Raw genomic sequence first — 897,333 nt, 5'->3', positions numbered from 1 at the left:
ATAGAGTGCAGAGAGCTCGTGGTTCATCCTTCGCCGCCACCGTTCTCCTACACACCGCCGAAGATCGTCCTTAGCACCCGTCGCTCAAAAACTCCTAGCGCTTGCAGGTCCTCCGCGAGCATGGTCCAAGTCTCGTGCCCGTAGAGAACCACCGGTCTTATAAGCGTTTTGTACATGGTGCATTTAGTGCGGGGGTGAATCTTTCTTGACCGCAGTTTCTTCTGGAGCCCATAGTAGGCCCGACTTCCGACTGATGATGTGTCTTCGGATTTCACGGCTCACGTTATTGTCATCCGTTAATAAGGATCCTAGGTGGACAAATTCCTTCACTACCTCGAAGGTATTCCCGTCGATCGTAACGCTGTTTCCTGTCCTTTTTGGTTCCGCCTACCAGCATATACTTTGTTTTGGATGCATTTACCACCATCTTCGCGTTTCAGGCGGGTGTACAGGTTTGCCACCATTCCAAATGTTCAGACAATAATGTCCATGTCGTCCGCAAAGCATAAAAATTGGCCGGATTTCGTGAAGATCATGCCCCGGCTGTTGAGCTCGTCGTATCACACCTTCCAGAGTGATATTGAATAGTAGACACGAGAGTCCATCACCTTGTCTCAGTCCCCGTCGAGATTCGGATGGACTGGAAAATTCACCCGAAATCCTTACGCTGTTTTGTACACCGTCCATCGTTGCTTTGATCAGTCGAGTCAGCTTCCCGGGAAAGCTGTTTTCGTCTATGATTTTCCATCGCTCTACGCGGTCGATACTGTCGTATGCCGCCTTGAAGTCAGGTGATGCGTTGGGACTTGGTATTCACGGCAGTTCTGGAGGATTTGCCGTACGGTGAAGATCTGGTCCGTTGTCGACCGGCCATCGATGAAGCCGGCTTGATAACTTCCCACGAATTCATTTACTTTAGGTGATAGACGACGGGAGATGATCTGGGATAGCACTTTGTAGGCGGCATTCAAAATGGTGATCGCTCGGAAGTTCTCACACTCCAAATGGTCGCCTTTCTTGTGAATGGGGCAGATCACCCCTTCTTTCCACTCCTCTGGTAGCTGTTCGGTTTCCCAGATCCTGACTACTAACCGGTGCAGACCAGTGGCCAACTTTTCCGGGCCCAACTTGATGAGCTCTGCTGCGATACCATCATTGCCAGATGCTTTGTTGTTCTTGAGCTGTTGGATGGCATCCTTAACTTCCCTCAACGTGGGAGTTGGTTCATTCCCGTCCTCAACTGTCCCGATGGAGTTGAGAGATCTGCAGTTCCACATTCCTAGCTTTCAATCGCTAGTCCCTTTTCGTCGCAGTTGTCGTTGCCATTGGTATCGAACGAAGAATGCCAACTTATCTAGATGACTTTTCGCTGCAGTTGAGCTTAGAGTCCTTCACTGACACTCGGGCGATGATCAGCCGCCCCTAACATGGGGAACAGACGCTGTTTTGAGCCGCTCCTCCTAGAGATCAGACGATCCGGCGCTCAGGCTTACAGCAGCAACCCCCCCCCCCCTTCCCTGTCAGCCTACGACCAAAGTTCCCACCGGGGTTGGTTACCAGATCTTCCCTAAGGTTGCTCATAGTTCCCGGCCAGTACCACGGGGAGGTAGGGATAGGAGTTTTACCGGCCTATCTCCCGTAATTTTTAACCTAGAGTTCTAATTTTTTTCAGGTCAGCTCAAAAAATGTGGTTTGGAGAAAAACGCGGTTAAAGTTTTCAGTACGCTCGGGGTATGCATAAGAAGCGTTGCGGCGGAATTGAAAATTTAAACATGTAGCAATTATCGTCGTATGTGATTTTTGGTATATCATTTTCAAGAGCCTAAAGCCCATTTCAGACCAATAAAAAATCGATTTTTTTTTAATTCTGCGGTGGTGTAACCCCTTAAGTCGTCCCAGAGACACACTTATATCATCGGGTGACAATGAGTATTCATGCTACTAAACAAAGTGTGAGATTTGTCATGGCGATCATACAAAACGTAATACTATCTTTAGTAATTAGTGACAAAGTCCTAAATTTTATAGAATACATGATTCATTCTATTTAATTTAGAACTAAAGCGATAATTACAACCATTAAATACATTTTATAAAAATTTGATTCTTTAAAGTTTCAAGAAATCACAACGTTTGTTCTTGGAAGATACGCATACTCGTACAAAACAATTCGTCAGGTGTACAACAGTAGCAGAAAATAAATATTATCATCGGAAAGAACCATGAGTTGGCACTGTGGAAGCTAAATGAGATCATCTATGAAAAACCAAAAATACAAGCAACTCATCTGTCATCTGGTAGCTGGAGAGATATAAAAATATCGATTGCGAATATTTAAAATGTAACTCAAAATCTTAAGAATCAGATCAAAACCAAAAAAAAAACGAAGCAGTATTTGGCTCTTCTCTGGCTAAGTACCTGACAGTTTTAAGGGTAACAACATCACTGCGACAAACAAGTACGCAAACGAACAAACAAAAAGTTTCGCGTCACCTATTCATAAACACCAGCGGAACTGAACTGATCGATTACACAACGAATGGTGAAACCAAATGCATCTACATTTGGCACACATGACTGTATATAGCAGCGCAATGATGTCATTCATGCTCGACGCGTTCATCTGCAATTGACACCTGGTATCTGGTGTACGGTATTGAGGGTTGAAAGCCGCAACTGACCATAATTAATGCGGCGTGCGCAAAAAAAGAAATAGACCATCGACAAAATACATTGCTACGTTTGAGATCTGGTGTTTGCTGTTAGATGATAGTTTGACTGTGAAAATTTGTGTTATGTATTTTGCATGTAAATACAAACATTGAAGATGCTGTTTCGTTCTACAATTCAGGATCATAAATTATAAATTTGAAATACCATTACGGACTTTTTTTTTGCGTAACAAACAATCGTAAATAAATAACAGTATATCTTATCTATACAACCGCTCAGATTAAGCAGCTTTTACGATCAGAGTTTCCCTTAAATCGTCGTTGGAGGTGTGATAATTTTCGGCACTACGAGAATGTGTAGTGCAAATTGTCATGGCATGATTCATTTTCAGTGACACATTCTTAAGACAAATCAGTCTGTGTTTTATTTTTGATCTAGTGTCATGGGTCTATTTTAGCCCAATTAGGATGGGTGCAACACTATTTTCTGAACACCATTTAAGTGAAGCTATATTGCCTGTAACCTCTCACAGAATAAAGTACCTATAAGTATATTATTTTCTAAATCTCCATATAATTCAGATTTAGCAGAAATCACTAATTTGTCTACATAAATGAAAATAAATGTTCTAATCCGTGCGTTTATCCTCACTGCGAAAATTTCATAGCAACGAATGACTTAACAACATTGTCCAACTGTAGCGAACAAGGACGCCTTCACATGATTTATAAAACGAATTCTACTACCGGTCCCCATCAAAATCAAAGAGCTCTCGGAATTGGCACAAATGGCACCTCCCTATTTCTGATTCTCGCATTATACCACTAACAATGAGATATGACGTAGGAAAGTGCCGCTCATATTCGTGAGATGCGCTAAGCACTGCTGCAGATTTCAGTTCCACTATGCGAATAAGGCGAAATAGTAGACTTTCCAAGAAGGTAATTTAATTTTAACTGTAAGTTAGATTTAGTTGATGGTTCTTAACATAATTAATGTAGAAAATAACGTGATGTTATCATTGCAAACCTTGTTGGCCAATTTGATACTGTCATTATCTCATATACAGTGAAGACCCGATTCTATCAGCACCCGCTTTTGTCTGATATTTTTTTAAATTTTTCGCTAAATGACCCCTTCGAGGAAAATTTATACTAAATAAGCAGAAAGAGTTATGAGACTACATCAAGCGACTAAAAAGGAATATTTTAACAGCACCGGTTTATTGAAAAGGAAGAAAAAATGTGTCCCGATTTTGTTAATAATCGATATTATGATATAGGTAGAATAGTACATAGACAGAAAATTGGCTTTCATAACCAACCACGAAAACATATGTTTTCGCTGAATACTGTTTATACTATATCCGATGAATTATTTATTTCCCTCAGTTTACTACGAATTAGGATTCGAATTCGGCTTGCAAAGATCAAATCTTGTGTAATCGGTAATAAAAAACTTGATGCTTATTTTTATCGGATTCCCGCATATGTTTCACGCTTCGTGGGCTGCCTCCACCTCGTAGCTTATGTTTTACTCTATACGAGATGCAAGCTGTTGGTATGTCGGATATAGTAATCCATGTTAAGAGTTTAACCACCGAAAACACGTTCCGGAGTCGAGTTCGACCTAACCCAACCGTCTTGTTTCAGCAGGAAAATTTTTTATATATACTTTCATTGCTTATTGCAACTTTGATGATCCACGGTTCGGCCAACGATGACCGGAGTAAAAGCGACGCGCAATAATTCGCCACATGCCGGGGCACTGCGTCCTAATTTCATCGATCCAAATGTAATGTATGTATAGCGTTCGGTTCCCCCATCACGAGCCGATCACACACTTGGTTAGTATTCCTTTTGTATCAATTACGGTTAACCTTGGCGGTGTTCTATATTTGCGTGTTGTCAAACACAAATCACGCGGCTTGCGACCGTTTCCAATGTATCGTTTATAATGTGTGTTTATAAATCAAAGAGAATTCGTCGGGCTTTAGAGCTGCCAGTATATAACGATCAATTTGTGTATACAGTCTGCGTCATGGTAAATTCAAATTTCTTCCTGAAATATATTAAATGATTTAGGTTAATAAATTTGACTTTTATGGAAAAAATCAATTGGTAAAATATTTTACGAAAAAGCCCGAACATTCGATAAAAGTTGTCAAACGTTGTAGAAGAGGTTTCTGATCGTTGGTTCAGAACGGGTACGATGAAGATGGTAGTTAGAACAAATGAAATCGTTCCGGAACGACTGTTTGAAACCGCATTACAGTGCCTACATCAGATTTTCAGCCGGAACTATTTGGTAAATGGACTTTCCCGTTAAAGTTTTTCTTAGAGCAGTGAGGTCAGTTTTATTGCCATGTAAAGGGTGTATATTCTATAAAAATTTCACATGCACAACATTCAATCTTTATTTTGAATTAAATTCAAAACATTTGCAGAAAGGTGCAGGCGACAAAAGTGGTGGATCAAAACAAAAAAACATGAATATTTCGAAATAATTCCCTTTCCAATACCATGTGTTCGCGCTAATCTTTAATCCTATTCATTGAATTTTGTCGAATCCATTCTATTATCTAATCCACTCAGCTTAGTTGACAACCTTCAAATATATTTGAAAGTTTTTGTAGCGAAGCAACGAGCGTTTGTATGCTCGCGCTTGAGAACGCGTTTTCAAATTCTGAAGGGCTCATATGTCGGGTTAACCACTTGGTCGTTTTCAAGATCGCGGGCGTGGATGCTCGTAGGTGATCGCAGGCGTTTGCATATTCGCATTTGTAATCAGGTTTGAATTAAGGGTGGGCGAAACACGATTTCACTTTATGTGGTACGAAACGAAACGAATTACCCTTCAATTTTTCCTAACGATACGAACGAAGCGTTTCAGTTGAATATATTGATCGCAACACTAAATCTCATTTTGATGAAAACTGTCACGAATTTAAAGAAAATGTTACCTACAACAACTGTTCTCTCTTATAGAATGTTTTCAATTTTGATTAAATGGCAAAAAAAAATTTCATGCAAACTAAACTGCATATTTGTAAAATCAGCTTGGAATTGCCATTACAGCTTTTTTTTTTGCATTACAGTGGATCGCTTTTTCGAACAAATGTAATTTACGGTTCAAATTACTATAACAACATGAGAAGCATAGGGGAGCTGTGATGCGAATCTTTATTTTTAAATACCAACTTTCAGTTGAATCTTTCGTAATTAGGATTCAAAGCCCTCTCAATCATACACTTTCAAGTTTGCCGGATTTTCATATCGAAACCGAACGCCTGCATTTCTACTTGATATTTTTTCATTTCCCAACCAAAGCCGTTATCTGTTCTGTAGTGGCCAGTTTGGATTAAATGTTGACATGTTTATCATTTTTCAGCAAACATGAACAGTGTGGAATAGTTCTGTTTCAAAAACCTAGCCAATACCGCAGTAAAGAGATATTCACTGCTTCCATGAAACTGAAAATGAATGGAAAATGATTGAGCGCCGTTTGAATAAATGATGCAACTAACAACTGTGATTCGATCATAATATGGCATAGATTTGAGTTGTTCCTCCTACAAGTTCAAACAAAGCTGTCGCAGATTTGTAGCTCTGGACAAGAGTCGGTCGGTCTTGTTGGTCTTGCACAGTGCATAAGCTAAAAATTGCTCTGCTCTATCAATAAAGCAAACCATTGATTATATCTAACGCTTTGTTGCTTATCCTCTGCACAAACAGAATAGTATCATTGGGGATGGGCATTAGAGTGGCTCGAAAATGACATTTTTCAGCACAACACTTTTTGAGTTCTTTTTGTGGTCCCAAATGCCTGTGCAAAGTTTGGGAGCGGTCGGTTGCTTCCCGGGTTTGCGTATTGCGTTTAAAGTTTGTATGGGATTTTATATGGGTAAATCAATCATTTTGCATTTATATTAATAAAGATCGCCATTTCACTCAATATAAAAAACCAGCTTTATAAAACGATAATTCAAACCTTGGTTAACAACTTTGTCGAAGGCGGTAACTAGCTACGAGTTTTCAAAAAATAGTTATAATGATTTTAAAACTTATGGTTCAATCGGAATGCAGAAATTAATTATTTCTTCCAACACTGTCAGTAAACCACGACACCGATACTTTAAACTTGAACAAATGAGAATATATTCATCGCAGAGACTTGGTACCTTTGAATGAAATGTTCAGAATGAATTGCTGAACAACATAGACGTAGTCAGAAAATGAAAACAAGAGAGGGTGTGGCTTGTATACGCCCCAGTTCCCTGTTTAGATAGTTTAGTATAACATTAGGATCACATCTTCAACGCAGGTTTAAACCGCCGAGTTAAAAATTAATCTTGGGATAGTTATTTCAAACAAGCGTTTTTTTATGAAATTGAGTTAGTTTAACGCAAAATAGAGGTGATGTTGGCGAACCAGAAATATACTTCAGGTTAGAACCCAAGGCGATTTCCAGACCTGAGTTAGTTTTTGCCCCAAGCTAAAACAAAACATAAATTTGTAGGTGTAAATTCTAAATATTGTAAATGTTATTTCCCACAACAAAGATTACAATCTGATTATGATTCATATTTAGGTCTATCAAAATATTTAAAAAGTTCAGTCATTGACATTTACAAGGACGTAATGGTTCTTTGTCTTATACAAAACAATCTAAACTGGGACTGGGGCGTACACAAGCCCCCCCCCCTCTTTTTTATGTTCTGACTACGTCTATGATATTCAGCAATTCATTCTGAACATTTCATTCAAAGGTACCAAGTCTCTACGATGAATATACTCATTTATTCATGTTTAAAGTATCGGTGTCGTGGTTTACTGACAGTGTTGGAAAAAGTAATCAATTTCTGCATTTGTATTTTACCATAAGTTTTAAAATCGTTATAACTATTTTTTTGAAAATTCGTAGCTAGTTACCGTCTTCGACAAAGTTGTTAGCCAAGGTTTGAACTTTAGTTTTATAAAGCTGGTTTTTCATATTGAGTGAAATAGCGATCTTTAATAACGTAACTGCAAAATAATTAATTTCCGCATATAAAATCCCTTACAAACTTTGAACGCAATGCGCAAACCCGGGAAACAACCAATCGCCACCAAATTTTGCACAGGCATTTGGGACCACGAAAGGCACTCAAAAAGTGCTGTGCCCGCTAGTTTAAATCATTTCGAAGTTTTCCCATACAACCGCGAGCCACTCTAATGGGCATAGCGCAGCAAGCAAGTCGATTGCATTTTACGCAGCTTACCTGGGTTCGATTCCCAACTCCGTGCATAGCATTACAGATTTTTCAAATATAGATTTTTCGAACTCGAAGAAAGAACTGAAGAACCCTGAAGTCTTTTGACTCCTCTCAAGTGACGTTGACCCAATCGCCGGTGCGTATTATAATTGCAAGATCGTAGGCGCAAGTATGCGTGAATGTTATGGAATAAGGACTTTGATGCTCGGATCGATATGATATTTACCGATTTGAAATCAATATTTAAGTTGACTATGCAATGCTTTTGGAATGTTTGAAGTTAAACGGAGTGTCTTTCTCTGTTAACAATTGAGGTTTTATGAAAGTTTTATAGCCAATAATAAAACCTCAATTACACTTTTAGCATGCTACAAAACTTAAATTGTTAGTTGGGATTTTTATCCGATTCATTGGCTCGAATCGTATCTGAGAGACCGCCAGCTTGTATCAAAAATTGGATGCATGTTCTCTGTCCCATTTTCGAACAACCCTGGTGTTCGTCAAGGAAGTATTTTGGGCTCACTCTTATTCATACTCTATATGATGATCTAGCTACAGTATTCCCTCCATGGTGACGTATATTCTATGCTGATGACGTAATTTAACGATATGATTGTCAAGTGCATCATGGATTGTTCAGCTTTACAACTTCTCGTGGACACTTTAAATGAATGGTAAATATTTATTTTCTTGGTTCATTTGGAGTAATAATAAATCAAATATATTTCTTACGTACAGTTTAAGCACAACCAGTCAACATCGAATGTTACATATTGAACCAACCCTTCTTGGTTATCAGGTCATTTCATTTGTAGTAGGTGATCAAATCCGACAAACTTATTTGAGAAGATCTGAGGAAAGAAGGCAAAAAACCGTGATGGAACTATCTGGAACTAAATCTGTAATTATAGCACAAGATAAACTTTTAAAAATTGTAAAAACTTTTCGATTGTGTTTTAAAAAACCCGGACCGGTGAAGAAAAATCAAATTTTAGAAATATAATCACATTTCATGTATAAACCAAGCTTAAGCGAATGTAGTGGCCTTAATCATATATCGAAACTATAAATATACAAAAATCGAAAACAATTTTATATATGGACTTAGATGCGTTTTTGCAACGGTTTTTTGATGGGCAGTGTATTCATTCATAAATAGGCATTTTAGTATGTACCTATTAGCAGAATCAAAATAGGATAAGCTGAGTGGAAATGAATCACGTGAAGTGGAAATGAATCAATGAATTGATAGAACGTAAATAATAAACTTTCGTTGTGCTTTCCATCGATCCGCGTAAATTTGTGCTAAGAAAATTTTCGTCTTTGCGCAACGAAAGCGTTTAAAATTGGCATTTTCGTTACATACCATTTTTGTAGAATTTGTAAAGTGCACCCCCATATCGAAAACAAAGACGTAGTCCTTCGTCAAAAAATGACCATAAATTTGGCATATGGCATTCGAAAGATACAGTATCCAAGCATCTTCTTAGATCCATCGAGAGATTCGAGAGATATGGTGATTTGAAGTTTTATGATACGTTTCATAAGGCTACCAGCAAACACCCACGGGTTTGATCCTATCTTTAAAAATAAAAAAAAAAATATTTGTTTAATTACACAAATATAGTGTACAAAAGGTGTTATTTATATGCTGCGCTGAAAAAATATGAAAATAGGGTTGTCTGCCTAACGCTAACTATAACATGTAAATTAAAAAAAAAATAAATAAAACTTGGAATGTTTACTTAAAAAGGCCGTATCTCAATGGTTTGTTGACTGACTCTAATTGTTTTTTCATCACTTAACTGGTAGACGTTTTATCAACAATTTTCCTTCAGAAGAATATTAAATAGAGTTGTCTACCTCAAATAATAGACAATATAATTGATCTCAACTATATATTATCATTATTTAGTGAATATTTTTGTATTAAAAATGACGGCAACCAAGTTTATATTATCGCGAAGGAATCAAACGCTTGTCTGTTGTTGTGCGCGTTCTTGTTATTGCGTGGTCGTTTCAAATATTACACGAGTATTTCATGGTTACCAATGCGTTTCTATAACCATGTGGTTGTTTGCTTATTCATGTGTGCTTCTGGGGGCTCGGGCGAGCATCTGTATGTATAATCTACATCAAAATTGTCGCCGAGAAAGTATAAAGCAAAAGAAAAAAAAACACATTGCTTATACATTCATTCAGTAAAGGTTCGATTGACTTATTATCATTTGATTATGATCATTATGATCATTTGAAGTTGTTAGTAAAAGCAGTGTCCGCCATATTTATTCTACGTTAGGCACAAGTCAAGTGTTTAACTTTTTTCAAAAGGCCGGATACTCTAAAGATAAGAGGGACACACTCTCTTCTAGACTTTAACCATAAACTCAAAATCGTGGTTTGCGCGAACATTCAAAAGCCCACACGAGTGTGCATCATGTGATTACAGTTATACAAACGAATTTATACACTCGAAATTAAATACACGAGACACACATACCCACGCAATCAAAGTCGTTAACATACAAACGCTCGGATATTGCACGGTAATACAATCCCGGTCACAAACGCGAACATGAAATTCAAACGCAAACCTACGCCCGCGATCTCGCAACTATGAAAACGCCCCAGTGATTAGGTGAAAGTTTTAAGAGCTACGAGTTCATAAAGGCGGTCTCAAGTGCGATTATACAAAGCCCCACATTCTTGGTCCTAGCCGCCTTTAGTCGAGCCAGGTTCGGTTCATATACGCTTCACAACAATTTTCAGGGCGACATTTCCAGGAACCCTAGCGATATGGAGAAGTCAGTCTCTTTTAGCATCGAAACCGTACAATCTCAATTAAACAATTATAAGTCTGCGTGAATATTCAAGAACACACGCAAATAGACAAATGGTCGAATATAAAATAAAATTCGTTTCCATATAAACGGTTGAATCCTTCTCCATAATCCACGTACGTACGTCACCAAGACACTGAAAGAAAAGCTATGTTTTAGAGCTGATAAATTTAAAAACGTAATGTCAAGCGTCAACATATTAACTCTCGTTTCCACGCGATTATGAAATTTTGACGTTGCCGTATCTGGAACTTAATACCATAATCGGAATCACGGCCTACTGCAATTGACCTTAAGCAGTGTTGTAGTGGGAGATATTTCCTGTGACGACTGCAATTGTAGTGAGTGATTCTGACAGGAAGCCCTTCCAAAAATCCAGCTTTACAGCTCCTGTAGGATCATTCTAAAAAATAAATTTAAAGGTTTGATGAATCTTAGGAACATTATATAATAAAAGACGCTAACAAAGTGAGCCAACCTTCAATAAAACTTCCCTGGAACTAAAACTAATCGTAACAGCTTTCCACGCAAGGGATGTAAATAACAAAGTGTTACGTTTGTTATTCGGTGGCCATACTTCCGAGAAGGATTAGAAAAAGAAAAACAATTATATTATATATATATCATATACCACGTCCACCACAAACCTTGTCAAATTGCAACTATTCAATCGCTCTTAGCTTCAACACATGCTATATACAGTAACGAAACAAAATGCAGTTTGAGTATAATTACACTCGCCTCCGATTGCAAACTCATCTGCCAATAATTTTCCCATACCTAATTTAATAACAATTGCCGCAGCGGGGTCAAAATGATGGTCGAACGAATTAAGAACACAAATTGAGCAGGAAATTTGTAGATTTTAGCCAGCTACCCAAACTGGATACCGGTTCGAATGATTTTTGCTGGAAAATATTCGTTCTTCCAAATTTAAATCAATCTGATTCATAGCCAATGATTTGATAGGAAATGTCACTCTCTGTTGGGTTTGATTCTCGAAATCACGCATACCTTGGTACATAATATGTAAACACATGTAATCAATATATTATACTTCCCACGACTAACGTGTCTAGTCGAACAGAAACAAAAGATAGATGGAACGAGAACGGCACGTGCAGTGACTTTACGGAATTCCGATATGTTCTACAATGCAGGCAGGCGTGACGTGACGTATGAGGGTTGTGTTGTGAGCAATAAAAATGCAAATCGTAGCACCAACAGACAACAAACTGCATGTTATGCAGTGGAAGATAGCTTCGTTGCACAACGAACAAATTAAATATTGCAGTTAATTACTAGGCTTGTAAGCCCGAAATCATGGTTCATAGACCTGTACAATAAGATACTGGTTTATTATTGGCCTGTGCGGATGTTGTATGCATCAGCTGTTCCAAACCCATCGAAGGCTAGACCTGAATCGAATCAAAATGATGTCTATTAATCTACATGGCACTATCAGACGCATATTTCACTATAGAGATGAAGGTTCGCAGTTCAGCAATCACGCGATGATCTAGGTCAATTTTATTTAGCTTGTCTTGTGCACTATACATGTAGACGTCCGCGTTGAATTTGTGGTGGCACATAGAAAAGCGGGACTCAATTCCGTTCGTACTAAAGTGAGTGAGTTTATGTTCAGTGTTTTTATAATTTTTTTCGCGATTTCTTCGAAAAGAAACTTGTAATTCGAAACCGTAGAAATGCATTATGTTTAGAGGGTGGTTATTGTCCAGTTCGGGTATGACGTCAAACAAAATAATACGTCTACCACAACACACCGTGTAGTGAATTAATGTTTTTATTTCCTTGTACGTAGTCGTGGTGATAAACACTGATGCATTCGAGGCTGATCACCTGTATGACTGATTCAATTGTGGTGACTGAAATGCTAATCAGCCGGAGCTCACAAGGTTGCGTTTACCATGGGAATCAGGTTTGCTGATGAATCTATTGCATGAAAAAATTAACTTCAACAAGAGTACAACATGATACTTGGGCTACAAAGTGAGATACGAAAGCAACACAAATTAAACAGCGCGGAGCGGTGTCATTTAGGTTACAGCAAATCTGAGTGCTGACTCGTCTAAATGATTTAAAACGAAATTGAATTTGCGTTGCCGCGACCCAAGGATGGGAATGATGGTTCAATGTCCCGATCGTGGATCTTTCTCGTTTTAGTTATATTTTCGATTGTCTTGAGTTTGGTTGAGGTGTAGTACACAATCAAATATTTATAACGATGGTAATTGTTAATAACACTAAACAAAACAAATAGTTTCAATTGTAGTTTCAAAATTGAACATTTTGGCGGGTAATATTAAGAACCCAACCGAAGTGATGTAGAATACACGTATGTAAAATTACTACTTTGAATATATTGATATTCGAGCTTTTATACCTTGTTTATTCTGATATTTAATAATAGAAGTTAATTTTTTTTTATTTATTTAATCTACCGGCAGTCGCGCTAGTGCACTGACTGCACGCTGCTCTGAAAATCTAGCGAAATCGTTTTAGAGCAGCTCCGGCTGCTCGTTCAGTGCGCCATTTGCGCAACATCCGGAGGGTAAACACGATTCGATTCGTTGATATAACTGAGCCGTGGGTCTTTTGACGTAGGACTACGTCTTTGTTTTCGATATGGGGGTGCGCTTTGCAAATTCTACAAAAATGGTATGTAACGAAAAGTGATCCAATTTTAGACGCATGTACTTCATCCATCTCACGATAAATTACCATTTTTTTTTTGCACATATCGCCCGGAAATACTTCATGACATTAAAAATTTAAAGAATGTACAACCTAGTCAAAATATCGCGTATTTTGACTAGGTCGTACATTCTTTAAATGTATGGAAGATAGCGCTTCCTAAGTCCGGCACGATAGATTTGTGTACCTAGCGCGCTACGCTTCTATGAATGACGTCATCATCGATTATTTAAAGAAATAATTTGGCCGGACAAGCTCAGTTGCCTGTTGAACGGCAGGCGGAGCAGATCATTGCGCTGTGTTTTTTCGCAGCCAGTGTAGCTGAGTTAGAAGTCCGTTACACTGGAGGTACGCTACCCAGAGCCGCCCAACACACGCTTGTCCCTTCAAACATTATGCTTTCTTTTGTGTTATGCTCGCTTCCAGCACACTTTTATGTAAAACCTCGAACACAATTATTCGTTCACAAAATCGCTTGTACATGCGAGCTCCATTTGCACACACGGTTAACAAAATGTCGTGGTACTAGTTGTCTCTTTCGCTCTACCCATCATCGTCAGCGTTGACTCATTTTACTTTGTGTGCTTGGGTTAAATGTTTGATGCGAATGTTTAGGTAGGTATATCTGATTTGTTACTTTGTTAGCGGTTGTATGCGCAACTTGCATGATAGCAATCTGTGCTTTCTTTGCGCAAAGATGAAAACTTTCTTAGCAATAAATTTACGCGGATCGATGGAAGCACAAGGAAAGCATATGATTTACGTTCGATCAATTCATTGATTCATTTCCACTTCACCTGATTCATTTCCACTCAGACTATCCTATTTTGATTCTGCCAATAGGTACATACTACAAAGCCTATTTATGGATTATTACACTCTAAAAACCGTTGCAAAAACCATATATAAAATTGTTTTCTATTTTTGTATATTTATAGTTTCGTTTTAAGACCCATTTGTATGCGTACTTTAGGAAAGTTACAATAATGGCAAAATAGAACTAGAAAACTTGGGCTATACATAAAATGTGATTATATTGTCTAAAATTAGATTTTTTTGCCGGTTCGGGTTTTTTACCAAACCCAATCGAAAAGATCGATTTATTATTACTCTAAATGTACTAAGAAAATAAATATTTTACATTAAGTAGTATTGTTCTACGTCTACAGTTCGTACAACCCCGTAGAGCAGCCCCTTGTAGTTTTTTTTAAATTATTTTGACAATATGTAAAAATATAAATTCTCCCTCCCCATGGTCGAGGAGTTTGACGGCATTGCAAACATCATCAAGCATATTGCGTGCCTTAGTGCTACAGAAGATCTGGCAAACAATTGCTTCAAGATTATTATTGGATTTCGCCTCGATAGTGGTGTATCGAGGAGACCGAGAGGGCTTTTGCGCCGTTTTGTTTTATGTTTTTTCATACTCTGCACCTGCGCATACTAACGCTCGACGACTAGTCTGTGCACGGTGACGTGGCCGACTGACTGGTCGACGTGGGTTGACTTTTGCTCTGTGCCGTGTTTGCAAACATTGTTCCACAGTTTGATGGTGGTATAAGTGGACGGGGCTCGCAGTGAGAGTCATTGTGTATCCATTTATCAGTCGACTTCGTCATCGTACATACACTAATTAAATTAATTTAATTAATACATAAGTAGAAACCTACAATTATTACAAAACTTTTTTCGTACTAGTGTACATTTGTTGTGTTAGTCGTATGTCTATCTGTGTATGTGTTCATCTGAGTATTTGTGACAGTTGAGTCAGGGAATGGATGCAGAACTGGCGTATATGATATAATAGTGCTTAATACTTCCGGTGTTCAATTTGTGCATTTGGTTCGGGAAGGTCGACGCACGTGAATCATCCCTTCTCGGCCAGTACAGCATGATGAAAGTCTAACAGAATGCAATTGTCGTTAATGGTAAATGTAAACATTTGCTGCATTTAGATGAGTTTGATTGCATCTTACATGTGTTTCTCTATTCTACTTCATTTGCCCATTTTTGTACATCTATTAGTTTGCTTTTCCATTACTGATGTATACCAAAATAGTATCGGTCAATTTATGCACTTCTAATCAAACTCTTTGCATCTTTTTTTTTCTTAATTAGGCATGTTATATTTCCTTTAATTTGTGTATCTCTACTATACTCTATTTATACTCACATAGGTACAAACGCTCGTGGCCTTCGCGATAACACAAACCTGGCCACAAATGTGGCCAGGCAATTGCAATAATCCACACATACTTACGCCCGCGATTTCGCCAACATGAAAACACCCCAACAGAACAGTTAGGTAAACTCAAGTATCAATTGAAGTTTTATAGCACGCTACAAGTGCAATCTAAGTTTTATTAGTGGCTATAAAACTATCACAAAACCACAATTGTTGCTAGGGAACGTAGCACCTATAAACTTCCAAACGCGGTCTCAAACATTAACCCACCACTCGCACGATCATGAAACGGTCACGTCCGGAAGTCTAACCTCGGTCCTAGCAGTCTAGACTAATGCCTTCAGTTGAACCAATCAAAAAATTATGCTCATATTAACTAGACAACACGTTCCATGGTGACACGACCTGGAACTCTAGTGATATGTGGAAATTCACTCTCTTCTACCATCTGTACCATACACTAAAAATTAAGCACCAGATTCACGGTACGCGCGCGATCATTCAAAAATACACGCTACATACGATTATAAATTCGAAATTATACACGCAAAGTCACATACACGCGACAAAAACGTTACTATACAAATGCTTGAGCCTTTCGCGACCATCCACGGCACCTACACCCGCGATCTCGCAAACATGATAACATCCCGGTGATAAGGTGAATCACTCAGCTCCTCTAAATTGTCAAACGCGGTCTCATGCGTAAACCTAAAAACTCCCACGCTCGCGCGATCATGAATCGGTCGCTTCCGGAAGTTTCTATCCTTGGTATCAGCAAATTAGGTCCATGCCTTCAATTGTACCAATTAAAAAAAGAAAGCTCTCATATCCACTGGACAGCACGTTTCACGGCGACATGACCGGGAACTCTAGTGATATGGGGTAACTCACTCCCTGTCAGAATGTGAATTTTACACCGAAAACAGAAATGAAGGTTCGCGTGACCATCCAAGAGCGCATGCTAATATATGAATGGTCACAAGAGAAAGGCTAACTAAAATCAGGGATGCAAATAAAGAGAAGAATAAAAAACGCTCTTTGCACTTTTCATGTGAACCACCGCTCTTCTCTTTCACAATAAACCTCTTCACTCCGATGTGTGTTGCTCCCATATGTGCATTCTACTCCATGGCTGCACAGCTCAAAGAGTATAGATGAAGGGGCTCTTTAATGTGAATCTTGGTCCCACGCGCACGGAAGCAGAGAAAGCAACAAAAAAAAACATTTTAAAAACGTTCTTCCGATCAATCTTTATCTGAATTGTAGTTTGATTCGCCTTCCTACCTGTTTGCCGGTGAGAGGAGGCACAAAAAAGTGGCTCTTCAAGGTGACTCTTTGAACGAAATTGTGCAGCTCTTGGTGCACAGATCTTTCTCTTTTTCGTTTTTAAGTTTCTCTTTGTGCGGTCGTTCTGCACATCGCAGTGTTTTTGCGCTGCTCTATTTTTCATCGGTGTATTTCGCTCTTTGTGGCACATTGTGTGAGCAAATAACAAGCCTGACTAAAATTAAAATTATTTCTGTTCGTTGAATCTAGTAGAAGCAGTTTGCTACTGCATATTGAGATCTTTTTTCTAGGTGGCAAAATATTTTCAGTGCTGCGCACTGCAACTAGCGGTTCACTTGGTCTACCTTCTCTTGCGTAAGTGCAAACGTTCATGTCGTCATCGTAATTGCTTTCTTGCTGTCCATGGTGGGATATTCTTTTTTTGGTCTTACAGGTTGCTAATGCATATCTGTCTTCATAGGCGTTTGTTTCTTTATTGGTGTTGTTGGTTTGGAGGTTCTAGGCGCAAACGTGGATACTGGTTTCGAGATAACGCAATATTTGGCCGTTGCATAGTGTTTTAACAGCGTATACTGAAGGCTGCTTATTGGTGTTGATTGTAGTAGGCGGATTGTCCTAAGTGGTTTCGGTACCATGTCTTTCGTTAATGTACCATCTGATTACAAAGCTGGTCCATAGGTTAATCAGACCAGGATATCTGTTTAGTGTTATATACATATAGTTAACATTTATTTATTACATTTTAACGACATTCAATTAGCTAGAGTTTACTGGATAGGGAAAGTTATGAAAATTAAAGCCATAGTACTCAGGTGAGAGCAAGGATGTGAAGTAAACCGATCGAAAAACTAGAAGTGGCAGGGTTATTAGAACAGGCTTAATATCGTACGGGCTTAATCTTTGTCGTCTGCTAATGAGGGTCGAGCTTAGGCAGCATAACTACGAATCACCCGAGTTCACTAGCATGTGTCCTGGTATAGATAGACGTGTGCATCTTTACCGTGACAACCAACAGGTTTACTTCACATCCCTGCTCTCACTTGAGCACTATGGCTCTAATTTTCATAACTTTCCCTACCCAGTAATCTCTAGCTAACTGAATGTCGTTAAAATGTAAACAAGAAAATGTAACTAACATAGTCGAAATAAAAAAGGAAAAAAGTTAACATTTGTCTTCCGTACCCGTGGTCTTACAAATCAGACTGGAAGGGATAAGCTTGGTTAGCCGCATTTTCTCCACACGAATATCGTTGAGAAGTCCAGGTGAAAATTTCCACTAAGTATCGTTGGTAACAGATTTGACTTCTCAGTATTTCGACATGAACCTCTTGTATATGCGCTGTGCTAGATCGTGTCAACGTACTTCGATTTTATCGTCATCCATATTTACAAGGAACTTGGTTTTAACGTTAACATATTCGGCGCCGTGTTTACTATTTTATTATATGGCTGACATGTGTCAGAATAAATCACGTCTTCTTTATAATTTACAAGTGCGAATGAGAATGTTTTTTTTTAATTTTCGATCATAGAGGTTTTAACCTTAGGGTCATTCGCCTCTTTATTCGGGTTAGAAAAATCTCTAACCCTATGTGCGAGGTATGGAATCTATATCGATTTGGTAAGGCGCGTACAAGGTAATCGATTTACCAACTACGCTACGCCCGTCATCGGTATGAGAATGTTCATATACGATCTATTCTTCCACATGTGAACATTTTACGGTTCCGGGTTTCCAGGAATGACGATTATTTTCGAATATTTCTTTCGTGAGACAAATCAAATAAATCTGAGTGATACATACTGTTATTCGGAAAACTGTAGATCTGTTTCGGGTATCCAATAAGCCAATTAGCGGACCGGAGATAACTTTAAAAAATTCTTGGAGAGTGGATAAATGTGAAGTCAGCCCAAGGAATATAGATTAATGTTGTTTACTGTGCCTTATGAAAGGGATATAAAAAATCTTCGGTCAGCGCCCCGGAAGCGGTTTTCAAATATCGGCAAGTGTTCGGATATTATCAAGTATGATTCGGATATTATTAAGTATGCATTCCGCATATTTTACAAAGGTGCACCAAAAAAAATTAAAACGCGAGAAAAAGTATTTTCTATGCTCACTTTTTCATCGCTGAGCACAAAAACAATATTTATAACTTTTTTCAGAGAAACGTTACAGAATTTTTTTCGAAAAACAATTGTTTCCTCCTTTTGGTTATTGGTTAACATCTTGTGAGAATATTATCCGATCAATAGCCAATTCAAAAGATATTGGCATGCCCTAGACTGGTCCAAGAACAGTTTTTTGAACGATAATGCCAAACCAGATTTTGAAAGTACAAGCAAAGACGAGAAATTCAAGCAGTTACTTTCATTAAAATTACAATTAGAACCACTGGCACAAGTGACTTGAAAATGTTGCCATTTTCACTGTATTTATTAAATTTTCAATATTTTATGTCGATAAAATATATAAAAAAAGTTGTATTTATCATTTATTGCATTGAGTTTTATTTATTTAAACATTGCTTAGTTTATAATAATCGGCACAATGCACGGATAACTAGTGCTAATTTGGGTACTAGTTTAGATACAACGTCAAACTAGACACCCAGTTGGTGCTAGTTACTGACGAGGAGAATCCGAAACACTAAAATAAAAACCATACCTTATGTAAGGTATTGTGTCCTTATGCACAAAAAATTGGTATAGTCCAAAATTTTCCCATTTGGGAATTTGCATAATTCCAGGCGTTTGGGTCTTCAAACCATAAGACAGTTTCGGTTCATATTCCTCGTCGTCAAACAGAACTTCTGTGCTTACTATCGAGACATCACTCGGTATAAGCCAGTTGTTTAGTGTTCACGCAAGACGTGTGACTTTTTGGATTTTAGTGTCTAACTAGTGCTAATTTGGGTACTAGTTTAGATACATCGTCTAACTAGACACCCAGTTGGTTACTGACGAGGATTTGATGCAATTTTCAATTTTTTGCCGCATGCAATGGGCAATGGTCAATAAGTGCCAAAATGGCCATTAGCTATGCTCTATTAAAATTCAACAAAATGAAAATCCATTAACAACAGTTCTGTCTGTCAAACAGTTGGTAGTAAGTAAGCACTATGTAGAATAGACACAAAAAGTGGCCATTTAAAATATTCTTAGCCACGAAAATTGCTTTTGACTATTCCGGAACTCTAATATAGGCATGAACATTCTCGAAAAAAAAACAAATCATCCATTTTGACAAAATAACAAATTCAAGTATTTAGTGACATTGAGCAACTTTGGGGACACTCAGTACAACTCAGTGTCATTTGTTACTACACAACAATGCTGTACGGCCAAAAAGGAGTCAGAACAGCTATTTCTCCAATCTATAGACTCTAAGTGTAATCCTCGCTCATTTAGTTCTTGAATATGGAGCACATAAACGAAATATGTACTGAATTATCCTTCTCTAATCTACTAGTTAAGTTTTTCATTAAAACTTCAAGTGAAGCATTCTCAGCTTAGCAGCAAATTCGGGCAAATGAAATCTTCGCTATACGGTAGAAGTTACATTATACTTGTATCCACTATCGAGAATCCCTGAACTCTCTTTTTATAATGAATATTTTGAAATATTCTTTATCCAAAACACTTTTTATCCCGAAATTCTTATAAGTACACACTTATTTTTTTCTGCCGAATCTCAGCTTTTTTCGCCATCTTTTGTCAAAATCTCAACTGCTGAGATTTCAATAAACAATTTTTTTGCTGTGATCTCAGTAAAATTGACATTTAATAACTGAGACTCGGAAAATGTTTCACCGAAAACCAGCAAATAAATCTCACTATACTGAGATATCAGCTTCTAATTTTGCTAACTACACGGCTGTTGGGAAATTGCCGAGCCGAATTGAATGTGTATCGACACATTTGAAGTACCGGCTCCTTACGTATTCTACATCTGCCCGGTTATGTCGCAGACATTACCCACTGATCTTTTTTCTTGGATCTAATTTGTGGATAGATTTATTTTTCATATAACTCCATTCTAATACAATATAATCGCATTTCCAGAACACAAAGCTGATATTATTAGCTGAACATATGCTTAATTTAAAATGCAGAAAAGATACAAACAGTTGAGAAAGCGCACGTAATATCTCTTTTTTCATAATTTTCATCGTTAGACATCTATATTACATAGTCAGGTATAATGTTTTATCAAGATACTCGATTTCTCAGTTAGAGTAGATATAAACATTCAGTATAGAATTGAACTAAATTGGATTTGATGTAACTTGAAATATTTGGTCACATGCCTCCCTATAGTGCAATGGTCAATAAGTGCCAAAAGGGTCATTAGCTATGCTTTGTTAAAATTCAACAAAATGAAGATCCATTAACAACAATTCTGTGTGTATTATACATGCTTCGATATAATGTCCATTGGTCGAACAGTTGGTAGTAAGTAAGCAGTATGTAGAATAGATACAAAAAGTGAGAACAGTGCATTTTTCCTAATTTGAAGATATAGATTCATCTATTTATCCCTAATACCCCGCTCAGTAATGAACTTCAGTTTTAATGGGGCCATACACTAATTACGTAAGGGTATATGGGGGGAGGGGGAGTTTCAAAATATCTTACTAATTCTTATCTGAGGGGGAAGGAAGGGTTTGTTCTTTCTTACGTAATATCATAAAAAACTATGAAAATGAAATCAATAAGAAAACTATTCTTTACACAAGTATTATTTATTATTTGTGCCATCAACATTTTCTATATCAAACAAAATTAGCATATATTGTACATCATGGCCAAGGAAGGGTGGACCTAGAATTGAAGTGTTTTGCAACAGCAGGATATGATTGTTAAATTAATTATGTAATTTTGTTTATTGTTGCCATCGTGAGGAGCGTCTTAATTGTCGATAGTGTTAGAGCAGTTACATCAATTTCTTGACGCTTGGTGGCACATTATTCTGTTCGGGTACTGGGGTCACAGTATGCCTTACAAGTTAAGAAGTGCTGACACTCTTCGTGTTGATGGTCCAATATCCTTCTATTCATACTTTTTGTTAAAACCACAAGGTATTCGAAAAATGTTCTGTCATGCGATTGTGACAGATCTTGCGGGCCGAATATTTCCAGAGTGTGAACTGTATTATACTTCAAGAAAATTCGAAGATGTCGGAGCTATGCGTACGATATTCGTCACAGTTGGAGCTTAGAATAAATTCATGCCAGAACAGGTTATAAATTCTTTTGAGCTCTGCATCACAACAAAATAGATTCAAAGGAAGTGGAATATAGCGAAGCAGATTATATGGACCAGACTGGCGTTTCTAAATATCACCCAATAGTTGTTCTACTAGGATGCAAATAAAATTACTACAGATGAATGCAGTTAAATTTTGTTATGAATTTTCTTGAAATAATTCTATAAGTATCGCTTTCGCTATCTTATTTAATGATTAATTCATATGATTTTTTAATTACGAAAATCATGATAAGATCTTATGTAGGAGAGGGGGAGTTCATCAAAATCTTACGAATTCTTATCTGGGGGGAGGGGGAGGTTGGAATGTTCTAAAAATGCCTTACGTAATTAGTGTACGGTCCCTTAAGAGGGAAAATATAATCTAGAAGAACAAGAATCTAGAAGTAATACAAATAAGTAAAAATGATGCATTTTGGATAATAATTCTGCCTCCTTTAACAGTGCAATACCTCAACATGAACACTATTCAGCTATAGACATCGAATTTACAACGGCGGACCATAGAAACGTTATTGATCCATTCATTCATTCTGCTGCACTCTGATGAAACAGATGGAGGTAGCTGTGCATGCTAGGCATTACAAACAATAATTCTCTGCAGGTGCCCACGATCGCACTTATAGCGAAAGTTCACAGTAGGTATCGACAGGTTGTTTTGATCCAGCATAATTTTTCTCAATCTCACTTGTACTGTTGAAATCACCTTGCCGAAGAATCCGGCCACCATCGGATTACCTCGTCGCCCAAACGAAAGCAAAAGTAGGTAACGAGACACGGTTATACCCCCAACCGAAGATGCTCTTTCACTTGGGTGCTCGCTTTCAATCGTTCAAGAGGGTTAGTGGTGCTTGGTACCACTTTGGGGCACTTCATTTGGATGCCTGTCGATTTTCATGCATAGTTGCTGCTGATTAGTGAGCAAAATAGCTTGAATGTCGAAATGATGAAATGTAACAACAGCTTGTAAGGTTTTGGAATTTTTGTTCCAATTTCAATTCGACTCGTGGTCTGCATTGATATTCTATTAGGTGGCGTATTGGTGTACAAATTCTGTGGGTTATTTTTGCACAAAACATCTGAATATCAAACTATCATATCTCCTTTTTCGAAATACAGAAACAAAAAACGCAGAAAGTATACAATTCCACTAGTTTCTTTTTACGCGGCATAAGATCCCGATTTGCGAATTGTTAGATCCATGAAAACAAATGTCATGTATTTTATTTTATTTGGTACGTTTCCTCCGTATAGACAAGACTTTGCTGTACTTCCATTACCGCCCTTATTTATTGCTACAATAAGTAACAAATCATAGCCCGCCTTTGAGCGATGCCAGCTTTTAATTGAATCACTACGTATCTCCTTCTAAGCAGCATACCATGTCTCGGTTGACCGTAGTTGGAAATGGAAGGTACGTAGGGCAGCCACTGTTATCGAATCAGTTATGTTGCCACTTCGTTTTATTGTGCTGTTACGCATAACGCGGATGGTGCCGCTTTTGCACGCCGTGTATTCAGAGCGGAATTTCACAGGAACGATCCAAGTTATGAGGCAAAGCTGCACAAGTTCATCAGTTCAGAAAATTCTCACAATTTGTTGATTTTACATGACTGAGGCAAGGAAAGTTAATTCAAAGAGAACTTTTTGCTTGAATCCAGAGGCATATTGCCTGTATATCGATAAGCCGAGGTATAGCTAAGCAAAGCTACAATACTTTGTGAAATTTCCACCTTTCGTTTCAATAGACTTTACAGTCAATTCTTAGCAAACATGACAATTGTAAAGGTATTACTGCGATTCTACTGATGCTGAGAATCTTTCTGGATCAAATATACGACAGCCCTTCGAAGTTCGTCGATTCGAGTTCGGTTTCACGAAACGGTTTTGAAGTAAAATACTGTTGATGTTTCAGCCTTGACTCGGCAACATTCATTTTTTCCCTATTCTTAAAAAAAGACCGAGTTTTGAAAAATATCGATTGAGTAGAAAATAGGTAGTCTTGAGAAAGACTGTTGCAATTGAAAAACTCTAGATAAATCGTGTGCTATCAAATTTTGTGACTGAACCGAATGGAAGTGTGACATGGGTCTATAATGTCAGAGACATAGCCGGAGTACAGTAGAATACACTTTAGACTGTTAATTAGAATGCAGTCATTATTTTTTTCGAGTCGTCCTACCCTGAGCTGGACTTAGGTCTTGGAAGGGCTCCCCGTCAGAATCGCTCACTACAATTGCAAACGAAATCGGAAATGTCATCCACTAAAACACTGCCTGAGGCCAATATGTTCGGGCGTAGGGACTTTGCGATCGCGTGTATCATCGCGAAGGGGTCGAGCGTTTGTGCGTTAACGTGTTCGAACGCGTGGGCGGTTTTATGTCACGTGCGCTAGCGTGTATGTAACATTGCGTGCATAAATTCAATTTTATAAACGTGTGTCCTTTGACATATTCACGAGTGTTCTTGGATGATCGCGCGGACCGTTAATAGGATACTTAATTTTCGGTGTACGGTTCCGATGCTAGAAGAAAGAGATCTTCCCGGTCATATCGCCATGGAACGTGTTGTGTAGTGGATATGAGCGTCATTTTTCATTGGTCTCACTGAAGGCATGGGCCTAGGCTGCTAGGGCCGAGAGTGGGGACTTCCGGACGTAACCGCGAAAATACGGGCCTTTGTAGGTTCCCTTTCGAGACCGAGTTTGGAAATTTATGAGTGCTAAAACGTTCACTTCGTCATCGGGGCGTTATCCTGTTTGTGAGATTTCGAGCGCAGGTGTGCGTGGATGATCGCGAAAGGCTCAAGCGTTTGTAGGCGTGTATAAAATCGATTCTATATTCGCGTGTATTCTTGAAAGATCGCGCGCGGCTCATGAATCTGATGCTAAATTTATAGTGCATGGTTCAAATGCTAGAAGAGAGTAAGTTTCCCAATATTACTAGAGTTCCAGATTATGTCGCCATGGAACGTGTTGTCTAATAAATATGAGCGTCATCTTTTTTGGTCCAACTGAAGGCATGGACATAGGCTTCTACGACCGAAGGTAGACCGCGTTTATAAGTTTATTGGAGCTAATACAGTGTCTTAATCACCGGGGTGTTCTCGTGTTTACTAAAAGGGTCACTCATTACTCGGGTGTTTTATTGTTGGTGAGATCTCGGGCATAAGTATGTGTGGATGATTGGAATTGTATGTTCGCGTTTGGAGCTAATGAGGTAAAACTAGAGGAAAAGAACTCATGTAACATGCAATCAAACTGCTTGAACTCGTCTGACAATAAATGATATTTATATACCATTAACAATAATTGCATTCTGTTAGAATTTTATCATGCTATGCTGACCGAAAATGGATAATTCACGTGCGTCGGTAAATTAAGCGTACCTTATTTTTCCAATCTGATCTTCCTAATTAAATCGAGTCGAATGCTCATATTGAGCTCCGAAAAAAAGTAACTAACGAATCCTAAGAAAGATTACCCACTATTCTATCATATGCGCCAGTTCTGCTTCCTAGCTGTCAAAAATACTCAGACAAACACAAACTCTGATAGATATACGACTAGCATACAACTTTTACATTTTTTAAATTAATTAGCCTGCGCAGGAGGACGAAGTCGAGAAATCGACACACGATGACCTGCACTGCGAGCTGTATCCACCAGCACTGCTATAAAGTCGTGGAATGATGTTTACGAGCACGGGCCACAGCAAAAGTCAAACCACGTCGACCCGTCAATCAGCCACGGCAGCGCGCTAATGGTTAATCGTTAGTTTCGGTTAGAGTCTGTGTATTGTAGAGTCCCGTACAGAGGAATGCGCAACATTGCATAAAATGATGCCTACTCTTTGTTCCTGGCACTCACATGCACATGGCACATATAAGCTTCACACTAATGATGAGTGAGCGGTCACAGTTCGAGTGCGAAAAAGCAGATGCATTTCCGCTCCCAAAGATTCGTTTTGGGTGCATGTTCTCCGTAAGAAGAATGCTTGTTTACTTTGTCTTTTTCGGTCTCTTCGATGCAGGGGTTACATACCTTTTTATTCTTTCAAGAAATCGAAATTTTTTTATTTCATTATCAGAAAGTACAACTCCTTGATCCCAAATGTTCATAGAGATCCGAGAAATAAATCGAAAATTACAGCGCTATGTCTACTAAGAGCAGCGCTAACTTGAAATTTAAACTCGATTATCTCGAAATGCTGTTTTTCCAAAAATAGATTTTCCGTGATCACGATTGTTAAAACCCACTCAAACGATTGACTTCACTTTTTTCAATTGATTGTAACTATTTTTATCGCTCTTAAAGATTCCGCTTTCGCGCAATTTTTTTTATAGATAAGAATTTTTTAATACAATTTTTAGAGCCTAAAACATCGATTTTTTAGGGAAATTTATCCGACTAATCGCAAAGGTGCGAGGATCACACCCATACTAATGGAATTTTACGAGTTTTAGGATTTTAATTGATGTATTGGTCTTCAATCGTGATGACCGCAAACTTCTTAAACAAAAAAATTTGGGGAAAAGATCGTAACTTTGCCAATTATCAATATATTTTTATAAAGTAATGCTTGTTTTTTACTGAAAAATGTACTACCGAAATACCATAGCTTTGATGAATAAAAATCATTGTTCTATGCCTTTACATTAATTCAAATTTTGCTTGCAAAAAGGTATGTGACCCGTTATTAAAACCTGTAACTAATTAGTTTTCATCATCTTTAAATGAACTCCTTGCGGGACATCACGCAGAACTAGGGGGTTTGGTCAGAAACACAAATCGTGTTTAGTTTTTTGGAGCTAGTGCCAATCCGGCGCTAGTGTAGTTATGTGACTAAGTTAGTGTCGGTTTCTGATGAGACGGAGTCGAAACGTGAATTTCATAACCAATATCTGCGTCCCATTTAGACGTCCCCCAGATAGATTATTTCATCACACAATGTGCACAGATGCCGATATGTGCCGATGAAAAATTGAGCAAAATTAAAAAAGGGATAATTTTAAACCAATTTCATTTTCGTAGTATGTATGACTTGTATGATGAAACACGAAAACTATGTAGCATTAGTGTTTGATAGTAGTCCTAATTACATTTATGAAATCAAAATACGGCTTAGTAACTGCATCATCGGTAGCCACACGAAGAAACGAGAGCAGATTTCGTACAGTGCAGGAACTACCACGGTGCCTTGCGCAAGCCCCTCGGTTGACAGGTGCATGAAAATCAAAAGCCACAAAGGACTTTTCTTGAAAATCACTCGATAAATCTCGAGCAACTGGCATCACGACAGTGACAGAACGATTTCCGGAAAAAAGCAGAGTGAAAAAACAATCGAGTTGGTCAGACGTACCACACGCGCTTCGAGCAAAACTACTTCGGTGCAAAGTCCGAGAGAGTGAAAAGCGGTAACCCGCTAAAACCGAAGGCCGTAAGCAAGTCCGTGTATCAATTTTCGGGCGGAGTTCAGCAGCGGAAAACGCATCCGACCCTCATCGTTGCAGACGGGCAAAACCATCGAACGAACTTTTCACCAGCGAGGTGTGACTTCTCGAACAAGGTAAAATATATATAATTCGGAGCTGGTATAGCCAACGCACATACGGCAATTTGAGTGACAGACATCCCCTCTGTATAGATTCATCACTTGATCTGCTCGACGGGTGCCCAAGACGACCGAGCCGGTCATCATTGTCGTGCAGCTGGATCAAACGCATCGGTTGGCAAGCGCGATTGCCACGTGAGGTACAATGCCTTCGCTCAGTCACGAATTTGGCGCAGTTATTCTATTCGTAGATTCCGCAATCCTTTACAACTCCGATCAAGGAAGGTTTTCCCGATGGAAGGTTGAGAAGCCAAGGATCGAAAATCGAGCAAGTTTCATACCAGTAGCGCACGTGAGCGTGCCCGCACAACATAACTTCGCACAGCAACAAAAAGGCCCTCACCGGAGATACGTTTGATTGCCGACAAGGGGAATAAAGAAGGCTAACTGAATTTCTTGTTGGGCCTCAGTTTTGGAGTGGATTCTTCAGTTCGGAGCAGGTTTCTCCGTCTCAGAGCGGACGTCTCAAGTTCCCGGGCAGATCTGTCGTACACGGAGTAGAGCTACGACGGCGGAACGAGGCAACTCGGTTCCGGAGCAGACCTTCCACGGTGAGACCAAGCAACTCGGTTCCGGATTGGCTTTAGTTAGCACGTCGCACACGCGGGGAACTGGAGAGCAGGAGATGCTGCACTCTTCGACCAGATACCATCTGCAAGAAGAAACATGCGTCACACCAGTCGACGTTTCATATTGGCTGCATAATGCCGATCGGAAGTTTGATCTCACAAACGGAGTTGAGCGTGTGAGGAGCACGCTAAGTGTCAACCATCGAAGGGGTGCGCGCAGTGCCACACGCGGCAAGAAAAGGGCCGTGAGTAGGCAGCAATTAAGAGTGACACCACCTGTGAAATTTAGTCCCTAAGCTCTGCATGACAGGTCAGCATAGGGGAGATCAGACCATAAGCGATAAAGTGCACACAATATATACAACATGAGATTTAATGTTTTGCCTTCATATTTTGGTTCGTTTGTCTTGAGTATGAGCTAGTTTTAAATATTACAACTAATTTTGAAAAAATCTTCCGAATATGATGCAAAAAAAAATAAAATTATTCTCCAAACTTTTGTGCAATTTAAAAAGATAGGTCCAGTGCAGATTTGTTTGCCATATTTCGAAGTCAGGTGCTTGAAGGCCACCATTATTGCGGGAGAATTTGTCAGTTTACGCTAGGAGATTGGGCGTGTAAATTAGTTTACTGAACAGACGATACAATAGAAAATTTCAGCCCCTCTCTCCTACAACAATCCGAAGAATTTATTTCAACATTTGTTTCTACACTATCCGTTAAATTTATTTCCGCTCGTTGGAAACTTGTTAAAAACACCGGAAACCGCATTTCCAAATGATTCAACCGAAGCTTGTTCGTGTTTGACGGTCGCTCATTGCATGTAAATTTCAGTCGCTATTCTTGAACTGTATATGTATTTATAAAATCAGTTGACACTAGGTGTTTAAAGGCGACTAGATTTCGAAATAACTGACGCAAAAATATTCAGCTGTGGTAAATATCACGGAAGTTTGCCCAAATATGCTCAGAAATGTCCTTTCAAAATGAAGCAAATGACATTACTGACGTCAAGTGTTTTATAAATGACTACCGTGTTTACGTGCCCGTCTACATAGTTGAGATCGACGGTGTGGTCGCCGATTTGAGCTGGTCATGCGAGTGATTGGTCGTTTTAAGAACCCATTTCTCCACAGAGTGAAGATTTTGTATGGCACTCGTACAGGACGGGACAAAATTGTATGTCTCTTCAAATTCCTCTCGAGTGACCGGCTTGGCAAATTAAAACGGGACACTGCTTCGCGATACAAACAGACGAAAAGATAGACGCTCCTTCGACGCACTAAATACAACCAAATGGACCTTTGTAGCAATAAATAATGGCGTGGAAAGTGCGCAGAGAATCATGAGCATAATATTCCTTGAAAGATCACTTTTTTACAGAAATACTAAAGAGAACTTCGCCACTCACCAAGACAAACTATGCTCTCTTGTTAATATTTCAGACGATACAAAAAGGAAAAATCATTTTTTCAAGAAAAGCCTTCTACGCCCCCTTAAAGAAGTCTACCTAGTTTGACATGACATCCTACCCCTCTGTAATCACATATCATCACAAAATGCAAAACTCCTCGCTCCTTCATATAATGCTATGGCATTTATGGATGGACCCTAATAAAACTATACTGCCCATAATCGTATATATGTTCTATAGGATTTCCTTGGGGATAACCTATCTAGATTGGATTGACTTACGACTATTAGTCAGTACATCTTGAAGACTATTCAGAGACCTCTAATATACAGCTCGGCCTTACAGTGGTTGTATGTGTTCTCAAAATATTCAGTTATACCAGAACAAGAAGCAATATAAAAGCCCTACTGACCCAACAAACAACCAAGTCACACCTATAAGCGAACCAGACTAATTAGAATTTATGCCTTTAAGGTATGCAAACAGGTGTTGATCAGATTTTACATATTTCTAATAAACGATGAAACGTAAATGGAGGTGCTTTTCAGTAACACCGTGTAAATTGGCTTATCTAGAAGGCATCCAATTTAGAAACAACAATCATGAAATCAAAACAAGTTGGAACCGAAGATACCTAATTGATTGAACTCAACTGATATCGTGTGTACTGAGCACCAGTAAACTCCAATAATTGTAGCTAATCAATAATAGCATGAACGCTGTTGCTCCACGTGCATTGCACCTACGAGTACATCAGAAATAAATCCAACAACAAAGTAGTGTGAAAAGCCGATCAACAGTATTGAACTCATCGGAATGCCTGTTCGCTCAGCAATAGTGGGGATATATTTCAAAGAATAACATATAATTTGATTTAGTGAAATCTACTTGGCGATGCGAATGTCGTGAATAATTGTAATTTTCAATCTATCACTTCATCACGAATGACCGATGATTCTCCTCGCTGCGTATGTGATGATTCAAGTTCCATTGGCATCCGCTTCGGCCAATCATTTACGACCTAATTTGTCGGCGTAAGGCGTCCCAAATATTGACGGAGAAGTTCAACGATGCGTTAGTTGTCTACACGGTTTGCACCTGCCGTTCGCCGTCGTTGCACACCGATGCGTTTTGTGTTACAGGCTAGGTAGATAGATACCTACTGATGGACGGAGGAACAACGGGTAACGGGTCAGGCCTACATGCATCCAAATGCGGCTCCGAACAGAGGGAGGCTTCAAATTCCATGCATTATAGTGCATCGGAGGAATTTTTTCTCACGTGATGTTTTCGATTTCAATGGTAGATGCCTTGTTAAATACACGGTTAACGATGGTCACATCGAGATATGCCAGGAGAGCGATGGGTGCGATAGTAGGTATTAATAGTCGTTACTCTCCAGGCTTGCTGTAGGGGATGGAACGAATGGAAGTTGAAGGTAACCAATTTTTGCGAATGATTCCCTCAAGCATGTCAGCGTCGACGCATGAAGCGAAACGGAAGCAATAAAATGAAAACTGCTTTGAGTCGAAGTTATTCAGATACATCCGAAGTAATATGAGGTCAAAATAATTCTATATAAACTTCACGACGACTGCAAAGTTTTGTGGATGTGTGTGATTCGCAAATCGCTGAATAGATGTCAATTATCAATTTATTGATGGCCTATAGTTTAATAGAAATATTTCGATCTTGCCTGAAATTTGCACGTGCCTCCTCGTACTTTCGACATTCAATATTTGATTAGATCGTGTCACTCGCAGCTTCTAGCTTTGTTGGTTAAAATTGAAGTTGGAAAACACTAGACTAGGATTTTCGCCAACTCTATCTCGTCCGCCATGCAAATCCTGTTATAAACTACTGCGTATACTGAATTGAAGGACTAAGATGAATTGGAAGACAGCTACCCTACCGAATGTTTTGACTAGTGACAATCTAATCTAAACCGCTATTTACACATTATTTGCAGTTTCACGCAAAAGAACTGCAAATGTCTAAAAAACAACTCGACTTCGTGATATTCTTCAAGTAGCTACAAACATGATTGGTTCGTCGCTTGATAAAAGTAAATAAGCAAATAGGCACAGCTGCAGCACTGTTCAAAATCATCCGCTGGCTACAGCTGAACCAGCCATTTATAATGATTGATACGATATCACACTCTACATCGGTAAAAACCTGCTTTGGGCCGGTGAAGTAGTTGTGTATTTGTGACTATCAGGAATCCTTGGCTGTGAAGGAACATTAGAAACTACTGATGCAATATCCTCGTCGCACGATCGCTGATTGATTGCTTTATTCCATCTTACTCTAACACTCAAAGTGTTGGTAGAAGTATATCATACAGGTGGATACATATTATTCAATTACTATGATTGAGTGCATGCAAAGTATCTAAGAGGTCTTTTCTAATACATCCAACATCCGGGCTTCCGGTCATTACATACTCTAGGAAAGAAAAAATCTAGGTGCCTCGTTAGCTTCTCGATTGCATTGGAATATCGGGAAAACAGCGATAACAAGTGAAACGGAAAAATACTTCAATTATGCAAGCACGCGTGTATGTACTTAAAATGAAGACGCAAAAGAATGAGTTTGTTTTGAATGTTTTTTTCATCGGTCAAGTTTCAAATTTAAATTCAATGAATTCTTGTTTAAATGATATTAAACCGATTAAACAACTTCCCTACAAATAGTCTCTTAACCAGATTGATTATTTAAAAACATACAAAATTGCGGGTAGGTGAGAGTAACCGAAAAAGGGAACAAAATAAGAAAATGTCAATAGCATGAGAGAACCTAACAAAGAAGCAAACCGTGGAGCTCTGCAGCGAAATAGTGCAGGAGGATAATTTATGTGAATACGCACGTAAATGAAGTAAATAAAAGGGTCATCATGTATTGTAGTTTATTGGGGGTTTGTAATTGTAATTTTGTAATTTATTAATTAATCGCACGGTAACCTGTTGGTTTTACCATTACTCAGGTCAAGGATAGCTTTAACCTCGATGGGTCATTCGACCACGAAGTCATATTACTCAGTTTAAAAAAAATACCAGACTAGATCTTACCACTGTTTACAGTAGATAGTTTTAATTACAGACCCTTGTTTCCAACCGTAGCGATGACGAAGGCTTTCCAAGTCATCATCCGCCCGACCTAACGTAGGTACCTATACCTTTAGCACACGGATGCCACCACGAAACGTGAAGAACAAAAATCAACAAACACTTACCTATTCATATGGCAGCAAAGTGAACAAGTAAACCCAACACATACACTCGTTCTAGAAGTACTTATTGAGACGGGTCTCCGTGGTCTGCTGCTTCCTGCTACGAACTACTCTGCCTGCTGCTTTTAATACGCACCACAGCAGCAAAATTTTCAGGAATATAATAAAACAGCAAACTTTTTTTGCACTACAACTGGCACCTTCGGATGCGATCACGGTAATCATGCACCGGAATAAGCCCGACGGAACTATTTTGTGGTCTACTGACGTTGAGAACGAACCGAAAAACGTAAAAATCGGACAAATTCAGTGCGAATTCCACGACCGACGGTCCGATGCACCATTTTCTATGGAACAATAAAACTCAACTGACAGCTCAATATGCAACGGAATTGTTCGTTATGCGGAGAAAGAGAGAACTGACTTCTTGTGGGAGAGTTGTTTTTAGATGCGATTGGATTTGACGCATGAAATAACGACACGGAAAATATATGAGGTACCCAAATGAGTAAAGAATCTACACTGATAATAATTCACACGATTAAACCTGGTGGGATATTCATCCCAATTAAAAAGGGCAAATTGCTGGTTAAAGGCTAGTTTACAGTTCGGAAAACGTGTCACGGGATTTGGGTTCCTGTATTTTTTAAATGGAGCTCGGGATTTTAAATCCCGTGACATGAAATGAGTATACACAAAAATATCTGTTTTCCTAAAGTATGAACCCAACCGCGGAAAACATCACGGGATTTTAAAAATCTACATACAGAAATCCGGCCGGGAACAATTCAACACAAATTGTTTCCGACGAGGAAAATTATATTTTTATTAGGTATAAAATTCGGTTCTATTTTGATACTGTTGGTGTTTTATAGAAGCAGCAAACCTTTTGTTTGCTGTTTGGAGAGATCTCTCTGATCCAATCCCGACACAAATTCCCTGCAAAATCCCGTGACTCATTTTCCGAACTGTAAACTAGCCTTAACGGGGGGCTATTGCCAACTTGGATGCGCTAATTGTCCTTGAATTTGACGGCGAATCGGGGGCAATCGTTGTTTAAATCGCCTCTCGAATGCGCCATTCAATCGCCCCAAATCGCCTAAATGGAAAGCTCAAATAATAATGATTTTCAGTTTTCTAGGGAATAATAACAGTACTACATTGTTTATTGTACGTTTCATTGGAAATGAGCCATTCAATTATTTTGATGCGACGAATTGAATTTGCGCATTTGACAATAAATGCTGAAAAACGTTGGAAAATGTGTATTACCCATGGTATTACCCAAGTTTAATGTGTGCTAATTATTTACTTTAACTGAATTTGTCAATAAAACTGGTTGAAAACTGTCCTTCCAAAGTTTCAGGTTTTCGTATGTTTCAATTACAGTAAGGTTTTTACACAAAATTGTACCACCTTTTATTGAAGTGTCATTCATCCCATAAGAAATCTAGAGAAAATTTTCAATAGGACGTAAGTAACAATGAGAGATTCTCTTTGAGGTCTTTCTCTTCTGTTCATTACTCGGCCATTTCAACATTTACTACTCTACTCTTTGCATAATATTGTAGTAAAAACCGTCGGCTTTCGATATGTACTGGAAAATTAGTACAAAGTGTTGTAATGACGTCGTAATAAACGAAAGAGAAAGTAAACAAAGAGAGTCTCTCAATGTTACTTACGTCCTATTGAAAATTTTCTCTAGAAATACACTGCGACGAATCGTGCGCCGAATAGCGCTACGAATCTTGCTTCGACGAAAAATAATCGTCGCGTCTCCTTTGGAAAAGTACGGACAATATATAGTCGTGATTCGTTGGTTGGGCCACAGCCTATGTCCAACTAACGACTTTAATTCGCTAGTCGACCGTCTGACAAACCCAAGTAACCAATAAGCATTATAACATAGCCTAATATCTGCTTTAGATCCACATATAAAGCAGTCTTAAAGAGCCGTGAAGTCCTAAATACTAATATAATGATGGTATTATACCAGGATAGGCGAAATATAGTGCCATTACTATGCAAAGATTGACAGCTTGTTTATGCGGCACTACTGCTATTATATAGCACCAGTGTACAAATGTCAAATTTGAAAGCCTAACATTGGCACCACTAATGCTATTATAAGGCTTCAGTTGTCATTGTTCGCCATGGTTTTAAAACCATTGCTTATGTTTCCTTTCGGTATGATGAGCAAAAACGAAAAAAATTAAAATAAAATGCTCTGTTTAAAACCGTACATAATTGACTCTCTTCTAATGCATTGTAATGAATATCCTTAATGGGTTTTCGTTCTCACATGATATGCATGTTTTTGCAAAAAATCCCTTTAGTAAATCTCGAACTGAGGTACCTTGCCTCGTCTTTCACGGTAAGTGCGCTGCGTTTGCTGCCTGGACTATATTGCATATGTTCGATTGAAATGAAATATGCCGAATATAATCTCCAAGAAGAGTTACATAACAAATAAAGCCACAGCATTAGAATAGCATTATATCGACTTTCTATTTGCTCTATAATGGAACTAAATGCTCATGTAAAGCTTACATGCTTTAAAGATTCTTGCAGCATGTACGCGTTATATCAGGTGATAATGCTCCAAGTTCTCTTTAAAAAAATATAATCCTTACAAATGGCAATAATTGACCTCTTAGGGCCGATTTCTTCACCCTCGCTTAGGGCTTAAGCCAGGTTTAAACGTACTGGTGAACCTGGTTTCAAAGTTAAGGGGGGGGGGGGGGGGGAGAAGAAGGCTCTTAGACGCTTTTCAAAAGTGTGGTTTCAACTGCTCCGCATCACCAAATTTTGCTGGATGAGGCATTATATTATATTCTATTACATTATATGAGAGACCTTACTTAAAATATAAGAATTTCTATGAATGGATATAATGGAGCTTCGAGTTGCTGAAAACCGTTGTTCCGAGAGATCTTAGTTTAAAACTGATTCCTTCAATTGGGAGTAACAGAGTTACAAGAAATAACACAACTTCGAGTTGCTTTGAAAAATCAAATTCCTTCGTGTGGGAGTAACATAGCTCCAAGTTACTTTTAAAAGATCGTGGTTTCGAGTAGCAGTAGTATAAAACTGGGACGGGACCTGCGGATTCGTGTTTTCTTATTGTTTTCTTATTGTTTATTTTTGTTTATTATATCTTACTTCTTCGATTCACACACACTACTACTTGGTGTAGTTCAAGAAATGACATGACTTTTTTTAAATCAAACGTTGTTGATTTTCGATGAGTGCGAAAGCAAAAGCTGCGAATAATTTTATTATTGCGAACGAAAAAGGCTTACACGTTTAAGAACGAGCAACCGTACCGTGGTTTGGTGTCGTGAATCCGTTATCATGAGGTGCAATGTAAAAAATTGTGGTCGTAGCAAAGCGAAAAATCCGGAGATAACTTTTCACCGTTTTCCGGTGAATCCCGATTTGAGAGAACAGTGGGCGACGTTCACAAGAATTGACGATCTCGAAATTAATGAAAGCACGAGAATTTGTAGCGTATGTATTTTAAAAGTATTGATTTAAGTATTTATTAAATTGTTTGAATGGATCTTTAGGCTCATTTTACGGATGAAGATTATTGTGTAGATAGAGTAGGAAACGTACACAAAAAGAAGACCGCAGTTCCGTCAATATACTCGTGTTTAGATCTTGATTCAGATGATGACGAACTGTATGGAGACAAATTGCGTAGATCTCTTCCTTTGTACTCGTCGCCAGTCTTGAAAGAACATAATTACGCTGATCTGATTCCTCGCGATTTAAAATCGTTCGATCCTCCAGACAGCGAAGACGATTGCAACTCGGTGTTTGATCCGCTAACTTTAGCTCCAATTTACGAAACAGAGCAGAAATTCCAACCGCCGAAACGCATCAAAAGTCACAGTAGATGTTTCAGGTAGATTCAACATTTGAATCATTAATTTCATTATACTTCATTAATGTAACGCTATTAAAGAATGATTCAATTGTGGAAACAGAAGGCAAGGCAATGGAAAAAGGAAGCTTTGTCGTGGAAATATAAGTACCTGGAAAGAAAAAACAAAGCCCCAATATCTAATTCCCTGGAGAAGCTGTTTCGTAAAGATCAACTTGACGTGCTAACGGGACGCGTTAAGAAGATCAATAAATGGTCCAATGAAACATTCATTGAAGGACTGAAAATACGCTTTGCTAGTGGTAATGGGTACGACGCTGTTAGACAACTGCCTTACGTTGCTCTTCCTTCCTCTCCTGGAGAAACTACAAGTACTGCATTTCGATACAGGTATGTCCTTTCAGTGTAATGACGGTTACATCTTATTTTTTGGATTTAACTATACAGGGTTGCTGCATGAAATATTATCGATGATGACCCATAAAGTGGCGGTCATGAATGACATCGAGAAGAATTGTGGGCTTGTTATTGACGAAATGAGTACGGAAGAGGCCGTTGAATTTTGTTCAAATAACAACAAATATTTTGGTTACATAACGCTACCTCCTAGCAATGAACTTGCCACCCATGGGCTGGTATTCATGCTGGTTGGAATTGCAGTGCGCTGGAAACAAGTGATAACTTATGAATTTTCCGGTAACTCGATTCCCAAAGGTTGCCAAATCACAAGAGTTAACGAAATCATTGCAGCAGTGGAAGGTATCGGTTTACAAGTACATTTTGTAACCTGCGATTGTGGCCCCTGCAATAAGACTATGATGCATGACTACGGTATTAGCACCAAAAAAGAAAATATCCACGAGAATCATTCAGTTGTGCACCCGTTCGATCCAAATCGGTATTTGGAATTCATACCAGATCCGGTACATATTTTTAAAAGCTGTGTCAACGGTTGGATTGCTAATGGTGTCATAACTATACCAGAATGGTATAAACAACGGCAAGGATTGAAATCATCATTGGTAGATAGGGATCATCTGACGCTTCTTGTAGTTACAGAGGACAATCAAGATCTTAAGTTAGCATATCGTTTGCGGCCTGCTGATGTAGATTTTGAGAATCTTAAGACGTTGAATGTCGATAAGATGAAGGTCAGCAATTCTACGAAGTACTGCAGCTATCACGTTGCCACTGCGCTCTATGTTCTGGCCGATCAAACAAATAATCATACATTGAACACCATTGCTGCTTTTATCAATGATCTGTCGAAATGGTATGAGCTCATGACGTTAAAATCCACAGAAACCCCTCTCAAACAATCGAGTACAGATGCATCACAACATCTTGAAATAATGATAAAACTATTTGGGGACATCAAAGTATGTTCGAAACTGTACTGATTATATTTACCATATTTAATATTATTTTTGATTGTAATTTCTACAGGTTGGAAAAGATGGACACTGGAAACCATGGCAAACCTTGTCATGTCCACCAGAGCTGTCATCCGACTGCAGAATTCATTGTTTAGCAATTATGGCTTTACGGAGCTGTATACGTCGAGGCTGACGCAAGATTGTCTCGAAAACTTATTTTCAATTATGCGTATGAAACAGCGAAGACCTACACCAATTCAGTTTCGGGGCCACTTACGAACAATAACTGTTGCACAATATATGCAAACAATCAAAGGGAGTTCATATGATAAGGATGATGGCGTCTTTCTGACCGCATTCATTGAGCAAATTGACGAAAAAACCGTGGAAGACCGTAAACATCGAGCTGCTCAGCAGCAAGAGTTCAGCGTAAAGAGCTCTATCGTTGTTGATATCTCAGAACGCGCCGATCAACTGCTCTTGATGGATAAGTCTGAAGCAAACGCATTGTTTCACATTTTCGGATACATCATGGGCAGTATCAGAAAGTGTTTAAAAATTTGCGAAAAATGTTATGAACCATGTGTAACGAATGTACCCTTCAACAAAGCATATGGAAAGTACTCAAGCTTGCTAGGAAATGCGAGAGGAAAACCATATGTTTACGTTTTGACCCGAATTATTGATTTTTTTGTTTGTATGGAATCAGACTGGAAAGAGCATGTCAGTAAAGAAGTGACTAACGAGTCAGTTGAAGCGCTGAAACGAAGCTTGGAGGAATATGACTTAGATATTCCAGATTGTCGTAGCTTAAAGAAAAAAATAATCAGGCGTTTCGTTCAGTTCAGAACAAAAACAAGTCGCGTGAGCAAAATCCGGAAACAAAAATTTGATAGTCGCAGCATGCTGAATTAACATCCATCTCTTATTACTCTTTGATTATATTCGAATATATTAATTCATTTGATTCTTTCATACAACATTTGTTTATTTGGTTGCTTCTCCTTTTATTTATTCCTATTCAATAATATTATTTATTACTATAGAATGTTATCGTACCAAAAACATAATACTAAAAAAGGCCTTTTCTATTGCACAATTTTGATTTTTTTTGTTACTATCATCTCAACAATTATTATTGATCTGATGATTCATTTATTGATATATTTAAAAAAAAAGGTAACATTTTCGCAATTTCAAATACAATACTCCCCGTATTAATCACTCTGAGGACAGCCGGTTCAATCTGACATTTGCGTGCTGGATCAATTTGACACGCGTTTTTTTTCTTTCCGCAGGCCCCGTCCCAGGTATAAAACAATACTTTTTTCGAATGGGAGTAATATGTGGAACGGGAGCACTGCTTGTCCCTTGCGCCCTACTACTGTGAGCGCACCTTTATTGTATGTGCGTACCTTGGTATAACGCACTGATTCTGGCAGCTATCGTCTTGTCATCATCCCAAAACTAAAACGTGCTGTTCCAACCGTTCAAATAAAGTTGTTAACAAAATCTTATTTGTCGAGTAGTTTTACCGTTTATTCCGCGACCGAAATCCCATATCAGCTTCTACTGATCCGTCTGAACTCTCGCCGTCATAATAGAGTTACCTAGTCCTAGTTGCTTTGAAAAACCGTGGCTCTGAGTGGACTTTTTTTTCGTTTGAGTGGAAATATTCTGGTGACAGTTAAAAATCGAAGAATTGACTTGCGCCTTTCGTTTTTTCTCTATTTGCAGATTGGGCAACTAAAGCGCATCTTGTGTACATGTTAGAGAATCAACTTGCGCATCATCTACACCAGTTGCGCTTTAGTTCCGCATGCTGAAAATAGGAAAAAAATCAAAAGGCTCGAGTTCACTATTTCGATTTTCAACTGCAACCAGAACATATACAAATTTGTATTTGACCAGAATAACAGAGTTTCGAGTTGCTCTTGAGAACCCGTGGATCCGAGAAGCCTTAGTTAAGAACAATGATTCCTTCGAGTGGGAATAACATAGTTCTGGGTTGTGTTTCAAAAAACCGTGACTACGAGTGGATTTAGTTTAAAACTGATTTCTCCATTTCTCGAATGCGAGCAACAAAGTTCCGAGTTGCTCTTGAATCTGTTCTCCATTGCGTTGCGTGTATATAAGGACTGGCTGCCGTTATTCAATTTTTGAGTAGTTTTGGTTGAACGTGTAGTACTTAACGAAAGTAATCTGACAGCTGATGTTAACGAAGCTAACGATTAATCGTTGTTATGATTCGTGTAGTGGGTGTATTCCCGGAGTAGCTAAACATTCCAATAATAATTTAATATCTGATCAGCTAATTACACTTTAGCAGCGCAAAATGTCAGCCGAGTGGTAAGTATTTCTAACTGACGATATCATGAAGCATCTATTTTTTTTTAAAATGTTCTTTGTGTAAAATAAGGCGATGCATACGTCGCAACCAGGACGAGTGCCGGCGTTATCTGGACCAGTTCAAGGTTTTCGATCACCCTCTGAAGCAATCGTCAATCACTGTTAGTCCTGTTGTTGCAATTGTGTATAACGAATAATTTACGCTAACTCTTGCTTTAAGATTCTGGAAAGCAAAGGTACGCGAGCGAAAGCCAACAGCAATATCAGCGAAAGCAACAGTGGCGCTTCATCGACCATCTCGTTGGATCCGTTGAGTTTGGCTCTAGATGGGGAGGATCCATTGAGTCAATTTGCCCGTCAAGAATCAGCGCAAGACCCTTTATCGCAGATGGCGGCTGAACTTGAAGGAACCTTCATTACAACTTCAAATAAAATGTCTCAGAAGAAGAAGGAAGTAACCAATTTGCTTGAAATGGACCTTATAGAACCATGGGCTTCCCGGCGAGTAGCTATTCTGAATAAATACACTACCAATGAAAAGCTGTCGATTGTGACTAGCTTCCTGAACGGGGGTGAAACCATTAAATCACAAACGACAATGTCTGAAAAGGTGAAGCATCGCCTGGAACAGCTGGATGAGTTCGAGGAGGGAACCGTGCGACAGATGTTGGACCTCTCCCAGCAAGAGTACGTACTGAAAATTGAACAGTTGAATCACGAGCTGGTGCAAGCGTGGAACACCGATCAGCGCGTGAAGGCGTTAAAGATTGCCATCCAGTGTTCAAAACTGTTGGCCGATACTTCGGTTATACAATTTTACCCATCTAAATTTGTTCTGATTACGGATATACTGGACATTTTCGGTAAATTGGTCTACGAGCGATTGCTCATTAAGGGGGAAGTTGGTGGTCTTGGAAGTAAAAAAATGCCGGCACTTCCGAATGATTTTACTCCGGAGATGGTACCGGAGTCGGCGAAAGAAACGTGCCAGAATTGGTTTTATAAAATTGCTTCAATACGAGAATTGTTGCCGCGGTAAGATTGAGGAATTGTTTTGAAATGGATGATTTTTATCTGTTGTTATAAATTGCAGATTGTACGTGGAAATGGCCATTTTCAAAAGCTATCGTTTTATTTCATCAAAGGAATTCAACTCTATTTTGATGAGACTGACCCGAATGATTCGTGGCGTGGGTGATCCATTGGTTGCCGCTTACGCACGTTGCTATCTTTGTCGAGTGGGGATGGCCGTTACAACCGATAGAGAATATCTGAAAGAAAATCTCAACGATTTTCTGCTGATCTATCATACCGTCTTCAATGGAGGCATTCGAGCGGAAATCGTTAAAGCTAGATTCACGTTGAATGGGTACATTTCTTTGTATCTGCCTGCACTGGATTGGATCATACAGGGCGCCACCATTCTCAGTACCGATTCCGAACTGGATGACATCATGCGAAAATGCTATGATAGGAAAAACCCGGCCCTGTTGATGCAGTCGTTACTACAGTCTTTCCGGCCAGACTTCATTGCATTGCGGGCAGTACAGTTCGTGGAGATTCTGTCCTCTATTTCAGTTGAGGGACTCTCGCGTGGTCAACTGTTGAGAATGTTGGGTGCCATTCTAAGTAAGACACCGCCGCCGACCGAGCAACGGGCCGTGGCGTTGAATGCCGCTTGGCGAACCGTGAGTTCTATGGCCAACGTGGAGGAGTACATTCAATGTGCGGAAATGTGGGCTCAATTCACTAGTCAGCATTTCGGGGTAAGCTGCTTATATGAAACTGTTTGTCAATTTGATAATTGCTATGAAAATTTCTTCCGTCAGCTTCGAGAAGTTAACGCATTGATGGGTGATATTCTGTACCACATGACCCCGAATAGGTCTTACGAGCGACATTATCACGAGCTTCAGGTCATCATCGAGAAAATCGTTTCCAATTCCCAGGATATCCACGGTGTGCTTGCATTGGTAAGAACTGGTTTCGTGATCACAGTAGTTGGGTACAAGTAAATTATGTCATATTATTTCAGGAAAATTTTCTTCCAATGTTGGATCTGTTCCAAAAAGAGTCGGTCAAATTGGAAGTAGGTAAGAGCATCCTTTCCAGCTACCGATTTGCTTCGGGAGATTTATGTATCAGTGATCCAGTGGTCACCAATGCTCTAATGTACATCAGCAAAGTGTTGAACGATTCAGTCAAGTGAGTAACTTAATGAGAACATTTTTGTACTCTACTAATTTCGTTTGTATCGCAGTGCCCTTACCAGCGAAGATGAGCGTCGACAGATCAGCAATCTTATCAGTCACTTCATCCGCAAGGTCGACTTTGGTCGAGACTTCGAACAGCAGCTTTCGTTCTATGTTGATGCCCGTGCCGCCTTCTCCAATCTAGACTCAGTATATACCACACTGATACACTGTGTGAATCGGCTAGCCACCAGCACGAGACGCATTGTAAAGGGACAGCACACCGGTAAAACGGCTGCTTTTGTTAAAGCATGTGCCGCCTATTGTTTCATCACGATTCCATCCATCATCGAGGTCACCACCCGCATGGAACTGTACCTTCAGTCCGGTCAGGTAGCACTGCTAAATGTTTGCCTACAGCAAGCGGATTCGTGTTTCGAGGCAGCTCTAAATTTGATTCCGGAGATACCTCGAACATACGAGCAGGATGGAACGTCGCACTCCACTGAACCATTCCTCAAATCATTCCTCGTAAATTTCCTCTCGACGCTTGTTATAGTCCCAGACAATCCAACTCAGGGTGTACTGTATTTGCTTCGATTACTGCTAGAAGTAATTAAGAAGTATCCTTTTGATCCGAACACAAACATCCTGGCATCAGTTTACCTGCACGTGTTAGATTTCCTATCGGTAGCCGCACAGGAGGTCTACCCATATCATATCGTGAACGTAATCTCCAACGATGAATTGTACGGTTCGGACCCCAAGTTTCTTGCTGAAATTCATAGCCTGGGATGTGAGGTGTGCGATCAGGTTCTTCAAATACTAAAGCAGCTACTGGAATCTAACAACGTGCGGCAGCAGTCACAGCTTGCGTTGGATCTGTTTCTTAAGATCATCACTGGAGCCGATCTGACCGTCGACCGGATGTTCACTCTATCGTACAATCTGTGGAATTTGGCGGCGAAGAATCGGAATACGCTGGACGCGAAACAGTTGGTAAGTTGGGGGGTAGTATCCCAGTTCATCTCGAACTTTGAAAAAGTTGAATTGTGGATAAATATAAAGGAAACGTTTCATTTCAGCAAAAAATACTATCGTACACTGAACATTTGGTGGATGTGACTCAGCAAGACTCACAGAAACGCTGCCTTCAAACGCTACTGGAAAAGATGAAATCACGAATGTAGTTATCATGAACTGATCAATCACGTATATATTAATATACATACTCAAATATTTTTTGGTTATTCGTTATAATCAATACAAAGCGTACTACCCTAAGGTTATCACTGAAAAAATGTTCCTTTGATATATAACAACCCTTTCTACTATTGTTACCCTGCGATAATGTCACAACAACCATAACAAACACGCTCCTCAACAAGCGTACATTCGTCTAAGTTTCTCCAAATCCAGCACACTGGCGGCTTCGGTTTGTCCTAGTTCAGCGCTGCGATTCTGTCGAGAAACCATCGTTACGTCTGTACCCGAGCGCGCAAAGGCAAACGTCGGATAGTGCATCACGCTCCGGTAGTCATACGGTAAATCGAACGTCTCCATGTAATCGTAGGAGCCCTTGACGAAGTTCTGTCGAAATTCTGCCAATACAAAACAAAAAAGAAACAACGAATCGATCGAAAGGTAAACATAATGAATCTCACCTGGTTCAATATTATCCCACAACACCTCCACGTACTCATCCCGATCCGGTCGGGTATGTTCGTGGAATAGTCCGAGCACGTGCAGCAACTCGTGCTGCACAGCCCCGGATAGACCGAGGCAAAAATCATCCAGCACTACGTCCAAGGGCTCTCGCTGGCCCGGTCGGTATCCGATCGAAGAACCGCAACCTAGCTCGGCCTTGGTAAACCGAATATGTTCCCGCTGGTCTTCGGTTTTCGGAATGAACAAAACACAACTAGCTTGCTCCAGCACACTCATCGCATCCAGCACGGTCGATCGGTACTGCTGGTCACAGCTGTCTTCGAATTGATACGGGACGGTACCGTTGGGCCATTTGTACGCGCTTAGTCGAAGAGCGTTCCGGTTATTACCGCTCATAGTTGGCTCGTCGATATACGTTTCAAAAAAGTCCTCATCGCAGTAACTGCCCACGCCCAGTGCTAAGAACAGTACCACATTGAACACCATGCTTTGCGGAATTAGTTAATCATTCCTAAGTAACTTGGAGGAAAGACGCACTTGTCATGTCGTTCAGTTTCTTTTGTAGCTGTCTATATCACTTTGTATGAGGCTAATTGACAACGGGGGAACCAGTGATAAAGAATAGTTTTACAATGCAAACTGGTTATCGAGGAAAACTAGTATCACCTATTGTTTAGTAAGTGGCCAACGATAGGTACCTACCGAGGTTGCTGTATCACTAAAAAAAGCTTATTGAAAAATAACAAGGTAGTTCTTTTGCAATGCATTTATGAAATGAAAATATGAACTTCGCGATAGTAACACTACAGTAATCGCCAAAGTGGGGGTGAGCATAGCGTAGTTGGTAAGTCGATTGCCTTGTACGCAGCTCACCTGGGTTCAATCCCCAACCCCGCACGTAGGGTCAGAATAAGAGACGAATGAACCCAAGGTTACAACCTCTCTCTACCAACTATGGGAATGTTAGTTGAATGCATAATTCTGATTTCCGATTGAGCTTTTTTCCGACAAGCCTCTTACACCACAGCAAGTCGCCGTTGCCGCTAGTCGCACTCATTCTTTAGGACGATACATCAACCGTATTTGCTTCGATAATTCTGTTATTCTCTCAGCAAACTCTAAGCTGAAAGCATCTAGTTTCCCGGGTGCAGATGTCAAAAAGTACATCAGCGAGCTTCTTGAACCACTTCGACGAGTCTTCAAGATGTCTTTGGCTACTGGAATATTTCCGACCTGTTGGAAGGTGGCCCACATGTTTGCGGTCCATAAAAGGGAACAAATGGAACATCGACAATTATCGAGGTATTTCGTGTTTAAGTACGGTATCCAAACTATTCAAATTGATTGTTTTAAACACTATTTTCTTTCAGTGTAAGCACTACATCGCGACGACCAACGTGGTTTATGCCTCCTCTCATTCACCACATGTGTATTCGATGAATTCCCCGCCGGACTATAAACCGATGCTATTTACATGCATCTATCCGTGACCGACAAAATCAACCATTTTATCACAACCAAGTTATGGCATATTCGTTTTTGATAGTGCACTACACCGGTGTAGTCGGTGCTACACTCATTCAAACTTGGGTGTAATCAGTCTATCTCTTTCTTTGCACTACACCGGTGTAGCACCAAGAAAAAACGAAAACGCCATTAGATAAACTCGGTATTCCCGGACAACTTCTTCGCTGGTTTCGTTCCTGTCTCGATCGAAGGCAGCTCCTAACCAGCATTAAGAACTATCCATCTACTCCATTTTCGCTATATCCAGTATTCCGCAAAGAAGCCACCTCGGCCCAGTAATATTTCTCCTCTATTTTAATTACGTCAATATCAAACTACAAGGACCTCGCCTCTTCTTCGCCGACGACATGAAGATTTTTCGAAGATACGGCACTCAACCGATACCGAATTTGGGTAGCGTGAGTTGCTTATTTATACTTCCGGTCATCATATCGTATAGGAGATGCACTTAATGTGTATCTACAAATGCAATATTATAGCTCAGAGCCGTTGCAATTTCGTTTTGCGTAGGGGAGCAAAGCTGCAGTATTCTTTTAAGTCGACCTGCGAACTTTAGATCATGAATGGTAACGTTCTTCCAATGCACCTGGAAATTGTGCAGAATCTGGAAGATCTGCAGCTCGTAGTATTCTTAGAATTCTGTGCTGCAGTTAGATGTTTAGGATGACGACGTACACCTAGAGGGGACCCGCCTCAACATCATCGGGAAAGGCGAGTACTTCCATGGCAGCGGAAATTGGAGACTCGGATCTCGAGCAAACGTGCTGCTATTGGAAGGCTGATCGCGTACAGAGACGGCGAAAGATCGGCGAAATTATGTCGCCATGTGGCTGCGATCATTGCACCTACTGAGTTTCGCATGCTGACGGAAAAACTCGATACACTAGTACAGCAATTGAGTGTGTTATTAAAAAAGCTAAGGCGTTACACTGATTCTGCGAAGCGAGGACAATAAAATCGGATGTTCAGTAATAGCGAGCGGGCGTTCTATGACCAAATCAGTCACGAGAAGCCCGATTTCAGCGAAGGTCTTACCGTATATCGGCTAGGTCACGAACTTTTTAACCGGTGGGCAGCGAAAAAAATGACGAGATGTCAGCTATCTCTGTCGAAACCAATGATGTACACGAGGATAGGCGGTACCTTAGAAACACCTGGACTAGACGGCTGTATGTTTCAACAGAGCGTAACGCAAACCACGGACTCGTGGGCATTAGCACGCACATTGGTTTCCACTGAATCGGTCAAGCTATGAAGAAGCCAAGAGTTTTTGGCCTATCAGCTTAAGCTCTTTTCTTCTGAAAGCTTTGGAACGGATAATCGATCATCACATCAGGAACGTTAGTTTAGTTGAATATCCACTGCACAAAATGCAACATGCATATCAGTGCGGGAAATCCACGATAACTCTGCTTCACGATGTTGTTTACAACATTGAGAAAGCCTTCTCGCTCAAGCAATCTAGCTTGGGGGTATTCCTAGATATTGAGGGTGCTTTTGACAATGTGTCCTTCCAGTCTCTTCTGGAAGCGACGCGCGGTCATGGGATACCTGCATGTATCTCAGGTTGGATAAACGCAATGCTTAATAACCGCATACTTTGCTCGTCACTGCGACAGGCTGAGATACGGAAGTTGAGTATTTGCGGTTATCCTCAGGGCGGTGTTCTGTCACCTTTGTTATGGAACTTAGTAGCTGACGGCTTGTTGAAGAAACTCAATGAGCTTGGATTTCCAACCTACGGGTTTGCTGACGATTACCAAATACAAATTACTGGATTTTGCATCGGAACAATCTTTAACTTAATGCAACAGGCATTAAGAGCTGTCGAACAGTGGTGTCGACAAGTTAAACTATCAGTTAACCCAAGCAAAACTTCAATGGTTCTTTTCACGAAGAAGCGAATAACAACCGGGGTTCGTCTCTTGCAGTTCTTTGATTCTGAGCTACTGTGTGCGGATCAAGTCAAATACGTTGGAGTCATATTGGATTCCAAACTGAATTGGTCTGCTCACATTGAGTTCAAAGTCAAGAAAGCGTGCATGGCCTTCGGGCAGTGCAGACGAACTTTTGGAAAGACCTGGGGTCTCAAACCTAAATACATCTATTGGATTTACACGACAATTGTACGTCCAATACTGTCATACGGATGCCTTGTGTGGTGGCAGAGGGGAGAGGTGGTGACAGTCCAGTCAAAGCTAAACCATCTGCAAAGAATGGCGCTCATGGCGTTGACTGGTGCTTTCACCACGACTCTGACTGCTGCTCTTGAGGCACTTCTAAATATCAAACCATTACACATACACTTAAAACAAGAAGCACTATCATGTGCATACAGACTGCAGGTTACTGGGCTTTGGAACAGTAATCATGTTGATCTTGCTACCAGTCATACACGATTGTGGTCACAAATGGTTACATGGGGTGAAGATATTCTTACTCCCAGCGATACTACACTCACTTGTGGTTTTCCTAACAGGACATTCCATGTGTAGATTCCCTCTCGAGAGGAGTGGTTGTCTGGCTATATAGAAAGACAACAACAAACGCAAGTGGTCTGTTACACTGACGGTTCTCTGACGGAGGGACGTGCTGGTGCTGATGTCTACTGTCGTGAAATGAGATTGGAACTATCTCACTCACTAGGTAGATACTGTACTGTATTCCAAGCAGAAATCTTTGCGATTATGTGCGGGGTACAATCGGAACTTCAACTGCGTTTGTCCGGCAGAGTTATAAACTTTTGCTCCGATAGTCAGGCTGCAATCAAGGCCCTTAGCTCAGAAAAATCACGCTCCAAGCTAGTGATCGCGTGCCGAGCCCAAATCGAAGAACTAAGCATTGTCAACACTATCTACCTTGTCTGGGTGCCCGGAGATTCCGGTATTACTGGAAATGAATGGGCTGACGAATTGGCCAGGGCAGGTTCAGCGATTGACTTCGTTGGTCCTGAGCCCGATCTGCCAATTTCGACAAGTTGGATAAGGGAAAAATCGGTCCTGGACTTCGTCCGAGCACCGCAGTTATTGGAGAAATCTACAAACGTGTCGCCCAACAAAGGCGTTTCTAGAACAACCGTGCCCAGTGATTTCGAAAAATCTCCTACATTTTTCGAAGCTGACCAGGGCGTTAACCGGCCACTGCAAACTCAAATATCACATGGCAACTATTCAGCGCGCTGAGTCTTTTTCATGTGATCTTGGTGAATCCGACTACGGAACCTCATATCATCTGATATGCAACTGTCCAGCGGTAGCGCAATTGCAATTTCGAGTCTTCAGCCGTCCTTATATAGACGAAACCATGTTTGGACGACTGAAACTCAGAGACATACTAAAGTTTCTTATCCAATGTAGTAAAGAGCTTTAGGCTTATTCGCAGGCAAGTTGAACTACTTGTGAGTTTAACTTACCTGTTATTTATTTTTGTTTTGTGCTGTTATTTTTCCCACCCTTCCAATTCTACTTCCCCACACCACCTTGTCCTTCCGCTCAGGAAATGTTGAAAACGCACGGCAAGGCACAAATCCCCGACTACATACGGGGAACGTGCCATTTAAGCCAGTATATTCTGATTCCTGATGAGTTTAGATAATTGCCGATCTGTCTAGCTACTATTGGGGCCATTGGTCGACACTGTTGGCTACAAGATCGAAGAAGGCGAGATGATTCGGGACATGGTTCGTGGCGAATCGTATAAGTATCTCAGATTCCGGCAGCTCCTCGGGATTCGCCACACCAACATAAAGCTTGAGTTCCGAGATAAACTCTTGAGTCGAATGAATTATGTCTTGAAGTCTTCCCTGAATGCGGAAAATAAAGTCACAGCAATGAACATGTTTACTGTCCCCGTGTTGACCTACAGTTTCTGCGTCATCAAATAAAGCCGGACTGACCTGAAAATCTAGAGAGAAGATTAAAGAAGACGTTTAGACAAGCAGGAATGCGTCATACTCAGTCGGCGCTGAAGAGATTCACATTGCCACGGGATAAAGGGGGCAAAGAATAGTCGACATCCAGGCACTATGAATAGCATAGGCGCCACGATTGCGAATACTTTGTGGAAAATGCCAACCAACATGGAGTATCAAGCGGTTTGTCAGCAGCGAAAAGCATACCGCAATCCAGCGGCAAGCCCCCTCGCAGGGCGGTGCACTGGTGGAACCCGGAGGTGTCCAGCGCTATCCGGGAGCGAAAGAAAGCTCTCCGCTCCCTCCTTAAAACTACACCCGACGACCCAAACAGGGAGACAAAAGCCAACGAATTCCGACTAAAAATGAACACCGCAAGAGCCGCGATTCAAAAAACCGAAACCATCATCTGGCAAAACTTCTTAGGCGGAGTCTCCCCGGATAACGGCACATCCGAAGTTTGGAGGAAAGTAAACGCCTTAAACGGTAAAAGGAGACAGAAAGACTTTACCTTAGAAATCAACGGCACAGCTAAATCCGGCCCCCGGGAGATAGCGGAAAATCTCGGCCAACATTTTGAATCCCTATCAGCGGACTCAGCCCTCTTCCACTCCTTTCTCAACAGAAGGACAGCACTAGAAACCCCCGGCTTACTTTCCCACAGGAGATGGAGAACAATACAACCGTCCCTTAACAGGACAGGAGCTGTCTTTCGCAATCGCCGCTGGGGCAAATCCTCTAAAACAGGGCATCAGCTGCACACTCCTGCGGCACCTCCCGCCTATTGGCAAAAGGTGCCTATTAGACATCTCCAACCAAATATGGAGCAACGGCACCTTGCCAAGCGAATGGAAAGAAGCCCTAATCATCCCCATCCCAAAAAAGATGCACCGGGAAACGGAAGGCTAGTGATTTTCGTCTTATCAGCATACTCTCTTGCATAGGAAAATCTCTAGAGCGACTAGTCAACAGGACACTAACCACATTCCTGGAGGAAAACAGCCTACTAGACTACAGGCAATTCGCCTTCAGGCAGGGAACCGGCACGGGATCACACTTGTCGGCACTCATCAATACTATAAACCGAGCGATGGAAGACGGGCTGCATGTGGACATCCTTACCGTCGATATCGCCAAAGCCTTCAACACCGTCTGGAGGAGCGACAGCTGTCAGACTGGGGGATCACCGGCAACATGGGACTATTCATCCAAAACTACCTGCAGGACAGGAACTTCCGCGTCTGCATAAGAGGCACGATATCCAATCTCTTCACCGAGACCAACGGGGTCCCCCAGGGCTCCGTCCTCGCGGTAACTCTGTTTCTAGTCAGCATGAACACGCAGTATTCTGGAACCTTCCCAAGGCCGTCTATATTTTCGTCTATGCAGACGATTTCATCATCGTCGTCGCCGGTAAGAGCATTAAGCTTACCCGACGAAAAGCCCAAGCGGCTGCCAGTGCTTTCGAGAGATGGGCCACATATAGTGGGTTTCACTCTGTCACCAACCAAGTGCTCTATCTCCCACTGCTGCAACAGTACGCACCGACCAACCGAAGCCCCTATCACCCTGGCTGGCTCCATCATACCCTTCATAAAGGAACCCAGAATCCTCGGCGTGTCCTTCGACAGTAAGCTGACCTTCTTCCCATATTTCCGCCACGTCAAAAAAGACTGAAAGAGCCGCCTAGTGCGATCGATTACCTATGGCCACCCCAAGTGGAACAGGACCACCGGAATCAACATCAGCAAAGTTCTGGTATGGAGCCGGATCTTCTATGGGTCGATGCCACTGTACTCCGCCGCAAAAACCTCGTTACCACCCTGGCCCCAACCTACAACCGCCCCATTAGGCTAGCATCCAATCATCTGCCAAGCACTCCTGCACGCCGTCTGCATAGAAGCTGAACAACTCCCCTTCCCTTGGCAAGCCGCCATCACCATCCTCCGCCGAGCCCTCGGTTTCCTCGAAAAAACCTCAGGCCAAGGCTGCGTGTTACTCGAAATAGCGCAAGTTACACCGAACCTACACCGGAGAGGAGCTACCTCAAATAACCCAAATGCACTCAGCGAGAAAAAAGGCCCTGGTGCTAGGCCAACATCCCAGCAACTGACACCAGCCTCCACCTGCCAGGCTCCCACCGGTCGCTGCTAGAGCCAGCTTCAGCGAACTCCTCAGTACAAAATACAACAACCACTACACCGACGGATTCAAGACAGCCACAGGGGTCGGCATAGGAATCTCAAGCCCAAGGTCCGATATTTCCCTGCAGTTGCCGACCAAATGCTCCATCTTCTCCGCCGAAGCAGCTGCGATTGCATGGAGTCTGTTTTCCAAGCCGCCAAACCAGCCAACGGTGGTTTTCTCCGACTCCTTGTCGGTAATCACCGCTATTCAAGCCGGAAACTGCCGCCACTCTTTTATTCAAGCCACCGAAAGGCACAGCGACACGGAAGTCACCATCTGTTGGGTACCAGCCCACTGCGGCATCCAAGGCAACGAGACAGCGGATCGACTGGCTGCTTTGGGATGATCCAGCACACGGACACCGTACCAAGAAACCCCAGCAGCAGACATAATTAAGTACTTCACCAACAACGTAGCTCAGCACTTCGTCAGATTCTGGACAGCATCCTGGTGACACACCCAGAAGATAAAAGGGGAGACAGCCAGACGGATCGACCGAAGCTCCAGAGAAGAGCAAAGGGTGCTCTCCCGACTGAGGACCGGTCACACCAGGGCAACCCACACGCACACCATCACCAGAACGGACCCGCCAACGTGCGAAACCTGTAACTCTAGAAAAACGGTAGAGCACCTCCTAATCAATTGTCTGGAACTCACAGACCTCCGACAACAGTACGACCTTCCACTATCCTCGAGGGAAGTAGGGGAGGAGATCTTGCTGTCCTTCTTAAGAGACGCTGGCCTATATGGACAAATTTAGAAGTCAGCTTACCAAACGACAGACGTCTGAGAGACCACCACGACACACAACCGCGGGCCCTCCGCCACACTCGGGCAGGGTGCTGGGGAGGTTTCCCGCGGCCCATCAGAAGGAACAACAACAACAAATCCATCCCACCGTGGGCCCTCTGCCACACCGGGTGCTGGAGATCACGCGGCCCGGATCAACCAAGAAACAGCAACACCACCATCAACAAAAATCACTAAACGGAAACTTGATGCAAATCACCAGGAATTGTTAATACTAAAATTTCCTTTTTTTACGGGCGAATGACAAAATGGTTAAAACCCTAATAAACAAAAAAAGCAGTTAGTGTGGCGGACCGCAACTATAGCACAAGCGAACTACAACTTCAACTGCAATCTGGCGACTGCGGAGAGGAAGATTGCCGAGCGAAGCAGAAAGCTGTGCACGGTGCCCACTCCCACCAGTTGGAGCAGCCGTACGTCGATTAGGTTGCATCGAACCTGTGGCTCAAGCGAGGTAAACTCTCTTTGGTGATCGAAGCCGACATGATAGCAATCCAGAACAGTATAATGTCGACGAGGAATGGCAGGAGGTATGTTTGCACTTTTGGAAGAGATTGTGCCGAACTACCGTTTCCACCTCCCCCCGCCTTCTGACGCAAAAAGTGCACTAACTACCTGGCAATCTTCTTTCATAAGATCGTCTCCTCAAGAAATCATATTCCGTAGCCAAATATCACATAATTCACATGGTATGCCAGTGATAGGTGGAGAAAACGATAAAAGATGGTGGAAGAGCAGTGGGTACAAGGCCAAGTACTCCCCGGTTGGTGCAAACCGATAAGCTAGGGGAAAGTGTAAGGCTTAAGCTTTTAAAGGAGTAGACAAACTAGCGAACCATCATCACCGCGATCCACTAAGTCAAATGAATAACACAAATTGACACGAGTCTAGATAATAATCTGAAAATTGGACAAACCGGATTTTCGAATGAATAATAAAAAACGATCGATTTTTTTTCTTAGAGCTTTATTTTTCAATATTTTTCCATTTTTTCTGTTGCTGCTGCTTGATGGATTTTTCTCGTTAATATTATTCACTATTGTTTTGCATATTTTCCGTCACTTGTTTATAGTTGTTGTGTGGTGTGGCTTTTTATGTTTTGTTTCATTTATTTAACTTATGCATTAGAATGAGAATGTTGTTTATTTCTTCATGTTGCATGCGTCTCGTGTTCTTTTTGTTATTCATTCATTTGTTTTGTTGCCATGTTTGTGTGTGAATTCTTTTCATTTTTATTTCGGTCAATTATTACCTTTCGGTTGCTGTTTGCCGTCGTAAAACTTATAAAACAAAATAAAATCTTGGTTGCATCTTTTTTTTTGATAGACAATTGTTCTCGCTGCATTTTCTGCAGTGACATTCGCACAAAAGGTAAGTTAATCGAACGCTGAAGAGGAAACAAAAGTTGCACGTTGATTTCTTTTGCTAGTTCAATGGGGAAACCCGGGGAAAAGGCTAAGTAGTTCTTCCAACCGAGTTAGTTTACTAAATTGTCTGAAAGGATGAAAAATAAACGAGAAGAATTAAGAAAAATGTCGAGATTTCTTTTTTTCTGTGGAAGTTTTACTTTGTACGCGATTTTTTGTTCGTGTTGTGGATTTTGGGTTCGGGCGTCTGCTTGCGTTGATAATTAGTGTTTTAAGTAGTTTTGCATGGTTCTATTTAATTAATTTACCTTTTTAATTTATATTTCTACTCATAATAATCAATAGTTTTCTTGCTTTCTTTAATAATTATTATTCTGTTTATTTACCGCCTTAAATATAACTCGGAAATTGATGCGTCGGATATTCACTGTTTGGTAATAATCAATTATTTGAAGAGTGTTCAGGAATAAAACAAAGGAAAGACAGTAGAACGTAGCAGAAGGCTTCTGGGGACATCAAGGTAGGCTATGAGTGAGAAAAACACACGTAAGTAAATGCAGGATTAGTTGCAATTAAGAAGCTGTTTCAATTGGCTACTACTAGAAACTTTTTATTTTATTTCTTTCCATTAGTTTATTTCACGATTTTGTTTTGCTGATTAAAACATAGCTTTTCTTAGATGTGTGTGTGTCTATTAACTCTGCCTTTTATTTCGTCGTCAGTTGGTGTATTTTATGATTTACTTCATTTTTTTCAAATCGTCAACGAGAGTGTGTATGTGTGTTCATAAATGCAATGATTTTGTTTTCCATTATTTATTATAGACTATTCACTTTTACTCGTTTTCGAACAAAAACATCTTATTTTTTGTTGGTTTGCTCAATTAGTAGAAAATTCGTTCGCACTTTTTTCATGTTTTATGATTACTCTCGGAAAAAATGGCTAGCTAAGGCAGGGAGTTTCGCATGTTTCTTTAAGTTGTTGTTTGTGCTCCTTTTTACCGCGTTTGGATGTTGACCGGTTGTACGCCAGAAAGTCCCTGCTTCAAATAGCCAAATTTCAACACTCATTTCCCTGCTTTATAGTTGCTGTTTCTTATTTTTCATCGACAAAAAAAATCATTTTGTATAGTGTGGGTCTGATAATGCTGATCAACAGAATTTCCTACTAAAAGCAAGGTTGTGGCATAAAGCTCAACATTGTTGAGCCTAAGGAGGACCTAATAAAAACGTCGATTTCTGGTGGGCATAATTAATGAAAAACTTGTCACTTCGTCAGACGCTGCCACAATTGCTGCGTTCGTGTATCTCTGTTTCAGCAAATACTGGATTAACTTCGAATTGAATTCTTTACACCTAGTAATAGTATTACTAATTCATCATAAATCGTTTACCTTGCTAGTGTATGCCCAAGTCCAGCAAAGAAGGGTTCTACTTGTTAGCGCGTGTGATTCAAGGATTTTCGCGTTCGAAACCAGCCGGAAAAAGAGAAGAGCAAAAGAGCCAACAATTGTTCGGGTCGCGTTACTAATGGCGGTCGGGTAGCCCACCGGGAGACCTGCGGAATTGATTCCACACATAGAATACTCTTCTGGGAATATAACGGGAATACTGACAAAAATATAGCGAACAAGTCTCTTACAAAAGGTCTCCCGCAATCGCCTGGTATTTCTAGAATACAGCTTATCCTTTGTTGCCTTATTTCGATTTTTTCGCTTGAAAATTGGGAATGTTCTCTCTCTTACGCTTTGTTCGATACATCCGACAAACTAGGCAGGACATATTAGCACATGCTTGAATCGAATCGAGGATGGGAGGAACAAACTGAACTCGCAGGAGATTGACAGCAAGCTTATCTCTCTGTCCACTTTCCCTTGCTGGCCCAGAGCCAGCGTATCACAAGCGTTTCCTCTCCCACCCTCCTGTCTGCCTGTGCGGGCGGATGGATGCTTGGTCTTTGCTGCTCTCTTTTTATGCCTTTAATTTGCATTTTAAGTTTTTTCGTACTTTTTAATATTTCTTTATTTTTTATTAATATATATTGACAAAAACAATACACATTTAATGGATGATGGTTTTTTTTCTCTTTTTACACCACTCAGCTGATTTTTTTCATTAGCTTTTTACTAGTAGTAGTTGTAGTAATCAATATGCTCTAATACGCTGTTTCTTGATGTAATAGTAATAAGTATTCATGTGTTCGTGTCGTGTCTGCGAGTGTGAAGATGAGTGAATGTTTGTCTATGTATGTGTGTAAGTGTACGTCTAATTGTGTTTGTTGATACTGCGTTGAATTCGTTCATGTTACCAAGAGGACTCAGATGGTGACCAATTTTATTTCGTATTATTTCATGTTGACGGTGCTTTCGTTTTGCTGATTCTCGGCTCGACTCTTGGTTCTCTTAATTCTCCTGTTACATCAATTCAATTTTCGTGAAATGGTTCGCGATTATCTGCTTTTGTTTCACTCTCGCACTCTTCCTACTACCTGCTGTATTTCGCGTTTGGTTCATGAATGTGTGTATGTGTGAGTTTGTTGTCTGCTTAATGTTCAGTTTTATCTGTCGTGTAATGCAGTTTTTTCTTTTTTTCTTTGTTGTTGTTTGTTGCTGTCTTATGTATAGCTTATTTAATAATGCTTAACCTTATTTTCTTTAATTAATAAAATAAATTCACACATAAAACGAGCCGCGTAACAAATTACGACACGTCCTGGTCTTCGACGTCCTGAATTTGTTCCTTTTGCTCGCCGTCGCCTGGAAAAGCAATGTCGAAAAGAGAAAATATTTTTATACGAACAGTTTGGAAGCTATGGAAAATTTGCATGAGAACAACAATATGGTTGATGGATGAATGAGGGATGTTTTGGTAGGCATGAAGTTAAGCAAGAACAAATTCATTAGTTCAGATACAGCTTGAGCTGATCCAACGAGAATTTCATTTTAAACATAACTGACAAAAATGGTAGAAAATGATTTAAAAATGATTATGATACCCTCCTCATACGGTAGTATAGAATTTAAATGGACAGCCCAAAAAGACGGAAAATAACTTTAGGCTTGTAGGCAGTACGAAAAAATCAGTATGGTACTAGCCGTGTGCTTGCAGTGACTACGCCTTAGAACGGGGATCAGTATAAACTCCGGCTTTTAGCATAACATTCGACCTATTGTCAATCCTTTTGATTACTGATTATTTTATCTCAGTTTTATTTGTTTTAATCATCATCATATTCAAGACCGAACAAGTCGGATTCGTTCTGTGACTCTCGGATCGATTGGTCTATCTTTCGAGTCCGTGCAGTGTAACGAAAGAATAGTGCTAATCCATTGCTAAGGTTATCTTGTGCATTCTCCGCTTCGTCGAGGTATTAATGTTTTCCCCTTTCTTTTGTGTTTCTGCGCGTTTACCATTATCCAGGCAGTAAGTAGTGAAGCAGTGTTTTTTCAGTAAGTCGTGTGGCTACCGTTACATACACAAGTTAAATATCGCTATAATATTACACTTCCCATGCTTGTTCATAATAGCAGCTTGCGCTAGACAATTGGCCCGTGCAAAAGTGAACTCCGCTGACAGTGGTTCATCTCAAGGGGCGATGGATGTCGAAACAAAATCAGCTTCCCGGCTCAAGGTTTGTCCATGCTTGGCCACCGGGCCTTAAGTGGTCTTCTTCCAGAACAAAGACAAAAAGTTCTGACGTAAAGGTATTCCACCGTTGTAGAAATATCGATACTACGCCCTAATGAGCTTCGAGTGGTGATAAATAGCTTGAACTAGGAAAATGATATTGCTGGCTACGAGACTTTTTTGAACGAGTATAGGGTATATGTGCCATCAAATAGAGTTGAATGTGCAGGGGTACCCGACCAGGAGAAAATAACTGGCTAATAACCCGAGCATACTATTTGCTGGTTTCATACCAAAACCTGGTATTCATTGATTATTAATACCTCATTGAGGTATTAAGCAAGTATTGAAAAACATTCTTCAATGCCTGCTTAATACCTCAATGAGGTATTATACTTTATTTTAGCATTATTTATGTATTCCAGTGATTTTTACAAATACCAAATCAATACTTTATTGAATACTTCCATACAGTGAATTCTGTTATTGAAAGGTTGAAAAGGTTTTGTTAATATTCAGGTACTATAATACGTTTCGTTATCAACTAGTTCAATATTAATTCGTCAAAAGGGCGAAAGTGTTTTTTGTAAACAAACTTGTTTCGCTCATTAGACTGCTGCTGAGTGGAATTTCATGAAGAATATGCGTTAATGCAAATTTTTACCACTCGTAAAAGTAATTTCAATTGTTTTCTGCTTTGAAATTATAGTAAATTAAGAGAAACCATCAAAATAAAAGTTTGCTTACAAATCTTATTCGCCCTTTTGCAAATTTATTATGGAGTTGTTCTTAGAACATGTCTCAGTTATTTCAGGTATTTTACCTCTTAAGCAAGGCTTCCTACTACCTTATTGTTGTGTTCATGTATTGGGTACAGTATACCTGAATTTGTTATTCTGAAGTTATTTTCTTCTGGTCGAGTAGTCTTCGATCCGAAGATTGCGTGGATCTGCTGACACATGGGGTTGGCTGTTTTAAAGGCCCTATTCTCCAACCAGTGAACCCTTTGTATTTAGCATCAGTCGCGGCTGACGGGAAGAGGCCATGCGTCAACTCAGACGCTTGTCGTGTGATGCCGGTTCTGCTCTACCTAACTACCTCCTCTTTGATAAGGTTTGACGTCTAACTGTTCGTCTTTTTGTGCCGTGGGTCATGAACTGCACAAATTTCAAACAACTGGAAAACACAGCCTGCCATTGTAGCTATAAGGTTCATTGTGGGAAAAAAGTAGAATCATGTGGATGATTCCTGTGGAAAGGATGTTGCAAAGTGTCTCTACTGTGGGGAAAACCCACATGATCTCCCGACATGTCTTGCGCAGAAACAGCGCGAGGAGAAACTTAAACGTTCACTTCAGGGACGTTCTAAGCGATCTTTTGCAGAAATGCTAAAGATAGTTCGCCGGACCCTACGAACATCTATGCTCTGTCTCAAAACCTGAGCTCAGAAAAGGAATTCCTAGCACTTCCTGGGAGGGACATCAAAAACCCCAAGTGTTTAAATATTCAACCAGAGAAAGAAACCATGGCTTCATAAATTTCTGATATTATGGGCCGCATTTTAACAGCTTTAAATATTTCCGACACTCTTAAAAGCATACTGATAAGCTTTCTCCCCTCAGTAAAAATCTTCTTGATGCGGTTGACTGCAAAATGGCCTTTTCTTTCTGCGATTGTATCCTTCGATGGCTAATTAATCGAAGAAGGGCATGGACTTTATCACTGTTCTACCGTAGAGTTGCAGAAGCATTATCTCGAAAATCGATTGTTTTGAAATGCGATGGATTTGCATTATGAAAAAAATGGCTTGCTTCAGGAATTGATCTCATCTTTCACGATTTCAATATTATTCGCTTGGATCGAGATGACTCTTACGGAGGAGCACCTTTGGGCATCAAAAAGGGCTATTCTTTCAATCGAATCAACCTCCCCTCGACACCAGACATCGAAGTTGTCACTTGTCAAAGGCAAAGACCTTTGCATTGAATCCACCTACATTCGCCGTAGAGCCTAGCTGCCTATAATCGCAAGTCAGTCCCATGTAGATAGGGAATCCCATAGAACGTGGGACTGACTTGCGATTATAGGCAGCTCAGTTAGTACTCAGTAGTAGTACTCAGACAGTACGCAACGTTAGACACGCAAATGAAGTTTTGATGAAAAACTGAAACGTAGCTACTGGCGCCGATTCGTTGACGGACTAACGAGATAAATATCGATGAACACTTATTGGGGCACGGCTTGCGAAACCGAAACAGTACTAATGAGAGCGTGGAATATTCAAACGGTTGGATATTCAATTTCGCCAAGAAGATTTGTCCGGATTCCGCCCCGGCACAGAAGATCTGCCGCGCCGAGTCCCCTCACGATAACGCGAACGAAATACCGCCATTGCGAGTTCGGAAACCACGAGGGATCAGAAAACTATTAGTGACATCATCATCATCTCTATCTTTTAAACCACCAGCAGCTGAATCTTAAAAGAAGTTTGATGCCCAGAAAAGTTTTGAGCATACCTTCGTCATAATTATTGATGCACTCAGCCTCATTCCCGTCACCAACTCTGGGTATTGATTAAAATTGCTCTGATTTCCCGGTTGCTGTCTACTGATGGCATAAGTCCACACCACCTACTATGTTGTTTTTGGGACAACATTCGTTCGCGACATTAACATCGATAGCCGCTTGTCAGACACGTAAGAGTTGATTCCTTCTTTCAAACATGAGCAATTCTTTAAATTTGTATACCAAATAGCCCTCGCAAGTAAACTGGTGATCCAGTCGTTTGTCCACTCAAACTTAGGTGCTGATTCAATCTTTCAAACATGAGCAGTTCTTTGAATCTGTATACCTAATAGCTTTCGCAAGCAAACTGGTAATCTATTCGGTAACCCGGTTTACTCAAAAATAAGGGTTGATTATTTTTGTTTCAAATAAGACCAATTATTGAAATCTATATATCAAATAGCTCTCGCAAGTAAACAAGTGATCCACATGTTTGCCTGGTTTATTCAAACTTAGCGGTTGATTCCTTCTTTCAAACATGAGCAGCTCTTTGAATCTGTAAGTCAAATAAGTTCACAAGCAAACTGTAGATCCGCTAGTTCCCCTGGTTTACTCATATTTAGGGTTGTTTGCGTCTTTCAAACATGAACATTTCATTGGATCTGCATGCCAAATCAGTTTATAAGGAAACTGTTGATCCACTCATTTGCCCGGTTTACCCAAACATAAGGAGTGATTCTTCTTTCAAACATGAGCAGTTCTTTGAATCTGTATATCAAGTAGCCCTTGCAAGTAAACTGGTGATCCACTCGTTTGTCCGGTTTACTCAAACATAAGAATTGATTCCTTCTTTCAAACAAGAGTAATTCTTTGAATCTATATACCATATGGCTCTCGCAACCACTCGTTTGCCCGGCCCATGTTAACTTGGGGGTTATTTCTTTCAAACATTCCTACGAGTCTGTACTGAAATTGAAATGAATGCACATTGTGACACGTTTTTTGTACCATGAATCCATTGACCCTCATTCGAGAAGACCGTTATTCCAAATGTATTTCAAAGCATAGACTATACAGTTAGGTCAATAGTCTTATTCCAAATGGCCAACAAACATATAATTTCATATGCCTAACTGATCATAGGTTCAGTCAACTCAATAAACATTGGCTGCATTATTCAACGTCGGCGACATCGCGATGCTCCACCCGAACCACAGGAATGTGACGATTTGAATCACATCGATGAACGTTACAGTAAAACATTGAACGAAGCACCTTCTTTAGAAGTCAAATATGACTCTGATTATGGTGTTATTCTAATTTTCACATCGACACAGTAATAGACACACGCTAATAGAAATAGCTGGTAAATGCCGCTGTGAATTCGACCCCCACTGCGTAATATTGTATTTCGAAACAGCTGTGATAAACGTTGCAAGAAGTTTTCCCAAGTGCTGCCCTTCACGGATACTTCTTCCATCTAAACCAAAGTTTTTTCAGAATACTAAAACCTCTTGGACATCATACAAAATATTCGAAAGCTCACCGAATACAACTTATTTACAAACAAGTTGTTGCCTTGGCCTTTTTGCCTCATCAAGATATTCCTATGGCACTCGAAGAATTGGGAAAAAGTTGCCCAAAGGAACTCGGCGATTTTTTGAATTACACTAGTGAAAATTATATTTTTGATAGGAAGGTAGCTAACCAAAAAAACTCTCGAGGACCACTCTTTCCCCCCGCTTTGTTGGTCAATTTTCGAAAAATGTGTCGAAAAAGATTCCTAGTACCTCCGCTGGCACTATAAATGGGACGGCGGAACCTAAAAACACTGGAAACACTAGTTAAATCACACAAACCAAGCGATTGAACTAACTATTTGACTGGTACAGCTTTAGTGATAATTTCTTCTTAGCAATAAATGTAATAAAAATTGTATTTCAGCTTAATAAATTCAATTTTTTAAATATACATTTCGATAATTTTCGGGTATATGGATATCGGGCAAATGGCATTTGGATGAATATCTTTCGGGCAAATGTAATAGAATCGGGCCGGCAGAATCAAATTTAACTTGTTAAAGAATCTGCTAGACTCTGTCAGAAGACTCTCGTTGAATTTATTTAACAAGTTTCTTGAGGGCAACATTGTTCCTCATGACTGGAGGCAAGTGAAGGTCATCACCATCCAAAACCCAGGAAAACCAGCCTCCGACCACAATTCGTATCGACCGATCGCAATGCTGTCCCCTGTATCCGGAAGTTGCTGAAGAAATTATCTTATTTCGCCTCGACAATTGGGTCGAAGCAAATGGTTTACTATCAGATACACAATTTGGCTTTCGCAAAAGCAAAGGGACGAACGATTATCTTGCGTTGCTCTCAACAGAAATTCAAATGGCCTATGCTAGCAAAGAGCAGATGGCATCAGTTTTCTTGCATATTAAGTGGGCTTTTGATTCAGTGTCTATCATCATTTTTGCTGGGAAGCTGCACCAGTATGGTGTTTCACCGATTTTAAACAACTTTTTGCTAAAGTTGTCTGAAAAATTCATGCATTATCGACATCACGAATTAGCTACATTGGCCTTCCCCAGGGCTCACGTCTAATCCCCCTTCTCTACAACTTTTACGTAAATGACATTGACGAATGTCTTGTCAATTCCTGCACGCTAAGACAGCTTACAAATCACGGTGTGGTATCTATTACAGATCCTAAAGTTGTCGATTTACCAGGGCCATTGCAATATATTTTGGACAATTTGTCAGTTTGGGCTCTCCAGTAGGGTATCGAATTCTCCAAGGAGAAAACTGAGCTAGGCGTATGTTCAAAGAAGTGTGAACCACCGCAACCACAGCTGCAATGAATGGGTCAAACTATTGCTCAAGTTTTAGCTTTTCCCAGGGTCTGGTTCTGGGGATGTCACATTAGGTATCTAAAGTAGAAATGCTAACAAAGGATCAACTTTTTCCGTACAATAACCGGAACATGGTGGTGTGCCCACTCAGGAATCCTGATCAGGCTGTACCAAACAACGATGTTGTCGGTGATGGAGTACAGGAGTTTCTGTTTCTGCTCCACTGCGAACATACATTTCATTAAACTGGAGCGAATTCAAATTTATTGTTTGCGTATTGCTTCGAGTAGCATGCACTTGCTTTATACGAGTCTATATTGCTGTGATCCGCATAACAGTCCCATTTGCTATGCGTTTCCTATGCAGGTGGGACTGTTATGCGTATCACGGCAGTGTAAGTGCTGAAGGGCATTCTTCTACTGAAAAATTGATTTTGGGACCTCTCCAATCGATCGCCTATCCAATGCTATTTATTGAACCCGTTAGTAATTGCAAATTTCGAGAGGCTTGCCGAGCTCATGCTTCTGATTCAACTGTATTCTTCGACACATCCATGAAAGATGAGATTCGTGAAATCCCGTATCACATACAGTGATCCAAAACATCTTTCATAGCAAATTCGACTACAACAAGATGTTTTACACCGACCTGTCAAGTCTTAACGGTTCCACTGGCTTCGATATATTCAATCAAAATCTCACCACCTCCTTCAAACTCAATGATCCTGCTTCAGTTAACGTTGCAGAACTCGCTGCTATTCAGTATACCCTTGGGATTATTGATACTCTGCCCATCGATCATTACCTTATTGTTTCGGACAACCTGAGCTCAATAGAAGCTCTCGGTTCTAGGTTCGATGAAACCTAGAAATCACATTTCATATTTTCGTGGGAAAATATGGGAACTCCTGCGCTGCCGTTCTATGCATGTATGTATGTATGTTCCATGTATATAGGGAATCCCATAGAACATGGGACAATTAAGCTTATAACGGTAGTGCGGGCGTTGTAAGATCGTACAAGATTACCTTAGTTTGAATTTCCTTGCATTGCTCCATTCCAGGCAAGGCGGGCGCTCTAGGTTATATTTACGAAAGACCAATCTGGTTCAATGAATTTGTCAATAACTTGCGTCAGAAGGCGCTAGAAAGTTGACAGGCATCGTGGTGTAATGGAGAGTTGGGACGGGTGCTACATTCTATCATACCGAAGATATCAACGAAACCTTGATCAGAGGAATGGATGTGGGTTGGTACTTTATTCGTGTGATGTCTCGGCTCATGTCCAATCACTACACATTCGCGAATAGCGGTACCTGCGCTTGTGTTACGGTTACCACGATATCGAACATATTGTCTGGGCATGCGCCGAAGTCAGAGCTCAACTAGTGGACTCCCTTTGGGCCCGAGGAAGATCATCCAATGTCCCGGTTTGAGATGTACTGGCAAGCCGCGATCTCCTCTATATGTCCCTCGTATACAGCTTCCCCAAAACCGTCAATATACAGATACGCCCCTATTATTTTTTCTATCGTTCTCAGAAGTGCCCTCTTCCGCCTGTACCGTACATCAACGATGGTCTGAAGCAACTTTAAGCAGACACGAAACGTCAACTGTCAACTGAGCCAATAAACACGGGACCTACAGCACACACATCGCACGCGCAAAGCGGTGTGTTGCCGATTGGCATTTGAGCCGTACTACAAAATTCTCTGGAGGAACCCGACGTCTTAATACATGATGCTTCCTGATGAAGACCGTCCTAATTTGCATCGCTTACTGTTGATTTCCCGATGGCGGAAACTTTCTCTCCCTGTCAGCTTTGTCCTCCCTCTCTCCTCTGTCTGTGATACCCAGATGTAGGAATTAGACTCCTCCCCCTGAATAACTTCCTAGAACTTATTTGCCCCTTGTCTTTTCTAGTTTTAGTTGTTCAATATATAATCTCGTTAAGAAATCCTCAATAGTCCTACTACTGATAAAAACATCTTTAGTTAACCTCCCCCCAATCTCAATGAAATTGTTTCACTTCCTCTAGTTATTCCTAGTTTTAATTGGTGTAAAATTTTCCGCTTGGATAATATTTAATTGCTTCAATAATCTCCCTGCTAAAAATCCTAAAGTGCATTGCTATATACACGCTCCTTACGCTAATCTTACGAATCCCATCTTGTAAAACATTAAAATTTAATAATAATCAAATGTGTAATCCCTTACTCATAAGAAATTCAAAATGCAAAGCAAAAAATAGCACCTTTAAGTTAACGCAATTATGCCTTATCAAATAAAAGAATTGAATTAAAAAAATCATGTCCAGGTCTTGGACGCTTGTAATAGCAGCGAAAATTCCGCAAAGAAGCCATCTTCCACCACATATTCCTTCTGCACTTTAATGAAGTTTTGCGGCCGACTTCATGCTTTGTTTCGAAATACGTTCTTACGCTGCCGTTCTTTTTCTGCCACAATTGGATAAAATGCACCATGATTCCCGTGAGACCCCAAAGTAATTCTTGATTATCCACGATATCCAACTAACGCGTGTGATTTGTCAAGTCTGAAAATATCTAGTTTCGGCTAGTAAAATCATGTATAGAATTCGCTGCCTGAGGGCAGTCTACAGTGCAATGATACAATGCGGGAACTACCTCTCGCTTGACGGGATTGTAATTATAGGAAAACTGTGTTTATAGTAAGCAAACAACCAGTAAACTAACATTGATTAATCTTATCGATTCTACTAATTATAAAGTGTTGCCACTATCAAAGCTAGTTCTCGCGCACTCCATCCAATTACTCGTAAACCAACAAACTGATTGCGGTTGTAAAAAATCTGTACATATACATAACTTGACGTCAATTGAGTGCTCCGTGTGTTTCTACATTATCTGTATCCACATTCAGCTGTGCGGACTCACATACAGATCCGAAACTGACCCTTGGATTTGAACATTTCTCATCGAACGCTTAATAGCTTATTTCATGACTCAACGGATGTGGTGTACTTGAGACTAGTTACTCACACCTCGGAGCATGCCCGCATGATCGTTTCAAATGCCCCATATTTTCACGCTGCATGTAAAAAGCCGCATCAGATCGATATTTGTCTTCAAAATAAATTGTTATGTAAATGCACAAGTTGAAAGTTTTGCTTCCCTTTCCGTCCCACCGCAGCGCGCACAGGTGAGTAATCGCTTCACCTTAAAACATGCTGTTATCAGCCTCTGCATGTGTTTGTTTTCTTGTTACAAGGGGCATACAGTGCCGTGTTCGTGTCGTTTACGTAAGCGACGGTTGGGGCACTATCTGACGTCAAACCGCACTTCTATCCGATTTGGCAAACCACAGGCATATGTGTTCTACTTTAATGATGGAGGAGAATTTGCAAATAAAGACAAAATGTACATATATTGTAACCTTGAACGCATGAAACCACCGGACTAATTTGACGCGTTGGATCAGTTAATGACAGGAGAGAAACGAAACGATGAAAGATGAGATCTTAACAAAGTGAAAGGGACACGTACCGTCACCCTGCATATCGGATGTCCATAATGTAAGGTTGTCCCGCAGCAGCTGCATGATTAACGTAGAATCTTTGTAGCTTTCCTCGCTGAGGGTGTCGAGCTCGGCGATGGCATCGTCGAATGCTGCTTTCGCTAGGCGGCAGGCACGATCCGGCGAGTTCAGGATTTCATAGTAGAATACCTGTGGGGGAAAGGATCAAGTCGAAAAAAAGTTGGTTAAATAAAAGATTAAAACGCAGTGTTAGGCTGGTCTCGCAGGACACTCACTGAAAAGTTGAGTGCCAGTCCCAACCGGATCGGGTGCGTCGGTGGAAGGTCAGTCATAGCGATATCACTGGCAGCCTTGTACGCAACCAGTGAGTTTTCGGCAGCATCTTTGCGGTCACCACCCGTGGCGAATTCGGCCAGATAGCGGTGGTAGTCTCCCTTCATTTTGTAGTAGAACACTTTGCTCTCGCCGGTCGTCGCGCACGGGATCAGATGCTTGTCGAGCACTTCCAGGATGTCGGAGCAGATATCGCGGAGTTCTTTCTCTACCTGCGAGCGGTAGTTTTTGATCATTTCAAGCTTCTCCTCGACACCCTGTGCGATGAAAAAAAATAATGTTAGATAATTTTGCACTGGGGAATAATTGAAGGTAAACAATTGCAACAGACCTTGTTTTCTTCCTTCTGCTCGATCGAGGAAATTATCCGCCACGAGGCACGTCGTGCACCGATGACATTCTTGTAGGCAACCGACAGAAGATTTCGCTCCTCGACTGTGAGTTCAACGTCCAGGGAGGCGACTTTCTTCATTGCCTCGACCATTTCTGTGAATGTGGGAGATAAGGAAATCGAAATTAGAAAGGGTTGATTACTTAGAATGACATTTTTATTAGTTTTTCTTTAGAATTTAGTTTAATATATTGTGGCTGAACACAATTGATGACATTTCATCCCTATTATTAACATGATTTGTTTATTAACTCTTAATATGTTTGAACCGCAGTCATGTAATTTTTTTAAAAGGAAATTTAAACTTACAAGTCAACTGGAGCGCAAAAAGCAACAAGGACCACAAAAACTATATACAGGGCTAATCGTTGCAATCGATTTTTTTTAGAAATCGTTTATAATATTCGTCATAATTTCTAATCTATTTTCGCCAACCTACACCACAAAAACACGCTGCAAAATCATGTTCAGTATTTGGTTTTCAATCTTTTGAAACGGATAACAACTTGATCAGATAAGCACTGCATAGAGCATTGGTAATCTAAAATTGTGTTTTTGCCTTATTATCCATTTTTCCAGTAAATCAAAAAACTTCAAACATTGTTACATTGGCACAAAGATTTCTACTCTTAAGCTGTCCGCAGACGAGGCAACAAGACACACGCCACGAAAAATATTCTACTTTCTCTTTATGAAAATCCCAAATTCAAAACGCTAAAATTTTTGTGGGACTTTATTTTGGATTGGAATTACCACGTTTGGATGTTGAATAAGTTTTCGAGCTTTTCTATATTCGTAAGAAGTGTGTGATAATTTTCTTCCAAAGTGGATTTTTTTATGAAATCTCTTAATATGAACCTTAGAAGGGTTAAGAGTGGACTGGTTAGTCATTCTAGTTGTTCAGTTCGTAGTTTTAATGTTATCCGGCCAGATACAAGTTGCTTGATTTTTTTTACAAATTCTGTTGCATTAAAAATAAAACAAATGAAAAGCTGTTGTCATTCGTATTTTTGTCATACCTGGTAAAGGGAAAATTAACAGTTACGTTGACTACGCCTAGAGCACTCATACACTTTAGTGTTTAGTCATATGACATAAATTATTTTTGGTTGTCATTACATAGTTGCGTGAAAGTTATATCCTGTATAGCACATTTAAGTTTAGGACCAACCTACACAAGGTTCTTTTATTTGGATACAATAGTTCCAGCTCGACTCGGTTCACGAAGATCTTTGACCCTTCGAAATAAAAGATGAATCAGCATTTCTAGTCCTAATTATATCCCTTCAATTGTTTTGTCACAACAGCTCGGGTCAACAATCTAGCTTCAAGTGGATATACTGTTTAGAATTTGAAACGTACTCTTAACCGGTATTTCACAAAATAATTTAAGTATTCTAATATAAATTAGGAATTCAACAAATTACGTCCAATGCAATGTAGTAACATAAATCATCGATACTGTTAAAGCTACCAAATGCCAAATGTCCACAGATCTAGGTTAGCTCAACCGGAAACCTGCCTCTCCTACGACATGAGTCATCGTTGTTCTCACATCACATGGTTCACGCGGCCAGCGATGATGTAATGAACCGTGTCATTCGCCTTGGTTCTCCCTGACTGATACTAACACCGTAGATCACGGGTAGGTAACGGGGGCTCGCCGCGCCGTGGTGCGGCACGACGATCGGAATGCTTGTTGATAGCTGTATGTACCTTGCCTGTACCGATGACCATCATCGTGCTTTTTCACCGTGAATGGGCAGGTTTTTTGTTGTTGTTTCCCTAGTAAGGTACAACGAACTGCTGCTGTCTTTCACGCAACAAAAAATATCTACTCATTGCATATCACACGCCCACCTACACTAGCAATCGATGCCAAATCACCGGAGAGGCGGGCAGCTATGTTGGGGATTATTACGCAGTAGGGGTTTGGACCGGTGTGCCGCTGCAGTGACACTTTGCGACCACGCATTGAGAAAAGCTAGTTCGATAGCTATGTTGTGGAATGCGTTTCAATATATTGTGTTTGCAAACCCACCTTGACATGCATGGTTCTCATGCGTTGATGCATGATTCTAGATCTCTATGAACCAATATCATCAATCAATTTAGGACGGAATGAGAACTAAACTGACAAACATTGTTGAATCTCGACATTAACTTCTTTTAGGTCAGTCAAAAATTTTGACACTAAAAAATAACTAAAACTTGGTGTGATATAATTAGGAATAATAGACGTTTGGTATAAAAATATTAGCCATAACATACATTAGGTATAAATCATTATGTTGCTGTTGTATCACTTAAAGAAACTCATTTTTCGGCGGTGATGGTAAAGAAGAGCTTGAATTTTTGTGGTAAGAGCAAAGAGTGACGAAAGCTTGTTTTTTTGTTGAATTACTCTGCAAACTTTACAAACTCCATCAACATTGTATGTCGCTGTATAAACTTAGAGATCCTGGCTCAAAGAAAAGAAGCAGACCGAACGCTTGGCATGGAGCAGTTAGCGACAACTATTCCATACACAGCCACCGGACTGCGCATATCGTCGCTGTTGTGCTATCTTATGACAAACGCCATTTTGGGGTAAAATGAGTTAGATATGCCACATTACTAAACTAAGAAATCTCTACAAAATGGCGTTTTCTGAATTTTGACATTCTGCTTGGTTATTGAAATATAGCGAGAAACAGGCTGAGAAAATTTAAATATTTTGCTTCAAACGACTGTGTCTGGGGATTGGCTCAAGTTATCTTGATGTATAACAAGTTTTTATGTGTCAAACTATATGGGAAACACACTGGCATAATCTTTTTCAAAACAAAAATTCACGAATTGTGAGAAAAATGCAGTTTAAGTTTTAAACTGGAAATACAGTATATTTGGCAACACTGTTTCCAAAAATAACTATTTTTTCTAGATTCCCTGACTCGTTTCCTTCATCTCACAGATTGTTTCGACCAAATGAAGCCAAAGATATGAATAAAAGTTTGTAAATGATGCTTTTTTTGCATGGAAAATTTTCCATGCACGATTATGATGATGATTAAATTTTGTCATCAATACACGCCTATGACACGTGTGAGCGCGACTTTTGTTTACATTTATAGTAAAAGCTCGCAACATAGTCAACCGATCTTCCCAATATTTGAGAGATTAATACAGAATAGATAGAAGCATCAATTGTCTTTTTTGAATTGCTTATACCATTTATAATTTTCAAGATATTCAATCTCAACCTTTAAAATCGTTATTCTCGAAAAGTGCTAAATGGCGCTTGTCATAAGATAGCACAACAGCGACGATATATTGATATTAATATATTTCTTTAGACTCCAAGAAATGGCACAATAACAGAACTGCGGTGAAAATGAGAAGTCACGTGTAACAGTGAAGCGAAATATCGAATCGAGTGTCCCCTCTTTTGCCCTATCATTTAAGCCAAAGCAACAGATATAAACGAGAAGAAGAACAAAAGAAATATGGCGATTATATCAAATCCATATCGATTGCATTTAGCTATGCAGAATAATGTTGTAATTTTTTCTTGTGTATATGCATTTTACAAATGCTTGGGAAGAAAATATTTGCATTGAAGAACAACTCATGAAGCAAATAATGATTTTTAAGTTATTTTTCATTCAATGAATATACAAATAATTCTGCTTCTCCAATAATTTCCTCCCAAACACACACGGTACTTTCGCGAAAGCAACATCTGTAGCCGAATAGTTAGCCTGCCCAAAAGATTGCAAGTGTTTAAAGTTTCCAAAACTTAATGCTTGGTTACATCTCTTGAGATATGTTTGAATCAATACACAATAGCATAGCATAGCGTATGCGATTGCACATTTGGGATTAACGCTTTTTCATCATAGTGGAAAAGCATCACAGTGTACACCTGGCCACGTCCTTACAATCGTCGAGGAAGTGAAGGAACGTCAGTTCAACATCTACTTGCGAAAGTGCAGGGAACCGATACTACTTTCATAGTGGTTTCATGAATAGGAATTTGGGTTAGTAGGACAGGTTATTTATGAGGAGTTTATTCAACAACATTTCAGTGCAAAATGAATGTAACTTATCTTGTTTAGCCCGTATTTACAGTAAGAAAATTATTTGCGTTGCGTTGCGAAGCACGGTGCTATTCGTAGATTGCATACTAACGATTATCATGTTGCCTATAGGTAGTTCAACTGATCTTGCTTGTAAGATAAATGATCGGGAATGAACTTTATCTCTTTTGAGTTAAGTAAACCAATAACATGAGAATCGTTATTGCCGGCCACGACCATCTTCACCGATACTTAGGATAGGGTAGGAAATGTTGATGTAAAACCTACTTAAGGAAGGCCGCCGACTCAGCGACGCTTCCATAGGTATTACGGAGTTGGATTAAAGGACAGGTATAGGTCTAGGATTCGCCACAAGCAGGCAATGCGACCATGAAATTAATATATTTTTATGCGGTGGGATGGTTAGTCTCGGAGTGCACGTATACTAAGAGGAAAGAGATATTTAGTTATGTTTTTCTTGTGTTTAAACTCTGTGTTATCTAGTGTATCTAGTGTTAATTGTGAAGTGAAGTAACAAAGTGAAATTAGGGCTTGAAAAGTTGGTCAACGGGTTTTGGAACCTTCTCTGGAGTTTTAAGTGAAGAAGCTGCACCACGTATGTGTTTTGTGAATCAGTGCTCATCAATGTATGGGGATGCCTATCAGTTTTGGTGTGATTGCAAGGGTTAGGAGAATTACTACTCCCGAGTTTTCTTGGTAACGTTTTGTCATTGGCGTTTGTCGGAGGGAAAGATGGGCTATCGACGGATGATCAATTCGCGGAACTGTTCGGATCTGGAAACACCAGTGAGCAATGTAGTTCGTCAGCAGTAATGGTGATTGAAAAACCTTTCGAGAACGGTCGCGTATTTACAGTAAGAAAATTATTTGGAGAAAAAATATAAACATTGAAAAAATAATATAAAACAATAAACAAACATAATTGGCATTTTTACGCAGAAAATATATGTAGGGGGCGCTACATGCTTGGGGTGGATGTTTTGCGAATAAACTGTCAGATCAGTAGCATATCTTTAAAAGTTTACGTATTTTTCGCATTTTTAAGAAAATTGGCCTTAGTTTTTTTTTTTTTTTCGAGAGTTGTCCTACTGGAGCTGTAGAGCTAGGTTCTCGGAAGGGCTCCCCGTCAGAATCACATACTACAATTTGCAGACGAGACAGGCAATGTCGCCCAATAAAACACTGCAATAGGCCAATTGTAGCGGGCCGTGATTCTGAATGTGATATTCATTGTACGGTTCAGGCATGTGCGGGCGTAGGGAATCGCGTGTATCATCGCGAAGGGCTCGAACATTTGTACGTTAATGTGCTCGATCACGTGTGCGTTTGTATGTCGCGTGTTCTAACGTGTAACTTCGCGTGCATAAATTCTATTTCATAACCGTGTGCCTTTCGCATATTCGCGTGTGTTCTAGAATAATCGCGCGCGGACCGTGAATCTGATACTTAATTTTTTGTGTACGGTTCAGATTCCAGAAGGAAGCGGGTTCTTCCATATCATTAGAGTTCCCAATCATGTCGTCATAGAACGCGTGGTCTAGTGGATATGAGCTTTATTTTTTTTTTTTTTTTGATTGGTCCAACTGAATGTATAGACCTAAATTGCTAGAATGAAGGTTAAAGATTTCCGGACGTGGCCGATTCATGATCGCGCATTTGCGGGTTGGCGTTTGAGATCGCGTTTGTAACTTCGTAAGTACTAAAACGTTCACACAATTGCCGCAGTGTTATCAAGTTTACGCGATCGCGGGCATAGGTGTGCGTAGATGATCGCAAAGGGCTTAAGCGTTCGTATGTTGACGTGTTTGTCGCGTGTATGTGACTTCGCATGTATAAATTCGATTTTGAAACCCTGCGGCGATTCATATATTCGCGGACCGTCATTCTGATCTTTAGTTTTCGGTGTACGGATCACATTCTGACAGGGAGAGAGTTACCCCATATCACTAGAGTTTCCGGTCATGTCGCCATGGAACGTTTTGTCTAGTGGATATGGTAGTTATTTTTCAATTTTATTATTTTTTTAATAATTAACAAGGACCTAGATTGTTTGTACCGAGGATAGATACTTCCGGACGATCCCGATTCATGATGGCGCGGGAGTTTGTAGGTTGACACTTGAGATCGTGTTGGTAAGTTTATGAGTGCTGAGATTTTCACCTTATCACCGGGGTGTAATCATGTTTGCGAGTTCGTATGTTGCTTGGAAAATCGCGAGGGGCTCTAACGTTTGTGCGCTGACGTGATTTTGTAACGTGTGTTCTTGAATGGTTGCGCGAACCGTGAGTCTGATATTAAATTTTCAGTGCGCGGTTTGAATTCTGGCAGAGAGTGGGATCGTTTATATCGATAGGGTTCCCGGTCATGTCGCCATGAGACGTGTTGTCTAATAGGTATGGGCGTATTTTCTTAAATAGTCCAGCTGAAGGCATGGACCTAGGCTTCTAGGATCAAGGATAGACTTTCGGACATGACCGATTCGTAATCGCGTGCACGATGGCATTTTTGTAGGTTCCCGCTGAGACCGCGTTTGAGAATGTGTGAGTGTTAAGACGTTCACTATCACCATCTTTGTTGACCCAGCTGAAGGCGGGTGTAGAATGGCAGTATAGGACTCGAAAAGAAGAAATAAAAGACAATATATGAGAGACGTAATAGATTAGATAGGTACAATATACAGCTGAAGTTATGATCATCACATGAGACATACATTAGTACTTCAAACACTACTAATACTTGAATAGCCAATCACCACACATAGCACATCCTTTCTCAATTATCTATTTGTTACTGGTTGATTGTTGGTTATGAGCTGGTGAATAGAGGAAAGGTATAGAACAGACAAAAGGCTCATATCAGCCCTCCCGGCCTCCCCGACACACCACTATCGAGGCGTATTGTAATCAACATCTTGAAGCGGGCTTCTTATATAAATCAAATCCTCAGTAGTCATAATGTTTGGTGGAATATTAACATGAGAACTAATTAACCTCTAGTAGTAGAACTTGGTGCAAATAAAAACTAAAAAGAGCGAAGGTCCTTATATTTAGATAACTCTATTGAATATATTGTGGCTTGATGATGTTTACAATACCGTCAATCCCATCAACCTGCGAGAGGGAAGAAAATTGGCCTTAGTTGTATAAAAAAATGAAAATAAAGTAGAAGAAAACTAATTTCCTTCAAGATGGTAATAGATTTATTATGCAAAACAGGGATAATATAACATATTTTAAAATTTTTCTTTCTGTACCACTTCGTACAAAGTTGTGTATGTTCGAAATGAGAGCTAATTCTTGCCAAAAGTGAATTTATACTGGTTATGCTTTGATTGGTTGTTTAAATATTCTTAACTCGGGCGGTTGTGAACCCTAACCTAGAAGCACAATATACACATTTTCGAAGATTTCTTATGTTTAACTTGAATGTATCTACTAAAAACTATTATCATTAACTTTCAAATTGTTTTTCTTCCCCTCTGAGTACTATTATTTACTATAATTGATACGTATTTACGGAAAAAACATTAAAAAATTACATCAAATTACTTATCGTAGATGTGAAAAATGCATAAACATCCACCATATCTTGTTTATGCTATTAATCTGTAGATGTCGCAGCAGATAATTGAGCTTTGCAGCAAAAAACCGATCAGTAAAATCGCTACGCGGAATGAGCGGGTGTATTTTTGGCGGCTAGATTCAAGCGCGTGCTTTGCAAAGTTATCAGAAGGCGATGAAAAAATCACTACGTATAATCTATCTACTCTCTCGATATTCACATCTATTAACACTTAACTCACAGAGAACAGACGTGCATCTTCAGCATTCAACTTGTGTAAAATCTCTAACGGTTTCGAAGGTAGTTGGGATATCCAAACCAGGTACGCTACTATCGTTATGTTTTTTTGTGGCTGAGTTCGACAGAATTGACAGCGGTTATTCCTCTACCCAGTCAAACTAGTCCGGAACCGGTTCGGACTACCAGCATGAATTCCAGCTCAAATGCATCAACCGATAGGGTCGGAATCGGTTGTTTTCTTTGAGCAAGATTCCATACTGAATCCATTCAGGATTTAGAACCGGTTTATGAATGGATTTGACGGATAGTTGGGATAGGCTGGTGTGGCGGCGCTAGTGTTTATCGTATATTAATTCAAATGTTTACACGTTTTTTAAATAATTTTGTTCGATCATGGATGTCTGTTCTCTGTGCTTAACTGTACAGAAGAAATGACTATGTGAAGGATTGACTTCGATTATACATAAAACATATTATATACTATAGGGAAACTTTGGAAAATATCGGACGAACAGAAAGACACGTCCGAACGGTTCGGCACTGCTCTGAAAAAGCGTGTTTGAATCAATACACAATAACACATAAAAAACATAAACATATTCTACTCATATAAGAGTTATTGACTCTGTCTCTCGTTAAAGCTAAAGCTATGGGAGTGTATGGCATTGCATAGTGTAGATTTTTAACCCAAAAAGTCAAAATTAAATTTTTTTTTTTGTTTTTATCGTTGTCCTACTGGAACTAAAAGCTTGATTCTCGGTAGAGCTCTTCATCAGAACCACTTACTACAATTGCGGCGGGCCGTGATTCTAATAGAGTGACTGATACAGTGAAGACCCGATTTTAGCAGCCCCCGATTTTATCTACTTCGATTTTATCAGCTTTTTGACCCGATTTTATCAGCTTCATATGAAAATTGATAGTTTGATGGACTCTAGCAGATGAACCAAATTGAATTCGAGTAAATCCTTTCTTGAGTATATTTTTTTATCTTAAAGATTCGAAACACGCAAAAAAAATTATTTCCATTTAATTTTGCGCTTTTGACCCCCTTAAGGAAAGTTTAAGCTAAATAATCAAGAAAGCTTATGAGGCTATATCTAGGGACTACAGAAGAATATTTTAAGAACTTCGGTTTCTTAAAAAAAAGAAAAAATATATGTCCCGATTGTATTAATGTCCCGGTTTTATCAGCCTAAAATTCATCAAGGGGCTGATAAAAACAGGTCCTTACTGTATATGTTTAATTCATTTTAATCGATTATCTCATTCCGCTTTTTTGTTAATTCTGTTCTATTAATTTGATTTTATCTATTTTAATCGTGTTAATATTTTGATTCATTCTGGTCATTTTGTTTCTTTCATGCATTTTATTCATATCATTCATTTAACTTATTTTTCATGTTATTAATTTTAACTAGTTCATACATTTTATTCAAATTTTTCATTTAAATAATTTGACTAATTTTTTTCGGGCATTCAATTTATTCATTTCATCTAAATAATAATTTGACGCAATTTTATTTACTTCGTATATTGTATTACTCTTTAATCATCGTAAATTTTTCATTTTAACCTTTGAATTCTATTTATTTTTTTATTCATTAAATTTATTTTCTTTATTTTATTCAATCTATTCTATTTACTAATTTTGTAAACTTTATTCGTATATTTGATTTCATTCGTTTTGTTTTACTTATTTTGTTACATATGTTTTGTTTTATTTTATTCATTTTATTCGTTTCGTATATTTTTATTTTATTCATTTTATACAATTCATTTATTTCATTTCATTTATTCATTTTTGCTGATTTTATATTTCTCAGTTCATAATGCATTCAGAATTATACAGTCTCTTAATTTATTTAATTCTGTTTAGTCACCCCTTTCATTTATTTCAACCCATTTGTTAGTTTGAAACAAATTTTATTCTATTAATTTTATAACTATTTTATTTTTTAATTTTGCATTTAGTGACCTGAATTAATTTGATCTTTTTAATTCAATTTATTTTAATCTTTCCACTCATTTCATGAACTTCACTTTTTTCATGTTTTTGCCCTATTTTTTTTTTAAATTTAATTAGTTTTATTGATTTTCTATAATCTTATTCAGTTTGAGGTTTTATTAGTGAAGGACTCGAAATTATGTTCATCCCACCTGTACGGTACCTACTTCACATGAGGTCTGCAAACAAATGAACGATCCAACAGTGATATGCGTAAGAAATGTCTCATCTCACTGTTAGATGGATTCTATCGTTTTTTTTATGAATTATTGACTGGATGGTTTGCTCTGGATATCCGTTGAGCCTATTTCGAAAATAAATTCTGTTTCCTTATTTTTGCTTCTTCCCTTAAAGGTAAACTAAGCATTCTATGAACCATGTGATGAAAAGCGGCCATTTTATGCTGGTAAGAATGTATACGTAGTTTTCCTATATATTTCGAAAGTCAAGGACCCTCCCTCTCTATTTACAAGGACATCCAAAAAGGGCAATTTGTTATCTTTCTCTTCCTCATGTGTAAACTTGTTATTTGTATGGATGTTGTTAATGGCTTCCAACTTTTGGGGTAATTTTTTTCGTTTGATAATGTAGAAGAATATTCCTGATTTCCTTGCCATGCTTATGAGTTTTTGGAAGTCCCTTTAACCCTGGGTAAGGAGGGTTTTGCAACTGTAAGTCGAGTTAGACTTTCTCCCAGCATTGGTTTAAGAGGATTTATTTTCTGTGTGCTTATATGGGCCAGATGTAATTTTTTGTCTCATGTCATCGCCATATTGTTTGTTTGTCCATGATTACTACTTTGTTTCTCTCGTCAGCCTTGATATAGAAAACCGGCTTTTCCCTTAAATATTTGTTTTTTCTTTGTTTCAAGAAACCTAGTCGCCAAGCCCGTCGCAGATTTACAATATCTACCGAGATGTTTAAATGGTCAAAGACTATATACTTATGATCAGATAACGACGGCTACGAGCCATGCGTAATACTGTCCGAGCACAGTTAAATCTAACACCTATTTCCTGCCAGATCGTGCAAATATTGGGCGATTCCTACATTAAGTATATGCAGATTTGTACAACTTAAGTATTTCATCAATTTTGTCCCTCTCAAATTGACATCTAAGCTGGTTCAAATTATGTGGTGGGCATTTACGTCCATTATGAGTGAAAACCGATTTTTTGCCACAAAATGATACAACCCTTTTAAATCAACAAAAGGTGATAGTATATTATGGGGCGTATATATCGAACAATGGACGTATTTTCTATTTATGCTATTAACAGTCGTATTGACTGCGACAGCACGAATATCGCGAGTGGTGAGGTCGAATATAAGACATGCGTCAATAGCAGCAGTAGGTGGCTGTTCGGCCATCTATGGGAGCTGTCCATCAATGTCAGCTTCTTTCTCCGAACAGCCTAGATAAGCCGTGTGGTGTCGGTAGTGGTTGTTTCAACCGGCTAAGAATTACACTACGGACTGCCTGTTCCGGTGGTAACACCAAACAGGGAACCCCAATTCCATAGTGTCATGCGACCCGTGCTATGGGTAAAATTGTTGAGGGGGTTTAAAATATTCTCAATGGCGAACGGAGCCTGGGAAAAGCCGGGCGAACTCCCCAGTAACTGGCTGTGGTCCACTAGGAGGTTGATAACTCTATTATCGTTCTCCGGACAAAACCAGCCTAGAGGCCGCGTGGCATCCGGCGGGTTGAAGTATGTTAGTTATGGAAATAACTGTCAAATTCATTCCCAAAGGTGGCCGCGTCACTTATGAGGAGGCAAAGAGCTTAAGACCGATCAGTCTGACCTCCTTCCTTCTCAAATCAGTGGAACGTTTAATCGACCACTACATTCGGGATGGTAGCTTGGGCGAGCACCCGCTGCATGCAATGCAACATGCATATCAGCGGGGGAAGTCTACTACCACCCTGTTACACAATGTTGTCTACAACATTGAAAAAGCTTTTTCACAAAAGCATTCAAGTTAAGGAATGTTTCTCGATATTGAAGGTGATTTTGACAAGGTGTCTTTCGAATAAATTTCGGAAGCAGCACAAGATCATGGAGTACCTTCATATATCACGAACTGGATACACGCAATGCTTAGAAACCGACATCTGTGCTCATCGTTAAGACAAGTAGAGATGAGGAAACTGAGTGTCTGCGGATGTCCTCAAGGTGGTGTGCTGTCACCACTTCTATGGAACCTTGTCGCCGATAGCTTGTTGAGAAAACTAAATTGGGTTTCCGACGTATGGTTTCGCCGATGATTATCATATAATGATCACCGGTATTTGCATTAACACACTTTTTGATTTGATGCAACAAGCCTTATGTGTTGTTGAGCGGTGGTGTCTTCATGTTGGACCATCAGTCAATCCAAATAAAACCTCAATGGTGCTTTTCACGCAACGAAGGATTACAACCGGAGCTCGTCCATTGCAGTTTTTTTGACTCTGAAATTATTGTCGAAGATCAAGTTAAGTACGTTGGGGTAATTCTCGACTCAAAACTTAATTGGACAACTCACATCGATTTCAGGATCAAGAAAGCTTGCATGGCCTTTGGCCAATGTAGACGGGCTTTCGGTAAATCTTGGGGACTCAAACCCAAGTACATTTTGTGGATCTACACAATTGTTAGACCAATACTGGCATACGGGTGCCTTGTTTGGTGGCAGAAGGGAGAAGTCATGACAATCCAATCAAAGTTAAACCATCTTCAGAGAATGGTCTTGATGGCGATGACTGGTGCGTTCTCGACAACACCTACTGCTGCTCTCGAGGCACTCTTGAACATAAATACACTCAGGTTTTTTTTTTACGCGGGGGATACGAGCCGCGTAAATGAAAACCGCGTAAATGAAAACCGCGTAAATGAAAACCGCGTAAATTTCAAAATCCGCGTAAATGAAAACCGCGTAAATTTCAAAATCCGCGTAAATGAAAACCGCGTAAATTTCAAAATCCGCGTAAATGAAAACCGCGTAAAATTCAAAATCCGCGTAAATGAAAACCGCGTAAATTTCAAAATCCGCGTAAATGAAGACCACTTAAATTTAAGAATCCGCGATAAAGGGAACCTCATTGATGGATACCGCGTAAATTCCAAAATCCGCGTAAATGAAAACCGCGTAAATTTCAAAAACCGCGTAAATGAAAACCGCGTAAATTTCAAAATCCGCGTAAATGAAAACCGCGCAAATTTCAAAATCCGCGTAAATGAAAACCGCGTAAATTTCAAAATCCGCGTAAAAAAAAACCGCGTAAAAAAATACCGCGCAAAAAAAACCGCGTAAAAAAAAACTTGAGTGTATGTGTTTCTGAAACAAGAAGCACTTTCTTGTGCATACCGTCTTAAGGTTACTGGGCTCTGGAACAGTAACCCAATAGATCGTGTAACTAGCCACACAAGACTGTGGCCCCAAATGGTTACTTGGGATGAATATACACTTGCTCCCAGTGACCTTACACACACATGTAGTTTTCCTTCTAAAACTTTCAATGTGAGAATTCCTCTTCGTGAGGAATGGCTGTCTGGCTGAATGGAGCGACAACTTCAAGAATACGTAGTTCGTTATACGGACGGTTCTTTGTTGGAGGGCCGAGCCGGTTCTGGTGTCTATTGTCATGAGATGAGATTAAACCAATCTCATTCGCTTTGTAGATACTGTACCGTATTCCAAGCAGAAATCTTTGCGATTCTGTGTGGCGTACAATCCGCACTTCAACAGGGAATTTGCGGTAAAAGAATCTATTTTTGCTCTGACAGTCAGGCTGCCCTGAAAGCACTTAGTTCGGCAGATTCGAGATCGAAATTAGTAATCGCATGTCGAACTCAAATCGAAGAACTTAGCATTTCAAATGCTATCTACCTTCTATGGGTACCCGGTCATTCCGGTATTACTGGAAATGACTGGGCGGACGAATTGGTTAGAGCTGGCGCTGCGACTGATTTCGTTGGTCCAGAACCAGTTCTACCACTGTCAATAAGTTGGATAAAGCACAAGATTCGCTCTTGGGCTGCATTCGAACATGCCAACCATTGGCGTAGCTTGCAAACTTGCGTTCAAACAAAGGCTTTTCTGCCGGATGTGAGTTGCATTGCAGTATTCTGGTCAGGGCACTGACTGGACATTGCGAACTCAATTATCACATGGCTACTATTCAGCGCGCTGAGTATTATTCAACCTAACCCAGTGTGGTAAAGAGCTATAGTTTTTTAGCCGTATTTGAATGACAATATCTCTTCGGGGGTGTTGTCGTTCTGTTATCTCAATATCCCCTCGGGGGTGTTGATATATCCGCTCACTGTTTGAGTAGAGGTTCTAAATCCCTCCGGGGGTTGGAAGTTTTATTCCTGCTGTTGTAGCACCTGCAGATCGTTCAGCTTCACTCCGGGGGTGCAGAATGCTCTGTTTTAATTGTTCTGTGTCGTTGTTTTCCTTACCCCTAACCTTACCACTTCCCCAATCCTTCCCATCCGGAAAATGATGAAAAGACGATTCTTGGCAAGGCACAAATCTCCGATCAACATGGGGAACGTGCCATTTGAGCCAGACGCCACTGATTCCTGATTCCTGATGGACGTATTTTCTATTTATGCTATTAACAGTCGTATTGACTGCGACAGCACGAATATCGCGAGTGGTGAGGCCGAATATAAGACATGCGTCAATAGCAGCACTATTTGCAATTGAACATGCACGAGGCATTTTGCGTGGATTTGTCATGCCATTTTTGTAGAAAGCTACGAAGACGGGTTTAAGTATCTTTTCAATATAAAAGTTTCCTTTATGAAAATACGGTTCTTGAATCAAATTAATGGAAGATTTTTCTTCCAGCACGAGGCGGTATAGATTCACATTTGCTTTACGTTTATGCTGAAGATTAATTTGTGCTACTCTAACCATACTTCATCACAGTACTACACATTTCATCATCAGCACTTATTGTACAGCAGCTAACACGTTGGTTTACCGTCTATAGCGAAAAAACGGGTATTAGGGGACGTGATCATCATTTAAATCCCACGATTTGCAAATGAACCAGTCATTTGCTTAGGCAAACGATCGTGTTTCTATTTTGCATCTAACGTCAATCCGGCAGTAAAGGAGAAAAGCACTAAAAATAAATGGTTATGAGGTTATGACTATGAATTGAAAAAAATATTCTAATAGTTTATGTCCCGATTTTGTTAGCCTAAAATAAACAAACTGAAGAAATCGGATCATCACTGTAGTACCAAAGATGGTAGCAAAAGGTGATAAGGGTTTTGATAATATTCGTCGAACAATGGGGAGATAATACCATGGATAGCGAATTGGTACGATTAGCGCTAGAGCCTGGCCTAACAATCTCGAAACTAGGTTAAAATCCGTTGGAACATTTTTTTGGACACTTAGCGTGGAATAAATCCTAAATCGTGCTTGAGGCAGGGTGTGCGTGAAAGAATTTTCCAAATCTAACGAGTTTATATGACCGAATCCAATCCGTTAATTGCGATCCGCTTCCCAGCCAAAATCATCGTTGATTTTTTGCCAAAGAAATATATACGTTCTTCCATTCCATGCCCTTCTAAACTCTGAAGCGGCAAGTTTTGCAGCCAAGGCGATAGAACATATGTACTACGACTACTCACAACAACCTCATTTTAGAATTGACGTGAACCGTTCCACGGGGATGCAATCTGCGCCAATTTCAGCATAGCATAGCCGAACAATTATATACAAATACAACCCAACTCGACGACGGTTGCTCAATGGAGTGGAAAATTGAGTGCAAGTGAAATGAAAATACATGGCTGCGAATAGTGTAGTGATAAAAAAATATGTAAACGTTTGCCACGGCTTGGTGATGAGACGACTATAAAACTCCGAAAAAGAAAACTAGGTAGTACTAAAGCAAAAAAGCTATTTACTAACCGGTTGATAACCCATAGTTAGGAATTATTTACTAATCCTCTTATTTTCCCCCAAAGGCGGTGCACCTGCCCACTTTCGCATGCATTGCATCGTAAGTTTCTACGCCTAACAGCTGAATCAGATAACCTTGGCTGCGACCTTGAACTTCTCGCCGCCTTCGCGCACTGGTAATCCGTACACCGGAGGAGCACGGCGCAGGTAGGCTTATTATTTAACCTGTTTTTTCCACGCTTCTGCTCCTAATGGACAGGCAAGATGTACGTACAACGTTCCGCAGCAAGTCATAAGCATCCCAAGCCGTGAGGCTAGCTAGCTCTAGAGCCACTGAACCGTAGAGCTTCATCGGCAACCGGCTTGCCTCGGTCGCGAATCGAGATTTATACATTCAATTACTCACAACCACACTCTCAGCTCTATGCATAAACGCTAGTGATAGAAAAAAGCCCGCGAAGGGGGGAAAGGGAACCATATATCCCGTTCGGTTTTGCTGGAAAGGCAGGGGCAGGAATGCCCAACTGACTGGCGCAACCGTTTCGATTTGAATGTTCGTACATGGATAGAACACTACTTCACGGACGCCACAGTGCCTGTATTGGTGTACTGATGATTGCCAGTGGTGTGTGTCTTCTGTACCGGCATAAGCTACAAATACGAATTCGAAGGAGTTATTCCGGTTACCGTCTATGGGGGTGGAATGGATGAAAAACGGTAGGTCGATATCGGTGAAGGAGAAAGGATAGGAAATGCGAAAAGAAAAGAAACGAATCGATCAAGTGTGGGGTAATATTGGTGACAGTCCTACTGATGCTCAGAGCGACAAATAGGGTGACAGGCGTCAATTGAGGTGACCAACAAACCCCACGCATGAGTTGCTTCGGCTCGTGGCCTAGATCGAACGAGTATACTTAACGTCAAAGAAGCTTTACCACTATCTGAAATGAGCAGCTTTTATAGTGGCAAAATTTACACACATCTAGGACACCGACATCAAGAGATGGCTACAAGTACATATTTTTATTGAAACGGGAAGATAATTATTTTTCGACGCATCTATTCGTAGTGAAGTACAAACAAAAAAAACCGATTCAAGCAGTGTCTAAAGGTGGTGTCTATAAACTTTCTTTTATGAGCTTGTCATATAACTTATCCGACGAACTTTGATTTCAACTGAGTCTCCATCTAAAGAACCAGCAACACTGACAACCAGCAGTTAACCGCGTTGCTGCCTTCAGAAACGAGCTCGCGACACAGCCGGTTCAATCACTAACACTGATACTTTCCATCCTTCCATTGCGGGCGGCACGAACACATTACATTACTCCAGAGTTCGAATAGTGGAGCGCAAAAGCGGGGGCCGGCAGCCACCAACACATGATGGCGCGCTCACTATACCGAGCAGTTTGTTTGAACAAACGGCGAAAAATTATGCAAATTACAAACGTCTTCTAAGGTATTCGTTTCATTCGTCTATCTACTGTACATGAATCACTCAGCTAGCTTTCAGTTCCTTCTACCAGCGCACAAACAGTCAGCTGGTATGGGTTCAGGCACGGCACCATTAGTGGGGAACGTTCTATTTGGTTCCTTTTTCATACCGATGTGTTCATGGTAATGGGCACGCTAAGCTCTTGTCACTAGGCGCACCAGATGTATGTTGGCACTAGATTTAAAAAAGGTTAAACAAATCTACCGAATGTTATATATTGAGGAATGGTTAAGGCAACTTTCCAAAATAGTTTACTTATTGATCAAGTCGATTACATACACTTTTGTCTGGGGCCATAACTGTAGATAAATTGCGCATCAATCGATATCATCAAGAAACAGTTTAATAGCAAACCCGGCGCGAAAAAAAAGCAAAATACTCTCGTTTGAGCGAATCCACAACCTAGAAACTTACGCCTCATTCACCCAACCATTTTACCATTGGGTTGAACAGAGATAGCTTGATTTTATTTTCTCTGAATTTGACACGTTGATACGCACGATTGAATTCTCGGATGTAGTCAGTCTAATTCTAATCCCCAATTAAAGACCACGTTTCATTTATTTTTCTGACGCGATTCGCACATTATATAATTTTTAGCACACATACTTCCGTCACTGTCGTGTGATGACGGCGCAATCCACGCGCGATTCCGCTGCAGGTCACGAGCCGAGTAAGCGGTGTGTGTTCTGAGAAGGCGGCACAACACATCTGGTGATAGCGTGCACTGACTCGTGTGCAGCTCTTTCATTGATAGATCTCAGCCTATAAAATATTCCATTACGTTTATACCAGCGGACATGGATTTGCATCTTACTATCGGTTGCTCTATATTTGCATAAAGTAATTTCTCCATACAAGTCAGGGCAGTGCCGTCTGGGGGTACGGCTACTTATCAAGTCGATTTATATCCAATACATATCATTCACATCCACTGAAGCGTTTGATTGTGATAAAAAAATCTTGGATCTGTTGATTAGAGAAAAGACTAAACACACCATAACAAACTTTTTTTAAGAACGCCTAAATGGATGAGCCAGTGTTTTATAAGTTTGCTAAATCTGTTTCTGCTATCAGATATGTTGAGCCGTTATTATCGACGAGTTTATTAACCCTTTAACGGCAACCGGTTATAAACGGAGATACACAGACATGGTCGAAAATCTATGGGATTGCAGAAACGATAGTAAAATTTATTCACTGAACCAAATACGTATAGATAAACACAGGGAGACTTGACCAGGTTTTCAGCTAACCCGGTATAATTCTCTAAAAAAACTTTTTAATCCTTCAAAAATAATTGAGATATAAAGAAGGTAATAATAAACATAAGCATAAACATAAAAGGGTTGCATTTCATAAATTTCGATTTTTCTACTGCATTTCTTTTTATGGATTAACAGTATTGCTTACATTGGATGTTCACACGTCACGAAATCGACCATTTTACTGCTAACTTTGTTTATTAGCACTAAAAGATATAGACTGATGATTTTTTGTGACGTGAGTAACATTAACAGTACACGGACTACTGTTTACTGTAGTTCCTCCCTGGATATGTTTTAATTATGATTCCTGTTCATAATTTGAGAATACACAGCTGCCAGTCACATGATGTTCATGATTTCAGGAGTTTAATCGCGATTTTTCTGATTTCTCATCACGTTACCTTGCTATTTTATTCATGGGTTTTCCATCGGATTTTTCTGCCAGACTGGCGGGATTTATGATCATAGTTTCAGGATCTTAGTTGCGAGTTTCGTAATTTCTTTTTTGTCCTACTGGAGCTGTAGAGCTAGGTTCTCGGAAGGGCTCCACGTCAGAATCACATACTACAATTTGCAGACGAGACAGGCAATGTCGCCCACTAAAACACTGCACTAGGCCAATTGTAGCGGGCCGTGATTCTGAATGTGATATTCATTGTACGGTTCAGGTATGTGCGGGCGTGGGGACTCGCGATCGCGAAGAGCTCGAGCATTTGTACGTTAACGTGTTCGATCGCGTGTGCGTTTGTATGTCGCATGTGCTAACGTGTATGTAACTTCGCGTGTATGAATTCCATTCTATAACCGTGTGCCTTTCGCATATTCGCGTGTGTTCTTGGATAATCGCGCGCGGACCGTGAATCTAATACTTTATTTTTTGGTGTACTGCTAAGATGCTAAAAGAGTGTGAGATCCTCCATATCACTAGAGTGCCCGGTGACGTCGCCATGGAACGCGTTGTCTAGTGGATATTTGCTTTATTTTTTGATTGGTCCCACTGAATGTATGGACCTAAGTTTTTAGGACAGAGAGTAATGGTTTCAGGACGTGACAGATTCATGAGCGCGTTAAAATGGACGTTTGTAGGTTCGTGTTTGAGACAGCGTTTGAAACTTCGTGAGTGCTAAAACGTTCTCCTTATTACCGGGATGTTACTAAGTTTGCGCGATCGCGAACGTAGATATGCGTTGTTAATCGCGAAGGGCTTAAGCGTTCGTTTGCTAACGTGTTTGTCACGTGTGCTCGCGTTCATGTGACTTCGCGTGTACAAGACTGGATTTTGTAACCGTGTAGCCATTTCTATATTCGCGGGTGTTCTTGGATGGTCACGCGGACTTTCATTCTGATAGTTTTTGGTGTACAATTCACATTCTGACAGGTAATAAGTTACCCCATATCACTAGAGTCCTCGGTCATGTCGCCATGTAACGTGGTGTCCAGTGGATATGAGAGCTTTCTTTTTTTAATTGGTCCAATTGAAGGCATGGACCTAGTCTGCTGATATCAAGGATAGAAACATCCGGAAGTGACCGATTCATGATCGTGCGAGTGTGGGAGTTTTTAGGTTCACGCTTGAGACCGCGTTTGAAAATTTATAGGAGCTGAGACATTCACTTTATCACCGAGATGTTATCATGTTTACGAGATCGCGGGTGTAAGTACCGGAGATAGTCGCGAAGGGCTCAAGAATTTGTATATTAACGTGATTATCACGTGAGTGTGACTTCGCGTGTATAATTTTGATTTCATAATGATGTAGCGTAAATTCTTGTTTGATCGCGCGCGGACCGTGAATATGACGCTTAATTTTTAGTGTATGGTACAGATGGTAGTCCGTGTCCCTATGGGGAAACTTGAGTTCCAGGTCATGTCACCATGGAACGTGTTGTTTAGTGAATATGAGCGTCACTTTTTTGATTGGTTCAACTGAAGGCATTAAACCAGACTGATAAAACTTTCGGACGTGACCGTTTCATGATCGCGCGAGGTGTGGGTTAATGTTTGAGACCGAGTTTGGAAGTTTAAAGATGCCACGTTTACTTAACTACCGGGGTGTTTTCATGTAGGCAAAATCGCGGGCGCAAGTATATGTGGATTACTGCAACTGCATGGTCGCGCCCGTGGCCAGGCCTGTTATCGCGAAGGCCACGAGAGTTTGTACCTATATGAGTATAGATAGCGTATAGTAGAGATATACCAATAAAAGGAATCATAACATGCTGAATAAAGAAAAAAGATGCAAAGAGCTTGACTAGAAGTGTATAAATTGAACAACACTATTTTGGTATACATAAATAATGGAAAAGCAAACTAATAGATGCACAAAAGAAACAGTATAATGAAGTAGAATAGAAAAACACATGTAACATGCAATCAAACTCGTCTAAATGCTGCAAATGTTGTATATTTATCATTACCGACAATTGCATGCTGATGGACTTTCATCATGCTATGCTGGCCGGGAATGGATGACTCACGTGCGTCGGTAAATTTATTTTACCCCAATTTATCCAGCCCGACTTTCCCCAATGAATAGAACCAAATGCTCAGATTGATCACCAGAAGTATTAGCATAGATACACATACGACTAGCACATAACAGTTATACACTAGTAAGAAAAACTACGATTATCACAAAGCTACAACTAATAGGTTTCTACTTATTCTACTTTATTAAATTAATTTAATTAATATATGCACGATGACGAAGTCGACCGATAAATGGACACACAATGACTCCCTCCGTGAGCCCCGTCCACGAATACCACCAATCGAACAATATTTGCAAACATGGCACACAGCAAAAGTCAATCTACGTCGAAACGCCAGTCGGCCACGCCACCGCCACCATAGACCAGTGGTTTAGCGTTGGTATGCGCTGGTGCGGAGTATGAAAAGACATATAACATAAAAAAGGCGCATAAGCCCTCTCGGTCTCCTCGATGCACAATTATCGAGGCGTAATGCAATACCCATCTTAAAGCAATTGATGCTTGATGATGTTTGCAATACCGTCAAACCCCTAAACCTTGGGGAGGGTAGTTGCGAATTTCGTAATTTCTATACACATTATCGTCATATTCTAGTCATGAGTAGAGTGATTCATGTACATGATTTCAGGATTATAGTCGCGATTTTTGACAATTTAAATACGCGTAATGTGATTTATGTTCATGGTTTTAGGGACTCTGTCACGATTTTCGTAATTTCTATATACGTTATCGTCATATTTTAATCATGAGTAGAGTGATTCATGTTCATGATTTCAGGATCTTAGTCAAATCATTTGACATTTTTGTCAAGAGTTGCATGATTCATGTTCATGATTTCATTATTTTAGTAATAATGACATTCTTGTCACGAGTTGTATGATTCATGTTCATGATTTCAGGATCATAGTTACGCTTTTCGTAATTTCTGTTCACGTTGTCGTGATGTTTTATTCTAGAGCTTGCTTTCGAATTTGACATGTGGAGTAATGTGACCCAAGTTCATGATATTAGCAGTTTTATTTTGTGAAATATATCATGAACATGAATTGTGGTGCTCAACGCTATTTTCGTTTTCTGCCCAAATATCACGCTTGATCCTTATCAAATGAATAACGATGTTCGTTGTTCTAATAGTTTTCTCATATCTACTGCTCGTACCTATTGCGGGTCACAAGCAGCTGGAAGTGTCATGAAAAAGTGCAGAAAACAAAAATGAGTCCACGAATAATACTCCAAATTTTGTGAAATAGTACACATTACCATGTCGCATGAAATTTAAAATAATTAGAAATGTATTCTAAATATTACAAGCACACAAAATAGATCGTAAGTCATGTGCTAGGAATCATGAACTAGTTCACGAATCAATGAATAATAGTTTTTGATTTTATGACCTATTTGACAAGCACGAATAGTCAGGCGTGGATGTACTAGGAATCATGAATCAGTTCACGAATATATGAATAATGTTTTATGATTTCGTGAACTGTGTCATTCACGAATGGTAAGTCGTGACTATTATACTAGGTATCATAAACCAGTTCACGAATACATGGAAAATATTTCAACTATTCCACGAGCACGGATATCGGATCGTGAATAATATATTAGAAATCATGGAACACAGCACGAATACATGAATAATACTTGATGATTTTGTGAACTATTTCACGAGCACGAATGGTAAGTAGTGGCTATTATACTAGGCTTTGTGAACTAGTTCACGCATTCATGAATATTCTCTAATTTTGTGATTTATTTCACAGGCAAGCATGGTCATGAGTATTGTACTAGGAATCACGAACCAGAATTCATGGATAATATTTCATGATTTTGTGAACTATTTCACGAGCATGGATGTCGGATCATGACTAATATATAGGGAATCGTGAATTAGTTCACGAAGATTGAATAGATTCACGCATAAAATTCCGAGTTTCGTGAAAAAGTTCACAAGAAAATATCCAGAATGTTTTGATTTTGTGAACTAATGTTCCTAAATATATAAATAACATCATGAGTCATACTTTGGTTTTATGAATAATGTTCATAAAGTTGTGAAATAGTTCACGTACAGAAAATCGATATAGTAGCGACAGGGCGGAAACCGTGACTGAAGTTAACAAAACAAAAACCAATATTTCCACTAATTAAACCCTTCATGCCCATGTTGTTTGAGGACAACAGCGTCTTTAAACAGCTATAACTTTTGGTTGAGACAAGATTTGCTCACAAAAGCAAGTAAGGCTAATAAATGTGACTATTGTCTTTTATTTGAGTATTTACAGTTACATGGATCAGCTCTAGAGCTGAAGATTGAATTCCGATGGACCAGTGCTGTCAGGGACAGCTTACGTCGACGACGGAAAATTGATTTTTCATATATCTTCGTTATTTTGCTATATTATTGAAAACTGATATAACATATCAGTTTAGACTGTCTTCGACTACGCTTTTCACGCAATTGGACTAGTGTAAATATTCTAGGAAAATTGTATTGTGGATTGGAAGGTAAAAATTGAGGCACTTCTAGCACTGCGAGGGGGATCTTTATGAAATAAGGCTTTACGTGTTTCTTGACCTCACCCTTTTCAAGGAAAAATAGTTCTGAAACCCTATATGCACTAGAAAAAAGTTTGGCATGAAAGGGTTAAAGCGTTATGCTGGTGTTACTGAAGGGTAACTGAACACAATTGTAAAACACAAGATTTTTGCTCGCGGTCCTGTTTTCGTAACGTAAAAATGAGATTGTTCCAGAATTCATGACACTTTATTCACGATTTTGAAAAAAAACATTTTTCCGTGTAGGTACCACAGGATAGAAAATATCAGAAATTTTGGATCTTTCTCAAGCTTATTGCTACTTGGTCAAGACTTCCCAACATAGTTATTGCGTTCGATGTCGAGCAAATTTTGGTAATAACTATTCCAGTGTATTGATGTAAAATCATATTAATTCTTCATAAAGAATAAGATGATATATGAGTACTTTAAAAGTATTTATTAATCCATTGCAAGTAGATATATCTATACAAAATTCGATAAAAAAATACTCTACTAAACGCAAATTTATTAATTACGGCATATTTTTAGAATTTTTTAAGAACCTAATAGAACACGCCATAGCTAATAATAGAATTTTGCACTTGGTCAAGTCTCTCGTAAAACTCAGATTTTTTATTTTTATTTTACATGTTTTAACCTTAAGGCCATTTGCCTCTTTTCGGATTAGAGAAATCTCTTTTGAAATTTTTTTAACCCTATGTGCGGAGTTGGGAATCGAACCCAGATGAGCCTTGTACGAGGGCAATCGATTTACCAACCACGCTACGCTCGTCTCCAGTAGTTATATATAACAAGTTTTTATATATTTTTCATCAATTCGTATGAAGAGGTTCCACTACAAAAGCTATTCTGGAATCGCTTCGAATGGGTTCTTACGGTGGTGATCTACATCATTTAAATTGGTTCGATTTTGGCAACACTTCTAAGTTTTCTATTTAGCCCATTAATGCCCAGCCTACCAATTAGAATAAGTCCTATTATTCAAATAATGTCATCCACTAAAACACTACTTCAGTTTCAAGCGAGAAAGATTCGAGAAGTGGCCACCTTTAAAAAGAAAAAAAACCGTTTGGAAAAATCTTCATGAAAATCAGTCGATATTACTCTACCAATGCCCCAAAAACATTGATTGATGCTCATAAAGATACTGTACGGTGCGGTTTTTTCGTTTTCAGAGATGGTCAATTGAATCTTAAGGCTATACCGGACCCTTATTCTGATTGTGATATTCAGTATACGGGTTCAGATGTGGCGACGTGAAGATTTCATAATCCGTGGAAACGAGCGCTTATATGTTCGCGCCTGTGAACGCGTTTATAAATTTGTAAGGGCTAAAACGTTCATTTAATCACCGGGCCAGAGATGTGCAATGCATGGATGATCGCTGAGAGCTCAAGCGTTTGTATGTGATCGAGCTTGATCACGTGGACGTTGGTTTGGCGCATATTTTATTTATATTTATAGGCGCCTGATGTAGTGGACAAAAAAGATCGACTTATTTTTTATTCGCTTGATTGCTAGTGTCGAACCACTAGAATAGTCTCCCGCAATCTCGGTGGCCACGCTGAACTTCTTTTGTTTTAACCGTTATGTGTTCGACAGGGTACCCGGGTACCTTTTCAGTTTGCAATCAATGAAATTACAATGTTTCATAGATAGCTGGAATTTGAAACTTTGTGACATCTTAGAACTTCACTAAGTTAAGCTTTTGTGTTAATAATATTATTGACAATATCAAGGGAGAAGTGTGGAGGTGCTCCTGAATTTTTTAATACGTAACAGGCCGACGAGGGTACCCGGGTCCCCACAAAACTGAAATACCAATATCTAAGGCAATTTCCAACCGATTTCGATACTTTTGAGTGTTTTGGGTTCAGGAGCTCATTCACTTTAAGACTTTGCAAATTTGAATCGAGATAATTCGGTTCTCGGGAATCCAGTACTGGGGTACTATTTGTGAATTTCAATGGAATACTGGCAATATGGGTACCAGAGTTCTTGGAATTGCATCAGCAGGAATCTCATGGTTCAGGAACCATTTGGAGATTTGACCCCGGAACGGATATTCCGGAGCAGGTAAGGATATTTTTAAAGTTTACAAATCATACCCTAGTACTGGAACATTTTCCCGGAATACTAAGAACCAGAAACATTCATTCCGTTTAATTTCACAGAATCAAAATGTGGGCGTGTTTCTGAATCCAAAACATCTTAAAGTGTCCAAATCGATTAAAGAAAGCCATAGTCATGAGCATTTTTATGTGTGGGTTCCCATCAGGTACCCTGTTGAAGGTGTTTTTTTTGTGTTGGACACATAACGCTTAAACAGCCATGCATTCCTCACGCATATTTGCTGTAACAAACGCAGATTTCAATCTATCGGCAACTTTAACAGTGTTTTTCTCGAAACCGCGTTTTTTTCAAAGTAGCTAGCACGGTAACTCAAAAACTAATCAGCGAATTGACATGATTTTTTATGACAATTCACAATATGTGTAGTCTATCGATCAACCACAGAAAACTGAATAATGAAAATTTTCTCCCCATTATTTTAAAGAAACGTGAGTAAATTTTTCAGTAAAATATGTAATTTTTCGGTTTTCATGAAGCCATTTTCGGAAACTCGGCCTTTTTTCTATTTTTGGTTTATCGAGTAACTACAAATCTTATTGAATTTCATGTGTCAAACAATATCATCAAGAGTTATCGTGTTCGCCGCGGCGCTCCTCGACGTGGAAATGGTTGGACGTCTACTCTTGGAACGCTCGTATGTGTGGTTCTGCGTGACTGAATATATTTTTTACGTGCACAATGCATGTATAAATAAATCTTAACATTACACAAAAGATCCATTGTTTCCTTACCTTAAAAATCATAAAGCAAAATAACTTTCGGTTTGAGCGCTTTACGCCAGACGCCCCCCTCCCTCCCTTAATCCGTTAGGAAACTTTTTGCGACGTGGAGAAAAAATATCTCTTATATCACACATCGAAAAAATAAATTCAAGCGCCTGTAGGGAAACTTGATTTTGAGTATCATAACATTACAATCTAGCGTTCTGTTCGAAGAATGGGCAAGAAACTTACTGTTTCCAAATGATCCATGGAGTGCTATGTAAAAAAAAGAAACTGGCGTAAAAAGCTTTTGCAAATGCCGTGTCAAATAAACGTATGGAAAAAAAAAAAATGATCCATGAAACACAGACTTACGAGCCAATTTTTTTTAAAGTTGGGTACCCCTTTGTTCCAGCATTATTGATGCCGTCTGAATTTGATGAAGCTTTTAATACAACAACGGGAAGTAGTGTACAACAAACATTGGAAATTGGTTTGAGAAAATAGGTTAAAAATTTAAAACCTCATGAAATTTATTTCTTAGTGTTTCTGAAAGATTTTTGGGATTGGGATTGGGGCTGAAAATCGAATATACATATACCTTCAATATTTTTTTTTCGAGGTCTGTCCTACTGGAGCTGTACATCTATGTGCTCGGAAGGGCTCCCAGTCAGAATCCCTCACTACAATTGCATACGAGACGGGTAATGTTACCCACTAAAACACTATTTCTATCTGTAATGGATACATTGAAAAATATTCATACATTACCTTTAAAACATGACAGCTTTTTGCAACGACTTAATTGAGGTTAGGTTTGAACGGATACATTTAAGTCAAAATATAGATATTTTTCAATATATCGATGACAGACCAAAAAGGTACACCCTAATTTTAACCCCTTCCATTTCAGAAAAATTAAACAGAGTAAAATTTCATTAAGTTAACCAGAACTAGAGATTCTCTAGTTCTAGTTAAAGCACTAAATTGGTATTTGACCAAAGTCCATCCCATTGATTGAAAACCAATTTCAATCAATGCACTGAATGCAATTGAAAGAAACTTAACAAGCATACTGGTTACTATTGTATCTCGAGCTTTCGAAATCCGAAATGCTGAGGACAAAATTTTGATGGCAACTAACTGAACATTTTTTAAGAATACATATTCCAAATTGTATGTTTACTAACACAATCAGGCTCGGTAATTGAGTGGACCTACTTGAGTAGATTCCGGATCCGATGAGACACCGGAGGAAACAAAGTTAACGATGAACTCAGTTCTCTCCCGCCGCCCAGGCTATGTATGAATCATCATTTGCTCGTCATTTACCGTTACCCTAAAACGTCTCGAACCTTACCCTAGCTATGTTCCCTCTTATGTGGGTAGACGAGTCGCAGAGAAGTCATTGTCTGCACTTTGCACGACTGAGAGGCGCGCACAGAAAGAAAGCGGTAAACAATTATTCAGCAAATATTTTTATGATTTGTTTTTTTTTTCGTGAGTAGTTTTCTCCAACCAAAATGAAACGTGTGGAGTGTTGCATAAAATTGCAAAGTCCATCGTGAAATTGAGCCATACGTTCATTAGCAACAGTGCAGGCAATAATCGTTGCATCGCACGGATAAATGCTAATGCAAGTGAAGAAACAGATAAATTATTCAACAGCCGGAAATTTAACGATTTTTTTACGTTGTGTTTCCGATGCTGAATGTAAAAGCTAGGCACTGTGCGCTGATATGAGACAAAGGACTGATTTCCTATAGCGAAAGTGCTGACAGTAATAGGCGTGAAAAATGCTTCAATACAATCATATTTGCAATTAGTTACACCATTCTGAACGTAAAACTGAAATTGGTACGTTACACATTGCTGGTTAGGTATGGGAAAAGCTTGCCATCGTTTTTGTGACAAGACACAACTTTATGACGTGAATCGGTTCGTGTCTTCGTTTTGACATAGCAAACATATGCTGTTAGTTTTATGATACCACCGGATAGTTGCATTATTGTAATTTGTTAAGTGATATGTCAATTCAAATGGGAATGGCTCCAAATGGTTGTTGAAATATAGAATAAATATTACCATTGGGCATTTTGCATTGCGGAACATTTTCACTAGTATGATGTGTGCGAAAATCCGTTCGTACCAATAATTTAGGTTTCGATGCAAGAGCAAGAATCTGTCTTTATGAGACCCATTCACCGTTTTGAAGAGTGAGATTATGATGAGTGATCAATTGTCAAAACTAATCCTAAATCGATCTGTTTCGCAATGAAACAGAGAATCCAACATATGGCAGATGTTCGCATTCAAAACATCGTTAACGCTAGTTCTAACAAGGAGAGCAAAATTTGATAATAATCTAGATTGAATTCGGGGAAGCGAACTAGTTTCCAACATACGAAACAGCCGTTGCTGTATGATATTCGTTCGTCGAAGCCAGAGCTCTTTCATTATTTAACCCATTGAAGGTCGCATTTGGAAACAACCTCATTTTCACCCCTTATCGATCGTTGCTGCTCACCACACTCAAGTCCGACAAAAACACATAATCCTAGCCATTCAAATCCATTATCAATTCGACCCGTTGCTTTGCTGAAGGACAGTTTTTCCTTGCGGAATATACTCCAACACAACATTACTGGGCGTACGGGTGAATGACATTATTTCTTTGGAACGACAATCAGGACATCATTGAGCTTTGCATTAACTAGGTAGGAGTATATTCCGCGTGAAAACACTTTACCTTCACAATCAATTTTATTTCTTCCGGGGATCGCAAAGTCAGCATTTGGCGAAACCCAACAAAAAATCGATGTATTACAGAGGTAAAATGTGCAGAGCTTGAAAGCTACTCCGTGAACAAGTCTAATGGCAACGATTGGTTGTTGCACAGGCAAATTACTACCCTTTGTCACAACTTTTCCCACTTTTGGGGTCTACTCGCTCGCCAGTAGGGAAAAGGAAAGTCACTCTGATCATTTCACGCGAACTGTATACATAAATGTGGGTGTTGAAGCACGCAATATAAGCTTGCGCCTGTGTGATTGCCAACTACTTAACCAAGCAGCCCACCAGCGATGGAATGCATTGAAGTTTTTTACGCGACATTTTATGCGGATTTATTATGCGAACTTCGCGGTTAATTTTTATGCAAATTTAGATAGTTAGATTTTTTAGGAGGATTTTCCAAGTTTTTTTAAAAGTGAATTTCCAAAGTATGCAGTTCATGTTACATATTATCTGAAGTCTATTTCCAACTACCAAATGCAACGGCCACGATACTCAGTGTACTTTCTGCTTCGGCTAGAGCTATAACGAAGGAAACAACAAAATCAGCTGCTTTTATCCTGTGTGTTCTTCAGAAACCGTTACTTTTAAAAGGTGCGCGGAATCAAATTGCATCACAAGAAAAGGTTCTTTGAAATTCACCCAGTCAACCGATCGTTTTACTTTCAGAGCATAAAATATAACATATTAAACCTTTCCCATGTTCGCTTTTTTTACAATTTCATAGCCATATCTAAATGCAAGTTCCGCCCTCTTAACAAAGCTCATAAGATCTTGCACAACCTTTGGACCAACTTATTTTTGAGTGGATATTCATTTTTCAGCTTTTTTCTGCTTCCAAATTCTCTTCCTTAGGATGCTTCCGGAGTGCCTGTTTCACGATGGCCCAGTATTTCTCAATTGGTCGCAATTCCAGTGCGATCCTTTGACACCGAATTGACCTCCTTGCCTTGTAACACTCCAGAATATCTTTCGAGTAGCACCATGCGTGGCCCTTGACCGACCGTACCAGTTGTATCCAAAGGGATGCTCCTCTTTTCACATGAACAAATTGCCTGTCAAACCATGTTTTTTTGGCAAACTTGAACATTTTCTGTTTTTTAACTTCTCCTGGGACGAGCATTGCGAAAAGGAGTTCAGGAAGCTTCCGGATATCTGCTTAGACATAAGTCTAGTCATCCATACCGGTTTCGTCAACAGCTGAGTGTAGAGTCTCCACGTACGTGTTTTCCTCACCACATTCTGTCGTTCGTTGCGATTCTGCGCCTTTTGGAATTTGCACGTGTGTAGTCCTTCACGTTTTTTGCATCTTGTCCTAATGTTTTGCTTAAATGCAGTTTTTGCCTTTCTCAATAGATAGGTATTGCAATTGCTCTGAAAACCGACTTTTTAACGGAGGCCCGGAGGGCCGAGTGACATATACCATTCGATTCAGTTCGTCGAGTTCGGCAAATGTCTGTGTATGTATGTATGTGTGTGTATGTGCATATGTGTGTGTGTATGTGACCAAAAATGTCACTCTTTTTTCTCAGAGATGGCTGAACCGATTTTGACAAACTTGGTCTCAAATGAAAAGTGCAACGTTTCCATAGACTGCTATTGAATTTCTAATGGATCCGACTCCCAGTTCCGGAATTACAGGGTGATGAGTACGAACAAGCAGAAAATGTCGATTTTAATAAATTCTGCAATGAATGTATAAAGGTGAAATTTTTTCCAAAATATGACCACAACTGGTTCGATTTGTAGTATTAGGTCACTAACATCCATTCAAAGTCTATTTGGCCACCATCATCGGTTCCGGAAGCCCCGGCTGAAGTATCTTAATTCAGAATAACAGTCACATCGGTTTCTCGGAGAGGGCTATACCGATTCGACTAAACTTGGCCTCAAATGTATTGCGTCACCGTAAATGGCTATTTAATTCCATCCCGATCCGACTTCCGGTTCCGGAGTTACAGGTTGTGGCGTGCGATCACATAGCAAATTGTGATTCAAACCGATACTCCGATGAATGCAAAAAAGGTAAAAATTTCGCTAAAATGTCCCTCAAACAACTTAAATTTGCTGTTCTAGGTCACCGACGGCCAACTAAACTTTCGTTGACTACATTGACCACCATAGACGGTTCCGGAAGTGCCCGGGAAAAGCGGCCATCTTTCAAAATTTACGAACTCACATCAGTTTCTCGGAAATGGTTGAGCCGATTTTCACAAACTTAGTCCCAAATGATAGCTATAATATCCCCGCAGATGTCTATAAAATTTCGTACGGATTACTTATATGGGTCCGGAAATATAGACTAAATCGTCTGGTCACATATGAAATTCCCATATAAGTCGGAACTTTTTTTTTTCAAAGGGGGGACCCCATGAAATTTCAGAAATCGAATTCGTATTTTTGATGCCAAACATCTTTAAAATGCATGAAACGTCGAGATTTTATGTTATCTCGAAATTTTTTTTATGAAAATCGACTTTTTGGGACTGCCGATTTCGCACCTTTTTGCCTTTCTCATATAAAGAAAGGCTATGCAATCACTGTAAAAATCGACTTTTTAACCGAGGTCCGGAGGGCCGAGTGTCATACACCATTCGATTCAGTTCGTCGAGATCGGCAAATGTCTGTGTGTATGTATGTATGTGTGTGTGTATGTGTGTGTGTCATTTAAACTCACACAATTTTCTCAGAGATGGCTGAACTGATTTTCGCAAACATAGTTTCATCTGAAAGGTATAACGCTCCCATAAGCTGCTATTGAATTTTTAGTTGATCCGACTTCCGGTTCCGGAGTTACGGGTTGAAGAGTGTGGTCACACAGTAAATTCCCATATAAACTGGTACCACCATGATGTTAAAATGATGTAAAACATATTAAAATTGATGTAACATTGCTCTAGTTTGCGGGTCTGGATCACTAATGATCAATTAAAGCAGCTTTGACCACATTGGCCACCTATGACGGTTCATGACGCCCCCGGGGGACCCGCCAAGTTCCTAAGCTAATATCACACCCATTCCCCAACGAATTCTCTACCGATTTTTACAGACTTGATTTCAAATGAAAGATACAGTAATACCATTGACTGCTGCTGAATTTCATTCGGTTCTGACTCTTGCTTCCGGAGTTACAGGGGTGTTAGTAAGCATACACTGGAATTTCCCATATAAATCGGTACAATTGTAATACACTAAGGTTTTTTTTACACGGGGGATACGTACCGTGTAAAAAAAACAGGGCAAAAAAAACCGCGTTAATTGCGAAATCCGTGTAAAAAAAAACCGCGTTAATTGCGAAATCCGTGTAAAAAAAACAGCGTTAATTGCGAAATCCGTGTAAAAAAAACCGTGTTAATTCAGAAAACCGTGCAAAAAAAAACCGCGTAATTCCGAAAATCGTGCAAAAAAAACCGCGTTACATTCAATGCAAAAGACTTAGACGATTTTTGAACAGGTTTTTTTTGCACGGACTATGCAAGTAGCACGGTTTTTGCTTTTTCCAATTCCTTAGGTTTTTGGAAAAGTGGAAACGTCGGATCTTGAGGTTTCCTTTTGTCCCGCACTTTAACAATATGGTTGTTTTCGGTACAGTGTTAACGAGTAGGCACCAAACATCGATGCCTGAGGCCATTTGGAATACCAAGATGACGACTTCCGGTCTAACAGAATTTTCAATAACCCAATCAGTATGCATATTTTCCGAGCGGGCCTAATGAGCGCATGATAGAGATCAATGTCTGAGGCCATTTTGAAATACAACATTGAGACTATCGGCTTAGCGATATTCTGTATAACTCACAACATGGAGTGTTTTGGAACTGGATTGACAAATATGCAGTTGCCAGAGGTCTGGCGTCATTGTAACACCCAAGATGGTTCTGATTATTTAGTATAAATATCCAGCGTAAAACAAAAAGATACATTTATTTTTGTATATTTTGCATTTATAAGATAAGAAAAATGTGCTCATGAATGGATTTACTCGAATTTGAGTTGGTTCGTCTGGTAGAGCTCATCGAGCGAATCTTCATGCGAGACTCAAAGTCGAATCAAAAAGCTGACATAATCAGGGGGAAATAATAAAATCAGGTCTTCGCTGTATTATTAAGGGGGGCGTCTGGTGTAAAGTGCTCAAACCGAAAGTTATTTTGTTTTACGATTTTGAAGGCAAGGGAACAATGCATCTTTTATGTAATGTTAAGCTTTAAATTTGTACGTTTATTCTGTACGAAAAAAATTTTTGCACGGCCTTATTCTGCGCGGCGTGTGACGTGAGACGACGAAACTCACCTCACTTTACGTGACTTTTCTCACCCGATTCTGAGAGTCGACTCGGGTGAGGTGAGATTCCTCATTGCGGTTAAATGGGAGTCTCACGTCACCCGAAGTGACTCTTCAGAATTGGGTGCAGTCACGTAGAGTGAGGTGAGATTAGTCGTATCACGTCTGACGCCGCGCAGAATAGGGTCGGCAGCCACGCAGAGCCACACATACGAGCGTTCCAAGAGTAGACGTCCAACCATTTCCACGTCGAGGAGCGCCGCGGCTAACACGATGACTCTTGATAAAATTGTTTGACACAGCAAATTAAGTGAAATTTGTAAAGCTTAGACTTGTAGTTACTCGATGAACCCAAAAAAAAGTTCGAGTTTAGGAAAATGGCTTCATGTAAACCGAAAAATCTCATATTTTTCTGTAAAATTCGTGCACTTTTCTTCAAAATAATAGAGAGAACAATTTTTTCATTCCGTTTTCTGTGGCTACACATATTGTGCATTTTCATAAAAAAATCAAGTCAATTCTTTGATTAGTTTTTGAGTTATCGTGTTCACCAATTTGAAAAACGCGGTTTCGAAAAAACGCTATTAAATGATACTCCATATCAAATTGCATCACGGAAAAAATGACGTGGAAAACAATCCATTTAGTATTTTCTCTTAAAAATTTGGGTGGAAGTAGTTTAAAGTGTATTGTTCACACTGTATTTTTATCGCTGTCAGTCTTAAGAAAATTGTTGCCGATAGATTGAAATCTGCGTATGTCACAGCAAATACGCGCGAGGAAAGCATGGCTGTTTAAAACAAAAGAAGTTCAGCGTGGTCACCGAGATTGCGGGAGACGATTCTAGAGGCTCAATACTAACAATTAAGCGGATAAAAAAGAAGTCGATTTTTTTGCCCACTACACCAGAAGCACTCTTAAGATGAATGAGATGTACACTAAAGCAGAGATGATGCTTATAGAGATGCGCGAAGACTGAAGCCAAAAGTTCCAATCGAACCCAAAACAACGGTTCCAAACTAGCAATGTAAACAAATATGGCGGATTTAGGAAGTAATGCGTGGGGAGTATCGAGATTGAAATGAAAAGAAATGCATGTCTGCATCCTGCATCATCGATACATTTTTTCTAGTGCAACGAAAAACATGTAGACAGGCTCAGTAACGTAAATCAATGCGTTTCCAAGTTACATGATTGAGTATTGTGGGAAATATTTCAAAAAAGGAATTCGCCAAGCATTCATTAAAACTACAAGTCACTCGCTGTTTACACAATATTCCTGGTTGCCAAAACTAGCAGACAAATAATTTGTAAAACCGTGCAGCCAAATTTACTGTTTTTCTCGCCGCGTGTCTTTATATTTAAAACATCGTCTTGGCACTAAAATAGAAGTCACCATCTTAGATGAAAACATGACTTCCGGAATTGACATCCGGTATCTATTCATTAACGCTATTACAAAAATTCTCACATTGTTGTGGTAATTGAAAATTTTACTAAACCGAAGTAGCCATCTTGATTTTCGAAATGGTCTCAGACATTGATATTTGGCACCTACTCGTCAATCCCGTTCCAAAAATACTCATATTGATTGGGCTTTGGAGAATTCCACAGAACCGGAAGTCGCCATCTTGAATTTCAATATGGCACCAGACATCGATATCTAGCGTCTATTCGTCAATTCCATTCCAAAAATACCCATATTGATTCGATTTTAGAGAATTCCAATGAACCTGAAGTCGCCATCTTGGTTTTCCAAATGGCCTCTGACACTGATCTCTATCATGCGCTCTATTAGGCCCGCTCTGAAAATATGCATGCTGATTGGGTTATAGAGAATTCCACTGAACCGGAAGTCGCCTTCTTGGTTTTTAAAATGGCCTTAAACATCGATATCTGACGGCCACTCATCAATCCCGTTCCAAAAATACCCATATTCATGGGATTTCAGAGACTTCCACTGGACCGGAAATCGCCATCTTGGTTTTCAAAATGGCCTTAAACGTCGATATCTGACGTTCACTCATCAATTTCGTTCCAAAAATACCCATATTGATGGGGTTTCAGAGAATTCCACTGAATCGGAGATCGCCATCTTGGATTTCCAAATGGCCTTAAACATCGATATCTGACGTCCACTCATCAATCCCGTTCCAAAAATAGCCATATTGATGGGGTTTCAGAGAATTCCACTGACCCGGAAGTCGCCATCTTGGTTTTCAAAATGGCCTTAAACATCGATATCTGACGTCCACTTAGCAATCCCGTTCCAAAAATACCCATATTTATGGGGTTTCATACAATTCCACTGACCCGGAAGTCGCCATCTTGGTTTTCAAAATGGCCTTAAACATCGATATCTGACGTCCACTCATCAATCCCGTTCCAAAAATACCCATATTTATGGGGTTTCATACAATTCCACTGACCCGGAAGTCGCCATCTTGGTTTTCAAAATGGCCTTAAACATCGATATCTGACGTCCACTCATCAATCCCGTTCCAAAAATAGCCATATTTATGGGGTTTCAGAGAATTCCACTGAACCGGAAGTCGCCATCTTGGTTTTCAAAATGGCCTTAAACATCGATATCTGACGTCCAGTCATCAAACCCGTTCCAAAAATAGCCATATTGATGGGGTTTCAGAGAATTCCACTGAACCGGAAGTCGCCATCTTGGTTTTCAAAATGGCCTTAAACATCGATATCTGACGTCCACTCATCAATCCCGTTCCAAAAATAGCCATATTGATGGGGTTTCAGAGAATTCCACTGACCCGGAAGTCGCCATCTTGGTTTTCAAAATGGCCTTAAACATCGATATCTGACGTCCACTTAGCAATCCCGTTCCAAAAATACCCATATTTATGGGGTTTCATACAATTCCACTGACCCGGAAGTCGCCATCTTGGTTTTCAAAATGGCCTTAAACATCGATATCTGACGTCCACTCATCAATCCCGTTCCAAAAATACCCATATTTATGGGGTTTCATACAATTCCACTGACCCGGAAGTCGCCATCTTGGTTTTCAAAATGGCCTTAAACATCGATATCTGACGTCCACTCATCAATCCCGTTCCAAAAATAGCCATATTTATGGGGTTTCAGAGAATTCCACTGAACCGGAAGTCGCCATCTTGGTTTTCAAAATGGCCTTAAACATCGATATCTGACGTCCACTCATCAAACCCGTTCCAAAAATAGCCATATTGATGGGGTTTCAGAGAATTCCACTGAACCGGAAGTCGCCATCTTGGTTTTCAAAATGGCCTTAAACATCGATATCTGACGTCCACTCATCAATCCCGTTCCAAAAATAGCCATATTGATGGGGTTTCAGAGAATTCCACTGAACCGGAAGTCGCCATCTTGGTTTTCTAAATGGCCTCAGACATGAACATTTGGCATCTACTCGTTAATGCTGTTCCAAAAGCAATCACTTCCACTTTTCCAAAAATCTTCGAAATTCTTTGCATTTAAAATGGAAAAGCAGAAACCGTGTAAATTTCAAAATCCGTGCAAAAAAAACTTGGTCAAAAACCGTTATAAGTCTTTTGCCTTCATAAGGATTTTTGCTAAAACCGTGTTAATTGCGAAATTCGCGCAAAAAAAAAAATGATCAAAAATCGTCTAAGTTTTTTGCCTCCAAAAGGACTTAGAACATTTTTGCGAAACCCGTGCAAAAAAAATTGTTGAGAAATCGTCTAAGTCTTTTGCCTTTAAAAGGACTTAGAATATTTTTGAGAAAAACCGTGTTAATTGCGAAAACCGCGCAAAAAAAAACCGTGCTAATTGCGAAAACCGTGTAAAAAAGCCGTGTAAAAAAAACCGTGCAAAAAAACCGTGTAAAAAAACCTTAGTGTACCTCAGAGGCTGAAAACTATTGAAACAGTCACCAAATTACTTCTAATCGCAGATCTAGATCACTGATTGCCAATCAAACATTCTTTGAATATATTGTCCACTATCGGCGATTCCGGAAGTCCGGAATTCCGGGCATATTCCACAATTAAAGTCACATCGGTTCTTCGGTGATGGCTGAACCGATTTTCTCAAACCAAGTCTCAAATGGAAGGCAAAATATGCAGTTGAGTATTGCGTCGCCGCCCCTCCCCCCGCCTTACCCTTACACCTCCCTCCTTCATAGCTCCCCTCCCCCTGGACCACCCTCACGCCCGCATTTTCTTCATCCACCCCGTATACCGAAATAAGATGAAGGATTTCTGACGCATCCTCCACTCCCACTCTACTAACCCCCCATTCCCTACACGTTCAAACCCATTCCACCAACCTTTCCAAATTATAATCACATGAAGATGACATGCTGATTAAACTAATTAAATATTCTTTTGCCTTTCTTATATAGAAAGGTTATGCAATTGCTCCAAAAACCGACTTCCTAATCGAGGCCCGGAGGGCCGAGTCTCATATAACATTCGACTCAGTTCGCCGATATCGCAAAATATCTGTGTGTATGTATGTGTGTATGTTTGTGTGTATGTATGTATGTGTGTATGTGCCGATTTGTTAACAAAATGTCCACATCGGTTTCGCGGAGATGGCTGAACCGATTTTTACAAACTAAGATTCAAATGAAAGGTATAATATTCCCATAGGTTGCTATTGAATTTCATTTTCAACCGACATCTTGTTCCGGATTACGAGTTGAAGAGTGTGGTTACAAAAAATTTGTTGATTTGTCCACATCGGTTTCTCGGAATTTTCTAAACTGATTTTGACAAACTTGATTTTAAATGAAAGGTCCATCAGCTGCTGTTGAATTTTGTGTGGATCCGAGTTCTGGTTCCTGAATTACAGGGTGATACGTACGATCACGCAGCAAATCCCGATTCTAACGAATTCTGCGATGAATGTAAAAAAGTGATTTTTTTTCCAAAATGTAAACACATTTGTTGAATTTGTAGATCTAGGTCACCAACAGTCATTCAAAGTCTCTTTGGCCACACTGGCCACCATCGACGGATCCGGAAGCATCCAAATTCAGAATAACGGTTATATTGGTTTCTCGAAAATGGCTAGACCGATTTGATCAACTTAGTCTCAAATGAAAGGTGTTGCGTCCCCGGAAACTGATATTAAATTCCATCTCCATCCGACTCCGGAGTTACGGGTTGTGGAGTGCGATCACATAGAAAACTCCGATTCAAACCGATACCGCGATGAATGCAAAAAGGTGCTCTTATATATACTTACCAAGTGTAATAAGAATGAAAGACATTTCCATAATGCAATATTATACGAACCAGCTATTAAATCATAGTTTGGAGAAATGAGAAAGGCACAATTGCACCTCCAGGTGGATTAAAAAAGGTTTTTTTTTCCTCGTTCAATTAGAAAAATGAGCGCTTGGTCAATATTTTGGGCAAGAGAAAGCAATTCAGAAAATTATTTTTGAGGAAAACTGAAAACTTACTAACATCCAATGAATATAAACACTTGTTTGTTTGAATCAGATGAAAATTGCGAAAGTTATTCATTTTTTTGTAAAATAGAATTTCCGATTTGGGTTTCTCTGGGTCAATTTTTTGAACCCTCTCTTTTTCTTTTAGAACTCTGTTAAAAAATAAAATGAATTTTGAGAGATTTTGAGCTATGGTAATATTCAACTATAACAATAATTTCAGGCTAATTGAAGTGATAAGTCATTGAATGATTGGTATACAATACTGCATGTAATATTTATACGAGTTATACAGAAAATAACACTCTTATGATACAAAATTCGTTGCAAACTTAACCCTTACACCCTTCATATCTTGAAAGTCAAGCTGCAGGACTATGTTTTGTGCAATAATAATACAAATTTTGCACATACTACTACATACGTCAAGTATTGTGAAGCTAATATTTTTTTTCCTGGAGCATCTAGCAGTTCGTACAAAGCTCATTTTAGTTTTAAAACCTGAAAATGTGAAGTTCAAAATAATTTGAAGAACCTAAAATATTTTGTAGCTTACTCACGCACGTAACACTTCTGCAATGTATTTTAATATAAAAGTTTTGTGGATCAGTCCAGTGAAATCGATACGTCGTAAAAGCCTATGTGAATTTAGTATAATTTCAAATTACAAACTTCTAGCCGTTTTACTAAAACTGTTCTACTATAATTTTTTTGAACTTCTTGTTCGGATTCAGCACACAAATCTACATCGACAATGGAAGTGATATATTGAAGTTCAGAATTTTATTTTTATTTTGTTTACCAGTGTCCCTTGGCCTGGATAACAGTTTTCGAACGTAATAAGCGAATTTCCTTAAAAAATGAAAATACCGCTATGTAGCCTTAGGCTCGCCTACTCCTTCGAATAACATAGATTGATTTTATTGATTGAAAATCGGGATCGGATCGGGTCGGGCACGCTTTTTAATTTTTTTTAATTCGGGTGCGGGTCGGGGTTGGGTCGGGTTCGGGTCTGGTACGGGTCGGGTTCGGATTCTTTTCCATGCTCGGGTACGGGTCGGGTTCTGTTCAAGTTAGCCCACCAATTTGCATGTTTACCGATAGGCGGCACTGTATGCATCAATTTATCACTACAAATGAAAACAGGAAACATAATTACATTGTCAACAACTTTGTCGAAGACTGCAAATCAATCCAACTTCCTTATGAGAAGAGAGATAGCTTATGGGCATATTCGCCAGAATTAGTGGAAAAGTGGCTTATTCTACAACTTTGTAGAAGACACCTAATTTATATACCTTTTCGAAGATAAATTAGTGTTGCCAACCTCTGTGTGGTAAAATTGAGAACTAAAATGTTTTATTTAAAGAATGACACATAGTATGTACTAAAACTCTTCCGAGTATATTATTCCGCTAATCCCCCCCCTTACCATTATTTCACAAGAAATAAAGTTCGTGGGAATGGATTACTAATTCACCATAATGTGCTGTTTGGTCCCTTGCAAAACTGAATCAGATATCACTTCATTAAAAATATAATGATTTCTTCCCAGGTAGTTCGATTGATTTCCAGACTTCGACAAAGTTATAGACAATAAAATTATCGTTCTTATTTTCACTTGCAATGATAAACTGATGCATACAGTACCACGTAGTGGTAAAATGCAAGTTAGTGAGATTTTTCCAATAAATTGTCGAAAAATCCCATACAAACTTCGTGCATGTTAGTCCGGTAGCTAGACTTATCCGATTTGGTTCAAATTTTTAGCTGACACTCCTGGTTGGATTACGAAACAACTCAGGGGTGGTTTGATGAGTCATTTTTTTTCGTGTCACTCTATTTTGGCACATTCGTGGAATGCAAAATATTCCTGGAATTTGCCGAACTATCTAGTGTTTTATAGAACTAGATAGAAATTCGCAAAAACTTCCGAAATTTTCTAAAGTTACATAAGTTGCGATGAAACTTACTTAAATTTAAAACTCTGCTTCTAAAATCGTCGAAAAGAGCAACTTTGAGAAGATTTACCAGGTGCCGCTAAAATCCAATTTCTAAAGGTTAGTAATAAATGCCAGCGACTGCACAATCATCCGTTCCATAGTCATGAATTTCGTATTCAGCAGCGCATTAAGTCCAACCCCAAAAGTTTTGGGAACTACAATAACAATCAGAGAAAAGAGACTGATTTTCCATGTATTGGGTCCCGGGCGTAATAGAGGATTCGTCCACAAAGGATATCTATGATCTATTTCGTTTACAGTTGTATTACAACAAAAGAATTTGGATTCTTTACAAATATGCCGATCAAAAAGTTGCACGTGGCCAGCCTATTAGTCAACACCACAATATCAGTCCTGATAAGGGTCGTCGATGCATGTCGTAAGCTAAAAAATTCAACTCCGCTCCATTTCCATACTTCTTTAGTAACACGTTGCAGTCTGGAATTTTTCCAAATTGCTGTAAAAGTTCCTTCAGTTTTTTTAGTATTTCAAATGTTCTGACTATCGATTGGTTGTGGTTTTACCTAAAGCGGCGTGAAATGAGCGTCTAAATTGGAGACTGTTTCCACGGAATTAGTAACTACATTGGATCTTCCACAGGGAAGTCACCTGGAACCTATCATTTTTCTTTTATATATGAATGCTGTGCAACTGTTGCTTAGATTGCTTTTGAACTCTTTTAAATCATTTAGCAGAGCTTCTACAAAGTGCTTTTGGTTACTTTCGCTTAATTTGTGTAAAAACTGTGGAAGGCTGTAAATGCCTCCAAGTGCTCAGTAACTAGTTTCACTCGCAAGAACTCATGAATTCTATACAATTATACTCTTTTTAACAACAATCTTCAAAGGGAGAGTTCTGTTAAAGATATGGGAGCCATTATTTTTTTTCCAAATTGTCATCCCGTGATCACATATCACTTATTATAGCCAATGCTTCCAAAACCTTCCGTTTTATCTATCAATAACCAGAGCTTCGAAAATGTTCAGTGTTTGAAAACTCTTTACTGTTCTCATACTACGTCCTATATTAAAGTTCACATAGATTTCAATTCTTTCGTCTTTCTGAGAACAGAACAAATGGTCATAAGGCCCTTCCGTTCTTCTGAAAAGGCATATCGACGCCTTGGTTACTCCGCTTCTTCACATCCTTCGAGCATCTATTGTTAGAGGTTTTTTCCCTTTTTCATGCAGGAAATCCGCAAACATTTCCATTGCATAAAAAAGGAAAATTAATAAGCGAAACGTCAATAATGACCGTGGAATAACTGCGTTGAGTGCTGCCCCAAAATTGTTCGAGCTAGTGACTATAAAAATGCTTCAAAATCAATGTAAGCAGTATCTAAGTGACAATCAACACGGCTTCACGTCTGGATGGTGAACAGCTTCTAATCAACTGTGTTTAACAATTTACATATGGAACGTGTCGGGCTCAAACCGACGTTGTTTCGATAAGTTAAACCACGATATCGCAATTGCAAAAATGGAGTGTTTTGGAATAAACGGTATTGTTTTGCAGTGGTTTTGATCCTACCTCACAGACTGAGAGATAGCGGTTGTCATAGGAGATTGCCAGGCACCCACCTTCACTTTTACATCAGGAATAACTCAAGGAAGCCACTTTGGACCGTTAATGTTTCGCGGATGATCTCAAGGCTTCTTGTCTGATTCGTTCAATTGAAGATTGCACTTTTCTCCAACAGCAGCTTCAAGCCTTTGCTGATTGGCATAACAGGATTTGCATGTTTGTAAACCCGAAGAAGTGGCAATATAATTTTCACGGAAGAAGGGGGTTCGATTTATTTTAACTACTGCCTACTAGGGAGTCACGGGAAGGATCAAGGAGTGATTCTGGATTTTCAACTTACGAAACAACGTCCCCTATGCAGCTACTAAAGCGTCTCAAGCACTGGGATGCATCTTCAGGATAGCCAATCTTCATCTTCAATCTGTCTCGGTCAATTTTAACAAGCAACTTTCTTCATGTCATGTCTATGCCAATTGTTCAGCTGGGTTCAATGGGCTAGTACTAGTAATAACAGTATTAATAGTGCTTGCACATAAAGTAACTCTGTATTAATGATAGTTTGGCAATATTGTTTGTCATTAGAGTTGGCAAACTATTTTTTGACATTTCAAACGATTCAAAGGTTTGTAGTCTATTGGAGAAGAGTTTTAATAAGAGAACCACTCCCGCGGGTTTTTCTCTTCTTCAAAGAAATAAACAAATTCTCGAGGTAGCCGAGGTTGCCCGAGAATTTGGATCAAAAAAAAAGTACGTAGCGTCAATAAAGAAACATCGATATTATTTTCATTCATGAATCACAAGACGATTCTACGAAGAAAAAACTAAAACAACTCGTCATTCCAAAAATATATGAGACCCCCAAAACTAGCGCCACTTAAATGCACTTGAAAAAAGCTCGCAAATGAATGTCGTTGTGTAAGGCAACACAGACGGTGGTCCCTCACTTAATATACTATGGAAAGCTAGCAATTACTCGCAGATGACGCGTGTTGCCCCGCAAAAATACGGGCTAGACGAGTAAAAGCACTTTGATTCGTCGTCTGACGATAGACTAAAAATAGGGTTAACGAATTTCTGATAGGCGTAGATGTTGACCGAATATGATCCGGTTTCTCAAGAGATGACCAAAATGTTATGGAAATTTTGATATGATGAATGAAAAAAATATTTTTTCAGTGTCTTGTTAATAAAAATCAGTCAATTATGGGAATCATTTTGTGCATCTATTTGACATTTTAATTGTTTCAAAGTATTAAAAGAATCGATTAGCAAATCAGTTTGCGTAAACTAATAAAACGGAGAGAGATAATAGGGAATGTTGAACAATCATGCAAATCTGTCATATATACTATGTTTATGCTTTGATTCAGTCAATCTCACATCAACTATTCTAAGTTCATTACAGTGAAATTACCTATAATCTGCCATTCATTATTCGATTGAGGTACCAAGACCGAAATTCTATCCTCAACATATCACATGAGCGACAGTCAATGCGCTATCGAGCGCTAGTTGTCTTCGAATGCTTCCCAGTACGGCAAACATAAGCTAAAACCAGGCATCAAATAGTGCAACGACACTGAAGGCGAATTCCATTACTCGAACAAACAGTATGTGGATGTAACGACGAGGTGATGCTGGGATGTGTTCTCGAAATCTTCCACCGCAAAGTATGATCGATTGCTTCATGGATTGGAAGAACAGGAAAACCACCTGATACCCGACTACAGCTTCCATTCTCATCTAAAAGATAAGGTCAACATCGTACAGCCTTGGGTACGAACTGGGATGCATGATTCTGAACGATGAAGAATTATGTCATGTGATGGTGATGAGTTAATTTGCACCTTGAGAATGTACTCGAAATGGGACCTTCGGCAATATACACATTATCACTTATCCTAACCTTACTCTGTGTTACCTACACATGTATTTCAAAGAAGGCCGATAATAGCGATAATAGAATGTTTAAAGCAACAACCAAAACCGAAGGGAACACCACATGAGAGCAGATGCGTCAGGTTGGCATCAGGTTATTCAAGGAACGGTAGAGGAATTTTATCAACGATGCACGTATCAAAGGTTGCAATGCTGACCTTGACGAGTGCTGACTTTCTCTCTCAGCTACTGTGGATCGAGTTGGGATTATAGAAATAGGCCTATTTTATTTCGGTTTCCACATGATGGAGCAACAATGCCCCGCGTACTAGTGGAAAATCTCTCCGGGCTCTAAGAACAGTCAAAGCAAAACAGTATGTCAAGTGTGAGCGAAGTACATGTCACTTGGGCACGTGTGCCCATCTTCATGATGGTTATTATCATTCCACCATCGGTATGTTGTTTGTAGGACAATTTAGCTGCCAGCGTGTATAAACGTGTGTCAAGAGCTGTCGTTCAGAGAAATATGTAGTCAACGTTTCCCGCTGCTACGGTGGTACGATTCAAAATTTTTGATAACAGCGTATTTTGGACTTATTTACAGTAAAAATCAACGCCTTCACCTTGCTTGATTGTGAGGAACATTAACAGTAAGTATGTTCCTCCATTGACGGATGTCTCTTACTTGCTGTTAGCAACTCCTTTCAAAGTTTGTTCACACTTACCTGAAACGAAAAAAGAAAAGGAAATTATTATAAGAAATAAGCACAAGGTTATTAAATTTGTTATGCATTTGAATCACTCCAATTCACACCATTCACATTCAATCCATACGTTCAAATCCACGTTGCTGACGATTGTGTAGATTACGATTCCCATTGACCCCAAACCGTAGCACAACGGTCTTCGTCGTTTAAGACTAACCACGAGCAACGAGCAGCGTGTAGAACAGCACTAAATTGAACGGGGAGAGTTTAGACCGAGACAGGACTAAATGATAGTTACGAGAAACCCCCAGAGCAACATAATCCTCCCCGACATCCTACTAGCTAGACGATGACACAGCGATCCACCTACAGCTAACACACAGAGCTGGATGAGGAAGAGCTCCAATTTCTTATTCATAGATCTCTGTTCATAGAAGCCAGCTTATTTGGAGTTATTTTTAGCATCCGATGACAGTAGGCGAGTAGCAGCAAGCAAGCTTTCCAAAGCTACAAAAGGATATATGAATCGGATCGAAGCGAAGAGAACAGGCTATAAATGTAGCCGATTCACGCCTCAATCGGAGCGGCAGCAGTGTTTCTCGTCCGCTCGAGTTTATTTCATTAGGTTATTTTACATTTTTATTGGATTTACTATTTGTTGCGTGACGCGTATGTTAGGGGAATTATTGGTCACTAAGCTTGTATGGACTTCTGGTGCTCAGCATGGAAACGGTGACGCCAATCTATTTCAACAGAATTAGAAAGGTCAGGAAAAGAATTTGACATCAGGGTTTCCTATACTGAACTGGTACAAATAAAATTCTAATCAGTTTCAAACATGAACCAACACAGGTCTCGGATATGTGATCCTTTTATATCATGGGTATTGATCAAGTCCACTGTTTTTGTTGAACGATAACGTGCGTTGGGTATGTTATGTTTTGACAGATGAAAAGCATAAAATAAAATTGTTCAGGAACAAAAAATTTGGAGAATAGATTGCCTTTTTGAAGCACATCTCGAATACGAAATATTATTTCAAATCAAAAACTATTTTTGTAATGATTTTCAAGTAATGAACAATCGCGAAACAAAATAAATCGCATAGCGACGTAGAGTAGGGTAAAAGTTATTGTCACTCTTCAATGTATATATGGAAGCTATGCTCCGAATTATTCAAAGCTTCTTTTTTCTTTAAATGCTTTACGAGACAGATGAAACAGTGAGTTTTAAAGTATGCGTTAATTTGATATGGTTTAATGCGTTAACTTAACTGAACCGAGAGATTTTTATGTATGTACAAGATCTAGCGTTAATGAAGACTGCAAGAGCTTCATCCAGTACCTCAAAATAAATAGCTAGCACCATCGTTGGTATTAGTTTCCTTATTGATAGTGTAAGTTATTTATTTTGAGTTACTGGGTACAGCTGCTGCGAGTTGTCATTATTGCCTGAACAGTAGTCACAAATTTGCTGCCGTTTATGGTTCAGAATTTGCGTTGAATTTGATTACCTCATATGAATTTTTAGTGGCGTCTGGGCATGGTTTTCAGATCACAGAACTGGCATGTATTATTTTTTCCTGTTTATGTGAACGAGAGGTCTGTTTAATTGTACTGCATTGTGAATTGTATTTCAGGATTAGGTAGGAATTAACAGGTCGCTTTCTTATCACAAAAACACCATTGAAAATACCTAAGAAATAGTTACTCAGGGGTGGGCGTAGCGTATTGGTAAATCGATTGCCTTCTAGGCAGCGCACCTAGGTTCGAGTCCCGACCCCGCACATAGAATTAGAAATTTTTCATAAGAGATTTTTCTAACCCGAAGAGGCGAATGACCTTAAGGTTAAAACCTCTATAATCGAAATAAAAAAAATAGTTTCTCCGTAACAAACTTCGCGTCTCCGAAATGTCACACATTTTTGAATAGCAATATTGCCAGTTGGTGGATCGTGTTGCTGTACCTCAATTTTCCCATCGTCTTATATTATACTCGGGAATCTTCATTCGAACACCAAAATACATGTTTTAGATTGTTATGCAAAATGAATCTATTTCCCTGTACCAATTTGTCGAATATCTGGAGACGGTGTGTTTGACATTATGGAACTGGCTGAAGGCGACGCGTCCATTTACCTTCAGTAAATGTTCCACATCGCGAAGACTCGGTCTGAATCGAACAGATTGGAAGTTAATAGCCACTTTTTCTGACCGAAGCACCGCGCTTTGCTGCTGAGACTCACTCATCTCGATCTGTCACACATGGCAAGAATAATCGTTTCCTTTGTAGGTGTTTTGGTCGTTCGTTCCGCGCTGGCTCAGGCAGAATCACTGGCCGGTCAGCAGGTCTAGACAGACTGACCATTATGTGATGGTAATTAAAATGGCCACCAAAGCATAAAAAACTCAAATCAAATTCTACTTTCAGAATCCAAGATAAAATGGGGCGTGAATTGAATTTTGACGTTTTATATGAAGGACTAATAGTGATATATAAGTTGGCTGTCCTAAGCTATCTCAGGGTGCAATTATATAATAATAATTATTCGAGGTTGAAGAAAACGAGCGAGCTGACTGGCTCAATTCCAAATTTTCTTATGATCTTCCATTTAATATAAACCTGTCTAGAAATCTACGAAAAAAATTCAAGCGCACAGCATCTTTTCAGACATCTATCCTCTATATATTGGACATATTGCCTCTAACATCTATTGGAAATATGGCCTCCGAAATGTGAATATAGACTCGATTAGGAGTGTATCAAAGCTTCACTACTACTGGCGCTGGAAATAAGGTAATAATATTCTGTAACCACCAAGGAACCTTTAGAAACGAAGATATCGACGGTGCGTGGATCATCAAACATCAACAGAACTATTACTAGAAATATCCAATTGTACCACAAACTAAAAATATCGGCTTGAGCATGAGTCGGATAACTATACAATTAGTTGTTGCTACTCCGTGATTGGTCTGAATAAACCAATCTGCACAGAGAATATACGGTTGAGATATGTGCGGGCGTAGGGACTTCGCGATCGTGTGTATCATCGCGAAGGGCTCGAGCATTTGTATGTTATCGTGTGCGTTTGTATGTCGCATGTGCTAACGCATACGTAACTTCGCGGCTATAAATTCTATTTTATAACCGTGTGGCTTTCGCATATTCGCGCGAGTTCTGGAATGACCGCGCGCGAGCCTTGAATCTGATACTTAATTTTTCGTGTACGGTTCAGATTCTTGAAGAAAGTGGGTTCTTCCGTATCACTAGGGTTTCCAGTCATGTCGCCATGGAACGTGTTGTCTAGTGGATATGAGCTTAATTTTTTTATTGGTCCAGCTGAATGTATGGACCTAAGTTGCTTGGACGGAAGGTAAAGATTTCCGGACGTGACCGATTCATGAGCGCGCGAACACGGACGTTTGTGGGTTCGCGTTTGAGATCGCGTTTGTAATTTCGTGAGTACTAAAACGGTCACCTTATTACCGGAGTGTTATCAAGTTGGCGTGATCGCGGGCGTAAGTGTGCGTAGATGACCGCAAAGGGCTTAAGCCTTCGTACCTTGTCGTGTGCTCGCGTGTATGTGACCATTCACACATTCGCGCGTGTCCTTGGATGGTTACGCGGACCGTTATTCTGATATTTAGTTTTCGGTCTACGGTTCACATTCTGACAGGGAGTGAGTTACCCCATATCACTAGAGCTCCCGGTCATGTCGCCATGGAACGTTTTGTCCAGTGGATCTTTCTTTTTTTAATTGGTCCAATTTAAGGCAGTCTTCCCATGAACATCGACAGAGTTTCGTGCACGCGTTCAACCTCAAACATGCTTTGCCTTTGTGTACAGGTTTGCATCGAACACCGAACCCAAGCGAACGATGTGCCAACTTAGGTTTAAACACCGTGTACGTACACTGTGTGCGTACACAAGAAAGGCAAGCACAAAACAGAATGAGTCAACGCTATTGATGATGATTGAGAGAAAAAGAAAACTAGTGTCAGGATCCTGTGTGTACGAACACCGCGTACGTACATGGGGTTCGGATGTGCAGACGAACACGTCATGAAATGTGGGTATAAGATGAGCACAAAACTAGCGCGAACATGGTAGTCGATGTTCATTTGGGAAGACTGATTTAAGGTATGGACCTAGACTGCTTGTATCGAGGGTAGACTTCCGGAAGTAACCGATTCACGATAGCGCGAGCGCGAGAGTTTGTAGGCTCACGTTTGAGACCGCGTTTGAAAATTTATACCTTCACCTTATCACCGGGATGTTATCATGTTTGCGAGATCGTGTGTGTAGTTTACGTGAATGATCGCAAAGGACTCAAGCATTTGTATGTTAACGTGTTTGACGTATGTATCTGACTTCGCGTGTAAAAATTCGATTTTTTTGTCGACATGGAACGCGTTGTTTAGTGGATATGAGCGTCACTAATTTGTTTGGTCCACCCGAAGGCATTGGGCCTATGCCTATGGGATAAGGACTTCCGAAGATAACCTATTCATGATCGCGTGAACACGGGCGTTTGTAGGTTTTCTCCTGATACTACGTTTGTGAATTTATAAGTGGTAAAACGTGCACTTGGTCACCGTGGGGCTATCCTGTTGAGATAACGGGTAGGTGTGCGTGGATGATTACGAAGGACTCGAGTGGTTGTATGTTAAAGTTGTTGTGGCACGTGCTAGCGTATATGTAACTTCGCGTGTATAAATTGTTTTTCATAACCGGCTGGCCATTCGCATATTCGTGTATTCTTGCATGATCGCGCGCGGGCCGTGAAACTAGTACTTAGTTTTTAGTGCATGGTTTCAGATGCTAGTGAGTTCTCCCCTTTCACTAGTTCCCGGTCATGTTGCCATGCCATGCTGTTTAGTAAATATGATCGTTACTTTTTTATTCGTTCAACCGAAGGCGTGAGCTTAAGCTGCTAGGAACGAGGGTAGACTTCCGGACGAGACCGATTCACGATCGCGCGAGCGACGAGTTAGTGCTTCAGACCGCGTTTGAAAATTTATAGGTGTTAAAACGTCCACTTAATTACGGGGATGTTGTGGTGTCGGCGAGATCGCGGACGTAAATATGTGTGGATGATTGCAATTGCATTTTCGCGTTTCTAATCAGCTTTGTGTTATCGCGAAGGCCACGACGGCTTGTACGTTTGCAATGAGAGAGATTGGGAGTGTATATGGAAGAATGTGCAATGATTGCGTTAGTATGAAACTAATTTAAGACATTGTGATAAAAGGGAAAATATCATTCCGATTCAAAAAAATGCGAAGAGATTGAGTACAAGCGTATAAATTGATCGATGTAATTTTTTGATATACATGAATAGTGGAAAAGCAAAGTACTGCAAAACAGACTAATGAAGTAGTAGAAAAGCACACATTTAACATGCAATCAAATTATATTGATTTATCATTAACGACAATTGCATTCGGTTAGAATTATATTATGCTAAGCTGACCGGGAATTGACGATTCACGAACGTCGGTAAGCTCGCACTTTAATTTATCCAATCTGGTCTTCCATAATCGAATCAAATGCACGAATTGAACTCCGGGAAAAAATGAACTTCAAATCCGAAGAAGGATTACCCATTATTCTATCACATACGCCAGTTGTGCATCCATTCCATGACCCAGCTGTCACAAATACTCAGACGAACACAAACACAGATGGACATACAACTAGCACACATACAACAATTGTGCACTTGTACTGAAAACTAACAAATAGATTTCTACTTTTACATTTCTTTAATTAGTCGGCCTGCGCACGATGACGAAGTCGAACGATAAATCGACACACAATGACCTCCACTGTGAGCCGTGTTCATTATGCCATGGCCCACAGCCAATGTCTATTCACGTCGACCTGCCATGCGGCCATGACAGTGCGGTTTTATGTTAGTTTGGGCAGGTGCCGAGAAAGAAAAAACAAAACATGAAAAGGGCCTATAAGTTCGCTCGGTTTCCTCGATACATCACTATCGAGGCGTAATGAAATAACCATCTTAAAGCAATTGTCTGTCAGAGATAAAGATCTCTAAAACTGATGCACGAAATATACTTGATGATGTTTGCAAATTTGCAATGCCGTCAAACCCATCAACATCGGGGAGTCTTTAAGCAAACCTGCGGACTGTACGGCTTGTGAAAAAGCAAATGTACCAGAAAATATGTAGTTTATCGGTACCGTTCGCATACCTCAATATACAATGTAAACATTCGTTCTTCGTGCAGGTTGACTATCGCAAATTGGTAACTGAATCCATATGCCATCATTCCACTCAGACAAAACCATGCATATTTCTCACGCACATTAAAAGCCCTATGAATTAGTTCCTAGTTGTTCAGATACACTAAACAAAGAAATTAGTTTGCTCCGTCCAAAGAAATCTCAACAACCCCATGATTAGGACGAATAAGCCAACTGTCAAAATTCTCTTTGAAAGAAAATTCTGGACAAACCGGTTCACAACAGTTAATGAAAAAAACTTCTCTTCTGTTTACTACCAACATCTGTGTTTAGAGATTAACGGTTTTTTTCCGGAATTTCCAGTCAAAGTCAATTTGGCAGTTAGCTTATACGCCTTAATCATATGTTTGTAGAGAAATGTAGTCTTGATTGACATCGTCTGGCGGATACGTGCTCCCTTACAATGTCATCTATTCAAGACGTTTAAAATTACACACGACGAAATATGTGCAATTTTTTGAAATAGTTAAGTGACTATTTACAATAAAACAAGATCGAAAACAAAATTTATTGTATAACCAAGGTAATTCAATTTCAAAGATAGATGTTGATGAATCACCTTATAAAAATAAACGATAAGGAACGCGGACGAAAATAACTAACCACTGATAGCCAGTTTTTCTCTGTTATATAAAGCATCGAAACTTTGTGAGTTTTGAAATTCTAACCGGTTTAAAATTAAATATGATGTTGGTGTAGTCCATGATATTTTTTACTTCAACATATGAAAGTTTCTGGCAAAATTTAACGACATGAACATATCCTTTGGTTTCGATCTTATTCAGATCTGGAATCATTGTTTCATTCAAATAGTATTCTTCAAGGACTTGGCTTTTGTGTTAATTATGTGGTATGTGCCAACCAACTATTGTAGGATGTGTACTTGAAACCTGTCCAAGGATGTTATCGATTTAAACTTTTTCTTCCGATTTTCTTTTGCTTAGGTGCTCGCCTCTCGGAAAATATTAAAATAATTATTCGACTACTAACTGTTGCAAAGCTGTAAACGATACTGCGCTCGGAGGAATAAGAAATTACACTTGGGATGTGGTACCTAAAATAGAAGAAAAAGTAACCCATATACCCCAATTAGAGTCCCCATCCATCCAGGGATTGCATCATTACACCGTGGCTCAGTTTACAAATACCAGTGGGACGCTCCGAATGACAATAATTACAGCGCACTCAGTAGCCCTGCCGTGTATCCTCCAGTGCGATGACTACTCCTCTCGTACCGGGAAGACTGAAGATATTCCAACAGAACCGACGAACTGCAAAATGATAAAGACAAACGCCTATTGTGCAGACTGGAGTAAAAATCAGGTCAGATTTAGGTATGGTTTGCCTGTGCATACTGTGGGAATGCTAGTCATAGGGATGAATGAAAAGGAGCTGACACAGGATAATGAGCATTCTATACTGACGATGATGATGATGAAGATGGTGAAATCATTTCATATTTTGCGGTAGCGAACATACATCAGGCGACCGTAGGAAGCATTTATGTTCTGTTAAGTTGAAAACGAACTTGCTTAATTTAGCGCGAGGATAGGATATGCCGACAATATACGAAAGATAGCACAAAAGCCAAATGGATATTTAACGTGAATGTCCCTCTGCGACAATCCAAGCAATTTGGATAAAGTTTTGCTCTTTATCGCTGGGTCCCTACCATAAACAAAGTTTGAAGACGATATTGTTTCTGTTTATTTATCAATCGTTCACAATGTTCTTGTATTTATATTTCGCTCATTTCCCAAATTGATCGAAAAGAAAATGCCAAGACTAAATGAACAAACAACTGAATGGCTGGCGTCCAATAGGGCTAACCCACATTTTTTCCGAAATCGACGTTTTTGCATGTAAATGGCAGTATGTATTTAAGAATTTTGAAAATAATTTTTAGATTTTTTGCTATTAGCAGTCAAAGTTGACCATGGTAGTCAATCGATTCGCATTCAGTAAATTTTGTGTTATAGCTCACATATTGGTGAACTCGATTTAATACTGTTTTAGTTGGATTGCATTGTACGTTGACGTTTCGGCCCAAACAGTCATTCCTGAAGGTAAGCGCCGCTCATACACTTGCTATGTATAGCTATTTTCTATCTAATATATATTTCTTGCACAAATGTATATTATTAAGCATATTTTAACGAAAATTTCAGAGAATGTATCATGTCTCTACATTGAATGTTCACCGAGTAATAAGGAATTAGGAGAAAAACGGTACATTGTGGTCGGAAAGTTAAAAACATGGATCAATTATCTTCTTTCGTTATAGAGCTTCGTTATGGTGTCTTCGGAAGAGTTGCTGTATGGCACTTAGCGCTCTATTTGGTTCAAACAAACTAGTTCGGAATTTAGACGCTAGGGCAGCGCTGTTATCAACTTTTTTAATAAGGCTAGATAGAAATGTGGTGTCTTCGAAAGTGTTGTAGGCCTATCATTTTAATCATATCTTCTGAAGAGGCAAACTTTGTAGGTACTGTATGTTTCGAGATTGAGAAGGTTTTAGTTAAAATATTTACTTACAGGTTATGTTTTCTATAATGTGCCATATTTCACATGTACATATAATGATCTTATTTTTTCTAGACAACATGGGTCAATGAACTACTAATAAAACAATGTATTTTTACGATAAAAATAATGTTAATTTGGAAATGCGGAAGTTTTTTCCATTTCCTGTAAAATAAGCTAAATGTGGGGTAGCCCTTGTTGGACGCCAGCCATTCAACTGGACACCGATAGTGTGGGTGCTAGATATCCAATGAAAATTATGCTTCTGCGCCTATACTATAAATAAATCGCAAATCCAAGGTTTGACATATTCCCCCGAGGAGATTTCTATGCGTGATCCATTTCAACAAGTGATAACGGAAAATAATAATTGCCGCCAACGAGATCGCTATTTGCAGTGTTCCTTTACCATATTTTCCTATGCAGCAATAGCTTCAGTCAAACAAGCAGCTTCAATTTCATTCCCACAATCGTAGCAGCACCTTATGGCGCAGCAGGACACGTGGGCGAACACTAGCTAGCCACACATGACTTCAGCCAGCCAGGAGCCGGGGAATGAGTTTTCTGGGAAACGGCGGGAGTCTTGTCAAATTAGCCTCGGGGGCAACAAGTTGGAAATGGGATAGGGGCGAAGGGAAGATAAAGTACGCAATTTACTCGGTCCGAGCAAGGCGTTTCGAGTATCGTTGGGAATGTACAGAGAAAATGATATCACAAGTCATTGAGTTAGTGTACGTTGAGTGCGGTTGAAGTCTTGCACGAAATGTATTTATTGCTTGTAATCAGTTTGGAAACCTAAGCAAGGTCCTGTCCTTGAAGGATTCCGTAGGTAGATTCCTGTGGAGCAAAAGTTCAATCATAAATACATGGTAGTTGACACATTTTTCATCTTAGTAAACAAAGCGATATTTGATATCCTTCTCCACGAAGTAGAACAAACTGGAATGATAAAATTTAATGTGGAACAATCGTATTCAAACAAAATGAAAATTCGCATTTGATAGTTGCACAGATTCTAGACACTATTCCGTCTAATGCGACTGGAATAACTCAAAGAACAGTTACTCTGCTAGTTTGTTCTCCGTTTGAGGGAAGACAAAAAGACACAGCTTCGGATGCTGAACCACAGCATGATTGCGAGTCTCATATCATCAAGTAAGTTGGCAATTAATCGAACGTTTTAGTTACTCGAACGAGAATGAAACAGTCGGGCAAGTCTACTGGTATCGTATATGCCACAAAACGATGATGACGACAATGTCACTTCCCTCAATCTGTAGCAACGGATGAGTGACAAAATTCCATGTCGCACAAGCTCGTGACCTTGCTTATCCTGTCTGACATTTAACTGTCTCGTTCAATGGTAACTGTAGCCGGGTTATTTCCTAGCAAAGAGACGATTCAGTTCTACCAACCTTTCTAGTTTGTCCATCTATCTATCTAGACGGACAAATGGTTCTAGTGGGTGGTTGAAAATGCCGGCCTTCGCATTATGTGTTTCGACGGTTGCCAACCGCGAAAAAAGAAAAAGCTTGTTTGGGCCTCCAAGCTGTCCGGGAGTGGCATTTTTTGTTGCTGTTCCGCCGTACCACCACACAAATCTCCTTTATTTTTAGCCATATCGATAGAGGAAAAAATCGATCGTCGATTTCGGCTTCCAAAGCGAGCGCGAACGCTATCTTTCTCTATGTTTTTTGTTAGTTTGGAACATTTACAGCTAGGGCGAAAAGTTGACCGAAAACATATTATCAAACTGTCCGAAGGTCTGGCGAAAGGGAAAAGTGTGGGGTGGGTGCCATGCAAGGACAAGCGCCAACAGCGAGAAACGGGCAAATAAACAGGGGAAAATATCTATATCAAACAGCGATCGACAGACAGGGCTGACTTATATTTTTTTATTGGATTTCGATGTCAGTTCGAGTCGAGCTCTGCTGCCAAATCGAATATTCTGGCTGGTTTTCATGAGCTCTTTCAAGCACATCACTGTTGGTTCTGTAAAATTACTCCTCGCTTGTAATTTGAGGAGGGGCAGACTGGTGATAGCGAACACATGGATACTGATGTTTGGCTATGTGATTGGGCGAGGTGATGAATCGTAGGCGCAACAAAATATGTGAGATGAAACATTGTATGAAAAAACATGGGTACATGAATGATTGCTTATTTATGCAACGCATCCCACCATCATTCCTAAGATTCTCAGATTATGTATCAATGAGGCGCAAATTGGGTAACGTCGGTCATACGCTGTTGCTACCGCATGTTCTCCGGCATTCCCCATCCGCTTAAATTGATATTATGTACACAATCAATTAGTGCGAATTGTTCTGCTATCGCACACGTTCTGGATCGAACAAGACGGGGCGATTTTTCCGTCGCATACCGAACCAGCCAGAGCTTCTCGCTTACGCGATCGAACTGAAATGCGACAACACGGGTCGTACAAGCTGCTTACGTAAATTTAACTACGTACGTGTTTGTAGAGCTTAGCCCGCCGACGGGCAACTCACCCGTGCCGAAAGGCGTATGTGAAGTAAACTTTTCTCGTGTACACGCCAAAAATACTGTGCTCGTTGGAAAGGTGTTTCACTCCGGGGAAGAATTTTCTCTATAAAATGCGAACTGGATCAAGTTCTCAGGAACACAAATTGTCTCCGTTTTTTTGGAGCTAGCATCAATCCGGCGCTAGCTTAAGTCATTAACTAAGTTAGTGTCGGATTCTGATGAGACGAAGTCGAAACGCATACTCCATAACTAATTTAGTTATAGGTTTTGTGCGCACGCAATGACGACAGTTTCAAACAATTTTCACGCGCAATGGCAGTTTCAAACAATTTTTTCCTTAATGCAGAAAAAATAGTTTTTACCAAATTGATGGATCATGGTTGAGAAATTTAATTACTTCAAACTACATTTTCCAGTGCTGCAACCATCGATTGGAGGTCAACTACGGGAATATTTCCTAACACCAACGATCAATTGATTTTGATAACTATCATAAACCGCAATAATAAAATATTTCTATTTTTTTTGGAATATTGAAATGTCAAAGGGTGAAAATTTAAAAAATTCAGAGATAGAAATTCAACGATCCGTAACGTATAACGATAGAGAGTTCCGAGAATCTAAAGCTATACAGACCAAAGGATCAAGAAATAATTCGAGAATAGATTTTTTTGATTAGAAGTTTTAACTTTAGAGTTTTTAGCCTCTTTATTCGGGTTAAAAAATCTCTAACCCTATGTGCGGGGTTGAAACTCGAACCCAGGTGAGCTGCGTACAAGACAATCGATTTACCAACTACGCTACCCCCGCCTCGTATACATAAATTGATTCTAGAATATCAAGCTCCGAGGATAAAAAAATCAAAAATCTAGTGTCAATCTAATACACTAATAATAATCAGATATACAATCATCCAAATATCCTCAGAATAAAAGACTCATGGGCATGACCACGAGATCCGTCGACAGTTAGTCGCTACTCAGTGATTGATCGGAATAAACAAAATTGCACAGAAAGTCAACGAAAGAAACCTAAAAGTAACTATCCAACCTCAGAGTTCTGTACTTTGGGATAGCAATAAAAGCCACGTTAACAGTTATGTGCCCAACAAAAACACCTTTAACAGGCCTACGAGGGTACCCGGGTACCCACAAATTTAAATGCTCATAAATATGATTTGCTTTAACCGATTTGGACACTTTTAGATGTTTTGGTTTCAGAAACTCGTCCATTTTTTGATTCTGCAAAATAGAACAGGATGAGCGGATCTGGTTCTTGGTAATCCGGAGTAGTGTTCCAGTACTAGGGTATGATTTGTATATTTTAATAATGTCCTAGCAATATGAGTTTCAAAACTCTTCGAATTGTCTCGGAAGTCTGTTCTTTATTGTTAAGGGACCCTATGGCAATTTGAAAAGTGGAATTGTAATGGAATGGCCACTCACGGCCTCACGGGAACCTGCTCCAGAATGTCCGTTCCGGGGTCAAATCACCTAATGGTTCCAAAACCGCGAGATACAGCCTACTGATGCCATTTCAAGATTTTTGATACCCATATTGCTAGTATTTCATTTGAAATTCACAAACAGTATCCCAATTCCGGAACAAGCTTCCGGAAATCCGGATTCCCGGGAACCGAATCAAGTAACCATATTCATTTTCACCAAGTCTAAAAGTGGAACCCCTCATCACTCCCCCTCTTACTATATCAACAATATTATTAACCGAAAAGCTTAAGTTAGTGAAGTTCTAAGATGTCTCAAAGTTTCAATTTCCAGCTATGGATAAAACAAGAATTTCATTAATTGAAACCCAAAAAGGTACCCGGGTACCGCATCGGACACATAACGGTTAATGTGATATCCGTTGCTATGGACACAGTGTAAATCTTTGCATTTCCATGTTCATTCGGGATAAATGTTTTTTTTATTAGTGGAAGAGGATAAAAAGTTGCGCAAATTTTAGTTTATTTTATATGAGTGATATGGTCTACACAACCCTAGAAATGATATTATTGTTTAATACTCTGGGCAGTCGGCTGCCGAGAACTGATTTTTCGTTTGCTGAATTAATTCGAAAATAAAATAAATGACTAGTTTTTAAAATATACAACATTATGTTATAACATGAAATTGCCCTAATTCCTGATTTACTGTGGAAGGAAAGATTGCCATAGACGATGTTAGTAACAGAGATCTAAGAAATATTTCGTATCTGCAATTTGCGGACTCAGCTTATAATTCAGTGAAGCGAAGCGAGCTGTTGCAGATAATTCTAGAATGGATGTATTATTGGATATTTTAACACGTGATTTCGATCCCTACAAAGCAGTATCTCGAGCGGGAAAAAAATTGGTCATTTATTTGGCGTACAATTACTAATTATTTCATGTGTTGTTATACATAGTTAAGGATTTGTGGTACAATAATATAGTATTTACGATTACCCTATCAATACTTTACCGTATCTGCACCATTCCTTGCTACATCCGGCATACCGCAAGGAAGCCATCCCGGCGCAGTATTATGTCTCCTGCACTTTAATAACGTCAATATCAAACTACAACGACTTTGCCTCTCCTGCGCTGACAGCAGATCTGATCTGATCAGAATGGTCCTAAACCCAAGCAAATGCTTAATCGTCACGTTTGCGCGGAAGTCATCCGAACCAGTTCAACCGTTTGTTCGGCTCGACGGCATTTTCTAGTCTAATTCTGTCGGAGCATAGTGCTTGTCTTCAACTATCAATCAGCATCTTTTGCGGTGGTAGGTATATCACGAATTTCAAATTTTCGTTCACTAGCTACGAGAAGACCGAATTTATAAAGTACTAGCTAATACACGTCGCGTGTTGCTGCGACATTCAACGAAATAGAAGTAAAACACAATTTGTTCCGAAGAGCCATCTGGCGGGCAGATAATCCCCAATCAATAGTACACAAACACGATTCATAGCGAATGTCCACTAAGTAGAAATTTTTATGGCACTCGGTTGAGCCGGTTGGGAGTCCATAAATTACATAGATACATACAAACATTAAGTTTAATATACAGATAGACTTCGGGTGCAGTCACTACGAATGATATTTGTGCTCCTATAACCAAATTCGATCTTTTAATCGTTATATTTGATGGAGCAGAGTTACCGTTATAGTTCCAAGTGAGGTCTTGGAAGCAAAATATTTATGGCATTTGGGGACCATTCATAAATTACGTAACGCAAAAATTGCCCAAAATTGACTTTCCCCTCTCTCCATGTAACAAATTGTCACAAATTTCTCTATCCCCCCTCCCCCATTACGTAACAATTTCTTTGAAAATTTTGTTTTTCTTCAGTAAAACATGTTAAGTAACGTTCTAGCTTACTCCCCTTCCCCCATATGTAACAACATGTCACAACTTGTCAGACCCCCTCTCCCCTAAAAGTGTTACGTAATTTATGAATGGTCCCTTGGCATAAAGCCACTTGATATAGTATACAGTGAAGACCCGTTTTTATCAGCTCCTTGGCGAATTTTAGGCTGATTAAACAGGGACATTGATAAAATCGGGCCATATATTTTTCTGTCTTTTTAATAAAACGAAGCTCTTAAAATATTCTTCTTTGGTCCTTAGATATAGCCATTTCCAATTATTTGCTTTAAGTTCCCCTTAAGGGGTCTGACAGTACAAAATTAAAAAATTGATATTTTTTATTTTTGCATTTTTCGGATCTCTAAGATATGAAATATATGCCCAAGAAAGGATTTACTCCAAATCAACTGGGTTCGTCCGCTAGAGCCCATCAAACAACCAACTATTAATTTTCATATGAAGCTGATAAAATCGGGTCAGAAAGCTGATAAAATCGGGGGCTGATAAAAGCGAGTCACCACTGTATATTAAGCCTTATATTCCTCAGGTTTCTATATGATTAACCAGATTTGTACGCCAAGAACCGAAATAATAGATTACCAAATCGGTAATTTTCTGGGGTGCAGTTTAACGAAATACCATGGCCCGATATGGGCTATACAAATTTTCCGCATTTTCCGGAAATACAATAAAACTACTGCCGTTGCACAATGAACTTGTTTGAGAAAACCCGCATTCCAGTCAACTGCATTATTTTAGCTTTTCACTTTCTTTTGAACACGAACATTTGTTTGAATTTTATTGATTTTAAATGAAAATAAGAATTTTTAAGTTTACATTCTTCTGAATATTGTCGATTCTCCGAATATATTTTTGGAATATTTTTGATATCTTAAAGCGTCCAAGATTTTGCCTTCTTTTGTGTATATGGAGTAAATTGCTTTTGACTTTCAGCTTTATAATTTTGAGTTTTTTCTTTTGAATATGAACAATTCTTGAATTTTTCCTTCTTTTTTTCTTACGCACATTCTCTCCAATTGCCTTAGCCTGATCTATAGTTGGAATCTAGCAGGTTATCACATCATTAGCAAACTACAATCACATATTTTTTGTCGTTTTTTTCATTTCACAAATGTGTTAACTTTTATACAAGATGACCAACATAGCTATGAATGCAAATGTTCTCAATGCGCAAATTCCATGCTCACTTGATTCCTTCTTTCAAACATGAGCCAGTTCTTGGAATCGTACTTATTTCAGTGAAACAAAACACCATAAAAATTTCAACGAGTGTTTTCATGCTTTATGCCAAACGCCTTTTTATTCAAAAAGGCCATTATTCCAAACGATTAATAGCTTTCAATATCCTGCACATTTGATTCCATATAAGCACTATTCCAAATGGCTATTGTGTCAAATGACCAACTATACGACTATTTCTAGAGAAAATTTTCAATAGGATGTAAGTAACATTGAGAGCCTCTCTTTACTTTCTCTTTCGTTTATTACGACGTCATTACAACACTTTGCACTAATTTTCCAGTACATATTGAAAGCCGACGGTTTTTACTAGAATATTACGCAAAGAGTAGAATAGAAAATGTTGAAATGGCCGAGTAATGAACAGAAGAGAAAGACCCCAAAGAGAATCTCTCATTGTTACTTACGTCCTATTGAAAATTTTCTCTAGATTTCTTCTACCAAAAGGGCATTATGCCAAACGACGTTATACTAAATGAGTATGCCAAACAGGTTAGTCCCTATTTCTCGGTTTCTATGGAGAGAGCAATATCGAAATCTAGCGTCAAAGAACGCAAACCGATGCGAAGTTCTTTGTTATATTACTCTTTATTAAGAAAAATCATGCGCCATATTTTTTCTCTCCTTTTCCATGGTGAGTAATACATATAGCAAAGGGCATTCGCTTATTAGCCGATTTAGGTTTCAATTCCGCTATGTTTGAGCGGCAAATTAAAGCTGCATGCACACGAGACAAAGGGCACATGCCACAAAATATATTCACTATGTATTTTGTTCCAGCTATTATAGAGCGACAACAGTAACAACGTTGGAATAGGGATCCACAGTGATTTTTTGTGTAACTGGAATCTTGTTTTGCAATACTCGCCGTATAATGTAAATAGTTGCGTTCAACTACGTCTGTAATAATATTATTTTATTTAATACAGTCGTCACTACTAGAAAGCGACATTGTTAGATATATAATTAAAGATGAATAAAAACCCCTTAAAATATGATCACTTTACATCCATGCAAAAATTCTTCAGTAATTTTTCACATACTCTTAATCTTGCCACTTTATGCAGTATGATTTCAGGTATGTTAAATAAATAGCATAGCAAAAACGACCGCACTCATCATGGGTGGCTGATACATTGAAATCTGTTTATACAATAGTGTAGTTCACTGCACACCTGGCCATGTCCTTACGATCGCCAAAGGGAAGGAAATGTTAGTTAATTAAGAAGAATCGGGAAACCCACGCGATCTTCATAGGCATTACGGATGTTAGAATTGGTTAGTAAGGAAGGAAAATGGGATTGGGTTTGGAGTGATTTATATAATATTCAGGTAAATGGATAATAAAAATTAATTATAAATTAGATTGATCTCACCAAATTCACTTGGCTGATCTGTAACAGATGCAGGCTTCAGGAACCATCGTTATGCTACTTTTTCCGAGCATTCCGCTTAGATGGGATACCGCAACAATAAAAAATCTCAGATGAAGTTGACGAAGAAAGCATCGATGATGATTCGGGTTTTGGTTTTGACTGCTGACAGACCAATACCGATGCTGACGTTTTCACTAAGCCGAGTATATTGTTATGGAGACAGCTAAACCTAACAGATTCGAATGTGCAAGAGTACAGCACAGTTTTCAAATTTCCTCAGCGCGAGAAAAAAGCCGAGAATTGCAGCACCCAGAACTTTTTTTTTGTGAGAAAACACGTCCACCTTAGGTCAAAGCCTTCTACTTAGTATAGGAAGGCACTTATATCAAATTCACTTATGTATTATGCAACTTATCATAAAAGCGGATTTCTGCTTTTAGCAAAATAGTTAATTTAATTCAATTCACCACACGACCGCTAGTTCAGTACTACGCCACCCGGCAACAAAATAATGATACGATAAATTTATTCAACTTCAGACGCAGACGTATTCTCGAATTGACGTGATATTGCATGTCGCAATATTAAAACATTTATGTATTCTATTCACATGGTGACAATTAAATAAATTATTCGCTTTCAGGTATGTCAAATAAATATAACCAAAATAAAAAAATCGAAAAAATTATTGGTTAGGAACTTGTTCTAATTACTCCTCTGCGCGTAGTCCGTAACTTAACTACCGTAAACCGGGGTGACATTGATCACTTTTCGAAGTAATCATTACATATTTTTAGACGCAACACATTTTTTTCGAGTTTAATATTTTTAAATCATTTACTGATGTATGGAGAACAAAATAGGATGGTTTTACCTAAAATTGTCCGTTTACAGCTATTTTTTCAAAAATGATTTCAAGTTGAAGTCCGTTTTCGTGTTCCGGGGTGACTTTGATAACCTGCATGTTCACCCACATTAGGTTATTGATGTCAATGCTTTTGCTTGTCAATGCTTCTAATGTTTGTTTAAACTAATACTGGAAACATACTCATTGTTAAATAGATGTTAATTAGTATTATACAAAGTGTTTCAATGTACTGTAAAATTCGATCAACCAAAATTCGTATAATTTGTGTCCAACTAGAATAAAAGATTCTGAAAACCTTTAAAACTGCTAAAATTGTTTTGTTTCAGTGTTTTATCAATGTACAAAAATTTTCATCCATTTAACACGTTGCAATATTGAACAACAAAAAAAAATGTTGCGAATTTTAGCATAAAATAATTTGAAATAATTGCCAACTAGTTTCACAAAAAATGTATTGAAAATAAACAAACTCTTAAAACTAAATTTAGCATATCCCAATTTAAAGAAAAATAAAAACTCGCTTGTAATTTATTGCTCTTGCTCAAATCGGAGATTTATTTGTTTTATAAAAAATAGATACTTTACGAAGCTTCGTAAAAATCAGGTAAAGTCAAATTTCGGTTTTTTGTAGTTTTTGTACCCAAAAACCGAACAATATACTCAAAAAGTATAACAAATCAGTATTTTATAAGTTTAGAGTAAAAATCAATTCAAATTAAAATGATTCGGTAGACTATTCTGGTCTAATAAGCGATCTACGAAAAAAGTTTCGAGTGATCGAGTTCACCCCGATGATCACAGTCACCCCGGTTTACGGTACCAGTTTGTACACGAACTACAGATATAGAATACCAAACTCAGGGTTATTTCGCAAATTTTAGGAATAATCTCTAATCTTTAAGAAGCCCTAATCTTAAGACAAGACTCAGGATTTCTGGGAAGTCCTGGAAGCTAGTAAAATATCCTGCGAAATCCTGGTATTTCGATAAATTTTACGGAATTCTGTCAAAATTAAAAGAATTAACGTCGGAGGAATTCTATGAAATTCGATGTAGCTCTTCGAAAAAACCCTGGAAATTTAAGAAAGTCTTACAAATATTCGAAAAGTTTTACAAGCTTATAAACGGAATAAGAAACTAAAGAAAACGGCAATCTGCAAACTTAAAAGACCTTTGAACTCAAAAAAGGAAATTTCTGCAAGGTAATCCTACTAAGGTCAACAGTGTGAAAATATTTCAGTAAAACATTACAAAATTGCCCAGAATTTAAACAGCATCCATAAAAATTGAGGAAAATTTATAGTTATCGATGAATTTTACGAGCTTGCAGGAAACTCTTTTCCATTAAGGACAATTCAAAACGAATCAATATAAAAGAATTCAATTTTATGATTTAACAGTACGCACCCTTAATGAAATATACTCCCTCCCATACAATTTACCAGCATTTGCGGTAATGATTCAGAACGACACTCGATCTGCTTTGGCATTGAATATTAGAACTATTTTGAACGACAAAGAAAATAATTCTCGAAAACCGTCACTAATTTTTGTACTACTGGAAGTGTCGTTCTACCGATGTTAGAATTCCATTGAAAAACAATTGGATATTACTAAAAAAAGAATGGTTTATCGTCATTTCTCTCAGACGTAACAAAGCGTATTTATTCCACATATCCCACTTTCAAACTAGTAAGGACCACTTGATTTGGTAATAAACAACTAATACAGCTTTAGTTCGAAGATATATCAGCTCCAATAGTGCAACCGAAATTATTTCTAGCTGACTGTACCCGAGGATCTGGAAGCTGAACTCGAAAAACAAGTTACATCCATCTAAAAGCAAGATAACGAAAACAGGGAACTTTGTTAAATTCTAGAAATTTTACGAAAATGGCAAATACCTTAGTAATCGTCGTCTACCCGATAATATATTTATTCTGCGAATTCTTGGCTCCATCCGGCATTTCCGCAAGGCAGTCCTTTAATTTTTCTACTGTATGTACTGCAACGTTATGAATTATTCCTCGGAAGAGTGGATCTTTTATTCACTGATGGCCGTAAGATATTCCTCAAAATTATTAAAACTAAGAACATCAGTTAAAATATTAATCGCAGGATAGTTCACTTCGCAATTGAATGAATGGGAAGGGTGCTTTTTTAAAACAGTTCCATTGTTTTGATCAGTCAAAACTCACTTACGTACTTGATCCAACCAATTATTTGAAGTAATAAGTTGCGTGTAAACTTGCGAATGGCCAAATTTGCTCAAGAATGTGAAAATAAATAATCCAAAACGTCAATGTTGCTTCTTGAAAGATTTCTACAGTTGCCCGCTAAAAGTCGATAAAAAAATTACAACTGTGTCTGATGATGGATACAAATTGTATCTCCAACTTCGATTTCAGACTAAGGAAGCGAAAGTTAGCTTCATCAGTAAATACAGAAGAAAACGTAATGTAATCCTATCAGAAAATAATGTTATATTCATCACATGTGCGCTGGAGTTTTCCCATCTACAGGGAACTGATTTGATATTACGTATAGTAAAAAAAAGCTGGACCTGTCCGAAAGTTCTTCCCCCTACCTTCGCCCCGATTCCGTTTCTTCGTGTTAGTACGACGGGTGTATTCTACTTGGCAAGAGGTATCTTTATTTGATGATGTTACCCAATCTGTTTGCTTATTCATAAGAGAAGCTACTACCATCAGCATTTCTATATTTCGGACGGAACTTGTTTCCGAGATTTCAGTTAAACTGAGAAATACCCGGTATGTTTGGTGTGATGCAGCGAAGGATATCACCATTAAATTTATTTGTTCTGTTGCTATGCGACTTACCGGCACGGCAAGGCAAGGTGGCTGGCGTTTCGAAGGCGCTTGTCAAGTGGTTTCCTCTTTCAGGAAAATCCTTCCATTCCCACAGCCCCACCGACAGATTTTCACAGCAGGTTCTGCGCAGAATCTAAACTTTCCGAAGAAAGCATGGAGGCCAGTACAGCAAGCAGCCACCTTGTGGCTGATGACAGCTTGGTTGTCTAATGTCATTTTTCAGCTGGCAGGGTGCTGATGAGCAGCAGGTGACGAATCCACCGGAAATCGTGAACGGAAACTCTGAAATAACGCGCGGGATTGATCCTGTGCATTTTTTCTTGGACAGGTCAAGCAATGAAAACTGGTTTTGAATGAGCGAAACAGTGATTGCCCTACAACGTGACGAGTTTGACTTTCTCATTACGCGAATTCAAGTTTTACGGCCTTTTCCTCCGTTTTGCACCCTATTTTACGCTATTACTCATTTTCTTTGTTCGTACATTTCCTTTACCGCTCTGCTCGGCGGCGAAGGAGTGCAAGGTAGGAATCGATGGCGCAATTACGCTTGTGACTGATGGACCACGTATTCTTGTTATTTTCTTGTGTTGGTTCGGTACACAACCGACCAATCTCCTGAGTGTTTGTGTGGGCAAAAAATGAAACGGAGAGATGGAGCACATGCGAATTCGCAAATAAAGGTGATCAGAAAGAAGGAAGAATCCAATGGAAGAGAAGAAGTTTTGCTGGCGTAAAACCACATGGCCAAGCGATGCTTGGGACGTCAATGGGAAAAGGTGGATAATCTGTATAGGTTGGATCAATTGCTTAGCTGATTTTAAATTATATTAAATTTCGAAAAGCATCGAATGAAACGAACGGTATGGAATATTAGGAAAAACCTTCTCATTATAATTGAACTAATGAACGCAAAAGTTTGTTCACTCATACTAGGAGCATACTTATCTAATACCATGGAAAACCAACAAAGCGGTTTCTTTCCATTCGGTAGAACCACACCACGACTACAACATCACCGTGATTGGCAAAAGGTTCGTGTGACGCACCGAACTCGAGCAACTTTTTAGCTGCTACTGCTGCTGCCGCTTCTCCATCATCATTTTTTTTTGCTCGAGCGACTCGACATCGATTTTCCCCGTGCAGGAGACTTCTGCTCCGCCGGTTATGCTGGGAGCTAGTAGCTAAGGCATTATTAAGGGGTCCCCACCGAACGCACGTTTGCTATCCTGAACTCCATCATTTCTCATGGCTAACACATTCGTCATCAGCCCGAGAGACGGCAGTGTTGCTGGATGAATGACGTTTTCTGTAGAGAAATTACGGATGGTAGCGATATTCAATATTTAGAATGTCGATATGGAGCTTTCGAAAAAAACGTCTGGAAAATCTGGAATAACATTAATTTCTCTATGCTATACTGCCGCTTTCAGCATAACAGTCCCACCTGCATTATTGTCGATTTCGAATTTTTTGTTTAAAGGTTAAGATTTGTTCTAAAATTTAAGAAAAATTAATAAAATTAAGTGGTTTGTTAGAACCAATTACAAAAAAAAATATCAAGTCGTAATGTCCCATCTTACAAATTGCGGCATAACAGTCCCACTGGCGAATCAATACAAAACTAATGTAAAAAGTGTTTGTTATTCACGTAATTTTTTTTTTCGTTATTTCATTTAGCAAAATAGAATAGTAGCAACATAAATCATTATTTTATTTCGAAGAAATTAATAGAATAGCAAGTAAAGGAAAAATTATTTCAACATGTGGAAGATTGTTCCAGAATTGTTTTTTGCTCTCTTCAATAACTGGCAAAATTGTGCTCAGTAGTGCATTCTTTCGGTTCAGATCTATTCCGCGCGGTGCTTTCAGTGGCTTGAGAAAGTTTTCCAAATGAAAGTTGCTACCAGTTATTATTTTCAGCTGCTTTTTTGAAAACGGAATGCAATGTTCTAAGTGGCAGTTTTTTTTCAACCGAGCTGCTATAACTAAACTGATAGCTTCCTTTTTTCAAAACTACTTGTCGGATATTCTCGATGTATGGGCGTGGATGAAGTTGATTCAGTGTATACTGAGAAGCAACTAGCGTTGTTTGGAAAAAATGATCGTGTGTCATATCGAGAACTTCAACCTTTTTCTTTGCCTCTCCAACTACAGTTTTAAAATCCGAATATGTTAGTATCGGACCACCTGTATTGTTTCGCATTCGTTTCTCTACTGCGGCATGAAAACTGTCAGCTGACATGAATGTGTGTCCAGATTCAAAGAACTTCAGAACTAATTTCTTCACCTTAACTGAATCCGAATTCAATAGAAGAATTAGATGAAGAAATAGATTCCAGTTCTTATTCTGTCCGGAACAATTGTCTAACCAGAGCGTAATTTTAATCGAATCGCCATATCTTTTTAGTACGCGATGCAAGCAACTGGTTATATCGCAAGCGGACCGTCCACTGACTGATTCTTCCCAAAGGCATGCCACTACAGGATATGTTCGGGTGTACTTTCCGACAGGAGCAAAGGTTTCGTTGAATGCCAGCAACCGCTGAGAAAAAACCACGCTTTTAAGCCCTTCTAGTCGGGGAAGCTGAATAACCTACAAATAAACGCAGATAAAAAATTGTATGGATTTTTAAAACACTTCTTACTTTCTGAAGGTCGACAGCCAGCACGATATGTCCGCGCTGGACCTCATCGCCGTCGTCTTGATAAGCAGCCCGAGATAGCTTTGCAAATCGCCTATGCTGCGAAAATTTGCAGCATGTAGAACAAGATATGTTCTGTGTCGATTCTTCGATTGGATGACCAGAATCTTTACAGTGTTCGGATGCCGCAACGCAAGTTTCGCACTGTTCATGCCCCAGTTTCACAAACGAAATGTTCATTGCTTTTATTTGCCGAGAATATGTCGTGTAGCTCACTTCAAAATCATGCGTATCCTGAAAGCTCTGATGCATGCATTTTTCAGTGAGATCAGATGGCAAATAAAGTCGATTTGGGGCATGTTCACGTCGGTAGTGCGATATCGTTGGGTTGTATGTTTGAATATGGGCTATTATAGCATCTCTCTTCGTAGAACTTCGTCTATACTTCCCACGTTTCGATACTCTCACTGCGCTGTCTTCATCATAAGTCAAACATCGATAAATAACATTACTGTAAATCATGAGTTCAAGTAGAAAGAAGCTTTAAATGTAAATTCAGTTTAATAGTAGTTTAAGCATTATTTATAATTTACCCGCAATCTTCCGAATATCCGAGTGTGTTTAGAAAAAACTTTCGGCAGACAGCCACGTTTTCGCCATTCGACGTTTGTATATTGAAGACGTAATGATACTTTTTAACGAGATTATCAATAATATACCGGTTCCTTGTTCGTCTTGTGACAGGAATACGCTGGACTCTTTCGCGGATAAACGCGCTTTGACCCGAGGCGTCTTGTTTCCAGAATATGTTGTGGGCAATCACTCGATCCTCTTTTGACACGTTTTCCCAGCACATTTTCCGGCAATCGCAATGAAGTAGCTTTACTTGATGGGCTGCTCGGCGTTTTTTTGCATTGAGTTTCTTTTTATTTCTTTCGAGGTTCTTTTGCGGTTGTTCTTGCGTGTTATTTTTTCCCCGAAGAAACTTCCATCAGAGTCAACCGGATCCTCTGATTCAGAAGATGGTTCGATACGTTGATGATTAGATGAAAATTGAAATTTATTCCGATTTTGTGCGAAACGTTCACATACTCCATCGACTGAATCAAAACCAAGAAAATCTTCATCCGAACTTAGCTCACTGCCATACAACTTTAATAAATCTAATGCTGACATAGTGAATTCAATATAATATACCACAGAAAAATTCAAAACAAATTATGATGCGTGCTGTTGAAATGTGTAAACAATGCACTCTATGATGACGTTTCCGAAGCCATAGCACATAGACAATGAGACTGTTATGCGTATATTCAGCAGACTATGCTAATGAATTGCAGCATAATCGTCCCACACTCATTTTTCATTAAATATGCGTCTTTTTTAACCCTTTTATTTAAGTTATAAGAGTTTAGTGCTAGATGCATAGAATGCGTTGAAAAAATCTAGGGATTCCTGCTGATTCAAGAAGAATCAAATGAAAACAGCGAATAATTTCGAATGCGTTTTGCTCGGCTTAATGATTTTGCAAATGGGACTGTTATGCTGAAAGCGGCAGTATATTTCACCCTAAGGAGGAAAATTTGGTAAAAACCAAAATTTCTCACTAGGGTGAAAATTTGTTGGTAAAAACCAGTCTTTGTACAGGAGGGCACAAATCCTTATTTCATACTATGTTGCGTTTCGGCTTCGCCTCTTCAGAAACCGACACTAACGTATTGTCGGAATAGATTAGCGCCGGCTTGACGCAAATCCCTTAAAACTAAAACACACTATGTGTTTCAATCAAACGACTGATCAAACGTGATGTCCCGTTCGAGCAGAAGTTCTGTTTATGCCGATGAGACACAAGTGAAGCCGAAACTTGTCTTGGCTTAGCAGGCCTATGCGAATAGTGTTTTAGTTTTAAGGGATTTGCGTCAAGCCGGCGCTAATCTATTCCGACAATACGTTAGTGTCGGTTTCTGAAGAGGCGAAGCCGAAACGCAACATAGTATGAAATAAGGATTTGTGCCCTCCTGTACAAAGACTGGTTTTTACCAACAAATTTTCACCCTAGTGAGAAATTTTGGTTTTTACCAAATTTTCCTCCTTAGGGTGAAATATAGCATAGTGCTTTCGCATAGGCCTGCTAAGCCAAGACAAGTTTCGGCTTCACTTGTGTCTCATCGGCATAAACAGAACTTCTGCTCGAACGGGACATCACGTTTGATCAGTCGTTTGATTGAAACACATAGTGTGTTTTAGTTTTAAGGGATTTGCGTCAAGCCGGCGCTAATCTATTCCGACAATACGTTAGTGTCGGTTTCTGAAGAGGCGAAGCCGAAACGCAACATAGTATGGATTAATTTCTCGCTTCGAAATCGAACCATTTTTGCCCGAAAAGAATGAATACAATGCTGACAACTCCTCTTGCCTATATGCCCATGATGCAATACAAACTCCCTTGTTCTTTTTGGTTGAAAACGTAGTTTTTTCGACGCCAGAAAACAAAATTTGATGCATTGGTCATGATTTCATACTTGATCACTAATTTTACTTTTTAATAGAACATGACAAAAGATCCTCTGCCAGGAAAGCATAAAATCTATTTCATCCGATTTTTGAAACATTTGCCTGCTAGACAACCTATTTTTCAGGATACCATGCTTGCAGATTCCCGACCGTTTCCAAGTTATTCGTGATGTTCGACGATTTATTTATTATTTTGCAGATTCCCGACCATTCCCAAGTTATTCGTGATGCTCGACGATTTAAAAAAATGGGAAAACAGATTCATCTTTTATAACTTTCCTAGGACTTGCTCTAAATTCAAAAAATCTCCCAAAGAATTTCGTGAACTTTGAATTTCAAGAAGAACCGGATCATCTAAAAAGAAAAAGGCTGAGTTAGAATAATTTTAAGTACAGTTTCGAAGCTATTTCAACAATCCTTTTTCGGCGAGCTTGCAGCACTGCAGTCAGTCTGGCTTACTGGATCTCGGTTCGTCCCGCGAGACAAACTTTGCAAAATCGGACGAAGTGGCGACTGTTTGTCGGGAGTACAAATTTTTGCGCATGTTTGTCCGAAAGAGTGTGATGTCGCGTCCTCTAGTTTGTCTACTCCTATAAAATGTTCTGCTGCCGGCATATTCTAGTCATCGTTATGTACACTAAACAAACTTCGATGTGAAACCGCCTGTCTTGTTTCAATTCGTCTTTTTCCGTCTCCTAGGTTTGAAACTGATTAATCTACTATTAATAACTATGATAAAAGATGCTAACAGTATTGGCCCTTGCTCGAGAATACTTTTTCGCTACAACTGTACTATTTTTCATCTCGATATTAAAACGGAATTTATTAATCCCCATATTGGTATTTGTTGTGATGTAAACTTTCTAGAGTTTACTATGGTAAAGTAGTGACATTAATTTTATGCTCGACAAAAACAATCTCCCTTCATTAGATACTTCATCCTCTGATTTCGCAGACGGTGAATTCCCCGAACCACCCTATTTGCTCTAGCCAAATGCTCATTTGAACCACTAGGCATTCGATTCAAAGAAACCACACCGATCTGAGGAAGCTATTCGGCATGTCCATGAGCCAATGTTACTGGTCGAGCGACAGAATCAACAATGTCCCAATCTGAACCAAAAAACCAACATACAGAAGGGTGTCTGACTAGCAGAAGCCACATGTAATCGTAGATCACTTATTGGTTGATAACAAGAAACATTAGCCATCATTCTACTCAGACCAAACAATACATATTTCCCCTGCATATTAAACTGGGAGCGGGCCATTTAGCATTGTCACTTGACACAAAAGACGTTTAGCATGACGAACACTTGGCATAACGCTGGGACGTGAGAAGAGAGAATCACATAGAATCGACTTCCATGTTCTAACAAATAAGCTTACAATACTTGTGAAAATCATTTTAACACTAACGGCACCATACTAGTGTATCGAAACACGAGATGTTAGACAGGTTGTCTTACAAAATAACAACCACGTAGGTGGAATTTGGTTGATTTGAAAATTAAAAAACAAAACTACTTAAAACTATTATGTTCAACTTGAATCTACTACATATAACTGCACCTACTATTTACTCTTAACCTACTATGAACAAGTTGCTTATCAAAGTGTGTTCTGATACATTGTAATTAATTACAAATTTGGTTCTAATATTGTCTATTTTGGCATCAACTCTCCATGTAGGTCAGTATTCTGGTATCCAATTAACGATTTAGGATCATCCTTAAAACTTCTGTGATACCTAGAGCTTATTCCTCTGAGGATAGGTCCATTGTGCCCACACCGGGCTGTGTAGAAAATTGCGGGTTTTATGAATTGTTTGTAAACAGCCGGCTTATTCAACCCTGAGAGACGAGATCGACGGCATATCAGCGGATACCAACACTTAACCAAAGTAGAAACCTTAACTATAACAACAATATGCTCATGTTGAGAAAATGGCGTCTGAAAAATTACCTCCTTCGTTATATTCCCATTTATAAACGGAAGCTTGATATAAGGATCAAACAACATAATGCCGTATTAAATTAACCATTTTTTCCGAATAATACACCAGATTTAAAAAAAATGTATTTTGAACGATTTTTGCAGATAAATGTTTTGGTCCCTTTTGAAGCATCGCACTGGTTTTGTGCCATTTTCGGCGAAACGTTAGCTTGTAGTTCATGCGGGTGAACCCTTTTGTTTACAGCAAACGATTGTGATGTTTATTTTGATCCCTTTCTTGGTGTTGGGATGTTTTCGGACCCTAATAAAAAATTATACACGAACTTTAACCCATATAGTCCAACGATTCCACATATTGTTTGGATGATACACTGAACAGGTCGTTACGCTCTTGAATCATAAGATGTTTATTAGGGGACCCTTTTCAAGTATAGTCTTTTTCATTAAGAAAAGGGCCCATAAACATTTTTTCCGCTTTGTTGTTTGGTGTACATGAACCGTTAATTTTTGAGGGGAAGTGAAAGGGAACAGAAACAAGTTTTTTTGCTTATGTGCCTTTTCGATTATCTATTATCTAGCCAGGCTTCAGAATTGGCTTATTTAAGGTATGTATAAAGCTTTGTTAGTGTCAATTTGTAGTAAGTATTAACCGGAATTGTATACGTTTTGTTGATGTGCTCATTTGAAATGTTCTCGTCGAATTATGGGTATACATGGTATAATTATGTGTAGAACGGCAGTACAGGACTGATTGACTTCGAAGATGACCAAAGGTGACACTAAGCGGTTAGCAAATTCTTCAGCCAGATTGCTTCAATCTTTATCAGCAAAACCGACTAAAGGAACGACCTTTTTCTCTTTCGCTAATAAAACAATGAGTACTGCTTTATTCCTTTCAGGTACCGAAGCATTTACTTTAGATGAATTCAATGTCAGACGCAGCACTAAAATGACTGATGTAACTCACTGCGGTGTTAAGGCCAAGACGCGATGAAAGCGTTAAATATTTCAAGCATCCGATCAACTCACGATAAGGTTGCTTTGTCGAAGTTTCTTTAACATCAATTTCAAATTAATTTCAATTGGCGTAGCAGCCGCTTTACAAGTCTCCAGTGACCAGGAACATATTTAGATTTGTTTATAATTAACATAGCTTTGTGTCTGTCTCATTCGAATTTCAAACCTAGAAAAATGCCAAGTTCTTCAATATCATCCATTTCAAATACTTGTCCAAGCGGTATTTGATTCTTTTTACTTCTTTCGGGGAATTCAAAGCTAAAACAATCAACATAAAGAATCAGATATATTTGACAATTTCTTGAGTGCTTGACGTAGAGGCAGCTGTTGAGATTGTCAGAATCCCATCTTCAGAATCAATTCATCGAAGCGCTCATTCGAGCTCCGCAGTGCTTGATCCAAGCTGCATATTGATTTGTTCAGTTGACTCACCATATTCCCCCTCGTACATACTGGAGAAGGTCGCACGAAAATCGTTCCCGAGAGAATTCCGTTTAAAAATGCAGTACTTTAGCAATTTGAGTGCGTGGAAATCCTCGAAATCAGCAGTGTTTCGTCTCAAAAAGCCCAATGTTGCAAAAGATTAAGCCATTGTCGCTGTGATGGATAGAATCAAAGTTGAGGTCGTCATGAGTTGTATCACAATCGACGTCGTCTGAAGGCGTGTCACATCCTAAAATGAAGGGCTTATGGTAAGGCTTTACCGTGAGTGTAGATATCGGTCGCTCAAACCGTTCGAATACGTTTCGTATCGTTGAAGAGTGGTCGTCTATTCACGTTGCTAAGAGAGCAGATTTGATATAAACCATCACCGACCGACCAAATATTCTGTGATGGCCGTCCTTTGTTTCGATATTGCATTTTCAGGAATGTAGAGAAAAAGATCGTCGTCCGAAAGACAATCGGAGATTAGGGAGATTGTAATCACCTACAACAAGAACATTGTCTCGCTTACTGGCTTCGTCATTACACAGTCAAGATCACTGTTCGTCCTCAGATAAAGGCAGCAAAACTATAACGATCGACCAGGCAGGGAAAAGCGTACGACAACTTGTCTCAAACATTCACATCCAGCAATTTTTAGTGCAGTCCCGGTTATATGTTTCTTTATCGCAATCAGAACACCTCCTCCGCGCACTTGGTCACTGGTAGAAGTGCTGTGATTGCATCTATAAACTGCGGATTTTGTCGTAGGATCAGAATTAAATATATCATCGCGTTGCCAAGTTTCGGTGAGCACATCAATATCGAAGGAGGCGAGGGCTTGCAAGAAGGTCTCAATCCACGAACGTTTTGGTAGTAAACGGACAGGAAATCATGTATGCGGCGACGTGCTGCAAACCAAAAGGTTTTCATGGAGCGAATGATCTTCTGAAGCAAAATACTCGCCTGAGATGGGAGTTTGGAAGACTTCCCACGACCTCCGGAAGGAGAGCCGAGACGGCCAAGTTAGTCGCTGGCAGGTAGCACGACCGTGTCGGACACATCCGTGGTACTGCATAACGGGCGTTGGCAGCTTAGTTTAAATGAAGGTATGTTGTCTGAGATAGTACTTCGGTGGTCAACAATGAGTCATGTACTGCCCATTATGCGTTCCTCTACTTCAGCATTAACTAGGATTGGCCCACTACCGGCTGGGAACCAACTCGATTCGTGGAACTGTAGTTTTCCATGTATTAATCAACCTTCCGATGTCAGCATGTTTGCATACTTGGTACAGCTCGTGGTTCATGCGTCTGCCATTCTCCATTTTCTATTGTGCCACCGAAAATTGAATATAGAATTCCTCTCTTAAACACACAGAGCACTTAGTAGTTTGCTTTCATCAAAATCCAAGCCTCATGGCCAAACAGAACAACAGGGAGTATGAGTGATTTGTGTGTGTTCTAATTGGAACATTTCGGTTGGTAAAAAGTTGAATCATACCAAATTTAGCTGGGTCTCGTCTCGAATTCTCCAGTGGATACTTCATCCGGGATGGCAGTGAGCAGCCTTTGAAAAAAAAAACCGATTACTCATGGTCCTGAAAAGGAGAGTCGGCGATGTTTTTGTACTGCTAGCACTTTATGGTTGATGTTTACAGGTTAGGGATAGGAAACAAACCGAACTTGAGCCCGTTAGGGGTGCTGCTTTCATTGCGCTAGTATATCAATTTAAGCGTAAACCGATTTCACTAGCCCGTCTTCGCCTGGACAAACAACTGTGATTACTTTGAATTCGATCCTGAAGCAGAATATAATACCGGTGTAAATGTTTGGCATGGTTCGTAGATTCTTTTTCCGAGGATGTAGCCTGGTAAGGTAATCTTGACTTCAGGTGTAAGCTACAGCTACTGTCAGCGATTTATCTTCAGGTTTTCCAATGATGGTTCCGCCATGGCGGTCAGAGGACGCCTAATCAGGTAGTCGACCGGTGTTATCACCAACGGGTTAGTAGGATCGTTAAACACGGCGAACAGGGGCCGCGAATAAGCATTGCTTCAATTTCGGCGAGAACAGTTCTCCTCGAAATTGAGCTTGGCGTTCCCTACGATATGTTTGAGATGCATTTTGGATGATTTGACCGCCGCTTCCCAAAGCGCCCCTAGCTCGGGCATGATAAGTCAATCTTTTTCTCACGCGTGGCAAAACTGCTTGATGCGTTGGTCCGGTTGCTGATCACGAAACTTGTTGTAGAGGTCGTGCATCTCGTGATTTCCTCCCATAAAATTCGTGGCGTTGTCGGAGAGCAACGCTCAAATTCACCCTCTGCGGCTATGGACGTTCTCTCAGAGATGCCTCGAAAGCGTCGGTGCTGAGGTCGGACACTGCTCCCAAATGGACAACCTTCGTAGCCATGCAGACATATGGGCTATTAATGCAGTTACGTCAAATGAGTCGCGTCAATTGATTCGCACCGAAATCACTTTAGCAGTCGGTATTGCTGCCGCATGGCGTTCATCAACCCATTTTGACCTATGTGAAGTAGTTCGACGTGCATTTCACGGATCATCATCCGTACCAGAGGCTCCTTACCCGGCAATATGATCGGATATCGGCTTTCGAAAGGGAATTGTGAGTGACCAGCGGCATCAATTTCATCTTGGATTCAAGCAATGCGGTTTCGAACGAACAACTGAAGTTCATTGAGCAGTTTTTTGATCCAGGCTAGAACCGTTGGAATGTCGCACCATGAAACTTCTTGAAACTTATCCTCGGTTGGCCGGTTACTTTCTTCACTAAATAGGGCAGCAAGAGGGCACCAGAGAACACTTTCTGTGCAATTGGCAAGCCGTGCAAGGGAGGTCCACTTAGACTTACTGGTCACAAGAGCCATCTCCGCACGTACGCACAGGATCCGAAGGCCACAACCGAAGCGGCAGAGGATCCGTGCAACTCATAGGCAATCACGTTGTTGTTCACCACACATCTAGCAACTGGGATTTTGCTAGTGTTACAATAAGCTATAGAGTCATTGCCAATGTTGGGCAAAATCTTCGTCGTTCGTTCCAGTCTGCCTTGATGCTCCACAGACGTTACGCTTGTAGTTTGACGAGGATGATAGCTGATGAGTGCAGACTAAGAGGATCGTAGAATTAGGCAACTTCGACGTAGATCAACAGCTTGGTCTCTTGTCGCCAGCTTGATCTGGTTGGCTAGAAATAGTTCATCTGCTACTGGATCTTAAAGCAGACTCAAGATCTTGATGATCTTATTCGCAGTCTTTCAACGGCCCTTGAGACTCACGATCTTCGGTTGGCATGCGTTGGAGGAACTCTGTCGAATTGGAACACTATTTGTGAACGGGAAAGCCATCACCTGCATGGAACTAAGTATTTCAGTTGCCGTTATGCTTCGATAACCTCCGACTCCGAATGCGCAGTAGATAGCGTATCGGTTCAAATGGACTTCGTTTTTTGTATTATTTCGGCTGTAATCGGGTAATCATCCTTCTCTTCCGCAGCAATTTATGCCATGTACCGCTTTGCTTGGATGGGGCCGATTCTAGTTTCAGTGCACGCAGCGAAGATTCGCTGATAGTTTTGATGTTCAGGTGTCATCAGAATCTGACGAAATGTTTTGGAGATATCTGCTGTGAAAGGTACTTTTTGGGTGCGAAAACGAATCATCATAGAGTACAACTTACTTTGAACTTCCGGATCGATGGGGAATAAGTCGTTTAACGCAAGAGTGGATTGGAACGACTTCGCCCTGGCATCGAATACCACCAGACATGTTTTTTTAACGGTGACGCGGCAGGAACATTTTTTCTGGTTCGGCGGTGTTTCTGATTCGGACTTTGTGGGAATGACCAAGAGTTAAATTCTCAGATGAGTTCGGTGTACTGCGTCTAGGGCTCGAGGTTATGCAGCAATCTCTTCTCTAGCGTCAGAAATCATTTCAGTGCTAAATCTAGGCAATCGTGCAGATTGACAACGGTTTCTTTAAATGTTAGTTGTATCGCAAACCTGCCTATCGGATCTTGTTTGCATGTGGACAGAAAGTATGATTCGTAGGCTATTTCTTCTCTGGAGAGCTTGGGAATGTCCGGCTGTATCATGATTTCGATCTTTGCTATGGAGACCAGGTTGGGGTGCTGCATTGGATCGTCGGCGACGTACGACTCCTTAAGAACACTACCCACGATCCAACCTAGATGAGTTTGTCGCAGCTGTGGCAGCGTGTCGGACAGGCTTAGATGCCTTGGCAGATGAATGTACACTCTGGATCGGAATTTGACTATCACCTTGTCACGAGCGTGGCTTCGCAACTGGTTGATATCAATTCGAGTTACAGCGCTTTGGCGACCATAGTTGGTTTTCCTGAAGGTAGTCGCAGGAGGGCGTTGTTACGTGGAGCAAGAATGCGGCCCAGGCGTTCGAGGATTGTAGACAATCTACTCTGTCAGACAGTAAATCCGAGACGGATAGTTGAGTTTAACAATAGTCCCTGCGGGAAATATTGAAGTGCGTGAACTGGCAAAGGCAGTTGAAATCATGTTAGACGAACCAACGCGCAGTAAAACGATTAGATGGTATAATACGCCCCTAAAATTTGTTTCGTCGGATCTTCGCACCGTATCATCATGCGCTATGTCGAACAATAGATTAGAAAGTACATCGTCCTGCTTCAATCTGTCTTGTTTTGTCGGAAAGCCATGTTCACGCACTATTTAGGCTGCTAGATGCTATCACCCTACCCATTAGAAGCCATTGTTTAGAGCAGCGTCTTCCATCTTTGGTGAACGCATTAGCTCAAATGGCACGGCGGTTCGAACTTTCGCTGCACTCGAACTTCATCATTTTTAGGACTTTTGCGTTATTAAATTAGATAACAACGAAGCAATGCTGTCGATGCCAATTTACCAACATATGGTAAGTCCACAAGTTGAATTCCCGGAATTTATTCAGAATTTATCACCGGGCTAACATCTAGTCTGTCGTCGATTGTCTTTCTTAAAGCCTGCTTTAGTATTTGTCGACGGTTCCGTCAGGTTCAGTCAATGGGCTGTCTGCTAAACAGACCATGAGAGAGTACCTTGTAGGCGGCATTATCAATACCTCGATAGTTATTACACTCCAGTTTGTGGCCGTCCTTGAATATAGGGCATATGAGGTCATTCAACTAAACCGAAAGCATTTTTTCTTCCACCAAGTTTATCCAGACCACGCAGTATATTGCTTTCTCCATCACCCGCGCCACTCGGAAGAGTTACCTGCCCGTACGAGTCTTTGCAGTTAGTAAGAATAAGTTGAACAGAACTTTATGGACGAACTTTCAATAAAAATGGATGAAATCGGTCAAGTCGAGTAGAGACGGCACAAATAGAATTGGGGATTGGGAATAACGGATAGGATGTGAATCAACCCGCGCTGTGAAAGGCTCTTCGAGAGCTGGAGGCGGAAAGTTTGCGAATCAGAACGGAATTCCAGTCAAATTTCTACAAGTCGGAAGTGACCGACTGTACGAAGCAATCCACTGCGTGATCGAGATGGCATGAGTTGACGAAGAAATGCCTTCGGGCAAGTTGACATGGCATCGAGGTTCCATGTTGCCAATAGGGTGTTTTTATCGTATTCTGTTTAGCAAAGACTAAATCCGTTGATTGAATCCTTTGTCGGTGAATATTAAATATCAAATTTATTGATTTTTGGATGCTCCATTCATTTGTCGTTCTGTGACATTAATTGATAGACCAACTGTCAGATTTAATTCATCTGTTAATTAAATTCTGGGCATCGATTTTCTGGGCAATTCAGAATCAGATTGACAGATAGTCCCTACATTCTGAGATTCTGAAATGTTACGTCAATTGAAAATTATAATTAATAGAATTTGTTATTAAGGCCAATTGAGAAGGAACAGCAAGCTCACATACACACTGCAGCATTGAACAAAGATATCAGAATGGAAGACAACATATCTCGATACGGCTTAAAATCCAACTGTCAAAATTCTCTTTGAAAGGGAATTCCGGACAAACCGAGATATTTTGTACTAAACCGGAAAACTAAAATCTATTTTGAATAGAAGTTATCATAATAGCAATTTATTAGCTCACATCGCACTTCGCAACGATACCTGTTTTTTTTTTTCTTTGAACAATTTAATTTCGTCTTGATTGTCCAATCCCATAAAAAATTAATATCAAACTTCTTTTCGCAGTCACAATCCGCATCGCTGGCAACTCTGAAATATATGGCTTCGTACAACACACACACCGACGAATTAAAAACACCTCCACAATCGCTCCCCTTTCATGCTTGTATGGTGGAAGTTGAAGTGAGCAAACGTAAAAAGCATTTTTCGCTCCAACTTTTTCTACCATCATCCGAGAAAGGTACCGTCCCGGATAAAAACGTTTCAAGATTTTTTTTCCGCACGGAAGTTTCCTATGAATTGATTTTTTTTCAATGCACTAATATTCCAGCACGATTCATTTCGGGCACACATCAAAGTATAATCGGATCAGAACAGTTCCCTTACGACAGAGAAAAAAAGTATAAAACCGTTCCTCGATCCGCTTTAACATCATGGAAGGTTACAGAAGTCCGGACTACTCACCGTCATATCGTTCCGCCTGTTCAGCCAGTTTGGCCTTGTAGATGTTATTCTCTCGTTCCGACATCTTGGGCAAATTTTGCTTCCTATTAGGTCCTCACAAAAAATGGGTACACGGTACGTGCGCGCCACTGGATACTATTCTTCACACACCAAAAAAAACACCGTACTAATCCTTACAGGTTTTCCGGTCCTTTATTCCGTACTTGATGGGGAGCTGCACTCACTACACTAGTTTTTTCTTCGAAGGTTCGCCACGAGAAACCTCCTGGCGATAGAAACGCCGAACAAAATGAACGCGCGAAGAGAAAAACTGAACGAAACGGAACTCGCGCGGTGCACCCTCGAGAATCGTTTCTTTCTCGGCACTTCCGGCTGGATCACGACCACGGGAAAACGGAATGGATACCGCACACGCCTTTCTTAAAAAACTTGTTACCTGGAACTGGCTTCTGCTATGGCTATCTCTAGGAGCTTAGCTAGCTGCACACGCACTCTCTGTAACCGGGGGCTCTGGGACACTTCTGATTGCGACAACCGTTTCTAGCAAGGAGAAAAACCACTCTATACGCGAAAACGAGATTAATCAATATGGCCGCGCCCGTGTCTCTCGCGGTGTCGGTGCAGAGAAGAATGGAAAAAACCGAAAACGCGAGCCTGGAAGGCACTCACGAGCGCGATGAGTGTGAGTATTCGTACGCTAACCGGTGAAACAATCCAAAGATTAGTTCGGAATTCTGTAGAGATTCCAGCTCAAATGCTACAACCGATTCCAATCCAATTCCGATTTCCATTAGTTGACGCATTTACGCTGGAATTCGTACAGACATCATTCACAATTCGGAATCAGTATTGACTGGGCGTGAGTTTCACCGGTTCGGACGCATGTTTTACACGCTTGATGCAAATTAACTAATACTAGATATTTTTCAACATAAAAATGGACTACCGGAATAAATGTTAAATTATTCTGTTTGCCGTTGAAAACTGCAAAATCCAATCAGCGACAATCGTATTTTCTCTAGTTCTAAACAACGGAATCGCGTCGGAAATAGTACGCTGTGTTTGTACAATGCTGTGCTATACACATACAGCACACTACTTCCGACATCATGGATTGGCACTAAACAAGAGAAAAAACGATTGTCACTGGTTTGATTTTCCAAGTTTCAACTGTAACGATAATATAATATATTGGTTTCAAAATCGTCCAACGAAGGATGTTCGTTGGACGATGTCCAACAAACTGGTCAACAGACGTCCATCGGTGGTGGACCCGTGATTTTGAAACAACTTTTGGACTTCTCAGTGGGTTAGCTAGGGGCATTAATTAAAACTTCAGCCAGGAATGGATGACGTTCATGCGATTTTTTCAGTATCAATCTTTTTCAACATCATTTTCATCATCAAGATCAATTTTATTTAATAAATAATGATCAATTTATTTTGAATTCCTATTGGAAATGATGCGAATTCCTATTGGAAATGATTTTTTCAAAATCGTTCAACAAGGGTCCAACGATGGACGTTTGTTGAACGGTTATTTGGACGTTGTCCAAATTGGTCCAACAAACGCCTTCATTGGACGATTTTAAAACCAACCGTTCTTAGAGGGCAACTTGACTACGTAATCAGTTGTAGACTGACTTGAAAAATCGTTTGCCCACACAGTTAAACGAAAAAAAATATTTCTGTTGCTCCGAAGCACTTTATGGGTCTGGGCAAATTCTCTAAGCTCGATTGGCGAAAATTATATTTCCACCAACACATCATAGCACAGAGAACAGACGTCCATCTTCAGCATTCAACTTGTGTAAAAATCTCTAACAGTTTCGAAGGTAGTTGGGATATCCAAACCAGATGCGCTACTGTCGTCATGTTTTTTGTGGCTGAGTACGACAGAATTGACAGCGGTTATTCCTCTACTCAGTCAAACTAGTCCGGAACCGGTTCGAACTTCCAGTATGAATTCCAGCTCGAATGCATGAACTGATAGACTCGGAATCGGTTGTTTTCTTTTAGCAAGATTCCATATATTGCGCACTTCCCACCAACCTGGACTGCGCACTTTCAAAGTGCGAGTGATCTCAAAACTGCTAGCTGTCAAAACACGTGTATTTCAAGTGATAGTTGGTACTTTCGTAGACAGTCGAACTAACCAGTCTATGACAAGAATTTATAAGGAGAATGGTAAGTGCGCTGTGCGGTTAGAATCCAATTTTTAGTGCCACAAGCAATACAGAATCCATTCAGGATTTCGAACCGGTTCCGAAATGGATTTGACGGATAGTTGGGATAAGTTGGTTTGGCGGCGCTAGTGTTTATCGTATATTAATTCAAATGTTTACACACGTTTTTTAAATATTTTTGTTCGATCGTGGAGGTCTGTTCTCTGTGATCATAGCTTTATAATAATTCATAAAGTATTGGAAGTGTCACGCCCCTTATTTCGATGCGTACGCGATATTGCGATGTAAACATTTATGATAATTTTTATTATTTAAAAAAAATATGAAATTGATTTACATTCTAGGGGCAAATCACTTGTAGTGCATTTTTTAAAGTTAGCGAAATTAAATGAACTTTTTTTTTACCATTAAATTAGAAATTCAGATTGTATTTTGCGTTGCGTGCAATACGTCGCAGCACTGAGAAAAACTAGCTCTACATCCAACCAAACGTTGAATGAAGGGGATCAGCGTAAGACGATTGTTGAACAGACTTTTCTAAGATGAAGTGCAAAGTTGATGCAAAAATGGAAATGAAATGCTTTTTTTTCAATTTGATGCAAATTTATTATAAATTCTTATAGTGATCTGCCCCCATGTTACATTACACGAAGTATAAAATTCTTCTTTTATTACATAAATCAATATAGCTCAACTATTTAATATAGAAATATAATCGGCACAAAATTTTGCAAATAACATAAGAATCGGAACCTAACCAACTTGACTACGTAATCAGTTGTAGACTGTGATTGTGAACATAATATTGGCATTCTCCAACCAGTGGATGGTTTGAAGGGACCAAACATTTCCATAAGAAAGACTCTCAACTTTAACGAAAAATAGGAGACAACATTTTGAGTTTGCACTAATTGGATTTTCACCCATCGTAACGTATACATCGAAGCACCGATCTAAAATTTAGATGGCCAAAGGAGCGAATCCTTGTTAAAATATATGGCTAACTAGTAGGATTTTAACTTAACAGCTAGCACTAATGCATGATAAAGAGATGTACCCAATAGGATGTATTGCGGACTCTACATGAGACGAGAATGTTATAATATCGCCTCAATAGGCCAATCCTATTATATAGAATAAAGTGATACGCTCAAGAAACCTATTATAGGAATACATTTCCAGGCTAGCCTTTTTGCTAAGGCTCATAGGCTGACTCATAGTAGCAATTGACAAAGGTTCCGTTGAAACCAGACTAAATTTACTCAATTTGCCCATTCCAACCGTTGTTATAAGATTAGATACCAATACTCAAAAACGTTTCTGAGTACTTTGTACTGTTTACATACCTTACCGTTCAGGATAGAGCCTTGTTGTCTCTTGCTGCATGCAGAAGCCATCTCCACTCCACTCGGTCCATTGCTGCTTGTCGCCAGCCTCGCAGTCTTCGAAGGGTCCGCAGGTCGTCCTCTATCTGGTCGATCCACCGTGCTCGCTGTGCGCCCCGTCTTCTTGTTCCTGTAGGATCGCCCTCAAGAACCATCTTTACTGGGTCGTCGTCCGACATTTTTACGACGTGTCAAGTCCACCGCAAACGTCCTATTTTTGCGGTATGTACGATGGATGGTTCTTCCAGCAGCTGATGCAACTCATGGTTCATTCGCCTGCGTAACGTTCCGTCTTCCATCTGCACTCCACCATAGATGGTACGCAACACCTTTCGTTCGAAAACTCCAAGGGCGCGTTGGTCCTCCACGAGCACAGTCCAGGTTTCGTGGCCGTAGAGGACCATCCGGTCTAATCAGCGTCTTGTAGATAATCAACTTCGTGCGGCGGCGAATTTTGTTCGACCATTATGTCAATGTCGTCGGCGACACCAAGAAGCTGGACGGACTTGCTTAAGATCGTGCCATTCGTGTGTAATCCCGCTCTCCTTATTACACCTTCTAACGCAACGTTGAACAGCCGGCACGATAGACCATCACCTTGACGTAGACCTTTTCGAGGTTCAAAATGACTCGAGAGTGTCCCTGATACTCGAACAACGCACATCACCCGATCCATCTTCGCTTTGACTAATCGTGTTAGCTTACCCGGAAAACCGTACTCGTGCATTATCTGCTATAGCTGATCTCGATCGACTATGTCATGCGCCGATTTTAAGCCGATGAACAAATGGTGTGGACACATTCGCGGCACTTCTGCAAAACCTGCCGAATCGCGAATATTTGGTCCGTGGTGGAGCGGGAACCCATGAATCCCGCTTGGTAGTGACCCACGAACTCCCTTGCAAATGGTGACAATCGGCGGCAAATAATTTGAGAGAGGATTTTGTAGGCGGCGCTAAATAGTGTGATCACGCGGTAGTTGCAGCAATCCAACTTGTCACCACTTTTGTAGATTGGTCAAATGACACCCTCCATCCACCGGAAGAATCTCTTCCTCCCAAATTTTGGTGATTACCCAGTGTAGCGCTCTAGCCAGTGCTTCACCGCCGTATTTTAATAGCTCACTGGGTAGTTGATCAACACCGACAGCTTTGTTGTTTTTCAGCCGACCGATCTCCTCCTTGACTTGGGTACTTTGTACTAAATTAACGTTTTTGAAGTATGATCTGTATGTTTTAGGATACAGAAGTAGGCTTTGGCAAGAAGTGGACTTTTTTTTATCTGTCGCGTTTTTGCTCCTGATTTCTTTTTCTTGTGATAATCTACAGTAAATATGATAACACTCACTCAATACTGGAATTAGCACTAAAAGTGATGAAGTTATAGAAGTTAGTTATGTCATGCTCTCTGCTGGGGCGCAGGAATAGGTTTGGTCTTCACACTGAAATCATCAGCAGTCTTTAATGTAATTCAGTTGCAGTTTATATTGAGTATCAGAGAATCTGATCAAGCACCCTCGGAACCAACCACGAGAATGGTTAAAGTTTGAAAACCCACTGGTTTTTGGTGAGATCGTTTGAATTTATTATTTTGATTTTATTTGCACTGAGCTATTATACTAAATATGCATCTTTTCTACGAAACATTCCATAAAAATCCGTCTCATTTTTTTTATCTTATGTGGTATTTTAGTCATTTTGGAAGCACTTTTTATTATGAAATTATTGTATTATTTTCCGTAAATATCTAGGAAATCGAGCACATGATACGGGTGCAATTCTAGCGATCGATTAAGATAGTGTAGCTAGCATAATAACAATCAAATTATGCCTAGAAATGGAGAAACGCAAATAAATTATATGCTCGACGTTTAAAGTAATATTCTAACCAGTTAAGCAATACATTTGATAGTGGGTTACATATTTTTGATACCGGAGATTGAGATTTAATAGTGTACGACAAATGAACAAATCTCGGTCGCCGACTGCCCAAAAAAATCGCTTCCAATCAACGAACACTAGTAAATTCGATTAAAACCGGATCATTCGGGTAGTTTGTGGTAGAATAAAATTTAAACAGCACTCCCTATAGTCCGCTATCCGAAGTTAACGCACTTACCTACTATATAAGTGCTTTTAATTAACAGCAAATCTTGGAATTTGCACTTATTTTATCGAAAATTTCTTAATAACTTCGTAACAACAAGAGATTAAACTATGATCTTTTCATATAAAATGTGTGGCTTGGCCTAGGGGCAGATCACTCTAAGAATGTATAACAAATTTGCATCAAATTAGAAAAAATGCATTTAATTTCCATTTTTGCATCAGCTTGGCACTCCCTCGCAGAAAAGTTTGTTTAACAAACGTCCTACGCTGACCCACTTTGTTCGACGTTTTGTTAAATGTAGGGCTAGTTTTTCTGTAGGGTTTTGACGTCTTACACGCAACGCAAACCACATTGCAGGCAACGGAAAAATATTGCACGCAACACAAAATACATTATGAATTTCTATTTTAATGGAAATAAATGCATTTAATTTCGCTGATTTTTAAAAATGCATCACAAGTGATCTGCCCCTAGGGCTTGGCATTAATTGAATATTTTGCAATTATTTAATTGAATATTTTTTCATTTAATTAGTATTAATTTATTTATATTTGGATTCAAATTCACCGTACTCATTATTTTCACAAATGCTATACGTATTTTTATCTCATTTTATATGCAGTAAAGACCCGTTTTTATCAGCCCCTTGGTGAATTTTAGGCTGATAAAACGGGAACATTGACAAAATCGTGACATATATTTTCCTTTCTTTTTAATAAACCGAAGCTCTTAAAATATGCTTCTTTAGTCCCTAGATATAACCTCACAACCATTTTTGATTATTTAGTTTGAATATGATAAAAATAAAATTTTCATTGTTGCAAGATAAGAAATATATGCCCAAGAAAAGATTTACTCGAAATCAACTTGGTTCGTCTGCTAAAGCCCATCAAACTACCAACTATCAATTTTTCATATAAGGCTGACAAAATCGGATCAAAAACTGATAAAATCGGAGGCGATTTGAACTATATTCATTACATTCATTATATTTTTTATTTCAATATTTGGACTGGGAGGGTGCATCAGGGCATCATACAAACCATGCCATGGATTAGGGTACGTGGATTGCCTGTCTCTAGTAAGAAGACAATAATGTCTGCACTAACTTCTTAATTCGTCGGAATCATGTAGTTATTATTAACATTCATATCTGCCACGACATGGTAAGTTTGACGCGCTCTTTTCATACAAACCATCAAGGAGTGCCTTAACGAATATTGCAAATGTCGCTATTCAAACGTCTGGATTTTATTGGTGGAAGGAGATTCTTTGTCTCTATGGAGTGCGCTTATGAACTTCTGCTTATGGATCCAACCCTTTTTGGACCTTCATATACAGCGATAAATTGAAAGTCGTTTGCTAACAACATTTGGCTTTGGCGTTAAAAGCAACTGCAGCCACTGGCGTAGCCCTTGCACTGATGGTGGGTTCACTGCATCATCATCATGATCTGTATGTTTTTGGACTAAAACCAGCATGAGGGGAAATGTTGGACACCTTCCTGGACGTCTAACCATGCGGGACAAGTTCTTTAAATACGCGACTGCCCTGCCTAGAAAAATTCTAGAAAGAAAACTGCGGAGAGAAAAACAGTGTTTTGGCAACGTATGCCCCGGCATTGTATGGCAACACGTCCAGTGATATAACCCACTGAGACGTCCAAAAAATTGTTTCAAAATTGTTCAACACGGGTCCAACGATGGACATTTTTTGAACGATTATTTGGACGTTGTCCAAATTGGTCCAACGAACGTCCTTTATAGGACGATTTTGGAACCAACCGTTCTTAGAGGGAACCCTCTAAGAACGGTTGGTTTCAAAATCGTCCAATAAAGGACGTTCGTTGGACCAATTTGGACAACGTCCAAATAACCGTTCAACAAATGTCCATCGTTGGACCCGTGTTGAACAATTTTGAAACAATTTTTTGGACGTCTCAGTGGGAAGTAATAAGTATACACGCAACCATAAAATAACCTACAGAATAAGTTCTTTTAACTTAAATTTAGGTACTTTTGAGCTGTGCGTCGCTTTCGCACTTATTAGTGTTGTCAAAAACAAGACGAGAGCTACGACTCAGTCGAGGTCTTCCGTGCAGTAAGGTACTTTTGAGTTGTTTGGGGTATACTCAAAGTTAGGTAAATTCAACTTAAATTTAAGTAAATTAAACTCAAGGTTGAGTTATTACCCAGTGAGCAAATTTTCTGGCAGAGACCGCTCTGCTAGATTTCTGTAAGTCTTGGTTTGGCAGCCCTGTCAGATTTCTGCGCGTATCCTGTCGTGTTAGTTGAGCTAGGGCGAACTCGGTTTCGCTCGCGTTTTCTGGCAAATTTTGACAGGAACCGAGCTAAACCCTGGCATATTTCGGACATAAACTGTGCAAAGATGCTGGCAATTCCTACCTGGTAGAATTTAGCATGAATCGAGCAAAACATCTGACAAAGATGTGGCAGGAAGCGTGCAGAGATCTTGGTCGTACATTTCTGGCTCGATTCTGGATAAAAGTGAGCAGCATCGGTTGGTTTAATCGTTTCTGTCAAAACGGTTGTTGCATTTGAGCGAGTTTTTTGCTAGAATTCTCGCACAAATCGCGCAAAATGCTCGCAGAAACTCTGCCAGCATCAATTTCGCTTTGCTCAACTTTTTCTAACTTTCTGCTTGCCATGCTGACCTGGTATTTTTGCCGTAGTTAAATGGAAACTACCTTCAACCCGGTTTACCTAATTTTACCTTCCTGCACGATACAACGAGATTGGGTCAAAAGTACTTAATTTTAGGTAGTTTTCGGTGGCGTGTAGTGTTCGATTGGATTAGTTTTTGACAGTTAAACCCGAATCCAATCAATCCAAAATGGAATCTCAACACAAGCATGATTTTTGAAAACAGCGAAACTCGCACTTCACCCAAACAGAGAAAACGGCGATGACATTTTCGAAACTTTGTTTTAAATGTTATTTAAAAACCATGCCGATTTTTACACCAATTATTCATCCAAAATGCTCACCAAAGACGCCTTTCCATTGAATGGAACGAACATTCGCGATCAAGACATTTAAAAGAGCGGATTGAAGAAAAATTAAAGTTACGATGTTATTTGTATCACGCTCACAGTTTCGTCGTTTTAGTTTCGTTGGTTTGGTATCTTTGTTGCACTTACGTTATTTCAGAGTCGTCAATTGTGGTGACTAATCTTATCATTTTTTAATCAATTCTATAACTGAACTGTTCGGCCGAGGCAGTATGCCAATGAGGACAACCAACATTTGTAGTTTGTCACTTTTGAGCAGTGTGTTGAAGACAAATAAAGGTTACGTTATTCTGAGCATCACTCTTACACTTTCGACATTTTTCAATTAGTCGATTTTAGTGTCTCATTTTTGCTCGCATTGTCACAAGTATTTAGATTTGATCTACTGTAGGATAGATTTAGATAATCAAAAATAAAAATGTTCTGAAAGTGCATTAGTTGTGCTTAGAATAACATTACTTGCATTCTTTTTCTCTAAAATATTGGCTAGAATTAAGGAACTGCGTGCTCTTGTTCCCCTTATAGAAACATTACCTATATTGCGCATTTTAGTAGAAAGATTGTAGTATATTTTAATGATTTAGTTACAAAAAACCGATTAAATTAAAATAACGTAAGTGTTACAGCAGTACCAAACCTAACGTAACTAACATGACGAAACTGTATTTATGCACTGTTGACATGTCAGTTGTTTGTTCGTCATTATTTCGACTGCGCATTTTTCAGCTGCATTACCGAATAATGAAACGAATGTTTGTCAGCTTGTACATTAAGATGCGTAGAATGCGGGGGAGTGATAATCTCAGTTTGTTTACATTTGTTAGTTACGGTGTTTTCAAAAATCATGCTTGAACAGTTCTCTTTCCACAGTTTTGCTAGTCCCGCCTAATTTCGGGATGTCTAGTCATTTTACTATAGAATCAATATTGCATACACATCTTCAATATATTTATCAATATCTAGATTAATGTCAATAATTTTGCTCGTGTAGGGTTCGCTTATGAAAAATATCGAAGCTGTGTATCTTTCTCTTTATAGATATTCTGGTTGCAGTTGAAAATCGAAGAATTAACTTGCGCCTTTCGTTTTTTCCCTATTTGCAGAGTAAGCAAAATAGGACAAAAATTGAAAGGCGCAAGTTCACTATTTCGATTTTCAACTGCAACCAGAATATCTTTGATGGGGCCAAATCGCATGAATTGAGCAAGGAGTATCGTTAATCAACCCAACAAGATCGTATCAACATAACTCAATTTTGGGTAGGTTTCCGTGAGTGTACCTTTTGAGATATTCGTGTGCGGGTTTCAAATTGATGAGTGCTCAATTCATTGGAAACCTGAGAGAAATGCGTGTCAAAGTGACGCTCACTCTCGCGTCTGTTTGTCACACACACCCTTCAGACAGACTGGAATCGGTTCAACCGGTTTGGAATTCCAGAACGAGGGGTATTCAAACTGTGGGTGTTGCCAAATTATCACTTGGAAAATGTGCGTTTAGAAGTAACAAGATCAACACTTTTATTTTAATAATTTCACACCATATTGAATTATCACACAAGTGTGATACGCGCCGAATCCATTCAAGTGATTCAACATAAACTTGCATTTTTTCAGTTTTTAAAGAGTGCACACCTGCGGTTCCATATGCATGGGAAATCCGTAGTTTATGGGACAGTTATGCATATCATAGTAGTGGAAGGAGAATGATACTTCAAACATCAGGTGCAATAATTATAGTGATTGCGTAGTATGCGATTATAATTCTATTATTTTACATATAAAAAAGTTGCATCGCATTCTGTGCGATTTCGTCAACCTTATACTTTTAAACACAATCGCTGCTCTACGGTTCTTCTGTTTCAGCTTAAAATACTACCTAATTCTAAACATGCTATACTAAGCCTACTGTTACGGTTCATTCTCACTCTTATCGTTATCATTATCTCCATCAAAGAACTCATTTTTTGGCTCCACCTGTTTATCTTCCTCTTCCTGCGTCATCCTTGCTTCTGGGTTGGGTTCTTCCTTAACTTTGACTTCCTCCGGCAGGGCATCCTCTGGAATGTCGAACATCTGAACACTGGGTGCATGCTGACACATTTTCAAATTATCGTATACGTGCCGTGTGATGGCCTCCAGGTACTGCTTACTATTGGCATTGTCTTGCCTGCTAGGAATGTCCGGATGGAGAGTAAAATCAGGCGCAAAAAACTCTAGGTAGTCATTCATCGGCAGTTCGTTGGAGATGGTTTCGTCGATTAGCAGGGAGGTTTCGTACGTCCAGCATCGGGCCACGTTTCGCAGGGTGTAGCCTCCGCCGCCGACCACCAACGTAGGAACATTCAGATCTTTCACGAATTTAACGCACTCTCCATGACCTTTCGTACTAAGCGAAAAACAACCGAGACGATCACCAGCCAACGAATCCGCGCCACACTGAAGGACTATTGCCGTTGGTTGATAAAATTCCATTACCGCAGAAATAACCGGCTTGAAAACTTGTACATAGCTCTGATCGTCAATTCCTTCCTTCAGCGGTACATTTACTGAATAATACCGACCCGATTCCGCTCCTATCTCATACATGTCGCCAGTGCCCGGAAAGAAATAATTACCGTATTTGTGAAAGGAAACCGTCATGACCCGGTCGGTTAGATAGAATGCTTCCTGCACACCATCCCCGTGGTGAACATCAATATCTATGTACAGCACCCTTGGATGGTACTTGAGAAGCTCCAGAATACCGATTACAATATCATTGACGTAGCAGAACCCGGATGCCTCAAACTTTTTAGCGTGATGTAGTCCACCGGACCAGTTGATGCAGATATCACTGTGATTGTGATTTAGCTTCTGTGCACCTTCGAGCGAAGCCCCGGTGTACATGGCGCAAAACTCAAACAACCCGTCGAACACCGGACAATCGTCGCCGACGTTGAACACCGATAGACATTTGGTAAATCCCTGAATGTTCTGCGGTGTCACGCGTTGCAGGAACTCGATATACTCATCGCTATGAAAGCGGCACATATCATGTGCATTAGCTCTGCAAAAAATGAAGTATATACAGATAGGTACAAACCAATGTAAAACCAGCACTAACTTGTAAGGTCGATAAATCTGCATCTTTTTGTGTAGTCCATAGTTCATTACCATATGATGAATAACCGACAACCGGTGTGGTTTCATTGGATGTCCTGGCCCATAATGAAAATTTCCTACGTCCGGGTTGAAAAAATAGGACACCTTCTTGGTACTCATCTTACCCTGGAAAGAAGTCTATAGTACATTTCACATTCTTTGAGAAACTTAGATGAATTTTACTTGATTTGCGTTGATACTACGAAAAAGTAGTATCTGATCGCTTTCCTTCGTCGAAGTACTGCTTCCAGGCGTAAATAACAAGCAGGAAAAATACGGCTGCTAAAAGTCGCTTGGTCAAAGTGAAGTCTAGTGGTTTGATCTGTGGTTGTTGTTGCTGTGGTGGCTCTTGCACGCGATGGTGTTGATATTGCTGATGAAGCATAAATGAATGTTCTGAGTGCGGCTGCACTGTTTCGATGGTCATTCAAGCAAGACAAGCCGTTGATCACCGGATGGATTCATGTACAGAGCAATCCGGTAAGATCCTGTTGGCGATCCGGAATAGAAAACAAGGTTAGACTGTGCAAAATACTGGATTGGCACGACAGGTCCTCTTACCTCCAGCTAACCGCTCGGTCACAATATGTAAACTAACACAATCAGCACTAATATTGGTCGATTGTTTGTTATCTTTAAACAGAACACAAAACAATTAAAACCTTTACCACCCACGATTGCAATGATTTCAATGACGCTTTGGTGACATAAATATCAGGCGATGGCCATTTAGGTCATCAGCATTTAGATCATCTGATTCGGGCACTTTGTTGTTGTGACGTTGTGTGATGTTGAATGTGCACGCTCATTTAATACAACTCATTAAGGTTGCACAGAGAAAGCGCAAAATTCGCAAACGAAAAAAGCAGTTTTTTTCCACACCGTATGTCAGATCTTCATAAAAATCAATCAGCGTATGTAGAATGTTGTTACAGTACTGCCGATTGATTTTTATGAAGATCTGACATACGGTGTGGAAAAAAACTGCTTTTTTCGTTTGCGAATTTTGCGCTTTCTCTGTGCAACCTTAACGAGTTCACGGAGCATTTTGGTTAGATATTTGTTTTGCGTTAACTTTATTAAATAAATACCTTAGCTCCATATACATTTGTACTAGCAGGGTCTCGCGTTGAATCAACGAGCAAATTTATATAAAACAGATTACATACACAAATAGCAAATAACAAATATCAAATAACAAATGACAAATAACAAATAACATATAACATATAACAAATAACAAATGACAAATGACAAATGACAAATAACAAATAACAAATAACAAATAACAAATAACAAATAACAAATAACAAATAACAAATAACAAATAACAAATAACAAATAACAAATAACAAATAACAAATAACAAATAACAAATAACAAATAACAAATAACAAATAACAAATAACAAATAACAAATAACAAATAACAAATAACAAATAACAAATAACAAATAACAAATAACAAATAACAAATAACAAATAACAAATAACAAATAACAAATAACAAATAACAAATAACAAATAACAAATAACAAATAACAAATAACAAATAACAAATAACAAATAACAAATAACAAATAACAAATAACAAATAACAAATAACAAATAACAAATAACATATAACATACACAAATAACAAATGACAAATAACAAATAACATATAACAAATGACAAATGACAAATGACAAATAACAAATAACAAATAACAAATAACAAATAACAAATAACAAATAACAAATAACAAATAACAAATAACAAATAACAAATAACAAATAACAAATAACAAATAACAAATAACAAATAACAAATAACAAATAACAAATAACAAATAACAAATAACAAATAACAAATAACAAATAACAAATAACAAATAACAAATAACAAATAACAAATAACAAATAACAAATAACAAATAACAAATAACAAATAACAAATAACAAATAACAAATAACAAATAACAAATAACAAATAACAAATAACAAATAACAAATAACAAATAACAAATAACAAATAACAAATAACAAATAACAAATAACAAATAACAAATAACAAATAACAAATAACAAATAACAAATAACAAATAACAAATAACAAATAACAAATAACAAATAACAAATAACAAATAACAAATAACAAATAACAAATAACAAATAACAAATAAAAAATAACATATAACAAATAACAAATAACAAATAACAAATAACAAATAACAAATAACAAATAACAAATAACAAATAACAAATAACAAATAACAAATAACAAATAACAAATAACAAATAACAAATAACAAATAACAAATAACAAATAACAAATAACAAATAACAAATAACAAATAACAAATAACAAATAACAAATAACAAATAACAAATAACAAATAACAAATAACAAATAACAAATAACAAATAACAAATAACAAATAACAAATAACAAATAACAAATAACAAATAACAAATAACAAATAACAAATAACAAATAACAAATAACAAATAACAAATAACAAATAACAAATAACAAATAACAAATAACAAATAACAAATAACAAATAACAAATAACAAATAACAAATAACAAATAACAAATAACAAATAACAAATAACAAATAACAAATAACAAATAACAAATAACAAATAACAAATAACAAATAACAAATAACAAATAACAAATAACAAATAACAAATAACAAATAACAAATAACAAATAACAAATAACAAATAACAAATAACAAATAACAAATAACAAATAACAAATAACAAATAACAAATAACAAATAACAAATAACAAATAACAAATAACAAATAACAAATAACAAATAACAAATAACAAATAACAAATAACAAATAACAAATAACAAATAACAAATAACAAATAACAAATAACAAATAACAAATAACAAATAACAAATAACAAATAACAAATAACAAATAACAAATAACAAATAACAAATAACAAATAACAAATAACAAATAACAAATAACAAATAACAAATAACAAATAACAAATAACAAATAACAAATAACAAATAACAAATAACAAATAACAAATAACAAATAACAAATAACAAATAACAAATAACAAATAACTAATAACAAATAACAAATAACAAATAACAAATAACAAATAACAAATAACAAATAACAAATAACAAATAACAAATAACAAATAACAAATAACAAATAACAAATAACAAATAACAAATAACAAATAACAAATAACAAATAACAAATAACAAATAACAAATGACAAATAACAAATAAATAACAAATAACAAAAAAAAATAAAAAACAAATAACAAATAACAAATAACAAAAAACAAAAAATAAAAAACAAAAAACAAAAAACAAATAACAAATAACAAATAACAAATAACAAATAACAAATAACAAATAACAAATAACAAATAACAAATAACAAATAACAAATAACAAATAACAAATAACAAATAACAAATAACAAATAACAAATAACAAATAACAAATAACAAATAACAAATAACAAATAACAAATAACAAATAACAAATAACAAATAACAAATAACAAATAACAAATAACAAATAACAAATAACAAATAACAAATAACAAATAACAAATAACAAATAACAAATAACAAATAACAAATAACAAATAACAAATAACAAATAACAAATAACAAATAACAAATAACAAATAACAAATAACAAATAACAAATAACAAATAACAAATAACAAATAACAAATAACAAATAACAAATAACAAATAACAAATAACAAATAACAAATAACAAATAACAAATAACAAATAACAAATAACAAATAACAAATAACAAATAACAAATAACAAATAACAAATAACAAATAACAAATAACAAATAACAAATAACAAATAACAAATAACAAATAACAAATAACAAATAACAAATAACAAATAACAAATAACAAATAACAAATAACAAATAACAAATAACAAATAACAAATAACAAATAACAAATAACAAATAACAAATAACAAATAACAAATAACAAATAACAAATAACAAATAACAAATAACAAATAACAAATAACAAATAACAAATAACAAATAACAAATAACAAATAACAAATAACAAATAACAAATAACAAATAACAAATAACAAATAACAAATAACAAATAACAAATAACAAATAACAAATAACAAATAACAAATAACAAATAACAAATAACAAATAACAAATAACAAATAACAAATAACAAATAACAAATAACAAATAACAAATAACAAATAACAAATAACAAATAACAAATAACAAATAACAAATAACAAATAACAAATAACAAATAACAAATAACAAATAACAAATAACAAATAACAAATAACAAATAACAAATAACAAATAACAAATAACAAATAACAAATAACAAATAACAAATAACAAATAACAAATAACAAATAACAAATAACAAATAACAAATAACAAATAACAAATAACAAATAACAAATAACAAATAACAAATAACAAATAACAAATAACAAATAACAAATAACAAATAACAAATAACAAATAACAAATAACAAATAACAAATAACAAATAACAAATAACAAATAACAAATAACAAATAACAAATAACAAATAACAAATAACAAATAACAAATAACAAATAACAAATAACAAATAACAAATAACAAATAACAAATAACAAATAACAAATAACAAATAACAAATAACAAATAACAAATAACAAATAACAAATAACAAATAACAAATAACAAATAACAAATAACAAATAACAAATAACAAATAACAAATAACAAATAACAAATAACAAATAACAAATAACAAATAACAAATAACAAATAACAAATAACAAATAACAAATAACAAATAACAAATAACAAATAACAAATAACAAATAACAAATAACAAATAACAAATAACAAATAACAAATAACAAATAACAAATAACAAATAACAAATGACAAATAACAAATAACAAATAACAAATAACAAATAACAAATAACAAATAACAAATAACAAATAACAAATAACAAATAACAAATAGCAAATTACAAATACAAATAACAAAAACAAATGACAAGTTTTCTGTGTATGCTCAGTCAAATATCCGCTGAAGACATTCATTTGGCACTGTTTATCATTCAAAATCATAAAATAAAAAGATATCAATTAATTCGATCCCACACTCACTATTTCATCGGATGATTTTGCTTTGAAATCATCAACGTTCAGCTTTTGTGTCGTTCATCTCTAATTTGGATTGTTTTTTTAGTGTAAGATTTTTAATACGAATACCTTAAAACCAACGTTGTTAAAACTTTCGTTGAATTTTACTCAAACATAAAGGTAGCAGTACATTGTGTCAAATATTTTGATGAACATTTGTGAAATTCTCAGCTAGTTGCTATAGTGGTATTATAAGAATGGTTTAAGCCTGGGACGGAACTGTAACTGTCACCGCGAACCGGCAATTTTACCGCAACTGTTTGGAATCCAAAAGTGGTTATCGGTAGTGGCCATTGTGATTACGTGAACAAAGCTTTCACATCGAATAAAGAAGTGTTAGTTTATAGCAAACCTGTGCCCTACGGTCAAGTGATAACGAATAGATTGGATGTGCTTGGTAGTGACCTGTGATTAACGTCATCACTCATCTTGTGCATGAGCAGAAACAAGGGAACAAAACAAACGAACGAATCGACAAACGTCATCTACTCTCGACGGATCAATAAAGTTAACTTTCGCCTGTAAAATTTATATCGATTCGCCGCTGCTTCGAGCAGCTGACCAATAATTATGGATGGCCCATTGCCAGCCCCTAAACCTCCGGACATCACTCCAAATCCCGGCCCCAGCAGACAAAACCAAAACTCTGGGAGAGGTAAAAATAACAGACGTACTTTGCCTCACTACCATGATAAACAAAATCAGTACAGAGATGCTGTATACCTATTGCTACAGGGCGTAAATGGCATACCGCTGCCAAAGAAACCGTTTGTGATTGGGAAGTCGGTTGAAATAGCCGCTGGTGGCGCAATTGCTGGAGCTATTTCTGAGTTTCGTGGTACAAAATACACTCTCGAAGTGCGTAGCAAGGCACAGGTTGATAAATTAATGAAACTGACAACGTTAATTGACGAAACACCCGTTGAAGTAATTCACCATCCGACTCGTAATGTATGCCGTTGTGTTGTCACTTGTTGGGATGTAGCTGATGTGGATATGGACGAAATATGCGAAAATCTTCGCGATCAAGGTGTAACAAATATACGAAGAATAACTCGACGGACTGATAATGGTGCAACCAATACCGGGATAATGATACTGACAATGAACGGTACCATTCCCCCGGATTACGTAAGATTCGGACTTCTACGCGTACCCACACGGCCATACTACCCGTCCCCGATGATGTGTTACAGATGTTTCTCATACGGTCACACTAAAGCGCGGTGCACAAACGAAGAAAAGTGTAATAACTGCTCTGGAACCCACGAAACTTCACAAGGTTGCAACCAACCGGCGCATTGCATCAACTGTGAACAGAATCATTCGCCGATTAGTCGAGAGTGTTCAGTATACCGTTTAGAGGTAGAAATAATTAAAATAAAAATTGACGAAGGACTATCCTACACAGAAGCGAAAGATGCACACAAATCGCGAGTTACGTCATCAAAAGGCACATATGCAAGTGCCGTACAGCAAAGATTGGAAAATCCCCAAGTTTCGCAACTAACGCAAATGTTGAAGCAAAAGGACGAAGAATACAAAAAAGTTCAGGCCGAAAACGAGGAGATGCGAAAACAGATAACAAAACTTCAACAAACCTTGAAACAAGTTTTGGACAACCAGAGGAAACTACAGGAACACCTTAAGCAACAACCGCGTCAGAATCAATTTGCAATGCCCAGTCCTACCCCACCATCTCAAAGTGTATCTAAACAAACCAAACCGCCAACTACGAAAGATGAAGGCACAAGAATGCTAACCAGACAACAGTTACGGAATGATAGTCGATACGGTAGCACAACAAACCTTTCATTATCAAGCGGCGAAGAAACGCAAAGCAGCCAAAAGAGAAGACCAGTTTTCAGTCCACCAAAAAGACCACCGAAACAACTAAAAGCATTGCAAGGGGCATCCATGACTACTGAGCAAATTGACCCAACATGCACCGTTGATACCATAGCTTATTCTTCTGCAGAAGACACGGCTACCGATGAAGAAATGACTCACCACAACAAGTGAAAGTAATTCAACCTACAGCTCCGGTATCTCCATCACACTATCACCAAAAACAATTCACACTCACATGGACCCTTTCAATCAACTAATAACAATGTTCGATCATACTGCACCGGTATATAGCTATGAGGAGAACAATCAGCGTGAACAATTATCAGATGAATCACTACTTCAACTTGACGGGGAAGAGATGAAAGTAGCCCCGTCACTGTCTGAACAGGCAGAGGTCGTACCGGGGGTAGCGGGCACGGCCGTCAACTTGCCATTGTCTTGCTTTAACTCCGGTCTTCCTGTTGAAGGTCCAAGTGAACTGGAGAAGGAATTTGCAACAGAATCGAGGCACACTGGAACCGATAAAAACGCCAAATGCATTGCAGTACAGTGGAATGTAAACGGCGTTCAGGAACGTTATGCTGAGCTACAATTACTAGTAAATGAATACCAACCGTCAGTAATCGCTCTACAGGAAACGCGTATATCTCGTGTACAGATTATGGACCGCTTTCATCGTTCGGAATACAAGTGGAATATTCGACATGGACCAACATCTCACTCTCAAAACGGCGTGGGCCTTGCTATTCACCGATCAGCAACACACAGATTTCTTCAACTCAAAACAGCATTACAAGTAGTCGCAGCTCGTGTCGATCATCCTGTAAAAGCTACATATGCCTCGGTTTATATACAATGCCACATGCCACCACGACAACTCGAGGAGGAACTTGAAAGGTTAATCATCGAGCTACCACCACCCATCGTGCTACTGGGCGATTACAACTCACACAACCCACTATGGGGGAGCAAAACATACGATCCTAAAGGAATCATTATTGAGGATTTCGTAGCAAAACATAATCTTGTGATCTTAAACACTGGAGAACATACAAGGCTCGATCCTCGTACAGGTAGGACCTCTGTATTAGATCTAACCATCGTATCACAAGAGCTGGTAGCAAAGCTGCAATGGAATGTGGAAAATGATACCCGAACCAGCGACCATTATCCTCTGATCGTGAGCGCACCAATAGGTATGCCGAACGCGAACCATCGTAGACGGTGGCTGCACAAGCAAGCCGACTGGGGCGAGTATGAAGCCATACTACTCGAACGCTTGCCACGTCCACGTGACCAAACTTTTTCTGTAGAAGAGCTTAGCGAACAGATTTCCTATGCAGCAGAACATAGCATTCCCCGTACATCTGGTAAAGCAGGAAAAAGGGCTGTTCCTTGGTGGAATGATGAGGTCAGTGCAGCAATTAAAAGAAGGCGCAGAAAACTCAGAGCACTACGACGAACAAATGATTCTGATCCACGCAAGGAAGAACTATTAAAAGAGTTCCAGGAAGCGCGGAATGAATCCAGGAAAGTTGTTACGACCGCGAAGAAAACATCTTGGATTAGTTTTGTATCTGGTTTCAACCCGCAAACTTCTACTAGTGATATGTGGCGAAAGGTAAATGCATTTTGTGGCAGACGAAACTTCCAAAAATTAACGCTAACGGTTGATGGTGAAACAATTGAAGACCAATTCCAAGTGGCGGAGCATTTGGCATGCTACTTTCACTCGATTTCCAAACTGCCCATGTCATCAACGGACGCTGTGATCGATGCTGAACAAAACTTAAATACCGACGAAAACTACAACCAAATATTTACAATAGCTGAACTGTTTTGGGCACTGGAAAGAGGAGGAAATACATCAGTTGGTGCTGATAACATTAGTTATGCAATGCTCCGTCACTTACCCTTTCGAGTAAAATTACTAGTACTAGATGCAATAAACACACTCTGGAGCACCGGGAAAATGCCTGAATCTTGGAAAGAAGGTATCATCGTCCCACTGCCAAAACCAGGGAAAGATGCGAAAAAAATCGGAAACCAACGTCCAATCACTTTGCTTAGTTGCTTCAGTAAAGTGGTAGAACGAATGGTTAACAGAAGACTTGTCGAGGAAATTGAAAACCACAACCACTTCAACAAACAACAGTTTGCTTTCCGAAGAGGAAGAGGAGTGGACACATACATGGCATGCTTCGAGGAAGCTATCAGGCAACCTGTTGACGACGGTAAACACTGCGAAATTCTAACAATTGATTTACAGAAGGCTTATGATAAAGCGAACAGATATAAAATTATCTCCAAGTTGCGAAGCTGGGGAATCACTGGTCGAATGCTTCGTTTCATCCAAAACTTTTTAAGCGATAGATGCTTCCGTGTCTATATAGGCGATACGATGTCAACCCGCAAATCACAAGCTACAGGAATTCCTCAAGGCTCAGTTCTTTCCGTTACATTATTCCTGGCATTGATGGAGACAGTTTTCGAGAAAATCCCGAAAGAGCTACGCATTTTTGTGTATGCCGATGACGTATTAGTAATAGCTGTTGGTGAAAATGCGAAACAAGTGCGACGACAACTGCAGAAAGCCGCCACAATGCTTGGAATATGGGCCGATCAAAACAGCATGTCAATCTCAACTGAAAAGTCTAACTATATACACATATGCAGGAAACGGAAGCACCCTAACGTCCCCCCCATAACCATCGATCGCGCAGAAGTTCCTGAGGCTGATTACTTAAAAATCCTTGGTATAATTGTGGACAAACGGTTAAACTTCAAACGGCATGCAGCAACTACACGGCGCAACGTTCAATCTGTATTGAACTTCTTGAAGGTAGTCGGAAACGTTATGTATGGTGGTACGAGAACCACTTTACAACAGATCACCAATGCAGTAATAGTTCCAAAATCATTCTTCGGTATGAGCTTTGTCAATGGTGGCAGTCCAACGAATATGAAGGTATTACAGCCACTTTACAACTCTGCTGTAAGAGAATCCTCTGGAGCTTTTCGATCTAGTCCAGTTGACTCCATAATGGCAGAAGCGGGACAGTTGCCATTCGAACAATTGGTTACGCTGAACGTGACAATAAAAGCAATTAGGCTGATAGAAAAAGCTCCTGTCCTTTTTCCACCACTGAACACCAATGGGGAATATACGGATATTTTTCCTTCGATTAAAAGAGCCATGGCAGCCTATCATACCCTTACAGGGAAAACTCTCCCAAACATTGCAGCATTGCAGCGCCTCGGTGACAGACCCTGGAATACCACAGCAGTACAGGTTGACTGGTCCATTAAATCGCAGTTTAAGGTTGGAGAACCACCAACAAAATCACAACAACTTTTCAGGGCGCTTTGTGCAACAAAATATGTATTCCATCGTCTCATTTATACTGATGGTTCAGTAGACTCAGATAGAGTGGGCTTCGGAATTGTATGTGACAATATAGAAATTAGTAAAAAACTACCCAAGGAATGCTCTATCTTCTCGGCAGAAGCTATGGCAATTCTTCATGCTATTGCGAACTTGTGTACAAATACGTCAGCTTCTGTTATCTTTACGGATTCAGCCAGCGTGCTCTCAACACTTGAGAAAGGTCGCTCACGGCATGCATGGATACAAGCAATCGAAGAGAAACTGGAAGACAAATCAGTCGTTCTCTGCTGGATCCCAGGGCATACGGGAATAACTGGGAACGAAAGAGCGGATGCACTAGCAAAAGCAGCAAGAGAAGAAACAGAGCTCACCAGCAGAATTCCGAGCGAGGATGCAATCAGAGCATGCAAGACAGATGTCCGTTTGCAATGGGAACAGCAGTGGAGAAATAAATCTACCTTCTTGAGGTCAATAAAATCAACAACCCTTAAATAGCAAGACAGATTTCCAGCAACAGAGAGGAGAGCAATTAGTCGTCTGCGAATCGGTCACACTAGGCTAACACATCAGCACCTGTTCAGCAGAGATAGCAGCAATTGTCGGACATGTGGCGAACAACTCACAGTACGACATATACTATTGGAGTGCAGAGAATATGAAACTCATCGAAATAACTGCAGACTTGGTGAAACGCTTGGACAAATTCTGTGCAATAATGAAGAAGAAGAGAAGAAACTAGTTAAATTCATTAGGAAGACTAATTTATTGAAATCACTATAGCTATTAAATGATATGTACGTTACTTTAACTGAATAAATGATGAATGGGATGAATGACCGCAATTGCGGTTAAAGTCCCCAAACAAAAAAAAAAATAACAAATAACAAATAACAAATAACAAATAACAAATAACAAATAACAAATAACAAATAACAAATAACAAATAACAAATAACAAATAACAAATAACAAATAACAAATAACAAATAACAAATAACAAATAACAAATAACAAATAACAAATAACAAATAACAAATAACAAATAACAAATAACAAATAACAAATAACAAATAACAAATAACAAATAACAAATAACAAATAACAAATAACAAATAACAAATAACAAATAACAAATAACAAATAACAAATAACAAATAACAAATAACAAATAACAAATAACAAATAACAAATAACAAATAACAAATAACAAATAACAAATAACAAATAACAAATAACAAATAACAAATAACAAATAACAAATAACAAATAACAAATAACAAATAACAAATAACAAATAACAAATAACAAATAACAAATAACAAATAACAAATAACAAATAACAAATAACAAATAACAAATAACAAATAACAAATAACAAATAACAAATAACAAATAACAAATAACAAATAACAAATAACAAATAACAAATAACAAATAACAAATAACAAATAACAAATAACAAATAACAAATAACAAATAACAAATAACAAATAACAAATAACAAATAACAAATAACAAATAACAAATAACAAATAACAAATAACAAATAACAAATAACAAATAACAAATAACAAATAACAAATAACAAATAACAAATAACAAATAACAAATAACAAATAACAAATAACAAATAACAAATAACAAATAACAAATAACAAATAACAAATAACAAATAACAAATAACAAATAACAAATAACAAATAACAAATAACAAATAATCATTCGTAACCCAACTTTGTACCGGGAAACAAGTGCTTTTTGTTCTCTCCGGTGTGGTTTAGTTTTTTCGGTGGTACGAAGGTGCTTGCTGTGGCAGAGGCTGCAGTAAAGCATTACTAATAAACAGTTCCGCGAGTGATAATTGTTACCTGCGATATCAGTTAAAGTAATGCAGTGAAGTGCGTTACTAAACATTTTTCTTGCCTGACAGACGGCTTTGTTTAGACGAGCTATATCAGCTCTACTGTGTGAAGGTCACGCGGGTGACGGATAAAACAAACGAAGGATCAATTCACCTACCAGCTCGTCAGGAACCAACTGGTGAAGTGTTTCGTTTTTTACTTTTCTTATCGATTTTTTTCTTTTTATTGCTTTTGATTTTTTATTTTGATTTAAGTTAAACAGTGCGGTCGAGCGTGTTGCTCCCGCAACAAAATGGAACAAACAGAAGGATCACCCTCCGAAGAGGAATATTATGAAGAAGAAGAACGTATATCTGATACTGAGACAGATAATGTTATGGTCGATCCACTTCCCCCACTTTCCCCCAATGTCTCACAGCCCCCCCCCCCCCCCGAGTCAAGGTTTACCAGGATGGATCCGCTGGTCCTTGGGTGGTATACTTTCGGCCCAAAAATAAACCGTTAAACAGCATAACAGTTGCACGGGAGCTGACAAAACGTTACTCGGCCGTAACCGAGATTAAAAAGGTTCAGTCAGATAAACTGCGCGTAGTCGTTACTGACTTGAAACAGGCCAATGATATCGTTAGCAATAGCCTCTTTACGCTGGAGTATCGCGTCTACATCCCTTCTCGTGATGTGGAGATCGACGGTGTGGTAAGTGATGCGGGTCTAACTGTTGATGATCTGATGAATGATGGGGCTGGCCGCTTTAAGGACCCTAACCTTCAATCAGTTAAGATTTTGGAGTGAAAGCAATTGCACTCAAAGTCCATCGAAGATGGTAATTACTATCCATCAGACTCGTTTCGCGTAACCTTCGCCGGATCTGCACTTCCGAGCTACGTTGAAGTGGGAGGAGCTCGTCTACCTGTACGCCTGTTTGTACCGCGGGTCATGAATTGTTCCAATTGCAAGCAGCTAGGTCACACGGCCACCTACTGTAGCAACAAGCAACGGTGCGGTAAATGTGGGGAACGCCATGCGGATGATACTTGCAGTAGCCCCGCTGAGAAGTGTGTTTACTGTGGGGAGAATCCGCATGCACTTTTGACATGCCCAACGTACAAACTTCGCGCGGATAAACTGAAGCGATCCGCCAAAGATCGCTCCAGACGCTCTTACGCAGAAATGCTTAAAAGAGCTGTTCCACTTATCTCCGAAAACCCATTCACTCTCTTGCCAACTGACGATAACGCCTCTAACGACCCTTGCGAGGGGCATTCTTTGGCTCCGCTTGGAAACTCTAGGAAAAGACCTAATCAAAACTCACCTGAACTTCCTCGTAAGGGTCCTAGGTTGTCCCAAACAAGGGTACAAAATAAAAATAATTCATCAACTGGAAGTGCTGGTACAAATCCGAAGATAATACCTCCTGGTTTTGGGAAATTGAGATACAACCAGGAGTTCCCAGCACTCCCCGGGGCACCAAAAATCCCAAGTGCTCCAATTTTACAGTCAGAAACTCAACCTAAAACGGGATTCCTTAAATTTTCTGACATTGTGGACTGGATATTCACAGCTTTCAACATTACCGATCCTATGAAAAGCTTGCTGGTTGCTATTCTACCAACAGTAAGAACATTTTTAAAACAGTTGACTGAACAATGGCCCCTCCTTACAGCGATCGTATCCTTCGATGGCTAACTTATTAGACGGAATCAGGGATCTGATCACTGTTTTACAGTGACACTGCAGAAGTATTATCCCCAAAATTGATTCATTAAAACACTTGCTAAATTACAATCATTGTGATGCATTTTCCCTATGTGAAACATGGCTAACTTCTAATATAAACCTCAACTTCCACGATTTTAACATTATCCGCTTGGATCGAGAAGACTCATATGGGGGGGTACTTTTAGGGATCAAAAAGTGCTACTCCTTCAATCGAATCAACCTCCCTTCGACGCCAGGCATTGAAGTTGTCGCTTGTCAAACAACAATCAAAGGCAAAGATCTTTGCATTGCTTCTATTTACATTCCTCCTAGGGCCATGATGGGATATCGAAGATTCTCCAATGTGATTGAACACCTTCCCTCGCCCCGCCTGCTTCTTGGAGACTTTAACTCTCACGGTACGGGGTGGGGCTGTCTATACGACGATAATCGATCTTCGACAATTCAAGACCTTTGTGACAACTTCAATATGACAATTCTGAACACAGGGGAAATGACACGAATTCCTAGACCACCTGCGCAAGCAAGTGCACTGGACATATCTTTATGCTCGACATCACTACGGTAATATCTGATCCCCACGGTAGTGATCACTTACCAATTGTAATTGCAATCACCACTGGTTCAAGACCATCGACACCAATCAATGTTCCCTATGACCTCACACGAAACATTGATTGGAAGAGCTACGCTGCTGAGATATCCAAAACTATCGATTCAACACAGATACTTCCCCCGGAGGAAGAATATAAGTTTTTGTCCAACTCGATTCTCGATAGCGCGATTCAAACTCAGACGAAACGAGTACCCGACGTGAACACCCAAAAACGTTCTCCCAACCCGTGGTGGGACAAAGAGTGCTCAGACGTGTACGCGGAGAAAGCTGCCGCGTATAAAACCTTCCGGAACGACGGGTTAGTTGCTAGTTATCGAGTGTACGCGATATTAGAAAAGCGAATGAAAAATTTAATGAAAGCTAAGAAACGCAGTTACTGGCGCCGGTTTGTCGACGGGTTAACAAGAGAAACATCGATGAGCACTCTTTGGGGCACGGCCCGACGTATGCGAAACCGAAACAGTACTAACGAGAGCGTGGAATATTCAAACCGTTGGATATTCGATTTCGCCAAGAAGGTTTGTCCGGATTCCGCCCCGGCACAGAAAATCTACCGCGCCGCGTCGCCTTACAATACCGCGAACGAAACACCGTTTACGATGGTGGAGTTCTCACTTGCTCTCTTATCATGTAACAATAAAGCCCCGGGGCCAGATAGAATTAAATTCAACTTATTGAAGAATCTGCCAGACTCTGCCAAAAGACGCTTGTTGAATTTATTTAATAGGTTTCTTGAGGGTAACATTGTCCCACATGACTGGAGACAGGTGAGGGTCATCGCCATCCAAAAACCAGGAAAACCAGCCTCCGACCACAATTCGTATCGTCCGATTGCTATGCTGTCCTGTATCCGGAAGTTGTTCGAGAAAATGATCCTGTTTCGGCTCGACAATTGGGTCGAAACAAATGGCTTACTGTCAGATACACAATTTGGCTTCCGCAAAGGCAAAGGGACGAACGATTGCCTTGCGTTGCTCTCAACAGAAATTCAAATGGCATATGCTAACAAAGAGCAGATGGCATCAGTATTCTTGGATATTAAGGGGGCTTTCGATTCAGTTTCGATCAACATTCTTTATGAGAAGTTGCACCAGCATGGTCTTTCGCCAATTTTAAATAACTTTTTGCTAAACCTGTTGTCTGAAAAACAAATGCATTTCTCGCATGGCGATTTATCGACATCACGATTTAGCTACATGGGCCTTCCCCAGGGCTCATGTCTAAGCCCTCTCCTCTACAATTTTTACGTGAATGACATTGACGAATGTCTTGTCAATTCCTGCACGCTAAGGCAGCTTGCAGATGACGGTGTGGTCTCTATTACAGGTCCTAAAGCCGTCGACTTGCAAGGACCACTGCAAGATACCTTGGACAATTTGTCTGCATGGGCTCTCCAACTGGGTATCGAGTTCTCCACGGAGAAAACTGAGCTAGTCGTATTTTCTAGAAAGCGTGAACCAGCGCAACTACAGCTTCAATTAATGGATCAAACTATTGCTCAGGCTTCAACATTCAAATATCTCGGGGTATGGTTCGACTCTAAAGGTACCTGGGGATGTCACATTAAGTATCTGAAACAGAAGTGCCAACAAAGGATCAACTTTTTCCGTACAATAACTGGAACATGGCGGGGTGCCCACCCAGGAGACGTGATCAGGTTATACCAAACAACGATATTGTCGGTGATGGAGTACGGGTGTTTCTGTTTCCGCTCCGTTGCGAACATACACTTCATCAAACTGGAGCGAATCCAGTATCGTTGCTTGCGTATTGCCTTGGGTTGCATGCACTCGACCCATACGATGAGTCTCGAAGTGCTGGCGGGCGTTCTACCGCTGAAAAATCGATTCTGGGACCTCTCATATCGATTGCTCATTCGATGCGATATTCTGAACCCATTGGTGATTGCAAATTGCGAAAGGCTTGTAGAGCTTAATTCTCAGACCCGATTCATGTCCTTGTACTTCGATTACATGGCACAGAACATCAATTCATCTACATATAACGTCAACCGTGCTCATCTCTTAGATACTTCTGATCCAACTGTATTTTTCGATACATCCATGAAGGAAGAGATTTGTGGAATTCCGGATCATATTCGCCCACAAGTGGTCCCAAATATTTTCTATAACAAATACCATCAAGTCGACTGCGCCAAAATGTTCTACACTGACGGATCAATTCTCGACGGGTCCACAGGCTTCGGTATCTTCAACGAAAATCTTGCTGCCTCATTCAAACTCAATGATCCTGCTTCAATTTACGTCGCAGAATTAGCTGCCATTCAGTATACTCTCGGGATCATTGACACCCTGCCCTCAGACCATTACTTCATCGTTTCGGATAGTCTCAGCTCCATTGAGGCCATCCGTGCGGCGAAGCCTGGAAAGCATTCACCGTATTTCCTGGGGAAAATACGGGAATATCTGAGTGATTTATCTGAAAAATCTTACCAGATTACCTTGGTTTGGGTCCCGTCACATTGTTCTATTGCGGGCAATGAGAAGGCGGACTCTTTAGCCAAGGTGGGCACATTAGAAGGCGACACTTACGAAAGACCAATTTGCTTCAACGAATTTTTCAGTATCTCTCGTCAGAGGACGCTCGATAGTTGGCAAACCTCATGGAGCAATGGGCATCTGGGACGGTGGCTACATTCCATTATCCCGAAGGTATCAACGAATGCTTGGTTTAAGGGGTTGGATGTGAACCGGGACTTTATTCGTACGATGTCAAGGATCATGTCCAACCATTACTCGTTTGACGCGCATCTCCGTCGTATAGGGCTTGCTGAAAATAATCATTGTGTTTGTGAGAACGGCTATCACGACATCGAGCATGTTGTTTGGCTGTGCGCAGAGTACTGTGTTGCCAGGTCCCAACTAATAGATTCCCTTCGGGCCCGAGGTAGATCACCCTATGTGCCAGTCCGGGACGTCCTGACAAGCCGTGACCACCCCTATATTTTTCTTATCTATATCTTTTTGAAAACCATTGATGTCCAAGTTTAATACATTTTACCCTCTCTCATTCACAGTAGAATCTCACCAACCTATCCCTGTATCTACAATATGGCATTGCTTCACGAGTCTTCGGTGCACACTCTTCTTGATAACCGTCTATCCAGAACATCATGACATACCGCACATGCAGATGATATAGAGTGCCAATAATTATCCGAAATATCGACCCTCCCCTCGCCCCTGCGATTACAGGCTGGAAACTACAACACTACAACAAAGTGTGCATATCCGCCACAATGATCAATCAGCAAACGACGATGTCAATTACACAATATGTATCCCACTTCCTACCTTTTTCCTTTACTTACATAAGAGGGGAGCAAGCCGCCCCTAAATACGGCTTTCCCTTCCCCCACTAACATGTGACATGTAATATAAAAAAAAAAGAATTATTGGCCTCGTTAAGCTACAGCATTTGGGCCTAAATAAACGTATTTTAAGATAAAAAAAAAATAACAAATAACAAATAACAAATAACAAATAACAAATAACAAATAACAAATAACAAATAACAAATAACAAATAACAAATAACAAATAACAAATAACAAATAACAAATAACAAATAACAAATAACAAATAACAAATAACAAATAACAAATAACAAATAACAAATAACAAATAACAAATAACAAATAACAAATAACAAATAACAAATAACAAATAACAAATAACAAATAACAAATAACAAATAACAAATAACAAATAACAAATAACAAATAACAAATAACAAATAACAAATAACAAATAACAAATAACAAATAACAAATAACAAATAACAAATAACAAATAACAAATAACAAATAACAAATAACAAATAACAAATAACAAATAACAAATAACAAATAACAAATAACAAATAACAAATAACAAATAACAAATAACAAATAACAAATAACAAATAACAAATAACAAATAACAAATAACAAATAACAAATAACAAATAACAAATAACAAATAACAAATAACAAATAACAAATAACAAATAACAAATAACAAATAACAAATAACAAATAACAAATAACAAATAACAAATAACAAATAACAAATAACAAATAACAAATAACAAATAACAAATAACAAATAACAAATAACAAATAACAAATAACAAATAGCAAATAACAAATAACAAATAACAAATAACAAATAACAAATAACAAATAACAAATAACAAATAACAAATAACAAATAACAAATAGCAAATTACAAATACAAATAACAAAAACAAATGACAAGTTTTCTGTGTATGCTCAGTCAAATATCCGCTGAAGACATTCATTTGGCACTGTTTATCATTCAATATCATAAAATAAAAAGATATCAATTAATTCGATCCCACACTCACTATTTCATCGGATGATTTTGCTTTGAAATCATCAACGTTCAGCTTTTGTGTCGTTCATCTCTAATTTGGATTGTTTTTTTAGTGTAAGATTTTTAATACGAATACCTTAAAACCAACGTTGTTAAAACTTTCGTTGAATTTTACTCAAACATAAAGGTAGCAGTACATTGTGTCAAATATTTTGATGAACATTTGTGAAATTCTCAGCTAGTTGCTATAGTGGTATAATAAGAATGGTTTAAGCCTGGGACGGAACTGTAACTGTCACCGCGAACCGGCAATGGCCTGTCATTGCGAACCGGACCTTTCTTGACGATTTTCATTTTCTTGGAATGGACAATTTCTGGGTAGTATCGTAATATCCTGGCTATAAAAAAGGTGTTTTTAGAAAACATATTTTACATGTTGCTTAGATGCATGTATATGCACACAAACAAATATGTAAAATGCACCGAAGGCACGTGCAAATTTATTATTCTGCTAAACAGTTATGGTTAACGTTGTTTTACACAGTTCAGACAAACGATAACATAATTCATGTCATGTTTGAGCGCTTTCGGCACAAATCAGTACCGGCAGAAATCTATGCCGCATCGGCACAACACTACCATCGCCATTTGCTTGAAATTATTTTGCAAGCGTATTTTTCCCTGCAAAATAACATGAATATCGGGAGGGAAAACGAAGACCGTCTTCGCTTGTCCCGTCCCATGTTTAAGCGTATCCTCAAGTTTAGCAAATGGTCTTAAATGTAGGATTTGGTGGATATGTAGATTGAAACCTTCAAAACAGTAAAATTCGACTGTAACTATTACGATTACAATCAAATTCGAATGTTTTAATAGTTTTTTTTTTTTTAATTTGGGAACAATATCAAAAAAACGACTCAAATTTTTAGTAAAAGGTACATACGTGTTTACTTAAAATTTCATTCATTCAATCGTTGACTTAAACATTACAAGGGTAAAGTAGGTTTTTTTGAGCATCCAGCTTTTTCCAGTTTTTTTCGAGAAAGGTTCCAGTTAAAAAAAAAGTTGACAACGCGAGATGTAAGATAAATCGAAATATAAGGTAATATTATATTAACAAAGATTATTATTATTATTATTATTTATCAGGGCTTTAACTTCGAGGGTCATTCACCATTTTGAAAATAATGTACATTTCATAAATACAAATACTTTTAAATTCAAAATAGATAAAAAATATAAACCACCGAATATCATTTCTGTCGAGTATCCTGGGCGCCCTGCTTTCCGCTTCTTTTTTTATTTTCTTTCTTGGTGGTGAGCGACGGTCTGGTGTACCCTCTGCCGTTTGCTGATAATTCTGTCTGCCTTCCCCCTCGCTCGTATTTGTGTCCATATCTTATTGCTAGATTGGCTCTGGTGGTCGCTGTTAGCTTTTCGGTGCTTTTTGTGTTTTCGAGTTACGTTGATATAGACGTCTTCGTTCTTGTTTATTTCTTCCCTGCGTATGTTAACTGATGGCTTTGGGATGCCTTGGAATAGTGTTTGTTCGGCATTCATTTTTAGGCCGGCTGTCTTTTGTGTATCAGAAGATGTTGAAGGTTGTTTGGCAGTGGTGGTTGTAGATGAGTTTGCTTTAGTTGTTTTGGCACATGGCTTACCGTAGTATGCCGTCTGATTACAGACGGTACGTAGGCGTCTGCCCAGGAAATGTGCATAGGGTTCTTTGTATGTAGTTAACACCTTGGGATGATTTGCCCTCGAAAGTCAAGTAAGACGGTATAGATTGGTACAGCCGCATTCGCACCACTCGAACACCGTTGAGTATGCCAGGTAAAAAGTTTCTCCAAGTATCGGTTGTGACGGATTCCATTTCTCCATACTTCGACATGAATCTTTTAATGCAATCCGAACTAGTACGAGGTGCCAAATCATGCAGTTTTATTTCAATTAGATCGAGGTCCATACACGGGGATCTTGGTTTTGACGTTTTCATATTCAACGTCATGTTGCATATTGTTCTTTGCTACGAATCTTTCTGCCTCGGCTAAGAAGTTGAACGTTATAAGAACTACTTGCCTCGTGTAATGAAGCTGGACGTGTGAAACCTCGGTAAGATCAAGTTCCATTTTCACCTGGACCATCGCGATTGTGTTCTACCGTAATGGGCGAAATTTATTTTGTGGTGCACTCATTTCACTCACAGTTAGGTGCAACGAAACTTTCCTGTGTCTATATATTACACGTACACGTTAGAGCGGCGCGGCACGGGTAGTTTATTTGTTTATATGCTGTTCGCAAGCGGTGCATTTTTTTGCTTCTGATCTGTACGAGATGAGGAAGCAGATTGATTAACAAAGATTGTGCATCCATCATATTCTTGCATTTTTCTATGTATACACTCGAAGAAAGTCGGATTGCCCCAAGATTTTGTAGGCAAGGAAACAGAAATTACTCCTAATCCAGCAGAGCTTCTCTGATAATCGTCGACACGGCTTCCACGTAGGGAGGTTATTTTATATTAGTTTTCAACTAAGACTTTAATGTCTTTGCGAATCGCATGAAAAAATCATTCTATCTGTTAAGTGATTTTCACCCAAAGCCGGATAGAAAATGACAATAGCATTTACCTTACAAACAACTATGAAACAATGGATACTATGATTATTATACTGTTTCAACATTGTTCGACGCAGTATTCTTGCCGTAAATTTACAATAAAACAACATGTGACAATTTTAATGTCCAGCGAAAAAATAATAAAGTAAATTCACATTAAATTTTACTCGGTTTCCAAGAAAAAATGCAGGTAAATAAATCGATTTTTTAATGTTAAGATACATAACTACCATCCCTTCTCTTTTTACTGTAATAGTCGATTTTACACTGAAATTTACTTTAGAAACATTAAAGTTGAATGTTTTTGTATTGCAGCGTAACATAATTTATATGTATTTGATGGAACTTTATTGCAAATTATTGTACAGTCACAGTGATAATTATGATTTTGTTATTGAGCATTTATTTTTTATTCGGGTTCCTACGCGGAGGGCTTAAGTTGAGTGAAAAGAATTTAATATTCGGTACTTTTTCTGTAGCGTGTAGGTGTGACGCTAATCTTTGTTGGCCCAATCGACTGAATCCGTTATTTCATGCAGACATCGTTTTTTTGACAAAAAAATATCAAAACAAAAATACACACGAGGTTTCTTGCAGCGGCAGTAAATTTTAAAATTAAATTTATTTCTCGCTTAGAATTAAACTTTATTAAAAGCCAATAAGATGGGAAAGCTGAACGTTACAGTTTTGCGTTATTTAAGCAAGGAAGATTTTCGAATTCTCACAGCGGTAAGTAGAATCCGGATAAATGGAGTGTATCGGATCACGAAGATTTGTTACCCATATTATCCAGATCGAGATGGGAATGAAGAACCACGAGCTGGTACCGGGAGCTTTGGTGGCCGCCATCGCAAGTTTGAAAGCGGGGGGAGTTCACAAGTTGCTGCGGGAACTGTGCAAACATAAGTTGCTCACCTATGAGCGTGGAAAGCGATGTAAGTACAGCCATGATCAGTGAAGGTTCAGTTTTAATGGTAATACACTTTTTCCCCGAAACAGTCGACGGTTACCGTTTGACCAACATGGGTTACGATTATCTGGCGCTGAAATCCCTCACACTTCGCGGGTCTATTTCCGGCTTCGGCAATCAAATCGGAGTTGGAAAAGAATCTAACATCTACACTGTGGGCGATGAGGAGGGTACCCCACTCTGTCTGAAACTGCATCGATTGGGTAGGGTTTGCTTCCGGAATGTGAAAGAGAAACGTGACTATCATGGTAAGCGTCACAGAATGAGTTGGCTGTACTTGTCTCGCATTTCCGCTACGCGAGAGTTTGCCTACATGAAGGCGCTATACGATCGAGGATTCCCGGTTCCCCGGCCTATCGATTTCAATCGACACTGTGTGGTGATGGAACTGGTCGATGGTTATCCGCTTACAAACGTATGTGAGGTGGGAAACGTTGAGGCTCTGTACGACGATTTGATGAATCTGATCGTTCGGCTTGGCAACTGTGGCGTCATTCATGGGGATTTTAACGAGTTCAATGTGATGATTACGGAGCAGGATCAACAGCCGATTTTGATTGATTTTCCGCAGATGGTTTCCACTTCGCATCCAAATGCGGAAATGTACTTTGATCGGGATGTGCAAGGAGTGAGAGAATTGTTCCGGAAAAAGTTTGGCTATGAGAGCGAGGAGTATCCGAAGTTTAGCGATTTGGAGCGGGATGATGAGCTGGATAAGGAGGTGCTTTGCTCCGGCTATGGGTTTACCAAGGAGATGGAGGATGACGTGTTGAAGGAGTATCATCAGATAAACGAGTCGGAGGACGAGGACGACGAAGCCAGCGATGAAGATTATCAAGATAGTGTTGCGGATGGTATGGACGAAGGGGAGATTGAAGAATGCAGAAAGAAGCTTGAGGAGGAAATCAAGTTTGCCGAAGAAAAGCCAGGTGTGTTGGTCATGTTTGAAAAGCTTTAAAAGTTAATATTTTAATTTCATAATTTGCAGCAAACATTCAAACCAAGCATGCAGATAAGAACTCTAGTATTCTTAAATACATTGCATCTATGTCTCCGGGAGATATGGAGAAACCTTTCAATGAAGAAGAAGAGGACGTTTTCAAGGATGCTTTGGAAGACATTTCCGCAGGGGAACCCTTCAAAGAGCCATCGCAGTCGAATTCGCTTCAGGGACCGGTTGGAACAAACGCCGAGGAAAATGAGCGGGACGATGTATGTTCAGTTAGTTCGAACGAACTGATTACCAACGAACTTGATGATAATCTAACCGATCTGGACCCGAATTCCCGTGAGTATCGGATGATAATGGTGCGCAAGTTATTGGATGATGCTCGTAGTGCCAGATCTTACTCGACTACGGCCAGTACGATTGCTCCATCTGTTGTAACGGACCGAATAAGGAACGGTCTTAGGCTGCAGGAGAAGAAGGATCAAAAGAAGCGAGCCGTTCCGAAGGGAGAAGCTAGTGCGGTTCGTCGGATGCGGAAAGATAACAATGGCATTGTTAAGGAGTATCGGGGGTGGGAGTTTTAGTTATATTTTTCATTATATTTCTTTGTAATATACTTAACTAGTAATTTACTAAACTTTATTTTGAAAGAAATGGACACACTAGTTGACGAATTTTTTGACATTGTTTGTGTCTCTGGGAACCAAATGGATCATGATTTTGATGCCTTCACCCTGACTGGCGACTCGGAATGCCTCGTGCACGTTCGCCAGATCATAGTGATGGGATACTAAGGGCTTTACGTCTACGTACCCGGAAGCCACTATCTCCAGAGCTGCTGGATAGCTGCAAGAATAAAAAAAATCTGTTGAAAAATTTGGGTAAAAATGGAAATAAACCAAATAGTTGAGCTGAAGATATTCATGGAAGAACAGACCCCACATTTTTTGTTTATTTTCTAATGCGGAAGCCCTCTAGATCTCACGATAAATCTTTTTAAAAGGATCTAGGACAGGAAAAATTTCAGCAACATAGGTAATCTCTTATTTTAACCGAAAATTCGTGATCTTTTTTGTTAATTGCGACCATACAGTCAGATTGACCAAAAGAAGGGCAGGATCATGAAATCTTAGCCGTTCCTGTTTGGTACTGACCGAGGATGTTCCGCTAATTAGCGGTACTTCACAGCGGCTGCTGGGGTGGGACCGGACACAATTTTTTTGCAGTTTGATGGGCAACAATTCGCTTCGTTGAATCTACGCCGAGTGAAGAATTCTCCTCCACTGGACCCGGTCCTGGGCCAATCTTTTCCAGTCACCCTGGACATTGAGTGCTTTTAGGTCCTCTTCCACTGCAAACAGCCATCGTGTACGCGGCCTGCCACGGAGCCGTCGACCTCTTCCCGGTTCTCTACTGAATATTATCTTCGCCTGTCGTTCTTCCGGCATTCGTGCCACATGACCAGCCTACAGCAGCCTGCCGTTTCTTATTAGCTTGACAATATCCACTCCTTTATATACTTTGTATAGCTCGTGATTCATGCGACGCCGCCAGATGCCATTTTCTTCTTTACCGCGGAGTATTGTTCGCAGCACCTTACGTTCGAAGACACCGAACGCTCTACGATCAACTTCCTTTAACGTCCACGTTTCATGGTCGGAACTATCAATGTCTTGTACAACGGGAATTTTGTCTTCGTCTGCAAACTACGGGACTTCAGCTGGCTACGAAGACCGTAAAAAGCCCTATTTGCAGCTGCAAGACGCCTTTTCACCTCGCGGGTATCATCATTATCGCACGTCACAAGAGTTCCAAGGTACACAAATTCTTCCACTACTTCAAATTTATCACCATTTCACCACAAACTTGCTGTCTCCCTTTTAAAAGGCACGAATGCCTCTTCCACGGCTCGGTGGTCGATTCTTGATTTCGATCCATCCAGCGTTGCACGAATCAGCCTAATCAGTTTCGTCGGAAAACCATGTTCTACCATTATCTGCCATAACTCGTTTCTTTTCACTGAATCGTACGCCGCTTTGAAATCAATAAACAGATGGTGTGTCTGCATGTTGTATTCCCGGAATTTATCTAGGATCTGTCGCAGGGTAAACATTTGATCCGTTGTTGACCGGCCTTCACGAAAACCACCTTGGTATTTGCCGACGAAAGACTCCTCCAACGGCCTTAATCTGTTGAACAGAATACGTGACATAATTTTGTGTCCCTTTTTGTATAATTTTGTGTCCCTTTTTGTATAAGGGACAAATGAGGCCCTCTAGCCAGTCAGCAGATAGTTCTTCTTCTTCCCATACCTTCAAAAGAGTACGGTGAAGTATTTCGTGTAGCTGCTCATTACCGTGTTTGAAAAGTTTGTTTTTCAGCTCTTTGATTGCCTTTTTCACCTCTTCTAGCATCGGAGGTTCCACAGCTTGTCCATCGTCACTTATCCTTATTATGTTCGTTGACGCGCTAACATTCTCTCCATTCAACAATGTCTCGAAGTGCTCTCTCCACCTGGCTGTTACCATAGTTTTATCTGTCAGCAAGTTACCTTCACGGTCATTGCACATGACGGGAGACGGCGCTGTTTTTCTCCGTAAGCCATTGACAGTTTCATAAAATTTCCGCATATCATTTTGTTCCATACTGTTTTGCGCTTCAGTAATGACGTCTACCTCATACTGCTTTTTCTTTCTGCGGTGAATTCTTTTTTCGGCTCCTCTTGCTTGCTCTCTGTTCTGCCGGGTACCAGACACTAACATCCGGCTTCTGGCAGCATTTTTCTCATCCGTCACTCCTCATCGAACCAACCGTTTCTGGGCCGTCTATGAGCAGTACCTATTACTTCTCGCGCTGCTGTGCTCACCGCTCCGTGGATTGACTCCCAGAGATTGTTGAGGTTGTCGTCTACGTTGATTCCCCTTATCCGCTCATCAAGCTTCTGGCGGTGCTCGTCCGTCACACCTTCTGCTGAGAAGCGCTGGATATTGAAACGCAACGGTCGTTGAGTTCTTGAGTTCGCTACGGTTTATAACCGTGCTCGAATCTTACTGACAACGAGATAGTGATCAGAGTCGATGTTCGGTCCTCACATCTATAACATCCGAGAAGTGTCGGCCGTCTACCAGGACATGGTCTATTTGATTGCAAGTTTCGCCATTCGGGTGCATCCAGGTGTGCTTACGGATGTCTTTGCGTGCAAAGTAAGTGCTGCTGATGGCCATCCCTCTAGCTGCAGCGAAGGTCACTAGTCTCAGGCCGTTGTCATTGGTTACAGAGTGAAGGCTCTCCTTACTAATGATTGGACGGAAAAAGTTCTCTCTACCGACCTGAGCGTTGGCGTCCCCGATAACAATTTTCACGTCATGCTTTGGGCACTCTCCGTAGGTTTTGTCGAGACACTCGTAAAATGCGTCCTTCACGTCATCGGGTTTATCGTTTGTCGGTGCATAGATGTTGATCAAGCTGTAGTTGAAGAATTTGCCCCGTACCCTCAACACACAGATTCGCTTGCTAACCGGTTTCCCCCTTATAACACGCTTCATCTGCTTGCCGATCACTATGAAACCGACTCCATGTTCTGCCTTTTCGCCGCTGCTATAGTAGACACACCGTTTGTGAATATCAGCATATTTAACACTGACCGAAATCCACCTGCCGGAAAATTTAAGCCTACAGATACAACTGTCTGAAACGCCTTCAGCATAGAAGCCTCCAGCCAACAGATAACTCCCTAACAGTAATAGCAGCAAATTAATTGTAGCTAAGACGAGAGTAACCGTACCCTTACTGAAGACTCTACCAGCTCGAATGAACATGAATGTAATCGCCGACAACACGAGATACCTATGCTGGCTCCATTTGGCAGTTATTCTTGTTGGAATAACAATCCTGGCAACCTTACCACTACACTCATATAGCTTTTTTATCCTCACCTTTCGAAATTGATTAACCTTTGCTAAATAAAATGTTTCTGTCATTATCTACAAAACAAGACGCATTAAACTAAAAACCACTTCCGGTGAAAATTTCAACGTGTTGACATGTTGGTTTTCACCGAGTGCTAGATAATTCGCTTTTTTCACCTTGATTGGGCGAATTACTCGTGCTGTGGTGGACCAATTTTGTGGCGCTGCGAGGTTATCGTCGGTTACCCGAATAGAAATGTACAGTAACAAAACCATGATTTTCACTGTGACAGTACAGTAATTTTACAATAATTTACAGTAAGTTTTAGTGTTATGCTACAATACAAAAACAATAAACTTTAACGTTTTTACAGTGAATTTCAATGTAAAATAGACTTTTACAGTGAAAAGGGGGGTGGTTATGTATCTTAACATTAAAAAAATCAATTTTTCTCCATACATTTTTTTCTCGAAAACAGTAAAATTTAATGTGAATGCGCTGTATCAGTTTTTTGCCGAACAGTGAAATTTATTGTTACATGAAATTTTATTGTAAATCTACTGTGAGAACGTGGCATCGAACAATGTTGAAACAGTAATAACTATAATATTTATTGTTTTATGATTGTTTGTAGGGTAAATGCTATTGTAAAATTCTATCCGGGTAGTCACAAAAAGTAAAGTCCATTGGACTATAAACGAAAATTAAATGGCAATATAGCTTTATATGCTGTGCCATTTTGGGCTTTGTTTCACAAACAAGCCAAACAGAAGCGAAGAAGAAGAAGAAACAAAAAACGTGTTTCATGAATCGATAGTTTTTCTTTTGCTATTTTCGTCTAAAACCCATACGAAACCACAAAAGGTTATGGGCCCAGATCATTTCCAAAACAAATTCGACAATTTAGGTCGATGAAGATCGAGTTGAACGTTTGCACCTACCGCTGTTTGAAGGGTCAAATTTCTCGTCACGGAAATCTTGTTGCAGGTGCTGTTGGGGGAGCACGACCTGCTGGAATGCGTGGAAGCTGACGTTGCTGACGTGGAGGTGTTGAAAGAAGAACCCGGCGATTTCGCGGAGGTGAAGGAAAAGGAACGAACAAAGTGTGTGAAGAAAGAAAAGAGATGTAAAAGTTTGATCATTTCCCGAATTCACGACTCCCAGTTGGAGCTGGTACAAGGAAAACGTACGCCGAAAGAAATCTGGTCGGCGTTGAGTAGTCTTCGATCGACGTAGTATCACAGACTAACAGACATAACACTCGAAAATAATGCTTCGCCCACTTTAGCCGTCATTTTAAATATATGTGTAGTTGGGACTGTGGCCGCTTTTGAAATTATAGCGCCACTGACATATGAACAAGCATATGGGGGATAGACCACTAATGAAAAATTGTTCCCAAGCCTGAGGGGTAACACACCAGCAAATGTGTGCTTGGGACCGCGAATAAAAGGTGGAGCTAATGTTCTGGGAAAATTGCCGGATCGATATTTTTTACGGAAATTCCCTCATAGTGTTATGTCTGTTAGTCTGTGGTAGTATTGCCACCCGGTCAGCGTGGCAAGCAGAATGTTAGCAAAAGTTGAGCAAAGCGAAATTGATGCTGACAGAGTTTCTGCGATAATTTTGCGCGATTTGTGCGAAAATTCTGGCAACGAATTCGCTCAAATGCAACAACCGTTTCTGACAGAAGCGGTTAAACCAACCGATGCTGCTCACTTTTATCCAGAATCCAGCCAGAAATGTACGGCCAAGATTTCTGCACGCTTCCTGCCACATCTTTGTCAGATGTTTTGCTCGATTCGTGCTAAATTCTACCAGGTAGGAATTGTCAGGATCTTTGCACAGTTTATGTCCGAGTTATGCTAGGGTTTTGCTCGGTTCCTGTCAAAATTTGCCAGAAAACGCGAGCGAAACCGAGTTCGCCCTAGCTCAACTAACCCGACAGGATACGCGCAGAAATCTGACAGGGCTGCCAAACCAAGACTTACAGATATCTAGCAGAGCGGTCTCTGCCAGAAAATTTGCTCACTGGGCAGCCGTATGCACCTGAAGCGACAGATACTGGAGTTGCGGTATGAGGGCGGTACTCTTCAAGATAATTTTCTTTGCTTTGATTGATTAGTGCGTAAGGAACGGGAGTGGAAATGGTAGAACCGGATATTAATTGCCATCTTCTCAATTTGGGAGCTTCGTTTGACACCGTGGTCACTGTGCTGTAAACAATGCCGGAGGCGAATTTAAACATGGAATTTGTAAAATTTCCCCTCTTGAACGAGGAAACCAAGCGGAACGGTATGTGTCGTGACAATGTGAAGAATCAGCTTTTTTCGTGAGCTCCAAGCAGCTGAAGAGCAAGAAGAAGTTTAAGTGCTTTGGGTGTAAGAAAGAGGAACAATTATCCGATTATCCCACCAAAAAGGGAGTAAAAAGTGATGAGAAAGTTCGCGAAAAAAAAAACTCATCGAAAGCACACTCAGCAGATGCTGAAACGAGCTGTGTTTGCTTTGCTGCTTCTAGCAGTGAGGCTGAAGACAAGTAAAAGTTTTCCGAACAATTTGTACCGTGGTTTATTGATTCTGGATATTCAGATCACATCGTTAATAACAAAGCTTTGCACACAACTCTGAAGCCGACAAGCGTCCGGTTGAGATCGTGGTCGCGAAACATGGCCGCTCGATAATTGCCAAACAAGCCGGTACAATTGGGTGATTAAATTAGAAAAAAATCTTTTTATTACATATATCGATAAAGCTGATTTTCGTGATTTCACCAATGTTTTTTCTAACTCAGGAAACGTGAAAATAAAATTTGAATTCAAAATAAAGAAATATGTTTATTGATTTGACACTATCAGAAGCATTTGCATATCGAGTTTCACGACAAGTCATGCACTGTCAGAAAAAATGAATATATGTTTTCCTGCTTTTCCTGGAGGGTTATTTTTATTTGACATATTGTGCCTTGCAGGATAATCGCTCGATATGCGATTATATAAAAGCTCAATTGAGATAGGCGCGTGACAGCCGCCTATATAAATGTATAGGCAGCTTTTTCCTTGAAGCTTTCGAAAAGTACACAGCTGGCAGAAAAATAAAGCTCCACTGAAATCTGCTTGCGGAGCAACTGCGGCTATATTTGATGCGCCTTTCAGACGCCCGCAATGTGAGATTTTATTATAAGCGCGACAATAAACTCCACTGTACATAGTTTTTTCATTTTGGGTGATTTTTTTTCTTGATAGGCCAGATGCAAACAACCGAAGTTTTCCTATGTATAGTTGTCTATGTTTACATAAGGTTTATTTTAAAAAACAAAAAAAAATCGTTTTTACGTATTACAACGAATTTATAAAAAAATTAAAATATTATGTATATTGGACCTAAAATTTATCGAATGGATCGGAAAACCATATATAGCCTAATGATCCAATTGTGGAACCCAATGCCATTGGTACTGGAGTAAAATCTAGGGGTAGATCACTTCCCGAATAGAAATGTACAGTAACAAAACCATGATTTTCACTGTGACAGTACAGTAATTTTACAATAATTTACAGTAAGTTTTAGTGTTATGCTACAATACAAAAACAATAAACTTTAACGTTTTTACAGTAAATTTCAATGTAAAATAGACTTTTACAGTGAAAAAGGGGGGTGGTTGTGTATCTTAACATTAAAAAAATCAATTTTTCTCCATACATTTTTTTCTCGAAAACAGTAAAATTTAATGTGAATGCACTGTGTCAGCTTTTTGCTGAACAGTGAAATTTATTGTTACATGAAATTTTATTGTAAATCTACTGTGAGAACTTGGCATCGAACAATGTTGAAACAGTAATAACTATAATATTTATTGTTTTATGGCTGTTTGTAGGGTAAATGCTATTGTAAAATTCTATCCGGGTTGAGATGCATTTTTAAAAATCAGCGAAATTAAATGCATTTCTTTCCATCAAAATAGAAGTTCGTAATGCATTTTGCGTTGCGTGCAATGTATTTTGCGTTGCGTGTAAGACGTCAAAACCCTACAAAAAATAGCGCTACATTCAAGAAAACATCGAACAAAGTGGATCAGCGTAGGACGATTGTTAAGTAATCTTTTCTGCGAGGGAGTGCAATGTTGATGCAAAAATGAAAATTAAATGCATTTTTTCTAAGTTGATGCAAATTTGCTATACATTCCTAGAGTGATCTGCCCCTGGAGTAAAATGCACTGTGAAGAATGTTTTGTTCGTGCAAGAGTCGCACTGCAATCTTTTCTCTGCTGTTAAAGTTGAAGCGGGAATGAAAGTGACATGCGAAAATGGCCGAGTAGCAATGTATCGTGGATCGGAAGTCGTCGCGATGGGTTCGCAGTGAGGTAAGTTGTATCGTCTCAATTTCTATACGGATATGTGCAGCGCAAGTGACTTTGATGACGTGCCGATTGATCCCGACGAAATTGGAACTATGGCATCGTCGGTTCGGCCATCTAAACGCGCGAAGTCTTGAGAAACTGATTTCGGGCGATAAGGTCACGGGGCTCGAGCTTGCCGGTGCGAAAGTGAACAAAACTGCTGTTTGCGAGCCGTACGTCATGGAGAAGCAGACCCGGAAGCCGTTTCCGGAGCGCTGCGAGCAAAGCTTAAAAAAATTGACATCGCTGCATGAACTTGAAAGAAAACGAAAATCAATTCATGCCCGCTGCGATGAATGAAATTTTTGATTCGTTTCCATCGTCATTCGTTCTTCCGACGCAGCGCTTTCAAGTACGGACATGTTCGGTTTCAGAAGCAAAGTGAATTTTATTTCTATGCTAGCTCTGAGTGGGATCATTGATCAAAAGTGGACGCACTTATGCTCGAAAATGTAGAAGATGCCAACTTCTGCCTTCAAACTGTCGACTTAATAACAAATGAATGCTTAGGTTGGTGAATGAGTTTATATTTCCTCTGCACTCAAGCATTCGATTCTGCATGAAATTTCAGTCAGTTGGAAAGTGAATGAATGAGGGAGGTACTGTAGTCAGAAGTTCGAGTTCTGTCGGAAAAAGGGAATCCAAGTAGAATGGACGGTCCCACATACGCTCGAACAGAATGGTGTTGGCGCGCGGATGAACCGCACTCTCGTAAAGCGTACACGATCAATGCTAGAAGATTTGGGAGTAAGCGATATTGGGCACCGGCTATCCAAACGGCTACGTATTTAGTAAAACAGATGTTCGTCCAGATCGGTGGATGAGGCTGTCACTCCCGACGAGTGTAAAAAGGCGAATGTTTCGAAGCTACGCGTGTTAGGATGCACCGTCTTCGTCCACGTACCAAAAGGGTTGCGACAGAAATACGATGCAAAGTTTTGGAAAGGAGTTTTTGTTGGATACGCTATTAATTGCCACCGTATTTGGAACCCTCATTCGAAGCAGATCGTACATGTCCGAGACGTGGATTTTATTGATAAAGAATACGGTCAGATAGACATCAAAGTAAAACAATCGTCTAGTGTGATCATGCTACCCCCAGCAGCAACGGTCGAAAAAGATACGCGAGAAGCCGTTAGTGATGCGAGCAGCAGTTCTGCTGAATGATCAGACGAAGCAGTTTCAGAAGAGTCTTATGAAGAGTTCAATAGCATCCGTGAGGAGGATGGACCAGGAGAGTACATTGTGCCGATGGTTGACACAGTTTCTGAAACACCACAGCGACACAGATTCCCTCCGGTTTGGTAGCAGGATTACAAAGTAGAATACGACGAGCGTGCATTGAGTGCTGTGAACTACGTTCAGGATGTATCAAAGTCACTTGCGGAGGCCAAGCCAGGGGTCGATTGGTGCAAATGAAAGAAAGCCGCCGAAGAGGACATTGATTCTCTGAAGAACCAGACTTGGAGTCTATCACAGCTGCCACCAAACCCGAGGGATCCGACGATGGGACAAACGTAGTATGTCACCTGCAGAAGTCTATATATGGTCTGAAGCAAGTTTTAAGATCGTGAAACGATCGTTTGCATGGATTCGTGACTAGCCGGATGGATTTCAACTGCACCCCGAACGATCCATGCCTGTACATTCAGAAAATCGGAGACGAAACGGTCATTATTGAGGCAATGAGTTTATTGGTTGTCTAACGTACGCGTCAGCAGCAGTGAATTTCTTCAGTCAATTTAAAAGTTGTTCGACTGAACCTACCTCAAGCGTGTATTGAGATGCATCAAGGGATCACTGCGGGCATCGAACTGTATCGAGCTGATTCGAAGGCACCGCTGGTTGAGATTTTTTCGGACGCGGATTGGGCCAACGATCCTGTGGACCGATGTTCGGTTAGTGGATGTTTGATCAAGGTTGCTGGATATTGTGTCGGGTGGATGACCAGGAAGCAGCTAGTAGTATCATTCTCGTCAACAGAAGCTGAGCTGAATGCTTTATGTGCGGCTGCGTGTTACGAGATTTGGTTGACTCGACTGCTCAATGATTTTGGAAAAGAAACCAAACTGTTAGTGTATTTTTATGAAGACAATCGGTCTACGATACGGATTGCGGAAGATAGCTAAAACAACGGGCGTCTCAAGCATGTGGACGTAAAATACCATTTTCTACGTGACTTGGTGAAAGATGGTCGTATTTGCGTCCAGTATAGTCGTGATTCGCTGGTTGGGCCACACCCTCTGAATTAAATTCGTTAGTTGGGCCGAAAATGCATCTGCTCATATCTCTAATTAATGTTAGTTTGATTGTAAAAGTGAATTTGACACGAGATTTTGTCATTCGGATGCTTTTTAGTTGGACAATAGTGTAACTAGCGGAGGTCCAACTAAAAAGCGATCCAGTTAAAAAGTGAAAAACCAACGAATCACGACTGTATATTTTGTCGAAAGACCACAAATCCGGGACCAGACAAAGGAAGGGTCTTCTATTGGTGGGGGTCGAGCTTAGGCACCATAACTACGAATCACTCAAGTCCACCAACATGCCTCCTGGTAAAGCCAGACTTGTTCCTCTTTACCGTGAGAACGGACTACATAAATTCGAAATAAAATAAAGCAAAAATGAAAATAAGATTGTAAATACGTATTTTGCTCGATAATTTCCATACTTTTTGAGAGAAATTGAAGCCCCACAAGCTCCAGACAAATTTGGCTTGTTTAGATTGGGAAAATATGGATGTACAGGGTTTGGTCTCACTGGAGCGAAGAAGATCGTCGGAAGTGGCGCATGTTGCTAATTACAACCTTTTGTCCATTAGTGATCTAGACTTACGTATCTCAACAACTCTGACATTGATAGGATTTGGTTCGAACTAAATTCTCTTAGCCAATATCACCCCTACTAAGTATAAAATCTTGAATCAGATATGATTTTGAATGGTTTTCACTGTTCATAGTTTTTTTTTCTAAAAACAATCAGTCTTGCTTACTAGACTTGCAGGATCTTCCTAAAACAGATTTGATATGTTTGTAGTAATACGTATTAACTTTTTTGGTCAGTGTTATTTACTTGGTGATTTAAATAACTAGTTCGTGTGATTTACTACACCGTGATTTTTCTACTTACTCGTGATTGTACCGCATACAAGTAGTGATGTCGATCTCCCTCGAAATGGCATCCACCATCGGCAGCTGAACGTCCTTGTTACCCAATCCAACCAAACAGATTCGGCCGGCATTTCTGGTAGCCTTGATCGCGATTCTCATTCCAGGCTGCGAACCGGTGCACTCCAGTACTCGATCGGCCGGTCCGCCCAACACTTCATGAATCTTTCGCACTAAATCGTCTTCCTGGTCGTCCTTCTTGATACCAATCACTCCAGTCACACCCAGCTTCTTGGCCACTTCCAGTCGATGCTTGGCATGATCCAGGTCCAAAATAACCGTCCTTGTGGCTCCCATTGCTTTAGCGGCAATCAAACATACCAGGCCAATAGGACCAGCACCAAAAATCACTACCTTATTCCCCAATCCAATCTGTGCCCTGCGTCCAGCGTATACAGCTACTGCCAGCGGTTCCAGCAGGGCTCCTTCTTCCATCGAAACGTGGTCCGGCAACTTGAAACAACAATCCGCATACTGGGCGTAATAATTGGAGCAATTCCCGTCGTGCTTCTGCGTCGTACAATGCTTGCCGTCCAGACAGATATTGTACTTACCGACCTTGCACAGATCGCACGTACGACATCCAGCGGCCGGTTCGATTGCGACACGATCTCCCACCTTCAAATGTGTAACCTGACTACCGACCTTCCGGACCACGCCGGCTGATTCGTGTCCCAGCACGATCGGTTTGATCAATCTCTGTGCTCCAAAACCACCGTCCTTCAGGAAGTGAATATCGGTTCCACAAATTCCGCAGCAGTCCACCTCGACTACTACTTCGTTGAAGGCCGGTTCCGGGATCGGGCGTGGTTCCAGGCGCAAATCGTTCGGACCGTACACCAGGGCGGCAAGATTTTCGTTCTTTGGAGCCATTGTGCGGGGTGATGTTGGCTAGTCTGTGGCAGAAGCTTGACTGAATGCTGAGACGCAGCGTCGGCTGATTAGAGTAAAATTTGCGCGAATAGTCACCGTCGTTGCAGTATTGTGTTTATGTTTGACAAGATAATTGGTCGTTTGTGTAGGTAGGCAAATGTGAATCTATTTTTACGAGTACCGTGTCGTAGCTTGAAAGATCATTTAAGATAAGCATTTATGGATTGAGCATATAGGTAGCACTGATCTTTCTTTTTATCACTCACTTAGAATTATAAAAAAATACTAGGGTAGTTCCTCCCTTGTTCATCTCATTAGTTCGGTATTTACGTAAAATCTTAGACTTTTTTTCTTATATAAAAGCGACAATTAACTATACTTTTGATAAAACTAAACTGGCTCTAATCAGACAATTGATCTACAATTTCAACTATATTAACAAACTCGCTAAATTAGTACATAATACATGCCAGAGGTCCCGCAAGGAAGCAGTATATAACCATTTTTGTTTACGCTATCCTTCAAGAATGCTTCTTAGTGCTTGGTTCACGCGTATGCTTTGAAGTTGAACTTTGTAAATCATAATATTGATGAATTTCTCCGTCTGCAAGAATGTTTCAGAATCAATGTTTATCCGTGGCAGTTAGTGTCGGATTCTGATGAGACGTAGACTAATTTAGTTATAGTTTTTGTGCTCTTTACGCGCAAAGATGATTTTAAACTATTTTCTGGTTAATGGAGAAAAAATAGTTTTTACCAATATTTCGGAGGGCTCCCGAAATTTCGATATTGAAATTTTCATTGCACAATACAATATTGGTTTGGAATAATTTTGAGCTTAGAGCAAATTAAAATAGAAACATATTTTAAAATTTTCTCAAAAAGTTAAATTTTTCGGAAGGGGCGTGGAGGGGGAGGTTACATCATCTACAGAAGTGATATATTGAAAGCTTCATAAGCAAACCGATATTTATGAGCACTCATGAGTAAAGATAAGCCATCGACTAACGGACCTCAGACACTTAAAAAATCAGACTGCTGCGCTGATTGATTGACTTTTTAAATCCGTGCCTCAGACAATCTCACATCGCGCTGACAATAAATTTATTTCAAACACTCATCGATCAATTCTATCAGATTTATTATATCAGATCAAACGCAAAGGAATGACTTTCCAATCTTTCTGGCTGTTTTCAGCAGGAACGGAAGGCCCCAGAAGTGTATACAAATTTGTAGATTGCATAGGTTATTTAATCCTAACCTCACCCCTGATAAGCGTCACTGTCTCTTCGACAAATTACCCCCGGCATATTTTACGATTGTAAAAACAGACTTGCGATTTTATTATGGGTCGGACACAGTTATTTTCTCTGGTGTAATTTTGCTGTTATCAGACATTATTGTATAAATTTGCCAGACAATAAACAATTACGAAATTCACACGGCCCCACAGTCTTTGGTCAGCATCCCACTGGCAAGCTGATAATGGCATTTGCCGAGATGCCAGGAAGGAGCCTGGTATTATTCATTTCTAGGCATATGAAACAATTACAGAGTAGCAAATGTGGGCGATAGCTATTTATTTGTAGGAAAAGTTGTACCAATCATCAATCACGCAAACAATAAATCCAAACAAGGGTGTTATCAGAAATGTTAGGTTGCGGGTGTGACTTAACCTATGACCGAGAAAGCCATCTTTTCCTGTATAAGAATGTACGGTATTGTAAATGGCTTACTCCATTATGATGTTGAGTGTCATTTTGGAATTTGGAAATCAATCAATGTCATGAAATTGTGAGCTTTATCGTTTGCTATTGGATTTTCACAAACTTAGAAACTTATATAAGAAAAAATGTCACCAGCAGTATTTCTGTATTCTTAGTTTTGAATCCAATTGAAAAACATAATAAATAAATCAATCCTCAAAGAAACGGATCACTTCTCTAGTGTGATTGGGGTCCTGAAGCCATCAGTCAAAATAATCTTTGAGAATAAAATTCTGAATTACCACTAGTCACTGACTATGTGTCGCAGTAATAAACGAGAGAGAAAATTTTTCTTTGTCATTATTTGTCAATAGATGTTTTGCCGATGAGAAACGGTTTGTTCGATATTTGCACTCAAAGTATATTTTACAGTTGTCGTTTAGATCTCCAACCCCATAGGAACGGTTGGTTTCAAAATCGTCAAATTAAGGACGGACCAACATTGGACGACGTCCGAATAACCGTTCAACAAACGTCCATCGTGTTGCACGGTTTTGAAACAATTTTTTAATCTTCGCCAGTATTGCTCTTCTCCCATCCATTCTTTCTGGGCCGCCGAGGAATCAAGAGCCTTTGTCATTGTGTTTATTATAATTATTACAGATAATAAACATGTCGTTTGCAATTTGGCGTTTAACCCAATTATGCGAACGTGTCTGAGAGGGAGAGTGGATGCCAACTTGTCATTAACATTTCGCAGTGAATTTCTTCATATTCATTAGGGATATATTTTATACTTTTTGTACGCTTGTTTTGTACTGCAAACTTTGGAAATGATCATTGAAGTGTTAATAAGAAGCATTACTCCCGATGGTCGGCTGTTCCCCGATCAGCGTGGCAAGCAGAAAGTTAGAAAAAGTTGAGCAAAGTGAAATTGATGCTGGCAGAGTTTCTGCGAGCATTTTGCGTGATTTGTGCGGGAATTCTGGCAACGAATTCGCTCAAATGCAACAACCGTTTTTGACAGAAGCGGTTAAACCAACCGATATGCTGCTCACTTTTATCCAGAATCCAGCCAGAAATGTACGGCCAAGATCTCTGCACGTTTCCTGCCACATCTTTGTCACCAGGTAGGAATTGCCAGGATCTTTACACAGTTTATGTCCGAGTTATGCCAGGGTTTTGCTCGGTTCCTGTCAAAATTTGCCAGAAAACGCGAGCGAAACCGAGTTCGCCCTAGCTCAACTAACCCGACAGGATACGCGCAGAAATCTGACAGGGCTGCCAAACCAAGACTTACAGAAATCTGGCAGAGCGGTCTCTGCGGTTCAAATTGCTCGTTTCGAATTCTCGGAAATTGATTGCGAGTGACTTTCGTACATATTATCATATTAAATATAGATGAATCGATACCTCTATTATATTCCACGCGATGTTGTCCTTTTATTTAACGCCCCGCGGAAGAATAATTATTAAAATGGCTATTCGAACGACATTTATATGGAGTGAGTACAATATCCACCAAGATATATTCTGATTCATTTCCATACCTACCTTTTCCTACCCTGCGGCACTTGTGGATGATGCAGATAATTCCTCGGTCACATGTGTTGAACTAACATTCCTTCTCATCCCAGAACTGACCTGCATGGGCGTGGCCATCTATGTTATTGATCATACCATAATCTTAGTCTCTTTAGGTTGCACGTTGAGTGTGATGTACTACTCCCAAATATCATACAATTGGTTCAATGTGCAATTTCAACAGGCTTTGATCAATCACGGGAAACTCACGGGCGGTCAACTAAGCTAAGCTAAGCAAAAATCATATAAACTTCTCTATTTATTATTAAGGATTGACTCGTTATTTATGTGGAAATGTAAATGAATGTTGTGCTCGCAAAAATAAATGGGTATGTTCAAAAACTGCGTAACACGCATCCAGTAGCCTTGTTTTGGAGAGTCAATTAGTCCTACAACGAAAAACAGCAATCCGGGTACTGTTCAAGATATACCTTTTCATCGAGACTTATGATTTAGACATCCTTGTTTTGGTATTTTTCTAAAATATTGTTGATAGTGTTCCGGCGTGCAAAGGCATTTCCGACAAAAATGCTCATGGCACTGTTACATTTAATGGGCACGTCAGTTCATCCGTTTTAGATGAGATATCCATTTCCAATGATCTGAGGAGCTTTGTTTTCTTTTTTCAGGCTTTAACCATGCGATCGTCTGCACTGCAGCACCAAATGAAATACATATTTATTGAGCCTTTTTTTCAAAAAGAAATAGGGTAAAGACCTAATTTTGGCCCAATTAGGGAGGGCGCCACACTATTCTTTTAATTACGCAGCCTACAATCGATGAAAGGCGCATAAATTGGCATCAGTATCCTTGCTTCGTTCCCAAGAACCAAATTATTATCAAAAATATCCGGAGAATGGGGAAATAATTCTGTTTGAGCGCCCCGAAAACTCGAATCGAATGCTCCTATTTTCGCACTACCATTTGAGCCAATGCGTTGAACAAAGATGGGAGACGCTGCTCTAACTAACGGGTTCAAATGGGTAGGGTGACAATAGAAATAGGGCGAAAATAGTCTCCACACCCTATCTAGAATGAGAGACTCTCATTGTTTACTTGCTCTTCTGTTCATTGTGAATTAACTCGACAGCTGGATTTTAGCGTCTACTTCTGCAGGGCCTGAAAGTTAGCGTTCGAGAACAGGGGATGCGCAAATGGTGTAAGTAGTTTCACTCTCTATGAGGTATTGAATTTTGTAATTTGTACAACGATGTAAACATGTTTGAAATACTTGCCATATATATTAAATAAAGCTTTTATTCATCAAGCTTCTTCTGGTTGTACTTATTGTGACCCCCCGTGTCCGTGCGGTAGAAGTAAAATTAAAACAATTATCACACAATCGTTGTCTCTTTCATTTGCTGTTTCATTCATTTTATATAGTCTAATTCATTTACGGTTGTATTGGTGAGACAGTTGAGGTTATGTTCTGTTGAACCTTGGTGGGTTGAGGTTAAGTTTTCTGTAGGCTAACATTATCATTCGAACCCACACCTTATCTTTGCGTGCGTTTCATCGCCTTTGAATGACTCGATTAATTTTTGACAATCCGGTTGACAATGAAGTGACAGCGACTATTCTAGCGACTACTCGACCGAACGAATACTTTAACCGGCCGTGTTCAGTTAGAGAGTAAACGCACAATATAATTCGGTCGCTTTAACATTTATCCCTCAACTCTGCATATTATCGAAGACTACATATTAAGAAGACTGATATCTCTTTTCTTCCCCCTTACAAAAGAGAACAGAGGCTACATCGCCTCTATTTGAGGAAGGTAGGAAACTTAGTGTAAAAGATGGGTGGGTAATGTCTGCGACATAACCGGAGAGATGTAGAATACATAAGGAACACGTTCTTTAAATATTTTGATACTCATTGGAATTTTCGGACAAAAGGTGATTTGGGCGAGGAATATTTCAAATTATTCTTTACAAAAATGATGGTGGTCCTGAAAAGGACCGGTTTTGTTGGCGTTGTTGGCCTTGGTGAGGGAGATGGCTAACGATGAATTAATTGTTAGCATGAGGAAGTCGCGTTGTACTGGCCAATGGAAGAACAGATAATAATTGATTCCTGAAAATCAATTTTTCTTTATTCATGTAAATTATACATACTTACAAATCTAACAGAAGATTCCTGATCATATTTCTGAATCATTAGTGCGAACATTGTGTAATTTGGTTAAGTACAATGAAAGTTACAAACTTTCCAAACTCGACCTTCTGTTCCTTCAGAAATATTGAAATGGGGTGTCTATATTAAACCGTTAGTCGTGGTCACAATAAAAAAAGATGGGTGGGTAATGTCTGTCACATAACCGGAGCGTCGTGATTTCAATTCGAGACGTTAATTTAAATCTAATAATATTCAACAGAATCACGTTTGAATGGGAAATTTTCAAATAATTCTCTATGGTAATAATGGTGGTTCTGAAAAGAACCTTTGGTATCGGCGTTGGTGTTGATGGTGATGCGCTGGATCGTTGGATATTTTTGGCATGATAGTTACGTGCCTGGCGAACTGTTTTGTAGCCTCGAACAAAACGACAAGACTGGCTTCTTCGGGTACCATTACGGCTGAACTTTATAAGCTTAGCTCGACTTTGAAATCTTGCACAATCTCACGAATCAGACACTAGTAGGGCCATTTTGTTTGCTACTAGCACGGAGCTGCACAAAAAAACCATTTAATGCAGTTAGTTCACGGGGGCTGCCAAAAAGCTTGAATAGAAGCATGCGACTTCAACGTTTCTCTTAAACACATGCAACGACACATTCGTCTTGGTAATACTGATAATAACAGTAGAAAGGAATGGAAAAGCAGTGCACGAAACGAGCGAGAGGATAATTTAAATTTTTGTTCCGTGTGCAAGCTACTTCTTTCCACACAACGTATTATGTTGCTTGTTGAAAATTTGCTACACACCTTAAAATGAAAGTTTCAGTTTAACTCTCACTAGAACACAATTGATTGGTCCTGAAAAGAACCGTAACGGTTGCTTTTATTGTAATTTATCACTCCCACAAACCGACCAAGTAGGCATCACTGGCTTCATTACGGCTGAGTTTTGTAAGCGTAGCTCGACTTTGAAGTAATACACAACCTTACGAACCAGACGCTGGAATGTTAGCCAGCGGATTAGTTTCTCCGTTGCCCTTTATTTGGGGCGAAATACTGGCATGGCGACAGTTCCTGATCGGTAGTTGGTTGCGATGGGCCACCAGTAGCTGGGGCACTTTTGCGGACCGTCATCATTGCCAACTGCTTTCCTCCGGTGGACTGGCTGCTTGCTAGTGCTTGAACGAATACGAATGATGAGAAAAACCGACCGACCAATATTCATATATGAAAACACGAGAAAGCACTACTATCGCTCTCTCGCTCGTTTTCGTGCCATTCCTGTGCCTTTCCTGTGCCTTTCCTTTCCGTTCGGCTACCAATACTAGCATAACCAAAACGAATATTCTGTCTTTCCATCGCCTTCAATTTAGTGGCCAGTGCTAGCAAACTTGCATGTTCAGTTTTTCAATAACAACATTTTCAATATTTTCAAAGAATGTTGCAGATTTGAAAAGAAGGAAGGAGAAGATTTTCACAAATTTAAATTCTTTTGTCTTATTTGTTAGCGCTGATAAAGGCTATTTAGTTTGCTACTAGCAAGGAGCTGCACAAACAAATCGATTTATGCAGTTAATCAACGGAGGCTGCCAAAAAGTTCGAAAAAAAGCATGCGACTAGTGTACTTTGCATATTCTATATTTTATCAATACTAGAGAGGATCAATAAAATAATTCAAATTGTTATAGCGACATGCAATTGTGGCAACACTGGCCATGAGATGGTGGGAGAACACGCACATTCGTTTTAGTTATGATTGTAGTAGCAGCAGAAAGGAATGGAAAAGCAGTGCACGAAAACGAGCGAGAGAGGATAATTTTAATTCTCTTTCTTTCTTTCCACACATCGTATTTCTTATATAGCTTTCTGAAAATTATTTGTTATACACCATAAAATGTAAATTTCAGTTTAACTCTTATTAGAACACAATTAATTGGTCCTGTAAAGAACCGTTTATTGTTTTATTGCGGGAGCATAATTCAGACGCACTCCCCGCGGACACGGTGAACCACTTTAACTCTTATTAGAACACAGATTAGTTTCTCTGTTGCCCTTTAGTTGGGGCGAAATTCTTGCAGGGCGACAGTTCCTGATCGGGTTGCGATGAGTCACCAGTAGCTGGGGCACTTTTTCCGACCGTCGTCATCGCCAACTTCTTTCCTTCGGTGGACTGGCTGCTTGCTAGTGCTTGAACGAATACGAATGATGAGAAAAACCGACCGACCAATATTCATATATGAACACACGAGAAAGCGCTACTATCGCTCTCGCTCGTTTTCGTGCCATTCCTGTGCCTTTCCTTTCCGTTCGGCTACCAATACTAGCATAACCAAAACGAATATTCTGTCTTTCCATCGCCTTCAATCTAGTGGCCAGTGCTAGCAAACTTGCATGTTCAGTTTTTCAATAACAACATTCAAACAATATTTTCAAAGAATGCTGCAGATTTGAAAAGAAGGAAATGATTTTCACAAATTTAAATTCTTTCGTGTTATTTGTTAGCGCTGATAAAGGCTATTTAGTTTGCTACTAGCAAGGAGCTGCACAAACAAATCGATTTATGCAGTTAATCAACGGAGGCTACCAAAAAGTTCGAATAAAAGCATGCGACTAGTGTACTTTGCATATTCTATATTTTATCAATACTAGAGAGGATCAATAAAATAATTCAAATTGTAATAGCGACATGCAATTGTGGCAACACTGGCCAAGAGATGGTGGGGGAACACGCACATTCGTTTTAGTTATGATGGTAGTAGCAGCAGAAAGGAAAGGAAAAGCAGTGCACGAAAACGAGCAAGAGAGGATAATTTAAATTGGGTCATTAAGCTATATATAGTTTTCCGTTCCATTCGATAAATTTTAGGTCCAATATACATAATATAACATGATTTCAAAAAAAATTTCGTTGTAATACGTAAAAACGATTTTTTTGTTTTTTTAAATAAATCTAATGTAAACTTGGCAACCATACATAGGAAAACAGCGGTTGTTTACATCTGGCCTATCAGGACAACACCCAAAATGAAAAAAAACTATATGCAATGTATGGTGTTTATGTCAAATAAAAATAACCCTGTGGAAAAACCGAGAAAACATGCCTTATTTTTTTCTGACAGGGCATCATTTGTCGTGAAATTCGATATGTCAAACCCTTCCTATAGTGTCAAATCCAGACTGTCAACATATTTCTTTATTTTAAATTTTAATATTATTTTCACGTTTCCTGAGTTGGAAAAAAATATTGTTGCAATCACGAAAATCAGCTTTATCGATGTAAGTAATAAAAAACGACTTTTTTTTCTCATTTAATGACCCAATTCTCTTTCTTTCTTTCCACACATCGTATTTTTTATATAGCTTTCTGAAAATTATTTGTTATACACCATAAAATGTAAATTTCAGTTTAACTCTTATTACAACACAATTAATTGGTCCTGTAAAGAACCGTTTATTGTTTTATTGCGGGAGCATAATTCAGACGCACTCCCTGCGGACACGGTGAGCCACAAAGCACTATTTTGCATCCTCGAACAAACCGACCAAGTAGGCATCGTTGGCTTCTCGGGGCATCATTACGACTGAGCTTTGTAAGCGTGGCTCGATTTTGCAGTCCTGCACAATCTCACGACCCAGACGCTGGAACGATAGCCTACTCTGTTGCCCTTTAGTTGGGGCGAAATTCTTGCAGGTCGACAGTTCCTGATCGGGTTGCGATGAGTCACCAGTAGCTGGGGCACTTTTTCCGCCGTCGTCATTGCCAACTGCTTTCCTTCGGTGGACTGGCTGCTTGCTAGTGCTTGAACGAATACGAATGATGAGAAAAACCGACCGACAGATATTTATATAATCGCGCTAATATGCACTACTATCGCTTTCTCGCTCGTTCTCGTGCCGTGCATGAGCCTTTCCTTTCCGTCCGGCTTCTAATGGCCTAACCAAAGGAATATGCCGTCTTTCCCCCACCAACTGCTCTCGTCAAGCAACCCAATGCGAATAACCATAGGAACAAACATGTAGTGGACCTATATATAAACTTTTCATTATTTTATTGTTCGGTTGGTCCACCATTTTGACGGCTCTGTGCGGGATGGGCTGAAAATTTTCACTTTTCCGAGTCGTTTTCGAAAGATTTTTCAAAACACAATTTTTTGTTATTAGTGCATGTTATACATACTTCAAATTTTAATACAGCAAAGAGGAACATATTTGCAACAAATTGGCCTAAAAATCAAATCATTCTGTTAAGTATGATAAAAGTTATTAACGTTCAAAATCTGACGCGGCGCCGCAGCCGATATTTTGAAACGGGACCCCTATATTGAAAGCTTAAATGTATTCTACATTAAAAGTGTATATGTGTGTGTGCATCACTATGGGAAGTACCGCCTTTACCCGCAAGTGGCGTTGCTTTTACTGTCTCCAGATTCTGGACAGAGTTGCCAGTCTTCTTGATATGCAGTCTTCGATAAAATGCTAGTCAAAACCACCGTTTTTCGATCTGTGCTGTGGGAAAACTACTATAGTGACGCCGTAAAAATCACAAGAGAAAGTAAACAAAGAGAGTCTCTCATTGTAGATATGACGTTTTTGAATAAAAGCTTTATATTTGTATTTGGCAGAACTATTCTCCGCTGCCCTTTCTGTCATTCCACAACGAATTGCTTCAATACACATAGTTCAAATACTTCTAGAAGCGATAGCGTTTTTTTAAAATATTTTTGCACCATTGCAATGCATTGAATACTTTACGCTGACGTCACAAATGAACTGAGTGTTCATTTTTGACAGTTCGCTTGTACTGTTTACATGGACTTAGAAAATTTCTCTACGATTTACATCGAGCGAATCTAATCGTCCACAAATTTTTCTAAGTCCATGTAAACAGTTCAAGTGAACTGTCAAGAAAAGTGAGGTTAACTGTTTCAATAAAGAACCTAATTGCAAGAACAAGATCATTCATTTACAGTCGTGATTCGCTGGTTGGACGCTTTTTAACTGGACCGCTTTTTAGTTGGACTTCCGCTAGTTGAACCATTGTCCAACTAAAAAGTACCTGAACGTCAAAATCTCATGTCAAATTTACTTTGACAATCTTTCTAGCAATCTTTTACACTACTAATATCTTCTTTCGAAAGTTTTTGACATTTGTCAATCGGTCCAAATAGCGAATTAAATTCGTTAGTTGGACAGAGGCTGTGGCCATACCAGTGAATCACGACTGTACTCAGCTTGCAAATTATCGATCACTGTTTTTTTCTCAAAACTGTCAAACTAGTACGCCACTGAAAATCTATTTAGAATTAGAATCAAATCCCAAAATGATAGTAAAAAATTCGTGACGACCCTTGGACAGGAGTATTTGAAAAGATTTCCTCCGACAGCGTCTACTTCCACTTCTGAGGTCTCACGATGGCTCTTCACTTTTCTGGTCGGAGTTAGCCTCTTTCATTATTCGAAAGATGTTCTAGGTTGGTACAAGGCTAAGGAGGTAAATTTTATGCCAAAGCATATAAATTTCCCGAACGCACCGGAAATGCGGCCAATTGAGAAATACTGGGCAGCCGTGAAGCACGCACACCTGAAGCACCCTAAGAAAGTGAATTCGCAATCAGAAATGTGAAGAAAATGGATGACCACACAAAACAAGTTGGCTCAAACGTTATACAAGAATTTATTATCAATGTTAAGAGGAATGTACATGTATTTAGATATAGTTTTGAAATTGTTAGTTGGGTATTCCTGCCCGGAACTCGAAATTATCCACAACGGTGCGTTGCTCGAATGAATACAATGGCCGACGACAATAGCGAATTAGCAATGGCGGAGATCCTGCCTTGCTAGGCCATTAACAATGGCCGGCGAGTAGGTCGAAATAGCAATGGCAACAATCCTGTCCTGGGCCCTAGGTTCCTCCGGAGTGTTCATGTGTGTTTATATTTTGTTGGCGTTGTCAATTTTATTTTGTTTCCACCACCCAATGTGACTACGCCACATCGCTTTTGCGCGTGCTGTCCGACTTCGCTACCGTAAACAAATGGATCACAGGTTCTTGCTTCCGACGGTGAGTCTGCATTCCGGCTGAGCATAACTGGGAAGTTTCCTAAAATTTAATCTGGAAATAAAAATTTTCTGGCAACGTTCCAGCACTCCGTTAAACTCTAACGATTTCGCCATCTGGGAGCAAGTTTGACGCTATGGAATGAACTTTATTTATTTTCGACAATTTTTAATTCGAGCCAACAACATTCAGCCTATTGAACCCGTCGCGCACTACTAAGCTGGTTACTAGTCACGGACAGAAAGAGGATGATTATTCCCGAGCCAAGCTATTTAAAGGTCTAAGATTTCACGAGAAAGGACGATGACATCCGATAATCTACAATGATAGCATAGATTTGACATGTCCATAAGGTTTGGCAACACTGACGCTAGTGGCTCCATCGGTGACGCTAGTGGCTTGATTATCAAACTGCTATAATAGAGCATAATATTTTGAGTGTGGACGCACTGATCTAGCTATCTGTGGATACGACTCTAAGTGTATCCAATACACCCTGCACTCACTAGATGCTGTCAGTTCGCTCAGTTAATGTATCATGAGAGAGCGCGACAGAGAGAGACACTCGCGCTTAAGTATGTTAGGGTACATGTGTGTGTAGTGGACTTGTGGTGGAGCCAACAAGTTTTCCATCTGTAAAATTTTGGTTACAACCAAGAGGAAAACCTATGCTAAAACGTGAAATTCTTATTCCATATTTTCTGCGAAAAAGCTTTGACAAAGGTTGGATGGCTTAGTAGAAAGGTTTAGCGAAAGTCTATTTAACCCTTTCACTTATTTAATTAACTCAATATTCTTGAAAATTTGAAAATAGTCCATTTAAAAACTGACGAAAAATTAACATAATTTGTTTACATTTGCATCACCCATAGGCACAACTTTTGTAGATGGCGACACCGTACTTTCGATGACGCAATTTCCCTGAAAGATTGAAAACGATCGGTTGAATGTGTGAATGTTGACGAACCTTCTATTGTGATGCAATTTAGTTCCATACACCCTTTAAAACATGGCAAAACTGCAAAAAGTATGATATGGTAGAAACAACTGGTCCCATTTTTATAATAAGATTATAGTATGTTCAGCTGTCAACCATGGACAGAATTGTATTTAATTGGGCCATTAAGCCATATGCTGTTTTGGTGTTTTTTTTACGTTGAAACCCTTACCCCCTCTTAAAAGCAAATGGAATCATTAATTATTGAAATTAGTGAAAATCCACAAACCAATAATTTTACAATGTGATTGTGTCTTGTACACAACCCTTTTTTTGTTTGTGGATTCAAGTGGAGAAATTTGGTCGAAAATTTCTGGTTTGAAAAGCAATATGTTCTTGCGGGGAGAAGCCTATCATTTATACCGGAACAATACTGGAACTATAAATCCACTATAATGGTCGGATTTAGCGTTGACGCATTACACCTGCACTAATTTAAATTGGCTAACGGAGTTTATAATAAACTGAAGCTGTTAAAATATTCTTCCCGTCCCTTGATATAGTCTGATAACTATTTCTGATGATGATGAATTTTTCATTTTTGCATATTTCCATCTTCATGATAAGGAAAACATGCTCAAGAAAGGATTTACTCGAATTCAGTCTTGTTCGTCTGCTAGAGCCCATCAAACATATGTCCTCAGCTTCGGCCACTCGAACGTAACTAAGCGATTATGAAGAGGGTCTTCAAAGAAATTAGTAAAGTAGCCCGGAATATGAAGGAATTCAAAAAAATTTGAGCTAAAGCGTCCAAAAAGTGCGGTGAAACACTTATCCGGATGTAGATGAAATTATTAATTTCATCTGGTCTTCACAGTGCTCAGGACAATCTCGTAAAATAAAAGATCCTTTGTTCGAAAAAACATATTTTTTGAAATGTGGATTGGATTGGAAATTCGATGTTTTCGATACAATCCTTATGAATATCCTCTAAAAAAATTTTCCTGTATTTGAGCCAAACCCTGCCCTAAGCCAAATTTTTGACTACGCAACTCCCAAAATTTAAAATAAATACAAAAAAATGAGACGAATTACTCAGTCAAGGTCGAATGCTTCCAACAATTACCTATTCCGAAAACAGCACAAAAAACGAATCATAAATACCCCACCAACGCGATAAGGATATTGCAAAACAAACGAGACCTCTCTGCAATCAGTCTTGTCACGGAAGGTCAATAAAACAAGAGCACAAGAACGCAAAAGATAGTTCACCCTCCCGAACGAATTTATGTGCACCCGGTGCAGTCGCAGTATATAAGCTCAGGACATCCTTCCAGAGTGTCATCACTGCTCAGCCAACATTCAGGATGGCAACGAAACCAAATCTAGCCGCCGTATTGTACGGTCCAAACGATCTGCGACTAGAGAAACGTCCCATTCTGGAACCGGCCTTCAACGAAGTTCTGCTCGAAGTGGACACCTGTGGCATTTGTGGAACCGATGTTCACTTCCTGAAGGAGGGTGGATTCGGTGCCCAAATGCTGATCAAACCGATCGTGCTGGGGCACGAGTCCTCCGGTATTGTGCGAAAGCTCGGTAGCCAGGTGACTGATTTGAAGGTTGGTGATCGCGTCGCGATCGAGCCAGCTGCCGGATGCAGGACGTGTGATCTGTGCAAAGTCGGCAAATACAACGTCTGTCTGAATGGTAAACACTGTCCCACGCAGAAGCACGACGGAAATTGTTCCAATTATTTCACACACTACGCCGATTGCTGCTTCAAGCTACCGGACAATGTATCAATGGAGGAAGGGGCAATGCTGGAGCCGCTTGCGGTTGCGATCTACGCGGCGCGTAAAATCGAAGTTGGTTTGGGAAGCAAAGTTCTTATTTTCGGAGCTGGTCCAATTGGGTTGATGTGTTTGATCGCGGCAAAAGCAATGGGAGCTACTCGAACAGTGGTGCTGGATCTCGCGCGGGTTAAGCATCGTCTGGATATGGCCAAGAAGCTGGGAGCTACCGAAGTGATCGCGATCGGCAAGGATGACAAGGAGGATGATTTGGTCAAGAAGATACATATGATCTTGGGTGCTCCAGCTGATCGTGTATTGGAGTGTACGGGTTCACAGCCAGGAATGAGGATTTCTATCAAGAGTACAAGGAATGCAGGGAAAATTTGTCTGGTTGGATTGGGCAACGATGACGTGACGTTGCCGATGGTGGATGCAATTTCTAGGGAGATCGATATTATGACCGCAATGAGATATAATCATGAGTAGGTACCGCCGGGAGTTTCAGTGGAACCGATTGATCTAATGCTTGCTATCATTTCAGTTTTCCTGCCGCAGTAGAGACCGTAGCCAATGGTTTGGTTAACTTGAAACCGCTTGTTTCGCATCACTTTGATCTGAAGGATGTTCTGGAGGCATTCCGCGTTGCCAGCCAGAGTGAGGGGAACAAAATAATGGTCCATCTTGTTCCAAGGGACACTAACAATAAGAAAAAGTTTGTGAATTAGATCTTTCAATAATTGCTGAACGTGTTATATTGAAATATAAAGTTTGAAAGGTTGGACGAAGTTTAGTAAAAAGATTTGCGAATAATGATCAATGATTGGTACAACAATTGCTGCACTCCTGTTGAATTTGTTTGATTTTCCTAGCAACTTCAACTATCGATTGATATTGCTGTCAGCACTAAAAATGCATATCATTCTTCTTCGTTGGGAAAAATGTATCTAGTAATGCAAATAAAAAAACGCGGAAGCTAATTTTTAGAAAAAAATTGCAAAGGCGACGCAGTGAACAATAGTTATCAATGTGGAACCCCCAAAGAGTCATGTTTGTGAAGGTGCTTTTTTCGGAAGAAATTAGTTGACCCTAGGTGATTAAATAAAACACCTTGGCAGGCAATTAGTGAGGGCAAAAACTAGCTCATTCAATGAGTTTCAACATCGTAAAAAAGCTTAGTGCGGAAGTTTACCGTGACTTAACTTTTTTGTCGGTTCCGACAGCATGAAGTAACAAGTTACTTTACGCTCGTCCGGACATACTGCAGACTCAGGTGATTCGCATTTCCAATGCCAAAAGATCCTGACACCTACGGTAGCAGACAAAAAGTTAAGTCGCCGGTAAACTTTAAGCTAGGTGTTTGAAGGTGACGAGCGGTGGATTTTTTCCGGGTCTAAAAGTCTAAAGTTAGCAAACACGCTACTATTGATAAGTATTTTATGCAGGACTACAACGTCTATAAGCCAGCTCATATAGTCGAGATCGACGGTGTGGTGACCGTGTTGCTGTTTCAAGGACCTCGTGCAAGTGAAGATTTCGAATGGCAATCGCACAGGACAGGACAAAACTTCAAAGTCATAACCTTTGGCGGGACTGCTTTGGCTAATCACTTCTTTTTGACAAGGTTCATCTACCTGTTGAGCTGTTTGTATCGCGTGTCACATTTTGCACTAAATACAAGCGAATGAGCCATGAAAGGAATGAGGCTCGGTGTGGCAAGTGCGCGGATGATCATGAGGAGCCTCTCACAGTAGGAATGGTGAAAAGTGTGGCTATTGTTGGGAGAGTCCACATGCTATATTACTGTGCAGCCAATTTAAACTGTGCTTGGAGAATCTGAAGCGTTCCCTCGAAGGACACTCTACGCACTCTCTTACAAAAATACTAAAGAGCGCTACGTCACTCACCCCGACGAATCATTACACACGCTCAAGGATGCCATTATGCCAGATTTATCTGGCACAGCCAGAGTTTTTTGCAGCTTCCAGACAAAAAGACAAACTTCCCATTGTGCCAGATTTTTAAATTAAAGAAGTGTTTGCATACACGTTTTGGAAATTTCGGGCATATTTTCCTAAATTTATCAAAAATCGATTGATAAATTTTGATGACTTTGAGGTCGCTGTTAAGTGACAGATTTTACCAGACATTTTCAGTTGATCTGCCAGATATTCTTTGAAAAATCGTGGCAACCCTGCACACGCTAGACACAGAAAAAGGGTGACTCTGACCATGTGCGGACATCTTTTAATGCTTCCGCTTTTCGACTTCTCTCTGATCCGGGCTTTTTGGATGTCGGCAAATATTCTCTGAGCTGTGCAATTAAAACGTTGGTAACACCTGATTTGGTAACTTTTAACAATCTGGCTGAATTGGTGTGCAAGCCAAGTAGATTGTATTTGCGCGAGAAGCGAGTGAAATATTAATGATTCTCCTCTTGGTTGGGTGCCATTTTGATACCTGAAGAGCAATCATTATGCAGGCAAACATTTTAAAAATGAGTGGTATTCAGGTTTTCAAATGCACGACTAAAAATTTGAAAAAAAAAGTCTAGTATAGAAGTACTACCCGAGCAAAAAAAAGCACATAATAACCTCATGCTCATCGCCCAAATTCACCCCGCACTGTTTGAAATGGGATTCACTTATAAAAACACTATTGCCATGATCCAATAGATCCTACATAAAACCATATTTTCCATTTGTATTTAAGACGTTACTGTCTTTTATGAACTACCACCGTCACGTATACATGTCCGCTCATAAAGTAGAGATCGACGTTGTGGTCATCGATTCGAGTTCACCATGTAAGAATTTACTGATACACGTGGTTGGCAATTTCAAGGGCCTCTTACGGAACTAAATTGTGTGGCCTTTCAAACTCGTATCAGGTGAAATCTTTGGTGGGAATACTTCAGGATTCTTTGACAACGATCAACTGTTTTCGGCTATTTTAACATCGCGTCATGCATTGCAGCATGGCACCAAACACAAGGAAATGGGCTATTGTAACAATAAAGCTCGGTGTAACAATTGTGCGGAGAATCATGAGTTTGACTTTTCCGTGAGAAAGCTGAAAAGTGCACCTATTGTGGAGAAAGTCCACATGATCTTCTACCATGCCTGGTGAAGAATCTGAAGCATTCTCTTAAAATACACTTTGAGCACTTTTTTTCCAAAAATACTAACAAGAGCTACGTAACTCACTATCACAAATCCTCAATTATGCTCTCTTGGATCAGAAAGAGTGTGACTCTGCCGATCCCTATGTGGGGACTTTCACTACTTTTACTACTCCTAAAAATTATTGACAGAAGAAATTGTTCTTGTAAAGACCTATCTGAAGAGGCCGCTCGAAGAAGCTCTGACACAAAAGTGAAACAAACAGCTCTTGGTCTCAGGAATTTGAGGATAATCAAAGAGTTTCCAGCGCTTCAAGGAACACTAAAAATGTTATCTGATATTTCATTCAACTTAGTAAAGAACTGGTTGGGCCTGAAATTTGTGCAATAATTTCGGTTTTTTTTAAATTTGACGTCTTTTTTATGCTTCACATTTAACCCTCCAGCACTCGCGCCATTGTATTTTGTACAACACCTTCCGAAACTCTCTTCTTCCAGCACTAGCGGCTACTCATTAGGGGAGCCAATCGTGCCATTGCTGGAGGGTTAAGAATAACACCATTTATTGTGAAAAATTCGGATGGGACTGACAGGGCCGTATTGTAGTTGTATTGTGACGTTTGGTAGAGTCTCAGTTTTGCACCCTTTGGTTTTTACTTTGGCTTTCTTCTCAGTTTAACCAACGACACGACTAGACACTTGCATTCCGAAACTGTATCGCAAATCGGACTACCCCTCAGTGACTCAGGTAACTCGTACTGTCAAATATGATATTTGGTTGCAAAATGTATGAAACCTGCAACATTGAATAATATGTTGTTATTTTTTCTAAATAACCTACCGTAGAAACCCCTGGTTACGTAGGGAAAAACGATTTGCAAACAAAACAAACCATTAGTTTTTCGAAAGAAGTAGTTTGGAAGCATATAAGTTGATGATGTGCTGTGAAGAAACTAGACAGAATACGTGTGGAAGAACCAGAACCACCGATACAAAAAACCCAGTCGAAAAATAGGATTGTCCGAAGGATTCGTATATCTAAACCATGGTAAGAACCAAAATATAATGTCCTTTTCGTTTTTGACAGTGCACTACACCGGTGTATTGCCCATGATCGCATATCAGACCCATAAAGATAGGAAATCCCATAGAAAACGGTACAACTATGCGATCATGGGTAGTGTAGCCCCAGGTAAAAACGAAAACGCCGCTATTGTATTTGCAGCTGAAATAAACAATCCACTTTCATTGCAGATTATCGAAGAAATTTTCAGATATATTGAACGATCATGAGGAGCTATTTCAATTTCATCGTTGGACATACATGTCGTTGGTTTAACCACAAACTAACAGACATAACACTATGAGGGAATTCCCTAAAAAAAATCGTTCCGGTAATTTTCCTAGAACACTAGCTCCACCTTTTATTCACGGTCCCAAACACTCATTTGCTGGTGGGTTACCCCTCAGGCTTGGGAACAATTTTTTTAGTGATCTATCCCCCATATGATTGTTCATATGTCAGTGGCGCCATAATTTCAAATGGGGCGACAGTCCCAACTACAAATATATTTAAAGTGACCGTTAATGCGGGCGAAGCATTGCTTTCGAGTGTTCTGTCTGTTAGTCTGTGGTTTAACTTTCGAACAATAATGTACCTTAAAATAACGCACTTAACATGATTTATTGTCCGACTTATCTTCACTTATTTTGTTAAGCATATCAAGATTTCAACGCCCCCTGAGGTTGGTACCCTTGGCGGGGGCCAATCTGGCCAACCGCACGCTACGGGCCTGTACATAGTTTGAAAAGACATTTTGGCGGAACATTCTCGTTAGTACTGTTTCGAAGAGTTCTCATCGATGTTTCTCTCCTCATTTGTCAATGAATCGGTGCCAATACCCGCATTTTTTAGTTTTTATCAAAATTTTTATTTGTGCTTCAAACATTGCATATTTTAAACAATTCTCGGGCGATGTATCGTCCAATAAGTCCTTATGTGTGGAGGATTTTTCGTCCTCTCTGTTCTATCAGTCAGCGAATTTGAATCTCTGACTGAAATATAGAGAAACGTGGGATCTTGAATGTCCCAAGAAGTAGTTAGAAATTTCCGCTAGTTTCAAAAATTTTCGAGACCAGGAGCTATTTGCTTCAGTTTTGAAACAGAACTTCCTTTAGTTATTATAGTTATAGTTACACCCTTAAGCCTTTACAAGGAATCTTAGGGGAGGAAATGATTTTCTTCTTCCGAGAACTCCGATTTTCTTCTTCCGAAAACGCCGCAATTTGTACGCGAGTCATGTCGGAAGATCATACTGAGTCTCCCTACAGCAGAGACGTTTTTATGCATCCTTATTACTAGAATCATTAATCCTCATGATTCTTTCCGCATTTTCCACATCGAACCATATTGGTACTACGAGTAGCTGTAAGGCTCAACTGTTTGCAACCTGCGACACCAAAAGGCGAACTAGTAGACGAAACCGCTCCAAAACTAATCCGGCGAAACGAAACCGATGAAAAATAAAATATTTTCTTATCCCCAGATAGTTTTGCTTAACGCAATTGTTTGAAATACAATAATTTACCTCAACTGAAGCATTTGAAAGTCCCAACCCCATACTTCAGAAGACCTTTGGATGCCAGCTCCATGTCGGAGACTACTCCATCAATTTCAACGGCACGTGCGGGTATGTAGATATGATATGATTGCGGAAAAAACTAGCAGCAAGCAATTTGGTTTGTCTGCTCAATTTCATTCAGAGTCACCCTTAGTTCATCTGAGCGAACCGTCGTTATATCGGATACCGGCGAGTATCGCTTGGTTAAATATTGTGATATCGTGATGATATTTAATGGTCTATTTTTGGTTAAGAAGCAGACCACATAAGGCAGGGGTTATTCTTTGTACCGGATGGTATTGGGTTTGTCGTCCTTTATTCTTCCATCATTTGGAGAAGGGTTTCATTCCATTTTCATTGAATCTGGTGAACTATTCTCCAGGGGAGATTCCATCCCCCCCCCCCCCCCCCCCCCAGGAGACATTATAATGCAGGTCAGTCCTCCCGCGAAAAGTCCGCGCTAGCAGCTTTTGATTCTTACACAATAGTATTCTGTTAATTTATCATTGTGGGTACAAACCACTCCGAAAACAATGCACGAATCTAACTTAGGCAATTAAACGGCGCACTGTGGACGAAAGGATAGTGGACCTACTCGGTGGAGATTCCAGGACAAACAACATCGAGCAAAAATTCATGTCAATGTTCAACAATAAGTGATTCTAACCCTAAAAAGCATCATCCCATTCGCAATAATGGTTCTTCTGCAATCCATCCTGAAAAAAGTGTTAACCCGTTTTTTGTGGAGGACCCCTTAAAACCAATTTTGACTGCCCATTTTAAATAATTTTTTCATCGAGAACGAGTCAGTTAGTGCTGATCGTTGACACTTTTCGTTAAATTGATTAAATAATATAGTCATTAGTTGATCATGATAAGAATCATTTCCAATGTGCACGAAAGGCCCCCCTCATTTCTCTCGCTTTCCGTGTTCTGTCAGCAGCACAATCAACATCATCATTAGGGGGAAAATTGAAACCGGCTGTTTGACGCGATCACGTGTTGCAACGTTCTACGGCGCCGTATCAATCAGATGCATTATTATGTATTTATATTGCGGCAGTAGCTGCATCGGCATTTGGTGGGTCCGATCGTATGCTTGGTATATATCCCGTCAATCATGATTTGCACAGAATCATTCCCGATCAACCGGTGGAAGCGAAAGGAACAGTAAATATCGCGGACAATGGCGAAAAAAGTGAACGTTGGTGCCGTGATACACGGAGTTGAAGATATGAGGATGGTAAGCACAGAAATTCGCCTTTTAATATAGATCAAATAAAAGCGATCGTTATTTTTTCAGGAACAAGTTCCGATGCCGACTCCTCGAGACAATGAGGTATTGTTGGAAATGGATTGTGTTGGAATCTGTGGATCGGACGTGCACGTGCTGACGCACGGTGGTTTCGGCGAGTACAAACTTCGCCAACCAATGGTCATCGGGCACGAGTCTTCTGGTGTGGTAATCGGGACAGGAAAAAGTGTTAAACGATTGAAGGTCGGTGATCGGGTAGCCGTTGAACCTGCAATTGGATGTAAAGTTTGTAAACTGTGCAAAGCCGGTCGGTACAATCTATGCCCGGATGGAATCTACAGTGCAACTCCACCGATTCATGGAACTCTACAGAATTTTTACACACACGTAGAGGATTGCTGTTTCAAGCTTCCACCAAATGTCACAATGGAGGAAGGAGCTTTGCTAGAGCCGCTTGCTGTAGGAGTGCATAGTTGCCGAATCGCAGGCATCCAGCTGGGATCTAATGTGTTGATACTTGGCGCTGGACCGATCGGAATGGTCACTGTTTTGGTGGCAAAAGCTATGGGAGCCGCAAAAATTTGCGTTCTCGATCTGGTCCAAAGTAAGCTGGATGTTGCCAAAGAAATCGGAGCAGATGTGACCTTGCAAATTAAAAAAGGTGACAAGGAAGAAGATTTGGTTAAGAAAATCCACCAGTTGTTGGGAGTTGCGCCAGATATCTCGATCGAGTGTACCGGGGCAGAGCCTTGCGTTCGACTTGGTATTCTTGCAACCGAAATTGGTGGAGTTCTCACACTCGTCGGAATTGGCAGCACCAATATGAACCTTCCGATAACGATCGCGCTAGTGCGTGAAGTGGAAATACGCTCCGGTTTTCGGTATGCAAATGCGTACCCAGCAGCATTGACAATGGTGGCCAACGGAACGATTGACGCTACCAAACTGATCTCGCATCACTTTGATCTGAAGGATTCCGTTGAAGCTTTTAAAACATCTCGTTACGGTTTGGATGGTGCCATTAAGGTCATGATCCACTGTCAGCCAAGGAACAAGAATAATCCAGGAAAGAAGATGTAGAAAATGGTATACAAATGTTGGTATTATTTGATAAGAGAGACAATAAAAAACGTGAAAATAATTGCTGATAACTGTTGCGTAAGAGATTGCATTTGCTAAAAACATTTCCCTGTATACCACCAGCAATTGTTTGTACGAATCTGCTGTCTTATCAGTTCAACCGAGTTTTGCTTGTAATCTACCCAATGCAAACTAGGTGGCATAAACGACTGCGCGCTAAGTGAGACCAATGAAATATTATCACAGACGAACGGACACAACACTACGAAACAATTCCATCAAAATACCTCGTTCCGCTAATTTTGATAGACTTTTTTTTCTTCAGTGAAGGGCTTCAATAAAATAAACAAACTGTATTTCAAGCCTTTAGTTTACTATTTGAATTAAATATATTTCAAACTTTACAGATCTTATTTAAACAGAAGATTCGTTAGACGCGACGATTTATGTTTTTCTTGCTGCCTGCAAGGCACGATTCGGGTATACCTTCAAGTCGTTCAAATTCCTTCCATTTCGGTACTTAGAGATTGCGGATTCCTTAGATACTGCGTAAAATACAAGGTTGAGAGAGAAATATAACATTATTGTTAGTAATTTCATTACCCGATAATATTCTTTGAGTGCGTTCTCAACATATTTCAATTTTTGTGGTATTTTAACAGAGTATTAGTAGCTGATCCGTTTTGCTGTCCAGGGAACTGTTTTTTGACACTTGGTGATACCCCAAGAATGCATTACGTCAACGCAAGACTTATAGTCAAGTTTTCTATACATAAAAATGTGGATCGTGGGTGTTTCAATTGATCCTAAAATTGAGGATTTTCGTTATAAGAACAGATTTTTAATTTCACTGTGTGAGGCGTGAGTCCTGGATGAGAGCTTTGATTGACATAAGCTGTGACGTCCATGTGAGCTTCTTCGTATTTCCGGTAACCGATACAAAGTACATGGTTTGCGGCAAATACAGCGTGACCTTCCCTTATTGGCCTTACTGACTCACCGACATAATCCAGAATTTCAACAATAGATATTTCGACCTCAAGTTCCTTTGCTGAAAACAAGTCAATAAATATTTGCCATATTTCTTACTCATTTCGACAGTCTGCATAACAAAAAATCACTTTTAACCTACGTAAACAAGGATTTTATTCTCGATTTGTATGATATTCTTTTGACAAATGTTGCAGACATCATTTTCTTGGCTCATTTAATGAAACATAGGAGGTGCAGGGCTATAAAACGTTTTGCGTTAGTGCATGTTCAGGAGTGTTTCAGGTCTAGATTCATAATTTTGACAGTTCTATAATATAAAACTGAAAATTTTAAAACTAGAACTTGCTATCCCCAGCAGCAGTTTTAGCGGATGTTCTACACGGTAAAATATTGGCACGTCTAATTCAAATGATTTTGAACTTGAATCAGTTTATCATGTATCACTAACAATTGAAGTGATTTAACATTGATTTTCTAAGGATTCATAACTCGTATCAAAATGACCTTGTCTTTGAAAGCTATTCAATGGAAATGATCTTTAAATTGAAGTGAATATCCGTTGAATTCGCACCACTGTACTAATCTATTGAATTTGAATGGTTCCATCTTTAATTCCAATTGTCAAAAGTGCCGAAACACTAAAGTCTTTAACCGACTACAAACACATCTCGGAAATAGGAGCAAAAATGGAAAAGTTGCATTTCCAAAGTAATGTAGAACGTGAGTATTATATATTGTACTTGTGGTTAATTTATTTATTTGTTCTCAATTAACATATTTATAATGGGATATACCGTAAGGAATGCGTATATAGTTGAATGCAACACATTTAAAATGGAAGTGCTTTGCTGTTGATTTCGTAGTGCTTTGAAATGATCTATTCCAATAGATCGACACATCGCTTTGAAATGTTGGGCAAGTAGTGCGAAACCAACTGAAAATCACTTTACATCCACGTGAGTATTTTTTACCGTGTATTCAGTTTAAAATTCATTTTAAGGGCATGTTCAGCAGCGTTTTATTTTGTATAGGAGTTTCAAAGTAGAACTGGAACTGAAACATTCACATCCCCAGCAGAGCGTTTTGTTTTATAATTTCGAACAGTTTTGTTTTAAAGTTTAAAACTGTTATACGACGGCATTCTATTTGTTGTTGATTTTAAGATACCTTTAGAACTGTGTTTTAAATACATGGAGAGTACTCAGCACAGACACTTAGACCCGATAGACCGGGGAAAAATAAATTTGAATGCAGTAACGCTAAAGGCAGCGCGGGACATGAATTTTAAACTGAATGGAACACCCGCTAAAACTGCTGCTGCGGACAGCAAGTTCTAGTTTTAAAATTTTCAGTTTTATACTATAGAACTGTCAAAATTATGCATCTATAACTGAAACACTCCTGAACATGCCCTAACTGTTTTAAATTTTAAAACAAAACTGTTCGAAATTATAAAACAAAACGCTCTGCTGGGGATGTGAATGTTTCAGTTCCAGTTCTACTTTGAAACTCCTATACAAAACAAAACGCTGCTGAACATGCCCTTAGGCAGCCTATCGAAAGCGAACCCTACACGAGACAGAAATATTGTCAATAAAAATATTGACAAGACTGCTTCAATCCATCAATCCCATTAAAATTCTACAGAATCAATATTTTCAAGACGACCTTACACAATCAATATATTGATCAATTCAGTCAGTTCAGTCCTAACCGAGGTCGTATAGATTTTCTGAGGTGAAAAATCTATTGTCACGTCCTCCTACGGAAGGGACGTAAAGGCGTTGGTCACGGGCCATGCGTTGATGGGTCGATATCTAGGGTCCAGATGGTGAAGTCACCTCTTTGGCGTCGGTGATAGGCACTCAGTGTGGCCAGAAGCGAGAGGTCAACGAAAACTAACATAGAGAAAATATTGAGACATTCATCGAAATGTGCACACAGCACCAACTACTTACTGAAGGCCGCTCCAAGGTTGCCAGCATGTTTTTGGAGTACTAGTACTTGTATTAGCGGTAATGATAAGCCTCCCATTTTGGTTTTTAACGCAAGGACAATTTTTAAAATCGAATTTGATTAATAAGTATAGCTCATTAAATCAAATAAATTAAATAAATAAATTCTGTAATCTAAACTGAACGTGTTGAATTTGGCACCACTTGCATCTGGTATACTCAACCTGCACAAAACGTTGCATAACACAGGGCTTGATTTTTGGAACAACCTATGTTCTCATTAAGCCTTCGTTATGCAAATTTGCGATATCATGACAAATCGGCTAAGCGCGATGTTTCATGAAGCGCGGCGGTTCTTTTCGATCGGTAAAGTCGCGTGGAATTTTGGGTAAATGCGCTAATATAAGTACAATAACTGTTTTGATATCGAAACTTCGACCAAAAATTTAGTTTTATTTTGATTGTTTGGAGAGATAATAATGCACAATTTTCCATGATCGAAATTCGGCACAAAATCCCGGCCCAAATTTCGTGATAAAGCAAATTTTACATGGGATTTTGACATTCAGTTAACAAGCGTCAAACCAGCGAATTACTACTGTATGATATTCGATGTGATGAGAGTGCTACTACAACGATGAATCAGATGTTTTAATCGATATTGACCAGCCTAATGTGATGGAAATGAAAGATATGTTTGGTGAAAAGCTTGAGAAAATTATCGAGAGGATTGATACATGTACATACAATTAATTATCTGACATTCATTAGTACCTTTCTAGTGTCAAATGAAATATAGCATGACAGCGCCTGCGCAGATTTCCTCGATTGTTCGATTTCGGCGTCGGGTTGTGTTTATATTTATCATCAGCTGTTTTCAGTTTGAATTAATTCCTTACTAGCTGCTCACTGTGTTTATATTCCAAACATTTGAAGTTATTTACAGGGGAAAATTGCTTATAAGTAACTGTTTACGTGAAGTTCACAAGTAAAGTACGCAAAGCAGTGTGGTTCAGCACAAGTGCGATTTTTATTTGGTAAGGTTAATACATTTCTACATCTTTTTCTTTTCATATTTTTTGTATATTTTAAGGTAGTTGTACATCGCGGATTTTATGCCGGATCTCAGTATGTCCAGCCGAAGTTTTGACTGGATCTAGCTTGTATTCCGGCTCGAGTGAAACAATTGATTCTAATTAGAATCGGTTTTGTATCTGAAGACGGAATACTAACTAGAACCAGCAAGAATTACGACACATTTTGCAGCTGAACTTAAAGGTTATTGTACACCTCGGGTATTTGATCGCCGGACTTTGCTCTTCGTGTATTTCAAATAAGAGATTCATTGTCATTTTCCGTGACGGAAAAAAGTCTAAACAAAAAATCAAGATTCTTGAAGTGTAAACCCAACTCTGGAAAACGTCACAGAATTTTAAAACTCTTCACATCAAAAATCTGGCCGGAAACAATTCCACAACTTGTTTCCGACGGGAAAGAACTCTTTAAGGCTACTGTACACCTCGGGAATTTGATCGCGGAATTTGGACCAAGATTTTTTGTCGGATTTTGATCACGGATCAAATTCCGGCGATTTTTTGCCGGATTTTGATCACGGAAAATTTTCCGCCGTTATCTTCAAATTGTCAAAGTTAAATTTCTGCTGCTTCTAACAAAAACCAGTTGTTTCAGAACAGCACAGATTTGCAAACGTAATAAAGACATCATTTTCCCGTCGGAAACAATTCATGTAAAATTGTTTCCGGCTGGATTTTTTGTGGAGAATTTTAAAAATCAGTGACGTTTTTCAGAATTGGGTTTAAAGGTTACTGCACACCTCGGGGATTTGATCACGGGATTTGGGCCGGATCACAGAGAACAGACATCCATGATCGAACAAAAATATTTAAAAAACGTGTGTAAACATTTGAATTAATATACGATAAACACTAGCGCAGACAAACCACCTTATCCCAACTATCCGTCAAATCCATTCCGGAACCGGTTCGAAATCCTGAATGGATTCCGTATGGAATCTTGCTCAAAGAAAACAACCGATTCCGACTCTATCGGTTGATGCATTTGAGCTGGAATTCATACTGGAAGTCCGAACCGGTTCCGGACTAGTTTGACTGGGTAGAGGAATAACCGCTGTTAATTCAATCGAACTCAGCCACAAAAAACATGACGACAGTAGCGCACCTGGTTTGGATATCCCAACTACCTTCGAAACCGTTAGAGATTGTACACAAGTTGTTGAAGATGGACGTCTGTTCTCTGTGGCCGGATTTTGATCACGGAACATTTTCTCCAAACTGTCAAAATATAACTTATGATGTGTTCAAAAAGCCCATTTCATATGGGAAATGGCTTTTTGATTTTCCGTGACGGAAAAAAGTCTACACAAAAAAATCAAGATTCCTGCAGTGTAAACCCAAATCTGGGGAACATCACGGAGTTTTAAAATTCTCCGCACGGAAAATCCGGCAAGGAACAATTCAATATGATTGTTTCCGGCGGGGAAAATGATGATGTTATTACGTTTAAAAATATGTGCTGTTCTGGAACAACGAGCATTTTTTAGAAGCAACAAAAGTTATATTTTGACAGTTTGGAGAGGAAACGGCGGAAAATTTTCCGTGATTAAAATCCGGCCCGAGATTTTGATAACGGACAATTTTTAGCCGTTATCTTACCTCGATATTATCATCGTTTATATAAACGGAGGTCCTGTCTCGAAAATTGCCATTTTCGACAACGCTATACAAGTTGTTATGTAAAATAAAGAAACGTTGATATATTTTATTTTATCTACAGTAGGATTCCGTTTTTGGCACCAATTTTATTTTTCTCAGTTGCCTAAACCGGAACCGTGCCAAAAATGGAAGCTTATTTTTAATGTTTGGATTTTCAATTTACGACTTCAAAAATGTTTCAAGGATTTTTAATCATGTGTGAAATGGAATGAGATGAAAGAAAATAATAAGAAAATTCAATTTTATTCAAGTTTTTATCAAATTCAGTCGCACAGTGATCACCTTCCATACAAAAGTCGGACAAAATCTCAAAAGGGGTCCGAATTTTATGAAAACTTCACATTGGAGTAATTTTACGTCGCTGAATTCATATTTGGCGTTAATTTTTTTTTACCTTAAAATTTTGGCACCATTCAACATTTACGAATATAAAGTGCACTATATATGAAAATTCATTTAAAAAAAATTGCTTTAGTGAACTTTCAGCAGAATACACATTTTTTCAATTGTTGATAATGCTAAGAGACATTTATAAATTATATTGCGAGCCCTGGGTAATCAAACGTTACCATGTGTCTCCTTCAGACATATCATGAAAAATCACCTTTATTCATACCACGGGGCAGAAAGGGGCAAAACAAGACATTTAGTTTCGAAAAGTACACTAATTTTCAAGAGTCATGAACTACAAGCGATCTTTACGAACTGTTTCGAAAAAAAGTACGGCCGCTTTGAACAAATAATTTTAAATTAATGCATAAATTTATTATTTGCTCTTCAGAAAGAGTGACTGAGAAGAAAGCCTTGTATCGACTAAATTGAATGGCAAATATAAGTCCAGTAAATAATCTAACAAATGAAATCAGTTTGGAACCTTAACAAAAACGATATATTCATTTGAATAACATAGGTTTGAACGCAGTTTTCTCCAGAATTGATCATCTATTGTACCTTTGAAGGTCTGTAGAAAATCTATCTTTTGTGCTCAAGACGTAATATTTTGAGAAGACTATTCAACCTTTTTACAAACACAGAAAAATGTTAAATCATGAAAAATCCAAAATAAAATTTTGAGGATTTCTACAGCTAGACGACACTGTGAGTCGTCCAGTAGAATTCTTACAATCTTCGTGCACTTCTCGAGTACAATGCCCCTCATTACGGAGCTGTAACATATAATTTAATTCGAATCGCTTTTCTTCGGTCCACTGGACGTCAAAACTCAAACAATTCACTGCATGGTAGTGATGATTTCGCTACTGGGGCTGTTATCTCTACTTACTGAAAATTAATGAACAATTTTTCAAGAGCCACCCTACCTCAAATCTTTAAAAAAAATCATAACAAATTAACCATTATAGATAGCCTTGTTTATTCAGCAAACTTGCTTTAATCTAGTTGTGTTAATATATGGGACCATCCATAAATGACGTAGCATTATATGGGGGAGGGGGGAGTTTTGTATTTTGTGATGATGTGTGACGACAGGGGGGGTAGGGGGTCATGTCATGCTACGTAGCTTTTTTAAAGGGGAATAGGGGTTGACCTGATGTCACGACAATCTTACCCGTTTCATCTAACTAACATCGTTTTTGATTTTTTTTAAATCTTTTACGGGGACAACGAGGGGGGTGAGGGTTACCGTCAAGCTACGTAATTATCAGGGGGGGTATATGGAATTTTGTGACGAAATGCTACGATGGGGGAGGGGGGTGTTAAAAATCACTCAAAAAATGCTACGTCATTTATGGTCATCCCTTATTGCGCATTGAGCAAGTAAACTTCACACATCTAAACTATAAACACTCATAGTAATAGACTCGCGGATGTAAAAACCGCAAAACTGGCAACTAGAAAAACAAGCATGTTAAACTGGCATCACCAAAAATGTGCAAGCTCGAACGTGCTCGACTGTATTCGATCATCTGTTTTTATCAAAATAATTTTTCAAGTGGTTCAATACATGAATCAAAAGAGAAGTTATTTGTTTGATACTGAGCAACAAGAAATTGAGAAAAGGAAGAAAAAATCCAATTTCTTCAGAAACACAAAGTTGATGAAAAAGAGCATAAGTAAAATGCTTTTTGTGTAGTTATATTGAACACAATAAATATCTTTCTAAATAGCATTGTGAAATACAAATACGAACACGAAAAGTGAAGCCTACTGTGAATAACAAAATATATTTTTTTAAATAAAATCGCAATACTTGTTCTGCTTGTTTGCATTGAATGACGTCATGCTCGTTTGGCTCCGGATTTTGACAGTACGTTTGGCTCGGTAAAAGTACCTTCGCTGGTCTATTACTATGAGTGTCTATAATCTAAACAGTCGATACTTTGAACCCCTCTAACCACAAGGACCACCCTAATTCCATTCATTTGAAAAAGAAATCTCCAAAAAATCGAACAAATTTGCCAAAGACATCATAAAGCTTAAACAAACTATTTGGAAGCTATCAGTATTGTATTCCTAAATACGGGTTTTCGATATGTACTGAAATTTTAGTTTTGTAGTGACGTCGTAATAATTGAAAGAGAAAGAGGCTCGCAATGTTACTAAGGTTCTATTGAAAATTTTATCCAGAGCTAGTCTTATTATGCAGTGTAGCGACTTACTTGACTTTTAAAGTGCACAGGCTCTGGGTCTTATTATAAAAATTGATTCCGTCAGACACTAGTTACACTGTTATCAGTTATATTATACGTAAATAATACATTTCTATACTTAACATCTCAAAATTATCACAGTAATGTATTGAATTTACGAAACGATTTTAACAAATTTAGAAAAAAAATAATGTTGCCAAAATCGAAGTGTGACAAAATGGGAGCATGCTAAAAACGGAACGTGCCAAAAACGGAATCTTACTGTATATAACTGATACAAAGAGATTAGAAATGTTTGAATTCTTTTGAGGTCTAGCTTGCTTAATAAAACATGGAACATCAAATAAACATTGCAGTAGTTCTTGTTCAGCGTATTCGGCTTATTTTGCTTCCGTTATTTTTTGGCATGCTTTCATGTATGTTCACTAGAGTGGCTCGACATATGACATTTTTCAGTACAGCACTTTTTGGTCCCAAATTCATCTGCAAAATTGGGGAGCGGTCGGTTGCTTCCTGGGTTTGCGCATTGCGTTCAAAGTTTGTATGGGATTTTATATGGGGAAATCAATTATTTTGCGTTTACGTTAATAAAGATCGCTATTTCGCTCAATACGAAAAACCAGCCTCAAGCAAAAACAGCACAAAAGTTTTCAGGTGTAAATCCTAAATGTTGTAAATGTTACTTTCCACAACAACGATTGTAGTATGATTCATATTTAGGTCTATCAAAATATTAAGAAAGCTCGCATTTACAAAGACGTAATGATTCTTTGTCTTATACAAAACAATCTAAAAAGGGCACTGGGGACCCCCTCTTCTTTTCATTTTCTGACTACGTTTAGGGATGATCCATAAATGACGTATCATTTTTTGAGTGATTTTCAACACCCCCTCTCCCCATCGTAGCATTTCGTCACAAAATTCTATATACCCCCTGATAATTACGTAGCTTGACGGTAACCCTCACCCCCCTCGTTGTACCCGTAAAAAATTTAAAAAAATCAAAAACGATGTTAGTTAGATAAAACGGGTAAGATTGTCATGACTTGAGGTCAACCCCTATTCCCCTTTAAAAAAGCTACGTAGCATGACATGACCCCCTACCCCCCTGTCGTCACACATCATCACAAAATACAAAACTCCCCCCTCCCCCATATAATGCTACGTCATTTATGGATGGTCCCTTATGTTATTCAGCAATTCATTCTGAACATTTCATTCAAAGGTACCAAGCCTCTGCGATGAATATATTTCATTTATTTAAGTTTTTAATGTCGATGTCGGTGGTGCACCGGCAGTGTTGGAGTTACTGTCTTCGACAATGTTACTGTCTTCGACAATGTTGTTAATCAGTTACTGTCTTCGACAATGTTGTTAATCAAAATTTGAACTATAGTTTTATAAAGCTGGTTTTTCATAGTGAATGAAATAGCGATCTTTATTAACGTAAATGCAAATTAATTGATTTCCTTACATAAAATCCCATACAAACTTTAAACGCAATGCACAAACCCGGGAAGCAACCGACCGCTACCAAGTTTTGCACAGGCATTTGGGATCACAAAAGGAACTCAAAAAGTGCTGTGCCCGCTAGTTTAAATCATTTTGAAGTTTTCCTATACAACCGCGAGCCACTCTAATGTACACGACTTTGTTTCAACCAATCAAAAGCATGCTGACATTTTCAATTTAAATTTAAATTCGAGATAGCATAATAAATATCAAAATAATCGCGACTGTTAGAAATTGAAAATTTTAGAACAGCATTGATTTTTTGTTTAGATGAATTGATCTTATCGTTAATTTACTAAATCAATTCTCATATGAACAAAACTGCCCCAACGATTAAACATTTCTGCCATGACTAAAGTCGTGAACAAATTCGGTAGACAATTTCGTATATGATGGAGCAGGATAACGGTGATTTTCGTAATATTAAAACGAAATATGTTTACATTTCGCTGGATGTACCCCGGGAATTCTCATGTGATAATTTTCTATAGATTATATGTACATGTTGAAATATAAAGAAATTCAAAATATGGCATTTAGCAAGGGAACGAACCCACGCTTATCGTCCTGCCGAGAGTACGACTCTCCTTCGTGTTGTTGCACATGTTTCACTGAATTTTTGACCCTCATGAACATCCGGAAGACGCCTCCTTCATCTCGGAACAAAATAATCGTTTCGCAAACATAAAATCAATGGTGGTTCCTTATTACACTAGATCGAGTCGATTATTTGTCGATAGCTTTGATTGCTTATTAGGTTCTTTACTGACACAGTTAACCTCACTTTTCTTGACAGTTCTCGACCAGTACTTTGACAATTTAAATTTTCATACTATTTCTTTCTATCACTCTCGTATTGGAAATGAACGACAATCTCATCGCTGTGTTATATGGAATAGAAGATCTGCGTTTGGTGATAGACATCGTCATAAAATCCGCGCCTACGACGTCTACGCCGTTTCATCCATTCGTCTGTCTGTTCTCCTTTGACTAGGGTAAACGGATGTAATACGCCCCCTCAATGAAAATGGCCATATGTCAACCTTGGACACTATGTTAGATAAATGGATAAGATATCCAGTTTCATGCAAGCTTCAGCAGCAGTTTCTGCGGTCTTACAAATTTGAACCAAGGATGAATATAGAAACAATTCTCTTAGAATACTGCTCAATTCGACTTCATTAGATGTATATCAACCGGTTTATTGCGATAACACCTATATGATAGCACGGTTCTATTTTTAGATAGCAGTATAACTTATATTGTTATTCGAATTCAACGTGTTCTCATCTGTAGCAGTGTCGTGATGATCACTACGTTGTCTGGAAGAGCATCTGGAGAGAAGTAAAGCAAGTAGGTGTGTTGTGAACGTAGATTTTCATGTCCATCATTGAGCAGTTATTGTATCAGCAAGATAGGACTGGTGGTGCAATATAACATTCAGGTTGGTTTTATTTCATTTTTTTTGAAAAAAGACACTTGACTTGCATTACGCTTAGCTATAACTGCAATCCAAGGTTATGTGTACATATCATCCTTCAAAACAAACAAACGTAATTTTATTGCCACTTGGTACAATCTGGTTGTGTGAAATTATAAACATTATTTTGAACGCACGTTGAATATTCTCTGATAAGAAGCACCCATTCCTCAATATAATACAAACTGTTTTTCACTTCTATCTCATCGTAGGTACTTATTGTAATTTCGACATTGGAAGAGCTCAGACGTATTTCGACCAGTACTTTGACAATTTAAATTTTCATACTATTTCTAACTATCACTCTCGTATTGGAAATGAACGACAATCTCACCGCTGTGTTATATGGAATAGAAGATCTGCGTTTGGTGAATAAAATATTTAATGTTAGTAAATGCCTATTGAAATTGGAATTCAATCTTTTTAGGAGCAACGTCCCATTCCAGTACCAAAGGATGACGGTAACAATAATCATTTGATATGTCAGCGGTTTTCAAACGAAAACTTTCATCCCAAATCTTTTCACAGAGGTTCTGCTACAGATGGACAGTGTTGGCATCTGCGGATCGGATGTGCACTACCTGGTCAACGGTCGCATCGGGGACTTTGTGCTGCGCAAACCGATGGTTATCGGACACGAGGCGTCCGGAATTGTGGCCAAAGTGGGTTCTAAGGTGAAACACCTACAGATAGGTGACCGGGTAGCAATCGAACCTGGTTACGGGTGTCGTGTGTGTGATTTTTGCAAGGCAGGTCGTTACAATCTGTGCGATGAGATGATTTTCTGTGCTACTCCGCCTTTCGATGGGAATTTGACCAGATATTTCACACATCCTGCCGATTTCTGTTTTAAACTGCCGGCGCATGTGACCATGGAGGAAGGGGCACTGCTGGAGCCGCTGTCTGTCGGAGTTCATGCCTGCCGCAGAGCTCAGGTGGGATTAGGTTCGGAAGTGTTGATCCTCGGAGCCGGGCCGATTGGATTGGTGACACTGATTACGGCCAAATCTATGGGGGCCAGTAAAATTGTGATTACCGATTTGCTGCAAAGTCGGCTCGATGTAGCGAAGGAGTTAGGCGCTGATGAGACACTGGTTGTGGAAAGAGGGGCAAGCGAGACTGAGGTCGTTAAGCAGATTCATGCTTTGTTCGGCGGTGCACCGGATAAAACTATCGATTGTAGTGGGGCCGAGGCTACCTCCAGGCTATCAATCTTGGCTACTCGGTCGGGCGGGTGTGCCGTAATGGTCGGAATGGGTGCACCGGAAGTCAAACTGCCGCTGGTTAATGCGTTGGCACGTGAAGTAGACATTCGTGGAGTGTTTCGTTATTGCAATGAGTAAGATTGAGTGCAACATCAACGAATAGTAGAAATTATGTTTTTTTCTTTTTACATAGCTATCCTGCTGCACTCAGTTTAGTGGCCAGCGGAAAGATTAATGTGAAGCGACTGATAACTCATCACTTTAACATCGAAGAAACTTTGGATGCCTTCAACACGTCCCGGCACGGACTTGGCGGTGCAATTAAGGTTATGATCCATGTTCAACCAAAGGATACAAACAACCCAAAGTAGCAATAAGTTCTTGAGTACATTTGTTCAAACATAGATAAAGTTTTCACGAATCCATATAATAACGGTATAAATGCTGTTTTTTCATTTATAAATATATTGCTATTATTTGCGTCGGTTTCGAAAATATACTCATAAACAGCTCTGAGTTATATTGACAGCTTATCTTGGTTTACTCCGCCTATGCATTAAAAAATATCGTTTACCGTGTATCCGAAAGCAAAGACGAGCTACCTAGAAGCTATTTATATTACTCCCTAAGGGAAGAATTGGATTAAGCCATTTTGTGCACGAAGGGCCCAATACCTTACTAAGTTATGGATTTGCCAGTCGATTTAGTTTCACTACGTGAGAAATCAAATCAGAAAGCAAATGTCAAAGAATTTGCGTTTCGACTTCTTCTCCTCAGAATCTGGCAATTGACTAGTACACCAAATTGGAAACATTTCTTTGGACCGATATGACACTGCATGCGCAAAACACGCGCTGTTGTTGAGTGGTAAGCGTGACCGCCACTCATCCTAGTTGATCTGTGTTCAATCCCAGCCGATATCGTTGAAATTTTTCTGGGGTGAAAAAATCTGTGGTTACGTCTTTCTTCGGAAGGGACATAAAGTCTTTGGCCCCCGATCCATGAGTTGGACGGGTCAATATCTAGTTCAGATAGTGGAGTCACCTCTCTGGCGTCAGCCTTTGGCTTCGTAGCGGAAATAGGCTGACGGAAAATAACTTACTAACAAATATCCTCCTCCCGTGGTACTTGTGGAGTGCGCAGTAGTATATTAGGCTGCGCATGCCGACGAAGTCGACATAAAATTGACTTTTACTGTGAGCCGTGTTTACCAACATTGCTTAACAGCTTAATGGCAATGTTGGTAAACTCGGCTCACAGTAAACTTCATTTTATGTCTTCTTCAGCGGTGTCTAGCAAAAGCACTAACATTCCTTCCCTTTTCTTCCGCGATCTATGTTCGGGCCTGGCCGGCACCGGTATTGAGCAATAAACACTTTAGGATTACCAGGAGTTGCACTTTGAAAGATGTTTCGCTACCCCCAAGCATAATTATCTACTGATTAGCAGCCAGGGGTGGTCGCACAAGCTTAAGCTCAAAGGTAACCTGGAAGTTAATATTACTCATGAATAACAACGTGTAATGTGTACTTTATTTAGTCATCGATAGCGTATTTTTCTATCTGCCTCTTGTTTTATTCGGTCTATCCATCCGTTGAATGCTTACTAGAAGTATTATCGTTACCTGGAAAATTCAACCGGCGACAATCGTTTTTTCTCTTGTTTAGTGCTAACCCGAATAGAATTTTACAATAGCATTTACCCTACAATCATAAAACAATAAATATTATAGTTATTACTGTTTCAACATTGTTCGACGCAGAGTTCTCGCAGTAGATTTGCAATAAAATTTTAGATAATAATCAATTTTACTGTTCAGCAAAAAAAAAAATGATACAGCAAATTCACATTAAATTTTAGTTTAAGTTAAAGTTTATTGTTTTTGTATTGTAGGATAATACTAGAATTTACTGTAAATTATTGTAAAATTATTGCAATGTCACAGTGAAAATCATGGTTTTGTTACTGTGCATTTCTATTCGGGAATCCATGATGGCGGAAGTAGTGCACTGTATAGCGCAATGTTGTATATACAGGTATGGCGAAGAGGGCTCTTTGGTATTCGTAAGATGAATCTTACATGAGTGGTGTGAGTGATCACAGAATAAATCGACTTGCTTTCGTCATACCGTTCGTTCCGCTCCCATTGAATCGTGTGAACGCTATGACGCCGACTCGATGTGCTTCTGGATTGTTTACATATTTTTGGTTGCCACTACTAGTAAACCGTGTGTTCTGCCACACCTGTGTATACTGCATTGTGTATAGCGCATCATTGTACGAATACAGCGCACTACTTCCGACATGATCCCATTTTTTAGAACCAGAGAAAATACGATACTCGCTGGTTGGATTTTCCCAGTTTTCAACTGCAACCAGAATATAAGACAGGAAAATCACAACAGAATAAAAGTGACGGATCTAGACAAAAATATGCAAGCTCTGCATGCCTTCAAAAACGACAAAAAAGTTTTCACCTTCCAATTTTAGAACCTTGGTCAGATATGTCGATTGCATGGGGGGGTGTTCGAATATGTTTCAGCATAAGTTAGCTAGTAATTTATTCGCACACACTAACTTAAAAGTACAAACTTTCAGAGAGAGTCGGAAGTGACATCAATTTTATATTAGCCGTACTTTTCCAGAGTAGACGCGACGATTATTTTTCATCGCAGCAAGATTCGTAGCGCTATTCGGCGCACGATTCGTCGTAATGTATTTCTTATGGGATGAATGATACTTAAAAAAGGTGATGCAATTTTGTGTAAAAACCTTGTTGTAAATAAAACATACGAAAACCTGAAACTTTAGAAGCACAGTTTTCAGTCAGTTTTCTTGACAGATTCAGTTAAAGTAAATAAATAGCGCACATTAAATTTGGGTAACAAATATTTTTCGAAGTTTTTGAGCATTTTTTATCAAAGGCGTCAATTAAATTCGTCGAATCAAAATGATTGCATGGCTCGTTTCCAATGAAACGTACAATATTTTTCGTTGTAGCATAATGCGGAGCGCTATATCCGGCGCGCAATTCATTGAAATGATTCTTTATGGGATCGATTACACCGCACACGTTCGAAAAATATTTTGGCAATTGAGGTAAAAATTTAGTTGTAAGCAAAACAAATGAAAACTCGAAAACTTGTTTTGGGAGCACCAACCCAGTTAAGCTCAACCGGAAATGAACTGGAATTTTGGCTGGCTCCAGTGATACAACCCCAGTTAAGCTGAGCCGGAAATGAACTGGAATTCTGGCTGGTTCCAGCTCGTATTCCGGCTCCAGTGACACAACCGATTCTAGTTAGAATCGGTTGTGTCACTGGAGCCGGAATGCGAGCTGGAACCAGCCAGAATTCCAGTTCAGTTCCGGCTGAACTTTACTGGGACCGATTCTAGCTAGAATCGGTTGTGTCACTGGAGCCGGAATACGAACGGGATCCAGCCAGGAACTGGGAAGGGAAGCACTATTTCTTTTATTTTTTTTCCGTTAATAAAGGTGCAACACTAAAGTTAATCGCCTCATTTTTCGGGTTAGGAAACTCTGCAAGGTGATCGATTTACCAACACGCAGAATTTTATTCATGCATCTATAGCATACTTTTCTATCTGCCTCTCGTTTCTTCTGCAGTAAATTTTATGCATTCGACATATTCGGTCTATCCACTCATTGAATGCTTATTAGGGTAACCAACCAATTTTGGACCCCTAGAGGAAGTGAAATTACGTGAACGTCAAAAAATATTTGCTTGCATATGTTTTTTAATGCAATACATGCACGAGTATGCTCCAAAATTACTGTACTTGAAAGAAAACTGTCAATGGATGTTTTATACATTGACATAAACTCGAAAATGACATTTCTTCACAGCATGAATTTTTTCACTTTTCGGACCCTTCCACACTAATTTGGACAGTTTCCAAGCATGTTTTGGACACACTGAATGTGACTGAATATATTTTGGAAACAGTGACTAAACTGACCTACTGACTCGTTCTCTTTGCAGTATATTTAATGCATGAAAGAAGAACATAAGCAAATCTGTGACTGCCAATCAAAAATGGTACATTAATCTTTATATGGAAGGCTGACTGCATGAAGTATTTTTTAGTTCTATCATTTTGAGAAATAGAAAAACTTTCGGTACAATTAGGTTACTGCAGACTTAACAAAGCAGCATTAAATGTTATGCAATAGAGTTAACAATAATATATTTCGTGTAACAATTCGTCTGTAGCAGTATTATGGAGTAACATCCTCAAGCGGATGATAAATCAAGGTTCAAAGTTCGTCAGGAATCTTCTTGTACTAAATATTAATTTTTAATTCTTTTGTTGGCGAGGTGGTTTCTTGTTATTTTTTCTAAGCTCAGTTTTTCTTTGTTTCTATTCCTTTAATTTCCTTTTTTCTTCAGTTTTCGCCTTGTGGTATTCATCTGTTCGGCGCAATGTTAAAACAGCAGGACTACGTCGCTTGAATCGTGATGTTCCTGTTCGTGTGAGTGTTTCTGGCGATTCTAGGAATTCAGAAAGCACACACTTAATATCATTATTTAGCTGTGATATGTCTCTTAGATTTGTCAACATATAACTCGTTGAATTCAACAAATTCGAACTACAAATGTTTTTCAACATGGACTTCAAAAGTCTCCTCTTTGGTCATATTATGGTGTTTAATGAAATGTTCCTCAATCGTTTGATTTCCGACATCCATTGGTTTGAACATTTTTAAATAATTTGAGCAAAACGAGCAGGCCGTTACGAAATTTTTCACTTTTTGATTATTCTAACTTGATAAACAAATAGCTGTCAAGAAAGAAAATCGTGGGGTGTCCAAAATAAGTTGATTACGATTTTTTAAGACAAATTTTGGACACCATTTATTTAAGATTTTTCAGATAAAACATTACGAAGAAACCTTTTCAAACACGTAACATGCATAATACCAAATCTAAGTAAGTAAATCGATAAAAAATATTATAATTGTACATTTAAATCCAATTTGAAAATGTATCATTTCCACCGGTTCCTCTTGGCTATCGTTGAAACATGAAATATCCAATTACAGTTGCCAATGCGCTTTAGTGAAAATTGAATATGTGCAATACACATTTTTCGATGTTTTCTTGGATTTGCCAACGAACGTTTAACGCGCCTTTCCAATGAAACGGCAATATTTCGACGAGTTTAAATTCGCGAGCCCACAGGATCAGCTGTGTAATCAGCCCATCGACGCACCCCTTGCAATGAAGAAAACTGTTTTGTTTGCGCGCAGCAAAGGTTGTCAAAAAAAAGTTGCCGCCATCAAGAGCAGAGATGCCAGATTTGCAGACAAGTCTGCAAATTCGCAGACTTTTAATTTAAGCTGCAGATTTTTTCGATGACGCAGATATTTGCAGATTTTCTAGTTAGGTTGCAGATATTTGCAGATTTTTTAGTTTGGTTGCAGATATTTGCAGATATTTGAATATAAAGGCTTTTGGTTACACTAGCTTTCCTGACATTTTTGTTCTTCCCAGACTTTTAAAATTATTATTGCAGACATTTGAAAAAAGTACCTGGCATCTCTGATCAAGAGACGATCACAAACCGCCACAAATTCTGTCTGCTTGGCTTTCCGTGAGTGTAATTTAGAAATTTTTGTGTCGATTGAAGTTTCTCTTGAATTTTCATTTATTATTGTTTTCATCCACTATGATTTGTGGCAATCGTTAGATGCAGGTGCGTTCTGTTGTTGAAAGCAAGCAGAAATGAATCAATCGAAAGCAGTCCATGGATCCTGCTGCTTCATTTGCAAGAGTCCGGAGGACAACGAGCTCCTTTACGGGAAGATTTACACCAAGTGGCGCCTGCGTGTTCATTATTATTGCTTGGTTGGTGTTACCATTATTATTATTGTTTCGTTTATAACAGAAATGTTTTTTTTTTAGCTTCTGACATCAAACCTAATTCAAAATGGTGAATCCGATGAGGTGGGAATATTCGGGTTCCTGCAGCCTGACATCCGAAGCGAAGAGGCCCGCGTGCGTAATCAGAAGTGCTACTTATGTAAGGGGCGATACGCTAATATACACTGCTGTGCGAAGAAGTGCTTCCGTACGTTTCACACGGTTTGCGGCATTCAGAGTGGATGTCTGTCCCATTTTGTCGATACGTTTCAGTCGTGGTGTGATCGACACGTAGAACTGCCCAGTAAAGTACAGCATGGTGAGGAAGATGTGTGTGGCATCTGTTACGATGCGATGGGACCGTTCAACAAGCTGGAATCGATCTATGCACCCTGCTGCCAAAATGGCTGGTTCCATCGGCGGTGTGTGGCGCAGTTTGCCCAGACGGCGGGCTATTTTTTCAAGTGCCCCCTGTGCAACAATAAGGATGAATTCGGGAGGGCCATGCAGCTTAGGGGTGTTTTCATCCCGGAAAAGTAAGAATTGATGGTTTGGTTTAGGTTCGTTAGGTTTATCTGTATTTTTTTCAGGGATGCCGCCTGGGAACTAGAGCCGAACGCGTTTGGAGAGCAATTGGAACGTCCTTCAGAGTGTGATGCAGAGGAGTGCCTCTGTCGGTACGGACGGGATTACGACAACAACGGTAAATGGGATCTGCGGTTGTGTGAGACTTGTGGCTCAAACTGCCGGCATGATCTGTGCATGGAGATACCGACAAAAAACTATGTCTGCACGTTCTGTCGCCCGATTGTAGGCGATGAAGTACCAGCCGCTGTGCTGGCATTGGCGGAAGCATCCCGTAAAGCGGAAGCAGCTAGAAGAGCTGCTGCTTCTTCGGATGAGGATGACGATCGGAGTTCAAATGGTAAAAGTACGAATGTTTACGTAGGCAATAATTTATCAAACTAATTCAAATCGTTTTTTAAGGGCGCGAATCGGGCATTCACAGTCCTGGTAGTAGCAGCAGTAGCGTTGGAAACAGCTCTAGGTCTTCAGTTGTCCGAACAGGCAATAAAAGCCACAAAAAGAGCCGAGGACGACGCATTGAATCAACTGATTCCAGTGCGGATTCATCAATCATTGACCATAAAAATCGAAAGTCTGGAAGAAAACAAAATGTGTTGGAGAGTGAGGAAAGTGATTCAGGATCGGAAATAGGCTTCAAGTCTAAACAAAGGAAAGCACACAGAAGGCTTTCCACGTCATCTTCACAATCATCGTTTTCTTCGTGGGAAACTGAAGAAATTCGATTTGAAAGGATGGTAAAGAAAATACCGCTTCAACAAGGTGTAAACGTCGAGAAGTTGTTGACCTTGAAACCAGTGGTCAGACTACGAAAGTTAAGCGAAGATGAGATTAAGACTATGACCTCGTCCGAGAATGAAGAGACAACGTTTGACTTTAACTATCGTGTCAAACAGAACAAGAATCAGCGTCGCAGGACGATGACCGACTTGCAGTCGATTAAGGACATAATTCGATCGGACACCGACACATTAACCGACGCGTCCGGAGGACAGGAAGTAAGAGATTCAAAGACGCCATCGCACAAGAGCTTCGCCAAACAATTTAAGTTGAAACTGTTGGGATCGAAATCTGCCAGCCGCAAACGAATCGGATCCAGCAGCGAATCTGAACAGGAACAACCTGCTAAGAAATGTAAGTTGTTACGTAACTGTGATGGAAACTGATTTCTCGGCCATTTCTTGTTTTTTCTCCAGTATGTACCGAGAAGTCAGTTTCCGAGCGATGGTCTTCTAATTCTCCGCTTCAAACACTATTCCATTTCACAGTATGCTCCCCGCTAGTTGGACAGTCACAGAGCAAAACTCGTATCTCACTGTTCCCGTCGGAAGATTCGGAGAATACTTGCCCTAACAGTCCCCAGAAGGTTTCTGTTGAACCCACTAGCGAACCGAAGCCTAATTCCCCTTTGAAGTTGGAAACTCTGGCGTCGCATGTGTTATCACCACCGCCAACCAAAAAATCTGGCGATGGGGAAACCGCCAATGCCAACTCCGCACACAAACCTGCTGTCCAGTATCAGAAGACATTGATTAGTTTTTTCATAAAGTCGCCGCCACTTTCGGACGGGATTCCACTGGTGGCTAACGATAGTTGCGGCAGCAGTGGCGGTGGTGGCGTTGGTGTTGGCGATTGTAGCAGTGCAATATCATCTCTCGGTAGCAGTTGCAAAAGTGCGAAGAAAACATCGGGCAACGCGCAGCGGAAGAAGCTGGTGGAGTTGGTAAGTTACAGTTTGAGTTAAAGTTAATTTGTTTACAATCTTCATTGTGCTAAATTGTCGTTTCAGGATCGCAGCCAGAAAAATTTACTAGACTATTTTAACCGATGTTGATTTGTGCTTACAAGAGCAAAAAATAAATATAATAATCGCAGATATGTGTTAGTTTTAAGCGAATATTATGAAAACAATATTTTGCCTGACGTTAAAAATGTTCGAACCCTTTCGCCATTGTATGATTATTTTATGAACTAAACTGAACCACGAAGGACGATGCTGCCTGCATTCTATGAATTGAAAATTTATATTTTGACTTCAATGATTCATGTAGGTATATTTCCGAAGCACCCATATACTTTTGAAAAAGAACTTACAGAACCGCTACGAAAGGATATGAATAAACGAGTGGAATGTTGTAAATATCTGCTTTATGGACAATTTTTAACAGAGATGACGTCCTTCTTCGAAATCGAGAAGGGTTTGGAATTATTTATTGAAATATTTGTTATTTATTGATTTTTAGTGCTGGAGATGGTAGATGATAGTTCTACTGTACATACAAGGACCATGTTCGTCTAGTAGACGACCAGCACTCGGTTACGGAAGTAACTTTTCAAAATCTTGCACAGGTAGTCCCGAATCCGTATTCTGTACAGTGATACAGTGAAAGAATTAACTTGGCACAGTCGCCATTCTCCGCGCTTGCAATGCCTATTACAATTCACTGTCGAAATATCTTTCCGGACTTCGAACTGGTGCTGCTATAATCCATTCTCTCTTTCTGCGTAGCTCAGCAGCCTCTACAGCATCAACCTTTCCAGAAGTTACATCCATCAGACATATAGGCCGAAACAATGCTGAATCTCCTGGTGGCTTCTCTGGCTTTGGCAGCAACACCTGCATCTGATTCTTGTGCGGTACTTGTCCGAAAACACCAGCATCACAGTTTTAAGTGCCATGTTGTGGATACCGTCTGGATCGGGAGCCTATTTCTTCACTATCTTTTTGCGCTGTAAGTAGTTTGACATTTTTACCGTTTGCATTGACGTATAGTGTAGACGGCTATCCGGTTGGGTCGTGCTTCGGGGATAGATCATTCGCGATAGCCTTCAGTTGGTCAGCGCACAGCGAAGGGGGCTTCCAAACTTCCTACTGTGGCAAGTATTCATCCATTTTGAATAATTCAAGCGCTGAAGATTTCTCCTATTCCAGTTCACAGTTAATTGCTCCGTATCAGCACCAGAGGTCGTTTTTCATACCAGTGACACGCAGCTGCATTGTATCCGACACCAGCTGCATTGTATCCATCCTATGAAATCGCATCTCAACGGTCATTGGGACGCACACTTGCCACCAGTCGTGAGGAAACCCTCGGCCCTCCCCATCTCTGTCCAGCCGAGCCGTTTTTCTTCGCAACCCTACTATAGACAAGTACAATGCATCTGTAAGTTCTTTGTTTCCTCAAAGCTCTTCGATTTCCAGACTTGGTCAACGACGGGACGAGCTTCAGTTATACTATCAAGATGTTGATGATATCAACTCAACCACTCAGCAGTTTCGATAAGAGTTTTGACATATTCGGTACAGGATACGTATTGTTATGATCGGAGCCCTAAGATTTGTGGAAAATCCACCGGAGGTGGCGTATTAGTAGCATTTCTTGTGTATGCCTTGAGCAGATTTGGACGATTTTCGAGCATGGCGGCTGTAAGTTAGGCTTGCGTGCGTTGTATATTAAATTCGGATATTACTATCCTCGAAGATGCTAACGCAATTGATGAGATCATGGTACTACAAAATTTCAACCGACCATTTCATAGAAATCTTTCCTAAATGGATTTCTGTATCCAGATTCCGCCCATTCTTTCTCCATCTAGATGCAGTGAGGCTACTTGAGAGCTATAGCTCAGTCACGATACTACAAATCAATTCTATTGCCAAAGAGAATAGCCGCCATCTCAACCTTTGTTTTGTCAGCGATCAAGTTACCGCCACATCAAAATAGTGGTGGCTCCCTCTCCTATAATAAAGGCCCTTATTACCGTTCTCACTTACACGTTCACTTTCACTTCACTTACACATCACTTCACTTGTTTTTACCTATTACCGTTGTCACCTACAGTGACGTGATTAAAATGAACACCGTGAAGTGAGAGTGATAGTGAGGTGATGTTCGGAATAACCTTAGTCGAAAAATTTACACTTTCGGTGTATTTTTTTCGCCATCATCAAAGGTGAATTTCAGTCACGTAAAATAAAAACATTTCTGAATTCAATATCAATTCTTCAAAAGGGCTAATGAGATTTTTGTCAACAAACTTATTTCGCTCATTATTCCTCTGTCGAGTTGAATTTCATGAAAGATACACATGAATCAACATCTTAACCCTTGGTAGAATCAATTTCAAATGTCTTCTGTGTTGAAAATATAACAAATTAAGAGAAATCAGCAAAACAAAAGTTTGTTTACAAATCTTATTAGCCCTATTCTAATGTTGATATGGAATTGGATTTTTTTTATTATTTTCACACAGCTAAGCATGAAAAAGACGAACAAGAGAGAATTAACTTGCCTTGTAGATTTTATGATGAAGAAGCTCGAAGTTTTTTTTCCATTTTTATTAACGACCTTTTGAGTCAATTTTTTAACTGTTGTAACGGCACTTAATTAGCAAGGGATTCGAAGGTGAAGTATATTTTTCCATATTAAAAGACATATAGTACTTAATGGAGAGTAAGGAGTTGAAAGAAGAAAGTTTAGAAAAGCGTGGAATAGGGTCAAATGAGCAAGCTTAGAGTTTCCCGGCGACTTAACCTTTTGTCTGCCACCGCAGGAGTCAAGATATTTTGGCATTAGAGCGTAAAGTAACTTTGCACTTCATGTAGTCGGAACCGAATCTCCTGCGGTAGCAGACAATTCAATTGGTCCTGCGGTAGCAGACAAGTCAATGGGAAACTCTAAGCTTGCTCATATGACCCTATCCCACGCTTTTCTAAACTTTGTTCCATCTACTCCTTGCTCTCTTTTGAATACTATGGCTCTTAATATTGAAAAATATACTTCACCTTCCAGCCCCTTACTAATTAAAGCACGAAATAGCGAGGGAAAGCAGGTTTGATTAAAATTTCCAGGTGGTGGCTAATGATCCAACTTTTTTAATTGTCATGTGTCGCATGAATGCGTTCTGGAGAGATATCTGCTGCGCCGCCATGATTTCAAACCCAAGATCTTGAATGTTGCGTTAAGGTCAATCCACAATAAACATAATCGATTACATTCGACACAATTTTGTGATGGTCGAATTCGTTTAATTTGTTGATGCATCACGATGTAAAGTTTGTTATTAACCGACATGTTCAAAACTACACAATTCTTCAATTAGCAGTCCAGTATTTTCGCTTTTTCAAATACATCTAAAGATCGAGTTATGCCATACCGAGTCTGACTAATGTAGATAGTTTCTAGCAGAACGAGTAGAACAATCTGAACTATCTTCTGAGAAATCAAGGGGCTCTGAATTATCCCCACGATCTTATTAACCCCTAGTTCCGCTATTATATGGCACTAGCTAATACCCATCGCGCGTTGCTGCGACTTTCAACGAAATAGGAGAAAAACTGACTGAGTCGGACCGGTCTGACTCCACGCATCGAAACGTAAAAATTCCGCACATCCATAAACATCTACTTTCGGTTCACGGAACCTGCCGCAAATCTCGGTGATCCACACGCAATTTACCGCAGTTTGTTATGTAGATACCGTTGATGAACAGCATATCTAGGTACATGTCGTTGTACTTACGGCTGCATTATGGACTCGATGGAACTCACCCGGCAGGCCAACAGCCATGTTCACGTCGAGCGCGTTTCATAAACCGCGGACAGTAAATGCTTACGCTTGTCAATTTATCGACCGATAATACATGACAGAATTAAAAAGACAAGAAAAAAACAATAAAAGAGAATATTTGTATGCATCGATTAGAATCTTCGATCCTTGCAAATACATGCGAGGAGGAAACAATACAACTAAAACAGTTGAACTTACCTATTGCCAGGCTGCAACGGCACGGGTGCGAGGACCCAAGTTGTTCAATGAATCCGTAATAGTTCACCAGAGGGAAGGTACCAATTCCGTCGTAATTATATACTAGCTTCCTCTAGCTAGTTCGGGATTGTTGACAATAAAATCAACAAGTCAGCAAAATTGTCGCTTGTTCGGCCTTTTCTTGCGAAGCACTTTATAAAGATTCACAATAATAATAAAAAAGCATTAACAATTCAAACTTTAGACTTATTCCACTCTACGTGACTGGTTTTCACCTTTGAAAATGTTGGTGGAGAAAATACACGCGAAGTGTCATTTTTTTCGACAAAGTGATCGTGACGTGACGTTCATAATAACACCGAGTTCATTCAAGTTGTCACTTCAAATGAACTCTACACATTTTATCACGAAGGTGACACCCGGAATACGGTGTTGATCACTTCACTTCGTCTACACCGTGAAGTGATACCCGTAATAAGGGCCATAAAATCAGTAGCACATCATCCCCCATTACTCAACACGATTGATAGCACCGTAGTGTATGATTTCTTTGTTTCACCGTTCTTCGTTTCACACGATTTCCGTAAAGCTAACATTCTGCAGTTCGTCGCTGATGGATAGCACGAAGTACTCAGTAGTACAAGTACACACATAACGACCACCAGGCAATCCCATTGGTCGGTGGAACTGTGCTGTAGGCGCAGGACTTCGACACGGCCTGAAGCACTTCGCATCAGACAGCTCCGCTCTAATTCCGAATGCTAATTGGTGGAACGAAAGGCTCAGCACCCTCCGTGCTGCCTGCCTAACAGCCAGAAGACGTGCTCAGAGGTCAGATCCGATTCTGGCGTTTGCGGGCATGTTCAAAACAATGCTATACAAATACCTGGACGAATGCTACTTCCCAGATGGATGAAAAATTTAGAAGATGAAAGATCCAGGAGATGGTGCTGCTGCCAAAACAAGGGATGCCACTTGGAGATCTAGTATCGTAGAGCATACTCTTGGTGAACCTCTGGAAAGGGTCATCCTAAACAAACTGGGCGAACCACACTGAAAGTGAGAACGGGCTATCACAGAGAGTTTGGATTCTGTAAAGGGATTTCAACGCGAGATACGTGTTCAATAGCGCCAGCTGAGTGGCTATTGTCGTTGGCTCGCCACAAGACGGAGGTAGTGTTAGTCAGCAAACAAATATAATCCTGTGTGAATTCTTAATTCAAGCATGCGCTGAAGATGCTGAGTGTGATAGTGGATTAAATTTCAATAGCCACGTTGACTATGTATTTGACAAAGTATCGAAGACAACTAACTAAATAGCAAGGATCATGCCGAACATCGGAGGAGAGAGATTCAGCAAGAGACGTCTTCTGGCGGGTCTCATCCTTAATACAGAGGCATGCATTTCGGGCTCGGAATGTTGCGCTGAACTCAAAACGGAACCAGACGAAGTTAACGAGCAGGTTTCGCCTAGTGACCGTTCGTGTCGCAAGCACGTACATAACGATGCCGTCGGTGGCGGGATGCGTCATTACCGGGATGATCCCCATCTGCATCACTCTGTCTGAGGATGTGGAATACTACCAGCGAAGGAATACACGAAATGCAAGGAGACTGATCAGAGTTGGCTCGTCGAGGAACTATCGGTCAGTGTAATCTAAGTCCATCGTCCATCGTGAAGCAATGCGCTGGTTTCGGCTCGTCGGGGCGCCAGCGTACCGGTAATCACACCCCATCCGGACCGACGTCGGCATCCTACTGGTTTGACGCGAATGAGGGAATAACCAGGAAAACAGCGGAATCGTGCTGCAAGGCCTATATGTCTGCTGGATTTACTCGGAAAACTCCTGGCAAGAAGCATTCCTAACAGGCTGACTAAATGCGTAACGAATGTACTTGAACTGCGTAACCAGCAGCAACTTAAGCGCCACTCTTCGGGAATAAGAGGTTACTGCGGCTGTTTGCGAGCCCGACTGAGGCTCCTATCTAGGGCGGGTTGTAAAGTTGCTCAAACACCCTAAGTCATTCAAAAGCTCCCCAAGGGAGGCAAACTCTGCAATTGTTGCAAAGGACCAAATTCAAACCTTCGACGAGAGAATATTCAGTGATCATTAACGTAGCGGAATTGATAATCTAAATCTTGACCCAAATTAACGAAAGAGCAAGTCGATATATTCGATTTTTGTCTAAGGCTTATGCTTCCTACGTGACGCCACTGATATTTTGCACATGCTAATTTAAGACTACAAAGGGTTTACAAATTTAAAATAGTTTTGACCTTATCTTATTGTTAGTTGATGGGATCCTCAGACGAAACCGTGTTTCATGCGGTGATTCGCAGTCTGATTACACGTATTACTGGTGCAGTTGATCGACGGGAGTGATAGAGGCGTTTTATGCTGAATCGTAGTATACGCAAACAGCTTGCGTGTGCTGAATGAGCCGTTTTCGGAGGTATAACACTGCTCGATGAGCCGCCGGATGTTCAATTCGCGGACAGATGGCGTGGCGCGCGGTCTATCCGGTGCAATGTTCTGCGCTTTCGAATGGCAGTATATTGTTGCGCAACTTTGCGAAATGCTTTGGCGATAGGCTGATATGACACAAGGAGGTGGTGGCAATGCGCTGGCGTCCCATGGGCGGAGCATAGCGCACTCACGCACGTGGTGAATGGTTCAAGGGAATCGCTATAGCATGGCATGATCTCGAAGCATCAGTTGCTGTAAATTAGTTTTGGCACCTATTGGCATTTTGCTGCAAAGCTCAACTACCTGCTGCGACATCTACAGATTAATAGCATAAACAAGATAAGGTGGATGTTTGAGCGTGTTACATTTCTTATAAAATAAATGTATAGAATTCGTTCAAACCTTCAAGATGTTTCCCGAGGCCTGGAGGGCCGAGTCTTATATACCAATCGACTCAGCTCGACGATTTGGGACAATGTCTGTGTGTGTTTTTTTGAGAGCAGTAAAAAATTTTTCAAGAAAACCCTGATACGGGGAAAATGTACAAAAACCCCAATGTGTCAAGGAACGGGTTTGGGCTGCCATCACCCGACCCGCTAAAAAACAGACCTAGTCTACATAGTCGGAGAGTTCCCCGGCGGCGGAATTTCTCGCGAAGCCCGATTTGTGGCTTCTTGTTGGTCTCTTCGCTACTTCCTCTGCAGCTCGGAGAGTATTCTCGAGACCACTCTGTTGACAGCCTCCCAGGTATGTTCGTCACGGCACATCTCTTCGACGATATTGTCCGCTGTCATACCAGGTATACCCCTACGAGCTTCTTCGAACCTAGGGTATTCGAAGGCCACGTGTTCCGGTGTCTCCTGCACAGTCGCACACTCCGGGCAAAGGGGTGATGACGAAGCATGTTCAAACCGATGCAAGTACTTCCGGAAGCATCCGTGCCCGGACAAAAACTGCGTCAAATGGAAGTTCACCTCTCCATGCTTCCTATGTACCCAGGCCGACACATTTGGGATGAGTCGGTAGGTCCACCTTCCTTTATCCGCGTTGTCCCACTCCTGTTGCCATTTAGCCAACGAGTCCGCTCGGACCAGTCTCCTAGCGTTACGTGCATTTCTCCGCTGGTAGCATTCTACGTCCTCCGCCAGGGTGATACAGATGGGGATCATCCCGGCGATAACGCATACTGCATATTGCATATATACTCCGATATTGTTCTGTACGCACTCGTGACTCGTACGGTCATCAGCCGGAATGTCCTGTTTAGCTTTTCACAGTTCCGCTTGGTTTTCAGCGCAGCACTCCAGGCAGGAACCCCATATCGGATTATCGATGACGAAACAGACGTCTCGTGCTGCTTCTCGGGCCGCCGACGTTTGGCATGATTCTCGCTATTGCGTTCGTTGCCTTCGCCGACTTTTCACAGGCGTAATCCACGTGGTTGTTGAAGCTCAACCGGTCGTCGATTATAACTCCCAATTGCTCCAATGCACGCTCCGATGCAATCACGTGCCCTCCGACGTCGATCTGCATCCGTTGAACCGTTTTGCAATTACTGACCAACAGAACCTCCGTCTATTGTCTCCGTCACCGACACCTCCACAACTTCACCCATCACGTGGTGACACGTCGTCCGCGAAACCCACGATTTTCATTTTCCTAGGCAGCTGCAGCGTTAAGACCCCTTCGTGCATCCCGTTCCAAAGAGTTGGCCGGAAAATGGAGCCCTAAGGAACGCCCGCTGTGACACGCAATGACTTCTGCCCTTCGCTCGTCTCGTACAGCAGCACTCTGCTCTGAAAGTAGCTCTTCAGGATCTGGCATAGATAGTCGGGAACCCTCATTCTATGCAGCGCTGCAGCGATGGCTTCCCAGCTGGCACTGTTGAACACGTTCTTCACATCTATCGTGACGACAGCGCAGTATCGATCTGCTCTTCGCTTCTGTTTGGATGACTTCTCAGCACTCTCGAGCAGTGTCCGAATTGCATCCACTGTCGATGCTCCTTTGCGGAAACCGAACTGCATCTTGTACAGTCCGCGCTCACCTTCCGTGAATTTCGTCAACCTGTTAAGAATGATCCTTTCCAGGAGTTTTCCAAGTGTATCTAGCAGGCATATGGGCCTGTACGAGACCGGATCGCCAGGTGGCTTCCCTGGCTTTGGCAGCAACACCAGCTTCTGGACCTTCCATATTTCGGGGAAGTTGCCTTCATTGAGGCACTTCCGCAGCACTATCCTGAACATGTCCGGATATGCCAGGATCGCAGCTTTCAGTACCACGTTTGGTATTTCATCCGGACCAGGGGCTTTCTTTGATTTTAGGCGCTTCGGTGCTTCTGCTAGCTCGTTGTTAGTCACTTGCCGATCCGTGTTTGTTCCTTCTTCTTCGCCGTACGGTGTCGGTGGCCATATAGTTGGATCGTGCTTCGGGAAAAGACCCTTGACGATTATCTTCAGCTTGCTCGGACACATTTCGGATTGCTCCTTGTGGCAATCTGACTTGCTAAGTCTGATCTCCCGTTTTAAAGTGGCCCTAGCTTCCCGAAACGCTGCCTTACGCTCTTCTCTATCTGGTTCCGGTCTGGTTCTCTTTGAGCCCGCCTTCTGGCTCTGAGACAAGCAGCGCGTAACGTACTAAGCGTCTCGTTCCACCAGTAAGCTGGACGCCGTTTGTTGCGTGGTTCCAGTTTTCGCGGCATTGTGGCGTCACAAATTCATAAATTTTCTTGGAAGTGATTGTATTGAAATAATGCCTTCAGCAAATTTGTAGCTCTTACTTTTGCGAATAACTTTACTGAAGACATCAAATATCTATTTCGAATACTTTAAAAGTTATGGCTTGTTGTTTGTGGATTACCCTTTGTCGCCTATTTATTGTTTAATATAGTAATATATCTATTTAAATAAGCCAAACATTATTTTGATAAAACGAATTTTGTATTTCATTTTTCTATCTACAACCGCTAGAAATAATCACCAAACAATTTCAAGTTGCCTGGAAGGAACTTGGTGGGCTCTAGCAGACGAACAAGACTGAATTCGAGTAAATCCTTTTTTGAACATGTTTTCCTTATCATGAAGATGGAAATATCCAAAACTAAAAAGTTCATCTTTTTTAAATTTTACGCTAGGAAATCCCTTTAAAAGAAATTTATGTCAAATAATCAGAAATAGTTATCAGACTACATCAAGGGACGGGAAGAATATTTTAACAGCTTCAGTTTATTATAAAGAAAAAGAAAATTCGACATAGATCTTTCATTAGGGCTTAAATCGCAAATGTAAACAAACAGCGATTTCGCTATTATGACATTATGCGACAAAAATACTACAAGATTGAGGTGAAAATTAGTTAAAATGGTTTTTAATTCGATTTATAATTAAAGAAAACAAAACGGCGAAACATGCATTTTCTTCGAGATTTCGACTTAGGCCCTTCTTCTCATATGGAATATAAAGGCTAAACTTTCATTTTTAGACAGAACCGGGGCGTATGGTTATTATTCACAAAATTATTCTTTAAACGGCAGTTCTATTATATAAATGATAAGCAATATCTACTATGATCATGTCTACTCTATAGTTATTGTACATAAACGTTCGAATATTTCGATATTTTCATGAAATTCGGAGAAAAGATGCACGCGCCCTTTCATTTGCATTGGGTTTATATACGCCCATTTGCTGAGCCCTATTAAAAAGTATACTGTCAAGCTCGCCCATTTACCCAGCCCTACCCAGCAAGACAAAGTCAGTTTAGCCCATTTACCGCGCCCTTCTGAAAATTGTGTTCACGGTTTAGCCCTTTCGCAAATGGTGGTTGCTGAAGGGCGAAATCACGACTGGAATGCAAATTGGGCGTAAGCATTTTTTTAGTTTCTACCCACTAAAAGCACATAGGAATTAAATTCTTTGTTATATTGTCATAAGGTTTAACCAAAGATGCTTCAGGGAAAACATGATCATAAAGTAATTTATACCTACAATAAAAACTGCATTTAGAAAAGCATCGCCGAATATTGAAACTGATTTTTCTCCATTTGAGTACATTGCGACTTAGGCCCTAATGAAAAATCTGTGTCGAATTGTCCGATTTAGTCAATGTCCCCATTTTGTCAGCCTAAAATACATGGTCCATGAGACTGGTAAAAACGGGTCTTTATTGTATGTATTATTCATTGTGTTCCACCTTAATAGGCACATTCCATTTTTGGTTTTTTTTATTGCATCGAACTACAACAATTTTTAGGTAGTTTTCGACTTCTTCCAAAATTTGGCGAACCTATTCCAATTCGTATATCATTAAATATAACTGCTATACTTAAGGGTTTGTATGTTGCAGGTAGAGAAAATACTGAAATTTTTAGCTGTTTTTCCTACACAATACTACAAAAGCTTATTAAAAAATTTACCCTCATAAATTTGAGAAAATTATAAACAATTTGAAATTTTTTAATAGTTTTATTTTTTATTAAGCCGTGATTTTTTAATAAATAGTAACCGTCGCTTCCAATGCAGTTTATTTTTCATGGCTTGCGGTGAGCACGGTCTCTCGAATTGCTGAACTGCAAATATTGGAATAGAAGTTAATTTTTAGTATTCTTTACAGATTTAACTCGCCGGGCAAATGTCTCTGAATGAGACCCGCTGGTGCCTTAACACGATTTCGCTAGATTTGCAAAGCATTGTGCACCCAGTGCATTAACGCAAAACACGGAAGGTTATCGAAAGGTTTCGTGAAAATGAAAATTCCAGTAATGATGATGATTTTCCCAAACGGTTCGGTTTCGAGAGGTTTTTACTTGTTCTTTGGCATTCAGGAATCAGAATATATTGGCTCAAATGGCACGTTCCCCGTACATAGTCGGGGATTTGTGCCTTGCCGTGTGTTTTCATCATTTCCTGAGTGGAAGGAAAGGACAAGGAGGCGTGGGGAAGTAGAATTGGAAGGGTGGGAAAAATAACAGCACAAAACAAAAATAAACAACAGGTAAGTTAAACTCACAAGTAGTTCAACTTGCCTGCGAATAAGCCTAAAGCTCTTTACCACATTGGATAAGAAACTTTAGTATGTCTCTGAGTTTCAGTCGACCAAACATGGTTTCGTCTATATAAGGACGGCTGAAGACTCGAAATCGCAATTGCGCTACCGCTGGACAGTTGCATATCAGATGGATATGAGGTTCCGTAGTCGGATTCACAAAGATCACATGAAAAAGACTCAGCGCGCTGAATAGTTGCCATGTGATAATTGAGTTTGCAGTGGCCGGTTAAAGCCCTGGTCAGCATACCGCAGTGGAGCTTCGAAAAATGTAAGAGATTTTTCGAAACCACTGGGCATGGTTGTTCTAGAAACGCCTTTGTTTGGCGACACGTTTGTAGATTTCTCCAATAATTGCGGTGCTCGGACGAAGCCCAGGACCGTATTTTTTCCCTTATCCAACTTGTCGAAATTGGCAGCGCGGGCTCAGGACCGACGAAGTCAATCGCTGAACCTGCCCTAGCCAATTCGTCAGTCCATTCATTTCCAGTAATACCGCAATGTCCGGGCACCCAGACAATGTAGATAGTGTTGACAATGCTTAGTTCTTCGATTTGGGTTCGGCACGCAATCACTAGCTTGGACCGGGATTTGTCTGAGCTAAGGGCCTTGATTGCAGCCTGACTAGCGGAGCAGAAGTTTATAGCTCTGCCGGACAAACTCAGTTGAAGGGCCGATTGCACCCCGCACATAATCGCAAAGATTTCTGCTTGGAATACAGTACAGTATCTACCTAGTGAGTGAGATTGTTCCAATCTCATTTCACGACAGTAGACACCAGCACCAGCACGACCCTCCATCAGAGAACCGTCAGTGTAACAAACCACTTGCGTTTGTTGTTGTCTTTCCATAAAGCCAGACAACCACTCCTCTCTAGAGGGAATTTTCTCATGGAATGTCCTGTAAGGAAAACCACAAGTGAGTGTAATATCGCCGGGCAAATGTCTCTGAATGAGACCCGCTGGTGCCTTAAGACGATTTCGCTAGATTTGCAGAGCACTGTGCACCCAGTGCATTAACGCAAGTGACGGAAGGTTATCGAAAAGTTTCGTGAAAATGAAAATTCCAGTAATGATGATGATTTTCCCAAACGGTTCGGTTTCGAGAGGTGTTTACTTGTTCTTTGGCATTAGTATTAGCGATGATATAATTCAAATTAAGGATACTACTGGAAAGTTACTTTTAGAAAAAGTCAATGTCGAGGTAAAGTTTGAACTATGCACGCATGCACTTCAGAGGTAGCGTGATATAAGAAGCTGCGATTTCATTTCTTAGTTCTCAGCCGCGTTGGAAATTTGAGTAAAGCATAAACTTCAAATCGATTCAAAAAAATTTCGATTTTTTGACTCAGCACAATATATAACCCCATTAGGAAAATTCAGTTTTTCCACCACAATGAGGAATTTAGATATTTTATTAACAGAGCATTAGCAATAATTCGTTTGTATGTCTATTTTATGGGCCATTTTTTCGCTTCCCATTGATTTGGTTTGAGATTTCTAGCACTGATGTTGTCGTATGCTGATTTGAGCGATTCTCTGAGTCCTGCCACTATCCCATGTAGTATGTGTTATCAAAAACATCGCGAAGCATCAAGTTCTTAATGTTTTCAAACGATATAATATCCGAAGAGAGTGATAAGAGTTATAAGAAATGTCTCATCACACTGTTAGTTGGTTTTTTATATCTACGATAAGTAATTTGATGTAATTGTTTAATGTTTTTCCATAAATACGCATCAATTATAGAAAATAATGGACTCAGAGGGGAAGAAAAACAATTTGAAAGTTATTGATAATAGTTTTTAGTAGATACACTCAAGTTAAGCATAAGAAATCTTCAAAAATGTGTATATTGTGCTTCTAGGTTAGGGTTCACAACCGCCCAATCAAAGCATAACCAGTAAATTCACTTTTCGGAGACAATAGGCGCGATCGAGAGCTGGATGAACGAGTTCAAGCTGCAGATAATTCATCACAAGACGGAGGTGTTGTTGGTCAGCAACTGCAAAGCGGTTCAGCGGATACAGATCGACGTTGGAGGACACATGATTACATCGAAGCGCACACTGACACAATTGGTAGTGAAAATCGACGACCGGTTGAACTTCAACAACCACGTCGACTACGCCTGCGACAAATCGGTGAAGGCAACGAATAGCGAGGATCATGCCAAACGTCGGCAGTCGGAGAAGCAGCACGAGACATCTGCTAGCGATACTGCGATATGGGGTTCCTGCCTGAGGTGCGACGCTAAAAACCAAGCGGAACTGCGAAAAGCTAAACAGGGCGTTCCGACTGATGGCTACACGAGTCACGAACGCTTACAGAACAATATCGTCGGAGGCAGTGTGCGTCCAAGTAACCATAAGCATTAAGCCATTGCACAATATTGGCTATACATTTGTACTAATGTTGCATTGAAACTCAATTATAGCATTATCAATGCAATCAAGCCTTACATTAGCCTCATGAATGCATACACGCACAGCCGAAATATAGCATTATTGCTTACTTTTTATACGTATAAAGCGTGCATGATTCAAATATTTTTAAAGCATGTATGCTTTACATGTACATTTAGTGCCACTATATAGCAAATGGCCGATATAATGCTATTTTCATTCTGTGGGTTTATTCTATTATATTTTGCATATTTCATTCTATTCGAACCTATCCAGTATAGCCAAAGACATCAAAACCCTAGTCAAAAGCTGTGCACTTGTCGTGAGGGACGAGGCAAGGTACCTCTGTTCGAGACTTACTAAAGTTTATTTTTATAATACATTCATATCGTGTGAGAACGAAATTCCGATAAGGATATCCATTACAATGTATAACGGTTCCAAACAACATTTTCATATTTTTCTTTTTTGTTCATCATACCGAAAAGGAAACATAATAAATCGTTGCAAAACTGACAGCCAATTCAAGCTTTTTAATATAATAGCATTAGTACCGCCAAAACGGGTTGTTAATCTCTCACAGTAATAGCACTATATTTCGCCTTTTCTGGCATAATACCGGCATTATATCAGAATATACGGCTTAGCGGCTCTTTAAGGCTGCCCTATATGTAGATCTAAAGCAGATATCAGGCTACGTTAAAACGCTTATTGGTTACTTGGGCGGTATGATCTCCATCTGCATCACCCTGGCGAGGATATCGTGTGCTACAATCAGAGAAACATCAGAAACGTGAGCAAGCTGGTGAGAATTGATTCGATGGTGAGGTGGCAGCAGGAATGGGACAGTACTGAGGAAGGAAGGTGGACCTACCGGCTCTTCCCAAATTTATCGACGTGGGTCAACAGCGAGCACGGGGAGGTGAACTTTCACACCTGATATAGCTTCCGTCGAGTCACGGTTGCTACGGGAAGCCTATTCATCGGTTTGGGCGCGCAACGTAGCCATTGTCCCCAAAGTGTGAGAAAGTCGAGGAGACGCCGGGGCACGTTGTCTTCGAATTCCTGAGGTTCGATGCGAAACGTGGAGTGATGCTTGAAACGGGAGGACCGGACATCAACCCGGATACTGTCTACAGAATGAAAGCGACGTAAACACGTGGAACGCAGTTAATAGAGTGTTGACGTAGATCGTGACTCTTCACCTGAGTAGTCTAGATCCACCTCCTGCGACTAGTCGAATAGACCGCGACAGAGTACCGGGTATGAGTCGTCGAGGCGCCAACGAATCGTACACCACGCTCCACCCAGAATCGCCGGACCAACCACGGTTGACTCAAGAGAAATATAGTGAAAAGAAAGGAAATGGGAATCGGCATCGGGAGAAATTTTTTCGCCGGGGATTCCATAGACGTCATCACCGGGGATTAGACTGAGTATATCGCGACGAGACACCACCAGTCGCGGGTCATCGGAGCATCAGTAAATCGGACGCCTTGCTCACTTGAAATTGCCGGACCGACCTCGGCATCTGGCTGGTTGGCTCGGTTTCGGGAGAACTTCTCTCGCCGGAGAATTCTCCTTTGGAGTAGGCTAGATCCATTGTGTGAGATGCAAAAAAACTACACATGCACAACGTCCAAAAGGACCCGATTCACGATGAATGGCAGAATACCGTGGAGAAATCAAGTGCACGCAAGCTCTACACTCAGCCGTTGATGTAACCGCATAGCCCTGCCGTGGGTGGCGGGACTGATGTGACGGCAGATTACCGATTCACTGGTTGTCATTAGTTCGACGTCCCTGACGAAGTTAGACAACAGATGCTTAACATCGCTGCGGTCAGATCCCCTCGTGATCACAACTGGTAAAGTCCACCGAAACAATGAATGTTCCGTATGACCTCCCACTAACCATTCATTGGAAGAGCTACGCGTCCGCGATAATCGACAAGATCGAGTCCACACAAGAGCTTCCTTCCTGATTCTGATCCCCCGTGGTGGAACAAAGAGTGCTCAAACTTATACCCGGAAAAGGCTTCCGAGTATACAGATTTCCAGAACATTGGAACACCCGACAACTTGAGGTACATTGGAAATGCGACAATAGAAACAAAAATGAAGAGCTTGATTAAAGCCAAAAAACGCGGCTACTGGCGCCGGTTGGTTGATGGGGTAACGAGAGAAACATTGATGAGAACTCTCTTGCTGAATATTTATTTTTTTCATTCTTTCGTCATGCAGCAACAACGTTCCATGGTCAGAAAGAATTAAATTCATTCAATTGATTAAATCATCTGCCTGATCTGCGAAAGACGCTTGTTGATTTATTCAACAAGTTCCTTACAAGTAACATTGTCTCTCAAGACTGGAGGAGAGTTATCGCCTTTGCAAACCCGGAAAAACAGCCTCCGATCCACTATTCGTATCGGCCGATTGCTATGCTGTCCTGCTTTTGGAGGTTGTTCGGAAAAATGATCCTGTTACATCTCGACGATTGAGTCGAGTAAATGGCTCTCTGGGAGATACACAATTTGGCTTCCGCTAAAACAAGGAAACGAACGATCGTCTTGTGTTGAAAGCAAAACAAATTCAAATGGCCTATGCTAGCAAAGATTGTTTTTGGATATAAGGGCTGCTTCTGATTCAACATAATTGGGATTGAGCCAAATGGTGAGTCGATATTTATTTCAACACTTGCAAATTTGCGTAACTTTTTTTTATACCGAAATTAATCAAATTATGCCCAGTTTCTCTTTAGAGTATATTGTTTACATCCGCTAAGTTTTGCAGTTGTTAGTGAGATCCCGTTCGAGATGGAAGAAAATTCAGCAAATCTTTCGGGAAATGATTTTCTTCACCCACATGCAAAATCCTGGATTGTATCGCGCCTAAAGAAAACTGATGGATATACAATATACAATACATCATTCGACCGTCTCAAACTTGCTGCAAAGATTCCGGGAACGGATGACAGTCAGGAGCTGGACGAAAACCGGGTGCAATGCGTAAAAAATTGACAGCGCTGATTGCTTATTGCTGAAAAGATCCGGATTAAAAACATACAAGGTACGGATTTTAAGCAGTTGCCGGAACAGGAATATTTCACGTGAAACGATAAGTTTTCTGTGGATGATAATTTCAAGCGGAAGAAACTGTCGAAATTCGTTACCATGTAACCGATTTGGCAGGCCATATGTACTTGTAGTAAATATAGTGAACCAATCGTTGCCCATGGCTCCGCGAACGGAGCTTTACAAAGCTGAGCAGCTTCGAAAAGGCCGGTTTTGAGACAGTTTGAACAAAAACCGTTATTTTGGCCTGAGTTGGCGTCATACTGCTATCCCAAAGCTGCACAGGAGTGCTATGTGGCAATTCAGTCGATGGGCTACATCGAGCCCGAAATCGGTCGACTAAAAGGTAATTTTAAATCCTTTTTTCGTTTGTAAGAATAATAAGCGTTGTGCCCTGTCTCGCGTTGAGATTAAGGTCCAGAGTCCTCACGATCGATCCGAACCTTGACGTCACGGCTCATACGCACGGTATAAGCTAGCAACGTACGTTGCTTTTCAGCAGTTTTCAATGCAAAAAATGTCGGTATAAACTTTGCCATGTCGTTCTTATTTAACACAGAGAAGACATAAAATTAAACCTCTAAAGCTTGGCAGACTTGAACTATGTTATCTATATTGCCACATACTGCAATCGTTGCTCGTTTCCGAACCGCACCAATACCTAGGCCGTTACAAACCCCGACCTAGAATCAGACAGTATTTATCTAATTAAACCACAGACAATGTCAATAGTCGATTAGACTTGCTTCACCACTAAACTTCCGGACACAGTCAAACACCAAGCGTACCCATTTTCCCACAGTATAAACACTTCCGGAACCCGAACTATGTTTATCGCTTTTTTTTATCAGTACCGATTTGTGGTTTCGCAAAGTCACAAACAATTATTTAACGGTGGTTCCAATGCAGTCTATTTGGATCGGAAATAGGTTGATGATTGCACGCGGTGGTAAATTAAGTTGATTACTGTATACACGTACCAGCTGGCACAGAACCAGCTGATAAATATGGGTTTAAGTTTTGTTCTATAGTACGTTTCAGTCGAGTGATTTTTTTTCGAATCCTTCACCTGTTTCGTTAGCTACGTTTCCAACGCCTCATAGTATCAATTGATTATAAAACCGAACGTTGGGTGGTTTGTTTGTTTGATGTGAACAACACACTCGCCGTTTATCAGTGCGCGAGTCCACTTGAAAGCACACGGAAGTGTTGCCAGTGAACAGGTGCCACTCGAGCTTGCGCCAGAAGTGGTAGCAAGTGCGAATACAAATAATTCGTCAATCTTATCATCTGATGATTGTATGTTTGATTGATACCTGATGTGATTATAGACTGACACGCTGCCGCGGCAAACAAAACAGTTTTGCTGTCGTCATTGTTGTCTTCGGTACATAGTTGGTTTGTGTATTTCTTTTTTCTCGAGTTAGTTTGTGATTCAGGTAAAAGTGCTTGGTCATGGTTTGCTCTGTATATGTACTACTAATCTTGTTACGCTGATAAGCACAGGTCGGAATCTATTATCTATTGTTTGCCTGGTCCGAAGCTTCCGGTGGGTCGATGTATATTCTTTTGTCATTGGATCTAACAAACCGAAGAAGGTTGCTTTCTTGGTGATGTCGCGCTGCCTATGGTTGGTAGCCCGCTGCAGCAGGGGTGAGGGGGGTCGAACAGAAGGAAAGCCAGTTACCGAACCGCAGGAATGTTTGTATGCGTTATCACTTAAGTCTTATCGCCTAAGGCATGTTGCTTCTTCTGTTGCTTCGGCAAAAGGGCCGAGCAAGAAATGTGTATTAGCTAGTCTCTGTCGGTTGGCTGGGTGAGAGTTAAGAGAGACGATCGGTGCTCTTTTCGATTTTAGTTTTCTCCGTGTTCTCAATCGGCCGCGGCTGCCAGTTGGGTTGGTAGATGCTGCGTGTCTAATTGGAATATTTCGGTGGTTTAAATAGATATTCACAATCAGCGGAAACTATGTTTTCATTGAATCACTCTGGACGAAACTGTATTTTGTTAAAGTTTATATAAAGTGCGTAATTAGCTTGGATTAAAAAACATAACACAGCTGAAAACATTCTACATCCCCGAAATCTCAATAAACTAAAATATAGAAATGAAAATGCTTGCATTATACATGTTTGAAAAGTGTACTTTTACTTGGAAGTATAAATTAAATAGTGTCCTAAATATGTCGCAGAAAGCTTGTTTTTCAAATTAGAATATCCCCAATATGAAAAATGAAGTGACGGTTGGTTCTAATGTGGATTTTATATAAAATATGGTAACGTTGGTTGAATTGACCATTAAATGAATAATTCAATTGCCGTATAATATCGAAACATCTTTAAACCCAACCCTGCGCAGTAGGCCTGGCCGTTTTGATATTTGCGACATATTATAATATGCTTCAAATATTAATGTTGACAAGAAAACCACTAAAGAATAACTGCAGTGTTTTCCAGGATGCTTTTCAATACTGGCTGTGTAAGGGTTAGAATAGAATAGAATAGAAATCAATAAAAATATGGTAATTCTAGGTTCTTTTATTTTTTTTGCCGAATGAAAAGTAAAATACGACCGTTCGGATAGAGTGATCGTTAACCCTTAATGGAGCGAATATATTTTTTTTCAAATTTTGTGAATACTGTCTTACAGCTTCATTACTTTTAAGCGATAATTTTTACGTTTCAAGTGGGTAAAGAGTAAACAGAAGTGCAATAATGAAAACGTAGTATTGACATAGAATTGTAAAATACTGAAAACACAGATCTCAGACCAAATCCAACACAAAAATGAATGTTGAGTAGAATGTGTCCAAAATCAATAAAAATCGGTAGTTTTCGGTAGGGATAACAAAATATCGTTTTCCCTTGGTCGTCTGTGAATCGGTAGGGAAGACCAAAATCGGTAGGACTACCGATAAATCGGTAGGTCAGGCCACCCTGTTGGTGAGTAACGGTTTATCCGGAACAGCCCGGGGACAACTTGACAGCTCCCATATAATGGTGGCTCGAATGGAGCAAAATTTGAACAAGACGCAACCCACATAGTAAAAAATAAACAATTTAAGCATTTCTATCATCAAATTTATTTCGTTGTTCAAATTAGAAGCTGTTCTCATTCCGCTATATTTAAACAGAAACACAGATTCCATTTTGAATAATCCAAAATAAATTAAATTCGATTTTCGGAAATACAAGAAGATGCCTTTCAAAATCAAGCCACTTCCACTTATATTGGAATTCGCGAAAATCTTCCGGATCGAATCAACATTTCCCCAGGCATGAAATCCTCCGGTTGATGCCGTTCCGTTAGGTTTCTTTCAGACTGGAATAAATTGCCGGAATAATTCTGAAGGGATCCGTACCAAAACCATCGCAATCTCTACCGGACAGAATACTTGCAAAAGTCGAACAAAACTCTGGCAGGAGTCGAACAAAATTGTACATTCCTGGCAGCATTCTTGCTGAAACCGAGCACTACCGGTTTGCTGCCAGAATTCTGATAAAAGCACACAAATTTTTTTTAAAACTAATTTTGCTAAATATCCTACATATATTCTTTATTTTCCCGATCAAAATACTAGAATTCTTAACGTTCTTAATGAACTTGAGACAAGGTGTCGTAGGTTCGCGAATTGTTAAGCTTGGTGATGTGGTTTCATTGGCCAAAATGTTTTTCATTTATATTTCTCGAGAAAAACAGCAACAATGATTTACCAACTACAAACTTCACACAGCAATAAAACTTAAACATTGTTAGGAAGGAGGTGAGCCGGTTGCAATAAACAACGACCTCCAGCCAAATTTATAATAAGATTTATGTAACATTGCTGACGGTTTTCAGTTAGGGATAAATTTATTCTCTAATAATAGTTTTCTTTATCCACATTTTGGAATACGCTTTTTCTAAATGTTGTTCTAGCCGAATTGACGGCACGAAACATGCTTTTCTCTTGAAACTTTTTCGTTTCGTTGTTCGTGGTACTCGTAAAGAGAAGGCATACTAGCGCCACCATCAAAACGGTGGTACATATACGAAACAAGCACTATCTGTCAAGTTGTCCCTGATGGGTTGGTCCAAGACGGATACAGGTGTGCACATTTGTTTCTGTGTGTAAGTGCGGTTGTCATTTTTATTTGATGAAGCCGAAAAAACAAGAGAATATGAAGAAGAGAAGCACAAACAAATGACGTAGTGGGCCTTTCTGTTGCATTAAGTTTTGTTTCGGTTCGGTCATAGCTAATTTAATCGGTTTTCTTTCGAGGCAAAAAGCTCGGCCTTTTCTCACTTTTCATCGTGCGCTAAAGAATCAGGGTGCTCGTTCGGATGTTTATGTTTACTTTAAGGGCCCCGGCCGCAATGCTTAATTTTGCAAGTATAATACTAATACACTCAAAAGTGTCAAATGTTCCCACCTTTCTCTCCATCTTAGGGTTGGTCCGGAATTTCCTTTCAAAGAGAAATTTAAAAGTTGGCTTTTAAGACGTAATCATATGTTAGTCGAGAATTGGAGTTTTCAAAGGATCGGCAGAACCAGGCCGCATTATGATTCCTTTCGAACTGCAGCTAATGTCGTTTTCGTTTTTTGACGTACACTACAGCGGTGTAGGCAGTGCTACACTCATTTAAAAACGAAAACGCTATATGATAAGGTGGGCGATAGCAACTAGCGCCACTTGCTTCCAGTAGTTTGCGTCGTTTTTCGGAATATCGTAAACAAGTGCGGTTAAGGACATAATACAAGCGAGCCATAGGATAGCTCCTACGCCACACACACTCCTCTCCCCTGCCTAACCATGCATCTGACACAAGCAAATATAAAAATACGTTTTTCAACACACTAACCTTGCCGGTGTGCCACGAAACTGCTACTTGAGAAAGCTAGAACATTTTCCTATACAATCAACCCGAGTTTTGGACGGAAAGCCATCTGTAGTTCTTATTTTGTGCGAAAATATTCACTTGGGGTTTCTTTTTGAAACACTCTTATTTTTCTTCTCAATTTTATAGCACTTTTTCAAATGCACTTTAATCACACACCGCTGCAAAAATACCCGCGAAACTTTAATCGTTTACTAACAAAACTTCAAATTTTCTGCCACTGTGCAGATGACTGAAGGAAAATGTGCGAAAACTCTCATTTGTGCGTTTGAATTTGCACTTCGAATTCCATTTTTTCTCAATGTAAACCAGCGAGTCGGTGCCTAGCAACAAGCGTGCGTTACTGGCTTCCACATACCTTCACCTTAATGCGGAGGTGTAATCGCTATTTGGAATTGTGCTGTTCGGTTGAGTTGCCCATAAGAGTGTTTGCATTGACAATCTAAAACTGTACCCAAATAATAGTCACTTGGAAATTTTGGCCAGTGGCGTAGCGCTACCATTAAGGAGCTTCCGGAAGAGTTCCGGGAGAAGGAAGTGGCGGATGTCTGTTCTGACCAAGCACTAGAATTCCTGTACCCAGGAAAGGAACGCCAGGATGTCACGAAGGTAGTCTGCACAATGTCTCCCTTTCTTTTGGCATTTGGTTCGACAATCGACATTCGTGTTTGGGTTAGCTAGCTTTTTTCTAATTTTACATAATTTTGAGATGTTTTGCGCAATGTTGTTTGTAAACAACATTGCGCATTTAATATTTAAATAATGAGGTTTTATTTTCCTAATAATGTCGTTGTTAAGCATTCGCCGCCAAGTATAAACATTATTTATTCTTGTTTGTGAGTTGATGTATAATGCAACGACGCCGAATTTTAAAATATTGACTCGACATCTCTATTTTTTGTTTACTCTTTGTCTGTCAGTGTCATTTCAATCAATCTCGAGATCTGAGGTCATTATGGTTGCTAGCATTCTATCGGGTAATGTTCAAATAATGTGCCGTTGTTTGACCGAAGCATATTTTCGACGAGATTGTTCAAACAAATTCCGTACTACTACCGTACTAGCGACTACGACATTTATGTTCTGACAGAAACTTGGTTTGATGACCGTATTACATTGATGCAGCTCTTCTGGGATTCTTACGCGGTTTATCGTGCGGATCGAAAGGATCGTAACAGCATTCTTGGTCGCGGTGGAGGAGTTTTGATCGCTGTTTCTTTTGGTCTTGCCTTCTGTGAATTTTGTGCGGTTAGTTTAGCAGGCATTGAAGCTGTTTGGACGAAGATTACTACGTAGACGAAGAGCTGTTTACATTCCTACAGAAAAACGCCTGAACTGCACTATTACGCCATCTAGACTCTATAGAGCACGGTTTTTCTTAGGCAGATGCAAACGATGTGCTAATAGTCCTTCGTGCTTTCAACCAACCAGGACTCATGTGGGTATCTTCTGGACGTGGATACGTTTACTCTAACCTGTAGTCCTCGACAACAAATCCTGCCAGCCGCTTATTTCTATTTTCAACCATCAATTTCGTTTTCTTGACCAATGGGATGGCTCTGCCTTAGTGTTCTGTGAGTGAAGCTGTTATCCATTTGTACCGTTAGTTCACTACAATAGAGAGAAACTTTAATTTTCGCAAAATCCGGACTGATAGCCATATAACCGATTACTGCTTGACAAACCTCCAGCACTTTTTCGCAATAACCAATAATGAGCACCGGTGTCACAATAGATTGTTGTCCAAAGAATATGTGAACCACATCGAACAAAACTTACGACGAAATCCGAAGGGGTTCTAGACTTTTGTCAATACGAAGGGTAAGGAAACGGGTTTTCTGCCTAGGATGGTCTACAATGTCGAAGTAGCGCCTACGACGGCGGTAAAATAGTCACTATTTACCAGCTACTTCTCGAGTGTTTTCACACTGGTGCGCCATCTTCTATCGATCTCGAAAACGCGGCTCGTACTGCTTCCGTGAGTGCGTTGGATATGGCTGTATTTACCATTACAGAATAATCGGTTCTCTCTGCAATACGGAATACTAAATGTTTTGAAAAAGTGTTTCGATATTTTAGCGTTCCTACTGGCACCTCTTTTCAAAGTGTTACTTCAGCTACAAAACATTATTGACGATTGGAAGTGTTCAGTCATGTTTCCGGTACAGAAGAAAGGCGACAAAAGTAACATTGAGAAGTGTTGTTTTCAGATAGTCGACAATACATAAGCAATTGTAAACCCTTCCCCTGTCGAGCAGCTGAGACGAATCTATTTGGCTTCACATAGTTTTGTGTAGTAAAAGTACCCTTTAAACTCCGGGTGAACACGATCTACACAGATCTTAGGGTCAGGTTCGGCAGAGTTAACAACGAGAGCTTGATAAGCTAGGATGTGCCGCGATATTCTGCCGCTGGCTACGATCCCACCTTCTACACCGTGAGGTCGTTGTTCAAATTGGTGACAACGTGTCTGAATCCTTTTCTGATAAATCCGGAAGTCCTCACGGAACTATTTCCATTGTTCGTAAATGATGCTGTTTACGTTCCAATGCTTACGGGGGCACTAATACAAATATTCATACAAAGTTGTGACAAAATTATAAAAATTGGTCTATGTGGCTAAAATTGGGGTTTTTACTTATTTTGGGTCGCTGAATCCATTTCTGCTATCAGTTTTGAAATTCAATATTTCTTTTTTTCGATTTCATTTATGTCAACCTATTTGAAGGCGTTGGTCGTTAAAGGGTTAATATATACATTAATCATATTAGCCAATAATTTCGGATAGCAGGAATGTTTGACAAAACTAGTAAAAATCACAAATTTTTCAGTAATATGATATAGTTTAGGCAACCAATTTGTAAAGAGATTTATGAGCTACAGGGCGTCTTCATATGGGTATATGCAAAAACCAGTGGTGGATCCAGGGGGAGGATCCTGGGGGTCCCGTCCCCCTCCGATTTTTTTTTACTTGCTGAGAAATTTTAAATTAGTTTCAAGTTTATATTAGTTTTAAACTCAAAATCGGCCCAGCCAAATTTGACTAACAAAACTTATATTCATTTAATAAAGTTATTACATATTACGAATTGCACAATGTTCTTTTTAAAGCTAAAATTTCAGACCCCTCCCGAAAATTTTTTCTTGATCCGCCCCTGGCAAAAACATAGATGTAAAAACTTTGGCGCGAAAATGCGAAAGATGAGGCATGTATATCTTGAAACTACACTAAATTTTGAGTCAGATTCATGTTAAGTGACCCTTGAGAAACCATCTCAAAAATTGGAAGACGTATAATGATAAATTACTGATATGACATTGAATTGTTCAATTACATTTTCTTGATGCAGAACAAACGTAGATCATTTCCGCGCGATAAGCTCACATTTATAGTTTAGCATATTTATTCTACTTTCCAAAGACTTCAAAATTACTCTAATCGGTCGTGTAGTTCTTGAGAGATAGAATTTGATAGATAGAATTTGAATTTGAAGTTCAAAGGTACTAACAGTTCAAATGTTAAAAATTCATTTTTCATCCGATTATAGTGTTTATAAGAAACATAAAGATGTGACACAAGGTGCTAAAAGCGCACTAAAATCCTGTCAATCCTATTTTTCATTGGAGTGTCTGCACTAAATATTATCACAAAAGGGTTGCTCATAAATGATGTCGCGTATTGACCGTTGAAAAAGAAATTGAGTCGTACTAGTAGAGCGGGGATAATAAATCCAACAACAGTTTGAAAAAAAAACTTGGAGGCCAAGTGTGTGTTGGACTCTTTTTTTCTTCTTTTTTGTGAAACATTTTTTATGAATAGACCCAAACCAACAATATTCCATAACGAATATCACGTAACATCGATAATAGAGCAGTGGGATTAAGGCCAAGTTCCCTCTGGATCCTGCAAAAACTGAGACGCAACATCAATTTAGGCACAGAGAACAGACGTCCATCTCAAGTGTAAAAGTTCAGTAGAAAAATTACGGTGCAAACAAAGGTAATTGTGATGTCCCCCAATTATTTCGTTTAATTCGAGAGTTTTATTAAATTGACAGTGGATCACACTATTGATGTCCAAGTGACCGTTATAATTATATTGGGAGATACCAGTTTGGTGACCATATTGTTCTGGCGGATATTAGTTCAAATGGTTAAACAAGTATTTTAATCTTGCTTGTATGAACATGGATGTCTGTTCTCTGCGATTTAGTTGTAACATATTGAAATTTTGAATTGAATAAGCAGGTAGTATACCCAAGTAACAATTGAAGTTTTATAGCACGCTACAAGTGCAATCTAAGTTTTATCAGTGACACAAATGAGAGTTTTCGGACATTTTCCTTCGGTCATCTGCACAGTGGCAGAAAATTTGAAGTTTTGTTAGTAAACGATTAAAATCTTGCGGGTGTTTTTTTTGCAGTGGTGTGTGATTAACGTGCATTTGAAAAAGTGCAATGAAAACGAGAAGTAGAAAAATAAGAGTGTTTCGAAAAGAAACCCCAAGTGAAGAGGGGTGATATTACAGATGACATTCTGTCAAAAACTCGAATTGATTGTATAGGAAAATATTCTAGCTTCCTGAAGTAGTAGTTTCGTGGCACACCAGCAAGGTTAGTGTGTTGAAAAACGTATTTTTGTATTTGCTCATGGCAGATACATGGTTGGGCAGGGGGAAGAGGGGTGTGTTTCGTAGGTGCTATGTTGTGGTTTGCTTATATAATGTCCTTAAGAGCGACCAAACCTCGTACCTCACTCACCGTGGATTACTTCTATCAGATCTCCAATACAATTCCAACAAATTTCACTGGTTGATGGTCACAGTTGCGGTCTTCAAGCCACAGGAACAGATGGCCTGCCACACGAGATAGTTCTTTGTGAACTTTGACAGCTTAATGTGTTAGTAATTTTCTTCCAACTTTCCCTTTCCAGTAGACGTACAATATTCATGTTCAGAAATCTGTTTAAAGTCTGGCTTGACGTAGGGTCGTACCACACGATCAAACTTTGTCAGCATTTTAGTGTACAGCTCACGTAGTTTTTGCTTATCTTCATGACTTGGAGTCACCTACTTCTTGTAGGTAGAGAGTCCGGCTCGATTTTTAACTCATGGTGCATGGTTGTAGACGACACTCCCAGCTTGCTTGCGACATCTCGGACGGAGAGATTTTCTTTCGACTTTCGATTTTCGTGAGAAAGGACTACTGATTCACAACAATGTGCTGTTAGGCCCCATGAAAAACTAATTTAAACATCAATTCATTAAAACTTTATTGGCATCTCCCAAGGAAGTTGGATAGATTTGTAGTCCTCGGAAAAATTGTAGACAATAAAATTATTTTAAATTATTTTTCTTATTTTCACTTGCAGTGATAATTTGATGCATACAATGCCACCTAGCGGTGGAAAAGCAGGTTAGTTCGGTAAATAAATATGTCAGATTTGGCTCAAGTTTGGAGCAGATTTCCTTGTGGGACTAAGAATCGACCCAGGAGGGGCCGATAGACTTTTCTAACATTTACTTTTTCTCAGGGTAATCTAGCTTCCAACTTAATCAGAGTCAGAGGAGAGCACTTTCTCTATCGTTCAAATTCAAGAAATTGAGTACAACATTTAATGGAACAAAGTATCCTCATACTACGGTCATTCGGGTAGTCTGTAAATAAGTGAACAAATTGTGTGAAATATATAGAATTAAAGACATTCGAAAGCCATCGTTACAGGTTGGATCTCATTGACATACCGCAACTTGGTTTTCGTAGGTTGTCATAGTGTAATGCCCAAGGGGCACGTTATGGAGGGACTGGAGTGGATTTTTTGGATTTTGTAGGACTAAAGCTATGCTTTGTTCAATATTGTTGTCCAGGCTGCTGATTTTAGAGTTGTCTTAATGTGTGGCTGGTTTCCAATGCAAGATGGCAGGATGATGTTGGTGTTATTAGAATCGAGTTGGTGGGTGGGTAGCTGTACTACGCCAGATTCAACTCGATCCAGATCACAAATGGTGCTTGGTACACTGATATATTGGATACATGTTGTTTGTTTTATGGTTGAGAGTCTCTCGTTGATAGAGGATCATGTTTGTGGGAAAACTGTTTTATATAATTTCAAAGTCTAATCAACTAGTATTCAGTTTATTCTTCAGGGTACGTAATTTTGATTAAGGTGATAAATCTTGCTCAATAAAGCGCAATGTTATGGATATCACAAATCTAATGAATAATAAACTATAATTTCAGTGTAGTATGACGAGATGAGACGCAGTTTTCATGTCGGTGTTCATTTAATATTGGAACTAAAAATGCAAAAACTTCGCGTTGCATTTCTCCAACAAAATCGAAAAAATGTGATAGAAATTTCAAAAGATCCTTTTTTACATTTCAGAAATAATAGCAATCTCCATGCGATACTGTTTGACATTTTCTCCAATTGATTGAAGAAATGTTCATTGTCTTTCTTGCTCGGAACAGTTTTTTTAAAATTGGATTCAAAGGTATATCAAAATAACTCGAATCTATAAATATAAGCGGTACAAATTATTATAAAGCCAATCGTATATGATTCACAGTATTGAAAATACGTCAAGTGTATTATGTCTTGGCCAATAATTTGCTTTAGCGATTGTCCTTTGTCCGTAAATTGACATTTTGAATTTAACAGTTGAATACTTCTATAAGTGAAACATAGGGGTCCTGCTTCAAATTTGGGAGATAACGAAATTGTGCGATTTGGAACGTTTATAATTTTTTTTGTACTTAATGGAAGTTATAAATGTTTGCACTATTTAGTCAGTATTGATTAATAAATTAAAAACTGATTTTCGTAAAATCTTTCGAAAACCGTACGAGAAAAGTGATCATCTTCAATTGCAAAACGAGCATTTCTATTCTTTGTATTCATTGAGCTCTTGATGTTTTTCTTTCTTATTTGAAGTTGAAACCAATATTTTTGGGAAAATTGCCAACTCTGACACTCGAAATTCTCCCATCCGCAATGTTCTCCAGCAGATTCTGATCAAAATGTACTCTCTTCCATACATTTCTACTCTTCGGAAGCACAGCCGAAACCAACTCGGGTGTTCTGCCTGCGCACTGAACTTTAGCTCTATGCGACGACTGTTACTGATCGTATGTATGGTTAGAAGCAGCCAACAGCGGGAGCGTCTTGACGCCGGTGACGACGACGACCGCGGAGACGTCGCCGGTGACAAAGGTGGTGACGAGGGAACCGGTTTTCATATGTACGTACAGTCGTATGATGAGATAGTAGGTACCTTCCTATACTCGACTATTCTCACATCCAAGCAAACCGTTGTTGGTTGTGCCGTAGTCTCACACATGAACTGTCTGCTGAGCACGGCGGGCTGATTGTGTTCGCTGGCTGTGTGTTGGAGAGAAAGAGAGCAATTGTTGACAACGATCAGGCTGCAGCCGGTCGGTTGGTCGGGTCGGCTGCGGGCGCGTACGGTGGCAGTGGCAATCAGTGCGCGCGGATGACGATGAGTAGCAGTGGAGTCGCTGGCGCGGATGGACGTGTTTCTTCCTTGAATCCAACGGAACGCATGGTTTGTTGTCGGTTCTAGCGGGCGAGGTTTATTGCGCGTGAACGGACGGTGGGCAGAGACGCGGTGTGTGTACGATTCGAGTTTGTCCCTTTGCCATCGTTGGGTTCTGAGAGAGGAGGGACCTTTTTGGTGCCGAACAGCACGAGACCACTTTCTGTGACTTTGGAATGGTTTTTATTAGATCTAATGAATGAAGTATGAATCGGAATTGACTTTGACGACGGCTGAAGGAGGTTCGAGACCGTGTGCTTGGTTTGAGACGAAGATCTCCCAATAAGGGAGCGGGTGTGGTGCGAGAAGGGCGATTTCGGAAGTGGTACCAAGACGAGGGCGGGGAATGTTTATAAATTAATATTAATTCAATCAACAACGAGAACGGGTGTGACAAAAAAGCTACAGGGAACATCGGCCGGGTTCGGTAGGCAAACGGCAAAATTGGAAGTGAATGTGGGCCGCGCTCGTCGTGTTGTGTGCCGGTTCGGTCACCAAAACACCAAGCTCGAGGAGAGCTCCGGTATCAGTGGAAAACGCCGCGAGTGGTTCTAATTGAGACGTTTGCACAAACGCATTCACTAGAAACTGGTGCACCGCGCACACATCTATTTACTTGCGCGCGATCAAATGCCGTGCCACTTGCAACTGTTTGGATTTCGTGAAATGAAAATATTTGTCTCTGCTACTCACTCGAGGACTCAATCAATATACAAAATCAAAATCTCTCGGTTCTGTCAGTGAGCACAATTGAACAAGTGACAGTCGCGAAAAAATTGCACCCGCTGCCACCCAGCCTCCCCGCGTAAAACGTGATCAGCGAAAACTGCACCACACATCGCCGCCGGTTTGTTGTCGTGTTCCCCCGGCAACGGGGAGCTTGAAACCAAAAACAACGAAAGTGTGCAAACGAGAGCTGTTTTTGTAACATTTTTTTCTTCTACTTGCTTGCGGCTGACAGCCGCCCGTGCTAGGATCGGGAACGGATGCTGTGGGAGGGTAAGTTCGCAAGCAATCGCAAAACCGACAGATTCGTGGTCTCGAAAGATTGCGCGGGGTTGCAAAGGTCGACGGGGCTTCTGATGGAGATGGCGGGGGGAGAGAGGGTAAACCAATCTACTCAGGGTTGTTCTGAAAGGTTAAACAATTAGCAATGATTTTAATGAGATTTTTTTAAATTTCTGTTGAACGCCTCAGTAGAGATGTTGGTAGAAATTATTCTGGGCATAAGCTGGAATGGGAAGCAGTGTATTTTCACAAAAACAGAGTGAATTGTGTTTGTTGTAATGGCTGACGGGTATTCGTATGGTTTTGAAATGAAACGGTAGATTCCAGAACAAGTTAAGCATATGTGTGATTCTGTAGTGCTTCAAGTTTAAAATTAGATTTTTGTGTCTCTAGATAGACTTTTGCTTCAACATACATACTACATATATAATTCTATTGGGTATCTGATGTCCTTGAAAATGAAAACCGTAGATGGTATGTACATATCTGATTTGCTATTTGTCTTTTTGAATTCCATGTTTCTAAGAGTCTGAGATATTAATATGATTTTATTTTTGGTCTGTTATGCTAACTTATGTTCCCGAATCAACCTCTGATTTTATTTACTTGTGATTCTTCGATTTCTACGTTTGTTTATTATAAAAATTAAGTCCCGAATGTTTTGCAATAGATTCAAACATTCTGGAAAATGCTTGGAAATTCTTATGACCTTAGTAATTATATTATTAGTTGCTTTTCTGAAATCGATTAAATCGAATTTGGTACAACTAATCGATCGTTGATTTTTATAATCTGTCACATTTGCTTTTGTATCAACAAACAGTGGGTGAAAGGACTAAAACATCTAGTTAAACGTATAAGGCTCTTAATTTCTCAACAAAAATATAAAAAACATCCCTGTTTAAACTATTGCATCGCAAAAAAGCTGTGAAACACTAGGAGGTTGATAACAATCTTCTAGCTTTGTCCGAACAAAACCAGCCTAGAGGCCGTGTTGCATATAGCGGCTTGAAGTATCCAAGTAGCTAAAATTGATCCACTTAGTTTAAATGGGTGATTGAAATTTTTTTCACGAAGCTATTAAGATAAGGAGTTCTTATTGAAATTGAAGGTACTTTTGACGCGTCTTTCGAATCCATTCTGGAAACAGCACAAGGTCACAGAGGACCTTTATACAGTACGAACTGGATACACGCAATGCTTAGCAAACGACATCTGTGCTCATGTTTAAATCCAGTTGAGATTAGGAAACTGAGAGTCTGCGGATTCCATCATGTGCTGTGCTGTCACCTCTTTTATGGCCTGTTGAGGAACTGTGCTATATTTCGAATCCCTATTCCAGCGTTATGTCCCGCAAGGAAAGGAGCATCATAAGCCTAATGAAGTTTTGATTTAATTAATTCTCATTGGCCTCATAAGAGCGTCTTTTCTTGCCTGATGCCCCGTTTGGAGCTTAATCTGGCGCTAGTTCAGTCCTGTCACTAAGTTAGTGTCGGATTCTGATGAGACGAAATCGAAACGTAAATTTCATAATTATTTTGTTGAGAAAACTTAATGAGCTTGAGTTTCCAACAAATGGTTTCGCCTATAATTACTGATTTATCGCAAGTATTTGCATTAACACACTTTTTGATTTGATGCAGCAAACCTTATGTGTTGTTGAGCAATGTTTTTTTTTCGTGCTAGACTGTCAGTGTATCCAAATAAATCACAATGAAGGATTTCGAAAGGAGCGCGTTCGTTTGTCTATTGACTCAAAGCTCAATAGATCTGTTCACATTGATTTCAGAATCATCTATTCTGAAAGCCTTTAGCCAATTCAGAAGGGTTTTCGGCAAATCATGGCAACTCAAACCAAAGTATATTCAGTAGATCTACACAACATGTAGGTCAATACTGACACATGGCTATCTCGTATGTTGGTAGAAGGGAAAAGTGACGACAATCCAGTCAAAGTTAAACCGACGACTGGTAGAGCCACGACAACACTTACTGTTGTCGTTATTGAGGTTACTGGTTCTACTTAATGGATAGTTACTTGGTATCAGTATATACAGTATAAACTGGTCTACCGAAGTCTAAAAATGTCAAAGAATTCATCGCATTTTTCCAAGCACAACTTCAGTACTGAAGCCAGGGCAGTGAGCACTGACTGAACATTGCAAAATCCATTATCACATCACATTATTATCGAGCCAATAACCTCTGATTCCTCATTCTGAGCTGTGTACATTTCAGAAACAATAACAATCTCCATGCTCACCTGTTCTACATGTTCTCCAATCGAAAGAAGAAATATTCAATGCATTCTTTGCTAGGAAAAGTTTTTTTTTTAACTTTCATTCAAAGCTCAACACCAAAATGACTCGAATCTATAAATATTGGCGGTACAACATATTAGAAATTGAGATTTTGAACATTCTTTTGAATTATAATATTTAAAATATTTTTTTTTTCAGCCGTGGAAGAATACTTGGTTTGTATTTGACATATTTTAATGTTGATTCCCCATAATTCAAGAATCAATATAAAGTAGTAGAATACTTCTATAAGTGAGACGCACTGTTTCAAAATTTCTGAAATAGCAAAAGTTTATGATTTTGAACGTTAATAGCTTTTGTAGTATTGAATGGAAGTTATAAATTTTTGCGCTATTTACTTAGCATTAATTGATAACGTAAAAACTGATCTTGTAAATTTTTAATATGGGATCATTCCGCGCGAAGTGATCAAGGCCAGGGATGCCAACGGTACCGATAAACTACATTTTTTTCGGTATATTTACATTTGTACAAGCCGTACAGCCCGCTACAGCGACGCATCACTACAGCTCTTGCCAGAACGGTAGCCAAACCGAGTACATTTTCCCGTACATCAGTAGAATACATTTTTGATTTGCTGCTGTACTCCGACTGCTCGGTGAGAGTGGCGTAGTAAAGTTTGTTCTCTCGCTTTGTACATTTTTCTCTGCATAATCAAAGGGAGAGGCCCGCACACGAAAGCGTTGATGCCGGCCGCGGCGTAAATGAGCCGCATTCATTGTCGTCATTTTTGAATAAAAATATTAAAAAGATTGAAAATATTAAAAAATGTAAAATAAGGAAAGAGAAGCTGTACCGCTCGCGTCTGGTGGCTGTACTGGGGACAGTAGTTTTTTGTCATGTTACTGCTTTGCACACAGGCAGCCGGACAGCGATCGGCGTCCTGCACTAGCGAATGACAGCAGCATCGAGAGAGAAATGAGAATGTAGGCAGAAAAATTACAGCCGCAGAAAAGGTAGGCATTTTGCATCCTTGATCAAGGCACATGTAATCGACCTTCACGGATTTGAAATAATTTTAGAAAATTTGTTCATCTAGGACCAATGTATTTCAAACTTTTGTTTCAATTGAACGACCCCGGACCGTGGGACACCCCCCGTTTTGACAAATTGCCGAAACTTTTGATTTTTTTCGATTGTTCCTCCGGCTTTATTTACTCTAGAATCAAACCACAAGATATTTTTTGAAGAAAATTGTTCAAGAAGCCTAGAAAAAAAATTAGATTTGGGCGGCAGTGTTGCCAACTATTTTCCTAGTTCAAAATTCAAAAATAATTTTTCTTAATTTCTTTATATTTTAATTTTGAAAAATTTATTGCCATTGTGTTCCTTACACTTATAACGCCAATATAATTTGAGCCAATCCTGAAATACATTGTTTTGGTGCAAAAAACCCCAATTTCTCATATAAAATCACAAGCGGGCACCGACTAAAACCAACTTGAGTATACAGAGTTCACACATAGTTTACGTGAAGTAGAAAAAATCATGAAAAACTACGTTTTTGGTTTGCCTCTAGCAGATCAGGGTCGGTTTAACGAACATTTGAAGATTTTTGCAAAATTGATCAATAAAAAATGAATTTTATATGTTTTTTCCCTTCACTACCGTGTATCTCGAGATTGGCTCAAATTACATTGAGATAATGTGTAAAATTATATTGTTTTTTATGTAAAACGTCTGAGGAACACGATGGCATTAAAATTTTCAAAATTGAAATATGCGTATTGCGAGAAAAATTAACTTCTAATTTTTAACTGAAAAAAATGCATAGCTGGCAACACTGCCGACAGGAACCAATATTTTTCTAGACTTCTTGAACAAATTCCTTCAAAAAACCATTTTGTGGTTTGATTCTAGAGCAAATAGTACCGAACATATCATCAAAAGAAAAACAATTGCCAATTTCTCAAAACAGGGGGTGCTTCCATGGAGCATCACGCGGATGGGAAGTAAGTCTTCTGGCCGGACAAGGCGTCTTCCCATTACGCCAAGAAGATGCTGGAGTATCTTGAGCAGAAAAAGATACCGTACGTGCCGAAAGAAAGGAACCCGACCAACTTGCCCCAGTGTCGTCCCATTGGGGATTTTTTCGGTTCCCTCAGTGCCCTAGTGTACAAAAAAATAATTGGTGGGCCCGGGATACGAAGCAGTTGACCACCAGGATCCTGAATTATATCTGGAAGATTGACGTCAGTGCCGTCAAGCGCTGGTGTGAGAGCTTCGCGACTAAGTTGCGTCGTCCAGCCGACCAGGGCCCCTTTTCCAATATTTATTGACGTTTTTTTTGAAGAATAAACATTATGTTTTTGTAAAAAATACTGAATCCGCTGATTTTTTTTTGTTTTTTAACTACTTGACTGAAAAAATCTCATTTTTCATTGAACACCCGTTAGTTAAGAGCGAAAGAACGATTAGTGACCGAGTTTAAAACCGTAGAGCAAGGAGCGAGCGAATTAAATGCGAAAAAAAATCCAAGAGTGGGTGAACCAACCAACAAATCAATAATCAAGCATCATTAATCAAGCGCGGAAGATCAAATAGCGAAAAAATTGAATGTGATAAAGCAAAGATCGAAAAAGTCAAGTGCAAAACAGCCAAGAGTGAATGAGTAACGATCGAAAGAGCTAAGCGAAAAAAGTCGATACCAAAGAACTAAGAGCGAGAGAGTTGAGATTAGAATATGCAAGACTGTAAGACTAAAGAGTAGGATAGCGTGGAGTAAAGAAGCTAAGCTATTAGAAACAAAAAGCGAAGCGAAAAACCAAGAACCAATAATCAAGAGCAGATTTTGAAATTTTCCGACCTCATCTTTTTGCGGTATAATATGCGATGATGTTTCCGCGACTAAATGAGTAGATAGTTATTCGTAGAATTAAAATATTTTAGAGATGTTGAGAATTAATTGCTTTACATGATATATTGATTATTTTCCCTGAAATTAGTTTACTACGAGGTTCCAAGCCGCGAAATTATTTTGATCCCTGCTTACTAAGGAAGAAAAGGATGAGCGATGAACTGCTTGTCGTGAAAATGAGTGCACATTTCAATCTCCGCAGGTTCAAGAGCGAAAACATCATGATCGAAAAGCCAAAAGTTAAGGAGCTAAAAGCAAAACAATTAGGTACGAAGGAGGTACGAAGGAGCCAAGAGAAAAAATATCTACAGCCAAGTGCAAAAGAGCCAAGAGTAAAAGTGTCAAGAGAGAGAGAGAGAGAGAGAGAGAGAGAGAGTAAAAGAAGAAATAAGCAAGAACGAGAAGCGAAAGAGCTAAGTACAAAAGAATCAGGTGCAACAAAGTTAAGAGCTAAAGAGTCAAGAGTGTAAAATTAAAGAGCGAGAAAGTTAGGACTAAAATAAGCAATAGCGAAAGAGCCTGACGCGAAAGAGGAAAGAGTGAAAGCGCAATAAAACGAAAAAGCTAAGATATAAAAGCAAAGGGCCAACAATTAGATAATACCTTTCTGAAAGTAGCTAAGAGATGTTTAGATGCTGGCTAACGTGAATTAATATTTATGGTGAAGATACGAATCAAATCTCATTTTTATTTCACAACTCGTCGCTGTTGTGCTATCTTATGACAACCGCTATTTAGCACATTTCGAGAAAAACGATTTTTAAAGTTTGAGATTGAAAATCTAAATGATAGAAACAATTCAGAGAAGACAATCGAGTTTTGCTTCTATCTATTCTGACTTAATCCTTCAAATATCACGAAGATCGGTTAACTATGTTGCGAGTTTTTACTAAAAATGTAAACAAAAGTCGCACTCACACGTGTCATAGCACAGTGGCACGACTTAGAACAAAATGTGGACTAAAGTCCAAACTTTTCCGTATCGGTTCATATAGGACGTTTTTATGTAATTTTGGTACGCTGAATTCGTTTTCGATATTAAAACATCTCAAAAATAAACATTTACTGTTCATTAGGGTGTCTCAAAAATATTTTCTTTTCTAAATCGTCCTTAAAATTTGTGTATATTAATTTTCGTGTGCTAAATCGTTTTTGATATTAACACTTGTAAAAAAAAATCATCATACATTAGGGTGGCTCAAAAATAATTATTTTGTTGTGAAGGTTCAAAAATTTTTTAAAGACATTTTTGTGCGCTGAATTCCTATGTTGGTTATAAAAATAGAAATTAACTTTACTACTTATTAAAGAGGCTCAAAAGTAAATATTTTGTCTTTAATAATGATTTCTTTCAATTGTAATTTTGGAATTTATTTTCCGTATTGAAACGAATTGATTGACATCTCATTATGGGGCTTCAGAAATGATTATATTATTTTTAAGGATCAAATAAGATGTGATCGACTAATTTTGGAACGTTTAATTCATTAGTGGGTTACTTGGTATGAAAACTACATTTCCTTTCATTTTCAAAACAAACATTTTGAGCGTCTTAGTGGAATATTGATTAACATTCACTAATCAACAAGATGGTTAACGATTTTGTTTTCGCAGGTGTGTTTTAAGTTACTTAGATTGCTTATTTCATACCTTAAATAAAAATAAATCCAAAATCCTTTTTTCGCGTATATGGTTCATTTAAAAATGGTCTTATTTTATTTGGATAATATCGCACACCCTTAAGCTATATCAGTGCTATGCAAACTCGGATAAAATAGTCTCACCAAATGACTAGAACTCAACTGTGTTCACTCAATTTGACAGTTATTGCGTAAGTTAGCAAAAATAGTTCATGAAACATTTTGTGACACATTTCAATGGTTGAAAATATTTACTGATTTTTAATAGTTATGTGTCCAACAAAAAACACCTTTAACAGGCCAACGAGGGTACCCGGGTACCCACAAATTGAAATGCTCATAACTATGGATTCCTTTAACCGATTTGGACACTTTTAAATGTTTTGGATTCAGAAACTCGTCCAATTTTAGATTCTGTACAATAGAACCGGAATAATGGATCTGGTTTTTGGTAATCCGGATTTTCCGGAGTAATGTTCCAGTACTAGGATATGATTTGTAAATTTTAATAATGTCCTAGTAATATGAGTATCAAAACGCTTCAAATTGTCTCGGAAGTCTGTTTTTATTGTTACGGGACCCTATGACAATTTGAAAAATGGAATTGGAATGGAATGGCAATTCACGGCCCCACGGGAACCTGCTCCGGAATGTCCGTTACAAGTTCATATCACCAAATGGTTCCAAAAGCACGAGATACAGCCTACTGATGCAATTCCAAGACTTTTGATACCCATATTGCTAGTATTTCATTGAAGTTCGCAAATAGTACTCCTGCACAGGAACCTGCTTCCGGAAACCCGGATTCCCGGGAACCGAATTAAGTAACCCGACTCATTTTTACCAAGTCCAAATATGGATGAGTTCTTGAATCCAAAACAGCCAAAAGTATCGAAATCGGTTGGATATTACCTTAGTTATGGGCATTTTAGTTTTGTGGGTACCCACGTCGGCCTGTTACGTAGTAAAAAAATCAGGAGCCCCTCCTCACTCCTACCCTTACTATATCAACAATATTATTAACCCAAAAGCTTGACTTAGTGAAGTTCTAAGATGTCACAAAATTTCAATTTCCAGTTATGGATAAACATAGGAATTTCATTAATTGAAACTTATAAAAGTACCCAGGTACCGCGTCGGACACACAACGGTTAAACATTCTTAATTCCTTTACCACTTAAAAACCATACTTCCCACTCGGCTCCTTACTCTTGATCACTAGTAAAACCTTTGTAGATCATGCTCTAAATGCTATTTGAAAGTAGTGCATAAATTAGTTTCATTATTCTAGTTATAAAGTGAATATTCAAATTAAATATCATTAATAACCATGAGTCTCCATCCACAGTTTTTTTTAAATTTTGACTGCTTATCGCAAGTTTTCGCAAAACTAGCATAGGTTCATATTAAAGAGAAAATGAAAAGCTTTCGAATGAGCATGGTGTGATCGCGGGCATTCACGGGCGTCGTTGTTGTTTTCGCTTTAGAAGTTCGAATTCAATAAAAATTCATGACAAACAGTTATCTAAACACTAACTAAACCAACTAGTGACTTATTTTTGGCGATTTTACGATGTAATTTTATCACACGGATAATTTTGGTGAAATAATGCAATTCATATAATCAACCGTTTCTTTGAAAAACGAGAATAACCGTATGTAGTTCCTATGGTCAAATAATGCAAAAAACACTTGAGTTATGCCCTTCAAAAAGCTGTCAAAAATTCATTTTGCATTCAAATCACCTAAAATCTCGTGAAAATGTCTCTGATGGCTTAGCTGTTACGAGAAAAATACTAGTGAGAATATTGCATAACCTTCATATATGGACTTAAGTCCGGGCTCGTCCCACTGTGCATAGGTGCGTATTGATGACAAAATTTGTATGGCGTGCATCAATTATTAAATTTTATTCATATCTTTTGATTCATATGTTCTATAAGATACATGTTAAAGACAATGAGTCAGGGAATACACAAAAAAAGTTATTTTTTAGTAACAGTGTTGCCAAATATGCTATATTTACAGTATGAAACTTAAACTGCATTTATCTCACAATGCGTGTATTTTTGTTTTGAAAATGATTGTGCCATTGTGTTTCTCGGATAGTTTTACACATAAAAGCATCTAACTTGAGCCAATTTCCTGACACAGTCATTTGAAGCAAAAAAATAAAAATTACTCAGCACGTTTTTCGCTATTTCTCAGTAACCAAGCGGAATGTGAAAATTCTGAAAACGCCTTTTTGTAGAGATTTTTTAGACAAGTGATGTGGCATATCTAACTCAGTTTACCCCAAAATGGCGTTTGTCATATGATAGCACAACAGCGACGAACGATAGTATTACGTACTTGGACTTCGACTCAATTATAACAACAGATCCCAAAACCGACTGAGTCAGAATGAGTTGTTGCATTCGGAATTCCAACATAAATCAGTCAACTTTCTCAATCACTAGAGAGAGATAAGGCTACTTTATACTGCGGCCATTCGAGTGTCGTCATTGTCATTTTTTGGGTTAGAAAAATTTCTAACGCTATGTGTGGGGTTGGAACTCGAACTCGGCTTGTAGAGCACACTATGCTCGCCTCCGACGTTTCCGACGTTTACGACTTTCTTGCTTCACGGATATTTTCTCAAGATGTTAAAATTACAAAAAGTGCACCCCTGTATATATGGTAAACATAAATAACATAAACCACCTAGTTTATTGCGAAAGAATCAAGATCTACAAAAAGCTGAAAGCTAATAAGTTAAAAGTGCTAAGAACGAAAGATTTAAAAGCGAAATCGCCAAGAATCTTAAGCACACGAGCCGAAAGCGAGAGTGCTATTATTGAAAGAGCGAATGACTTTAGAGCGGAAGATGCCAATAATCAATTGGCAAGGGTCGAGAGCACGACACCCCAGATCGAAAAAGCCAAAAGGTAATGAGAACTAAGAAAGCCAGCAGTCAAGTTCAAAGCGCCAAGATTAGAAAGAAGTCATGAACAAGAGAGTTAACATTGGAATTGGCAGAAGTGCGAGAATATAAAGCGGAAGAGCTTGGTACGAAATAGATAAGAGTAAAAGAGCAAATAGCGAAAGAGGTGTAAGAATGACAAACCAAGTGCAAATAATAAAATATTAGGAGCCTAAACTCGAAACGAAAAAGCGAAATAGCAACAGCGAAGAAGTTGAGAACGAAAGGGCCATGAGCGAAAAGTCGGAGTCAAGTGCGAAAGAGCGAAAAGCGAGAGAGCACATGTTGAAAGATCGAAAGGGTATAAGAGTGGAAGAGTTTAGACATAAGAGTGTATAGAGCAAAGAACCAGGAGCCAAGAACCAGTAATCAAGCGATAAGGGCCAAGAGAGGAAGTTCTAACGATACATAGCGGAAAATGCATGTACGATACAAGCGCTATGGAACAATGCTGATCGAAGTTGTATTGCCACATATACCCCTCAAGAGTTGATGCGATAGAAATTTTGATTTGAGAGAAATAGAATAACTTCAGCATTTTTTTGATGATTAAGGTGTCGTTGGATATACCTCATTACAACAGGGACATTCCTATGGAAAATGTTGAGCAATTTCCATATTTTGCTGGAAAACACCGTAAACAATTTTTTTACCATTCTGTTAACCCAGGCTCGCCTAACACTTCCTATAAAACAGCATAAAATAGTATAACGTAGGAATGATGAGACCTACTACCTACAATAGGTCACTTGACAAGTTCAAAATCATTTTAGCACCATGTTATGAGCCTATGATAGAGCAGCGAAGTTTCGAGGCTGAAGGAACCAACAGCGGTAATGCTAAGATCGGAAAAGTCAAATGCGAAAAAATCAAGAGCAATTTGAAGTACTGTAAACTTTGATCACTTGACACTTTTTTCGTAGATCGCTTATTTAACCAGAATAGTCTACCGAATCATTTTAATTTGAAATGATTTTTACTCCAAACTTATAAAATACTGATTTGTTATACTTTTTGAGTATATTGTTCGGTTTTTGGGTGCAAAAACTACAAAAAAACCGAAATTTGACTTTACCTGATTTTTACGAAGCTTCGTAAAGTGTATATTTTTTATAAAACGAATAAATCTCAGATTTGAGCAAGAGCAATAAATTACAAGCGAGTTTTTATTTTCCTTTAGATTGGGATATGCTAAATTTAGTTTTAAGAGGTTGTTCATCTTTCATGCATTTTTTGTGAAACTAGTTGGCAATTATTTCAAATTATTTTAAGCTAAAATTCGCAACATTTTTTATTGTTCAATGTTCCAACGTGTTAAAATGGATTAATCTTTTTGTACATTGATAAAATACTGAAACAAAACGATTTTAGCAGTTTTAAAGATTTTCAGAATCTTTTATTCTAGTTGGGCACAAATTATGCGAATTTTAATTACTCGAATTTTACAGTACATTGAAATACTGTGTATAATACTAATTAACATCTATTTAACAACGAGTATCTTCCCAGAATTAGTTTAAACAAACATTTGAATGAAAAACATTGTTATCAATAACTTAATGTGGGTGAACATGCAGGTTATCAAAGTCACCCCGGAACACGAAAACGGACTTCAACTTGACATCATTTTTGAAAAAATAAACAGACAATTTTAGGTAAAACCATCCAATCTTGTTTTCCATACATAAGTACACTGTTTAAAAACATTAAACTTGAAAAAAATGTGTTGCGTCTAAAAATATGTAATGATTACTTCGAAAAGTGATCAATGTCACCCCGGTTTACGGTAGTAAAGAGTGAAAACGCCAAATGCTAAACAACTAAGAACGAAAGAGTAAAGCGCTAAGAGCACAAGATTCGAAGGCTGAAAAGCGAAGAGCAAAAGATCCCAGTGTGAATGGTCAAATAGCGAAGAAGCTAAGAACTAGAAAGTCAGAAGCAAAGTGCCGATACTTTGAAGCGAATGAGCAAAGATCGCAATGACAAAGAGCGATTCAGTTAAGAGTAAAAGCGCAAAGACCGAAAGAGTTAAGATCAAAAGAGCCGATAACAAAAGAGACAAAAGCGAGTTCGGCAATAACGCAAAACTATCAACGTACCACCCAAGAACGAAAGAATTGACCGAATTGCGAATGACTCAAGAGTGGAAGAACCAAGAGGGAAGAGTGAAATGTCAAATATTCTCAATTTTTATATTTTGGTATCAATTCGTAATATACCCTGAAAACCACGAGAACCAATTAGTAGGAAGAGATACAGCATAACATCGTTAGTACCGTACTTTTGTTCGGTCTATGTCGAGAAGAATCCGAGAAGTAATAAGAAATAAGGCTTTCGTTGAATTGTTTTGTGTAGAAATAACTTGATATCAACGAAGGATTTTTTTTCCCTAAAATTACGTATTTTGCATTTTCATTAAACTGGTCATTATTTTGCCCGACACTGTACATATTTTTCGTATTAGAATGAACCCCAGGAGTCTAGCCATAATTTCCAAACTAATTCCAAATTTCTTCTCTCTCGATTTCAGTGACCACCCCAGCCCGAAAAAAACGAAACAGTTCAGCTAAAAAGTGAAACCACTTTACCGCCTCCCCCAAATTCCTTGCGATCTAGTATCTGCAGTGACGCGGTTGCGGCTGCAATCCCGAGGCCGGCCCTGTATACTGTAAACAATAGTGAATGAAATATCAGGATTGTTTTTTTCACTTCAAATAAACAAAACGAAAAATTCGCAGACTGCCTGAAGAGTGCCGCAGCCATCACAAGTGAGTAGACGGACGCGCGCGCTTCTAGAATTTTGTCTGTTTGCGTTGACATCTTTTGGCGGATGCTCCCTGTTCTGACTTGAATCGATGGGAAGAAAGTGACCAACTTACTGATTAGGTCCTACTGTGGTGTGCCATACGGGTTTGTGTCGGGAGGGGCCATTACCTACTGAGCCGAGTTCTCTACCGCAAGTGATCGCCCTTCGATTGCGTGGATCGTGTTGGTTGTGGTGGTTGAATAGTGTGGTGACTTCGGTGTGTTGCAGTGTGTGGCTAGTGTCGCCAGAAGAAGACGTACGAAGAAGTGGCAAACTGCATCTCTCGGAGTGTGTGCGGCACATGCAAGATCATTGATCTATCGGGTTAATTTATTGCGCTGTTTACCGATTCCGGTGTAGGTTCGAGCATGCGCGTGCTGTTGCTGCTGCTACAGAAAGCGATCGAGTTGGGAATGTGCGGGGACCGGTTCTCGTAGTGTGATCCGCTTTTTTTGCGATCGATGGGGAGGCGAGGAGTGTGAGTTATGGTGGATTGTGCATGATCTACGAGTTCCATTAGCGAAAAAAGTACAAAGATTTTAAGCTGCGGTGAATTGTCTGCGGCTGCGGCTGGAAGGTCGATTATTTAACAGGTGGGTGGTTTATATATTTTTTGCTATAAAGATCTCATTACGCGAGAATGTGGCATATGTTGGGTGTTCAAACATGGCTTGTTTACCCGGTGTCTGGGCGGAACTTATAGGGGAAACTTGTAGTTCGATAGAAATCTGAACGGAGAGTTGTGACTGCACATATAACTATTCAACTTGGTTTGTTTCAATATTTTAGCAGTAGCACTGTATCGAACTGATATACTGATATATAACAATATCGGAGCCTGTTTTGTTTGGTCATTTAAATGATCGAATAAAAAATTCAGGAAAACAAGCAGTTTTTTTTCATTTTCGCTTGACACTGAATCTGAGTCGATTTCGAATCTTACTGCTGTTCGACATTGAACATTACATTTTATCAAATCAAATGCGTTGGATTGATGAAGTTCTGGTTTCAAAACAAGCAAAAATGACTTAGTAACTGCTGATTTAACCAAATTATGCATCATTATTTTTGGTAATAAGTTTGGCTCATCGTCGTGATTACATCTCTTCAGTATAAAGCAACTGACTTGATCACCATGTAGGCTAGAGTGACAAGACAAGAATGACCCCTATCGGCCCACACCTGAGTCGATTTTCACTTCCGCCAGGAGTGTCTGCTCTAAATTTGAAAAAAAAAAACGGACAAATATAGTTGTTGGACCAATTTACTTGCCGTTTTATAGGTTTTTTGACAATTCTCATGGAATAAACCTACCAATTCGCATTTTAACCGCTAGGGTGCCTTATATGCATCAGAGAAATCACTGCAACCGATCATATGAAAGATAATTTAATTGTCTAGAACTTTGTTGATGTCTGCAAATCAATCTAACTTTGTTAAAAGTTATTCAACTTTTATCTAAGTGATGCGTGAGTTAGTTTTGCATGGGGCCTAACAGTACATAGTGGAGTATTAGTACTTGATTTCCACGAACTTTATATTTTTTACGAAATAATGGTTGGATTAAGAAGCATTTTAGTATATAATACTATTGTCAACCAGAGTTAAAAATATTCAAATTCATTGAATGAAAATTGATCATATTAAACCGCATTCATTTTAAATATTCAGTGACGCAGCTGAAAACGTTAAACGAACAAACCGTCCATTCATCCAGGCAGATTTTCATTCGGCTCCGATTATTACGCGAAGCGACCATGCAGCAACGAATCAAACGCATCAAAGTAGGCCCTGTCACAATGTAAGCGATGATGATTGTTGTTTCATATGCTTTATCGGCATTTGAAAACATTTTCCTAGATAATTAGTGTAATGAATATATTGTACGATATTCAACTGAATGAATAAGATGGCTAGTTGAATGAATTTTTTTTTCTATTCACCGCGAGTCGCAACAGGTTCATTTTTAGCCGTCAAATAAGAGCTTCGATTATTTTTAACACTGGTATGAACCAGTCGCGCGTTGCTGCGACTTTCAACGAAATAGGAGTAAAACACAATTTGTTTCGAAGCGCAATCTGGCAGGCAGATAATCTCCAACCAATAGCACACAAGTACGCTCCATAACAAATGTCTACTACGTATAAATTTTTACGGCAATCGATTAAACCGTTTGGGAGTCCATAAATCATATACATACAAACATTGACTTTTATATATATATATATATATATATATATATATATATATATATATATATATATATATATATATATATATATATATATATATATATATATATATATATATATATATATATATATATATATATATATATATATATATATATATATATATATATATATATATATATATATATATATAGATAGAAGATAGATAGATGAGTTATGTTTTGTTAGAAAATTTTAGTTCCCAATTTCACCGTGCAGAGGTTGTCGGCACTAACTGTTCAACAGAGATAAATAGGAATAAGGTGTCTTCGGCGAAGTTGTAGAGCAAGCATTTTTCAATAATTCTCCTAAAGAATTATTCTATTTTCTTCCTTAGAAAAGATTTCCATCACTTCGAATAAATGTAGAATTAATTTTTTTTGGCCAAAAAATGACGCTAATTATGTACTAAAATCCTACCAAACATAATATTTTGTTAAACCCAACCATTTTTCCCAAAAAAAAATCATTTGAATCAACTGTTGGGGCCATATTCCTACAGTCCTTTCCTTCTAGTCACTAGGTGACGTGATTGTAAAAATATGGCCCCTAATTCATAACGTTGCGCTGTTAAGTCCCATGCAAAACTGACTCCGATATCACATCGTTAAATGTTTAATAAAGCTTCTTAAGAAAGTTGGATTGGTTTGAAGTCTTCGAAAAAGTTGCAAGTAATAATTTTTTTAATTTATTTGTTTATTTGTTTATTTATTTATTTATTTTGTTATTTGTTGTTTTATTTATTCATTTATTTATTTATTATTTGTAAACGAAAATTATTAACAGGCCGCTATCGGTCCCAAAAATGATAAATTAATATAAAAACTCTTAAAAAATCATAAACCTGGACCTTATCACATTACGGTACAAATGGAAGTCGAACGAATGTGTCACACGAATAAAAATGCCGCATTCGCTTTATGACTTAACTGGGTAAAAGGTGCTCTCAGGGGAATGTAACAGCGCAACGTTCTAGTTCTCGCTTGGACATTCACTTGTTCTTTTAGGTAGTCTTCCCATATGCACATCGTACACAATGTTCGCTCTGGTTCTGTGCTCATATTAAACCCACACTTCGTGTACGAACTCAAACGCGTTATTTCGTACCCAAACACGTGCACATGTTCACCTGCACAACTGAACCCCATGTACGTACACGGTGTGCGTACACATCGGTTCGTGGCACTAGTTTTCTCTTCATCACTCTCATCGTCACTAGCGCTGACTCTTTTTGCCATGAGCGAATCGTTCTCGTGTACGCACCCGGTGTACGTGCACGGATGTTTGAACTGGAGTTTGCACATCGTTCGCTTGAGTTCGATGTTCGAGGCGAACTTATACATCGAGACGAAGCCTGTTTGAAGTTGAACACGTGCACGAAATTTTGTACACAGGTACAAAATTGTACATGTTCATGGGAAGTCTGCTTTTAGGGGATCATACATAAATTACGCAACACAAAAATTGTCCAAAATTGACTTCCCCCTCCCCCATGTAACAAAATATCACAAATTTATCTATACCCCCTCCCTTATTACGTATTAGCTTACTTCCCCTCCCCCATATGTCACAACATGTCACAAGTTGTCGTACCCCCTCCCTCCCCTAAAAGCGTTACGTAATTTATCAATGGTCCCTAGGGCTACAGAATCAATGCGTACTGACAACTAATAGGTAACAACTAGGCTCTTGCTGTATCTCTGCGTTGTTGGAGAGTGTTGAGTCGAATACGTGGATGGCTCTCGTGGCTACACCCAAAACGAATCACCGGGAGCGTAAATGCATCTGTTTTTTCACTCACAGTGCGAACTACCAAATGATTCGTTAGTGTTCAACCAACCTCACACTTGTGCAATACAATTTCGAACTCCATAGTTAGCTATACACAGTGCAGAGATTTCTTGAATAACACATACCAACGTCTCAATGCTGTCTCACTTGTGCTCGCTGCAGTGATGATGAGAAGTTTATATAGCTCATTGAAACAGCTAGCAATCATGTGTCGTCATAGCCTAAGGTATAAATAGGAGTTTTAACGAGTAGATGTGTACAGAGCAAGAATTGAATGAGTAAAATGAATAAAACTAAAAAATAAATAAAATTAATAAAATTAGTAAAATAAATAAATATAATAGCATGTCCAATTTTTTTAGCGTATAACTATAACGGTCCAAAACCGTTTTTCCTTATACGTGTTGGAGTAAAGAAACACGAAATACCTGTTTTGATGAAGAAAGGTGCTTCCCTAGTAGTGCTAGAAGCTGCTAAATTTTTACCTTCCGATCCTCAATACATATCTCCTGTAAGGTTTCCAATAGTACAATTGGTCGGAAAAGTTCGATTTGTTTAACTATATTTTGGAAAATAATTTCTCTAATTGTTACACGAAACGTATCAGAGCCGTACGAATGCCTGAACCGAAAGATGCTTTCGAAAACTTTTTTTTAATCGGAATGAGAGGATCGGAACGCCATTCCAGAGGTAGGGGAACTGGTGGTAAAATGAACACGTTAAGCAAAGTCATTATTTTCTAACTAATAAGTGATTGAGATACTACAATCACCTCATACGTTTCTTGTTAGACATGTTTTGTACATATTTGGTGAAAATATTTCGACATAAACACAAGTTTTCGAACATTATTCTTGATTTCAAAACATGTCCAAAAAAGAGACATGTTTATAGCGTGTGGGTAAAATGAACATGTGCTGGTGGTAAAATGAACACCTTCTAGTGACCTGCAAAATGTTCTGTATGTATGCAATGCTTAGCGTTGAAAAGCAATTTCCGAGCAATGCTGATGTCCCAGCGGCTCATGAACATTGCATACACACAGGGCATTTTGTAGGCAAAAAAACTTGTCACGGAAAAATTAAATTTTCATGTAATACTAACCAATTTACAATTCTGTGACATGGAAACACATCTACAAACTTGGGGTTATCCATAGGTGTTTAAAATTTAAGGATCTGTTGGAGAACAGTGAAGATATAGCAACTTGAACTTAGCAATTAATGTTGAGGCTTGGTACTTGGAGCAGCAAGATGGTTCATATTACCCCCACTACAACCTGTTCATTTTACTCCCTAAGACATTTTATTTTCTAACAGCCGTTCCGATTGAGCCGATTTGTCCTGATCCCTACTTATTGCTGTGAAATATCTGCAAGAGGTTCAACTACTGTCATGTAACACCATTTTCACAATAAAATTAAACTTTCACTACAAAAGACCTTATATTCTACATGCCGAATTTAAAATCAGCGACAAACATGAATGCCGATTTTGGTTTTCATCATATTTATTTCACATTCGACAGCTTTTTATCAAAAGAAATTATTTCAATATCCTTTGAATACTTGGCAGGTCACGTTTCTGTGAAGTTTGTTCTAAATTTAACTAACATTGACTTGATTTGGCTACCTGTTCATTTTACCCCCCCCCCCTCCCCCTGTTCATTTTACCCACAAGTCCCCTACTTGAATTGAGCGTATAGAAACGAAAAAAGAGGCGCTCCTTTTTCCTTTCTTTTCATCCTGAATTTTCATCAGCCTTCTCTTTTTATTCCACAACGAACACCAAAAAACGTGAGACGATGCTTCGCTACGTGTTCAATAATTGAAACGTATTATTGCTCTCTAAGGCTATGTTTTCACGAGTAATTTAAAAATGTGTGCGATCAAGTCGGCCGCTACATACTAAAGATTTGAAACCAACAGGTTAATCGTGATTTACTAACTGAAAGATGCAACCAGTCGCAACATTTTAGTCACTCTTCGGATTTGCCAATTGATGTCACCCTGTTATTCCATCGCGTTCAAGGATTGCAATTGGCGATCACATCGAGTGACTAAAATGCTGTTAATGGATGTAGCACTACGTTTCTTGTGTGAATATTACGAATCAACATATATTGGACCAAAACGGCATGTTTCCCGTATGTAGTCAGGTGAACATAGGCTAAGAGCAAAATTTGGAAGCCAACATTTATAGATACTGATGTGATTGATTGACTGTATATGAGTTAACAGCAATTGGCATTGAACGCAATGGTAAAATCATGACAGTTTATAAAGATGGGTGGTTAGTAGAGTGACAGAAAAAAAATGACTACTATCGGCCCACCCCTGAGTCGATTCCTAGTCCCACCAGGAGTACATGCACCAAATTTGAAGCAAATCGGACATTTGTGCAATAATCGTTAGGTTTAGCTCAATAGTATGTTCAGAACAATTATAGTTTATAATACATTATGTTTTGGTTAGAAAATTTTAGTTCCACCTGTGGCCACATAGAGGGCGCCATCACTAGCTTTTCAACGGAAAGAAATTGAAATTAGATGTCTTCCACAAAGTTGTAGAACAAGCATTTTGCAATACATCTTCTCGATATTCTTTCTATTTTCTATGAAAAGTTAGTGTTGGCGCCCTCTATGCGGTCACAGGTGGAACTAAAATTTTCTAACCAAAACATAATGTATTATGTACTATAATTGTTCTGAACATACTATTGAGCTAAACCTAACGATTATTTCACAAAAATAATTAGTTCGTGCGAATTGAGTACTGATACACAGCCATGCGCTGTTAGGCCCAATGCAAAACTGACTCAGGTACCGCTTCGTTAAAAGTTTGATAACTTCTTTTAACCCTCCGGAAGTCGCGCAATTGGCTCACTGAACGAACACCCGCTGGTGCCCAAAGACAATTTCGCTAGATTTTCAGAGCAGCGTGCACTCAGTGCACTAGCCGTGCCGGAAGGTTAACAAAGTCGGATTGACTAGCAGTCTTCGGCAAAGTTGTCGAAAATTAAATTATCTTTCTTATTTTCACTTACAGTGATAATACGATGCGTATAGTGCCACCCAGCGGCGAAATGCGAGTTAGTGGGTTAATCCTATACAAACTTCAGGAACGTTTGTTCTGTAGCTAGACTTGTCCGATTTGCTTCAAATTTGTTGCAAGTACTCCTGGTGGGACTAGGAATCGAGTCAGGGATGGGCCGATTGAGATTTCAAAAAACATGATTTTTCTGGGCAGTCTAGTGGGTAGTGTCAGAAATTGAATAAAAAGAAATTTCGTCTAGTAATTTGAATGCAATAAGTGTTAGTTTTCTTCAAAAATCATCTCGCGGAGAGATACTAGTGCAAACAGTACCTGAGATATGATTAAAAGAAAAGCATAGGCCTTTGACAATTTGTTAAAACGGAGCGTGCTCTTATGGTTCAATCGACACAAAAATTTGAATTAATGAAAATTTATCCCTAGATAAACAATCTCCCAACAAAATTGGTTCAAATCCGGGAAGGTGGATTGTGCATGTATAATTTTTGCGCAAATATTTTTTTGTCGATAGAATAGTATCAAAGTTCTATTGCTCCATTCAGTACAACAGCTTAATTAGCGTCATTTCTATTTTTACTGAATCCGGAATTGAATGAAGGCGTTCAGGTTAATAAAAAGTGAATTTTAGATAGCCTATCCGATTAATGCAAAATAGTTAAATTTCAACATTCGGCATAGTAGTCGAAAGGTTGTGTCTCATTAGTATATAAAACAAAAAAAAGAATTCTTGTACTACAAATAAATGTCAATAGGAGATATCATTTTATTAGCATTTTATCCTGATCTACAGATCGGGTATTCAAACCGCAGAACTTGTTAATTGATTGTGATCATGTTCCAAACGCCTTCGGAGCTCGTGTAGTTTGTTCTATATATTGGTATGTAAATACCTCTAGAAACGCTTGAACGCCTTTACGACGAGGAGTGTCAATAATGTCTTTTATAGTAAGCTTCCAATTTTAGAGAGTTTTTATTTAATGTGTACATAGCGTTCAAATAGATTCTATTTTCAAACCGTGTTTTTCTTCATATAATGTTATCATCAAAACAGTAGTCAGTAACTGCAAAATCGACCGATAGCTAGTGATTAAAGAAAGTTATAATTTCATATCGAGAGCGTCCCCGTCTCTATCGCCGGCAGCTAACAGCGATGAACTTTTTCTTCCACGCTTCCAACGCACCGCTATGTATAATCCACGCTCGTGCGTCGGTCGGTCGCTCGGTGGGGATGATCGTTTTGCGTTGATTTACGATGCGATCGCTGATCCATGACTGAAAAAAACTTCGCAAACTTCTGGTTTTGATGTCGACCAGCAGATCATTATGTTTCCGCTGAATAGCCTATTTGGTTGATTGTTTGGTTTTGATTGTTTAAACACGGTGTGTGTCAATGATGGTCGCTCAGCTCGCAGGTACTCAAGCCGTATTTTATAGCTTCTTTTTTCGGGTTTTATAGCTGCTTAATCGAAATATTTTTTATGACTTTGTCCATGCGTTTCTATCCGCGTGTCGGTCTCGGTTATGGATTCGATCATTAGTGAAATGAGTGAGGGATTGTTTGGACGTTAGCATCATTAGCAACGCATGTTTGAGTGGACCGTCGTAGTTTGATTTAGTAGTTTCTAGTGGTGCTGAGTTCGATTGTCACGGAGGATTCTGTCTAACTGAGGGTGAACTTTAAGTAGAGCTAGTTTGCTGCTTTCTGTTCAATGTACTAAACCTAAAAAAATATCTGTCGTTTAACGGTTAGGCGCAATTTGAAATGGAGAACATATATGCATCACGAGACGAACGAATGTCCGTGACTATGTAGTTATCGGATGTGTTTTATGTTATGATAATAAATATGTTTAACGTGTCAAAAATTAGTCATAGTTAGTGTTTTTATTGACGGGTTAATATTCATAACAGTAAATCGTTGTGTTGTACAATTGCGAAAAGCAAAACTTGGCATAAGTATTAGTTGAAAATAAACGAATGAGCAAATCTATATATCGAAAAGTGTACAACAGTTAATGCATTCGAGAACGCAACTGATCAGATTTAAGTTGGGAATACATGAAAATATGCAACTAAAACATTGAGAAAAAAAAACCAGGATGTTTAAGAAAATTTCAAGAATCGGCTATAAACTGCGGTGAAGGGTCGATTGGGCAAGAGCTTGTTTGATCGTATAGACTCAACTCTGTCTTCGTTGCTTTCAACAAAAATGCCATGACAAATCCACGTAAAATGCCTCGTACATGTATACTTGTGAATAGCGCTATTGACGCAAGTCTTATATCCGACCTCGCGACTCGTTGTGAGTCGTTATCTCCTCTCATAATCGGTAGTGATGTAAATGCCAATCACTTAATGTGGGGCAGCTCAGATATAAATTAGAGAGGCACTGGACTGATGAAATACTTAAGTAGCACAAATCTGGCGATCTGACAGAGAAGTGCTATTAGATATAACATTCTGCTCCGACTGTATTACGTATGAATTGGCTCGTACCGAACGAGCTCGAACCGTCATTATCTTTTTAAAAGTTTAAAAGTCTTGTTAGATATTGCCACATATCATAATCCCAAAGCTACAAACTCGCCAAACCGACTAGGTTTCATGTGTATTTTACCTTGATTGAAACTCAAAGTGACATGGATAAAACAAATTCACTTATTGTAGTAGCTGGAGGACACGAATCCAGTTTTTCCTAGCAAAGCTTGTACGTGGGACGTAAGGGAAGGTTATGTGGCTGCTCTCCACAGTTGATTCTTTTTAGCGTCACTACTGCTCTAGTATCGACTAAATGATCCGCACTTGCTGAATCGTTGTTGCAAGAATGGGTTACTGTGCGATCCAGCTGCTTGTACCTGATACTGTTCATGGCAACAAAAAAGAGATCAGTGAAAAGTGCTTTGCCGAAGAGGACGTACTACGGCACAGCGGGATCGATGAAGGTCACCTGAAATGCTTTTCATTGATGATAGGATCTGGTCCTATCATCCGCGATTGATACTGAACACAATTGGTATCGTCGCTTGTATCGTACGTTGCTTAAATCAGTGATTTGTAAAACAGCAAACTCCATATTTACCTTGATCTTTTCATGTTAAATTCTCATCGTTAACCGCACCATCTATCTCAACTTCCAGAACGGGTCCATATACGCGATAAATTTACGTAAAATGGCTATCACAAATAATCATATTTGCATGCTCTGGATTATTGATCACAACTCTACGTTTGTCTCGACGAATGGTTGGGTGGTTTTTGGCTGTCTCGAAGGAAGACAGCGAATGGACCGATCGAATTGGCTGGAAAAACCTTTAGTCGGAGAATCTAAGCAATGATAACCGCTGTTTCTTTCTTATTCTTGATTGATCACAATCAGAAGTGGTAAAATTCTTAGGAAAGATGGATTTGATGGACCCGCGAAGAGAGGAAAAAGTTTTGAACATACAGTAATTGGTCAATATAAAGCAATACAATAGATTTTAAGAAGATTCTCAACTTCCTGGACGGTTTACGATGGGATCGCACAATTTGTGCAGCAGGCCTGAATAGAAAGCAGTTCATCGCACTGCTCACACAGAAGAAAGCTTTCAAGAGGTAACTCACCTTATCCTTAACTTTTTTGGCTTTGAACAATCTTGCAATATCAGTCTATTCCAAACCACCAAAGACAACGGTCACGATACCTTGTGTGCTTTCTGCTTCTACCCGAGCCTGCCCAAAGTAAACGACAAAAACATTTACATGCATATTTATTATCCTACATGCATTGTCTGAAGATAAATGGAGGTCTTTTATTTTTGCCTTCGTGACCCGTCGAGAAAAAAATAATCGCATAAGCAAGAAATGGAACTACTGCCATATACTGTGGCTATTGACTTCCCGTGTATTCTTGTAAGACCAAGAATTTGTATAAATACAAATGAAGCTTTGGATTTCTGAAGTCGCTTAATTTCAAAATCCCCACTAGAGTGGCAGTTATTTTTACGATGTTGGAATTTTGTTTATCGCTGGTCAAAAATGAATCAAGGCATAAAAATATTGGAAAAAATTTTTGGACCATTTCAACACGTACCCCAAAGCGATTGAAGTTTTATATATGATGTTTATGTATTTTTTCATACGTTTTGAATGAAAATTCATAACTTTTTTTAAAGTTATCGAAACATTTTGAAACTTGGTAGTGTTTGAGCTCACTATGAATGGTTTTCGGATTCGTTAAAAAAAAATTGTTTTGCAAAAATGCTCAAATATCGGGTTTCCTTCTTTTATTTCAAATAATTTCTTTAAAATCTTTCATAGTGTGCTCAAACTCTTACCAAGTTTCAAATTTTTTCTATTACTTTGAAAAGAGTTTGGAACGTTCATATTAAACGTATAAAAAATACATTTATTTCTCAGCGATTGAAGTTTAATCGCTTTAGGGCACGTGTTAAAATGGTCCAATTTCGCTCAAATTTTGCCAATTTTTTTTATATCTTGATGTTTTGACCAGCAATGAATAAAATTTCAATATCGCAAAAATAACTTCCACCCTAATCCCCACATATATGGATTATGTGGGCCACTTACTTGCAAAGTGGCCATTATATGATTTTTGTCATATTTCGTAGAAGTGGAATCGATTACGGAAGATTTACGGTGAAAAACTACTTCCCAGATATTTCAAATATTGTTTTTGTGGAGAGCATACTGGTGGACCGACCCTACCTGTTGCTGTAGTACAGAACACAATGGGATTATACCATTACACAGAAAAATATTTGCATTCACGTGCCTGTTCCGCGAACAGACTGCTTAATTTAAATCGGTTGGTCAGGCAATAAGGATAACTGCTAAAGCTGCGTCAAGTACCTCAAAATCAACAACCAGTACCATCAGTGTGTAAACCATATGGAAGAAAGGAAAGTTGCCAATTTCCAGTTTCTTAAAATTGTTGGATTTGCTATCATATGGTTTGCATGCCATCGAGTCAGGCATGTACAACGAAATAATTTCATGAAAACTAAAAAATTTCATTTTTGGAGCATTTTTGTTTTCGAACGCGGATCGACGAGTTTTTAAATTGAAATTTATTGTAACAAACCGAAACTTATTCGATGCTATTTCGATCTGAAATTATTACAGGCTTCCGATGCTATTGAGATTTGCAACGATCATATATTTCTTTTTTCCTTGATTTCAAAATTGGAGGCGAAGAACATTTTAAAAAACGGTTTTAACCGCATAATTCGTAGCTGCTACTACGTGACTGAGCAGAACAAGCGAAATTGCTCAGAGAATCAACGAATGAAGCCTGGAAGTAGTTAGCCATTCTTAATGTGCACGTTTCGAGTGTTCTATACTTTGAAATGCGAATAACGGTGGCGGCTATGTGCTAATATTCATCGGAGAAGGAAAGGAATGTTAGTGTAACAAACGTTGTTATGAAAACTGTGTATACCTCTACATCTCCACGCTTGCCACGGGAAGGAGCTTTTTGTTAGTCGAATCGGGAAAAAAGTTACACAAATATGAAGTTACCTTGATAAGTGATACGATCATGCCCGGAGGTGTGTTCACATTTGTTTATTATTCTGGGTAGCCGGCTGCCGAGTATTTTTGAACGATTTAAGGTTTACTGAATTTATTCGGAAATTCTCATTTTGTAGAAATGCAACTTAAACTCCGTACAACCGGCTGTCGAGAGTAATGTTTAATTGAAGCAAACGGCAGTGATCTATTTTATCATTACTTGTTTCGTTATTCCGGTGAAAGCGGCATTCCATGAGCAATACAATATAATGAAAAGCGTACCTTTACTGTCTCGAGACATTTGTCCAAAAATATATGCTAATAGCTATGTAAATGAATATTTCGCAATACAAGTATTATTTATCGCATATAAACTTTGGGTTTATTACAAGCAATAAAATGACACAATTATGCATTGTTTTTTTTTCTCCACGAAAGATTGAACCTGACACAACAGACTTTGTATATAGGACATATCACAAACGATCAGTGGGTATATTGTGCTAACCTCCAAAGTAGATGAAAGATGAAGATAAGAACAACAAAAAGAAACATCGTCGTCCATAATTCAACACAAATTATTCCACTCAGAAAATACCATGCGCATTTCCCACGAACGTTAAATGCCCTACTTAGCCAAATAAACACAAAATAAACAAAGAAATAAGTTTGTTCAGTTTAAAGAAATCCTAATGAAATGTGTGTTTGATTGCAGTTAAATAGTGCCCAGGGGACCCGAGTGGTCTCAAAATGGCCCTGTTTTGAGACCACTCGGGGCCCCTGGGCACTATTTAGGGAAGGGGCTAGTTAGTTGAACAGGCGTAAACATATTACGAGTAGCATTCGATGAATATGATTAAGATTGAATAGAGATTAAATCAGCATGTTGTATATTATTTCTAGGTTTCCAAAGAGGATCATTTTTTAATGGAAATTGCTAAAAAGAAGATAAGGGAAGATAGTAGCATACGTAAAATTAAATGCGTAGTTAGCAGAAACTGGCAGAATTAATTATAGCAATTTGGCCTCCATAGTTACATAACGTTGTTTGAGGATAAAGAGTTTCTTGTCCAAGTAGGAGGATTAATGGAGTAGGGCAGTTTACCGTAAATTCACTATTCGAACTCACACGAATTCCTTGTACTTCATGATGCTTCTAAGGTTGATTTTGCAAACAATGCGCTCGGCTATGTATAATTGTTTAAGGGGTCCTCTTCTCTAGAGGCCTGAAATTGAGCTGTTTTGCGGAATTAATTACAAAGTCTCTACTGAATAGATCTTGAATTTTTATGTTTTGAGGCTACATGTTTTGACTTTTATATTTTAATTTTAATGACCAGAAAAAAAACAATGACAACCTTGCAACGTCATTGATAACATTCATGTTGAAACTGCTGCCAAGTAAGGCCTTTCATAAAAGTATTAGCCCGATTTTAACATTTTTTTTAAGTTATTCAGTGAACTTTCCGAAGTTTTCCAGAGTGCCTGATATTTTACCGCCAGAGATAAAATTAATATCGCCGAAAAGTATTAACAAACTATAGTTCGAAATTAATATCGCCGAAAAGTACTAACAAACCATAGTTCGAAATATATAGTCTGGCAAGCAATCTGCAATTGCGACAAATGAAGTCAAGTTTTTTATCACAACCAGGACTACCTTTTTTAGACCTGTGGTTCATCGGTGTTTTGGACTGATTTGACATCGTGCCGTTATGCAAAATAAGTTCTGGTACAGAGTCATCAAGATAAATTTTTTGCCCAAAGACTGCAATGCGCGAAACTGCCCGGAACTTCAGTGAAACGAAAGATGCTGGGTAATTACAAAGCAGTCGCCAAAAAAATCAGATGTTGCTAAAAATTAAATGATGTAAACTGCATTAACACAGTTTCAAGCGCTAATTGAAATGTAAAGTGTATATGCCGAGGATTCGTTTGTCTGTTCCATTTGACCATGCATTATAGTAGGGCTGACACTACACTACGTTAATCTACGAAAACCAAGTAACAATATGCCAATGAAATTCACTTTTCTAAAACATATTTTGGTTACGATTTCAACACGAAGATCTCCTTAAACGAATGTATTTCACGAAAATTGATCTTTATTTTCACACTAGGTGTTTACAACAGTGAATAAGAGCAGTACTGCGTTCCTGATGTGATGAAACTGGACAAAATTTGGCTTGTTTTTCAATAAAAAATCCACTTCGCTAACAAGTGGTGAGATCGAAACGTTAATCCCAACTTACTAACCTAAAGGTACACCCAGTTGCAACATTTTAGTCGCACTCCGGAGTTACGTATTGATGTCCCGCGCTGTGTATATACTTCCAAGGATTTACATTGTCCTGTATTGAGCCAAAGCCAACTGACGGCCAAATTTGTTGTGGGTTTTCATTTCTCGCTAACTCACCATTCACTATCATAGACATTGAAGAGACACTTATTTGTTTTCGATTACTTGTTCAATTCTCAAAAATAAAAGAATGTACATATTGCCAGTGCTATGTTGGTTGGAATAGAGGGATTCCATGAGAAACCGGCCAACCGCAAAATATGACCATCGTCGATTCGAACGAAACTTTGCAGTTGTGTTCGGTTCATGAATCTCCGTGATTTTCTCTGGCAATTGCAATATTTTGATACAAGAGCAATTTTTTAAAAGAGCGTAGACGTTTCGAAGTGCATCAATTTCCAAAAAAAAAATTGGTCTATTTCATACAGAAAAACTATCTGAGAATGAGCTAGAGAGAATGATTACTTCTATACGAAAAAAATATAGGGGAACCCGGGGCTATTAAGACAGTGGGGGTAATTCGGACCCCCTCGATTTCTTAGAAAATCGTAAGACTTTCTGACTGTCGTACATATTCGTTGAACCGCTATTCTTAAACATTAATTTCGACAGCCGAATCTATTTTTTAGAAAGGCGATACAACGTGTTTCATTTTTATGCCATTCTCAAAACAAAAATCACTGTTATGCAAAAACCGTAATTAAAGCAACAAATAAAATTGAAAAAAAAAAATGAATGAGATGTATTTTAGATAACTTGAGGCTCTTATTCTATGGAATGAGTTTTGTTTGGGTGAAAATACGGATATTTTCAAGACGCTAACCGCTTTTGTACGAAATGAGCGTACGGGGCTATTCGGACCCCTTATTCTATCAAACATCGTTTAGCGGTTTGCGACAATGCAGGCGATTGCACACGGCATAGCAAAGAAAATACACGATGCGCCAATCGACAGCTGTGACTAACCAAATTAAGTTTTTGTATAGGAATTTATTTTTTTGCTTCTTGAGGAGTTTCTCTAATAAATATTAAATATAGTTACATTGTAAAAAAGTAAAAAAAAATGACGGTCTGAATTGCCCCTACGTTGTAAAAGGATGGAAAAGAGTAGAGTTTTGCAAATCGCCACCTAGCGCTGCCATGGAGTGGTGCAAATGAACTTTTATGGCACCAAAATGTAGCTTATGTGTCATACTAACAATTAGGACTTTTCATCGATTATTTTTTTCACATCTATGCACCTAAAAGGGCGATTTGCTTAGGTAGGTCCAAATAGCTCCGAATACACTAAAAAATGTCATTTTTCACAAAAGCAAAAGTTTATATTAAAAATTTCAATTGCAAAAAAACCCATTCATAAAATTTTTTATATTTTGTTAACAAAAATCTAAAGACAAAACAAATATTTTGAATGTGATTGTGTGATGGAGAACTTATCGGTGATAAAGTTTTTCTGATAATACCTTTATACATGTACTTAAATTTCATACTAATAGACATACAAAACTATAATTTTATTACAAAATATAATTGTGCATTTGGCAAAAATCTTCCAAAATGCGATAGTTTTCGAGATATTTGGAATTATGCACCAACAAAAATAATTTATTCGTGTCGTGTATTAAAAAGTTGTTCGCGTTACCCCATCATAAAATGTCGTAGTCACCGCAAAGGCGTTTTTGGAAAACATGAATTCGAGATAATCACGCTTAAAGTTTCAGGTGTAAGCTACCCCTCCGTAAGGGAGCAACATGAAAAACGCTATAACTTTGCGTCTAGTGTTCCAACCTCTATACAAATTTGGGATAACATTCTTAAGAACCTAAACGTTAAGATATAGGAATATTTTTTTTCGATTTTTTGACTGACCTCAACATATGAAGCCCCTTTTATCGCCTTGGAGGTGCTATGGGAGATCTCAGCGCTTGCTCTGGGGAAGTGCATTGTGGATCACTTTTTTGCAGTTGTGCGGGGGAGATCCCTCACGTTTGTCGGGTGATTGATGGTTGTCTCGATGCGCTGTGATTTTGGTGTGCTCAAGGTCGCTTTCTTTTTTAAATATGCAGGAATTCAAGAAATGTGGATGAGAGTCAAAGGAAACATAAATGGGAGATAGAAATGAAGGTAGAAAACTGGAAAAATGGTAAGTTTTCTAGTACACATGTGTTATGTTATATATACAAATTGAACCAATATACTAAATACGCGTCGATTTCCTGCTTAAATGGAATCGAAAGTGTTACTGTAATGTTACAATCCAATTGGTACAAACATTACAGTAAGGCGGGGCTAGTTGATGGAACGATGACCTCGGAACATGTCTGGCACTGTACACGAAATGGGTCATCGGAAAGTCAATTGAGCTAACACCTTCCTTAATCCGTGAACCAAGTTATTTGCATGAATGTTTATATACATGCAAACATCTTTTTTCTGTAAATCACTACCAGCTAGTGGGAGATAGGATGGTTAACACACACACACACACACACCTCAACATATGAAGCCCCTTGAGATAGGCACGTTTCAGAAATATCGTAATGGCGAGTAGCGAGAAATATACTTAATTCAAATATTATTACTACAGGAGAAAAAAATAGTAACAGGAAAGCAACAATAAAAACGAAAACATATTTAAGAGTAGTAAACAAACTGAGGCTACAACTAAAACTATCGTTTGTTTTCGCGACGAGAATATGAAATAATTTTGAGCGGCCCAGACTAAGGATTAATTGTACTGGAAAATTAACTTTGTATAACGGACATACTAGCAATTTCACGCGCACGTCAGGAAATGAAGAAAAGAGTCTTTTTTGTCGCTTCTTGCGGCATGGGAGCAGTGACCAAATTGGATCAATTCTTGTCTTCTTCCGCCGAATGTCACTTGGCTTCTTGGCTGGGTTTATCCGAAGTAAGACAATAGTGATATCGACCTCCTAGTGGACACCGGACCCTTGTAGTTTCCAAATAGTGTCGTTAATTCAACCCCTAATGCACTCAAAAATTTTGGTGCAATTCGATACAACAGAAAAATATCCTGGGTTTCGATAATGAGCCTAAGGGCGCGTACTCTTGTTTGGTGGATAAGCGTGCTGGTTCTTTGAACTCTGAATCTTATGACCAATAATCATTAGATCGAGTATTTTGGCGGACAGCTAATATGGATGTTTCTACTTTCAAATGGAGAGATATATTGGTTGAGGTGATCGAAGACTCGTGACATGACCGGGAACTCTAGTGATATAGGGTGACTCACTCCCTGTCAGAATGTGATCCGTTCACCGACAATTAAATATCAGAATGACAATTACAAAATGTAATTTATACACGCGAAGTCAGATACACGCGAGCACACGCGACAAACACGTTAGCATACGAACGCTTAAGCCTTTCGCGATCGTACACGTACACATACGCCCGCGATCGCGCAAACACCTCGGTAATAAAGTGAACGTTTTAGTATTTACGAAGTTGAGAATGCTGTCTTAAACGCGAACCCAAAAACGTCCGTGTTCGCGCGATCATGAATCGGTCACATCCGAAAATCTTTATCCTCCACCCTAGCAACATAGATCCATGCATTCAGTTGGACAAATCAAAAATAATGTTCATATCCACTAGGCAACACGTTCCATGGCGACATGACCGGGAACTCTAGTGTTATGGAAGAACTCACATTCTTCTACCACCGGTCCGCGCGCTATCATCTGGAAACACGCGAATACGCGAAAGACTCACGGTTATAATATAGAATTCATACTTGCGAAGTTACATACACGTTAGCACACGCGACATATAAATGCACAAGCAATCGAACGCGTTAACGTACAAATGCTCGAGCTCTTCGCGATGATACACGCAATCGCGAAGTCCGTACACCCGCAGAGACATGAACCGTACAATGAATATCAGATTCAGAATTACGGCGCGTTGCAATTGGCCTAAAGCAGTGTTTTAGTGGGCACCATTGCCTGTCTCGTTTACAATTGTAGTGTGTGATTCTGACGGGGCGCCCTCCCGAGAACTTAGCTCTACAGCTCCAGTAGGACAACTCTTGAAAAAAAATTCGATGCAACAGAAAAATAAAATATTAATTTAGTGCATTGATTTTGTTTAAATTTAAACATTATTCAGTTCGAAAACCATTTCGACCATCCCTACACCTTCGACTAAAGATATAGATCCAGAGTATATACGCAGCAAGAGGGTAAAAGAATTTGCAGCAATCCTGCCATCATCAAGATTAGCATCATCATTGCAATCATTAGGTTTGACTAGCACTATCATCATCATCATCATCTTCATCGCCGTCGTCGTCGTCGCCAGTTGGAATTTGGTGTTATTTTTTTCCTTCTTCTGCATCGTAACCCATCTTAGCCACTTTCCGCCACCGTACCCCGTAACTAAGCATAGCAATCCATCCTTAATGATGACACAGGTTCCACTATCCAACGGTCCACGCGAATCAATGCTGCTGGAATCCGAGTGCGGAATAGGACGCTGGGGAGGCGGAATTAGGTAGGCGAGGGGGTGTTATATGTTGGTGCAGAGTGCAAAAATCCGGTCTTTCAGGTCCCGTGTAGCAGCAGCACTCGGGAGGCCCCAAGTCGCGTGCTGCGGCGTACAAAGGCCTTTCGGCTGTGTGTATGCGTGTGAGTGTGAGCTCGCGCAAAGAATCCACCTGGTTCGCGACCGTCGCTCGAGTGGTTGGAGTAAGGCGAACATCCAAAACGGGTTAGGTACAGGATCGTGTGCGCGCTGGTAACTGGTGCTGGTGCTGGATGCAGCCGCCTTCGACAGACCTTCTTGGAGTCGAACCGGAGCAACAAGGTCGTTTACACGGCCTTCACACTGTTATAATAATAATCTGCCGCTTCACGAAGGTATACTTGGTTTCAAGTTCGAAGCGAACTGGGGGAGATTTCTTCCTGACAGCGGGGATGGGGTGTGCGGATTCGAGGGAAGAACTGTGGCAACTTGGAATGGGGAATGTTTAAACATCGTCAAGCGAAACCGTTGCATTATCTAGAATCTCGGGTGTTGGGAAAATGGTTTTTAAATCTTCAGTGCAGTGATGTCAGATTTTAAAGACCTTAGGTAAGTCTTTGCTAGATATTTTCGTAATTGGCTCACCGCCCGCAGGACTGTTCCGTTATCAGAAAGTTAGTTCTACCACCCGTTTCAGAACCAGAGCTCGGTTTGCCAAAACAATGAAAATCACGAGCCAAATTTCTATTAGTTTTTATTCCTTCTCCTGCCCTGAAGGTACAGCTCAAGCTAATCCCGTTCGTACGAACGGAAACGTCCCGAGCGGGGATGAAAATGACACATAATGGAACGAAGGCACTACTAATTAATTAAAGTGCACAAACATTGCAGTGGGCGAAACGGTCGCATCGTGGTTCCTGCTCAATAGAAAGCTCGAAACCGAAGCGACTACAATCAGATAAGCGAAGCGAGTGAAAAATGAGAAGCGGAGAGAAATATGCTTTCATAAATGAATTAGGTATAGCGCCTGAAATATGACGTTCCGAATGGACGGTTGCAGTTGTGGTTGGTAGCTAGGATACCGAGAACGGTATGTGTTGTACAACACTACTCTGGTGGAGAATGGCAGTTTAAAGTTGCACTGTTCGAGCTGTGTGGAAATCACCTTATCGTAAATACTCCAACGAAATAAGTCGAGGAGTAAGGTACCGGTTTTGGACCCAAAACAGGATAAAAATAACACATATAAAGTTGAAAACTACCGTCCAATGATATAAATGAATTTCATCGGTTTATGTGGCCAATACAAGTAGCTTGGTGCATCTCCAACTGCCTCCGCCAGGAAGTCACTGATGGAATAAATAATTTTCCCCAAAGCAATCTCATTCGCACAAAACGCCTTCGAGTGGGTATCTGTGTGTGTTTTATTCCCATTTCTGCCAGCGCCTAGTTGGGGAGTGAGTTGGAAATTTGCAGTACATATTAGTTCATTTTATTATCTTTCATGGGAAAATTGCGCTCTGCTCACAAACCAAATATAGAACATCGTCCTGGTGGGAGCCGGGTACGACGACGACGCACAGGACACGTCGACCGGGGGTGGAGGTGGATAAGCAGTTGTAACTGCATGAAGCCGTTGCATCTATAGCTACACAATCCTGGCTGGCGGAAATTGCAGGTTGAGTCTCTGGGAGTGCGGAAGAATAGGAAAGGGGGTAGAACTGTTTGCAATTTGTTTTCTGACAAGAAGATTAAGGCTGAGCAGAAGGGAAAGTTACTTGATTTATGCTACTCTGTCTGCTCTCAGATAGATGGCTTGTATCGGTTGAAAAGCGATGAATAGTGGGATTGCTTCTCCTAGAGTTGGCTCCTCTAGAGTCTGTCGGCGTCTTCCGTAAATGGGAATGAAATAGCTAACCTATAGAAAGGCGGGAATGGCTTTATGGTATTAGTGATAAGGTCTATTTATGCAAATTGGAAAGACAGTTTAATTGGTGAAGAATTTATGCGTTTCGGAGAGCGCTTGCATGGGTTGCTTATTAAACCTATGAAATTACTGCGACCAGTTATGATGGATAGAGCGCACATTAAGTCGTAAATGATTCGTAAGCTTTGTTGACTGACCAGATGGAAAGTCGTTCGATGAAATAAATATCAATTCTAATTTTTGTATTCGATGAAATAAATATCAATTCTAAGTTTTGCATTGTGTAATTCAGTAGTTCTTGAAATTTTCTATTTGTGGTTTGCCTTCAAATATCTGCATTATTGTGGTATGCCTGAACCTTTCTGTTTTTCTCTAAGATTCGCCCTTTTTAGATTTTCCCTTCCATAGTTTAGTTGACTTTTACTGAAAATCGCCCGTAAGTCTACGTTCACACTTCGATTCTTTATTTGTAGAAAATGTTGACATATTTGAGAAACGTGCTTTGGTATTAAAATTTACAAAACAGCTTGTGCAATTCTTGCTCATTTAAAGTCATTGAAATGAAAAAACAAAATCGACAAGAAGGGCTATTTGACCATATTTTTGCCCGAAGTTATTTGAAACCTTTTTATGACGTATCATGTTTTCAATTTGCCCAATTAGATGGATCGTCAATCCTCTGAACAATAGTCCTTTTCTAAAATGCTCTAATAAGTAACAGTACAACCAAAACAAATCCTCTGGAGCGCAAATGCATCTCTTTTTGTACGCTCTCAAAATGTGAGTGTAAAGCTCCCAATTGATTCGCTAGTGTTCAACTAAACTTATACTCGTATAATAAAACGAATCACATAGCCACACGTCGTTGGCTATGGGTAGGCGACGTTAGGCATACATATGTTAGGCATTAGTATGTTAGGTATTCATACATAAGTACATTAGATATAATGTACGTTAGGCATAATGGACGATAGGTATACTGCCCATGATCGCATATCAGTCCCATAAAGATAGGAAATCCCATAGAAAACGGGACAACTATGCGATCATGGGTAGTATAATTCATATAAAATATAGAAACCATCGCAAGGTATTCTTCATTGTAGACATTTAAAACTCATGCTCGTTTTGTTGGGTTTAAAAAAACTACGCTTTACTATATACAGTTGCATACCTTCGTATAACTAAAACGAGAGGCTGCAAAATGAAACACAACATGCGAGATATTTATTACTTACAAGTATAGATTTTCTTTCTACCATTACCAATACAATTGTATCCAAATATTGAAAAGTAAAGCAGAATAGTGAACAAACATTAAGTTTTGGAATCTATGGAAACTTGTAGTGTTATTGACAACCTCTGCATTAGGGTACGGATGTTTTGTTTGGAACGATACTTTTTTTGTTTCGGTAACAGGCAAAGGTACACGATAAACCTCTCACTCGAATTAGACAAGTCCCGTAATTCTACCTTTGATGGCCTCAAGAATATAATCATTGAAATTAATAATATGAGGGATGATCAATATAGAAGCCGGAAATGCATCATTCTTTCTTTCATGAGCTGCTCTTCTAGACATATATTCTCTTCTTGGATAATCTATACAAATGAAATTGATTTTGAATAAGACGGTTGAGCTTTTTTATAATCATGTGCAATTTATCGGTTTTACGTCAAGAAATTAATGAAATTTGGAATCATATTTTATAAAAAAAATATAGTTTTGTCTGACAGTTTGTATGAAATTGAGAAAAAAATTTAAAATTATCATCAGAAAAACATTTTACTGATAGTTTCTCCATAATGCAATTGCATTCAAAATGTTTCCTTTTTTATTTTTGCTGATAAAAGATTTTTTAATATATTTTTTAGTTTTTGTAAAATATGTCACAACTTTCATGTCAGAGTTTATTTTTCCGCGCGGAAGTTTTCGTTCACTGTAACTCTTTTACAGATAGTAGGGGAACATGGGGAGACTTGACCAGGTTTTCAGCTAAAATTGCATAAATCTCTAAAAAAGCCTTCAATCCCCCAAAAATCATCCAGATATAATGCGCAAAGTTATTGCGCGTCTTCATGATTTTTTGCAGAGTTTTTAATTTAATTTTTGAAAAGTTACAAAAGTTTTTCTGTGATCGTTTTTTCAGGTCAAGTCTCCCCATTGCGGGGAGACTTGACCAAGGCGTGGGGAGACTTGACCAAGAGAATTTTGAAAAATCATAACAAAAAATAATGACATAAAACATACTGTAATTATTTTTTCCTATTGTCGAGATCCTTAGGTAGCAGTAAAAAATATAAAAGAGTTGCATTTGATAAATTTTGATTTTTTTAAATGCATTTCTTTTTAAGGATTAACTGTACTGCTTGCATTGCATGTTCACACGTCACGAAATCAGTCCTACTATTGCTAACTTTGCTTGCAAATTTTAAAATATAAAGACTTATGTTTGGGGTGGGATTTTTTATGGCGTGATTAACATTAACAGCAGGTACCAAAGCATAATAAATATTAGGAATTTTGTATCTTTCTTCAGCTGATCGCCACTTGGTCAAGTCTCCCCATAAAATCTTGGTCAAGTCTCCCCAACATTAGTTATTGCGTTAAATTTCATGCGAATTCTAGTAATAACTATTCCAATGTTCCAGTTTATGTAAAATCATTTCACTACTTCACAAGGATTAAGATGGTATATTAGTCCTTTAATAGTAATTAGTAGTCGAGTAGATATGTCCATACAAAGTTTGATAAAAAATCATCATTTATTGCAAATTTATTAATCACGTAATATTTTCTGCAAGGAAAGGATTTTTTACTCCAAACTTTCAAAATTACCTTAAGGGATCGAAACAAGTATAAAAATATTTTTGAAAAAAAAAATTAAGAATCGAATAGACGCCATAGCCGAAAATAGAATTTTGCGCTTGGTCAAGTCTCCCCATGTTCCCCTATCGCTGTATGCAATACGGTAAAGGAATATTTTTTTCGGAAAATGCTGCCTTCAAAAACTTCTTCCCTTAAAAAAAAATTCGCTTGTGTTATAATGTTCTAATTGTCGGAGGAAATCATGAAGATTCATACACTAAACACAACTGCAAAGTTTAGTTCTAACCGGCGATGGTTATTTTTTATGGTTGGCCACATTCTCAATTGATTCCCTCTATTGTCAACTGTGAACGATATAATTTGCATTAAGAAGCATCAGAAAATCACACATTTGTTTTGAGTTGTTTATTTTCGTTCTTGCGTGTTGGTCTCGTCGATGTTGGTTGTCGTTTTTACATGTTACTATTCGTCGATGCAGCTCATGAAACAAAGAATCTAAAAATGTGTGAATTTCCATTCAACAAATATACTTACTTGCAACTTCTATGCAGTCCTTCTAAATTGTTCGATTTCTGTTCTTGCTGCTATCAACATGAAAATTTGTGATACCTTCTGCTGATGCGAAAGAGAGAGAGAGAGAGAGAGAGAGAGAGAGAGAGACAGATTTGCGCGAGCTACTCACTCTCTCCAAAACGTTGCTAGATTTCATAAGCGAAAGGCTGTTTTGAACATTTATTTCACTTTTTTCACTCTAAAAATTTACTCTTGAAAGAGTCTTAAATAATATCTCATTACTCCATTCAATTCACCTTTCAAATGTCCATCATATATACTTAGTCATTTACTATACTAATTTTTTATTTTTCTTAATTTGCAATTCTATCGTAAAATTGAAAATATAAAAAAATCAACTACTTATAAAAACCGATTCTGATTTATTAGAGACAATCTGAAAACGGTGTCCTGCCATTAGGCTGAGGGCCGAAGCTTATTAGATCAGGCTATAAAGCTGAATGGATGTAAGGCTGAATGTTGAATAGAGATGGAGAAAAGTAAAGCTCCAGCTTATCATGCGGAGTTTCTAGGAACACTTCTTGGTTTGAGATAGCTCTTCATAGCTTGACTAGACGAATTCCTTAATGTTTTATTACCCGTAGAATAAAAATGATTTCAATTTTCTGTTAATTAACCTTCTTTTCATCATGAACCGTTTTTTACCTATTTCTGTGTATATGTAGCCATATTTAGGTTGTTAGTTTGACCATAACTGTGACATGTTAAACGAATCTGACGCGAAATTTAATTCAGTCACTTCACACCGCAACTGCAATATTATGGGGAACCGGGATAAGTGAATCAAATGTTACGACGCCACCCTTGTTTCCAAACACATTTCTACATGTTGCGTTTTTTCTGAATCAAGTAGCACTAGTAATAAGCAAACGTATCGCGTAGAAAATGAAAACAATTTCAATATTTTGAATTATTTGCTTATTCTCCTTATTTGTGTCATGAGCTAGCTACCGCCATTTTTAATAAACCGACGATTTGTTAAATGTTCTGTATCTACTGAACCAACGAGTTGCTGCAATACTCTAGTGCATACTGCAAAGACAGTGAGATGCAACTTTGCTGCATAATCACCATCAAGGAATTGAAGTAGCGTAAAACCACTGAGGATCTGCCTTATGAAGTGCCCGCTGACTCGTTGTCGAAAACGGCGAACCTTCGCTACCAAACCTGTGATCCATTCGTGTACCTGATTTACTTAAATATAGTATCTATGTTTTAGTTTAAGTGTAAGCAGGAGCGAAGTCGAACAGTACGCGACTGGAGCGTCAATGTTTTACATTTCTTATAAAAGAAATGTATAGAATTCGCTCAAACTTTCAAGATTTTTTCCGAGGACCGGAGGGCCGAGTCTTATATACCAATCGACTCAGCTCGACGATTTGGGACAATGTCTGTGTGTGTGTGTGTGTGTGTGTCTGTGTGTGTGTGTGTATGTAACGGACAAATTCTCATTCGTGTTTCTCAGCAATGGGTGAACCGATCTTATCCAAACCAATTTTAAATGAAAGTACTAAAAAACAGTATGAACGCTATTAATTTGTTTTTGATTCTGATGTTTAGTTTCCAAGATATGAATGTTTGAATGCGTAAAAATGGCGTTTTTGCAGTTTTTTTAAATTATCTGCCGAAATTGACAATATAGATTAACAATTTATAAGTTTTTAGACAGCTTTTACGAATACCTTTCGAACAAGCTATAGCTTGTTGAAATCGGACTATTACCAAAAAAGATATTTAACATTAAATGCGGACGAAAGATTTTTATCATTTTCCATTGCCAGAAATATGACCAAAAACATGTAATCTATTATTAACTCCAAAACGGCTTATTTTAGGTCAATAGTATTTTCGAAGAATTTAATGGAGGTAATATGCCCTTTCTTTTGGTATTGTGCTTTTGCTGATTAATCCCCCTATGAGTGAGATATTTTCACAAATTTTCTTGGAAGTGATTATATCGAAATGATGTCTTCAGCAAATTTATAGCTCTTACTTTTGCGAATAACTTTACTGAAGTCTTCAAATATCTATTTTGAATACTTTAAAAGTTATGACTTGTTGTTTATTGATTACTCTTTGTCGCCTATTTATTTTATAATCCATTGAAATAAGCCAAACATTATTTCGATAAATCGAATCACCGAACACTTCCAAGTTGTCTGGAAGGAACTTGATAACTTATCAGTGCAAAAATGTTCATTTGTGCGAACCTTCTGACTGCAATTTTTCTAACTTATAACCATCGGATCGATCTGAAATATATCGGAAAATGAAAAGCGAAATAAATAACTCCAAGCAACAGCGTAGCCAAGAGAAGGTTTCGGGGTTTAAGACAATACAACCCCCCCCCCCACCACAACCAAAAAAAATATTGGATTGAAGTTGAAAATTTATGGATGCTGACTGATTTAATTCAATATTACAATAACAGTTATCTGATCCGTAGATTGATAACCTGTTGTTGTAAACATCATGAGGACTTTTGATAAATTGTCGGAATGGGGTCCTGATATGTAATTGATCTATTGGTCTTGATTTGACAGTTGTCTAATAGCATCAATATCAAATTCCTGCCTGAAAACATTCCAATAGAAAATTCCAGAGTTCTGTAATTAATCATAATCCTCAGATTTCTTTTCAAATTGAGCTCGCTTTTGTAGAGATGTACTGTAATAAGGGTCTTTATTTAATAGGAAGCGAAGTTAAAATTGATTTAATGTCTATGAAACATAGAACTGCTCACCAAAAAAATGCATAACTTTCAACATTTGCTAAAAATGTTTTTCCTTTCTCATTCACTCTAAAATTCGTCAATCTACTCCCTACCGGGAGGGCCGAGTGTCATATGCCAATCGACTCAGTTCGTCGAGATCGGAAAATGTCTGTGTGAGTATGTATGTGTGTATGTATGTATATGGAAAAAAATGTGACCTCTGTTTCTCAGAGATGGCTGGACCGATTTGCACAAAGTTAGTCTCAAATGAAAGGTACAACCTTCCCATCGACTGCTATTGAATTTTTGATTGATTGGACTTCCGGTTCCGAAGTTACGAGTTGAAGAATGCAATCACACAGCAAATTCCCATATAAACTGAAATGAAAATTTTTCAAAATCAAATTTGTATTTTTGATGCCAAATGACTTTATAATGCATGAAACATTGAGATTTGATGTAAACTCGAAAAAATAATGTTTGACAAAAATTGATTTTTTTGGACTTTGGTACATTTTTGCCTTTCTCATGTAGAAAGGTTATGCAATCACTCTAAAAATCGTCAATCATACCGGCCCGGAGCGAGTATGCAGTGAGGGGTTGCTACTTTAAAAATAAAACTAAATTTCTTAACAAGTTGAAAATTTTCGGCAAGACCCGGATCTCTCGGATCTTTCTCCATGATCCGCCGCTGGTTTCAAGCGATGTTTCAGTATCACATAGTATCTCAAGATCGTGGCTGTCGACAGGTTTTTATTTTGGGAATGCGTCGAGTTGAGACGAAAATGTAATATGATTAATAACGAGGATAACACTTTCCGAATGTAGAGAGAAATTTATGAAAAATGACGATTTCCATTCGACTCTAGCAGGTCCTGATCGATTTTGATGAGAATTTGATTTTTGTTGTATGACCAATTATATGTATAGGTCAAATGTTCAAAAACAGTAATTTAAGGTCAAGATAACATCATTTTGAAACCGCCAATTTCGGAGGTTTAGTATCTTCGATGAGTTTTACAAACGTTAAACAGCGCATCATTTGATAAAATAATTTTGACGGTATATCGTCCAAGAAGTATTTATGGTGAATTTTCTCAGGTTAATATCATGACTACAATAAAGTCTCAACAAATTCGCTAAAGACATGAACTCTGTTACTATTTTCTGAAAAATTACTTCTGCATAATTTTAAAACTTCAAAAATTACGGTTTCGGAATTATGCCGTTTGGACAGTAAGATCAATTTTCACCAAACCCCCACCAATTGTAAAATTGGTATTGTAAAAAAACGTAAGGGCGATACTTCAATGCTGATAGGTGGGACCGAAAAAGTAAACAATCGCCAAAGGGCTATATACTATATATACTATCATTTTGTCAATTTCAATAGCAAACACAAATTTTAATTTAATAATTTCAAATACTTCATGAAGTTTTGGGTTTCGATCACTGAATCATGCAATCTAGGATGTAAAAAACACAATAGTTCTTAAATAGGAAATAAAACCAAGTCTGGAAATATTCACTGTTGATTTTCTTTGAATGGTGTCACTGCTAGTATCGTCCTTTTCAATAAAAAGCATTGAATTCTTAGTTCTCAGTCGCGTTGGAAATTTCAGTAAAGTATAAACTTCAAATCGATTCAAAAAAAAATCGATTTTTTTGCTCAGTACAATATACATAACCCCTTTAGGAAAATTCAGTTTTCCCACCACAATGCATTGATTGAGGAATGTAGATATTTTATTAACAGAGCATTAGCAATAATTCGTTTGTATTTTATGGGCCATTTTTTCGCTGTTCCATTGATTTGGTTTGAGATTTCTAGCACTGATGTTGTCCTATGCTGATTTGAGCAATTCTCTGAGTCCTGCCACTATCCCATGTAGTATGTGTTATCAAAAACATCACGAAGCATCAAGTTCTAAATGTTTTCAAACGATATAATATCCGAAGAGAGTGATAAGAGTTATAAGAAATGTCTCATCACACTGTTAGGTGGATTAAAAGCGTTTTTTTTTTTAAATATTTGCCCGGATAGCTTGATTTTTTTTAGAATAATTAAATAATTTGTTTTGGTTTGCAAAACATTTAGTTAAAAAATATATACTATTGGAAACTCGCTTGTATCATTAAAAGACGACGAAAATACGCTAATTATTAATTCCAAAAACTTCCCTTTCTCAAAACCGACAATTCTTTTAAATCTTAACTACGCTATATTTCTTCCCAAGGAAAAAAGAATGCTTAAAAACCAAAATTTTTCCAGTAAGGAAAATATTGAGTAAAACAACTTTCGCACGTGAAGTATACAAAAGCTATAACTCAATTAGTTTTGAAATTTGCGTTTCGAGTTCGCCTCATCAGAACCTGACTCTAACTTAGAGCCAGTACTAGGCTAGCGCCGGATTGACGCGAGGTTCAAAAGCGGAGACCCAAATTGTGTGTCCTGATGTTTTGTTTATGATTGTTAAAACATAAATCATTTCAGCAGTCTACCTTCTCATCTTACACAGAGCAGGAGCTAACAACCGCTCAACTGTAGCTATCAGTATATCAATCAATTAATCGCACTCTTTGTTACTTATCCGCTGCACAAACAGTATAGTATCGTTGCCTTCGGCTGCGCAGAGAAATGAGTGAGCCACAAAAATTAAAAATGACTCTAGCACGGTAACACACACACACGTTTTGATTAACTGTATATAGACTAGTGTCAGACCTACTATGTACGATGCGGAACAGTTACTAAAGGTGAAAATGGACCTCAACCTCAGTTAAATTTATACAGCTACACTACTTTCGTAGTTGTATACTGAAGACATTTAAAAGGTTATCCGAGTCAGAAAACTTTATCTCGTAGCACATTGTGAAACATGGCATCGAATATGACTATGTAAATCGATATCGATAACAGTAAAATGGAGCTACATTCATACGATCTAGCACTGTGCACTGGCTCAGGTTACATTATAAAAATTATGTCAAAATACGGAGAACTGGAATCCGATATTTGGCGAAACTTTTTTTTCCAACATTACCAACAGCATTGGTGAGGATGTGGCTGACCAAATCTATCCCTTGCTATTTGTCTTAGAAGCCAAAGAAAGGAAAGACAATTATTACGCTGTCTGTAATCCCCGGTCAGATCGCTATGTACCACTTCTGTAAACCAAACGGTATTTACGTAAAGCCATGCGCCTGAGCCGCTAAGAAATATCAACGTTTTATATCATCAATACCAACAAGCAGCGTTTGATGTATCCTACTAAGACACAATCAAACGGTCAACCAATAACTGACGCGTTTTATACTTTGAAACCATTTGCCAGTGCCGACAGCGAAGCTATGACGAATGCACCTAGTACCTCAAAACCAGCAGCACTAAAAAAGAAACAAACACCGATGAAAACAATAATAATAAGATAACAAGAAACAAACAAGAATATCCGAATGTGTACAGTAAAAAATCTGTACCGATTATGACATGGACATGTACGATTACGCGAGGGAAGGCAGACCAAGAGAACTTTACTTTTGGTTGATTATTTTTACCTTCTAAGTATTGTGAGAAAACGAATGGTTCGCAGCTCAGTCAAGCTATCGCGCGGTTAAAAAAATTAATCATAAAAAATCAATAAATTATCGTTTTCAGGTACAAATCTGGCATTTTACAGATTCTAGAAAAAACTATTGTAGCCAAAAATGGAAATAAGATATTTCCAATGGCGATGGATGCTTGGGAAGGAATACAATTTCGAAGACAATACAACTGCGTTTTCTGAAATTTATTGCACTCTCCACTTTGAGCATTATCAGTTCCTGTTTATGTGAAATCATGAACCCCGATATGCCCCGTTAGTTATTGGTGAATTCGTCATTTTTACCATTTCAATAAAATTTATATGAAAATGTACTGTGAGATTGTACCCTTCAACCCGTACCGGTAATCCGATCGATAAAAAATCAATAACAGCCTATCCTGACCAACTAAAGCTTACCGTTGAAGGGATCTTCCAATGATACGACCAATTTTACCATACTTTGAGGCACAGCGAGATAATACTAAAGAAATACAAATCTCCAACGAGGAACTCGTAGCCTTGAAAAATGTTTGAAACTGAGAAAAGAAAAGTACTGCTGCCAAAAGCAGGCAAGCTTCCCGAGAATCCATAGTCATATAGACCAATATGCTTACTGGATACACTCGGGAGACTCCTGAAGAGGATTTTTCTCTACACACTAATAAATTTCACGGAAAGCGATCACGGTTTGTCTTCGTTCTATGAAAATTTCTGCCATAAATATCTTTTTGAATGAAAATGAACAAATAGAGGGACGACTCTTGCAGGTCCACATATCTACTGCTACTGTATTTTTTCGCAACGGGTGACACGCATGTTGGCATTGAGTGTTACACATTTCGGCTCAGCCGACACAAGCAGCAGAAATAGTAACAAGGATTCGTTTTTGTTGGATCCTATTATGAGTATTTGCTGTGAGCAAAATAGCTCCGTTGGGTTCGCGTATCAATGTTTATTTTTATTAATGGAGATTTACGTGGAAATGGTTTTCAGAAGATACCGGAGCAAAACATTTGTTTAGCCACGGCTCGGACAAATGTTCCCAGAAACTTCAAGTTTGTTTTCGTAGATAAACTTGCTACAAAACGCATGATTCAGCGAGCAATTTGCAGCTGTGGACAAAAAATTACAACTTTACTTACCTCATATGGATTGCATATAGTTTGCTTAGTTCACTCGTGTAATAAGAGAAGAACCATCTAAAACTTTCTGTGGTAATACGGATTAAGTCGTTCTAAATGCTATTTAAAAATTGCTTTTGGAAAAACATACGGCTACATTACTGCTGAGCCATAAAAATACTTCTTTACTGCTGTTGTGCTGCTTATTGGTAAGAAGATTCTAAAAAGTTTAACTGATTAACAACAGTTATGCATAACGAATGCTAATATACTGCTGGAAGCATCTGAAATGCAATACTTTACTGCATAAACAAATGAAGAATTTATTTAAATAATCGTTCCTTCAAAGTTCGTTCATATTTGATTGTCGCTCATTTCATATAAATTCCAACCTCAAATATTGAACTGTGGTTTCATGAAATCGGTTGACGTTAGATATTTAAAGGCGACGGAAGGAGCCGCTATTCAGGGGACTGTATATCAAGACCGGTATGCCGAGGAGACAATACTAAAGAGGTGTCACCTGTTTGGTGAATTGTTGATTACGATGCCTATCATCAAAGATGATTTCTAGTCCAAGTATCGTCATGTATGTCATGTCGGTTATGTTCCAGATATTGCCCACTCCTCTTTTAGCACATGCGGGTGAAACAAAGGTGTTTTTATGATCTATAGCTGATAAATGTTTTTGCACATTATTTGTTCATCCACATGCACATTATTTGTACATCCAGCGAAAATAGGTAACCACATTTTTGCTTTACTATCCTCTGGCTTATCTTTCAATTTATCATATCTTTTGTTGTTTCTGTCTCTCTGTTCGATCTCTTCAAGTTTTGACTTTACACCAGGCTCTAGCCCCTTTATAAATGAATTCTCCCGAAAAGACTCAGCTGACGGTACAATGGATGTCGAACAAAATTTGTCATCAATGACGCTGACATCCCGTTTAGAATTATACATAATGTCCTTGTTCGGATTATACCGGATCAAAGATACACCGCTAAGTATTCTGAATATTTTGAAAGAACGGACACACAAATATTCAGCCAATAAGCTCATAATTGTGAAATTCTATCTAAAGCAAGCAAATGACGTTGCTGGCGACAAGCCTTTTATGAACCACTATCGCGTCTACATGCCTGCTCAAACCGTTGAGATCGACGGTGTGGTCACCGAATCAAGTTTGTCAAGCGTGGTTCTACTGAAGCACGGGGTTGATTGTTCCAAGGACCTCGTGATCAAGTGAGCGAAGATGTTGAATGACTATCGCCCTGGATGGAACTAAATTTCCGTAAACCGGGGTGACTTTGATCATCGGGGTGACTTTGGTCACTCGAAACTTTTTTCGTAGATCGCTTATTAAACCAGAATAGTCTACCGAATTATTTTAGCTTGAATTGATTTTTACTCTAAACTTATAAAATACTGATTTGTTATACTTTTTGAGTATATTGTTCAGTTTTTGGGTACAAAAACTACAAAAAATCGAAATTTCACTTTACCTGATTTTTACGAAGCTTTGTAAAGTGTCTATTTTTTATAAAACAAATAAATCTCTGATTAGAGCAAGAGTAATAAATTACTATTTTCCTTTAGATTGGGATATGCTGAATTTAGTTTTAAGAGTTTGATTATTTTTAATACATTTTTTGTGAAACTAGGTGGCAATTATTTCAAATTATTTTAAGCTAAAATTCGCAACATTTTTTTATTGTTCAATATTCCAATGTGTTAAAATGGATGAAACTTTTTGTACATTGATAAAACACTGAAACAAAACAATTTTAGCAGTTTTAAAGGTGTTCAGAATCTTTTATTCTAGTTGGACACAAATTATACGAATTTTGGTTACTTGAATTTTACAGTACATTAAAATACTTTGTATAATACTAATTAACATCTATTTAGCAATGAGTATCTTTCCAGAATTAGTTTAAACAAACATTTGAATGAAAAGTATTGACATCAATAACTTAATGAGGGTGAACATGCAGGTTATCAAAGTCATCCCGGAACACGAAAACGGACTTCAACTTGAAATCATTTTTGAAAAAATAGCTGTAAACAGATAATTTTAGGTAAAACCATCCAATCTTGTTCTCCATACATCAGTACATGGTTAAAAAATATTAAACTCGAAAAAAATGTGTTGCGTCTAAAAATATGTAATGATTACTTTGAAAAGTGATCAATGTCACCCCGATTTACGGTATGTGTCCTTTCAAACTCGTATCGGGTGATCTTTGGCGGGACTAGTTTGCGTTTAATCGCGTCTTCTTCGACAAGAATCGTCTGCCTTTTTGGTTGCTTTTACATCGCGTTGTGCACTGCTGTATTCCACCTAATACAACCAAACAATTCCATATTAAATTTGCAAAAGGGCGAATTAGATTTGTAAATAAACTTTTATTTTGATAGTTTCTCTTGATTTGCTATAATTTCAAAGCAGAAAACAATTGAAATTACTTCTACGAAGGGTAAAAATTTACATTAACGCATATTTTTCATGAAATTCCACTCTGCAGAAGACTAATGAGCGAAACAAGTTTGTTTACAAAAAACACTTTCGCCCTTTTGACGAATTGATATTGAATCCATTGTTGCTATAAGACTCGGTTTGACAATAGCGCAGAGAATCATGTGCCCGAAGGTTCTTAACTCTTCAAAGATTTAAATTTTTCCCTTGAGAGGCCGCTCGAGGAAGCTCCGACATAAAGCCGAGGTAAACAGATGTTGGTCCAACAAGTTTGAGATCAAACAAAGAGTCTCCAGTGGTTCCGGGAACACCCAAAAATCTCATGTGACATTTCAACCAGAGATTCAGCTTAATGCAGAACTGGTTGGGCCTAGGTTGGGTGAAGGCAATTTTGTGATATCGCGCAACTTCTCCCGGCACCGAAGAGACTCCACGGTTTTTGCTACATCTTCAAGAAGGGTGCTATGTCCCACTTACGTTTCTTTGAAACGGAGAAAACGAGCAATAAAGTTTGGAATAATTTTCGCTATTTTTTAATTTGAATTTATATTTAAGTTGATGTTTTCGTGTCGTACAACTGAAACATATTCATTATTCACTCTGACATCTACTTCATATAAATTATTATGAATAAATCTGAATGAGACTGACAGGTTTGTAGCATGGTTTCATAGCACCTTTAGCGTAGTCTCAGTATCGCACTCCTTTGTTGTTTATTTTCTGACTTATCAAACCGGTCAACCGCACGCAACCGGAACCGGAATTTGCGTCTTGACTTCGCCTCATCAGAATCCGACACTATCTTAGTGACAGGACTAAGCTGGTACCGGATTGACGCTAGCTCAAGGAAGGGACGTAGCTTGTGTTCCTGAGCAAATCCCTAGTCCAGCATGATGTTCCGCAATAAAAGGAGTTCATTTTCAGTTGATGAGAACTAGTGAAATCGAAACATTTCAGGTTATATTAAAAGTACTTTTCGAACACTCTTGGGCAGGGCCGGCGGAATGTGTGGGTAGTATGGGTAGTACTACCCACTCGAAAATTACCGAGGGGGGAATTACCCACTCGAAAGCTTGGAACAAACCAAAACCTAAGATTAACCAGGTATGTGTCTTGCGCACAAAATTACAAATTTCTTTGCTCTACAACTTAATATGGAATTATAATTAGGATTTGTTTGAAATTTGGAATTATTTTTTTATATTTATACTCATGGGAATACATTTTGACACATCTACATCTTAAAACAAATAGTTCAGATCGACAGACAAATAATATTAATGCAATTTTATTCAGACTATGGGATACAGTTAGAAATATTTTAAAGGACAATATATACAATTTGCATTTTTTTTAAACGAACAATCTTTGATTAAAAATTGGAACAAGGAGAAACAATAACTAGACAATCAGTAGTCTTTTTATAACGAACGCAAAAGATTGTTGATTCCAACATCAGTAGCAGAGACCGTATCAGAGAAAGCGAGGAGAGGGTGGACAAAAATGACAGGGATAAATAGAAATTAAACTTGTAGCTTTGTAGCAAACAGAAGATCACTATCAGGACATCATGAACCGGATCGCAGACTGGCCTTCCTTGGGCCCGCTGGGAACTCTTGGGATCACATTTGCAGGTAGCTGTTAGCAAGTCAGCCAAAAGAGAAGATATAAATAAATTTGGAGGATAGCCAGCAAATCTCGGACTAGAACCAGGCCGAAGGGATTCGTTTACCGGAGATCTGGTGTTACACACATAGAAAAAATCGTGTAAATTTACGTCTCCTTACCATGACATGCATATACAAGCATCAAAAATTATAAAGCTATACGTTTGATTTTAATTTTACATGTTGTTGAATTTTGCGAGTCCCGTAATTTTACTCCACATATGACGCTTGTTTAAAATGTGGAGGAGTGTAATTTTATGGCACTGCGCATGGAAAGAACACCTTTCATGTAAAATTAAACAGAACACGGTTATATATCGTAACTTCGTCAATTACGATTTGTTAGATTGTGGAAAGTTTCGAATTACCTCAACGGCAAAGTTCACATTTTTTTTTGGTATGTAGAATACTAGGTGCACGACCCGATAACATGTTTAATGTCGCGATAGCTATCACCGCAAGCGCGTATAACACTATCCACGACCACAATACGCCGGAGATGCGCATTCAACGTATAATGATTGGACATGACCCGAGATTCCACCCGAAGGAAGTCACGACCTTCATCCTTCCTTTTTAACCAAGGTTGGTTGATGCCTTTGGGATTCCCAAACTTCCATAATCCTACGAAATTTGCCAATTTTCGAGCGTTCTCTGACAAGAAATACTAAAAAATTGTGCGATCAATCACAAATATTACCTTCTAATGCCTAAGTGTCCGCCTTATCATTACCATTCCATAATTTGATCGCGAAACGTCTATCATTTGAATGTGAATCTACGTGGAATGGTGTTGTCGCCGATAAAGGATTTTTAGTTCCGTGTATGCCGATCAATGGCCGAATCGAGTACACAACGTAGGGCCCAATTGTCAGACGAAATTTTGTTTCTCTCGTTAATCCGTTGACGAACCGGTGCCAATAACCACGTTTTTCCGTTTTCATCAAGTTTTTTATTTGCGTTTCTAACGTCGCGTATATTCGGAAAAATTTGGGTAATCCGACGTTCAAAAAGTCCTCATGTGTAGGACCTTTTCGCATACAATTTTGAGCACTCTCTGACAACAACGGAGTGGGAAACCGTCCACAGTTGTTTACGCCGAGTATTCGTTTCCTCTGACCTTTAATCGCAGCGTAGAGAAACCAGCCAGTCAAAACGTTGTATACTTCCACCGGAGGAATTTCTTATTTTGATTCGATTGTTTCGGATATAGTGGACGCGTAGCTCTTTCGATCAATGAGCACACTAATGAGGTAGCGTACAACGATAAATCTTACGTGCTCGGCCGCGCTGATAGGTGATAGGTGATAGGATTCGTGTCATTTCCACTGTATTCAAGATGGTCATATTGAAATTGTCGCAAATATCATGCAGTAAGATGGATCGGTTATCAGAATGAAGACAACTTCATGACATATCGTGGGAGTTGAAGTCTTCTAGAACCAGCTGAAGTGCGATGTATATGGAAACAATATTAATAAATCTTTGTCTATGATTCGGATTTAACAAGCGACAACTTCAATGCCCCGTACCGAGCAAAGGCTAATACGATTGAAATAATAGCACGTTTTGATCCCCAAAACGCTCCTCAATATTGTTTTTTCGGCCATAGCGAATAATGTTAAAATTGAGGAAGATCTACGTCAGAAGTAAACCAGCTTTTACACTATCCAAATGCATTGTGTAAACTCTGGGAAAATAATAGGTTTGAAATAGAGACACTTGGAGTCTTGGATGTCCCATGTGGGCTTTCCGAGACCAGGAGCCACTTACTTCGGTTTTGTAACAGCACACATCAAGGGACACTTTCAGGCCTTTACGAGGAAACTTAGAAGCTGTTCCCTCAACGTGATTGTCAAAATCTCGCTCTTTAGTAAACGAGGAAGCGTAGAAATTAGTCGTGGTCGGTGCTTCCATTAACATTTCTTCCCAGTCTTTCTTAAAAGTATGCTTTTGTTTTTCTCCGTATAATATATATGCAGGATATGTCGACAGTTCATATCGAGTCTCATCACAGAAGAAAAAGTTTTCTTGATCCTCTGCGCATTTTCCGCACCGTGCCTTATTTCTACAATGGGCCCATTATATGCAACGACGGCAGTTCATGCCCCACGGTACAAAAAGGCGAACAAATAGAAAAGGAAGAACAAATCCAGCAAAAGGCGCGAAGTGAGGCTGATGGAAAATAAGTTTTCTTATACCCCTCGATTTTTGCTGAACGCAATTGCTTGCATACCAGAATTTTCACTGACTTAAGCACAGGGATCTGGAAGGAAATTAAATTCGCAATTAAGGCCCTTCTCGGAGACTACACCATCAATCTCTACTTCCCGGGTGGGTACGTAGACAAAATACATTTTCGTACACGATCGAGTGTTGTTTAGTTAGATCACGCGATATATCGATGATGTTAAATGGCTTTGGTCGGGTAGTAGACCATCCAGGGGCTGGTTATATTAGATACAATTTGCTTCAAAAATGAGACCTATCGGCATTACTTTTGCCATCGGAGAAATATTCAAATCGACCTCCACTAAACCTGAAAGCATGTCGGTCGTCGGAGATACCTTCCCATTAGTCAACACTACCATGCGGGCTTCAGTACCTGCGAAAGGAAGGTTTTATAGCAGGGAACGGAAAATTATTGCAAAGAAATTTAAAAGAATGGAGTAATTGGTACTTTGCTGTGGAACATTTATAGTATCTGTATGCAACAAACACATTTTCGCTGAGCCGTCGGACATACAGCCCTGTTAACAAAGGGTGTTTCCAAATAGCCACCAGATATTATCAGGGAATTTTCATTTTCACTTACACACACCATTGCTGAACTTTCGTCAGTACGGGGAGAAATCACTCCTAATCTTACTACCCACTCGGGAAAAAAGTGTTCCGCCGGCCCTGCTCTTGGGATTTTATCTGAGCTCAAGCTGAAAAATAATATCATTGTCACGATTCATGGGTTTCGTTTCCCAAAAGCGTAAATATTATTGTGCAACTAGTTTTCTAAATACAATTTTTTCCAGTCATCTTTTACAACATTCCATTGTCCGGAATCACAAGCACTGAATAATCCGTTCAGTTTTTCAACTTGACCTCACAAACTGCAACTGCCCATGTTGGTATTAATCACCCAAGTCACCAGACGTCATCCGAGTTCAATGTTGCCAATTTGATGTGTCTTTCTGCATTTTTGGATCCAAGACGATAAACGACAACCGCACGTCAGTATATCCATACCCATAGGTATAGAAAAATCGATTCATAGAGCAGCTGTCCAATCTTGAAAATGTCCAATGCTTGAGCTTTTGCCAGCGCTGCACAAATCGTCCCATACCTGAGCCTTGATATAAATCGAAAATAAACAACCGGCCGACGCACGTTCTAAGTCACGCCGCCATCGCCGCCGCCACCGCGATCTGACCTTGACCGAACCGATGCTGCTGCTGCATGTATGGATTTTGTCTCCGGTCCAAGATAAATAAATCCTATCCAGAAATAGTTCCGCACCGGCAGATGACGCTCTCACCTTATTTTCGAATTATTATTAGTTATTATAGGTGCATGTCAATTGAATTGAGTCCGCGATCCTGCGGTGCCAAACGTGGCGATGCTCACGCTGAGCAGGACAGGAATTTTTCATCCGGTATATCGGGCCGTGGCGCGGAAAAGGTGGAAACGGTATGATGCATTGCGAAAACACGCGAAGTCGACAGCGATGTCGGGCTTAGCAATTACTTTGTAGGTACTTTGTACTACACAGTTGCAGTTAAAAGTTGACGCAATTGGATGTGAACTGGGCTAGTGCCGGCAGCTTCCACACGGAAAAACAAAGTTACACAAACTTGAATTTATGAGCTTTCATTCTTGCCTATTGTTGTTATCAAGAACATGATGAAAACTTCGTTCTATAAGGTATTCTTGGCTTTTTTAAGATATACCCAAAATTGGGTAAATTTAACACAAATTTGAGCACTAAGTTTAGAAAATCTTAACCATTCGATACTTCAAGATTGAGTAGAGGAGGATAAAAACTTAATTTTTGGGGGTGGGCATAGCGTATTGGTAAATCGATTGCCTTGTACGCAGCGCACCTGGGTTCGAGTCCCGACCCCGCACATAGGGTTAGAAATTTTTCATAAGAGATTTTTCTAACCCGAAGAGGCGAATGACTTTAAGGTTAAAACCTCTATAGTCGAAATAAAAAAACTTAATTTTAAGCAGTTTTTCATTTCCGTGCACAACTGGGCAGTACATTCAATATTGAATGTGCTCGGATAAGTTTGAATTAATGTTGTGCGGGAGGATATGCTTTGAGTCGATGAAGCTACTGGACGACATTGCAATGGCGATAGCAGTGGAAAGAAGGGAGGGACATTAATCTTGGTTTTCAGAGCAGCATGCATTGCTAATAGACCGTATGTCACAGCTGAGGTAGCAACTAGAGATTTATTTTCCCGAGATCACATCTAACTATAAATCGGAGTCAAAGGGTAACACTGATTTGTGGGTATGTTTTGGTATGATTTCCTACAATTAAACATAATATATTTATGCATACATCAATAAAGGGGAGGGCAAGGTAAATTAATAGTGAATTTTGCGACCAACAGTATTGGCCTCAATCGATTGAGTGAATTTAACATGAGTAGTCATGCAATATTTATTCCCGAAAAGGAAAAATTGGATTGAGCTAATTCTTGCATTAAGAGCACAAGATCCAAGTTGGATTTTGGTGATTCGAATTCATCTCGTCAGTAACTAGCACCAACTAGGGGTCAAGTTAGATGAAGTATCTAAACTAGTATCCAAGTTAACACGGTAACAACACGCCGGCGTCGGCGGTAAAACATGATGATGAGTTATGTTCTACCATAGACCATGCGGTAGACTTGGGTGCAACGCCCAACTCCTACTTAGTAGAAGGCAAAGAATTCTTCACGTTTCCTTTCGATCATATCCATATGAGCCTGCCTAGTCCTAGTTTTCCGCTCTAAGTTTATAACTGATTCGTTCTAGAATACCTATGCGTCTTTCATTGTCATTGCTTTCGTTTCTCTTAGTCTCAAATTCGCCGAAAATAGCCAACAAAATCGATACAGAAGTTAACACTAGTTAGACACTATATCCAAACGGTCGTACGACATACATGACGCTTAAAGCAACTGGCAAGTCCCGAGTGATGTTCCGGTAAGCATAGCCAGTAGCTCTGGTTTGCTGGAAACGAATGATTGCTTTTTGGCTAAACGAATGATTGCTTTTTGGCTAAAGAACCAATCGCCTGGTACTATGCAATATTAATCCCCACAAGGGAAAAGTCGGATTGAACCAACTTGTGCATTAAGGGATACATCGTCTAACTTGCTCCCAAGTTAGTGCTAGTTACTGACGAGTTGAATTCGAAACACAAAAATTCAACTTAATTTTATAAACAAAGAGATGGGGGTTCTATCAGTAAATATTCGGTTTGTTGATTAAGAGAATCTATACTTGCAACAACATGCACTACTTTTTTCATATTTATTTTCTCCATATTTAACTATTACAAAGGTTTGAAAAAAAAATCAATCGAACCCTTCCTGTAGGCTCCCAACCTAACAAATCTTTTTTTTTCGATGAGCACCCAATTCCATTTCCATCTGACACGAACTCTTATCTCGGCCAAACGTAGTCATCGTGAACCACACAGCTAGGTAGTGTAAGCATTTTTACCAGATTCTTTCTGAACTTTTGAAATCATTGTCCCATTCAAACCAACGGAATGAATGCAAACCACCAAGCTTCCAATGTTGTAACAATGGTGTGTGAAAATGCCATTGGACGAACAACAATCCGTTGGGGGAAGTCACTGCATAAAGATAGAAACGAACGGACACCGGTTCAATGGTATTTAATTACGTTTAATTAAACATCGTATTTCGTGTCCACTCCCCCACCGTCGCTGATATACCGGGGTGTGAAATCCTATAAAGTTTCATTTTTCCGCTTCTAGTGGAAGTACTATCTATAGGATAAATGATTTGAATATTGGTTGGGTGCCGCATTGAATGGAATTTTATATAGCTCCCTCGGGACAATAAACATGATACCACATTGGCGTGATAGCCACAAAAGTTATGGATTCAATTTGGTTCTCATGAGTAATAGAAAATCATAACTTCTGTAAACCGGGACATCAGCTCCGACCAGATGTTTCAATCGTACACGCAATCTAGTTTTTAGCTTCTGATCAGGAGAGTCCGAACCACTAAAAACCTTAACTTTACTTGAAATAGTTATTTGCACCTGTTGCATAAATTCGAGTGGTTTACCCAATTTTACGACCTAGAGAGAATCAATGATTATATATAAGTTTTTTGAGATAGTTCATATTCTTAATAGAGACTTTTTTTTGGTCGTCAGGATCGTTTGGTCAAATACTCTTAGACGGACATTTTTCGTAATATTGAATACGTCGAAGAACTTCGGTAAACACGTGGAATCGTGGAATCTTTGGGTTTGGGTGCCGATAGTTTTTGTGTCTAATCAACAAGCTAAACAAGATTTTTGGGAAGAAAACGAAATATATTTTCGAAACATTGGATAACATAAGTCGTTTGTGTTCCATTATCCAACTGAGTCGACGAAATCCGTTAACAAAATATCCTTATTAAATAATACGTCGCATGACCTATTAAAACAGCTCATGCTGTAAAAAAGGAAGATAAATTATGAAAGAAAGTACTGTTTTATTGTAACAATAGTTCAACAAAAATTAAGATTGCAAAAGATTCAGCAAGCCATGTAATAATGGCAATCCTACAATCATTTGTTTCTGACAAAGTTTGTTGGAGTGAAAGCAAAGCTTTTGTATTACATTACAGTTCTTTACTTGACCTTCTATTTCGATAGTCTTCGCTGCCAATTCTTAGTATAAATAACAATTTCGGGGGTCGTGCAAAGATTTTACTCAGCACTCAGACTTTACCATTGGTACTGGGTTAGAGTCCAGAGATTTTGAGAGTGCCATACTTTGGTTAGATGTAAAATTATTCTATAAACAATATTCCAAAAAAAATAACCCAACTTATCTGTTAATAACTTTTTAGCGTGTATCGAATTTATAAACGGATGGGTATTCAGGAGCAAATCAGTTAAAAAAATTTAAAACGGAGAACTAGAGGTACGAAGGCTCATCTTAAACATCATCATTAATTATCCGAACATAACCGACCAAACCGATTTACTTTACGGCAACTAACACATAGTAATATTTCAGCCTGTGGATAACAAAGGGTCGATAGCAGCTCGGAATTGCCTATGGCATTGTATTCCATGTGATCAAGACATTTAAAAATCATCAGATAAGCAAGCGAAGCGATGGTGGTGACCGAAAACGCGACACTGCAAGACGAGGATCGTATCGAACCAATTCAAATGTTAACCCAACATTTCGATACGTGTTTCAACTTATTTTGTGCGAGTATAAAGAAACTTCTTAGACTGCAAGTGCACGTATACAAAGTTCGAAAGACCAGACGGTGGAAAAACGCGCACAATTACAAGATGTACAGAACGCAAAAAGAGAAGATATTGCTCACAAAACCCTTATTTGGCAAGCGATACGCGGGTGTGGCAAAATTGTTCAGCTCTTTTTCACATCTGGGACCGTCAATGGACAAATCTAAAAGGGCGAATGCCTTCAAAAGTTAATCCGGCACTTGTTGAGAATTCACATACGCTCAACACTGCTCTAACCTGATTAGACATCTTAGACTGGTACAAAATCAATAATGTTGTGTTTGTACTAGAAAGAGGAGCTCTTTCCAACAAATTGTAATTTTTGAAAGTGTAATTCAAGGTGTCTACAGGAATCTACCATACCTTTATCCTAAACCTGATTATAAGAGTCAAGGCAAATATGTGTGAGTTTGAAGGCCGAATAGATATTATGCCGAGAGAAAAGATGGACTCTCGATAACCTTTTCTCTCCCTTGAATTAAAAGATCTCTTTCACCTTAACCCATTTGTATCTAGCCATTTCATTCATTTTATTCACATGAACCATTTTGGTATAGTGAAATGGAGATAAAAGGGCCAAAAATATCCAAAATTATGACAAAGTGCAAGTTTTGCAAACTTCCCTGCTAACAGTGATTGGTGGTTACAAAAAATTCGGAAGCTTATCACCTTTTGCACAGATGAGATATACTATTATGATGCTGAGTCATAAGGCCGAATGGTCATTAGGCCGAATGGTCATCAGGCGGAATGGTCATCAGGCCGAATGGTCATCAAGCCGAATGGTCATCAGGCCGAATGGTCATCAGGCCGAATGGTCATCAGGCCGAATGGTCATCAGGCCGAATGGTCATCAGGCCGAATGGTCATCAGTCCGAATGGTCATCAGTCCGATAGCAGTGTAACTTGACCGCACATGGATAAACAAGAAGGGGAAGCTAGTAGTGGGTCTTTACGGGAAACGGAGTTCAATTTTAACCCTTTTGTGTATACTAACCGTTCCTTTACGCCATTTTTGGAGTAATTTCTTTAACCGACCCTGACGTTAGGTTTCATGCTAGGCAATTCCAACCTAACGAGCGGGCCTCTTCGGGGGTGGCACTAAAGCTACTCGTTTAAAATGTCCTGAAGCACATTTTGGTAGACGGAAACTGTAAATGGTTATTAGGCCCGATACAAGTTCGTAGAGCAGTACCGTGTATTCGTGCTTGTTTTGGAAAAATGTAATGAATAGAACGTTTCCACTTTCACCAGTTTACACATTTGAAATCCGCATATGATTCAATCGACGGAGATCAGCTATGGCATAAAATGCATGAATACGGGTTCCCGCATCTCGCTTTGGAATTACAATTTTATTATGCGCTACATCGGCATACAATCGACGTGTTTTCTATCCAATCTGCTTTACATGACTGTCACTGAAATGAATTGTTTAGCTCATATTAATATGTTCGATTAATTTTGATGTTTACATTAAAAATGCATTTTTAACCGAACTTTACGTAGCAATTAAGGTATTGAACACTTCTATTTTCGATTAGTGAAAATGATAATTATTGTCCGGATATAAATTTATTTTCTGTCCGATTCCTTCCGCCCTAAGTGCTGATCACTAACACCAGACAGACGACTCCACCATCTGAACGCTAGATGTCAAATGGATCGACTTTGCTTCTGTTACGAAGGAAGACACGACCAAAGATTTTTTACTGTAGAAAACCCCAACGACCTCCACTGGGAATTAATCCAGACCCACTGTACCTGAGAAACAGTCAGGCTTGCAATTCAACCAACGGTGTCGTCGTTGAAATGCCAATTTGTTGAGTAGGGAGATTATGTTATTATTGCTTAAAATTTTCCAGTTCGCTTTCTACATCATCCCGAGCTGGCGTATGTAACAAAAAGCTACCTCAGCAATAATTCGTGCAAAAAGAAACAGTAGTTCAAAGAACATCAGTAAGAGAAGTGGAATATTGATTGTAATAAAAAAGAGACGTTTTCCAATTTAAAAAAAAATGCCTTTATCCAATTCCATCATATTAGGAACATTGAACTGTTTCCAATCAATGACTTAAGTACACACTAAACGTAACATTGTTACTATTGTAAAATCTGTAGTCCTCGGTATCGTATCGTTTATATTTCTAGAATAGTCTCGATGTTAAGATTTTCATATTAAGGATGTGAATAGTGCATTACACGAACTATTCCTATAATTACAGGCAGCGGGTGCTTCTTTTAAAGTTACACATAATGGGGTATATATGCGAAGATATTTTTGCTAGTTTGGACAACGTTCGAATAATAGACGTTGAACCTGCCTCATTGCATCATTCCTCTTTCTCGGTGGAACTCTTCATTTACAAACAACGTCTTTTAACTATGGAGATCAGATTACATCGTCTGCGGAGGGCATAGCGTTGTTGGTAAGTCCATTTCGGGACCATTAATCAATAATGTAATGCAAAAATTGTCCAGCATTGACTCCCCCTCCCCCATGTAACAAATTTTCATAAATTTCTCTATCCCCCTCTCCCATATACGTAACAAACCCTTTAAATTTTTTTCTTCGATAAAAACATGTTACGTAACGTTCTAGCTTACTTCCTCTCCCCTATATATCACGACATGTCACAATTTTTAGTAACCCCGTTCCCCCCAAAGGGTTACGTTATTTATGAATGGTCCCTTACGACTTATTTGCTATTATTTCTGCTCTCCAATGATGAACTCATACTCATCGTGTGAATCATAATTTTTAGCCCCCTAAAATCTGCCAAAATAGCGTCTTTTTGGCCTTATAGGCCAAGTTATTGGAGAACTTATCAATGCGTGGCCGAAATCGCGATTTGTTACAAGTTCGATGAAGTCTATATGAATAATGAGACTTATGTAAAATTTAATATCAGTTATCTGTGTGAACCCCAATATAAAATAATAAAATATTGTTCAAGTATTGTATGATGTGAAATTAATTGGCACAGGAAAATTCAGAAAAGAGATGTCTGTTTTTTTTCAATGGTGAATGCAATTTACGCACTATTCATCCCTCCGCGTGCCAAAACCTGTGGAGGTACTGTCGGAAGCAGCCATGGCCTGACAGGAATTGTGTCAGATGGAAATGAACTTCCCGATGGGGTCTACCCACCCAGCTCGATATGTTAGGTATCAGCCGGTGGGTCCACCTACCTTTCGAGGAGTTATCCCACTCACGCTGCCATCTGGCGACCGAAGCCACCCTGGTGCGCTCGCAGGCTCCTCTATTGCCACGTAGCTCAAAGCACTCCTCATCTTCCCGGATGATCAGCCCGACTGGCATCATGCTCGCTATCACGCAGGATGCATCGTGTGATACCGTGCGGTAAGCAGATATCACTCTGAGGCACATCACGCGGTAGGTGCTCTCCAGTTTCTGTAGGTAACTGGTTACCCTCAGTGCTCTTGACCATGACGGGCCGCCGTACCTGAGGATAGATACGGCAACGCCTGCCAGTAACCTACGTCTACTGGCGCACACCTTTGAGCTGTTGGACATCATTCTCGATAGTGCCGCAACAGCAGTCGACGCTCTCTTGCACGTATAGTCGACATGGCTGCCGAAGGTCAGCTTGTCGTCTATAATGACTCCGAGAGACTTCAGACTCCGCTGTGGAGTGATCGCGACTTCTCCCACATGGATAACTGCATGTTGTGCCGACTTGCGGTTGTTGACGATAACTACCTCCGTCTTATGATGAGCGAGCTCCAGGCCTCTCGCGCTCATCCATTCCTCCACCGTGTTGATCGCGTGTTCTGCGGTTAGTTCTACCTCAGGGATTGACTCCCTGTAGACCTCCAAGGTAACGTTGTCGGCAAAGCCGACGATCTTGACCCCAGGAGAGAACTTCAGTCTCAGAACCCCGTCATACATGAGGTTCCATAGCACCGGGCCTAGGATCGAGCCCTGCGGGACTCCGGCGGTAATCGAAACCCTTTTCTGACCGGCATCGGTCTCGTATAGCAGTACGCGGTTCTGGAAGTAACTTTCCAAGATCTGGTACAGACCCACGGTAGGCTAAGCCGGTGTAACGAGAGCGCGATGGCATCCCAGCTTGTGCTGTTGAATGCGTTCTTCATATCAAGTGTCACTAACGCACAGTATCGAATTCCTCGCCTTTTCCGTTGGATCGCTATCTCGGCAGTATTTATCACTGAGTTGAGAGCGTCCACTGTGGACTTACCCTTCCGAAAGCCAAACTGGTTGCTTGACAGGCCGTCCGTACCTTCTGGGTACGCCTGGCGGCTTCGCGGGCTTCGGCAACAGCACCAATTTCTGCCTTTTCCATCTATCGGGGAAACGGCACTCGTCAAGGCATTTCTGCATAGCTAGCCTGAACATGTTCGGGTTCGCTATGATCGCTGCCTTGAGAGCGCTGTTTGGAACTCCATCCGGCCCTGGAGCTTTGTTCATTGTTAGGGATTTAGCCACTGCGAGTAGTTCTTCATTCGTCACCGAAGCCACCATTTCGGCCGTGCCCGCACTGTCTCGTAGTGCAGGTGGCCAGGGGCTTGTGGTTCGAGACGGGAAGAGTATATTATATTGACTTCGAGACGGGAAGAGTACTTGGATAATCGTCGCCAACCGGACCGGAGACTGTTCTGGGGGTGGAGAGCCCCCTTTGGTCTTGGCGATCACGATTCTGTAGGCGTCACCCCACGGATTCGCGTTGGCACTCTCACACAGGTTATCGAAGCACGCTCCCTTGCTGCTTTTAATGGCCTTGTTAAGGGCCAATTTCGCAGTTCGAAACACTTCACTGCGGTTCTCTCTTGCGTCCTCGGTGCGGGCTCTTTGCATCCTACGTCTAGCTCTGAGGCAGGCTGATCGTAGAGCTGCAATATCGGCACTCCACCAGTATACCGGGCGTCTGCCGTTTTTTGGCAGGGTTTTCCTCGCACGCGCGTGATAGGACGGCTACCAGCGCATCCCCGCCTAGACTGTCTGTGTTGGCCTCCAGTCCCAGGGCCGCGGTGAAAGCTTCGATGTCGAAGTGATTGGACTTCCACCCGCGTACCTGACAGGGATCTCTCGCCCTCGGTTGCTTCACGCCATAGTTGATCCTAACGCGAATTGCTAAATGATCGCTATGGGTGTAGCGCTCGTCTGCCTTCCATTTCATGCCTGGAACCAGACCACTGGCAAACGTTACGTCAATCCATGCCTCCATCCCGTTTCTACGGAATATGCTAGCGGAGCCATTATTGGCTAACACAGCGTCGAGTTTCGCAAGCTCCTTCAGTAGCGCTTGGCCCCTGCTATTTGTACAGCGGTTGTCGCACTCTATTGCCCAAGCGTTAAAGTCTCCCGCCATGACTACCGGTTTCCGGCCCACTGGGTTGGACGAGAGCCTGTCGATCATCTGGTTGAACTGTTCTATGGGCCACTTTGGTGGAGCGTAGCAGCTATAATAGAACACACCATTGATCCTGACAATTGCAACACCCTCGGCGGAGGAGTGTATTACCTCTTGAACCGGGAACCGTCCCGTTGTACAGATTGCCGCCATCCCAGACCTGTCTGACGGGTTGTTGGGTCGGATAGGAGAGTGACATCTGTACTCGACTCCGAGATCGACTGCCATAACAGCTGTTGGGTAGCTGCACAATGGTTAAGATTAAGCTGTGTGACGTTCATGGCTTCTTCTTATTGGCCTCACCGAAGGGACACGAAGGTCCACCCATAGCATGGTTACGAGCTTGCATCTTAGCGGTGCAGATAAGGCATTTATGCGCCTTAGTGCAGCCCAGCTCTTTTTGCCCCTTCTCGCCGCAGTGACGACATAGTTTGCTCCTGTCTGTACCCTTGCATTCGTACGACTTATGGCCGGACTCAAGGCACCGATAGCACCTACCCACTGCAGGCGGCTAGGGTATGCTAACTGGACATACTGACCAGCCGATCTTCAGTTTTCCTTTCTCGGTAACCTTTTTTGTATTCGCTTTCAGTAGCCTGAGGTAGGCTACTTGCGTGCCAGAGGGTCCCGCTCTAAAGCGCCCGCTCAATTACTGCGCCACATTGCTCTGTGACGGCAGCGACGACATTATCTGCAGTCGTGAACTCGTCCAGTTGCTTACACTGGAGAGTCATTTCCGTCCTTAACTATCTCACCAGGGCGCCTTTACCCAGGACCTTTTGGGCCAAGGCCTTGTACACCGCACTAGATTGTGCGCCACGCTTCAGCACCAAGAGCATTTCGTCTGTATTGGTGCGTCTCACGCTGCGCACGTCTTGCCCGAGGGCCGAGAGGCATTGACTTTAGGACGTCAGTATATTTGTCCTTGTCGGTCTTTAACCACAAGGCATCGACTCTGTCCTTGGTCTTCTTTGCGAGTCGAGGTGCGTCCGGCGTCGGCTTCATCCTACTGACCAGCTTCCAGGGGTTTTCGTCCCCCTGTCCCGGTTGCGCCGGGTTGCTGGTGCCTTTTTTCTGCCTGGCGGAGTCATTTGCGTCCCGGTTTACATCGACCAGACGGCGTTTGGCCGTCACTGTTACATGCCGTTTGGTGTTACTTTTTGCACCTTCGCCTGGTGACTTCCTAGGTCGCTTCAAGTTCGGTGCCGTCTTGCGCTTGCTCCTGACCTTCGAGGGGAACTCAGCCGCCGCTTGGAGCGACGTTAGTGGCCCGTCCAGCGCATTGGTAGGGCTCTTTCCTACCACTGCTGGGGGGTCACTGGTGCTGTCGGATTCAGCCCTCGTCGCTCCACTACCCCCCCACTGGGGGGAGACCTCGCCAAACCACCTTTGGCAAAGGGGTTCGGCACCTCCGTTTTTTGAGTTTTATTTTTGTTCACTTCACTCATATTGTTCCTACGAGTTGCGCGAGAAAGAAAGGTCCGCCACGCCAGACCTCCGCAGTAACGTGGTAAGAGACGCTTACTGTGGGGGTTGCCCAGGTACCCCACAGGCTCCGTTAACGATCGAACGTCTTTTTCACCCCCTCGATCACTCGTCCCTCGGCACGGGTCGCTTCACGCCTTGGACTTGGGGTTATGAGCTTTGTTGTTTTAAGTGATGACCGCGGCCTAGATCATCACAACCATCCTCCATTACCAGGGCTTTGGACCTGTAGCTCTGGTTATCAATAGTTCCAAGTTCGTAGGTTATTACGGACGTGCTACTATTGAGATCCGTCATTCGCTAGCGGAGATAAAGAGATATTGTGTGGCAAGCGATCTGTTCATGTGGCATCAAAAGTTCATCGTTATTCACAACGGTCACAATCAACGATGCATGAAGGAATGCATCCGATAACGACTTTCATTTGTGCATCGAAAGCACAATATTTCCCCATGGTTTTGGCCAGATCTAGTTGCTGCTCATTATGCGTCGACAATTTTGGAGTTTCCCAAAAACCAAATGTTTTTGCCAAAAATGGCATTCTTGTCAAAAATGGCATTCTCGCCCAAAATGGCCTTCTCGTCCAAAATGGCATTCTCACCAAAAATGGCATTCTTGCCAAAAATGGCATTCTCGACAAAAATGGCCTTTTCGCCAAAAATGGCCTTTTCGCCAAAAATTGCATTCCAGCCAAAAATGTCATTCTTGCCAAAAATGGCATCTTTGACAAAAATGGCATTCTTGCGAAAAAGTCTTGCCAAAAATGGCGTTCTTGCCACAAAAGGCATTCTTGCCAAATGGGATTCAATAATGAAATTCTGTAACATGGGATTCGATTAAATGGCATTACGTGAAATGGTTTTTTTTATTCATTTCGTTTATTTGATAGGCACAAATGCGTTAGCTTAGCGGTGCCAAATTCTTTTGTTTGTAGCCGAACTTGTTGATAGTTTGTGAACATAGAATAATATGTGCTCCCTTCCGTACATCCAAGTACCATCAAGTAAACCAAATAATCAAGCAAATATATCTCCAAAAGTCTATTCTGATGATGCATCAATATCCCAAATAATTGTGTCCTTATTTCAAAACGAAACGGATGCGAAGTGACTATACTATATGTTCTATCAAACCTAGATCATCGCAGGATACACAAAGTGAGTTAGGTAATTTTGGTTACTGTAAAGTGCTCGTGGTATTGAAACGAAGCAGTCAAGTACGAACCAGACCCTATCAATATTGGTATCAGAATGATTCAATTGCAATTCAGAATAGTCGCTAGTCTACGTTTTCCGATTGCCACACGGGTATATGTACGTACATGCAGATTAATCCAACAACTCATGGTTGAGAAAGCAAATTAGTTCGGAACGTTACTTTCAATGACGAATGGAAGCAAAGGAAACAAAAACAGTCCAAACCTTCCGACGTCTCTTATCGCTACCGAACCGAGCAACTAAATCCAACGTTGGTCACTCCTACCACAGTGCCAATGATGCGACTGTCGCACAAACAGAGTAATTAAAGTAAATAGCACGGTTGCACAACTGATTCGAAAATCTGCTCACGACAAACAAAATCGCTTTTCAGCAAACTGACTGATCCGCAATCTGGCAGAGTCCCGAGCTGTCTGTTGCTTGCTTCATCCATCAGGCAAGAAGGGGCACATCAGCAGCCGGAATCCGAAACAAACAAATCACTACACACTGTCTCCGAACCGGAGTCAACCGGAGCTCTGCAACTTTCGGTGCGATAGCTGCCGAAAAACCGCAAACAAATTGTGAATGAATCGCGCTGCACCGCCGCCGGCCGCCTGCTTCTACCATCCGCGCAAGCCGCGGTGAAACGTTGCCAATCGTGTTCCGCCCGAGTTCCAGTCACTGCACACAGTACCCCGAACGGCGATAACGGTATCGCAGCAAGTGTCGCTGAGGTCCCTGCGCCTGCGGTTTGATGATCTGCGGAGGGAGGAAACGGCCTGCACGTCGAACTCAATTTGATAAAGCTGCTCTGCGCGCCCCGACAGAAGTTCGTTCGACATTGTTTGTCTACGGCCGGGGTGCTGCTGTTCTCGCCGTTGTGTAATGTTCATATAGGAGCAGAGCCAAATTTGAAATTGGATTTTCTAGTCGAATCCTTCCGACACAGACACACACACACACGCACAGTTCCCGCGTTGATCCCGAGCTGGCTGGAGAGTGACAGTCGAACGGATTGCGACCAATTAAGGATGCATGAATCATTCGCCGAAAGGAGCAAGTTTGCCTGTTGGTTACCGCAATTTAATTGGTTGGATTAGAACTGCTCGTTCAGGATTTTGCTCGGCGATGAAACAACTACACACATTATTGCGTAGCATAGTCAAATTCAATTTGCATATTAAAACATACCGTAGGGGAAGAATCGTGGTTGGCGAGTAAATTGATTCGAATGATGGTTTCTACTAATTTGCTGTCGGTGTGGAGATCTCATCTGGATCAAGTTTGATTCTACGAAAGCGAGAGCAATCCCACCCAGGTTCGCTTAGGTGTTTCGTATCTTCTACGAACCAATTTGAGTGGATTCCTTTAAGGCAATCGATGCAAATATCATAATTTCGATGCAAATGGTAAATAGAAATCGAGAAATAAAGATGCAAATAAACATTGTAAATTATGATGTTCAGGTTTTTTTTGTTCGAGACAGAAAAAGTGTCAACATGAGATGGACCACCACGTGATAGACAAACAAATTAAGGCATTGAATCGCGGTGGCGTGCGTCGTCATTTGTTGTCATTTGTGAAGATACAAGTTTCGAATCAGTTTTACATATTTAGATTCGGCGACGTAGCCTTGACAGAGATTCAGGAGAAAAACATGACGCGTACCTCAACTGAGATCAAACGGTTTGAAGGTGTTTTGCAGGCGATTTACCTTTCGACTTCGTCTCTTCAGAATCTGGCAGTTGACCAGGGCATCAGACTGATGTTAGTCCAAAATTGGAAAGACTATTTGTGAACACACTAAACGATTCCTAACTTACGATGTCCCGTAAGGGAAGATGTTCCGCCTGCTTATGACATATATTGAAAACGAAACTCATTTTAAACCAACAAACTATTGCGTAGCAATTTATAATATTACTCTCTGAGGAAAGAATTGGTTTTTAAACAATATAACTTTTCCTGTTACGTGACGTAGTAAGATAGGAATCGTTTTGTGTGTTCACAAGTAGTATTTGTACTAACGTCAGTCTGGTACCGGAATCAAGTGCTAGATTATGAAGAGACGAAGTCGAAACGCAAACACCTGGGCTTCTATAGTTAGGTTTTGTGCCCTTTACGCATAACGTGGTTTTGAACCAATATTCTCCTTAGGAAGGACTTTGCATATCACACTCAATTGTTTGTAAGTTTATAGGGCGTGTAGAAGTTTACAGGTCAATGCTTACATTGGAAAAATTTCATCAACTGAAACCTTTAAAATTGTCCAAAAAATCTTTGTCGGGCAAGTGATCTGCGGAATTGGTAAAATCCTTCAACTCTTCGTCAGATAAATGAAACTTACGCAATAATAGATTGTGGAGAAATGTCTTCTCAATCGCAGAGGAGCATCTGCTCCTGAGAAGTTCACTTTTTTAAAAAAGCAGATAAATTCATTCGCAAGTTTCTGATTTGGCAAGAAATCTGCTGTTGTGAAAAGAAAGCCCTGATTTTTATTACTGGAGCGACTTTAAATGAACAACTTTACAATGACAGGTGTTTTTGAAAGAGAATGTTGCCATTCCTGCAATCTCACGAAGGTTCCGTGCCATAGAGTAATACAGGCGGAAAATGCAATTTTTTTAAAACCTGTTTTAATCCACCTAGTGGGGCAATTGTGCCTTTCTCATTTATCCAAACTATGATTTAATACCTGGTTACGTTCAATATAACATTGTGAAATATCTGTTACATTAATATTACACTTCATAAGCATGTACAAGTGCACGATTGTCGCGAACCTGATAAGCAACATGTCGACGCGGAAACACTTGAAACAAACAAAAATATAATTTTTAAACAGCCTTATCAGCTCGAGCGCAATGCTGTCTTCATGTTAACATATATTCAAATGTGGGGTGGTGGGGAACGGAAGGGGTAAAAATATTTTTAGTGGAAGGGGGAGGATGCGTCGGGAACCACCTAACTTATTTTGGTATACGGGTGGATGAAGGGAATGCAGGTGTGAGATTGGTCTGAGAGAGGTGCGGGTAAGAGTGGAGAGGGGTTGGGGGGAGGAGGAGTGCACAGATAGACGGTGGAGGGGTAGAAGGAGGGTTCAACACCGACCTGCATATTATATCTTGTTATAGGTTAGTGAAAATTGGTTCAGTCATCACCAAAGTGGCTTTAGTTCTGGAATATGCCCGGAACCTGGAACTTCCGGAATTATCGAAATACATTCCAATAATGTTTGATTCACCATCAGTAATCTAGGCCGTTGAATCGAAGTAATTTAGCGTTCATTTCAATAGATTTTCAACCTGGTAGGTATCACGATTGTACCGATTTCCATGCGAAATTCCGATGTGACCGCAATTATCAACCTGTAACTCCTGAACCAAAAGTCAGAACTGAATGAAATTCAATAGCAGTCAATAGGAGTATTAGAAATTTCATTTGAAATCAAGTTTGTAAAAATCCGTTAAGAGTTTGCTGGGAAATAGGTGTGACATTAGCTCGGGAACTTGGCGAGTTCCCCGGGGGCATCAAGATCCGTCATAGGTGGCCAATGTGGTCAAAGTTACTTTGATTGGTTATTAGTGATCTAGACCCGCGAATCCAACTAAAGTTGAACGTATTTAAATATGTATTACATCATTCAGAAACCATAGGGTTACCAGTAAGTATGGGAATTTACTATGTGACCGCACTTTTCAACCCGCAACTCCAAAACTGGAAGTCCGATCAACTAAAAATTCCATAGCGTCTTATGGGAGAGATATATCGTTCATTTGAATCTAAGTTTGTGGTAATTAGTTCAAGCATCTCTAAGAAAATTGATTGACATCTTTTGACACACACATACATAGGGACAGCAGGGACAGGAAAGACAGGAGTCTGGGGGCTTAACGAACCCTTCCCCCGGCCCTACTGCGAGTTGGGGTGTTTTGCTCGGATGTGATGGGGTTTGGAATGGACTCAGCTAAACCTCTTAAAAAGCCATAGCTATGCAGCTCCGACGAAGAGAGTCTCTTCTGCTAAGATCCCAAGCTTCCAACAATCTAAGATGTTAGCAATAAAAGCATTATAGCCCAACTGGAGTACCAACGGGGCACTCATATCAGGATCGACGCCAGTAACATCTTGATTATGGCATACTGGTCATGACGAACGACAACGGACAGGACACGGATCACGAATTGGACGGCGACTTTGGGCTGACAGGCGTACTGTTCTACTCCCTAACTAAGGAAGGACGGCACCGACTTGGAATGGCGTGTGGGCTAACAGTACGGCTGCCTCCGTCCCAACAAAACCCTGGCAGGTCTCCGGGTACGTTCAAAACTCGTCACTATTTAGTTGGTGGCACTAGGTTCGGTTGGAACACTCCCGATTTTACGCCGATCCGGCTCTGAACAATACTCCCCATGAAGGACAGTGTCAACCCTTGCATGACCTCCCTGCTTCATAGATAACCATGGGATTACGAGAGGCGACTATGTACAACGAGTGGATATAGCGGCCCAGATTTGGGACCCAATAAAATGGAGAAGAAACAAAAAACTCACATATGCGGAGAAGGCAGTTCGCCAGAGGTGTGTTGGTGAGGTCACCACCACCAGCAAGAGCAGAAGGAGGAGAAGCAGCAGCAACAACAGCCAGAGCAGAGCGGGATGAATTACACCCCACTGAAGCTAAAAGTATTGGCAGCGAAGTACTTGGCGGAGGAGCTCCACAAGTTTGTGGATGCGAGAAAAAATGTCCATAAGGACACTAAGGAGATGGTAATCAGAATCCGAAAGGCGTTCCTGTGTACCATGAATGAGTACGACACGGCAATGCGGAGGGCTGATTTAGCTGAGCGAGCATTGGCGTCGGCTAAGGCTACTATCTTCCTAGCATCTCCGAAGCAGGATAAGGAGAAGCAGATTAATGTGGAGAACACGACAGTTTTCGTGACTCCAAAGAGGACAAGATCCTCGCTAGGAGTCAAAAGACCAGGCGGGCCCAAAACGCAGACGCTCAAGGATGCTGTTGCCGAAGAAAAAGACGACACCCAACAGGGAGAAAGCTGGAGTACCATTGCAGGTCGGAAGGAGAAACAAGGGAAGCAGCAGAAGAAGAAGAAGGAAGAGCTGAAAAGGGAGCAGAAGAAGAAAAGAAACGGCTCGTCAGAAGGCGTCAAAGGGAGATGCATTGATCTTTGAAGCGAACGATACGACGTCCTACGCCGCTCTTCTCAAGAAAGTTAGAGAGGACCATGAGCTAAAGCAGTTGGGAGAGAACATCGTAAGAATGAGGCGCACTCAGAAGGGCGAGCTGAAAAGGATCCTTTCTTCAAGAGCTCGACCTATTGCGAGCTCGTTGCTAAATCCATGGGCTGAGAAATGAACGTCCCTGTCGCAGGAAGCCGTAGTCGAGTGCAAGGGTCTAGACGAGATAACGATCGTAGAAGAACTGAAGAATGCACTGATCAAGCTGATGTACCGGCGACTATCCCGAGTTGGAAATCGTATGGAGGCACTCAAACGGCGTCGATTCGATTACCGGCGGCCGTTGCCAACAAGCTGGCGGAGACCGGTGAGATAAAAGTCGGATGGTCGGTGTGCTCGCTGAGAGTCGCTCCGCGGGTTACCACGCAGATGGAGCGATGCTTCAGATGCTTTGACCTTGGACATCTGGCGGGGAACTGTGTAGAAAACGCGGAGAAAAGGGGCACGTTGCTAGAGATTGCATGACGCAACCAAGGTGCATGATCTGGAAACCGGAGGACGGATACGACTACATGACGGGGGGCTTCAAATGCCCTGCGTACATAAAGGCGACGGTAGGCCAAAGATGATAAAGCCATCAATCATTGCGACATTGCGCAGCAACTGTTGTGGCTGTGGGCAACAGAAACGAAGTGCGACGTTGCAATTATTGTAGAGTCGCATCGTGTTTCTCCCGATAGCGGTAACTGAGTGGTGGATGGTGCAGGGGTGGCTGCAATCCAAGCAATGGGCGGTTTCCCTTCCAAGAGGTGGTAGATAGCACACACGACGGTTTCGTGATCGCCAGGATCAACGGCCTATTCGTCTGTAGCTGCTATGCTCCCCCATGTTGGACACCAGAGCAGTACAATCGGATGCTGGACGCACTAACCGACTCGTTAGTCGGACGAACGCCGGTCGCTAAAGGAGGAGACTTTAACGCTTGGGCCGTTGAGTGGGGTAAAGGTTCCACTTGCGCATTCCGCAGTCCTTCGCTGTCGGATAACACTAATTAGCGAGTTAGTGAACAGTATACACATAGCGACCACCAGGCGATCCACTACACCACTGGTCGGCTCCAATACGTCGCGGCGCCAGTGAATCGGACGTCAGGCTACACAGGAATCGCCGGACCTACCTCGACACCCTACCGGGTAGCTCGCGAGTAGGCTAGATCTACCGCCGGGGATTAGACCGAGTCGAATAGCTAGCAATGGATCGTTGGAGTGCTGGTGAATCAAAAGCTACGCTCCACCTGGAATCGCTGGATGGACCTCAGTACCTACTGTCTGGCTCGTTGAGTAGGCTACGTTCACCGTCGGGGACTAGACCGAGTAGACGAAGCGGGGAGCTGAATAGCTCACGGAAACGAACCACGGTATCGAGAGCAACCTACCGCCGGGGAATTCACGGTAGGGAAGATTCACCGCCGTGGACTACCCGATAGAATCATGACGAAAAGGGGAGCTACTTGGCTCACGAAATAAACACCGGTACCGATAGAAAGTCCGTTGCCGGGGAACTCTCAGTCGGAGTAGAATAATAACCGAGTTGATCTCGATAAAGCTGGGAACTAAATGACTCAAGCAAGCGGGTATCGGTGTCAAGGGAAATTCCTCCGTCGGGGAACTATTGGTCGGAGTTCACCGTTGGGCACTAAAATAACGACACAGAGAACATCGACAATACGGAAGCATCCTTCATTCCCAAGGGAATGAAGACACATCTCGATGAGCGGATGACAGAACGACAACACCCCCGAAGAGATACTGTTATTCAAATTCGGCTTAAACCGATTTAGTTTTATAAACTTTCACCGTGACTTTTTGGAAGCCAAAGCCCTTTTTCGTTAGAAATTCCAGAGAACGGTCGTCGATACTGCACCAATACTGCTGTATTTTCTCTGTAATCGACTTGGTTCTCAGAACTTCCCAGCAAACTGCCCACGAGCCAAGATTATAGAAGTCTAGCCTCATCACTCATAGTACTCTGCAAACATTTCTTTGGGATTCCACGGAATGTAAAGGAATACCTTATTCTAGTGAAGGTTATATGGTTCGGCAATAAAACGGAAGTCCTCTGCCTTCCCACTTATCTCCTCCAATTTCTATTTCAGCCGCTTTGTTCATTATCCGAAGAGAACCAAACAACACCATACCTAGCCAGACTGCTTGAAACTGGGGATGAATGAGTTAGGGTGGATTGAAAGGAGACACCCGTGAAAATCTTTCAATAGATCATCCTTTAGCGCAATCGAAAAGTGACCTTTCTCCAACCTTGCTTGCACTCGATATGTATTAAGACTCGAAGACTCCATACAATGAGCCGAGGCATTGTTGAAGAGAGCACCTCTACGGTTGTGCTTCTTTTCTTTGATTTTGATCATTTTTCCCATTTTTAAGGAATTAGAAGAAGCACGTTTCTCGCAACTACCAGTACACCTGATGTTGTGGGAAGTGACTCAATTTTCGATTCTCCGAAAATCTAAAGAGGACACGCATCGACATGGAAATTTACAATCTAGCAAAGTCCATACAATTAAATCCAATTTATTCAACCACTTATTCAAAATTGAATTATCACGCAGTCGAACCGCAAGCAAGGGGTTGCTACATCTAGGCGTTCAAATGATCAAAGACGGTGTATTTATGATCAGATAACGACAGTTTGAGCTCGTTGGGTACGAGCCAGTTTGCCAACTCATGCGTAATACAGTCAGAGCAGTAAGTTACATCTAACACCTCTTCTCATCCAGATCGTGCAAATGTTGGGTGATATATGCAAATTTGTGCTGCTTAAACAATCCATCAATTCAGCGCTTCTCAAATTGATATCTGAGCTGCCTTAAATTATGGGACGGGTATTTGCATCACTGCCGATTATGAGTGGAAACCCATTACTGCCACAGTATGATACCGTGCAGAGCCCATCCACCGATAGGCCTCCATTTACCGATCAATTTGATGGCGAAATTGTTTTGACTCGAATATTGTACGGAATTTAGAAATTATAAATAAAGTGAAATATGGAAATAGTACGTAGAACATCAATATAATATACACTTTCATTATTCGTCTTTTCATATTTTTCCAAATAATTATATTTGAATGCTGTATTAAATCCGTTGCCATTTTACCGCTTTTTTTTCTCTTAACTCAAAGCCAACTGTTAATAAAACTGTGTAAGGACAATATTTCTAAGTGAATTATACACAAACCGAATGAACAAAGTCTGCAACACATGTTTGGACCTAATTTGTCGGTAATAAAAAATTATAAACCTAGAATTTTCGGCAAATGGATATCTATTACTTGTAGTGATCGGTGAATGGTACTCTAGAATTGTTGGGCTTTTCGGCTATTTTGCACTGTCTGCCAACTCATTTCCAAACTTGCGTATTTTTTCTTGATAGGTGATTAAATATTCTAGTTGAAAACGAAGATCGAATTGAAATGCCTTTTAACATTGTTTTTTAAAGAGCGTTGAAAGTAGAAATCGCTGTTAATTGATCGGTAGATGGGTCTTGCAGGTACAACCCTTTTTAAATCATCAGAAGGTGATGATTTATTATGCGACGAATATGCTGAACAATAGACGTATTTCTTGTTTATGTTGTCAACAGTCACATTGATTGTGACATCACAAATATTAAGAATTTGAGTTCGGATAAAAGATATGCGTCAATAGCACTATTCACAAGTTTACATGCACGAGGCATTCAGCGTGTCATTTTGTTGTAAGCTACGAAGACGGGGTTAAGTAGTTTTCCAATATAGTAGTTTCCTTCATTGAAATACGGTTCTTGAACCTATGAAAGCTTTTGCTTCCTGAAAAAGGGGGGATAGCTTCATAGTTGCTGTACGTCTATGCTGAAGATTAATTTGGGCTACTCGAACCATGGTCGATCAGAGCATTTCATATTTCATCATCGGCACTTATTGTACAGCTACTAGAAGATACCAAACACGCCTATAGCCAACCCCGAAGTGGGCATTAGTGACATGATCATCATTTGAATTTCACGATTTGCGAAGAAACAAACGTCCACTGTGTAAGAGATTCGCTTAACACAGCAATTGTCCTTGCTGTGTTAGGCGAATCTCTTACACAGTGGACGTTTGTTTCTTCGACACGACGACACTCCGTGCGCGACTGGCATATTTTAATCATGCCAGCCATTCAGTCCTCGGCATTGAGAAACACTTCGACTCGAGGACTCCTGTTTTCAGTCGCCTCTGACGACATGGGAACTGGAACCCAGTGGATCAATTCTTGGCTGAGATACTTCAACCTGCCGGATGCCACATGGGCTCTAGGCTGGTTTAGTCAGGAGAAAGATAATAGACTATTATAAACCTCATAGTGGACCACAGCCACATCTGTTGTTAGTCGCCTCTTACGACATGGGAACAGAAACCAGTGGGTCAATTCTTGGCTGAAATACTTCGAGAGATTTCAGCCCGCCGGATACCACACCGTTCTGACAAAAAAGGGAGCTACAAAATGTAAAAACAAAAGAATTTGGCACCGCCAAGCTAACGCATTTGTGCCTATCAAATAAACGAAAGGAAAAAAAAGGGAGCTAATCGGCTCCCGAAACAAACACCGGTAACGAAAGAAATTCCGTCGTCGGGGAACTCTCAGTCGGAGTAGGATAATATCTGAGTTGATCTCGATAAAGCTGGGAGTAAAATGTCTTAAGGAAGCGGGTATCCGTGTCGGGAGAAATTCCTCCGTCGGGGAACTATCGGTCCGAGTAGAGTGAGTTCACCATTGGGCATTATCCAAGTAGATCGTGGTAAGGCCGGGAGCTGAATACCTCACGGAAACATGTGCTAAATGGCTCAAGGAATCAGCACCTAAGCGGCTCACGGGGACGAGAGTTAAACGGTGATGTAATAGATTGAGACAAGAAGTAAGAGAAGAATCGAGAGTTAAATCAAAGCTCATAGATCGAGCCATTCCATGAACTAAGTGAGGCTTCGAGATAGAGCAGAAGAAAGAGGTTCGACGAAAGCACAATGTTCTCCCCACGAAGTAATATGATGACGTAGTTCCGGTGGAAAAAAGGGTGTAAAAAGTAAGGATTGTTTTTAGTGGTTAGACACGAACGTGAGTCGTGAGTCCCATACAGTGATAATATACTATAGGCCAGGCTTTTGAAGCTTTTTTAAACCTTACTATAAAAAATAAGTCCAAAAGTCATCCTAAATGCTGACGAGTGAATGTATTTTTTAATTTCCCGTTAAAGTTAAATTAAAAAGTCGTACTTCTTATTGTTGTACGTTAATTTCTCTTGGAGTTCGAGAAATGGTGCATTTTATGTAGACAAATTCTAAATGGAACCGATATTAGTTATGATTGGATAGAGAACAAAATAAATAGTGAAAATAGGACAGCGCATGCAAAAGCCGCACGGAAATTCCGACAAACCTTCAAGACATATTATAATCCTTAAAACTAACACAACTCAACAGCTTCGAGGAGAAGCTTAAAGCTGCTTCAGGAAAAAAATATTCCACCATCTGGACGTAGAGAAATAACAAGCAAACATAATGGAGCAATTTGGTTACTAATTTTAGCGACACGGCTGCTCAGAATAAACACGAAGAAAAATAAACAAACTAAATAGGACGGGCTGCGGTCAGCCAGACAGTACCTCGTAAGATTTTCTAGTCTGTGTTTGTTTGCCTTAACACAAGGGACATCTGCACGGTACCAACAAGGACAAAGTTTCCGCAACGGCCCCCGCCATTGTTAGTCAACCTACTAATAGTAAAATGAATGAAAATAAATGAACGATATTTTTTTCATCTAGAAATACCGGATCCAGAAAAATTTTGCCACGACTTTTGTTTCGGTGATAAATAGACCCCCACGGATCTTCATAACGGACTCCAAAGTTCAACTGCATTGGGGAGGGTAAAAAACTTTCCATCGTCGTTCCGTTTGCCGAGCCTCCGTTTGTCAACCAAACGCCATAAATTGAATGGCAGCAAGCAACAGAGACAGAGGGAGAAAAAAACGAATCACTTCGCGCGAGTGGCATGGGCAAACAATAGCCGAACTGATCCACCACGACGACGACGGTATGAACTAACTAGTAGATAGTCACTGAACTCATTATACGCTGCCGGCCGTTACAGCCCATTAAGCAATCGAGGCCTGGACACTGTATAAGAAATGAGTTCAATGATGGGAAAAGCACAGAAGAAAAAAAACAACGGAAACGTTTAGCGTTAGCCAACAATCTGTTCTGTTTTTATTCAATTCCCATTTTTACGTGCCATCACAGATCATTCAGTTGAGCGCAGTCATTATCATAATTATCATTACGAGTGTCTTTATGTGCGTATCAGTCTCCGCTGTCTCGGTGGCTGTAGCGCCGCACAGTGGGACGAGCCCGGACTTAAGTCCATATATGAAGGTTATGCGATATTCTCACTAGTATTTTTCTCGTATCAGCTGAGCCATCAGAGACATTTTCGCGAGATTTTAGATGATTTGAATGCAAAATGAATTTTTGACAGCTTTTTGAAGGGCATAACTCAAGTGTTTTTTGCATTATTTGACTATAGGAACTTTATAGGTTATTCTCGTTTTTCAAAGAAACGCTTGATTTTATGAATTGCATTACTTCACCAAAATTATCCGTGTGATAAAATTACATCGTAAAATCGCCAAAAATAAGTCACTAGTTGGTTTGGTTAGTGTTTAGATAACTGTTTGTCATGAATTTTTATTGAATTCAAACTTCTAAAGCGATAACAACTACGACGCCCGTGAATGCCCGCGATCACACTATACTCATTCGAAAGCTTTTCATTTTCTCTTTAAAATGAGCCTATGCTAGTTTTGCGAAAACTTGCGATAAGCAGTCAAAATTTGAAAAAACTGTGAATGGAGACGCATGGTTATTACTGATATTTAATTTGAATATTCACTTTATGACTAGAATAATGACACCAATTTATGCACAACTTTCAAATAGCATTTAGAGCATGATCTACAAGGGTTTTACTAGTGATCAAGAGTAAGGAGCCGAGTGGGAAGTATGGTTTTTAAGTGGTAAAGGAATTAAGAATGTTTAAAATTCAGTAAATATTTTCAACCATCTGAAAAATGTCATAAAATGTTTCATGAACTATTTTTGCTAACTTACGCAATAACTGTCAAATTGATTGAACACAGTTGAGTTCTAGTCATTCGGTGAGACTATTTTTTCCGAGTTTTCATAGCACTGATATAGCTTAAGGGTATCCAAATAAAATTAGACCATTTTTAAATGAACCATATACGCGAAAAAAAGGATTTTGGATTTATTTTAATTTAAGGTATGAAATAAGCAATCTAAGCAACTTAAAACACACCTGCGAAAACAAAATCGTTAACCATCTTGTTGATTAGTGATTGTAAATTAATATTCCACTAAGACGCTCAAAATGTTTGTTTTGAAAATGAAAAAAATGTAGTTTTCATTCCAAGTAACCCACTAATGAATTAAACGTTCCAAAATTAGACAATCACATCTTATTTGATCCTTAAAAATAATATAGTCATTTCTAAAGCCCCATAATGAGATGTCAATTAATTCGTTTCAATACGGAAAATAAATTTCAAAATTACAATTGAAAGAAATCTTTATAAAAGACAAAATATTTACTTTTGAGCCACTCTAATACGCAGTAAAGTTAATTTCTATTTTCTATAACCAACATAGGAATTCAGCGCACAAAAATGTCTTTAAAAATGTTTGAACCTTCACAACAAAATAATTATTTTTGAGCCAGCCTAATGTATAATGATTTTTTTTGCAAATGTTAATATCAAAAACGATTTAGCACACGAAAAATAATATACACAAATTTTAAGAATGATTTAGAAAAAAAATATTTTTGAGACACCCTAATGAATAGTAAATGTTCATTTTTGAAATGTGTTAATATCGAAAACGAATTCAGCGTACCAAAATTACATAAAAACGTCCTATATGAACCGATACGGAAAAGTTTGGACTTTAGTCCACCTTTTGTTCTAAGTCGTGCCACTGTGCGCCGGCCGCCGCCGGTTAGTAGACAATCACGTATCGATGTCACGATCCGCCTCGCAGACTGCAGCAGTTTGGCAGCGGAAAGATGAGATATTAGCTGGTTGGGGCAGACATTATCGGCTTGAAGTGAAATTAAATCAGCTTCAGCTAAAATTGAGGGCGGACCGGCATCGATTGGCAGAGCAGTGATGATGCCGTTCAGGACTTCTCGAACGTGGTCTTTTCTGTACTAGGAGTGGTTTACGGTACACGATGGCCGGATGCCGGACAAAACCTAAAATAGTTATGTTTCAAATATTGATATCTTCTGGGTTTTTTTTCTGTAGCATCTTCTCGTTGGTGTACTGTACAGGGTATCTCTGAGAATAGTAAAAAATGAAAGAGTCGGGTAAATCTATACTGTCAGCACATCCCGAACCGGGACATTGGGTGATTTCCCTCAGGCCCTAAGGGAATCCAATAGTTGAGATTTTCCAGGACAATACTCGGCGCACGCCCAGACAATATGTTCGATGTCGTGATATCCGTCTCCACAAGCGCAGATACCGCTATTCGGCGAGCCCAATATCTCGGAGATAAGTATCTTACGTGTAGAAATTGGACATGCGTCGAGACATCACACGAATGAAATCCCGACCCACATCCATTCCTCTGAACCAAGATTTCGTTGAAACCTTCGGGGTGATAGAATGTAGCCACCATCCTAATTCTCCATTGCTCCAAGATGTCTGTCAACCTTTCAGTGTCCTCTGACGAGAGATATATAAAAATTCAGTGAAGCAGATTGATCTTTCGTAGATGTCACCTTCTAAAGCGCCTGCTTTGGCTAATGAATCCGCTTCTTCATTACCTGGGATAGATCAAAGCGAGAGAACCCAAAGTAAGGTAATCTCGTACGATCTTACAGACAAAGAACGCAGGAGTTCCCATATTTTCCGAAGGAAATACGTGTCTAGTTTTTATCGAACGACGAGCCTTCATTGAGCTAAGACTGTCCGAAACAATAAAGCAATGATTGGTGGCAAAGTATCAATAATCTCAAGCAAGGGTATACTGAATAGCAGTGAGTTCTGCGACGTAAACTGAAGGATGATTGAGTTTGAATGAGGTGGTGAGGTTTTGATTGAATATACCGAACTCAGTGGAGCCGTCGAGGCCTGGCCCATCGGTGTAAAACATCTTGTTGCAGTCGACTTCTCGAAATTTGCTATGAAAGATGGGATCACTTGCAGACGTGTGGATCCGGGATTCCACGAATCTCATCTTTCTTGAATGTACAGATACAGTTTAATCAAAAGCGTGAAAGAGATGGACACAGTTGGGATAATATGAGGAAGAATTAATATTTTGTGACATGTAATCAAAGTATAAGGACATAAATCGGGAATTGAGCTTGACAAGCTTCTTGAAATTTGCAATTACTAACGGGTTCAAGATAGATTTTTCAGCGGAAGGACGCCCGCCAGCACTTCTAGACTCACCGTATGGGTCGACCCAATTGTCGAGGCGGGATAGGATCATTTTCCCGAACAACTTCCGGTTGCACGACAGCATTGCAATCGGTCGATATGCATTGTGATCGGAGGCTGGTTTTTGGATGACGATGACCTTCACTTGCTTCCAGTCATGAGGGACAATATTATCCTCAAAAAACTTATTAAATAAATTCAACAAGCGTCCCTTGGAAGAGTCTGTCAGATTCTTTGGAAAGTTGAAATTGATGCTGTCTGGCCCTGGGGCTTTATTGGTTCATAACAAGAGAGCAAGTGAGAACCTTGAAGGTGTTTCGATCGCGCTATCGTGAGAGGACGTGGCGTAAACGGGGCGGAATCCGGACAAACCTTGATGACGAAATCGAATATCCAGCGGTTTGAATATTCCACGCTCTTGTTAGTTCTCCCTAGTAACAATTAGGGTTTTATGGTACTGTTGAAGGCCTCCTTAAACTTAGAATGCACATGTAGTGTGCTATAAAACTAGAATTTCTACTTGGGCTGTTTCGGTTTCGCATGCGCTGGGCCGCTCCCCAAAGGGTGCTCATCGATGTTTCTTTCGTTAGTCCGTCAACGAAACGGCGCCAGTCGCTCCGTTTATTGACTTCCATAAAATACTTCATACGTGTGTCGCGTACTGTCGATAATTAGCGAGTAACGCGTCGTCCCGGAATTCAGTGGCTCGGCTTAGAGCAAAAGGTAGACTAAAGTCAAAACATAGTCGTTTCAATACAAATAGAACGGTTTTATGTAATTTTGGTACGTTCAATTCGTTTTTGATATGAAAGTACATTAAAAATAAACATTTACTGTTCATTAGGGCGGTTCAAAATAGTTTGCTATTGTTGAAACGGTTCATAAATTATTTTAAAAGAAACTGTTGTGCACTTAATTTTGTTTTTTGACATTAAACTATGTCAGAAAAAAATTCTCACTAATTAGGGTGGCTCAAAAACTTTTATTTTTATGTAATCGTTCATAAAATTGTTTAAATGTAATGTTAGTGCGCTGAATTTGTTTTAAATCTTAAAACATGTTAGAAAAAAATCCCCTCTCATTAGGGTGGCTCAAAAATAATTATTTTGTCGTAGTGTTTAATATATTTAGTAGTAATGTTTGTGCACTGTATTCCTTTTTGATATTCAAACATTACAAAAAAATCACTCATTAGGGAGGCTAAAAATCATTATTTTGTCGTTAAGTTTCTTATTTTTGGCCGCCTTTATGTTTGATATCCAAAAGAGTTAATCTTTATCTAAGATGATTTTGAATAACTTTGGAACGTTGAATTCATCTTTGACGTAAATTGATAAGCAAAATAACTTCACTAATCAGTAGTTTGGTTTTATGATAAAGGATTTCGGGGCTACCGTAAGTCTACCCGCATCCACTAGAAAAGTCTTGAAAGTCATGTGAATTATTCAAACAGATTTTAATTTATTTGGGTTATTTTAGGATACTGAATCGATTCATTTACAAAAGGTTGACCAAACGATAATTTAAAAAGATGCAGTTTGATTTCATGATGATAGAAAATTCTTATATTATAATTAAGCATAATTTATTTTAATCTTCATTCGATTCTGATGACGATTCGTTCGATATTTTCTGCCGCATTGAATGGATACTATCAACATCTAAGTAATTACTCTTTCCACTTGGCTCCCCTCGTTTGTGCACTCGTAGAAACTTCGCGGATCATCCTTTCAATGTTATTCGAATGCTGTGCATGTCTTCATGTCATTATTTTAGTTATAAAACATTTATTGAAATTTTATATTACTAAATACCACGCGTCTCCGTCTGCAGTTTTTTTTTAAATTTTGATTGCTGTTCATGAAATGTGAAATGGTAGTTTATTATTGATCCCTAATAATAAACTACTATTTCATGACGTAAATGACGTAGCATTATTTGGGTGAGGGGGGAGTTTTGTAATTTGTGATGATGTGTGATGGCAGGGGGGTAGGAGGTCGTGTGCATGCTACGTAGCTTTTTTAAAGGGGAAAAACTAACATCGTTTTTATTTTTTTTAATTTTACGGGGACAAGGGGGGGAGAGTTACCGTCAAGGTACGTAATTGCCAGGGGTGGTACTTGGAAGTTTGTGACGAAATGCTACGATGGGGGAGGGGGGTGTTAAAAATCGCTCAAAAAATGCTACGTCATTTATGGACGGTCCCGTATTAAAAATGTACCATTTAGTTCACTTTCTACGTACGTCTTCCCAAGCTGGTCATAATAAACGAGTATACAAAAACTACGCAAACAAAGGGATATTGCAAAGAGCCGTTATTTTTATTCCTACAGCGAGGATGGAGCATAAATGACCCTCAAGGCGATATGCGCGCTTGGAATCAACATTATATCGATTGATTTCAAAGGTGGCAAGATTCTGCGAAGTGGAAAGTTCAATGGAAGAGAATATGTGGCTTTTTCCGAAGTTTGATGTCGACTCTGACCAGTTTCATCACATCAGAAATGTTGTGTTGCTCACAATCAAGATGTTATAAACAATTCTAATGGCGGCAATGTTACTGCGTACTATTTTAAATCTAGTAGTTTCAAAACTAAAAACTAGTTATCTCAAAACCCAAATTTATTGTATGCATTTTTGGGCCTAACATCGCGATCAAGATGGCTACGCTAATCAGAAGAATTCGAAACGTTAAACCCAATTTATCATGCACGGTCGAATGGAGTACTTGACTATCATTTCTTGGCAAATGCATTTCCAATTTCAGTTAGTTCAGTTCGAAGCAAAACATCATTTCTTGTAGATTGAATATTGTTTAGCTTTAAATCAACGAGAAGAGAAGAACTCCGAAAAATAACAAAAAAATGCATTAAGAAATGAACTATAAATATTTCTTTCTTTGTTTTGTCAGCATTGTGAAAATTAGAATGTGTGATGTTTTACTTTACTTAATCTCCTAAAATATCAATGTTCGCCCATATACTACGTTTGGCAACTATAGTCTCGATGTTGAAATATTCAGATTGAACGTTTCACACATACTATTAAAAATACTTAATACTCACGGAATACAAAGATTTTTTACTGGTCAAGCTAACGTTCAAATGGTGGACGGTAAATTCGCTATACTGCAGCGTTCCCCCTTGGCTAAAGACCTCTTCATTCTCAAACAACGTCATGCAACTATGAAGGTCAGATTACCACATGACAATTATGCCAGGTTTCTGCTGTATTATGCAACTGCTATTAAGATAAACATCAGACAATATTTCTTTATGTCTAACCTTCAAATGTCCTATTATCTTTCCAAGGACTGCTTTATCATTTTGATTTTTTTTGGCCCACTTGGTTCAAATTTGGAAGACGTAGAGTGGCATGAAGAACCATGCTAATATACATCTATTTGCACCTGTTCAATGATGAGGGCCCTTAGCACAATGGTGGCCAGGGGCCCAGAGTGGTCTTAGGACGGCCCTGGTGTTGGGAGCTCTTTTTCGGAGCTCAGGTTTCTGAGACCGGAAGCTAATTGCTTCGATTTTGCACCAGTACTTCTTCGAGTAGATATTTTTGAGAACCTTGATGAGACTTTCTCTTTTCTTTTACTATTGCTTCTAGGCACAGCAGAAGATGTTTCTTCCTGGGGATCACCACAGTCGTTTTTGTCAGTAATCTAGTTAGTATAGAAGTTCGTAGGGTCCGAACTTTACTCTTTACTCTTTACTCTTTACTCTTTACTCTTTACTCTTTACTCTTTACTCTTTACTCTTTACTCTTTACTCTTTACTCTTTACTCTTTACTCTTTACTCTTTATTCTTTACTCTTTACTCTTTACTCTTTACTCTTTACTCTTTACTCTTTACTCTTTACTCTTTACTCTTTACTCTTTACTCTTTACTCTTTACTCTTTACTCTTTACTCTTTACTCTTTACTCTTTACTCTTTACTCTTTACTCTTTACTCTTTACTCTTTACTCTTTACTCTTTACTCTTTACTCTTTACTCTTTACTCTTTACTCTTTACTCTTTACTCTTTACTCTTTACTCTTTACTCTTTACTCTTTACTCTTTACTCTTTACTCTTTACTCTTTACTCTTTACTCTTTACTCTTTACTCTTTACTCTTTACTCTTTACTCTTTACTCTTTACTCTTTACTCTTTACTCTTTACTCTTTACTCTTTACTCTTTACTCTTTACTCTTTACTCTTTACTCTTTACTCTTTACTCTTTACTCTTTACTCTTTACTCTTTACTCTTTACTCTTTACTCTTTACTCTTTACTCTTTACTCTTTACTCTTTACTCTTTACTCTTTACTCTTTACTCTTTACTCTTTACTCTTTACTCTTTACTCTTTACTCTTTACTCTTTACTCTTTACTCTTTACTCTTTACTCTTTACTCTTTACTCTTTACTCTTTACTCTTTACTCTTTACTCTTTACTCTTTACTCTTTACTCTTTACTCTTTACTCTTTACTCTTTACTCTTTACTCTTTACTCTTTACTCTTTACTCTTTACTCTTTACTCTTTACTCTTTACTCTTTACTCTTTACTCTTTACTCTTTACTCTTTACTCTTTACTCTTTACTCTTTACTCTTTACTCTTTACTCTTTACTCTTTACTCTTTACTCTTTACTCTTTACTCTTTACTCTTTACTCTTTACTCTTTACTCTTTACTCTTTACTCTTTACTCTTTACTCTTTACTCTTTACTCTTTACTCTTTACTCTTTACTCTTTACTCTTTACTCTTTACTCTTTACTCTTTACTCTTTACTCTTTACTCTTTACTCTTTACTCTTTACTCTTTACTCTTTACTCTTTACTCTTTACTCTTTACTCTTTACTCTTTACTCTTTACTCTTTACTCTTTACTCTTTACTCTTTACTCTTTACTCTTTACTCTTTACTCTTTACTCTTTACTCTTTACTCTTTACTCTTTACTCTTTACTCTTTACTCTTTACTCTTTACTCTTTACTCTTTACTCTTTACTCTTTACTCTTTACTCTTTACTCTTTACTCTTTACTCTTTACTCTTTACTCTTTACTCTTTACTCTTTACTCTTTACTCTTTACTCTTTACTCTTTACTCTTTACTCTTTACTCTTTACTCTTTACTCTTTACTCTTTACTCTTTACTCTTTACTCTTTACTCTTTACTCTTTACTCTTTACTCTTTACTCTTTACTCTTTACTCTTTACTCTTTACTCTTTACTCTTTACTCTTTACTCTTTACTCTTTACTCTTTACTCTTTACTCTTTACTCTTTACTCTTTACTCTTTACTCTTTACTCTTTACTCTTTACTCTTTACTCTTTACTCTTTACTCTTTACTCTTTACTCTTTACTCTTTACTCTTTACTCTTTACTCTTTACTCTTTACTCTTTACTCTTTACTCTTTACTCTTTACTCTTTACTCTTTACTCTTTACTCTTTACTCTTTACTCTTTACTCTTTACTCTTTACTCTTTACTCTTTACTCTTTACTCTTTACTCTTTACTCTTTACTCTTTACTCTTTACTCTTTACTCTTTACTCTTTACTCTTTACTCTTTACTCTTTACTCTTTACTCTTTACTCTTTACTCTTTACTCTTTACTCTTTACTCTTTACTCTTTACTCTTTACTCTTTACTCTTTACTCTTTACTCTTTACTCTTTACTCTTTACTCTTTACTCTTTACTCTTTACTCTTTACTCTTTACTCTTTACTCTTTACTCTTTACTCTTTACTCTTTACTCTTTACTCTTTACTCTGTACTCCGATTTTCGTTTTTTTGATGTTCTGGGGAAAAATTAGTTATGAAATTTGCGTTTCGACTTCGTCTCATCAGAATCCGACATTAACTTAGTGGCAGGACAAGCTTAGCGCTGGATTGACGCTCGCTACAAGAAACGAAACCCCGAATCTGTATATCAATTCCTGGAAAGCAGAAAATAGATATTGCTAACAGTGTGTTACACTGTTTTGTTCGAAATATTGGGTGATTCTGCGACAACAATATAAAAATTGCCATTTTTTTGGTTTTTCAATGAAAAATATGCCAATGATTCATTAGTAAAAAGTAAAGAGTATTTCGTTTAAAACAGCATAATATGGTGTAACCGTTTAAGTTACAAATGCAAATATAATGAGTGTCTGTGTTTGGGGAAAAACCGATAAATGAAACGATAAGAAGTGAGTGGAAAAGCAGAGAATAGGTGATAGACAGGATATTTTAGAACCCTATTGGGCGAGTTTCTTTGGCTGTGGGGTGTAGGAAAATGTAGGAGAATTTGGTTGTCGGAGTTGGTAAAAAGAAGGTGGAAAATGAAAAGGAAGCGGAAAAGATGGAAAGTGGAACAAAGATAGGTTGGTGATGTGTTGGCGATGGGCGAGAAAGGCTCTTGGGTTCTGACCGTGGGAGTGAACACATCGCATTCCGCTATTAATTGAAAGTGATAAAGTTTTGGACGGTCTGACCGGTTTGGAAAGCCCCGATCACGGTGTTAATAACGCCAGTTAAGAGCAAAGGATCGGCAAGTGCCTGTTTCGCCCTGACTGGTTTATCCAGTACGGCTAACCGTAAAGGAGTCATCCGACAGGCTGTCGTCGCGGGTCCGTGCTGCCGAGTGCAGTCCTTCATTGCGCCCGCTAATTATCAAGGACGACCGCGTGGCCCGTGGGCCAGATTAAGATCTCCATCACCTGAACGTCGAAGCCGAGAACGAAATCCCGAGAAGACAACGCTGAGAATCCATCGTTTCCCCGCTACTTTCCGACCACCTACCACTACCACGCCGACCGAAGAAGCAGCAGGAAAGGGTTCGAAGAAATTAGAAGAGGATAAAATTTTGTAAGAGTGAGTAAATTATATACATTGTATTGTTACACACGTTGCAGGTTTGCTCCCTGAACCCAGATCCGAAATTCCCCCACAACATAAGACGACCCTGGGACCCGAGGACCAAAAGAGGCCTTGCGTGCCCACCCCGGAACGCGTATACCAGGCGTTGGGGCTTTGAACCAGTTCCCTTCCGGAGCTGGTTAACATCATCCTCGGGGGCTGAGAGCAGCCGCGTCCCAAAACGGTAACATTTGGCGCCCAACTAAAATTTGATTACGTTTCCTAGGAGAAGAAGAAATATTCGTAGAATATTTCTTCTTTCCAGTTGTGGGGGAGTTTTCGCGAATATTGCATTTTCCGCTCAAATTCAATTAGTTTTTTCCACGTGGTTGGTGTAAGTTAGAATAATTCCCCTGATATAGCTGGTGAATCCACAGCCATTAAGCTCGCGATCGCGTTAGTTAGCCTTCAAGGGAAAAAAACAGAAAGATTCTTTAAGAAATTTGGATCGAGTACCATTCGTATGTTTCTAACAGAGTAGATTGAGGTGATTCAAGTGCAAAAAAGAACACAAGACTACTGGGGTTTCGGATAGTACGACGTTCTTAGTTAGATCAACCCGCGTCACGCCCACCACCATTCAGACATTTATTCACTTGTGTTAACTTACTCGGTTGTGGCTTATAGTTATTAATCAAAATGCCGAGATTTTCCGAACCAGATCTTTATTCGTTATACCGTACCATGCGCGTCGATCATCTTGCTCCGGGCGAGCTCGACTATGAGCTGCTCCTTCGCGATATAGTAATCCCCGACGATCAATCGCGGTGCAAACGTCGGCGTCGGTTGAGTCAGATCCTACGAGAAGAAAAAGCAGGTCATGAGTTCCTTATCCACTACGATATAGATCCAGAGCTGGATCTCGAAGCTTGCAGGACAATTTACAACGAAATCGTCCAAATTCTATCCTCTCAAGACAATAACAGCCATCGTTGCAAAGCAAGATTGCTCCATTTGGGACATCGAATGGTCCTGATTAAAAATCATAGTAGTGAAGATGTGCAGGCAAGAAGTAAAGAAGAATATACAAAAGTTCTCCAACTGTTTTCCGAATATTTTTGGGATGCGCACGGTCTTTTTGCGGACGGAGATCAGTCGTCTAGCAGTGACGATTCACAATCAGCTGCCACTGCACCGAGAAATAAAACTTTACCCGCTAAACTTGGGGCAATCCCAAAACATATAAAACCAAAATACGTTACTAAGGAAGATTTCACCTCTGCCATGAGAGAAATCGGGGACTTATTCAAAAACTTATCTAGCGAGTTGAAGGACTTGAAAGCGGATTTACGTCCAGTATCTCGTTCCACATCACCGCTACTAAAAGATAACGAAATTTCAGACATTTTGCACGACACTCCATTGTCAGCATCCGCTGGTCATGGGAAAAATCGCTCGAGTAACAGAGTAGATTTTATCGACGGCGTACCGCGTCCTTCTCTCAGTTCAACCTGTATAGTAACTACCGCTGTGAGTCAGAGCATATCATTTCCCCCACTTAAACCAAAATGTAGCAGCGAATATGTTATTAATCAGCCCTATAACCTTCCTCCAAAAAGCCCTCCACTAGAAAGCACACAGTTTTCATCTAATTATGGCCTTCCTAAACCACCCGCGACACGGCACGATGTTCTCATGGGCAGGCCCTCTGCGCAATATACCCCATGGGCCGAACCAGATCGGATATTGTTTAATCCGTTGGCAAACTCGGCCGCTTCGTTCGCAAACCCTCCCACTACTCAAATTTCACAATTCGTTCCATACGACTTTCGACCTCTGGAAATTCCACCAATTAATCCACACCGCTTTGAAACTCAAGCTCGTAAAGTGGTTCCCGTTTCGCAATGGAAAATTCAAAAATATAAAGCTGATGATCAGGGACTAGGAATGAATGAGTTTCTGGACAACGTGACTCAGCTAGCAATCTCTGAGCATGTTTCCGAGGCTGACCTGTTCGATTCGGCAATTCATCTTTTCGATGGGCCAGCTTTGAACTGGTATACGGCTATGAGAAGCCAACACCGTCTAGCGAATTGGATGGATCTGGTTGTCCAACTTCGTTCGGCCTTTCGTCACCCTGACTTAGATGCGGTTTTGCGTGTTAAAATATATCAAAATCGCCAACAGCGTAACGAGACATTTCAGCAGTATTATCTACAGATGGAGAAGTTATTTAGAAGCATGTCACAGCCAATGGCTGATATTGACAAGCTCGAAGTTTTGAAAATGAACTTGAGATACGACTACAGAAAGTTACTCGTGGGAAAACAAATCACTACACTGACGGGACTAGTGTCACTAGGAAACGACCTAGACGCAGCCGACTCATCTGCTTTCGCCAGAGTATTCGGTACCCAGAAAAAGGAATCCTGCGTCATTGCCACCCACTATAACCCCAAGGGTAACAATGAACAGTACTCCAGAACATTTCACAATAGAAACCAACAAAAACCAAACATGAAACCAAATGAGCAGAGTAAATACACCAAGCAAAAGTTTGAGGATCGACCTCGAAACATAGATCAGAAAGAGCCAACCCCGGGGACATCTAAGATTAAATCAAATGAGCCCGCAAAAAGTGGACCTAATAGAACAGATGCATTTGCTAAATTGGTGAGTAATTATAAACCTCCTATCAACGGCGAATGTTTCAATTGCCTAGAGGACCATAATGTAGGCGAGTGTCCTTTGCCGAGAAGATTTTATTGTAAGGTGTGCGCTTTTCCAGGAGTCGAGTTCAAATCGTGCCCCTATTGTAAAAAAAACTCTCAAAGGGAATCCTAAAGTCGTTGGATCCTCAAGATACGCCCCTCCATAATTCTTTTCAAAGTCTGCTTTCAGAACTCCCGAACCATTACTGTCCAAACGCCCACGAAAACGATAATGAATGCTCACCAAGACAAGTTAATAAAATTACGTTGACTTCGCCTGACGGCACCGACGACCGTCCGCACATACAATTAAAGCTTTTTGACATCTCTATTTGTGCACTGCTGGATAGTGGAAGTCATCGTACGATGTTCAACTCTAAGGTATTTAAGACACTGCGTGGCGTAAGACTAAGACCCTTGAATGAACCACTCGAACTCGTGACGGCCAGCGGGGACTCATTAACAATTGCTGGGGAAGTATCCGTTCCATATTCGTTCGAAGGACGAACACGAGTCATACCCACGTTGGTTGTTCCTGAACTGACGAATGATTTCATCTGTGGAATAGACTTCTGGCGGACTTTTGGAATCCGTCCTACAGTAGCCACGTGTTCGTTAGCTACGAGTAGATCAGCTTCAACTGAACAGTTTGATGGTCCGGTTGTTTTGACAGACACGCAAAAGCAAATGCTAGAGCAGGTTAAAAAGTCTTTTAAAGTGGCGACTCCAGACAAATTGGACACCACTCCCCTTATTGAACATGAAATCAATATAATGTTTCAACACAAGTCTGAAAAACCTGTACGCCAATATCCCTACCCTATTGCCCCAAAAATACAAGAGGGCCTCTTTGCCGAAGTCGATCGTTTGCTAGCGCGAGGGATAATAGAAGAATCCAATTCCGACTGGTCGCTGAACATCGTTCCTATTCGGAAAACATCCGGGGATATACGACTGTGCCTTGACGCCCGCAAACTCAACGAGCGAACGAGCCGTGATGGTTATCCTCTTCCCCACCCCGGACGCATACTGGGTCGACTACCTCGGGCGCGGTATTTGAGTACAATTGATCTCACTGAAGCTTTCCTTCAAATTCCCTTGTCCCGGGCTTCGCGTAAATACTGTGCGTTCAGTGTTCAAGGGAAAGGAATGTATCAATTCACTCGTCTCCCTTTCGGGCTTATAAACAGCCCCGCTACCCTTGCGAGGTTGATGAACCGAGTTTTGGGACAGAGTGTCTTGGAGCCAAACGTCTTTGTGTACTTAGACGATATCGTCATAGTCACAGAGACGTTTGAAGAGCACATTCGACTACTCCAAGAAGTAGCGAGACGCTTACGAGAAGCTAATTTATCTATTAAGCTTGAAAAATCCCATTTTTGTCGACCAGAAATTCCCTTCTTAGGATATATCCTGTCTTCTCAGGGTTTGCAGACAAATCCCGGAAAGATCAGACCTGTTGTTGAGTATGAGCGCCCAACTACCGTAACAAAGCTACGACGATTCATGGGTATGGCTAACTATTATCGACGATTTATAGCCGATTTTAGTCGTATCGCTGCCCCCCTTTCAGAACTTTTAAAAACTAACATAAAAAACCTGAAATGGACTCCGGCAGCAGAAGAGGCATTTCAAAATATAAAAGAAAAGCTCATAACCGCACCCATCCTAAGAAGCCCCGATTTCGACTTTGAATTTCTCATTCATACGGACGCTAGCGATCATGCTATTGCGGGTGTCCTAACACAAAACGTCGATAACCGTGAATATGTAATCGAATACTTTTCGAAAAAGTTGACCACACCGGAGCGAAACTACCATGTCACCGAGAAAGAGGGACTGGCCGCTCTACTGTCGATTGAACACTTCCGTGGGTTTGTTGAAGGTAGTCACTTCACCCTGGTAACGGATTCATCGGCACTGACTTTTATAATGCGCACAAAGTGGAAAACGTCATCTAGATTAAGCCGTTGGAGCTTAACTCTCCAACAGTACGACTTAACCATTCAGCATCGTCGTGGCAGGGATAACGTGGTGCCAGACGCCCTCTCCCGAAGTGTGGCCGCGATCTCGGCAAAATCTGACTCAGATTGGTTCAATAATCTGAAACAAAAGGTTTCGGAATGTCCCGAAAATTATCCTGACTTCCGTATTCAGAATGATCAATTGATGAAATTCGTATTTTCCAACGAGATTTCTGACCCTAGATTTGATTGGAAAATAATACCAAGCCCAGAATCAAGAAAATTAATTATTACTTCGGCTCATGATCACTGTATGCATATTGGCATTGACAAAACTACAGCTAAAATCCGACAACAATATTTCTGGCCCAAAATGACCAGCGATATCCGTACACATGTACAAAAGTGCAACGTCTGCAAGGAAATAAAGCCTTCGAGTGTACCCACGGTTCCATTAATGGGAGATATGCGTATTTCCAGCCACCCGTGGCAGATTATAGCACTGGATTATATCGGTCCTTTGCCCAGAACTCGATCTGGAAAACAATATATCCTAGTGATAATGGATTTATTTAGCAAATGGACCCAACTGCATGCCTTCCCGAGCATATCGGTAGTTACCCTGAAAACGGTTTTACGGAACCATTGGTTTTACCGCAACTCTATACCATCGATCCTCTTAACCGATAACGCAAGCACATTTTTATCGAAAGAATTCGGCGCTTTACTGAATCAATTCGGAGTGAAACACTGGCTTACGTCCAGATACCACTCCCAAGCGAATCCAGTGGAACGCGTAAATCGCTCGATCAATACTGCTCTGCGTTCCTATGCTAGGGAAGATCAACGGTCTTGGGACACCCGATTGTCAGAGATCGAGTTGGTACTCAATTCGACAGTCCACGCGTCTACAGGCTTTAGTCCATTCTATGTAACAAGAGGGGAGGAAGCAATATTAAAAGGAATCGACCATGATCAATTCCAAAACGACGACGAGCAGTCTTTAGAGGCACGTATGGCCCGGATTAAAGAAAACACCCCGAAAATTTTCGATCTTGTGACTAAACATCTCGCCAAGGCACATGAAACATCCACCCGCAATTACAACTTACGTCATCGTAAGGCGGCGAAGCAATTCGAAGTTGGAATCAAAGTATATAAACGCAATACTAAGCAATCCAATGCGAATGAACATTACAATGCAAAATTGGGTGCACAATATTTACCTTGCACCGTACTAGCTCGACATGGATCGTCCTCGTATGAATTGGCAGACTCATCGGGCCGTAACATTGGGGTTTGGCCGGCCAATCTATTGAAACCCGCTTAAAGTTCCTAAAAAAAAAACATAAATGTATTTAATTTTAGAAGGGCATCGGCCCATTGCACTTTATCGTTCCCGGTCTCTGCAGCGACGACGTATGGGGAACAAAGAAACGTGGTGACAATGGACTCATGACCACCGCTCATATTAGATCAATAGGAATGTGGTACTTACCGTCTATTCTGATCCCCGCTTTCAGACTCATCTTAAACACTTTCCGCGGAGTGTTAGGGCTCGGTTCTGCTTTGGGGCCTTCGAGACCAATATCAGGTACTACTTTACCTATAATTGAGTATAAGAGCCATCAAATGTATCTCACGGTAAACGCGTCAATCGTGATCCGCACTGATCGAGTGGTATCCTTATACTAAGGTTGGAAGACGTTCCGACTGATAACGATTGCTTCGCGAAATATGATTGATATCCGAATAATAATTTACTCGGAACCCGAAGAGTAGGGAAATTATAGGGTCGACCCAACTCATCTCAATATTCGAGCAGTTTCACTAGGGATCACAGAATGCAACGGAGTATATTTTTTCAGTGTATGACTGATCGTACGGGACTTCCTCTGTTGATCGGGAACCGAGACATGCCGGTTTGAGGGAAAGCAAAATAAAATAATTTTGATTAGGTAGATTAGTTGGACACGCGTCTCTCGTCGGTGCACGTCAGCTTGATCGATTGCTAATGATCTGTCGCGCGCGATCGTTTTAGGCAACTGGAGTAGGTGTTTAAAAAAATATAGTAGATTTAATTTAAGTTCGTTGTTTGTTCGAATCAAGCAGTAAGATAAGTGTTTTCTTTTTGTATAATGCATGAGATTTTCGTTGAAAGAGGTAGTGGTACTCGTGGTAATGATTCTGAAGGAAGTTTTCTGTTTTTGTAGAGCGTTAAGTGTGTGATATGATACAAAAGCGATGGTGCGTGGATACAACAGCTAGATCGCAAGGTATTAGTAAAGTTTATAAAAAAGGACGTTTCCTTAAATGAAACGTCCTTTTTTATAAACTTTACTAATACCTTGCGATCTAGCTGTTGTATCCACGCACCATCGCTTTTGTATCATATCACACACTTAACGCTCTACAAAAACAGAAAACTTCCTTCAGAATCATTACCACGAGTACCACTACCTCTTTCAACGAAAATCTCATGCATTATACAAAAAGAAAACACTTATCTTACTGCTTGATTCGAACAAACAACGAACTTAAATTAAATCTACTATATTTTTTTAAACACCTACTCCAGTTGCCTAAAACGATCGCGCGCGACAGATCATTAGCAATCGATCAAGCTGACGTGCACCGACGAGAGACGCGTGTCCAACTAATCTACCTAATCAAAATTATTTTATTTTGCTTTCCCTCAAACCGGCATGTCTCGGTTCCCGATCAACAGAGGAAGTCCCGTACGATCAGTCATACACTGAAAAAATATACTCCGTTGCATTCTGTGATCCCTAGTGAAACTGCTCGAATATTGAGATGAGTTGGGTCGACCCTATAATTTCCCTACTCTTCGGGTTCCGAGTAAATTATTATTCGGATATCAATCATATTTCGCGAAGCAATCGTTATCAGTCGGAACGTCTTCCAACCTTAGTATAAGGATACCACTCGATCAGTGCGGATCACGATTGACGCGTTTACCGTGAGATACATTTGATGGCTCTTATACTCAATTATAGGTAAAGTAGTACCTGATATTGGTCTCGAAGGCCCCAAAGCAGAACCGAGCCCTAACACTCCGCGGAAAGTGTTTAAGATGAGTCTGAAAGCGGGGATCAGAATAGACGGTAAGTACCACATTCCTATTGATCTAATATGAGCGGTGGTCATGAGTCCATTGTCACCACGTTTCTTTGTTCCCCATACGTCGTCGCTGCAGAGACCGGGAACGATAAAGTGCAATGGGCCGATGCCCTTCTAAAATTAAATACATTTATGTTTTTTTTTTTTAGGAACTTTAAGCGGGTTTCAATAGATTGGCCGGCCAAACCCCAATGTTACGGCCCGATGAGTCTGCCAATTCATACGAGGACGATCCATGTCGAGCTAGTACGGTGCAAGGTAAATATTGTGCACCCAATTTTGCATTGTAATGTTCATTCGCATTGGATTGCTTAGTATTGCGTTTATATACTTTGATTCCAACTTCGAATTGCTTCGCCGCCTTACGATGACGTAAGTTGTAATTGCGGGTGGATGTTTCATGTGCCTTGGCGAGATGTTTAGTCACAAGATCGAAAATTTTCGGGGTGTTTTCTTTAATCCGGGCCATACGTGCCTCTAAAGACTGCTCGTCGTCGTTTTGGAATTGATCATGGTCGGTTCCTTTTAATATTGCTTCCTCCCCTCTTGTTACATAGAATGGACTAAAGCCTGTAGACGCGTGGACTGTCGAATTGAGTACCAACTCGATCTCTGACAATCGGGTGTCCCAAGACCGTTGATCTTCCCTAGCATAGGAACGCAGAGCAGTATTGATCGAGCGATTTACGCGTTCCACTGGATTCGCTTGGGAGTGGTATCTGGACGTAAGCCAGTGTTTCACTCCGAATTGATTCAGTAAAGCGCCGAATTCTTTCGATAAAAATGTGCTTGCGTTATCGGTTAAGAGGATCGATGGTATAGAGTTGCGGTAAAACCAATGGTCCCGTAAAACCGTTTTCAGGGTAACTACCGATATGCTCGGGAAGGCATGCAGTTGGGTCCATTTGCTAAATAAATCCATTATCACTAGGATATATTGTTTTCCAGATCGAGTTCTGGGCAAAGGACCGATATAATCCAGTGCTATAATCTGCCACGGGTGGCTGGAAATACGCATATCTCCCATTAATGGAACCGTGGGTACACTCGAAGGCTTTATTTCCTTGCAGACGTTGCACTTTTGTACATGTGTACGGATATCGCTGGTCATTTTGGGCCAGAAATATTGTTGTCGGATTTTAGCTGTAGTTTTGTCAATGCCAATATGCATACAGTGATCATGAGCCGAAGTAATAATTAATTTTCTTGATTCTGGGCTTGGTATTATTTTCCAATCAAATCTAGGGTCAGAAATCTCGTTGGAAAATACGAATTTCATCAATTGATCATTCTGAATACGGAAGTCAGGATAATTTTCGGGACATTCCGAAACCTTTTGTTTCAGATTATTGAACCAATCTGAGTCAGATTTTGCCGAGATCGCGGCCACACTTCGGGAGAGGGCGTCTGGCACCACGTTATCCCTGCCACGACGATGCTGAATGGTTAAGTCGTACTGTTGGAGAGTTAAGCTCCAACGGCTTAATCTAGATGACGTTTTCCACTTTGTGCGCATTATAAAAGTCAGTGCCGATGAATCCGTTACCAGGGTGAAGTGACTACCTTCAACAAACCCACGGAAGTGTTCAATCGACAGTAGAGCGGCCAGTGGCTCCCCGACGGGGAATCGAACCCCGGTCTCCCGCGTGACAGGCGGGGATACTTACCACGTTTCATTTAAGGAAACGTCCTTTTTTCACCTACCACTACCACGCCGACCGAAGAAGCAGCAGGAAAGGGTTCGAAGAAATTAGAAGAGGATAAAATTTTGTAAGAGTGAGTAAATTATATACATTGTATTGTTACACACGTTGCAGGTTTGCTCCCTGAACCCAGATCCGAAATTCCCCCACAACATAAGACGACCCTGGGACCCGAGGACCAAAAGAGGCCTTGCGTGCCCACCCCGGAACGCGTATACCAGGCGTTGGGGCTTTGAACCAGTTCCCTTCCGGAGCTGGTTAACATCATCCTCGGGGGCTGAGAGCAGCCGCGTCCCAAAACGGTAACAATGGCATACTGTTGACAAGGTTTGCTTTTCTTATTTCTAGAACTGTTAAAAATGAAAAATGATAACGTAGCGAAGTTTTTGGAGCCGAAAGTCCCAGAAATGTTTCTTGCTATCTTGGGAAGTCTCATGAACTTCGACAAGTTTGTACCTGTGTACAAAATTTCGTGCACGCGGTCAACCTCAAACCTGCTTCGTCTCGATGTTCAAGTTCGCCTCGAACATCGAACCCAAGCGAACGATGTACGAACTCTAGTTCAAACATCCGTGTACCTACACCGGGTGCGCACACGAGAATGATTCGCAGAAGGCAAAAAGAGTCAATGCTAGTGATGGTGAGAGTGAGAAAGAGAAAACTGGTGCCAAGAACCTATGTGTACGCACACCGTGTACGTACATGGGGTTCGGTTGTGCAGGCAAACATTTGCGCGAGTTTTGGTTCGAAATAGCGTGTTTAAGTTCGTACACGAAGTGTGAGTTTAATATGAGCACAGAATCAGAGCGAACATTGTGTACTATGTTCATTTGGGAAGACTGCTTGCTATTAAAATGGTCAAGCGAGGTTTTATGTTGCATTTGATAAGACATACAACCTATACTAGATGACTTGAAAAGTTAATTTACTATTTATTTTTGTAACACCGTGTAATCAGTTCCTGTCATCTTATGGTAAACCATTTAAGTTGCTAAACCTACAGCCAGCACCAACAGCGAATTAACAATGACTGCACTTAGTGCCTCTAAAGCAGCAAGCAGCATAGAAGTAAACGTCGAAGATGTTGGATAATAGCGACCGACAAGAGCAAGAATGAAACAAACACAAATATCTAACCTTGAAACACCAAGAAATCAATAACTAAGACGGCATGGGCGTGTACGACGGCACGAGAGAAGGCAGACTGATTAAGACCCAAATTGCAATGGACAACGTCAAGATAAAGGATCTTAATACGTAGTAGCAAACTGGGTCAACAAGACCCGACGAACAGGCACTAATTTTAGTGTACGTCTTGTTTTTATATACTGTAATAGCACAAAAGACCCGCGGCTCAGTCTAGCTAACGCATTGAGCCGAGTCAAAAAAAACTATAACTTTTCGAAAAACAGAAGATAATATCATATATTTCTCTCTGGCCAGAATGTTGGATTAAAATCATGATAATGTCTAGAAATTTGCGTTCTGACTTCGTCTCGTCAGTATTTGGTAATGACTTAATGCCAGAGACGAAATCGAAGCGCATCTTTACGGAGAAATATAGACTTTTAGTACCTTCGTATTGGATTACTATCTGAAAGCCAGGTTCAATTTCACAATGTTTTTCATTGGCCAATAAAATTATTTACTAGCGGGATGTTGACGGATTATCGTCTATCTGACGCTAAGTCAGTGCCAGATACTGATGTGACTAAGCCGAAAGGCAAATCCCTAGATTTACTAAACAAATTAATATTTTTTAAAAAATTTTGTCATTTCAAGTTCCCGTCACATAGTAACCGGCATCCTCCCGCTCGAATCGATCCAGTACAAGCTGATAACGCATCCATCCAAAGATTTGGAGGTTAGGTCACTACATAGGATACTTTTTCCGGGAAAAAATCAACTAAACTTTTCGTCCCCCGCCAGATTTGTACGGAGCATTGTGAAAAGTTTGGCACGTTAAAGAAAATATTGTCGAGTTGGGAAAAACGTTCTATCTTTTACCACGTCGATTCTATCATGCTTTGCGTCACGCAAACATGGGGAAAGTTTTCCATTTACAATTCCCTGTTGAGTCGATTCAGCACGGACGACGGCGGCAGTGTGCAGTTTTCCATTGAAGGTCGAGTTGTTTGGTTGGCGGGAGGAATCAGCATTTCAAAGTTGGAGGAACTTTTTATGCCGATAGAATTGTTCTGAGCGCTTCTCGGAACAAAATCAATACTCGATACAGTGAGTAGTCACATTATGAAGCAATGTGTGGTAATTGTTTATTTGAACAAGCGTGTAACGCAAATACTTACGCCCCCAGGCGGTTATCTTCGGTAAACCGTTCCGGGCTACGACCACTTGAGCAATGCAAATATTTGCTGCGGTACCTAGTTGTCGGCTGTAGTTCTAAGTTCCATTGCTGTTGTTGTTTGTTTGTTGCTTTATGTTTTAGGCAATCGCGGTATTGCCTTTACTCGGAAACCGATCTCGAGTAGATTAGAGGACAGCGCGCGCACTTACTGTCGGAATATTGGTTCAAATATGATGCTATCAAAACGTGATTACAGTAGCCAGATAACAGGTTACAGACAAATGGTTAACAGTACGGGTAGAAATATGGTTATCGTTATGGCAATAAACTTCTTTTTGAAATTTTGTGTGAAGACGAATCACAATTTCCGACTGTTGAAACGGTTCTGTAACAAATCTATGTCACTGTAAGAAAAAAATATTTAGAACAATTTTATGCATTAAGGATACAAGTTTTAATTTTAATTAGTCCAGGAAAATGCATATCGGTTTTGTCTCATCAGTATCTGGCACTGACTTAGCGTAGACACACGATAGTCTGAAACTAGAAACATTGCTTGTGTTTACAACTAAACAATTGCTTACTAGTGATGTCCCACACGTACAGAAGGTTTGTTTGATGAAGAGAAACATGTGTCCATGCTAAAAATGATTTTAATCAAATTTTACCTTTGGACGTCTACTATTTGTTATATAATAACAAATTACACAAAAATCTAAGCAAAATTATCTAGAAACAAGCCTCACAATGAACTAATAACGACACAGTCAAACACGTATTGAATTCCACCCTCCATAGTACCCGACAATTTCAATTTAGTGTAGAAATCGATTTCCTTCCATTTCCTGAACACCAGCATCACCGGTTGTCAGTTCCGGAAATCAGGTGCATAAATCCTCAGCTGCATCATCACATCCGTAACGACACAACGACAACAAAGTACCGACCACCGACTACCTATCGGTCCGATGTAGGTACGGATTTACCGCACCGACAAAATCCTAACCCCAAATCTATTTGCGAGCAATTTATGACACCCGGAATTCGTTAGTAGTGCGGTTGCACTGTGCAAGCAGTAGCAGGCCTGGAGTCTTGCGGCGTAACCCTCATGGTAACCACAACACTCATTCAAGCGTACCGTTTTTCTCAAAGAAGAAGATGCTACTCTGTTGGAACAGAATGTAATACCTAAAGATTCAGATCAAGGTGTTTTATTGTGTGTGGTTTCCACCATCTGGAACGGTAGAAGGATGGATTAATCTTCGTAAACATTTCGGTACGGTAAGTTTTGTTCACTCAATGGCTTGGAGCAGCTTTTCAGTATTCAACTTAAAACAAATTCAAAAGAAAATTAGCTTGAACTTATAGCATTTTCCTTTTTACCTGATGCTACACCGGTGTTGTGTGCAAAAAAGAGGTAGACTGATTACACCCAAGTTTGAATGAGTCTAGCACCGACTAGCACTGTCCTCCCGTTCGAATCTATCTAGGACGAGCTGACTACACCGGTGTAGTGGAACTGTCAAAAACGAAAAAGCCATTAAATAACACAAATAATCGGTATGGGAAATTGTTTTCAATAGCGACACATTTACTTGGCCGGCAGTGTTCGGGACTCCCATTCCTTATCAATGTACTGCATAGTCTAAACACACTACTTCATAGTGAACATAGTGCGGGATATCGCATACACACACAAACAGAGCAGCAAACGCTTTGCCCACACCAGCATCACTGCCGAGTATGTAGAGAAGCTATTGGGAGCAGAAAAAAATCCTCCGTTGACGGAAATAATCTGATTCTACTCGGTGGCAGATGACGGCGCCTGGACGCGCTGGAAATAACATCAACAAATAAGCTAAACAAAGAACCTCACCGCCTTTGTTATCAGCTTGCCATACCGAGCTGTGCGCTGGCGATGAATGTTCTTTATTAGCATCCCATATACGTACGAATGCAGATGCAAATGCAAATGTGCATCGTGTCTCCCGTGCACTTCGAAACTCGGGTGGAATAGATTCCCGGTCGGGAAAAGGGAAATGGGATTCGGTAGCAGCATAGCAAAAGAGGGTTCTCTCTGGTTCGAGTGTTGGCAAAATCGAAGGGACTGGCTTGCAGTAAAAGGAACACGATCGGTGCTTCAATGCAGATATTCGTAAACTGAACCAATCTATGTCTGAATTTTAGAGTTTCCGAACGTTGCAATAAATTTTATAGTTTTTTGTCAATTCTCGGCAGCATGGCACGGTTTCTGTGTTTGTACGCTTCCACTAAGCTTATGTTAGTTTGATGCTGTTTGCATAACTTCTAGAAATTGTTCTTGTTGTTTTCTAACTGAAAATGTTTTCCAATGGGAGTGCAAAGTTCGGGGTACGTGTTTGCTGTTGAATGTAAGGGCCTCAATAGCTCAGAAGAGTTTAAGCATTATGATTGACCACTTTATCGAGAAAATATTTGAATTGAAAGATTTTTTCAATTCAATTTAGTGAAATTTGAGAACTTCAACCTAGAAATTGTCTAGAGTAGACCTTTGGCAATTTCCTTCACTTTTCGAAAAATCTAAAAAACAAAAAGACCGGAACGGTCTTCAAGAAAGAACAGATAGAAAGGAAGCAACCGAAATAATAGAACAACAAGAACAATGAATGAACAGAAGGAATAAAAAACAAGAAGTAATGAGAGAACGAACAGAAAGGCCAGAGAGAACGGAAAAAGAGAATAAACACAAAAAAAAACAGAAAAATAGGAAGAAATAAAAAAGAAGGAAGAGAAAGGACAAAATGAACGACGAGAGAAAAAACAGGAAAAACAGAAAAAAACAGAAAGAATAGGAAGAACATAAAGAAGAGGAAGAACAGATAAACACAGAAAGAACAGAGAACAGAAAAGGAGAAAAGCAGAAAGAACAGAAAAACAAGAAAAAAACAAAAGGCAGAAAAGGAAAGAAAGAACAGGAAGAGCAGAAAGAACAGAGAGAACCAAAAGTATAGAAAAAACAGAAACAGAAAGAACAGAAAAACAGGAAAACAGAAAGTTCAGACACAGCAGAAAGAAGAGAATGAACCTAAAGAACAGGGAGAACAGAATGAACTCAATAAACAGAAAGAGTAGAAAGAACAGACACCAGAATGAACAAAAAGTAAATACAGCAGAAAGAACATGAAGAATAGAATCAACAGAAAGAGGCGAAAGACCAGAAAGAGTGGAAAGAACAGAAAGGACCGAAAGAATAGACAACAGAAAGAACAGAAGGAACAGAAAAACAGAAAGAACAGAATGAATAAAAAGCAGACCACAGAAATAATAGAACGGACTAAAAGAACTGACAACAGAAAGAAAAAAAATGGAATGAACAGAAACAACAAAAATAACAGGAAGAGTGAAAAGAACAGAAAAAAACAGAAAGAAGAGAAAAAACAGAACGAACAGCAAGAACAGGAGGAACGGAAAAAAACAGGATGAACAGTACGAGCAGAAGGATCAGAAAAACAGTAAGAACAGAAAAAAATAGAAAGAATAGACAGAACAAGAAGACTAGAATGAGCAGAAAGAAAAGAAAGAACAGAAAAACAGTAAAAACAGAAAAAACAAACTGAACAGAAAAAACATAAGGAACAGAAAGAATAGAATGAAAAAAGAAATTATAGAATGCACGAAAAGAACACTACAAAGTACAGAAAGAACGGCAAGAACGGACACATCAGAAAAACAGAACGAACAGAATGAACAGAGAAAACAGGAAGAACAGAAAAAAACAGAAAAAACAGAAAGAACAGAAAGAACAGAAACATAAAGTACAGAACGAGCAAAAAGAACAGAAAGAACAGAATGAAAATAGCGAACAGAAAATAATAATACACAGTACGAATGGATAGAACAGAGAGAATAGAAAGAACAAAAAGGATAGAATAAAATAGATCGAATACAAGAAACAGAAAGAACAAAAAGAGAAAAAATAGTAACAGCGAAAAGAACACATAGAACAGCAGGAATAAAAAATAAAAGTAATGAGAGAACAGAAAGAATAGCAAAAATACAAAGAAAATAGAGAACAGATAGAACAAAATGACCAGAGAGAACAGAAAAAATAAGAAGAAATAAGAGAACACAGAGAGAGAAAGAACTCATTGTAGAATGAGAAAAAAACAGAAAGAACAGAAAAGTCCAGAAAGAACACAAACAACCAGAAAGAACGGAAAGGATCGAAAGAACAGAAAGAAGCGAAAGATCGGAAAGTATGGAAAAAACAGAAAATTTTAGAGAAAAAGAGATACAGAAAGAAAAGAAAGTATAGAAAAAACTTAAAGAACAGGAAAACCAGAAAAAACAGAATGAAGAGATAGCTCGGAAACAGGGAATAGAACAGAAAAAAACAGGAAGGAAAACAGAAAATAAAGAAGTAGCATAAAGAGCCCAGAGAACAGAAAGTTTAAAAAGAACCGAGAAAGCAGGCTGACCATAAAGAACAGAAAGAACAGAAAGAACAGAAAGAACAGAAAGAACAGAAAGAAAAGAAAGAACAGAAAGAACAGAAAGAACAGAAAGAACAGAAAGAACAGAAAGAACAGAAAGAACAGAAAGAACAGAAAGAACAGAAAGAACAGAAAGAACAGAAAGAACAGAAAGAACAGAAAGAACAGAAAGAACAGAAAGAACAGAAAGAACAGAAAGAACAGAAAGAACAGAAAGAACAGAAAGAACAGAAAGAACAGAAAGAACAGAAAGAACAGAAAGAACAGAAAGAACAGAAAGAACAGAAAGAACAGAAAGAACAGAAAGAACAGAAAGAACAGAAAGAACAGAAAGAACAGAAAGAACAGAAAGAACAGAAAGAACAGAAAGAACAGAAAGAACAGAAAGAACAGAAAGAACAGAAAGAACAGAAAGAACAGAAAGAACAGAAAGAACAGAAAGAACAGAAAGAACAGAAAGAACAGAAAGAACAGAAAGAACAGAAAGAGCAGAAAGAACAGAAAGACCAGAAAGAACAGAAAGAACAGAAAGAACAGAAAGAACAGAAAGAACAGAAAGAACAGAAAGAACAGAAAGAACAGAAAGAACAGAAAGCACAGAAAGAACAGAAAGAACAGAAAGAACAGAAAGAACAGAAAGAACAGAAAGAACAGAAAGAACAGAAAGAACAGAAAGAACAGAAAGAACAGAAAGAACAGAAAGAACAGAAAGAACAGAAAGAACAGAAAGAACAGAATGAAAATAGCGAACAGAAAATAATAATACACAGTACGAATGGATAGAACAGAGAGAATAGAAAGAACAAAAAGGATAGAAAAAATAGATCGAATACAAGAAACAGAAAGAACAAAAAGAGAAAAAATAGTAACAGCGAAAAGAACACATAGAACAGCAGGAATAAAAAATAAAAGTAATGAGAGAACAGAAAGAATAGGAAAAATACAAAGAAAATAGAGAACAGATAGAACAAAAAGACCAGAGAGAACAGAAAAAATAAGAAGAAATAAGAGAACACAGAGAGAGAAAGAACTCATTGTAGAATGAGAAAAAAACAGAAAGAACAGAAAAGTCCAGAAAGAACACAAACAACCAGAAAGAACGGAAAGGATCGAAAGAACAGAAAGAAGCGAAAGATCGGAAAGTATGGAAAAAACAGAAAATTTTAGAGAAAAAGAGATACAGAAAGAAAAGAAAGTATAGAAAAAACTTAAAGAACAGGAAAACCAGAAAAAACAGAATGAAGAGATAGCTCGGAAACAGGGAATAGAACAGAAAAAAACAGGAAGGAAAACAGAAAATAAAGAAGTAGCATAAAGAGCCCAGAGAACAGAAAGTTTTAAAAGAACCGAGAAAGAAGGCTGACCATAAAGAACAGAAAGAACAGAAAGAACAGAAAGAACAGAAAGAAAAGAAAGAACAGAAAGAACAGAAAGAACAGAAAGAACAGAAAGAACAGAAAGAACAGAAAGAACAGAAAGAACAGAAAGAACAGAAAGAACAGAAAGAACAGAAAGAACAGAAAGAACAGAAAGAACAGAAAGAACAGAAAGAACAGAAAGAACAGAAAGAACAGAAAGAACAGAAAGAACAGAAAGAACAGAAAGAACAGAAAGAACAGAAAGAACAGAAAGAACAGAAAGAACAGAATGAACAGAAAGAACAGAAAGAACAGAAAGAACAGAAAGAACAGAAAGAACAGAAAGAACAGAAAGAACAGAAAGAACAGAAAGAACAGAAAGAACAGAAAGAACAGAAAGAACAGAAAGAACAGAAAGAACAGAAAGAACAGAAAGAACAGAAAGAACAGAAAGAACAGAAAGAACAGAAAGAACAGAAAGAACAGAAAGAACAGAAAGAACAGAAAGAACAGAAAGAACAGAAAGAACAGAAAGAACAGAAAGAACAGAAAGAACAGAAAGAACAGAAAGAACAGAAAGAACAGAAAGAACAGAAAGAACAGAAAGAACAGAAAGAACAGAAAGAACAGAAAGAACAGAAAGAACAGAAAGAACAGAAAGAACAGAAAGAACAGAAAGAACAGAAAGAACAGAAAGAACAGAAAGAACAGAGAGAACAGAAAGAACAGAAAGAACAGAAAGAACAGAAAGAACAGAAAGAACAGAAAGAACAGAAAGAACAGAAAGAACAGAAAGAACAGAAAGAACAGAAAGAACAGAAAGAACAGAAAGAACAGAAAGAACAGAAAGAACAGAAAGAACAGAAAGAACAGAAAGAACAGAAAGAACAGAAAGGACAGGAAGAACAGAAAGAACAGAAAGAACAGAAAGAACAGAAAGAACAGAAAGAACAGAAAGAACAGAATGAACAGAAAGAACAGAAAGAACAGAAAGATCAGAAAGAACGAAGAACTGAAAACTCGACTTTATCCACCCAGCAGCGAGATGAGACACTTCTTATATTTTGCATTAGTTTGCGAAATAGGCATCCAACTAGAAGTGGAATGTACGAATAATTCCTCGAATAAACTGAATTAATTACAGAAAATAAATAGAAAAATAAAATTGCAGCAAAAAGTTAACAAAAAGATCTCAAATCAATAAAATGAGGAGAATGATTAATATATATCAAATTAATAGAATAAATAAATCAAATTAGTTCAGCTCACTAAGAGAAAAATTAGCCAAAAAAATAGGTATAAAGCTAAAAGCATAAATTTAATTTAAATTGACTCCACCTAGCAAATTGGAGGAAGTAAATAAAAGGAATAACTGAACAGAATCAATTAAATTAATAAAACTAAAAATCTGAATAAAATAAATGAATTGGAATAAATTAGCAAAATAATAAAATAATAAAATGAATATAACGAACAACATAAATAAAAAAATAAAATAAACAAAATAAATAAAATAAACAATGTTAATAAAATAAGTAAAACAAATGAAATAAAAAAAATAAATAGACATGGAAAAATGAACACAAAGAAATAAAAAAGAAATAGAACAAGCTGAGTTGAACGATTAAAATGAAAAATTGATGGACCTTAAAACAGTTACAAAATTAATATGATAAATAAATTTGTCTAAAAATGATAATTTAGATGGCATGAATAAAATGAATGACTGGACAAAATTAGCAAGATAATTAAATCGAAAAAACTGGATAAAATGCATGAACTGGAGTGAATAATTTGCATAAAATAAAAACATTATATAAAACTAAGTGAAATGAATGACATGAATAAATTGCACGAAATTAATAGACTGATCAGAATTAATCCAAATAGATAAAATGAATAAAACTAATACGAAATTGAAGAAATGAATGAAATGAAATGGTCATAGATTTAAAATTAGTCATATAAAAAGGCGAATTGGAGAATGAAAAAAAATCAAAAAGGAAATAGATTGAAAAGGAGAAGACAAAAAAAGGAAACGGAAAACAAGACACTAGAATAGAAGAAGAAAAAAAAGGAAAAATTGAGAAAAGAAATAAAGAAAAAAAAAATAAAAGGAAAAAAGGTAAAAAGTGAACAGGGAAAAAAGAAAATCTGAAAACGATAGAAAGAAAGAAAAACATAAATGGAAAAAGCAAAACTACGAAAAAGATAAAATGGTCATAGATTTAAAATTAGTCATATAAAAAAGCGAATTGGAGAAGATGAAAAAAATCAAAAAGGAAATAGATTGAAAAGGAGAAGACAAAAAAGGAAACGGAAAACAAGACACTAGAATAGAAGAAGAAAAAAGGAAAAATTGAGAAAAGGAATAAAGAAAAAAAAATAAAAGGAAAAAAAGGTAAAAAGTGAACAGGTAAAAAAAGAAAACCTGAAAACGATAGTAAGAAAGAAAAACATAAATGGAAAAAACAAAACTACGAAGAAGATAAAAAATAGAACAGAAAAAGGTGACGAAATAGAACTGCAAAAATAGCTAAATGGAAAAAATAGAAAGCAGTAAATGGGAAATCATAAAGAATAGACGAGAACAGCAAAATAACGAAAAGACAAATAAATAAAAGAAAACAGGGGAACAATAAATGAGAAAAGGAACCAAAAGTATGAGGAAACATAGAAAAGATGAGAACAAATAATAAGGAAATAGGGGAGAGGGTGAAAAGAATATGTAAAAATATGAGTAAGATAAAAAAAACAAGAAGAAAAACAAGTAAAGATAATGATAGAAAAAAATAGGAATAAATGAAAACCACAAAAAAAATTAAAAGGAAAAGACACAGAGAACGAAGGACCGAAAAGAAAAAGGAGAAAAGGTAAAAGAGAGTAGAGGAAAAATGAAAAAGGAAAGATATAAAGCTAAAAAGAAAATATTTGGAAAAGGAAGACAAGAATAAAAGGGGAAAATATAATACGGAAATCAGAAAAAAGAAGAAAAAGAAGAAAGGTATTAGGAGAATAGAGGAAGTAGGTAAAATAGAAGCAAAAAAAGGAAAAAAATGTATAAGAAAATATAGAAACGAGAAAACAATAAAAGGAGAAAATCGAAAAATACTTAAAAAATAATAGTTTGAAAAAGGAAACAGAAGCAAAGGGCAAAAGGAGGAATGGAAAATGGAAAAAAGTAAAAGAAGGATAAAACAAAAAAATAAGAAAACCAGAACGGCAGAAAAAAAAAGAAAAAGTATGAAAGGAAAGCATGTAAAAAGGAAAAAAGGACAGAAGGGAGAAGGGAATGGGAAAAGGGAAAAGACGAAAAGGGGACAGACATAGCGTGGTTGGTAAATCGATTACTTTGTTCGCAGCTTTCCTGGGTTCGATTTCCAACCCCGCACATAGGATTTTTTCAAAGAGATTTCTCGAACCCGAAAAGAGGCGTATGACCCTAAGGATAAATAATTTATAATAAAAAAAAAGAAAAACGACAAGAAAAAAGACGACAAGATGGACAGACGAAAAGACGAAAAGAGGAAAAGACGAAAAGACGAAAAGTCGAAAAGACGAAAAGATAAAAAGACGAAAAGACGAAAAGACGAAAAGACGAAAAGACGAAAAGACGAAAAGACGAAAAGACGAAAAGACGAAAAGACGAAAAGACGAAAAGACGAAAAGACGAAAAGACGAAAAGATGAAAAGATGAAAAGATGAAAAGATGAAAAGACGAAAAGACGAAAAGACGAAAAGACGAAAAGACGAAAAGACGAAAAGACGAAAAGACGAAAAGACGAAAAGACGAAAAGACGAAAAGACGAAAAGACGAAAAGACGAAAAGACGAAAAGACGAAAAGACGAAAAGACGAAAAGACGAAAAGACGAAAAGACGAAAAGACGAAAAGACGAAAAGACGAAAAGACGAAAAGACGAAAAGACGAAAAGACGAAAAGACGAAAAGACGAAAAGACGAAAAGACGAAAAGACGAAAAGACGAAAAGACGAAAAGACGAAAAGACGAAAAGACGAAAAGACGAAAAGACGAAAAGACGAAAAGACGAAAAGACGAAAAGACGAAAAGACGAAAAGACGAAAAGACGAAAAGACGAAAAGACGAAAAGACGAAAAGACGAAAAGACGAAAAGACGAAAAGACGAAAAGACGAAAAGACGAAAAGACGAAAAGACGAAAAGACGAAAAGACGAAAAGACGAAAAGACGAAAAGACGAAAAGACGAAAAGACGAAAAGACGAAAAGACGAAAAGACGAAAAGACGAAAAGACGAAAAGACGAAAAGACGAAAAGACGAAAAGACGAAAAGACGAAAAGACGAAAAGACGAAAAGACGAAAAGACGAAAAGACGAAAAGACGAAAAGACGAAAAGACGAAAAGACGAAAAGACGAAAAGACGAAAAGACCAAAAGACCAAAAGACGAAAAGACGAAAAGACGAAAAGACGAAAAGACGAAAAGACGAATAGACGAAAAGACGAATAGACGAAAAGACGAAAAGACGAAAAGACGAAAAGACGAAAAGACGAAAAGACGAAAAGACGAAAAGACGAAAAGACGAAAAGACGAAAAGACGAAAAGACGAAAAGACGAAAAGACGAAAGGACGAAAGGACGAAAGGACGAAAGGACGAAAGGACGAAAGGACGAAAGGACGAAAGGACGAAAGGACGAAAGGACGAAAGGACGAAAGGACGAAAGGACGAAAGGACGAAAGGACGAAAGGACGAAAGGACGAAAGGACGAAAGGACGAAAGGACGAAAGGACGAAAGGACGAAAGGACGAAAGGACGAAAGGACGAAAGGACGAAAGGACGAAAGGACGAAAGGACGAAAGGACGAAAGGACGAAAGGACGAAAGGACGAAAGGACGAAAGGACGAAAGGACGAAAGGACGAAAGGACGAAAGGACGAAAGGACGAAAGGACGAAAGGACGAAAGGACGAAAGGACGAAAGGACGAAAGGACGAAAGGACGAAAGGACGAAAGGACGAAAGGACGAAAGGACGAAAGGACGAAAGGACGAAAGGACGAAAGGACGAAAGGACGAAAGGACGAAAGGACGAAAGGACGAAAGGACGAAAGGACGAAAGGACGAAAGGACGAAAGGACGAAAGGACGAAAGGACGAAAGGACGAAAGGACGAAAGGACGAAAGGACGAAAGGACGAAAGGACGAAAGGACGAAAGGACGAAAGGACGAAAGGACGAAAGGACGAAAGGACGAAAGGACGAAAGGACGAAAGGACGAAAGGACGAAAGGACGAAAGGACGAAAGGACGAAAGGACGAAAGGACGAAAGGACGAAAGGACGAAAGGACGAAAGGACGAAAGGACGAAAGGACGAAAGGACGAAAGGACGAAAGGACGAAAGGACGAAAGGACGAAAGGACGAAAGGACGAAAGGACGAAAGGACGAAAGGACGAAAGGACGAAAGGACGAAAGGACGAAAGGACGAAAGGACGAAAGGACGAAAGGACGAAAGGACGAAAGGACGAAAGGACGAAAGGACGAAAGGACGAAAGGACGAAAGGACGAAAGGACGAAAGGACGAAAGGACGAAAGGACGAAAGGACGAAAGGACGAAAGGACGAAAGGACGAAAGGACGAAAGGACGAAAGGACGAAAGGACGAAAGGACGAAAGGACGAAAGGACGAAAGGACGAAAGGACGAAAGGACGAAAGGACGAAAGGACGAAAGGACGAAAGGACGAAAGGACGAAAGGACGAAAGGACGAAAGGACGAAAGGACGAAAGGACGAAAGGACGAAAGGACGAAAAGACGAAAGGACGAAAAGACGAAAAGACGAAAAGACGAAAAGACGAAAAGACGAAAAGACGAAAAGACGAAAAGACGAAAAGACGAAAAGACGAAAAGACGAAAAGACGAAAAGACGAAAAGACGAAAAGACGAAAAGACGAAAAGACGAAAAGACGAAAAGACGAAAAGACGAAAAGACGAAAAGACGAAAAGACGAAAAGACGAAAAGACGAAAAGACGAAAAGACGAAAAGACGAAAAGACGAAAAGACGAAAAGACGAAAAGACGAAAAGACGAAAAGACGAAAAGACGAAAAGACGAAAAGACGAAAAGACGAAAAGACGAAAAGACGAAAAGACGAAAAGACGAAAAGACGAAAAGACGAAAAGACGAAAAGACGAAAAGACGAAAAGACGAAAAGACGAAAAGACGAAAAGACGAAAAGACGAAAAGACGAAAAGACGAAAAGACGAAAAGACGAAAAGACGAAAAGACGAAAAGACGAAAAGACGAAAAGACGAAAAGACGAAAAGACGAAAAGACGAAAAGACGAAAAGACGAAAAGACGAAAAGACGAAAAGACGAAAAGACGAAAAGACGAAAAGACGAAAAGACGAAAAGACGAAAAGACGAAAAGACGAAAAGACGAAAAGACGAAAAGACGAAAAGACGAAAAGACGAAAAGACGAAAAGACGAAAAGACGAAAAGACGAAAAGACGAAAAGACGAAAAGACGAAAAGACGAAAAGACGAAAAGACGAAAAGACGAAAAGACGAAAAGACGAAAAGACGAAAAGACGAAAAGACGAAAAGACGAAAAGACGAAAAGACGAAAAGACGAAAAGACGAAAAGACGAAAAGACGAAAAGACGAAAAGACGAAAAGACGAAAAGACGAAAAGACGAAAAGACGAAAAGACGAAAAGACGAAAGGACGAAAAGACGAAAAGACGAAAAGACGAAAAGACGAAAAGACGAAAAGACGAAGAGACGAAGAGACGAAGAGACGAAGAGACGAAAAGACGAAAAGACGAAAGGACGAAAAGACGAAAAGACAAAAAGGACAAACAACTGAAAAGATGAAAAGACGAAAAGACGAAAAGACGAAAAGACGAAAAGACGAAAAGACGAAAAGACGAAAAGACGAAAAGACGAAAAGACGAAAAGACGAAAAGACGAAAAGACGAAAAGACGAAAAGACGAAAAGACGAAAAGACGAAAAGACGAAAAGACGAAAAGACGAAAAGACGAAAAGACGAAAAGACGAAAAGACGAAAAGACGAAAAGACAAAAAGACAAAAAGACGAAAAGACGAAAAGACGAAAAGACGAAAAGACGAAAAGACGAAAAGACGAAAAGACAAAAAGACGAAAAGACAAAAAGACGAAAAGACGAAAAGACGAAAAGACGAAAAGACGAAAAGACGAAAAGACGAAAAGACGAAAAGACGAAAAGACGAAAAGACGAAAAGACGAAAAGACGAAAAGACGAAAAGACGAAAAGACGAAGAGACGAAAAGACGAAAAGACGAAAAAACGAAAAGACAAAAAGGACAAACAACTGAAAAGATGAAAAGACGAAAAGACGAAAAGACGAAAAGACGAAAAGACGAAAAGACGAAAAGACGAAAAGACGAAAAGACGAAAAGACGAAAAGACGAAAAGACGAAAAGACGAAAAGACGAAAAGACGAAAAGACGAAAAGACGAAAAGACGAAAAGACGAAAAGACGAAAAGACGAAAAGACGAAAAGACGAAAAGACGAAAAGACAAAAAGACAAAAAGACGAAAAGACGAAAAGACGAAAAGACGAAAAGACGAAAAGACGAAAAGACGAAAAGACGAAAAGACAAAAAGACAAAAAGACAAAAAGACAAAAAGACGAAAAGACGAAAAGACGAAAAGACGAAAAGACGAAAAGACGAAAAGACGAAAAGACGAAAAGACGAAAAGACGAAAAGACGAAAAGACGAAAAGACGAAAAGACGAAAAGACGAAAAGACGAAAAGACGAAAAGACGAAAAGACGAAAAGACGAAAAGACGAAAAGACGAAAAGACGAAAAGACGAAAAGACGAAAAGACGAAAAGACGAAAAGACGAAAAGACGAAAAGACGAAAAGACGAAAAGACGAAAAGACGAAAAGACGAAAAGACGAAAAGACGAAAAGACGAAAAGACGAAAAGACGAAAAGACGAAAAGACGAAAAGACGAAAAGACGAAAAGACGAAAAGACGAAAAGACGAAAAGACGAAAAGACGAAAAGACGAAAAGACGAAAAGACGAAAAGACGAAAAGACGAAAAGACGAAAAGACGAAAGGACGAAAAGACGAAAAGACGAAAAGACGAAAAGACGAAAAGACGAAAAGACGAAAAGACGAAAAGACGAAAAGACGAAAAGACGAAAAGACGAAAAGACGAAAAAACGAAAAGACGAAAGGACGAAAGGACGAAAAGACGAAAAGACAAAAAGGACAAACAACTGAAAAGATGAAAAGACGAAACCAAATATTCATGAGTAAATAATTCACATTAATGAACAACAATAATTTGTGTTGTTTTTATAAGCTTTAATCTGGTTCGACTATGATCAACAATTAGCTTTCGCAATTCATGAAAACTCGTCCATAAATAATATTCGTGAAATATTCAAATCAACCTCCCTTTGATTTGCACAACCATCAATCAACACCCGATCCAAGCACCACGCGTCTCCGCTAGCGTACGAACCGAAGCGCCCGCACGGTCGCTGCCTTTTTCGTGGGGAGGTTACAATCTTTCACCTCGCGCCTAAGCACATTAAAACAATCAACAAACTCGAGGTCGCGCGAGATGGACATGCACTCGAACCCATCGATGATCCCAGCTGTTTGGTGTTTCGTATCCTTTCGGCAGCATCTACCCCATCGGTGCACGTACCGCGGACCACAATGGAAACTGGAATCCGCTCCTTCGCGGGCGCATTTCTTATCTCTCACTCTCCCGTGGTACGACCACCCCGGTGGCACGGTGATAGTTTCCTGAAACCTCCGTTTGTTGTTGTGGTGGCGTTGCTGTCAACAAATTATTAAGCTACATTCATACTGTTCATACGTATGGCGTACATGCATGCTGAGATACAAATATTTATTAAAGGTTTACAATGTTATTCGAATAAATTGAATTTGTATCGAAACAAAGACTGAGCTAAAATTTTGGTGAAATAAGAAACGAGTGGAAATATGGATTGGAGAAGCAGTATGTGATAAACCTACACTAGAGTTGCGGTGTGATAGGAATCTTCAGGGGTATAGAGTCCAATCTGTAACTGTAATAGGGCCAATTTCTTCACCCTCGCTTAACTTTTAAACCAGGTTCACCAGTACGTTTAAACTTTGCATAACTGCTAAGCGAGAGTGAAGAAACTGGCCCTTAGTGTGTTTAACGATTTGTTTTGATCCATCTACTATAATTTTCTAATAGGTGTAGGAAAACAACTGACCCTAATCAGCCTAATTATTTTTGTAATTGAACCTGAAGGAGTATTTTATGTCTCCGGTTTTAGTTTTACAGGGGCACAGAGCTTTTTAACAACATTATAAATAGAATTTAGGATTTAATTCCAATGTTTCAATTCAGTGACGTAGCCAGAAATTTGGTTTGGAGGGGGTTTTGATGAAAATCGTAAATTTTTTGAAAAAATGCTAAAATTTAATATGAGTTTGATAAATTATTGAAAACTCAAAAACATAAGTAGTCTAACAGATGTCATTCCAGTCTACAAACAAGAAGGATCAACATGGAACAGTTTTCAAACCTCTATAGATTATTTTCTTGTATAATATGTCAATGAAGTCAAAAATTGCGATCTTTTAAAGTGGGATAAATGATCTAAAAAATTTTCAACGTTCAAGATCACCTAATATAATAATCCTTGACTTTGAAGGTTTGACAACTTCGGGAAGTTATCAACATAAAACAGCGCCTGCATTGATATAGAAATTTTAGTGATTAACTCTCATAGAGGTAATTATGGTGAATTAATTTTTCAAAAATATTAAGAGACATGGTGCCTTCAGCAAAGTTTTTGATAATGTCATTTCAAACAATTTTGTTGAAAATATGAAGGCTACATGAATTCAACATATAGGGATTTAAATGGACTGGGCCTGCCATATTTCTTCTTAGTGAAGAAAAATTTAGGTGAAAACTATTTTTTTCTGCGCTACGGATAAAATTGTTTGAAACAATCATTGCGAGTTGAGAATACAAAACCTATAACTAAATTATGGATGGATGGAACTGAAACTTGCGTTTCGACTTCATCTCATCAGAATCCGACCCTAACTTGGTGGGCGGACTAAGCTAGCGCCGAATTGATGCTAGCTCCTGAAAATGGAATCACTCTTTGTGTTTTTGAGTCCTTTTAATATCTGGGAATTATTTGTTTTAAATCCAGTTCCCTTATTTTTTTGTAAGCTTCAAAGGCACCTTGAACGCAATGTGAATTTATTATTTAATTACCGCAGAAGAGATTTATCAAATACAGTAATTTCAGAATAGCTTGTTGTAAAGGTTTTCTACTACTATATTTCGATACTCTGAATATGTGGGATATTTATGTCTTTGACAAAGTTGTTTGAAATAGCACTTTCAAAAGCTTTGCTGGAGACATTAAGTCTCGACCCAAATTTGGTTGAAGAGTAATTCTTGTCTATAATTACTTCTAGGAGGATTAACCGTCAAAATTATTCTATCAGCAGATGAACAGTTTTACGTTTTGAAATTCTTCAATGTTACTTAACATCGAAATTTGGCAGTTTCGAATGAATGTGATCGTGACCGTTAAAAATTTATCGAGCATTAATATTATTTTTCTTTATTAGTCAACCTCACAACTTGCAGTACTAGTACGTAGCACACAAAATTTTAGTACGCCATTCATTGCATCCTGCTAAGAGGCTATTCATATAGTTGATAATACAACAAAAATCCAATACTCATAAAACCGATCCTGACCTGCTAGAGACAAAATTACATCAGCTTTCAACTAGTTTCTGAAATGTTATTCTTGTTGTTAACCATATTGAATTGTTGTCTAAACTCTACACAATCTAAAAAAATACATTTTCAGCAAATGTTGAAATGTATGTAAGTTTTCGGTAAACAAGCTTATCAACCTATTCAAATTTAGATAAACAACAAGCAATCAACCTATTCAAATTTAGATTCCCATTCGAAAAATTGTCTCTAATCCATATTTTGAAGCATCTTTCCAAAAATGAGCTCATAATAATTCAGACAGTTATTTTATTTTACATTGAAGTAATTTGACAACTATGGGATTTTGGCTAAGAGATCAGTTACAAGATCCCTTTCCCATAATTTTCCAAAAGTTCTCATGACGCTTTAAACACAGTTCTCAATGTAGTGATCAGAGAATATTTTTCCAAAAATATTTTGTGGAATATTAAATTAAATTCGTCAGCATCAATTTTTTTTTCAATCCAATTAATTTTGGTTGGGGGGGGGGGGGGTTAACCCTCGAATTCCCCCCTGGCTACGCCACTGTTCAATTGACTCATTAGACAAAAATTAACCTATTTGGTTGAATATCAGTTGTAAAAAAGTATAAAGACATGTTATCAGACAATGGTTTGTTGCTAGCAGATTACAAACAAGTTTGTTGCTGTTAATCGAACCGTAGAAAGTGACGTTGTTGACTAAAAGAATTATTGTCAATTTAATAACACCAACTCTAAACGATATTTAGTAGGTGGAGCCTATTATGTTTGATAATTGTTAGTTGAAAGTAACTCGTTACTAAACTGGATAGCAGTTGCCAGTATTTGTTAGCTATAAGTATCTAATAAAGAACAAAATACTTTCAAACTTGTGAGAAACTTGCCGACACTTTAACAAAACAAATTTGCAACGAGAAGGCGTCATCGATGCATCTGTATTCGTTGTTTTTCTTCTGCCAACGAATCAGCCACATCGATAGGGCTGCCATGATGCTTTTATAAATGTTTGCACCATATTCGAATTGCATATTGGTAGGCGCAATTCAAAACTGTGTCATTTGCCTGGAGTGATCTATCTCATTATTATATTTTCATCCATTTCGGATTTCATTTGAGGGCGCGTTGAAAATATAAACATAAAATTGAAAAATTCACAGTAAATATAGACCCGCCGGTGGAATTATAAGTATAGAAGAGCAAAATATTCGCTTCCAAACGTTCCATTTTACTTTTACAAAATAAAATCTTATTATTCCAACATCGAAAATTTTCCAAATATAATTGAACTCAATTTGAAACTAGGTGGCGAATACCGCGTAATTTCTAGATTATGTTACAAATAGACTCCGCCTTGGGGCTTTTTTGGTGGTGAAACAGTTGAGATCGTGTTCATCGTGGCTGGATTATTACACGTGAGTTGGTTTCATTATTAGTTGTTAATATTTGTTTACTACAAAATATGTTACTTTGGATAGTTTCGTTATTTTGGTGTAATCATTGCGAATCGAAATCAATTTCAATTTTTCGTTACTTGAGATTTTTGCCCCTGTTTGTGCAAAAATTGTATCATTGGTTAAATCTGGGAAGACATTTGCTTGCAGTGCTTGTTTTTCAACAAGTTGTTACGCTACGTGGACGGCCAATAAATTTTAAACACGAAACTTATCAATAAAATAATTCACTATCTCTTCAAATGTCGTTGCTCTGCGATTTTGTTACCAACTGCAGTCATTTTATACGTTTATATGAAGTTAAACAATATTCAGTGAGCATAACGATGAATAAAATAATAAATTGTTTATTAAAAAGTTATTACGCACAAAGACGATGTCGTACAAAACTAGATATGAACATAGCTTAAACGCATTTTCTGACAGCCAATTGAACCAAAGAACCAAAATTTTTGGCTTCAAGACAAATGTATGTAGATGACAGCCGTGTCACCGGGGTGGGTACGACACGGAAGCAGCCGAAGGGTTGCACGCATGCGTGTTCCTTGTACGTGATTCCTCTAATTGCATAATGTCTGCTCGGCGTGTCTGTCTGTTCAAGTCTGTGCTTGTCAGTCGGTTCTTTTTTTCAATTTGGTTCCGCATGCTACCACTAGTTATGCTGGATGACGGTTGTCCCCGCTGTCGGAACGGTCAGTTACCGCCGAACGTTCGTAGAGTAAACATGCTGAACTGCCACTGTCCTCCGGGGAACTCGGCAGCAGGTTAGGAAAGTTCCAGCTGTGTTTGTGTGTGTGCTAAGAACTTGTTCTTCTTGTTCAGTGCAAAGTTGGAAAAACAAACGTTCGAGCTATAGATACATCAAGAGAGAGTGAGTGAGACATAGTTAGAAAGTCAGCTTACAGCTGAGGATGTCCAACAAGTGGCGCGCGGGTTGAGAATTTGTGAGTTGTTTTGCTTTTTCGATTGTGAAGTTCGAGGGCTTCCCGTTTTTTGTTTTGTCAGCAGAAAGACATGTCAACGGGTGGTTCGAGGGTTATGTTTCCCCAACGGGGTACGGCTTTGCTGCTGCTGCGGCCTATGCTACAGCTGTTGGTGGCCTAGTTTCGGAGAATCAGCAACAAACAATTGTTCGCCCTTCGGATTCGGTTGTAAGATTTGGGTATTTGGGTCGTTCAAATTGAATGTGCAAACACAGAGTGGCACGCGAGCAGACCGTGTTCCCGGAAGTCCGTTGCATCCGTTCGGTAAGGAATTGGAGAGCCCGTTTTTTTGACACTTAGTGAGTGTGTTTCGGAAGAAAATTGTGTGGTTTGTCGGTCGTGGTCAGCGTCGTCCAAGCAAACGGAAAGGCTAGATATATAACAATGATTGATTCGATTATTTCGAGTGGATGGTCAATATTGAGTGTGAGGCGTGAAGGCTGCCCGGTAATCCTCGTTGGAGTGCACTTGGGAATGACGGAAACTGGTTAACATTGCTTACCTTGTAAGTGTGGTTTCGACATTTTTTTTCTGATTTCTTTTCCTTTCCTTCGTAAGTATAATCCTTTGAGCTAATAGGCTTAGGCATTGGCAAAAGTGTTTATTCTTCACGGTTCTCTAATGACGCTAGTGAAGTACAATTGAATTTCAAGGTGTCAGATAAACGACGAGGAAAGCGACAAACAAGGTACGGAAGCTACTACGGGGTTTGTCTAGTGTAACTTGCTGAAGGTTGATGCAGAAATTGTTACCTATGTACAATGAAATGGTTGGGTAAATGTTTGAGTATTAAAAACATATTTTTGTGTATCTTACGTAAAGTCAAAGAAAAGAATCCAATTTTGCCTTAGATTTTATACCCTACACTCGAAAGTTTTCCTCTGGACTTAATCAAACGTGTCTGTAATGTTGGAGGAACAATGGTACGAATCTGCACACTCTTCTCTTTTTTTCAAGGCAGTTAAAATATTTTAAACAGTGTTTCTTTAAATTTCGAAGCAGCATGAACTTTAGTAGTACATAATCTAGACAATAATTATTTGTTCAATATATACTCCCGAAAGAAGAACACACGGATGAAACCAATTGGGCAATCGGGACTCAAACCCTAACTTTGGGATTTCGGTACATTAGTTATGAAATTTGCGTATCGATCTCGTCTCATCAGAATCCGACACTGACTTAGTGACAGGAGTAAGCTAGCGCCGGATTGGCACTAGTTCCGAAAACGAGAAAACTATTTGTGTTTCTGAGCTAACCCCTAGTTCTGTGTGTGTCTCACAAGAAAAGATTTTCTGATTAAGCTGATGAGAATTAATAAAGTCGAAACTTGGTTTGGCATAGCAAGCTAATGCAATATGAACTATGCTATATTTCTCCTTAGTGGAGAAAAATATAGGATTTTTTCACCAAAAGAGAAAATTATTTCGGCTTTCCGTCTTTCTAATTCATCTCGTCAGTAACAAGCCTCAACTTGTGGCCAGTTTTATGATAAATACAAATTATCAACAAAATTGGCACCATTTAGACACTAAATTCAAACAGTCACAAATTTGTGTGCGAACGCCTAAAGCAAATTGGATTTATCGTCTAATTGGTTTCAAGTGGGTGCTAATTACTGATGAGATGCTTTCAAAACATCCAAAATCCAGTAATTATATTTTTAATGTTAACCTTGGAAAACCGAACCGGAACGTTGATCAATTTTCCTAATACATAGGGTACGTGCGCTACTTAGAGTTGAAATTACTCAATGTACTCAATGACATCAAATGTTTAGTTTCATATTTCATGACCTCAGTATTCCTATAGATTACTTTCCTAATTGCCATAGCTATCGCAATGGTTTTCTTTTTGTTTTCTAACCATCCGGTTTGTATCGACATCCGGTAGTTCATTGTTGTCAAATGGTAGGATTCGGTACTTCCGCTTTGTACTGAAGTACAACAAAGGAATGCTAGGTCAAGGGTTCTATAGAGCCCTCAATTGTCTGAATGTAAGGATTGCAGGATTTACTCTTTTCCAGCACGGTAAACAATAATAATATACCAGGAAAAATAAGTATCTTGTTGCATTTTTTTTTGTGTTGTTGTACCTTCCTAAATAAGTAACTTACGAGCACCATGGCTGATTATATCTAAAAGTGATTCCAAAATGCAAAATATTTGTATCGATTTATTTCTTCTTCAGCGCACAGTGGCCCTAAACCTTAAAACGACGGTCAAAAGCATTTACTGACTTTCGATGACGTTTTCGTGGTTATTTTGGTGTCTTCAGCAAAATTGCAAAACAAACTTCATAATAAAGAATGTCCCACGTCAAATTGCATCAAGGATAAAGACGCTATAGAAAATAACCCATTGGGTGTTTTCTCTTGTAAATTTGGGTAGAAGTAGTTTTGAGTGTATTATTTACACTGTATGTTTATCGCTATCAGTTTTTCGAAAATTGGAAAAAATGGCGTCACCCGAAAAGCAACGTCGCGAATTGATTTTGTGCAAGCACCTGGAAAATCCTAAACTCTCTCATCGGCACATCGGAGAACAACTCGGAATCGTGCAGTTAACGGTTAATCGTGTGACTAAATGTTACTATCAAACTCTGAGCATCGAACGGAAGTAGAAATGCGATCAGTATGGATGTATTGGTGATCAGGATCACAAGCGTGTAGTGTAGCTTCGGTCAGCGATGTGGCCAAAAAGTTGGATCTGCACAAGTCTTACGTTCATAGAGCCAAGGACCGGGAGGGACTGCATACGTGAAAAGTGCAGAAGGTTCCAAATCGTGACGAACGGCAAAATATTCACGGGGAAAATCACGGGCCCAGAAACTGTATACCCAGATGCTGACGAAGTCTCATTGTCTCATCGTGGTTGATGAGATTTTCGTCAAGACGGACTTCCGCAGCTTCCGAAGCTACTGTTCTTCACCGCCCAGCACAAGTTTGATGTTCCGGAGGAAATGAGAAAGCGGAATCTTTCAAAGTTTGCCAATAAATAGATGATTTGGCAAGCGATTTGCTCATGTGGTAAACGGAATGCGCCGTTCGTGACTACCGGGACTGTAAACGGGGAGATCTACCTCAAGGTGTGTCTGAATAAGCGTCTGTTTCCTCCGTTGAAGCAATACCAGAGCGCTATGATCTTCTGGTTGGATCCAGCTTCGCACCAATATTACAATGTTGTCCTGTAGTGTACGAAGCCAACGGGGTCACTTTCGTACCTAAGCACATGATCCCTTCCCCAAACGTACCGGAACTAAGGCCTATCGAAAAATATTGGGCAATTATGAAGCAGGCACTACGGAAGCATCCCAAGGAGGTCAAATCTGAGGAAGACATGAAGAAAAAGTCGGTTTCCGTAAAGAAGAAGCAGCAGCCAGATATTGTACAGCACCTAATGAGTGAAGTTAAGTGTAAGGTGTGAGCGAACGGTTATGGTATTGAGCTTGAATGAAATAAACATGCCAAAAGCTTATGGGTTGTGGATCGGTTCGCTAGGTAATTTCTACAGCGTTTTTCCGTGATGCGATTTGATGGGGGCATTTTACATCTAAATCGGTAAACATTAAAACATTTCTCATCTATTTTTAAATTTTCTTTCCTTCAACAATGAAATTTTTTTGATTCTGCAACGACATATAAAACTTAAGGAGGAATAATTTATATATCTACTTGTTGGTTGGGGTATCTTTTAAATCATTTTTTTACTTTCACTCCTGCTCCAGCTTTCATAATACTTACTGAAAACGCTAATTTGTTTTGATGTCAATTCGGGGATAAAAAAGGTTAATTTCGATGGGGGCGTGGCGGGCTCGAAGGGTGACGCTGCCATTAATACCGACAAAACTCCATTGGGCTCCGCCATCGTTCCTCCCAGGAACTACCTCTCGGTATTACTTCTGGGGGGATGGCTGTACTAAATGTACTCATTCACTCTCACTCACGCGTTCATACGTCCTGTATGAGGCTTACTTGGGTGCTCTCTCTATCGCACCTTGATTCACTCTCAAACACTCCCACATGAGGCTGACTTTTGTGCTCACCTTTTTTGTTCCTTGCGAGGCTGACTTGTGTGCTCACCTTACTCATTCCTTGCTAGGCTTACTTTTGTGCTTGCCCCACCCATACCATGTGAGGCTGACTTTTGTGCTCACCCTTAACATGCCGTGTGAGACTGACTTGGATGCTCACCCTTTCACTCCTCTGCCACGCCATGAGGCATCGATAGCTAAGTCCCAACATACTACGCTACGACCCTCCCGTCTTGGCATGAGGCAGTCCACTTATTCGCCTATACACTCACTCTTCTGTCTTGCTTCGGGGTGGCTGGGTTTACCCCTTACGCGGTTGCCAGTCGCTGCGCCAAACCTGCCTCGGCATGAACAGACCATTCACTCCCTTTTTGCACTTGGCCTTTTTCGCTCCAGCTAACCAATCACTAGTTAGCCGTGCCCGTCGTCTGTTGCTCGGTTCGCCAGATTACCTGTAGCCTACAGGCAATCTGGATGGTAGCAGCCGAGACTGCGTTCCACTTCTCCACCGATTGACACATCCGCTGAATAAGGGTATCAGGGGTTGTGTCCCAGCCACAGACGTCAAGCATTGCTCTTCTTTCGACGTCGAACCGATGACATACGAACAGTATGTGTTCGGCAGTTTCATCTACACCTGGGCAGTCCGGACAGACTGGGACCTCCGCGTGCCCGAACCTGTGGAGGTACCGGCGGAAACAGCCATGGCCTGACAGGAATTGTGTCAGGTGGAAGTGAACTTTCCCATGGGGTCTTCCCACCCAGCTTGATATGCTAGGTATCAGCCGGTGGGTCCACCTACCTTTCGAGGAGTTGTCCCTCTCACGCTGCCATCTGGCGACACAGCACTCCTCATCTTCCCGAATGACCAGCCCGACTGGCATCATGCTCGCTATCACGCAGGATGCATCGTGTGATACCGTGCGGTAGGCAGATATCACTCTGAGGCACATCACGCGGTAGGTGCTCTCCAGTTTCTGCAGGTAACTGGTTACCCTCAGTGCTCTTGACCATGACGGGCCGCCGTACCTGAGGATAGATACGGCAACGCCTGCCAGTAACCTACGTCTACTGGCGCACACCTTTGAGCTGTTGGACATCATTCTCGATAGAGCCGCAACAGCAGTCGACGCTCTCTTGCATGTATAGTCGACATGGCTGCCGAAGGTCAGCTTGTCGTCTATAATGACTCCGAGAGACTTCAGACTTCGCTGTGAAGTGATCGCGATTTCTCCCACATGGATAACTGCATGTTGTGCCGACTTGCGGTTGTTGACGATAACTACCTCCGTCTTATGATGAGCGAGCTCCAGGCCTCTCGCGCTCATCCATTCCTCCACCGTCCTAATCGCGTGTTCTGCGGTTAGTTCTACCTCAGGAATTGACTCCCCGTAGACCCCCAAGGTTACGTCGTCGGCAAAGCCGACTATCTTGACCCCAGGAGGGAACTTCAGTCTCAGAACCCCGTCATACATGAGGTTCCATAGCACCGGGCCTAGGATCGAGCCCTGCGGGACTCCGGCGGTAATCGGAACCCTTTTCTGACCGGCATCGGTCTCGTATAGCAGTACGCGGTTTTGGAAGTAACTTTCCAGGATCCGGTACAGACCCACCGGTAGGCTAAGCCGGTGTAACGAGAGCGCGATGGCATCCCAGCTTGCGCTGTTGAATGCGTTCTTCACGTCAAGTGTCACTAACGCACAGTATCGAATACCTCGCCTTTTCCGTTGGATCGCTATCTCGGCAGTATTTTTTTTTTATTTTTTTATTTCGATTATAGAGGTTTTAACCTTAAGGTCATTCGCCTCTTCGGGTTAGAAAAATCTCTTATGAAAATTTTCTAACCCTATGTGCGGGGTTGGGAATCGAACCCAGGTGCGCTGCGTACAAGGCAATCGATTTACCAATACGCTACGCCCACCCAGTATTTATTACTGAGTTGAGAGCGTCCACTGTGGACTTACCCTTCCGAAAGCCAAACTGGTTGCTTGACAGGCCGTCCATACCTTCCGCGTACGGGGTTAGCCTGATGAGAATAATCCTCTCAAGCAGTTCGCCAGTCGTGTCGATCAGACAGATTGGTCTGTACGCCGATGGGTCGCCTGGCGGCTTCCCGAGCTTGGGCAACAGCACCAATTCCTGCCTTTTCCATCTATCGGGGAAACGGCACTCGTCAAGGCATCTCTGCATAGCTAGCCTAAACATGTTCGGGTTCGCTATGATCGCTGCCTTGAGAGCGTTGTTTGGAACTCCATCCGGCCCTGGAGCTTTGTTCATTGCTAGGGATTTAGCCACTGCGAGTAGTTCTTCATTCGTCACTGGAGCCACCATTTCGGCCGTGCCCGCACTGTCTCGTAGTGCAGGTGGCCAGGGGCTTGTGGCTCGAGACGGGAAGAGTACTTCGATAATCGTTGCCAACCGGTCCGGAGACCGTTCTGGGGGTGAGGAGCCCCCTTTGGTCTCGATCGACGTCTAAGTGGCCCCAAGTTGATGCCAGTTACTGATGAGATGAGTTTGATATTGTGCCCTTTTGGGAATAGATCTCGCATAGTAGTTTTTTATGAATTATTTATTATCAAAATAAACCAAACTACTCGCGAATAAATTCGATGTGGGTGTTGTGTAATTAGGTGACAAATGACGATTGAACTGTTAGATACTTTGGATTTGGATACTATTTGAATACGTAACCTTTCACTTTTTTCTTTGTTATTTATTTTATTTTATGAGAAGGGGAAAGCCTCCTGAAGCTGAGTTTCTTTCAATCTCGCTCTCCAGAATGCATAAAACCTCTTCATCTTTTGTACCAACAGATGAAAAATATCCAAATGATACATTTTATTAATAATATAATTTAGATCTAAACAACTTATCATTGACATAAAAATAATAAATCACTGGAAACTAATGCTTAAACAAATGCTATTGAGACCAGGATCGTCGAATAAATCGTTTTAAAACATTGCGAAACAGATGATAATCAAAAACATTGGAACAACGATTAAATACACGTTACATACTTTTATGTCAAGGCTTCCATAACTTTGAAACAAAATAATTCAAGTAGTTGGTGTTAGAACCCCTAAAATAATCTTGAAGTTGTCCACCCCTAAAATAATCTTGAAGTTGTTACCCAAATTAAAACTTAAAACTACAAAAGTCATATGAATAGGGCTGTATTTGATGGAACTCCCCAAAGTTTACTTATGTGTTTCATTTGGAACGGAAAGTGTGTAAGATAGAACTTGCATGTCTTCAGTAAATTGTCTAAAATGTTTTGTTCCCCAACTACATTGAAGGCAGTTAAGCTCTGTCTCGAAACGTTAAGAAGCTCAATTTATATTTTGCTAAAATTAGAACCGCCCTATCGACTATTTAAACGAGAAGAAGGTATTTGGTTTTAATAAAAAATAAAATTACTGTTAAAGTCACATTGAAAACCTTTGTGTATTGTGTGCGGTCCGGCTGTACAACGCACATTGGTCCAGAATTGTACAAACCTGACCAAAAGTAATTACCTCGCGAGCTTTGATTTTTTTGCAATTGGATGTTTTTGAGAACCTTCAAAACAAGAAAAGCCTTTGAAGTTGACAGATGAACGATTACTTCACTTAGTAGTGCGACCTGAAATCTGTTTTTTCGAAAGTTCATATTCAGGATTGATGTCTTCGATAACGTTCTTGAAAATATTATTTTGAAATATTTTGTCTATTTCTTCTTTCTATTGAAATATGGAACATGTTACGTGGCAAAATTCAAAAACAGTTTTCACTGTATGTTTATTTTTCTTGCTTTACTACCGAGTTAAAATGTTTTACAAAATGATTGCATATGCATGAGTTAGATGCAACATATTGTATAATATTGCTATTTTTGGGAATGAGACTGTACCAACTGGTTTAAAGGTGGACGCACTAAGATATCGATCTTCGTTTGATACACTCATTTTAATCTTAAAATTTGCTTATGTTTTAGGTTGTTCTTGGAAAGTTTGAAACAAATACACTTACGCCAAAAAATCATTCCACCTAGTTAATCATTGATATGTTAACGCCAAAAACAGGGACTTTTCTTGTACTGAAACTTTCTCAAAAAATTATCTACCTTTTGGTGGGAAAAGTTGGATTTAAATGTTTTGTGCTCCACTCACCAGTAAATGACATCAGCTTGCTGCCAGTTGGATGATGTATCCTAACTAACACCAAATTGGCCATGCTGGCGTTTCTGTAGGCTGGGTTTGCAAAAATTGTCCAACAGTTTAATTGCAGTGTTTGGGGACTCGCAGTGGAGGTCATTGTGTATCGATTTATCGGTCGACTTTGTCATCGTGCACAGGCTAATTAATTAAAAAAATTTAAAAGTTGAAGCCTCTTAATGTGTCGTAATAATTGTTGTTTTTAGATTTAGTGTACAATTGTTATGTGCTAGTCGTATGTCAATCTGTGTATGTGTTCGTCTGAGTATTTGCGGTAGCTGGATTAGGGAGTGGATGCGCATATGATAGATTGGTGGGTAACTCTTCCTAGGATTTGTCGGTTACTTTTTACCGGTGCTCACTTCGTGCATTTGATTCGATTAATTCGGGAAAATCGGATTGAATAAATTAAGGTACGATAATTTTACTGACGTACGTGAATCATCCATTCCCGGTCAGTATAGCATGAATAATTTCTAACAGAATGCAATTGTCGTTAATGTATCATTTGCAGGTATTTAGACGAGTTCAAGTAGTTTGACTGCATGTTACATGTGTTCTTTTCTTCTGTTTCATTAATCTGTTTTGGTTGTACTTCTAGTAGCTTGCTTTTCCAGTGCTCATGTGAACCAAAAATAGTATCGATCAATTTATACGCTTCTACTTATTTTTTTTTCCTTTTTCTCCCTATTCGGCATGTTATTTTTCCTTTTAGTACTATAATTTAAATTATACTACGTTCACACTGCGAGTTAAAACGTGTTTTAACGCTATCTTGATAACATTTTTCTTGTTGCTAATTATTATAACATGTTTAACTCTGTAGTGTGAACGTAGTATTAGACTCACACTAACACTCACTAAGACAATAAATTGCACATTCTCTCATATACACTCACAATCTCTTTCATTCCAAATATATAATCGTGGCCTTCGCGATAATACAAACCCGATCACAAACCGGAACATGCAATTGCAATCATCTACACATACTTACGCTCACAATGTCGTAAACATTAAAACACCCCGGTAATTAAGTGAACGTTTTTAGCACTTATAAGTTTACAAACGCGATCTCAACCATTAACCCACAGCTCCAGCGATTATGAATCGGTCACGTCGGGATGTCTCTACCCTCGATCCTACCAGCCTAGACTTATGCCTTCTGTTGGACCAATGAAAAAAATGACGTTCATAGTCACTAGAAAACACGTTTCATGGCTACATGGCCGGGAACTATAGTGAAATGGGAGAACTCTCTCTTCTAGCATCTGACCCATACACTAAAAATTAAGTATCAGATTCACGGTACGCGTGCGATCATTCAAGAACATGCGAATGGCCACACGGTTTGACGGTTATGGAAAATAATATATACACGCTAGCACCTACAAACGATCGAGTCCTTCGCGATCGTTTACGACACCTACGCCCGGGATCTCGCAAACAGCATAACATCCCGGTGGATAAGTGAACGTTTTAGCATTTCTAAATTCACAAACGTGGTCTAAGGAGTGAACGCCTGTGTTCGCACGATCATGAATCGGTTACGTCCGGAAGTCCCTATTCTCAGCTCTACTAGCATACGTCCTATGCCTTCAGGTGGACCAAACAAAAAATGATGCTCATATTAACTATGATACAATGATACAACACGTTCCACACGATAACGTTATCGTAGTCCAAATACTCTTGACCGTCGTTTTTGGTTTGGAATCGCAGCCTGGCAATTCGAAACATATTTTTGATCCTGGTCTGATAGAATAGGCGAGTAAGGTTCTTAGTGTCAATACCCCTGAACAAATTCTACGCTACACGATGTGAAGCCATCTTCAGTTTAAGCTTTTTCCTGTGAATGTGGGAGACTTATTATAATCATGAAATGGTTTATCAATTAGCATTCACATTAGTTTTGTAACTGAAAAGGGGTCGTAAAGGATTTAGACGGACCCATAAGTAGAGACACTGACGCACATTGCACGGTATGAAAAGATCGGATCGAACTCAATCGAATCTCAAACTTTACACGTTTCATCGGCATGGAAGACTAAACATTTTCCACAATCAATAAAATTCTTTTGAATCGATAGCACTTTTTTAAAAGGGCGTAAACATTTCTACGTGCATTAATTTCAACATTTTTTTGTTCAATTACTGTATTTTATACAACAAATCTTTCTGAGAACGAGTTTTAGGGAATGAATATTTATTGTATCGATTTTGTTGGTTATTTTCGGCAAATTTGAGACTAAGAGAAACGAAAGCAATGAAATTGAAAGACGGATAGGTATTCTAGAGCGAATCAGTTATAAGCTTAGAACGGAAAACTAGGACTAGGCAGGCTCATGTGGACATGATATACACTGAAAAAATGTTGTGTCATTTTTCACAAAAACAAAAATTTGTGTTAAAAATTTAAATTGCAAAAAAACCCATTTTTTCTGATTTTTTATATTTGGTCAACAAAAACCTAAAAGGTAAAGATACATTTTGAATATAATTCTATGATGGAGAACTTATGGGTAAAAGAGTGTTTCTAACAATAACTTTACACATGTTTTAAAATTTCATACTAATGGACAAAACTGTAATTTTATTACTGAATTAATTCTAAGTACCATTTTAAATCAAAATGTATTTAACAAAAATCTTCCAAAATGCGATAGTTTTCGAGATATTAGGAATTTTGTTCCAACGAAACAGTTAATTCGTGTGATTATGCCATTTTAAAAAACTTATTCGAGTTACCCCATCAAAAAATATCAAAAATCTAATGTTCATCGTTTTAAAGACATAAAAGAAACTTTTTCAGTGTATTTGGATCATGGAGAAGCCTTCAATAAAACAGTTTTCCTAACAACAACTTTTGACATATTTTTCTAATTCATACTATTTGCAGTCAAAAATACAATTTTCTTTTTGAATATGATTCGAAACGCCATTTTAAATCAAAATGCTCATAACAAAAAAATTCTGAAATGTAGTAGTTCTCGAGATATTTCAAATTTTGTTTTAACGACACAATTCTTTTGTTTTTTTGCGACCTTTTCAGAAGTTATTCGCGTTTCCCCATCAACAACAAAAATTTTTTTCAAAAGGCTCATTACATTTCTTGTAACTTTCTCTTCGACATCAAGGTGATATACCATTTGAAAGCTATAAGAAAACAATCGAAATACTATTCAACTGTAGGGTCTTATGATTAAACTAAATAGTTCGATCATATTTTGGTTGTTTTCATGTAGCGTTCAAATGGGTTATAATATCGCCTTGATATCAAAAGAGAAGTTACAGGAAATTTTATAAGCCTTTTGAAAAACCTTTTGTTGTTGATGGAGAAATGCGAATATCTTCTGAAAAGGTCGCAATAAAACAACAATTGTGTTGTTGAAACAAAATTTAAAATATCTTGAGAACCACTACATTTCAGAAAATTATGTTAGGAGTATTTTGATTTAGAATGGCGTTTAGAATCATATTCAAAAAGAAAATTGTGTTTTGACTGCAAATAGTATGAATTATAAAAATATGTCAAAAGTTGTTGTTAGGAAAACTTTTTTATTGAAAGCTTCTCCGTGATCCAAATACACTGAAAAAGTTTCTTTTACGTCTTTAAAACGATAAACATTAGATTTTTGATATTTTATGATGGGGTAACTCGAATTAGTTTTTAAAATGGCATAATCACACGAATTAGCTGTTTCGCTGGAACAAAATTTCAAATATCTCGAAATCTATCGCATTTTGGAAGATTTTTGTTAAATGCATTTTGATTCAAAATGATACTTAGAATTATATTCAGTAATAAAATTACAGTTTTGTATGTCAATTAGTATGAAATTTTAAAACATATATAAAGTTATTGTTAGAAAAACTTTTTTACCCATAAGTTCTCCATCATACAATTATATTCAAAATGTATATTTTTCCTTTTAGAGTTTTTGTTGACAAAATATAAAAAATTAGAAAAAATGGTTTTTTTTGCAATTTAAATTTTTAGCACAAATTTTTGTTTTTGTGATAAATGACAACATTTTTTCAGTGCATATTTTTTTTTCGTACATTAATATTCATTCCCTAAAATGCATTCTCAGAAAGTTTTGCTGTATAAAGTACAGTAAATGAACAAAAATGTTGAAATTAATGCAAATGTTTACGCCCTTTTAAAAATTTGCTCTTGTACCAAATTATTGGAATTGTCAAAGGAAAATCATAGTGATTTATGAACCGAACACAACCTCAAAGTTTCGTTCGAATCGACGATGGTCATATTTTGTGGTCGGCCGGTTTCTCATGGAATCCCTCAAAAGTATGCGTAAAAAAACGTTCGCGAAATTTGTTGAAACAGATGGTCAAATGACACCGATTTAAACTATTGTATATTTATTAATTATTGAACATTGTACAGTGGTTTAGAATGTATATTTATCAGGAACTGGCTAAATCTCGTCGCGTGTTGCTGCGAGTTTTAACGAAATAGGAGTAAAACATAATTTGTTCCGAAGCGTCATCTGACGGACAGAATCCCCAACCAATAGCGCATAAACACGCTCCATAACAAATGCCTTCTACGTATAAATTTTTATGGCAATCGGTTAAGCAACAACTAATTAGACTTCAAGAAAATCGTAGCACTCGTGTCAATCTTCGCTTTTCTTATCACACCTTCCAAAGCGAAATTGGACAGTAAATACGAGATCCCATTACCTTCCTTTAGCCTTTTCCGAGTGTCAAAAGGACCCGAAAGTGTTCCTCGGTCGTAACACATCCCAGACTCATTCTTGCGCTACGCTCGACCTCTACTTACTTCGCCTTTTAGGTGTTCGTCATAATATTGCTTCCATCTTTCGATCACCTTACACTCGTTGGTGATAAAGTCACTATTTCCGTATCTGCGCCTATCGGGGTGTGGCATATAGCCATTGTGCAAAGAATTTGTCTTCTCGTAAAATTTCCACGCAAAACAGCTGCTGTATCGCCTCGTGTTGATGTGGTACTTATTTAATGGAAGGCCCCGACTCAGTGACACTCCCATAAGTACCACGGATTGGGTAGTGGGTGGGTTGTTAGTCAGGATTCGCCTCAAGCAAGCGATGCGACTGAGAATATATTTTCGTGCATAAGGAGTTTGAATACTTTATTGACTGTAGGATCTATAAACGTTCTAGATGCGAAGACGTTTAGCTCTGGATAACCGTTTATCGAGTTCATTAAAAACAACTTGAACTCCGGACAGCCGGGAGTGTTGTCGGCTATATAAAATGGACCATAAATAATGAATTTAAAGCAATGCGTTAATCTACATAAATTTCAGCAAATTGGAAAAGTGATATCTGTTATCTTCAAGATGGGCCACAAAATTAATTGTTATAATGGTCGAAGGATACCGATCCTTAATGCTGCCTAGAGGTACTCACCAGTGTTCTGTTTAGCAGACTGCGCCCACTAGCTGAATCTATTATCGGCGAATGCCAAAGCGGGTTTTCAGAATTCCAAACAACGACGGACCAAGTGTTTACTCTGTAACAAATTCTGAACACATTTTTGGAAAATATCTTGCGGATACATCATCTGTTTGTGAATATGAAGGCGGCGTACGATTCAATGGAACGAAACGAACTATTTTCGATAATGCTTGAACAAGGCTTTGCGACAAATATGATTAAGCTGATTTCCATGATGCTGGGTGGGTTAACGCTGGTTTGAGACGTTTGATGGATTGAAGAAGGGTGATGTTCTCTTTTATCTATTGTTGAATATAAAGCTCGAATATGCGATACAAAGATCCGACACGCAAAGGAACGGAACCATCAACACAACTCAGTTGTGTTGATGGTTCCGTTCCTTTGCATGTCTCATCTTACACAAGCTGTTTCCTAGCTTCGCGGACGGTATCGACTATATTGGCGTTGATCCAAGAGCAGTGGAAGAAGCCTTTTAAAAGAGTGGCTTCGAGAAACGGATTCACTATAAACTCTGGCAAGACAAATTACATAGTAGCTGGTAGAGAGCGAGGCACTCCGAACGTTGTTGGTGTCGTAGACCTGTGCGCCGCCGCGCCACGCCGCCGCCGCCGGTAATTTTTAACGTTCGCCGACGCCGAACGGTAAATCGGCGGCGCGCCGCCGTTGCATTTTTCCCGCGCCGACAATTCGCGAGCTCTAAAATTATTGGCTCATAATTTTATCCACAAATCTAGGAACATTGTCTATGGACCAAATATACGACGTTAACTGATTCATGATTTATCACATCTTGATCATTATTTGGTATTAGTGGTTGTCAATTGGATTACAAAATTAAAATAATCTTGATATTTTCTCGAAAACCATTACACGACACTCGTTATATAATTCAAAGATCCATTCTTGCTTCGTCAACTGGTTATGATTGTGAGCATATAAGTTTCAATTCACCATTCGTGTGCGTGAAATGGTCCACAAATTAAAAAAAAACTTCCACTTTCAAGATATATGTGCCTGAAATTTACGATTATGTGCCTGATCCTAATCTTTGCACCTAATCAATTTCACTGGAACGCAGTGTATTATTCATTGATTTTTTAACCGATTCTTAATTCCTAATATGCTACACACGATTCACCAGTCGAGCTCGTGAAACTGTTCATGATGTAATTCATGAAGTAATTAATTTTCCACATAATCTTATTATACTTACGTAAACATTTGAGTATAATGTCATCTTTTTTGCGTGAACTAGTTTTGTGAAAACACAAAAATTAGTTTCAATGCGTGGTTTATTTATAATTGATTGAATCGTTACCTATTTAAAAAAAATTTTTTTTGAAGAATAGTTGAGCAAAGTGATCTTGACTTTTCGCGACGCTGGTGCACAGATGTGGCGATGCAGAGGGTAAGAATGTATGCAATGGATTAGAATTTGTTGGTCCCCGGAACTGCTGGAGAAATTGGCGGGGTGCAGGTGCTACGAAAACTAGAGATACGCTCAGGTCATTTTCAATCAGACTTGTTTAGTGATCAGTTTCAACCTAACAGGAGCTAACACGTCAAGTCGTGAAATATTATGATTATGATTGATAGTAACTGTATATTTAGGTTTCGTCAGGGTGTAGATCTGTATGATTGCAGCACATCGAGCATACTTTGCACTCAAAATAGAAGCAGATCGTACGTTGTAAGAAAATGTAGTACCAGGGAATCGTATTCCTTATCATTGTGGCGATTTTGTGCTTACAAGAAGTAAAAGTAAAAACCAGTCTGGAAAATGAGGTAATGTGTCTACCTTGAAAGGTCCTTACACGATTATGAAAAGTGACATTTCTGGGCAGTAATGCCAATAATAACGCCTCGTGTTAGGGTACATGATATCTGCGGGATTCTAAAAGAGCGATGGTAAACAACCCAGGGACAACTTGACAGATAGTGCTTGTTTCATATATGCACCACCGATTTGATGGTGGCGCCAGTATGCCTTCTCTGTATGAGTACCACGAACAACCACGCTTTTCCAGAGAAAAGCGTGTTTCGTTACGTATGTTATGATCGCCGTCAAGGCGGCTAGAACAACATTTAGAAAAAGCTTATTCCAAAATGTGAATAAAGAAAACTATTATTAGAGAATAAATTTATCCCTAACTGAAAACCGTCAGCAAAGTTACATAAATCTTATTAATATTTAGCTGGAAGTCTGTTTTTAACAACCGGCTCTCTTCCTTCCTAAACATGTTTTGGTTTTCTTATTGTGTGAAGTTTGAAATCGTTAAATCATTGGTGCTTTTTATCTCGAGAATTGTAAATGAAAAACATTTTGGCCAATGAAAGTACATCACCACCAAGCTTAACAATTCGTTTCGAATAGAATTTCTGTTTTTATCAGAATTCTAGCAGCAAAAAAAAAATGGTAGAAATGCTTAAATTGATTATTTTCCACAGATATGGAAAACAATAAATGGGATGCGCCTTTTTCAAATTTTGCTCCATTCGAGCCGCCATGACATCATCAAATCACCCCCAAAATTTGCTTATGAATTCAATATATGGGAGCTGTCAATTGTCCCCGAGATTACGGTAAAGATGACTAAATAGAAACAAAAACAATGAAACGACAACAACAATTAATTTCCTCAAACAAAACAAAAACTGTTTTACCGTTGCTTAATTTCCCAAATATAGAACAATAAATAATTATTATGGGTCATTGAAATACAGTCGTTACTCTGCACTCTTCAAATTTGTCCATTGCAATCATTATTTCATGCGAAGTCGTAGTATGCGACATTTTCTATTTCGTTCTTCAAATTTTACAACTGTAAAAATAGTTCCACCTTTCATTTATTATCTTGCATTTGGCAAGCAGGGTGGGCACTATTGGAGCTTCAGTTGAAAAAAAAATTGATATGGTTGCGAGAAATACATTTTGTGCAATGTGTTCAACAGATGTCGCTAGTACATCGTGGGCGATGATTTTTTTAGATTTTCTTTAAGCTGTAACGTTTGTTTGTATGTTCTGTGAAGTCTGTTACAATAGAAACCGAAAATTTGGGAATCAGGAATCAGAATATATTGGCTCAAATGGCAGTTACATAGGCGTCAATATTCGTCACGCCGACACACGCCGGCGCGCCGCCGCCGGTAGGGTCCAACGGCGTGACGCCGCCAACGCCGCCGCCGCCGGCCAAAAATGTCGCTTACGCCGCCGCCGATTAAAAATGCATCGGCGCACACCTCTAGTGTCGAGGCGGATATCGATGACGTACGATACGATGATGTCAACGAATTCATACATCTTGAAACATTAGTGACGTGGGATAACGATGTTAGCCGTGAGGTAAAAAGGAGTGTTCTGGATGCGACGAAACTTTGTATGGTTTGCTTAGTCAGCTTAGCTCCATAGCTCACAGACGGATTTGCTCTATACAAATCACTGATACTGCCTGTTGCTCTGCACATGCCATGAGCTTGATGTGTTTGAGAGAAGAATTTGTGTCCAATATTCGTCGGCTCAGTAGAAAATGGAGAGTGACTAAAACTGATGAACCGCGAGCTGTAGTACATATAGAGATAACTGATAGAAAACAGAAAACTACAGAAGGCTGGATATGTGACGCGGATGCCGTGATAGAGAGGCCAGCTAAAGTAAAGCTTAGCAGCGTGCCTGGAAGATGTCACGGTCTTCGGGGCAGACCCAAAGCATTCGTTGGCTGTATTTAAATGAGGAAAATGCGTCTGCGCGACGGGCGTTCAAGGAGACTGGAGAAGGGTGGTCCAATGTCTGGAAACCTAAAACTCGGTAAAAAAGTAATAAAAATAATTTTTGTTATGCGAGGAACATCCGGCTGACCTGAATTTGAAGATATTCGAGTGCAGCGAAAAGGTTACCATGCGCGTCAAAAAATGACAATTTTAGGATTTTTTTCTGGAGTTAAGTGACAACTCTTAAGCATCAAGTGTATTTTAGCGTACCAAAGTATTCTTGTAATCTTTCATAAACGATCGCTGCTTCAGGATTTTCAACTTTAAACCTTACTAAACAGTGCATTGATTTTCCAAAAAAAAAAAAAATTAAAATAACTATGACTTTTTTTAAATATAAAATATATTTGAAATATGTTGTTTTGAGAAATGCGCATTTAAAATTGCAATAGAATTTTATGGTCGGCCTTAGAAGCCTCCGCAAACTGTCAAAAATGACCAGTTCGGGAGTGTTTGGAGTGTTTCTGGTCACGAGATCATTTTGTCTTATTCTGGGTGGCATTATCTCTTAGTATAATAGTTCTCGCTGTCCGTGAATCTCATTTTGAATAGTTCGACTAAACATGTTGTGACAGTTCTAGACTGAAAAGTTAGATTCAATTGTCAATGTTATTGATCAATTGGTTACAATCCTCTCTTTCAAAATGATACATCTTCATTAGACTAGGTACAACATGCTCAATGTTATTAAAATAGGTTAATGAGTTCTTCAAGGAAGCCTCAAAGGACCATTGATATTTGTTTTATTCATTAAGGATACTGAGCCAACAACGCTAAAATGTACTTAATTATGTCTTAACATTTCCAAAAAATTTGGCAAACGAGTAGTTTATCCCGAAAGCATTGTATCCAAAGGTTTTTCTACTGGAAAAACTCTTCGGTTGAAAGTCGAAAAAGACTGTGTGGAAGAACGAATAGAATACACCACCGGCATGAAAACTAATATCGCTTTGTCGTCATTTTGGCCCAACTTCGGTAAATCAAAAAAAATATTTTTCGAATCTGTTCCTGATCGTTCTTGTTTGTCATTAATAGCAGTCGAGTGTAAAGCACCTACACGTGGCGGGAGTGCTCAGCTAACGTATTCTCATCTGTATACTTATACAGCACATTTTCTAAAAGTTTATCCCGTGAATTATGGCTTGCTGTGTTAACTCATAAGACAGAACTAATTAAAAAAGTACCGGCAAGTAGAACTGCATTAAAAGCACGACCTGCTAAAAGGTTTGAATCCGTTTATTACCCGAGCTGTTAAAATATTTCAGGTCATAAATTTTCTGATATCCTTCACGATAGCGATACTAAATAGATGTATGTAGTTACCTAATAAAGTTGAATAGAGCGTAGATAAAAACAGTATGTAACCCATCCCATTGTTTGCCTTTTCCGACCCTGTTTTCAGCACATCTGCCAAAAGTCACAGTCGAAGTGAACCCATTAACAAGTCCGAATCTAAATTTTCGCTTTTTTCTCTGTTTTTCTTTTTGATGTTAGGATATTCCAGAACACTCCACAGCTCGAGGCAGGGATCCGGCTCCAACAACAGACAGTGAGGTAGGACTGATGTTTAACTAATTCATGCTCGGCAAACAACAACCGAACCGTGGCTGAGGTAGCCAAAGCAGCCGGTCGTCGCAAAAACAGGTGGATTCCCTACGAGCCGGTGGTTCGTCTATTTCGTAGCTTCTCTGGGCTCGCCGTATCGTGTTTTGTGAACGTGTTTTGGTAGAGAGAGAGAGAGAAAGAAAAAATAAATTAAAGCGCACTGTAAGTTCCGGCGAATTAATGGGATCAAGTAACCGAACGAAAAAATGCCTGAGTTCCGGACTGTTTCGGTCTTGGTAGGAAGGTAAAGTTTTAAACGGTGACGACGTCTGCCGGCAGGAGGCGATGTGCTGAAGCGAGAAATGCTGGAAATTTAAATGTTGAATATTTTATTTCTTCATCGAGCCAAAGACCAAATCCGGGGCAGCCAGTGAGTGGTGCAGTGGTGAGTGGTCCGAGTAGCCGGGTTCTCCAAAACTACAACTGCGAAACATTTGGTTCTTGTTCGTGTTGGTGGGATAGAGAGAGAGGAAGGAGACCTCCGCCACACCGGAAACCATCGGAACGAAACCCGAGGAAGATTATAACAGAGTGTAGAGTGGTTTTGGCGAACAAGTTTTGCTGTGTGCGGGTTGTGAAGGTGCTTATTATATTTTTGTGTAGTGGAAGATAAAGAAGTGCCGAAGAGAGCATATATTCGCTTTTATAGATGTGCCATTAATATAGACTATGTTAGCTGAAAATTACAACTGAAGGATCCATTTGCCGCAAAGCTACTAAAATAAGGTAAGGTGAATTGTGTAAAGTTATTTTCTTTTCACGCTGGCGAGTGCGGGCGTGGAGGTACATGCTTTTCCTTTTATTATTGATCGTTTTCTTGGCATATTGTTTAACATTAAATTTGGTAACCTGAAACCATTCTATTCTATTTTTACATGAATATGCAAGTTATGTAACTGTTTTTTAGGAAATAAATTCGAACTGACGTAATTACTTATTGGAGAAGCGTTTAGAGCTCCGCTCATCAGAATCCAACACTAACTTAGTGACAGGACTAAGCTAGTGCCGGATTGACGCTAGATCCAAAAACATATGTGTGTCTGAGTAAATCCAGTGCTGTGTGATGTCCTGCAAGAAAAGGAGTTTTTTGGTTTTTACCTAAGTGTCAATACCTTTTTCAAGACTCTTTAGTGGTATCCAACGGAGAAATCAGCTCAGATCTAAATGGTGAGTGAACATAAGGGTTTGTGAATTGGGCCGGAGTCCCAAGGGTTGCAGGTTTGAATCGTGCCTCTGGGGGATTTTTTTCGCATAATTGCTTTCGCTCATTTCGATCTGTTTTCCTCCATTAAATTTCACTAAAATTTCTTAAACAAGCTAAAGGGACTTGTGTCAACAACCAAAAATAATAAAAAAAGAATTATTTGTTCAATTCGAATGGCGCATAGAAGCCGGAGGCCGGGCGAAACCTCAAAAAATTATGTTTCAATCATTGGTATTTTATATTTTTACAAAACTTCTCATATATTGAATGATACAAATTTAAAGTGTTATGATTATTGAATAAGAACACGATTTTTAACAGCAGTTAACGTTGCTTTGTCCGGACTTTTCTATGATTTTCATTTCCGAATTCACAATTTCTATGTTCACTTTAAATGCATATTACCGGTTTGAATTTGGTTCGATTTCAGCACAACTAGTTTCATTTTATTGGGAGACTAAAGAATTTGGTTTGCAATTGTAATATATTCGCTAAGTTTGCTTGGAACTATGACTTTTTCGTTTAATTAGAGCTGAGGTAGTCTGATCAAAAATACTTTCTTCACTAATGTATTCTGTACAATCAGGTGAAATAGTTCGGAACGGTCTAATATTATACATATTTTTCGAGTATCATGGTCTAGTTCTACGCATCGGTGCACAAACGGGTTTAAGGAGATTTTAAGTTTTTGTTACTGATATGGAAGCGCATGGTGTTTTGTGCAAAATAATTAGAAAATCTTCGTTTCCACGCAATTGGACTATTGTAAATATTCTAGGAGAATTGTAATGAGCATGGGATGGTTAAAATTAAGCAGTTTATAGCATTGCGAGGGAAGCACTTTATGAAAAAAAGCTTTTCGTGTTTCTTGACCCCACCGTTTTCAAGGAAACACCAGAAAAAAGTAAAAGGGTTATTATAGGTGATCAGTGAAGGAAAATCTATTATAAAAATGGAATCATAGTCATATGGAAAGGTTAGATGACACTGCACAGTCGTCCAAAATGCAAATTTAGCAGGAATTTTAAGATTTTACTAAAACTAAATAACATAGCCTTACTAAACCTTTGAAAAAGTTTTCGTAGTTTCGAGCCATTTCTTTTTGTTGAAACATCAGTTAGGGTGGCTCTAATTTTACCAAGTTCAAAAAATTATCTTTTTAATCATTCTAGTCCTAAGGGTTGTAGCTTCGAATCCTGTCTCTGGGGATATTTTTCACATAATTGCTTTCGTTTAACACACCATCCACCACCATTGATCTGTTTTCTCCGTTGGATATCACTAAAAAGTCTCAATACACTTTATTTATTGTATTTACATTTGTGGTTCTATTAGCTTTGTTTTGTGGAATTTTCCTTCTTTTTAACATGAGGTTTTTTTGTCTAGACATTTCTTCAATATATGCCTACCAGGAAAATTGTGTATGAAAGATAGAGAAAGGGAGAGAGAGAACTATTCAAAGATGACAAATATCTTTCGGGTTTGCAAGCGCAATGTTTTAAAGGAACGAATGAATTACGACATTCAAATTCACACACAAACATACGTCACACAAGAGTTTAAACCAAAATTTGTTTATTTTCCCAACATCAGGAGAGAGAGAGAGAGAGAGAGAGAGAGAGAGAGAGAGAGAGACCTAGTTTTAAGATGGATACAAAAACTTATTCCTAAAATGTTCATGCTTAAAATATTTGTAAAAAGAAAGAAATAGATTTTTTTAGGAAAGGAAAAATTACGATCATTTTAACGGTAATGGAATAATTTCTTCCAGTATCGATTTTTTTATTTAAAACCCACAGGTACCACACATTCAATGAAACTATTAAATGAATGTGTTCAAAGTGAAGCAAAAATTAAGTAAAATTTATGATTTGATTCAGTTGTTTTCGATCATTTGGCATTCAAAAAAATGATATTTCAGTAACGGGTAAATGGCTCATATGGCAAAATGGTTCAATCGGCAAAATAGCTCATTCGGCAAAATAGCTCATTCGGCAAAATGGTTCATTCGGTAAAATGTTCCATTCGGCAAAATAGTTCATTCGATAAAATGTTACGTTCGGAAAAATGGTGTTTTTGGCAAAATTGACTGTTTGGAAAAACGTTCCTTCGGCAAAAAAGGATCCCTTTGGCAAAATGGTCCCATTGTCCAATTGTCTCTTCGGCAAAATTGCCTTTTCACCAAAATTGTCATGGCAAAATTTTCCCTTTGGCAAAAAGGTTCCATTTGACAAAATGGCCCATTCGGAAAAATGGCCCATTCGGAAAAATGGCCCATTCGGCAAAATGGCCTATTCTGCAAAAATGGTCCATTCGGCAAAATGATCCGTTCGGCAAAATGGTCCATTCGGCAAAATGGCCTAATTCATTTGTCGGCCAAATTCACCTGTCGGCTAAATTCACCTGTCGGCTAAATCCACCTGTCGTCCAAATTGACCTGTTGGGCAAATTTACCTGTCAGTCAAATTGACCTGTCGGCCAAATTGATCTGTCGGCCAAATTGACCTGTTGGCCAAATTGACCTGTCGACACCCTGTTCGCTAAAAATTGACCTATAGGCCAAAAATTTCCCAGTCGGCCAAGTTGACCTGTCGGCCAAATTGACCTATCGGCCAAATTGACTTGTCGGCCAAATTGACCTATCGACCAAATTGACCTGTCGGCCAAATTGACCTGTCGGCCAAATTGACCTGTCGGTCAAATTGACCTGTCGGCCAAATTGACCTGTCGGCCAAATTGACCTGTCGGCCAAATTGACCTGTCGGCCAAATTGACCTGTCGGCCAAATTGACCTGTCGGCCAAATTGACCTGTCGGCCAAATTGACCTGTCGGCCAAATTGACCTGTCGGCCAAATTGACCTGTCGGCCAAATTGACCTGTCGGCCAAATTGACCTGTCGGCCAAATTGACCTGTCGGCCAAATTGACCTGTCGGCCAAATTGACCTGTCGGCCAAATTGACCTGTCGGCCAAATTGACCTGTCGGCCAAATTGACCTGTCGGCCAAATTGACCTGTCGGCCAAATTGACCTGTCGGCCAAATTGACCTGTCGGCCAAATTGACCTGTCGGCCAAATTGACCTGTCGGCCAAATTGACCTGTCGGCCAAATTGACCTGTCGGCCAAATTGACCTGTCGGCCAAACTGACCTGTCGGCCAAATTGACCTGTCGGCCAAATTGACCTGTCGGCCAAATTGACCTGTCGGCCAAATTGACCTGTCGGCCAAATTGACCTGTCGGCCAAATTGACCTGTCGGCCAAATTGACCTGTCGGCCAAATTGACCTGTCGGCCAAATTGACCTGTCGGCCAAATTGTCCTGTCGGCCAAATTGACCTGTCGGCCAAATTGACCTGTCGGCCAAATTGACCTGTCGGCCAAATTGACCTGTCGGCCAAGTTGACCTGTCGGCCAAATTGACCTGTCGGCCAAATTGACCTGTCGGCCAAATTGACCTGTCGGCCAAATTGACCTGTCGGCCAAATTGACCTGTCGGCCAAATTGACCTGTCGGCCAAATTGACCTGTCGGCCAAATTGACCTGTCGGCCAAATTGACCTGTCGGCCAAATTGACCTGTCGGCCAAATTGACCTGTCGGCCAAATTGACCTGTCGGCCAAATTGACCTGTCGGCCAAATTGACCTGTCGGCCAAATTGACCTGTCGGCCAAATTGACCTGTCGGCCAAATTGACCTGTCGGCCAAATTGACCTGTCGGCCAAATTGACCTGTCGGCCAAATTGACCTGTCGGCCAAATTGACCTGTCGGCCAAATTGACCTGTCGGCCAAATTGACCTGTCGGCCAAATTGACCTGTCGGCCAAATTGACCTGTCGGCCAAATTGACCTGTCGGCCAAATTGACCTGTCGGCCAAATTGACCTGTCGGCCAAATTGACCTGTCGGCCAAATTGACCTGTCGGCCAAATTGACCTGTCGGCCAAATTGACCTGTCGGTCAAATTGACCTGTCGGTCAAATTGACCTGTCGGCCAAATTGACCTGTCGGCCAAATTGACCTGTCGGCCAAATTGACCTGTCCGCCAAATTGACCTGTCGGCCAAATTGACCTGTCGGCCAAATTGACCTGTCGGCCAAATTGACCTGTCGGCCAAATTGACCTGTCGGCCAAATTGACCTGTCGGCCAAATTGACCTGTCGGCCAAATTGACCTGTCGGCCAAATTGACCTGTCGGCCAAATTGACCTGTCGGCCAAATTGACCTGTCGGCCAAATTGACCTGTCGGCCAAATTGACCTGTCGGCCAAATTGACCTGTCGGCCAAATTGACCTGTCGGCCAAATTGACCTGTCGGCCAAATTGACCTGTCGGCCAAATTGACCTGTCGGCCAAATTGACCTGTCGGCCAAATTGACCTGTCGGCCAAATTGACCTGTCGGCCAAATTGACCTGTCGGCCAAATTGACCTGTCGGCCAAATTGACCTGTTGGCCAAATTGACCTGTCGGCCAAATTGACCTGTCGGCCAAATTGACCTGTCGGCCAAATTGACCTGTCGGCCAAATTGACCTGTCGGCCAAATTGACCTGTCGGCCAAATTGACCTGTCGGCCAAATTGACCTGTCGGCCAAATTGACCTGTCGGCCAAATTGACCTGTCGGCCAAATTGACCTGTCGGCCAAATTGACCTGTCGGCCAAATTGACCTGTCGGCCAAATTGACCTGTCGGCCAAATTGACCTGTCGGCCAAATTGACCTGTCGGCCAAATTGACCTGTCGGCCAAATTGACCTGTCGGCCAAATTGACCTGTCGGCCAAATTGACCTGTCGGCCAAATTGACCTGTCGGCCAAATTGACCTGTCGGCCAAATTGACCTGTCGGCCAAATTGACCTGTCGGCCAAATTGACCTGTCGGCCAAATTGACCTGTCGGCCAAATTGACCTGTCGGCCAAATTGACCTGTCGGCCAAATTGACCTGTCGGCCAAATTGACCTGTCGGCCAAATTGACCTGTCGGCCAAATTGACCTGTCGGCCAAATTGACCTGTCGGCCAAATTGACCTGTCGGCCAAATTGACCTGTCGGCCAAATTGACCTGTCGGCCAAATTGACCTGTCGGCCAAATTGACCTGTCGGCCAAATTGACCTGTCGGCCAAATTGACCTGTCGGCCAAATTGACCTGTCGGCCAAATTGACCTGTCGGCCAAATTGACCTGTCGGCCAAATTGACCTGTCGGCCAAATTGACCTGTCGGCCAAATTGACCTGTCGGCCAAATTTACCTGTCGGCCAAATTGACCTGTCGGCCAAATTGACCTGTCGGCCAAATTGACCTGTCGGCCAAATTGACCTGTCGGCCAAATTGACCTGTCGGCCAAATTGACCTGTCGGCCAAATTGACCTGTCGGCCAAATTGACCTGTCGGCCAAATTGACCTGTCGGCCAAATTGACCTGTCGGCCAAATTGACCTGTCGGCCAAATTGACCTGTCGGCCAAATTGACCTGTCGGCCAAATTGACCTGTCGGCCAAATTGACCTGTCGGCCAAATTGACCTGTCGGCCAAATTGACCTGTCGGCCAAATTGACCTGTCGGCCAAATTGACCTGTCGGCCAAATTGACCTGTCGGCCAAATTGACCTGTCGGCCAAATTGACCTGTCGGCCAAATTGACCTGTCGGCCAAATTGACCTGTCGGCCAAATTGACCTGTCGGCCAAATTGACCTGTCGGCCAAATTGACCTGTCGGCCAAATTGACCTGTCGGCCAAATTTACCTGTCGTCCAAATTGACCTGTCGGCCAAATTGACCTGTCGGTCAAATTGACCTGTCGGCCAAATTGACCTGTCGGCCAAATTGACCTGTCGGCCAAATTGACCTGTCGGCTAAATTGAACTGTCGGCCAAATTGACCTGTCGGCCCAAATTGACCTGTCGGCCCAAATTGACCTGTCGGCCCAAATTGACCTGTCGGCCCAAATTGACCTGTCGGCCCAAATTGACCTGTCGGCCCAAATTGACCTGTCGGCCCAAATTGACCTGTCGGCCCAAATTGACCTGTCGGTCCAAATTGACCTGTCGGCCCAAATTGACCTGTCGGCCCAAATTGACCTGTCGGCCCAAATTGACCTGTCGGCCCAAATTGACCTGTCGGCCCAAATTGACCTGTCGGCCCAAATTGACCTGTCGGCCCAAATTGACCTGTCGGCCCAAATTGACCTGTCGGCCCAAATTGACCTGTCGGCCCAAATTGACCTGTCGGCCCAAACTGACCTGCCGGCCCAAATTGACCTGTCGGCCCAAATTGACCTGTCGGCCAAACTGACCTGTCGGCCAAATTGACCTGCCGGCCAATTTGACCTGTCGGCCAAATTGACCTGTCGGCCAAATTGACCTGTCGGCCAAATTGACCTGTCGGCCAAATTGACCTGTCGGCCAAATTGACCTGTCGGCCAAATTGACCTGTCGGCCAAATTGACCTGTCGGCCAAATTGACCTGTCGGCCAAATTGACCTGTCGGTCAAATTGACCTGTCGGCCAAATTGACCTGTCGGCCAAATTGACCTGTCGGCCAAATTGACCTGTCGGCCAAATTGACCTGTCGGCCAAATTGACCTGTCGGCCAAATTGACCTGTCGGCTAAATTGACCTGTCGGCCAAATTGACCTGTCGGCCAAATTGACCTGTCGGCCAAATTGACCTGTCGGCCAAATTGACCTGTCGGCCAAATTGACCTGTCGGCCAAATTGACCTGTCGGCCAAATTGAACTGTCGGCCAAATTGACCTGTTGGTCAAATTGACCTGTCGGCCAAATTGACCTGTCGGCCAAATTGTCCTGTCGGCCAAATTGACCTGTCGGCCAAAAATTGTTTTGTGGGTCAAAAATTGCCCTGTTGGCCGAAAATTACGCTATCTGCCAAAAATTACCCTGTCGGCCAAAAATTTTTCAGTCGGCTGAAAATTGCGCTGTCGGCCAAAAATTGCCCTATCGGTCAAAAATTGCCGTGTCGGTCGAAAATTTCCCTGTCGCCTAAAATTGGTTCTGTCGGTCAAAAATTGACAAAAATATTTTTAGAAAGATCCATTCCAAAGTAATCACTATATTCATCTCCACTTGGAAGATGTTATTTGTTTAAATTACATGAAAATTTGGCTTTAAACCATCCTTGCGCGTGGAGTGCACAAAACTTATAACTAAATTAGTTATGGAATTTGCGTTTCGACTTCGTCTCATCAGAATCCGACACTAACTTAGTGACAGGACTAAGCTAGCGCCGGATTGACGAGAGCTAAAAAACGGAAACATTTTTTTCCTGAGCAAACCCCTAGTCAAGCGTATTTTTTGGAACTAGCGTCAAACAGGCGCTAGCTTAGTCCTGTTACTAAGTATGTGTTAGATTCTGATGAGACGAAGTCGAAACGCAAATTCTATAACTAATTTAAATGGATTCGTTTATTTAATTTTGTAGTTAACTAATGTCGACCCGTGTTATATTATTATCGCAATTACGATGAGAGGGACAATTTCTTGCTCCCACTACATAGCACCTTACGCGGGGTAGCTCTGGACTTTTTTCGTATCCATTGGCTCTGGAAGGTAACCACAGTCGAGAACATTAATTTTGCCAAAGAAATTAGGGCATGTTGACACATGCTAAATAATGGGGCACAATTCCAATTTGTAGAAATCCCATAAGCTATAGGCTTCCTGACTGCCCAATTCCTATTTCACTCTCCCCAGTTAACGGTACAGTAGTAGAACCGACTGTAGGGCAGCACTTCCCAATTTCTGTGATTCAATATCGTGATTCGTAAATCACAAAGTTTGCGGACGAATTTTTTCCCCCGGTAGTAAAAGTAAATCCCAAAACGAGCACTAAAATCAGCCAAAGTGATTAAAATCAGAAAACCCTTGAATATCTGGCTTTCCCCTCGTTAATTGACCAACATGCATCACATACGATTCACCCCTTCCCGTGCTCTCAGGGACCCGGATTCGGTTCAATGATTTATTACTCTTTTGAAAGGCTGTCGTAATAACGGTTCGGGGGTACGGACAAATAACAAGTTCATTAATTTCCGTTTTGGTTTCTGTCAGCTTTTGAACAAAAACAACCGACGGCCGCGCTGGCCGTGTGGGGATTGATAGGCGGTCGGTAGCATCAAGCAACCAAGTTTGGTATTGAAGCTTGTTGTGAAAGGAGGTTTTTTCACTGCCACACATTCTGGCATGAAGCTCAGGGTGATCATTGTTTATGGCTTTTAGCAGCGTATTTGATGGTTATTGCAATCACCCATCACTTATTCAATATTCGTATGCAAATGAAGTCATCGAAATTTGATGGAAAGTTCCTTCAAAATTCGCATAATTTTTAATGGAGTCACACGGTACCGCATGAGCCCATTAAGTACCGGGCATCTCCATTGAAACATTGCATTGGCCAAGTTAGATAACTTTACCAAGGTGGCGCATTTTAAAATTTAAGGAAGATGCCAAATTCCTACCACCCTAACGCCCACTGCCCTGGAGGAGAGGTGCGTGACCTAGTTCGGTTGGGAAATCGATTTCGCTGCTACCGTCACCGCAAGCGAACGAGGTGAGGTGAACATTTGTTTCCTTGCTTTATGTGGGCCTTTTGCTTTTTTCGCCACATACATACACAAACATTCGACGAGAGGGCGTCCCAGGTGAAATGTTTGAGCAAACATGTACAAGAGATAGCGCAATGGATTCGATGGGTTAGAATAATTGGATTCCGCTCGGAATTCTATCGACTTTGTGCCAATGTCGCGTGACGAGACAAATATTCGACTGAGTGAGGTGGATCAGGGTGTGTCATATTTTTGAATCGATAACCTGCCCCCTGTTTTTTTGTCTCTTCGGGTACCCCATTTAATGGTTCCGACTATTTACACACAAACACGTCCATTCGTTTAATTTGAACATTTCCAACTAAATTGAGTTTCGAAAAACTTTCACCAATTACTCCCGCCCACCTCCACTGTTTCGAAAGCGACAATTTGCTGATATTTTCGAAACTAAACGTAACCGCTTGCAGAGAAAGACTCCCTGAAGTAGGCACGTAAATTGATTGAAAATCATTTAATTTCGACCCCGCACCCATTAACGATGGGAAAAGTTTGTGTTCCCGGTAAAGCAATTAGTTATCGTCCAGCGTCGCTAGCGTCCTCAAGCCTAAGCAGCAGTGGTATGTAGCAGCACCAAACTTTTCCCATCATCGCCGGACTAAATTGACTGAAACTTTTGGCCGGGGGAATGCGATTCAAAGACTGGCCGCGTCCAACTCGTTAAATGGTTCACGCGCGGCTACGCTGTGGTTTGCTTGATATGCATCCTCAAACTACCCGGCGCTCCCACCTTCCTTCTCATACGAGGTCTGATGTATGAGGGGAAGCTGAAAAGCTAGAAAGTTTCTGTCCTGATATAATTGGGTCTTAATCCCGGGTTTATTTCGATGAGTTGCGGTTGGAAGAAACATGTTTACTGGTTAAGATTAGAACTTAGATATCGATTGGAAGGCTGTTTCAACACGTCTGATATAATTGGTGCGAAGTTGGATTCGTGCAGTTTCTGAGCGGGTTACGGAGTTTCAGTATTAGGAGAAACGATGTGTAATTGTGTGGAAACGCGATGAACTTATTGACTGAAAACTGTTAGTGGTAACTTTTCTTAGCCATAGACGACTCAATATGTCGGTAAAGAGTGGGGAAGGGGCCATCTTTCCTTACAAAATGTGTTTTATTGTAAAGAAAGGAAAAACTTCCGTAGACTTGTTTTAACCCTTTCATGCCCAACTTGTTTCCCGTGCATGTAGGGTTTCAAAACAATTTTTTCTTGAAAACGATGGGGTCAAGAAACACGAAAAGCCTTTTTTCATAAAGATAGGTGCTTCTCTCGCAGTGCTAGAAGCTGCTCAATTTTTACCTTTCAATGCTCAATACAGTTCTCCTAGAATATTTACAATAGTCCAATTGCGTGAAAAACGTAGCTAAAGACAATATAAATTGATAAGTTTTATCAGTTTTCAATAATATTGCAACATAACGAAGATATATGAAAAATTTATTTTCAGTCGTCATCGTAAACTGTCCCTGGTAGCACTGCTCCATCGGAATGCATTCAGACGAATTGCAATAACTTTAGTTCTAGAGCTGATCCTTGTAACTGTTAATACTCAAATGAAAGGCAATAGTCACATTTATTAGCCTAACTTGTTTCTTTGAGTAAATCTTTCCTCAATTAAAAGTTACAGCAGTTTAAAAACGTTGTTGTCCACAAACAACATGGGCATGAATGGGTTAAGAACCGTATTTTCGTAAAACAAACTGTTGTGCTAGAATGCTACTGTACTCCGTTTTCGTAGATTTCATCGAAAATTGCATGGAAAATTCACGTAAAATGCCCCGTACGTGTACACTTGCGAATAGTGCTATTGACGCATATCTTATATCCGATCTCACAATTCGAAATATTTGTGATGTCACCGTCAATATGACATACTCACCGTGCGATGGAACCATGACCTTCTGATGCTTTCGAAAGGGCTGTGTCATAGTGTTGCAGATATGTGCTTCCACTCATAATCGGCCGTAATGCCCATCACAATCACATAAACTTAATGTATGAAGACGTGTTGGATGTAACTCTCTGCTCCGACAGTATCATGTATAAGTTGACAAACTTGCTCGTGCCGAACGAGCTTGACGTGTCGTTATTCAAACACATCATCTTTGAACATTTAGACGTCTCGCTAGATACTGTCATATATTGCAATCTCAAATCTACGAATCTTTACGAAGAGCACTTGGCAATTAGGTTTCATTGATATTTTCCATCGATTGAATTTCCAAATGGCTTGGATGAGGTCAACAAACTCACTCATAGTAGCAGCATACCAAGAGGCTTGATATGCTTCGAGTTATGTGTTCAATGCCGAGTTATGTAGAAGAGCTTGAAATCAAAGGGGTATTTTAGTCGGCCGGGGAAGCTAACAGAAATGCCCTTTTATTTTCTGAGCAAAGTGGTTGGGTAAGCCTTTGTACAAATATCTCAAGTCTTAATGAAGGTAGTAAATTAAATAAATTACTTTTCAAACTGAAAGACATGCCAGTTCTGCTAATGGTGTATATTCGTCCTACGAAACGAAGTACTCAACTCACTTTTTGTCGCACACTTTCCAGTTTATACGTAGCCATCACCGACGTCTGCCCTTGAGCTCTTTCCATGTAGTCCTGGTTCTAGGGCATTTTTTTCGTAGAGTTATGACAACTGAACTGAATACATGGAATGGGCGCGTGGAAGTTTTACTCCATATAAGTATACGGGAATCACTCCTGTTTTAATTTGAAGATGATATGAAGCCTCCGAACCTATTTTTAAAAGAAGCTCTTGCTTGTAGTCCTACAACAGGATACATTCCATTGGTATAGCAGAAATGATTATTTAATTCCTTTTCAAAGATAGCTGCGTGATCTATGAGGAGGCAGGGAGCTTTGGACCGATCAGTCTGACCTCATTTCTCATCAAACCAATGAATCTATCGAGGTTTTGGAGTACAATTGTATATTACGAACTGGATGCACGCAATGCTTAGCAATCAGCACCTGTGCTCATCATTTCGACAAGTAAAGATTAGAAAACTGAGCACGGTGTTCCTAAAACCGTTATTAACTAAAAAAAATGACCATAAATTTGGCATACGGCATTCGAAAGATACAGTATCCAAGCATCTTCTCAGTGAATTTCAAAATGATCCATCGAGGGATTCGAGATATATGGCGATTTGAAGTTTCATGATACGTTTCATAAGGCTACCAGCAAACACCCACGGGTTTGGTCCAATCTCTATAAACAAAAAATATTTGTCTACTTATTTAGTACATGGAATTCGAAAGATATAGTAATCAAGTATATCCATTGCAAGTTTGAAAATATTTCATTGACGGAATCGAAAGTTATAACGGTTTGGATGTGGTATGCGGTCATAGATGGGTTTTCTACCAGACTGCAAGCGTGAATCCATGTTTGTCCATTGACTATTTAGATCGTTTATACGTGTCGCGACTTTTAAAGGAAAACCTTACCATTTAATTACATAAATATAATGCACGAAAGGTGTTATTTATATGGTGCACTGAAAAAATATGGAAATAGGGTTGTCTACTAAACGTTAAATATAATGTGTAAATTAAAAAAAATAGATGAAAGTTGGAATGTTTACTTAAAAGGCCATATCTCAATGGTATGTTGACTGATTCTAATTATTTTTTCATTATTGAACAGGTAGACGTTTCATCGTTAATTTTCTTCAAGAAGAATATAAAATAGAGTTGTCTACATAAATAAATAGACAATATAATTGGTCTCAACTATATGTATTATAATTATTTAGTGATTATTTTTGTATTAAAAATAGCGGCCTATCAATTTTTATATACTAGTTGATTGCAATTGCTGTTTACTACAAATTATGGATATATGAAATGTTAAAACTAACACAGTCGTGATTCGCTGGTCGCTCAATTTTTAACAGGAGCCGCTTTTTAGTTGGACCTCCGCGCTAGTTGGTCCATTGTCGACATCTGAATGTCAAATTCTCATGTTAAATTCAATTCGACAATCAAACTGACAATAGTTAGAGATATGAGCAGATGAACTTGTACTAATAACATCCCCTTTGATCCCCCTACTAATAACATCCCCCAGTTTTAACATCTGTCAACCCAACCAGCGAATCAGGATTGTACAAAATTTCCAACAAAAACCGTATCATAACATAAATTGATCTGAATCAGCAAATACCTTCATATTTTTGAATATATGTATTGAATTTATGGTTTTATTTTTCCATGATTTATAGTTTGCGTTCGTTGCATTCAACTAATGTATAGAAATTGATAGGTCGTCGTTTTGAATATAAAGATATTTACTAAATAATGATAATACATATAGTTGAGGATAATTAAGTTGTCTATTGTTTGAAGTAGCCAACTCTATTTTATATTCTACTTGATGAAAATTAATGATGAAACATCTACCTGTTCAATAATGAAAAAATAATTAGAATCAGTCAACATACCATTGAGCCTTTTGAAGTAAACATTCCAACTTTCATCTATTTTTTTTTTAAATTACACATTATATTTAACGTTTAGTAGACAACCCTATTTTCATATTTTTTCAGTGCACCATATTAATAACACCATTTGTACATTATATTTATGTAATAAAATGGTAAGGGTTTCCTTTAAAAATCGCGACACGTATAAACGATCTAAATAGTCAATGGACAAACATGGATTCACGCTTGAAGCCTGGTAGAAAACCCATCTATGACCGCATACCACATCCAAACTGTTATAACTTTCGATTCCGTCAATGAAATATTTCCAAACTTGCAGGGGATATGCTTGATTACTATAGCTTTTGAATGCCATGTACTAAATAAGTAGACAAATATTTTTTTGTTCATAGAGATTAGACCAAACCCGTGGGTGTTTGCTGGTAGCCTTATGAAACGTGTCATAAAACTTCAAATCGCCATATCTCTCGAATCCCTCGATGGATCATTTTGAAATTCACTGAGAAGATGCTTGGATACTGTATCTTTCGAATCCCGTATGCCAAATTTATGGTCATTTTTTTAGTTAATAACGGTTTTAGGAACACCGTGTGAGTGTTTTGCGGATGTCCTCAAGGTGGTGTGCTTTCACCACTTTTATGGAACCTTGTTGAGGAAATTCCATGAGCTTGGATTTCTGACATATGGTTTCGTCGATTGTTATCATATAATAATTATAATCAGCGGTTTTTGCATGAACAAAGTGTTGGTGTCTTCATATTGGACTATCAGTAAGTCAGGAGACTCTCTAGTGCTCCAAAAAGACATTTCTAGATGAGGGATTCCATGAGAAACCGGCCGACCGCAAAATATGACCAACGAAACTTTGCAGGTATGTTCGCTGTATGAATCTCCATGATATTCTCTGGCAATTGGAATATTTTGATACAAGACTAATGTTTCAAAAGGGCGTAAACGTTTCTACGAGTATAAATTTCATTTTTTTTGTTCGATTACTGTATTTTATACAGCAAAACTATCTGAGAACAAGTTACAGGGAATGAATACTTCTATCCGAAAAAAGTATACACTGAAAAAAAATGTGTTATTTTTCAAAAAAAACAAAAATTTAAGTTAAAAATTCAAATTGCGAAAAAACCCATTTTTTAAAATTTTTTGTATAGTTTAATCATCAGACCCTATGGTTGAAATATATTTTGGTTGCTTTCATGTAACTTTCAAATGGTTTACAATATCGCCTTGATGTCAAAGGGAAAGTTGTAGAAATGTTTACGGGCCTTTTGAAAAACCTATTATTGTTGATAGAGAAACGCGAATAACTCATGAAAAGGTCGCAATAAAACAAAATAATTGTGCTGTTAAAACAAAAGTTAAAATATCTCGAGAACTACTACATTTCAGAAAATTTTTGTTAAAAGAATTTCGATTGAAAATGGCGTTTGGAATCATATTCAAAAAGAAAATTGTATTTTTGACTGCAAATAGTATAAATTATAAAAATATGTCAAAAGTTGTTGTTAGGAAACCTTTTTTATTGAAAGCTTCTCTATGATCCAAATACACTAAAAAAGTTGCTTTTACGTCTTTAAAACGATAAACATTAAAATTTTGACATTTTATGATGGGGTAACGCGAATAACTTTTAAAAAGAGCATAATTACACGAATTAATTGTTTTTGAAGGAACAAAATTTCAAATATCTCGAAAACTATCGCATTTTGGAAGATTTTTGTTAAATGCATTTTGATTTTAAATGTTGCTTAGAATTATATTCTGTAATAAAATGTCAATTAGTATGAAATTTAAAAACATGTACGAAGTTATTGTTAGAAAAACTTTTTTAACGATTTTTTCTCCAACATGCAATCACATTCAAAATGTTTTTTTTCTCTTTAGGTTTTTATTTTCAAAATATAAAAAAATTAAAAAAATGGGTGTTTTCGCAATTTCAATTTTTATTATAAATTTTTGTTTTTTTTGAAAAATGACACAACATTTTTTTCAGTGCATATTTTTTCGGCCAGAAGTATTCATTCCCTGTAACTCGTTCTCAGATAGTTTTACTGTATAAAATACAATAGCCGATCAAAAAAATTCGAAATTCATACACGTAGAAACGTTTACGCCCTTTTGAAAAGTTGCTCTTGAGTCAAAATAATCTTATTACCTGTGGAAAATATTTAGTCTTCCATGACGGTGAAACATGTAAAGTTTCTTCGGAATCTAAGATGGTCGGTCACGATTTTAAAGATTTTCGGACGGATCTTCGTGGATTTCCTCAGATTTTAACTGCGCTATATTGCCTATGATCGCAAATCAGTTCCATAAAGATAAGAAACCCCACATAAAATGGAACAAATATGCGATCATGGGCATCGCTCGCTTTGTTACTTATCCACTGCACAAACAATTTAGTGTCGTTTCCGTCTGCTGCGTAGTAAAATAAATCAACCACAGAAAATAAACATACGCTTCAAACAAACTCGTCTTATGCCTAAAGCGTATAAAGGTGAAACTATTACTAAAAGTGAAAATGAAGCATACTCTTGAAGATGTGATTTACATCCAGCTACACCACGTGAGAAACTGTGTATTGTTATGTTTTAGAAATTTCGATCGGACAGAAAGCATCATTGCGTAAAACAACGTCTCAAACGGTATAGAATATAACAACGTTAAAACCAAGATCCGTGTATGTATGGATGGAAACTTACTTGAAGTACGGCAACACAAATTAGCACCGTGCACCGGACCAGTACCTATTGAAGGATTTTTTTTTTCGAAATGCGTAGAATTCGTTATGAACTATAACTTCTTCATTGGATAATCCAGAGAAGTGATGTGCTGCGTGCCTTCTCTGGTCAGATTCCTACTTGCCAATTTTGTAGCGGCACATTGCGCATAACGAAGCCAATAAAAACAACCTACTACAACCAACACCAACAGAACAACCTGCAACATGAATTGAAGATAAATTATTGTAAAACTATTGAAAAAGTTCACATAAGTTTTTGGTTGACTAAATCCGAATTGCCGAGTCTTTCGTTCTCTATAGACACCTCGTTCACTTTGTTCGCCGTAAAACGCCAGTTTGCTTTAAACTGCTTCTCGCTTTCAACATTTTTTGGGTCTTCTGGATCAGTTTGACGATGGGTCAATATTTCACGATTGGGTGAAGCTTTGGTATATTGGGAGGTTCCTTGCACGTTGTTGACCACATACCACTCGATGGCCCATTTTTTGTAATAGCAGGATGCCAAATCTGGTCAAGACACGACGTAATAATTGGATTGCTTCGGGAAAGGCAGCAGATGCTTTTTTTGCGCTCGTTCACGTGATATATAGTTTACGGTCTCGGTTGCAATGCAAATGACGCTTTTCATGCCATACGTTCAAATAGCATGCCAAACTATGCAAATCATATAGAAATAGAGGCATCATTCAACAGTCCACACACTCGTCTACAAAATGAGCGATCTTCAGGTTCAATAAATTGCCGTTGTTAAGCCAAACAGGACCAAGCGCGATTTTGAGATAACTGCTTAAAAATCGCTATCGCATCCAATGTAGCACTAGAAATACCTACATCATTTTTTGAGAACCAAAATAGTAATCGAATCCTTCAATTTTCTATGACAATGGTAAATTATTTAAAAATTAATTTTGGTTTAAACATACCAGGACAAAATTATGGCACTCAGTTTGGTTTGGCTTAAAGCGACAAACCAAACTGAGCGACAGTCAATCATTTCGATCGTACGACTCTTTACACTGCTAAAATCCAATCAAATGATCAATCGATATCTGATTCTTTTTATATCTTGAAACCGACTGTCAGTACCTATAATGAAACGATAGAGATTGCACCAAGTATATCCAAACCAACATTCAGCCCACTAGTAAAAAGGTAAATGACGAAGAAGATGGATTTGCAACAGCGAGAACAAGAAAGAAATAGGTATCTCCCACCGCGAACAGCACGAAACCGGTACCAATGACGATATGCGAGTGAAGGCAAACGGACTGACCTACAAGTTATAATAGGCAACTCAGCCAATGCTTCACCGCCAAGAAAACATTTAGCAGAAAACAACGTCAACAAGATCCAACGAACAAGTACTAACTCTGTGGTATTCTTTTACATATTGTAAAAACAATAAATATCCACGGTTCAGTTCTGCTAACGCATTGAGCTGTGTCAAATGAACCAAAAAATAACGAAGACTCTTCGAAGCGAAACGTATAAATGTTCCAAAACTATGGTTTTTCATGAGATAGTGAAGGAGAGTAAGATCTAATATCTTCCTAAACCGTCCTGAAAATGTTGGGCAACGTCCTGCATTAGACACAAGCATATTCGTGCTACTTAAGCATTCCACTAATTCAGAGCTTATCGCATTAGCATCTGGAGAGCACCTATTTCGATGGCTGATAACGCCAGTGAACATGCACATCATAACCTAAACGATGGTTTAATAACCTCACACTACGGATGACATGCAAAAGACAAAAGTTCGTTTTCGCTTTCTCGTCAGCAAACCTGAGCTTCTGTATTTGCTTTCCGGGGCATCACTCGGGACAAATCAGTTGCTTTGAACATTCACATGTGTCGTGTGAACTGTTTGGTTTTTTGTATGTCTAACTAGTGCTAATTTGGGTACTAGTTTAGATACATCATCTAACTAGACACTCAGTGGGTGCTATTTGCCGACGAGATGAATTCCAAACACAAAAAATAAAATTTAAGTTAAGTAATATAGTGCATTTACTACTGCAAAGCATGTGCAAATACTGCCGAAAACTAGTAACTGGTTTTGAATTCGTTTTGCGAATTGTCAACTCTCAATCCTTATACATATTTCAAAAGTCAACATCCACTCAGACAAGACCATGCGTATTCCCCACGTGTATTAAATACCCAGCGGATTAGTTAGACTAAACAAACAAAGAAATTAGTTTGCTCTATCTAAACAAATGTCAGTTCTATTGGCATCAACCGGCGGATACGTGTGCATATATGTGCAATTCAGAATAGAACGATATGAAGACTGCTCGATTAATTGCATTAAAATAAGATCTGAAAAAAATAGTTTCATAACCCAAGTGGTTCATTTTCATAGATAGCACTGCTGATGAACCACTTTATAAAAATAAGTGATAAGTTACGCGGTCGATAATAACTCACTACCGCCTATTTTTGCACGTCGAGAACTAAGTTATCTGGCAGACCATCCGTTGTTCTATTCGATCAGGTTTGCCTGGAACAATCAATCATTCGTTGAAACCCAGTAGGGTCCCGAGGGTTATATTAGATACTGTACACCGAATGCCAGACTGCCAAGTCTGTCGGAACAAAAGAACATTTGCTGGAATCAGTCTACCTTCTCATCTCACCCAAAGCAGTAGCTAATAATCGTCCGGGAAAAATACCAGCGAAGCAGTCGATTTTACCTACTCATTTGCCTTCTATTATTTCATAAGCAGTACATATAACAATGAAGTGTTGTTTCTACCTACTGTGTGAAATAATGATGAGTGTTCAGCAAAAAGTAGCTTCACGGCGGAAGGATTGTGCTGCAATAGATTTTTCGAAATGTCTATTTTTAAAACTTATGGTGAAACCTGAAAAATTACACTTTATGTATCATTCGATTTACGCAACTTTTATAACGAAATCAATTCGAAATAACGAACTTAGCTCGTAAAAAAGTTGACTGCCTGCAGTACAGTATGAAGTAGATGACAGAAATCAACGTCTAAAGCCATTTCAAAATCCAAAATGGCTACTTTCGGTTCATACAAATTCTCTATAGACGAATTTCGCGCTAAATCGTATTCAGAGTTTGCAGCACCCACTCAACTTTCTGTACACGCAGACTTTGTCACATAAAGCCACTTTGCATACTTTGTTTTTTTTTTCTAAAAATGATCTAGACTGCCTTTGAAAAGGCTCAAACTTTTTTACCATTTTTTTTTTCAAATAGCTATTGTCTAAAAATGATAAATCCTACTAAAAATGTTGTGATTTTCACAAAATTAGTCAAATTTGTAACAAAAAATTGAAAAAATTCTTCATTGACTCCTACACTGATAAAAAATCGATTTTAAAAATTTACAATCGATTTTCAAAGAAACCCTATCTTTGATTTGGATGAAATTTTGTTCCAAGATAGGTAATTATGTTCCTTACCTACTGTCAAAAATTCAAGTTGGACACTTTCAAGGAAAAATTTATTAGAAAAAAAAAACTTTCCTTGTCCAAAAAAATTTTTTTTCAGCGTTTTTTTATTTTTTTTAATTCTTTTTATCGAAAAACAAACCAGTGAAAGTCATAATCATCTCAGAATCCAATAAAACTGAGTTTGTAAGAAGATATTTTCTAATTTAGCAAATCCGTATATTTTTTTATTAATCAAGAATCCCATTGAAAAGAGTTCATGCAATTAAACAAATATTCCATTATTACTTCTTTATTTTCTTGTTTAGTTCTGAGGAAGGACCAGGAAAAGAAATAACCGCCACAACATTATGTATTGAATTTTACATAATTATTTATTTATTTTTATATACTACATTTGTCTTAAAACTATCTTCATGCATGCTATTTTGTTTTATTTCCATACAAGGAAAATATTTTTGGTTCATCTTCTAAACTAGAATACCTTTTCGCCTCTACTTTGACACCAGGAATAGGCACAAAACTGTGGAATTTCGGAGTACCAGATATTGTTTTGGCGTTATTATACAGTTGTTCGAGTTCTTTTGACATTTTGTTGTACTGTTCAGTGGATATTTAGCCGAATTTTAATTTTGTGATATTTTAATCAGTTCGTTCAACTTCCCAATTACATAACTCTCGGGGATTTGTTATGGTATTTCCGCATAGTCGCGAGCAAGACTGGCTCTTTTTGCCATTTGCTTGAGGGTGCCACCAATAGAATCACAGGGTCCTTCTCTAAGGGATGTTGCAAAAATGCCATTCTGCGCTTAATTCATGCTTTGCTGGAATCTACACAAACTTGCAAAGTTTTTTTTATTGTGCGGCTACTCCATCAGACATAAATTAAATTTTGAAAAAGCTTGTCAATTGTTTCATAAAATTTATTATATTTGAGATGAACAACTGAACTGCAGTCTTCCAGTCTTCCACTCTTCCATTCTTCCAGTCTTCCAATTTTCCAGTTTTCCAGTCTTCCAGTCTTCCGGTCTTCCAGTCTTCCGGTCTTCCGGTCTTCCAGTCTTCCGGTCTTCCAGTCTTCCGGTCTTCCAGTCTTCCGGTCTTCCAGTCTTCCGGTCTTCCAGTCTTCCGGTCTTCCAGTCTTCCGGTCTTCCAGTCTTCCGGTCTTCCAGTCTTCCGGTCTTCCAGTCTTCCGGTCTTCCAGTCTTCCGGTCTTCCAGTCTTCCGGTCTTCCAGTCTTCCGGTCTTCCAGTCTTCCGGTCTTCCAGTCTTCCGGTCTTCCAGTCTTCCGGTCTTCCAGTCTTCCGGTCTTCCAGTCTTCCGGTCTTCCAGTCTTCCGGTCTTCCAGTTTTCCGGTCTTCCAGTCTTCCGGTCTTCCAGTCTTCCGGTCTTCCAGTCTTCCGGTCTTCCAGTCTTCCGGTCTACCAGTCTTCCGGTCTACCAGTCTTCCGGTCTTCCAGTCTTCCGGTCTTCCAGTCTTCCGGCCTTCCAGTCTTCCGGTTTTCCAGTCTTCCGGTCTTCCGGTCTCCCAGTCTTCCGGTCTTCCAGTCTTCCGGTCTTCCAGTCTTCCGGTCTTCCAGTCTTCCGGTCTTCCAGTCTTCCGGTCTTCCAGTCTTCCGGTCTTCCAGTCTTCAGGTCTTCCAGTCTTCAGGTCTTCCAGTCTTCAGGTCTTCCAGTCTTCAGGTCTTCCAGTCTTCCAGTCTTCCGGTCTTTCAGTCTTCCGGTCTTCCAGTTTCCGGTCTTCCAGTCTTCCAGTCTTCCGGTCTTCCAGTCTTCCGGTCTTCCAGTCTTCCGGTCTTCCAGTCTTCCGGTCTTCCAGTCTTCCGGTCTTCCAGTCTTCCGGTCTTCCAGTCTTCCGGTCTTCCAGTCTTCCAGTCTTCCGGTCTTCCAGTCTTCCAGTCTTCCGGTCTTCCAGTCTTCCGGTCTTCCGGTCTTCCAGTCTTCCGGTCTTCCAGTCTTCCAGTCTTCCAGTCTTCCGGTCTTCCAGTCTTCCAGTCTTCCAGTCTTCCAGTCTTCCAGTCTTCCAGTCTTCCAGTCTTCCAGTCTTCCAGTCTTCCAGTCTTCCAGTCTTCCAGTCTTCCAGTCTTCCAGTCTTCCAGTCTTCCAGTCTTCCAGTCTTCCAGTTTTCCAGTCTTCCAGTCTTCCAGTCTTCCAGTCTTCCAGTCTTCCAGTCTTCCAGTCTTCCAGTCTTCCAGTCTTCCAGTCTTCCAGTCTTCCAGTCTTCCAGTCTTCCAGTCTTCCAGTCTTCCAGTCTTCCAGTCTTCCAGTCTTCCAGTCTTCCAGTCTTCCAGTCTTCCAGTCTTCCAGTCTTCCAGTCTTCCAGTCTTCCAGTCTTCCAGTCTTCCAGTCTTCCAGTCTTCCAGTCTTCCAGTCTTCCAGTCTTCCGGTCTTCCAGTCTTCCAGTCTTCCAGTCTTCCAGTCTTCCAGTCTTCCAGTCTTCCAGTCTTCCAGTCTTCCAGTCTTCCAGTCTTCCAGTCTTCCAGTCTTCCAGTCTTCCAGTCTTCCAGTCTTCCAGTCTTCCAGTCTTCCAGTCTTCCAGTCTTCCAGTCTTCCAGTCTTCCAGTCTTCCAGTCTTCCAGTCTTCCAGTCTTCCAGTCTTCCAGTCTTCCAGTCTTCCAGTCTTCCAGTCTTCCGGTCTTCCAGTCTTCCGGTCTTCCAGTCTTCCGGTCTTCCAGTCTTCCAGTCTTCCAGTCTTCCAGTCTTCCAGTCTTCCAGTCTTCCAGTCTTCCAGTCTTCCAGTCTTCCAGTCTTCCAGTCTTCCAGTCTTCCAGTCTTCCAGTCTTCCAGTCTTCCAGTCTTCCAGTCTTCCAGTCTTCCAGTCTTCCAGTCTTCCAGTCTTCCAGTCTTCCAGTCTTCCAGTCTTCCAGTCTTCCGGTCTTCCAGTCTTCCGGTCTTCCAGTCTTCCGGTCTTCCAGTCTTCCGGTCTTCCAGTCTTCCGGTCTTCCAGTCTTCCGGTCTTCCAGTCTTCCGGTCTTCCAGTCTTCCGGTCTTCCAGTCTTCCGGTCTTCCAGTCTTCCGGTCTTCCAGTCTTCCGGTCTTCCAGTCTTCCGGTCTTCCAGTCTTCCGGTCTTCCAGTCTTCCGGTCTTCCAGTCTTCCGGTCTTCCAGTCTTCCGGTCTTCCAGTCTTCCGGTCTTCCAGTCTTCCGGTCTTCCAGTCTTCCGGTCTTCCAGTCTTCCGGTCTTCCAGTCTTCCGGTCTTCCAGTCTTCCGGTCTTCCAGTCTTCCGGTCTTCCAGTCTTCCGGTCTTCCAGTCTTCCGGTCTTCCAGTCTTCCGGTCTTCCAGTCTTCCAGTCTTCCGGTCTTCCAGTCTTCCGGTCTTCCAGTCTTCCGGTCTTCCAGTCTTCCGGTCTTCCAGTCTTCCGGTCTTCCAGTCTTCCGGTCTTCCAGTCTTCCGGTCTTCCAGTCTTCCGGTCTTCCAGTCTTCCGGTCTTCCAGTCTTCCGGTCTTCCAGTCTTCCGGTCTTCCAGTCTTCCGGTCTTCCAGTCTTCCGGTCTTCCAGTCTTCCGGTCTTCCAGTCTTCCGGTCTTCCAGTCTTCCGGTCTTCCAGTCTTCCGGTCTTCCAGTCTTCCGGTCTTCCAGTCTTCCGGTCTTCCAGTCTTCCGGTCTTCCAGTCTTCCGGTCTTCCAGTCTTCCGGTCTTCCAGTCTTCCGGTCTTCCAGTCTTCCGGTCTTCCAGTCTTCCGGTCTTCCAGTCTTCCGGTCTTCCAGTCTTCCGGTCTTCCAGTCTTCCGGTCTTCCAGTCTTCCGGTCTTCCAGTCTTCCGGTCTTCCAGTCTTCCGGTCTTCCAGTCTTCCGGTCTTCCAGTCTTCCGGTCTTCCAGTCTTCCGGTCTTCCAGTCTTCCGGTCTTCCAGTCTTCCGGTCTTCCAGTCTTCCGGTCTTCCAGTCTTCCGGTCTTCCAGTCTTCCGGTCTTCCAGTCTTCCGGTCTTCCAGTCTTCCGGTCTTCCAGTCTTCCGGTCTTCCAGTCTTCCGGTCTTCCAGTCTTCCGGTCTTCCAGTCTTCCGGTCTTCCAGTCTTCCGGTCTTCCAGTCTTCCGGTCTTCCAGTCTTCCGGTCTTCCAGTCTTCCGGTCTTCCAGTCTTCCGGTCTTCCAGTCTTCCGGTCTTTCAGTCTTCCGGTCTTCCAGTCTTCCGGTCTTCCAGTCTTCCGGTCTTCCAGTCTTCCGGTCTTCCAGTCTTCCGGTCTTCCAGTCTTCCGGTCTTCCAGTCTTCCGGTCTTCCAGTCTTCCGGTCTTCCAGTCTTCCGGTCTTCCAGTCTTCCGGTCTTCCAGTCTTCCGGTCTTCCAGTCTTCCGGTCTTCCAGTCTTCCGGTCTTCCAGTCTTCCGGTCTTCCAGTCTTCCGGTCTTCCAGTCTTCCGGTCTTCCAGTCTTCCGGTCTTCCAGTCTTCCGGTCTTCCAGTCTTCCGGTCTTCCAGTCTTCCGGTCTTCCAGTCTTCCGGTCTTCCAGTCTTCCGGTCTTCCAGTCTTCCGGTCTTCCAGTCTTCCGGTCTTCCAGTCTTCCGGTCTTCCAGTCTTCCAGTCTTCCAGTCTTCATTCAAGTTTTTTATGAATATATACCAAGTTCGTTACAGATACTTTTTGCATGTATCAGGACAAGGAAAAGTTTTTTTCGAATGACTTTTTTTTCCTTGGAAGTGCCCAACTTGAATATTTGACGGTAGGTAGGGAACAACATACCTATCTTGGAACAAAATTTCATCCAAATCAAAGATGGTTTTTTTTTGGTAAATCGACTTATTAGAGTGGGATCAAATAGGTACGTTTTTTGGATGAGCTCATGCGATTGTGTTTTTGTACTCATTTTGACAAATAAGCACTCGCTGGAAAGGTTATACATCTGGCAACATTTTGGCAGAAATCATTCTATGTCTGGCTAAATATTTTTCAGCTAAATCGAATAAGGCGAAGGTACATTATTCGATGTTTTTACAATTTGGGAGTACGATAGGTATTCAACATTAAATAAAACAATTCACACACCTAGAAAATCAGCGGCCCAACATTTTATTTAAAGAGTATGGATGCAGCAGATTATTTAAAAATCAATAACACAAACAATAAATGAAATACATTGACGTCATTCAGTTAAGAAAATGACGAACTGTGATGTTAAAAATAATGAAACTGCTGAAGGGAAGGCTAAAAAAACGTGTTTTTTCAGCAGCTGCGTCTGGTTTTAAACTTGCGAATGACTTCTTCGGTATCCTTGTCGTCGCCAGAGTGTAGAATGGAAGTTGTGCATTCCGACTCACGTGGTTAATTGGCTGTGCGACGACCACGTTTGCGCTTTAAAGCATTTTTTTGGATTCCCTTTTCGATCATGCTGTTTTCGATGATATAATTCAATAACACCTTAATTTATCATATTGTTAACTCATGCGAAATATCTGACGCGCAATCATTAATGACGAGCACATTCCTTGCACACGAGCATGTAATGTTTCGAATGGAACCTTTAATTGTTTAGAGGCTGATCGAACTTCACTTTGGCGTATTTTATGCAAAATTACGCACAGTTGTCCTGTCAAAATAATGCAAATTTGCCTAGTGTCTATAGTGACCTTAAACGACTGACCGATTGCGCCCCCAAGCGTATGTTTTATGTTGATGTCCGTATTTTTGTCCAAGCAAAAAATATCGAAAAACTAACATAAAAATCGTGTTCAGCATTAATTTTTATGTATGAAAAATTCACTTTTCTCGAGGGTTGTTCTGCGAAAATGCTTTATCTTTCATCCTCAGTACAGTACATTTAATCGATGTAAAAATAAATGACGCCATAATTAATACAGATGATCTGCGGTAACAACCGAAATGACACTCGTCAACGATGTCCTCTGCCATGTATCTAAATCACTCAACACGAGCGACCTCTGCAATAACACAGCAAAGATCATGCCATATACCTATTGTACCCCCATACCTATTTGACCCCATTCTACTCTATAAATGCAGGTTTTCTTTTTTTTACCGCGGATAATCTGGATGCTTTTATCTTGATGTGTTATCTTTGTAGACCAGCGTAAAATACATTTACAGTGCACTTAAGTGACCGTTGTGCTCGATTTTACACAGTGTTCTACGAACATCTCGAATTAGGTTTTTCGAGATATTTTAATTTTTAATTTCAATTTGCCGGCATATTTAACATCGTCTGGTGTTGATTTTATGTTGTCAGTGTAATGGGTATCACTTAATTTATGATTTGAAAATGTAAAATACAATTTAGCATCCTGAATGATGCATTTTTCATTCAAAAAGTGTTTACGGTGAAGTGTACGGTAGCAAATTGGTATATCTTCAAATATTTTCGCTGGGGCTTACTAGGTTTCCGATGAATGACGATGACGTTGAGATCGACTACCTTTTTTCCGAATTTTTGCCATCAGTGCAATCCTTCAAAACATTGAAAATAGCTGCACGCGAGATTGGCTTGTCTTTGAACACTTGGAAAATTTCGTTTGTACTGAGTCGTACAAACGTCTGAATTTGACAAATGTTAATAATTTCTGTGGAGTGATACTTTATCATTTCCATCGAATGTAACTCTCTATATTTGTTTTACACCTGCCCAAAAATAGAACCCCCTCATGTAAATAGTGTACAGGGGATTCGAGACGGTTTAACTTTAGATTCTGATAGCTTTTGGTACAGATGAACTATTCCAAAGCCTCTACTCTGGTTTCATCTTCCAAGAAGAGCCGCAACCATCGATGGTTAAATTGAATCAATTCAGCTGCGGCTCATTTATCGATTTTCGACCGCATGGTATTGGCATGACATGTTTCCGTACCTGACGGCAAAAGACATGCTCTTGAAAGCTTTGTTGATTTCCTTCAACAACCTAGCAACTGGTTGAATAAACATGCGAATTCCACGTCATTGCCCGCTGGTATCGGTTTTCTACGGCAGGATGCAAAAGACCTAAACAGAATACTCCGTTCCCATCGCAGCTTCAGACACAATTTAAAATTGAAATTTAATTTTAATATTGTTAATAAAACTTCGCTAGGTTTTGTTCATAAATCAATTCATGGTTTGACAAACTTTTTAAACCGGTCCTTGACACTCCGCCAGCGACGAAGCATTCTGCTTGGCCCGTAACTCTTCCACCCGACAAAGCCTACTTTTTGCTCAATGCTGGAGCTAAATTTTAGCACTCTAACCAACCGTGAGTGAGTACACAACGAGCTTACGCCTGACTTGGAGCACATAATAGCCGCGAAGCAAACAACGTGAAATCCCTTTTTAGCAGCTGAAGCGATTTTAGTTTCGCACATTTTTTCGGGCTCAAAACGCATGTCCGTTGATTTCGATATGCTTGTTGATCCTAGTGCAAAATGGTAGAGGAGGTAGCGGAGGTTGGCGGGTTTGTGAAGTGTGAGTTTTGTATGCTTGCGTGCGCCTAAATGGAAGCAACAAACAACAACCATTAAATTAACATGACTTCCGCTGGCCATTCCGAGTTGGGTTAAAAGAGCCTCCGAGGAGTTAGTTGCAGATTTGAGATCCCACTCTCAGTTAAGGAGAAAGCTGTCGAATTATATTCCTTAACTTCTGTCAACTGTAATGTAATATCGTAGCTATCGAAAATCCAAACCAAATCTTACTGCCATAAATACACACGAACGAATACAAATATTAATTAATGGAGGATTCACAAAATTCTGTTCTATGTAACCGAACCCGAGCTACCGTGGAATAATCAGATTTTTTTCTCTTTCTATACAAAAATGTGAAAACTTTCCACGCCCGAAAGGGCATCCCGAACCATCCAACCAACTCGTCATCATCGGTCGGGGGGATCTAGGAAGGCAAACACGCGCTCCCCTGGGAGAGTGTGGGAAACACACCCCCCCAAGCGGAAGCTAACAAACAGTCATTTGACTAACAAAGACGTTAATGAGAAAGTGAATCGCTGTAATTTTATGAATGTATGTGTATGCGTGTGTGTGCGCGGTTGTTTGGTGTGCGACATAGCCTGTCTGGAGATGAAGCTTCGTACAGCACTGTTGACAGTCGGGAAGAGAACGTTTACAAGCAGCAAATGTTGGTAAATTTTCACGCCAACTCATTCCACGGGGCACTGTTGGTTTGCTTTTGCAATGGGTTCCTGGTGAAGGACGCTTTAAGGATTGTATACAAATGGGCTTTCACCTCTTTGGGGTAGGTTGTTTTGATGCTCTTTTAGTGGTTTTTGATTGGTGGGTCATGGTTTTGGGAATACTAAAATTTACAAGCACTTATGGACAGTTTTTGAAAGCGGTGTATTGTACTAATTTTCTGTTTTGGTATATGTGAATCATAATTTAAGATGTATTGGTTCTCAATAATTGTGGTGAAGACACCAATTCTATAAAAAGCGACTTTTCTAAGTTATTAAAATCCCTACACCCAAAACTCGGCCGTAATACCTTTACGGTAATAAGAACAAAATGCTCTAATAGCAAGACGTTTCATGCTAAAACGGTCACAACAAAAAATTCCTCAAACGGCAATATCAACACATTCAAATCTTCTCTGCGTCGCACTCATGTTTCATCAATTCTTATTCAATAAATACTATCGCGTCGGATTGTCTGGAAGTGTGTAGCACTTCGCTTGTCATTGTATTGCGCATCAAGTAAAGTGAACACTACGTGGACAAAGACGAGATTCGATTTTCTCTACACGACATATTCCGTATTTGAAGATCGGCTCACACTCGGCTAGCTTCAAAGCACAGTCAGAAAAAACGACTCGGAATAGTGGTGTGGTATTTCGGCTGGTGTTAAATTGAAATTTCTTTTCTATCACGGACGTTAACAGCAAGGTAGCGACTGCACAAAACATGAACAGTCCTTCCCGTCATGTACGGGAAGCAAGACCTATGGTTTGGAACCACGTATCCGAACCGAGGGTCCGGATCCAGACACTTGTCTGGATCTAAGCACCAGGTCTGGGTCTGGTTCAGGTCCGGACTTGGTAAAGGGAAAAGGGGATGGGCTAGATCCGGGTACTGGTCCGGATCCGGGAGCTGGTTCGGATCTGGGCACGTGTCTGGATCCGGGAGGTCTGGATTTAGGGACTGGTCCGGATCTGGCAGCTAGGCCGGATCCGGAAACCGCCTAAACTTTTTATTCCACTATCCAACCTACCCAGTAAAAAATCCGTAATTCTGGCTGGTTTCTGCCAATATTGGGGCAGATTCCAGCCTGAATTTGGTCAGAGATCCGCCAGGATTCCGGTTGGTTTGACTCGGTACTAATACTATCATAGCAATCGACCGAATTATCCTACATCCGAACAGAGCCGATGTTGACACATACTGAAAAAGTGTTTGATTGTGTGATGCGCATACATGAACAGCAACCGAAATTCGTCATTCCACCGTTTACTACCTTTGCGGGAATATGAGTTTAATACCGCAATGCGCAATTGCGTGGTCTGTTACCGAAAACACAATAGAATCTTACCCAAAAGTAATAGAAACATACCCGTCGGATTTTGGGTGTATCAACTAAAAATTGAACAAAATTCGAAAGTGTCTACAACAAAAGTTCCGTAGGAGCATTCTATTGAAAAAAATGACACATGGGGATCTGAGCTTCATAGGTAAATCGTGTTATCTGAGCTTGAAAAGCACCTTAGTCGAGGATAACAAACGATCAGTAGGATAAGTTCTATTCGAACTTCGATGTCGCACAATACAATATTGAACCGAAATTGAAAATGTTAAACAAGTTTCCGAGTATTTTAAACCCGGTGAAGCTTATGTTGCTCCATTTGTTACCAAATTGTGTAACCAAGTATAATTATAGTCGTTACGAGTACGGGCGACTAAAGATCCTATTCTATAGTTTAATTAATCGCCTGCTATTCACCTTAACTACATCTGATTGAAACTCTGACATTCCGACACCTGATCCATCAATTCAGTTTACGACTCTGGAGGACTCCTTCTTGTTTTCTCTTTCGACACCGTAATGACGACATTAATTATTAACCTCGAATAGAACCTTCATACTATAATGGTGAATCCTGTAGTGTCCTGTTCTTTCATCTTAACGCTACCGTCTTGCGAGTGTAATTTGAACTTGAAACCGCAGGCATCATAAAAAAAGTATGTTTTTTTTTCTTTCGAGTCCATTACCGCTCTCACCCCTATACTCTCTATCCGACGCATCGTCGTCACCATAATATTATCCTCATTCTCGTATCAGGCATTAATTCGCAAACACAAGGACAACCGGGAAGAGCGCACATCAAAGGAACCGGCAAGGATGAGATTTTCCTCATTTCCGTGCGTGAAAGCTTGGAGTGATGTTTGGTGATCCGCTGCTGGCTGGAAAACGTAATCAGTGCGCTGGTATTGCCATATCTGTGCGGCGCAGATACATATTAGCTCCGAGACCTGTGCGAACTAGACGGTGAGGCCGAACATGTGTGAGCTAATATCTTGGATGTTCGGAATTATGGAAAATAGATTAAAAATTCAGATCGAGATGCGAAACGTTCTCGCAATTAATATGGGAACACTGGCCGCACTCGGTGATTGATTTCGCGGGTTTATATTTGGTAGATTATTGGGGAGGAATTGAATTCTTGTGAAATTGATTAACGCGCTATGATTCTTTAAATGGGAATCCGGAGTTAATGCAACCAAAACGGATTAAGGGGGCTTTATAGAGATTTCTTATTGAGTTTGATTTTTGTGAAAGCTATGGAGCGGACATTTTTCAAGAAGTAGAGCGGGACGATTTGTTTCCACTTGTTTGTGTTAAGCACGTAGCCAGAGAGGAGGCGGGGGCCTTAAGCCCGAAATTTCTCAAAAATAAATTAAAAAAAAACATGTTCTCAGGTGACCCGTAAAAGTTTTGTATCTTGTTTGGATTGAACAATTTAAGGAGATAAAGTTGAGGAACATTGCTATTTTGAACCACCAAAGATACCGGTCACGATACCTACTCAGTATGCTGAGTGTGACAAAAACAGTTCCTTTCATATTGTGTGACTCGTCGGAAGGACAAAAGAAACTGTTACTTTCATTCTTGCTGTGGTGATTTGTCGAGATGAGTGAGTCGCAGAAGCAAGAAGTGGTGCTCCAGTCAATTACGGAGGTTATTAACTTCCATGAGACGCATTAGGCATTTGCGATGCGAAGGTGAGAATGGAGGTTATACTGACTGAAGTCACCTCTATTGAGTTCTACCATGTCAGGCATTCAGGGCCGATAGCGTTCAACAAATTAGCCCTGGTGAAACTAGTCATTTTGCATAATAACTTGTAGTATGTGGTTTTTGTGACGCCGCTATAATATATAGACGACGAGAACATCAATGCTACCGAGCATGGAAGAACTGATACCACTTACTTGCACCGGTACCATTAAAAGATTCATATCACATTTGGAAGAAATGGAATTCATTATAAAACTAGGAAGTAATTCCCCGCATTTCAAATTTTCACCTTTTTGACTTTCTCATATAAAGAAAGGGTATGCAATCACTCCACAAATCGACTTTCCAACCGAGGTCCGTAGGGCCTCGTGTCATATACCATTCGATTCAGTTCCTCGAGTTTTTTAGAGAGCATTAAAAAAATTTCAAGAAAACCCTGAGACGGGAAAAAAATGTACAAAAACCCAAATGTCTCAGGGAACAGGTTTGGGCTGCTATCACCCGACCCACTAAAAACCACTGCTCTTGCCCAGAACTTGATTCCTCCCCGGCACTACCTTACGGCATTACTTCGGGGAGGGGTTTTTATGTGCATAGCATCCACTCTAATTCAACTACTTAGTAGTTAGTTCTTTCAGTAGGGTTACAGCCCCACTCCTCGACACACCACAAGATCTCCACCACCCACACAGACTGGCAGTCGAAAAGCTGGCTGTGAGTCGAGACTTAGTGCTCCTCCCCTACGCAGACAATCTGGGCGGCAAACTTCAGTTCGTCTAATTCACCGAGCCCTTGGGCTCCCTTATGCCATTCAGCACCACGACTCGGCTCCCTTGTGCCAGTTAGCACCGCAACTCGCTTCTCGTACAATTCAGCACCATTTACTCGTTGAGCTTTCGACTACTCGGTCTAGTACCCGATGGTGGACCTAACCTACTCCGACGGAGAATTCCCCAGCGAGAGAAGTTTTCCCGAAACCGAGTTCGCTGGTGCCCCGACAACCCGCGGTGTCTAGTCGCGGTCTACTCAGTCTAGTCCCCGGCTGTGAATCTAGCTTACGCCGACGGATAGTTCCCCGGCGAAAGAAGTTCTCCCGAAGGAAGAAACTAGATAAAAATGAGTGAACATAAATAACGAAAATAGAAAAAATAAAAGTTGGATTAAATTTAAATAATCCTTGCAAAATGTAGAAAAGTCAATTCATGAAATAGACTTTATTTCTTCAAAAGAAGAAAGATGTGTAAAAAGAAATTTTACTAAGCAGAAAATTTGGTCAAACTGACACCGTGAAGTAGAGAAGCAACTGCCCAATTTAACACAATTTTTCCGTTACTTGATAAGTTTTGTAACTTCGAAAGCAAATACAGGGTAGACCCATTTTTATTAGCTCCTTGGTGTATTTTAGGCTGATATTTGACAAAATCGGTTCTAATTTATTCTTTCTTTTGAATAAACATAAGCTGTAAAAATTTCCTCTTCCGTCTAGGGACAAACCCTCGTAACTCTTTTCTAATTATTTCGGTAAAATTTCCTTCTTGCAGTGCAAAATTTAAAAATAAATGTTTATATAATTTGCATCTTTTAGATAAAAAACGCTTTTAATCCACCTAACAGTATGATGAGACATTTCTTATAACTCTTATCACTCTCTTCGGATATTATATCGTTTGAGAACATTTAGAACTTGATGCTTCGCGATGATTTTGATAACACATACTACATGGGATAGTGGTAGGACTCAGAGAATCGCTCAAATCAGCATAGGACAACATCAGTGCTAGAAATCTCAAACCAAATCAATGGAAAAGCGAGAAAATGGCCCATAAAATAGACATACAAACAAATTATTGCTAATGCTCTGTTAATAAAATATCTCAATTGTGCTGGGAAAACTGAATTTTCCTAAAGGGGTTATATATTATACTGAGCCAAAAAAATCGATTTTTTTAATTGATTTGAAGTTTATACTTTACTCAAATTTCCAACGCGACTGAGAACTAAGAAATCAACGCTTTTTCTTGAACAAAAGCAATACTAGCAGTGACACAATTCAAAGAAAATCAACAGTGAATATTTCCAGACTTGGTTTTATTTCCTATTTAAGAACTATTGTGTTTTTTACATCCTAGATTGCATGATTTAGTGGTCGAAACCCAAAACTTCATGAAGTATTTGAAATTATTAAATTAAAATTTGTGTTTGCTATTGAAATTGACAAAATGATAGCATCGCCCCTTTGGCGATTATTTACTTTTTCGGTCCCACCTATCAGCATTGAAGTATTGCCCTTACGTTTTTTACAATACCAATTTTACAATTGGTATTGTAATTTTTGAAGTTTTAAAATTATGCAGAATTAATTTTTCAGAAAATAGTAACAGAGTTCGTGTCTTTAGCGAATTTGTTGAGACTTTATTGTAGTCATGATTATTAACCTGAGAAAATTCACCATAAATACTTCTTGAACGATATACCGTCAAAATTATTTTATCAAATGATGCGCTGTTTAACGTTTGTAAAACTCATCGAAGATACTAAACCTCCGAAATTGGCGGTTTCAAAATGATGCTATCTTAACCTTAAATTACTGTTTTTAAACATTTGACCTATACATAAAATTGGTCATACAACAAAAATCAAATGCTCATCAAAATCGATCAGAACCTGCTAGAGTCGAATGGAAATCGTCATTTTTCATGAATTTCTCTCTACATTCGGAAAGTATTATCCTCGTTATTAATCATATTACGTTTTCGTCTCAACTCGACGCATTCCCAAACTAAAAACCTGTTTTAATCCACCTAGTTGTGGAACTGTGCTTTTCTCATTTGTCCAGACTACGATTCCATGGCTGGTTATGTTCAATACAATGGTGGAAATGAATATTACATGTTCAGTACGATTTGCACATACGTACAATGGATCGACAGCCACAATATTGAGATACTATGTGATACTGAAACATCGCTTGAAACCAGCGGCGGATCAAAGAGAAAGATCCGGGAGATCCGGGTCCTGCCGAAAATTTTCAACTTGTTAAGAAATTTTAAACTAGTTTTAATTTTAAAGTAGCAACCCCTCACTGCATACTCCCTACGGGCCGGTATGATTGACGATTTTTGGAGTGATTGCATAACCTTTCTATATGAGAAAGGCAAAAATGTACCAAAGTCCAAAAAAGTCAATTTTTGTCAAACATCTCAATGTTTCATGTATTTTAAAGTCATTTGGCATCAAACATACAAATTTGATTTTGAAATTTTTTCATTTCAGTTTATATGGGAATTTGCTGTGTGATTGCACTCTTCAACTCGTAACTCCGGAATCGGAAGTCCAATCAATAAAAAAAATTCAATAGCAGCCGATGGGAAGGTTGTACTTTTCATTTGAGACTAACTTTGTGCAAATCGGTCCAACCATCTCTGAGAAACAGAGGTCACATTTTTTTCCACATACACACACATACATACACACACAGACATTTTCCGATCTCGACGAACTTAGTCGATTGGCATACGACACCTCGCTCTCCGGGTCGGGATTAGATTGACGAATTTTAGAGTGAATGAGAAAGGCAAAAACATTTTTAGCAAATGTTGAAAGTTATGCATTTTTTGGTGAGCAGTTCTATGTTTCGTAGACATTAAATCAATTTTAACTTCACTTCCTATTAAATAAAGACTCTTATGACAGTACATCTCTACAAAAGCGAGATCAATTTAAAAATAAATCTGAGGATTATGATTGATTACAGAACTCTGGAATTTTCTATTGGAATGTTTTCAGGCAGGAATTTGATACTGATGCTATTAGACAGCTGTGAAATCAAGACCAATAGATCAGTTACAAATCCGACAATTTATCACAAGTCCTCATGATGTTTACAACAACAGGTTATCAATGTACGGATCAGATAATTGTTATTGTAATATTGAATTAAATCAGTCTGCATCAATAAATTTTCAACCTCAATCCAATTTTTTTTGTGTGGTGGGGGGGGGGGGGAGTTGTATGATGTTAAACCCCAAAACCTTTTCTTGGCTACGCCGATGCTTGGAGTTATTTACTTCGCTTTCATTTTCCGATATGTTTCAGATCGATCCGATGGTTATAAGTTAGAAAAATTGCAGTCAGAAGGTTCGTACAAATGAACATTTTTGCTCTGATAAGTTATTAATTTCCTTCCAGACAACTTGGAATGGTTGGGTGATTATTTCTAGCGGTTGTACCCGATCAGAAGGAAATAACACAATTATAACTCATGCTGATATTTTGTTACGAAAAATTTCCTATCAAATTTTGTTATAAAGTAGAAACCGTTAGGTGTTAAAATAACAAAAATTCTAACAAAAAATTCTCTACGAATATCACATTTATAACAAACGTTGATAGCAATATAACACGATCATAACAACTTGAGATAGCATAATTGACTCCAACATAGCATGTATTACTTATTGTATAATATCAACGATTTTAGCGTGTACGTCTAAAAATAGAAAACTAGAAGAATAAAGCATACATTAGGGCGCTTTTGCTGGGAGCAAAAAGCTTCATGCAGCAAAAGCTTTTTTATAGCATTGCCAAATGATTGCATACATGCTGGCTGATTGTGTTATTGTGAATATATGATACGCAAATTATTATTTGTCGATATTGCCGCTTTGGAACCTGGGTATTCTGAGTTTGATGGGGAAGTTTTCTGCATGAACCAACGACGTTGTTTTCGACTGATGTTTAATGTTGGCATAATATTCCACGCGTCCGTTAAGGGCAAAACGATTATAGATGCAGAAGAAGTTTCCAGAACGCACACATTGAACTTTGCCCAAGCCTAAGCGCTGTTTGTTTTCCTAGTGTAACGCTTTGTTTTTATTCAGTTTTATTTACTAATATAGCTACCTATATGATGATAGACTGAATAGCTTTATAATATCTTTTCAGATTAGGAAAGAGGGGCTATTTTTAGATTCTTAATAGTGCGCTTTGGCGCTTTTCTTGTACGTTAACGTGTTTTACCTGGTTTGTAGAAATAATGTCGATGCGACATGGTAGCATTGAGCGGATATTTCACGTACATTATTTTACGGAGAATACGACAAATCTTATTTTAAATTCGAGAAATTTTTTGATGTTTCTTCGATGGGATGAATTCTTGAATATTTTAATGTTTTTTCCTGTGCACATTTGATTAAATTTTAAGGAGGAAATTAACAATATTTTTGCTTTAATTTTTTTTTAGATATTTCAAGGATTATCTAAAAAGCATTCAAATCACTTGTCAGTTCAACCATTAAATATCATTCCATCTTACGGGGAATGAAAAGATATAATACTCAAGTAAACTCAAACACTTATTATGCGGATGATAAAATAAAAAAGTCGCGATAGTTTAGAAATTCAAAAAAACGCGCAAACTAGAAACCCACACACTGGATTAGTTTGGATTGTTCATAGAAATCCGCATAAATTAGAGCAATCGCACTGAAAGTCTTAAGATCCTCAAAACACACTACGAAAATTTTGGAGATCAGTATAATATATCAAATACTATTTTGTGACCTGAAAATTCGTTTTCGCAATATGCAGCATAGATTAGAAAATTTACTATATACTCATTTGACTAAGCCATAAAAACTAGTTAAAAAAATCTTTTTCATTTCAATTCGCGTTTCTTTATTTCATCTGGACTGTTTGATACTTCCTGTATGTTCTACGAAATACGTTTTGTAGGAAAATTATAATCTTTAGAAAAGCTCTTTGATAACTTCACGATTCCAAAGCTTTTTTATAATAATGGCTTTAACATTTAAAACATACGCCTCCTATTCCAAGTTGTGTGTCATGCGAGTATCTCAGAAAAAAGGCAATGTCATCTCTTAATCCAACTGCAACCAAGTAAGTCAATCAAACACCTCACGAAAAGTTCTCCGACCACATGTATCTAAAACTTGTCTATACTCAAAACGCGGAATTTTGAAAATCCATGTGGAAAACGCAAATCAAAAATCAAAAACTTCGAAAATTCGCTTTTAAAAAGTTGAATTACGACGCATAAAAAGAGACTTCAGTGTATAAGAAAATGGACTGTCATTTGTATAACCGTCAGCGTTCAAAGATAATTGTGAAAGAATATATAACTTACTGTAACATCATCGTTGTATGCGTACATTAATATCATATTATTAATCCAATGATAGCACCAGAAGATATAATATTGATATAAGTTTTCTTGCATTCCTGATCGGTATATCATAAAGATAACACAGAGAGTAATAAATAACAACATAAGATATAAATTTGATAGCTTTCTGTTATGATGTTCTGATCGGGTAGATAGAAGAATGAAATACAAAATTCGTTTTATCGTAATAATGTTTGGCTTATTTCAATGGAGTATTACTATATTGAACAATAAATAGGCGACAAAGAGTAATGCACAAACAACAAGCCATAGCTTTTAAAGTATTCAGAATAGATATTTGAAGTCTTCAGTAAAGTTATTCGAAAAAGTAAGAGCTACAAATTTGCTGAAGGCATCATTTCGATATAATCACTTACAAGAAAATTTATAATATCTCACTCATAGGGGGATTAATCAGCAAGAGCATAATACCAAAAGAAAGGGCATATTGCCTCCATTATATTCTCCGAAGATACTATTGACCTAAAATAAGCCGTTTTGGCGTTATTCATAGATTACATGTTTTTGGTCATATTTCTGGCAATGGGAAATGATAAATTTTTTTCGTCCGCATTTAATGTTAAATATCTCTTTTGATAATAGTTCGATTTCAACAAGCTTTAGCTTGTTCGAAAGGTAATCGTGTAAGCTGCCTAAAAATATATAAATTGTTAATCTATGTTGTCAATTTCGGCAGATAATTTAAAAAAAAACTGCAAAAAACGCCATTATTACGCATTCAAACATTCATATCGTGGAAACTAAACATCAGAATCAAAAACAAATTAATAGCGTTCTTACTGTTTGATAGTTCTTTCATTTAAAATTAGTTTGGATAAGATCGGTTCAGCCATTGCTGAGAAACACGAATGAGAGTTTGTCCGTTACATACACACACAGACATTGTCCCAAATCGTCGAGCTGAGTCGATTGGTATATAAGACTCGGCCCTCCGGGCCTCGGAAAAAATCTTGAAAGTTTGAGCGAATTCTATACATTTCTTTTATAAGAAATGTAAAAAATATTCTCAAGAAAATATTTACTCGAATTTGGTTTGATACTTCTGCTAGAGTAATCAATGGGTTTTCATAAAAGGCTGCTAAATCCGGGGTACACAATATCGAGGACTGCTAAAATCAGGTTTTTATTGTAGTGCAAAAATATATCATTACCTTCAGAATATTATTAACATTAAACATTCCCTTCTTGGTGGACTATATGTATTATATGTCACAATGTTGAATCGCAAATAAGATATAGTGTGTCAGGATAAAGTACCTTCCCTTTTTCTTAAAATTGGCTGGAGCCACCTCTGAAGGTTTTCACAACACTTCTAGACCTTTTATTCAAAACGACATATCTACAATGAGTGACTCTCTTTGTTAATAATTCGGTCGCTTTAACAATTATCCATCAACTCTTTACATAATATGCTAATCAAAACCACCGTCTTTCGATCTATACTGTAAAATAAGTGAAAAGTGCTATAGTGACGCCGTAAAAATCAAAAGAGAAAGTAATCAAAGAGAGTCACTCATTGTAGATATGTCTTTTTGAAAAAAACGCTCAAGACTTCACGAGTTTTAGCGAAGTACTTTACATTGATTAATTCGCAATTATATATGGTTGCACTAGTAGTGAAAGGTTTGCTCCAATTATCACACGTCCAGATCGCTTGCTAAATCAATTATTTCTTGATAATACTCGATAGCTTTGTGTTTAAAAGTGCACTAATATCTATCTTCACGATCAAGAGTTTCCCCTCGTAAAACAAATTTTAGCATGACACTCCTTCACGAATAGCATAGCAAAGCACTTGTCTGGGCACTAATTGATTATTTATTCCAGGCCCCAGGAAGAATGTCCGAAAGAATCAAACTGCAATGACAACGGTAACAGCTAGCGATCTCTGCCCTACTTAGAAGAACAAAGTTCTAATCGCTGCGTGGGAACTGTATCAACTGATTAACTTTCGGACATGTCACTCGAAGATTCGAAACAGAGCGGAAAAAAGCGAGTTAATTGATCATGGAAGGGATGACAGCTAATATAAGAGTCCCGGAGAAGCTCTGGATGGTGGAGTTGGCATCAGCTCGTTCGTCGAAGATTTTACACTACGTGCCGGAATCTGTGATTAATGGTGTCGAGTACCAGTTTCTCTACCAGTTAGATTGTTAGTTCCTGATTCCTAAACGAACGACAATCTATTTTGGATGTATGTATGTGATTCAAAATGGCTTAAAACTAGTTCAGAATAGAAAATTTCCTCCTGCGACGTAACATATCTGTCACTCCCACAATTTTCCTATCCTTCGCATAATCCTTCGCCTCCACTGAAAGTTCATTTTTCGACGGAGCTCACGAACCATATCCAGACAAAGACAAACGAAACCCGTGTCCCATTATACATTAATCGTTAGTTGAAAATTCAGTTGAAGCTGTCATTTTTTTGCCGAAATGCAACGAAAAACAAACCCCCTCTTCGTTGGTAAGCTGCTTAGCTCTTCGACGAACGACCTGAATTCAGCAGTCAAAGTGCAATAAAATATTGATCCTTTTCTGTTCGCTGGGATGCTCGGATGGGGGGAATGGCCGAAATTCAAATTCTGACAGCTTATCCACTTGTCCGCTCATCGTGTCCGGAAAAGTTCTGATCCTGTTGAGTTTACTAGTATGTGTGCCAGTAAATGATATTGTTCTGGTGAGCTTTATTATGATGGTCATGTTTCAGCTTCAGCAAACAATGCATTATCGAAGGGGACGGGCAGCGCGTAGTTGGTAAATCGATTGCCTTGTACGCAGATCACCTGGGTTCGATTCCCAACCCTGCATGTAGGGTTAGAGATTTTCCCAAAAGAGATTACTCTAATCCGAAAAGAGGCGGATGAGCCTAATGTTAAAACCTGTATAATAAAAAAAAAAGAAATGCATTATCAAATTTGCATTATTAAATTTGCAATGTATATATGTAGTAGGAAGCCACCGCCAGTGCAAGTTATTACCAATGGATGCTGGTAGACTTACAGTACATTGCATTTGTTTATCAAGTAACTTCCATATTATTGCTGTTAACGAATAGCCAAAATAACGTTGGGCAGACCCGTAAACAAAGGCGTTTACACGCATTCCGCGGAGAACAAATAATCTCCTCCCAATAATAACAAATCAAGCCATTTTTACGAGTTTCAACTCCACCTAACATGAACACGGTACCGAATAATTGACACCATCTGTCACTGGGCGATGGAAAATCAAATTCCACTCATACGTGAAAAAAATCAAATCGATCCTTTCCACCGCCCCCGCACCAATTGAACCAATCGGGCAGGATTTTATAGCCCAACTCATTCGTCCGAATCGGTCAAAAGTAAAATCGATAGCAAGTCGAATCTATTTAGGCTGTCTCCCGGTGTGGGTACGGAAGTGTGTCATTGAACCGGAAGATCCTGAACACCAGCCGAAATCAAGACAGAGCATCGAAAGCGATAATGCCGAGATTTCCAGCACAGCTTGTTGAAATAATGGGATCGGAAGTAACAGCCTAAATGTATGTGGATATGTGTGTTGACGATCCCGATATGTAAATATACACACCAGGTCCTATTTCTGTCCGGCGACTGCCAATGTTTACCAGCATGAAACGGATATGGAACCGCTGCGCTGGTGGGTGCTGTGCTGCCTAAATCGTTCCGAGAAAAAAACGTCACCCGACCCCGTTCTGCCAAAATGGATGAAGAGATTACCGGTTGCAGGCTAGCAGGGGCCAACTGCTGATCGATGGCGCGGTACTTTTCGTGGCAGCATGTGTGTGTGTTGTGTGTGTATCTGCCATGAAGATAAGAGGGTCGTAGAATGGCAGCTCAGCCAGGATCATAAATTTTGATGAGCTAGCATTAAGCAAACGATCAGAAGCCATAAACGAAATATTGTTATTCATGGTGATAGGTGTGTATGCGACGAACTTTTTGTGTCCTTTTCCTCGCCCCTTGGCGTCAATTTTATCCTTGTTAGCAAAGTTGAGAGGGTTGTTAATCTTCTCTTCTGTCGCTTGTGTTCTGAGGGTGCGGACGTTCGAATCGATTTTATTCTTCCGAATGCTTTGATACTTTGTTGAACTAGTTATCTTTTTTGTTTCTTCACACCCATGGAGCAATCTAATCTATTAGGTGAGTAATCGATTAAAGCTAAAGTGAAAGATAAAAAAAAATGGTTTTTGTAGGTTCGACCTCGACTTGCGTATTAAGAAGTGTACAAAAATGTTTTCAGAGGTGAACTAGATTATTTTTGAGTCATTGAGATATAATGTGCAAAGTTATTGTGCGTCTTCATGATTTTTTGCAGAATTTTTCATTTAATTTTTGAAAAATTTCAAAAGTTTTTCTAAGTTTGGTTTGGTCAAGCCTTCCCACTGCGGGGAGAACAGAATCGTATAATGGTACATCGTATGTATATGCATTATACAAAATTTATCTTAAGGGGGCGTCTGGTGTAGTGGGCAAAAAAATCGTATTCTTTTTTATCCGCTTTAATGTTAGTATTGAGCCTCTAGAATAGTGATGTGCGACATCCTTTAATAGCTTTTTTCTCGACACAGCGTTTTACAATTTGGCGAACATGATAACTCAAAAACTAATAAACGAATTCACTTGATTTTTTATGAGAAAAGTGTGTAGCCAGTCGATGAACCACAGAAAACTGAATTAAATTTTTTTTCTCTCCATTATTTTGAAGAAAAGTGAGCGAATCTTATGGAAAATATGAGATTTTTCGGTTTTCATGACACCATTTTCCGAAACTCGAACTTTTCTATTTTTTCTGGTTCATCGAGTAACTACAATTTAATCCAGAGTTATCGTGCTCGCCGCGGCGCTCCTCGACGTGGAAATGGTTGGACGTCTACTCTTGGATTCATACGTGTGGCTCTGCATGACTGAAAATATTATTTTTTCGTACACAATGTATAAATAGATCTTAACATTACACAAAAGATCCATTTCCATCCTTGCCTTTAAAATCGCAAAACAAAATTACTGTCGGTTTGAGCACTTTACACCAGACGCTCCTCTTAACTAGTGCTTTGTGACGAGTCCTACACGAAGCTCATATATGAGCGCAAATTAAGTCATATAATATATATAAACGGCTCATTCGTTTTCGAGCTCTCCATCGAGACAGAGGTTGTTTTTTCTAGTCCGTAGTGCTGTGTGAGGCGATAAAGAATAGTTTTAATCCGCATTCAAGGTTATTTTGCCAGTTCGGTTCGGTCCTCAGTCTTTTGTTCGCGTGTGAGGATTAAACAATAGCCAGCTGTATAAGCTGGATCGGTTCGTCGTTGGACACCAGTTTAAAGCTAAGTGGTTTTTGTCTTTTGTAACACATTTATTGCTTTCTTCCGTCTGCGCGGGCGCTGACCCCGTGCGTTGACGTTTTCTATGGTTCCCTCTCCGGATGGTCAAATGGAAGTTGAATCGGGTTCAACTTCTAAGGCTCCCCCCCGGCCCAAATGCTATCCAGAACTCTCAACTGGTCCATTTGTGGTCTTCTTTCGGCCCAAGACTAAATCACTGAATCTTCTTCAGATTTCTAGAGACCTGACGGAACGGTTCTCGGCTGTGACCGAAATTTCAAAGGTCCGCTCAGACAAGATAAGGGTGTTGCTAGCCAACTCAAAGCAGGCAAACGATATTGCTTGCTGTGAGCACTTTACGCGGGATTATAACGTGTATATTCCGGCTGTAAGAGTACAATCCGAAGGCGTCGTAACCGATGAGAGTTTGACGTGCGAGGATCTGCTGAAGTACGGGGTTGGCCGATTCAGAGACCGCTTACTTCAGCCAGTTAAAATACTTGAGTGCAAACGTTTGCACTCAGTAGTAGTTGCGGGGGATGGTTCAAAAACGTACCCCCAATCAAACTCTTATCGGGTGACCTTCGCTGGTACCGCTTTGCCAAATTTCGTCCTCTTGCACAAGGTTCGTCTGCCTGTGCGTCTGTTTGTGCCGCGGGTCATGAATTGCACAAAGTGTAAACAACTGGGTCACACAGCCACCCATTGTAGCAACAAGGCCCGCTGTGGAAAATGCGGGGAGAATCATCTAGATGATTCGTGCAGTAAGCAAGCCGAAAAGTGTCCTTACTGTACGGAGAGTCTGCATGATATCTCGGCATGTCCCGCGTACAAACTACGCGGGGATAAACTGAAACGTTCCCTTGCGGGACGATCTAAACATTCTTTCGCAGAAATGTTAAAGAATGCTACGCCACCATCCTCAGCAAACATCTATACTCACTTGCCTCCTGACGAGGGCGAGGCTGGTAACCCACAAGAGGGAACATCTACTAGGGTGCCTAGAATTTATAGGAAGAGGAGGAACACTTCCTCTCGTAAAGTTCCTTGTAAAGGCCAGAAGGTGTCCCTTGAGGGGGCTCCGAAAGTCACATCTATTGGAAGTGTTGCAACCAAACCGAAGCAATTAGCTCCTGGTCTCGGAGGATTAAGCTCAGAGAAGGAGTTCCCAGCACTTCCAGGAACATCAAAAATCCCAAGTGTTCCTTTGTTTCAGTTCGAGAGTAATCACAGCACTGGAATTATAAAACTCTCGGACATAGTGGACTGGATAATAAAAACTTTCAATATTACTGATCCTATTAAAAGTCTTATGTTAGCTTTTCTCCCTACAGTGAGAACATTTTTGAAGCAGTTGACTGCTAAATGGCCCCTCCTCTCAGCGATTGTATCCTTCGATGGCTAACTCATCGAACGAGGTCACGGATTTGATCACTGTTCTACAGTGGAATTGCAGAAGTATCATCCCGAAAATCGATTCCTTCAAAATTTTAATAAATAATTTGAGTTGCGATGCATTTGCATTATGTGAAACTTGGTTAACTTCCGACATAGAACTCAACTTCCACGACTTTAATATTATTCGCCTGGATCGAGACACCCCCTATGGAGGAGTGCTTTTGGGGATCAAAAAGTGCTATTCCTTCTACAGAATTAACCTTCCCTCGATAACAGGTATTGAAGTTGTCGCTTGTCAAGTAACAACCAAAGGCAAAAGCCTTTGCATAGCTTCCATATATATTCCCCCCAACACCGCGGTTGGGCACCGACGGCTACAAGACATCTTAGAATCCCTGCCAGCACCGCGACTAGTTTTAGGAGACTTTAACTCTCACGGTACAGCATGGGGTTGCCTTTATGATGATAACCGGTCTTCCTTAATTCAGGATCTTTGCGATAACTTCAATTTGACAATTTTAAACACGGGTGAAATGACACGGATTCCTGCTCCTCCAGCGCGCCCGAGCGCCTTAGACTTGTCCCTTTGCTCAACATCGCTGCGGTTAAATTGCACGTGGAAGGTAATTCCTGATCCCCACGGCAGCGACCATCTGCCGATCGTAGTCTCAATCAATAACGGCTCAAGGCCATTGAAATCAATCAATATTTCGTATGACCTCACACGAAATATCGATTGGAAGAGCTATGCTGCCGCGATATCCGACAACATCGAATCTACCCAAGAACTTCCTCCGGAGGAAGAGTACAGCTTTTTGGCTGGCTTGATTCTCGACAGCGCGAATCAAGCTCAGACTAGGCCAGTACCCGGCGCGAACATACAAAAACGTTCTCCCAATCCCTGGTGGGATAAAGAGTGCTCAGACGTGTACGCAGAGAAGGCCGCCGCGTTTAAGACCTTCCGGAACGACGGGTTACCCGCCAGTTTTCGACAGTACGCGACGTTAGACAAGCGAATGAAGAGTTTGATGAAAGCCAAAAAACGCGATTATTGGCGCCGGTTCGTCGACGGATTAACGAGAGAAACATCGATGAGCACTCTTTGGGGAACAGCCCGACGTATGCGAAATCGAAACAGTACTAATGAGAGCGTGGAATATTCAAACCGTTGGATATTCGATTTCGCCAAGAAGGTTTGTCCGGATTCCGCCCCGGCACAGAAGATTTACCGCGCCGCGTCTCCTCACGATAGCGCGAACGAAACACCTTTTTCGATGGTGGAGTTCTCACTTGCTCTCTTGTCGTGTAACAATAAAGCTCCGGGGCCAGACAGAATCAAATTCAACTTGTTGAAGAATCTGCCTGACTCTGCCAAGAGACGCTTGTTGAACTTATTTAATAAGTTTCTCGAGGCTAACATTGTCCCACTCGATTGGAGACAAGTGAAGGTCATCGCCATCCAAAAACCAGGAAAACCAGCCTCCGACCACAATTCGTACCGTCCGATCGCAATGCTATCCTGTATCCGGAAGTTGTTCGAGAAAATGATCCTATCCCGCCTCGACAATTGGGTCGAAGCAAATGGCTTACTGTCAGATACACAATTTGGCTTCCGCAAAGGCAAAGGGACGAACGATTGTCTTGCGTTGCTCTCAACTGAAATTCAAATGGCCTATGCTAGCAAAGAGCAGATGGCATCAGTGTTCCTAGATATTAAGGGGGCTTTTGATTCAGTTTCGATCAACATTCTTTCAGAGAAGCTGCACCAGCATGGTCTTTCAGCGACTTTAAACAACTTTTTACTAAACTTGTTGTCGGAAAAGCACATGCATTTTTCGCATGGTGACTTATCGACATCACGATTTAGCTACATGGGCCTTCCCCAGGGCTCATGTCTAAGCCCCCTTTTATACAATTTCTATGTCAACGACATTGATGAATGTCTTGACAATTCCTGCACGTTAAGGCAACTTGCAGACGATGGCGTGGTGTCTGTTACGGGACCCAAAGCTGTCGATCTACAAGGACCATTACAGAATACCCTGGACAATTTGTCTGCTTGGGCTATTAAGCTGGGTATCGAATTCTCCACGGAGAAAACTGAGCTAGTTGTATTTTCAAGGAAGCGTGAACCAGCACAACTACAGCTTCTATTAATGGGTCAAACTATCGCTCAGGTCTTCACAGTAAAATATCTAGGGGTCTGGTTCGACTCGAAAGGTACTTGGGGATGCCATATTCGGTATCTGAAACAGAAATGCCAACAAAGGATCAACTTTCTTCGTACAATAACCGGAACATGGTGGGGTGCCCACCCAGGAGACCTAATTAGGTTGTATCAAACAACGATACTGTCGGTAATGGAATACGGATGCTTCTGCTTTCGCTCCGCCGCGAACATACATTTCATCAAACTCGAAAGAATTCAGTATCGTTGTTTGCGTATCGCCTTAGGGTGCATGCAGTCGACCCATACGATGAGTCTCGAAGTGCTGTCGGGCGTTCTCCCGTTGAAAAATCGATTTTGGGAACTCTCATATCGATTGCTCATTCGATGCGATATCTTGAACCCGGTCGTGATTGAAAATTTCGAAAGGCTTGTTGAGCTCAATTCTCAGACCCGTTTCATGTCCCTGTACTTTGACTACATGGCGCAGAATATTAACCCTTCTTCTTACAATCCCAACCGTGTGCATTTCATAAATACTTCTGAATCTACTGTTTTCTTCGACACATCCATGAAAGACGAGATTAGTGGAATTCCGGACCACATACGCCCACAAGTGGTTCCAAACATTTTTTATAATAAATTCCGAGAAGTCGACTGTTCTAAGATGTTTTATACTGACGGATCAAACCTCGAAGGATCCACTGGCTTCGGTATTTTCAATCAAAAGTTCACCGCCTCCTACAAACTCAGTGACCCTGCTTCAGTTTACGCCGCAGAACTAGCTGCCATTCAGTATACCCTTGGAGTCATTGAAACATTACCCGCAGACCATTACTTCATCGTTTCGGATAGCCTCAGTTCCATTGACGCTATTCGCTCGATGAAACAAGGCAAGCACTCCTCGTATTTTTTGGGGAAAATACGGGAGCTACTGAGTGCTTTATCTGACAACTCTTTCCAGATTACCTTGGTATGGGTCCCTTCTCATTGCTCCATTCCGGGCAATGAGAAGGCAGACTCCTTAGCTAAGGTGGGTGCCTTAGAAGGAGACGTTTACGAAAGACCAATTTGCTTCAGCGAATTTTTCAGTATTACTCATCAGAGAACCCTCGAAAGTTGGCAAACTTCGTGGAGCAGTGGAGAGCTGGGAAGGTGGCTACATTCGATAATCCCTAAGGTATCGACGAAACCTTGGTTCAAGGGGATGGATGTGGGTCGTGACTTCATTCGTGTGATGTCCCGACTCATGGCAAACCATTACACGCTGGATGCACATCTCCGGCGTATTGGGCTCGTGGATAGTGGTATCTGCGCTTGTGGCGATGGCTATCACGACATCGAGCACATTGTCTGGGCGTGCACCGAGTACAGTTCCGCTAGGTCTCGGCTAATGGATACCCTGCGGGCCCGAGGAAGACCAACCAACGTCCCGGTTCGAGATGTGCTGGCAAGCCGCGATGTTCTCTATATGTCCCTTATATACACCTTTGTGAAAACCATCAATATACAAGTCTAACTACCCCTTGTTATCTCCTTATCATTCTCAGAACGCTCTTCCACCTGTATCAAACCATCTGTATCGAATGAGCCAACAAACACGGGACCTACGGCACGAACATAACACGCTTAACTCGAAATGTAGCCGATCCACATCTGAGCCGTACTACGAAATCGTCTGGAAAAACCCCTGCCATCTTGAGGAGGACCACCCGGCGTCCCAGTACATGATTCCCCTGATGAAGGCCACCCGAGTTTGTAATCCATCCGCATCTCACGATGCCTGAAACTGAAATAATTTTCTCTCCCTGCCATCTTTGTCTACCCTCCCTCCCCTGACTCTTATACCCAGAAGTAACACCCCTACCCCCCCCCCCCCCAATATCATCACGAAGCATTTAGCTCTTCTTGTCTCTTCTAGTTTTAACTATTATATTATATAATCTCGTTGAAATTGCCCAACTCTACTACCCACAAAAATAACTATAATTACGAATCTTTACAAAATTCAATCATGCCCTCTAGTTATTCCTAGTTTTAAGTTAGTCGTTAAAATTGTCCCCCTTAATTAAACATTATTTGCTCCAATAATCTCACTGATAAAAATATCAAACCATATTGCCACAAAAACTAAATGACCCCCCTAATCTTACGAAAACAATATTATCCCCTTATGTAGATATATAAGATAGCTATAAAATCGCATTAGTTTCATTTTAAAAAAAATCAATATGTAATCCCCTAGTTTTAAGCAATTTAAAATGTAAAACAAAACAAAATTGGCACCTTTAAGCTAACGCAACGTGCCTTATCAAATAAACGCTTTGAATAAAAAAAAAAAATATATATAAACGGGATCGTTATTAGTTCACTAATATGACACAATTACAACAACACAAATATGTGTCGGTAATAGCTTAGTTAATTCAAGTATTGCACACCAAGAATCGTAAAGCAAGGGGCGGTGGGGCTAATTTCGAGTGATTGCTTGTTTGGTACCGACCTGGATTCGATTCCCAACATAAAATATTATTTCCGATCAGTTAACAAAAATAGGAATCGCTACTTTGCTTTACTATAATAAAGCAAATGAAATACCGCGAAGAATTCATACAAATTCGACATTATTTGGGTTACTATATGTACATATGGATATGTATGCACATTAGGCTGTCCCAAAAAAAATCGATGTTCGCAAAGTCATGGTGCTCAACCCTATAATGAAAGATAAGCACATTTTAAGCACTTTTGTAGTACAAATCAAGTTTCTAAAAAATCATCTAGAAGTTCCGCAAATGCGATTTATGAAAAATGGTAATTTTTTAGCAAAATTGTCGTATATAAGTGGTTTTCGCAACTTTTTCCAAGCCCAATTATTTTTAATATATTTTTTCATTTTTCTGTGGACCTCAGAGAATAAATTTCATTTAAAAGTTTTTTACAAAAAGTCCTTATATTAATTTTAGAACCTCTTAATCATGGCGAAAAAAAATATTTTTTTGGTTAATTTTGAAGAAAATCCACACAAATCGAATGTCAATAATTTTTTTTCAATAAACCAAAGGCATGTTTTGGAAAGTACTGTTCATTGCAAAAATTTTCGTGAACTAATGTTGTGAAAATTCGGTCGAGGGGCTGAGATATAGCATTTTTAGTAAATGCTTTCAAACCATGCTACATTTTTTGAATTGTTCAATATCTCAACCGTAACTTGACCAGTGTAGGTATATTGGGTGTCAAATAAAAAGGATTTTTCTCAATCTTACAAAGCATTTTCATATGTGGAATCTGCCATCTTATTCTAAGGTAGTTATTGAGAGATTTATGGGATTGTGCATGATCAACAACTTTTTCGAATAAGAAGTGATAACACCAATATTGCTATAACCTATGTAACATTCACGATTGATTAGATTTATTTATTAATGTGAATGTATGCTAAGTCTTGTAATAAAAGACTCAAATTGAAACTATTTGATACATACGGCCTGATTGAAGCTTTAGAAGATTTATTTTGGCTATTTCTGTTTTGGCGATAGTAATAACTCGTTTGTATCAATACCATTCTTTGAGCCATCTTTGTTGAATTCTTCACATGAAGCTAATAATCGTACTGTTTGATAATTACTGAAATTTTTTTCGAGCATGCTCAAGATTTCCGAGCAAACTTTAGCATGCCTAAAACGATTCTTGGTAGTCCGTGCTGATTGATCGGTGTTAAAGACAAGTTGTATCGAAATATTGGAGTAAAGTTTGGATAACGTAATCTGGTATCGTGGTTTCAAAATATTTAGCTTAATCAGACATCCATGATAAAATTGATTGTAAAAGCTTAAAAAAGAAAAGTACTGGGAAATTCTTGATCAGAGTAAAACAGCTCGAATCTCTGTACGCTACTAGATTAAGTTGCCCAAAATATATTCCAATATCTCGGTATAACTGGATTTGTCTTTAACACAGATCAATCAGCATGGACTACAATGAATCGTTTCAGGCATGTCAAAGTTTGTTCGGAAATCTTAAAGTTAAACTGAAAATGGTATAAAAATTTACAACGAGATAATTCAATTTTCTCTACTGCGTTTGCTAAATTTTCACTAAATTCAATCAGTAGTACTAATACTATAAGTTAAGTTAATTTTCTTGGCAAAAAATGGTGAGGAAAAAAACTACTATTTTCGTTTTCCTGTATTTTCCCGTTCAAACTTAAATGACAGTAATGATCGTACTGAAAGAACAGTAGCTTTATGTGGAGAAATCTACGAGATGGTTCTAAAAATGACACTGATAGAAAGAATTATTACTGACTATCACCCAAAATACGCAGAGTCAAAATAACTTCTAAAACTTGAATCATGCCATATTTATTCGATAACATATGTGTTCAGAGTTGGACTGTAAATTCTAGAACTTGGGAAGTGGACTCTGGAACCTAGCGGACACTTGTTCGGAGGGTCGAATTGCGATTGAAACCACTTAACTTCTTTCGATGCTTCTATTTAATAACTTAAAACATTTTTACTTTAAATATAGTAACTGGTAATATAACAACTGTTCACTTGAACGGCTCACAAAACTTTGATGATGAAACGTTTACGCACCGCCATTTTATATTGCACACACGCGCCAAAAATGTCCTTTCCCTCTCTACTGTTTCCGTAACGGCGACGCGTCGAGAAATTTCTCGAACAATCACAGCAAGCGAGGGGTCTGCAAATACTCATTCTCAATTTTTTCTCGGGCTGTCAGTATGCAGCACGAACAATATGAAATGGATTCATTTTGACTGTTTTATTACAAGACTTAGCATACATTCACATTAATAAATAAATCTAATCAATCGTGAATGTTACATAGGTTATAGCAATATTGATGTTATCACTTCTTATTCGAAAAAGTTGTTGATCATGCACAATCCGATAAATCTCTCAATAACTACCTTAGAATAAGATGGTAGATTCCACATATGAAAATGCTTTGTAAGATTGAGAAAAATCATTTTTATTTGACACCCAATATACCTACACTGGTCAAGTTACGGTTGAGATATTGAACAATTCAAAAAATGTAGCAAAGTTTCATGGTTTGAAAGCATTTACTAAAAATGCTATATCTCAGCCCCTCGACCGAATTTTCACAACATTTGTTCACGAAAATTTTTGCAATAAACAGTACTTTCCAAAACATGCCTTTGGTTTATTGAAAAGAAATTATTGACATTCGTTTTGTGTGGATTTTCTTCAAAATTAACCAAAAAATATTTTTTTCGCCATGATTAAGAGGTTCTATAATTAATATAAGGACTTTTTGTAAAAAAACTTTTAAATGGGATTTATTCTCTGAGGTCCACAGAAAAATGAAAAAATATATTAAAAATAATTGGGGTTTGAAAAAATTGCGTAAACCACTTATATACGACAATTTTGCTCAAAAATGACCATTTTTCATAAATCGCATTTGCGGAACCTCTAGATGATTTTTTAGAACCTTGATTTGTTCTACAAAAGTGCTTAAAATGTGCTTATCTTTTATTATAGGGTTGAGCACCATAACTTTTCGAACATCGATTTGGGGCAGCCTAATGCACATATTGATCGGTACAAGGAAGATGTTTTAATATATAAATTGGTCGGTGTTAGGTCAGACCGGACTAAGTGACAGTGCATTGATTTCGAGAAGAACGCGTTTAAAGTTTGAATCGCAGCATCCTTTACATTATAATTGGAAAATAATTTTTGCCATAATTCTTGTTTATTGCTTCATATTTCAAATCTGGTAAAAGTGGAATGTAGATGAAGAAATTCTTTATCTAGTGCTATCATTAACTCATTTTTTGATGTTTTGCGACTTGGTTCGGTCTGACTTAATACCGACCAATTGGTTACAACATTTGTAGGCTATCACTAAAAGTATGTTATGATACGCGTGTTAATTATCTCACGTTTGCATAAACAAAATCGTATATCAGAGTGATATAATAAAAAGCGATTTCCCAAGAGTCATTGACTTTGTTCTGATCTAACCACACCTATTAAATGTGGTATGGAATATGCTGCCGGCACGTAAGCTGATGCTACAGAGTTCGATACTGAGTGAACTGATTAGTTAAAAAAAGCTGGAAACGTTCTAGGATGCGAAAACTGCAAAGTCATTCGTATCCTTAAAAAGAATACGCACACGAGAAATTTGTCTCATTTCTAACTTTTATTATGTATCAATATTTTACGAAAGTCTAATATAATCGTATATAGTACTGTTTTGAGTCGTAAGAGAGTATAAAAGGTGTCTGTTTCTTCATACGAAATCAGACTGAGTGTCGACCAAAGTCGCATTATGTACAGATTATGTCACATATTGAAACCCAATTTTCTCTCAATATAAGTATATTGCCTCCAATTTTGTCGGTGTATACAACATTTGCGCATTGTATACGATTTAGTTGTACTGTATATCTACATGTATAACTCGGTTGAAATTTCGATATAACTACAAAATTGTTTACTGGGTGGCTGAACCGTTTTGAACAAACTTAGTCTCAAATGAAAGGCACAACCTTCCCATCGGTCGCTATTGATTTTTTTTACTGATCGGAGCTTCGATTTCGGAGTTATGGATTGAAGAGTGCGATCACACAGCAAATGCTCATATAAACTGGTACCACCATTATTTCGAAATGATGCAAAATTTATTAAAATGGGTTCAATTTTTTTTAGATGTGCCAGTCTAGATCAACACTGACTAACCAAAGTCGCTTTGACCACATTGGCTACCTACAACGGTTCTTGATTCCATATAAGCGGGAAATGAAAAATGCTCAAATGGGGAGTAAAGGATTCTTTCAGAATCGAATTTGAGTTTTTGATGCCATATGTCTTTAAAATGCATGAAACGTCGAGATTTGATGTAATCTTGAGAATTTTTTTTGCCAAAGATTGACATTTTTGGACTAACACATATAGACACATATCTCATATAGAGGTTACGTAATTATTCTGAACATCGCAAATTTAATCTCAGCTTTTTGACTAGGATAGGTTTTCTTTATTTTAACAGGGGTGTAGCCAGGAGTATGCGGTGAGCGGTTGCCCTCCCCCCCCAGATTACACACCGCTCTTCCTCCCTTCAAGCCTCCCTCCATAGATCCCCTTCAAGCGATCACCTCATCCGTCCTCTTCAGACCCAACCTTTTTCTTCCCAATCACCTTCACCCAGTAGGCATACCAAGATAGGCTTGATTGGTTGGGTTGTGAGTTGTTTACCCCCTTCACACACAGACCCCCACAAGATAAAATAAGTTAACCGAAAGACAACATTGAGCTAATGCTAATTAAACTAATTAAATATTATATATTTAATTTATTGTTTCAAGAGTGGCGGATCTTGAATAAAATTTCCTAGAGGATCTGAAATTTCGATTTTGAAATGAGCATATTGCGTAATACGCAATAACCGCATTTATTAAAAACAAGGTAAAAATTTGGATTGAATGAATTTGAGTTTGAAACTATTTTACAATGTTTTATATGTTGTAACGACATTTACTTTAAAATTGAAACTAATTTAAAATTTCTTATCAAGTTAAAAATTTCCGGCGTTTGTTAAAATTTGTTAAAAATTAATAGTACCAGATATAATTAATTTTTTTTCTCCTTTTCCTTTCAGGTAACTTCAAGCTACTTGAACATTTTAAATTATTGAGACACCATAGTCTTAAACATCATAACAAAAAATTTCAAGGTAATTGAGCATTTTAGCGGCCATCACTTTGCTTCCGAATATCAATCGCGCGATGTATTGCTTCGTGTAACAAGTTACACTCGACACTCCAATTTTTTGTTTCTACAGCGCAACGAACAAAGCTTCAAAAGTCACACCTTCAAATATTTACTAATTCCAACGCCGTCAAAATTACCCATTCACGACCATACCATACAATTCATTACAATTAGTGACCTAGTAATGACCTCGCCAACCGTAAACCAAAACCCGTGGACCACGCCGCGGACGACCAAAAACCGCGATGCCACGTCCAAGACCAAATTTTGCTATCCACCGGCTGTGTGCACTCTTCCGCTACTCTCAGCGGAACGAACAAGTTAACAGCGTGCGGTATGCAATTTCCTGCCATTTCCACGGCAACTCCTCCATTTACGTCGAGTGCAAACTGACCACTGGCTGTAAAATCCTTTCATTTGCAACGCTTCACCTGCGATGCTTTCCAACTTTGGCTGACTCTGTACACACTTGGGAAGTGCACAAAAACTGCTGGGAGGAAGATATTAGCAGGGACAGAGAGAGAGAGAGAGAGAGAGAGAGAGAGAAAGAGCGAGACAGACAGTCACATTTATATTTTTGTGTCATTCTGGCCGGCTGCAGTCCCGCAGCGAGAAAATGAAACGTGGTGTAAATATGAACACTTTTTCCATGGTCGATGCAACGAAGCAGCCTGCGCCTAGAGGTATGCATTGCCCCGTCCTGTTGCCGTTGGTAGTGGGAAAAAGGAAATGTGCATAATTTGCATTTCCGGAGGAACTCGCTTCACGGGGGGCGCTTGGGTGCTCGAAGCCCAGTAATAAAAGTGTAAATGAAGACGCGAACATCGGGGGTGGGCGTAGCGTATTGGTAAATCGATTGCCTTGTACGCAGCGCACCTGGGTTCGTATCCCGACCCCGCACATAGGGTTAGAAATTTTTCATAAGAGATTTTTCTAACCCGAAGAGGCGAATGACCTTAAGGTTAAAACCTCTATAATCGAAATAAAAAAAAAAAAAAAAAAAAGACGCGAACATATTGTGAAAAACTAGGGCCGGAATGGGGTTGTGACACCGGTGGGGGGGGGGGGGGGACGCAGGGCAGAAATGAATAATGCTAAGCGGTGAACTGGCACTAAAGCTATAAATATCACCGCCAGAGCACTTGATAAATGTGATTTGCTGACGGGTTTAGCATGATCGGGCGGGGAAAGGCGTTTCCACGGCGCAGGTGGAGGTGGTGCTGAAATGAAAATTCTTATTAATGGTTAGGGAAAATATCGAAACAGACAGTCGGGCTCCTGGGTGGGAGGGAAGAAGTTGCAGTTGGTTTGCGACGTGCTACGCTAAATTGTTGAACAGTTTTTTTCATAAAAATATAAAATTTTTCTTTTCAATGCATTCACCGTGGAATCTTTTTCGCGATGAAAGGCTAAAACTAATGAGATATTGAAATGAAATGTTCCGGTTTTGTTGGTCCTATGAATAATGTTGTTAATTTTTTCTTCCAAATTCCAATGACTATCAATATTTGCTTTTGAATGCACTGAGTCTTGCGAGTATTTATCTCGATGGAGCCTATGTTAGCTTCGGCTACAGTTTTCCTGCTAATTCAAATAATTCATTGAGTTTACCTTCTCTATTCTGAACGGAGAAATGCGAATAATGTATGAAAATGATGCAATTTTACGAAATTTATATTTTTGAATAAAACAATCTAAAATATCATGAAAACGACTGGAATTTGGTTGACTTTTTCTATGTGTCTTTTGATTTGAAATAACGTTTAGAAGCATATTCTATCAGAAAATTGTCGTGGTTCAAAGTAATATGAATTTGAAATCATTAAAAAGTGCGTACTTTCCATAATTATTTATTTTTATTGAAAGGAAACCAAAACATTTTTGGAGATTGTTATTAAGAGCAATTTGATTTGAAATGACATTTAGAATCGTATTATTAAAGAAAAGTATATTTGTTTCTAGAATATATTATGGAGTTTAAAAACATGTTAAAAGTTTTCATTGGAAATTTTTTTTGTTAAATAAAATTGCAGTCAAAATATTTGGTATGTTTTCGCTGACAAAAGATATCATTTTAAAACATTGGTTATTTTTTTGTAATTTCATTATTTAACATAAATTTTTAGTTCTTTTTTTTAAAATGTTAGTGTATATTTTATTGCTTAATCTCCTGCCACACATTCTCGGATAGTTGTGCCACTTGATGTTTCGCTATATACGAAATGTAAATGTCGATTCTCGAAGAATAGTTTTCAAAGAATTACTATTGAGTCAAAATACTTAGATTGTCTGTGAAAAATGCTTAATCTCTTGAAAGTAAACTACGTACGTTTAAAGTTTCATCTGGATCGAAGAAGGTCGGTCACGATATTTGACGCAATCGAATCAATTTTGATGAAAATGCTCATGCTAAAATTCACTACAATTGGGATATTTTATTGGATAGGTTTCGGTTAAATAGCATTTAGTCAAAATTATCCTTTTACTCGAAATCCACCATTTTATCGAAATGGGCTATTTGGACTATTTGGACGAAATAGCCGGCCATTTGCCCGAAAGGCCAATTTGCCCGAAAGGGCCATTTGCCCGAAAGGGCCATTTGCCCGAAAGGGCCATTTGCCCGAAAGGGCCATTTGCCCGAAAGGGCCATTTGCCCGAAAGGGCCATTTGCCCGAAAGGGCCATTTGCCCGAAAGGGCCATTTGCCCGAAAGGGCCATTTGCCCGAAAGGGCCATTTGCCCGAAAGGGCCATTTGCCCGAAAGGGCCATTTGCCCGAAAGGGCCATTTGCCCGAAAGGGCCATTTGCCCGAAAGGGCCATTTGCCCGAAAGGGCCATTTGCCCGAAAGGGCCATTTGCCCGAAAGGGCCATTTGCCCGAAAGGGCCATTTGCCCGAAAGGGCCATTTGCCCGAAAGGGCCATTTGCCCGAAAGGGCCATTTGCCCGAAAGGGCCTTTTGCCCGAAAGGGCCATTTGCCCGAAAGGGCCATTTGCCCGAAAGGGCCATTTGCCCGAAAGGGCCATTTGCCCGAAAGGGCCATTTGCCCGAAAGGGCCATTTGCCCGAAAGGGCCATTTGCCCGAAAGGGCCATTTGCCCGAAAGGGCCATTTGCCCGAAAGGGCCATTTGCCCGAAAGGGCCATTTGCCCGAAAGGGCCATTTGCCCGAAAGGGCCATTTGCCCGAAAGGGCCATTTGCCCGAAAGGGCCATTTGCCCGAAGGGGCCATTTGCCCGAAAGGGCCATTTGCCCGAAAGGGCCATTTGCCCGAAAGGGCCATTTGCCCGAAAGGGCCATTTGCCCGAAAGGGCCATTTGCCCGAAAGGGCCATTTGCCCGAAAGGGCCATTTGCCCGAAAGGGCCATTTGCCCGAAAGGGCCATTTGCCCGAAAGGGCCATTTGCCCGAAAGGGCCATTTGCCCGAAAGGGCCATTTGCCCGAAAGGGCCATTTGCCCGAAAGGGCCATTTGCCCGAAAGGGCCATTTGCCCGAAAGGGCCATTTGCCCGAAAGGGCCATTTGCCCGAAAGGGCCATTTGCCCGAAAGGGCCATTTGCCCGAAAGGGCCATTTGCCCGAAAGGGCCATTTGCCCGAAAGGGCCATTTGCCCGAAAGGGCCATTTGCCCGAAAGGGCCATTTGCCCGAAAGGGCCATTTGCCCGAAAGGGCCATTTGCCCGAAAGGGCCATTTGCCCGAAAGGGCCATTTGCCCGAAAGGGCCATTTGCCCGAAAGGGCCATTTGCCCGAAAGGGCCATTTGCCCGAAAGGGCCATTTGCCCGAAAGGGCCATTTGCCCGAAAGGGCCATTTGCCCGAAAGGGCCATTTGCCCGAAAGGGCCATTTGCCCGAAAGGGCCATTTGCCCGAAAGGGCCATTTGCCCGAAAGGGCCATTTGCCCGAAAGGGCCATTTGCCCGAAAGGGCCATTTGCCCGAAAGGGCCATTTGCCCGAAAGGGCCATTTGCCCGAAAGGGCCATTTGCCCGAAAGGGCCATTTGCCCGAAAGGGCCATTTGCCCGAAAGGGCCATTTGCCCGAAAGGGCCATTTGCCCGAAAGGGCCATTTGCCCGAAAGGGCCATTTGCCCGAAAGGGCCATTTGCCCGAAAGGGCCATTTGCCCTAAAGGGCCATTTGCCCTAAAGGGCCATTTGCCCTAAAGGGCCATTTGCCCTAAAGGGCCATTTGCCCTAAAGGGCCATTTGCCCGAAAGGGCCATTTGCCCGAAAGGGCCATTTGCCCGAAAGGGCCATTTGCTCGAAAGGGCCATTTGGCTGAATCCCCCCGCTACAGTCTAGCCCTTGCCGCCAGCGTTCAGCAGTCGTCCCGGTCCAGTATGTGTGGGTGGAGACAGGATCTTCCAAGCCGCCTTTCTCGGCAAGTATTATACAAATTATAATGATACAACGGTTGAACCGATTCACGCTTCTAGCTCATCGTACGACTCTCGTCGTTAGCTGCTACCATCCCGTTCCTGCTCTCTGCATCCCGTCATCGGGTTTCAACGCATACTGGGACGCACCGCAGTTGGTACTATGGAAGCCCTCGATCCCCCCGCTACAGTCGAGCAATTGCAGCCAGCGATCAAAAGTCGTCCCGGTCCTATGTGTGGGTGAAAGGGGCTTCCAACCTGCCGCAAATGGCAAGTATACATCTGTCCCGAACACTTCAAGCGCTGATGTATTATTCGCTTCCAGTTTTTTGCCTTTTGCTTCGACATCTTATTATCAGATGCCAACCATTTCTCTCGCCGACGACGATAGTCGTAGTTTGGGGCGCGACGCAGTTGATTCGGGATGCCTCAAATCCCTCACCACAGTCGACCAAGCGACCATCAGCCGTTCCGATACTGTTCGTGGGATTGACGAAAGGATCTTCCTGCACGGCAACATGGCTTCGCTCTCTGCTGTACCTGATGCGCCCACCAACAACATCGAGGTTTACTACCAGAATGTTGGTGGCTTAAATTCATCAACGGACAGCTATTTGCTCGCGACCACGGGTTGCTGTTACGACGTTATCGCCTTGACCGAGACATATTTACTTGGATTTATATGCGGCCTTCGACAAAAACAACCATGATATCGCAATAGCGAAGCTGGACAAACTCGGCATTCACGGACAACTTCTGCGCTGGTTTCGTTCCTATCTGGATGGAAGGCAACTCCAAATCAGCATTAAGGACTGTCTATCTGCACCATTCTTCGCTACATCCGGGATACCACAAGGAAGCCATCTCGGTCCAGTAATATTCTTCCTCTACTTTAATGACGTCAATATCACATTACAAGGACCCCGCCTTTCTTTCGCCGACGACATGAAAATTTTTCAACAACAACACTAGCGACTTTTTAACAGTGTGGCAACGGCTTTCGACTTCAACCGGACGCGGAATGCGATAAAAGCGAAAATATTGGCAATTTTAAAGTGTAATTAGTTTAAGCAACCACCATTAGTGCCAAGGGGCATGTAGGTGAAGGTAAACATAAACATATACCATCTAACATCAGCGGATTGGGAATGCACGGCTTAACGCAACGCTTGGTACAGTGGGTATATCTCGATTTGGAATAGTGGGTAAATATCTCGATTATTGTAGGAAGTGTTTTATAAACTTACGGATATGCATATAGTATGAAATGGTTTTATTTGAATGTAATGCGTCATCAACATTGATAAAATCATCTTGATACCTGAATATCATAGTACAAGTAATTTGACATACGTAGAAACGAAACAAATGTGGGTATTTGTATAAATTGACATCTTTCTTCACTTACTCCCGAACTTCGTACAGGGATGATACCTACTCATTATGTTGTCATAAAAATACCGTAATTTTTCATTCAAGTCAACCTGAGTGATTTTTACTGTCTCCTTGCTCCTGCTATTTGTGCTATTGTTTACTTGCTTCCCAAAATGTGTCAAATGTAAAAAGTAGACTAGGCAAGCATGGAAAATTACCCTTCAAGTGGTTTAACTTTCTGAAGAATTATAAATGATTTATTCTCCGTCGGATGTCTATTATTGTTGTTCGCAGCTACACTGATGAAACGAATAACTCTTCGGTTTATCAAATAACCTTGTTCTCCCCAATCGCGACCATCAACTCCTCTGACACTTGCTGCTCACATCACTCGTCTCTAGATAGCATTCACTGAACGAACACATCAATCATCTTCTCCAATATTCTATCAACAAATTTGAAATCCCGCAAGAGAAAAACACCGCTGCACCGTTTCGTACATTCGGTTTACCTTATAAGCTTTCGGAACGGAGCGCTAAGCAAACAACATCCAACTGTTTCGAGCACCCTGACCTTTACCTCTTTACCGCTTCCTTGAATGGCACATAGAATTGCGTCGATAGAAACGTCAAACCTCAATTGTTTACTCCTCTCCCCAGCCGAAGCGTGACAAACAGATCAAACCACTTCAGCTTTCAACACGGGCTCGTACACTCCAGCATAGTTGAGGCGGCGCTGTGCCCCGTCTAGGCGAAAGTTTCTGTGTGTGGAAAAGTCCTTACGTGTCACAAGGTTGAAAAAACCATTCTTTGAGAAGTGGAGAAAAGAAAAAAAAAGTATTACAGAAAACGATTCAATCCCATATCTCACCCGCGCGCAGTACAGTGGATTGGTTGCTTGCTTGAATTCTACATCTACCTGTAGGTTGGTTCTGGCTGGAATATGACTCCATCGCCGTGCATGGCACCGACCAACCTCACACCGGCAGAGGGAAGCACCGAGAATCCGAGGTCCAATCTCCATTGGCAAACAATGTAATCCCTTTTTACCATATAGTCACAACACACACACCCGGCACTCATCCGTTCTTCACTCGGATCGGATCGGGGGCCCTGTTTGTCGATGGGAAAAGCTGCTTTCCCTGATATGCGACTCTTCTACCGGGCGCGCGGTGTTGGCTGATAGTAAATGGAATCAAAATCTGTCACATCAAGGTAACAGTGTGAGCAACTTTGAACCGAGTGGAAAGGTAGGCACTGGCGGTGAACTTTTCAATTCTATTCTGTTGTTACCAGCTTAAGAAGCTTTTATTTTATGATTTCTGACGTCTTCTTGGAGTAGTAAATAAAAGAAGGTTTGAAAATAAGTTGCTCGTGTTATCTGTTTGCAAACTTGATCCAATCACGTATTATTCCACTTGCTGTAAGATACATGCGGCTCACGGCTCCAATATAAAGGCAAAATATTTTTGGTAATATCCAACGGAGCACAGATTAAAAATTAATTAGTGAAACGGAGGGAAAGTGATCGAATATTTAACCTTTTGGACTTCGGTAAGAATAAACCAGCAACCAGGGAAACATTGATGCTATCACGTCCAGTGGCATATTACGACGGAAACCTTCTTCGGTTTCGATAGGATCACATCAGGAAGCTGCTATATTCCAAATTATACACTACCGAAATATATATTTGGACCATTTGAAAAATCACCATATACCAATAAATCTTAATAACAACTAACCGAGAAATGTCCAGATACAACTTTGAAGGACTCCAACTCCAACTCCAAAGCACTACCAACCGCCAGCATCCAATCTGTGCTGGTCCGCCGCAAAACGATCAACTTATCCTTTATTTCCTGCCGAGACCACGACTGTTACGAGCACAATAGCACTGTACCGAACCGGTCGACGCGCTCCGAGTTTAGCTTTAACCCACCCACGACCTGCAATCACGTACCCCTAACGAAGTCATGCATGCAAAATAGTCGCTCGGGGATAAAACCAGTTTTCATTTCTTTCTTTTTTTGCGCCCAACCCACGATCCTCTAATTTTAGAACCAGGACACGACGAGCATTGCATGCATCTAGCAGCAGTAATGTCCTTGGTAAATGCAATCTGCACTGCACCTACGCATAAGTCGGAACCCCGAACTCGACCTAGAGAGGGAGTCAGAGGGTACCATCCAAGCCGAGTGAAGAGGGGCGAGAAGAAGTTATGAAAATACTTTGCCTCCCTCTTCTTGTGCGGGAGTGAGCATGGAAAATGAATTTCGGTGACCGTGTAAAGCTCGGTGTCGCTTCCTGAAAGCTATACCAACTCTCTAATTGCGCCATAGAGTCACATTTCAGCTAACGGAAAGTTTCGAACAATATTTCCACCCTGCCCCCGACACCACTGAATAGCAGTGGTGCTGCGTGCCGGGATTTCTCCTATATGAAACTGCATTCATTGCTCGCAGTGAAATTAGCCTTCTTCTAATGGGTGTTGGTTGGTTGGTTTTCCGAAATAGTTGTTGATTTGTTGCGGGGGAAAACTTTTACCCTCAATCATATCTTATTGCCGTTTTAGTTATCCAGTATCCAGTGGTTAAAATGGTTTTTGAGCTTTCATTCAAATAATATGTATGTTGTATACTGTGCGTGATTAGTAGAGTGTAAAAGTTCTGTTACAATAATAAAATATGACCAACTAAGTGCTCTTTGGACCATGCTCAACGTGTTCAATGATGAATATAATTCAATCATAAAAATTTCGATATTGACAAACACTCAAATGAGAGGCTGAGAGTAAGAGTGAGTTAAAATTTTGTTCAGAGCAAAAGTGGGTTAAAATATTCTGTTAGATCAGAAATGGTATAGTCATCACACCTCAGGCAAAAGTGGATCAAATATTAATTCGCGCAAAAATGGTTTGACAAAATTTTCAGGGCAAGACTGGTATAGAATATTAACCCATTTTTGCGCTAAGAAAAGAATCAGAATTTTCTTATTCGGACTAGTGGGAAATGAAATTTTATTAAATTTTTCGATGCCTTAGAAATCTTGTAATATAGGATCCGTATAGGTCAATAGGCATCGGAAATTGACGATTGCCGCCATTTTGAAATCCAAGATGGCTACTTCCGGTTACCACAAAATAATGAGAACCACCATCAATATGGGTGCAATTTGAAAGGGGATGGTGGGCAGACATCGAAAATTGACTTTCACCGCCCTTTTGAAATCCAAGATGGCGACTTCCGGTTACCACAAAAAATAGTGAGAACCACCTTCAATATGGGTAACATTTGAGAGGGGATGGTGAGCAGACATCGAAAATTAACCTTCACCGCCATTTTGAAATCCAAGATGGCGACTTCCGGTTACCATAAAATAGTGAGAACCACCATCAATATGGGTGTCATTTGAAAGAGGATGATCAGCAGACACCGAAAATTGACCATTTCCGCCATTTTGAAATCCAAGATGGCGACTCCCGGTTACCACAAAATAGTGAGAACCACCATCAATATGGGTGTCATTTGAAAGGAGATAGTGAGCAGACACCGAAAATTGACCATTACCGCCATTTTGAAATCCAAGATGGCGACTTCCGGTCACCACAAAATAATGAGAACCACCATCAATATGGGTGCAATTTGAAAGGGGATGGTGAGCAGACACCGAAAATTGACCATCACCGCCATTCTGAAATCCAAGATGGCGACTTCCGGTTACCACAAAATAGTGAGAACCACCATCAATATGGGTGTCATTTGAAAGGAGATAGTGAGCAGACACCGAAAATTGACCATTACCGCCATTTTGAAATCCAAGATGGCGACTTCCGGTTACCACAAAATAGTGAGAACCACCATCAGTATGGGTGTCATTTCATAACCTTTAAAATTTGAAGATCCAAGGAATATTAATAAACCCAAAAATGGATTGAAGTGAACCAAAAGCAATTTTATTGAAAATTAGCATTTTTTCGCTTTTTTCCTCATATAACCTATTTTAAAACCACTAAAATTAATATGGAATTGCATATATAATATTTTTATTGATGCGAGAAACAAATCACAAAATTTTAATTTCGCGCGGGTCGATCATTCTTATCCAGGGGGTGGCATCCGTATGTTGATGTACAGACGTTGACAGTATCCAACATATAGTGGGCCCGGTCGCTTCTAGGCTCATACCTCCCATGCTCTTGCGCTTCTAAGCTCATACCTCCCATGCTCTTGCATTGGGTTGTTTTATCTTTATTGTCTTCATGCCTCATCCACGAAGTATGAAGTGTGTGGTGCTGCATCCATGATGACTCCACCACCCTAGACGTGAGAGTGTCTTAGAATGCTCGAGTCGAATAAATGGTAGTTAAACTGAATCGGATAGCGTTTCCGAGTGAACGTAACGATTGAGCATTTACTCGGATGTAAAACCATTCTGTTTAGATCACACCACGTACTAAAGCTCTCCAGTTCACTCTGAAGAAACTCGGAATCGGTTTTATCCCGTATTTGTCGAAAAAATTTCATATCATGGGTGAAAGAAAGGGGGGTCCTTGTAATTTAATATTGATGTCATTAAAGTAGAGGAGGAAAATTAATGGACCGAGATGGCTACCTATTGAGATGCCGGATGTAGTGAAGATAGGCAGTCCTTAATGCTGATTTGGAATTGCCTTCCATCGAGGAACCAACGCAGAAGTTGTCCATGAATACCGAGTTTGTCCAGCTTCGCTATTGCGACATCATGGTTGATTTTGTCGAAGGCCGAACCGATCCATGTGAATAGCATCGGTTCGCAATCCGTCAGTAAATCCATCGAGTACATATGTTGTAAACGAGAGCAGGTTGGTCGTTGTCGATCATTTAGGCATAAAACCGTGTTGTTGCAATGTAATGTTTGCAGTGAAAGAAAATCGGATCTAAAACGGCTACTACTGAACACCACCTTTCAAACGTTACCCATGTTTATGATGGTTCTCACTATTTTCTGGTAACCGGAAGTTTAAATGACACCCATATTAATGGTGGTTCTCATTATTTTGTGGTACCTGAAAGTCGCCATCTTGGATTTCAAAATTACGTAATAATCAATTTCCGATATCTACTGACACCCCTTTTCAAATGACACCCATATTGATGGTGGTTCTCACTATATTGTGGTAACCGGAAGTCGCCATCTTGGATTTCAAAATGGCGGTAATGATCAATATTCGGTGTCTGCTAACCACCTCCTTTCAAATGACACCCATATTGATGGTGGTTCTCACTAGTTTGTGATAACCGGAAGTCGCCATCTTGGATTTTAAAATGTCGGTGATGGTGAATTTTTGGTGTTTGCTGACCATCCCCTATAAAATGACACCCATATTGATGGTGGTTCTCACTATATTATGGTAACCGGGAGTCGCCATCTTGGATTTAAAAATGGCGGTAATGCAATTTTCGGTGTCTGCTGATCATCCTCTTTCAAATGACACCCATATTGATGGTGGTTCTCACTATTTTGTGGTAACCGGAAGTCGCCATCTTGGATTTCAAAATGGCGGTGAAGGTCAATTTTCGATGTCTGCTCACCATCCCCTTTCAAATGACGCCCATATTGATGGTGGTTCTCACTATTTTGTGGTATCCGGAAGTCGCCATCTTGGATTTCAAAATGGCGGTGAAAGTCAATTTTCGATGTCTGCTCACCATCTCCTTTCAAATGACACCCATATTGATGGTGGTTCTCACTATTTTGTGGTAACCGGAAGTCGCCATCTTGGATTTCAGAATGGCGGTAATGGTCAATTTTCGGTGTGTGCTCACCATCCCCTTTCAAATTGCACCCATATTGATGGTGGTTCTCACTATTTTATGGTGACCGGTAGTCGCCATCTTGGATTTCAAAATGGCGGTGAAGGTCAATTTTCGATGTCTGCTCACCATCCTCTTTCAAATGACACCCATATTGATGGTGGTTCTCACTATTTTGTGGTGACCGGAAGTCGCCATCTTGGATTTCAAAATGGCGGTGGTGGTCAATTTTCGGTGTCTGCTCACCATCCCCTTTCAAATGACACCCATATTGATGGTGGTTCTCACTATTTTGTGGTAACTGGAAGTCGCCATCTTGGATTTCAAAATGGCGGTGAAGGTCAATTTTCGATGTCTGCTCACCATCCTCTTTCAAATGACACCCATATTGATGGTGGTTCTCACTATATTGTGGTAACCGGAAGTCGCCATCTTGGATTTCAAAATGGCGGTGGTGGTCAATTTTCGGTGTCTGCTCACCATCCCCTTTCAAATGACACCCATATTGATGGTGGTTCTCACTATTTTGTGGTAACCGGAAGTCGCCATCTTGGATTTCAAAATGGCGGTAATGGTCGATTTTCGATGTCTGCTCACCATCCCCTTTCAAATGACACCCATATTGATGGTGGTTCTCACTATTTTGTGGTAACCGGAAGTCGCCATCTTGGAATTCAAAATGGCGTAATTATCGATTTCCCATATCTACTAACCACCTCCTTTCAAATGATACCCATATTGATGATGGTTTTCCCTGATTGGTGATAAATCATTTTTGAAAACATTCTTAGAATAAAAATGGAATATATATCCTCTCAGGGCAAAAGTGGTATATCTTTTTAACCCACTTTTGCGCTAAGGTTTTTTATCCCATTTCTGCTCTGACTGGTACTTAAACCGGTTTTGCTCTAAATAAAACGTATACCGCTTTTGCTCACAGCGAATTTTTAATTGCATTTAAAGTAAAAAAGTTGTAAGTAAATGTAAGTCGGTGTAAGTAGCGGTTTACCCACTACTCGGGTGTTGATTGCCCGGCGGACCCTTCTTTTCAGGGGTGTAGAGGCCACAGAATTTCGGATTTTCGTAACAACAAAAAGTAAACAACCAAATGAACTTAATTTACCGACTTGTATTTCCTCCATTTCTCCAATCCACTGCTGCTGGTAATTCACTGTTGCGATCGGAAAGGCGGGCGGTTTCTTCCGACCGGCCGGGACAGCAACGGCCGAGTTTTTTCTGATTTTCGTTGGCTGCTCCGGCAGCGGTCCTTGACTTTTAGCTAGCAAGGTGATCTATGCTCCTTTGTTGGAACCTACGTAGCGACGTGGCGGCGAATCGCCGGATCGTCTACTCGCCGTAAACGATCCCGGAAGTCACCACAGTAAACCTCCCAGGGGGAACCTTTGAGAACGGAAGATGCTTCGGATCTTTAACAATTAGCCGGGAAAGCGAGTGGCTCCTTCACGATTAACGTAGGTACACTTATTTCAGCAGGAGGAGAGCGGCGGCCTATCTAAGCCCTATGTTATTTGTACATAAATATGAAACAAAAATTATCTAACCTAGCTGCACGAACACATCACATACGCGACAATGAACAAAATTTACAAGAAAAAGTGAACGGTACCGAACAGCGGTGAGCATAATTTTACATGTCAACAAATACACTCTACGAAGTGTATACCCACAAATAGGTATATTTCCCAGTGCTAAATTGTTACCCTGACGGGTTTACACAATTTAAAATATTCTTAGCAAACTATCTATCTATCTATATAATATATAATATAAATATATATAAAAGTCAATGTTTGTATGTATATGATTTATGGACTCCAAAACGGCTTCACCGATTGCTGTCAAAATTTATACATAGTAGGCATTTGTTACGGAGCGTGTTTGTGTGCATTTGGTTGGGGATTATCTGCTCGCCAGATGGCACTCGAAACAAATTGTGTTTTCCTCCTATTTCGTTGAAAGACGCAGCAACGCGTGATGGGTATTAGCTAGTTCTCTATTTACTCAACAATATGGGTATTTACGGAATTAAATTGACGAGTAGAAGACGGAAATCGATGTATCAGGCCATTTTGAATTCTAAGATGGCGACTTCCGGCCCAAGTAGCAATTGCAACTTGTTGAAAGTTTTAAATGTTGCACAACTGCTACACAATATTTTTTATTGTTGGATATATTTGAAAAGAATTTCCACGGGTTTTTAAACTGATTGTGCAACTATGTAACTATAGAGCTGGCCAATAGTGTTAAGTATGCAAACATCAATAACAGTTGTGAAACTAATCAGAAACTTTGCTAACTTGCACAAACAGTCTAACAAGTTGCAAATGCCTCTTTGTTTGCCATTCGACCCTAAAACAGAACTGTCCAACTACCCAGTGCTCGACAAATGGCAAAGCTATTGTTTTCATTATTTTGCTGCAATAAGGAACATGTTGCACAACATACAAACAAAGTGCGCTTTTTCCATAACATAGTTGTTACCAAGAGAGTTACAAATACTATACAGTAACAAAGCGTGCTACTTGGGGGCTTAGAAAACTCTTTATAAACTCAACAATATGGTTATTTTCGGAATGGCATTCACGAGTTGATGGCGGAAATTGGTGTTTTAAGCCATTTTGAAATCGAAGATGGCGACTACCGGTTTAGTTAACTCTAGTCTAGTCAAGTCTACACATAAACAGCCAATACATGTAGGGATCCTGGAAAATTACAGGCGTTCGCCAACAATTTTTTTTGTCAATATTAATGTTTGTGGTAAATATGATATGTGACACAATCATTAAAGCGGCCAGACCAACTGTGCAGCGTGCAAAGTAAAGATGATTCAAAATTATACGGCATTTAAATTATTCATTTAATGAAGAATTTAATCAACGAACTATTTCAAACCTTGAATAAGGAAGAAACGTGGGCAACCGTACCGACCGTTTCAATTTTTTTTCAATTTGTTTATTTGATAAGGCACGTATGCGTTAGCTTAAAGGTGCCATTTTTTCATTGTTTTACATTTTGAATTTCTTAAAACTAGGGGGATACACATTTCAATATTATTTTGTTTTATATAATAAAACTAAAAAAAACTACAGCTAACTTATACATATAAAAGAGGGTATAATATAATATTCGTAAGATTTGGGGAACGGGTCATTTGTGTGTTCTTTGTATAGTAATTCACTTTATGATTTTTAGAAGGGAGATTGTAGAAAAAATAATTATTAACTAAGCGGAACATTTTACAAGCTTATTAACTAGAGATAACTAGAAAGAGTGGTTCAAGATTAAGGGGAATTAATTAGGACTATTTTAAAGTAGTGGTACTGTTGCGCATTTCTTAACGAGATTTAATATTGTTCAACTAAAACTAGAAGATAGGGGGGCACATAAATTTTGGGAAGATATTCAAGGGGAGAAGGGGGTGAAGTCATACATCTGTGTATCAGAGACATGGGAGGGTGGGTGGACAAGGCTGAAGGGGGGGGGGGGGGGGTGAGATATAAACTTTCAGTTTCCGGCATCAGGAATTAACGGCCAGGATTACAGATTCGAATGGATTGATCAACTAACACTAGAAGATAGGGGGGCACATAAGTTTTGGGAAGATATTCAAGGGGAGAAGGGGGTGAAGACATACATCTGTGTATCAGAGACATGGGAGAGAGGGTGGACAAGACTGAACGGGGGGGGATATAAACTTCAGTTTCCGGCATCAGGAATCAACGGCCAGGATTACAGATTCGAACGGATGTATCAAGTATTGGGACGCCGGGCGGTTTTCCTCGAGCCGGCAGGGGTTCCTCCAGACGATTTCGTAGTACGGCTCAGATACGGATCGGGAACACACCGCGCTGCGCGTGTGATGTTGTACTGTAGATCTCGTGTTGTTGGTTCATTCGACAGATGTTTTGTCTCGTCTTGGAGTCGTATCAAACCATCGTTGGGGTACGGTAGGCGGAAGAGGGCACTTCTGGGAATGATAAGAGAAAAGATAGGGGCATTTAAATTTGGATATTGATGGTTTTGAGGAACGTGTATATAAGGGACATGTAGAGAATATCGCGGCTTGCTAGTACATCTCGAACCGGGACATTGGGTGATCTTCCTCGGGCCCGAAGGGAATCGAATAGTTGAGATCTGGCAGAACAGTACTCGGCGCATGCCCAGACAACATGTTCGATTTCGTGATAACCGTTGCCACAAGCGCAGATACCGCTATCCACGAGCCCAATACGCCGGAGATGTGCGTCCAGCGTGTAGTGATTGGACATGAGCCGAGACATCACGCGAATGAAATCCCGACCCACATCCATCCCTCTGAACCAAGGTTTCGTCGATACCTTAGGGATTATCGAATGTAGCCACCTTCCCAGTTCACCATTGCTCCATGATGTTTGCCAACTTTCGAGGGTTCTCTGATGAGTAATACTGAAAAATTCGCTGAAGCTAATTGGTCTTTCATATATGTCACCTTGCAAAGCGCCCGCCTTAGCTAAAGAGTCCGCTTCTTCATTACCTGGAATGGAGCAATGCGAGGGAACCCAAACTAAGGTAATCTTGTACGATCTTGCAGACAAAGCACGCAGGCGCTCCCAGATTTTCCCCAGAAAATATGGAATGTGCTTTCTAGGTTTCATTGAACGGAGAGCCTCGATTGAGCTGAGGCTATCCGAGACAATAAAGTAATGATCGGTGGGCAAAGTATCAATGATCCCAAGGGTATACTGAATAGCAGCAAGTTCTGCGACGTAAACTGAAGCAGGATCATTGAGTTTGAATGAGGCGGTGAGGTTTTGATTGAATATACCGAAGCCAGTGGAGTCGTCGAGGCTTGACCCGTCGGTGTAAAACATCTTGTTGCAGTCGACTTCTCGAAATTTACTATGAAAGATGCTTGGGATCACTTGCGGACGTATGTGATCCGGGATTCCACGAATCTCGTCTTGCATGGATGTGTCGAAGAATACAGTTGAATCAGAAGCATGAAAGAGATTGACACGGTTGGGATAGTATGAAGAAGGATTCATATTTTGTGCCATGTAATCGAAGTACAAGGATATAAATCGGGTTTGAGAATTCAGCTCGACAAGCCTTTCGAAATTTGCAATTACTAACGGGTTCAAGATATCGCATCGGATGAGCAATCGATAGGAGAGTTCCCAAAATCGATTTTTCAGCGGGAGGACGCCCTCCAGCACTTCTAAACTCATCGTATGTGTCGAGTGCATACAACCCAAAGCAATACGCAAACAACAATATTGGATTCGCTCTAGTTTGATGAAATGTATGTTCGCAGCGGAGCGGAAACAGAAACTCCCGTACTCCATCACCGACAATATTGTTGTTTGGTACAGCCTGATCAGGTCTCCTGGGTGGGCACCCCACCATGTTCCGGTTATTGTACGGAGAAAGTTGATCCTTTGCTGGCACTTCTGTTTCAGATACCTAATGTGACATCCCCAGGTTCCTTTAGAGTCGAACCAGACCCCGAGATATTTGAAAGTTGAAACCTGAGCAATAGTTTGACCCATTAATTGAAGCTGTAGTTGCGCTGGTTCACGCTTCCTTGAAAATACGACTAGCTCAGTTTTCTCCGTGGAGAACTCGATACCTAGCTGGAGGGCCCAAGCAGACAAATTGTCCAAGGTATCTTGCAATGGTCCTTGCAGATCGACGGCTTTGGGACCTGCAATAGAGACCACACCGTCATCTGCAAGCTGCCTTAGCGTGCAGGAATTGACAAGACATTCGTCAATGTCATTCACGTAAAAGTTATAGAGAAGGGGGCTTAGACATGAGCCCTGGGGAAGACCCATGTAGCTAATTCGTGATGTCGATAAATCACCATGCGAAAAATGCATATGTTTTTCAGACAGCAAGTTTAGCAAAAAGTTGTTTAGAGTCGGTGAAAGACCATGCTGGTGCAGCTTCTCAGAAAGAATTTTGATAGAAACTGAGTCAAAAGCCCCCTTTATATCTAGGAAAACTGATGCCATCTGCTCTTTGCTAGCATAAGCCATTTGAATTTCTGTTGAGAGCAACGCAAGACAATCGTTCGTCCCTTTGCCTTTGCGGAAACCAAATTGTGTATCTGACAGTAAGCCATTTGCTTCAACCCAATGATCGAGGCGAAACAAGATCATTTTCTCGAACAACTTTCGGATACAGGACAGCATCGCAATCGGTCGATACGAGTTGTGGTCGGAGGCTGGTTTTCCTGGTTTTTGAATGGCAATGACCTTCACTTGCCTCCAGTCATGAGGGACAATATTATCCTCAAGAAACTTATTAAATAAATTCAACAAGCGTCTCTTGGCAGAGTCTGGCAGATTCTTTAACAAGTTAAATTTGATTCTGTCTGGCCCTGGGGCTTTATTGTTACATGATAAGAGAGCAAATGAGAACTCCACCATCGAAAACGGTGTTTCGTTCGCGTTATTGTGAGGGGACGCGGCGCGGTAGATCTTCTGTGCCGGGGCGGAATCCGGACAAACCTTCTTGGCAAAATCGAATATCCAACGGTTTGAATATTCCACGCTCTCATTGGTACTGTTTCGGTTTCGTAAGCGCCGGGCCGTACTCCAAAGAGTGCTCATCGATGTTTCTCTCGTTAGTCCGTCGACAAACCGGCGCCAGTAGCTACGTTTTTTGGCTTTTATCAAACTCTTCATGCGCGTTTCCGCCATCGCGTACTGTCGGTAGCTAGCTGGCAGCCCGTCGTCCCGGAAGGTCTTATACGCAGCGGCCTTCTCCGCGTACACGTCTGAGCACTCTTTGTCCCACCATGGATTGGGAGGACGCCCGCGTGAATTCGCGTCTGGTACGCGTTTAGTCTGAGCTTGAATCGCGGTATCGAGAATCAAGCCAGCCAGGAACCCGTACTCTTCCTCCGGAGGAAGCTCTTGTGTCGATTCTACTTTTTCGGATATCGCGGACGCGTAGCTCTTCCAATCAATATTTCGTGTGAGGTCATACGAAACATTGATTGTATTCGGTGGCCCTGAACCGTTAGCAATATTAATTACGATTGGCAGATGGTCGCTGCCGTGGGGATCAGAGACTACCTTCCACATGCAATCTAACCGCAGCGATGTCGAGCAGAGGGACAGATCTAAGGCGCTCGGTCGCGCTGGAGGGACAGGAATCCGTGTCATTTCACCCGTATTCAAAATAGTCATATTGAAGTTGTCGCAAAGCTCATGGAGTAGGGTAGATCGATTATCGTCATGAAGGCAACCCCATGCCGTGCCGTGGGAGTTAAAGTCACCTAAAACTAGCCTCGGTGCGGGGAGGAGTTCCGCAATTTCGCAAAGCCGTCGGTGGCTAACTGAGGCTCTAGGGGGGATGTAGGTGGAAGCAATGCAAAGTTCTTTGCCTTTAATTCTGGTTTGGCAAGCGACAACTTCAATGCCTGGTGTCGAGGGGAGGTCGATCCGATTGAAAGAATAGCACTTTTTGATCCCCAAAAGTACTCCTCCGTAAGAGTCTTCTCGATCCAAGCGAATAATATTAAAATCGTGGAAGTGTAGGGTTATTTCTGAAGTGAGCCATGTCTCGCATAGGGCAAATGCATCGCATTTCAAATTATTTAGTAAGATTTTAAACGAATCGATTTTCGGGATAATGCTTCTGCAATTCCACTGTAGAACAGTGATTAAATCCTTGACCTCGTTCGATGAATTAGCCATCGAAGGATACAATCGCTGAAAGGAGGGGCCATTTCGCAGTGAACTGCATCAAGAATGTTTTTACTGCGGGGAGAAAGCTTATCAAGATACTTTTAAGGGGGTCAGAAATGTTTAACGCTGTAAGAATACGGTCCACAATGTCAGAGAAATTTATTAAGCCAGCACTGTTTTCTTTCTCTGGCTGAGATATGGGAACACTTGGTGTTTTTGATGTTCCTGGAAGTGCTGGGAACTCCTTTTCTGAGCTCAGGTTACTGAGACCGGGAGCGACTTGCTTCGGTTTTGCACCAGTACTTCCTTGAGTAGTTATTTTAGGGGGACCATGAAGAGACACCTTCTGGCCTTTACGACGAAGCTTGGAAGAGGAAATGTTCTTCCTTTTTCTACTACTTCTAGGCACAGCAGAAGATGTTCCCTCCTGGGGTTCATCACAGTCGCCTTCGTCAGTAGACAAGTTGGCAAAGATGTTCGTAGAGACAGGTGGCGTAGCTATCTTAAGCATTTCTGCAAAAGATCGCTTAGAGCGTCCCTGAAGGGAACGCTTAAGATTTTCCTCGCGCTGTTTGTACGCGGGACATGAAGGGAGATCATGTGGGTTTCCCCCACAGTAGAGGCACTTTTCGACATCTCTACCACAGGAATCATCCGCATGATTCCCACCGCATTTCCCACAGCGGGCTTTATTGCTACAATGGGAGGCTGTGTGTCCCAATTGTTTGCAATTAGTACAGTTCATGACCCGCGGCACAAAGAGGCGAACAGGTAGACGAACCTTGTCAAAAAGGAGGTAATTAGGCAGGGCAGAGCCGGCGAAGGTCACCCGATAAGAGTCTGAGTTGACGTATGTTTTCTTCCCGTCAGCTGCGACTGATGCTGAATGCAAACGTTTGCATTCCAGTATCTTCACTGGCTTAAGCATGGGGTCTTTGAAACAGCCAGTCCCATATTTTAGCAGGTCCTCGCAATTCAGACTCGAATCGGAAACGACCCCACTGACTTCAACCCTGCTAGCTGGAATATACACCCTGTACTCCCTCGTAAAGGGCTCGTATCCAGCAATATCGTTTGCCTGAGTTGAACTGTTAACCACCACCCGAAGCTTATCAGGCCGAATTTTCGATATTTCTGTCACGGCCGAATACCGATCCGTCAGAACTCGAGAAATCTGCAACAGATTCAAACACTTTTTTTCTTTGGTCCGAAAGAAGATCACAAATGGCCCGGTGGCCGAGCTCGGATATACCTTGATCCGGGGAGCCGATTTTATTTCGACGTCCATCTCACCTTGAGATGAACCGCCGTCAGGGGAAGTCATTTTTGCACGGGCCTATTGCCCAGTGCACGTTATTAAGACAACCAAGAAGGGGAAACGAAAACTAATACTTAGCTTGTGTATGTAACGGTATCCAGACGGCTTACTAGAAGAACACTGTTTCACTTCACTGACCGGCTAACGGTACTCAGAAACAGAAACACAAAAGAAGGGAAAAAATACTGAAACCTCAACTAGGCGCAGAGTGTGTAAATAACCTTGAACGCGGATTAACACTATTTGTCGCTATAGAGTGTACGGACCGATGACAAAAGACTTCTATCTCGACTGAGTGCTCGATAACGAATGACCGTTTCAATTTGATAGAGATTTGATAAATCGTTGGGAGTGACTTGGCTAAGAGGGTTAATGTCACTCCTTTGGTCCTAGGTTCCTGGGATAGGATGGGATGGGACAGAAGTATTTAGCCCTGTCCTGGCTAATGAGCCTAGGTTATAGCGCTTTTATTAGCTCTTGGCGACTTCCGGTTTAGAAAACTTCCTAAAAATTCAACAATATGGGTGTTTTCGGAATGGGATTGGCGAGTCGATGCTTTAGTCCATTTTGAAATCCAACTTCCATTGTAAAAAACTCCCTAAAAACTGAACAATCTTAGTATTTTCGGATTGGGGTTGACGAGTCGATGGCGGAGATCGATGTTTGGGCCATTTTTAAATTCAAGAAGGCGACTTCCGACTTAGAAAACTCTAAAAAATCAACAACGTGGGTATTTTCTGAATGACAGAAATCCATGTTTTAGACCATCCTGAAATCTGAAATGGCGACTTCCGGTTTAGTAAACAGCATGGAAAGGAATTGACGAGACGATGACGGAAATCGATGCTTCAGGCCATTTGGAAATTCATGTATGCCAACAAAACAAACAAAATGGAAATTTTTCGAAGGAAATTTAAGCAGTAAATGATAGAAATCGATGCGTTAAATACATTTTGATGTATGAGATGGCGACTTCCGGTTGAGCAAAATTGTTGCCGTGCCTAACTTTGTTAGTATTTTCAGAATGGGGTGCAAGCATTAAAGTCAGAAAGCGATTTCGGATGCTATCTTCCAATATTAAAAGGCGCCATCTGGTGAAGCAAAATTTTCTACGGCCCTAACAATATTTTTAAACTAGCTGACTAGATTCCGGAATCCGCAAGTCAACATATGACACAACTTGGAAATTTAAAATGACGGCTTTAAATTGCTATCTGCCCGACAAACCTGTTCCATAAATCCCAGTATTGTAAGAGTTTTAGTAAATTTTGCACGACCGGAAGTCTCTTGGATTACAAAATGGAATCAATCGTCGATTTTCGTCATCTACTTATCACGCCCGTTCCAAAAATACCCATATTGATAAGGCTTTGAAAAGTTTTTCTCAACCGGATGTTTGGATTTCAAAATCTCGTCCCTTATCCATTTCCGCAATCTACTTGCCAAAACCGTTCCAAAAATAACCAATATACGCTATGTACTCGTCAAACCAGTTGCGAGAATATCTTAATTCACTTCATTGGCATTTTTTCAATTAATTTTATTTGCTATTCTTTATAGTGGTGCATATAAACCTTTAGACCTGTACTCAAAGACGACCTTTATTGACCTGTGACATTCGTTAAGCTTCATACTATATAGATCATTATTTCGTGAACCTCAAAGGATACACAAAGAAAAAATAATCAACATACTACTTATTGCGCTTATAGATCTTAAGTTCTGTATTTCAAAAAGTTTTTGGATGACCATAAACATCAATAAGATGCAATACCTCATTGAACTTTTTCTTTTGACCCTCCATGAGTAATGAGTATGTACCACATCCATAACTGAAAGATAACTGGATACGCTTGTAGATTTTTTGACCTTCCAGGAAATTCTTGGAATACCTGGAACATGAGCGAATATAAATATACCTACCTACCTACCTATTTGATACAGAATAGTTTTTAGTTATACACTCATTCAATTTTGCTTTAACGAAAGGAAATTCTATAACAATGTGAAAAGATTTTTTTTACCAACTAGATCTACGGTGGTTTTTTTCACAAAAAAACTGTTTCAATCCACCTAGGGGTGCAATTGTATCTTTCTCATATGTCCAAACTACGGTTTCATGGCAAATTATGTTCAATACAATGGTGGAAATGTGTATTACATCACACACCGCTCGTTCACAGCAAAGCAAGCGAACGAATTTTTACCCGCGCCGCTTCGTTTCTTCTTTACACCAGTAACAGAAAAAAAGCCTCGTTGCCCCACGGTGAGCAAAATGAGCGAACAAAAAAGCAAAGTGCGCCCACTAAGGGAAAACACTGTCGTGATTGACTTTACGCAAACTTGACGAAGACCTACAGTGCGTGAGGTGGAACAGTTAATAAAAGTGAACATGAATCTTGATCTTGCGGCAGTTACACACCTCCAGCTGCATCATGCAAAAAACGTCATACTAATAACGTTCCAGACGCTATCCGATGCAGAATTCTTTAGTGTGATGAATAATATGCAACACGAAATCGAATACGACAACATTAAAACCAAGATCCCCGTCTATATAGACCGAGATTTTACTGAAGTTTTATTACATGATTTGGCACCGCGCACCAGCTCCGAGTACATTAAAAAATACATGTCCCAATACGGAGAAGTGGAATCCGTCAAGAATGACACCTGGAGAAACTTTTTCCCCGGTATTCTCAACGGGGTTCGTATCGTCAGAATGCAACTGCACAAACCTATATCATCTTACTTGACCTTCGAATGCAAATCTTCTCAAGGGATTACCGACATTCAAAAAACCCTTTGCACATACCCTGGGCAGACGCCCACGTGCCAGTTCTGCAACCAAACGGCACACTACGGTAAACCATGCGCTAAAACTGCTGCGGAAAATGGATCTACTACAACACGCACTGATAAACAGCCTTCCACCGCTAAACCACAGTCAACCGGCCAAAAGATAATCCCCGATAACCCAAAGCAAACATCCAGTACACCGGCCGCAGGAATGACAAAAAAAGAAGACGGATACACCAAGGTCACTAGCAAACACAAGAAGCATCAAATATCAGCCAACAGTGAGCAATCAACCAACTCTAGCGATAGTGATATGGACGTACACGAGAGCGATGGAGAGGACACACAGATTAACCAACAAGCAGCAAACGGTAAAGGGAATAATGGCAATAACGCTTCGCCCCCGAGAAAGATAACGAGAAACAGCAAGCAGTGCGCCCAGGACAGACGATCGCAATAATTTTCGCATTTTTTTATACTTTTGAAATGTAATTACCTGAAATGTTTATTATTTCTAAAAAAGGCGAATGACCCTTGTGGTTAAAACCTTTATAAATAATAATAATAATAATAATAATAATAATAATAATAATAATAATAATAATAATAATAATAATAATAATAATAATAATAATAATAATAATAATAATAATAATAATAATAATAATAATAATAATAATAATAATAATAATAATAATAATAATAATAATAATAATAATAATAATAATAATAATAATAATAATAATAATAATAATAATAATAATAATAATAATAATAATAATAATAATAATAATAATAATAATAATAATAATAATAATGTGTATTACATATTCAGTACGACTTGCACATACAGACAATAGATTGACAGCCACGATCTTGAGATACTATGTGTCGACACTGAAACATCGCTTGAAACCAGCGGTGCATCAAGGAGGAGGATCCGGGGGGTCCGGGCCCTGCCGAAAATTTTCAATTGGTTAAGAAATTTTGAACCAGTTTCAATTTTAAAGTAGCAAACCCTCACTGCATAACTCTACTTACGCCTATATAAGTCAGCCGGGATTAGGTTGACGATTTTTAGAGTGATTGCATAACCTTTCTGTATAAGAAAGGCAAAAATGTGATAAGTCCAAAAAGTCAATTTTTTTCGGGATTACATGAAATCTCGACATTTCATGCATTTTTAAGATATTTGGCATCAAAAATACAAATTCGATTTTGAAATTTTCCTTTACTACTCCCTTTTGAGCATTTTTCAGTTCAGTTTTTATGGGAATTTGCTGTGTGGCCGCACTCTTCAACCCGTAACTCCGGAACCGGAAGTCTAATCAATAAAAAAATCAATTGCAGCCGATGGGAATGTACCTTTCATTTGACTAAGTTTGAGCAATTCGGTCCCGCCATCTCTGAAAATCAGAGGTGACATTTTTTCCGCGTACACGCATATACACATACACACATACATTCACACAGACATTTTACGATCTCGAAGAACTGAGTCAAATATGCCGGGATAAGGTTGACGATTTTTAGTGTGATTGCATAACCTTTTTATATGAGCAAGGCAAAAAGCTACATTTTTTCAATCATAATTCAACTACATTTACAGATGACAATATGAAATATTGTCCATTGTCATTGAAGTCAATTGATATTATGTTGAATCTAAGTGCACGATTTTTCACATTTTTGCTGCAGTAATAGACGATTCATTGAAATAGTGTCTCTTTATACACAAATTATTGGTGGGGTATCTTTTTCACTGGTACGTAGACAAACAAACATAGTGAAACATCGAAACTACTCGAACCTATTCATATGACTAACACAATTCAGTTCAACAATTCACTACCAAAACTATTGGCAGATCATTCACAATCAGCCACAAACAGAAATGCAATCATGTACCCGCGAAGCTCATCACAGATGAAAAGTAAATGCTATATCACTTAGACTGCAATGTTATACAAATTATAAAGCCTAACATAAATAAATAAAAATTAAGTTAAGAAATCTTTTCAGTACCAGTCATGTAAAACAGTCGAACTAGGAAACATATCTAATGCACGCTGCCGTGAGGCACAAATCCCAGACTACCTACGGGATGCATTCCATTTGAGCCAGTATATATTCTGATTCCTGATTCTGATGGTCTAAAATAATTTTGATAAGGCGGAGTGTTGCACGAAAATCACATAATTGATACTGTACCAGACTATGACGACATAGTGCAAAATGCTTAATCTGGCCGCGCAAGTATCGTGAGACCTCAAGTAATCATTTTTAGTAGTTTTGATGTAGATTTGTCTATTCATAATCCCTGATGTTATTAAGAAATGAAAATCTGCCACATGTGCGGATCGCTTGCCAAACAAGGATTGTGTAGCGAATTTCGACATTTTCTTCTTCCACTTTCTGTACAGCTTCCTTGTGCAAATTTTGTTACCTTGTTGGTTGCCGCTTCTGCTTGGTGTCTTTCGAACATTCTATACGTGTTGTAACATTTTATTGTTTTTGCTCAAACTGAATTAAAACTTGAATCGAAATGTTGGATTGACGCTTGAATTGGTCCAGTACCATCCAGGTCATGCAATGCCTCCTTTCCTACCGCTACCATCACTTCGCTTGATTGTTTGATGCTCTTTAAGGACATTATACAAGGAAGCCAGGCTACCCCCCTTCCTCTCTCCTTCCCCTGCCTAACCCTGCATCAGCCACCAACCAAAGTGAAAATGCATTTTTCAATACACTAACCTTGCAAGATTTTCACCAAATTGCTACTCAAGGAAGATAGAATATTCCACTACCGATTGCAATTGAGTTTTTGGCAAAATAATAACTATTGCCCTTGATTTGTGCAAAAGTATCACTTGGAGTTTCTTCTTGGATTCATATTATTACTTTCGTCTCACATCTACTACACTTTTTCAAACACACTTTTTTCACATTTCTTGTCAAAACGCACCAACGAAACTTTAATCGATTGTTCACGAAACTCGAAACATTCTACTAATGTGTAAATTACTATCGGAAAACACCGGAAAACTCGCATTTGTGCGTTTAAATTTTTACTTCGGTTTTTAATTTTCCGCAATGTAAACAATCGCGACGGGAACTAGTATTGGTAAAACCACCCAACTTGTTTGAAAGTGGTGCCAAAACTGATTTAAAGAAATTGTTTAAAAGTTCCTCTAGATATTTTTATTTTGACTCATGGTGCATCAGTCAACTAATTCCAACAAAGCAAAATTACTTTATTTTCGACTTAGTTATGAAACAAATGTTTGTAGTGAAATAATAACGCATGTTTCGAGAATATTAAACCCGAGTAAAACTTGCGCTCCAAGACATCCGCAACACTGTAAGAATAGCTGGAGCTGCAAAAAGTAAACATTCAGTTCAAGTATTGCAATCAAACGAAATGCCTCTATCGACAATAAAGAAGCGCTCTCGTTCGCGAAATTCGAAACAGATCAATACCGGAGCAGAAAAGGAAGGATGTTTTGAAATCGGGAGATACACGGAAATCGTGGCATTCGGTGTCTGGAGGCAAGATGTCATTCACTGGGTTCGTGCTCCCATATCTTTAGAAGCAACTAAATTAGAGGTCGCTCGCTTGTTAATTTATTTCATCGCCCAAGCATTTTGTTTTTTAATATATGTATTGTTGCATTAAGTTAATGAACTAGTTAATAACAAAACATGAGCGGAAATTCGGTAGTGTGTCCGGTCAAACACTTTTGGCTGTAAAATAATGAACATTCATCTTGATAGAAAAGAGTATGCATGTTTGCATACTTGTGAAAAGCCTGATGGTTTCTGCGAATGCCAGCTTGATTTTTATATTGCGTTTTATTCGTAAGAAAAGTTTTTTCATAATATTATTACTTTATTTGCGTTGGGGTGCGATGATACCCCAAGAAACAGTTCTAGGGTTGAGATAGGGTCCGGTATTCTGATGTCCCATGGAGTGGTTCAATTGAAGCAAAATTTTCGATTTTTATATATTGGCCCTAGATTACTCCACCAAAATTGGTTCAAATCTGTGTAGGTCGATTACATGTGCCTTGATCACTGCGTGCGGAATGACCCATATAAGAGAAGAGCGAGTAATATTAGACCAGTGTTAGCAGTGATATGCGCCGCTTGATAACCGCTTTATTGCGTCCTCGTAATGCGAAAGAATTACTATAGTGAATAAATTCAAACCAGATTCACGAACAACCCAAAAATGAATAACGTACAAGTTAAATCGGTTGCATTCTTATAGGTGAATTGATCACTTTACAATTCACAACAAACTTTGACAGCTTATTTCTACAACAGTAGTGGTAACATCCAGTCTCTTTTTACAAACACCATCACTGTATGGAGAAAATGTAAATCTACTAATACTACATAAAATTTTCCTGGCTTCTACATATCTTCACCTTAAACGTCACATGGGATAAGGTGCAATGTGCGAGTCCGAGGAACTGATCCATTGTTACCCACACGCTAAAGAATTATAAATAATTGAGTGCTACTATTTGTTGGAACATAGCATTCAGAATGGTTCTATATTCACCATAAGTGGGGGCCCCTGGCCCTGGCCCAGTATGCCCATGCGTAAAGACGGCACTGATGTTGAGTGTATAGAAAAGATAGAACAGGTTGTCTTGAGTCGACTTCGACTGGTTGATTCTCTTTTTCTCTCTTTTTTCTGATTTAAGATTATCTCTCTCAATTTATTCCATGACGAACAAAGACAGAACGAAAGACTCTCACATACTGAAGACATGCAATCGAGGCTTTTATCCCAACCTATTGGCTAATAGGTTCATCCAGTCACAACATTTTAGTCACTCTTCGTGATTGCCTATTGATGTCTGTTCGTTATATTGTCACGACATTTTTAAACTTACATGAACATTTATTGGAGACCATAGAAAACGACTAAAATGCTGCTGCTAGTTGCAACATTAAGTTTATCGTGTGAACTTAGCCTAAGAGCAATGTATGTTTTATGTTTTATAACTTTTTGTCCTGTCTACTTTTAAACGTGTACGGAAGGAATTTTTCGTAAAAATGAAATGAAGTGTCAATAATAATGATATTGCGGTAATATGACGCGATACACGCGCCCTTACAAGCGTGAACTTCCTCAATGATGGTGCTGGTTGTAAATTTTGAGGTACTTGACGCAGATTTTGCCGTTGTCAAGATTGCCTGAGCAGCTACCACAAACTTTACAATTGTTTGTATTCAACCGTTTCTAAGCAGGGTAGACTGTAATGTGCCGTTTTATTCACAGAACTTGCAAGTATTAATTTGACCTTGATATGTGCAAAGAATTCTCTGTGTAACGGTACTATCACATTATGTTTTGTACTGCTTGGTCAGGTAGGAGGAATTGGATCGGTTCACCGATATTTTCACCTCATAAACACTAACGTCCTAGTGAGAAAAAATTTTTTGGTGTTTACTCAATTTTTTCCCCATAGGGTGAAATATAGCATAGTACTAATTGAAATACCGGGAAGTAGTTCCTACACGTGCCCTTCGGAATGGAGTTCACTTCTCTCAAATGTGGCAAGTAAGCGGTGTCCGATTTTGTAGCGGAACATTTATTTTCTCATCGTCCAGATATAGGAGGATTTAAATTATAGCAATATTACACACAACTATGTGTTTTCGAAATGAATGGTTTCGTCTAGGCTAATTTGTAGAGTGCTATGAGCACTGAATACCTGACATGGTAGAACTCGATAAAGGCGACTTCCGAAAGTTTAACCTTCTTTTACACCTTCAGGAACTGTTCCATACTCGGAATGCTCGGTCCTATGCGAATCATCAATAATTTTATAATCACCGTATTTGGCCGGAGCACCACTTCTTGCTTCTGCTGCTCACTCATCTTCGACAGATTACTACAGCAAGAATTATACTAACAGTTTCTTTTCTTCTTCAGACAAGGCAAACAATATAAAAGCAACAATTTTTGTCAATCGCTTCGCACTCGCTCGATCAAAAGTATAAAGCACACTGAATTTCGTGATCACTGTCTTTGTTGGTTGGAAATAGCCTTATTCAACTTTTTTCAACAATTTGTTCAAACCAAATAAGCTACAAGTTATTGTAAAAGTCGCAGAGAGACACGCTCTTTGAAATTTATTTTTGAAAAATTTTAGCGGGGGCTTCAGCCCTTTTGCTTCCGTCCCTCTGGCTACGTGCCTAATGTTACGAACCTCAAGCATCATTGAGAGAAAAAATCATCAATATTACTTATCACGTTTATAGATCTGAAGTTCTGTATTTCAGAAAGGTCTTGGATTACCATAAACATGTAGATCTTCAGACCTTCATTTCAGGAAATTCTTGGAATACCTGGAACATGAGCAAATATAAGCATACTAACTTACCCATGTGATACACAATAGCTTTAGGTTATATAATCATTCAATTCTGATTTTACGAAAAGAAATTCTATGAGAATGTGAAAAGAACTTTTTTTGCGAACTAAATTCCAAATAACGAACACTTTATAATTGAATCTCAAGTTATAAAATGAGAAGTAAAGTTTAGTAATGTTTCCTAGCTCTGGGAGGATAAATTTGGAAAACATGATTGATCACATGTTCAAGATCTATGTTCTATGCTATATTTTTCCTTAGTAGAGAACAATTTTAGGTAAAAAGTATTTTTTCTCCACTAAGAAGAAAATTGTTTTAAACCACATTTGCGCGTTAAGCACACAAAACCTGTAACTAAATTAGTTATAGTATTTGCTATTAGACTCACCAGAATCCGACACTAACTTAGTGACAGTGACAGGACTAGGCTGATTTAGGCGCTAGATTTGTCTTGTCCCTAAGCTAGGGTCGGATTTTGATGAGACGAAATCGAAATGCAAATTCCATGACTAATTTTGAAAAAAGCAGCTTTCTGAAATGTATTTTATTTGCTTGAACCTGTTTGGAGAACGCCATTTCGAATTGAACGAATTTTCAAAAATTCTTTTCTTAAAGTTCACATTATTTCGCTTCTTCTTCTTTAATCTCTTGACAATCTACCAGCAATATCTTCCCAAGAAGCTCATTTCGTTTATATTCCTTTTAGTTACTGGGCAAGAAAAACATTGCTTTTGTCTGTAGATACAAATTGCTCACCAATCTAGACTTTGTGCGAAAAACCTACCTCAACACACGGTTCAAGTTCAAGTCTATTGCCGATAGTGTCGGATTTTGAGTCTATTAGTTTTCCATTCACCTTCAGATGTTCTTTTATGTTTTTATTTAAATTTTTCGAAACCGTCCACTGTCAGACAAAATCCAACGAAGTTCACGAAAATCATCTGATTTGGCAAGCGATTTGTCGTAACAGCGAAAGCAAATTTAGCTTATTGCCACGATTAGTCCCACTTGCTTTTAATCTCTAAAAGCTGGGTCAATCTTAGAGGTATTACAAAGTTAATATTTGTATATTGTATTTGAGTGAACCGCCATACAAAATTATTTTATTTTTTTACTAACCCAGTAGCGTGAACGCTACTACCCAGAGCTTGTGATGAAAGATGTGATCAAATTATCTCTTTTCCTCTAGCTCGTAACAATACGCCAACTTTCAATCTGAACCCAGGTACTCTACTTTGATTGCCTATTTACGCTTTTCACTTCTCGCCGAGAGTACCTCAATCATCTCAACCCACTCCTCCTTTCTAAACGGTTCTATTATCGATTCGTTCACAGAACTAGTTGCACTATACACCATCCATCAAGACACTAACTAACCAATCTGTTCCCCATAGCTTCTACCTGTCCTCGGTTCGAAAACAACTTGATTGACTTTGTCTCCTCCTCCTCCTCCTTCTCCTGATAGTATGTTTTCACAGCACCACTACCATCTATACACTAGCAGAAAGCGCACAGCCAGCGTATCCTTGCGTGCCATTTTAAAGTGCTTCAATCCGTTAGTGGCTGATGGAATCCTTACGACATATAAAACGGAATATATGAAATAGCGAAACCTCCCATCCCAACAGCTGATTCTCACACTCGCACTCGTTCCTCTACAGCGGTGCTCCGTTTGGTTTTCGGAATTAGATTTATTGTTGCGATCTATGAATATATGAGGAGTTAGTACGGGGGAGATACGGGTAAAATGACGTTCCGAGAAAGAATTGATAGTTCACCTGACTTGGGTTGCGAATGACTGTAAAAAGTCATACATTGTTCCTTCGAACTTTTTTTTCAGGAAGTACATATTTCCCCAACTTACCCCGGTTCCGTTCCTTCGTCATCGTCGCCGTATGACAGGCTACGTTTATCTATGATAAGCAGAAGATTCAGATTCATTGGAAAGATTTCTCCTGCAATATGATAAAATATGTGTGTAGCGCACGAGATGAACTTATTTCAACAATGGCTCGGAATGGCTTCGGATAAAGCGATGGTTGTACGTTCTATGACCTAGATTCGTTAGTGATGCAATCCTAGATTGAAATTTAATCATTGACGTTAGCTATCATATATAAAACGCTAAATAATTGGCATGTCCTTTCTTTCAGAACAGACGTGAATTTTTTCCCAAGAATCATTTCGATAAGTATTAATATTTCTTTTCAATCCGTAGTTTCAAAATGCTTGCCAAATATATATATTTTTTTATTTTTGTCTCGGTTTTGTTTTACAACTTTTTGGCTTCCATCCACAAATCCTGCACTTAAAAAATTGCCCAAACGAATTGCCATAAATTTACCATTATAACTTGAATAAGCCTTATTCTTAGCTCCGACATTGGATTCTTCACAGCGGTTTATTGGTTTAGCTTCCTGCAGTCAACTCGAATTGTGTACCTCGCATTTTGATAGTCAACATTAACAAGCACGTACCCGTCTCTAAGTAGTTTACAAAACTACTCAAAAAGTTCAGCTACTTGGCAGACTCGCCGTGGCACTTCACGGACCGGGGTGGCAACGAGCTATTTAGCTCCAGCAGAGCAGTGTAATTGGTTGGAAAATTTCTCTGCCACTGCTGTTGCGAATATTGAATCTCTTGCCGTCGCTTTCCGGGAGCGAGAGGTGGTAGCGGGTGGTTTTCCAATGATGGATGAGAAGCTAAATGGTGAAATCTACCCTCCATGGGTGAGTAGGCCGCAAATAACGCATGAATGGATAACCCTACTAGCATAACAGGGCAGCGTGCCTCGATTGAGATGGGGAAAAAGTTTTTAATTATATTCATCACCGAGAGACTTACGCAACCGAGCCAACCGGAGTCGAATCCGGGTGTCGGACTGGCCTGGGGACGAACTGCAGCCAGACAGGACAGATGGTAATAAAATAGTTTTAATTAGTCAGTTGGATGAGGATAGAGGCGGGAGTGTATTAAAAATTTCGGACTAAAAATAGTGAACCGTAAACGTCAATCAGTTTTCTCCCAGCAGCTTTGCTTAGTTCGGATTCAGCCTTGGGGGAAATCCAGGTGACCCTAATTCGATTAGCTGGGCTGGGAGGTGAGAGACGTAAATCTATCTGCTCATAAATTTCAAACATCAGAGAGTTGCTATTTTTGGCGTGGATCGAAAATCATCGCAGCTTAACCTTAGAGGGACGGTCCAAATAAATAATGATTATTAATTGGCGTTCTGTATGAATCTTTCTCGAAAAATGTGTCAGTTATGGGTAATTTATTCATCACTCTACTTTGTGGATCATGGGCGTACTTGTTGGAAAATTTATCATCATGTTAAAGAAAGGAGAATTATTAAAGATTTTATGCCTAGAATAAAATTAAGCAATTCCAATCTGGTTTGCAATTTTCGGACAGTTTTGAGAGTTTGCTAACTCTTTTTAATCAAGCTTCTCAAATTTCTCAAAATTACAAATTCCAAAAAATAACAAATTTCAAATTTCCATTTTTCCAATAGTCCAATTGTCAAGTTGTCAAGTTGTGAACTTGTCAAATTTGAAATTAAATTTTTAAAATTTGAAATTTGAAAATTAAAATTTGAAACGTAAAATTTGAAATTTGCAATTTGAAATTCTAAATTTGAAATTCTAAATTTGAAATTCTAAATTTGTTACTATGTTTTAATTGCACCAAGGTTCTACTGTATCGATTTTGTTGGCTATTTTCGGCAAATTTGAGACTAAGAGAAACGAAAGCAATGAAATTGAAAGACGGATAGGTATTCTAGAGTATTATAAACTTAGAACGGAAAACTAGAACTAGGCAGGCTCATATGGGCATGATCGAAAGGAAATGTGAAGAATTCTTTGCCTTCTGCAGAGTAGGAGTTGGGCGTTGCACCCAAGTCTACCGCATGGTTTATGGTAGAACATAACTCATCATCATGTTTTACCGCCGACGCCGGCAAAAAATTCTTCACAAATCCTCGCCTAGAACGATCATGCGATCATTCTTCTCCCTTTCTGCTAGCATCAAGCCGTGACGTATGCATTCAATCTACACCAAACTATCGGTGTCGCACCGAAATTTGAAATTCTAAATTTGAAATTCTAAATTTGAAATTCTAAATTTAAAATTCTAAATTTGAAATTCTAGATTTGAAATTCTCAAAATTACAAATTACAATTTAAAATTCTAAATTAGAAATTCTAAATTTGAAATTCTAAATTTGAAATTCTAAATTTGAAATTCTAAATTTGAAATTCTAAATTTGAAATTCTAAATTTGAAATTCTTGATTTGAAATTCTCAAAATTACAAATTACAATTTAAAATTCTAAATTAGAAATTCTAAATTTGAAATTCTAAATTTGAAATTCTAAATTTGAAATTCTAAATTTGAAATTCTAAATTTGAAATTCTAAATTTGAAATTCTAAATTTGAAATTTGAAATTTGAAACTTAAAATTTGAAATTTGAAATTGGAAATTGGAAATCAAAAATTGTAAATTGTAAATTGGAAATTGGAAATTGGAAATTGGAAATTGGAAATTGGAAATTGGAAATTGGAAATTGGAAATTGGAAATTGGAAATTGGAAATTGGAAATTGGAAATTGGAAATTGGAAATTGGAAATTGGAAATTGGAAATTGGAAATTGGAAATTGGAAATTGGAAATTGGAAATTGGAAATTGGAAATTGGAAATTGGAAATTGGAAATTGGAAATTGGAAATTGGAAATTGGAAATTGGAAATTGGAAATTGGAAATTGGAAATTGGAAATTGGAAATTGGAAATTGGAAATTGGAAATTGGAAATTGGAAATTGGAAATTGGAAATTGGAAATTGGAAATTGGAAATTGGAAATTGGAAATTGGAAATTGGAAATTGGAAATTGGAAATTGGAAATTGGAAATTGGAAATTGGAAATTGGAAATTGGAAATTGGAAATTGGAAATTGGAAATTGGAAATTGGAAATTGGAAATTGGAAATTGGAAATTGGAAATTGGAAATTGGAAATTGGAAATTGGAAATTGGAAATTGGAAATTGGAAATTGGAAATTGGAAATTGGAAATTGGAAATTGGAAATTGGAAATTGGAAATTGGAAATTGGAAATTGGAAATTGGAAATTGGAAATTGGAAATTGGAAATTGGAAATTGGAAATTGGAAATTGGAAATTGGAAATTGGAAATTGGAAATTGGAAATTGGAAATTGGAAATTGGAAATTGGAAATTGGAAATTGGAAATTGGAAATTGGAAATTGGAAATTGGAAATTGGAAATTGTAAATTGTAAATTGGAAATTGGAAATTGGAAATTGGAAATTGGAAATTGGAAATTGGAAATTGGAAATTGGAAATTGGAAATTGGAAATTGGAAATTGGAAATTGGAAATTGGAAATTGGAAATTGGAAATTGGAAATTGGAAATTGGAAATTGGAAATTGGAAATTGGAAATTGGAAATTGGAAATTGGAAATTGGAAATTGGAAATTGGAAATTGGAAATTGGAAATTGGAAATTGGAAATTGGAAATTGGAAATTGGAAATTGGAAATTGGAAATTGGAAATTGGAAATTGGAAATTGGAAATTGGAAATTGGAAATTGGAAATTGGAAATTGGAAATTGGAAATTGGAAATTGGAAATTGGAAATTGGAAATTGGAAATTGGAAATTGGAAATTGGAAATTGGAAATTGGAAATTGGAAATTGGAAATTGGAAATTGGAAATTGGAAATTGGAAATTGGAAATTGGAAATTGGAAATTGGAAATTGGAAATTGGAAATTGGAAATTGGAAATTGGAAATTGGAAATTGGAAATTGGAAATTGGAAATTGGAAATTGGAAATTGGAAATTGGAAATTGGAAATTGGAAATTGGAAATTGGAAATTGGAAATTGGAAATTGGAAATTGGAAATTGGAAATTGGAAATTGGAAATTGGAAATTGGAAATTGGAAATTGGAAATTGGAAATTGGAAATTGGAAATTGGAAATTGGAAATTGGAAATTGGAAATTGGAAATTGGAAATTGGAAATTGGAAATTGGAAATTGGAAATTGGAAATTGGAAATTGGAAATTGGAAATTGGAAATTGGAAATTGGAAATTGGAAATTGGAAATTGGAAATTGGAAATTGGAAATTGGAAATTGGAAATTGGAAATGGGAAATTGGAAATTGGAAATTGGAAATTGGAAATTGGAAATGGGAAATTGGAAATTGGAAATTGGAAACTGGAAATTGGAAACTGGAAATTGGAAATTGGAAATTGGAAATTGAAAATTTGAAATTTCTAAAATTTTAAAAAAATATTTAAATTTCTAAAAAATTCTAAAATTTCAATTTTCGAAATTCAAATTTTAAATTTCAAATTTGCCAATTTGCCATTTTGCCTATTTGACAATTTGACCATTTGACCATTTGACCATTTGATCATTTGACCATTTGACCATTTGACCATTTGACAATTTGACCATTTGACCATTTGACCATTTGACAATTTGACCATTTGACCATTTGACCATTTAACCATTTAACCATTTGACCATTTGACCATTCGACCATTTGACCATTTGACCATTTGACCATTTGACCATTTGACCATTTGACCATTTGACCATTTGACCATTTGACCATTTGACCATTTGACCATTTGACCATTTGACCATTTGACCATTTGACCATTTGACCATTTGACCATTTGACCATTTGACTATTTGACCATTTGACCATTAGACCATTTGACCATTTGACTATTTGACCATTTGACCATTTGACCATTTGACCATTTGACCATTTGACCATTTGACCATTTAACCATTTGACCATTTGACCATTTGACCATTTGACCATTTGACCATTTGACCATTTGACCATTTGACCATTTGACCATTTGACCATTTGACCATTTGACCATTTGACCATTTGACCATTTGACCATTTGACCATTTGACCATTTGACCATTTGACCATTTGACCATTTGACCATTTGACCATTTGACCATTTGACCATTTGACCATTTGACCATTTGACCATTTGACCATTTGACCATTTGACCATTTGACCATTTGACCATTTGACCATTTGACCATTTGACCATTTGACCATTTGACCATTTGACCATTTGACCATTTGACCATTTGACCATTTGACCATTTGACCATTTGACCATTTGACCATTTGACCATTTGACCATTTGACCATTTGACCATTTGACCATTTGACCATTTGACCATTTGACCATTTGACCATTTGACCATTTGACCATTTGACCATTTGACCATTTGACCATTTGACCATTTGACCATTTGACCATTTGACCATTTGACCATTTGACCATTTGACCATTTGACCATTTGACCATTTGACCATTTGACCATTTGACCATTTGACCATTTGACCATTTGACCATTTGACCATTTGACCATTTGACCATTTGACCATTTGACCATTTGACCATTTGACCATTTGACCATTTGACCATTTGACCATTTGACCATTTGACCATTTGACCATTTGACCATTTGACCATTTGACCATTTGACCATTTGACCATTTGACCATTTGACCATTTGACCATTTGACCATTTGACAAGTTGACAAATTGATATTTCTCGTTTCTCGTTTCTCGTTTCTCGTTTCTCGTTTCTCGTTTCTCGTTTCTCGTTTCTCGTTTCTCGTTTCTCGTTTCTCGTTTCTCGTTTCTCGTTTCTCGTTTCTCGTTTCTCGTTTCTCGTTTCTCGTTTCTCGTTTCTCGTTTCTCGTTTCTCGTTTCTCGTTTCTCGTTTCTCGTTTCTCGTTTCTCGTTTCTCGTTTCTCGTTTCTCGTTTCTCGTTTCTCGTTTCTCGTTTCTCGTTTCTCGTTTCTCGTTTCTCGTTTCTCGTTTCTCGTTTCTCGTTTCTCGTTTCTCGTTTCTCGTTTCTCGTTTCTCGTTTCTCGTTTCTCGTTTCTCGTTTCTCGTTTCTCGTTTCTCGTTTCTCGTTTCTCGCTTCTCGCTTCTCGCTTCTCGCTTCTCGTTTCTCGTTTCTCGTTTCTCGTTTCTCGTTTCTCGTTTCTCGTTTCTCGTTTCTCGTTTCTCGTTTCTCGTTTCTCGTTTCTTGTTTCTCATTTCTCATTTCTCATCTCTGATTTTTAAATTCTGATGGCTGATCGCTTATTACACAAAATTCTTAAATTCTTTTCTCTTTACTTTTTTCACATTTCTTTTTGTTTATTTCTCATTTTTCTTTAATGTAAATTACTAAAACTGTATTCCGGATTTTATTATTTAATACTGGTAGTATAAATCAAATGTGTTAATATGAAACTACTTGGATACTGTTATACGGGTATTAAAATATGTCCTATGTACTATAAATTTGACCTCAAATTTTGCAATATTTGATTGGAACTAAAAATGGCTGTCTTCTTATGATTCATATTTTTTTATACTAATGATAAGCCTATCCAATTTACCATTGGTGTCATATTTGTTCACGTATAAAAAATACACGAACGGAAGCATTTCACCTGTTTGAATACATTTTCAAATCATTACATCTGAAGAACCAACGCCGTCAATCAATCAGCAAAGTGTTGAATATTCATCTACTTTGTTCTGAATGCTGTCGGAGCACAATGTCAATGGGCGTGTGACTAAATATTTTCATCTTTATCATGAATATTAATAAGGTCTTGCTCCATAACATAAATCGGCGTTATTGTTTCTTTATTCAGTGCCGCCCAATTTCCGATAATGTTGTTGATCCGAGAGTTCAATATTCTGCAAATCTTGTTTTTGTGTTAGCGTGAATTCAAGTTTTAGATAATAACGTTCCATACTTTATGATCGGTCCATGAATTACTATTGGAATTCCAAACATTTCGCTTCGAAGATATTCGAGTTTCAGTCTTCGATGGTGGAATTAATTAACTGGGCTGTGCATGTGTTTGGCATCCCTAGCAGATCAAGGTCATGTCAATCAATCGGCTAAAATTCCTGTTCAGCTGAAATTGTTTAAAATTCAATTAGTTAATGATGCGACTGCTGGTGGCATAATTTGTCCCCACTCCAACTTGCAACGCTCCTCCCGTCTCGTCAACCTAGCAAGCTTTCACCTTTTCTTCAAATAAAATCAAACAAATGCCACAAGCATCAGGTGGCAGAAACCAATCTCATAAATCTACGAAGAAGTGCTATTTGACAAGCTCCGCGAAGATTGATCCCAACAATATTCACAATATCGAAAGGGACTAATCAACTTCAAGTTTTGACCCCTCTATTGATTCTACCCGTACGGAAGTCCGCCGTACATCCGGGTCCCATACTTCCAGGGGAGGAAACCAGCGAATCGGGCAGCGATAAACCAGCACGTTTCTTCCTGAGAAAATTTTATTTCAAGAACCCAATTTAGTTAATGCATTATCTCTGCTTGATCCCCTAACAAGAAATCCGTTCGTTCGCCGCTCGAAATCGGCGCAAGAAAACGAAACGACGTGAATTTGCGTACTTACTCGTGTACGACAAGGAGATATAGGAGCTGTCCGTGAGCTGTGAGATGCTGAGCCCCGTCAGCCGAAAAGGGAATGGGAGTGGTGGAGATGGTGGCTTCTTCGGCGTTTTCGTTTTGCATAGATTTTATGCTTCATCGGTGCTCGGTCAGGATGGTAACTAAAGTGGTGCAAGCTTGCTTTGATGCCTTAAACTTGCACTCAATCCTGCAGCAAGGCAAGCGGTGATGGTAGTAGCTCTGCAATCGCCTGAATATTCGAAGCGTTTAGGATCCGGATCCGGCTTTGTACACGTTAGTGTCACCACAGACAAAAATAGACGTGTGTGTTTGGAAATGTCTTAGTTGCCAGTAAAGCGGTTTCCCGTGCTTGAATACCAACAGAAATGAAAGAGGATCCTGTTGTCTATGGTGTTCTTCTCAACAGCAGGCGGCAGAGAAGCAAAAATGATTATGCCTTCATTTCCCTATTACACGGGAAAAAAACACAACGTTGTTGCAGGGAAAATGTTGTTGGTTTATTTGCATTTATTTTTTATTTTCCTCGTCTGTCGTCGTGTTTTTTTACCCTCAGCACTGACCGGGATACGGAAATCGTTTTCCATAGCTTCGCAAGTGTGTTTCTTCAACCTCCGCGGTTCGGGTTTGTTGTTCCCGTGACTGACTGGGTGCAGTGCATTCGATGTTTATGTCTCAGACGGTGGGGTATCCTTTTCCGACCCCGAGCCGCCCGGGACTGGGGAGTTCGGAAATGGCTGGACTGTTTACCGACACGGTCGGAAGATGTCGAGTGGAGCATCTTATCTTTGAAATGGATCGAAAGCTTATAATGTTGAACATGAAAAGTATTCTTGAGCAGCCGGTCGTCTTTACACTACTCGGGAATCGCGATAGGTATCCGAGTGGGTTTGATTGGTTTTTAGTAGTAAACATGTTGTGGAGATGAAGGTTTTGGGATAAAGACTGCTACAAACTAAATATTTTTTATTTCACTTCACATGTATTTTTCCTGCGCTTTGCGGAGGCTAATTATGCAAAATTAGGGAAAAAAATAGAAAACTTCTTCTGGAAAGAAATTTGTTTCTGCTCAACTTTATATAAGTAAATTAACTCCTATTTTGGGTTTTGACCCAAGCGCCAATACCTTATTTAAAACTTTTTTTGTAGTTTCCAACGTGGAACAAATCGAAACGGTGAGTTAAACGAAAGAAATTATGTGCAAAAAACTCCCCCAGAGGCAGTATTCGAACCCGCAACCTTTGGGACTCCGGCCCAATGCAAATTTTTTGACATAATTGCTTTCGTTTAACTCACCCCGTTGAATATCACAAAAAATATCATGTAAGATTTTCTGGAAGTTATTATGCATTATTATTAAGTAATAAAATTTGACTTTTGTTTTGATCACATAAAACAGGAGATCTCAATGTGGGCTACAAGTATACTGGTTAGTATCATGAACAACTGGAGATGAAAACGTATACTGTCAGTTTTTGCAACAATATCAACAAAAAAAGTGTAGCTGGAGCACAAGAAAAGTTTTATCGTTTATTTTCGTTTTACTTGTATAGGTGTATTTTTAAGTGAACGAATTGATTACCTTTGGACATTATATAAGCGAAGATAACTGCGTCATATGATAACCAGAAGTCAGCATCAGAAGCATCAACGCAAAAGTGTATTGTTGCCAAGCTTTGACGGGTCGATTTGTTTAATATGCATTCTGGAAACTGAGCCTCGGAAGCTTAGTACAGTATCCTATGTTCAGAGTCTAGAACTTCTGGATATGGAACCTTTTATACTGGACTCTGATCAATGGGGTCTTTACGCTGCACTATGGATTCTTGACGCTGAGCTCTGGACTCTGGACTTTAGTCTCTGTACTCTAGACTTTGGACTAGAGAATCTAAACTCTGAACCTCGCACTTTGGACTTTGGACTCTGGACTCTAGACCCTGGACTCTGCACTTTAGGCTCTAGACTCTTGACTCTGGACTCTAGACTCTAGACTCTGGACTCTGGACTCTGGACTCTGGACTCTGGACTCTGGACTCTGTACTCTGGACTCTGTACTCTTGACTCTAGACTCTGGACTCTGGACTCTGGACTCTAGACTCTGCACTCTGCACTCTGCACTCTGGACTCTGGACTCTGGACTCTGGACTCTGGACTCTGGACTCTGGACTCTGGACTCTGGACTCTGGACTCTGGACTCTGGACTCTGGACTCTGGACTCTGGACTCTGGACTCTGGACTCTGGACTCTGGACTCTGGACTCTGGACTCTGGACTCTGGACTCTGGACTCTGGACTCTGGACTCTGGACTCTGGACTCTGGACTCTGGACTCTGGACTCTGGACTCTGGACTCTGGACTCTGGACTCTGGACTCTGGACTCTGGACTCTGGACTCTGGACTTTGGACTCTGGACTCTAGACTCTAGACTGTAGACTCTGGACTCTGGACTCTGGACTCTGGACTCTGGACTCTGAACTCTGGACTCTGGACTCTGGACTCTGGACTCTGGACTCTGGACTCTGGACTCCGGACTCTGGACTCTGGACTCTGGACTCTGGACTCTGGACTCTGGACTCTGGACTCTGTACTCTGGACTCTGGACTCTGGACTCTGGACTCTGGACTCTGGACTCTGGTCTCTGGACTCTTGACACTGGACTCTGGACTCTTGACTCTGGACTCTGGACTCTATACTCTAGACTCTATACTCTAGACTCTAGACTGTGGACTCTGGACTCTGGATTCTGGACTCTGGATTCTGGACTCTGGATTCTGGACTCTGGACTCTGGACTCTGGACTCTGGACTCTGGACTCTGGACTCTGGTCTCTGGACTCTTGACACTGGACTCTGGACTCTTGACTCTGGACTCTGGACTCTGGACTCTGGATTTTGGACTCTGAACTCTGGACTCTGGACTTTGGACTCTGGACTCTGGAATTTGGATTTCGGACTATGGTATGTGCAGTCTTGATTGTGGGCTCGGGACTAAGAGCTTTGGTCAGTGGAATCTGAACTCTGGACTCTGGTCTTTGAACTATGGACTCTCGGCTCTGGGCATCTGCTTCTGGACTCTGGATTCTGGACTCTTTTTAGAGGGCAGAAAAAAATGTATAAAATCACCTTCAACAAGAAAAAATGTTCAAAACCAACGACTCAGTGAACGAGTTTTGGCATCCACCTGACCCGCTAAAACAACTTCTTCGGTCTAGTTCCCGACGATAAACGTAGTCTACTCCGACGGAGAATTCCCGACGAGAGAAGTTCTCTCGAATCCGAGCCAACCAGCCAGGTTCCGAGACCAGTTCAGCGATTCAGATAATGCAGGCCGTCCGGTTCACTCGTACCACGACGACCCGTGACGGCCAAACGAGCTCTCCCCATACCGATTCTTCTTTGGTTTTCGCTGGATTTCTATCCGGTTAACCGGTAAGGGTCCATGAACGGCCCAGCAATTCCTGATGGAGCGTAGCGTCCGGTTAGCAGGCGCCCCAACGGTCCATAATCAGCGCTCTGGGGTCACCTGGCGGCTTCCCGGGCTTCGGCAACAGCACCAATTTCTGCCTTTTCCATCTATCAGGGAAGCGGCACTCGTCAAAAAACCAGCTTGGGCGAACGGATTCATCACGTCTACTCCGTAGGTGTGAGTTTCGTGTTTATTCTCCATTTTATTGGGGCCTAACTCCGGGTTGCTATTTTCACTCGTTATACGTAGTCGCCTCTTGTGATCCCATAGTTATCTATGCAAGCAGGAAGGCCATACTAGGGTTGACACTATCCTTCATGAGTAGTAGTGTTCAGAGCTCGGTGTAAAATCGGGAATGGTCCATTCTAGCCCAGTACCCCCAACTCATTGGTGACGAGTTTTGAATGTATCCTCCTAGGGTTTTGTCGTGACGGAGACAGCCGTGCAGTTAACCTATTCGCCATTTCAAGTCAGTGTCATCCTTCCTTACTCAGGGACTAGAATAGTATGCCTGTCAGCCCATTTCGTGATCCGCGTCCTGTCTGTTGACATTCGATAGTGTGTCATAATCAGGATGTTACTAGCGTCGATCCACTTGTGCCAGTTGGCACTTCGATTGGGCTAGAGTGCTTTTATTGCTAACATCTTAGATTATTGGAATCTTAGGATCTTAGTAGAAGCAGCACAGACTCGTTTCGTCGGAGCTGCTTTCGGAGTTATGGCTTTTTTAGAGGTTTAGAAGAGCCCAATCCAAACCCCAACATATACTAGCAAGACTCCCCAACTGTTACCGTTCGTAACAATATATTAAAATAATTAACAATACTTTATATAAATTAAGCTGCTTTGAGATAAAATTAGATTAAAACTCATACTAAATGAAAACTGATGTTAAAAGTTATTGTAAACGTTAAAAGATCTCATACGGACCAAAATAAATATAACGGCCAATTCAAATAACACGACACAGCTTAGGTATTAAGTAAGAGTACGCTCATACTACACAAAATAAACTGCTAGAAAAAGGTAGTGCTTGAGACAGTTCAGTGGATGATCGAGCAGAGCAATGAGAGAGGGAGGAAGATCACCACCGGTGTAGCGAAGATATCTTCTATTTCCACGAGGATTTGAGACAAACCAGTCGATCTAGTACGAGTGAATATCGCCGATATTAAGGCGTTTAAGAAAAATTATAGTAATTTTTAAATAATTATTGATAACTCACAACTCACAAGAGCGAATAACGTGAACATCGGATCAGGTAGGCTTTTCGGGACATATTCCCTGAATATCCACAAACGCCATGGTTCGCAATGATGAACGAAAAATTAAACCCTCCGTTCTCAAATTCCTCAATATCAGGCCCCGTGATCCTTAGCTCCAACTTAGCTGGAAGTAGCACCATTTAGGAAAAAGGTTTGTGCCGGAGAGCGGCAAACCGCACACTCGAACACGTGACTATCTGGATCAGCACAACCCGATACGATCCCATCGACCCAACGGACAACGGAATCAAGATCACCAACAAACGACCAAGCGATCGTCAACTCGATCACCGGAAGCACGTCACCACCAGATACGCTTCCATAGACCCAATTGAATCAACGCCCTAACCGGACAATACGAGCACAGCATTAACCCGGCGTTCCTCCAAGATCTCCAGCAAACGATCAAGCAATCCTCAACCCGATCTCCGGGAGCACGCCACGAGGCCCGAATATACCTATCATCTTGTGCCAGCTACCGTCATCACGGAAAATCGTACCATTCGAGTCCACGCAGACATTCTAACACACATACACACAGGATTTGTAACTATAGATAATAAATTTAGGATGTAATTGACAACGTTTTGTCTACATTTTTCACAGCCTTAAGTCCCTGATTAGCTATCCCCATTGAGCAAAGCCGACCTTGAGATAAAGTGTCTCCAGCTTGAGCTAGGGCAGCAAAGAGGTCGTTGTTTGACTCACCCTCACGTGACCTACCGTGGCTTGACCAGTAGGTCGAGGGCTTTGAGAAAACCCACGCGGTCCTTCCGACTGCCACCCTAACACAACTCGCAGTAGGGCCGGCGGGGGCTTGTTAAGCCTCTAGACTCCTGTCCTTTCTGTCCCTGATGCTCTTTGGACTCTGGACTCTGTGGACTCTGTGGACTCTGGACCCTGAACTCAGAGTCTCTAGACTCTGGACACTGTGGACTCTGGACTCAGTGGATTTAGATTTTGTGGGCTTTGGACTCTGAACTCTGTGGACTCTGGACTCTGTGGACTCTGGACTATGTGAACTCTAAACTCCAACTCTGGACTCTGTGAACTCTGGACACTGTGGACTCATGACTCTGTGGATTCTGGATTCTGTGGACTCTGCATAATGTAGACTCTGGACTCTAAACTCTGTGGACTCTGGACTCTGTGGACTCAGGACTCTGTGGACCCTGGACTCTGTGTGCTCTGGAGTCGGACTTTGGACTCTGTGGACTCTGAACTCGGACTCTGGACTTTGTGGATTATGGACTCTGGACTCTGTGGACTCTGTACTCTATGGACTCTATAGACTCTGTGGACTCTATAGACTATGGACTCTGTTGACGATGGACTCCATAGACTCTGGACTCTGTGGACTCTGGAGTCGGACTTTGGACTCTGCGGACTCTGAACTCGGACTCTGGACTTTGTTGACTATGGGCTCTGGACTCTGTGGACTCTGGACTCTGTGGACTCTGAAACAAATAGAAGAAACTTTACTCTCACTGTAGTCTGTTAGGTTCTCCAGTGTCGTGTTTGCATTTGAACAGATTTTGTATTTCTTCTAGATCAGTCGACCCGGAAGTGGCTCATTCCGCTCTCCGCGTCGTAATGACATTTACATCTTCTATTTTTCGTTCGCTCGTACGTTCGTCTTTCCTTAATTGTGCGACATGCAAAAAAGTACCGAAATTCCGTTCCTCTCTTCCTCATCATTTATCACTAATTGTCACAACTTTTTTAACTCTCCTTCTTCGCCGCGCGTCACGAGTTTTTATTTCACATTTTTCCGAAATTTTTTTTTTAGATCATGTTTTAGTTTACTCTCCTTCTCCCACTCTGGACTCTGTGGACTCTGGACTCTGTCGACTCTGGACTCTGTCGACTCTGGACTCTGTGAACTCTGTGGACTCTGGACTCTGTAGACTCAGGACTTCGTGGACGCTGTGCTCTGTTGGCTCTTTTTTTTTTTTTTCAATTCGTTTATTTGATAAGGCAGGTTTGCGTTAGCTTAAAGGTGCCAATTTTGTTTTGTTTTACATTTTAAATTACTTAAAACTAGGGGCTTACATATTGATTTTTGAAATTAAACTAAGGCTAAGTTATAGCTATACATATACACAAGGGGGTAGTATAATTTTCGTAAGATTAGAGGGGTCATTTAGTTTTTATGGCAATACGGTTTGACATTTTTAGCAATGAGATTATTGGAGCAAATAATGTTTAACTAAGGGGGAAAATTTTTACGACTATCTTAAAAGTAGAAATAATTAGAGGGCGTGATTAAATTTTGTAAAGATTCGGAGACATTAATTAGAGTTATTTTATGTGGTAGTAGAGTTGGGCATTTTCAACGAGATCATATAATATAATAGTTAAAACTAGAAAAGGCAAGAAGAGCTAAATGCTTCATGAAGATATTTGGGGGGGGGGGGAAGGGGTGTTACTTCTGTGTATAAGAGTCAGGGGAAGTAGGGTGGACAAACATGGCAGGGGGAGAACATTATTTCAGTTTCAGACTTCGGGAGATCAACGGATGGATTACAGAATCAGGGTGGTCTTCATCAGGAAGAATCATGTACTGGGACGCCGGGTGGTCGTTCTCGAGATGGCAGGGGTTTCTCCAGACGATTTCGTAGTGCGGCTCAGATGTTGATCGGCTACATTTCGAGTTGTGCGTGTGATGTTCGTGCTTTAGGTCCCGTGTTTGTTGGCTCATTCGACAGGGATGTTTTGTGTCGCCTTGGAGTCGCATCAAACCATCGTGGGTGTATGGGGTGGAAGAGAGCGCTTCTGAGAATGATAAGGAAAAAGGGGCAGTTAAAGTTGGATATTGATGGTTTTTATGAAGGTGTATATAAGGGACATATAGAGGACATCGCGGCTTGCCAACACATCTCGAACAGGGACGTTGGGTGGTCTTCCTCGGGCCCGGAGGGTGTCCATAAGCCGAGACCTGGCGGAACTGTACTCGGTGCACGCCCAGACTATGTGCTCTATATCGTGATAACCGTCGCCACAAGCGCAGATACCACTCTCCACGAGCCCAATACGTCGGAGATGTGCATCCAGCGTGTAATGGTTCGCCATGAGTCGGGACATCACACGAATGAAGTCACGACCCACATCCATCCCCTTGAACCAAGGTTTCGTCGATACCTTAGGGACTATCGAATGTAGCCACCTTCCTAGCTCCCCATTGCTCCACGAGGTTTGCCAACTTTCGAGGGTTCTCTGATGAGGAATACTGAAAAATTCGTGGAAGCAAATTGGTCTTTCAAAAACGTCACCTTCAATGGCACCCACCTTAGCTAAGGAGTCCGCCTTCTCATTGCCCGGAATGGAGCAATGAGAAGGGACCCACACCAAGGTAATCTGGAAAGATTTGTTAGATAAAGCACTCAGTAGCTCCCGTATTTTACCCAAAAAATACGAGGAATGCTTTCCATGTTTCATCGAGCGAATAGCGTCAATAGAACTCAGACTATCCGAGACGATGAAGTAATGGTCTGCGGGTAATGTGTCAATGACTCCAAGGGTATACTGAATAGCAGCTAGTTCTGCGGCGTAAACTGAAGCAGGGTCACTGAGTTTGTAGGAGGCGGTGAACTTTTGATTGAAAATACCGAAGCCAGTGGACCCTTCGAGGTTTGATCCGTCAGTATAAAACATCTTAGAACAGTCGACTTCTCGGAATTTATTATAAAAAATATTTGGAACCACTTGTGGGCGTATATGGTCCGGAATTCCAATAATCTCATCTTTCATGGATGTGTCGAAGAAAACAGTAGATTCAGAAGTATTTATGAAATGCACACGGTTGGGATTGTAAGAAGAAGGATTAATATTTTGCGCCATGTAGTCAAAGTACAGGGACATAAAACGGGTCTGAGAATTGAGCTCAACAAGCCTTTCGAAATTTTCAATCACCAACGGGTTCAAGATATCGCATCGAATGAGCAATCGATATGAGAGTTCCCAAAATCGATTTTTCAGCGGGAGAACGCCCGACAGGACTTCGAGACTCATCGTATGGGTCGACTGCATGCACCCTAAGGCGATACGCAAACAACGATACTGAATTCTTTCGAGTTTGATGAAATGTATGTTCGCGGCGGATCGAAAGCAGAAGCATCCGTATTCCAGTACCGACAGTATCGTTGTTTGATACAACCTAATTAGGTCTCCTGGGTGGGCACCCCACCACGTTCCGGTTATTGTACGAAGAAAGTTGATCCTTTGCTGGCATTTCTGTTTCAGATACCGAATATGGCATCCCCAAGTACCTTTCGAGTCGAACCAGACCCCTAGATATTTTACTGTGAAGACCTGAGCTATAGTTTGACCCATTAATAGAAGCTGTAGTTGTGCTGGTTCACGCTTCCTAGAAAATACAACTAGCTCAGTTTTCTCCGTGGAGAATTCGATACCCAGCTTAATAGCCCATGCAGACAAATTGTCCAAGGTATTCTGTAATGGTCCTTGTAGATCGACAGCTTTGGGTCCCGTAACAGACACCACGCCATCGTCTGCAAGTTGTCTTAACGTGCAGGAATTGTCAAGACATTCATCAATGTCGTTGACGTAGAAATTGTATAACAGGGGGCTTAGAAATGAGCCCTGGGGAAGACCCATGTAGCTAAATCGTGATGTCGATAAGTCACCATGCGAAAAATGCATGTGCTTTTCCGACAACAAGTTTAGTAAAAAGTTGTTTAAAGTCGCTGAAAGACCATGCTGGTGCAGCTTCTCTGAAAGAATGTTGATAGAAACTGAATCAAAAGCCCCCTTTATATCTAGGAACACTGATGCCATCTGCTCTTTACTAGCATAGGCCATTTGAATTTCGGTTGAGAGCAACGCAAGACAATCATTCGTCCCTTTGCCTTTGCGAAAGCCAAATTGTGTATCTGACAGTAAGCCATTTGCTTCGACCCAATTGTCGAGGCGGGATAGGATCATTTTCTCGAACAACTTCCGGATACAAGATAGCATTGCGATCGGTCGATACGAATTGTGGTCGGAGGCTGGTTTTCCTGGTTTTTGGATGGCGATGACCTTCACTTACCTCCAATCGTGTGGGACAATGTTAGCCTCAAGAAACTTATTAAATAAGTTCAACAAGCGTCTCTTGGCAGAGTCTGGCAGATTCTTCAACAAGTTGAATTTGATTCTGTCTGGCCCTGGAGCTTTATTGTTACACGACAAGAGAGCAAGTGAGAACTCCACCATCGAAAAAGGTGTTTCGTTCGCGTTATCGTGACGGGACGCGGCGCGGTAGATCTTCTGTGCCGGGGCGGAATCCGGACAAACCTTCTTGGCGAAATCGAATATCCAACGGTTTGAATATTCCACGCTCTCATTAGTACTGTTTCGATTTCGCATACGTCGGGCTGTTCCCCAAAGAGTGCTCATCGATGTTTCTCTCGTTAATCCGTCGACGAACCGGCGCCAATAACCGCGTTTTTTGGCTTTCATCAAACTCTTCATTCGCTTGTCTAACGTCGCGTACTGTCGAAAACTAGCGGGTAACCCGTCGTTCCGGAAGGTCTTAAACGCGGCGGCCTTCTCTGCGTACACGTCTGAGCACTCTTTATCCCACCAGGGATTGGGAGAACGTTTTTGTATGTTCGCGCCGGGTACTGGCTTAGTCTGAGCTTGATTCGCGCTGTCGAGAATCAAGCCAGCCAAAAAGCTGTACTCTTCCTCCGGAGGAAGTTCTTGAGTAGATTCGATGTTGTCGGATATCGCGGCAGCATAGCTCTTCCAATCGATATTTCGTGTGAGGTCATACGAAATATTGATTGTTTCCAATGGCCTTGAGCCGTTATTGATTGAGACTACGATCGGCAGATGGTCGCTACCGTGGGGATCAGGGATTACCTTCCACGCGCATTCTAACTTTAGCGAGGTCGAGCAAAGGGATAAATCTAATGCGCTTGGGTGCGCTGGTGGGGGAGGAATCCGTGTCATTTCACCCGTGTTTAGAATTGTCATGTTGAAGTTGTCGCAAATATTGTGAATTAAAGAGGAACGGTTATCATCATAAAGGCAACCCCATTCCGTACCGTGAGAGTTAAAGTCGCCTAAAACTGGTCGCGGTGTAGGCAGGGATTCTATGATGTCATGTAGCCGGCGATGCCCAATCGCGGTGTTGGGGGGAATATATATGGAAGCTATGCAAAGATCTTTGCCTTTGGTTGTTACTTGACAAGCGACAACTTCAATACCTGTTATCGAGGGAAGGTTAATTCTGTAGAAGGAATAGCGCTTTTTGATCCCCAAAAGCACTCCTCCATAGGGGGTGTCTCGATCCAGGCGAATAATATTAAAGTCGTGGAAGTTGAGATCTACGTCGGAAGTTAACCAAGTTTCACATAATGAAAATGCATCGCAACTCAAATTATTTATTAAAATTTTGAAGGAATCGATTTTCGGGATGATACTTCTGCAATTCCACTGTAGAACAGTGATCAAATCCGTGACCTCGTTCGATGAGTTAGCCATCGAAGGATACAATCGCTGAGAGGAGGGGCCATTTAGCAGTCAACTGCTTCAAAAATGTTCTCACTGTAGGGAGAAAAGCTAACATAAGACTTTTAATAGGATCAGTTATATTGAAAGTTTTTATTATCCAGTCCACAATGTCCGAGAGTTTGATAATTCCAGTGCCGCGATTATTCTCGAACTGAAACAGAGGAACACTTGGGATTTTTGATGTTCCGGGAAGTGCTGGGAACTCCTTCTCTGAGTTTAATCCTCCGAGACCAGGAGCTAATTGCTTCGGTTTGGTTGCAACACTTCCAATAGATGTGACTTTCTGAGTCCCGTCAAGGGATACCTTCTGGCCTTTACAACGAACTTTAGGAGAGGAAATGTTCCTCCTCTTCCTATAACTTCTAGGCGCCCTAGTAGATGTTCCCTCTTGTGGGTCATCAGCCTCGCCCTCGTTAGGAGGCAAGTGAGCATAGATGTTTGTTGAGGTTGGTGGTGTAGCTTTCTTTAGCATTTCTGCAAAAGAACGTTCGGAGCGTCCAGCAAGGGAACGTTTTAGTTTATCCCCGCGTAGTTTGTACGCGGGACATGCCGAGATATCATGCAGATTCTCTGCACAGTAAGGACACTTCTCAGCATTCTTACTGCACGAATCATCTAGATGATTCTCCCCGCATTTTCCACAGCGGGCCTTATTGCTACAATGGGTGGCTGTGTGACCCAATTGTTTACACTTTGTGCAATTCATGACCCGCGGCACAAACAGACGCACAGGCAGACGAACCTTGTGCAAGAGGACGTAATTTGGCAAAGCGGTACCAGCGAAGGTCAACCGATAAGAGTTTGATTGGGGGTACGTTTTTGAACCATCCCCCGCCACTACTACTGAGTGCAAACGCTTGCACTCGAGTATTTTCACTGGCTGAAGTAAGCGGTCTCTGAAACGGCCAACCCCGTACTGCAGCAGATCCTCGCATGTCAAACTGTCATCGGTGACAACGCCTTCAGACTGTACTTTCACAGCTGGAATATACACGTGATAGTCCTTCGTAAAGTGCTCGCAGCAAGCAATATCGTTTGCCTGCTTTGAGTTAGTCAGCACGACCCTCAGCCTGTCTGAGCGGACCTTTTTTATTTCGATCACAGCCGAGAACCGTTCCGTCAGGTCTTTTGAAATCTGTAATAGATTCAGCGATTTTGTTTTGGGCCGAAAGAAGACCACAAAGGGACCGGTCGAGAGCTCTGGATATTGTTTGGGTCGGGGGAGAGCCTTAGGAGTCGACTCGATCTCCATTTGGCCATCCGGGGAGGAAGCCATCGACACCGTCAACGCACGGGGTCAGCACCCGCGCAGACGGGAAAAAGCCGTAAATGTATCAAAAGGGTAGATTTCACTTATCTGTATACTCGTTTCCCACGACGCACCAGTCCAGCTTAAATAGCTGGTTATTGTTCAATCCTCGCTTTACGAACAAAAGGTTGAGGAATGTGGCCTAACGGTTAACACACGCACAAAAGAAAATAAAAGTCCAAACCGAAGAGGCAGAGAATGGCAAAATAACCTTGAACGCGGATTACTGCACTGTTCTTTTTCCAACAGACCGAAAACAAAACACTTCTATCTCGATCGAGCGATGCGTAGAGACTGAGCTCTGTTGGCTCTGTGCTCTGTAGACTCTGGACTCTGTGGACTCTGGACTCTGTGGACTCTGAATTCTGTGAACTATGAACTGACTCTGAATTCTGCGGACTCTGAACTCTCTGAACTCTAGACTCGGACTCTGGACTCTGTAGACTATGGACTCTGTGGACTATGGACTCTTTGGACTCTGGACTTTGTAGACTGTGGACTCTGTGGACTCTGGAGGCAGAGGACTCTGGATTCTATGGACTCTGGATTCTGTCAACTCTGGGCGCTGTGGACTCTGGACCTTGTGGACTCTGAACTCGGACTCTGGATTTTGTTGACTTTGGACTCTGGACTCGGTGGACTATGGACTCTGTGGACTCTGGACTTTAGAGTCAGACTTTGGACTCTGTGGACTCTGAACTCGGACTCTGGACACTACCAGATTCACTGAGGTTATCACCAACCAACCGGTCGGCAAAACAATTTTGGTACCGAATTCCCTACGAAACATTAAATAATGGTATTTGATCATCAAAATAAAGCGCATTCCACAAATATTGTTCTGTATTGTGGTGGAATTATTTTTCACACGAATATGGCAAGAATACCAATCACATTCGTTTGGAAAACCGTCCATCATAATGCAAAATACGGCTGGGTATCAATGGTGACATGCAGAGCCGTAGCGTGCGGTTGGCCAGGTTGCCCCACACCAAGGGCACCAGCCTTAGGGAGGCGCTAAAATCTTGTTCTGCTTTTTAAAATAAGTGAGGTTAGTCATGAAATTAGTCAGGATAAGAGTATCATTCCCAGGTACACACAAAATTATTGCTTGAAAGTCTAACTGAAAAAGAAAGCCAAAGCAGACAACAAAAAGGCGCATATCTCAGACTACGCTTTGATTCTGTTGGTCCAGAATAAACAACAAACAAGACAAAGACTTCAAATTACAACAAAAATAGCGTAAAATATTGCAAACTTTTTCCACTCATTTTCTCAGTTTCATAGGAACAAGGGGAATGGAAATGCGGTCATGGTCAGTAGAGCAGGCCGCCTTTTTAAAGCTGTAGCAAAGATCGTAGAGTAAGCTACATGTATCTCGTCGAGAAGATAACCCCATATCGTATCATGAAAATCAAAGTCTCCTCGATGCCGTTAAAATATTACATGATGTCGAAGAAGAAGCAAAGCAGTCTCGCCAAAAGGTCACCCGACACTAGTTTGAAGGTCCGGTGCGATTGTCACTCAAAATCTTCGCTCACTGGACCAAGGGGTCATGGAAACAGAAAATCCTGTCCTTCAGTAGATCCACGCAAGGCAAGTTCTAATCGATAACTACACCATCGATCTCAACTTTGTGAGCGGGGATGTAAGCGCGTTAGTTCTTCATGAATTTTTTTTCAAAATCAGTTTATACGTTGTGTACAGAACTCATACATACTGCGAAATTTAATACAGCATTAGTGCAATTTTTTTCTCCATCTGATTGGCATAAGAATTGTGTAATTCCGTTCAGTACAATGGAAGTTATCGTTCAAAATCTCTCCCTACTGTTTCTTCTGAAATTTCAAAAAATGGGCCCCTAAATATATTGAAAGGTAAGTCGTAGTCAGAATAAAATAAACCAACGCAGTGTGGTCGAGCATGAAGAACTAAAATTTGGATCCGAATACATATTTAAATCAAATCACCAAAAGAAACGAATCGGAAAATTGGTCGGTAGAATATTTGTTTCTCAAATCTCTCGCTTTTATATGAGACGTACCCCCTTCAGTTTACTTTCCCTCGGAAAGAAATTCACTGCAAATATACTCCCGATTAGCAAACTTCAGCAACGCGAATTCAAACAGAAATAACTCCTTCTCCTGTCATATAATTCAATCCCATATAATTTGAAAAGTGTTGTTGCGTAATATCCAAATTCATGGCTGAATTTGCTGTACAGTTACGGAAAGAAATGAGTGATGGTTATAATTAAATTAATTCCGTGCTCAGTCATTCGTAGAGTAATCTCTCAACGTCGATGAAACAAACAGAAGAAACGTTACTCTCACTGTAGTCTGTTAGGTTCTCCAGTGTCGTGTTTGCCTTTGAACAGATTTTGTATTTCTTTTGGATTAGTCGACCCGGAAGTGGCTCATTATGTCTCCGCGTTGTATCTTCATCTTCTATTTTTCGTTTGTTCGTTCGTTCATCTTTCGTTAATTGTGCGACGTGCAAAAAAGTATCGAAATTCCGTCCTTCTCTTCCTCATCATTTATCACTAATTGTCACAACTTTTTTAACTCTCCTTCTTCGCCGCGCGTCACGAGTTTTTATTTCACATTATTCCGAAAAAATTTTTTTTTTTAGATCACGTTTTAGTTTACTCTCCCTCTCCCATAATTCACAATTTATTACACTTTCTCCTACTCTTCTTAAAAAAAAACGTGACAGTGTTTATGATTGATCCCGTAATTCGCTGATCTAATTGGTTTCGTAGATTTCCATGTTGATACTGAAAACCGGATCACGGCGGAACAACATACATATACAAACAACCGAAAAGCACCGTTTTATTGGAACTGAGAAGCAAAATTGATTGCTTGTTTATCTGATTTGAAACATCGATTGGAATTGATAACTGCGAGGTGAAAATATAACGAGTAAACAGATCGGTTTGTTTTCTTGTGTGTTCCAATATTTTAGACAATTGATCCTCAGGTTCTAGATAACACTAGTATGATCCGGTTTAAATCATGAAAAGCGATATCTTCTATTTATCTTTCTATTACAATAACGAAGCCAATCCCATTTTCGTTTGGATTGAAGATTAGCAGTTCATAGTCCTTGCATAATCACAAATACAAACTGAAGACCAAAATTTAGGAACTATTTTGTTATCTTCTCTGTGCAGTGACTTCACAATCACAGCTCAGCAGTGACAGAGAAAAAAAAGCAAGCAAAAGTTTTGTCTCAAACTTGAGTCAAGGCTTTTCCATTCTCCCTCCGCGTTGCCTTGGAAAACTCTCCGCGATGGTATTTTCGCTGCTAAATTAAATTCCACTGAATGTAAATCAAACTTCCCGGTTCCCGACACGGTGTTGCCAACCATTGTCGCTGCCAGAAAACGATAGCACAGTACCGAGTGCTAAATAAACTTTTCCGCTATCTCTTCCCTTCCCCATCGCCATGCTTTGGTTTTCTATTTGAATGGCATCACCTTTCGTTGCTTGCGTTTTCGGGGAGGCATCTTTTGATTAAATACTGAATTGTGCCGATTTCTTTGAAATGCTATTTACTAGGGGGTGGGGGGAAGGTGTCAAGTTAAAAGATTCCCGGTGTCATCTTTCGAATGTCAATTTTGGCCACTTTGCGGGCTTCCGTTGTCAGGGTCGACCGGAATTCCGGGGGCAAAGAAATACCGTCGAAATTTTGCTTCCTTCCTGGTTTCCGCTTGAAATAGTGGGACAAAAAAATTCGGTGGCGACAAATCAAAGTTCTTCATGCATTAATCATTTTTGTTATACAAGGAATTTGCGCTAAATGGAGATCTCCAAAATGGAGACCATTAATTAAGAAGAAACTTTCTCACTGTTTCATAGTTATCGGTGGTGCGTGTCTCTATTTGCCGTTGAACTCGCTCTCGTTATGCAGATTAGGCATAACCACGTTGAATACCTCTTGAATGTTATCAAGACAACATTCCTTGTATGATGGAACTGTATAATGGTGACTTCTATTAACATTAACCGCATTTTCTGTTTCAACAAAAATTCTGTCTACCAAATGAATCGGCGGATGCTCCAGCGCTTAAAGTCAACCACTACGGTGTTACTCCGAAACTCCACATGGTTGATTTATGTGTAACGGTTCTTGTACAAATAATCGAATATACAATTTGGAGAGCTTTGCTTCATCATACTAAGCGTTTCTTTATTCTTTGTTCTGCCGGGAGACAGCAAAAAAACTCCGACGAACAAGTTCCTCACTGGGACGTATCAGTTAATGTTCGCTGGTGTAAAAATGTTACAAACTTGACTCGTTCCTAGAAACTCCTCGATTCGACGACCGATTCACAAAATCATTCCCTGGGGGCTGGTTACTTCGTTAAATAACTTTGAAACTTCTGATGGGATTTAAACCCATCCCCGTGAATGGCGATGCTTGCTTCGGGATCAGATTGCCATTCACTGAATCGGTTTCATTTGCAGCGACCCAAAACTTCAATTCAAATTTTCTACAGAAATGTTAGATTAAATTAGTTTCAGATGAAAGCTAGCCCGCGACGTTAATGACAGACTACAGAGGGGAGAAAAAAAAGTAGCGCGTTGAAGAGAAGAGCAACAAGTCACTTATAATGAAACTAATTTACAAGACGAATGTGATTGGCTGAATTATCACGTACTTGATTTTCTTCCAAGCGCAAAGAGAGAGTAGTACGCAAATTGACCCCTCCTTACCATTCGGAGAAGCGTTATTCAAAAATTCATGCTTTTTCGTTCGAAATTTGAGTCGGGAAACGGTGGGGTGGAACCCGTGGGCGTGTAGAGGTACAATCAAATTTAGATCCTACGTTTGCCAACAATCGTCTGGAGTGCTACCCCGGGTGTTTTTTTTCTTTTCTTTAGGTTTATTTATTTATATGTAAGTAATTGGCTTTTTCCGAATTGGCTTACTGGCATGTTTGCTGCTTTTTGATTCGGATTCAAAGGCACCCAGAAGGCTAATTTGGTCCAAATCTAATATTTTACTAACAACGATTACTGTCTTTATTTGCCATCCCATGGCTTACTTTGTCCTCTTACATGTTGCTTACCAAAGAGACTGCACCAAGCGACAAAGGACCACCACCACAGAAAGTTCTAAATGATGCAACTGACTTGAACATTTGAAGTAGCTTCGCTCCAGAACTACTCTTCCAGCTGTGCATCTCAAATCCATTCCGGTGCAGACGACAAACATAAAGAACCACAAAAGTCATCCTGTACCTAGGAGTTGCCTTGTGCGTAAAGAACCTGCCAGCAAAGGTGAAATTTCACCGGAACTAACGAAACCCCGCTCCTTCAGCGCCCTTCAATGGCGCCTCCAGTGGGGTGGTTGAAAGTTCCTATCAAATATTTACGTCTTGCCTTCATCCGTGCGTCGGTTGCTTTGTGTAAACACACCACAGGTTCTTTCAGCCGGATCTGACACATTTCATCGCTTGCTGTTCTGCATCTCAGGACTAACTGCACTGCACTGGTTCCCATCGCTCGTTGTACCTATATCGGGATCTGAAAAGGCGACGTGTATTGGTGCGTGGCATCAGACATCAGACAATACCCGGAGGGTTTTTATGTTACATCCTGAAACTTACAATAATGGTTATAAATTATATTAGCTTTATATACTTAATAATTTACTTTATAGCTGTTTTGTCATAGTTTCTTTGTTTTCAGTGTTTTTTTAAATTAGATTTTTTTTTTAAATTTTGTATTTCAATTGTAGAATTTAAAAAAACGATTTTTCACAGCTCTAAAATGTGGTTTAGGGGTCTAGAAAACGATACCCTAAAGACGGATCGCCTAACGCTTTCTATATATACTCTAAGCGTACCAAAAACATAACTTTTTGATCGTTTCGAATGTTCACAGAATATTCAAAATTGATTTTCTCAATCACTGGAAGCCGAGATACAATCGATGTAGTGTGACATCCTGCCGAATGAGATGAATAAAGGCTCGTCCACCCTACATTTCTTGAAAAAGAAATGTATAGCATTCGTGAAATCTTTGTGAATGTGTTCCAAGGGCCAGATTGTCGTTGGCGTTGGTGTGTTATTCTTAATCGGCTTGGCTTGTAATACGTCGGACTCACATTGTTTTTTTACAGTACACCTACCTACTAAAGCTTAACTTATTGTATCCTCTATGTTTTCGTCCTCCCGGGACTACCGTTGAGTATTATTTCGGGAGGGCTTGTGTTCTTGAGCCTCTTTTTTCTTTGAGCCTCCTTTGCGTTCGTTGCACCATTTGACTTCCACCTCGGTCTAAGCCATTTAGCACCTTGCCTTGTAGCGACCTACTGACGTACACCTTACACCGACTGAGAGTTGCCTGGCGGCGGAATTTCTCCCGATACTGGTACCTGTTTCTTTGAACCAGGTTTGTCACGATATGCTCGGATAGGCCCCGGCGGTGAATTTGTCCTTCTGTGATTGAGAGTTTTCCGCATGCGGAATTTCTCCCGATACCGATGCCCGTTTCTTTGAGCCATTTAGCTCTCAGATTTGTCACGTAGGTGATGAATCTAACTTACTTCCATGGAGAGGTTCCAGATTGAGGACTTTCTACAGACACCAGATTCACAATGTTGCTCCCATTTCTCGACCTTACTTTTCTCTTATTCGCTGCTGTTGCTGATGCTTTGTTGAACCCGTCTAATTTCTCTGTGTCGTAAATGCCGGAACATGCCGAGACGTGAACCGATCTGGAAATGCCGATCAACATGACTTACATCTTCTCACACCCACCCTAGTACGACTTTTACACCGACTACGTATGAAACTCCCTGAACTCGGGAAACGGGGCTAACCAGCCACCTTATTCCTACTCGGCACTACCTTTACAGCATTTCTTCTTATTTTATATACATAGTTCCCACACTAGTCTAACTACTTTGTAGTTGGTTCCTTCAATAGGGTTAGAGCACCCCTTCTCAACACAACACCAGTTTTCGACCATCCACACAAAGTAGATCATTTCTATATGGCTGTACGAATACTGTGGATCGAGAATGCAAGTGCTCTTCACCTACGAGAACAATCTGGGCGGTAAGAGACAGTGGAGTTGCAGAAGTATCATCCCGAAAATCGATTCCTTCAAAATTTTAATAAATAGTTTGAGTTGCGATGCATTTGCATTACGTGAAACTTGGTTAACTTCAGATGTAGATCTCAACTTCCATGATTTTAATATTATTCGCCTGGATCGAGACACCCCCTATGGAAGAGTGGGGATCAAAAAGTGCTATTCCTTCTACGGAATTAACCTCCCCTCTACAACAGGTATTGAAGTTGTCGATAGTCAAGTAACAACCAAAGGCAAAGATCTTTGCATAGCTTCCATATATATTCCCCCCAACACCGCGATTGGGCATCGCCGGCTACATGACATCATAGAGTTCCTGCCTGCACCGCGACTAGTTTTAGGATACTTTAACTCTCACGGTACGGAGTGGGGTTGCCTTTATGATGATAACCGTTCTTCTTTAATTCACAATATTTGCGATAACTTCAATATGACAGTTCTAAACAAGGGTGAGGAAGAGTGGGATAAAGAGTGCTCAGACGTGTACGCGGAGAAGGCCACCGCGTTTAAGACCTTCCGGGACGACGGGTTACCCACTAGTTTTCGACAGTACGCGACGTTAGACAAGCGAATGAAGAATTTGATGAAAGCCAAGAAACGCGGTTATTGGCGTCGGTTCGTCGACGGATTAACGAGAGAAACATCGATGAGCACTCTTTAGGGAACAGCCCGACGTATGCGTATTCAAACCGTTGGATATTCGATTTCGCCAAGAAGGTTTATCCGGATTCTGCCACGGCACAGAAGATCTACCGCGCCGCGTCTCCTCACGATAACGCGAACGAAACACCTTTTTCGATGGCGGAGTTCTCACTTGCTGTCTTGTCGTGTAACTATAATGCTCCAGGGCAGGCCCGTAGCCAGGATTTTGTTTCGGGAGGGGCTTAAAAATTATTGCATAAATGTATTAATTCTGATGACTTGAAACAATCACTGGAAACTGAACGTAATTATGAAAAGTTCTTAGTGAAAACAATTCCAAAAATAAGACAATTGACACTAAAAACTCTAATAATATGTTGCCTGTTACAAGAAAGGCTATAGTGCATCGACGAATTAAATTTGATTATTTTTAATTTACAAGTTAGAAATTTCTCTAGTTACAAAAATGAATAGTCAAGAGCTCAAAGTATTAAGGGCTGCTTGAAAATGCTACGCTGCATGCTACGCTGCTTGAAAATGCTACACATTCGATACACCTTTACAATTTGTAGAAGACGCTAAATTGGAATGAGTAGAAAAATATCCAAAAACCCGTCTCATGAAACTTTACACGCATTTGCTAATCAGAAGAACGAAACCAACGTCAAGGTTGTCCCCATGAGTAGGAATATATCAGTGTGAAATCAAAGTTTACCGTTGCAAAGAATGTCAGAACAAAGTGAATGTCGAAATTTGCTTCAAATCTTCTGATAAGGCAGGCGATTTGTAGATGCAGAAAATAGGTTCAACTCCTATTTTCATGATCAGGTTTCTTTCTACTATTACTAGCTCTTTGACTTCATCCGAAGTTTGCGTTAACTCGACTTTATGAAATTTTCAATTTAAATGATACTGATCATGTCGTAATCAAAACAATCCTGAAAAAAACACATGTTTTTTTCATTTGACTCTCATAGGTAATGGGTTAAAGACTATCTTCGACAACATTATCAGGCAACTCAGAATAACTATCTTTTTATCTATTTAAGTTGATTCTTTTTAGGTACTTTTTATATCATTGTACTTATGAATTAAAAATATCGTAGACTGATTTTCCTAGATCCCTAAAACTATAGTAAAAGTCAAAATGTAAAGTGAGTGCAAAAACTACTGATTTCACTACAAAGCAAGAATGCCTTAGCTCTATTGACTTTTGACAATCTTGCAAAACCGTTGTAACTTGAGAAGATTACCTAGATTAAGTAAATATTATATTTGAACATTTTGGTTTTATTTATTTATTTGAAGGTTTTATTTCGGAATTCGTGGGGTTTTGGACAATGTCAAATATATATTTCAATGATTTAATCTACTAATGGAAACTACCCAGAATTTAATCTACTGAGCGAAACTGCTCAGAATCTATTCACAAATCGAAAGAAAATTACTTAGCACTGATTACTCAATGCTTCTAATTTACATAAAATTTGGTAAATATAACATTGATGACACCACCAAAATAACTAGAGACTATAAACATAGATAATAATTTCAGCATCACTTGCTTCCGACACATGGAAGAGAACACATCGCACTTGCACCTAATTTGCCGAGGCTTTCTTTTAGAGTTGTCTGTTTTAAATTACAGCAAATTATCCGTTTCCTGTAAAACTTTTGCAAAACTCTTTGCCAATTCATTAAACAAATATGAACACTAATCTGTTTAGTAATAGGTTTGTTTGTGAATAAAAATAATTAGCTCTTGATTTTTTTCAATCATCATCAAGATTGGAAGAGATGTATGATTTCTTGAAGAAAGTTGTAATGTTTGTCTGATTACATGTTTGTTTTATCACTATTTGGGAAAAAGTTTCAATTTAAGTTGTTGCACCTAACGCAACGAAGACGAAATGAGAAGATCAGAGCGCAATTCGGAAAGAACTCGTGTTGAGTGTATAGTAAAGATAGAAGAGTGATCTTGAGTCGATTTAGATTGGTTGATTTTTTCCTCTCTTTGCTCTCTTATTTTAGATTATCTCTCTCATTTTATTCTATGACGAGCAAAAACGGAACGAAAGACTGTCACATACTTAAGACATGAAATCGAAACTGTTATCCCAACTTATTGACTTATAGATTCAATCAGTCCCAACATTTTAGTCCCTCTTCGTGATTGTCTATTATTTTACCACTTTTTGCCCGGTCCACTTTTAAAAGAATTTTTTTTGCACGTTTGTCGAAGATATCACGGATTTACGGATTAACAGTGTATTAGTACGGAACGAATTACTCGTAACAATGAAATGAAGCGTTAATAAAAATGGTATTGCGTTAAAATGACGCGAAATGAAAATTCTATTCTCGGCTCAATCGTTCTCAGATAAATTGAAATACTTTTTGTGTAGCGCAGAGTAGTGTACAGAGAACAGAGTGTACAGTGTGCACTGACCTAATACAGAAATTCAAAATTGTGTGCAATTCAAAAACTTATCATTTAGAAATAACAAACTGGGTCGTGGGTCTTTTATATATTTCCTTATGTAAACAATAAAAATAATATAACGAGTTTATGTGGTTGTCCTACAGATCTCGCGCAAGCGCTTAGCCATTGCACGTGGAAACCTGTTTACGAGGCGAGGAAATATTTTTTTCCTCACCAACTATGTCTTGGGGGGGAGTAGTTCATTTCTATCTCGCTATTGTACATTTCCGTGTCATCATCGTAGTTGCTGCCTTTATGTTCGCGAATATCTTCCTTGCTTTTCGCCCTCAATAATTGCCCTTCCAAATAGATTCCATTTCTCCCAAATGTGACATTAATCTGCGAGTAAGCGGTATCCGATCTTGTAGCGGAACATTCATTTTCTCATAGTCCATATACAGAAGGATCTTAATTATAGCATTGTCACACACAACCTTGTGCTTTAAGTTGTGCGAAATGAATGGTTTCGTCTGCACTAATTTGTTGAGCGCTAAATGCCTGCCATGGTAGAACTGGATAGAGCCGGTTTCCGAAAGTCTAATCTCTATTTACACCTTCAGGATGCGAATGATCAATAATTTTATAATCACCGCATTTGGCTGGAGCACCAATTCTTGCTTCTGCTAATCACTAATCTCGACAGATTATTACAGCTACAATTAAAGTAACAGTCTCTTGTATTCTTCAGACAAGGCACACAATATAAAAGTTACTTTTTTGTTGTTCGCTTCGCACTGGCTCGAGCAAAAGCATAAAGCACACTGAATTTCGTGACCATTGCCTTCGGTGGTTAGAAATAGCCTTCTTTAACTTTTTCTCAATAATTTGTTCAAACCAAATAAGCAACAAGTTTTGTTAAAAGTCACCGGTTTTTTAAATTTATTTTTGAAAAATTTCGGGGGGGGCTTTAGCCCCCTAGCCCCCCCTCTGGCTACGTGCCTGCTCCAGGGCCAGACAGAATCAAATTCAACTTGTTGAAGAATCTGCCAGACTCTGCCAAGAGACGCTTGTTGAACTTATTTAATAAGTTTCTTGAGTCTAACATTGTCCCACACGATTGGAGGTAAGTGAAGGTCATCGCCATCCAAAAACCAGGAAAGCCAGCCTCCGACCACAATTCGTATCGACCGATTGCAATGCTTATCCTGTATCCGGAAGTTGTTCGAGAAAATGATCCTATCCCGCTTCGACAATTGGGTCGAAGCAAATGGCTTACTGTCAGATACACAATTTGGCTTTCGCAAAGGCAAAGGGACGAACGATTGACTTGCGTTGCTCTCAACCGAAATTCAAATGGCCTATGCTAGCTTTTGGGGGCTTTTGATTCAGTTTCGATCAACATTCTTTCAGAGAAGCTGTACCAGCATGGTCTTTCAGCGACTTTAAACAACTTTTTACTAATTTGTTGTCGGAAAAGCACATGCATTTTTTGCATGGTGACTTATCGACATCACGATTCAGTTACATGGACCTTCCTCAGGGCTCATGTCTAAGCCCTCTGTTATACCGTTTCTATGTCAACGACATTGATGAATGTCTTGACAATTCCTGCACGTTAAGGCAACTTGCAGACGATGGCGTGATTTCTGTAACGGGACCCAAAGCTGTCGATTTACAAGGACCATTACAGCTTTAATGGGTCAAACTATCGCTCAGGTCTTCACAGTAAAATATCTAGGGATCTGGTTCGACTCGAAAGGTACTTGGGGATGCCACATTAGGTATCTGAAACAGAAATGCTCAACTTCCTTCATACAATAACTGGAACATGGTGGGGTGCCCACCCAGGAGACCTAATTAGATTGTATCAAACAACGTTACTGTCGGTAATGGAATACGGATGCTTCTGCTTTCGCTCCGCCGCGAACATACATTTCATCAAACTCGAAAGAATTCAGTATCGTTGTTTGCGTATCGCCTTAGGGTGCATGCAGTCGACCTTAGCTAAGGTGGGTGCCCTAGAAGGTGACGTTTATGAAAGACCAATTTGCTTCAACGAATTTTTCAGTATTACTCATCAGAGAACCTTCGAAAGGGTGCAAACTTCTTGGAGCAATGGTGAACTTGGAAGGTGGCTACATTCGATAGTCCCTAAGGTATCGACGAAACCTTGGTTCAAGGGGATGGATATGGGTCGTGACTTCATTCGTGTGATGTCCCGACTCATGGCAAACCATTACACGCTGGATGCACATCTCCGGTATCTGCGTTTGTGGTGACTGCTATCACGACATCGAGCACATTGTCTGGGCGTGCACCGCGTACAGTTCCGCCATGTCTCGGCTAATGGATACCCTGCGGGCCTGCAGAAGACCAAACAACGTCCCGGTTCGAGATGTGATGTATTTTACGCTCGCCCGGATATACCGTAGTGTCAGGTGATTCGCATTTCATATGCCAAAATATCCTGACTCCTGCTGTAGAAGACCCTATCCAACGTTTTTCTAAACTTTCTTCCTTCAACTCCTTGCTCTTCCTCGAGTACTATGGCTTTTAATGTACTTCATCTTTCAGTCCCTTGCCAATTAAATATCCACAAGGACTTCAAAATGGATCAGACCTTCAGTTCGTACTTGACTTCAATTGCGGTTGATGCAAGCATTCCTGCTGAGAGTGCGGACGATTGCGTAATAGCGTTTTGGTGCGAATCGGGGCACTACTAAAGCAGTACAGGGGACTCCTTCATATCAGAAAATAACTGAGCACTTGTTTTATTAATTTATTTAATTCATTTTGTCCATTTTATCATTCAATTTATTCAAATGATTTCATTTATATTATGATTTTTTTCCGATTTTATTAATTTAACTCGTTTAATTCCATATTTTTACTTTTTCATGTTATTTATTCATTTCATTTTGTGATTCCATTATTAATATTCCCAAAAAAAAAAACTGAAAATTGAATTAAAAAATTCTCATCTACAAAACAAAAATTTATGCATAAACAAGGAATCGTTCAAGTACTGGAGCGGATCCAGAAAAAAATTTCGGAGGGCCCGAAATTTCGGTTTTGAAATGTTCATTGTACAATTCGTAATAAGTAATGACCTTATTTAATAAAAATCAGTTTTGGTGGTCGAATCTGGTCTGGAATGATTTTGAGTTTAAAACGAATTGAAATGGAAACTATTTTAAAGATTATCAATAAGTTATAAAATTTCGGAGGGGTTCCGGACCCCCAAGATCCTCCCCCTGGATCCGCCACTGTTCAAGTACGAGAAAAAATAATTGCGATCAATTAATAAAAATGACGAAAATTGATTGAGTGGCTTTTCGGCAAATGTGATAACGAAAAAAACATTTTTGGAAAAACGACATTTCGAGAAAATCGAGTTTTAAATTTTAAGTTACCATTGCTCTTGGTAGACGAAGCGCGCTTGAAACCGTTGGCTGACGACTTGACCCGGGCAGGTTCAGCGATTGACTTCGTTGGTTCTGAGTCCGCCCTGCCAATTTACAAGTTGGATAAGAAGAAGAATCCAACCCTGGACTTCGTCCAAGAATCGCAATTATTAAAGATATCTACAAAAGTGTCGCCAAACAAAGACGTTTCCAGAACAACCACGTCGTGTGATGTCGAAAAATCTCCTGCACCCTACTGCGACCAGGTTTGGACCGACCACTGCAAACACATTTATCACATAGTAACTATTTAGCGCGTTGAGTCATTTTCATGTGATCTTTGAGTACCTCATATCATCTAATATGCATCTGCCTAGCAGTAGCGCAATTGCGATTTTGAATTTTCTAGCCGGCTTTACATAGTCGAAACCGTGTTGGGGCGACTGCGACTAAGAGATATACTATAGTTGTTTATCCAATGTGGTAAAGAGCAGGTGATTTGAACTTTTCATTTTTCCACCCTTTCAATTATACTTCCTACAAATCTCCAATTACACACAGTGAACGCGTCAGTTGAGCCAATGAATTCTGATTCCTTGATATTATTGTCTTCCTCATATTCGTAGGTTTCGTTGCATTGGTTTACATCATTTTGTTCAGTTTATTTGCTTTTTTATCTGATGCGTGCACTCAAAATAAGACATTAGAATGACGGCTTGTGCGAACATTCGAAACCCCACACGAATATACAAACGGGTACACGGTTACAGAACACAAAAACGCCCACGCGATCAAGTCCGTTAATATGTAAGCGCTCGAGCACTGCGCGATAATACAACCCCAAACAGCAGCATGCGTCTGTGACGAAAACCTATGCTATCGTGAATCGATATCGTCCGGCAACCATTACCCTCGGCTCGTGCCTCTAGTTGTACTATTCTTCCAAAATATATCGAACCGCCAATTTTACCATGACACTAGCTTCACCTGCTACACACGGTACCAAACACTCACTTGCTGGTGTGTTACCCTTCAGGCTTGGGAACAATTTTTTATTAGTGGTCTTTTCCTCGCATAATTGTTCACTCAGAAAAAAAATGTTGGTAAAAATAAGAGTTTTTCACTCTTAGTTTAAAAATAAAATTTTTGTTTTGAGTACTATTCTTCATTTGCTTAAAAGGAAAACTTTTACTTTGATTATTATTCTTGATTAATTTAAAAGTTTTACTTTCAACCTAATAGTTGGCGTTGGTTGTTTTTTGCTAAGAACGGAACACTCTTACTTTTACCAATATTTTTTTTCTGTGTGTTCATATGTCAATGGTGCCATCATTGCAAATGTGGCCCCAGTCCCAACTATAACTACATTTAAAATGCCTTTTAAAGCGGGGGAAGCAGTTTTCAAGTGTTATGTCTGTTAGTCTGTGCATATAAACTGGACAACAAGCTTCAGGGTGACATGGCCGGGAATTCTAGTGATGTGGGTCACCTAACTCTTTTCTAGCATATGAATCGTACACTCAAAATTAAACATCAGATTCGAGATCAGGGTGAATACTCAAAAACCCACGTGAATATGCAATTTGTTATATGATCGCATTAATACTCGCGAAGATTCATATAAGCTTATACAACGCGACAGCTTCGAACGCCTATGCAATTAAACACGTTAACCCAGCGGTTCGCAACCTTGTTTGCTCCACGGACCCCTTCGAAATCACCTTGGGTCATCGCGAACCCCTTCGAAATTATCCTGGGCGGTCGCAGACCCCTTCAAAATTATCCTGGGCGGTTGCGGACCCCCACGGCTTAACATCGATTTATATGCTGTCTATATATTATTTTCAGTCTGATACGATAAATAAACTTGAAGTTTCAATATCCGTCCGGAAAAGATTTTCCTCTTCGCGGTCCCCCAGCAACGACTTCACTGCTCCCTAGGGGTCCGCAGACTCCCCGGGTTGAGAATCGCTGCGTTAACCTACAAACGCTCGAGACCTTCGCGATTGTCAAGGTACACCTACGCCCGCGATCTCGCAAACATCTCGCTGCGGTTCGGTGCCTTCCGAAGTATGTATACATGTAGGTCACCGTTTACGTTCAAAATAAATTGGAACTTGAATAGAATCAACATTCGAAGCCTGCATCCCTAAAGGAACACTTTTGGTAGAAATTTTTAAGAGTATGACCTTATCCCTAGTAACAATTTAGGTTTTATGGTAGCCACTCATAAAACTTGGTTTGCACTTGTAGCGTACTGTAAAACTTCAATTCTTACTTGGGTATAGTCTTTATCAATGGAGAGGCCTCAGACTTGACCTATAGCACTGGAAAGGTATCGTGCATCGATATTGCTTGTAGTTCAATACAGCTTGCATGAGATCTCCTCCGACTTCCACACCCGATAAAAAGCATCGGACCAGTAATGGAAACTCGATGACGCAGATTGGGTTCTGTACTGGAGCAATATTATACATCAATTTAAAGCTGATGCTGAAGAGCAAACGCGAGAGTAATCAAGGAAAATTTGAGGGTAGCGAAAACTGTAATTCCGAAGAAAGAGCGGATCATGTAACAAAAGGCGGCAATTAGCATCAAGTAGTTACGAAGCTCCGTGAAGTAAAATCACTGGCTGATGATCATTTCGATAAAAAAAAACTTACATCCAAGGACTTCAGGAAAGCGCGGGACATAGTCTTCATTTTTTTGAGCTGACAACCCGAAGAGACTGTATCTCAAAATTCAACACTCAAACACCGCTGCACCAAATGTATACAAACTACTCGAATACAGGAGTCAACACGATGTACTCGTATTTGCACAATACCTCTACCAGTCCAAAACCTTGAGATCACAGATGCACTTTGGTCAACTTCTAATGCAGTATCTAGCCAGTAACGGTAGAGAATTAGCCTCTGATAATAGTCGATGCAAGCGATGCCGATTACAATCGAGCTTTCACGTTTTTCGAACACTGGAAGGAATCTGGTGGATTGTAAGTCTTCAACCCAAGTAACAATTGATGTTTTATAGTACGCTACAAGTGTAATCTAAGTTTTATCAGTGGCTATAAAACTACCATAAAACTTCAATTGTTACCAGGGAACCCAACTAGGAACGATATTGAACGCAGTCGCTTGCATTCAAGCACCTAAACTGGATAAAGTGAGAAATCTTTAAAACAACCAACACTCAGCTGGTCTTCAATGAACAGACTCGATGTTGGTGTCAACACCATCAATCTTCACACCTCGAGAAGGATCATATACGCAGTACTCTGACTTAACGTGTATAACTGAACTTATATAATCTGCTTTAAAATGTTAATGTAATCACCCCAAGGCACCAATAAAAAGGGTGTTTTCTGAGTCAATTTTGCTTCGCTAAATACGATAACAATGTTCACTTTCTTTTCCAAAGAAGCATTTTAGATATTTCTCGTAGAAATAGCATCCTGTCGAAGCTGACGCCGACTTAGTATCGGATTGACGCTAATTCGAAATTGGAGATACCATTTGCACTCAGAATTAAATAACTAAATAGCTGAACACCAGGTTCGATTTCATCAAGTTTCATTAGCAAACAAAAGTTCTTTTTTTGCAGGACATGACAGATTATGTTGAGTTGAAGTCAAAACACAAATCCTCAACTCGCTAGTTTATTATTACACTCTCTTAGTAAAATAAGCCCTGACGACTTTGCGTCAGACTTAAGTACAAAAATTAATGAAATATTGACAACTTTGAATATATGGACACAATTGGAAAATTTCTAATGTTTGGAACGGAACATTTGAAATGTTTGACAATTCGAAAAGTTTTTCTGAAATATTTTGAGGTTACTTATTTCAATATAATGGAATGATATTTGAATCCTTCGTTTGAGCTCATGATTCCTCAATCAAGTTCTAATTAAAGTTTCAGAACGCTCGGGTATTTGGCATGTAAAACCCACACAATGAACCTGAGACAAGATTCTTCCAACCACGTCAGTCTTCCCCGACATTCTCAAATTCCCTCTAACCACAACACCAGTCCAATTAGTTTTACTCATATTTACACATTTGCAGTTGAAGGGGCAACAGAACTGGAAATTCAATTTATTTGTACGGGAAAAGTTTCCAGTCTTGTTCCGGTGGACATATCTTCTTTGCATAGCATTATACTCTGCACTTCCCTATCACTGAGCAAAGCGAAAGGGAATCAACCTGGTTTAATTTAGTTTTTCTCCGGCATCATCATCGTCATCATCATCTTCGAAAGAGATGGTCCTTGTCTGAACCGGATGGAAAAATGGGACTAGGGTTGTCTGAATAGATGTGTTTTTTCGACTTAAATTAAATGTTTCTTTTATCTTTTCATCAATCGAAAATATGACATTTGCAATTGACATTTGATTTTCTGAAAACTTTCGGACTGGTCACCCCATTATGAAAACATTTTCTCAAATAATTTACTCTCATCAACAAACGTTCAATCCCGACAAATTCAATTTCAGACCCTTGAGTGACAAAGCAAAGGAGGAAAGGGGAAAAACCAATTTCCTATCCTTGACGTTATGCGACCCCCCTCCCCCCCGCCACCGATTTTGATACACGAGATGCACGAAACCAGAACTATGCCCTTCATCCATCCATCCAGTGCCGGCCGGATAGAACCCGATCGATGCAGATGCAGAAAACTGCTGCACCCGCATAAATGTTTGTTCGCCGATTCTTGCTCGACTATCCTCTCGCTGCATGCATAAATATCGATCTGATGTGATCGGGGATCGAATCGGTTGGCCAACCAAGGTGAGCCAGGTGCCGATGCAGTTGCTGTGCAATGATGAACCGTGGATACACCGTGGGTTGCGAGGGGGAGCGTTTTGTGTTATGAGTGTGGTTTTGTGGTCGATTGCAGCCGGACTTTGAACTTTTGGGGTGCGGGTTTATGGGGTGGAATGGGGGGAACGATATAGGGGATAGAGACAACCGCCGGAAGTGGAAGCTTCTGAAAAGGATTGGTGAGAATTTTCTGACCGCACCGTGATGAAGTGGAAAACTAGTTGGTAAGAGGGAGAGAGGTGGGAACGAATATTGATTGAGCTGCCGGAATACGCTTAACCTAGAAATGAAATATAATATTTTTCCCGTTTCGTGATAGGAAAGATGGAATGGATGCTGGGTTTTTCGTGAATCATTTCAACGATAATTGATCCGAATGACACGAATTGATGGAGCTAGTGACGTGAACTGTTATGGATTGATGGGTACCATTTGAACAAACGATTTTTCAATATTTTTCGGTGGGTATGTAATAAAATAAAAAAATGATAGGCGGATGGCCCAATCAAAACCGATTCAAATTATTAAAAACCTGTATGTCACCGCAGTAATATAGTTACAAGCTTTTTGAAAACCACAGTAGCCGGAAGATATTTTAAAATGCTCTTTAAAATTTAACGTGAAATTTAAGACAAGTTTAGTTATAGTCACATAACAAAGTATGAGCTCAGAATAAGTCGATTTTCATATTGTTATTTTTCCCTTCGTAATCCAATTATCACGCAAGAAAAAACATTTGTTTTGCTTCTTGGTGACCGTAGTGATGAAATAGAATTTAAGAAACAAAATTTCTGTGAATCTTTGCAAATCATGGCTACAGATTCCTTGCCAATCCATAAATTGAAGACAAAATAGAAAAAATGACAGACCTTCAAATTGTTAAAATGATTACAATATTTCACCTTCTCGAAAATATGTTTTTTAATATTAGTTTGTGTAAATTATAATCAAAAATGCTTCTTTTTGATTGGGTATAAAATCTTTTTTTCGCGGCTGACGACGATTGATAGTGCCTTGTACTCAGTTCGCCTGGGTTCTATTTCCAACCCCGCACATAGGGTTGGAATTTCGTCTAAACAATCTATAATCGAGATAAAAAAGAAAATGTTTCTAGAAATGTTATAAAACCAAATAATTGTCTGAATTATTTCATCAAACACTAATTTTATTTATTTCTTGGTCTTCTTTCAGGATTACTGGATTTGTCACTTACGTGAAACAAGGTACATAGCTTATACCGGGCAAGTGGTGGACCTGGTTGGTAATTATCACATTTGTACTATGTTAGCTATTCGGTTTTCTATCAAATTTTGCAGGAAATTCAACTTTTTACTAAAGCTACACAACTTAGCCTTATTTGTTTAAACAATAGTTAGAGTAATCCTAATTTTACCAAAATCAAAAAAAATAATCATTTTTGATGGAGCCATACTACCTTTAGGAAAATTGTAAAACGACTAATTTTAGAGAAAAAAAATGCTGAAAACACGTTAACTCTATTTGTCGCATTTTTCATTTCATAAGAAATTTAGAATCAAGATTTAAGGCATTTCTTAAAAAATGGTTCTATTCACATAACTTTTGTGGTATTGATTTAAAACTCAAATAATTTTGGGACAATTTTGCTGTAACAAAAAAAGGACTGGAAATAATCATGAATTTGGGTGTGGTTTGATTCGATTTTGAAATCCAAGACGGCGGATTCCGGTTTCCGTAAGAGTGTGAAAACCACCATCAATATTGGTGTCGTTTGAAAGGGGGTGGTCAGTAAATAACGCAAAATGATGATTGACTCCACCCTTAAATCTAAGAAACGGTAGCTTTCGGTTACCCCATAATACTGCAAATCATGAATAAATGGATGAAACTTGAAACATTAATTAGGACAGTAATTGATGATCGACGGTTTTGAAATATACGGATTATTGTTTACAAGTGCACTAAAGCATTTTGCCAAAAGTGAACGCAAAAAAGTGATCTGTGACGAAATTCAAAGGAGGAGTTGCTTCACTTGGCCGAAAGCAATCACACTTCGATTTTTTTTCATATTGAACAATTCGTAAACCCTGAAAACGACAGGGTTTACTTGGACCACCGTTCATATGAGAATTTGAGTCATCGGTTGGCAATACCTGTCACAACTGGTTTGGGTCGCAATAACCGTAGTTGGGCGCTCTTCAATCGTTTTCATCGAGCCTGTCGTCAAAATAAATGCTACATATTGTCGAGAAAGTGTACTGAAGGTTGCTTTGAAGTCGTGGGCAGATAAATATTTCGGTCGCAGACTACGGACATTTCAACAAGTATCGAAAGGAATGATTGAAAACCCCTTCATTTCGACCACACAATAGCTCTTGAATTCAAAAGATGCAAATCCAAAGCTATTGTGCGTGAGGGGGCCAAAATACCGGCAAGTCGCATTCGGGTAGCTCACGATTCTTTGACTGTCTCAAGCAGCGATGCCACATGTTTTTTTGAAATGTCTGTAGAAGAATAACTAAAATGTCTGTAAAAGTCTGTAGATGGTTGTGTAAATCCTAGTTACATTATAATTTTATTTTGAAAAGAGATTAGAAGTAGAATTCTATTGTGAAGGAATCATTCGTATTCGAAAACAGTTATTCTAGTGCAATTTTACTAAACAGTATTACCCTTTTAAAAGTCTGTAGATCTCTGGCTACCTCTGTAGGAGACATCAAAAGTCTGTAAAATACAGACATGTCTGTAAATCTGGCATCGCTGGTCTCAAGGCCATAGCCCGATATCATATCGAGCAAAAGTGAATAATTTCGAAATTTTTATTATTTTCGCACATTCTGCGCTTTAAAGTAAATAAAAATAATTTTCCAAGTCAAATTTCAACCCTTTTCAAATGGTGACACTTCGAGTGCTGGACCCTGCATATGCCATTTGAATGGACACGGTTAGTAGATACAAAGTATTAAGCAAGTTTTTAATGGAAATTGATATTTGAAGCCATTTCGAAGTCCAAGATGGTGTCTTCCGCTTACTATATAAAAGCGGTTCTAAACCTTCTTCGTATCGCGGACCCCTTCGAAATCACCCTGGGCTGATAAGAATCCCTTTGGTTGAACATCGATTTTTATGTTTATTTTTGTTATATTTGACACGACTCAATGCATTAGCATAACTGAGCCGGGGAGTTTCATGTTTTTACATTACGTAAAAATAAAAGAATAACACAAGATTATTGCGAACCCTCGTTTTGTGGATGCAGCTTACGCTGCGCGTTGGGTACTTTTTTCTTGGCGGTGAGGCATTAGCTGTGTTCTCTACCACAACTTGGGAGTCAGCCCATTTGTCTTCTATTGCGTTGCCGTTCCCATTCATGTCTTAATCAGGAATGCTTTCATGATGTTTGAAGCTCTTATTTATTTCTTGCTAATACGGGTCGCTGTTGTAAAACCGCCTTTATCGGCATTTATTAATTTTCTATGGATCTATTGGATCATTTTTGCTTTCTTGTATAGAAAGGTTATCCAATTGCTCCAAAAACCGACTTTCTAACCGATGCCCGGAGGAACGACTCTGTAACCCGAGACAGTTGGAGCCGGAGCCTAAATCAATATTTAGCGGATGGCTTCAGCGCCACTCCCGAAGGAGACCATTCGCCTTGTTCGGTTTGCCCAGCTATTGAGACCCCTCCTACGGGCGGGTACTATTTGTTTCTGAGTACTGGCTCCAGAATGGTCCAACTGGACTCAGGTACCTTGATTACCAGTCTGAAAACATTCGCTAGAACTCAACAACAGTATACAAAGAAGGCCTCAGACCGGTATAATTAATTAGCTCTAACGCTTTTTATCATCACGGGCAAAGATCTACTCAAACACAAGGTCCCCAATCGTGGCCGATTTAGGAAAGGTTGAGTCGAAGGAAAAAGGAGTCAACTCTGCTCGCTAAAAACGGAAACGACCGAAAATCGTGAAACTTCCTACACCAGAAAATACCAAAAAAAGTTTACTGCAAAAAAACTGTTTAATCACTTCAACTCATAATTCGCTTACAAAAAAAATATGTATTTCACATTTCGGGTCTCGAACCCAGGCCTTCCAACTTGCTAACTAATTTCCTCGCAGCGCGCTAACCAACATGGTCACTGCCTATCCTGTCTCTCTCCCTTCCCAAAGCATATCAAAAATCTAACTACCTAACGTGGTGTTCATCCGAAAATGAGTGGCTCAACTTACGGTGCGTGCATATACAGTCGGCGTGTTTGCGTGTAATACAGCGATTTCATCGCTGACCTAGGATTTTCACGAGGTGGGAAAAATAAAACCGCCGAACAAAAAAACTGATAATCGGGTTTCGAACCCGGGCCTTTTTAGCTTGTCACGAAAACACTGTCACTTAGCTCACTGAACCGGCATTTGCGGTTTTAAACAAAATTGATCATGCGCATGTCAAAAAAAGGAAATGAGTACTCACACTACCATGGTTTTACGTGGGTCGCTCGAAAATCCAGTCCGCTGGAGATGCTGATCCGGTTGCCACAAACGATTTGCCCGGTCGTTTGCTGGCAGAGTCTGACCTGATGGAGGTCACTGCATTACATGTTTCCCACGTGGGTTGATCGATAGTCGGTGCCCAGCCACTGGACGTATGCTGGCAACGACGCTGCTCCCTAGCTAGCGCGAATTTGACGGTCGTCGCTCTTCCGGATGGTTCACCGGGAACTTTGTAGCTAGATGGCGGGGTCAGAAGCGGTTGCTGACGGATGATGATCGGTGTGACGGGATGCTGCAGCTTCAAACCTGCACGAAAAACACGCATCCAACGACAAGTTGGAATTAGGGCACGCACTGCACTGGCCACCATTTGCACCTTACCTTAATTCGGGAATACCGACTCTAAACCACTGCTTCGATATGCGGGAAGCCACTTAACTTGTACGAGTTAGAACTGGGAAGGGAAAACTAATTACTGGCAAAACTGATATAGAGAATCTCACGATTTTTATCTTTTACCTATAAAACCACACCGAGGCGCGAGAAAAAAACTAAACCACTCCTGCCTCTTCCACGATCCAGAACAGAGTGAAAAATCAGATCTTTGGAGTCCTCAGTTTAAAGCATGAGTCATATCTTCGTGACCGGAACTACGCAATCGTTCACGAAATTACGCAAGTTTCCCCGAAGCCTTTTTTTGTATACGGCTTCAATTTCTTTTGAATATCCCCAGACCTCGATCCTCTACCACCAAATCCCGGGTGCTGCCGAATGGCTTTCAAAACCCAGAGACAAACAGTTTCCCCTCCACTATAGCTTATTCTGCGGTTAAAGGTCGCAGAAAGGGTTATCTCAAAAGCGGGGCGACGCCTGCGTCGCGACCCCCCGCCAAAAGTAACTCGGCTCCAACCACGACTGGATCCGGTGGGTGCTCAACCACTCATCTGACAGTTCATTCGAAGGAACTCCAACCAACCACTCACTCTCATTCACATTTCGGGAGAAATTACAGAAGCTTTTACCCATGCTGAGCGGACCAGTTATTCGAGGGGCCGCTCGATTTTATTTACATTCATATCGTAGTACTACAACTCTCATGTATCATTCGACTGTGTTCGTCGAGATCGCAAAATGTCTGTGTGTATATATGTATATATGCATGTATGCATGTGTGTGTACGTGCGGATTTATTAACCAAATGTCCACATCAGTTTCTCGGAGATGGCAGAACCGATTTTTACAAACCATGATTCAAATGAAAGGTATTATATTCCTACCGGCTGCCATTGAATTTCGTTTTGATCCGACATCTGGTTCTGGAGTTGAAGAGTACGCTTATGTAGAAAATCTTGTTGTAATTTGTTCACATAGGTATCTCGAAATTTTCTCAACCGATTTTCACAAACTTAGTCTTAAATGAAAGGTGCAACGCTCCCATCTATTGAGTTTTGTGTGGGTCCGTCACCTAGTACCTGAATTACAGGGTGATGAGTACGATCCCGTAGAAAATCCGGATTTCAACGGATACTGCGATCAAAGCTTAAAAGTGAAATTTTTTAAAAATGTGACCGCACCTGCTTGGATTTGTATTTCTATGTCACCAACAGTCTCATTGGCCATATTGGCCACCATCGACGGTCCCGGGGCCCCAGCGGAAGTATCCAAATTTAAAATGACAATTACATCGGTTTCTCGGAGATGGCTAGACCTATTGAAATAATTTTCTCAAATGAAAAGTTTTACAAGCCCTAAACCGCTATTTAATTTCATTCTAATCGGACTTACGGTTCCGGAGATACGGATTGTGGCGTGTGGTCACATAGAAAATTCCGATTCATACCGATACTGCGATGAATGCAAAAATGTAAACAATTCGCTAAAATGTATGTCAAATAATTGCGTTTGCAGTTCTAGGTCACTGACGGCCAACCGATGTCTCATTGACCAAATTGACCATCATAGATAGTTCCTGAAGTGTACCGGATAAGTGGCCACCTATCAACATTAACACATCAGTTTATCGAGAATGGCTTGGACGATTTTCACAAACTTAGTCGCTAATGAAAGGTATTTTATTCCCATAGATGTCTATGCGTACGGATCGATTATATGAATCCGGGAATGTAGGCTGAACTGTCCGCTCACATATGAAATTCTCATATAAGCCGTATTTTTCCAAAAGGGGGGATCCCATGAAATTTTAGGAATCGAATTCGTATTTTTGATGCCAAACATATTTAAAATGTATGAAACGTGAGATTTCATGAAATGTTTTTTGCGAAATCTGACTTTTTAGGACTTAGGGACGATTTCGCTTATTTTTTTTAATTTGATAAAAGTGTGGCCGCTTCGAATTTTTTTTGTGATTTTTGTGAACACTTTTTGGTGTTAGACCTTTTGGGCATAAAATATCCTTCCTACACATGTTGCGAACATTACAGATACAGAGAGTGTAAGTATATTCATTCAATTTCCATATAATAGTTCCTCAATTGAATAATATCGCTGTTTTTCAAGAAAAATTTCGCCATTTTATGAGTAAAAAGCCCCCTCAATTGAAAAATTATCCCAAAAATTCTACGTAGGGGTTTTTTACGTAGAATGTGTAATACACATTCTACGTTAAAAAAACCCCTACGTAGAATTTTTGGGATAATTTTTCAATTAAAGGGGCTTTTTACTCAAATAATGGCGAAATTTTTCTTGAAAAACAGCGATATTGTTCAATTGAGGAACCATTATATTGTGTATGCAAAATTTGAAATAAATCGGTCAAGTAGTTTTTGAATGGCAGGTAACACCGCAAATCGTGTTTTTCCAGAGAAGTTCCACAAAAAGCTTCGTCACCGAGTCGCTAGTTGATATTTTTGCATCAAAAAATTACAGAATGTTATTGAAATGATGTAGTTTTATGTACAAAAGTTTCGATCAATTCGCTTCACCCATCTTTCTAAAAAAATTTGACAAAAAACTGAATTTTTTTAAGCTGGAACCCTTACCCCCCCCCCCCCCCCCCCTTAATACAATAAACCATAAAGCTTCCAAATTCTCAGCACCCGGCTGCCCAGAATGAATATTACACGTTCACGCTGTTGGCATATTTTTAAAAAAAATCCCTTTCAGTGATGTATGTGGAAATGCAGAGGACATGGCCGTCGCACAGAGGAGTAACTGGGGTCAAATCCTGGCCAAAATTATTTGTTGTTGATATTGCTTTTATTATGCCTTAATATTAACAAAACATAGACAATAACAAGTTTTTGGAATAACTTGGCATCTATCCACCTACCAGTGTAGAGGTCAATTTTCTATATCCTTTCGAATACTAGTAATTTCGAGGTGATCATTGTGATTACATTCGGTTTTTCCAGTTGCACAAACAGTTGATCAGTGGAAAAGGGGAAAGAAAAGGGACGCTTGAGCATATTTTCATAGAGATACATTTTGAAAAACATAGTATTTGGCTCTACAACATTTCGGTGTACCTCAAATTATTAAAAATTTCAATATTTTCAAATCGCTTGGAATTTGCGGATCGGACAAGATCGGAAGAGTTCTTATGTTTTTCGGATAGCTGGAATCTGGTTTTGTAATACTGCTTCAGCAACTTTGCCGGATATCGCCGTATAATGTAACTTTTTATCATACAAGTTTGGAATAAAATGTTTAAAAAACGTATACTAACACATTCAGTTAGTTTTAGGCTGAAGTTATACAAATGGTTCTGTTCAACTACGTTTGCAATAATATTGTCTTACTTAATACAGTCATCATTACTAGAAAGCGATATTGCTGGATATATAATTAAAATGATTAAAAAACCCATTAAAATATCACCATTTTACATTCATGCAAAAAATCTTTAACAATTTTTGACACACTCCTAATTTTGCCACGTTATTTAGCAGGCTTTTAGGTATGTAAAAAACATATAACGAAATAGAAAAATTTTTGGTTATTGGCCAGGAATTTGTTCTAGTTACTCCTCTGTGCGTCGTCGGTATTGATCAGTATGCAGAAACCAACACAGGTTGCATTTTGCAATCTTAATTGGTTTTGGTCAATAACGGATTAGCAACTCACGGGCGATCAGTTGTGCTTATACTTAAAACTTTTGCTGTTTCGATTGTTGTCAGGACAGCTTTATAATTACTATTAAATATTTTCAAGAAGAGCCTAAAATAATCTCGAAAATTTTAGTGTAAAGTAAAAACTACAAAAGTTATATGAAAAAACCTGTTTTAATCCACTAAGCGGTGCAATTGTGCCTTTCTCATTTCTCTAAACTATGGCACGGAGGCTTTTTATGTTCAACATACTTGTGGAAATGTCCATTACATTCTTAGTACACTTTGCACTTATACACAATGGCATGCCAGCCACGAACTTGATGAGCTACGTGTCGACGGTGAAACACTTAAAACAAAAAAATATCATACTCCATTAGCCTAATCAGCATTAGATCAATGTTATCTGCTTGCTAACTCATTTTGTCATGCGGGGGTGGGTATGTGAGGAGGACGAAAGCCCCATGAACGAACGACTCCCCAGCTTAAATTGGTATGCTTTGTGATATAGTGGTGGTTTAAAGATGATGGGGTTGAAAGGGAGGGGTATGAGGGCTGGATGGGGTGGTGGTCTGAGGGCTGATTTAAGGAGATTTTTAAAGGAGGGGAGTGAACAGTAGAGGGGGGGGGGTGTAACCTCTCTCCGTAAACCATCAACTACGCCCCTGTTAAAATCCAGAAACCTTATGGGAGTCGAAAAAACAAATTTGGCCGGGATTAGGTTGACGTTTTTCAGAGTGATTGCATAACCTTTCTATATGAGGTTGTTTGTTATGCAATCACTCTGAAAAACGTTATGCAATCACTCTGAAAAAGGTTATGCAATCACTCTGAAAAACGTCAACCTAATCCCGGCCCGGAGGGCCGAGTGTCATATCCCATTCGACTCAGTTCGTCGAGATCGGAAAAAGTCTGTATGTGTGTGTGTATGTGTGTATGTATGTGTGTGTATGTGTGTATGTATGTGTGTGTATGTGTGTGTGTATGTGTGTGTGTATGTGTGTGTGTATGTGTGTGTATGTATGTGCGTATGTGTCAAATAATGTCACTCATTTTTCTCAGAGATGGCTGGACCGATTTGCCCAAACTTAGTCTCAAATGAAAGGTGCAACCTTCCCATCGGCTGCTATTGAATTTTGGATCGATCGGAATTCTGGTTCCGGAATTACGGGTTTCAGAGTGCGGCCACACAGAAATTTCTCATATAAACTATAGGAAAAATTAAAAATAGAATTTTTATTTTTGATGCTAAATGTGATCAAGGTGCATGAAACGTCGAGATTTGATGGAAACTCGAAAAAAAATTGACGACGATTCACTTTTTTGGATTTTGGCACATTTTTGCCTTTCTCATATAGAAAGGTTATGCAATCACTCTGAAAAACGTCAACCTAATCCCGGCCAAATTTTTTTTTCGACTCTCATAAGGTTTCTGGATTATAACAGGGGCGTAGTTGATTGTTTACGGAGAGGGGTTACACCCCCCCCTCTACTGCTCACTTCCCTCCTTTAAAAATCTCCTTAAATCACCCCTCAGACCACCACCCCATCCAGCCCTCATACCCCTCCCTTTCAACCCCATCATCTTTAAACCTCCACTCAATCACAAAGCATACCAATTTAAGCTGGGGAGTCGTTCGTTCATGGGACTTTCGTCCTCCTCACATACCCACCCCCGCATGACAAAATGAGTTAGCAAGCAGATAACATTGATCTAATGCTGATTAGGCTAATGGAGTATATTTTTTTGTTTTAAGTGTTTCACCGTCGACACGTAGCTCATCAAGTTCGTGGCTGGCATGCCATTGTGTATAAGTGCAAAGTGTACTAAGAATGTAATGGACATTTCCACAATTATGTTGAACATAAAAAGCCTCCGTGCCATAGTTTAGAGAAATGAGAAAGGCACAATTGCACCGCTAGGTGGATTAAAACAGGTTTTTTTACATTCAAAGTACTTGTATCTTCTCATTAATAGAAGCTAGAGTTCTCATGTGTTAGCAGAAAGTGTTTGTCCTCCAGAACTGTGGAAAATGAAAACTGCGAAAGTTCTATTAAAATATTTTGGTTTTGCATAAATTTGTCCGTTAGTAATAGGTTCCAATTACTTTTACGGTGCACTGTAAAACATCCTTTGGTAAATTTAAATATTAGGTAGTTTGCAAATTTTTCTAAAATGGGAAAATTAACTTTTTAATGGTTGGAGATAAAGTTTTGCAGGCTTTCATAAAATTGAATTGAAATATATTTAAAAACATTGTTGGAGACTCCGTAGCTCCATTCATTGTTTTTTTCATTCGACAAGTGAGTGCCAAAAAAAAAAAGAAAAATGAATTTTATTATATAACTTTTGCCGTTTTGATTTAGAACCACGATTTCCGTATACATGAACGACGATAAAGTTTAAGTTCGTCTACACGACCTGGCATAGCGCATTTCGATGGAATATATTAAAAAAATACGTCGAAATATGGGGAAGTGGAATCCGTCCCGTGTTACAATTGGAGAAACTTTTTCTTCGGTGGTTCCACCGTCGTTCGTGTTGTGCGGGTGCGGGTAACCAGCCTATTTTTTATTTAGTTATAGAATGAAAATCTCCTAGCGAAGGCGTATTCTATAATCTGATCTGATCACATACCCCTTACAGACTCTTACGTGCCTGACTCTGTAACCACTACGGAAAAACATGTTGCGAAGCAACTAAAGAAAACCTATCTACTACAACTAATATTAACAAACAGCCCCCGAGACCTGCCCAACCAATAACTGCTGCGTCTAGTATTTCGAAACAAACCACCAGCACACCCCAGGGTGTTTTTTATACCAAAATAGTGCTATCTATTATTTACGCTTTAGGTCAGTGGCTTTTATTACTGTTATTATTACTATTATTATATGTTAAGGTTTTAACCTCAAGGGTCATTCGCCTTTTTCGTTAATTGATGTTTGGTGCTTTTTGTATCATTGAGTTACTGGTATAGCCGTCTTCTTTTTTGTTTATTACATCCTTTGGTATGTTTGCTAATGGTTTGAGGAACCGGTATCAAGGGAAGCAGTCAGGGTTGTCGTGAAAGCATCAGATAAAGGTATGTGAACCATTCTTTGCTGCTGGTTTAGCTTTGACTGGACCGTCAACACCTAAAGGGCGAACACGAAATTATTGCGACACCGAAAATGTCATGTCAATTTTCTTATAATGTTTAAAATCAAACCAAAATTTTAGGGTAGTTTCATACATATATTTACTTCAAAAATCAAAAGGAAAGTTAATCGATGGAGCCTTGAGTGTAAAATTGAACGCATTTTCGCTTGATGCTCTCCATCAAAGTCTTTACAGTGTCATCCGGTACCAGTTTCTCAGTTTTTTTTCCATTTCCTTAACATGTCTTTCTCGTCTTTGACTGTCTTCTTGCTCTTCCGAAGTTCCCACTTCATCATTACCCAGTACTGCTCCACCGGGCGTAGCTCCGGACAGTTTGGCGGATTCATGTCCTTTGGAACAAAATGGACAGAATTGGCCTCATACCACTCCAGGACACTTTTAGAATAGTGGCATGATGCCAAATCTGGCCAAAATAGCGGAGCTTCGTCGTGCTGCTTCAAGAATGGCAAAATGCGCTTCTCGAGGCACTCAGATTTGTAGATCTCGCCATTTACTGTACCCTTTGTCACGAAAGGCTCACTCCTCAGTCCGCAAGAGCAGATGGCCTGCCAAATGAGATATTTGGAGGCGAACTTCGACATTATCTTCGTCTTAAATTTGTCATCCACATAGAACTTGCTCTTTCCGGTGAAAAACTCCAACCCCGGAATTTGCCTAAAATCGGCTTTTATATACGTTTCGTCGTCCATCTTTTGTCAGCATCTTCTCGTAGAGCTTCCGTGCCCGAGTTTTAGCCGTCGATTGTTGCCGGTCATCGCGGTTTGGGAAGTTCTGTACATTGTATGTATGTAGTCCAGCTCTCTTCTTTGCATTCTGGACGTAGCTCTGCGACATGCCGATCTTTTTAGCCAAATCACGGCTTGAGACGTTGGGATTTGCTTTAATCATCCGCTTCACCTTTCCCTCCGTCTTTTTGTTCTCCGGTCCCGGTTTTCTTCCAGCTCCTTTGCCGTGGTCCAACGTCAACCGCTCCTGGAACCGCTTCAACAGTCTGGAGACGGTTGAATGGTGAATGTTCAACATTTTTCCCAACTGCCGGTGCGACAGGTCAGTAAATTCCAGGTGTTTGGAAAGAATTTGTTCTCTCGACTCGCGTTGGTTCACCTCCATTTTCGTTGAATCGAAAAACACGACTTCGAGTTTGACAGCATGTAAACAATACACATCAATGAGAAAGTGTGCAAAATTTGGTTGATTTTTACCCAATGGTAAAAAAGTTATGCCCTGTTGAATGTGTCGCAATAATTTCGTGTTCGCGTGTTCGTGAAAAAAGGTTTTGGGGAAAAGCCATAATTCCGCCAATATGTAAATTTAAACTTTTTTGACATTTTTCTCACAAAAAGGTGAAAATGAAGCTTTTGCTTGCGGAAGTCGCCTATCTTCAGTACCATCATCTGCGCAATGCAGTACTGATCATTCAACACGTTAGGCCAAACAGAAATTTTTGTTTAGCAGAACATCCTAAAGCTCGTGATTGAAAGTGAGAGCATAGGAATTAGGATTTCCATTTATATGAAAAAATACAATAAAGAGGTAAGGCGCCATGACCGCGTAATGCATGTCGCGATACGGGAAAGTAGAATTCGTTTCACATGATAGGAGTTCCGCGCAGGTATTCTTAACGGTTTTGTTGTGGTGAGAAAGCGGATCGAAAGAGCCTATCTAACAATACAACTCAAAATTCTCGGAACTAGGATTAAGGGGAGGGGTGAGGTTAATTCGGTAAGAAAGACATTTAAAAAAATGTTGTGGCAATACAGCCATCTACAGAACTAGATAATTGACCCTCTATTCCTATAGGTTTATATAGTGACCCAACGAGGAACAGAGGAGCAAATAGCTAGTTTTGAAGTGGAGCTGAAAGCAAACATTAAGCCGAAACTTGGATTGAGCTTTTTCTTTCTACTTTTCACCGAAAAACATCAAACAAAAATCGCCACAAATTCCATCAGTAATTTAAAATTCCTGCTAAGTTCACATTTAGGACCAGTGTTAAAAATCAGCTGGCAAGTGTTTTTATTTTTTTTTGTGATTTCTGCGATTGTCTTTTCCCTCGTTCCCTCGAAGGCGGTGAGTAACAAATGCTTAAACTGAGCGTTACAGGTGTAGTTAATCGCTTAAAAAAGAAATAATCCCCAAATCTTGACATATTCGATTAGTCGTGTAGGCGACCAAATATAATTATTAGCATTATTTGGATTAGATCAAAACACCGTAGCAGGTAACGCTATTATTTTTCTAGTTTTAGCCGGTGAGGTATTGTAACAAAATCCAAACGTTGAATAAGGATATACTCAATTACATTGATTATGAATGTTGCGTCTTGAATGTTACTCAAATAATCAGTGCTATGAGGATGTTACCTTCTTTTGAACATGAGCAGTTCCTAGCTGAAATTGAGTATAAAACGAATTTCAATAGCACATCCTGTCAGATTTTTCTTCCAGGAAATCTTGAAATTAATTTTTTTACTCCATATTTTTAGTACTTGGAAGTGCTTATTTAAATTGTTATTTCGTATGTTTTAATAGTCGCAAACTTAAAATCGATTTTGTTGCCTATTTTCGGCTGAATCGGCACGATACTGATAGCTTGATGTGCACGGTACTGAGTGCTTGATGCTAGCAGTAGTGAAATAATGATCGTTTGATCGTTTTGCCGGCATTGGTGGCAAAACATAACGATGAGTTACGCTCTCTCACCGACGTTGCGGTAGACTCAGGTGAAACGCCCAACTCCTGCCAACGGAAGGCAAAATATTCCTTACATTTCTTTTCGATCATATCCGTGAGAGCCTGCCGAGTTCTAGTTTCCCGTTGTAAGTTTATGAGTAATTTGCTCTAGAATACCTAGCCGTCTTTCAATTTTGTACCTCCCGTTTCTCTTAGTTATCAATTTTACCGAAAATAGCCAGCGAAATCGATACAGTAGCTTTTCAGATTATATATCAATATGTTTCTCTTTTAATGACACTTCCCAAATTTGAATTTGGTCTTTGTTTTTGCCTCCTTTTCAACAATAACTGTTTGGCAAATTTTGAATATTCATTCAAATTTATATCTTGGGGACCATTCCTAAATTACGTAACACAAAAATTGTCCGAAATTGACTCCTTTTTCCCCTCCTGTAACAAATTGTCACGAATTTCTCTATCCACTACTCTCCTATTACGTAACAAATTCTTAAAAAAAAATTCTTCTGTGAAAACATGTTACGTAATGTTCTCGCTTACTCTCCCTCCCCGATATATCACAACATGTCACAATTTGTCGCACCCCCTCCCCCTAAAACCGTTATGCAATTTATGAATGGTTCCCTGTTAGATTCTCTCTTTCTAGGCCAAATTAAAATAATACTTTATTTGAAATCACAGAACTGCTCCAATAGAACTAACGGGTGTTCAATAGGGCATTGCAATTTTTTTTCTTTTTTTTGAATTCTCAAAGGCCTCCTCTCATATTGTGACAAATATCAAAGTAAGCTCAGATGCCAAATTTCACATCATTTGGACAATTTTAGACCCCCGCCCACTTCGCTTGAAATTTTTTGAAATTGGTGCTATGGGAAAATATGGAGGAAAAATACATTAAATGCTATAACTTTTGAAGTAGCAATCAGAAAACTACAATTTATACCTCATTTGAAAGGAAATAATCTTAGTATTTGAATGGAGACATTTTTGTTTCTAGGAAAATACGCGAAAGTGGGATACTGGGCCATTTTGGACCCAAAATCCCATATTTTTAATAAGTTTTCTGCTCCGTGATGCAAATCATACATATTTTGTAGTTTTTCTAATGTGAAGAAATCTCAGAAATCGATCGGAACCCTTTTGACCTTAGTCCGAATACGAGAAGTTGAGGTTATAGGGCTTTTTGTCATTCTTATTAAATTTTATCATTTTCTCATGCATATATCTCTATTATTATTCACTCAATTTTCATAAAATGTAACTTGTTGAACGTGTAAAATTCTGAGGAATAAAACAAAAATAAAAACGTTAAAGGTAAAATTCAGAAACATCAAACTTTTTGATATTTACTCTACAAATCTCATTTTTTTCATTATTTGTCCTAATACCTCAACTTCCCCTATTTTTCTAGAAATGAAACTTTTGAAATTTCATTTCCAGAAATGAAAAGCATATTTTACACTAAAAGTAATAAATTAAATAAGAATTTTGTTGTAAAATGGAGTTTTATGTGCGATTTTATGATAAAAATGTGAAATCGACACTATATAATTTGATTTTCCTGAATTTGATGTTCCTGAATGTTACCGGTAACGAATCTATTTTTGTTATAATCCTAAGGGTTTTCCACGTTCAACAAGGTATAGTTTATGAAAATTGAGTGAAGAATAATAGAGATATATTCACGAGAAAATAATGAAGTTTAATATGACTGATAAAAGGCCATATAACCCCAACTTCTCGTATTCGGACAAAGGTCAAAAAGGCTCCGATCGATTTTTGAGATTTTTTCACATTAGAAAAACTACAAAATATGTATGATTTGCATCACGGAGCAGAAAAATCATTAAAAATATGGGATTTTGGGGCCAAAATGACCCAGTACCCCACTTTCCCGTATTTTACTAGAAACAAAAATGTCTCTATTCAAATACTAAGGTTATTTCCCTCCAAAAGAGGTATAAATTGTAATTTTCTGATTGCTACTTCAAAAGTTATAGCATTTAATGTATTTTTCCTCCATATTTTCCCATAGTACCAATTTCAAAAAAAAATCAAGCGAATTGGGCGGGGGTCTAAAATTGTCCAAATGATGTGAAATTTGGCATCTGAACTTACTCTGACATTTGTCACAATATGAGAGGGGGGGCTTCAAGAATTCAAAAAAAAATTTTTTTTTGCAATGCCCTAGTGTTCAATAAAATGTTTCTTTTCGCTCGGGTGCTGTCAGTTCAAACGCAGAAGGCGTCAAAACAGCAAGCACTCCGCGAGCGTGTTGTACGGTTTTACGAAACGCATGGTCATTGTGGAAAAAGTTTACGGTGGATCACTTTCGAGATGAAAACGTGCCCGTGAGTACAGTTTACCGGATCCTGGCATCCCCGAGCGTGAAGCGGAAGGCCGATAGCGGCCGTCCGGCGAAGATAATGACGAAGAAGAAGAAGAAGGAAGCGTTGAAAAGCTGTTCGACAACAAGTACGAAGCGAGTTTGCGTGACGCCGGCCGAACCCTCAAGATGGAGGACGTCGTGTGTCGGAAGAAGACTCGATCCCCCGAGGACACGGACGAGCAGATAGCGATCGTGAAATCGCAGTGCAGGTGGATGACGAAGAATTACCGCGGTACGCCGCACAGTGGCACGACGAGTGACAAAACCCCAAAAATCAATGTCTTGTAATTCTTTTGTAGATATTTATTTTATTTTTCTCTCAGTTTGAATAAAGATATCTCAAAATTTTACTATAATCTGATGAAAAATGAATTTTTAACATGTCGTTGATGCAAGTGATGTCGAGGATTTCTGTTCAATTCAATTCATTAGAATTTTTAGTATCTTAGAGTTTCAAATGGCGATATCTCAAGAACTACACAGCCGATTGGAGCAATGTTAAGTTCATTGGAAAGAAGAATGAGTATGCTAAACTATAGATTTTTGCACAAAACTGATTTACGTTTATTCTGCATAAAAAAAATCCAATTAAAAAGTTTTATATCATATCAGTAATTTATCTTTATACGTCTTCCAATTTTTGAGATGGTCTCCTATGGGTCACTGACTCAAAATTTATTGTAGTTTCAAGATATATAGGGCTCATCTTGCGCATTTTTGTCCCGAAGTTGGTATATCTAGGTTTTTTAAAATACCCATATGGAGACGCCCTGTAGCTCATAAATCTCCTTACAAATTAATTGCCTAAACAACATCATATTACTGAAAAATTAGTGATTTTTACTAGTTTTGTCAACCATTTCTGCTATCCGATGAGATTAACTACCATGATTAATGTTTATATTAACCCTTTAACGACCAACGCATTCAAATGGGTTTATATAAAATTAGTCGAAAAAATGAAATATGGAATAACAAAACTGATAGCAGAAATAGATTCAGCGACCCAAAATTAGTTAAAACCCCAAGTTTTAGCCACATAGACCAATTTTTATAATTTTACTTACTTTCCGCTGTCGAAGACCCACATTACAGGAATTGACAGGTACTATTCCAGCGACAAGTCGGCCATACCCCCCGAAGTAAAATATAAGTTTAAGCATAAATCTGAAAAAAAAGTTAACCGTATCCGTTTTGACGTTTTTTGAAGTTATGTTTTTTTTATCAAAATACTGAATTCGTTGAATTTTTTTTTTGTTTTTAGCAACATGTCTGAAAAAATTTTCCTTTTTCTATTGAGCACCCATTATTGAACAGAGTATCGGCAAACCAACCTAGAACAATTCACCAGATCTTTTATTCTGTTGAATTGATTTGTGGAATTATCGCAAGACTAGTGAAATTCTATGTCAATATTGTATCACATCTTCTAACAATTTTAACGTGTACTTGTGTCATTCGAAGCACTAAAAAGCACAGCCGTTCCTTCCGCTTAACGTCTGCAGCGCCATCTGAATCTCACTGGCTGATTCATCGCTTTGGTTCTCCGATGATAGAGAAAGTATACGTCTAAATGTTATCAATTCATTGATTTAGAGCCGGATGTTGGTGAGATCGTTTTATGTTATTTTTCGATGCATACATTTAGTTAGTTAATAATTTACTTATACTAATTATTAAAATAATTGACTTATACTGAATACATGCCAGAATCAAGAATGTTTTTTACATTTCTTATAAAAGAAATGTATAGAATTCGCTCAAACTTTCAAGATTTTTTCCGAGGCCCGGAGGGCCGAGTCTTATATACCAATCGACTCAGCTCGACGATTTGGGACAATGTCTGTGTGTGTGTGTGTGTCTGTGTGTGTGTGTATGTAACGGACAAATTCTCATTCGTGTTTCTCAGCAATGGCTGAACCGATCTTATCCAAACCAATTTTAAATGAAAGAACTAAAAAACAGTATGAACGCTATTAATTTGTTTTTGATTCTGATGTTTAGTTTTTAAGATTTGAATGTTTGAATGCGTAAAAATGGCGTTTTTTGCAGTTTTTTAAATTATCTGCCGGAATTGACAATACAGATTACCAATTTATATGTTTTTAGACAGCTTTAACGAATACCTTTCGAACAAGCTATAGATTGTTGAAATAGGACTATTATCAAAAGAGATATTTAACATTAAATGCGGACGAAAGATTTTTATCATTTCCCATTGCCAGAAATATGACCAAAAACATATAATCTATTATTAACGTCAAAACGGCTTATTTTAGGTCAATTATATCTTCGGAGAATTTAATGGAGGTAATATGCCCTTTCTTTTAGTATTGTGCTTTTGCTAATTAATCCCCCTATGAGTGAGATATTTTCACAAATTTTCTTGGAAGTGATTATATCGAAATGATGCCTTCAGCAAATTTGTAGCTCTTACTTTTGCGAATAACTTTACTGAAGACTTCAAATATCTATTTTGAATACTTTAAAAGTTATGGCTTGTTGTTTGTGGATTACTCTTCGTCGCCTATTTATTGTTCAATATAGTAATAAAACATTGAAATAAGCCAAACATTATTTCGATAAATCGAATTTTGTATTTCATTTTTCTATCTACAACCGCTAGAAATAATCACCGAACATTTCCAAGTTGTCTGGAAGGAGCTTGATAACTTATCAGTGCAAAAATGTTCATTTGTGCGAACCTTCTGACTGCAATTTTTCTAACTTATGACCATCGGATCGATCTGAAACCTTTCGGAAAATGAAAAGCGAAATAAATAACTCCAAGCAACGGCATAGCCAAGAGAAGGTTTTGGGGTTTAACACCATACAGCCCCCCGCCCACCACACCAAAAAAAATATTGGATTGGAGTTGAAAATTTATTGATGCTGACTGATTTAATTCAATATTACAATAACAATTATCTGATCCGTAGATTGATAACCTGTTGTTGTAAACATCATGAGGACTTTTGATAAATTGTCGGAATGGGGTCCTGATATGTAACTGATCTATTGGTCTTGATTTCACAGTTGTCTAATAGCATCAATATCAAATTCCTGCCTGAAAACATTCCAATAGAAAATTCCAGAGTTCTGTAATCAATCATAATCCTCAGATTTATTTTCAAATTTTCAGCTTTTTCCTACACAATATTACGAAAGCTTATTAAACAATTTTTCCTAATAAGTTTGTGAAAATTATAAACTATTTGAATTTTTTTAATAGTTTTATTTTTTATTCAACCGTGATTTTTTAATAAATAGTGACCATCGCTTCACATCGTAGTCTATTTTTCATGGCTTGCGGTGAGCACGATCTCTCGAATTGCTGATCTGAAAATTATGGAATAGAAATTAATTTTTAGTATTCTTTACAGACCCGCTGGTGCCCTAAGACGATTTCGCTAGATTTTTAGAGCACTGTGCACTAGACTGCCCAGAAAAATGATGAATTTTTGAAAACTCAATCGGCCCACCCCTGAGTCGATTCCTAGTCCCACCAGGAGTACTTGTACCAAATTTGAAGCAAATCGGACAAGTCTAACTACCGGACCAAGGGGCCTGAAGTTTATATTGGATTTTTCAACAATTTACATGAAGAAAACTCACTTGCTCGTATTTTCGCCGCTAGGGGGCACTGTATACATCGTATTATCACTGTAAGTGAAAATAAGAAAGATATTTTAATTATCTACAACTTAGTCGAAGACTGCTGGTAAATCCGGCTATGTTAAAAGAAGTTATTAAACTTTTAACGAAGTGATGTCTGAGTCAGTTTTGCATGGGGCCTAGCAGTGCATGGTTGTGTATCAGTACTCGAGTCCCGCGAAATATATATTTTTGTGAAATAATGGTTAGATTTAGCTGAATAGTATGTTTACAAGAATTATAGTAAATAATACGAGTTATGTTTTGGTTAGAAAATTTTAGTTCCACCTGTGACCGCATAGAGGGCGCCACTACTAACTTTTCATAGAAGAGAGATAGAGTATCAAGATGTTCAGAAGAAATACTGAAAAATGCCTGTTCTATAACTTTGTAGAAGACACCAAATTTCTATCTCTCTCCGTTGAAAAGTTAGTGTTGGCGCCCTCTATGCGGTAACAGGTGGAACTAAAATTTTCTAATCAAAGCATGACTCGTATTATTTACTATAATTCTTCAGAACATACCATTGAGCTAAACCTAACGATTATTTCACAAAAATGTTTAGTTCGTGTAAATCGAGTACTGATACACAACCATGCACTATTAGGCCCCATGCAAAACTGACTCAGACATCACTTCGTTAAAAGTTTAATAACTTCTTTTAACAAAGTCGGATTTACTTGCAGTTTTCGACTAAGTTGTAGACAATTCAATTATCCTTCTTATTTTCACTTACAGTGATAATACGATGCATACAGTGCCACCTAGCGGCGAAAATGCGTGCTGGTGGGTTTTCTCCATGTAAATTATTGAAAATTCCCATACAAACTTCAGGCCCGTTGGCCGGTAGTTAGACTTGTCCGATTTGCTTCAAATTTGGTGCAAGTACTCCTGGTGGGACTAGGAATCGACGCAGAGGTGGGCCGATAGGGGTCATTTTTTTCCTGTCACCCTACTGTGCACCCAGTGCATTAACGCAAGTGACGGAAGGTTATCGAAAAGTTTCGTGAAAATGAAAATTCCAGTAATGATGATGATTTTCCCAAACGGTTCGTTTTCGTGAGGTTTTTATTTGTTCTTTTGCATTAGGATTAGCGATAATAATTCAAATCAAGAATACTACTGGGAAGTCACCTTTAGAAAAAGTCGACGTCGAAGTAAAATTTGAAACTATGCACGCATGTACTTCAGAGATAGCGTGATATCAGGAGCTGCGATTTCATTTCAACGCTTTTTTGTGAAAAGGGCGATACTTACAAATGTAAACATAGGGCTTTTTTCTTACATGCGAATGAAGGCTTTGAAACGCAACAAATTAACCTAAAAATTTGGATTCTACGATACTGCTTTCTTAAACTACAGCAAAAAGTATAACAGGCGAAACTGTATTTTTGTTTGTTTATTTAAAGTTTCGCCCTCCACGCTCCATGCAAACAAACAGGGCGATACTTTTTTTGCTAGCAGTTTAGAGGCGAAACTGTTATTTTCGTATTTTTAGGATTATCAAACTGATACCAGCTGTAAATAGTAACAATGATCTCTATTGAAAAAACCCGGACGAAATCGGTGGTGTAAAACGGTAGTTATTGTAAAAAAACGTAAGGGCGATACTTCAATGCTGATAGATGGGACCGAAAAAGTAAACAATCGCCAAAGGGGCGATACTATCATTTTGTCAATTTCAATAGCAAAAACAAATTTTAATTTAATAATTTCAAATACTTTATGAAGTTTTGGGTTTCGATCACTGAATAATGCAATCTAGGATGCAAAAAAATACAATAGTTCTTAAATAGGAAATAAAACCAAGTCTGGAAATATACACTGTTGATTTTCTTTGAATGGTATCACTGCTAGTGTCGCCCTTTTCAAGAAAAAGCGTTGATTTCTTAGTTCTCAGTCGCGTTGGAAATTTGAGTAAAATATAAACTTCAAATCGATAAAAAAAAAATCGTTTTTTTTTGTTTCAGTACAATATATAACCCCTTTAGGAAAATTCAGTTTTCCCACCACAATATAGATATTTTATTAACAGAGCATTAACAATAATTCGTTGGTATGTCTATTTTATGGGCCATTTTTTCGCTTTCCCATTGATTTGGTTTGAGATTTCTAGCACTGATGTTGTCCTATGCTGATTTGAGCGATTCTCTGAGTCCTGCTACTATCCCATGTAGTATGTGTTATCAAAAACATCGCGAAGCATCAAGTTCTAAATGCTTTCAAACGATACAATATCCGAAGAGTGATAGGAGTTATAAGAAATGTCTCATCACACTGTTAGGTGGATTAAACACGTTTTTTTTATTCTGGAAATGTGAATATATCCGTAACGTATTCAAATATTACGTGAATGTATTCGTGTAGAGCTTATCATACATGAAGTCGATCTCAGAATTTTACGTGTAAGAACGGGCATTCTTTAAATCTTAATAGAACTTTCACCTTTCATCTTCAGGGCACATAATAACAAATAGGGGCAGACAATTTTCTTCCATCAAAGAACTACCGAGTGCCGGCCAATGGGAGGTGAAATGTATAGACACACGCACACCAACCTAGATCCCTTAAGGAAAATAATGCTTAATTAGGTAGATGAAGGTTAGCTACTCTACTGGAAGAATATGTTTGAAAGCCTGGTATCGATGCTTTCGCATAATAGTCTTACGTTTAACGGGGGAAATTTGTAAAAGTTTTTCAATGAATTGAAAGAAAAAAAGAGTTGAACCCGATATGCCCTGCTCTCAACAAGAACGTCACGCTTAATGCCTCGTGCGTGCATTTTTAGCAGTGTTGTTCAGCAAAATTTCTTCAACTCGATCACACAACTCGAAATATTTACACAACCACCGCCACTAAGACCAAGCCCATTGAAAGTCAGCCACTGCAGATTGCAGACAACAATATTTTCGAACGAACCAAAACAAGTGCGTTCAATATTAATATCGACATTCGCAGAACTCAATTCGAGGACCTTCGATTGTTTCCACTCCACCGGCTGCCACCGACTGCTCTGAATAGGCACGGAAACCGGGGAAACCGTAAGCTTCTTATTAAATGCCAAACCATTGAAGCAGCGATGCTTCTTTGTATCTGTTTTTTTTCGTTATTTCCATAAGCTCAATATTGCCTGATATTTATAAATATATTTTGCTCTAACGAAGCCAGAACGACCGAACGAACGAATGGAACGGAAAGATTACCGACTGGTATTCGTTCGATAATTGCATCCTGCCGATATGGGAGGGAAAGTTCCATTTCACTGTCCCGGATCGAGAATGCTGATTCCGTCGTAGCAAAGCTTTCCCGCAACCTACCGTACGTCAGAGCGAAGTGTGCACTGCTGGAAATTGCAACTTTAAACAGCAACCCAAGGACAGGAAGGGGCTGGATCGAGGAGTCGCGCAACGGCTCTGAGCTTTCTACACGTTCATTGTTATACCTTTACTCGTTTCCTTTTCTTGCAGCACAGCTGGTTGTTGAATGGGTGAGATGATGAATCTGTATGGATTTTCCCCTCTCCGTTCCGCCCCGAAAGTAAACTGTCACTTGGGATGGCTATTGTTGCGAACGTCGGGGATGTTGTTGTGATGGGTAAATGCAAATAATGTCACAGTTTGAGCAGCTTCAGTGCATAAAAGAAAAAAAGAAATTCAATCAACAATAGGAAAATGAATAAATTTCTGATCTAGAATATGTAAATCTTTTTTGAATCGAATATTCGGTTCATTCCGGGTGATTGACCAAGCGTCTCCATGATTTTGCCATTTGATGTGTGAGCTGTTTGTGATGGACTGTTCAAGATAGTCAAAATTCATTGAGCAGCACACCACCAACCGGTGGCGGTTCGGCGGGCATTCAATTCGAAATGTATTAGCTCAGCCGGGCCGGCCTTTCCGCATGAAACTACAATCAGGCAATGATGGAGCTTAGGATCAAACGAAACGGAAACAGCCACATCTCATAAATCCAATCCGTATCTACGCTGCTGCTCCGTAATAATGCGTAATCCTAGCATGCTTGGAGCGATAGCGAAACGGAACATCACGCTTGAAGAGGAACCAGTGGTACCTTATTTGATACAATTCGAGCCTTTTCCTACGGGAGAAAGCCTACCTGCTTTGAGTGACGGGTTCACGGTATAAGTATGCCAGATTGAGGATCGAACTCCAGGAACAACCGACGATTGTCGGGTTCATGCAACCTTTATCATAGCGGTGCGCATTTGTTTTCTCTTTTTCAAGTCTGCTCAGAAACAGTTCCTACACACACGGCAATTCTAGGAAAAGAGGTAAACAACAAAAGCCAGCCCACATCATTGTTCCGGACTCGGCTGTAGATTGTTGGCTACAATAAATCGTTATGGAAAGTAAAGAATAAAGTAGCTTCACGAAACGGGTTTGTTATAAAATTTAAAAGCGTTCAAATTTTGCTTACTTTTTGATCATTTGAACGAGAATTTCCTGATGTAGGATTTAGTGTTTTGAAATTATCTCTTCAGTAACTGGCATCAAGTGGTTAGAGCCAGTTAGACGCTAAATAGATACAGTTACATAGCTTGTGGGAAAGCGCACGGCATTCGTTTTGTTACTTGCTTTATCTCTTGAATGCGCAATGTATTTTCAAAACAACATTGAGAAAAAAAACATCTCAAAATTATCGTAGCGACATGCTAAAGCTAAGAAGCAATTTTCACAAAATTAAAAAAAAATCGATTTGTGCGTTTCACCAGTTTTTGTGACAGTTTGGACTTAGTATGTAACTGATTCAGCTATTCGTTATCGCACCAAGAAAGAGTTACACGGAATGAAATGCTTCATGGGGAAAAAAAGTTGAGCTGAAAGAAAGCTTGCTAAAAACAAATTACAAAGCAACTCATTTTTTTGAATTTTTTTCAACAAGAGCCTTAAAAGAAAGGCCCCTACCCTTGGTTGATGATTTTGACGGTATTGCAAACATGCTCAAGCATATTTCGTGCATCAGTTTTAGAAAATCTCTGACAGACAATTGCTTTAGGATGGCAGTTGCATTACGCCTCGATAGTGGTGCATCGAGGAGACCGATCTGTTTATCTGTATATATGAGATGCGAGTTGATGTGGTGCGGTACGTTTGATTTGGTCAACTATTGTTTCTAATCGATTCGTCTGATTATTTTGTAACAGCTGAATGAAGTACCCCCTATTCCATCATGTTTGCCGGTTCTGCATCCATTTCCTGACTCAGCTTTTTTGTCTTATATATTGTCTCGCGTGCAATTTTATCCTTCCTAAGACTTATTCGATACTTTTTTCAGGTATTTAACTGGAATCTACAAACACCCGTGTTCGTCCGATCATGGATCGGTCCCATCCGGAAGTCCCCACCTTCGACCATAGCAACCTAGGTCCGTGCATTCATCTGGATCCATAAAAACGATCCTTATATCCACTAGACAACAATCCATGGCGACATACCGGTGAACGTTTACTCACTTTTTGAGCGAACTGCGGTGCTGGCGCGAACCCAGCGCCGATCGCCAAGTTGTGATATTCTTTTCGAATGAACTGATCTACACTGTGTCATGAAGGGAACTGAGTAGTCGGCTGAGCCGATGTGCTGACTCCAGCGCTTTGGTGCGCTTGGCTTCTTGTCCATCCGATGACGATGATGATTGCGACGATGATGAATGCCCCGTCAATAGAATATGACGCCATGTCGTGGGCACTAAGCTGGTTCTCTACAGTTACACTGTCACCGAATGGCCACAGGCTGCTGCGTAGACGATACTTTGTAGGATTAATTGCTCGCTCGGTGGTGCGCATACAGTTTATCGCTCCACCGGCGGTTGTTTACACTGACTGGTTTATGCTGACTCTAGTGGATTTGTTAACGGTTTACAAAATTATCGCGGTCAAATCCTATGTTTGTCGATTGAGTAGGTAGTGCCTAATTTTGAATAATTAAGGTACTGCCACAATTGCGTACGAGTGTTGCGGATTGAAACCTTAACTTCTCCAATCGGGAAACCTAGTGATAGAGAGGAACTCATTCTCTTCCAACATCTGAACCACACACTGAAAATTAAATATCAGAATCACGGTCCGCGCGATTATTCAAGAGCGGACGTGAAAACACGAAACGCCCACGCAATCGAACACGTCAATATACAAACGCTCGATCTTTTGCGATCATTCACGCACAACAATATCTGCGAATATCCTACGCCCGCAACCCCGCAAACATAAAAATTCCCCGCTGATTGAGTGAACGTTATAAATTGGCAAACGCAGTCTCAAGTGCAAACCTCAAAACGTCCGTGTGCGTGCTATCAAGAATTGGTCACGCCCAGATCCTACCAGCCTAGGTGCGAGCCTTCAGTTGGACCAATAAAAAAACGATGCTCATATCTCAAACTAGTCTTTCAGCCAAATTAGCCTTTCGGCCAAACTAGCCTTTCGGCAAAATTGGATTTTCGGCTAAATCAGCCTATCGGCCAAATGAGCTTTTCGGCAAAATTTGCCATTAGGCCAAACTAGCCTTTCGGCCAAATTTGCCTTTCGGTCAAACTAGCCTTTCGCCCAAATTAGCCTTTCGGCAAATTAGCCTTTCGGCCAAATTTGCCTTTTGGCCAAATTAGTCTTTCGGCAAAATTAGCCTTTTGGCCAAATTTCCCTTTCGGTGAAATTTTCCTTCGGTCAAATTAGCCTTTCGGCCAAATTAGTCTATCGGACAAATTGTCCTTTTGGCCAAATTAGCCTTACGGCAAAATTAGCCTTTCGGCCAAATGATCCTTTCGGCCAAATGATCCTTTCAGCCAAATAATCCTTTCGGCCAAATGCTCATTTCGGCCAAATTTCCCTTTAGTTCAAATTTCCCTTTCGGTCTAATTTCCCTTTCGGCCAAATTTCCCTTTCGGCCAAATTAGCCTTTCGACCAAATTAGCCTTTCGGTCAAATTTTCCTTTCGGCTAAATTTCGCTTCGGTCAAATTAGCCCTTCGGCCAAATTAGTCTTTCGGTCAAATTAGTCTTTTGGACAAATTAGACTTTCGGCCAAATCAGACTTTCGGCCAAATTAGCCTTTCGGCTAAGTTAACCTTTCGGCAAAATTAGCCTTTTTGGCCAACTTACCCTTTCTGCCAAATTACCCTTTCGGCTAAATAATCCTTTCGGCCAAATGATCCTTTCAGCCAAATAATCCTTTCGGCCAAATGATCCTTTTGGCAAAATCATCATTTCGGCCAAATTACCCTTTCAACCAAATTTCCCTTTCGGCCGAATTTCTCTTTCGGCCAAATTTCCCTTTCGGCCAAATTAGACTTTCGTCCCAATTTTTATTTCGGCCAAATTTGCCTTTCGGCCAAATTTGCCTTTCGATCAAATTAGCCTTTCGGCCAAATTAGCCTTTCGGCCAAATTAGCCTTTCGGTCAAATTAGCCTTTTGGTCAAATTAGCCTTTCGGCCAAATTAGCCTTTCGGCCAAATTTCCCTTTTGGCTAAATTTCCCTTTGGTCAAATTAGCCTTTCGGCCAAATTAGTCTTTCGGCCAAATTAACCTTTCGGCCAAATGAGCCTTTCGGCCAAATGAGCCTTTCGGCCAAATTTGCCTTTTGGGCAAATTTGCCTTTCGGCCGAATTTGCCATTCGGGAAAATTAGCGTTTCGGCCAAATTAGCCTTTCGGCATAATTAGCTTTTTGGCCAAATAAGCTTTTCGGCCAAATTTGCCTTTAGGGCAAATTTGCCTTTCGGCCAAATAATCCTTTCGGCCAAATGATTCGTTCAGCCAAATAATCCTTTCAACCAAATGATCCTTTTGGCCAAATGATCATTTCGGCCAAATTATCCTTTCAACCAAATTTCCCAAATTATCCTTTCAACCAAATTCTTTTGGCCAGATTAGCCTTTTGGCCAAATTATCCCTTCGGTAAAATTACCCTTTCGGCCAAATTAGCCTTTCGGCCAAATTAGCCTTTCGGCCAAATTATCCTTTCGGTCAAATTCGCCTTTTGGGCAAATTTGCCATTGTCTTTTGGGAAAATTTGTCTTTCGGCCAAATTAGCGTTTCGGCCAAATTAGCCTTTCGGCCAAATTAGTTTTTCGGCCAAATAAGCCATTCGGCCAAATTAGCCTTTCGGCCAAATTAGCCTTTCGGCCAAATTAGCCTATCGGCCAAATTAGCCTTTCGTCCAAACTAGCCTTTCGACCAAATTAGCCTTTCGGCCAAATTTGCCTTTTGGGCAAATTTGCCTTTGCCTTTTGGGCAAATTTGCTTTTCGGCCAAATTTCTTTTTCGGCCAAATTGGCCTTTCGTTCCAATTTCTATTTCGGCCAAATTAGCCTTTCAGCGAAATTAGCCTTTCGGCGAAATTAGTCTTTCGGCGAAATTAGCCTTTCGGCCAAATTGGCCTTTCTGCCAAATTGGCCTTTCTGCTAAATTAGCCTATCAGCCAAATTATCCTATCGGCCAAATTAGCCTTTCAGCAAAATTAGCCTTTTGGCCAAATTTCCCTTTTGGCTAAATTTCCCTTCGGTCAAATTAGCCTTTCGGCCAAATTAGTCTTTCGGCCAAATTAGCCTTTCGGCCAAATGAGCCTTTCGGCCAAATTTGCCTTTTGGGCAAATTTGCCTTTCGGCCAAATTTGCCATTCGGGAAAATTAGCGTTTCGGCCAAATTAGCCTTTCGGCATAATTAGCTTTTTGGCCAAATAAGCCTTTCGAAAAAATTTGCCTTTAGGGCAAATTTGCCTTTCGACCAAATAATCCTGTCGGCCAAATGATTCGTTCAGCCAAATAATCCTTTCAGCCAAATGATCCTTTTGGCCAAATGATCATTTCGGCCAAATTATCCTTTCAACCAAATTTCCCAAATTATCCTTTTAACAAAAATTTTTTGGCCAGATTAGCCTTTTGGCCAAATTATCCCTTCGGTCAAATTACCCTTTCGACCAAATTAGCCTTTCGGCTAAATTCGCCTTTTGGGCAAATTTGCCATTGTCTTTTGGGCAAATTTGCCTTTCGGCCAAATTTGCGTTTCGGGCAAATTAGCGTTTCGGCCAAATTAACCTTTCGGCATAATTAGCTTTTTGGCCAAATAAGCCTTTCGAAAAAATTTGCCTTTAGGGCAAATTTGCCTTTCGGCCAAATAATCCTGTCGGCCAAATGATTCGTTCAGCCAAATAATCCTTTCAGCCAAATGATCCTTTTGGCCAAATGATCATTTCGGCCAAATTATCCTTTCAACCAAATTTCCCAAATTATCCTTTTAACAAAAATTTTTTGGCCAGATTAGCCTTTTGGCCAAATTATCCCTTCGGTCAAATTACCCTTTCGACCAAATTAGCCTTTCGGCTAAATTCGCCTTTTGGGCAAATTTGCCATTGTCTTTTGGGCAAATTTGCCTTTCGGCCAAATTTGCGTTTCGGGCAAATTAGCGTTTCGGCCAAATTAGCCTTTCGGCCAAATTAGTTTTTCGGCCAAATAAGCCATTCGGCCAAATTTGCCTATTGGCCAAATCAGCCTTTCGGCCAAACTAGCCTTTCGACCAAATTAGCCTTTCGGCCAAATTTGCCTTTTGGGCAAATTTGCCTTTGCCTTTTGGGCAAATTAGCCTTTCGGCCAAATTTGCTTTTCGGGCAAATTAGCGTTTCGGCCAAATTAGCCTTTCGGTCAAATCAGCTTTTTGGCCAAAAAAGCCTTTCGGCCAAATTAGCCTTTTGGCCAAATTAGCCGTTCCCCGGCCAAATGATCATTTAGGCCAAATTACCCTTTAAACCAAATTTCCCTTTCGTTCAACTTTCCTTTCGGTCGAATTTCCCTTTCGGCCAAATTTATTTTTCGGTCAAATTTCCTTTTCGGTCAAATTAGGCTTTCGACCCAATTTTTATTTCGGCCAAATTAGCCTTTCGGCCAAATTTCCCGTTCGGCTAAATTTTCCTTCGGCCAAGTTAGCCTTTCGACCAAATTAGCCTTTCGGCCAAATTTCCCATTCGGCCAAATTTCCCATTCGGCCAAATTTTTCTTCGGTGAAATTAGCCTTTCGACCAAATTAGTCTTTCGGCCAAAGTAGTCTTTTGGCCAAATTAGCCTTTCGGCCAAACTAGCCTTTCGGCCAAATTAGCCTTTCGGCCAAATTAGCCTTTCGGCCAAATTTCCCTTTCGGTCAAATTTCCTTTTTTGCCAAATTTTTCTTCGGTGAAATTAGCCTTTCGGCCAAATTAGCCTTTCGGCTAAAGCAGCCTATCGGCCAATTTAGCCTATCGGCCAAATTTGCCTCTCGGCCAAATTAGCCTTTTGGGCAAATAACCCTTTCGGCCTGACAGTCATGTAAAATAAACAGAATAGATGAGATGCCGATTGAACGTCGTCGTGACTCATTATTTGCCTTTGCGATTGTTCGTAAGTTGAAGCTATCAATTTAACATCTGTAAATTAATTTCACGAACGTTTGCCTTCTTACGACTCATAATTTCTGGATAGGGCTAAGTTTTGGAATGTTTAGGAGATTGACCTCTTTTACTATAAAAAACATCGTTATTGGTTCTGTACCAGTCTAAAACGGTCACTTGCTTTCGGAGGAATTTATCCTTGTTAATTTGTTCGTTGACGGTCCCAGATTTGATGAATAGCTGAATCATTTTGCTACAACCACAGATTGCTTGCCAGATAAGGACGTTTAGGCCGATTTTGAAAGCATTTTCTTCTACTTCCTGCACAACGTCCTTGTGTGAGATTTGGCAACGCCGGTTTCTGTCGCTACGGCTCTGTGCCTTTCAAACTTTTTAAACGTAGCCTTAAAGGTTTCATTGGGTTTGCTTAAATTACGGGAATTTGAATCGAAATGTTGGACCGACAGATGAAGTTGTTCAATACCATATTGGTTTTGTTGTGCTGTGTTTTCTGCCGCGACCATCGTTTCGTTTAGTTGTCAGATGCTCTTTGAATGTCATGACCACGTTCCTTCGGTATGAAGTAGTTGAGTTGTATGCGTGAGATGGTTGAAATTTTTCTGTGATAAAAGTTTGTGGTCACGCCTTCCTTCGGAAGCGAAGTAAAGCCGTTAGTACTTGGTCCATGAGTGCATGCGTCGATATCTTGTCCAGATAGTGGAGTCACCTCTCTGGCATCGGTGTTTGACCTCATAGCGGAAACAGGCCGATATATGTAATGCGGCTTGACTAGGTGCCTCTCATAAACGACTGCGGAACGTTGACGGGAAAAATGGAATCTGGTGCTGTTACGAAGAATAATGTAAAAAATGTATTTCCAAAATTGTGAGTGTGATCAGGAATCTTCTTCAACTAGCATCGACCTCTGAAACAATGCCAAATTGGTAACGATTATAATATTAAAAATCACATCAATGTTTTTTCACATCACGCGTTTTTAAAATAATATACTATGGAACTGTTTTTGTTCATGATTCATTACTATACTCGATGAATAAAATTTACTTTTGACTATTCTCGGTGGTTTGATCACTTTTCTGGTTAACTAAACAAATCACCAAGAACTGTCAAACGAGGCTCATCTGGTTAGTTTTCCGTAGTTATGTAACGTTGGGCTAAAAACTTATTTTAAAAATATACGTATGTTTTTCACAAGTAGACTTCAACTTTTGTACAAATAATTATGCGTAAGCCGAGTCCCCACCACCGTATACGTCTCCTACTCCGCCGGCACCATCGCCGTCTGTAATTTCACCAGAGAAATCAGTTGTGCTCGTTGGTATTTCCGTGCTTTGACTAACACCTCCGAGCGCATTAATTATGTCAATCGGACAGGTGATTAAATTCAGTAGCAATTCAACGATCCGTTTGTAAACCGCCACAGTCCTCTCAATCGACAAGGTCAAATCATTATTTCGCTCATATCGCTTCGCATTGATCTGCATCAAATTGATTTGCCTGCCGAATTGTCTCCTGAACGCACGATCAATGCTCTCGGACGTGTTGCGTAGCCTGGCAGCATCACGTCGAATTCGGGCCGCGTTTTGGCGCTGGGTCCGCAGCGAATTCCAACCGTGCCGGGCGGTCCGGGTGGAGTACTGCTTGAAGGAACGTTTTAGTTCGGCTTCCTCCGCTGCCTGCCGGTGGAGGAATTTTTCCGCGGTTTGCATCTGCTGGTTCAGCGTGGAGGCCAACTTTGCCAGATCCTTCTCGGAAGTGATTTTCGGCGGAGCGGATGTTACTGAAAAAAAATGACGAAAATATTATAATGTAATATAGATTTCTATAGTTTCGGTTCCAATGAAAAATTTCCCAATTTTAGGCGTAGATTTTCACAAAACAACCGAAATCGGAGAATCCGGCTTAGCAATAAATCATTTAATTTTCCGCACCGTTAACATTGCACTCGCACTGCAACAGCTGAAGCAGCAGCAGCACCGTCAGCGTCGGTAGTAGCACTGCGGTCAGCGAAAGTGACATTTTCCTGGAGTTGCTCCGGTCGTTCCTGAATTTACGCTGTCGGTGGGTACCCGACAGGGATTAGCCGTTGTTGTATTAAATAGTTTTAATATCCAGAGGGTGGACTGGATGGCGATTTCGGCAAAACCCTGGGATTGTGGTTCCAAAATTAGAACACACCAAACCGAGGCGACACGGTGGACTGTTGACTGGTTCACCGCTGCCAACTGATATTTATTGGCGGATGGACGCGCTAGTGAAACTAATTACCATTTGGCGGGAGCAGGTCGTAAATTTCACTTCACTTGAAAGAGAAAACAATGCTTGGTGGTGATTTGGTATTTTTCAATTTCTTCTTGAATTTTAATTGTTCTTGTAAGGGGAAATCCCCATAAAGAGTTCGATTTGCTATTTGAAGTTGATTCATAGTAACATGGTGATGATGACTAAATCACCAGGAAACACCGGTACTAGATGAATGTTTGATTACAAGAAAAATAACTTATTGCTATGTGAAGATTTCGTACTTGATCCTCTTTTAAGTACTAAATAGAAGCCTGCTAGCAGAGGATCAGCTCATCAATGGAGAAGAATTATTAATAGTGCAGTGTAATATGCGGTTTCATCCCATTGATAGATGGAAGCGACACGGCTGTCTTAGAAAAAATATACCTTACCGTATATCGAACAATTTAGATAATTTTAATTTTGAAAAAAAAAGAATTTTCGGGCGCGAGAATTGTGAATAGTTGCGAAGTCTCATTATACTAGAAAACAATCTTTATTAGTTTTTAGTTTGTTCTCACTCAGACCCAATCACAGACGCCAGATAGGAGACTCCTAAATAGTGGCCCATCCACGATCAACTTGTCCATAAAGTGAACATTGTTTTAATACAACAAATGATAAATTTCTCAAATTCTCGTCAGTCGGCTGCCCAGAGCACTTATTACATGATAACGCCATTGGCACACTCACTAACAGCTCTCCCCTTCTCGTGATACATGTGGAGATGCAGAGGATTCTTGGTCTCTAGCAGCGATATGTATCGGACCAACATTCCTTCCTTTTCCAGAAGATCTGCATTCGGACGTGGCCGGCGTTGGAATTGGTTAGCACACAGGGTAGATAGATTATACAATAGATAGATTGTACAATGTGGCTCATCATGTTAATCCCAAGCATGTTGTTCCAATGAATGTTTTGCAATCTCAATTGGTTCTGGTCAATAACGCAGTAGCAACCATGGGAAATCTCTTATGCTTATATTTATGCATTCATCATCAACTTGTTCATAATATTAGTCTTTGATTTTGCAATCGAAAGTTATTACTGGACTATTTATAATGCCACAGCCAACGAAGTATTCATAAGCTCTGTAAGGCAAATACGGTCTTACTTAAAGGCGATTAGAAAGTATAGTGTGAAATTACTCTCCTTGAAGAACAGCGTAAACGGTTATGGTGCTATATTGCTTCCTTGTGGGACCCTTGATTAGTTGCTAAATTGAGAAGACACGTGAAGGATAAGTTGTTTGCGTTCAATTTAGCCACATGAATGAGAAAACAGTCTGTCGGTATATTTCCGGAATGCACCAGGCCGTGAAATAATAACCATTGAAGGCCGCTTTCAAATCGATATTTATTCAAGAACATTTTATTCATCAATATTATTCCCTCCTCTAGGTTGATGGGTTTGACGGTATTGCAAACATCTCTAAACAGGTTTCGTGCATCAGTTTTAAAGAGCATTGCTTTAAAATGGTTATTGCATTACGCCTCGATAGTGGTGCATCGAGGAGACCGAGAGGACTGCCAAAACTAGCGATCAACCACTTGACTGTACACGCTGGCGTAGTCGACTGGTGGGTCGACGTGGATTGACTTTTGCTGTAAGCAGTGTTTGCAGACATTATTCCACAGCTTAATGACAGCGTTCGTGAACATGGTTCGCAATGGGGGTCATTGTGCGTCGATTAATCGGTCGGCTTTGTCTTCGTGCACAGGTTAATTAAAGAAATGTAAAAGAAGAAGCCCATTAGTGGTCGTTTTGTAATAATTGTAGTTTTTAGTATTAGTGTACAATTGTTATGTGCTAGTCGTATGTCTATCTGAGTATGTGTTCATCTGAGTATTTGCGACAGCTGTGTTTGGGAATGGATGCAGAACTGGCGTATATGATTGAATAGTGGATAATCTTTCCTAGGATTTATTAGTCACTTTTTTCCGGTGTTCAATTTGTGCATTTGATGCGATTCATTCAAGAAGATCGAATTGGATAAATTAAGGTACAGTTAATTTACCAACACATGTGCATCATCCATTCCCGGTCAGCATAGCTTGATAAAATTATAACAGAAAGTAATTGTCGTTAATGGCAAATAAATATCATTTACTGGAATTTAGATAAGTTCAAGTAGTTTGATTGTTTGTTACATGTGTTACATGTTGTTCATTGGTCAGTTTTTGTTGTCATCCATTAATGTGCTTTTCCACTATTCATGTACTCCAAAAATAATATCAGTTAATTTATATGCTTCTACTTCAACTCTTTGCATATTTTTTTCTTTATTCGGCATGTTTTTTTTATTTCAAGTTAAATTCATACTAACACTCACTAACACAATCCAAACGTACAAACCCTCGTGGCTTTCGCGATAACACAATTCTGGTCACAAACGCGAACATTAGGGCATTGCAATTTTTTGGATTTTAAAGGACCCCCCCCTCGTCTTATATTGTGACAAATGTCTTAGTAAGCTCAGATACCAAATTTCACATCTATTGGACAATTCTAGACTCCCGCCCACTTCGCTTAAAAATTTTGATATGGGTGCTATAGGAAAATATGGAGAAAAACATATTGAATACCACAACTTTTTAAGTAACAATAGAAAATTACAATTTATACCACTTTTTAAAGAAAATAACCTTAGTATTTAGATGGAGATATTCCTGTTTCTAGAAAAATACGGGAAAGTGTGGTACTGGGTCTTTTTTGCCCCAAAATCACCTATTTTTAAATGTTTTTCCGCTACGTGATGCAAATCACATATATTTACACTAAAAGTAAAAAATTATATAATCATTTTCTTGTTAAATGGAGTTAATGTGTGCGATTTTATGATAAAATTGTGAAATCGAGATTATATGTCAGGTAATTTTATGTTTCTGAATTTTACCGGTAACGACTCTATTTTTTTTGTTCCTAAGGACGTTCAACAAGGTACAATTTATTAAAATTGAGTGAGGAATAATATAAGAATGATAAAATTTAATTAGAATGACAAAATGTCCTATAACCCCAACTTCTCGTATTCGGGCAAGGTTCAAAAAGGTTCCGTTCGATTTCTGAGATTTTTTCACACCTGCAAAACTGCAAAATATGTATGATTTGCATCACGGAACAGAAAAATTATTAAAAATAGGAAATTTTGGGGTTAAATGGCCCAGTACCCCACTTTACCGTATTTTTTTAGAAACGAAAATGTTCTCATTCAAATACTAAGGTTATTTGCTTAAAAAGAGGCATAAATTGTAGTCGTATGCGAAGTTTCAAGCGAAGTGGGCGGGAATTTAGAATTATCCAAATGATGTGAAATTTGGCATCTGAGCTTACTTTGACATGTCACAATATGAGAGGGGCTGCCTTTGAGAAGTCAAAATTTTTTTTTTTTTGCGATGCCCTAGCGAACATGCAATTGCAATCATCCACCCATACGTACACCCGCGATCTCGCCAACATCAAAACACCCCGATAACGTTTTAGCACTTATAAATTTACAATCTCGGTCTCAAGCATAAACCCACCACTCGCGCGATCATGAATCGGTCACGTCCGGAAGACTCTACCCTCGATTCTCGCAGTCTAGAGTCATGCCTTCAGTAAGATTAATATAAAAATTACGCTCATATTCACTAGACAACATGTTCAACATACAAACACTTAGGACCTCCGCGATCATCTAAGCACACCAATACCCGCGGTCTCGCTAACATGAAATAAACTTATAAACGCGTTCTCATGCGGGAACCTACAAACGCCCATGTTCGCGCGATAATGCATAGGTTGCGTTCGGAAATCTTTAGCTTTGGTCTCAGCAGCTTTGATCCATGCCTTCAGTTGGACCAAACAAACTGACGCTCTTATTCACTAGACAACACGTTCCATGGCGACATGACCGGGAACTCTGGTGATATGGGAAAACTTATGCTCTTCTAGCATCTGAACCATGCAATAAAAACTAAATATCAGATGTACGGTCCACGCGATCATTCAAGAGTAAACGCAAATATGCGAATGGACACACGGATATAAAATCGAATTTATACACGTGAAGTTACATACACGCTTACACACGCTACATACAAACGCCCACGCGATCAAACACATTACCGTACAAACGCTCAATTCCTTCGCGATGATCCACACGATCGTGAAGTCCATACGCCCGCACATATCTGTGCCGCACAATGAATATCACATTCAGGATCACGCCCTCTGCAGTTGGCCTTAGGAAATGTGTTAGTGGGTGACATTTTCAGTTTCGTCTCCAATTCTAGTGAGTGATTCTGACGGAGAGCCCTTCCAAGACCTTAGCTCTATAGCTCCAGTAGGACAACTCTCGACAAAAAAAGAACATTTATCCATCATCATTATTATTATCAGTACGGATTTGGGAGGCTCGGATTGTATGGTACGCAGTGTTGAGAAGTGATAATTTATTCCACTTTATTTCGAACATTTCTCAATTATGAAAATATTTATTTCCATTTTGTCGCTTATCGGCGCATGGTAATTTCGAAAAATACATCGTGATTTGTATACTTTGAGACGTCAGCAAACTTGTAACAGTTGCATATGGACTGCTTACAATTTTGAGAATGGAATCCAATCATGACTTATGAGTGGTTTTATTCAAAAATCTAAACCACAGATAAGCAAATGTAACCCTATGAGGAAATCTCTCCAACAATATCGTTCCATTTAATTTGCCAAAACACTAGCTCCACTTTCGGTACAGGGTTATTTGCACGTCACGTTTGAGAAAAATTTTAACTACACACCAAAAAATAATGAAATTTAAACGACATGTAAATCAATACGAATGTAAACATACAACGATTGAATAAAAAATTTGATTGAAAATTACGTTAAAATCAATTGGAGCATCAAACAGCATACAATTTTACACTTTCATTCGCGTCATATTACATGTCATTCATTTTACAGCAGTATTCGAGTAAAAATACATTGAAGTGCATTGGTTTTCCGTTTAAAGAAACTGTAATTTTCAATCCACGTGTAAAATTATAATTAATTTCGTTGAAGAAAGCATTACAAGTCTGGTGTATTTGTGGTGGAACTTAATTATACATTTATATTCATGCTCCAAATATGCGCATGAAAATAAACTTAAAATTACAAAATATTTTTTTCTGTGTAGAGGCCTGTTCCCCGTATACTTACGCATATATCAGTGGTTATGCCACTATCGCATATGCGGCCGAAGTCGCAACAAATATACATTAAAGATGACCGTTAAAGCTGACGAAGAATTGTTTTCGAGGGTTTGAAGTTCGAGAGACAAAAGGACAAAAAGACAAAAGTCAAAAAGGACAAATGGTTGAAAGGGACAAATACCACGAATGAGACAAAAGATATCTACTTATCATAGCGAATTGAAGAAGAAGTCAAAAGTAAATAAAAGTGACTACTTTCGATAATATTAAACAAACGAAAATGCATAATTTTACCATAAAATTATATATTTTCATGGGAATGCTGATAATGGTTCCTTTTAAAAAAGATACGCGCTTTTTCAAAAATTATAGCTTTTAATATATTCTTTCGTCATATTTTCCCATAGTGCCAATCTCAAAGACTTCATGCGAAGTGGGCGGGGGTTTAAAATTATCCAAATGATGTGTAATATGGCTTTTTAGTTTACTTTGACATTTCCCACAATATGGGATTTTAAAAATGAGTGTTTTTTGCAATACAATGTTTAAATTACAGGTCATATTGTGTTAAATGTCAAAGCTAGCTCAGATGCAAAATTTTACACCATTCGGATTTTTGACCTCCGCCAACTTCAATTGAAGTTTTTGCCATTGCCACTATAGGAGAATATGAAAAAAATACATTTAATGATACAACTTTTAAACTAGCTCTCAGAAAATTACAGGTTACATCTTTTATAAGGGATCTAACTTTAGCCTTTGATTTAAAAAATCCAATGTTTAATAATAATACACTTTTGCAGTTTTTCCAATATTTTTAGAAAATATACTTTATTGAACGTTGCATATTCTCAGGAATAAAATGTTACCTAGTTACCGATAAAATGAAGAATCCTTCGATTTTAAGACAGGAAGTCTCGATATATTTCCATTAAATAACACGTGCCAACTCCATTTAATAATAAATTATTATTTAATTAACTATTTTTAATTCAAAAACGCTCATGAATCACACGATATAATTTTCATTTTATGAAAAATACAGGAAGTTGGGGTGTTAGGGAATTTAATAGTAAAAGTAGTTTCCAAACTAAATGTCAAATTCTTTTTTTCCTGAGGGTTTAACAGAGTAAATTTGATAAAAATTGATTGAGGGGTTATATTTAAAAATGGAACACAAAAAATAAAAAAAAAATTATTGAATATTCTGAAAGTACATACCTACTTTGGAAAAAATCTGTGCGAAATTTCATCCAGATCGAGGCGCTAGATTTTAAATTACAATCGTTTGCAGCGCGCTGGTTCTTACTCGAGTGAAGTTAACAGAAAACTAAACACAATTATCTCAGAATGAAGATTTTGGAAAAGTACTGTTGCGGTGAACGTGAATTTTGATTCTTTACAAGGATTTTTTGTGTAAAATTTTGAACAGAGCAAAACTCTTTTTTTTGGTCAACATGCTTTTTTGTAAGAAAAAAAAAATTGGGAAATTGTTCCATTCAAGTACACCACAACACATTTTTCTTCAAAAGTCAATTTTTAGTTTTTGGATTTCAGTCTAGCGGTTCGGCTTGGAGAGCGTTCACCGCAAATCTCTGCCAAAAATAATGTTTCGTGGAATGGGCCATATTTTTTTTACTTCAACTTATTTTTTCTATCTTCGATAGTGCTATCGACGAACTGTCTTTCGCCTTTTCAAGTAAAATTTGCATAAAACCCTTCAAAAAATCATGAACTTAGCTCACTTTTTCGCCACAACTTTGTATATAATTCCTTAAAGAATAATAGGGATATTAATGAAATTTGATACGAATGACATAAGACACCAGGTTTATGAGAACAGACGATACGCCGCAGTCAATACTTAAAGTCAACCACTAAGCACAAAACTAGAGCGTATTGCTTTTGAGCCTCATAAGCAATTGTCTCGGTGCGCGCAGCAGAAAAAGTAGTAACTTTCCCTTGTTCGTCGTGTAACGTTACCTGTCACTGGTGGTTTGTTGTTTACTTTGCCCAATTATTAAATTGTTTCTCAGCGAACTTAATGTAGATGGTTTGTGATTCATAACTAAATGCTTGCAAGGAAACAGTCTTTCTACTACGTAACAAAACAAATTTCTTCAGTAAAAACATGTTGTGTAACGTTGCCGCATATGTCACAACATGTCACAATTTGTTGTACCCCTCCCTCTAAAAGCGTTACGTAATTAAGTCCAGTGCAGCACTCTCTGGTTCGCCACAGCACACAAAATCCTGTTGCATTATGACCAAATCGGACCAAGTAGTGGTTCGCTTGGCACATTCTTCATGTTATTCGGGGATTAATGTCTTGCCATATAGGCTCATTATTTTCCCGATGGGAAGGGAAAGACAGATGACAGGAAAGGTAAGGAAATGGAATATGACAACACAATACAATCGCAACACAAAACCGCAATTAACGTGAATTCTTCACTCCCGAAGGAATAGCGAATCCTACTGATAAAACCTATAGCTCGTTACCCCACTGGGTAGGAAGAAACACATATCTTTAGTTTTAGCTCTCTGTAGATAGCTTCATCGATGTATGCGGAACCAAAAATTCGGATACACAATTGCATTACTGCAGGGCAGCTACATATCAGATGATATGACGTTCCGTATTCGGACTCACAAAGCTCACACGAATAATACTCAGCATGCAAAATAGTAGCCACCCGTATCTCCAGTTGAACACAAATGTCGGCTGCTTAGCATTGCGTTTATTCAGAGATACATAAAGGTTGTCGTGATATTTCCAAGGTGCATTCGAAAGACACGTTGTCAAAAGCACCTTCAATGGCAAGAAAAACTCCTAGGCTTGAGTGCTTTTGCGAAAAAGCTATTTCAATACTGTAGACAACATTACATAACAGGCTGATTTCAGAGGCCAAAGGTCAGACCGATTGGTCTGAAGCCCTCTGCTTACTTTTAACCGACGCCACTATGGGAAGGTTCCATACAAACAGGTGGCCAAAAATATTTTGTCTCATATTCTTTCGCGAAAAGCTTGTTTGAGTTGTTAATAATGTACGACACTCATAATGGACGTATCCAGGATTAAAAACCTTAAGGGGGAGGGGATGGAGATAGGTGGGAGGTTTGATGTAAAGTATTCAAGGTGATTTTTTTTCAAAAAAATAAAAAAAGAGGCGCAAAGTGTTTTAGTCAATTCAATCACTTTCCATGTAATGATGCAACATTTGAACAATATTTTCTTAAATTTTCATTGGTCAAGTGACAGTGAATTTCCGAAGGCACCTCGAAAAAAATACGGTGTGCATGATAACTCAAAATCTACTGGGCCAATCGTTTCGACATTTTCCACAGTTCTTATTCACATCATTCTACAGGTAACTAAAAGACCTTCGATAAAATTATTATTACCAGTAGTTTTACAAAAAAAATGTTAGTAGAATTTTTTGAGCGAAAATGGGATTTTGGCTTCAAAGTGTTAGAAAAACTCAAAAATCGAAAAAGAAGGAAAAGCACAGATAACATGTGCTTTCTAACCCTCAAACCAATAGTAACGGAGAAAGAATGCAAGTCGCGAAAGAGACAGATAAATATTTTAATTAATTAATTTAAATAGAAGTAAATAGAAAGTAGTTTGAAGTGCATAGGCTGTTTAGTGATTATTTCAATGTTGAAATGACCAAAGAGCTTTAAAAGTAATGTCGCTCTTTCAGTTGATTGCTATGCCAATATATCTTCTTCATATTTATAGTTTGCGATTAATTGTTGTTTCATTTGGAACTCTTGTTCCGGAGATATAGTATAATGAATCCTATATAAACCAATATCACGAAAAAGAAATGGTTAAAGCCATCAGAATAAGTATTTAAATGCATTTTTATATTACGAGTAGCCATATAAAATTTTCTTGGTCACATAAGCTGACGATTCCGAGTATCATTAATATAAGCATGTACATTTTTGAATTTACAAATCATGCTATTTAAAAATTTCAAATATTTGGTTACATTGATCGTGTTAATGGTAAGTTGGGAATTCCAGTACAAATCAGTACCATTTAATACTACACAGTAATGTTGTATGGCAAAAATGTAGTCAGATCAACTATCTTTTCAATACATAGACTCTAATTTTAATCCACGCTCATTTCGTTGTGCAATATTAAGCACTCAACCGAAACATGTACTGAAGTATCCTTTTCTGGTCGACTAGTTGAGACTGCCTTTAAAACTTCAAGTGAAGCATTATCAGTTTAGGGCACATTCGGGCAACTGAAATCTTCGCTATAAGTTAGAAGATGCATCCTTGCATCCCACATCGAGAATTCCGGGGGACATTGGGGGACTTTTATTACCGGATCCAATTTGTGGATATTTTAGGACTTTGAATGGTTATTTTTCATATAACTCCATACCAATGCAAAATATATGCATTTCCAATGATATAATCACAAAGCTGGCATTTTTAGCGTTAAAATGGCATATCTAAACATATGTTTCAAGCAAAATTCAGCAAAGATACGAACAGTTGAAATAACGCACGTGATATTTCTATTTTTCAAAATTTTTATCTTTAGACATCCATATACACAGTTAAGTCAAATATATTTCCTAGAAACTCTGGGAATTTCTTAGCTAGAGTATATATAAACATTCAGTATTTAATTGGTTTGAATTGAAGTTGATGTAATTTTCGATTTTTGGCCACATGCCTCCCCATAGTGCGACGCAGTAGCCTTTGGGAATGGATTTAACAATTATTTTGCGTGGAATGTTTCCTGTTACAAGACCTCAATCTACAAGAATTTTTTTTTTCAAAAAATGCTTGAAGTGTTCAGATTCTATTCTTTTCCTGAGACTTACACGGTGCATAACTTTCGATCGCCCACTTGATCGATTCGGTTGTCACAATTCTACGAACAAATGCCCAAAAATCAGAACTACCTGAAAAGAGTTTAGAGACAGTCGTTAGTGATGGCTCCGTACAGGTTGGTAGATGTGTGTGTCAACAAGACAGTTGAGTACTACACTTTCGTCTGGCAAATATTCACCATTAGCAGTTCTAATCGAACTGACATGAAGGTCTTTCGATTTCGAAATTCACTTATTTAATCAGCTAGTATCGTTGAGACTTGAGACATTGCATAGGCTTTTCCAATCACTTCGCTCAATGGATCGTAGGGCATTTCTGTATGCTTTACAAGCCAACATAAATGCCTTTGACCCATCCCTGCGTCTGCGATTCCAAGCTCTTCTACATAATTTTTTTAGTCGAACAAGTTCGGTATTCCACCAAGGTGTTCCTCTAGAAGCACGCATAACTTGAAGTACCCTTGCTATGTTGAGCGTGGGTAAGACCCACGAGCACTCCTGTTTTCAGTCTCCTCTTACGACACGAAAGCAGGAACTCAGTGAATTTATTCTTGGATAAGACACTTCAATCTGCCGGATGTCACACAGCCTCTAGCAGGGTTGTTAATACGATACATTTTGCACGATAATTTTTCTGCGTTACTCGTTAACGATAATGTATCGTCATCGGAAACTCCGTTAACGATAATGTATCGTCGCATTCATCGTATCGTCGTTTTAATCGGTATCGGCGATAATTCATCGATTATCGCGATACATTTTGCGTTACTTTACCGTTTATTGAAGTTAAAGTTGATGCGGTTAACTTTCAATTAAATACTTGTTGAAGGACATGTTGTTGGCAGTTGAAAATTAATACTTTTGCACATTTTCAATTCAAACGGGGGTTCGACGATGTGTCAAAAAATAATTTTTTCAACTTTTCGGGAAAGTGTTTTATATTGAAGGGAAAATATTTGGTAATCGACAATCAATAGTTTTGGACATTTTCGATGCAAAAGGGGTCCGACGATGTCTCAAAATGGATTTTTTTTTAACTTTTCGAGAAAGTGTTTTATATTGAAGAAAAAGTTATTGGCAGTTGAAAATCAATATTTTTGGATATTTTCAATGCACAGGGGGGTCGAATGATGCGTCAAATTGGATTTTTTTTACTTTTCGGGGAAGTTGGTGCACAGAGGAGTCAGCAGCGTTTCAAATGTTTCAAAAAAGTTAACAAAATTGTTTTGACCATGAAAAAACGAATTTTGAGCTTACGTGTCTTCAGTCAAGTTTATTTACAAAATGTTTCCCACTTTCGAGAAAATATTAGTTTGGTAATTAATACTCCTAAAGCAAATTTTTGTTTCGAGTGCTATGTTTCAGCCCCCCATCTTCCTCTAGCCACTATGTAACAAAATGCTTCATACTTCCTTCTTTTACCCTTAAATATGTAGTGTAATTTATGAATTGAGTTTTAGTCGTTTTTTGAATATAATGAATATCCGTTTTTATCAGTGCCTTGGTAAATTTTAGGCTGCTTAAACGGGGACATTACTGTGCATATTTATAAGAAAAATATGTTAGAAAAGGAATTTACTCGAATTTGACTTGATTCGCATGCTAGAGCCCATCAAACGAGTTTTCACATGAGACTGATAAAATTGGGTCAAAAGCTGACAAAATCGGGGGTATGCAAAACCATGGGAAGAAAAATCGGGGGCTGATAAAATTGGGTCTTCACTGTATATTTAGCTTGCAAAAGACAGCATGCGACAAATGGTTATCCCTGGATATGATAGTATTTGCTTTACAAGTTCGTTTTGGTATAGCTTCGTCTGTGGAAATTTGCGGTTCCCATGCAAAAATATAGCTTTTTGGGCATTAAACATTCGATAATTCCAAAGATGTACGAGATACAAATAATCTTACATTACAAAAATTGTGTATTTTCTTATGCAGAACAAAATCTTGAAACATTTTGAAATTCTGCAAACTAACCAGGAAAAGTTATTCTGAAAAAAGTAATTTTCAGGAGTATATCAGTTATGTGTCCAACAAAAAAAAACACCTTTAACAGGCCAACGAGGGTACCCGGGTACCCACAAATTGGAATGCTCATAACTATGGCTGCCTTTAACCGATTTGGACACTTTTAGATATTTTGGATTCAGGAACTCGTCTACTTTTTGATTCTGTACAATAGAACCGGAATAAAGGATCTGGTTTTTTGTAATCCGGATTTTCCGGAGTAATGTTCCAGTACCAGGATATGATTTGTAAATTTTAATAATGTCCTAGCAATATGAGTATCACAACTCTTCAAATTGTCTCGGAGGTCTGTTTTTTATTGTTACGGGACCCTATGGCAATTTGAAAAATGGAATTGGAATGGAATGGCCACTCACGGCCCCACGGGAACCTTCTCCGGAATGTCCGTTCCGGGGTCAAATCACCAAATGGTTCAAAAACCACGAGATACAGCCTACTGATGCAATTCCAAGAATTTTGATACCCATATTGGTAATATTCCATTGAAGTTCGCAAATAGTACCCCAGCACTGGAACCTGCTTCCGGAAACCCGGATTCCCGGGAACCGAATGAAGTAACCCCATTCATTTTTACCAAGTCCAAAAGTGGATGAGTTCCTGAGTCCAAAACGGCCAAAAGTATCGAAATCGGTTGGATATTACCTTAGTTACGGGCATTTTAGTTTTGTGGGTACCCGGGTACTCACGTCGGCCTGTTACATAGTAAAAAAAATCAGGAGCCCCTCCTCACTCCCACCCTTACTATATCAACAATATTATTAACCCAAAAGCTTGACTTAGTGAAGTTCTAAGATGTCCCAAAATTTCAATTTCCAGCTATGGATAAAACATAGGAATTTAATTAATTGAAACTTAAAAAGGTACCCGGGTACCGCGTCGGACACACAACGGATATTACAGAAATCTTCACAAATGTCTATTAAAATCGACAGATAGACACAAAGTCTTTTCAGCGAAGTTAATGCTTTAGGAATTCTTTACAACTTTGCTAAATAAAGTTATTTTTATATTTTCAGAGACGACCAAACATAAATTTGCCTCTGAGCTTTAGGGAGATTAATCACTAAACTTATTTAAAATGCGAAACAGTTTATAAATAAACATTGCTGAGCTATAGCTCGAAAATTGTTTTTTCGTGGTCAAAACAATTTCTGAAATGTCCAAATCTATTGATTTTCAACTGCCAACCACATATCTTTCAATAGGTAGTTATTTCTAAACAATCGAATGTTAATCGCCTCAACTTCAACTCCAATAAAGGTAAAGTAATGCAAAATGTATCGCGATAACTGCCGATTAATTATCGACGATGACGATGAATTATCGATTAACAACCCTGGCCTCTAGGCTCGTTTTGCCCGGAGAAAGATAATAGACTGTTATCAACCTACCATTCAACAACAGCCAAACGGGCGAACCTTGTCTAAGACGTCACGGTTAGAAATCTTTATCTTTATCTATTGGGTTCTTGAAACAGTCAACCCCATATTCCAGTAGATCTTCGCACTTAACACCCAGTTTGTTGACAACACCATCGATCTCCACTACCTGGGCAGGCACATACACGTGGTAGTTCCGCCATTTTCGGTGGTAGCTGGATCGACGTCATTCACTTTGGAACACATTTGTCCGAACACGTGTTATCTGGGTCACAGTGGGATACTGGTACAATTAATTCCTTGATTTGCTTCTGTCACGAAAATACACTACCCAAATATGGTTCAGTAGAGGGCGCTGGTCAGGCGGTTCAGAGAGCAAAGCGCTAGTCTCATAAGCCACTCGTCGTATGCTTGAGCTACGAATTAAGAATGGATTCTTGGCGCTCAGTTGGTTCCTGCAATTATCTTGTATACTATGAATCAGATGCGAAATCTCCATCGAAACAGAAGGTTAAGTTTCGCTACAAAATGCGCTATTAAGGTTTTGGTTTGCTTCATAGTTCAGTTGTGTTTAAGATATATTTTTTATTCGTGGACTATTGCGAAAATCAAATGGAATCAGAAATGGAAATAATTAGGATTTCTCTTTTGAAATCGGGTTTATCGCCCTTGGCCATTGTTGTACAAACGGGAATGCAAGATACTGGGAGTGGTTCAGGGGGGGGGGGGGGTCATAGAATTCTGTTGATTCCTCCATTTCAGCGAGAACAATCCACTCGATTCACTGCACCGACTGAACGGCGGCAAACAAAACGCATACTTTCGACTAAGCACCACAGCAAAAGTAAAACGTTACACGGTCAAAGTTTTGGAAACTATTGTCGTAAGTTGTTTCGAGTAGCTTCTATGATGAGAACCGTCCCTAACAGGAGTAAAAATTTGTTTTATCATGGGACTGTCTAATTTGAGATTGACTACTCCTTATGATACTAGAAGTTGTATAATAGAAGGAAAAAAATGTTTATTCAGGGTGCAAAAACGCACATCATCTTATTGTAAATACAAAATTATTTATTTTCCATGGGGAATATTTCTGTAGTCATACGTGTGATCCCAACAATTTTTCTACTCTTCTCTGAAAAATCAGAAACACATTTTGTAACAAATATCAATTTCGACAACTATAATCCAGACATATCTTGCGTTGCAGGTATTTCCACTGGCAGTATTTTTCAGTAAATTTAAACAATTGAATAGAGGGCGATATCACGAAAAACTTTAAAACTGTCAATTTAGTCGTGAATAAATGATAATTCTTCTATTACCGAAAGTTTCATGTTTCAGATACCGTAACACACGTAATCGAACTAGCTTTACAGCTTCATACCGACTAGCTTTTCTCCTTCAATCATCCTCAATTCACCAACCTGGAAAACACATTTAAACCGTCTCACAACCCATTGGAATGGATCTGCCTTACTCGTGTCCTAATGATACGTACATTCTACTTTCGCACCGTTCAGTAAAGCCGCTTACGGAAGCAAACAGACATTCATTACCGATTGAACATGGAGCGTTTCGCACCAATTACAGCCACCCGCTTCCTCCCGTATCTGCTTGATTCCTTTCTCTACTATAGAGCAAGAGAGAGACAGTAGCTCTTTCAATAGCACAGGATAATCCTAAGTAATGATAGTTTCCACCATCATCCGATGCAACCGAGTTTTCCTTCTAAATAGAGTGCCGACTGAATCGATTGTATCGTGTACCGAGGATGGGGAAATCCTAACTGATACCGAAACACCCTAAACCATCACTCCGGTATCTATCGCTCGTTGACTCGGAATAAATTCATTGTCTAGCTGGCTCCGGACCGAACGATATTGGCAGTCTTGGGTTTAGTGATGGGTGGTTTCTCTGTGAAGAGTGGCAGCAGATGAAGAGCTTCGTCGGTATTTACTGATTAATCGTGAGTTACGTTGATCGTAAAGCATTTTCCTACCGAACTGATGGAGTTGCGTGCAAGAAGGCACTATCTTGCATGATAGCATACGGCTGTCGAATTGAAATGCGGAAAGTGCGGTACCGTCATTCGGTTATTACAAACGATAACTGACTCGTTGCCTGATCGGGGGTAATTTTAGAATAAATGAATAATTATCGTTCGGTTTGACACCGAATCAACCGCAGAACTGTAATTTTCAGTCAGTATTTCTTACGCACATTCTTGAATCTAAATATCAAATTGCTGGGTTACGGTTTTAGGGCAACCCTAATGATCCGACATAGTTGCTAGCTAGGGAAAATAATGTTTTAACTAATCACATAACAAACATGCATGCGGCATCAAAAACAACGATAAAACCACCGCCTGTCACAATATTTGCAGTCATTATTCAAACCAACTCCTGAACAAACTGCATTGTTTTGCCGACCGCACAGCAGCCGATGTCAATCTATCGTCCATCAATTCCCTAAGCAAGAGCCAACCAACCAGCAACGCTCCGAAACCGACAAACGCCCATCCTGCTTCGCACTCGACCGCATCGAATGTCAAATCGCCGTGCAAACAAATCGTGACATTTCCGTGATTTGCAGTTTGACACGGTCCACCTTTTGAACCTGTCAGGAACCGATTTCCTGCCTCGCGCCCCTCGGTTCCGACAGCCAGAGTGCCGGTGGTCTTCGGGGGGAGAATAAAACAATCACCAGCCGGCAGATGGAATCATTTCAAATAACATAAACACAGTTCGTCCTTATTCCCGGGGGGAGTACGTGTGACAACTAAATCATTCACTTCAGGCCCGTTGCGATGATTTGCACTAGAACAGTCCCCCTCGCACCCCTACGCTTCCATGTCTGGCACTAGAATGCATTTTAGGGACTTATTTTTCACCCAAGGGACTGAGTGACAATGAGAAACTACTTCCTCCGAGTATCCGGCCCATATTCGAAAACATTCATTTTAGAGTAGCTTGCCTATCACTTCCGGACTGGGATTTATCGGAAAATCCTACCAATCATTCTAGTGATCCGAGCATGTTTCGACCGGGTCGGTCATTTGGTTTTCGAGCTTTGAAATTGAGTACACAAGATTTCTTAGATATCTTATAGCGCTATTCTACTGCATATTTGCATACTCAATTAAAATTAAAACTTTTTTTGTTGCGGTTATTGAAATTGGCTTTTTCAAATATAGAATCCATTGTCTTACGCAAAAAATGTGTGATTTTGGGTATCTGTAAAGCGGTCGTATATTAATTATAGTTTATAGTATTTTGCGATTAATTCATGACATTTGAGGGTTCTTAGCATTGTCAATTCTGTCTGAGAACAAGCCTTTAGTACTGCTAGTATCGGTATCATACCGGTACTTGAACTTTTTATATTTCAAATAAAAGATATGTATAGAATTAACTCAAACTTTCACGATTTTTTTTCTAGGCCCGGAGGACCAGGGCTTATATACCAATCGACTCAGATTGACGATTTCAGAGAATGTCTTTGTGTGTGTGTGTTTTCTTAGAGTGCAGAAAAAACCTTGAGCAGGAAAATAATGTACAAAAACCAACAACCCAGAGAACGGGTTTGGACAACCATTTTACCTGCTAAAACAACTACTCTTGCACGGAACCTGATTCCTCCTCGGCATTACCTTACTGCATTACTTCGGGGAGAAGTTTTTTATGTGTACAACACACACTCCAATCTAAATACTTAGTAGTTAGATCTTTTCGTAGAGTTACAGCACACCTCCTCGACAAACTACCAGTTTTCAACCATCCACACAACGTGGCAAATTCTGTATGGCAGTAGAAAAGCTAGTTGTGGGTCAAGAACTAGCTTTTCTACTGCTATACCTCAGACTGTCTAATTTACTGAGCCATTCGGATCCCTTGTACCATTTAGAATCGCTTCTTCGTTGAGCTCCCGACATGTTCGCGAAATATTAGGTGGGTATAGTACCCGACGATGACCTATCCTACTCCGATGGAGAGTTCCCCAGCATGAGTATTTCACGGTGGGGTATGGCGTTCAATTCGCTGGTGCCTGACGACCCGCGACTGGTGTCTCGCCGCGGTCTACTCAGTCTAGACTCCTGCGGTGAATCTAGCTTACGCTGACGGAGAGTTCCCCGGCCAAGGAAGTTCTCCCGATAGCGATTCTTCTTTGATTTTAGCATCACAACTTCTTGAGCCCTTTGGCTTCCTGTCCGGTGCCATTTAGCACCGCAACTCCTTTAGGTCCTTTGGTTCCCCTCTCGTTCCACTACGCCTCACTTTCCCGATGAGCCATTCAGCTCCGAACTTTACTAAAATCTTGTTCGCGAACTACTCGGTCTAGTCCCCGACGATGGATCTATCCTACGTCGACAGAGAATTCCGCGGCGAGAGACGTTCACCCGAAACCGAGTGGTAGATTTCTGAGCCCTTTAGCTTCCCACTTCGTCCCGATCTCTTTGATCTAGTCTCCGGCGGTTGACCTAGCCTACTCAACGGCAACGGGTCCATCCAGCGATTCCGGGTGGATCGTAGCTTCTGGTTCACTGGTGCCCCAAAGACCCACTACTAGCTATTCGACGCGGTCTACTTGGTCTTCTCCCCGGCGGTGGATATAGTTTACTCACGAGCTACCCGATAGGAGGACGAGGTTTGTCCGGCAATTCCGGTAAAGCCTAACGTCCGGTTCGCTTGCGCACCAACGACCCGAAATACGTCACGTACTGCTCAACTGGTCCCCAGCGATGGGCCTAGTCTACAGCGACGGACAGCTCCCGACGGGGGAATTTCTATCGAATCCCGATTTGTGGTTTTACGGCGGCTTGCTAACCAATGCCGCAACTTTGTTGGTCCTTTCGCCACTTCCTCTGCAGCGCGGAGAGTATGCTCATAACCACTCTGTTGACAGCGTCCTAAGTATGCTCATCGTGGCCCATCTCATCGACGATATTGTCTACTGTCACGACTCTACGAACTTCTTCAAACCTAGGGCATTCGAAGAACATGTGTTCCGTTGTCTCTTGCACGTTCATACATCCCAGGCAAAGGGGTGACGAAGCATGTCCAAACCCATGTAAATATTTCCGGAAGCATCTGTGCCCAGACAAAAACTGCGTGAAATCACCTCACCATGCTTCCTGTGCACCCAAATCGACACATTTGGAATGAGTCGGTGGGCCCACCTTTCTGTCTCCGCGTTGTACCACTCTTGCTGCCACTTAGCCAACGAATCTATTCGGGTCAGTCTCCTTGCATCACGTGTATTTCTTCGCTGATAGCATTCCACGTCCTTAGCCAGAGTGATGCAGATGAGGATCATCCTGGCGATAACGCGTACTGGCTCCGACAATATTGTTCTGTAAGGACTCGCGACTCATACGGCCATCAGCTGGAACATCCTGTTCAGCTTTTCACGGTTTCGATTGGTTTTCAGCGCTGCACCCCAGGCAGGAACCCCAAATCGGAGTATCGATGACAAAATAGTAGATAGCAAACGTCTCGTACTGCTTCGCGGACCGCCGACGTTTGTCATGATTCTCGCTATTGCGTTCGCTGCTTTCGCCGACTTTTCGTAGACATAGTCGATGTGATTGTTGAGAATGAAGCCCTGAGGAACGCCCGCTGTGACTCGCATTGACTTCTGCCCTTCATTTACACACTTCTGCAACACCATCCTGAACATGGACGGATATACCAGGATCGCAGCATGCAGCACCACGCTTGATATCTCATCCGGACCGGGGGCTTTCATTGATTTCAGGCGCTTCGATGCTTCTGTGAGGTCGTCGCTAATCACTTGTCGATCGTCCGTGTTTGCTGCTTCTTCTTCGCCTTACGGTGTTCGGGCCCAGATTGTTGGATCGTGCTTTGGGAAAAGACCCTCGACTTCATTAGCTTATTCGGGCACATTTCGGCTGACGTCGTCGAGCCCTTTATTGGCGTCTACTTCTCGAAACAGCTCCTTGTGGCAATCGAAATAGCTAAGCTTGATCTTCCGTTCAAAAGTGTCCCTAGCATCCCGAAACGATGCCTCGCACTCCCCTCTATCTGGCTCTGATACTGCTCTCTGATCCCGCCATCGGGTAGCGTACTGAGCGTCTCGTTCCACTAGTAAGCTTGACGCTTTCTATTGTGTGGGTCGAGTTTTCGCGGCATTTTGGCATCGCAAGTCATCACAAACCTTTTTGTCACTTCCGCCACATCTACGTCCCGCTGTCCGGCCAAAATGCTTCAACGAAGAGGTCTTTGTTGAAAGCTTTCGTCTTCCACTTTTGCTCGCAGGTTATTCTTCTCTGTACTGCAACAGAGTTCCGTTGACCGTATACGTTTCGCATACTCTCCTGTCCATGTTCACCGTTAGTGAAGGACTACAGAATGTGACGTCTCTCCGAAATGTACTGACGGAACCATTCATTGCACAAACGTACATCTAGCTTCGCTAGAGTTTCCTGCTGGACCTGCTCTCTTGTGTTACTCTACTGCTCCACTCCACAGCCCACGGATTGTAATCACCACAACTGCTCGGTTAACTGCTCCAGTATTAGGCTGAACTGCTCCACAGTCTCCACCTTGGAGGTGCGTAATTTTGGTTATCACGAAGCCTTCGTATGACCAAAACCACTTCTTGAATGAGGAATCTGCCCATAACTTGTATCGCAGCCGTTCCCGATATATCCGCCACCTAGTTACCGTTATTAGGGGGGACTGGATATGGCTCTGCAATTGTAGCGACATCACACATAGTTTCCGTCGTAGACTGCCACAACAGTTTCTATGCTGTGTCTCAACGATTCAGATTTATCTGGGTTATATCCATTACCATTGGCTTGCAGTCGCCCTCTTGTAGCCAGGCATTTCAAGCCACTCGTCTGATGGTCGTTTCTTTCCTCTACACTTCGAACTTTGCGTGTAATCTCTCGTAAGATAGCCACGTATTTTAAGCACATCCTGTATCTATCCGGGCTTTTGCAAGCCTCTGCCGAATGTCCAAAGTCCAATCACTTGAAGCATTTCTCCGCTTGTTTATTCATTCGAGGGGCGGCTCTTAATGCGCATCTCGACCATCCAACCGTTACTTTGCCTACCTTCGGCGCTTTGTCGACAGCGGTTACCGGTAAAAGAAGCATCGCTGTCTGAGTTCCTCCGTATCCCTTCTTTAACCGGATCGTCATGTGCGCCTCGCCCAGGTTGCACTACTGCTTCGGAGCAATCACCGTTTCCGGGTTTAAGGCTTTAACTTTTGCCTTTTCACTCGACGATTTGGTGATAGTCTCCTGCAACTGCTAGTCGTGGAATTCTTCTTCAGCTCGAGGAGCATCTCGCCTTTTTGGGTATGCGTGACTCTTACCACGTTTTCCCCCAAATCGCTCAGCTCCGGATCCTCTCTTACCATTTTGAGGAGAGCTGCACACGTCGTCGCGTCATTGGCTTTGACGACCACGGCTTCTCCCTTTGGCGGCTTCTGACGAGCCGTGGGTTTTCCTTTCCTCTTCTGCTCCCCTTTTCGCTCATCTTTTCTTTTTTGCTGTTTCTCGTGTTTCTCTTTCCGACCTACAACGGTACTCCAGCTTTCTCCCTGTTGGGTGACGTCCTTTCTTGCGGCAACAACAGCGTCCTCGACCGTCTGCTTTTTGTGATCGCTTGGCCTGCCGTCGTAAACTGACGTACTCTCCACTCCAACCAGTTTCTCCTTCCCCTGCTTCGGGGAGGCTAGGAAGATAGTAGCCTTAATCGACGCCAATGCTCGTTCAGATACATCAGGCCTCAGCGTTGCCGTACCATACACAGTCACGGCAGACAGTAGCGCCTTTCAGATTCTGAGAACCATCTCCTTAATGTTCTTTTGGACATTGTCCAAACGTCCATAAACTTGTGGAGCTCCTCAACCAAGCACTTCACTGTCATTTCCCTGGCTGTTGTCGCTGCTGCTTCTCCTCCGCTCGCTCTTGCGGTGTAGCTTCAGTTGCTGGTAGTGGTGGTGACCTCACCAAACCTCTGCCGAATGGATTCGCCGCGCCTGCTTCGTATGTGTGAATTGCCTATTTATTCTCAATTTTATTGAGTAACAACTCCGGACCGCTATCTTCACTTGTTGTATGTAGTCGCCTGAGATCCCATGGTTATCTATGTAAGCAGGGAGGCCACGCTAAGGTTGACACTACCCAACAAACAACGAAAGCTGAACAAGCCATTGATATAACAGAATAATCTGAACAAGAGCTGTTCAAGCAATTATCCAGCTAAATTGTTTGTTGGGTATCCTTCGTGGGGAGTAGTGTTTAGAGCCGAATCGGCGTAAAACCGGGAATAGTCCATCCGAACCTACACACCTAGAAAAAGTCGTGTAAATTTACGTCTCCTGACCCTGACATATACGAGCATCAAAAATGACTTAGTTATACGTTTGGTTTTAATTTTACATGACGTTGATTTTTGTAAATCGTGTAATTTCACATATGGCGTTTGTTTTCAATGGCAGTAAGTGTAATTTTGTGTCATTGCGCATGTAAAGTACACTGAAACCTCCATTTACGAACCAAACCGGGGGTTCGTAAATTGAATTAGTTCGTAAAAAAAGTGTTCGTTATTTGGGATTTAGTTCGTAAAAAAAGTTTGCTTCACATTCTTATTAATATCCGTTGGTTGAGCAATATTCTCGATAATCCTGACAATATGGGTATTTTTGGAACGGGCTTGACAAGTAGATGCTGAAAATGGACAATTGGAACCGTTTTGAAATTCAAGATGGCGACTTCCGGTTGAGCAATATTTTCGATAACCCTAACAATATGTGTGTTTTTGGAACGGGGTGGACAAGTAGATGCTGAAAATGGACAATAGGAACCGTTTTGAAATCCAAGATGGCGATTTCCGGTTGAGCAATATTCTCGATAACCCTGACAATATGGGTATTTTTGGAACGGACTTGACAAGTAGATGCTGAAAATGGACAATTGGGACCGTTTTGAAATTCAAGATGGCGACTTCCGGTTGAGCAATATTTTCGATAACCCTAACAATATGTGTGTTTTTGGAACGGGGTGGACAAGTAGATGCTGAAAATGGACAATAGGAACCGTTTTGAAATCCAAGATGGCGATTTCCGGTTGAGCAATATTTTCGATAACCCTAACAATATGTGTGTTTTTGGAACGGGGTGGACAAGTAGATGCTGAAAATGGACAATTGGGACCGTTTTGAAATTCAAGATGGCGACTTCCGGTTGAGCAATATTTTCGATAACCCTAACAATATGGGTATTTTTGGAACGGGCTTGACAAGTAGATACTGAAAATGGACAATTGGAACCTTTTCGAAATCCAAGATGGCGACTTCCGGTTGAGCAATATTCTCGATAACCCTAACAATATGTATGTTTTTGGAACGGGGTGGACAAGTAGATGCTGAAAATGGACAATTAGAACCGTTTTGAATTCCAAGATGGCGACTTCCCGTTGAGCAATATTCTCGATAACCCCAACAATAAGGGTATTTTTGGAACGGACTTGACAAGTAGATACTGAAAATGGACAATTGGAACATTTTCGAAATCCAAGATGGCGACTTCCGGTTGAGCAATATTTTCGGTAACTCTAACAACATGGGTATTTTTGGAAAGGGCTTGCCAAGTAGATGCTGAAAATGGATAATTGGAAACTTTTCCAAGTTCAATATGACGATTGCCGGTTGAGCATTATTCTTGATAACGAACAATATGGGTTCTATTTCCGTCGTGCACTCGTCAACCCTATCCCGAAAAAAAACCCATGTTGTTGAGGTTATAGAGAATTGGATTCCAAAATAGTTCAATACATCGATTTCCGTCATGCACTCGTAAACCCCATTCCTAAAATACCCATATTGTTGAGGTTATAGAGAATTTATCTAAACCGGAAGTCGCCATCTTGGATTCCATTGCTCAAGACATCGATTTCCGTCATGCACTCGTCAACCCCATTCCGAAAATACCCATATTGTTGTGGTTATAGAGAATTATCTAAACCGGAAGTCGCCATCTTGGATTCCAACATGGCTCAATACATCGATTTCCGTCATGCACTTGGCAACCGCTTTCCTAAAATACCCATATTGTTGAGGTTATAGAGAATTTATCTAAACCAGAAGTCGCCATCTTGAATTCCAAAATGGCTCAGGACATCGATTTCCGTCATGCACTCATCAACCCCATACCTAAAATACCCTATTGTTGAGGTTATAGAGAATTTATCTAAACAGGAAGTCGCCATCTTGGATTCCAAAATGGCTCAAGACATCGATTTCCGTCATACGCTCGTCAACCCCATTCCTAAAATACCCAACTTATAGTAGTAACAATTAACTAAGAATACATAAGTATATAACTTCATGCTGTAATACTTTCCAAAAAGAGTTTGTTATTTCGTAAAAATAGAGTTCGTTATTTCGAATTTAGTTCGTAAAAAAAGTTACGTAAATCGAATATTACGTAAAAAAAGAGTTCGTAAATGGAGGTTACAGTGTATATGTTTCATGTAAAATTAAACGGAACACGGTAATGTTTCGTCATTTCGAGAATTACAGGTTGTTAAATTGTGTCATGTTTGCAATTACGTCAATGATAAAATTCATAATTTTTTGGTGTGTAGTACCACCAACTCATTGATAACTTTTTTAACGTACCCGTTAAAAACGTTATCAACAGGTCAGGGTTTAGGTGGGATGGATGCAACCGCGCTGTTAGCCCACATTTCAAGTCGGTCTTTTCCTTCCTTACTCAGGGAACAGAAGAGCACGCCTGTCAGCCCAAGGTGACCGTCCGAATCGTGATCCGTATCCTGTCCATTGACGTTCGCAATGACCAGTGCGCCGCGTCAGAATATCACTTGGTTCGATCCTGATGTACCGGATGGTACTCCAGTTAGGTTAAAATGCTTTTATTGTTGTTCTTTGATTTTTAAAATCTAAGGATCTTAGTAGAAACGGCACAGACTAGCTTCGTCGGAGCTGCGTTCGGAATTATGGCATTTTTAGCGGTTTAGCAGAGCCTAAAATCTGTCGCAACTCCACCACATCCTAGCAAGACTCCCCAACTCGCAGTAGGTTTGGTATGCGGGGTTGTTAAGCCCCTGAACTCCTGTCATTTCTGTCCCTGCTGCCCTCATGTGTGTGTGAGTGTCAAAAGTGTCATTCACCTCTCTCAGAGATGGCTGGACTTATTTGCACAAACTTAGTCTCAAATGAAAGGTATAACCTTCTCATCGGCTGCTATTGAATTTTGTGTCGATCAGAATTCCGGTTCCGGAGTTATGAATTGAAGAGTGTGACCACACAGCAATTTTCCATATAAACGTTTTGCACTATGATATAAAAATGATGCAAAACTTATTAAAATGGGTTCAACATTACTTGGATTTACCAGTCTAAATCACTAATGGCAAGCCAAAATCGCTTTGGCCATCTTCAACGGTTCCTGAGACCATAGAAAAATTCCAGATATAGTGTAATGAACTGTTCATGACAAAAAGAAGGACAGTCAACAGAAAGAGGAGTCTTTTGTTTCTCCAGAGCCTGATAGTTTTATTATTGAGCTAATTTATTGCTATCAAACCAAAAAGTTCTGCAAACCCTTTTGGATAAACTTGAGTTCAATGTGACATTTGGTCTAATGGTTGGCCACCCGTCCAAATTCATGGGAACCTTGTCTCTAACAATGTCACCCTCAATCACTTCTTTAAGGGAGGGTATCAACGTGAAAAAAACACTTTTCTGCGAATTTTTTTAAAACTTTGCGTGAAGCAAATTGAATCCAAACTTTTGTATTATAGTGTATCTTTTCAATAGTATGCTGTAATTTTTCTATGCAAAAATATCGACAAACGACTCGGTGACGAAGCTTTTTGTAGAACGTCTCTGGAAAAACATGATTTGCGGTGTTACCTGCCATTCAAAAACTACTTAACCGATTTCTTTCAAACTTTGCATGCATATTCTATGTTAAAATACCTAACCCCTACGTTGAGTTTTTGAGATAATGTTTTATTTAAGGGGGTGTTTAGTCATAGTCGGAATTTTTCGTGAAAAAAGGAAATTTTCATTTAAAATTAGTAAAAAACCCGCTTAATTGAAAACTTATCTCAAAAGTAGGGGTTAGGCATTTTTAAAATAGAATGTATATGCAAAGTTTGTAGTTTTTGAATGGCAGGTAACACCGCAAATCATGTTTTTCCAGAGACGTTCTACAAAAAGCTTCGTCACCGAGTCGTTTGTCGATATTTTTGTATACAAAAAATGCAGTATGTTACTGAAAAGATACACTACAATGTTTTGATCCAATTCGCTTCACGCAGTTCTAAAAAAATCGCAAAAAAAATGTTTATTTTCACGCTGAAACCCTTACCCCCTTAAGGGAGGAATAGGAACTCCTTGTTGCCCGTAACAACATGAAATATTTTGTTGAGTATGGCCATGTTAGTTTCCCAGATTTGAGTGGTAGTAATTGTACCCGTCAGGGTAACAATTTAGCACTGGGTGGAAATATACCTTTTTTGACTATACACTCGGTAGAGTGTATTTGTTTACATACAATTATGCTCACCGCTGTTTTGTACCGTTCACACTAAAGTTGTAAATTTTTGTTCATTTTCTCGTCTGTGAACGGTTTTGTTTGTATACAAAAAACATAGGGTTTAGATAGGTAACCACTTTCCTCTCGCTGCAAAAGTGATTGATGACTATGCTGTACCTTAGCATTGACATATATGCGTCGGTGCGTTTTTTGGTGGTTGTTTTGGTCGAGTAAAAAAGGCGGCCACCATGAAAGGTAGTTAGTAACGAACCACGGCAACGAGAAGCCGTCAGAAAGTGCCGGCCCGTGTTTCGGGTGCTTAGTGTTTTGTGGTGTTGGGTCGCCGGATAACGGAAGCTAATTGTCAAGGAGTCGCTTGTTTTCCCGGCTAAACAAAAAGGACCCGTGACACCAGTACCGTTCTCACTGTGTAGATTCAGTCAAACGAGCAAAGCTCTCCTCCACAGTTAAACACATCAGGGCGGACAAAGGTTCCCCCTGGGAAGTTCACTGCGGTGACTTCCGGGATCGTTTACGGCGAGGAGACGATCCGGTGATTTATCACCACCGTCGCTAGGGAGGTTCAAACAAAAGAACCAAGCCCACCTCCCTAGCTAAAAGTCAAAAAGCGCTGCCGGAGCAGTGAACGAACCGACCACAGGAGAACGCGTCCGTTGTAGTACCAGCCGGTCGGAAGAAACCGTCCGCCTTGCCGCCATCGTCAGCAGCAGCGGACCATAAGAAACGCAGTGAAGGGGAGGTGAATAAAAGTCGGGAAATTAGTAATTTATTTGTTTGTTTACTTTTTTTTGTTGTGTTACGAAAATACGAAATTCCGGTAGAGGATCCTAGGCCGCCCTGAAAAGAAGGGTCCGCCGGACAAACAAGAACCCGAGTAGTGGGTAAACCCCTACTTACATAATGACACAGCCTATTCTCAGACCTCTCTGTATTCTTATATATAATCAGTTTCCCACGTGTCAGTACAGTAAATAAACTCTATGGAAAACTCTGCAAGGCATTATCCATGTCAAAGCCAACCAGCACACCAAAAACAAATTTAGAGATTCAGCATCTTCAGCTAAATCGCGAACTATCAGCGACAACTAAACTAATGGCGACTACATCCAGAACTATTGCGGCATCAACGAAAATATCGAAAACATGGAAATTTGACTCACGACCGTCATTTGTAAACCGAAGAAATTAATAAAAGCAATTAATTGTCTTCAGGACAGTAGCAGTGCGGAAAGAATGGACGAAAGCGACGATCAAGGAAAAGAATCTCATCACGTGCTGGTAAGCTACGTTCGAAGAAGTCGATGAATTCAATTTAAATATACCTATTCACATTTTATTTTTTGTAAATATATAAATGCCACGCGGCTCCGTTCAGCTCAAGCACCGAGTCGTGTCATATAAATGAATTGAAAAATGATACTTGGTCCACAGATCATTACTTCGCCATTTTGATCAGCTTTAGTTGTAATGAGGCTAAATGTTCAGTAAAACTTGCAAAGCGTTTCCCGTATTTTATGGGGGAAAATATGGGAACCCATGTGCGCTCTATTTGAAAAATGATTCCAGATTACCTCAGTAAAGATCCCTTTGCATTACTCAATGAAAAGGCCTGTTCTAAGGTGGACGTATTAGAAGATACATTCTACGAAAGACCAATTTGCTTCAACGAATTTTTCGGCATTGACATTTGAAAAATGGCAAAACTTGTGGAGCGTTGGGGTGCTTGTTCACTGGTTAAACTCTGTTATCCCGAAAAAAAACCTTAGTTTAGGGGGACATAGGTGAGTCGGGTTTTCATTCGTGTGATGTGCCGAATCATGCGAAATCATTACATGTTGGAAGCACATCCTCGGCATTGGATACCTACCCCTGCACTTGTGGTGATGATTATCACAACATAGAGCATGTTGTCTGGACGTGCGACGAATATTGTGGCGCCAGCTCTCAGTTATAAGATATCCTTTGGGCGCAAGGAATGTCACTCAACGTTTCGATTCCAGATAAAATGGGAGCTTTGCTATATGTGTGTTTTTTATTAAAACAATAAATATCCAAATTGAGCCTCCTTGATTTGTTTTCCTTTCTTCCCCGTACTGCATTTGCTCTAGAACACTACTATGTGTTGATCTTCATACTTACTGTTCCTGTATTAACCAAATTTGAAATGATAGTCACAGGCACTGTGTTGAAGTGGGAGACAAAGCCTGATTATTTCGATCAACCTACAAACGTTCACCAGAGCAGCGATGAGAGTAATGATGCCGTTTAGCACTGGCTTGGGTAGAGATAGAAAACGAAACGAGTACACTGTATAGCTTGCGCATTTTCTCAGCTCGTAGGTATAAATGCTTTCTAGTGGGACTTCAATCACGTTCCAAATGGAATATTAGGAAGTTTTGCATGTAGAAGCACAGTGCTCTGGACGAAAAAAGAGATCGACTTTGGCGGCGGCGCCTCTTTCGTCGACAGGGCTCGTTACGTCTGTCGCTGTCTTCACCAATTCCGACAAGAAGCCGCCAAATGTCGCCGCAGTTGCATTTGAAGTTGTGTGCTTGTACCATAACCACTGCCTTCGCATCTGTGGCGAGATCTTCTCCACTAATTCGTGCACCAGCTATTGGATTGTGCAAGTGCTCCACCAGCTCTGCAAAATAGATGTGATCGATAAGATTGCGCACGACCAACATATTGGTGAGAATCGACTGTGCGTTCTTCGCTTTTGGTGATGAATCATTTCGTAACTTCTGCAACAGATTTTTGTTATACCACGATCGGTCGATTCGGGAAACACTTGTTCGTACACCCGTATACTGGAGCAATGTTCGATTTTGCTGCTATTTCAGACAGCTGCGGCCTCTCAGGTACCGATAATTCATCGTCACCAAGCGACGGCTGGATCATATTCCAGTTTGCTTGACTTCTGATCACGTTTCTATTACTTTCGTTAATTTTAATATAATGTATTAAGCAATATAAATTCAATTCACAATATAATTCGAAAGAACTGCTCATGATAAAAAGAAGGACAATTAACAGAAAATAGAAAACAGTTTTTTCTTCTCTCGGAAGACCAAAAGATTTATCTTATCGAACTACTAAAGTTTACTCCAAACCGAAAAGTCATGCATACCTCGACGGATAAGCTTGCGCTTCACGTTTCCCCTCTCTAATAAAAATTTGGCCTATTGTCCATTCCATTAGTAGGAGTGTCACGCTGCTGTCTTTCTGCCCAATGGTAAGACACCCGTCCATATTTACGAGGATATTGTTTCTAATACTGTCACACTCAACCATGTGCTTACAATTGTTATGCGTTATAGTATGTTATTCCTTTTAATTGGATTATTTAACTGATATCAAGGCTGTGTAGTTGATGTGATGGAACTGAATAAAAGCGACTTCCGTAAGGCTAAGCTCCATTTTCGTCTTCAATAATTATTTCATACCTTAATTACTCGATCTACTTTGAAGAGATCTAAAGTTTATGGCGATCTTATTTGACCGGAGCTCAGCTTGCTGAGCATAGTTTATTCCCCAAGCAACATATTTTGTAGTAAAATAATATTAACAACTAGTAATGAAACCAAATCACATGTAATAATCCAGCCGAGGTGAACATGATCTCAACCAAGGTGTTTAGAGTTCTAAGGTGATTCGTCTTTGGCAGTAACTAGGTGAGGAGTGAGGTAAGCGTGCAGCAGACTGCGGGGAAGAAAAATGACTGCCAACAACTTTGTTTACCCACTGAAATCCAAGCAAGCAAATGGAGAGATCTAGTAAACAATGTTGTTAGCTGTCGTTTCTAAAACCAACATGGCTGATCGGCGTTTTTGAGGATCGTATCACCTGAGAATAAAAACTCCTTGATCTCAACTGTTTCATCACCAAAAAAGCCCAAGGCGGAGTCTATTTGTAACTTGTCATGAAAACGTACGCTGTATTGTAATTCAATTTTGCCACCTAGTTTCAAATCGAGTTCAATTATGTTTGAAAAAATTTTGGTGTTGAAATAATGCGATTTGTTTTTTGCGAGATAATTTGGAATATTTGAAAGCAAATATTTTGCTCTTCTATAATTAAATTTCACCGGCGCATCTAGATTTACTGTGAATTTTTCAATATTACGTTTATATTTTCAATGAGCCCTCAAATAAAATCAGGAATGGATGAAAATATAACAATAAGATATAGCGCTCCAGGCAAAGTTTTCGATTGCGCCTACCAATATGCAATTCGAATATGCTGCAAAAATTTATGAAAGCATCATGGCCGCCTTCTCGTTGTGGCTGATTTGTTGACAGAAGAAAAACAACGAATACAAATGCATCGATAACGCCATCTCGTTGTTGCAAATGTGTTTTGTTAAAGTATCGGCAAGTATTTGACGAATTTCCAAGTGTTTTGTTCTTTATATGATACTTATTGCAAACAAACACTGACAGCTGCTATCCACTATAGCATCCAGTTACTTCCAACTAACAGTTGTCAAACATAATATGCTCCACCTACTAAGCATCGTTTACAGTCGGTGTTGTTAAATAGAAAATAATTCTTTTAGTTAACAGAACCGCGTTTTACGGTTCGATTAGCAGCAAAAAACTTGTTTTTGGTCTATTAATAACAATTAATGGTCTGAAAAAATACATTGACACTTTCCTACAACTGATATTCAACCAAATAGCTTGATTTTTTTTCCTAAACTTGTTACATATGTTGCTTGGGTCCCTTGCTTCCGAATAGCTTTGAATGGTAAACAATTGGAATTTCTCATGTGCTTCTATGAATAGGAAAACAATGGTAGAAAATGGTTATAGTAAACACAATGTCATATGGAAAGACACAGAACAAACCGTAACGTGTTAGAACCATCGCTCTTGCCATCCCGCCCCTCAATTTTGATCCTAATTAATTCAATTTTTCTCACAAAGCCTCCCGTCTTCGGTTCCTGCTGGCTGACTGAGGTTTGCTCGCGTAAGGACCCAGCAACGTCTCACCCGGCACACACACACATGCACCGTTCCGTGATCCGACCCCCGTGTCCTGGTTTTCGTTCTGTTCACTCTATCTAATTTGTGTAGGTAAGTGGCGAGTGAAAAGCTTTTATCTTCCAGCACTCTGCTAATGTCACATTGGCCGCCTGATCGTAGTGTTACAGCGCACATGTTCTCCATCAATTACGGTGTGTGTGATGAAGAGCCTCTCCGGCCGGAACTTTAGCAGCTTGAAAGCGGTTCAAAGTGATACATAATTTCGTGAGGGGGTTGGTGGAGGCTTCCGCTCGCGTGATGGCTACTGGTCGATTAGTGGGTCAATTGGGTAGTTGGTGTTTGTTTTTCGGAGTTCAATTGGTTTTGGAAGGTTAATAGCTTAGTACGAAATTGTTGTGAAAAGCCTTTGATTCTAGTTTAAGTATATGTACTAGAAAATAAGAGAATTCAAAAATCCAACAATTTAGTGATTTAACCCTCCGGAAGTCGCGTAAATGGTTCACAGCAGCTGCAGGTGCTTTAAAACGATTTCGCTAGATTTTCAGAGCAGAGTGCACTAGCGCGACTACCGGAAGATTAAGAACCCATGAATCAATATTTTTGTTTGCAAATATAGAGCTTTTGCCTCTTTATCGAGTACGGAAAATGTCCAATTTTATGTGCGGGGTCAGTAATCGAACCCAGTTGAGCTGCATACAAAGCAATCGTCTTAACAACTAAGCTATGTTTGCCTATAGAGCAAAGATTTTGAAATCGAAAATTAACTTAAAATTTATTTGATTGGTAGAACTCGGAATTTCGAACATCTTAATTTTTATTAAAAAGCTTATCAAACTTCTTTCTGTTAGATTCCTGCAATGAAAGAATAAATTCTAAAATGGAACGAAAATTTGACTGTAATAATCAACACATTGCCTAGATGCCCTATTCTACAGTTCCCCCTAAGGAGAATAATTTTTGGGTGAAATCACTAAGGATAATATCGGGTACAGGCCCGTGCACAGAAAATGCTCATGGGGAGGGTTTTGATTTTCTACGTTTCTTATAAAAGAAAGGGTAAACTTTGACGACTTTTTATGCGACCTGAAAGGCCGAGTATTATGTACCAATCGACTCAGCTCAACAAATTGGATAAATGTCTAGTATCGAGAAGGAATGAAATTGGTTAGCGGTAGTGTCTGATTGGTTTGAAGTAGTTAATCCTACTGACTAAGCAACCTCCTGTATCTTGCCATCCTCATCCATCCGGCACATTAGTTCACAAAATAAAAACATTGTGGATATTTTCTCGTGATCTATTTCACGAAACTCGGAATTTTATTCATGAATCCATTCAATCCTCGTGAATTAATTCGTGATGCCTAATATATTAGTCAAGACTCACCATTCGTGCTCCTGAAGCAGGTCGCAATATAATGAAATATTATTCATGTATTCGAGAACTCGTTCATGATTCCTGGTATAATAGTCACGACTGCCCATGCGTACCCGTGAAATAAATCACAATATTATAAAATGTTATTCATGTCGCGAACTAGTTCATTTTATCTAGTATAATAGTCACAAGTTACCCTTCGTGCTTGTGAAATAGTTCACAAATCGATCAAATATTATTCATGTAATCGTAAACAGGTTCATGATTCCTAATTGAGTTCTACAAGATGACGACACGAATGAACTCATGATGAATGAAGTTCATGTTTGACAATTTTCGGTAGTTTGTTTACTTTGTCAGTTGCGTGAGTGCGAGTGCAACGGGTGCTCATCTGTTACATTCGAACTCACGTAACTTCCATGTAAACAAACCACCGAGAATTGTCAAACGAAGTTCATCCGGCTCATTTTATGGGGTTATGTCGGTTGGTGTAAAACCTAGTATATTGCTCACGATCCAATATCCGTGCTCGTGAAATGGTTCCCAAGTTCATTACATATTACTCATGTATTCGTGAACTGGTTCATGATTTCTAGTATAATGAATTTTTGACGTGAACTAATTTCACAAAATTTGGAGTATTAGTCGTGGAATCATTCTTGTTCCGTGCACTTTTCATGAAATATCCAGCTGCTAGCGATCAAGAATAGAAATAACCTGTAGATGCAAAAAAAATATTAGGACCTCGAACATCGTTATTCATTTGATACGGTTCAGTGTGATGTCTGGATAGAAAACGAAAACTACGCTGAGCGCCACGGCGCAAAGAAGGTACGAATACCACGATGAAACTGCTGATATCATGTCACATTACTGCACGTGTCAAATTTGAAAGTAATCTCTAGAATAAAATATCACGATAAGATAAACAGAAATTGCAAAAATCGTGACTAAGGTCCTGAAATTGTAATCATAAATCACACAACTCGTGACAAAAACAGCAAAAATTGTCACTAAGATCCTGAAATCATGAACATAAATAAAAATGAATCCCTGCTCGTGACTAAAATATTACGATAACAAGAACAGAAATTATGAAAACCATGACAAAGTTCCTGCAGTCATGGATATAAATCACATTATTCGTTAATGAAATATTCAAAATCGTGACTAGGATCCTGAAATTTTGAGCATGAATCACGTTACTCATGACTGAAATCTCACGATAACGTGAATAGAAATTTCGAAAATTGCGTCAAAGATCATGAAATCATGAACATAGATCCCGCTACCAGGGCATAAAAATAGGATAGTAAACTCATGAATAAAATAGCACGGTAACGTCATACGAAATCACAAAAATCGGGGATTAGCTCCGGAAATCAACAAAATCGCTTGTCTGTCGGATGTGTATTCCCAAATTATGAACAAGACTCATAACAAAATCTGAACATGTCCAGCGAACAACAGTAACCCAACCAAACATTTGAATGTAACGTCATGTATGTAGTCGGGACGATCTAGTTTTGTAGAAACACAAATTGTTTCATGGATACGAGGTTTATTACTCATAATTTCAGAAACTTGGTCACGGTTCTCGTAAATCGTTCAGTTCACGAAATAGCGATCATTTTTTCATGGATTTATGATCGCATTTTTTTCCGTGTAGGCACTACTTCAGTGGGGATTGTACTCATGCTCTTTTTATTTTGTGTAAATCGTTCATGTTTTTTTCCATTGATGCTTTTTCTTGTTTGCCGGCCAACCTTCTCGGTATATCTGACCTGCTCAGATCTGCTGCAAATGTCGTCATCTGTTGAGACATAAATCGATACAGAGATGTCGACCATAATGATTTACATCTCTTTACAACAACCTTCGCAGGGTTTCTTATCCTTCTTGGCGTTAGTCATTCCTATTTATTTGCTAGCTGTTGCTGAGATTTTTTCGGCGGCGGTATTCCTCCCGATACCGATGACCATTTTCGCGGGCCATTTTTCTGTCAATCACTCCGATGGAGAGATAATCGGCAATAAATAATAATAACGATATCTTGATTTTCTCTGACATCGCATGCTTTTTCCTTAGATCACTTTGCTAGTCCGCTGACCGACCTATGCTGTGAAGCTGATCTACTCGCAACTAGTGCTAATACATATAAAAACATTCCGAAACATGAACCGATCCAAAGATGCCGACCAACAAAACGTACACCCCTTACCAGCCACCTTCGCGAGGTTTCTTCCTTGGTTTTTTCAACGACTTGTTTCTAGAGTGACCTAACTCGAATGACACGGCTCGCTGAATAATTTCATCTCTGAACAGGAAGTTTATAATATTTTGAAAGTAATTCAAAACCCCCATGGGAGGGGTTTGAACCCCTAAAACCCTCCCCTTGTGCACGGGCCTGATCGGGTAAAACTACATATACGCGTAACGGGCACAAAACCTACAACTAAAGTAATTATGAAATTTGCGTTTCGACTTCGTCTCATCAGAATCCGAAACAAACTTAGTGACTGGACTAAGCAAGCGCAGGGTTGACGCTAGCTCCAAAAAAGGGAGACACAATTTATACTCCTGGGCAAACCTCTTGTCAAGCGTGATGTCCCACAAGAAAAGCAGTTCATTTTAAGCTGATGAGAACAAGCGCAATTGAAACATTTCAATCCGGCGCTAGTTTAATCCTTTCACTGAGATAGTGTCGGATTCTGATGAGACGTAGTTGAAGTGCAAATTCCATAACTAATTTCATAGATGTCTGCAAGGAAGCAATTTTTTACAATGTAAAACATTGTTGATAATTGTCGAATTCTTACATATTATTTCGTGTACATTTTGTCATTATTAAAGTAAAGCCTCTTTTTCATAATTTCTGTTTCTACCTTTGTTCATCATCGAAAAACCACTCATTCGTTTTATATCCTCCCAATCGGTATCAATTTGATTAAAGGTTAATCGTAGTGTCATAAAGCGAACGATCATAATTAAACTGAAGACTCTCCATCTGAAGACGTTTTCGAGACCAATCTCGGAGGAGCGCTGCTGGTTGAATCTGTGGTGTGAGCAGTTGCAAACGATGACAGCTCTGTATCGACCGGAAGAGCTACCCTAGTTGTAGAGCTGTCACTATTGTACAGGCTTTCAGCGTCCCAGCCCGACTGGGTGGGAGTTGGGATGTGTTATGTTTTACTATTGCTTTTCTACTGAACAGCGGTACGAGCCGGGTTGCAGCTGAGTGTCCTAGATGTATGAATGCTTCCCCCTCGGTAGAAGTGCATTTATCGATTGCTGATAAATTATTTGTGCTTTTACGTGTGTTTGTTTGGAGCGCCTGAGGCGAGAGACGTATCGGGTTATTCAGAGAAACATCGGTGCACCAGCTTTTCACATTGACGTAAAGTGGGGATTTAAACCTGTTCGAAAAGTTGCTCTATAAATCCCTCTGAGATTCTTCGTGTAAATGTAATCCAACATTTATCGGTACATTCCCTGCAGTTGAATGTTATTTCAGCATCCGTATTTACGGATAGTTTACGGTATCTCTTACGTCTTCATCATAGCCAATGCGTAACTACTATGTATTTCCAATGCAATGATTGGGGTCTGATTATTGAGTTTTCTGGTGTGTTTGAATCTGGAAAGAGATTCTTAGGAAAACTGAAACCTCAATTGATGCACGTAGTTATAAGTGGCTTCAGAGACTGTTGAAAATTCTATACCCTGCAATATTCATTCCCAAAAAATAAAAATTGGATTGAACCAACTTCTGCATTAAGAGCACAAGATCTAACCTATAATTAAGTTGGATTTTTGTGTTTCGAATTCATCTCGTCAGTAACTTGTACCAAGTTAGACGAGATATCTATCCCGGGAAGCAAAATTAGAAACTCTGGTTTGCTGCCGAGGAAGCGAAAACGAACGATTGTATTTTGGCTAAGGAACCAAACGCCTGATACTATGCAATATTAATTCCCAAAATAATGAATTCGAAAAACAAAAATCCAATTTAATTCTGAACATGCTCTAATAATTAGTTTGAAGACGAAGATAGAAGTGACTGAAGAGATTGCAATAGCAATTTCTGGTAATTTTAAAGTGTTTATTGATCAATACCGGTGCCGGCTATGCCCGAACGTAGATCGCGGAAGGAAAGGGAAGGAATGGTTAGTCCGATACTTGCTTTTTGCTAGAGGCCGTATATACTACTGCGCACTCCACAAGTATCACGGTAGGAGGATATTTGTTAGTATGTGTAGAAGTTAGATTGTACTTCTTCTTTATCGACGCCAGAGAGGTGACTCCACTATCTCGACTAGAAATCGATCCATCAACTCATGGACCGGGGACCAACGGCTTTATCTCCCTTCCGAAAGAAGATGTGTCCACAGATTTTTTCACCGCAGCAAAAACTCAACGACCTCGGCTGGAATTGAACTCAGACCAACTGGAATGAGTGGCGGTCACGCTTACAACTCAACCACCGGCGTAGACAGTAGCTGGGATGGAGCATTTGTTGTCATAAAAGTAAATATCTACTCGAACCGACAATCAACTGTCACCGAGAATTGGATTTCTCTTGTTGATATTCGTTTCGATCCTCACCGATCAGCATGGATAATGGACATATGCTCGGAAGATCTGTAAGCACAAATCTTAATAATTTCACATCAACTTGCGATTCGTGAAAGTAAGATAAAACAAAAAATTGAGGTAATATATACCGACATTAAAGCAGTGTTTGACCAAATTGATTCTCGAGTACGGTTAGAAAAAGGTCTCGACATTTGCTTGGCTGAGTCGTGTGCATCTTGACCTCTACCTTTCCTCTCAGATTACTACAAATCAGGAGCCCCACAATATGGAACCACTATTGTTTGTGCTATTCTTCAACGATGCTGCTCTGCTACTTGCTATATTCATGTTTCCAGTTTACAAATCAGGTAATACAATGAAACTAAAAATTATTGTGATATTATATTACTAAGAGCCGTTTGAAACTCTTGTTATAGATCCTATTTTCAACTACTGCCAGCAGTATATGGTCGAGATTCTGCATGAATTCATGCCAAAACGCTATACTAATATTCTGCCTTTCACGTCTTATGTGACAGACTCGTTTTCCAGCGGTCTCCAGACGGACGCTATCTACGCTAATTTATTTGCGGCTTTCGACAAAATTAAGCACGCCTTTACTGTTGGCCAAGTCGGATGGACTTGACTACGGCTGAAATGTAACTCACTGAATCCAATCATATCTCAGTAAGCACCGTCGTTTCGTTGAGGTAGGTTATTGTGTTTTCGAGATCTTCGCTCCAATCGGTATTTCGCAAGGCAGCCATCTCGGTTCATTGATATTTCTACTGTACCTCAACGATGGCGATTTTGACCGGGTAGGTCCATAGCTATGGTATGCTGATGATCTAAAGATCTAATACATATCCCAACGTTGTGGAGGGTACTGTATTCCTTTAATGACAATTGGTTGTTTTTGTAGAGTAATGTTAAGTCAACCGAATGACATTGAACCTCGAAAAATGCTCGATTATTATGCTCACGTGGACAAAAGTACCCATCCGATTTGACTACCACCTTGGCGGAGAAGTGACTAGCGGAATGGATTTTTGTCTAATTGTTAGCTTAACGAAATGTCAGTCCGATACGTTACTTTCACCAAGTCGACGAGAGTTGATCGATCACGTTAGTGAGATCAGCATTTCGATTGATGCTAAGCTAGCAGGTTTTACCGTGTTATGTCGTCTGACTACAGAATTGGCAAATAGGGTTCTGCCGCGGAAGTGTAAACAGTGTTTTGTGCGTTCCATTCCATACAATTATAAGAGTGAGGTAGGAGGGGATAGGTTTGGTCGGAAGTATTTTCAACACACGAACACCGTTAGAACCGCCTGAGAAGATGCCAATAGAGACCATTTCTCCGTAATTTAACTTGAGTTATTTCATTACGAGATCAAAGGTAAGTGGTGCCCGATCGTGCTGCCGCACCTCGATTAAATCAGCATTCATGTATACGAGAATGCTGACTTTAACGTTGTCGTATTCGACAGCATGCCTGCATGGTGTTTTGCTTGATGAACGACTATGTTCGAGTGATGATTCTCAACAACTGTTCCACTTCCCGAATAAAATAACAAGTCAGCTATTTCCTCACGATCGACAATTATCGCAGCATAATAGGTAGCTAGAAGCTACGCTATTTTTCTACTACAGAGTAGACGAAGTCACTATCACACATTTTTCCGGATCGCGAACAAAATTCGTTATCGAAAATAATTTACTCCATTGGATCATATCCGATGTGCTGTCGGTTCAATGACCTTCCGCAAAGTGTCTCGATAGTCCGATATTCCGATATTCTTAGATTTGGCGTCAACTATTAGAACTATACCGCGCCTACATGCCCGCCAACGAATTTAAGATTGACGGTGTTTTTACCGATTCGTGTGTTTCATGTGTGGATCTACCGAAGCACGGCACTGGCTGTTTTAGGGATGGCTTGCTCCTGTGAGCGAAGATTTTGAATGGCAACCGCGTAGGACCGTAGCTTCCTGTAAACTCGTATCGGGTGACCTGCAGTGGAAATGTTTTGCCTATTTACGTCTCGTTCGATACGTTTGTGCCTATTGTGGGGAGAGTCCACATCATCTATTGCCCTGCCCCGCCTATAAAATACACCCGACTAATCTTAAGCGTTCTGTTGAAAGACGCTTTATGTACGCTTTTCCAGTAATGCTTAATAGATTTGCATCAATCTAAAAAAGTAATCAAAAAGCTCATTGGTTCAGGAATAGTTTAACTCTGACGATCCGCTTGGGGACAACTGAATAAATGTGAATGCGTGACGCCGTGGCGTGGTCTTCTGGCGCCTTTGGTGGAGACACAATTTTTCGTCCCTTTGATGTTAACATTGGTTTTCTTTCTAAGTTTTTAGTTACTTTTTAACAGTAAATTAGTGTATACCCGAAGATGGAACATTATTTTTACTTATTTTACATGATTCCTCTTGTTTCACTTATTTTATAAGGCAGATCAAAATTTTAGCCCCTTTCAAAGGCTGGCGCTCTTGGTGGGGGCCAACTTGGCCACCGCACGCTACGGGCCTGTAAACAGTCACTTGTTGACTTTCGCGCCTCGTAACGATCTCTATACTGGATAGGTTTGCTCCAACCAAGATTCCATCGTAGGATGTTTGAAATTGAATGAATGCTGTTATCGAACAGCATGTATGCGAACTTTCTCCGTAGTTTTTGTGCATTTTTTTAAATTTTTATATCCGACAAAATACATTACATTGGGCGCTCGAGGTCCCTCCGAAAGGTGGTACACCACAACGTCCGGGACGTTACGACGCACAAGGGTGTGTCATTACATTCGAAAACAATACTGCGTCAAAAGAACCAAAGTCATTCTTGTGTCTCAACGTCCGGAAGAGACGCTTCGTCATGTTGTGCGGAATATTTTGTTGCACACCAATATTGGGATGTTATGGCGCAAAGATAATGTTTCATAAATTCCGGGATAATATGACGCACTCATTGTTACCGATATTTTGACGCCACAGGTCAAACAGCATTGGGACATTATGACGCTGTTCTTATCCGAAACAATACGTGCGTCACAGTGTCCGAAAGCGAACTTGCGACATTTTGACGCACTATTCTTTGGGATTCGGCTTCTCAGGCCGGCGTTTGGCAGCAGGAGTGTGGGAAAAGAAGTCGAAGCTTATCCTGCCGAGCTTTTCGGGATTCTCGGTTATTATTTTCTATGTTTGTTTCTCGATTATTTGCTAGTGTCCTTCTTTGTATCATGAGCTGTTAATTTTTAATGTAATGTATTCCATCTAGCCGGTTCTATTTGATAATTACCAGCTTGATTACTTCGGAGTGTAACGAAGTTTGGAAAGTGACAACTTATTGAATATAGAATGTACCCGTACTTTACCATCGGTTTCTACACTGCTCTAGTTCTTACAGCGAAGCCTGCGTAATGCGGTTTTGCGGCATAACCGAGACCAAATATCCGAAGCTGCGCAAAACCGCTGAAAGTCCACCGGGCAAGGATGCCGCCAACCCGCCGTAGAAAGCGACGGCCTCTCGCCAGCTCTAGGGGCTAGTCCGAGGCTTTCTAGGGGCTAGTCCGAGGAAGCGGTAGCGATGTCGGACAGCACACGACTTGAAGCAATGTGTCCTAGCTACATTAGGTGACATTTATTATTTATTCCATGACGCAACACATTTTTAAAGAATAATAAGCTAATTAGTTTTGGTTTGCTTGTAGACTAAATATAAATATATATTATTGTTTTATCTAAATATGCAGCGAAAAAGATGTCGAAAGTATGCTAAATATCTAGCTCTAAAATTAAAAAAAATCACAATAATTCACACTTCATTCTTGTCTTCAGTTTTAACCACTCTATTTGGTTCATTCGGCCTATTGGCCATTCGATCTATGGGCCAACGACCATTCGGCCTAATGACCATATGATATAGTCACAGACTAACAGACATAACACTATGAGGCAATTCCCACAAAAAACATCGATTCGGCAATTTTCCCAGAACGCTAGCTCCACCTTTTATTCACAGTCCCAAACACTCATTTGCTGATGGGTTACCCCTCAGGTTTGGGAACAATTTTTCACTAGTGGTCTATCCCCCATATGCTTGTTCATATGTCAGTGGCGTCATAGTTTCAAATGTGGTCACAGTCCCAACTACAAACATATTTAAAATGACCGTTAAAGCGGGCAAAGCATTGTTTTCGAGTGTTATGTCTGTTAGTCTGTGATATAGTGACGATTCGGCTTAATGTCCATTCGACCTAATGTTCATTCTGTATAATGCTACGACCTAGTAACCTTCGGTCAAATGGCCGGATACCCTGATGCCAGGTAAATGCCTGCTCTGGAACCGCTACGCTCGGCTTAGTTACCCTTTCTCAGTAAGTGATGGAATCGACCGACAGGAAACTGGAGACCGGCACGAACCGAGCGGGATTTTTGCTTTTTCTTCACCTTTCCATCTTTACCGTGTTCACACATAACCAGCATATGTGTAGTGTAGCCAGCACGAGTGTAACATGCGAATGATGCCAGTTTTGTACTTAATGCAGTTCACATTCGAAGCCAAAGAGGATAGTCATCGAACGGAAAGAAAATCATGGATCACATCTCTCGCACACTACATCTTGCCAATAGTGTGTTCTCTGCTCGATTCGGTTTTCGTTTGACACAAACAGGGCCGGCCACCGAACGAAAACAGTTTACTTCCATCGCCAAAGAGGTGAAACTTTAAAAGAAAACTAGTCTGGCTCGTTTGGTCCGTTGGGCGAACTGTACGGACCAATCATGGCGCAGATAATATCCGCTTTCACAAAATCCATTATTTCCGTTAGTTTCAGTAATTTTACATTCTATGGAATTAGTTTAATGAAAAATTCCATTCAGATAGCGCAAAAATCTAATTTTTCATTCACTGTTACATTACAGAGATATGAGCGTTCAAAAAATTGGGTAAAGCTTCGGCCGAAAATTTTGAAACGATGCCCCTATATTGGAATGTTTGAAGTATTCTACTTCATAATATTTTTTTTCTAGGTATTCGTTCAGATTTTTGTTTATTTTTACCATCACAGATGGGAGAATCTTTGGTCAAGATCACAGGCCTGAATACGATAAAATTGGTTGGAAAATCCACATTGTGACAAATAATTTTTCATCTATACGTATTGCAATGTGATTGCCTATTATAACAGTCCCAACAATGATAATGAGCGGATGCATATTAAGTAAGGAATTCTTCTAATTCAATTTTTTTAATATATTTATTTATCTTAAAAAGGACTGTCTTGTTGCAGTTGTGGTTTAATTGTGCGTCAACGCGGATCGGACGTATGACGCCAACGACATCCTTCCTCCTTAGAACTTTATTTTTAATTACTAACGTATGGAACGTTGCATGGCCTTGTATCACTTTCGCCTGGTTTGTGGAAGCGTACCGCACATAGGAAACAATCAGATCGTATGTTTATAAAGATTTCATATAATTATATTATATTATATATGATTATAATCATTGTTTTCGTTATTTATTAAACTCGTACACATTTCAGTATCCAATTCAAAAATTTAGTTAAAAAACTGACGCTGATGCCATAGCCGATATTTTAAAATGTAGTCTGCATTAAAATTAGGTTTCGTCCAAATTTTTCTTCTTAGGGAGAAATGTAGCATAGCATCGGCTCTCTATCAATAAGGCAACTATAAGAATACAGCAAAATTAGGCTAAACACCCTATGTTCAAAGCATTCGTTTATCCAACACACTTCTCCAAAGTTTCGAAAATTGTTGTCTAAAAATCCCTAGGAAGGGGACGGGCATAGCGCAGTTGGCAAATCAATTGCCTTGTACGCAGCTCAGCTGGGTTCGATTCCCAACCCCGCACATAGGGTTGGAGATTTTTCCAAAAGAGATTTCTCTAACTCGGGAAAAGGCGAATGACCATAGGGTTAAAACCTCTATTATCAAAATAAAAAAAAAATCTCATGGAAAACTACAGCAGTTTTTTATGTGTTTTAAAAACCGTTCCACGAGAAAATAGAATTTAATGCCATTGGTGACACAAGCTACCCCGTTTCGCATCAGTAATACGGGAACTAGGCACAGAAAACGCAAACGGTGTTTGCATTTCCCTTTCCAAGGGTTCTGTTCCTGAGAAGATGAAAGAAAGTTTTTGCCCGCGTGTATTTCAAAGTAATTAAACGAAATTAAGGAAGCGTTTCTAAGGGATTACGGCACGACAGTTTGAAAGGACACTTTCACTAAGGAAACAATCGGCGATGGGGCGGGGCTTAATCCATTGTGCGTAACCATGGGTTTTGTTTTCATTTACACGTTTTGTCTGATCGGTTTTTTGTCATGTTTATTGTTGGTTTCGCGACTTGGTTCATTTTAGGTTATTCAGTACAATCGTGATTCGCTGGCTGGACACTTTTGAACTGGACCGCTTTTTAGTTGGACCTCCGCTAGTTGGACCATTGTACAACTAAAAAGCATCTGAACGTCAAAATCTCATGTCAAATTGACTTTGACAGTTTATCTAACAATCTTTTAGACAACTAATGTCTTCTTTGGAGAGTTTTTGACATTCGTCGGTTGGTTTTACTAGCGAATTAAATTCGTTAGTTAGACATGTGGCCCAACCAACGAATCACGTCTGTAGTACTAGGCTCCTTGCGGATACAGTTAACCTCACTTTTCTTGACAGTTCACTTGCACTGTTTACATGGACTTTTGTGGACGACTTGATTCACTCGAAGCAAATCGCAAAGAATTTTTCTAAGTCTATGTAAACAGTACAAGCGAACTGTCAAAAATGAACGCTCGAGTTCATATGTGACGTCATCGTAAAGTATTCAATTGAGTTCTGCAAGATGACGACACGAATGGACTCATGATGAATGAAGTTCATGTTTGACAATTCTCGGTGGTTTGTTTACTTTGTCAGTTGCGTGAGTTCGAGTGCCACGGGTGCTCGTCTGTTACATTCGATCACACGTACCTCCCATGTAAACAAACCCCCGAGAATTGTCAAACGAAGTTCATCCGGCTCATATTGTGGGGTTATGTCGGTTGGTGTAAAACCTAATCGTTGTACCATTGATTCATACTTTGAAGCAAAATTTAGGTATATTTTGGTTATGCATTCAATTTGCATTTATCGTTTTGTTTAAAAACAAATCAAAAAAATCACTTAATAGAAATCTCCCGTTTAAAAAAGTATTATTGAGTTCTTCGATGTGTGCACAAGATTAAATAAATTTAACATAAATTTGAGTACAATTATCTTAAGTTTGAGTACAGAAACAATGTATAGAAACTACCTTCTACTAGTTTTACCTCAATTCACCTTATTGAAAGATACTGCCAAATTGATCCGAAAGAACTCAATTTGAGGTTGTTTTTCATATCCGACTAGGATTCCTTCTACATAGCTATTTTCACCAATTTCAGCGCTTCTATCCAAATTTGTACTGCTACGGCAGGATGGGGATAGATCCATTCGCAGCAGCGTAAAGTTTTTAAAAAGCGTAAAACTGTCGACATTGCGAAAAAACACCCATCTTCTCATCTATCAACCGGTCGGGTCCGTTCCGTCCTTGTGTGCTTTTATTTCTAGTCGCACTGAGAACATCAAAGAGATTTTCTGTTTTTTCAACACGATCATTTCGTCACATCGCAACCGGTGTGCCTTCTCGGATGCCAGGACGCACAGTGATATTAAACAGTAAAATAAGCGGGTCAGGAGTATTTCCTCTGATTTTCAATGGTGTCGTCGTACTCAGGTGTCTTCAGCAAAGTTTCATAAGAATTTTTTATGCATTTTTGTAATTATTATTATTACGGTTGACGTTAACATCTGATTGTAATTTCGCTGTCCTTTTTTAATGACGCCATTGTCATGTAATTTTCATATCGCGCCAAATATTCTGTAATATTCGATGGGTGCCTTTTGTTACATACAATTCAATAGAAATTTACAGGTTTCGTTCACACTTTAATTGTTTTTAAGAGGATTACCATTTTAAACACATTTTATTCAACGTTCAAGAAATAGTTTTTTTTCCACTATCTTATGTAGCAGTTTTTGCTTTGAGAAAGGCAATATTTATCGAAATATTAAAAAAGAGGAAAATTATCCATGTGCTAGTAGGTATAGCTGAAAACCAATTTTGACATTTTTTTGGCAGCTGTTCTGGTCATAATAACAACTTGTAAAAGTAGCATTTAATGCTTCAGAATCAACTGCTAGCGCCATCGACGAGGAAGCTAATACCGATGACAACGACTTTACGCTCGTGATTCGTAAGGCTTTTTAAGAAAGGAGAAACATCTGATCGTGAACATGAAGATATCATAAAGCCAAATTTACACCTTTACGATTCGTTTCAGTGCCGGTTCTGTTCCGTGCACGGACGCTAATATTCTTTCATACAATTCAAATGCGACTATTCACACTTGTCCGGGACGGTTCCGTGCCGGACAGGTGTGAATGCTCGCATTTGATTTGTGGCGCTGTACTGCCTATGATCGCAACTCAGTCCCATAAAGATAGGAAATCCCATAGGAAATGGGAAAAATATGTGATCATGGATAGTGTATGCATCAGAAAAATGACTGAAAGTGAAAATAAGAAACAACTACAACTTTGTCGAATACTGCAACAAATTGATTCAATTTTGTTAAGAGTCGTCGAACAAGACTCGTTTCAAAAGATTCTATATTCCAAAAGATACTCTGTTGATTTCTCAATTAAAGTAAAATCCAACCATTTCTGTCTAATTCATGATATTATTCCAGATCAAGGGACTAACAACAGCGTGCCACATTGGCTTGCTTGCAAAAAAAGTTACAATTTCGCTATGCCCCCATCAGTAAAAATCTGAACTTCTGTACCACCGGGACATCGGTCGTGATTAATCGTCAGGCTCAGTCAGTCTGCTAGCTACTGATGAGGAGAATTCGAAACAGCAAAATCCTTCTTTACTCAAGTTAGGAATGTAACCGGTTTGCAAAAATTTGGGTTTAACCTAATTTGATATTATTCGGTTCTAACCAAAATTGCAAAGGTTCACGAGATAAGCTTAGAGTTGTTCTATATATTTCCGAGCAGGTAGATGAGTTTGTTTTATATGCGATTGTACGTTTTCATAAAATTACCACGTCTACATGTTAGCTCACAAAGTTGAGATCGACGGTGTAATCACCGACGCACTGCTTGAGTATGTTTATTTAAATACTGGGATGTATTATAATGTTTTAAAAAACCACAGAATTCTACTTTATCGCCTTTTTTGGTAAAAAAAGAAAAGCAAAAGCGTGGTACTAAGGTTCGTGGCATAATTTGACCTTCGGTTTCGAAAGGCTTTGTAACCAGGACAATTGCAGGGCTAATGCAACAATTCTACTGTTCACTGAGAACCTTTCATGGAACATACGACGAGAGTCAATTTTGTTTGTAATTTTGGGCAAATAGAAACGAAAGATGTGGAAACTGAAAAATGGGCATATATTTGATGGCTTATCAGTTGTAAAGTTAGAATGGAGAACTACTTTAGGCAGGTTCATTATGAGCATGATCGAAATCGAATAAGGTTCAAATTTTCTGTTCTAATCATATAACTGATGCTCAAGAGTATCAGTCTTTCAGTTGTCATATTTTTCGTTTCCCTTAGTCAACATTTTGCCGAACATAACTAACACAATCGATGTAAAATCAACATCGCTGATTCATTACGACCATCATAATGAATATTGTAATTAATGTCAGAATAAAAACTGTAATTTATGTCAGAAATGAAACCAGTATAAAATTACTTAAGTTTTTTCCCTTTTACATCATTCATTTAGTCCAGCATGACTGTCACAATTATTAATGTCTTTCTTCAATGTATTATAGTATGCAAATCGTACGTCTATCCAATCTTTACTGAATGTATGTGTTTCTTCTTTTGCCGTTGCTTTTTCGGCGACATTTGAGAACTCGAAAATATACAAACGACCGCATGGTAATAGAAACGCATTAGTATGCGCTAAATTTCAAACGCGCTAGCAAACGCGACAAACAAACGAGCACATGATAAAGAGATTGCTCACAATTACATACACATGCTTGAGTCTTTTGCGATAATTAAAACCGGTTGCTAATCCGATCGTTCATGTATACCTACACTACACTACTCATCTCGTGAGCGGCGATGAATTCAACGTGTTAGTACTGACGGATTAATAAACGCGAACTCAAGCGCTATCATATACAATCCCGCGCTCACACGATCATGTGTCATACTTGATCGAGAGCTCCCACCCCAAAATAGTTGCATGCAGTAGACACAATCAGGATCACGTCCCGCTGCAACTGTAGTGATTGATTCTGACAGGAAAACCTTGCAAGAATCCAGCTCCGGTTGGACCATTCTCAAAAAATCCATAGCGAAAATGTTTATTTGACCCAAGCATACAAAGTTTCGATAGAATTACTATTCTAACTTATTACTAGATGTTCTTACAAAACGTTGGCTACTTGACGAAAAATAAATATTTTTGCCAGAAATTCATGACCAAAATAAACAAATTGATACCTACAGCACCTGCTGATTTATTTTATTTCGTTTGATTTTCTTCAGCCAGCATTGTAGTATATTTTTCGTTTCTTTCCTGATGTGCGTTACTGGTTAAGCAGACGATGTTGAACACCATGTGGTAGTTTTGATTCTGTAGATGTAGAATAATTTGTAGAGGCACATGCGTAGAGGGTGTACCACCTGTATACCCTACTAACATCTAAGTGATCTGACCTTTATACGTACACAGGCTGGTCTGAACAATGGCATTTAAGTAAAGTTTCAGCTAAGATGGGATTGGTCAGATTACCTATATTCTCACATTTCAGAAGACTATCTAAAACATTTTATTGTGACATGCGATGTTTAATAGACTCCGCTTTCGTGTTTGGTACCAGGTGGGATAGTTATATTACAATTTTGTCCACATCCATGTGCCCGGACATCCAAACCCAAACATCGTCATACCCAGCGATTCGAGCAGGATACACATTGCAATGCCTTCCTGATCAAACTCTTTAACGATATCAGTATTACATTCTTTGTATGATGTAAATGAATAAAAGTAACCATAAACTTAAGTTCCGTTTCATCTTCAATGAATGTAATGAATGCCTCATGAACAGACGACGATATTTGGAGTTAACCGCTATAATGCCACTCAGAAGTGGGGTAACGTTTGAATTTCACTCTTTTTGGTACATTCGATTGTCACAGTAGGAATAGTAGCCACGATACCTTGCCTCCGCATAATATTCAAGCAATCGAAACGGGTATAACTGAGCATTAAACAGAACTTGCGCAGACTGAACAAATAGTTTTGAATTTTTTTTCCCTGTATTTAGTTATCAGATTTATCCTACGCGCGCCGCCCCTAAAACTCTGGAGCCCCTGGCCCCAGCCCAGCATGCCTATGCGTAAATACGGTACTAGCCACGAAAGTTTCGATTTCGTTAGGTGCTCCTCAGTAAAAATTGGGACTTCTGGTCCACTGGGACATCAGTCTCGACCAATCGTTTCTACTGTACAGATAAGTTGTTTGACATTGGATTTAGATTCTAGCTAACGGTCGTGTCGGTCTGTTAGCTACTATTGAGGTGAATTTGAAACACAAAAATGCAACTTTACTTAAGTTAGAGATGTGCTCGGATTGCATAAATTTAGGTTTAACATAATTTGAGATTACTCGGATGTGATCGAGATGGGCTTACAGTTGTTCCATATGTAGTTCAAAGCTGGGAAATGTGATTATTTCTGCTGTAAGATTTTCACAAGGTTACCATATCTACGTGTTGACCCACAATGTTTAGATCGACGGTGTAGTTACCGAAACACTGCTTGAGTATGTTTTATGGACCTTTTATTTAAGGCAAATAAAATACTGAAATGTAATATTATGTTCTATTGGCCGCACGGTTCAACGTTATCGATTTAGTTGGTAATATTGGGTAAATTTATAACTAAAAGAAATGAAAGATGTGAAAAATGAAAGACGGAGCGTATCAGTTTTCATTTAGAACTGAAACTAGACCTAGGCAGGTACATATTGGCACGCTCGAAACAAAATGAAGTTCTAGTTTACCATTCTATGTTTATAACCGATTGACTAAAAATGTCGTTTACCAAAAAAAAAAAAAAAAATCGACGTGAAATAGACATTGCTATTCATCAAAGTGGATCAAATATAATTATTTTTATATAACTGTTAGAACTAGATGCTTTTAAGAAGTTCGGGTATGTGCATGACATTTTGATATGAAAAACGACTGGAGATAGGTTTTTTATTATTTATTAGTCTATCGTAATAGTTAAAATGGGGTGTTTTAAGTGGCTCTAGAACCTATTTCATACACTGAAAACTATTTTAATTGCATATTATTGTTAATTAAAGTGTTGCATAAATAATGGTTTTGCGATTATGTTAAACTAAACATTTTTAAGAATTTTTTGCACGTTGAATTAAAATTTAACATGAGCAACGTACTAAAATGAACTGTAATAATTTTAGGGGTTGTTAAAAATATTTATCTTTCCCAACCTAATATGAAATGAAATCATTTTTTGACTTTTTGTGTAAATATTTCATTCAACTTTTTGGAAAACTTCTTATTTGGATCGTTCCAACCACCCTAATGAATGCTTTGATTTTAATTTGTTTAAACGTAACATAACTCGAATCCTTTCCCTTTGAACCATTTCGAAAATGTTTCGACTATAGTCCAGTCTTTGTTCAGACTTAATTAGAACATATTGAAAGGTAAATCGAACCGAAATGAGAAATGTGCTGGGATAAATTAAAAATTCGTGTTGAATACCCAGATGCCTTTTTCTGTATAAGTATCTATATCTAACTAAATTTTTCCACTCTTAGCTAAAGTTATGGAAACGTTGGATAAATAGACAAACTTCTGTTTTACTATACCAGATGACTGCATGCCGAACAAAATATCACCATTTTGTAGAAAATTGCGAATTTTGTTGATAAATTACAGCTTCCACTATTGTGTAAATTAAATCTGATCTCATTGGATATTTTTTCACTTTTGTAAAAACAAGGAAAAACAACTTACTTTCTCTGTCAAGTAATTGTTCTTCATCTGAAGATGAAAGATTTTTCATCCGAAATGTTAGCTATTTGACGCAATAAACCGTGAAAATCTTTCAATTTGTCTACTAATCCACTTTATTTGGTTAGATTTTTCCAGTGAGCATTATAGTACATTTTTCGTATCTTTCCCATTGAGCGTTGCTTGTTAAGCAAACGATATTGGAACCAATGTATTAGTTTTAACTGTTTTTAGAACTTTATGTGCAGGGTTGTCCATTAGGGCATTGCAAAAAAATTTTTTTTAGATTTTTTTTTTTTTTTTTAGAATTCTTATATTGTGACAAATGTCAAAGTAAGCTAAGATGCCAAATTTCACATCATTTGGACAATTTTAGACCCCCGCCCAATTCGCTTGAAATTTTTTGAAATTGGTAGTATGGGAAAACATGGAGGAAAAATACATTAAATGCTATAACTTTTGAGGTAGCAATCAGAAAATTACAATTTATATCTCTTTTGAAAGGAAATAATCTTAGTATTTGAATGGAGATATTCTTGTTTCTAGCAGAATACAGAAAAGTGGGGTACTGGGTCATTTTGGGCCCCAAAATTCCATATTTTTAATGATTTTTTCTAATGTGGAAAATCTCAGAAATCAAACGGAACCCTTTTGAGCTTAGTCAGAATACGAGAAGTTGGGGTTAAATGGCTTTTTGTCATTCATATTAAATTTTATCATTTTCTCATACATATATCTCTACTATTCTTCAATCAATTTTTATAAAACGTAACTTGTTGAACGTGGAAAATTCTGAGGAATAAAACAAAAATAAAAACGTAAGAGTTAAAATTCAGAAACATCAAACTTTTTGATATTTACTCTTCAAATCTCATTTTTTTCATTATTTGTCCTAATACCTTAACTTCCCCTATTTTTCTAGGAATGAAAGTTTTCTCAGGTGATCCCTAGCATATTTTACACTAAAAGTAGTAAATCATATAACAATTTTGATGTTAAATGGAATTAATATGTGCGATTTTATGATAAAAATGTGAAATCGACACTATATGTCAGATAATTTGATGTTCCTGAATTTTACCGGTAACGAATCTATTTTTGTTATAATTCTAAGCATTTTCTACGTTCAACAAGGTATAGTTTATGAAAATTGAGTGAAGAATAATAGAGATATATGCACGAGAAAATGATGAAGTTTAATATGAATGACAAAAGGCCATTTAACCCCAACTTCTCGTATTTGGACAAAGGTCAAAAAGGCTCCGATCAATTTTTGAGATTTTTTCGCATTAGAAAAACTACTATGTATGATTTGCATCACGGAACAGAAAAATCATTAAAAATATGGGATTTTGGGGACAAAATGGCCCAGTAACCCACTTTCCCGTATTTTCCTAGAAACAAAAATATCTCCATTCAAATACTAAGATTATTTCCTTTCAAAAGAGGTATAAATTGTAATTTTCTGATTGCTACTTCAAAAGTTATAGCATTTAATGTATTTTTCCTCAATATTTTCCCATACTACCAATTTCAAAAAATTTCAAGTGAAGTGGGCGGGGGTCTAAAATTGTCCAAATGATGTGAAATTTGGCATCTGAGCTTACTTTGGTATTTGTCACAATATGAGAGGGGGGCCTTTGAGAATACAAAAAAAAAATTTTTTTTTGCAATGCCCTATTTACCATCTGTACAGCGTACTAACATGGAGGTGATCTAACCTTTACACGTACATAGCAAGCTCTGATCATGGTGTAATGGGATTGGTTGAATATTCTACATTCCGGCCTCAAGAATAACGTTGAAAACACTTTATTGTGATACGTGTTGGTTAATAGACTAGTTTCAGAACCTGATGTCGAATCGGGTAATCATGCCTCGATTTTTTTTCTACGTCTGTGAACCCACGAATCTTGATGCTAATATCGTCATTTCCGGCATTGCGTGCAGGATGCACACAGTAATGCCTTCCGCTCAAAAGATCATTACACAAAACTATCAAAAGTTGTTCGAACTTGTTACAATTTTCTGATATTTTTGGTACTAACGAGACCTAATTTGTAACACAATTTGTTACGAAAATTGCATTCTGTTGTAATCTTATTATTTCAACATTTCGGGTAGGGTTACTTGGTCAAACTATTTCACGATATCAGTACGGCATTCCTTGTATGATTAAACTGGATAAAAGGGACCGTAAACCCAAGTTCCATTTTATATACAATAAATATTCCACCTCATGAACAGACGATAATGATTAAAGCAAACCGCTCTTTCGCGAAGCTAAGTAGTTGAAAATGTCGTAAAAATCATTCAAAACATATCAGAAATTAATCAAGAAATTGGGATACGAGGAGTATTTTTACAATATTATTCGAAATAACGAAATTATGAGCCAAGCTCGTAAAAAAATGAGTAGGAACAGTACCGTATGAAGTTGTGCACTAGAGTGACAGGAAAAAATAACCCCTATCGGCCCACCCCTGAGTCGATTTGTAGTCCCACCAGGAGTACTTGTTCCAAATTTGAAGCAAATCGGACAAGTCTAGCTATCGGACCAACGTGCCTGAAGTTTGTATGAGATTTTTCGACAATTTACAAGTAGAAAAGCCACTAGCATGCATTTTCGCCGCTAGGTGGCACTGTTCGAATCGTATTTTCACTATGAGTGAAAATAAGAAAGATAATTTAATTGTCTAGAATTTTGTCGAAGACTGCTAGTGAATCCGGTTTTGTTAAAAGAAGTTATTAAACTTTTAGCGAAGTGATGTCTGAGTCAGTTTTTCATGGGGCCTAGCATTGCATGATTGTGTATCAGTACTCGATTCGCACGAACTAAACATTTTTGTGAAACAACCGTTAGATTTAGCTCAATAGTATGTTCAGTAGACTTGTAGTAAATAATATAAGTCATGTTTTGGATAGAAAATTTTAGTTCCATATTGCACCGCACCGACTTGTCCGATTTGCTTCAAATTTGGTGCAAGAGCTCCTGGTGGGACTAGGAATCGAATCAGGGGTGGGCCGAATGAGTTTTTTTTTTAAATTCTCGACAAACATATGATTACGGCCTAAAAGCCAACTGTCAAAATCCACTTTGAATGGAAATTCCAGACAAGCCGTTACTAGTCGAACACAGTTCACAACAGTTTATGAAAGAGAAAACTTTTCTCTTTCGTTTATTATCAACATCTGTGATTGGCGTGTAACGGTTTGTCCGGAATTTCCATTCAAAGTGGATTTTGACAGTTGGCTTTTAGGCCGTAATCATATGTTTGTCGAGAATTCATTATTTCTCTGGGCAGTCTATTGTGCACAATTTATAATATTCTTAACTAACTATTATTAGGAAAAGTTGTATATTTTCGAATAGGGTTGACGAGTAGATGACGGAAATCAGTATTTTAGTCCATTTTGAAATCCAAAATGGTGACTTCCGGTTCACGGTTCAACAATATGTGTATTTTCGGAGTAGGATTGACGAGTAGATATAGGAAATTGATGGTTTAGAGCATTTGAAATCCAAGATAACGATTTCCTGTTCAGGAAAGTATAAACTCAATCATATGGGTCGAAATGGAATTGACGAGTTGAACCTTATAAACGCAACATGGGCATTTTCAGAATGGAATTGGCGAGTGGATGACGGAAATCGATGTTGGAAACCATTTTGAAATCCAAAAAAACAGTTCCAACAATAGCAATATAGTTAAGATTTTAAAAAGTTTTGCTCAACTGAGAGTCGCCATCTTGAATTTCAAAATGACGTTCCTCATCGATTCCCCGCAATTTATTTGTCAAACCCGTTCCAAAAATATCCAATATCTGTCATGTACTTATCAAGTGAGTTGCGAGAATATCTTGATTCACTTCACTTACATTTTGGGACCATTCATAAATTACGTAACGCAAAAATTGCCCATAATTGACTCCCCCCTCCCCCCATGTAACAAATTGTCACAAATTTCTTCATCCCCCCCTCCCCTGTTACGTAACAAATTCCTAGAAAAATTTTTTTTCTTCGGTGAAAACATGTTACGTAACGATCTAGCTGACTCCTCCTCCCCCTATGTCACAACATGTCACAACTTGTTGTACCCCCTCCCCCCCCCTAAAAGCGGTACGTAATTTATGAATGGTCCCTTTGATCGGTTCATTTTATCTGCTATTCTTTACAGTGATTACCAACTACGCTATGCTCTCCCCTACTATAAATATTATAAATGACATTTTCAGCACCAAACTAATGGTTATTTAGAGTTGCGATAAAATAAGCCGATCGGAATATTAAAAATAAAAACTAACAAAGCTACCATTTTTGTGCATTTTTTTAATTGCTAAAAAGACCTAATTTATAACACAAATTGTTTCGAAAATTTCTTAATGTTATAATCTTGTAATTTTTTCTGATCGAGAAAAAAACTGGGTTCTAATTAATGCAGTTTCATGAAACTTCTACGAACTCTCAAGCACGAGAATGTCACAGAAAGCCAGGAATGATTTTTGACCGCCTTTTAACGCTCTGAGACCACTGTGAAACTGGGTAGCAACCCGCAAAAGAAGCTGACGATTGCTCGTCGTCCGATATGGATTGAATCGAAGTAGTATCCAGGTCCCGTTCACGGCGGTCGGTGGTTGGTAACTAGGGAATAAAAGCCATTTGAAAGCATTTCTTTGCAATTCGATAAACTGGAGAAATATTTTTCCTGCGGTCTGACAACGATGAGGAAAGATTTCGGAACAAGCCGTAGACAAACGAGCAGAAGTTTCGATTTATACTTCCTGCTGTTGGTTGGTAGGTCGGTTGGTGGGTGATAGCAAAGCAGAACGGAAAAACATTTTCTTTCTTCTCGTGGAAAATTGGAACAGTTGACGGAAGCATTCAGTCTCGCAGCATCCATAGCAACGAACGCGGCCTTGGAAATGAAAACACGTAAACGTTTATTTTTGACCGTGTCAGGTCTTAACGTGCCACCGGCGAAGCCATCTTCGATGCTGATCAAATTTGACACCTCGTTGGTTTTTATAATAACATTGAAATAAAACGTGATAATTTCTTCGACTGTAATCTTTTATTGGGCGCCGCAGTCGAAATCAAGTTTTCTTTTTGAAGTACGAGCGTCTTTTATAACTCTGGTTGGAACTGTGTCTGTGATCTTTGACAACATTATAATCGCCATTTGATTGCACTCTGTTGTTGGTATTTTCGCACACTCCTCCGACGACACGTGTAGACTCTCTTCGACCAACCAATAAAAGCAGCTTCTTCAACAACGGATGGTGTTGGGTAAATATTTTCTCGGACAATATCTCGTCACGACCCCAAGTAGGATCCTTCCTGGCATCGTCTCTGAGAACTGAGCGTTCGTTGATTGGATCGGAAGTGAGAAGATTAGCATGAGCCGGTAGCATCGGTATACTTGGTGTAACTATAAGTAAGTCAAATAGATCCTGCTTGATGATATCTGGTCTCTGTTTTTCTTCCTATCTGGTTCGTGCGAATGTGTTATAGGCCGTTTTTTATCGATTATGGAAGGAAACAGCTTAGGTTGCTATACATTCAGTGTCGGTTTGTGGGAGAAACGTCTTTTTATCGATTTTATTCAACCGTCAGTGGGTGATGTGGCTGCAATCAAAAGCGACCAGATCCATTTGGTTTAGAGAGCAGAGGCGTTACTCCATTAGTACATAAATACAAATAAGCTAGGTGAAACTTTTGATAGGTGTTGTTTGTAGTATAATAATTAAATATCACATTTCTAGATTGTGTTGAACAACTGAACTTTATATTTTTACTATACAAACTCTTCTATTTGTTTCATTTCAGTTAACTGCAAAGCGTTGGCTAACAGAAAGGTGAGTATTCAGAGTATTATCATTTATAAGACGATATTATCAAACTGAATCATGATTAAGAAGGCATTCACGTGTTTGCATTCGACCGGAACGGTTGTGTTTTTGCTGTCGAACCAATCGGTCTACCATCATGCGAAATATAGTTAAGAGGACTTTATAACGGTACCGTTAGTTGAGTAGCCAGCGTAACTGCTTTTCACCTCATCCTGGGTTTGAGTTCAATCCCAGCCGGATTGTCTGAGTTGAAAAACCTTTGGTCTTTGTACCCGGTTCATGTGTTGATGGGTTGATATGTAGAGTCCAGATGGTAAAGTCCCCTCTCTGATGTCAGCGATAGGCACTCAGTGTGGACGAAAGCCGCCGGAAAATAAATATCACGATTTCGTACTAAAATGAGCCGCGGTTTTGTACTATTTTTTGCTTCGTTCAACGTCACACCAATTAGCTTTATCAGTTTGGCCAGAAAGACATATTCAAGTAGTATCTGCCATAGTTCGCTTCGTTTCACTTAATCGTACGTTTAATTGAAATCCATAAACGAATCAGTTTGGAAACTGTATTCCTAGAATATATCCAGGATTTGCCTGCAGAGTTAAGATCTGCTCAGTCGTTGATTGTTCTTTTCGAAACCAGGGGCGACATTATGAAACCATTTCGAATCGACTTTTTCATACAAGCTTGCATACAATAAACCTTTTGTTTCGAGATGCGTAATGTCACCCCAGCTTTGGCACTCGCTGACAAATGATTAGACCAAAGATTGCACTTGCAGTCTGCTAAACGGAACATGGGAGTATTTCTTTTTTGCGGGATTGAGGATCACTTTGCCTGGATAGCTACTAAACTGTAGTTTGTAGACCTTCTTGAGGTTGTCTAACCAGTTCGATGACCTTTAAACTTCTCTTACCCAGATCATCCCGATAACGTAGTGAATTGCTTCGCACAGCTGGTCACTCCAGACTTCCGGTCTTTCCAACGACCTTACCATTTCTCAGCACTGGAAACGTTTTCACACTTCGCCTGCATGAATCACTATAAGATCCAAGTCTGCATGTTAGGCTCGTATAGCGATTTTTGGAGCCGGATGGATGCATGTTACTACTTCCTGATGGCTTTTCAAATCGACATTTTTGCTTACACACTTTTAAAACTTTACTCGGATGTCAGTTCTCAGTAGGTTATTCCATCAATTTCAATAATTTTTGCGTTCAGTCTGATTTGTTTCCATTGGTGCAGTGCTGCCAGAGACAGTTTCAGGGAACGGCAAAATATTTGAAGGATATAGACTCATTTCTGAAAATCAAATTTCCTTCTTTCTCTAGTTTATCCAATCCTGTTTATGAATTTTACAGATTTGTCAATCAAACAAATTAACACTTTTATATATTGTTTATTGATTGAATATACGATGTATTGCGCTACTTTATCTGTTAAATTACCTGTTTTTGGTAGAATCATCTTTTTCAATACATTCACGTCTGCCAACATCCTTCAATACTTTGCTTATAACTTCCTTAATCTCACCCTTAAATGTACCGCATTTTGAATACCTCAATAACTTACTGCTGAAAAAAAATATCATAATCAATATTTACTCTTAGATCCAACTCCCAATGGAAGGGGCGATGAGTCGGTGGCATTACATTAAGTAAGTACTATTTCAACGTTTCTCGTCCTATTCCAAGAATCAGTGAACATGACTTTAACCGACGTTGACTGTTTTTCTGCTGTGAGATTCATGAGGGTTGTAGATATAAGGTGCTTTTGAAAAGGTAATATGGAGTGAGAACGAGAAAGAGATGAGAAAGCATGAGTTCGCCAAAAAAAAATTCTCAGATGATTATTCAAATGCACTTGATGCTCATCGATCTGGCATTAACAAAGATTTGTTTCACCATTGAAAATCTTCATCATTTCGGGATCTCGACAATATTAATTTTGTTGGAAGTTTCCACATTTTCTTGGTTGCCTGCAAATCTTTGCTTCATTTTCCACATTGATGACTATCAATTCAAAATCATTGAATTTGGCATGTTTGAATATTGGATGACCACGAGTGCATTAATACAATTCTGTGATTAAGCGATATGGTAAAGTAGAGGTACACTTCGGCTCATCACAGCGGCTGTTGATTTCAAATATTGCCGTGTCTGTCCCTCTGTTTGCGAGATGGAACCATTTTGAAAGATGAAATTGGATTTTAAGTTGTTGGATTGACATCCTTTATACAGTTTCGTCCTTTTTTAAAAGTATGGTAATTTCTTCGGAAAATCGGCAAAAGGTATACAGTGAAGACTCGTTTTAATCAGCCCCTTGATTAATTTTAGGCTAATAAAATGGGGACAGTGATAAAAGCGGGATATATATTTTTCTTTCTTTTTAATGAACCGAAGCTATTAAAACATTCTTCTTCAGTCCCTAGATATTCACAACCCTTTCTGATTATTTACTTTTAATTTAGTATTTAATTAAGCGGGTCTGACAGTGCAAAATAAAAATAAATGAATGTTTGTTTTTACATTTTTCGGATCTCTAAGATAAGTAAAATATGCTCAAGAAAGGATTTAGTCGAATTCAACTTGATTCGTCTGCTAGAGCCCATTAAACTACCAACTATAAATTTTCATATGAGGCTGACAAAATCGGTTCAAAAAGCTGATAAAATCGGGGGTAGAATAAACGGGGGCAGATAAAATCGGATGCTGATAAAATGGGATCTTCACTGCACTTGCTTTATTAACAATAAAAATTATGAATAACTCAATGCCTTCTCAATTTACTTTCACTGATTACAAAAAAAGAAATTCTGTTTGATGTCATGGGGCAATTTTTCTGGCCCAACACTACATATAAATTATGTATCCTTGAAGAACAGCGTGTTCAGTAACGTGTCTATATTGCTTCCTTGTGTGACTCCTGATTTATTGCTAAACTACGAAGGAACACGAAGATCTAGGTACCATTTTTCCAAACAAAAAAAATCCGTCTATTCAGCCCTTAAATTTCCATCCTTTGCATTTCAGTGATCTAGGTAAATTCCTCCTCTCACGAAAAGCAGATTTTCGGATTTTTGACAATTTTATTTCATCCCTTGAGGTCGTCCCAGCCTTCGTATTGAAACCAGTATTTTCAGGAAACCCACAGTAAACGAAATAAGAGTACAACTAGCACAAGTTCAAGTAAAAGTGGTGATTCAACCACTTTCGTTAAATTTCAGCCTGTTGAGAAGCGTCAATTCTAAGTTGTTGACCAGTTGATTGAATTCCAATATCTTAATGCAGCCTTTGAAGGGTTAGTACCACAGGCTCAATCTTAGTTGAAATACCTATTGTTTTCACACAAAGAAGTCACTTAAGACAATTTTTTCTTTGTTTTATTCGCTAAAAATCTATGTCATTATTTCGAAAAACTGAACGATGAACTGTGCGGCGAATCCGTCTCCGAGAAGGCTGCAAATGTCACCGAGCAGATAACTGTACGGCCAGGTGCTGCTGGAACTCGATGGATTTGTCTTGATTGCCGATGGAACGTACGGGAAAAACAACTTCAAATAAATCCAACGGCTCGCGGTTTCTTGCAGATTAAAGTCTGTTTCTGATAATAATGATTTGGCAAGGGAACTGTTCCTGTGGTAAGCAAATCAACATCAGCAGTCTCACGATGGCCCAATTGCATTATGGCCAAATCTAGCCAGCTGCCGTAATTTGAAAACTGTACTAGCCTCGCCATTGGCTGTCACGATAATAAACTACGGATAAAATACTTATTCTGATCCGCACTAAAAGTTAAGCGGTATGAGATTCCGCTGTCGAGAGCATGTCGGATTCCGAACACATATAGCTCAATCAATCACATAAGTCTGTACTACGCTACGCTATGCCTGCAATGTGTACAATTCCGTAAAAATTTGCAAAAAGTGAGATTTTTCTAAAAATCTGTATGCGAGTATGCTTTAATATTTTTGCATGATCTGCGACCATCCAATACGACACACAGTCAGTAATACCATTATCCGAAGTAAAATCGGTTGACATAATTGTAACTTGAGGAAAAGATGTCAACAGCACAAGCTACATCCGACACCTCCAAATCAATAGCCAGCACCATTATTGAGGCAGCTAATATTAAAGGAAGGCTAGTATACACTTCTGATCCGTAACATGGAAACACAAAAAGGAATCCCAAGTAACAATTGAAGTTTTATAGCACGCTGCAAGTGCAATCTAAGTTTTATGAGTGGCTATAAAACTACCATAAAACCTCAATTGTTACTGAGGATACCCGGTCACGAATACCATGCCGACATTAACGATGACGATAACGGCAACAAGAGTGAAATGAATGACTCCTAAGATCCCGATCAGAATCAATAAACAAGATTATAAGGGAAAACCAATTAGTAACAAAATGCGTTGTTAATAAGGTCTCGTTAGTTTTCGGGTCTGACACTCTAATCGGGATACAGTAGGCGAGGAAGCACATGTTTCTCGGAGGTAAACGAAGTTATGCACGCGCAATGAAAGTTTCGCGTGCACGATCTGTCGGACTCCCACCCACATTGTTGTTTTTGTTATATTTTTATATATTGTAAATATATGACAAACTCACGGCTATGTTGAAATAGTTAGTTGTTCCACGTCAAATAAACAAATTTAACCCTCAAAAAGGCAACGGAAATATTTCCATTCTAATACTAAGATTAATTTCTTTAAAAAGAGGTATAAATTGTAATTTTCTGATTGCTACTTCAAAAGTTATAGCATTTAATATATTTTTCCTCCATATTTTCACATAGTACCAATTTCAAAAATTTCAAGTGAAGTGGGCGGGGGTCTAGAATTGTCCAAATGATGTGAAATTTGGCATCTGAGCTTACTTTGACATTTTTCACAATATGAGAGGGGAGGGACTTTGAGAATTCAAAATAAAAGTTTTTTGCAATGCCCTACTGCCTAGTCCTAGTTTCCCGTTCTAAGTTTATATATAATTCGATCTAGAATACCTATCCGTCTTTCAATGTCAATCCATTCGTTTCTCTTAGTCTTAAATTTGCCGAAAGTAACCAACAAAATCGATACAGTAGAACCTTGCGGCAATTGAAACATGGTATCACAAGTTTAACAATCGCGAAATTCCTTCTTCATTGTTTAGAATCTTGTATTCTGTTTTAACTTCTCTATTTGGTTCTTTTGTTGGTTCATTCGGCGCTGTCTTTCGGCCTAATTACTACTCAGTCTTACAACCATTCGGCCTAATGAGCATTCGGCCTAATGACCATTCGTCCCAATGACCATTTGACCTAACGGCGTTCGGTCTAATGACCATTCGGCCTAACGAACATTCGGCCTAATGATCACACGGCATAATGACCATTCGGCGTAATGACCACACGGCATAATGACCATTCGGCCAAATGACCATTCGGCCAAATGACCATTCGGCCAAATGACCATTCGGCCAAATGTCCATTCGGCCAAATGACCATTCGGCCAAATGACCATTCGGCCAAATGACCATTCGGCCAAATGACCATTCGGCCAAATGACCATTCGGCCAAATGACCATTCGGCCAAATGACCATTCGGCCAAATGACCATTCGGCCAAATGACCATTCGGCCAAATGACCATTCGGCCAAATGACCATTCGGCCAAATGACCATTAGGCCAAATGACCATTAGGCCAAATGACCATTCGGCCAAATGACCATTCGGCCAAATGACCATTCGGCCAAATGACCATTCGGCCAAATGACCATTCGGCCAAATGACCATTCGGCCAAATGACCATTCGGCCAAATGACCATTCGGCCAAATGACCATTCGGCCAAATGACCATTCGGCCAAATGACCATTCGGCCAAATGACCATTCGGCCAAATGACCATTCGGCCAAATGACCATTCGGCCAAATGACCATTCGGCCAAATGACCATTCGGCCAAATGACCATTCGGCCAAATGACCATTCGGCCAAATGACCATTCGGCCAAATGACCATTCGGCCAAATGACCATTCGGCCAAATGACCATTCGGCCAAATGACCATTCGGCCAAATGACCATTCGGCCAAATGACCATTCGGCCAAATGACCATTCGGCCAAATGACCATTCGGCCAAATGACCATGCGGCCAAATGACCATGCGGCCAAATGACCATTCGGCCAAATGACCATTCGGCCAAATGACCATTCGGCCAAATGACCATTCGGCCAAATGACCATTCGGCCAAATGACCATTCGGCCAAATGACCATTCGGCCAAATGACCATTCGGCCAAATGACCATTCGGCCAAATGACCATTCGGCCAAATGACCATTCGGCCAAATGACCATTCGGCCAAATGACCATTCGGCCAAATGACCATTCGGCCAAATGACCATTCGGCCAAATGACCATTCGGCCAAATGACCATTCGGCCAAATGACCATTCGGCCAAATGACCATTCGGCCAAATGACCATTCGGCCAAATGACCATTCGGCCAAATGACCATTCGGCCAAATGACCATTCGGCCAAATGACCATTCGGCCAAATGACCATTCGGCCAAATGACCATTCGGCCAAATGCCAAATGACCATTCGGCCAAATGACCATTCGGCCAAATGACCATTCGGCCAAATGACCATTCGGCCAAATGACCATTCGGCCAAATGACCATTCGGCCAAATGACCATTCGGCCAAATGACCATTCGGCCAAATGACCATTCGGCCAAATGACCATTCGGCCAAATGACCATTCGGCCAAATGACCATTCGGCCAAATGACCATTCGGCCAAATGACCATTCGGCCAAATGACCATTCGGCCAAATGACCATTCGGCCAAATGACCATTCGGCCAAATGACCATTCGGCCAAATGACCATTAGGCCAAATGACCATTAGGCCAAATGACCATTCGGCCAAATGACCATTCAGCCAAATGACCATTCGGCCAAATGACCATTCGGCCTAATGACCATTGGTTCTAATGACCACACGGAATAATAACCATTCGACCTGATGGCTTTCGGTCTAATGACCCAGCATCGAAAAAGTTAGGCTTGATTCCACTATCTCCCGGTGAAACCATCCGGAATTTGATTCAGAATCCTGAATGGAGTCAGTATAGATTCCAGCTCAAATGCAAGAACCGATTCTGAAAACGATTGAATCGGTTGTTGTATTTGAGTTGTATCCATACTGACTCCATTCAGAATTCCGAACCAATTCCGAAATGGGGTTAACCAGGTTGAGGCGGTGACTAATTTGCGTGGTTAGTGATTTGATTGTTTTTCGAAGGATTATATTCTTTCCGAATTATCTGAAAACTATGCAAGAATGTGGGAAATAGGAGCAAGTTCAGGCTTTGGACGAATCCAGGATCAACAATTTTACTCCACTAAACGATACAGATAAGTTTGCTCAAAAGTCGATGATTCGGCAAGGCATCTGCAGCTATGGATGGAAAGTTAACATTTTCATCACTAGAGTGACTATGAATGTACAATTTTTCAATACAGGGCGAAACGGTTCTTTAAAACTACGCTGTACAAAGATCTAAATCAGATGGTAGCCTGTGTTATAATGCTTATTGATTACTAGGGAAGTATCGAATTTTTAAATTTATTAATTCATCAATTTGTGCATATTTTCAATTTTCAATTGTAAATTGGAGACATGTGCCCAAACCACAGACCAACACAACCCCATTGGAGTTGCAGAAGCGCTCATAGATATCATAGATATCCGTTAAAGTACTTCTACAGCGAGAAATGTGGGTAAATATTTAACCGAAAGCAAAAAAAAATAAAATTGAAGAAAAGACTGATTTTATGCAGCCAAATTCTTTACGTTAATGTAAAAAATTGTCACATATGAGAAAATATGTCTCGAACAGAGACGCCAATATAAAGCATCTGAGAGATAGAACAAAAATGTTGTATGATTGTACATACAACATGTACATGTACATAAGCCAGCAATTTGCCTTCTGCACCCGTACTGTATAGCTTGCTATTGAAACGAGCTGTTTAACCGAGCTATAACGTCTTTAAAAGAATGCTTTCTGCACTGGTTTAAACTTTTCTTCAACTTAAGCTCACTTTCGCAAATTTTGGTATGCTTACCAAATGCTATCTTCATAATAGGGTTCATCTTTTTCGGTACAAAATTTACATTGTGGATCTAGTACCATTCCAACATGCTTCGAAGTGTGTTGCAGGATGCTGGATCAAGCTAAAACTTCTGATTGCACTTTCTCTCTCTCTCTCGTATACTTTATTGTTTATTGATCCAGAAATGATTTAGAGCGTGCTAGTTTCACCGCATCTACAAATCACCTGCCAGATCATAATGTTTATTTGTCAAAAATCCACATTTTGTTTTTTCAAACTTACTCTGGAATTCGGTCTTGATTGTTGAAATATTTAATATTTTCAACACAAGATCTGCTATCTATCACGATGAAAGTCTATTTAGAGTGTAACTGTGTGTACAGTTTCCGGACATAAGTTTTTGTGATGACAATTCGGTTTGTTGTCTCTAGCACCTTGTAAAAAATGTTGACAAAACTGGTAGGCAAATATTTTTTTTTCTTTGTTGTTGTTTCAGAACATATTCCATTAAGAGAATTTTCCAAAAGTCAACTGCAATATGAATTGTTATAAGACATTCCCTTAATTATATTGAACACTACCATCAATGGTATCTTAATTTGAATAAACGAGAAAGGCATAATTGCACCAAATGCTTGAAATAAGTCATTAAATAAGTCGTTTACCCTCTACATTAAAAAGCTTCAGTTTATTTATTTCAACAATTTTCTAAACCACTCCCGAACCATAACCTAGACCCAGCATCCCGCCCGTCGACACCTTGCCCTGCATTGACGTCATAAGTTGAATCTTTCATTGCAAATTTTCCACCTGGCATTCGTTTCCGTTCCATGCAACATCTTTTCACAGCGTTCAGATTCACATAAGCAGAGCAGAGGGAGGCAGGATGGCAGTGCATTTCGCGGTTCGGGCGGTAATATTTTCCTCGGGAACTGGAGCATGAATAAAATGTTTCATTCCCCGACCACAGTTCGTTTCGCGGGCAACAGTGAATAGTAAGATGCTCTACGGTTGGCAAGGTTGGATGGAAATCACAAGGTAGGTTGTATCGGTAGAAGCCGGTCATTTATTTCCGCTGTTGGCTAGATTTAGGGTTCGAATTCCATAGGAAACAAATATTTTGAAATTAACTCACATATTTTAATAGTCCAAACGCTGACGATGTCTAATATTGTTTGACCCAAGTAAAAATGCAATCGATAACACGATGCACTTCTACAGTAGACAACATTAACTTAATTAATTACCGGTTAGTAGATAAAGATGCATTCAAAATGTCAACTTCCTCTTTTCCCTATACCATCAATTCAGGGAAGGCTACAATTAACAAAAGCCCCAAAACCCCTATGCCGAACGCCCTGTTTCGTTGGTTGGTAAATTTTCGGTTATAAAGTTGTCCTGCTGATGCCGGCCGGTCGGCCGAAACACAGAAAACGTTGACCAACGTCGGATATATGTGATGTCCAATAAAATACTTGCTAGTCCTGTGTGTGCGTAGCCTCGGTGCTGCAGCTGACAAGTGTACTCTTCTAAATGGGAAAACTTCTCGGCCTCCGGCAGGATGGCAAACCGCACGGCATCCTTTTCATCCCCGAGGATTCCCCATCATTCCCTCGGGGAGACGAAAAGTCAGCCAGCAGTCAGCAAGGTACCCCCATCATCCGACAAGCAAGGGTCCTGGCAAGGCAATGATTTGGAAAATTACTTTGACTTTTCAACTGTATCCTAGATAGCTTGATGGGCTGTTGTGGCTGTCGTTGTTGGCTTCTATCATGGATTGTGTGCGTGAAAGAGAGAGAGAGAGAGATAGAGGGAGCGTGCGGGGAAGATAGTCGACAGGATGAAAAGAAAATAACCGAACAGCAGTCCTTCGAGCAAGTGAATCCATACATCTGCTGTTTGCTCCCATTCGGATTAGAGATGAACGGATTTTCTGTTATTTTAACCCGAACCTGAACATTCATGAAGCCTCGAAGCTCAACCCGACCTGAACTCAGGAATTTTAATTTTTAAGAACGCATGACCAGTACCCGAACCAAACTATTTACTGTTCAAAATAAAAATTATCGAGTTCGGGACGGGTTCAGCATTCGAAAGCTAGAAACCCGAAAACCGGCCATCTCTAATACCGACGGGATCAAAGGTCTCGGAGCGGCTGAGAAGATCATATTGGTGGGACACAACAGATGCCAATAAAGATACTCGACAGTGCGCCTGCTGGCAGCTTTATCCGATGAACAGCCGAGCGATATGAGTGAAACTAATCACTTCAGTGCCGCTGTGGGTGGGATGCTGGAAGTTGTATGGAATTATTGAACGGGTGACTCCGGGCGAAATCTAACGGTGAGGAGTGAGGGTGTGGCAGTCTGGCGCGGCTTTGCGGTACATAGTTAACTCTGACGGGATAATTGAATTATGGAAGTGGTTGTCATGGACGGCAATTAGTTTTGTCACATTGAGATTAAAATGAAATTATTAGATTTTCACACATGGCTGTGGATTAATAGGATGGTAGCAATTGATGTTGACAGTCTGTTGTCTTCCCAGAGAAGAAAATCCTTTCTTTCTAAATAATGCCATTTTGCAAGAAACGTGATTGCAAGAAATACTGCTCACCTGGGTTTGATTCCCAACCCCTAATCTGGTATAAGTTGAGAGCCAAAAGCATTCGGAGCTTCACTTTCGATCCTGTTATCGAGGCGGTACAGGATAATGATCTCATACAATTACAAGGAAGCATAGTAATCGGCCGATGCGAGTTGTGGTCGGAGGCTGGTTTTCTTGGTTTTGTAATGGCTATTTTTACGTCATTCGCAACTATTCTTAGTCGACCGTTACCGGTAGTAGACGTAGTTGAAGGGCGCTACGCTACAAGTATTTATTTGATTAATTTAATTCAAACTGCGCACGATTTTCGAAAAAAATAGTCAGCATTATGTCGTGCAGTGTTCGATCGTGTTCAATTAGTGATGATCGTTTCTTATGGAAGTGCGAGTTTTGCAACAAATTGTATCACGCGGCTTGTGTAGGAGTGCAACGGCACCAAGAGCATCACATCACGTCTTTTATGATTCCTCTATGCTCGGATTGTCAGCATAATCTTAAAACGGGGATTGACACACGTAAAGTGCTTTTCCAACAGGAGCAGCTGTTTAATTTAATCAAGAAGCAAACGGATTCCACTCTTCGAATGGCTGCTGACATCAAAAAGTTGAACGCATTTGGTGAACTGTTCGACAACATTGATCACCAGCTTAAAGAAGCGGTGACTAATGTAAATAATATCACCTGCGCGAAAGTTGATTACCGTAAACCGGGGTGACTTTGATCATCGGGGTGACTTTGATAACTCGAAACTTTTTTCGTAGATCGCTTATTAAACCAAAATAGTCGATCGAATCATTTTAATTTAGAACGATTTTTACTCTAAACATATAAAATACTGATTTGTTATACTTTTTGAGTATATTGTTCAGTTTTGGGGTATAAAAACTTCAAAAAACCGAAAGTTGACTTTACCTTATTTTTACGAAGCTTCGTAAAGTGTCTATTTTTTTTATAAAACAAATAAATCTCAGATTTGAGCAAAAGTAATAAATTACAAGCGAGTTTTTATTTTTCTTTAGTTTGGGATATGCCAAATTTAGTTTTAAGAGATTGTTTATTTTAAATACATTTTTTTGCAAAACTAGTTGGCAATTATTTTAAATTATTTTAATCTAAAATTCACAACATTTTTTATTGTTCAATATTCCAACGTGTTAAAATGGATGAAACTTTTTGTACACTGATAAAGCACTGAAATAAAATAATTTTAGCAGCTTTAAAGGTTTTCAGAATCTTTCATTCTAGTTAGACACAAATTATACGAATTTTGTTTACTCGAATTTTAAGTACATTGAAATACTTTGTATAATACCAATTAACAACTATTTAACAATGAGTATTTTTCCAGAATTAGTTTAAGCAAACATTTGAATGAAAAACATTGACATCAATAACTTAATGTGGGTGAACATGCAGATTATCAAAGTCACCCCGGAACACGTAAACGGACTTCAACTTAAAATAATTTTTGCAAAAAATAGCTGTAAGCGGACAATTTTAGGTAAAACCATCCAATCTTGTTCTCCATAAATCAGTACATGGTTTAAAAATATTAAACTTGAAAAAATGTGTTGAGTCTAAAAATATGTAATGATTACTTCGAAAAGTGATCAATGTCACCCCGGTTTACGGTATGCGGTGTCAACATTATCGCGCACTATGGAAAACAACGCGGTCAATAAGGCCGATGAGCTCGTTGTTTTAAAAAATCATATAACGTCATTATTCAACATATCTATGGAATCCACAAGGAAGCGCATTGAGGAGTACGTGGTGGAGCTCACAACTGACCTGACCACGAGCTAAAAAAATATGCTGCGAAGTTCAAAATTTAAGCGTAATAACCATTGACATGGCGTCTCAATGCAACGAACATACCGGTAACCAGTCGTTTTCTGCTCGTGATGCTCTTGACGAAATAAAATCACAAGCCAGCGCTGTTGACGACGATATTTTAGACGAAGTAAGGGCAATTGCCGCGACAATTAGTACCCTGGAAACCAGTGTTAATAATGCTCGTTTGACACCTGCGGTGTCTCCCTCCCAGTCTGATGGACGAATTGACCGTCGTTTCAAATAAAACTGCTATCTCAGGTTCGCAGCATAATGAAGTGGCAAAAGATGGATGGCGCACACTTGGTTCGAAAAGAGTGTGGCGCTCCGACTGGTCAGAATATGACTTACGTAAACAGCGTCGTATTAAACAACAAAAAGAGAAAGATAAAGCAGCAAAGAGTAAAAAATCGAGAAGAAAACAGGGTACAATATACGGCAATATCAACAGTAATAACAATAACAACTACAACAACAAAGATAGCAAGTGCAATAAGAACAGGAACCGCAATAAGTACAACAATAACAATAATCACAACTACAACCAAAATAGAAACAACAAAAATAGCAACAAAAACAACAGCTACAAGTCCAATAATACCACCAACAACTTCAATAGAAACAGGCACAACATAAACAATAACGACCACAACGGAAACAGAAACAACAACATTAACAGCAGTAATAACAACAGCAACAACAACAACAACAATAATCACTGAATAAGCAACTACAACAGAAACAGCAACTACAACAGCAACAACAACTACAACAGAAATAACAACAACCACAACGAAAACAGAAACAGCAGTTACAGCAACAACAACAACACAAACAGCATTTGCAATAGAAACAACAAAGGTCTTAACAACAATCACCATAACAATCAACATCATTGTTCATCTTGCTCCTGTGAACATTCGTGTTTTCGCCAATTTTAACGCACTTCTCAGAGGCAGACCAGGACAAGCATGACGCAGCTGGTAACAGTACAATAGTTTTAAACAATATTTTTACGAATAACGAATCACAACCAACTTTTTCGAAAGCCACTGAAATTTTGGTTTACTGTCAAAATTTTAATAGAATGAGGAGCGCCGTAAAGATGAACGAAATCCATAAGAATATATTAGGCTCCTCATTTTCGATAATTCTAGGTACCGAAACAAGTTGGAATGAGAATGTAAAAAGTGAAGAGGTTTTTGGTAGTGACTAACCCAAAGAATGTCAGGCGGAGGAGTTCTCATCGCAGTTTCATCTATATTTAATTCCGATCTTATTGTCTCACCAAAATTCAAAGAATTTGAACATGTATTGGTTAAAGCACATATCGCTGATGAAATCCACATTTTTGTCTCAGTGTACTTTCCACCGAATCTAGCTTGCAAATCAACATATGAGATTTTCTTTCAAGCAGCTGAAGAAATAATCTCTAATTTTCCTCCAGAATTTAAAGTTCATATTTATGGTGATTTTAATCAGCGCAACTTAGATTTTATTCCTCACTCTGAAAATGAGAGCATTCTACTTCCTGTCGTTGGTGAAAACGAAACATCACAATATAGGTTTGAGAAAATTGCATTGCTAGGACTCAATCAAATAAACCATATAAAAAATCAACACAATCGTTATTTAGTGCTGCTATTAACAAACATTAATGAAGATTTCTGTGTTGATGAATCTCATTCTCCCTTATGGAAAAATGAAACGTTTCACACAGCAATAGAATTCTCTATTTTTGTGCACAAGAATCATAATTTCATTGATTGTGACTTCGAGGACGTCTTCGATTATAGAAAAGCAAATTATGAAAACATTAAATATAAATTAAGCAGTGCTAATTGGCAGTCCCTTTTAAAGAATCAAGAGAACGTTGAATGTGCAGTGGAGATCTTTTATAATATTTTATGGCAAATAATACAGGAGGAAGTTCCACTCACGAAAAAACGACGAAATCATGCATCCAAAAATTCAGTTTGGTTCAACAAGGAAATTATTAATTTGAAAAATCGGAAGCAAAAAGCTCACAAAATTTACAGAAAACGCAATAATCAGGATAATTTGGAAAAATACCTTAACATTCGTGACCAACTAACTTTGGATATTTCTTCGGCACTAACTGTATATAATGCAAAAACTGAAAATGAGATCAAGTCATGCCCAAAAAACTTTTTTAATTACATCAAAACTAAGTTGAATTCATGCAACTTCCCATCAAAAATGTCTTTAGATGGGAAAGAGGGTGAAACTTCAAAAGATATTTGTAATCTCTTCGCAACATTTTTTCAAGAAACTTATTCTAACTATTCAGACAATGATCGTGACTTTGAATATTTTTCTTATTTTCCTGATTATTCAAGGGATGTTGGTGTCAGTCACATTAATGTTCAAGATATCTTGTCTGGTCTAAATGATCTAGATACCACTAAAGGCTCAGGACCTGATGAAATTCCACCTGCTTTCATAAAGAATTTAGCAACTGAGCTTACGTCACCTTTATTCTGGCTGTTCAATAAGTCACTAGAATCTGGTATTTTCCCAAAATATTGGAAAAAATCTTTTTTAATACCTACTTATAAATCGGGTAAAAAATCTGATATTCGCAATTATCGTGAAATTGCCATTCTGTCTTGCTTTCCCAAACTTTTCGAACCCATCATAAATAAAACCATTTTCAACCAAGTCAAACATAAAATAACAAATTCACAACATGGGTTTTACAAAGGCCGTTCAACTAGTACAAACCTTTTAGAATTTGTTGATTACTCGTTAAATGCCATGGATAAAGGAAATCATATAGAAGCTCTTTACACTGACTTCAGCAAAGCTTTCGATAAGCTGGACATTCCCACGTTAATATTCAAACTTGAAAAATTGGGAATCGAGATGAGACTCCTCAATTGGATTAAGTCGTATTTAACAGATCGTCAGCAAATAGTAAAATTCTATGAGATGAAATCTGATATAATTAAAGTTACTTCGGGGGTTCCTCAAGGTTCACACTTAGGACCTCTTTTTTCATTTTATATGTCAACGACATCTCTCTTATTTTAAAAAACATTAAAATTCTCATATATGCGGATGATATGAAGCTATTTTTAGAAATTAGAAATAATAATGACTATAATGTTTTTCACGATGAAACACAAATCTTTTATACATGGTGTTGTAAATGTTTACTAGAATTAAATGTTAAAAAATGTAATCTCATGACTTTTAACAGAAAACAAATCACGGCTTCCGTGTCAATTACATTAGGTAATCAAACCGTTCAGAAATGCGAAAAAATAAGAGATTTAGGAGTTATCTTAGATAAAAAATTAAAACTTGTGGAACATTACAACACAATTGTTCATAGAGCTAGTAATATGCTTAATTTTATAAAGCGCTTCGGATATCACTTTCAAGATCCTTACACAATTAAAACTCTTTACGTAGCATATGTTCGGTCTATTTTAGAATATTGTAGTATTGTTTGGTCACCATTCATAAAAAAACACGAAGTGAGAATTGAGTCTATCCAAAAACAGTTTCTATTTTATGCACTACGCAAGTTAAGATGGACAGTATTCCCTCTTCCATCTTATGAAGCACGTTGTATGTTGATAGATATTCAAACATTGAAATAACGTCGGGACTATGCTATGATCTCGTTTCTAAACGATATCGTCATGCAGCGTATTGACTCATCTTACATATTGTCAAAATGAAATTTATATGCTCCTACTCGTCAATTACGCAACAGAAATTTGTTCGCGATAGGTCATCACCGTACAGACTATGCTAAATTCTAACCACTAAACCAGATGATGGCTGTGTATAACGAGCGTTGTGAAAGTATTGACCTTACCATGCCCCGAACAAGTTTAAAACAGTTTTTCAACTCTTTACGGCATCATAGTACATAGAAATAGTATACAGGATAGTATATAAGCAATTAATATTTGTATAATGTAGTCTACACTTGATTGACGAAATAAATAAATAAATAAAGCAAGGTACTTGTTGAAAAAATTCTTGCTTTTTCGCAGAATCTGGCAGATTCTTCAACAAGTTGGATTCGAGTCCCCGGGGCATTATTGATGAAAGGGTAAGTGAGGCGGTGGTCCGTTACCGTGAGAGACAGATGTATTAATGTATCCATTCCGTTGGAATAATCTCGGAATTTCTTCGGTATTGTTTCGGTTGCGCAAACATCGAACAATGCTCGTCGACGCTTCTCTCACTAATCCGTCAACTAAGTGTTCAAAATTGTCATATAAACGATATCACAAAGATAGTGGAGTATGGAAGGTTATCACAATCATCATAAAACAACCCCACGGCGCACAGTGGCCGGGGGCTGGCCAAAACCTCGAAAAAAATTGTCGATTTTTGGTGATATTATATTTTTTTATTATTGCACGAACATTCAATTTTATGTTTTCAAAATTTCAAAAGAATTGAATGCATATTAAATTTTTTGTGATACTTCAAAGCTCAAGTCGTCGATTGTCCCTAGAACAAATATATATGGGAAATGAAATGTTTGCCATTCATTTTTTTGAAAAGTGTCGGAACGATCTATTATTTTACATGATATTCAAAATCACGTCTATTATTCGTTGAACTAGGTGTCTACCTGCGCCTAGGTGCGCAAAACCCGAAAAACGGGTTTTTTTATTTCAAAGGAAACGCATGGTAGATTGTGCATTGCTTCGTTTGGAATATCTCTCATGAAAGAAATTGAAGATAAATTTGTTGGAATAGAATTACGTTATGTATTTTTATTTCAATCGAACATTGTTTTTATGAAATCTAGATGAGATCCCCAAAAAATGGGATGGGAAATTTGTTACACGATATTCTCATATTTGTAATTGCAGATTTCAATGTTGAAGTTCGTTAATTTCAGGTTGCTAAACTGCTTGATGCAATAATTCGAAATAATTTTTTCATCCGTCGATACAGCCATAGTTTCGATATTTAAACACATTAAATATAAATATATTGAATATTGATACGCTAGAACGAAAATTTTCAAATCTATACCCAATACTACACAGATAGAAGCCTTTGTGACAAGCTTGATTAACTGAGATACAAAAAATAAAATGTTATGTATTATTGAAATGTTCTTAGTATTTTTATGCATTACACTAGTTTGCAAAAAAAATAAAGTGCGAGGAAAAGTAGTTTCTTGGTTCATTTTAGGTCGCCAAGCACAAAAGCAATACTCATTATGTTTTTTTCAACGAAGCGTTATAGATATTTCTTTGAAGCATTTTTTTTGTGTTTTAGTTAATTTACCAATAACTAGAAGATGAAAAAATCTCACGATAAAACTCTAAACTTTGACGAAAATTATACTTGTTAAACTTTGATCGCCGGAAACCTTGATATATTTATATGTGATCTATACTTATAGCACATTTTTGGAAAGGGCGCGTACTACTGTATATCTGATAATCGATGGGATGTTTATATGAGATATTGACAAAGAACTGCATAGATTATCCAAAACATGTTTTCAGAAGAATCTCGAAAATGCTTGTTTGGATAAAAAATGGACATTGTTTTCGTGTTCAGCGACGCAAAATTAATTTATGAAAAGAATCTTTTTTCTTAGATTGACGTGATAAGCCCAACATCTGTAACTAAACTCAACAATACATCATAATATCATAGATCGAATAACCTAGTTATCCAGTGGCGTAGCCAGGGGGGGGGGGATTGGATTGAAAAAAATAATTGATACTGAAAAATTTTATTTAAAATTCCACAAAATATTTTTGGAAAAATATTCTCTGATCACTACATTGAGAACTGTGTTTAAAGCGTCATGAGAACTTTTGAAAAATTATGGGAAGGGGATCTTGTAACTTATCTCTTAGCCAAAATCCCATAGTTGTCAAATTACTTCAATGTAAAATAAAATAACTGTCTGAATTATTATGAGCTCATTTTTGGAAAGATGCTTCAAAATATGGATTAGAGACAATTTTTCGAATGGGAATCTAAATTTGAATAGGTTGATTGCATATAAAACATAAGCTTGTTTACCGAAAACTTGCATACATTTCAACATTTGCTGAAAATGTATTTTTTTAGATTGTGTAGAGTTTAGACAACAATTCAATATGGTTAACAACAAGAATAACATTTCAGAAACTAGTTGAAAGCTGATGTAATTTTGTCTCTAGCAGGTCAGCATCGATTTTATGAGCATTGGATTTTTGTTGTATTATCAATTATATGAATAGCCTCTTAGCAGGATGCAATGAATGGCGTACTAAAATTTTGTGTGCTACGTACTAGTACTGCAAGTTGTGAGGTTAACTAATGAAGAAAAGTAAAATTAATGCTCGATAAATTTTTAACGGTCACGATCACATTCATTCGAAACTGCCAAATTTCGATGTTAAGTAACATTGAAGAATTTCAAAACGTAAAACTGTTCATCTGCTGATAGAATAATTTTGACGGTTAATCCTCCTAGAAGTAATTATAGAGAAGAATTACTCTTCAAGCAAATTTGGGTCGAGATTTAATGTCTCCAGCAAAGTTTTCGAAAGTGCTATTTCAAACAACTTTGTCAAAGACATAAATATCCCACATATTCAGAGTATCGAAATTTAGTAGTAGAAAACCTTTACAACAAGCTATTCTGAAATTACTGTATTTGATAAATCTCTTCTGCGGTTATTAAATAATAAATTCACATTGCGTTCAAGGTGCCTTTGAAGCTTACAAAAAAAATAAGGGAACTGGATTTAAAACAAATAATTCCCAGATATTAAAAGGACTCAAAAACACAAAGAGTGATTCCATTTTCAGGAGCTAGCATCAATTCGACGCTAGCTTAGTCCGCCCACCAAGTTAGTGTCGGATTCTGATGAGATGAAGTCGAAACGCAAGTTTCAGTTCCATCCATTCATAATTTAGTTATAGGTTTTGTGTTCTCAACTCGCAATGATTGTTTCAAACAATTTTATCCGTAGCGCAGAAAAAAATAGTTTTCACCTAATTTTTTCTTCATTAAGGAGAAATATAGCATGCCCAGTCCATTTAAATCCCTATATGTTGAATTCATGTAGCCTTCATATTTTCCACAAAATTGTTTGAAATGACATTATCAAAAACTTTGCTGAAGGCACCATGTCTCTTAATATTTTTGAAAAATTAATTCACCATAATTACCTCTATGAGAATTAATCACTAAAATTTCTATATCAAAGCAGGCGCTGTTTTATGTTGATAACTTCCCGAAGTTGTCAAACCTTCAAAGTCAAGGATTATTATATTAGGTGATCTTGAACGTTGAAAATTTAAAAGATCGCAATTTTTGACTTCATTGACATATTATACAAGAAAATAATCTATAGAGGTTTGAAAACTGTTCCATGTTGATCCTTCTTGTTTGTAGACTGGAATGACGTTTGTTAGACTACTTATGTTTTTGAGTTTTCAATAATTTATCAAACTCATATTAAAGTTTAAGATTTTTTCAAAAAAAATGCGATTTTCATCAAAACCCCCTCTAAACCAAATTTCTGGCTACGCCACTGTAGTTATCCATTATTTGGGGCAAAATTATAATTATTATCATTATATTTTTTTGTTATTATTGTTATGAATATTAGTATAATTATTATTGTATATAGCTCCTTGAATAAAAGTTGTCCAAATACCGTACCCAACCTTAATATAATATGAAGAATATTAAACAAAGCAAAATTTTTATTGGGGACTAATATTTTCACGGATTCGAAACTAGAAAAACTGATACGTTGTAGTAAAAATGACACTTTAGCTACGATGCCCACAGAGTTGGGTTTAACACAATGAATTATTTATTGCTTTCCGGTTGATATGAGGAAATGATAAACAACATTTTAGTTTTGCATTTTTTTGGTATTTATATTTTTTTATCTTCTCTTATTCCTCGTTTAACTTCAGTAATTATAATTTTCATCACCATCGTGCTCCAACAAAGCTTTAACTTCATCTGGTAAGTCTCTTTTTAGTTTTCGTTTGCTATTCCTGTAGCTTGATACTACTGGGTCGGAAGCTACAAGTAGGCCACGAAACACATCCAACATCGTTCTTTCCCGGTTTCCTTTAAACGTGTTATGCTCACGAATTCTACGCACTTCTTTGTTCATCGATTCTTGCGCCTCTTCTGAAAGTTTACCAATGGGTAAAACAGCTTTATTGATTATTTCATGACCGTGGATCAAAATTTTGTGAACAGTTGTGGGCATATAATACCATGGGTATAATGCAACGTATAGCTCAGCCGTAGCTAGCGCGTACACTCTGAATCTCTCTGCGTTTATAGCTAATCCTTGCGATATTGATATCAATATAACCTCAAATCTTTTAATCAGTGTAACGTCGATTCCAGTGATGGCAGATGAAATTTCAGCGTTCTCGAAAAATCGAGAAGCTGTATTCCCATCATTGCTGTTCCCGAATCCTTGTCGCGGTTTGTCCACATGTAGACCGAGTTTCTCAAAAAACTCCTTCTGAATACGTATTTTCGTCATATTAAATTCTTCAACATTGCCGGTTTTTTTCCATTTCTGAAAGCTTAGTCGATAGCTTATATGAATTAGACATTCATAAAACTTTATCCATCCGTGGAGACTGCTTAATCCGAACTGCAACCAATCTTCAACGATGGGTAATTCTTTTACCTTTTCAATTTGGTTGAATATCGAAGATGTTGCCTTACATAAATAGCATCGCTGAGCAGATGAAGTATTCGTTATAACGTTAATTGTTTTACCATCAATCATTGTATAATGGTTCACATATGTTATACTGATATTAGCATGCTCAGTCTCTATTTGGAATGGAGCCAACGAAGATAGCTGTGTACTCATTTTTGAATATTCCATTCGGATTAGTTCATCAGTTTCTTTCGCGTGCTTCATGGATACAGGTCTGCAAAACCTTGTTGATGACGGAACTGGATTCTCCCAAATCACTGTTTCGCCTGCCAAAAGTTTTAACGGCACAATTGACGATATGTATACGTTTGCATCCGAGCTGTCCGGATTGACGAATTTTGCTTTATACTCTGAGAGTCCAGAACTGCCATCACATCCCCATTTCGATACCAAAATAAGCTCTACTAAATCGTTTTGAACCAAATGTGGAATCTTATTGGTCACTTCAAAAAGCTTGAGCAGCCGCAAGGAAGTATGATCTAACAGGGACTGCAAATCAACGGTACACGATATATCACTACTTTTAAAGTGTTCCATTGACGGATAACAATATGTCTTAGCCGCAGTTATGCGGTCATATGGCGGATAAGCATATTTAACTGGAGCTCTAATAATATTATATTTTTCTTTAGTTAGTTTAGCATCAACGAAGATAGCCAAAGCCTGTTCGTCTGAGATTTGAGAAAACTGTTCACATTTTTTCAGCATATTCGCGGTTTCCTTTTTACCTTCGGACCGCATTACCATTTCCGTGGCTAATATCAATTCTCCTGAAAAACAATGCAATAAACCTGTGATTTATGGAATTCTAATCCTTTGTTGAAGTATTGCAATATTTTCAATGTATAGATTTGGGTTGACTAATGAAATTACAATAGGGTAAGGTGGGGCAAATCCGACCTAGTAAATGGTTTTGGCTGTAAAATTCTCATTTTACATCGGATCAAGTGGTTTTATATACCAAATTAAAGGTTAGACTCCTGGGAAACTTTCTGCATATAGCATTTTATTTGGATCTTCGGAATATTTTGAGATACAAGCGTTTTACAAAAATGTTCATATTTGCTGTTTTGAAAAATGCTGGGGTAAACCCGACCCCCTATGTTTTTGGTTGATTTAGTGCAGATATTACTCAAATTTTATGGTTTTCCAATGATAAATCAATGTATGTTGTTTTATTGAATTGTAACATGAAGAAAATGGAGTTCAATATCAATCTTGGAATGGAATGGAATATTCCCATTTCCATCGGAGCAATTGCTTGACGAATACCATAATCATCACGTTTTTGTGTCTTTCGTTTGTAATTATGAACCATTTTGCGTAAAAATAATAAATAATAACAATAAAAATATATTTCAATTTGATAAATAAAAATTTTCTTAGCAAAAAAAGCGGTCGGATTTACCCCACTATTTAGAGGTCGGATTTGCCCCACCGCGTCATTTTTCATTACGATGCAATTAATAAATATATGAAAAAGATTAAACTAAATTCATCTATGAACTTTGTAGGACTTAAATAAAAGAATTTAAATCCACTTACATTTATTATGCAATCACTTTAACAATCAGAAATATCCTGTAGTCAATGATGCACAAAAGTCAAATCAAAAGTTGTAAAAACACACTTTTTGTCGTATGAGCATCTCAATGTAGACTAATAAAATGCTGTCATACCACCATTATGATTATTTTCGATGCTCTACACGACAACATTGATATTAGTTCGCGTAGTGCTTCTGATTTTCGGTAACAGAGGGGGGTCGGGTTTACCCAACGGTCGGATTTGCTCCACCTTACCCTATATATTGTTTGTTCGGAAAAAAAAATTAAAAAGTTCAAATTGTGGTTAAAAAAAATCAATAATATTTTGCATATATAACAAAAGTTAAATAAGAGAGGTCTTAAATCATATTAAAGTGATATGATATAGGGGGTACTGGGCCAAATCGGACCTAGTAAGGGTTTATGAGTTATAGAACTGGAACGTGTCAACCAATTCACAAATATATATTTTTTCCTAAAAGCCTGATCAATTGCGCACATTTTTTCTAAGGCGGCTTTTTCCGATCTTTTACCGTATTGTGTATAAATGGTTCTGTACAAAAGTACATGAAAGGCTCGAATTACCCCAACCCTGTTCCTATTCGGACCACCCATTTCTTATTTTTGCAATATAAATGAATTCCTATTTTGGCCTATTTAATTTTTACTAAATTTCGAATTGTGGATATATATATATATATATATATATATATATATATATATATATATATATATATATATATATATATATATATATATATATATATATATATATATATATATATATATATATATATATATATATATATATATATATATATATATATATATATATATATATATATATATATATATATATATATATATATATATATATATATATATATATAAAACGTCGTAGTAAATTTACAATGAAAAGTAAGAGCTGGGCCAAATTACCTAAATATAGCTTATGAACTATAACGTCAAAATATGTCAACCAATTTGCGAAATCTTATTTTTTACTGAAAGCTCTACCGACTGCGCACACTTTCCTTTCAAACGGTTTTTCGCGATCGCGTATCAGATCGTATATACGACAAAAGGTCCGAATTGGACCAACCCATATTCTATTATTCACACACAGATTCAACGAAAACAGTTCATAGTCTCGTCCAAAACAAGATATTAAATAAAAGATATTATCCGACAGATCCATAATCATGATAGTGCATTTGATTTGTTGAGAACAAAAATCTTGTTCTTGGGCATACACATTTTTCAAAAAAAGCACTCCGAAACAACACTTGCTCTTAGCGCACGTACACGAAAACTGAGAACCGAAAAATATTTGTGATAGAACAGAACTACATGACAGCCAGCTGGAGGTGCTAATTGGCCAGTGGTCCGAATTGGCCCACATCCCCTTATAGATAATATGGTTAAACTTCTTCAATTATAGATCATCAATGTATATAAACTTTTTTTTTATTTCCGTGTTTATATATATATATATATATATATATATATATATATATATATATATATATATATATATATATATATATATATATATATATATATATATATATATATATATATATATATATATATATATATATATATATATATATATATATATATATATATATATATATATATATATATATATATATATATATATATATATATATATATATATATATATATATATATATATATATATATATATATATATATATATATATATATATATATATATATATATACGTACACCTACATATGTATGTACACAGATATATGCATACATGTATCGATATATAAGCTTGATATAATCGATACATTACTGTATTTTTATAGTGAGCTTAAAGAACGAATCTTACCAGCACTACATGTACGTCGAAGGCCCTCTGTTTTTCTACGCTTACTACGCTGAGAGCAATCGTCAAATACTTTGGATGGACGTCCTCCTTTATTACCGGGTATGTCCATAGATGAACAGCCTGATGTTGAAAAAACTATGTAATCTTCCAGCCAATCGGAATTTGTTTCATAAAACCGTTCTTTTCTTCTACTCGCCTTCTGCCATCTTCTTTCAAATTCTCGGAAAAAGTACTCCGTAATGGTTTTGCAATTTTCATCCAAATGTCCGTCGTGATTTTTTATGTATTCTTGGATTAGTGTATATTTATCATCCGAGTTATTCAACGCATTTTGAAGAACATCTCTTCTTTTCAGGAAAATGTCTGTTGTAAAATGATACAGTATGCAGTTTTTTGTTCGGTGTTACAATTCATACAATTACCTTTCGTTTTGGAAGACATAATATTACTAAACGCGCTTCGAACTGTTCTTCCGAATAAAGAGCATCAAAACGTTACATCCGGGTCAAATTGAAATGGAATCTTCCCTGTATATATTGTATTTATCAACAGAACTTGTCTTGGACAGAGATGATTGTATAGAGATGCGCGAAGACCGAAGCCGAAAGTTCCAATTGAACCAAAAACAACGGTTTCAAACGAGCAATGTAAACAAATATGGCGGATATAGAAAGCAACTCGCGGAGAGTATTGAGATTGAATTTTGTAACTTTTTGAAATTAAAATTGCATTTGGTAACTTTTTGAAATTAAAGCTATCGAAGTTAGTGTAGGGTATTTCGATTTTTTGTGTCTCTCAAAGCTTCCCTTCATATTGTGACAAGTGTCAAAGTTAACCCAGATGCCAAGTTTGGCAGTTTGAACAATTTTTGACAGTAGATACAGAACACTAGATTAGGATTGTCGCTGGCATCAGTGGTAGGAACATTGTTGTTTTGATTCCGGGATATACCTGTCAAATGGGCCAAATAAAAAAGGCAAAAAAATAATCCTCTATCGTCGTTTCATAGCGACTAATCATTTTTGTTTCTTTTAGCCAGCAAAACAATGACCATTCTTGGCTAATATGTTTTCACTAATTAGAATGCACAAATTGTCTAAACTTGTACTGAATTTTGATAAATTTTCATTTCCTTGTGCGGTATATACAAATTCTTTCATTTCACAACAATAACAGTTGAAAATTTACACCAAGAAAAATTCGTTATATTGAATATATTGATTTCACACATAATTTTTTGCAATTTGTAGTAGCAGATAAAAATTACCTGTCACGCATAGATATCTTGGAAAATTAATGAAATTTTAATATTATGCCACATAGAAATTTGTTACATAACAGATATCACATCATTTTCATTTTCACATCCCCATTTCTGTTTGGCTCTCATTTATTTTGTTGCAAATTTTATTCATTGGACGTTTTCGGTCTTGAATGCATAAAAATCACAGCAGAATAAACGAGACTGAAATGAAAAATAGGCAAACTCAATTTGAAGTTCAACTAAACGGTTTGTGGTTAAAAGCAGGCCATATTTTTCTGCGTGTACCAAAAGCGCGGACCAAAGACTTTTACTAGAGAGACTTTCGATACTTTGACAGATATATACCGGAAGCAAAACAAACATGTTCCGAGGCGAAAACAATGGGAACACCAGCGACAATCCTAATCTAGTATTCTGTATCTACGTTTTTGACTCCTACCAACTTCAATTGAAGTTTTTGCCATTGGCATTATGGAAAAATATTAGAAAAAATGCTTAAAAAGGTAGAACTTTTGAACTAACTATTAGAAAATTACAACTCATACTATTATAGGGGAGCAATCTTAGAATTTGAATAAGAATACATCAATTTCTTGAAAAATACGAAGGAAGTGTTTTGAGCTATTTTTCCTAAAATCCCCTATTCGTGATAACATTTCTGCTGCATGCTGTAAATAATACATCTTTTGCAGTTTTTCAAATGTCAAATTGTTAGTTTTTCCCAGTTCATATATTTTATTCAGCTTCTCCATTTTATCAATTCAGGTTAGTCAGTTCTCATTGTTATTGTATGACAGTTTGTTAGCTTGAAACAATTTAATTTACTCTCTTAATATAATAACATTTTTTAATATTGTCTAATTTTTATTTGAGCTGATTTGATTTATTTATTTTATTAATTTGATTTATGATAATCATTCCATCTATTTTATAAAAACTTTTTTTATTTTTTTGCTTCATAATTATTTTAAATTTTTATTTGTTTTTTTCTTCTTTTTTTTTTATTTATTCAGTTTATTCAAAGTGTTATTCGTGCAGGATTCGAAACTGTGCTTATCTCACATCTAGTTGCTTGCCAACTTCACGTGTGATCGGCAAATTTATGAATAGTACAACAGTGATATGTGTAAGAAATTTCTCATCTCATTGATAGGTGGATTAAATCGTTTTTTTATTGATATGTGCAATGTGACGTTTAGCAATGTAGAATACAACTTTGTAGAAGACAAAACCAGGTCATCAGATTTTTTTTCGCAGAAAAAGTCTCTATGTCACTTATAGGTGGATCAATCACTAAACCATATATATCAAAATATCTGCTGATTCATATCCAGGAACTTTTCCATTCAAAGCGTGTAACTAAATTCAAGGGTTTAGACGATATTAACGTTAACAAAGAGAATTGTACAATTCGGCCGCCATATTGGCGGCCATCTTGAAAATTTTCCATCACATCAAAAATTAATTATCATAATAACATTCAGCGTTCCAAAATGATCTTAATATGGTGTTTCCACTACATTTAAACAACTTTTTAGGTTTTGTCCGGCTTTTGTTCGAAGTCCCGCCACTGTGCGGCGTACCGGCGTACGTTGGTGTCTCCCTAGGATAGCTTCGTAGCAAGATGGTGTCCTGCAAGATATCAAAGCCGTCAGTTACCAATCGAGGCTCTAGAAGAAAATGTAAGTGGATACAATGCAAAGATCTTTGAGTTGGGTCTTTACTTGGCAACTGCAATGTTTGGTATCGAGGGGAAGTTAATTAGATAAACTTTATAGCGCTTCTTGATTTCCACAAATAATCCTCCTTCAAACGAATCGATTTTCGAGATGATTCATTTGCAATTGCATTTTAAAACCGTGTCCAACTGCTTCAAAATTTTAAAAATTTTAAGGGGATGAAAAATTTTGAAAGATAAATATGAAGTTTATGATATTAGAGTATTTTATCAATCCAGTGCTAGGTTGATTCGATAGCTGAATTATTGAGACATTTGGCGTACTTGAGATCCCTAAAAGCACTGGTAACTCCTTGCTGTATCTCTGGCGCTATTGGGTTCGGATTTGTACCAGCGCTTCCACTATCTGTTATATTTGGTTGTCCCGAAAGGGAAACCATTTGACTTGTTTTTCCAATGCCTATAGCTTTTAGGTACAGTAAAGGATACCCCCTTTCCAGTTTTCCCACTGCATAAATAATCCCCATGATTCGATCCACATTTGTCAAACTGAGTCTTGTTGATACAATGGATGACTGTATGATTCGATTTCTTGCAGCTGCGGTACAAAAAGGCAAACAGACAGACAAACCTTGTCGAAGAGGACGTAATATTGCAAAGTAGACCCTGCGAATGTTATCCGATACGAGTCTGTATGGACATAGGATTTTTTCTATGTTTCTTTATGATTGATCATGATCCTTGCAGTCCAAAAGCTTTCCTGACTGAAGCAAGAGAATTTTGAAACAGCTAACGCTCCAGCACATCCACGCATATCGAACTCGAATCGGCGGCTGCACCATTGATCCCAACATTGTATGCGGGTACACAGACACGGCATTCCTCCGTAATGGTCTCGTCTCCGGTAACGTCGCTTGCTTGATTTAGACTGGAAATCGTAACCCTGTGTTTATCCGGCAGGACTTTTGAAATTTCGGTCATGGCTGAATATTGTTTTGTCCTTAACAATTTTCAGAATAAAGGGTGTTACGATCAAAAATTGGTCAAACTGGACTGTGTGTAAATCGGTCAAAGTTTTATTAAAAAATCAAATCAGCTTTTTTTTACAAGTTCAAACAGAATAGATAAAGAATGCTTACTCGAGCTTTCCCTTTAGCGATAGCGAATTACTGGGCCTTTGGTTTGATTCTTTCTATCAAGTTTTGCACAGCCTCCTTGGTCAATTTTCTCGCCTCAGAACGACAGTTTGCCTTGGACTGTATCTCTTTGACAAGTGTCTTTCGAATCTTCTTGAAGTTCCGCATGACGATTGACCAATATTTTTCTATTGGTCAGAGCTCTCGGCTGTTGGAAGGGTTGATGTTATTGGGCACCTCCTGGCCGTTGTTCGTGACATACCACTCCATGACCTTTTTCTGTAATGTCAAGATGCCAAATTCGGCGAAATCAGTATGGAACGTTGGGGGCATGCATTCCAAAAATTTGGGTAGAAGTAGTTTAGAGTGAAATGTTTACACTGTATTTTTAGCGCCGTTAGTTTTTCGAAAGTCGGAAAAAAGGTGGCACCCGAAAAGCAACGTTGTGAATTGATTGTGCGCAAGCACCGGGCAAATCCACAACTCTCTCATAGGGACATCGGAAAACAAGTCGGAATAGTGCAGTCAATGGTGAGTCGTGTGATTAAACGTTACTACCAAACTCTGAGCATCGAACGGAAGGAGAAATGTGGTCAGAATGGATGTTCTAATAGTGATTAGGGTCAAAAGCGTGTAGTGAAAGCGTTTAAGCGGAATCCCAATGATTCGGGCAGGGATGTGGCCAAAAAGTTGAATCTGTCCAAGTCTTTCGTTCAGAGAGCCAAGGACCGGGAGGGACTGCATACGTACAAAGTGCAGAAGGCTCCAAGTCGCGACGAACGGCAAAATACGGTGGGAAAGCTGCAGACGCGGAAACTGTACCCCCAGATGCTGACGAAGCCTCATTTCCTCATCATGGATGATGAGATTTACGTCAAGGCGGACTTCCGGCAGCTTCCAGGGGACTATTCTTCACAGCCCAGTACAAATATCTACAGAAGTGTCTGCTGCCTCTGTTCAAGCAACTCGAGGGCCCTACGATCTTCTGGCCGGAACTAGCTTCGTGTCACTATTCAAATGTAGTTCTGGAGTAGTACGAAGCCAATGGGTTTACTTTCGTACCAAAGGACTTGGAAAATCAAAAAATACTGGGCAATTATGAAGCAAGCACTACTGAAGCATTCCAAGGACGTCGAAACTGAGGAAGACATGAAGAAAAAGTGAGTTTCCGTACAGAAGAAGTTGCAGCCAGATGTTGTACAGAACCTAGCGAGTGGAGTTAAGCGTATGGTGTGAGCGTACCTTTATAGTATTGAATGTGATGAAATAAATATGCCAAAAGCTCACCGTAAAACGGGGTATCTTTGATCACCGGGGTAAGTTTGATCAAATGAGACTTTTTTTAGTAACATGCGATAAGACGATTCCCTCTAACAAAATCATCAAAACAAAATACAAACCATATTATAAACATGTTTGGCATCTCCCGGCAACGATTATTTTGTCATTTAATGTACCTTTTATGAACATAAGTTAAAATTGAAAATGATACAACTTTCACGCATCGTTTCAATCTGTTCAAAAAATACCTTGTATATTAATGAAATCAATCAACTTCAACTGAACTAATCACTTTTTTAGAAACCGTAAATATTTTTGTCCAATAATTTATCTAAAAATTCTGAGATTTTTACTGCTAACTATTTAGGGGCCTATTCTCACAGTCACGTCAACTAGTGACTAGATGAAAATTTCCTTCTAGTCACCAAGTGACGTGACTGTGAGAATAGGGCCCTTAATTTCGACTATTTTCCCGAAAAGTTCGATAAAAGTCGGCCGTATCCTTCCAGGCAATTTTGTTTTCTTACGAGACGACACAATATCGAGCCATAAAATTGTCTGCAGATATGCAATTTACATAGCATTTGGAGCGCTATTTCTTATTTTGATGCGCATATTTGGCTGAACAAAGTTACCCCGAAAGCAACGAATGAAAATTTACAACAAATTTATTTTATTTTTCTAGTAAAACGCAATAAATTACCAAACAATTTGGACGTTTTTAATCTACGGGTATCAGTACTTGTTTTAAACATATAAACAGTTGTGTTTACCTGATTTGAAGGAAGTTATTCGAAAAACTGATCAATGTTCCCCCGTTTTACGGTACTAATGGTTTATATTTTATTGTATGAAATTTTCCACAGTGTTTTTCCGTGATACAATTTGACGTGGGACATCCTTTACGCAGTGGATTGCTTCGTAACACCGGTCGCTCTCGACTTACAGAAGTTGGGCCGGAATTCCGTCCTTCCCAACGGCCTTACCGTTTTCAGCTTCAGAATAGCCTTGAATAGTCTGATGTGCTAAATTTGCAGACGCGCAGGTACTTTTTCAATGTCTACTAGTCTAACTAAATACTAAAAATCCAGTCAGTATTGTTCTTGGCTTCATACAACCGAGCAGTACAACATTTTTCATGTGACAATATGGACTACCAACTTCGGCAAAAGCTACATGTTATGTTGCAATACACACTTCGCTGACAGTTGGCCGAATCATGCAACGCTTGTAATCAACCGCCACTGTGTTGGTAGAAGACGGGCAGTATCCCTTCAGATTTTCATAATTTCGATTTACATGTTTCTCACTGTAGGAATAGATTTATCTGTGTTTAAATATGCAGTCAGGTTTTTTAGGATTCCTTATGGCCTGCACCTCAACATTATGGGTATTTTAGGAATGGTCTTGGATGTTTAGCGCCATTTTAAAATCCAACTTTCAGTTTACAAAAATGCGCTGTAAACCAATCATTATGGGTATTTTCGGAATAGTTTTGACGAATAGGTGCCATACGTAGAGGTTTGAAGTGATTTTGGATTCCCTGGTGACGACTTTCGGTTTAGCGAGATCCACTATAACCCAATCAATATGGGTAAATGCAGATTTGACGCCAATTTGAAATCCATGATGGCCACTTACGGTTCAGCGAAATGCTCCTTAATCCAAGTAATATTGGTATTTTCTAAATTTTTTTGACGAATAAATACTAGAAGAATCATTTTGACTTCAAGACGAAGACTTTGGGTAAAGTAAGATTTTGTTATCCCTTACCAACATGGGTTTTTCTTCTAAAAGAACTTGACAAGCAAAGGACGGAGCTGGTTGCACTGGAGTATACCAGTCGCGAAAATTTTGTGCTCTGAAATATTATCCAATTTCTAGCCGTTTTCAAGTGTTACTGCTCCTTAAAGTGCAAATAATAAGAGTGTACTAAGATCGGAGTGATTTAAAGTTGCGGTGATACCAGGTTTAGTTCGATTGTGGTGAAAAAGTGCATTTTTCTCGCGACACATTGTGCTTTGTCGAATAAAACATGTGTAGTAGTGTGCGTTAAATCGAATTCGGCATGGTGCGACTTCATATCGGTAATATCACTACCACAATGACGACAGTGTCGACGGTCCATACGAATAAATACTGCAATTGAGGCAAATGCAGCAAAGGGAAAAGATGAGTAGACGATTTTTACTTCATTTATATTATGGTATGGTTATGGTGTAGAGTATATATTATACCGGCGTAGCTATTAGTTTTTTGCGGGTTGCAGCGGGTCGAATTGCGATGAGCTCCAGGTGTTTTATGCTGTATGTTGGCTCGCTCGATTGTTTCTAGCAAATTTACAGGAATTGTGGTGTGGTGTATGAAAAAGTATGCCTGGTAAGCATTCAATTCGGTAAAGGGATGTGAGTGTTATTACCAGAAATGTGAGTGAACTAAAGGTATCTTAAAAAGCTGGAGGGACTCTCAAAGAAAATTTTTTTTCTTCTGTTGAATGAGAAGAGAGAGGAATTATATGCAACGATTTTGTGTGTATTTTTTCGTAGCAGGTATTCGAATCGAACCTAAACGTCTGTTGTCTGTGGTTGAACGAATTTCTCATAAGCGCATTAACATATACAGTGCGAGATATTGTTGTTGGTAGCAGATGGAAATTTCTAGAATTGTGACAATAAATAATTGGTCTTACACGTTCGGTATATTGATAAATTGACGAATTGGCGGCCCTTATACTTTCGATATTTTTGTGAAAGCAAAACTGTTCGGAGTGACAGTGTGTTGATGGTTTTTGTTCGTGTAAATCCATGGCCTAGAATGAAGACTATTTATGTTGGTAGTAACGCTGCTGCTAAAGTGCAGTGATCGAGCTCTAAAAAATTTTTTATTAGCAGAACTAATAAAGAATAGTTCTAATATTTTGAGGCTCTTAAGATCGACGGAGTAAAGGAGAAATATCATGTTTATTTATTTTACTTGTTTTTACTGTGCGATATATATGGTGGTGGTTGTGTGAATCTCACAACGGTGCGAGTGCATGAAGATGTTGAATTGAAACATTCCAATAAGATTGGAAATGGGACAGCGAATAAAAGCGCACAGAACAGAGTGTGCAATGAGTAGGTTTGTGTGTGATGTTGTCCATCGTCTATAGGGCAGGGTTGCCATATTGGCAGATTTTTCTGAGATGTCAGATGTGTTTCACAATTTTCGGTCACAGATTCTTTTTCATGGATGGCATTTTGGCGTTTTGATGAAAATTTCACAGATTTGCACAGATTTTTGGTAGAAGGAGACTTGAGTGCGATTGATATTCGTATGGTTTATTTTCCTGATATTTCAAAATGCAGAAACGTGTTTTGTGGTATCAATGGATTTGTTTGTCGTAAGTTGCTTTGATGCGGTATGTCGTGGTTTATAGTGTCTGTGCGCGGGTCTGTGCAGCTCGTTTGTGCTGGACCGGTGAGGACGCTTCAGCAATGTCCATAATTTTATTCTGAAAACGGAAAACGCTTCAAAGTAGAAGCGTTTTTCACTGGTAGCATAAAAGCTTGCCCAAATTTCGACTGCTATATGATTTTAGAGAGGGCTTGTGCGCAGGAATAGTTGGTTATATATTGCTACATTAGGTGTGATTTTTCATTTGTTCAGATGCTGGTGTCACCACACCTAAGTTATTTGGATTAGAAGGATCAGAGATGAAAGTATTATACAGGATTGGAGCGACGCTTGACTTTGATGGCGCGTTTGCTCTAAAAGGTAGTGTGTCCGATATGGAGTTCCGATGGTTTGTCTGTGGAGTGCGATCGGTTATGTAACCTTGCGATGTCTTTTTCGTGTGAATTGAAGGGCTCATATTTGGGTAATTGTCGTATTTATGTGTTTGCTGTTGGTTTATTGTATCATGTTCATTATGTGAATTGTTTTCGTTGTGTTATTTCAATATATTTAGTAACATATCGTTTTGAGTAGTACATGCTGGTTATTAAGTTCACCGTATTTTATCAGGTGCATAGTGATATTGTGGCTTGATTGTTGTCGTGGGAGGCGAGGTCTTTTTTATTTTTATTTTTTTTTCATTTTTTTTTTCTGGCTTCGGTGTAGTGACATATTAAATGTGTAATCGTTATTCTTGTATGTATTACGAAATCGTCAATTACGCCAAATATCTCGAGACGTTAATGGCGTTATATTCCATAGTTCTTGGATTAACTGCTTTCGCCGGAGTAAAGAAACAGGATATAGTAAAATCATTCACATACCGTTTGAAAAAGATCTGATTAAATTAAACAAGAGTGATATTCCCGACAGTCGGCTGTCCAACTATCTATGAGAATAGTACCAGCTACAATAAAAAGAAAATCGCACACAAATACCTGTTGTATATGATTTCGCATTTATTTCAAACGATCCGCGGGTAAAGTTAGCACTGATACAGCAGAAACCACTAAAAATTCGTCGCGTGATAAAAAAGGGGATGAAACCGATTTATTGAAATATCAGCAATGCTCCTCATAGTCGGCTATCAGGAGTTTAAGTTGCTTATTCGGTCTAACATACTAATACAACAAATGGTAAACTTCCCAAATTCTCGGCAGCCGGCTGCCCAGAGCAATTATTACATGGTAATGCTATTGGCACACTTACTAACAAATCTCCCCTTCCCGCGATACATGTGGAGATGCAGAGGATTCCTCGGTCTCTAGTATGTGTGTCGGACTAACATTCCTTCCTTCCCCAGAAGATCTGCATTCGGACGTGGCCGGCGTCGGTATTGATTAGCATGCAGGGATCAATATCGATTGCACAATGTGGCTCATCATGTTATTCCCAAGCATGTTGTTCCAATGAACATTTTGCAATCTAAATTGGTTCTGGTCAATAACGAAGTAGCAACCACGGGCGATCTCTTATACTTATGCTTAAAAGAACTTGACAAGCAAATGTTGTAAGACGACGTCTGATACAATTCTAAAATGGCGATTTCCGGTTTAGCAAAATTCATGGTAACTTATTCAACATGGTGGATTTTGAATGGGCTTGACGAATATTTGCCCGAGGTTTCCTTGGGTCCTAACCTTGGTTCATTTCTTGTTATTGTGAACATATTACCTACCGTTAAGGGGGTGTTGCCGTGCAAATATTTGAAAAAAATCGATTCTTTATATTTGCAAATAATGCATCAAATGCATCGTTGGGGTATTAAGCTAAAGTTGTAGAGGTAGAGGTAGGCAACTTTATAACAATAATTAAAAGATGTTCCTTGAGTTGACTAGATTTTCTACATTTTTTTTCGTTATTTATATTTCCTTTTTTCCGCAAACTTCGACAAATCTTTCTTATTTCAAATCTGTCGTAATTTCTGGATTAGACACATAAAACCCCAAACCACATCGACCTCCAACACCGCCTCGTCAAAACAATTCCGAAAAACCCCATACTGATTTGGTTTTAGCAAATTTCGTTTAACCGGAAGTCGCAATCTTAGATTTCAAAATGGCGCTAAGCCTACTGGTCAAGATCATTCTGAAAATACCAATAGTGTGGAGGTTGGGCCATAAGGAGTCTTCAAGATCCGGCTTTTCCAATATTCTAAGTCAATAAGACAAGTCAGCAGGATTTGAAATATGTTTCAGAAAGAAATCGTGTCAATTGGAACATCCGCACAAAAAAGCTCGTAGAAACAAAACCGCGTGATAAAAAAACTGAATGTGATTTTTTTCGCGAGTTGTCTTACTGGAGCTGTAGAGCTAGGTTCTCGGAAGGGCTCTCCGTCAGAATCACAAACTACAATTGCAGACGAGACAGGCAATGTGAGGCACTAAAACACTGCTAAAGGCCAATTGCAGCGGGCCGTGATTCTGAATGTGATCAGGGATGGCATTTGACTTTAAGCCCGAATCGCTAGTAAGACAAGTATAAAGTGAGTGGTTTGTCGCATTTTTGCAATACACAGACACACGTTTGCATTATATTTACATAAAATCGCTTGTGGCGTGTTTGTACAAATACGATCGTGGTACATCGAAGAATTAAAAAGCGCGTATTGTGCGCCCGAGACACTTGTGTGGTAGATTTAAAATTAATAAGTCCATAGTTTTGAGTGGGTGATTATCCACTCGATAATTTTCGACCGTACTATCTTTACTAGCCACATTATCCGCCGGCCTTGAATGTGATATTCATTGTACGGTTCAGGTATGTGCGGGCGTAGAGACTTCGCGATCGTGTGTATCATCACGAAGGGCTCGAGCATCTGTACGATAACGTGTTCAATAGCGTATGCGTTTGTATGTCGCATGTGCTAACGTGTATGTAACTTCTCGTGTATATATTTTATTTTACAACGGTGTGCCGTTCGAACATTTGCGTGTTTTTGGATGATCGCGCGCGGAGTGTGAATCTAATACTTAATTTGTGGTGTACGGCTCAGATACTAGAAGAAAGTGAAATCTTCCGTATCACTAGAGTTTCCGGTCATTTCGCAATGGAAGGTATTGTCTAGTGGTATGAGCTTTATTTTTTGATTGGTCCAACTGAATGTATGAACCAAAGTTGCTAGAACGGTATAATTTTCGGACGTGACTGATTCATGATCGCGCGAACACGGGCATTTATAGGTTCGCGTTTGAAACGTCGTAAGGGATATATCGTTCACCTTTTTACCGGGGAGTTGTGAAGTTTGCGCGATCGCGGGCGTAGATGTTCGTTGTTGATCGCGAAGGGCTTAAGCGTTCGTATGTTAACGTGTTTGTTGCGAGTGCTCGCGTGCATGTGACTTAGCGTGTACAAAACTCGATTTTGTAACCATGTGGCCATTCACATATTCGCGTGCGTTCTTGAATTGTCACGCGGACTGTAATTCTGATAATTAGTTTTCGGTGTAGAATTCACATTCTGAAAGGGAGTGAGTTATCACTCGAGTTCCTGGTCATGTCGCTATGTAACGTGGTGTCCAGTGGATATGAGAGCTTTCTTCTTTAATTGATCCAATTGAAGGTATGAACCTAGTCTACTGATATCAAGGATAGAAACTTCCGGAAGTAATCGATTCATGATTGTACGAGCGCGGGAGTTTTTTGGTTCACGTTTGAAACAGCGTTTGAAAATTTATAAGTGCTGAGACATTCACCTTATCACCGGGATGTTATTATGTATGCGAGAAAGCGGATGTAGGTGCCACGGATGGTCGAGATTTTTTTAAATTTATACTGGGTTCCAGGGCATTGTGGAGTTGCAGGGAATGAAAAAAAAAAACCGTTGAGCTAGCAAGAAGAAGGAAGGGGCGTACCACAATAGATCTAAATACTGGTCGCAGTGGCTCGTCTCCAACAAAAAAAAATGGTCGAGAAGGGCTCAAACATTTTCATGTAAACGGGTTTGTGACGTGTATGTGACTTCACGTATATAATTTATTTATAACCATGTGGCGTGTATTCTGGAATGATCGCGCGCGGACGGTGAATCTGATGCTTAATTTTTAGTGTATGGTGCAGACGGTAGAAGAGAGTTTTCCCATATCACTAGAGTTCCCGGTCATGTCGCCATGGAACGTGTTGTCTAGTGAATATGATTGTCATTTTTTTGATTGGTTCAACTGAAGGCATGAGTCTAGGCTGCTAGTATCGAGGTTAGACTTCCGGACGTGACCGTTTCATGATTGCGCGAGTGGTGGGTTAATGCTTGAGACCGCGTTTGTAAGTTTATAGGTGCTACAACCATAGCTGGAAAATGTCATGGTTATGACCAGTCATCTGGTGACTGGTCGCATGTTTGCTCGTGACATGTACAAGTTGCGGATTCTTACGACATGTGACACAAGCGCGTGTACTATGACACGATACATTTTCCCCGTGACATGTCATAAAATTTGTACATTTTTGAAAACAAAACTGGTTTGTCAAGCGGCTGTACATTTACTGAACTGTGACATGTATTTTCGTTTGCGAACGGTCGCGACAATAGAAAAACAGGTTTGCTTGTTATGTGACATGTCGACAATGAACCGGTATTGAAAATGGGTAAAATATTGGATACCGTACTTTGGCGGATAATTGGAAATATAGAAAATGAGATAATTGTATTTCTTTCAACATTTCATAAATTAATATTGTTTGTTATTGCGGTTTAGAGGTGTTGAAAATCAATAGTTTTAGACATTTTAAACGCACACTGGGAAGTAAATGCGTCAAAATCGAAAAAAATTCAACTTTTCACAGATAAACATTGTTTGTTATTGCGAGTTAAGAGGTGTTTAAAATCAATAGTTTTAGGCATTTTAAACGCACATTAGGAAGTAAATGCGTCAAAATTGAAAAAAATTCAACTTTTCACAGATAAACATTGTTTGTTATTGCGAGTTAAGAGGTGTTGAAAATCAATAGTTTTAGACATTTTAAACGCACACTGGGAAGTAAATGCGTCAAAATCGAAAATTTTTCAACTTTTCACAGATAAACATTGTTTGTTATTGCGAGTTACGAGGTATTGAAAATCAATAGTTTTAGACATTTTAAACGCCTATTGGGAAGTAAATGCATCGAAATCGAAAATTTTTCAAATTTTCGCAGATAAACATTGTTTGTTATTACGAGTTGTTTACTATTTTTACCTGCAACCGTCGACGCGGCGGCGCTGGGCACACCTCTAATTTTAAACGCATTTTTAAATTTCCATTTTGTTGAAATTACTACCCGTTGTGCATTTCAAATGTTCAAAACTTTTGATTTTCAAGTCCTAATAACTCGGAAAAACAAGCAACATTCATCTGTAAAAAGTGAATTTTGCGATTTTGACGCATTTACTTCCCCATGTGCGTTTAAAATGTTCAAAACTAGTGATTTTCATATCCTAGTACAGTAGGATTCCGTTTTTGGCAACAATTTTATTTTTTGCTGTTGCCAAAATCGGATCCGTGCCAAAAATTGGACCTTATTTTTAAAGTTTGGATTTTCAATTTACGACTTCAAAAATGTTTCAAGGATTTTTAACCATGTGTGAAATGGAATTAGATGAAAGGAAAAAATAAGAAAATTCAATTTTATTCATATGTTTATCAAATTCAGTCTTCGCACAGTGATCACCTTCCATAAAAAAGTCGGTCAAAACCTCAAAAGGGATCCGAATTTGATAAAAACTTCACATTGGGGTAATTTTACGTCGCTGAATTCATGTTTGGTGTTAATTTATTATTTCTTTTTACCAGAAAATTTTGGCACCTGGGGAGGTTTGCAAATTCAACATTTACGAATATAAAGTGCACTATATCTGAAAATGCATTTTCAAAAAGACATCGTAAACTATTTGGGAGCTATCAGTTTTGTATTCCTAAATACGGGCTTTCGATATGTATTGCAAATTTAGTGCCAAGTTTTGTAGTGACGTTGTATTATGCGGTGTAGCGCATTCATCTGCATTCGACTATAAAAATTGATTCCGTCTAACACTAGTTACACTGCTACCACTTGTATTATACATAAACAATACATTTCTATACTTATTGTTATCATTAAATACGACACATATAGTGTAAAACATAGTTAAGGACATTATACATGCGAGCCACAACATAGCTGCTGCGCCACACACACCCCTCTCCCCTGCCTAACCATGCATCTGACATGAGCAAATATAAAAATACCTTTTTCAACACACTAACCTTGCTGGTGTGCCACGAAACTGCTACTTAAGGAAGCTAGAATATTTTCCTATACAATCAATCCGAGTTTTTGACGGAATGCCATCTGTAGCTCCTATTTTGTGCGAAAATATCGCCTCTCTTCACTTGGGGTTTCTTTTCGAAACATTTCTTCTCGTTTTCATTGCACTTTTTCAAATGCACTTTTTTCACACACCACTGCAAAAACACTCACGAAACTTTAATCGTTTACTAACAAAACTTCAAATTTTCTGCCAATGCGCAGATGACCAAAGGAAAATGTTCGGAAACTCTCATTTGTGCGTTTGAATTTTCACTTCAGATTTCAGTTTTTCCTAATGTAAACAAGCAAGTCGGTGCCTAGCAACGTGGCTTCCGCATATCTTCACCTTAACCTTTAAATGCATAACGCTTTTTTACAACAACATTGCGAAAAACATCACAAAATTATCACAGTAAAGTATTGAAACTGTAAAACAATCTTAATAAAATTTAAAAAAAATGATTTGGGCTTTTGAGGATTAATATATGGGAGTTTGGAAATAAAGTCAAATACAATGTCAATTGATACAAAAAATATCTATTGCACATTTTTAAAAGATTTATTATGTACAACAAGAATGTTGACAAAAACGGAACCCATTTGTTGCCAAAATCGGAGTGTGCCAAAATGGGAGTATGCCTAAAACGGAACGTGACAAAACGGAATCTTACTGTAACTCGAAAAACAAACAAAAAAAAAAATAGCGAGAAGTTGAAAAATTTTCCATTTTGACGGAATTACTTACTAATGTGTGTCTAAAAAGTCCAAAACTATCGTTTTTCAACTTCACGTAACTAGCAATAACAAACAATATTTATCTGTGAAAAGTTGAAAATTTTTCGATTTTGACGCATTTATTTCCCAGTGTGCGTTTAAAATGTCAAAAGCTATTGATTTTAAAATCCTCGTAACTCGCAATAACAAACAATATTTATCTGTGAAAAGATGAAAAATTTTCGATTTTGACGCATTTACTTCCCAATGTGCGTTTAAAATGTCTAAAACTATTGATTTTCAACACCTCTTAACTCGCAATAACAAACCATATTTATCTGTGAAGAGATAAAAATTTTCAATTTTTGGCGCATTTACTTCCCAGTGTGCGTTTAAAATGTCTAAAACGATTGATTTTCAACACCTCTTAACTCGCTATAACAAAAAATATTTATCTGTGAGAGAGATGAAAATTTTCAAATTTTGACGCATTTACTTCCCAGTGTGCGTTTAAAATGTCTAAAACTATTGATTTTCAACACCTCTTAACTCGCAATAACAATGTTTATCTTTGAAAAGTTGAAAATTTTTCGATTTTGACGCATTTACTTCCCAGTGTGCGTTTAAAATGTCTAAAACTATTGATTTTCGAAACCTCGTAACTCGCAATAACAAAAAATATTGATCTGTGAAAAGTTGAAACATTTTCGATTTTGATGCATTTACTTCCTAATGTGCGTTTAAAATGTCTAAAACAATTGATTTTCTACTCCTCGTAGCTTGCAATAACGAACAATATTTATCTGTGAAAAGATGAAAAAATTTCAATTTTGACGCATTTACCTCCCCTTGTGCGTTTAAAATGTCTAAAACTATTGATTTTCAACTCCTCGTAGCTTGCAATAACGAATAATATTTATCTATGAAAAGATGAAAAATTTCCAATTTTGGCGCATTTACTTCCCAGTGTGCGTTTAAAATGTCTAAAACTATTGATTTTTAACTCCTCGTAACTCGCTACATTTATTATCAAAAAGTTGAAAAAGTTCAAAATAATTGAGTTTATATAGCGTCTACCATTCCGTTTATCTGCCACTGCACGGTACTTAAACGATCAAGAATAAGATACAGGTCAAACAAGCAAACCATAACAAAATGTTCATCTTTGTACAGGTTCCTAAACTTTGTGACTGGTATCGCCTTACGCGCGACAGGTAAATTATCCTCATGACCAGTCTCAAGACCGATGACACATTTAAATTCCATGACATGTCACGAGACCAACCATCGAGGCTTGGAAGCTAACCTGTTTGAAACATAAGACATTTTCAGCAGAGCGTGAATGTACGGGTGGCTTGACATGTCGCGAAAAATGTACACAGGTTCCAACTATGGCTACAACGTTTACTTAACTACCGGGGTATTTAAATGTTGGCGAAATCGCGGGCGTAAGTATGTGTTAGATGATTGCAATTGCGTGGTCGCTTTTGTGACCAGGTTTGTATTATCGCAAAGACCACGAGCGTTTGTACGTTTGTAGCTATATGAGTGTAGATAGAGTATAATATAGAAATATAGCAATAAAAGGAATCATAATATGTCAAATAAAGAAAAAAAAACTACTTTAACTCGTCTAGAATTTCATCATGCTATGCCGACCGGGAATGAATTATTCACGTGCGTCGGTAAATAAATTGTTGTACCATAATTTATCCAATCCGACCTTCCCGAATGAATAGAATCGAATGCACAAATTGAACACCGGAAGTATTATCCACTATTCTATCGTATACGCCAGTTCTGCATCCATTTCGCGACTCAATGCAATGACCATCTTAAAGCAATTTTCTGTTAGAGGTTCTTTTGGAACTGATGCACGCAATATGCTTGATGATGTTTGCAATACCGTCAAACCCTCTCAATCTAGGGAAGGGGATAAAAAAAAACTGAGCGCATTGTATTTTTGTGAGATTGAAGAGGTAGGTATGATAATTTTGGCAGAAGTTTGGTACACTCGTTTTCCTCGTTGTGACTGGCTCGGAAAGCGAAAAAAAGCGAATTGACATTAACAAAAAGATACAATCGAAAAATAGATTTCAACGTCTTCTTGGCTACGTGAAGTTTGCTTAGATACAGTGAAAACACGTTTTTATCAGCTTCTTGGTGAATTTCAGGGTCACAAAACGGGGAAATTGATAAAAACGGGACATATTTTTTCAAATAAATTGCAACTGGTAAAATTTTCTTCTTTGGTCCCTAGAAATATCTTCATATCCCTTTCCAATTATTTATTGTAAATTTGGAGTTGTAAGAGCAATATTTAAAAAAATTGTCATACTATGTTGCGTTTCGGCTTCGCCTCATCAGAAACCGACACTAACACATTGTCGGAATAGATTAGCGCCGGCTTGACGCAAATCCCTTAAAACTAAAACACACACTAAGCCGGCGCTAATCTATTCCGACAATGTGTTAGTGTCGGTTTCTGATGAGGCGAAGCCGAAACGCAACATAGTGTGAAATAAGGATTTGTGCCCTCCTGTACAAAGACTGGTTTTTACCAACAAATTTTCACCCTAGTGAGAAATTTTGGTTTTTACCAAATTTTCCTCCTTAGGGTGAAATATAGCATAGTAAAAAAAATGTGTTTTTATTTGCGCATAAAAAATCAAAAATACTCGAATCCATAAATATGCGCGGAACAACTTTGTATAGCATCAGTCGTGTGAAAGACATGAAGTCGAACAGTGTGCGTCGCCATGGCTCAAAGTTTGCTTTCGTGTTTGTCATTTGTCCCTGCTCTGGGTTTAAAAAGTAATATGGGTTAACAGAGTTTTCCACTTTGGTTTGGTACTTTATACTTGTGAATGATTGTCCACTTCGTGGAAATTGCGTCAGATCCGCTGACGAAGATCTCCAAATCACGGTTGTTCTGAGGATTCCCAGAGCCCAATAAACCACTTTGATCGTTTCAGTGGAAGAGGCAAGAGTGGTTCAATTTTGTTCGCGCCGTGATGTGTTTAGTGTGGTAAATTGACTCGACTTTAATTGTTTCACCAAATTGCTAATAAGTTTCCCTCCCCAATAGTAAAGCATTGCAAAGGATAGCAATAAGTAGCTTGGCGATTCTAGTGTGTGCGCTCCTAGAAAAATATAAGGTAAACCCGTAATTTTTGGTTACCCCCAAATGTGCGCGTGCTGATTTGTCCTCGTGCGACGGCAATTTACTTCACAGGTTCGTGGCAGCCGTCGAAAGTCCGACACATCACACCTCTTCGTTAGTGACCGCTCTTGACCCCACGATTCGGCTCAAGGTTGGTCCCGGCGGTACACGTGGCCGGAAGAAGGCGGCGTCCGTCAAATCGCGCCTTGGCAGGACCGTTCGAAGACAGCAAGTGCAACATAAACAGCAATCTACGCTTTCCGGTGACGACCGAAAGTTTCGACGGAAGTACCCCGTCTGCGTAAGTTCCACGAACCGGCGGTGAAGACCATCGTCGTCAGCCCAGTCCGATCAAGGGTGATCGCACGTGGTGTCATCAGTAGCAACAGCAGCAGAAGGAATCGCCGTCTCCCGCCATCATGTCCACGTAAATTCTAGGTCGTGAGTAGAGTGAAATATATGTTGTGATTGTCCATGCGCATGGGGTCACATTAGCCGGCCTTACCCTACCGTCAGATTTGCCAGCCGTGGCTCGCAGTGAACTTGCAAACTAAATAGCACCGCACGATATCAAACAATACACACGCCGAGACCATGCACAATGTGCTCTGTATATCGCCACACTAGAGGATAGGGAAACCGAGAGGGATAGAGAGGAAAATGCGTCTAGCTAGGCTTGAATAAAGAAAACTAATAGAATGGGAATAAAATCGCAATTGTAAATAAGAATAAATGTTTTGATGGAGTGAAAAGTTCTGTTCTGTGTTAAATAAGGTTTCCCGTACGGTAGATGTCGATTTAGTGAAGTTTTTTGGGGTCTAGTCGATTTCGGTTGGTATTCTTTTCTCGTTTTTTTGTCTTTTGCTGGGGAGTGTGGCCCCGATACCAACCGGAATCACTTTCGAATCGAACGCTAGTTCGTCAGATTGGACTCTGCCAGTAATGAAAAACCCCCGCGAACAGAATCTTTGCTTCGGAACTAGTTCGTATTGATCATTTCGGATATTTCTCGGGTACATTATACACGCGGCTCGGACGGTTGTGACCAGCTAGCTTTCTTCCTTCCTACATTGGGAAAAACCAGAACCTTCTCCTGAAGGGTATCACAAGGCCAGGCAGCTCTAAACCAGGTGGGTGGTCTCTCAACAGTGGCGCATAAAACACCTACTTACTTACCTCGGAAGCTCGTTGTGCTGGCCAGTTGCACTATCCTAAGCGAGAGGTCCCCAAACTCCCTAGCCCATCGTTTAACTAACAGCGAGTTGGTGCCAGTTACTGACGAGTGGCAGTCGAAACATTGAAATCCAACTTCACGTTTAAAGTTGATTTGTACGAAATGTTGATTTTTCATAAAAATTTCGAAACAGAATTGCGAATTGATATTGACGTACATTTTCATTTCGTGCAATGTTCTGACTTTGCAAACGGAGCGAATAAAGTACTGCCTTCAAAGTCAATCTCCACTTTGTTGGCTCCCAGCAGAACGGTTTTCAAATTCACTCTTACCATTACCCAAGCAGTCAAATGCAACAATGTAGCAACAGGTAGAACCATTCAATCGAGCAACCTTGACCAGCAAGAGCGCCTCCATCGGACCATTCCGCAACAGTACGCCAACGTCACAAAGTTTTGCGCTTGTGCCAGTTTCAAAAGAACATCCTACCAGTTCTGGCACCAACCAGCAACAGGAGCATTTCCCACACACACACACACACACACAGTCATTTTGAATGACAGCTCCGACAATTATCACGACTTCTGTCTTCCGCATCCGGTGCGACCCCGCCGGATCCACCAAACCGCTCGCCATCGTTGTTCCGGCAAGCGATGTGCGATATAATCGCGCGGTCGGCCAACCACCACACAGGCAGCTGCCCGCCGAGACTGCACCGTCATCCAGTACGGGGTTCCAGTAGGTAGTAGGTGAGTGTATGGCCTCATTTTCGAATGACAGGATCTGCAGAACCACATCGCACCACAATGGGCGAAGGCTTCGAAAAAAAAGAAACACATACACACACCCGCAGACGGACGGCAGGATGGAAGGACGACTTGCTCAGCTTAAGCCTTTCAGGACCATGTGAATGTGTGCACATTTGGTGGCGTACGGAACTTTTCCTTTCACCTCGTTGCAGTATATCATTCGGAATGTAAGGCTGTAAGCCTGTCATTTATCAGCCGTCAGGCGGAAGAGGGTGTTATTTTTTGTCCATCGTTCCACTGTATGATGCTGATGGGACAGGACAGCGTTTGGGTACATTCCCTAGAGGAAAGGCTGGCTTTTCTTTTGAACCAAAATGAACAGTAGCTCTGTGGTAGCGAAGCTGTTGAAACTGTCCAAAAAATTGGAGGAAAAATAAGAAAGTAGCTTATAGATGTCGAAGTATTCGATCGTCTAAAGCGAAGATCTAACTAGGGAATAGGGTGAATGTACCACTTGTTACACTACTAACAACATGAAATAACTTACAATGTAAACGATAAAGCTGACAATATTAAATCCTATTTTTTAGTAAAAATAGTCAAATCTAAGCCAAAAATATACGTCACTCAGGTTTGCAACAAAATTACACCCATTAGTACAATTATTAGCACTCCATGACTTCTCCCCTACCGGAATATACCACCGGGTGTACCGAAAAGTCCGGCCTTGTGAGCGCATGACAGAGGAAGATGTTCACCTGAAATGGAATTTATGGTCCCGGAGAAAGCAGATTGGTATATCATCATGAATTCATGAGTGTCAATACATGTTTAATGATTGAGACGTTAGTAAACCCACTTTTCAACATTTTCTCAGTTAGCCTTTTGGCCGCTTGAAACCCTTCTTAGTTTGCATTATTGAATAATACTCAATGTTCTATCAATTTTTTTATTGGTATCCCAGCTGACGAAATGATTTTCATAACAACTTTTCCCTAAAACTCGTAAAAAAGATACAAAGATTCCGTACCAAAAAACTAAAATCATTTTCCTATCAGTGCAATGTTTGTTGCAAGAAACAAAAGCTTATCCCTTCACTCGAGAAGTTTCCAGCTCCTGCCGGCTTCTATTCTCATTTTCCACACGTCCATGATTCCTCCCGGGAATAGTATTACATTGTAGGACGGTGCGATAGTGAGCTCTTTGGAAAGATTGGTCCAACTTTTACCCCTCACCTAACAATGACCACCCGTTACCGGTACGTTCCTGGCAAAAGCTCCCAACCCCGGGTGGTGGATGGGGCACCTGGTGTCACTATTGATTCGATGGGAACGAGCTTCTAAGCGAGTGGAAAAAACACACAACCAGCCAACACGGTACACTTCCCCGACCCAGTCTCGGGTCACCGGGAATGATGAAGAAATGCCCCCGCGGTCAGAGCGCTGCTTTAAGGGTAAAACTGCAACGACCGACCGACCGACGCAGTCTTGAAAGTGTCCTGCTATAAATAGACGAGTGACTCTTCAGAAATAAAGCTTCTTTTTTCATTTTATTATGTTCGCAGGGTACTTTCTTTGCACTCCCCCTTCGAACCTGATTCCTGACTAGTTGCTTGCTTAGCTAGAAGTGCTGGACTAGGAAAATACTAATGTTTCCAGGCTTTCTTTTCCGATGAAGCAAACATAAGCGTATAAATACGTATGAACCTAACCGAGGGCAGTCGATAATGCGATTAGGTAGAAAAGCAATTGTTTGCATCGGCTATGAGTGTTACGGGAATTGGGTTACGTTGCCATTGGGATAAAATATCTCGAGAAGAGAAGAGCATTATTTGAATTGTGCATTTCTGGATGAGAAGTGAAACCGATCTCGGGAAGCGGGTAGGCAGTTTGAGGTCAACTTATGATGGTTGAAACTCTTGTATGCAATCAGGCTTTTTCCGTTAAGGATTCAAAACTTGGCCAACCTTAAAAAAATAAAAAATCTATTTTATTTCGTTTTTCACATTTCCTCGTCAGTTATCAAAACAGCGTCCAAGCAAGAGGAAAAAAATAAGGAAATCAGCAAATAAAAATACAGATTAATATGTCGACAGTAAATAACTGGCATGTCAGAAACTCCTCAATAGCAGGGTTGCCCCATCTCTGGAGAAGTTTTCATCCGGAGATTTTTACTCACCTGGGATGGACTTTCATAGAAACACGGCCTACGTGCTGCGTTTTAATGAGACAAGTACAAATTCTTTCATTTTCTTGTAACTCGTCGAGATATCAATTACCAAAATTCACTTACATTCACAGTTTATTATTTTGTTTTGGCAAAGCATTATGCACACCAGAACACAGTGGTCCAGAATGAAAATTTAGCAGGAATTTAAACTGGCCAATGAAATGAAATTAGGGATTTACAAATTTTTTTTAAAAATTATGTCCAAGCACAATAAATATTTATTTTCATTAAAATATATTTTTCATTTTACATTTTCCTTCGAACTTTCTCATGAACGTGTCCGCAGGGTACTTTTGGATAGCGGGGTTGAGCTGTTTGTTTTAGTTAAGGTTGGACAGAGAATGCGCAAAATTCGCAAACGAAAAAAGCAGTTTTTTTCCACACCGTATGCCAGATCTTCATAAAAATCAATCAGCGTATGTAGAATGTTGTTACAGTACTGCTGATTGATTTTTATGAAGATCTGACATACGGTGTGGAAAAAAACTGCTTTTTTCGTTTGCGAATTTTACCCTTTCTCTGTCCAACCTTAAGCAATTCAAGCAAAAATTATTGAATCAATCAAAAGTTCATGTAAGAAGGGATGCTTAAGTTTTTCGTTTTAAATAATTTTCCGAACAGTCCAATTTCTAATAGCGGTTAAATCTGTTTCCAAATTCCCAATAAAAGCTGAAATGTTCGCTAAAAACTTAATGTGTAGGGGACAGTGGGGAGTTGTGAACCATGGGGAGTTTTGAACACCGCTAAGCTATAAATGATAAAAATATGGAAACTACTGTTAAATGTTTCTACTGTCATGGCGTCACTTTCCCATTAGCAATTTTATCCGAAGAACAGGATTCTATCACAATTTTGATCGCCCCGTACCGCAACCGCGAATTCAGGTCGTTTGGCGTGAATCAATTTTTACCAATCGATTGCGATTCAGATCACTTTTCTAACTCATCTTTAGTTTAAAAATATCTTAAAATTTATCGTCTATAGGCCTAATAAAAATAAATCACAACAATTTTTCATTTTTCCTACTTTTTGTGATGGTTCACAGCTCCCCACCAAACTATAAAATGCCGATTCCATGTATTTCCAGCAATCTGCCATATCTCACACAAGATATTGATTATTTTAAATTGCTCCAGCCTGTGGATGTATTAAGGAGTTCTTTACAAATATCAGTTCAAATATTGAAAATCGACCAATGTTTATGGTAGTTATGCCCCGAAAACAAAACTATGTTCACAACTCCCGTCGCCGTCCCGTCACTGTTCCCGACACCGTCCCCTGCTTTTAGGTATTACTTTGAGGTATTACTTTTAGGTATTATCCGAACTTTTGGTTGCTAGGATAGTTTTGGTTCCGTCGTGGTGGCACATGAACCGACTTTACACAAAAAGCATGAAATATGACCATGCTTGACAAGGCACAGAAACAGGATTGTAACATTTTACTTATGGAAAACATTCTGGAATGAATCCAAAGCTGCGCCACAAATGTAAACTGTGGTCAATGCATTTGTCTATCTCTGATATGGTTTCTCTGACTTTTTTTTCTATTGCGTGTTTCGTATACTGTAGCCTGGCGAACGTACATTCTATGCATACTCTAATTTTTCGAGCTCTAGTGGAAACGGCAGCTTTGGTTTATCGCTTGCGTTTGAGGATTTGTAGATTTGTTTGTTTGTTTGCTACATGATAGTCATTCGGCTCTATTCCATGCACTGCACACCTTCAAAATCCTTGGATTTTCCCCATCTTGTTGCGCTGTAGATAGCCACATCATAGAACTTCATTTGATAGCCGTACGGATTTTGTGAAACGTATAGGAATCATCAGTTCAAAAGTGCATTGGCGATGGGCGTGACTCATTTTCGTGACTAACCACTCAAAACAGTCCTTACTTTTCTTCCTTCCTTTTGCCCCACGAGACTGAACCTAATCGTCATATCGTGGGGAGGCTGAATCGGTCTTGAGATACAGCGAACTCAAAAAATAGCATGATCACTGGCACTACCTAGTGGTAGAGTTGAAAACTATTTGATCTTCCGGACAGGTTTTCCGAAGATAGTTACCATGTACAAGATCGAGATCACAGTCCGGTTTCGCATCTCACTTAAATCAGAAGCTAGAAATCGCTCCGCTGCTATAGCAGGACTAGTGATCAAATTTACCCGTGCGCCGCTTGAAAAAGCAAAAATTGATTCCCTTTACCTAGTGTGTGAAACGTGAACGAACAATGAGTTACAATACAAAACAAGTGCAGACCCCGTTGAGGGAAAACTGTGTTGCAGTTGACTTCTCGAAATGTCCGGTAAGACCATCGATTCGTGAAGTGGAGCAAATGTAGAAAGTGAACATGAAGCTTAATGTAGCAGAAGTTAATTCTGTACAATTACACCATATACGTCATGAGGTACTGATTATGTTCAAAAACATTAGTCAAGCAGAATCATTCGCTTCGCAGAACAACTTGAAACACGTCGTCGTGTAATGACAGTTTATACAGCATCCGAACATCTAATGATAATGACAGTATTGAAATAAAACTACATGACCCACCGCTATCAAACTACTTATGTCAAAATACGGAGAGGAGGATAGTGTTAAGGAAGATACTTGGAGGAACTTCTTCCCAGGACTTCGCAACGGCGGTCGTGTGGTGAGAATGCGTCCGACAAAACGTATTCCCTCCTACTTGACACTCACCACCAGATCACCTCAAGATGTTTGATATTTTCAACGAACACTGGTCACGTACCCAGGGCTGATTCCTACCTGCCAATACTGTGATCAGCCGCTACACCACGCAAAACCTTGTGCAGAGGCTACTAAGTAAATTCCATCTGCTACGACAAAAACCGGTATGCAACCGTCGTATGCTAAACCACAACCGGTTGATAAACCAACGACTGCGGACCAGACAGTAACAAACACCAGCTCAACAACGAACAGGCCCAGTACCACCAAATCAACTGCCATTACCAAGAGTGAAGTAACAACGATTACACAAAATACACCGGATTCTGTTTTTGCACGGTTTTTTGCACGGTTTTGCAAAACAACACGATTTTTATGTATAAAATACCTATTTCGATATACCAGTTTAATGATTTGATCATCTCATGAAAGAAAAAACCGTGCAAAAAAAAATCTGTGCTATTTCGAGAAACCGTGCAAAAAAAAATTTTTTTTTAATAGTCATTTAGTAACAGCAGCTGAAAATAAATGGCATTGGATATGTGCAATGCAAATGGGGATGATCTGCCAATGTGTAAAAATCGCGTATTTTTCAATTTTAGGAAAAGAGTTGTTATTCAAAATTCAAGTTATGGTAGTTGAAAATCAATAATGTTGGGCAATGGTTTTTATAGGATTGTATGCGTTTTAAATATCATCAAATAATATTCCGGTTCATATATCACACATCGCATTGGCAATGGAGCAATTGGTATATGGCCAAGTTCCCCCGGGTAGTGCCACTACACAAAGTATATTAATTTTGCTTGTTCAGTTTGATAAGCTAGAAACTGATAGCGGAGATTTTAATGTGCAGGGATACGCAATACGTATTGTTTGGTCTGAGTAGATCACGACTGATGTTTCTTTTTACCAACCAATTAGTGATTTCTGATTAAATAGAGCTTTCAAAGAGTTAGGGACAGGCACAGGTCTATTTTTTTACTGAGATGGGACAAGTTGGTGCTGGACCTGGGGCCTTCGTCTGGCATGATCCATTCTCGTTGGTACGGATGTGTTTATGACTGGTTTGTGGATGAGTGATCCTACTTACAAGTGATTGATCACTTCGCTTGCGTGGAGATATATGTGACTTCTGCTAGCTGTCGAGCTTGGATATTAGGGTGACAATAAAACGACCATTTTTGAAATCACTACTCTACACCCCCTAACGTCGTTCCAAATCATGAAAAAATGACACTGTCCAAATTTGAGCGAAATCGGTTAACCCTAACCCCTCCCCCAAAGAGCTTAAAGTTTGTATGGGATTTTTGGCCAAAATGTATGGGAAAACACTCGCAGTTCACAAAATCGCCGCTAGAGGTCGCTGTAAACTTCAGATCGCTGACCTAGGAAGGAGTTAAGCTTTTGAAGATATGCTGAACAAGTTTGTCGAAGACTGCAAGACAATCCAACTAACCGTTAAAGAGTTATTAACGTTTAAAGTTGGATACTGCTGCTTAACATTCGCAAAGGGCGTACTCCGCTTATGTCATGTATGTGAACCACGAGTGAAGGTGGGACAAAGTTAGGAAAAACTCATATATCTCTGAAACGATAAGAGATAGAAAGTTATGATGTTCCACAAAGTTGTAGAGGAATAAAAGAACCTTTTGGTTTCACTAGAAAGTTTCAGGATTTCTCCGCAAGGTGGCGGTAGTGAGCCAAGTAATTTAAAGGGAATACTCCTATCTGTACAACGGTAAGAGATGGAGCATTTGGATATTCTACAAAGTTGTAGAGCAGCAAAAAATATTTTCTTTTCTCATTTGAAAAATGCAGAATTCTACCACATGGTGGCGCCAATGATCAAAATTAATTCAAGGTAATACTCCTATCCATACAATGGCAAGAGATAGTGCAATCTGATGTTCTGCGAAGCTATAGAGTATTTCAAAGGCTTTCGTGTCTCGTCATTAAAATTGGAATAAGGACGCATATGTACTGTGTGTATGAAGCTTAAGGGGTTACATACCTTTTTTTATTTTTCAAAAAGTCGATTTTTTTATTACTTTATCTGCAAGTACAACTCCTTGAGAATATTTTTCCAAATTTTTATAGAGATCCGAGAAATAGATCGAAAGTTACAGCACTTCCAGGCGTGCTTCGTCTACCAAGCGCAGTGGTAATTTTAAACTCGATTATCTCGAAATACCGATTGTAAAAAAATGGTTTTCCCGTGATCACGATTCCTGAAATACCACTCAACCGATTGTCTTTATTTTTTTTTAAATTGATCGTATTTAATTTTTCTCATACCTTAACAATTCCTTTTTTTATGTTTGTTTTGTAGATGAGAATTTTTTAATACAATTTTAAAAGCCTAAAACAGCGATTTATTAGGAGAAACGTTCACGAATCCAGGAAAAATGTTGAAATGTAGTCTCCGGTTATTCAACTAGGTCGACTAATAGGAACCGACTAAAATTACAATATTTCGTTCAAGATGTGTGGTTCAGTGCACGAAATTAGCGGTAACCAATCACGAACTGGTTTTAGTTGGGTGTTGTAAAATCCGTTTTTTCGGCTCGGTGCATGAAGTTAGCAGTAAAGAATCACGAACTGGTTACGGACGGGTGTTTAAAATCCGGTTTTTCGTCGTGCATGCTACTCTCTAACTATCAGAAATGAAAACAATTTCCACTGCTAGTAGTAGGTAATGACACAAATTGATTCATCCACCAGCCGTGTACAGTTCACAAATATTTTTTTACCGGTATTGTACAGCCCTTGGAGAACCCTATACGCTCTAAACAGCTCTACACAAAAATTGAAATAAAACTGTAGCGGACCTACATTTAAAATTTCTCATCATTCCAGTGTCCGGTTGGTGCATCACATTGAAGGCTCCGACCGAGATGAGCTGAAACTTTTCCCCATTTCCAAGTAGTTTTTTTCGAAAGATTTTTCAAAACAGGTTTTCGTTATTAATGCATGTCATACATACCTCAAAATTTTATACAACATTGTTGAACTTATTTTCGACAAATTCCGAAAATTGATTAATTCCATGCAGTATGATATGAAAAGATATGAGCGTTCCAAACCTTACACGACTTTCATCCCGAAATTTTGAAAAGGGCCTGAATGATAAGTCGTTTGCCACGACAAAAACGGAACAGCACTTCATAGTATAATGGGTTCCGCCGCGGTACAATTTTCGAAAAAGCACAGTTTTATTGGCTTACTTTGGGGTTCTAGAAATATTGAGTTACTTAGTACTTTGGAATGGACAGGGCTCCAGAATGAAAATTTAGCAGGAATTTTATCTTTTTGCTAAAATTAAATGATTTAGCCTTACAATATGTTTGGCAAAGTTGTTGTACTTTACAAGCCCTTTATTTTGTTTTAAACAGAAGTTAGGGTGGTTCTAACTTTAGCAATATTTAAAATGAAACTTTTGAACGGTTCGAGATAGAGCTTGACTATTATCGATGAAGTTGTAGAACAACACATTTTAGCCAAATTTGCTGAAGACACGCAAGCTCTAGCTTTTATATTTTCCATTGCCCGACAAATCCAAATGTAAGCTGTAAAGTGTTCTTTAAAAACGGTTTTATTTCTATAAAAAGTTTTCATTTTACACTAAAGTACCCTATGGACAGGGGTACAAGATTATTTTAAGGTGCATAATTTTCTTTAAAACTCCAACTACCAAAAATTTTTCGTTTGAAAGGTATGAGAACTTTTTTATAAAAAAATATAACTTTTTCATATAGCATTATCTTCAATTAGGACACTGAACATTAAATACCGTTGTTGTCATGTGATATAGCATGCTTTGTAGTATAGATCGTAAAAAATGGCAAATGCAATATTTTTTACGTCTTGCAATATTTACTCATAAAAGTTTATTTTTAGTAAAAAGTATATATAATTTTCTAACGAGAGATGCTAGAGGTTCGGTACATTGAGACAAGATGCTTCAAAATATCTGCAAGTTTTTCTTACGTGATCCTTATGAAAAATTAAAACTGCAAAAGTTATATAAAGAAAACCATTTGTTAAGAAACATCCTATTTTTTGGTAAATTTCTTGTAAAATGGAAAATACACGACATAGAGTTCCAGTGTCTTCGACCAAGTTTTTTAAAATTTTATTTTCTACGAAGCTCTATCTCGAACCATTTAAAAGTTAATTTTAAGATTTTAAAAAATTAGAACCACCCACATTAAAACGCTAGGTTCTATTATTCAAAAGATATAAGAACTTATAATATCAAAAATAGAATTTTTGTAATCAACTTTATGAACTTTTAGAAAATAACGTATTCGTTATTTTTTGCTCAATTATAATTCTAGTAATGACCTTAGTTATACTTGAAAAAGAATTATTATTTGTTTGCCCCAATGAGTGATATTGTTATTGTTGGCGAAAAAGTGCTCATAACTCATCAGCAAAAATAGTTAGATATAATAGTTGCCAAGATATTTTCCTTAAAACAATCTTAAAGTTGTCTGTAGACTACTTCACTTTTAAATCAATACCGTAAAAGTTATTTGACTAAAACAGTTTTTCTGATAAACACTAAGAAACACCCTAACCTTCAATTTTAAAATAAAAGTATAAGTTGTAAAATGAAAAGTATGATAGGTAGAGCTCACATGTCTTCAGCAAACTTTTCCAAGATTTGTCGTTCTACAACTTCGTTGAAGGTTATTTGGCTCTAGCTGGAATAATTAAAAAGTTATTTTTTTGATCTTGGTACAATTACCTTATCTGTTTTTTTTGAACAATATGAAGAAACCCACAAGCTACGAAAACTTTTCCGAAGACTTATTTAGGCTAAGTTGTTTAGATTTAGAAAAATCTCAAAATTCCTGCTAAATTTGCATTCTGGACCACTGTGGAATGGTAATCCTTATTTCTTTGACCTCACATGAACTACAATTCCAAAGTATTGATTTGAATTGTTCAGTTTGGATGTTTTGTTTGGTATCAGATACGACGAAAAATTGACCATCGGGTCTTCAAATGGGCGTAGTATCCTTTGCCTACTACCAAAATATCAGTCCTGTACTCGTATAACCAATATCATTTGAATTGGGTTCGCAGCACATGGCACGTCTTGAGGCGACCAACGAGCACCGACGACAACAACATACACTATATTCCTCCGGCGATAGCGAGCGACAAGGCCTATGAACCGCATAAAATATCCAGCTGTCGAGACGATCCACCCGTTCTAGAAGATCTGCAAAAGCAAAATTCAAATATCTGGTGATCTGGTGGGCAGGTAGCGCAATTGGCATGCACGCTTTGCTTATTTGCAAAAAGGGGGATGATGAATATAATAGAAGCACAGCGCGAATTGGATTGTAGCCTACTTAGGTATTTATCCCAGGCTGGCAATATTCTAGCACAATATTGTACTTAAGCCCTGTAGTCCGCGTAAGAAAACAGAATATATTTCGAGCAGCCTATTTCTAAGTTATAAGTGAGGCCAGATTTGATGAAAAAGTCACTAATTGGCATTCGAATGACCCTAGTAGTTCTCACCTATCACCAAATTATCAGCCCTGTAATCGTGCAACCAATGCCAGTTTAACTGGATTCACAGCGCATTGTGTACGCTTCTTCTGCGAGAGGTAATAAACGAGCACTGACGCGCGGCACTATACACGACATCTCTGATACAAGAGCGCTCATAAAGTTAGTCAACAGTTAGTTAAAAAAATTAAAAATGCTATATAAATGAATGCAACAGGAGAAATATAAATGGGGTTACGAAGAAATTTAAGAATATAGGTTTTATCATAGCATGATAGTCTTAAGAAAATTTTGTAACATATTATGTATAATAAAGGAATCTCTGCACAAGAAATAGGAGTAAAAATTCGAAAAAAATAGAATACATTCAAAAGGTGTATTAAAATATATTCATACTCTATGCTGTTTGCACCACTAAGCGGCCTAAATTCTATTGTTACAACGAGACACGAAAGCCTTTGAAATACTCTATAGCTTCGCAGATCATCAGATTGCACTATCTCTTGCCATTGTATGGATAGGAGTATTACCTTGAATTAATTTTGATCACTGGCGCCACCATGTGGTAGAATTCTGCATTTTTCAAATGAGAAAAGAAAATATTTTTTGCTGCTCTACAACTTTGTAGAATATCCAAATGCTCCATCTCTTACCGTTGTACAGATAGGAGTATTCCCTTTAAATTACTTGGCTCACTACCGCCACCTTGCGGAGAAATCCTGAAGCTTTCTAGTGAAACCAAAAGGTTCTTTTATTCCTCTACAACTTTGTGGAACATCATAACTTTCTATCTCTTATCGTTTCAGAGATATATGAGTTTTTCCTAACTTTGTCCCACCTTCACTCGTGGTTCACATACATGAGATAAGCGGAGTACGCCCTTTGCGAATGTTAAGCAGCAGTATCCAACTTTAACTCCTTCCTAGGTCAGCGATCTGAAGTTTACAGCGACCTCTAGCGGCGATTTTGTGAACTGCGAATGTTTCCCATACATTTTGGCCAAAAACCCCATACAAACTTTAAGCTCTTTGGGGGAGGGGTTAGGGTTAACCGATTTCGCTCAAATTTGGACAGTGTCATTTTTTCATGATTTGGAACGACGCTAGGGGGTGTAGGTTGCGAATTTTTGTTTTCATATAAATCATTGTCACCCTATTGGATATGTTAGCTGGTTCCAAGAAGATGTGCAGGACTGACACCTACGAGAATGTTGATTGTTTCACTCGAGCTTTGGTTCTTGGAAATAACAAATCACTTCCTCGGTGTGATATGTTCGAGTTGAATGCTCAGTGGTTGAAATGTGCATTCGGATCGAGCAGATTGAGTCGTTTGGAGGATTGGTGGTCTCCGAGAGCAGATGCGAATAACTCTGAAGTATCCAATAAAGGGAGATTGTATCTGTGGAACTGAAAAATATTGTCACTACTCTAGCTTATTTGTACATCATAACAACTACCAATATCGACTATTTAGAACAGAGATTTTCAAATTCTGAATAAAGTATTTGCGAATAAGGGCCAATACTGTTGGCATCTTTTATCATATTTATTAATAGTCGATTGATCCGCTTCAGACCTAGGAGACGAAAGAAAAGAATAGGAACAAGACAAAAGGCGGTTCTAATTCTAAATTGGTTTAGTATAGATATAGGCGACTCAAAATCACTGACAGGAGAAAATTTTTCAGAATTAGACAAATTAGAGGACATCACACTTTTTGAGACATACATGCACAAAACTTTATCGTCCTCCTAAAGATCGGTGTTTATTTGGCAGATAGTGGCCATTTCGTACAATTTTGCAAAGTTTGCCTCGCGGAACGGACCGATATCCACCCAGGCACAGGTTGCAGTCGTTAAAAAAACAAGATTCGCTAAGTGTAAAATAGCGAATTTTTCAGCTTTCCAGGAAAGAATTTTTAATCAAAGTTCAGTTTTGGAAATTTTAATCACAAAGAAGCGGTCTGTCCACATTGCAAAATGGCAAATACTGCCTCTTTTCAGGAAAGAGTATTTAATTAAGTAAAAGCCAATCAATAGGCCGTTGAAAATTGACAATTTCTGACATTTTAATTGCGCAAGAGAGTCTTTGTATCAAAATGATTTGTTTTACTTTTCATGAAAATTCTTTTAATGAGAAGATAACCATTTACATGAAAAAATCGGAAAAAATGACAATTTTGATATTGTTGTTCCAGAATCGAACAATATTTCTTACCAAACTGTATATGACCGCATACTGTTCGAAAGGTCTAGTTTTCTTCGTTCAAAAAATGTTTCAAAACCGAAAATCGGCTGAAAATGACAACGTAGGTAATTTTGTGGTGGCAAAGGTCCCAAAATTTTTTTTTCTTTCTTCAAAATTTGTGTACATTACTTTGTATCGCATTTGCTATACTAGTTCATTTAAAAAATTTAAAATCGCTGTAGCACAGTGTAAACTACAAAAAGTTAACAAACTCTAAATAGTTGAAACATTTTACCATTTTAACTATTGCTTTTCAACGGACAATAACTTCTTTTAACGAATAAAAAAACTTACATTTTTTTCTAAAAAACCTCGTCGAAAAATTAAAAAACTTCTACTGGGCACATTGACAGCCCCCTTGTGCATTTAAAATGTTCAACAGTATTCATTGTTAAATACGATAACCAAATAGCTGTTAATAAAAAAATTCAGATTTTTTTTACACGGTTTCTCAAAATAACACGGATTTTTTTTGCACGGTTTCTCGAAATAACACGGATTTTTTTTGCACGGTTTCTCAAAATAACACGGATTTTTTTACACGGTTTCTCAAAATAACACGGATTTTTTTACTCGGTTTCTCGAAATAGTTCGGATTTTTTTTACACGGTTTCTCGAAATAACACGGATTTTTTTGCACGGAACGCATCCCCCGTGCAAAAAAAGAATTTGGTGTACCTCCAAACCAGCAACCTATACCAGCAATACAGAATTAAATACCGATGAAGAAGAATGCACAAAAGCGACCCGTAAGTACAAGAAGCAAACAAGAACATCCGATCGTGAGCATCATGAATACAGTACCAATGACGACATGAACGTGAACGAAAATGCGAAAGAAGACGGACCGAATGACCCGCAAGGTGCGGCAGACGGCGCACCCTATGTTTCACCATCAAGGAAGAGAATCTCAACACGCAGTAGCAAGCTGTGTGAGCAAGTCCCGATGGACACATGAAAGTTAATTTTAATTTTTACATATTGTAAAAATCATGCTAACGCATGGAGCCGTGTCAAATAAACAAGAGAAAAAAAGGGAATCCCTCTAAAGCAACAACTTCTCCGAACAAACTGTACTGCTAAAAAAACGGTTTAGAAGCTATTAATTTTGAGCACGAACACGACATTTTAAAACACTATATAGTGTAGCAATTCACTAGCACAATTTTATAATCATTTATTTATTGTAAATGTATAAAAGCACGTGGCTCCGTTAAGCTCTCGCATTGAACAGTGTCAAATAAAAGAATGATAAACACAATGAAGTCTTAGAAAGTGCAGACTCCTCTTACGCCTGATGGTTACGGCAGTAAGCATCTGAGTTGCAAATTACGCCCAATCCTCCTAGCCAGGATTAATTTGCTGTCGCAAGTTCGCGAATGGCGCGCTCTATACACATGAGCAAATCGATATGTCTTAATTATAAAGTTCTCCGCAGGGTAACAACCACGGTCTATACATTCGCCATCCATGGCTCCCATTAATCTTATGATTACGCAGATGTTAGCGCTTGTTACAGACCACCATAAATCCGGCAAACGAGCGAATCCGATACACACAGACCCAGGTACTAATAAAGCACTGCACTGGCACGGAAATTTTAAATTAATTGCTCGGAATGAACAATATTAAAAATTCCGCATCTGGCGCCACCGGGACACCGAGCCAACATTCTAGTTAAACCTTTCGGTTTTTACGGTCAACGGAACAGTGTCATTCGCTGCATATTGCGCTTCGCGCACCGCCACTGTCGGTGATAATGAGATTAATGGCTGGTGGAGAGAGAATAAAAAAAAATCACACCCCATCAAATTGCTAAAAGATGGGATACCATCTGTGGCGTTGGATTGTCGCGTGGGGGGAGAAAAATAATTAAACTTAAGTAAAGCGGTAAAAAGTAAAAACTAGTTCACTCAACGAAGCACTTTTTAATGATTGTAATGACGAAGCAGTCCACCCGCAGTTGTGTTGGGTTGTCCCCATAGATTAGGAAACCCTTGCGTAGATGCCATCCCGAGGATTAAAACAAACTACTGTTATGCAACGGATTGATGAATTTTTGAATTCATATCAATTTTTCAAATTTTGGTCCATCATAATCTTTGAATAACTGGCAGTAGCTTGCGTGCAATTTCGAAACATTGTCCAACATGGCACGCTACATTGTACGTCAAATATTGACACGGACCGATTAGACCATCTTTTTATGGACCATTATACCAATGATAAACTACGCATCGAATCGACTTCAGCCGTCGGAGCCCAAGGTTGGGAACGATTCAAAACACACAAATATTGTTTGAATATAGTTTCTCATCAATACAAATTACCACACCCTTCCACCCCTCGTAATCCTTTTTTGAGCTGAAGCCAATAAGTAGAGTGCTGGTCCTCGCAATTGTAATAACACTTTAGCAGCAATTATCATTATTACGAAAGTTTAAACCCGCTCTCCAACACCCTCGCTTCTCCACCATCGACACCAAATGGCGTTCGTTATATTATAGATTGGCCATTTTCGGACGGCATCACGGCAGCACCATCAGCAGCAAACAACCGGTGGCAAAACAAACTGGTCAACGGACGGTCGATAGAGCCATCAATTATTGGTTACTCGCGCTACTATATAGAGTCGTCGAGATACAGTTGGCTTGCTGTTGGAATAGCCGAAACGTGATCCCCCAATGGCTGCCGTCGAGGAGAAGCGACCGCCACCAGCCAGTGCGCGGCCAGTCTGTGTAATTGGGTATCCGTGGCTGGTTTGACCGAATAGCGACCGTAACTACCAAATAAACCAACAACAAAGTCCGACAGGCTGCGACGCAATCAATATTTGCAATTATCGGGTCAATGAAAATTCCTAGGGTAGGGGATCATCAATTTTGTGTGTGTCTGATCCCGGCTCGCGGGGTTAAATCTTTCTGGAGTATGGGTTGTTTTTTGCATATAAACGGATACTATGCAAACTAGTATCGCCCCACATGATCGCTGTTTTCTATTGACTTTCAAGAATGGTAGGGCGTACCAATCTTCCAGATAGTAATTTCGTAATGCATGGGGCTTGATAGCAGTTCCTCCTGATAATTAAAATTTTGAGGTGTATTAATTGAGTCGTAGGTTGGCAGTTGCAATGTGTTTTGGAAGAAGTCGTAGGGTAAAACGACGTTGGACAGCTTAGAATCTGTTGACGCCGTTTTAATAGTGCGGATTCCAAACAGCAGGACAAGAGTCTAGTACTGCGTGGAACAATGTCCATTAATGCGATGTAAAACAGTATACATCTCTAAGGTTTTTCTTTTATCCGAAAGATGAACTCTAAGCCTTTGAAGGATTCGAAAGCGAAAGCGACCGAGCACAAAACATGGCCATCGTTGAATCGAATAAAACTTTGCAGTTGTCTTCGGTTTATGAATCTTTCTTCCTTTAAAAGTTGTTGTTGCCGTTCTCTATGCGGTGAAATGTGGAACAAAAATTTTGTAGTCTTATATCGACTCAGAGATGGACGGTTGGGTATTCAAAAATTCGTTTTTTTTTATCTGGGCAGCCTGTTGTACAGTCAAATTCACTGTTCGAGCGAATATTCCAATGCCCATGGTTATACAAACAAATTTCTACACGCATAGCTTCATATACGCGACATACTCGTCCACGAGATCAAACTCGTTAACATACAAACGCTGGAGCCCTGTGTGATAATACAATTCTGGTCACAAACACGAACATGCAATTGCGATCGTACATGATCGGTTTTTGCAGCCTAGGTTTATTAGTTCAGTTGGACCACTTTCAGCAAAAAACAGTAATAAATGACGTTCATATACGCTAGACAACAAGGTTTTCAGGGTGGTAACACCGGGAACTCTTGTGATACGAGTGAATTCACTCTATCCTAGCATCTTAAACGTACACTCAAAATTAAGTATCTATATCGCGGTATGTGCGGACATTTAAGGACCTCCGCGAATACGTACATCCAAAATGCGACGGCTATGGTTCTACTAATTTATATTATTGTGCATCACACGACTAAACAGTTTTTCAGTATATGTTGTAACGACATTTAATTAGTAAGGGACTGGAAGGTGTGAAATATTCTTCAATATTAAGAGCCATAGTACTCAAGGGAGAGCAAGCAGCTGGAGGAAGAAAGTTTAGAAAAGCTTTGAATAGGGTCACATGAGCAAGCTTAGAGTTTCTCGGCGACTTTAACCTGTTGTCTTCTGCCTTAGGGGTCAGAATATTTTGGCATTTGAAATGCGCAAATATCCTGCATGAAAGCTGCCGACACCATGTTCAATCAGCACACAGTGACCATACGACACAATTGCTGAGGTAAACACAATTGCCGATCAAATACAATACCTCGGCAGGCAATCAGTGAGGGCAAAAATCTAGCTTATTCAATGAGTTTCAACGTCGCAAATGCTAAGTGTGGATGTTTTGCGTGACTTAGCTTTTTGTCGGTTCCGACAGCATAAAAGTACAAAGTTATTTTACGCTCGTCCAGGATGTAGAGCAGACTCAGGTGATTCGCATTTCAAATGCCAAAATATCCTGATATCTTAGTATCATAATATTGAAAAATATTTCACACCTTCCAGTCCCTTGCTAATTAAATGCCGTTACAGTATAAAAAGAAAAGGAAAATTAACTCACTCTTAGACGGTAATAAAAAAGGAAAAATTTCAGTGTATGTTAACCTCGACTCTGTTCGTATGTTGGATAATTCGATCAGTTCCTGTGATCCTTTGTATCGAGTCAAACCAGCCGAAACTTTGGCTGTTTTCTGTCGGAATCCTAACTGATTTCTGTCCAAATATTGACAGAAACCAATCGTACCAGTTGTACAATTAAAATACTTACCACGGCCTCTCACCTTAAGCTCTAGATGCCTGGTCCCGATTTAAACCCAGCCCAGACTCCAAATCCGGAATAGATCACGGTTTCCGGATCAGTCCATGGATCCAAACTAGCTTAGTCTGGGTTAGGATCAGTTCTCAGATCTAGCTCAGCTAGAATTTTTTTATACCTTTTTAGTATTATGCGTGTTTGCTATTAGATTTTTTTTCCTATTGCCGACCTAATTTTGAGTGTGCCAATAGCCCCACAGTTGAACAAATATATTTATACTTGTGAAATTTCACGTAAGCTAGCACACGCAACAAACACTTTAACATACAAACTCTGGTAATCCATGCCCCAGTGATTAGGTGACGTTTGGTCTCAAGTGCAAACATATAAACGCTCATTTTCACGCGATCAAAAAATCTCCACGTCCCAGATTTTCACACTTTATTACTTCGCTGCTTTGGAAACTAAAATACACATGAAATTCCCGTTCTGGTTCATTGGATTTTACACCTAGCCATTTGGATCTAGCGATGTGAAATCCCCATTTTTGATCTGTTTTTTCTGATCTACTTTTTAGATGTGGTATAAAATTGAGTCGAATCTAAATTTGCTAGGAATTATTGTTTTGGCCGTAAATGCAAATACCTTGCGAAACCAGATAGTAATTTTCGCGCTTTTATGTGTTGTTAACAATGCGGAAAACAATCACCGCCTGTAGGACTTGCGCTGTTGAAACTGTCAGGCAACGCCAAGCTGGAGATTTATAGGTGGACTATTGCAGTACTTCTTGCAGAGTAGAGAAAGTTTTTAGTTATCAATGGAAAGTTTAGGGGAGACCGCGGCTAGTTGTCGGTGATTTCAGTTTTCATTTTTTATCGCTTTGATTTATTAAAATTAAACACTTTGCAGGAAAGAGTTTATTGAAGTGTTTGATACATTGTCTCCACTTTAAGAGACAAAAATTTGTGACGCGGAAAACCTGCCAACTTATCCCAGCCCCGGGGTAAGTTGGCGGGATGCCAGAAAATAAGCAAAATTCGATTAGAGCAGTGGTCCTTATGAAATGTGCTGATTGTCTTTTCAATAAAACTGTATATTATTCGACACTTGCCATCATAGTTTAGTCTCAATACACCGGTGTTTTGATTTCGTCACATACTCCATATTTCAAAGCAAATTTTTGAAATTCTTCAGGCGATTGGCCGAAGTAGACAAAAGACAAAAGACAATACCACAAGATTATTTTACTTTGGAGTGAATTCCTTAAATGAAAACATTTGATGACTATTTTTGCACTGTACATAGTACCGCCAACTTGCCAACTACTCTTCCAGCCCGTTTCAAAAAACCCATATTGTTAGGGTTATCAAGAATATTGTTCAACCGGAAGCCGGGATCCAGGGCCGTCGAGAGCCGCGCCGGGCCCCGGGGTTCGAAGTACTGACGGGCCGTACCATATATGACTTCTTATTTCAACATCGATTAGAGGAACTATACAAATGCAACCGTTTCAATTAAACTATTTTTTATGAAAATTGTTTATTCGATACGATTCAATGCGTTAGCTTACCAGAGTTGTCAGTATTTTAAATAAGTAATAGATGAAAAAAATAAAAATAATAAAGGAATATTTGTTTGTGGCTGGCCATTAGAATGACTTGCGTCCGATTTGCCATTGCAATTGGAAACCTTTTTTGCGACATTGCCATACAGTCCATATCGCCATCGTTCATGCTCCCTTGACGCACGTTAATGCTACCATCGGTAATGCTGCTCAGAATCCGAGCTTAGAAAAATTGACATCCCTTCGTGAGCTTGAAAGAGAAATAAAATTCTATTTATGCCCGCCGCGATGAATCGAATGTTTGTTTGTTTTCCTCGTCCGTCCGCTCTGATATCATCAAGCAAAAGTGCACCAGATATAGATTATGCAGTTCAGTTATGCTCGAAAATGTAAAAGAACTTCTGCCTTCAAACTGTCCACATAATAACAAATGAATGCTTTGGTTTGTGAATGAATTTATATTTCCTCTGCACTCAACCATTCGATTCTGCATAAAATTTCAGTCAGTTTGGAAGTGAATGAATGAGGGAAGCATTGAAACTGAATATTGAATTCAGCAAATTAATCAGAAATAGGCAACTGAATGTAAAATTTCGCACCACTGATGCTGCCTTGTTTCTTATTGTTGGTACATGTTGATGATTTTGAGGCACTGGATGCAGCTATTGCAGTTGTCACTATGACCTGAACGAATTTTCTTTATTGGTTTCTGAACATGGTAAAATCGGTTTTGGAATCAGTTGTTACGTTTGCGCTAACATTCAGAGAGAAAACATTCCGAATGCGATGAATGGGATCCAACAGCGAAGTCTGCTGTTAAAAAGACTGAGACAGAGAGTTGTGAGAGAAAGAGTTTCAACTTTTGGTGAATACCAATAGGTAGAATAAGTATCTAGTTCAATTCCCACATTTTTCTGCATCAAATGTGTACACTGGAACCTCTATTTACGGACCAAGCCAAGGGTTCGTAAATTGAATTAGTTCGTTTTTTGGGATTTAGATCGTAAAAAATTCGCTTCACATTCTTATCAAAATTCGTTGGTTGAGCAACATTATCGATAACCCTAATAATATGGGTATTTCCGGAACGGGCTTGACAAGTACATGATGAAAATGGATATTTGGCACCTTTTTGAAATCCAGGATGGAGACTTCCGATTGAACAATAATCTCGATAACCCAAACAATTTGGGAATTTTTGAAACGAGCCTAATGAGTTGATGATAGAAATGGTACCTTGGAGCTATTTCAAACAATATCTGTATAAACTATGAGGGTATTTTTAAGCGGGTTTGCTGAGTAGATGAGCGATGCCCTTTTGAAGGCCAATATAGCGTCTTCTGGTTCAGAGAAGTTTTCTGTAATCATATCATCCGCATCACAAATCAATATACCTATATCTATTCTATGATTATCTTTTTTCGAAAATGTCAATAGTTTAGGTTATAGAGATGTCTTAACTGGAATTCGCCATCTTGGTTTTCAAAGTGGCTTCATTCATTGATTTTCGTCATCTACTCGTCAACCCCATTCCGAAAATATCCAACTTTTATTAGTAACATTAGCTAAGAATATGATAAATTGTAAACAACTTCATACTGTACACTTTGACAAACACTTGCGATAAATGAAACCAGAATGGTTCTATTGCACTGTTAAATGAATCTAATTGGGTTACGTTCACGTACTTCAGAAAACCATTGGAACGATTGGAACGTAGTTATTATTATTGAGAGGGAAAAACCCGCGGGAGTGGATTTTCAAAAGCTCCTTCTCCCGTAGGCACAAAACCTCTATCTTTTAGGTATCAACATTTAACAAACAAACCAAATGATACAATGACTAACACTAAACACTGCTTAAAATAAACACTTCTTAAACTCTATCTTACATAGGTAAAGTATTAACATTAACATAAAAAATTGGCTAACACTATCAGGTTTGGGAAAGGGTGCGCGAAAACAATTTTTTTAAAGAAGTGCGAGACAAATTGAAGTCAAAGACATTGTAACATTGATTGAACACTCTACACATGCTACTGACGGGTTCATTTTTGCCATAATTAGTACGAGACACTGGAAGACGGACAAAAGAGTAGGAACGAAGGTTTCGGAGGCGAATATCAATGTTGAGAAGACGGAGTAAATCAGGGCAGTCAATGCGAGACAATAACAGATCAGAGACAAAAGACGCTTTGGTCACATTGCGGCGCAAAGACAGTGTTTCAAGACCAATAAGGTTGCAACGATCTTCGTATCTGGGCAGATTGTAGGGATCGCTCCAAGGCAGGTGGCGCAGCGCAAAACGCACAAATTTACGCTCAATACTCTCGATGCGTTGAATGCTGTTCTTGTAGAAAGGAGCCCAAACAACGGCGGCGTATTCCAGTGTGGAACGAACGAGCGAGCAGTACAACGTTTTTAAGCACTGTACGTTAGTGAAATGCTTAGTAACCCTAAAAATAACTCCTAGATTACGCGAAGCCTTAGACGAGATAAAAGCAATGTGATCCTTAAATGTAAGCTTTGAATCCACAAGAACCACTAAATCTTTCACTGTAGTTTCTCTTTTTAATTTGTTTTGCAAGATAGTGTAGTCGAATGTTACGATGGAGCGTTTTCGTGCAAACGTAATCACAGAACACTTCGAGGCATTCAAAACCATCCTGTTAGTCATGCATCAATTAGCGAAAATGTCTAACTGAGATTGCAAAAACAAAGCATCAGAGTAACTTTTAACTACATGGAATAACTTATAGTCATCGGCATAAGACACCTTGAAGCACTTAATCAATGAATCCAGATCGTTTATGTATAGAAGGAAAATATAAGGACCGATATGGCTGCCTTGAGGTACGCCGGACGTTACGTCGAAGGATGAGGATAAATGATTCCCGATTTTAACAGACATTTTACGGCCTGACAAGTAAGATCGAAGCCATTGGTTGATTTTATTGAAGGCGGCCGACAGATCGGTGTATATTGCATCAGCCTGCAATCGATCCTGTAGCGAGCGAGCGATAAATGAGGTGTAGGCTACTAAATTAGTGCAAGTAGATCGCCTGGGAATGAAACCGTGTTGAGTTTCTGAGATGTATCTAGAACAACAATGTGTCAAAAACTCGAGAACGATGAGCTCCAATAATTTCGATAGTGCACATAAAGATGCGATTCCTCGGTAATTGGGAACTTCGCTTTTGGATCCTTTTTTATAAACCGGAAAAACGTAAGATGATTTCCAGATGGTAGGAAACACTCCGGAACTTAACGATATATTGAAAACGACGGACAGAGGTAGGCAAAGCGACGACGAGCATTTTTTAATGATAGATGATGGGATTCCGTCAGGTCCAGGAGTGTTAGAACACTTGAGTTTTGTGCAAGCTTTTTGCACAATATCGGAAGATATCGTGAAATGATGTCCAATACTAGTCCTACGGGGAATGTTGTCGGCTGCTGCGGAGACTTGTTGATTATTAAGAGTATCATTGGTAAAAACACTGCTGAATTGTTGGCGAAATAACTCACAGATGTCCGGCAATAAAGTCGCTTCTAAATCACCCAGCGACATAGAAGTGGGTAAACCTGACTCACGCCTCTGTTCATTAACGCAATTCCAAAACTTTTTTGGATTGTTACGAAGGTGGCTCTGAATACGATGAAGGTAGGAATTGAAGAGAGACTTATTAAGTCTCTTGTAACAATGATTTAAGAAGATTCTGATTCTTTAGCATATCGGTTCGGCATTTCGAAAACTTTTTTAGAGCTGACCTTTTGGTCGATTTAAACTTTTTTAGTGTACGATTCGACCATAGAGGATATTCACAGCCATGATTGAGTTTTTTAGGAGTAAACAGGTCGATAGCATAAATCAGTACGTTCGAAACAATTTCAGCCGCTGCGTTTGCATCAGATTGTGGCAAGATTTCATTCCAATTGATACGAGACAAGAAAAGGTGCATTCCTCGAATATCTGTCTTGCGATAGGCATATGTCAGTTTCTCAGTGGTATCTTAGAATGTACAAGGTACACATTTTCGGAGAAAACAATGAAGAGCAGGGTGGTGTTGGCATAGTTTAACGAGAGGAGCTGGAGTACGACAAACGGCAAAGTGATCGGAGAGCTCCTGGCTTCCAAAGCAAAGATCCAAAATACAGTTGTTGTCATTAGTGACGTCACATAGTTGAACTAGCCCCGCGGTGCTGTAACCGTCGAGTAGCTGAGTGATACACGTGTTAGTTGATGAGTGTGATGAGTCTGGGTACAGAAATGATGTATTATTGCGAACCCAATTAATGCCGCTTAAGTTAAAGTAGTTGATTGTAATATATTTGCAGTGTCGACAGAAACAATAAATGTAGTAATGGGAAAATTTGAAGTTTTCATTTTCACCGAGAAAAGTCAACAAGTCCATGAAATAAATATGTTGCGGTGACCATAAAATCTTATATATATCTTATAGAAACAATAAACTTCATCAATTAAATTAAAATAAATTTAATTCAGTTAAAAATGCGGGCCCCCAAAACAGACCCGGGCCCCAGGGTAGTTGCCCCCCCTGACCCCCCCTCTCGTCGGGCCTGCCGGCATCTTAGATTTGAAAAAGGTCCAAAAATCCATTTTCACCATCTACTTGTCAAGCATGTTCCAAAATACCTAAATATAAATATTGTTAGGGTTATCGAAAACATTGGGCCACCGGAAATCGCTATCTTGTATTTCAAAATGGCGTCAAATATCTTTTTTCATCACCTACTTGTCAAACCCGTCCCAAAAATACCCATATTGTTAGGGTTATAAAGACTATTGCTCAATCGTAAGTCGCCATCTTGGCCATTTGTACCAAACATCCATTACCATCTTGGACTTCAAATTAGCGCCAAATATCCGGTTCCTACTTGTCCCGTTGAAGTTTGGACCTGTGCTCAAAAAAGTTCTTGGTTAAGCTATAACATCCGTTAGCAGAACAAATCTTTAATCTGTTACTTGTAGATTTTAAGTTCCGTATTTCAGATAATTCTTGGATAACTATTATAACTTGGATAACATCAATTAGACTCAATATCTCATGCAACTTTGCATTACCCTCAAGGAGTGTGTACCACACCAATACACATCCGGAAGATAACTAGTTACGCTTGTAGATCATGAGACCTTCACTCCGGGAAACTATTGGAACCAGGGAGGTGTCGTATCCGAACTTTTTCTTCCGCCAAACAAAATGTGACTTTCCTTCATGGCAATCAATCACAGAATGAATTGCTAACTCGATTTTTCTTTTCTCTTTGCCAAACGCACATATACACTAGAGTGGGACATAGTTATATGAAAAAAAATAAAATTTCGCTCCGAGTAACCTTTTGGGTCCCATTTAGCTCCCAGAACAACTCAGCAAATTTTTAGTTCGATCGGTGAAACTATATTTTTGCGCCCACGGTTTAAAGTTTACATGGGATTTCGTATGGGGAAAACATCTTTTGCAAATTAATTCTTCCAAGAGTCGCCCGTTACCTCCTAAAAATAAATATATGTCTGATTTTCATAGGGAATTTGTCAAGAAAACAAAGTCTAGAAGATTACGAAACGATCTGATGTTTGTTGAAAATGTTATTAAGCAAAAACCGATTGATGCCCTGAATATTAATGAAAATTTTACTTTTCTTAGCATCACTGCTGCTGACGATCGAATTATATTCAAAATCTTTAATTTTCTCTTATTATGTACAAAAGAAGACTCAATTTATCCCTCAAAACTCTCGTGAAGTGGCCAAACAGTATAGATAAATGATTTAGACACATTAAGAGAAGTTCAAAACAAAATTGCATATAATTGAGCAACCAACAGCAGTGGTGCTAGAAAAAATGAATATTTTATCAATCGTCAGAACATCAATTGGTTTCAGCTTAATAACTTTTTTCTCAAGTGTCAGATCGTTTCGTAGTTTTCGAAACTTTGTTTCTTTGTTAAATTTCCTACAAAAGCTACATAACGGTTTATTTTTAGGAAGCAATGGGCGACTCCTGGAGGAATTATTTTGTAATAGTTAATTTTCCCATATAAAATCCCATGTAAACTTTAAACAGTGGGCGCAAAAATATAGTTTCAGGGATCAAGCTAAGAATTTGCACAGATGTTCTAGGACCCAAATGGTACCCAAAAAGTTGCTCGGAGCTGGAATCTATTTTTTGTCCCACCCTAATATACACTCACCAGTCTATATCCGGTCTGAAACCTACCTCAATTTGCGTTTTATTTTCTTTGTTCTCCGTCTAGTTTGCGTTTTTGCGACCACAATTACACGCTCAGAATATCTACTAGACAATGAAACAAATCAAATCTACTTAAATTACCAATATTGACAACATGTAATAATTATTATCGTTATTATTATTATCATATTTTTTTTTGTCGTAACAGTGAACTATCATTGCCCGTCGTTTTCTTTTCGTAATATGAATTTCTCAATAGTAAACATGAAATTTTAGAGTATAACTCATTATGATTTGGTATTCGCCTAATGTGCCTAAACTGTAATGACAGTGTATCGGTTTCAACGCGTTGCGAGATTTCTCTAGCTGTTGTAAGGTTCTACGTGTCTGTCGACTAACATCTTTATTATATCCGTAATGACGTTTAAGATGACAAGCATATCTGCTATAGATTTTTGTTTTGTTTTGTTTTTTTTATTTACATGGTCATCTTATTTACTACAGGAGGGTCCTGGGGTACGAGATAAGAGAGAATAAAATGACTCCCAAAACGCTGTAGGCGAGAATATGTACAAACGTTTTCCCGTCGCGATAAAAGGTCTCCGTGCGCAATAGAAAGTTTCGTGTAAACGTATCAAGGATCGACGGCTCCGTTTAGCTACCGATGTGAGCCGTTTCAAATCAACGTATTAAAAAGAATTAGTATACCAACTTAACAATTTGATAAAGGGAACCTTTTCTACGAACTAAATTCCAAATAACAAACACTTTTTTACGAACGAATTAAATTTTTACGAACTCCCGGGTTGACTATTAAATGAAAGCTCCAGTGTACTGTAATCAGACCGTGCAGCTCGGAAAACTCTGCGCGGAAAACGCAGAGGAGAATCCATCTCAAGTGGGCAATTACTCATCACATGGCAAACCAATCCCAACAGAGTTTTCAATGACAATACGTGAACCACAAACAATTTTCAATACCAACTATTGCCTGGAAAATTAACTTCAAATGATACCTTCAATACCTTAATTGATATTTCGGTTGCACCTATTACGTAATTAAAAGTAAATAAACTTCCAATCTGGTACAAATTCGAAAAAAATAGTTCTCAGGTGCTTTTCATTACGCAATCACACAAATTACACTGCAATTGTTTCAGCCTTGGGGCGCTCTGATTTTGCTTGCATTTAGATAATTTTTTATGTATTTTCATTTATCTACCGAGTGGCTACCATTTAAGAGTTGTTGACCTTTGAAAATAAGCTATGTTCAATCAACAAACGATAAGCGATAAGCGATAGTGAAATAGTCTCTCACAAAATTACCTATTTTAGTAGTCTACATTATAAACACTCATCGTAATACATTCGGATGCTAAATCCGCAAAACTGGCAACTAGAAAAACATGCATGTTAAACTGGCAGCACCCAAAAATGTGCAAGCTCGAACGTGCTCGACTGTAATCGATCATCTGTTTTTATCAAAATAATTTTGCAAGTGGTTCAATATATGAATCAAAAGAGAAGCTATACGTTTGATGCTGAGCAACCAGAAATTAGGAAAAGAAAAAAAATCCAATTTCTTCAAAAACATAAAGTTGATGAAAAGAGCATGCTTTTTATGCAGTTTAGTGAACACGATAAATATTTTTCTCAATAATATTGTAAAATACTAATACAAACATGAAAAGTGAAGCCTACTGCGAATAACAAAATACATGTTTTTAAAATAATGTCGCAATACTTATTCTGCTTGTTTGAATTGTACGATGTCATGCTCGTTTCGCTCCGGATTTTGACAGCTTGTTTGGCTCGATAGAAGTACATTCGCTGGTCTATTACTATGAGTGTCTATACCCTACATAACTCTAGAATATCATAAATCGTTTAAAACATCAGAAGAAAACATATTTCGAAAAAAACTCTTCACAAATAATGCCCTACATCTCACAACCACCACCAAGTTGATGACGTTGTAAGAAAATAGCAGTAAGCTTCTCTTCAACTTAGCTGAAAACAGTATTTTTCTATCTAAATAATGAATAAAATAACTTTTTTTGCTAACTATTGGTTCACTTCACGAAAGTAGTGTTTGGTTTTAGCGTCTATCTGGTCACCAAGTCGGTGCCATATACTGATGGGACAAAGTCGGCACACAATTCATGACTTCGATATCGTATCTATCATGCGCTGAAATCGTTCTTAAATTCGAATTTTTCTTGCTAGAGAACAATATAATATAGTTCTTTAGTTGCAAATATGTGGGAGTTAAACCACATGTTCTATAGATTGTAGCGAATTCTTCCCTAGCCTTGGTATGAGTGATGAAGCAAAATGATTCTTCATCCCACTGGTTGAGTGATGAGCAACAATCAACTGTCATGACATTTCCCAGTCATTTGTTTTCATTAATTCGGGGACAGCAATATGGAAAAGAATATACAGAATACCACAACATTAATTTACCACCGGGCGGAATTCATCAATCCTGCAGTGCATTATGGCATGAATGTGACCAAACATTTTTTTTGCAGATGTCCCTGCGCAGAAATGTATCGGCACTGGAAATTCAAATATTGTTGATGATTGTTTTTAATTAAATAAATTTTCAAGTTTTTCAACAGCTTTTAATAACAAAAATGCAGAGCATTCATGGTGACAGAATTAACAATAGAATCTATTTCTATTCAGATATACCATAACTAACTAAATTTCTACATTAAACAGGGCTTCAATCAAGTCACTTGTTACTAGTAGTAGAACAACAATAACAGTTTGAAATGCTTTCACTGGATGCTGCCAGAACCAGTCGCGTTCCCGTAGTTTGATGCACCTTTTGTTTCCCTATTCGATTCCTTTGAATTATCTATAATTACGCGTGCAAACGTGTGTAAAATCCATTTTCAATCTTGAATGGTCGCGTAATCCACTCCATCCTTACCAAACCCGCACCCTGTTGTAGCATAATGTGTTCAGTAGCCAAAATGGGACAGCCACCTTGCAGCAGTTCAGTTATTGTTTCAAAATTAATTATCACCCAGTCCATACCCACCCAAACGCCCGGTCTGCTGCGCCATGCCCGAACCATTGTCCGCGCGAGTTGGAAGTCAATTCCGTCGCGTCCTTTGCCATAAAGGGGACGGTCGTGAATCGCCGAAATCGCCAGGTGCTCCTGCTGCTGCTGCTGCTGCTTCTGCTACTACTCAAACTCAATAAAGAGGAAAAACAATTAGATGACTTCGGGACCACCCGTGAAATGAACGATAAGCTCTGAGCTGTAAATTTTTGGAACATGTCCGGCCATTTTCGGGTTGTCCGGTCGGAACTGAGGAAAGTGAGAAAAAAAAAACGTTCGATCAGTTTCGAATTGACTCCGACACGAGGTGGTTGCTATAATCGCGAGTGCGGGAAAGTGGTAAAAAATGTAAAATCGAGAACGAAAAATGATTAATAAATAGTGAAGTGAAGCCGTCCGGAAAATTACACGATTAATTTGATTGGTGACGGATTGTGTAAAAAAGTGACCAAGTGCTATTCAGAGATGATCGAAACGAAAATATAACTATTTATAGGAAAAGTCAAGTTTAGTAACGATGGGGTTTCGTAGACCGGTTCAGTTTACCTAGTCGGTCAACTAGATGAAATGTGAAGCAAGGAACGCTAGAATGGAGTGACATTGATTGTTGATATATACAATAAAATTACTTCGCGTATGGAGAAATAAAGTGATCAGAATTTCATTATTCTAAGGTCAGAAAAAAGATCGTTTCAGAAAATTTTTCTCAACGGAATGTCATTTTTATACACGGGAAAAACATGTTTTCAAATTTGTGAGAAGATTGTTACGAATTCAGGAACAGTCACGTTTTTACATCCTTGTCTCTACATTCCGTGGCAATATTTGACCTTCTGTTTCGAAAGACTTCGTAGTCGATTCTAAGTGTTCAGGACAATGACTGGGCTAGTGCTACGGTCCAGGCTGGGACTGGATAAAGTAACGAAAAACCACAAAAAGCATGTGTTTTGTTGCTGTGTTTACACTGATAGATTATATTGGTAAATCGCTGCGAATTAGATTCGTACAGACAATTTTCATAAAATATACGAATTTTTCGTACATATTATGAATCATTCGTAGTTCAATTGAATCTCTTATATTTTTTCTTACGAGTTTTTCGTGAAAACCACGAAACGACTTTCGTTGGCTTATTACGAAACGGCTTCGTTAGCCAAACGAATTGTTCACTGCTATATGCGAAAGCCTTCGCAATATTTACGAGCATCATTCGTCAAACGGTCAACGTCAAAAGAGAGGTAGAATATGGGTCATAATTGTTGATCATCACGATGATCTCGGTCTGACTATTTAGTAACCGTATCCGTGACCTCCGTTTTCAGGAAGATTTCCTTTCGCTTTCAGTTGATCCATAATCCGGCGCAGTACGGATTCAATTGAGCCATCGCGAACTGCTCGTTGGTTTTGTATGAAGAAGATTGAGTTTTTCTCTGCTGGAGCAATGTAAAAATAATATGCTATTAAATACGAAAACTCTTCTAAGATGAACGAAATGAATTCGTGCGACCAACAAAATCGTTCGTAATATACACAACCGTTTATTAAAGTAAACGAAACATTTCGTTTCATTCCGGAAAAATATTGCTGCTTTCAACAATAACATTCGTGCAATGTATACTAAATATGTAAAATTTACGAAAACTTTCGTACATCAAGCGGCCATTACTTCACACCACAATCTTTCTAGCAGGTTGAAATAAAATCGATTTCGCCAGTTAAAAAAATAAAAAAAAAATCGTTGTTGTCATGGATCATTATTGTGATCCTAAAAGAATGATTGAAACAAATATGTTAATAAATGTGAAAACTTTTCTAAGATAAACGAAATGAATTCGTGCAACCAACAAAAACGTCCGTATTATACGCAAACATTTTTTAAAATAAACGAATCATTTCGTTTCATTTACCAAAATGATGTCGTTATCAACGACAACAATCGTGCAATGTACACTAAATAAGTAAATAATACGAAAACTTTCGTTCATCAAGTGGCCATTTCTTCGTACCACAATAAAATCGATTTTGCCAGATCGGCTTTTTAAATAAAAAAAATCGGTGTTGTCAAATATCGATCCCAAAAGATCGAATGAAAAAAATAATATGCTAATAAATACGAAAACTTTTCTATGATGAACGAAATGAATTCGTGAAACCAACGAAATCTTTCGTAATATACACAAACGTTTATTAAAATAATCAAAACATTTTGTTTCATTCACGAAAAATAATGTCGATATCAATAATAACATTCGTGTAGTGTATACTAAATATGTAAAATTTACGAAAGCTTTCGTTCACCAAGCGGCCGTTCTAGTTCATGAAATGAACGAAACCTACTATTTACAATGCACGAAAATACTTCGTTGCAGAAAACGACGAATGAATTCGTGTATTTCATGATCAATTTCATAATATTTACGAATTTATATTATCAGTGTAATGTTTCTTCCGTAGCACCTGCGAAACGATTTCAGCTGATTTCAGCTATGTTATTTCCAGCTGTTTTTTCTATCCGTGAACTTATTGCCAAATTTATTATCATTATTCATACATCCAATGTTGATTTATGATTTTGTTCATAGATTTAGGTACATTGTTTGCAGATCGACTATGCAATTTGAACTGATTTATGATTCATTATATCTTATGATCTGGCGTTCGTAATTCTTTGTTTTAAGAAAGGTCTATGGGCGGGCTTAAAGGAGTTTATTAAACAAGAAGTAAATTTAAAAAATGCATTTTATGTGTGTCCATCGATTACTTAACACACGGCACGTACGAAGGTTACGAAGGTTATTTTCCGTGGCGGTGGACCGTTTTGAACATGAACTTGGCCTACTAACGGCTGGGAGTCATTTGGTTCGCTTCCTGGTTTGATGCTTCTGTTCAGACTGTTATCACTGCTGCTGTCTTGAAGATTGTAGATTTCTTTGATTGATTCCTTGCGGATTAAATCATCATTACCAGTCTTGTTGTTGGAGGTGCTATTTCATAACTTCAAACATACTGGACGGAGTCGTAGATGATTTTTCATTCACTGGTGGTTTCGCGACAGTTTGTGGATTAATTTAAGATGATGGGGTTTTTGTATTTGTTTTCATTGTTATAGGTGTTTGTAGTTAGTTAAACCTGCACAAAGTTTTCCGAAGTCAGTCTGCTTCCTCATCTCGTACATATCAGAAGCCCGTCTTAGACCTTCAGTGCGCGAGGTGGAACAGTTGGTCAAGGTGAAAATGGAACTTGATCTTACAGAGGTTTCACACGTCCAGCTTCACCACACCAGGAATGTAGTACTAATAACGTTCAACTCCTTAGCCGAGGCAGAAAGCTTCGTAGCAAAGAACAACATGCAACATGACGTCGAATATGAAAACGTCATAACCAAGATCCCCGTGTATATGGATCTCGATCTAACTGAAATAAAACTCCATGATCTGGCACCTCGTACTGGCACGGAATATATTAAAAGATTCATGTCGAAGTATGGAGAAGTGGAATCAGTCTCTAACGACACATGGAGAAACTTTTTCCTTGGCATACCCAACGGTGTTCGGGTTGTGCGAATGCGACTGAACCAACCTATACAGTCTTATTTAACTTTCGAGGCCAGATCATCGCAAGGTGTTAACTACATACAAAGAACCCTTTGCACATACCCTGGACAGACGCCCACGTGCCAGTTTTGTAACAATACGGCACACTACGGAAAGCCATGTGCCAAAACAACTAAAGAAAATTCATCTACTACAACCCACACCACCAAACAGCATTGGACATCTACTGTACACCCCAGACAGCCGGTCAAAAAATGCATGCCGGACAAACAATATTCCACGGAAGGATGAAATAAACAAGAAGGAAGACAGCTATATCAGCGTCACACGAAAACACAAAGAGCACCAATAATCTAACAACGACGAACAAAGCTCCAACGATGAAGACATGGACGTAAACACGAGCGAGGGAGAGGGCAGACGGACTGAGCAGCAAGCGACAGTAGGTAAACCTGACCATTGCTCACCACCAAGAAAGAAGATAAACACGAGAAGCGGGAAGCAGTGCGCCCAGAAAGGCAGCAATAATATTTGATTGTTTTTTTTTTACTATTATTTTATGAATTGTAATTATCTTTGAATTGTATACGAACTCAAAAAGGCAAATGACCGTTGGGTTTAAAACCTTAATAAACAAACAACAACAGTTTTCCGAAGTGCGAAGCTTATTTGCATTAGTAATGCGTTGAAATCTGACTGTTTCACGAAGAAAGAAAAGATGTGCGTCAGCTGCATTATCACCACTCACACACCGTGTTTCGGGCATGAGAAGATGTTTCTCCATTTATCATCTCTAAAAGAGAGTACTTCTTGACATGAACTTACGACTAGTGTTATCGTGCGTGTTAGGGCACAGAACTTGCGTCGCACCTCGATTGCGTTACCTTCATGATACACAACCCGGGGCTATTCAGACCTACTTAAGAAAATCGCCCTTAGAGGTGGATAGATGTGAAAAAATCAAAAAAAATTATCCTAAGGTTATTTAAATAACCTTAGGATAAAAAAACCCTTTCAAATGACCACCTCTTTTAAATGACATCCACATTGATATCATTTAAAAGAGGATGTCCTCACCATTTTGTGGTAACCGGAAGTCGCCATCTTGTATTTAACGTTAATCAACGATGGCCTATACGGATCCTATATTTCACGATTTCTAAGGTATTGAAAAATTCACTAAAACTTCATTACCCACAAGTCCGAATAAGAAACATCTGATTCTTTTTTTAGCGCAAAAATTGGTTAATATTCTATACCAATCTTGCAGACTCCTGTAGTAGAAGAAAAAGGGTTAAGTCTTTAGTAAACTCTAATCTTGCTCATATTACCCCATTCTACGCTTTTCAAAACATTATTTCTTCATCGTTTCACTTGTTACAACAAAAAATTGACTCACTCTTAGTCGTTAATAAAAAGGAAAAGAAAGAGAATCATTGCCAGAAGACCCACCCCTTGATCAGGAGCTATTACGAGATTTGGTCTGCAATATCGACGAAGCGATTGCGCAGTATCGCGGCATGGACCCAACATCGCGCCCCAGGATCCCGAAGCTGCAGTATTTTTTTAAGTTGACCTGTTAACGTTGAATGTTAACGTTCTTCCGATGCACCTGGAATTTGTGCAGAACCTGGAAGATCTGCAGCTAATAGTATTCTGTGGTGCACTGATATCCGTAAGATGTTTAGGATACCGACTTACACGTAGAGGCAAACAAACGTGCCACTAATGAAAGGCTATCGGCTATTGACGTACAGAGACGACAAAAGATCGGAGAAATGATGTCGTCATGATGTGGCCGGGATCTTTGCACCTACTGAGCTTCGCGTGCTGGGAGCTCACCAGCTGAGGGAAAACCAAATCGGCCATGAGAAGCCTCAAGCGAAGGTTTACCTGATATCGGCGATATTACTAGCTTTAGGTCACTATTTAGGAGACCCTGTACAATATCGCAAAGGGCAACCGCGGCTAAGGCGCGAGAAGGAATAAGCAGGTTAGATATTGACGAGATGACGACTTTTGGTACATGAAGCTGACCGTTGTACATCCCACGATGGCTACACTTTCAACAGGACGTTACGCGAACCACGCTTATTACCGAATTCAATCACCAGTGGTACTACAATTCTCCTCCCCAAGGACAGCATGATGTAAAAATAAAAGAATAACACAGTTATTGTGAAGTTTGCTGCTGCGTGTTAAGAGTCTTCTTCTAGGCAGTGATGCATTAGCTGTGTTGTTTACCACAATTTGGGAGCAAGCTCATGCTCATGTCGTGATTGGTACCACATTCGTGATGTTTTAAGTCGGAAGTTCTTATTAGTTTCTTGCTCTTACGGGTCGCTGTTGTAAACCCCTCTTTTACGGCATCAATTGTGCTGGTTGTTGGTTTGGAGACACTAGATGACTAGACCAATAGTTGTTATTTCGTTGTTAGTAGAGGAAGTTAGTTTCGATATACAAAGCGCATCAGTTAGTTGGTTGTGTTTTACCTACATCTGCCGAAAACAATTTTTTGGAATTGGTCGTAGTTGGGTGATTTTTCTTGGCGAAGCATTGTTTTCTATAATTTGACGTCTGCTTACAAAACTGGCCCGTAGTCTAAACAGACTAAGTGCACAGCTTTATTGCCGACCGCATTTTAACGGCATGAACGCCGTTATGAATGCTACTGAATTTTTTTCCTCAAGTAACTTGGGCAACGAATTCTACTTCTCAGTATTTTGACATTAATCGTTAATGCGTTCTGGTCTAATGCGCGGCGCTAGGTCGTGTAGGCGCACTTCAATTTTATCGTCATCCATATATCCACGATCTTGGCTTTAACGTTGTCATATTCGACGCCATGTTGCATGTTGTTCTTCGCAAGGAAGTTTTCTGCCGGCTGAACTGTTAAACGGAGTCTATACACAGTTTCTCAGTTGGAGTAATCGTATGTATGTCATTTCCTTCAGATTAAAATCTGTTATCACTTTTAATAAGAGTTCAACGTCATGTACTGTAGGTCAAAGAGGATTTTGTTCAAAGTCAATCGAAATTATATTTTCCCGCTTTACAGATACTTTCTGTGGCTGGTTCATTTCAGTATCCGAAGGCGACGATATAATACTTTTTAGAAGATTCATTTCGTTTGCTATCTATATATTGTTTTCTGTTTGTTTCGAAAAAGATTTAAATTTTAATGCCCAACCAGAATAGATATTCATTTTAGCGTACCACCAGAAACCTTTTCGCTGTCCCCTAGCGGACCCCAGGTTGAAGAATGCTAAAATTTAGAGCTGCTTAATAATCTTAATAATTTGAGTACTAGATTAAATACAGATACCCAGACGGTGCTAGTTACTGACGAGATGAATTCGAAACACAACAACCAAACTTAACTTGTGTAATTCCATTTAGTACAATGAAGGTTAATAACCACAAAAGCCGCACAAACAGCTAAACAACTGGCTGGTCCCGAGGGACGTCGCGAGAAGCAAGCATAGATGTTTTAGTTGTACATTTCCTTAAAACAATCGGTAAACACTATTTTTCAGTTGAAATAAAACTACTTTCTTCAAATATCGGTTGCTTCGCCTCATTTTCATAGTAAAAAGAAAAAAAAACAGAAGTGCTGGTTTGATGATGAAAAAGCAGAATCGAAATTATGAGTTTGGCTTGCGAGCTAAACGCCTGGTACTATGCAAAGGTAAATCCTAATGAGATAATTTGAATCAATCCAAATTCGTGTTGACATAATATCTATCTTAGGTAGATACAGTTAAATTTTTGTACATAAAATAGTTACACTAGGCTATTAAAATTTGTTTCAAAACCTTGAGTGGCCATTTCCCTACTATCAATACTTTAGTGATCCAAACTATCTACTACATAATATCAGCTGAAACCGATTGAGCAGCAAAAGTTACTCTAAACCCAACCTCGCCCCCTCAGAAAACCTAATTGAAATGATTGTTCCAAAAACGAACAGTTCAACGCCTAGTTGACGTCAATTGAAAATTAGAACTCAAATCGCGGAACGTTTTGAGCGTGTTCGAGCAAAACGCTGCACCAGCACAAACTACCGGAGGCACAAAAATTGGGAGCAGCCGCCGCCAATGCATCGGACCCGGAACTCATTGCACCGATTTCTCGCGTCCGGTTTCACTATTTTCGAATCTAATCAACACAAATTGAATCCGAATCGGATAATTCGATAACCGCCGCACCTTTACCCGTCAAAGGTCCTAATTGTTAGTTTGAAACCTCAGCTACCTTTTGGTGCCATAAAAGGTTCACTTGCACTACTCAATGGCATCGCTAGGCGACGATCTGCAAACCGCTACGTTTTTCCTTTCTTTTACAATGCAGGGGTAATTCGGACCTCTCTACGGGGCAATTCAGACCTTCATTTTTCTTTAATTTTTTTTTATAATGGAATTATGTTCATCTAAGAAACATTTATAAGAGACACTCCTTAAAAAGCAAAAAAATTGCTTTACACAAACTTTATCTGGTAAGTCACAGCTGTCGATTGGCGGCCCATGTATTTTCTTTGCTGTGGCGTGTGCAATGGTGTGCTCAGCCGCAAGCCGCTGAACGGTGGTTGACGAAATAGGGGGTCCGAATAGCCCCGTATGCTCATTTCGCACAAAAGTGGTAAGCGTCTCGAAAATATCTGTGTATTCACCCAAACAAAAATCATTCCATTAAATAGAAGCCTCAAGCTTTCCAAAACACTTACTATTTATTTTTTTACTTTTATTTATTGCTTTAATCACGGTTTTACTATTATAATAACTTGTGTTTTGAGGATGGCAAAAAAATGAAGCACGTAGTATCTCCTTTCTACAAAAAAAAAACAAAGAATCAAATTCAGCTCACAAAGTTAATGTTTCCGAATAGTGGTTCCACGAATATGTGTGATAGTCAGAATTGTCTTGCTATTTTTTGAGAAATCGAGGGGGTTCGAATTATCTGCACTGTATTAATAGCCCCGGGTCCCCCTATTACTTACAGTAAAATTTAAAATATGGAATAAAACAATTAATTTCGCAATTGATAATTGATAAAAAACTTTTTTTTATTTCGATTATAGAGGTTTAAACCTTAAGGTCATTCGCCTCTTCGGATTAGAAAAGTCTCTTATGGAAATGTTTTAACGCTATCTTGATGATGTTTTTCTTGTTGCTAATTATTATAACATGTTTTAACTCTGTAGTGTGAACATGGTATAAGAAAGCCAAAAATCATTTATATTTCCAAACTAAACTAATTTCATATCTGTATTGCAGAGTAGATTTGTTTCGTAATGACTTATTTGATAGGTCGATTGATTTAAGGTATCAACTAATGAAAGTAGTACTGTTCGTGAAATCTTTGTTCAGGTTGTAGCTTCGCCAAACGGTTGACTGCTCATCATTTTAGTTTAGGTCATGTTTGGTTATATTCAAGATAATGCTGTTCGAATAATACTTCTAACATTGATAGTATTAATTCAGCAAAAAATATTAGCTGACAATTAACTAACACATATGTTTCGAAATCTGATTTTTTCAGATTTGGACGAATCTGAAAGCTGACAATTCCATACAAGTAGTAAATAATGTTATAACTAGTGTATTAGGAAACGATTGAAGAGTTAAAATAACTCATTTGCTCCTTTTATAAACTGGCTGTCTAGAGATGGACGAAAGCAAACAGAACAAAATCGAATATGATTTTTAATTATTCGAGTTGTTTGAAACACCCAAAGAACATCAATTTGAAAGAACAATGTGACAATGTACTAGTTCGCTATGGACGTGTGTGACAAAGATCTATTTTGCGGAGAGTACAGTCGCAATGAGACGAGAAGGTATTTATGGAACATTGTTGTCATGTTGTTGTACCATTACACTGTACGATTGATGGATTATAGTGAAGACCCGCTTTTATCAGCCCACGATTTTGTCAGCCTCATATGAAAATTGATAGTTTGATGAGCTCTAGCAGACGAACCAAGTCGAGTAAATTTTTCCTTGAGCATATTTTTCTTATGTTAGAGATCCTTAATATGAAAAAATCCAAATTTTAATTTTATTTTAAATTTTGCGCTGTCTGACTCTATTAAGCGAAATTTATACTAAATATTCTTTAAGGGTTATGAAGCTATATCTAGGGACTAAAGAAGAATATTTTAGGAGCTTCGGTTTGTTAAAAAGAAAGAAAAATACATGTCCCGATTTTGTCCATACACACTTAATTTTTTCTGCCGAATCTCAGCTTTTTTCGCTTCTTTCGCCGAAAACTCTACAGCTGAGATCTCAGTAAACCAGTTTTTGGCTGAGATCGCAGTAAAAGTGACGTTTCATAGCTGATACTCGGAAAATATTCCACCGAAAATCAGCTAACAAATCTCACTTTACTGAGATATTAGTTTCTAATTTTGCTGATTACACAGATGTTGGGATATTGCCGAGTCGAATTGAGTGTGTATCCCCGTTTTAACAGCCTAAAACTCATCAAAGGGCTGTTAAAAACGGATCTTCACTGTATTAGAATTGTCTAAAGTTGATGTAAGTTATTGTGAAAATTCTGCTAGTTAACTTAGTGCGTATGCTACAGAATTTGCGAAGTTAAAGGCTGATGAAGTACTATCTCTGATAGTCGACACTAAGGTAACAAGGCATCAATACTTATTAATTTGCTCATAAGTAGTAGAAGGGCGTCAGGAGTACTAGGGCTCTAAATTTTCACAACTTTCCCTACCCAGTAATCTCTAGCTAATTAAATGTCGTTAAAATGTAAAAAAGTGTTATACCTAAATCGAAAATACAGCTAAGAAATCAACCGAATTGAGGCTAGCCTATGTAATAGAAAGGATTTTCGGAGCTGGCGGAGAAGAAGCATACTGACTGGTTCGTAGGTAACTAGAAGTGAACGATTTTTTATTCTGTTAGTTCTCGTTCGCTAGTGGCGTAACATTCTGTTACATATTCAAAGTATAAGTATACACACAGGTGTAGATTTGAATTATATGTACATATGTGGGTAGACATAACAGCCCAAACATACAATTAATAAAATCGTCGATTAAAACCAACAAACGGTACCGGAATCAGGAATCAGTAGCGTCTGGCTCAAATGGCACGTTCCCCATGTTGATCGGAGATTTGTGCCTTGCCAAGAATCGTCTTTTCATCATTTTCCTGATGGGAAGGATTGGGGAAGTGGTAAGGTTAGGGGTAAGGAAAACAATGACACAGAACAATTAAAACAGAGCATTCTGCACCCCCGGAGTGATGCTGAACGATCTGCAGGTGCTACAACAGCAGGAATAAAACTTCCAACCCCCGGAGGGATTTAGAACCTCTACTCAAACAGTGAGCGGATATATCAACACCCCCTAGGGGATATTGAGATAACAGAACGACAACACCCCCGAAGAAATATTGTCATTCAAATACGGCTAAAAGCTATAGCTATAGCTATAGCTCTTCACCACACTGGGTTAGGAACAAATATCATATCCTTAAATTTCAGCTCTCTGTAGGTTCATCTATGTATGGAGAACCAAAAATCCGGATGCGCAATTGCATTAATACAGGGCAATTGCATTTCAAATGATATGATGTTCCGTAATCTGATTCACAAAGATCACATGAATAATACTCAGCGCGCTGAATAGTAGCCATGTGATAATTGAGTTTGCAATGTCCAGTCAGTGCCCTGACCAGAATACTGCAGTTGTGCTTGGAAAAATGCAACAAATTTCTTGACATTTTCGGACTCACATCCGGCAGAAAAGCCTTTGTTTGAACGCAAGTTTGCAAGCTACGCCAATGTTTGGCATGTTCGAATGCAGCCCAAGAGCGAATCTTGTGCTTTATCCAACTTATTGACAGTGCTAGAACTGGTTCTGGACCAACGAAATCAGTCTCAGCGCCAGCTCTAGCCAATTCGTCATTTCCAGTAATACCGGAATGACCGGGTACCCATAGAAGGTAGATAGCATTTGAAATGCTAAGTTCTTCGATTTGAGTTCGACATGCGATTACTAATTTCGATCTCGAATCTGCCGAACTAAGTGCTTTCAGGGCAGCCTGACTGTCAGAGCAAAAATAGATTCTTTTACCACAAATTCCCTGTTGAAGTGCGGATTGTACGCCACACAGAATCGCAAAGATTTCTGCTTGGAATACGGTACAGTATCTACCAAGCGAATGAGATTGGTTTAATCTCATCTCATGACAATAGACACCAGCACCGGCTCGGCCCTCTAACAAAGAACCGTCCGTATAACAAACTACGTATTCTTCAAGTTGTCGCTCCATCCAGCCAGACAGCCATTCCTCGCGAAGAGGAATTCTCACAATGAAAGTTTTAAGTGGAAAACTACATGTGAGTGTAAGATCACTGGGAGCAAGTGTATATTCATCCCAAGTAACCATTTGGGGCCACAGTCTTGTGTGGCTAGTTACACGATCTATTGGGTTACTGTTTCAGAGCCCAGTAACCTTAAGACGGTATGCACAAGAAAGTGCTTCTTGTTTCAGAAACACATGTAGTGGTTTTATGTTCAAGAGTGCCTCGAGAGCAGCAGTAGGTGTTATCGAGAACGCACCAGTCATCGCCATCAAGACCATCCTCTGAAGATGGTTTAACTTTGATTGGATTGTCATGACTTCTCCCTTCTGCCACCAAACAAGGCACCCGTATGCCAGTATTGGTCTAACAATTGTTGTGTAGATCCACTGAATGTACTTGGGTTTGAGTCCCCAAGATTTGCCGAAAGCCCGTCTACATTGGCCAAAGGCCATGCAAGTTTTCTTGATCCTGAAATCGATGTGAGCTGTCCAATTAAGTTTTGAGTCGAGAATTACCCCAACGTACTTAACTTGATCTTCGACAATAATTTCAGAGTCAAAAAACTGCAATGGACGAGCTCCGGTTGTAATCCTTCGTTGCGTGAAAAGCACCATTGAGGTTTTATTTGGATTAACTGATAGTCCAACATGAAGACACCACCGCTCAGCAACACATAAGGCTTGTTGCATCAAATCAAAAAGTGTGTTAATGCAAATACCGGTGATCATTATATGATAATCATCGGCGAAACCATACGTCGGAAACCCATGCTCATTTAGTTTTCTCAACAAGCTATCGGCGACAAGGTTCCATAGAAGTGGTGACAGAAGTGAACGATTTTTTATTCTGTTAGTTCTCGTTCGCTAGTGGCGTTACGTTCTGTTACATATTCAAAGTATAAGTATACAAACAGGTGTAGATTTGAATTATATGTACATATGTGGGTAGACATAACAGCTCAAACACACAATTAATAAAATCGTCGATTAAAATCAACAAACGGTACCGAGTTGATAGCTGAAAATCATAGTAAGAATGTCGATAGATTCTCTCAACCCACCATTTGAGATTTGGTTTATGAAAATCGGTTCAGTCATCACCGAGTAATCGATGTGACTAATTCTGGAATACGTCCAGAACCCGAAAATTCCGGAACTGTCGATAGTGGACATTATATCCAAAGAATCTTTGATTAGCCATCAGTGATCTAGTCTTGTAAATAGAAATGATGTTATCTAGACTTGCAAATAGAAATGGATTTTTAACCTTTGAAGTATTACGATTGTACCGGTTTATATGAGAAATTCTTATGTTGTTGCAATAAACAACCTGTAACTCCGGAACCAAATGTCAGATACGAATGAAATTCAATAACAGTCCATGGGAGTATTGTATCTTTCATTTGGAACCAAAAAGTCGGTCAAGAATTCCCTGAGAAAAAGGTGTGAGATTAACTTACGAACTTGGAAAGTACCTGGTGGCATCAATAACCGTCATAGGTGGCCAATGTGGTCAAAGCTGCTCAGAATGATCATTAGAGATCTAGACCCGCAAATCCGAGTTATTTTGCACCCCTTTTGATATGTATTACACCATTTGGACATCATGGTGTTACTATTTTATATGGGAATTTTCTGGGTGGCTTCACTCTTCAACCCGTAACTCCGGAACCAGAAGTCTGATCGACAGAAAATTCAATAGCAGCTTATGGGAGCGTTATATCTTTCATTTGAAATCAAGTTTGAGCGATTCGGTTCAGCCATCTCTGAGAAAAGTGAGATTTGAAAACACACACATACACACATACAGACATTTGTCAATTTCGACGAACTGAGTCGAATGGTATATGAGACTCGGCCCTCCGGGCCTCGATTGAAAAGTCGGTTTTCAGAGTGATTGCATATCCTTTCTTGCATATCCTTTATGAGAAAGGCAAAAACCACACCGAAATATGCTCTTCCACCCAACGAAGGTATGTCTACACAGTGGCGTAGCCAGAAATTTGGTTTGGGGGCGTAGATTTTCGAAAATACTTAAATTTCATGTAAGTTTGATAATTTATTGAAAATTCAGAAACAAAATTAGTCTAACAGATGTCATTCATAGTTTATATTATAATATTGCATTTCGTAAGCATGGTATACTTCGTAGATTGCAGACTGATGACTCTCATTTCCAGCCAGACTACTTGAGGAGCATTGTTTGGGAATAACAATTGATCCAGTCCAAGTGAGATTTTCGCCTTTTAGCCACCATTGCGGGCCACGACCATCATTACCGTAATTTAGGATGAGAAAGGAAGTGTTGATGTGGTACTTACTTAGCGGAAGGCCCCGACTCAGTGACACTCCCATAAGTACCACAGATTGGGTAATGGGTGGGTTGTTAGTCAGGATTCGCTTCAAGCAAGCGATGCGACGGAGAATATACTTTCGTGCATAAGATGTTTGAATAGTTTATTGACTGTAGCATACGTATATGCTCTAGGCGTTTAAACTCTGGGTAATCGTTTATCGAGATTGTTTCATCGCAAACAACTTGAATTCCGGACAACCGGCTGTCGGGAGTGTTGTCGACAATGTAAAATGGACCTTAAACAATGAGTTTAAAAGTGGTATTGTGGAACATTCATAAATTATGTCACGCAAAGATTACCCAACACTAACTAACCCTCTATCATATTACCACGTTATTTTTTCCCTTGGTCTAATACGAATCAAATGATTTTAGTTTTTCCTTCATTTTGTAGTAGCACATTAATGCCGCTACTCGCAAATGTGTTCATGTTCTATGGCATTTCCTATATACATGGCGCAATCGTGCGTAAAACGGCCGGGTATTCATGTCTTCAACAAAATTAGTAATAGAATGTCTTCAACAAAGTTTTTTATATTGATTATAGAAGCTTTAACCTTAGGGTTTTTCGGCTCTTTTTTCAGGTTAGAAAAATTTCTAACCTGACGTACGGGGTTGGGAATCGAACCCAGGTGAGCTGCAAACAATGCAATCGACTGGACAACTACTCTATGCCCGTTTCACTCTATAAAATTGTTCGAAATAGCAGTTTCGCAAACTTTACTGAAGACATTAAATCTTGAACTAAATTTGTTTGAAAAGTAAATTTGTTATAATTCCGTCTCGGAGGATTGACTGCCAAAATTATATTATTATATGAGGTGCTGCTTCACGTTGTAATATTCTTCAAAGATACTAAACATCCAAAGTTGACAATTTCTAAATAATGTGATCGTGACCGTAAAAATTGCTTTCGAGCATTAAATTTACATTTCTTCAATATTAAAGCTTACAACTTCAGAACAAGTCATCGTATACAAAAATTTATTACACCATTCAATTCAACACTCAGTCATTGACTTGAAATATTTTGAAATTTGTATTATATCCAATCCTGCTTAGAGGCTATTTATATAACTGATAATACAAAAAAAACATTTATTATTTTCCTTCTACTGTACAAAATATTATTGTCGTTGTTAATCACAAGGAGTTTTTATCTCAACTCTCGAAAAATACATTTTTGGCAAATATTGAATTGTATGCAATCTTTCGGTGAGCAAGTTTATATTTATAAATACCAAACTGGATGGAGGACTTCCAGCGGGTGGCTGGGAAGAAGGGTGAAAGCCACTAGATTGTTTGAGCCGCCGGGAGAAGGATGGTTAGAAGGCGGTGGATAGGTGCGGTGAGGAATATGTTTGATCGTATATTTAAAAGGTTAAAGATAGTGATGCGCGTTAACTTGTTCTTTTTATAAATTGTTCAATAAAATAATGAGCAGGAAAAAATGGCATATTATTTTGATATTGCTCCGGCAGAGAAAAACTCAATCTTATTCATACAAAACCAACGTGCAGCTCGCGATGGCTCAGCTGAATCCGTACAGCTCCGGATTCTGGATCAACTGGAAACGAAAGAGGTTCAGGAAATCTTCCTGAAACCGGCGGGCACGGATGCGGCTACTAAATAGTCAGACTGAGACCGTCGTGATGAATTGTTGACGTATTCTACCTCTATTGAAGCTTTTTTAACGTTGACGGTTTGACGAATAGTACTCGTAAATATTACAAAGATGTTCGTATATAGCAGCGAACAATTTGTTTGCCGAATGAAGCTGTTTCGTAATAATCCAACGAAAGTCGTTTCGTGGTATTCATGAAAAATTCGTAATAAAAAATAAAAATGTTTCAATAGAACTGCGAACGATTCATCATATGTACGAAAAAATTCGTATATTTTATGAAAATTGTCTGTACGAAACAAATTTCTGGCGATTTACGAATATATTCTATCAGTGCATCGCCAGAGTGTGGAATTGAAGTTGTGCATTCCGACTCACGTGGTTGCTTAGCTGTGCGGCGATCACGTTTGCGCTTTGGAGCATTTTTTATTCCTTTTCCGTCTCTTTTTCGATCATGTTTTCTTTTCCGATTATCTACTTCAATAACACCTTGAATTATTATATAGTTAACGCACGCAAAATATCTGACGCGCTTCCATTGATGACGAGCACTTTCCTTTCACAATAGTACGCAATGTATCGAACAGAATCTTTAACTGTTTAGAGGCTGAACGAACATTGGCGCCATCTTGAACAGATGCAATTGCGTTCTTTGTGTACTCTTCACTTCGTTTTAGCGTTTTTCGCACGAAATTACGCACAATTTTTCTGTCAAAATAATTCAAATTTACATTATAGTAGTGACCTATCGTGTCCCCAAGCATACGTTTCATGTTGTTGTCCGTATTCTTTTCAAAAATAAAAATATCGAAAAATCAACGCAAAACTCGTGTTACTTATTTGACTTTTTTTACATTGATTATATGTACTGTACTAAGGACGAAAGACAATCAGTTTTCGCAGAACAACACGCGATCCACGGTAATAGCCAAATTGACAGTCGTCCATGATGTTCTCTACCGTGTATCTAATTCACGCAACATGAGGGATCTTTGCAATAACATAGCAAAGATAATGAAACGTCATTGGGCCCCATTCGATCCTACATATATTTTTTCTATCTCTTATTGTGTACAAAAGAATCTCGAAAACTCAACAACGGGTTGTAATTTTTACATAGAATGTGTATGCAAAGTTTGAAATAAATCGGTTAAGCATTTTTTAATGGCAGTTAACACCGCTAATCATGTTGTTCTACAAAAGCTTCATCATCGAGTCGCATGTCGAAATTTTTACATGAAAACATTACAGACCGTTATTGAAATGACACATTATAATTTACAAAAGTTATGATCAATTCGCTTCACCCAAATTTCCGAAAAAAAATCTAAAATAAATTGTTTTTTTTTCACGCTGAAATCCTTACAATAAAGAAGGCGAGGAAAACAAACAAATTAATCACATAGGGATCAACAGAATATCTATTGATTTAAAGGATTGCAAGGTTCGGTCTTCTGCTAGTAAAGTGGAATATTTAAATGATAACACTAGTTTACAGCATTTCTGAACTAAATAAGATAGTGGTCTTTTTCCATGTAAAATCGAGTGCTGAACACGAAAATGAGGTCCAAAAAATTTACAGTAGAACAGTTTTCGAGTTACAGTGAAAAAATGAATTTTGCCTTTAAAATTAAAAGTACGCTCAGTAAAATCCAAATATCTTCGGTTGTACAGCATCGATATAAAATATTATTATGTTGAATTAAAGGTAATTGAATGCACTTTCGATCGTTAGAACAATTTGTTTTAGTGCGACCACTGGTTCTGACGTTATTTACGAATCTATTGAACTTTTTCTTAATTTTTCGTAATTTTTTGAAGAAAAATGAGCGTTTGGTCAATATTTTCGGCAAAATAAAGAAATCTTAAAAATTATATTTTCAGGGGGAACTTAAGCTGCGAATAACCAATGAAAATAAGCACTTGTTAGTTTGAATCCGATGAAAATTGCGAATGTTATTCATTTTTTTGTAAAATGACAATTTTTATGTTTCTGTGGGTCAACTTATTGATTCGTCTCGATTCCAATTTTTTCTAGGGCTTGTTTAATAAGATATGGGGGACTCTCTGTCAGAATTCTATTAAATAAGTAAATGGAAGAATTTTGAGAGAATTTAATGTGGGGTAATATTCGAACTCGTTTATCCGCTTGATTAAAGAAACAAATGAAACAGCTTTCGAAATTTAATTTACCACATTGTCTATACCTAAGATCCCCTTCCCAGTGGCACCCATATTGATGACGATTTAACTTTTTTCGTTGCACTTGGAAACACGAATTCTTGGGACTTAAAATGGCGTTAGTTTTAAATTACTCTAGGGCGTCTACCGGGTCGCATTAAATTAGTGAAATTTCATCACCCACACCTGCTCGTAAAAATGGATTAAAAGTGCTTAAAGGGGATTCAATGGGGAGCCATTGAAAACACTTCTCATTCGCGAAATTTATGAATAAAACAAAGTGTGTGGTCCACTGATTATTTTTGCGATTTCTACTAAGTTTGCTAATTTTTATTCTCATTTTTTAAAATGTGTACAATTAGTGCTATTCGTGGCACATTTTTCATATTATTTGTTTGTGTTCTACTCGCCTTTTTTCTATTCTCCTCAATGAAACGTGTGAGGTCTACTATTGCCAATCGACGGCAATATAGCTCAGTATACATTAGGGTCACATCACGTACGCATCTTTCCGTGAATAGTTAACGGAATATTTTCTCTACATTTCCATTTTCGTTTAGTTTACTGATCGGCTCACAAATTTGTGCGTGCGCGTCAATTTACAAAACATATGACGAAAGTTTTTGTGACAAAAACTGCATATTAGTGCATTGCCTCAATTTGCAATTCAGTTAAATTTTAAAGTAGTTACCTAATTCAATAAAAGAGCTACATATAGTCAATTGCTTGTTTCCGTGCATAGAATTTCATACGTATACCGCACTGTATCGGTTTTTGTTGCCGCAAATGTTCGACCCAAACAAAAAAAAACTCCATTGCAGCGCTGCAGGAGCTAATAAATTAATCATGGGTTGTATTCTCCTCAACTGTTTTCCACGTTCAAACAAAAACCACAAACAGTTTCCATCCATTCAAAACCAACGGCTTCTGTGGGTGGTTGTTGCTTCAACATAATCTGCTTTTGGATCAATCGACGAGGATGCTGTTGGAAAAACAGACTGCCAGTTAACTCCAGCTAACTTTTGCATGCATGTTAATTTGTTTGCTATTTTCCCACTATTTTTGTTTGTGCTGCCCCCTCATTAGTTTCTGGACTTTAATTACCCTGGCAGGAAATGTTCCGCTAGTTAACAATGCGTCCACAGTAACCGTAAATGGGAAAGTGGAAACGCATGGCGGTTTGTACAGCATACATAGAACAAACACATTTCTGTATTGGTTCGAAATCAAATAAGGGCCACATATCGAAGTTGCAATTAAACGCGAACGATTGGCTACGACTCGCTGCACTCCATTCGAGTGGCAAATCGGTGGAGAGCGTTCCAATCTAATTGCAATCATCTTGGCATCATCAAGTTAATATGATTTTCATTGCATCAAGCCATTAATTCCATTCGAACTAGATATATAATATCGACCGTGGAAAGCCAATATGACGCCCAGCGATGCACAACATATTAATAATTTGCACAACCTGCATCTGCAGTGGATGTGCTAGTGTCTGTTCCACAACGAACACCATCATCATCATCATCAGCCTGTCATCGCAAGTAGTTCGGTCACAAATAATCCTCCCGTAATGAGATGTTTGGTAGCCTACTGGACCGCAATTAGTCTCGTAGTGTGTGTGTGTGGGCCGTTCGTTAATCGGTAGCGGGTTCAGTGTTAATTTGTCTGCCTAAACAAATGTTCACCTTTTATGGTACAACAAAATTTGAAACATGTATTCGTCCTCGATTTTTATATTTTCTGTTAGCGGTTATTTTCCGAAAGGAAACGTCCAATACAAATCGGTACAAACGAAATTTGCAGCTATTAAAAAATGCTAATATTCAATCTGATTTAAGCACGGGAAAATCCAATTAATCCATGCATATTTCACATGGTTCAAACCGCAGGGGATCACAGCACCATTCAGCGAATCGCATTTGCATTAAACATCAGCAACAGCACTAAAATTAAACATGCCGAACAGCTGGTTAATTATTTCCTAAAAGATTCCGCGAACTGAAATTTCATTTCCACACATCAATTATCCGTTTTTTTCTCGATCTATTGACCACCTCCCCAACCCCGCTACGGTAATTCACCGGAAGACCAGTGGGACGAACTGGAGCAAAAATGTCATAACTTCATCCGGGAGCGATATACATAAATGGATTCAGCTCGACCATGGCAATTTGATTATGTTGTCAGTTGAAAAATTGTCGCTCTCGGGAAGTGCCGGAACGCATTCAGCAACAAAAAAAATAAAGTGAAACAATCAGGTGGAAACCTTTCCAAGGACAGAGGAAAAATTGATTGCGGAATTTTTAATTTGTTTTCCGTTGGAAGCGAAAAAACTGGTTTCGATTTCAAACGAACAGGGAACGTAACTTTAGCAGCCCATTAATTAAATTTCCGATCGTGTGAAAGTGTTTGATGAAACGAGACACGAAAAGGATGCTAGTGAGAGCGGCCTTCCGGTGGAATGTTTATTGTTGTTTTTAACTAGGGCATTTGGGCGTTTCAAAAGAAATGTATTAGATTAGCTTTCAGGTTTTCGTCTTTTCGTCATTCCGTCTTTCCTTCTTTCCGTCTTTCGATTTTTGTCATTCGTCTCTCATCCTTTTAGTATTCTCAGAATTATCCGATTATTCTGGATTTTAGGTTTTATAAATGTATGCATTTAACTCATTCTTTTGTTGAATTTTTTTGGTTTTCAGGTTTTTTATTTTGCTTTTTCCCTTTTCTGTACTTTTTTTATTTTTTATTCTTTCTCTTTTCCTCTTTTTTCTATTTTTTCCATAGTTATTTCTTTTTCCATTTTTAACCTTCATAATTCATCTCATTTGCATTATTTTCCTTTTCGCGATTTTGACGGTTTTTAAATCCTTATTTAATTGTTCAACTTATTTCCAATCTTCCTTTTTCTTCTTTTTCCCCTCTTTCCTTTTTAAAGTTTCTCTTTTCTGTTCTAATTTTGCTGATTTTTTGCCCATTTTCCGTTTCTCTTTCACCTTTTTAGTCTCCTTTTTCTTCTTTCCTTTTTCCTTCTTTCCTTTTTCATTTAGCCTTTTGCCATTGTCCATTTGCCATTTGCCATTTTCCATTTGCCATTTGCCATTTGCCATTTGCCATTTGCCATTTGCAATTTGCCATTTGCCATTTGCCATTTGCCATTTCCCATTTGCCAGTTGCCTTTTTCTTTTTGACTTTTACCTTTTCTTTTTTCCTTTTTTCTTAACCTCCTTTTTCGTTAATATTGTTGATGTTCCTCCTCGTTCTTATCCATTTTTTAAATTCAGGTTTTGCTTTATTTCTCTTGTATAGATTATTTCCAATGTTTCCATTTCAACCGTTCTATCTATTTTTCCTGGGTTCCTTTTTACCGTTTTTCTTCAATTCCGGTGCAATTTTTTCGTTTCTTATTTATTGTTTACTCCCTTTTTCCTTCTTTTTTCTCCTTTTGCATTTTTTTCCTTTTTTTCCTTTCCTTTTCATTTTTTCCTTGTTTCTTTTTTCCTTTTTTTTACTTTTCAATTTATTTTTTCTTTTCACTTTTCTCCTATTTTATTTTGTTTCTTTTTTCATTCGTTTTTACTTTTACTCGTAACGCGTCTTGTTTTTTTCTTTTTGTCATATTTTTGTTTTCTTATATTGCCTTTTTCTTCATTTTCTTCGTTTTCATTCTCTTTTACTCTTTTTTGTTTCCTTTCTATCTGTTGAATTTTTTTTCTTTTCAACCTTTTTTATCCTTTTCCTTTTTGCCTAGTTTGGGTTTTTTCATTTTTTCCATACATCTTTTTTCCCATTTTTCGTTTAATCCTTTTTGAATTCCATTTTCCATGTTCAGTCTTTATTTTTAATTGTTTTTCCGTTTTTTGTTTCCTTTTTTTATTTTTACTTAAATTCTTAATTTTTTTCCACTTTTCCTTTTCTGTTTCTCATTTTGTTTTTCTTTTTGTTTTTTCCCTCTTTTTTTTTCTCTTTATTTCTTTTTTTGTAGTTTTATTCTTTTTTTCTGTTTTCCATTATTTTGTTCCCATTTTCTTCATCTTACTTTCATTTTTTTTTTCTTTGCTTTGTGTCCCCCTTTTACTTTTGATTCTATTTTTCGTGTTTTCCTTTTTTGCCATACGTCCTTTATTTTTTTTCTTTTTTTCTGTTTTCTCTTTTTATTTTCAGTCCTTTTTCTTTTTCATCTTTTATCTCTTTTCCATTTTGACAGATTTTCCAATTTCCCCTTATTTTCTGGTCCATCTTCATTCTTTTTTTTCCCATTTTCTTGTTTTAACATATTGCTTTTTCCTTGTTCGAAAATCTACCTTCCCTTTTTCCATTTTTCTTTTTTGCATTATTCCTTTTTCACTTTTTTTTCTCTTTCTTGTTCCTTTTATAACTTTCCTTCTTTTGTTCATTTTTTGCTTATGCCCTTTTACTATTACCCTTTTCTCCTATTTTTCTTGTATTTACTTCACACAGTTTTTCCTTTTTCCTGATTTCCTCTTAGCCGTTTTTTCCTTCTTTATCTCTTTATCTTTGTCACTTTTTTCTTTTCTTTTATTTTTTTTCTGAGCTATCTTTTGCTCGTTCTCATTTTTCCATTTTTTATGCCTTTTTCATTTTTTTCTTTTTCTTTCCATTTTATTTTTTGCTTTCTCTATTTTCTTTTTTCCCCTTTATTTATCACTACTTTTTCCGTTTTTTTGTTTTGTCTGTTTTCTGCCATACCTTTTCATCAATTTTCCTGTTTTACTTTTATCCTGCCTTCTTTCTTCTACTCTTTTTGCATGTCCATTTCTATCCTTTTTAATTTTTTTTCATTTTGCCTTTTTTCTTTTCATTCTTTTATTGCTTTTCTTTTTTCTATCTCTTTGATCTTTGCTCTTTGCTCTTCGATCTTTGATCTTTGATCTTTGATCTTTGATCTTTGATCTTTGATCTTTGATCTTTGATCTTTGATCTTTGATCTTTGATCTTTGATCTTTGATCTTTGATCTTTGATCTTTGATCTTTGATCTTTGATCTTTGATCTTTGATCTTTGATCTTTGATCTTTGATCTTTGATCTTTGATCTTTGATCTTTGATCTTTGATCTTTGATCTTTGATCTTTGATCTTTGATCTTTGATCTTTGATCTTTGATCTTTGATCTTTGATCTTTGATCTTTGATCTTTGATCTTTGATCTTTGATCTTTGATCTTTGATCTTTGATCTTTGATCTTTGATCTTTGATCTTTGATCTTTGATCTTTGATCTTTGATCTTTGATCTTTGATCTTTGATCTTTGATCTTTGATCTTTGATCTTTGATCTTTGATCTTTGATCTTTGATCTTTGATCTTTGATCTTTGATCTTTGATCTTTGATCTTTGATCTTTGATCTTTGATCTTTGATCTTTGATCTTTGATCTTTGATCTTTGATCTTTGATCTTTGATCTTTGATCTTTGATCTTTGATCTTTGATCTTTGATCTTTGATCTTTGATCTTTGATCTTTGATCTTTGATCTTTGATCTTTGATCTTTGATCTTTGATCTTTGATCTTTGATCTTTGATCTTTGATCTTTGATCTTTGATCTTTGATCTTTGATCTTTGATCTTTGATCTTTGATCTTTGATCTTTGATCTTTGATCTTTGATCTTTGATCTTTGATCTTTGATCTTTGATCTTTGATCTTTGATCTTTGATCTTTGATCTTTGATCTTTGATCTTTGATCTTTGATCTTTGATCTTTGATCTTTGATCTTTGATCTTTGATCTTTGATCTTTGATCTTTGATCTTTGATCTTTGATCTTTGATCTTTGATCTTTGATCTTTGATCTTTGATCTTTGATCTTTGATCTTTGATCTTTGATCTTTGATCTTTGATCTTTGATCTTTGATCTTTGATCTTTGATCTTTGATCTTTGATCTTTGATCTTTGATCTTTGATCTTTGATCTTTGATCTTTGATCTTTGATCTTTGATCTTTGATCTTTGATCTTTGATCTTTGATCTTTGATCTTTGATCTTTGATCTTTGATCTTTGATCTTTGATCTTTGATCTTTGATCTTTGATCTTTGATCTTTGATCTTTGATCTTTGATCTTTGATCTTTGATCTTTGATCTTTGATCTTTGATCTTTGATCTTTGATCTTTGATCTTTGATCTTTGATCTTTGATCTTTGATCTTTGATCTTTGATTTTTGATTTTTGATTTTTGATCTTTGATCTTTGATCTTTGATCTTTGATCTTTGATCATTGATCTTTTTCACTATTCTCCATTTTCTTTTTTTCCTTTTTCCTCTTTCTCGTTTATTCTTCATTCCTTATTTTCTTTCTTTTTATTTTTGTTTCCTCCTTGTTCCCATTTCACTTGTATTCTTGTTTATCTTGTATGCTTTCCTTTTTCATTCTCATTTTTCTTTTTATCTTTTTCTGGTTTTCTCAATATGTTTGTTCCTATCTTTCGTGCTTCTCTTTTTCGCCTTTTCTTCCTCTCATTTTTTCTTTCTCTTATCTTGATTTCCCGTATCTTTCCTTAGCCTTTTTCTTTCACCCTTTTTTTCCTTTCCTCTTCTTTCTGTTCTGTCTTTTTTTCTTTCTCTCTTTCGTCCTTGTTCCTCTCCTTTGTTCCACTTTCCCAGTCATTGCTTTCTTTTCCTATTTTTGAATTATTTGTGCTTATGTCCTTTTTTTATTTTTCTTCTTTTGCTCGATTTCATTCCTCTTTTTCTCTCTTTTCTTTTTCTCGTTTTTGTTTTTTTTCTTTTTTCATTTTTTTCTGAATTTACCTTTTTCCATTTTTTGTATTTTTATACTTTTCCATAGCTCTATTCACTGCCAAAGTCTGGCGGCGACTGAGTTAGTTAAGGGGGAAAACAGTGATAATAAATATCTCAAGCCTGAGCGCAGTCCACTGGACCTCAAAATAAATAACAAGAGAGATTTGGCCCGATCGAAGAGAGGGAGGACGATCTGCTTATAGGAGACATTGGGGGTCGATGGGTCAATTAGAAGGCTGCGGTGGTGATCACGATACTGTTGGGAATATGTGATGGGATCATTACAGTTTCTCGATGGCGGAGTGGTTAACGCACCCAACTAGAGACTGGAAGGAGATCGCAGGTTCGATTCTTGCTTGAGGACATTTCTTTTCTCAGTGTTTCCAACAAAGATGAATTTTCACCGTTTCTTCATTCTCACCCTTCCGGTTATTCTTTCTCTGCCTGTTTTCCAGTGGACACGTTCATAAAAATCCTTGAAAAAGGAAAAAACAAAGACTCACGTCCAAACAAGGACTACTTTTCCCTATTTTTTGTTTTTATTTTCTTTTTTCACTTTTTCTTTTCTTCCTCATCCTTTCTTTCTTTTTGCCTATTTTTGTTTTTTTCTATTTTTCTTTGCTCTTTTCCTTTCTTCTATACACAGACTCCTTACTTTGCCTTTGGACTTTGTTCCATTTCTCTTCCAGTTATTTTTTTATTTTTCTTTTATTTGTCTCTTTCTTTATTTTCGGTTCAATGTTTCCTTTTTTCAATTCCTCCTTTTTATTTACCCCTTTTTTTCTATTTTCCTTTGTGTCCTTTCTTTTAACGTTTTTTCGTCTTTTTATCTCCTCTTTTTTTAATTTATTTTTTTGCTATTTTCCTTTTATTCTTTTTTCCCCTCCCTCTCTTCTTCCCTTTTGCTATTTTTCCTTATTTATTTTTTTCTTTTCTTTTTTTCCTTTACTCTTTCTTTCTTTTCTCTTTTGTACTGTTCTATTAATGCCCATTTTTTCTTCAGTTTTGTTGTTTCTTTTTTTCACTTTTGCTGCTTTCTTGTTTTCCTCTTCCCTTTTTTTTCTATTTATTTTAGTACTTACTTTTCTTTTTTACATTATTTTTCGATTTTTCTGTTCCTCTTCTCCCTTCTATTTCTTTTCCCCATTTTAGGTTTTCTGCAGTTCATTTTGAACTTCTTTTATTTTTACCTTTTTTCTCATTCGTTTTTTCATTTTTTTCCTTTTTATTGCTTGCCTTTTATCCGTTCCTTTTGTATCCCATTTTCTCTTTTTCTTTTATTCCCCTTTTCTTTTCCTCCTTCTGTTTTTCTACTTTTTTCCTTTCTCCTTTTTTGCCTTTTTCTATTCTGTTTTTTTCTCCATGCTTATTGTTCCTGTGCCCTGTTCACCTTTTCTTGGTTTCCTGCACCGGTTGTTCCATTTTTTCTTACATTCCTTTGCTCTGTTTTTCTTCGTTTCTAGTTTTCTTTTTTCCTTTTTCATCTTTTTTACTACTTTATTATCTTTTCCCTTTTTTCTAGAATATCGGGTGTATCTTGTCCATAGTCTTTGAGCATTCTTAGTCTCTTCAATCTGTTTGGTCTTTTTAGTTGTCCCTTTTGTCTACTCAGCCTCTTAAGCCTTTTCCTTCCGTCCAATTACTTTTTTTCTTTTTAATTAGTAGTTTCAATCTCCTTTTTTTATATTCTTTTATATTTTCAGTTCTTTGATTTTGTAGTATTCTTTTGTCTGTTAAATTTTTTAGTTCTTAATTGATTAGTTGATCATCATCTTTTTAGTATGTGTTGTTGCATAGGTCGCTTAAGAATCGGTTGTCTCTTTTGAGTTTATGTTTTTTTTGTAGCTTTAATGATTAGAGTATCATTAGTATCTTTTGCGTCATTAGCTTTTCTAGTCACGTTAGCTTGATACTTTAATGGACTACTGCGTCTTCGCTATCTTTATGGTCGTTAGTTTTTTTGCCTTTCTCAATAGAAAGGTATTGCAATTGCTCTGAAAACCGACTTTGTAACGGAGGCCCGGAGGGCCGAGTGACATATACCATTCGATTTAGCTCGTCGAGTTCGGCAAATGTCTGTGTGTGTATGTATGTGTGTGTATGTGCGTCTGTGTGTGTACGCGAGCACAATCTCACTCACTTTTCTCAAAGATGGCTGAACCGATTTTCAAAAACTTAGGCCCAAATGAAAGGTGCAACGTTCCCATAGACTGCTATGGAATTTCTAATGGATCCAACTTCCGGTTCCGGAATTACAGGGTGATGAGTACGATCACGTAGAAAATGTCGATTGTAATAAATTCAGCAATGAATGTGTAATGGTGAAAATTTTTCCTAGGTCACTAACAGCCATTCAAAGCCTCTTTCGTCACATTGGTCACCATCATCGATTCCGGAAGCCCCGGCGGAGGCATCCAATTTCAGAATAACAGTCACATCGGTTTCTCGGAGATAGCTAGACCGAATCCACCAAACTTAGTCTCAAATGAAAGATTTTGCGTCCACGTAAATGGCTACTTAATTTCATCCCGATCCGACTTCCGATTCCGGAGTTACAGGTTGTGGCGTGCGATCACATAGCAAATTGTGATTCAAACCGATACTCCGATGAAAGCAAAAAAGGTAAAAATTTCGCTAAAATGTCTCTCAAACAACTTAAATTTGCTGTTCTAGGTCACCGACGGCCAACCAAACTTTCGTTCACTACATTGACCACCATAGACGGTTCCGGAAGTGCCCGGGAAAAGCGGCCATCTTTCAAAATTTACTAACTCACATCAGTTTCCCGAAAATGGTTGGGTCGATTTTCACAAACTTAGTCCCAAATAATAGCTATAATATCCCCACAGATGTTTATAAAATTTCGTACGGATCGCTTATATGGGGCCGGAAATATAGACTAAATCGTCCGGTCACATATGAAATTCCCATATAAGCCGGAACTCAATTTTTTTTTTCATGAAATTTCAGAAATCGAATTCGTATTTTTGATGCCAAACATCTTTAAAATGTATGAAACGTCGAGATTTTATGTTGTCTCGACTTTTTGGGACTTTGCCGATTTCGCACCTTTTTTTCAGTTCAATATTACCGTGTCTGTTTTTTCTTTTTCAAAATTTTAGAACTCGAATAATGATTTATTTTCCTGTATATAGTTGTCATGTGATGTACAATAATAAAATGTAATATATGCATTTAAAAGCTTTTAATGAATATAAACAACGCACACATTCTCGTGATTCATGATTGAGAAAGGCACAATTGCACCGCTAGGTGGATTAAAATAGTTTTTTTTCTTCTTCTTTACTTGCAGTCTTTTTTCTTTTATCCTTCTGTTTCTTTTTTCCTCTTTTCGTTGTCTTCTTTCGTACATTTATATGTTTTCGTTTTTTCATTTACTGTATTTTTTACATATTATTTTTTCTTACTCATTCTTTTTTTAATGTTGGCCTTGTTCCTGTTAGTCTTTTTTCCTTTTATTTTTTCTGATTTCCGATTTACGTTTTTTCCTGTTCATTGTTTTTCTATTTTCTTTTTTCTGTCCTCTTTTTTGTTTTCGTTTTTAATCTTTCCTTTTGCTTTTTCTTCTATATTATTCTTTTATTTTTCTCCTTTTTCTTTCTTTTTTCCCTTCGTTCCTTTGTTTTTCAATATTTTTTTATTTTATCCTATTTATGCTTCTACTTAATTTTTTTTTTGTTCCTCTCATTATTTTTCCCTTTCTCTCGTTCTTTTTTTTCTTTTTCTTTTTTCTTCTGATTTTTCCTTCTCCCTTTTTTCCTTTTTTATTTTTATTTATGCTTGTTTTTTTCTTTTCGATTTTTTCCTGTTTTATTGCAACCGATTTTTATTTTGTTTCGTTTTTTTTCTTTTTATCTTTTTTTGCTGATTCTTCTTTTCCTTTTCGTTTAGCATTTATCGTTTTTTTTATTTTAGTACTTCCTCTTTGTTCCTCTTTTAATCTTTTCTTTCCTTTTTTTCTGGTATCTCTTTTATCCTTTTCGTCTACTTCTCCTTTCTTTTCTTTCCTTTTTTTCTGGTATCTCTTTTATCCTTTTCGTCTACTTCTCCTTTGACCATCTCGTGTTTTTTCATTAACCTCTATCTTTTACCGTTTTTGCTTATTTCCATTTCAATTTTTTTTCACTGCTTTCCTTTTTTCCTTTATTTATCCTAGTTTCCTTTTTTCATTTGCTCACTTTTACTTCTCTCTTTTTGTCTCTTTTTCCTTTTTTTCCTTTATCCCTTTCTTCTTTCTCCCGTTTTACCCTTTTTTCCTCATGCTCATTGTTCCTCTGCCCGTTTTGTTCTTATTTCCTTTTTTTCATTTCCTTCACTTCGTTCTGCCAAACATTCTTCTTTTACATTTTCATGATTTCCTGATGCGTTTTGTTTTATCCGTTTTTTTCTTTAATTCCGTTGCGCTTTTTTTCCTTTTCCTTTTTCCCTTTTTGTCATTTTTATTTTCTTTTATATTTCCCTTTTCACTATTTTTATTTCTTTCGTTTTTTGCATTTTAAGAATATTTTATTTTTTACCTATTTTTTAGTTTTTTTTTCTTTTTGCCTTGTTCCCCTTTATGCTCTTTTACCTTTTTACCTTCTTACATGTCTTCCTCTTCACTTATTGTTTTATTTTTATTCCTTTATTAGTTTATTCCTTTTTCCATTTTTTTCTGTTGGTAATTTTTTTAATTTTTTCATCCTTTTTATAAAAGTTTCCACCTTAGACTCATTTGCATATATTTGGATTAGAAAAGTCTCCTTTAGAAAAATCGCTAATCCTGTGTGCTGGGTTGGGAAATTAAACCAGATGAATTGCGTACAAAGTAATTGATTTATAAACTATGCTATTTGGTCTATTTTGTTCATTTGTCTATTTAGTTTAGTGTCTTTAGTTGGTTGCTCTCCTTAATCATTGTATACCATTAAATGCCTTTTGTCGTTAGTCTTTGAGTATCCTTAGTCTCTTTAATTTCTTAAAACTGTTTGATCTCTTTCGGCTCTTCTGTCCTTTTAGTCTCCTTAGTCGCTCAAGACTTTTTAGTATCTGTAATTACTTTGCTACTTTTCATTTTTATGTTTCTTTTTTCTTAATGCTTCTCTGTAACTTTGATGCTTTTAATTTTTTGTGTATTTCGTCTCTTCAATCTTTTAGTTAGTTAATTCATTATAATTTTTGTTTATAACCTCTAATATTTAGCTTATGTCGCAAAGGACTCATTTGTCTCATTTGTGTCTTAAGTAGTTTTTAGTCTTTATTGTCGCTTTAGTCTTTTTAGTGATTTTAGTCTCATTAGTTTTTCTAGTCTCGTTAACTTGATGATTTTATGAACTTTGCTGCGTATTCGTTATCTTTATAGTCTTAATTCTTTTCTTTGATCACTTTAGTCTTGTTGTTGTCTTTAACCCTTAAAGTCTCTTTAATTTTTTCAGGTGCTTTGCTATCTTCGCGCTCTTTATTGATTTTTTCTTTTCTAGTTCGCAGGCTGTTTTATTTCTTTCGTTTTTTCAACTTTCTAGTCTCTTTATTTTTTTTCTTTATTTTCATTTTCTTTCTACTCCTAAGACATTGGACTCCTCAGTCTAAGGTTTCTTTGTTTCTTTGATTCTCTTTAGCCATCTTTAGTGTCTTCGGTATCAATACTTGCATTTATCACATTAGCCTACTCAGTGTCTGTTACGTTAGTAGCATTTATCTCTTCAGTTGAATTAATCTTACACTCGCATTTTACTTTGATTGTATTAATTTTATAAGCCAAGGATGGTTTAAGAATGTGTGCGCCTGGAGTATCTCAGAGTCCCAATCTCTTTATTATCAATTTCTTCATCTTGTCATTTGCACTTATTTTGCTCCCTTTCAAATCTCTATAAAACAATCAATTATTCATTAACATTGCGACTCGGTATGAATAGTAATTCTCTTCTCCTACACACATAACAGTACTGGGACAACTAAACAGTGTAGAAAGTGTAAAGCTGAATGACATTTCTCAACTCCCCACCTACCGATTCGGATACGATTAAACGTAAAAAAACCAGCTGCGCTGTCCCTCTACCCGATCTGACCTGAAGGTGAATATTTTCCCGTTTGACCCTGACATTCACTTTCACTCTTCCCCCCTGACAGCGGATTCCATTCACCCATCCCTGACGAAGGTGTGCTTGAGAGGTGGTTTCCTATTCACCTTCATTCATTCCTTTGATCCAGTGACAAACTCTAGAGGAAATCGAGTTAGGCAAGATTTTGCCTTTGATGTTTTTATTGAGGCGAAATGGAACTAAGATATGAATGGAGGGGGGCGGTTTCTAAAGCCCTTTTACGTTGTATCGCTTTATATATTATTTTATTGAAAGACGGAATGATGAATAGTTTGCGTTGGAGCAATGAGGCGAGAAGGACATTCTATATGTGTAAGATTGATAGTGAAACCAAGATAAAGCAAGTGTTTGAAGCGAGAACGTTCAATGGATATGATTTGTTTACAATCGAACCAAATAAATATGTTGGCCACAAGCCACCAACCGTCAACTACAATCGCCATGGTAAATATCAAAGACCACCATACAACAAAGCAAGTGATATACGCGTTTCCCAGGAAATTAGCACAATTTGGGGGTTTACTCAACATATATTCTAGTTGCTTCAGAGGGATGTTCGGCCCAGCAGAGATTGGACTGTATAGATACAGCTGCTGACATGCAGCTCGTAATTAGTTTATTTTGCCATTTGTCTCATTGCCTACCGCCACCATCATGGTTACCATTGTCTCCTTCCGTGAGCTGCGAGAGTTGTGCTAATTTGAGGAACCCATCTCTGAATTGCGTTATTTGCTAGCGATAAAGTTTTTTTTTAAAATGGAACCTAGGGACATATAAGTTGTTTTTGTTTGTATACTTTGAATCCTACCGATTTGAAATTTCAAATCTTAGAAAATCTGCGATCAATTTCCATGGATTTGTGGTGTGTGCACGACAATCAGCTACACCGTAATCCGTCCGCGTTTTGTAACAGCACAAAACATTGGCAAAGCTCGTATAAAAGCGGCTGCCTTCGTGTACACACTAATCCGTCCAACCACAAATTGCAATTAATAAAAATAATACCCCAGCCACGTCGTCCAGCTTCGCGGTGGGTGATCCTTTAAATTCACTTTCGGTCATTCTGTGCCTTTCCTGCTGACGCTGGATATACCAAAACGCCTCACTGTGTAAGAGGATTGTCGTGCTCTGACTGGGGAAAAGTAGGAAGGAGCTGGGAACATTACTGCGTGATAAATCCATTTCAATTATAAATGTTTACCGAGGGATTACCTCCCGCTGTTAGCAGGCGTTAGCGTTTGTAGTGCGATGAAACACACAGACGTTACAGAGACTGCTTTTGAGGGGGTTCAACCTACTTGGGTAGAGGTCACAACACTTATTGCAAACACGTTGGGAAGCCAGTCGAAAATTTAAACTATTCCGAGATTGACTAAATCAATACACAATGGGTTTAATGACGTGTTTTCCTTTCTTTCTCCTTTCAGATTGAAATCGTTTTATTTTTCATCTGCTCACGCTGAATGAGAACCACGAACCACCATCTTCGAAAATTACTTCCGTCTCCCACACCGACCGGAACAGCAGCGCTGGCTAGTCAGGCACTCGACTCGCAGACCCTCCCAGCGTGGGCACCCCCGCCGAACCTTGGTTGCCTTCAGGCGCATCAGGACCAGTTCGAATGTACCACAAAGCATCAACTGGCCAACAGCAGCATCACCAGCACCACCAGCAGCGCGGAGTAGATGTGAAATTGTTGGCCGATATTGGATACATCGCCGATCGACTGCGTAGTCTAGAGTACCGCTGGGAGCTGGCCGAGTTGAAGGATCTCCACAAACGGATCGTACTGAGCATCGATGATCCTCCAGTGAATGTGGTGTGTGCGATCCGGAATCAGCAGCTGCGACCGGTGCAATCGGAGCTTCACGGGCACTCTCAGCTGCAGCGGGAAGTCGAGCAAGCCGCGGAAGCGGCGCAGAAAGTTGAAGCTGCCAAGAGGCAACTACGAATACAAGCTCAGCAACAGCAACAACCACCACAACAACATTCATGTGACGACGACGACGACGAAACTCGCGCCAAATTAGTTCAATTAGAAGACTTTCTCATCTCGTTCTACCGTAGTTACGCCGACGTACGTCGATCCAGCCAAAAGTGTAAAAAATCGAAGAAACGAATCGCGCCCACATCCATCTCGCTATCATTACCGTCATCATCGAGTTTGAGCGAAACGAACCCTCGGAATAAGTGTGATAGCCAGTGTGCCACCACCGACACAACTACCACCGAAGAACCAAAGTCACAACAAGCGGACATCACTCAACAAGAACAATCATTGAATACATCGCAGGTCGATCGTACTATGAACCAGGATCGGGAGACCGGAGATCCTCACGTAGCAATTGAACAGCAAGAACAAGCCAAACCACCAACAGCGGAATTAGCGACCAATGAGTGCCAACAACAGCAACAAACCCAACAACAACATCAAAAACAGATCAGCACCGACAATCAAAGTGATGCCAAACAGAAGCAAGGGGATGAACCCCTGGCATCATCCTCAGCTGGGGCTGCTAGTGGCAGTAGTGGCAGTAGCAGTAACAACAGCCCCGCAACGACTCCCCAGAAGTCCGTCCAAAGCAAAGCGGATAGTAGTACCAAAGATCAAGCCGAGGAAAACGCGAATGAAGAGGAGGACGATGAAGATACGACGGTCGCTACGACGGGAACTGGGACGACCGCGACTACGACTAGCAGTCAGCGAACCGTAGTCAACGTAGATGCGGACAGCGTGGAACAGAAACGGATCTCGGCAGTGTCTCCCGAGGCGATCAATTTCCACTCGAGAGCGCGCTGCGGTATCATCGATGGGAATGGTGACAGTACCGATCCGGACGACGCTGAAGATGCGGATGATGGTGACGTTGATGACGACGGCAGTGGCGATTTGGAGCGATGTAGGCTGAGAAAGCGAATCTCGGAGCTGGCGAACAATTTTGCAACGGCCAAACAGTTCCAGCAGACGTGCGATAATATCGACTCGATCAACGATGCCGAACTGCGGGCGCTGATTCGGGAGCTCAAGCGGAAGATTGAGTTTGCCGAGCGGATGAATTGGTTGTGTGAGTATTATTGTTTTTTGTTGGAAAATAGTTTGACTATAATTGGTTTGACGAGTCTCCGTCGAGGGTTACCACCCAAGTAGCAATTGCAACTTGTTGAAAGTTTTAAATGTTGCACAACTGCTACACAATATTTTTTATTGTTGGATATATTTGAAAAGAATTTCCACGGGTTTTTGAACTGATTGTGCAACTATGTAACTATAGAGCTGGCCAATAGTGTTAAGTATGCAAACATCAGTAACAGTTGTGAAACTAATCAGAAACTTTGCTAACTTGCACAAACAGTCTTACAAGTTGGAAATGCCTCTTTGTTTGCCATTCCACCCTAAAACAGAAGTGTCCAACTACCCAGTGCTCGATAAATGGCACAGCTATTGTTTTCATTATTTTGCTGAAATTTGAAACATGTTGCACAACATACAAACAAAGTGCGCTTTTCCCATAACATAGTTGTTACCAAGAGAGTTACAAATACTATACAGTAACAAAGCGTGCTACTTGGGCAATGATGCTAATCCTACGAAATTGTGTAGAGATCTACGGAAATCTATCTTTTCGAAAAAGCCTTTCACTATTTCCAAACATGTTACGGTCATAAATTCTTTAAAAATCTTAAAGAGTATCCCACATCAAATTGAACCACGGAAAAAATACTGTAGAAAATTACCTAGTGGACCGATCCTTTTCAAACTTTCAGACAATAAAATATAACCCATTAGTGAGCTTTTGGTATATTTATTACATTCAACTTCAATACCATAACCATACGCTCGCACCTTACGATTAACTCCACTAATTAGGATCCGTACAATATCTTGCTGCAGCTTCTTCTGTACGGAAACTCACTACTTCTTCATCTCTTCCGCAGATTTGACTTCCTTAGGAAGCTTCCGTAATGCCTGCTTCATAATTGCCTACTATTTCTTGATGGGCCTTAGTTCCGGTGCGTTATATCATATCCTTGAAGTGATCCCATTGGCTTCGTACCACTCCAGGACAACATTTGAATAGTGGCACGAAGCTAGAACCGGCCATAAGTTCGTAGGGCCTTCGTGTTGCTTCAACAGAGGAAGCAGACGCTTTTGTTGATACACCTTGAGGTACATCTCCCCGTTTACAGTCCCGGTAGTCACGAACGGCGCACTTCGTTTGCCACATGAGCAGATCGCTTGCCAAATCATGTATTTACTGGCAAACTTTCTTTCTGCTTTTTTACTTCAACCGGAACATCAAACTTGTGCTGGGCGGTGAGGAACAGTAGCCTCGGAAGCTGACAGAAGTCCTCCTTGACATAAGTCACTTCATCCATTATGAGACACTGTGGTTTCGTCAGCATCCGGACGCTTGTGATTCTGATTACTTATAGAATATCCATTGCTTTCGAGTGACGCCATTTTTTCATATTTTCGAAAAACTGAATGCGATAAAAATACAGTAAACGATTCACTCCAAACTACTTCTACCAAAATTTTTGAAAAATACCCAATGGGTTATTCTTCACAGCGTTTTTTTCGTGATGCAATCTGACGCGAGACACGCTTTTAGGCACAGTTGTTTAGTTTTAGTAAGTACTCAAAATTCCTGCAAAATTTGCATTCTGGACCATTATACACTAAATGTGCTGGTTGTTAATTTTGAGGTACTTGACGCAGATTTTGAAATGGTAATTGTTGCTTGAAGTGTAGTCTCAAATGTGGCAACCGTTAAATGTTCAGCTATTGCAAACTGTGTGTTGGAATTTGTTTACGTAGATGAGCTTCCTTCTCGGTTTACGAATAGGGTTGTTTGTTCACAGAAGTAGCACTTATTATACTGCTCTTTTTATGTACAAAGATTTCTCTTTGTAAAGGTACTATTGGTAATATAGCATTGTGTTTTTAACTGCAGGATCAGGTAGGAGAAATGGGTCGGTTGATCTGTGCTCTCGGCACAAGACCATCAATTGAAATACCGGGGAAATAGTATCGCCGTGTGTTCTATATAATGAATTTCACTTCTCCGAAATATGATATGATTCTTTTAATGGCCATTTTGCAATTATGTGGTGCCAGATCATGCAGTCGAACCTCGACTTCCCCACGGTTCTTGATTTCATCGTTGTGACACACAACCATATTTTTTAAAGTGTTTTGCTGCATCGATCATTTAGTTTTGGCCCATTTGCAAAAAGTTATTAGCACTGACATTGCCAGACATGAATAAAGGTGACTTTCGAAAGCCTAAGCTCCACTTTCACCTACAGTAAGTGTTTCACGCCACAAATGCTTTGTTTTTTTAACGAAAACATCACGTGGTCGCTGCGAGGCCCTTGGCACTATTGAACTAAGGGGCCTCTATAATTAAACAAGTGTAAAGATTTAAAGGTGTTAAAGCGAGCATATCCAGCTAAAATCATGGAGCATCATATCCAGGTGACTAATTTCTAGAAGCATGTTGAAAAGATACCAAAATATTTATCTTTAGCTATCTTTGTGTTGCGTTTATCGTAACTACATCCACCTAATCTAACCCGCAGTTTGTAAAATACAAGTGTAAACCTTCATAATTACATAGCGTTGTTTAAGGATGAGTGACTTGTCATTGAACGGAGTATGATCTACTAGGGCGGGTTGAACCTATATACATCATTCGAATTCCGTTCTCTAGTAACAATTAAGGTTTTATGGTACTCTTGAGGTCTTCCTTAAAACTTACATGGCGGCCAGATGAGTATAACTGATGTACGGGACTGGATGATAATTGTTTTGACGAAAATGGTCTATGCATTGCATTGCGTAAGCACGATATACTTCGTAGATTGCAGACTGAAGACTCTCATTTCCACGCAGACTACTTGAGGACAATTGTTTGGGAATAACAATTGATCCAGTCCAAGCGAAAATTTCGCCTGAGAACTACCTTTGCGGGCCACGACCATCTTTATCGTAACTTGGGATACGAGAGAGGAAGTGTTGATGTGGAACTTACTTAACGGAAGGCCCCGACTCAGTGACACTCCCATAAGTACACGGATTGGGTAGTGGGTAGGTTGTTAGTCAGGATTCGCCTCAAGCAAGCGATGCATCCCATTTATGACACCTGTCATAGCTCTTTCCCCTAATAGCGGGGCTGAATTTATAAATGGTACTTTATAGGTATTATCACAAGCATATTGAGATCTGACAACTTGAAATTTTCTACCTCGTTCGAGTAAACATTGCGATATTACAATGAAGACACGAAACAGAAAAAAAAACGATGCTGCGTCGTGAACAATATTGATATCATTCCCGAATCAAACACACCCTGTCTCCAAATAGTACGTTCTGATTCATAGCTCTGTATAATTGACTGATTATTTCATGGACTAAATGTAAACTATTAAATATGATGATTAAACACTTTAAATGATTGCCACAAATTGGTAATTGGTTTTGAATTGTTCTTTATTCTCAACCCTTATACATAATTCAAAAGTCATCATTCACTCAGACAAGACCATGCGTATTCTCCACGCGTATTAAAACCCAGTGCATTCCTTTCCTAGTTGTTCAAATAAACACTAAACAAACAAATATATAAGTTTGCTCAGTCTGAAGAAATGTCAGGTCGATTGGCATCCACCGGCCGATTCGTATTCCCTTACAATGCCGACACATGACGTATCCAAACGAGCATGAAATTTGAAGTATTTCTTTTGTGTATATGTCAAATTTCATGCTCGGTTGGATACGTCATGTGTCTTCTTCTTCCTCGTGGCCACACTCTAACTAGAGTGCTCTACTGACCACCGCCGTTGTGACGAAAACGGACTATGAATTGGTAATTCGGTACATGGAACTGGAAGTCTCTCAAATTCATCGGTAGTAGCCGCATACTGTATGTTGTAGTGAGAAACTGCAAGTTCGACATGGTAGTGCTTCAGGAGGTGTCTTTAAGGGAAATCACACCATGTACCAAGGCAGTAAGAAACACGAGCTGGGAACAGTTTTCATGGTGACGGGGGAAATGCAAAAGCGTAGGATCGAATGGCAGCCTGTCAGTGACAGAATGTATCGATTGAGGATCAAGGCCCGGTTGTTCAACATCAGCATAATAAATGTACATAGTACCCAGCCCGGAAGTAGCGGTTACGATGGGGAATAATTTCATGAGAAACCGGAGCGTGAATACGATCGCTGCCCAAACCATGATGTCAAGACGACGTCATTGGCAGCTTTAATGCTCTGGTTGGCCAGAAGGAGGGATTCAGATCGGTTATCGGAAGTGCCCACCAGCGAACGAACGAGAACGGCGCCACCTCCAGGAAATAGAATCTTCTTCCTACATCACCTCCTGCATTTATACATCTGGAGTTAACCGCAGCAAAAAGATACTGAAATCGATGTTCTTCCTATTAATGGACGGCACTTTTCGTACATAATCGACGCAAAAACGCATCGAAACGCTAACATCGACTATCTGGGAATGTTGTTAAGCTACGTCTAAAACTATCCATGGTGAACTACGGAAAATACCGGCGGCCACTACGGTATAACCTAGACCGACTAAGGGAGACCGACGTCGCGACAGCCCACGCGCAGTATATCAACCTAGCGCTGCTAGGAGATGAGGAGCTCGCTGTAGAACTGTTCCAGGGCTGCTGGAGCAGCACAAAAGCAGCCATAAGCAACGCTGCGGAGAACGTTCTGGGATACGTGTATAGGAGTTGCCGGAACGATTGGTTCGTTAGCGACTTTCAAGAGATACTGTAGGAGAAGAATGCAGTATATGCAATAATACTGTGGCAAGCTACCCGTCAGAACGTGGAGCCGTATCGACAGCAACAAACACAGAGAATCGGCTTTTCCTGAATAAGCAACGCCTCATGGAAGTGTCGGAAACAGAAGATGGAGCTACTGTATCATTGTCAGAAAGCCAAGTGAGTCTCGTAAAGATTTTATGTTGCGGGTCGAAATGCGTACCTACAGACAAGGAAAAGGAGGCAAACCTGCTTGTCGAATTCTGAATTTGGCGATGTCTTTCATAAGAATATAGAGAGGGGAGAGCCGCTTTTTCGTGCTACGATTTCACCACTACCACTCTTCTCTGGTAGCACCGCGTACTGGTTGCTCTCTTCCCCGCCTCGTTTGATGATGTGTCTGGCTGCTTGCGACGCTTCTTCTTCGCGCCATCAACTTCCTCGCTGGGGCGATCACGTCCCATATTCTTTTCTTTGGCGAGACTGATTAAGCTCACTAAAGCGATCGATATCAACGGTACTTCCACGGCATGGCTAAAATGAACAAATTAAAAAAGAACTATATACCAGAATATCAAAACAAGTTCGAATGGCGCAAGCTAAAGACGAAGACTCTATTGTAGCCGAATATAAACGGTTGGAATTCATACTATCATTTTTGAATATTCTATTAACGTTTTCTTATGGGTAAGATTAGGTAGATCCAACGAAAATATGCAAATTATGCATATTTCGGTAAGTGTTTTTCCCAATAATGTACCCTCCACGTACTTCTCTCGCTCGAGACTTCCAGATACAACTATCTCTCCCTGGATGAAACATAGCCTTTCTCATTCCAACAAACGTGTGCACGTATGTGTAATGCGATTCTCGTTAGTGTAAGAAGTTTCATGATTTTTCTTTTGTTGTTAAATAACGTTTAATTCTTCTATGGTTCCCAAAACATTCGAATCTTGGAGAGACACCAAACAGATGCAATGCGATTTCTGAGCGAGAGCTCTCACAGAACGTTTGCCGCCTAAAATGTTATTTCTGTGCCTACTGAACGGGTTCACCAACGGTTGGCAAGTTATTTGTGATGTATAATGACAAAAATAGAGAGCGAGATGAATATTTTTATTCGCTTGGTTCCATACTGAGAGAGATCCTTGCTTGATAAATGCAATGCAGCTCCGTCAAAAGTCACGCGATATGAGTTTGAAGCGACACCCAATTTTGTACCGTCCTATGCGATTACCATTAAAAATAAAGACTGAAGCAAGGGATACTTGAACCAGCCAACCCCGTCAGTAGATCCATACATGACAAACTCGATACGGTTACTACGCCGTCGATCTCAACTATGTGAGCGAACGTGTAGACGTGATCTAAATAATTTAACGAGTTCATGTATACCGATAGGTTTTATTGCAATATTGGTTCGCATTAGTATAGATTTTTTATGTTTAGTTTGTTATTTATGTTATAAAGTGCATGATAAATTAATAGTAAATATTAAATATTTCAATTCGAAATTGCTTCAATGGTTTTGTCGAGTAATAATTCGATACAAATCTTGAATCAGATTTACCGCAAATCAGACTCCTATATGCAGGCCCGTGCGCAGAAAATTCTCAAGGGGGGGGGGGGTTGATTTTTTAACGTTTTTTTAAAAGAAACGTACATAAACCCTCAAACTTTGAAGTTTATTTTAAATGAAACGTACAGAAACCCTCAAACTTTGAAGATTTTTTCAGAGGTCTGGACCTAGTCTTATGAACCAAACGACTCTGCTCAACAAATTGGGTAAATGTTTGTTATCGAGAAGAAGTCATTGAAAGACACCGCTGCATAGTGGTCGGAAACTCCAAAAACGCGAACTTAATTCACTAGATGCCAAACCATCGAATATCTTCACAGGGTATCTTTGGACGAATTGTTCGTAAGAATATTCCCCACAACCTGATGAAAATTAAAATTAGGCATGGCTTACTACGATCAAATTAAAAACAATTAACTTTTTATGCTGACGAGGTAGAAAGTTGGTGTCTTCGACGAAGTTTTATAAATGCTCGTAATAAAGAATTTTGTTGAACTAGTTGAACTTGTAGGATTTAATGTTATCGATTTGTAAAGCGTTTTCTATGGCAACACCCTCATATTTCGTTTTTTTTAATATAACTTTTTCCACTGTGACTTTTCGTGCAAACCGTGCTCTAGACAAATATGGAGGCATTAAAACCACATAATATTGTTGAAGACTGTAAGTAAAAGTACCCAAGTAAACACATTACAAAATGAGCTTAAAACCTTCTTACCTTTATTATGCGTAGTACGAACATTGAAAATAGTGCCTTCTGGTCCATTTTGGTTTGCACCTTTCTCTCTTATACGCAGTTGAAGTTGGTGTAAAAAACCGATTTAATCCACCTAGCAGTGAGATGAGACATTTCTTACACATTTCACTATTGGATTAGTTTACAGAACTCACGAGAAGTAGGCACCCAATTAGAGGTGGGATGAAAACAGTTTCTAGTCTTGCACGAATAAAATCTCGAATAAACTGAATAAATTATAGAAATCAACAAAACGACCGAAATAAAAAAGTTAAGCAAAAAATGAAACAATAGGTTTTTAAATTCATAAAATGAGTAGAAAAATTAATGGAAATCATAATAATTTTGATCCAAACACACGAATCAAATTAGATTAGGTTATTACATAAAAATTAAGATTATATTTAGAAATAGTTATAAGATCAATAGAATAAATTGACTCATACTAACAAATTGAATGAAATAAAACGAATGACTGAACATGAAATGCATAAAATTAAAGATATGAATAAAATGAATCAGATAAATCAAATGAATCAAATGAATCAAATGAATCAAATGAATCAAATGAATCAAATGAATCAAATGAATCAAATGAATCAAATGAATCAAATGAATCATATGAATCAAATGAATCAAATGAATCAAATGAATCAAATGAATCAAATGAATCATATGAATCAAATGAATCAAATGAATCAAATGAATCAAATGAATCATATGAATCAAATGAATCATACGAATCAAATGAATCAAATGAATCAAATGAATCAAATGAATCAAATGAATCAAAAGAATCAAATGAATCAAATGAATCAAATAAATCAAATAAATCGTATGAATCAAATGAATCGTATGAATCAAATGAATCATATGAATCACATGAATCAAATGAATTAAATGAATCAAATTGATTTAATTCATCCAGTGAATACAATGAATCAAACTAATTAAATGGATCAAATGAATAAAAAGAATGGATGAACAAAATGAATAAAGTAAAAAATAAATGAAATGCATAAATAAAACAAACGAATCAAATAAACAAAATGAGCTGAAGTGATAAAATGAATAAAAAGAAGAAAATGAGCAGAATTAAATGCATTGATTAAAATGAAAAATTGAACAACAGTAAAAGGTTATAAATTAATATAAAGAAATAAATTGAATCAAATAAATTTTTTGGATGAAATGATTAAAACTGAAAAAGTAGTCAGATTATTAAAATGAAGAAACTGAACAAAATGAATAAACTGGAAAAAATTAATAAAATACATACAATGAAAACAATGAATGATATGAGTAAAATGCACAAAAAGAATAAAGTGATCAGAGTGAATCCAAAGAATGAAACGAATAAAATAAGTAAAATGAACGCAGATGAACAAAACGAATAAAAAGATGCGGAATGAAATAATTAATTAAAATGAAATGGTCATATATTTGAAGCCAAACACATTTTTGAATAAAGAAAATGAATAAACCGGATTGTACGAATTTGAAAACCATTGCATCAGAAAGTTTTGAAATGTTTTTGAAAATCCCATCTTCTGAGAAAATGTTAATAAATATGCAATGGACTTTCTAGGGCTTCCATCTTTTTTTAGTTTTATTCTTTTTGTTTTCATGCTTCTTTACTTGACGAATTCAAAGTTTACTTTTTGGTCACATATTCCCGAAAAAAGATTTATGTGCAGAACAGAATTTACTGGTCCAGTATTTTAACGCGCAATTGAATATAGTAAAGTGAGACAAGGTCACATGTGCTTTCAAGCCCCTTGAACAGAGAACGACAGAGGGAGAATGCGATTCGTGAATGAAACAGGTAGATATTTCAAAGTTTTTATTTGCATTGAAGTAAATAGTGTGAAATGTCTAGGCTATGTCGATTGCATAAAAGCCGTGTTTGTATTGTTTCGTTCGGAATTCTCGTGCAGGAAATATGGATAAATAAGTCCTATACAGACCAATATTGTGAAAAAGAAATGGTTCAAACTACTCAGTATATCCAAATATGGACGACGATAAGTTAGAAGACACATTGTAGTTGCATCCCCCATCGAGAGTGGGTACTTTGGGGACTTCTTTTCCAAGATCTAATTTGTGGATATTTTTGGTCTTTGATCCGTTATTTTTCATGAAAGTTCGTACCAATACAACGAATGTGCAGCGGATACAACTCATGGTTCATTCGCCTGCGCAACGTTCCGTCTTCCATCTGCACGCCACCATAAATGGTACGCAACACTTTTCGTTCGAAAACTCCAAGGGCGCGTTGGTCCTCCACGAGCATAGTCCAGGTCTCGTGGCCGTAGAGGACCACCGATCTAATTAGCGTCTTGAAGATAATCAACTTCGTGCGGCGGCGAATTTTGTTCGACCGGAGCGTCCTCTGGAGTCCAAAGTAGGTACGATTTCCCGCTATGATCCGTCTCTGAATTTCTCTGCTGTTATCATTGTCGTCGGTTACCAGTGAGCCCAAATACATGAATTCGTCGACCATCTCGATTTCGTCACCGTCAATCCGAACTCGAGTGGGAGGTTCACATTGTCGTCTCTAGAACCTCTTCCTCTCATGTATTTTGTCTTCGAAACGTTGATGGCAAGTCCAATCCTGCTGGCTTCAGCTTTCCGTCTTTGAGCATATGTTTCATTCAAAATTCAATAGAGATACGAATAGTTTAAAAATCGCACGTGGAATGTCTCTTTTGAAAATTTCCATCGTCAAACTTTCATATTACCCAGTTAAGCCAAATATTTTTCTTATATAGCCATGAATTTCCTTAATTATAGTGTAGATACAGGCTTTGAATACAATTGAATTAAAGTTGAGTTGATGTAGCAGCAGACAAAAAATAGTTTTGTTTTCTCAAACCTTCGCAATTACAATTAATAAATATTTCAGATTGGCAAAAGATCTTATCACACAACTTAGAAATGCATACAGAAATAGCTAGATAGATTCGATACAAGAGAGACAGAGAAAGAAAGAGAGAGAGAGAGAGAGAGAGAGAGAGAGAGAGAGAAGAGAGAGAGAGAGAGAGAGAGAGAGAGAGAGAGAGAGAGAGAGAGAGAGAGAGAGAGAGAGAGAGAGAGAGAGTGAGAGGGAGATGGGGGGGGGGGGGCGTGTGAGGAATGGCAAATGATGGTTAATGCAGTGACATTATTTTTATAGGTATATTATTATGATATATTGATTCTTACATTCTTATCATAAATAATGTAAGTAGTAATTTTTGCTCCATAACCAGTATAACCTAAATCTTGCAAAAGAGCTAAATTTTCGCTAGATTTTTGGGCTTCAAACATACAGTTGCTTTCGGTGACGCCACAAGTATAATTATATTAGAAATCTTTTATCTCACTACTAGGTGAATTACTTGTTGATCTGTGTATTGATATGCCATCCAACATTTACCTCATGATTGAACGCAATGCCTAATCCAAGGAATAAATACTAGAACTCACTGGTTCTTTATCAACGCATTATTTTGTCTTTGAAGTGAACTTATATATTGATTTTTGAGAAATAGTTCATTTATTATAAAGGTAATTCACAAAACGTTCTCAACATCGAATTCCTTGAATCACGTAGATGTGTTTTCATACCCCGATATTCAAAATCGGTTTAGTTTTACCCCTAAAACACCAGTAAAGCAATACTCTGTATGAAACAATCTCATTTTTAGCTAGTGGAAATTGGTAAGCGAGGACTAAAAATACAAAATGTCTAAAATCTCCGCCGCTCTTGAACGGATTTAGACAATCTATAGCTTGTTAGAAAGGTATTTTTACAAGCTTTCTATTTATGTGCAGTTTGTGGGACAATATCGCATTGTTCGAAAGTTATTTGCAAAAAACCTGCTGTGTTTTGACAAAATCGCCCATATCTCAGAAAGTAAACAACATATCGAAAATCAAAAATAATAGTGTCAAATGGCAAAGTTAGGCCTTTCATTTGAAACTAATTTCATTAAGATCGGTTCAGCCATTGCTGAGATAATTACATAACATTTTGTACATACATACATACACACATACACACACACACACACACATACAGACATTGTCTCAATTTGTCGAGCTGAGTCGATTGGTATATGAGACTCGGCCCTCCGGGCCTCGGAAAAAGTTGTCAAAGTTTGAGCGAATCCTATACATTTCTTTTGTAAGAAATGTAATAAAAAATTTAAAATTCTTCAATAACTCTAAAACGAATGAGTATTTTTACAAGAGGTGAGCGCGGCGCCGCCGATTTCAGGTAAAATTTTTATATGCAGTATTCAACAATATTTTTACATGCAGTCTTCAACAATAATTTAATTTTTACATGCAGTCTTCAACAATATTAAGTGGTGTTAATACCTCAACATTTGTCTAGAACATCGTTTGCATCAAAAGTCACAGCGAAAAAAGCTATATGAAATAACTAAATTTAATGGTTTTGCCATAGAAAACGCTTTAAAAATCGATAACATTAAGTCCTACAAGCTCAAGCTGTTCAACAAAAAATTTCATTATGAGCATTCTTAAAACTTTGTCGAAGACACCAACTTTCTACCTCGTTACTAAAAAAAGTTAATTTTTCTATTTCAATCATATTAAGCCATGCCTCAATTTAATTTTTATCAGGTTGTAAGGAATATTCTTACGAACACCTCCTCCAAAGATACCCTATTCAATAATTTGGCCTCTAGTGACGTTTTTGGCATTTCCGACCACTGTGCGTTGAATGCTGGCTCGTGGTGGATTCGGATTGGTTTGTAGTAGTCGTTAAGCCAACCGACTAAATTTAAACCTTGTATCTCGTAATCTTCATCCATCCGGGACAACCGTTATGTACTGCTTTAGTAAGGATTGTGTTCTTGCTTATTTTGTTTTGTGTGAATCGTCATGTTTTTATCCACAGCTACTTTTCCCTACTTGCTGTCAAACTTTCGCGATACATCTCACCTGCTCAGGTCTGCTACAAATATCGTACCCTGTTGAGACATGAACCGGTCTGGGGGTGTCGACCATAAGGATTTACATCTGTTTACAACCACCTTCGGCGGGTTTCTTATCCTTCTTGGTGCTAGTCGTTCCTATTTATCTGCTAACTGGTGCTGAGAACTTCTTGGCGGCAGTATTTCACCCTATGCCGATGCCAATTTTCGCGATGCATTTCGCTGCCACTCTAACGGAATAATCATCGGCGTTAAAATTTTTCTAGACAACGATATCCCGATTCTCTCCAACTACGTGTTTTTCCTCCTTAACTGCCGTTGCTAGCCCGCTGACCGACATCTGCTGTCTACTCACTACTTTTGCTAATATCGAAGTTTGTCGATACGTTAACCGATCATTCAGAGAAGCCGTCCAACTTGACATACATCCCTTTCCAGCCACCTTCGCAAAGTTTCGCCTTTAGTTTCTTCATTGACTTGGTGACCGAACTCAAATGACATTTTAAGTGTCCAAACGGTTTGCAGAATAAATATATTTCTTGGACAGGAAGATAATAAATTTTTAAAAGTAATTCAAAACGATCATGGGGGAGGAAGGGGGGGGGGGGTTGAACCCCCAAACCACCCCCCCCCCCTGTGCGCACGGGCCGGCCTATATGAAATACGACGTAATCAAGAAGGCGAATGAGTTCCCAGCAAAAGATGCATCCAAATGCACTAGATTGGCCTAATATGAAGTAGTCCCGTCTTAGTTTATCATGCCGTTTTTTTTCTTATCGTCGGTTTTCGCTTCATTTTATTTTGTAGTTGACCATGCACTGCAAAAGTTAACTGCGAAATCATCCGGAATAAATCGCGCTCCTTTTATTTGTATCATTCGGTGGTGGGATTTGTAGACTTTAACAGTCAGTGTTGAATTAACCCGTGACAACGCACTTCGAATTTGGATGTACGGATATCAGGTTTATGGTACGGTCATTTTGAGTATTTCAGACACGTTTTGAGTCAACTAGCTTGTATTTTTCCCGTGTTAAGGATAAAAAGTATCTTCACGTGTTAGGTCTCAGGTCGGACAAAGTTTCATCTGGTGAACGGCGCCTAAACAACTAACTTAACAGCGGGTGGCGGTTCGGTTGACTAGTTACATTATTTCTACGTTAGTTCTTTCGAAATCTTTAGAATTCCTCGTGAATTATCTTTTAAATGAAAGAAGATCAGATATGGTCCGACCCAGTTCAATGTGTATGATTTTAAAACGAAGAGCCGGAGTTTTCGATGACGAATCTTGTTCGGCATCCCTTTTACCATCAGCTGGGTCTTTTCAGCAGCATGGGGATGAGCCTAAAGCCCGGCGCAAAGTGTAAAAGACGAGGCTGGGAAATTACGATATGCTGCGTCATTTTCAAAAGACTTACAGAGAATTTATAAAAAAAATTGTTATAAAATCCATACATACTTCGAAGTTGACTGCGATATTCGAAAAAATCCAATTCCGATGAGAGCTACCTCCAGAGTTTTTGGTTGGCTTTATCTCCGACTAAATGAGTACCCGACGCGAAAACCCGCTGAATACCTCATACCCCTTGGTGGGACAAAGCGGGCTCGGACGTGTACTCAGAGAAGGTCTCCTCGGATAAAAACTTTCTGAAGGTTAGAACGCTCGATACATTCAGTTAGTATGTTCTGTTTAAATTAAAATTCAAAAGTTTGATATAGAATGAAACGCTGTTGCATCGATGAGCATTTTTTGGAACACGGCTCGATCTGTGCTTAAAAAGCAGTACTATTGCGAAATTTCCAAGAAGATTTCGTCTTTGAAGTTCTCACATACTCTCTTGTCATGCAATAATAATATTCCGGAGTTGGACAGAATCAATTTCAACTCGTTGAGGAATTTGTCTGACTTTGTAGAATATTGTCCCACGCAATTGATAGCAAGTGAGATGTTTGTGAGATGTAAGACCAGGAAAACCAGCCTCCGATTACATCACATATCGGCCGATTGCTATACTCTTCTATACCTGTAAGATATTCGAGGAAATGATAGTATTTCTCCTCAAAAATCGCCAAGAAGCTGCCCGATATTTAATTTGGCTTCCCGCAAAGGCGAAGGGACGAACGATTGTCTTCTGTTACTCTCAACTAAAATCCAACTGATCTGTGCTAGCAAAGTGGTACCAATTTTCTTTGACATTAGCGCTTCTTTTGACTCAGTCTCTATCAAAGTTCTTTCATAGAACTTGCACCGGCATGGTTTTTCAACAACATTGGAACATTTATCACATAACATTTCGACAACATCAAGATTTACGATTCCTTCGAGGATGACATTGACCAATGTCTTTCCAGCACACTAAGGCAACTTCCTGATGACGAAGGGTCTCGCAAAAAAGCGTTTAGTGTACCTTATGTTCCAATACAAACACTCGCACCTTTGCCTTGACCCCTCTCATCGGATATTGGAGGGTATAGGAACACTTCTTCCCCACACTTCCTTTTATTAGTTTTGACGCTTTCAAATATTGTGAGCCTTCACGCATTCCAAACATCGTAATATTTGGAATGCCTGAAGGCTCACAATATCCGAATCGGAAGAAGCTGTGAAATGTTTCTTTTCTAATACAGAAACAACATTTTTTATATTGTTCCAGTATAGCAGCAAGATGACAGATCCGGCAAAATCAGTGTCTGTTTGAAACGTTGCATTTCTCAGAATCAATGGAATCAAACTCTAAAATTTTACTGACAGCGATAAACTCGGACTATATGTATTATCGCCTCAGAATCTAGATGGCTTAATCTTCCTCCTAGCAACGTTTGTTCAATAAACTGTATTCGAATGACTGTGTGCAAATTATATCCTTGCGTCAGCCTGCAACCAAAAATCCAGCTTCACTATAACGCACCCAGGCAGCGCACAGAAAATAACGAACCAGCATGAAAGACCATCCACTGCCTGCCTGATTCAGCCGTTGACGGTAGCGGACTGAGAACGAGTGAAATTTCTGCGTCAGTGTCTGCCGTTTGATTGCCTTCTGTAGCGTTGTTGCACGTCGCCAACAACGAAAAGATTGATCACAACACATCCCCCGACCGTATCTCTTTGTGAAGCGAAATCCATTGTTTTTTTGCGCCGGGATGTTCCTCCCACCAACGCCATCCGGGTGTGAGATGCTGCACTGCACAATGCACCAACGGCCACCGGGATAAACCAGTCCGGTGCAGCGTGGGTCAGTCTAGCTGCAACTTGTTGTGCGAAAGAGCCCGACGGAAGCTAATAATGGATGTCATGATGTACATCGCCTGGCTTTTTCCTCGTCTGGCACTGTTGGAAAACTGAACGTAATCCGGACAGCTGATGTGGTGTTTTATTATCCCAAGGAAAATAAATTATCGGATTTCGTTGAGCTTTGGCGTGGGGTCCACTGGTGAACAGGTGCTGCTAAGCACTGTAGATAAATCAATTCGTTTTCAGATGGGTGATGAGAAAAATGTTCTGTGCTGAGACTTCATCAAAGCTGGAAAATTATCTTGTAGATAAGTTGTTCAAATTTGTTTGTTTTGAACTTTCTTTTATCATTTCACCACAACCACAAACAATCCCATTCTCACTGAACCTTGCTTACATATTGGTCAATTAAAATCGTATGTAATGACGTGAGGCCAGCAAGTTGTCTCAGAACCGAAACAGATAACACTTGGGTTTATATCGGACAGCTGGAAAATGGGCCTTTAAAATGCTACGTCTGTTTTGTCTGTGATTTCACAACCACCACACCTACGGTACAGATCCTTGTTGTTTTGCTCACGCTTTCTTTATGCTGCAGGCTGCATTACATTTTCCTTTATTTTTCTCCTGATACGAAACCTTATCGGGTAAGTATCATGTTGTAGTGACAAGCTCCTTCTCTCGACGTTCTATTTCGATCGCGTTCTGCGAAAAGCGATGAAGTGAATTCGAACGAACGAGAGTGTCGGGTTTCTTGCCTGCGGTGGGGCACATGCACATCGTATGTAAGGGTAGGTGAAAATCAATTTTTGCTGTGGCCGACCAGCTTCACGGTTCTGGTTGTGGGTTGCTTGCTTTTGTCGGGAGGTTGATGAAAAAGGTCATAGCTTCAAGTGCAGTTCGGCATCGGTCGGACTACTGCCAGGGAAACATCCTAGACAAATCAGACGAAGTGTTGTTGTAGTGGTCAATTTATGCAGTATCCAGAGTTGCACGTTTTATAATAAAAACCACTCAGAGTAATATGCAAACAGTTCTCGGGAGCCAAATTAGAGTCTACCATTTTAACGGATTCTAGATGAGCATGAACGTTGCTTACGTATATGTAATTGTTAACAATTGTTTCACATTTTTCGATAAAGCTATTGGTGCTCAAGCAACTACTAAGCATTATAGCGTAGCCTAATATATGCTTTAGATCTGCATATAGGGCAGTCTTAAAGAGCCGTTAGGCCCTGATGTAATACTGATAATATGCCAAAAAGTCAAAATATTGTGCTAGGGTAGACAAGCCCTTATTAATCTCATTAGGAAGGATGTCACACTATTTTGATTGTAACTCAGTTTACAGTGATTGGATTGTACTAAAATAGGTATCTGCAGGCTTCCTTCGTTTCTAAGAAGCAGCAACATAAAAAATCTGGTTTGAAAAATGTAAAATACTCGCGTTTGAGCGGAACAAAAACTCGAGTACAACGCACCTATATTCATCCTACCATTTGACCTAATGCGTTGAATAGAGACAGCAGACACTGCTCTAACTAATGTATTTAAATGGGTGGGTTGAATACAGGAGTTAAGATGAATTAGGGCACAGAAACCCTATTACTGTGCAGAGATTGACATCTTGTTTTTTGCATTGCTAGTGCCATTATATAGCACCAATGAAGAAGTGTCACATTTGAAAGCCTACTATCGGCACTACTCATGATGTTAAAATGCTTCAATTGGCTGTTACTTTCCACAATGGTTTTGCATCGCTTTCTTATAATTCCCTTTCGGCAAGTCTCCTCGAATAGATGTACTTTGACTCGTCTTTCACGTGTTCAGAGAACCCTAGTTAAGGGGCCCTATTCTGCGCGGCGTGTGACGTGAGACGACTAATCTCACCTCACTTTACGTGACTTTTCTCACTCGATTCTGAGAGTCGACTCGGGTGAGGTGAGATTCCCCATTGTGGTTAAATGGGCGTCTCACATCACTCGAAGTGACTCTTCTGAATTGGGTGAGAAAAGTCACTTAGAGTGAGGTGAGATCAGTCGTCTCACGTCACACGCCGCGCAGAATAGCGCCGAAGGTTTCCACTTTGGTTAGGTGTTTGTATCCGCTGATTTGCCGCTGATCCCGCCTCTCAGGGGTGAACAAACTGGCCGTCTACAAACAAATAATAACACCCGCGATCTTCTACGCAACACCGGTGTGGGGATCATGTGCTCAAACTCACAGGAACAAGATACAGGTAGCACAAAATAGAATATTGAGGATGATACTGAATCGACCATTCGATACTGGAATAGTAGACCTACACGAGGAGGCTAATATTCCAAAAATCGACTCAAACATCGAGGATATCAGAACAAAATTCATGAACAAATGCCGCACATCAGAATATGCTTTAATAAGCAATTTGTACATAGTAGGTTAAGTGTAAATAGTGGGTTAAGTTGTATATAGTAGATTTAAGGTGTATGTAGTAGTTTTAAGTAGTTTCTTTTCCAATTTTGCTTCCAAACAAAACTATTCCACCAAGGTGGTCCATCATATTCAAGACAAATTAGTCTAATAATCTCAATATTAATTCCAAATAGCTTAGTATTAAAGATGTAAAGTATCGATGCCGATCGCATACTGGGATGCAACGCAGTTGGTACTATGGAAGCCCTCGATCCCCCCGCTACAGTCGAGCCCTTGCCGCCAGCGTTCATCAGTCGTCCCGGTCCTGTATGTGTGGGTGGGGAAAGGGTCTTCCAAGCCGCCTTTCTCGGCAAGTATAATAAAAATTGTAACGATACAACGGTTGAACCGATTCACGCTTCTAGCTCATCGTACGAATCTCGCCGCAAGCTGCTACCACCCCGTTCCTGCTCTCCGCATTCCGCCATCGGGTTCCAACGCATACTGGGACGCACCGCAGTTGGCACTATGGAAGCCCTCGATCCCCCCGCCACAGTCGAGCATTTGCAGCCAGCGATCATCAGTCGTCCCGGTCCTGTGTGTGGGATGGGTGAAAGGGTCTTCCAACCTGCCGCAAATGGCAAGTATACATCTGTTCCGAACACTTCAAGCGCTGATGTATTCTTCGCTTCCAGTTTTTTGCCTTTTGCTCCGACATCTTGTTATCAGATGCCAACCATTTCTCTCGACGACGACGATAGTCGTATTTTGGGGCGCGACGCAGTTGATTCGGGATGCCTCGAATCCCTCACCACAGTTGACCAGGCAACCGTGAGCCGTTCCGATACTGTTCGTGGGATTGACGAAAGGATCTTCTTACACGCCAACGCTTTGCTCTCTGCTGTACCTGATTCGTCCACCAACAACATCGAGATTTACTACCAGAATGTTGGTGGCTTAAATTCATCAACGGACAGCTATTTGCTCGAGACCACGGGCTGCTGTTACGACGTTATCGCCTTGACCGAGACGTGGCTCGACAACCGTACTCTGTCTCGCCAGGTCTTTGGTTCAACATTCGATGTCTACCGCTGTGACCGTAATGCCCTCAACAGCAACAAGACATCAGGCGGTGGTGTGCTTATCGCCGTTCGGCGTGGTATAAAAGCCCGAGTGATCAACGATGACCGGTGGGCGAGCTCCGAGCAAGTGTGGATATCAGTGAAACTTGCCGATCGCAATCTGTTCCTGTGTGTTGTGTATTTTCCACCTGACAGAATTCGTGATTCCAGCCTGATCGATGTACATCTTTCCTCCGTTTCTTTTATCGCCTCGATCGCCGCCCCGTCTGATGATATCGTTATACTGGGCGACTTCAACTTACCTGGGTTGACGTGGTGCCAAGCAAGTAATGGTTTTCTACGATTGGATATCGAAAAATCTGCGCTTATTAACAATGCCAGTTGTATTTTGGACAACTACAGCAGCGCAACTCTTCGGCAAATTAATAATGTCACCAACGAGAATGGACGTACATTGGACCTCTGCTTTGTAAGTGCCCGGGACTGCGCTCCGTACTGCTGCACTGCACCGACTCCTTTAGTCAAGCAGGTGCGTCATCATCCCCCACTACATCTTGTATTCGCTGGTAACTTAGGAGTGAATTTTGAAGACGTCTCAAGCTCTATCGTCTACGATTTTAAAAACGCTGACTACGACAGCATCGTTAGCACGCTGTTGGATATAAACTGGGACGAAAATATTAACAATGACGACGCGAACGAAGCAGCGATGACGTTTTCTAGTATTCTTAACTACCTTATCGACCGCCATGTACCAAAACGAACAATTAGTACCGATGAACACCCTCCCTGGAAATCAACCGTCCTAAGACGTTTAAAATCTGCCAAACGAGCTGCATTTAAAAAATTCTCGAAGCATAAGACACTTGCATTACGAAATCACTACTTTCAACTCAACCACGAATACAAACAACAAAGCAGACGCGCCTTTTTTAGACACCAGCGAAACGTCGAGCGTCAACTGAAATCCAAGCCCAAGTCGTTCTGGAAGTATGTTAACGAGCAGCGAAAGGATTCCGGTTTGCCATCTTGTATGTCGTTTAATGGCGTTTTAGGCACCGACACTAAGGAAATTTGCCAACTGTTCTCCGACAAATTTTCAAGCGTTTTTCCAACGAGCGCTTGCCACCACAACAAGTCGCTGCCGCCGCTAATTTAACTCCTTCTCTAGGACGAACCATCAACCGAATTTGTGTCGATAATGCTGCCATTCTTGCAGCAAATGCCAAACTGAAAGCATCTTGTTCCCCAGGTCCAGATGGTGTTCCCTCGATTTTTGTCAAAAACTGCATCAGCGGGCTTCTTGAACCACTTCGGCGAGTCTTCGAGCTATCACTCACTACTGGTACATTCCCTTCCTGCTGGAAAGCAGCGCACATGTTTCCAGTTCATAAAAAAGGAAACAAATCGAACATTGAAAATTATCGGGGAATCTCGTGTTTAAGTGCTGTATCAAAACTGTTCGAGCTGGTTGTGTTAGATCCTATTTTCTTTCACTGCAAACACTACATTGCAGATGACCAACACGGTTTCATGCCTAAACGATCGACAACGACAAACCTGCTCTCGTTCACAACATATGTAATGGATGGATTCGCTGACGGATTGCAAACCGATGCTATTTATATGGATCTATCTGCGGCCTTCGACAAAATCAACCATGACATCGCAATAGCAAAGCTGGACAAACTCGGCATTCATGGACAACTTCTGCGCTGATTTCGTTCCTACCTCGATGGAAGGCAACTCCAAATCAGCATTAAGGACTGTCTATCTGCACCATTCTTCGCTACATCCGGCATACCACAAGGAAGCCATCTCGGTCCAGTAATATTCCTCCTCTACTTTAATGACGTCAATTTCACATTACAAGGACCCCGCCTTTCTTTCGCCGACGACATGAAAATTTTTCAACAAATACGGGATAAAACCGATGCCGAGCTTCTTCAGAGGGATCTGGACAGCTTTAGCACGTGGTGTGATCAAAACAGAATGGTTTTAAACCCGAGCAAATGCTCAATCGTTACGTTCACGCGGAAACGCCAACCGACTCAGTTTAACTACCATTTCTTCGGCTCGAGCATTCCAAGACACTCTCACATCAAAGATCTCGGAGTCATCATGGATTCGGCATTAACATTCAAACCACATACGTCATACATCGTGGATAAGGCATCACGACAGCTTGGGTTCATCTTCCGAATAGCGAAAAACTTCAGGGACGTATATTGTCTTAAATCGCTTTACTGCGCGTTGGTCCGCTCAACGTTAGAATATTGTTCAGCTGTTTGGAATCCGTACTACCAGAACGGGATTGACAGAATCGAGGCTGTCCAACGCAGGTTCATACGCTTCGCCCTTCGTCATCTCCCATGGCGAAACAGATTTCAGCTGCCGAGCTATGAAAACCGTTGCCAGCTTATACACCTCGATACACTCAGCATTCGGAGGGACTGCTCTCGAGCCCTGTTCGTCTCGGACTTACTCTCTGCCAGAGTGGATTGCCCTACAATCCTCGGACGTCTGGATCTTCAAGCCCGCGTTCGAGCTCTACGTAATAACTCCCTTCTGCGAGTTCCGTTCAGGAGAACCAACTATGGTTGCCAGAGCGCTGTAACCGGACTCCAACGAATTTTTAACAGCGTGGCGACGGCCTTCGACTTCAACCGGACGCGGAATGCTATAAAAGCGAAAATGTTGTCAATTTTAAAATGTAATTAGTTTAAGCAACCACCATTGGGGCCAAGGGGCTTGTTGGTGAAGGTAATAAACATAAACATAAACATAAACATAAAGAAATATTCTTTGTCATTTAAAAATTTAATATCTTAACCATCGACAAAAACTAAAAATAAAGATCATCATCATCGTCCTTCAGGTGCGCAGCTTTTGCTACTTAGGCTATTATTGCATAGGTTCGAATGCAATGAAATATGCCGAATAAATCCACAGCATTGCAATCACATTATATCGGCTTTATATTCGCTATATAATAACACTAAATGCTCATGAAAAGCTTACGCTTTAAAGATCCTTGATGCATGTATTCGTTATGTCAGCTTTATATAAGTCTATATACTAGGGTAGGGCATTGTTATATGGAAAAACGTAATCATAACCTAATCAACCGAGCACAGCACTTTTTTGGTTCCATTTGGGGTGCACCCGCAGTGTTGGCAAAAAAAAAAGATTTTTGGCAATTAATTCGATCTATCGAACTTTGAACAGCTATAACTTGTTGTAGAGATATTCTAGCATCATGCACCCTTCGGCAGAGTTGTTCAGTATATCCAGGACTACACTTTTATCTAATTGCTGGTATACTGCAGGAAGAATTGTAGTCTGTAAAATTGAAAATACAAAAAAGTAGGCTTTCCCATACTAATTTCCATACAAATTTCAAACGCAATGCGCTACGCCGGGTCAAATCCAATCGACCCCAAATTTTGTGCAGCTGTTTGGGACCCCAAATGGAACCAAAAAAGTGCTGTGCTGAAAAAACGATCATTTTGCCCCACCCTACTATATACGTATATAAAGCTGACAGTAAGCGATAAACCTATATTTCGGCCGTACTTGTACGCATTTATAATGCTAATATAGAACTTGATTCAATGCATACATTAGTGCAAATGTATAGCCAATATTGTGCCATGGCTTAATGTTTATGGTTACTTGGGCAGTTTCACTCCTGTTGATTATGCCAAAAAATGCTCGCGGGGCAAACAGAAGCTTTATCCTATTTGAAGAATCTAATTGATTTTGCAAACAGTCGTTTATTGATTTGTTCCAAGGTATATTTAGAAAGGTTCTACTAGTTTTAAGAAATACGTCAATTTAAAGCTTTCCCACAATTTTGTTTCATTTCAATCTTTAGTGTCCAACCATATTAGTAAAATGTATTGAATTTGGCGCAAACAGAAACAAACAAAATGTGGAATTGTTCAAGCTTCTTTAAGCTTCTTTTGATATTTGTGATTTTGTTTCGTTTAACTAAAATAAAATTATTTCTTGTACCTTTGATCAGCAAAATAGGTGTATGGAAATGAGCAAAGGCGTTGTTTATGTTAAAGGCTCGCACAGAGTGAAGCCAAATCTTCCTATCGAACAGTCAGATGGCTACCTATCGTGCAAAGTAAACAAACATTGCTCTTTCGGAGAACATGCAAGAAAAGTATTAGTGTTGACAAAAGTAATATAATGGCGAAATATTTCAATCGACTAAACAAGACACTGCATTCAGCATATTATACTTTTTGGTAACGATATAAAATAAATTACATGGAATAGTGTTATAATCCACGAAACAGAAGGTTTTCAATTCACTCCATATTAATTTACTGTGTAACTCGGTTGAAGTCACTCAAAGTTACAGCAAAAACTGTGGGTCCCAAGAACAAAAAAGAGGGCGTCATTTTAGGCAGTGTTGCACATTCCTCTGTACGGGACTCTATAATACCACAGACTCTAGAAATGAGAAGTAACGCTCCAAATGTTCTGTAAATTGCATATCTACAGGAAATTTCATGGTACGATATTACAGTAATGTTTCGATTATTTCACGCTTATATATCCATATATGTATGCATGTATCTGTGCATATACATATGTATATGTACGTACCTTAGTATGTATATGTAAATCAGTATGTATATATTTAAGTAAATGTATATACTTGTACTTATATATTGTTTTACACATATATACATCCATCGCTATATATATATATATATATATATATATATATATATATATATATATATATATATATATATATATATATATATATATATATATATATATATATATATATATATATATATATATATATATATATATATATATATATATATATATATATATATATATATATATATATATATATATATATATATATATATATATATATATATATATATATATATATATATATATATATATATATATATATATATATATATATATATATATATATATATATATATATATATATATATATATATATATATATATATATATATATATATATATATATAGCTAGGCGTGATATAATCGAAACATTACTGTATAACGTATCGAGAGAGAACAAAATTGCCTAGAAGGATACAGCTGACTTCTAAAGAAATTCTTCGGGAAAATAGTCAAAAGTAAATAGTTAGCAATTGAATTATTAGACAAAAATATTTACGGTTTCTAAAAAGTTCAGCTGAAGTTAATTGATTTCAATAATATAAAAACTTACCCCGGTGATCAAAGACACCCAATTTTACGGCAACTTCAAGCTCATTCCAGAAATCTAGCCGCCAAATAAACTTCAAACTTATGTGTTCAAAAGTAAAATTTAAAGATGTCAGCAATCTCGTTTACAAAAAGTATTTTTGCCTATGAAAAATGATTAAATAACAATGAAGTATTTAAGTAATTATTCTAAATGTTACGCTTATAAACCCGAAAGGTATACATGTCATCTATTCGCTCTCTCTCTCTCTCTCTCTCTCTCTCTCTCTCTCTCTCTAAAAACTGAAACCTATCGAGCTCTCTCTATGCACAATAAGGATAATATTGCATACATTTTTGAGGACTAAATAAATGTATAGAAAACCAGCTCATGTTAAAGAGAAGGAAAATATCATTGAATTGTTCAGACAAAGGACTACGAATATTGTAAACACAATTTCGTTACAACATAAAAAAATACAAAAATAAATAAGAAATTAGTTTGGGACAAAAAGATAAATGGGTATTGTCTGTGATATAACCAGAGTTTCTTGGTTTCATTCCGGCTGGTTAATTCAAATCTAATAATATTCATCATTGTTTGAATGGGTGAAATTTTTAAATCATTGTTTATGATAATTATAGTGGCTCTGATAAGAACTTTTGATATTGGCGATGGTTTTGATAAATAATTCTTCGCTCTATGCTCAGACTCACCAGTAGACTGATTTCACAATTTATTCAGTTCAAAATTTGCTGCTCTATGCATGAAATCAGCGAGAGTCAATCACGAACGAGCTTCGGTGAAATGTGTTAATATCTGTTTTTTATTGTGTATGTTACATTCTAACCATCGAAAATATAAAAATAATATTTGATGAAGGAAAAGCTTTTCAAATTTTAATTCTTCTGACCGGTTTGTCAGCGCTGATAAGGACAATTTTGATTGGTAAAGAAAAAAATCTCCTAGTAGGAGATGTGTTTACCAATTGATCCCCGCTACAAGCACGGAGCTGAGCTAACAAAATACTGCAGTCAGTTCACGAAACCGGCCGCATCCTACTAATCGTCTTCTCACTCGGTATTGGAAGGTCATATTTTATTCAAATGGCGTCGCTACTAGCACGGAGCTGGATAAACTAAAGAAAGCAGTCAGTCCGCTAACACGGCCGCATACTATTAATCGTCTTCTCCCCCGGTGTTGATATGTAGTCGCCTGAAAAGAAGGAATCTAACAAGCTTTAACAGCATCACTCTAATGATTTCACAATTCTCTCTGTTCAAGATTTGCGGCTCGATGTGTAGAATTAGCGGGAACCAGTCACGGTTGGATATTTTGAAATCGGTTTTTTAGGCAAGCCACTTTCCACCCTTCGGAAACAAAAATAATGTCCTCTACTAGTAGCACGGAATGATACAAACAAACGGGATCACGATCCACCAGCCGAGGAGATGCTGCGTTCGCTTCAAACAGTACAATACGAATGATATTAGAAAAAAATCTATGGGTGGGTAATGTCCGAGATATAACCACGTTGTTGACGTAGTACTATTCGTTGGCGTATCATATTATTGAAATTCTGCTTGCATCTCTTTCCAACGGCTAAATTTACGCATTAAGTTTGATTCATCGGGTTCAGTAAAAATTTTCTGGGAATTTGAATAGTATCCCTTTCGGTACCTAATTAATTCAGTCAAATAATTTTTTAACCGAGCTCTCCGCATAAAATATATATAAACATCTGTCAATAAGAGTATATACACTGATAGAATATATTCGTAAATCGCTATGCATTAGTTTCGTACAGATAATTTTCATAAAATATACGAATTTTTCGTACATATAATGAATCGTTCGTAGTTCTATTGAAACACATTTATTTTTTATTACGAGTTTTTCGTGAAAACCACGAAACGGCTTTCGTTGGTTTATTACGAAACAGCTTCGTTTGGCAAACGAATTGTTCGCTGCTATATACGAATATTTTTATAATATTTACGAGCAGCATTCGTCGAACCGTCAACATCAACAGAGCTTCAATATGGAATCATTGTTGCTATACGTCATATAATTGTTGATGATCACGACGGTCTCGGTCTGACTATTTAGTAGCCGTATCCGTGTCTGCCGGTTTCAGGAAGATTTTCTAAACCTCTTCCGCTTCTAGTTGATCCAGAATCTGGAGTAGTACGGATTCAGTTGACCCATCGCAAACTGCTCGATGGTTTTGTATGAAAAATTTTGAGTTTTTCTCTGCCGGAGCAATGTCAAAAGAATATGTTATTAATAATACGAAAACTTCTCTTAGATGAACGAAATGTATTCGTGCGACCAACGAAGTCGTTCGTAATATACACAAACATTTATTGAAATAAACGAATGATTTCATTTCATTCACGAAAAATAATGTCCTTATCAACGATAACATTCGTGCCATGTACACTAGATAAGTAAAAGTTATTAAAACTTTTGTTCATCAAGCGTCCATTTCTTCACACCACAATCTTTCTAGTACTCAATGATGATGAGCAGGTTGAAATAGAATCGAATTTGCCAGATCGATCGTTTTAATTTATAAAAAAAATCGGTGCTGTCAAACATTGATCCTAAAACATCGAATGCGACAAACGAAATCGTTTGTAATATACATAAACGTTTATTAAAATACACGAAACATTTCGTTTCGTTCACGAAAAATAATGTCGTTATCAACGATTACATTCGTGCAATGTAAACTAAATAAGTAAAATTTACGAAAACTTTCGTTCATCAAGCGGCCATTTCTTCGTACCACAATAAAATCGATTTGGCTCCATCGATTTTTTTAAATAAAAAACCTATTTTAATCCACCTAGCGGTGCAATTGTGCCTTTCTCAATCATGAATCATGAGAATGTGTGCGTTGTTTATATTCATTAAAAACTTTTAAATGCATATATTACATTTTATTATTATACATCACATGACAATTATATACAGGAAAATAAATCATTATTCGAGTTCTAAAATTTTGAAAAAGAAAAAACAGCCACGGTAATATTGAACTGAAAAAAGGTGCGAAATCAGCAAAGTCCCAAAAAGTCGATTTTTATAAAAAAAATTTTTTTCGAGATAACATAAAATCTCGACGTTTCATGTATTTTAAAGATGTTTTGCATCAAAAATACGAATTCGATTTCTGAAATTTCATGGGGTCCCCCCTTTGAAAAATTTTTTGAGTTCTGGTTTATATGGGAATTTCATATGTGACCGGACGATTTAGTCTATATTTCCGGAACCATATAAGCGATCCGTACGAAATTTTATAGACATCTATGGGGATATTATAGCTATCATTTGGGACTAAGTTTGTGAAAATCGGCCCAATCATTTCAGGGAAACTGATGTGAGTTCGTAAATTTTGAAAGATGGCCGCTTTTCCCGGGCACTTCCGGAACCGTCTATGGTGGTCAATGTAGTCAACGAAAGTTTGTTTGGCTGTCGGTAACCTAGAACTGCAAAGTTAAGTTATTTGAGAGACATTTTAGCGAAATTTTTACCTTTTTTGCTTCCATCGGAGTATCGATTTGAATCCCAATTTGCTATGTGATCGCACGCCACAACCCGTAACTCCGGAACCGGAAGTCGGTTGGGGATAAAATTTAATAGCCATTTACGGGGACGCAACATCTTTCATTTGATACTAAGTTTGGTTAATTCGGTCTAGCCATCTCCGAGAAACCGATGTGACTGTTAGTCTGAATTTGGATACTTCCGCCGGGGCTTCCGGAACCGATGATGGAGGCCAATGTGACCAAAGAGACTTTGAATTGCTGTTAATGACCTAGTACTACAAATCGAAGCAGTTGTGGTCACATTTTGGAAAAATTTTCACCATTATACATTCATTGCAGAATTTCTTAAAATCGACATTTTCTGCGTGATCGTACTCACCACCCTGTAATTCCGGAACCGGAAGTCGGATCCATTAGAAATTCAATAGCAGCCTATGGGAACATTGCACCTTTCATTTGGGACTAAGTTTGTAAAAATCGGTTCATCCATCTCTGAGAAAAGTGAGTGAGATTGTGTTCGCGTACACACACACAGACGCACATACACACACACATACATACACACACACATACATACACACACAGACATTTGTCGAACTCGACGAACTGAATCGAATGGTATATGTCACTCGGCCCTCCGGGCCTCCGTTAAAAAGTCGGTTTTCAGAGCAATTGCAATACCTTTCTATTGAGAAAGGCAAAAAATCTATATTGTCAAACATCGATCCCAAAAGTTCGACTGAAAACAATAAGATGATAATAAATGCGATCACTTTTCTAAGATAAACGAAATTAATTTGTGCGACCAACGAAATCGTTCGTAATATACACACACGTTTATTAAAATAAACAAAACCTTTCGTTTCATTCACGAAAAATAATATCGATATCAACGATAACATTCGTGCAGTATACATTAAACGTGTAAAACGAAATATTTCGTTCACCAAGCGGCCATTCTTGTTCATGAAATGAACGAAACCTACTATTTAGAATGCACCAAAACACTTCGTTGCAGAAAACGACGAATGACTTCGTGTATTGTATGATCGATTTCATTATATTTACGAATTTATATTATCAGTGTAGTTTTCGGGAAACTTCCGGCGATAAAAGTTAAAAAATGGTAAATAAACGAGTAATTCGAAAATGAAATTTGGCGGATGATCAGCGAATGTTGCATGTTTTAGACAAGAGTTTTGAACGTTAGGCAGAAAATTTGTACAAAAAATATTTGTCGGTAATGTCCTGGACATTGCCTTCCCCTCGTTTTTCTCGGCATCGTTTCACATGCCAACAAAGAAAAACTTAATTCTTTTCGGTCTGCTTTGGCAGCAGATTGACATGGACGTTAGGCAACACACCATCCTGGGTAATGGTCACGCCGGAGAGTAATTTTTTAGCTCTTCGTCATTTCCATTGGCCAGCTGCAGCTGACGGAGGATAATCCTGTTTTTTTTTGGTTTCCACAGGCTGCGTTTGCCTCAATATTTCGGCAGTGAGATATTCCATTACGGTCGCTAACTAGACGGATGCTCCCGCACCGACACGCTCGACGTAGTAGCTCTTTCTCAAATCTCAGCAGACGGTGGATTCGGCCGATAGGAAACTGGAGACCGGCACGAAACGATCGGTAGTGTACGTAACGCTTCCGCTTTGAAAGTATTAAAAGTGAAGTCAAAATCTATAGCGGAACTATATTTAAAACTATTCATCCTTTTTATGTTCAGTTGGTGCACCATATTGATGGCTCTGAACGAGAGATGGGCTGAAATTTTTAATTTTTCTGAGCCCTTTTCGAATGATTTTTCAAAACATTTTCTAAGAGCTAGTCACCTAGTCCAAAGTTTTTGAGTGTTACAAATCAAAAACTATAGCCTATTTTCAATCCCTCCCAAAGCCCTTTCAGAAAAACTAAGCAGAATTAGATATCATTGAGTTAAACCAGAGTTAGAAGTTAAAATTTCGACTGATTTCGTTGGACCATTTTCCAATGCCCATTTTACCTTACTTCCCCTCAAAGTAGAATTCTAATATTTGATGCACATGTATGCACAAACAAACACTGAAATTTTCATCGAAACCGGAGAACGACCTCTCGAACAAAGAGGTGCCATCTTTTGAAAAGTTGGCTCTTAATCAATGTCATACATACTCTAAAATTGAAAACAATATTTTCGACAAAAATGATTCGAGGCGTACCGAAAAATATATAAACGTTCCAAAGCTTACAAGCTTACTTTGATAGTGTTTTAAAGGGGATGGGATGTTAGTGTATTTATGGGTAATTGGGACTATTTAATGGTTTTGAAATTCGACACGGATCAAATTCATGGTCCATTTAGGGACTGTACGGTGTTTGAGCATATGAACATTTGATTGAATAATGACTGCTTCGGCAAAAAAGCATTTGGCAAAACGAAATTCATCAAATAACATTTGATTGAATGACATTTATTCACGTAGCTGGAGACAAACAATAGTGGTTGCTATTCATAAACCAGTAAAATCAGCCTCCGACTAGAATTCGTATCGGCCGAATAAAATTGTTTCCTGTAAACCCGGAAAGTGTTGGAAGCTGTTGAATTGAGATGAACGGTTTGCTATCAGATACTCAATTTGTCATTCGCAACGACAAGGAGATGAGTGATTGTCTTGTACTGCTTGCATTAGAAATCCAATAAGTATCGTAAAGAGCAAGTGACATCTGTATTCTTGGATAATAAAGGGGGTTTTGGATTCTGTGTAAATTGAAGTTCTCTCGGATAAACTGCATCAATGCGGGCTTTTACTGAATCTTAAGAACAAGGGTTTGGTGTTTTGGATTCAACTCGTCAGTAAATAGCGCCAACTTGGAGCCAATTAGACGCTAAACACATACTAGCACCAGTTAGACATTACATCCAAACAGTTAAACAACTTGTGTGAACGCCCAAAGCAACAGTTCGGACTATACAAAGTTAGTTAACCATGGATACGCGTTCCACTTCCGCATCTTCATGGATGACGAAGTGGACGTCGGATGAGCAAGATCGACTCGTACTTTGTCTTCCTACTCCATTAGTCATGCTCGACATCTCCCGCAAACCAGACGAAGTGCCAGTTGATCTCTTCTGTGACGCAATGTCATTTATAAGAACGCTCGAAGCTGCGCTGGGTCCCCGGTCATTACAACGTCGAAGAAATCGACACAAAGACCGATCAACTGGCTGCACTGCTGTCAGAATAGTCAACCGTAATGACAACTCTCCGGCAACAACCGCCTTACAGTGAAACTCATGTTGGTCAATTACCTGAAATTCAGAACTTGCGAAAATTTCACCACCCCTTTCTGTCAAAGAGTTTATCGAAAGTGCTTTGCAGTGGCGTAGCCAGAAATTTGGTTTGGAGGGGGTTTTGATGAAAATCGCAAATTTTTTGAAAAAATGCTAAAATTTAATATGAGTTTGATAAATTATTGAAAACTCCAAAACATAAGTAGTCTAACAGATGTCATTCCAGTCTACAAAAAAGAAGGATCAACATGGAACAGTTTTCAAACCTCTATAGATTATTTTCTTGTATAATATGTCAATGAAGTCAAAAATTGCGATCTTTTAAAGTAGGATAAATGATCTAAAAAATTTTCAACGTTCAAGATCACCTAATATAATAATCCTTGACTTTGAAGGTTTGACAACTTCGGGAAGTTATCAACATAAAACAGCGCCTGCTTTGATATAGAAATTTTAGTGATTAACTCTCATAGAGGTAATTATGGTGAATTAATTTTTCAAAAATATTAAGAGACATGGTGCCTTCAGCAAAGTTTTTGATAATGTCATTTCAAACAATTTTGTTGAAAATATGAAGGCTACATGAATTCAACATATAGGGATTTAAATGGACTGGGCCTGCTATATTTCTTCTTAGTGAAGAAAAATTTAGGTGAAAACTATTTTTTTCTGCGCTACGGATAAAATTGTTTGAAATAATCATTGCGAGTTGAGAACACAAAACCTATAACTAAATTATGGATGGATGGAACTGAAACTTGCGTTTCGACTTCATCTCATCAGAATCCGACACTAACTTGGTGGGCGGACTAAGCTTGCGCTGAATTGATGCTAGCTCCTGAAAATGGAATCACTCTTTGTGTTTTTGAGTTCTTTTAATATCTGGGAATTATTTGTTTTATATCCAGTTCCCTTATTTTTTGTAAGCTTCAAAGGCACCTTGAACGCAATGTGAATTTATTATTTAATTACCGCAGAAGAGATTTATCAAATACAGTAATTTCAGAATAGCTTGTTGTAAAGGTTTTCTACTACTATATTTCGATACTCTGAATATGTGGGATATTTATGTCTTTGACAAAGTTGTTTGAAATAGCACTTTCGAAAACTTTGCTGGAGACATTAAGTCTCGACTCAAATTTAGTTGAAGAGTAATTCTTGTCTATAATTACTTCTAGGATGATTAACCGTCAAAATTGTTCTATCAGCAGATGAACAGTTTTACGTTTTGAAATTCTTCAATGTTACTTAACATCGAAATTTGGCAGTTTCGAATGAATGTGATCGTGACCGTTAAAAATTTATCGAGCATTAATTTTACTTTTCTTCATTAGTCAACCTCACAACTTGCAGTACTAGTACGTAGCACATTCATTACATCCTGCTAAGAGGCTATTCATATAGTTGATAATACAACAAAAATCCAATGCTCATAAAACCGATCCTGACCTGCTAGAGACAAAATTACATCAGCTTTCAACTGGTTTCTGAAATGTTATTCTTGTTGTTAACCATATTGAATTGTTGCCTAAATTCTTCACAATCTAAAAAAAATACATTTTCAGCTAATGTTGAAATGCATGTAAGTTTTCGGTAAACAAGTTTATGTTTTATATGCAATCAACCTATTCAAATTTAGATTCCCATTCGAAAAATTGTCTCTAATCCATATTTTGAAGCATCTTTCCAAAAATGAGCTCATAATAATTCAGACAGTTATTTTATTTTACATTGAAGTAATTTGACAACTATGGGACTTTGGTTAAGAGATAAGTTACAAGATCCCCTTCCCATAATTTTCCAAAAGTTCTCATGACGATTTAAACACAGTTCTCAATGTAGTGATCAGATAATATTTTTCCAAAAATATTTTGTGGAATATTAAACTAAATTCGTCAGCATCAATTTTTTTTCAATCCAATTAATTTTGGTTTGGGGGGGGTTTTAACCCCCAAAACCCCCCCCTGGCTACGCCACTGGTGCTTTGTCATTCCTCAAAGACTTCATACTCTACGACCAAATATAATTTGATCAGATTTACACGGGTCCTCTACCTTACCATTCGGGGTAGAAGGGGCTTCCCCCCAGCAACTCACTACAATCAGCAAAGCTTCTTCCGTCACCCTGGCTTTATAATCAACTACTGGAAGAGCAGGACACTACTAGAAACACATCGGATACGTAACCTTAAACCTGTCAGTTGTAATAAAGTGGGGGCGAAGTTTTAGTAACGCCGTCACTGCATCTCATAGCTGTGAGAGAGGAACAAGTGAGAATCATTTTATTCGAAACAACGAAATAAAGAGTCTCTACGGTTAATTCCGGCAGTTCCGTTTCGGGGAAACTGCTTAACCTATACGTTGGGAACCGAGTTTCCCACAAAACCACCAGCTTAAGATTTAGTAGAGGATTGCCAATTAACACTAGCTACCAGCAACACATTTCTGGATAAAAATGTGAAAAGGACATAAGGCAAATGAGAGCCTCTCTGTGTTTACTTTCTCTTCCGTCAACAACTAGGCCGCTTTTACGTTTGCTCTTTAACTCTTAGCATAATATACCAGAATCTTTCAATATTTATTGAAATAATGTTGGAAAGTGTTATGATGACACCGTAATAATCGAAAGAGAAAGTAAACACAGAGAGGCTCTCATTTGCGTTATGCCCTTATCACATGTTTATCCTGATTTTGTGGCGAACTCAATGAGAACCCCGTCCATCAGCGGTGGATGTGGTGGGTTCGTGTCTTCAACAAAGTTGTTTCTAATATGTAGCATTCTCAACAACTCCACTGAAGACTTCTAATCTCTATTTTTTTGAGAGTTAGTTCTACATGATTACTTTTAGGAAGATTAATCAACTTTTTTTATGGTATGCAATAAAAATTCTTCGAAGACTCTAAAACCTCAAAGTTGACAGTTCAGAAATTATGTAAACTTGACCATATAAAAACTGTTTTGAACCTTTATTTCTATATTCTTGACTTTAAATGTGTATAATTTGTAAACGCGACCTTGTATACAAAGTCTGATTACGCCTTTCTCTTCAGCACTCAAATGTGTACCATAAATAGTACGCTGCCACATTTTTTATTTTGTCTGATTTCCAATGTTTATATAATTTATAACTTTATATATAAAAGTCAATATTTGTATGTATGTGATTTATGGACTCCCAAACGGCTTAACCGAATGCCGTAAAAAATATGCATAGTAGGCATTCGTTATGAAGCGTGTTTGTGTGCTATTGGTTGGGGATTATCTGCCCGCCAGATGGTGCTTCGAAACAAATTGTGTTTTCTTCCTATTTCGCTGAAAGTCGCAGCAACGCGTGATGGGTATTAGCTTGTAACTTCTAAAAGCCGATCCTGGCGTATTAGAGGCCAACGGAAAATGGCATTTTTCATCATTCTACAACTTTAACTAACCACGTAGCTTAGAAACCAGTCAAAGAGTTTTCAAATATTACTTAAACCTGTTACGGAAGTATAAATTTCTACTAAATGACTTTCGTTCGAATTTCTCGAACACTAGGTAGAAAATTGATTCAACAGTACCATTACCAAATGCACCTGTTGCCTCTATGCGGACACACATCGGCTTTTCGTTGGTAACAAGAACAGAAGCTTCTATTCATACCACACTTTGTATGAAAGACTTGTTTACGAATACATACATATTGTGAAAAAGTGCACTGTATCAAGCAACATCGGGTATTAAACTACCTCTTCTTTCCTATAGAACACGGACGTGGTCGGACGGGAAAGAAGGTGCAGCAGTAAGCTGCTACAAGTGCACCCATTAAACGATTGCTGGGAAATAGATAGCACTTTTCGCCGTCCGTCGTCGACCATGAGGTGGAAAGTTTGCTCTAATCGATGTTCCTTTTCTGCTTTTTCTCTTCCTCTCTCTCTCTACCACACATACACATACCCTACCGAAAAACAGGTCTTTCGAGTCGACCACGCGGTCCGCCCCACCGGAAGACCAGCCTGCCGAAGCATTCGGACGTGAAAAAGCGCTTCCTGGAGATCGCCGATACGACACTGTCGGACGAGGTGAAATCCGCCCTCCGGCTGCCGGCATTCGATTCGTACGAGTGGGAGTACTGGGACGTGATCCACCTGATGCAGACCATGTTCGTGGAGCTGAACCTGCTGGAAAAGTTCCAGATCCCGCGGGAGACGCTGCGCGAGTGGTTGTACGAGGTGTACAAGCACTACAATGACGTCCCGTTCCACAACTATCGGCACTGTTTCTGCGTGGCGCAAATGGTGAGTAGCGTATGGGTGTGCACTGAACAAAAAAAGCTAGATATATTCACATCATTTGTAAATCAGTTAACGGTTGCTATTTCAATATCCAATTGAGAGTGAAAACGATAACTTCATAAGAAATACCATTGACTAAAAATACATGAATATCACTTTGTTTAATAATATCGTATTCATGCGAAAGAAGTCAAAATATAATTTCAAACACCACATGAAATGCGTTATATTGGTTTTCCAAGTGAAATTCATATATCATTTTATTCGCTTTTTACCATGAAAATGCCACATGAATGAGAATTTCATATGGTTTTATCGTGTGGAATATTAGCAGTGAATGGAATCGCGGCGGGTGGGCTTCTGAGGAGTCGACAAAAGAATAATGAGGTTATGTGGTTGCGTTTGGTAGCTTGCTTTTTTCCCAATGCGCCTTTTTTCCGTTTATTGAATCGTTACCGACGATATGGTTTACGAAAGATGCAAACTTGGTGTTTATTCGAATAAAAGAAACGAAAAATTGATCAATAATACTACTTAGTCGACTAGATAGATTCGGTAAAAGTACGAACCAATTTTTATTTTTATTATTTTATGACAAAATTACTTAAATTGTCTGATATAGCTCCCGCAAGAGCTGTTAAAATTAAGATTCAGTGTTTTTTACTCTTCAGTAAGCAAGTTGGTTTAATAGAAAACGACCGTGGCTTTATTATCTATATAAATCTTGCATGCAATGTTTTGAAAGTCCCTAAAATATAACTGAAAAGATTAAAAGCCTAGCTCTGGCAGCAATTACAAAGCTTTCAATGAAAAATCCGATTTTTTCATAGAAAATTATTCTTCCTCCGGATAATACCCAGGCGCTGCCCAAAGCCACGTTCTTCTACTCCATTTTAGAATAGAAAATTATTCAAGCGAGAACCAACGTCATCAGCGACCATATCCATATGCATTAGCGATGACATTCGGTGCTCGCTAGTGGAAGTACTCTACCCGTAAAAGGATAAAATATCCTCCACTACCGTAGGGAAAATGACACGACCTAACAGGGCAGCGATACACAGTGGGACGACTGCTAGTTAGAGCTGGTTGAAGGTTGGATGCAATTTTTCGAAAATAGTAGGGGAAGTTTCGTAAACATCAATAATTGTACGCAAATCGTCACGAGAATTTAAAGTTGGAGACATTAAGCTTCCAAAACGACCAGGTACGGTATCCAGAAAAAAATTTCGGGAGGGGTCCGAAATTTTTATTTTAAAATTACGAATTGTGAAATTCGTAATACGTAATAACCTTATTTACTGAATATCAGTTTTGTTGGACAAATTTGGGTTGGGATGATTTTGAGAAAAAACTTATATAAAATTGAAACTATTTTGAAATTTCCCATCAAGTGAAAATATTTCGAAGGGGGTCCGGACCCCAAAGACCCTCCCCGTGAATCCGCCACTGAAAGCGACGAACCTATTCCCGAAAGCTGAAATCTCATCCGATCCCGAACAGGTAAATGACAACCAAATTCGAAAGGTGTGAGGGCTTGTTTTTTAACAATATTGGTAATACTGACCACAATTTCGCGACATCACACCCACCATGCGACGGTAGCTCTAATGTACTTCGCGCGGAAGTGCTTTGAATTTCTAATGTCAACTGCGAGACTGAATAGAAAAGATCTCGATCGCACCGGCACGAAGCTGTATAATCCTTTTCGGGTTGTGGTGAGAATTCATTGTGGATAAAAGCCGACTCCAATTGCGCTGCATAAAAATGTACAGCGTGCTAATGGATGGTTGAATGGAAGTGTCAGTAGGTGGCTACTGGTCCGCATTAGTTTCCTTCCACTGCTGGGTTAAAACGCATCTGAGAGCAAGTGTTAACGTGTGACTAGCCTACTGACTAAATATGGATTATTGTTCGCTGCGTGTGATTTTAGTTGCGAAAAAATTCACGTCTATTGAATATAAAAAAGAACGATTTACAACACCACAACAGTGAGATGGAATGTTTCGTAGTGGTGGCCTTCGGTCTTAGGCCAACCGGTAATTTTTTAATTTTCTCATGGTTCAGAACACCCGCGTTGTTCGGTCAATTATAGAGTCATCAACGTTAACCGTTATGTGTCCGACGCGGTTACCTTTTTAGGTTTCAATTAATGAAATTCTAGTGTTTTATCCATAGCTGGAAATTGAAACTTTGTGACATCTTAGAACTTCACTAAGTTAAGCTTTTCGGTTAAAAATATTGTTGATATAGTAAGAGGGGGAGTTAGGAGGGGTTCCTGAATTTTTTACTACGTAAATACGTCGGCCTGACGTGGGTACCCGGGTTCCCACAAAACTGAAATGCCAATAAATAAGGTAATTTTTAACCGATTTTGATACTCTGTTTTGGATTCAAGAACTCATCCACTTTTAGACTTGGTGAAAATGAATATGGTTACTTGATTCGGTGGGAATCCGGATTTCCGGAAGCTTGTTCCGGTGTTGGGACACTGTTTGTGAATTTCAATGAAATACTAGCAATATGGGTATCAAAATTCTTGGAATTGCATCAGTAGGCTGTATCTCACGGTTTTGGAACAATTTGGTGATTTGACCCCGGAACGGACATTCCGGAGCAGGTTCCCGTGGGGCCGTGAGTGGCCATTCCATTCCAATTTCACTTTTCAAATTGCCATAGGGTCCCGTAACAATAAATAACAGACTTCCGAGACAGTTTGAAGAGTTTTGATACAACAAATTGTAACAAATTTTTCTATCCCCCCCCTTCCCTATTACGTAACAAATTCTTCGAAAAATTTTTTTTGTTCAGTGAAAACATGTTACGTAACGATCTAGCCTATCCCCCTCCCCCATATGTCACAACAAGTCACAACTTCTCGTACCCCCCCCCCCCCCCAACGCGTTACGTAATTTATGAATGGTCCCGTAGCGTAGTTGATAAATTGATTGCCTTGTACGCAGCGCACCTGGGTTCAAATCCCGACCCCGCTCATAGTGTAAGAAATTTTTAAGAAAGAGATTTTTCTAACACGAAGAGGCGAATGACCTTAAGGCTAAAACCTCTGTAATCAAAATAAAAAAAAGAATTGGCCCAAACTTTCAAAACGCTTGAGACCCGAAGGGCCTGGTCTTTTTACCTTTTATAGGCTCAGCTGGACGAATTGTGAGTATGTCTATTAGGGTGGCAGTTATTTTTGCGATATTGGAATTTTGTCTATCGCCAGTCAAAAAATCAAGAATTCAAAAAGTGGGCAAAATTTGAGCGAAATTGGACCATTTTAACACGTGCCTCAAAGCGATTGAAGGTTTATATGGGGATTACATGCACTGAGAGAATATATTCGTGAATCGGCTACGAACAGGTTTCGTTCAGAAAACGTGAAATATACAAAGTTTTCGCATTTATGATGAATTGTTCGTAGTTCTTGGAAACGTTTTTATTTTTATTACGAAACGGCTTTCGTAGACTTATTTCGAATCTGTTTTGTTAATCAAATGAATTGTTTGATCAAATGTACGAAAATCTTCCTAATATTTACACGCACTTATCGCAATATATACACGATTTTTTCCGAAGAATCCCTAAAAAAATATGCGCAAAAAATTCATATCGCAGCACGCATTTATTCGTAAATCTGCCATGAATACACACCAGAAAATAATGAAATTTAAACGACATGTGAATCAATACGAATGTAAACATACAAAGAATGAATAAAAAATTTGATTGAAAATTAAGTTGAATTCGATGCACTAAATGGGTGTATCAAAAAGTATATGATTTTACACGTTTCACAGCTACCAAATTCCTGGCCAAAACTATTTTGCACGTTTTTAAGCCTTATTATAAGTCAAAGAGTAGTAAGAAGTGTTTTCTTGCAGTTTTTGACAATATATGAATAAATAATTATCGTATTAATCCTCCTAGCAGTGTAATGCACAGCCAAAGTAAAAAATAAAAAAAAAACACTTTTCTCATTTGATTTCTTCAAATCTAACGATGTTACTGGGGATGCCGGGTGTCAGTTGGAAAGCTTCACACTTAAAGGTTTTGATTTTATGAATGTAACACCTCAAATTAAAGCTTTTTTTGTTTTAAAAATTGCTTAACTTTCAATCGAATTATGCTAGTTTTTCTTTAGTGCAATTAAGATCTTCCGCTAGCTCATTTTCTAAATTCTTTATCTTAAATAAACTTAGAAGGAAATTGTTCCAGAATTTGAAAACTATATCTTCTTGTGAGCCTTTTGATGCTTCTATCGGTATATAAAAATAACCTCTTGTCGATGGTTCAAAAATAGAATGCTTATACTTACATTTTTTTAAATATATCAGTAATGAACTTTTTTTTATCGATTGTAAACAAAATTTTCTAATACCGTTAGTCGGATGTGTGTGAGTAATCTACATAAAAATGTGAATATTTTTTCTAATTAATAGACTACGCACAAAGCATTATATAGGGGGTCCCGGGGCTATTAAGACAGTGGGGGTAATTCGAACCCCCTCGATTTCTCATAAAATAGCGAAAGTTTCTAACTGTTGTACATAATCGTGGAACCGCGATTCTGGAACATTAATTTTAAGAGCTGAATTTGATTCGTTGTTCTTTGTAGAAAGGACATACAACGTGTTTCGTTTTTTTCACCATTTTCAAAACAAAAATCATTATAATGAAAAAACCGTGATAAAATCAACAAATAAAGGTGAAAAAATAAATGGTAACTGTTTTGGAAAGCTTGAGGCTCCTATTTTATGGAATGATTTTTGTTTGGTGCTCACCTTTGTACGAAATGAGCGTACGGGGCTATTCGGACCCCCTATTCCGTCAACCACCGTTCAGCGGGTTGCGGCTGCGCATACCATTGCACACGCCACAGCAATGAAAATATATGGACCGCCGAATCGACAGCTGTGACCTACCAGGTTAAGTTTTTGTAAAGCAATTTATTTTGGTTTTGCTTCTTAAGGAGTGCCTCTTATAAATATTTCATAGTTAAACAAAATTCCATTGTAAAAAAAAATATAAAAAAATGATTGTTTGAATTGCCCCGTTTGGAGATCCGAATTACCCCTACATTGTAAAAGGATGGAAAAGCGTAGAGGTTTGCAAATCGTCGCCTAGCGCTGCCATTGAGTGGTGCAAATGAACCTTTTATTGTTCTAAAATGTAGCTGAGGTTTCAAACTAACAATTAGGACCCTAGACCGGTAATTTTTTGTCACATCTATCCACCTAAAAGGGCGATTTGCTTATGTAGGTCCGAATAGCCCCCGGTTCCACTACAGTATTAAAATTCACAACAGATACAACCCGAACGAACGACTCACCTACGTTTAGAAGGCAACTTGTGCATGTGTGTGTGACTACTAATACAGTAAGATTAGTGTTAGTTATATTTCACATTCTTCAAAGCAGATCATGCATACAGTTATAAGTATAATTGTCATAATGTCATAATTATCTCGAATAAATAAAGTGGACACATACAAATTGAAATGAAAATACTTACGAAGACGATAAATTAATCAATGTATACCTTCAATCAATATAATCAAATTTCTCTTGTTCATTGGTTCGTATAGCCTCAACATAAGCTTTGTTGCTTATTTAGCCTATATTTCAGCAAAATCATACCATTTTCAAACTGCTATAAAAGCGGTAATGGGATTAATTGGGAATATTTTTTTCGTGGAACGGAAAGAAGAGAACCCAAAAAACCGTGTCCTTTAAACGGAACTGCCCGACAAGGTACTTTTTCCACCACCGATTTTTTTAAAAATATTGAAAAAATTGGCGCATTTTGGCCCCAACTCAAAAAAGGAAAAAAACATAACAAATAAAGATCTTGTCGCAGGTTCGGGAATTTTCTTTCTAGAGTGCTGTCGCTTGCGCGAGGTTTTCGAGTCTTACTATATGTTTATTTCGACAAATTTCGGTTTTGTTAAACTTAACTATTACATGTGTGTGAGTGTGATTGTTCTCGAGAAATTTGAAACAGTTTGGAACGCTTGGAAAAACTGATTGTTTGGAGAAGGCTTGTTATTTAGAAAAAATCTTACCACACAGTGGACGCACCGGGTAGGGCTGTAAAGTTAATTTACATTGGCCAGCTCGGTCGCTGTTGCGCTGTAAGCATTTTCTGTGGTAATTAAATTGGAAGTTTATGTATGATATTTATGAATTCTGGCTCGCTGTGAACGCGTTGCCTATTTGCTGGTTGGAATAGTCTTTTGATTGTTCTATCGAAATTTCTAAGTGTTACAAAGTATGACTAGAATCATACGATGTAAGCTAGATGGAGTCATTTGGATTTTGTTTATATTGAAAGTATTTAACTGCTTTATCGGGACTTGATTTTATATTGACTGTGACTCATGCTTTCTGTGTAGTAATCAGATGGATCACGTCTAAGGTCTTAAATGATGATGAGTATAAATGATTATTGATCGGGTTGCGTGGGGGCTTTTGCTTAACCGCCACAATCTCCTTTGGTCCAAGTTCTTGGTGTTTGTTGGGAAAATCACGATTTTGTACCAGATATTGTCTCTATATACTTAGTTTTTGGGCAATATGAGAAATTGTGGAATAATGTTATTCAAAGTTAAAAAATCCGTTAAAAATTCATCATTTTCAAATACTTACATACAAAAATTATCAATCCAAAAAGCTATTTTCTTGAAGTCATTTATTAGAGTATGGTTTGAAAAACAATTTTGTTGGCAAAAATTATCAAAAACACGAAAATTCATTTTTTGCTATTTTGGCCAGGTTTTGGCAGTAGTTACGCCACTGTGCGTTTGTTCGTGTGATATTACATGTCATTTATATTACAGCAATATTGGAATAAAAATACAGCAGTGCATTGGTATCCCGATTAATGAAACTGTAATTTTCAATCAACGTGTAAAATTACAATAAAATTCGTTCAAGAAAGCACTAGAGGTTGTATGTATTTGTGGTGGCCCTTAATTTTACATTTAGATTCATGCTGCAAATTTGTGCATGAAAATGAATTTAAAATTACAAAAAAAAAAAAAATTTCTGTGTAGATTACTTATAGAATTTATGTTTCGACTTTGTCTCATCAGAATATGACACTAACTTAGTGACAAGACTACTAATAGGTTCATCCGGGGATTTTCGTGCATTGCTAATGCATCGTCGAAAACGAAACTATTTGTCATGCATGAAACGAAATGTTTCGTAATTTGACTAAATTTTGGAATATAGCACGAATATTTCGTTAGCTGGCATTTTTGTTTCAGATATCTAATGTGATATCTGGTACCTTTAGAATCAAAGCAAACTCCAAGAAATTTAAATGTGAAGACCTGATTGATAGCTGGAGCTGGGGTTGCGCCGGCTCACGCTTCCTAGAAAAGGCGACTAGCTCAGTTTTCTCCGTGGAGAACTCGATACCCAGCTGAAGGGACCAAATTGTCCAAAGTATCTTGCAGTGGTCCTTGCAAATCGTCAGCATTGGACCCTGTAGCAGAGACCACCCCGTTGTCGGCAAGTTGCCTGAGCGTGCATGAATTGGCAAGACAGTCGTCAATGTCATTCACGTAAACATTGTAGAGTAGGGGACTTAAACATGAGACCTGTGGAAGACCCATGAAATCGCGATGTTGTTAAATCTCCAAGCGAAAAGTGCAAGTGCTTTTCCAGCAACAGGTTTAGCAAAAAGTTATTTAAAATCGGTGGAAGACCATGCTGGTGCAGCTTCTCTGACAGAATGTGTATCTGAGAGTAAGCCATTTGCTTCAACCCAATTGTCCAGGTGAAACAAGGTCATTTTCTTGAACAACTTTCGGATTCAGGACAGGTTTCCTGGTTTTTGGATGGCGATGACCTTGACTTTTCTCCAATCGTGTGGGACAATGTTAGCCTTACTCAGGGATGCCGAAGGTACTGGTAAACTACATTTTTTCGGTATATTTACATTTGCACAAGCCGTACAGCCCGCTACAGCGACACATCACTACAGCTCTTGCCAGAACGGTAGTCAAACCGAGTACATTTTCCCGTAGAGAAGTAGAATACATTTTGTTTTGCTGCTGTACTCTGACTGCTCGGTGGGAGTGTGACGTAGTACTGTTTGTTCTCTCGCTTTGTACAATTTTCTCTGCGTAGTCAAAGGGAGAGGCCCGCACACGAAGGCGATGATGCCGGTCGTGGCGTAAACGAACCGCATTTATTACCGTCGTTCGTTATTGAAAATATTGAATAGATTAAAAATATTAAAAAGTGTAAAATAAGGAAAGAGAAGCTGTACCGCTCGCGTCTGGTGGCTGTACTGGGTGCAGTATTTCTTTGTCATGTTACTGCTTTGCTTACAGACTGCCGTACAGCGCTGGGCGTCCTGCAGTAGCGAACGGCAGCAGTGTCAAAAGAGAAATGAGAATGTAGGCAGAAAAATTACAGCCGCAGAAAAGGTAGGCATTTTGCATCCTTGGCCTAACTTATAAAATAAGTTCAACAAGCGTCTCTTGGTAAAGTCTGGCAGATCTTTCAACAAATTGAATGTGATTCTGTCTGACCCTGGAGCTTTATTGTTACACGACAAGAGATCAACTGTGAACTCTACCATCGAAAAAGATGTTTCGTTCGCGCTATTGTGAGGGGACGCGGCGCGGTAGATCTTCTGTGCCGGAGCGGAATCCGGACAAACCTTCTTGGCGAAATCGAATAGCCAACGGTTTGAATATTCTGCACTCTCGTTAGTACTATTTCGGTTTCGCAAACACCGGGCCGTGCCCCAAAGAGTGCTCATCGATGTTTCTCTCGTTAGTCCGTCAACGAATCGGCGCCAATAACTACGTTTCTTGGCTTTCATTAAACTCTTCTTTCGCGTTTCTAACGTCGCGTATTGCCGATAGCTAGCAAGTAACCCGTCGTCCCGAAAGGTCTTATATGCGGCGGCCTTCTCCGCGTACACGTCTGAGCACTCTTTGTCCCACTTCGGATTAGGAGAATGCTTTTGTATGTTCAATATCGTTTGCCTGCTTTGAATTAGTCAACACGACCCTGACCCTTTCTGAGCGGACCTTTTTTATTTCGGTCACAGCCGAGAACTTTTCGGTCAGGTCTTTCATAATCTGTAATAGATTCAGTGATTTTGTTTTGGGCCGAAAGAAGACCACAAAAAGACCGGTCGAAAGTTCTGGATATTGTTTGGGTCGGGGGAGTCGATTCGACCTCCATTTGGCCGTCCGGGGAGTAAGCCACCGACACCGTCAACGCACGGGGTCAGCACCCGCGCAGACGGGAAAACGCCCTAAATGTGTCAATAAAGATAGATTTCACTTATCTGTATATTTATTTTCCACGACGCACTAGTCCAGCTTATATAGCTTGCTATTGTTCAATCCTCACTGTGCGAACAAAAGGCTGACGAATGCGGCCTAACGATTAACACACGCACAAAAGAAGAAAAAAAGTCCAAAACCTCGAAGAGGTTTGAACGCGGATTAGCACTATTCTTTGTCGCTACACTTCACGGAGTGGAACAAACACTTGTATCTCGATAGAGCGCTCGAAAACGAATGTGATTGGACAGATAGTTGATATGACTACATTTTTGCCGCACACATTACTGTGTGGGAAACAAATTAACCCGAAGGTACCCTTTTTGGGACCAATGTGACGAGAAACATATTTATTCGTAGAAAATTATGACTTGTGATTTCACGCATGTGCATCCATCAAAAGCAGTTTTTATGTCCAGTGACACTTTCAATGGCGTTTCCAACAATTTAAATACCTACCCTGATAGTTTTTCTATCATTTCTTTTTCATAGCATTGGTTTTTATAGGACTCATTTATCCACATTTCCACGATAATTCCGAGCGAAACGATACGCAAGCTATAAGGATGACAGAAAAGAGACTGCAATTGGGTTCATTTCATCTATCTGTTTCGTTTCATTCTTTGGAATGACACTGATCAGATTAGTTTTTTCGTTCATTTTATTCGTACCAATCATTTAGTTTATTTTATTCACTGCTTTCATTCTATATGCTCTATATTCTATTTGTTTTTTTTCTTGTTCATACATTTTACTTAGTTTCTTACTTTTTATAATCTGACTATTTTTTCAGTTTTTCTTTTTATTCAAATTATTTATTTGATACAATTTATTTATTTTTCTATTGATTTATAACTTTTTAACATCGTTTAATTTTCGTTTTAATCAATTTATTTTGTTCTACTCATTTTCTTATTCTTTTTGTTCATTTTATCGTTTCTTTTTGTTTTCTTTGTTTGATTCGCTTGTTTTATTTATTTGTTTTATTCAATTCATTTGTTTTTTATTTTATTAATTTTACTCATTTCATGCCTTACGATCATGCTATTTATTTTATCCATTTCATTCATTTGATTCCTTGTATTCACTGGATTTATTAAACTCATTCAACTCCTTTGATTCATTTGATTCATTTGATTCATTTGACTCATTTGATCCATTTGATGCACACGTCTGATGCCATTTGGAATACCAAGATTGCAACTTCCGATCTAACGGAATTCTCTATAACCCAATCAGTATGCATATGTTCAGAGCGGGCCTAATAAGCGCATGCTAGAGATCAATGTCAGAGACAATTTTGAAAACCAGAACCGGAAGTCGCCATCTTGGTTTTCAAAATGGCCTTAAACATCAATCCCATATTGACGGGGTTTAAAAGAATTTCACTGAACCGGAAGTCGCCATTTTGATTTTCCAAATCGCTTCAGACATGGATATGGAAAACTTGATCAAAAATCGTCTAAGTCTTTTGTCTTCAAGAGGACTTAAAATATTTTTGCCAAAAAACCGTGTAAACTGCGAAATCCGCAAAAAAACTTGAGAAATCGTCTAAGACTTTTGCTTTTAAAAGGACTTAAAATATTTTTGTGATCAAAGTTGAGTGCAGACGTATAACTTTTCACGCGTCATTTTTTTTCGAAAAACGTAATGCACCAAGTGGATTCTGATTCTGATAACTTTATTCCACGTTCAAGACGGTATTTGTAGTATCCGAAGTTTTGTGATCATTCGGAAGAATTGTGGAAGTTGCTCCTGATGAAACATTCGCCTATACCCTTCAACAAGGGTTACAACGGAAGAGGCTGTTTTCTTGAAATTTGAACATGACTATAGTCATCTGGAAGGATATTAAGAATAGCAGGTGAAGCCATCTTGAACAAGCCTAAGACTTCTGTTTTATAAGGGAATATTTTTCTGTTTGCATTTTATATCTTGCACCTAGTATTCTGATGCTGTTTTTTCTACCCAACACCGAGTCCCTTTAACCCTAACTAAATCCATACATTTTGACAGCAGATATGGCTTTTTTGCTCCTGATGGGTACATATTCCACTGCGACTAGTGTTTTGATCTACTATTGCAGACCCTTTTTATTGTATGCCACATCAGGGTGTTGTATCACTATTAGTCTGAGTGTTTCCCAATTGCAGACTATAGGCGCGGTCCCAGTAAGGTATTATAGAACGTATGAAGTTTGTTGCCTTACTGGGTGCAGTTGTCCATAAAAGCGAGTAAAAGCGCTATAACCTAGGCTCATTAGCCAAGGCAAAGTGTAAATACCTCTGTCGCATCTCAAAGGACCAAATGAGTGACATTAACCTTCTTAGCCTAGTCACTCCCAACGACTTATCCATTTTACACTGAAACGGTCGGTACGGTTGTCCTCGTTTCTTCCTTCTTCAAGATTCAAAATGATTCGTTAGTTAGATTATTCATTAAATGAATAATTTAATTGCCGTATAATTTTGAAACAACTTCAAACCAAACTCTGCCTGGCCTTTTTAATATTTGCGACATATTACACATAATATGTTTCAAATATTAATGTTGACAAGAAAAACACTAAAGAATATCTGCAGTGTTTTCCAGGATGCTTTTCAATACTTACTGTGAGTGTGTAAGGGTTAGAACAGAAGAATAGAATAGAATAAAAGGACTTTGAATATTTTTGCGAAAAACCGTGCCAGTTGAAAAATCCGTGCAAAAAAACTTGATCAAAAATTGTCTTAGTCTTCTGCCTTCAATGTACTAAGTCCTCATTTTGCGAAAGTCGTGCAAAAAAAAAAATTAATGAGAAATCGACTAAATCTTTTGCCGTTAACCCTCCGGCACTCGCGCCGTTGTATTTTGTGCAACATCTTCCGAAACTCTAGCGAAATCATCTTCCAGCACCAGCGGCTGCTCATTTGAGGAGCCATTCGCACGAGTGCCGGAGGGTTAAAAGAAATTAGAACTATTTTTGCGAACATGCTAATTGCGAAAACCGTGTAAAAAACCTGTTTTAATCCACCTAGCGGTGCAATTTTGCCTGTCTCATTTCTCTAAACTATGTCTCGGTGGCTGGTTATATTCAACATGATTGTGGAAATGCCTATTACAGTATTAATACGCTTGTCGGACATGCCGCAGACTCAGGTGATTCGCATTTAATGCCAAAAGATCCTGACTCCTGCGCTGCAGAAGACAAAAAGCTAAGTAACCGGGAATCTCTAAGCTTGTTCATTGACCCTACTCCACGCTTTTCTAAACTTTCTTACTTCAAATCCTTGCTCTCCCTTGAGTACTATGGCTCTTAATATTTGAAAAATACTTCACCTTCCAGTCCCTTGCTAATTATATGTCGTTACAATAAAAAAAGGAAAAAGATTGACTCACTATAAGTCGTTGAGAAAAATGAGTGACATTTTTTGACACATACGCACATACATACACACATATACAGACTTTTTCCGATCTCGACGAACTGAGTCGAATGGGATATGACACTCGGCCTTCCGGGCCGAGATTAGGCTGACGGTTTTCAGAGTGATTGCATAACCTTTCTATATGAGAAAGGCAAAAAACCGTGTTAAAAAAAAACCGTGCAAAAAAATCCGTGTAACAATCTTAGTGTAATTTTATAACTATTTTTAAATAATGCCTAATTTTTCATTTCAATTTAATTTGATTTATGATTTTTATTAATTTGATGTATATTAATCATTCTATTCATTTTATGAAACTTTACTTTTTTTTATATTTTTCTTTATTTTTGTTTATTTTGCTCGATTTATTGATTTTCTATAATTGATCCAGTTTATTCGAGGTTTTATTCGTGCAGGATTAGAAACTGTTGGGCGCCTAATTCACACGAGTTCTGTAAACTGTGTGTAAGAAATGTCTCATCTCACTGCTAGGTGGATTAAGTTAGTTTTTATGTTTTTTTTCTTTTTCCATATAAAAATTACCAAAAAAATCAGATTCACATCGTATGAAATAGGCCTTAGATCTCAAAGTTATCGTTGTAGCCTATTGAGAAAATTTTGGCCAAATTTGAAAAACAATAATTTGCGCCTTTAAGAGCTAAGAAGCCATCTGATAAAGCAGCGCGAAATTTGCAATTATTTATCGTTTAAGAAATAGTCGCCGTATCTTTCAAAATGCCAAAAATCAGTTGCAGAGACCCGAGCTTACCCTCTAGTCCCAACTAGGGCCAAGTAGGTCAACTGTTATTGCACCTTAATCAACATCCAACCGCTTCATTCAATTTAATTCCGGTCTTGAGCAGTTTTGAGTCATTACTTCAAACTGTTTCGAAAAGCGCTTGCTGGAGCTCGCTCGGTCTAGTGTTTTGTTATTTGAATTTGTTGAACAACAAACCAACCAGTTGCAATAATTTGCTATGTAATGGTGAGTTCAAATTTCAACCCATAGGGCGCATGTATCCGCATAAGAAGCTAAAAGGTTTCGACTGTTTGAAACTTCGGTTTTTTTATTCACATGTAAAGTGTACAGTATCCATTTATAAGGTCTGTGCTGGAACAGAATAGGTGTTGTGTTGTGAATATTGAGGAGTACAACTGGAAGTCAATTCTATATTGAGAAGCTAGAACATGAATTTGTGATAGAGTGATATAGTTAATTTAGTGAGACCATTTTGACCGAAACTGACAGCGTCTCACTGTGCATTCCTCGTTTACGTACAAACTTCTGTGTCAATGATACTGTGTAGGCGCCGCCCGTGCCATGACAAGCGAATTGATAAAAACTCAAATACCAAAGACAAAAAAATAACTTATTCACTCCCCATCACCTGCGCAAAAAATAAAATAAACCGGGAATAAATAGCTTCTAATGAGGCGATAGCTTTCTAATAAGTGGAATAAGAAAAATAATAAAATCGCAAATTGAATGATTTGTAGGAGATGATAGGGGAAACCGTGTTCCATACATCAATCCACGTGACGACCATATCCGATTTGTTGATTCACTTAGTGATCGTGCGAGAGCGCAAAGTTGAACAAACTGAACAAAACAAACGTGGCAAAAACTGTCGAGCAAACCCGCTGATGCGCAACCCTTCCCTCCCCTTGCTTGTAATAGTTACAAACGATGAGACGTAGATTCTAACGATCAAGAGTGCCATAGGTAAACAATCGCCCCGCCGTTGGCCAGCCCGGACCCGAGAGAATGACGGCTTGAGGAAGCTAACAACAACGCTTACTGCATATTGATTCTGCCGCATACCGGTATAAGTTGCCGCTGGCTGCTGCAACTGTGACTGACTGTTTCTGCCTTGGGTTTTTTTCGCCTTCTCACAGCGAGACTCATTTGGATTAGTCATCATGAGATAGTAGTGCGTTTCGAATTACCTCCGGCCAAGATAGGCCTTCTCGGTTTTGAAGGTTTCATCCGTTCCGGTTCGTGAATAGAAATCATTTTTTTTAGGTTGACGAGAATTTAATTGAGCGCTTTGAATACAGACCGTCTAAATACGAGTAACCTTCAACCTAAGAATCTCGAAAAACTCAATCACTAATGGCAAGCTAAAATATTTACACTAATACACGTTCGACGCAAAACCGTTACATAACTAGCAAAATGCCAAAAACCGCCACGATCAGCCCGATCAGCGGTACACTCCCCAAAACGCCACTATTCACATCAATCACGTTCAACTTCACCACCCGAACCGGTCCCCGCTGCAGAGCCACCTCGTCCATCACGTTGCACAGCGATCCCAGGCAGGTGCTGTACTCTACCAGCGTGACATTAGTTTCGCCCGTCTGGTTAAAGGTAACCTCGAACTGGTCCATATAGGCCTGCTGCAGTGCACTTTCATTCATAGCACACCCGGCAATCCGATAGAAGTACGAATCTCCATCTCTAATCCGGATGTTGACCGTGCTTTTCATGCAAGCCAGCGATTCCTCCGATTCGCCTTGCATCAACTCGCAATCTTCCTTCTCGTTGCTATTTTGACAATCGGTCCAGGTTTTGTACTTCGAAACACAACTCCAACAGGGTAGATAGGTCGAGTTTGGGTTTCTTTCGACTTCCGTGTCCTCCTGGTACTGGCCTAAAAGCGGTGCCGAGATGGCATTAATACGGGCCCAATTCGGTCGAGCTTGAAAAAAAAAAGGTTCTTACCTAGGGCGGCTGGAATGTTGGGAATTGTGGCTGCCAGTAACAGGCATGTCAGCTTCAGAAAACCGGTCATCGTTGCCTCTTTGTTTTATTCCACACAACGCTCACACACGACTCGTTCACGGGGCTACGGCGGAAAACAACAACAGTGATCTACTCGCGACGTTGGCTGAAACCTGACTGACTGGTGGCGAAATTTGCTTTTTTGTCGTTGTTTGCGCGGTGTAAATTCTGCCGACCGCTGAGATAAATGATGTCACCAATACCTGCTAATAGTTTTTCAAGGTTGTGCTACAACTCAGACTGATCGAGTTATTGGGGAGGATGTTTGACCCCTCCGGCGGACCAAAAGAAACACGCACAGACAATAGTATTCGTTGATGAATTTTTATTATGCCATTACCATACGCACAGCGAACATAATAATTCCCAGCAGCACCAATCTCGGTTCAAAACGGGTCGCGCTTCCAACTGTTGAAACGATCCTCGCTGGTGGTTCGAAGGTGGCATCAAAATCGGCAACCGAATTGCAGAGATCATGGTCGCAGCTTGGCCACTCTTCGACGGTGACGTTGGCGTGCGAGTGTTTCCAACTGAGTCTTTCGAACAGCTTCCGGGCTCCGTCCTGGCCGAGCAAACCACACCCGGTGGCGTAGAAGTTAAGCTCCAGCAATGGCATTGTCAGGTTCATCCGATTACTGACACACTGGTAGCGGTCCTCGGAGGGATATTCCTTTGCGCACACCTCCACGATCGCATTCTGGCCGCAGTGGGTCCAACTGAAGGTGCTCTTGCAGCGATAACAGTTCAGTGAACGCGCTGTAAGATACAATTTTTTTAGCAATCGCGATCTAATCTGCGGGTGTAAAGAAAACTTACCGCGTTGAGCAGCCAGCAGCAACAGCAACAGCAGAAACACGAAATCTTTGGCATTAGTCAGCATTTTGAATTATGGCACTGTGGAGAATGTGCGCTCGGCGAGATCGATCTTGTATCTGCGCCGAGATACTCGCTAACCGTTACTAAATAACCCAATGGGATAAAGATCCAGTCATCACCTGATAAAGTGCTAATTGTGAGCTGATTTTTGTGTAGCCCTAAATTTGCAAACTGTAAACATGCCGAGTGACCCATTCGATCAAAACATTCCGTTTGCGAGGCAAGGCGAGGTTTCCAGCTGAGCAAATTTCAGCTACCTGGCTCTGTTTGTGTCACCTTTTAATATCACCACTTCCGAAGAAAATATTGCACAATATTCTTCAAGGATATATGACCTATGGTTAAAAGACTTTTGCAAATTATAAAATCAACAATGTTCTTCAATCTAAGGGGTACGGTATAATCGAACTAATATTATCGTGAATTGAGTTTGCAAAATATATGACGTACGTGGGTGAGAAAATCACTTTAATAATAATATGTATTTTGAAAGTGCATGTCGTCATATGTTTTTTGTTCATGTTTATCGAGATATATAAAGGTAGCAACAAAACTCGGAAAGATCACTCTATAGCTGAAAATAAAGTGCTAATAAATGTTAACATTATTATTGTTGACAAATATCAACGTGGGAGCGAAGAGGTTGAAACTGGACGCTGCACGAGCGTAGATCAATTATTTGAAATAGCATAAAATCAATTAGTAATCCAAAACTTTTTCAATGCCTTATCCGATCGGAGAATAGAAGACATTATCAGTATTTAACCTTTCACTTTGAGTTCATATTTCCGTGTTGAAGTGTGTCTTTTAGGTAACAAATTTAAAGAAGAATCGATTCTGAAAATAGTAGTTCGTATAACTGGCGTTCCGTTGTGATTACAGAAGTTGGACTCACTTTCTTCTACTAAGGGTACTGGTGTACCTTGATAATACGTACCCTCGGTAGTACCTACTAGACATGTGCGCCGATGTATTTTGGATCGGCAGCAGCGTTGGAATCCTTTGTGATTGGCGGCATCGACGTTGGCGTATAAGAAAAACCTTTGACAGTTGAACCGAACATATATAATTTGATTTTTCTTCACAGGGCCGAGTTTTTTACCACACACAATCGAAAAGTTTTTACAATTTTTAAAAACTAAAGTATTTGGAAAGCTTTAATCAAACGATGCTGTCATTTATTTTATTTATCTGATCTTCGTTAAACGACACAACAAATTCAAGTTAAAGTAAATGAGTAAATTTGGACAACACGGTGAATTGTTTTTCATTCCGATATTTTCTTGCAGTACAATAGATTTTCTTTGTCAAATGTCTCGTTCAATAGCGTGTGAGAACAATTTTGTCAACTTGAAGCCGATATATTTCTTAATTTAGAACTTTAACTTGTTTGGTTGATAGTTGGCCAATGATGTACAGCATTTTGTAATGACATAATCTTCAATACCCAAAAGAAAATAAATTGGTGTACATATGCATGTTTTCATTCAGTTTTATTACGCGCTCGTCGAGTTTGAGGTTGTTGAACCATTGGTTGTATTTGGTGCCATGATAGTTATTTCTCGACAAACATATGATTACGGCTTAAAAGCCAGCTGTCAAAATTCTCTTTGAAAGAAAATTCCGGACAAACCGTTACTGAATAAACACAGTTAATAGCAGTTAATAAAAGAGAAAAATTTTCTCTTTTGTTTTCTACCAACATCTGTGATTGGAGAGTAACGGTTTGTCCAGAATTTCCTTTCAAAGAGAATTTTGACAGTTGACTTTTAAGCTATAATCATATGTTTGTCGAAATTTCAAACTTTGATTAAAACTTTGGTTAAAATATTTCAATTTGAATTCAAAATGAACTGTGAATGTCATTCTAATTAAACATAATAGGGTGAAGTGCCTATTTTCACCAAACTAAGCAGAATGCCTCACTAATTCATTAATTTCTTGACCTACAATCAATGAAATGCGTAAAAAATTACATCAACAGCCTTGCTTCGTTGTTAAGAACCAATGCTCTGAAAACAGTGTAATTTTCGCGTTTGAGCGCAATGAAAACTCGAATCGAGTGCCCCTATTATTGCGCTATCATTTGACTCAATGCGTTGAACAAAGATGGCAGACACTGCTCTAACCAACGGCTTCAAATGGTAGGAGCGATAATAGAAATATGGCGATAATAGGCTCATCACCCTACCTATCGACGTGAGAGAGAACAGTTATATTCGTTTCAAGCGAATTTTCACAAGTTTGGAATAAATATCAACTATAAATAAAGGTCTGCGAGGCTTGAATAAAAAGTAAACAAAGGTCAAACAAAAAATTAAACTGCGACAGAATGATCATTTTAGTGTTATATTTCATATTTTTGATTTTTTTATTTATATAGGAACAATGCACATATTTAAAATCAATTATTTAATCTTAGCTTAGGGTATTTGTGGGGCTAATTTCTAAGCTGTTAGCATTCTGATTCAATTAGTAAGCCACGAGTGTAAAAAAATCATATAATATTGCATTTTACGATCTATATCCAATTATTATTTATTTGGATCTCCCCCCTAAAGAAATAATTTTCTTCCGTTATTTACTTTCTTTGATGTAAGATACGGTTGATATATGGGCAATAATTCGTGAAAATATGTTATTGATTTATATTAACGAATTAAATGGTCCCTACTTATTTTCGTAGTGATAAGCAAAAAGAAAAGAATCAAATCAATTCTTACTGCAGTTTTTTAATAAGCAAAAACAACTTTGATCTGAATTGCGATTCGAATCGATTCAATTTATCCAAACGTGCTATACTGTAACCATTTGATGTGCAATTAGAATCAAGCGTATAGAGAGAAAGAAAGAATGAGGAATTCGAAAATGCGGGTAGATATAGTTCGACAGTGCTTGTCTTTACTACCTGATAAAACTGGCTTATTTATTGTCATCTTTATTGCGAGCAAAGAGAGTCAGAAGAAATCCGAAGAGGGTATTGAAAATAACGAAATATGCGCAAGAGAAGTTTGACAACATGATTACTTATGTCTGATAATGAATTGACAATTATAACTTTACAAATTGAACCTGGCACTGGATGCAGACAGTGAATCTTCCTTTTGTCCATAACAGCTTACACAACCCCCCTTAACTGCCCATAATCGCAAGTCAGTCCCATGTTCTATGGGATTCCCTATCTACATGGGAATGACTTGCGATTACAGGCATCTAAGTTCCGACACGATTTAGGCGATTTTTCCGAATTCAACTTTTTGCGTCATTTTGCCAAGTCATCTGTCCAGTCTCAACTTTCAAAACTCATGCTTCTATATCATTTAAATAACGATCAAAATGAGAATATTTGTAGCAGATTGCTCGCCGTCATAGTGTTACTTAGGTTGTACGGCCTGGCTTTATTTACAATCTTTTATTTAATCTTAGTTTGGATTCTTTCGAAAGCTGCAAAAATATAAAAAAAAATCCATTTGCTTATTGTGTTCTTTGTGAGAAGATATAACTAGAAAAGGGTACAAATTGTGATTATGTTACTATGTTTTAATTGCCGCAAGGTTCTACTGTATCGATTTTGTTGGCTATTTTCGGCAAATTTGAGACTAAGAGAAACGAAAGCAATGAAATTGAAAGACGGATAGGCGTAGGCGGTAAAACATGATTATGAGTTATGTTCTACCATAGACCATGCGGTAGACTTGGGTGAAACGCCCAACTCCTACTCTGCAGAAGGCAAAAAATTCTTCACATTTCCTTTCGATCATGCCCATATGAGCCTGCCTAGTTCTAGTTTTCCGTTCTAAGTTTATAACTGTTTCGCTCTAGAATACCTATCCGTCTTTCAATTTCATTGCTTTCGTTTCTCTTAGTCTCAAATTTGCCGAAAATAGCCAACAAAATCGATACAGTAAATTGTGATTATATATTCTTTTCTTTTCCTCTTGTTAAACTAACTAAAAAATTGTGGGTAAATTGCACAGCTTCACTCATTTTGATAGCCATAAGTAAACTAACAAACGAAAACAATTTTTATTTAATGCAGCTCTGCATCCAATTATAAAATTTTGTATTACGGTTTGTTTCAAAATTCAAAATGACCTCGACTTCAGCTAACCTGCAATATAACTCTACGACATAGCGTTTTCAAATGAGCGTGTAGCACCTTATAGAAAGGACGAAAAAGAATATCAAAAAATGACATTTAAAATTCGATTGTACCTGTTTTTCGTACGGGATAAAACTTGCTTACTTGCCCTCATTTGGTTTGTGTGCAATATGGGCCATAATATTGCACATAAAGGTCGAAAAATTGATTCAAATTATTGAGATGTATGCAAGAGGAATATGGCGCTCCTTTACACTGTTTTCGTTTGGCTTCAGGATGCAGCCATTTCTGCGATGATAGGTAGTAACATCTTAGACCGGACTAAACTCAGGCCTAAAATCAAAGATAGTACCGTGCGGCGGTACCAACTAGCTACAAGCTTACCGCTATAAATGTACTAAGAAAATAAATATTTTACATTAAGTAGTACAGTCCTGCGTCTACAGTTCGTGCAACCCAATAGGGCTGCCCCTTGTAGTTTTTAAAACCAAATATTAAACTGAAGAGTAACTCTAATTTTAATATTTATCGATTTGATCGATTTTTTGGATTCGGCGGAGGAATCGCAATATCGGTTGATCGCAGAATCAAACATTCGGTTATACGGGAATCGAACACAGGTGCGCTGCGTACAAGGCAATCGATTAACCAACTACGCTGTGCCCACTCCACTAGACGAGATTGTTGAAACCAACTATAATGAGAACAAATCCATCATGAAAAAGTTTAAAAAATATGAGAGCTCCAGGTTATGATGGAAATTTCGACATTCTTCTTAAAGACCTCCCTGAAATCACCATGACATACTTGGTCAAAATATTCAACAAATGTTTTGAATTAGCATACTTTCCTGAAAGAATGCCAATGTTATTCCTATTCTGAAGCCAGATAATAATCCGGTAGAAGCATCTAGCTATCGACCACTTAGTTTACTCTCTTCTATTTATCTAAATTATTTGAAAAAATCATCCTAACTAGGATGATGGTACATAGCGACGGCACTGGTGGTTGAGTGGTAAGCTTGACCGTCACTCATTGCAGTTGGCGTGAGTTCAATTCCAGCCGAGGTCGTCGAAATTTTACTGAGGTGAAAAAATCTGTGGTCACGTCTTCCTTCGGAAGCGAAGTAAAGCCGTTGGTCCCCGGTCCATGAGTTGATGGATCGATATCTAGTCTAGATAGTAGAGTCACCCCCCTAGCATCGATAAAGAAGAAGTAGAATCCAACTTCTATACTTACTAACAAATTCCTCCTCCCGTGATACTTGTGGAGTAATCTATACGGCCTCTAGCAAAAGCAAGTATCGGACTAACATCCCTTCTCTTTCCTTCCGCGATCTACGTTCGGGCCAATAAACACTTTCGCTACTCCCAGGCATAATTATCTTATAGATCTTTATAAAAATCAGCAGTACTGTAACAACATTCTGCATAAGCTGATTGATTTTTATGAAGATCTAACACAGGGTGTGGGAGAAAACTGCTTTTTTCGTTTTCGATTTTTGCCCATTCTCTCTCTAACCTTAAAAGAAGATATAATAAATATTCCGAATTATGTACACATGACAAAACACTAACGTAAACGGTTTTGTGGGGTACATTTGTACCCCATTCAAACTTTAAGCGCGTACTGTTAAGTTGATGAAGTGAATCAAATAGGTTGCACCTGCTTTAATGGAAGTTTGATAATCAAATTGATTTATGATGCTATATGCAGTTGTTGTGCTACTAGGAAGAAAACACTTCAAAAGATTCAGAATAAAATTCTGAAAATGACTTTGAAGCGTCCTCCCTGGTTTAGCACAAACGAGTTGCACAGACTCGCAAACATAGAAACATTAGAAATTGTGACGAACAGTATTATAAGAAATTTTCGAATACAACCGTTACAATTACCAATTGCAACGATTAGCTCTCTTTATAGTTTGTAAGGTAGTTTATAAGATTTGTTTAGCTGCTTATTCACAAGACAAAAACTTCCTACTGAAATAATCACTTAACTGTGAAAACATATTAAATTTTAATTATAATTTACCGAATCATGTGAACAATAGGGATAAAAAGTCACCACTTGTGGCTGAACACCCAATATACTAAATTAGAAATGTAATGCAAACAAAACAATCTAATCGAATTGAAATTAACATATAAAAAAAATATCCAAAATATTTTCATAAGACGCTTTGGATGTAGCTAGGATACTAGGACTACGTAGTTAATGAAAATTGTCAAGAAGGATTCGGTTCACGGCGACATTTCCTTCTTCCACATCGCACGTCCTGTCACAGGTTTCGCATGGTGCCAGAATTTCAAAATTCTTGAATCAACAACTCTGGCAAGGGCACTGCACTTCTAAATAGTCGCAATTTTGAGATTCAGAAATCATGAATGTGCATGTTCACTAGCGCTACCCAGTGGCAGAATCCTAAACTATACCGTGTATCACTTCGTAGGTTTTTATCTCTTGTGCAACTATATCGGAGGATAGGAATTGGAATTCGAGATACAGTAGGCTAAAAATGGCATGGACACCAGCGCCACTTAGTGGCAGAATATCGAACTATTTCGCATACCACTTCGTAGATTTTGATCACCAGAACAACATTGCCGAACACACATATCTGCTGAAAAATCATACACTTTAGATACAGTAGATCGAAAAAAATTAATTCTCCCTAGCGTTTCCTGGCGGTAGAATTCCGTCATATTCATTCGCCCCTCCGCAAGGCTATTATAACTATGACTTCTCTGCACACTCAAGTCATTTTATTGATATATATTGTCTTCGAATTAATAATTTTCGTACAGACCGAAATACTATACTAACTTAAACCTATTTTCAATTTGAACATTTCTCTACTTAAATTAAGTCAAAATGATAAAAAAAACGCTATTGAAGAGCTGACAGCAAACATCTACCGGGTTATTCTGGCCGTACTGCGTGCGATGAGTAGAGCGCCGAAAGAAGTCCATTCTCCGCAGAGACCTACCAGGAACGTTGAAGTCCAGCTTAGCGAGAAGCAGAGGGCAGTCAATGTTGTCAGTGCGAAGATTGAACACAAAAAGTCGCTGCAGAAAAACACTCCTGTTTCGTAGCGTAGGCAGGTTGATAAGAGCACAACGATGCTCATACGGTGGTAGTTCAAATCGATTTCGCCAGGGAAGCCGTCGTAGGGCATACCGGACGAAGCTCTTTTGCACCCGTTCTATGCGATTAATGTGTACGGTGTATTACGGGGCCCAAACGATAACTCCATACTCTAGAATGCTGCGTACCAGACTGATGAACAATGCCTTCAAGCAGTAGACGTCGTTGAAATCTTGGGTATTTCGTTTGATGAGTCCTAGTACTGCATAGGCTTTAGCAGTTACTGCATTGAAGTGTTCGATGAAACGTAGGTTACGGTCAAGTATAACACCAAGGCCCTTGATTGATGAAACTCATTCTACTGGGGCAGCGCTCACTGCATACTCAAACGTAATTGGCGAGAGTATTCGTGTGAATGTGATTATGTAGCATTTCTGAATGTTTATAGTCATTCCGTTTCTATCACACCAACTCACGATCCTATCTATGTCCATCTGAATTACACAACAATCTACCAGAGTGATGCGATATATTTTCAGATCATCTGCGTACATCACATTACACGATGTCAATTCGCTGCAAATGTCATTCACAAAGAGCACGAAGAGAAGAGGTCCAAGGTGACTCCCTTGAGGTACACCCGATATGATGTCGAATAGGTCTGAAAGTATAGTTCCAAGTCGCACAGATGCACTGCGGTTTGTAAGGTACGAGAAGATCTAATTGGTCAGCCAGTCCGGAAAACCAATTCGCCTCAACTTTTCAACGGCTAGCTGATGAGGAAGGCGATCGAAGGCTTTGGAGAAATCTACATACATCAATTTGTTGTCGTTTCTCTAATTTATCAATCAGCGTTGACACATAGCTCATTAGGTTCGTCGTTGTTGAGCGCTTTCTAACAAACCCATGCTGATCTGTAGTGATGATGTGTTTTACTTTTTTTTATTAACAGATTAAGGCCGAAGTGGCCTGTGCCGTATACAAAAGATTCCTCCATTCCACTCGGTCCATGGCCGCGCGTCGCCAGCCACGCAGTCTGCGAAGGGTCCGGAAATCGTCTTCCACCTGGTCGATCCATCGTGCTCGCTGCGCGCCACGTCTTCTTGTACCGGTCGGATTGCAATTGAGAACCGTTTTTACCGGGCTATTGTCCGACATTCTGGCTACGTGCCCGGCCCACCGTAGTCGTCCGATTTTCGCGTTATGACAGATGGGCGGCTCCCCCAACAGCTGATGCAACTCATGGTTCATTCGCCGTCTCCATGTGCCGTCTTCCATCTGCACTCCACCGTAGATGGTACGCAGCACTTTCCGTTCGAAGACACCAAGTGCGCGTTGGTCCTCCACGAGCATGGTCCAGGTCTCGTGCCCGTAGAGAACTACCGGTCTAATCAGCGTCTTGTAGATGGTCAACTTCGTACGACGGCGAACTCTGTTCGACCGAAGTGTCTTGCGGAGGCCAAAGTAAGCACGATTTCCTGCCACGATGCGTCTACGAATCTCTCTGCTGGTATCATTGTCGGCGGTCACCAGTGAGCCCAAGTACACGAACTCTTCAACCACCTCGATTTCGTCGCCACCGATGCAAACTCGAAGCGGGCGGTTCTCATTCTCTTCTCGTGAACCTCTTCCTATCATGTACTTTGTCTTCGACGTGTTGATGGCAAGTCCGACGCGCTTGGCTTCTCTTTTCAGTCTGATGTAGGCTTCCTCCATCTTCTCAAAGTTTCGTGCAATAATATCAACGTCATCGGCGACGCCAAGTAGCTGAACGGACTTTGTGAAAATCGTACCACTCGTGTCGATCCCTGCTCTTCTTATTACATCTTCCAGCGCGATGTTGAATAACAGACACGAGAGACCATCACCTTGCCGTAACTCTCTGCGTGATTCGAAGGGACTCGAGAGCGTCCCTGAGACACGTACTACGCACATCACCCGATCCATCGTCGCCTTCACTAATCGCGTCAGTTTGTCCGGGAATCCGTACTCGTGCATAATCTGCCATAGCTGATCTCGATCGATAGTGTCGTATGCGGCTTTGAAGTCGATGAACAAATGATGTGTGGGCATTCGCGGCATTTCTGCAGTACTTGACGAAGAGCGAACACCTGGTCCGTGGTAGATCGTTCGCTCATGAAACCCGCCTGGTACTGCCCCACGAACTCTCTTGCAATTGGAGATAGTCGACGGCATAGTATTTGGGAGAGTACCTTGTAGGCGGCGTTCAGCAGGGTGATTGCTCGGTAATTACAGCAATCCAGCTTGTCGCCTTTTTTGTAGATAGGACACGCGACACCTTCCATCCACTCCTCCGGTAAAATCTCCTCCTCCCAAATCTTGGTAATCACCCAGTGCAGCGCTTTAGCCAGTGGCTCACCACCGTGTTTTAGTAGCTCGCTTGGTATTTGGTCAACCCCAGCGGCTTTATTATTTTTGAGCCGGCTAATCTCCTCCTGGATTTCTTGGAGATCCGGAGCCGGTAGTGTAATGTCTTCCGCGCGTGCTCCCAGGTGCGTTACCGTGCCATCCTCGTCGTCTGCTGCATCGCCGTTCAGGTGTTCTTCGTAGTGCTGCCGCCACCTCTGGATCACCTCACACTGGTCCGTGAGAAGATTCCCGTTTGTATCTCTGCACATGTCGGCCTGTGGTACGTAGCCCCTGCGCGAGCGGTTCAACTTCTCGTAGAATTTCCGTGTGTCTTTAGCGCGGTACAGCTGCTCCATCGCTTCGCGATCTCGGTCTTCCTGCTGGCGCTTTTTGGTCCGGAAAACCGAGTTCTGCCTGTTCCGTGCCTGTTTATATCGCGCCTCGTTCGCCCTCGTGCGGTGTTGCAGCATTCTCGCCCATGCTGCATTCTTCTCTTCGACTAACTGCTCGCATTCGCCGTCGTACCTGTCGCTTCTTCGGTCCGGGCCCACCGTACCTAGTGCAGTGGCTGCGGTGCTACCTATGGCGGATCGGATATCTCTCCAGCCATCTTCAAGGGCAACTGCGCCTAGCTGCTCTTCCGTTGGTAGTGCCACTTCCAACTGCTGCGCGTATTCTTGAGCCACTCTGCCATCTTGTAGCCGCTCGATGTTTAGCCGCGGCGTTCGGCTTCGACGAGAGCTATGCACTGTCGAAAGTTTTGAGCGCAAGCATACTGCAACCAGGTGGTGGTCCGAATCTATATTCGCACTGCGATAGGTGCGGACGTTTGTGATGTCCGAGAAGAATCTGCCGTCGATTAGAACGTGGTCGATTTGATTTTTTGTTACTTGGTCCGGTGATCTCCAGGTGACTTTGTGGATATCTTTGCGAGGGAAGAAGGTGCTTCGGATTACCATTCCACGGGAGGCTGCGAAGTTCACACATCGTTGGCCGTTGTCATTTGATACGGAATGCAGGCTGTTAGGCCCGATCACCGGTCTGTACATTGCCTCCCTTCCTACCTGTGCGTTCATGTCGCCGATGACAATTTTCACGTCTCGCAGAGGGCAACCGTCGTATGTCTGCTCGAGCTGCATGTAGAACGCTTCTTTCTCGTCGTTGGGTCTCCCTTCGTGTGGGCAGTGCACGTTGATGATGCTGTAGTTGAAGAAACAGCCTTTGATCCTTAACTTGCACATCCTTGCGTTGATCGGCTGCCACCCGATCACACGTTGGCGCATCTTGCCCAGCACTATGAAGCCGGTTCCCAGCTCGTTGGTTGTACCACAGCTCTGGTAGAAGGTAGCCCTCGATGCCCGCTTTTCCACATCTTCTGTCCCGTCCAGCAAAGTTCCTGCAGCGCCACGATATCGAAGTTGCGGGGGTGTAGCTCGTCGTAGATTATCCTGTCACATCCTGCGAAGCCGAGCGATCTGCAGTTCCATGTTCCGAGTTTCCAATCGTGATCCTTTATTCGTCACCTGGGTTGTTGCCGATTGTTCTGGGTCGTATTCTCTTCTGTATTGTTCGTTATGTGGGTTTTTTAAGGGGCGGTTTATAGGGCCTACGCCAACCACCTGTCTCGCCGGTGGGCCGTCGTGCCAGGACTGCTTAAGGTCCCACCTGGACACCAGGACAGGTGTACACCTTCCGAAGAAGGGTAACCCCCCCTTCCCTGCCAGCATACGACCAAAGTTCCCACCGGGGTTACTCGTATCCCAGTCGACGCCACGAGGAGGCCAGGGCTAGGAGTTACTGGGCAGGAAGCTAAGGACCGCAAGTGGGGTCTATTTTATGCCTTCAGGTACAAGAGGCTTACGCACTGCCCAGTCATTGTCGACCGATGTGTTTTACTGCAGGGTAGAGAATATCTAACAGCAAACTTTCAAAAACTTTTGGAAGGCACCTCAGGATTGAAATTCCCCTGTAATTTATGACGTCATGGACATTACCGGCTTTATGAATTGGTGTTATTAAAGCCTTCTTCCACTTGGCGGGAAAAATACTTTCACCGAGAGAGCGATTGAAAAGCATGGATAACGGTACAGCTAACGATGAAGAGCATTGCTTGACGAAACATGACTGTATTCTGTCCGATCCTGGTCCCTTTGAACCGTCAACATCACGTAGATTGGTGTACACTTCGCGTTCGGTGAAAGGTGTTAGAGGCAAATTCAAGGAGAACGTCGTTAAACTACTCAGGTACGATTCAGACAAAGGTGGTGGGTTATTACTTAGCACACTTTGAAAGAAAGACGAGAATAGATTTGCTGACTCCGCAGGTGTCGTTGAGGTCCTGTCACGGTAGTTCACGTTTTCAGGAAATCCACGGGGGGATGTTTTGTTCCGCAAATAAGCCCAAAATTGCTTCGGATCGTCCTTCATGTTACTCTCAAGTCGTGAAACGTATGATCGAAAGCAAGAAGCATATTGCATCCAACAGTGTTATTTTTTATGGATTGCTAAAAATGTCAACAAACTACTCAACAAAAAATTGGCACATTGGTCATACCTTTCTTCAACAAAATTAAGCTCCTATGTATTTTATTTTATTTCATGGATAGACCAAGCTTTCTAGTTATATTTTGCCATTATTGTAACTTTCCTAAAGTACGCATACAAATGTAGCGAATGCAGCGATCCTAATAGTAAATCGAAACTATAAATAAACAAGAATCGAAATCAATTTGCGTTTTTGCAACGGTTTTTCGAGTGGCAGAATATACATTCATAAATATGCTTTGTAGTATGTATCTATTAGCAGAATCAATACAGGATAGGCTGAGTGGAAATGAATCAGTGAATTGGTCGAACGTAAATAATAAACTTTCGTTGTACTTTCCATTGATCCGCGTAAACTTGTTGCTAAGAAAGTTTTCGTCTTTGCGCAACGAAAGCACAGATTGCTATCATGCAGGTTACGCATGCAACCGCTAACAAACAGGGATGCCACATTTAAATCTGAGTTTCGGTCAAGAATACCTTTTTACCATCTATGATAACTGAAACAGGAAAAAATCTGTGATAAATTTCCGAAAAATCTGTGAAAAATCACAATATTTCCAAAAATCTGTGGAATTTTCATCAAAATGTCAAAATTCTGTCATCTGTGAAAAAGAATCTGATAAAAAATTGTAAATAAAAAATTATTACAGAAAAATCTGTGAATATTTTAACCCTGCCAACAAATTAAGTACGATCTACACGATACATCAGGCTTTCGTCACCGGTACGGAACATCAGCAGTCAAATGGAGGCATTCACACACAACATCACCGGCACGGAACGTTTTGACATACAACACGTGTGAACGGGTACAAGAGAAACGCATTCAACTTATCCTGACGGAACGGTGATGTTCCGCTAACGTTGGCGGAAGCTGATGTATTGTCTGAATCGTTCTTGGCCTCAAACATTTTACCCAAGCAAAATGAGTCAACGCTGATGGTGATGATAGGTAGAGCGAAAGAAACAACTAGTACCACGACACTATGTTAATCGTGTTTGCAGATGGAGCTCGAATGTACACGCGATTTTGTGTACGAATATTTGTGTTCGAGAGAAAAGTGTGCTGGAAACGAGCACAATACAAAAGAAAGCATAGTGTTTGAACGGACAAACTCAGTCACGTATTGGAGCTACACTGGTTGTGAAAACATACAGCGCAGTGATCTGCTCCGCCTGCCGTTCAACAGGCAACTGAGCTTGTCCCGCCAAATCCGTTCTTTAAATAGTCGATGATGACGTCATTCATAGAAGCGTACCGCGCTAGGCACACAAATCTGTCGTGCCGGACTTGGGAAGCGCTATCTTCTGTGTGTAAATGCGCGATATTTTGATTAGGTTGTACATTATTTAAATTTTTAATACCATGCTATCAAAAATCATTGGGTTTATCTATTGGTATCTATTCTTAGAAATATTTCGAAGCGATATGTACAAAAAATTTGGAAATTTATCGTGAGATGGCTGTATTATATGCGCTTAAAATGGGACCACTTTTCGTTACATACCATTTTTGTAGAATTTACAAGGTGCACTCCCATATCGAAATCAAAGACGTAGTCCTACGTCAAAAATTTTCAATTACAACGGCTATGTGCACATTATGTATCCTCAGGAAGGTGAAAAATTCATATTCGCACGTTTTTAATGAACGAGCATTCCAATTTAATAAATTTGAACGATTATTTAAAGTCATTATTGAACTTTAAATTCATTACAATTTTGTTAGCAAATTCCCACCGAGTTTGAAAGCTTCAAACAAGGAGCTAAAATTTAACATAGCTATCATCAGCTGTAGCATAGATTCTTACAAAAAATTCAATTTTTCTTCCGTTGCACTACCTAGATCCATTGGAGCTAAGATAGTGTTGTGTGCGAGCGAATTTGGAGGGGTGGCATCCGTTTTTTTGGCCGTGTTACCTGCCACTGAAGTATAAGATGTAGGATTGGAGTGATAGAGGTAGACGATCCTTGTATAGGTAGAGATGTTATAATTCTATTTTGAAGCGGATTAACGCGTTTAAGCTTTCTTGAAGTTTAAGCTTTCTTGACCCTCGGTTCGGATGCGTGGATCCAAACCGTAGGTCTTACTTCCCGTACATGACGGGAAGGACTGTGCATGTTTTGTGCAGTCACTACCTTGGTGTTGACCTCCATGATAGAAAAGAAATTCCAATTTAACACCCACCGCAATACCACACCACTATTCCGAGTCGTTTTTTTGGGACTGTGCTTTGAAGCTAACCGAGTGTGGGCCAATCTTCAAATACGGAATAATGAGTCGTATAGAGAAAATCGAAACTCGTCTTTATCTACATTGTGTTTACTTCGCTTGATGCGCAATACAATGACAAGCGATTTCGGTTGCCCACTTGAGGATGGCATAAACGGCGGCTCCGAGCTTAATGCGCGTTCTGGGTGACCGCCAGTATAGACCCCTGGGGTACTCCGTTTTGCTCTGTGTAGATTCCAGATTCGCTACCGTCGATTTCGACCCGGAATTTGCGGAAGGAAACGTTGAATATAGAGGCCCAGGTTTCTTCTGATTCCTCAGCGATTGAGTTGTGGGAGGATGCCCTCGCGCCATACAGTATTGTACGCTTTATCTATATCAAGCGCAGCGATGTCTGTGTGTAGGCCGTCCTTTTCGGCCTGCCCGAGAGTCTCTCCCAGAGATGCCAGGTACGATCCGGTACCCTTCCCTTTTCGGAAGGGGTGTTGCTGTCTATCCAGCAGCTGGCGTTGTTTCAAGATATCGGTAAATCTTCTGTTGGCCATTCGCTCGAAAGTTTTACAGATACAGAAGAGTAAACTAATGGGCCGAAAAGCTTCGGCTGTGCGGGTTCCCTGGACCCTTTTGGGGATCGGGATGATCAAGGCCATCTGCCACGAGTCCGGCAGTGGCCCACCCTCCCAGATTCGGTTATACCTTTGGAGAAAGGCTCTTTTTCCAGATGGTGGTAGGTTTCTGAGCAGTGGATAGCTAATGTTGTCTATTCCGGTGATTTTTCCTTTACCCCGGCTGAGGGCGTCGATGAGCTTTGTTCCGGAGAAGGGCTGGTTCCATTCTGCCGATGAGTCCGGGGAGAATGTTACGCCGGTGGCCTCAGGTAGATTTTTTTCTGGCCTGAAACATGGGAGAGAACGAGGCGGTTGCGGAAAGCAAGGAGAAGTATCTTTCCAAATCATCGGCTATTTCGCGGGGCATGCGGTGCCTCCAATGTCAAGCGAGAATGTTGCGCCTCTTTCCACTGAGCGCGTTGAATCGGCGCCAGATTTCTTCAGTTGGTGAGTCAGAGTGGATCCCGTCTAGGAAGGTATTCCAGCTGGCGATTTTGGCCTCTGTGATGGCTTTCCGTGCATCGTTACTAAGCTGCCGGGAGTGGCTGGATCGGGTGGCTCAGTGTGGGCTGTCGGTCGATGGTTTTCGGAGGGTTCTTAAAGCTCGACGGCGTTTTTTGATAACGGTAGCCACCTCGGTGAACCACCAGTGGACCGCTCTCCGCTTTGTGGCCCAGCTGGCTCTGGGGATGCTGGACTCAGCGGCGAGGTGGATGATATCGGAAAGTTCTTCTGGAGTATACAGCTTTTGTGAATCGAATTTTTCGGTGAAGGCTTCTTCGAAGTGGGTCCAGTCGGCTTCTTTGTAGATCCCTCGTCGCCGGGGGTGTGATGGGGGGGGGGGGGTTGCTTTGTGTGAGATCAGGATCGGATGATGGTCACTGGGGTCCGGAAGCACGGACCAGAGACAGTCGGTTGCTAGGGAGCTCGAGCATATTGTCAGGTCAGGTCTAAGGCTGGACCCCTGGCAAACGTCGGATGATGATGGCTCCGTTGTTTTCGACAGCTTACAACATTTCGTTTCCGCAGCGGCTGAGGCGGTGTGATCCCTAGGCGGGGCGGTGTGCATTGAAGTCACCCATGATGAGGAATGGAATTGGAAGTTATTAGTTGGTCAAGCTTTTTTCCGACTTCTTGGACATCCTGGGGGATGCAAACTGATGCGACGGTGGTTGGGGCGGGTAATCGGATTCTTCTCGCCATCGCAAGCAGCTGTGTGTCTAGCCGAATTTTTTCCCCTGGGATATCGGTTCGGGAGGCCAGTCCGACGGTTTGAAAGATGTTTCCACCGTTCCGAAGTTCCCAAGTATAAGCCACCGAGAGACGTCGGTGCCCTCGGGGATGTGAGTTTCTTGGATGGCGAGCACAATGCGGCTGTAAAGAGCGATGATGGCCTGGAGGTCTCCAAGACTTTTTTTTTTATTGTTGAACATTTTTTTATTGTTGACTAGATGTTCAAAACTATGCGAAAGATAATTTGTTGTTGTCATGTTCATGTTCAAATCCCAAAAACACCTTTTATGAGCCACTGATAAGGTGATGTCGCAAATCGTTTCAACAGAAAGAATTATTCAAGGCTAATAGCCAGTGACGGAGCAGAATATCATTCAAACATCGTTCATCTCATTTTAAAGTATATGGGATGATGCTCGCTGCCTGATTCATATGCAACATTTAATGTGTTTTTAATAGTAATGCCTAGTTCTCTCAGTCAACTTCGTTGTGCAACTAGTTACAATTGCGTCCAACAACGAAAGACAACGGGACAGTTGACAACGTTATATTACATCTGCCCCTTGTTACCGACTTCAAATGTGCGCTATTCGTCATTAATCTGCTCGAGAAGTTTGTCACTGAATTCCTCTCGATTTATTAAAATAACATTGAAAACATTCTCATAAGTAAATGATTTGCGTTTCGACGTCGTCTCATCAGTATCTGGTCGATCAGACTTGGCTACCAAACAGACGCTAAATCCAAAAAATAACGATTAGTGGACAAACAAACGATCATGGGTGAAGTCCCCCCATTGATGCGTAAAATGGTTTTGATTCAATTATCTGCTTAGGGAGTAATATCGGAAATTGAAAATGGATCTTCTCGCACAGGACGAAATTCGACAAAAGCCCAAGAAGCTCCAACATCCAGTTTATACTCTACAGTTAGTTGAACAAGTTATATATAGTCTGGAACCGGAGACGTCTATAGACGATGAATTTGCCAATTGAAATAATTGGTAACTGAATAGATTACGCAAGTTAGACGGGAAACTACAGTTTCCAGTATTATAGTTAAGAATAGAGCTTTCACACTTCATTTTTGCTGTAAATCAACCATTTCACTTAACGAACAAATTACTGATACACCTTTATTTAAGCACAACACACACCGAAGCACAATCGAAGCCCGGCACAGCCTTTCCAACAATTATAATATTACTTATACATATTTTGCCTACATATTTCAAGCCCACTCGAGAAAGAAATCGATTTTATTTACGGAACACCTACTTTTCACTTCTCTTCTTCGTGTTCGGGCTCGGCTGGAGCTTCCAGATCCGGTTTCGGGTGCTCTTCTCCACCTGTTTGGCCCTGTTCATGATTGCCTTCCTGTTCATGATGATGATGATGACAGTTATGTCCCTCCTCACTGGAGGAATCGTCATCGTCGTCGCCGTCATCGTCGTTACCGGCGTCATCTTTTCCGTCGGCCGCAGTATCCTGAGCTGGGCTCTCTTCCGGCTTTGGTCCATGGTCGCTTCGCTTCTGCACTTTCGCAGCAGCTTCATGATGTGGTGCTGAATTCGAGTAGATGCAAATATTATCATTGAACATAGATTATGCTTTTTAACTCACTTACCTGCCACAGCCAGTGATATCACCAGGCAGAAGGCGACGAACGCGAAAATGGCAATTTTCATTTCAATTTATTTTTTCGCTTCACAAAAAAAAAAACGTTTACCCTGTCAGATGTGTTTCTGAAACTACAATCTCCTCAACTGATACCGACCGATGCGGGCTGATAGGGTTTTATACTGTTCTCAGTTGTATGACATCCAATCGCGACTATGTATAAAAGTTGATAGCCAGTCGCAAGTACGTATTGTTTTTCGGAGATGAAAGATTGATTATTTTCCGGTGGTTGAAGACAGTACGTATTGTTTTGACTAGCCGTCCAAAGCGATGAACTTACGACATCAAACTTATTTGTTTTAATCGCTTCCCATCGCCATCCGAGCCAGCAATTAACTAATAATCAATCGCGTTCTGTTTCTGACTTTCATTACCGTAGATGTACGCCATCACTTGGCACACGAACCTGGTGCAGAGGCTGGGCGAGCTGGAGGTGCTGATTCTGCTGGTTTCCTGCATCTGTCACGATTTGGATCACCACGGGTACAATAACATCTACCAAATTAACGCCAGGACCGAGCTAGCACTGAGGTAAGCCCCATCACAGCTCACATCGCCCTAATCCATCAAACCCAATTAATTTAGCAGGACGTGAGGGATGTGTAGGTATAACCGACCGTGCGTTTCCATTTGTCAACCTTTGCTTGGCGTCAAATTCACACCCAACCTTCGCAAAAAAAGAAAATAAAACCAAAGCGTTGACCTTCAGGTGAACCGATTCGCCCCCATCGCTATTCGAGGCGGGTATTTTTTCTCGTTTCATCAAAAAACTAAAAGCTGAGTGAAAATCATTTCACCGGAATTGAGCGGAAGAAGCAGAAGAAGCAAATTCCATCGCTAGAGCTGTCATCGTCTGAAGATAGGCAAACAAGGTCTGTGGTGAGGGAAGTGGTAAAATTGAGCCTTTTTGCCGAGGTCATGTAATTCTATCCATATCGGTTCGCACACATGTCCTGCTAGAACACCACACAGTTGGCACACGAAAGGTTGAAAAAAAACGCTGGAATAAGTCATGGCGTGACATGTGTGCTTAAGAAGCATTTTGTTGGCAACTAGCTCGAGGGAGGGATTGACTGCGTCTTTACACAAGAACTTGATCAGCTTTTATAGCAAATTAGAAACACTAGATGCCGGCAGGGAATCTACTCTTTTATCTTTTCCTGCGGCCAGGAAGCCATGGGTGGTGATGGAAGGATAGACGGTGGAAACGGAAATAGTGTCAATTGATGCTTTGAGATAAACTTGGAACGAATTGTTTTATTTTCATTCGCCTTGGAGCAGCGGATTCCGTCTCGTTTAATATGAAATAATTAGACGCGTCCATTTTCGTTACGTTGACAGTCAACACGAAGGAAATGTCCTGCGGCAGCTTAATCATTAATCAGCCGTTTGATTGTTGATGCTCAGGTAATCCGTGAGGATATTTACTTCATCTTCATTAGTATGTTTTTTTCTGAAAGTAGAGTGAAACACTTGCATCCAAACGAAACCAGGTTTCGTGGAATATGCGATGATACTTAATCCTAACAAACCGCTAATCGTTGAGAATAGAATATTTTAAAATTGAGCACCCTGTAAAAAGCCCGACTGCAACAAGAAATAACAATCATATAATTGCATTGGACTCAAACGATATATCTTTCAATTTATAGCTTAATTTTTATCCCATATTATTCGACAGTTTTAAATTCGGGGAACTTCAGTTAACCAATCGCTACATCTTCAAATGCGAGTTCGATCCAATGATTAGCAGAATACTATGCAATTAGTACCGTGACTGGTAAACTTATAACCTAATGATAGCCTTGGATCAGCTTATTAAAATATTCTCCTATCTAAACCGTTGATTGAATTGGAAAGGATTGATAAAGAAGCATCTATAGCTACGAATTCCTTGCTAAATCGGAAATTTTTTATTACGAGTTATGGTTAACTGGGCTGTGTAATGCAATCGAAAGCGGAAAGGTCTTAGGACCTGTGCATCTTGAATTTTCTAGATGCCTGTTCAATATTTATTTTCATATTTTTAAGTTGTATATTTTCCATCTGTCAGAGGTGAAACAAAAATGAAAGATTATTCAAGGATTGAAAATTCCGCAACAAGAAAATTTTTAACTCTAGAGATTAATTTCCTAGTAAAAGCAACTATTTCTGTGTGCGACACCTGCAATCTAATAATTCCAAAAATTTAAAACCGAAAACTTAAAAACGCAACTTCACCAGAAAATGAGAAACCAAGGAAACGAGCAAGCCAAATCGAGAGAAGTCGCGAACCCTAGAAACCAAGAAAATGAGAGCACATGAATAAAAGCATATAAAACGAGGAAATAAAAAAACATGAGAAAACAACATAACGACAGGGGGTGGGCGTAGCGTAGTTGGTAAATCGATTGCCTTGTACGCAGCGCACCTGGGTTCGATTCCCGACCCCGCACATAGGGTTAGAAATTTTTCCTAAGAGATTTTTCTAACCCGAAGAGGCGAATGACCTTAAGGTTAAAACCTCTATAATTGAAATAAAAAATAAAAAAAAAACAACATAATGAAAACATGAAAACATGAAAACATGAAAACATGAAAACATGAAAACATGAAAACATGAAAACATGAAAACATGAAAACATGAAAACATGAAAACATGAAAACATGAAAACATGAAAACATGAAAACATGAAAATATGAAAACATGAAAACATGAAAACATGAAAACATGAAAACATGAAAACATGAAAACATGAAAACATGAAAACATGAAAACATGAAAACATGAAAACATGAAAACATGAAAACATGAAAACATGAAAACATGAAAACATGAAAACATGAAAACATGAAAACATGAAAACATGAAAACATGAAAACATGAAAACATGAAAACATGAAAACATGAAAACATGAAAACATGAAAACATGAAAACATGAAAACATGAAAGCATGAAAGCATGAAAACATGAAAACATGAAAACATGAAAACATGAAAACATGAAAACATGAAAACATGAAAACATGAAAACATGAAAACATGAAAACATGAAAACATGAAAACATGAAAACATGAAAACATGAAAACATGAAAACATGAAAACATGAAAACATGAAAACATGAAAACATGAAAACATGAAAACATGAAAACATGAAAACATGAAAACATGAAAACATGAAAACATGAAAACATGAAAACATGAAAACATGAAAACAACAGCTTAACAAGGAAAAAAGAAAACAAGAAAACTGCAAAATAAGAAAGCAAAAACAATCAAGAAAAGAAAACTTCAAGAAACAAACAAGTCAAGAAAGTTAGAAAAATAAAATGCAAAACATCAACAAAACAACAAACACCAAGCAACAAACAACAAACAACAAACGACAAACGAAAAACGAAAAACGAAAAACGAAAAACGAAAAACGAAAAACGAAAAACGAAAAACGAAAAACGAAAAACGAAAAACGAAAAACGAAAAACGAAAAACGAAAAACGAAAAACGAAAAACGAAAAACGAAAAACGAAAAACGAAAAACGAAAAACGAAAAACGAAAAACGAAAAACGAAAAACGTAAAACGAAAAACGAAAAACGAAAAACGAAAAACGAAAAACGAAAAACGAAAAACGAAAAACGAAAAACGAAAAACGAAAAACGAAAAACGAAAAACGAAAAACGAAAAACGAAAAACGAAAAACGAAAAACGAAAAACGAAAAACGAAAAACGAAAAACGAAAAACGAAAAACGAAAAACGAAAAACGAAAAACGAAAAACGAAAAACGAAAAACGAAAAACGAAAAACGAAAAACGAAAAACGAAAAACGAAAAACGAAAAACGAAAAACGAAAAACGAAAAACGAAAAACGAAAAACGAAAAACGAAAAACGAAAAACGAAAAACGAAAAACGAAAAACGAAAAACGAAAAACGAAAAACGAAAAACGAAAAACGAAAAACGAAAAACGAAAAACGAAAAACGAAAAACGAAAAACGAAAAACGAAAAACGAAAAACGAAAAACGAAAAACGAAAAACGAAAAACGAAAAACGAAAAACGAAAAACGAAAAACGAAAAACGAAAAACGAAAAACGAAAAACGAAAAACGAAAAACGAAAAACGAAAAACGAAAAACGAAAAACGAAAAACGAAAAACGAAAAACGAAAAACGAAAAACGAAAAACGAAAAACGAAAAACGAAAAACGAAAAACGAAAAACGAAAAACGAAAAACGAAAAACGAAAAACGAAAAACGAAAAACGAAAAACGAAAAACGAAAAACGAAAAACGAAAAACGAAAAACGAAAAACGAAAAACGAAAAACGAAAAACGAAAAACGAAAAACGAAAAACGAAAAACGAAAAACGAAAAACGAAAAACGAAAAACGAAAAACGAAAAACGAAAAACGAAAAACGAAAAACGAAAAACGAAAAACGAAAAACGAAAAACGAAAAACGAAAAACGAAAAACGAAAAACGAAAAACGAAAAACGAAAAACGAAAAACGAAAAACGAAAAACGAAAAACGAAAAACGAAAAACGAAAAACGAAAAACGAAAAACGAAAAACGAAAAACGAAAAACGAAAAACGAAAAACGAAAAACGAAAAACGAAAAACGAAAAACGAAAAACGAAAAACGAAAAACGAAAAACGAAAAACGAAAAACGAAAAACGAAAAACGAAAAACGAAAAACGAAAAACGAAAAACGAAAAACGAAAAACGAAAAACGAAAAACGAAAAACGAAAAACGAAAAACGAAAAACGAAAAACGAAAAACGAAAAACGAAAAACGAAAAACGAAAAACGAAAAACGAAAAACGAAAAACGAAAAACGAAAAACGAAAAACGAAAAACGAAAAACGAAAAACGAAAAACGAAAAACGAAAAACGAAAAACGAAAAACGAAAAACGAAAAACGAAAAACGAAAAACGAAAAACGAAAAACGAAAAACGAAAAACGAAAAACGAAAAACGAAAAACGAAAAACGAAAAACGAAAAACGAAAAACGAAAAACGAAAAACGAAAAACGAAAAACGAAAAACGAAAAACGAAAAACGAAAAACGAAAAACGAAAAACGAAAAACGAAAAACGAAAAACGAAAAACGAAAAACGAAAAACGAAAAACGAAAAACGAAAAACGAAAAACGAAAAACGAAAAACGAAAAACGAAAAACGAAAAACGAAAAACGAAAAACGAAAAACGAAAAACGAAAAACGAAAAACGAAAAACGAAAAACGAAAAACGAAAAACGAAAAACGAAAAACGAAAAACGAAAAACGAAAAACGAAAAACGAAAAACGAAAAACGAAAAACGAAAAACGAAAAACGAAAAACGAAAAACGAAAAACGAAAAACGAAAAACGAAAAACGAAAAACGAAAAACGAAAAACGAAAAACGAAAAACGAAAAACGAAAAACGAAAAACGAAAAACGAAAAACGAAAAACGAAAAACGAAAAACGAAAAACGAAAAACGAAAAACGAAAAACGAAAAACGAAAAACGAAAAACGAAAAACGAAAAACGAAAAACGAAAAACGAAAAACGAAAAACGAAAAACGAAAAACGAAAAACGAAAAACGAAAAACGAAAAACGAAAAACGAAAAACGAAAAACGAAAAACGAAAAACGAAAAACGAAAAACGAAAAACGAAAAACGAAAAACGAAAAACGAAAAACGAAAAACGAAAAACGAAAAACGAAAAACGAAAAACGAAAAACGAAAAACGAAAAACGAAAAACGAAAAACGAAAAACGAAAAACGAAAAACGAAAAACGAAAAACGAAAAACGAAAAACGAAAAACGAAAAACGAAAAACGAAAAACGAAAAACGAAAAACGAAAAACGAAAAACGAAAAACGAAAAACGAAAAACGAAAAACGAAAAACGAAAAACGAAAAACGAAAAACGAAAAACGAAAAACGAAAAACGAAAAACGAAAAACGAAAAACGAAAAACGAAAAACGAAAAACGAAAAACGAAAAACGAAAAACGAAAAACGAAAAACGAAAAACGAAAAACGAAAAACGAAAAACGAAAAACGAAAAACGAAAAACGAAAAACGAAAAACGAAAAACGAAAAACGAAAAACGAAAAACGAAAAACGAAAAACGAAAAACGAAAAACGAAAAAACGAAAAACGAAAAACGAAAAACGAAAAACGAAAAACGAAAAACGAAAAACGAAAAACGAAAAACGAAAAACGAAAAACGAAAAACGAAAAACGAAAAACGAAAAACGAAAAACGAAAAACGAAAAACGAAAAACGAAAAACGAAAAACGAAAAACGAAAAACGAAAAACGAAAAACGAAAAACGAAAAACGAAAAACGAAAAACGAAAAACGAAAAACGAAAAACGAAAAACGAAAAACGAAAAACGAAAAACGAAAAACGAAAAACGAAAAACGAAAAACGAAAAACGAAAAACGAAAAACGAAAAACGAAAAACGAAAAACGAAAAACGAAAAACGAAAAACGAAAAACGAAAAACGAAAAACGAAAAACGAAAAACGAAAAACGAAAAACGAAAAACGAAAAACGAAAAACGAAAAACGAAAAACGAAAAACGAAAAACGAAAAACGAAAAACGAAAAACGAAAAACGAAAAACGAAAAACGAAAAACGAAAAACGAAAAACGAAAAACGAAAAACGAAAAACGAAAAACGAAAAACGAAAAACGAAAAACGAAAAACGAAAAACGAAAAACGAAAAACGAAAAACGAAAAACGAAAAACGAAAAACGAAAAACGAAAAACGAAAAACGAAAAACGAAAAACGAAAAACGAAAAACGAAAAACGAAAAACGAAAAACGAAAAACGAAAAACGAAAAACGAAAAACGAAAAACGAAAAACGAAAAACGAAAAACGAAAAACGAAAAACGAAAAACGAAAAACGAAAAACGAAAAACGAAAAACGAAAAACGAAAAACGAAAAACGAAAAACGAAAAACGAAAAACGAAAAACGAAAAACGAAAAACGAAAAACGAAAAACGAAAAACGAAAAACGAAAAACGAAAAACGAAAAACGAAAAACGAAAAACGAAAAACGAAAAACGAAAAACGAAAAACGAAAAACGAAAAACGAAAAACGAAAAACGAAAAACGAAAAACGAAAAACGAAAAACGAAAAACGAAAAACGAAAAACGAAAAACGAAAAACGAAAAACGAAAAACGAAAAACGAAAAACGAAAAACGAAAAACGAAAAACGAAAAACGAAAAACGAAAAACGAAAAACGAAAAACGAAAAACGAAAAACGAAAAACGAAAAACGAAAAACGAAAAACGAAAAACGAAAAACGAAAAACGAAAAACGAAAAACGAAAAACGAAAAACGAAAAACGAAAAACGAAAAACGAAAAACGAAAAACGAAAAACGAAAAACGAAAAACGAAAAACGAAAAACGAAAAACGAAAAACGAAAAACGAAAAACGAAAAACGAAAAACGAAAAACGAAAAACGAAAAACGAAAAACGAAAAACGAAAAACGAAAAACGAAAAACGAAAAACGAAAAACGAAAAACGAAAAACGAAAAACGAAAAACGAAAAACGAAAAACGAAAAACGAAAAACGAAAAACGAAAAACGAAAAACGAAAAACGAAAAACGAAAAACGAAAAACGAAAAACGAAAAACGAAAAACGAAAAACGAAAAACGAAAAACGAAAAACGAAAAACGAAAAACGAAAAACGAAAAACGAAAAACGAAAAACGAAAAACGAAAAACGAAAAACGAAAAACGAAAAACGAAAAACGAAAAACGAAAAACGAAAAACGAAAAACGAAAAACGAAAAACGAAAAACGAAAAACGAAAAACGAAAAACGAAAAACGAAAAACGAAAAACGAAAAACGAAAAACGAAAAACGAAAAACGAAAAACGAAAAACGAAAAACGAAAAACGAAAAACGAAAAACGAAAAACGAAAAACGAAAAACGAAAAACGAAAAACGAAAAACGAAAAACGAAAAACGAAAAACGAAAAACGAAAAACGAAAAACGAAAAACGAAAAACGAAAAACGAAAAACGAAAAACGAAAAACGAAAAACGAAAAACGAAAAACGAAAAACGAAAAACGAAAAACGAAAAACGAAAAACGAAAAACGAAAAACGAAAAACGAAAAACGAAAAACGAAAAACGAAAAACGAAAAACGAAAAACGAAAAACGAAAAACGAAAAACGAAAAACGAAAAACGAAAAACGAAAAACGAAAAACGAAAAACGAAAAACGAAAAACGAAAAACGAAAAACGAAAAACGAAAAACGAAAAACGAAAAACGAAAAACGAAAAACGAAAAACGAAAAACGAAAAACGAAAAACGAAAAACGAAAAACGAAAAACGAAAAACGAAAAACGAAAAACGAAAAACGAAAAACGAAAAACGAAAAACGAAAAACGAAAAACGAAAAACGAAAAACGAAAAACGAAAAACGAAAAACGAAAAACGAAAAACGAAAAACGAAAAACGAAAAACGAAAAACGAAAAACGAAAAACGAAAAACGAAAAACGAAAAACGAAAAACGAAAAACGAAAAACGAAAAACGAAAAACGAAAAACGAAAAACGAAAAACGAAAAACGAAAAACGAAAAACGAAAAACGAAAAACGAAAAACGAAAAACGAAAAACGAAAAACGAAAAACGAAAAACGAAAAACGAAAAACGAAAAACGAAAAACGAAAAACGAAAAACGAAAAACGAAAAACGAAAAACGAAAAACGAAAAACGAAAAACGAAAAACGAAAAACGAAAAACGAAAAACGAAAAACGAAAAACGAAAAACGAAAAACGAAAAACGAAAAACGAAAAACGAAAAACGAAAAACGAAAAACGAAAAACGAAAAACGAAAAACGAAAAACGAAAAACGAAAAACGAAAAACGAAAAACGAAAAACGAAAAACGAAAAACGAAAAACGAAAAACGAAAAACGAAAAACGAAAAACGAAAAACGAAAAACGAAAAACGAAAAACGAAAAACGAAAAACGAAAAACGAAAAACGAAAAACGAAAAACGAAAAACGAAAAACGAAAAACGAAAAACGAAAAACGAAAAACGAAAAACGAAAAACGAAAAACGAAAAACGAAAAACGAAAAACGAAAAACGAAAAACGAAAAACGAAAAACGAAAAACGAAAAACGAAAAACGAAAAACGAAAAACGAAAAACGAAAAACGAAAAACGAAAAACGAAAAACGAAAAACGAAAAACGAAAAACGAAAAACGAAAAACGAAAAACGAAAAACGAAAAACGAAAAACGAAAAACGAAAAACGAAAAACGAAAAACGAAAAACGAAAAACGAAAAACGAAAAACGAAAAACGAAAAACGAAAAACGAAAAACGAAAAACGAAAAACGAAAAACGAAAAACGAAAAACGAAAAACGAAAAACGAAAAACGAAAAACGAAAAACGAAAAACGAAAAACGAAAAACGAAAAACGAAAAACGAAAAACGAAAAACGAAAAACGAAAAACGAAAAACGAAAAACGAAAAACGAAAAACGAAAAACGAAAAACGAAAAACGAAAAACAAAAAACAAAAAACAAAAAACAAAAAACGAAAAACGAAAAACGAAAAACGAAAAACGAAAAACGAAAAACGAAAACCGAAAAACCAAAACCGAAAAAGCGATGAAAGGGAAAGAGACAAACGATAAACAATAATTTTATATGCACTTGTAAGAAAGTTGAAAAATATATCACTTTTGGGATGATTAATAATTAAAATAACAGTACTATATGAAAGGGCTTGAAAGGTCCACAATTCCTCTGAAGACGTCACAGACCCAAATTTAACGGTTTAGGCTTAATTGATAGATCGCACGATTTTGATGAGAAAAACCACTGCAAAACCACTGGGGTATTTTACTCACATATTTCTTTCGCTTAACTCACCGTTTCGGTCTGTTTTCTCCGTTGGATATCACGAATAAGCTGAAATAAGGTATTGTTACTTACGTCAAAGACCAAAAAATGAATTAATTGATCACAACATGAAAAAATCCGGATATCCAACAATCCTAAAATCAGTATTTAAAAAAGACATAACTCGGCCGTAACCGATATCGCCAAGGTCCCAGATAAACCTAACGTATCTGTGAGCTACCTTGAACAGGCAAGCGAGATTTCTCGCTGTAAGATTCTCGCAAAGAAATATCGTATCTGCGTACCCGTCCGAGACGTGGAGATTAATGGCGTAGTCTCCGAAATGAGGCTTACTTTCGCGAAGATCTGTTGAAATATTGCAAGCAATTGCGTTCAGCAAAAATCGCGGAGGATAAAAACAAATTGCACAAAAATTAGTGACACTTCTGTCAGTCTTATAAAACGTTTCGGATCGGTTTGGTACCATTTTCAGAGGAAATTACTATGCTGTTCCGTTTTCTGTCTGAAATTATGATGGTTGGTGTAGGTACATCTATATGAAATTGATGTCCGCATAGATCTAAATTATATTTTATGAGTGAGTTTAAATTCAAAATGTTATTTAATTGATTGCTATAAACTTGTCTGCCTTCTGTCTGAAACTATTGCAATGGAAAAAATCTAACATTCATGATCCTATTAAGCTCGCGTTTTACTATTACTAAAAATCACCAAAACACGGTTTTAATCATGAGTGACGATCGCCAAATAAATTGCAAAGTTCAAATCCAATTTGCTTTTCGCTGCACTCCTGCCTGCACAAATTGCTTGCTATTTTATGGCAACAGCCAGCGATAAATTTGGCATAATTTTACAGCGAACATTATTGACGCATAAAATATTATCCCGATTGCATCGGACCAGGCGTGGCAAGTAGTCACATTCGCATTCAAACATTTGCTGCCACGGTCGATATATCATTTTCCCGTTTCATTCTCTGACCAGGCCGGCTGAGAGGCGGAAGGATCATCCCAGCTCCAATTAGTTCCAGTGCCTTCCATCCCTCCTGTTCTATGCATTCTTACACAGCCATACACACACAAACATACAGCGACAACACTGATTACAGTATTTTGTGCTGTTTCTCGTTTCAGATACAATGACATTTCTCCCCTGGAGAACCATCACTGTTCGATCACATTTCGACTGCTGGAGCACCCGGACTGCAACATTTTCCGCAACATGAACAAGGACTTGTACAAGTAGGTGTAATGGGAACCCCCGAATAAATCGGTTGCTTTCGTTTGAGTTTAAACCATTTAAAAAAAAGGAAAATTGCTATGCTATATTTCTCCCTAAGGAGTAATTTTGATTAGAACGTTCTGTACCTGAAGTAAGTCGAAAAATTGGCGTTTCAACTTCGTCTCATCAGTATCTAGCAAACAAAATACCTGTGATTACGTCACGTCGCTCGAGACTGGAGTCAAGTCAAGTCTGCCAAGATGCTGATGAGACGAAGTCGATACGTAAATTTCTCGACTTATTTACTGTGCAAGTTTGTTGGAGAGGGGAGTAGCGATGTTTAGCATACTGTTGTTAAATGAGTCTGCGATAAACTCTTTTGCTTGGTAACTACTGCACAGTTTTTTGAGCAGAGAAATTCTGTGTCAGAAAAAATGCAATCTAAAAAAAATTTAAGTCAACCTGCCAAAAACCACTACTCACAATCAAATATTAATTTATGCACATCATATTCATCATACCATCGATTAACCGGTCCATTTATGGTTCCGGAACAGCTTAAATTATCGGTTTGATCGGGTTGCTACATTTCAACATTCGTGCTTTGGAACATGTCCTGGTACCGATTTCGATCTCCAATCGTTTATTAGTTGACCTGGTTTTAGCATATATATGTGTACACCTCGAACCTGTTTCATTCGATTGTGATTGCATTTCTGGGGGTGGTGTAATCGTCCGGTTGACAACGGACAGTTTTTGCTAGTGCAACACCGCAATGGCTAGCCATCTAAGCGAAAGTTCGAAGCATCGCAATTAATGTCTAAACTGGCGCCGTTATCGCTGACCATACAATCACCATCAGGCATTGGTCTCCGCTATGCCAAGCCACGCCGCGCCGCGCCACGCCCCGCCACCAGCCTCACTACGGCGGCAGTGGAAGAAAACTAATTACCACCCAATTAGGCAAACTTTGTGCAAAATAAAGCTCTTGGAGCTCAGGGTTTATGCCCGAGTCCATCTTTTGATTGGAGAACGAAAGCTGCAGCTTTTCACCCACTTCCCGATAAATGTCGAACCGGACGGCATTGGTCCGGCAAGTGGCCGCCGCCGCTGCCGCCGGCCGGCCTGGATCCGGTGTTGGGTTTTGATAATTTATAACTTCCACGGTTAAGGTTGCATGGTGGTGCCAGCTGGGTACGAAAGACGTTGTCTATTTATGCATTCCCAGCCCCATGCGATGGAATGCATAAATGCTCGTACCGTTGCCGGTCGGATAATTGAGCCATTTCGTGTATGTTTGCGCTTAAGTGCTACATACGTTGAACATTTTTTTTTTGCAGTCGCGTGTCACTGAAACCACGGACCGAGAAAAAATAAACTGGCCGAGTGGTGGCCGGGGAGAAATACGGAGGGCAATAATCGACGATTAATTGGTATGGCGCTAAAATACCTCCGGTTCAGGGTTGTACTGGTGTCGGTTGACTGAAGTAACAGTGGAAAAAAGGTGGGAATTTATTTCGTAAGAGATATTATTTTACGTTGTTATGCCTTTGTTATACAAAACAGACCATGCAATTATTTCTCGCTTGATCCATCAAATTGCTTGCAATTCAATTCCCGGTTTGCCTCTTCTTGGTTATCTGCATACATTAAACTGTTTAAATGTCTACATCTAATGTGTGTACTTGAGCCATCTAGCTCCGAATATCTAATCGGACTTCCGTGAGCCATTTATTTCCCAGCTTTGTCGTGATCCATTTAGATAATCTCCTGTGGTGATTCTTCCCCACTTCGACTGAGAGTTTCTGGGCGGCGGAATTTCTCCATATACAGATTTCCGTTTCCGCGAGCCCTTTAGTTTCCAATATTGTCGCGATCTACTCGGATACTCACCTGCGGTGGACATAGACTACTCAACGGGCCAACCAGTGGGTGATGTGGTCGGTTCGGCGATTCCGGATGCAGTGTAGCTTCCTGCGCACCGACAAACGACCGCTGACGCTTTCTCTCTTGACCTACTCGATCTGTCAGTGAATCTAGCCTAATCACGGGCTTCCCGACAGGGTTTCGACGTCGGTCCAACGATTCCGAAAAAAGCGTGACATCCGGCATGTTGGCGTCTCAACTACCTTCTATCGGTGCATCTCCGCAAACGACTTGAGCTACTCCTCGGTGGTTAATGTAGCCTACTCCACAATTCGATTAACCAATGCTATTTTCGCTGCAAAGCTGAGCAATTCACATAATGGCTCCGTTAATAATGTTCAGCGTATTTTTATCATAGCACATTCTGTAAACGATGCAATCTAGGCTGCTATCTTCCCAACTGATGACCAGCAGTACGCTTCGTATTAAGCCGAACCGTAAGTAGTCAAAAACTACGGGTTCCGGTGGTTCTTCAGCGTCTGGGCACTCCAGATAGAGAGTGAACTCTGCGCGTACAAATCTATGCAGCCATGGCCTGACAAAAATTTTGCCAATTGTGAAGTTAACTTCTCCGTGCTTTTAATCAATTTACGTGGACACGCTTTCATGATCCATTGGTGTGTCCACTTTCCATTCACTGCGTTGTCAAATTCCTTTTGCTACTTTCTTATGATAGCATTCCGTTTTTCTCGTCGAACTTCTTTGGTGTCTGTTCGCACGGCACACCTAACCGGTATAGTCCGATGGGCTCCCGCCACCGTGCCGCTCATCAATCTGAACGTACTGTTCAACTACGACTTGCTTCATCTCATTTTCATTGCTGGGAACCAGGCCAGACTACCGTACCGGAGTACTGATGTTGATACGCTAGAAGCCTTCTCTTACAACTGCCGATTGCTGAATTGTTCGGCGTGATTTTCGCATATTGCACTGCCTTTTGGTTTCCAATCAACACCGCTACTGTTTTAGGATAGGCTAACGCCAGCTTTTTCTGCCACATCTAGTCTTCCACAGTATATATTGCCTCCATGGCGTGTGCCTCTACCTGATTGGTCGTCTCCAAGGCTGATGTGATAGTTGGCAAAGGTGGGAGATTACGGATTTTTCAACTGACATGCAAAAGCCTACGCTTTCGGCTCATTCTGTAACTCTTCTAAGGCCGATGACAAGCTGAAGCGGAAAGCGAAGCGTTTGCGGACGCGTCATAGTGTTTTGCCGCGTTCGCCCCGCTTTTACTATGACAGTATTACGCGTTCTACATGCACACATCAAAGAGATAGGTCAAACGCATTCGCTTCGCTTACCGCTACCGCATTGCAAATCGCGTAAGCATGTCATCGGCCTAATAGCAGTCTGCAGTTTTATTTTGTTTCTGTTGGCGTTTTCACCGGTGGCAACTAAGACGATGTCGTCTGCGTATACCAGAATGTAAACTCCTTTCGGAAGATTGTCGAAGACACCGTTGATACCTATAAGAAATAGGGTAACTGCTAGTACTGACCCTTGGGGAACTCCATTTTCCTCCAACTTCGTTGTGGATAAGGATCCACCTACTGCAACTTGAAACAGCCGTTCATTTAGGTAGCCTTGTATAAAGTGGCTTATTCTTCCGGTGAATCCCCATTCCTTGAGCTGGCGTAAGATGTTGTACCTCCAGGTGCGATTGTAAGCTTTTGATATGTCCAATGCTGCGTGTTGCCCTGCTTGAAAAGCGCGGTTGACGATGTCTCCTAGTGCATTTAGGTACAAGCCTGTGCCTCTTCCTCTCCTAAAAGCAAATTGCCGTTGGTCGAGCAATTCTTTTTCCTCTAGGACGGTTGTTAGCCTCCTGTTGATCATTTTTTCTACTACTTTTCCTAAGCAACTCGTTAGGCTAATTGGTCGGTATCCTTCTGGTTCTGCTGTATTTTTCCCAGGTTTTGGAATGGGAACGACAATGCTATTTCTCCATGCTGGTGGATATTTTCCTTCTATCCACATCATATTGATGGCCTGCAATAGTGCGGACTTATCAAGTAGTGGCAGGTGTTGTATCATGGGGTATCCAATGTTATCTAGCCTAGCCGACATACCTTTTGATTTCGATATTGCATATAGTAGTTCGCCCATGGTGAACCCAGTGTTGTAGTCCGAGAGTTGGTTTTCAGGTTCGACATCGAAGGAAATGGGGATGCTTTCATGAGCTGCCTTGGTTTGTTTAAATCGGTCCGAGAATTTCTAGGTGGACGATATTTTGGCAAAGTAGTCTCCTAGAATGTTGACTATTTCTAGCGCGTCGTCAGTTAATACCCTGTTTTTGTCATAGAGCGTATATTCTTGGTGCCTTCTTTTTCCTGACAAGGCGTTCACTCTTCTCCACATTTCAGGCACTGACAATGTGTTATCGATCCGTATTGCAAATTATGGATGGGTCGAGGGGGTCTTTTTTAGTCTCCTCAGTGCTTTTCTCCGCATTTTTATTGCGTCTTTGACCATGAGGCTGTTTTTTTGTTTGCTTTTGCCGAGGTTTTCGGTATGCTGGCAGTTGCGGCCTCGGTTATGATATGGCTTATTCCTTCGATGGATATCGGTCTTTGGGGATCAATATTTTCTTCTACAAGGGTTTCAAAGGTATCCCAGTCAGCTTCATCGTATTTCCACTTTTTTCTTCGGGTGGTGAGGGGAGGTTCATCGTCGGTTGTAATAGTGATCGGAAAGTGATCACTGCCATGGATGTCTTCCTCGATTTTCCATCGGAGTTTGCCAGCAATTTTGGCAGAGGCGATTGTTAGGTCAATCTGACTTCTGTGTTGGCCTCGTATGAATGTGGAGGATCCGTCATTTAGAATTATGGCATTCGTGTCTTCAGCTGCTTCAAGGATGTGATGCCCTCTGCAGTCGCTTCGTTTTGATCCCCAAATAGTATGGTGAGAATTAAAATCCCCCATGACTAGAAAAGGTCGTTCCAGCTATCCAATACAGCTTCTGAGCTGATTTCAGAGCAGAGCAGAGCAGATCTGGCATTCTGCCAGCCGGTATATAAACACATGCGACGGTTATCGGTATTGGGCCATGTAGGCGCGCAGTGAGTTGTAGTAGTTGGCTGTCAATTTGGTCAATTTGCACTGGTGTGTGGTGTATATCCTTACGAATTGCAAGACCGATGGTTTCAAATAAATTGTTTCCAGTTTTTTGAAACCACGTATAGCTGTTATTGATCCACTGATTGAGGTCTTGGTGTCGATCGATATGAGTTTCTTGGATAGCCATACATATGGGAGAATTTGCAGTGGTGAATATCTGCAATTCATTCCACTGTCCCTTCAGCCCATTGGCATTCCATTGAAGGGCTAGTTTTCGTCCAGTTTGGGTGTTTTCAGGAAATGTACTGAACTGCGATGGATTGGGTGATGATGGTGGAGTTGTTTCCTCGTCACTGAATGTTGCCCTGTGCAGGTTTCTTGTACGTGTCGTTGGGCCTTCTGCCATAGCTGTGGGTAAACGGTGTGTTGCGTGTTGAGTTTGGTGCTCTACCATAGTCGCTAGTTGGTCAATTGGCTGGGATGTAGATGGTTCGTTGGGTGGTTGTGTGTTGCCTTCTAAGACAGCTGCGGGGTTTGTGGAGTGTAGAAAGTGGCTGTACTCATTGTGCGAGGTGGTTTCACAGATGATAGCGCGGTGTGTGTCCTTTCCCAGGGGATAGGTCCAAGGACCCTTGTCCGTCCTGGTACTTAATCCTTCGTTGTCCGCCAGGGGATAGGCCAATCGACCCTTTTCCGTCCGGGATTTCCTTCTGGCACAAATTTTAATGTCTTCCGATTGAGTACGATTGTGTGTTTCCGGGTCCTTGGAGGGACTGGCGTTGCCGCCCTTGTGTGTCTCCATTGGTGGCATGTCGCTCTCGGAGTACCGCAGGTTGTCCGTCAGTTCCGGTGGGGTTATATCGTCCGCACTGGCAGGGCCACGGTTGCTCCGAGAGGAACAGGGTAGTATGCTGGTTTGGATAACTGAAGTAGTCGATCCATTCGATTTTGGTAGTGAGGCCTGTACGTTGTTGTGTGGTTGGACTTCAGTCGTAGACGCGATAAATTGTAACCAGCATGAATTATTAAACGGTTGGTCTTCTGCCATATCCGTATTGTTTAGTTGATGGTGTGTGGGTTCCAATTGGCTTTCTGTCATAGTCCTTGTGCTTTCTATGTGATCTGAGTTGAGAAATAGTACATGGGAGGGGTGGGATTTATTTTGAGTAGGAAAGGTTGGATTATCTGTTGGAGCCCCAACAGCATCAGGGTCATCGATAGTCGGTACTTCCAGTGCCAGAGGGGATGGTGATTTGTGGGAAGAGGATTGTGCAACGATTTTTGTTGTTATGGTAATAGGTGGAGAACCTGTTTGGTCGTTCGTTTGGTTTGTTTGCGCTCTATCGAAGATTATTCTGATATGGTAAGATCTGCTTCTTCATCCGCCATATCTTGTCTCGATCCACCTTGGTTTGTGCTGGAGACCCGGGTTTTGGCGGTGTGTGAATTTGGGTTAATAGTGTGGTGTTGTTTATCTAGCTTAGGCTTCTTGGAGCGGCCCCTTGTGGCCGGCCCGGCTGGTGTTGCAAAAACGGTGGGTTTTTGTTTCATTATTTTGCAGCCGAGCTTTGTTTAGCTCTTCACGTAATTCCTTAATCAGTCGATCTTTTTCGTTGTCTTGGGGGTTCAATTGGTTAGCATAGGTATTGGGTTCTTTGGTTTTTTTCATTGTAGCTCGAGCTTCACCGAACGTAAGGTTATTGTCAGTTTTGAATTTTATGATTGCTTCTTCCTTCTTGTAGATTGGGCAGTTTCGGTCTGTGGGTCCATGGTTTCCTTCGCAGTTGCGGCAGTATTTTTGTTCCTTGCACGATTGGGGATCAGAGCTTTCGTGTGTCTCAGAGCACGATGTACATATCGGGGTTTCCGAACAGTTTTTTCTTGAATGACCATATTTAGCACATCCGAAACAGAGTAGAAGTGACTCTTCGAACTAGTACCCGAATGAGGCCATAGTACACGTGAGAGGGTAGCGTTTGCCCTTTAAAGGTGAGCACAACGAGGGGAGTATTTTGAGTTTCGTTTGCAATCCGTTTAGTGATTCGGCGAACATTTTCTACCCGTTGGGAAGCAAGCTTGTTTTTAAGTTGGATCTACATCGATGGTGTCAACATCATATACAATTCCTTGACAGAAGTTGAGCGAAGGGTGTGGGATGATTTCGACTGGGGTTCCATCTATTAGTTGCTTCAAACCCACAAGCTTTTTATATATGGTTCTTGAAGGGGTGCGAAGAATTTATTTTGTACCTTTTGCTTCTTTGGAGGCACTCATAACCGTCCTTGGGTCGCATCCAAGCAATTGCTGCAGTGTTTCATTAATCATGAAAGGATTTGGAGGGAGTTTTGCATCGGGACGGGTGAGTGTTAGGACTGTACTATTCATATCATTTTCGTTACTCACCGCTTACAATAGCAGGGTTTGAGTGACAATTCTATCACCGTCTTGCTGCATCCAGAGTGGTATTGAGGCTTCCCCACGGGAGGGGGGGGGGATCGGTCGCCCTCATGGACGACAATTATTTTGTATCTATTTGTTCGATCACTATCACTGGATTTGTTGCTAACAGTACACTATTTTTCACCGCTTCGTTACGATATGACGGTGTTTGCGGATGTAATTAGTTCGACACGTATGCGGAGTGGATCGAGCGTTATAATTTAGGCACCGTACACTTGCCTTGGTATGCCTGTGCCAAGCTGTGTGGTATGGTTGGCTAGACAATAGCGGTATCGGCTACCGGCTCGGCTCGCGCTCACTATTAAATTTATTAAATAACTATTCGCACTAGATAAACTAATACTATATGGTGGGTAGAGATCGCACAATAGTTAAAAACTTTAACGGGTTTTTATTCTCACACCACTCAGCACAGAGTAAGAAAAGATACGTTGTTCTCTGACCGAGTATCAACACGAACTGTGAATAAACTTCATCTTCTTCGGACACCTTTCAAGTCGTACCGCCGGGTCTTTCATCTTCGCCACGGCAACTCTGTAGCCAACGTGAATCTATACTGATATTCAGTATAGATTCACGTTGGCTTTGTGGCATATCTCCTCAAGTTTCTTGCTTAGCTTGAGAGCGGTTCTTGCTACCATGTAGCTTATGTCTTCTGCCAATCCATGGCTGCAGAAAGTGACCTCGATTATGGATTCCCAGATCTCCCCTGCGTTAAGTGGTACCTTCGTTAACAAGATCTACGTTTGACTTTGCTAGAACCTCTAGACTGCCCTTTTATGCTATTGTAACGTTAGCGCCAAAAGGAATTTTTGTCAGGAAACCAATTTTTGTGTTTCGTGATATTTTCAAAAGCACAATTAATATTTCAACTATATGTTCTGTACAAAATGTGTACAATCCATCGTAGATAAGAGCTAATTGCTTTATTTTATTTTATTTTTGCGAAAACTTTGTAAATTTTAACTAACGTCACTTTTGCAAAAAAAGAGTGATTTCATTTCACTGTTTTTATGCAATTCTGAAGTACGTATACAAATCAGTAGTGTCGGGTAAAGCGTATTGTGTAGTTTCAACCGTTTGAACTGAATTGAATTACCTGCAAATGATCATTAATTCATTCAAGTTTCCTTGGCTGTATGTGACTGTCTGGCCAGATGTTCGGTTTTGGATTTATGCGGATGTTCCGTGGGTTATGTACGAGGGCCATTTAGTGCATTTTCATTAATTTTCCAAAGCTTAGTTGCAAGTCTGGCATTATTAGAAAATGCATTGAATATATTATCGTGCATATGAACACTATGAATTCGATTTGGTATCATGTAGGCCTTTTCAGGCAACGCAGAAGCGGTTCTGGGCTGGAGGGTCTAGTGAATATATCTGTGAAACAATTGTACTTGAAAATATCTGCCATGCGGCACTTGAACGATGATCTATGAACAATGCAAACCTGTAAAGTCATACGGACACATGGGGAAAATTTACGAGTCATTCCGGGGATTCCTTCTCATTGGACGAAATTTTAAGTGAATATTCCTGTCAATCCGGTTTTTCGGATGAAACATTTTTGTTAAATATTTCTGTCATGCGGCATATTAAATAACTTCAACCCTATAAGTTATGGACAATGCAAATTCAAAGTCAACGTCAAATCGGGAATCAGGAATCAGAATATATTGGCTTAAATGGCACGTTCCCCGTATGTAGTCGGGGATTTGTGCCTTGCCTTGTGTTTTCATCATTTCCTGAGCGGAAGGAAAGGATAAGGAGGTGTGGGGAAGTAGAATTGGAAAGGTGGGAAAAATAACAGCACAGAAACAAAAATAAACAACAGGTAAGTTAAACTCACAAGTAGTTCCACTTGCCTGCGAATAAGCCTAAAGCTCTTTACCACATTGGATAAGAAACTTTAGTATGTCTCTGAGTTTCAGTCGTCCAAACATGGTTTCGTCTATATAAGGACGGCCGAAGACTCGAAATCGCAATTGCGCTACCGATGGATATCGGATGATATGAGGTTCCGTAGTCGGATTCACAAAGATCACATGAAAAAGACTCAGCGCGCTGAATAGTTGCCATGTGATAATTGAGTTTGCAGTGGCCGATAAAAGCCCTGGTGGAGCTTCGAAAAATGTAGGAGATTTTTCGAAATCACTGGGCACGGTTGTTCTAGAAACGCCTTTGTTTGACGACACGTTTGTAGATTTCTCCAATAATTGCGGTGCTCGGACAAAGCCCAGGACCGTATTTTTTCCCTTATCCAACTTGTCGAAATTGGCAGCGCGGGCTCAGGATCAACGAAGTCAATCGCTGAACCTGCCCTGGCCAATTCGTCAGCCCATTTATTTCCAGTAATACCGCAATGTCCGGGCACCCAGACAAGGTAGATGGTGTTGACAATGCTTAGTTCTTCGATTTTGGTTCGGCATGCGATCACTGGCTTGGACCGGGATTTGTCTGAGCTAAGGGCCTTGATTGCAGCCTGACTATCGGAGCAGAAGTTTATAACTCTGCTGGACAAACTCAGTTGAAGGGCCGATTGTACCCCGCACATAATCGCAAAGATTTCTACTTGGAATACAATACAGTATCTACCTAGTGAGTGAGATTGTTCCAATCTCATTTCACGACAGTAAACACCAGCACGTCCCTCCATCAGAGAACCGTCAGTGTAACAAACCACTTGCGTTTGTTATTGACTTTCCATAAAGCCAGACAACCACTCCTCTCGAGAGGGAATCTTCACATGGAATGTCCTGTAAGGAAAACTACAAGTGAGTGTAATGTCGCTGGGAGCAAGAATATCTTCACCCCATGTAACCATTTGTGACCACAATCGTGTATGACTGGTAGCAAGATCAACATGATTATTGTTCCAAAGCCCAGTAACCTGCAGTCTGTATGCACATGATAGTGCTTCTTGTTTTAAGTTATGTGTAATGGTTTGATATTTAGAAGTGCCTCAAGAGCAGCAGTCGGAGTCGTGGTGAAAGCACCAGTCAACGCCATGAGCGCCATTCTTTGCAGATGGTTTAGCTTTGACTGGACTGTCACCACCTCTCCCCTCTGCCACCACACAAGGCATCCGTATGACAGTATTGGACGTACAATTGTCGTGTAAATCCAATAGATGTATTTAGGTTTGAGACCCCAGGTCTTTCCAAAAGTTCGTCTGCACTGCCCGAAAGCCATGCACGCTTTCTTGACTCTGAACTCAATGTGAGCAGACCAATTCAGTTTGGAATCCAATATGACTCCAACGTATTTAACTTGATCTGCACACAGTAGCTCAGAATCAAAGAACTGCAAGGGACGAACTCCGGTTGTTATTCGCTTCTTCGTGAAAAGAACCATTGAAGTTTTGCTTGGGTTAACTGATAGTTTAACCTGTCGACACCACTGTTCGACGGCTCTTAATGCCTGTTGCATTAAGTCAAAGATTGTTCCGATGCAAAATCCAGTAATTAGTATTTGGTAATCGTCAGCAAACCCGTAGGTTGGAAATCCAAGCTCATTGAGTTTCTCCAACAAGCCGTCAGCTACCAAGTTCCATAACAAAGGTGACATAATGCCGCCCTGAGGACAACCGCAAATACGTAACTTCCGTATCTCAGCCTGTCGCAGTGACGAGCAAAGTATGCGGTTACTAAGCATTGCGTTTATCCAACCTGAGATACATGCAGGTATCCCAAGACCGCGCGTCGCTTCCAGAATAGACTGGAAGGACACATTGTCAAAAGCACCCTCAATATCTAGGAATACACCCAAGCTAGATTGCTTGAGCGAGAAGGCTTTCCCAATGTTGTAAACAACATCGTGAAGCAGAGTGATCGTGGATTTCCCACACTGAAATGCATGTTGCATTTTGTGCAGTGGATATTCAACTAAACTAACGTTCCTGATTTGATGATCGATTATCCGTTCCAAAGCTTTCAGAAGAAAAGAACTTAAGCTGATAGGCCTAAAACTCTTGGCTTCTTGATAGCTTGAGCGCCCCCCTTTGGGAATAAATCTAACAGTTATTTCTCGCCATGCTTTCGGGATATACCCGGTAGCAAGACTGGAAAGAGAAATCTTTTTCAAGACATGTTTAAGAATATCAAATCCCTTTTGCAGTAGCACGGGAAGTATTCCATCTTTTCCTGGTGATTTGTATGGAGCAAAGCTGTCAACTGCCCACTTGACCGATTCAGAGGAAACCAATGTGCGTGCTAACGCCCACAAGTCCGAATCACCAGAATGAGATCTGTGAACATTGTTCAACTCCGGATCGATACAACCTGGAAAGTGTGTGTCGAATAGACAATTAAGAACATCTTTTTCTTCCGTCACATAAACACCATCTCTGGTTTTTAAGGAGTTCATCTGAAAATCATTCGATTTGGAGAGAATTTTATTTAATCTGCTAGCCTCGTTCAGACTAGCGACATTAGTGCATAGGCTTTGCCAGCCAGCCCGTTCTGCAGATCTAAGACATTCCTTATATGCACTACGAGCTGACCTGAAAGCCCTGGAGTCATCACGCTGACGCCGGTTCCAAGCTCCTCTCATAACTTTCTTTATTCTTTCAAGCTCAGCTCTCCACCAAGGGGTTCCCCTAGTCGATTTAACAGTACGAAATGGACAAGCTTCTTCGTAGGATGCTAATATGATTGAGTTTGTCGTATCCACGACGTCATCTAAGTCGTCTAGTTGACTAATTGTTGGAAAATATCCATGAAATTTAGTCGCCAAGTTTTCCAAAAAAAGGTCCCAGTTTGTAGATTTAGGATTACGATATGTTACCACATTGAAGGTGACATCAAAATGATCGAAAAATATATATTTATGATCGGATAGAGACGGTTCAGTTTCATTTGGAACCTACCAATTTCCCAGTTCATGCAAAATTCTATCAGAGCAAAGTGTTATGTCTAACACCTCCTCCCTCCCAGACCTCGCAAAAGTTGGTCGGTCTCCCACATTCAGAATATGGAGATTCGTACTACTTATGTACTCCATCAGTTCAGAGCCTCTCAGATTGATGTCTGAGCTGCCCCAAATGATGTGATGAGCATTCGCATCACTGCCGATAATGAGCGGAAGCCCATTTCTGATACAATATGATATAACGCTTTTGAAATCATCAGAAGGACTCGTTATGCGGTAGATATGCTGAACAATATATATGATTTTTGTCTACGTTTCCGACAGTCAGTGTAACTATGACAACACAGATATCGCGAGTTGTGAGCTCTGATATGAGACACGCGTATCTTTATTAAAGATTCCGGAATACGGAAGTTCGGACCAAACAATTCCAGTAATTATTCCTGTCATGCGGCACACCAAATTCTGTGATCTGTGAAGAATGCAATCCTATTTGAAGACATTTGGATACAGTGTCCCACTTAACGACCGGTCCCGGTATTTCCGGATTCCGCTTCTTTGGTAAATTTTTTAGTGAATGCACGTTCTGTTACACGGCACATAAAAATACATCATGTCGGTTGTCTATAAACTATTCAAGAACATTTGAAGTCTTCTGAGCATACGGTTATTCAGGAGTTGGTCGTAATCTGTCCCGTGTGATCTGATGAATTTACATCTGTTTGCATTGTTAGTGGATCGAGAGTGTCGAATAACAGGTGTATTCAGGTACAAACATTTCACAGGTATGGGTTACCTATTATAGGTCTACTACGTCTCTCAGATGGTTTCAACATTAATTTAGATCCTTTACATATACGATTTATTAATGTTCATTTTATATTAAAACCAATCTTCAAGCTATACTTTGAAAAATTAATGAAACTGGCTTAAATTTGCCTCGGAAATTTATTATAAATTCGGAAGCGGATATCTGAACAGTTTAATTCATACGATTTATGAAACTTGAATAAATGAATAAATGAATAGAACAACAGCGGTCAAAATTTTGAACAAACGTGTCCAAATTACATTATTTTTGTATCAAAAATCCATGCTAAAAAAGGCTAAGCTCGTTGCTTTACAGAAACATTCTAACTTGCACAGAACACTTCTTTATAAAATATAAATCGTTGAAAATTAAGTTTATATCGACAAATTGCTGGAATTTGATCGCACTAAAAAGTTAAGTTGAATACCACCCTACCCTAATTATAATACCACCCTAGCCATTTACATCACAAAATAGTGCTTATCTAGCTCCTCAATATTACTTATGATGCAACAGCTTAAGAATAAACTGTTTTGCCTTGTTAAATACGCGTTCCGTGCTATATTGCACCAGTACGTCAGTTTGGCGTTTACGTCACTTTGTTTTTCGCGCTTCAAAAGGCCATTTTGTATAATTTTTGAAAAACAATTACACTGAAAGACGTGGATTTTTGTAGAGAACTTAGAAATATGAAAAAATTAAATTTGACCAAACTGGCGCTAATGTCACTTTTGCATACAAGGGCAGAGCATGCTCCATCATCGACAATATCGTTATTTGGTACAGCCTGATCAGTTGATCCTTTGTTAACACTTCTGTGTCAGATAGCTAATGTGACATCCCCCGGTTCCTTTAGAGTCGAACCAGACCCCGAGATATTTGAAAGTTGAAACCTGAGCAATAATTTGGCCCATTAATTGAAGCTGCAGTTGCGCTGGTTCACGCTTCCTTGAAAATACGACTAGCTCAGTTTTCTCTGTGGAGAAGTTGATACTCAGCTGGAGGGCACAAGCAGATAAATTGTCCAAGGCATCTTACAATGGTCCTTGCAGATTGATGGCTTTGGGGCCTATAATAGGGACCATACCGTCATCTGCGAGCTGCCTTAGCGTGCAGAAATTGACAAGAAATTCGTCAATGTCATTCACGTTAAAGTTGTAGAGAAGGGGGCTTTGACATGAGCCCTAGGAAAGACCCATATAGCTAATTCTTGATGTCGATAAATCACCATGCGAAAAATGCATATGTTTTTCAGACAGCAAGTTTATCAAAAAGTTGTTTAGAGTCGGTGAAAGACCATGCAGGTGCAGCTTCTCAGAAAGAATTTTGATAGAAACTGAATCAAAAGCTTTAAAGCCCTTTATATCTAGGAAAACTAATGCCATCTGTTCTTTGCTAGCATAAACCATTTTAATTTCGGTTCAGAACAACGCAAGACAGTCGTTCGTCCCTTTGCCTTTGCGGAAACCAAATTGTGTATCTGACAGTAAGCCATTTGCTTCAACCCAATTGTCGAGGCGAAACAAGATCATTTTCTCGAACAACTTTCGGATTCAGGACAGCATCGCAATCGGTCGATACGAGTTGTGGTCGGTGGCTGGTTTTTGAATGGCGATGACCTTCACTTGCCTCCAGTCATGAGGGACCAGGCATGGGAAAAATCATTTCACGAAACGATCAATTTGAAATCATCCACCAATATGCTCTTACTGTGAAACCCGATCTCGGCAACCCTTCTTGTGTAGAGTTACGCATTCATGCGAAAGTGAGAAACAAAACACAAAACTGAAAAAAGAGACAGCACACGGCAATGTTAGTGTTCACCCAATGATTAATACTCCATCACATATATAGTGTTTTGAATGAAAGCAGAAAGGATCGCAAATGAATGCATTCTTTCATTCACAAAGATTCATTTCAAAACAAAAATAATTTTTCTAATAAAAAACTTGTCATACTTTTTTATAGGACTATGAAATTTTCACTTGGTGATTTATAATTGTCAAGTAAGTAGTTTGCAATTTGCTGGTGAAAAAAAAACAATTTTCAGAATGAAACGACGCTGTACCCAAAAAAAGATCCTGTTGCAAATTATCCAGGAGGAGGGCAGAAAATTCCATTGCAAGACAGATGAGACTGGCTGCTTTCAAAGCAATGAACGGATTCGCCATGAATCATGCGAATGAATGATAATTCCCATCCCTGTGAGGCACAATATTACCCTCAAGAAACTTATTAAATAAATTCAACAAGCGTCTCTTGGCAGAGTCTGGCAGATTCTTTAACAAGTTAAATTTGATTCTGTCTGGCTCTGGGGCTTTATTGTTACATAAGAAGGGAGTAAATGAGAACTCCACCATCGAAAACGGTGTTTCGTTTGCGTTATCGTGAGGGGACGCGGTGCGGTACATCTTCTATGCCGGGGCGGAATCCGGACAAACCTTCTTGGCAAAATCGAATATCCAACGGTTTGAATATTCTGCACTCTCGTTAGTATTGTTTCGATTTCGTAAGCGCCGGGCCGTACTCCAAAGAGTGCTAATCGATGTTTCTCTCGTTAGTCCGTCGACGAACCGACGCCAGTAGCTACGTTTTTTGGCTTTCATAAAACTCTTCATGCGCGTTTCCACCATCGCGTACTGTCGGTAGCTAGCTGGCAGCCCGTCGTCCCGGAAGGTCTTATACGTACACGTCTGAGCACTCGTTGTCCCACCATGGATTGGGAGGACGCCCGCGTGAGTTCGCGTCTGGTACGTGTTTAGTCTGAGCTTGAATCGCAGTATCGAAAATCAAGCCAGCCAGGAACCCGTACTCTTCCTCCGGAGGAAGCTCTTGAGTGCACTCGATTTTGTTGGATATCGCGGGCGCGTAGCTCTTCCACTCATTCCGTGTGAGGTCGTACGAAACATTCATTGTATTCGGTGGCCCTGAACCGTTAGCAATATTAATTACGATTGGCAGATGGTCGCTGCCGTGGGGATCAGAGACTACCTTCCACATGCAATCTAACTGCAGCGATGGACAGTAGAGTGGGACATGGTTATATGAAAAAAATAAAATCTGGCTCCGAGTAACTTTTTGGATCCCATTTAGCTCCCAGAACAACTGTGCAAATCATAGCTCGATCGGTGAAACTATATTTTTGCGCCCACTGTTTAAAGTTTACATGGGATTTTGCATGGGAAAATTAACTTTTAAAAAATAATTCCTCCAGGAATCGCCCATTACTTCCTAAAAATAAATCGTTACGTGGATTTTATAGGAAATTTAACAAAGAAACAAAGTCTCGAAAACCACGAAACGATCTGACGCTTGAGAAAAAAGTTATTAAGCAGAAACCGATTGATGCTCTGACGATTGACGAAAATTTCACTTTCCATAGCATCACTGCTTTTGACGATCTTATCATATACACAATTTTTAACTTTCTCCTATTATGTACAAAAGAAGCCTCAATTTATCCCTCAAAACCTTGCAAAGTGGCCAAATAGTATAGATAAACGATTTAGACACATTAAGAGGGGATTAAAACAAAATTGCGTATAATTGGACTACCAACAGCATGGTGCTAGAAAAAATGAATATTTTATCAATCGTCAGAACATCAATCGGTTTCTGCTGAATAACTTTTTTTGTCAAGCGGCAGATCGTTTCGTGGTTTTCGAGACTTTGTTTCTTTGTTAAATTTCCTACAAAAGCCACATAACGGTTTATTTTTAGGAAGCAATGGGCGACTCCTGGAGGAATTATTTTGTAAAAGTTAATTTTCCCATACAAAATCCCATGTAAACTTTAAACAGTGGGCGCAAAAATATAGTTTCACCGATCGAGCTAAGAATTTTCATAGTTGTTCTAGGACCCAAATGATACCTAAAAAGTTGCTCGGAGCTGGAATCTATTTTTTGTCCCACCCTAATGGACAGGTCTACGGCGCTCGGACGCCATGATATACGAAGAAACCAATATCCACTATGTCAGAGATTCGTCTAACACTGCAACGGAGACTGCGACCCTTCGTGGGCGATTCGCATATTTTGGTCCTGCCAGCCATTCAGTTCTCATCGCCATGACACGAGGACTCCCGTTGTCGGTCGCCTTTTACGATATGGGAGCAGGAACTCAGTGGATCATGTCTTTGTTGAGAAATCGGATGCCGGATGCCGCACGGTCTCTAGGCTAGTTTTGTGCGAAAAATATTATAGATTTGAACGACATTCAATTAGCTAGAGATTACTAAATAGGGAAAGTTATGAAAATTAGAGCCATAGTACTCAAGTAAGAGCAAGGATGTGAAGTATACAGATCGGAAAACTAGAAGTGGCAGGGTCATTAGAACAGGCTTAATATCTTGAGGGCTAAACTTTTGTCTTCTGCTGATGAGGGTCGAGCTTAGGCAGCATAACTACGAATCACTCGAGTTCAACAGCATGTCTCCTGGGTCTCATCACAGCTGGTTATGTTCAATACAACGGTGAAAATGAATATTACATATTCAGTACGATTTGCACATACATACAATGGATCGACAGCCACGATCTTGAGATGCTATGTGTCGACACTGAAATATCGCTGGAAACCAGCGGCGTATCAAGGAAGAGGATCCAGGGGGTCCGGACCCTGCCGAAACTTGTTAAGAAATTTTAAACTAGTTTCAATTTTAAAGTAGCAACCCCTCACTGCATACTTCTACCTATGCCTAAATAAGTAAAAAAAAATCGGCCGGGATTAGGTTGACGATTTTTAGAGTAATTGCATAACCTTTCTATATGAGAAAGGCAAAACAAAATGTGACTAATATAGTTGAAATAAAAAAGCAAAATAGGAAATATTATAGACTTTTATCAATTTCCTAGTGGACCACAGCCACAGCTGTTGTTACCCAGTGGTCAATTCTGTGCTGAAGTACTGCGAGAGATTCCAGCCGCAGTATATCGCACGGCAAGTGCAATCGGTCGATTCGAATTGTGGTCGGAGGCTGGTTTTCTTGGTTTTTATATGACCTTCACAATGTTACCTTCAAGAAACGCATTAAAAATATTCAACAAGTGTCTTTTGTTAATCTGGCACATTCTTCAACAGGTAGAATTTGATTCTGTCTGGCCCTGGGGCTTTATTGTTACATGACAAGAGAGCAAGTGTGTCATTGTGGGATCAATGGGAATTCCTTTTCGTAATTTTATTGTGAGTGCACATTTCGCTAAGTCGCTCAAAAATATTTTTCTTAAAGAATACGTTCCAAGAACAGAAAGTCGATTGTATCTAAATCAACCAATTTCTTAACTTTGGGATGCAAGTTTGATACGCATTTCTTACCTAATCCCGCAAGGAAAACTTCTCTGAAATCAAATCGATTGCAATAAATCCGAAACAAACATCAACCAACAAGTTCATCTCTGGCCGCAATCTGCCGGACCGGATCTGTAATCAACAACGAGACACACGGCCAGAGTTGGTGATCAATTACAGCTTCACCTACCTTCTTGCATCCGTTACATTTTGCACCGCTCACAACTGTCCCCCGAGTCTCGGGTGCAATTTGAGAATGTCACCAGACTGACGACGCAACGGTTTTGTTTTGCATATACATAGGTGTATACCTACATACGATGGCACCCGTTAGTTAGATAGACTTCGCTTATGCTATGCATGAATCTCAATATGTAGGTACCTGTCTACGGGTAAATGTTGGTACAAGGGACGGTGCGGCGTGGGGATACTAAGCGCCAGTGTCTATTATTTTCACTTCACTTACCGTAGTACGTATAGGCACGGCAAACTATCACACTTTCGATCGACGCAAACAGTAATTTTCTCATCGCTTGAGATATTTATTGGTTTCAAAGAAATTACCGGAATGATGGACGCTTCATTTAGTCTAGGGCAGCTAATTGGGCGACCCCAGCGATTATAGTATTGCTTTCACGATAAGTAATTGCCACCGTAACTGTTTCTTTAATTGCAGAGACGTTCGTGAGGGTATCATTCGATGCATACTGGCCACGGATATGGCCAGGCACAATGAAATTCTGATGCAATTCCAAGAGGCTACTCCCAACTTTGACTATAATAATAAAGTTCACACTAATCTGGTAGGTGATTGTAGCGAATATAAAATCTAATAACGGAAAGCTTGACGATTTACTTCTATTTCAGTTGTGCATGGTGCTAATCAAGGTCGCGGACATTTCAAATGAAGCACGTCCGCTGGACGTGGCGGAACCTTGGCTGGACCGGTTGTTCCAGGAATTTTTCGCCCAAAGTGCCGCCGAAAAGTCGGAAGGTCTTCCGGTGACACCGTTCATGGATCCGGACAAAGTTAGTAGACCGGGCAGTCAGGTGCGTTTTATCGGACTTGTTATTTTGCCACTATTTGAAGCACTCGGTGAACTACTCCCGGAACTGACCGATCTGATCATCGCACCTGCACGGGCTGCGCTAGATTACTACAAGTAAGTGACATGGTTACGAACGAGACGGGTTTTATGTAATCAGTTAATTTTTGCAGGAAACTAAACGATGTCGCTAGCAGAACCCGCCGTTCAATCGCCGAGGCAGAACAAAGTTCGGAAAACAGTACGGGTACATCTGCAACCGGAACGGCTGGCACCGGTGGAGGCAGCGTCGGCGGAGGAACCGGTTCCGGTGGTTCACCGCAACTACCGCGATCCCAGAGTGGCATAAGCATGAAATCGAGACGTAGTATTCCTTCGCAAAAATCCGCCTCTAGAGCGTCGGTTGATGAGTCTATTTTAATTACAGCGGAACTGCACGACCTCCCCGAGGGCAGTGAGAGCGGTGACTCCGAGACGGCCACCGAAGTGGATGTGAGTATTCAAAACGAAGGCTTCGCCCCGATAACTACGATAACCGTTTCGCCCCCTTTCCAGGTCGCAGAGAAAACGTCCAAGTTCAAGGTGGACACCGAAAGCAGCAACCGCAAGCAGTCGCATCCGAACTCCCGCAAAGGGAGCCGCGAGAAGCGGCCGTCAATGATCGGCGAGTACTACACGACAGGTACGCGGATTCGTGGCTCCCACGGCAACATTCAGCATACTAATCGAACGTATTTTGGTTCAAATCGCGCCATTAGCTTAGATCAGTATAGTAATAACCGTCGAATGTCCGACGGCATCCAGATACAGACAGTGGCGTCGGATAACAGTGTGTACTATCACCAGCGGCAGCACCGCAGTCTGGAGCATGACTCCACCGGGATGTACTCGTCGTCGGACAAGAGTACCAGTCTGAATAGTACCAGCGAACAGCAGCAGCCGCCGCAGCAGCAGGCGGGGCCGCAACTGCAACAGCAGCAGCAACAGCAGGTGGGACTGGGGCCATACCAATCTAGTCAACATGCGCATTTACATCACCATCATCATCATCATCACCAGTATCAGCAGGCGGCGGCTGCGCTACATCAGCTGCGAGCGGTTCAGGACTGTGAGAACATGAACATTAGCGTTCCGTCGACGATGGCGGCTGTCGCTTCAAGCAAGCTGTACACAAATTTGAACAATAACAATAATAGTAGCAACAATAACAAAAATGTTGGGAAGAAAATGAACTGGAGTCAACAGCAGAAGCTGGAGAAGATTCGGAATGCTAGCAACAATAACAACAACGAGAGAGAGACTAGGCAGGATGGTACGAGTGGATCGATGGGGAAGACCGGGAATGGAGGAGTAAATGGTTCCAATGGGACGACGTCGAAATCAATCATATCAAGACTGAAACAACTGACTGGTAGGTTGAGCTTTAGTTTTGACTCGAAAGAATCTAAGAAACTGCAGCTGCTGGCGAACAGCAGTGGAGAGGACGGCAACGAATCTCAGTCCGACGGATCGGGCAAAGGTGGTTGCGCTCAGAGGAAGAATCGTATTTTGGAGAAATCGAAGACTGTTGACGTAGGAGGACCGATTGCTATTTGCGATGTCAGTGGGGAGTGCGTCGGGGACTATTGCTACCCCGGAGGAGTGATACTGAATCAACCAAAGTCGATTTCGCCGATTCTGATGCAACATCGGAACAGCGAAGTTATTAGCTCGATTAATACGGCTCGGAATCGGGCGTATAGCTTGGATGTTCCGATATCGCGGAACTGCTGTCGAAGTTTGAGTGGTAGCACTGCCGGTGGAGGAGGCTCCAGTTGCGGTGGGAGCCACAAAAGTCTGACCTTTTCGTTGAATAAATCTCTCAACGAGGAAGCGAACGATACGACCATCAGTTCCGGAGGCGGAATTCGTCCCCCGCCGCTTGATGACACCACTAAAAGTGCAGGCAGTATCAGCGAGACCATTTGACAACACCCGTACGAGCCATCGTTGCAGGGTATCCTGCTTGCATCAAGTTCACTGCAAACGGATTCTCCAACGCCACCACCTTCGAATCAATCGAATCAACTGTTACCGACCAGCAGCAGTTCCGGGGGTAGTCATCATCATCAGCAGCAGCAGCAGCAGCACCATCGGAACCGAAGACAGTCATCGCAGGAGGAAAACGGTGGTAGTGGTGGTGGTGGTGCAGGGTCTCAACGGGCCCCGTACGCCGAGTCGGAATCGATTTCCTCCAAGCACACATCGGTGCTGGTTAGCTACTGGACCTGTTTGACGGAACGGATGAGCTCGTTGATCTGCAAGTGCTGCGAACGGACACTGCCTCCACCGCCGGCGGAAAGCGTTTGAGAATGAGGGGTGCGGGTGGTGGGCGGTAGGTTCAGCGTAGCGTTCGGTTGCCAAACAAGGGTGATGCGGGGGGAAGCGTTTCGGACGGGTGCGTTGCCTTTTTGGCCGTCGTCTCGTGTGTGCTCTAATTCATGTCTTTGTTAGTTTTCAGGCTGCCGAATTGTTCTTATTCTATTGAAATTATTTTTTAGAAGCAGACAAAATTTCTGACGGCACCACCTGTTGGTGTCTAGCTGAAACTCGTTTGAATTTCGACTTAAAGACGCTGAATACCTCTGGATAAAGACTCGCCATCTCTATCTTATTCTTATCATTTATCAGTAAGTGTCACTCCAGTCGAACACGAGACCTGTCAAAAGTCCTCAATCCGAAGAAAATCGCTTCGAATCCTTCTGGAACGAGAACCATTGACAGGTCTCGTGCTCGATTGGAATGAAGCTTACTGATAAATGATAAGAATAAGATAGAGATGACGAGTTTTTATCCAGAGGGATTCAGCGTCGTTATTTCGACTGTACACAAACAATATTCTGTCGGATTAGATTGCGGTATATATTGGAGTGTAATTCGTGATCTTCCAGTATACATTTTACTTTTTCGTAATTGAGTTCTATTGCAGCCGGTTTAGGTTGAAAACGTCACAAATTAGGTTTGTTGCAGTACACGGAAGTCAATCCGGAGTAAAAAGAAGCAAAAAATACTTGCTCTTTTTACTCCTATTTGCTACCTGAAGAAAAAAGAGAAGAATACAGGAAGGATTTTCTCCGGAGTACTTCCAGTTTCTCCTGGTACTGGAACAAACCTATTAACTCAACATATTTGACAGTCCGATAGTACTGTTAACAGGAACTCGAATTTGTTTCAAGGGAACCGAATTGTTGACAAAAAATTTTCTAAGGTCATGTAAACTTAATCTCGACAATTTTATGATTAGGGAGTATAAACCAACTGTCAAAATTCACCTTGAGGAGAAATTCTGTAGGGGAATTATGGTTAAAACCGACACCTTAAGCTTAACACTTTTTCTAAGTTGCCACAAAACCAATAAAATTATAATTTTTATGCAGAATTCTTCTTCAGAAAATTCTTAACAAGACTTAATTTTTTCAGCGCTTCAAAAAATTAATTTCATTAAAAAATATTGGTTGTAAAACATGGAAAACAAAGTTACTTTTTGTAAGCACTGCGGGTAAAACCGACACCCCATAGGGGTAAGATCGACACCCCCTTTAATTTATTTTCTCTCCACTTTATTAAAATCTTTATCTTTATTAAAAATGAGATATATGCGTGATTAATAAAGTGTGAGTATGTATGATGCAAATATGTGCTTTTTATTGCTTCATCATGTAGTGAGGGGAAGAAAGTTCGAAAGCGTAGTACTATAAATAAGAGTATTTTATGCTATAGGATTATTTATTGATATGAGTATTTCCAAATAATCCTTGCGCACATCATTGCAACCTCCAGTGTCATTTTATTTAATAAGAGAAGATTTTCAAGCGTTCTACGTTCTGCTAATTGGATTCATTCACTTATAAGACACACACACACACACACACACACACACTTCTTAGTAAAACTATCTTTTTCAGATTTGATTTTTCGGACTCTGATCATCAACGATCTATTGAAGTATACATAATATCATTGTCTCATTGTGATAAAATTCGTCTATGACAAACCAAGAGAACACTAGAAATTTGGTTTGATGACCTTTTTGCAGAAATAGCAAAAGCTTCGTTAGAATCAGATAACCAAAAATTCCAATTTTTGATTTTTAAAGAGACTTACAAGAAATAAACACAATAAAAGTATTTCTGTGTATTTCTGCTAATACTATAGTGTTTTAATAGGTTAATTGAAGTGTCACAAAGATCCCCAGTATTTTGAAATGAATCGCAACTATACACAACCATCTTAACAGTGTGTCGGTTTTACCCTAACCATAGGGTGTCGGTTTTACCCCAACAGCGCACATTTTTTTATAAAAGCAATTAAAAATATTGAATTTTTCAAACTCTTCTTCAATGCACCTAGTTGATCATAGGACAGGCCGATAATAACAGGTACTGAAAAATGGGGTGATTTGAAAAGCTTTTGTTCGGTTAAAACCTTAAAATCTACCAACGAAATTTTACATCCAGACATTCGGCGCACTAACGTAAATCCAATTTTTCTTCTAAATAAACGTACTAATAATATTGTATCATTATGAAATGAATAAAAATTTGATTTCTAGGAAAAGTTGTGGGGTGTCGGTTTTTCCCACAATTCCCCTACAAACTGTTGCTTGGCAGTGACCGCTGTTGGTAATAAACATTAGAGAAAAGTTTTCTCTTTCGTAAACTGCTGTGAGCTGTATTCAGTTGTAGCGGTTTGTCCGAAATTTCTCCTCAAAGCGAATTTTGACAGTTGGCTGTTACGCCTCGATTGTATCCCAGTAGAGTTCAGCCGAAAATGAGCCGGAATTCTTGCTGGTTTTAATTAGTATTTCGGCTCCAGTGACACAGCCGATTCTAATTAAAATTTAACTAGGATGTCAAGAATTGTTCTCTCCGGGCAAGATATGCGAAGAATAAAACAGTCAGACTAGGAACCTTTCATTCCATTGTGAAAAATAAGCAGTGCTCCCAAACAAAGCTCGATTTGCTCGGTTGGATCAATAGTTTGTCAGTTTCTCTGGTTTGACATGGCCTTCGCATATCTCGATTAACGACGCTGAATCCCTCTGGATAAAAACTCGACTAGTCTATCGTTTGTTTACCATTTATCTGTCAGTGTCATTCCAATCGAGCACGAGATCTGTCAATGGCCCTCGCTCCTGAAGGACTCGAAGCGATTTTCTTCGGATTGATTGCTTTTGACAGGTCTCGTGCTCGATTGGAATGACACTTACAGATAGATGATAAGAAAAAGATAGAGATGGCGAGTCTTTATCCAGTGGGATGCAGCGTCTTTAATCTCGATCTCTATTAGGATAACTAATGTAAACAGTACTTGTGAACTGTCGTAAAAAGTGAAGTTTACTGTGTAAAGAACTCTATGGTTAAAATAAATTGATTCTGCTCATTCGACAAGCCTCACACTGGTTTGTTTTTGTGTATTTTATTGATTCAAACACTCGTCAAACGTCAAAATATTGTCAAATAATTTCGAAATTACTCAGTTTACAAATTTTATTTTGATAAACTGTTAAGCTTAGAGTTCGAACGCTTTCTGTTCCATCACTACTTGTTCGGTATACTGTCTTAGATGGACTAATTATAGAAAAAATGAAATTAATAGATTCTGTGTTTTGGTTTGAAACTGTGAAAACAACTGTGACTACTCCACCATGATTAACACGGTCACAACACTCGTATCCATATCCCGTATTCGAAAAGAAGTGCCATCTACAAGAGCATTTAACTCTATTTTAAACAAAACATATCACTTTCTATCAAGACTCGACACTGATTAGAAAATGATTTATCGGAGATCCGAATGCGAAACACAACACATACACACACAAACCGCTGAAAGAGTTTCAAATCAAACGAAAATCCGAATTTACGTAGAAGCCCTCGAGTGCTCGCTAGCATTTGTCGGGGTCTATTCAGTAGGCCAGCGAGTCGTTTAGGATTGATTTCGAGTAGGTGACTATCGTCCTATTTACATTGCCAATGAGAAAAATAGAGGAAACAGACATCCAAACTCGGAGAAATTATTGCGATTATCATACCTTCAACGTTAAAAATTATTATTCTTTGACTGCTAATTTTTAGTTCGATTTCCGTTTGGGCTGTCAGTCCATCCCCTAAAAACTACTGCTCTTGCCAAAAACCTAATCCTTCCCCGGCACTACCTTACGGCATTACTTCGGGGAGGGGTTTTTATGTGCATAGTACCCACCCTAATTCAACTACCTGGAAATTAATTCCTTCAGTAGGATTACAGCACCACTCCTCGACACATCACCAGTTCTTGGTCATCCGCATAGACTAGCAGCACAGACTAACAGACATAACACTATGAGAAGATTCCCTAAAAAAACATAGATCCGACAATTTTCCCAGAACACTAGTTACCTCTCAGGTTTGGGAACAATTTTTCACTAGTGGTCTATCCCCCATATGCTTGTTCATATGCCAGTGGCGCCATAATTTCAAATGTGGCCACAGTCTCAACTACAAATATATTTGAAATGACCGTTAAAGCGGACGAAGTTTTGTTTTTGAGTGTTACATCGTTAGTCTGTGCTAGCAGTTTTTGCATGACAGTTGGAAACCTAACTGTAGGTCGAGACTTAGTACTCCTCCCCTAAGAAGATAGTTTGGGCGGCAAACTTCAAATTGTCTAATTTACCGAGACTTTCGGCTCCCTTGTGCCATTCAGCACCGCGACTTGGCACCCGTGTTCCATTCAACGACGCAACTCCCACTAGAACCACTTACCTTCCCGACATGTTCACGAACTACTCGGTCTAGTTCCCGACGATGGACCTAGCCTACTCCGACGGAGAAATCCCCGGCGAGAGAAGTTCCCCAAAACCGAGCGAACCAACCAGGTGTCGAGGCCAGTTCGGCGATTCTGGCGAAGCAGGGCGTCCGGTTTGCTGGTGCCCCGGCGACCCGTGACTGGTATTTGTTTTGTAGACCAGAACCGGGTTCTGCAAATAACTCAACATTCTACACAGACAGCTGAGACAATAGTTGTGTGCAGTGGTTCATCAATTGCTTCTCAGCTCGCGCTATTTGACAGGTGCTTGACGTCTATCATAAACAAAGAATAACAGCGATTCTTGCTTCTCTTCTACTTGAGCGCCGTCTCGGCTCTTTCCTTCATTGTCCGAATGATGTATAGACTTCGCTTTTCGGAATTTGAAATTGTTTATACAAGCCGTGATCGCTCTCCGCAAATTTTGAAGTGGATAATCCTGTTGAGTACAATACTCTCCAAAAATTCCCAGAGTATGCAACCAGCATCGAAGAAGAATTTCCTGTTTATGACAGTAGTACAAGCTTCCGTATCAAATATGTGCCAGGGAAATGACCCGCAGCTAGAAATTTTTGGAGCCCCATCCTGAGCATGTCTGGGAATGCCTGGATTGATACTCTCAAAGTGACGTTGGAGATTCAATCCGATCCAGAAACTTTCTTTACCTTCAAACCTTTCAAAATGCCCCGTTAGTTCTTCGTGGGAGACTTGTGCTGCTCCGGTGTTATTCCGCGTAACTTCGTCTTACGGTATAATTGACCATATCGTAGGAACGTGCTCCGAGAAGAACCTTCCTATGTCATCACCACATGACATGTATCGCTCTAGAACAGATGTCACGTTTTAGTGTGGCTCATACGGTTCGGAGCAATATATTTTGCTCCTCTCTGTTTGTTTCGGTACTTGGTCTCTTAACGTTACTTCTGGCTCTTCCTTATTTTCTGTTTTCTTGGCATGGAGCCCTCGCTAACGTTTTAGTTAGCTCTTCCGCAAGTCACAGCAGTTGTTTATTACGTTCCTTTCTCACTGTACATATTGGCCTGATTGAAAACCAACCAAATTATCGACGAAGTTAAAATAAACACAACAGACTGGGAAAGAACCATGCGCAACTCACTGTGTGAACGAGATCTATTCCCCGAGGGTTGCCACCTCTAGTACGCCTTTCACCCGGAGATTTTTACTGACCCAGGATGCAAAAACATGGGTATAGGCTCAAATCAGACAGATATATTAATCAGAACGATTTATCGACATTTTAGAAAAATTTAATCGCGTATTATTATCTAAAAAACAAGTATAAACCTTTTGATTCCGTCAGTAACTCGCTAGGGTTGGTTGGTTGGAAAATTACCAAATTGACTCACATTCACCGCTGTTTTGTATTGGCAAAGCATAATGCGTACCACTGTTCAGTTCCGTTCACATTAGGCTTTGTGAACACTAATTTTTCGCGTTAGTAAACAGTTTTGTTGGTTTAGATGGGTGTAGAATTTCAATTTCCCGGTTAACCGCAAAGAACCCAAGAGCACCAGCCACTCTCGCTGTAGTGAATAAGCCGAGCATTGCTTTCCGCCACAGCGGAAGAGAAGAGTGAACGACACTGCAGCGTCTGCTGGTCAATCCCGGACGGGTGGCAACCCTATCCCTTTCGTCTTTTCGCCCCGCTAAACCGCATTTCATGTCAATAAGATACTCGGGCAGCCAATAAGCGTTCAAAATATACTCATGTTAACATCTAGTGCATTGTGCCCATTCCCTTACGTAAACTGTTACTATTTGATCCTATCTCACTTTTCAGCCTGACACTTGCCGTCGCCGGCACTCCATGCCGTTGTCAACGCACGAATACCGATGTGACGAAGGCGGGTCCCTCTGATGGTCCTCCATCGTCGCCGATGCAATCATGTTCGATCGCTCTCTTCTGAGCGCTAGATGGTTCGAATGTGCTGATAGCACACTAACGCGGGCCACCCGTTTCTTCTGCTTCACACTGCTTCGATCTTCGGCACTTTTTGTGCCGCAGCAGCCACACCGTGCCACAATTCACACAAACTATCCGGTTGACGGCAGAGAGACCATCGCTCTTACGTCTGCTCACGTTCGCGAGGAGCGCACAGTCGAAGACGGCACTAATAGGGAGATACCACTTGCTATGTAGGACTTTTCAGGTTATTGTTTGGTTATGATGGCAGTTTTACCTCTGGTCGAGAGCCTTCTTTAGGAACTGTAAGTCGTAGTTACACTGTTTAAGATCCAGTGATATGTTTCTGCGGAATATCGTGTGCTGTTGGGAATAAATTATGTTACTTCAATTGAGAATAATTCATCTCGTAGTAGACGAATTTCGCGCCAAATTGTATTCAGAGTTGGCAGCACCCTCTCGGATTCTAATCAAACTTTCTGTACATGAAGATTTTGTCACAAAAAGCCACTTTGCATATTTTGTTTTTCCAAAAACGATCTAGACTGTCTTTTGAAAAGGGCCAAACTTTTTTACCAATTTTTTTCAAATGGTTATAGTCTAAAAATGACAAATCCTACAAAAAATGTTGTAGGAGTGGTTTTCACAAAATTATTCAAATTTTCGAAAAAAAATATTGAAAAAATCCTTCATTGACTCCTACACTGAAAAAAATCGATTTTTAAAATTTAAAGTCGATTTACAAAAAAAAACCATTTTTGATTTGGATGAAATTTTGTTCCAAGATTATTATGTTCCCTACCTACCATCAAAAATTCAAGTAGGGTACTTTTAAGAAAAAAGTCATTTGAAAAAAATTTTTCCTTGTCCAAACTGAATTTTTTTCTTCAGTGTAGTTTTATCGAAAACTAAACCAATGAAAGTCATAATCAACTCAGAATCCAATAAAACTCAGTTTGTGAGAAGCATATTTTTATTAAGGGGTTAACTACTTTTTCATTTTTCATAAAATCGATTTTTTACTTTATCTGAAAGTACAACTCCTTGAGAATGTTTTCCTAAATTTTTATTAAGATCCGAGAAATAGATCAAAAGTTACAGCGCTTCCAAGCGCGCTTCGTCTACCAAGAGCAGTGGTAATTTGAAATTTTAAACTCGATTATCTCGAAATGTCGTTTTACTAAAAATGGTTTTTCCGTGATCACGATTGCCGAAAAATTACTCAATCAATTTGCTTAACTTTTTTGCAATTGATCGTAATTAATTTTTCTCATGCTTTAACGATTTCTTTTTTATTCATAAATTTTTGTGTCATGGATATGATTTTTTAGTACCATTTTTAGAGCTTAAAACAGCGATCTTTTACTAAAAACGTTCTCTAATGCAGGAAAAAATGATTCAATTAATCGTTAAGGTACGAGGAATACTCATATACTAATGAAATTTTTTGAGTTTTGGGATTTTAGATGATCTCCAATCGTGATCACCGCAAACCTCTTAAATAAAAAAGGGTTTCGGGGAAAAAGCCATAACTACGCCAATTATCAATTTATTTTACTAAACTTATGCTTGTTTATTTTACTGAAAAATGTACTGCTAAAATATTATAAGTTTGATGTAATGAAATCATTGCTTTATTGCTTTACGTAAATTCAAACTTTCTTGACATTGTCATCACTAAAAGGTATGTAACCCCTTAATCAAGAATTCCATTGAAAAGAGTTTATGTAGTTAAACAAATATTCTATTATTACTTTTTTATTTTCTTGTTTAGTGCTGAGGAAGAATCAGAGAAAGAATAACCACCACAACATTATGTATTGAATTTTACATAATTATTTATTTATTTTTATATATTGTATTTGTCCTAATACTATCTTCATGCATGCTATTTTGTATTATTTCTATACAAGGAAAATATTTTTGGTTCATCTTCTTAATTAGAATACCTTATCGTCTCTATTTGCCCCCAGGAATAGGCACAAAACTGTCGAATTTTTGAGTTCCAGATATTGTTTTGGCGTTATTATACAGCTCTTGGAGTTATTCTGACATTTTGTTGTACCGTTCAGTGAATATGTAGCAGAAAATTAATTTTGTGAAATTTTTATCAAAACAACTGCCCAGTTATATAACTCTCGGGGACTTGTTATGGTATTTCCAGAGTCGCGAGCAAGATTGGTTCTTTTTGCCATTCGCTTGAGAGTGGCACAAATAGCATCATAGGGTCCTTTTCCATGGGATGCTGCAACAAAATGTCATTCTGCGCTTAACTCATACTTTGTCTGGAATCTACACAATCTTGCGAAGTTTTGCTAATTTTTCTATTGTGCTGCTGTTCCATCAGACATAAAATAAATTTTGGAAAAGTTTGTCAATTGTTTCATAAAATTTATCAGTTTAGAGAGGTACAAACGAACTGCAGTCTTCAAGTCTTCCAGTCTTCCGATCTTCCAATCTTCCAGTCTTCATTCAAGTTTGTTATGAATACATACCAAATTCGTTACTGATACTTTTTGCATATATCAGGCAACTAGCAGCTGGGAAAATTATTCTAAGATGATTATGACTTTCATTGGTTTAGTTTTCGATAAAAATACGCTGAAAAAAAAATCAGTTTGGACAAGAAAAAGTTTTTTTCAAATAACTTTTTTCCTAGGTAGGGAACATAATTCTTGCAACAAAATTTCATCCAAATCAAAAATGTTTTTTTTTGTAAATCGGCTTTAAATTTTTAAAATCGATTATTTTTTTCAGTGCAGGAGTCAATGAAGAATTTTTTCAATATTTTTATTCAAAAATTTGACTAATTTTGTGAAAATCACTCCTACAACATTTTTTGTAGGATTTGTCATTTTTAGACTATAGCCATTTGAAAAAAATCGGTAAAAACAAGTTTGGCCCTTTTCAAAAGACAGTCTAGATCATTTTTGGAAAAACAAAGTATGCAAAGTGACTTTTTGTGACAAAGTTCTCATGTACAGAAAGTTTCACTAAAATCTGAAAGGGTGCTGCCAACATTTGTTCGAGTTGGCGCGAAATTCGTCAGTAGGCACTTAGGCTGGCGCTTTCGTAATGACTTCTCGATCCTTCGCGTGCTTGTGCGTGATCTCTGTACGGTATGAACTTTCGTGAGCTAAGAGAGTCCCAGTGCAATGACAGTTTCCAAGCAACCAAAAGTTCGTATAAAGCGGACCCTACACGAACATTGTCAATAAAAATATTGTCAAGATTGCTTCAATACGTCAATCCCATTTGAATTCTACAGAATCAATACTTTCAAAATGTCCTTACACGACCAATATATTGATCAATAATTAGTTTATTGTCAATATTTCTGCTCCCTTAGTGTGAATATCCCGAATCTGGAAGATCACCCAGCACGCTCTGACAGTCAAATAGGACCTTTCCTGTTGCTGGTAAATAAGTGAGCAACACAGGGATCGTTACTCCCCAACCAAATGTACGATTGCTGTGATGGAAAGGCATCGACCATTTCTGTACTACACAGGGAGCTGCATAAGCTTCGCATTTTAAGTAATTTTGCAATACGTTTTCTGTTCTAATTGCGGCTTAAGCAGTTTTCAAGTTCCATTAAAACTGAAGCAGCTTGAAAGTTTACTAAGAACTTTATGTGAACTATAAAGTGTGCGTTTTAAGTATTATCCGCACTTCTGGTTGTTTGTGTTAATTTTCCCTCGAAACTGATGGATTGTCTCTACGATTTTTTAAAACTACGCTAATTAAGAATTTTTCTCTCGTGGGTTCGATGTGTAGCGTATCGAAGCACTACGAAAAGCCGTTGTTAGCATTTCGTTTGGTTGAGTGAAGACCATAGTTCCATTTAGGACAGGATCCGCCATCTCTGTTCCTGGCCATAGATGTAATGCAGAGCAAATAAGGAGAAAGATAAAAAATACTCTTTGCACTTTTCATGCGAACCACCGCTCTACTCTTTCACAATAAACCTCTTCACTCCGATATGTGTTGCTCCCATACGTACATTCTACTCCATGGCTGCACACCTCAAAGAGTAGAAATAAAGAGGCTCTTTAGTGTGAATCTTGGTCCCATGCGCACGGAAGCAGAGAAGGCAACCAAAAAACATTTTAAAAATCCAATTTTTCCATCAATCTTTAGCTGAATTGTAGTTTTATTCGCCTTCCTACCTGCTTGCCAGTGAGGGGAGGCACAAAAAGAAGGATCTTCAAGGTGACTCTTTGCGCGAAATTGTGCAGCTCTTGGTGCACAGATCTTTCTCTTTTTCGTTTTCAAGTTTCTCTTTGTGCGATCGTTCTGTACATTGCAGTGTTTTTGTGCTGCTCATTTTTCATCGGTGTATTTCGCTCTTTGTGCACATTGAGTGAGTAAATAACAAGCCTGTCCCTGGCTGTCGAAACAATCTCAAATCAGACCCAAAAATATTTCTAAAACTACATCAAATGTAAATTTGATTCTTCTATAAAACGAAATCTAATCGAATTTGAGAATTCGTGAAATTGGTTCATATAGAATTAATTTTTAATCTAATCAAAACGAGTAGATGTTAATCCAACATATGTTAGTATGGCGTTGGCGGTAAAACATGATGATGAGTTATGTTCTTCCATAGACCATGCGGTAGACTTGGGTGCAACGCTCAACTCCTACTTAGCAGAAGGCAAAGAATTCTTTCCTTTCGATCATGTCCATATGAACCTGCATAGTCCTAGTTTTCCGTTCTAAGTTTATAACTGATTCGCTCTAGAATACCTATTCATCTTTCAATTTCATTGCTTTCGTTTCTCTTAGTCTCAAATAGCCAACAAAATCGATACAGTAATCCAACATATTGGCAACACTGTTGAGTTACTTTCAAGAGGAATGAAGGATGAGAATGTCTATTAAACATAACTCCACAGTGTAATACGCTCTTTGCGTGTATGCCTTAAACAAATAACTTTCTGCTCGTACGTTCTCGCCCGTTATTGCCGCATGGTTTTGTTGACCAATGATGCATCGAACGGCCAGATGGCCATTATACGAGTAGTCTTCGTAAACAGTTCAACTCATGTTTGCCAAAGAGCTAAGTCAATGATGAAATCCCAGCCATCCGTACGAAAAGAACTGCCGGGGCCCTCTTTGCATAGCCTATCATCCATTCTGGAACTGATTCCGGTCACTTAATATAGACTAAATTCTGTGGGAATCTAGCTCATATTTCTAATAAAATCCCCACTCAAGGTTAAAAAAGTCCTTTCAAGAATCCTAATGGAAACACATTCATCCTCCCATGAGGATCCCATAAGAATCTTGAGATGAATGTCATCAGAATCCCGAGAGGGAATTAATCGGAATTCTACCATAAGCAAAGATCGGTAAATCGGATTGCTAAGAAGGATTCTATCTGAATACCAATTGGAATACTAAAAAATTTAAACAGTATTTTGAAAAGGATTATATCAGAATGTTATTCATTGATGCACCAAAAATATTTATTATTGAAAGAGAATAAACCGGGGTCAGTGACTAAAGCAACGATACTGGGACCTTAGAAATTATAGATCACAAATTTTATTGAATCGGTAAAGTCATCCTAATTGTAGAACCGGTGAATTGTACGGCTCGTTATCCGAAAAGATGTACATCGTATAATTCCCTTATTCCACGTGTGAATGAGGATTGCGATACTGATTGTGTTATATCCATGGGTCGAATTAAAATATCGGACCACCTTAATATTGCGAACGTTGGTTTCAAAAGTTTCTAGTCTAGTCTAGTCTAGTCTACACATACACAGCCAGTACATGTAGGGATCCTGGAAAATTGCAGACGTTCGCCTACAATTTTTCTTGTCAATATTGATGTTTGTGGTAATATGATATGTGACACTATCATTAAAGCGGCCAGCCCAACTGTGCAGCGTACAAAGTGAGGATGTTTCAAAATTATACGGCAATTAAATTATTCATTTAATTAAGAATATAATCAACGAACAATTTCAAACCTTGAATAAGGCAGAAACATGGACAACCGTACTGATCGTTTCAATTTGGTGGGGATTTGATAAATCGTTGGGAGTGACTTGGCTAAGAGGGTTAATGTCACTCGTTTGGTCCTAAGTTCCTGGCATGGGATGGGACAGAAGTATTTAGCCCTGTCCTGGCTAATGAGCCTAGGTTATAGAGCCTTTACTCGCTCTACATCTTGTCCTGGCTAGCTCTCTGCAAAGAAACATAAAACATAATGTCTAACGCATTTAGTGATACGAAGATGAAATTTTAATTTTTAAATCAAAAGCTTACCAGAAAAGTGTAAACCTCTTTTGTAAAGAGCTAGGTATTAATTTAAGATAGAAATCCTGAAAATATCAGTAATTCTGATGACCACAAGAGTACAAAAATGAAACGAAAACTTCGTTATATTTATACCAGACATACGTGTGAGTCCCGATTCCAAGCAACCGTTTCCGTACGCGTTATCGATGTTTGCACGCCAACAATTGATTATGGTAACAAGATGTACTAGAGACAGGCAAGAGTACTATACTACTGTTTTATTATTGTTATAGTCTTCTATACTACAATCCTAATGAATATACAGACTATAGTATTATTAATAGAAGAAAATTTAATAGAACTCAATAGAACTTTACGGAATGTCAAATGTGCATTCTGATAAAAATTGACTACACCAAATTTTTTGAAAATGAATTTTCAAATATAGTGCACTTTATATTCGTAAATGTTGAATTTTCGAACCACCCCAATTGCTAAAATATTGCGGCGAAAAAAGGAAAACTTCGCATCAAATATGAATTCAGCGCCACAAAATTACCCCAATGTGAAGTTTATAATCGTTTATAAAATTACGAAATAGGACCATGAACAAAAATCATGTGCTTTATAATTATGTTTAATTTCCCTTCAGCAACGCCCGCATAACGCTTTTATTAGTGGAAACATTTGTTTTTGTTTTGTGAACTTCAGTCACACTTTCCACCAAGTCACTATTGAATCGATTTTCTGTACGTGAACTAGTTCACAACTTTATGAATATTATTCATAAAACCAATGGTTAACTCATGATGTTGTTCATAGATTTAGAAACATTAGTACACAAAATCAAAACATTATGGATATTATCTCATGAACTAGTTCGCGAAACTCGGAATTTTGTTCATGAATCCTTTCAATCCTCGTGAACTAATTCATGCCTAATATATTAGTCACGATCCAATATCCGTGCTCGTGAAATAGTTCACAAAGTTATGAAATATTTTTCATGTATTCGTGAACTGGTTCATGGATCCTAGTATAATAGCCACAACTTACCATTCATGCTCGAGAAATAGTTCACAAAATCATCAAATATTGATCATGTATTCGTGAACTAATTCATGATTCCTAATATATAGTCACGGTCCATTATCCATTCATGCTCGTAAAATAGTTCGCAAAATCATGAAATATTGTTCATGTATTCGTGAACTGGTTCATGATACCTAACATAATGATCACGACTTACCGTTGATTGTGAAATAGTTCACGAAATCATAAAATATTCATGTATTCGTGAATTGGATCATGATCCCTAGCATACGTCTGACAATTCGTCAAATAGTTCACAAAATTATGAAATATTATTCATGGATTCGTGAACTAGTTCGAGATGAACGCAACGCTCACGAAAAAAAAATCGATAACACACACACACACACAACGAGCCTTTGTTAGTATTTGGTTTCGTATCAAATTGCTGCTTACGAATCTCACAAAAGATTCCCTTTCTTCTCCACCCTTACATTCCCCCCACCCATCCATCCATCACACGAAATCTCGACGGTGATGTTGTGCTGCACTACATTTTGTTTTGTTCAATTCTTTTCTCCGCTGCTATAAATAGCTCATGACCTGAAACTTCTAGTAAAAAAATCCGACGTCAGATTCCTAGATTAGAGCCGACAAACATCTATTCGCTAAAAACACCTCTTTACAACCCGTACCATGACGACATGTACTCGCTGCGTAGTAAAATGGCATATATATGCTTCACACTAATGATAAGTGAGATAATATCGTTTGGCTCCCCGCCGCCGCGCCGGTATTTCAGTACCGACATTGGCGCCTTTTGCTTTGTACCACTTTCCCGCTGTTTTATAGTTTTATAGTTAACTATATTTTAGAGTTGTTGATATAGTTCACAAAACTGTTGATATCTTGAACATGAGTCACATTACGCCACTTGTCAAATTGAAAAGTAAGCTTTATAATAAAATATCAGGATAAAGTGAACAGAAATTACGCAAATCGTGACTAAGATCTTGAAATCATGAACATAAACCACACTATTCGTGACAAAAATGTCAAAAATCGTAACTAAGATCCTGAAATCAAGAACATAAATAATCATAAATCTCTACTCGTGACTAAAATATCACGACAACGTAAATAGAAATCACGAAAATCATGACTAAAATATGACGACAACGTGAATAGAAATTACGAAATGCGCGACTATGATCATGAAATCATGAACGTAAATCCTCCGTCTTATAGAAAAATTCGATAGTAAACTCATGAATAAAATAGCACGGTAACGTGATGAGAAATCACAAAAATCGCGAATATACTCCTGAAATCATGAACATCGTTTGACTGTCGGCTGTGTATTCCCAAATTATGAACATGAATCATAACAAAAATTAAACATGTCTAGGGAACAACAACAGTAACCCAACCAAACATTCGAATGTAACGCCATGTATATATTCGGGGTGAACTAGTTTTTTAGAAACAAAATTGTTTCATGAATACGAGGTTTATTATTCACAATTTCAGGAATTTGGTCACGATTTTAGTAAATCGTTCAGTTCACGAAATCATGATCTTTTGTTCATGAATTTATGAACGGATTTTTTTCCGTCGGTATGGCTTCGTTCCCCCGCTGAATGAAGGCGTGCTGGAACAGTCTACTGTAGTTCGGTCAGTCCTGCTCGTCTTCTTCTTCTTCTTAGCTTCTGTTTGGCTTGTTTGTGAAACAAAGCCCAAAATGGCACAGCATATAAAGCTATATTGCCAGTTAATTTTCGTTTATAGTCCGATGGACTTTACTTTTTGTGACTAACCGACGATAAACTCGCAGCGCCACCAAATTGGTCCACCACAGCACGAGTAATTCGCCCAATCAAGGTGAAAAAAGCGAATTATCTAGCACTCGGTGAGAACCAACATGTCGACACGTTGAAATTTTCACCGGAAGTCGTCCTGCTCGTCTGAATAAGCAAGTAGGGGAAGATGGGGTAAAACGCACCCTCGGGGCAAAATGCACCCCTTGCTTATATCGAAAACAGCTGAAAATTTCTAGAAAACGGTAACACCAGTCGGAAGTCAGCCATAGTAAACATACTTTGTCAAAGTTTGATAACCGTACATAAATAGCAGCTCGAGAAATAAATAAAAAACAATAACGTGCTCTTCTCATGTAATTATTGTGGCTCGTACAACAAGGATTTTCCGCTCTTATAAATACTGTTTTACTATTATATTTGAGCATTCCAGTTCTATTCATACCGCTGTTCATTATTCTGTCGCACTAGATATGAAAAATCTACAAAATAATTCACTTTTTGCTAAATTTATATCTCAGCTCAATCGGAGGCAAAATGCCCTCTTCTCTGTTTTTTCTGATTTTTAATCGAAAGCAGAAAAATCGTTTTGAAAACCTACCAATTGCATAACCTAAGGCTATTTAATGGCACGCTTTTGTGAAATCTCGTCAGAAAACAAAACTACTTGCTTGTTCGCCGAGCATTATGTCCCGTTGTTGTGGTGCATTTTGCCCCGCTTATTTTTCAAAAGGTGATTTTTATTGATTTTTAAGAATTGAATTATTTTCATGTTTTTGAATATTTTGAAAGCGTTATGATTTTGATTACAGAGGAAAATGTTGGCTAAACGATATCATTAGTAAAATTCTCCCAATTGATGTTCTATAGCTTAGTTATGAGCATATTTCCTTAGGGGGTGCGTTTTACCCCATCTTCCCCTATTTACAAAATCTACATAAGCAGAATGGTCATAGTGTGCGACGATAGAAATTTTTTCTCTGTTTGTTTTTCTTGTTTTGAGGCAATCAACAAAATTGTTTCCAAGGCAGCTGAAAACTTTTTTTGGTAACTGACACCATCAGTTTATAAGGCCTTGCGGGTTGGAATAAATGCCGAGGCCAACAATTGGTAATCTTCAAACGATCAACACCGGAGGGTTTGAGTTTTTCTTTAAATCAAAATGAGACTCGTTCGGTTTGGGTTTTGGGTAGAAAATTTGAAAATCCGGCCATATTTAATATATATACAAAACTTACCGTTCTACGCTGGCGTATCAGCTACCGAAATCGGTGTTGGATAATACGGTGAACTATGGGCGCCGCATACGATCTTGAACCTGCTGAAGGCAACACTTATGCCCCGAATACTACTGGCACGAGCGATCTGTGGGGCGTCAGAGAAATTCGGTGTGCACTTCACAAATGCCATTTGTCCTTTCCACCAGCACGTAGAAGCCACAGCTTAACGCTTAAAATTGTTCCGTTAACTCTGGACCAGCAATCCAGCGTATTGTACTTAGTATTTCACTAACGGGAATGTGTCGGAAATGATCCAACCACCAATGCTTCGGAAAATGCAGCAAAATGTTGCGGACTCTTGAAACCAGCGGACACTTCAGAAGGAAACTTTTGCCTGACTGAACTTTCTTATGCTGATTTCGTTTTCAGATCAGAGTTGCTCTAGGTTCGCTCGGAACTGTCACTTTTGCATGAATATTGTAAACATTAGAGCGAACCTAGGGCGACTCGATTCTAAAACCGAAAACAGCATTAGAGCCATCGATGCACTTTAACTTATTAATGTGGGAAGTACTCACTAAAACAAAAACCGGAAACAGCACCGACATTCAAAATTTTTAACTATTTTGAAGAAAAATATATGAGAAAGGCAAAAATTGACGGGAGTGAAAATTTCTTGCGTCCGACGCGCAACGCGTGCTTTGATCGAATCTGCGAACGTTGGTTTCAAAAGTTTTCAAAAAATCATATTTTATTCCATTCGTAAAGGAGCGGTAGGGATAGGTTAGCCTTTTTCGGCGTTTCTATTCGATATATGACGCTGTCTTTCGTTGTGCGATTCAATTCAAATAATAAGAAAGACATTATCCAACTCGTTTATGTTGCATTTTACATATTGTTTTGTAGAAGTTGTGGGTGATATTGTGATTTCAAGCATAATTCAAAGTATTTTTTGTTTTGTTTAAAGAGGTTCTAACCTTAGGCTTATTCGCTTCTTTTTTCGGATTATTAAAATCTCCTTGGGAAAATTTCTAACCCTATGTGCGGAGTTGGGAATCGAACCCAGGTGAGCTGTACACAAGGCAATCTATTTCTCAACTACGCTATTCCCGCCCCGTTGGTATTTTTTTTTATTTCAAGCATTTTGTGTTATTTATGCTAAATTTTAATTTATTCCCCAAATGTCTTCTATTGGGAGACGATGAGTCCCTTTAGGCTGTGGTGGTGACCAAGAAACTGTTGCTAGTTCCGTCTTTACGATTGGTCATACTGGATATGGGGCCCCGTAATTTTTGGAGGTTAGTTATTCATTCACAATAATGCCTGTGTAACTTGATTATTTGTATCTCTTCAGTGCGTTACTAAAAATGAAAGAAATTTGAATTAAAAACCGTTTGTAGCTCAAAGTTTATATTGTCATTGTTGTATCAATATTCCAATGCCTCTTATTTATGAATCGAAATCGCACAGTGATTCTCATTATGTTGAAAGGTCATCAAACAACCAAGCGGATACTAGCGGCAGGCATTGAACCAATTCAAGCGTCGCTCAAACATTTTAATTAAACTTTCAATTTATTTTGAGCAAAAACAATGATATGTTTTGAACTACTTGTATACAAAGTTCGGAAGAAACTGAACTATAGTGACAAACAGAACACGATTCCCAATAAATCTGTGTTTGGCAAGCGAACTGCAGATGTGGCAAAACGATTCAGGTCTTCATCACATTTAGGACCGTCAATGTACAAACCTTCAAATGTAAAATCCTCCAAATTCTTCTATTTGAGCTCTCATGAAGGTCATCTACTGGCTGGTTTTAGCATCTTCTACTCTGCTTGGACCCTTTCAGACCTGATTGAATTTTCTGAAGCATTACAATATGAATTAAGAAATCAACGTAATGCATTGAAGTAAATTAGACGCAAATAAATTTCAAGAGGCATTTTAATGTAAGTAAACACCCTTTTTCATAAGCATTTGATCGAATTATTACTACATTTTTTAGTTTGAGCTACTAATTATAATACTAAAGTATGCGTTTAAAATGACTCTTGTGTTCATGGAAGGTAACCACGGTTCAAAATGTCATCCAAAAATACTGAATGAAAAAAAATGATGCTGTTTTATCGATGGCGGTTAAACCAAGTTTGCAAATAATGGGGATGAGGGATCGGTATTCCGCGGATGAGTTCATTAACTTATTGAAGTTAGATTGTGGTCATTCCTATCCTATCTAACAAACACAATGTTATACAGTAAAGGCCCGATTTTATCAGCACCCGATTTTATCAGCCCCGATTTTATCTACCCCCGATTTTATCAGTTTTTCGACCCGATTTTATCAGCTTCACACGAAAATTGATAGTTGGTAGTTTGATGGGCTCTAGCAGACAAACCAAGTTGAATTCGAGTAAATTCTTTTTTGAACTTATTTTTCTTATCTTTGAGATCCGAAACATGCAAAAAAAAAGGTTTTATTTTTTTTAAGTTTTTCACCGTCGGACCCCCGGGAAGTTTAAGATAAATAATCAGGAAAGTTTATGAGGGGTCTCAAAAAGAATATTTTAGGGGGTGGGCGTAGCGTAGTTGGTAAATCGATTGACCCCGCACATAGGGTTAGAAATTTTTCTTAAGAGACTTTGCCTAACCCGAAGAGGCGAATGACCTTAAGGTTAAAACCTCTATAATCGAAATAAAAAAAATAAAAAAATAATATTTTAAGAGCTTCGGTTTCTTAAAAAGAAAGAAAAATATATGTCCCGATTTTATCAATGTCCCCATTTTATCAGCCCAAAATTCACCAAGGGGCTGATAAAAACGGGTCTTCGCTGTAGTTGAAATTTATAATGAATTTTATGGCGGCCAGATATCTGCCCGTTTTGTTGTTGAGAAATTTTGTTGAAACCACAGTTCCTTCAAAAATTGTGCAGAAACATGTATTTTCCGCCGGCCCTTGTCCGCACTAAGTACCTATAATGGATGCCAAAACGGCAACTTCACCATCTGGATTCTAGATATCAACATCGCCGTTCGCCATGGTATAAAAGCCCGAGTGATCAACGATGAGCGGTGGGAGAGCTCCGAGCAAGTGTGGATATCAGTGAAACTTGCCGATCGCAATCTCTTCCTGTGTGTCGTGTATTTTCCACCTGACCGAATTCGTGATTACAGCCTGATCGATGTACATCTTTCCTCCGTTTCTTTCATCACCTCGATCGCTGCCCCATCTGATGATATTGTTATACTGGGCGACTTTAACTTACCTGGCTTGACCTGGTGCCCAGCAAGTAATGGATTTCTACGATTGGATATCGAAAAATCTGTGCTTATCAACAATGCCAGTTGTATCTTGGACAACTACAGTAGCGCAACTCTTCGGCAAATTAATAATATCATCAACGAGAACGGACGTACATTGGACCTCTGCTTTGTAAGTGCCCGGGACTACGCTCCGTACTGCTGCGCCGCTCCGACACCTTTAGTTCAGCATGTGCGCCATCATCCCCCACTACATCTTGTACTCGCTGGTAACCTAGGAGTGAGTTTTGAAGACGTCTCAAGCTCTATCGTCTACGATTTTAAAAACGCTGACTACGACAGCATCGTTAGCACGCTGTTGGATATAAACTGGGACGAAAATCTTAACAATGATGACGCGAACGAAGCAGCGATGACGTTTTCTAATATTCTTAACTACCTAATCGACCGTCATGTGCCAAAACGAACAGTCAGCACAAATCAACACCCTCCCTGGCAATCAACAGTGCTTAGACGATTAAAAACTGCCAAACGAGCCGCATTTAAAAAGTTCTCGAAGCATAAGACACTTGCATTACGAAACCACTACTTTCAACTCAACCGAGAATACAAACAGCAAAGCAGACGTGCCTTTTTTAGATATCAGCGAAACATCGAACGTCAACTGAAATCCAAGCCCAAGTCGTTTTGGAAATATGTGAACGAGCAGCGAAAAGAATCCGGGTTACCATCTTGTATGTCATTAAATGGAGTTTTAGGCACCGACACTAAGGAAATTTGCCAATTGTTTTCCGACAAATTTTCAAGCGTTTTTTCCGCCGAGAACCTTTCCCCACAACAAGTCGCTGCCGCTTCAAATCTAACTCCTTCTCTAGGACGAACCATCAACCAAATTTGTGTCGATAATGCTGCCATTCTTGCAGCAAATTCCAAGCTGAAAGCATCTAGTTCCCCGGGTCCAGATGGCGTTCCTTCGATTTTTGTCAAAAAGTGCATCAGCGGGCTTCTTGAACCACTTCGGCGAGTCTTTGTGCTATCACTCAATACTGGAACATTCCCTTCCTGCTGGAAAGCAGCGCACATGTTTCCAGTTCACAAAAAAGGAAACAAATCGAACATTGACAATTATCGAGGAATCTCGTGTTTAAGTGCAGTATCAAAACTATTCGAGCTGGTTGTCTTAGACCCTCTTTTCTTTCACTGCAAACACTACATTGCAGACGATCAACACGGATTTATGCCTAAACGATCGACAACGACTAACCTGCTCTCGTTCACAACATATGCAATGGATGGATTCGCTGATGGATTGCAAACCGATGCTATTTACATGGATCTATCTGCGGCCTTCGACAAAATCAATCATGATATCGCAATAGCGAAGCTGGACAAACTCGGTATTCATGGACAACTTCTGCGCTGGTTTCGTTCCTACCTCGATGGAAGGCAACTTCAAATCAGCATTAAGGACTGTCTATCTACACCATTCTTCGCTACATCCGGCATCCCACAAGGAAGCCATCTCGGTCCAGTGATATTCCTCCTCTACTTTAATGACGTCAACATCAAATTACAAGGACCCCGCCTTTCTTTTGCCGACGACATGAAAATTTTTCAACAAATACGGGATAAAACCGATGCCGAGCTTCTTCAGAGGGAATTGGACAGCTTTAGTACGTGGTGTGATCTAAACAGAATGGTTTTAAACCCGAGCAAATGCTCAATCGTTACGTTCACGCGGAAACGCCATCCGATTCAGTTTAACTACCATCTCTTCGACTCGAGTATTCCAAGACACTCTAACGTCAAGGATCTCGGAGTCATCATGGATTCGGCACTAACGTTCAAACCACATACATCATCCATTGTGGATAAGGCTTCAAGACAGCTTGGGTTCATCTTCCGAATAGCGAAAAACTTTAAGGACGTATACTGTTTAAAATCTCTCTATTGTGCGCTGGTTCGCTCAACACTGGAATATTGTTCTGCTGTTTGGAACCCTTACTACCAGAACGGTGTCGACAGAATCGAGGCCGTCCAACGCCGGTTCATACGCTTTGCACTACGACATCTTCCTTGGCAAAACAGATTTCAGCTGCCGAGCTACGAAAACCGTTGTCAGTTAATACAGCTCGATACTCTAAGCATCCGGAGGGACTGCTCTCGAGCCCTGTTCGTCTCGGACTTACTGTCTGCCAGGGTGGATTGCCCTACAATCCTCGGACGCCTCGATCTTCAAGCTCGCGTTCGAGCTCTGCGCAATAACTCTCTTCTGCGAGTCCCATTCAGGAGAACTAACTATGGGCGCCAGGGCGCTGTTACCGGACTCCAGCGTGTGTTTAACAGTGTGGCGACGGCGTTTGACTTCAACCTGACAAGGAATTCGATAAAAACTAAAATAATTCGTATTCTGAAATGTAATTAGTTTAAGTAACCACCATTGGGGCCAAGGGGTCTGTTGGTGACGGTACAACAAATAAACAAATAAACACATCAACGTATGGACAGGGACTAACGGCCACACTTTTCTTCCGATGGACTCAGAAAATCCCAACAATCACGGCTGAGATTTAACCAAGACCCACTGGGGTGAGTAGCACGCCATTCAACCACCTGCGCCGTCATGTGACATAACATTAGTAAAGAAACAATCTCCAAGTGATACCGGTCACGTTAACATTGGCTCCTACATATTTTTCGAAGGAAAATGTGCTCAGGTTGCCATTTGTGTGCAAACCTCACCAATTTGTCATTGTTTATGTCTAGGATCTCCTTTTGCTGCTCATCACACCGAACACACCGTTCTGATTGTTCACATACTTATTTAACCAAAAATGATGCCCGAAAATATAATTTTTTGGCAATACACTACGAAAAGTTTACTTGATCAAACGGTAATTTTTAATGAAAAATTCCAAAATTTGAAAATTTATGCAAGCGTATATTTTGCCCAATAAAATTGCAATGGAATCTAACAAATATGATCATATGTTCTATTTGTTGTCAAAAAATTACACTTGAAAAGAACGTTAAAAAGCACCTGTCATTTCCCAGTAAAGTACAGCCAGAATTCTATCTGCTTCTAGTTTTCCGGCTCCAGTGACACAACTGATTCTAACCAAAATCCCGGAATACTATCTAGAACCAACCAGCATTACGGCTTATTTTCCGGCTGAACTTTACTGGGCTACAGTCAACTAGCCCAAAAGTTTCCATTTTCACGCTCTGTTTGGATGTCTGTTCTCCATATTCTATTCATTGTCTGCATAAAAGAGAAAAAAAACGGAACTTCCCGATGAGACGTACCTTACAAACACTATATTCTACATTTCGAATAGCGAACCCTGTACACACTAAAATACAAACTTATTCAACCAGCCGTTCTTAAACGAAAGTGAACACTGACAGTAGTCTATCGACCTAAACCACTGAGTAGTACTGTGAAAAGAATGAAATATTTTAAAAGTGAATTTCTATCGACTAGATATGATAAATGTTCATGTTGCAGGCGACATTATAAATAAACTGTCTATACTTAAACTGATTAGCACAACGGAAAATAAAACAACCACTAATGGCACGATAGTGTAAGGTAGAGTGACGGTCAAATTCTCTCTCGCACATTGAGACATACATTAATCCATTGGAACACACCCACACACATATATTGAATAATAGCACATAACAAACAGAAACAACAACAACAACAGTCGTTGTTACTCCTCTCTTTTTGATGTCAACTTCTTAACGACTAGATTTAAGCGGCTTAGTATAGACCACCAACTGATATACATACATTGTAGTTAATTCCTAGATGTTAGTATACGATGTGAAAGATGCTCCACACTCTGGAAGCGTCATCAATGCAAATCGTTATGACAATTGTTAAAAAAAGACTAATAGAACGGTGCCGCCGGAGCGGCTCTCAGATTCTCCTAACAACAGATTTAACCAAAAAGTTAGAACCTAAACGCAATTCTCTTCCTCCAGAATCAGAACTTATCGCTAGCCTATCGGTGAAGAAATACACACACACACATCGTAGTCAAATTAGAAGTCGTTTGACAATGTGCCACACAAAGAAAGCTAACCAGTTCTAATGAATGGTAGCTCTTTTTTCCCGTCAATAGCAACCACCGATAAATATCAAAAAACAAATTTAAAAAATAACTCAATCCAGTCAAATTTCCCTTTTACACACTTTTCCATCATATTAATGCGAACCAATATGGACCAAAATATCGTTCTCTAGCAAATAGCGCAGAAGCGAAACACAGATCACCTTACTCTTCGCTCTGTAAATACATAGATTGATCGTAGTCTAACAAGAAAACAAACAAAAAACCGAAACGAAGCGATATTTAGGAATACCAACTGTCTTCGAAGGCAAACTAAGTGTCACAAATACATAAACTTATCACTTCGCTCCAATACGAAACCGAGATGATAAGTTCTCAACAACAACAAAATGGCACTATTGCAACAAAAAAAAAACAAGAAAAAGAAGATTATTAACTGATATAGGTGTTTTAAACCAGTTGGAAGTAACACTTCGCTGAAACCGGCAACAGCAACAATGTGTCATACTATACATGTGATTTAAGTGGAATTAAGGAAAAAGAGAAAAAAAAACTAGTTGGAAATTAAGCCTAAAGAAAACAAAAAAGTATAACAATTTGGAACCAGACCCGTTATCGGAAAAATCAACCAACCCGGAACCAATCGAAATTATCGGAAAAAATAAACTGTTGAGTATAGTTGATCTTGATCTGATTGATGGTAAGGGATTACTGAACTAAGTATATTTAGGTATTGTTGGTTAGTAGAAGAGGAGCTAAAATGGCTGGCGTCGTCGTAAAGTAAAGTAAAGAAAGATTATACACATCTCCGATGGTAGTACGTGCGACTATTTAAACCAATCGATAAGTTATTTGAGCGGGTGGGCACTGCGCGGAAACGGAATTATATGGGTGTAACTCAACTAAATGGAAGAAAACAACAAGAACTAAAAAATAAAATGATGTAAGTGAAATCAAAGATGGGTGTCATCTGAAGACTCGTTGTTGATAAATCACATACCTGTTGTTGACTCGTAAGAATACATTTTCTAGCTTAAAACGCTGGTATGAAACAAACATTCGAGATGGTCGAAATTTGAAATTTCCAAACACTGTTTCTCTAGGAAGTAAATTGGGTAAAATCCCTTTTTGCACGAGATGGGTACAAGGTACAACACTTTCAAGTTAGTATGGCATGGATTGCGTTCCGACATCGTCTCATTAGTATTTGGCACCGGTTTGGCAACCGGATTGACGCTAAATCCAGAAACGTAGCACTACTTGTACTGTGGATGCAATCAACTAATCCTGAGAGTGATGCCTGAAGTACAATCCATGGATCGTTCTCTCATTCGAATATTTCAAAAGTGAATCATATTCTCTAGAAATAGGTGAAATATTATGAAAAAATAAATTAACTAGAGAAGCGAGGTTGTAGTTAAAGATAGCGTCCAATGATTACCACAAAACAGTAGAAATTCTTATAAAATGGGTGACGACGACAATCGTAGTTCGAAGCCATTTTGAATTTCAAGATTGCTACTTCTAGATACGATAAAACATTAGAATCTTATATGCAAATGGGTATCATTTGAATGGGGAAAGTAAGCAGATGACAGAAATCAATGTTTGACGTGATTTGGAAAATCATGTGAATCACATTCCGATTCACATCCATTTCCTTAAGCCAAGGTTTCGCTGATATATTCGGGATAATATAATGTAGCCAATGATTGTATGAGAAGCCCCAGAATCGATTTTATGGCATTTCAGTTTCAGATACCTGATTTAAGAGCCCCAGGTACCTTTAGAATCGAACCAGACCCCGAGATATTTAAGCCTTAAAATGTGAGCGATAGTTTGACCCATCAACAGAATCTGTTGTTGCGTCAGTTCTCACTTCCCAGAAAACACAATTAAAAGTTCAATTTTCTTCATGGAAAATTTGATACCCATCATCCAAGTTGACAAATTTCTCAAGGTCAAGTACACGATGACCTTTGGGTCATGTAACAGAGACTACTACATTATCCGCAAAATACCTGAGCTTGCCAGCAATTGACACGAAAACATTGTAGAGTAGGGGGCGAAGACATGAGCTCTGGAGAAGACCCATTGTTGTTGCTAAAGCACCACACATTGGCTTTTCAGGCTGGTAGATCTTGCAAAAAGTATTCTAAAATCGGCGATGGTATAACTTCCACCGAAAAACGTTAAACTGAAACTGAATCGAACTGAAACTGAATTTCAGTTGAAAGCAACGCAAGGCAATAGTTCGTTCCTTTGCCTTTGCGGAAGCCAAATTGAGTATTTAGCAGTAAGTCATTTGCTTCTATCCAATTATCGAAGCGGTACTGGATCATTTTCTCGAACATCTTCTGAATGCAGGACAGCATTTCAATCGGTCAAAACGAATTGCGATCGAAAGCTGGTGTTCCTGGCTTTGGAATGGCGATTACTCTCGTTTGCCTTGAAGGATAATGTTACTCGCAAGGAATAAATTCAACAAACGCCTTTTTTCCAGAATCCGACAGATCCTTCAATAAATTGATTCTGTCTAACTCCGCAGCGTCATGACTGTTCAGCAAAAGCATCATGGCTGTTCAGCGAAAGAGCACGGGAGAACTCCACATTCATGAACGACAGATTAGCCTGAACGTAGAGAGAAGACGTCAGCAGTGTCCAATGATGTTAGAATCCAGTGAATTACCCATCAAACACGAAGAAAGATTATCAAGATGCCCGTCAAGGTTTGTTTTAGAATCGGTAAAGATTTTGAATGTTAGATTTATGAACGGTTTCCGGTTTCTCTTAAAGTGGATGTGACTAACATTGAAGTGTTGATCGGTGCATCGGCGAGTCAGTGAATCTAGGAAGTTACAGTGATGTAAAAGTTCCCAGTGTCTGCGGGTTTCGAGAAGAATTGCCATGAAAGAGAGTAGCGTTCGTCAGTCGACAGGTCTTCTGATTCGCGGGAGCTATTGGCACTCACACAACTTCTCCGGATAAATAAAACGTGTTATTTCTCCGGATAAATAAAACAGTCGGAGAATGAGTGAATGAGTTTATCATGGTATCCTTTTTTTGCTCGATGCTTTCCTGTCGTTATTCCAAAACACGAAAAAACAAGTCTATCATACTTCTTTGCCGCTTTTCTTTGCAATTAAGTGTACTTTTTGAAGTTTTTATTGATTTCCACGAAATTAAAATTTTATCACCTTCTCCGGTGAGAAGGAAAAAGTCAAATAAATTTTATCCGGAAAATCATTCTCACGCTATTTGTGGAGGCGGAGAATTTTGCGACTCATCTTATCTCGGAAAAGTTGGACATCGGATAAGCTTCTTCTCGCGTGAGTGAGAGAGAATTACAATGCCTGCTTGTAGTAATTAGAGGAACTGTATTTTTGGCGAGTGTTATAGGAATCGAGGCATGAGAGGAGTCCGTAAACGAGCCCGAGTTGACCTTATTCAAGTGGCCGCATCAGTGTGATAACGCTGTAAACGGTAGATGGACCCATCGACTAATTCCATGTCTGTCGGTGTGGGTGAACAGAGCGCACGGTGAGATGAACTTCCACATAACGCAGTTCTTGTCTGGTCACGGCTGTTTCAAAAAGTATCTGAAGACGTTCGGCCACGCGAGATCGTCGTTCTGCGTCTTGTGCGGAGATGCTTAGGAAACGCCTGAGCGCGATTCGAGCATGAGCGAAAAGAAATGAGAACCATTGTCGGTGAGGACGTTAACATGGCCAATATTGTCGAAAGAATGTGTGCAAACAAAGAAAAATGGGATGCAGTGAACAGAATAGTCGTTCAGATCATGTCAAGCAGCAATGACCAGCAACGTAGCAGTACACGGCCTCGGCCAAGTCAGTCTAAGGGAGGAGAGATAAAGAAGAGCACCGGGAACGACCGGAGTAGGCTAGATCCACCGCCGGGGACTAGACTGAGCGTACGCATCGTCGACGGTAGGTCGTTGGGGCTCCTGAGAACCGGAAGTCATCCTCCCCCCGGAATCGCAGGACTGACCTCGACACCTAACCGACTGGCATCGTGATAACGGTTTCGAGAGAAATTTCAACGTCGGAAAATCTCTCCGTCGGAGTAGACTAGGCCCACCGCCGGGGACTAGCTCGAGTAGATCGGGATGTAGCACCGGCAAATGGTCGTCGCGGCGCCTGTGAACTGGAAGTCACCCTTCACTCAGAATCACAGGACCGACCTCGGCATCTGCCCGGGTAGCATCGGTTTCGGAAGATCTTCCACTGTCAGGGAACTCTTCGTCGGAGTAGAAAAGATCCACCGTCGGGGACTATTCCAAGCAGTCTGTAGCAAATCACCGGCTTGAATCGTCGGGGCACCAGTGAACCGGACGCAATTTTCCACCCGGAATCGCTGGACTGACATCGGCATTCTGCTGGACTGCATCGAAGGAAGAATAACGCGTTCGTCAACGGTTGCGGGAGACATTATTTCGTCGAGAAACTCTCTGTCGAGGTAGGCTAGCTTCACCGTTGGGGACTACGCCAAGTAGCATCGAACACGATAAACCACCAGTATAGGGTCGTCGGGGCACCAGTGAACCGGAAGCCACCCTCCAACCGGAATCGCTGGCATCTAACTGGTCAACGTAGAGAGGAGGGCATGTAGAATATCATGTCGTGCAGGACTGATATGGCGTTTTTTTTAAATCTAAATATTTATTTGAAACGGCTCAATGCGTTAGCACAACTGAACCGTGGGTCTTTTATTTTTTTTACAATAAGTAAAAATAAAAAGGAATTAAGAATGTCTATCTGCCAGATCTTGTTGACGCAATTTGCTGCTGCGTGTTGAGATCCTTTTCCTTGGCGGTGAAGCCGCTTGGGGGTCACTCAGTCTGCCTTCTCTCGCGTTATCGTTCCCGTCCATGTCATCATCGGTACTGTTTTCTTGCTGTTCACGATCAGAGGTTCTTATTCGTTTCTTGTTCTTACGGGTCGCTGTTATAAATCCGTCTTCATCGGTATTTGCTTCTTTATTGGCGATGCTAGTTGCAGGTTTGGGAGCGTTTGTCATGGTCGATGTACCTGTATTATTGGTTAATTGGATCGTTGTTTTTGGTTTATCTGAAGGTGCTTGTTAGAGTTGGCTGTAGTAGATGAGTTTTGACTAGTTGCTTCGGTGCATGTTTTTTCCGTAGTGGGCTGTATAGTTACAGAGTTGGCATGCTGGGGTCTGCCCAGGATATGTGATTAGCATTGTTTGCTTGTAGCTCACACCTTCCTTCGGTGATTTGCATTCGATAGTCATGTAAGAAGGTATTGGTTTAGTCACTCGCATCCTCACAATACGAACGCCGTTGGGAATGCCGGTGGAAAAATTTCTCCAGGTGTGATTCGTAATAGATTCTACTTCTCCATATTGCGACATGATTCGTTTGATGTAATCTTCCCTAGTGCGCGGGACCTAATCATGGATACGCATGACCACCATGTCGTTTTCCATATGCACGGGGATCTTGATTCCGGTGTTATTATATTCGACCTCGTGTTGCATGGTGTTCTTTGCAATGAAGTTCTCTGCCTGTCCGAAACTTCTAAACGTGATCAAAACAGTTAAGGTGGTGCAGCTGAATGTACGTAACTTCAGCGAGATGAAGCTCCATGTTAACCTTAACTAACTGTTTCACTTCCTGAACTGTAGGTCTAACACGAGTTTTATTAAAGTCGATCGAAATCGTGTTATCCCGTAGCACGGGCACTTTTGTTTCATTTGGCAAACTCATTTCACTCCGCAGCCGGGAGCAACGATACAATTTGTTTGTGCATTGATATAGAACAAAAGCTGGCTTGATTCACTGATACCTATAGCCTGCTATAGCATAGCGTTTTTTTTTTTGCTGCTGCTTTGTGCGAGGTCAGAAGATATGGCGGTTATGAGCGAAATCTAGCACGACCAGCTAGACCTGGAATCATGTGAAGCCCCTTAGCACGCCTCTCCCCGAAGTAGTTATTTCAAATGGAATCCGAGGGATCAGGCAAATGTCGGACTCCTCGGTGTAGTTTAGAGGAGTAGGGTTCAGAGTTATCTTCTCTGTTCAGAGTCCCTCACTCTGGCACACGATGGACGAAATCGGTAGTATGGTCTACTGAACGTGTCCTGGGTCGACGTAAAAGCTTTACCACCAAATAAAAAAAAACACTCATACACACAGACACACACTAAATGCAAACGTTTGCACTCCAGTATCTTCACTGGTTTAAGCATGGGGTGTTTGAAACAGCCAGTCCCATATTTCAGCAGGTCCTCGAAACTTACCTTGAGATGAACCGCAGGCAGGGGAAGTCATTTTTGCATGGGCCTCTTGCCTTGTGCACGTTAGTATGAGAACCAAGAAGGGGAAACGTAAAATATTACTTAACTTGCATGTAACGGCTTACTGGAAGAATACTGCTTCACTGGTCACTGACCGGCTAACGGTACTCAGAAATAGAAACACAAAAGAAGAGATAAAATACTAAAACCTCGACGAGGCGGAGAGCGCGTACGATAACCTTGAGCGCGGATTAGCACTATTCTTTGTCGCTATACATTGCACGGACTGGCAACAAAACCCTTGTGTCTCGACCGAGCGTGTGAAAACGAATGATCGGTGCAGTACCAATAAAAGAACGTGAACGCTATTAGCGTGTCTAGGTGATAAATGTTGTCGTTAAAGTTCAACAAATTTTGGTTGAGCCTGTTTGGAAGCGGGATCCTTGGTGGTGTGCGTATAGGGAGAGGGTGGGAGCGGGTACGCTGGATTTTGCATCCGTGTTGAAGTGTTGAATGGAAGAATCGTTCGATTTGATTGCAATTTTTCAAATTATGCAGGTTTACTGCGGACGAATCATGGTTTGGAAATGTTGACCTTGCTTGGAGGCGGTTTCGATAACAGGCTTCAGCTTCCTGACGGTTGTGCTAGCGTAGAAAGTTTATTCAAGGAAGCATAGTGAATGTAGCCCTGTTTCAGTTTCACAGAATGGTTGTTAATCATTTCACTAATTAGCATCGTTAATAATTTTTTAATATTTTTTTTGCGGTATATATAACTACTTGCTCGATGTTTGAACAATATTCAAGTAAATACAATATAATGTTATATCCCTATAACTAACGCAATTAACCCTCTGCTGCCCAACCTCGTCTTTTGGCGGAGTTCAGCAGAATCGCTGTAAAATGCACAATACACGATTTTGTGTTGTAAACTCCTCAAAAACCTCTTCAAATCATTGCTACCTATCATACAAATACATTTTCTGCTTATTGAAATCTTGATATAAAATGATATTTGAGTTGAAAGTTGGAAATTTGGAGGAAACGAGAAAAAAACTATTTTGCGTGTGGTAGTACAATTCAATTGGGAAATTATCGCACATGTTGAAGTTTTCAAAAAAATAAAAACTATTGGTAAGTTACAGTAGTATTTGAACGTAGAATGGAAATTTGATCGTGTACTAACTTACGAGCTTAAGAACGTACCCCGCCAAAAGACGGTGTTGGGCAGCAGGGCGAAAAAAAATTTGCGTCTTCAAAGTACTTATCACTTTAAAATTTAGGTGTCTATTTGGCTCTAGTTTTCTCAGTTTTAGATGGATTTCAACAAAACCACCTTCAATTGATGGGGAAATTATTCAAGATTTATTAACTATAATTGTTGGTCAGGTCAGAAAACTGGTTCTGACTTTACAAAGAAATCCCGTGAGTTCTGTCAGAGGGCCATGTGAGCCATATTCAATACTCATACAACTTCTAGTTCTAAGTGCGCCTTAGCATAACCTGAGCATAAAAAAAATCATGAATGTAAACCTTCTGAATTAATTTGGAGACATACAAGCAAGTTTTGGGCATCCTAGAAGTGATCCCCGCTTTGGCGGTTCAGAGAGTAAAGTGCTGGTCTCATAAACCATTCGTCGTATGCACGGAACTCCAGTAAAGATTTGTAGTGATCAGTAGCATCATAGCACTAGCACTGTAATTGTCTTGAACACCAAGAATCGGCTGCGAAGTCTGTTGAAACAGAAGGTCAAGTTCCAAAACGGAATGCTTTGTTTTGCTTTTGAATACGATTTCATGAGATATTGTAAAGGACATCCACACAATACCGAGCGCGATGTCAAACTTCACAGTTATTCGTATAGAACACATGAGGGTACTGTAGCATTCTCTAGATTTCATTCCTAACACATTCGTGAATTTTTGGGACATCCTTAGACCGATTCTATAGAACATTGTAGAGAAAACCTATCCGAAAAGCGCAACCTCATATAAAGCATTTGCCGCTAAATATAACTGTAAAGTCATGTCAAATTACTCCATATCGATGATCAACGAATAATAAGCATTTTCAATTATCCGAACACTTGCGAAAACTTTCCAATTGGGCCTGGAACTGGCGGAATCGGGTTCTTCAGACCACCTGCTTGTGTGAATATTACTGTCATGCGCCACCTGACACTAAATCAATGCGACGATCAACGAATAATGTAGTTACATTTGTAGTCATCTTCGTTTTTTGTGGACACACTAAGACTGATTGCGGGAATTCGAGAATCCGGTTAATCGAGCCAACAATTGTGTATTAATATTCCTCTTTCCATTTCGACGCGAGCACATCTGTCGCTTCAAACACCAGATAAGATGAACTTGGCGTCTGCCTCGATCCAACAGGATCATCTGGAAAATATACTGCGAATTCCGGTTGCTGTTCATGTATGTGCATCACACAATCAAACACAATCCAGCCGGAATTACGTATTTTTTACTGGGTAGGTTGGATAGTGAAATAAAAATTTTAGGCAGTTTCCGGATCCGGCTTAGTTGCCAGATCCGGCACAGTTCCCGATCCGGACCAGTTCTCGGATCCGGACCATTTCCCAAATCCGGACCAGTACCCAGATTCTGACCAGTACCCGCATCTAGCGCATCCCCTTTCCATGTCCGGACCTGAATCAGGCCCAGACTTGGTGCTTACATCCAGACAAGTGTCTGGATCCGGACCCTCGGTTCGGATACGTGGATCCAAACCATAGGTCTTGCTTCCCGAACATGACGGAAAGGATTGTTCATGGTTTGTGCAGTCGCTACCTTGCTGTTAAAGTCCGTGATAGAAAAGAACTTTCAATTTAACACCAGCCGAAGTACCCCGCCACTATTCCGAATCGTTTTTTCTGACTGTGCTTTGAAGCTAGCCGCGCGTAAGCCGAGCTTTAAATACGGAATGTGTCGTGTAGAGAAATTCTAACCTCGTTTTTATCCCCATTGTGTTCACTTCACTTGATGCGCAATACGATAACAAGCGAAGTGCTACACACTTCCAGACAATCCGACGGGTTAATATTTATTGAATAAGAATTGATGAAACATGAGTGCGATGCAGAGAAGATTTGAATGTGTTGGTATTGCCGTTTACACTGATAATATAAATTCGTAAATATAATGAAATCGATCTTACAATACACGAATTCATTCGTCGTTTTCTGCAACGAACTATTTTCGTGCATTCTAAATAGTAGGTTTCGTTCATTTCATGAACAAGAATGGCCGCTTGGTGAACGAAATCTTTCGTAAATTTTACATGTTTAATGTATACTGCATGAATGTTATCGTTGATAACGACAATATTTTTTCGTGAATGAAACGAAATGTTTTGTTTGTTTTAATAAACGTGTGCGTATATTACGAACGATTTCGTTGGTCGCACGAATTAATTTCGTTTATCTTAGAAAAGTGTTCGTATTTATTATCCTCTTATTGTTTTCAGTCGATCTTTTGGGATCGATGTTTGACAACATAGAGATTTTTTTTATTTTAAAAAATTGAACGAAACGAAATGTTTCGTGTACTTTTATAAACGTGCAACGCATTCGATGTTTTAGGATCAATGTTTGACAGCACCGATTTTTTATTAATTAAAAAGATTGATCTGGCAAATTCGATTCTATTTCGACCTGCTTATCATTATTATTACTAGAAAGATTGTGGTGTGAAGAAATGGACGCTTGATGAACAAAAGTTTTAGTAACTTTTACTTATCTAGTGTACATGGCACGAATGTTATCGTTGACAACGACATTATTTTTCGTGAATGAAATGAAATCATTCGTTTATTTCAATAAATATTTGTGTATATTACGAACGACTTCGTTGGTCGCACGAATTCATTTCGTTCATCTTAGAAAAGTTTTCGTATTTATTATCTTCTTATTTTTTCATTCGATCTTTTAGGATTGATGTTTGACAACGCAGATTTTTTTAGTTAAAAAACATCTGGCAAAATCGATTTTATTGTGATATGAAGAAATGGTCGCTTGATGAACGAAAGTTTTCGTGAATTTTACTTATTTAGTGTACATTGCACAAATGTTGTCGTTGAAAACGACATTAATGAAACGAAATGTTTTGTTTTTTTAATAAACGTCTATGTATATTACGAACAATCCCGTTGGTCGCACGAATTCATTTCGTTCATCTAAGAGAAGTTTTCGTTTTTAATAACATATTCTTTTGACATGGCAGAGAAAAACTCAAAATATTTCATACAAAACCATCGAGTTTGCGATGGCTCAACTGAATCCGTACTGTTCCAGATTCTGGATCAACTAGAAGCGGAAGAGGTTTAGAAAATCTTCCTGAAACCGGCGGACACGGATACGGCTACTAAATAGTCAGACCGAGACCGTCGTGATCATCAACAATTATATGACGTATAGCAACAATGACTCCATATTGAAGCTCTGTTGAAGTTGACGGTTCGACGAATGGTGCTCGTAAATATTATAAAGATATTCGTATATAGCAGCAAAAAAATTGTTTGCCGAACGAAGCTGTTTCGTAATAAGCCAACGAAAGTCGTTTCGTGGTTTTCACGAATAACTCGTAATAAAAAATAAATGTGTTTCAATAGAACTACGAACGATTCATTATATGTACGAAAAATTCGTATATTTTGTGAAAATTATCTGTGCGAAACTAATGCATAGCGATTTACGAATATATTCTATCAGTGTAGGGAATTTTTTGTGCGATCATTTTAGCATGAAACGTGTTGCTATTAGAGCATTTTTTTCTTATTACCGTAAAGGTATTACGGCTGAGTTTGGGGTGTATAGTTAGATTATGTGCCATTCATGCATAAAGTTTAAAACCACCTATATAAAATGAGGGACTAGACAGTCGGTTTTGTAAATTTTTAATGTATTTAAATTAAATCGTATTTCATTTGCATCATGAATGTTATAAAGTTTAAATTCTTCGTATGTAAACATAATAACTTGCATTTGTTTTTATTTCAATCTCAATACTCCCCACAAGTTACTTCCTAAATCCACCATATGTGTTTACATTGCTCGTTTGAAACCGTTGTTTTGGGTTCGATTGGAACTTTTAACTTCAGTCTTCGCGCATCTCTATTGTAGTACTACGATATGAATGTAAATAAAATCGAGCGGCCCCTCGAATAACTGGTCCGCTCAGCATGGGTAAAAGCTTCTGTAATTTCTCCCGAAATGTGAATGAGAGTGAGTGATTGGTTGGAGTTCCTTCGAATGAACTGTTAGATGAGTGGTTGAGCACCCACCGGATCCAGCCGTGGTTGGAGCCGAGTTACTTTTGGCGGGTGGTCGCGACGCAGGCGTCGCCCTGCTTTTGAGATAACCCTTTCTGCGACCTTTAACCGCAGAATAAGCTATAGTGGAGGGGAAACTGTTTGTCTCTGGGTTTTGAAAGCCAGTCGGCAGCACCCGAGATTTGGTGGTAGAGGATCGAGGTCTGAGGATATTCAAAAGAAATTGAAGCCGTATACAAAAAAAGGCTTCGGGGAAACTTGCGTAATTTCGTGAACGATTGCGTAGTTCCGATCACGAAGATATGACTCATGCTTTAAACTGAGGACTCCAAAGATCTGATTTTTCACTTTGTTCTGGATCGTGGAAGAGGCAGGAGTGGTTTAGTTTTTTTCTCGCGCCTCGGTGTGGTTTTATAGGTAAAAGATAAAAATCGTGAGATTCTCTATATCAGTTTTGCCAGTAATTAGTTTTCCCTTCCCAGTTCTAACTCGTACAAGTTAAGTGGCTTCCCGCATATCGAAGCAGTGGTTTAGAGTCGGTATTCCCGAATTAAGGTAAGGTGCAAATGGTGGCCAGTGCAGTGCGTGCCCTAATTCCAACTTGTCGTTGGATGCGTGTTTTTCGTGCAGGTTTGAAGCTGCAGCATCCCGTCACACCGATCATCATCCGTCATCAACCGCTTCTGACCCCGCCATCTAGCTACAAAGTTCCCGGTGAACCATCCGGAAGAGCGACGACCGTCAAATTCGCGCTAGCTAGGGAGCAGCGTCGTTGCCAGCATACGTCCAGTGGCTGGGCACCGACTATCGATCAACCCACGTGGGAAACATGTAATGCAGTGACCTCCATCAGGTCAGACACTGCCAGCAAACGACCGCGCAAATCGTTTGTGGCAACCGGATCAGCATCTTCAGCGGACTGGATCTTCAAGCGACCCACGTAAAACCATGGTAGTGTGAGTACTCATTTCCTTTTTTTGACATGCGCATGATCAATTTTGTTTAAACCCGCAAATGCCGGTTCAGTGAGCTAAGTGACAGCGTTTTCGTGACAAGCTCAAAAAGCCCGGGTTCGAAACCCGATTATCAATTTTTTTGTTCGGCGGTTTTATTTTTCCCACCCCGGGAAAATCCTAGGTCAGCGATGAAATCGCTGTATTACACGCAAACACGCCGACTGTATATGCACGCACCGTAAGTTGAGCCACTCATTTTCGGATGAACACCACGTTAGGTAGTTAGATTTTTGATATGCTTTGGGAAGGGAGAGACACAGGATAGGCAGTGACCATGTTGGTTAGCGCGCTGCGAGGAAATTAGCTAGCAAGTTGAAAGGCCTGGGTTCGAGACCCGAAATGTGAAATAAATATTTTTTTTGTAAGCGAATTATGAGTTGAAGTGAATTAAACAGTTTTTTTGCAGTAAACTATTTTTTGGTATTTTCTGGTGTAGGCAGTTTCACGATTTTCGGTCGTTTCCGTTTTTAGCGAGCAGAGTTGACTCCTTTTTCCTTCGGCTCCACCTTTCCTAAATCGGCCACGATTGGGGACCTTGTGTTTGAGTAGATCTTTGCCCGTGATGATAAAAAGCGTTAGAGCTATTCAATTATACCGGTCTGAGGCCTTCTTTGCATACTGTTGTTGATTTCTAGCGAATGTTTTCAGACTGGTAATCAAGGTACCTGAGTCCAGTTGGACCATTCTGGAGCCAGAACTCAGAAACAAATGGTACCCGCCCGTAGGAGGGGTCTCAATAGCTGGGCAAACCGAACAAGGCGAATGGTCTCCTTCGGGAGTGGCGCTGAAGCCATCCGCTAAATATTGATTTAGGCTCCGGCTCCAACTGTCTCGGGTTACACTATATAAGCACCGTCTCTGGGTAAAACATGTCCAGTAATAGAAATAAATAAATAAACAGGCACGGTTTGACACTGCGAATCCTTGCTCAGCTATTAAATGACAAACTAATGACTTTATTCCCACCCAGATACGAAATACCACAGATAACAGACATGGTATTGAGAATAACTCAATGCATAGAACCACTATTTTCCCTTTGCGAACTATCATCGTCTAGGGGTGATTTTCTGAATTGTACCTTCTGTTTGACAACTTCATCTGTATGACATGACGTTTCGTGCACCCTTTTTTCCTAACTGACAAAGATGGGTGGGTAATGTCTAGGACATAACCGGAGTGTCGTGACTACTCGTTTGACTTGTAATTCAAATCGAATGATACTCAATGGAATATGTGGGAAAGTTTCAAGTTATTCTTTATAATACTTATGGTGGTTCTGAAAAGAACCTTTGTTGTTGGCGTCTGCGTTGATAGGGGATGCGGTGGATTCTAAGCTCGTTGATATTTTCTTGCTATGAAATATCAATGTTAAAATCTCTCGAAACAATCATCGGAATTTTTTTTCCTAGCGTACAGAAATGAATCACGCTTAGCAAAAAACTAGGGGCGGGTAATGTCCGGGACATAACCGCGATGATTCTATTCTTAAAATGCAGCTTGTATCTCTTTTAAATGGCTAAATTTTACACATTAAGTTGGACTTCACCGGGCTCAGAGAAATTTTCCTGGGGATCCCGTTCGTTAATCTATTCAGTAAAACAATTTTTTAACGAGTTCTCCGCATTGAATACAGGTCAAAAATTTCATATAATGATTTCAACAAGCAGACAATGTACTTATATGAAAGGTGGGAGTGTTTTGAAGTGGTTTTAGTGGAGGTAACAACATAAAATCGTGTATTAGACATTTTACAATGATTCTCCTTAACCCTGAAAAACCACGGGGTTGGCTGCAGAGAGTTAAGTTGTTTGGAAGAGATGACAGTTATTATATGATGACTAAAAATATAAAATTGCAAAGTTATTGCCGTGTTAACCTGAAAATTTGTCATTTCATTCATATAGGAACAATCATTGAAATTATGTCAATTTATGCTTTGCAAGATTTGAAATAACTTCGAAGTGTGGTCACGACACCCCTGTTATGTCATATACATTACCAACCCATCTTTTCCCCTTTCAGTACAACGGCAGATATTCACGTTCAAAAAATCGGGTAAATTTCCGGCAGAAAATTTTGAAACGGGACCCCTATATTGAAACGTTGAAAGTATTCTACTTCAAAACATTTTCTTATGATTCACTGGTAAAAGTACAGAATTAACAAGCGCAAACTTAATACTAGTTAATAAAAGAAACTTTCTAATTAAATTCTTTTTCCATTTTGCAGTCGTCCTAATAAGGACGGTTTGTAGATAACTATGGTGATGCAAGACGAGAATCTTTTGAAACGACTCAAACCTTGCCGACGATTTGTTTCTACTGCGTCCATACATATGAACATTCCCCTTTCACAGCTCACACCGAATGAGTACGCTTTGCATCAAGGCGTTCCTATTTATTAATTTTTCGTTGCAGATGGAAGGCCCTCCTTTTGTACGATAAATGAAAATATTTTCATCATTCGTTGTGGTGTAGCTTTCGCTTAGTGGTAGAGTTGCATTCACTGATTTTCTTGGAAGGAATTGCAAAAATCTTCGGGTTTGTAGATGAATTCGAAAAATATTTTCTTATATAATTATTTTTAATTATACAAATTAATAAAAGGAACTTCCTAATAAAATTCTTTTTCCATTATATATTCATCCTAAGGACGGTTTACATATAACTATGACACAAAACCATCTACAATTAACAGCGCCAACGGAAAATAGGCACCACTAATTCTTTACAAGTATTTTGTTAGTCCTGAAAAGGACTGTTGGCAACATTAGAGACGCGTGAATTTACTTATCTTCTTCGGGCAGCTTTCTTGGCAGGTTTGGCGGCTTTCTTTGGTTTTGGGGTCTTCGGCTTGTTCGCTGCAGCCTTCGATGTTTTGGTGGCATTTTTAGTGGCAGTTGCTACCGCCTTTTCAGTGACTGCGTTTCTTAGCCTTTGGCTTTTTGCCTTCTCACCGCCACCACCTTCACCAACGTTTTTCTTCTTCTCTCCGGTGGTAGCCGATTTGATTGGTCGTCCGATGTAGCTTCTCACGACCACGCACGTCTGTTATGCACTTACACACGTCTGGCTTTGAGAAAAGCTGCGACACCCCTATTTATAGGTTATATGATTAATGTTGATTCTCATTTAAAGTAGTTTTTGATCTATTTAACCAAATTTTTTATAGCAAACAACGTATCGGTAGCAAGCGTTGAACGTTTTCCTTCCGATTTATGAAACAAGATTGGCAATCCGTTCAAATAGTAGAAGAAAAGTTATTAAGGTTCAAAATGTACGTAACGCTTTCGCTAATATGCACTACTATCGCTTTCTCGCTCGTTCTCGTGGCGTACATGAGCCTTTCCTTTCCGTCCGGCTTCTAATGGCATAACCAAAACTAATATGCCGGCTTTCCCCACCAACTGCTCTCGTCAAGCAACCCAATACGAATAATCATAGGAACAAACATGTAGTGGACCTATATATAAACTTTTCATTATTTTATTGTTCGGTTGGTGCACCGTATTGACGGCTCTGTGCGGGATGGGCTGAAAATTTTCACTTTTCCGAATCGTTTTCGAAAGATTTTTCAAAACACTATTTTTCCGTTGATAATGAATGTCCTACATATTCCAAAATTTAATACAACGTTGGTACAAATATTTTCGACAAAATGCCGAAGAAATTGATTAAATCCATTTAGTACAACAAAAGATATAAGCGTTCAAAATCTTACATAATTTTTCTTCCGAAATTTTGAAAAGGGGCCCCTATATTGACAGGTAAGTCGTTAGTCACGACAAAAAATGGATGTTAATTTGCGCATAAGTGCACAATAATTAACTTAAAGAAATTGGATTTGAATGATTCCACTCGTCAGAAACTGACACCAACTTGCTGCCAGTTAGACGATATATCCAAACTAACACCAAATTGGCGTCAGCTAGATATTAAATCCAAACAGTTCACACAATATGTGATGGCTGATATCGAATGGCTGATATCGAATGCTCGGTTAGCTAGGAACATGAAACATTCCAATCCAATTTCTCTAAGTTAGATGTTGAACAACTTATGCGTAAATAAGGCTCGTCGAGCTTAATTCTCAAATCCGATTTATGTCCTTGTACTTCGACTACATGGCACAGAGCAGTAATCCTTCTTCGTATACTCCCAACTGTGTTCGTTTCCTAGATACTTCTGATTCTACTGTATTCTTCGACACATCCATGAAGGAAGTGATTCGTGGAATCCCGGACCATATACGCCCGCAAGTGATCCCCAATATATGTTATAATAAATTCCGAGAAGTCGACTGTGACAAAATGTTCTACACTGACGGATCAAATCTCGATGGGTCCACTGGCTTCGGTATCTTCAACAATACTATCACCGCTTCATTCAAGCTCAATGATCCTGCTTCAGTTTACGTCGTGATCTGCCCACATATCACTACTTCATCATTTCGGACAGCTTCAGCTCTATCGAGGCTCTTCGTGCGGTGAAACTTAAAAAGCAATGCCCGTATTTTCTGGTGAAGATACAGGAGTCCTTGTGCACGTTATCTGAAAAATCTTATCAGATTAGCTTTGTTTGGGTCCCCTCTCATTGTTCTATCCCGGGCAATGAAAAGGCCGACTCATTAGCAAAGGTGGGCGCATTAAATGGTGACATATACGAAAGACCAATCTGCTTCAACGAATTTTTTAGTATTTGTCGTCAGAGGACACTCAACAGTTGGCAAACCTCGTGGAGCAATGGTGAACTTGGACGATGACTACATTCGATTATCCCAAAGGTATCAACGAAGCCTTGGTTCAGGGGGATGGATGTGGGTCAGGATTTTATTCGTGTAATGTCCCGACTTATGTCCAACCACTACACCTTAGATGCACATTTGCGGTGTATTGGGCTTGCGGAGAGTAGTCTGTGCGCTTGTGACGAGGGCTATCACGACATCGAGCACGTTGTCTGGGTATGCGCCGGGTATTTGGACGCCAGGTCTCAGTTAAAGGATTCCCTTCGGGCCCGAGGTAGACCACCCAATGTCCCAGTCCGAGATATGCTGGCAAATCGTGATTTCCCCTATATGTCCCTTATTTATACTTTCATAAAAAAGATAAATATCCCAATTTAGCCCCTCTCTTTTTATTTCTCGTTTTTAGAAGTTTCCTCTTGCCGTGTGGAACCGATCAACTCCAGACTGCCACTATGTAACCGCCGTCGCCCTTATCACTACGGAATCTGAAGTGAGAGCGACTCGAGGTCCGAAGGATTCCCTTTGAAGGATTCCCCGCGGGTCCGAAGAATACCATCCGCCAATCCGACCTACTAGACTGAGGCGCAAATTTGTTTCGCTAATCTCCCGTTTGCCCGAAAGTTGCAAGTTTTGCTCTTCTCTACCGGTCACCATCTACGCCTTCTCTCCCCTGTCCTTGATACAACTACTTCTACACCGATTTTGGAAATGACCAAGCATAAGTATCCGATAAAAAAAAATCAAATTTGTATTCCGTATTCCTAGTTTTAAGATAGTTATAATTTCTACTCTTTGTTAAAAATATTGTCCCCCATCTTGTAAATAGAATTGTATCCCTAGTTTTAAAACATCTTTGAAATTTTTCATAAATATTTGTTCCCCCTTTTGTGTACCAAACTATATTGTTAGTTTTAAGATAACTGTAAATATTTCCTAAAAAACTATTACTATTGAATTCCTTGTTTTAAAATTTTTCATAAAAAAAAATCTTTTGCCCCCTCTCTTATATATAGAATTTTTTTTTCTAGTCTTAAGATAGCTGTAATTTTTTTCTCGTTTATAAACAAAATATTTCAACATTGTAACCTCCTAGTTTTAAGATATTCAAAATGTAAAAACAAAAGAATTCGGCACCGCCAAGCTAACGCATTTGTGCCTATCAAATAAACGAAATGAATAATAAAAAAAAACTTATGCGTAAATTGGTACATCTATTCTTTTCCTATACTCGTCAGCGACTCAGAGCTTCTGTGCTTGGCAACCAAGATATATTTAAATATTATTCGTCGTTTAATGCAAAAGTAATGGAAAACTTGCAAAGTAGATGTACCAGGTGTAATTACAATACATTCATTGAATATGAACACACATACACCAATATGTGGATTAGAAATGTAACTTATTGATTGTTTGAGATAAATATAGGAACAACATTCTCATGCACCGAAACGTATCAAGCACACGAATGAAATGAAATATGGACCCTTCCAATAACCTTGAATTCCAATCGGAACAGTCATCCAAAAAGTAGTTTGTTTTACTCCATGCACAAACAGAATGGACAAATTCCGGTGACCTACACCAGCATCCCACGCCGCACCACCCATCAGTACCGTGCTCCTCACACAGCCCCGAAAATACATTATTTTGACCAATTCAAGTGCCTTGCATCGATTGCGCTTCAACCCGGTCCATACCGATAAGATAACACCCATCTAATCTGGGACCCGTCGCTTGAGTCTATTTCCATTCGCCTGTCGAATTGCAATCAATCCAGTAGTCAGTTCCCTGTCGCAGCGCAAAACAACACACAAAGTCCACATGCCTACCAGCATGAGCAGCTCGCTGGATGCCCAATCGCGTCCGTACATCCCGGCGGATCCACTTAGTCCACCCCGTTTAGCGGAACGGGTCCTGATTGTACTGCAGGCACTATTCGATTTGTCGATAGTTTTCCTCCGCAGCATCCCACTTTGGATCGAAGTGATCGTGGAAACATTTTCACCGCCTCCTCCGAAGAACATCAGTGGCCAGACTGCTTTGGTGACCGGAGGAGCCAACGGCATCGGGAAGGCCATCGCTACGGAACTGGCCAAGGAAGGATGCAACGTCGTCATCGTTGATCTGGATTTAACCAACGGGGAGAAGACTGCCCTCGAGCTGAGACGGTACAACGTGACGACGGTTTCGTATAAGGTGAGGACATACTGTCAGTCTTTATCAGTGCCATAAGTGTGCGCATTAACAAGTGATTGATGGTGGTCCGCGACTGCGGTGTTTTTTTCGATTGTCTGATCAAAGGTCGAATTTAAGTAATGACGATGGATTTCTTTACAATTGATAGTTTGATGTCGCCGAGTACGAACAGGTCCGTCACCTTATCCGATCAGTTGAGCAGGATATTGGTCCGGTCGATATTCTGGTGAACAATGCAGGTATTCTACCTTTTCTATCGACGGAGGAGAATCATCCTTCCGGGATCAAACGAATGATGGATGTTAACGTCCTAGCCGGATTTTGGACTGTGGAGCAATTCCTACCGAGCATGATTCGACGCCGCAAAGGTCATATTGTGGCAATTGCTTCCGCTTCCGCTTACACCCCGGTCGGATGGATGAAAACCTACGTTACGTCTAAGTATGCCGTGCGGGGCTATATGGAAGCGTTGGACGAAGAGTTGTACCTGAAGGGCCAATCAGATTTGATCAAGACAACCACGGTGTTTCCTTTCATCATCAACACCCGAAAGCAATTGATGGAACGAATGGGTCGAATGCCGTAAGGAAGAGTAAGGTGGTTTGTTTCTTTGAACGTCTGATGTAATCGATTCTAACTTGCAGTGGAGTCGCATCGATGCCAAAGTTTTCCACCGAGGAGACTGCCCGCGCAGTTGTGAATGCTATCAAAACCAACAAACGGAAGGTGGTCGTGCCGGAGAGGGTCAAGGCCTGGCAGTTGAGTTTTTACGAGTAAGTTGGACTGTTGATAAATTTTTGTAGCTGTCAATTGGGGCTCTCAGCCCCAAAGGGCTGCTCTTTCTATTATTGCTTCTATTCAGCTTTTTACCTTCCTTGATGGCGATCAATATCTTCCTGCTCTTAACATGTTAGGAGCCCTTATTTTGACAATAGCCAATTACTCCAGCCAGAGGAAGTCGTCTTACATTAGTACAATGCTTTGGACGTCTGTTCAACAAACGCCAAAGGGGCGTTGCTGTCATGCTGTCGTAAACAACTATTGCCAGAATAGGGACAGGTTGACAATTACGAACAAGTTGTAACTGACCGCCATTATGGAACGTAATTTGGATATACCCTTTGAGAGAAATAGAATATCGATGACATTTCTTTGCTTATTAATTTCAGGCACATCCCCATTAAAATTCGTCGGATGATGGATTCAACAGTCTTGAAAGGGAGACCAGTTGTGCTAGATTAGTGTTTTTTTTATTTTTCTGTTAATATTAAATGTTGATAGTGTATCTTGGTAATTTTCGATGTTTGCGAACAATTGCGACTTTGAATAGTTCCAAATCAATGTACATCCAAACCTAGACCTTATTCGCTTTTGGGCAACAAGAAAGTCTGAAACAATTATTACTCCAAAGTTAATAAAACATATCCAATATTGATATAATTTTCAAATGTTAATTGGTAAAACATACAACTGATCACAAACAACGCAAATGTAATTGAAGTAGAAGGATATCTAATTCAATTTTCTTTACATTATGTATTCATCCAAATAAGGACGGTTTGCTGGTAATTATGTCTTGTGTTTTGGGTCAAGAATTCTAAGAAAGGATTCGAACCTTCTCAGCCCATCTCATACACTAGCGGTATAATCTAGCAATTCGATATCTTGCGATCTGTTGTGCAATCACCATTTGGGCATACGAATGGTGAATCCTTCTAGCATGCATTGCGAAAAGTTCCCCTTACGTGGCTCATGTCAAATGAAAGATGGAACAATGTTCTTCGGTATCAAGCTAGCTTTTGTGAGATCAGCGCTGCGAGATTTTATCTGCAGCAACAGCCTTAAGGTCTATCCGCACTAGACCGATCCGATCCGATCCGACCCGACTTTTTCATCTTCGGATTCGCTCGGGTTGTTGATGTAATGGTATTGGTAGCATGTCGGGCGTCCGACGCAAAAAAGAATCGTTGCAAACGATATTCTTCGAACAGACTCTCCGACTTTTTTCTGCTTCTCCACCGACCGGCTCGAACAGAGAGAGAGAACGTGTGAGGCAACCAAAGCAGGTAAAATGATTCTTCTTCTGGTGTGGGACAGCATGTCGTCCACTCAGAAAGGAAAAATAATATCGTCAATAACTTTTGCTTCTACCCATGCTTGAACGGCTTGACCAAAGGCGCATATGAGATAGCGGACAGATTTGTTTTCCAACCGGTGCGGAATTGATTCTATGCCGGGATAGCTAGGATTTCTTCCGATTTTACTTTCAGGTTGTTTTTGTTGCCGAGCTGGATGTTCAAATTTGTTTATGAACACCGTAACGTAGGATATTTGTGCTATTTGCGGGTCCCGGTTGAATTTTGTACATCGGTAGGAAGAATGTTCTCGATTTGTTGACAAATATATCATTTTTGCTTGAAGCGAAACTGAGGCATGTTCTAACCCCGACTGCTGTTAACCTTTACAGTACCAAGCTAAATTTTTTCTGAAAATTTTGTATAAATTTTGCTCTCATTTCGTCAATTTTTGACCGAATTGGATGGAACCGGCTTTAAAAGATCTGAAATTTAGTCCAGTTTCTATATACCGAGTAGTGTTCAAATCCGTGGACCAGTTCCGGAATTAATCCGAATTCCCTTGGGGTATATCCGGCATCCCAGTGGGGTGACGGACGAGTTTTGAAGAAACATCCCATAAATTTAAGTAATTGTATTTTGAAATGTGCTACATATGACTATTTCCCATTGATCCTTCACAACAGACATGAATTGGACCAATCTTGGCCACCGGAGAACTGTTCCGGGAGAACCTAAGAAAATGTATATATTTTTCTATCATTCCAGCGATTTGGGTTCATAGCTTTATACGAAATGCGAAGTACTTCCAATCATACGGTTCTACAGCTCCCTCAAGGCCATTCCGGCACCGGTTCCGTACGGATGGACATTTGACGCCATTTTGAAAACCAAGATGGCGGCTTCCGGTTACCACAAAATAGTGAAAACCACCATCAATATGGGTGTTATTTGAAAGAGAACGGCCAGCAAAAGCCGGAAATTGATAATTGACGCCATTTTGAAAAGCAAAATGGCGATTTCCGGTTACCACAAAACAGTGAAAAGCATCATCAATATGGGTGTCATTCGAAAGGGAGTGGTCAATAGAAGACAGAAATTGATTTTTGACGCCATTTTCAAAACCAAGATGGCGGTTTCGGGTTATCACAGTGCAGTGCAAACCGCCACCAATAATGGCGTCATTGTAAAGCGCTAGCGATCAGCCAAAGCCGGAAAATGATTTTTGACGCCAATTCGAAAACCAAAATGGCGGGTTCCTGTTCCAAAGAAACAGTGAAAACCGTTATCAATATGGGTGTCATTAGAAAAGAGATGGTCACTTGAAAACCAAGATGGCGGTTTCCGGTTACCACAACAGTCAAAAGTATTGTCAATATGAGTGTCATTCAAAAGGGGGGGGGGGGTTAATAGAAGACAGAAATTGATTTTTTCGCCATTTTCTAAGCAAAGATAGCGGCTTCCGGTTTCCACAAGGCAGTGAAAACCACCGTCAATAATGGTGTCATTGTAAAGCGGGTGGTCAGCAAAAGACGAAAATTGGTTGTTTACGCCATTTTGAAAACCTGTTCCAAGGAAACAATGAAAACCATTGTCAGTATGGGTGGCATTTGAAACGGGGTGATCAGTAGAAGACGGGAATTGATGATTGACGCCATTTTGAAAACCAAGATGGCGGCTTCCGGTTTCCACAAAACAGTGAAGACTGTCATCAAGATGGAAGTCATTTGCGAGTGGATGGTCGGCAGATACGGATATTGATTGACGCCATTTTGGAAAGCAAGATGGTGGTACCACAAAATAGTCAAAATCATCATCGGTATGGGTTTTATTTAGAAATGAACGGTCACCCAAGTAGCAATTTTTCACACCAACAATAAGTATGTGCTGTTGTGACAGACAACTAAGTTTCTTCGTGACTCAAAAGGTACAGATTTAGACTAATTTTCAATATAGTTCAGCGAAACTTTTAAAACTTGCTCCGGTTTCGTAGTCATTACTATGCGAGAATAACCGAATTAAATCATATTGTTGTCAATATGTTGAACGCAGATCTCAACAAGATTAGTTCATTCTTGCCGATGTTCACATGGGCTATCAATCGGCAATATTATTATAATAATAATTTTCGATTTGGACATGTGTATTTTTCCTCGTTCAATACTGCGGATCGTGATCGTGCGTTGCATTGGAGATGTATTTGTTGATTCACGCGTTCGTGGTTGGTGTCGGTGTCGGCTTCATAGTGTGGTATACGTGCAGGTGTGTGGGGCTTCTTCGATGACTTCATCGTTTATGGAGTGATTGCTGGCCTCAATTAAAGCAGTGGACGATATCAAGAAGTTTTGACTCGTGAGCCGCTGCCGAATAATGTGCTAAGGAAACGACGGCGACTGGGATGTGGCGGTTGCCTACTTTTTTCTTTACTTTGTAAGTAAGGGTTTTCCACTACTCGAGTTCTTGTTTTCCCGGCGTACCCTTCTTTTCAGGGCGGCCTAGATGTTTCTACAGAATTACGGATTTTCGTTTCACAACAAAAAAAGGTAAATAAACTAATAGATTTACCAACTTTTATTCCACCAAATCTCCACTTTGCTGCACTCTGTCGATGAAGTTGATCAGCTGCTTCTGACGATGGCGGGAAGGCGGGCGGTTTCTTCCGACCGGCCGGGAACACAACGGCCGCGTTCTCCTGCTGGTGTCCTTGGCTGCGCCGGCAGCGGTCCTTGACTTTTAGCTAGGGAGGTGAGCTTGGCTCCTTTGTTGGAACCTCCCTAGCGACGATGGCGAATTATCGCCGGATCTACTCGCTCCCCGCGAGAGATCCCAGAAGTCACCGCAGTGTACTTCCCAGGGAGCACCTTTGGCCACCCTGTTTCGCTCTCCTTGAAGCTTAGCTCTGAGAGAGAGCTAGGCTCGTTCGGCTGATCCTTCACAGCGAAAGCGGAAAGACGTCTTCTGGGTCCTTTATACTTAGCCGGGGAAGCGAGTTGCTCCTTGGTGCTTAGCTTCCTTTTCCGGCGACCCGATACCAAAACAATTGAGTACCCGAACCACGGGTCGGCTCTTTTCGAACGGGCTTGTCACCGTCGCACACGCGCACCTCACCGCACTGGTTATTGTGGCTGGAAACTGTCCCGGAAAAACAAAAAAACTCGGGGCGTCTGTTCGATGCCGTGGTCCGCCACTATCTAAAAACCTCGATGGCCGCCTTCTCCACGACACGAAAAAACAAACACCAACACCAAAAAACTGTACCGCCGTATAGCTATGTGTAGCATATCCAGCACACTTATTGCAGCAAGAGGAGAGCGGTTGCCTATCCAACCCCTTTGTTTCTTGTATACACCCAAAACGAATCGTTGAGAGCGGAATTGATTCTGTTTTTTTCGCACTCAAACTGTGAGCGAAAAGCTCCCAAACGATGCATTAGTGTTCAACCAACCTCATACTTGTGGAATACAATATCGTACCCCATAGCTACGCACTGTTGGCTCATGTAGTGCAGGGATAACTTGAATAACACATACCATCGTCTCCATACTGTCCCATTTGTGATCACTGCTGCAATGATGCGAAGTTTATATAGCCCATTCGAACGACTGCTCATTATGTGTCGTTATGGCATAAGGTGTAAAGCAGGCGTTTTAGCGACTGGATGTTAGTCGGTTCCAGTCTTGATGCTACCCGTTAATCTTTTTTCTAGTAAGGCTTAGTTCCCAACACATACATACAAACAAAATATTAATAACAGCGGGGAAATGGTACAAAGCAAAATGCGTCAATGACGATGCTGAAATACCGACGCGGCGGCGGGATGCAAACGATATTATCTGAGTCATCATAAGTGTGAAGCTTTATATACGCCATTATACTACTCTACCAGTGTGTCGTCATGGTACGGGCATTAAAGAGGTGTTTTTACCGATTAGAAGTTTGTCGGTTCTAATCTTGAATCTGATATAAGATTTTTTTACTAGAAGTTTCAGGTCACGAGCTATTTATAGCAGCGAAGAAAAGAATGAAACAAAACAAAATGCAATGCAGCAGAAATGGTGATGACATTGCTTGTGGTGGTTGGGTGGGGGGAATGTAAGGTGTAGAAGAAAGATACGAAACTAAATACTAACAAAGTTTCCTTGTGTGTGAGTGTGTGTCATCGTTTTTTTTTGCGTGAGCGTTGCGCTCATCCCGAATTGTGCGCGAACAGCTCAATGTTCAAAAAGGATTGCTTTTGGGAATGAGATTGTGAGCCCAAAAACAGAAAATCTGAGCTCACCGTTTTGGGTGTACAAACTTAAAACAAAAATTAGTACACCTATCTGATTACACAAAACCGTTCGACGATTGTAAGGACGTGACCCCTATCGGCCTACCCCTGAGTCGATTCCTAGTCCCACCAGGAGTACTTGCTCTAAATTTGAAGCAAATCGGACAAGTCTAGCTACCGGATCAACGTGCCTGAAGTTTGTATGGGATTTTTCGACAATTTATATGGAGATAACCCACTAGCTCGCATTTTCACCGCTAGGTGGCACAGTATGCATCGAATTATCACTGTAAATGAAAATAAGAAATATAATTTAATTGTGTACAACTTTGTCGAAGACTGCTAGTCAATTCGGCTTTGTTAAAAGAAGTTATTAAACTTTTAGCGAAGTGGTGTCTGAGTCAGTTTTGCATGGGGCCTAGCAGTGCGTGGTAGTGTATCGGTACTAGGTTCTAACAAACTAAACATTTTTGTAGAATAATGGTTAGATTTAGCTGAATAGTATGTTCGGAAGAATTGCACTACATAATACGAGTTATGTCTTGATTAGAAAATTTTAGTGCCACCTGTGACCGCATAGATGGCGCCAACACTAACTTTTCAACGGAGAGAGATAGAAATTAGGTGTCTTCTACAAATATCACCGGTTCTATTTACTATAGAATCCATTCGAAAAATGGTTTTTGAAGAAAATTGCTCAAGGAGCTTAACTTTTCGCGGCAGTGATGCCAACTATGCGATTTGTTTCAGTTAAATATTAAGTTTTTTTTCTTATTACAAATATTTTAATTTTGAAGATTCTAATGCCATCGTGTTCTGTAGATATTTTTACATAAAAAACACTTATAATCTCAATATAATTTGAGCGCATCCTGAGATGCACTGTTTTGAAGGGAAGAATTCGAATTTTCTCATATAAAAATCCATTTTTATTGGCCAAAATTGAGAAAATCTTCAAACAGTCATAAAAATTGACCCTGATCTGCTAAAAAGCAACCAAAAACGTAATTTTTCATAATTTCTCGTCTACTTCACGATAAATTATGTGTGAACTTAGAATACTCAAGTTAGTTTTTTTATTGTTGCGCCTGAGATTTTATATGGGAAATAGCGTTTTTTTGCTTCAAAATATCGCTGATTTGCTATTTGGCTGAAAAAATTGGATAGTTGGCAGCACTGCCGCCAATAACTAATATATCTTCTAAACTCCTTGAACAATTTTCTTCAAAACCCATCTTACGGTTTGGTTCTAGAGTAAATAGAACCGGAAATATGTTCAAAAGGAAATCAAGGGTTTTGACAATTTACCAAAACGGGTGGGGGGTGCTCCCATTGCCCGAGGAGTGATTGACACAAAAATTTGGGTTTTTATATATTGGCCCTAGATGAGCAATTCCTCCAAATTTGATTCAAATCCGTGAAGGTCGATTACACGTGCCTTGATCACTGCGCGTGGAATGACCCTTACATAGAATACATGGGAATTGAGAGGGACCATCAAGCCACCTGATTGAAACGATTTGGGCAGGAAGAGTGAAGTAGCCAGATTCTTGTTGCTAACATTTCGTGAACATTGCGCAGAATTTTTTCCCCACCTATTGAGGCTACTTTTTATAACAATGGCTTGCATTGTAATTGGCTTATATGGTCTTGTTATTGGAAGCAAAAGCTTCCGTAGTACATGTAAACGAAGTCACTTTCCGACCACGCAATTCCTTTTTGGCCCTTTGTACAGTAGCATGCTGAGTATGGTCAGAGAGTAATGCTTGAACACGTCATGCTTGTCGTGTAAATATTGCTCAGTGCTATGGAGAGTGTTCCTGTTACAAAGGTGGTAGTACCACCGCCACCACTACATCTACTGACCACCCCTTTCAAATGACACCCATACTTATGGTTTTCACTGTTGTTTGTAGTAACCGGAAGCCACCATATTGGTTTTCAAAATGGCGTCAAAAATAACTTTATGACTACCCCTTTCTGATACCTATACTGATGATAGTTTTCGCTGTTTTGCAGTAACAGGAAACCGCAAACTTGGTTTTCAAAACTGCATAAACAATCAATTTCGTACTTCTTCTCACCAATCCCTTTCAAATAACACCTATATTGATGGTAGTTTTCACTGCTTTTTGGTAACCGGCAGCCGCCATCTTGGTTTTCAAAATGGCGTCAATCATCAATTTCCGTCTCCTGCTGACACACTCCTTTCAAATGACACCCATATTGATGACGGTTTTCACTGTTTCTTTGGAACATGAACCCGCCATTTTGGTTTTCGAATTGGCGTCAAAAACCAATTTCCGGCTTTTGTTGATCGCTAGCGCTTTACAATGACGCCATTATTGGTGGTGGTTTGCACTGCACTGTGATAATCGGAAACCGCCATCTTGGTTTTGAAAATGGCGTCAAAAATCAATTTCTGTCTTCTATTGACCACTCCCTTTCGAATGACACCCATATTGATGATGCTTTTCACTGTTTTGTGGTAACCGGAAATCCCCATTTCTTTTCAAAATGGCGTCAATTATCAATTTTCGGCTTTTGTTGACCGTTCTCTTTCAAATAACACCCATATTGATGGTGGTTTTCACTGTTTTGTGGTAACCGGAAGCCGCCATCTTGGTTTTCAAAATGGCGTCAAATGTCCATCCGTACGGAACCGGTACCGGAATGGCCTTGAGGGAGCTGTAGAACCGTATGATTGGAAGAACTTCGCATTTCGTATAAAGCTATGAACCCAAATCGCTGGAATGATAGAAAAATATATACATTTTCTTAGGTTCTCCCGGAACAGTTCTCCGGTGGCCAAGATTGGTCCAATTCATGTCTATTGTGAAGGATCAATGGGAAATAGTCATATGTAGCACATTTCAAAATACAATTACTTAAATTTATGGGATGTTTCTTCAAAACTCGTCCGTCACCCCACTGGGATGCCGGATATACCCCAAGGGAATTCGGATTAATTCCGGAACCGGTCCACGGATTTGAACACTACTCGGTATATAGAAACTGGACTAAATTCCAGATCTTTTAAAGCTGGTTCCATCCAATTCGGTCAAAAATTGACGAAATGAGAGCAAAATTTAAACAAAATTTTCAGAAAAATTTTAGCTTGGTACTGTAAAGGTTAAAATGCATGAAATTATAGCGTTTGGGTTTACAACCAGACTCAGTTTCGCGGTCAAGCAAAAACGCTCGAGAAAGGAGGCTGACAAAATCGGGTCAAAAAGCTGATAAAATCGGGGGCTGATCAAATCGGGTCTCCACTGTACCAACTTTTGAACAAAGTTTTCCTATTTAAGATTTGCAGATTGCGAAGTTTGTAGATGGCGCAAGATAATAATTGACTCTTCTTTGAAATCCAAGAGGGCGACTACCTGTTAACGCTGGAAACAGTCATCAAAATTTAAAAACCCAATATTAGAAAAATTTAAAAATTTTGAAACCAAGAAATTTATAATTTCAACGATTCCAAGCATTTTCAAATCAAAAAGACTGAGAATTTGAAAATCTAAAAATCAGAAAAAAAAATCAAAATATTCAAATTTAATAATTTAGAAATCCAAAAATTTTAATATCTTAAGATTAAAAAATATAAATACAGTGAAGACCCGTTTTTATCAGACCCTTGGTGAATTTTAGGCTGATAAAATGGGGACTTTGATGAAATCGGGACATATATTTTTCTTTCTTTTTAAGACACCGAAGCTCTTAAAATATTCTTCTTTGGTCCCCAGATATAGCCTAAACTTCGCTTAAGGCGGTCTGACAGAGCAAAAGTTAAAAAAAATATTTTTTTTTCATATTTCGGATCTTTAAGATGAGAAAATATGCTCAAGAAAGGATTTACTCGAATTCAACTTGGCTCGTCTGCTAGAACCCATAAAACTACCAACTATCATTTTTCATATGAAGCAGATAAAATCGGGCAAAAAAGCTGATAAAACCGAGTGCTGATAAAATCGGGTCTTCACTGTATCTAAACATTTAAGACTTACAGATTTTTAAACATAAAAATTTTAAAATTCAAGAATATAAAAGTTTCAAAAATTGAAATATGTGAAAATTCATTAATTTAAATTTTGGATTTTAAGAAATTTAAAAATTTAGATCTTTACATTTTTAAGAAATTAAAAATAAACTGATCCTTTCGTTGGAATAAAACGGAATCAAAAATACTCATACTCATCATTCTCTCATTAGATTGCCAAAATTTCGCGGTCTGTGTAGGTGAGTGTTTTTTTTTTAGGAAAATCACGATGTTGCTATTGAAGAATTGCAGATGGAGAAGTTCACAGATGACGGAAGTTAATAATTTGCCTTAGCTTGAATTTAGTGCTTCTAGAAAACAGCAATGTTAAAACTTAATCCATATGAATTTAAATCAAATAAAATTTGGAATTTTTAATATATTATCCAATTCATGAACTTCAAAATTTAAGCATTTAAAAACTAAACAATTAAAAAAAAATTAGGATGTAACATTTTTAGAAACGTTAAGATTTAAGAAGTTCAAATCCAAAATAAAAATTTGGAAATAAACAATTCGAAAATTTAAAAAGTTAGAGCGCTTAAAATTTTAAAATTAAAGATTCAAAATATTAAAAAATTAAAAGGTTAAAACTTTAAGTATAAAAAATATGAAAATTTAGAAATAGGGAAATTCAAAAATTTAAGAATTTAAAAGACCAAAAATTAAAACATTAAAACATTTAGAAATTTAAAAATTGCAATATTTGCAAATATAACAATTTTAAAATTTTAATATTTAAGAATTCAAAAATATTAAAATTTAAAGGTTCAAAAATTTGGAAATTTATGAATATAAAGATCCAAAAATTCAAAAATCCAGATATTTAAAAATTTTACGATTCAAAAATTTAAAAATTTATGAATTTAAAAATCTAAGAATTTAAAAATTTAAGAATATGAGAATATAAAAATTCGATGATCTAAAAATTAAAAAATTTTGAAAGTTCAAAAATTCAAGATTTAAAAATTTAAGAATTCAGTTATTAAAGAACATTCAAAAATCAAAAATTTAGAAATTAAGGAATTCAAAAGTTGAAGAATTGAAAATCTAAAAAATTTGTAAATTTATAGATTTAAAAATTTGTAAATTTAAAAATACAAGGATCGTAGAATTTGAAAATTTTATGATTTAAAAATATTAAAATTTAAAAATTCAAAAATTTGGAAATTTAAGAATCTAAAAATCTAAAAATTTAAATATTCAAATATTCTAAAATTTAAAGATTTAAAAATTTAAAAACTTAAGAATTTAAAAATTTTAAAATTTAAAGATCCAAAAATTCAAAAATTTTAAAACTTAATTTTTTAAAAATTTAAAAATCTAAAAATCAATAAATTTAAAAATATAGTAATTTAAAAATATAAAATTTTAAAATTCATAGATTCAAAAATTCAAAGATATGAAAATCCAAAGATTTGAAAAATTAAAAATTTAAGAATTTAAAAATTTAAAAATTCAAAGATTTTATATTTTATGATTCCGAAATTTTTAAATTGTTTGAATTTTCGGATTTTAAATTTTTTTATACTTTGAAATTTTTAAATTCTTAAATATTTAAATTTTAGAATTTTTAAATATTTAAATTCCCAAATTTTTAAAAATTTTTAAATTCAAGAATTTAAAAATTTAAGAATTTAAAAATTCAATCATTTAAGAACTTAGAAATTTGAAAATTTAAGGATTTAATTTTTTTTAAAGATTTAACAGTTTAAAAATTTGAAAATTCAATGAAATTAAAAAAATTAGAATTTAAAAATCCAAAAATTTTAAAATTCGGTTATTAAAGAACATTTAAAAATTTAGGAATTCAAAAATTTAAAAATTTATGAATTTAAAGATTTAAAATTTTGTAAATTTAAAAAATCAAAGATTTTGGAATTTGAAAATTTTATAATTTAAGAATTCAGAAATTCAAAAAGTTAAAAAATTTAAGAAGTTAAGAGTTTAAAAATTTAAAGATCTAAAATCCAAGTATCAAAAATTCAGAAATTTTGAAAGTTTAAAAATCAAAAAATTTGGAAATCTAAAAATCTAAAGCTCAAAAAATTAAAATCTAGAAGTTTTCAAATTTAGGAAGTTAAAAATAAAAATATTAATATTCAAAAATTTAAATGCTTGTATATTAAAAAATCAAAAAAATTGTGAATCTAAAAGTTTAGAATTCTTAAAATTTGAAAATTCAAGGATTCAAAACTTTGAATATTTTGAAATTAGGACTTTTAAAACAAGAAATAAAAAGATTTGCATATATAATTTAATAAACCAAAAAAAAAATGTACATTCAAGTGCATCAATTTCCAATTTTTTTTAAATGTTATGCTTTTGATTGTTTAACCTTCCACATCTAAAGCCTCTTGCGTTCGTATGTTGAATAGCAACCTAAAAGGTACCCTGTTCTTAATTAAATGTATTTCCATCTAACCGCAATTAAAGAAACAACATGCAAAGCAAGGAGGAAAAGTGGATTAACCCTAAGCGGTCTAGGGGCCAAGCGCACAAAGCCTTACATTCCTAAACTTTTACTGTCGCCAACTTGTTTCTCAAACCGTCCTACGATTTACTAACGTTCAAAATCTCACTCCTATTTTTCCGATCTCCAAGCTTTGTGAACCCATTTTTTCTTTATGACGGATGCTTCTTCATATTCAAGTGCTACTACCATTATCAATAGTTCTTCTGTAAACTTTTCCTTTTTCTGTATACTAGCTATAGTATTATAGGTTATTCTTTCAATTTATCACTACGCTTTTCTCCAAAATGATTTGTTTCTTTGTTTTTACAACACTATTTTATGGCTAAATGATCGACAACGGCCAACGCGGAAACGCCATCCGATTCAGTTTAAATACCATTTCTTCGACTCGAGCTTTCCAAGAAACTCTCACATCAAGGATCTCGTAGTCATCATTCGGCACTAATACGCAAACCACACACCACGTACACTGGTTAAAATCACTATTGCGCACAGGCTCGCTCAACACTAGAATATTGTTCTGTTGTTTGGAATCCGTACTATATACCAGAACGGCGTTGTCACAATCGAGGCCGGCCAACGTCGGTTCATACGCTTTGCACTCCGACATCTTCCTTGGCAAGACAGATTTCAGGGTGGATTGTCCTATAATCTTCGGACGCCTGGATCTTCAAGCCCGCGTTTGAGCTGTACGCAATAACTCTCTTTTGCGATTACCGTTCAGGAGAACCAACTATGATCGCCAGAGCGCTGTTACCGAAGTTCAGTGTATTGTTAACAGTGCAGTGTGGCGACGGCTTTTGAATCCAACCTGACGAGGAATTCGATAAAAGCTAAAATAGGGGTGGGCGTAGTGTAGTTGGTAAATCGATTGCCTTGTACGCAGCGCACCTGGGTTCGAGTCCCGACCCCGGAAATAGGGTTAGAAATTTTTCATAAGAGATTTTTCTAGCCCGAAGAGGCGAATATAATCGAAAATAATCTATAATCGAAAAAAGCTAAAACATTTGCTATCCTGAAATGTAATTAGTTTAAGTAACCACCATTGAGGCCAAAGGGTCTGTTAGTGAAGATACAACAAATAAGGGACCATAAATATACCACGTTGACAATTAAGGGGAGGGTAGGGGTCACGCGAAAGTTCACGCTTGCCCATGGGGAACGGGTGGGGGTATTGAAAATGTCCACGTGGACTTATCATTATAATTTTGTCTTTTATAAGAAAATGAAATAAATTTGTAATGTCATTCATGTGTGCGCATACCTTCAAATTTTTTCATGATTTTGAAATAATCAAAGTGCCTATAACAGCATAGTATGTAATAGCAAATCATTAAAAAAAAATCAGAGGAAATCGTGCGAAACAAAATCTGAGAAAAATGTTCTGTCCGAATCATTTGATTCAATCTTCTGTAACTCGGTCAAATACCTCTAGTTTTAGATTTGAAAGCGTGTGGTTGAAATTACGAGGCCAATTGAAGAATCCATACGTTACCTCAATTTTATGTTATTATGATGAATCTTTAATACATAAATATAAAAGATTATAATTTCGTTCAGAAATGAGATATTTCCATGAAAATTTGGCAAAAGACGGAAGCAGTGGAAGTTTGAACGATTTTCATTCACCTTCTTCGCCATAGTAGTCTAACACAAACGAAAACTTTTTGAAAACTCCTTTTTTATTAAATTACCCAAAAAATGGGAAACTCCACGTGGACATAGTATGGCGGGCGGGGGTAGAGGCAGATAGGGGTAAAGGATTGTCCACGGAGGGGAGGAGGAGGGTAAAATGACGGTTTTTTTGTCCACGTGGTATATGAACGGTCCCTAACAAATGAATGGCTGGCGTCCACAAGGGGCTAATCCACATTTTTTCCGAAATCGACATTTTGTGGTAGTTCTAAGTAATCCACGTGTACTGCTATTTAAGAATTCTGAAAATAATTTTTTGATTTTTTGCTATTAGCAGTCAAAGTTGACCATGAAGGTGACCCCAGTACTAGGTACCCCCGGGGTTAGCCCCCCGAATTACGAAAATGCTCGTGAATTGAAAAGTAGTGCATGTAATGATCTTATTTTTTTGGCAACATGGATCAAAGAACTACTAATAAAATAATGTATTTTTACAATAAAAACAATGTTTATTTGGAAATGCGGAAGTTTTTTTCATTTCCTGTAAAAAATTCAAAATGTGGGTTAGGCCCTTTCGGACGCCAACCATTCAAATAACAAAATTCATTGTAAGGTGCACGCTCCACAACGCCTTGATATACAATATATTATACATATCGAAAACATATGACGGCTTAAAATGTTAAATGCTCTAACGAGCTTCACGGATGTAGAAAAATGCGCCGCCCACACCTCTGCAGGAATGGTGACTTATCACCCTATTTCGTCGTGTTTTCTTCTACTAACAATTTATTTTACGTTATTAAAACATCTAGAAGTTTTTAATTTGAAATTATATTGGATCACATAGGTTTCTACGACGTACCGATTTTGCTGTATTGGTTCGCGAAACTTCTATAGTAAAATATATTGCGTAAGACGCCTAAATGAAATTACAAAACTAAAATAAGTCTTGTCTACAAACTTCGCAATCTGCAAATCTTAAATAGGAAACATTGTTCGAATGTTGGTATTTCCAACTTAAGTTTTCTAATATTCGCTCCGCATTCGGCGACTTTTGCTGAAAATTCCACATTATTCAATCAAAAAAAGATTCTGTTACATTTCAAGAAAAGGATTAGTTAACAAATTCTGTTTTGTTGGATTGGAAGAATTCTTTAAAACACATCATTTGCGTGTTTTGTTTTATTGCTTTGAGCTGGTGTAATTTTTATACATAAATATTGTTGATACGATCAATGCAAACAAAGAAGTTCGTTGTTTAAATAATAAAATATGACCATTATTAGAATCAATAAAACGTTCGGTCGAATTAAGAAATATTAGGGTTCGACCATTATAGTATGCCCCGATAAAAACAATTAATGTTTAGTTGAATTGAAATATGCGCTGCTTGACCGCGAAACTGAGTCTGGTTGTAAACCCAAACGCTATAATTTCATGCATTTTAACAGCAGTCGGGGTTAGAACATGCCTCAGTTTCGCTTCAAGCAAAAATGATATATTTGTCAACAAATCGAGAACATTCTTCCTACCGATGTACAAAATTCAACCGGGACCCGCAAATAGCACAAATATCCTACGTTACGGTGTTCATAAACAAATTTGAACATCCAGCTCGGCAACAAAAACAACCTGAAAGTAAAATCGGAAGAAATCCTAGCTATCCCGGCATAGAATCAATTCCGCACCGGTTGGAAAACAAATCTGTCCGCTATCTCATATGCGCCTCTGGTCAAGCCGTTCAAGCATGGGTAGAAGCAAAAGTTATTGACGATATTATTTTTCCTTTCTGAGTGGACGACATGCTGTCCCACACCAGAAGAAGAATCATTTTACCTGCTTTGGTTGCCTCACACGTTCTCTCTCTCTGTTCGAGCCGGTCGGTGGAGAAGCAGAAAAAAGTCGGAGAGTCTGTTCGAAGAATATCGTTTGCAACGATTCTTTTTTGCGTCGGACGCCCGACATGCTACCAATACCATTACATCAACAACCCGAGCGAATCCGAAGATGAAAAAGTCGGGTCGGATCGGATCGGATCGGTCTAGTGCGGATAGACCTTTACTCAGACCAACAGCCAGCCTACAGACTAGGTTTTCCGGCATTGAGTTCTTGTTGACTGGTCTCACGAACACTAATACAGTTTCTTGGTTGAAAACAATCCCATTTGCTTTTACCATCTTTTGAAGTAGAATACTTCTAACGTTTCAATAACGCTATATTTTTGCACTATCTGATCGGAAATATGTGCACGTATATTGTATTTCATTCCGTAAAATGTACGTCTACTATAGATAACGAAAATTATGTATTTTGTAAAGGTGGTAATTAACTGCGCTGATCGGTCCGTACAATTCAATAAAGACGCGAACGTTGCTAGCACTGCCCCTCTGTTATTCACTGAGCTTCGCCCCGTATAAAAACGGCACATAAGTGACATAAGAAAAAAAATCGTAAGTTTGCTTCCTGACCTCGTCTTCGACAAATTAATGCGGTTTTACAGTCCAAACAATGTTCTAGAACATTTATATGATGGTTAAAGTCTAAAAAAACTTATCCTGAAAAAAACGGTTTTTAAGGAGCCTTTCACAAACAATACTCTGTATCTCAAAAAGTTTATGTCTTCAGATAAAATATTTGTAACGAGTTTCTCTACTACTTTGTTTAAGTAAATATTTATCTATCTGAATTATTAAAGAAAATAAATTTCGTAACTCACTATTAGGAGGATTAATCATCAATCTGATAAGACAAAAATAAGGGGAGTTCTATTCCAAGTAACTTTCTCGAAGACATTGCTAAAATCAACAGTTTTGACGCAAGCTTAAAAACCCCCTTTTTTGCTCTCTTTTTTTATCAAATTTTGTGTGAAGCTGTTTTTCCCTGTATGTATATTAGACTGCTTCAATTTTTGACTTTCAGCTCCACCAGGCTCTACTGATTCCTTTTATGGCCGTTAGTAATTGTGCAAATTTTGGTACCGATCGGTTGTGTCAACGGGCCCTCCAAAAATTTCAAAGTTTATGTGGAAATTTGTATGGAAAATCCAAACCGAATTTTTGGCTACGCCGCTGACTTCAAGTAAGTAGAAACAAAGTCGTTCTACACTCGTTCACAAGAAACTTCTTCGAATGCTGAATATCTATTATAATACATTGACAGTTCTCAACACTGTCGGTAGAAAAGGTTACACCGAATGCTGTCAGTGCTGTCAGTGGACTTGCCACAAAATTAGAGTGTAAGAAAATTGAATTCAAGCAACGTAGGTTTAAATTGTAGCTATAGTAGTAATAAACACTCTCTTTCCCAATTAAACCGTCGAGAGGAACAGATCGTGAATAAAAGTTTTTCGCTGTGCTAGTAGTGCGTAGTTATTCCTCGTGAGCCCTATTCCATCGGCGTCCCGTTTTTCGATAGTGCCTCCACGAGTCGTCCGTGTGCGAGTCCCGAAAGTTTGAACCGCCGGAAATCACGATCCTGCCTCAACATACATTGAAACCCCGATTTTATCAGCCAAATATGAACATATGTTTGATGGGCTTTAGCAGACGAACAAGACTGAATTCGAGTAAATCCTTATTTGCGCATGTTTTCCTTATCATGAAGATGGAAATATGCAAAAATAAAAAGTTCATCATAATCAGAAATAGTTATCAGACTACATCAAGGTACGGGAAGAATATTTTAACAGCTTCAGTTTATTATAAAGAAAAAAAATGCCCGATTTAGTCAATGTCCCCATTTCGTCAGCCTAAAATACACCATGAGATTGATAAAAATGGGTCTTTATTGTATGTATTATTCACTGTGTTTCACATTAATAGATACATTTCATTTTTGGGGATTTTTTTTTATTACATCGAACTACAACAATTTTTAGGTAGTTTTCAAGGGGTTATTTTATAGACTTCTTCCAAAATTTGGCGAACCTATTCCAATTCGTATAGCAATTAATTGGTATACTTAAGGGTTTATATGTTGCAGATAGAGAAAATACTGAAATTTTCAGCTTTTTTCCTACACAATATTACGTAAGCTTATTAAACAATTTTTCCTAATAAGTTTGTGAAAATTATAAACTATTTGAAATTTTTTAATAGTTTAATTTTTTATTTAACCGTGATTTTTTAATAAATAGTGACCATCGCTTCACAACGTAGTCTATTTTTCATGGCTTGCGGTTAGCACGATCTCTCGAATTGCTGAACTGAAAATTATGGAATAGAAATTAATTTTTAGTATTCTTTACAGATTTAACTCGCCGCGCAGATGGCTCTGAATTAGACCCGCTGGTGCCCTAAGACGATTTCGCTAGATTTTCAGAACACTGTTCACCCAGTGTATTAACGCAAGTGACGGAAGGTTATCGAAAAGTTTCGTGAAAATGAAAATTCCAGTAATGATGATGATTTTCCCAAACGGTTCGTTTTCGAGAGGTTTTTATTTGTTCTTTGGCATTAGGATTAGCGATAATAATTCAAATCAAGGATACTACTGGGAAGTCCTGGAAGACTGACCTTTAGAAAAAGTCGATGTCGAAGTAAAATTTGGAACTATGCACGCATGCACTTCAGAGATAGCGTGATATCAGGAGCTGCGATTTCATTTCAACGCTTTTTTGTGAAAAGGGCGATACTTACAAATGTAAACATAAGGCTTTTTTCATACATGCGAATGAGGGCTTTGAAACGCAACAAATTAACCTAAAAATCCTAAAAATTTGGATTCTACGATATTGCTTTCTTAAACTACAGCAAAAAATATACGGGCGAAACTGTATTTTTGTTTGTTTTAAATTTTAAGCCCTCTACGCTCCATGCAAACAAACAGGGCGATACTTTTTTTGTTAGCAGTTTAGAGGCGAAACTGTTTTTTTTTCGTATTTTTTTAGGATTATCAAGCTGATACCAGCTGTAAATAGTAACAATGATCGCTATTGAAAAAACCTGGACGAAATCGGCGGTGTAAAACGGTAGTTATTGTAAAAAAACGTAAGGGCGATACTTCAATGCTGATAGGTGGGACCGAAAAAGTAAACAATCGCCAATCGCCGGCGATTCTATCATTTTGTCAATTTCAATAGCAAAAACAAATTTTAATTTAATAATTTCAAATACTTTATGAAGTTTTGGGTTTCGATCACTGAATCATGCAATCTAGGATGTAAAAAACACAATATTTCTTAAATAGGAAATAAAACCAAGTTTGAAAATATTCACTGTTGATTTTCTTTGAATGGTATCACTGCTAGTATCGCCCTTTGCAAGAAAAAGCGTTGATTTTTTAGTTGGAAATTTGAGTAAAGTATAAACTTCAAATCGATTCAAAAAAATTTCGATTTTTTTGTCTCAGTACAATATATAACCCCTTTAGGAAAATTCAGTTTTCCCACCACAATGCATTGATTGAGGAATTTAGATATTTTATTAACAGAGCATTATCAATAATTCGTTTGCATGTCTATTTTATGGGCCATTTTTTCACTTTCCCATTGATTTGGTTTGAGATTTCTAGCCCTGATGTTGTCCTATGCTGATTTGAGCGATTCTCTGAGTCCTGCCACTATCCCATGTAGTATGTGTTATCAAAAACATCGCGAAGCATCAAGTTCTAAATGTTCTCAAACGATATAATATCCGAAGAGAGTGATAAGAGTTATAAGAAATGTCTCATCACACTGTTAGGTGGATTAAAAGCGTTTTTTGTAGATTTGTCCATTCACAATCCCGCATGTGATAAAGAAATGAAACTTTGCCACATGCGCAGATCGCTTGCCAAACAAGGATTGCGTACCGAATTTCGACATATTCTTCCACTTTCTGTACATCTTCCTTGTACAAATTTTGCCACCTTGTTGGTTTCCGCTCCTGCTTGGTGCCCTTCGAACATTCTATACGTGTTGTAGAAAACATTTCATTGTTTTTGCTCAAAATGAATTGAAATTTGAATCGAAATGTTGGATTGACGTTAGAATTGGTCCAATACCATCCTGGTCATACAGTGCCTCGTTTCCTACCGCTACCATCACTCCGCTTTATTGTCTGATGGGTTAAGGTGCAATTTGCAAATCCGAGCAACTGGTCCATTGTTATCCACACGCTAAATAGTTATAAATAATTGAGTGCTACTATTTTTTTGAACATAGCCTTCAGAATAATTCTATATTCATCCTTAGTTGGGGGCCGCTAAAAGCCTGGAGCCCCTGGCCCTGGCTCAAAAAATGATAACTGAAAACACCGCCAACTACTCTTTATTTATTTATTTATTTATAATTAATTAATATCAACAGACATAGTGTTAATCTATTTAAAAAGTCAAATTGTAATCTGCTACGTGGAATGTGAAGATCGAACTCGGATGACACCCTGTTGAAGGTCCGCTGCAAACCAATGACGGCACCGTTTACTCCATAGTTAGTCCGGCGAAGAGGTAATCGGAGGAATAAATGATTGCGAAGGGCGCGAGGGCGAATGTTAATGTTTATCGCACTGAGAAGCTCGGGGCAGTCAATTCGATCTTGCAAAATATCCGAAATCGTCATAGCACGGAATAGATCTCGTCGCACTTGCAATGTATCGAGTCCAATGGTTGGTCCAAGGCAATCGACGAAGGGCAAACCGAACAAATCTGCGCTGTACTGTCTCAATTCGATGGACACCGTTGAGATAATGAGGGTTCCACACAACTGAACAATATTCCAGAGTTGATCGAACGAGTGAGCAGTAGAGAGATTTCAAGCAGTAAATATCTGAAAAGTGCTTAGATATTCTCATTATGAACCCCAAACAGCGTGATGCCTTTGCGACAATATAGCTGATATGCTGTTTAAACGTCAGTTGTTCATCGAGAAAAACTCCGAGATCTTTGACACAATTCGCTCTTTCAATCGTTGATTCAGCTAGACAGTAATCGAATCGAATTGGCTTTTTTTTCTCGAGAACGTAATGACCGTATATTACTTGGGGTTTAGGGTCATTCGGTTGAACTCGCACCATTCCGCAAAGGTTAACAGTTGGCGTTGAAGGAAAGCTGCATCATCAGTATTCCGGATTCTATGGTATAACTTGAGGTCGTCGGCGAAAGACAACCGTGGTCCTTCTAAACAAAAGTTGACGTTGTTGAAATACTAAAGAAAAATCAATGGACCGAGATGGCTGCCTTGCGGAATACCAGACGAAGCAAAGAACTCTTCGGATACACAATCACCTATCTTGACTGCTAGACGATGATCACTGAGATACGATTGCATCCAACGGAGAATATTAGTACGAAAGCCAAGTCTATCCAACTTTGTCACTGCAATAGCGTGATTAATCTTGTCAAAGGCAGCTGAAAGGTCCGTGTAGATAACGTCAGTTTGAAGTCCGTCCGACATGGCATCTGTAACATATGTTGTGAACGACAGAAGATTCGTAGATGTTGAACGTTTCGGCATAAATCCATGCTGAGTCACGGACATATACTGTTTGCAGTGGCCGGAGATGGGTTCCAACACAGCCATTTCAAACAGCTTAGGAACTGCGCTTAGCGTTGTAATACCACGGTAATTGTCAACTACCTTTTTATCACCTTTTTTGTGAACTGGAAACATGAAGGAGGATTTCCAGAGTTCGGGAAATACTCCGGTTGATAGCGACAATTGAAACAGATGACAAAGAGGTTCAATTAGACCGGCAGAGCATTTTTTTAGAATAATAGTTGGTATACCATCTGGGCCTGCCGAGGTTGAAGCCTTCATTTTGCTAATCGCCAGTTGTACCATATTATTGTCGATATTGATAGAGTTCAAAGACTGGTATGATTGAGGTACATTGAGAGCCGCGCGTGAAGCCTGGGTCGGTGTCAGTTTCTCGTTGGAGAAAACACTCGCGAACTTTTCAGAGAATAGTTGGCAGATCTCCTGTAAACTAGAGCTCATACGTCCTCCATAGCTCATCGTTGAAGGCAACCCGGATTCCTTTCTTTGCTCGTTTTGTAAGTGCAGGTTCACACACTCGACCCAACTAGCTCAATTCGATTTTCACTCAGGGTCGGCAACCGTATCAGGGAGGACTCGAACAACCCAAAACTTACCCTTTTTACGAGGTGAAATTAGCGAGAGACAACTACGCAAGGGGTACTGGCTCTGAATGGAAAGAAACAGAATTAACATAATAGAACTTCTTTATTTCCCGATTACGGAATATCGGTACCGCACTGTCGGTTAATCGATGGGGCCCATTGATGTATATTGGGGAGGGAGAGGAGAGAATCGTACCTTCTTGCTTAGTCGATGTGACGGTTCAACCGCCGTAAGATGACGCTGTTCGGCTAGTGTGCCGCCTGAAGTGCTGCACGTTCCGTCGGCCAGAATCTCCCACCACTTAGGAGATGCGCGTCAATTCACCGCGGCGAGGGGTGTCACGTCGTATTCTTGCTGAAGGTGGTGGTGAGGAAATCGGGGTACTTCGGTCCGTTCCCAAGCATCAGCGACTGCTTCAAAACCGTGCCTGTAGCTGAACGCCCGCCGGGGCTGACGGTGTGGTTCCGATGGGTGATCTATTCTGGCGTGTCCCACACTGGCTGCTTCGATCCCGTGGGTTCTCGAAGGAAAAGAGCACTGTGGCGATTTATACTAATTAAATATTCTTCACGGCAGAAGTCACTTTTTCGCTGCCGTCCTCGATCGGATTTTCGAGGGCCTGACTTTTTCGCGTTCGCTTGGCTTGATGATCTATCATCGACTGCCTTTTCATTTCAATCCTCACCAGAGAAGAGAAGGGCCACTCAAAATCAAAACTTCTCACAATTCTTTTTAAAATCACTAGCGGCACGTGGTGTCGAAGCCCTGCAAAATACACTGTTAATCAACACATTAGTTCAAAATTATACGATGTTACTGGTATAAAATATCTAGCAAATTCATCCCCGATAATCCGACAAGTGGTCAGAATATGTTCTACCAAATAAAAATTGTCATGCAATAATTAACCCAGCTTTCAAACATTAACTGCGTTTTTGGGTTGCAACGGATATTTTACTTTAAAAAATAACCAATCTTTTTCCATCGAAAAACGAAAGTTTTAATGTTAAAGTATGTAAGTATATTTAAATATCGAAACTTTTGACTGCACAGTTAATTCTTAGTGCACTGCCCAAGAAAGATTTTCAATGGATATCTTCCCAATGGTTATTGTGTGTCCTTTCTTTTGAGAACCACCAAGCAAGGACATTAAATTTAAATACAAACAGCATTTTGTTAGCCAGCCGTTTTCCTTTTCCAGGATTCGATATAAGTTTTTTGGTCCTTATAAAAGTGGAGGAAATTAGTTTATAATTATTTTCAATTTTTAATATTGGAGTCTGATTTGTATAAATTCTCATGAGTATCTTTTAATTTTTACGAAATGTCACCAAGGTCTGTAAACCATGACAATCGTTCTGACTACTCACCAGTGCTGCCACAATTAAACTTGTACTGGGAGTTGAAAATTCTTCGTATTCTGTACCAACACAATGACAAACAGAATCATTTTATATAATTATTTTTCATTCGAGATAGTGATATACTGAGTTGGTGCTGGTGCTGATGCTGATATTTGGCTGCGAAAAACCAAAAAAATCTGACTCGGAATCAGTTGTTTCATTTGCGATA

At 39.2% G+C, this 897,333-nt stretch overlaps 17 protein-coding genes across 31 annotated transcripts; 9 read left to right on the top strand and 8 right to left on the bottom strand.

The window, feature by feature from the left end:
• Positions 1–40,530: 40,530 nt before the first annotated feature.
• LOC131685541 (VPS35 endosomal protein sorting factor-like) lies at positions 40,531–44,153 on the top strand. The gene is made up of 8 exons (XM_058969348.1): positions 40,531–40,666; positions 40,737–40,827; positions 40,887–41,701; positions 41,760–42,432; positions 42,496–42,639; positions 42,702–42,871; positions 42,927–43,857; positions 43,944–44,153. Exons 1-8 carry the CDS (start codon positions 40,653–40,655, stop codon positions 44,046–44,048), a joined length of 2,943 nt encoding a protein of 980 aa, XP_058825331.1. The 5' UTR covers positions 40,531–40,652; the 3' UTR covers positions 44,049–44,153.
• On the bottom strand, positions 44,049–45,089 carry LOC131685542 (seminal metalloprotease 1). Its single transcript, XM_058969349.1, has 2 exons — positions 44,523–45,089; positions 44,049–44,459 (listed from the first exon to the last, which is right to left on the bottom strand). The coding sequence occupies exons 1-2, from the start codon at positions 45,010–45,012 to the stop codon at positions 44,239–44,241; spliced, it is 711 nt and encodes a 236-aa protein (XP_058825332.1). The 5' UTR covers positions 45,013–45,089; the 3' UTR covers positions 44,049–44,238.
• An 8,933-nt stretch (positions 45,090–54,022) lies between these two features.
• On the bottom strand, positions 54,023–149,370 carry LOC131685540 (14-3-3 protein epsilon). Its single transcript, XM_058969347.1, has 5 exons — positions 148,776–149,370; positions 67,493–67,647; positions 67,104–67,418; positions 66,837–67,017; positions 54,023–57,082 (listed from the first exon to the last, which is right to left on the bottom strand). The coding sequence occupies exons 1-5, from the start codon at positions 148,837–148,839 to the stop codon at positions 57,027–57,029; spliced, it is 771 nt and encodes a 256-aa protein (XP_058825330.1). The 5' UTR covers positions 148,840–149,370; the 3' UTR covers positions 54,023–57,026.
• A 9,896-nt stretch (positions 149,371–159,266) lies between these two features.
• LOC131685539 (histone deacetylase 3) lies at positions 159,267–161,350 on the bottom strand. The gene is made up of 4 exons (XM_058969346.1): positions 161,188–161,350; positions 160,810–161,114; positions 160,589–160,752; positions 159,267–160,531 (listed from the first exon to the last, which is right to left on the bottom strand). Exons 3-4 carry the CDS (start codon positions 160,744–160,746, stop codon positions 159,394–159,396), a joined length of 1,296 nt encoding a protein of 431 aa, XP_058825329.1. The 5' UTR covers positions 160,747–160,752; positions 160,810–161,114; positions 161,188–161,350; the 3' UTR covers positions 159,267–159,393.
• Positions 161,351–182,758: 21,408 nt separating this feature from the next.
• Positions 182,759–184,764, top strand: LOC131685537 (uncharacterized). Its single transcript, XM_058969344.1, has 4 exons — positions 182,759–182,946; positions 183,011–183,152; positions 183,217–184,116; positions 184,176–184,764. The coding sequence occupies exons 1-4, from the start codon at positions 182,881–182,883 to the stop codon at positions 184,718–184,720; spliced, it is 1,653 nt and encodes a 550-aa protein (XP_058825327.1). The 5' UTR covers positions 182,759–182,880; the 3' UTR covers positions 184,721–184,764.
• Positions 184,689–196,547, bottom strand: LOC131685538 (sorbitol dehydrogenase-like). The gene is made up of 2 exons (XM_058969345.1): positions 195,573–196,547; positions 184,689–184,982 (listed from the first exon to the last, which is right to left on the bottom strand). Exons 1-2 carry the CDS (start codon positions 196,481–196,483, stop codon positions 184,799–184,801), a joined length of 1,095 nt encoding a protein of 364 aa, XP_058825328.1. The 5' UTR covers positions 196,484–196,547; the 3' UTR covers positions 184,689–184,798.
• Positions 196,548–210,222: 13,675 nt separating this feature from the next.
• Positions 210,223–211,484, top strand: LOC131685533 (sorbitol dehydrogenase-like). Its single transcript, XM_058969334.1, has 2 exons — positions 210,223–211,167; positions 211,227–211,484. Exons 1-2 carry the CDS (start codon positions 210,260–210,262, stop codon positions 211,408–211,410), a joined length of 1,092 nt encoding a protein of 363 aa, XP_058825317.1. The 5' UTR covers positions 210,223–210,259; the 3' UTR covers positions 211,411–211,484.
• A 6,016-nt stretch (positions 211,485–217,500) lies between these two features.
• Positions 217,501–218,830, top strand: LOC131685534 (sorbitol dehydrogenase-like). Its single transcript, XM_058969335.1, has 2 exons — positions 217,501–217,667; positions 217,728–218,830. Exons 1-2 carry the CDS (start codon positions 217,611–217,613, stop codon positions 218,757–218,759), a joined length of 1,089 nt encoding a protein of 362 aa, XP_058825318.1. The 5' UTR covers positions 217,501–217,610; the 3' UTR covers positions 218,760–218,830.
• Positions 218,831–222,537: 3,707 nt separating this feature from the next.
• Positions 222,538–231,799, top strand: LOC131685535 (sorbitol dehydrogenase-like). Of its 7 annotated transcripts, none has more exons than XM_058969339.1 (7): positions 222,538–222,744; positions 229,576–229,768; positions 229,826–230,025; positions 230,274–230,429; positions 230,489–230,522; positions 230,590–231,400; positions 231,460–231,799. In XM_058969339.1, the coding sequence occupies exons 4-7, from the start codon at positions 230,379–230,381 to the stop codon at positions 231,635–231,637; spliced, it is 1,074 nt and encodes a 357-aa protein (XP_058825322.1). In that variant the 5' UTR covers positions 222,538–222,744; positions 229,576–229,768; positions 229,826–230,025; positions 230,274–230,378; the 3' UTR covers positions 231,638–231,799. The 7 variants fall into 7 exon arrangements, with proteins under 7 accessions (XP_058825322.1, XP_058825321.1, XP_058825320.1 ...); XM_058969338.1 differs by having other exon boundaries at positions 229,484–229,768; XM_058969337.1 differs by having other exon boundaries at positions 229,481–229,768.
• Positions 231,800–236,495: 4,696 nt separating this feature from the next.
• Positions 236,496–239,876, top strand: LOC131685532 (uncharacterized). 4 transcript variants are annotated; one of them, XM_058969333.1, is made up of 8 exons: positions 236,496–236,574; positions 236,842–236,882; positions 236,979–237,136; positions 237,194–237,687; positions 237,742–238,076; positions 238,139–238,870; positions 239,005–239,459; positions 239,526–239,876. In XM_058969333.1, exons 3-8 carry the CDS (start codon positions 237,014–237,016, stop codon positions 239,568–239,570), a joined length of 2,184 nt encoding a protein of 727 aa, XP_058825316.1. In that variant the 5' UTR covers positions 236,496–236,574; positions 236,842–236,882; positions 236,979–237,013; the 3' UTR covers positions 239,571–239,876. The 4 variants fall into 4 exon arrangements, with proteins under 4 accessions (XP_058825316.1, XP_058825313.1, XP_058825315.1 ...); XM_058969330.1 differs by having other exon boundaries at positions 237,742–238,082; XM_058969332.1 differs by lacking the exon at positions 236,496–236,574 and having other exon boundaries at positions 236,836–236,882; positions 236,985–237,136; positions 237,742–238,082.
• Positions 239,877–268,864: 28,988 nt separating this feature from the next.
• On the top strand, positions 268,865–849,250 carry LOC131685527 (high affinity cGMP-specific 3',5'-cyclic phosphodiesterase 9A). Of its 6 annotated transcripts, none has more exons than XM_058969320.1 (13): positions 268,865–269,924; positions 282,244–283,112; positions 405,759–406,595; positions 531,736–531,767; positions 619,562–619,590; positions 725,826–727,463; positions 762,148–762,473; positions 797,090–797,241; positions 807,719–807,826; positions 826,897–827,023; positions 827,088–827,383; positions 827,440–827,758; positions 827,822–849,250. In XM_058969320.1, the coding sequence occupies exons 6-13, from the start codon at positions 726,020–726,022 to the stop codon at positions 829,232–829,234; spliced, it is 4,185 nt and encodes a 1,394-aa protein (XP_058825303.1). In that variant the 5' UTR covers positions 268,865–269,924; positions 282,244–283,112; positions 405,759–406,595; positions 531,736–531,767; positions 619,562–619,590; positions 725,826–726,019; the 3' UTR covers positions 829,235–849,250. The 6 variants fall into 6 exon arrangements, with proteins under 6 accessions (XP_058825303.1, XP_058825304.1, XP_058825308.1 ...); XM_058969321.1 differs by lacking the exons at positions 268,865–269,924; positions 282,244–283,112 and adding exons at positions 386,505–386,765; positions 387,105–387,309; XM_058969325.1 differs by lacking the exons at positions 268,865–269,924; positions 282,244–283,112 and adding an exon at positions 386,505–387,309 and having other exon boundaries at positions 827,440–827,630; positions 827,694–827,758.
• Positions 363,963–375,034, top strand: LOC131681016 (UPF0746 protein DDB_G0281095-like). Its single transcript, XM_058961724.1, has 2 exons — positions 363,963–364,029; positions 374,187–375,034. The coding sequence occupies exons 1-2, from the start codon at positions 363,963–363,965 to the stop codon at positions 374,723–374,725; spliced, it is 606 nt and encodes a 201-aa protein (XP_058817707.1). The 3' UTR covers positions 374,726–375,034.
• Positions 562,585–563,578, bottom strand: LOC131681014 (uncharacterized). The gene is made up of 2 exons (XM_058961723.1): positions 563,296–563,578; positions 562,585–563,144 (listed from the first exon to the last, which is right to left on the bottom strand). Exons 1-2 carry the CDS (start codon positions 563,381–563,383, stop codon positions 562,585–562,587), a joined length of 648 nt encoding a protein of 215 aa, XP_058817706.1. The 5' UTR covers positions 563,384–563,578.
• On the bottom strand, positions 777,195–778,110 carry LOC131685529 (uncharacterized). The gene is made up of 2 exons (XM_058969326.1): positions 777,916–778,110; positions 777,195–777,844 (listed from the first exon to the last, which is right to left on the bottom strand). The coding sequence occupies exons 1-2, from the start codon at positions 777,983–777,985 to the stop codon at positions 777,351–777,353; spliced, it is 564 nt and encodes a 187-aa protein (XP_058825309.1). The 5' UTR covers positions 777,986–778,110; the 3' UTR covers positions 777,195–777,350.
• On the bottom strand, positions 778,262–778,943 carry LOC131685530 (uncharacterized). Its single transcript, XM_058969327.1, has 2 exons — positions 778,792–778,943; positions 778,262–778,731 (listed from the first exon to the last, which is right to left on the bottom strand). Exons 1-2 carry the CDS (start codon positions 778,853–778,855, stop codon positions 778,304–778,306), a joined length of 492 nt encoding a protein of 163 aa, XP_058825310.1. The 5' UTR covers positions 778,856–778,943; the 3' UTR covers positions 778,262–778,303.
• LOC131685531 (RNA polymerase-associated protein LEO1-like) lies at positions 796,141–796,817 on the bottom strand. The gene is made up of 2 exons (XM_058969329.1): positions 796,658–796,817; positions 796,141–796,595 (listed from the first exon to the last, which is right to left on the bottom strand). Exons 1-2 carry the CDS (start codon positions 796,716–796,718, stop codon positions 796,312–796,314), a joined length of 345 nt encoding a protein of 114 aa, XP_058825312.1. The 5' UTR covers positions 796,719–796,817; the 3' UTR covers positions 796,141–796,311.
• Positions 849,251–872,751: 23,501 nt separating the features above from the next.
• LOC131682039 (estradiol 17-beta-dehydrogenase 11-like) lies at positions 872,752–874,520 on the top strand. The gene is made up of 4 exons (XM_058963210.1): positions 872,752–873,207; positions 873,356–873,789; positions 873,852–873,980; positions 874,377–874,520. The coding sequence occupies exons 1-4, from the start codon at positions 872,833–872,835 to the stop codon at positions 874,447–874,449; spliced, it is 1,011 nt and encodes a 336-aa protein (XP_058819193.1). The 5' UTR covers positions 872,752–872,832; the 3' UTR covers positions 874,450–874,520.
• The last annotated feature ends 22,813 nt before the right edge of the window (positions 874,521–897,333 follow it).

The sequence above is a fragment of the Topomyia yanbarensis genome, chromosome 2 (genome assembly GCF_030247195.1).
Source record: "Topomyia yanbarensis strain Yona2022 chromosome 2, ASM3024719v1, whole genome shotgun sequence".
NCBI classification, from domain to species: domain Eukaryota; kingdom Metazoa; phylum Arthropoda; class Insecta; order Diptera; family Culicidae; genus Topomyia; species Topomyia yanbarensis.
Note: the sequence above shows the minus strand (reverse complement) of the source record. Positions and strands in the feature narration are given on the sequence as shown.

Excerpts from the sequence above, each read along its gene's own strand:
- LOC131685541 (XM_058969348.1), top strand. Across the intron at positions 40,828-40,886 it reads TGAAGCAATCGTCAATCACT|ATTCTGGAAAGCAAAGGTAC; the intron begins GTTAGTCCTGTT and ends TCTTGCTTTAAG. Across the intron at positions 42,640-42,701 it reads TCCACGGTGTGCTTGCATTG|GAAAATTTTCTTCCAATGTT; the intron begins GTAAGAACTGGT and ends ATATTATTTCAG.
- LOC131685542 (XM_058969349.1), bottom strand. The coding sequence starts at position 45,012 with ATGGTGTTCAATGTGGTACTGTTCTTAGCACTGGGCGTGGGCAGTTAC. Across the intron at positions 44,460-44,522 it reads GTGGGATAATATTGAACCAG|AATTTCGACAGAACTTCGTC; the intron begins GTGAGATTCATT and ends TTGTATTGGCAG.
- LOC131685540 (XM_058969347.1), bottom strand. The coding sequence starts at position 148,839 with ATGTCGGAACGAGAGAATAACATCTACAAGGCCAAACTGGCTGAACAG. Across the intron at positions 67,018-67,103 it reads GACTGGCACTCAACTTTTCA|GTATTCTACTATGAAATCCT; the intron begins GTGAGTGTCCTG and ends TTTCCCCCACAG. Across the intron at positions 57,083-66,836 it reads ATCCGATATGCAGGGTGACG|GCGACGGCGAGCAAAAGGAA; the intron begins GTACGTGTCCCT and ends TTGCTTTTCCAG.
- LOC131685539 (XM_058969346.1), bottom strand. The coding sequence starts at position 160,746 with ATGAGTACCAAGAAGGTGTCCTATTTTTTCAACCCGGACGTAGGAAAT. Across the intron at positions 160,532-160,588 it reads CAGATTTATCGACCTTACAA|AGCTAATGCACATGATATGT; the intron begins GTTAGTGCTGGT and ends CATTTTTTGCAG.
- LOC131685537 (XM_058969344.1), top strand. The coding sequence starts at position 182,881 with ATGGGAAAGCTGAACGTTACAGTTTTGCGTTATTTAAGCAAGGAAGAT. Across the intron at positions 183,153-183,216 it reads CTATGAGCGTGGAAAGCGAT|TCGACGGTTACCGTTTGACC; the intron begins GTAAGTACAGCC and ends TCCCCGAAACAG. Across the intron at positions 184,117-184,175 it reads GTTTGCCGAAGAAAAGCCAG|CAAACATTCAAACCAAGCAT; the intron begins GTGTGTTGGTCA and ends CATAATTTGCAG.
- LOC131685538 (XM_058969345.1), bottom strand. The coding sequence starts at position 196,483 with ATGGCTCCAAAGAACGAAAATCTTGCCGCCCTGGTGTACGGTCCGAAC. Across the intron at positions 184,983-195,572 it reads TGTATGCGGTACAATCACGA|CTATCCAGCAGCTCTGGAGA; the intron begins GTAAGTAGAAAA and ends TTATTCTTGCAG.
- LOC131685533 (XM_058969334.1), top strand. The coding sequence starts at position 210,260 with ATGGCAACGAAACCAAATCTAGCCGCCGTATTGTACGGTCCAAACGAT. Across the intron at positions 211,168-211,226 it reads GCAATGAGATATAATCATGA|TTTTCCTGCCGCAGTAGAGA; the intron begins GTAGGTACCGCC and ends CTATCATTTCAG.
- LOC131685534 (XM_058969335.1), top strand. The coding sequence starts at position 217,611 with ATGGCGAAAAAAGTGAACGTTGGTGCCGTGATACACGGAGTTGAAGAT. Across the intron at positions 217,668-217,727 it reads GAGTTGAAGATATGAGGATG|GAACAAGTTCCGATGCCGAC; the intron begins GTAAGCACAGAA and ends TTATTTTTTCAG.
- LOC131685535 (XM_058969341.1), top strand. The coding sequence starts at position 230,379 with ATGAACGACAATCTCACCGCTGTGTTATATGGAATAGAAGATCTGCGT. Across the intron at positions 230,523-230,589 it reads TCCAGTACCAAAGGATGACG|AGGTTCTGCTACAGATGGAC; the intron begins GTAACAATAATC and ends ATCTTTTCACAG. Across the intron at positions 231,401-231,459 it reads GTGTTTCGTTATTGCAATGA|CTATCCTGCTGCACTCAGTT; the intron begins GTAAGATTGAGT and ends CTTTTTACATAG.
- LOC131685532 (XM_058969330.1), top strand. The coding sequence starts at position 237,014 with ATGAATCAATCGAAAGCAGTCCATGGATCCTGCTGCTTCATTTGCAAG. Across the intron at positions 237,137-237,193 it reads GTGTTCATTATTATTGCTTG|CTTCTGACATCAAACCTAAT; the intron begins GTTGGTGTTACC and ends TTTTTTTTTTAG. Across the intron at positions 237,688-237,741 it reads GGTGTTTTCATCCCGGAAAA|GGATGCCGCCTGGGAACTAG; the intron begins GTAAGAATTGAT and ends TATTTTTTTCAG.
- LOC131681016 (XM_058961724.1), top strand. The coding sequence starts at position 363,963 with ATGTTACGGCCCGATGAGTCTGCCAATTCATACGAGGACGATCCATGT. Across the intron at positions 364,030-374,186 it reads TCGAGCTAGTACGGTGCAAG|AAGAACAGAAAGAACAGAAA; the intron begins GTAAATATTGTG and ends AGAAAGAACAGA.
- LOC131681014 (XM_058961723.1), bottom strand. The coding sequence starts at position 563,383 with ATGTCACTTTCGCTGACCGCAGTGCTACTACCGACGCTGACGGTGCTG. Across the intron at positions 563,145-563,295 it reads GTGCGAGTGCAATGTTAACG|TAACATCCGCTCCGCCGAAA; the intron begins GTGCGGAAAATT and ends ATTTTTTTTCAG.
- LOC131685527 (XM_058969320.1), top strand. The coding sequence starts at position 726,020 with ATGTACCACAAAGCATCAACTGGCCAACAGCAGCATCACCAGCACCAC. Across the intron at positions 727,464-762,147 it reads CGAGCGGATGAATTGGTTGT|GTCTTTCGAGTCGACCACGC; the intron begins GTGAGTATTATT and ends ACCGAAAAACAG. Across the intron at positions 827,759-827,821 it reads AGACGGCCACCGAAGTGGAT|GTCGCAGAGAAAACGTCCAA; the intron begins GTGAGTATTCAA and ends CCCCCTTTCCAG.
- LOC131685529 (XM_058969326.1), bottom strand. The coding sequence starts at position 777,985 with ATGACCGGTTTTCTGAAGCTGACATGCCTGTTACTGGCAGCCACAATT. Across the intron at positions 777,845-777,915 it reads CAACATTCCAGCCGCCCTAG|GCCAGTACCAGGAGGACACG; the intron begins GTAAGAACCTTT and ends CACCGCTTTTAG.
- LOC131685530 (XM_058969327.1), bottom strand. The coding sequence starts at position 778,855 with ATGCTGACTAATGCCAAAGATTTCGTGTTTCTGCTGTTGCTGTTGCTG. Across the intron at positions 778,732-778,791 it reads GCTGCTGGCTGCTCAACGCG|CGCGTTCACTGAACTGTTAT; the intron begins GTAAGTTTTCTT and ends TGTATCTTACAG.
- LOC131685531 (XM_058969329.1), bottom strand. The coding sequence starts at position 796,718 with ATGAAAATTGCCATTTTCGCGTTCGTCGCCTTCTGCCTGGTGATATCA. Across the intron at positions 796,596-796,657 it reads GATATCACTGGCTGTGGCAG|CACCACATCATGAAGCTGCT; the intron begins GTAAGTGAGTTA and ends ACTCGAATTCAG.
- LOC131682039 (XM_058963210.1), top strand. The coding sequence starts at position 872,833 with ATGCCTACCAGCATGAGCAGCTCGCTGGATGCCCAATCGCGTCCGTAC. Across the intron at positions 873,790-873,851 it reads GAACGAATGGGTCGAATGCC|TGGAGTCGCATCGATGCCAA; the intron begins GTAAGGAAGAGT and ends TCTAACTTGCAG. Across the intron at positions 873,981-874,376 it reads TGGCAGTTGAGTTTTTACGA|GCACATCCCCATTAAAATTC; the intron begins GTAAGTTGGACT and ends TATTAATTTCAG.